Here is a 1134129-nt window from a genome sequence, read left to right as displayed (position 1 = left end):
TCACTGGCAGTTGCCGACATGCGCATCGTGACCTTAGGAAATAAAAAATGAGCTCCAGCAGAAAACGCGGAGCTGCTGGTTTGGATACTAGCTAGATGTACCTCCGCTTACTTCGAAGCGCTGGGGTTGGGGGTGTGTTAATTTGCAAAGGAAAACAAGTGATTGGAATATATTAATGCATTTTGATAGCTAGATATAAATTTAACCTGGGAAAGAACTGTGAGTTTACGGTGCCAGTACCCTAATAAACCACACTTTTATAACCTTGCATGGAAAAGCAATCTATTGGAATATTATAATAGCAATATAAAGATGTATGTGGATGTAGGGAAGTGCAAACTATGTCTTTGGTGTCAGTACTTCTCGATTTTCTTGCACATAGCAAGGTTTCATTGTTTTTCATGTGGCCTTTTAGTTATTTTTCACTCCTTGGGCTAGACTGAAACCCAGATCATGTGTGATGACATTGATACTATGGAAGTTTAGCAATTTGCTATCAGATAAATAAAATACCCTTTACAAGTTTATTCCTGTATGCCTGTGCTGTCTGTTAGGTCAGATAGAGATGAGTTAGTAAGCAAAACTGAAACCTGCTTTGGAAAAGCACAGATGAAGGGGAGGAGAGTGCTTGCAATTGAGGTTCAGTTCTCTACTTTCCTTGAGAAATGGGTCAGGCAGCTTAACAATGGGGTACTCTCAAATTGTGCTAATTAGCTATGAGACCAGAAAAGCATTTCTGCACAATATTTCGTCATGGATGTTTATTTGTGATGAGGTAAACAAAGATGTCCATAATATGCTTCATGACTGCTATAAAGTATGTCTGAGCTATTGCTTGCCAAGACTTACTTTTCTGTGCTGAAGCCTGAATGCCGGGATGCTGTTGTATACTTGATTTGAACCTTTTTGGTAGTAGTGATAGGGTAAGAGAAGCCCTTGAATTTATCTTTTAAAAGAATAACGCTTAAAATTCAGTGTTTCTCTTAAATTGTCAATGTCCTGTTTCAGGATCTACTTGGAAATCAAAAGGTATAAGGAATATCTTAGTCCTCTGTGCTATAGGCAAACTTTAAAAATCAACCAGATGGAATAAATAACCTTCCCTTAGTGACTATATGCAAATATCAGTAGCAAACAACAGCAGGGACTGTGTATTTTCTGTTTGTTGGATATCGAGTGAAGTGGGACACAAAAACTGGTTCACAAGGATGATGCAATATCCTGTATTGACTTGAAAATGAGCATCTTCAAACCAGAGTATGAAAAATTAATTTAGATAATAAAAGCAGATTAACAGCAGGAAAACTGGTCTGTGTTCCGGAGTTGGACTTGGAAAAAAGTGGTGGGTGGATGTTGGTTTGTTTTAAAATATATATATAGATATATATATGCATACACACATATAAGCTACTCTAGCATTGGTCCATTGCAGTATTTAAGCATATTGTTAATTTAAACCAGGTGACTAGGTTTGGTCTGCTTAAAGCTAAACGTGTTCAGGTGCTCAGATGAAATAGCTGCTATGAAGAGACCTTTAGAAATCTGTGCTTCCGGATACTGTTCTTTAGAACAGTAGATAAAGTGGCTGATTTAGAAAAATACCCGACACTCTCAAGAGAAAAAGGAGAGGTGAGCTTTCAGGCATATGAGTCTTGGAGAAAATCTTCAAGGTTATGCTTTAAATATTCTCAAGCTTTCTGGCTGTATCAGCTGGTTTAATGAAAGCTATTAGTCTTCTGTATCTCCCTTTCTAAGGTGAGGGAAACATTGCAAGTGAACCTTTGCTGACTAGCTAAGGCAGACTATCTTGGGATGCTTTGTGGATCATGACCCAAATTCAGTACTCTGTTTGATCTATTCTAGGGCTGTATGATTTCTCATCTGTAGATATAAGGAAATTAAATGAGGCCATGTGTAGTAAAGAATGAAGCGGGTAAGTTGAAAATGACAGGAGCCTGAATGAGATAAATTCTCCCAGACTGGTATAAATGTATTGCTATATGAAATGCACGGTGCTTAATATATGATTATGAGAAGTGACTCTGGGGCCTCAGCACCTGGCTATCTTCCAAATCCTGCAAGGGGATTTGCTAATGCCCTACTTTATCCCGGAGGAGCTCCACTGAAATCAAGTGACACGGCACTTACACGTGTAAGAGTTTGTGAGGTCGTGCTCTAAAGGCTGCATGACCTTACGCCTTGTCATATGAAAGCAGGCCGAGTTTGGAGGGGGACAGAAAGGGAAAGGCAGGGAGAGAACTGCAGACTCTAGAGAAGCTCAGGCTGCAGTTCAACTCAGCACTTGAATTTCTTCCCTGAGTAAGAATCTGCTGTGGCACAGGCTGAATGTTATGGTTGTGTTTAAAGATATGGCTCTGCTGAAGTTGGCGTATGTGTCATGACGTTATCTCTAACTGCATTCATTAGTAATGGTACTTGGGAACCGAGGCGCGCTCCTCAGGGTGGAGAGGTGACGGCAACACACTCCGTGCGTGCAAAACGGGAGACGCTGGGGAGAAGGTGAAGCACAAAGGGCAATGTGAGGATCAGTGGCCATCAAAAAAGGTGTGTGTGGAAAAAGAAGAATAGAGTTAGAAACAATAGGAATAAAGGAAGAAGGCCCTAGAGGAGATGATAAAGAAGGTGGAAAAGAACACTGGAAAAAATGGTACCTCTGGTACCGCGGTTCTGTAATCCATTTTCTCTGCTTTGTTTAGAAGGAAATTGCTTATTTATGTGTACAAGTATAAAAAAAAGTGTTTTATACAGTTCATCTCTCCCTCACCTTGCAGACTGGACAACTTTCCAGCAACTTCTGTGGAAAGCTCCTAAAAACTGAAAAATACCTCATTCATAGGAGGAGTATACCTCATTCAAAGGGGGAGTAGCATCTAGAAAATACACAGGTATGAAATAACCCTTAGGAACACTGAAAGTAAAATTATGAAGTAGATTTTATAAGGGAAAACCATTCAACTGTCCACAAATAATGACAGTAGTGAATTGCTTTCAGGTAAGAATAATGCCAAAATAAGTGATATTGCAATGAGAATCAAGCCAGTGAGCTACAGAACAATCAGTGAATGATCTATTTGGAAATAGTTTACAAATCTAAACATTTTAAGTTTTCTGAGAAAAAGGATGTTTTTCATTAATATAAGAAAATATTGAGGAATGTGGTGAACCTGAAATATGAGTGAATGTCTTGCTTCCCATCTGTTCACAATTTAAGTTGAATTGAGCATGTGTGTGAAGCAGACAGAGTGTATTTGTCTTTGGTCTCATGAATAACTTAATTGTTTCTTTCTTTCTTTGTCTAAAAAGGATCAATTGCCAATAGATCGTTACTGCTCTATGCCTTACAGTGTACAAGGTGTACAGGGTAGAGGGAAATACACATTTAGGTGTGGAAGCATAGTTTTATTTGATTTGTTCTGGTGAGGACTGTGTGTGGGGACTGAAACTATCTTTTTATGTGAGAAGGGTTTTATGATGTTCATGTTTTGCCTGATAATCCACTGAATTCACTTGACAGACTTCTGAGTAAGTAAAAAATTGCAAGAATGTGTTAAAGAAACACTGCAGTATCTTAAATGGGAAACATTACTGTAGAGCTGCTGAAGAGCTTTTAGCGGACTGGAACTCTGAAAACCCAACTGCCCTTAGTATCTGTGAGAAACTAGGCAAGTTTTTTTCTGTTGTATGGAAACAGCATATTGAAGAAAGATACTTACATATGCAAGGTTACACCTTAGTTTCAGTCCCTTTCACCATCATCTTAATAGACACTTTGCACCATTTAGTATGTGTATGAAATTCAGTACTTTGTGAAACCCTCTAAATCCCTAACCCCTTCTTAAGGAAATCTGGTTTTAATTATTACCTTGATTGGTGATAATAAGGTACTTTTGAGTTGCAGGCTACATCTTTTATAACCTTCACATCTGATTGCAAGGTTCTTCCTTGGTGACAAAGCGAACACTTCATTATAAAATAGTGCCATTACTTTGTACAAGCAGATTTAGTTTTGCTTCAGTAATCAAGTACAGTAGGACATCATATTTCTGTAGGGCATTCATGAAATCAAGGGTTATACTCTGAAAAGCATTTGCTTGCAAATATCATATCTTTAAATGACTTTGCCCAAGGAGAAAAGGAATTCCAGGCTAGCAACAAAATAGGTAAATATTGTTAGCATTTTATCACAAGCTTCAAGAACTCCTCAAGGCATGAAGTTCAGGAAAAAAAAGAGAGAGATTATGAGGAGGATATTTATTATTACAAACTGCAAAGTCAACAGGGACTGCTAAATGTTCTTACAGTCATAATAGCCTATCTCATGTTAATTCTAGCCCAAAGCTCTGTGACTCTTTATGTGCAGAGATAATGGGGGGTAAAACTACTTTTAGTTTAGCAGCAGATTCCTCCCAACCATGGAAAATAAATTAGAGAGGTCTGCAAACTAAAAATGATTTGGGCTTTGCAGGAATTCCCAGCAATAATATACAAGACTTATTACCCTGGGTAGTTAGAAGGTCCCGTATGTTTATGGCTGATAGTAGTCATTTTGATTGAATATTGCATCAGTAACCTGTTTTCAAATAATTTGCCCTTAACCCAAATCTGTTGGTCCTAAACGGAAGACCTTTTTGGTAATGTTCTTACTGGTTTTACTTCCAATGTGTATCTTAGGTAAATTTTAGTGTATGTTGCCCAGGGAAAATGGTGCATTAATTGTAAAGTTATATTTAACGTAGCTGGAATTCACTACACATCAAGGTTTAAAACATCAAGACCTGTGTTAACTAGGTTCAGATTCGAGAATGTGTGTACATTTTTTTTTTTCCCCAAGTAAAAGATACTACAAGTAGTTCTAAGGCAATGCATTACAAAGTAAGGAAATTCAGTTTAAGGTTATTACTGTTCATTATTTGTTTTACATTATTATCTAGAAACATGACTGCTTTGGGTTGGGAATGCTGTGAATGTGGAGGGGAAAAAACCCAACCGAAAAACAAAACACTCCATCCCCCAGAGAACATATTGTCCAAATGGAATAAGAAATAATATGTGGATGCCAACAGATTGGACAGTGCAAAGAAACCAGAAGTTTCCTTATGTAGCCTCGCTTACTGTCTGTGCATAGATGTCAAGGTAAAGAGAAGTTAAGTGCTTGAGAAAAGACCTTTGTGTCAGTTTGTGAAGCAGTCTTTCTAACAGCGATGAGCAGGTAAGGAGATGGTTGTCAGAAGCAAAAGTAATAAGAGGTTGCTGTAAAGCTAGAGTTAATGAGAACTGAAGGAGGGAGTCAGTGTGGGCTGTGAATGCGTGGTGGTACAGAGATCGGGGAAGGCCTTGAAGAGAGATGCATTCTGTGTGGCAAATAACCAAAGGAACCACTTGGGAGAAGGCAATGAAAATGGCAATGTGATCGAAGCAATGATCTAAGAAGATGGTCTTTTGCAAAACATTTTGAAGGAGCGGGGTTGGATTCATCAGAGATGTGAAGAAAGATGTTGCACTCTTGCACTGCCAGAATGAGTATCTGGACTAAAGCTTCAGCTTTGTGCCTCGCTAGGAAAGGCTGGTCTAGCAGAGCTGCTCTGCAGGAGGGAGTGGTAAGATTTTTATACAGCTAAGGCAGTGTGGATCTGGAGATGATGCTCAGCTGACCACCCTCAATAATGGAGATTGAGGTGGTGGTGATCATATTGATTAGGAAAGGGAGAAGGCTGGAAGCACGGGGCAGGTGAAAGATTGGAAACATTGCCCTGCAGAGCTGAATATTTGTAAGCTAATGTAGACCAAGAGTGACGTTTCATTTGGATTCTTCAAAAAGAAGCCTGGAGTAGAGGTGTAGAGCTATAAGCTATTCTAATAAGTGGGGTAGTGGAGGTTTTGTACTAATGAAAGAGACTGTTCAGAAACAGAATAGAGAAAAAGGAAACCAAGGACTGGGCCTTATGAAAATAGAAGTGTGCATCCTTAATATATGTGATAAGTTGGGGTTTTTTTCAGCATTTTTGTAATCATTTTTATGGAAGGGATTCTTTTTAAACTTCGATAAAGTGGAAATATTTAGTTCAGTATTCTTTTCTAAATAATGTGAATGATGTTTTTCATCTCTTAAGAAGGTAAGATTTTTGTTTAGTTTATGATGATTTTACAATACCTTAAAACATTTATTATTTAGTCTTTTGATAGCCGTGAGAAGCAAACATTTATTTAGTTGAGTGGTAATGCTGTTCTTGCATTCATATGAAGACAATGTAACTTTATTATTTTTAGAAAACTTATTGTTTCTTTTAAGTATAAAAGGAATAGAGAAGTATGTCTTAATACTGGAAATGTCAAATCAATGATTTCTTATCTTGGTCTTTTTGTTAATGATTTATATTTTCACTGGGGTTCAGAATGCTTGTCACTTACACTGTCCTTTGAGAATAGCTATAGCTACCTAATGGTCCAATCCAACAAAAAATATGTTCAGTCCCTGTATTGCAAAAGTGTATATAAAACTCAAAGTCACTAGAATCTGCTCCCAAAGCATATACTGCCAGAAAGCCAGATATATTTTATATTGCATTGGACCCTAAAGCGTTATAAAAAATAGCATATCTCTTTTTTTCATAGCTTTATGACCAGCAAGACAGCAGCAAGCAGTTTATTGCAGACTCTGTTTATGCCTTGCAAGAGTGCAGCGTAGTAGACCCTTGTGCATGCTTTGTTTTCAGCACCAACTCTGGAAGCAATTTTGAATCTCATTTGATTTTAGTTGAGTCTATGTTCTCTTTGTTGTCTGTGTGTGAATCAGTATTGAAAAATTTAGATCAATGTTGTTTTCACTGTTTAAAAAGGCATTCCATTTATTTTAGATTGGTTCAAACTGTATTTTTACATCATGCTTAACATTCTTAACCCTTTAATGCCATCATAACTTTATACAGTTAGGGTAAAACATGTACCGTTTCTAGGGATGGGGTGTGGGGGGAAGCTCAGCCACATGTAAATGAGGATTCAATTCTATAAAGCCAGGAAAGACATTTGGTCACATTAATTTCAATGAGATTTCATATGGATAAGCCCTTTATAAGTTAATTGGGATGTTTCATTGGTAAATGAGGTAGCCAGGATCCGCACGCGAGTGTCTGTAGCCGCCTGGGAGACTCAGCTGTCGCTGTTGAGCAGCCTCTCCTTTGGTCCTCTAACACCAAGTCCCCTGAGCTGAGCTTTTGGATCTAATTAGATCCCTGTTCAGGGGACTTGTCTGGCTTAACCTTTACATTGTATCTGAAAAAACGTGTCTCTCTGGCAGCTCTTTTTTTCTTAATTTGTTATCAAGTTGTTGAAGTGACTAAGGAAGCAACCGTTTGCTTGTAAAATAGTATCACTGTGTTAACTTATTCCTTGATTCTGGTATGTCTGTAATAGCCAAAAACGTGTATGTGACACTTATGGATCCTGGTCCAAGGTTTGAGGGAGAGCGTGAACCACAGTGGTTTTGATGTTCCGGTTCAGCAAAGTTCTTCTGAACCTGCATATGAGCAAGCTTGATCCTCAGGACTTGCTCCAGTTCTGCAAATGAATCAGAGATACGGTTATCCTGCTGGGAAGAAAGACTTGATCCCTGCCTCTGTGTTTGCTGTTTTGTGTAGTGTGCACCAAACTCTAGTATGTCAAAAACTTCCTCTGTGGAGTAGAGGGGAAAGAAACTCAGCTGCATTCTTCTCCCTGCTGCCCAGGAGAGCTGAGTCCCTCCAGGTAGGAGGGGGTCCCTTGAACTGGGGGAGCTACAGCTGGCTGGGAAGTCAGGGAAGAGCAACTCTGTGAGATGTGCCTTTTTGGCAATAGTGGTTTCTGGTTGTAGCTGCTTCTGGGAATTACAGATATTTTGCTTTTAGGAGTAGTCCCTGTACAACAGGTATTTTACATGATGGGTGACAGAGTTCTGAAATGGGCTCTTTTATTCAGAGTTCTGCTAACTACATGACTCAATCAATGGGGTATTTTGTTAAGTGCCTGATCAGAACAACTGAAATTTGTAGTGTTAGCCAAATCCACCAATTTGCATTTTAACTCTCACTGCAGTATCAATTACAGTTGGTTCTTGTGCTCGTTGTTCCCATTTGTGTTCACAGAATGCCTGAATAAAGGGAAGAGAAAGAGGATTATCATGTGCTTTCCTTTTGTACAGAAATAGATGATACAAACACACCAATTTTGTTTCACTTATAAATAGCTTCTGGAAATAGTGGTCTGTGAGGGAATAGGGCTGATTGACTCATTCGTTGTGAATAATTTAGCTTGAAAAATTAGCATTTTTGTACGTGTATTATCCATGGAGAAATGAATTTACATTCATCTATTTGTTATTCATAATCTCCCCATTTAATAGTTTATGAATTGCAGTCTAAATTTTTTTGAGACATGCTTAATTCACTGCTTTGGTACATGTGAAGTGTGACAGTCCTTCGAGTCATCTTGATAGTTTCTGGGTCCTCATTGGAGGACTGAAACTTTCAGCTGGAGAACAATTACAGCCATCCATGATCATCTGTGGTCACCTGAGAAGATGGCTCTCCTCTATGAAGAGGACTCATGTGCCAGCATTTTTTTAGGCAATGGATGTGGTCAAGCTGGGCAGCTATTGAGACTTGTGGTGGTTGTGAAATCTGTTTCACAGTGATTTTTAATTCAAATTTGTGCAAATTTGTAATCTGGCTTTTTCTTTTCAGAGCAAATTCCCCTTTCTTTTGTGAGAAGGCAGTGTAGTACAGAGTCAGTGTGCGACTGGGAAGTGTGATACCCATAGCTACAGCTCCCAAGCATGAAGCAGTGCGTATAGAGATGACAGAGAGCTGCTGAGTAAGGTAGTGCAATGTGTACATTAGCATGGTAGCCTACCTATTTAAAATACATATATATGTATATATCAGGCCTCTAGTTCAGGCATTTCTTGGATATCTACTGAACTGTTTTGTGTGTGTATGTGTACTTACGTATGTGTATGTCTATTGTACGTATACATACATGATTTATACTTGCCTCATTTTCACTCTTTATTCACTTCTGCTTTGTGTGCAAGAGGCCTTGCACAGGCCTGTTTCTCATCATCAAATAGGAATAACAATAATTTTCCACTTCTCAGGATTGTTGTATTTTATTAGACCATGTTCTTGAGGCACTGTGAGCATGCTGACCATTTGTATAGAAAACCCAATAGTGCTGGATTGCCAGGGTGCACTAATGAGTACCAGGAGGAATTAATGTTATAATCACACAAGCAAATATACAAAGTCACTGAGCGTTAGTTTTATGCATGGTTACAATCGATGTCAAAACTATAGGATGTGGTATAATCAAATAATTTATTAGGCACAGCTGGTTAACTGCTTACAGCAACACAACCTGTAGCTTAATTGCTCCTTCTTACTGCACTGGTTTTATGCATGGTCTTTCTGGCCCCAATACCCAAAGCAGAAAACCCTGCCTTGGGCTTCTTGAGAGTTGTGCAACAAACAGTGGGTCATAACTCATCTATGTCAAATTAATGTTGTTGTCATGGGACGTGGATGGCATAATGGAGGGAGAATAAGGGCATTAAGGAGAGTTAGTCCTTCAATAGGACTTCCCTTCTGATTTCATTAATATGCTAAACAGAAACATATCTTCTTTTTTTTTTTTTTCCTTAGAAGTAATGATAATGTCTTTAAATAATTACTGTGAAGAAGAAATATGAACCTCCTTGGTTTTAAGTATTAATAATTTTGTTTTCATTCAAAATGGAATTGTTTAACACATTTAGGAATACAAGGGAAGCTGCCATATATCATCAACCCTAAAATGTCTTCTCCTCTGAGGTAGTTTTTGAGTGGTTCAACTATTTTACTCTATAAAGCAAAAAGTTAAATGCCCTGCCCTCATGCATGTTCTAGAATGGTAGTTCACTATTTTATTTTCAGTATATATAGCCAGGTAGGTGGACGGTACTGATTCTTAGTTACTTGCATGTTTGGGGGTCAGTTTGAAGAAAACCGAGAAGGTTTTTGTGAGTCATTAATTGTAAATAAAAGAATATGAGAAAGAGTGCTTCATTTAATAATTTAAGTCCTTTACATGAACTGCTGGATTTTCAAAACAATTGCCTTCATTGAGGGGCGTGAGTCAGCTGGGCGGACAGGTGGTGTTCAGTCACACAAGTCTTGCCTGTGTTCAACTTTTTCATTTACTGTATCAACACAAATAGCTGTTAGATCCTATGGTGTAGTGGTACATATTTACTTATTCCTGTTTTAAAGAGGAAACGGGCACTTTTTGCTGCTTTAATTATGTCCATTACATCAGTTTAACCATCACTGTTAAATACTTCAGATTTTATTAATATCTCTGGTGCTAGATACTGTTGAAAATGTATTTGCATATCTTCATGCTTTCTATCTTCGTGTTTAGAAACAGCGATTTCTTAAATACATAAATACACGGGTATAGAAATAAAGCTTATGAAGTTAGTGTATCAGGTAAAACTCTACTTTCCATTGTTGTTTTGTTTTTTATTTATGCAGTGCTCAGTCCAATTAATCCATAATAATTCAATGAGATTGCAGAGGTCCTACTGCTTTGCAAATAAAGAAATGTACAAATTGGCATGGGAATTTCTTCTGCTACTGAATCTTGGCGTTGGGCAAGAGCAGTTCTCCACCTTTTTTTGCCTGTACTGTATTCCCTACCCCTCCCTGTATGTCTTTTGTAGGCATCTTAACTATATGGAAGTTCACCATCTGTGTAGACCATTTAGCTGAACGTGTGTCGTTCAGCTAGCACCTGTGTCATGGCAGGTGTTCCAGTGTAATTTTTAAGTCACATCAGTTATCACTATCTTCTTGTCTCTGTAGATCTGGAGGTGGGAAGCTATGAACTCTACTGTATCTCAGCACTTGTGCAAAAAAACTCCGAAATTCCATGTCATACCTACTGCTCTGACAGAGGTCTCTACCTTGGCAGAACTTGGATGTCTCCTTGAACTTCTGATGGATTCCTAGTTTTCACAAATGCGTTTGAAGGGAAGGAAAAAACAAGTTGAAAATTCGGTTTTCCACTTGTAGTTTTGGCCATCAGGTTTTACTTAAACTGTTGAATATGGCTAATGTACTTTGTCTTTTGTTTCTCTCTGCTGATTTCTTCCAGGATAGAGTAACCAGAGTCACTTCTTTTATTCCTGTTAGTTTTGTTTGGTTGGTTTAATCAAGGGTAATGGGAAGCTGGAAAAAAATCTTTCTGTTCACTCTCATGGTGAGCTGTCACAGGAGTGATTTTGTGGAAAAACCCTAAATATTCTTATGTAACAAATTCCAATTTGTTCTACAGAGCCCTCAACAAACTTAAGGCCTGTTTCTAGCAGGTCCTTGCAAAGTCAGAAGAATAAGCTCTGCAGTGGGCTTAAACTGGTTTTGCAGGTATTCAGCACTTCCATGGTAAAATTGTTAGTGACTTCCAAACAAAAGATGGTTGCAATGGACTGCTATAGGGTGGTGATGCACACAAAAGGCTGTATGCATATTATTTATCTGTATATTTTCTGCAGCTGACTGAATGGCAAGATCCAACAGGAATACTGTTCCTTCATAGCATTCTTCTTTAACCTTGAACCTCTCTCAGTTGGAGACTCAGTTTCCCAGTTTTTCTACTGGGAAAATCTACAGATTTCAAGGAAATCAAACCATATGTTTCTCAAAACACTTGGCCATTGTTCCCATTTTCTAAAAAGGTAGATTGTTTATAAAGCGCTAAACTCAGGGAGCCACCAATGCAGTTCAACAAACTTGCGCTAAAAACCACCTGAAAGGGGAATCAAGCCTACCCACTGTATGCTGGGAAGGAGAGACAAGACTAACAAATACTATAACCAGTCCTGAACAACAATCTCTGTGCTTAACGACATTTAAAGCCAGATTACAGAAACCACAGAGAAGTAAACAAGAGCTAAAGGGAGCAATCTGCTGCGGAGGGAGGATGGGGCCACATGATTCTTCCCCTCCCTGGCATGAATGAGTGTAGGAACAGTGCGATATATTCAGTGTGCTAACATTTGCATTACAAATGCTTGTGCTGGGTTTAGAAAAGAGCTAACAGATTGCCATTGCCCAGAGCACTGGCATTACAATGATTGCTCCAATATAACATGGCTGTTAAACTTTTCTTAACCCTTGTGCTACCTTCACCCAGCTTGAAAGAGTTATTTGCCTAGAGTTAGCCTTCCTAGACAAATGCATGCTTTAATGCCCACAGAGATCTAGGCAAAACAGTTATCTGTTTTAATCACTAGCATCTGAGATACTGCATATTTCAAGATGTATGGATTTTCTAAAATGCTGGGGTAATAGATGATGCACAGCTCGTTCCTCAGAGCACTGCTGAGATTGTACCCTTGGCTGGTGGAGAGATGAAATATTATGCAAGGCTTTTCACACATTCTGTTTTTCTTGTATTCTCTACAGTTTTCTGAAAGCTGTAGGCAAAAAAATTAATGCCCCTTTGTCATTTATGCCGTTGTCACAATTATGCTGTTCAGTTTAATTTCAGTCGATTGGTGGAGGTTGGAATAGAATCTTGTCCTCTGGTTACTTGGTGGATCCTCTAGAAATGAGTACATCTGGAAAATTGTGTTTGTTTTGTGAATATTTTCTTTAAAAAAAACCCTATAAATGAAAAAAACCCTAAATTTAATATATTTTGAAGTTCCACAACTAACTGAAAAACAGTGAATCCCACAAATTTATGAACTTGGCTCTTTGGATCTAAGTTTTCATATCAAAGCTATCAGTGCCTCTAAAAGGGTGTTAACATTGCAGTAGGAATAATGGGAACTCTTGCAGAAAAAAAGCTGGAGGATTCTTGGCATTCTGCTAGATAAAGTCACAAAACCTATTTGTATGACATTTGAGTTTTATTGTATCCTTGTCTGCTTATTCTTACTTGCTCATGGTGATCTATTTTTATGCAGTCAATGCTTCAAAGCTTTTTACTGGGTAATTCTTAGTGTTTTCCATCCCTAAAGAAGAAGAGATCTGTGCAGACATCTATTGGCCCCAGGCGTGGTTGTAAAAGTTATTAATCACCTCAGCAAAGCATAGCTGACAAATGCTAAAATGTTCCTGTTCATATTAGTGCAAAAAGCAAGTATCTGAAGGAATACTCTTACTGAAGTAAAACGAGACTGAGCTGTTTTCTACTTTGTAGGAGTATATTACATGTAACTAAATCAGCTTATGAGTAGCCAAATGAATTTCTATTAAGCGTTAGTGAATCCATTTCTATCAGTAATGGACTGCATCAATGGGAAAAGCTAGTGATCTTAATTACAGCCTGCAAACCTAAAAAAAGTATTTAAACCTTGCTGTTTAAAAACAGCTCCTCAGAGTCTCGCATTGAACAAACCAAATAGTATTAATACACTTGCATTCAAATTAAATTCCACTATTTTTTGCCTTTAACAAGGTCAAATCACACCTCTCTTTCAGGAAACAGCCTCAACAATCTCATCTGTGCCAGGACAATGTGCTAGCATTTTAATTTTTAACAGAACTTCAGTTTGCTTAAAACAAATAAAAATTGCTAATAAATAAATATCATGTGCTCTTAGAAACTCCATCTCACAATTGTCCCTGGATTATTAGTCATATTGCAGAAATATTGGTGTTTAGATGAATATATCATCTTCTGATTCAAGATCTCTTAGGAGGTGGAAGACCATTTCTTTCAGTACTACTTCAGTGTCATGGGATGGTTTTCCTGGTGGTTCCTACTCAAGAATATGTAGGAAGTTCACAACATTTCAGCTTTCTTGTTCCTTTGCTTTTTGTCTTCTGGTCAGGAAGATGTAAGAACATCTTCAGATTTTTGCCTCACCTCAGGCATTAACTTGCCTCCAGAAAAGTTTTAATATGAAGTTTTAAAACAAACAAAAAAACCCCCCAAACCAACCCCCAACACCTTTTTTGCGATACTTATTCAATAACATAAAACAAACATTTCATATCTGAGCAAATATTAGTCTTTAAACTTAAATAGTTCTAAATTTAACCAGTTAATGAGCGTTTTGTATTGTGATGTCATCTCATCACAATTTATTTACATCTCATCTATTTACAATGATCCAATTACCAAAAGACCCTTTCTCACTAACATACAAAGTGTCCTTGATGTTGCTATAAGTTACAGTGATTGTTATATGACAGCCTGCAACTAGATGTAAATTTTCTTAATTATCTGAAAGAAGAGTGTATCACTTTAACATTTAGCAAACAACAAAAATGTGTACTTTGAAGTAGAGACATAAAATAGCCAATATTATCTGGAAAGTATTGCCCTTTTATATAGCATCTGTATGGCATTTGAGGAATAAGAATTTATGAAAATTTGCAAACTAAAACTATTTCAATGCAAATATATGAATCTGAAATGAAGTTTCTCTTTTCTATAAAGAAAGGCACGAGGTCCAGTTTTACGACTGGGTAACTCATCCAAAATAATTTCTTATTTTATTCAGATATCCTGTACAGAGTATATCATCACATTATGGAAGCTGAATGTGTTAAAAAAAAGGCAAAACAACAAAACCAAACAAAACCCCAAACCCACAGGTATTCCAGGCAATTTTTTTCAGGATAAAAATTATCATCTCTGATAGGCTGATGTCTTGTATAGAAGGGTATCGTTAACTTCTTTGAGAAGATAGTATTTTGTGGGGGCTGGTTTTTGGCTTTTGGTGTTACAGTCTACCATTATTAATTAATTTATGACTTGCAGTTAAAATCTTCCATGAATATTCTATGTAGAGCACAGAAGTGTCAGATGTGCATATGCTTCAAAACGCTGCATGAAAGAGGATCTAATGGCATGGTCAAAAAAATAGCATCATAAAGCTGCATGTAAGAATCTGTACAAATATCCTAAGAAATAATTAATGGGATTTTGTGGTTGAGGGATGGTCATTTTATCATTGTTTTTTTTATTTTTTTTTTCCCATCTGTTAGAGAAACGAGCCATTTCTGCAATTATCTTGACTATTTCATTAACCTAAAAAACCCTATCATTCTGAATTTTAGGGATGGGTTTTGGCTGAAAGAAAAGGGCAGATTTGTGATTATCTAAATTGTGAAGAGACATAATATTTTATTAGCAGTCTTGGCAGCAGTGCTCATGTATGCATGCTGTAGCACAATCTATGGTATTTGTTACAGTAAAATCTAATTAAATTTTAAACTAAGCTGATGGCATTCAAACTGCCATTGGAGAGCAAGGATTGCATTCTATGGGTCTCTTTTTATATACATGTGCATTTGCTGTTTTGTGCATTTGGTGTTAGTCTGCAGTTGTTTTGTGAGCTGTTGGCAGAAAGCAAATACATAGCCTGTTATTTGCCACAGTTTTGTGTGGCCGATGATAACTTCTGTGGTCCTTGGTAATTTCTCTGGCCAGTCATTTTCAGTTACCAAACACTGGAGACCTCTTTTGGTCTGCAATTTTACTCAGCACTAGTGTAATGAAGATTTAGATAGACAAAATAGGGTTTATGTGAGTTTATTAGATAACAGCTAATTCCAAATAGTTAACTACTCAATTGTGTTTGCTTTTCTAGTTCGCTGAGGATGGCAGTAGTAAATCCTGTGTGTGGGGGGGGTGGTTTGGTTTGTTCATGGTTTTTTTTTAATCTGAAGAATGACAAGTTAGTCCAATGTTTTACTGTACAGCGTGTCAGCCTAGCATCTAAATATGCTCTTCTTGTTGTGCACCAAAGGCTTGAGACAGGATTACAGAAGCTGAATAAAGAGCAGTATGTGCCACGTCTTGCTTTTACTGATGAATGCAGCTTGGGCTAACTGTCAGTAAGGCTTAGAGAAAACTATCATTTAAGTCAGGACTGTGCTACGTACCTAGTAAGCCACTTGCTTTTCTGAAAATTAGCAGTTTTCCTAAGCGAGTTTCTACATTGCCATTTTACTGGTTTCAACTCCTACTGTTTGAGCTGGATGCAAGTTACTGGTTTCCTTCCCTGTTTTGTATAATATGTTTTGGAAAACATACCAGTAATGGTGGAAAGTCTGTTTCTTTGTGATGTTTATTCCTTCTCTTTGGTATTTAGCCAGAGAAGACTAATCCAAATGTATCAGCTGGTGAATTCCAAATAGTAAGTGAAGGCAAACCAGCTGGCAAAAGCAGTGAATCTATAAAAGATCGATTGCTTGATCATTTTATGTAGGCATACAGCAGACTTTTTTTTTTTTGTAATTCAAACCATTATTATTTTTTTTTATTCTGTGAAGGAAAAAGATGCCTCTTAAAATTTCCAGGATTCTTAGTCAATACAAAATACTGTGATAATGTCTGTAACATCATCTGACTCTCATATCCCTGGTTTCAGTATATGCAGACATGCAAGAAAAGGTAGTGTTTTTGTAGTTGTGACAAAGTGTCCTATAGACACTGGAAAAGTGAACACTGAACAAAGATTTGAAACACTTTTACACCACAGATCTAAGACAAAATTTGTAAAGGAATAGTGAAATAATACAGCCATCTCTTACTACTGATTTTTTTTGAGTGCTGTGGTGGTTTGCCTGCACCTCGGGGAAGTTTTCACACTGCAAAATTCTTAAAGTGCTTTTATTCAGAGGGAGGTTGTGTTTGAGTTTTAGTGTTTTCCTGTGCAATCGAAGAAAAAAAGTTTGTTCTGTAATAATTAGTAGATACAGTAGAGTGAGTGGGAGCACACATGGAATCTAATTGGGTTTTAATGAAATTATGGTGTAGCCTGAAATTTCTTTCCGATGGAAACTTCTTATCAAATACAGTGAAGCTCTCTTCTGGTGTCCCTCAGGAGCACCTCCATCTCTCTGGAAGTATATAAGATTTTTGCATCTGTTAAGGTGATTGGCAGCATTTTCAATACATTTGCCAATTAACTCTGCAAACACTGGAAAACTCAATTGCCTAAAGCTCCTTCCTGCCCCCCACCCCCTAGTTATGCTACTCCTTATTTAAATAAGTTAAAAAAAGGAAAAATGTTTAGTAACAGAGCAGGTCTGTTATGGCAAATGTAAAAGGTCAGGTCCTTATGGAGAGCAAGCTGAATCTGGGGAAAATATGCAAATACTTTTACAGTCATTTATGTCCTCTGACAAAAAGCTGTTATGGAGTGTAACATGCTGCTGTATTCTCTTGCACTGTCTGGAATAAACACTTGGTCACAATAGAGTACACTGACAGTTTCATGTACAAGAGGTCATGTATGTATGGAGTAAATAATCCTGAGATACAACAGTACTATCAGTTCTCAACTTAAAATATATGCAGTGAAGAGAAAGTTTTGTAGAGTGATTTCCTTCCCTTCTCCCTGCAAGGACTTCATTATATATAAAGTGTGCTAATAGTCACCAAAACATTATTGTTCTGAAGCAAAAATCTGGTTTTTTGTTAGTGGACATGAAATTCATCATCTGCTAATGTCTTTGCCTCCCTCTACTCTCTCCCCATCTCCCCCTTGTTCAATGGCTAAGCTCCAAAATTAGCTGTGAATGGGAAAAGAAAGCAGAGACCAAAGGTAAATCTGAATATGTAAATATATTTCAAAAGTCATGTCCTTGGTATTAAATCTTTCAAAGAACCTCACTCTGTCTTCGTATCATGCTGTTACCCAGCATCCTGTCTAAGCCTATTACTGGCTTGCCATTACTATTGCTGCCAGCATATTTATTAGCTATTCAATCTTTTAATTCCTATGTGAGGATCCATAGCGAAATGATGTTTGCCTCTAAGTGTGTACGTGCGTGTGGGTTGCATGCCCATGCAAAACAAGTTTTGTTTCTGTTCCTCCTTGTGTTCTTTCTGTACTTCTATCCCTGCATCTTCACAAATGGCACCATGGTGCCTACTACTCAACCATGCTCTCGTGCCGAGTCTTGTCACTGGGCGAACAGATGTGCTGTTTGGAGAAAAGTTTCTTCCTTCTGAAGCTTTGGCAGCTATTCTAGGAAGGCTTCCTCCCTGAGAAATTATTTGCTCCATCCTAGATGCCCTGTTGTCTGGTGGACACTGACAGTCTGGAAGTCCTTGTCAGGAGACTACCGTGTCCTCATTTGGCAGGAAGCTGTGGGCCTGAGCGATGCACTGAGTCCTGGGGAGGTGGGGAAAACAGCAGCGTGTGCAGACCTTAAAGGCAGAAGGGCACACTCAATGCTGTCTACTGTGAGCTGGTGCCGGAGCTGGAGCATCATCAAATGCAATTTCAGGAATCTGTTTCTATATTTGAAAGACTGGTCCTGTGGAATATTGTGAGCCACCAGTCCCAGTGGTCAGTAGCTAACCAGTTTGTGGTGGGCAAGTGTATTGTGGGAGAAGTCTGATCGAAATCTCTGAAGATGTCCACAAGTGCACTGTGTTCAGATAGTGTGTTGGGGAAGTGCTGCTTAGACTTTCACTCCTCATGGTTTCCTGAGTTGTGTAGGATTTTCTGAAATTGTCCACAGTTCTGTTCTATAGCCAGCTCAGGGTACCTATGGTGATGTAAGCATCAAGGGCTGCCATGTGAGATTGTCCTGCAGGCCCTGGTATACCAATAAGGCAAGGTCATGGGTATCTCAGGAATATAAAATTCTCTAATGGCTGTGTTTTAGAACTGAAAAGGGCTTCCTGCATCTTTATTTCAAGTAGGGACAGGGTCACTTGCATCATTTGGGTGCTTGGAAAGCTGTTGGAGATACTACATAACTCCTGGCCCACTGGATTAATGAGTCTGTGCATGGACAGTGACTTATGCTCTTATGGCCAATTAAATGGGCTTTCTTGTGCGTCATTCTGAAATGCGATCAGATTGTGGTTGCCTGTCTCTGAGATGTGATGTCTATGACGATGTGCCAACAGCCTATATGGATGGCTGGATGTGAATGTTCCTTTACTGGCCAAGCTCTTCACACCCTTCTCCCATGCAAAGATTAAAAGCATCTATTTGGAAAGTGAATGTGCCCTGCCAGCCTCATGACAGCTCATTCCATTACCCAAAATCCAAACTACTTCATTACAAAGAAAACACCTGCTTGGTAGGGATCAAAGGCCAAAAATGTGATTGGGAGAAACTGGTCAGCAAAACTGTTCAAAGGAAAAGAAAACTTTATTTCCTGCAAGAGCCACCATGATTTATAACGTGTGGAAATGAACAGAGATGGGGCACAGGAGGTAATAGGATGTGTGAAGAGAGAGACAGGAAAATGGTGTGTGAAGCAAACAGCCAAAACACAAACATTTCCATATGTGCTACCATCAGAGGCCAACTGTAATGACCCAGGTGCCATCTGACGTTTTACAAGCATAGGAAGTATTTTGGGATGTCACACGAGCTCTCAGTAGTTTGAGAGCAGTCTGTTGCATCATGCAAGCTGGGAACAGGCTGGAGGACTTCATAGTTGTGTGGACTGCTCATTAGTTCAGATTTTTTTTGCCCCATTAGCCACTGGAGTGTGTTAGGTGTGCACCTGGAGCACATCACCACCAGCAATCTAGCTCTTGTGCACCATTCAACTGCCTGAACCTGTGTGCAGTTAGCAGGGAAGATTGGAGGATTTGCTTCAAGTGCCCTTCTGCTCTGCACTGAAACAGTAACGAAGCCCCACTCTGAAAAGCTGTCTTCCAGTATGTACTGTACATGGTATGTCAACCGAAACCGATCCGCTGTTAAAAGTCTCTCGAGGTCAGCTGTGCGTGTTTGGGCAGAACTTCCCTTCCCCAGCTCTGTGTTGGGGTGTTGGGGCACACGCTGCTGTGAACAGAGTAAAGGGTGGTTGGATACTAAGACCTTTGGGGCGGTTAACCCTGCCGGTGTTACATTACGTGTAACAGATAGTACTTTGGACCACAAACCTCCATTAAATTATGTCCATTTTAAATTGACCAACAGATGGCACCATCAGTCTCCTTTTCTCTTGTGGTTTAGCAACAAATCTTAAGCGAACTATTGTCCGGATCTCTCTGCTGCTGAATTCAGTAATTTCTTTCTAATTAATATTTCATTTAAATTCCTAATGTCTTATAATAGCACTTAAAATCTGTGCATGCCTACACGTGCAATGACACAAATTATAAGGATACATATTCATAAATTTAACCTATAATGTTCCTGCTAGTGTATTAAACGACTCTTGATTTTCAAGGGGTTTATAATTCAGTCCTGAATTTGAATAATTTAAGTACAAAAGGCAGCACATATGATCCTCTTACTTTAACAGAGGCATACAACAGTGGAGAGCTAAGAAGCAGTTTCAAAATTGATGGAACAAGCTAAATCGCAGAGAAAGTATACTGGACCAATTTCTGGAAACTCGACCTTTCTATTTTCCCAAATTTATAATAAGTTTTGATTGTATTCTGTAACTTTAAGATGTATCTTCAGGATCCATAGAAAAAACATCATAAACTGATAACAGCGATGACATAGCAGCTATGTTCTTTTATATTATCTGAATTGCTAATGAGATTTTTAGAGTGAGACATTACTGAGAAAACATCAGGCATGAGACCTGCCTGGACACAGAGAAAAGAAAAATAAAGTCACAAGGAAAGAAAGCAACATAGTGTCTAAAGGATAACCATTATATAGTTTTGAAGGGATAAACGCTGTGCGATGTAGAATCTAGTTTTGATTTGCTACTGTGGAAGAGAGACACTGCTGAGGCTACACTGTGTGTGCTACCACCCTCACCCTAAAGAAGGGGGGTTTTTTCTTATGTTTCAATGGATTTTCTTGTATTTCAGCTTGTGCCAATTGTCCCTTATCCTTTCACCAGGCACCACTGAGAAGTGTCTGCCTCCATCATCTCAGTTCTGCCCCCCTCTCCCCTTTATTTATACACATTGATAAGATCCCCCTTAAGCCTTCTCCGGGCTGAGCAGTCCTAGCTCTCTCAGCCTTTCCTCATATGAGAGATGCTCCAGTCCCTAAGTCATCTTCCTGGCCCTTTGCTGGACTTGCTGCAGTGTGTGGGGAGCCCAGAGCTGGACACAGTGCTCCTGATGTGCTCTTGCCAGGGCTGAGTGGAAGCATCACCTCCCTGGTGCTCACAGATAGCGTGCCACCCTTCTTTCACGGTAGTGCCAGCTCCCTTGACAAGATGATGTCACTTTAGGAAGGTATAAAGTTGGTTTTGAGCTTTAGTATTTATTATTTTATCCTGAAATGTGGTAAGAGGCCAGCCATGGTGTAAAGATGTTTATCATTTGGACAGCCCTATGCAAGCTTTTGCACCATTTACCTCCTTGGATGATCAGTATGTAATTTTTGCAAAGCATCTCTAAAACACTACTACTCTGAATTGCTTGGTTTCACCAGCTGTTGACTGATTTTGCACAAATATATGTGACTAAAAATGTGAGTAAGGTTTGGAACCAGGTTTTACTTTCTAATAAGAGAATAGCAGTATTACTGCAGATTCATTGTGATGACTGAGTACAAATATATGCTTGACTTGCAGAGCACCAAGGCAAACTCTGCTGTGAGAGTGCAAGAAGGCAGATGCAGGATATAGAAGGAAATTTAAAGTGAGCTTTCATTATACGCAAGGCTTTCCCCCCACCCCCCCACCCCCCAATGTATTTTTATCACCACGAGTATTTCAGTTACATTTTAATCAGGCTGTATGATTATAGGTGCTTGTCAACAGAGGACATCTACCTGGGTAATTAGAATGATAGTGTAAGGGATAATTATAGAATATAGTAAGTAGCTAAAAATGAGTCTGTTGCGGTGCAGTTAAATCCTGCATAGCTGCTCTGCTTCCCTTGTCCCACCTCACTGGGTGCTTAAATCACTGGCTTGCTGTCCACTCACATTACATCACTTTAAACTGGATTAGTGAACTGTTTAATATGAATACATGGTAAGATGGAAATCCAGCAGGGATGTGAATGGGTGGAAAGCAACCAACACACCATCCAAAGCCTCCCCTGTATCATAATACAGTATGTTTCATGACAGACAGCAATCCTTCTTCAGCAGATGCTAAATAAAAGCATTGTTCCACAATAAATCCTGTTTAGCTGTCCCCAAGGCCCGTGTCAGCACTCTACTTAAGCACACCATCAAATCCAGTCAGGTTTCATGAAGTACTTAAGCTGTAGTCAGCCTGGGTTATGTGCAGGGAAAGGTTGCAAAACACAACGTGTTAATAAATATCTACTTTATTAAACTAGGGTTTCTTAGCCCTTTTCCATCAATGCTTTGCTTAGGTAGGGTTTAATTTATAAGTATAGGTCTTTTTTCTCTTTTTGATTGGCTTCAAGCTGCTGGAAATTGGTAGTAATATGTGAACATATAGTTCTTCATTTTAGGTCTGATTTCAAAGACACAATGGCAGTTAATGGAATTTTTCCTTAAAGTCGACAGGGAGCAGCATCAGGCCTTTACATTCTTAAAAGTTTTCCAGAAAGCCTTGGATTTCCTTCAGTGCATACATCTTTTTATTTCGCAGTCCCAGAGAACACCTATAAAGAAGTCCAAAAGGAGTGAATGTGAATCCAAATTTTTATGCTGAATTCTTAATTAAATTCTTAATATGCTGAGTTTCTTAATTATGCTATTAATGGAATAAAATCCTGTGTGTTAGAGTGAAAGCTTCAGAAAAAGAAACGCCATTTCTAAATTCTAAAGAAAAGCCCAGTCCTATGCAGCTTCCAGCATAGTTTGTAGATTTTTGAGGTGTCCTTGCTTTTTATGTCATAGCTCTTTTCTTTAACCTGACTTTTTGAAAAGGGAAGAAACCAGCGGTTCTCATATGCACTCCTTTATTATTTGAGAATATGGTAGAAGAAGAAAAGGAGCAGCTATTTGTTTTCCTGTAAATCTAAAGGAAAGTTTCTGAGTTAAGGACTTGCTACTGCTGCCTTCCTGGGGTTACAAAGCCTTCTGTTTCGCTTTGCTGGGCCTTGCATGAGCTTCATCTTCTGTTGATTTATGGTGAGTAGGGATAATTCTATACGATACAAAGTACTGTGTCTTAATTTGTGTGCTGGAACCTCACTGTAAATTTGTTGTCCAAGATGTTTCCCTTTCATAATTAAATTGCAGTAGCTAGTTTTATTGCTGTTCCCAGAGATAAATCTTGGATCTGAGAGCTTTCACGCTCTATATCTCTCTTGCTCACCTTTTTATTACAGGTAAGGGATTATTTTTTATGATCTTCCTGACAGCCTTGACAGAAACTTAACTTATACTGGTCTGTGCCTTCTAATTTATTCATTGACTGGAGAAACCATGTATTAATAAGCTTTTTACATATTGCCCCATACTGTTATGTTCTCTTCAGCTTATGTGCAAATACCTTCCAATTTCCTATAGAATTTTTACCCTCATTGGTTTCTGTTCTTTAGGACATCTATCACGCTGTCCTCAGGCAGCGTGCATAACTGCTAGCACTATTAAAGGAATTAGTGTAACCTCTTATATAGTAACAAAACCAAAAATTCTGGAAAGCAGAAGATCAAGCTTGGTGTTTAGTTATAGCAGCAAACCCAGAAACCCCCTTGTGGAATTACTGTCTAGTACATATGGGGTTTTCTTGGAAGGCAGAGAAAACAACAATAAACTCATAATTGCTATTTGGTATAGGGCTTTTCTAGAGAAGAGCTTGAATGACTGAAACATTTGTGAAAATGCAACGGATAGCCTTCTCTGTAAAAATAAAATGAAGCTCCAGATACAAGAATTAAAACAGGAAACTAAAGCAATACACAAGAATTACAAACAGCATAAAATGTAATTGCAGCATTTAACATTTGTGCTGTAGTGCCATAAACATCAGCCAGTAGTGCCTTCAGCGGAGATTAAACTGCCTCGCTGCACCAACGGGATGGGCACGTGTAGTAATCATTCCAGTTGCTTCTTGTGCACAGATGTCCCAAGATGTCTCTTGGCAAAGAGGATGCTCTTCACTATCTTGGAGTGTTTCTTCTCCCTTCTTGGGATTTGTCAGAATTTTGCCCAGGATTTATGTTAACTGGGGAGCCAAGATGTTGCCACAGCAATTTCAGTTTTTTACTTGATAGCTTTGTGATATATAAGCACCATTCATCGAAGTGCTGCTAAAAATTTTAAGAGGTGTGTTAGTAAAAGATAAACATGTGATGAAATGCGCTGTCTTTCTGCTTTTACAGGAAAAAAAAAAGGAAATGAATTCTGATTTCTCTACACACACCTTACATTATGTATACAAAGGTCAGAGTGAAACCTGGATTGCACTTTGAATCCTGCAACTGTCAGCATTAGATTATCTTAATGTTCAAGTGTATTCCTCTTAGGCAGTCTTTGGGTTGCATTGTATTTCTGAATACATATATATGAATACCTTTCTAAATTTTTCTGTTTTTTAAAAGTTCATCTGTGTGTAGTCTGGTGGATAAAATACTGGCAAGAACAGAGTTGGTTCAAATGCTGTTGGAAATGTAGCAATGTTTTTCAGTTTACGTTCAGCAAAGAGTGATTGATGGGTACTAATAGAGGTGGTTTGTTAAGCATGCACAAACTTTATTATGAATTTACCTGCATATCTCAAACATGACCTTTGATGCCTGAAAAATTAGTTTGGTCATCTCTTGACAGAAGTTGCTAGCATTGCTGAAGTTTAGGAAAGCTGTAGGATATGCTAAATTCCAAGACCATCTTGCTCAGCCTAAAGGCATTGTATTTATTATGTATGTTTTATCATCTTTTAGCAAAAAGAAAGTGCTATGTTTACATTATGTTGTGAAAGAAAGGGAGAAGAGGCTGTATATCTTTTTAATGGGAATATTTTTTATCACATCTTGTGATGGGGAAAAAAATATTGTTTCAAGAAGGAAACAAAACGCCTAGATTTCAGCAGTAAGGGTTCTTAACATTATATGGATTAGACAGCTTTGCAGCTGGGGGTCCCTGCCAGGCAAGATCTTTTTACCAACTGGCTGCCTACAATAGGGACTGAGCATTTAGCAATATATAGGGTCTGCAAGGAGATTTTTCAATCTTTTGAACTGGCAATAGCCATTTTCCTTTCCCTATTCCAAACACTTGGATTCAAGGTAATTAATATACTGGCTTTATGAAGTGTAACTTTAAGAAGAAAGTGTTAACAGCTTAGAGAACTCATATAGAAGAGATATTTTCAAGGATGTTTGAGTTACTTTGACAGAAGCCTTAATTTCATATACAAATGCAGGTGTTTTGGAAAAAGTTTCAATGATCAATTTTCTCTAATAAGTGATATAAACACAATATCCAATGCTGTCCAGCTTTTGGGATATATTGCCTTTGTAATCAGTTCAGCCTGCCACTTGTGATTTCATTGAGATGCTGTTAAAACTTCGATGGTGTTACCTTGTACTCACTCTTTCATTGTGGAAGCATTTATAAAACCAAATATTTTTTTTTTAAAAAAAACAACCACTATAAAAGTTCTTTTCAGCTTTGATGACAACTTGCATAAGTTTTCTGATTTGGATGTTTTCCCAAAAGGTTCAACTACTGGAATCAATAAATCATACTGAGAACATTGGCTTTCGTTAAAATTAAATACCATAAGAAAGTCTGCAGTCTGCCTTTGCAGAGGAATTCTTTAAATACTGAACTGATTGTAGGCCATTCATTCAAAAGTGAAAAGCCAAACCTAAATAATCACAAATTTCCTGACATTGAAACTTGTCTGAGAGTTTTGGAAGCTAGGTTGCTGTTTTTCCTAGATTTTTCAAAACAGTGAGATTTGGAACAATTAAACGACATCTGCTGAAAATAAAAACGTGTTATTATTACAGTGAGCAAGAAAAGAACTGCTCCAGCTAGTTAAGAAACACTGTTGACCAAAGAATTAATTAATTTCATGTCTTCTACGCAATTCCATGACTTTGCTTTCAGTCTTAATGAATGTATGTTTTTCCTTTATCTGTCAGGCAATTGATAGTATTCCAAATGTAGGCTTTTTGTGTGCTCAGTATGGCTGACTACAGTCTCACAGCATATGGTCGGGGTGGGAAGGCACCTCTGGAGATCATCTAGTCCAACCCCCTGCCAAAGCAAGTTCACCCAGAGCAGGCTGCACAGTCACAGCCTGGCGGGTTTTGAATGTCCCCAGAGAAGGAGACCCCACAGCCTCCCTGGGCAGCCTGTGCCAGGGTCTGTCACCCTCCGGGTAAAGATGTTCTTCCTCATGTTCAGACGGAGCTTCCTGGGCTGCAGTCTGTGCCCGTTGCCCCTCGGCCTGTCGCTGGGCACCACTGAAAAGAGCCTGGCCCCAGCCTCCTGACACTCGCCCCCGAGATGTTTGTGGCCATTGGTAAGATCCCCCTCAGCCTTCTCTGCCCCAGGCTGAACAGCCCCAGCTCCCCCAGCCTTTCCTCATAAGGGAGACGGGCCAGTCCCCTCATCACCTCGGTAGCCCCCGCTGGCCCCTCTCCAGCAGCTCCCCGTCTCTCTCGACCTGGGGAGCCCAGAACCAGACACCGCACTCAACCCCCAGCCCGTGCTGGTGCCTGGGGCTGCTCCTCCCCAGGGGCAGGACCCTGCGCTGGCCTGGGCTGAACTCCATGAGGTTCCTCTCCGCCTGACGCCCCGGCCTGCCCAGGTCTCCCTGAATGGCAGCGCAGCCTCTGGGGTATCGGCCGCTCCTCCCAGCCTGTCCCACCAGCAAAGGTGCTGAGGGTGCCCTCTGCCCCTCCACCCAGGTCGCTGGTGAGTAAGTGGAACAGGACTGGAGCCAGCACTGGCCCTGGGGAACCCCGCGAGCTACAGGCCTCCAGCTGGGCTCTGCGCCGCCGGTCACAGCCCCCTCAGCTCTGCCGTTCAGCCCGTTCTCAGCCCACCTCACTGTCCCCTCAGCCCACCCGCACTGCCTGGGCTGGCCTCTGGGGATGTCATGGGAGACGCTGTGAAGGGCCTTGCTGAGGCCAAGGCAGACAGCACCCACCGCTCGCCCCTCATCTACCCAGCCAGTCGCTCCATCACACAAGGCTATCGGGTTGGTCAGGCAGGGTTTTCCCCTTGGTGAACCCATGCTTACCGCTCCTGATCACCTTCCTTTCTTCCACGTGCTTTGAGATGACCTCCAGGATGAGCTGTTCCCTCAGCTTTCCAGGGGTGGGACGTGAGGCTGACAGGCCTGTAGTTACATGGGTCCTCCTTCTTGCCCTTTGTGCCCCTTAAAACCTTTCAAAAATCAGATCTTGCTCCTGCCCTCTTTCCTGAGGGAAATCAATCACTTTGTCATAGTAATATGACTTGAGAAGCTAAAGGAATCTATTACTCTTTAAAAGATAGTTTATTTTCTTTGCATTTCTTAGTGCTAGAAACTTCCTTTTCAGACAGCACGAAACCCAAATTTCCTATGGTAGCTTCTAATTTAAACAGCTAAGTAATAACAAGTAATTTTAATCTTGTTAGATTTATTTAAAAAGTCATGCCAGCTAGCAGTGATGTGCAGTTTCAGTCTGTAGTCAGATTTCCCCATTGTCCTGGGACAGCAGAATAAACTTTTATATCTTTTTTGCACGTAACATTTTTAGCCTGATGCAACCTCAGCAATCCAAATGTTTGTATGCACCTTCATGCCTGAGGCTTCCACACCATGTTGTCAGTCTGCTGGACGTTAACAGATTTTGACAAAAGGTCAGAGGTTTCAGACATATTTACAGTTTCAGGCTTAGCTTAACCTCAAGAAAATAGTGGTCCGTCCCTGGGAAGAACAGCCCATGCATTGCTGCTTCCTCCCTTATTTTTCTCTAGCAGTCTTGTGGCTGTGTGGTCACCAAAGCCATTTGCTAATCTGGGTCAAAATGAATCATTTCAAGGTCAGGCCAACACACAGGTGGATAAGCAAGCTGACTGTGTGGCCACAGGTTTGCTGTCGCTAGCCAAATGGCGATAGCAAGCAAGCAAGGTTGTGGGGGGTGGCAGGGAGGCGGACAGAGGGTTTGGGATTACCTAGCTCCTTAGCAGCCGCTTTTTAGATTGAGCCACAAATCTTTAGAGACTCAGGCCTCTTTGGTTCTGATTTACACATGGATCTACTTGTTTTTCAGAGCTTTATGCACTGTAGTAGGAGCAAAGATTAAGAGAAGGCTGGGGAAGCATCTCCAAGTGCAAACTTGTCCCTAGTGGACTGTAATAAAGAGATTCATTTTTATTGTTCTTTCTTCCATTATCTTCACATCCTCACATGGGGACAGCTCAGTGAGGCTCTGTGGCAAAGCAGTAAATTGTGGTGAACTGGTGGCCTGTTGTGTTTCGAGGAGGAAGCACAGGGTGGAGGAGGGATGAGGAAGGGAAAGATATGCCTCTGTCTTGTCCGAAATTTCCTTTAAGCATGCTGTAGGCAGACTAGAATAGAAACATTTCCTTATTGCTTAGTATTTAACTACGACCATGGAAGCAGCCTAATTAATTAAACAGGTTAACAGATTAAGTCAGACTAACAGTTGATGATTTAAGCTTTTAGCTTGCTTTTCCACAAGACTGTCAGAACACTTGTGGAAATGGAGCATTCTCTGTAGTCTTGCAGATTTTAGAGACTTCAGGTTCGATTCTAATAAATCATTCAGCAAAACAATAGCAGCAGAGCAGCAGCAGGATAGCCTTACAAGATGCCCTTCACTGATAACAAAGCATAAGTAGTTCTCAGGTGCCTTATATAGGGACATTTTCAGTTATTTAAATTTCCTTGTCCTATAAAGTGATTCAGATCTGCAACCTGCATAGGGATGAATGTGTACTTCCAGTGACTGAGTACTCCTGTGAAGGGAGACTTAAGGGTGTTCTAAAGAAAAAAAAAAAAAGTTTCCTATTACACAATTGTTCCTTATGTTTAAGCACCCAGAATCCACCTCAGAGCATTACCAGATGCTTCTCAGGATAATAACAAGTCCAAACTGATCCATTGTGGAAACCTCCAGGCTAGAAGAACGTATCTCTTCAGAGGTGGGTTGGTATTTTTAATTGTGCTTTATATTCCTTCATTCCCCACCCCCCACCCCTCCTTTTTTTTAAAGCAAAACAAAACAAATAATCACAATAATTGAAGTGTTAGCATTCGTGGAGGTCATTGGAAGAATCCTGCTGAGTCACTCGTATCTGTGGCATTTTGAATTTCATGGTTTTATACTTCTTGTGGGAAATTTAGATGTATTTACATGAAGGTCCCCAAGCACATAGCTAGTAGCCTTGCCCATGATACCTTTGTTGTTTTGCTTTTTTTAACTACATCTGAGCCTGCTGGGAACAGCTGCCTAAAGGTACAGGGCATCTCCTGCGAAGACAAAGATTATTTCAATTCTATTTATTAGTTGTAGTTGAAGATGAGCTTGATAAATTCAGCTTTAGCAAGCAGACTTCTTTGCTTATACACAACTGATATGTATCCACACTAAACTGCCCCAATGAAACCAAATATTTCTATATATGCGGACATTGATTGCTGTTAACAAGTGCCACATACAGCTCCTGTTTCTTGTAATCTTGGTCACAAATCACCTGTACTCTCTTGTTCCCACGGTGCTTAACACTGTTTCAGAACTTTCCTAGGGAGTTTATTGTGCTCATGGATATTTGTGTATAACTTTGAAATCTATTTATGGCTATGTGATGCTCTTAAAGTATTTGGAATTAGTATCTGCTGTTTCTTAAATAGTGACTAACTCCAAAGACATGTTTACTGTTACACATCTAAATGTTGCAAAGCAAATGAGAAGTTTACGTGTGTTGCCTAAAAGACAAATACGAGAATTTCAAAAATTCTTTCCTACTACTGTGAGTAGTAGAAACAGTTCTGTGATTTCAGACCCCAGCACTTCAGAAAACTAAGAGATCCCTGTCTTCTAAAATTCATGTGCCTTGATTTAATGAATAAGTAGAATACATGCACAAATCAGTGAAGACCCCTGTGCTGAGAGAACAAGCAAGGTGGTGAAATCATGTCTGTATAAGACTTGCACATTTGGTAAAAGTTAGGGGCTGCATCCAGTAATTTATTGAGACTCTTCTTCCATACCTAACATCTGAAAACAACAGGTTGAGTTGGGTCCTTGTGTAAAATGTGGAACTGTGCACATGCGAAGTTACAGAGGGCCTTTTTGTTGGGTCTAGACATGCGCTTATGCATTTTTGCTGGATTTTGGGTTTGGTTTGTGGAAGTTCAGAAGTAACTGATTTTGTCTTCAATAAACTGTGTGAGGAGACACAGAATGAAGTCTAAAAGAAGAACATGACAAATGTCTCTAGAAGTTAAATAATTATTCTTCGTAATTGTGAATATATGCCGAAAGTGCTCTTCCACTGCTTCCAAGGCTTATCTGTTACTATTGTGAAAAGACATTTTACAGGGCACCTGTTACAGTAAATGTTGCCATTTGACTTTGGATAACCTTGTTGTCTGAAAGGACAGGCTGTGCTAGGAGGCAGGATTGGTTTGCCAAAGCTTAAAAAACTGGGGTCTCTCGCCTTCTCAACGTACTCTGAGTTGCTCCCAGCAGGGATTAGAAAATTAAGACTGTCACCATCGTGAACTTCTTATCTGTGCCCTTGTTACAGAGGCAGGAGGTTTTCTGGTAAAATGGGATGTACATGAAGGATTTGCAGGCTGTGAATCAGAAGTTGGTGTTATGATGGTCCACTGAAGGTTATAAACTATGAAACCAATCAAATAAAAAGGAAGAAGATATGATAATGGAAGTGACTGGATCACTGTCTTGAATTCAGAATATGTTATTCAGAGGCTGATTTAAAAATTTAACTCTTCCTCTAAGGCTGTTCATCCAAAATTAGGATTAGAAATTGCCTTTTTGTTTTGTTTTGGTTTTGATCAAACTTACTGCTTGCATCATGTTTCATGTTCCTGTACTTTTTCCAGTACAAAAGAGACAGAGCTACTGGAAAAAGTCCAGCAAAAGACCACTAAAATGATTAAGAGACTGGAGCATCTCTCGTGTGAGGAGAGGCTGAGGGAGCTGGGGCCTGGAGAAGAGAAGGCATGGGGGGGATCTCATCCAGGTTTTATACACTGATATTTATCATCTGAAGGGAGGCTGCAAAAAAGGTGGAGTCAAGCTCTTTCCAGTGGTGACCAGTGACAGAAAAGATGCAATGGGCACAAACTGAAACACAGGAGATTCCTTTTGAACATCAGGTCATGTTTATTTACAGTAAGGTGACAGAGCACTGGCACAGATTGCCCGGAGAGGTTGTGCTGTCTCCATTCTTGGGGGTATTCAAAAGCTGCCTGGGTGGGGTTCTGGGAAACTGAGTCTAGGTGGCCCTGCTTGAGCAGGGGGCTTGGACCAGATGAACTCCAGAGGGCCCTTCCGACCTCAACCATTCTGTGATGCTTCTGTAACTGTATTTTTATGCCCTAGTTACGCTGTGAATTAAACTTAATCCCGCAGAAATTCACATTTCAGCAGGGGCAGTTATGCAATTCCTTTGACTTCCTGCACAGTAACAAGCACGCTGATAACAAAACCTTTTATTTTTGTGGCATCTCTTGGACATATGTGGCATAACCTTGAAGATACTAATAAGCTACATAATAACAGCTTTTGGGACAGATCTCTGAAACTTGGTCACCTAGATTTAAGTACTTGATTGAAAATGCAACAAGTAATAGGACAATTGATAGTTCTAAAATGGGCCTGAAAATGATTGCTGAGTACAGCAAAACTATGCCTGCAATTACCTGTGCATGTAAAACTGTGTATCAGAAAATATCCGTGCTGAAAGTCAGACCTTTTAAAAAAAAAAAAATACCGTGACTTGGAAGGCTGTTACACTAGAAATGAGCGGTCCTTAATGCAGTGTTGTATGGGGAAGAGGAAGTATAACTCACTCTGTCAAGTATTCTAATTTGCAGGTTTCTCTTTTATTATAATTTAGGCATAGGAGTAATAAATGGAAGGATAGCATTCCATGAAGCAAATAAGATGGAAGAAGGAATATATATCACTTTTACCTCTTCTGTAACTTCTTGATTTATTTGCGTGTCATCTTTTTTGAGTCATTGTTAGTGTTGATTGCTCCTGGCCCAGAGCTGTTAAAATAAAAAAGATAATATTGTTCCCATAGGTGCTATTACTATTTCTTTATCACAGATATCACCGAAGAATTCCACTTCTTCCCCCCCATCCCATAAATCATGGTGAAGTTACAGGGATTTTGGAGAGAAGGGAGAAGAGACAGAGGAGGGGAAGTTGGCCAATGACTTAAAAATTAGGCATTTAGTACATCTGTAAAAGACTGTCCTGTTTACATGTTTTAGGTATAATTGAAGGAACTATGGTCACTTGCAAAGAATGTTAGATTCTGGCTTCAGTTTGGGGTTGAGGATTCATTTCCCAGTCACACTTATTTGCCCTTTTTCTGGAATGCTGTATTGAGTGAAGGGTCAGGGGCTCTGTAATAAGATTTGTTGCTTCTATTGAGAAGTATAAACTGTAAATCCTCCAAGTAACAACGGTAAAGAATATATTTTCTGCAATGACTCTATACTTGCATTTGTGCTATTTTGGCATCAGGTAAAAAGCAATATAGTCAGTAAAACTGGTTTTCATCTAAAATAAGTGAGAATCCTCTGGTCAGGTTTCATTGGCTTTTGGATTTGGCAAACTGTGTATGTGCAAATTCATAATGTGTTTAGTGCTTTGGTTTTTTGGGGTTTTATATTTATATAACCTGAAAAATGTAACTTGATAGGGTATTCCATTGCTTTATGCTTTATAGCTTTTTGGGAGTAAAATGTTACCTTAATTTTGTTTAAGAATTTTGTATACATCCAGTTTGCTCAGAGATAATTGAGAGGAAAAGATGTGAGGGAATGATTGGGAGAGGAAGCATAAAGAAAGATAAAATTTTCAGATGGAGTGTGAGAAGGCAGGGCAGGGATCATCTTCGAGTGCCTAAGATTTTTCATAAAGAAATCTGGGGCATCAAGGCTGATATTGAGTTATCTAAACATGCAGTGTATACAAGGATTTCACTATGTATTATGGAAACATAATCTTAATAGAAACAAAAGGTGAAAAACTTCAGGATCATTGTTTGTACTTAGTATCTTTGATCTACTGACATCATTCACTAAGTCCACTCTTTTTTCGCTAACATCTTAACACACTGCAAGTCACATCATTACTTCCAGTTTGCAGCCTTAGGTTTATCGTGATGACAACTGTCTCAAACTAATCAGGTATTGCACATACTAAAAACAGTGGGCTGTATTGGTAGTTACTCTCTCCCAGATGAACAGACAGAATAACAAGCTGATAGCTACCTACTTCTCTTAAGTGAGTAAGTTGAAAGAATTATATGCAAAATATGTTTATTGCCCTCTGCTGCTGCTGAAACGTTTACCTTGTTACTCAGCATATCAAGCTGGCAACCATATGGATGCCATTCAGCCATTTTTGCTTCTCAGCAGAGTGTTGAACCGGGCCCACACAACCAAATGTCCACGCGTTGTGCAATCCAGTGTGAGTCAATAAAGACTACAATTTTCTCAAGTGGCATCAGGCACCTGTGTCTTTGCTTTAGTCATCTTCCTATCAAAAAAACCCAACAAACAAACAACCATTATGCACATCAAATTGAGTTCTGTCCACTAGGCTGCAAAGTTGCATAGCTGTCTGCTTTACTGACGTTGCTTTGCAGCTGTAACATATGAGCAATATTAGATCAGATGGATTTTTTTAAAAAAATGCAAGTATAGCAGTTTGCGGTAACTTTGGTCAGGTTGCGACAGAAAGGGGGAAAAAACATGTGATAGCTGTCTACTGGTGTGGAGACGCTGTTATTAAAATAGTAATACTACAGAAAAAAACATGGCTCAGATGAGCTAATAAGCTATTTCCAAGCAGCAATAAAAACTTACACTTATATTACACTAACTGTTAGTTTACCATTACACTTCGTAATAGTCACAGCTGCTAACTTGCAGAATCTTCCTAGAACAGTTTCCCAAGTGTGTCATATCATTGGCTTAGTTAGGTAGAAACTCCCAGGAAGCCAGCAGGTTGCCAGTGACAGCTGTCTGGGGCACAGGGACCTCTACAGTGTCCCTTTTGCTTCAATTCCATGGTCGTTCGTCATTTGTCATTCCTAACGGCTGGTTAGAGTGTTAGACCGTGGTGGATAAAGGGAAAGGAGTCTTTACTAAAAATTAAATATAATTTTGGATTTCCTTATTAGATTGAAATTTTCTGACAAGGTCCAATGCAAACAGAGATACCAAGCCCAGTTTGGTTGGTAAACCTGAAGCCCATAGTTGGTCTAAACCCTGTTTGGCCATCAGCTGGCCTCTCTAATGACAATAAGAATATTTTAAGCCATTCGAAATGATCACAGTTTTGTTTAGCTGCCTACACTTTGCCATGGTTACGTGAAGAAGTAACTTCATGACACATGGTTGGCATTTCTTACATTTGTTTGTTCAAGCTCCAGGAGGGTATCAGTGATATACATCTGAGAGAGGAGGCTTGAGTTTACATCCCTCTAGCCCCCAGGCTGTTAATTTTAACAAGATGACTAAACTTGCCAGAGTTTCCACAGTCAGAGCGTTTGGGGCATGCCAGGGTGGGGGTGGTACAAGGGGGGACACAGTACAAAACAGCAGATGAGGGTGGTTGCATTGCCATGGGAACTGGGCCACCTGTGGGGATGGGAGCAGATCTGGTGAGCTGGGGAGGGGGCACAGAAGAGACATGTTATTATGTAGCTGTATTTATTTTTAAAATTGTTTGTGGCATGGAAATGTCACTGATGCAGGCTCTAACTCAGAGAGGCCTAGCAGTGACCTTGCTTTAGTGTACAGCTCTGCACTTGCTGGGATTATCCTCACAAAGTTCCTGGCTGAAATGCTTTCCTCGAATACATCAGTATATTAAAATTGGCGATATATGTTCCTATAACTGACAGATGTTTGATCCATCAGGCATTTCATTGTGTGGCTCCTGCCTGAAAAAGCAAGCAAATGGTTTTGGTTCTCGTAAAAATTAAGATCACATAGAAAGCTCACCATCTTTGGCACCCCCAGACATTGCTTGTGTCATCTGTGTAGCTCCAAAACCAAAATGCCCTTCTGTCCATCTTTCTTAGGACCCTCTCAGTTTCTTGAACATTGAGATCTGGGATAGATAACTTATAAATATGACATCTTCACAGTGCAGTATCAGTTGTGACTCAATCAACAATGCTTTCATTGCAATAAAACCTGCAAAGATTAAACTTCAGTGATTATGTCACCAATATTATTTATGATTCTAATCCAAAATCAGGAAGACTAAAATCAAAGAATAGCTCTTAACTAGCCTTGCATTTGTGCTGATTTAGTCAGTTTTCTAAATGGAAGTTGATTTCTTCTCTTTGGCAGCCATTAAAGATGTCGATTGTAACGGAGTACAAAGCTCATATTTATTATGGAAATATGCTATGGGAAATATTATGAATATTTATTTAAGAGATTATGTAATACAGTAAATGCATTTGGACATTTTTGTTTCCACTTTATTTTATTAGACAATGGTGAACCACAGAATCACCAAAAAGAACATGTAACATTTAAAAGGTATGAATTTACTTAGTTTCCACGCGGTTGGATCTTGATGGACAGCCAGTTGCCCATGGGCCAGCAGTGTGCCTGCATGGCCAGGAAGGCCAACGGGACCCTGGGGGGCATGAGGAGGAGCATGGCCAGCAGGTCGAGGGAGGTGATCCTCCCCCTCTGCTCTGCCCTGGTGGGGCCGCATCTGGAGCGCTGGGTCCAGCTCTGGGCTCCCCAGGTCGAGAGAGACGGGGAGCTGCTGGAGAGGGGCCAGCGGGGGCTACCGAGGTGATGAGGGGACTGGCCCGTCTCCCTTATGAGGAAAGGCTGGGGGAGCTGGGGCTGTTCAGCCTGGGGCAGAGAAGGCTGAGGGGGATCTTACCAATGGCCACAAACATCTCGGGGGCGAGTGTCAGGAGGCTGAGGCCAGGCTCTTTTCAGTGGTGCCCAGTGACAGGACAAGGGGCAACGGGCACAGACTGCAGCCCAGGAAGCTCCGTCTGAACATGAGGAAGAACGTCTTTACCCTGAGGGTGACAGACCCTGGCACAGGCTGCCCGGGGAGGCTGTGGGGTCTCCTTCTCTGGGGACATTCAAAACTCACCGGGATGTGACTCTGTGCAACCTGCTCCAGGTGCCCCTGCTTCGGCAGGGGGTTGGATTAGATGATCTCCAGAGGTGCCTTCCCACCCCGACCAGTCTGTGATGCTGTGATGCAAAATAAGATTCAAGTAAAATGTACAAAAACATTTAAAAAAATATCAAATCAATAGAACTTTAAAACTGTTCTTGAATTGCAACTTCTTTTCTATGCTTCAAAGCCAAAGGAAACATTACGTATGATCAGTAAACACACATGTTGTGGTTATCATATTTTTTAGAATTACAAGATCTTACTGCAGTTCTTAGAGTAAAAAAGAGAAGTAAGTTCTGCTGAACTAATTTACCAATTAGTTCATAATGTTGCGTGAGCTAGGTATTGAAATAATTTCATTGAATGAATATTCTTTACACCTGCAAGGGGAGTTAATGCTGCCAAAAACTGAAATATCACTTCAATAAACTTTCAGTCTACTTCATGACTTCTTCCATTGATCCTGTGGTTTGGCCTACTTTAAAATTTCAGTACAAACACGAACTGCTTAAGACATTAAATGTTATATGACTTTTTGAGAATTTTAATCTTTTGTAGTAAACTTAGAGCTTAATGTGCATTGTCTTGCTTTAAATTTAGTTTTAAATAGACTTGTGTTATAAGACATATAAAAAACCATAGCATTTTTCAAAACGAATTTATACACCTTTTGGAATGATGATTTATCTGTTTTTTTCATTTTATGATGTCCACAGATTTCAAACAGCACTAGACTGGGCCCTGTGTATTCTCTAAAACAGACTTCTCAGTGAATATTGTATTAATTCTATCTATTACAATACAAAGAAAGTCCTTGCTAATAGAAAGAAATTATTTTCAGGTTTTCAGTGGGGCTAATAAAACCACACTATTGCTTTCCAAGTTACATGAAGGAAATTTTCAGCCAATGACACAACTCAAAGCTAAGGACCTATGTCAAAGTTACCTGATTTTACTTGGCATTTGTTTAACAGGTATGTGTATTGCTGAAGGCCATTTAGTCTGACAAGAAATATAAAATAAACCAGTAATAAATCAAAATAGGCAATAGGATACAGTTCTCTTTCCTTTTTTGATTCTCTGGCAAGGCAAGGAGTGTTTTGTAGACTACTGAAATTTAGAGGGCTGGAGACATATGGAAAAATATTTTTTCATTAGGAAAACTCTGTAAGTTTAAGCATCTCAATGTATTATGGAATTTGTTCTTAATTACATATGTTTTATGGTACTAACAAGTAGTATGTACAGTCTGTTGCGTATATTCAGCATTAATTGTTCCTTTTCAAGTGAACTTTTTTTTCCCCCTTCCTTAGTTCTATAATACAGTAAAACATCTGGCACAAGGATATATATGTCTGTTGCATACGCCTTTTATAATATAGTGCACTTCCTTACTATAGACTGACATTTACAATGAAATACTGGTCAGTTAGTATACTTCCATTTATAAACCCTGAAGGTTATTGTTAGCTGCACTGGATTATGGACACTTTAGATCAAGGAAAATGAATTTTTTTTTACTAAAACAGATTTTTTTTATTTGTTTACTGATTACATTTTGTTTCTCTGCTTTTCTTTAGGAAAATAAGTCAGTTTATTAAATGACTGGAAAAACTACGTAGATGTTGACATTGTTTCAGAAGAGATGGGTCAATGCTGGATAACCCCTTCCAACCCTCTTCTGAAATAGCAAAGTTTTTGTTACCAGCAGACCATTTGGTGACCAATTCATAGAAGACAAAGCAGGAAAGTCCTCTGCTGCTTTGCACTTAATTGCACTCCCAGTTTTAAATAGGATGTAGTCCACCAGATAACAAAAAACTGACAGGCTTTGATAATAGTAAATGGCTTTTGGTACAGCGGAATGCATCTACAGAAGCTTCAGCGAAGTTTTGTCTTTTAGATCAGCAGAGAAGTTAACCTATGATTTATAGCAATTCTAATTTTTAAAAGTGTCAGTACTTCCATTTATAAATTTAGTTGTAAAAATAATTTGGTAGACTGAAATCATGTGAAAAATATTTTTCACGTGCTTTTTACTGCCTTGGATTTTTATAAGTAATCCCTCTTTACCAGGGTGGCTGTGTGGCTGAGCACAGGATAATTTACTGGTTTCACAGGGTTTTTTTTCGAAAAACGTAACTTCCATATCAAATTAAAAAAGATGAAGGAAAATGTATGCCATAGTTTTCACAGCTGCTTAAACATCATCAGAATTTTTAATCTGCTAATGAGATATGAAATATTTTAAAATGACAGAGGAAGGATTAATACTGGTGGAATAGTTTAAAGAGAGGTAAGAAGTTTTGTAATGTGTAAAGTCTTCCTAATCTCTAAGCAGAGCAAAACCACAACTTGATTTAAAATGCAAGACTAAAGATAATTCTTTAAAATGTATTGATGAAATAAATCTCTGTGGGAGCTTTGACTCATTTGTGTGTGCATTTTAATGGTATTCATTATTTTTTTGTGCCAAAAAAAAAAAAGGAGAATGCACAGTAGTGTAATATACCATTTGAATGTTGGAAGAAATAGAAAAATGTAGTTGTTTTTAGGTGAGTGTAGAATAATAGACTCTAGAAATGCTACTTGACAATATTGTGTAGATTTTTATATGGTGGTTTGTTTCATTCTTTTGACACTTACGCTTCACTAAGCAGATCATATGTTTTTACCTCAACTATGTTATCTATTTTCATGTAAATTAATTCACGTAGTCATCTAAATAATATTAAAAGTAAGTAATTTTGGTTTACAACTGCTAGTGAATAGTGGGAAAAAAACCCCACCCAGGATAACATTTTCCTTCTAGATAGCCAGTTCTGTTAATACATTTTCATCATATCTTTCCATTTGTTTTTAATTACTAAATACATTTTCCTGAAAATTACGATCTTTTGTGGGTTCAGGGTTCCTCTGCTCCTGCTGCTTATTTTTTTCCATGCAGACATACTTCACTGCTTCTGGCAACCAGATTATCTTTAAAGCAGCACATGGTAACGTTGCGAACTGTGAACACTGACTTCAAGTGAGAAACAAGCAAGCTTTTGAGCAACACCAACCTGGATCAAATCTTGAGGTGGTGTAAACTAACACAGTTCTGACTTGAGCCAGGCTTTCAGTTTTCCACTACCTGAGGATCTTATCTGTATATATATATCCTCATGTAAATGTCTTCAGTAACCATCAAGAGAGGTGAAAACTGAAATTATGTAGTGGCAGAACCTCTGTAAATAATAAAATTCCAAGCCTGCCATACAGCATTCCTTTGGCTTTTGTGGTTGACTTTGTACATATACTATAAATATAATGAGCATATGAGATGGGTTTCAATGAGACCAATATCTGTATTGCATGAATTAACAGTAGCTGTATCGGGGTGGATGAAGTTTTGATCTAAATGGGAATGCTGCTCAGCTGCACAGTTTTGACCACATCATATGTGAGGGGAAAGTGCATTTTGCTCAACAGTGCTAGTAAAGCTGGAAGGGAGAATTCAAGCATCTTCATTCATCTGTAAGTAATATTTTCCACATAACTTTATTCATCGTGTATCTTCTGTTTCAGACTTTAAGATGGCAATGTTGCAGACCAAGCTTTCTACCCAAACTGAAAAAAAAAAAAAAAAAAAAGCAGCAAAGGATAGTCTCCCCAAAAGTCTTTCTAAGGTATTCCTTCCTTAGAAATTGTGCTAATGTAGACGTAATTTTTCGGCCCAAAATGTTATGCAGCATTAGGCAATATTAGGCAGCTGTCTTCACTAGGTCACTTCAGCTACTGTGGCACAGACTTTGTCCCTGTCTTCCAAGCTCTTCTGGCACAGCTGTTTGTGGGACAATCTGTGAACTAGATTGGGGTGCTGTCTGCATTAAAATATTGCAAAAGGTGTGATTTGAAAGTCACCTCTCCAGATATTACCAGTGCCACAGACTGACCATGCTTCAACAGATATGGGAATCTCTCATAGCAAAATAGTCCTAGAAAGGATAATTCAGGTGAGACCAGTCACATCAAGCTGTTTTATTCTTTATCAGCATCTAATGCAGTTGTGTTACAAGCTGGCTAGATAGCTGGGAATGTTAGAAAGCCTGTATGCTAATTGCCTTTAAAAATAAGTGCATCAGAGCCACTGGGGCATTTCTGGTGTGTTTCTAGATTATTCATATAAATTATGAGGTTATCAAATGTGAATGTGAAATTGTCAGGCATATGCTCAGATATCATCTTCCTAAGCTGTGCAATTACTCAGGATGTCATCTCAGTCTTCAAGCAACCAGAAACTTCTGTTTCTGCATAAAACATCATCAAGGTATTAGAAAGCCTTTGGCAATAGAACACAATTAAAATACCTCAAGCAGTGAAATCCATTAATATAAAAGAGGCTAAGTTCAAGAGGAATAGTTAGGGCATGCCTACTTGACAGTGACAGCAGCACAGAGCCCTTGCAGATTAAATCACCCTGCTGAGAAGCTGGCGTCTCTGCATTGTAATGGCTGCAATACAGTGCCCGAGCTGCTATGCTGAAAGCTGATGTGGACATCTCTGCGCTACCCTCCAATGGCTACAGGCAGCAATGGTCCTTCTTCTGTGAGTGGAAATCGTACCAAGACAGGAATAGTGCAACACAATCCAGGTGTTTATGGTACCAGCTTCAAACTCCGCTGTATTAGTTTGAGTGTCCTGTTCTACTGCCGACTCCCTCTGGTACCGTGGCTGAGTCCTTACAGCACACCTGTATGGACACATACAGTTTGAGCAGCTTGGATGCAAGCCACCTCTGTTTGGGAAGTCAATGAAGCTCTGGTTATTATGGGGCCAAACCTGCTCTAATATGTTCTACAGGACCAATAAAATGAAGGAAATATTCCCCCAACTCACAATTAACTGTATCCTTTGAGATCAAGAATTCTCTGTCAACATGCTGAGTTATAAAAACAAATTATACAGGCTGCTTCTTAGCATTCATTCATTACTTTTACAGCAGACCTATAGAGATAATGAAGTTTTCATCTTTTCAGCATGAAAAGGATGAGATACACTGCACTGTAGTGGAACAGCTTTAGTTGTAGATGCTTTGCTAAGCTATCTGAGATTATTTTTGAAAACAATAGTTAAACATTCAGAATGCTATCCAGGCACTTGAAATTTGCATACAAAAATTATGTGCTGGAAACTTCCACCTCACTGTTACTGCATTTATACTAACGAGAGTTTACATAAAGAAAACATCTGCATTTTCTAATCATAGAAACTTTAATAAACACCAGCTTCAGACCACGACTTTCTCTGTATCCAGAGAAGCACAGAATACACAACTGCAAGACATTTCCGCATGCTGCCTTTCTGATGTGTATGAGACCTGACCCCAAACAAGTATCTCTGTGCAGATACACGTGGGGTCTGTATACCCTTTGTTCTTGAACTCTGCTGAAATGGCCAGCTGGGAGGATTTCTGGAATGGCACTATCCCATCATTGGAAAGGGAACAATTTATTTCATGGAAACGTGTAAAGAGCTTACAGATTAAAATCACTTTCAGTTGTTACTTGCATGGCCTGGCCTTGAAAAGATCATAAATTTTCATTTCTTTCTATATCATAACTGTTTTTTCTCGTCTCTCAATTAACGTACTGCAACCTTAAAAAAATGGTGGACCAGATCTTTCACTGCCATCCTGCCTCATGAGGCTGTGCTTTTCAAGAGGGCAACATCTCTTCCCATCCCAACAGCTATGAAAGAGTAGAGCTACCAATGGTGCTGTTCGGGTGTACCTTTTACAGTTTTGTCCAGACAAACCAGAGCTATATATCCCTTTCTAGTGAAATCGTATCTTCTACCTTAGCATCTTGCCTTTCATTTTTCTGCCAGAGGGTCTATTTGCTGCAGGCAATCAATTTATTGTTGAAAATGATCAATTTAGCAATAATAATTATCCATAAAGCTTCCCCATGTTGGCCTCTGTCATTAACTGAAAAATATGTTTTTATACATAAAAGTTAAGAATCTGTGTACCAGATACTTTGATGAAATCTGCATATAGTATGTGCTATACTTCAGTTTCATAAGTTTTTTTGATTTGATCAAGTACCTAATCAGAGCCTCTGGTATGATTTATTAGCTAGTTAATATTCATAACTATAGTTTCTTTCAAGTACTTACAAACTTTCCCATTAATACCTGTACAACTATCACAATAGATATTATACACCAGAAGACACTTGCCCCCTGTAACGTAGCCTGGCGTTCTGCAGGTCTCCGTGCTCTCATGGAGCTCTGAGAGCTGCCTCTTCCATCACGATTCCTGGTGCCTGTATCACCGATCATACTCTGCAAACTGCTTTTCAGTGGTCAACACACAGGTTTTAGCACTCTGAAATTTGTCAATTAATTCCCACCCATCCATTTTCATTACAGCTAAACAGAAGCTTTTAATTTGCAAACTATGAAGGCTGACTTGCTAAACAAGCAGTGTTATAAATAAATGCTTGGTACAATGTGAAAATGATTTGAACGGCTCAAAACTTCTTTCATTATTTATGTGTGATCTATGCATGAAATGGCATCTTTAGCTTCAGTTGAAGCAGGTTTGTGTTTGCTCAGAGGCTCTCACTCTTTGTCCTGAAATAAACCTCAGGAAAATTTCAGCTTTCAGCATGTTTCTAGAAATCTGCATTTGTCACGCTTCTGCAGCTTCTTTATGCTGTACCTTTTCTTTATGCTGTACCACTTCTTTATAGAGCCATTTTACAGAGCCATTTTCTTGCAGGTTTCCCTTTCAAATCTGGAGACCAGACTACCTGCAGGAATGGAATTCCTTTCTTCCCAAACTGAGCAGTGGCAGGAGTAAAGAGAAGGGGGGGTGGAGGGGTGAGAAATCTGCTAGTTAATCTCTGTGCATTATGACTTCATTAGTAAACATTCTGGTTTTGGATTGGCTGAAATCTGTTGCTTTGGTTGGAATTTGTTTTAACTGTAGAAAAAACAATTACCATGATTCTTGGATTGGTGAAAGTGAATAGGAAACTACACATGGTTTAAAGTGTGTCACCTTAATTTTATGCTTGGATAATTTCAATTTGGTAAGAAGACTGATGCTTAGCAAGTATGGACAGTGAACAGAGTGTGAGTGTTTTGTCATTACATCCGTGAATCTATAGGGAGGGTGACAGTGAGCCCTGAATCACAGTTAGCTGGACAGTAACTGGTTGGAAACATGCTGATGGCCAAACAGCTAATGCATGGCGGGGCAGCATTAAACATGTTATCGCTAGAGAGCATGAAACACATACAGGACTTCTGCTCTAGGAGCCCTCAGGCTGGAGGAATGTTTGGGGAAAACAACCCCTTCCCAGCTTCTTTTGCGGTGCTCTTCACGCAGGCAGGGAGCAGGCTAGCAGCAGGACTGCTGCACATATGAAGCAAGTCGTTGCTTCAGTTGTAAGTCGGGCATATTCCAATAGACCCATGGAGGTATTACGTGCACTGTGTATATCCACGATAAATCAGGATTTGCTATGTCTGTGTGGTAGGCGTGGATGTATTTAATGAAAGAAGCCACTTAAGGCCCTAAGTGGCCCTGTGTTTGCAAAAGCCAGTCCATAGAGGGCTGTATGTGAGATGTATTGGTTACTTTATACTTCTTCCCATATAAAAAGGCAGCTGTGGTGTTGCGTTCCCAAAGGACAGCTGAGTTCTTATGGATTGGAAAAATCAGCTGTGAAACGACTAAGAAAAATGTAGTTGAATTTCCCAAAGCCAAAAATAGAAGCATGCTTATATAGTAAAGATAGACTGAGTCCAGCACTTGTTTCTGCTAGCCGTAACTAGCAGCAGAGTTGCATTTTGATGTGGAATTCTGTTGTCTGACTTCAGCATCCCGTTGTGGGGAACCATTGTTTTCTTTAAAGGAATGTTTTTTTTTCAATTAGGTTATCATTGATTAGGTAATGATTAGCTGTATCAAAATGCAGCTTGCTATATGGCAAGGTAGACTCTTGCACTTTCCTCCTCACAAAACAAGCAACCTATGTTACTGGGTAAATAAGGCGCATGCACACCACAGTGGGGCAAGATTCCTGCATTAATCTTGAATCTGCAATTGATATTCTGGCTGACTTTTTTACAAGCTTCTTCGCATTTCTTGGATTCTGTAAAACTGAGAGTGGTAACATGATAGACTTTGATCTTGAGGATTTAAATGCTGTTTTTCCCCCCAAATCCTTTGATATCGTCTTTGTTTTCATGCCGTAGATGTATTAGCTAATTTCTTTAAAACCACAGCCAGCTGACTGGTTATATTGCTGTCAATGTTAGTCACTTGCTTGACTTTTGACATGACTTATTACTCTTATAACTGTTCTCCTATTATGTGCCACTTTGCCTGAATTCCTTTTCTGAAATTGCCATTAGTGCTTAGGTAATAAAAGCACAGCAACCCGTATGTACTTCACATCACCCAAGAATCTAGCTGTCAGGGTTATTATTCTTCTTAGTAGCTTTTCTACAGGTAAAAACAGCAACATCTTAGAGGCTTTTATCAATGATTAGCCTGTTGTAGAACATATTTCATATACTGAGAAATGTGCTGTATACCATTTTGGAATGGTATGGTGGTTTCATAACATCCCATCAGCATGTAAATGCTGCAGTAAGAAGCACCTGATGATGACTTTGCTCTAACTTTGTGCTGGCCTAACTCCAGTGCTTCAAGTGGACAGAAGTGAAATCAGCCAGGTCAAGTAGAGTTGCACAGATAAGCTGGGGGGCTAAGCAGAAACTTTTGGACTTGGAAGCTATAAACATTCTTAATTTTGCAAGTAAATGTTAATTCGTCTTTCTCAGCTTGCCCATAAGTGTATTGCACCAGGGAAGTAATGAGTAGAGTGGTACCAAATATCATTCATAGTGGGTCTCTGATACTTTCATGATGTCACTGTTCCTCATGTAGGTTTTCCCAAATTAGCTTTAAACTAGCTGCTTGGGTCACTGTAAGAAAACAGCTGCAACTGCACAGAATATAGTGCAGCTGCCAGAGAGGTTTAGTACCTCTCCAGCCCATCACTCTGTGCTGAGATCCATGTTGCTGTAGCTACTCAACTGTCAGCACCCGACCTACTTAAATTAAAATCAGTATGAGCAGAGTTACTCAAGCTGCAGTCAACCCTTTTTGTTCAGGGTAGATGAAGTCTCAGGTCCAAGTGGCTGTCATTGCCGTGCAAAGCACAATATTATCCATATGCTCGTACATTTCTATGCAATTATTTGCATAATTTCTTGTCTATATTACCACTAGTGTAAGTCTTAGTTAATGAGATGATTATATGTTGGCAGCTGTTTACAGGTATTAATTTTTTAGAAATATAAAAGTTTGCTTCCCTAAACAAAGAAAGTTTTTTATTGTGTAAAGTTCAGTTAGCTCCGATATAATAAGTTTTTAGATACTGTTTCTTCTTTGTGGTGGCTATGTGTTTGTATTATCTGATATGGGTGCCTATTTTACACCTTGTGGAGTCTTACAGCTGATCAAAATTACAGTATACAGATCATTCTCAGAAAGCTAGAGTCAAAAAGATGCATCTGTAACTATTTCCCCTGGAAGTGTTTTGCACACCCATCTTTAGATCTTTTTTTCCTCTTTTTCTACAGTCGCAAATCTTTGCTGGCCCATATCAGGGAACTGTTGTACTGTATTTGTGCTGTGCTGTACTTCAGCTGCTGTTTCTGCGCTGGATGTCCTGATGATGACTTCCATCATTATCCTTAATTGGAAGCGCTGCCAGTTTAATCAGTTTCCTGCTGGCTTGTGTTGGCCTACCAATCTACCCTCCTCCTTGTAGCTCCAGTGCTCATGACTCTGTCCTCAACAGAACAAACAAATGCTGCACCCGTAAGGGTTTTGAACTGTTGGAGAAACTCTCCCCTCTCTGCTGTTACGACCAGTAACAGATCCTTGACCGAACCAGCACAGCGGTACCCACAGCGTGACATCTGCGGCTGAGATTGCTGGCTCGCTTCCATGTTAATTTCTTTGATCACGTTCACTTTACTCAGCATTTGAGGCATATTACAGAAAGTAGCAATAGCTTATGTAGCCAAGTCCCCTTCTTGTAATTGTGATAAGAATTTAAGAAATTGCCTGCTGGCTTGGACTAGCTGTGTGTTGTCATGGTGGGCTGACCGTGGCTGGACAGCAGGCGCCCACCAAAGCGGCTCTGTCACTGCCCTCCAGCTGGGCAGGGGACGGAGTATGTGAAAGGCTCGTGGGCTGAGAAAAGGCGGAGAGAGCACCCACCAAATACCCTCATGGGCAGCAGAGACTTGACTTGGGGAAATTAATTTATTACCATTCAGATCAGAGTAGGATAATGAGAAATAACACCAAAACTTAAACCCCCTCCCCCCGCCCGTCCCTTCTCCCCGGCTCAGCTCCACTCCCGGTGTCTCTACCTCCTGCCCCCCCAGCAGCGCCGGGCCGGGCCGGGGCTGGGGTCAGTCCCTCACAGCTGCCCCTGCCGCCCCTGCCCCCCATGGGGAGGCTCCTCGCCCCCTGCCCCTGCCCCAGCCCGGGGCCCTGCCAGGGCGCAGCCCCCCAGGCCCAGCCGGCCCCAGGGGGGTCCCCGCGGGGTCCCCAGCCCGGGCTCCTCTCCCCGCGGGGCCACGGGCCCTGCCAGGAGCTGCCCCAGCGCCGCTGCCCGCGGGTCACAGCCCCCTGCGGGCACCCCCTGCCCCGGGGGGGTCCTGCCCGGGCTGCGGGGGGGAGCTGCTCCCCCGGGGGCTCCATGGGCTGGGGGCACAGCCCGCCTGGCCGGGGGCTTCTCCAGGGGCTGCCGGGGGGTCTCTGCTGCGGCGCCTGGAGCCCCCCGGCCTCCTCCTGCCCCGGCCTGGGGGGCTGCGGGGCTGGGGCGTTCATGTACTCCCACTCCTCTCTCTGGCTGCAGTTTTGTTGTGCAGGTGTTTCCCCCCTTCTTAAATACGCCGTCCCAGAGGCTCTGCTGCTGTTGCTGATGGGCTCAGCCTTGCCCAGCGGTGGGTCTGTCTTGGATCCAGCTGGCACTGGCTCCATCAGACATGGGGGCAGCTTCTGGCATCTTCTCACAGAAGCCGCCCCTGTAGCCCCCCACTACCAAAACCTTGCTACGCAAGCCCAACACCGTTATGGCTGGGGCTGGGGCAATCACAGCAGCTTTTGGGGAAGAACATATGAGCCTGTCCACATCCTGCAGTTCATTCCCTTCCTGCTGTCTCAGAGTCAAAATTTTTGGATTGGAGATATCAAGGGAACATTACTGTTTGTTCCTCTTAGCATCCACTTACAGACCTGTTGTCCACAAATGTGTGCGGCTGCTTCTTGAATCTGTTGATACTCTGCTTCCACAAACTCCCATGTTTGGGAGTCTGGAAGGGAAAAATTCAGCTTAAAATACTGTGGTTACACAAAGATAAGGAAGATTTTTGAGTGTTTTATGAAAGGTAATTTCTACCATAAATATAATCTGTCAAGACTTTGACTTTTTACTGCAGCAGATAGCTGCATAAACTATGAAATCAGCAAAGCAGAGCGATACTTTTATCTATGTCAGAAGACACTGAAACACAAGAAAGGCAGTGGTGGGTGAGATAAAGGTATGGCCAGTTGTGGGTTTCATCCAGTCTCTTCTTTCCCACACTGGCCTTGATGCTTAAGGTAGATCAAAAGCAGAGGGAATACCTATAATACTACTTTCCCAGCACTTTTCCCAAGCTTCCAGGGATTTGCAGCTCAAAGACATCCTGATCCAAAAGTGGTTTTAGGTTTAATAGCAGCTTGCTGGATGTTTCTTTCATGAAATTTCCTAGTTGCTTTTTAAAACCCTACAGCCTGGGCATCCAAAAAACTTTGTGAGAGTCTGTTCCCTGCATAGGAATTCTGGGGCTCTAGTATCTGCCTTGAGTTTTTCTGAGCACTCTGTGTGTGTGTGTGTGTAATTGTATAGATAAACTCCTGATTATTTTGAATAGCAAATTCAAAGTGTGTTTACAAGCTGTGAACAGAAAGAGGGAATGATTTGATTTATTAATTTGAACTTTTTCATAATGCTATTTACATGACATGCATGGACCTACTGCCTGATTCCTGACTATAATAATAATGAAAGAGAAACAGATGAAAGTATGGTGTATGGTTGCAAGTATGTATGCAAGTTATATCAATTATACAGCTACAAGCATACATAGTTTTACATATATGTAGCATGGAATCAACAGTCCTTTTTACAGATACAGCAGCCTGTTTGTGTGGATCCAAAGGTGGAGTAGCAGATTCAGCTTCTGAAAACAACAGTCTTAATTCTGCTAGACCCTTGAGAATACACTGTTGGAAATGAGGGTTTCTACCTGCTGCAGCCCATGGTGGTGCTTATGCAAGAAAGCCAGGCTTGAGCCTTCAGCCCCAGTGCTGAACTGGAGCCTGTCAACAAAGCTGGGATGATGGAGGCATGTGGGGAAGGTTTGTAAACAGCTGAAGTGGAGCCTTCTGGGTTTAATGTGTTCCATAACCAGTTCAAACAGGGCAGCGACTGAAAACCCCAGATGTCAGTTATACAACAGCTCCTTTAGAAAAGCAGCTTTAAGTTTTCAGTGGGCTTTGTAACAAAAAGCATGCACGAAATGTTCACCCACAGATAGTGAAGTGTTTGCTTCGCTAGCAGTACTCACCCACCATCAGCTCTCAGCTCATCTTTTCATAGGGGGAGAGATTCTTCCTCATCCCTAATGCATGTTTTAACATTACCCTTATGTTATTGTGCGTGGGTTGTGTATAGCAGACTTAATGCAGCAATTTGTAGACCTGCATCAATTTAGTGCCTTTTTTGTTTTTAAAGAAATGCTATATTGAGTGCAAAGTTTGAGGCTTTTTTTCCACCTGGGCTAAGGTTGAGGCCTTTGAATGAAAGGAATGCTTATTTTGAAACTAACAGAAGTTTGGTATTTTCTATTCATACCTGTAGCTTTGTATGCCAGCAGTGTTCAATTGGATCTGATCTATTTCAGCCACCAACCATGGGATGTGATAAACTCCATCCTATAAGCACCCATTTCTGCCCTTTTTTGAAGGGATTCAGGACTGTGAGCTCAAACATCAACTCTTGTACTGAAGCTGTTTAGAGAATCTCACACCAGCTAACCTGGTTTTAAATTTTCAGCATTTCTAAAATTTTCCTAGGAAGTTCTGCAAATTTAGTGTTTCTGGTGGACTGCGAGGTCAGGATAATTCAACACAGATCTGGTATTTTGCAGGGTGTTCTTTTCTACCATGTTATGGGGATAGAACAGCACTGCTACTTTTTTTACTGTCTTGCAATGACTGATTTTAAACCCCCCAGTCTTTTTAAGTAGAAGGTTGTTTTGATCCTGAGGAATGATTTAAAAGGACCAATATTGATCTGTATGTTCTTAGTTTAGTTAAGACTAGTCCTTTGGCTTTGTTAAGAATTTAAAAAACAATGAACTCTCATTAACATGGACTCACATAGTCTCTGTCATCCATGTTGTTAACTAGCTGTACTGTAATGCACCCTGCTCAAACAAGATAAAAAGGCGGCTGTAGCTCTGCCATCCTTTGAAATCCAAGCTGCCACCTCCTCAAATCTCACAGTGCTGGGCCTGCTTAAAAGTGGAGTACTCCTGGTTCTGGATGCTGTAGGGCAAAGATCTTCACCCAGTAGTGATTGGAAGGCTCCATGTGCCTTTGCTGCATCATACATCATCTCATTACCATGCACAAGACCTTTCAGATTTGACGCTTCCCATCTGCTTAGACCACTTTCAGACTGCCTGGAAGATTTTGGCACAGTCAGGACTCAGCTGAGCACTGCCTGACCTCTTTCGCTTTGTATTCCTCATTGTTTTTTCCCTCTCCCTCTTTGATTCTTTATGTCATTTATCATCACTACACTGATCTATACCTATGTGTGCTAATGACTTTACCTCAGTGTTTTTATGTGACTTTTAGTAAAAAGACTAAAAAAGTAGTAAAAAGTAAAAAAATTAGCCAGTGTGTTATATCTCTCCTTGTCACAGCTCAGTATTTCCCTTACCTTACCTCTGCCTCACTAAAATAAATACTAATTCTACCCTCTAAAAACCTATCCAGCAGTAAAAACCTTCTGCTGAGATCTGTCTGTAATTGCTGACTGTTCTCCACTGGAGCACTATAAGAGGATTTTAATAAGTTTTTTTTCCTATCAAGTCCTATCAGTAAGGCTTGACGCAATATTTTTATTAATGAAGTGTCTGACTGTTTCATGGACTGTTTGTTTTTCATATTGTACTCATTGAGCAGTGGAATATTTTAAAAAATGAGGGGACACATCAGATGCTGATTTGAATTTATTGTAAATCAGCAATTGGTAGTCATATCATCTTACCTTATTCTGGCAGAGAACATGAAAAATGTAATAGGAATACAAATTCTGTTTCCATAAGTGTGATGAAACACTTAAATACATGACAATTTCCTAGGTGACTTTTTCACCTTGTGTATTTGATCAGTTGTACCACGCATTGCTTTCTCTTAAACGCCCCAGATCCATGGAAGTAAGAACAGAAGAATCAAACAGCTGTCCGTAGCTGGCCGTAAACCTGGATGTGACCGAACATAGGAAAAATAATTGGCTGGGTACTTTTTCTGCAGTGTTCAAGCAAGTAAGGTGCCCACAGTAATTCCTTCAGAGGCTTTCTGCATGCAGGGTCTTGAACCGCTTTGTTGATGTGTGTTGGTGTGAGGCTACTGTGTCTGGCTCTTCTCACAGATTACTGGGTCCTACTCCATGCCCATACATCAGAAGAAGACATATACTGGAGTGAAACCTACCCTGCAGACTTCATGGCACAAAGTCAGAACGAGCCTCTGTAGCCCATTTAAGCTTCACATTTTTAATATATGGAAGGGCTTCCATGTATTACAGGGTCAAAATCTTCTTCTACTGCATTATCAACACAGTCCTACCCATTGAACTGCATATGTCACTCATCTGGGGACTGAATTTGGGCTTGAATTGAATTTGTCAGTCATCTGGGGGTGATGCAGAGGTTGGGAACAATTAGTTGCAGGGCATGTGATGCTCTTCCACATGTAAATTGTCTCAATATGTTGTGTACTTAGAACAAAATCGACATTTCGTACTAGCAGAGATGAAAAGGCATTTATCAGTATTTAGCACAGCTCAAAATTTGAGCCTGGGTGAGGGGTATGTAAGCTATCCTGGCTACTACCAGGCAAACCACAAACCCTTTATCTATTTTCAACAAACCTTCAGTTATTCCATCATCTCTGTTTCCTACTTCAAATTGGAGCTAATATACCGTAGGTGCTAATTTAAAAGCAAGCTCATTTTTCTTCATAATAAGACCAGCCTTGTTTCGGTATACAGTTCTCTTCAGTGCCCTTGGTGCAGGAGTGTGAAATGTTTTTTTAAACAGATAGATTTAGCTCAGCACTGTAGTATACTGAGGGCTGCTGCTTTAGCCAGGTGGCCAGGACCCTCTTCTCTGGAGAGTTATGACAGCAGATGATGCTGGTAAAAGCCCAGAAGGATCAAGAAACACAAAGGATTGCTCATTCTGCTCCCTCCCATATTATGCCTTTTTCCTTGGACTCTTTTGGTGGGGGAAAGGCTGTAGTTAGGAAGGAATAGGCTAATTTATCACTTTTTTTTTCAACATATTCTGTTGGCAAGGTTCAAAAGGTCACTGCTTGAAAACCAACAAGATATTCTTGCTCTAACTGAGCGGGCAGAAGTCCTTTGCTGAAGTGAAGATGCTTGTAGGGTCTAATTCACTTTCATTCTTAGACAGTGAGTGCTTCTTCATGCTGGGGCAATGCAAATGTTGCTGCCTGTTTTGAGCACACAGTCGTTCTACTGAGTGTATCCCTTTCCATTTCCCTTTCAAATGGAAGGGCCTTACACCAGGGCAGGTGAACTGAGTTTGTTACTATTACTTAGCTTTCTGTTGACTACATGATTTATCATGACCTTTCCTTCGTAGTATTTCTCTTCTGAGAGAGCAGTTCAGTATAATTCCAGGAGTGAAAGGATTGCAGTAAGGAGCATGTAGAGCTGAAGGATATTTTGACGGTGCTATCTTTTCCAAGAGCTCCTAAAGGTAGTGAAAAATTACTTGACTTTGACTCCAAATAATGTAATTCTTTTCCTTTTAAATAATTTTCTAATAAGCTACAGTATCTTTCCATTAGAATGAAGCAGTCCTATTTTGTGACCTGTGTTTTATTTTGAAGGTTCAGCTCTCATCTGTATTATGAGAAATACATGAACATAACATCATCTACCTATCAGCATGTAGATTTTTTTTCCATAATTCCCGTAAAATAAAAATAGAAGTAAGGTACAAGATATGACAGAATTAACGTAGTACATAACTCTGGAGGCATCGTTATCTGACAGAACAAGTCCTAATGAAATCATCATTCAAAGGAAACCTTGCTTCAAGTTGCAGAATGAATGTGAAAATGACAGATTAAAACACTTAAAAGAAAAGTAGATAAATAGACAGAAGGCATGAATGAATAAAATTCAGCTAACCTGGGTAGTTTGCATTTCATTTTGTGTCTGTAAATCCATGTTATAGATGCCTAGCAAAGAACTGGTGTTTTCCTATGGCTTTCCATCAGTAAGTCATCATTGTGGATTTCTCTGCTGATTGATATCATATCACTGACTATCTTGTGGCAACTACTCCCCAGCAATTTAGCACATCCATATTACTCACTTTTAATCAGATAAGATATTTTCTTCAGCACCTGCTGTCATCCTCAGTAGGCTTTCTTTAAACTTACATGAATTTTACTAAGAACTGATTTAAGCCCAGTGTGGTAATAAATGTACCCCCATTAAAAAAAAACAAGCAAACCAACAACAAAGTAATTTTATTGGAATGTAGAATAAAACTTAGAGTTTTGATACTTTGAGGGACTGTTTTATGATCACATTTGATGGGTTTTATCAGGAAGTTAAACCTACTTCACTTGAAGTGGCTTTATCTACCCATGGGCATGAAGGCAAAGCCTCATTCTTGTATTCTGGCTGCTCCTGCAATTCAGGCCATCCCATCGAGACTGAAATCAGACAGTGTTCCATAGTTGTTCAGAGAGGACTACTTTACGAGCTTCCTTTTCTGTGATGCTTGTGGTTCCTGTGCTCCCAGAAAAGTGCAGGTTTCACTTAGGAGACTGCTGGTGTGGTGCCTGAGGAGTCAGCGTCAATTGCTCCACAGCTCTACTGAACTCCATGGGTTAGGGTCACCATCTGAATTTCTTCTCCCATGATGAGGAACTTCCTCTCACCAAGCACAGGAAGGCATCATTCGGTATGACTCTGGACTACAGTCAGGAGCAGAATTTTTATTTCCCTTGAGGAACAATGGTCATATAACCCAGTTAAAATAGTCCAGGTTTATTCATGGCTAGCCTGAGTTATGACAGATTTTCTTTGAAGAACAATACAAAACTGCTGATGCAATTAAAATTAAAATATTATTCAGTGGTAAGGCTATAGGAAGAACAAGGATATATAAAAGCAATTTAATTTCATGGGTTTTGGAAGCATTGCCCTTCATCTATTTAAGATCTATTTTTATTAAAATTTTGCAGCCTGGAGGTTAATTCATTTTTTAATGTATGTTTGTCTTTCAGAAGCTTATTGATTTAAGCAGTGGTTTGTATGGCAGTTGTCTAGAAATACTAATCTACATGCACCATATCTGTATTTCCTCTGCAAGCAACACAAACGGCTTTTTATCAAAGCTTCTTTCACTTGGTCGCTTTTTTTGAAAACTATGCTAAATGCAGATGGGTCCACTAATGAGTTATTCCCTGATCCTTAGGATAATGAAGTTTGTCTGTATAGGTCTGTGCCCTGTCTCCTTTACCCTTCCCACCAGGATCTTTCCTGTTGCCTCCCAGGTCATCCCTGAGATTGCTGGCTCCTCCGCTGTGCTCTCACTTCCCTCTCGTCCCCCAAACCCAACAGGTCTCCCTACCGGCCTTACCTTCCTTCTCTGGCTTGCTGGCTGAACCAGAGGCAGAAATACCCACAGGCTGGCCGGCTGGCTAGCACCAGACTGCCTTCCTAGAAACAATAACTTCTGGAGTAAGTAGTGCTCTGTAGTGTTAATTAACAGGGTATTAATGTAATTCATACACAGTGGCGGCTCATACTGCAAGGCAGATCTTTGATTGACAAAATCTTGTGTGCTCTGGCTAAACCAAGCACTTTGCCAATTTAAACCAGAACCTAATCCTGAAAGTGGAAGTGGTAGTCATGTAAGAAACTGGGTGATCTCATAAACTGAATTTATCCCCTGTTTGATCCTGCAGTTTTCTACAGGTTATGATACTAATTCATTCTTACTTCAAGCCCGCTCTGCATTTCCATGCAGCTGTTGCAAAATGCCTCTTTCAGAGGTTCAGTGTGTTCCAGAACTTCTTGGAGAAATCCATTGATGAGTTTAGTTCTGTTTTTGAAGCCAGGTGGCATTCAGATCAAGAAGAAGCTAGGTTTATTTTGCAGGGTATTCAAAATGGGCTTTTATAACTCAAGTCTCAGTTTAAAAACATGTATGGTGTCAAGCAAAGCCATGTGTTTACATGTGTTTACCAAAATGCCTGAATGTATAATGCAAAATATGAGCCTAAAACAGTAAGAAAGGAAATTTGTTTCTGTTTTGCCAAAACTTGTTATTCCTGTCGCAAACTACACAATAGTTGCTGGGTTTGCGTATCTATTCTTTGAGTCACGTGATTACTGTTTTTTACATTCCTTACCTTTCATTTAAAATGCAAACCAAATTTTGTTCTTAGAATTGCTGAGAAAACACAAGAGTGTTTTCCAAACAATCCAAACCAACTAAAACCCAAGGCATGGTAAAACCAGAACAAACCCAAAAGCTCACAAGCTCAAAGTCTTAACAAGAAATCCAGATGGGCTCATTCTTACAGTAATTTCTTTTTTGTTTTGATTGTAAGTTATGACTTTAGGGGTACACTGATTGGTGAGTTTTGATTGCAATAGTCCAAAAATAGCACCTTATTGTAATTGGGCTATTAAAACAGGGAAAAAAATCAACAGTTTTTACCTCTGACCTTCCGGAAACAGTCACAGTCGCTACTTGTGTTTGCTAAGACAACGGCAGTGTGGGCATGGACGTATGAGATCATCAGTGGAGATGATTCTATTCAGCTATCGCTACTCAAGTCCCTGTTAAGTGTTAACCAGAAAAGAGAGCGCATAATAAAAAATAGCGGCTGGGGCTATGAGAGTGAGCCCCGGAGCCCGGAGCAGACCCAAACCTTTCAACTTCTGGAAAATGACATCCATCTAGTGGGCACAGGGCGATATTGCAGCAGCAAACCCCAACGCCTTCATAAAAGGGATGTTAGCATTGTCCACATGTGTAAAAGCGGTTTATTTTATTATTTTTTTTTTTAAGGAAATAGGTTTATTTGCAAATTCTTGGAGCCTGCGAGAGAGTTTCTCTGATGGGCTGCTTTCCTCAATAAGCCTATCGTTCTTGACAGAGATATAGGCTCCCATTTTTTTTTTTTCAGATTCTTGCCTACATCCTGATTAAGTTGCTGGTGTTTTCTTCAAGTTCAAAATCTGGACTTTGTCTCGTTCCCTGCTGATCAATTTATCACCAGAGAGCAAGTGGAAATTTTGGAGAAGAATGATGGATCACTGTCTGAGAGATCTAAACGGCATGAATGAATTAAAGGTGCTGTTCTGCAATCCCTCTCCATTTGCTTCAGCAGACATGATGCCAGGAAGACTCCTGAAAGACTTAAATGAATCCTCCTACTGGTGTGCACTAGATCTTGCTGCCTAGGAGATGTACAGCTGGCATATGTAACAGCACAGTGTACCCGAACTGTGTTCAAAACCAGGAACCCTGTGAAACGGAAAGGTAAAATCTTGAATTAGCATGATTAACAAACAGGTTTTCCTATCAATTACATTTATATGAATATTTGGGAGTATCCCAAGTCCCTCATCATTTTGACTGCCATAATCCATGAAAATAATCAAGGAAGAAATCACAGAACCCTTTTAAAAATGTCATGTGATTTTGAGACCATCTAATCAAAATTATCCAAAAGTAAAGTGTTTTGCAGCGCTAGACCAAAGTGCTGGCCTGCCAGAAATGGGAATCCTGCTGCTCTCCACACCTTCCCCTCATGTCAACATGGAAGGGTAGCACTCTTGCTGCCTATATGCTGCAGTCACCTACTCCCCCGGAGCCTCTTTTTACCCGTGCTGCCTGAGTGAAGTGAGCAACTGAGAGATGCGTGGTGGCTCTGAATCCCAGCCAACACAGTGATCATTTACTTCAGTTGTTTAACAGAAGGGCCGTAACCGCAGTGTAACTGGAAAGTGGTTGCAAGTCTTGCTTTGATGGGCTCTGAGCTCCCGGTGTCCTGCTGTGTGCTTTTTTTCCCCCCTTCAAATATCCCTATCAGGCTAATTAATTACCCAGTGAGCTGTGCTGTCCCTAATGCTTTGCAGAATGAGTAGGGCAGCATTCCTGACCATTAACTTCTCTTAAAAATTGATGTTTGCAATTTGACAAGACATTTGCTTCTTGTGATGTGTTTTGCACGCTTGTTACAGCAAAGAAGCTCGGCTGAAATGGAATACCTCTGGTGGGAAGCTCCAGGGTTACAACTCAGCAATTCTGTATGAAACACACTTAAGAATTCTCAACAAATTTTAATTCTAACAGCCTTTTAAGACTGCTCTAAACAGAGAAGGTCAATAAAACCCTACTCAAGTTGTCATTTGGGCAATTCAAAACCATAATAAATGGTTTGACAATTGGGAAGTGATGGTTTGATGTGTGTTGGTACTTAACTATGGCTAACAATGGTTCACTTTCTGATTTAACTCACTTAAAATTCGCTGTATGCACTCACCTTTCTTTTTGAGAGGGAAAATCGTGAATGAATATAACAATTTCATTCCCTTGCACATCAAAAATGTTAGTTATGCTGTCAATACTAGTATTTGTAGCACCCAATTCTATTCCTTGCATATAGCAATACAAAACACTATTATACTATCTAAGGACCTTCCAGCTGTGCACGGTAATGTTTACATCCTCTTCAGAGAGGTACTGGTGTGAAGGGAAAGAGTCAGTTCCGTTACTAAAATGGCTATAGTTGCTGCTGTGTATGTTTTGCAGAAAGCAATCCCTTATATCTGATGGAAACAGTGCTGAGGTTTGCAAGGACTCTGGGGGAGGCTGTCCCCTTTTTGTCTGCAGAAAGGTCTGTCATCTGTAGACATTTTTGTCGCCTTCACTCTAGAAGCTCTGCCCTCACCCTGGAGAGGCAGAAACCTCATGCCAAACAGGCTTTGTTTCCAACTAGTTCCCAGTATGGAGCATCAGGCAGCCTTTCAGTATGGAGCCATCTCCAGGCACTGACCATGACAACAAGTGGGACATAGATCAAAACTACTCCCGCACCTTAAGACCTATTTTGATACTGGTTTGCTACATAGATGCTATTCAGAATAAGGTGAATATTTCTGCCAAGGTTAAATATTCTGAGAAAAGAGCAATTACCTTTATAAATATTGCAATATGCCTAAGGGACATTTTTTTCTTACACAGCATTAATTTTAAAAGTAATCAAATCTCCTAGGAGTCCCATGTCACATGAAGTCATTTAAAGTGTCAGAAGGTGAACAGAAAAGTTAACACTACCTTTTCATCTTTGCCATTTTCTCCATTATGCCCAAACTTCAGAAAACACAATAATGCAGGTAAGAGATCTGGCAGTCTGATGTCTGTCCATCCTGAGGCACAATGGAGGGAATTAAGAATAGAGCAGCTGTCTGATTTCTGAACCATCTTGTTTTTATAGGCTCTTACATAAGCCTTTTTTCTTCTGACTTTCTGTTTACCAAGTCAAGGGTCTATCTCATTGTTCCATTAGTGGAACTTGAATTCACAGCAAACTAATGAAATATGGCAATAAGTCTTATTAGATGTTGTATGTGGAACATAGCTCAGTCCCAAATGCTCTCCTGAGAGTGCCCCATCCCTCTCAAGCAGATATCAATGAGAGCAAGACTATATGCGGAAAAAGAGAACAAACAAACTTTCTCAAAATGGTGATATCTAAATTGCATGGCACAAATGCCATTCTTTGGGAAAGCGAGGTTTTTCAAATGGTCTATATATAAAACCACTGATGGGATGTGTGAGTAGAGGGGACAAAGTGCTCCCACTCTCATTCCTGTCTCCCCCTCCATGTTCCTGACAGGACTCTAAGTGGGGAAAGGCTACAGAGGCTTTCAGATGCTACAGCAGATGAGCTTCAAATGTTAGTCTGACCTGGGTCCCACAGAACTTAAAGGACCAATCTTCACACTTTGGCCTGAAGGGAGACAGTGCAGGGCTCTAAAAAGCATGTTTCTTGCCTTGCTATGGGCGAGGTACCCAGCTCATTCATCCTTCATAATTTGCAGATCTGAATGTTTTGGAGAGCATTGGGACTGACTCTCTGCTGTATTGCTTCCTGTCATGTAACTGCTGGATGCCTAACATGCCCTTAAGCAGTCCTTAAGTTTGCTCACCAGATTATCATTTATAATTAGGATGACCTTATTTAGAACCCCGTTCAAGAGATATAGGCAGGCTTTCAGATGCTTCTGTCCACCAGACATTTATCGTTCATCGTGGCTGAAACCTCTCAGGTTTCCCCCAGCTCTCGAGAGGCTCAGCACTGGGCCGGCACGAGCTTCCTCGGCACTGTCAGGAATGAAGTGTTTCTTGGCACGTGCAGAAGCTGAATGCTAGGCACCTGGAGAACTTTAAAACTGAAATAGGTACCTACTTAGGTTTAAGAGCCTTCAGAGCTGGGCAACAGCTGAGCAGAGGTTTTTAGTGTCACTGTTTGTAATTGCAGCTAAATTCTGCCTAGCTGCCTGCTTAGATACCTAAATACCTTTTTGGGATCTGGCCCTAAGGATATTTTTTTTTTTAGCCTTCTTATACATTAAATAATAAAGAGCAGGCAATTAAGAAGCCTTGCTTAACTGGGTTAGCCTATTGAAGGGAGCTACAAATCAGCCTCATTTCCTCCTCCTGAGAATCGTTAGATCATTTGTTACAAGGGCGAAGGGAGCCTCTGCAGCATTTTGTGGTAGGAGTGTGTAGGGCTGCTCTATGGAGTGCTCTGTTCGGTTGTTTACAAACCATGTGTGCTAGATTGAGCATCCCAGTTGGATGTTTAGTTTGAAAAGCGATATGTCAGTTGCTGTTTAATTAGGACTCTACAGCCCACCTTTCTCAGATGCTGCTGCTTATTACAAGTGTTCCCTGATTGGGAATATGCAGATGCTGTTAGTGGAAGAAATAGTCGCCTTTAGACGAAGTGAAAGGGCTTTGCCACCTCTGACTTGGAGTTATGGCAGCAGACCTGGACCCCAGGGCTTAGGTGTGGAAGGACAGAGGAGACAAACGTGCTTCTATTCTCCTTTCAAGGAAAACGCTGTCAGCGAGGGGTGTTGCTGTGCTCTCTGGCCCCAGAGAGGAAATGTTTCTCCATCGCTGCCTGTGTATCCTGCTCATGTTGTTTCTTGGGGTTTCTCTGCAAGAGTTTCAAGAACAGGTGAGCAACTTCTCTTTGCTGCTCGCTTGCTTGTTGGGATTGGGATGCGAGTGCAATAGCAATCAAAAATGTAGCTGTTTAATACTTCAGAGAGAGGCCTGCAAAGAAGAAGCTGCTTGCAGTGAAAGGGCATGGCTTCTTCTCCAGTGGTGCAGCCTTCTCTTATTTGGAAGGCAATTAGTACTTCACAAAATTAAAGGCTTTGAGACTACGTTTCTGCAAAGAGACCCCCCAGTATGCTTTACTGAAATTATAGATGCCTCTGAAATAAACTCTAGTGTACCATTCAAACGCTCTGGTTTAGTCTTAATGTTGTTAACTCCTTTCTATCTTTCTAATTTATTGCTGCAAGCTTAAAAAAAAAACCCAAACAAACAAGAAAATCTCAACCCCTCATCAAAACTAATGGTTTTCATGGGAACTATGGTGCTGATACACTTCGAAAAGTAATTTTTTTTTTTATTCATAGCAAGCTATAGTAGCTATGCTGCTGTTGTTAGCCTGTGGGGCTTGTTTGACAGAAATGTACCTAGCCAGAGGTGACAATTTTCTGTCTCACTTTGAAATATGAAAGATGAGTTTAGAAGAAAGCATTTTTTTTTTTTTTTTCAGAAAAGCTAACATGAATGAAATACAACACTGAGCACTGTTGTGTTGGACCCACCTCCTCCAAAAAACTGAAATGCATTATACATTGTATGTACTTTTAAAGCAGAAGCACAGTATTTCTTTTAGATACTAAGGATAATGCACGGGTGTGTATATGGGTAACAACTGTTTACTGGGTGAGAAAATTCTGTTATGGGAGAAAAAGATGGAGCTTAATCTTCAGCTCTCTTATCCCTGACTTTGGGAATATTACCTCTGTTCAGTAGTTTGCTTTAGTTGTGGTGCAAGCAAAAGCTATTCTACTGAATTTCTGCCATCCTCTGGCTTTCTGGGAAGTGAAGAATCATCACTGTGAGCAGTATACTTTAAGTTGCTTTTTCCAGACTTTCCAGGATGCTTGTTCTGCTCATTTAAAGACCTCCTTTTTCATTAAGGCAATCGCATCCAATAGCACAGAGATGCCCATGAAGAGCGGAATAACCATGTCAATGAATTTTGCTCCCTGGAGAAGACTAAACAAGCTGCATGACTTAAGTCCATGTCTGAATGGCAAAATTTCTGGCCATCATCTTGAGCTGATTAAGCCCACAGCCTCTGTATCTCCAGCTCTAAAAGAAATAGCAGTGATTGCTCACACTGTCATTGTGGAAATTAGTACATGTATATATAAATATTTTATGCATTTTACTATACAAATATTAATCCACTAAGAACTAACGACTTGCTTTCCCACTCATACAGAGTATTCTGCTTTTGTGTTGGGGAAGGAATGATGCCATAGACAACTGGGAAGAGCTGGCTAAGTGTTATTGATAGCTGCATTTTTATTTTATTTTATTTTTTTTACCAAGAGACTGATGATAATCTGGAAATTTTTTTTCTAGCCATTTCCTTTACCACAGGTTCTTTTGATAAGCGAATAACAGCTAATGAAAAGCCTATGATAATGATATCACAAGAGCAATAGGAAAAGAAACTTGGAAATGCTGACAGACTTTACTGTTGTGATAATCTAGTATAGGAGAAAGTTACATTGTTACTCTAATATACATTCTTGGCAAAAGGAGTAAAAAAAACCCCAAGCAATTGTTAGATTAATAACTTTTCACTGCCATTTAACATATATATTTAGAGTTGGGAAATGGTGTATAGTGTTAAAAATATGGCAGTTTTTCTCGTAGTTAATGCTTTCTGTCATTTAAGTCAAAGAAAGGACTTGCATTGCCCCGTTTCTGCAAGCAAGAGTCTTCATCAAACGCTCCTATAGTCACTAATCACACCTAATAAAACATAAGGAGTGTTAATTAGCTAAATTAATAGAGAAATCACTTCTGACAAGCAGAGTGAAAGGAGGAATTAAAGTGAGTGCAGTTCAACTGCATGCAGTACTGCAATTCCTTTGTTTCACAAGAAGATAGCTGACATTCCCTTCCTGGGAAACATGGATTTGCCATGTTTGGTGACAAAACTGTATGACTGTGATAGAAGTCTGAGGGTGAAGCAGGAGAGTAAAATTATTCCTGTTTTTCTGCAGATTGCAACATCTAAATTGCAAGACTCGGGGCAGGGGGAGGCAAACATTAGCTATGCCGGCAGGGATGGCTGTAGAAAATCTAGACATCGTTTGGCTGTGGAGAAGTCAGATTGCAAGATTGCGGTGGTGTTTTTTTTTTTAAACTAAGAATTAATCCAAGATAAAACTGATCATTATTTTACTGAGTTAGACCTAGCTCACACTGGTGCCTCTGTCCTATTAACCTTACAGATGTACATGTCTGCACTGACACAAGGGAAAGCGAAGGTAAGCAAAGAGATTATTTTGTCTTTAATAGCAGTTATGGCTTAAGTGTCATCAGAAGTCTGAGCCCTACCTTAGGATTTGTTACACTGGATCAAACCCTTGGCAGTTAGCTGATGCAAACATAGTCTGCTACAAACTCACTTTGCTGGTTCAGATTTGATCTAAATGAACTGCTGGGGTAATGTTTTGCTACGGGCTTCATGCCAGACCAGGCATTGTCAGCTTTGCCCCCAGCTGCATAAAACTGGCAGATGCTGTATATCATGTTCTGGCTAATTCATCAAAAAAGGTGTTCGTATGCGTGCCGTCCAGCAGTTACAGGTGGCATATCAGACTGGAAGACCACTGTCATGTTCTGTGAGCAGCTATGCTGATGACAACAAGACTGATTTCAGAGCGAAGTGTCAGTCAGTGCTCACGAACCAGTCACTGGTCCCCAGTCTGCAGAACAACAATTCCATATTGTCCCAGGTTTTCCAGTTGCCAGGAGCTGCTGGGCTTCATCCTGAATCGCTCCATGCTCACTGCTTTGGCTGCAGCCCCAGTGATTCACAGGGGGACCAGGGAGTGAGTCTGTGCTCAAACTGTGGCCAGTTAGGGACCAAGGAAACCTTTGGGGTAACTGGGAACAGCATTGAAGATACCCTGTGTTGGGCCAGCTGCTGCTTCTCTACCAACTAGAAGTTTGAAAGAGCACCCCAATGCACTTTTTTTTTCCATGAGGGGGATGATGGAGAAGAAAGGCATCCTCCAACATCTGAATGTTTCAATTGGTTTTCTGCTGCTTCTTTACAGTTACTCCCCAGCTGCTTTGCACTTCCCTCTCAGATGCAACAGGGCCCCAAAATTCAACTGCTGAGATGGAAACATGTTTAATAATATGTTATGAAAAAGACATGGTGAAAAATTCCAATATAGATGGAGGATTTTAGTGCCAGACTGTGCCCTTGGATTCCAACGCATATCTTCCATTAAAGCTATTAAAAATGTTTGCGTTTCAAGGAAGAATTTAGATTTTTGACAACATTCCCTCTTTTTCTCTGGGAGCCAAACATTTTCTGTGGTAACAGAAAACATTATAACAAGAATAAATATAATGCATTTAGGCATTAAAATGAATAACAGTCCTTGATCTATTTGCTGAAGATTATAGGCATGAGATGTGAAAGCTGTTAGTGGCTTGAAGAAAGGTCCTTGCTGCAATCGGCACTACGGCTTTGCTTGTATTACAAAATATGAAGGAGATGACTAGAGAGGAATCCAGATCCTTGCATCATATGGAGAAGTTGCTGAGCATCTCGTGATCTTAACTTTGGCCACTGTTTTGCTGTATTTCATCGCATTTTCATCGAGATCCTAAAATCTAAGGGTAACATACTTGCCACAGGTGAGCTGCTGCCTCCTCTTTCAGAGGGGTCAAAACCTCCGTGGCGAGTGTGTAATTGCTGTGTGTATAAGGGAAACGTTGAGCCTGTTTCCTTTACCCCCAAGGTGCTGTATGAATGAAAACGGCATTGTAAAAGGGAATGCTGCTTTCCTTCCCAAACACCCAACCCTTCAATTTCTGTATTGTTTCAAATTAGAGCAATTTAAGTCTGTATAGAGAGAAACTCTTATCTTGTCCTCAGGAAAGGAAATAGCTCTCATCTTTTTCCCCCTCCTCAGATGTTTGGGGTGGTCTGTGAATGTTTCCGTTCCTTTTCTTCAGGAATGAAGGAAGGCTGCCTGTCTCTGTCTTGTGCATCTTCCCTGAGGAGTGGGGAGAGCCTGAGCTCAATGCAGGAGTTGGAGCTCTCTGTTGCCTGCTGCGTTTCTGGAACTTGCACTGTACCAGCTGGAAGCGTAGATCATGGTGGTGATGGCACTGCAGCTTTACAAGAACGCGCTTAGCAGCCCTTCGGTCCCCAGGTCAAGCTGAACTCCCTAGTGAGGCTACCCAGCATCATGTAAGTTAGCGAGAAATCTTTAGACATTTGTGTGGCAAATTCCACCAGAAACCTAATTTGCTTTAAAGGGTGTTCGTCATCTCCACAAAAATGCTGTTTCATTAAAACTGACTACTTAAAAATTTATTTTTTTTGTCCATCTCATCAGAGAATTCCCAAGGCAGTTGTGAGCAAACGTTATTTTTACCCTTCCTATTCCTTTATATATAAGGCATAGATAACGCCTGGTGTTTATTTCCTTGGGATGCCGTGCATATCTTCAGATTTGGTCTCCTTGTTTAGGAAAAACTAATGTGTTGCATTTTTGGCTGTTGAGCAGACCGTAACAGCAAAGCCAAGGGGCTTTGCCTGTAAATATTAGCCACAGCTAGCTAGGGTGTGGTTTCCAATGATTTAAATACTTATAGAATGCCATCAGAGAGTGAAACAAGGAGGCAGGGGGAGGGAGGGGATGGGTAAAGGAGAGGACTTGTTTGTTTTAATCTCTGTGGAACTGTTAACTGTACAGAGTTGTCTCCCCAAAGAAATATTTGGAAGCAGTTGCATAGTGGTGAGAAGGGAGGGGGAGGACCCTGACTTCTTGTTGTTATTGTTCAAAAGGTTTGGAAGGCTTGCAACTGTTTTCCAGCATTTATTCAGACCTCTACGTAAATTTTCTGATCTGTGGAAGTGGCAAGCACCCCAAACTCCATCAGGAAAAGTTCATCTCAAAACAAACAAATGAATTCTTGAAGAGCCTGTGCAGGCAGTTTCCACCCCGTTGTTACCTCTCTCCTCCAGAACACACAAGTCGCGTTCCCTTGATGTTATAACCCACAAAACTGCTGTACCAAGTCACGTTTGGCTGTGGTGCTCACCTAGTGCTCTCTCAGGGTTTTCTGGTCTTATTTCCTACGGTTGCCCTTAGCATCGCTGAAGCTAAGCTCGTCTAAGAATCAGTGTAGCCTGATGGATTTAAGAAGCTAGAATACACAGCAAAGATGAATGAACTTTAATTAAAATGCAGCCCGTTGGTTCTTTTCCTCATTAAAGAAACAGACTGTCACAGAAAGCTGGGGTGTTTCTCTTCTGTAAAGACCTCGTACCAGTCATACCTTAGCCTGTTCCCCTCCTTTCCTTTTGTCAGTGTGAGGCATCTGCCTTAGCAAGCTGTGCTCTTCATTCCGGAGTGATGAAAGAGGACAACAATAAATTACAGTGCCTTTTAAGAAATCTCCAAATCTTATCAGATCTCATATTTCATCCTGGCTGTTTTCTATGCCATTCTTTTACTCTAATTGCCACTGAAAATTTACAGTTTGCTGCTGTCCTTGTGCACCTAGTACTTGAAGCTACTGCTGTGAAATGGTATGGAGGCAGAAAGCAGAGATTCTCTCTCCTCCTTTTCTTTTTCTTTTTTTTTTTTTTTTTAATTCCTGTTCCTTGTGAAATCCCCAAATTCACATTTTCCCATGCTTCTGGGAAGAGTGACACTTTATGTACTCTGAGGTATCGTTACGCTGCTAAAAATGGAAACTTGATGCTGCTTCTTGTGGGGTGGAGGGGAAAGAATTGAGAAAGGTGGCAGTTTTACCCCAACTGTCTTATGATGCTTGAATGCTGGGAATAGAAAGCAATATAACAAATGTCTGAAAACCCAGCCACTTACCACTTTTTTATATAAATTCCAGATTACGGGCCAAACTCACTGTTGACATAAGCAGATGCAAATCTAGTGAAGTCACTGCAGTTACTTCTGCTTATGCCAGAGGTGAATTTGTCCTTATTTTTGGAACGTGCTGGGTTTGTGCTACAACATTGGCACACTGTATCGCGTCAGAATGCTTCTGAGCGATGGCTGCCTGCCGCTGGCAGCCTGACATGATGCATCACGTCAAACATCTGCCTGATAATGATCCTGTTCTGCTTTTTGACATGAGGTATCATGCCACTGTATCATGCCCAAAGGCACCTCTTGGGAATCGTGGCAGGACGTGTTAATAAGGAATGTGTGCTAAATGAGTACCGGCGCGTTTTGGCACCCTGTGGAAAACAGTGGTATCTATGTTAGCGCATCTATGCATCTCCTGCAAGTGCCTCACGTACTTGAGTGTAAAATGATTGCTAATGTACTCCCACCTCAGTGTATTGTATTAGCGTAGTAGATGATAAATCATTTTCTACTTTGATCTGGTTCTGCTTTAAGGCCCGATAGTGGATTTTCTCCTAAAATCCATCAATATTGAAAGAACTTGTTCCTATTTGTGATTTTACAGACTTGTTTTGTTACTGTTATTAAGTATAGGAGGGTGTTGTGTTGCCCTTGTGTTTTATTCCTTTTTAATAAACTACCATCAGGCTGCATCGCCGTTGCATCTGAAAGCATTTTACCTCTGACAGAACGGTGCTAAACAACATCTCCCCTGAAACAGGAAACATGTTTCACAATCCTCTGCAGCGAGCAGCACTGCTTCCCTGAGAGGATCTGCGCGGGTGGATAGCAGCCAGTTGTCCAAATGTGAGGAGGCCGGGTGCCAGCAGACGGGGCGGCCAGAGGAATGCCTGAAGGCAGCCCAGCCGTACGCTAGCGGTAAAAACCTCCAGGTCAGGATCAGGCGCGTGTCCAGGAACAGCGAACTTCAGAAGGTGGTGCTTGTTATTGCCGACCGACGGCCTCTGGCTCCCGCGGACGTCGCTGTCGGGATAACGTTCCTGCCTTAGGCTTCTTGTTGCAGTAGGAAATGAGGGGAAAGAGATTTCTGAAATTAATAGGGCCCAGATCGAGCAGAGATTTGTAGATAGCAATCAGCACTCGGATTTTCTGTTTCCCTGAAGAAACTGTTCAGAAGCCCATACGTTTGGTTTAGCAAAGTGTGTGCTGTATGTGTGCAGTGCCCCCGTGGAAACTTCTGAGTGGCTGCGGAGGTTAACACTTCAGGCTGAATGCATTTAGGTAGATACATAAAATGCAACAGGAACAAATTACCAGAGTGCTATTAAAAAAGTATATAGCTGCCTTAAAATCTGTATACCCAAAACTTTTTTTTTTTAAAAAATCAAAACCAAAAACCCTAACCAAAACAAACAACAACAAAAAAACCAACCAAAAAACGTGCCTGCAGGAAATTGGATCTTTTTTCAAAGTATTGGCAGTTGGAATGTTTTGGAGAAATGCTTTCTATAAAACAGGAATCCTACTGGGGTCAGACAGAGCTATTTTAACCCTTATGTATCATCTAACTGTTCTGGCCAAGGAGATGCCTGTGTGTGTATATATACAGAGAAAGAGAGAGGATAAATTTAGAGTTTTTGGATTGAAGGCTTCAATTTTTGGCCACTATTAATGTCGATAAACCTTCAAATTTTGTGAAAAAGAGAAGTTGAAAAAATTCATTTTAGGCCAAGCAAAAGCAAACAAGAGCAAACGAATGTAGGAATCCCCAGGCTGGTGAGCTGGGTGATGCTGACGAGCCCATATATCCAGTCCTTTTCCATGTTGGGAATGTATTGAAAGCCTGCGGGTCCGGGGCTGCAGCAGGGCAGCTCGCTGGCAAAAATGCGCACCCAGAGCTAGGCCACAAGCGTGGTTTGAGTGGGACTGGAGCCATTACAACCAGACCCTGGTTTTCCATGTGCTTTTCAAATAGAGCAGTGCACTTAATTGATTGGGGGTGTGTGTATATATTTTTTATATTATTATTTTTCTTCAGCATTGTGGATTGAATGTGGGGAGGGAAGCAAACCTTCCCAGCCTGTCTGGTGGAGAATGCATCCAACCTGCCAGCTCCTGTGGGACCAGCGGGTTTCTCCTCCCTCTCAGATGAATTCCCAGGGTGAGTCCCCGCCGCTGCAGGTGACACTGGCGGCCTCACTGCTGGAGCCTGGCCGCGCTCCCCGCCGACCGACCCCCGCCCCCCGGCAGCGAGCGGGGGGGACTCGCACCAAAAGCGAATAAATACATAAACGCGTCGGGGGGGGGGAGGCTGCCCGGGAGCGCAGCGCAGCGCCGGGCGGGCTGGGGCAGGGTGCTGCGCGGCCGCGGAGCCGCGGGGGGGAGGTGGGGGGGGCGGGCGGGGCGCGGTCCCGGTCCCCGCCCCCCCCCCGGCCCGCTGCTGCCGCCGCCGCCGGGGCGCCCCGCGCTGCCGCCGCCGCGCTATAAGTGCGGGCGCGGGGCGCGGCGGCCGCTGAAGATGCGCTGGCAGCCGGTGCTGCGCGGCGCCCCGCCGCGGCCGCCCTGCGCGGAGGAGGAGGAGGAGAAGGAAGAAGAAGAAGAAGGAGAAGAAGAAGCAGCAGCAGCAGGGGGAGGCGGCGGTGGCGGCGCGGGGCGGCCGCGGCCATGAGCTGCTCGGACGTGGCCATGCAGCAGCCCGCCCCGGCGGCGTGCGGGGCGCCCCGCTATCTGGCCGGCGCTGCGGCCGCGCCCGCGGCGGGATGCCCGCAGGTGAGCCGCGGGGAGGGAAGGGGTGCGCGGGGGACCGCGCAAGGCGGGGCGGTGGGGCGGGCTGGGAGGTGAGGGCGCTTTTGGGGGACACCCCCCCCCCCCCCTCCCTTAGCGGGCTGCACGGCGCATCGCTGGCCAGCGCACCGCCCCGGCCAGCCAGCGATGCGCCGTGCAGCCCCCGGCCTGATTTGGGAAATGCGGGGAGCTGCTGAGGGTGCCCCAGGCCAGCGGAGCCTGGTAAGACCTTATTTTTTTAAAAAAGAAATATATTTCCCCCCCAAACGCATGTACTTGTGGGGTGGATCTTGGCTTGCTGGGCTGGAGAGGGGACGGGGGAGAAAGTTCTTTCTTGCTTTCTTCCCCCCTTCCCTCTGCGCCGTCGCTCCGTACTTGACCGAGCTCCCCCGCTTTGTCGCCCGCCGGTGCGGTGCGCTCCGCGGGCGCGCACAGGGGCGCAACCTCCGCCCGCCGGCGGGGGGGGACCCCCGCTGCTCCCCACGGACGGGTGGCGCACCGCACCGCGCACCCCGGCTCTCCTGCAAGATCGGCTCCGGCGAGTATCCAGCTGAATTTGGTGATCAGATGTTTGTTGGTTGTGGTTGTGTTTTTTTTTTTAAAAAAAAAAAAAAAAGTGAATCAGGAAATTCTTATCAGGCTGACAGCATTTTTAGACTATGCAGTGCGTGGGTGAAGTGGGACTAATATTGACTTGGCCCTAATGTAGTCATCTGAGAATACATTTTTTGGTTGTTGCTGCATTCCATAAGGTTTTATCATTATTATCCATGAAGATTGTTTTCTCCGTACATGGGAAGTGACCCCTAATATCAGCTTGCCTGGGAGACACGAATATGGGCTAAAACATTAAAATTCCTGTCGCGTGTTACTGTGACTTTTCTTTATTGTTGAGAGAGGGAGCCCGCTGCAGAAACGATACCCCAGCGAACTTGTCCAGGTTGCTCACGTTGTTCAGCGTAAATGCGAGCTCTGGAAAACTTGTGGGTTTCGTCTGTCGCAGCATGCCTTCGTTATTACTCCTTCTCTAATCTAGGTCACAGCTTGCAGAACCTTCCATCTATTCAGTAATTTTAGCTACAAACTTTTGTGTTTGAATATCTGGAGCTCCAGTTGTTAGCCTGCGTGACTTGGAGGGAAAGTCAATAAATAATCCCAAATATCTTGACTCTTTGACTAAGAGACCTAGAAGTAGAAAACTGTACTTGAAACTTCAGTGAACTTTTTGGCATTTAACTTGGTAGGTGATCAGCTGTATTTGTCTTCCAGATCTGGAGTGTAGAACACATCCTATGTGAAAAATCTATTAAACGCGTTAGCAGCTGTGTCACGCTCAAGTGCAATTGCTTTTTATTTTTAAACAGAATCATGAAGTTTCTCCATCAGCTGAAAGCAGCACCGTATATGAAATGTCCCAGAGGCACCCTAACGAGCGCCAAAGTTTCTTGAAATTTTATTTTAAATAAACTGAGTTCTTGTGGGCTGTGCTGCTTGAGAAAAGTGGAGGTAGATAGCAAGGCAGGGAACATAGGTAGCTCTGTTGAGCCAATACAGCTTGTGAGTTGTGGCCAGCACCGTATATCCCCTGTCCACCAAAAAACATTCTAAACCTTGCTGTATCCAACATGTTACTGACAATTTCTTTCAGTTCATCCTGCTTGCACCAGTTCTCCTGAAATATAATGGAGCTGGCAGGTCTTTGCAAACTAGTGAAATGTCAGACTGAAAAACGGAGCTGTTGTTGCCGAACTAAGAACGTTGCACCCTCTAGTTCCAACAGCTGCGAACTTCAGAGCAGTGCATGTATTTTCTCTGAATCCAATGTTTTTTAAATAACAATAAAAAGTAAACAGAATTAACTCCTCATGCATCTGTAGTGGTAGTGGAAAGATTTATTTTTTTTGCGTAAAGCATGACATTGGGCAAGTGTCTGTTTCTTTAGAATTATCCTGTCAAGGGACATTTAATCGTCTGGTGCAGAAGGTAAGAAAAGAAGGGGTGAAAGAAACTGTTGCCAGGTTTTTGTTTCTTCTTACACATGCGTTCAACATGTAAAATGCTCCTGCGCTCTTTGTGAGGATCATGACCGTTTTAAAGTATGTTCTTCTTTGCCAGAATTAAAAACTGTGGTTTAAAAATAACAGCGAGGGAAGATGAATTAGTGGGATATCTTAAAACTAAAGCTCTGTATTGGATCTGATGAAGTGGAGCTCACCCTTAAAATATCCAAGGACTCCATGGAAGCTTTTTTCAGTATCAGTGTGCTACGCTGTTGTCTTTTCGGTACCCAGTTTGTTTTCTGAGAGAGAAAGCTCCTCTGTGCTGTGCTCCTGTTGGCTTTCCTTCTCTCCTCAGTACGAGGAGATGAAGGTCTGTGACTCTTGCTAAAGCTTGTGCATCTTTGTAGGTATTTTTAATAAATCTGCAACAACTGTGTTGTTGTTATGCCGGTTTTTGGTATCAGTTTTGTCCCTTTTAAAGAGCAGAGCAAGCTCCTTAGCTGTGGAGCTGCCGTTGCAGATGTATAGGCTCAAATTCTGGGCCATGGTGTCTATCTGGAGAGCTAACCTCATCGTGTTTCTATAGGTTACGTACTGCATACGTGGGTCAGGAGAAGCATCTCCAGCACACAGCTGATATTATGCCACTGCAGTGAAAGGGTTGAATGGTCTTCTCCGTATTTATTTTATTTTTTTAAATAACAGGTCTCGGATTGCTTTTAAATGGTGGACTAGCATGCACCTGGGTTTTGCAGGAGTGACACTTATTAATATTAATTAATATATTTTTTTATAGGGGCTGGTCCATCATGCCTTTTTAAGTTACCCCGCTCTAAAGTTACTCCTACATTTCTGTATCTGTAGTTTTCAGCGCAGGACTGATTTTTGCCTTGCACAGAAATGCAGGATTTCTGGAAGCTTAGCTTTCACCAATCCTTAGCCAAGAAAGGACTTGCTGGCAAATTAATTTCGGTGGGATTTTTTTTAAAAGCACTTAATGGACTGAAGCCTGAATTCCTATTGAATGTTAATGGGAGTGGAGGCTTAGCACCTTAGATCTTTGAGATTGCTGCAGTCTAGGGTGTTTGCTGGAGGGCAGTGAGCGGAGTATGTATATACACATGCTCGTACAATGCCAGAAGGCGCTGATGAAAATGGGGTGTGGCCCTAATTCTACAGATAAATCGGGGTTTCCATATTCCTTTGCCAAAAGACATAGCGAGCGTGTGCCGGTGTTGCAACACAAATGTGTTGCTGTGCGTGGTGAGGAGCCGTGCCGGCGTGAGGGCAGAGCACTGCAGAATGGTGAAACTCAGCCGCTTTGCATCGTACGCTTTCCTGAGGGGCTTTGCAGGAGTTTGGCTTTCCCGTGGGCTGGGTGAGAGGAATGGGTGTAACGGAGCTGCTCATTTGAAGAGACTCTGGAAACACCTAATTGCTGAAGAATCCCACTGTATTCCTGGCGTGCACGGAACACTGTGATGGCTTGCCGTGCCCTGGCAGCCTAGGTATAGCAAGCGGCAGAGCTGAGGTTAAGGTAGGATTCACCCTGGCTCACTAACAGCTGAGCTTAAGACCTTTGAGATGGGAAGTTACAGTAAATGGTAGTTTTGGAATTTCTTCATGGTATGTAGAGGTAGAGAGCTAAGCCAACACCATCCTTGCTAAATCAAGTCTTGCATGAAGAGTTGTGATGTGCTCAAGGCAGACTTTCTGCTGGCAGTGCTGTAGACAGACTTTTTCCAGATAAGGGCTTGTCTTCATTAGAAAATTAGGTCACTAACTCAACTCTTCCTTCCAGACTAACAACATTGCAGACAAGGGCAAGTCATGTTTAACGTTGTGTCAGCTGGCTGTAGCTAAACCCTAATTCACGTGCTGTAACTTAGTTTTTCAGTACAATTCTGTGTATCACATGCTCACAACTTTGAGGACGAGTTTATTATCCTGCTTTTACTGTGTGGCAGTCCACGTAGCTAACGCAGCAGAAGAGAGCTTCGCATTCACTTTCTGTAGTTCAGATGCTTTCCCAAGACTTCTTCTGAAGCCTGACGTTTGCCTTACTGCCGACTTTGCTGGAAGCTGAATCAGACCTACGTAACTCGCCTTTAAAGGCTACTCTCAGAATTACAGGATGCAAAACCTAGATTAAGTCTTGCCTTGTGTGGGGGGCTTTTGTTGGTTTGTTTTGTTTAATCCCATGAGATGCTGCTGATTTAAAAAAATTGGCTTGCTTTACTTTGTCGTTCTGACTGGGACAAAACTCTTTATTTGATCATCATCTGCATAAAAATAGAGCTTTGGACTTGAATGGTACACCTCTGTTTAGATGTACAGCAAAAGAAGTAGAAATTCATTCTTTTTCCACTGCTTCCCTCCATCGGCAGCGCATAGCAGGAGCCCCAGGCTCTGCTGCTGCAAATCCAGTGGCTTACCTGAAAGCGAGCGTGTGGCTTTGCTCTTGCCTTGCTCATTTGCGAGGGGAGCAGTGAGCATTTCATGCTTTCAGGCCATGCCGTCAATACTGCTTTCAGGCCCAGCGTTCGGTGCCCTGATTGCTTGAAATTGTCTCCTTCCTTGAATACGTTCTGTGTTATCAGTGGGAGCCTGCTTGGCAGACAGCTCCACAAATGGAGGACTGTCCGTGATTTGCCTCGAGTTTGTTGCTGAAATTCCTTCGCAGAAGCTTATGTCAAATGACAGCCTTTTTCTCAGGATAGGGTCATATAGCGTTTCCTCAGCGTAGTTATTCTTTCTTTTTTGTTCCTGTTCTTTCCCTCATAATGGAAAATCTGTAACAGGTGGCCACAGGCACACCACACTTTCATGCTTGGGAGCGTAAAGGACCATGTGCTGTGTAATGGCATGTGTGGAGATGGGGAGCTGTAGGAATAGGCAACCAGCTTATATGAAAAATCAGAGCTGGCCTGAATTTTCTATTCAAACTTGGTGAAACTGAAACTTTTTCTGTTCTCAGCTCTGCTTGGTTGTTTTTCTGTTTTGCTGCCTACTAGCTGGTTTCAGCTGGAAGTGAATTTTTTTCAATTTGTGAAGAGGAATGTTCTGACATTTTTACCAGACACCCTGGGTGAGATCCGGGACCCTTGAAGTCAGTTGGACTTTTGCCATTGGCTTTAATGTGGCCAGAATTTCACTGCATGGGAACCGTTTTGCTTGGTTCTGGATAGGCTATGTAAGAAAATAACAGGAATCTTTGAGAGGGGGGGTTGTGTGAGATTTTGGACCACATGCTTTCTTGGTCTAGAAGTGGTCAGATTTTCTCCAGAGGACAGGATGATGCTTAGCCAGCGTAAACCTTCTCTTTAATATTCCCGCATTAGTGGTGATTTGCTATTGACCTTTAGTTTCCTTTTGTTAGACAGCTTGTGGTTAAGAGTTTAAATTCTCTTTGCAAGACCCTGTTTGTGAATATATGAAATAACAAAAGTAGCGTTGGTTTAAGCCGAATTCAACCCATGGTGTGCAGCACTATTTACTCAGAGGTTGTACCGTTCATCCTTCAGCCGTGAACTGAAGTCTGTTCTCTTAAGCTGGCATCAGGTGCTATAGACGCTGAATTTCCCTATTTCCCAGTACACTAAGCTGACTATTAATTCTGTATTCTGGGTCTTGGCCAAAATGAGCTTTTGGGTGTTTGTTTTGTTTTCTGGAGGCTGCTTAATGTCAGTCTCTAGTTTGTAAGGAAGGGAGAGGTGGATTTCATGAATATATTAAAGTATTGGTGATCTGAACATAGGCACGAAATCACACTGTGTTTGGTCAGGAAATACTCTTCATAAGATCTTACAGGTGCTTTGGCTACTTCAATATATGCCAGAACTATTCTTATGAAAAACAAAGTGAAACTGGGCTAGCCCAGGTTATTTATCAGAGACCTAACCAGGGTTTTTCTGGGAGGTGGGGGGTGGGAGTAGGTTGTTCAAGCCACCCCCCCCACACCCCCACCCCTTACGGTGGGACAAATTCATTTAGACCTTGATCTTTCATTTAGCACTTGATGATCTCGTGTACTTTTCCACTCACGCAAGTGCAGTCAGAAATGCTATGAAAAGTAAGGTCAGAACAAGTAACACGGAATTTGGGTGCAGACAGGGTGTTTAAGGCAGTGGAGGGGGAGAAAAACGTCAAAGGATGTATACAGTGGAAGGGATGTATATACATTGCATACAGGGAAAACTTACTGAGTCACTCTGTCTTGCTGTAGTCTCTTATTTAAAGAGTTCTGTAATTACAGGCTGATAATTTCACCCTGAAATACAAGTTTATTAGAACTGTGTCTGATCACAGGCTTGAAGCTGGTTTTGTTGGTTTTTTTAAAAGAGATAATTTAGAACTGTCATCCTTTGCAAAAAACTGTCCTCAAAACACATCTTTTCACTATAAATAACTTCAGTCCATACGCGAGGCCTTGTATGTATCCATCGGTACTGTCATGGTTTTTTACATTAAAAAAAAATAATCAGATTTGGGGTTCTCAAAAGCAGCAGTTGCTCAGAGTATCTTGTAATGACTACCCATGGACTGGAGGAGAGGGAAGAGAGTTGAAATGGAAAATGAATTAGATTCTTAGGCTGTGGAAGGGGGGACATTCCTGCACTGAGAAGCGACTCTGGAGATAAGTTTTAATTTCCTGAGCTCCCAATCTTTGTATAGGAACATTGAAAGACTTCCTTCCTGATAACAAAGTCAAGCCAGGGGCTGTATTAAACGGTGTGTTTCTGTATATAATTGCATGCTTGTATATCTGTTTGCATATTTGCAGTAGAAATGCAAGTAGTGTACCTGTGATCGAAGTCAACTTTTAAAGTGTTGCATGTGTTCAAGCGCGTACACTGCGCCTGAGATGTGGTAGATCAATGTATATTTAGACTTCTGTAAAGGATCTCTTTCATACTTTGTCTCTACTTAAAAGAACAAAATCCAACCAAAAGCAAAAATGAAAAAAACCCTCACCCTCCTCAGGCACTGGTCTTGCATTTTTAAGAGGGACTGGGTTATGGTGTACCTTTAAGAATGAGCGAGGCACTAAGGTAGATGTGTCACAGATTTCTAATGCATGTCTTCTGTATATGCAGTGTTGTTACAACCATTTCTGTCTTGAGGTCTCATCGTTCTGTGAAGTTCACTGTGAGTGCTATCTTAGTAAGCATTTCGGAAGAGCTGTAAGGAGACTTTTTGTTTGCTGCTTTGGTCATAGAAGGCAAAAAGCATTTACCAAAAAAGTATAGGTCAGCCAGAATTCTGTGTTTGTGAAAATGTGTTTCAGAGCCTCAGACTATGTTTCATTTTGGCAATTTTAGTTTCTATTAAACTGTGTTAATTTGCTGTTTCCGTCTTTGGTTCTTTGCTTTTTTCTTTAAAATGAATCTCACAGTTTTTCTTTATATTTTATAGGATCTTGGGATAAACCCGTAAGTAAATAAGTAAGACTGTGCTAAGCAAAGCCATGCTTTGTGAAGCACAGGTTCACCTGAATTCCAGACTATTGTCTGGATATCCCAGATTGTAAAATAAAATTACTTACATCCCTCATTGCAGTTCATGCAACAGCATCGGAATTAAAGGTGTTACTGAGCTGTTTTATGTTTATCAACCTACTGCAATATTGCTTAGTTGCTATGAGCATTTAGTATTATAGGTTTTAATTCCACTTGCCAATAGTTATTTTTTACGGGTTGTATTTATTAAATAATCATAATTAAGTTTTAGCCCCAGAGTATCATTTTTGTGTTACAATGAGAGAATTTGTATCGGCTTATACAATTTTAGAAAGCACTAGATGGAAATACATTGATGATATACAAGATCTGAAAAAGACTTCAAATTATTTCTAAATTGGACAAGTGTATTTAGTGGATAAATGGAACGTTATAGACTGTGTAGTTGTTTAACTTTTTCTATAGAACAACTTTGGAGAAAGGGAAAAAAGCCATAAACCTAAAGAGAATCTGATGGCGCTAAAGTGTTGCTAAGCCAACCGTAAAAGATAAGTCAAACTTCAGTAATAAGTTGTGTAAGATAAGTAATTCTATAGAAAAGCTATGAAATACTTCGACATATGTGCTGTAGTTGTTTCAGGGTTCCTGAAGCTGCTTATGCATAAAGTCAGCTGTGGAAGTGGCTAGTGAGCTAAAAACAAGGATTCCTGCAGCTTGACTGTTGCGGGGAGATTTTTTTTTTCTGTGAAAACAGTTGTAAAGTGGAACATCTGAAAAATATGTTCCATGCAAAATGGATCTTCACACACATTTATTTTGACATTCAGGTTTGATTTGAGAGAGAGAGAGATGATTTTGAAATAGCCATTCACAGATGGCTTGTGCGGGTTTTATTTTTTTATATGCTTCTCTGTTTTTGGTTTGGGGTGGATTTTTTTGCATATGTTTGCAGACTTGTCAATTCCCCTCTTCCCCCAGATCACATGTTTACTTTTTTATGACTTGAATTTTTGTCCTTTTTTTCCAGAAGCTCTTGTTTAGAAAATCTAAAGAAAAAGGAAAAGGGGAAAAAAATAAAAGAAAACCACCCCAAAACAACAACAAAACACCCCAAACCAACCAAACAAAAAAAACCCCTCAACACCCCCCACTCCACCCCTAACTGCAGTCGCCACCCTAAGGTGTAGCTTCCTATGATACAAGTTTTCTTGGCAGGGAATGAGAATGTATGGATTTTGCGAATGTTGATAATACAGTGGAAAATTTTTCAGGAAGCACCAGATTCTCCCATCTTTACGCCTTCAGCAGCAAGTGGATATGTGGGGTGGGGAGGGCTGTGTGCTCTCGGTGGGGGGAGTGCAGCTGGCAAAGCCTGGTGCACGTACAGCTACACGGGTGAAATGCAGGCGTTGCATATCTGGCCACCTTTCCACAGGGCTGGACTTGACCCCTGTAGGCTTTACTAGCGGGAGTATCCTTTCCAGTTGGGAGTCAGGAGTGAATTGTTAGAGCTTGTCTGTTTTCTTTTGAAGGTATTGAATGGAAGCTGTTGCCGGTAAATTGTGATTGTGAAACGTGGCAGAGAAGCAGGTCCATCTGTATGTGAGGAATAAAAACTCTGTGGGGGGCTGGTAATCTCTTCTTTGTGAAATGGCGGTGCAGAATATCCCTGGGTTCTAGCTATCGTTACGAAATGAATATTTAATGTATTCAGTTATTTTTCTTTAAGGAAACCAGATGTTGAGCTTGCACCGAATGCCATCAGTGATACATCTCTTGTTTGTTTTGTTTTTAATCCCAGAAGAAGTTAGCTGTATACAACAAGATGCAGGAGTCTCTGGAAGTGACCCTTCCCAGCAAGCAAGAGGAGGATGAGAAAGACCAGCCTGCTGAGATGGAGTACCTTAACTCTCGCTGCGTCCTTTTCACTTACTTCCAGGGAGACATTGGTTCGGTAGTGGATGAACACTTCTCAAGAGCTTTGAGCCAAGCCAGTAGCTTCAATCCAGAAACTGCCCTTACCAAGAGCAAGGCAGGGCTAAGTCCTCTGTGGAGAGGTAAGAGGAGCAGTAACTCGCCTTCTGTGGTGTGGCTTACTCTGTCCGTGTCACGGTAACGCACATTGCATTGCAGCTGAAATTTTCCTCCTCTGTGGAGGTGGAAAAATCCCCCTCAAATTTGAAAGAACCGAGGAGCTTCTTGGGGTTGAGCGAGCTGAAGTGTTAAAGGGGGAGAAAGGTCCCAAAGGCATGGAAGAAGCAGGCGTCTCCCTCTCTTGCCATAGCCCGCGGCCCTGCCAAGGTCTGGAAGGAACGGGGCAGAGCTCACATGGCTTCGCAAACGCCTGCTGCAAGGTTGGAGGCTTATTTTTAAGCTCCAAGTGTGAAACTTGGCCTGTGAGGCAAGAGCAAAGCTGTTTGGGATGCTGGCCTTGGACGTGAGGAGACCCATGCAGCCTTCTCGAGTGACTCTGCCAGGTGATTAAGATTCATCTAAGGCTGCTTTCCAGGTGGGGAGGAGCCAGCACAGGCTGGAAGAGGCTGGGGTGCAAGCCCTGGTCCACGTGGCTGCAGCCGCATGGCGTGGCGCGTTGCAGCCCGCCCATGGGCAGAGCTCACGGGGGAGAAGCGGCTGGTTACTGGCTTCCCACGTGTGAAATGGGGATGGTGTTACTCTGCTTCCGAGCAGAGAGTAGAAACGTGGTAGGTACTGCGAGGCATTTGCGTACTGCCGTAACGCTTGTGTCTTCTTACGCATCTAACCAACGTAACGAAGAGCAGATCTTGGCAGACGTGCTAGGCAGACCTTACAGATAAAATTTCAGAATCGGTGACGAGAAAGCCTGCTGGTAGGATGCTGTTTCCATTTTGTTGAATGTGGCAGTCCGGGTCATTCTTCAGATCCACAGCTGCATTGTTTCTTTGTGTGGACTGGCAAAGGGACAGAAACTAAGTGTCATGAGCAGTGACATTGCATCGGGTTGAGTGAGAGGGATACCGCGGGGATCCTTGTAGGGTCGGATCCTTGGGGGGTGGGGTGGGGGGTGGGGGTGGTGTCATAGTCAGCGATGCTGCGGTGAGAGTGTGTTGATGAAAGCCACAGATAAGAGACAGGCAGGATTTTTGGAAACTACTGTGAAGCGAAAAATAGCACAGAAGGACTTGCTTTCCAGAAGGATGATGACAAATCCGAGGAAGTTTAAGCAAAGGTCAGCACAAGTGGCTAGGGAGCTAGAGGAATTTATGGCTTGAGCCGGGACCATTAATGTTAATAGGAAATTTTCCGTTGACTCGACTGAGAGCAGGATTGAACCTATGCTTACTAAAAAGGAGACTGGGGCATTTATAAACGGTCCAGACAGGCTATAAATGTTTCAGAGATGGGATCAAGGCGGTCCCCAGAGACCTCATGCCTACAGCGAGCGCTCCTCACCGAGCCCAGAGACGTACCGTGGGTGGGGTGGGGTGTCTCCTCTTTGGCCTCCGACATTCCCTGCCGCTTGTCCCCTGGCTCCCCACGGGATTGCACAGCCCTCCCCAGGGGCTCTGCTGGGGACACGGTGGCCTGGCGTAAGGGTTGTTCAGCCATGCTGCCTCCTGACCCGCCGTGGCCCGTACCCTCGGCAGGGAACGGAGGTCTGCATGTCCCGAACATCTTCTGGGAATAAAGTAAGGGGATATGCCCTCTGCCGTCACTGCACCTGCTGAAGCAGTGTGAAAACCCTTGGGGAGGCTGCTGGGCAGGGCCGCTTGGTTCTGCACTGTGGATGCTGAGAAAGCTGAAGGTGTTTGCTTCTCCAGAGAGGAGAAGCTGACGAGAGTTTTATCAGGCCCAAACGAGTTTCTGAAACGTGCCTGCTTGGAAAAAGTGGGGAAGGGACGATGCTAACACCTTGGTCTTCTGGTTCATGTACAGTTGTCAAAGATGCTCGGTTACAGCAAATGGATATGAATTTATATCCCATTACCTAAAGAAGTTAAAATAGCATGAGCTTGAAGATCTTTTGTAAATAACCTTCATGGGCAGTTGGAATTTATGTCAATAAATTACTCAAAGATAAATTAAAAAAAATAAAAAAAAGTTGTTGCGTTTGCAGTAGCTGTTTTGCAAGATACAGATTTAAACGGAAAGTGTGTGGGCAGGACTGGCTACTCAGCTCACTGTTATTTCTCCTTTACCTGAAAGGAGGGGTTAGTAATGGTTTTGGCTTTTTTTGTTGTTGTTGTAGGGGTTTTTAGTGTGCTGATGGAAGAGCAAACTGTAATTTCATCATTAAGGTGATATTGTGGGTTTTTTTTGTTTTGAAGGGGGATTTTGTTTACAGAAAATAATAGAAATACAGAAAATAGAACCTGTTGTCCTGAGAAGAGCAAGTTTTTGTCTTTTCTGTGTTGAAATAAAATTAACTTTGAAACTGACTTTTTATAAAATACAGCTCCCTGCAACGTGTTGCAGTAACACGGACTTTGAATATTGAATTGTAGGTGTAGCTACTCGAAATCTTTACCTGAAATCTCTTGCAAGGGCTAATGAAACTAATGATATCTTGAAACTGATGTTACCTTAACAGTATTTTTATCAGCATGTGTTTCCTAGCTGAAAGTGTTGGGGCTTTTTCTTTCCTAGATTTTGCAGTTTTTCTTTCTTTTTTTTTTTTTTTTTTTCCTTTTCTTTTTCCTCCTGCCTTAACTGAGAAGTAATGTTGCACTACAGAAAATTCCATACATTGTCTTCTTTACAGCATGCGGGCTTTGGCATGGTTTCAGTGCGTGTTGGCCAGCCACCATGAACATTCGCATTAGTCACCACTTCGTGGTATTTGAGATGCTGCCATTTCCCTGCCTCCCTGCACTTAGAATAGGAAATCGTGGTAACTGTAGTGTCTTTCTTGGCAGACAATTTTTGTTAAATTCCTCCTTCCCCCCTCCTGAAAGCTGGTGGAAGCTACTCAGGTTTTTTTATTGTTTTTTTTTTTTTTACTTAAGCACAGTGCTGAAATGGCTGTTTCTCCGTTGCCGTCTCCCACGGAGGCCAGGTGTCTGACATGATGCCGTCTGTAAAGATAATTGGTTGTGCTTGCTGTTTGAAAGGTGGGAAGGAAAGGAGACCCTTCAAACACCGTGGAAATATGTGGTGGTCGAGGGCTGTGGTTCAACATGGGGATGGTTCTTGTTGGGATTGCTGCATACTTGGTAGCATCCTCTGTGAGCATTCAGGGTGGATGAACTTTTCTTGCATGTTCACATAACTTGGATAGACCCTGTCCCTCCAGTGACATGACTTGACCTTGACCGGTGAGGCTGGCCTCTGCAGTTACTCCGTAGTGTCTCATTGGCAGTTTCTGGCGGTGGTAATGGCTTTGGGGAATGTGCACAGGTTTGAAAAACAGAGGTGACCAAACAACATGCTCTCTGTGGCCTAGACCTTCTGCATGATAGGCAAAGCCAAGCTGTTCTGCAGTCTGGGACGAATTCATATTGGCACATCCAGTGGTTTGAAGTGCTCTCTCCTTGTATAAAAGTTGTCCTGCAGATGCTTTGTGGTTTTCTGTGCTTTTTCGAAGTGACATGGTTTGGATTTAGGGCTTTGCCATGCAGATAACAGCCGGATAGGTTCCAAAGACTCCCGATTACAGAGGTTCATTTTCCAGAATACTGGCAGTGCACTGTCAAGCTGTGCTCCTCTGTTAAGCAACGAAGAAAACAACAGGCTGCACACGAAGCAGGTTGGTTTTGCTTTTTTTTGCCAGCCCCGCTGCCAACACTGTAAGACATGTGCGCTCTCCATCTTGGCCTAATCCTTTTGAACAAGGAACAATACTAATTTTGGAGGGGTGCTCAGGCTTCTGTAATATGCTTGAAGCTCTGTCCAGTCTTCTAGCATGAATTGCAATAGGAATATGTTGCTAAAAAAGCGCAGCCTTTTGATGAAGATAGCCGTATTGGAGTACAGTTTGCTAGACAAGCTTGCAGCCTCTGAAGCAGTTCTCTATGTTTCTCCGTAGTGTGTTTGTGAAGTTTATTTCCAATATCAGAATTTAATCAGGCTCAATAAACTGCCTAAACCAAAGCTAATTGAGGCAAGGAAAAATTTCCGTGATTTTAATGGATTTTAAAACAGATACATGAGTGTGCTTGTGATGCAGTCAGAAAATTCTTTTACAGTTCTTGTTTCCAAAATATTTTTGTGTAAACAAAGTTCAGAGGCAGGACCGTTTGAAGAATCAGTTCATTCTCAATGGTGTCTTCACCCAAGTCTTATTCCAGCTGCTTATTCAACAAAGTAAAACAAAAGGTCATTTAGAAAAAAATAAAAATGGTAAATGTTATATGAGGAAGAGAGGATTCCTTGCCTCATCAAATATTAAACTTCCCTGGCTTTATTTCTCTGTAGGCTATTATTATGACTGTTCTTTAATCAGAGGTGAAGTCCTGTATTTTTGTGTTTCCATCTTTGACAAAAAAAAAACAACCCTTTTTGAGCTGAGACATACTGCATGAAGCAGTACTTTCAAACATGAGCTGGCAAGAGGATTGGGAGAATGGAGGTGCTAGTACTTCCCTACACATCAAGAACACTTAACTGCTCCTTCAAAAGAGGAATTTTTAGAATGTGATTTTGTAATGTAGAGGTAGAATCCATTATAATGTAAGTTGAGCCCTAGCTGTAAGGAGCAGCGAGTCTTTTACTTGGACAAAAACCTCTTTCAGTTATGTAGAAATTTCTGCTTGTCTGATCCTCCTGGGTACAGGGCAACATGATATATTTTATAAGTGATTAACATAAGATGCATTAGATACGACCTTTATCCCATCAAAGCATGCAGTTGGTTTGAGAAGATCTGGTATTCTTCCTTTAGCAAAATGTCTCCTGTTCTGCATTGTGATCTGCTTCTCTGTCCTCAGAAGCATTGACAGCCACAACAGCTGCCTTCCCAAATGGTGCGGTCTGCTCTGGTCAGGAGTTAGCTTCTCCTCATGATTCCTGTACCAAGGTCCTGAGAGACCTGTGACGACTCAGCCTGAAGAAGTCTTCTTGGGGAGGATCTTACCAATATGTGTAAATACCTGATGGGAGGGAATGAAGATGTGGGAGCCAGGCTCTCCTCAGCAATGCTTGCTGACAGGAGAGGCAACAGGCATGAATTAGAAGAGAGGAAATTCTGCCCGAACACAAGAAAACGCTTTTCTTTCTTTTAATCTAAATTGTTGAGGGTTGCTAAACGCTGGAACAGGTTGCCCAGAGAGGTTGTGGGGATTGGATCTCAGCCAAAATCTACTGGTCCTGGACAACCTGCTCCAGCTGATCCCGCTTGAGCACAAGGGTTGGACTAGATGATCTCAAGAGGTTCCCTCCTACCTCAGCTGCTCTGTCAGTCTGTAATTGCTGAGGAAGCTTGAGTTCAGTGTTACAAATTTCAGAGAGTAGAAAACCATTATGGTTTTTTTGTCATTACATTTGTTGTTCAGCTTCAGTCATACTTCGTTTCTCTCCTCTCTACAGAAAGCTCAACAATTTCAAGCCAAAGGAGCAGTTTCCCAGCTTCATTTTGGACCAGCTCTTACCAGCCTCCCCCTCCACCATGCTTAAGTGGAGTACACCCCGATTTCCCCGTTACTGCACCAGGCACCTTCCCAACACCAGATCCCAGCAGCTGGCCAGGACACGGCCTTCATCAGACTGCCCCACCTCCTCCCCCTGCTGCATCTGAATCCTGGCATTATCCTTTAGCATCTCAGGTGAGCCCTTCGTATGCACACATGCATGACGTGTACATGCATCGCCATCACCCTCATCCACACATGCACCATCACCATCCCAGCTCACACCGTGACCCCCGGTATGGGTCCCTGCTGATGCCTTCAGTCCGCGCAGCCAGGATTCCTGCTCCCCAGTGTGACGTGACAAAGACGGATCCCGCTGCTGTCACCAGCGCTACCTCAGCATGGGCTGGAGCCTTTCATGGAACGGTGGACATTGTACCAAGTTTTGGGTTTGACACAGGTAAGGTGGTTCGATTTTGTCTGTGACTTGTTTTAGCAGGAAGGATTTGAGCAAAGAAGTGGACTCCCCACAGCTGAAGCAGGGCTTGTTCTCAGAGCCTTCTACAAATACATTTCCAGGTGGGAATCTCTCCTAAAATTGCTGTCAGGGCAGATGAGCTGTGAAACATCCAGCTCTCGCTGCCTTTTGCTGAGAGACCTTTGTCTGCCTTGGTTCCATTCAAGCCAAATGAGTTGTGACATGATAGATTTTTTTTGGTTTAAATCTTGTGGGAAATGGCTAATTAAACTTCCATGTGGAAGCTTCCAGCTTGTCCAGCTAGTTCATGTGTGCATTCACCAAAATACAGCTCCAATGAGGACTGAACTAATAACTTGTCAGTGCACGAGGATCGCATCCTACTCATCTAAATTGGAACAGATCGGCATTTCCTTCCTGTGCAGTATCCAGGTGTCACAGAGAGAGCAGAGATGCCGGTTGAGCTGTGCTCACCATCAAACCAAACTTCTTTCTGTAGGGTATAGGCAAAGGGCTGTGAATTAGATCCATTTTGCTGCAGGGTCTGTAGGCGTAGGACAGCTTCCACGAACTACATCTGCATCTGCGAGCTTTGCCTGGCAGGCTCCCATCTCAGTGTTAGGAGCAGTCAAGCAGCCCTCGCTGCTCGTAGTTGCTTGCAATCAGGTGATGATGGGTGACAAACAGTTTCCAGCGCATCCGTCCTGGAGCTCATATGCACTATTGAGTCTGCTTGGTATTTATCTCGCCAGCAGCGATCCTTGCAGATTAGTACTTCTGAAACACGTTATGTTATTTATTAAGGAAATACTAGGTTTGCATCTCTGTTCCCTTTTCTTTAAAGTATCTGTCTCTCTTCTTGATAGCTCTAGCTAACTGATTCAATGTGCGAGAAGCACTTCCTTGCTTTGATTAGTGTGCAGGGGAACAAAGAATTGGTAAAGAAAAAAACATGCTATTTCTTAAATATGAAATACTATGAACCTAATGCAAATCTCTCTCTCCCCTTGATAGCAGCTGGGAACCAATAATCTCTTCTAAATACCGTGCCACTTGCTGCCTCAAGAAATTAAGAGAAAGCATGATAGGAGTCTTAGCACTGGACAGTTTTGTATCTATTAATAACATTTCCAGCCATGCCAGTGATACAAGAGGAATTGCATTTTATGCTTTTGGGTATAAAATGACAATCTGACAAGACTGGGATCTCAAGTTTTGCCCTTCTGACAGATTCCATAATGAGCTGCCTTCTCTGAAGGGTGAGCGAAGTGTCGCTGCCCCTGGTAGAGGTGACGAGCCCCCTGGTGTGGCAGTAGCCCCAGCAGTCCAGCTCCGGAGCTCTGCTATTTGACTTACCTTTGGGGACGGAGCCGAGAGCTGTGTAAGGGGTGCTAGTCAGGAGAAACTTCTACCCGGCTTAGGTATAACTTCAGCCTAGACCATGAGCTGTTTCAGTACTGAGCAAGTTGGGTTTGCTTATTGCAATTTTGTTGGTAGTAGTACATCTAATAAACCAGGTGCTTTTTTCCTGTAACACCGCAGTACCTCAGAAAGGACTATGGGTCCTAGCGCTGCCGTAGAGGACTAATACAGCCTTTGCTTGGTGCTGCCTGCTCCTTGTGACGATCCCTGTGGAAGGGGACAGTTGGATGCTAATTTTGTCAGGATCCTGCTTTGGCAGCGCTCAAAAATGGCTGGCAGGTATTGCAGTTTGTATACTCGGCAGGGGAGGCAGTGGAAAAGGCTTGAACTGTTAATTTCTGGCCCGTGCCTGATGTGTGGGTTTTAGTCCTTGAGTTCCAGTGGTGGAATGGAAAGAGGGCGCAGAAGCAGAGGACCTCGGCAGACCGATGTCTCACTTGTTTGCGGCTATTCAAAACGGCCATGCACTGAAACGCAACAGCAAAAACTTATCAGGCAGCCCCAGTTTGGCACATAAAGCTTTGGAAGCAAGGGAGCAAGCAACGGAACACAGCAGGTAGTGGTGGCCTGTGACATTACAATTATTTGCTTTCTTACCCTGCACGCTCATCTCTCCCGTGCTTTCCAAGCAGAGGCTTGCTGGGAAGGGCAGGCAGGCTCTGAGCTCCCTTTGCAGGATTGCCCACAGCTTGTACATTTGAGACAAATGCTTTGGTGACAGGCATTCCAAGCGTGATCAGGGTGAAAAGAGGGAGCTTAATTGCCCCAGTGTTTTGCATGCACATCAAATGGTATCATCCCAGGGAAGGTGTGTTGTGCTGGTGGGGAGAGGAGGGAGCTGCTGAAGCACCGCACTGAGTTGCATCCAGCCCTCACCAGCACAGATGAAGCTTTTCTTGCTGCACATCCACTCCAGGGGAGGATTATACTGGATAAGTCTTCACATCACACGGAATTTCATTACATTAATGTGAGGCAGCAATCTCAACAGAGAGGCTAAAAACTGAAGGGCCTGGAGAAGTGTACTGGCTTTCTGCAGCACAGAAGTCATTTCTGCAGAGTAGGATAAAGCCATAGTGGCAAGAAGAGACTTTGATTCTGGAAGTCTTTGCTCATATGTCCCTGGAGAATAAGACGTCAACCTGTGGAGCTGTCAATATATCAGATTCCATGAGCTTCAGATGATTTGTGTAAAAAAAAAAAAAAAAAAACCAACAAAAAACCCAAAAAAACCAAGCTCATTTGGTGTATATACCTAGATGCTGCTTTTCAGAGCCCTTCCGATATGAAAATGATTCCCCCCCTGCTTACTATGGGTCACATTTCTTGTGCTGCTGTCGCATGCGATTATAGAAACATTTGCAAAATTCCTCACGCTGTCTTATATGGAATGATAGTGTTGGGATCAGGGTAGGCTGGCTGTAATTTTACCCTCTTCCAGCTACATTGTTGCATCTCTGCCATACTAAGCCAAATATTCGATCTCATGAATGGATGGTGCTGAATCACTTCAAAGATGAAGAGGGGGTTCCCCTGGCATGCATGGTATAATTTGGGAATTTATGTTTGAGAACAGATTGTGTGGGACATCATCATATCGCCATTCATAGAGCTAAGTATTGATCTGTCTTGCACATCTGTTTGAACTTACATGGTCCTGCTTTAGGGGATGAAGAGGGATTTAGCTACCTGATTCCCATTAAATGTGGCTCAATCCTCATGTAGTGTGTTGCAAATTAACCCTTTTAGAAGCTTCTTTATTGGTACAGGTGGGATTAAGGAAAATGCTGGTCTGCATCAAAATCTATTAAAACCTGTGATGTTTGTGGCTGCTGTTATGCAAGTGTCTTTCCAAAGCTGAAGTGCCCAAGCTCTGATGCTCAGTCTAAAAGTATGTTTTATATCAGGTATTGATACAAACACATCGATAGAAGTGCAGCATGTTTGTGCTTTAGGCCACGATTCCCTGCCCCGCTGATGTCAAGCAAAGCAAGGTCAGCCTCCAACAGCGCTGGCTGCAGTTCACAGCCCTTGTACAGGGAGAATGGCTGCAGCTGTAATCCCACGGCGCTGGGGCTGAACCCTCGTGTTTACATTAAGGGTATGCAGGCTGAGTTGAGCACTTAAGACCACGGGCAAGGGGAGGCGAATTGCTCTCTTGCAGCAGAGCTGATGGTTCCAGCCATCAGTGTTACCCTCAGGAGCAGGGCAGGAGGCTGCCCTGCATACCGGGCACTTCAGGTGGTCAGTCAGATCCAGCTGTGCTGGCAGCTGCCAGGCCTTTGGGCAGCCCCGTGGGGAGGAGAGCAGAGCAATTTACTGTGCTGCTGCAGAGCCCCGGAGGATATCCTGTCCTGCTGTTGGACAGATGTGCTGGAGGAGGCTTCCTGTAGCCCCAGCACGCTGAAAGCAGAGCAGGATTTTGGCATATCTGGAGGCTGTAAGTCTGCCTTAAAATTGAGGTGTACACCCTTTATCATGCAAAGTTATGCACGTTGATGTGCATAACTTTAATTTTTGGTGAATTAATTGACATCCGCTAGTCCTGGCCAAGTATGGAAAGTCCGCTTTTGGAATTGCCTGTATGTCAGTGTGTCACGTTCAATACGGAATTGGGCTGGTCAGTCTGCTGCCTGCTGTAGAGTTACCGCTGTTCACACGCACCACAAGCTTGTCACAGCTCTTAACATTTGTTTAGATGTTCCCACAGACCATGGGTTCTGCTTGCATGGCACTTAGCTGTAACGTTGGTATCCCAGCGGCAGGGAGCTGTGCTGGGGTGGCAATACTGACTCATGCAGGGTGTCCGTGCGAAAAGGAAAATGTTCTCGCAGCAGGCTGCAAGTGGAAGCTCTCCGTTAGTGGCAGGGTTGCACTTGGATGATGTATGAGGACTGCAGACAGCCTTGCCATGAAGGAGATGGGAATATAATGAGGAAAAGGCATGAGCAGTGTTCCACATTCAGTTCTGTAACTAAGGCAACTTTGGTTTTTTGGATTGTTTTCTCTGGCTGTTCGTAAGAGTTATTGGCTATACCTTAAACCTTTGTACAGTTACTTCTTTTTGTTGCAAAGACACCTAACTAGGAAGGTGCGTGTTCAGCTGGTTATTCCCCTTCTACCAGTTGCTGCTATCAGGGGGACACCCTCGTAAAGAGGGGCGGTGTGCGTGTGGTTTTTTAAAGCTGCTAGGAGCCATGTAACCTGTTTTCTTCTCAGGGGCTTCCATTGCCTCTGGTGGCCTTTAGTGCTCCACTGGTGAACTTAAATGACTTCCTTACACTCTGAAAGGTTTCTGCTGCCTGACTCTCTCTTGTTGTCATCGTTGTTGTCATCTTTATTTAAAAAAAGTTGTAAACAGCAGGGGAAGAATAACACAAAATTGTCATCACTAACTTTGAGGGAGCTTTGAAGGAAACTAACAGCAGTTTATGCTGACTCTGCCTGGGAACGATGCTGCCAGGAAAACAAGTAATTCTTAAGCAGGAAGAAGACGTCTTCAGTGACCAGAGAGCCCCTGAACATGTTTTTGTAGGCATGTTTTAGTTGAGGGATATCCCAGTTTTTCCAGTCTAAAGAAGTAGGTGCAAGTGCATGTGGAATGGAGCAGAAAGCCACTGAACAGGTTCTGGCATGCTCTGCCTGTGTGCTTTCCTTGTCTGTGTCACTGCTGGACCCACAACCATTTGGATGCTGCTTAGGAATCCTCACATGGATAGAGCCATGCGCTGTCATCTTTTGTATGACTGTTAAATGCTTTGAAGCTCAACTCTGAAATTATGTTGATCATCATTAACTATTTAGCTGTTTATACTCTTATAACACAGAGGTAGTGGTCAGATGTGAACTGTCATGGCTATTAGGCTTTCTAAAAACATACGGGTCTTCCTTTGCGTTTCACTATATGATCAGATACGGAAACGAGAAATCCATGCTTAGCACATGGGTCCGTCACTTTTCACAGGTTAAAGATCAAATCAACGCGGAGCTCCAATGGTTACAACATCACTGAAGTCTAGAGTTGCACCTACTTACGTTAGTGGTGAGATTGCCCCTAAATTCCTGGCAGATCAGGTAGTTGATGCATTGGTCTTGGTACTCTATGTAGCAGGGCACTACACAGTATGACACAGAGTGGAGCGTTGCTGTCTATATAGCAATGTGATTTATAGTGGGAAGTGCACCTTCATCTCACGAAATGTGATTTACTTGGCTCAAAACATCAAGGGGCAGGTTTTAAACTGATGAGTCCAAAGTGCTTTACTGCCTCTGAAAATATGTGCCTGCACCTCTCTCCTTTTTACTTTTCCTATAAATGAGCAAGAATGTATCTTCTTTGGGAAGTTTCATCCGCGCCTCCCCCTCAATTGTCTGGATTTTAGGTATACGCCCTGCTGGGTGTAAATCTAGCGAAGATTGAATCCCTCTGGGGCAGAGAAATCCCAGATTACAACACAGGTTCCAAGTCAATAATGCTAAAGCCACAACATAGCACCACATTTATTAGATAGTCCTCACTTTTTATAAAGGAAAATGTTAGAGGAACTCATAACAAATGCAAGCTGAAAATCATTAATTTTTCCCATGTGGAAGCACTAGCCGTTCTTGGCTAAAAATCTGACACTCTGTAGGTGAAATTATTTGGGTTTTTTACATGCTGCAGGAATATTTTCCCTCTCTCTTCTGTAAAGTGAAATGCCACAGAAACTGCGAGATCCTGAAGTGTCACAGGCCTTTTCTAAAAGAGGTAGGGTCTTTGGCTGACCCCTTGTCAGGAAAAATTATTCTCTTGCATACTGGATCATCTCTGCAGACCTGCAGGATTTTACCACATTATGCCATGCTCCAAATGAGGTCGAACCAAGGAAGTGCACCCAGGATTTTATCAGTGTTCCTGAACTGCTTGAGCCAGTGTAAAACTTAAGTATGGTTTAAGCTTATCCCACATATACGCAACAATAGGGAACAATAGCAATGTCACTAACAAGTCCACTAGGCTGGTAAGTTGTGAGGGGTTTTTGTTTGGTTTTTTGTATGTTTGGTTGGTTGGTTGGTTTTTTTTAGATCAAAATGTGTTTATTCTTACTTCAGTTGCTTGGGGAGGGGGAGGAAAAAGCTGTATCAAATTTTAATTTTGTTTTGTTTTCTGAAATGTAGGTCTACAGCATCAGGACAAGAGCAAGGAAACTTCTTGGTTCTGAAGTTCAGATAAATTAAGACCAGCTAGAGCTGGAGTCAGAGCAGCTGGGCGGGCGATAGAACAGTCGTTGACTCCTCCTGCATGGGGCAAAGGACACACATGAAGATGAAGAGCCAACCACTCTGGTTCTGCTATTGAGCCTTTTGTTTGTAAGGCCGTTTATAGGTCCCACAGTGTTGGAAAAAAAACCAAAAACCTAACTTTTCTTTCTCTCCTCATCTGAGCCTGCTGCAGCTGGGCAACCTAACTCCTTTCTGCTCCTTTAACAGTGTTTTGTTTTGTTCAGCTTGATATTTTTATGAACAGTCTCAATTGTCAGGAAAAAGACTCTCCCTTGACTACAGTGCGCCTCCTTTCAGGAATACAGTATTTTGTAGCTCTTTGTGCATCTATTTTTGTAGAAATACAGAAAGTTTGGGTAAGGATTGATGGGCTATTTTAGGATGACATATTTTTTTAAAAAAAATGTAAAATTGTTAAGTTCTGTTTAAAGAACTTGCTCTCAGAGAAGCACTGGCAAAAAAAAATGTATAAAATGCTATTTTTAGATGTCTGTGATGTGTTTTGTGCATTTTGGGTTTTTTGTTTGTTACCTCAAATGTCTATCTTTCCTTTCTTTTTAAAGAGCTAAACCTTCCTTGTTTCCACATTACTAGATTTTGATGTTTTTGTCCTTTTGTTCTAGCTTAAGCAGTATAATTCGCACCTAAAGTGTCAGCCAAATATTTTTCCTGGTGTTAGATTGTAGTAAGAGTGTTTTTATTTTCTTGCTTCTAAAGGTGGCTTCAGGCTATGCTGCTTGTCAGAATCTTGCAAACACCTTTAGCATGGAGCAAAGCTTGGGGTTACAGGAACTGCATTTCCAACCCATCCATCCTTTCAAAATGGACCAAATACTCTCATGGATTTAAATAAAACATGATTTTGGGCCTCATCTGGCGTACATTGAAGCTGTTGAACACAGTTCCCCTATGGGTTATCTTTCAGGCCCTCATAGTGGTCATAAATATCAGTATAATCTTATTTTAACTCACGGGGCAGGATTTTCACCTAAGCCATTTCAAGGGTGGTAAATTAGAACACTGATATTCAGGAAAGAAATGTCAGTTTTATAAAAAGATGTGTGACTTGTGGAAACAAAATGTTTTCAACTGGCCTGATCTGTCTGCTGAGCATCTCATGGAAAGCGCTGAAATTTTCAACTCCTCTTGACTTCAAACTCTGTTTATCTGACCTAAGATTTGCTATGGGCCTTACGAGACCGCAGCTGCAGCTTTTGAGTTTTGTAAGAAGTTGCACGTGCTCCGCGTGCACAGATTCAGGCTTGGCTGCCGTCTGGGTAAGCATCTGAACTTGGAAACGACGTGGCCACATCTAGCCACAGCGCTCTGCAAGGTGCTTGGGGAGCCCCATTTCTGGCCTGGCCCTTGGATCTGATTTGCATGATAAGGACGTTAGCTGAAGCCAAGGTGAGCCCGGTCCTGTGCTGATAAAAGGGCTGCAAGGTTGCCCTTGACAGCCCCAGCCCTGCGACGGGCTGGAGCTGGGTCAGCCTCTGTGTCCAGCCCTTAGCGATGCCAGCCGGTGTCACCATGTGTCTGCTCAGGTGGGACTGAGCGCAGGATCAGGGCCGGGGGTGCCAGATCCTTGCTATTGCTTAGAAATGTTGCCTTTCTGCTCCGTGCACCCAGGGTCCCTCTGTAGTATTTCCTAAGGCCCTTATAACCTGTTATATTTCAGTCACCGCTGTTTTCAGACACCCCCGTCTGAAAGACGAACCAGGTAAATGCAAACCAAGACATAAACACATGGCTGAGATAAGAAACAGTTTAATTTTCAGGCAACGAGCGTTGTAAATGTAGGTTTGTCAGGTGGAGACCACATGGGTCCGCGTGTGAAAGGGGAGGAGGAGTGCTGGGATGTGCATGCTGCTCCGAGATCCAGGCCTCCCTCCCTGCGCTGCTGCTTCTTTCCAGGCTTTTTGAACTTGATCCTATGAGGTGTTGAGCGTTCTCCCTTGACACGTGAGAAGGCTTGACACGCTGGCACTGGAGGCATTAGGATTATGTCACCATTTGGCAAGACCCTTGAGTGTGTACCTTGCTGATCTGAAGTTTGAGACAGCGTGTAAGTGCCGAGTGGACTATGCTTAAATATTACTTTGAAATAGTAGGGTTGTAGTTTCTGTGTTGGGATGCTGAATTAAATGTAGGGGTTTTTTTTCCCCTCATCTTTATAGTCCATCGGCATTTCTTTCTCTTAATAAATTTTACTCTCATGACAGTTCTACATGTTATTGCCGCTTTGGTGGAGCGAGCTCCTCAATTTGTCAACGAATTCGTATTGCAGTGGGAAAAGTGTACGGGAGGGAATGTAGTAACGGCTACCATGGTTCGCTTTCTTATCAGGACAGTATAGCTCAGGAGATATCTCAAAAGAAAGAGGTCTGACTTGGACATTCTGACAGCGTTAGAAATACTGGGAGGAAAAAAAATACAAGGTTATTTTATATATATATATATATATATTTTAACTTTTTTCTGGCCTTGGCAAAGCTGGAAGGCTAAGCGGCAGTGTATTCTCTTTGAACTTCAGAGCTGGGGAGTTTGGGGGTGGGGTGGGGGAGCAAAAGAAAATGCAGCATTTATTTTTGGGGTGTAGTGTGTTTGATGCCCTGAAATAGTATAAAGTCTAGCAAAAACAGTCAGCTCATTGCCTTCCTCTTTGCAAGTTCAGATGATGAGAGACCTCCTGCCGTTCCCTATAGATGTCAAAGCAGAATGGGACAGGGAAAAACAGGCCCACAGTTTGCACTGGAATCCCTTTCTGGATTGTTTTATGGAGTTGATGGGTGGTGGGGAGGATTATGTGGTGAAACTAGTGCCTCTTCCACCTCTAGGACTACTATCACGTGCCCATTTTCTTTCCACTGCTGAAGCTGTGAGTGTGCCGAAGGAACTTCTGTCGCTCTGCAGGCTCTGGGAGACAAGTGGCAATAAAAACCTGCTATCATCTGTATCTGTATCCATCCACGCACTGGTCAATTGACTTTGGAAGTCAAATAAATTCATTTTTTTTCCTCAGGCACTAACCGTCCCCCGCACTAACAATTAAATTGAAAGTAAAAGTGCCAGTGCATAGTGTTACCCCTACTTCTGTGTTCTGCAATTTCAAGGATGGGAAAGACAAATTCCTTCCTTGTGGCAAACTTTAAAGTTAAATTCAGCAGATTTACTTCTCTCTCTCTCTCTCTTTCTCTCATACACGCACACTTACACACGCACAAACGTGCTTATGAGAAGCAGATGCTGTGATGGTTTTATTCTTGAAAGAGGAGGGGAGCGCTTGCTCGCAGCGTTGCAGTTACGGAGAATGGATGGCAGTGAGAAAGAAACGGAGATGTTAAGACTGCTCATGTTTCTGCAAATAGGAAAAAAAAAAGGCCATTAAAATCAGGTCGCAGACAAGTTATGCATCTTAACACATTACTAAAGGAGTTGTTTCATTCTTTTTATGTGTGATGAGGTCTGATGCTGTCCCAAGAACGTGGATGATTCATCTTGCGAGGACTTATGAAACATGATGTACTCTGTCACTGTTTCTGGGAGAACATAGGGGAAATCATTGTTTTATTTCAAGAAAATCTACATACTAAACTCCTTAAAGTTGTCCAGGCTTTTATTTTATTCCTATTAACGTTGAGAAATCTGCTGTTATTTTTTGTTTGTTCCTTTTAAGACTGGGAAGGTTCAAGCTGCTCACCAGTTTTTGAAAAGCATATACCAGTTTGTTTCAACTGGACGTTTCCATCCCCAAAAGATGATGGAACAGTGCAGCTACTGACCGCCCAGCAGGTTTGAGTTCTGGAGAGCTGAAGGAGCTATACTTGGCTGCAGTAAAATTGCACTTTGTTCCGATTCCTCCCCTCAGCAGACACACAAAATCAGTTATCAGTTTATCTGATACCTTTTTCCTAGTGTGAAGATATTCAGTGAGTGGCAGTTTTCTCTCTGTTGTCTACTTCTGCCTCAGGACTCACTTTCGAGAATGAATCTCTGGTCACAGCTTTCAGAGAAAGCAGAGGTTGCGGGGGGAGGCGGGGGGGGGGGAAATGTGTCACGTTTCCCTCCCCCTGCACTAGGATTGCCTTGCCTGTACCCAGTCTTTCTACTTCCAGGCAGTCTTTCTCCTCCCAGAATTCCTTATGTGTGCGTATATATCTATATAGATATACATATATATACACACACTCACGTGTAGCTATACCTGTTTCCCTCCATGCCACCCTCAAGCTTCAAATGCACATCTTTTGGAAATGAAAGACATCACTAAATCTCATCTGAGACTGAGAAAATGTAGGCATTTTATTGTGTTCTCTGTTAACTCAGGAGTGAATGGAATTTTCCTATACTTGTAAAAAACCAAACCCAAATAACAGTAACAAAAACTCAGAAAAAAAACCCCCTTTTCTGACATGCCTGATTTGTTGTATCTGTAAAGGTGACCGTGGAGTCAGCAGAATTATATAGAGGTGCAATATATTGCCTTTTAGCAGACAAGCATATCTTTTTGAATATGGTTCTTTTAAATAACTTCAGGTACAAGCTTTTTCTCTGTATCAATGGACCAGCAACATATATTTCTTATAAACAATTTAGAAATATATATATTTTTAAAATCGACTTCTTGGCTTTAGCATATCAACCTTTGAGCTTTTAAAGGGTATTTGGATGATAAATATTGATTGTGTGCGGATCTTTTAAAAAAAAAAAAAGTTGATGCATGTTGTTTGGAACTGAAATCTCACGTAAAGCAGGAATGTATGCAGAACTAAATACTTCTTTTACGTATTAGCCCTATGGGCAGGATCTGATAGCTGTGATGCAGGAAGATGTCCCTTTAAAGACTAATGGACTCTTGGCTGAGCAAGGTCAAAATGCAGTCCTTGTGACAGGAGAGCAGGAGCAGGTGTCTTGCAGGGGTTGAGGGGTTGAGCTGGTAGAGCTGTGATCCTCTCCAGCGTTGTATGTAGGCGTTTGGGCAGCCACTGCTCAACATACTAAAATCAGACTGTATTGGCAGGTTTCTACACTTGTGGGGTGAACCGTTTGCTAAGGGGAATTAGAATGTCCTTGGAAACCTGTGTTTTAGCTGCCCTTGGTCTGCACAGTGCCCAGTAACTCTTTCCCTGTTCTTGCTCGGCAGTCTCCATGACACCATGGTGGCACCTATGAAAGCGGAGCTGGGGATCCATGTGAAGTGCAGAATGTTCTTAGCTCCCAATAAAGATACTTGAGGAATGGGGGTGATTAAAACATCACAGTTAACTCATGCATCTGCTCAAAGGCTCAAGCCTTCAAGATGGATCAGCTGTGCATCATTGACGGTGGCCATTTGCATACAGGAGCCCAAATACTGCTTCCTCCCCGGACCCCCCCCGGTGTCTTTGGAAATCTTTGATGGCATTGAGGTTGTTGGGACCAGCCTCAAATGCCTGAGTTGCAGTCCGGTGTTGGCTGGCACAGCATGGGGGCCTGGGATCTGGTCCCACATTGGTGGACATCAGCTGGAATCGGCATTGATTCCAGTGAGCTTGGGCTCAGGTAGCTAGTACCTATAGGCAACCGATATTTATAGCAGTTGAGGTTTACAGTAATTAGTAAAATATCTGCAGAACTACGCTGCACTTTCCCTGCTAGCTGTTTGTAGCTGTTGTTTAAAACCATCAGTCAAATCAGGGTCCCTCTCCTCTTCCCACCTGTTTTCCAACCCCGCTTCCCTCAAAACTCCATTGAACTTTTTTTGCCCCTCTCATCAAAACTGGTGGTGGGGCTGTGTATAAAGAAAAATGTCACTGTTTTAATTACTGAATAAATAATTTAATGTGAATTTTATTGTTATATTTTTTATGTAGCATTTTCGGTTTGGTCTGTATTTCTCAACAATTACCTAATGCTTTCTTTTCTTCTTATGCAACTGAAGAACTCATAAATCTCTTTGTAAATTACAGCATCCTGAGTTTCTTTTCCTTTTTTTTTTTTTCCCCCATGAGATTGAGTTTTTAGAGCCAAGGGTTTGTCTTCTCTTGTAAAACAAGTGTTATAAACTCTTTCTCTACTAAAATTGGATGGAGTGAAAGTCTAGCATCAAAGGAGTTTCAGGCAGGGTTCTCATGATGGCACTAGGTTTCCATTTCAGTTACTGTCAATTGTTTCTGCTACAATTGTCGTCGTTTTTTTTTTTTTTTTAATACCCCTTAAATAATTTTTTAAGCTGCATCAACACTAGAGGCTATTTTACACTCAGACCTAGTAGAATCACAACATGATACTTCTTAGCGTAAGACCCTTTTACGTTTTACTATTTTCTGGCAGTTTGGACAGTCATCAAGTAGAGACTTTCCATGCAAGGTATTTATCTCAAATCTACTTTTTTTTGGCAAAGCTCCGTGATTCCCTCTAAGGAGGTAACTTTGCCCTTGCTGAAATTATTTTAAAACTGTTTAATTAAGAAATGTTTGCATGTCTATGTTCTGGCTCAAGGGCTGAAGGTTTGGTGTTTTGGTAACAGATTCATCATTAACTGTTCCAACAGAGGGGAAAAAAAAAAAGCCCTCCAACTTTGGCCAAGCACTCAGCTGTTGAAAAATTGCCACTTGCACGCAATCAGCAGGGAGCTGTTAAGAGTTTAGTTGCAAAATCCTCTGAAGATCCTGACCATATGGGATGTGCTGTTTCAGAGCATCAGGAGATGAGCAGGATTTTCCCCATACGTCCTGCTCCAGACGCGGTTTCTAGGACTAGGCAGCAAGCAGGGTGCTTTTTCTGTGTGCAAAATCACCGTGTCCTTCCTTCTTAGGCCATGAGGAAGAGATGGAGAGAGCTGCCAGCCAGAAACTCGGGGAGAGGAAGGCCAGGAAAGGAGGAGACTAGGTTCAAAATCTTCCTATAGGAGAGTGGGGTTAGGAGCTACCAGGAGAGACATGGTCTCCATGGGCAGTGGGGATGAAGATGGGATACAGACCACTGAAAAATAAGGAAATAATGCCTAATGATGGCTTGGCTAATACATGAAAGAGGTAGAGTGGGATGTGACAGCCATCAAAAAATACCAGAATAATGTGAGGACTTAGAAATTTGGTATAGACTAAAATGTAGAGGAAAACGTGGGATAAATATTGCAGGAAATTTCTTTCTCTGAAGTGAGCTGTGTACACTGTGATTTAGTCTGTGAGAAAAGATGTGGGAGCCCTGTTGCTTTAAGACAATCACAATTGTCCTCAGCAAAGCCAACGTACTTTAGGAAGCAAGAGTGCATTAAGCTGGGGGATGAGCTAGCTGAAGTGCTTTTTCTTCACCCCATAACTTCTGCTCTCACAAGAGTAGGGCTCCAGCTGCCTTGCCCCACACCTGAGGTTCTAGGTGCTATCGGGAGTTATTTCTACACACTCTCATCGCATCAAGAAACGACAGCAGGGGAAGCGATGTTCAAGAGCAAGCATTATTTTGGGACTGTTAATGTAAATCGGCATCACTCAGTTGGCTTTAGTGACCTTAACACCCATGGAGAATCTCATCGGTTACATCCAGATAAACCTCGTTTCGAGTGTTATCAGCTGGAAACCAGGTCGCAGGCTGGTACCTGGGGGAGGTGCTTCCCTCAGAGCCAGGATCCAGCCGAGTGACCTCAGCGGTGCTCAGCCCACCTGGCATAGGGGAAACACCACGGAAAATGCGAGAAGCAGGGATGGCATCCTCTGTGCTGGTGGAGGAGGTGAGCGTGGCCAGGTGCCAGCTGCTGGGGCTGGCTGGCCCTGGTGGGATAGGGGTGCTGTCAGCCCTCCATGGAGATTCCAGGTGCAGTGGGGCTGGCCATCCCAGCAGGACCTCGGACTCCGAGGGGTTATGCTGCCTGCGTGACGTGGGAGGCCGGGTGGGGACCAAGACATCTGGTGAGAATTCCTCACGGCTGAGCTGTGCATTGGGCTGGGATGCCGATTAATTTAGCTGATTTCTTTTTTGGGGTTGTTGGGAGGAGGAGGGGGGGCTGGATGCCACAGCCTTCCAGTAATTGTCTCTCCTTCAGAATATCACTTTTGCTTTCTTTGAAGACAAGTACTTAACACAACCAAACCAAACAACAAACCAGTACCAGGAACTGCACCGATGTCTTTTCCTTGACAGTAACTGTACATCTGCAATGGTTTATCACTGTGGGAAAATGAGTGGGTAATAAAGTTTTGATGTTGGCCATTGCATGTACAGAGGTATCAGAGGCTTTGAAAATGATTTGTTATGTGAATGCCCATAGTAGTACTGAGGTTCAAAGGGAGGTGGTTTGTTTTTCGTGCCCATTTAGTTACGGATAACACCAGCTCTAATTTCCTCCTCCCACCAGCAAGCAGAGAGTCCTACATTGGAAGCCAAATATAGCAACAAAGCTTTCTAGCTCTGGCCAAAACCAAAAAAATCTGTTCCCTTTTAAGAATAACACTCTCTTCTGATGGAGATGGATAAAGAGAAAATTCAACTTTAAGGAAGCCAGTTTCTCAGTGGGAAACTCCCTAGTCTCTCTCAAATGTTCAGCGTAAAAGGTATGAGCCTACTTTTTGGCATCTGCGTAGAAGCCAGGGGGGAGAATTCTGCAGAGTCCCATCAGTAAAGCACTTTTGGGGTGGCAGTCTGGATAAATCTTCCCTACTTGCTGGTGTGTTTTTTCTGCTCTGCTTTGTCTGTCTCTTGAGCAACACAGCCAATGCTGAATGGGAACTCTGTGAGTTGCACAACTACCCCTGCTTTTTCTTCACCCTTTTCTTTCTGGTTTGCTTTTGTGAAGTTAATTACTTCACTCTGAGGGACAGACCCCAGCTCCACCTGAGGAGTAAGATCAACGAGACAACACGAAGCAGCAGCATCACCCCGTGCTCCCTGCCTCCTTGGCTTTCTCATGAGGGTAGCGTGTGGGAAACCATTCCTGTGCTCTTTCCCATGGCCAGACTTTCCAGTTGTGCGGTGCCCACAAAGGATGACCAGGGGCAGTGGGGCTGCCCAGTTCCCTGCCTGGCTGGATGGGCTGGAAGAGAAAGGATGTCAATGCCAAATATTAATGGTGAAAATGCTTCCTCGGGTGATCACTTGACTTTTTTTGAATGAGAGTTAATGCCTGTTGAGGATGAGCATGTACGTAGGTGTCACTACCTGTTTTTAAGCTAGAATGTGCTTTTAGAAGGAGGTGCGGGAACATCACCCCACCCACCCCCCTTTCTGATCTTCAGCAGTTTCTTTAACTTCTCTGCACCATCTGAGGAAGGCTATTCAGCCTTTCCTTCGAAGGATTTATTCCCATTCCATCCCACCCCCACCACCCACCCATAAGCAACTGGCATCTGTGACATGTGAGCAAAAAAATCCCTTTCTCTAATGCACCAGCTGTCCTTGTTTTAGAAGTGTTGCCTCGTTCATTTTCAGACTCTTTGGCCGAAGGCCTTTGCTGTAAGGTGAATACTTTGGTATTATGGAGTTAGTTCTTCCTCCTTTGGAAATTTGAGGGGTTTTTTTTGTTGACTTCAGTAGAAGTAGCCTTGGACCCCGATGCATTTTAAAACTGATGCAGGGAAGTGTCACACAGTGAATATATTTGCACTGGATCTGTTCTGCCAGACATGTTGCTGATGGAGTTTTAAATAAACACAGAGATGTTTGGAAATATTTTGTGTATGTAAATATGTAAAATATGCAAAACAAAGCTAACAGCTGTGGCGTGTACTTGTTGCTCACGTGAGGAGGCTTTGTGTAATGTGTTTTTCCATCATCCTCTCTTTTTTTAAGCATCCGTGTCTGTTCCAAGATAATCACTTCTCTGTGATTCCCACTGGAAAAAGAGGGAGGAGGCTGGATGGGCCTGTGTGATGCCCTAAAGTCTGCTTGAACTTCTGTGAAGAAGCTCCTACTGAATGGCAAGACCTGCTTTCCACAGAGCACAGAAGCACGTGCCCTGAGGGCAGGACACAGCAATCGCTTTTCGTTAGAGGTGGGATGGTGCCTGGGTCCAGTTGAACTTGGCCTTTCAAGAACGGTAGCGCAAGGCACAACACGTAGCACACAGGGTTCGTGGCCATCCGCGGGTGCTTCGTAACTAGCCTGACAAAAGCATTAGTCACCAGCGTATGAGTCTTAATTTCCTGAACTGAATCTGTTGCTTAGGAAAGGGCAACAGTTTTGTAGCCTCAAGTCCTTTATTTAGCCAGGGAGAGCTGAAGCCTACATACACGTGTAATCTTACTGGAGGCTTTGGGAGCATTGCAGTAAGAAGAGAAAGTCCCCCAAACTCAGTCCGTAGCACTACTAGACTCTTCACGTTACGTTTTTTAAAAAATGAACAGTGCTGCTTTTTAGGCAACCTTTCAGAGAGAGCAATGTCTTCTATGCACATAAGTCTCCACACCAGTTCTGAATTCTACAGGATATGTTGTGTGACTTGGCCACCTGTTGTTTTTAACAGTTTTTTTCCACCCTTATCCTTGGTCTTGTTTTCCAGTTCTCCTGCTTTAAGGGCAGTTTTCCAAACTCCTGGCTTTCTGGCACTGTGGATGTCCAGTGACATGGCACAAGCGACTCTGTGTCACACATAGCATCTGTGTGCATGGTGAGTTTGACCTGTCCATAAGCCATGACGCCTGGACATGTGGATGGATGTCAGAAGGTGCCACACAAATGCAAGCTCCATTTGTTTGTTTGGTGGTTTCAGTCACAGCAAATGGAAATGCTTGGCAGGAACAACAGCCCCGGGTGAAGGGCAAAGTGGAAGTGCAGCATTGTTCAGCAGGATCCCAGGAGATGTTCTGGCTCCCTCAGAAAAAGCCCCATTTACTTTGGCAAAGGAAATAGATTAAGTGTGTCCTACAGAGATTTGCTGCTGCTTACTCTCCTTGCTCCCAGTTAGTCTAGCTGGACTTTTTACCTTGCTGTCAATGACATGGAAATAATTTCTGTGTAAATAGGTTTGAGGGGATCTTTATGAGATCTAGTACTGTTAGGAACATCATCCTCACCTTACTTGCATCCTGATGCAAAAAAACAACGCTATGGGACAGGACACAAACGTTGTATAGCGTTTTATAATGACTTAATGCTATATTCTCCTAGTTCAAAGAGTGACAGGTTCCTCAACTCTTGTTTCCTCAGTTCTTGCCCTGCATGACATCTTCCAGTGATTGCATGTATTCTACCACCAGTTTCCCCTTGCAGTGACTGGAAATTGCTACAAGCCTTGACCATGCAGTAAAGTCTTTGAGGCCACTGTTAAAAGCCCATGTCCTGAAAAAATTCTACTGTTTTGTGGTTCGTATATGGCCTGGTTGATTTTCTGTTGCTTTCTGTGATGGAGAAATAGTTGCTTTTTGTATGAAAGTAGATACCAAAAGACTAGAATGCCCTACTTGTGCAGCAGGGCCCAGGCTTGTGCCAGCCAGCACAAGAAACAGCTCAAGAATGCGACACTGAACTTCTCGCTTTCCCCTTCACTGCAATATCTGCCTGTTGTCCTGAAGAGACCACCACAATAGACGGCATTTCATTCTGCACCCCCAGATCACCAGGCAGAAGGTAATTTCTTCTAGTTGCTTTGTGTTTATGATATTTGCAGCATGTGCTGGTCTCATCAAACGTGAGGACAGCAAGCACTTGAAAGCAGCTGGCTAGGTGGTCTACCTGCCATACCTTGGTGTTCTTTATGAACAAACTCATCATACAGGCTTAGAGGAACATTGAAACCAAGTAGGATCCTCAAGCTTCAGATTTTTCAAAAAACCCTTCAGAAATATTTTTGACTGTATTTCAGTGAATCTTAAGGAAAGTTCTCCTTAGTAAAGGAGAAAAAGTAGCTGTCATCCATGGTAGACATTGCTGATTGGTTTTCATGTGGCTGGCTGCTAATTTGAAGAGGTCTGAGAGGAAGTACAGAGGATGCAGTTCAGCTGGTAAATGCACAGTTTAATTCATCATTGCCAGGATTCTTCTGCAAATCTCAAATCTGTTATTTTCTTCATATGAAATCAACAATCATTATAATTTCATCTCAGCTGGAATATTATTTTTCACTTTTTTTTTTTTTTTTTTTCATTTTGATGGGTCAGATTTAAACCATCTGCAGGCAGATGGAAAGGAAAAGTAGAATTATTGTTTTCACCAAAAAATTTTGCAGCTGTCGGGGTGTGTTTGACACAAGCCTGATGGCTGAAAACAAAGACAGGACACATTGTCCCAGCTGGATATCAGAGAGCATAAGAACTCTTCATGGCCAGCTCTTACTTGGAGAACTTGGGGCTAAATGAGGTAAACAAGATCATTACTTTGCCATACTCCAGGTCTATTCAGAGGGAATTCTTCACTGAATTACGTACTGCTCTTGTTGGGCCTCAGTGAGACCCTGTCGGTTTCGGCACGAGGCGGGTGACTCTCTCAGTGATCGTCACCATATATCACACACACCACTGCTTTGTGACTGACGTACCACGTGGCAGAGGCTGCAGCCATCGCTTCCAGTACCTGTCATGACATATTGCTTTTATAATTCAGTTTAATTTATGGCCCTGTGATTAACAACTGCAGCCAATGCAAAAGGGCTTAAAGCAGAGCTTTCTAGGACGGACACCAGGAGCTATGACTCAAACCCTCCCAGCGTGGACTAGGAGATTACTTCACCACTTTGTATCCAAACACTAGTGGCTCCTTAGCGATACCAGTATTACTTCTTTTCAAAGCAGGCCTTTCCACAGGAGCTCGGGCTGTGTGGAAGCCAGATCCACCACTGGGACCTCATGCATCTTGCTGGTGGTGTTTTTGTTGTTCGTGTTTGTAAGACTAACACTTCCTTTTCCTTGCACCAAGCTAGGCATTGTCAAAAAGCACAAATTAATTCCCAAACTGGACTAAAACTCCAAATCTTCGTGCCAACTTGTAGGTGTCTTTCCATGTAGAAGTGTGATTCTTCACTGGCGGTGTGAAGTTTATAAAAGCAAGGCCTTCCTGACATAATTTTTTTCCATTTAATTGCAGACTTTTGCTGTGGTTTTGTGTGTTGATTTGTTGTTTTTTGTTGGTTTGGTTTTTTTTTAAACATTCAGTATTAACATCAGCAACAAGACAGGTAACAATAAAGTTTTTGTCCTTTCATCATGAGTTTTGAGAGGGATACACTATGAAGTCATTGGGAGGTGTATTTTTCTGCTCTGAAGTGACAACCATGTATCATTTCCATGTACCAGGGCTGACACTGTCATGTTGGTATTTATTCACGTTGTGTTTTTTCCCCCAAATAATTTGCCTGTATACGTCTGTAGACAGAATGTGCCTGAGCTAAGATAAAACTAAGTGAATAAGACATTCATGAACTGTGAGCTATTATCTATCATTAAGTCATCTGAACACTTGCAGTGCACAAGTTTTGAGCTGCACTCTTGTTATTCTGTGGTTACTGAACATGTTGTACAGCAGCTCAAACTGAAAGCAATTTTGGAAATAGTTCATCAGATAGCTTGTCTTCTGAAATAGCTCAGAAGACACAGCTTCGCAGCCTATCTTGGATGAAGGTAAAATGGGACAGTACTGTGCAGCTGTAATTTGGCTGTAATTCGGCTAGTGTGGGAGGAAGGGAAAGCCCTGAGGATGTTTCTTTTCTTTTTTCTTTTTTTTTTTTTTTGGGGGGTGGGGGAAGGCATCCTACTTTCAACAAGAAAACCAGGACATTGGAGATCTATTGGCAATATCAACACAGGGAGCCCAGAAAAGGTAGATCACAGACTAGAGGTTAAATCCTATACATGTCACTCTCAGTAACCCTATGAGTGTACTCCTGTTGGAAAGGATAACAAGATTTACCTTTCAGTGCATCAGAACTGACTTTCACAAAGGGAATATTTTCTCCTACCTCTGTGCTTGCTATATAGTGCTTGGACATGTACTATTTGCAGCCTTAGCAGGAGCACATAAGGCACCGTGTTCCAGGCTATGTACTTTTGTACTTTGCATACCTGCACAAAGTGGGTGTGAAATGTTCCCCCTCAGCACTGGTTATGCTCATTCGCATCCACTTAACACTGATGTCAAGGAGCCCAGAAGTGGCCAAACAGCAGAAACCCATCCCCAGCATCCTGCTGTCTCTGCCTCAACAAGACTCCTCAGGACAAGCCCTGCCTTCTCTGTGGGTCGGATCTCCACCACCTCCCACAGTGAGCAATGTGGGAGCAAGGCAAAGGAGCCGCATCCAGCCAGCCCACCTCTGCTCCCCTGGCAGCCATGCTGCTGCTGGAGATCTGCTTTCTACATTGCTTGCTTTGAAGGTCTGGAAGAAGAAGCCAATATTCACTTGTACATTTATTCCTTTGCTGCCCATTGCTGTCTTTGGAAATGGAAAAGAGAGGATACAAAATGCTCTCAATTTGCTGAGGCTGTCCTGGTCTCCCAGAGCCGTTCGTTTTCATGTGGTTTGCTGCTGTCTGTAGGTTTAAGAGATGAATTCTCATATGGCAGATTCAGTTGCAAGTGCCTCACTGTGATCTCTGAGCAGGTGCATCTGTAGCAAACCCTGTCCCTCCTTGAGGGAAGGAGGATAACAGGCTCAAATAACAAGAGAACTTCCATAAAACTAAGAAAGAAAGTGGCTTAAGTGATGCTAACTTACTGAGCTCTGAACTGATCTGTGGGACATTTTAAGGCAGGGGTCCTCAAACTTTTTAAACAGGGGTCTGGCATGTGGATGAAGTGGCAGGGAGTCATCTGCAGCTGCTTGGTTCACCACCCCCCCCCCAGCCCCCAGCCCCCAGCGGGGGGTGGGGGGGTTCTGTAAATACTGGGGGCCGGATTGAGGACCCTGGGGGGTCATATCTGGCCCGCGGGCCGTAGTTTGAGGACCCCTGTTTTAAGGAGAGACCATCCATAAGCAGTTAGTAGAGAAAGCACTGTGGGATACAGATGCAACTTGTAGCTGCTAGGATCAGTGCTCAGCCTCTGGGGAAAAAGCCACAGCCCCTGCCAGCACAGACGGAGAGCTGTGCAGTTCTGCAAGCGGTGCAGCTCTGCTCCTTAGCCGTACGTTTACCTCCATACTGCTGCCCTAGCCGTGGGGCCTAAAAATTTAAACGGGAACACAAAACCAGTTTTTCAGATTATGTTTTTGCTCCTCTACCTTCAAGCTGCCCTGCTAAGGGGAAGCCTTCTGTGGCAGTTCTCCAAGAAGTTCAGCAAAACAGTTCCTCCACTTGGTTCTTTCTGTTCTGTTATGGAAGTATTTTAATAACAAGGTGCTATGCAAAAGCAGAGCCTCCCTTGAGTCTGGCTTTTTTGTGCACATCAGAGCCCTATAGCAGGTATTGCCTTTCTCAGGACACAGCTGAATATGGTCTGACTTAGCAGCAGTGACACAGCTTCTGGAGGGGGGAAACACTGATTAGAAAACACAGTATAATGGGTGCTGCTCTGTTTCTGTAGGTGTTGGTTCGCTAAAAGGGCATCAGGAAAGGAGACATCACTTCCAGGATGGGGACAAACATTATACTTTGCGATCAGCATGTTCCAATAGAAAGCAAAGTAGCTTGATTAACTAATTAAAGGTCAGGGTAATGGCATGGAAATTCACAGCTGAGCTGACCATGCTGCTGACCAAGCTGAAGGAAGAGATAAGAGGTTTTGTTGTATTTCATCAGACCATCACTAACAAAGGTGAAAACTCAGGTAGGCCATCATCTGTTTTTCAGCAGTAAAAGTGCCTTCTCTGTTTTTTGTAGGGACTGATTGGGAGCACTAAAATCAGCTAAGCAAATGATACCAGTCAGAGTGGATCTTAGATTTTCTGTGGTTCTGTTCCTGAAGTCAAGGTAGTTGCTTGGTTTCATCAATAACTATCCTACAACTGTTCACTTAGTAAAACTTAGTTCGTTGAGATTCTTAAGTAGGAGGAAGCTTAGAGACGTATCATGATACTATTATTGGTGTGTTTCCTGTGTTTTAAAGTATGGTTATTACTTATGTATTTAGTTTCTTCGCTGAAAGAATCATGCAGTCTTCTGCATTTGAAGTTACACCCCACACACACCTTCCCCTTTTTATTTTTTTTTCCCTCTAGGGGATTTTTAGAGAGGTGCCCTGGTTTCAGCTGGGATAGACTTAATTTTCTTCTTAGTAGCTGGCGCTAGCCACACAAGAGGCTTGCGTTTGAACTGAACCTTTTAAGGTGTCTTTTATTGTGCTGGATGCACAATAATAGGTGTGCTTCTGGGAATGGGTGGGACAGCACAAAATCTTCCGATGTCCAAGTCCCCGAGTAAAATTGTAGCCCAGCTGAAGGTAGATGGTGTTTTGACATTGACTTTGATAAGGTCTCTTTCTTTATCTGCTTTCTCAAACTGCTTGTATCTAATTATGAGAAGCATGAGCATTCTCCCCACCTGTTCAGAAAGAAACCCACACACAACTTAAGACTTTCAGATTGTTACAAGGGTAAATATTTTTCTCTAAGGAGAGCAGGTACCAGTTGCTTGGTTGTGGTTTTAGGCTGTTCATATAGACATTGTGCAGGCAGAAGGAGGTCTAAATATGTCAGTGGATAATATTATTAATATTGGTTCTTACTTTGTAATTTTACATTAGAGGTTCTAGTATGATCAGAGGCTTATTCTGTGTTAACTCTTGCATGTAAATACAATTCTTTACGTTGGAAAAATTGCCTTCTGTCTGTAAACCTAGCTGAGAGGAGCTTGAAGGACAGGGAGGTCCCCCTGCTGTCAGGAGGCAGGTGAATGCGGACAGGGATAGTATTGTGGAATCGCACGTTATAGTACCCTGAGAAGCAAACAGCTTGTTGACAAACATTGATGGCTAACATTAATTATGAAGGCAGGAGACTTAAACAAAGCAAGCAGATTGAAATACTGAGAAAGGATTATACGGAATTTACCTCTGTCAATTTTTGTGTGGATGGTTGTAATTGTAACCACTAGGTATGGCCGGTGCAACAGCTTGGCTGTTGCCATTTAGAAGCAATTATTAATAACACTGTTTAATTGCAAGCTGATTTCCTCTCGCTTGAAGCTTCTGTGATTTAAATGAGAAATGACCCCATTATTCCTTTATTTAATTGATACTAACTGAGACTAATTAACATACAAAAGTTAAATCAGCTTTAATTACAAAACCATTACTGGCACGTCTCTAATTAATGTTGGAGGCAGTAGCATTTTCAGTGGCACTGAACTGTTAATTTGAAAAGTAGCTGTATGAACTGCACTGAAAGCAAATGGCTTTGGACCAAGTATACCAACAGAGGTTTTGTTTTCATATTTTTAAGACAGAGATTCAAACCCTTAAAGACCTTGTACAGGCTCTCATATTTAGAAACTACTTTGAAGACACTTGTATATGCACTTAGCTTTTGTGGTGCACTATTACAGCAGGCTGCTTTTCTGTCCTTAACAGAGAAGTTAAGATTGAGCTAATTTTCCCTGGTTATACAAATGATGTCTCATTCACAGCAGGGTAGATTTCTCCAGCTGTTTATGGACAGGATATGAACAGCTGATCTCATCTAAAGAAGTCAAGCTGGGAAACAAGGGGAGAAAAAAAGCTGTTGAGCAGGAGGTGAAATGGGTAATGATGTAACAGTATGAAACTGGCCATTCAAGAGCGCTGTGTACTTTACCTGTACCTGCTTTTACGGTAATGTTTGGTTTACTTTTTGTTTTCAGTTTTGTTAACATACTCATGTTACTGCTGAAGAATAAATCTGTGCTATTATAATGACCTAATATACCAATAGAGGCACACAGTGTGGTCTCAGATGTAAGTTAAAAAGGAAAGTTTTTACACTGGTTAAAAATCTAGTGCATGTGCGGGAAGGGGAATGAAACAGGAACAAGAATGGAAGTTGTATAGCTTTAGAAGCAAGTAAAGAGCTTACAATATGGGAGAGCTTCTCTAAGCTAGACCTGTAGCACCAGGAAAGGTTATGTCCATAAGCAGTCTGTCCACAGCTGTCCGCCAAAAACCTCCCAGGTCTGCTGTTGGGGGAAGGCTCCCAGCAGAGGCAGGGCTGAGGACAAAGGCTAAAGCTGAGCCTGATGTTGTCATCGGTACCATCATTTTGGAGCTGTGGATCACAGACACCATCTCCTTCTGCTAGCGTTCAATGAGATGTCAGCCTTTCCTGGTGATGGTTTCACTGAATGCATTCCAGCCCTCCCTAAACTGTCATTTCTGTTAGCAGCATTGTTCATCACTACTGAGTATTTCTGTATAAAACTTTTTTTTTTTTGTGCTGGAAAGATCACATTTGAATCTTTTTTGAATGGCTGCAGCACTGTTAGAGAAAACTAGCAAACCAGAATTGCTCTCTGACAATTCTTCTTTGTGTGTGTGTATGTAGGCTAAATCTCTATGAAATAAATAGAAAACATAATTTAACTAGTTGCATGGAAATATCTGATGCATAAGTTCATCTCTAGGAGGTGTGGTGGAAAGATGCAGTCCTACATAGGTGTATGAAAAGAGGAAAAAGTAAGTTTTGCATATTTTTCTCTTTTTGTCCCTTGTATTTTGTCCAAGAGGTTACTCTCTAACATGAATAAGGGTTGGATATGAAGCTTATAAAAGGTGGATTGTCATTAAAAGGTGTATTGCTCTAGATATTTATTAGTAACTAAGAACAGGTAAACTGATGTGCGCAGCTTGGTGGGTATGCTGGGCTGAGGCGCACAGCGCATCTCTGGTGACAGCCAGGCAGGCAGTGGCAAGCGGCAACCTGTTTAACTGCAGGATCTGAGTGGCCACGGGGTTCCACCCTGGGCTTCCCAGTGGCTTTGTATCACAGGATCACAGACTGGTCAGGGTGGGAAGGCACCTCTGGAGATCATCTAGTCCAACCCCCTGCCAAAGCAGGGTCACCCAAAGCAGGGTCACCCAGAGCAGGCTGCACAGTCACATCCCGGTGAGTTTTGAATGTCCCCAGAGAAGGAGACCCTACAGCCTCCCTGGGCAGCCTGTGCCAGGGTCTGTCACCCTCAGGGTAAAGATGTTCTTCCTCATGTTCAGACGGAGCTTCCTGGGCTGCAGTCTGTGCCCGTTGCCCCTCGGCCTGTCACTGGGCACCACTGAAAAGAGCCTGGCCCCAGCCTCCTGACACTCGCCCCCGAGATGTTTGTGGCCATTGGTAAGATCCCCCTCAGCCTTCTCTGCCCCAGGCTGAACAGCCCCAGCTCCCCCAGCCTTTCCTCATAAGGGAGACGGGCCAGTCCCCTCATCACCTCGGTAGCCCCCGCTGGCCCCTCTCCAGCAGCTCCCCGTCTCTCTCGACCTGGGGAGCCCAGAACCAGACACCGCACTCAACCCCCAGCCCGTGCTGGTGCCTGGGGCTGCTCCTCCCCAGGGGCAGGACCCTGCGCTGGCCTGGGCTGAACTCCATGAGGTTCCTCTCCGCCCGACGCCCCGGCCTGCCCAGGTCTCCCTGAATGGCAGCGCAGCCTCCGGGGTATCGGCCGCTCCTCCCAGCCTGTCCCACCAGCAAAGGTGCTGAGGGTGCCCTCTGCCCCTCCACCCAGGTCGCTGGTGAGTAAGTGGAACAGGACTGGAGCCAGCACTGGCCCTGGGGAACCCCGCGAGCTACAGGCCTCCAGCTGGGCTCTGCGCCGCCGGTCACAGCCCCCTCAGCTCTGCCGTTCAGCCCGTTCTCAGCCCACCTCACTGTCCCCTCAGCCCACCCGCACTGCCTGGGCTGGCCTCTGGGGATGTCATGGGAGACGCTGTGAAGGGCCTTGCTGAGGCCAAGGCAGACAGCACCCACCGCTCGCCCCTCATCTACCCAGCCAGTCGCTCCATCACACAAGGCTATCGGGTTGGTCAGGCAGGGTTTCCCCTTGGTAAATCCATGTTGACTACTACTGATCATCATCTTTTCTTCCACATGCTTAGAGTTATTTCGAAGCCACTCTCCGTCATCTTTGAAAGGTCATGGAGGACAGGAGAGGTGGCTGAGGACTGGAGGAAAGCCACTTTTACTCTCCAGTCTTCAAAATGGCAGGAAGTAGGACCCAGAAAACTACAGGCTGGTCACCCTCACCTCACGTTGTTGGCTCCTCCACCACCTGCATCTAAAAGTTATCTTCAATGCTCTGCAGGAACCTCCTGGACTGTGAGCACCCAGCTGTGTTGTCTTTCCAGCAGGTATCAGGGAGGTTGAGCTCCCCCATGAGAACCAGGGTCTGTGACTGTGAAGCTACCCCCAGCTGTCTGTAGAAGACCTCATTGACCACCTCTTCCTGATCAGGTGGCCTGTAGCAAACACCCGCAGCCGTGTCACCCATGTGGGCCTGTCCCTTAATCTTTACCCATAAGCTCTTGTTCTTCATCCACCCCTGGGGAGAGCTCAACAGGTTCCAGTTGCTCCCTCACATAAAGAGCAGCTCCCCCACCCTCCTTGCTGGCCTGTCTTTCCTAAGAAGTCACAGCCATCCATGACAGCATTCCGGTCGTGCGAGCTCCCACCGTGTCTCTAACTGCAAAGAGATCACGGCCCTGCAACGGCACGCAGATCTGTAATTCTTCCTGTTTGCTCCCCATGCTGCGTGTGTGGGCGTACGGGTGTTTTGGTGAGGTATGTTTGCCTTGTAGCTGTTGAGGGCTTACCTTTTTTTGTTTATACTCCATCACTTTTAAATTGAAATTGTTTATGTATTCTGAATATCAACTTCAGCAGCCAGGCCAGTGCAGCTGCCTTTGCAATCACTGCATTAATAAGACCAAGATATCTTTTGGTAAAGACAAGGGGGTTGTACTTGTGCCCTGCAAACTGCATCACGTCAATCACTGTTGCAGTGCTGCATGAGTGCAGAAAACAAGCTGAAGAGTATGGAAGAACACAATGTTAGTTTCTGAGAGCAATTTTAGTTAATTCCAGTGAAATCATTAATGGAAAAAATGCAATAATTAATTAACTACATTCACAAACCAAGCTTGCAAAACAAGATAGTCTTATTAACACTGAAAACTGGCAAGAATGTTATGGTGTAGGAACACCTCTGGATAAGCTTTAAGATTCTTGAAAAGTCTACTGAATTCCTGTTGCAAAATTGGAAATAATAGGAAATGCCTATTCAAACAATTTCCTCTAAATGCCTTTTTACTAGGGTGTTAAGTAAATATTCATAATCATTAAAAATTAATATCATATCAATCAAAATTATATCATATACCTTTTTAAAATTTCTGTCACTGCTCTCAGTAAATGCTTTCCATCGCTATAGTTACAGAAATAAATACAGGAATTTGGGTGACCAAAGGAATGCCACGAAGAGAAATGGAGCAACTGAACATGTTTCTGCTAATAACTGACAGGCTAACTGATAGTACAACTCTTGGAACTTTTACTGTATATTATAGATTGTAGCCAGTATTAAAGATGAGATTCTCATCTCTTGAATATGTTCTTTCTTTTAAAAACATGTATTGAAAGACAACAACTTTGTATACCTTTAAAAGGACGTTACTTTCAGTTTTCATTGCAAGGCATTCAAAGATATGTGGTTGTTATCATATTTAGATAAAATGGAGAAGGAAATTCCTTGGAAAGTGAGAGCACTAAAGAATCAGTGGGTAGAAAACATTAATAGAAAAATCTCACTGAAAATTAGTTCAGTTACTCCTGTAAGCTGTACTCTTTGAGAAGTATTTGAGTATAAACTGTAAGTGCATTCTTATTTTTTCAATTTCACATTTTTTCACTGTCATCTCAACTTGGGGGAAGTGTAGCGCTAATATAAGTACTTTTATTTAGGCACAAGTCATTTGCTGAATCTGGATCTTTGCTCTTAACTAAGGTAGGGTTAAGCTAACTGAGCAACCAGCCACCCACCCAACTAAAAAAAGGAACCTCCCCTATCAACACTCGTCTTTGTAAATGCTAAAATTAAAAGGAGTCCTTTGAATACGGAGCCAAAATGACTTGTATGCCATGTGTGAACATGAATAAATGGCTCTTGCTTGAACCATCTCCCTTTGAAATGACAGACTTGTAATACCAAGCACAGCCCTTCTTCCAGCTGAGGCTCTGATTGTGCAGCTGTCATTGAGCAGAGCTTCTGGGTACAAACAACCTCAAGGCAGGGATTTAAAAACAATAATAAGAAAAAAAGTCTGTGCAAACTTGGTTTTCTTTGAACTGAATTACCTAGGCAAGTCTTATCTGTGGAAAAACATTCTGTGCAATTTCAAACCAGAATATTGAGTTCCCAAATATCGTGGAATAGATTCAGACGAGCACCAGAAATGAGATCTGAGAACACTTGAAAAGCTTTATTTACCCTCACCTAAATGAGATTTGAATTCACATACTATTATGCTTGTACAGTGGAAACGTAGTTCTATTTTAAAATGTGAACAAGAGTGGTGGAAAAAACAAGATATGGATGTTACAGTGCAGTGGCAAAAGAAATGTGGCAGAGGCAAAAAGCTCATTTATTTTCATTACAGAGAAAACAGTTTAGGCCAAATCCAATTGCACTGGAGTGAAGGAAAAGATCCCCATTAACCTCTGTGCAGCTGGATTAAGCCTTCAACTTGTATAACTGACTTCCTTAGTGGATCATATTTTGCATCTCATCCTGTATGTTGTTAAGCTTTTTCAGCTGCATGCTGCTTTAAATAACATTAGTAGTGCTCAGCATTCTGCCTATCTTTTTTTTTTTTCTTATGGATGGGAGATGTCCCTGAGTCTGAGAGAAAAGAAATCCATCACTAGTGGCTAGTGCTTGGACAAGTGCATTGAAAAGCTGTCCTCTGAATGCTGTGGGAATTAAATCCTTTTGTGCAAGTGTATGTACAGCCACTAACTTAAACCCTTCAGATTGATCATGAACTTCTGGAAATCAGAATATCTTCATTCATCATCAGGAGTTCATGTTAAGATTTATGGCAGGTTTTGCATATTTATAGAAACCAAGTGATAGAACCGGAAGAAACAGAAGTGCTGACTGACAAAAAGATTAATTTTGTTTATATCATGCATGTGACCTAAAGAAAGTTTCTTTAAAGTAGGCTAGATTTCTTGTTGAGGGGGAAAAAAAAAAAAAAAAAGTACTTTTGGACAAAAATAGGTCTATATCCTATTGCTGAGCAATCATTAGGTTTTACAAGTTCCTTCCTTTTTCCAGGTTCTAATTGGTGGCCTGTTGGGAATCCTCAGTGCAGAGCTGTCAAAGCAACCCTCTTTTTTACTTTTTTGTCACATTCCAATATAATTAGACAGATGATTATAGTAACAAACACAGTACCAGCTGTTTCGAGCTTAATACTATTTAAGTATTACCATGCCTTTATTTTAAAGTTACTGAAACATATGGGAACCATAAGCCATTTCTCTCTCTCCTTGCTCCACTAAGCTAGACTTCTGTATTCAGATGCTAAGCCTGTGCTTGAAGAGAGGGGGGAAAAAAAATAATGTTCCTGAAATACCCTGTAATAACTCCAACTCATCTGTCTCATTCGTGCAACTCCAATTCCCCTTTCTACTCCATCTCTTTACTGACATTATTTCTCTGGGCACACAAGAGTGACAATAATACAGAAACAGGCTGGTGCAGCTTTAGCAGCCTAAGACCCAATTAATGGCAATAAAAAGAGTAATAACAGTAATAAAGGGTCTTGGAATGCTCTTTTCCTTGAAAACTCCTTGAGGCAGCAGATGTATCCTTTCTATATGGGGCTGTGTCACTGCTTGGGTGGCTACTGAAACTCATTTCTCTCCCAGGATTCAAATTTTCTACAGTGGAAACTGCCGCCTGTTTTCAGATAGATACTTCTTTTTCTCACTTCTCACGTATGTTTTAAAAGGAAAGCTTATATAATATAAAAGACCAAAAAAGACAAGAAAGGAAAAATACAGCAGTAAGTAATTTAAAGATATCAAAAAATTACAGCCAAACTCACCCTGTGCAATATTACTCAGAAATCTGCCAAGCTGTTCCAGGGATTAAACTAACCACAGAGCTTGCATTCTGAGTTATACGGCGTTATCTTGCTGCCAAAGTACTTTAAGACTTTGGCATCCTTTGCTTTCATGTAACCGGGAACCAGGTCCTCTAGCTTTATCCCCTCCACTCCGAGCTCTGTTCAGTGAAATCCCTGGGCTTTGCATTCTGTCTTTATGATGGGTGGGAGCAATGTGCAGTGGGAAGCTTGAAGGAAGAGTGAAGCCAGGGATAACAGCGGACTTGGTATTGCAGTACCTAATCAGGTTCCTGTGCCGTGCCTGTCGCTGGGGCATCTCTGTGTCTCACAATACTGTAACAAAGGGGTGTACTTTGTGCCTGCCAGATACGAGTCCTGCTATTCCCATCATCTGTAGCAGCGCGTTTTCTGTTGCATGGAAAGACTGTGGGTCTTGGTCATTTTTTTTTCTTTTTAAATTCCATGTATGTTCACATATGTGCATTTACAAGCCAGCAAAACATCTCTGCGCTTAGAACTGAATGTCCAGGGTAGTCAGTGAGGGTTTTGTGGTACAGGGAAAGCTGCTCCCTCCCCATCCCGGCTGGCAGCGCGGGGCTGCCCACGCTGAGAACGCGCAGCAGGTGCAGTTGCTCCGTGTCAGCCGGGTGTCCCGCTGGGGGGGCTCTGAAACAGCTTATGGTTGTGCTTGAACTGGAGATTAAAATCTCATTGAATGAGGTCTGTGTTTGGGTTTCTTTTAAAGGATTGTGAGGCTACGGCCAGCCTCCTTTTAAATATGGAATGAAAATAAGCATGAAACCTGCTGCTACCCTAGCCAGCCGCAGAAAGTAGCACCCGCTTATTCTCGGAGGTACCTGAGTTCAGATTGTATGATAGGGATCGCTTCCTGTAAGTTCTAATTAAGGATAATTGTATCACCAAATGCGTTGTAAATATTAGTAACAAAGCTGAAAGGAAAGAGAAATTTAAGATAGCAGAAAAATATTCTGGTTATTTTTGGGGATGAACGAATAAAACATTGTTGTGTGTGTCAATGTTTTCAACAGAGTATTATGAATGAGTACTGGGCTACATAAAAGATGAAGTGCTTTTCTCTTTTTATTTTTTTTTTTCTTTTCTTTTCTTCCTTTTTCCCCCCTCTCCTCACCTCCTTACTACTTCAGGTTTTGAAAATGAATCCTTTCCAACAAGCTGATCTTTTTTTGATGTTGGGTCAGTGGACAACTGAGCTATTTCACACTTGGAAAGCCAAATTTTGTCTGCTATTGCACATGTTAAAGCCTAAATTTGGGCCTCAGATGTTTCAACAGAGACAAGGTTACTGCAGGCACAGGGTGTAGAAATTTACACTGGAGCTCGTGTAGGTATGCTAGGGAGATAATACTTTCCAGGATAGGAAATCATCTCACCTTCAGTGAACAATGTTGGAGAAATAAATCAGCTTAAAAAAAACCCAAACAAACCAAACCAACAAAATTAGAGAAAAGAACATGTGGTTTAATTGTTCGAGGGAAAGCTGAAGCAAACTTTAAAGTCATCATCTTCCTTTTGCCAGGCCAACCAAGCCTCTGGCACACATCAGAGGAACTTAGAGAGTACTTGAGTTAGTGTTGTGGGTCACCACTGTCCCTATGGCACTCCTTTGCTCTGGCCTAACCCTTCTTCGTCCCCGGAGGAGGGTGATGCAATGATCTTAGTGCCATTTCAGGATGAAAAGTCCGACTCTTGCTCCACTAGGACAGAAGTGAGGGAAGACAGGGGGTTGACTGTGGCCAGAGCCAGGGCAGTACAGATTCTCCCAATACACTGGACATGTGAGCCCTGTGAGATTAAGATAGTTCTCTGAAAATAAATATGTATTTTATATATGTATATATGTGATTAGATATTAGTTGTGAACTGAATGCCTTTAACTTGTAGTTTGGCCCAAAGCAGTCTCTTTAATGGTGGTATTGCAGCGAGACTGTATAGACAAACACAGCTGTCACTTTGTGCCTAGCAGTTGCTCATGCACAGCCTTCAGCAAGCAAAAGCATTCTCTCGAGATGCTGGGAAGGATGCCGAGGTGACCCTTGTTCTCTCTCTGCATAAACTCAGACTCCCAGAAGACCACGTTCAGCAATGGATGAATAGATGGACCTCAGTGTAAAACTTTATCTGAATAATGGTGCCTTTGCCAGCTCAGTGTTTCTCATTTGTAAAAATTTTTTAGTATTTTTTTTGCTGAATCTTCCCTGCTAGGAGTAAGATCATGTCCTACTGGGATGATTAAAACCAGTTGGCTGACTCTGAAATGAGCACACTATGTAGTACAGCACAAGACATGAGATGCTCTGAGAAAGCTTTTTCTCATCTATCTGCTCTACCATTGTACCAATTAAAAAGCATGCAAACACAAAAAGAAATGCAGCTGCCCCTTCACATTCAGGTTTATCTTGAGAAAGCTGTATTGAATATTAAAGCACTTGAGTTGTTTTGACATCAGCCTTAAAGCTGAACTGTGGTTATTTTGGTTTGGTTTCTTTTAATTATGCTAGAGTATATACTGTGCATAGGGTTTTGTTATTGAAGATTAAAAATCTAAAGCAAAATGTAGATTGCTGAGAGAGGATGTTTTTTTTACTCCAAGTGGGCTAGAAGGATGATGGTACCAGGAAGTACAAAATTTGATATTCAAGACTTTATTTACTTTCTTAAAGAAAAAAACATATCCTTATTCTGAGGATATGCAAATATGGTACCACACAAGTCCATGAAGGACAGTAATTGGAGTGTGTAATATCTGCCTATTAAACATAAGCAGACTGTGTACGTTCTCCCTAGTGCTTCCTTCTTAGAGCTGTATTCTGGCACCTTTTGGTGTGAAGTGGCATGAAAATCATAACCAGCTATTCAACACTATGAATGCAAGGAGGTGAGATGCCAGAACAGAAGCGTAAGGCCATATGATTTGTGGAACTACTTTAATTAAGCTGTCCAATGACTCCTTGTGAAGAAGTTTACAAAATAGGACCTGTTCATATGAGAGTGATAAAGCAAGCGGCTTGTGGCATACCTGACCCTCAGGGGAAAAATTATTTTCAGCTTGGTGCATGATACAAAAGTTATTTATACTGACTGAGCACTTAGCTGCATTTAGATTATTTTATGGAAGATACCTGGAAACTTAATGGTATCCAGGCCATTTTTGTAACAATGTTGTTATTTACCCATCTGAATTGCTTAGCATTTCTCTTACTGGAAGATAGCTGCTTTTATGTCTGGGTGATAAACCAAACAGATTGAGTTTAGATCATAAAGATGCACCTAAGGTGCCAAAACGTTCCTGTCCGGAGGCTGATCACAGGGAAGCCAGGGCACGAAGGACCCAACACGCAGGCTGGCGTCACTGGGGCTGAGTGGAAGGCACAGGTAGTTTTTGGCCTTCATTGAGCTCTGTGCTGTTTAAATATTTGTACCAGAAATAATCTGCTGAGGTTCAGTACTAACGCAACCTGCAGCTGCACTCATTTGGTGGTGGGTAACAGTTGGTTTGAGAGTAAAACTTGAACTTTTATTTTAACTTTTCTGACCACAGCACATTCCAAGCATTCAGAGGTGGTGTTTTCTTGTCTCCCTCTTTCTAAATGCTGTGAAAATGCTGTTATGATCTTGATGATAAAATCTAGTATGAGGCCATTGTCAGACTTCTGAAGAGAGGCAGCAATGTAACTCTTCCATTTCAAAGGTATTTGAATTTTCTGTGGATTAGCTTTGGTCCCACAACTGTCTATTTAAGAGACCAGCATGGTTCCTTCTCTGTGCTTCTTAGCATGAGACTGGCTCATAACACAATATATTTTAACCATGAGAGGAAAGAAAAAGACCACTTCTGCTAAGCCGCAAGCATTTTGTACAGAGATATGTTTTGATTCGGTTTCCTTCATCCACCCCAGACTATAATTTGTGTTGCTGCAAGCTCTGTACAACTATGCACAACGTGTATAATCTTGGCTAGTTATTTCAAAACAATCTTTAAAGTTTATAGAAGGCGACTTTGAATTTTAGTGGGGGAGAGAGAAGGAGACAATGACTTTACTTGAAAATAATCGCGGTACACGCTCAGTTAATGTTTCTGTTCAAAGTATTAGGTGTGGCTAAGTTCAGCTCTAAAGGCGGGGGGGGGGGGGGGGGGATGTGTGTGGAGCATTGCTACTTCACTTTTGCACAGACTGGTTGAGGTTGGAAGGGACCTCTGGAGGTCATCTTGTCTAAGTCCCCTGCTCAGACAGTGTCACCATGACCTGGTTGCCCAGGACTATGTCCAGATAGCTTTTGAATATCCCCAAATGGGAGACTCTAAAACCTTTCTGGGCAACTTGTGCCAGTGCTCAGCCATATTCACAGTAAAAAAGCGTTTCCTCATTCACATCCATTTTGGCTTGTAATTATTCCATGAGGCATCAGTAAAAGTTTTGATTGACTTTAGTGACATCTATTAGGTGAACAGTAGGAGGGAGGCAGCCAAACTCAAGCAGCTGAAAGCAGCTGAGGGTGAGTGCTCCCCATAAGTGAACTGCTTACCCTTTTCCTAGGGCTGCTGCATGGGCTGGGAGCCAGCAGTGACCTCCTCCACGAGCAATCCTGGCTCCCTGCTTTTTCCCACCCATCTTCCTCTCCTGTTACCAGGAAACAATGCTGACATTTCTGCACGTGGATATGGTTGTCCACCTTGCCTAATCATCATGCATAGCCAGTGGTTATTACAAACTTCCAAAGCTTCCTTTTAGTTTGAAAACAAATTTGACATAAATCATGTGATGTGAGAGAAATGGTGTGTGGGTTTGACTGCCTTGGCAGGTAGAGAACAGAGGTAATGAGGGTCTCTCCTCCTTGTACCCAGTGCGTTCATTTCTCTCTGCGTGGAAAGAAGGTGGTGGGGAGAGAGAAGTGATTTATACTCTAGTTTCACAGGTATAAGTAGTTAGATGGAGAGCTTAAAGCTTATTAAAAGATGTCCACTGTTGCAAAGCAAGGGGAGCACCTGTAACAGTGGGCCACTTCACGTTTATACCTGCTTTAAGTCTCCGTGCAATTAAAACAAATGAAATGCTCTTGGTGTCAGAATGGGCTGGAGGTGTCAAGTAGCTGGGAATCAAGCTTTGATCCGAAGTCTGCTGGCCAAGGATTTTTTTTGTTGGTTGCTTTTGTGTTTTAAATTGTGTCCTTCTGTTATGCACTCAAACACTTCCTTGCTTTTAGGGAATCTGCCTGAGATGCCCATTGTAAAGCCTGCAGTGCATATTCAGAAGCAGCATCAGCAGTTCAAGTCTATGCGAAATATTTTGGCTACTTGTCATTTTTTTTTTTTTTTCTCATGTATTTAATGGCTTTCTTAATGTCCTGGCTTTCTGGATTAGCAGAGAGACCTAGCAAATGGAAGCCAAAGAGCTCTGTGTGCATGCTCATGGGTGATAGGCACAAATTAGAAGGGCTGTGGGAAAGAAGCCCCCTGACGAACAGCTGTTGTGCCATGTGCATGCCTGCGTTGGGAAGGGGGAAGGCAGGTGGTTTCTGATCAATAATATTATACAGGTCAGAACCGTCTTGTGGATGCAATTATGGATTATGTCCCTTTCACATAATATGGATTTATGCCTCTATCCCCATAGGAGGATTAGACTGCAGTGAATTATACTTGCATAGCTACAGTATGGTTCAAATTATGTGAGTAGACCAGACTTATTTCCAGTTTTTAGTGAAACAATAGGGACAGATCCAAAGACTGTCAAAATTAATGGCAGGATTCCTGTGGGCTGCTTTCCATTTATTCAAGAGCCACCTAAGAGGGCACTTTACCCTCTAGAAAGAATTTAAAATATAATTTTCTATGACTCATGGGCTTATTTTCCCTCCCAGGCTAGTGGAGAGGACCCCTATTATTGCTTTTGGGAGGTGGCTCAGAGTCCAGTATTGGATGTGAATTATTTGAGAACATAATTAGGAAATATATCACTTCAGCGTTTTTTATTGTAAACATACATCACTGTAATACACCATTGCTATGAAATAAATATCTGATATCCAGGATCTATGGAACGATCCCATTTGTTTTAAGAACAGAAAGAAGGTAAGTTTTCTTCAAGATCGCAAAATATGCCCCTTGCTGCTGAAAGCATGCTCTGCGCTAAATTCTGGAGTCGGCGGGTCTAAGCCACATATGTGTTGGCAAGAGTGTGCCTGACTGTTGGCTGTAGAGCACATGGAGATGGCAGCAATTCTGTGAGACTGATTAACAAAGACAGACACAACTTCTGTCTCTCCTTGAGGAGTAAACCCTTCCTTTTTCCTGCCAGTCTTGTACATTTTTTGAAAGGCACTTGTGGAGCTCACCTACATACAGTGTTTCAGGTCACTTGTGTGCGCCTTTGGAAACATCCTTCCTTGTTGTGTCCCAGTAGAAACAAGTACCTGATACTGTTGCTGGTGCACTGTTTTCCTTCCATAATCTGGTTTTCTGTTTCAAACCCTTCCAGTGCAAAAGAAACCATTGCCCCAGCTGGAAATCAATAACACTTTGCATAGGCATGAAGGCTTACTTATTTGAAAATCTCTGTACTCTCATGAGTTAGAAGCTGAAACTACTTATTGCCTGATCCAAGACACAGACTACTTGAACCTGGGTGTTTGTAGCAGTTTTACTTGACCTAGTGTTTCCTCCTTAGTCATCTGCCACCTTTGATTTTTCTGCTTTTTGCTCATTTCAGTGCTAGCTACTGATGTAGCTAGTATTTTTGAGCGGTGAGTCCCACGAACGTGGTTCTGCCTTACGCCAGCACAGCTGGTGGCTCACCTTCCCCTAGAAAATAGTCATTTGTCAAAATAAAAGCATTTAGTGGAGATGAGTTTGAGGCGTTGTTGTTTTTATAGCATTTTTTTTTAACTCTGTTTGCCAAAAATACATTTTCACAGTTTCTTCTTTCCTTCTACCTTTTATAAATCTGTATATACTTGAAAAAAATAGTCACAATTCAGGCAAAAGTGGACCTTGTTTTGTCTAACCAGGTATTTAAGTTGAGGCCAGAGGAATTATTTTTAGAATTTCCTTTTATGATAAATCAGATTTCTTTCAGTCTAAACCCACACAAATGGCCAATGTCAAAATGGTTGAATTGACACTTACGCCAACTTCTAGACGCTTTTCTCTGAAAGTCATTTGTCTGGTGCCATGGTGATCTAACTTTAAATGAGGCAACAGTCTAGCTGAGATTATTCAGAGCCCAATGTTTGAGGTAAACGGTACCCTCTGCATGCAGGTGTTACCATGACAATAGTTGACTTCCGCAGCTTTGACAAGGAGCACTCCAAAGATGCACTCCTGTCCAGCCTGGAGCAGGGCTATGTTTAGGGATGGCCATGGTCCTGGAAAGGTAATATTTCAGGCCATCCTACAAAAGCTGCTGTACCACTTTCTGATCTCCTCCATCCTCCTTTTGGGGAAGGCTGTGCTGCAAAACGGCAGCGTCAATGGAGCTCAAGACCCAGCTACAAACCCCATGTGGTGTCCTGTGGTAAAACGACGACCAGGACACAGTTCCCTGCTGTGCAACAGCAGAATACAGTGAAAAATGGATCTGCCCTGCCCTAGGCTGTACCCCAACGGGCTGTGGCCATGGCTCCTGTGTGATGTCTGAGTACCATCATTTCTGGCTTGACCCTGGGCCTGCCTCCATTACTCCCTCTGTGTTTTACATCACACGGCTCTACTGGAGGAGTAGGATGAAGCTCAAAAATGAGGAAAGGAGGCAAATTTATCCCTGCTTTAAACTGACTCCAGACATAGCCCCCTGGGGAAGGGCATACATGGTGGCAGTGGCCTTTGGCCATGAAAAGGATTTAAATGTAACCACGCTTTTGCCCATGCACTTTAAAATCACATTTGAAATGAGGTTTATCACTGACAGCATAAACAACTCACAGGCCCTCGTGGTGCCCTGTGTATCAGAAGTAAGCTCTGCAGTCTCTGTCCTCCTCCTCCCCTCCTTGCTGTGCAAACACTGGAGGATCACAGGGAACAGAAACAAGAACTAAATGTCCAAAATGATTCCTCCTTTGAGGGGTCACGTATTGAGGTACCACACTGAGATTTTTTTGGAGCAGGAGGAGTTCATCCGCACCCTACCGGGAAGCCGCTATGCTACTTGCTCTGTGGCAGACTTCGTGTTTGCCCAGAAACCTCACAGACAGACCCTTCTGCTGTCCCACTGCTTCCAGAGAGCAGTATGAAAAAAACACAGAAGGAAATACCCTCTCTGAAGTGACAGCTCGGAAATGAGCTGTACACCGCACCTCAGAATAGTATTTGGTTATAGCAGGAGTGGTTTATTTCTGTATCAGTCAGTCCCTCACTTGATCTATGTATATGCCTTCTCATTAGCTCAGCTTTTACAGGAAAAAGTAGTGCATAATTCCTTGTGTCCAATTAATTTTGGATATAATTTTCATACTGATTTTACCAATTTATAGTTAAGTTTTTTTGAAGTGTAGGCTTGGAGCTTCCTCATTGCTTTTTGTTGTTGTTTCCTTAGCGATCATATTTATTAAAGAGGTCCATTGGGAATGGGCTATTTATCTTTCAAATTTACAAACTCTTGGGATCACAAGGAAACTCTTTCCTGGAAGCATCCAAAGTACCTGGTTAACGTGTACTCTTATTTTCCTGAAGCCTGTGCTTTAGGGTGGGAGAAAAACCTGTGTTAAGACCATATATTATTATTTCACACACATTATACAAGTATATGTGCACCTTTACTGCATAAACATTATTTGCATTGTCTGGTGAGTCTGGCTTTCTGTAGCAGTTCCTTTGTGCTCTTCAATCTCAGAAAGTGAGTGTGCATCAAGTTAAGCATTGGAGTCTTCAGTTCCTTCCCCCACTTGTTACGGGCTTTAACTTCCTCAGAGTAACTACTTGGTGTTTAACAAAAAAATGAAATCCAACCTGACAGCCAAGCACCTGAAGTTGTTAAAAATCCTGTTCTGTGCAGTGTCTTGTCTTTAATCGTGGTAGCATCTGAGTGCTGTTCACAGCTAGAAGTGAATCGGGAGACTTCTGTAGTCAGTATAAAGTCAACAAGATCAATCAAGTTTTGTTACAATCTCTTTTCATAGAAAGGTTACTGAGATAGTTATTTACCTGGTTGGTTGGGTTTTTTTTAAGACCTGAGTGTGCATCTGTGCAGAACACTGGAAATTGAGTGCCTTTGGGTGGTTGTCAGTCTGGGTTCAGCTGATGCTGGGTTGCGTGGGTTTTGGCCTGAACCTGAGAAAGGTGAAGCACTTATATTCAGGAGGTATCGGTGACGAATAGAGCTGATGATAGCAAATGAGAACACAGTGCAGGACTTAAATTCACAGTTAAACTCAAGCCTAACCTTGAAGGTTGTTTATGAAGGACAGACTTAAACCTCAGGAGGAGCAACTTGAGAGAATCTTGAGTTTTGCATCTTTTGTCGAGATTGCCTATTTCTGATTCATATTAATTCCAGATCTGTAATCATGTATGGAAAGGACAAGAGCTGGTGTAATTGGAGTCAGATCATTGGCAGTGAGGAGCTGGTGGAGTCTTTGACCTGCCATGGTCTATTACAGGCAGCACTGCCTGCAAGTCATTGAGGAATGCAGGTCTTGAACTTGTGGTCTCTCCTTGAGGATCTCTTTGGTGATGCCCTTAACCATTGGAGACAGCTCTGTGGCAACTGCCTCCCAGAAATGATATTTTCTTTTGCTTGCAAATGTAACTCTTCTTGCGTGGGTTTAATTCTGGCCAACAGTTTCTGTGCCATGTGATGAGCTCAACCTGGCACCCGTGGGTAATGGTGATTAAACTCTGACCCAAGTTACTGAAGAATTCCAGTAATATCCTTGAATCACCATTCAACCTCTTCTCCAGTTTCCCCCCAGAGAGCAGTAAAATAGTTGAGGAAACCAAGAAGAGCTTGAGGTTTCATTCCATTGCTCTTTTGTGAAGCTGAACCAGAGTAAGGTGGGCATGCAGCCAACTGTGTCCTCCTCCTGCCAAGGGAGCAACATTGTCTATGCAATACTAAGCCATCCTCAGTGGTACAGGTGTAGTGGAGCGTAGGGATGCCAGAGTAGCCCAAAACTGCCACTTGGTTTAAACATTTTGGTGGCAGTCACTATCATTGCCCTTGGCAATTTGTTCCAGTGATTAATTACTGTTGGCTGCCCAAATTCTAGTCTAAATTTAGCTGATAACCCTACTGCTGCAGAGGTGAAGCTGGTTTCTGCCACCTTCCCTCATGTTGTCTTATGCTTTGTAACACCTAGGAGCTCAGGATGAGAAAATTCACAAAGAAAAAAAAAAAAAAAAAAAAGCCTGGCTGTATGTTCACAGTAATCTATGCAAGACATCTGGCTTCTGGTCTTCTATGTATCCCGGAAAAGTGAAGAAGATACTTGCTTTCATTAAAATGAAAAACATGTTTATTAATTACTGCAGTTTAAAGCAAGTCATTAACTTTCCCTGGGATCACAGAGGACTAACAGCTTTCCCTGGACTGGTTTGATGGTAATTATGAAAGTTGTATCCAGAGAGCAGAAAGCAAAAGGCAGGAAGCGGTTCTGCTCCTGGATGCTGACTTTATATACTCTTATTCTTGGGTGACATTGCTTTTTATTCAGGGATGTGTGAGATATTCATAAAGTACAGTAAATTATTCATATTACAATGATAATGAATCCCCTGTACATTTTGAGATTTTTGGGCTGAAGCACCTGGTACAACTCGCAAATGCTTAATAGAAACAATTTGTTTTACTAGCAGCCAGTCCTTGGTAGGTTCATCAAAGAATAACTTCTTTTTTCTTCTCTGATTCACTGTAACCACACAGGCAGAAAGATGGTTTGAAGTTCTGACAGTGCCATCTTGAAAAAATCACTGATCCTTCCCTACTCCATAAGGAAAGACCACAGGGGTATTAGTGACATACCACATGGACCAAACCCTGCTTTGACTAGATCTAAAGTTTCATGCATTTTGGCAAAGCAGACATCTGTCTGAATGAACTGCAGAAATTATCTGTGTTATCTGCTCCACTGGATAAGCGAAAAAGACTTTTGCAATGACTTTTCCTTTTTTGAGTCGTTTAAGAGAACTAAGGTAAATACTAGTTGGGGGATATTTATTAATATTGGAAAGAGTGTCCTTAATATCTTCAGGATATAGTATACGCTTGCACTTTGGTAACAGGTTCTTCTCATCTGTGTAGAATAAGCATTGACTAAAACATGTGATTCTGAGTTTTGAGGCTAGTCTCATTATACCAGTTCAACAAAACGAAAAGTCTGCCTGGCGATCATTCATATTATACCAGACCACAAATCTATCAAATTAATATAGGATGCATAAGGTCATGTGAAATTTAAGGGGTTTTAGAAAAAAAGGAACTTCAGAAAGAAAGGAATACTTTATGGAATTATAAGTAAAGAACTTACTATCACTTTAATATTTTATGAAAATAACATCAAGATTTACAGCAGATGAAAAGTTAAATATTGGTGGTTTTTTTTTTTATAAAATGCCTGCAGATATATATAAAGAAAATGGAGAAATTAATGTTTGAAGTTTTTTAGTCAATGAATGCATGTTTAGGATTAATGTGGGATGGTGGTGTGGTTTAACCTCGGCCAGCGACTAAGCCCCACGCAGCCGCTGGCTCACTCCCCCCACAGTGGGATGGGGGAGAGGATCGGAAGAGTACAAGTGAGAAAACCCCTGGGCTGAGATAAAGGCAGTTTAATAGGGAAGGCGAAAGCTGCACATGCGAGCAAAGCAAAGCAAAGGACTCATTCCCCACTTCCCATGGGCAGGCAGGTGTCCAGCCACCCCCAGGAGAGCAGGGATCCAGCACGCGTAATGGTTACTTGGGAAAACAAATGCCGTAATGTCCTATTTTCTCCTCCCTTCCTTCTTCTTCCCCCAGCTTATATACTCAGCATGATGCCCCTTCATATGGAATACCCCTTTGGCCAGTTGGGGTCAGCTGTCCTGGCTGTGTCCCCTCCCAATTCCCTGTGCCCCCCCCAGCCCTCTCCCTGGCAGGGCCTGAGAAACCAAAAAGTCCTTGATTTAGTATAAACATCACCCAGCAACAACTAAAACCACCAGTGGCCAGTCAACATTGTTCTCACATCAGAACCAAAACACAGCCCTGCACCAGCTACTGAGAAGAAAATTAACTCTGTCCCAGCTGCAACCAGGACAGATGGGGGTGTGTGTGTGTATACATACATACATACATATATATATTTAAAAATTATTATCCTGAAAGGCATTTTTGAATCACAATGATATATTGACAACTGATTTTCTGACTTCAGGATTAGTTTTGATTGCATCATTGCCATGAGTTACAGAAGCCAGAAGTTGTGGAAACTTCTCTGAAAGAAAGCTAAAGATGTGCAAAGAATTAATAGTTTTATAATGCCACAAAATTACATATACAGGAAGCATAGAGTTAGAACAATAGTGTAGTATATAGTATTACTATATATAAGGACCTTCTTACAAGAATCTAATTCACCGTGATTTGATATATTGCTTCTTGACAAATAGAAAATCTGTAATTTTTATTCACCCAGACTTTAAGCACACTATTCTTTAATTAGTTTACTTTTAATAGATTTAACCTTTAGACTGTTTTGAGGTAAACTTAAACATTCATGCACCTAAGTTACTCTCTCAGATCAGAAGAACCCTTAAAATACCATATATATTCAGTCAGTTGAAGCATTTTAAGAAATACATATTAGGTACCCTCACAACATTTGAGAGGGTTTTTCTTTTTTCTTCAACCAGTAGGCCCACATCGTGTGGCAATATTGTTCTTGAACAACTTCTTCAGTACTTGCAAGAGTTTTGCTGAGCACAGGGGTTCCCTGATAACAGCTCTTATCTGCTTGCCAGCCCTGGAGGCTAGTAGCAAAACTCCCTGTAATCCAGTGCAGCAAATGGGTGCTGTGGATTGGAAAGGCTCTCGGAATAAAAAGGATGGATTTATTCTTGGTTTTGCCATACAACGCAAATGTCCTGCAGACTCCAGCAGTTATTCTCTTATTCATAATCGACAGGGACTTTATTTTTCATTCTTGCTTTATACTTATGGCCTCTACGATCACCTACTTAAAAAGTACAGTAGGTTCAGCGACACTTCTGGTTAAAATGATTCAAAACAGAAGGCAAGTAGGAAAATAAGAATTTGAAGTGGCTTCATTTGTGCCTATAAGGATCTGGGACTCGTATACATGGACGCTTGTGCGACTCAGAATAGGTCATTCCATGTTACCAGATGTGTTAAAATAACAATCTTGAAGATGTTTATTTAAGAATCAAAGTTAGTTCATTATTGTGGGTTTACTTTAGTAAGTAAGTAGGCCTTTAAGTAAGCCAGCCGGCTTATTTTGACTGAAGTATCCAACTTTCCCCTCTCCTGAGAGAACAGAGGGTAATCACGCCGCAGCAATGCCAAGCAAGGTCACCAATACACTTTCAGAAGGACTTTGCTATTTAGAATATTTTGGAATATGGGCTGAGCCAATGTTTATTTTCTACTTTAAAAGTGCCTGTCCTCAAACACCAGATACTCACACAGATGATTATAAATACAGGAAAAATATAAATAATGACAAAGCCTTTCAGATTAAGCCAGATTCTGAAACATAAGTAACTAGGAAGAAGACAAATGCCTTCCAGCAGTTGTATGATTTGCCTTGTTTCCACACGGTGCTCTCCTTACTGAGAATTTCAGCAGATAATGTTGGTTTATACGGTTCCTTGAAAGTTAACAGATTTTGGTGTGGGCCTGAGACGGCTGAGGAGGGGATGAGTAGTGGGTGACCCTGAATGGAAACATCACTTGAACCAGTCCCACCTCTGCAACAGGGACCTGATACCATCAGTAATCCTGCTGGTTTGAACTGTAGCAGTAACTCCAAGACAAATTCGCAGGCTACTCAGTTTCAGACTGCACAGCTCATGGAAAGCAAAACTGGCAAATTGCATGTTTGGAGTATGCTTTGGTCCCCTAGAATTTCTGCATGTGGCAACCCTGCTTTCCTGTGTGTTTAAAGGAGAAGAGTCCTCCAGATGTGACTTGAAGCATCTGTACTGGAAGGTTACCTCTTGCTCTTGTTGTAGAGGAGAGCTGATGCTCAGGGAACAAGGTTAGAAGATGCAACAGCCATCGGTATGAAGCACCAACCTCAGTGTGAACTACTTGATGTAAGCCATATGAAATATATCCCTCAGCACTGACTTTTTCTCCCAGTTTCTGTAGAGATGAATGATCTGGCTTCTCATTTTAACTACAACTTTTCTGGAGAGGAAGGAACACAAATGAAAATGCACAATAACTTTGTTAGATATATTTTTTACTTTGTAAGAGATATGCCCTGTCCTTGAGACAAATTCAAGAGATCACAGTGATGGTAAGCCAATTCTGGCAATGTTTGTTTTCCGTAATTCTGAAGTTGCACCAAAAGGCTGACTTTGTGTGTCTTTCTTTTCACAAAATAAAGTCACCAATGAAGTCTGGCTCCGCTGAAGTCAATGGCATTGCCCGCAATGGAGTGGGCAAACTCTACTGGTATCAGAGCAACAGGTTTTGCCCAAACTGCAACCGAGGGGATTTTCTTACAGTGAACAGGAGGACAAAAATAAACATTGCTCTTGTGTGTCTTAGACCTCAAGCAAACAATAATAAAACCTATTTGAGTGAAGCTGGGTAAGCTGTGACAGAACAGTGAAAGCCCTCTCAGCTGTAGAAGGACTGAAATCAAAGTCTCTTACTCACTTCCTCAGCAGTTTCCTTGCTATGTATTAACGCACATATTGTTGCTATTCAGCAATAATGCAAAAATATCCTTTATGATCGTCAGGTGAATGAAATGGAGTTGTGCATCATAGTTAGTCTTTTGATTCCCCGTTTCTTGTTCCTTCTTAGTGTCCTCTGCCTTTCTGAACCAGGTAAGTCATGAAGAGTTTTTATCACTGCGCTTGGAGTGGGCATCATTTTGGACAGTGGTGAGTGCATAATCTAAGTCATGTCATACCATTGCCAGTAAGGCAATCTTAGTCTTTTGTGTGACTTGTGACAATCAAAAGGGTTTATTAAGCTCAGAGGTTTAGGATATAATGTTTTTGGATTATTTTTCTATTTCTCTAAAATCTGGTGTTTGTTTACCGCAAGTCTACTGGAGCTGCAGAATGAAAGCATACATGCTCCTGGCTTTTCTTACTATGCTGACAAAGTTGAGAAGCTTTATTAAAAATGGTGAGTTTCTGATGTGTGATCCTGGTCTTGGAATACAAGAATCAGACATGCAGAAAATGGATTAACAGGCTGAAGTCAGGTAAAAAACTAGCACAAAATTGAATTTCTTTTTTTATAAACTAAAGTTACAACTAAAACAAACTTGGGACAAGATGTGCACTTGGTTTTTGCCAAAATTTCTCCAAAAGACAAACCGGACAGTTTGACTTGTGAAATCTGGAGGGAAGTCAAGGCTCTGCAACCTTATTACATAGTACTACAATTTTTTCATGCTACCATTACCTATAGAAATGTGGCTTGTTCGTGCTTGCAAAGTTGGCAGAAGAGGTTGTCTATTTTTATACTTATGTAATATTGACCTAGATGTAAGCATCTTAACCTAACTTTTTCTGTTTTTCTGGTTCATTCTGTGCATGAATATGGGACTGTATCTTGAGGTGGAGGAAGGAGATCAAAACAGGGGAAGGGAAAGGGTGTTTTTAACTGCATCAGGAAGAAGAGTTGGGGGGGGGGGGACGCTCACTCCCCTGGGACAGGGTTAGAAATATTTTTCTTTGCCAGCCATTGAGATCATTTGTCTATTGTGAGCTTGTATCTGCTTGGAGGCATGCACCTTGCTCTGTTTCCATAAGGTCCAGGGAAAAAATAAAAACTAATTGCATACTTAATTTTCACTATTCCTGACACAGTATTCCTCTGTTCTCTGAAATTAATTTTTTTTCATTTGGGGCAAAGCATGAGTTCAGCATTCAGAAGTAGGTACCTGCCAAATCTGAAGCCTTAAAAAAAAGAGAGAGATGAGGAGAGAAGGGGAGTTGATTTATTCCAGCTCAATAAAGAATTTGACTGTATGTAACAGCTGGACAACCTATTATTTTTTACATGTGGACAGCCTCAGAAGTGTCCAGAAATAATAATACAGCTTGGGCATTCAATGAGTATGAGAAATTTTTACTCAAACAGTTAAGGAGGGAGGGGAAGCTACAAGTATTTTTAAATGAGGTTTCACATAAAAAGACTGTCACAAATAGCTACTGCATGGCAGCAGTCATAAACTAATGCTAGGGGGCAGTGATTATGAACATCACAGTAACCTCTGACAGGTGCCAAACGAAATCTCTAAATCAACATCTGCCTTCAGAGGTTGCATAGTCCCAAAAGGAATATTCACTCTTCTGCTCTTATCTCCTGCTCCATCCTCTTCTACCTGCCAACAGCTGTGAATGCTGGCAAGCTGCCTAGAAGGCTCTGTGTAGTCTAAATTAAAGAGGCATGTTAATTTGGGAAGACTTCTTCAAACCTCTAGTAGGTGGTGGATATGCCATGATTCTGCCCCATTCACACTCTTCTTTTGAAGAGATCCTCTTTCAAAACATACATATATTGAGACACATCTGATGGGCCACGGTTGACTTCTTGATTCCCCAGGTTAACTCTTTATTCTCTGATCAGATGTCGGCAATATGGCATCAACGATTGTACCCACACACTGATTTTATTGTATCTACTTTTCTGGTGCACGATTGTATTGACAATATTGGTATGAAGTAGTTTTACAAAGGCAGGGATAGGTGCTCCCATTTTGGGGAATATGTCTGGAGCCAAAAAAGGTGCAGCCAAGATAGGAATGACAGTCCTCAATGGGCAAGTCCTCTGGGCACAATTTAAAGCTGCCTTGACACTATTCTAACCTGTAGTATGGGAAGGTAAAATGTCTTCCAGCTGCCTGCTGGATCTGGAAGCAAGACACATCAGCAACCTTCCCCTGTGAGGCCCTGCAGAAACTATGTGCAGTAGCAGAGAGAGAGATGCTGAATTTTAAAGGAACAAAATCTGGGAATTTTTAGAAAAGTTTCAGAAATTAATCGCTTTGGGTTTTGAGGTTCAGAAGAAAGCAAGAGATGGAAATTCTATGGAAAAAAGGAAAAGGGATTGTGTGAGTTTAGCTTTCCAAAATTTCAGTCTGCCAGGGAGGTCTATGCAGGATTGCAGACCCAAGGGAACAACAAACCCAGTTGGCTTAAACTGGCTTTCCTGCCAGCTCACTACAACAAGTGGGAACTCCGAGGTTTGTAATCTCCTTTTAAGTTTTCTCTGGACTTAAGTTGCTTAGAGTTTGTTTGCTTGTTCCCTTCCCCCCACCTCCCTGCCATTTAATAGTAAAACCAAGGATAAAATGTTAAGTCTCTCCCCTCTCATTAAAAAAACCCAAAACAAGTACAGAACGGAGCAGGGAGAAATAACCCCAGTGACCATTAGCCAAAACTCACAAGTAGTATGTGCATATCTGAAATAGTTGGTGCACTCGCATAGGAAATCGCTGGATATTTTACACCTCTTGCAGCGGTTTAGTAACTGGCTGTGGAAGCTCATTCCCCACTTGAGAAAGCCATGAATTATACAGTTTTTACATCTGTTGAGCATGTTGTGCTTCTCAATCATCCAACTATACTGAGCCTTAAGTTTTCAGCCTTCACAATGAGATCACTGTTTTCAAGCACGTTCTAGTGGCATTTTGTCAAGCCATGTGTGTTTTCAGGATGGGGGCAGGGAGGGAGGAACAAAAGTATGCTGCCGTTACACAGGATTACAATCTACTTTTCAGCCTACATAAAACTGCAACTGACCCATCAACAAGAAATATTCTTTGTTTACTACTTCTTCTTCCCCTTGAAAAGATCTGACTGTTGTTAGGAAGAAGAGCGTAAAAGGGAGGAATGTATGTTTTTCACTGTGGATTTCAATACCTGATAATCTAAAAAGAAAAAAAAATCCCAAAAACCCCAACCCCCACCTCCCCCAAACCCACAAAAAAAAGTAACGGAACCAAAAAAACCTGAAAACAACAAAACAACACCACAAAACTTCAGTCATCCTTAATCTTCCTCTTAATGTATTTATTTCACTGTGTGAAGATTCATTTTTGCTTCAGCTGAACAGTGTTTTGAGCTAAACTCTGCTATTGAGCAAGGACTTGACCATGTGAACCCTATCAGAAAGATTAAGGGAGATAGAGTATTTTAATTTTGCTTAGGCACAGGCCTGAGGATATTGCATACACTAATTAGCAGATTTTAAATCAAAGTACTCCTGGTTCATAATAGCAGGAGGTAGATTCCATAGGGCTAAGAACAAACAACTTGGGAAGGGGCAAAGAGGGAAAAGCTTTGTAGAAATTATCCATGGATAATCTGTTGCAGTGGCAGTAGAGAAATTAATATGTTTATCTTGAGTCACCCAGGGCTCATTGAGATCCCTCCAGTCTGAACAATTCACAGGCAGATAAGTCTTTGCCCTGGTTTGGTCATTGCTGTGTAGAGGTTGTTGTTGTTTGTTTGGGTTTTTTTTCCTGGAGATAGCCATTCATCTCTTAAGTTACAGTCCACCATGGTAATACTTCCACTGGCCAAAATTCAGATGCAGAGAATACAAAAGCCATAGATGCAATGAATATTGACTACTCGATGCATAGGGGCAGCTTCAGGTTTTATGCATCTTTTTTGCTAGCTTTTTGGTTTTGGACTAAAATCCACTTTTATAGTTCACATTATTTGAAAAAGAAGAATGAACGTTCCCAACTAAATAGATAACAAGCATGGCACTGATGGAAAGATACTGAAAATTATAGCCCCGTGTAAAATAAGATGATCTAGCAGTTGGATCAAAAATACTTCTGTATTCTTGGTGAGAAGCAAAGCATGCAGAGAAAGCCCCTCTAAAGGCAATACTTTTCTAAAGCACTTAGACTCTCAGTGCTTAATTCAGGTAGTCTAAGTGACTGTAATTCATATGTTTTCCCAGCCCTGTGAGTGCGTAGGGCCAGCTGGGCCCAGCTGGGCTGTGGGTGTACAAGGAGGGAAAAGCTACACCACTCCCTCCTGTGTCCTGGGACAGATGTCAGACCTGGCTGCGGCACATGCTTTCCCCGCTGCCCAGAGCCATGAAGAGGAACGGGCAGGGAAGAAAGCGGGTCAAGCAGGAGCCAAGGACATTGCTGTGCAGCTCCTACTTGCCTGCCGAGCCACAATGCCAGCTTCTCGCTGGTCCCTGAGCATGCCCGAAGCCCCCTCCTGAAGTACCCAGATGGGCTGGGTTGGCATGCCCAGGGAAGCATCTTGGTTCAGGGACTAATCCTGATGGGGAGATCTGGCTTAAGTTTGACTGAGCAGAGTTCATGCCCACTAGCTAATCCTGAACAATTTCAGCAGTTTTCTCCATTAAGCTCAGGATAAGCCACATTGTGTGGACTGGAGAAACGGAACCAGCATCTCTTAGCCCCCATCTATTAATACACTTCTTTTCTAATTTTATCTGTCTATTTATTTATTTATTTTTCTTCCTCACTAGCATATTCTGGCTAAGCTCGGAAACATATCAGTGAAATTTTTAGGAGGATCAAAGACAAGTCCTTACCTTGCTCTGGGGCGTGATTATAGCACTTCTGGCGGTAATCAACACTGCACAGCTGACAGCCCCCTTCAGCAGGCTGGACGCCAGGTTTTGGCACAACTGGTAGCCCCTAGTAGGGGCTCTGGGCTCTAACGTGGCCCCCATGTGGGATTGGCTCTAACAAAGAGCAGAGCACCCCAATACACATAGGGTGCTAGTAACCATGTTGTTGATCCGTGGCTACCTAAACCTACCTCTGCCTACAGAGTGCGAGAGCCCACGGCAGTGGTTTCCACAGGTGCCCTGGAGAGTGGTGACTTGTTACTACCCAGTAATGTGACGGTAGAAACAAGAGCCAGGGTGTAGGAAAAATCCCTCTTTGGGCACAATACGATTGTGGTTAAAGTTCATAAAAATGCTTGCCTACCTGCAGCTAAATGCAAGCTGCATGTTGTTTGTATTCTAATTAAATAAGCAAATCCCTTTCCATATAGAATGAAACAGGCCTGAAGTCTCTCCTGGTTCCAACTGCTACAGCTAAGTGTCTTCATACTGTATTTAAGTTTTGGCTACATAAGCTCGCTATGGGATTCTGATTAAACTTTAACATCTGTGGTGCCTCTTCCTTTTCTGTTTAGATGGTAACATTCAGTGTTTCCAGTATATGTATGGACAATACCCTGATCCTGGTATGATTTCTTTATCCTATCACAAAACATACCATGTACCCAGTTTTTCCAGAATGCAGAAATACCATTGAAAATAGGGGAAAAAATAGTCTGTGACTGGTATTCTACTTGGCACGTAACAATTGAATGTGAAATGGTGTGTAAAAATCAAAGGCGGTTGGAAAAAAATATCTGAAAGGGGATGAAGCTCATCAAAAAAATTGTTCACTGTAAATAACTAAACTACACTGTAACTTTATGGTACTTAGGTTGCATTCTGCCACAACAGGAGTTAAGAAAAGGGATAATGGCTTGAGGTGGGGAGGGAGCCTACAGGCTAATATTAGCTGCACTGTTTTGTTTCAGGACACTGTCACAAAGAGGATGAGAAGCTAAAGCATCTTTGGTATTACCACTTGCATGTTAAATGGGATTCCCTCCTTGAAGATATTTTTTGCGTTGTCAGAGGAAGGAAGCAGCAGCTGTGAAGTTGGGCTCCTCTCATGCCGACCGCAGAGCCTGCCCCACCCCCCTGGAAATCTATGCCAGATGCAGGAAAGAATGAGCAAGGTTTTCAAAGTGGACGCTCAGCATATGGGAGGGAATATTTTAGCAACTAGAAAGCCTTGGGTAATTTCAACAACTCTCCGTACTTGAAGCAGGTCTTTAAGAAAATCCACTCTGAGGCTCTCGGTGGTGTGAAACGGAGAGCTGTATGTCTTCCTCCTGTCTACGTGGAAACTGAGTTTAAAACCAGCCTGCTGAAAGCCTCTTTTTGTATGTTGTCTGCATGCTTACTGGGAAGCAGTGGTAGTAAATGCTGGTTTGGAGGAACAGTAAGCTGAGGTGATGAGGTATCTGTGAGAAAGCAAAGGGCTTTGACCAACCTCTGAGACAGCTGGGCTTTTTCTAGCTCTCTGCCTCCAGAAGGTACCCTGCCTCCTCAGCCCAAAGCCATAGCTACTGGAACTGGGGTTGATTAGAAAACGGTAAGCATTTTCCATGTAACAGAAAAAATCCAGAAATGTTTTGTTTAAAAATATTAACAGGAAGGTTCAACTCTAAAACAGCTGAGCACCCAGAAGTCCAGCTTTATTTTCCAGTTTTTTTGAAATGTTTTGATAAAATCTTGGCTTTTAGAAACAGATGAAATATTTCGGGCTTGCTTAGCTATATACAAAAAAGAAAAACACGTCTCAAAAAGTATCCATTTCAGGAGAGGCCTTTTCCTTCTTTTGTTGAAAAATGTTTTGATTGAAAAAATGTGACCATCCACATTATTGTCCTAAGTATAGAAAGTTAATACAGGACATCTCAGCTCTGCCATGAGCACTCCTAATAAACAGGCTTGCTCTGTCCCTCACTTCACAGCAAAACCATCAATTGAACATGCCTTTTGGTAGACCACGCAGCCAGAAGTAGATACAAGCTCAAGAGAAAGAAATGAAACGGGTGTGTAAGTAGCAGAAGCATGAAGGCAGACACTGGGACAAGGTTCAGTCTGCTGAGGAAGAAGATTATTCTTCAGCTAGGAAGTAAATTACAGGTAGAAAGGAGAGAGAGAAAACAAGGTCACATGCTTGAAGGAAAATGTGTGCTTGCTGGTTGCTGGGGTTCAGTAATAGACTTATGTTCTTTGGTCCTCCACCACAGCCATCTTTTTACTGCTCTAATTTCTTGACTCACTAACCGATAAACAATTTTAATGACATGGTACTAGGGCTGTTTTCTGAAGAGCTTTTCATATTTTCTATCTTCCAGTGTTGTAGAAAATTGCAGTTATTTAGGCACAGCTGCTGCCTACTCCAAGCATGCTTATGGTGTCAAGGTAGGCTGTATGCTTGAATCTGAAGGTTGGGTCACAGAGCCTCTGCCATCGGTAATACACTTGTTTTTCTCTTGTACAATGTGCACCTTATTCTTCTTCATGAACCGTGGATTGAAGCTACACCCTTATTTCAATTTACGTCAGCATTGGATGTAAGTGGAAATATTATATGTCATTGTTAAGTGGGGACAGTTATTCTTATACTTGTGTTGTCTGTCTACCATGGATATACTTAACATCTGAGCTGCACACAATATAGCAAATTATATTAGGAATAACTTTGGGGGTTCCAGCTGGAAGCAATAAATCTTTTTCTATAAGTTATACCCGGGAGTTCCTGGGCACTCAGGATCAGAATGGTGCTGCAGCTCTCTGATTGCAGAACGGGTATTGGTAGGAAAACTCTGCTTTGCCTTTCATATTTACCAAGGACAAGGATTGCCTTTTTGAAAACTACCCCAGCTCAACTGTGTGTCAGAAACTCTTGCTCAAATAGTTCCCAACAGAGTTCAAATGCAGTGCTCAGTAAACGTTAGGTTTGGTGATGTAGTCTGCTGACTGAGAATTACACTTCCAACAGTCATTTAAACGCTAGGTAAACAGAGATAGTCTTTTAGTCTAATACAAAGACACCCAGATCATTATTATAATGATAGAAAATGATGTGCAGTCTGGGAAAAAATGTTATGATATAGGATATATGTTTAAATGTGTTAGCATTCAAACCGGTCTGTTAAGTCATATCCTTCCCTCTGTTGCTATAGGTAATTTCTAATTTGGGTTGTACTTAGTACAACACTTTTCAGCACCTTCTGGGATGTGGATCATTCTTGGTCTTCATTTGGGACAACATCGTGATGTCAGGTTGTCGAAGAACTTAACAATAGTACTCGTAACTAATCTGTAAACACAGTATTCCTTAAAGGCTGAACTTTAAGGACATCACATGACAGATTCTGCTTTTAGCAATGTTTGCTTTGAGTTGACCCTGTTCTTTTTAAGTCTTGTTTCTTCCATATCTTTTGAAATCCTCACTTTGTTGCCATAGAGTCATAAATGTGATAGAATACTGAATTAAAGGGAACAATGCAACTTTTTTTTCTGAGGAATTTTCAGCCTGCAAGGTCTAGACAGAGGAAGTAGACCTAGCAGATCTCTTTTGGATAGTGAAAATAGTACAGTAGCATAACAGTACAGTTTGTCATGTCTTAACAATATATTTCTCTGGGTCTTGTTTACTTGATCCTCAGATTTGGAGGACAAGACACTAATGGCATTACAATTTAAGCTAGGTGAGGTTTAGAAATAGAGTGTATTTTGAGCAATGACATCTAAATATAGATTATGCTATTTAAAAAGAAAAAAAACCACACCACAAAACAGAGAAAGAGCTGTTTCTCTTTATTTTTAGTTCTTTGAGTTTTCTCTCTCTGCCCCCCCCCCCCCTTAGTAGTTTTAAGTTCAAAAACTTAATACCTTTTGCAGAAAAAAATCCACAGTATTACAATAGCAAAAACACCATGTACTTTATAATGGAACACCTATTCAGGATATCAGTGGGTTAGATGAGCCTTCATAAAAGCATAACAAAAAAAAGAGAGAACTGTGCGTATCATTTATAGGAACACCTCCCAGATAAATTACAAATAAGGGCAGCTCTGATACTGCATTCCATTTCAGTCACTTCTACCAAATATATAGGAAAGGATGTTGAGCATGCTCATGATCTGGATTAAATCAGGAAGGTCATCTAAAGACAGATTTAGATCTAAGGAGAACTAGGACTTAGTAAATTCACTTTAATCTGGCCTGTGATACAGTAACAGCTTTATAAAGAAAGTCATTTGAGAGACTTCTGAATGCTGCTGCTCAGAAAATAAAGGCCTTTGGGCTTTCTTTTTCCTGCTGAGTGGAGTGCCCCCTTCTTTTTATCAGATGGTTGTAAAAAAAAAAATAAATTGTGTTGCAACCTGAAATATGTAGGAGTGGACTATTTCCATTAAAACTATTCATGGAAAAGCTACCATTTCCATATTCTTCCTCCATTCTTTTCTGCCTTCTAAAGGAAAACAAAATCCCACTAACACAATGTGATTAAAGTAATTCAGCAGGAAGAAAAAAAAAAACCAATAACTGCATGATATGTGACCTTGCATTGCTTTTAATATGAGATTGCACTGAGTCATGGCAGGGATGGAGGAAATGGTCAGTTCAGCAGATTTTACCCTTGATTTGGCCTGTAGTGTTGTTTGCCATGAAGTGAAAGAGCTGGAAGTTCTTATGTGTGGTACTACAAAACTGAGAACAACATATTGAAGAGAAACCAAATCAGAACCAAAACTCAAACCCCCAAATAAACCAAAAGGGTTCTTTTAGTTATCAGAGGGAAGAAAATTGAACATCAGGATATGGTTTGGGTTTTTACCCAATTTATGTATAATTTGTCCTCTCTGCACTTCCCTCTAAGTCTCTCTTCCCAGGATACTTGGAAGAATCAGGCCATGTAGAAGGCAGACCACTTCACACTGTGCATAGTTACCCCTGTGTGCAACTTCTTTGTGAGTTACAAAATAAACCCTCAGATCGTGAGCTGACCTCTCTGCAATCCCTTCATGGCACTGGAATCGTCCGGATGGAGCTGGGCAGGGACCAAGATCTTGGTATCAACTAGTTCCTCTTACTTCAAAATACTTCCAGCATTCCTATTTCTACATCTGTTTTAATGCCCCAGGTATAATTTCTGGGTGACGTCCAGTGCTCAGGTCTTTTGCTGTGAGAACTCCTCTTCAGTGCATGAGCTTTAGTACGACACAGGCATGAACTGAAGAACAGCTATGTTCTTCATAGAGGCCTTTCCCTAATAAGAGCCTTCCCTTAACACTCAGAATACACTTTCTAACTGGCCTCTGTAATTATTCTCTAAGAACAAATAGATTGCCTTATAAAATTGCCAAAATCATGGATATCATGAGGTTTTGTCACATACAATAACATTAAATCAGTCATGCAAGTAAAACTGAAGTTCTGCATCCAGATTTGTAGAAAGTTTGGAGCACAAACTGGATCAAGCTTGCTTACTTGGATTTAGGTTTTCTGTTCTTCCTATTCTTTTGGACTCACACATGTTCTCACGTATGCCATGTGAGTATGGTAAAGCAGAGCCAAAAATTAAAGTGGTATTATTGTACCATTTTTTTCTACCAAAATTAAAGCTGTTCAGTCATATACTTGCTTACACAAGATGTTACTGCTTTTAGTTTAGGCCCCTATTGTAGTAACACCTTAACTCTAATTCATCCTTGAGGGTATTGAAACTAAGGCTTGCCTACAGACGTGGTCTCAGTCAACAAAAAGTTACAGGGTTCGTTTAGGAATTAGGTGATGCAAATCTATATCCTCTGTCATTCAAAGCATGTGACAAGTTGCTCACTGTTCTCCTTCCTCAAGCAGCGGTGAATCTATGAACAGTAATAATAGTAAGTGTTCGTTCTGCCTTCAGTTATATTTCCAACTTTGTCTGCAAGCAAACTCATCTACACTTACATTTCAGATGTGTCAGTCTGTGTTTTCCCTGCCTATAAGCTGTAGGCATCTGTACAGCTAAATGCTAACATTTTGTTGTTAGAAATGGAACATTGTCAATCTGCTGGCGTCCTCTGCTTTCACATTTAGCTTGTAATCACACTGATAGCTTTCCTGAGAAAGACCTCTCCAGTGAGAACAAGGGAACATCAATACTTCACAGAGTACTCACACATCCTCTCTGTTCAAGTCCTAAGAGATAATTACCAGGAAGAGCATCAAGTACTGGTAAGTAGTGACATTAAACCAAGCTGGTAGATCTACCCATTACTCAAAACCCTCTGAGGCTACCAGAGGATTTCCATGGGCTTCATCAGGCTCTAGATCATGCCTAAGTAGGCTTTGGTCTCAAAAAAGATTAATACCAATAAAAACTGTACTGTACCACCCAGCTATTCTTCAGCTAGCTATAGCAATATCCTTGTCAGATGAGCGTTGGTGGGCAAGGGGAGGGGCATTATAGCTCTCAGCTTCTGGGCCCAGTTGAAAGTCATAGTAGGAGAATTTTCTGAAGTCTACTGAAAAGATGTGCTGCTTAACACCATTGTTGACTCACTGTAACTAATATGTTTCAGTTAGGCACCAAAGAGGCTGCTGTTTGCTCCCAGTGTATTCATCTGTCAATAATATTTCCACAGCAGCAGCTGCATCAAGCTGATTTTGTTTTCATGGCAAAGGTGTATTGAAAAGGAGAAGAAAAGAACCCACCAAAAACCAGTCCTACTTTTGCTAAGGTTGGGTTTGCTGAGGGGTGAAACACGATAATCAACAACAACAGCAAACACCGGGTGGGGGGAAGCATGACGCATATCCTGAGAGGAATAATAAAATATGCCCAGCTTATATGGTTAATCTTCTCTGTAGGCTTGCTCTGCAAATTTAAGGAAGATTAAATTTCAGATATGCTGTTTCTTGTTTTTTCTGGCAACAATAAACTTCAATTTGGGGGAGGTGGGGGAGGGACAGGCTGAGTGGGGAGAGAGAGCCACAGTAAAGTGTCTGCTGTCCATGTAGTTTTGCCAGACTGCTGTCTCAATTGAGAGCTGTGATCGAGATTTATTGGGCTTAAAATATGAAACAGAACTTTCATGTTGGAATTCTAAATATCTTCTTAAGCAGTAGTGAGTACCACCAAATGCTTAAAGGCAACACACCAGAGTTCAAACCCACACAATAGTTTCTTCTCTCTTGTGAACCAGCAGATTATAGGAAACTTGTTCCATCTTCTTATTTTTGAATTGGGGCAACAGTATGCTGGATGTTATCATCATCATCTGAAAATCACTTTGTTTTTTTATATTAGATTTTGGCTCAGATGGTCAAGATTGCTAGGATTTGAACATATGCATTGAATGGGCAGGTTTATCACTTAATATAGAAAATGCTTGAATGTGTGCAAGATGTTTGCATCTTGGTAGCACATTTTATTAAGCTCTTAGTTATGTAGTGGCAGGAGGAACAGCTTGGAAAAGATCTAGACTATTTGTTTCATGCCATTTTGCCAGCCTCCTGTTCCTCTGTTATGCCAACAACTGTGTTCTACAGGAATAATAAAGCTGTCTGCTGGAGAAATAAAACCAGAGCCAGAGTTTCTCTGTGGACCTCAGGGGTTAGAGAGCAAAAAGCAAAACCTGCATCCTTGCACTGCTTTTCCACCGTTGTGTTTTTAAAGTACATTTGGAAGAACTCATCTTCAACTTATTTAGGAGATGCAGCAATGTGAATATATTAGGACTGTTAGGCTGTACAGTACTGTTTATGCTGAAATCTGACAAGGCTGTAAGTCTGGTAGCAGTTACATTGAATTTTTTGTATCAAATCTGTAGATTTGATTATTGCAGATTTTAATTATTGAATGGACTTGCAATCAGTAATTTGAACCTGGATGATTGTTTTTCAGTGGGTTACATGAAATGTGTTTTCAGTACAGTTCTATCAACAATATGTGGACCAAGTGACCTATTGAATGCCCATTGCACATGTGCTCAAGGACTTTGTTTTCACCAGCACTAGGTAAGTGAGAAAACATAGGAGAGCAAGTACTACAAGCCATAGGAAAAAGAAGGAATATAAATTTCCATATTTTTCTTCCCTTCACAAAGAATGTCACTCACAAAGAATGACAGAGATTGAGATGAGTAGAAAAGTCCCTTTCTTTGCTGACTGGTACATACATAACAACATCTGATACACAAAATTAATCACCTGAGTTCACTGAAAAATCTTTGAAGATTCTGTATTTCAGATACACTTATAAGAATTTTACATCCCTCTTAATTGCCAGGTACACACTTTTCAGTTCTTCTGTCTAGGGAACTAGATTGTGTCTCTTTGATTAGTCCATGTTAGCATCCCATAGGAGACTAGCATGGATGCAGAATCGCAGTGGCTTTGTCACATGTAATTCTGTAGTGAGCTCCTGAAGCGAATGATGTTGATATGTCTCCTTGGGTTGAAAAAGATAGCAGGAAAATATTGGAGGTGTTACCCAGACCATTTCCAGCTTGAGCTTTGAGGATGCATGTGACCCAAGGACAATTCGGAAGCATTGTGCTCTTCTTATGCATTAGAATTTTGCACCAAGAATTTGCTCTGCCTGTGGAAAAATGGTGAGCTGAATTTAGATTTGCTTAAAATGGCTTGAGATGTTTTTAGCTGAGGGATGATGATACTTCTGAAGCTGACTAAAATCCTGTGAAGGATCGTTCACTCTGAAGATCACTTACCACCACTGCTCCAGAGCCCAGATTTGTTAACATTCCAGGCATGCTGCAGAGCTCATAATCTACACAGTCTTTTGACTTGGAGTGGGTTGAAGAGTGATGAAGATTGAATTGGTTCATTATAATTGTTGTTTATTTTAAGCAGTTATACATCTCTTCTAGTTTGGATAGTCTTCATTGGGCAGGTCATTTATGTTTCGCATTGTGAGCTTTATTCCTTTTCTTTTTTTTTGTGGTTGTTGGGCCAGATTTAGAGGAAAAAAACAACCGTTGCCCTTATTAATTGGACAAAATATTCTCCTTGCAGCACGTACTTCAGTTTTGTCGTAACTAGTATTTGAAGTCATATGATAAAATTATCAGGTTTCTCCAAAATGAGCGTATGGTTTTCTTTATATCCTATTTTATATGCTGTTTCTCTCAGGCTACAAAAAACACTGTTTAATAGTTAGCAAATTTGATGTGAGTAAAGAGACCATGAAAGTCCAAAGACCCTAATGATTCTTCTGTGAATGCTATAAGAATGGAGAAATATGAGTTTTCCATGCATAATAAGTGCTGTAGATGTGCTGCATTATTCATGCACCGTCACTGGAGGAATGCTTAAGGTTTTCTGCAAAGTAAATAATAAGTAAATTGCAAGGAAAAGAAAAAAATATGAAAAAAGCTCCATGTGTGTTCGATTTCCTCTCAAATTTTATATGCACAACAGAATAGCTGGTGGTCCAATTATTGGTCCAAAATCTTAGGTCTGGAATAACGAACATACTTTGGAATCATTGCATTCCCCTATGCAATGACCCTGATCCACTTTTCATTTCTTATTTAATGTATGCTTCATGGCACTATAGCTCCACAGTGGTCTGACATTTGCATTGGCAGCAGTAGGATTCCTGGATATAGGAAGAATGACAATAGCCAGTGTGGGAAGGAATGGGTGACAGTCAAGACACTAAACAGATGTAAAATATATTGTCATTCTTCTTAACAGCTGTCAATCACAGGCTGTTACTAAACAAGACACCCCTGAGGGTGAGAGCTAGCTACTCTGTTGTTTTGCTATCTTCACAGAAGCTTCCCAGCAGGAAGCATGGTGGGACAGCTTACCTGGGAAACCCAGGCTTCTGCAACCTATATCTTTCAGACAAGTCTAAAACCAAACAAGCATGGAGAGTGGGAGCTCCTTTTCCTCGGAAGGCCACTTGGCACGGATGGCCTCGCTGAAGAACTAGACACAATGGAATTAGCATCCAATTTGTATCAATTCCCATTAGGGTTAGATCAACCCATGTTATCCTATTAGCTTGCAGCAGTTAGAGAAACACACAGATGTGTCTGTGTTCTGAAGACCAAGACAAAGCCTTGTTATGCTTTTTTTTCTCCCTTTTCCCTCCAATGGGATTACAATGGCCCCTGTTGTCTGTCTTTGTCTCGGTACTCCTTGATTGACAATACCCTGGGAGATGTCACTGTCCTTGCTCCATGCATTGTAATAGCCTAGCGTACCAAGGGTGCTTTAGGACCTCGTCCCCTCTTTTTTTCAGGTGTTGTAAACGTCTGTCACTGCACCACAATGACGACCTCTTGTTGAGCTTACATGTCTGACGCTCTATCAGTCAGTGTCTGAGGGAGATGCAAGAGAAAACTTTAGGTAGTGACATGAATAGAGGGCAAAGAAATCGGGCAACTTTATTATGGACTATCATCAGAAAGTAGCATGTGTGGAATGTCAATTTAATAATAGAATTGACAGCTTTTCTCTGGTTTCCGCAATGCCACAAGTGTTTCTTTGACAGTTTAAAAAATAGGCCCTTTGTAGCAGTCAGTGAGTGGCACTACATACATTTGTGAATGCCCTGCATAACTGAGATTCCCCCAAATGCCACTGTCCTAAGACCAGTCCCAAGAATCTTTCTGCATTGACTAAGGGTAGTGGTGTATGGAGACCTGGTGAACCTAGGCAGTGTAAAATATAGTGTACAGTAGGTGGGAGGTTGCAGGATAACTAAAAGGTGCTCAGTTACCATTCCGTCAGGAGAGAGTTTCTAAATCAAAGACGATGATTGTGTCATGATACAAGTTGCTACGTAACTGGCCATAGATTTTCAGATTTCCAATGAAAACTATTTTTCCGTTTTTCATTCAAGAAACTTTCACAGAAAACTTCCACTTGCTCACCATTGAAAAAATACTAGCATTTAGTGAAAATCTAGAGTCCATACCTTTTCCATTTTTCAACTAAAACATGACAGAAATAAAAAAGAAGAAATTTACATTATTTTTGTTTAACTTATTTTTATCTGAAGAAGAAATTATAACTAGTTTCTCTGGGTTTGTGATCACACGTATAGCTATTTTAGAAAGCAAGGCACATAGTCTGGGGAATAGTATTGCTTCTCTACTAGCTGCAAACTCAAGAATAAATTAGAGATCTCTCTTTTTTAATGTGTCCTTTTCAATGTTGAATTTGACATGAATTATCTTAGCAGAGGGCAAGACATACTTCATAATCTGTTTGCAATTCTAAAACCATAAATGTCAATTATTTTTTTTTTTATTACAACTCTAAAATGACAAATAGATACCACACCCTTGTTTAGGTGTCAACAGAGTAATTTTTCTTCCTTTTGAGGAACAGAATCATTCTAGTAGGGAAAAGATGACTGAACAGAATGGAAAATAGAATAAAATTAAAACTGTATTGCCTGTATTTTGGAAAGTGGGGTTTATTCCTTTTTCAAACAATCATATGCTAAATCATTATTTTTAAACATTGGACTTTTCTACCAAGGCTAAAAATAAAAAAAATAAAAACCACACCTAACCCCAAGGATTTCCAAATGGAAGCAGGAAAACCACAACCATTGAGTACATATATATATGGAGAGAAAGCTGCGCTACTGGAGCAGACAATCTAGTCTAAAGGGCACAGAAACAATGGTGATGACAAAAGCTTACAGTGCACTATAAGCAGACATCTACATAGATGATGCCTCATAGCATAATTTACCTTTCTCCATAGGCACGGGCTTTTTAATTTATTTTGGATTATAAATTTGGACAGCTTATTTGCCTGGAAATCTAAGGAAAGAACCATCCAACTAGTTTTTCCTAATTTTCCTGTAATCGTTCTCTAATACATGCTGACAAATACAGAGTGAGCGTGTAACTAGAGGAAAAAGAAAAAACACATTTCCTTTCCATTTGTTGCTTGGAGTATAATTGGTTCTATTTCATAGATGCAATTGACAGTCACTGGTTTAAATCGAAACAAACCGAAGGAAAATGCACTGAGGTTGAGATCTCTTATACCTCCATATGACAAAGCTTAGCAAGCAATTTTTGTTTATTCCCTTTGATGTGTTCAGAAAAAGCAATAATTGAGTCTCAAAACATTTCTGTTTTTAATGAAAATTCATTTGTTGGCAGGATCTGCAAGATAGCATTAAGTTTTCCTCCTGTGGCTATTTCATGAGGAAAACAACTACTTGTCTCTGCTATGAGATAGTCCCATTTCTCAAATGCCAGACAGACATACTCTAAGTCAGACTATTTGGTAACTTTTTAAATTTTGAACTGGGTAGCATTTTAAGAATTTCTTCACTCTTTTGGAAGGAAGGAATCCTTCATGGCCTCTGTGGTGTCACAGGTTGCTAATAGGTACCGGCTCTCTTCCTTCGTGTATCAAGGTTTCATGCGTTACAACAGAGAAGTCATTCATTACCTGGTTCTCAGAAGCTAACATGAATGTTCTTCTTTCTCTGATTCATTATAGTTTAGAATTAGAACATTAGTACACTTGTCAAATGTAAACTACATCATTTGTTTCCCTTTTAAACATTCAGTATCTTTGAAGTGAAAGCTTAAGTCAGACAAGCTTAGCTCAGAAAAAAGGCATAGCATTACAGTGCTGTCACTACTAGGAGCTGAACCATGGCCAGTTTAGACAGTATTATATCATTGGAATTAAACTGGTTTCCTGTGCCCTTGAGAGAAAGTCTTTAAAAAAGAGAGAGAAGAAGAAAACAATATTCTTCTTGTTTGACTTTTCAAATTTATGGCCCTGTGCTGTCCCCCTGTCACTTACACTATGCAAAGAAGTATGTTTCTTTGTTTGGGCATACAGAGCTTCTAACTGGGTGTTGTCTCTAGTGCAGTCTTTATGGGCTACATTACAGGAGGTAGTTGTGTCATGTCCAACGAGAAACGCAGCCCCACAGTAGCTACAGGAGAGGTTCTGTTGCTGGGGGAAACAAACCCCCTCAGGACAAATTTTTGTTCTTCAAAGTCTGCAGTCAGAGTGGAGGAACACAGTATTAGATCCTTCAGAGCTGTGCCCCAGAAGCAAAAAGATACACCACCAGGAACCGACAGACCTTGACAGGCTTTTTGCTGGGCCATAAAAGTCAGTACGGTGTGTTTGTAAGTCCAGCCTGCACGTACTGCAATCTACTCTGGCCGAAGAGTTAAGATCAAAATTCCCTGGACTCTCTGGATGGATACAAATGCTCCCCAAATGCCTTTTATGTTTGTTTTCAGTTGGTTTTTCTTGTTTGTTTGTTTGTTTGTTTTGTTTTAACTGAGTCTAAAAAGACGGAGAAAGCATGAATTATCTTTTGGATCTGATCACACTTGGGTGGCTGACAGTACAAAGCAAAACAGATAGCCCAGCCCTTACACATGCCTCTGTGGTCACAAGCAGAAATGGTTCAATGAACAACTGAGAACCCATCTCTGAAAGTTTCAGTCTGCTTCCTGTGTGTAAACAGAAGAAAAAGAAGACTTTATCAGAAATATTTGCTCATATCTAACTTGGAGACAAGGTTTCAGTCAGCTTGACCTCACAGTTAAATAAGACTGGTGGTCTCAACCTGACACCTAATTAGTATTTCCCCACCTTGCCATTATACTCTCCGCAGTTTGGCATGATCTGCAATTTCTCCTCAGGAGACCCCAAGTTGTGCAACATTGAGGCTAACATGGGTTGGGAGAGGAACCTCAGCTGAGCTCCAAAGGGAAGTTTACAGAGACTGTCCACGATTAGTCACCATCATCAGTCCCATAGTTTCACCATTAAACTGAAAGATAACTAATGAAAGCCCAGAAACTGCAGCATCGCTTCAGTGACACAGTGCAGTATACAACATTGGTGCTGCCTTGTGGAGGCTGAACTCCAAATGAACTGTGAAAAGTTTCTAGGGTGTAGCTGTCCCCCACTGCCCATTTGCTCTGTGATTAGAAGGTTGCTGGATTCCTAACAACGTCCAATTGGTAATGGTAGTACAACAAGCGTAGTAGAGACTACGCATTTGCAAAGCTCTCTGTAAGTGCCAGTAAAGGCACTACGGGGTAAAGTGCAGAACATCCCAATTCACCAAATTAATTTTGCACATTTTATCTATGGGGACAAAGCAAGTTTTTTTCAGACTAAAAATAGTTTTAATGTCCTTATTCTTTTGGTTTTGGGTGTGGGGTTTTTTTCTTTTCTTTTCTTTTAACATTATCAGTGTACTTTAAACTCTCCAGGGTACAATCAGAGCTTTTGCTGAAGAGTAAAAATTCTTTCAAGTTGTTTAAAAGTGGTATGTGGCCAAAATGTTAGCAGTTGTTACTTCATGACATAAATTTCATATAATTGAAAGAAAGGAAAAAATTTGAATCTCTTTCAAATAGAGAAAGTTTTGTAATCTAACACTTAGTACATGTATAGTACATACTTTAGGCACAGGGTGAGCTGATGATGATTTAAAGAAATTTGAAAATAGGAGAAAGATTTGCCTGAACCAGCACAGTAAGCAAAACAGTCCACAAAAGGATGGCAATTCTAGGCGCTGACTAGTAGAAGAGGGACTGTTCCTGACACATCCAGTCTTAGTTCTTGCTTCCTAACAACAAGACCTAGGAATCACTGCTGCTGGCTGGAGTCAAACAGTCATCGATTTATCTTAGAGAGGAAAAAGCTTTTGGCCTTCTCTTTTACCCTCGAGGAAACTTCTACCGTCTAATTCTACATGCCCTTTGCCATGAGGAAAGCCATGTTCAATTCCTCCTTTATATTTCTAGGCCAACCAGTTCTTCCTAACCTCGCAAAATATACCCTTCCTCTGCAGATTCTGCCATTACATCTGTGACATCCTCATCCTCCTCTCCCATATACTGCATATTCTACTCTCTTGCAAAAATATAGAATCACAGAATCATTTAGATTGGAAAAGACATTTAAGGTCATTGAGTCCAACCCTTAACCCAGCACTGCCAAGTCCACCACTAAACCATGTCCCTAAATGCCACATCTACATGTCTTTTAAATACCTTCAGGGATGGTGACTCAACCACTTCTTAGGGCAGCCTCTACGAATGTTTGATAACCCTCTCAGTGAAGAAATTTTTCCTAACATCCAATGTAAATGTCCTTTGGTGCAACTAAGAGGCTGTTTCCTCTCATCATAACACTTGTTACTTGGGAAGAGACTGACATACACCTTGCTACAATCTCTTTTCAGGTAGTTGTAGAGAGCGATAAGGTCCCCCCTGAGCCTGCTCCTCTCCAGGCTGAGCACCCCCAGCTCCCTCAGCCGCTCCTCATCAGCCTTGTGCTCCAGACCCCTCCCCAGCTCCGTTGCCCGTCTCTGGACACGCTCCAGCGCCTCAACGTGCCTCCTGCAGTGAGGGGCCCAAAGCTGAACACAGGATCCCAGGTGCGGCCTCACCAGTGCCCAGCACAGGGGGACGGTCCCTGCCCTGGTCCTGCTGGCCACACTGTTTCTGATACCAGCCAGGATGCTGTCGGCCGCCTGGGCCACCTGGGCACATGCTGGCTCCTGCCCAGCCAGCTATTGACAACCACCCTCAGGTCCTTTTCTGCCAGGGAAAGATCAGTTCTAACAATATAGATCAGGTCTGACAATTTCTAGCAGATGTGATCTAGAGAGGCCTTATTTAAGGTCCAGCATGCCTACTAGGTCATTAAACCCTGTAGGCCTGACTTGTCACACAAGGTCTGTGAGAGAGGAGCTGGCTCGTTTCCTCACACTGGCTTGGCTAAGAGGGATCAGCTCTTGCAGAGAGGCTTCTCAAGCTTACAAACTCACCGGTCCTGTACTCGCACTCAATTCCTCTATACATTTCAAATCCCGCAGGTTAGAGTGTTTGAGCATTTGCAGATACAGGGTCCTGTTGGCAGTAGTAATCACCATGTGCAGGGCTCCTACTCTCATCAAAATCACTGCTCAGCCTGGCACTGACACTGGGGCTCCCACTGGCATGTATTGGGTTATTTCTGTCTGGTTTTCCATAGTCTTTGCAGAGCTCTCACATATTTTTACCCCTCTGCAATGGATACCCCGGGTACTCAAGCACACTGGGGGCACTACCAGCTGCACTGGAGGGGAGGATCTCCTTCGATATGAAGAAGGGCAGGCTTTGGTGCAGCCCTTGCCACAGACATGCTGCAGAGCCCTGTGCCTCCTCCCTAGAGCCCTCCTGCACCAGGAGCAGCTGGTGAGCAGATCACGGATGAGAGCAATCAGCATAACATATGAGGTTACAGAGCAGGAGAGTGTCTGCTTTGCTGCACCACAAATGCTAAATGCCAGGATGACTTTTGTGGGGAGGAGGGAGGATACACTTAAGGTGGTGCTAGGTGAGGAGGTCTCCAGCACAACACATGCAATTTGGCACAGACTTTCCTTGCACCAAATTCTTCAGTCAAGGGGTGGTTATCATCTCTCAAAATCAAACCCTGAGCCAGTGCTATATGTGCAAACTTCTTTGTAACAAATGCTAGTTCTTCTGGATCTTCCTAGCAAAACTACATGGAGACAGAACACCAGCTCTATCACAATAAGGTATTTAACCAAAGAGATGAGTTTCCATTTTAAGACACTTGCATACAAACTCTCCCTCTGTAGAATAAGACATATCACTGCAGTAAACAGATTTGCCCACTGCTTATGTAAGGCCCTTGTATTTGTAATGAGTGCCTTGTAACCCTTGGTGTGTTTATCCTCATAACATCCCCATGAAGTCATGAGTGCTGTCAGATTTATATCGACAGGGGGTGATATGAGACGTGGAGAGTCAAAATGGGGTTCCAGAGTTGGTCATTTAGTAGCTTGCTGATGATGAAAGATCATCTCTCCACTTCTCTTGGGCTAGCAGTAGCATTTATCTCACACCCTGATGAGTGTGGGTGGTTCTGCTCTCTAAACTGATGGAAACCTGCTCTTCTTGCTTGCTGATTAATTTTCTGCCAATGTAGAGGCTTCAAAAAATAGCAGATATGGGTGCAAGAGGAGTGGCATCTTTAAGCAAAACATTTGCACAAAGTGGGGTATTTCTGTTACAAAATGAGGTTTTTATTTAATAAGAGATAATTATTTTCTGAAGCTGACTTTAGTAACTATACAGCCACTTGTTGAAAAGCAAAAAGAAAGCATGTATGTTGTACAACACTTTATTAATTCATATTACAGCACGGCACCAGTGGCTGAATAGGCTGGATTTTAGACTGAATTCAAGTCTTCAAGGGTGAGTATGGCACCGTACCTATGGGATCATCCTTCCTCCCTCTCCTAAGCTTTTGTTCTGGTTTGTTGTCCTGAAATCCATAAAAGGAGACTACAGGAAGAGAGAATTTTCTCGACTTGATTATAGTGCCATTAAATACACTCACAAACATGCTCCATTTCTTCTACAGTAATGACTCATCAAGCATTACAGTAGAAAATATTTCTGTATCACATAGGGCTGCTATGGAGAACAAGAAAGAATGTGATTGTGCAATTGAAGTCTGTGTATTAAAGCACTTAAGATGGAGAGCTAAGCTAAAATTACGTATAAAACATTAATTTATCCATTTCCTAACTGTAATTCTTTGGCCATCCAAGCAGATGGTTGCATTAACACAGGGTGGGTGGGTTTTTCTCATGTAAAATAGCAAGTTGCAAGTTCTTCCTAATAATTTAATTATTACTGTACCCGTAACCAGATATAATTTCATTCATTAACTTCGGTCCTGGCTTTCCCTAGGGTATGATTATTACTAAGTAGATCCCATTTTACTTTAAACAAATGTTCTGTACATTAAAAAAAAAAAAAAGACATTTGCAAATAATAAAAGTTATGGGCTTGAGTCAAGTTTAAAGCTACTTATCCAAAGCTTCACATTTGGGTGAAACAGCCGTATTTTGGGAAGAAGGGAGTCTGGTTTGAGGCCAGCTGTTTGGAAATAAACACCCTCAGATGTTGTCTTTATTAACTAATAATCAGATATTTCTGCTAGAAGAGAGGCTTCTTTCTTACTAAAAGAAAAATGTTGTCTGAAGTAGAATTCTTCTTAGCAATATTGCCATTTGTTAAAAAGCAGAACAAAAATATTTAAGTGATTTTAAATGAATCTCACGTTTACTTACAGAAAAACTTCAGCTCAACCATCTGCAGGAAAAGGCCATTATAATTCAAGTTTCTATAAACATGCTGTGATGACAGGACTTTTAATACTGCACCTGAAGGAAAAAGATAGTGTACAAATGTAATGCACCTGCTGGCTTGGGTGTTTATATGATCAGCTAAGCAGGAGCTCTTAATACTTCCCAGCAGATCTCTGCCAGTGGGTCTGCTATAAATCCCTCCACAGCCAGACAAGTTGGCCTTTATTTTTTCATATTGCTCTGGGCATCTCACATGACATTCCCAAATAAGGAATTGTACTACAAGCTTGCTCTGATTGCTAGTAATGACTTAACTGCAGAGGAATTATAACAGTATGAATAACAGTGGTTTGCACTGTGAATGCCTAAGCTACTCCAAAAATGCCAGAGCAACCAATATAATGTGCTTCTCGCTCATAACTTTGAAATGGCAGAGAAAGTCAGGGCACTTTACAACTGCTGCTAATCTGTAAACACTGATTGTTCATTCAACAGCAGGAAGCAAAAACAAATGGAAAGCAAATAATAGTATTAGCTGTTTCTGGGTATTGTGGAAGCAAAATTACGCAAAGCATCAAATTAAAAATATAGGAGGGGAAATAAGATTCCCTCTTGTTTAAAAGGGGTAATTTGAATGAATATTTTGTCAGCGAAAAATTCCTCTGTGTGTGCATGTCTTATTATACAGCATTAGATTTCTGACTCCTAGCTAGAAGTGAACCAACACTATTTGTACAAGAATTAGTCTGCAGGCTCCCTGGGGACAGAGTCTTCTTAATTGTCTTGCCTTACAGCTTGTTTAAACTGGCCTGTAAGTTTGGGCTATAGTTATAAACTGTTGGTAGAGAGAGCAGATACAGAACATCTATCTAACAGGTATCTAATAAAACATACCAATGAAAAGACTATAGGTTTGAAATATTTCAAAAGGCAACAATCAGATTAAAACAAAATTAATGCATAGGTATCTTCAGCAAATTTATTGGATTACATATTGCGCAGGGTGGCACTTACAAACAGACACTGACTCTTAGTGCCTGTTAATGGAAAAAGCTGCAAATTGCTAATGTATATACAGCGGACATGTGAGGAGGGGAAAGTAAGACCAAAAAGAAAGCTGCAAATCAAGAACAGAGAAGTAAGGAAAGCGTGGGCTTAAGCTTAGCAATTTGCAACCAATTTCAGCCACTCTCCAGGCATGATTTAAGCAAATTCTTTGGAAGTTTTTCACCTTGCAATTGCTACTGTGCTACTAATGAGTAAAGCAGTTTTCCTAGGTGTGGCTGGTGCTGCCTGGCAGCACGGGGGGAATGAGAGGCCAGTGCCTAGAAAGCCTGAGGACTGAGGGGAGAGAGTGGGATTGTTAGAAACAGTCTGTAGGAGTCTAAGGGAGTTCAGAGCTCGTTGCAGCAGTACTTGCTCTGAGCGCCCTGCTGAGTGGGAATTGCAATGGGCTTTGCCAGGCTCTGCTTCAAAAACAGACCCTTGAAGGATGAACTTGACCTTTTTGGCAGGGCACCCTGTGCAGGAACCTCCAGGTTGCTGCAGACGTTTCCCTGCAGCATAGTGCAGGGGTGCATCACTCAACCGAGCAACCTGGTGTTCTTGGGTGGGCAGCACCAGGCCTGAGAAGCAAGAATTCTGTAGCTGCGAGGTTAATGTACCCACAGGAAAGCTTCAGTGCTGCTATTTCTGTGGGTAGCTTGTGATGTTGCGGCACCCTGAATAGCCCTGATGGTGCCTACTGTGCCACCACGGAGCACGCTTTAGGGCAGACCCTTGCTACAGACAGCTTTGGTATTTGGAGCTACAGTGAGAGACCAAAAGCATTCCTCCTTCCATGCTATAAAAACCTGCATTCCTTCCTTTGGGCAAAGCAGGCTGGATTTCTCCTTGTCTGAATTCTCTGACTTAGTTGTGCAATTTGCCAAAAAGTCTGCCTCCCTGGAAAAGAGCAGTTACCACTAATTGTTTTGCCTGAGAATCACTCCTTTGAGTTGTCAACCAAAGCTGCCTTCTGGCAGCTGCCCAGGTTGCCATAGTTCTAGACAAAATGAAAATGTTATTCAGCAAGACATCTGCATCAAAGAGAGAAGCGATGGAAATATCAGTCAGCAAAACTTGTGATGTTCTGCCTAGGAGGAGCTGTGTCTCAGTACTTTGCACCATTGCAAGAATGGTGCTTGCAAAGAAGATGAAACTATGAGAGCTGGCCGTGGATTCATAATTCCATATAAGGAAGAATTCCATTTTTCAGATTTCATTTTCCTCAAGATAAAACATGCCTTGGGCTAGAATCACTGTTTTCTCATCTGCTTGGCTACCTGAGTAGTAACATAAGGAAAGAAAGATTAATGCTTCATAAGTTACACATTAGCCTTCAAAAATTATTTCTTTTGAATTCTCATCAAATCCAGTAAAACAAAGTTTACTGTTATGAGGAAAAAAACCCCCAAAGCTTGCAAATCTGGGACACCATCTTCTCCAGGGTGACAATGTGCCCCAGTGCTCAATACTCATTTGGACTGGAACAGTAGGAGAATACGCTGAGAGCCAGATGTACTGGCTTATCTTTGGATAGGAAAGGACTCGCATCCTTCAGGGTTGTTCGAGTCAACAGAAACGTGCACTCTTACTCTGCCTTTTTGGTTTGAGAAGAGATGGCCTTTTTCTGCTGTCCCTGTGTTTTTGAGGCAATAGTGAGGCACTGCTCACAAGGGACTTGTGACTGAAGAAGGGAAAGTCGAGAGATAGAATTTAGGAAATGGTATAACTGCAAAAAAAATAAAAAGGGGCTCGAATGAGAGTTCTGCATGGAGAGAAAGCTCTGTTAGTGTCGTCGGTGAGGACTCAGTCTATGGTAAACGGAGACGATATTGCAAATCTTTCTGTGTAACCTCCAGACCTGCACCATGAGAAAAATCTAGCTCACTGGTGACAGCTTGGTGTCTCACAAGTACAAAGAGAGATCCTGTTTTATGTATGTGTGGCTTTTCTAATGTGTATTTTTACATATATATCTAGATAAAAAGGTAAATCTTGATTTTACTGCGGGACCCCTTTAAACTGACTTTTTCCTATTTAGGTGTATCAGGCCCTATTTAATTGGAGATTGGTTTTGATAGCTGAGTTCAAATATAGTATGAAAATATCTCTTTGCCTGTGATACAGTGTACATACCAATAAATCAGCAACCTTTGTGTAAGAATTTAATAAGAGAGTTCTCTAATATATGGACACTCCAGATGTATGAGCTTGGACCTTGACTTCAGCAATTGCTGCTGCCTGGGGTGTAGGATTTTTAAAAATTCCCAATAAATTGCTAGGAATTTTTTGAAAGGTTTGCCATGGTATTGTATGGTATTTAGTAATTTGATAATTTTTCCTATAAGTAAAAAAGAAATGACTGAAAAAAATGGCTGAAACAATGGAAATATTATCAACATTAAAAAGTCATTGAGAAAGGAGAAGACGAGGTTGAACTTAAATTAAAAAAACCCATTATTTTTAATCACAATGGGAGATCAGATGATGTTCCTGTTTTCCACTACGGTGATCCAGTTTCTAATGGCTCACATGCAAAGCATTTTCCCAAGTATTTTACTCCTAGAAAAAATACGGTGATGCAGTGTAGGTTAATTCTTGGTACAGAGCTGGTCATAACTGTAAGAGAGAAGGATGGGCTGGGCTCATCTCTGACTCATATCCACCCTTCTACAGCTCATATGTGGTCACATTTCTGAGTCTTCTGCAAGGCAGGCTTGGTGGTTGTAGTCACCTGCTCAACACTTTGGATTAAGGAATTCTAGACACCTATGATAGAGTCACAAACAGAGGTTAATTCTGAGGGGCATGGGAAAGAGAAGTGAGAGTTCTTGAAGTCATCAAGGAAAGGAAAGCAGTTTTTGCACTTACTGAGAGAGGTGGTTGTGTCTTACTGTGTAGCAGAGCACATCCCTGGTATGTCCCGGGGCAGGGATGTTCCTTAAGTGGCAGCACTGGCTAACTCTAGTAAAATCCTGGCCATGGTTCCAGGCTTCCTGCTGACTTGGCTGGACCTGAGTTTGAGGTGAGCTCAGATAACTCAGGGTCTCAGCCAGGTGAGTTGTGAATATCTTCAGTGTTGGAAGTCCTTCCGTATCTTTGGGCAACCAGTTCCTGTGTTTAATCAGCCTTGTTGGCCACTGTCAGTGTCAAGGTCTGTATTTGCAGAACACAAAGAAAACATGAAGATGGGTGTGTGAGCAGGTGAGTGTTGTTTGTACATTTGCTTTTAAAAAAAAAAACAACAGGTCTGGTACTTATTATTTTGATAGCTTCTTGATTCTTAGATCTTAGTCATGCCATCTCCCAAATATGAAGTAATTAAAAATTGACCTTGTACCTCACAGATACATTTCACTACAGCTTCAACCCTGGGCTGGACTCTGTTCTTCTAGGGCCTATCATTTGAATCATGTGGAGATATCTCAGAATTTTTGACTAGAGGGCAGACTGTATAATGAATATCATGATGTGTAGTTGAATGCTTGCATTAATAGGTAAGCCTTCTAAATACAGTTCCTAGGGCCTGAGACAGCTCCACTGTGACTTTGCAGGCTATGAAGATAAAGTGATATAAATACTTTTGATCGTATCCAGTTATATAGAAAACTCAATTTTAAAAAGATATAATTGTACTATCCTGCCAGGGGTTTTTTGTGCATCACTCTCACTAATGTGATAAACATTTTTATATATCTCTGGAATTTTACTGATTGTTTTCTTTTAACAATAGCAATTGTGTGGAGTGCAGTCACAGATAATTTGCATTTGAGTTTTTCAGTGTGCATTCTTCAGAATCCCAGGACAATAGTGGGATGCAAAGTCTTGTTAGACTATTGGCTTTATTATCCAGCCCATGATTCACAGGAAAATGTTGTAACGACCTCTTGCACCAGCAACTAATTCTTTTTAAAAGATGAAAGTTATTTCTTCTCCTGGCACAGATATCAGAATCTGCCTTCAAAGAATGATATGGCATTAATAGTACAAGCTGCCCAACACTTCTAAAGGAGTAAAACCAGCAAGACTGTTTTTTTTCAAGTGTATACACAAGCCAGCTGTATTTTTTTTTATCCTGTGCTTCAGAGGCAGAACAGTTTCCTCCTGCTACTCAGACACAGCACATGTTAGCAATAAGTGAATCATATTTAAGATGGAGAAGAGAAGAAAAACAACTCTGACCAGAAGATTGACCCAACTCCCAAATCAAAATTAACCTACAAAACTTGGATTCATTCAGACAACTTTTCACAACTATGCTGGCTGCAAAAAAGTGCACAGGTTCTTGTTCTAATCTGGAGTCTGTACCTTAAGTGACCACCTAGATAAAGAGGTCCAGGTTTTGCTGCCATGAGTATTTGAGTCATTTATCTCTTTTCTGAACTATACTACTGTAATTTCTTGTGCTGGCTGCTTTTGAAAAATACCTGCTCCAAAATATTGCTCTCCTTATGTTTTGACCTTTTTCAAATTTCTGCTCAAAATGAATTGATCTACTAAAACTCATTGGGTGATGTTGTCCCTTAGCTTAAAGGAGTTTTCTACTTCACTGGGATAGAGAGCAACTACTTCATGTTACCAGGCCTAGTGAAACACTCTCTTTACAGATTTTCTGATTACAACGTTAGTAGTCTGAATGGTCTACAGCTGTGTTTTGTCTTCCATGAATTTGCTCATGGTTCAGGTGTTTTGTATCTCCAGTGAAGAGCTTACTAGTGTGTACTTTCCTATTTCTGTGGAAAAATGTAGCCTGCTATCGGTGATACATCAGTGGTGGATTCACCATTCTGTAGGGCACTGTGTCTTCCCTCTTCTTGATCTATTTTGATTCATGAACATGGATTTGTAGGAAATATTTATATCAAATAGTAACTGAATGATCTTTTGTTTCATATGCTATTTCATTTCACTTATGTCACTCCTCAATTTTCTCCAGACCTTTTTGCATGATGTTTCAATCCCTTTCAAGTTGCCAATGAATAACCGTTTCATCCATACCACTTATTCAGTATATTGTTGCATTTTTGAACCATCACCTTTAAATAAATACTTAGTACCCAAGCTTGTGGAGTTTCACTCAGGACTTTCCTCCACATCAATAGTCTCCCTGTCTGCAAATGCTGTTCTCATTTTTCCCTTAGCCAGTTCTTAACCTGCGTTACAAATTTCTTCTTTTACTAAGTGGTAGGTGAAATATATTCATTACACATTTTGTGCGTTAGATGACATCAAATGGGCTAAGTGTATTCTAGGTTAAAGCAATTCCTTTGGTGGTAAAACTTCTATCTTAATAAAAAGAAGTTGTTTATCTAAGATATCATTAGTGAAAGCATGTTGCATTTTCTCCCATTTTCTTGTTTATGTCTGTTTCTAATTACCTCCTACAAAACTTATTCATAGCTCTTTTACTGAATGCAGATTAATGGGTATCTCTTCTCTCCTTTTTATGGTCAAGTATCGTAGGTCCTTGCTAATCTGCAGCTACCTCAATTTGACATCTTTTAAAGTAAAAAAGAAAACCAAACCAAACCAAAACCAAACACAAAACCGAATCAACAACACAAAACAAACCTCAAACCCTTCTTACAGAACCTGTGATTTCGAGTATGAAATCTGCCAATGTTTTAGAAAAGAACCAACTCTTCTGATTTGAATGTATTGTGTGTACATTTTTGGCAGTGTGCTTTTATATTACATGTAGTGACTCCTCGTCTTGCTAGCTACTTCTCCGTTCTGCATTCAAAATAAGTTTCCTGAAAACAGAGCCAGAATATTAATCTAGCCTTAGAATTTGAACGGATTAATTTTTAAATTAATTGAATTAATAATAAATTGAAATTACTCCTTCTGGTACGTGATTAACTTCTATTCTTTTACATCCCCCCAATGTATGCCTACTGAGCCATATGTTATTTCCATTAATTTGCTTCATAAGTTCTGACTCCACTTTTAGCGATGTTTGTGTTATTCTCATGCTTGATGACCAATAACATGAAGCTTTCTCTAGTGATTAGTCCCTTTGTCAATCTCTGTGACTATACCCTTGTTTCTTCTATCTTGATCTTTTCCTCTTTTTGGAGGTAAGTATGTTTGGTCCTGTGTTATGTTCATACAAGAATGTGACAACATCACTGATCCCCTACCTCAGGGTGTACTTGGTTAAACTTTAATTCAGATATTTGAGTTTTCAGTCCAGGTGAATTCCCTGACTCTCTAGATTTGCCATTTTGAAATCATAAACTTGATTTGCAGGTCTCTTATGTTATAATCTTGTGGTAACTCTATTCAGGGCCATTTTTATGATCAGCTTTTCTCTAAGGCCCATGCTACGTTTCAAAATTGTGTCTAAACCAGTATTACCCTAACCTAAAACATTTTTGCCTTAGAAAGTTACCTTCAGGCACTAACTATTAAGCTTAAGTGCTTTGAGCATTTTATTACTTGTGTTTGCTTTCCATTCTATATAGAGGAAGCTAATGTCTTCTAATAACAGAATTTAAATTATTGTCTCTGAAGTTCATCTCTAATTGTGGAGGATGTTTGTAACAGACCCTTACATATATTGCAGTAGATGTCTAACACATTTCTGACCTAGCATAAAGGATCCATACTTTCCTGATTCCGTGTTCCCAGAATGCCTCACTGTGGCAAAATCACATTGCTAAAACCATTCTGTATCTGAAGACTTAATTAGCTGCTCATATGTGGAGAAGTAAGGAAAAGTGACAATCTCCATAAATCATGTATTCTGTAATCATCAAAACTGTTCTTTATGATATCTCCGTTATTTTTTCTAAGTGTGATACTTAAAATTATGTATTCCAATACAAGCTCAGAGTAAAATGGAAGGGTTACTGTATGAGACTACCAGGCTTCCTGTTTACACAGCCCAGGATTTGTTTGTTTTGTTTTGGGGGTTGTTTTGTTAGGTAATCTGCTCTAATCCCAGGTCATCTTCAGCAAAATTGCTTCCTGACCAGTTTCCCATCCTGTTTTCTGCATTTGCTTATCCTTGCCCATAAGCAAACCCCTGTGCTTTTCACTTGAAGGGATTTTTACACTGTATCTTCAAGCTTTTTCTGCCCCACCCCCCCACCCCCAACTGCTTCCTACTGTGACTTGTATCTTCTTGCATTCGAAGCCCTTGCTAGGGTGGTCCAGCTGTCCCACCTTATTCAGGTCTTTCTAGAAAACTTGTAGTGGTACCAAATCTGACACAGTTTCCTGCACTACTCTCCCCCTTTTCCCTTTCATTTAGAAAAGAAATCACCAATAACTCCTTGAAGTGATTTTATTTTTTTTAATATACAATTCTGAACCTGCCACATAGCCCTTTCTAATAAGAATGTGACTCAGAACACCACCAGGTCTTACTAAAATGAAGATACAATGTTTACTTCTCTCTTAGTCCCAAGGCTAGTTACCCTGTCTGACAGGGAAATTAAATGGGGTTGATACGGTTTGTTCCATATGGATCCAAGAAGCAACTGCAGAGAGGTTGCTAATGAACAGAGGAGCCAGGAGAACTTCAGATGAGGCCATCTGTCCTCTGCTGAACACAGGTTAATTTATAGCCTGTCTGCTGTGGTGGAGTACTAAAATTGCATGCTTTTGAAGTTAATGGCAAAGCAAAACAGTTTACCCTTTGGTACTGAATTCTGATGCAAGTGAAGGAAATCTTAAAAAGACAACATTTTCATGCTGTTTTTGAAAAATAAGTTACTATTTCCTGACCTTTCTTCTCTTTGGAACTGAATTTAGCCTACTAGTGTCCTTAGGAGACCAAAGCAGTATAGTATGAGGCTGAGCTCTCACCTTCCTAAGGATCCTCAGTAAATCCTTGAAAGGGAAAAACTCAGGGTCCCTACATATACAGAATTGATGGGTTTGCCTTTGGTTAGGATCGGAGGCCTGCCACCGTAAGCAGTCAGTAAACGGCAAACACATCTTTGTGCATTGCTCCGTAACTGCGAATCTGGCATAACAGTACTCATCAAAATAGTGCTAATGAGAGAATTAAATCCATGTGATCAGAAACAAAGTATGAATGATGTAACAAAATGCTGGTGAGCATCTGATGATCTGAAGACGGGGGTTGGCTAGGGAAGGAAACAGTTGCATCTTGTGCTCTGGGCGTGAGACTTGCACCATGTCTGGCTTCTCTACTTCTGCTTTCTTTGTTCCTGCACAAGCTCAGCGCTGAGTTTTCTCTCTGGCTGTGGGACATTCACAGAGCTGAGGAATAGGGAAGATGCCTGGGCACTCTGCTTGGGTTAGAATTGTGCCTTCTGCCTTCATGACCTTGTCAATGTGTGCATGTATGATGGCCCTGACCCAGCAGGTCTTTTCTCCTGGTCCCAGTATGTATTGTCAGTATTGAATGAGATGAAGTCTGATTTCAGGGCTGTTGTGCTCGCTGCTGCCTTGATGTTGTTAAAGTTGCATTTTGCATACCGGCTTTCTGTTGTTTTATGGAGAAAACTGACTTTCTTCTGTTACTTATATTAGTATGGTCTTTAACATCGCATGCCATCTTATAGCCATTCTGCAATGACAGATACAAGTCTGAGAAAATGCAGTGCAGACTAACTCCCCATTGCACTTAGAACTGTCAATTAACTTGGGTGAAGGTTCCTAATTACTAAGACACACTCACTTAAGAGGTTTCCTATGAGCAGAGCACACATGAATCTGCAGCAGAGCTCAGTCACAGGCTGCCTGTGGTGTGGTTTGATCCGGTATCTTAGAAGCTTGATACGTGCTAAGGTTGTTTGCTTCCTAAACTGTTCACTGCATGTTGGGGGTAGCTATTTTCTGTGCTGCATATAACAAAAGAGAACTTGTTTATTTCATGCCTCTTCTCCAGATGTAACTTACGTACTGTGGTAGTTGTGCTTCTAGAAACAAAAAAAGAAAATCTGATCATTTAAACATCAGAATAAGTAATGGTATTAGACACTCTCACCCCAGGCTATCCATTTGCGTGAATTACCAACTTCTGAAAAACATTTTCCTGATTTTTTTCTCAAGGCTTGTATTTTGGCTGAATTGGAATAATTTCTCTAAATGTATTTTGTGTGCTGCTGAAGCAAAATTAAGTGATTTCCATTTAATAATTGCTACAAACCCAGAAAACTTCGATTAATTTTAATTAATGGCTGGTGCTTAACCAATATGTGATTCCTGAAAGACTGATCCTTTTTCCTCTTCACAGTAGTTATGAAAGAAGGGGAAAATGTACTGAGTGACAAATAGAGTTTGAAATAATTAGAAGAGGATGAACAAAGCTCCAATTCTAGGAAATATGGGCAGAGGCTGATTTTTTCATTACTCATTCTTTTTATTTTTAACTCAAATTAGGGACCGACTTTTTCTGTACAAAATCTAGTATTGTGGCCTGGGCTCTCTTGTTGTTGCAATATGGATAAATTTGAAAGTACTAATGAGATTTCTCAGTAAAAATACTTGGTGTTCCAGTTACAAAGTGTGAACATCAGCGATGGATGGTTTTTCAGTTGGGTCACAGCTTTTTAATTTTTTTCTTTCTTTTTTTTGCCACTGGATTCCTTTAAATTGTTGCCTTTCAGATAAACTGAGTATTGCAAAACCACATTCTATAAAATGAAGCTGTAATGAAGTTGGAATAAAAATGAAATTGGACTCTAGATACTAATTACAATGTTGGAATGCTGTTGCTGATCAGATTTCCTTTTAAAAAGTGTGTTTTTAACTGCACGTATTACACAGGCACAGACATTAGATCCGAAAAACAATTATTCAGAAGAGGCTTTTCTATTTTTTAGTAATCCATGCGTGATCCAGACTTTGTCACCTTAGTTATGGTGACTTGTGCTCCCCAGCTCATGATGGGTTTGCTAATTAGTGGAAGCAGTTGCTGCCCCTGCATTACTTTGTCACGAAGGGGCCGGGGAAGCTCTCCTGAACTTCTCCTGCCACCTCGTGGACAATTACAGATGGCCTTTCCCACTCGACAGTCCTAAAACCTGAGGCGCTCACACCGTTATCAGCCACTGACTTGTGAAATTGCCTTAGCCTCCCTGCTAGCAACTTTTCAACATACACTAATAAGTAGAATGCCATCAATTACGTTTCTTCCACCGGAAGTTTCTCTCAAACCCCGGATTTAAATACCAAAAAGTTAAATGAAATGGTTTTACTCCTGTGAAAGTAAAATCCCTCAGCACAAAGCTTTCAAGTCCTAAATAGCAAATAACCTAGCTGAAATAGTGCTACCTTTCACTGATACCAGAGTATAACATAGATCTTGAATAGCCTCTGTAATAAAAATCTTAAATATGTGGATGGTTAGGTTTTGAAATGTCATGGGACATCCTTGTCCTAACATTACAACTGGTTTTAATGTCTAGTTTTTATGCTAAATTGCCCTAAAGTAAAGAGAAAATGCTGTGGCGGGGTAAATGATGGTGTGGCTTTAATGGCAGTCATTACAGACCTAGCCTCTGTGGCACTCACGTGCACTTGGATACGGAGATGCTTTCTGTTCTAAACCTGACCACCAAGTTTGAATGCTGGTTCCTAAAGTAGCATTCAAGAAGAATGTTTTTAGTACTCTGCCAGTGGTAAAAAAGCAACTTAATTTCCCTCCTAAGCATCCTGAGTGGCTAGAAACGCTTCTGTTGACATTATTTATACTGACCTCATCAGAGATGCTCTATGTTCTGAAGTCACAACAGTAAATAAATGAGCGCTATACCACATACCTTCTGAATGCAGTCATCTTATTGTTGTTTGGAATCTACCGTAATGAATTTGTCTCCCTGGATTACTGTATATTTTATATCTTAAAATTTAAAATTACTTAGCATGATGGTTTAGTTTGATTGAATTTTTTGGTGTGTGTTTCCAGTGCTATTATGCTTCAGAAAGACAAGGTATTGGTTCATACCTGCCAAAGGGTTTTCATATTTGCCAGTATGCTGTCATGTCATTAAAAAATTGTACTTTCTAATACTTGCCTTCCTCCAGCTAGTGAAATGAAACCAGTGGCTTTCTTACAAACTTCTAGAATATTTCCGCGGCACAGATATTCCTCATTTTCATTGGTTATGGTATTGCCTTTTGTGAAAGACTCAAATAACAGGAAACTTTGAATTGGGAACACTCAAAGGAACCAATATAATTATGTTTAATCTCCTGTATAACTCTGGCCATAACATCTTGTAATTCCTTCATCGAGCCTGCAATTTGTATTTGAACAGTACTCTGTCTCTCAGAGAAAAATAGCCAGGCATGAGTGCGTACCTCCCTTCGGTCCTATGTCCCAGTGATTGACTAGCTTTTCTTCAGACTTACTGATGGAGCAGTTACCTCACTTTTAGTCCAAAGTATCTACTGCTGATGTGGAAACGGAGTGGTAGAAATGGAGGTACATAGAAATGGTAGATTTACCTCCTAAAATTGCTGCTCTTTGAAGAATTCAGTACTATGTCAACTCGGATTAAACTTGGTAAACTGTTCAATGCTAAAGAAAAGTTAGAAATTATGTGATATTGCCAAAGTGAAATGTTAAAGCTCTTCTTCTCAAAGATTTTTAAAGAGCTCGAATAAACCTGTGTCTGGTTTTGGAATAACCTAAAATTTTAATTTCTCTTTCTGTAAGCAGAGGAGGGAAATAACCTGGTTTTCATCTATTCCTCTTTAGGGATGTAACTTCACATTTTTCCAGTTTCTGTAGCATGTAACAGTTGTACACGTGGAACAACAGTCACCTGTATGATCAGCCAACTGGGAGGTATTTTGCAGTTTCAGAAACAGTACTTTAGTTAACATTCCACTTCTTATGCCTCAATGGATTGGTTAACAAGCTTTGGTGTCAAGGACTTTCAAGAAAGAGAGAGTTTGGCCCATACTTTTATAGCTCACGTAATGCAAATACACTTGGTGAAACACATGTGAGGAGTAGAAACTACACTCTTTATAAAGCACTTCTAAAAGAAAAACAATTTGGAAACACAAAACGGAAGTATCGAGTCTGTTTCTGTCATTAGGAGACAGAGATGGGTAGTGTGGCCCCCCCAAAAAAGGCATAGAAAAACTACTAGCTGTCACAATATCAGAAAGAGGTCTGACTGAGCTGAAAACCAATCTCAGATCTTGATTTCTAGCCTCATGGTTCAGCATCAGAATCTTCCTATGTGCCATGGGAAAGACCAAATACAGCATTATAATACATACCTTGCCATAGCATTCTTTAACAAGCTTTTCTTCTTCTTAAGGTTAGCATTTAGGTGAGCCAAGCCTTGACAGAGACAAGAGAAAAGGTAATTTTCTGGCTTTGATAGGGCTTTTAGCTCCCAAGTACACTGTTGAGAAACCTTCAATACTGTTATTTAAAATTTGAATTGTAGATTCAAAACATATCATTCTCTCTACACGAATACACTGAGGTTAAGAGTTTTAATATCATTGTAAGGGATTAATACCGCTGAGGACTTAACGGTATGTTGGAGGCAAGGATGTTCTTAGGAGTCCTTGTCAGACTGTGGAGTTACAGGGCCAGAAGCGCACCTGAGGAGCTGAGAGATACCTTGAATTGTTTGCAGTTTTTTTTAAAGATGCTTCTCAAACCTCACCCCCCTTCTGTAAGATACAATAATAGTATTTCTGTAAGAAATGGTATTACATTGTGCAGAAGAGTTCTTTTTATGTTCTGTTTATGTTAAGTCTTTTGTAGCAGTAATGCAGAAATAAATAGACCACGTATTTGAAACATGCTAGGTTACTGGACATTTTTGAGTGTTAAAACTTGGGGCAAGAAGGAAATAAACTAAAGAATTCTCAGTTTGAGGGTAGTTAATATTTTTATCTAGGGAAAGTTGCTTTTCTCTTTGGTAAAAAATATATATATATAATTTTTTTTTTCGCTGGCTTCCTGCCAATCTGCAGAGACACGATGTGAAAATGGCACACAGCACCATTGTGCCTGGCTCTTCCTCTGAGTCCATAGTCCAAATATATGCAAACTTTATGCTTAAAACTTAAGTTACTGAGCTGCATTTAAGAAATCTGGATTTGAAAACTGATTCTAATTTCCACTGGGCCGGCATTCTTACTCACTTCCATCTTCCAGAATTTAAGTTTTCTCACCGCAGATGAAATGTATTGCTTTGGAAGTTTACATCCCAAAAGCCTACAGGTGCAGGGCTCGAGTGTCGTGAGAGAGCACGTGCACTCTTTTAGCACGTGGCGTACTGCCATAGTGTTTGTGGCATTATTCTGACACTACATAAAATTTGTATTAGTCTGTAAAGAGGGAAAGAGAGAAAATATTATGTGTAGTCAAGTGTCTAAAATATTTTAGTCAACAGGTTTAGAAGCTTTGTCTCCTAGCAAGAGCCACTTGAAATTAATGCTATGAGAAGTGAGATTTGCAGCTCTTCATTGATATTGAAAGCATAGAAAACAAGACCTATTTCTTTTCCCTTCACACATCAGAGTGTTTTTTAAAAGCAGTTAATGTTCAAATGAAACAGCATTCCAGATTAGGGTTTAGCTTGTGAATACTAGGTTGCTATCTACAGTTGCTTAAAGCAATTAAAAAAAATTACTGCAGTTTTCCATTTAAATATATAACTAGTATTGTCTACATCATCTTCTTCCTTGTGTTTTGCAAATATATTAGTAATGTTCTGTGTGTGTCACTGGGAAGGATATACATGAAAATCTTTCCATAGTTCATTAAACAGTATATTTGCATGTTTCCTGTGCTAATATGATATGTTGTATTGGTTACCAAAGTGTATAGCTTTGTTTAGAAGAATTTCAGAAGAGTTTGTGTATGGGTTAGTGCTGTCAGTCAATTACAGGGTTGGGTTTTTTTCCTAATACAGCTAAACCACCGCAATGTCAAAGGGATACTTAATTATACCAGTCTGGAAATGCCTATTATATCATTGCTGTTATTGCTTTCCTGTAGGGGACAAAGAGTATTGATAGAAAGATGCATTCATATCAGGATAACAACATTATATGTTCTGTATTGCTTTAGTGTAGTTAATTTTATTTGAGTATAAGCTCTAAGATATCTTGGCTGCCAAACCCCACTGCGTACAGGTGAAATAGCCGAATCTCTTACATTCCTTAGCATACCTTTTGCCCCAAGAGCATTAGAAGAGTAGTTACAATGAAGCTGAACGTTTTCATCACAAAGAGTATCAATGGATGGGAAAGAGAAAAAGCATCTCAGCTGAAAGGAGAGAAGAGTACAAGCTCAAACCACGCTACACCTTCCCTCCCTCCGCATTAGCGAGTGTGCAAGATCCTGTTGAGGAGATGGCTTGGGAAGAGGCCATAATGCTTTAGAAATTTTTTAGGAGTATATGTACAGGTGCACGAAACCACCCCATTCAAAAGACTCCTCTGATATATATAGAAGGAAGAGACTCATGGAAGCCAAAATTATTTTAGTTTATTTCTATTGTTCTTAAACATACAGGCTATATTCTACTGCGTCTTTTCCGTAAGTCATCCAGATCAGGTGCTGCCAAATGTAGTTTATCTGGGCACCACCAAAGCAGTTGGGTATCTTCCACAGCCCTGAGGCTGGCTTAGTCACAGCCTGCATCCAGGAGCGTGAGACAAGGCTTTTTCCCACTTTTTCCTCTTTTTCCTCCCCTGCCATTGGGTTTGTCCCCCTGCCCTCCCCAGCTGTGACAAAGTGACGGCCCTCCTCCTGGCAGAAGACTGGTAAAGGTAGCTTCCACGCCTAGCTATAAACATAATGCCTCCAGGGAACGTTTCTGAGGGAAATAAAAGGGAGCAATGTTGAATGAGAGGCAGTAAAAAGTGTTAGATTTGACTTTGAAATGCTGGCCTAGCATGGTGCGTGCTGAAACGCTGCGATGCAGGTGCTGCACCCGTGGGGCTGCCGCGCTCCCTGCGGGCCGCGAGCCATGGGTGGAGGAGGGGAGACCTGGTGCGTGGTTCCACCAGGCCGCAACCATGAAAGCCAAAGCACGTTCACAGGACTGGGGGGACACTGCAAGAAGAGGTTCACTGCTTTCAAGATGGTGCCCTGGGCCCTGCCCCAGCCCAGGGGCTGCCCTCCAGGCCCAGCCTGGGGCCTGTGGTAGTGCTGGGGGATGGCTGGGCTGTGACTGATCCTGGTGACCAGCCCTGGCCCAGCCTGGCTCACCGCTGTGCCCTCTGCCTGTGCTCTGGCGGTCATTTGGCCAATTCTTTTTGTGTAATAACTTATATTTTATTTAAAAGTGTGTTTTCCCTAGGGTCAGTAAGCATAAAAAAGAGTGGGGCTTGATTTGCTGTGGATGGTGGAAGAGCAAACCCCAATTTTGTTTGCTTTTCATCATTTGCTTAAATGTGTCTTTTTCCTAGTGTACTGACTACGAATTTAATAAATTTAATAAAGTGTAATATGCCTGTCTTCCTTCCTCCCCATCCCCCCCCCCCCCCCCCAATTAAGGACAAAAGCAGTTTCTCTCCATTATTCTTAACAATAAGATCTGTAATAGAAATTATCAAGTTGTTGAGCAAACGGCCTCCAGCTTCATTTATTCTTTTATCCCCACCTGAGCCTGAGCAATACAAATATCCTGCCTTTTCAGTACAGTTTAATGAAAAATAATCTTGGTGTATTATGGATAGAGCCAAGAAATAAAACTTACAGAAGCAGAAGAGGGAGGGAAGGATAGATAAATGCGGAGAACCAGGAAAGCGAGAAAAGAGCCAGAGGACGAGAGCCACTTAGATTCGGCTCCCATATTTCTCCCTGATGGCCAGATAAAGCAACACAGCGGGCCGCAGCGGAGGGGCAGCAGCACCATGCCCCCTTAGCAGTTGCAGCTTAAATAGCCGAATGCTTTTGCACAGACCTTGTGTTTCATTTTTTGGCTATGGGGTGATCCAGCTGCTGCTTCCTTTTCCATCACTGACTCCACAGGCCATGATAGCAGGGAAGCCTTCCCCTTCTCTGAGCATTTCCAAATCCTGGCTCTACCACTCCCTTTCAGCCTCTTCATCTGAAGCACAGTTGTTATCCTCAGTGTTGCCACCTCCTTTTGCAGCAGGTTGACTTTATGCCTACATTTTTTAAATCCCCTTTAAGTACATGGCTCTCTTTCTGGGGTGTTGTTTGCATAGTGACCGGCAGAGCAAGAGGTCGGAATGCTTTGACCTTTTAAGCATGCACTTAGTTAGGGATCCCCGATTTGAATGGGTTGTAGCACAGATGCCTTGATTGCCAATGAGAATGTTCTTGGAATCATCCTTTCTGTCTAGTGAACTTATAAGTTGGTACATGCAGCATGGAGTTTTATTTTATTCATGTTTATGCCTCACAGAATCAAATGAGAGAGACAGATTTGCTAATGAAAAGAGAGGCTGTACATTAAGCTGTTGCCAGAATGATGCAGTTAGTCTCTTATCTCAGCAGAATTTGATGAATCCCAGTTTTCATTAGCAATCTTGAGTGAGGATGGATTATTGCACATTTCCTGTAAGCAGCTTAATTTTATTGTTATATGATATTCCTTACTTAGCATAAAACATGAATAACTGAATGGCATTAAAAAAGCTGAGAACTCTCCTCAGTAGCTGTGGGGGAGTATTTTCGATCCTAACATGACAAAGATGCCATATATATGAAATCATGTGTAAATGTTCAGATTTTTTTTCCATAAAGCAAACTTTCTTTAAACCACTAGCTTCCAGAGCCACTATAGTTCATTAAGGGAGAAAAATCCTAAAGGCACAGTGATTTCAGAGGCAGACAATGCATGACTTCTCTACTACTATAATGAGCCATTTACAAAAAGCAAATCATCAACAGCTTGCTGTTCTGCAGCAGAAGGAGGCATAACATAACCTTTGTGGTATTGATTTGCTGTTCTGGATCAGCCTAGAAGGCAAAATAATTCCTGTTAAAGCTGTTAAAAGTATCTGTCCTTGTCTTTAAAAGTGGATCTAAGATTACCGATGTCCCAGAAGTTTTCTAACTTGTAGCTACACATTAAACACATAACTTAACTTTGTGTGGTGTAATATTTAGCTAAAGAGAAACATCTGTAAATAATTTCATCCGTTGAAATAGTTTTAGATGTGACCAAATAATTTGGGATGAGTAATGACTAATTTTGGCTCTTATTTTTCTGCTTGTGGAATGCAAATGGCCAGATCACAGCTGAATTTAATTTTATTAACAGCATCTGATGAAGTTCATGAATTATTTTAACTGCCATTAGTTTGCTATTTTCTAAGGACAGTACAGGGGAAGGGTTACCTTGTGCGTTATCTGTACATAGCCCCTACTTGTTGCTATCAGAAACTGCACTCTGAGTAGATGGATCTTCAATATGACCTGTTATGACTGTTCTTCTGTTTTTCTGTGGCTGTAAACACTGCATTATACAGTGGTTAAATAAACACGCCATCATTTCTGATTCAAATACTCATGCATAAGACTTTACAGTTTTGTCTGCAGGAATTCTGCATGGGACATTGAAAGCTGCATTTAGTGAGTTCTAGTAGTAAAATTAAATGTAGAACTTTTTCTTGCTTTAAATTTCCTTTCTTTTAATAGCCAGGTCCATAGATCTGGTATACCCAGCAAAGAATTACAGGTCTTAAGGAGGCTTTAACTATAGGGTACCACTTCCTCTTCTATTTCTAAACGTTCTGGTCAAAAAAATTTAAAAAAAAGCTGTTTGGATGGATGTGGCAGTTTAAGCTTGTCTCAGAATGGTAATCCTCATGCCAAGTGAGCTGGATCTGTGGATTTTCCAACTCAAAGAAAATCCATTTTCAGATGAGATAAATTTTCTCACTCCTCTTTGCAGGGAGTGTCTGCAAAGCTATTAAATAAGGTGTCCAATAACAACTTGTCATCAGGGGAAAAGATGAATAAGAAATATGTTTGTGTTTAAAATATCTCAGTTCTTGGAAGAGCAGAATATGGAGATTCCACCTTTTAATGAGCAATCCCTTATACCCATGTTGATTTTACTGATGTTAATAAAGTTCTGCTTGGCATAAAAAAATCCATTTGCACATATCTCTTTCCAAGGAATCTGTTTTAGAGCTGATTATTTCTGTAGAAAAGGGAGAAGGAGGGAAAAAGAGTTATTGGTGGCTTTTGGACCAGGCCTGTTGTTCAGATAGTATCAAATTCACAAAGTCTAATTTGAACAGATGTTGTCTGGCTAAGGGTGTGAAGAAATTCTGTCAATTACTCCTTCTTCCATGACTCTCTTTTCTTTCTTTCTTTCTTTCTTTTTTCCTTTTTTTTTTTTTTTTTTTTTTTTTAAGACAAGTCCTCCAAGGGCCATATATTAACACATTACTCCAATTACTCTCACAGTCCCATTACTGGGGCATGTGGAGTAAGTCACTCTGCCATATGCAACTGTACAGATGAACATGTAATGAAATTCCTGGATTGTAATTCACAACTGAAGAAGGTTAAAAGACATTGGATAGAAGTGTCCTTGGAGGCTATATATTGCAAGCGGTGTGTCAAAGTAACTATCACAATCTGTACTCTTTTGCTGGCATATGCAATCTCTTATTGTCTCAAATTAACACTGAATTAAAGGCTGTCATTGTAGTAGCAATAAACAACAAGAACAACCAAATTATAGTCTGCCTTTTTAACAATACCTTTTTTTTTCCTTTTTTTTTTTTTTTTTGTGCCAATGAAGGGGAGATAGTGTGCATCTATTGCACTCACCTTGGTCTGTGACTCGTGTATCTGAGAATGCAATTTAGATAGTCAAAAGATGAAAAAAAAAATGCCTGAGTTCCACTCCTAGTTTTGGCTCTGGCCCCATACCTGTCACATTGGCCCAGATCCACTAGTCAGTGTGAGAGTAATTGTGCTGAGCATTGCTACACTTAAATTTTAGGCAGATGCTTCCAGGAGTACAATTCACAAACCTCAGCTGGCTGCTGAAATTACCTGCGCAGTGCATGGGGGCAGGTACGTGCCCCAAAAGCTAACTGAGGGACACACTTCAGGCAGCCCATGGGCAATGCGGGAGAGTCCAGCCATGTGGTTTGTGACTGCAGGAAACATGGCCCTTGTGCAATATCTGTTTATGGATTTATTTTCATTAAACTCCCAAGATACGTTGCCTATACAGCATCTCAGGCAGGTGACCGGTGGGTGCCAGTGCTGGGGAATCCTGAGTTTGGTTTCTAATGCCAAGGAAGTTACTGTCTTCTGCTGCACGATGTATATGAAGTTACCTCCAGGCAGAGATCAGAGCTGTTGCTCAGGGAAGTGCCTTTACCATTTGGCTAGCATGTATGGTGGTGTGGCTATCCACTTGGTAAATATTTCAGCTCTTCCAAGCACCAGCACTTCAGGAGGACTTGTGGTTAAACCCTTCTCCAGGGAGGCAGCTGGCACAGCTGTGAACATGCCTGGGGCTGAGGATGACTGAGAACTTAATGCTGCAAGAGGTGAGGCCTCCAGTGCTTCTGAATGTTTCTTTCTAACAGGGAGATGCCTGCAGCTGTTGTGTTGTGTTTTAGGTGCCCTCAGCAAGTTGTAGGCCAAGAGGAGTAGATTTGCAGAGCAAAACAATTAGTGCAGAGAAGCTGGCAGTTGCACCATTTGAGGGGTTTTCCTCTGGACTAGTGCCAGTCTGGGCCGGTGTGCAGAGAGCTCGTTAGCAGCTGGAGAGCATCAGATGTACACCTCATCCTCATCTTTTGGGACAGGTTTACCTGAAAGCCACTGCATGTGTGTATGTGCGTGCGTGTGTTGTGACCAGTCCACAACGTGAACTAAAGTACTGTAAGTGGGGATCATTTCAAAAGTAATTCCTGGTCTGGGCTGAAACATGTTGTTGACACAGCTAGAAGCAAAGTGTTGCCCATCAGTATTCCCTGGGCAGGAGATAAGATAGATGCATGGTGCATGAAGATGCTTATAGTATCCCGGGTCCCTGAGCATTTAAACTACATATCTGGATTTCATACTGGAATTTCTTGGCATAAGTGACATTTTCAGTGCTTCTCTGGGATGTAGTCCTTACCTTCTTCATGGTTTGCTTCACTTGTTTATAAAGTGTAAATACAATGGTAATCTCCTCTCCAGGATCCCAGGAGCTCTCTGAGAGGGATATCTAGATAATATAGAGGAACATTTTTTTATTTGCCCAGTCTCCCCCCTCAGAGAAATACTAGGATTAGGGGAGTTATGTTTTTCTTAAAGTTCAATACAGGAGATGAGCATCCTTCCAGCAAGAAAAGCTGAACCACTGGTGTAACCAAACAGTTTTCAGCTGTGCAGTTTCTGTTGTGGCAGATTTCCAGTAAGTGATGACATTGGGTTGGCATGGTACTACTGGCTCTGGCCTTTTCCCAGACCTGAATGCATGCTGGGAATCCTGTTTCTTTGCTGAGAACTCAAAAATTAGGAGAGCATATCCTGCTTCACTCCAACAGCTCAAGAAAGGATGAAGGAACACTGCCAATATTTCTCCCATCACAGATTCCCTCTTCTGCATTGCACACCAAAGGTTTAGATCTAATTCCTACACAGCTAAAATGTAAACATCTTGAATCAGCAATTCAGGAAGGTAGGAGACCAGGAACTCTTTTCTTGTTACTGCAGAGGGCACTGAAGGCAAACGCTCTGTGCTGTACTATCTGTAAATGTAGTAGGAGGAACCCCTCTGCCTCCTTGTCCCCAGCTGTCCGGCAGCACGTTCCCCCTGCACTTACCTACATGAGAGGGATTTAAACTCTGTGACTATCAAGCCAAACTTTTCACCTCCACAGTCCAAAGCTTCCTGCACCATGCCCCGTCTGCCTGCCTCACCTTCATCTGCAGTACCTGCTCTTTACCAGCCCTGTGCTCCCTTGCTCCTGATCCAGTGTCTGGATTAGGAAGTGGATGGTCAATATTGGCTAGCTTACTTTAGCTTACTGTTGGAAAAACCTGGGGCACAAGGAACTCAGCTATAGACAAATATAGGTGGTACAGTATCTATTTATCTGGAGATACTGACCCCATGGCACAAGTACCAAGGAACTGACTGGGTGGAAGCATGCAAGCTGAGCTGGGAAGGGAAGTGCTTGAAGACAAACGCCTCCCATAACAGCAGCAGCTGTTGTTTAAGTAAGCACCTCCAAACAGTCAGGATTAGGACCCGTCACTATTACCTCCTATCACCCTGAAATCATGTATGCACCAGTCTGTCCATTGCATATTAAACAAACAGAGCTAGGGTAGAATTGTAGGACACCTCTAAAGCAGTGAATTAAAATAAACGCAAGAGTTGATGAAAATTCAAAGGACGTATTTCATAAATTCTTCAAAGTTTGAGTTATCACTTCTTTAAAGTAGACCCAGTCCTCCTTTATAATTTAAGCAATTGCTTAATTTAAGTGGGCCCTGCTTAATTTCCCCTCATCTGCCCTAACTCAGGATCCAGGAAGTAATTGCACCACTCATATGAGGAAGATGCAACTGCAGATACTTTATCCTATGAACACAAGTGCAGGTACCTCCTCCCCTCATGTTCATTTTGGCTCTGATATGGTAAAAAACTTGGCACAAGGACTGCGTTTCAATGGGGTGGATGTCAATATCTTTCTCAGAAGCTGACATGTGCACTGTTCTGTGGATTATTGCTCATGAGCTGCTGCAAAACTCAGTCTGCACTCTGAGCAAATAATTCCTTTTATTTGGCAGACTTTAAAAAATAGAGAGAGAAAGGGAAATAGAGGCCATCAGACTGTTCCCAAACAAGAACATCCAGAATGGTAACGAAAAATGTTGCTGCTGTGTTGCACAACCATTAGAATCCTTTACCATCAAAGGTCAAAAGCATTAACCACATGTTGGCAACATTTATAAATAGACTCTCTATGGAGCTTTACCTAAAGTGGAATGGATAAAACACTTTGGCTCAGGAAGACCAATCAGAACCAGCAGGATCTTTTAATTTAATAGCTGCATTAGAAAAGATGTATGAATGTTGGTACACACAGACATAGAACAGTAGACAGTTTCACTGCTTATGGAGTCCGAAATAGAATACAATTTCAGCTTGACTGACAGAAGGCCACAGTACAGCTGGCCCTGGTGTGGCGATGTAGGAGAAGGAAAGTTTTCTCTAGGCTCTGTAGAGCCGTGTGACAAGTAACGCACCCCTTGCGGTCGTTAATGTGTGGAGGCACGCTTTTTGTATCTGCAGGGTTAGTAGTTAGTTATGTTAGTAGTTAGGTTAGTAAGATCCTAGTATCTAAGACTAGGAGCTTAGACTCCCTGCACAAAATGGCAGCCATCGCTGGAGTCCAAACCACATTCTCCCAAGAGCTTAGGATGCAGGTATTTCTAATAAACCATTCATAATGTTTACAACAGCATACTGGTTAAAAATGTTTGCCAAATATTCAGAAACTAGGAAATGCTAGAATTAATTTGTTCCACTTTGTCCCTGCTTAGCATGCATTAATTATATGACTATATGCAATCTTTTTCACAAGCATATAAAATGGTCTGGGTTTGAACTGGCTGTTGCCTGGTGGGAAAAGGCTAACAAGTAAAAAGCTGGTCACTGGGATTAATTGCTTTCAAATCCAGATAGTGCAAGTCTCTCTTGACTGTCCAGACTAATTTGTTGTAATGGGAGCAGAGATGTCTTCTATTTCAGGAAACTAGATGCTGGCGGCTCTTTATTCAGAGCAGGCAGGAGGTGAATGGCTCTGTTCTGTGCTAGAAGGATCATCTGCTGGTTTACTGGGTTGTCAGGTGGAAGGCAAAGATCAGCTTTGTCTCTATAAAAGCATCACAACATTGGTTTCAGTTTCTTTATTTAGCAAGGAAAAGTAATATGACTTTATGCTCCTAAAAGTTTCTATTCTCAGTTCTCTTCCTCAAGGGTTTTGGTGAGAAGTCCTGTGATGAAGATGCATGGTCATTCCTGGTTCTGCATTCTCCCCATGACTATTAAATGCTGAGATTGTAGGAGGAAGCTGCTTAGAGAGTCGTGCTTGGAGGCACTGGAGTTTTTTGACAGTGTGGAGAATGGGAATTATGCCTGAAATACAAAGGTAAACTTGTAACAATTAAAATACTTGGAGTCAGATACTTTTAAAAGACAAGAAACTGGTTCAGAAATCATTGTTCCTCTACTTTTTCAGGTTTGGGGGAAGCTATGGGTTCCTCTTTTCAGCTTTTTTGCTAGCCAGAAGGCAAATTCCTGAGTAAGGCATGGCTGAGATCCTGTGCATGTTGAAATTAAGTGTCCTAGTACTTGACATTTTGAAATTTTCAGATTTTTTGTAACATGGGTCAGGTCAGTAAGAAGGATCAAAAATTAAGAGATGATTCTGGAATGCAGACATTGACTTGATGCCAGTATTTGATTTGCCTTAATTTGGTTAAACATTCCTCTTGTAGATAGGCAATTACAAAGAGAATTTAAAAATAATCCTAATCATGTCAGAAGCATAGTGATTACCTTTTGATTAGTGGAGAGGAAGCACAGTGGGTTATCAGGTGTGATACCTTTCAAGCTTATTCATGAAGCAGGTGTCTTCTATCCTATTTGTACACACGCCAGCATCTCCCCTTAGGGACTCTGATTTATACATAGCCATCAGCTGTCTCTCTGCTGTCTTCTCCTTTTCCATCCTTTTCTGTCTCCCTCTACACCCCAAGGACGTTAGTCCTCATAAGACTTTGTAGACCGCCAGTTATGTTTCACACCTTCTAGGCTGTGTGTGGCATTGGAAGCTCTGGTTGTGTCTGACTGCGTATTCATGGCAAGTCTACCTGCTGGCAGTGCACTCTCTTAGTTTTACCTCTTTCACTGAGTTCGCCCTAGCGCTCCATAACCTTGTAAATGAAACAAAGGCAAGAATAAATGCTTGAAGAAACAAGAGTTACGGGTAAATAAATACAAACGGTTTTAAGCACCAATGTGATACCTTAAATCATCTCAACAGAATCTCATATGCAGTACAGACTTTCAGATGTTAAGTAGCCTTGAAAGCTGATGATGAGTTTGTAAAAATGTCCCTGAAACTTCAAAATCTACTTCAGCTCAGGATAGCTTTATTGTATTTCTTCTTTTACTTTGTATCGTATTTCATCTGTCACCTTGATGGATACTAATTTTGCTATTCAGAATGTTTTCTGTTTTTTCACTGTCCTCCCTTTCCAGTCACCTTTCCTTCATACTCTCATTAATTTCTCTGAACTCCTTCCTGCCCAGGTGTCCTAATACATTTTTTTGGTGTTATTAAAAGTACCTCAGCTTTATAGTATTTTGCTTTTCTCATGTTAAGGAGGGTAAGTTCCCTTTTTCCTGCACTTCCTCCCTCCTTTGAAGGTTCCCTGGTCACTGGAGTGGTGCCATGTTCTTGTAGCCAAATCACATTCATTTGTTCATCTGTTTTGATGCAACTGCAGAATTAAAATAGACAGGACACAACTGATCGTCCCTATTTATTTTTTCAGCCATAGGTTATAAACAGACTTTAAATGCAGATAATAGAGTACAGCCTAAAGCCAGTGTTTATAAGTATGTAAGCCATTTTAAGAAGGATAATCAGTTCTGAGAATTTCTGTTTTAATTACTTTTTAGCCTAAGCTTTCAAAACAGCTAATTATTTTGGCTGCTAGACATGACAAACCTAAGAGGACTGGTATTTTCTAGAAAAAGTGAAGCACCTCTATTCTGAAAATGAGGCTTGTTTACATGTTTCTTAAGGCAGGTGTTTCAAGAACTGAACTGGGATTTGGACCACCAGTCCCTTTTAAAAATACAGACCCCACCACAGCATCCCGCAGTTGTTCAAATTTTAAAGTGACTCACTAAGAGTTACTTGGTTCCTTACATAGCCAAGACAGGCGACAAAATATTCAACCTAAATTGATGAGCCCAAACTTGTCTCCTAAACAACTGAGAGAATGAATTAGGGAGTGACATAATCTTCTAAATTACCTCTATTATGATATAATAATGCAACATGCCAGAAGGAGCATGAAACTCTCCTAAAGGCTCTTAATTTAAATTTGTTTTGAATTGGAAAAACACACACAAACCCAACATACTCGATTTAACTCATTTAAACAATGTCAGCATTTAATTAGAATATGAGGATAAAGTGATGGAATGTTACAATCCAGATTTCCATGAAATTTTATTAATCTAGGGGCAAGAACTTATAGCACTCAGTACATAAAATAAGATACTAAATTTAAAATATAACCCCATGCATATTAGCATAATTAAAACGCCAAATTTTAAAGTGCAATTATCAAGTAATAGGAATGTCATGAATCTGTAATGCTAGAATTTCCTTAAAGCACATTAAGGACATGCAACACTCAGCAGATTCCTAACTAGTACTTAATTACCCTTACCACTTATTGCTGCAGAGATGTAGAGTACAGAAAAGATACACATTTGCCTAACCAAAAGAAGCATTAAGAGATTTTCTTTTGTAGTTTTAGTACAGGTAGCCTTTTAAAATCTATTGTATACCTTGCTCAGTGAGAAACTAATGAAATAATCTGTAAATCTAAATTTTAGAACTATTAATTTGAATACTTTGGTTAGCATCAATTGTACCTTATTGCATGAATCTCATTATACAAAGCTCAGTGGTATAAGGGTTTCAGAGTTCTCCTTAAAAGCTCCTTTGTCTTTGTAGTCACCAACCTGTTGCCTTTCAAAAGAAAGACTTACCTTTAATACTTTTGATGGCATCTCCTTTTAAATCAATTTTTCAGTTCTTAAGAAGACAGTTCAGGTTTTCAGAAGGGTTAGTCCCTTTAATGTAACTGTTGTAGGGCTTTGAGTTTATTTAGATGCTGACTCCCTTTCTCTTATGTAAAGCTTTTAAAAGTAGTTGTATGTTTAAGTCTTGTGTTTGTGTTCTTTTTTCTCTGACTTACTGTGAAAACAGTAAGAAATCTGATGCTTTGCTTGTATAGTCTTTAAGATTAGCAACAGCTACCTAAGCTTACCACAGATTAAGCAGTCTCTCTGGTCTGAGATGCTTTCCATTGTCAAATATTTATTTCATACAGAGTGACCATGCAACACTACTCTGGAAGTGGGGAGAAGGAAAAAAAATAAAAATTCCCTAGCAACTGCATTGCAAGTATTTCATGCAGTGGCTTCCCCTTTGGTCTGTCTGCTTGGACAGTTTATAGGCTACCTGTGGATAGCTCGCTTGAGTGTGCCTGGTGTTGTTACCTGACCAGAAAAGTTGGGTTGTATGGGTCTCATACACTGCACAAAGATCATCCTGCTCGAATTCAGGTGTGAGCTTTCAGGGTCACCTGGTGATGGTACCTGAGTCTTGTCTTGAGGGAAGCCTTTTAGCAACCACTGAAGACATAACATGGTTTCATGTTCTCTTGTTCTCAATTTGGATGTCTTCATATCTGTGTTGTTTATTAGGGAAACAAGGCCAATCTTGACATGATTAGGGAAGATTATGAAGCCCTTGTTCCAGGAAGATTAAAGAGAAATAAAAAATGTTAGGAAGGAAAGAAAAAAAGAAAGAGGAAAGTAAAAAAAAGAAAGAAAGAAAAGAAAAAAGTAAAACAAGGAAAGAAAGAAAGGAAGAAAGAAAAGAAAAAAGAAAAGAAGAAAAGAATCTTTGCAAAGGAACAACACACCAGAAACAGCAACAGAGGAATATTGCTGAGAGGAGATATTTTTCTTTTTTTTTAAAAAAAAGGATAATAGCATCTGGGGAATGGGGTGTACCACAAAATATGACTCCCTCTGAACACTTCTTAAACTAGCTGTGTGTCTTTTCTGTACTCCACTTCGAATAGAGAGAGGCGAGGGTAGGAGGCTGAGTTATTTCCTTCGGCACAAGCCCAGAGACTCTCTGAGTTGTGTTGGTCTCACCTTCTGGAGCACACTCTGTGCTCTTGGAGAAGGCATGAGGCATTACTTTCAAGAGACATGGGGCTTATATCTTGGTGCTGAATTTTTTTCCTTTATCACAAATCCTGTGGAGAAGAAGTACTGAAATGCTTATGCAGGTCCAAAAAGTAGTGACAGTATTAATGGCTCAGAGCCTGCAACAAGCATGCTATTTCAGTGCAGGCACCCAGAACCAGCACAGTGAATGAACATGGTAGAAAAAAATTCTCCAAAGAGCAGTCGGTCAGGAGTTCATTTCATTTTCCTCTACGTTCACTGGACTGATAAGCACAATTAACAGCTGCTTCACTGGAAAGAGTTTTCACGAAGTTATTTTCCTCATCTCAGACTTGGACTCATTGGCTAATTATTTTTACATGCCGACTTTCACATCATCGACCATTTTTCCCAACCTTCACAGTAGTGAAAAAGGAATTATAGTAAAGTCAAGTCATTGATTTTTACTCTTTCCTTGCTATACACCTTCTTTTCCTATAAGTGCAGTAATTTCTTCTGCCATGCTGAGATGTGTAATACATCTTTCTTAGGACAATGTATGTATCTGATCAAATACATCAGCAAAGTAAGCCAGATGACACATCTACTGCTGTTCAGAAAATAGATTCCGCATTGAATTAACTACTAGAAAAGCAAATCTCTGTTATTTCAGAGTGGTAAGATTGCCCTTAATACTCATTCCTATTGGTATGGGATGGAAAAAGCATTGAAGTGGAAGTCAGAAATCTATCAAGTGGCTTTTTGACCTTGAATAACATGGATTATTCCTCCTTGTGCTTCTTGACTGTGTGCCTACTTCTGTACCATATGAACTCTGTGCAGGAGAAACCATTCCTGTGCTTGTTTGTACAACCTCTGTTTTTCTTGACATCTCCAGATAACTTAAAATAGGTCTTATTTAAAAACAAAGCAGTGGAGCAGCGCGGTTCCTACCTACCTGTTTCTTTCCAAATTCCACAGGAGTAAATAGTTTCACCTAATAGCAAGTGCAGTCTTGCAGTTTGGATTAAAATGATGTGCAGTTCCAGTTGTTGTATCACGTGGCCTCAGGAGATATTTCCTTGGAAACTAGTGCTCTAAACCTTCTAAAGTAAGTGATGCTTCAGTTCAGCCAATGGACTGGAAGTCAACAAATATGAATGTGAATTAGTCTATCAAAATAGGCTAACCAAATGTGGTGATATCAAGGTGGGTAAACAACTGGCATATGGATAAAAAATAATGGAGTAATATCGATGTGCTGGGCATTCAATCCAATATTGACCAGAGCAATGAAAGCTTAAGCTATTCTGTCCATCGTCTCTTCCTCATATCCAGGAAACAACAGTGCTTCTGGAGAGTGTCAGGGGATAGTGAGCTCTTACATCAGAAATAAACCACCACCAGGGATAACATCCTCCTCTTCAACCACGTCCTTATTGCACTGAATAGCTGAAAGTGACCCATGTGTAACCGTAATCATAACCATCTCCATTGGCTTCAACAAAATCCTGGCCAGTGCTAGGCTACGAGACCTGAAGTTTTGCAGTCCTGCTCTCACTTTCCCCACCAACACCTTTCTTTCCTCGCCGCCCCCCTCCCCGTTTTGCAGTGTATTGCGTATTTCTTCCCTTCTCTTCTTCTTGTTTTGCTGTTGTTCAAGAGTTGGGCTTTGCTGGCTAGGATCGCTTTGTAGCATGTCAGAGAGCCTGTGATCACAAAGGCTGCTCAAGCAAAGTTTTAAATAGCCTGACTTGTAGAGGTTTGTCAGATTGAAACACAGCACTTAAGACCTTGTGCTGGGGACCTGCCGCACTCTGATAGTAAGTGAGAGACAACTTCAGAAAGAGAAGCTGCATTTTTTTAATTTCCATAGTTCTTTTTTGTTTTCTGCCCTTTCCAATCTTGCTTTGTCTTTGAGGAAAGAGGATCAAGCTACAACAGAAACAGCAGTAGCAACAATAATTTCATCTCACTTCAGCATCTGTTTTTCTTTGCCATCAAAAGGACTGTTATTTCCCTTGTTAGCACCCTCTGATAGATTTGCCAAACAGCACGCTTTGTATGTCAAAACTCTGGTGGCAAAAGAGAAGAAGAATAACAAAGGCTGGAAAAAAAGAGAAATTTTTATTCAATTCTGTAACTTTTCCTTCTTTTGTTTTTTTTGCTATGCCCTTGTAATAATCAGTTGTGAAAATTATTATTCTATTATTGTTTTCCATGTGATTAAGGAGGCTATGGTCTTTGCCCTTGGAACCTCAGATCAATGCAAGAATTTAATTTTGTCCAAAACCAAGATGACACAAACACCTTTGACACCCTTGGCCTATTGCTATAGCTAAACACAGCAAAGCAGGGGTTAGATGCAGGTCTCATAAAAAAGTTTCTTCAGCGCAGCACTAGACAAATGGTAGAAAATAAGCTTTAAAATTAAAACCTCTGCATGTAATAGGGTTGTATCTTTGCGACAGAAACATGGCCCACTTCCCATCAGCAGGATTGTCATTACCAATAATATAAAAGTAGGAGTTTAAGAAGGGATAGGCAATTTTGGGGCCTGTTTAAATCATGCAGAGAATTTCATAATTTTTAGACTCCATCTCATGGTGTGGGTCTAGATCCATCAGGGCTTCTAAATGCATTTGAAAAGAGAAACCTGTTGAGATTAAAATGTCATCTTCTGGGTCTGTGGGAAAGAAATAAAAGGGATAATGTGGGCTTTATAAGCACTGCAAGTTTTATAATGAACCAAGATTAGCTCAGTTTTGATGTTTGTGAGTAAACCAGTGTCTTTTGCTAAAAGACAAGGCGAATTGACCCAAAAGTATTATTCATTGTGTGCTTGAGGTGTCCTGGTGCAGTGGAACCCACCTGGCTACGGCCTTTAGGGGTAACAGCCTCTGCCTTTGAGGTGCAGCTCCCCAGGGACCGGGTGCTTAGCCTAGGGCTGTCTTACCAAATGGAGGAGGCAGTTTTCTTCAGAAGCTGAAAGGGTTTGTTTTCTTCTGGACCTTTCAGCCCATTTCAGAGTGATGGTGAGCTCATCCTTCCATGAAGGCTCTTTATGGAAATTTTATATAGCAAGTTTAATTTGCATGTAAGAAGTAATTTGCACAGAAGAGTAAATGAATGTTTCTAGCATTCCTTGTTCTGAGCAGTAGGGTTGAATACAGAGCTGAGCAGAATTTGTTGCGTGTCTTTGCAGTACATGTTTGAAAATGTCACTGTCACTGGTGATTAGGGTAAGAGGTGACAAAAGTTTATGCCTTCCTCAGAGATAAAGGATTCCCTTGGGATTGGGGGGAATAAGTGAACCATCAATATATCTTGAAGATATGAATTCATGACGGATGCTAGCCACATTAGGGAAAATACAAATCTAGTGTAATGTGGGACAGCACGGTATCCCTGAAATAATTTAAGAACCAAATATATCATAGCAATGTTGTAGGCCTCTTTCTGAATGAAAATGATATAAAACAGTAACAAGCGGGTGTGTGAAGCTGTTTTCGCCTCATCTGCAATGTTTCCAGTTGCATATATTGGCAACGGTTTTAGTACCCATATTTTGAAAAGGCTGTTTGGAAGCCAGAGGGAATATGGAAAAAGCCAACAAAATAATTTGAAGGCTAGAGAAAAATGTCTTTGTTTAGTTTCCCAAGAAAAGCCAGCTGCATAGGGATGTGATTACAGTACCTGGAAGCCAAATGAGATCAAATGCCTGGAAGTGGGATCTAGGGAATGTCCAGGTAGAAATACACCATCGCAAGCAGCGTAACAGAGTCCATCCGTCCTGGTTAAATGGATGGTTTTGGGGTGATGTGGATTCAAAACATCTCTTAATGGAAAAAACCCAGAGGGTGTGAGCATATAAGCTAGAAAACAACATAACTGAAGATCAACGTCATTAGGCATCATGCAAATCAAAGTGTTGAACAGACACGGTCCAGAGGTACAATTACCTATTAGCATCAGTCCACCACCCTCCAAACTCTCTCTCTTTTTTTTTTTTTTCCTCTTTTAACTAACCAGATTTATTGAAGAAGTATGTAACTTTCTGATGGCAATCAGGGTTTCTAAATGGGGTCAGCATACAAGCTTAAAGTTACAATTTTTTAAGTGATGATAACAACCTTTCAGACACCTGACTATCCAAATTTTTGAAAGAACATAATTCCGAGTGTGAAGAAAAAAGCATTTTTTTACCCTTTTAATGTTGGGGGCTTTTTTATGTTTACGTCAATGCTGGAAATTATTATGACTATTGAGTGACATCTAGTGGATATGATGCTGAATATCAACATCTCAGAGTTATTTTTTAAAGTGAAATTAAAATACTATACATTATAGCAACATGTAGGTAACAAGCCAGGAAGATAGAATCTATCTCTTCAAGAAAACTGGAACTTTTGCGTATTTAAGTGTGTCAGGTTTCTCTTTTTTAGATCCCTCTAATTCTCATGTAAAAAAAATAAATACTGCTTGCTGCACATTTTGGATCATCTATTGTACTTTCATATAATCTACATACGTATGTATTATACATAGTCAGAATGTTAAGATAAATAATTTAATCTATTGTATCAATTCTGCAGATCAGATAAATGAAATCTAGATTAGACAGATATGGTCAGTAAAGAGTACACTAAAAGTAGAGAACAGGGTGCAATAAGGTCAGTGTTTTTACACTGATTTTTGTACTTGAGAGGGTTTTTGTGTTAATAAATTACATTTTAGAGACATATGCTGGTTTGGTGTATCTGTCATTTTGAGGACTGGCATGCTGTACTTCATCTGTACATCTGTACCCACTCTCTGATCTTTCTTTTTTCTTCTTTTTCCTTTTTTCTTCCCCCCTTCCCCCAAGTCCACTAAGATGCTGGTTGCACAGACTACAGATATTCCAAGACATGTCCCTACTGGAGATGCCTCTCCATATCCTCCACCCTCCCATCTTTATCTGCAATCTCGCTCTCTCTTGGTGCAGTTAGAAGGGGAAGCTGAAGCTGCAGCAGTTGCTGCTCCTGCTCACGCCAGAGCCAGAATGGCTTGGTCTTGTGGCAGGTGGTTTGCAAAGCTGCAGCCATCTGGTAGCAAAATTTCAAATAACTGTTCACAAGCCACTGCGCATTCCTACCAATGAGCATGTCAGAGTGCAGCACTGCTTCATCCATAATGGTCTATTAAGACTGGGAAATCAATACCAGATACTCGTAAGAGGTAGAGGAGAGGACCGAAGGCTGCAAGGAAGGACTTAAAGGTTATTCAGATTTTAACTCTCTTCTCCCCCTTCTCCTCCACCCTCGTCCCCAGCTGGAATGCAGTGACAATTTATATTTAAAAGGGATTTTATTTGATTTATTTTGTCTTTCCATAAAATCTGCACTGTATGTGCATGCAGATATACCTCTTCATAATAATTGCTTGTCTTTCTGTGACATCTTGTACTTGCCCGTAGGCTGGGGCTAAGCTTTTATTTTAGAAGAAATGACGATTTGTAGATGCAAGACTGCTTTCTCTTTCATTGTATGATATGTTCAGGTTCACTAAATAAATGAACTAGATAGCCTATTCTTTGTGAAAGTTATGTATTACAGATTAAGTCATTCCATCAGTGCCAAATTTACTTTCGTAACATAGGATCAACGTTGAAATAATAGCAATAATAACAATACTAAATAAATAAAATCCTGTTTCGGTGGATCTTGATTGTAAGTCAAAGTTTTCTTTCCACACACATTTTCAGGGAGCTGCTTCCTTGTTGAGAGATAAATTAGTGACATACTCTGTTTTATTCAAAATATGTACCAAAATCATATTCCAGTGCTGCCAGCTCTGAAAATTTTATCTTCTGTTTTGTGATGCCTTGTGTTTGGATTCATCCTACTTTACTTGTAGAGATAACATTTTCTCAGACTTTTTTTTTTTTTTTTTTAAGAGGAAATTTGTAACTGTTTTAAAGGAAAGCCTGAAAAATGCGTGAGCCTCCTGATAGTCATAAATGAGAAAGCAAGCAAGCAGGACCCAAACTTCTGCTCTAGCCTGAGGAGAGCTGGGCAGACAGTGTATGACTCAGGAGTTAGGAGATGCTTTGCCTGACACCACTGAGACCCAAGGCTGCAGGAGGAGCCACCTGTGCCCCAGAAAAACAGGCTGAATGTTTCTTGCTGGTGCTGGACATCAGAGGGCTTTGCAGGAGCAGAAGAGTTCCCATCCGGTGCTTGCTGTTTCTGTAGCTGAAATACTCCTGCAGCCTTTTGGTGAAATAAATCTGGGAGAATTAATTTATCCTTTTGACCCTGCTATGCGATATGTCCCTCTCAGATTACTGAACATTGAACATTACGGGCAGTTTCTTTCCTTTTTTTTTTTTTTTTTGCATCCTAGCCCTCAAGTCTGATCTGAAAACTGACACCTATCTGGAGACATTCTGGAGACATTCCTGCAGATGTGCTTGGAGTTTGCTGAGCCCTTCGGGGGAGGTAGAAGGTAGTACTCTGCCTTGCAGAGCTGGGGCCAGATATGACCTACAGGACTGTTGCCTCGTGGGTTTCAAACCAGTGCTGCTCCTGATTTCACATCACTGCTCAGCTGCAAGCAGAGCTAGTGCGTACAAATGGCATGGCCTCTGCACGAACAGTAGGACTTTACTGGGGAATAATAAAAAATGCTAATAAAAATGTTGCTGCCACGAGCCAGGGCAGCTGGATACTAACAGCTTCCTTTGAGTTCTCACAGCCCGAGAGCATGGAACTTGATATAAGATATAAAGTGCAGCTGAAAGGCAAGGTACACTGGTTAGGGCTTGGAGCCATGTTTATGTAGCTCGTGGACTGGAGCTGATTCACACCTGGAGAACTTGCAGCATTGTTTAGAACTGCTACTAGTCTGAAGATGTATCTTTTTGGCTCTGGTCAACTGTATGATGCAAAATTAACAGTATTCAGTTCCCAGGAACAACCCAGAGGAAAAAAATGAGCCTCCAAACCTGAATGAGCTTTGCTGGAGGGTTGGGAATTTTATTTTAAGAGCCAATCTGGGCACTGACTGTATTTTTTTATACAACTTTGTTTATGAAATTGGACTGGCCTGGACCACAAAGTACAGGAGCCACTCCTGAGGTTGTGCACTTTTCCTCCTGCTACACTAAAGTGTGGGCATGCTGTGGGCCTCAGAAAGGAAAGGTGAGAGAAGTCCTGTTTCATGGCAGTTTTTAGAAAGGGATTTTTTTTAAATCAGTTTTCTGAGTGTGAAGTTGTTAACTTTGCAGGTAATTGAAGTTTAAATGGTTTGGGCATTTGTATTTATTTATTTATTTTAGGGATCAATATCTCATCTACTTCAAATACTGTTACACTCATACTTACCAAAAAAGTTTCCACTCCAAATCTACTTTTTCTCTGCATGTACATAAAGAATTTCTACTTTCAGCTATCTAGCTATTGATGGTTCAGAGTAAAAATATATAAAAAAGGATTTATTTTTTTTAACTGCTACTAACCTGCATTACCTGTGGTTTTAAGTGTTGTCTCAGACAGTATACGTGAAACGTTAGTTGGATACTCAATCACAGGGTGTAAATTTATGAAGGTAAAAGACTTTCAATGTCACAAGTTCTTGTATTCAGAATGGTAAATAAATGACATCTTTCTTTTCTTGTTAAGCATAGTTTAGCTAAAAAAAAACCCAGATGAGCTATAAAATAATTTACCCCTTTTGTGTTTTTTGTTTGTTTTTGTCAGGAAAAACTCTGATACTGCAGATTAACCCTTGCAGGAGAATTCCCTTTGCTGTGCCAGATCCTGCTATCATTAAAACTAGACTGTTTTTCTGTCAAGCTGTTGGTCATCCCTTTCTGATTTCAGCAAACCTGCCTTTTGCTGAAAATGTCTTGTTAAAAGCCACTTTGCTAAAGCTCAGAAACACCACGACGTTGCTTTGCAATGCATTGCTAAGCTTTACTTTGCAGATATCCAGCTACACGCAAAAAGCATCCCATTGAGAAAAATGTTGCACACCAAAAATGCAACTGAGGTAGATGGTGCAATGCTGTGATTGTGTTGCAGTGCCACTTTCTTCATTAACGTCATTTTGACCCACACCCTTGATTCTAAAAAGTCACCTGGAGGATGGGCCGTTCTTGAGAACTAGAAAACCTGAGTAATTGTTTGGAGGGGGTCACAGGGGATCAAACTCCTCCTCTCTTTCCTCCTTAGTGACCGTGGAAGTCTCCTGTTGTACAGGATGGAGAGTTCCTGCAAAGGTTTGATACCAAAAGCCAAGTGAAAGCCACACTATTCACCAGCACAAGGGAATAATAAGAATCGTAAATATAATTTTCCTTGTGAAGGTCAGAAATATTTTTGTTATTAGATACTAAAAGGTATCTTCTAGAGCATATATATATATATATGTTTTCTGGTGCATTTTGTCTGTCAGTGGTTGTCAGAGTGAAACCTTCCCCTTTAGCTATGTTTTACAATATAATGATCATTTTTATTTAGTGAAAGTAGGAGTGAAACAAGACAGGCCTATAAGACCTGAAAATGAGACAGAGATAGCAGTTAGCAGTGCTTATTAATTTGCACAAAAAACTTGGCAGCAAGCTTCTTTCTTTCATTTCAATATACTTTGTAAGGTCAGCACTCAAATACCCAAAACACAAAGCTGGATTTTTTGTTTATTCATTGTAAAGGACCCTTGCTGTCTCTCAGGGTTATACTAGAAATACAATTCAGGCAGGCTCAGACCCTCAGCTTTCACAATTATTAATAAAACCAGTGCTGAATTCTTTAAAATGTATACCATAAAGAAAAGAAGAGTAAAGGTGTTTCCAGCTGAGCTGTATACAAGTGTCATGGTCCTGAGCATCACAGTCCTGTGCACGTGAATTATCCCAGTGACTTCACTGGGATTTGCTTGTACGGGCAGAGCTGCTCACAAAGAAAGAACATTTGCACTTCTGGAGCCATAGCTATTTCTTCCCTGCAGAGAGAAATAGAAAAAGGTTGGTAACCTCAGCTGTGGCTGTACAATGTGCCAAAAGCAAAAATGTGTTATTCACAGACTGATCAATAATAATAAATCATAACAAGAAAATCAATTGTTTCTTTGAATCAGGATGAAGAACAGCTAGAATTACTTGCAAAAATGCCACAAGCAGGCAAGAAATGCCAACAGCATAAGCAGATGAACAAATTAACATCAACTACTATAATGCCCTTCCCATTTTCTGATGGGCAGCAAATAAAAATACAGAAACAACACGGCGACTAGTTTTTCTGTGTCAAGTCTCCCCAACGTTTAAATTAGGTTCATAAATTAAATTAGACATGTTATTCTATACTAGTTGCTGTTAAAATCGAATACTGTTTACTACTCCTATCAATATATTACCCAATTCCATTTGTGGCTTCACCAGTGGTCATTAGTTTGCCTTTGGCATACCCTGTGGGATTTTTACACAAAAGCTATTTAAAACATGTACCTTTCCCTATAAAGTCCAACTATGAAACTAGTGATTTGAAAGCATAACCTGCCAGAATTGCTTTTAAGAATAGTGTCCTGAAAATTTACAAGCTGTCAAGGTCAAATTACAGAGTTACAATCAATGAATATAAGACTAGATGAGAAGTTATTGTGTGGTGGGAGAATACTCGTACATCTAAATCCTATCAGTCTATAGTGTTCTGGTATTCACTACAGCTCTCTGTGGCTCTGCTTTGTCTGAATGGCAGTTGGTTCCCACTGTGATCTCCAGAAGACTCTGTAAGAATTTATGGCAGTAGTACAAGATGAACGTGTGAAAAATCCCTGGGCAAACCTCTGGCTGCTGTCACAGCTTCCTCCTCCATACGCTTGCAATTTTCAGGATGATTGGAAAGGTTTTATTATTTATTTATAATCAGGATTTTAACAAACAACATAAATAAGCATTTTGCTTGCCTGGTTGTGTTTACCTTTCCTTGCTTTCCCCTTCCCTTCCCTTTCCCTTTCCTTTTATCTTCTTTCCTCTTTCTCTCTTTTTCCCCCTTTTCCCTCTTTCCCTTTATTCTTTTCCTGTGTCCCTTTCCCTTTTCCTTTTTTCCTTTTCCCTTTGCTTTTTTTTTTTTTTTTTTTAACTTTGGGGCGGGGGGGGTTTGTGTGTGTGTTTTTTGTTTTTGCTTTTACCACAGCAAAGGGCAAATCAGCTTTTGGGGGAGAAGTTGTAGGGTGTTTGGCTCTTGTGGCAATGATCATCATGGAAGCTCAGGGAATGTTTACCATAAGAACTCATGCTGTAATTGATGATGGTTGTTGAGCTATTGGCAAAGGCAATCTTTATCTTCAGCATTCATTATTCAGTGAAGTTAAACATGTTTTAACAAGGTCAAGCAAAAGGCTTTGTCTGAGATTAGAACATGAGCAAGGCATATTAAAGAGAACAGAGTCTACCTTAGCAAACCCACACCTATACCACAAGCACTTTCTTAGTCCAGGCAAAACGTGTAGTTTTAAACAAGCAGCATTTAATTTCATTTTATTTTATTTTAGCCTTCTTTTTTAAGGTTCTTGTAACGTCTACATCAGCATTGTTTCTAGAGTGCAATAAGTCACTGCACATCTGTTGCTGTGATTTTTTTCTTTCAATATTTCCCCACGGAACATAAACCCATGGTATTTATTCAAGTTCTTCTTTTGGAAAGGACTTGGGTTTATCATGTGTTTATTTTAAAACATATATGTGATTGTGTATTTACGTGAGAGAAGGCAGGGTCAAAGAAAATTGTGGCTTGCTTAAGTAGCACTAGATGGTGCTGTGAAGAAAAGTATCTGAGCTAGCTCTCAGCAGTCTAAACTTGGATACTGAAATTTGGATAGTCACATTCGTTAGCTGTATAAAGCAGATATATGTTGCTGTTTAGGATTGCGTTAGATTACTTTCTTTCGGCTTAGAAAGTGGTGAGAAGCATCATCTGACCAGTACCCAGGAGAGGTCAGGTCTCCAAGCCAAATGTCAGAAAAATGTAGGTGTCATGTATGACCTTTACCTCAGAGTCACAGATGGCCACTGAAGCATGTGCTCAGACAAGAACCAAAAGGTAGGACAGGATTTTAAAATCTATTGAAAATCACCGTAAAGAGTGAAACAAAGGTCTTATGGATCTGTTGCAGCCAAAGAGATGCAGAGCACCCTTTTGAACTAAGGCATCAAGGTTTTTCTAGCCTGTTACAGATGCTATGAAAGCAGTACCTACAATTGCTGCTAAGACAGAGCTTCACATCAGCAGGAAAAATACTCCTCTACCCGTTATTTATCCTCTTTCTCAAAAAAAGATGATAATCTGCTCAGATGAGATGAAGAACTTATCCAGCCTCCAGGCTTTGCCTCCTTTTGGGATTTTTCCTTTGTTCCTGCTCTCGGCATGGAGCACAAGCAGAGGAAAAGGTCTGAAATCTCAACTGCGGTTTGTACGCCTACCTTGGCTGATCTGCCCCTGCAAGGCAGCGGTGCTGAGTGCGTGCCTTCCAGACTGGAGCAGCGTGGCAAAGCGCTCTAACTTACAGCTTCAAGCCATCTGTCTTGAAAATGGTCCAGTGCAGTGCTCACGATAAGATGGCCAGACACCCCGTTCGGCCACTTTGTGACTAGTTGAGTCCTGAGTTGACACCAATCAAACAGTTTTCCCCCAGGACAAAGGCAGGGCCAGCCTCACAAAGTACCTATGCTCAATCCCTCTGTAACCCTGCTAGACATTTCCAGTAGTGCTGTTATCTTCCTCGTTGCCTTCGATTCATTCGGAGCAAGCTCCTTCTACACTTCTCCCTACCTGCTTGGGTCTACTGCTTGAGTCTGGATCTATGAAAAATGGATTCATGCCATTTTATTTTATGTTGGTGTTATTCCTAAACTTCAAGAGGCATAATTTATTTTGCCATCTTTATGGTGTTCCCACTTACTCTTAAAACACTTCTAAACACAGAAGATATACAGAAAGACACTTAAATGACTGGTGAGTGGCGTTTTTAAGTTAAAAGAATAGTACTTTAATACTTCACACGCAGTGATCTCTTTGTAAAGTTTTCATAATGTCAGAGAAGTTCATAGAGTAAATTAGTTTGACTTCACTCAGAGTGCTAACATTTATAAGTCTACAGTGCTGCCTTTCTGAATATATTTACTGCTGCAGACAGGAAAGAGGGGATCAAAGGGCTCTAATACTTATTTCTGCCATCATTTCTCATCTTCAGCACAGTTTGAGTTTTGTATACATAGCAGTTTCCTGCTCCAGAGATGTCAGAAATTATCTGGAGCCTGTTTACAGGACATTATAATAGGATATGGACAAACTGCAAAAAAGTAGGTACCGCATATATTAAATATTAATGGCCCACGTAAGTCACGAATCCAGATTCACTCGCAGATTTATTGTATGCTGTATTTTGCAGTGTGGGCGTGGGAATAAAACTGGAATCTATCTTTTCTGAGTGCCTTTCTCCCCCACATACAGTTTTAGCTTTGACTGTAATAAAAGGAGAGAAATAAACAGTGCAATATTAGCAGTCAGAAGCATCAGAACACATGAGGAAAATGTTTAATTGTAAAAGATCACCAAAGTAACAGCAACAGTAATTTCTGGTTCTGCGTGGCTTGATGCCTTGAGATGTTAAATGCCCAGACCTTGGGAAGAGTTTTGAGTGCTTAGCATATCACACCCATGAAATGCCAAACCAGCCAACAACGTGCCCTTTTTCCCCTCAGCAAGAAGAGCAGCAAGAAAAGAATCTATTGTTAATTTGTCAGCAGCATTGCCCACTCTAGGATACTACTACTTGAGAAGCTCCACCAGACTGTGTCATACCAGTCTCGGGAGAACTTCATGGTTTTGAGAAAAAAGTTGATGTGATCCCTAGAAGTTCAAAACGCCCCAAAAACAAATAAAGAGAACCAACAATTTCTCAACCATTGTTTCTTGGCATGGACTTCATAGTTTTTGAGTATTTGGGGATACGAAGACTATATCCTGCCCTTACTGTCCAAGGAATTTTCTACGTGATTGAATGAGCCATGCTACAGCAATTTGAAGAATCAAAGCTGCTATATTTCTTAGGTCAATGGGGAGCGGAGTGAAGAACTTACACACACACACACACCCCCTTGATGTCTGGTTTTGGGCAATATTAAGTACATCTGTAGTTAAACAATGAAGAAACAAATGGTGTGATATATATTACGTGAATTTAGAATTGTTGGGTATCATTGCAACCGTTGGGCTTGACATTTTCTGTAGGGCAAAGCAAAAATCTCCGCACTTGCTTCTTGGAGCCCAGCACAGCGTTCCTTCTGAAAGTTACCTGAGCATGACTTAAGTACTTCCAGTGTTTGCAGAGAAAGGACAAGTCTATTAGTACAATTATTACTGGATCCTATTAATGATATTAGAAACCTAATGATGGGAGTGAGGTCTCCTGAGGTGGCTGACCTCTGGGCTGTTCCTTTGACCTCCAGATAGCACTGCCTAACCTGTTTTTTAAAAACTTCTATTGCTGGAGGCTCCAGAGCCTCCCTAGGAAGGCTGCACCTAGGACACAGTTGGGCCCTGGGGACCACATTAAGGCCAGGGCTACAAAGCAAGCCTTCCAATTCTTTTTTAAAACATGAGAAGACAGTTTCAGCTGGTGAACTGTGGGAAGTTTTAGACTGCTGCTTTTTCTACAGATGTCCATTTCTCTATTTTACAGCCTTGCCACTGTTGAAATTCCAGGGTGCACCAAATTGTCTGGTTGGCCATAATTTGAGAAAGATTTCTTTTGAGGAAGTCATTCGCTGGCTGTGGACTTCTATGGGAATCAGAACTTCTCCATCATCTACCGTGCGGGCTTTGCTGTTCCTTCAAAGCCAGGGAAAGGGTGTTCTAAAGTGCTTTTAAAGCTCTTCTTCTTTTGTAAGAGTTATGAAATGGAAGCGGTATAATCACTTACCCACTTAACAGCTAAAATTTCGCTACTCCTGATAGGTGTTAGATAAATGTTATATGCTTTCTTCTGATCTTCTCCTACCCTTATAGTTCTGAACTGCCAGTTTCATGCCTTCCGTCAAAAAAGGCCATTTAGAAAGCAAATGAACATACAACTGATTCTTGTTAAACCCAGTCATGTTTCAGAAAGTCACTGTGCATATATTTGGGGAGGTGGGAATTTCATTTTCAAACACAGCTCCCTAGCCAGCTAACTGCACAATCTGGCATTGTCAGAGAGCAAAAAGAGATTTTAGGGGCTGTCTCACACGACGGCTACATTTCTTTAGTCACAGAAGTATTGACAAATCAACAAAACCATGGCATTTACAAGCGTCCTACCACCTTCTGTAGTGCTGTCACTGTTAGCATAGAAGGCAGAAGTGAACTTGTTAATCCTCATAAAATTGGAAGGAAATGGCTTTGTAGCAGAAATTTGCAACATGTGAGGAAATAAGCAGACATAATTTTTAAACTATAGCACAGTGGGGTTTTGTTCCTTCCTCTTTTCAATTATTCTTTTTATTGTCTGAGTTAAATTTTAACAAGTAAATTAGTAGAGCATTGTGATATTTCACTCATTACTGAATTATGATACATTTGTTATTATTGTTATTACTATTATTATTCTATTCCTTTATCTTCATGACCACACAACACAGTTTCTGAAAAATAAGTGAACGTCGTCACTGCACCACCAGCAAAATGTATACACAGAAGTGTGACTAACATTCAAACATATTCACCTCTGTTCCACACAACACTTTAATATAATTTGCTTTTCTAATTTTATTTCCGTCCACCGATAATTTAGAATTGCTTTCTACTTAGATCATTAAACTTATTCTGAATTATGCAACTGGTGTCTGAGGTCACCTGCATTCTCTTTTTACGGTTTCACTGACTTTTCTTACATCAATATACTTCCAAGGAAGGAATGTAAAATATTTAGTTGTAAACTCACTTGGCATCTTATAGGAAAGGCAAGTAAGTAAAAAAAAGTGCACACCACATACAAAAGTCACCAAGAGTATTGCTGTAGCTGGATACTGATATAGAGGACAGGCTGAAACCACTAAAATGCAAACGTAGTATAAGAATTGGAATTTAGTTTTGAAAAAGTGCTTTTCAGTCTTCTGGTATCAGAAAATAGTTACCAAGCAACACTGTAGATATTGGTAATGCAGGCGGATCTATTCAAATACAAAACATTACAAACCATTGTCATTATCGGGCTAGCTACGTTATTGCTGGATTCATAATATTTGGTATCTGGACATATTCATATTCTACTCCTTCAGCAAAATTCTGCTTTTCCTGAAGAAGCTGCCCTTAATATTACTTCTGTCAGATTAAGCTTGCAAGGATATGCCACCATCTGCTGTAGTTCCACCTGTATTTTCTGAGCTGATATAGTAATGGATGCCAACCACTGAAGGGCAAATAGATGGTGAGTACATACACAAAATGTGTGAGAAGCAGCAAAGGGATAGCTTTTTCCAAAGAACACTTCTGTAACGATCAGGGTGGGATTCCAACAGAGCCTTTGTGCTGAAGTGTTCAGTTGTTCCTCAGGAAAATAGCAAATAAATGGGTTAGATCCATAATTCTCTCATTACCTAGAATCAGTCTATTTTAGAAGAATTTTAGAAGCAGAGTAGAGACACTAAGAGCATGCCTGGCAAGCTGGCTGCAGCACGGAAAAGGCTTGTGTCACAGAGCCAGAGACTGTTGTTCTCTTGCCTTGCAGATTGGGCCAAACTGGTGGGAAAAAATCATAGTCCTTCAAGCTGACTTCAAGAAGTTTCTAGAGCTCCTAAAAGCAGACAGCTGAAGTAATGCTCATCTCCAAACCCTAGAAAGTAGCCCTCCTCTCTGTTCAAGCCAAAGGTGTGTGCAAACGGAACCCCACTGGCCAGAACAACGGGCTTTCCTTTCAACACCATATTGAGCTGAAGCTGTAGGTGACGCTCACACACACACACTGCAGGCAGGTAGTGACGGTTGCTCCAGCACAACCCAAATCTTTAAGGTAAGTCTGGCCCAAAGAAAGGGCACGGGAGGTCCCTTTCAGGGAGGTTTGGTTCTTGTAGAGGAGTGAAGGCAGTGGGTTGATTGACATTGATAACATGCAGCTGTGGCCTTGCCACGAAGGCAGTGGGTTGATTGGCATGGATGATGTGCAGCTGTAGCTCGTTCCTGCCAAGTGCTTAAACAGCCCTGAGGAGGGTGGGAGAAGAGGCTGGATGAAGGAGGAGCCCAGAGAAGGAAGAACCCAGATGTAGGAGAGACAAGGAGTGGGGTGGTCTGGCCTCAGGAGGATGGAAAAACAGCATGGACAGTAGAATCTGCCCAACGGTAAAGCCTTGTTGCAGCTTGCTGGTTTTACATGTGCTGTGACAGATTCTGATAGCAATGGAATGAGTGTATGTTTTGCAACTCCTTGTGAAATAGTAAAAAGGGAGACTTTGCCTGTGCTTGAGAAAGGGCACAATTATCTACAACTTATCTGGTGTCCTCACCAAGTTCTCCTGGATGAAACAGACAGTGAGACCCTGCATCTTTTGTTTGACTGCTTGGGCCCAATGGGGAAATGGTCCTGAGACCTGTAAGAGAAGTAAGATAGAAATGGTAAGGATTCAGGGAAGAACTATTAAAAATGACAGCTCTTTTGGCAGGTCTGACTTAACTCCATAATACCCAATCCTCTTGACCTGTGCGTTGCACAAGTTGCTCTAAAGACTCCCTAAGCTACCCTCTGTGCTTCAAAGGAGGATCTTCTGTGCTGTGCTTTTTGCTGTATGAAACTGCGCTAGGAGAACATTTACTTGTGGTGTTTGGGGCAACCCATTTCTAGCTGGCATCTGACTCTATAACACAGTCAGTAGCTGGAGCAAGTTAAAAAAGCTTGAGCTTGGGCTGAATCAGCAAGTTGTAACTCATCTTCTGTGAACAGTTCTGGGGCTGGTAGTCGTGAAAGGCTGAGCAAGGCAGGAGGGGGGTCTGATTTTGCTCCTACCAGTCTCCTGGTTCAACCAGAACAAATAAAGCAGCCAGGGCTGCTCTGTTCACCTCAGTAGTGCAAAAAGCAGAAAACCGCCACAGGCAGGAGGGAAGTGATATTTGCCTTCTAGCTCCTCTCTCCTGTGCGGGCAAAGGAAGCTGGGGAAGCCAGCAACCTCTCTGTTCCTCTTTTACATTTGGGCTGAAGGAGGTGCATCCATTTTAACAGGCAGCTTTGAGAATGACTTTTGCAATGATAGCTACACCTTAATGCAAATGCTTGTGAGGGCCACAGTTTAGATCCTCCAGGGATGGATGCTGTGGGCAATTAAAAGGTTCCGATAAACATAAAGGTAATCTTTTATATCAGCCATCTCTCTTCATAGGCAGCGGTAAGAGTATCCCTCTTACAGGATGATAAACATACTAAGCTGATGATTACAATTTTTAAAGGCAAACCCTGTCACAGAAAGCCATGCTGCTGATCTTATCTTGTAAAGATGCTACATGCTGTGTCTGAACTTCTGTCTATGCCTATCTTATAATGTAGAGAGAAAATTATTTGTTACAGTATTTGTACCCAATTTAATTTAAGATGAAAAATCAGTGAGTAGGAGGAAAGTGTGGAGGGGGGGCGCAAGACCTGCTCCATTTACAGCTCTTAGAAATAGCATAAGAAGCCAGAAACTCATACAAAACTGAACTTGCCATCATCCACACGCAATGCATTTCCAAACAGAGGATATCTACAGTACTTCCCAATTATGTTCAGTTCACTGCAGCAGGTGACCCCAATTTCTTTGAAAAATCTTTATAACAGTTCTTTTTCAGAAAACCTGCATGGGGTCCTGAGAATAAAAGCCAAGGCCACAGACTGTTGCTTACTTGGGCTTCCTTCAAATAAAAGTGTGTGTATTACATGACCAGGGAGAGAGCTCGAGGACAAAGATGTGACACCTGTACATGGGCATTTAAAGCCAGTGGCAAGACGAGTTGAAGATTATCAAAATGAAATTTCGTGACACCTGTTGTATTCACCACCTGGAGGGCCTATGCCCTGCCACTACTTCTTTCTCTTATTGCTCCCATACACCGTGTGGCTACTGTGGTTTGGCCCTGCTCTTGGCAACCTTGCGGGGCTGATGCTGCCGGGGCCCTGGTGGTGATGGGTGATGATGCCCTGACAGCTGCTGCACACACGGGTACGTCGGGGCTCAGCAGCCCTGGTGCAGCAGGGAGGCCTGTGCTCGCCTCATGGCTCTTCTTCCAAGTGCTTTAGCTCCCGTCTGGCACGTCCATGCCGCCGTGGGCTGCTCCCTCAGAGTATGCCTCCAAAGGAGCTCTACGGTGAGGTCCCTAAGGGGGATGGAGCTGCAGTGGCATGGGAAGGGGCTCATAGGTATGGCTACTACTTGTCTAAGCACTTTTCTAGCTGTATATCTGTGCCCTTGTTAAAAGAACGGGCTCGCTTTAGTTTCATGGGTGTTTTCAGAGCAATGAGATAGAGAACATGACTGTGTTTACTTAATATTTATTTCAGCGGTGTTGGCAGGCGAAGGGCGCAAATGAAATTTGCTGATGGCACCATAAGGAGGCACCGGTGTAAAGAGCAACAGGCTGTCATGGGGGGAGAACTGGATGACCTCAGGGGAAAAAAGTAATAGAAGTGGAATTAAATTATATAGTACAGGGTGTAAATGGGCTTGGGCTTGGGGACTATTATCACTTTTTTGCTTTATACTGGGAGCTCATTAGCTAGGGATGACTGACACAGAGAAGGATCTGGGTGTATTGGCCATGGGACAACTGAGAACCACCAGTGCTGTGAAAAGGCAATGGCAATCCAAAAATGCCTGACAGGATATTTTCAGTAGAGATGAGGGAGAGTTCATGCCATTTTACAAGGTACTGCTGAGACCTCATCTGCAATACTATCTCCAGTTTTAATCAGCCATATCTAAGAAAGATGGATTCAAATGGGAGCAGTTTGCAATGAAAGGCTAGGAGGTGTCTGAAAATGGAGGGAAAAAAAGGTTGAAAACCATCACGCTGGAGGAAAATGTCAAACTGAGTTGGAATTTGTCTTATTCATTACTTTAGCTCTTTTTTTTGGTATTGCTTTACCACTGGACATTTAAATGCTAGATAAACAAAATACAATTTGTTTTACAACGGAGAATGTCTCCTCTATCAATTTGCAATAAAAAAATGTGTGTAGCTTTGTGCTAAAATGGCCAATTTAAATTGGATTCAAAAGTTATAGTTCAGCCATCAGCTTGAAGTTTGTTGCAACATGGGCCTGAATATCTAAAATAATTTCCAGGGGTCCATAAATCACTTCATGGAATTTGGAAGTGTGTACAGGAATGGCTCCCAAGCCAGCTGAAGTTAATGAAAATGAAAAAAAAATAAAAATAAAAAGGAGAATTTATGTGTTTTCATAGCAGCATTAATTCATTGTTATACCTACTAGAACATATAATATTCTTATGCAACCATGATTGTACTTCATCATCCTTGTTATGCCACCACACACTTTCTGGCTAATTTATCCTCTTTTCACTGCTTTTCACACAGATGCCATCTGCATGGCATGGCAGGCTCGTGCTCTGTGACCTGAAGCTGGAACAGGACATCTTGGTCATAAACCAAAACCAAGCAGGAGCCAAACCCCCACAGCTGCCGCCTCTCTCTCCCTTTGCCCTGGGTCTCTCTGGAGGCCTGGAGCCGAGGGGTGGTGGGATGGGGGCTCAGCAGTGCCCGAATCTCTCCCCAGCTGCCCTGTGGTCGGTGTGGGACCAGCAGCTTGTGATGGTGCCATCATCCATCTTGGGCTGATGGGGCTCAGCTCCTGCAGAGCCTGTCTGGAGACAGGTCTTGGTGGGTGACTCGCAGCTCTGGCCCTGTTCTCTCAGGGGCTGGAGGGAGTTGAATCATTGCTGTGAACTGAGTGCTATTTCCTGAAATTTCTGCCCATTTTCCATGGACTGGTTGAGGAGGGGAAGTCTCTGAGGATGGTCTCACAAGTTTTCTTCTCCATAGCTTTTCATGGGAAGAGTGACTTTGACTTTTTGCACAGTGACCCTGTTCCTCATTCTGAAAACTGATGCACTCCCTCAATTTTGGGACTGGGCCGTCTGTTTACAAGAAGAAAGGTAACAGATGTCAAACTGTGTCTTTTCTTGGAAGCTGCTTGTCTTTCCCAGCTTCATGTCCACCCTCCCTCCTCATGAGCCTTCAGGATGAGTCAGGGTTCCTGTGAGATGCATCAAAGTTACCTGCTTTTTTCACCGGCTGCCAAAATACTCTGTGTTTAAAGGAATTCCAGGGAATTTTGATGTAAAGCTGGAATGACTGAAAGGCCTGAAATACTGTTTTATTAAATAAACCATGGGTGAGCAAACATTTTCTTAAAGGCAGGGCAGGGAGCAGGCTGCAGCCCGTGTGAGTAGCCCTGTGTCCTGCTCTCCTCTGCCCTTCTCCTGAGGGATCCTCACATCTCCTCCCTTCTCACATCACCTGGTGCACATCTGCTGCTTGACTAAAATCTGGGAATTCCAGTTGTGTGGTAAGTGAGAATATGGTCGTGTTAAAGGAGCACCTGTATGCTTTAGAGCACGTAACAGTGAGTTCCTTCCCTGTGTTGTCACTTGTCCAGATCCCTTACATCCAGTAATTTTGGGTATTTGGGGTGTCAGAGTACCTGCATTTGGACCAGCTAGCAGTCCTATAATAGTCCTAAAATAGAGGATGGGAATGGTTAGACAACCTTCCCATACCTTCATACTGGGTGCAAGCCATGTCTCAGTCCAAAGCTTGGACTCCACTGGCCAAACTCAACAGCACTGCTGTTTAAGACAGAAAGAAGTTTTGAGGCGTTAGCTAGGTGATGCAGGGAAATATTTGCGTTGAGCATCACTCTGCACAGCCTAGAAACCACCTGCTGCAACATTTTGTAAAATATGTTTTGAGCCTGAAATGCCAAATGGTATACAGATGCTAATCAGCTAAAACCATCAATATCTGTTTTCTGAGCATGGATCAGAGAACAGTATCTTGGATACAGCACAAACCGACAGACAATATTATTGTCAAGCAGAGAAACTATCAGGTCATACTTTAATTCTTCTCAGCTGTCCAGGGAGTTTATTTAATCTCCAGCGCAAAGGGAGGATTCACAGATATATCTAGCTGAGGCAGAATGGATGTTGTAAAGGCATATTTAATGGCATGTTGTTAAGATTTTATCATACCCACATGTGAGCTTGGAAATGTGGAAGGTGCAACCGTTCTTTTGCCATAGGAAGGAAGATACTTCTTTTAACATAGTTTCTGATCTGCAATACATAATCTTTACTGCAGATAGCATCCAGAAGATTACAGGTTTTATCTATTTCTTGGTCAATTTGAACTCTTATTTTATAGCCTGTGAAAATGCCTGTATGTACTTTTGTGCATGTCAGCTGAGAGGTTTTCTAATGTGCAGGAGTACTCTATTGTTTTTGCGCCATTGCTTCAGGAGCATCAGGAACTTTCTGTACTAGAATATGAGCCTAGAATAGTTCTAGTCTGAAGCACCACTGAATAAACCAGCCTCAGATCATCTTCTGATATATGCCTTTCCCTCTCAGAGGTGTTCAGAGTTGATTTTGCATTGTGAACGGTTCAGCTGTCTTCTCCACCTTTGTGAAGTTCAGACATTATCCTGGAGACGAGCTGTGATATTTTGCAAGGTTCAGCCTCAAACCGCAAAACTTGTCTATTGGCATAAAGAAAAGTGAAGGTTCTTTTGAAGGATAGCACTGACTACTGAAATGCCAGTTACTTTTTACTATCAAGTTTTATAAAAATCCCCTGCAGGCACGCCACCCGTTCCTTGTCCTTAAGAATTCGCTCTCAGCATTAAAAAACGATGCCCTTTTTGTGCAGATCTGTTGCTCTGTACAGAAAGAGGGTTGTCTGGTGCAATTTCAAACTGCTTGGAAGTAGGCTTTTTACTGTTGCTGTTCAGTGTTATCCTGGTCTGTGGCTGAAGTTCATGGGCATCGCTGTACTAAAACTAAGGTAATAACAAATGTAAAAATACCCTTTGAAAACCCGCTTCTGCAGCGTTGTGTGCTGGCTCGACTGCTTCCACATCCTCAAATATCTTCCAGTCCTGCCGTGATGCTAAAAGAGGGTTGTTGGTTTTCTTTTTAGCTACAAGCTGTTTACATTTTTTTTCTCTTATATCAGGCAGAGATATCTACCACCTCCTTCACAGTGAAAATAGTGATAATTTGGCAGGAACAAAAGAAGTACCAGGGTGTCTCTAGTTGGACGAAATGATGCATCAGTCGTGCAAGTTGCCACCAGTTTAATTCAGCTATGAGATGTGAGTGAAACTTGATGTTCAAACATGTTATAGATCTTCCATGGTTTCCCTTCTGCTTAAATGCCAATCATATTCTACTAGAGCTGGACAAATCCAGTGTGCCTTTGCTGTACTGTTTATTGCTCTTCTCATATGTCATCAACTCTTTTGAGACTGAGACTTTCAGTTTTGAACATTCCTGTTCTACTGATCCACTTCTGTCTTGCAAAAAACCCCCAACCCACCAAACCTCTGATGACAGCCAACCAAAATAAAACCCACTGATGACATTGGTGCATTGCCCATCATTTTCCTTTTGGATAAGCTACACAATGTAGGTATACGCTCTCCTCTGAATGAATGTGATGTATTAGTGCTTGATCTTTCCATCATCTCTGCCTAAGAAACTTCCAGCAAGTAAAAACCCTTGTGCAGTTGAATGGCACAGCTCATGTTTGTAGGATTAAGACCTTGAAGTTCATGGGTAACTTTCATTGACAGTGATTGCACTTTATTTATCTAAAACCTGTGGGCAACTGTGGGCAAAGGAAAAACAGCAGTACATTGAAAAAAAATGAATATTGGGTAAGTTTCTGATTAAAGTTACAGTTAATACACTATGAAACAATAAAACCCGCATAGAACCTGAACAGTTACTTTAAATTCAAATGGTTTCATTTGACCATGAAATATATCATTAAAACACTGGTGCTGGCTTTGTGACCATATGTGACCATAACACTTCTCACAGAAAAGGAAGTTTCCATCTAACTTTAAAAGACAAATGGGACGTTTGAGGCTTTTAAGAGAATTTGGCGGAACCAGAAAGCCAGTGTTACTGTCATTGCTTGGTTAATTATTTCAGGTACTGCTAAATGATACATTTTGAGTGAACCTTTTATTTTCTTAGGGGTTTTCCCTTAGAAATCTGCAAGTTCGCACACTCACACAAGAATTTTAACGTACAGCCCTTCGGATGTCAGCCTGATTGGGGCTTCTCGCTCCACCATCCAAACTATGGCAAGTGTTGCAAAAATCACAGTTCTAAAGGTGGTAAGTTAACATTTTTTTCTTTCAAAAATTCTGAAGGGCAAGCCTTGCTATGTATTTGTTTGTTCAGCTTGTCTAGGTTTGCATGTTTGTTTAAGCCTTTATTATGGCATTAAAGGTAGGACAGGCAAGCTGCTGTCGCTGCTCCTCACCCACATCAGCGCAATGCCATTACAAACATTTCCTTATTATATTAACATCTCCTTCTAAGTCACTTGCATCAAGTCACATTTATAGCAGCACTTAGCTCAGTAGCACAGTTACCACTTACTGCTAGTTAACCTTATAGGTGGCTAGCCAAAATTTCAACTACTAAACCCAGATGGATTGAAGAAACACGTTAGCCCATCTCATACTCTGTTGTCTAAATATCACAGCTTCTTCTTGGATAAAACAGAAGGGAAAAAAACACCAAAAAACAACCAACCCATATTCACCATGATTTTATCTATATGTCAAGTCTTCATCACAGGCATAAATTGCTTTGCTTGTATCTCTGACAAGTCACAAATCTCAAGGATCTGTATGTTAATCAGGTGAAAATTAAGTACCTGCAGACAGCTGCCTTGTGGGGAAGCCAAGTCCAACAAAAGCCATGCATATCTGAGGAGTAACTGCAGACTATCAGAGCAGCTTTAAAGCTGGTTGGGACAACAGTGTCTTTGGTTCCACATTTGTTGAGATATCTGCTGTGTAGAGAAAAATATAAGACCAGAACTGACAGTGCTATCATGCTGGCTTGTTTCTGAAAAGCACAGAGAATATTGCTAACAGTTCTGTTGCATAATACTGCAAATGTTGTCCCTTGCTTTTCTGTAATCACTTTTGCCTTTAAACATATGATTTAGCTATGAATTATCACCTTAGCCACGAGTACTCCCTTCATAAACTCACTGAAAAGCAAATTAACCTTTTCTCTCTAGAATGAACTTTCCTATTAATATGAAAATCAATTCAGTCCTTTCTGTTTTGGTTACCCCAGCCTGTTTGCACTTCCCAAGCCGAACAGTCACTGTTTACTTAGTCACTTAAGCAGAATTAATTTTAAGAGCCAATTAAAAAGCCCCCACCCAATAATATAGTAAGTGATGTTCTGGAAAGCTTTTAATTACTTCATCTGTGATTTCTAATTGCAAAGCAAAATGTCTAATTATTGCCCTGATTCTTCCATCCTGACCTTGGACCAGATCCACAGGTGGTGAACACCAGTGCAGTTTAACAGCGGTCCATGTCACCTACACACTTTCCCATTGGCTGCAGACCTAACCCTTACATATTCCTGGGCATATCTTTAAGATAATTTTTCTAATTGATGCCTTTATCAGGATCAAACTCCCCTTTTAAGGTTGCAAACATTATTTAGTACCTGTTCAAGTGGCATGCATAAAATCTTCCTCTCCAAAACATGCGGATTTTTTATGATCCAAGGAAAAATTCATCCAAAGAACAGAGGTCCACCAAGATCAAAGGAACAAAGTCTGTGTGCAGTGAAGAAAGAGCTTTAATAGAATCCAAGTGTTGTGTGGGTATGGGCATACCGGGTAATGGGAAAGGTTATACAGGATTTTCCTTTGTTCCCACTTTCCTGCAGTCATAGCAGGTGCTAAGGAGTATTTTCTTCTCTGCTTGTCAGGCTTTCTGTCCCTATACAAAGAATTCATAACCCTGCTTTACACTATGATCTCTCTAACCAACAGGCAAATATGGTTAGTAAAAAGCACTTCTTTCTTTGCTCTCACCCTTTTTTCTAGACTAAGTGATATAGCTTTTGTTCTCCTACCCCCACTGCAATCAATGAATTCCTCTTTTGCAAGGAGGAATGCAGAGCAAGATGCAGCTATATCCAGTCTCACTAAGGAATGGGTCCCAAAAAAATTAAAATTCACATAGACTTCTGAAAGCAGCAAAATAATTAAATCTGCAGTAAAACACTGACTTATGTGGCACCTTAGCAAAATGTCAAATTTCATGGTCACACAGCATCAATTCTGTCCCCAGGTTCTCAGGAGTGTTGTTTTAGGCTCTTTGATGACGTAAAGAAGATTGAAGGCATATGTTTTTAGGACATTTTCAGATACATATAAAAGAAAAAAAGAAGGCGGCTGAGATACTGTGGCAAAGGCTGAAGGTTCCTGCAGTGAGAAACGCTTAGGAGAGCTCTGTCACACAACTCCTGCCTGCCTGCAGGCTCAGGGACAAGATCCAAAGCCACGTCCAAAGCTACCACTGAAACCCTGGAACACCCCCACTGATTGGCATTCTAATTTTGGAGATGCCCAAACACCACATGCAACTTTCTTATGTCCCTGGAGGTATATGAAGAATTGCTCCATTTCTCAGAGGCTCATAGCAAAGCTCATGTCAGCTGGGACGAGGAAACAAAACCTTCCTCCAAATGGGGGCTGATCTGTAGGGGTTGTGGAGGATGTCTAGAGGATACAGAGGCAACAGATGTTTTCTTTTAAAATGTGGTCAAAGGAGGAGGGCCCACTTTTCACACAACAGCTTTGTTATCTGGGCAGTCAACCAACAGACAAGAAAACGAGAGTTGCTCCCTGGACTGTTTCAGTGTTTTATATACTTTGGAACAAGACAGCATTGGATAAACATCCTTGGAAGTGAGGGACCTTCTCTTTCTTTTCTGTCCCAGTGCATCTTGGGTTCATTTCTGCAGCACATTTGCTTTCTCTCTCTGACTCAGTAGATATTTAACTATTTCTCATAAATGGAAACATAAGATCTCTCCCATATCCCTGAAAATAATTTCCATATTGCAAACCCTGCAAAATCTCACACGCCACAAAAAAGGGAATTGTGAGAGCTCTCCCAGTTCCCAGGGGCAATTGTACCCCACAGTGCACGCGTGAGCTCACACTGGCTGCCAGTAAAGCTCCTCCTTCCAGGGACATACAGCATTTGTAAGGAGGGTCACGTATACGTGTAGGTCTGGACCAATTTACTCGGTGGTTGGGAAAAGGAGAGGGAACCCGGGTACAGAATGGAAAGTTGACAAACAGGTAGGGGGAGGGAAAAGGTAAGGATGTGCCTTCCTCCCATCTCTAATGCTTGTACACCTGCATGCTGCTGAATTTCAGACACAAATGCTACTAAAAAAAGTCCTTTTTATTATAGTTGTCTCCTGAAAAAAACAGCTCATCAATTCACTCCTTTAAAAGAAAACATTACCCTTTTGCTAAAATGTATGTTTATGAAGGGAACCCATAGCTCTTTCCAGACGTATAATTTTAGTATCTGTAAATATATTGCTGCCCCTTTATCTTCTTGTTCTACCACTTGTCATGTGCCCCAGGCCAATGTTGCTCTAACAGCCATATTGAGTGGTACAAGCTGAGCATGAGCTTTGATGTATTTTTATGTCTGTTCACTTGCTAAACGTGTACCCAGTTTTTTTCTAATGGCGTTAAACTGAACTCCATAGATTAAGCAGTTAGTATAGGTCAATGCCAGTCCTCCAGGGACGGGTCAGACTCTGCCCACTGTTCCTGGTACCTGCAGGGTTAAGCCGTGCTATTTGTCTCCTTGTTTGAATTCCGTGGTGGCATCAGGTACTTCCCAGCATTTTCAAATACCAGCAATAGCTTTGCAAAACTCAGCTCTCTCTAAATCTCCTTTTGAATATGCTGCTGCTGCTGCTTAATTTCTAACTTTTTTTGTGCTGATTCAGACCTACGTTATTAAGGAATGCCTACACATCACCTTTGCCCTCATAAATAGAAAGACCTCCTTAAAGCTTTCAAAGTACTTAGCTGCCCTGCATAGTGTGGTGAAGAGGGTGAAATGGAATCTATTATGAAATGTCATACCCAGTCCAAATTGGATGAGCAATTAGTGAACTAATAATAAGGTTGCAACGCTGTTTCTTCAGAAACCTTTAATTTTGACATCAATAGGCATCATACATATCGCAGTGTGAAATAACTTTATAGCTTTGGTTGGTCTTGTGATAGCAATGCTTAGAAAACAAAATAAAGGCATTTACGGCACCGTTAATGGAACAATTAAAGCTGCAGAGGAAAATGCACAGAAGTCAGGATAAGAAATGTAACATTAGCTAATTTACTTTGTACTTTTTATATTGTCTCCTATGGGAGAGTGTTGAAATCTAGGTATGGTTACACAAGTCCTGAACAACTACAAGCTTGACACCAGTCGTATTAATCTCCTTAGGCTGCCTCTGTAGTCAGCAAAGAGGCAGAAGCCCTCTTTTGCCACTCCGAATTGCCCTGTCTCACTAGGTAGAAGTCAGCTTTTGTGAATTAACCCTTCTGCCTCCCTGCATATTAGTGTACTAGCTAGGTTAAAGTTATCACAACTAATTCTCACTGTTTCAGTCCCTGCTATTTGCACGTGGGAAATGAAAAGCCTTGTTTTGCACGAGCATGAGCTCTTGCATATAACTTCCTAGGTTATACTTTTTGAAAGAAAAAGAAAAGGGACATTGTCCAAGTTTAATGGTGGTGTAGCTTTACAGACCTCAGTACAGGATCCATCATTAAAATTAAGCATGTGCTTAATTGGTTTTCTGAATATGGATGGATTTAAGCACATGCTTAAATGCCTTGCTCACTTGAGGCCCTAATGGACCATGCAAGCTTAAAAGTTCACATCTCATTGAGATAAATGGAGTGGATAATCATGAATTTATCAGAACAGAAGCTGCTGCTCGCTGTATACGTAGACAGCACCTTGTATATTGTCCCCTCTCTCCAGCTGGGATACCTAGATCTTACTGAAATGAAACAGCAGCAGCAGAATACGAACTGCTATTTCTCACTCAGATGAGTTCTGCATGAGTATCTGGTAGTGTGATGTCAGTGCATTTGCCACAGAGGAAAGAAATATTTCTCTATGAAATCTTATAATTTACCAAATTAGTAGGAATTAGGTGGAAGCAAAACCTCCAAGAAAACAGAAGGGATATTTTACAACCAAAGACTCTACCAGTTACTTTGTGGCTGTACACTTTCTTGGATAAAAATTCTAGACAGACTTTTTTCTTTCAAAGAGACAACTACTGTCTTACAAGACTTGTACTAAGAGACTGCAAAAATGTCATACTTGTGGTAGCAACAGCAATGTCCTGAAGATATTTCAACTGTAAACTGGGTTTGTGGTAATACTAGCATTTTCAGCATTAGTCCTTTGTATTCTGACCCGAACATTAAGTGGTATAAATCTCCACCTCCATTCCTATTCATGGTCCTGTTTTTGCAACTATCTCCATGCTTGTGCTACGTGCTGATGGTAGCAACAACTGGAAAATTAGAAGAAAGCTCCCAGTATGGATACCAGAGTGGACATAGCATCGATGCAGGTGGTTGAGGAGCACTACATTGCCTTCTTTTCCCTCATCCTGTTACGTTCTCTGTGTGACAGGGGCAGACTTGTAGTGTGGGGCTGCTGATGCAGAGGGGCCCATTCCAGCTGTTCTAGCCCCAGCTGTTATACACTGCAACAGCTCTGCTGCACCTCCCAGGTTGATACATGGGCAATCAGGGGGAAACTGTGGTCTTGCACTGGGAATGCTGTGGCAAGAACATTGAAGACAGAAACTTATAAAGACCCTTGTAAGTTTCTATCTTCAATGTTCTTGCCACAGCATTCTTAATCTTAAGGGTCTTAACACACACCCTCACCCCCATCCCCCCATCTTATGTTTATTTATTCTCATTTATCTAGCAAAATTTTTTCAGCTGGACAAGAGTTGTCACAATGGCTAGCACTGAACACTGCCCAGGGAGCCACTAACTCTTCAGCAAGCTGTTCCATGAGCCGCAGCCCAGCGGAGACTGGTGAGACGCCGGCTTGTGTCTGGGTTGTCTATAGGGTTTTGCTGTATTTTATAATGATTGAACTCACGTTTCCCTCAGTAAGAAACCAGTATTTTCTGAGCTGACTTACCCTTTTTTTGAATTAGACAGCTGTTGGAAATGGTGTGAAAACTTTTTGGAAGGAAAGGGAAACAGATCAAAACAAAATATCAGTGTATGTACCATGATCTGAAATGGCAGTCCTTAGGAAATAAGACTATGAGATTTCATTAAAACCAATTGTGGTGGACATGTGCTGGATTACCCAGTGATAGGGTCTGGACATGTGATGATTTTTAAAATAAAGCATATAGAACAGTCCCAACAGTTGCCTTTGCTTATAAAAGGCTCTGCGCCTACCAGCGTTTTCTTTTTATCTGTATGTTACAATTTCTAGGTTTGTTTTGAGCCATGTGGGTGACAGAATCAAAAATGCTGGAGCCTAAATGAGCATGAAGCACTGTCCGGGCAGCTGACAGCCAGAAAATTTGACACCTTGTCCTTTATGATGAATTTCACTAACCTATACATATTACATAATATAACTATTTTCTTATCACTTTCATAGAAACATTTTACCGAAGATCACCAAAGAAAGTAAGGTACTTAAAAGAACTACAGAATTACTTGGGGGGTGAAATTCATATTTTATGGTAAAAGCCTAAAGAAAATAAATCTGTTTCATGTCTCTAAGAGATATGAAAAGATATTATACAAGCACTTACTGTGATTATGTTGATCTGCAATACAGTATCGCCACAGCTAGTAACATGCCATAAGCTTTGCTCTGAGTTTGCAAGGTGTCAGGACAGGACTTGCTCTGTCTGAACTTTCCTTGACCTGCCTGCAGCCTTGTTTTTACTTGTTTAGTTATGACAGCGATTTCTCTAACTCTTGAGGACTTTATGGCTGATCTGCCTTATGTTTGTGTTTGTGTGGTGCCACCATGGCTTTACCAGCATTTTTACAAATACAGGCCAGGTAGCGATGACAGGGTGCATGTGGAGGGGTACAGGCTTGGGATGATAAGATATAGGGCACAGGCTTGAGACTGAAGACCCAATAACTAGAGAAATGCAGGCCTAGAGCTGGACAAAACTGGTTTTTAGGATAAGAAAGTGAGCAAAGAAATAGTATCCAACATATGTAAATCCACCATAAAAAATCTGTAACGTGGAGATGGAATAAAGGCTAGGTATAAAAACATGGTAGCATACATATAAAAATGACATCAAATGACTCCAAGACAGAAAAAAGAGGAAAATATCAGTGTGAAGATTATATTCCCCCTGGCAAAGAACTTCAGATGCTGACAGCTTGCTGCTAACACCACCAACACCAGAGTGAAACCCCTGACCTTAGGACTACACCAGAAAGGTGAGAATAACATCAGAAACAGAGGTAGACATTCAGTGCGTGTGTATATGTTACTATTATTGTTACCAAGTATTTTCTGCATTAGATATATTCTTTCTCTTTTCGTAATAATTATATCCGAATTAGTAATGATTCTTGGATTAGAGAGTTAGGATTTCAGTTGTACTAATGATAAATTTTGACTTTATGTATATGGTATGTTTCCTCTTTGCCTGTAAATAAGATTTTTAACTACCTAAAGGAAGACATTTTGGAAACGTACACCACTTTTACACTAGTAGAAAATAGTATAGTAAGAGCCAGTGGTCAGAAATTAATGTGGATGAAACAATATTTGTTATACGCTGCCAGCAATAATAAATACATATCAAAATAAAAAGCAAACTGTGCAAAACAGGAAGATGGTCTTATTAGGGAAATGTTAATCAGGAATGCACATTTCACCATGGGCGTTTGTTTTGGCTTTGTCTTTTCGCCAGTGGCAAGCTTTAGGCAAGAGGGAAATAATGTACTACTGCAGCTCATGGAAATAGTCTGCCCTCCCTTCTACACTTGCCGGGGTGCTGCTGTTGCACTGGCTGTTAGCGCTGACAGTCTCCTTGTTTATGCTCCCACAAGCTCTTCAAAAGAAGCGGCACTTGTTTAGGCTCATGGAGGTTTTCCATTAGGAGACCAGAGAGGGAGATCATCTACATGCTTCTTCACTCTCACTTGAGTTTAGAAAAAAATGTTGTGTGCAACATTCACTGAAAGACCTTGGCTTTTCAGGGGTTGTGAAAGCTGTACATAAAATTAATTTTTACTGCCAAAATGGATCTTATTATTTGGAGTGTTTTAGGCTACATTTGTAGAAAGGAGCACGTAACTGTTCTTTGGAGAGCTACGGTGAGGCTTTATAAGAACATGGAATGGAAGCAAAGAGGTCACATTAATTTATGCTTTCATAATATCTAGACTGTAAGGAAATATATTTTAAATAAGAATTGACATAGGAGACCTCCATGATAACAGCTTATATTGAAGGAAATCATTCTTACACAATATATTTCTCAAGGCTCATAAAAGATAGCAATAACAAACAACATTATGCAGTATCTGGGAAATTCTATTTACTTAAAATGCTTTCTGCTTTTATTATTATTCAGGCTCATTCCTTCAGTGGAAGTTCTGATTGCAGCTTGAGCAATGTGTGTGATCTCATTACAACAGGGCTGTATTAGAAAATCTGATCCTGATAGTTCCAACAATGGCACCTTTCTCTTATTATCTGTCACTTGGTTACAACAAGAGCCGTGCAAATTTCCTGCCGTCAAATTCTGGCAGGTGGCTGGAAACCAATCTAATACGCTGTACATATCCCATATATACCCTGTTGCACTGGGGAAAAAAGCACGTCCAATATCCTGGCTGTGGCTGGCTCGGAGCAGAGGCTGCCGCGCAGGCGGTGTTGGGTAGCGGACAGGTTTATGCTTTGCTGGGGAGCGTACACAAGAGCCATCGTGTAGTAGACTGTAATACAGATACACATCAACATGAATCTTTTGGCCGTACACCCTCGAGTAAGTCACAGGCAGCTTTCAGGGTGGCCATTGATTGATTTCTAGCAACCAATTCCTTATTTCCTCATCGTCACTTTTCATGTGCAAGGCCAGCTATATATTGCCTTTGAAAGGTCCTAGAGGCTAGGTGGTGTCACTTTGCTCCAAGGGATCACAAATACTCAAGATATATGCTCCCCAGATTTTGGTGCCACGATGAAAGAGGGAAGGAGGAAGATCTACCTCTCTTTGTCTGTGTGCACCTCTCCTATGGTGTTTCAACATTATTCCTTAACTATCTGCTACTTTTGTAGGGTTTGTCAGTACTGACAGCTACAGGTGGTGGTGTAGGGTTGCCTGCTCACAAGCCCTGCACCAGAAGGGCCATGAAAGAGAAAGCGAATCCTTTCTGTCAACCTGGAATTAATGGTTTTGTAGCCTTTAAAATTAAGATTTATTAGGGGGAAAAAAAAATCCCCAAATCTCACACACATTAAAACAAGATAACCATCTAAGCAGGGAAAATTCAGAACCTACAAAGTGAGAAATAGAACATATGGAAAGCTGGAAAACCAATATCCATCTCGAGAAAGATGGGTCCTTTTCTCCAGGCTTTCATTCAGATTTAGCAGCTTTCAGTGTTTCTGTGGTTGAGAGAAAGTGTCCTCTCCCTTGACTGCAATTTGGGGTCTTTAAGAAGGTCACTTGCTGTCATTTCTGAGGCTTAGTGTCGGTCTGCCCTGCACCGCAGGTAGCCTCTTTCTCTCTTTGGAAGTCCTCTAGTCTCCACTCCAGGCTTTTCCCTGATTTGCTATTCTCCCACCACTTGTCCCACCCTGCTCTCCAGAAGGATCGGCAATCTAGCTTGCTTGGATGCTCTTCTGGAAGGTGTGATTTCCCTTCCTTCCATTCTTTCTAGGGTGCTCCCCTTCAAACCACAGTACAGTCACAAAGACCAGTCTTCCTCTCTGCTGCCCCTCTTCACAGCATTCCTGTAATGATATTGCATTATATAAATAGAATATGCCATCATGTAAATATCTGCTCAGGAGCTACAATCGCATTAACCAGCCTGGCCGGCTCTACAACCTGTTTGTCGCAAGGGCAGCACAGCTCCTGGCTGGCAGGAGTGCGCTGCCGGCTCCCCTGCTGCTTTCTTGCCTTTTTCTGAGACCGTAACATGGGGGCTTTCTGTTCCTCAGTCATGGATAGGACTTGGTGGAAGCCTCATGCTGGCCGTTTTGAAGAAATTGGCAGACAACCTGGTAGTTAGAGCTGCTGAAACTGAAAATTTCCATTTTGAGAATGTTTCATTTTGTTTCTGAAAGAATAAAGGTATCAGAGCAAAGCTGCTAAAGAAAAGCAAGTGCCTTCCCTTGTTCATGAATGCACATCTTGATGAAGTCCTCTGACTAGTTAGCTGTTAAAAACATTTAACTTTATGAATTAATAAAACCATTAATGTTGTATGAGATGTTTTCTGGAAGGTCTTTCATGTCGCTGATTGCCATCTTTCTTAGTGGAATAAATCCTTCTGTTTGGGGTTGTTTCAGTCTTCACAGCTGACAGCTCAAAGTAGCTCATTTATTCAGGCAGTAAAACAGATTTAATGAACCATGGGAAACACATGATTCTTCAGAAGTGACCATAATGACAGTGGTTCATAGATAATAACAGGCTATTTACCTGTGCCTGAATTGCTTCAAATTTATTTCCTTCAGACAATTTCCTAACCTTGGCTACAGTAACACTATGGTAGAGCTATAGGTCCACAAGCAATTTGTTAATTAAAATTAATGTTGCATATTGAGCTGTTGCATTAAGCACATAGGTCTTCTCAAACAAAGCATAATTAGCTAACCAAACAAATCTTTGAGTCTGACCAGCTTAAGAGATGAAGAATTTCTCTTTTCTGCTGCCTGCAACCCTCCTGGTGGTTGTATGCACTTATAATAGGCATAGCCTTAGGTTTATTGATTTTCCTCTGTAAAGTCTAAAGCCTGTTTCTGTTGACGTCTACGTTATTGGACTGATGTGCTTACCAAAGGGAGTAAGAAACTCTTTTACATTCTTATGTGAGCTAATCAGATTTACATATGATCTGGTCAAGTATGACGGATTAGATGGATGGGTGATTACTGGAGCCGGAATCAACACGAGAGTTTTTCCTGCCTGCCAAATGCTTCCTGTGTAGGGTTTACTGAACTCTGGGAGTGAAGAGGAATAGGGAGGGATTCAGTCTCACCTGTAAAATACTGGGAAACAAACACGATTCAGCAGAGGCAGATGTTCCAAATAGGTTTTCTGTGAGATTTAGACACTTGAATCCAAGAACGCAACTCATGAAACCCTTGCTTAACCTCCCAGCACCCAAAAGGCTAAGGATACTTGGAATTTCAACAGAAAATTCCCTGGTGTAGCCTATCTTGCACCTGATCCTGCTCAGAAGTGACAAAAAGCAGCATCACTTTCCTGATATCTCCTCCTTCCTTATGGAAGGACCAGGGCTTCTCCTTCTTGCTTTGGGGACTGTTTTGTAATTTCCTTTAATGCGCACAAATTCAAAACATCTGTCCTCACTGGACTACAGGACTGTGCTTCATCTTCTGTCCCTCCTTTTTGGCCTCAAAATCATATGCCTTTGTAAAAAAATAGAGAGAAATTGCCCACCCTCAGGTGGTAGATTTAGGTACCTAAATCTGTGGGGCCACTTGAGTGCTAAAAGCCTCTGATCATCTAAGAGCTGGAGGAGCCCAGTGTGGTTGTCTTTCATTGGGCAGGCAGGATTTGCTTTAATTGCTGTTTTAGAAGTAATTATGCACTTCAGCTTGGATTTACTTTATGTTAATACTTTTATGTAGCATAATTCCCAAACTACATACTATAGCTTTCACAGACAAGCTCACATTTGAAAATAAACTCCAGGATCTACATGATGGAGTATGAAGTTTAAATATTTTTAAGAGACAATTTTGTCATTTGTCTAAAGAAAAAAGAAGGGAGAGAAAAGAACTGCAGTGACAATTTCCAATGAGCCAAGTAATCCTGATACCTTTTTTCACATGCATCCCATATCTCTGAAAGGATATGTGCTGCATCTTCTGTAAGTGGAGAGTTTTGAGATGTGCAACATTTCCTGTGTAACAACATATCAGTTTTGGGTTGTGATGAGAAAAAATTGCTTTCAAATATCATGGGTTCAAAAGTGCAGCTGAAATTTTAAAGTATTAGTTTCACATTCTGCTTAAGAAAAACTGTGAAAAGAGAAGCAGAGAAGAGACTGAGGATAAAATTCCAATAAAAATAAGATATCTATATCTAGCCAGACAGTTGGTATTATATATATCTATATAATACCGTGTGCATGACGAATATGGTAACAGAGCATTAAGGCTGCGTGGTTAGGCAGTCAAAAGTTTGGAAACAGCCTAGTTAAGGTTGCTCACTGTGCTGCTCTGCTCCTTCGCATTGTGAACGCATTACGCCTTTTTTTTAAGTGCACTACTTCTCTGCATACTCTTTCTCGGGTAGAATAAATATTTATTCTATATAACCTCAGGAAACTTGAAATGTTGTTTATTCCTCTAAGCATTTGCGGATTTTCATTATCATAGTGGCACAGACAGTAACACAGATGCTCAAGCTGGTTTTTAGCCTTTTGTACCATTCGGATGGCGCAGAAGGGCCATAAACCAGACACCACCAGCCCACCTCTCCGCCCTCCTCCCGTATTTCCTTCTGCTGTGTCTGCTGTGGATGCTTTTCTCCTGCCTCCCTCCTTCTGCCATTTTTGTGTGGTGAAGTAAAATGAAACACAGCAGTACAGCTTTTCAAATGAGGAAGAAGAGCTGGCAAGACCCCTCCTCCATCATCACTCCTATGCATAACAAAAGGTGCAAGGCAGCATCTCCTGCAAGTCTTCATGTGATGTGACCTTGTTTGTCCCTCAGCCAGGATGAAGACCCTCCAAGCCTAGGGGATCTAGGTCTAATGTTTATTTTATGCCAGTCACAGTCATGTTTTGCCTCTCTCACCTGCCTCCCACAGACACACGGTGTCCTTAAGTGCTCTGCTTGGAAGGACTACTGAGCCTGCAGGGAGCAACCTTTTCCCACCTGACTTCTGGGGTGGCCTTCTCAGCTCAGTGTTGTCAGTCAACAGAAAAGCTCCCCAACTACACCGTAGCTGAGAGTCAGCTCACTTACAGACTCAAGTGCCTGAAAAATAAGCAAGCTGTAACTGTTACTCTCTGGAGTTTTTTCTTGACATAGAAAAGGCTCTCTAAATATGATTCCTTTAATTTTTGTGCTGGTCACTTGCATGGCTTATAACCTATCATTCCCGAAACAGTGCACAGCATTGCAAATCCTGCACCCACCGAGAAGGAGACCAGCCTATTGCTTCTTTATTGCTTCTTTTTTTTTTTTTTTTTTTTTTTTTTAATATGTTATTAAAACTACAGCATCTACTCCAATCCCTTTGACACTCATCCAAACCCACTGATACTGATGGTCTCACAACAGAGTTGTCCTGATGCAGACCTGGACAATGACTTATAATGACAACCTAACTCTGAGGGTCCAAATAATTGCTGGAGCATCTTATGGAGAGAGGAAAATACTTGTAATAAATTTAAAGATAACCAGTACATCCATGTTTTACATTGTCAGACAGTCTAGGGGGCAAAATCACAACTGCATGCATATCCCTTCCCTTCCCAGTTATGGAGCAGGCAAATACCCTGTTCTGGATGTGGTTAGTAACTTTACTATCTTCAGGTGATTATCAGCACTCACCTGATAGAGAGCACTGCCCTTATTTCTGAAACTGCAGAACATGGATGCTCTTTTATTCATTTTTTGTGTTAAATCTGCAAGGTTATCTTACATCACCTTCATCATCAGTTTAAGCTAAGCTGGAAGCCTTGGCACTGGGGCAGGTGAGGAGTAGACACCAGCAGCTTTCTACCACGGCTTCTGTACGTGCGTAACCCCCAGTGGAGAAGCAGGGACAAAGGGGGAGGGGTGCACACGCTTGCCCAGAAAAGGCATTTATATGCCATTACTGTGTCTGATGAAAGCTTCTTGTTCCCATATTTGCTTTCTCAGAGCCAGGTCTTCAGCATTGGCGTGATTCTTACATGTTCTCTGTAATGGGCGTGCAGGGGATTCAAACTCGCTTTACTGCATGGCTGGCTAAGAGACTAAGATAAAAGGGGCAAAATATAGACTGCCAGTATGAAGTGGAAGCAACACAGAAATTTTTCTCATATGGTATCTTTTCAGCTTCTATTTCATTTAGGAGGAGAGCATCAAATTCTTATCTGGAGCGATGGTTTTAAAGCTTAAGGAATGCAACATATTTCTGTAATGCAACTCCATGATAATATTCTTCTTATATTAACCTGAGCTGAACTTAAAAGATTTCTATTCTAAAGTTGCATTAGGACAAAGAAGAAAACATGGTGTGTTAAAAAATCAGAGCAAGATCAGCAGGCTGTACGAGAAAAAGAAAAAAAAGATTTAACTGGGAAGGTCAGCAACTCTTTAGCAATTTTATTATAAATAACTCAATTATATTGCATAATTCCCATGATTGCCAGACACCTCATTGATTACTCACAATGGTACTGCATTAGAATGCTGATAATGAGATGTTTATTTTAAAAACTATTCTCTATGTAGATGTACTAGTTTGCAGAAGCACTAGGTTAAGGATACTTCAGTTAAGTGACTCCTGAATGAATTTAACATAATAAGGAGGACAGATGGGCTTTCAACTCTGTAGCAACAGTAAAGAAAACAAGACAACACTGGAACATATATCCTTTCACGCTGCTCTTTTTGCAAATACAATGTATTACCTTTCAGCAGCATTAGCTGTTTCTGCTTAGCATGGTTCTATCATATAAAGAACTCAGAATTTGAATCAATAAAGGCTAGACACTTCTGACACTTATGTTAAGCAGCAGCTTACCCTGGGAAGAGCAATTTTCCTTGTTTCTTTGACACATACTGTAATAAATGGAATTGCACTGGAAACAAGGTAATGGGTACCTTCAGTAACGGTTGCAGATTCTGGCCTAAAATTAGTAATGAAAATAATGGGGTTTGATTTTTACCAGATCTTCCATGAGAAATTAGATTCTTCCTACCTGTCCCTGTTTCTCATGTCCACTTTGTAGGCAAATCTTGGTTCTCTTTACTGCCCCCACAATGCCTCTTCGATGAGCACATTTCAATATGTGAGCTATTACCCGGTGTAGAAAGCTCTCCTGAGAATCCAGCTGCAACTCCATTTCTGTGCTCAAAGCCATTATCACTCTGTCTGGATCCAAAGGCATTCATACAAACAATCAAGGAACGACTAAAGAAACAGTTGCAGCAATTGGAATTTAAAAATCCATTTCAAATACAGAAGTACTGTAATCTGTGCAAAATTATTGGATTTCATAGGACTACTAAACTATTTTGACAATTTAGTCCTTAAAAATCTGTACCAATAACTATATTGCAAAACACAGAGGCATCAGCACAGCATGATGCAAGTCTCTGATCTCAAGTTAATCTTTAAAAATAAAATGACCTAGAAAGAATTTATTTTGGTTTTTATGTAGCTGAGGGTTTTGTGTTATACTCTGCAGACAAGAAAGGCCTGGAGAAGATTTCATTTGCTCCTTCTCCTTGCCGTTTCTGTTGAGCTGTCACTTACACTCATTAATCTTACAGCAGACTCTGCCCAGCATCTTCTCGTGTAAGCAACACTTCCCTGTTGGGAAGCCTGAGCAGAATGCTTGGTGTAGCTTCCAACATTTGGGCCAATACATCATATGTGACGTATGAAAATTTTTCTAGACAGCATTCAGAGGTGTAGCTGCAGCCATGCTCTCCCACCAAGGCTTTGCAAAAGCCTTTTGGAGAAAGCGCCCGGTCTCCCATTAACCTTGCTTAGTCTCTGCCAGGGTTTGAGGAAAGCCAAGAGTATCCCTCCCCAAAACTTCAAGTTCTTTCGGCATCAGTGCTGCTCCATGGACCCTCTGCTTTCTGTATTTGATTCAGCAGTGTATGGATGGACCCAAAGGGGGCCCTCAAAGGATGGGCCCATGAGCCCCCATCAGTATTAAGCAGTCTCAGTCATCACAGCCGCCCCTAGACAACACAACAACCCCACCTGCTCTGCAGAGATCTGCTTATAATCCAGATGTAATATTCTTCCCAGCAGCAAAATGAAACAAATTCATTGGCATATATAAAAGGAAAAAGTTTGGCAGGGCCATAGAAAGGTCTTCTTGAAGTAAAATGCGTGCACATTGTTGGAGTTTAACCCCCGCCGGCAACCAAGCCCCACGCAGCCGCTGGCTCACTCCCCCCACAGTGGGATGGGGGAGAGGATCGGAAGAGTACAAGTGAGAAAACCCCTGGGCTGAGATAAAGGCAGTTTAATAGGGAAGGCGAAAGCTGCACATGCGAGCAAAGCAAAGCAAAGGACTCATTCCCCACTTCCCATGGGCAGGCAGGTGTCCAGCCACCCCCAGGAGAGCAGGGATCCAGCACGAGTAATGGTTACTTGGGAAGGCAAATGCCGTAATGTCCTATTTTCTCCTCCCTTCCTTCTTCTTCCCCGAGCTTATATACTCAGCATGATGCCCCTTCGTATGGAATACCCCTTTGGCCAGTTGGAGTCAGCTGTCCCGGCTGTGTCCCCTCCCAATTCCCTGTGCCCCCCCAGCCCTCTCCCTGGCAGGGCCCGAGAACCTGAGAAGTCCTTGACTCAGTATGAACATCACCCAGCACCAACCAACCCCACCCGTGTGCCATCAGCATTGCTCTCACACCACACCCAAAACACAGCCCTGCTCCGGCTACTGAGAACATTAACTCTGTCCCAGCTGAAACCAGGATACACATATACATGTATACAAGTATGTGTATAGATATGGATGTATAGAGGAAGGAATTAGAGAAGGTGCTGCTTCTATATATTCTCATGTCTGAAAAATAAAGGAACTGTCACACATATGCCTGCCCTTTTAATAGAAAAAGGCTTATAAGGGCTCTCTCCTGATTATTACAATTTGTCATGCTTTCACATAAAAAAAAAATTACACCGAACATAACAATAATATTTTAGAGGATGCTCAGTTTACTTTGAACCCAGTTATCCATCATGCTTTGCAAATACAAGATATAATAGAGGGCAATTTTTTCATCTTTTCTCCAGAACGGAAAAAGAAGTATCAAACCAAAGTTTACGGTAGTTCATCTTATTACACAAAGGAATTAAACCGTACAAGGAACAATTCAGGTTCATGATATCTGTTTTAATATCCATGATCAAGGCTAGATTTTCAGTCACAGTTTTTTGCTTTGAATTTTAAACTCTAAGAGGTTCCCTGGAGATTCTGTTGACATGCCCTGTAGAATAAAAAATGTATATATAACACTGTTTCATTAATTTTAAGTAAAAATAATTGTCTGCATTTAAAATATTACCTCCTCTTATTATGTTAGATAAAAGCATTAACTCTAATTTCTGTATAATTCTTTTTTATCTCATCTGTTTTTTTACTTTCTAAGATTTAGAATCTTGTGGGAAGACTGGAACTCTTCTCTGATTTAATCCTATGCACAGATTTGTCTTTGACCATACTCAGATTTCTTTCTTGTTTTCCAGAGGACATTGTAATGATAATTTTTAGGCAAAGTCACTATCTGGAAAATAACGCCAGTTTTCAGTTCAAGTCTAAAGGGCAAGGTATCACAATACCTGCTCGTGTCATTTATTAAAAGATCAATTCTTTTAAAAAGGGGGTGAGACCAAACAAAATAACAACAGCAGAAGATCCATATATAAACCAGTGAAGAGAGAGTATTTAAAGAAAACTCATCATTCTTTCGCTTAATCCAACACTTTTACATTTGGTGCCCTAGCCCTTTTACCATGTTTCTACAGAAATGTAAGCTGATTATGTATCTCCACCTTCACTTAACTATTGGAGCTGTAGATCCCTTAACAGTGAAATGAGGACCACGACCCTTCTCTGCTTCTGCTTCACCAACCAGTCCAATTTTGAATTACTAAGGTACAGAAAAAGACTTTCTACCTTTATGCCCAGCGTAAGCCTCATCTTTTTAACCTGTAAGCATTTCTTACCCAAAGTTCCTCTTCACCTGAATAAAGCAGTTGCTTGCTCGAATGTTTTCCTCAGCCCTTCTTTTCCCCTGCCCTCTGTTTTGCGGTCTCTGCAGCCAGTATTTAAACAAACACTTTAACACAGAAAATTTGTCCTCCATGGGCACAAACATCTAAAACACAAAGGTGAATGAAATCTCTACTCGCTTCCCATCCTGCTTTCAGAATACCACAGTAAGTATGAGACGTGGATGAGTGTCTGCAAGGGAGGGTGGAAGGGGAAGCAAAACCGCAAAGTTAAATGGCTCTTGCAAAGCAGGAAAAGATACTGTTTGGTGTTCACAAAACATCAGAAAGCTAAATGCCAATTTGCCCTTGAAGAAAGGAATGCAAAGGAAAAAAGACACTGAAGGAATTCAGGAGGTGGTGTTCAAGTTTTCTTTTAAGTTTCAAGTTTGCCTGAAACAGAGACAGAGTTTGACTCTCAGTGCTGCTGACATTGCACAAAGCAAACCCACCAGTGAGGTTTAGATGAAACCTGGGTAAACAGCAGCAGATTTCATGCTGTTCTAATACAGACCCCTGTGAAAGCACAACTGTTCTGAAAAAATATGTAATATACTTCAAGTGTGTGGGCCTACAAACCTCAAGAGGCACCACTGCAATGGTTCTAGCTGAATGACTTCTAATTTGACACTGAAGAGGCAACCTACCAAGTAATAACTATGAAAACTGCACAGGGACAATAATTCAGCTTACCGGAGCTGCGTTTTAAGCACAAAGAGTTCTGCTAGATGTTAGTGCTAACCTTAACACAAAGCTTACCTTGCTATCAGGTGATTGCTCTGTTTTCTAATGTGTGTGATCCCAACAAAAATACAAACCGGAGAACGTGTTGTAAACACTGACATGTTTGACATGCCACATTGCATATGCTAAAAGAAAGAAATAGAAGTGTTCGTAGCAGAAGAACTACATGAAAAAAAGGAAATAATTCTCCCTCTGAGACAGTGGGTAAACACCCGCAATTTACTGGACAGGGCAGGTAAAGTGTCTCTAGGTCCTCATCTTAGCCGAGGATCATTACTGGAGCCCTGTTGCATTACAGACATACACCTTCCTTCCCATATAGCACTATTGTATTTAAAGAAGCAGCAGCTGACCAGCACAGCAGCTCCGTGGTAAGTGCAAGTGCCATGTCCACTTTCCAGAGGCACAACAAAGTTCAGCAGCACCAATACAGGCCTGATCAGGAATTAAAAATAAATGAGTTTTGGCCTGGCACTAGTTCATTCTGGAATGAATAAATCTAAAAGCAAACATTAAGGAGGAGAACAGTCATTTATTGATGCTGTTCCGCGCTACTATGCATAAGACACATACTTAATTCCCAGGTCCTTGCTCTGCAGAGACCACAAGCACTTAAATCAGAATGTCTTGTCACTTCAGTAATGACATCTCCCGGGATCTCCAGTGTAGGGCAGATGGGCTACAAAGTCTGAGAAAGTGATTGATTCTGTCTTTCTTGATTCCCTAAAATAAAATAACAAAAACCTGCTGCAACACAGTGTTATTAAAATTCTTAAATATATGTTCATATGTTTATAGAGTTGTATTAATTAGCTAGACCTCCCTGGTTTTGAAATCCTATAAAAAAAGTGTGACACGGGGGTGGCAAATTCAGCTGCCGAAAATCTTTTGCATGCTTTGTGTAAAGCGCCAGGCATGGAGTACGGAACCACACTGCAGAGACGCAGCAAAAACCGTAGATACCTCGCTACCTAATCAGTTTACTAATCCAGTCATCAGTCAGGACTACTAGGAGCTGTACATTTTTATTCTGCGGTGCTTCAGAATCTGGGTCAGCCAAAAATCCGCCCGCAGCGCGTGTGGGAGCCCGGCGCGTGCCCGGCGGAGTGAAGCATTGCCAGCGCCGGCCGCTCCGAGGAGCCAGAAGGCAGCAAACTGCTGCCTAAAAAAATAAAAGTCCAACAGGCAGCGATGTCCATTTTGTGTATAACACCAGCTCTTTGAGCATCACGAAACATCAGAAATGCTTAACACCTTCTGGTAGTCAAGCAAGATTGTGTTCATCGCATCTCAGTAGTAAAATGTCTGACCTATGCTGAATGCAGGTAGGAAATTGTTACGGCGGTCAGAGAAGGTTTAAAAAATCTTGTGAAACATTAGCAAGCTCTTTGCAGGCTGTAGCGTGAGCACCTGTTACGGGAGTGCCATGCAGGTGGGGGACTGTGGGACACCAGCACCCGTACCCAGCTGGAGCCCAGGACCCCAGCCTCGCTGCATCCTTGGCATTAATTAGTTATTAATTAATCGGAAAAGCAGTGGGGTGTGCTGCTGCCTCCAGAGCTGAGGGCTGAGGAGGAGGCAAGAAAGGAGGCAAAGGATAGCAGATGGAGCAAGCGTTTCGAACAGGAGGTGATTCGTGGGGTCCCAGCCCTGCCACCTCCCTGTGCACCAGGCACAGGGGCCACCCCTCCCCCGGTGCTGCAGGGCCCTGGGTCAGGCGGCTGGGCCATTCAGCCCGAAGACAAAAGCATATACCTATGTATACACAAGAAACACGCACTGTCTGTGACTCTAAGAAGCACAGGCGGCGAAGCCTGCCCTCTCCTCGAGGAGAGGAGGAGGATGGGGAAGGGAGAAGGCGCAGCTGTGGCATTGCCCCGGGAGCTTGTGCAGCCCCTTCAGTGACTCCTGTGTCAAGATCCACGTAATGGTTGTGGGTTTCCTGGAAACAGCCTTTTGTCTGAGGAAGTTTGTTCCAGGTCATATTGAAGACTTTGCAGTTTCCCCAGATCTCTGAGATATTTAGCTGTGGCAGGGCTCTACCGCATGCCCGGTCCTCTCAGACACGTTACATCTCTGCTGTGGCTGTGGTCCAGGCATGCGCTGAGATGCTCAGGCGTTCTGTAGCTGTGCCATGTAGCTCTGCTCAGCAAGGCTGATGCTTCCAGGATGTGTTTGACGGATCTGCTGAGAATGAGCTCAGTGTATGAGACATCCCCGAAACATTATCTTTACTGCTTGTGCACAGAACAAGTGTTTGGCGCGTATGTACGTACTTCTGCCTGGGAAATCCCTTGCAGATATACATGTGTGGAAAGGAAAAAGTAAGCAGTGTAGCAGATGTAGCAGGGAAAAGAAGGCTTTGAAGGCAATTTGCCCCGGAGGAATGACTCATGTGCAGTGACTTCTTCATGTTTTCACATATACTGTGCTTAAAAACATAAACTGGGGCATTAAGTGCAAGACACTCTCCCACAGACACCTGCATATCTTTAGCACTGCATATTTCCTATTATAAATAACAGTAACACCTTGCTTTTGTGGCAGAATTGTGAGTAAAATCTCTTCTAAAATCAACCAACACTGTGAAGACAGCTTCAGCCCCCTGCAATCAATACTTTATGGATAAATTGATGCATGCACTCTGAAGAAAATGAAACGAAATGTACCATGTCAGTTTACATAATCCAAGAGCCAATAGCCTTCATTTTCTGAGCCACCAAAACAAAGATATGAAATAAGAAGATTCAGAGGCTGGGGTTTAATCTCTATATACTTTGCATATTTTTTACAAAAAAAAGGTCTCAAAATCTTTTTAAAAGGGGACGAAACAACTGAGAGTATCAGCATTCAAGGCATAGGCTGAAAAACTGGTGTAGTTTGGGAAAAATGCTGCATAAACAAATACCCTTCTTCCTGCATTATGCTGGCTGCCTGACATAGGCAAAAGCTTTCAGTGTCTGTCATCTGCATTTATCTCAGGACTTCAGTTTTCAACCTTATTTATGTTCCTGTAGCACTCAAAAAGTTTACAAGGGGAATACTCCTGGGACTGTGGACATCCAGAGCCAAGCCCATGCTTTAAGAGCGTGGTCTCACAGTACCCTGCTCTCCTTGCCTTCGTGGCTTTGTGGCTATTAGATTCACGTGCATGTGCAACTGCAAAAGGTTGTTTCGAATCCCTTCTTTAGGCACCATGACTTTCACATGCAGGTGATGGCTTCCGTGCATCCTGTCAGCCTCAGGTACTGATTATTCATCCAAACATGCACGTGGGCACTGTTTTGTGTATGGCTGGATGTGCAGAAAATTGATGGCTAGGGTGCAAAATAGTGGTTTGTATTAAAGATGGAAACATTCCCTGCTTGTGTCCTTCCTCTTATTGTTTGAAACAGGTTCCCTGTAAGGGTCAGTTTCTTCCTATAGAATGGTTTTAGACAGTTATTCTGCTAATATGACTTATCAGGTGTAATTTATGCAGGAGAGACACTTGGCAATTACATGAAAACTAAAAAATACATATTTCCTACTATTTTTAACAAATATTGTGGCAATTGACATATAAATTAAAAAATGTTAAAAAATGGAAACACAACCTCATGTCTGGCATGTTGGCAGCTAGGTGCCCAAATACCCTTACAAGACTAGAACCCTATAGTGTTACAGCTTGTCCTACCTCTCCAAGTCACCCTTTCTTTATTTTCAGGTGGAAAAAACCCAGGACAGCTGAGGACTTTGACAAAGGAAGAAGAAATAGGTTGCCCTTTAGGTAGGCACTCATCCTTGTACTAGAATATTTACATATATACCTCTATGTTTGCAGATTTTTGCATTTACTTTTAACATTCCTGCACGGCTCTGTCAATTGACACGATTTACCAGATGAAATAAAAAGTTAAAAAGGTAAGGGTAAGTCAAACACTACAAAATCCCTCAGCTTGGACACTGATACAACCGATATGTGTTATTTGAATCTAGTACTTCTCGGGCAATATTTGTGTTCCATTTAATCGGGTAAGGTCTCAAGAGTAGCGGTTGCTGTCTAGTCCCTTTCTAACCCCAGGCATCAGCCAGGTTACTTTAAGTCCCCTAGGTTTTCCACAATGTGCTCTTAGAAACCACTTCATGGTGAGTACCCAAGACATTTAAGAGATGGACCTCACTATCTAGGGGACCTTGCGGTAAGGGCGGTGGCCCTGCCAGGAAAGCCGGGAAGGTCCACCTTTCTGATCAGTTGAACCAAGGGCTGAGGAAGAAGAAAGTGTTTGAGAGCAAATGGAGATGTCAAAACTGACAAGGAAATGTCCAAACAAAGCCATCCGCAGCAATCAACGCAGTACCAATTATTTAAGAAGAGAATCTGTTGCTAGGTGCTGGCCAGGAAGATAATACATGCGCTGTCTTCCCTGTTTTCATCTCCCCTGTCAGCTTGCCCCACTAAGTTATTTCTGTACTACTTTGTCTCCTCCCTTTAGTCTTCATTCTTGCGTTTTTCATCACAGTGCCTCCCTAGAGCCTTTTCCTCATCCTGGCTACTAATCTGTGGGATGATAAACCCAGGAGAGGAGATGAAGCTTTTTCATGCTGTTGCAGTCAGCCACTTTTTTTTTTTTTTTTTTTGTTCTTGCTGTGTCTGTTCTCTCATTCTTACTGATCTCTGAAACGCAGAGGGCAGAGGACAGCAAAGCAGCAGAGAAAGAGGGGAGAAGTATAAGTGAAGTTATTGCCCAATGCAGAAGAAGGCTCAAGTTGCAACACCTTTAGATGGAAAAACTATCAGAAGTAAGGTTTTAGAAGAAGAAATGTCTTCCCTGCTGACAGCACCGTGAGGGATAGCTTCAGGGCAGAATTTCAAAAACAGAGGTTGTCTTGACCTCTCTCCAAACTTGCATGATGCTCAGCATGATAAAGCAGGGGGGAAAATATTATGCTGGGTCAGACACAAAGACGCATCGCATTGCAGCAGAGATGCAATAGCCCCCCTGATTTTTCTGCTGCACTGGATGGTAAGAACTGGGATAGTGCGTTCACTATGACCACAAGAAAGATTTGAAAACAGAGAGTTCGGAAGAGAGCAACAAAATAATTAAGGGGCTGGAGGGATTTACCTATGAGGAAGATTAAAAGAACTAAATAAACATGTATAGTTTGGCTAAGCGATAACTAAGGAGAGGCATGCTAACCATCTACAAATATTTGACTGACATACACACTAGGGAGGGAAAGGAATTACTTAGCATGAAACAAGCAGGTATATCAGGAGTAATGGGATGAAATTAAGAAATGGAAAATTGAGGCAGAATTTAAGGCAAATCCTCCTGACAATGAATTCTAATAGTCTGTGGAAAACATACCAGTATATGTGCAATGGGGAACAGCCCTGCATTGATAAGAAGGGGGACTTAAATGACTTGCTGGGCCTTTCCAATCTCAAATATTTATGATTCTATAATTAAGTATTATTAAATTTAATGACATGTGCCATTTTTTTTTCCCAGCAAATTCTGACTGTTGCCTCAGGTCAGAAGTATGCAATTATTTCCTAACTAAAGGTCTTATATTTTAGCTCATGAATTCTCCTAAAATTAACTAGGTAGGTCTCTCTCTCTCTTTTTTTTTTTTTAACTTAAATTGAATTTCTGTGAATGCATTTTCTCTTATTTTCAAATAACACCTGCCTGCTCCTAGTAGCAACTCATAAATCCCTTTTTATGCAAGGCAAGCATGCATACTTAAGACTGCACAGCTCCATGCCCGAACCCGGCCAGCCTCAGGTTGAACACCTGCTGTGTTCAAGAGAACTGATGTTCCAAAGCCCAGATGAGCACAGAGGCTCTTCTTACTCTGAGGACGAACTGCATGCAACAAAAAAAAAAAAAAAAAAAAAAAAAAAAATCACATGGTATTGCCAGCTAAGAGCTGCTTACGGAGCTTTAAACCTAGATTGTGTCCATGTGAAGAGCTTCACTTCACCGCTTGACCCTGTGCCACAGCACCGTTCGTTACATGCAAACAGGTGTTTAGGTGGGAGTTGCCCCAGCTCCCAGCTGGTGGATAGCAGGTTTCCTCTATTCTATGTTGGCAAACTCCTTCATTTTGGTGCATATGCCTGCTTATGCCAATATATACTCCGAAATGTCTCCTGATATGGGTACGGGTCTAGGAGGTGATGGAGGGATTGCACTCAGCTGTGAGCAGGCATTTGGGGCACGCAAGTGCTCTGTTCTGACCTGTCTCACATTGCATGTGCTGCCTTAGTAGTTGTAGAAAACAGTGTTGTCGGTTTTGCTGATATTCTACCATTGGATATGTTACATGTACAGACCCCCAAGAGAGTTTTTACAGCCTGATTCTCTGTGAATCATTATATAAAGATAACTTTTTTCCAGGTAACAGCGCTGTTCACTTCCCACTGTGGAAGGGCACTGGTGATGCTTAATGTTTTTGTGATACTTTCTTTTGGTTTCCCCATGTACTGCAGCTGTAGGCTGACTAATTTACCAACACTACATCAACAATTTGCAAAATTCATATTCATTCTCCACCACTTGCTTATAGCTCCTTTTTATTATATGTGCTGGACTTCAGCCTCACCCAAGGCAGAATATCACCTGGAATTAGGAAGCAGTGACAGAAATGCCTACAAACATGCAGGTACAGCACAGCCAGTGTGGGCTTCATCATGAGGGATGAAATTTCTCTCTCTCCAGCCCCGACACGTAGTCCCCCCTTCATTACCTGCCACAGGAGTGCCTCTGATCCGCAAGCGCTTGCCTGCCTGCATGTCCCAGAGCTGGTCTGCTGCAGAGATCAGAGGATGTAAGGGGCTGAGTATTTCTTTCTAGTGTGAGTAAATCCCCGGCGAAGGATCCGGGGTGCTAGAATTACAGTATCTGAACACTAATTACTAGAAATGTATTTGCCAAATCTTTTCACTTTTAAGATAACGCTGTAGCCATCAAACCGAAGTAGGATAATTAAATAAAGGGCTCTCCCCTCTCCCTCCCCCCATAACTCTGCAGCCCTGCCTGTCGTTTCTCAGCCCTGAATTGCTGAGATGCAGGTGGCTGATACAAAGCTCAATTTGCTGTATGCATTTTGCAGGAGGTATGGCTTCGGCTTCAGTACAGCTTCCTCACAAGGAAAGAGCCACAGGGAGCCCTGGCTGCACACGTGGGTAGTTCAGCACTGGACTGTGTCCAGCCAGAAGTAGGTGAAAAAGCTGTAGGCGAAGGAAGGGAAGAAAGAATCAAAAGATGTGCCCTCTTTCCAGAAGCAAGAACAGGCACAATCTTGCTCTTTTTCTTTTTTTTTTTTTTTTTTTATTTTTGAAACAAAAGTATTGCAGAGCTGGTGTTGGCAGAATGCTAAAAGTTCTGAAGGATCTAGACATTTGGGGTGCAAGAACTAGATCACTGTTTGTCAGAACTTGTCTGTCTTTCTAATACTCTGTCCAAGGCAGTAAGCAATGCCATGCTAACGTGCTACTGACAGCTCTTCATTAAGGAGCATCAAGCCTTGGCCATGGCTTTAGTACACAGTCCTCTGTCTGCCTCCACAGCTTCTGTTAAAACAGCTTCTGGCACCCTTTATACATTGCCGTTTTGGTCTTAAACCCATGAGAAGACAAATTGTCCTTTCACTTCTAGCCACCAAATACAAAGTCCTTCTTCAGATGTGGACTTTTAAGGAACCTACAGCTTTCCATTCTGGAAAGTCTTTTAGAGTACGTATTGCAGTGAAGACCAGTTTAACCTAGGTATTACTGAATAAGGGGGAGAAAAGATCTTACATTTTAAATTAAAAATAAAAAGCCAAGACTCATGTCTTCTGAAAATGCATTGTTCAGCGGTTTATAGAGAATCCACCTTAGTTTTGTGTGTGGTTTTGCCTTCGATAACTGGGTATTACTTTACTTCCCTAACAGCCTTCACTGTAACAAAATGCCTTCCACTAGGTAGTCCACATTTTTACCTTAATTTTAGGCCATAGTTGCTTCTTGCACATGTCCAGCCCCTGGGAAAACAAAACAAAACAAAATGCCCAAACCACATATTTTTATAGCATCCTGCTTTTCACTCACAGAAAATAAAGAGAGAAAAAAATAAAAGATTCCTTGTTGTATTTTCTGTAGGCTATTTGCTTAACTTTTTCATAAGTTAGATTTTCCTGAACTTTTCTGTGGTGACTGTTGCTAGTTGTCTCTTCAGTTTATTGATTATTTCCATAGCCCTCAGCATAGACACTGTTTGGGAAAAAATACTAATATAAAATGAAAAGGCTTCTTTCGCAAGCTTCTGAACTGTAAGTCAGGCACTCTGCATAGTTACCATACAGAGCTAGAAGTAATTTATATATTTCTTTTCACACAGAATTTCTGTTGAGCAGGAAACAAAATACATACTTCTGGAGATGCACAAAACAAAATAGCAGTTTACTCATGCATAGGAAGCAAATTACTCTTGGGTAGAATAAGAACGTTACAGTCCAGAATTGATGTGGTTTCCATCTAATCTTAAAGAATAATGTCAAGTCTTTCCCTACTGCATTATTTCTTTTTTTTTTTTGAAATGAAAATGAGAAATAACTTTACACCACTGAGGTACTCTTGGATTCAGGACATTTCCAAACTCTAGGACTCCTAGCAGAGCTCCTGGCTTACTTCTGTGAAGGTAATTTCACTGTGACAGCTGTGAGATAGCATCTATAAATTGTTCTGCAAAATGAAACTTTCCATTAGGAGCCAGGGTGACTATTCTCTAGCAATCAGAACTCTTTGATATACATTTATTTTTGTCTTCTTCACTTAGACAAGACTCTGCCACAGTGTTTGGAACATCTGCTGGGGTAGATCTAGCTATATTTCTTGTAGCTACTGGAAATCCATATAGTGACATTTGCTAGCAGTGATAACAGTGGTCAGACAAGCAACACCATTTTTTAAAGCACCCTGTTTACTATATCCCATCTCATAGTGAAGATCTTGTCTCCTTACCACTCAGGCATAGCTGGGAAGAGGCTGGTGAAGGACAAGGGGACACGCTGCAATTACACTGAGAGCTGCGCCTTTGGGATGCTCCCATGGATGTCAGAGCAATTCCTATCCACCGTGACTTTCTGATCTCTTCGACCTAACGGTGCTGGCAAGCTGAAATTTCAGCTTGCTTCCTCGACAGTAATCCCTCTCCTATGAGACACCAAAGGAGCTGCCTTTATCGTCTTCATTGGGTTCCTCTCAGTAAGCAGCTCACCTTGGCTGGGGGAAGTTCTGGGCCAGATATTTGCAACAACTTCAGATCCACACGGCACCACTTGGGCAACGCAAGAGTGAAACTGCTATTTACTACTTGTAATGAAATCCTCATTTGACATGAATGGATGTGCTTTTGTCATAACCAGCTTAACTCTTCTCCTTCTGCAAGAAAGGAGGCATCTCATTTCATCGAGCCAGCAGTTTGGTGTTTTGCATGACTTGTTAATCTTCAGGTTTGCCGTGGCAGCAGTACACTATTTAAAAATCACATATAGTCGTGAGGTTTTAAACACCATAATTTCTAGTCTTCCTCTGCTGTTGCTATGTGCAAAGCGGTTGATTTTCATTCCAGGGACGGTATACAGAGCAGCCCGCTAGTTAACACAGGAAGCGGCCATCTGACAAAGTCTGGGAAAGGACTCGGGCTTTCTGTTCTAATAATCACAAATGTCACTAACAGGACAGGAGGAGAGACTCAAACACAAATAAATTAATTAGCAAGGACATTATTTATATACTGGGAATTCCTAGTGTATGTGGTGTCTGCTCTAATAACCCATGGACAAATCACCTCCCCTTGCTATAACACCTTAGGGAGAGGGCCAGTAGAGAAAGACAATTGTAAGTTCCCATCTAAAGGGAACAGGATAAGAAGCAGCTTGAAAATCCACAGGGAAAGGCTATGGAGAAAGAGCAGAGTGATCCATATGCCCCTCACAACAGCTCCCCTTGCTCCTGGCTAGACGTGTTACAGTGATCTGCAGTTAATATCAACAGGATGGTGGCACGCGGGGATTTGAGCAGTCCAAGCTTGCTTTTCCTGATGCAGTGAAACACAGGGGAATGTGGAGTTTTTAGGAGAAAAGACAGCCTTCCGCAAAGGCTAAGTGAGACTAAGGATCTCTTCCTTGTTTATGTGTATCCTTTCTGAAAGCAATCTAGCTTTCATGCACCATGCGAAAATGAATGAAAATAAATCTATGGTGAGGACCCATTCCCCTTTATGACCTAGTGTATTTGGATCAGATTCTTAGCTAAGGAGAACAAAGCCAGTGTTGTCAGGGGAGCCCAAATTCTTATTTCTGGCCCTTAGTGACTGACCCTTTGTACTGGGCAGTTTAGTTGGCTGCTTTATAAAAGAAGAATGAGAAGGGTAAACTCTGATTTCCTTGCTATAAGTCTATACATCGTGGAGCAGAAGATTCTGACCTTTAGCCCTTGCTTAAGAAAAATACAAAAATAAGGTATCCATTTGACTTTTACAGCATCCTTACCTATGAACCATGTGTTCCTGCTGTATTGCTGAGTTACTCCAGTGTTCAGTACTATTCAGAACTATTCAGAATAGCATGTGAGTGTTTTTTAGGAGGCTAAATTCATCTGCTCTTTTGTAAAGAAATAAAAATGCTTTTTTTATGCACATTTTTGTTTTCTGTAATTGGCCACTGAACATCTAGGAGCTGGGTATTTAGTTGCATAATGTGATGTCACATTTGTTGCTGCAATAGTGATAGCCCAAGATGGTATGAAAAGCTTTGATATTTAAGATAGAAAAGGATGATGGTATTGAAATCCACAGTACTTTAAAACACCTGAAGTTTAAAAAAGGAAAGAAACAAAGAAAAACTTTTCATATCATTTTTTAAAGACCAACATGACTATAATTTATGGTACATGGTAATTACATCTCTGTTTGAGATGTTCACTGTTTTCTCCCATTGTAATTTCATGTACTGGATAATGAGTATCCTCTGCACAGAAACAACTGTAATGGCTGTGGGGCAGGAGAATGCTTACTTGATCGCTCTACAATAAAACATTGTCTCACTTTTTCTCAGTGCACAACTCAAACACAGGTGTGCAGAGAAGTAAAAATGAAAGGTCAGCATATTAAGTTAAAAAACAGGAAGATACTTTGTTGAACAGTCCAGCAGAGCAAAGCAAAGTCATACTGTATAAAATTGATATGAACATGAACATCAGTTCATGAACTGATATGAACATGAGCATGAAATTGGTGTTTTCAAACAATCCCCTGCAGATGACCCTTGGAACATGTCCATTGACTCCGTATGGAGGTAAAAGTCTGCCTCTTTTAGTTTCTGAAGGATCAGACACAACATTTGAAATAACAAATCCATGTAGAGTTTTGCCTGAAATACAGATTTTTAAAAATGGTCTGATGATTCGCTGCAAGAATATCACAGTTATATCCCAATTCCTTTTCGGTTCTATGGGAGCAGAGTATGATGTGCTAGGAAACAAACGTTCAGTTTGCTGTCCAATATAAATCAATTGATGCAGGATTATATCATGGAAAATGTAAACTGTGCAGGGAATACCTAGCTATTAAGTCAGCGCGGGCCTTTTTAAAGCATTTGGTAAACTATCCTTGGTATGAGGCTTTCAATATATCTCACCAAAGTTTGGACTTAAAGCTGTTATATATGTTTTTTGAAGTCATTGTAAGTTTTAGTTTGCAATAAGTTTGCTAATGAATCAGGAATTTACATTTATTACTGTACCACTACATAGCTGGGTTACAGAATTCATATAAATGTATCCAGTGTAAACATGGTAAATATTGCCAACACTAGGTAAAAATTTGATGCTTCAACAGGGCATGAGCTTACTATGATAGAACGATGGATGCCAAGATATGCTTGGGGGGGGGGGGGGAAATGTTTCCATAGCTTTTGTGTGATAAAGTTTGCATTTACAGATCTTCAAAAAGATCTGAATGGATGCTTCAATCCTTTAACAAAGATTCCTTTCACTTAGATTGTTACAGTGCTATCCTGTATTTTAAACAGGGACAAATGCTTTTCCTTGTGGAGATGATCTGTCTGCTGAAAAATGGAGGAGAAAATAGAAGGGAGGGGATTCCTAAACAACATTATTGGTAGGTAAAAAACTACCCTTACAGTCAGTTTTCCAAAGGTAAATACACAGCTCCAGGCACAGCGAGGCAGCAGCCCAGAACAGTAACTACAGCTGATCTCAGCCAAACCTGAAAAATAATTTCCTGCATAGAGCCAAGAGGAAATAAAAATCCCCCAAATCATACCAGCCCAAAAAGGGAATAATGCAGTCTCATAGGCTGTAGAATCCAAATAATAATATTTAAATACAACGCTATCATCCTATTTCTAGGAAAGCACAGTTTCTGTAATTCATTCCAACTACAAACTTTAATTCTCAATACAAAGATAAAACCTAAAGAGGAAAAGCAAATCTTACAGAATCCTCCCAGAATTAATACTGGATTTCTCCAAGTTCAAATTACAATAATACCATCATCAAGAGGGTCCTCAATTAACCTCATCTGGGTTTCCAAGCAGAATATTTTAATGGTTGTGAAGCATGCAAATAGAAACTTCAATTAAAGGCTGACTTCATCCATCGGGCAGCCTGCGAGAATAATGTGAAAAATTATGTAACCAGCACAGTACTTCAGTAAACACCCACAGATGATGGAGAGGAGACTGACAAAATTGAGGATCAGCATCCTAATTCCTTTCTCAGGTAGAGCCTAGAAAGATTAAGAACTTGTTTACACAGAGGAGCAGGGGCTCCCTGCACATTCGCTCGGCGCTCGGTTTCTGCACGTTCGGATGACCTGCATCCACACAGCGCAAATCTTACCGCGCGTTAGCTGCTGAGATAAAATTTATTCTGTGCTCCTTCTGAAACCGCAGAAGATTTGGAGTGCATTTACTGCGAGTGTGCTCATATGTATCGGCTGCTGGTGGAGCACAGGTTCTCCCGGAGGGCTTCCAAGCCCCCCCTGCCTGGGCCAGCCCTGCCTGCCCCTCCTGCCCTTGCTTCCCTCCATCAGGTGCTGCTGCCTGGTTAGATGCTGGCAAGCAGCTGCGGCCAGCCCTTTGCTGGAGGCAAACGCAGCCCCGAGGTTGCAGGTCGCACTGGTGATGCACCCTGATTCATATAACCATGCCCTGGTGTAAGGGCATCGCCTGCTGAGTGTGGGACAGGCAGCCTGCAAGAGGAAAGGTGACGATGGGGGCTGCTGGGTGATGAAATGTGGCACCAAGGATGCCTCTGCGAGTGACTGGTTTGCTGATGGGTCAGTGCTGGGGTTTTCTGCTCTTCTGGACTGAAGTGAGGGGCCAGCATGAATCTTTTTACACTGCTGGTGTAAACCTTTTCAGAACTTTGCACAGGCAGCTTGTTATTACCAAGGAAGTGATCTGGGCTCGTGATTATCAATTTCCTTGCCTTTCCTGGTTTTACCTTTTCTTTTGCTTCCATTAGATGCTACCAATATTATATATTTTGATACACCTCCAGGACCTGTTTTTTCCACGTATCTGCTGGAGACTTGTAGCTGTTTGAATTTTTCATCTTTCCTCATGTGCTGAATGCTGTGACTATGGCAGAGAAAAAGCTCCTTCGACCCACTGCTTGTTGAGTACATTTAAAATTCCCTGCTCCCAATCTGACTGTCAAACAGGTATTTGTATGTATTTGCACAAGACCCATTTTATTTCCAGCATGCTGATAACCCTTTCCCCTAGATGTTCAGAAGGGTAACTGTCACAGCACTCTCCAAACTATCAAGCTGCAACAAGGTCTTTTACCATCTCATACTAACATACTCATCATGCCAGTCCCTCTGCTGCCTTCTCCTTGTCTCTCCTCAGCCAGGGCATGTATTCACTCTCTCTTCTCTCTGCTTCTTCCTCCTCTCTCTTTCTCGGCTGCCCAACCCCTGAACAGAACCAGCCACAGCTGCACCTTGTCTACATCAGCCAACCCACCGCCCCTGAAGCCAGCCCACAGCTGTATGTTATCAATGATAATTAACCTGCCTTTATTCCTCTACAGGTAACGATTTTCCCTGTTGAACCCCAGAAATACTGGTTTAAAAAAAAGATGTCATGAGAAGGTAGTAGTTCACTGCATCTCAGCGATCCATTCTTAACCGTTCCCCATTTCCCTTCTGCCATCTGCCATATATTTTTTTCTTCCACTCTTCTTTGGCTTCTCCTGGCAGCAAAGCTCCTCTTCCCATAGCACTCTCAGAATGGTGACTGCTGGCTCCTGCCTTTGGATGCAAAAAAACCAAACAACCCCCCCCCAAAAAAACCATATAAACACTGTCTCTCTCTACCCCCCCCCCCCAAAAAAAAAAGACTATTAATAGAATTGTACTTACTGTGCATAGTGCAAACTAAGAGTAGTGTTAACTACTATATCCTAATTAACAGGGTACAGTAATGCTCTCATTTTATTCACTGGGGTTTGAAGTTCCAGCTTTCATGGTACATAATGAAGCGCGTTTCAAAGTGCTGTATCATAGAGCCCTATAGCGTATTTTATAGTTGTTTTCTCCCCCAATTACAGAATTTCTGTAGCAGAAACATATTTTTGAGGCTTTTTCCCAGGATAAAACTTAGCAGTGCAGCTGTAAATCAGCTCTGTATAAGAAATGCATAGACTTAGTGTGCAGTGAGGCAGGAGGCTGTGGACGTCGTTAACCCCTGATGTTCTGGAGAGTTGTTTCAAAACACTGTTGCTGCCTCTGTGTACTTTGTGCCTGTCCTGAAGAGATGGGATGGGGAATTTACGGCATGGCAAATCCAAGGTGGGAAGCAGCAGGAAAAGAATTCATGGCAACACGAAGCTGAAGGGCTGCACGCTTCTCTTTCTTTTTGTGAACGAACAATGTCAAACCGTCCCACCCTTACGGCCCTTGCTGTTTCTTTCCTACCTTCAACTTGGCTGGTTTTCTGCAGAAATGAAGTTTATACAAGCAAGCTTTCTGTGCGCCTGTATGCCTGCCTTTCCTCCTTCCCTTGCAATAACTTGAACTGACAGGAGCGTTTCAGCTACGTTTGACCAAGAACATCAGGTTTTAAATACACGGTGCTCCAAGAAACTTTGGGAAAATGCAGGCTGGGTGGAAGACAGAAGTGCGCTAAAGGCCAGGGAGGGCTGGCACAGCCCACAGCCTGGCTGGGCAGGCTCCTCTTGCCTAGCTCCAAACCGCTGGTGGCATGTGCTGCTGCTTGCGTACCGTATGTGTGCAGAGGAGATGGCTGACTGCAGTCAGGAATACTGGGGGAACAGAGGGAAAGTTAGAATACAGTGTGTGAGTATGGACGGATATAGCTGTGATGTGCTATGTGCGGGAGGGGTAATTGTAGGAGGAGATACGGGGTTATTGCACATGCGGGGGCTGCAAGGGAAAGGGATGTAGGGCACAAATCTGTGGGAAACTTGGCTTCATTTCCACCCATGGATATGAAACAACATGTTGGTTGCAACATGTATAATTTTGCACAGTTTCTTCAAGAAGTGTTTAAATAGTTATATCTTCTTTCTTGTATTTTGCAAAAATCAAGATTTGCTTTGTTCATCTGAGATATGTTTTTTTATGAAGCTTATAATACTAGCTACATAAAAGAAAAGTACATTTCTCATACTTAAGATTATTTCATGGTTCAATGGACTAAGTTTAAAATAAAATGGGATAACAGTAGGAATATAACCACACCATGTACACAATGAAAGCAGTGTTTCCCCACTTTAAAAGGTTTTTGTTCAATACCACTGCAATTCACAGCATAGTCTGTGAGCTCCCTAAGAAATAATGTACTAAATGTTCTTGAAATACACAAGAAAATGTTGCATACAAAAAAAGGGGGAAAATTATATAGCCCCTAAACTCTGAATTTTAAACCATCACTGTTTACCTTCCATATAGAACACAAAAGCCTTCTCTGATAAAGTGTCCAGGGCAAATGTGATTTTGGGGAGGGAGTTTCTCTTCATTTGGCCGCTCTCTTAGCTGCACAAATTGTCGCATGCCATTATGTGAGAGGAGTAGGTACTGCCCAGCAGCTGGTAGCCTACTTACAGTGCAATGTCATCTGCCCTCCGTTCCCAAAACCTTCTATCATCTTCCAGTAGCTTAAGTGATAGTCAAACTGCTCTTTCTTGTAATTTTTATTATTTAGAAAAAGGCAGGAGAGAGTTAGCGGAGTCTCCTAGGATAAATGTTCTGTCATCTCTATTAATGTGATCAAGGTGGCGGGAACAGTGTTATCTGTTTCACTAAAGAAAATAGGTATGGCTTACCAGCGAGCAGTGCATCTTGTGCTTTTGCTAATCATGCTACAGTGATATTGATAAAGTTGCCATAATAATGTATAAGGCCAAAAGCGTTACAGAAACCGGTCTGACTCAGAGCAGTGAATTGCAGAGCTGAGCCCCACAGACAGCAAGAGGTTGAATACATCCCACCTCCCAACCTGATACATGCTGGTAAAGACCAGCAATGCAACACTGAGCGCTTTTTATTCAAAGCAGTTTGCAAAGGTTCCAGCCTGTCAAAAGTGGCCAGATCTAGGAATAGGTATGTGTGAAATTGGTCCCAGAATTGCAGTTGCAGAGAGGTAAGGTCCACAGCACACCAAAAGAAAAAAAAAAAAAAATCACAATGCTTATTGCCTACACACACAAAAAATAGAGCAGAGTGGGTAGGGAAGAGGAAGCAAGCTCACTGGGAGAGATATAGTGCGGTACTGAATAAGCAACTGCTAAAGGGGTCATGCTTTTGTGCAAACCAAACAGGTCACATAGGCAGGTCTGGGAGAAGCTATTTCTGCTGATGTTCAAAGCCAGCTGTCCCTTTCAGAGCATCATTCTCTTGCTCTTCCTTACAGCCATTTGTAGAGTGACTCTTCTCCCCATATTCTGTACTTGCAAATGTTTGTTGTTTGATATCATCACCTACTCACTAGAAATAATGATAAATAGAACACAGAGATTAAAAAAAAAAAAAAAAGTCAGACTCTTAAGCCTGCCAATGTAAATTAGTTTAAGAAAAAATGTTCAGGATAAGCTAAAAGCAAATTAGATGAAAGCCAAGCTCTGCCCAAGAGATTGCCTCTACATGCTAGAGAAAGAAGAGCCAATTCGCCTCCTCAAATGAGAAATCAGACCTTATGCAGTGGCCAATACCACAAAATTTCTTTTTGCTGTCTGCTTGTTAGGAAGATCCTCACCACATCCCACCAGGCACAGATATAATCAGAGAAGTTTTAATCTCTTCTCATAAGCCAGTCCCTTCAGCAAACACTAGCATTGCAGTTCCTTGAATTCCCTTCCAGCTGCTCTGCAGCATTATGGTAAGAGGTTGTCCAGCCCCGAGCGCTGCCTTCCGAGGGCCAGCTCCCTTCTGCGCCAGAGGCACCCAAGGGTATTGGGTAGGAAACATTAAGCACCTTGTGGGATCAACCAAGATTTTACATCTCACTATTTCCAAACAGAATGGGATTATTGTTCCTTCCTGAATAAGGGTATGATGGTTCTTCATCCTCAGACTGAAAAACGAAAAAGAAAATACAATATTAAAATGGCTCTTTTGCTGTGATACTGCATTGCAGATTCATATCTAGTTTTCTGCCAATATTATCCACTCAGTCTCTTTCAACATTGCTGTTTTCCAAATTTTTCCTCCCACTGAATCTGTATGTTTGATTAATGTTTTCCCAGATGTCTGAACTTGGGGGAAAAAAAGCATTTTCAGTCTCATTTTGTTAAGTGCTAGGAATCTCTTTGATGATCCATAACTAATTTTACTGTACTTGTCACAAAGCAGATGTGTGGCAACAGTCCCCTAAGCAGGCTGCATTCAATCATTGCAAACTCCAGAGTTCTCTCTCCTCTCTTCACCCCCTAACAGCCTCCGTTTTTGTGTTTATTTTTCATCAGTAATTAACCTTCACAGTTTATCATATTCTCTTCCTCTGGTCACAATTGACACATGAGTTACACAGTTGGTCCAACCACATTTTATCCCTCTCTTTTTAGTTTCATCCCTTTGTAGAATATCCGCTTAGGATGCAGTTTCAGGAATACAGCAAGTCTTCATTTGTCTCAATCACTTAGTGCATTAACTCTCCTTATTTCTAATTTACCTGAAAGATTTTTGCATTCAAAGAATGGGGAGTCTTTGAACATTAAAGAGAGGAACTATTAAAATTAAAGACTGTAAATAATTCCGACTTAAATGAGGTGTACTCTGTTATCTCTAACTCAGCATCCATAATTTGCAATAGCTTTAAAGCTCACCTTTGTTTCAGCACTCTCTTTGGGAAAGGTAGAAATCGCCTCGGAATTGTCCCTCATTTCTGATAAACTTCAGCTATTACAAAAACAGAGAGATGACTGATGCTATTGAATCTGACAACGGGAGGAATTCATGGAACTATCTAAAAAGAAACAACCCCTTTGTGACTGTACAGAAAGCACAACTATTTAGAATCACAGAGTAGCTGAAGCTGGAAGGCATCTCTGGAAGTGGTGTAGTCCAACCCTTCTGTTTCAAAGCAGTGTAACCTACAGCGGGTTGCTCAGGGCCATGCCCAGTCGGGGTCTGAATAGCTCAGGGACTTTACAGCCTCTCTGGGCAACCTGTGCCAGTGTTTAATCACCTTCACAGTAAAAACAGATTTCCCATTTTTTCCTTTTGTTTAAAAAGAATTTTTTATATTTCATTTCTGCCCATTTACTACTTTTGAAAGTCACATCTCATTACACTTACAAAACAGGTTCCTTGGCAAGGTATTTTCTGCAGAAAAAATAAATCAGCTACAAATGTGCATCTATTTTTCTGCAGAAGTTGTCAAAGTGCAATTGTAATATCAACCTAGATATTTGTGCTACTAGATATATGGAAGTCTTTATGAAACAAAAGTAATGTCTTATTCACTGTAATGCATATGACAAATATGCTGGCACTATACAAAAGTAAAGATTTTTTTCCCAGTGGATGTTGGAATAGAAGTCATAGAATAATTCTTGTTATAATAATATCAGTAGGTATGAAGACAGAAATATAATTTTGTTCTTGTCCCCTCTTTAAAACTATAGGAGAATTAGCTTGTTTGGTTTTTACTATTAGGTTCTGTTTTGGTGTATGTGAGAGGTGTGCACGTGCATGTGTGTGGGTGCATGCGCATTAGGTCTCTGAAGAAAACATGAAATGCAAACTTAGATGTATTTTGTGTTTGAATCTCAAAACTGGATGTTGGATAATCCATTAGGAGTCTTTGGTATAGAGTTTCAGCAGAAGCACCGTGGTGACTATCAAAAATATTATCTGCATGACTCTTGAGCAATTTTAAAATCAAAAATTCATAAACTTCAGTGCTATAATAGCCATTTCTTCTGGTTCCCTCCTCAGAAAGTCATTAGTGCCCAGCTTGCTACTTACATAACTTGTATTCAAACTGATTTATGTAGGGGGGGTATCTCCTTCCTTTAAGGGAGACGGAACACAGAACACTGACCATCTGTCTGATGAAGTGAATTAAACCTGAATTTTTGTCAAGGATCATTCTGCTGAACTTCTGCCGGTGGGTTGCACTGGGCAGATCTTATGCAACAAATGCCCACAGATCCTCCCTGGTCAGTACCAAGTAACGCTTTTCTGTTTCAAGTCCACATGAGCTAATAACTCACTGGCCTCCCTGGGACCGAATACTAATTATATTCACTTTTATTGTCTACAAAATTTTCCTTACTATGGAAACTTGTAAAGCTATGTCTAACTTGGGGAGCACTGCAGTGTTCCAGCCCTTGGATGTGACTAGCCGTAGCCCCCTGTCTGGGTAGCCCAACAGCCTCATCCTCTACACAACAATACTTTGTAGGAAGGGAGCAAAGGAATACGGACTGTGCTCCTCCATCTGGATAACAGGGCAGGAGCTGGACTTCGAAATATACTATCATGTATACATGTTACTCAGCCCAGACATGGCAAATAGCTGGAGATGAGCAACTGGTATAATGGGCGATTAAATTTTGGCAAATAAAGTAGGTGCTCTGAAAGGGACCCAGGTATCATCTTCAGTTTTGAGGCTTGTCAGGTGCAGGGTGAAATTTCTCTTCCTAACAGGAAAGGCAAGCCCAGGAAGAGGCAAGGGGCTGGCTAGAAGATGCCACCTTTTGCTAGAGAGAGGCTTGAGTTTTAGGTTTCTCAAACCACAAATCAGTTCCTTGACTCGGTTGTTCGTAGCCATGTTTATCCTTATTTCTGCCCTGGTTAATACCCTTTAACCTCCTGAGAGAAAATGGAATTCTTCATGGTATTTCAGAAACTATGGTCCAAACAGTGCAAAACAACTGTTTCCTGCACAGTTATGCTCTGAACCTTTTTGACAAAAAGCTTGAGGCCATGATACAAAAGGAAAGCATTACCACTTTTTGCTGGTTTTTTTTGTTTTGTTTTGTTTTGTTTTTTTTTAAACATTGGGTTTGACAGTGGGTGGAAAGTGGTGGCTTAGACATTGTCACAATGTTGAAACTCATAAAGCTGGATGGGTGTTCTGCTGAGTGCTGTGGGAGAAGGGAATGGCATGAGGGAGGGAAAAGGAGAGAACAAGGTGCCATTTCTTGGATTAGAGCTTTTGTAAGCTTCCAGGAGAGAGGAAATTCAGATGTTTAGCTGGCAGCAGTTGGTGGTGAGGAAAGAGCCCTGGCTCAGTTCCCTGTCAGGCGCAGGGAGCAGTTTCCCTCCATCTGTTAGGAGCTTCTGATTAGATGAGGTAGGTTAAATCTTTTTTCCCCTCTGCTCCCCCTTCCCAACGGTTGTAAAATCACTTATTTGTGTTGCTGGGAGCGAAGAGAAGAGAAATGAAACCACAAAGCCAGTGCAGGGCTTTTTATGCTCTTTGCAGGCTGCAGAGGCTGGAAGGAGATGATTAGAGTGATTGAAGATTGATGGAAGTGATAAGATGGGTGAAAGGGTACTGAAGGGAGCAAGGAATGATGCATTTACTTAATAGGATATCTTACATTTCTCTGTCAGGCTGCCTTGTTTGCGATCTGTTTAATACTTGCTCTTACCTTATAAAGAATAACCGTGGCTTATTGTACGTTTTCTAAAATTGTTTTCAGAAAGGACAAATTCATATCTGCAAGAGTGTGAATTGGTACAGGGAAGGAGGAGTTACTGGTTTGTCTCAAGGCCATGCCGAAGTAAAATCAACTGCACCATGTTATAGTGATGTTTTCCACCTATAAGCACTTCTTAGCTGACTGCCATAGTGATTAAACTGAGATTGTACAGGATTGGAAATAGACGTCAGTACAAGCTCTTCAGGCAGCAACTCACCGACATCAAGCTCTGGCAGGTTTTAGGGCAACAAAACAGACATCATTGCAAAAATAATAATAATAAAAAAGTAATAAAAAAAACCAAAACAGAAATAGGCCCTAGGAAAAGTCTTCCAGCAAACCCCAAATACATATAGGCACACATACCAAATCTGAAAGAAAAAAAAATAAAAAGAATATTAATTTATTAATTCTGGAAGAGAGGAGGAAACTTTCTTCTTCTTGTAGCCTCCTCTCTCTCTTCAGTCTTCAGTTTCTGTGACTAATCTCCTTGGATTCCTTAGCTCTCCTGCTGTGATATTGATCCAGCTCCTCTTAGGGCATTTAATTGCATAACACACCAATGTAACAGGCTGCTCTCTTTGTGTAGCAGCCCCCTGTTAATTCTCAATAGCTGGCTAGCCTGGCACAACCTAGTACAAAAAAGCAGCCACAAGCATTCCACAGCCTAGGGCAGCATCATTTCGCTGGTTGTTGCCTAACTGCTTCCCTCTGCTTTGCCAGCCCAGCAGTTCGTGTTGCTGGGTCTGCCTGCTTTACCCAGGCGTTATCGCAGGAGTGGAAATGGCAGCAGTCTCTTTTCAGTAAGAGGGAAAATGAATTTTGTGAAGTGGATTTTACATCAACTACTAAAGCAGCAGCTTTCCCTTCAGGGGTTGACCAGAGGATTAGGCTGAGATTATACAAGGCCCAGTTAAAGGTGGTTGCTTTTGCTAAATTCAGATTTGGAAGGTTATTACAGAAAGTCACAAGTTTGCTTAACCAGAAATCAAAAGGCACATATTTTTTTCCCTGTCTTGATGAGTGGAAAGAGGCACTTCTGCAAAGCCAGACACTGTTTTCATATAATCAGAGAATCACAGAATGGTTTGGGTTGGAAGGGACCTTAAAGAACATCTCATTCCAGCCCCCTGCCAGGGCCAGGGACACCTTCCACCAGACCAGGTTGCTCCAAGCCCCATCCAACCTAACCTTGAACCCTTCCAGGGATGGGGCAGCCACAGCTGCTCTGGGCAACCTGTGCCAGTGCCTTGCCAACCTCACACTAAAAAAATTCTTCCTAATATCTTATCTAAATCTATCTTCTTTCAGTTTAAAATGGTTACCCTTCATGCTATCACTACACTCCCTGATAAAACATCCCTCCCCATCTTTTCTCTAGGTCCCTTTTAAGTACTGGAAGGCCACTGTAAAGTCTCATAAGGTTTTCATAGTTAAACACACTTCTCCCCCCAGGACTGGAAGAGCAAGATGGCCAAAAAAGCTCCCATGAAGCATTTTTCAAACATGCTCATTTATAACCCAAACTAGCTAATTTACATCTCAATTTACATATATCCCACAGTACTTTATTCCATTGATTAGACACCAGTGCATTTCCATTTCCATCACTTCCACATTAACAGCAGCGGTAGGTCACAGTGACCTTACAAACATCTTGTCACAGCCTTTTGTGTCAAAACAGCCCAACCTCAGAAAAGCACCATCAAAACATCCCCATCATCCAATGTCAAAACAGCTTCATCACAGAGTCTAAGTACATTCAGATCCAACAAATTAACATATCAAGGCTTTATTGCTTTAATATCCAAGTAAAAAACAAAAACCTAATACCTTCCCTGTGAAAAGAAAATTGTTCTTACTCCCATTTCCCATTGCTAATTAACAACGTTCCTATCTACTAGGGTGTCTCAGGAGTGATTTTTTTTTTTTTTTTTCTGACAGTGTCACTACAGTGACCGACATTTTAATTTAGTCAAAGTTGCAAAAGTGGCTGGAAGATGCTTCTGGGGACTTCGCTTCAGTGACGGTCAAGTCAGTAAAATTTCTAGCTAGATACAAGACTATTCCAGAAAGTGAACAGCACAACTGAAGAAAAATGTAAACAAAACCAATAAAAGGTTTTGGACCATCCCCCATTGCATTTTAATGATCTCGTCGTTCGATTTTCAGGCCAAACCTAGCTTAGTGCTTGTCTTCACTGCAAGTGACTAAATGAATGGGGAAGGGAAAAGCACACACTACACTTTCTTTTTTAATTTTTCTTATTTTTTTTCCCAGTTTAAAGGAAGTAAGGGAAATAATCCCCAAAGATGAAATCTAACTGTTTATAAATCACAGTCTCAGTGGTTCCCTTGCCCTCCTGCCCATCTGCATACCAGGCATGAAAAGAACCCAACTCATACACATAATTGCACAGTTTCACACCACTGCAACTGAATCCACATGAATCCCACAATCTGAACTGTAATGCCTCTCATTTCTGCCTTGTGAATGGGGTGTTTGTAAGGGAGGTTTTCAGGGACAGACCCCATCACCAGGCAGCCTACTTGATTTTAAATGTATGGACATCCAAAGGCAGTCAGGACAGCAATCCTTGAATAAGGACATAAGCAATAAACCATCACCTGAAACCACAAAAATCTAGTAAACTATTCTGGAACATCAGCACTGCAAATATTCACGTTCAGGTAACACTCACAATTTCAGGCAATGACTTTCTTAATAGGTAAATATTAAATTATTAAATAATAACTTTCAAATATAGAATACATAAATATAGATCAGCTTGTTACTTTATTTCCTTTTCTTTTTTTTCCAGGATATTAGCTAACAACCAAAGCAATTAAATTTACAAGCAAGAAGAAGGTCATAGGCAGCCTGCTTTTAACTGACCTTGTAGTAATGACATTGTGTCACACCTGTTTGTACTAGGGCAGGATCCCTTTCATTTTGCTCTGTTTCCCACGAGTCATTTCTGTGGCAGCACAGGGTGATACCATGAATTCAGATTGATTGTATCAAGGTGGAACAAATCAGAAGCAGCAGTTGCAAATTTGTAGAAACAGACCTGACTAGTTCATTACTGTTATCCCCAGGAAAAGCAAGTGGGGACATGACCACATACCTTGATCCTGTATAAACGCTTTCTACTTAATTTTTCAGATTCAGTTCACTCTGAAACTCATTCTTTTAAAATTCCTTATTTTTTTCTAAAAGACATATAGCGGCTTCCATGTAAGCTCTCTTCTTAAAATGGTGTCTTAATATAGAGGATATTCCTTCTATTTTAAATGAAGTCTATTACAGAATTAATTAACTTCTTAAGTATGACTGATGTTAAGAGATAGAAAAACAATTCACTTTGCTATAATTGTAGCCTTTAGTTTATACTTAGCTATGCTTTAATGGGTTGTTACATTTACTCGTACTTTTCTTTCATTTTCTAAAAAATAAAATACTGTTTTCCGTTCTGCAGTCTGAGAACTAATCTCAAGATTTCAATGACCATCTTTGCAGTAGTGAAGTCTCTTAATGTTAGAGCTTCTTATTTTCATCTGCTTCTCCAAGTTCTTCACTGAAAACAAGATGAACAAAACCAGTTTAAAGTCAAGGGGGGAAGTACTTTAGATCCCTCTGGTAGAAACCGCTGCTGCCTGAGAGCTGGAAAGAGGAGCTGTTCTCATATGCTGATTAGGGGATTTAGATGAAGTTATACACACATGAAACAAAAATGCATGGAGAGAGAAGAGCACCGTGGGGCTACAATTATAGAAGGGAATAGAAAAAAAAAAAAAAAAAAAGAAAAATTAAAAAAAAGGGGGTAAGGTAACGAGTCAGAAGAGAGACATATTATGAAGGAATAAAAAGACCTCATGAAATGGACAGTGGGGCAAATTTGTTCCTACATGTATTTGATTCCACCTGATTTCTGCTATCCAAAGCAAAAGGATGGCTGAGGGACCTGAGCAGGCTTGACATGAAGGACAAGAGGAGGGGCTGCTGCTGCTGTAGGGCTCCATCTGTAGAGGGACTCCCAGTGAAGGCAGCTGAAATGGTGGTTGATGGAGAAATGGTAAAAAGCTGCTGATCCTGTGGGATGTCCCAGAGGAGTACTGAGAGAAAGGCTGCTTCAACTGGACAAAAGCTTAATTATTAACAGGGCCAAGGGAGCAAGAACATTAGGGATGGCAGAGGAAGAAACTTGCTTAAAATTTACTCGAGCACCTAATTTCTTGGAACATTTACAGTAGGAGTGCCAGTTCTCCTCTATGGCTGCAGCCCTCGGGCGGAAGGTTTCAGCACTGTAGGAGTCATTCTGAAATAGCCTGGAGGCACCTGTAGAAACTCCAGCCTGACTCCTGAGATAGCCTGGAGGCACCTGTAGAAACTCCAGCCTCACCTGATGTGCCAGAGTGGAGAACCAGCCCTTGACATAAGAAACCTCCTTGGCAGCAAGGAGCCTGGCTAGTTGAAGAGACTTTTCCAACATTCTTGTAATTTGTGGTACAAATGACTTCTACCAGAATTTATTGCAAGTGGTTGGGGGGATCTATATGCAGGGCACCTGCGTGTCACCCGGTGCTTGTATTAACGCTGGCACAAAACACCTTAAGATTCACTTTGCAACCAGAGACCAGCTGCCTCTGGAGCCCAGTAATCATTATGGCCAAGAAAGTGGGAAATGACTCTCAGAATAAATGAGCTTTCAAGATCCAGTTTAGGTATGTCACTGCAAATTACAATTGCTTCTTGATTTGATTATTAAACTGATAACTGAACAACTTAGTGTCATCTTTCTGACTAGTTCCTCTGGATTGCCAATGAAGTGAAGCAGCAGCCAAAACCTTCTCAGTAATATAATCCTGTACCAAAGACTTCTCTGTCACGGGAAATAATTCCAGTTTTTTTTGGAAAAAAAACCCATGGGCAGTGTTTCAGATGATCAGCCTTATGGTAGGAAAATACAGTCCTCTTGCTTAAAGGTGTGGGGGGTCACACTTTATGTAGCTGTTTGCTACTGCTGCTAGTGAAACTCAGTTTGAAGCAGCAGGGGTATGATGTTATTTCCACACAGCAGTCCCAAGCAGAGGGAACCATGCCCCTGCATGCCACTCTGACAGCCAGCCACGCTGCCACCTCTTCACGGGGCCAGGTTATCCCTCAACGCTGGCAGTGACAGTGAGGCACAGGGATAAACGGCTCGGACTGAAGTAACAAGAAGCAAAGAACTCCACAAAAAACTTAAATACAAAATATGTTTCAGTAACATTCAGCCATCATAGCTTTTGCAGGCAATTTCTCCTTTTTAGTTCGACATTTTAGCTCAACCTGCTGAAGTCTTCAGAGGCTGCACTGACAAGCAAAAAGTCTAATTACCATGTTTAGTTTGCTCTTTTTAGCATGCTCTGCAGGCCTTGTCATCATTTCACTGAGAAAAGAAGTCTTTTTTTTTTTTTTCCTTTTAGCAAATTTTTCACCAGTATTCTTATTAAAGTAGTACTGCAGCAGAGATTCCTTTGATTGTTTGGTTGTGTTAAAATTGCCATTAATCCTGTTCTCCTTTGAAACTTCTTCCTATGGGTTCACTTTTATACATCTGGTGAAGAACTTTATTTGCTCTTTGGTTTGTTTACTATCACAAACAGGAAAACATACATAAATCAAAATCTTTGTCCCTCCGGCTTCGCTTGTCTTTATGCTGTATCAAAAATTTCAATAAAACTTGTTAAGTAATAATCCTATAAAGACATGAAAGCAGAATGTGGCACACCGACAAATTGCTGGGGGTTGGATATACAAATAATCTCTCTGAAAAAGAGATGAATTCTCATTATAGTTGATTTCTTCCTTCTTTATTTATTTTTCCAACTTGAAGTTTAAATAGTTTTTATTTACAGAATCATATACTCGTGGAGCAAAATCTCTCAAACCACAGTAAAGATGAATAAAATCTGTGAGGAATATAAAAGCATCAGTTGTACTAACACACCCTTGGTTTTAATCTGATTTCAGTAATGATTTCTTCTTGTTACAAAAAACGTATCTTGGCAAACACTGACACTTGCACTGGCAGCAGACAAAGATCATCACAAGACAGATGCCTTACTATAAAACATCACTTAATTGTATATTATTGCAGGTTGCACATCAGTGGGGTACAGAACTGCAGTATGCAAAAATATTGCTCATGGAGAAAGGTATGCTAAAGAGTATTGTGAAGGGAGGGAAGAAAAAAAATAATCCTAAACTTTTAAAGATATGGAGTGAGAGAGGTGGGAAATAAGAAGCATTGAAATAACTTTGCATTTTCTTCTGTGAAATCAAAAGACCAAAAGTCTAATCATGTTGTCAGGCATTAACCAGCCTAGTGCAACAAGGGAAAAGCTGAGATGAGAATGGAAATTGCAAATGTGGCACAATGTCTTATAATTTCATGGGTCCTTTCAATCCACCCAGCCTTCACCTGACTCTGTTCTTTCCAGACTCTACTTTTTTTGGGTGTTTTGTGTGTGTATGTGTGGCTTTTTCTCATCCTGAGCCTGTTTGCCTGAAATGCAACATCACTTTTCTGCTCCTGTTGCCTCCTCCATCCACTGCGTGTTCCCTGGCTGTACGGTCCCCAATTAATTCAGTTTCAACATTCTTGCCGTGCTGTGGCGGTGACAGCAAATGACCCTCAAATCGCAGGGCAGATATGGCAATAGTGACTCTACTTTTGCCATTTGGGATAAGAGTAACAAACCTTGCAGAGTTGCTACAGCTAAAATAGACTGTTTTCTGTAATATTAAACCCACACACAGTTGATCACCTCGTTTCTCTGTGCCTCCATGGCCGAAGTTTAAGAACCGGTGCAATTGCATTAAACCCTATACTGGAAATTATGGGACCAACTGCTTCTTTTCAGTTGAGCCATGCCTTTGATCAAAACACTTACATTTGCCTCATTGTAAAAGCTGATTACAGGCCACCACATCTCTTGCTTCACTGCCATGCTATACACTTTGTGAAAAGGGCTGCGATATCCAACCAAAAACCAGAAGTTTTGCATGAAAATATGTTGCAATGAATACATAAACAAGTCAAACGCAACGAGAAGCTTCTAATGGAAGTCAAAGCACTGAGTAAGCAGCATCCATAGCCAAAAAGTTCTTGCAAAGTTTCACTCAGACATTCACAATGAGTTTTCACTGCTTCGTGTGTGCTTCTTTTTTCTTCTTAATAACAGGCAGGCGATGTCTTGTTTGTTTGTTTGTTTGTTTTTAAACTAGTGGGGATGCCTGCAGGTAAGAGAAGTCCCAGTTCGTCTCTGCACTGTTTGGCACAGTTATTTATTGATATGCTGATACGGATGTTTGCGCTTGGGGCACTTGATTGGTCATCCAGTTGTCACCATCAGCACAGTATGAATAAGAACTGTCAAATTCTCAGAACGACTCATGCACATGTGTATTTATTTTTAAATGGCTGAAATCTTATTTGAAAACACTCAGCTTCAAAGATTCACTTACCATTCAATGGTTGCATTCATGTGAGCACAGTTTTAAGCAAAAGAGCTCATTCCTTATTTTGATGTAGGATCAGTCCTGCCGTTTCCTCTAAACCTTATCCCTTGTCATGTAGTAAAGCTGACAGGATGACAAAAAAGACTTTAGTGCTAACAAATTTTGTCTGTTCCCCCTTTTGAATTCCCAGAAAACATCTGGCAAGTGTCAGTGGTATTTATTGAAATGTGGAAGGAACCAAGCACATATAGGACATTTAAAAATAACAAGCACTTAGAAAAAAAAAAAAAAAAAAAAAGAACAGAAAAACCACAAAACCCCAAAAGTAGTATTTACAGCACTGTTAAAGGACAGGGATTCAGTTGCAGTGACCCTGTGCTGTTTGCAAACACTTTTACTCCATGAGCTATACAAGACATAGCCTCAAAGGGAGCAGGAAATCATATTTTTGTAAACCATTTCACTCTCTGCCTTTGAGAAATGGAAAATTAAACGTTAAAGAAGCCAAGAAAGAAAAGCAATATGGAGAATGCTTCCCAGATCTTGTCCTTTTCTCCCTTCCCCTTCTGCTAGCTTGGACCCACGAGAAGTAGCACTTGTGCACAGTGTGCTGCTGTGGCTGCAGCCCTGGCTTCGGCTGCGGTGATCCCACCTGCTCAGCCAGAAAGCAGCCCCCAGCAGCACCGGGGGTCCTTTGAAAAGCTCTTTCCCTTGGAAAGGAGACAAAAAAGTCAGGAGGCAAAGCAGCGTGGTCTGCCATAGAGAGCAGTGCAGACTCGCTGAGCCGAATGCCTGATCCTTGCTCTCAGGAGACTGGAGCTCAGAGGACGGTTGTGGAAAATTTAAAGGTGTTTTACACGGTCCACCTAGACCAAGATAGTGAAATGGGAAAGTCGTAATACTCATCACATCAATTGTGTATTACATCTGCTGGATAGCTGTAAGCTCAGTGAAATGCAGTGCATCCGTCTAAAGCCGTGATGGCAAGTGTCCCCTGTATTTATTCACCAAGTAAAACAGGGAAAAAAGCTTCAAAATGTGACTGATAAAGTTCAAGGAGAAATTTCCTTCCCAGCACAAAGTATGGTGATGGTGACATATATGAAAAGAATTAATCCCCATTTCACTTCATCACTCATCACTGGAAACTGGTGGGTGACTTTGGGAGCATTCGCTTTACTCCATTGTAGGTTGTTTCTAGCTGTGCAGGCAGAGAGTACCAAGGCAGATGGTTTTAACAGAAGTACAGCATCGTTTGTAGTATCACCTGAGATCCTAGGTGCTGCTTTCAAACAGGAAGGTTGATGTTGGGAGCTAACGGATCCAAGCAACTGCCCTCTATACGGGAATGGGGGATATCCCAGCTGCTGGCTTGCTGTGTCTGGCTGGTGGAGCAGTTTCTCAGGCTCCATTTTTCTACACTCAGCACTATTTGAAAATAGAATAGAAAAACTGGCTTCTCCAAAGTTAGCAGAAGTTTTGCTGTTGACTTCAAGAGGGCCAAGATTTTCCTAAATATAATTTAGTTTGGTGTTTTGTGGGTTTTTGTGATATCTTTTTTTCTTTTGACTGAAGTGTTAGTATTGCTTTCAACACGGCACCTTAAGGTTGATGCCTGCACCCCATAAGATTAAATGGGCCTCTGCACCGCACAGAGTGTAACTTCTCTTTGCTTGCCATATCTGCTAGCCACTTCTGCTCTTTCTCATGTAGAGTAATCAGGGGAGTAAGTCCTGCTGTAGCAAGTTATTTTGCCCAGAATACAAATGCATTCAACATGGCAGGATCTTACGGGAGAGGGAACATGTTTTACTGGGCACACTGCCATGGGTGAAAAGTGACCAGCTTTTGAAGCATGCAAGCTCTTCTTGAAGCAGACACTTCTCACGTTCTTAGACTAACATCACAGGTGTGTATGAAATCATACCATGTAAGACCACGCTCAGGAAGGAGATGTTCCTATTAAAAAGTAACAAAATCAAATCAATGTAGATCTGTTGGAAGAACAGAGTGCAAAATAAGCTTAAGATTGTGCAATAGCTTTGCAGCCAAAGAAGTTTGACACTTCGGTCTGGGAGCTGAAATTTGGTGATCAACTGAGAGTGGCAACAGATGAGGGAGATTAACCATTAAATTATTGCTTTGTGGGAGGAGCAGCCTGCAAATCAAAGACTTCAAGTCATTGGAAAAGAACTTTCTTTTACGAACAGTCAGAGAATGAGACAGAGGTGAGCTGCTACTGGCCCTAGTTAGCTCCAATCCCCCAAGAAAATTGCCCAGAGTCCTAAGGACTGAGAGGCACTTGGCAGCAGCAATCAATATGATGCAGTGGTTCTTTGATTGCTAGACAAAAGTTCACCGATTAAACTTTAATGTGGAATCTCAGAGCAAATGTTTTAGAAATTTTGATCGCGTTAAAAAGGATTAACTAGAAATACTGTGTTACATTTAAAAAGCACATGGATATAGAAGTGGGCTGGAATGCTAAGTCAATTTTATTAAAACTGCACTTACAGGGAACTCATTTACTTGCAAAGACTTTTGTGGGGGGACTGTTTTAAGAGCCACAATTTAATTACTAAGCCACAATATGAGTTAAGTGTTCACTTTACTATATTACTCATATTGGATGCAGAACATGAATCCATTTGGCATCAGTATCAATTCCTGGAAAGGCTCAGATTCCCAAATGCATTCAAATTTGTTTAGTGGACAATTTATTACATTACCTATGCTAAACATTAATACTGTATTTGTACATTTCTGTCTAGGAAAGGATGTCTTTCATTCCTTGTACTTCACTGGAGTCTCAATTATTTTAATGTACATTCTTAACTTTTAATAAATCAAAAAGAATTGTCTACAACCAATAAACCCAGAACAAAGTAATTTAACTTGGCAGATTCATCACCTATACTGCACATTTCAGTTCCGTTTACTTCACATTTGTTTCCCTGGAACTCTCCCCTAAGAAGAATGAAAATTTCAAGGAAGCAATAAAGAAATAATCTTATCAATAGTAAAAATTAAAATTTCCATCTGTAACGTTGTGCATGTCATAGATGCATTATAATCCCCAATAGTATGATTTGATTATATTATAAAGTATTTATACTTAAAGTTTTTCCTCTTTTTTACCATGCTAACACGCTGCTGGTATCTGTTCTCTTCATGACAAGGCATATATAATGAGATAAACGATGGCAGTGGTAACTGATAATGATTCCAGTACAAAATCAAACACGATTCCCTGCAAACTCAGGCTGAAGTCCACAACTGGACCTGTGCAAGTGCTTTTGCTGGCAGTTGATAGGAACTCCTTAGAATATACATAACCAAGGGCAGAGTTTAGCCCTGGTATCAGTAGCCGTGTTGTTTTCACTATCTAGAACCTAATTACAAGCCCGGCTTTTATTTTCAGCCAATCTTAAAGCTGCACAACACTTCGCATTTTAGTATTTTGTTCTCATACTCATCTACTTTAAAGCTTCCAGGCTTTTGTCACTTAATGTGAAATTTTCCAAGCTGCTTGTCTCTCTTTTGGACTAATTTTTGAGGCATGTCAGGGTCTTTGGGATCAGATTAATGATTTTAGCTGTTTCTAGGGGCAGGATAAGGTTTCTTATCATTACATTGAGAATCTCTAACGTTCACTTGCTCTGCAGAAAACATTTAGCAAAGTGGCAGTAGCAGCAGATGGTATGGAGTGGGACAAGGGAGTCACCCTCATGTCACAGACATTTCCATGCTGTTCCCATAGAAAAGACTTATAACCAGGCAAGTTTTAATATCTGGCAAAACTTAATTTTATATGCTCAAGGAGCATTTTTTAAGGGGATACAAGGAACAGAGGTGGGCAAGGAAAAGAAGACAGCAATAGGGTTAGAAAGCCCAAAAAACCTTCAGAGGGGACAGCAGCTGAAGAGAGTGGAAGAGTCTAGCAGCATGCTACCCTGACATAACAAAATACACAGAAGCTTATTGGGGCAATCTAATAATTTCTGTTAAATTCTTAATTTCCTTTATTAGATTAGGTATATATATGCAATATTTAATATATAAATATATAATTAATAGTTTCCCTTAAAATCTCCTTCACAGATAATGAGAAAGAGGAAACCAGAAGGACAAGTCCTGAGAGGATCTGCTGGGTAAACTCTCTGATGGAGGGAGGCATGAGTGAGATCACGTTTTATGGTCAAAACCATTTTGTCCTTGACTGATAAACTAAGTGATGCGGAAGTTCTCAGCATGGCAAAAGTAATGATGCTAAACATTGCACAACATCTTATAAAAAAGCAATCTGACTGGTCTGAGTGGGAGGGAGTGTGTGCCTGACGACTGGCCTTGGCACACTCGATGAATCCTTATGCCTCCTGAAGCATGAGCCCATCCTTACTGATGCACAGAGGGGCTGCAAGCTCCTGAAAAGGAGCTGGGGGCCAGCTCAGATGTCTCTTTCCGGGCTGTGACCTTCCATCCAGTGAGCTCTCATCAGGAGCCCACACATCTTACCTGGGTTGAACACTCTCAGGAAGCGATCACTGATACAGGGGTCACTCACTCTGGCCCCTTGTGTCAAAAATATTGGAAACTAAAAAGGTTTTCCCAGTTTCCACAAGCAATGCAAGCTCTTGGTCATATGTTACCGAAAGTCATGGTGCAGGGACCTACCATGGCTGCCTGATAACGTGCTGTACAGCAGTGGAGTGTAGAGGAGTGAAGGCAGTGGGTTAACATTGATAATATGCTGCTGTGGCCTTGCTGAGAAGGCAGTGGGTTGATTGATGGGGATGATGTGCAACTGTAGCTCGTTCCTGCAAAGTGGTTAAATACCCCTGAGGAGTATGGGAAGAGAGGCTGGATGGATGAGGAGCAGTGTTGTCTGGCCTCTGGAGGAAAGAGAAACAGCACAGAGTAGAATCTGAGTCTCAGTAAAAGCCTTGTTGAAGCTTGCTAGCTTGCTTGTGCTGCAACAATTGGTGCCCCGTGTGAGGAAAACTGTTCTGGACCCCAACTACAACAGTGGCAAACTACTATTGCCTGGGAAAATGGAACAACTCCTGCCAACATCTCATCAGCTTCTCTCTAAGCTGTCTGTGGCACTGGAAACCAAGCCTCTGAAAGACAGGCAGCAATGGAATGCTTTTTCTACTTTTTTTTTTCTCACTACTTCAGAAGACACCCTAGGATGCTCTCATGTGCCCAGACACCTGTGTCTCCCGAAGAAAGCTTGCTGAAGACACAGATGTAGCTACATGAGATCCAATGGCAGGGATGCTTGAAATCAGGTCCAAGGTTCTCCTGTAACTCTCCTTCTTGAAGAAAGAACTGTTAGTTCTGTTGGCAAGAGTACCTGGTGCACATTCATTATTGTATAGTCTTGAATTATATGATAACATTTGTTTTCCATCAGTTGTTGATGTGAGGGGTTTTGGGTTATGTAAATTACTAAGGTCAAGATAAAACTGGATATGTGACTAAAAATAATTTCTCTGTTGTCCCTTGAACTTGAGGTTTTCCATTGTTAATTTTTGCTGTTTCTTTTCTCTGTTTTGTTAATATCTCCAAAAGCCAGTTCCCTGTGAATTCTTTGAAAATGTACTTCTTTGAAGTTATTGGAGTGGGACTTGCCATTAGCAATATTACAGTTACAGGCCTTACAATAATTTCCAATATTATGGTTGTCACACTGACTCAAGTAGACTGAAAAGGCTCTGAAAGAGCCTAATTGGCTATCAAAAGGAGTTTAAACTATGCTTTAAAAGAATTATTTGTCATTTTATTTGTAGAACATAGCCATAAAACCCTACAATAAAAAAGACAAACATTAAAATGGCATCATTTAATTGTGATATATGTCTAAAACATAGCTCTCTGCAATTCTTTAAATACACAAGAGGTCTGTGTCCCCATAGACTAGGATGGTCTACAATGAACTAAGGCAGTTTTTAAGATCATTGCACTAAATTTCTACCTTACTTTGAGCCCCAAACATGTCTCAGTGTCATAACTTTGATAACATATATCCATGATTTGACTGTCATTTTTTGATAAAATGTTAGTGCTGTATTGTCATTACTGCTCTGTGGCAAGCAATTACACATTGAAAGAAAGACTGAAATGGCATTATCAGGAGCCGCTATCTCAGAATCTGTTTCAAATTTGTATACAAAGCCATTTTGATACCCTGCTCTGACTGATGTGGTAACATTTTACAGTACAATTTCATCTACAGATGTTGCCAAAGGACAATATTCCACTACATTGACTAATGCATTTCTCTGGAAACAACCTCATTTTAGTGGGACTTGATGCTGCATAAGATGCTATTCAGCATGAATAAAGGTGTCAAAATATGGCCCGGAGTTATTTTCCATGTAACCTAAACCTCAGTAAAGCAATGAGATACCCAGATTAATGGCTAATGCCTGGGATGACATTCCTAATCTTAACCCATGCTGTCTGACCGAGGTTAATAATAACATGTGCACAGTATGTCATCAGCCTCTGAAATACAGTCACAATAGTATGAAATTTCAGAATAAATATCTGCCTTCATTCTCTTTTATTCCCCTTGTGGATTTAAGTCAGTTCCTTAAAATATTGTTTAATATGATTTTAGAGCTTTAATAACTATCTATTGACCAAGAGAGGACAAATGTCAGTCCTCTCCCCAGATTGTTCTCTGTGGCATGAGTTCGTTTGTGAATTTTTTTTTCTTTTTAATCCTACATTAAGAAACATATTCTCAATTATCTTTGAAGTCATCAAACAGCTTTTCCCAGTTAATGGGCGGTCTTTTATAATGCCTAACAACAACACGTTCTGTAAAGCATTTTGGGAAGCCTTGAATAAAAGCATTACGTCAAGCTGAATTCTATTTTTATGCTGTCTGGTATCATTTTGCACACTAGCTGAATCGCTAATAACAGCGCAGTCTCACTCACTTATGCAGAACCTGAAAAAAGTTACATAATAAATGATAATTATGTTATTATGTAACTTTGAATGCTATTTGGACATCAAATAAGACTGTGGTTTACTGATTCCATAAGGTACTCCAACACTATGAACTTTCACTTACAGCAGATTTATGAATATTTTAATGAAAAAGAGAATGAAATTAGTGATAATTCCTTTGGTAATTCCAAGTCTTTCACCATTGTCTCTATTGAAAATTTTCCATGCTTGCACCATTACTTAATACAACACAAGGAAGTCTGATAGAAATGATGGTCATCTCCATAGTTCAGAAATCTGGACTTAGTATATTTCCAGTACATGTGTACAAATAAAAGGCCAGAGCAACCTAGTGCTAAATTTTGTGTTAATAAATCCAGATTAGGTCCAAAATTTTCTCCTAAGTGGAGAGACACAACAAGATTTCCAGTTAAGAGTGAGCTTCATAACAACTCAAACAGCACAAATGTTCCCCAAAGAAATGCAAATTTGAAATGATGCCTTTGACTCAGGGCTATAATCTATATACGTCTGGGGTATATGTCCAGGAAATGTATTCCTGCATTTAGCACAAGCTGAGTTTTTGAGGACCATAACAGGACTTTAGGAGAGTAGGACAAGAAGGGGGCATATCGACGTTATCCTACAGTTACACCAAGATAAATTACCTGAGATTAGAAGTACAATTCTTGACCTTCCTTAGCCAGAAGTAGTTTAAATCCATAGCTTTGACCTTCCTGTCTGATGTCCTAAGCATATGGCCATCCACTAGATTCAGGAAGAGAAACACTTCATTGCCACCATACTGAAAAAAAACCCCAAAAACTAATAATCCAGGATTCAGAAGACCAAACAGATAATAGAGGGAGATGAACAAAATTGTAATTCCAATCATTAATGAGAATGCTCATCTGGTAGGAAAGTAATATAGGTTTGAACCTTCTGATACTTAAGAAGGCAAGTCTTCCATTTCCCAGAGGGGAGCCCATGTTATTAACTTGTTCAAAAATTAGAGAATGGCATCATCCTCTCCAGCTGCAGTTTTGATGGAAGTGCCCATCACTGCTGTGACTGCAAAGGCAATACACTGAGTTTGCCCGCCAGAACAGACTTCTCAAAGCATAGAAAATGGTCTTAAGGTGTGAAATTGTTGCCATTAGCTCAGACATGATGGCTGTGCTACTAGGCATATACATTAGCAGAACTTGAACAGCTTAGAAAGTAAAAGTTTAGGTGCCAAGGGGATCTCACAGACCAAAACAGACATTTGGGGATTTATGGTTCAGGCTGTAGCTTGCAAGTGTCATTCTTACATTGTAGATGAGGGTGTCCAGCTGGGTACATGTCACACAGCTAAATATATTTTAAAAAATTGTGAAGAACTTAAGAGAGAAAAAAGTAAAATTAATTCAGCTTTGAAGAAACAGACATTGACACGTTTTCTTCTGCCATAACTTTATCACAGGGGCGTAGATCCTGAAAATACACTGAGATGTTTCCTTTACAGTGGCTTCAACTCTGGGACAGTTGCACTCAAGAACCAAAAAGTCATCCTCCTTTAAATGTGTCAAAATATGCACAGCAATGAACCAAGGTGTATCTTAATAAACACTTGGTTTTTATATATGTGCATGTATGCACTTTACTATTCTTATACATACATTGTACGTGTACTGACACACAGTTAAAACCAAAATACAGTAAGCAAATCTGTATATCTAGTAAACAGATGTGTTGGCAGTAGTATTGCAAACCTCACAGATAAATAAATGTCCTCCATAATTACAACATATAAGCAAGTCCATAAAAAGGAGTTTAATTCCTGCTAAGCTATCTTTGAAATGAGATGTGAGTGTAATTTGCTGAATGCTTTTGATGTTGACAACAAACAATTGAAATCGCTCTTCAATTGAACATTGCAGTAGAAAAGAAACAAATCTCTTACGTTGCAGATTTCAGCGGCATCAGATATGATCTATAAAGCCTGAGGTATATTGACAACTTAATACCCTTAATTTGGTGGGAAAGTAACTGAAGGCAGTCCTCATTGACTTTCGCTGTAGCACATTAGTCACAGTAGTCACAGAAGGGAATATTTTGGATATCTGGGATCAAGCCTGATGACTAGTCCAACTACCTGGGATTACTGGTTTGTCAGGGTATATTTCAAGGTTTTGGCTTCTTTTTGTTTTGGATTTTTGATGTTCTTTTCAATTGACTGACTGATTGACAGGCTATTTCATACACTTGAGATACAGAATGAGCTTTTGATGTGCAGAACATGATCATGAAGCTCTAAGGTCTTGTTTTAAAAGTAATTATTTTGCTTTTCCTTGAATGGCACTCTGTGAGGGATTATGGAAGAAAATCATTATAAGGTTGCACATCAGCCAGGATAATTTTGCCCCTTCTCTTTGATTTAGATATACACTGCCAAACAAATCAAAGGTAACACTTGGGAATTGTGTTGCTGTGATGGATCTCTGAAGAGGAAGAGAGAAAAATTAAATTTAAAAAAATAAAAGGAGTGAGAAACACAAGGAGCCAGAAGAAGTTTCAGCCAGTGTTTGCTCTGCTGTCAGTCAAATGAAAGAGAAGGGACAATCTGATCTATTGCAAGCTCATAGTCAAGGACGAAGAAATAGAAGTTCTCCCTGACAGAAACAAACACACACACATTAATTTTGATTCACTCAATTGTTTGGCTGTTATTGTTCTTTTATCAGCAACAGCTTTCTCCCTGTTCTGGTGATTTGCCAATGCACCAGCATAGCCTCTTGATCACACGTAATGCACACATTCCCCGACAACAAACTGTGTCCTGAAATTGATAAAGCTAAGAAATGAGAAGGAAATAAGGATGTTTTCCATTCATTTCAGAGCTATTAAAGGATATAATCTCTTAGTGCCTCAAAAGACCCAACTACTGAACTTTGACTACGACTACCACTAATTAGAGGTCTGCAATGCTTGATATGCCTTCAGAGAAAAAACTTTTCCACACACCACCTTATTACAACTGTGATGCTAGCTCACTGCAACAGCTGCCAGCACAGGCAATTTGGGAGTACATGTGGAATGAGAGGGGAAAAGGCGCTGTAAATGCAGTCAAAGGAATGGGATGCATCAAAGCCAAGCACACTGATTTATGAGAGGGTGAGTTTATGGCAGAGTTTCTGAAACTTCCATAGCTGGAAATGTTAGAAGTAGGTAAGACACCTTGTTTTAGGAGTCACCTCTGATAATTACATGACATTTTCCCCTTGTGTAAAGTTCTCTACAGTGGCAGGACAAGCATTACTTCAAGCTGTGCTCTTGGAATTACCTGACTTAATTGCATAACGCTATTTATACTTGTGACTGTACACAGCCTACTTTGTACAAGCTTCATCACAAAATGTTTGATCTGTCCCAGTATGTGGGATAGACACACGTACAAGTTATTACAATAGAGTGCAGATCGAAAGCAAGATACCAAAATAAACTTTACAAGATCAAAAAATTGTCATCCAATTGCCCTCCAAAACCAATGCAAAACTAGAAGCGATGCTAAAAAAAGATATCTCAAACTTTACTTTGCCCTAGTAGAGCTGTAATGTTCTAGCATGCTCAGATTGATGGTGGAAGCATCTGAAATTCATTTTTAACAGGCTGCCTTATGGAAATCTGTATTTAAGTGAGAGAACTCATTAAAAAGTGTAGCAGAGAAAAGTGTTGAATTACTCTATGAACTTTTATTCATGACTATCTGGCCTTAGAAAATTATTTGACACTGTGTATGGATGTCAAATACTGGCAGACTGAACTCTATTGCGTATAACTATCGCTCCCAGCTTGCAGCTATGACAGGCTTACACTTGAATACTTTCCTAAATATACATATAACTTAAGCATACCCTTATATGTGTAGACCCTGCATGTCAAAGTAACACGATGACACCTCTACAAAAGTGCATGTAAACTTTAATTGAGTACATTCTTTTCTGCATTTGAACATGTATCTCCTAAAAAGCAGAATATATGCTTTGAAGTTGAAAGTGGTGTTCTCCATGTGTCCAGTGATAGAATACATAAAATGCTAGCATTTTGTGTATGTGTGGAAGAAAGGAACCTAAGCTGATTTTTAGGTAAGATTATTAGAGCTGTCCTAATGAAATCCCAGATTTGTATTCAGTACAACAGTCCCTGGTAACTGCATAGTGCAAGTGCCTTTTTTTAAACCTATGAACCAAACGTGAGTATTAGATTCATCTCTCCTGACTGAAGCAAGATTAAAACTGATTGCACTGGTGTGGCCTGTTGAACTTTGAGGATTTTTTCATCTAATAATATTCATCTAATTTCCCTGAACAAGAATATATGCTCAAAATAATGTGTCTGCAAATCAAACCTTACCTGTAAGTGCTTTCCTTAACCTGGGAATTTCACTCCTTTAAGTGAGACCAGGGATCCATAGGATCCCTGTACATGCACCTGCAGGATTCTGTCCCTGTAAAACCTAGAAAGTAGAGAAGGATAAGCCCACCAGAGCTTATGAGACCTTCTGCACAGCTGCCTTCTTGTTCCTGCTCACTAGGGAAGTCTCCCACCACCTGTATGTAGTCCCTGACCAGTGGTGGGAACTCCTGCTGTTGTACCTCCTTGGAGATATGCATGAAGTGATGTTCTTACTAGTGTCATTATCACCCTAGAGCTGGATGCCTACTTAAATTTGACCAAACTTTATTTTCATGGACACAGAAATTTTATTTCTCCTTTTAAACTTAAAGTGAAATAAAATTTTAAAAGTTTCCCTTAACAAATATCAACTTGCAACAGTTTCCCATACATTCATTTTTTTTAGTTTAGAACAAGAAGAAATTAGGAACTTAGATGAATGTGCATTTTTGTCAGAAGAAAAAAAAAGTAAAACAACATTTTCTTCGATCTAGTCTCTGTTCCTTGTCTCCTGAGAAGCACTATATAGCAAAAGCACAAATCCACATCCTTCTTACATTATAATGATTTACAAAACTGAAATAAGGCTCTTAGGAGGCTTCTAGGAATTTGTCTGGGATTTTCAAAGGTGTTTTTTTTTTAATGGTTGGTGTTTTATTTACATTTTTGAAAAGTCGGGGGCGGGGGGGGAATGCAACTCAAGGATTTTTCCTGCATCTAAAACATGGAGCTTTTTGGTACATGTGGACTTAACGTTCTATTTGTTCCAACTATATGTTAGTAATGTACAACCTGGGAATAACGTTTATTTATACATATGTAGTCTTATCTCTTAGAATATGTCTTTGTGTGAATGATCAGTCTTATTTTTTAAATCTAACTTGCATGAAATAAAAAAGGGCATAAGCTAACGATAAATAGAGATTCAATTCACATAAAGACTTCCTTTAAAAAAGCAGACATCTGGGAGCATTTTATTTACCTAACATCCCTATATGGCTTCACCAACAAAAGAAAACATATTTTTCTAAAGATATCGACATTGATTTTAATTATATGAGATCACCATAAACCAGCACATTTTCAATAGAAACTGACATTCCAATATTCCACAACCTATTGATTCTAAATTGCTGTTTGAGCAGTTATAAAGAGAAAAGAAAATGCAACAGAGGCATGCAATACAGTCTGCTCTACGGAACCAGGTAAATCACAGTTTGCAAAATCATTTTCCCCTCTAACAGAGTCAAAAAATGGTTATTATGCTTTAAGGTTGCTGCTCTTTATCTAATTTATTCTTCCATTCCTTAACTGCCTAAGCAGTTTTTTCAAACGTAGCACAGACCATCATAAGTTGCATCTATTTTCTGTATGAGGGAAATTGTCTTGATTTCCATAACAAAATATTAACACTTTGTGCTATTGTGATAATAATACTGCAACAATCAGATCTCCACCAGCATTTCCATCTCTGCCTTTGTGCCCCATAAACTGAGATTTCATCAGCACCACGCTAATCCAGTAAACGAGGGCTGAAAAACTGGTCAAACAGTATTTTACATATTGAAAATGCTATTCATATGCTAATAACTCCTCTGTGTAGAAGGACCTCTTCTCGCATCAATATTTTAGATCAGAAAGATCTGACAATTGATCTTGTAGAACGTGGCTACTGCTCCCCTAGCCATGAATTTGTTCAGATAGAAAGTTCAGGTGTCTTTCTCAGTATTGCAAAGAGGTCAGTACTGAAAGGAGTTAGTGGGCTAGCAAAGTATATTCCTAGTTTTAGTATTGCATTAAAGCTTGAGCTTTTTGTTGGGAGCTGTATCGCCTAAAATGGCCATCTCTGTCTGTCTGCCCACCCAGCCCTTTCCTTTGTACGCTGCCTGCCAACCAGACTTTTTCCCTCTTCTACTTTTATTTCTTTCTACTAAAACTTCCAGCCTCCAAAACTTCAGTACCTTCTTAGGAACATCAAGTCACTCGGCAGGCTAATTGCTTTTCTGCTAGAAGAAGTTATCAAGTGAATACACTATTTTCTATAGTAATTACAGAATGACCCTGGGGCAGAATGTGTACAATAAACCTCAGTAAGAAGGCAGATCCCTGCTATTGTAAATGGATAAAACGCCTCCAATGTCAATGGGGTCATATCTCTTTCTATGGGCAGATAATTTGGCTGGTATTAGTAGGCTGTTTGCAGATACTTCCCTTGTCTTTTTAGGAAGTATTCCTATATGAACTCCACCTGTCATTGCAGGAAGGCAATTACACCTTTCCTACCTCCAAGGTTACAATGACCAATACTCTCTTAGAACTAACAGTAGCAAATTTATTTCAAATCGTTCTCTCCTTTTCCAACACATGGATCAGTCTGCTCACTTTCATTCTGAGAATATTTCAAACTGATGCTCGATAAAATCCCCAGATGGCAGAGCATTTAGCTTTCCTCCCTCAGTCAATAACAAATGCATGCTCCTTTTATTGTCTCTATTAAAAAGCTCAGGTGCAATTACATTACAGAAAATTTTGTTCTCTTTTTTCACATATCCATTTAAAGATGAAATTTCTCTGTGCCCATTGCTACTAGGACAAGGAAGGACTTTAATGCTACGGGGGATGTATCAGTTTGCCAGTTGTTGAGACTTGACTGCTTGTGCCAGTGTGAAGCAGTAGCCATTACTGGTCATGTGAGGTCATGAACACAGAAGGATAAAAAAAAAAAAGCAACCAAGCACCAACCTGTTACCCTATTACAGTCCATAATTTATATATTACATAGTGATCAAAAAGTAACTGTTGCAAATTTTTTGAGATTACAACAGCCTTAAGAGCTTCTAAACATACCCTTCTGCTTTCTTTCCATTCTCCTTCTACAGTCAAACTGCAAATAACAATTTTTTTTTTTTTTTTTTTGAGGAAGAGGCTAGGGGAAAAGAATTTAAACAATTGTCCATCAGCTCAGGGCAGGACACATATCTGAAGACAAAGCAGGAATGTGTTTTTATCAAACAAGGTTTCAATTCTTTCCTACCTATTGCCTAGTGTGTAGCATGCCTTGTTTAAGGACGTTTGTTTAATCATTTAGTTCATAGCTGCATTTTTTTCCTGCAGTTAATTTGTCTACAGGGAAAAAAATGCTGGGTTTTATGAAGGCTGCCATTAACTCTGTCAGTGCCCTGAGAGACAACAGCAACTGCAAATAATAAACTGAAGTCAGAGTTCTTAAGCTGATTATGGCAAGGGGCTTAATCCATAAACCCAGCTTCACAGCATGGGATGAAGGCTGAAGGGCTACAAAGGTGATGGCTGGTGGTCAGATGCCTGCTGAGATGCCTTGAAAGAAGCGCTGCAGGCTGTCAAAGGTAGAGTTAACCCTGAAAGTGCAAAAAGCTTTTCTTCTCTGAACTGGTCCTATTTTAAAAAATCCTAGGCAAAACATCACCTGGCCAGATAAATGATGATAGAGCTGGGTCTCAAAGTCTGTGTTATAGTAAATAATCAAATTAACCTACATGTATCTGTCTAGTGTATCTCCAGAGAAATGGGGAGCGTTCAAAAATCCCATAAGCAGAAACAGAGGAAGATCTGTTGTGTGAGCTTCTAGACAATCAAATCAACTCTTTGAAGAAATAGTAACCAATGTCCATAAAGGGAATCTGTGTTGACTGAGATATGTGACCTGGAGACACTATCACATATTTTTGTCAAGCATTTTTACAAAGATTTTAACACTGTCAAGGTACGTCCTGGTGTTCACCTTCAGAACCTTGACATATTTTGATGCTTTTTAAATTTTTTTTAAAGTAATAAAGGTACAAAATACTTCCAAGGAAGACTGATGGCAATACACTAAGGTTAAACCAAGAGGAAAACGAATCTTGGCTACAAGTATTAAAAGAAATATTGAAACTAAACCTGCACACATATGTTCAAAGCCACGTTCTTCCAAATTCTTGATTCAATAGTATAACTTCCACTGTTTAAATAAAAGTTTAAAGAAAATGAAATATTACTCCAGGGTGCTTCTTACTCCATCTCAATACTGGGAAAAAAATTGCAGTTGGTTCCAGATATCAATATTAATATTGGTAGCCAGTGTTTCTGAATACATTCGTTGCAGTCAGTGGTCTACATTTCTGCTTCCCTAACAACAGTCCAACAAAAACTCCCCATCAGATTCATTGCTTTATGTTCAAACAGCTTTTTTCTGTCCTTAAGTCACATGATGCTTGATTTTATCTGCATTATGTGATCCAATTGGAAAAATAACTTCAAGTATACCATGTCTTTATTTTAGTTTTGAATCTGGATTTTTGGTTTTAAGTGACAAAATTACTGTGTGCTTTATTGTGTTTTGTCTTGTTATTTTAAAGGTTTTCATGTCATTTCAGATACTGCAATAGCCATTTCCCTCAAAGAAAGATGGCATTTACTTGGAAAGGATTAAGTCACTGTCAGCTGCCTGGAAGACAACTACAAATCTGCCATGACTCTGACCAGCCCTGTTTGTTTATTTGTTTACACTTCAATTTCTGTCAGTAGTTCTTGATAAATTTGCAGTGAAAACACTACCATGGTCACCAGAAAGGAAAGGGTGTTGATGAACACACCTAGCATTAGTGAATGCCAACAGCAGGCATGGCCACAACTTGGGGAAGAAAAAAAAACAAACAAACAAACAAACAAACAAACAAAATTGGCAGGTTACCCAGAGAGTTAAATCCATATAGGAAGAAAATTAGGACTAGAAGCCCTTGAGATCTCCGGAAGAATGACTGATTTCTTCCCTTGAAAAGATAAGTACATTCACCTCGAGGTCCCAGCTGCCAGTAGGTGTGAAGTTAAAACTTGGGGAATTATTTGGTTGCCAACAGAAAAGTTTAAGGCAGAAGAATGAAACCTGAAGAGGTGCTCACCAGGCATCCTGGCAAACCATCTTTAGGAAGTGTCTTTCCATCACTTCTACATTTCCAGAAGAGTAGTGTTTATAACATCTCAATCAAATTCATCTATTCAGCATATACTTAGGTTCATTGGTTGTAATACTGAGATCACCTGTCAATCTCCAAGTACTTCACAGCCCTGACTAGTCTGCAACCACAGTATGGTTTGAAAGACAGCAGAGTACTCACTATCTTCATTTTGATTTGTTAAGTGAATTAACTGATAAAGAATAACCCTTTTCTCTATGGTATAAATATATGACTATTAAAACATATGTTGAAGCAAGGAAACATTTCAGTCTTGCTAATAATCTTTGAAGTTTTCAAGCAGGCTAAGCAGCAGTTTTCTCAGATATTTCACCCCATAGTGTGTATCTGAATTTCTAAGCAGATTTTTTTTCCCTCCCAGGGCACTGAAGTTTCATTTTAAACAGCAATAAGTCCTTTAATCTTCATTAAAAAAATTTTAAAAAATCTAAATGGTTGCTTGCTGTTTACATTAGACCTTTTAAAAGGTCTTCTATTTTATTCAAGACAATTTTTACTCTGACCCTCTATCTGAAAAAATCAGATTGATACAAAACGCTGCATATTTCCAAAATGGTATTATGCCTCATAAGTTACCCTTTCCCACCAAAACAGCTGTGTTGAGAGAACTGAAATTACAGGAACCTTGCACTTACAGAAAAAAAAAAAACAAAAACCAAACCATCAAAAGTGAAAATTAAATTGAGACATTATGGTTACCAGTATGTATATATCATCCCATTATAAATGACTTTTTGTCTGAACATCTGCATTTAAATTCAGAAGTTCCTAGCAGAAATCACCTTGGGCATCAACTGCTTTTAGACTTGTGGGTTTTAAAAGTGGCTGAGAGCAGATATTCTGGGGGATGGGTGTAAATTTCAGTTCAGTATAGTGTGGCATTTCTGAACCTGGGAATAAATGCTTTTGAAAATTTTATCTATATGTTTTTGTTTCCATGCTTTTGTGTCCATGCTTTTTTGTTAGATTCTTGTTTCATAGATTTCTTTCTCCTCATTTATATTTTTTCCTTTTATATATGCTTCCTGTTTTGTGTGGTTAGATTCAGTTTTCAGTAGAGGCTTTAGGAAGAGCTCCTTTAAATATCAGAAAAAACAGAATGTGGCCTTTGACAGTTCTTATGTGTATGTAAGATGATGCCTCAGAACAAGCACATAAAGTAATTAACATTGCCTCATTATTGATTAGCTTAAATGCTTCTCAGAGTGGACTCCTGACATAACAAAAACTTGTAAAGAATCTAATCTGTATTCTAGGGGTTTCCCAAGATGTCTAGAAGCAATTTCTACTTTTCCCCCCTATACCAAGAAAGAATTTCGAGCCAGTGTTCAGAGGGTCCTGAGTGTTCAGAGTATGAGGCATTACAGCCAGCATCACTTTAGAAACATTATGCATGCAGTGAAAATGCAGCTTAGAGACAGAATGCACACTTTGAGCAATGATAGCTGAGAGATTTTTTTCAGATAGCATATTATTTGTGATGTCTCATTAAACTGACAACTTCTTAGAGAAGAGAGAACAATTTGGATTAATACATTATGTGTTTATATATATTGCCATTTGGTTACTGTAAGTTTTAATGAACAAAAATTATAAGCATGGGCTATTTGTGGGTATAACCAAAAGTGAATATCCAGAGAAATGACTATGCAGTGAATTGATTAAATTAATGAGACATTGTGTGCATGTGTGTGCCAGAAAGAAAACATATGTTGCTAGTAATAGGAAATTTTTTGGTACACTAGTAATTAAATATTTTCATAGACTTCCAAGTGTCTTATGTATAGATTCTCTTTGAAATTTCGTTAACTTGTGCCTGTACTAGAGACTGATCAACTGCTAAGGATGTGGACTGAAGTAGTATAGCTCCACGATGACAGCAGAAGCATCTGCTCTAAAAAATTCAGATTTGCAGTGATTTAATTCATTGCTTCTGACTAGTGAAGTGGTAGGTGTGTCTACTTTACAAAATTCATCTCATTGCAGATTTCAAGTTAGTCATGAATGTGTGGTACATTACCAAAACCAGAATATGCACAGAAGAGGACTTACTGCTTTGTCTGAAGAGCTATGTCACAATTATTTTTTTTTTCCTCTTCAAGAACCCAAGTTGCATCTGTGACCAGCACAAAGCTGAGATATTTGAACACATCTTTCAAAACATTATAACTTAATTTATTTCTTCTTGATTTCCCTGTAGGCTGGATCCACAAACTTCAGAACAATGTCATACTGTTGTGCTAATGTCTTATCTGATATATGTTTATGCCCTCCTTTCTTTATTTACTTATTCTGAGCCTTTCCCATCTGTAATAAACTTTTGTGCAATGCAATAAATTCCTGAGAAAAATAGGAAGGTTAATTGTTACTTTAACTGCAATGTTAACTGTTTTCATAGTACATCTGCCTCTCAGAATTAAGATTACATAGTTTTTATCTAGAAAACAAACAGTAGTTTGTTTATATTATAGGCTAGAGGAGGAAGTTTATATCTGAACAGGATGGATTCACTGATTCTGTCAGAGTACTGGGAAGAAATAAGCTTTTTTTACTTATTTAAGTGGTTTATTTAAAGCAACTTCAGTTATCCAGAAATGAAAGTTTACGAAATGGCCCAGAGGGGACAAGGGGATCACAAAATGATGATGCTTCCAAAAACCTGCATGGAAGTTGTCTTTTAGTCTCAGATGGCTGAGGTTTAGGCAGACATGAGCACACATTCATAATCAAGCTCAACTGTGTTATCCTTACATCCCTATACTCTCCTAACATGGAAATATTTTAAAATGTCTCATGAAAAGTCTAATATCCATTTGAGGGGGAAAAAGTTCATTGGTGGTTTTTCCTTTGTCAGTCGTGCTGGTTTTACCAGTGCTCTTTTTTACAAGACTGATTCCTCAGGAAAACATTGCAACTCACAGCTGAGTGGGCCCCACACATGAGGAATCCCCACAATTCGTATGGGAGGTCACAGAAATTTTTGAATAAGATCTTTCCCTTTTTCAAAGTACTGTTCTCTCCATCTGACCACTATTAAACTGTTTTCACTCTGGTCTTTCCTTGTCTCCTCAGTTCTTTTCTTTTCCACCTTTCCACCTCACTTTTCCGTGTTACGGCTCTGCTTTCTGCACTTCCCTCCCCGCATTCTTTCTTTGCTGCTCCCTCTTCCCATTTATTCCAAACCAAGGCAGGTGCTAAGTAACCCCACAGAAGTACATTTCTCACCCTCCCTGAGTAGTCTATTAGCTGTTTCTACCAATACCTTATTTCTGTGCTGAACTTTCCCTGAGTCACCCGTTCCACTGAGTTTCCTGCATCTACACACTCAAGTGAACTTACTGAAAAAAAATTTTGAAGCATTTGCTGGATAAGAACATACAACCAGCTCTAGCATTTTGTAGAAATACTCAGCATGTATTCTACTAATCTCTTAAATATCAGGAGAGCCCCTCACAACAGGGTTTGTTGGACTGCAGCGATGCACGGACCCATCTCTGCCCCTCTCTTGACTAAGAAAAATGACAAGGACGGGCTGAGCTCTGATCTGTGATCAGCCTTGTTGGAGTGAAGCTGATAGTGAATCAAACATCCCCTGGGCAAAATTTGTGAAGGCTAATTTGGAAAATTGAACATTATTTATTAAAAATATGAAAAATACTGAAAATTATTGAAGTTACCTGGTATCTCTCCGTTCTATGCACTTCTGGCACATAGTATTCTAGCAGAAAAGTAAAATAGAGAGGAATATGTTTTGCCCTTGAGAGTAATAGTATGATTACAACAAGGCAGTTTCAGATCTATTGAATATTTTAAACCATTCACTTTAATGTGTGTTTCATTAATTTTGGGGTGGGAATGAGAAGAAGTCTCCTTCATGTTGTTTTTCATACTGTTCCACTTCATTATTAAGCAATGATGCCAAGCTGTTCACCAGGATTGCTGCTAGCAGGCTTGAACAGCTTCTGCCAAGTGTGATTAATGCAGATCAAACAGAGTTTATTCAGTGGAATACATTGGCAGATAACATTTATCATCTCTTAAGAAAGCTGGGATTTCCAGCCTGATGTCAGGCTCATGATAAACTTAAGAGGCTGAAGGATGCTTGACCAGGTAGTTTGCATATCCTTTAGATGAAAGTTGCATCCATTTTTATTAGATTTGAAACCCGAAGACAATCTCATTGACATGCAAAGCCTCTTCCAGTGGTTAACTTTGTTTTTAAAAGGACAAGTCATATGGAGACTCTTTTCAGGTGTAATTTTTTTTCCTAAGTGTCAGAACTATGTGTTAGCCAATGTATCACTTGCTAGTACAGAGTAGCCTGTTTATTGGCCAAAAGAGCATCCTCAGGATATGTGCAGGGTGGGGGAATAAGGCAGCCTGGATTTATTTCCTGGATTTGCTTTGTTATCTTGGGCAATCGGGTCCTACCGGTTTTTACTCTTTCTGTCTGCTTGACAGTATAAACTTTTCAGAGGCCCAGGCTCAGAGGACAGCTGAAATACAAACCAGCAACTTGCCGTCCTAGGTGAACATCTTTTTAAATAACGAGAAGATTTTAATGAGGAAACCGAAAGATGTTTAGTCTCTACCTTTCTCAAAAGTCATTATGTTCAGGTCAGTTTCCCGGGTGCTGAGCAACACAAAACCTGTGTTGAGAAACTCATCAAGTTTCTAAGATCTATTGCTTGGCCTTGAACCTTTAACACAAACCTCTGCACAAAGATCTTCTTAGAATAATAGTTTTCCACTTCCTCCTCTTTCCTCAGCCAGGCACAGCCCTAATAGCAGTCAGCAGAATAAAAAATCTCCAATACATAAAAACAACTTGCTAACTGTAGTCAGCTAATCTCTGAGACACCCTGTGTTGTCTCACCTACTCTGAGGTAGCAAAAAGCTCATTAGTACCAGATGAATCATGTCTCCAGGTTCAGCCGGCTCATCCCGGCGTGGTTATTGCCCATCTAAAGCTGTCTTGGGCAGAAGGACCTTTGCTTCCCTCCCATTTTGGCAGCTCACTGATGTAACCCGTTCTGCCAGAGCACGTGTTTCCCTGCAATGACAAAAGTCCTTTTTGATATCCCTGTGACCGGCGACCTCTGCCTCTCACTGCTGATTTCCATAGACTTACTCTCTCAAAAGTGTCACAGTTCCCAAGGCTCCGAATGACAAAATTTGTTTGGTTTGTCGTTTTACAGAAAGGATACTTCAGAAATACAAAAATAATAGTTTAGAACAAGCACGGTTTCTTTTCTATATAGGAAAAGTAAACAGAAAGAAGCCTATTATCTCACTGTATAGGTGTTATTAGCTGTTGCAGGTATTTTTGGAATAGTAGTTTCCTCAGCATGGCTAGGCCTATGGCTTAGGTTTTCCATTCCTAAATGAATTCCTTTTAAAGGTGCCCTTTTATCTGCTTGTTTATTTTCTGAAGCATTCTGAACATCTCGGTACATAATAAGAAACACTTATCTGCTATTGATAACTCACTTTCATACTGATAATATGCAGATAACAGCTTTAGAAATACGGTCTCTCAGATACCTCGTGCTAGTCCTCATTGCTTTCTTTGGAGTCTCACCCTCAGCAGCAGCTTTGGCAAAGAGGCATCGTTTTATCTGAGACCAAACAATAATTTTAAAAGAAAGTAACAACAAAACCCAACAGCCTAACACATATAATCTAACACTGGAATTTCTGCCATGGCTTATCTGGCAGATGTTCTGAAGCATGCGCCTCTATCAGAGCTCTGGTTTCAATTCTGTTCGCGAATAATCTTTTCTGCTCGTGGTGGTGGTTGGATGCCAGAACCGTCTGGGCAATGGCAGTACATTCCACTCAGTTTCAGCCTTCGGTAGCCCAATATATTTTTGAAGGAATAGCGATTTAGAGTTATGACCGGAGTGGTAATATGGCTGTATCCTATCTACCCTTGGGGTTGTTTGCAGACAGCTTAGTCCTGTGCTTAGCGCTGGAGAACCTCGGCTCTGAGGCCTCCTTAACATCTTCCCCTGTGCCATACTGGAGGATTTGTAATCCCTGTCCTTTCCCTGGCTGTGTACAGCAGCAACGTGGGGTTTCTGGCTCAGGCAGCACTAGCTGCACCAGCTCCAGTGCAGAGTTCCACATTCTGTTTTACTTCCTCGGATATCCTCCAGAGCCAGGAGGTGTGAAGCTGCTCTGCTTCAGGAGCTCAGAAGAGACTAACGCCAGCCAAGTGCAATACAACCCCTATTTCTGCTTCTCTCTTGCAAGGACCTGTAAAGCTTCCAGATTAAATTTTCTCCTCTTCAGCTCCCTGCAGAGTCACTCTGAGAACTGCTGCAACCCACCTCTCCCCTGGCGAATGTCGGCTGTTCCCCTGTATCACAGTCAGCTGCAATAAAGCACCTCTAGCATCTTCCAATGTACATTTCCAGATACAACTGGAATCAAAGCAGTTCAAGGCTTTCCAGCAGGACAGGCAGAGTCACTCCTGGCACGCAAGGAGTCAGGGGCATGAGCCACATCAAGTGGTCCCTGTTTTTGGTAAGGACAGCTCAGAAGCAATCATGAGGCTTGGACGGTGAGGTAGAACTTTTGTCCCTATCATCTCCAGAAGTGAGAGCGTGCCTGTGCCCCAGTCACCACCCACACCCTGCCCACCACCCCACTGCAGCAGCTATGCTGGGAGCTACTGGAGCCCCCCCATCCTCCAAGGTGGCAGCTGAGACCACAGCCAACCATGTGCCCCTTCCCTGCACACACATACACACCCCTAGGGACCTGCCTGGTTTGCCTGTGACAACTAAGCCAAAGAATGAGTCCCTGAGGTTCATCACTAAGCCTGCCTTTAGCGAGGAACGGCTGCACCCCCTCCTAATGATAAACCAGCACTGAAACACAATTCAAATGTTCATAATCTCCTCTATCGGGTTCTCATACCATTAATGCTACCAGTGCTGTGACCTTTTAGCAAGATATCAGGTACTAGCAGCAGGCTCAGAATTGCAAACTTTAATTAAAAACTGTATTTTAAAATAAAACTCAGATGCACTGATAAGCGATTTTCACCATGTGAAATTTCAGAGTGCTTTACTGAGAAAAAAAAATAATCATTGCAAGCTTCCTATTAATTCCTGGTCTAGCTGGGTTTCAAGGACAATTTTAATAAAAATGAGAAGAGCTTATATAATAAACCCTTTGCAGTTGTTATGACCACCTGTACTACCTCCCACCCTGATCCACCACATGACACAGCACAGCTAATTTTCCCACTTCCTAGCAAGGAAATTGAGCTGCTAAAAGTTTAGACTATGGGGCTTACATACACATATTTTAGACTTTATTATTTTTCTGTACGTATAATATTTTCTGTATTTCTGGAGCTGGCAGAGGTTTTATCTAAACAGCTTTAAGAGCTCTTTCTTTGTGCAGAACAGTATAAAAGTTCAGTATAATCATTGAAGTTTCTGAATGGGTGTGAAAGCAAGAAACAACAAGAGGAAAATAAAACTGGGTTCCTAGCTGAAGTGCAAAACACTGACTGTACAGAAAAGGTCTCAAAGGAGACAATCTTAATGGATTACTGTTAATAAACATTACAGTTTATTAAACAGTTTATAAAACAAACAACAGGATGGCACTCATCTGAACTGAAACACAAACAGGGAAATTATGACTCCTGAGGCTTACCACAGATAAATTGCTTCCTGCTCTCTCCTCAGCCCTAGGTCTAAGTTTTATGAAAACACTAATTGCTCCCCACTGTTCTTAACCACCAATGACTCAGTGAAAAAGAAAGAAAAAAAAAATCAAACAAGCATACACCAGCTTGATTGCGTCCCCGTGGATCAGCCTTTTTGAGTTGTGTCCATCTCCTTTTAATTTCATGGGGAAAACCCCTTAATCTTAGCCATCACCAAACACCAGATGACTGCTCCTTTTCCATAAAGGAAGACCAGGACAATTCATTTAGGGGAGAAACCTGGCAAGCTGAAAAATGGAAGGTGGGGAAGGAGATTATAATTAATGCATACGGGTAGTTTACATGCTGTCTCCTCTCCATGGTGAGAATGTAGCAAGCTGTCTAATTGGAGCCTGGGTTTTGGCTCCTCTTAAATTCCTCAGAAAGCATTGCACTTCACAATCTGCATAGTTAGATTTTGTAGGTTTTGGCCACAGGAGAAGCCTAAAAATACTGGGATGAAGAAGGCAAGCTGTTTCAGGCATAACATTCTGGAGCAATGCAAAGAGGTCACAACTGGTGAGGATCTGCTTGAAATTGCATTAGACACAGATGAAGTGTCCGGTCATCCTTCTGCCCAAACTCATAAATATATTAGCACAGACAACCGTCACAGTCACATCCTATTTTTATACCCAGCAACTGCCCTCTTCACTGGTCTCTGACAATTCTGATCGATTGTTGCTGCCCTTCAAAAGAATTTTTTATTTCACATGCTACCTTGGGTGTTGCCCGTGGATTTGTGTCTAAGAAGGTGGGGTGGCACTCTGGCAGGAGAGTGGATGGAGATCTTTCTTTCATTTGCTCAGAACCTGTGTGAGACCTACAAGTGAAAGCCTGGTTACCTAAATATTTGCAGTTCGATTCAGGTTTGAAAATATGGTTTGGGGAAAAAAAAAAAAAAAAGAAGAACCAACCTTAAAATTTAATTCCTTATATGCAAAAACTAATGTTAAACCAGCAAAAAAGGCCACTCAATTTCCAAAATAAAGTAGATGCCTATACAGTAAATTATGCAGCAAATTGCAAGATTTTGGAGGCAGATCTTAGAGGTGAAAGACTGGAAGCCCTTAAAGTTTCATAGCTGACATTCAGGGGAGTGAATTGATTAAGTGAGAACAACACAGTCACCTGGCAGAGAAATGGAATGACTAGTCCGGAGTGTTAATGTGAGTTGTCTCGCTGTGGGCATCAGTGCCAGCTTCATGACTCTGTGCCTAGGTGCTCCTGTGACCTATAGCCAATGAATAGAAGAATTTAAGCAAAATATAGACTAGAAGAAACCTGCATCTTTTAGAAAAATGCAGTTACGTATATGACATTTCAGTTTCAACCTGGTATTTTAGCAAAGTGATGCGAGTGACTGCTTTTGAGTGAAGTTAGAAAGTGTAATGACTAATGAGGTTTAAGGAAAGACCACTCAAAGAAAATGATGCACACAGAAGGGCAAAGCTACAGCTTCAAACACTTATATGGAAGTATCCACTCTCTGAAACTGTTTACAGAAGTCACAACCTTTATTAACTGCATTCCTTTCCTCCTAAAAGACAGAATTCAACTATAAATTATCTGGAAAGGCCAGAATCTCCACATTAATTTACTCAGGCTTTCATCCTTCTGCACAGCAGTGTATTTTTTAATACTGCTCAAAAGATATCAAGTACCTTCTTTCCAGCCTATGCACCAGCTCTAAATGGGATTTGACATTACGAGGTCAGCTTTGCTTTGCCTCATAGATGACTAACAAATTTGCAGAGACACAGGTTCACTGTTCTCATATGGATCACTGCTCAACAGACCACCCGTTTTTGATGGCAAACATTTAACTTTCAGCCATTAAGCAGAAGAGGAAATTCAGGTTGTAGTAAATTACCTGGCACCTAAACAATGTTAAAGTTGCCCATCAGGAGTGCCTTTAGACAGTGGAACAGCACATCAGTTTTAAATTGCAAAATTCGGTCAGTGGAGTGATAGAGTTCAGATCTGAAACGTTTTACTGAGCTATTGAAAGGCCTGCACAGTGAAATGTCTTTGCAGTGAACAAGAGTAGAATGGAAATTCACTTCTATAGTCAGAATAATATTGCAACCCCCATGTTCTCTCCCCCTGCCTCCTACAAAAGCAAACAAAAAACCTGAAATGCACTGTAAAGTATAAAAGTAGTTACAACTGATTTGTCTACAAAGTCATCATATGAAACTGATTTCACTGTGCTTTAAACTGTGGGCATCCTGAACAGAGCATATCTTTACCATGATGATACTACAGTGTATTTATTATTCCTATCTGTTATTAATTACTCTTTTCTCCTTCATAATCATGTCACCTATATGGCTGTTCACATCAGCTTCCCAGTAGGAGCGGTTTCCACTTTGAATAAGACTGGAAACCTGTATAAAGGAAAGGAACACAAAGAAGAAATATATAAAGAAGGAATCCAGATAGTGGTACTGTTTGGGACAGGGATGTAGAGATGAGATCATTTAACACTTCGCACTTCAAAAAAAAAAACAACCTCCATTGAAAACTTTTTTAGAATATTTGGCAAATTTCATTTACCTGTTGCTTTTTACTACATCATGGGTGAGGCAGTACAAAATGTGTGTATCTCATGAAAAGTTGGTGCAGAGAAGGTTAAAGGTGTTGGTGAGCTTCCAGAGCAGATGGGAGGTGTGGGTTTGTTACTGAACTGTCTGGAAATGCAGTTTCGGGCATGATGTAGGCAGCTCTCAAACAGACCATTCACAAGTTTGTGGCCAACTCCTGGTGTTTTCCTCCTCAGCCTTACCCCTGCTTTGTATTTCTCTGCTCCACACTTTCTTGGCTCTCAACAGAAATCTCTTGTATTCGCCTCCATGTCTAACCTGTATTAGTTTCTTGAATAATCACATCCTTCTGCTGAGGATCATAAAAGGAAGAGACCTGAATGGAGAAGAATCTGAGCTTTTTAAAAAATAAATGTCAAGGTGAAAAAAGATTTTGTATTGCCTGCAGCAATAATGAGAGTAAATTATGCTTTTCTGTTTCCTAAAGCATGTGTTGAGAGTGTGTGCCTTGAAAGGAGGATGGCTAAACACAGGGAGGCTGTCTTTGGAGGAAACCTGTGAGATGCAAAGGAGAAGAGAGACTAATGGAGAAGGGGACAAATAAATTTAAGGAAAAAGAACACCAGGAATGATGTGGAAAGAACCTCAAGGAACTGGAAGGAGAGCATCAGCAGGAAGGGAAAAGAGATTAAGGAAATCTATGCAATTTATTATTTATACAGTTTATTTGGTGAGCCCATCTAAGCTCTCTTTTAAATAATTCCACTTTGTTCACAGTGATAGCTGGAAATTCACCAGTTTCACTGCACAATATTTGGCATAATAAAGTTCATTACAGAGTTGTTTATAAAGATATCAGAGGTGTTGGTTGTAAACGTATCAGAGACCTATGCATTTTTACTACTCAAGAAAATTGCATAATTTAGAAGTATTGCATTCAGCCATCAGTGAATGGATGAACAAATACCAGGCAGAAGACTCTGCCAACTTGGAAGTCTTGCCAACTTGGGTGAACTCCACATACATGACCACTGCTGCTTGCTAAGACTGTTACTTCTCCAGAATGCAGGAAGACATTGCCACTTGGAACTCAGTGAAGAAACTGGCTCAGCTTCACAAGTCTAAAAGCCAAGGGAAATGAGTACCATGAATACCATGTCTCGCTCTCCTAATTCTGTAAGGACGAGATAATTTATATACCACCTGATTGTTTTCTGCAAGGATTGTGGCAATCAATCCACTAACACTTTAGATATCCAGTATAAATGTTTATCTTTCCCGAAGTCACTTACAATAAAATTGCATTAAAAAAGAAATCTTAAAAAAAAACCCTGATGAGCAAAAACTACACTTGTAATAAAAATTCCAAATATTAAAATTCAGCACTGTATAACATTTTTTGAAATGAGCCAAAATAATTCCAAGAATTTTAAAAAAGTGCAGCTACTACTCGCCGTGGTCATTTGACCTATCATCTTGGAGTGTGAAACATTTCCCAGCTGAATGCCATAACGATGTTCTCAAAAGGATGTACTTTCCAGGAGGAGTTCTGGCTCCTCGCTGTTGTTTGTGTGGGAATGATTGCCACAGACAGTTCTGCTCTTTTCTTGTAACCACTGTGGCAGCCAATGCTGCTGAATTAGTGCTCTTGCTTTTATGAAAAGAAAAATACTGTTTCAACATTTCTTCAGGATGGAGGACACAATTTCAAATGTATGAGGTAGAAAATTGGCAGTTTAAACTTTGACCCCCAACTAACACTGAGTTAGAAGGAGAATATACACCCTAAAGAACACAGAATTTCATTGATATACATGCAGTCATTATTATTTTACTTCATTTTTGTTAAATTAAAAGAAGATTAAGTCATCTTTATTAACATTCTGTGCATTCGGGAACAAACCCATCTACCTTGAATGAGGCATTTCAAAGACTTTAGAATTATTATTACAATAATGGCTAAGTACAATGTAATCATAACATGGATCAAATCAATGATCTCTCTGTTTTTCTTTTCTATATACCAAATATTTTAAGTAAAGGCATATTTTTTTTTCCTCTCTTGAAGCGTGAAGCCAAAAAGTTTTCATATATATTTCTTTTACTATAAGTAGAAAACAACAACATGCTATCTCAATGGAGAACTGCCTATTTCTTTTTATACTTGCTTCTACATCAATATCTCTCTGTTTATTCATCCTGTGGCAATGAAAGCCAAGGTCAGTTTAGCACTATGATAAAAAAACTAAACAAAACCACACCAAAAAAACAACCCTGTATAAATTTAGGATCTTGTACTTTACTGTGTGTGACACTTGTTTACTCCCCAATTAACCTGTTTTTTTCCACACCCATTTTTTAACACGTACCATGAAAACTACACTGTTTGAGGTGAATAGTCAGTATGAATTCAGAGCATTAAATACTTTTTTCTGTGTTACCGGTTCTGTTTTGCTTTCCATACTCCTGAAGCCTTGTCACTGACTGAGCTGTTCAAAACAGCACTGAGCCTTTTTTTCTCAGTAGCTACAGGGGCACAAGAAGGCTTTAAAAAGTTCTTGACAATATTAAGATGTTCAGCAGAAAAAAGCAGCTTGGCAAGATCTCTAGGAGTTCTTCCTCAACCGTTTCACCCTTGTCAAAGTCAAATCTTCAGATTCCTAGTTTTCAATGTCTTCTTATTTTTTTAAGTCTTCAGGTTATACTTCTGCCTTCACAATCATGTCATTTTAGATAATTAAACCATTCTCTTAAAAAATACTCCAGCAAGGAATGGGAAAGCACCCAGTCTCATTACTTTGAGGTTTCTCTCCCTACTCTGCAAAGAGAATTTTCATTTGTTCTGTGCAGAGAGTGAGCAATGAAGTTCTGTGCTGTTTTCTTAAGTGATATCAGCGATGAAGAAGAATGATGGTAACAGATGTGGCAGAGTGATATTCTTCCTGTGCTGTTTTCCAGTAAACCTTACAATGGTTGCATAAATTAAAGTCATTTGACAGTGTGTTGTGTGGGGCCTGGATAGCTGAGAGCCTGGGTACTGGATCAGCTTTCATCCAGGGTTGTAATTCTAAACCCAGCCTACTGGAAAATGTTGCCCTAGTAGTAGATAAAGCACGGTTGATATAGGCATAAAAAAAAAAAAAAAAAAAAAAGAAGCAATTCCTGTATACATAAAATGATGAGGGGGAAAAAAAAGGCATCTAATAGTCAACCAACACCCAGGGTGAGTTAAAGAAATAGTATATTCTCAATATAACCTTGAGGGAATCTTATTTTTGGCACAGGCCAGGATGTCTCACCTAAGAACCCATCCCATTTAAAAAGTGTTGCCAATTAGGCTCAGAAGAAATAAGTGCTAAACTCACCTTTGGTGACCTTCATATTTACATTTTAAGATGAAAACTTGTGTCAAATAAGAAACTCATTTTCTTCCTTTTTTTTTTTAAACTTTATTTCTCAGTGACAGCATTTCAACAAAATCCATTTTGACCAAAATTTTCCACAAATTGAAGATATTTCAGCAAAATATCAAACACCAAAATATTTTGGTGACAAGTGGCAAGGCATCAGTTTGCAAAAGCCAAGGCACAAGCAACTTTTTGAATAACAATGGTAAAACACAGATCTCTCCACGGCCCCAGAAAAAATGCCCCTACTCCAATTTCTTTGTGAGATTTCTGGTTTAAGCCAGTTCTTCATTTATTTCATCAGAGTTGCAGCGGTTTTTGTACAGTGCTAACTTTTACACATAACATGAAGCCATATGTCAACTGCTACAGCAGCCCAGTGGGAAATGCAACTTTTAAGAAACCTTCGTTATAATACATGCATTTTCCATGGATTTAGAGTCGACTGACTAATATAAAGCACTGGAGAATGTAATTTACTGCATAGGTCTTTAGAGGTCAAAACTGACAACATTATTAATTGAACTACCAAAGAACCCAACTGTATAAGCAATATAAACATCACCAAGCACTAAGTAAGGAAGAAGAAGGTTTACAGCCAATATATTTCATCATGTGCCATCTTGATAGGACAGGTGATGCTTCCAGAAAAGCCTGCCAGGCTGTCACCTGTGTTTATAACACTCTTGGTTTCTTCACATATGCATTTTAGCATGGTGCATGGAAGTTTTGCTGTTCAGCTTTAGAGAAACTCATCTACTACACAGTGGTGCTGTCTCATCTGAGTTAAAGCCATATGGTGTTTTCTTACAGATAATAAGTTGTACTGTCAGGAAGGTAATCGTATGTAGAGTGGCGATATACATCCATTTTGTGAAGTCTTTTAAAACTTACTTGGATATCAATTTAAACCCACTGGGTTAAAACATCTGTGAGAAATTACAGTTGTAATTGACTGTCTTGGATAACGTGCTGTTGTCATGAAATCCTAATGCTACTTTCCAGTAGAGCATCACTTCCCAAAGAGAAGCAGAATGTTGACATGAAGGATGTGACAAAACTGTCAATGTTAAAAAAAACACATCCAGAAAATAATATTTTTTAAATTCCTCAAGTAGAAATGTGGTAAGTTAAACCTAGGTAATAGCAATATACTCAGAGAATATGTACAAAAGTAACATTTGACACGAATATCTAGTATTTAAACAGCATGCATTTTTGTCCTTTTGAAAAATGTCCGTGCTCAGAGCTACAGAGTAGTTTTATTTGTACCTAACGTTAATCCAATCAAAAATGTCAGGAAAAAATATAGCCTGCCTCCCACTCTTTAAACCAGGGACCTATACCTCACTGCGAAGTGAGCTGTAGTTTTAAATCCAATTCATAGAATAATGCATCTCCAAGTTTGAAATTTTTTAAGCTTCTGAATAAGTGTTTGAATAAATTACTCCTTAAACTGATTAAGTCCCTTGCCTAAGAAACATACATGCAGCTATTTTTATGTCAACTACTGTGCATGTTTGTATACCAACATATTTGCCTACCTTGAAATGTAATAGTGTAAAAATAACCTTTAAGAAACACTTAGATGAAATGTCCTATTTCAACCTGTAACAAAATAAATACTTTTCTACAATGTCTCACAGGTTTGTAAGAAAACTAGGCCAGGTATCGTATCTTTCCTTGGCTGCAGAAGGAGATGCCTAAAGAATGTGAAATGATACCGGTAAATGGTCTCCATAACCTTCCCAGGTTGTCAGATCTGAGGTTGCACAAGACTAACAGCTCTTTTGTAAAGTATCTCTCTTAGCAACACTCCTCCAGCCCAAAGGCTCAGAACACCAACTTTTAAGGGAAAAGTGATAAAGGTTCACTGACATTGGTAAGATGCATTTTGATCCAGAAGCAAGTCACAGAACTCATTAGTAGGCAGAATTATAAAGATAATGGTGGAGGACAAACTACAGTTTGGTCATGTGGAAGATTAAAGCATTTCAGTTCATTTTACTTTATTACAGGGTTCATGGTAATTTGCAGTCATCGTCTGCAGATTTCTTCCAAATGCTGTTTCTCTGAAAAAAAAAATAATATATATATAAAAAAAAACCCAAAGGGAGGTACAAAGAGCCACAGAATTTATTTTAGTTCTCTAAGTCTAAAGCAGGACTGACCACTCGATGACTCATGCACCACGAGGGATGCTGTACACTCTCAACTGTGACAGAACTCATACCTCAAAGAGAGAAAGAATTATAAACTAGTGTGGCACTCCCCGAAAACAAACCTGTAAAGCAACAACATTCAAGTAGCAAATAACCAAAGTGAACAATTTGCAGTCAGGAAGACACCCAGTGATGAAAAGTTCTGCATGTAGTCACAGCAGCGCAAATTCTTAACAGCTGCCTGCGGGTCTGGCATTGCACGGTACAAGCTTTGCCTCATCTGTGACTGATGATGCTTCAGAAAAAGAAAATGATAAAGGGCCAAAAGCCCTCAGAGAACGCAGCCAGTGTCTCACCTGCCTCGTTTTATGAAATAACTTCAAAAGTTACTCCAGATTTTCTTATAAGTGGGTATATTGTTATCAGGAACAGGCAGACCAAAACATCATGCAAAAAAAAGGAAAACTGGATGATGACACAGCAAGGAGAAGAATTAATAATTATATGGGAAAGAGACATCTTATTTACGGACTGATTTTCAGCCTGTTTGGCTTGTAAGAATACACCCACATGTTCAATACAGTGTAGCATTTTACAGAAACCACAAAGAAATTATTCCACAGTATCCTGGCAAATGTTTTATGTGACCGTTTCTCATACTAGGAAGAACAACAACAACCCAGTCAAACATTCATTTGAAGCTCATTCATTCTGTACACACACACACACAGAGACATGTATTTATCTATCTATGCACTTTAACACACAAATTTACATGGATGTAGATATGTAATGGCATAGGATAAATGTACACAGACATACCTATAGATATAATATATAATAAAATCAAATATAATCTATGATGATGACATGAAATAACCCCAATTCCAATTTACAGGAAGCAGTAAAGAAGTGAAAGAATCAGCCAGCACTGATGTGCATAGCAGTGACCCAGAAAAAGCAGATACCATTTGATGGGATTGTAGTTTCATGTAATATAATGATGAAAAAGATTTGAAGAGGTCCCCAATGATATATCAACCCAAATTACTTTTTAAAAAGCTGTATATAAATAATTTTCACTTGCTAGACATGAGACTTGTGATTCTGTCACTATACAGCTGAGTGGTTTTGCTCGGTGTACTCCTGGAAACTTTGCTATAATTGAAGAACCGCCTTTGTTCACCTTCTTCTACCAGCACTGCACAAAGTTTATTCGAAGAGTCGAAAAAATGTCCTAGAAGTGTTACAGCTATTGGAAATGGTAGGCTTGATTAGACATGGCATGCTCAAATGGGTACATACTTTGACTGGTGAGGAGAATGGTTATGCTGTCTTGCTAGAACATGCAACAAGGAAGGTTTGTGCTGTCGGTGTAAATTTTTCAGATACTGTAACGCTATTCACCTAAAAACTCCACCTAAGTCAAGGACTTGACATCATTTGTTCATGGTAAAAATTCTGCTCTTTGCTGCACCAACGAGGTATCTGCTCATTAAATCAACAAAGCACTCATAACTTGTTCAATGAAGAAGCAAGAGACAATATTCTGTTGAAGTGCTTACTGGCTGCCAAACGGTAAAGCCTTTCAGAGCGTTGGAAACTGTCAGGCTAAAGTTTGTAAGAGGTGTGTGATGACTTGTTCATTAAGACCGCAACCCATTCAAAGACAAGACAAGGACTGGTTAAGTGATCTAGCTTTTCTTACAAACTCTTATTTAATCTCAACAGCTTCACACAGTTACTGCAGTTTAGATGTCACCAGAAACACTTACGAAAATCCTGTACTCCATCGCTTTGTACTGCAAAGTACTTACTTGAAGAATCCCTGAATACTTCTTACTTTCCTTTCTGTCTAATTTGGTAATTTATCTTCCATGGTGTTACTATGTCTTTGGAAAAATCATTGCTTTTCTTTCCATCACTGCACTGGATTTTTGGACAAAATTACTTTCATAGTTTGGTCTTTTCTTCACAGTATTAAAGAAAAGGAAAACCCTCAAATCACTGCATCTTTCCTTCCCTAAGGTGAGGGATGCTCAGACTTTGTAAAACAAAAAAGAGGGAAGACAATGAGAGTATTTTGGAAGGAATTCCAGACCTGTGTCATGGATTACTTCTCACCAATACACAGAAGTTAGGCTGTGTGATTCTGACATGAAACAAGATTGCTGAAAGATGAGGTTATCCAAACTCCTATCCAGGCTCCAAATGACTTTGAGCGTCTTAGACAAAACACCTCTAGGATAACATTTCATTTCAGACCAGCAGTTAAATTTTGGTTGTCCCTATTCACCGTGCCTTGATCTGCATCACAAACCAGTCTCGGAGCCCACAAACTGTTTCCTTTCAGATGGAGCAAAACCAAAGGATGCACTTGATGAGCACTTGATGAACTGGGTGTTCAGCCCCTGGGAACAGCCTAGAGCCAGTCCAAAGGAAAACGCAGGAATGCCTACAGCGTCTGAAGGATCCTCAGCACCACCTGCTTTTCTGCCCTGAGCCTCTCCATTGTCTAGCATATCCTGCTATGATATACACAACTTTAGGAAGGCCAGTAATTTTCCTCTGTGCCTAAATATATCTGGAGAGAAATACAACCAGCTCACAGCTGTATCTTGAATACAATCCAGACTATAACTACAAGTAAGTTAGACTGCACTGGTTAGAATGGTTCAGCAACACCAAGGAAAAGATGAAATTAAAGATTTAATGTTGAAATAATATTTAATTCTGAAATAGTTGGTGGATTAAATAAGGGCAGCACAATAGAAATCAGTGGAGTTAAAGTTGACTGTGCCATCTGTGAACCTGGCGCGGATTCGCAGTGCTATTTGATGTTGGAAATAAAATTGCAATGTGCTAATTACTTCCTTCTTAGGATCCCTCTAAATTCACAGAATATAGCAACAATATGCTTAAGCACTTACTTAGTCCTTAGGTACTCTTAAGATAAACTGTTTTCAGTTAGCTCTGGCCCCTTATGTGTGTAAAATAATGGTCAACCCTGACAACCACACTACATTTAAAACTCCTGCCAAGCAGCATGTATTTTAACAATGTACAAAATTTCTTAATGTGACCTACTTCAGATTATTACTATTATCCAGAACCTTTTCAGAAGACCTAATAAAACCATTTAATCATTAAAGTTTGGGATTATCAAACTACTTCTTAATTTTTCCAGTGGATATTTTAATTTGTAAAATTTGTAATTTTAACTTGTAATCATGTAAGTTATAGAAAACAGCATATTTTTTTTGCCAAAAAGTTCCAAGACTGTTCGCTGTAGAGTTTAAAAAGAATAATATCCTGCTTCTTATTGTTGATAAATTGATAGTACAAAAGTATACTACAATTCTCATGACAATGCTTTCAAGGCCACTGAAAAATAATTAGTGCTACTTCAGCATTCATGGAATTCCAGGCTCCTGAAGTTACATTAGTTGCTTGCATTGGAAAATGAAGAGCTTTGTGCAACCAAAGGGTCTCACATTATCTTGTGAACCCATCTAGCTCTTTCCTCCTTTCCTCATGGATTTCAAGCCAGAATGCTCACAGTCTTTTCCATATTCGGTCTCCAATCCTTTAAAGTGCCTGTGATGTTTCAAATGCATAGTTGCCATTCCATGGGGCCTGATTGCCCTGCCAGCCTGAAGGGCCAGGGTAAACACATTTCCAATTTCAAAGCTGTTTGTTTTGGTAATTCTAGATAGACAGGTTCTGAAATGGGTATGCACTCATTTTTGTGTTTACCAAAAGGCTGTTTCAGATCAGAATTATTCCCATAGCTCCCAGCTTGCTGGAGTCCACATGTGTTGCATAATGTCTAACAAAGAACCAGAATGAGAGACTCCAAATAGTTACTAAAAAAAAAAAAAAAAAAAAAGCATCCCAAACTCAACATCTTTAAAACACCATAGGCTTCATTCCACTTAAGAAACAACTCCTCTATATCATTGTTTATTGAGGGGGAGGGGAAAGTGTTGTCCCAAAGGTAATTTTAACAAGAAAATTGAGAGGAAATTCAGCTTTTAAACTATGTAGAATGGTGATATCTTTGACTCTAATTATGTTCTACATGAAGAGAACCCTCAAACTGAAGGACATTTGAGAAACACAGTGGTTTCACATTACTGTGCTAAACTAAACTGCAATCGAGAAGATGCTTTGGATTAAATACTTCGGTTCCAAATTTGCAGTGCCTTGTTACAAGTTCTCTAAGGCTATTAACATCATTATCTTACCTGTATGAGCAGTGCCTAGCAGACTCAGATGAGATCAAATCTCTGTCATTGTAGGAATGTTACAAGTGGTCCTGGACTCACATTCACATAAATACCAATGAAATATAATGAATGCAAAAAAAAAAGGAAAATGGAAAATGGTAAATAATTGGAAAACCAGTTGCTCTGAGTCAAATAGGGCACGTCTATCCTGCCGTGCATTGGTCTAAGAGGGGACTTGGGCATACTGTACGCCCCCATACCCCACACACCCCACTGTCAGGAAGACCATGAGGCTAATTCAATGCTTGCCCATCTTCAACAACACAACGGCACACCATGGCTGTGCAGAGCAACTCAGTAGGAGATTTATTGAGTCTCCCAGCTGGTGGCAAACTTGCAGAGTTCACACCATTAGCATTCCAGTGGGTTTTACTTTGAGATAACTAATATAGCCCTGTGGGCTGAGTTCTTGATAACATGCTGGAGGTCTCCTTCCTGCTTAATTTCATGTCAAGGGAATCCAGTTTTGCTCTGAGGCTGCTTCATGGTACAAACCCAAGCTCAATCACATGAGAAAGTGAGGATAACTGATTCAAAAGCACTCTCCTGACCCAGACTGCAGTACTAACATACACACATACATTGTGTTGTGCCACTCCTTGCTGGCTCTGTCGGTCAACCCCATGGCACTACAGGATGAGGAGAGGACACAGCCCACCCGTACTGCAAGAGGTGGCAGGCTTTGGGCAACCAATCAAGGTTCCCCATCACCAAGCTCTCGGATGCCAACAGGGTCTGCAGCTTAAAATGGGCTTGGATCCAAACACTGTGGATTTGAGTGTGCTCTGGGTCCACCATCTATTTCTGGGAGAACAGCCAAAATGAATAAACCCAGATCTCCTCTCAGCCCAATGGCTTACCATCCAGCACACATTTTTTCCCTCGGTCAATATATACTCCACAGAAATGGTTGCCATAGCTCAATAACTTTACTGTAATAAAGGAGTGCATTCACTTTCCTTCCAACATTTCTGTGTTGTCATAAGTTCATGTAAGTGGCTGTATTTTAGAGCTAGCAATATGAAATCTTCAGTGGGACCACTGTCTTTATAAAAGTTGTTATACAATAGAAGGAAATTTCATTCTCCAGGTAATTCATGTGTGACTTACAATTTCTATTTTCTCTTGGTAATTTTTTCTCTCATCAGGAAAATATGTTTCATGGGTATATCATGTATCGTATTTTAAATAACAAATATTAGTGCATGATATCCAATACCACATTCATTATATTAAATAAGACTAGGGAATCTAAAGCTATAGAAAAAAAAATAAGTGTCATATATGTCTACTTCATAAAAAGAAAGTTTATTAAGCACATAAATATTTTAAAATAAGTGCTATTTTTCAGTTTTGGGAAATGCTGGTTTCTTAAGGTAGTTCTTTAAAAGGAAGAGCATTGCTCCTAAATATATTAATAGCCAACAATCTGAAATATTGCTAAGTGTTCCAGAGGAAACTTAACATTATTTTTCAAATACTACAAATACTTCTATTTGTATGAGTGTTTATATATATGTGTACATGCATATTTATGTATACACATACATACATACATACCTGAAGTTACTTATTATGCATATACTGAATGTTACATATATGCATAAATGTGCAACACTGGGGCCAAAATGACAAACTGTTATTCAAATATTTTGTTTCAAAATGCATTATTTTAGGCTGTATTCTCTCTGCTGATTTGAGAAAGTCATGTCATCTTTAATTCATATGGGCCAAAGCAGCAGGAGATAAATGCTTTTTACTTTACTGAAAACTTTGTGACTTTTGTCATTTCTGCCCTAACTTTGACAACACTTAAGAAGCACTTATAATAATATTTGAAACATTTCATAAATTCACAAATATGACAACTCCTCAGACATGTGAAAAGCAATCAGGGAAAACAGAATGGAAATTAGAATATTTACCTGCTTTAACCCAAGCAAGTTCAGCGAGCAGTCAGAGATGGCAAAATGGCACATGCTGGGGTTCATCAACCTTGTGTTGCAGAGTAGGGTGGGGAGATGGTTTCTAGAACATAGCAATGGTTAGAGTAGTGAAAACCAGAAAACTAGAAAAAAAGTGTTTATGCATAAAGATACTATGTCACAGTGCATAAAATTGCCAAAACAATTTCTAATTTGCTCTTCAAAAATATAAATGGAACTCTTTCAAATTTGTAATAATAAGTATGCATTCAGACAAATGTTAATGAATTTTAAAAATGCATAACAGTTTAAAATGACTAATGAGAATACCTGGTCTTGTTTCCATCTGACCTCAGCACAACTCTGTTTAGATGGAAACAGCACCATTTGGTATGCAGAAATCAAGGGCACATATAAGAGCACACACATTTGCATGATGTACATGACTGCATGCAATGTTGTCTAAAAATATTCACTTTTCTGAGGGTATCCAGTTCAGCCAGTACATACCTTTGCCATCATTGAGCTCTCCAACGGTGATGAACACATAGTACAAAACTTGAGGCTGCTGCACTCCATAATCCTAACACACTGTCTCATCTGAAATATTTTATCTAGTTTAGATAATCTCAGTAAATTTGTCTACAATAGTTATATTATCTCCATTACTGGAACACCTGTGCCCCTTACTGTCTTTTAGTGTGGGCATCCATTAAGAAGTCATTTTATCTTGCAGTTTATAGGCTGTGAACCTCAGCAGCACTGCACACTTAGTGAGCTGCTCTGAAAGTCATCTCCTACCGAAAGAGGAAAGGCAGAGCACAACTTCCAAAAGCATCTGACGGGTACCAAAGTTCTGTATGAAGCTGAAAAAAGTGAATTTGCTTCCTTTTGAATGAAAGTCACAAGATCAGCCCAGACATCCATAAAACCAAAGTTTCCAACCCCATGCTGCAGTTCTCAACCTTTAGAGTGTTTACTACCTACTACCATCCTCCCTTGCTCAGGGTGAGGTGTGCGGCATGTTAGAAAAAATGGGTACCTATGTACGGGTTTCCACCAACCTCAGCTTCCTGAAGGAGTCACCTAAGTAACCCAAGACGCAGAGTTACCCTTCTCCAAGATGTGCAGGTGCCTTACGATGAGCTGCAGAGAGGTACCCCTCTTTGATCTCCATTTGGGATTAAGACTCTCTCCATCATCTTGGGATTTAGGTGTCTAGGTCTGCTGTGGTGTCTAGGTCTAGCTGCTAGTCTAGCTACTACCGAGGATAGTAGCTGTGGTAATGGCTGCCCTGTACTTAATGACTGTGTGGTTAACTGCCAAAGTCCATCACACAGGCTTTCAGAGTCTTCTGCATACTTAACCCCTTGCATGGGCAAAGTCAGGCTTTTGGCATGCCCAAATACCTTTCCTTTTAAGCCAAACTACCTAGGTTTTCTTCAGAGAAATTATTTTTCCAGCCAACAGAACGTGAGGATTTTGACCATCTGAGCAGGAAGTCTGGATGACCCAATGTGCCAGACAAATGCCACTGTAGATTCAGGATCAGCTTACAGCAAATGCGCTCCGAGTTCAGCATGTCTTGGATGCGCTGGATACCGCACAGATTAAATCTGACACATTCTGGGATTGCTGGGCTCAGCAGATGCACAGCCTGGTAGGTCTGCAGACATTTTAAAGTTTATAGGCAGAAATAGGGAGAATGTCATTTAAGATTATGTGAACTCGTATTCTTGATCTTCTGGGGAAGGTGTTCTAGCCATGAGTGACAGGTGTTCAGGGGTGATCAGAGGCTCTCACTTTCAATGCTGGAAATAGTTTGGTTCGTGTTAGATAATGAAGTCATAACTGTATAAGAAAGAGGAAGGGGGGAACCTGGAGGGGATGTTACTTTTTAGCATGGTAGTAAGGGAAAATAAAAAGGGTACAGTATGTCTGCCATGACCTGCCATCTTTTCTGTAAGAAAGCGTCGAGTAGTTTTGCTTTGACATGAAGTGGCCACATGGATGAGACAGGGGGGAAAATCTTTCTTTGTGGGTTGCAACACAGCTGATCAGAGCTAAGTCCTTCTCAGGATTAGATACCACAAGGCACACTCACAGCCAGATCTAATTTGAGCAGTTTTACACGTAATAGTATAGATCTCCAATGAGCTAAGCAATGTGTTTTGAGGAGCTGCCTAGGCATCTTGCTCTTACAAAACCAAATGTGAACATGGGATGCACACATCGTGGTGACTCTAGCCACTCACCTGAAAGCACAGATTTCTACATCTGGGACAGACCACTGAGCTTGACTGTCTTGAATATCACAGTGGCTTTTAACCAACAAAACTGAATTATGGACTGCCTTTATCTTTGTAGAAAGAGAAATAGAACCCCAGCAATAAGCAAGGACCATTCAGGTTATGTGTAAGAGAAATATAATATATAATATAATAAAATGACATAATTTATGTCAAGTGGCTGCTGTCTTATTAAATTACATATTAACGGAATTGGATAACTGTCTGGATTCCCTGCAGATATACTTTGAGCATTTAAAATCAAAATAAATTTGAATTAGGTACTTATTATAATCTTAGTCTCTGATCCATGCAAATGGTGAAGCACCTGCTCCAATGCATATTTATTTTACCATAAACATAAGTATTTGTCTAAATATGATACTAAATTAAGATATTTTCTTAGAATGAGGCACTGGCTTCCCAGGGACACTGAAGCTGGCCTTCCAACTGTATTTGCTTGTACATCACTTTTAGATCTTTTCAGTTGAATTCTATATTGAAAACAAATTACTGTTTAAGGAATATTAAAGACACCAACGGAAAAAAGGCAAGTCAAAGAGAAACAGGTTAGGCGAATTACCCTTCCAGTTTTCCACTGTCATGTGAAAGTTGAGATGCATACAGCTGCCCACCACACTCTGTGTGTGTAGCAAAACCAGAGCCTCCCAAGTCCTAAATCCAAGGAGGAAAATTATAATAAGGATAAAGGGTCTTTTTAGTCCCTTTTATCTGTCACACTGCTTCTCTGTGAACTGACCATAAATTTCTGCCACCATAAAAACAGTTTGGGGAGTAGGTTCCAGAGCATATTTCAGCCACCTGATGAGACATCTCTGTAATTGGAACAGGTAAGTAGTTGTCAGCAAGGGGATTTAACACGTCACGCCTTATTCTTTTGGCTTAGAGCTGTTAGCTGAGAACTCCAAGTTCTGTGCCATTGCCCATTTAAGACATTTCTGTGAAACTCATTTTACATATGAATCACTAAATGCTGGATTTGAATTGGACTCTTCCCCCACCTTCTTTTGTAGAAGAGAAGGCTCAAAACTTCTCAGCTACAAATTCGGTTTTGTCCTTCCTTTGATCCTTCAAGCAAATTCAACCGAGCAGCATAAGCGACAGACCAGATTTGAGAGTGGCCCGCCGGTATGCGCGCCGCATGGTACTGGGGGTGGCTGAAGGGTCGGGAGGGGCACAGGGAGCTGCAAGCTGGTATTTGTGTGGCAGCAGGAAGGTAGCAAGGTTCTGAGGCTCTCCATGTGGCAGAAAGGACTACAGGGGGATGAGACAGAGTTGCACTGTTACTGGGTAAATGGAAGGAATTTGGGGTCCACAGGAGAGGTAGAGCTGGGGTTCTTCGTGGAGGAAAGGGAGCAGAGTAGGAAAGGGATAGAGGGTCATTGGTGGAATAACCAGGTAAGTGAGGGGAGAAGAAAGCCCAGCTTGGGAATTTCACCTTCATTTTCTGCTGCTCTTCCTTCTGTTCTTTTGCACTTCTTTGCCCATGACACAAACAGACCTACCCCAGTCCCTTGCTTACTGCTTCTGTCGCCCCTGGGCCAGGGAGGATGTGCAGAGCAGAGGCCCCAGGGTAATAAAGCAATAGCTGTCCTCATGCCTCATGCATGACGATGCCACCAGAGACTGGGACTGTAGGAGTACATCCATGCTGACCTACATGTCCTCCAACAGAGGCCAAACAGCCTTTCCCTGCTGCAGCCTGCCTCCCTAAACTGGTGCCTATGTTTCCTATGCTGTTTGCTGGCTCTGCTCCCAGGCATAAGCTCCAGCTTCCACAAATAGATCCACTGCAATCAGTGTGACTACTCATGTGAGTAATGGCTCACAGCTGGATGCAAACCGAGTCATGAGCTCCCTACATTTTTAGTTTTTGAATTTTGGTATTCTTCTTGTGCCATTTTTTTTCCCTGAGAAATTGGATAAGTAAATTGCTTTTCCTAAGCTCCTCTATGTTTAGGATCGCAATGATCAACGCAGTAAGACAAATAAAAAGGAATCTTATTAAGTGAAGTTATCCCAATGCTGCTGCAACTCATAGCATTTTTTCTTGTTCTATCAAGCTCTTTTGCTGATATGGTCTTAAAGAGCACTGAATGACTCCCCTGTGATTTCAAAGCATCCACAATTCTACCAAATCCAATTGAGGTATTCAGAGTTTATCAGTTCAGATGTCTTTTGTGAGATGACACTGAATTAATTTTTCACCAGCTATCCTGTTGATGGTAGTATGTGGATTTGGATATGCAGTATTAGCCCGTAATGAGAGTGCCCTTGTCAAAATTGACAAGAAGAAATTGATGATATATTATTAGATTCTTTTATTGGATAAAACTTTGAAGAAAAGGCAAAAAAAATTTACAGAAGTCTCTGGAGAAAAGAAGATTTTTCATTGAGGAGCTGATTTTTAAACGCTCGTGACTACAGTAGGACACACTTTCAAAAAATGTTCAGTGTCCAGCAATTACGTCTGCAAAAATGTCTGGATTTTTGGAGAATTCAAGCAGCATGCCACTGGCTACTTTACTGATGCCTTAAAATGCTTCGGGTTTTCTTGGAAGCTTAACTGTAAACAGGCAATACTATTTTCTGAAAATCCTTGCACTTCCTAGCAAATGCCACAAATGGTCCTTCCTCAGAAGGATGTTGCAAAGAACTTCCTCACCAATCCTTAAAAGAGCTAATATCTAAATTAAATCTATTTTAGCTGAAACCTAGCTGAAAGTGTATTAAAAAAATCTTATTCTTTACTGAATTTCTTCTTAAATCCTTTATACAGACATATTGCTTTGTGATTTACTTCTATGCAACTACCTCTCCGTCATCCTTTCCCTGTAGCTACCCCTGTACAGCCTCCTTTCCCTAACAGCTACCTCTGTCTCTGGGTTTTAGAGCTGATCATTCCTCATTATTCCTACTGCTAAACCTATTCTTTCCTTTGCAACGACTAGAATTCCTCCTCCCAATTTCTCTGCTCCTCTCCCTGCCTCCAGCACAAGTTCATCTGCCTTTCTTGCTGCAGCTACAGCAAGGTCATACTCTTTTTTTTTTTTTTTTTTTCCCATGCTCTCCTTCTCACCCCACTCAGTTCATATACTCTGCGTTCACATCTCTATAAAACTCTTCCTCTGACCAGAACTGACCTTTTCTTTCCTTATAGTCTCTTTCTACACTTGAAGTTCAGTGAAGGCAAATCTCTCCCCAAAAGAAGATGAGATAAGAAAGCCAAAAGGGTTGCACAGGTAGTCCCACTCCAATTTTCAACATTATTGACCATTTTTGCTAGTGTTTCCTGCTTCAGTGATTCCCTAATTCTGCTCAAAATCTGTTTGCAACATCAGAACCTCTTATCTATAAAATCTTTAACACTGAAGCCTACAAGAAGAATTTCATGTGAAATTTTGTTTAAGCCAATAAAACTACAAAACCTGAGAAGCATAGACACATTTTGTTCAGCTGTATTATCTTGCCCTAGATGTCTAAGCAAATGGGCTTTCTGGCAAAACATTTATAAGATGGTGACTTTAAGGCTAATAAGGCAGAAAGACGACCATTTGAAAGTCACATGCCTATCTGAAAAGGAAACAACTTCGAAGAGAATTATGCCCATCTGGCTGGAGGCAAAGTCATACCATGTGTTTTAAATCCATGTTTACCACACATAGCAGTCTTGCAACATAACAAATAGGTAAGGGTAGGTGCATTGGCAAGATAATATCTTCCTTCTTTCAGAGTTTGTCTGCATATATCAGGACTGTACTTCTGACAAAGTGATAAGGAAGTACAAGCTGCAAAGACCTGCCCACTGCCTCAGATGAAAATAACTTCATTTACCACTGTTGGGAGCACCTCAAAAAAACACACTGAGAATATTAACACACACATGCAAACATCAATTGTACTTGTAAACTTCAGTCATTTTCTCTAAGCTGTTGGGTTTTTCTTCATTTTATTCAGACACGGCAAATAGATGTGTCAGCTTTTTGTTGGTTCAGTAACAGAGAAAAATCTCTAGAATCCGATTATCCCAATTCGTATATAGTTTGCAGTTATTTAAAAATAAGTAGTTCAGAGATTTAGCTTTGCTTCAGAAACCAAAGTAATCTTATTGTCCCCCAATAAGTATGGCATGAGTCACTCCACTGCAATAGTCTCCACATTCCAGTCTTAATTGTCTCCAAATTAAGAAAAGCGTTAGATGCATCTTACTGTGAGAAAATGAGTATTTCTGATCCCTGCTGCTAAATAACATAGCAGAGAATTCCTCTGAACATCCACCAGATCAGTTTGCTAATATGAAAACTGTCCCTTGAATGCATTATTCAATCATTTTTCATTTCAGCAATTATTTATAATTTGTTAAACCCGTGGACTAATTTCACAAACAAAAAGTGAATGTTACTTCTTTATCAAGAGGGGTCCCTGTGAGCTCCCAGCCTTTCTTAGCTCTTGACAGAAACTTGATTGCAATAACGAAGCATTACAGCTACAGCTCTGTTAAAAATCACTGGGTTTGGTTTTGAACTAAGTTGTGACAATTGCCTCCCATTTGAATCTATTTGACGTTAGCCTTGCAACGATCTTTTTACTCTGTGATTATTTATTACACATTATTACCTGAGTGCTCAGAGGTTCCCATCATTGCAGAGGACTCATCCTGCTGAGAGCGATACACAAATGGATGGGCAAACAGCCTTTGCTTCCAAGCATTTGTGGGCAAGGGGCTAGAACATGCCATGCGTGGTGACGAGAGGAGCTTCACCACCCACCTACCCAGCACCCAAGGGGGACATCAAGGGTGATGGCACAACCCTGCCAGTGGCACGTGCTCTGGTTTTGAGCCAGAAGAGTGCAGAGACGCAAGTGTTTACACTGAGTACCAAAGCAGCCCATTTACTAGCAGCTACAACTCACCTCACTGGGAGCTGGATCTTAACCTCCACATGTGCCAGATCAGACTGGGATGCATAAAGGTTTTCACTTGTTTTAATGGTTGCAGGAGGGAGACCTAGATCTTTATAGAAATACTTCCCCCTTCAAAGAACCCTATTTTTGACAGGTTTTAAGGCAAATTCATGGTTGCCCTACATTAATGCATTTTCCACCCCAGTAAATCAAGGTAGTTTAGGAAACATCTTATTAAATACATAATATTTTATGGTTTTGAATATCTAAGAAACCCTGACAAACAAACTTGAGCTGTATATGATTTCTTGGGGTTTTTAGCTTATTCTGGGTTATCTAACCTACAAAACATTTCAGAAAGAATATTTTTGTGTAAAACCTGCCAACAAAAATCAATGCATAAGTGGTATAAAAATAATTTTGACTACTGCCTGTATTATCTCTAATACATGAAATTTAACCATCAGAGCTGGAATTCAATGAAAAATACATATTAAAAATTAAAAATAGCAAGTGCAGAAAATTCTATTGAATCAGGATTCTCCTACCACCTGGGAAAGCATGTGGAAAATGCTTTATTGCACAGGAGAGTCCAGATGATATTGACCAAGCCCCTCTTGACTTTCTCTAAAACATTTGTTGCATTAAAAACAACCCTTAGGAGCAGTGATTTATTTCTGAATTCCCTGGGTGTCCAGAGAGACACAAAGGTCCTAAATCTGCTGACTAAGATAAATTGCAGGTTGGAATGTATTTAACAAATGATAATGCAAAATGCAGGAAAATATACAGAGAAACAGCAGATAGCAGTGGAATGGAGTACATGACCTGCCTGAGAAGTTACTACACACAGCCAAAGAGCAGATATAACTGCAGACAAATTCCTTCATCTTTCAATCCCTACAGAAATAAACCACTATTAAGGGAACACATATTTCTCCCTGTGAGTGAATCCTTCAACTGCTTAGCAAAGATGATGGGGAAATTGCCATTGCAGTAGAAGTAATGAACTTTTTTTTTTTAAGTAGAGGAAAGGTTAGGAGAAAGGAATGTGCTGAAATTCTTTTAACGATTCAAGAAAACCCAAGCAGGCAATAAAAAAATATAAGCAAATGATTATTAATAGATACACCTCCTGCTACTTATGGCTGCCTGCTGCACAGTGCCTTGTTTCACACTTTGAAGCATCTGGCATTGGCCAGAATTTGAGTTAGGACACGAGACTCAATGGACCAGTGGTCTAATAGGGCATGGCAATTCCTGCAGTCTTGTTTTGTAGACAGGTGCAGTCAACCCTGGGTTTGGGTTGTTTGTTTTTTTAAATCCCATCCCCTGTTTCTCTCTGCACACAATGACTGAAGAAGCATCTCATCAAGCTGTCACTGCAAGACTCTGGCAGACCAGGTCTTACCTTGAGCCAGGGCTCAGCAGCTGAATAGCAAGTACAGAGCTACAAGAGCAGTTCATGGAGCAATGCTGGCAAGAGAAAAGAGAACCTGTCACCGTCCTGCACTCACCTGCCTTCAATCTTCCGACTTCCCGTGCTTCCAGGCACTCAAGAGAGGAGTGAGATGCACCTAAGCATTTCTCTGTCCACTTAGGAAAGCAGCTAAGCAAAGACCTTGGAGCTAAAATCAGAGAACTCCAAGCTGAAAATTGACATAGAGAATTAAGAAGGGATATTGGAAGGGGATCTTGTCATGCTTATAAATGAATCATCTTCTACTGAGACTCCTTCACATGCTTATTATCGCATTGTTTGTACAGCACTACCACTGTGTGGTGCACAAACACTAGACATGGAAATCATTCCACGAAGGATTTAAGGAATTGTTCTGGAATGCAGAGCTCAATTCAGCTCCACAGAATCCATGGTAAAGGTAGGGATAACACTATTTAAAAAAAAAAATAAAATAAAAAAAAAGGCTGAAGAAGAAAAAAAGACATGAATATAATTTTACCTCCAGGTGAGAACTCACTTCACCAGCTGGTCTGAAAGGAAAAGGGAGAACACAACTAATTCCATCATAAGCAGATTTTTCAGAGACAGGTTATGGTATCCCTCTCTGTTACCAGAACACTCCTACTTCTGCGTATGACTTAAACACTTATTCCCTGTGCCAACAGGGTTTTACCACTTTCCTTCTTCAGAAAGCCAGCCGTAGCACTCCTCCCAAGTTCTGGATTTATTTAGACTACAGGCCAGTGGGGCAATCAACTGTTGACCTGATGCTGTGAATTTTTCTTCATAGAAGCAAGGATTCCAGTTTTTCTCCTGGATGAGTTCTCATGAAATAGGACTTTCATCTTTGAGATCTCCTAATCCAAGTCTTGGCTGAACTGGGGAACAAGTACAGAAGTCAGTGGAAGCAGGACTGAGACACGACAGGTTCATATACTCTTGCTTGCCTGGAAAATCGGGCCTAAGTCATGAAACTTCAAGCAAAATAAGTATTCCGAAATAGAATTTTTTATCCAAATACAAATTTATCAGTTTCTTCATTCATTATTCTATTTTTATAACTTTAACAAAATATATAATCTGTTTTCTCACCCGGGGAAAGCCTACTTCTGAAATTGCAGATGAGGCGGGGCTTCCAGAGAGCTCATCAAGAAAAAAAAAACAGTAAATAAACAAGAACCCCACCCTCTCTAACTAGCTGGATATTGTCACTGACTCACAGGAACGTTTTCCAATAGCCCTCCTCTTTTATCTTTCACCAGCTCATGTACTGTTTTATTGTGCTAAAAGAACGATTAATTTTAGCTAATTAAAGTTCAGCAAGGTCCCCGTTTAGACGTGTCTATCGTCAGATGGGAAGAGTCACTCCCACCACATGAAACGTATTTGCAAAGCTACCCACCCACCCACCCACCCAGGACACCGCTATCCGCCAGCCGGGCAGCCTGCTGCAAAAACGTGCGTCACAACTCCTTACGCATTCTGTGCCGTGATGACCACCACAGGAACTCTCCTGGTACCCATCTCAGGACAACACTACCCCTGTGATATATAAGTATACAGAAACATGAAAAGGCAAACTTTATATATGCCTTGGTTCTGGCATGCAGCTGCGTTTAGCAGAGCGTTTAGTTATTTAGTCATGCTTATCTTTAAGCACTAAATGTTTTGTGGTATAGACCCCTCACATTACTCTGCTTGAGCTAGGTGTCATATCAGCAGTCACACCTTGGAAGTCAGAAGGGTATCCTGCCAGTGACATTAAGCTTTGCTTTTCAGGAGCTCGACTAACAGAAATGCCTACCAACTCTTGGCTGTGCAATGCGCAGCGATGACTCTGTAGCCCACCTGCAGCCTCCAAACAGATTTGTCAGGGTGCCTGACAAATACAGCAGACACAAACTGAGGTGTGTATGGGGAAAGTGAGGAAACTTGCACAGATGCAGGGTCTGCTCTCAATCTACAGTAATTTTTTTCCAGAGCTGCCACTTGATGAGTCCTTTTTTTTTTTTTTTTCTGGGGGGCGGGGGGGTGTGTGTGTTAAAAATCCTGTATTTCAAATCATGTCTTGATTTTGGAAGAGGCAGAGAACCGGTCACTCACTGTTACTAGGGACAACCACAGAAGCACTATATGTTCAGATGTAATCTACAGAAAAGCAGCTGACCTGCTAAAGATGTGATACCTGAAAGTAACAAGTCAAAAAAAAAAGCAACTGCAACACTCCAGAAAATTCTGAGTAACGAGAAAAATGAGAGATCTGCAGTGAGATTACTCCTGATTATATATTTTTTTTTAATTGAGCTGTACAACCAACCAGATTTCTTCGTTACCCATATCTTGTTTACAGATGAGTCATCTTTGTGCTGCTGCTGGTCTCAGCAACTTCCTTCCCTGTCTGTGACATTTCTTTCATCCTTGCCAATATCTGCTATAAGGTCTGACCAGTCCCAACAACTGATCAAATAACAGATTGTGAAAAATAATCTACAGCCAAAAGAAGATGCTAAAAACTTTTCCTGGTTTACTTTTTCCTCCTCTTTTCTTCAAGCATGTTAACTCAGCACCTACACCAAGGCTTCTTGTGCTTTATGCAAAAGACCAGATCCTAGCTACCTTTAGCAACACGCTAAAGAAATGCTCATTATTTATTGGATATGACATAGCATTTCCTACATTCCTGCTTCATTCTTTGATCTCTCCTGACAATTTATTTTAAAGGATTTTGCTCCTAAAGGGTTATAATTGGTACATGTTTTCCTTTCAAAAAAGATTTTTTTTTAAAAAAGAAAATAAATACCTGAAGCATCATTTATGTTCTTTCTACTTTTAAAAAGTTCAGCCAAGTTCACGTTTACCAGGCAGTTAAGAAATATTTATATTTGTTTTGTTTCTTTTTAGCAGGGAAGTACTATGTCTTGCAACACCTTTATTATAACAGCCTCCTGTGAACTGCTCCTTTCAGTTCTTTGATCGTGAGCCAGCCATGGGCCTCAGTGTGTCACCTTGGTGTCACTACAAGTTGTGATTGCAGGGCGGGCTGGCGTTCTTTTGCTCTTAAGCACATTTAGTAACTTCTCCTCACTGAAAAAAAATATTTAAAAGCCTTGCCATCAGTTGGGTGGGTATTTAGATCTAAATCTCTGCCAAGATCAGCCAAATTTACTTCTGGAAGAAACTTACAGAAGCTTTATTAGTCAACGGTACTGCATTTTTAATTGTGCCTGTGAACTCTGGGTGCTCACACTAGCAGTCCTGTGTCATTACTGCCAGCTGATAAGCATGGCAGTCAGTGCCCCATGGCCAGCATCTCTGTGCTCCCCATCTCTTGGGTGGCTCTATGTGCCAGGCTGCACAGAGATGCAGCTGCAGTGTACAATGAGATGGTGGCTGAATGTCAGATGCTTAACTAATTTTCTTCTATCCTACGAGGTTTTCAGAATATCCTAAAATACCCTTTTGAAAACATCCTAGCATTCCTTCCTACTTTTAGTCTTTCTTCCACCTGCATGGACACTGAACAGATCTGCAGCATTCTGATGTCTAATGCATATACATCCTAGGCAATTCTGCATATGCACAAATTCAACAAGTATAACTAAAAGAGCATTTGAAGAGATCAGGAAGAGGACATAGGGTTTACTGAACTGAACGAGCAAATAATGCTGGCTAGTGGAGGCATCTATCAGTTACACAAGGAAGAATGATACTTCAGGGACTAAGAAACAAACACTAACTGAGAGGACTACTCTTTCATGAAAATCTGGACCTACTGGGAATGGCTACCGAACTTCTGGCCAGGAAGTGTTCAATCTAGACCACAACTCAACAGCTCAGAAGCAGAAAACAAGTTAACTTTGGCACTGGAAAAAGGAATGGTGAACACCATCAGGTTACAAGTCTAGCCTGTGCCAGGCAGATGTCAGTCACTGGGGAATCAGTTTCAGGTCAGAAGATACACAGAGAAAAGGGCTGTCAATCAAGTATGCAAAGCCACTACTTGCATTTTTCTGTACACAGTCAGAAAGAAATAGCTTCCTGAAGAGCAGTGTAGTCAGAGATAGGACCTATATCCTAATGAGATATTTTTCCTATGACCACATAAACAGGAAAGCTGTTCATTTTCTTCAGCTATATAAGCACCTGTCTCAAGTGGGAGCATTTCACTGAATATCTGTGCTGGCTGGTCAAAGGCAGTGTGCGGCATAACATTTACATTGTTAGGAACGTGTATCATGTTCAGAAGATGCAAGCAGGGACCTTTTTTCTTGACTAAGCCCTCCACATTTCTAGAATTACAATATCAGGGTAATTCTATCCTTTGCTTCCCTGATTTTTGGTGCCATAAGAGAGACATCTGACCAGTACTACAAAGATTCAACTAACCATTAAGAATATGCACAGTTTAAATTTAATATACTTTTCATTTCCTGAAAGAACTTGAAAATTTATCATGAATCAGCTTGATATTAACAAAGTTAATGTTTCCATTATTATTGCTATGTACAATGTACCGAACCACCTTTGTAAACTAAGGTGACTATTAGCAGCAGAGGTTAAAGGCACATTAAAACTATAAAATGTGCTTGCTAACTTTCAACATCCAGATACAAAGGCAGTTATGAAAATCTACCAAGACTCTGCTCGGATCAGAGAGGTCCTGCAAGATCTTAACAGTATGCCTGAGTACTGAATTGCCTGCCTTTTTTGCTGTGTGTTGGCAAGAATATTGCAATTAAGTGCCATATGAAGAAATTATAGAAACTTTTTGGAGAGAAGAGTACTGTTTGGTCATCTGTGTTCTAATGAATTTCATAATAAAGACATGCATTTCATTGAATGCAAGCATCAGAGAAGGAAGCACTGTAAACACTTCACAACAAACAAGAAAAGAGCAATACATTCTGCAGATGCTCGTTCATAACATCATTGGGGAGAACACAGTGCTTGTATAGCATGATTTAGGGATATAGGGAATGTCACAGGTCTTCCTGATTTATCACTGGCATCCATTTGAAATAGAGAAGGATGCTGGCCATGTGTCTGTCATAGTAGGGGTAGTAGATGGTCTCAAAAAATGGTGAGAGAATGTGTTTTGCTGATTCTAGTTCATAATAACCTATGGTACTACTGTCCAGTGCTTAAGAGTTAGTGTTCTGGTACCTTGCCATCCTTACCTCTCAGGCCTGCAAAACACTTTTTCATAAGCAACTCCTAGGCGGTACAGGACCTCTGACTCTTGGTGAGTCTTCCAGTAAAATAGGGAGGTTTACCCCACTGCCAGCCAAATCTACCAGAGGAAACACAAATTTTTAGATAGCTGTGGAAAGAAGAAAAGTCAATCCTAAATTTCCTGAAGTCTTTTCTAAGAAACTATTTGAAGAATAGAGAATGCGTTTCAAGGAACGTACCTCGGGAGCCCTGTCACATCACAGTGAGCCCACAGGAAGGCCAAATCTGCAGAGAAAAAGCAACCTTCTCAAGGGGTCCCAGGGTATCAGGGTGCAGCGCAAGAGTGGATGCCACTAAATTTCTCCAGATGCTGGTTATGGCTAACACGCTGCTCTGGAGGTTGCAAAGGGCTTGGGGAAGGCAGAAGCTGCAAGCCGCTAATGGCATGAGGGCCTTCGTGCTGCTCAGTTATTTGCATGAAGGCCCACAAGAGCTAAGGGAAGGGTACAGCAAGGTATTCGGTCAGGATGGAAGAAATAAAACCTTTATGCCTAGAGACCTCAGGAAAAGGTTTTTGAGCTGTTCCTGGAAAATGCTGTTGTTTAACATGAAGCAGAAAAAGGCCATCTCTGCGCAGAGCAACACAGCTGCCTCACAAGGGAAGCTGGGTTGTCCTTGGTGCACAGCACTGTGAGATGAAAGAAAGCAGAAGTCACAGATCAAGCCCATTCCTATTGTAATTGCTCCTTTACCCTTGCACGATGCACGTCTGAGACACTTGGAAACTGGCAAAATTGGATTTTTGAGTGTGACTACAGCCTTCCATGATTTTTACATTTCCAGTGTGCTAGAGTTCTGTAAGAATTTATTCTTAAAAGCTCGGACCTTGGGCTGAATCACCACTGCTGTTTGTGAAGCGTGTCTTGATGCAGTCTGTTCTATTTTAGTTACACACCTGGTCTTGTAGATCTTTCTTTGCTGCCACGATGTGCATTTTCTGATGTTGCTTTATGACAGCTGAAATTCTACCACTGATACCAAGGCCCTAATATTCTCTTGGTTTATTGCTAGGTCTTTAAATAAAGAAGTTATTTTCAAAATGTGTTCTTATGTCTTTTGGCCATGAAATGAACATTATTTTTTGAAAAGTATTTCCAATCTCTTTTGATTGGAAAGAATAATCATATGTATTATCTCTACCTTGACATTCTTCTTTACTGGGCTTTTTCTGGCTTCCCTATGTCTGATCCTGCTAAATTTCAGAGTACTACAAATACCTAACAGAGCCTGGATTGTATCCCATGTACCCCTTCTTCCTGGCCTCTGGTGGAGCTCGCTTTTTGTGGCACATTATTGTATTTACAGCTACATCCCAGTCAAAGCATGCTCCTCCTTTTGCATGTGCAAATATAGGTACAGTTGTATGTAACTTGCTCTACATACACAGACACCCTTGTTCACCTCTTCCTTCATATAAATGTATATATACTTTGGTAGGAGGGGACCAGTGGGGGAGTTAGCAGATGCTGTCCTGGTGTCCCCTACCTTTGGTAGCCTGCCAGGGATCTTTAACTTGCTGCTACATCTCATGTCTTTTTTGGCTCTTGACTAATGTCTCTGCAATGCCATTGACCTGAATACCCCTGTTTTCATTTCTGTCCCATGGAAACATTTGCTCAGCCCTTAAACCATGCAGGGAGTAGGGTTTTATTCAGGTTTCAGAAAGGCAGTAGGATTAAACTGCTTGAATGGGTGCATGTAAGCACTGACAACTTTTTGTAGAATAGAGGAGGGAATAGGAATTAGTTCTTGGATCATAATGCTTTCAGTGCAGGCGACTATAGACCTCACTACCATAAGAAAAGTATTTGATATTGGGCACCAACTGTGCATTCAAAATAGAAAAGGCAGCAGGCCTTCTCTTGATGAGTTTAAGCATTCAGGGCTACATTCTGTCTCCTTTTGTGCTCACCCTGATTAGCCTTTTACTCCCTTTATATTCCTGCTGTAACTGGGAGGGCAGAATGTGTGCTATACAGCAGTGACATGGATGGCAGAATGCACTCTGCAATAAACCACAAAAAATATAAAACCCAGAAAAGAAAAGAAAATTACTAGTATGGCAGTGAAGAAAACTGACACTGCATAATCAAATGGCAGGATATAGGTAAAAAACCAAAACAACAACCCCCCCCCCCACGACACACACAACAAAAATCCCCAATGAGATTAGGTTATTATATTTATCACTTACTTGAACTCCATGCTGCACCTCCCTGGTATATGATTTATTTCTTAGGATCTGTGGCAAAAAGATTGGATAAATAATGTGGATTTTATCATTAAATGATAGAGTCCTGAATACTTCTTTCCTGGCTGCCGTGGTACAAACGGTTTCCAAAGCTCCTCTCCTCCACTCTTCCCAGTGCATTTTCAAAGCTAAATGTTTGTTTTAAGCATGCAGAGCTACATTGTCTGGCTCCTACACTAAGGGCTTTAATGTGCTTTAGCTTTTATGAGGAAAGAATTCTCCAGAATTACTTAAGCTGAAAAGCCACTTGCCTGAGCCTTCCCCAAATCTGTTATGATGTCATTAGATCCAAACGGATGGGCGTGACAAGAATGTGAATATTCAGGTTATGGGGTGAGTTCAAATAGTTTTTAAAGCTCACTCCAAAGTTGTAAGAGCAATCCTATTTAAAAGTGCGTGGAAAACTAGGTTACTCTTACAGTGACTAAAGCGATGAAAAAATGCTATCTTTTTAAGCAGCACAGGGGCTGGATGCTAGCATGGCATCCCAAGGAATGGTAAATTCTTAATGTGAAGAATTGGATAACACAAGATTTCCAAAGGTTGGGGGCAGTGATATGAAAGATTGAAAAGCCTTAAAGGACACGGCTGCAAAGCCAGCTACTGCGTATCCTTGAGATGTTCATACAAGGACTCTGTGATGTACAATGCCAAAGGAAGAGAGATCTGTGGAGTCTGTTGAGACAAGGTACCTCTGTCAACGTTAATAAGAAGTGGGGTTATCTCACTGCTATGTTTGGGTCAGAAAAACACTGAAGTTTCTCAGAAGACACATGGCTAAAGAGATAATGAAGTAACTGAAGAGCTACCACTTTTCCCATAATCTTTCCCCAGTATGGGAAGATTAATGATAGAATGATAAATGGCCTCTTCATCTTAAGAAAGTGAGGGATTCTTTTCTTCTTTTTCCTTTCTCTGTTTTTCTTGCTTAGAATTCAGACACTATTTTAGGAGACCATATGTCTTTCTTGATTTCAGTGAGAATGCCATTTTTATGGATATGTTCAGTGTCCAGGAACTCTAAAGTACCATACTCTAAAAATCTAAGAAAGAACAAGGAAGTCATCCCAAAACCTGTGCGGCTATAGGGGTGAACTAAAATTTGCTCAGGACTGAGAACTCCGGTTGGGTCAGACCTGTTTAACTCACATCTCCATAAAATTAACATGTTGGTGTCTCTGCATGTTTTATTTTTGTTTCTACCCATCCTTACTCAGCCTGATTGTGATTTTTGTTTTCCTCTGAGCCATGGTGATAGCAGCCTGGGACACAGAACAGCAGTAGATTGCCACACTGGTGGTTGGATTTCCTCACAAAAGGAAGGCACTAGTGAAGGGACCTTGCAAGCGAGCATGCCTGTTACAGCAAAACAACCCCTTTCTGTAGCCATAGTCCAAGTTGTCTTACCTATCATCCTAGCCAAAACCCACGACAAATAGAAAAAGTATATCCCCTGCTCCATCTTCCAGCTCCCCTCCTGGCCCTTCTTTTTCATCTCTCTTCTGTACAGTTAGCCAAATATTCAGAAACGTTTTGTTGCATCAGTCAGATCCAGGTTTTTTTCTAGGTTTTTTTCCCCTCCTTTGTCCCTGAAGGATAGAATTTTTCTATATTCTTTTGACAGTGTAACCTGAGGTTTTGAGTTCACCTCCTGACTTACATATTTTCTTTAATATGAGCCAAGACACAGATGATGTTATTTGAATGGGATCTTAATTAAAGATGAAATTTCACTGGTCATCTCTCTCTGCCCCCTGAAAGTGACCTCATCCTGCAAAGCCCAACGGCACTCTATAAGACTTTTGCACTTTAGGGGACGTACAAAGCAGAACAATGGTGTAATTATACCTGTAAGTGTCAATATACTCCTTGCTAGTGTATTTGCCTAGCACACTGATAGTTACACAGCAATGACGATGTGCATTTCACCATGCAGTGGCAGCCAAAGGAGGTATAGAAAGTTTCTGGACCATTTACAAGCACGTATCATTGTACATTGACTACTTTTTTCGGTAGAGTAAGAGCTGTCAGAGACCCTCCTGAGTGTTTTCAATCTCCTAAAGCTTCAAAAGAAGCACTTTAATTTCTTGTCTTTTAAAACAGAAAAATACAAAGAAAGTTTGCATGTAAACCTTTGGTGTATGCAATATAGCAATATTATTTCCTTAGCAGAGTATCTTTTTCTTCTTCCTCCATAAATAGTATGTCCTTTATTCTTGTTTTCCAGGTCAGTTTGACCTAGCAGGTTGTTCCTTGTCACACTTTCCTTCCTGTCACCTTGCCAGTACCTTTTCTACACGTCAGCAGAACTATATCTGGAACATTTATACACCTGGGAAAGACAAGATTAACTATCCCAGCTTCTTACTTGCCTACCAGTGACACTACACCACTTTTTGCCTGATAATCCAAACAATTCCTAATCCTTATTTACACAGTCAAGAAATTCCCGAACTCTTCCCTTTCCCAAAGCCTTCCTTATATTCATGCATCTTCCAGTAAATTGTATTTATCCTACTACAGTTGTAGCCCACTACAGACTGTGGGGTTTACCCCATCAGAAGGAAGGAGAGATCCATTTTTCCTTTCTTCCTTCCTTCCTTCCTTCCATAAATTTTTGTGGTTCTAAAAAATATCATGTGCTCCTCTCCATCTTCTTTTTCTGTTTGTTTTTGTTTTGTTTTGTTTTGTTTTATTTTATTTTTTTATTTTTATTTTTTTGGCTATGCAATTCCAGTTTGTTCTCTGATCTCAGGTGATGGTTTCTAGGTATCTAATACTTCTTGTAACTTCCTTTTAAAGTGCCTCCATCTGATTCAGATCTTTCTTTAAGTGAGGGCCCCAAATTCAGTATAGCCCTTTAGCCTTGAGGCCCTTGAATCTTTATCAAAGTCGAGCGGAATGGAACTATTACCTCAGGTACCTTGCTGTCTCCCAGTATGGCATTTGGATTCACCACAGCAGTATGACATTTTTAACTCATGACTCATATGTATTAGCTTGTGGTTCAGTACAACCCCTGACCCTTTTCTGTATAACAGCTTCCTAGCCAGCTGCTCCTCATTCTTTATTTATGCAGTTGACTCAGCTTGCCCACGTGAAGTACCATGCACTTCCCGCTCTTCCATTTCAGCTCATCTTCCCCAGGTTGCCAGGATCATTTTGAATTCTGCTCTTGTTGCCCAGCGCATCTCGCTTCCTTCCTCTTAACTTGTTAACGCCTTGAGGGTACTGATCATTAATGAACAATGAGCAGTACAAGGCAGTTCCATATATCACTCTGTTTTGATAGGGAAACTGATAATTACCTTCTGTATAGAAGTTGCAGTTTTGCATACACATTGCCACAGATCTTTGCAGATCGTGCTTTCTTTACTTTTGAGAACGTCAGGAATGACAGGGTCAGAAGACTTCCCAAACTCAAACCACAAGGGATTCAGTGCTTCTTCTCTGGTATGCTGTAGAACAGAAGTAGGTTGGTTTGACACAGTTGTTCCCAGAAAAATTCCATTCTGGAACTATTTGTCTCTACATTAACTTCCAAGTGCTTAGAATGGTTGGAGGAACTTTTGTATAACATCTTTCTAAAACTGTTGATTATACAATACAGCCATACTTCACTGGCTCCTTCAGTTTTTAAAGAGAGGCATCGTAGTATCCCCCATGATAACCACCATCTCTGACACCCCCCCCCCCCCCCCCCAACCTCACTTCCTACTACTGGATTAAGATCTGGGATACTCAATGTGTATTTATTAAGAGAGAGATTATTGACAACATTGAGTTGAATTATTTAGGGGAAAAAAATAAACAAGTCACTGACTTGTCAGTACTATCAGGAATTAGTGGGGAAAAAAATTCTATCCATGTTCCTTGATGATTTATAATATTTTTGAATAAAGAAGCTCAATTTCAGCTGTAGAAATCATCCCCATTTTTCTAAATTTGTCCCAAATGCATTATTATTTTCCCTGAAAAAAAGGTATTTTTTCAGAAAATCTGCCTTAGGGAAAGAAAAAGAAGTAGCTGCTTTTACTCCAGACTGCATAGTCCTGCTTTTCTGCTTTTACTCCAGACTGCATAGTCCTGCTTTTACTCTAGACTGCATAGTCTCAGCACACATATAACTTAATTCATCATGGATCCACAGTACATTCCAAGCCTATCAAGACAACTTTGTTCATAATATGATTTTCAGTGTTTGTGAGAATAGGTTATTGGTTAAGCAGATGGGGGAAAAGGGGAATGAAGACAGCCTTTGAAGTTATGAGATCATAGAAAATTTATTCTGATGTTCAAATCAAGGGACTTGAACGCTGGTGATAAAAAAAAAAGAAAGGATTTCGCAATTTCTCATGTCTAGCTAAATTTGTATCTGCTCAGGGCATTGCCCTTATACTGCAGCTGAAAAACCTGTAAGACATCCAAGGTTACTCCGCAGCAGGGCAACTTCCCTGGCTTCTAATAAATTCAAACCAAGAGGCCCGCTAAGATACTGAGACTAAAGCTGAAATAGTCTTCTGTCTGGCAGGTTAAGGAAAAGCCAATGATCCCACCCAAAGGGATGCATTTTGCTGAATAGGCACTCAGGAGTCACTCTGCTAAAATATGTCAAAAGTGATGTCAAAGCAAATATTCTTATTTATGCCTGCAATTATGATTTCTGCTCAGTATAAAACACCAGATACAATAGAAGAAAAGTGAACTTTCAAAGGCAGGGTGTTCAGAAACTGCAGCACCAAACGGTAACTAAAAGGTTCAAGTCAGTTATCAAATAGCTACAAAGAAATTAGTTAATTCTTTTGGTTTGACTCAGCCAGGTGGGATAATGATTTATGATGGGCTGTTACAGCTCCTTGCACCTAAAAGCCTTTGCAAAGGTCAGCCCTGAGCTCTGTGTCCTGGCAGAGGCAAAGTGCTCAGAGCAAGGGACAGGGGACATCACCACCTGCCCCCAAGACACTTTGCTTTCAGCTCTTCCCTTGGCTAGCAGCCCACCAGAAACAACAGCTCCCTCCCCCTAAAAGAGGTCTTTTCTCCCTCAAAAGCTGCAGTGGCAGACAAATTGCCTTCCCTTTCACTCCAAGGATTTCCCTTCCTCCCCCTGGCACAAGGGACATAATTCATATCATTCTGCATCTGCAGAACTGCTCATTAAAACTTGTGGACCGCTGTCCCTATGATTATCCTGCTTTCCTGAAATTGAGGGCACACTTAGAGGAAAAAAAAGACTGCTCATAGCTTTCCCAGGTACTAAATACATACGTAAATAGACAGACAAGGCTCCCTCAGTTTCCTTAGGGAATTTCCACACAGACTAAACAGGTATAAAACTGCTTGCTTGCTCACAATTAGAAGCAAAATACCCCTCTTTTGTCACAAGTTCAGCATGCTAAAGCCTGTCGTCATGACTGAAATGGAGATATTAAAAAATGGCTATAGTTTTGAAAGTGCGGGTATGTGTCAATAAATTTGCGTGCCAATAGCGACAAGTAAGGGGCTCTATAAGAGCTATAGAAGTTTAGTGATCAAATATTGCTACAGGTATTTAAATAACTAAATGTGGAGATAGATCTCTCCCTTTTATCAGTTCAACAGTTTTGATGTCAACTGTTTCACCCCACGTAAAGAAGTCAGACTTGCATACTTACTTAGCCTCACACATCACATATCCCCATCAACAGCATCATGGATGGATACATAGCCTGGGCATGTATCCTGTACAAAACCCACAGAGAAAATTCCTGCTACTGTCAAAGGGAGTTACACTTCTGTCAAGCTAGTGGAGGGTTGGGTTTGTTTTTGGGTTTTTTTTTTTTTTTAATAGACAAAGAACTCTCACTTCTAACCACAGCTTCACGAGGCCACGCTAATGGTAAAACAACAATAATAATAATGATAAAATTCAGCAACGCATAAAAACTTGTAGAACAGTAATCGTGATGCTTTTGCCATTTTTATGAGGCACTAATCTAGTTGCCTCATAAGGAAACAGATTATGGTCTCATAAAACAGCACAATGGAGCTACGGTATAATGACTTTAGTAGGTACAGCAGCAGCTTTACTACAGCTCCTTTCTCAACAAATTGTATGATGTAGGATGATAAGTATAAATATAAAATCAATCCAAATTTTATTTGATTGTGATTTCCACCTTATCAGGACAGAAAGAGATCACAGGAGAGCATGAAGTACCAAAGACAAATGCAAAAACCCAACCTATAATAAAAGACAAGCTAATGCTTTCAGCTGCCTAACTGTAAAAATGTTTCAACAGATGCCCAGAACAATAAAGGTATTTACACAATTCATACAAAGTAACAGCTTTAAAAGCAAGTCATCAGCTATACAATGGGAAAGAGTAAAAAGGCAGAATTAAGTAAATGGAAGCACCCCTTCAGAAGCTGTCATTTATATCACATCAGTTTGTTTCGTTTCTCTGTACGTGGAATATTAAAAATATACCTTTTAAATGACTGTATCACACAAATTTTGCTTGATTGTATATTTTTTCCTGCTTTTTGACACTGCAAAGGAATAATTATACATTATTCATACAAAATGACTACTAACAGAGTAAGACTCAGTATCCCAATTATTTACAGTACAAAGACTGATAAACAATATACAGTGGCTGTATGTATTTACCAAGGGCCTGATCCAGTGTTCAAAAAGGCAACTGGATGCCTTTTTGCATCAGCTACCAATATAATCTCATAGTATCGCCTCTATTTTTTTTGTGTGTGTGATTTTGAATTTAAAGATCAGACAAGGATGTAGCAGTGTGAAATCCAGGTCTGCAATTGCAGTGCCTCAGTTCTAAACACCACTGCACTTCTAAATAAAACCTGAATCTCTCTGATCATGCATGATAGGACTGTGAAAATTGAAGTTACTCCCAAATTTTTTAAACTTCTCATTGGACTTACAGTTCTATTTCAGAGCCATTAAAAAGCAGTTTGGAGGAATTGTAACAGAATAGTTATTACTGTGCAGTGCTTCAATAGCATTGCAATTTTTGACAGAGCCTTATGATGTACAATTCACAAGTATACGAATATCCTTGCAAAATCAGCCCTACCATTCAAAGGCTGCTTTGAGTCTTGGATTCTCCTGCAGCTTCCAAAACCCATTTCCCTTAAACATCTCCCATGGCTGTATGGCAGGCTGATCAGGTATACTGCTCCATCCCTCCACACTGCTAAATCACTGTTTGTGTTCTACGATTAAAACCTTTAGGTGCCAAGAGAACAAATGCCACTACCTGCTCCAAAGAGTCTAGAAATTGAAACCTAAGTTTTGCAAATGGCTAGCATCCCTTGTCCATACACAGCCCTGCCCTCTAAAAATGGCCTCTTCAAGTGGCCAGAAGCACTGCAATATGGCAGTTCAGGTAGATTTTAGCCAGGTTTTTATTTACTCAGCCTCGCAAAGATAGTCACCTGCTACAGGAATTTACCTCAAAGGTTTTTGTTTGATTTTTTTTTTTTTTTTTTTTTATCCAGCTGCCTCTGTTGCTGCAGGTTAGAGCCAAAGTGATCATAAAAATGATAGGTGACAGCTAGGAGGGGACCTGTCAGATATTTTGAGGGTCTTATACTGAGCAGAGTAACGTCAAATAACGTTGTCCCTGGTGAGACTGGGAAAAATAAGGCTCCTTAATTGCAGCTGGGCTTGCTAACAGCTGTACATGCAGAAGACCTGATGGAACAGGACAAAATGTGTCAGCAACGTGAGGACCAAACATATGGGATGTTAAAATGCATGTAGCCAGCAGAATCAGAAATGTGAATAATTAAATCTGTCTGTTAGCAAATAGAAATGCAGTTAAATATATATATGTCAGAAATGACTAAAAGAATACCTAAAGATCTTTGAGGTTTACCTGATGGATTGTCTATGCTCCTCATCCCTTCCTTACAGTTTCCTTCCCTTTTAGATAATCAGAAGTAAGGATATGTGGCCTGAACAGCATGTTATTGCTGTGGCTTGCAACAACCAGGCAGCTGTCTAGCAGCAGGATAAACTGACACAGAAGCAAAGTTATCTTACTTTTATGTAAACTCCATCTTTGACCTGCATGCAGCTGGCAGTGCATATTTTACTGTGTTCACTGGGTTTTCATTACACCCCTTGTCATTTGCTGAAAGGTATTTTAACTTCATTTAAATCTCCTTGTGCCTCAGAAATGTCAATAAATGTCATTGTTATCATCAGTTTTGTCCTGGGTTGGCTTTTCTGAGTTTTCTGTCTTTAGATTTGATTAAAATTGGGAAATAAATAGCAAATAACATATTGATTGCAGACTGGGAAAGGTTGCAGATAATTTATTATCTGGTGAGCATGATACCAAGGTTTTTTCTACCAGAATCTTCAGACTAACAAAATCCATTCTGATGGGAAAGCAGAGTTTATAACTATTCTTTAGTGGAAAGTAGTTTTGCAAGTCTTTGTTTGGTCATCTATAGACCATAAATCAAGTTAAGATCAATGGTAGTTACCCCATACTGTTAGTTTAGCAGACCTTAAAAAAGAAGCTATTAGAGATTATTAAATCTGAAATCAAAATGCTTTGCTTACAGGGGGAAAAACTAATAATCAACGGGCATTGTCTGTGAACACTAATCTAAACCATAACTCATTGTATTAGCAGTAATTTCATTATATTGCTTTATCCAGCCTTACAGAAGAGTGCATATTTGGAGCTCTATGTCGTAAACTGACATTTTTTCATTCTCCAATAGCCAAGAGAATGAAAAATTAACCCACCGGCATAAGCTTCTGCACTTTTCATCATAGCAATGAGCCCTCAAGAATCTTCCTGCCTTCGACTCTTTCCATGTCTGGGAAAATCTGAGCATAAAAGTGGTGATGATTTAGAGGAAACAAAATGAGACAAAACCAGATAAGACATCAGGCAGGTTCTTCAGTCTTTCCTTTTTACCTCTCAATGAGTACCTGATCTAATGCCCATTTAGTCTAAAGAAGCTCCTTTACAGAGGAGGTGGAGTTACTGAGTGCCTTCTCTGCTTCAGTCTTTACTGCCAAGGCCAGCCCTCAGGAATCCCAGACTCTGGAGGCAAGAAAGGAAGCCTGGAGAAAGGAAGACTTTCCCCTCGTTGAGGAGGATCAGGTTAGAGATCATTTAGATAAAGCTGACAGCTGCAAATCCATGGGCTCCAATGGGATCCACCCCCAAGTGCTGAGGGAGCTAGCAGATATTTCCAAGCCACACTTCATCATCTTGAAAGGTCATGGAGGACAGGAGAGGTGCCTGAGGACTGGAGAAAAGCCAAGGAAACCCAGGAAACTACAGGCCAGTCAGCCTCACATACCATCCCTGGAAAGCTGAGGGAACAGCTCATCCTGGAGGTCATCTCAAAGCACGTGGAAGAAAGGAAGGTGATCGAGAGCCGTAAGCATGGGTTCACCAAGGGCAAACCCTGCCTGACCAACCCGATAGCCTTGTGTGATGGAGCGACTGGCTGGGTAGATGAGGGGCGAGCGGTGGGTGCTGTCTGCCTTGGCCTCAGCAAGGCCCTTCACAGCGTCTCCCATGACATCCCCAGAGGCCAGCCCAGGCAGTGCGGGTGGGCTGAGGGGACAGTGAGGTGGGCTGAGAACGGGCTGAACGGCAGAGCTGAGGGGGCTGTGACCGGCGGCGCAGAGCCCAGCTGGAGGCCTGTAGCTCGCGGGGTTCCCCAGGGCCAGTGCTGGCTCCAGTCCTGTTCCACTTACTCACCAGCGACCTGGGTGGAGGGGCAGAGGGCACCCTCAGCACCTTTGCTGGTGGGACAGGCTGGGAGGAGCGGCCGATACCCCAGAGGCTGCGCTGCCATTCAGGGAGACCTGGGCAGGCCGGGGCGTCGGGCGGAGAGGAACCTCATGGAGTTCAGCCCAGGCCAGCGCAGGGTCCTGCCCCTGGGGAGGAGCAGCCCCAGGCACCAGCACGGGCTGGGGGTTGAGTGCGGTGTCTGGTTCTGGGCTCCCCAGGTCGAGAGAGACGGGGAGCTGCTGGAGCGGGGCCAGCGGGGGCTACCGAGGTGATGAGGGGACTGGCCCGTCTCCCTTATGAGGAAAGGCTGGGGGAGCTGGGGCTGTTCAGCCTGGGGCAGAGAAGGCTGAGGGGGATCTTACCAATGGCCACAAACATCTCGGGGGCGAGTGTCAGGAGGCTGGGGCCAGGCTCTTTTCAGTGGTGCCCAGCGACAGGCCGAGGGGCAACGGGCACAGACTGCAGCCCAGGAAGCTCCATCTGAACATGAGGAAAGATGCCTTTACCCGGAGGGTGACAGACCCTGGCACAGGCTGCCCAGGGAGGCTGTGGGGTCTCCTTCTCTGGGGACATTCAAAACTCACTGGGATGTGACTCTGTGCAGCCTGCTGTAGGAGAAGAACCTGCTTTTGCGAGGGCTTGGACTAGATGATCTCCAGAGGTCCCTTCCCACCCTGACCATTCTGTGAATCTGTGATTTCTATTTTAATTACAGTTAGAGTCTTTGCTGTCACGAGAGTCCCTTCCCTCAAGTTAACCTTATGCCTTTTGCTACTAATGGCAGCGAGAACCAACTTCTGTGACAATCCTGCTCTGATGTCTGCAGGGCCAACATCTTCAGCACACAGTATCAGGCAGGAGGCTTGCCTTCCACTTGTGGCAGCTCAGAAAAATGCCTAATTTGCAAGTGGAGACTCCAGGTATTACTGCAACCCAAATAGTAATCAGAAAACATCTTAATGTGTCTGGTGGGCTGAAGAATTACCATTATCTTCTGATATCCCCTGAAATATCAGCAATGCTGCTGTTTATTATGAGTGCAGGATAGCTCAGGTAAGCAACTGTTCTACCATGCAATAGTAAATCACAGAATGCTAGCAAACCCAAGAGGAAAATTACCAGTAACAGAGCTGTAGATGCAAGCTGGACCCCAACCACAAGCTCTCACCCCACTTTTGCCCCCCCAGAATCACAGTGACTGTTCTGTGGCTCAAATGAACTTACAGACTGGATGCTAATGTGTGTCATTGATGCTAACCCCTAGTAGTACAGGAGAAATCTATGTCACTTTTCCAGAAAAAGCTGAGATACCCCATTTCCAGTATCTATGAGTACCTGACAGTCTTTCATCTGCTCATGCTCACTTCACTGAAGGGAAGGAACAGTCACAATCCATATCTTCAGAAATAACATTTTGCATCATATGGGATTATTTCCTGAACAGGTTGAAAGAGGTTTTCTGATTACTATAGCATCAAATTCAAGACAGCCTGAATTATTCAGTTTTCCAGAGTGGATGGACCTGGCTTGCTGCATGGTAAGTCCAGAGTATCAGCAATACATATGCAAACAACATACTAAAAGGCACCAGTTTAGGCATGTTACTCCCTACAAAGCACACATATAGCATCTGTTGCTGCTGCATTGCTATTTGTAGAAGGTAGCAATAATACATATTGTTCATTCCATTTAAGAGACATAGATGAACAATACTTAGCAACACTGATATACCCATGTAATAACAGCTAATATGCAGTACTTGTCCCTAGCTTCTGATCAGGTATTGCATGCATCTCCACAGTCAGGAAGACTGCCACTCTAAAGTGGCACCATCAGTCAAACAATGCATTAACAAATTATTAGTAATTATACAACGTAAGCCAATGTATTGGAATGGCTGAATTCAGTATCTCTGGAGCATTTAGGACAAAACTATTATGTGGTAATATATGAAAGGATTAAACTTAATATTATCTTCCTGTCATTTATAAAGAATAAACTTGTTTTCATCTACAAACTTTGCATGCAGTTCAAGAACAGCGTTACCATCTATTATAGGAAAGGACTCTTGCAGAAAAGGACTAGCCAGAAGAACTGTCTCAATGGTAAGAAATGAATTGTCTAGAGATGAAGTGCCTTTATGTAAGATATTGAGCTACATGAAATTTGTTCTGAGTTTTATTCATTTGTAATATAAGGGGGTCATGGTGTATTTACTAAGAGACCAGATGGTTGCATTGCTTTTGAGCTACTACTTTTTTGCCCATGAAAAAACAGAGGTATAGAGCATGTAGGAAAAATACCCAGATTTGAAGGTGAGCAAAATGGCAAACGGAACACAAAATCATCCCCGTGCTTCCATTTCAAGCTGAACCCTGGCATTAGCCTGTGAACCTCAGTTCCCAACCTCATTGCCTCTGTATCCAGATGCCTTCTTCCACCAGCAGGCTGCTAATGGCATTGCTGTTAAAGAAGAAACAGACTCTTACCTCAGCTGTGGTCCCTTTGGGGCAGATTCTATAAACATAAATGAAAGATAAACATTACTGAAGTTATTCTGTTTCTTTCCCCAAATTATTCAAACAGTGCCAATGACCCAAGCAACAAAAGACTACTCATTGTCAGTTGCAATCAACAGGGAAAGATAGACTCTAGAGTGTTATTTAGCATAGGAACATATCTCATATTTAATCTTCCAACATTTCTAACCAAGCTAAAAAGGGATTTTAAAAAATATCTAAGAGATTCCAGCAACACAAATTCCACTGAAACTAATGAGACTTTTGCTTCAAGTTGCTTTTCACTCTCCTTGTTAAGTCTAAGGCATTCTTTTCACCAGACTGGTACCCAGATTACAAATGTCTGCAGCATTTCCCAAGGTACAATTAGATTTAGTAGCTTCCTTCACTGCCCAAATATTAACACAATTCTAGCAACTTGGGAAGATTAAGTCCAGATGCACCAGCTTCATGCCCTGACCACTACACTGCCCTCAAGCATTCATACATGGGGAAAGAATAATTCACGTCTATGAGAATGAAACCTCACTGGTGTGGGTAATATATTTGGCTCATAACAAATACAGAGAGTGATGAGTAGAACTTCATTTCCATGGAGTTCACACATATCTTGAACTGCTAGAAATTAGTGTAAGACATCTGACTGAAAAGGTAATCACAGGAAAATCCTGGAATCAGGGTTTTTTTCAGATGAATATTTTTCTTCTGTGTTTCCACTGCAGATTCCCATTCTTTCCATCCTTGTGTTTCAGGTAATGACAAACCTTTTCACCTTAAAAAAAAATCAATGAGATGTTTTAAATGGTATGTGGGGGAGGGGGATGCACGTATATAACTTTTTTTCTAATTTCCCAGGGCACCCACTTAGTAATGATTCCATGACACCCTATCTATGCACTGGCCAGCATCTGTATTTTAAACCGCAACATTGCACCACTTCAAACCTAGAATAGATTTGCTCCCTACACTCCTGGCTCTCCACTAATGCCTGCTGCTGACACAGAGGCAATGCCCAAACAACCAATGGAGCAAAGTGTTGATGGACCCCAGAGATGCTTCTCTGCCCCTGTGTGATAGGAGGGCAAAAGGAGAAGAAACAGAGTCCATTAAAAACTTGAGGGGGATGTCAAGGGATTAAATATTGTTCTGAGTTTCAGTATGAGATGTAGAATGAGTCACAGCTCCAGCTGATCCACTGGGAAGAGAGAAGCAGGCTGCAGAGATAGATAAGGAGGAAGAGGCTGCAGGGGGAAGGTGAGCAAATGATGTTGCAGAGAAAGAGGAAGCCTGGGTCAGCGCAAACCTTTAGGTACAAACCCTGTTGAGAAGAAATGTGTAGTTGTGTTGTCTCACACACACTCTCCTGTGGCCCTTGAAGGATGTAATTTACACTCTTGCAGTCTCCCCTGTGCCCAGCATCAGGGAAGACTGACCAGGGATGCACAGGCTCCTTGCCCTGTTCCTCTTGGCTTTCCCTTTGCCCATTGCAGGTGGAAATACCCAGGGCATGGAGTGGCAGCACCTGCCCTGTATGCAAAAGCAGAGTCAGCAGGGAAGGAGAGCTGTACCACTCATCTCTCTGCTTTAATGAGTAACACAAAGTCACAATTTACTTCCTTGTGACTGTCTAGAGCTTGTTCATGTCAGAGAAGGGATCTGGAAAGTCGTCGTCAGGCAAACTGTCTTCTAAGGTCGAGATGTGGCAGTGTGCTTTCCTTACATGCTTTTTTACAGTTAAACATCTGTTTCTTAACCCATCTCTGCCTTCTCCAGACCCCTGTATCTTTTAATTGTTCATTTCACTAAATCACCTTCTTTTTTAGGTAAGTTGTAGTTCAGAAAACCCTTTTGCAACTCTGAGTATTGCAAAGTTTGCTGAAATGAATCCAACTCATTAATCAAGCAGAAAAAAATGCATCATATCTGCACTGTCTTAGTGAATGTCACAGAGAGTATAACAAAAGAAATGTTTAATTACACTGTCACTAAGGCTTATTCAGAACCCCACCATCCTACTCATCCCACTACGATGGCAATAATCAAGCTAATCAGGAAGTTGGTGTTTATAAATCAATTAATACATCAATTAATGCACTGCTTAATGTGCTGCCTAGAGCAACTATTATTGGCAGTACATGCCAGTTAATTGTTTCCTTCCTACCCTACTGGCTCTGTGGGAACATGTTGGCAGAAGGCATCTCTTATGTTCGTTTTGCCGGTAACGAGAAACAAGCTGGACTCTGGCATTCGTGGGTGGTGGGATGCACTAATCAGTATGCCTCCCTGTTTCACTGCCAGAAGAAAAAAACTTGCTCCCTGACACCCTACCATAAGTAGAGGGTGAAACACATTACTTTGCTACCTCAGGTAGGTAGCGAAGGTCGTTGCATTTCAGACTGCACCACCCCCAGCCCCTCCTGCCCGAGCAGCAGCGTCAAGGCCTGCTGAGGGACCGCATAAGTCACCATACCAGCCTAACAATTGATGCTGTAGGATGTATCTGACATATCAGTAGGGACCCTACACCTTTCAAAACCTGTTAAATGAGTCTTCTGTGAAGTAGCTGCGAATAATTGCAACCTGTTTTCTCTCAACACAGCATCACAGCACAAATCAGAAATTAGCCTCAGAGGTGTAGTCACAGAAGTCACAGAAGAGGTTAATGTCACAGCAAGGTAAAGGACCTTATGGACTCCTGTCCATCAGTCTCCTATTTTAGCCTTGCTGCTTTTCCTGAGCTTCACTTCCTTTAAATGTTGGTACCTAAACCACAGACTTACCCATCAAAAGCAAGCTTGATTGCTACTGAAAATTCACAAGACACCTTGTAAAAGTCTACCACTGGTGTAAGACGTTGTCTTTCCTTTTCTCCTCTGATGCCAGGTACAACAATGACATGCACAAGTTTTGCACAATAAAATTTTCACACCACCATACACTTGATTCTTCAGCATTAGTTAGTGCAGCTGCCAGTACCTATGAAGTACAGCCTTGCATTACAATGGCACATGGGGAGAATTATCCACGCAGGTTACAGCAGAGGGTTTGCGAGGGTCAAGGTTAGGATTTGGTTCCATCTTGGGCTTGAACCAGAATATTGTGAAAAAAGACTTTTTTTTTCTTGGGGGGGGATTTTTGCTTAAGTTTGGCTTTGTGATGTTTGCTTGGGTTTTTGGGTTATTTTTTTTTTTTAATCTGTGCAGAGAAAAGAAACACCACTATATAAAAACAGATACATTCGGTTCCAATCTCCACGTTGCTTTCATCTTTCCTTCTTCTGCCTTCTCTTCCTGAAGTTTGAAGACACCATCTTAAGTTTCATTACTGCAAAAAAAAGGATAAATAAGATTTTTTCTGCTGTGAGAGGTTACTATAGACTAGCAATCAAGTTCTAATTCTACTTAGCTACATAATTGTTCTAGTTAAATTATATTACATTGAGCATATGACATATCAATTTATGGGCTTTCTATACAATTAGAGTGTAATAAATCAAAGTAATTTTCTGCTATATTACATGCAGACACTTATGTGAGGGTTCATTATCTTCAACTTGCCACAAAAAAAAAAAAAAAAGTTTTGTACCTTCGCACATGTGAAAAATACATAATAGTATATGGAAATAATTTGCCTGATTTTAAATTCTGGGATACCTGAGGTTTCACACACATCTTGCAAGAACCTGTGTCTTTATAAATGTCTCTTCAATAAAAACCAGCAAGCCAGAGACAAACAAGAGTAGCAACAAGATATTAATGCTGAGCATCCTCCACACAAAACCAAGAAAACCTCAAAATGAGCAAAACCAGATAGTGAAGTAAACCCAGTCAGCCCAGAGAGTCCTCAGACGTGGAAAAACTGACTCCAGCCATCATCAGATAAGTCATTAACTCTGAATATCATCTTTATCAAGTAAGGCACTGAAGAAGAGAACCACATACCACAATGTACTAGAAAACACAAATGGGAAGGAAGACGTTCTGGAGCTGTGAAATTGGTGGTGAATGTGGAATGGATGATACTTTCAAAGGCACTCTGTATTGACTGAGCACTGCTTCAAATGAATGGAAAGGAGCTCTCAGCAGCCGAGGGAGCTGAGCTAGTTCAGTGCTCAATACCTTTGAAAAGCTCTCTCTGTAGCATGCAAACCCCAGCAGTTTTCAAACTTGCAAAATACTGAATGATTACATGCACTCCCACTATCCAAAGTCCTGACTTTTCAGTACCGGTAGAGTTTGCAGCAGCACTCGTGTTTTTAATGAGAGCTACCTGCCAAAGAACCCTTCTTGTCTCAAGTTAGCTGCATAAATACAAAACTATTTGAAACCCATACAGCCTGTGCAATCTCAGCACTGGAAAGAGGGACAACAGTTCTATTCCCCAAGTATGCCATGCCCCAAGCCAAAATGAAAGCATACAGTCATGGTTTGAAGCACAATGGTTGGCTTCAGATTGCAATATGTGAAAATAGCTGTCAAGTCCCAACACCTACTCCCTGTTGGGGAAAACACCTTCTCCAGGATTATTTTTTTTCCAGCTGCAAAAACACAAGGTTGCTTTTAATCTTACAGGAAACTGTTTCACAGGAATGGACTGTTTTGTGTCATGTAGTTTACTCTGTTGTTTTCAAGGGATTTAAACCAAAAGAATCACCACCTTTCAGAAATACACCAGAGCATTAAACCACATCAAAACCACCCCCCTGCAGAAATTAAGGCACAGCTATCCACAGATGTTCTTCTTACAGGTAGAGGTGTAAAGTCTCAGGACTGATACTACCTGCTGTGCCCTGCCAATAATTCTGCTGAAACCTATACAAAGAGGAAATTTTACATCTGACTGACAAGGTCCAGAAAGAATTCATTGCTCTTAAGGCCACAATTCAAAAAGGAAACACAATCAGCTGGAGCGTGATAGCATACATAACCAGAAATACTCTGTCCTCTGTGAACTTTTCATTAATGGACTTCATGGAAAAGAGTTTCCTGCGTCTGGAGATGCAGCTGATATTCAAATACACTGAAGAAATATTGGAGGAGATACAGGGTATGATTCATTGATTGACTCTAAATCCAGGACATTGAGGGCACGTTTTGGGACAGGCATGTGGAATAGTGCTAGCTAGGCAATGCTGAAGAAGGAGCTAACAGAGGAGAAAAGGAATTTCCCATACACAATATTTAAAGATGAGAAGCTGGAAGAGGACAGGGAAGAAAAAGGCAAAGAGAAATAAAACTGATTCCAGCAAATGGAGAAAGAGACAACAGTAACCAAGGTTAAGGAAAGAAAAGAATGAAAGTAAACAAAGATTTGCCATACTTAGTGTGACTACAGGCACCTGTTAGTAAGCTTGTCATCCGTAGAAATGAAGGAAACAGCAGCATACATTTTGTCACTCTGGGGTTAAAATTGACACATAATGCAAGCATAAAGAATTATTCAAACAGGTTGTGGTCTTAAAAACACCAGTGAATGCTCATAATTTTATAAATAACAAAGTAGTAAGAGATGGGATATGCAGTAAAAAAGCAGCCTGATTTATATGCTCCACTGAGAAATCCTCTCAGTGCTGAGGACAAGAAAAGAAAGCACCAGACTGAAAATGGATGTGCCAGTTCTATACAGAAAAGATTTTCAGAGTCATGGACCATTACAGTGCCTCCTGTGAGGAGAAACTGAAGTTACACTTTCTTATCAAGCAGAAAAGGTACCAGTCTCCTGGCTGAACTAATAAATTACTTCTGAATAGCTCCAAATCTATCACATCACTCTTACCAAGCAGCTCCAAATTCATCACAAGTTGCTACTGAAATGTGAAACGGTGAGAGAAGTTTCTGGTAGAGCCCAGAATACAGTAAAAAAAAGAATGCCAGGCTGCACTTTTCATAAACAAGAACCAGTTGACATGTCTCCATAGATGACTACTCAGAGATGAGATCGTCAAAAAATCCTTCTTCTGCTAAAATGGATCAAGACAATTATGCAGTGTTGCCTGTTGAAGAGACCGTAACTTTGCAGAGGGAAAAATAAAACCAACCCCCCAAACAAAGCAAAACACAAGAAACGCAACAAAAGTAGCATGCTTCAACACTATCCAGAAAGCCCACGGGGAGCTAAACTCACTTTTATAAATACAGACTGTTCAGTCCTTAATGCTTTAAGCTTGTAAAGTGTTATATAAACACTAAGAATAGGTGACTGGTGGCTCTCCCTATGACACTACTGTCTCCATCAGTGTGCAGTTATGCCTAAACATTCATTACACAAAATAAGGTGGTTTTTTCTCCTACTCTCTCCTCTTGCACAGGTCATTATCTAGACATCCGCTTCAAGGGGATCATCACCATCTCTTATGAAACATCCATTTAGTGTGTTTAAGTCACTAAACACTCACAATTATTGCCACTGGGAAAAAGACCTATTTTTGTTGCTTTCATTCTTAATACTTTTATTTCTCTAAGTGTTACTTCATATGGAGAAAGATACAAATGGGAACTTCCTCTGTACTTTTGATTATCCGCTGTTGTAACAAGGGCTCTAGGGATGCTAATTAAAAGCCTTTGTAATGCCTTCTGTCCCTGACCAGAGGTAATAACCTAACAGAATAAACATTATCTTCTGCGTCTCAGAACTGGAAAAGCTGTGCTCATACAACTTTCACTCTTTCTCATTTGTTTAACACTATTTCTGTTCCCTAAGAAGTGAGTTATTGAAAGATTAAGGCCAATGACGATCACATGTCTATTTTGTGAAGTTGAGGAAAAACCTGCAAAGGATTCTTGAACTGCCTTTGACATCTTAATGCAACCTTTACTGTTAAGCTTCCTAGCTGATTTCCTATGCAATAGATGTAAGATTTTTATGCAATTCCTAACTTGTTTCCTACAACACGTGAATGACAGCGTATCTTAAGTGCTGTCTGCAAAGCGTAAGCCACAAAGTGTTTTTCAAGTAATCATGAAATCTAAAGTGGATTGCTTACCATGACTGAGTAATGTATTCTAGAGATATGAGTGCTTTTGTATATTTAACATTGTGATTTTCTCTTTGATCTCAGCTATCACATTTAAAAGTATCCTAATCTTGGAGTTTTACAGCTCATCTTTAAAGTTTATCAAGCAAAGCTTTCGTGGAACATACACATACACTTGGATATACCACATATTCTTATTTCTTCCTTTTGGTAATCATCAGCCTTTTCCTCTCCTTCATGACATTTTCTATCAACTGCCACATCTCTTAACCGTGCTTCAGATAGCCCATTTTAACAACAGCGACTTTCTTCCTAAACGATTGTGAATTTTGAAGCTTCTTTAAGGTAATTTGTAAACAGCAATGGAAAAAAGCATCCCCAACAGTATCATACATATTGTAATATTTTTTTTAAGGTATATGCCACTACAGAACACAAGACATTTGCAACAGTTTCCAAATGAAATCAGCTCTGACAAAAGCAGATTAATTGCTTTTAACGAACAAGGAGCATGTCAAAAACACTGCAAATCCAGGGTAGCAGAATCCACACTTCAAACTTTCCTCTGTGCTTCTTTTTTTTAATGATAATGAGTTGATTGACATACTCCCCAGAGGGGCAGACTTCTGAACACATATTATATCACTAGCAGCTGAGCAGATTCTTTCACTAACTACTTGAAATTGCTGGAACATGTAGGGTATTCCTTTGCTAGTGCTGAAAGTAATGAATACCTGGTTTTGCACAGCTTCAACCACATGGGGGAATCACATTTTACTGTCTTCAATTTTCAGCTGGTAATCTCATACATGAGCTTATTTAATACCCTCCTGATTTGTACCAGAACACCCACTAGTATCTCCTCAAGCTCACATTTTGGAATTCTTGCACTTGAGGACTTCACAGATAGGGGGTAAATTGTGAGGATTTGACTTCTAAAGATTTATTAGAAGTACTTTTACCCCCTAAAGGTGTGTGTCTCTGCCCATGCAATATTATAGACCTAGACTTACAGGACTTACCATAAATCTGAATTTTCTGGGCTTCTTCATGGGAACAGATCTTGCATATGGAATCCAATACACAGCTTCCTGCAAAAAATGAACATCTTTTCCTCCCCCGCCCCCCCCCCCCCCCCCCATGTGTGTGGATGTGTGTGAGCATGTTTTTCTGTCCAAAGAAACACACACCCCTCATAATATCTAGCTTTTTATGAAGTTTTCCTTGCTGTTACCAATGAGCTGCTAATCCAGGCTTGGTACCTTTCAGTGACAAACGCATCATTTCATAACACGGATGGATCACTGAAGCTGTAGGCGTGGCTTTGTCAGAAAGAACGGCACGGGCTCGAGGATCCTGATGACACTTTCAACTCCTGTCAAATCACCTTCAAAGAAGTCATGAGGTCTTATCCATTTCTTCAGACCTGTTTTGACAATAATGTGGCACTAATAGCTGATTGTTGCTCTAACTATCTACATAACATGTCATAACTTTGTTGGAACATCTGTTATTAATTTACATTGGGAAACAGCCAGCAGGAGCTGTTTTTTTTTTTCTAGCACAGTATTTGCTGTGTGGATGCTTTGGAAAAATGATGCAAACACTGTTCACCTGGTGCACATTTAGGCCCTTTTCAGTGACTGAACTGAGAATGTGTAAAGCATCTAATATGAGAGGGCAGCTCTGCTGCTTTAATTGCAGTCAATATGTTAACCACATTATCTGTGGTAGCAGATGGGTTCTGACAATACTTTTCCAAGTCTTATTGAAACGCAGCACTAGTGAACACATGAGCGAAGTCGTGATCGTTCAGCTATCAGAGCCATCTGACTTGTTCAACTATCTCTTTTGCAACACAAAGTCATGATCTGATGTTAGCTGTTTCTGAAATATTTTGTTATTGTCACTCAAGACACTGCAGCCCCAGAGGTTATAGAAGATATATCCAAAGATTCTGATGTACTTTGGCCTTTGATTTCCACACAGGTTTATAAACACATTTCCAAATCGTTCGTCCTGGGAATGTAACACTTAGAAAGCATTTGAATGCTTATATACAAAATTCAGTCCTTCAACCACTGAACAGAGAAGCAAACACAATGAAGGGTTTGTCTTCTTTGTTATCAACACCACTCCACAGTTCAGGCCCAGGTTCTGGTACCTTGCTTTGTCCAAACCGTATATAAAGTCAATTCAATTCTAGGTTCTTTCCTGAAGTGAACCAACCAGTCTCCACCAAACCAAAACTGAGTTGTTCCAAATATTTTACTGCAGGGACAGTTGCCTATATTGCATTGTAAATAACACTGTACTGGTTTGGTTCTCCTCACCAAGTGTCGTCCTCCAAGTGTCGTACCACAGAATCTTCTGCATCCTAAAATCTTTTTAAAGGAAAATAAATTTTCCCTCTGTGTTCCAAAGCATGCAATGCAGACACTTGGCTCTCATGCTAGAAAAATACTACTACTTTTATAGGTTTTTGTAATATTATTTCAGACATTTTGAATGAGGCAAGAAACCACACATATACAAATAACCTTGTTTAGGGGGCAATGGTGGGGCCCAGGTGAGGTCTGGAACAAGTGTTAAGCAGTGCTGAAACACCCTGAGATAGTGCAGATGCAAGCCATTCTGCACCATTTTGTCTAGAACCAGAATTATTTTCTTGGATGGTGGACTGTAGCAGTGCCAATATAACCAAACACAGCAGTAGCTTCTGTTAATGTGGCCACATGATGATTTCAGTTTACCTCACACCAGCATTAGAAGAGCTGCCTATGTGGATTCGCTCTATCTTTTTACTTTGGGATTCACTAGCTGTCTCCAAATCTGCCTTCCAGAGCAATTCCACATTTTATTCTTCAGAGGCATCATTACTGTATTGCTGGCTTTTGAACTCATGTTGCCATAGCAAACACTGCATATTGTCTCGTTATTATTTGTGCTTTGAATGCTTCTGTATGCAATTATTTCAGAACTAAGGTATTTGCATTCTTGAGACTGAAATGATGTTGTGGATCTTGGAATTACGATCTCAGCACGTTTCAGCTAAATCAGTGTTTGCATTTGACCACTGCCGGGTTATAAATGGCTGGCTGAGATGCTCCTGGTGGCAAGATACTTGAGGGTCATTATGGTGGGAACTGGGGCCTCCCAGACTACTTTTGACAAAGAACATGGCAGCAGTTCTTGTCACCTGTGACAGACAGCAGGAAACCTTGGGATGCTGAAGTTCTCAGCTAGTAGAAAAAACCCATACAACAAAGGTATCCAGTTCAGCATGCACACAAGTCAACCCTCCTTAACTCAGCAAGAGTCAATGAATTTAACAGGAGGTTTAGTACCTAATCAAGTGCATTATCGTGTGCTGAATAAACTGTGAACAGTGAAAAGTTTCTCTGAAGCTAGTAAAGCTACACATATTTTAATAGCAGCAAACAAAGGAAAAAAGGGTTTCATGCTTTAGGATTTCCTAACTTTGTAACTCCGTAAAATTGCTTTTCACTTGTGCTGACTAGGAAAGGACCACATTACCTTGCACAGAGCCTCGGGTTCTGCCAATTCTTCGTAACAGAAACCACAGAAATGTATAAACGTCAGGCATTTTCATCATCAGTGTGTTTCCCTCACTTCCCCCAAATAGCTCTACTAGGCATTTCTCCAGCTACTCACTCAATATGCAGTGTACAATGTACCACAGGACAAGTAGAGTGGTCTTATATAAATGAGAACAAAATCCTCACCCGTGCCTGGTGCGTGTTAACTGTGGCGTATTGAGGAGGAACACAACTGGGATCCAGCTTAGGTGTTACGTTCCAGGGTCAGGCAATATCTTGAAGATACACACAAGATTAGGACACAACATCTTTTTTCCAGTTCAGTATTTTTGAAGGTGTCGTGTCATCTACATCAGCTGTATGTAAATGCAACCAATAAATTCACCAAAGAAGTTAAAACAAAAATGTGTCAGCCTGTGCTTATGCCATGCATCACTAAAATCCTTTAGATGATCCTCATTTTTTTAATTTTATTTCCAACTTCTTACTGTGGTGATTTTTCTACATGCATAGAGTACAAAACCTGTTTTTCATCACTGGCTGTGGCACCTTAAATTTGTATCTAACGTTGTTCAACTGATGATCCTAGCTATTTCTGGAGAGAAATTTGTTAACACAGCTTTGCAAGTGACCCATAAGAATTTGTGTGTCTATTAGGAAGTGACATGATCAAACAAAATTGCGTTGACAGCTACATACAAGTACCTTTCTTTGCCTGAGAACGGATATATAAATGCCTGGGAGAGGTCCTTAGTTTCACATTTATTAAAATTATCTAAATTCTTGTGGAACTCTTGCAGGGAAAAAGAAAAAAGCTGCTACTCACAATCACTTATCTGATTTCTGTGTAAGCTGAGAGTTTGATTTATTTTCTTATTGTATATAGTTTCTTTTTAATATTACAATTTTTTTTTAAAAAAAAAAAAAGGTAGCCTTGCACTGGAAACACAGTAGCTGAGGATTTTTAAAGTACTGGAAAGGCTTTGATAGCACTGTAGTTACCTGAGTAGCCACAGAAAAATGGCCAAATTGAAGGATGGTAGCTAACAGGATTAATCAAAAGACGGACAAAATAAATTACTCGTTGGCACTGATTATTTGTTTGCAAAAGAGAAAACAAGTATATGGGGAGAAAATATAATTTTAACAGAAGGTTAGCTGAGTGCACTGCAGCAAGGAATTTGAGCGTAATGCAAAATTGCATATTGTTTCACTTGGCTTCCACATGCTTTCCTGCCATGCTAATGAGGAAAATGTCTTTGAAAGATCAACAGAGAAATATGAGTTTGTACCAGAGAATTAGATTTTGGATGCAAGGTCATAAAATTTAGGTCACACAGTCCAGTGCACAGAGCAGTGCTGATAAATTCTGACTGAGGTGGTAATCAGTTAGGATGAAAGGAAAATAAAGAATTAAGGAAAACAACACTTTTCACATGGCTGTAGTGCACTAAACTGCTTCTATACTCAGATGCATTATAAATAGTTTAAAAGAAAAGGCAGCCTGCAGTGTGATAGCCATTTAGCCAAATGCTCTGAAAGCTGAAGGGCAATGTTCAGACCCTTTCTGTTTTAATAAATATCACTGGTATGAGACCTAGGAAAAAGAGTATAACCAGGTAAGACCTATATATGCTTCAAACAAAGAGCTCAGATATAAACTAAGCCACCATATTACAGACTGCAGAGTTTTCAGAATTTAGAGTCTGCTATTTACCAATATCATGCCGGAGTCAAAATAAGACTACTAATGCCCAGAAAATGCATATGAATTAAAGTCCTTCGTGGAATCTAGTACAATCCATGTCCTGCTAATGTTGTCCTTTCTTGTACAAGTCTCCCTCTGTCTCACGGTCTTACAGCCTGGGTCCTACAAGCTTAAAAACAGTTTGAAATAGGAGGTATGACACAGCATTAGCTAAAGCTGTTGAAATTCTTTTCTGCAGGTAAGGCTTTTATCTAATAACAGAGCCTCAAACAAAACAAATACTAAAACTATGTCATTTTCAGAATTAAATAATCAAATATTCAAACCATCCTAGTCTTTTAAGGCAATTCTTGTTTAAAAATCCTTAAAACTACTTGTTTCATCTTAAGGAAAAAATGTATGTATGAAGTGACTTTTCTTTTTTTTTTTTTTTTTTTTTTTAAGTCACATCGTGTAAGAAATTGCTGTATGCTCACCACTGGCCTGCTGGCAGTGCAGACAAGCAGCGAGGCTGTGCTGAAGGCAGAGGAGCAGCACGTCTGCTAAATCCTGATGTGATGTGATATGAAAACTCAGCATTATGATAAGACTTAGGAAGATAAATAACAAATGCTCTCAATCTGACTACAGGAGCTTGCTTATTTTAGGGCTGGGTAATGCATTGCCTCAGTTTCCCTCCTTGCCAAAAGTTGAGTTGACAGGCTGTATTAACTGTTTCTTCAAACTTCCTTTTTCCTTACAAAGACTAATTAATTTTTACTTACGCTTTTAAGCTTGGATGTGATTACTTATTATTTCCAGGGTCTACATTGTTTATACAAAATAGTAGCTTCTTTCAGAGTCAAAACCATTCGGCATATATTCCTATTTTTACCATCATCCAAGTCTCCCCCAGGGTTCAATAGCTCTTGTAGTCTTTATCAATTCCTCATAATGCCTTTGGGAACTCTTCTCAAAAACCTATAGCAAATGTGTCACTCAGAAAAAATTATGTGTAGGGGGTTTTTTTTGCCTGTATTTCACTGTGACCCTTCCAATTTTCATATGAGGATGGAATCTCCTATCTATGAATACTCTAGAGTCTCTTATTGTACCAATGACTGAGATATGATAAAAGTTTGTCTTATGTACCTATATGCAACACCATGAAACAGATCCCGTTCCTCTAGACATCCACACATTCCAGCCTCACTTTCTTTCACAAAACTCTAGTTTGGACCAGGCTGGCTGGTCTCCAACTCCCAGTATTCCTAAAATGGACAAGCTGGTTTGTAGCGACAATTTGGTAAAAGTGCCGCAGATCAAGCTGCCAAAACCCCAGCACTAAAAGAAGTTTTGTCACTGTCCCCATGCAAAGACACCATGAAGTGAGTTAGAGTTTATGCATTGCCAGAGCACAGTAACAGGGCAAGGGAGGGCAGAAGTTTAAAGGTGTGTTGTAAGAGGCAGCCAGCACTGGCCAAAGCCACCAAAGCCGCTGCTGCCGCGCTCTGCCTCGCTTGCTGCTCGGGGAGTCGTTTTGACAGAAACAGTGCTGTGACTCACGGCAGAGGGTCCTATTTATCATAACTGTGTAGGAGACTGAGGACCCAGTTTGAATAAAAAGTCTGATTTGCATGCTTAATGTACGAGAGTTTATATTTTAAGTTATTAATGAGTATGCTGATCTGAGGAGAGAAATTTACTAAATATTTAATGTTAAACAAGCTTTGGTTAAACAAACTGGAACAGAAGAAATTTCTGAAGTTGCAACCGCAGCATTTTTAAGCCACCAGTTTATCAATATTCAAATATATGTAGGAGATGTTCAGGAATCTAAAACCACATAATGGTCTTACATTTCTATAACACCTTTAATTCAAAAGGATATCAAAGCGTTTCACAAACTGCAGGCAAGGATCATTTCACCCATTATTAAAATGCAGACATGGTTGCAATGAGTTTTGGAAGTGCTTTAGCAACACAGAGGATCACTGCACAACAATATAGGAAAAAAAAAAAAAAGACTACAGCAGCTTCAAAGCTGGTATCAATAGGGATTTAATCCTCAAGGTTTATGAACTCATACCAGCATGTCTGCATCTTTAGGTCTCCATGCAATTAAAGAAAATACAATCCATAATAAATTGAACCTATTGAAAGCAACCAATCAAATAGGCAAAACACTGTGGTTAGCCTATGACTATGTTTTGAAAAGCAGTATGAGACCAAGTTCAACATTTCCTTGTTGAATTACAGATTTTTCTCTCAGCTGAGAGACAGCATCTTGGTAACAGACATATTCTGTGGTTCTGGTCATGGTGTAAAGTCAATAATAAACCCCCAAAACAATGGTGTTTATCAAGTCATCAACAGTACTTGGATTTTCCTTGCTGGTCTCCCACCCATTTTCTCACCCCCCCAAAAAAGCTTCTTTAAATTATGAGTCCTGATGGAAAAACGTCCCTAGGATATTGATGCATAAACACTGTCATTGCTCAGTGGCACCCCTGGCCCTGAAGTGTTTGAGTACAGTCCTTACAGTCAGCTGGAAAACGAGGGACAGAAAGGGCAAAGTAGGGATGAATATTCACAAACAGAAACAGTTTTGCTGAATTCCATTGGATTTGGTTCAGTATCTAGTCTGGTTTGGCCTTTTGCTGTTTGAGGGAATTTTTGATCTTCATGGAATGGCACTACAGCTCTGTCTTTAAGGGTATATGGATTCCTGTCTAAACCCACACAAACAAACCAACAGCAACGGTGAAGTAAACGCACCCTCTGCTTCGATCCTGGCCTCAGGGAAGGCTGACGGGAAACTAAGTGGAAGGCAGTCCTTCATAATGCACCCCCAATTCAGTTTTGATTTTAGTCACCCTATTTTTACCTCGTTCAAAAGAGATTCATGCAGAGCTGTCCCCGCTTCTTAGCACTGCAATGTGATCAGCTTATACATTTCACTTAATGATGCTCAAATTGAAAAATTCCAGTGCAGTCCCTCGAGCACGGCGCACACTCTCAGACACATTTTTTTAAGGGACACCCACCCTCAGTAGGTCATAACGTCAGGTTAACATTTTCTTAATATCTTTTCCTATCATCCTGGATCTTTTACTCTGTGGTGCACCCTGTGCTGCCTCCCCCAAGGAAGTCAAAGTCCCTGCCCCTGTCTCAGCCCAGCTGCCCAGAGTGTGGCCTTTGCAGTACTCCCAGAGAAAATAGATGGTGAAAATTCAGCCTCTTCAGGCTGCATTTCCCATTCAAATGCTCTAACCACAACACTTCTGCATAAAAGGGCAGCCCTAGAAGAAATCTGTCAATATGCACACAGACAGAGCCTGGTTCTCAGCTCCTGTCAGTAAGATGCAGAGAACAGGGATGTTCCACGCTGCTGAGATTTGATGAAGGTAACTGCAGTAGACAAGAGGAATTGCTCAGACACCACAGTAATGGGAGGATCATATAGGTATATTAGAGAAATACAGGGTTGTCCTTTCTTTCCGACTGTCCGTCTTCCTATGGCAACTGGAAATGCTCAGGAAGTGTAACCCATGAGAAAGACAGAGAAAGTGGCCAGCCAAGCTGGATGTAGGCAGCCCCATCCTGCCCTCAGGTTTAAAATTTTATAATAAATTGGCAATCTGGCCAGTCAACCGAAGAACTGATGAGTCAGTACTGTCTCTTAAACATGCCCTCATACAAAGCCAGAGTGAAATATCCTGATCCAGTTTACATCTCAGAAAAGTTAGATAAGAATGAATCACCCTCTTACTCAGCCCTGCTGGGAAAGAAAACAAAAAGTGTTTACCAAACTGCTAAAATGGAAAATTCCTTCCCAGCTACAAATGTGACAATTATTTTGGTCTTTACGCAAGAAATGGGGGGCCATCTCTAAGTAGGTATTCCATGCCTTGTTTCCAGGTGGCAAAGGCCAGGTCCTTCCATATGCGAAGCTTTCTCAAGTGTGTGGGTGCAGGCACACGCACATTTCCAGGTGGTAGAACGGCATTTTTTGAGAACAAAAGAACCCCCAAATGAGACAATTAATTTAAACAGTTCATTTAGACAGCTACTACTGGAATTTCACTGGAGGACCTCTTTTTCATGAAATGAAGGTTTCTGATGCTGATAGACATTGGCCAGGCTGTTTGAATGTAGAATTTTTACATCTTTTACTTAGCTGAGTTGTTTATGAGAACTATTTTATACCAGTCATCTTCATTAATTCTGTATACTAAAATTAAAAACTATTAAGTAAAACAAACAGAACTGAAAAGATCAACATATTTCCAGCTGCTACCTCAGTGGACTGCTTTTGGCTGTAGTGTTGAAAATCACAAGCTCACATAACTGACAGATCACAAACAAGTCCTCCTAGTTGAAAGTCTGCAGCTTCAACTTCAAAAAGTGCTTACTGATGTTTGGGCTTGATCTTTAAGCAACATTTCTTCAGCATGTCAGTGATACGGTACAATTAGTTCCTCATCAAAAAGAAATACAGCATCTCAGAATTCAAATTTTATTATTGCAAGGGTTTGATTTAACATCCTGCATACCTAAGCACTGTCAGGCAGCTGGGATGGAATACACTGCATCAAGATCTATCCTTTTTATTAAAAACATATTATACCTTAAGGGAAGTATGTTTTTCTATAGGGATTGCTCCACAATTTAATTACAGCAGACTATCCTCTCATTTTATGAGATTCATCGGAGCTCGGGAACCACAGTATGATTTATATCAGCATACCCGGCCCTGTCAGAACAGAATGGGTAGCTGCGCTCTGTTCAGAAAAATAGGATGGTTGGCAAAAATTCTTTGGACAAACTGTAGAAATGACAGTACACTGTTGCCTCCACTAGGTAACATACATCATCCCACTAACAAACTATTACCCACTAGAAACATCTCAGAAACATGTGCTGGCTGAGGGAATATAGCACCTCACTATATCTTTTTTTTCCTATACAAGTCAGGCAACGGTACTAAATTTCCAGGGTGTTTTTGTTCTTTTTTTGGTTTGTTGTTGCTGTTGGGTGGGTTTTTCTGAGACCATATTTTACAGAAACACTGCAGAAACCCTCCGGAGAACAAATCGTCCTTTTAACATCTTTAATACATTTCTTGTTTTAAAATTTCTTTAAGCACATGTAAGTAGTTGTATAACACGTTAATCTCATTCTCACACAAATACACACAAAAGGGATTTAAATATTGTTGAATAAACCAGCCCATTTGAGGAAGTATCATACTGTTGCTGTCCTCAGCTAAGGACAGAAAGTAGAGTAGTTAATCTGAGTAGGACAGCAAAAACTGGATCCAAGTCTGTCGTTGCAGAAAACATGCTTCTACTCAGCATGGCATCCCCATCTCATGAGAGGGAACTATGTACTTGTGGAAGTCACAAGCTCATACATAGAGTGGGAAAAAGGGGCTGGCTGAGAGTAGTAAGAAAGATTTCATTAGTGACATGCTATTTCCAAACACTTGCTAGCTAAAAAGTAGCCACTCTTCTTTTACTGCTGGGCAACACTCATTAAAACAGCTAAATATTCCAGAAATATAAGCCGAGGGAGCTCGATCAAGACTGCCAATCTTAGCACTTTGGTTGTCTCATGGAGGTCTGTTAGTCCTGGGTTTTTTTGTTTGCTTGGTTTGCTTTTTATTCCTCCAAGTAGTCCTTGGTGCCAGAATTATCAGAATGTATTAATATATCAACTACCTTGATTTTTCTTTCAAATGAATTTCCAGCCTACACGTTTTTGAGAGCAAGAATAAAAAAATTACCATCATGCAAACTAGCAACACAGAAATAAAAAGCAAAGGTAACAGAAAAACAAACCTTGATGTATCATTTTTAAGAACTCTCTCATGTGTTCTAAGGTATTCTCAAGATTTTTTAAAACTTGGGGCATGTAAGAGCGTTCATTTATTATCTGCCTTAATGCCAGCTATTTTTAATGTCAAGCCTTCGTGTGGTAATCACGTGCCAAGAAAGAATCACACAACCTTCTTTAATACTCTCTAGCACATCACAACTGCCTTCCCAGCAAGAACACACAAAGAAATGCTCTCCGTTGCCCTTGCCTTCCTCAGCGGGGTGGCAGGCTTGCAGGACTGCCTTTACATGTCTTCCTTCTCCATACTGGACATCTCAGACAGCATTTTAAAGATGAACCAAAAGCAAGAAGAGTGAATGCTAGCTCTTCTGAAGCTGGCTTTCTGAAACAAGAAAGGATGTAATAGGCTGCTGTGCAGCATAGCCGCTGGATAAGTGCAGAAAAGCTGTTAGAGAAAGGTGGTGGGCTGGGGGGAAACCCCACTTATCCAGCCCCCCACGACCGCACAGAATGCATGAGGGGCATAAAGGGTCCTTTGGAAATGGGACACTGTGTGGATGGAAGAATTCCTGCTCTTTATCAAGCAGGGAGGTTGTGACTGTCCTGACTTGCACAATTTATCAGGCTAACGTTCCTTTCACCTGTATATACTTCTAAAAAGGTCCAGGGGCAATCTGGCAAACTTTTAAAGTGATCCCAAAGAGAAGGAATAATTCTTGTGAGAAGCTCCCACGACTTCCATTCCTGCAGCAATGGCATCGCTTCTCTATATTTGTCCATGGGGGCTATCTGATCTGGAATCTGTTCTCTAAGCAATTAAACTGACAGAGGGAAAAATGATGGGGAAATTGCACACACACACACAAAAAAAAGGAAAGCTTGTATCTGAGCAGCTGTTTTGGCATCATAGGTGTTGAGCTACAGGCTACTATCAGTGAGGCCGGTGACATGGGATTTCTTTGGGCAAAGACTATGAAATGATTTATAATTTAGTCGAACTTGCATTATTAAAAAGGGACTCTGTCTCTTTTGAAAGGTATTTGCGTCTGTCAGTTATTCTCTTGATTTTACAAGGTACTGGCCTAGTTGGAGACCAAGTTATTAAAAAATAATCTTTTTTGTTGTTGTAGTTATTGAACTGATGCGATCAAAAGGACTCCATGATTTATAGCATGTGTCTCTAGGGAAGCTTTAGTCCATTTTTTTTTGGTGTGTCTCCTTTTGATGTACATTTAAATTTGCCACTCAGTGAGACATTCCATTTCTCTCTCTCCCTGTGTGAATGCAGATGTGGGGGGTACTCTATCATTCACCCTCTCTCAATTTAAGATGGGTTTAGGCTGTGGTATATCTTTCTTTCCTGTTTGGAAGTTTCTAAAATCATTCTCACAATCAGCACTTTGGTGACAATACTTCAACCTGGAAATACTTCCCAACCCTCCGCGCTCCCCCCCCCCCCCCGCCCATGGCTGGTGACACAATCTTCTGTGTTTTCTGAAGCTTTGAAAGCAATATTTGCATGCTCAGGGCAGTTATTCTGCCTTGTTTCCTTTTGTCACTAACTGTGAAAAGGTCACACTGTGCATGGTGCATACATAGCTGTGTTTGCACTGACTGCTGCAAGGTCTGCAACTGGAACCAGTGCAACTCTAGCAGCACAGCACAGTTAACAGAACGATTCCTATGAAGAGGAAGGGTCTATTAGTCAGCATGCCTATCATAGCTGCTTGGGTTTTGGGAGTCCAGATTAATATCTTTGCATACTAGCATGCCATATAATAGTTTCTTAAAGCTAGCTCAGGACATGCAATGCAAGGCTGTCGAGCTGCCCAAGGAACCTCAAAACTTAATGAACGTACATACACCATATGTCCTCAGCCTACAGGCTAGACATGGAAGGGAATCAACCATTTGCAACCAAACATCCGTCTGCACTTGAGAGCACAGCAGGATTTTAAAAGTTAGATCAGGACCTAAAACGCCTGTAGCTTTGACTCTTGCAGACCTCCGTTTTGTTCAACACATTAAATGCCACTAGTTAATTTTTATTTAAAAAAAGGAAAAAAAAAAAAAACAGAAAAAAAAAAACCCAACCCCAAAAACGTTTTAAACCATTCCAGGACTACTGCATTTTAAGGAGGGGAGAAACTTCTGCAGAAACTGAGAGAGAACTGTTGTATCGCACAGAGATGGTCAGGTAAGAGTTAGAAGCCTCCTGAGCTCCTCTGGACACAGTGGAGCAGGCTGCCCAGAGAACTGCTGATTAACAGCATTTTGCTCCACAAGAGGCAGCCCCTCCTTGTTCCCAGACTCTGATGAGCTCCCATACCTGGGAGGCGGCTGCCTTTCCTAATGGAAGCTGGCATGCACTCCCGTGCAAGGCTGTGGTTCTCATTACATGGGTTACCATACCCTCTCCCCTTTCCCCAGACTGGAAGCACTGCTGGCTGACCACATACTTGGCAATCAAATGGGAAAACAAAAGAAAAGGTTCCAGAGGGAAATTAGTCACAAAGCTTCTAGTTTCATGCTCAATTCACAATCCTTTCACACAGTACTGGAAACACTGGTCTCCTCCCAGTGCCTTGCAAAGGAAGATACGTGAGGACCACCAAGAGTTAAAAGGAGATTCCCCATGTTTCTAGCAACCCAAATAAACAAATGTATGCCATAAGCAGTGACTATTTTTAGAAAGTCAAAGATGAAACTCAGCATTCAGCTTGTTTTTGTGCTACCATCCTACCAGCGGACATTACGTTAGATTTTGGAGTCAATAACCAGTGACCAACGGGCTGACTGGTAACTTTATGCACTGTATTAAACACACAGTGATATCTCATTAACTACTTCCCAAACCATGTACGTTGTTTTTCCACTGTGTTTTACATTTTAGAAGATCCTTGGAACTAATCAGTGCAACAGCAGGCATACAACAAAGCCTGCTATGCATGTGGTCAAACACAGCTATTTTGTAACGGACTAGGTACCTCAATATGTGTCTGTGTGCAGATGGAATATTCAGTCAGTGTAGAGAAGTATTTAGTTCTAGGCAGCCGCTCCTCTGACCCAGTCTCTGTCACTTTGAATGAATCAAATAATTTCTTGTACTGACATCTCTCTCCCTTGATGATAAGTGGAGTCTAGAAAACTAGCACAGATCTAGATATTGTAGAAATCTGAAATTAGACGACATGAAACCTTAATCTTCCCCAGCTTCCTACATAGTCAGTGGAGAAACTCATACATCTTAAAAGAATCTCTAAGTTAGGCTCCCATGCTGCCAAACACAGCTAAATATTTCTGTGGGAGGGAATAATTTAGGCCAGAGAGAAAAAAAAGTGAAAAAAGTCTTTTTGGAAGGAAAACAGAAAGAAGTATTACAGAAAGAAATACTGTAAAAATAACAGGGCACTGTGCCAAACCTTAGGCAGATCCTCAGGAAAAGTTTTTAAAAGAAGTCTCATGCCTTTGAGATAGTCCCATATCTCTGTAAGTGCTGCTGACTTAAAGGCAAGCCTCAGAGATTAACATGAAAATAAATCTCAGCAGTTCTTGCCACATCAACAATTAACCTTGTACATTACTAGGTTCAGACTTTCAAGGTCAGTTATCTTGACTGGAAACAAATAATTAATCTCCAATATTTGTTTTTTAATCTATTTTACAGTATAGCGAAATGCAGTAATACTGTGTGAAGTAGGGACTAAACCCTGTATCTCTTTTCAGTCATGGAATGCCTAACCAACAGGCTGTACAGAGATGCTCCTGTCATTCTTTTTTTAATCTCTGGCCCAACAGATCGTACAATCTTTTCTGAAAACTGGAACAGCTTCACCATGAAGAGTGTAGCATGGTTTCTTTCCAGAGCATCCCATAATTGACTCTCCTCTATGAGATGGGAAATACAGAATTGAAGGTATTCAGGCTGAAAAGGAATTGAAAATCTTCCACATCTGGTGCAAAAGCTTGGAAAGTGGTTTCTCAGCTTTCTGTGCTTGGCTGCAGCAAGCATCACTACCCTTACCAGTGCTCACTCCCAGCTCTGTGTAGATCTTCAAAAAGGACCAAGAGAAGGACTTTTTTTCCTCTGTCCTCTCCTTCCTACCTCACTGCTTTGCAATTCCTGCCAGGATAACCCCTCTCCCTCCCTTTACACCTCAGACAGGGGCCTCAAGCTCCTGCTACCTCCTGCAGCTCAAGCTGGTGCCATCCTCCTGGGAGGGATGCCAAACCCAAACCAAAGCAGCCACCGAGCGAGGTGCCGGTGCAGCCCACCGCAGCAGCCAGCAGCCCACCAGCAAACCAAGGCGAGCGGCCACGCAGCTGCAGCTGCTCCCAGTGGCAGCCTTCTCCCCATAGCATGGGTGAGGAACGGCATGATGTGCCTGGGAGACAAGACCCTTTCTGAGTCGTGAGGGAAGTTTCTGCACCCAGGTAGGTGCTTCCACGGTCCCTAACGCAGCACAGAGAAAAAGAAACTACTTAATAACATCTACAATTTAGGAAAGACAGGAAATATTAAAGTAACAGGTGGGAGGCTGAGAAAGAAAACCTGACAAAACCTGAGTTTTGGCTTCATTGCTGAGAACCAGCCCTCTTACCCACAAAGTAAAATGGGCCCTGAGAGCTCTTCTGTTTGCAGGTTTAGGTAAGCACAAGGAGAGCGAGGGGCAGAGGGTGGGAATGTGAATGCTGCTGTCTTCCCTGCTGTGCTTTCTTCCACCCCATTCATACTTGAGGGAACACTTCCATTAACACACATCTATAGGAGTTACTGGAGGAAGCAAGCCAGACTGTTCCTCAGCAGGAACCGTCTTCAACAAAGGGACATCATTTCCTTGCAAAACTTTCGCTTCAGGGTTATTTTAATCTGAAGCGTAACAGAATATAGGAGCTGTTTTGGTTAAAAAAGGCCTCAGTGGACTAGAAACATGACAAAGAACCTGAGAAAGATTTTTGCCTCCTCACTTCCCCTAAAAACTAAGTCGTTTTTTGCACCTCAACATCCATTTTAGATACCGATGTTTATGTCTGAGCTATTAATAGCTGATGGGTTTGGGCTGGGACCAAAACCTGTATTCCTTCTCCTTGCCTAAGGTAACCAAGAATTGCTCTTCAATTTCAATCACTCCACAGCAACACCTTCAACAAGCTGATATCAAGATATAATTAATTTAAATTAATGAAATATTAATTTAAGAAAACCTAAAAGAGTGTATTAAGTATTCTTAGAAAATTCAGTAAGTTGTGCAGAGACAATCTGGAAGAAAGGCTGCTCGGATAATAAAAAATATGTGGTATATCTAAAGCACATTGTTTATGTTATCTGTCATTGTAGGGCTTGCAAAAATGAATCTGAGCCTGATCTGTGATCTCCTGTATGTTAGCACTGCTCCAATGACCTCCCTAAAGCATATGAGTGTGAACAGGATAAACATCAAGTCTCCTTTCCCAAATAATTCTTAAGTTTCACTTTACCCTGAATTACAACATCTACTCAATATTGTATAAATATATTTCCTCACCTTGACATTCAGAAAAGCAAACAGATATCACGTCAGCACCCACCCCAAACCATTATAATTCATTGTTTTGGTTGAACAGTCTGATTTCTCTGCCTTCACCCACTGTACGAGCATGGCTGAGTGCCAGCTGAACCACAACGATGCCCAAGACCCGGAGAGATTATGCGGGTAAAGCACGTACTGCAGCTGTGATGATATACAGGAAGGGGATGGATCATGCTGAGAGTCACTTCTGCCACACAGTAATTCAGTGGAATAAACAAATATCCTTTATCTTAAGCTCTGTATCTGTATGCCCAGTGCTTTCACAGAGACTGGGGGGACGGGGATTTGTGTTGTGTTAGTGGTGAAGTGGTGAGTGTTGTTTTTTTTTTCTTTTGGTGGTATGAGATGGTGTCTTTGGAAAAAAAAAAAAAAAAAAAAAAAAAAGAGAGAGCTAAATCAGTTAATTTAAAAGGCCTGTCTGCATAATTCCGGGAAACGTTGTCTGCAACAAAGAAACAAATTGTACATTATCAGCACAAACCTGCAAAGCTATTTCATACAATCACTATATCTTCTAAAACTTCAAAACTTTCTGATTTCCATTGCCTGTTCTCTACCATTACCTTCAGCAACGCATTCTTACTCTGCTCTGAGCAGGCAGCTACTGCTGTACATCTGTAAGAAGCAATAGGAAGAGTGTGAACCCTATGGAACACGCACAATGCACCACAGCTAATAAATGAAAGCAAGGGGGTTCCGAGCACAACAGCTACAGCCTACGAAGGGGCTGATACGTTGCTTATCAGAATCCCAGGCAACCTTTCTACCGACTACAAGTGGCTGCCGGCGCTCCGGAGCCAGCAGGCAAGAAGGCAGCTATCTGCACAGCAACTACCACATCGGGAATCAGTGCAAGATACATTCACTAGCGTTTAGGCTGAAGAAAAGACCATAACTGGAAAAGATTTTCACACTATGACATTCATAAAAAAGTGAGACTACTTTCAGAATTAGCGCTCACTGCATTTGAATGAAATAAGACATTCTTCTGAAGAAAGCTGTGATGTTATAAGAATTATGTATTGATGAAGTGTCTAGTGCTGAGAAAAGGAAACTGCCTAATTTAACTAAAGTTAGCGATTATTTTGAGGAGAAACGAATGCAAAACAAAGAACTGAAAATACAACAAGACAAATATTTTTGAAACATAGAATAAATAAAAATTTATCTGGAAAAAAATTCAGTATTGGATGAACTGTGAGGTTCTGGAAAAAAGACATATCTGAATCTCTGTTTCCACTAAGGTTTGAAGAATATCTCATATGTGATCACCACCAATGCACTGGATTGAAGCGGCATCTCAGTAGCCACATACTTCTAAATCACAAACACAGAGAATATTTGAACTAATAATAAGTAGAGGAACTTTTGGGGACAGAACTCATGTCTGTGTTGTATCTACATTTTGAATGTCTCTGTACACCCAACTTTGAAGGCTGAAGTAACACGCTAGACAGGGATACAAGGTTCCTACATTACAATAAGAACTTAAATGGCTACAATTTTACAACGGTATTAATCACATCTATCCATGACATGGACAAGGGCATAAGCATATTCAAATCTGCAGAGCACAGGAGGGTTAATGGGTAGCAACCAGATGCAGCAGATCATTAAAGAGTGAAATGAAGCCCTTGGTTAAATAATAGTGGTCCATCACTATATATTTTAAGTCAGCCAAAAATTCAGGGTAATACCTGGAGATCTGGATCGCAGGATATATATTAGACATTGGGGGGGACAGCCTTGAAAACAGTGAGTCGGGTGAAGGTGAGGTCAGAGATTGCCTGTTGATGAACTGTGAGCAAAGTATCACTGTTAAAAGGCCTAATGAAGACTTTGGAGACAGGAGATGACTGGTCCCAGCATGGGTGAGACAGCTATTGGAATTTATGCACCTAGTTCCAGTGCATACTTCATGGCAGACGTAGGAATGCTAGAAATACCAAAACGAAGATGGGTGGGATGTGTGACTATCTTTCACATTAACTGGCTGATTTATTTTCAAAAATAATAAGCTCTTAGAACTTCTGTGAGAACAAGAAAGTAAGGAAAGGGATCCTACTGAAGCTCCTGCTGAAAGACTGCAGCATGGGTTCAAACCACAGCAAGCTCCCAAGAATCCATATCACAGGACCACCTTTTTTGGCAAATTGGTGAAATGCTAAAGCCAAGGGATATGCAGGTGGTCAGAGCAGATGATACAATGGAGTCTTGACTACTAGTGCAGACCCTGAAGAAGACAGTTCTAGTAAAGCTGAATAAACCATTTGCTATCCAAACCTGTCCTCTGCTAAATTAACTTATTGAAAAGTTACGAATTCCTACTCATACCTCAAGGATTTTCTACAGAGTTCAATGTCTGACACATCTGACAGAGATAAAAATGTGTTGGATTTATAGGCTACCTTGAACTGCATTTTAAGATAAAATAAAAGCTTTTCTTGTTCCCATTCAGCCAGAAAGTAACTGCTGCAAACAGTGGTTCTCCACTGCCTTTGTTATTTTATCACGAACAAAACATTGCTCTCCCAGTAACAATAATAATGGTAGCAAAAGTGATAATAATTATAGTCCAATAAGATTTAGTTCTCAGAATGATAGTCAAACTTTTTACTAATTGCAAAGATAATTTTTTTTTACTCCTCACTATTATCTATAACAACATAACATTGTTTAAAGCTTTTTCCTTAGCGATTTGCTCTCTCATATTGAATGCACACAATGGTTAGTTACAAGGCTGCTGCTCATTAGTGCTGAACTATTGGCAATGATCACTAGACCATTTGTATTTTTACTAAAATAAATAATTAGCAACTGTGCAAAAGATATTGGATGTAGAGGAAAATGGAACAAAGAAGGATCAATATATTAAATCTTTGAGAAGCTCATAGGCTGATGAATGACCTCAGTGGTAGAACACCATTAATTGCCTTATATTATTAACTTAGATTGGGGTTTACTTGTTAGTGGAGAGAAGACCACACGAAATCATGGACGAGCACTGTTCAGCATTAGGCACGTCATTATTCTGAAAGTGCTTATTTTTGTGGTAAATATGTATGCCAAGTTTTCTGAGATTACAGTAGTGTGTTTGAATCACTGTTTTTAAGATTAGCAAAACTTGTTTCTTGGGTTCATTTTCAAGCCAAATATCTGAAGCAAGTCGAAAACAGTGCTGATCACCAGCACTGCTAAGCCCCAATCTGTGTTTTTTAGATCTCCTAGGTTGAAGTCCTTTTTCTAGACATGCAGAAATGTGGTGTCTTTTCTGCAGTTGAAGTTTAGACACTCTAACCTTTTATCCTTCTCTTTACAACTGATAAGGAACACAGTGTTCTTTAATCATATTCTAATCACCACGACGATTTCCATCCCCATCTCAGTTAAAGGAGGCTTAGAAGATTATGACTCAATGATTGCATGTATAATCTCCAGATGAAAAGGAACGGCAACATTTTTGGGATAAGCCAACCTTGTGCAATGGTTCTTTGCCATTTTAAAGGGGAAGGAGGAGAGCAGGTAAATAATCTGATATACAGAAGTAAAGAGGGCGAATTAAGTTAAAGTCCTCTTAAAGCAGCGCAACAAAACAGCTTAAAAAAAATAAATTAAAAAAAGAAAAGAAAGTCAAAGCACCTATGAAGCAGCTTTCAGTCCATTATCCAATGGAAAACCAGTATTTGAAAGCAAGTGAATTCATCCTTGGTTGGATTTAGGTTTCGTAAAATAAGATTCTAGTATTTTATGCGCAGCAGTAGTCACTGAATCATATACCAGGTACACTAAACCTAGTCAGATTTTAGGCAGGAAAGGTCAAAACAAGACAAGCAGGTGTTTTGACCCTATGTGAAAGGAGCACCTTCTAACTCTAATCTGTCTCTGAAGGTTAAAAAAAAAAAAAAAAAAAAAAAAAAGAGAAAGAGAGAAAATGTGAGATGACATATAAATAGACAAGGTTTTCACGAAGTCATCCTCCAGGAGAGACCACTGAGGTTCCTTGGCCATGACCCTCCTGTCCTTATCAACAGTCTGCCTGAAGGTGACATGAGAACTTTCCCTCCCACCCCTCTTCCTCTGCCATGTCTCCAAAAATTTAGATTAGTATGAACGTGAAATTTGCCCTTTTTTTTTTTTTTTTTTTTTTTCCGAAGAAATCAGCAAGCAGCTTCCTTTGAAGCTTATGAAGAGACTGGGCAGGAGACCTCTTTTGAGCACTGCGCCAAGACTGCCCGGGAAGCCTCAGAACTTGGTTTTCATAGCTGTGGGTCATCCCAAAAGCATGTGCATTCTGCCAGCCATGGGAGCAAGAGCCCCAGGCCGTGTTTCGGCAGAGTACCCCTTCCCACCAAAGGAGTGCCGACTGCCAAGCTGCAGCGCCAGCAGAGAGCCGCCTCTAGAACTGTAGTGCTCTCTCTGTCAGCTGCCAATTCTCTGAATTCCTCATTATCCACGCATGAAATCCAATGGGTGCCTAACGCCAGCTTAAACTACAAATCAACACATTACTAGCAACAGGGTAAGTAGGTGTCTTGAATGTACACAAACATGGCATTATAGGCAGGCATCTGTTCACGCTAGCGTGCTGTTCTACTTTTGCAGTTACGTCTGTTACTTACAAAGAAAGTTAGAAATCCAGAGAAAATTATTTCACCAAGTAGAAATCGACAGCCTGCCTGCTGCTGCCCGTGCAGAAGCACCACCAGTTGCACTATTGTTTTCCAGACAGAAGCACCTTTCCCTAGTACTTTAATTAATTCTTATACTTCATATTCTTCAGGAGCTTTTGGAGTGCTGTGTTCACTGGAATAAATGTGATATGACCTCATTCTTTAGCATAACCTTGCAAGAGGACTTTCCATTGAAATGGGACTTGTTCTTGCTCCTGTACATAAAGTTCCAATGCACGTTACTCCCCTGAGTCTCTCTCCAAGCTGCATTTCAGCTCTTATCTCTTGAATAGCAGAAGAGTGGGGTAGAATTACTCCCGATGAAATATTTATATTTTTTCTGATTTTTCTATCATTTACAGATGCTCCCATTAATTATATGTCTTAAAAATACATGCCCCTAAGATTAACCTGCAGAAATGTAGTTTATGCACATACACAACGCTTTGCTTTACCGATAAAATAAAATAAAATCAATAAAGTGCTGTATCTTGTGCCGTGTTAGCACTTAACTAATGGACACTTCACTGACTAACTGTCTGGAGAGTGATTTTGCTCGTCTCTGCTTCTCTTGCTTCCCTCTGTGTTTTACCTCATTTAAATTTTGCCTCTCTTTCTAAGCAGATTAAATTTAATCCGCTTCTATTATTTGTGCCAGTGTGTGCACGAAGAGAGGCCCATGAACTGTTTTGCTCTGGTATCCCCAGTTTTATCCCTTTTTTTTTTTTTTTTTTTTTTTTTAACTGACAACTCTGGGCTACTTCTTAGGTTTCAAATAACAACATTGCAAATGGAGAAACCCAGGAACAATCTTTGCAGAGATACTTAAGAGAGCAGAAAATTCATGACCTTGTGACCTTAGCCAACAAATACCTATGCTTCTTGGGTCTTTTTCAATGCTAATTTCCAAGTTTGATACTAATGCTGCTTAGCTTTTCTTGTGAGAGTAGGAAAAAGATGCCCTGGTAGGAATTAGTTATGAGGCAGTTAAGGTTAATTGAAGCCTCTACAGCTCCATTTACAACGCTTATAATGCGGTAGCCACTACACACACACACAAAAAAAAAAAAACAACCCAAAAAAACAGGGACAAAAATGGAGCATCATGCCACTGGTTTATTCCACAGCTGAGCTGTGTAGATAATCTTCAGCCTTTTTCCATGTTGCGCTGTGAGCGTGATGGCCACTGACAACCTCCAACATGGGAATCTAACTTAGTGCATGACAAAAAATAAGATAAATTAAGATAAATATATCTAGTTTTCAAGGTGAGATTTTCTCTGTGCTTAACAGCACAGACGTGTGAGTGCCTGCCTTTACCCAACAGCCAAGGTTTTTATTTGGGTGCTCACTAATCAACATAACCAAAATGAGTAATTGAGGAAAATGTCTAGTCAGTAAAAGTTTAGGAAGTCACTTCTCACTGAGTAAATTTCCTATTCACAGGCTTGTAAAGTATCTTTCTTCTATTCTGTTTAAGGGAACAAGCCAAGTAAATGAACAAACTAAGCAAATCTCAGGCTGTGGTTGTGGAAGCATCTGTATCTGGATTGAAGAAAACGTCTGGATTTCAGATTTAGCCTTTCAGATTAGGTAGGGCTCATGAGCTTGGTTCGGGGTCAGTCTGAACAACTAGCTCCTCTTTGATGAGCTTTTCTGAGAGACGGCTGTAGGCAAGGTGGGGTGGGTGCTGTTGCTACATCCACTCTTATCCCTTCCCTCATTAGCAATGTTGCTTTCAAGACCCTTGGCCCATTTCTTTCTCTCTTTTCCCAGAAGGGATAGGACAACCTTCCTAGTTCACTCTCTCCTAACCAACCCCCTACTCCAAAAGCCTTTCCAGACCCTTTGTTCACACAACCTCATCTCACCTCTGGACTCTAGGATTCCTTCTTATCGCCTTTCCTGGTCCCTCTCCTGGAATCAAAATCATAAAACAGAATTTCACATGTGCTTCTCGGAGATCTTGAATAATTTCTGTAACTGACAACATAATGTGGTATTCCACTTTACAATAGCTCCCCAAAACCATGGGAAAGACTGCCCACGGTATAACCTCAATAAACATTGCATAACTTAGAAAAGAAAGATTGTATGGAGCTGTTAGAGGTGTTCAGTAATTTTTCAGTCTATGACAAGACAGGAATTTAACCTTGACAGTACTTAACCTTTTTTTTTTTTTAAATATTTTCTTTTTTAATGTGCAATGAAATGGATAACCAACAGAGAAAAAACCTGCATCTTCACTATACTGATTTTTTACAGAATCTGCACAATGTTCAGGTTTCCATACGTTAGCTCCTGTGGGGGATCCCATCTGGAATCCCTCATGTTTATAGCAATCATAGAAGTCTCTGTGGGTCTCCCTTTCTCAACAATTTCCATATCCCTTTTCATTTAAAACTTGTTTATATACAGATTCAAATTAACAAGAAATCAGCTGATTAGAATTCTAGATACTTTTCGCTAGCTCTACTACAAATGGATTAATTTGAAAAAATACAGCAACAGCCGTTATAGGCTACTCTATATATCTGATTAAATGATTAACTGTGTGTTCAGAATTTATCCACAGATTACTGGAACAGTCATGGCAACTGGATATCAAAAAGCCTGAATATCCCAAATATCGAAAGCTAATGGCAAAGTAAATACACAGAGTTTTCTGAAAAACACATAAACACACCTAAGAAACACCTCTAAAACAGCAAGAAGCCACCTGAACCTTTAAACAATAGGGTTTGGGGTATTCTAAGCTGTCCTTCAAATAGACTAAGCCCTACTAATGAAAACACACACACAAATCAAACTGACAGACTCAATATAAACATGCAACAAAACCTAATAATAAATCCTTCCAACAGGGACAAGAAACCAACAAAAAATCTGTATGACGAATAAATGATAAGGCTATAAAAAGTATACCCAGAGAAGATGAAAATATGGCAGAGAAGCCATATTCATTTTTTTACACCACTGCTCACTATGGAAAGTACAATAGACTCCCATGTTGTAATCCTTTTGCCTGGGAGACCTGTCCGAGGATCCATATGAAAATGAAATTATTGTTGAAAAAGTCATGACACAAATGGACAAAATGAATGGTAGGAGTTCATCGGGACCAGATGGTGTCCACCCAGGAGTTTCAAGGGAGCTTGGGGGTGAAGCAGACAAACAGTGGGTTATAAATTCCTGCCTAAAACTGTGCTTGTACCTAGGAGATAAAAAAAATGGTGTCATTAAAAAATAAAATAAAATGAAGGCAGGAAAAAGATGCCAAAGGAGCAAGATGGACAACTGGTACCTGCACGGGGCCAGTTAGTAAAAGCCTTAATAAAAGAGAGGAAGAATAGAAACCTGGACAAACATGAAAAAGCCAACATGTCTTTTCAAAAAGGAAGCAATACTTTAAAAACCTGTGGGTTCTCAGTGTTGGATTTCAACATAAATCTTGATACAGATCATATGTAACCTATTTACTCTTCCAAGAAGTTTTCCACAAATGCTTTCACCAAAAACTTTTGGAGAACTAGACGGCCATATGCAAAAGAAAAAATCCTGGCAAGATAATTGGCTTAAGGATGGGATAAAGAAGATGTAATACGATGGGATCTCAAGCAGTGAAAGCAAACCATCAGTGGAGTTTCACTGGGACCCCTGCTGTTCTATATGGTCATAAATATAACCTCCCAAAGGGGGTGAGTGGCGAGCTGATGAAGTTTGCTGATGATACTGAGTTATTAAAGCAGGAAGGACGAGACTCATGAAAAATTGCAGAAAGATCTTATGAGACTAAAAGGCTGAGCAATAAAATGTCAGATCCTGTTCAATACAGGTGAAAGTACAGTTAGTCAGAGAAAAGAAAAATAATCTCAACTCCGCGTTTAAAGAGATGGCTGCTGAACTGGGTGTTACAGCTTCAGAGTGTGATCTTTTGATTATGATCGACAATTCCATGAAAATGGCTGCTCAGTGCTCGATAGCAGTCAAAGAAGACAAATCACATCTCAGAAACTATTTCAAAAGGAAGAGAGAATAAAATGGAGAACTTCATTATGCCATTGTATAAATCTATGGTACACCCATATCTTGAATGTTGTGTATTCCTTAGTCTCAGAACAGATAATGTGAAATACGTGCAGAAAAAAATCAGGAGCAAATCAAAGGTGTAGGACAGCTTTTGTACAGGGCACAACTATGCTAACAATCTGTGGCATGGAAATGAGGTGATTGAGGGAGGATATGAGAAAACTTTACAAAATCCTGACTAGTATGAAAAGAGTGGATAGAGATGAACTGTTTAATTTCTTCTCTACAGTATTGGAACCAGGGGGCATCAAATTAAGATAGCCGGAGCCAGGCTCCACATGCAAAAAAGGAACTGCTTGTCTGTGCAGTACCTGGGATCCTCATGATGCTGTGAGATGCAAAATCTGGATTCAAGGGGAGACAGAACATAGAAGAGAAATCCACTGATGACTACTAAACAGAAGGAGATCAAACTCAGCCTACAGAGTTCCCTGACTGAAGCAGCTCTAACTGAATACAGTTGGAGACCAGAAAAAATACCAAAGGGAAGCATCCTACATCCTTACTCTGCTTTTACTTTTTGCTAAACATTCACTTATAGACTGCTACAGAGTCAGAATACAGCATTAGATGAATCTTTAGTCTGATCCACTGTGACTGTATGTGCTTATAGCTTCAGGATATAAGACAAGTGTCACCTGCATCATATTAATCCTTGTGGATTAAAATATAACAACTGAAGAATGCAAAGTTGTTCGCAACTTCCTCTCATACTCTTGTTCCTGGGCTCTGCCCCATATCCAGTGCTCAACTAGAAGGAGCACTGGGCACATCTGCTGTGGTTGCTAATCTGCTGTCTTTCTGTCGCATATAGCCCAGAAACCTTAATGACAGATCTTTTCAGTTTTGACTGGCAGCAGGAGAAATATATGCATAATCTGTTATTTTTGCACGGAGTATGACACAACATTTCGCTTTGGTTTTGTTACATAACGCTATGGCCATTTGCTATACTGCAAAGAAAGAAAATGCTAGAGATTATGGGGGAACTAGTTTTCAAAACCAGTTGGACAAATAAAATATTTATATTGAATAGATTTTACATCGCAGAGCCTGAAATTTGGCAACAGACATTACAAATCATGAGCAATATAGAGGATACAGAATTTAATTAACAAAGCTAAAGATGGAAAAGAAAACACACTGATATATGTAATATGGCTCTCAGCTTCAATATTCAGCAATAAAATAACAATCCAGTGCTTCTAAACCAATCTAAAATGAGTAAAAAACAGAAGCAACATAGTTGGAAGGTTATATTTCAAAATGTAATTAGTGTCAGAATATTTCAGAACCACTGAAAGCAAATAAGTCACCAAGTTCAATACAAAGGGAAGCACACATGACAAAGAAGTAATTTAGAGAAGGAAACATACCTAATTATTTTTATTATTTAAATCTAATCATCATCAGATTAATTTAGGGGAAATGAAATGAAGGTAAAACACTACATCTTCATATTGCCAAATAATTGGTGTCAAAAAAAATTTAATTTACTGGAAACAATCCCTTCTGTGCAATTAAAGAGAAAAAAAACCACCCTATTCTCTATGTTAAATAGCAGCTTTCACTGTAAAATATAGCTCTCCAAAGATTAGCCACGGTTTAAATGAATGGTCACAGAACAGCATTTCCTATGTTCTATCTTCATGAAATTAAAGGCGACATAAAAAAGGCCTATTTGAGTATATTCAATAAGAATAGTGGACTTTAATTTATTTATTACTGTATGTTAAGATATCTTTTGGACAACGCTAGTATTTTGTTGTGTAAAATACTGAGATGCGCTTTCAAAAAACAGATGTTCCAGCACAACTGCCAGGTGGATGCTTACTTTAAATCAGAATCCAGATATTTCCAAAATGTTCCCACAAAGCCACAACTCTGAACATAGCCAAGATGCCATTTACATGACTGAGCAAGAAGTACCGCCTCCCTTTGGCTGTGACATACAAAGCCGCCACACCACCGAGCTTACGCAGACATCTGAGCATGATGAGAAAACACTGGCAATAGCCCACGTGGCAATTTTCAGTGCTCCCAGACCAACCTCCTCTACAGAAACTTCACAGACACTTCAAAAAACCTTTCAGGGATAGTGATGTTACTGGCAGTTTTCTCTTAACTGCTACAGGTTGAATACTCTGAAATAGAGATGGGCAAACATTCGGATACGTGGCTAGAAATCTGTCTGATGGTAGAAAGAGAGACCGAGTGACCTCTGTTATTTCCAGTTAGCCAGGAAATGTGCCATCCTTGCACTGCCTTTCAGCTACTTTGCTACAACCAATAACTGCAGACAGATGTTAATGCGTAGGAGTGAAAATAATAATATAAGCTTTGTGTTGTTTAGCCCCTACCAAATTTAGGCTCAGTATGAGGTCTGTGCACAGTCAGACCAGTTGTTATTTTATCCAAACTAGCTCATCCATCCCTCATCAAGATGCTAGCAACCAGCTGTGTTGATCCTCTTGTATTCAGCGCACAGCCTTTCTGTGCTCCACAGAAAAAAAGATCTCACTTTAGACTATGCTCAGTCAAGAGTGTTTTCCCATCAGGAATCCACAGGTGCAAGCTCTCTGGCTTTGGCTTTGCTCCGCATGAAAGCTAATTGCATACTCCTTGGATGACCATTTAGACCTGTGCTTCTTAACCTCTGCACTGCTGAGAATAAGCACCATGTTCAGCACTACGGCACAGAAATGGAGCAAGCTCACCTAATTACCCTGCCACAAGTCCTCCTATAATGACATCTTCCCATGCACTGCTCCCTCCTTGGGGCTCCACCTGTGGTCTTCCTACATCCCCAGGGTATAGGAGGTACCTTTTGCCAGTCCAAAGGAGTCATTGCACACTCCTCTCTTCAGCCCTCTCTCTTTCTAAACCCTTGGGTGGCTTTTTTGGCACAATAGAGTACTTGTTCCTGTGCCAAGGCTTCAGTCAAGTTATCTAAAGGAAAGGCATTAGCAGCTGGGAAGAAGAGGAAGATACAACACCAGTAAGACTACACAGCCAGCGATGTGATTGTGTGAAGGGGTTCAGCCAAATGGGGCTTGGAACCTAGAGCAGAAACATGGAGTGTGGCAGGGCTGGGTGACAGCTACGCACCACGGCATGTGCCATGGTCCTGGTGATCTGTCATGCAGATGAAGACCTGAGCAGAGCACAGTGTGCCAACTGCTTGGTCCAGATAGGGTATTTCTCTATTGTAAACCAGGATTCAAGAGCTCAATGCACACAGACCCACAACGATGAAAAAACCCTCCCCTTCAGCCTTGATTTAGGCTTAGCTGAGGAGCCTGGCTTTAGTGGGCTACCTGGTTACACCTAGCAGTAGAAGTCCATCATAGATTCCTGGTCCCTTGGGTGGAGATATCAGGTCTTACTTTGTTGTTGCATGCAGGGAGTCCTCTACAGAAAAGGAAAATACATAGACTTTACATTGGAAGAGGCTGCCCAGGGAGGTGGTAGAATCACCATCCCTGGAAGCGTTGAAAAAAACTCATGAATGTGATGCTTAGGGACATGGTTTGGTGGTGGGCTTGGCAAGGCTGGGTTAACAGTTGTACTTGATCTTAAAGGGCTTTTCCAACCTAAATAAATCTATGATTCTATGATTAAACTACCACTAACAGGACTCTTCTCTGGTTCGTGTCAGCAGGTCTGACAGTGTAAAATGTACTGTGCCCTCGTCATCCTTTCAATTACAAAAACAGAGGAAAAGCTTCACTACCAGGCCTTTGCAGGGAGCCATGACACAAAAATTAAAATTTCTGCTTTGTATACTTACACTGTTGTTAAATTCACTAAAATAAGTGTACTCTTTCTTAGCACCTATTAAGAAAATTTGACTGACTGACAAGATGGTAACCCACAAGACGGAAATGAGGGAGCTGGCTCTGAGCATACGTATGACAAACATCTATAATACCGGCAAGATTGCCAAACAACAGTGGACTCAGTTCATCACAGTCTCCTTTTTGGGGTTTTGTTAGCTTGTTTTAATATTAAAAGCCAGCACAGATAGCCTTGCACAGGGGATTCACTGATGAAAGGGCTTCTCACAAATGTCACAGCGTGGTGGGCTCTTTATGAAACCCTTTGATAGCCCCAGCAAAAGGATGTATTGTATTAGTACAGTGAGGGTGGAGAGAATGGAAAACCAGGCAACCACAAAGCTGTCTCAGGGCTACAGACCCTAGAAAAGCAAAAGGCTCTTGTGTGGTTTGGTTTTGTTTGTTGGTTTTGGGTTTTTTTCCTGCAGCAGAGCGTGGAGTGGCCCTACATTTGTGTTTAATTTACCTGAGTTTCATTTAGATGTCACAAGCATCCACTGCCCTTGAAAAAGGGCCACGTCACACGCAGAACTGACAGCTTCCATGGGGGTGTCTGAAGCGTATCTTGGAGCTTGGGCTCCTCCAGCAATTACACTGTGATAAGAACTCATATCTTGTAAACTTCAGCCCCGAGTAGCTGAGCATAGTCCATTTGTGACAGTGTTTGTTTTCCCCACTGTGATCTTTTAGACAGTGTCATACTCTATTTACTCACATTCTGTAGCTGCTGGAAGACTTAATTTTAATTGATATTTTACTGTTCTAAGGTAATTCTACACCATTATTCAAATAATATACATGCACGTGGTTTTCTTGTAAATATATAATCAGATACATCTGTTATGTTATTGACTCCTCTGAAATTAAGTTTTAGGTATTTTTAACGGTAAGAATACCACTGATGTATTAATGGACAGAAAGGCATAGTACAGCCTCCATCCATCTGAAATAAACCATTATTTATTCCTTAAAACCATTATTCCCCCAAACTGCTGTTTAATTAATCACTCGGTGCCTGTGCTCTGGGGATACTTTTGTTTCCTTTATTTTATTGACTAAGCTCTGATCTCTCAGTCAGTTTAGTGTAATACCAGTAGGTGGAGTAATGGTAAAGCAAATATCTGCTTCAGGTATTTATATTTATAACCAGCCATTTTTAATAGGTTTTGCCGAGATTTGAATAAACCAGTTGGACATATGTCAGAAATGTGTATACATACAAATATATATTACTTACATGTACACACTTAAAAACATACAGATTAAAAGGACATACTTAATACTTAGTGATGAAGCACTTTCTCTTAAATCTGACATTCTATGCAGTTTCCTTCAATTTCTCTATATTGGGTAAAACATATTTTGCAAATTGTGCTTGAAGCCTGAAACCCTACGTCCCCATCCACTTCAAAAGGACTGATCAGCACTTGACGGGAGTAAGGACTTGCTGCAAGTTCCAGTTTGGTATTGAGGTCAGTTGAGATTTGAGAGACAGCTCTGGTTAATAGTGTCGTGCCCTTGCCAACCTGCAGTTGTGTAGCGTGCCCAAAGCCCTCAGTACGCTGGATAGGAGCAGCATTAGCAAGACCTTTGTCCTGTGTCAGGGTGGAGGATGGTTGTCGTGGATGAATGCACTCACATAAAGAAAAAGTTTCTACGAATGCAGCTGCTGTTCTTCCTCCTCTCCCTTGCACAAAATCCTCCTAGCTACTCACGTGGACTTCAGATAAACACTAGCAACTTCCGAGTGTTCAGGTAGGCAACAAAGCGGAGCCTTTACACATGAGTAAGAGCCCAACGCCACTGCAGCAGCTTAGTCTCCTAAAGCAGCAATTTTAAGCTCAAATTTAAGTCGCTCCCATATGTGCTAACAAAATATAGAAACTTTAGAAAATGAAACAGATACGCACTGAAAGGAATCTCATTTGGACTGCAGCCGCTAGTCTTTGTTCAGGCAGTATTCCTACCAAAGTCAGCTGCAGGTTATTTTTCTCTTTCTGATAAAACAAGAAGCACAAGCTCCTCGGTCACTGTAAGGAGAAAAAACCATCAGTTAGTATTAATGTATTTATTGTGTCACTGCATTCAGGTAAGAAGCACAACACACTTCCGTACAGTTATCTCAGACTGATATCTGAACCATGACAAAGACAATGCATTCCCTAATATTAGTGTTAATTTTATAAGATGGCTGAAACTGAGCTCTGATTGAGTGCAAAAATTAAAAACTTGGTCAGGTTATCACCATCATTCTTCAGCTATGAGATCTGCAGGAAAAAGCATATGTGCAGCAGCTTCGGTTTGCTCCTGGTTTTTAAAAATATTAAATTGCAAATACCAACACAAAAGGAGAAAAAAAGAGGACGAGATTTCCTCTGTAAAATTAATATAGGTCTAAAGAACTGTAAATATCAGTCTCATTATATGTACTACCGAGTATAGGTAAGGTTATTTCCCCTATCACCGTTTGTTCTATGCAGCTATGTGGAGATTATTAATATTAAAGAAACTCATTCTTCCCACCAAATCCACAAGTTCAAGAAAATATTTTAAAATACTGAATCTGCCTGCACTACCTTCTTTAGGATTGTTCAAGCTCGTAATAATTTTACTATGATTTTGTTTGTAAATTACTTCTGATTCATTTGGGATTTTTTTATTCTTTTTGTATGCAGTATTCAGTAAACCAAAAATATCTGTACTCTTTCCCCTGCCAATACAAGCATTGCAGTGCGATCATCTTCTTCTACCTCCCTATTTTCCTCCAGAAGAAAGGGGGGGGATGCACAGAATAACAGATATTTCAAACTAACCACCTATTTTCTGTCAGACAAAATATAGTCATATCCCTGAAAACAAACATAACCTCAACTTCTACCAGAGAAAGCAAGCAAGCAAAAGATGAAGATAAAATATAACACAATCATTCAATAAAAAGAGCTGTAAGATTAAGGGAGTCGTGAATTAGCGTGATCTCAAGAGATCGCGCTCATGATAACTGACATGTTTTGACACGTATGGAAAGGGTAAATGAGTTTTAAAGCTGAGGAAGAAAGGAACGTTTTACAGAGCTGTTGCCTAATTAGCGCTATGTTCTTGGAGCTGCTGTGCACCCCCGGCAGCCACCCCAGCCTCGCTGGCAAGGGGAGCCGCAGCTGGGGTGGACCAAGCAGCCTCCAGCACCAGCCCTGACTGGCAACTGGGGGAGCAGAAGATGAGGGCGCCAACAAAATCCGAGGCAGCACAAGCAGGTGCGAGGCTGCGAGCTGGGGGCACAGCAGAGGTGGACGTGTCGCGCGTAGTCACCGAGCCCTTTTCTCCAAAGGTAACCCCCGTTCACCCCCTGCACTCCTCACTGCTAGGATGTCACTAGTTCATTTCTTCTTGCTTTGATGAAGTAAAAAGTATGGCTGTCTGGGGAAAAAAAAAAAAATAACCATGCACCTTTTTTAGCAGCCGAGTGCATGAAATTCAGTTCACATCCAAGCCTCTGGAAAAAGGGCGTGTGTGTGGGAGCAAGCTCGTATCTCACACACTGGCACTCGTTCTTCTGCCGCCTCGCATCTCATACATCTGGCAGAGGGGGACCCGCTACCTGAATTTCAGACTTGTCTTTTCCAAAGGAGACAAAAATGGCTTTCTTCTTCTTTAGTCCTTGTTTCTACCTTAATTGAGATGAAAATTGTTTTCTGCAGGGGCTTTTATTCCCATCTCAGGAGGATTTAGACTGAATAGGAATTCCCCCAATTTTCAAAATGATTTCTTACTGTTACTCAAATGTCATGGGTCAAAAGCCCGAGAAACAGAGATAATATTTTGGCTAAATCAGATCCTCTGGCCTGATTTTCTAATTAGTCAACATACTAATGTACTTGTCCCTTTTAATATGCTTTTCTTCCCCCCCCCCCCCCCCCCCCTTTTTAAATTAGCACAGTTTAGATTTTTGCAGATTGTTTGGGGGAAGGGCGTTGACCCTTTACTGCAGTTTTCTTTCTGCTCACAAAGAAGCTTGCCCAAGGGAAAAAAAAAATATAATCCTGTAACATTTATGACAAGGGCCTCTCCACTGATGACAAAAAAGATGAACCAGGTCAGTTTTGCACTCATCCTTAATCTGACTACACAGTTTTCAGATTAGGTGCTAGCTTGTCATTCACAGTTATCCACAGTATAAGGTTGGGAAGTCTGACATGAGGGGTTAGGGGATGATTTAGTGTATGAATTTGCCCTTTTGATATGTTTCTTGATGTTTCTGAGTCTAGAGAGCCCCTTTGCATAAATCTTAGCTGATGCTGCCTCAAAAAGTAAGTTTACAATATAGTGCTTTCTGCTGGTGTTATTTTGTAAAACTGCATCCCATTTCAGTGACTGCTAGGTGCTGTGTCTCTGGGTTATGGTTTGCAGCATTTTATACATTATTCTCTGGGCTCGGAGCCACCGAGAAGACAGACTTGGGAAAGCAAAAGCAGAACGGGAAGTGGGTCTTAGTCAGATTCGCTGTGAGGCAGAAATCAAGGGCAAGTCTGGAAGCTCTTGACAGAAAATGAGACAAGAGAAATAAAGTGGTGGCAGAGGGGCATGAATAAAAAGCAGACCACTTCTGAGATCTTGAATATACTGCAGGTGAAATCCAATATTTAGCTGAAATGTTTTGCTTCCTTAAAAGAACTGTAAAAAAAACTACCACAGAGATCTGCATGCAAATCTTAGACTTATAGATTAATTCAGGTTGGAAGTGACCTTGGGAGGTCATCTACTCCAACCTTCTGCTCAAAGCACGATCAGAGCAGAATCCGTTCCAACTATGCATTTGTGAACAGGCATGTAATGAATACTATATCCTCAACCAAGTGTCCAGGACTAAGAAAAAAAAAATAATAAATTGGGTATCACCTCCTAAAATAGCTTGACATTTGAAAGGTAAAGAACGTATCCAGCAGTAACTAACATAGGTATCCATTACACTAGCACTTCAAAGCACAGCTTTCACATGTTAGCAGCAGCCTTATTACAGCTTTACCTTATCTGCATTAGCACTAAATCTCAAGTAACATGCAGAAAAATGAACTACGGTAACGCTTCAGTGGTAGAAGGATCAGAGGAAACCTAAAGAAAGATGCGAGTAAAACGTCTTTAGAGTCTCCCTAAATTTTCTATATAGAACTGCAAAACACACTATAGCAAGAAATAAGATCCCCACAGAGTTCATGTAAATGAGGTACTAGAGGATTTGTTCATTATTAAACTTGTATTGTGTTTACCTGTGTAGTGCAAGATTGAGGAAGACTTAATTGCATACTATGTCCTTGCCCTCTGACCTTCCTGTTAATTACATTTTGCCACAGTAAGATTTAGATGCACCATTTTCTCTTATTTCCCTAGGACTGAGACAGTTATTAATTCCTAATAAGCTTGCTTTTTCCATCTGCAGAAGGCTATATTTTCTTTTCGTTGCATGCACAGTACTCCCAGAAGCTTTTAATTTGCATATATTGAAGATCACTTCACACATTTAACACTTCCAAAGTAAACTTGCTTAGAGCCACCATGTGGCTGTGCTCTGAGGTTTAATCTCCTCCTGATCTGTAATCATAACACCCACAGAAATTAGCAAATTGAGGAGGAGAGGTGTATATATACACACATATATATGTATATATCTCCTCACACATACATTGTGTGAGTGTGCACGGGGAGCATGGCTGCCTGGTAGCTTTGCTGAGGTTCATTTTTTGAAGTGTTAAATGTAAAGACTGAACTTCAACATACCACCTACTCTCTTTTCTATGGAGCTGTTATTGCCATGTCATATGGCTTAGTTTCCAACAAAGACGACGTTCTTTTCTGAATCAATGAAGATTTTTTTTTTTAATCTTTGAGAATGTTCTTTTTATTTCAGATGGGATATTAATTGAAATTATATTCTACTCCCATCCTCACCTACTAGCTTAATAGTCATCACATTGCACAAATTATTTTTAATACCTTGAAAAATTCATTAAGTGAACAAAAGATCCTGACACAAGTCATAAGATTTTTTTTTTCCTCAAATGTGAAGTTAATAAAAAAGGACTCTAGGATATTAAGGTCTACTTTTTAGGCCACCTGTCTTCCCATTCTAAAGAAGCGCTTTTCTGCTTATTTTCAGCAAATTTAGACACTAAGCTCTGACCAAAGATAATCATTAAACCAGGGGATTTTTACATGCATGAACCTTCCAGCAAAAAAGGAGATTTTCACAATGAGACTTGTTTTCTTTGTTAAGAGACTGTGCACAGAAGGCAGCAGTTAAGCCTCTTCTCAGATTTCAAGCAGGGTAAAAACTGCCATTTATAAGAGGACTTGTGTCCACCGAAAAGTCTCTGCCACACAGGCAAATAAGGCTGGATGGAGAGGAAAAAGGAAGTATAGTCTATGTGGTGCCAGTGAAAGCATCGTGCCCTGTCGGAGCATGTAGAAGTGCTGGAAAGGCTAGAAATAAGTTGATGTCACAAGTGCAGCTCAATTTCTCTAGACTGTCAAGCATGAAGAAAGTATCTTGTCATCCTCAAAGTTCATGGCAGTTCTCCAGTCCTGGGGTATTCAGGTGGGGTTTTGTCCATATAAGCACCATCTCCTCACCCCAATGAACTGGAATTACAATCAGGCTCCCCTGTTGATGAGAAAAAACTTGCTGACTTTATTTTCAACTTCTGTCACTGTCCAACTCCAATGAGATTTGGAATGTGAAGGGATCAGTCCAGTGAAAGCCTGCAATAACGTGGATCTGGGGGGAGGGACAATTTCTATTTTGTGGTTATTGGGAACAAAGCAACAGAGTAATGGACAGATCCATTTATTCTCCCACAAACACATTTTGTCGAAGTCTTTCCCAACACGGAAAGCCATTTTAACATAGTTTTCCACTTCCTGGTCAGTGGCACTTCTCACACTGAAGAGGGTTTGGACTCAGAGGTGGACCGTCACACTGTGCAGGTTCACACAGCCAGCAGGAGGTCATCTGCTACCCGGGATTATTTTGTCCTACAGGAAACAGCTGGAGCGATCCGCCTGTGCTCTGACACAGCGTAACCATGCAGCCTTGGAGAAGCCTTTGTAAAAAAATAGCTAAGCCAAGAGAAAGACAGGATAAGCCTCCCCTGGGTCCTCCATGCACATGATGCCCCTTGGCTCTGGGGCTGCATTTTCACTTGGCTCCAGTACCCCACTGAAGGATCACCATCTCCCTGGCCAGACACCAGCACCTGGGGGTGACCTGGCTGCAACGGACTCTGTCACCATCCCCTGCCCAGCACAGTTTGCCTTGCTGAGGACCACGGGACAGGGCTGAGGGAGGGAGGCCACTACCCCACCCCACCCCACCCCTCAGGCACCCTCAGCAGTGCGTCCAGCACCGTCACAGCTCTGTACACTACTCAAACCCACCTTAGCTCAAAGCCATTTGTGAAGTTACCGACATCGGAAATTTAGTCCAGGTCAATATTTGACAGACTCGCAACAGCAAAAGAAAAAAATTACCTCTTATGCAAAAAACCTGTTTCCCTTTACAGTTACATCTGCTTTTGCCACAGTGTAAATACCTAAACCTGCATATACCTATTTACAAGCATACTTAGCTGAAATTTTCAAAGACTATTACATCGATCAGAAATCAACAGCAATCTCCACAGACAGACATAAGTAAGTTATTATGTCATTATTCTTCTAATTACTTTTCATGCTAATTTTCTCAAGTTGTTTTAGATTCATCCAGTCTACTTGACTGGTATGTAAAATTATCCTTTCGACAAAGTCATGGGCAACTGCAATAGAAACTGCTCATCCTTCCCCCAAAAAAATGCTCTCAGTACATGCTTGACTTGAAGTCTAGAAGGATTGAACATATGTTTAAGTGCTGTTTTATGTGAACTGGCACCCTTGGTAGCTCTCAAAGTTTCACAGGCGTGCACTTGTCTGGCTGTGTAGAGCAGAAGCAGTGGGAAGGCTAAATAAACCAAGAACGTCTGAAACTTCTTTTCCTTTTTGTTGCATTTAACAACGACAAGAAAAAACTTCACTTATATGTAACCAAGCCTTTCATAAACAATCACTAGCTGGCTGATCCTTACACTGCCATGAAAATCCTTTTACAGATCATTTTATTGAAGGACCATCTGTATTCAAGGTCTTTGTCCAACTTTGCTAAACACCTTGTCTTGCCATAAATGATTGATTAACCAAAACTGTTAGTAGCACAGTAACATCCCAGACATGCACTAGAGTTAAGGCAACAAATAATGCATTGCTAGACCCCGTAGAAGAGTTAACAGCTGTTTCCAAGAGGCAGCAAAATAGGAAGTGTTGGCAGTGAAAACTTTTTAGATGTATAGGAAGAAGTGATGTAAAATATAGTGACTTCCCCAGGGATTCTACAGAGCTTACTGAGTAATGTAATGTACTCCAATAAAGAATGATGCTTTTCTTCATTGACAACTGTCTTCCAGAAGTTTTCAAAGCATGTGTAGCTTTCCATTTAAATTTATGGTTCGACAATAAATTAAAAAAATAAATAAATCATTCTGCAAGGCTTTTTAAAACATATGATGAATGAACAGGGATTTTAAGCCCTACTTGACTGTTATATGTATATTTCACATTATAGAGGAGCATCTAGCAACCTCATGTGATAAGATCTTGAAAAAATAATTAAATTCCTGGCCTTTCTACTATTACTTCCAATTACTGTCTAATGTAGTAATGTAATTCTGATATGTGAATAAGGAATTCACTGTTGTTTTCCACTAAAACAAATTTCTGCATAGTTTTTCAAACCAGATATGCACAAAGTAGTTTGTCTCATTTAGCCTGCAGTCCATGATAACCTCTGAAAGTTTAGACTGAATAAATTTTCAATAATCTGAGACATTTCATCATGGAAAAACAAGCTGAAGCTTCCAGTTCAAATAGGCAAGTGAATACCACAAAGTTTGTATTTGGTACAGCAGCATACCCATTAATGAACATATGAACACACCACAACCATTATCATCTAAGCCCTCCAGGTTTTGTGGTTTGGTTTGGGATGGTTCTTTTGTTGGTTTTTTTTTTGTTTGTTTGTTTGTGTTTTTAAATTCTTTCATGGGTGGCATCATAAACTTTGCAGCTGGAGGCCTCAGCACTAGGTTAATAATTGCATAATGTAACCAAAATTGTTACTAGCTTTGGCATTTACTGCACACACTCTTAAATCCAAATAGGGTTGTTAAAGATTAAAGCAAACAAATGGTCTTTTAAAGCCAGATAAGCTAAATTATTACAAATTATACATGTCTCAGTTCAAAATCATTAATGGCTCTCAGAGTAAGAGATTAAAAGACAAAAATAACCTAATTAGAAAGGATTTACAGTGGGGAGTTAAATTATTTGTGCTCAGAGCAGGGCAGGATTGGATCTGAAGCATTAGACACAATGCATTGGCAGGGATGATGATGATCAGGAATGTTAACTAGTACAGCTCTGCCATAAACCAGACACACCTGTGCAAAGAATTGTTGCAGACAACTTGGATAAAATATCTGAAGACTTAGCCCACTTTGCATTCCCTAAACAAAGGGAATGGTTAATTATGAGCTTTCAGATATTGCTTTCACTATACCTGTAGTATGTTAAGCAGTGAATTTCAATAGCAATTTTAAAATAAAGCATGTAAATTTATAAGCAACCCTTACGTTACATTTGTCAAGGGAATACTGAATGAAAGGTAGATACGCTACTGGGTTTGGATGATTTCTTAGCCATCAGCAGGGAAGCTGCAAAATAATTTTAACTGAACTGAGCACTCAAGGGTAAATTCGGCTTTCAGTTACCCATGTGTAATGCCAGTGATTTGCATTCGAGAAACTGTAGGTAGAATTTGGCCTCAAGGAAGTAGCTTGTGTTAGTGCCATAACCTTTGTTTTACAGGGAGTACAACATCTGGCCCAGAGGACAAATATACCTCTTGTAAACCAGGTAAGCAAATGGGCACAAACCTGCTCAAGACATCACTAGCATAAATCAGAAATAATTTCGCTTCCACTTAAAAGGAAACTAACACTGTAGGAAACAGAAATCCGCACATTTGTTCTGATTCTGGTCTTACAGAGGGTCTTTGGATTGCACTTCTTGGATGGGTGACCCAGGTCTGTCTTCTTCATTTAAATTAATTTGTAATTTACCTATTAGATGCTGATGGTTGGAATCTAAATAAATTATTGCTAGATTTCTTTGCAGATTAAATTCTCCAGTAACCTGCTTCACCTACACATAACAACAGCAATACTGCTCCATGCTAATAATCATCAATAACTCTGCCTTGGTTAGAAATCTGAGCGGTGCCAGAACCTGTTGCCTTCCTGATCTTTTTCAGCTCTCTTGACGAAGGACAAAAAATTGTATGTATTTCCAGCATGGTGTACCTGCATACTTGTTTGGAAAGTGTACCTTCTGAGCGGAGGACTTTGGTCCTAGTAGAGCTTACACCGCAGTATGGTACCTTGTGCTCCCATTAGCACCAGCATTCTTCATGCTTCCTCCACCTTCATTTCAGCAAAAGGGAAAACATTTTATATGCACCAGGGCTATGCACAGGGTACTGTATAACATTCAGCTGTGGATTTCAATTAAGTTTCATATTTAAAAAGAACTTGTCTTGCACACTAGACTGCTATAGTCAACCACAAAACAAACTTGTGCTTGATTAGGATAGGATTTCCATATGACTATCATCAGTCAGTAATGTCCTTGCCTAAACATTATTTAAACGTGACACTGTCAAATAGAAAAATCTTGGGGAGTAGGTAATCATATCCTTAAGAATAACATAGTAAATTAAGAATGCCAAAAATGCGTTTACAAATACATTTCAAAATTCTATTTTAGTGCAAGATTGCTTACATTTCTGGTAACGTCTATACTTTCACCCTTATTATTCTGTTCTTCATTTTCATAGGTTCCGTGGGTCACTTGCAGCCCATCTTATGGCCACCCCATAACACTGGTAAAAAAAGACTTAAGAGTAAGGCTGAAGAAGCTCAGTGTACTCTTTGCCCCTGCCTATAGCCAACTGGCAGAATAACTTGCTGGTCAGAGGACAGCCAAGCCGCATTAAATCTATTGTGTATTTTTATTGCTAGTTCTAGCCAGAAGGCACTGTATGAAGATGACAACCGTTGCCTTATCTAAGTGAAGCTCCATTAGGAATGAATAACAGAAATATTCCTGGGGGCACACTTTCCCTTGCTTAGCTTGCTGCCCAAAATTCCAACTCAAAATGTAGCTGATATCACTGTGTTTATGACTGTTAGCTACACGTGAAACGCTTATCTAATTATGTTAGCACTTCCTCCTTATTTCCTCCGGTTAAATCACCTGAAAAAGTTTTAAAAAAAAAAAAAAAAATCACTTGCTAATGATTCTCTAGTTTTTCTCTAACACTGTCAATCTGTGCAAGCATATGATTCAACTGTCACAGGATTTTATGTAACCTTAAATGCCGCTGTGCATATTTGTCTTCTTTCCCAACTCCTACCTGATTTACAGGTAAGGCTTTAGGTACTAACACAAGGAATGAGTTCGTTACCCATTGTAAATACAGGCAGAAGTGTAAATGTTCTAAAGAGGTGTTAATGTGCAGACAAGTTTGAAAACAGTGAAAATAGATCTACAGATATTACCTTTTTTGTTTTAGAAAATCTTTGGGCAACAAAATATGAACATTCTATTTAAACAGAGCTGAGCAGCCATAATATAGAAAAAAAAAAAATAATCAGAAACTTTGATCTTATTAGCATCTCTGGACTCCCTACTGCATTACAAAAAAATAACAATATTTCTGTCCTTCTACTGCCGTGCTGGAAAAATAACAACCGGGTATTTTCAGGTTACTCTAAAAAAGACCCCAAACAGACTCTATCACAATACCTTTAATACTTGCATCAATATGTTCATGAATGATTGAACTTAGGGTAAACAGAAATGAAGTCTGCATTTCAAATTCAAAAGCAAAACTCACAAAACAAATATTTTCAGAAAGTTTCAGCCTTAGAGGCTAAGTGGATGCATATTCTCCTGCTAAGTTTCATTCCCAAGCCAAGGGCATATCTTGCTTTCAAACTTAAAGTACAAACAAAATGTGTTTTAATGAATTCAAATCATAACCATCCAGTCCCTGAGAACTGAGGAAGCATCAGTTTGTCTTGTTTAGTCAATTCCAAAGCCATAATATTCCCATTTGAAGGAGTTGCATCATCTGCAAAGAGACCATCTAGTCCCCATCTAGTTCATCATTCAACAACATCAACATCTTTCTGTTTTCACTAAGTTGCACGTTTCCTCACATATGCCATGTAATACACTTCTGTGAAAGAAAAACCTACCATCAAGAATCCTGTCCTACTGAAATGGTCATCTGCCTGCCTTCCACTAACAAATTATCTTTGTACTTACAGAGAAATACAATTTAGTAGGTTTTCCTCATTTGTAACTAATGCAATCCCACATTCTTCACCACCAAGACTGTGGAAAACACGGTTTCAGCTGGCAAGGGAGCTCCAGCTTGTCAGCTGGCTGGTTCGGTCAGCACACAGCACTGATCCCTGGGCAGTCAAGAAGTGTAAATTTGGCTAAAAAAGTTTCTTCACGTATGAGGCAGCAAAAGCATGGAGCCACCTTTGCAAAGTACGGTGAGCTAATCACGTACTGCTCAGCTCCTGCCTTGAAAGTCCAGCCTGGAGGGCATCGCTGCTGGGGGGCAGCCTGGGCACCTGCTGTCTATAGTGACATGAGGGGACACACTTCACCTCAGAAGCTTCAGAAGGCACGTTGGCTCAGACTGAGCTCTGGAAGGCTGTAGGTATTGGGGATGGCTAACTTACAGCTAGTGGGGGCACCTTTGCCTTGCAGCCCACACACATGGTGCCTGCAGAGCAGAAGTTCTCTGAAGATGACTGTGTTTTTCAGGATGGCTGTTATTTTTCCATTCTGGTCATTGATACTTAAATGATAATTAAGCATGAGACAAGTCACTTCAAGACCAAAAAAGAAAGCTGTATATCACTTTTATCCAATACAATAAATACAATTAAAAGGAACTATTGCTGTCTCTCTTAGTTTTCCCTCATATATATCAGCTGTCATTCCTTGAGCTTTAAAGTGCTTGAATAATAAACCTGCACAGAATTGAATTACTTCAGTAGCGAGTTGATTAGTTCCCACATCCAATAAAATGTCTGTGGTATCTCATATATTTGGCATTTAATGTTGTAATTAATAAGTCTTGATCATGTGCCTCTTACAGCCACAGGTCAGTGACAACAGTGACATTCCCTTTCTCAGCAGGAAATTGAGCCTCCAAGACATTTTCCTAAGACACTTTCAATTATGATAAATTGTCAGATTTGCTTCAGTCATTTTGAAAACTACTTCAAGTATATCTTCCCAGGTAAAAGCAGTACAAAGATATAAAGCAGATTATTATTTTTTTTTCCTTTGTGCAAATCACATTTTGGGGAGTATTTCAGATTTTTTAGGGTCATTATAGATTCCCAAGTGAAAGGCGTGCTTTGAAATGAACTGATCTCAAGTATATATCTTTCCAACTTAATCTAGCATTTCCAATAGAGGGCCAGATACCAAATTGCTTTAAATCTGCATAGCTCCATTGATTTCAATGGGTACATGTTCAATTTATTCCACATAGGGATTTGTCCCTTTAATTTAAACTGCTTAAGAAGCAATGTTGCAAAGGAATTTGTACTCCTTTTCTTTTTAATGATGTATGCAGGAGATTATTCCTTTTTTTAACCTTAGTTTATTACATATCATGATTCTTTTAGCTCCGGTTTTTCATAGTCACATTGATAGTATGCAGGGCTGAGGATGAAAACACTGGTGGACATAAAAGTGTGGCACAGATAGAGGCATTTTTATGAGTTATCACCTAAAACATAAGATCTAGTCTAGACAAAAGGTTGGGGAAAAACAGGAAAGCAAAATGTAGCAATGGCATGAAACCAACATTACTATAGCTACACCTTTGGCACCCGCAGTAAAGGTACACTGATTTTTCTTATTTGTGAGGTTACAAAGATCACCTTGTTTACTTAAATGTAATTTTAAAATAATCATCTTGCATATCAAAAATTCTAAATAGTGAAGGTAAACTAAGGCTATTAATTTCTAATTCTGGTAAGAGTGACAGGTTGCAATAAAAATGGGGAGAAAACTTTGCACCTAACTCCTCTGATGCAAGGTGCCAAGGGGAGAAGCAGAGGGAGAGGTGGAAATAGAGCATCCTTAATGTTTGCTTCCCTTGCCTGGAATTTTGTTCAGTTACACTCTCTGATCAACAAATGTTTCCTCTGAATTGAAGACAACTGGTTGATGACTCCCTAACTATCAACCTGTCTGCACATGCTCAACATTTACAGTCCTACCTTGCTGTTCATGTATGTAATCTGCCAGACTTGGCACTCACACACCATGGCTTAGGCTGTAAGATATTATTCATTTTAAGTAGCAGCATAGTTTGGGTCCTTTTTATTTCTGTCCTAATTTTTCTTTTAGTCTTCAAGAGTGACTTTATCAAGGTTTCCTTTCTTTACAACCACAAGAGCTAGAAACTTATTTCAGATAAAGCTGAAATTTTTATACAGTCATGTGCCTGCAAGAGCTGGGATGTTAAGAGAAAAATGAACATGAAATATCATGACACTTGCCATTACTGCAATAAAATCATAGAGTCATTTTGGTTGGAAAAGACCTTTGAGATTATCAAGTCCAACCGTTAACCCAGCACTGCCAAGTCCATTGCTAAACCATGTCCCTAAGCACCACATCCAAGTGTTTTTTTAAACACCTCCAGGGATGGCGACTTCACCACCTTCCTGGACAGCCTGTCTCAATAACTGAGCACCCTTTTCCATGAAGAAATCTTTCCTAATAGCCAATCTAAAACTACCCTGCTGCAACCTGAGGCTGTTTCCTCTTGTTCTGTTGCTTGTTACCTGGGAGAAGAGACCTACCTACCCCTGTCCACAGTAAGAACTTAATAAGACAGTATGAATAAAATACTCTTATTTTCCCCAAAAGTAAGAATCCCCCAAGATTCAGGAAACAGGTTATTGGTCTTCTAAGTTTTACAGGCTAAAACCTTATGATAGAGAGCTTAGTGCTTTGCCCAAAACCATAGAGTCAATTAAAAAAAAAAAAATACTCGAAACTAAAAGTCTTCAGGTTTATCACCTGCTGACTGGGAGTGAAAAAGCTGTCTCTAGCTCTAAGCGTCTTGCTTTAGACATGGAGTTGATAACCCCCAACGAAATAATATGTTACTTGGTTTAGCAGGCAAGAGTAGGCGCTGAAGATACCAAGCATTGAGAAATGGCAAGTGAGGAAATCCAAGACTTTGTAGCAGAGACCGAGTTACTGCAATCCTGCACAGTTTTGAGGCACCTTCACTCACCTCTTCTTTCTTGTGTCAACATCACGCAGCAGGCTGCGGTGTGAAGACCTTTCAGTTAGCACCTGCTGATGCCAGTAGTCCTACATGGCACAAGCCAAGGCTGGGCGTACCAGTTCTGCTGCAACTGATTATTGTGCCTCAGGCACTGTGCCTAAGTGAAAAAAACATTCTGCTCCTGGACACTAGATGGGAGAGACAGTACCCACCTCTTCTGACCTGGGAGTTAGCTTGTGCAGAGCCACTTCTGACAGTACAGTATGTCCTTGGTCTCGTATCTCAGAGGACACTAACATTTAACACACAAGCATGTGTACTGCAGCCAGGGTTCGTGGATTTCTGAACAGAAAGTAAAAACCTATTTTAGGCCGAAGAGCATCACCACAGTTTCCTTATGTACTTAGTACGTACAAAACAGACACAAGTTCTTGTATATTTTGCTGGTCTCAGAACCTTCTCTACATTTTAAAATACTACACAGTGAAGTTTGTTTTGACATTGGTCTCTAGTGAAAAAATTTACTGGTTATGAGTGTCTAAGACCTCTCACCTCCTCCAGATTCTGCAGTATATTTACCATTGCTCCAGAGAGGTAGTGATCGCACTTTATAAATGTGAATCATAATTCATTTAGCAAATTTTAAATAAATAAATAAACCACTGAAACACTTTAAAAAGAATGATATTTGTATTACATATTACTAAGAAATATTCATAAAACTTGTAGGGGACCAAAACAAACATCTCCTTGGAAACAACCACTGAAAAACACAGACACCAACATTAAACAGTTCCAAAGACATTAAAACAACAAGAATATTTAGAAGGACAATTGCTCAAATGATTAAAAAGGAAATGAGATAAATATCATAGAGTGGATATAGACAGAGCATAAGGAGATGAAAAGCAAGTAAGGGAATGAAAACAATAGCACAGAAATAATTCACTGTAATAGCAGAAAAACACGAAGAAGCAGCAGCAGTGAAATCTCCTTTTCCACCCTGATTCTTGTACGTAAACCACCTGACTGTAATGCTAAGATCCCACAATTCAGATCAGGAATTAAAGAAATTCCTATCCTTTGACCTTCTAATTTATATGATTCTTATTAAATTCATATGGTAATCGGAGTTGTTTAATATCTCATTTCTAATACACAGAACCTGGTAAATAATTTTTAATGTAGCTAATTTGGTTTTTAAAAGAAAAAACAAACAAACAAACAACCCACCCATAAATTAAATGGTTTCTTGAAAATGAGGAAAGCAGAGACCATATACAGGCTTCTCCTCTACCTAAACCAGAGATCTGGCTGTTGCATCCAGACAAGATCCTTAACTTAGAACTCATCGGATTTAAAAGAAATGTGGAAAGGAGCTACTTAAAAATGTGAGCAATAATAATCCTCACTAGCTGTGTGCAAGGACTGTCCTTTTTTATCTAAAAAGCCATTCCTAGTGTCAGTCAGACACATTGACTTCTCACAACAAACTTTGCCTTCACAAAGTCATTTCGCACCCGTTTCACCCACACCAGAGATACCTTCATCACATCAATCTTCACTCACTGCTTTGTCATAAAACCCCTGACTCACCCCTATTCATCTCACTTGTCTGACTCACTGACTAGCAGGGACTGGGAATCTTACTGTGACAAGCATATTTGATGGAAATCAAAGTGCCTTGCCTAACCCAGATGCTTTATACAGGAAAATCTCTATTATGCCAATGTTTTATGTTTTCTTTTTCAGGATGGAAGGAAGGAAGATTTACTTCGGAGACCACCTGATCTGAAACAGAACAGTGCCGTCTTTTTAAACCAATCTGTGCCTCTTCATTTTGGGCTGGATCTACCACTACTGTTTTCCAGAGCTGCTACAGAAGCAATAGTTTGCTCCTTCCAGAGCTCACCTTTTCCCTGTGGACACCTTTGTCAAACCACAGCTACGTTTACACACCACAGCATCCCCTCCATTTAAGCAGATAAACACACCATCTGAGTCACAAGACCACAGTGCCTGCTGGAGGATATATTTTGAGCCCAAATTTGAGACAAAGGAGACAAAGAGCTGTATTTCAGTTTTCATAAGGTGCTAGTCTCACTCAGGTGGACACAGTGTAACACCCAGCCTAACAAGTTCTGGAAGTTCAAGGTTTTTAGAATTTTCCATTCTAAGAAATATTTTATTTTCCTCCCAATCCAGGGAAAAATTAAATGTTGAAATTGCAGATTTTCAAGCTGTTTCACACCACTTCAAGTTGCCATCCAGCTTTCATGCTCCTACTGCCATTCACAATGTTCCTTAGCACACCCACCCATTTCTGTCCCTTCTGCCCCCTCCCCCAAATCCATCCATTCACTTCCCCCACCCACCTTCTCTCTCTTGCCAGCCAGGCTTCGTGGGGGCCGGAGCCACCACGGTCAGCAACTGCGGCTGCCCCTGAGCCTGAGTTAGGGCTCCGAGTCAAAATCAGAGTTAGAAATCTTGGTCCCAGCCTGCTGGGAACGAAGGGAAAGCTGTTCCCCCCCCCAGATGTGGGAAGACAACTAGAACAAAGAAGCCGGAGCACGAGGCAACCTATTAGAGGTACCGGCGCCACAGGGAAGCAGATGTCCTATGGGCCGAACCTCAGCTGGTTGTAGCACGAAGAGAAACCAGCACAAAGAAGAGGCAGGAAGGATGAAGTAATTGCTGATCTTTACAAGCCCTATGTAAAATACCATTCATAATGGTGATGACAGTCACTTTCTGCACACAGGCACAAAGGGCTTTTTCTTCCATGGCACTCTGACAGTTTAGGCAGGAAGAGAGGGGTGGCTAGTGGAAGTAAATTGTCAGCGATCTGTCACCGAAGAGCAGATTGCTTTTCCCCTCCTGAATTTTCCCTCCTGAGTTAAGATTAGTCTCTATTGAAACCTGGGGTTCTGTTCATCACCAGCCAGCACCCACAGAGATGAAATTTCTTTATCACATCTCTCTAAATAACTAGTTGAAGCTCAAATCATTCTGACCTTAGGAAGAGGAGGAACGGTTCTTGCCAAATAATAAAGAACAAAGCATGCTGTAAAATAAAGTTCCATAACGAAAAATCATTAAACCTATTTTTCTACATGCAGGCTGCTGTAGTACAAATTAAACCCAATGCAATCACAAGAGAATTAAGGCCAATAAAATTATCGTAAATAAATTACTAGTCTTAAAACTACTTCGATTAGTCTATATTTAGCCATGTGTACAATAACAAAAATTAATCTGAGAAGAAAAGATTCAGTTACACATGAAACACTGGAGAGTATCAGGAGTTTCTGAAAGCAAAGGAAAGTCTCCTTTGTTTTATTTGACTTTGTTTTGATAATCACTTTGCTGTTTACCCAGGTATAATGTCATCTTCTTTCCAGAATACTAAGATCCATGCGGAAAACAGAAATGTCTGCTAATTATTTCCTTCTAAGAGCAAACAAGAGGATGAAATATCTTGTATAATTGAATTTGAAAAATGCCGAGAAAGTTTGTTCTCTTTACAGCCAAAGTTAAAGCAAATTATTTAGGTGAGGGCTGAAAGAGGGAGCGGGGGGAGAGGAACCCAAGTTTCCAGTTAATTTCCAGGTGCACACACATTTTGTCTTTAGTTGTCAAAAGGCAGCCTTTCCACAACAGGCTACAAGAAATAGATGAAAAAAAGCAAAGCCTCTGTCACAGGGGCTCTGCCTTTGTTCTGTATTTGTGCAATGCCCAGAACACTGAAGCTCTGGCTTCTAAGTCAGATATAAATAAACATGGAAGGAAGTAAAAGAATAACGTGGAAAAATCAAATAGGTGGGTAACTTGAAAGATGAAATAAAACTATTTATGCTGTTTAACCCTTACTTGTCTAGCTCTTTATGCTGCCTTAGAAAAAAGCCATTTTATTACAAGTCAGCAATATTTGCAATAGCCTTCTTTACAGCACTTCAAAGATAACACCAATGGAACATTAAACACATATGTATTTCTATAGCAATCACACTCCATAACGTAATAGCTCAGTTTTTTCCCCATGGAGCATGGCCCACTTTCACACAGCGGAACCCATGAGAGCCCCAAGTTATATAGGTCAGTGTATTGAACTGCGGTAAGTATTGACAAGCAATCTTGTCGTTTGTTCTCGCTGGGTAGCGCGTAGAAGTCTTTGATAACAATTTATAGCCTCCAGAAACTCCACGTCTACTTGATCTCTAGGACAAGAATGAAAGCAGGGTGCCAGCCCACCCGGAGGAGAGGTCTGTGCTGGTCACTGACCAGATGCTGCTCCCCAGCTCATTGACCTCTACAAATACCCTGCCTGACTGGCCGGACTCTGCAGAGGTGAATCAGGCCCTTTTACGCGGCACAACTGGGATACACTTTTCCTCCAAAAGTTGCTGTTCTTATCCATTTCAATACAGCAACAACCACCAAAAGAATGTTGGCAATTTTCCTGAATTGGAAGACACCGATGTCTACAATAGCATTCTCTTGAAAATGATCCACCATCCATGGAAACAAGAGTTAACGAGTTTGCCTAGCTGGCTTCTTTGCAGAGGTATTTGCATGATACATAACAACATGTGTTAATTAGGTACCACGCTTAGGTATGGATCTGTGCAACCAACCAACCACAATGTATTGTAACAAAGGAGGGAAAAAGATGTTACAAATAAACTAACTAAATTTACATTCACCAGGGCATATTATGAGCTAATACATAAGAGAACAGAGAAGCAAATACTGTCCATCCACAGCAGAGTTTGTCCGACATAGTATGATCAAGGGATAGACATAAAATATATTGTATTTTTTGGATTAGCACTTTTCAATATGAGATAGTAGAAAGAATTAATGGGATAGCCATGGTCATCTGAATGTTTTGCATCACAATATCTTAAGCAAAAGTTTCAGATTTTGCTGTGCTTTAGCTGCTCTGCAAAAAAAAAAAAGTTAACATGAAAAAATAGACAAGAGAATGAAAGATGGCTGCATTCAGAGAGGTGTAGAGATGTTTTTGTGAAAGTATGACAGGAAAACTTCACCAAGTAATTGTACCAGTATTGCTAAGACAGGACAGAGCTACGGGGTACAAACATTGATATAGTGGTTTTACAATATGATGTCCCCTGACCGAGAAATGCATTCATGACAACATGCAGGAAAGGTGGAATGAAGAGACAGTAATATCCCTGATTTCGCCAGATAACAGGAAATCTACAGAAAGGAAAGGTTAAAATGTCACAATGGCATTTTTTTCTGCAGAGGAACCTGGCAGAGGAACTTTTGCTGTTGGTGCAACTGCTGATGTGATCTGGAAAAACTGACATGAGGTTCCAATGGAGTTATTCCCAAATCATCCATGTGCAAAGAAAGCATCTGTGTTCTGTTTTCACCAGACCAGAGTGCTAGTAAGCTAGGCGCCAAAGAACGGAAAAGCTGTAGCATCATCATGTTGCACTGAAGACAACAAGGCTATTTCAGAAGACAGCAAGCCTGATATTAGTTCATATTATAATCAAAACAAATCAAGCATGGACAATTTGGATCACCTAACCAGGCTTTATACACGCAAGAGGAAAATTTGGTGGTAGCCAGTGGTAATATGATTCTGATGTGCTGTGTTGAATGGCTACATTTGTCATTTAGTATTCAGAGTTCCCAGGCTCAAATTCTGCAATGTCCTGTGATTGCTGATTGTTTCTGTAGAAGTAGTCAACAACTTAGCTAAATAAAAAGATGACAATCCAGGAGCTTTTCAAGCTGCAGCTTGTATTCGATTTCAAGCATTTGGGATGGAAATACCAACCTGCTTGCAGCTGTTGCACTTGTTGAACAACAGAGATGAACGAAGAATTAACACTGTCACTTGTAACTGCACAGCAACAGCAGAAAAGTGAAGATGTCACAGTTCAGCATGCACAGTTACATAAATACAGCCACAAAATCTATTATATATATGCATATATAAAAAGACAGATACAAAATGTAGGTGTCTGCACTGATCCCAGATTAAAGCAAAGAGAATAAGACAATTATTTTGGCCCTATGGCTAAAGGGGAGCATAACAAATGACAATAAAATAATCTATACCAGAAAAAGAAATAGAACTAAGGAAAGAAATGAAGGTAGACACATTAGAGATGAGAGAAGGTGATTAAATCAAAAACCTACACACATATTTTAGCTTAGCAAATTCAATGAATGTCTTTGGGTTTTCTGTATTTACCAAGGCAACGCTGCTGAACATCTGAGATGAAAACACTTCTAATTTGAGCATGGGAAGTACATTACAGGACTAAACAGTCTGACGGAAACAACAGAGGAAGCCAACAAAAATTCACCAAAATGCACACGGAGTCCTGGTAGGAGCTGCTAAATGGAGCTGGAAGCTTGATCTGATGGCTGCTGCACAAAGGCCTTAATCCACATTTATTGATGCAAGTCTTAAATTCTGAGTGGTGGAGGCTCAGATCATTTGTCTGGCTCTTTTGAAATTCACAGTGCCAGACTGTGGGCCTCTAATCAGTCAGGGAATGGCACTTTTCCCACTGAATCACTAAGCCAACAACCCGTCATGGTGTTGGGGACAGGGAGGGGCCGGTGCTGATGGAAGGCTTGTATGTTTGGATTAAGAAGCCCAGCAATTTCCCCTTAAAATAGATGCATTGGCCCAAATGCTCTGGCTAAGTGCAAGTACCATTGCATTCTGCCTACCTCGATTTTCCCCATGGTCTTAATTGAAAGCTATATCGCTTACTGCCCGTCCTAAAATTTTGACTAATTCTGCCCTGCCTTGCCGGACAGCTGCTGTGTTATGGCCCAGAGGTAAGTGATGAAGTGATCCCTCTGTACCCCACAGTAGCTCTTTCACTGGGGTACAGAATGTCTTACTTAATGCTTGTAAAGCACTTGGAGATCCTTAAATGAAAGGCATAACAGCACAAAATGCCATTATCATTAGCTATAAGGGCCACTGCAGAGCAATGGAAAATATTCCTTTTCCCTGCCCATCTGGGGTTTTGCACACTGCCTAAGCAGTGCTCCCATCCCCTGCCAGCTCAGAGAGCAAGAGATCAAATCTGTGCCTCTGGCATAATAGTGCAGAGTGCTAATTACAGAACTACCATAAAACATCTGCTGTAATGCATAACTATAATTCCTTGGCATGCACAAATACAGCACCTAGATGCTCAGAGCATAGTACTGTAAGCAAATCCTAGGAACCAGAGTGTAAGCAGCCCTCAGGTGGATCTCATCCCAATGAAAGGAGGCAGAAGAGCATGGAAAGGCACCAGCCCCTTGTGTGCTCCCTTCCTGCAAAGGAATTGCAGCTACAGGCTCTGCGCTCAGAGAAATGCAGGAGCAAAGCCATCAAAGCTGCCATCTATCTGCTCCCAGGGCAAGGTCGACCACCGAAACAGGAAGAATGGCTGTAAGCAACAGCATACAGGTAGGCACCTTCCTTTCACAGGCCAGGGTGGCCCAGAAATAATTGTTCACCAGATGCTGTGAAGCCTCGCCCCACCATGGGAGGCTTCAGAGAGGTTATGTCTGAGAATTAGTCATCCCCATGACACCTCTCCAAGGCTTCCCATGGCCAGGCACAGCTTTCTGGTACTTCCTCGCTGTCACTGCAGAGTCGTGTATAAATTGGATGTCTTTGCCCGAAGAAAATGCTGGCATACACAAACAGGACATTAATAATTTAAATAAAGCTTCTTTTCACAGTCATTTGGAAAGTGCTACTTCTCATTTATGCTTTGAGTCAGCAGCTACTGACTGCAGGAACCAAGAGTACTCATACACCAAATATTATGCTTTACTGTTCTTAGGACTGGAGGAATCGTAGACACTGTCCTTCCAACATGGTGCTCTGTCTTAAAGGGCTTGGGGCAGCCTCTCTAAAAACTCATTCAATATATCAGGCTTATAAACTGGATGATAAACACCATCAGGATGGAGTTTCAAGGAAAGTCATCAAATGTTCCCTCATTCCTAGCTGATGTGCATGGACATCACGGCTAGTGACACGGAAGGTGCCTGCACTCTGCACCAGGGTCACAGGGAGAAATTATCTGCTGGAAACCTTTTGTTAGTGTGAAGGTTCTTTATGCCATAGCCCTGATGTGTCAGAAAAGATGTGCTTCAGTGCCTGCAGGTAATACATATCCTAGCCTATTACATCTCTCATTTCATCAAAGAGGAAACACTTGTAGTAATCTTGGTATAATTTTAAAATATTACCACATTTTCAGCATTAAAGTAAAACTATAATAGGTACCACACCCAGACCTTGCTTTGCAAGAAAGTAAGGGACAAATGAAGCCATTAACTCCACAATAACAATTTATGTGCTAATGTAACTAGCCCTGAAGACAATCAGGCCAACATGTAAAACCAGAAAAGCACCACAGAATGGCTTTGCAGCAGTTCTGTGAGCAAGTCCTATGGAAATGCAAAAGTGCATTGAGCTGTTCTGCTAATATCTTTACAGTAAAACTGGAAATGTAGACATTTCATTTATTCATGCACAATGGTACTAGAGGAAACGTCTAAGAAAGACTTTTCAGCCTGAAATGGATAAATGGAGATGAAACACTGCTTTTGATGCAAGGCTAATCAGAGAAACCAGAGGCTTTTGTGCTGAGTTGCTTGGATTTGTTTTGTCTGCATAGAAGCACCTTTAGAAATGTCAATATAAAAATAAGAAGCTTTCACTATGCCAAAATTCTATATCAAACAAGACTGGCACATATTATTCTAATCTCTGTGCTGGCTGTATCGTATTCATCTGAAAACTCTAACTACAGAAATTCTACCTAAAAAATGTGAGGAGCATACTAGACATGTGAACAGACCCTTACCTGCATTACACCATCAGTGTGTCTAGAGGGGAGACACTGTGGGGAAGACAGGAAAACTTCAGTAATAAGTTGAAACTATATTTATAACTCAATGAATAAACTAAAAATGAGCTTTCTGTTGTTGCTACAGTATTTATTATTTTCATTCATGTCCCTGATAGCATTTATTAAGTGAAAATAAATTTATGTTCCCTTTCTTTTTGTATGCTGCAAAATAATATTCTTAAATAGGAGACATTCATCAAAAAAGAAATAAATGTGGTTCTTCAACACATTTCTACTGTCCAAATCAGAAGTGTCTAGGAGAAATTAGGAACTATCTTGGTAACACAAGAAAGCTGTAACAGTAATGAAGGGAAGTCAGGAGCAAGCACAGAGAGAAAATAGTAAAATATAAATGCATTTTTCTGCTTTCCTGAGAGAGAATTACTGGTGCTTCCTGAACACTTCTCAGTTTGTTCTGTTGACACAAAGGTCCTTCCCTTTCATCTTTTAATATTAGATTTTGGGAGATTCAATTGACCACAGTGCTCCATTGCCTAGATCAGTCAGCAACCTAGAATGAAAGAAGTCAAGAGAAAAAAATATTTTAAAAGCTGTTGCTTCCATAAAAGACAGAGATAAAGAGATTTATTGCTTCTGTCCTCACCACTGACTCGATTCTATCGAAGACTGGATATGACGGTACATGTGTATACATGAGAAAAGCAAGCAAGAAAAAAGATCTTATCTTAGATAAGCATACGTAGAAAATGTATTTGGAAATTGTCAGTTGGGACTGTATAGATTCACAGGTATCACTGTATATCTTATTATTTTTTAAATTAATCAGTGAAATCCAGTAAGTTTTTCCAAATGAAAGAATATACAGAAAAGAAATAAGCACAGCATGTAAGATGGCTGCGTTAGAATGCAAAAAAAAAAAAAAAAAAAAAGGAAATCATTATTTAAATCATCTCGTAGGATCTCTGCTTGGTAATGTGATGTCAAACCGTTAAGGCCACGGACCATGCTTTGCTTGAGGTCTTTGGTATTCTTCCAGACACAAGGTATTTATCAAAGCCTGCAGAAACTGCATATGCGGCTTGACACTGAACCCTGTGAGCTGCTGAGTATTAAGGGAGATCAGTACATTTCTTAAAGTTACTTTTGTGAATTTTTTATTTTCTTTACAGAATACAGAGAAAACAACTAAAATAGCATGTGTTCTAAATACAACTTTATCCGGCAAGGGAAAATGGGTAAATGGAGAGTAATTTAGGACAGGAAAAAATGGCAGGATTAACTCTTCTTAGAAAAGGAAGGATTGAGAAGAATAAAATAAAAATAGTGAATCTCATGAATGAAGCTAATGTATTCAGAGAACTGGTAGACCATAGCTTTGTAGGGAAGAGATAAGCCTAAAGATTCTGGGGAGCTAAAAATTCCTTAAATTATAACAAGGGGGCAACAGCAACCTAACCCAGTGTAAAGGAGGGACAGAAAATTTAATTAGACCCCTGTTGGAAAAATCACAAGTCAGTTGACATTGCCTTCATTTTAGAGGAAGCCACACAAGATTACTAAGGATGGGAATAAAGAGTAGCACCAGTACGCAGGGGCAATATGAAACATAGTTTACTGGTGAAGAATATAAAAAATAACAAATCACCCTAGAAGTACACAAACATGAGGCCAAAAATTAAATAAAAAGTTGACCTCCTCTTCAGAGAGAGAGGATACCCACAAAGTTGAAGTACTGCATGCCACCTTTGTTGTCAGTCTTCACGAGAAAAATGATGCACAACTGATGTCAGCAGCAAAAGGCTAGGGCAAGGAATAAACGACTCAGAGACTTACAATTTGTTTTTTAGACTCCATGAGCCTGATAAATTCTCCAAAATGAAGTTTTAAACATCTGAAAGTTCTTTCACACTGATGGCTGGTTGTGAGAACCTCTGGGACATGGGTAAAACTCCAGAAAATGGGAAGAGATCAAATATAGCATGTATTTCTGACACAGAAAAGAGTTGTAGAAATTATACATCAGTCGCCTTGACCTAGTACCTAAAAAGCTATCAGCACAATCAAATAACGTTTAAGAACTAGCAAGGAAACAAGGACATCATTAATTGTGAAAAGTTTTATCAAATCTATCGAGTGTCTATTTATGGTGGGATAATGGATCTTCTGACCTTAACCCTTGAGTGATAGGGAGACCAGCAAACATCATGCACTGACTCTGCTGCTTATGAGGAAGTCATGGGCGGCAATGCAGGGAACTGAAGTCTCGAATAATACCACATATAACTTTTCCTGGGCTGTCTTCTGAGTACCTATTAGGTGTTCACTCTCAAAAATCCAAACATGCATCAGGTTTAGTCCAATGGGTACCATTTTAATTTAATACTTCCATTAGTGGTTTGGGTGATGGAACAGAACTGATCTATTTGTTAAATACAAAGGTGACACCAGCATGTGAGAGGCAGCAAGCACAATACAAGAGACTGTGAGGTAAAATCACCTTAAAATTGTCTTGCATAGTGGAGGACCTCTTTTTTTTTTTTTTTTAAATGGCATTCCACATAGCCAGCTAGTTAGGAAAAATAAAAAAAATATGGTTGCACAAATATAGACTGAAAAGCAAGCTGGTAAAACCAGACAAATACATGGTATTACAGTGGATCACAGAAAGAACGTCAATCAACAGTGTAATTCTCTGGCAAAAAAAAAAAAGGTGGACATTGAGGCAGGATTATAGACAACAGCACAAACTGTACTGCTTCTGTGTTTTTCAGCTTTCGTCCATTTTTTTGTAGTAATGGGTTCAGCTTTGGGTATTGCCCACAAAAAACATGTGCATTGCTTGCAAAGATTCCGGAAGATCTGAGATCTAAGATACACACCCTACAAGAAAAGGCTGAACAAATTGGGGTTGCTAACTTAAACAGTCTTCAAGTACATTAAAGGCTTTTGCAGAGACAGAGAAAGACTAATTTATCCTCCATGTCCACAAAGGAAAGAACAAGAAATAACGGGCTGAAACTGCAGCCAGGGAAATCCACTTTCCATCACCAGAATTTTTTAAGAACAGGCAAGATGAGCATTTTTCTGGAAATACAGACAAAGTTTGTCTCATCATTTTCTGCAGTGTCTTCCCTCAGGGCATCCTGAAATCCCTTTAAACCCTATAATCTATGATTTGAAGTCAGTTCCCTGCCCATTCAAAATATTTACTAAGCCACTATATTTCCTTTTGCTACCCTGAAAAAATGTGGTGGAAATATTTTTGAGAAGGTTATACTTTTTTATAACTAATCAGTATGATTGCCAGATATGAATAAGACACTAATTGCTACAAGCATGACTTAGGTCTATGGTCTGTTCATGATGAAGCTTTCTATTTCTACTGTGACTTTTTCCATCTGACAAAAAAACCACCCCAAACTTCAAAAAAAAAAAAAGGAAAGAAAAGAAAAGGAATAAAAAAACCCCAAATAAGCAGTATTTTTCAAACATTGACCTTATTGGTGTCTGAACATTTTTTTTGCTCTTTACAAAGGTGAAAATATTGGGCCTTTCAACCTTTTGTAATCAAATATCTATTCTCTGTTGCAGAAAATGGTTTATAATCAACAGAATTTATACTTTTTTCTTATTATTTAACTAAATCCTCCTGTGTTCCATCCTGTTGTAGTCACCCCACAGTCCTGAGTATTTCATGTGGTCACAGAAGCATTGTCCAAACGGAAGCATATTTTTTTCCTATCATTTAGGTTGAAGCAATAGCTAACTGTTCACTTTTATTTGTTTATTTATTTTTAGGTTTCTGCATATCAATAACTTAAGACCAGTCCACCCTGAGCACACCACTAGTAGCTATCTAGAGATCTGGTAAACAAAACAAAATCAAATTTACAAGGAATGGAGAAAAAAGCCACACGCCATGCCAAATAGTTCGCTATATCACTTGCCACATGTCCTTGTTGGAAATTTTGCATTCATGGCTTCTAAATATTAATACTGTTTTTTATTACTAGCATACTGGTCTGTACCATTTTGTTCCCTTTCCCCTGGAGGTTGTCTCAATACACATTGGTAACATCTAAATGGGGTTTTATCCAAAATATTTCTCATAGAAAGAAGAAAAACTAAGGAGTTCTAAGAAGAACAGAGTTAGCTCTATGTTCAAGAGTGAGTGTCTTTCATACAAGAACAGATACTGTATACACATGCTTTAAATAATTATTGGATTGAAATGTTCTGGACAAACTTCTCACATGCAATTCTTTCTCAGAAGGTGAAGAGAATATATATAATCAGTCATATCAGCACAAAACTTCATCCAATTCCCTTCTGCCCTAAAATGTTCTGTTATAACAAGATGACCTCTTTACCACAGTTCACCTATGAGTACACACCATTCTTAAAAACATATCATATTTATGTACGTGCAAAACTTTATATAGTTCTGAAAATCTCCAAAACCACTTGAACAGCAAAAAGTTCTGTTTAATTGTAACAAAATATTTTGCTCAACCCAAAAGAAATGTACTATGATGGAACTGTCAGTTATTAAAAAGCTTTGGTTTAAAGCTGGAGCACGTGCTAAAGTACTGAAAGGAAAACTAAATGCACTCTTCAGATTCACAGCTACAAATGTAGTAGATGGCAGATTCGGCAAACCTACCGGTGTCAAGCAGCTCTCAGGCAAGTGTAACAGCTGCCTTGAGCTACATAAGATGACTCCGGGATGGTGCTCATTTGCAAAACTTCTTACCCTGCCCATCACTGAGATACAGGTACTTGGGGAAGAGGTCCTGAAAATGGTGCACTTCCACACTAAGAAGGGTTTCCACTCCTAGTCCTTAGCTGAGCAGCTCTTCAGCTTGCCATTCCAGCCAAGGCTAAAGAACCATCAGGATTCGGAGGTTGCACCTCCTGCCTATCAACTCCCGCAGTGGTACTGCACTGAGGATGTCTCCATGAGAAAGTCAGCTTGGCTTTTTTGATGTTACCGAGCCTCATTGCACCTCGTGGCACATGAATGTTGCTGGAATGCAAAGACATGACAAAATCAGCAGGACAGCAAAGATGCTGACAACTGGACTGGGATGAGATAATGTGAAAATTTGTGAAACCAAGTGAGTGAGATGTGGTGGAACAACACTGGCAAATGCTGACAGAAGAATATATTTGCTGAAAGGATATGCTTACTGAAACCGTGAGTGACAGGATTGCCAAGGAGAATGAGATAGCTGGGTCACTGACCAAACAACAGGAAAGTTTCATGGATATAAGATTATGCATGACTAATGCTGAGACGGGAATGGAATTTGCTCGAGAGGAACAGCGTTAAACTAACAGGAAATTAGGGAAGACAGCAATGGCACACACCTGTTCCAGTTGCAGGCTCAGTAAAATATAAACCAGCAATTTATTACTTGTTTATATAAAAGATGAAGCCAAATAATAACCCAGAGGTACTCAGATTAAAATCAATTTGCAATGAGTTCCTAGTCTCAAGAAGCTGCAGACAAGAAGAAAGAGATGAAGATTAATCTGTCTGCTTTAAGAACGTAAAAGTATTAAACAGAAAAGGGAGATCAAGAAATATCAGACTGCAACTGAAATAGCCTACATCCATCTTTAGTATAAATGACTATTAGCTCCGACAGTGTCAGCATACACTGGCTATGGTGCGCCACCGAGTCTCACTGCCCTGTAAAGAGTCCATCAGTTGGGCTCTTCTGTTGGAGGCTTGATGTGAGGAAGAAGCAGAACTTCTGGTTTAGCTGCAAAAATTAGGCATATAGATATATATAGAACAAGATATAGAGACAGCAAGTATGTAAAGAACCTATACTTGCTTTGAGACAGAGAAAACATATGAAATGCTTTGAGCCGGGGACCTAGAGGTGGTTTGCTTCATTAACCCTTCAATGACGGAAATGGTGGGTGATAGGAGGAAAAACGTAAGTTAAAACAGCTCAAGGAAAGATGACGAGAAATCAGAATGAAGATGAAATATGACGGAAGGTTTTAGAGGAAGGAAAAATCTTGGGAAGGAGAAGATGCAAATAGGAACTGACAGTGAGGAACTGCTTGGGATCGTAAATGAGCTCAGTGGAAAGCAGTGTGGCACTCGCTGGGCTGGAACCACTGAATTAAGGCATTACGCCCCCAGAACTCAGCATCGCAGCATCCTCCCCCAGCTCTAGATTTATTATATTGTACAGCTCCCTGCCTTTCTTAGCCTGTCCTTGTAAAAGGATTGAAGTCGATGCTGAATGGAAAATTAACCAACCCCTCTCTCGTTGTCTTTTTGTTTCTCATTAAATTAGCGAGAAAATGTAAATGTTATTTTCTCCTTCTCCGCCTCTCTCTTCACCAATTGTTGACATGTCAGGAGCTAACAGAGAGAAGATTTAATTCAGAGCTTTGTGCTCTTTCTTCAGAAGCCAGCAGCCTTCACAGGTGCTGGTGGGAACTATTCAAACGGCATCACTTTTACTTTCCACTAGTGTTGTGATCCACATCCAAAAACCACAAAGGATTTAAAATGAAAGGCAATGGGGTGCTTATGAAAGCATTTCTTTCCAGGGTTTAGTAGTATTCTATGCTAAGTTCATACAAGGGCAAACCTTTCCTAGGATAATTTTGTAAAACTCCAACATGGAATCTCTGGAAACACACAGAAAATTCACAAGGCTACAGATGGAGTTTTTTCCACATTATTGAAGAAAAACCTTGGTGAGCCCGTCTGTTTTTTCAAGGTAGTGGGAAGAAGGCAGGGAGTTTGGCTTACTCAGCCTTCAGTAGGTTTCTTTGTTTCAGATTTTTGTTACTGAGTGTTATTCTAAAAATACTGAGACTGCTCAAATACAGAAAGCAGTAGGATTTTAGTTCCAGATATTGAACAGAAAAGATGCAAGGGCAATGAATTTTGTGGAAGACAAAGACTGTGCTCAGCTTTCCTTCATCTTGTTTCTTTCTGCATTTTATCAGGTCTTTTCTCACAGAAATAAAACGTATGGACTCCACCCGTATGGCTCCTCTGTTTTAGTATATTATTGGGCCAGGAAAAAAATAAATGGCGTGAGACAGGACATTTCATTCAGCTGGCTACCTCCATTTTCACCGAGGTAAGATCATACATTTAGGCATATAATTTCAGAGCATTCTTACATCCATTTATTGTTTTAAGGAATCTAGGATTTATTCCAAGTCATTACACTCAGCCTCAGGACTGAGGTTTGTATGATTCCCTGACTCTTCCTTCTCCTTCCCCCAAAGGATCACACGCTACAAGATGTTTTAAAACAGAGGTAAAAACCTCATCTTGTCCAAAGCAAAATTCAACTCTTACAAAAAAAAATTGCCAGATTTGATTTATTAGTGTGCAGTCTGAGACAACCACAGGGCACAGATTTCTACAGCAGCCTGGCTTTTAGCAGATAGGGAACTTGGCTCTGCTGTTGTCTCTTTTTTGCTGTGCAGAGTGCTTGAAGTAGTGCCGTACAGGCTATGGCAAATTACGCTTTTTGTTTCACGGCTTTTCAGAATTCAGCAGGAGCTTTGGTTCCCACCAATGCCTGCAAACACAGCAGATCCAGAGCCACTGCGCCCCTGCAGTGGTCCCAGCCCCACCAGGGCAAAGCATGCTGCCTTGTGATGAAGCTCATGGTCCCAAGGGAGATGCCTGACACACTGCCTTTGTGTCCCAACTCATCACTGACTGCAAAACACTTTCCTTGGCAAGACACTACCAAGAAAACCCTGTTTTTTGTTAAAACTCTGAATGTGCATTATCTGGCATAGGGATGTGGTTCTTTGCTCTGTAAGGGTGCTGAAAAATACCACCTGGAAGAGGCTAAATCCTCCTGATCCAGCTCTCCAGCAGGGAGTTTCCCAAGGAAAGGGAGCTGGGAACATCTAGGTGCTGCTCTGGTCTTGGCACCCTCCATAGGTATGGTTCCTATCCTTGCCTAGAAACCATGTGGTCTATTCCTCTCTTCTATATTTTCCTTAAATTTATAAAATTCCCTCTAGTTCATCCCCAGAGCTCTGGAAGTTCTGCTCCTCTGATGAACCACAGATTGACATTCTGGTACCATGAAAGTCAACAGCAAGACTCTTTGGTGGCTAATTAGAATCAGCATTTAACTTTAACATTCAGTAGAGAGCAACTCTGATTTTCAGGGGTGAGGACAGCAGGGCACACAAAATCCCATGCTACAGATACTTAACATTATCTACTTATTGTACAGTTTGGCAACAAGGAAAACCTAACTCCCAGTTCCTTCTGTTTGCATTCCCTTCAGGTTTATTTAATATTTTGGTGTTTTGGGGGTTTGTGAGGGGTTTTTTTGTTTGTTTGTTTATTTCCAGACTGCAACACTTTTTAAGCAATCCTAAGAGCTCTTGAAGAGTGATGCTCTTTATCTTTCCACAGAATTAGTATAGCACAGGTTGCCTTCCTGTGCAGCTGGAGGCAGCCACTTACAAGTGAAAGAGTGGCTCATTCTCCTCAGCCAGTCAGTTCTCAGCCAAGAATCTAACAAAGGCAAATAATTCTTGTATTTATTTGAAATGTTATTGCTCACATTACATCACATATTCACATCGCTGTATAGGACCAATTGAAGACAAACCCTACCCTAGGGAAGTTAAAAATGACGCTTTCACAGTTCTCCTCCTCCCCCCCCAAGAACTGCACACTAGTTATTACAGAAAAATACATTAAGAGCTAAATATTACAAGTGGGAGTCAGGTTGGGGAGCAATGCTCTTTCCTCTGCCCACACGTGCTTTTTCCACTTCAGGGCCCAGAACACTTACTGTCGCAATCCGAATCTCTGACCCTGTGTCTTGAAACGGATTGCATTAGGTTTCATGATTCCCCGTGGACAAATAAAGGTGAAGTCTACACCAAGCGACAGATAAATCCAATTAAACTTTTATTGACTACCCAAAAGGAATGACTAAGTGCAATCTTAACTATTTTGTAGCATGAAGCTATACTACACAAGCAAAGTGGAAGTTTCTATGCCATATATTATCAGCGAGTTAGAGCAGGTTAAAGAGAAAAGGAAAAAAAAGAAAGGAAGAGAAGCAGAAATGACAGGAAAAAGAGATAACACTACCCTTGGATTCTGTGGTGGGTGGGTCAGTCCTCTGGTGATGGGTGCACACTTGGCTCCTTGGAGTGGCACCTTTTGTAATCTAGTCCCTGCCTCCTGATTGCACCAGCTACATCCCTCAGGGGACACTTATGCTTATATATTTTTATATATATATATATATATATATATACACACACACATACTTATGTAACTCCTGATGTTCTGTGCAGGCACCATTGTGGGGGGTGGCTGCAAAGGGTCTTTTGGGGTCTTTGTGAGCCCCTTCCTCAAATAAACTCTGTGTGGTCACTGGCCATATAGGTGTGTTGTCATGCCGGACCCGTCAGAGCACAGAACTGCGCACACGCCGGCACGCCCTCCACATCCCATGTTAACCAACTTCTTGTCATTGCTCCTTGCAACAATCTTTGGGACATCAATGCATGTTATTTCTTTCAGCCCCTTACACCATCTTCTGCCACTTCCCAGTTCTGCAGGTTTGCAAAAAGTTTAAGGCATACCTCATATGTCACATACTGTGTCCATGACACTTACTCCTATCTTGGGCTGGCCGTGAAGAGAAAAAAAGGGATATAGGAGGGAAACAGTGCTCGCGGGATGGACTGAGCCACTCTCGCTTCCCACCTAAGCTACCGAAGGGATGCTATGCTCAAGAGTTGGGAGGGAGGTGCAGAGAGAGCCCTTTGCCAGCAAGTGTCTGGTCCCTCTCTGCTCCCCCTCTCCCTCCACCTCTGAGTACACATACACTCATCACAGGAGCTGGTGCCTGCAGACACCCACATTACCTCATCATTTAGTGGGAACAGGGGTAGGAAATCTGCAAGGAGCAAAAGGGAAATTCTAAGAAAAAGAAAAGGTGAAGAAGAAATTGAGGGCAGGGGAAGGACAGTAAGTGGAAAGAGCATCAAGACTTTCAAGATAAACCCAGCAGGATGGAGTGTAAGAATAAGGCTCTTTAAGACAAAGGGTGAGATTTGGAAGAAGAAAATGAGACAAGGCGTACCAACAGATCATAAAAATGTTTCAGAGAGTTGAAGGCCTTTCCTCACTCTGCCTTCCGTCCTCTCCCCCCCTCACCCTTTCTTTTTTTGTTGTTTTTGTTTAAGAAGTTATTACAGGAGGAAAGAGACAACATTTGGGAGACTGAGTAGGAACAAACTAAAGTCCATCACATAAAAAAAGGAAAATAACTAGGAAGGGCCAAAACATGTCTTTCTTAAAGATGGTAGTGAAAAATAAACTTGTGGACTGCACCAGTGGTCCAAGGCTCTTTTTACCTACTGACTGTGTATAACACATCCTACTTACTATTTAAAAGCATTCCAGCCAAAATCACTCCACTGATGCAAAGTGGTTTATGTGATAGTAGATGTTATCTGCACTAAGGTCCAACAACACTTTAACAGTAGCTAGCCAGCTGCAGTGATGCAATGGATAGGAATTTACGTGGTTGAAGCAGTGACTTGAAAATGTTGGAAGTACTATGATGGCCATCTTTATGCTTCTTTTCCTACAGGCTAAGCAGTTGCATATAGTTGCAGAAGGGGATTTTCTCTCTAATGGGGGCTGGGGGTGAAGAAAAGAAAGCAATGAACATAAAATCAGTAAGAAAAAAATAATCTGCTCTGCATTTTCAGCTCTTCTTGGGTTTGGATAAAGAGATAATAAAGTACAGTAAATAATTTCTGTATTTAAGAACATCTTTTAGTCAGATTCAGTTCTGTCTCAGGTCGTACAGTTACATAAGGGAAATCATCCTCGAGCTACCTGGCTTATCAGCATTTTTAAGAAGAGAAAAGGCTAGCTGCTGACTGTCCCCTTTGCTTTCCCCCTCCAACTCACTGATGGAAGCAGCTGAGCAAAGAAGAGTTGGAAAGAACTTTGCAATGTACTACAACAGGTTAGCAGGAAATTCTTGTCCCCTCCAAATAAGAAGGATGCGCAGTGATTCAGAGAACTGTCTAGATCACAGTGATTCCTGGACCTTCTTAGTCATACAGTGTTTGGGGTTACACCTAAAATGTAACCCTTGTTTGCTGAACATTTAGATCAATCCCATTGATACTTTCTTGAACCGAGATAGGTAGATATGCTCTTTGAGTTCTTGCATCAGGCTACTATATATAAAGAAACCCTATATATCTCAACAGGCAATGAATTTGAGATCCTTATTGAGATGCTAGAAGCAACTGTAGAGATTATTAGGTGGGCATGTACCTTTGCCTTATGTTGAAAATTTTAAGCAATTTTTTATGCTCATTTGCACAATAAGTGAAAACAAATATGAAATGCGGTAATGAGTCTCGTCTCTCTGCTAAAAGACATATTCACCCTCTTTTCCTTATTTATTCAATTTGTGATTAAGAATTCCGTCTCACATTTGTTTGTTTGTTTGTTGGTTTGTTTTTTTTTTTCCCCCTGGATGAAATTTACTACCAGTTGTATTAACAGAACATTCAGTCTTACCCGTTACCTGGTGGTATTAGGTTTTAAAAATATAATTATGGAGCTTTGGAGAGTAAACTGAGAAATTTCCTTTTAAAAACAAAAAGAAAAGAAAAATCCTGCAAATCAACAATCTACTGCAATTAGAAGTTTTAACTAGAACCAAGGTAATGAGTCTTCACAACTAGTTTGATGACTTTTTCACAATATTTTTAATATGCAGTGCAATAGCTTGCTAACACTGCATGATACTTTTAATATGAAAATGTATATTGAGATGACAGATAAAAGTGTTACATGACGTTTGCCCTTGGATTAAAGGTTCCTTATTTGTTTGCAATGACATGAGAAATGATAATGGCTACTGAAAAACTGATATTGTTTGTCATGTCACAGGTCCATTGAGATTTTCCTCTTTTCTGTGACTTCTAATACAAAGGAGACATAAAATTGCATTAAATCAAACCTTAGAGGCTTAAAATCAAATAGTTGACATAATTCTTGATAAGTCTTTAGGTGTGGGCAGAGCAAAGCATAACAAGCAACAGTTTGGATCTTGTATTCAGCTTACAAACAACTTCAAGGTACAGTCCCACATAGAGTATATTAACATTTAACCTTTAAGTAATAAAGGCTTGAAGGCTTATTATTCAAAATCAGCTTGGAGAGCAAACACGGCAGTTGTCATCTTGCAAGGCAAAACTGGAAAAATTGGTACACTTAGGATTCAGGATCTCCCATTCTTAACCAGTAAAAATATATGCTTAAATTTCCATTCACCTTTCCACGCTGGGAGAGAGCACTCCAACCACATTAATGCTGACAGGAAAGATGAAAGGCTCGTAGTGTCTCACCTGGAAGACATATACACTGCAAAAGTACTGGAGTCTGGTGTTTTCTTTTGGGTAGGAATATGACAATTCAAAAGGAAACATTAGACCACTGAATATGAAGCCAAAAGGACTGAATTCATCTAAACAAAAGGGTTTATTGATGTACCTGGAAGACCCTGTGAACATCGTATCCAGTAACGCAGAGAAATGTGAGACCAGAAGTTCTTAACCCAAATTTGGAACATTGCAAACACCGCCTTAATGGCAAGTCATTCTGACTTTCTGTCTTTTTCACTTCTTGTTGCTCACTCTTTCCTTTTCTAAACATCCATGAGACACAGGGCAGACACACAGACATGAAGGTCAGTGTGCTTTTTCTCAGTTCAGGAATTGTCTCCCCTGGTTGCAAGCTTCAGGAGCTGCCCAAAGTGCTACCACGGTCCACACAGACTAACATTTTCCTAATTAATAATCCCAGACCCTCATTTAGACATTGTTTGCTTCATTATACTAGTTTAACTAAGACAACAATTTGCATGCTTTCATTTCATGCCTGCTCCTGAATGCTCCTACAGTGTAGACAGTTAGCAAGAAAGATGTATTCTGCTGTAACACCTTGAGAGAGGATTTTGGGAGAGAGCGAAGAGTGAACCTTGCTCACAGCTGCTTTTGTGGTGTCCCAGGAAGATAAGAATACAAAGTATGAAGAGCTACCAGAAGAACATTCTTCTAACTCATCTGTTGCAAGATGTGTACTAACAGTTACATGCACTCAGTGGAAGAAAAAAACAAAACCAAAAAACTCACCTACAAGGTAGCCACAAATCTAAAGGAATTAGGAATTAGCTTTGCAGTTATGGAACAAAACTAAAATGTTTTGCTAACAGAACATTCATTCTCTACCAGATCTTTCCATGCATTTACAGGGGCTGGAAAATTAAAATAATTCACAAGATCCAATCTTTGTCCAGGCAAAACCTTCTTGGTGATATTCTACAGACACACACACACAAAAAAAAGGAAGTATGACAGTGGACAACAGTTTGTCATCTTATTAGCATTGAGGCCTGGACCTCATAACATTTTTTTAAAATCTATTGGTGTGCAGCACTCTGTGAGGAAAGACACCATTTCCCTATTGCCATTCCATGCTCAGAATAACAAGCAAAATCTAACCATACAGCCAAGGTAATGATAGCAAGGAGTTGCCCATCAACCTCTAGGAACAGATGTTAGGGTAAAAGCAGAAAATCATTTTTGTTTTTTGCACAGCCATGGCATATAATCTTTAAAAAGAATCTATATGTCACAGTTGGATGGAGTTGGCATGAGACCCCCATCACCAGCATTTTGCTTGAAATCAGTAACACAATGCCCATGCCGAAAGACCAACCAAGACCAACCAAGTTTCTACTAGCGATTTATAAGGAAAAAAAAAAAAAAAAACAACAAACCACCAAAAAACCCCAACACACACACAAAAACCCCAACACACACACAAAGAAAGAAAGAAAGATAAACTGACTATAACGAAAAAAGGAAACATCAAAATAAAATTATTTGGCTTTTAACACTGTAAAGATCAATAATCAGACTATCATCGCTGAAGTAGGAAAAAAACCCCAAACAAACCCTAACCAAAACAAACAAAAAACCCCACCAAACAAAAATCCAGGGGAAAGCATGTAACAGCACCTAACAGGGTTATTTGTATTGTTTCCTGCAAATCTTGTAATGCGGTCAGGCACAGAACTCCACAAGCAAAATCCCATATATTTTAGACATACTGGAGATGGTCTGAATTTTGTGTAACACGAGCATACACACAGTAATCTGAAAAGACTCTACACAACTAGAAAAATCGTTAAGTAAAAGCCAATCTGGAAATCAATTATAGCTAAAACAATATGTACTGCAGGAAAAACAGCAACATTGTACCTGGTAACATGGTAACAATTGTACCTGGATGAAAACCCTAGGAACAGGATTTCCTTAACCCATAATTCCACAATAATAAACTTGTCAAAATATGTTTTTCCATATTCTATGTTGTATTATACACTATAACGAAAAACCCCAAACACAACTCCAAATATCCAAGACAAGGTGGAAGAAGTCCTCTGTTATTTCAAATTCATTCTTAATTAAACAGACATTTTGGAGGTTCACTGTTTTTGTAATTACAATTGAGGTGGGTACTCCCAGCTTGTGTAAAAACATCTGTGCAATTACGTGTGTTCTTAGTATTCCCAAAGTTACATTCTTGGGGTTTAAAAGGTATGAAATTAAAGTCATACAGCCTGGAAAGATGAAAAAAGCCACAAAACCCCCAAACAAATACAACACAGACACACCACACACACACCCCAAATGCTTCATTTTGTTATTGCCTAAGTTGCGTGGGAATTATAGCACAGTTATATTCATTTGCATCTCTTAAAAATAACATTGCACGAGTTACCTCTGATTTCTTAAACAGAATGAAGAAATAAGGGGGAAAATGCCGACAAGAGGATTATGAGCATCTATTTATCAGCCTGACCTGAGATAATATCACTTTCATTTGCTCTCCTTGTTGAGAGTTGTTGGGAAGAGCCCTAGTTTGTGCCCAAGTGTCAATGACCCCTAACAGCTGTTTCAGTAACTGAGAACAGCAAGAGCACATTAACAAAGCAACCCAGTCATCTTCCCTACTGGGGATACTGATGAATGCTGATACAAAACTACTTTAGTCCCACTTCACCTGAGCAGCACAGAACAACAATACTCTACGGACTGATCTCACTCTTCTATTTCCTGAGCTCCTAATATCATTGCTATATTTTTCTGTGTTTTCCAAAAAGCAGGGATCTAACACCAGCTAAAAAAAAAAAAAAAGGGGGGGGGGGGGGGGGGAGAAGGGTGCATCAGTAACAGTGGGGAAAGAAAATTAAAGTATTACTCATCCAGACTCATGAAGGTCAGGAGGACACTTGAGGAGAAAAATCTTACTGATTGCTTGCTTGCTGTGGGGGTTTAAGTTGTGTATGTTTCATACAAGGCACAAAAATTTCCCTGCCTAATCAATAAAGCAGACACAAGTAATGGAACAGAATTCCTTTGCTCAAATATTGCCAATCTTTGTCAGAAAGGATCTCGATAGGCTCGCTTTCAGGTTCAGTTTGCTAGGACCCTTCTGCCACCCCCAGCTATTTGCTGACTTCTTGACAATATTGGGGCTGTTGCACCGACTGCTCCACTGCACCCAAGGGCTGGCTCGGCTGCTGGTATTTGGCCTTCTGTGACAGCAGGATCCTCTTTGAAGGGTGAAGAGCTGCTGGGGACTGGCAGGATACCCCTGCCAAAGTGGGGCAGGCACACCCTGGATGATTGGGAAATCCTGACGGGGTCCAGAGGTGAAAGCATGCAGGGGGAAAGTGGCAGCAGGGAGAGGCTATGAAAGAGAGATCACTCATGTGCAAGGTTGGATTCAGGATGGACAAAGCTTGGCTGGAGCTGAAACAGCTGAGAGTTGAGCAGGGCAACAAAGAGGGAGACTACAGGTACCTTGGTAGCAAAATCGAGATGTAGGAAAATAGGAGCTTGCTGCTGAATGGGGAGTTGGCCTATATAAGAAAAAAATGGAAGAGGGCAGGGCACTTAATGCCTTCTTTGCATCAGTCTTTATTGAGGAGGTCTGCTGTGAGTCTGTGTCAGCAGGGGTAAAGAGGAACTACCAGACAGAGGAGAATCAAATCATGGGATGCTTGAGTAAACCAAGCGCATACCCATCCACAGAATAGGATAAAGCATACCAAAGCATGCTGGCATGATCACCATGAGGCCACTCTCCACCATCTTCAAAAGGCTGTACTGACTTGCATGGTCCCAAATGACTAGAAGGTGGCAAATGTTACCGCTATCTTAAAAAAACAAACAAACAAACAAAAAAAAAACCTAAAAAAAAAAATCAGAACAGCAGGACTAGGATCCAGGGAACTATGAGCTACAAATGTACCCTTAAGTCAGTGGGAAATTTTTTTATTTGGCAAGTCCTTATGAAAGACACTTCTACGCATGTGAAGGACAGGAAGGTGATTGGGAACAGTCAGCACAGATTTACAAAATTGCACTTGAGCAGCATGATTACCTACTAGGATGAAACAACTGGCTCTGTGAACCATGAGACAGCAGAGAATGACATTTCAGTTTCTAAAGACTGTGTCACCTGACAGCTAAGTTACAATGACTGGGACTGAAGGGGTCGTCTACGAGGTGGCTAGACTGGCTGGATTTTTAGGGTCAACAGTTTGAAGCCAGTCATAACTTTTGGGGTTTTTTAATATCTTAGGGTCTGATAGTGGAGCTGATAGTGTTAAATATCATCACCCGTGAGCTGGATGGCGGGGGCTCACCCCTCAAGGCAGTTTGTGGATGGCACCAGGTAACAGCAAAGGGCTGCCACCCTGACACAGCAGATAAAGGACCAGCAGGAAAACTCAGGAGGTTCAAGGAGGACAAAAGGAAACTTCCGCACCTGAGACAAGATAACCCCAAGCAACAGTACAGGCTGGGGACCGATAGGCTAGAAAGTGGCTTTGCAGTGGAGGCGACTTACATCATTTACAGCACAGCAAGTGCCTCTTCCATCTACTATCAATAAAGCAGGCCTACTTCATACACCAGCTTCAACTTTTCATTCAATTTCCCAGCCTAAAAATAAGTTGCAGTAATCTGATAAAGTGTCAGAAGGAAAATGAATATCAGAAAGCAAATCTGTCATAATACAGAATAGAAGCAACTAGAGAAATATATTTCCTAGGTTTTCTTCCTCTCAAATTCTGAAGCTGATCATCTGAACCAGTCAGAATGGGGGACAAACACCCACCCACCCCCACCCCCCCGCCCAATACCAAACACGCACAACCCAAAAAACAACAATAAAAAAAAAAATAATCTGATGACCCATGGCAACCACAGAGCTAGTGAACAAGAGGTGAACGAAAAATGTTTCAGGTTCGAAATGGTAGACATGCCAGATACTTATTTGAAAATAGGATTTTATCCTACTTTGTTCTGTTGACATCATCACTTTTATAACATCATTTCTCTTAGACAGTATATATCTGTCTTTTAGCTTTCACCTGAGAATGTTTAATCAACTTTAATATTTAAAGAAAAGAGACTGGGCTGACCAGTTTACAGTTCATAAGCTCTACTAGATTTCAGTAGACATTTTATACCCATATTGCACTGAATTTTGCATGCCAGACAGATTGAGTTCATGTTTTGTAAGTTTTCCAAAAAGCAGAACTAGCAACAAAGTGCCCAGCTTCCTGTTCAGTACATTTTTAGTAGATTTGAATTTTCAAATACAGTACATAAACAAAGGTAAAAAACCACAGATGTATTCAGCCAGAATTATTTTCACAAAACAGCAATTTATACATAGTTTCCACTGGAGGGAGGAGGGTGGGCACAGAATAAGAGAAAAGAATTACAGTCTTTCCTTATTTTGGAAAAGAGTACAGTATAAGACTTCTTAGAATTCAGCTCTACAAGATTTGAGGATATCTATGTTTGTCTTCTTGAAATGCATCTTAACAGGAAGAGAGAACAGATAAAGAGACTTGACTTGGAAGTGCTGGGAAACCACGAACAAAACAAGTGGACAAAATGCAAATCATAGGTTCTCTATTCCTGCAATTAAAAATATTAAGTGTTCCCTACAGCAAGTACCTGTGCTTTTCAATTGTTTACAAGCTAGTGATTTGAATCTTGGACACTATCTATGTTTGAATGAGTTTGTCTGCCCAGATGAAGCAGCAGAGCTCCAATAGAGCAAGAGCCAAATGAGTTTAGCACCACCAGGGACTTTGTCTCATGGTTTGACAATCAGGAAAAGATGGGGTTTCTCCTAGTTATCTTTGGAGGCTTGACCGTGCCATCCTTACAAGTACTTTTTCAGACTTGTTTGGTAACGTCACTTGCTCAAGTAGAAGCCACACAGTACAGAAGCCCACTGACATCCGTGGCCATGCACCTTGGGCATCACAGGTGCCAGCAGGGATCTCTTCTGCCTCCCTGACAGTGGCCAGCAGGCCAGGGAGCCAGGTTTGCCCATGGGCTTTGCAGGTGCCAGCAGAGGAGAGTGCAGAGGCAAGGGCTGCCAGCTTCCGTCAGGCGTGACTGACCAGCCATCCCCTTCCCTGCCTCCCCACTCTGTGGGCAGTGGCCATGTGGCATTTCACGCCCCATGGGGCATGGCAGAGGCACACTGTGGCACAGTGGTGCAGCTACAAGAGGAAGAGGTGGGAGAAGAGGGGAAGAGTAAGTTGCTTTTGCCCAGGACAGCCTCTCTACTCACCTGAGCCTGAAGCAATCCCCTGAGAACCTGGCATTCCCATTCCCAGCTCTCCTCTCATGCATGGAGACTGCTCGCTTCCTGCCAGCACCTGGGGACCACCTGGGGACATGCCAGGGTGTTCTGCTTTGAGTCCTGAGTCTCCGCACGCCAACTGCCCGGCCCAGCACAGCAAGGGCAGCCATCCCCCAGGAGCATCAGCCCAGGAGCTGCCTGCTGCAGCTTCAGCTGCTGGGGTTCGAGAGGCAGCCATCTGGCCACAGGCTGATCTTTACTGGAGCATCAGCTGTGGGATTTGGATATTTCCCCTGGGTAAATCCAGCAGGTTTCTTCCCCTTATCATAGGGGGCCTGTAGCTTCTCAGTCAGGTGCTCATATTTAACTTACCAGAGGAAAATTCTGTGGTTTTCCTTTTAGGAACAACTTATATCAAGCTGAAACTTTTAAATGCAACTCCCCACACACATTAGTCATTCTAAAGCAGGCACAGGTCTTAGAAACTTTCAGTATGACTCCTAAAGTCAGAAGTTATATGCAGGTGAAGGCAGGCTTTTCTAGCACAAAGCCATCCATCCAGTTGATGGGCAGCACTACTCTCCTCAGAAGTCCCATTCCTTTCAGTCTACTTATATTTCATTTCATATGTATTGGGCCAAGTCACATTATTTTAAGCTTCAATTACTCATGTCAATTCTTATTCACGTAGTCAAACAATCCTTTTAACAAAAGGAAGGCTTACAGTCCAGGACACACACTGAATATTTAATAATCAGGATCAACCCAAGCAAAAGCATGAAAACAGTTAAGGAAGCACTGCAGTCTCCTCACTATGCGTTCAGAACAGGAGTTAATAGAAAAGCAGCTAGAAATGCTCCCTGAGCACTGCAGTTATGAGCAAGCGCATAAGGCAGCAGAATGCCAATGCCATCAGGCAGCTGCTGCTGCAGAAGCTCCACCTGTGAAACACACCGCTCCGATCACAGGAGGTCAAGCTTTCACTAGGCGGCCGTGTCTTTGGTCAGTGTATCTCCTAGTCCTCTGAGACTCAACTGCCGAGACCCAGGTCTACACTGCCCAGGTCATGTTTACGGTATGGTACGGCATCTTGGCCACTCTTGCCTCAGGCATGTTTAGCTCCGTTTCCTTTCTTGTCTAAGGAATCAGACCGAATGCTCTCTCAGTAATAGGACTTTTGAGAGCTTGCTTTCAAACAACTAATAAAATTCAACACAAGTCTTCCAGATTTGTTTCTTTGGTACAGTATTCCCACTTCAACTCCTGCCAAAGCTTCCCTTCCCAAGGCATGCAAAAGTTTCTTCCAAACTATCTTCCTCCCGTATATTAATACAGCATCACTCCCAGGTCTGTATTTGCAGCAGGCTTTTTTTCCCACTGACCACAAGGTAATTGTATACAGATTTCCAGCCAAGCACTGTTACTAACTTAATTTTTGTTTTCTCCACTTGGGGAGTTCAGATTCACAGAGGTTATGCCATGCCTACCACATTATAATACACGCAGTACACTACAATTATTCTGCTAAAAACTAAGCAATATTAGCATATATAATCAGCAAACCCTCACATTACCATGCAGTAGAATAAGTAAACTGTGTAATCTGAGAATTATTTTTTTTGGTCTGGTTCTTTTACCCCCTAGGTGTTACAATTAATTACACCACTTTTTTTTTTTGTTTGTTTTGCAAATACTATTATAGTTAATGATGATTAGTGTAGATAATTTTGTTAGGTTCCCATTTTCTAGCTTAGGGGTATCACTTTCATTCTAAACCGTTGATTGTTTCTTATCTAACTTTGAAAATGAGATTAGATACATTTAAAATTATGTTTCTTATATTGTCTAACTATGTAGATTTATATGGTAATTTAAAATCTGATAAGCCATGAGTGGCATAAGACTGTAATAAAGCAATCACAGCAGTTGACACTTTGGAGAGAATTGAATTGAGTCTTGCTTCAAAAGAGTGTGACAAAAAATATGTACCACTACATGCTGGGGACCAAAGTGCTGGGGGAAACATTTAGGGCCAGAGAATCATTACTTAACTTACATGCAGTGCCCTCATTTTCTCTGCATGACTGGACAGGTGCATCTATTATGTGTTATTTCAGGAGGAAGAATAAAGGAAATTAATGGTCAAATACCAGAAGCTGCCTAGAATAAGATTGACTCGCTTAGGATTTCTGTGATGGGACTTGGATTACAGGCTTCTCCTAATGCAGTTCTCTTTATGTGCTTTTGCACGGGCATGGATGGGAGAATAATAAGGTAGGAGTGAACCCAATCCAGTGGATGCAGTTTCTTCTAGAAGAAATTCAAATTCTCCTCACAGGTGGGGCAAAGTAAAAGAAACACTTTTGCCTTCAGATTTTAAGGCAGCTTCTAAACCAAAATTGGAAATTTAATTACACATAAGAACTCTGCACAGAAATGCCCTTTTCAGCATATACAAAAGGGAACCAAGTGAAATGGGTGTTTTTAGGGAAGGGTGATGCCCCTGTTAGGTGGCACGTGATTTTACAGGATGGGAAGCTGCACGCTAATTTTCTTCTTAAAAGAAGTCACCTTAGTATATGTTCTTAGATGTTAACTCAGGGCTGTCATGCTGCAGCAGAAAGGTGTAGGACAGAGGGGGCTAAAAGTAGTGGCCTGAGGAGAAAAGTCCATTTGAACTATAGCTCTTGCACAATGGAAGCACAATCTTGAAGCCTCCAAAGACTATAGCGGGGGCTGCTTTAAATACACCTGGGCAGTCCGATGATGCCAGGCCATCACCACCCCCAGATACGCCACTCAGACACTTTCATCTCCCAGTGAAGGGCACAGAACCCTCTCCAGTCTGAGGGCTTCAGAGAAAGCTAGCTCTGATTACAAGCCCTCTTCATGAATTAGCCTATGGCACAGCCAAAGCACATCATTAGGAGGGCAGACTGGTGACTGGAGAAGACGACTGCAGTCACAATGTACAGCCTTCCTGGAATACATATTAGGGGGACTTCGAAAATCTGCATTATGATAGCAGAGGGAAAGAAGGGCTGTGCCTTACATAAATTATTCAGGTTTTAGCAAGACAAAAAAGAAACACAGATACATGTCAAGCCAATGCACATTTAAGAGCAGCTGAGTCTCCATCTGAAAAACAGAGCTGTGATCTACTTGTTTTAGTTATGCAATCCATATTTTATGACCGAATTGTGATCAAACACTGTTACAACCATTGTTCTTGCAGATTTTATATCTGAATGGTAGACACTGCTGTATCATCAGACAGCTGAGTCGCAACACAAGACACATCCCTTTCCTAGCTGCGCAGCGTAATTAGCTCTTTGAAATAAAGAGGATACATGCCCTGTGTGAAAGGTGGGGGAGATCTTTTGCTCTAGAACAGGATCATCCTGAGTCAGCAAGTAGAGCTCCCACTGGAACCAAGAATAAGATTTGACTTCTGTTTTAGAAGATAATTTTATGGCATTTCCCACTCTCCTTTTCTCTCCTAAAGTCCCATGTACAAATGGAATAATTTGGAACAGGGCCTGGAAAGTGTTGCTGAACTATGGAGTTCACGTGTTCTCCATTTGCTTTAACAGAAACAAAAATTAATCAAGCATCAAGGGATAAATTAAAAAAATATTTAAAAAAAGATCAACAAAAAGAACTGTCTTTTCTATGTCTAAAAGCATTTAAATGCTTCTGTGCTGCTACCATTAGTTAACTAGAGTTCTGAGGTCTTAATGCCTCTTCTCAAAAGCAAGCACTAACACAATATTTTATCAGAGCAAACACTAACTCTTAACAGCTCAGATCTGCCAGTGAGACTGGTTGGCAAATCATCTTATTCTTGAATTCTCCTGAACACTGTGTCCTCTTAGGCTGGGCTGTTAGCACAACTGTGCTTCTGCTCCCCTAAGCAACCTCCTTGCCTTATTCTGCTTTCTTCCTTTGGCCACCTCTTGCTCTGCCTCCTACATGATCCGTCTCTCTCCAGGCAGCCCTGCTGCTCATTGGGGTGAAACTGCCTCACGCCCTCCCTCCAGAAACCATCCTGGTGACACAAAGCACTGCAGCCAGCCAAGAGCTAGCACCAGGCACACGCCTTCCACCCTAACTTCTTCCCCAAATACAAAGTAAAGAGCAAGCAAGTAAAAACAATATCCTCCCTCATAGTCTCAAATCGGTTGTGAGCAAACAAAAGATAAAAGACTTCTAGCAGAAAACCCAGAATTAAGAAGTAAATGTTACCCAGAAAGGGATAAGCCTCAACTCTTAAATCACTTAATGCCTTCCCTGAAGTCACAGATCTACTGTGGACCAGAGAAGTCAAATCTAGTCTGCTCCGAGGGATGAAGGCAAGGAGGGGCACTACAGGCAGGACTCAACTACCTATCGTGCCCTTTCATCTTTAGCAATCCTTGTTTCTCATCTGTCACATCTCTGCTATGGACTGCAGTGCCTTTAATACCAGAGATTCATGCAGGATATTTTGGTGTCAAACCCACAGTGATGAAGAGCTCTAACCATTTGTGGGAAATCTTTTCCTATCCCCCCCTCCCCGCCATCAAACTCTTAGCAGTATCAGTTAAACAAAGCTGCATAAATCCAACATAAATCAGCTAGTTTGCTGTAATTCAGGCTTGGAACTCTTTAACTTTATTGTGCTTTCATACTGCCCTTAGCCAAGCAGCAAGTAGTATCTGCTAATAAAATGGCTTTTTTTGTGAGGTGCTTGTAGAATATCTCTGCATAACCAAGAGCAAAAACAGTTGCATCCCTTCTTTTGGCAAACAATCAGCTAGGCAAGATACTTAGACTAACCAAGCAACGTATACTAATACCACATGCTCAAGAGTATTCATAATCATGCAAATATCTTTGGCCCATTGACTGAGTTTCCGCAAGTGAACAATTAGTTTCTCCTCTATAAATTTTAATAAGCATAGGGCAAACCATCTATGCTGTAGCTGTTAGCTTTCTCCTCATCTCATTATTACAGAAAAATCCATTTGGCATTTGTCAGCTTTCTCTGTGTATCTTCAGAAGAAAATTGTTCTCAGTATTCAGCAGCTTCCTTTTTTAATACATTGTCATAAACAAAAGCATGTATTCATTGCTCCTCAGATTTCTCCGTAGGACTTGAGAAGAGAAAGTTTTGCTTGGCAGTTGTCATACTTCAGGATATTTTTCATAAGCAAATCACTCACCATTCATCAGCTTTATGTGGATCTCCTAAAAAAAGGAAGTGTTTGCTCCACTTTTCATCGACACACAGATGCAAGCTCATTATAGGTCTAAGGATGAGCAACTCTAGATGCATGAACTCATAACCAATTAGCTTTACAGGGAGATCTTCTTACTTTGAAAAAAAACGATTTGTGTGAGTAGCTGGGGAAAACTTCGCTGTGGTTATTAGTTAGAGTGGGTAATTAAGACTATTAATCTTACCAACTTTTTTCTGCTAATTCACAGCAATTTACTTGGGAATAAATAACTATGATCTTTTGGACAATTCTTCCAGCCTTGAACAAGTTCATTTTCAGAAGAACAGTTAAGCATGGAAAGTACATTCTTTATAGCCAGTACAAACCACAAGTAGCAGAGGGAAACAAGCACCTCAACAGAAGTCAACTGAAGTAATTTAAACTGCACCTGCAGCAGGTCAGAAGGAACTTCTTCAGTGCCCTCACCTGCACACTTGTCCACTCATCTGATCCTAGGACAGACAAAAATAATGGGTAAAGAGGCAGAAAGAGGAATTCCCAAACTTTGTTGGGGTGGGAAGGAATCTGATGCATAAATGCACTATACTACACCTTTAGGTCTGCAACTACTGCACTGGTATGAGGTTCCTGGTTACATGACACTGCCTGCCACAGAGCCCTGCTGTCAGTTTTTACAAGAGGCCCACCACTGATTTGCTGTATACATCCAAAGGACTATTGCAACACCAAAAGCAAAATTATTTTTGCTATCCGCATTTAACCAAAACTGTGCATCTGATTTTTGATGTTTTTCATAGAAGCCTTGTACCTCCTTAATGCTTAGCACCTTTCAGAGGCACACAAAGCACTATCTGTCACAGACAGCTGTTTCCTTCATACACCTTCCCAAGGGAGCCCTGAATGGGGATTTTATTAGCTACTCAAAAGGCAATAGGCCAGGTGTGGAAAGAATAAGACAGCAGACACTCACTAATTTAGAGAAACAAACAAACAAAAATTTCTGTGATAATGCAGACCTCTGAATAGAAGTTTATTGCTTCTACTGTACAAGCAGGGGGGGTGGCACAGAGAGACATGTAGCTATGGCTCTGTCATTCACTAAAAAAGGACCAGGAAATGAGTTTAGGCACTGGACCCTGACCACCCAGACTGGCTGTTTCCTGGCTGTTTTGACTCTTTCAACTATACCTTTCCATCACAGTACCCAAGTCCATCTAGAGATACAGCTCACTACAGAGGTGGTATAGTTGAGACTTCACAGGATCTGGATCCTTTTCTCTACACAGTTATTTATTTCTAACCCGAAAGGTTCCTGACAAAGGAAATCCACTCTTCTAGGCTGCTGCTAAATCTTTGATGCGATATGAGATGTTTCAAACTGAGAAAACCGCACAATCTATTTAATAATAAAGCAGTCTTGGGGACCCAGAGGAATCCCGGGTTCAAGGACCACATGAGTACAGAGTTGGTTAATCTGCTCATGCAGTCTGGACATGAACTGGTGGATGTCATACAGCCTTGGGGTGAGGGACTAGTTCCTCTTATTCAGAGCTGTAGATGTGGCATGTATGCTCATATGCCATCAGGGTGTATGGTGATTACTCACCTGTAGATACGCTCAGTGCTTTACGGACACATATTAAGCCTGAACTCCATTTCTAAGGGTTTACACTTTGAAAAGCATTTGAAGTTTGGAAATAGAATCCAAACAGCCCTGAGGCTATTTAATTTTCCTTCCAAGGTGCTGTGAATTTATACTTAGACCCCTTCTTAAAAGACCATTTTTGACCCAATGGCCCATGATGGCTTCTTCAAAGCAAGCTACAGTCTATCAGTCAACTTCTGTTCAGTTCACAGATCATTGATACAATGGAATTTAACAGCTGCTCTGGAGCTATTATAGTCTTTCATGTCAATCTGGTTGTCAAGGGTGTACAACAAATGTCAAAAATCTTCAAGAATAATTTTAATTGATATTTACTGACCATACACAAGAAGTAAGCCTTTATGCCCTAGCTTTTTCTCCAAAGGGTAAAGCCAAAATACCTTACAACCTGGGAATTAGAGCTGCCAGAACAAATTGGTCAACACAGTAAACATCAGATATATTCTTAAGCTGTAGGAGCTTAACAGCACATTTACTCAATAAATCCCTGCTCTTCATTTCACTCCTATAAAATGAAACTAACTAAACTTCAAGAAGAAGTTAAAAAGGGAATACTTTTTATTAAGACTTCATGTCTGTTTTACTATAGGTCTGTTTTTTGCAGTCAGAACCTAAAACACTATCCTCAAAATGTCATGGATGTATGAAGACTCAAAAACTAAAAAATGTTGGGTTATGTAGAGGAACAATCTTTATAGGCAGAAAAAAATAGTTTCTGAGATCAGATATATCTGTCATTCAAAGCATGAAATATAAATACCTCTCCCAGTAACTACTTTATGGGTGTAAAACCCTTACGAGGCAAATGAAAATAAAGAAGTTGTGCTTGAAGATCTCAAATTGCAGACCTGAAATTCAGCCCTCAAATCACCTAAACTTGCAAACCCCTATATTGCATCAAAATCATACTTTTTAAACTGCCCAAACTATAATTTTGCACATGAATTAAAATATGGACAAAGCAACAACTCCTTTGGAGAATGCCCCTTGCCAAGCAGCTGAGCAAGCTCCTCAGCTCCAAAGTAAGCAGCCACAGTTCCATACATCCTGACTGCCTCTGCAGACAGAAAACTGTCTCTCCATTCTCTTCCATGGTTTTGCAGGTCCACCTTGCCACTACCCGGGGCAAAGGCAGATCACCCAGGATTCACCTGCTACTGGTGCAGAGAAAACCAAGCACTGCAGGTGCTGGGCAGACTGGAGTGAGGGTGTTTCTGAAAAAGCTGAGGGAGTGATGTAGTCCCAAGAAAGTGTCCAAACTAACAACTGAACATCAGCCTGAAGACACTTCACACAAAGACACATATAAAGAGAGGAAAAATAAAGTCTGCAAACTCCTGCTCAACATCAAGAGGTCAGTGGTGGTTAAGGAGCAGAGAAGGGCTGGAACATGAAAACATGAGACAACAGGCATCTTCCTCTTTTGGAATGGACCATACTCAGTTTTCTCCATGTTGGTAAGAAGCATTAAGGGGAAAAAGCCCAACAAGTAATCTCCATTTTCTCTACTAAAGCAAAAAAAAAAAAAAAAAAAAAAAAAAGGGGGGGGGGGCAGGAGAGGAGGAAGAGGGAGAGATGCATTAGACTAGCCACTAAAACATTCACAAAATAAATGCTTCTGCACCTTCCTTTCAAAAAACAAAACCAAAAAAAATCCTGCTGCTTCCCTAAAAAGTGTCCAAATCACTAGGCTTTTGGCCAGGAGTTTGCTGAATCTGCAATACCTGTTGGCAAATACTGTGAGGCAAGGGGCAAAAACCACAACTAAATAGTACTCTGGCCGGTAATGCTCTTAAGGGATGAGTTTACATGCATGTGCATGCATGGGTAAGCCCATTTGTACTCTGTATTGGAGGGAGAGGAAGACAGTGGGTAATCTGTGTGTTTCAATATTTTCTCAAAAGTTCAATATGTTATATAATACATATTAAATAGCAAACAGCTTCTGACCAGGAACCTAGGTCTTTCTACTTCCAGGAAGCACTCTCCCATAGAATGACAGGGCTTTTTGATCCTGTTCCAATGGATTTTGGAGATCTGTGGGAAGGAATTCAAAAGGAAGAGTTGCTACTAAAGCAGCACTCAGGTAAAGGGTAGGCATCCATTTTTATTTCCTCAGACAGAGAATGACAATACATACTAAGTTACTAGATAGTAGGGAGTGATATCATCCACCTCCTCCCCACCTCTTCCAGTTAATGCCTGTTAAAAGTGAGAGCGGTCTCAGTCAAGAGCTGTAAACTCAACACTTTAGGAAGTGGGACTTGGTGGTTTCCATACAAATCATTACACCTGCTCCCTCAGGGGTGTATGTGGCACAGAAGGGCTGGGAGATAAGGGCTGGTCACATCTTCCAAGGTTTTTATTTGCTAGTAAAAGGCAGCCCCATGTCCAGCATGCCAATTTTAAGTGGCTTTAAGATGCATAGCTGGCTCTGGGCACGCTACTTGGAAGAAGGCAATCTTGCCCATTCACCTGTCTGGGCACCCACCGCAGGGCTCTACACTATAAATTCAGAGCTGAAGAGAGCAAATTACACTTAATTTTCAGGTATATCAGTTATGTCTTCGATTTAGCCTTCAGTGTGGCAGGTTGACCCTGGCTGGACACCAGGTGCCCATCGAAGCCACTTTATCGCTCCCCCTCCGCAGCTGGGCAGGGGAGAGGGAAAATAGCCAAAGGCTGATGGGTGAAGATAAGGCCAGGGAGAGCGCTCGGCAGTTACCATCGCGGGCAGCACAGACCCGACTGGGGTAAAGTTACTTTATTAAGCCAGGATAGGGTAATGAGACAAAAAAGACCAAATCTTAAAACCACCCTTCCTTCTTCCTGGGCTTAATTTAATTCCCGATTCCTCTTCCTCCTCCTCCCCTGGAACGGTGCAGGGGCTGGGGTCAGTCCCTCACAGCTGTCCCTGCCGCCCCTGCCCCCCATGGGGAGGCTCCTCGCCCCCTGCCCCTGCCCCAGCCCGGGGCCCTGCCAGGGCGCAGCCCCCCAGGCCCAGCCGGCCCCAGGGGGGTCCCCGCGGGGTCCCCAGCCCGGGCTCCTCTCCCCGCGGGGCCACGGGCCCTGCCAGGAGCTGCCCCAGCGCCGCTGCCCGCGGGTCACAGCCCCCTGCGGGCACCCCCTGCCCCGGGGGGGTCCTGCCCGGGCTGCGGGGGGGAGCTGCTCCCCCGGGGGCTCCATGGGCTGGGGGCACGGCCCGCCTGGCCGGGGCCTTCTCCAGGGGCTGCCGGGGGGTCTCTGCTGCGGCGCCTGGAGCCCCCCGGCCTCCTCCTGCCCCGGCCTGGGGGGCTGCGGGGCTGGGGCTCTCGCACGCTCTCAGGCCTCCCTGGCTGCTCTCGCTCTGGGTTTTGGGGTCCCCCCCCCTTAAACCCCCCCCGAGGCGCTGCCCCCGCGGCTGCCGGGCTCGGCCTCGGCCAGCGGCGGGTCCGTCTGAGAGCCCATGGGCACCATCGGACATGGGGGCAGCTGCTGGTGTCTTCTCACAGAAGCCATCCCTGTAGCCTCCTGCTACCAAAACCTTGCCATGCAAATCCAACACATTCAGTTTCTTCATGAAGAAAACAGAAGTATTGGAAATCCAAGTAATTGCTAAGAGAAAGTACCCCTTGCAGGGAAAATTAAGATTAATTAGGTAGCTAGGCCAATTTATTAGGAGGAAACTGCAAGCTCTGTCAGCATTGCCAAGAGGAGAACTTCGTCTCAGAACAATGAGATGAATTTGAAGGAAAAGAAGAGAAAGGGAAACGTTTTCAGATTAGAAAGACCATATCCAGGAAGTCATTATGTACTCTTGACACAAAAAGAGTAACTGATAAATCAGATCTAAAATAAATTCTTAAAGCCAATGTTTTTGTAGTTCCAAGTTCTGAGTGAACTATCACTCACATTCAGGGAAAACCTGAGACAAAGTATCTAAACAGCTGTTTAGTACTAAGAAAGGATGTCAACCCACTTCAAAGTTACTTCAAATAAAATATGAGCTATTAAAAAATTAATTATGTAGGTTTCTATAAAAAGTTTCCAAAGTGTTTGTTCAAGTAGTTAGATTGCTATAGATTATTATAAGATGTTGATTAATGCTCTCCTTCCTAAGGTCAGAAGAATGGGAAGTTCTACACAAACTTTTTTTCTTTGCTATGCTGTTACATCTCTCTATCTAGGAGGCAAGAGAACACGTGTGCTTAAAAGCTTTTGACTGTTCTTCAAGCTTGTTCCTGCATAGAGAAGTTTCACCCATACCTAAACTATCTAGGCTCAAAAATAGAGATTCTTCTGAAACATAGAAATGAATGGAAGTTGACTGATCTTTTCAGTAGCAAACCACAATAAGGAACAACAGCTGAAAACCGAGTTAAAACTGTATTCACATGGAAGTGCACAGGTGGATTGAAGCACTGACTATCACCTAACTATCGGAGTAATCAGTAAGACATGTTAACAGAAATCACTCTAAGCAAGCTACAAAACATCCATTGCTTTCAATTCTATGAAATGTGGGTCTTCTAAAGAAGCCGGGCTCCCACTTTTTGGCGATAAACACTTGTCTCACTGAAAAATTAACCGGATGCTCTTGTCACATGTTTGCATCCCATTTTCCCTTAAAGGGGCGACCAGCTGGGAGGAATCCAGGGCTTGAGTGCCAGCCCTTTGTTCCACATTAGCCACTACACTCGGCAGGCAGGAAACAGCCCGGATTAAGTTATTTGTATTCCTTAGAGGTTTGCTACTGCCTGGGCTCACTCTGCAGTCCTCTAACCCCAATCAGGAACAGCTGAACAACTGAAAATAGTTCTGGCTGTTGTATGCCATTAAGATATAATGATTGCCTTATAAGCACAGAACAGCAGCACACATTTAACTTGAGCAGAAAAGCTTTGGCCTCACTTTTCATTACAGCAGTCTACCTGAAAAAGCCAGGTGGGTTTAGAGAGAGCGAGCTCTGTTGCACAGACAGAAATCCTCAATAGGACACCAAATCCTAAACTCTCATAGTTTCACGTGTCTCTGTTGCTCCTTTTTAACTCGCTCTTTACTTTCAGAGATGACAGAAAACATTTCATTAGGGTTTCATAGCACGAATCAATGCCCAAATGTATAAAACCTGGGCTGAGGGAGGCAAGGCAGCAGCAAGAATAAGTTTCTTCCTGAACAAACAGGAGAGGTCTAGGCATCACGTACTACAAAAATACAGTGAGGCAGGGTCCATGCAGCCACCTAGGACTGACTGCAGCTTGTAAAGCTGCCTTCCCAGAACCTCACCCTTCTCTTATAAGGATTCCCTGTCCAATTTAACCAGGTTGGAAATATTTCTAGCTCACTTCTGATACTTCTGTTTTCTTTATCCTTGTGGGTAACACAGCTGAGGATCATTGTAAACACAAGTAAGTGCAACGGAGGAAGAGACTTTTAAAGTAAAGAATCAAGGGAACTGCTCAGTGCTCTAATATAAGAATGTAATAAAAATATAGTTTTCTCTCTATCTTGTTATTGAATTTACAAGCCCACCCTAAGAGAATGGAAGTTTAATAAGTAAAACAAGTAAATATGGTAATTCAATGAAGTGGATGAGTAAGAATGTGCCACTTTTATGCAGTCCTGTGTTTAACTATTTTGAAAACACAGATCTAAAATTATTTCCAGAATTCATCTACTTTTTCTTTTATTCCTTTCCTCTTTAAACAGAGAAAATATTGAACAAATATTATTTAAACTCCAAATACATTCAGGGCAATAGCTAATTCTGTAACCAATTAAAGGAAACTCTGGGGCAGAGTAGGTTTTAGAAACCACTAACCATGAAAAATACCTTGTTAGGTTTCCCTGCAACACTTTTCAAAAGAATTTTCACGTATGTCATTAGGCTCATTATTTCTTAAACACTGCAGATATTAGCATCAGTATAATACCACTGCTCATGCATCTTCCTTTTTTCTGTCTATTCCTTCTCTAAACTTGCTATACTCTTCAAAGCAAAGTTCTCATACTTAAAAAAATCCTTCTCTCTTGTCAGCAAAGCACTCTCGTTCTCTTCCTTCAAATGCCTCCATATAACCTACATTTCACCAAGATTGACAGTAGTGCTCTAAATACTGTCAGTATCACACCTTATCTTACAATTTTACTCTTATCGTGTGTATCATATTCCTCCAAAATCAGATTCTAAATTGCTTGGAGCTTAAAGTTGCGCCTCTACTTTTCCTTATCTTGAATCATTCAAAGGACCAAGCACTTCCCACCTCAACTAGTTAATTTGTAGGAGCTATGGGACCACTTTAGGGCAGCTAGCAGAACAGCTGAGGTTACTCTACCCATGAACTAAGAGTCAGCTGAGCACATAATAATCCAGCTCCATGTTTTCCACTCCAATGGGCTACATCACTGGCATAGGACTGGTTACATGGTATTTGGAAAGTAGATCAGGGGTCAGCTTGTTTGTTTTCAGAAAGCTATCTTGTGAATCTGCTTTAATTTACTGCTGTTTTTGTAAGATAACTTTAAAAAAATCCAGTGACTTTTAATTATGAATCTTACATATACGATAATGTCCTTCAAATTATACAATAAACTGAAAAGTAAAAATGATAATTGTAAAGCCCCAACAGCAAAGGATCTAAGCATGGCAAGTGAACTGAGGCTGTGGAAAGCGAGATGCTCTGTGATAAATGGGGGGGGGGGGGTACATATTAACTTTATAACAGCAGAGTATGGCAAAAACTACACATTCAATGCTAAATATAAAATGGATGTGTTCAGATAAAAAAAGACAAAATTCAATCTTGATGATTAATGCAATAAAAATGTTAAGCTTTTTAATAAATAAATACCTTTCTTTGGTGCTAATTAAATGAAGTTAATGGAATGTCTCCCTGCCAAAATATGAAACCCAGCTCACCCCAGGAGTCCTGACTATCTTGAAACATACATCTTTCTCTACTGCTTTTGAAGTATCAGTATATACCAGTAAGCTTTCTAATTGACAATTATTTTAAATATAGAAAGTCTTCATAAACATAAAATGAGCCAATTTAAAACCTTGATGGTCTTTGTACTGAAGCGTTGAATGAGATAAAAAGGGTATCTGAAATACGGAAAGCATAGGCTTTTAGAGGAGATACCTCTAAGAAACTATTCAAAACATTTTTCCATAGTTATTTTCTATTTCAGGGACAGAAAAGCCATTTTACACTGGCTTATTGTTTCCACAAGCCAGGGTACCCCAAGGACCTTGGTCTGCTTTTGTAGCAAAATACCCACATTCAGCTGAGGCACAGTAGCACACAAAAGCAGCTTTTAAACACACTGCAGTGCTCTCGCCATTACAACATGGAGACACTCAGGGTTGTTGTAAGTGGCAACAGCCACATGGCTCCAAATATATCCTGGTGGAAGAACCACAAAGCTCTGTGGTGCATGAGTGAAGCTCCTTTTCCTTTGCCCTGCTCTTAACTAGGTGCCTCCCACCTTGGGGATTTGCAGGGAAGGGGGACTGGAGCCCTCACATCAGTGCTGCTGAGAGCTGGTGCCTCCCCCCGGGAGGACCCCAGGCCAGAGAGCTATGAGCATTGCACGACACTGAGGTCGCGTAGGTAAAATGGGACGCATGATCTGGCTTATACTTCTCATAACTTGGAAATCAGAAGAAAGAATTCATTGTTTGGCATCAAAGGAAAAATACACACTGAAGTACAAATGAAAAACTAAAAGGTCATAATTTCTTTCACTTAAAAGACACAACAGAGGCAATTAAAAAATAGAGACATATAATTGGGGCATGCTGTTGGAGAGTAGCTGGAATGCTATGCACAGCAGCAAGGAGTGCTGCCTCAAAGCAACTGGGCAGCACAAAGCACCAGCAGCTCATTGCCAGACAAGCAGAACATACACCCCCCAATTTCCAGCTCTGTGTTCAGCTCATACCCTGCTCACAGGGGAAGAGATTTAAAGCCTCAGCCCTCGAGAGCTGCAAGCTCTGAATCCCAAATCTACCCACAGCCACATTCTAACAAAGATTATCTGCCCTGTTGTGGCTAAGCATGCACCAGTATACCTTGAGTGCAAAAATACTGGGATATCTTGGAAGCTGGCTCAAAAATACAAGCTTGTTATCATTTTCCTACAGAACCCAACAGCTGTAAAGGATGCTTTAAGTAGTGTCTAAAACATGGATCGATATTTGAAGCTCGGTATGCCCTTGGGATTAGCTTGCTTTCCTGCACTCATCTGCCCTTTTTAATTATGTACTCCAAGCAAAGCTTCATTTCTACAACATGGAGGGTTCAGCTCCTTGCTGTATTGGGGAGTTATGAATCTGCAAAGCAATTTTAATAGAAATACTGTAGCATAGCATTGAGGTAAGAAAAAAGCTAATCAAACACTATATCTGAGATTAAAAGTTACTGATCCTAAAAGAGAAAGCGAGTCAAGAAAGTTACAGTTAACATTCTCTTTGATCTGTGTATGACTTCACCATTTAATTTGCTTAAGTTGAAAAAGGTGGACAAGGAAGAGAAGGTTTTATGAGGAATGGTTTCACAGCAATCCAACTTCGTTTGAGACTTCTGATAAAGCATTAACTTATACTATAAATCTGTCTCTTTCAGATACTTCCCTCCTTCCCCCCCCCCCCCCGAGTTTAACACAAAGTGAAAAAAGATATTTTATATTCATATAGCCCTTGAAGTGCCTAGATCATCATGTTGTACAGGAGATGAGTCTCACTAGAAGTGAGAACCTTTTAAATAAGATTACTAATTAAAACCTTACAACCGCAAAATTTACATTTAAAATTAGCTCTGTATTTATGACTTTTGAAACAAACAGCTAATGAATGCGAGATGAACTGATACGGAACAACAGTAACATGGACTCGACAAGACATACTGCAAACATTGTGTAATGGATCTGCATAGTACATAATGCTGTCCAGAGGATTTTCAATGACGTACCAAGGAAAAGAACAGACAGTAGCTTCACAGATAGCCTACACGTCAGAAAGATGTGGATATCTGTCTATGAAGGCACTGGGGTGACCCCATTTTATTGCTTGCACCCAAGCCTGTGCCACATAGCTTCAGGACTGGTAGAGGGATTAGAGAATGAGACCAAGGTCCTTCCAGCTTCTCCAGCACAGCACTCCTACCCACAGACCCTGGCAACAATTACCTGTCTCACTGCTTTGCTGCTCGCCCTGAGCACACAATGAGGTTGTTTTTCTGCCCTAGAGACTGAAAAGTCACCACGGGCAGAGTGCTTGTGCTTTCTTCCGAGCAGTTTCCTTCAATGTGTCTGACTTGTTCCTCAAGGCGGGTGGGATAGATGAGGTGTCATACAGGAACTGGCCACCACGCAGCTGTGGGGCAGTCCACTGACACTGTCCCAGCACCACGTACTAACCACCCCCAGTAGATTGCAGAAGCAATAACTAACTCTGCAGCTGGGGTGCTTTGCTCTGCTTTACCATACATCCTTACAGAGGAAATCACTAACCCGATCTCAACTGTTTCTTCGAATATCATTTCTACAGCCTAATGCCAGCACAAATGTTACTATGAACATTAGGGAGGTATAATTTGATTCCCAAAGCTCCTTGATCCATTTTCCTCCTTCAGCCTTCCAGATAAAGAGTGCATCATGAGGTGTATTGTATGCAGTTTTTTCACAGGAGCCAGTAAAAGCTGATCCCATGGTCACATTAAAGGTCCCAGGGTACCTCTTGTTAGAGGAGAATAAGGGGGGGGTTTTGTGCTTTCTTCAACCAAGCACTCTCCTCCCAGGGCAATGTACTAAGTACCTGCCTGCTGTCTTCCATCTAGCAGAGGGAGCGGAATGCTTTTTTGTAATGAAGGCCACTACATACATCTAAGCTATTAATTCAAAGACAAACAGGCAGTTCTTTGATGGAAAGATGTGAGTCTGTAAGGTAGAAATGGGTTAATAAATGTGAAAATGAATCTTCTAAGGATAATGTGCCAGTGTCAAGTAGCAAAACAGCTGAAGCACAGTTCTGACATCTCCTCAGGACACACAATATTCTCATAAAATCTGGGCAGGGGAGAGACATTTGATGTCTGGCCCTACCATTTATATTTTTAGAAGGCTACACAACAATACTCTGACACCCCCTGAGGTATCTAATGGTTCAACAGTCCTGTACAGCTAGGTTCTGCCTTCTTTCTAAGGCACACAAATCCATAAACCTTCACTGACCTGTAGTGTCGGTATGTTCCTGCCTGCAGCCCTTTTTTTTCCGCTGTGTTAGAAAGTCTGATGAGGCCGCTTATTGAATTTCTTCCTTTCAACATCAAAGATACTAGCTAGCCATGCTTTCCAATTATTTAATAGATTCTGCTACAGTGGAGATCACCGATTCATTTTCACTAGAGATATCCAGTCATTGTAAAGAGCAATTATATATAATAACAGCCTAGCAGTTCTCAAACGTTCTTTTATCAAACACACAGTCCAGTGGTTACAGAGATGGGCAATGATCTGATATTGATAATAAAACTTAATGTCTTTGGTGTTAGTTTTACCAAAATATCAGTGGCTTTGCTCTGCAGACCCCGGCACTCAAAATGCAGCGGAACCATGCGAACTGCCTTTTGCTTTAACTGTTATATTTATTTCACAGTCATTCTTTTTAGGCCTCACAGAAAGGTGCCTCTGATTCGGGGTTTTTTTGCTGCTTGGCAGTGCTGTCTGGAGGAATGACACAGGAGACGGGAGATGCTGACTTCTGAAGCCAGTTCTGTCACCGGGCAGCCACAAGCAAGAGGTTTTGTCTCAGTCTTCCCATCTGTAAAACTTTCCCACTTAACTGAGCACAGGGGCTGAAGATCAATTTGTTAATGGCTGTGCATTAGCGCTGCGCACAGCCCTTTGAACATATAATATGTCCTAAAAATACTAACCCTTTTTGCCCTTATTCACAGATTACTTTCCAGATCTGCAGATTAAAGTATTCTTTTTTCTAAAACTTTGCCTGAAATAAAACCTCAGCGACAGCTACTTACTTTGAGCCCTGTTTCTCAATGGCTCTGAGGTGGCAAGTCCTCTACGTCAGGTAAAAACTTTTCCTAACCCTTCCTTTTACAGCTGTGATAAAACTAGAAGCAAAATTAGAATGGCAAGGTTCACAGGGCTTGCTTGACCTTGAAGTGCAAGTTGTGAAGAGTGAAATGAGAGCACTCACCTTCTCCAGACTGGTTTTGAATCCAACCAGCTGCAGCGATGAAGATAATCAGTCTTGAGCAGGTTTTATATCCCCATCGATAGAAGGCAGCGGTATGTGTGTACACGTTTCCTGCTCTAGAAAGCTATTATGTCCCACAGGTAGTTTTCATGCATTTCAAATAATCCTTATTTTAGTTAGACAACACGGCCCTCTATCTTTTATACCCTGTCCTTTCTCATCAGTGTGGTGGCACTAGATACGTTTCCCTTGGCATATTCTCTTTTTCAGCCTTAAAAATCAGATCCAGGCAGACTACAGCCATTTGTCTGCTGCGCAGGAGAAGAGCATGGTTTTGGCCGAAAAGAAATTGCGACCATCGCAGATCCTGCCCACCACACGCACATAGGCGAATCCTAGAGGCCACACACCACAAGGATGGTGCTTGTGCATGAAAAGTTTACATAGGGCATGTCAGCTGCCTAAAGCGTGTACCGTTCATTCCCTGAATCTGGGAACTGCTGGACATGTCTCCAGGATTTCCCAGACAGAAGCTTTAAGGAGACAAGCCAAATGGAAGGTGCCAAGTACACATTGCCAGGGAATGAAGAGCAAGAGCTCTCCTGGGAAGAATGGGTGGGTGCATTTATTGTGCCACATTAGTTTAGATCTTGCACTTAGACCAGAACCCCACTCAGCCTGTGTGCCAATTAATCTGGCTTTAGCCTGAAGCAGGATGTAGTGGGTTTACACAACAAAGTTTTAGTAGCAGGGGGACTACAGGGGCAGCTTCTGTGAGAAGATCCCAGCAGCTGCCCCCATGTCTGATGGAGCCAGTGCCAGCTGGATCCAAAACAGACCCACCGCTGGGCAAGGCCAAGCCCTTCAGCAACGGTGATAGCACCTCTGGGATAGCATATTAAGGGGTGTGTGTGTGTGGGTGGGTGTGTGTGTGTGGGTGGGTGGGTGTGGGTGGGTGTGTAACATGCACCATCAGAAGAGAGGTGTGAGACTATGTGAGCACCCCAGCCCCGCAGCCCCCCAGGCCGGGGCAGGAGGAGGCCGGGGGGCTCCAGGCGCCGCAGCAGAGACCCCCCGGCAGCCCCTGGAGAAGCCCCCGGCCAGGCGGGCCGTGCCCCCAGCCCATGGAGCCCCCGGGGGAGCAGCTCCCCCCCGCAGCCCGGGCAGGACCCCCCCGGGGCAGGGGGTGCCCGCAGGGGGCTGTGACCCGCGGGCAGCGGCGCTGGGGCAGCTCCTGGCAGGGCCCGTGGCCCCGCGGGGAGAGGAGCCCGGGCTGGGGACCCCGCGGGGACCCCCCTGGGGCCGGCTGGGCCTGGGGGGCTGCGCCCTGGCAGGGCCCCGGGCTGGGGCAGGGGCAGGGGGTGAGGAGCCTCCCCATGGGGGGGCAGGGGCGGCAGGGACAGCTGTGAGGGACTGACCCCAGCCCCTGTGCCGTTCCAGGGGAGGAGGAAGAGGAATCAGGAATTAAATTAAGCCCAGGAAGAAGGAAGGGTGGTTTTAAGATTTGGTCTTTTTTGTCTCATTACCCTATCCTGGCTTAATAAAGTAACTTTACCCCAGTCGGGTCTGTGCTGCCCGCGATGGTAACTGCCGAGCGCTCTCCCTGGCCTTATCTTCACCCATCAGCCTCTGGCTATTTTCCCTCCCCCCTGCCCAGCTGCGGAGGGCAGTGACAGAACATCTTTGGTGGGCACCTGGTGTCCAGCCAGGGTCAGCCCACCACACAGGTCCAATCTTTCACGAAGCCAGGTAACCTGGGCACAGTGCAGGGCCTGACTCGCACCATTCTACCTCTAATGTTGGCAAGGCTATGAAGGGGATTCAAGAACATGATATGACTCTACAAACTTTGTAGAAAATTCAGTCCCACAGACAAAAGAAACTATAGGTATGACCCCCAGACACAGGTCCCCATGAGGGGGCACTAAACCGGGCCATGGCCAGGAGTTCAGGGACTCTGCCCCACTTCCAGATGAAACACTCCTAGCTGCCATTTCAGCTCCATCACCCCTGGTTTCGGCAAAGTAACTGGCCTAGTTTACCTATTACTATTGACTGCTTCAGCTCTGCCTTTTAACTGGAATTCATATCCTGCAAAAGCCAGAGCCTGCAGCTAGCAGATACAGCAAGTTATTCAGTATTAACCAGCATAATCTGTGTTGGTTTTCATGGTGCCCGTTTCCCACTCCTCCCCAGTCATGCACAAGCTCTCTCTGTGGGCACGGTGGTGGGCACGTGGAGCAGCCACGGCAGCTGCGAAGGCAGCTGGGGCTGGGAAGGAATTTTGCTTGTCCACATGGTCTCTCTACTTCATATTCTAACTCCACAACCATTTATTTTTTTTCCCACGCCAGGCAGCTGTAAGGCTTTGTTAATACACCACCTGAAATCTATTTTCATCTAGCATTCAAAACATGACTGTAAATGGTTTACTGTTGTCATACTTTTAGATTACTTTAGAGGAGCACTGCCTTTCTCCTCTTCATTTTTCCTGGCAATACACACTGCTTCTCTTCCCTGTAAGGTGGAAGATGTATAGACTGCTAGTTGTCAGCGCTTGCAAGTAGCCATTTAAAAGCAGATATTTTTTGTCAGCATTTTTATTTGTGAAGCTTCTATGACAGATTTGGAAATTGAAGCCCTTGATTTATCTTCAGGCTGAAAACTAGACAGAAGCAAGGACACTGTGAGCCTTAGGAATGAAATTACAAACATGTCATTACCTCCTTTAATCTGCTCTTGTTTCTGTGAAATTGTTCCAGACAACCCCAAAAATCCATGCACTTTTACAACAAAAAGAATCCTCTTTTCAAGCTATTTTCTACCCATATTATTTGAGGCCACTCACTGTTCACTAATGTAAAAACAAAGTCTAGTAAATACACTACTAGATATATTTACTACTAGTATATACTAGTAGTATATTTACTACTAGTAAATATACTACTTTTTAACATGTGTAAAGAGCTAAGACAGCAGACCCAGCCAACATACAAAACAGTCATGCCTAAAATCTCCCCCACAGCCACTTTTTTTTTTTTTTTTTGTTAAATCTTATTTAGCTCACAGGAGAAAACAGTTTGATAACAAGTCATGCTAGCACTCAGCTCAGGCCACATTTGGCATAACATAACATCACATCTGGCACAGTGAAACCATGACTGACAGACTCTGATCAAGATTCACGTGATGGGAGTAGCAGGGGTTATTGCAAAGCAGAAGTGAGAGGCATCAGAGGAGCTATCGTGAGAAAACAGCAAAAGCCCAACTCCCCTTCACCTGCTCAAGCATTGCTATTAGCTCTTATTTTTACACTGCATTATAATCCTACACAGATTTTAGAAGAATGACTACACGTATTAGTTTGTGTAGTTACCCATGTGACAACATCCATGGATGACTGAAAAGGATCTACTGTGACGACAAAGGCTTGAATGGGGGTGCAAATGGTTGTATAAAGTATAGCTTCTTTCTTGAACCAGTCCCTAAGTTGATGTTGGCACTAGTGGTAACTCCTAAGCAAGCTGTGCCAAGTGGAAAATTGCAGCTGCCTGAGCTGGACATATAAAACTCCCTTCTTGGCAGGCTGGTGTATTTCCCACGTGAGAAGCACCCTGGTCACCCTTAAGCTATTCACACCGGTCGACCAATGCCAAGAAAATGGATGGCCTTGTGCTTTGTACATTTTGCTGAGGTGGAGAACCACTAACAGATCTCATTTTGTCTCAAAAATCAGGCAGAAAACAGTACCAACAGTGCCTTCACACCTTACATCGGTCTAAGTGTGTAAAGAAGCCACATGCTTTGGAGATCTCATTTCACTTCAGAATTGAGGGAAGGTCAGTCCACTTGGGGTAATTCACGCTCACATCTTCCAGCACCTGTGCAGCTACCACACAGCTAAAACAAAAAGCAATGCTGGGGAGGAGGAGGAATGTGTTCTTCCCCTCCTTTGCCAGGTGATCTGACTTTGCAGAAGAATGGGTTAGGTCCCTAGCTGTTAACCTCATGAGTTATTCCCATCATCATTGACCCAGTAAAGTCATAATTTTACTCTTTCAGGAGTGGCCAGTGGTGACTAACAAACCCCGAAGCAAATGTGGGTGTCTCTGCAGCTATATCACTTTACAGAAGAGCACTCGTGCCAGAACTGAGAATGCTGACACTGGGGACCATACAACCCCATTACCCTTCCTGATAAATCTGCTGTTTGACCTGATTTCTGGAAGAGGTTCAGGTAAAAGGTTGCAGTACTGAGCCCAAATGAATAGCTGATTTATTACACTCTCAGCTAATCTGGCAAAGCTCCAGAGGAGGGTAGAAGTTCAGACACATCCCCCTTTTGTAAGCATCTCCTGCTGTCTAATACTCTGCATCAATTTTAAATGCATCTTTTCAGTGGGCTAAGGCTGAGGATCCACGTCCTAGGCCCCCAGATCCACCCACATAGATTTGATGCAGAGCTCTGGACTCTGTTCTAACAGGTAGACACCAGAGGTTAGATACCAAAACACATAACTTTCATCTTTAAACCCCTTTACCAGTTTACCTCTGTGTTCAGATTCCTCTCTGTGACATGAAACCACTACCCACCCTTTATCACAGGCCTCTTGTGAAAATAAAAGCAGTAATCGCCAAAAAAATATGGATGCTGTGCTGAATGCAGGTTTTATATACTCACTGCCATGCTGCTCAGCTGCCGTTGTCTGTCTTTAGATGTGCTATCACAGAGAGCTGGAAGTGGGGCAAAAGCCCATTAGTCAAGAAGGCAGAGAATAAAAAGAAACTGGGGGAAAAAAAAAAAAAGGGGGGGGAAAAAAAAAAGAAGGAAAAAACCCACAAACCCAAACCCTAAAAATCCAGTAATGATGTAAAAGCAAAACAAAGAGGAGAGAGGTCAGGTTTTTCATGTAGAAAGCTGTAGCAAACGGCATTTGAGGAGGAGTGGGCTGCAGGCAGAGGTAAGAAATAAGCAACTGCTACTCCTCCCTTTTCCCTCCTCTCCCATACCTATGAAAGAGTCAGTGGAAAGGCCAACAGCTGAGGCCACTGATAGCCAGGTGCCAGGTAACACCATGGCAAAGGCTTTGCCTTTGCCTCCTGGTCACAGAAATCAATCAGCCAATTGAGCAAGAGATGGGCAAAGCCTGTGTGGAGGGGAGAGAGAACTGGATGCTGCCAGAGAAGAGAAATGGTGCCCAAGCTGTGAATTAACCCCCATTTAAAAATATCATTGTTATCAGTAGGTCAAGCTTCTTTTGGGAATTCAAATCTTTGATGGAATAATCAGAGAAAAAAAATCATTAATCATCAAAGACTAAGACAAGCCACATTGTCCTTAGCCAATGGGGCCTCTTAATGATGTTTTCTGTTACTAGATACTTGGGCTGCTTGTTGCCTTCCCATATAAGATCTGTCTTTACAATAAATGTATAAATTTCTTTCGTAACTTGACCATATGAATGCAGAATTCTGGTTATAAATTGCTGTTTTCATCTTTCACTTATGGCATAAATACTTTATGTTGCACAATATGCATAGTTTTGCATATTAACTATGCAGTGGCATTTTACATTGGGCACGTAATTTACCATATATATGGTATTTCATATTATTTGGGAAGAGGTAAATTTAAAACATGTTGCTACATTATCTCCATTTTGGAGGAGATCTTTTCAGAATAATACATCAGACTAATTTCAGCGCTTAGTGCTGAAATTAAATCTTTATCTGCTTTAGTGAGTGGGTTACGAGTGCAGCAGAAACATTCTCATGTCAGTGAGATGAGAATCAAGTCTGCAGTATGGAAAGATTACTTAATCTGAGATACTTTTTTTTTCCTAGAACTTGTGATTGACAGACTACCTTATTACTCTTCCTTTTTTTCTTAACTTTAAGAATATCTAATGAAATTAATCATAGCCTGGAGGAGACAGTTTGAAACCTGCTAAGAATTACATATGTCAGTGCAAGCTTTACAACTCACTTGGACTAATTTGCTACTGGCAAATATATCACTGTCATACATTTCTGTAAAGTTTGCATTTGCAATCTTTTGAACTAACCATACAAGCTGAAGCACTAATGTCTAAGAGTCTGGTAGAAGTGTTGATGCAAGGTTTCTAACTCAGTGGTAGCTCCAGTAAAATGTACTGTTATACTGCCACGTCTTCTAGTAATACTTATTGTTTAGTCCATATTAGAGACACAGACAAAGTAGGAAAACATAATCTGACTACTTCTAAATACAGCTAGGAAAAGCTAAAGTGAAAAAAATGAACTGGTCTGTACAGGAACTCATAACTGTGTGCAATCAGGTTGTACAGTAGTATCAGGCAATATCTTTATATCATTAATATTAATTAAGTCACACATTAACTTATCTTTCTTGGGTGGACAAAGAAGGTTGCGTTAGCCAGACTATCCAAACCTTTTATAAAAGCAGCAAAAGTTAGAGGAAAGTCTCCAGTAGCTTTTGCCACTTCAATACCTGTCACTACTGTCAGTTCCCTGTAAGTTACTGATTTCTATTTGAAACGGATACCAGGAACAATACCTTAGTCTCAAAACTCCTGCACGAAAGCAAAACCTTAATTACAACCTCCTGTTCTCAAGAGTCAACATATTGACACATCTGACTGTCGCACAGCCCATCTATTGACAAAGATGTTTTGCTTTACATTGCTGAAGACGGCAGTGGGCATTACAGCAGGAGACAAGCTGCCCTGTGGTGGGGACACTTCCAGTGTCAGGATTCAGAGGTACCTGCTTATTCCCAGACTAGGTACTGCAGTTCCCGCTCTGTCAGATATCTGAATTGGGATTATTAGCAAATTCAGTAGATCCTGCTGAATTCAGTTGCTTTCTACATCAGTGGTTGTCACAGACATTTGCTTCCTGATACGATCTAACGCGAGTGCAAATCTAATGGGATTTTTAATAGGTGTTAGGCCAACATATTAGTAAGAGGCAAAGGCTAATTTTTAATATGACAATCTTCAAAGTACTTTTAAAAAGTGCCTTAAGGATTACCTCCATTTCATAGGTGGAAAACATGTAATGGATACCAGACTTGCTCAAAACCCAACAAAACCTAGGTATCCTGACACTGATTTTGTTCCTGTCAGTTAAAGGGCTTTGGGGAAGAAAACACCTCCTAAAATAAGTCTTTCCCCCCACAACACATTGACAACAAAACGTATTTGCACACATAGGCAGAGAGTCAGAGACAAAAGGATTTTTCAGACGCCTAGGGTTTTGAATAAATATATTTAGAGATATCAGTATACATATCTCAAATACATTTTGAGATCAGATCAGATATAGATCTGCCATACTGCTATGGGATTTCTGGTTAACAAGAGGCACGGCACATTAGTAAATCAGGCAATCCTTGGCCTCATTCATCACAGCTCAAGTCCCATCCGAGATGCTGTTTTGCAATATGTGTTTTGCCTGTGCGAATACACTTTCTAATTCATTACAGTAGGAAGCGATAAGAAACCCAGGTACTTCCAGATTGTATTTGTGTTTTAAAAACAAACAAACAAACAAGCAAACAAAAAAAACCACAGCAAAACTTTGCATACCATTTAAACCCTTCTTTCTTACCAGTTTTCTTGGTTTTTTTGAATATCAGATCTTTCCTAAGGAATGTTACCTGGTAAAAGTAAATTTAGAAAAGAATAGGGAACATCAGAAAGCTAAGGGATGACGTCAAGACTTTTTTAATGCTTTTATTAGTATTTTTTACCAGTTCATGGGAAAGTGACAGACCCCTGGTGGGAGAAGATATGCAAAAGGGACCTTTCACACAGGAGTCTTGCAGAGGCACTTTCAGTTTGAAGCCCGGTTCTCCACTAGGGAAATGCTGCTGTGACCCTGTACCAGCCAGATGAAGCTGTTAGATTGGTCCCATCATACAAGATTTAGCTGGTTCTTGGTGCCAGCTCTGCACCAGCAAAAGAGGGAGTTTTTCACAGCAAACTGAGCTTTAGAGTGGCTGTTGGGCCAGCAAGGAGCAAAGGGATCTGTGTTAGTCACACTGTACTGGGCTCTGCGTTCTTTAGAAATCAGTCATTTGCATTTCTTGGAACTTAGCGTAGCTACTGAAAGCAGCTGTGCCCAGTGAATTTTACAAGGACATTTAATTCCCAGACCTTTCCCTGCAGGCCCACAATTCACTCACATAACAACTTCTTCTTAGTAATATCTGCTTACGGTTTTCCTCTGTCATATTTGCCAAATGTTCCTGTAGCCTATCACAAAAAAGCCCCTGCTTTCCCATGACTTCCAATAAATATATAGGCTTTCAGATAAAACAAACAAACAAATACGCAGCCCCTCTATTATTTTCAGGTTTGTTTGTTTTGTTTTTTTTTTCCTGGTCCAGCTGTAATTGTGTATTTTCTAACCTGAAACACAGACAATTCACTACCAGCACATGACTGTGCCAAACACGCACCCTTTCCAATATCCTCCCACTCCCAATTTCTATGCGTTAGCTTAGAAACAAGCTCTATAGCTGTCTCTGCTTCTTGGAAGAGGTCAGTGCATTAATATGCTACTGAGTTTTTCAAGGCTACACGAGGTGTGGGGCAGAGTGAGCAGGAGTGTAACACTTCATGCTTTCTTTTTTTTTTTTTTTTTTTTTGGACATCTCTGATGCTGCCTAATAAGAACTTTGACAAAAGAGGTCATTCACGGGGGGAAAAAAAGACAAGGAAAAAGAAAAAGAAAAACCTGAACTAAACCTTTCTTCATTCCTTGCCCCAGGATGACACTACATCCAGCCCTCTGCAAAAGCAATAATTGGGTTCTATGCTTACTTGCATCCAGATGAATCAGGAGTAATTTCACAAAGTCTAGAGAGTGAGGCTGATTTTAAACTGAGATAGCTTTGGTATAATTCAGTCTTATTTCTGTGGTTCTTTGGTTCAGCTTGTTTCATACATATGTGATGTCTGCAAAATCATTGCTGGTTATTAGAAAAAACTAAGTCAGACCATAAATTAGCTCAGTTAGGGCAGCAAGGGCTTTCCTTTATCCTCATATATAATGATCCCAGTTTCTGCAGAACACTTCATTTCCATTTGCAAGAGAACTTCATGATGTGCACAATGAACTCGGTGGCTCATGAAACTCTGACAATGGTCTTCACTCCTTTCTTTTGGTTAATTATAACAAATTTCATTGCCTTGTTATAAAGGGGATTATTTCTGGGAAGGAAATTCCTGCCTGAGGTATATAAGAAGGTGAGAGATTTCCAAGTTTTTTTCCCTTGAGCATATTAATAGTGCACCAAGGTTTAGCCTCTTTCAGTATGAATGTAACAGAGGGGGTTTAGAGTTCCTTTTAGCTATAAAGGAGTGAAAATGCCTCTGCCATTGTCAGAGAGTCACTGTTTGTCTTTCTTTTTGGCAAGCGCCCGAGTAAGTGGGTGGCAGCTGGGACAAAGGCTATGACTGCACTTGCCGTTTTTGTGTGATAGCTGAAGCAGAGCGTTGGCCTGAAGCAACTGCTGCTGAGTTCCTTATGTCTCCAGTATGGTTAGGAAGGGGAGTTATGCAGTTGTAAATATTTATATCAAATATGCTCATTCCAATTGAGGCTGGTAGCATACTTTTTACCCCAAAAGAATAAGGAATGCATTAGACAGTGTTATCATTTCCCATTAGTTATGGGGAGGGCCTCTCTTGTGGCTACAGGAACCTCAAGCAATTGCCTTCTGCTTTGTTGTCTGCTACATGTTTTATGCTGAAGGTGTTGCCTGTAGGCAACCTGCTTTCTCCTGGAACTCCTGAGTTCAGTGTGTGTTTTTAGCAGTACCCTTTGATCAGTTCGAAGGCCGCCTGTGAGTGACAGTGGAAGTCCTTTCTGTCGGGAACCTGATGCGATGCCGCCTCAGTCCCAGCTCTGGGGACTTTAAGGCATATCAGCAGCACTGAGTGATGCTGTCAGTCTGCCGTCATCTTCTTTCAGGGGCCTTTTACTGTCTCTGTCTTTGCTTTGAATTTTCTTTCATTCCCTCTGTGAGCCCTCAACAGTTTCTGTCTTCTTATCCAAATCTTTAGCTTTGTCCCACTTCTTTAATTGTGAAACTCACATTCAGATTTTAATTGTGATACTCGTGGTGTGGGGCAAGGTATTGCAGCATTTCCTCCTGCCAACACTTTTCTTTTTCACTTTTATTGTTTTTCTTGTTCTCCACCCCAACCAGCTTATATAATTCTCTTCCCTCTATTCCCAGTTCCTTACAAGAGCAGTTGTTTGTTATCTTTGTGTATTAAAGGGAAATACCATATTGTCTGGTTTTGCCCTACAGCAAGGCAGGATGACCATGATTCGTTTCCTGAATGAAAACATAGATTCAAAGCCCCAGGGGCACTGAAACAAGCCATGCTATTTCCCTCCCACTCTGAAAGAAATAAAGAATGATGTTGGCGGAGAAAAGTATGTGATTTGGTGGTCAAATAATGCTCTGGAGCTCCTGCTGACATGCACACTTTGCCAAGCTGCAGCAGAGCCAAAAAGCAGTGACACAACAAACAGCTTCCTTCCCATCCTGGGTGCAGCGATCTGCAACTTCAGGGACTGACATTGAATCTTTCCTACTTTGGTGACTACAGCCTAATACTCAACCATGTACTGAGTACAGTGGGAAAATTCAAAATGTTTCCCCTACTCCTCTTTTTATATATTAGGACCTTCTTTAGAAAGCCTGAATATGCTTCCTGGTAAAAAAAAACTTTCAACCAAAGTTGCTGATCAATGAGTAAACCTAGAGCTAGTTTACCTGTTCCACACAGACCATCACTGACAGTTGTGCAGTTATAAAAAAAAACAACAACCAACCACATGAAAAAGAGAAAGCCGTGTCCTGAGAGGCTATGGTAGTTGTAAAATCATCAGCTTGGTGTAGCAGAGCAAGTAGAAGATATCTAGTGGGGTAAGAACGCATAGGAAAATACACAAAGTGTGCTTATGTGTGTGTATGTTTCTGTGCATTTGTGCCTGCGTGTTTATGAGTTCATACAACCTGAAAAAAAGAAAACCCTAAATTATAGCCCACCGCTATATTCATACAGAACCAGAAGACCCTGCATTCATGTTTCAGTATCCTGTGACATTAAATGTGAACAGACTTATTACAGTCCCTAAACCACCCATCAGAGGAGAAGCTTATGATGTGTAAATGAGACTCTCTGTAATGACCTAGTAACCATCTTCCCTTCTACTCTGTGAAAATATGTAGCTCTCAAAAAGGTTTTTGTGTGCTGCACAAGGGTTGCTATACAAGGGGAAGGTACTGAGTTCAGCTTTTCTGGCACGAGGCACCCAAGGAGTAGTTATGGGAAACCTTACCTCCATCTTTCAGCTATCCAGTCCCATGAGATTAATCCTCTCCTACCATCAGCTGCAGGTTCCCCATGCAGACAGGAGGCTGGCTGGTCAGGTGCTCTGCAGTCATCTGCTAACTGCATGAAGAGGGCACCACTATGAATTGCATCCAGCAAATAACGTTTAGGGGTCAGTTTGCCTCTGGGTGATGCCAAAAACAAGCTCCAAACTGACACAGCAGCACTGCTACCCTACCAGCAAGGGTACTGCTACCCTTCTCTACTGCAACAGCCATGGCCATTGGTTTTTACCACCTTTAGGCAATAAATGAATTTGAAGGTGGTGGCAACAATTTATTTATGTCACCTCCCAGGCGGGCTGTAGCCGTGCAATATAGCTGACTGTGAAGAACATCCTCACGCGCCCTCAAAGGCGTGCAAAACTTGGATGCATCTTCCTAGTAACAACCAAGCTCAGCCTGCTCTCTGCAGCCTACATTGGCTTCTTACAGTTTTTGGAATTTAGTCCAAGGTTTTGAACTTTATTTTAAAGGCCAGATTTGAGCATAGCTGAAAGGCTTCCTAGAGCTCATAAATGTGGACCATCATCAATAAGTTTATTCCCCCATCACACTGAAGTTTGTACAGGGAGAATTTTCTAAAACTGCAACGTTGAATTCCACAGGAAGAAGGGACCATCACAAACTGCATTCGTTTCTTCTCTGAGTAGAAAGTGCATTTTCAATCTAAACTTTTTACATAAACATAGGGGAAATAAGAAAATAGGTAAATAAATGACAACGCTTCATTGCAGACACACTCTTCCATGGGGAGTGGATGAGAAAATAAATATGGCAGCTCTTAGTCATGTTGCTTACTGCTGTTACGGAAGGTGATCTCATACTGCATTAGTAAGTACAATATAATGATGTACATTTAACTGGATCTCATCATGGTATATGCACTTTTGTCTCTGAGGTTAGGATGTTAGGATTAGATGCTCCAGAAAGAATCAAAACGCACTTGGAAAACTTACAGAATTGTACAAAATATTTTCTTTGTCCTGAGACAGTGTTACAGATCTGCTAATAAGTTAGAATTAATTGACTTTATTTGATTTTATAAAATCATTTGGAATGAGAGATATATTTTAATGAAACTTGTAGTTGCACAGCAAAAGCTGCTATGAAATCCTTTGTACAGCTCTGTACCGAGGCCAGAAGAATGGGCTAGAATCATTGTTTAAAACTTAGGTAACAAATTTGGGATTTTACAGATTTCTTTGTATTTGACTAGTCTTCTGTATGTAGAAAGCGTATTGAAATGTCCGAATATAGAATTAATGGGAACTGGGGAGAGTCGACTGGAACAACTTGTAGTTACCTGCCAAGAAACCGTGAACTTTAGTAAAAGGTAATTCCGGCAGGGGGGAGATCGCGACCACTGACTCATATACCACCTACCCAAATCGTACCCCAGACCCATTTCTGAACCTATCTAACCTTTACTGCGCAGAACCGAATATGGGAGGAGAGTATGTTAATGAATTTCAGGAATTATTATGATTATGTGCAAATACTTAATGAATATGCATGGATAAGTTCTATATATGGTGTATGATTTTGAAACTTGGTGGGTGTTGATCGTGAGAGGACTCGCTCACGCACCCGGCCGTCAATAAAGAAGTGTCTGCTTATCTGCATCACATTGGTGTCGATAAGTTCTTCATTCCGAGATTTCGGTGACAACAGGGTTGGCTAATACTCTGATACCAGACTAAAAAAAGCCCTTGCAAAAGGTCTGTTTCCCATTTCAGTTACTTGACTTTCTATCTAATTTCATCTGTCAAAGTCCAAATTCTATTTTTTTTGCTTCTTCTTTTTACTTTCTTTGTATCTTATAAATTTCCAGCTCTCCAGAAGTTAAATAAACTCAAAGCCCTTAAAATGGAAAGCGCTGTCTGTTTGCCAGGTGTTGGCATCAGTGTTCTGGAGAACGTTTCTCGCTGTTCAGTAGCTCTGTGATTCTGCGGACTGGACCAGTTCCTTCTTTCACCCCTTTCAGGTGAAGCTCTAGAAGTGAATACAGACTGAGAAGAAGAGTAACAGGCTCCCTTTTGGTCCTACACCTACAGAAGGACAAACCTGCCTGCCATGCTTCTGGTATGCGCACAGCTTTGCCTCCTCTCTCCACTCCCTCCCCCTTCCATCCAGCCAGCTGGCATAACTCAGAGGATGTACTCCCCCACAATCCACCAAGCAGGGATGGTTACCATCCTTACCAGCTGACATTAGTGCTAATTTCCTGTAAGTTGCCACAGAATAAAGAAGAGGCCTCTTTCTAAAAAACCTTTCCGGCTTGCTTAAAAACACTCTCTGTCTTCTTTTCTTCCTGCATGCAGCTTGCAGAATCAATAAGGCCCTAGCCTCTCAGCCTTGAGCAGCAGAGAAGCTATTGCTACGAACTCAGCAGGAGCAAGAGCTACGGCATGTAAGCAGCCCAGAGCTAATCAAAAGTGCCCTCCCATGGCTCAGTATGTTGCCAAGTGCTTGAAGCAGAACCAGAAGGCAATGTACTATGACTTTTCCGTCAAGCGAGGAGTCATCTTCATTATCCCCACTTGATTATCTCTGAATATCACTAATTGCACTTACCTTTACCTTACACTTACCAACGGAGCTTGGCCAAGTGTTGCTCTATAACAGTACTTTTGAAAAAGTGTGTGTATCTCCATATAGGTGCCTGATGGCTATTAAAAGGGGTAAGTAGACTCTCTTTCACATCAGTGTATAATGAGAGTCTGGTACAGTGACCGTATTCAACAAAATTATTCTCAGTATTCAATGACATTTCAAGCAGCCTTTACGGTTTAAAAGAAGTCGTGTTTGTTTCCCCTTAGAGTATTCATATTGGGAAAAAGAAAACCAAACAGAAAAAAACAATCAAACCTAACCAAACCAAACCAATTCTATTTAAATACCCAGACAAAAAGGGACTTTTGTCTTTATTGCTACAGAGGGTGGGGAGAAGGGCAGGTATTTTGTTGGCTGTTGATGAAAGAGATCGCTTACTGGCATTTATAGATTTAGGACTCTTTTCTTTAAAAGGAATCATGTGAGGGACATACCAGGTTAGGGTGATCACTGTAAGAATCTACTATCGGCCATGGAAAGGCACAGAGCAAAGTGCGGTGATCTTTGGGGGAACTTTTGGCTGATGAAGGCAAACAGGACAGTACTCGAAGACTGATACAGCTTAAATGCAGAAAACTATAAATCCAATAGCGAATTGTATAATTTTCTGGACTGTGTTGTTTTTCTTGGGTACACTGTAGATTTCCAGCAGGCTTTGCCCGAAACCATGGGCATAGGACTTTTGAGGCTCACGTAGAAATCTGCATTGTTGCTGTATTTAAAATATATGTTACTGGACATTAAACGCTGCTTAAGGGGACATATTTTGGTTTAGTGAAAAGAAGTAAGATAAGAACAAATCTGCTGAATCTAACAGGGTTGTACATTCATCAAATGTATGCTCGGTTAAGACAATAGGAAAGCTCTGCCATCAGAGATGCGCAACTGCACTGGGATATCCTCTGCATGGAGGTACCAAACCCTATTTGTGTCTCTCTCTGTGATCGGGACTTGTTTCTTTTTCATAAACATGGACCCTTTAAGAATTTCCTCTTCCCTGTGACATTTGCCTCTCTCCCATTGAGACCAGTGGCCTTCTTGCCCTTTATAACATCAATTCAGGCATGGTAAGTGGTGCAGAAAACCTTGCATGAATTCTCTAGCTCCTTCAAGAGGGCTAAGCCACCATGTAAGTCCCAAAGGCTTAAATGCTTTCTCAGCACTCGACCTCTCCATAAGGATGAATTTCTCCTACAGTGAGGACAGCATCCAAAAGTTGTTACTTTGTCAGTCAGAAGAAAATATAAAGCAATACACAGTAAATGGTACATAAACATCAAATAAAATAAAATAATTTATAATTATCAGTAAAATACCAGTGTCTTACAGATTATTTTCTTGGATATCTGTTAAAAATCTCAGAATCAATATTTAGCGAAGTAAATGCTTATAACAATTCCACTAGAAACAGCAAAATCTGTTCAGTGAACAGTCTGTGTATACAGCCACTGGTCTAAATCAACTCCACTGCCAAGCGGGCAAGCACCAGGAAATATATTAAATGAATAGACAATTCAGAAATGTCCAACAGATAACTAAAATTGAAATTTTATTTTTTTCAATAATATTCATCAGACAATTTTCTGACAAGACTTCTCTGAAAGATGAAGTGCAAATGGGAACCCTGTAAGAATGTTTAAAGAATTGTACATGACATTTTTTAAGCGCCACTAAGTACACATTGAATACTTTGTAAGTATATAGGCATAGCAACATGCAAGTGTCATGTACCTAACATTACAATATGCATTTTGTCTGCTTAAAGTTATTAATGAGGAAATTAAATGAAGTAAATGTGTCTCATCTTCAGTGCAATATGTTTAATTCCCATGAATTTTGTTTACAGGTTAGTGGTTGTATTTCTGAACCATTCGCATATATCCTTCCCAAGGCCATAAAGTGCCAGTGTACAAGCAGAGTACACTGGAGCTCCTAGGAGAATACACTTACACTGACCATGAATAGATGAAGTTGTTATAGACCCTTCACTAATTACGCCTTATTACTTATTCTAGGAAACTTCCTGCTGAACTGAAGGTTTTTTGTAGTTATAAAATATCTAGGCTAAAAGTAAAGGATGCACAAGGATTGCTTTATAATTCTGTTGGAAAAGAGCTAAATAGCAACTCAAACATGTGCATTAAGGACTTGAGCCTTGTTCTTTTGAAATCAATAGGCGTATTGTACTCAACTTTTATGGAAGCAGGACATATATGAATCCAGTAATCTATGAGTTCACTCTCTTGGCTCACTGTTTAGGCAGAAGCAGATGATCGTAGGTCATATTTGCATATTTCTATGGAAGCTATATAGGGGTATAAGCAAATCTGCTTTCACTGAAAAAGGACATGTGCAACTGCATATTTACTAACATTAATCAATATGCATAGAACGGAGAGAAGGAGGAAGTGATAAAGAATTCAGTCCAGCAATTAAAGATTTTCCTCCTCTTCATAATCAACGTGAACAGTTGATGATCATCACTATTATTTTCTTTAGAAGTTATTACATTAAAACCCCTCCTTCTGAACCTATTATGAAAAACCCTTCAATGATTTCATTGTAGAATAAGACTAAGAAAATGAATATGTTTAGAAGAAAATAGCATCAGTGATTTTCAGCACTATGCATAAGGGCAGGGTAAGGCTGTCTGTAGTTTGTGCTGAAATGTGAGATCAGAGCTCACACAAGAAACACTGCTGGCATGTGCTAAAGTGCTAAAGTGCTGACCCCAACAGGCTTGGCTTTGCACCTGAAATCTTAAAAAAAAAAAAGAAAAAAAAAAAAAAAAAAGAAATGAAAATCCTTGAACTTTTCTTTAACAGGAACACAGACTGCTCCTTTTAGAGGACTTTTTTTCTCCCCTACCTCCTTTCCAATTAAGATTGCTGCTTTAGCCCAGCAGAGAATAAATGACTTTAGACACAGAACATGGAGGGCAGATCTCTAGTAAACACAGAAGCCATGAAGAATATATATATATATAGGGTTTTTTTGCCATCTACTGAGAGGCTCTGGAAGCCCCTAGTACTGTAGAGTCATCATGTTGGCTCCACATCTTCCATCTGGTTCTGAGTACATTAAACGTTGCTGCAGAAAATTAACATGGCTTGCCAACAAGATGATTCCTAGATGCTGGAAGAATTCCCTTAAGGGCTGCTGGAAGCGCACAAAGCTTGGAGCATCCTGAGGATGTGGAGTGATGCAGAAGTGTGCTGTTAAACCATGTTTGTACCCTTATTTCCTCCTGAGTTAAAACAAGTGCGGAGTGCTGGGTTAGATTCATCGATAGCAAGCAGGAACTGCTAGCTTTTGTTAACTCCAAGTAGACAGCTCCCATTTGCTTTAGAGTTATGAAGTCCACTGTGAAAAACCATGTAGGAAGTCCTACTCTCGATTAAGAGTTTCTACTCTGCTGACATCAAAGGCTGCTCTATCCATTTAATATTCTTTTATTGTTTGCAGTAGTCTTTCCCTGTCCCACATGCATTGACTGTTTTTAATGTAAACATGCTCTGGCAATATTATGTTTAAATAAGTAAGAGACATCAGAATATCTCAACAGTATTGGTATTGCATATTTAATTCAAAAGCTTGCATGTGCTTATAAAAGTTTCTCTCCAAACCTGCATGTCTTACTGGAAAGGTTTGTGTTTCAGTTGGATAGCACATCATTATCTAGTGCTGACTAAATATTGATGTGTTATAGCAGTTTATTTTTAAGCCGTTTGGGATGAATCCCCAGCCAGTGTAAATTGGCCCACATTTAAGGCAATAGAGTGAAGCTGATTTATACCAGCTGAGGCTGTGTCCTTATGCCTTGTTAAAAGCTTAAACTATTCCTAAATTAGTAAAGAACAGGGCAAGAATTATGAACGCAGGCAATTTTTTTTTTCTATATTTAACAGAAAAAAACCCCAGTGACCTCAAGACTAGACCAAAGATTCAGTAATATTTAAAATGTATACAAACATCTCATAGCTAGTATTTAGACTAAGAGGTAGATGTCATATTCTAGGAACAGTACAGTGTGGAATGATGCTAATGGCAGTTGCTAAATACATCCTGTTACACAGGAACAAAGGAGGGTCATAGCAATGGCAACCACAAGAAGGTTTATGCTATTCTTTTCTTCTTTTGCTATTCTGTGTTATCTATCTTTTGGTGCATTCCTTCTGGAAGGGTGGGATGGAAAAGTGGCGAGAAGTAAAAAGATCAGTAATACAAAACTTCACGTTTACAAAATGTTAGCTTTATCATTAAAAGCATCCTTTGTACTTTGATGGAAGCATTTTGTACTTACAATTTAAGATTACCTGGCATTACTGAGCAAGTAGTGGAAATTCCAGGTGAGGTGATTCAGCAAAATAGGGGTCAGAAGAATGCAGCGCTCTCTCTCTCTCTCTCTTTCTCTGTTGTTCATGCTAAAAATACCGGGGCATATGGCAGCATATTTCAGCATCTTAACATACTAGGCTCCCTTGAGGACAGAAAAAAAGAGGAAACTTGTGCTGTTGAGCCAGAAATAGATTACAGAACAGTGTTGCCAGACATAAAGAGTGCTGGCAGCAAAGCCATTAGTGGAGTCAGTGTCTTACTTTGCCTAAAGGTGTTTCAGTGGTATGTAATGGGCCTCAAAGAAATGGAAAGCAAAGCTAGTGAGAATGAGGAGTGGTATAAGCGTTTTTATAAATTAGTTGTCACTGCAAGTAGAGGAATTACACATATTGCATTAGGATATCCACTGCTTGTATATGTACCTTCCAGCTTTTCCTTGTGACTGTTAGGGATCATCCCCCTGCTTGAAATAATCAAAATGCATATTATAATTACACGGTTTTCCAATATCCATACACAGCAAGTACAAGATACTTACATGTAAGTACACTGTATTTACCTATATTTTTGCATAGTTTTTAGTGTGTACTTTGTGCCACTTAATAAAAAGCATTACTCGTTATTTTTGTTGTTGTTTGTTTTTCTCTGTTAGACAGCTTATTCAATTGAAGTTGAAGTAGCTGGATTTTTGGTATGTTCATCACAGATTAACCAGTTCCTAGGAGTGTAGAGATTAGACACTTGGAGGAGTCTGGGTAAGCGGTGTGGGAAGCTGCAGTGTGAACATGAAGTTTTCAATCACCTCCTTAATTAAGAAATGCAATATTAGATTTACGGTGCTAATTTAATAAACTTACCTTTAATTTTAATGGAATTGTAAAGGTAAGAACTCCATTTTCCTTTTGGTAACACTTTACAATAAGTGGCACTAAATTACACTATAACTGCTATGTTACAGGGAATTACATGTAACTACACTGTAACTGTTGAAATAGCTACTGTACATGTGCGTACATGGTAACTTCAGTGCTGTTACAATCATGAATTACATAATTACAGATGATTCTGTCCTTTCTTTTCATTGAAATAGTTATATATATATTATACTGTAATGAAAATACACAAGATGTTAACTTTCATGTCTTTTTTAGAAAAGTTGGTTTTCTTCATGTACTCCTTTACAGAGGGAGTCTCAGTGCAAGACGAACCATCCTTAAATAATGTGGAAACTTTTTAGAGTGTTTTAGCTTAAGTTCTGAGCCTCAAGTTAAACATCAGGTTCCTTACACTGTTTCTTGGTTTGTCAGATGACACTAAAAGAGTGGGATGATGTACCCCTTGTCTTCTGATGCACCGCTTTCTTGTTCAAATCATGAGAATGTCCTTGAAGCATTAAAAAAAAACCCCAAAACCTACATCAGAAAGTTTAAAAATAATCAGCAATCGACACTGTAAACAGTACACTGGCAGAAACTAGCTACCTGGCCTTGAGAAAACTACTCTGCAAGTGCATGTGGGAGAGAATGTCACAGACATTTTAGTGAGGGCGGTTCCCATTCAGAGCCTCGATTTTACACACCTGCTGGATACCTCACACCATAATAAAAGCGGTATTTCAGAATGGGATCTTGGACAAAGAGAACGGAGGACTGGCTTTTAGCCTACTGAATGTCATTAGTGCTGAGCCATGGCTCTGCCTACAAAAAAAGAGGGATACCTTTTTACACCTAGTGTAGTAATTTAAACCCGTGAAGAGCAGACAGGCCTGCAAAGTGCTACCCAGGTAGAACGCTAGGTGTGGGGTTTTTCACACCTGCTTTGCACAGATGCAAGGGACATCACCAGGTGCAAGGTAACGGAAGATCAACTGCATTAAAAACAAGCACATGTGAGAAGTTTTAATTGAAAACCAATGAAATAACCTGTTTTAAGTGTACAAGTTGTATCTCTTGCAAAGTTTAAGTGCTGTTTCTACGCCACTGGAGAAAATGGTTTGAAATGGTTACCCCAAGGGCAATCCTGCTTTTGAAGGTCCTACCTGACCTTGGTTGGGTAATGGTTCAAGTAACAACCCTACAGTTCAAGCAAGCTGGAGTTCAGAAGAGTGAAAAAGGCATAAACACCCTGTTGGTGGAGAATTCCACTTGAGCAAGTAAGGCCCTCATCCAGGGAAGCACTTACTTTTAAGCATATGAATAGCGCCTTACAGTCCAATGGAAATCCTCTGAAGCCTGAAGCTGAGCATATGCTGAGTTGAACTGGGCCCCAGGTCTTGAAATAAAACCTTGTCATATGCCATACTCTACTGTAGCTAATGTAACTTGCTGTTGTGACAAGAACCCATATTTTTGGTATTAAACTGAATGACTTCCTTTGCCAGCCTTTTTTTACATGTGTATGTTTTGAAAGACATGAATATCTTGTAAACCTATACTAGTTTTCAATGTGTCTAGTAGCACCTACCTGGTTCTCTCAAACTACCATATTATATTAACATATTATTGCATTTTTCCACAGATGGGTATGGAGTGAACTGTAAAAACAAGCATGCAATCACATCAATGCAGACTTATTTCTTTAAAATGTCATACTGTATATGATTTATTATGTTAACACTCAACCACATCATATTATTTATGTCTGTATATTTTGAAAAAAAGTGCTGCTTTGATTGATGTCACCCTTTTTTCTTAGAAATTAACAAGATAAATGTCTCAAGAAAAACAATTAAAATACTCTAATATTGTCCTTAAAAGGATTATACTCTTCTGATAAATAATCTGACACAGCACCTTTATCTTCCATTTTACCATACTACATGATGTCATATTCCAAACTCTCCCTTCCCCACACAAAAATAAAATCCCAGGAGAAAGTCCTTTACAGCAGACCATCATGCTTTTAGGCTTCACAAGTACAGCAACCAGAGAGAAATACTCTTTTGCCAAAGGTGCAGAAGGTAGGAGCAAGAGAAGCTCCAACTAGACTAACTTGCATTCCCCATTGCAGAATTGTTTCCAAGAGCTGTTATGGCAACCTTTTTATTTCATTGGAAGAGGAAATAAGCCGAAGGGCTTACAGTGTTTTGTTGTCATATTTAAGAGCATGTGATTTTTCAGCTGTCAATTACACAAAAATTTTAGAAATAATCCAGAGACTTTCACTGTGGAGCTAAAAGCATGGCAGGAATTCTCTATCATTCACGGTGACATAAGTTTGTACCTCACAAAATGCATAGACAGGAATTTAATATAAAGAATTAGTCCATTTACTGTATACACAAAACATATATCTTTTGTTTTAACACTTCTATTTTTTTCTTTTTTTTTTTCTTTTTTCTTTTTTTTGGCAAACCAACATAGAGAAGCAGCTCTGGAACTGCCAAATTAAAATTTGATAATTTTAGCAACTCAATAGTACTTTTTAAGGATAGTAATCAAATGTGGTTGTAATTTAAAACCTGAGGCTGTGCACTGGTTGTTAGCTTAAAACTACCTTTCCATATAACATTGTGCTTCCATTGTATAACAAAGAAAAAATTAACAAGAACTAGAAAAGTTTGCTGCTGAACAGTGCTAGGACATACAGACAAAAAATACTAATACATGTTATCTACTCAGAATACTGATTTGAGTCATATCTAAAGGGATATAATGGACATTAGAAAATGCTTACTTGTGACTGACTTAGCTACTGCCAAAAAAGTTAAATATGTATCAAATAATGTTTAATTGAATTTATTATATGCACTATATACAGATACTAAAATGCCTTGCAGTTGTGCCCCATGAACACTTCAAATTTGAGTAGGCAGGTGAGTTCATGTGAAGCAAATAAATTATAAAAACAGAAATTACTCAGAAAGTTCTCTAATCTTTGCGATCCCAAAAAGCAATAAAAGGGCAGGACAAATTTATTTCAAATGAAGCACTATTATCTAACTTTGCAGAATCTGTATAGCTATTCAGCATGTTTTTACCATTGAAACATGGCACTGTTGTCAAGGTACCATTTAAAACATAACAAATCAAAGCAAAACAAAACAAAAAATTCAGTGGACTGAATTCAGTTTTCTTCCACCGAATCCAAGCATACAGGAAACTCTACTAAAAAGGTTTCAAATTGTGTTTCCTAGGGCATATGTTTCAAAACCAAGTTACTTTTTGAATTATAGATAGACATGTATAAAACATTCTTTGTAAACCTCTAATCTTAGACAACATTTTATGTAAGTAAATTAGGTCCTTACCTAATAGTATTTGTTATGAATATTGTTCTATGACACACTAGAAGGGACATGATAAAATAAAACTGAAAAAGAAAGCTGCGTAACATTTAAAAATGTAGAAAACTTGGATTAAGATGATGATTAACATTGTTAAGGCTGTATATTCAAGCACTGTATGTTAAGAGAGCAGTGGATATGAATTTTAGGCAATAAGAAATGTCCTGCTTTAAGCATGATACTGTAATTATAGAATGATGATGTCAACAGCTGATTGTTGGCATAAACTGGCTACTTATAGCAGGTATGCAAGTTAATAAAGATAGCAGAAGATGGCAGAAATGAATTCTGAGAAATGATAGCCAGTTTTCTCCAGCAGTCAGCCTGATAAGTAAAACTCCAAGATTCTAGCTCTGCATCTAAATGAAATACTCTTTTTTCTCCTCTGCATTGACTTGGCTGCCTTCTGCATTGATAATGGCTGTGTCGGCATCAGGTGCATCTTCAGCTCCTTTTGCTTCATTTGTTAAATATGTTCCTATAGGAATCAGTACAACAGAAAAAAGAAAAAAAAAAAGGAAAGATTAGGGATTTTTAACTTTACAGTGCATTACAGGAAGTACATTTCTAACAATGCTCCAATTGCTTGCTGAATAGACAAATATTTTTACACAGTTTCAGTATATATCATAAAGGTATGCTCAACTTTCTAATTTGCCTAAAAAATATTTATAGTATTAATACTGATAATGCACATACACAAATTCAAGTATATCCACAATAAATTAAGGAAATCTTCTAATAAAAACCTGCTTTATCTAACTGTAGTAATATGCAATATATTTTGCAATTATAAAATAAGTGATAAAATCTTGGTTATTTCATGGAACAGCTACCCATGGAAAATAAACCAACTCTGAACACTTAGATATTCATAAACAGCTGGGTTTTTTTTAAATGGCCACTGATTATTTTGGTATTTCTATTTTTTCTTGATCATATCTATATTTTAATTTTACAGAACTGTATCATAGTCACTTCCAAGAATTAAAAAATTGAGATAGTTTTATTAACTGAACCCACTCACATGATACTATCACAGATATTTTTATGCTAAGGAGAGGAACAAAAAGAATTGTGTGCAACAGTCAATTTTCCCATTGGGAAAAGCATTATTTATGTTGCCAAAAGATGTCTAACTGTTCATTCAGGAAAGTAAAACAAAAAGGACATACTTTCACTGGCTCACAAAAAAAATAAAATTGTTTCCCCCCACACACAGTACAATCAAATAAAAAATATGTTTTTATCAGCTTATGTGTGCTAGCCATATGATTATTGTATCTAAAATGAGATTTAATGAGTTGATACCAACACTAACTTGCTCTTCAGGTTTTTCTGGTGTGTTGGTTTTTTTTGGTTTTTTTTAGCGGTTCAGGTAGGGAATCAATCAAGTTTTAACAATAGGTAGGTCTACAAGCCATTTGGAGGTCAAATCTCAATAAATTATTTTGGATTTAACTAGGTCAAAATAGGATCATAAAGAAGCTTAGTTAGAAGTCAGTGTCACTCCATCCCTGTTATCTCTAATGGCAGGGGGGACTGAAAATGGAGTAAATTCTTAAGGTGAAATCTCTGAATAAATTAAAGCTTGGCCTAGGAAAGAACCCCTTATTCCAGTGGAATCATTGGTAAAAGAGTCACTCATCTGAAAATTCACCACTGGCTTCTAATATCACCGCTTATATACATACTTAAAGCATCAGCACAATTTATTAAAATGAAAAATCTTGTTCACTTAATATAGATACATATGCTGGTGAATTGATATACTAGTTAAAACTATGAGATTATGTAATGAAGTGTCTACAGCTACGTGCCAAAACCAAGGGGCAATCTTACCTCTTAGTCTCTAAATCCCTGACTTTTGAGATGACCTTGGGCACGTGGCTAGACATCCTTTGCCTTAGCCAGTCCACTGGAAAAGTGGGTAAAATTCACAGGGACTTCACTTGCAACTAGACTGGGAACCCAGCTTTCTTGGCCAAACCATTTAGCAGGTGGGGGAAGGTGAAAGGGCACAGCACTCCCAGATGAAATTATGCCTCACTTCCAAAAGTTACTGAACTTCCACTTAATCTGTCCTACCTTTATGTCTTGCCAGGTATCGACCAAGGAGAATTATAGAACATAGTGTTACAAAGACAACTACAGCCACTATTCCTCCTATAAGAGCGTGGTCAGGTCCAGTCTGTCCAGCCAAAGCATTTGGATCTAGAGGGAGAAACAGAAAGCAAAAGTCGTCCTACACAGACAAAAATTGACAGGAAAACTCACAATACCAAGTTTTATACCAATCATCCTGAAAATAGGGCATTTCCCTCTTTAATATTCAGCATGGTTATTCCCACTTTTACTACCAGTATCTTATCAACAACATAGTGCTGCTTGTATTCCCAGATTGTTAAAGCCCTGAGGACATCAGGGTTATGAAAAATATTACCTTATTCTTCTTTGGCAGAGGTTATTAAATGGGAAAGGTTTCTGGTTTTGTCCTCATCATTTTACAATTGAAAACCTAGCCATAGCTATTTATAGAAAGAAAAACAAGGAACTGAGAATTGGGGATCAGATAGCATCAGCAGAATAGTGTCTGCATAATACATAATTTATAGAATTGATTCTCAGTGGGTAACCCTTATATATTCTCTTCCTCTCGTTCCTGTCCTATTGCACCAGAAATAAAAAGGCAGATAAAGTGCAGCCATGCCAAGTTCCTCTGCACACGGCTGAGTCTGCATGAATTTGGTCAGATAAAGGTATCAGGCAACCTGAAAGAACATCATTCAGTCTCAAGCATCAGTTTGTGAATTCACTATGAATACTCAATTAACACCCAACGTTAGCAGGCTGTAATAGACATAATAACGTATCAGCAGGTTCATTTTACTAACTGCAGAGCGCTAGGAATACTGCTGGATTTGAAGCTTTCTGTGCTGGTCATTTGCCTGTTCTGTTGCCTGGTACTTCACAAAAGTTGCAAAGAGGCAATCATGGGAAATGGCACTGCTTAGGGGTGAGTAATTCTTTGGAGCTTTTGAACAATGAACCAGCAACCTGTGACTGTTGACTCACCTAAAATATGCAAAAGAAGGTAAAAATTCAATCTAAGGATCATGGTAAGATTTCTATTTTAATGAAAAAGCCTCTGCTATGAAGTAATAGTAATTCTCTGAAGATGCTATTAGCATGTACTGTATGTTGCAGTCAGTCTACTCTCACTGCTTCAAGGGCATTTCCCTTGTAGGAGCTGTTTATATTCTACAAATAGTTTGCAAACAACTTCTTTGCTTTGCTAAAGGGAAAGGCAGGAAAAATATTTATACAGAAAAGAGGGCAAGTCTGTAAAGATGATAGAAGGACCTCTGATAATGCCAAGGAGGTGTGATTCCATGATACCATAATTACATTCTGCTGACCAGGATCATCATATAAGAGTAAGATGTATAGATATATCTACACATATACAAGTGTACAAAACTATAATGTTATATAGATGAAATAAAAGAATTGTGTTTTCCCCTCCTTTTGTAAACTGTCAGGCATACAGAAACTACACTTTTAGGTTTGTTGGAGCACAGAGTGGCACGACCACTGTTGCAGTTCTGCTCTTAACAGTCACTGAAGCCATCAGGCATGGCTTTGTCACTTATTGCTGGCTTTCTGAGCTCCCTGTCTTTTTATTCTGGCTGCTAAGAGGGAAGCTGGCCACAGCACTTCTGTGAACATGATGGCAAATACTAGGTATGGGCCTCAAAAAAGCTAGAAACACCTTATAAAGTGAGCTGTGCCTGACCCTCCTCCGTCTCCATGAACCTCCTGGCATGATGCTACTGCTGGTGGCACTACGTCGAGCACACAGAATCAGTCCAAGGGGACATTGTCTCTATTTTGGTGATTTGAAATGACCCCAAGGAGTTCTGTGCACCAGCAGCCTCACAGAGAAAAGCCAGATTGCTGAAGTCTTGCCTCCCCAAAAGCAAGAGCTTGGAGCATGCAGCCACCCCTTCCCACACTTGCAGAGGCTCCGTTTTCCAATGGGAGTAGGAAGGAGGTGACTGCTTGCTTGAGAAAATGTAAGGTGACAGCTTGCTGCAGGATTGTCAGCCTGCTTGAGCCATCTAGCAAATTCCTCCCTTTGTAGTGCCTGTAGCAATGTTGCTGTGAACCTCCTGCCTGCAGCAAAAGGCAGCACCCATCTGGGCACTAAGGAGCACCAATGTCCCCAGGAGCTGCATGTGACCTGCAGGAGATGCTCTTCCCCAACACCGGGCCAGGCGCAGCATGACCGTGTTTTCCCACTAAAAGCTAACTCCTCCTGCAGGTATTTTAAGGGATAATATACTTCCTGATGCAGAGTATAATCCAAAGAGGGGTTTGCACAGTGCTTTATTTAGAGGCATTTTTTGAAAAGCTGATTGCAGCGTACAGCCTCAACTCAATACCCAGATTTACAACGTATCTCCTCTATGAGCTTTAATAAACATCATAGATAAAAAGTCCTCATAATACACTGAGATGAGTATGCATCTGTGTTTTCATCCCTAGGTGATTTCCTCCATGTCTACTCACTCCCCCTCTGACATACCTGATGTGACTACATGAAGTGACCTAAAGCCAGCAGAAATAAAAGGTTCCCACCTATTAGTGTGGATTAATGAGATTCTACTGCTGCTATAGGTTGAAAACTTTTACTTTTAAAATTAATTTAGGTATTCATTGGAATGCAAAGGTAGTATTCCATTTCTGATGTAATCTCTTAACCTTGGTATCAAAACCAGATTATGTTCATTAGTATTGCTAGACCAGTTTGTCCAGGAAAAAAACTTGAGCGTGACCTATTACCATTATATTACCAGTGAAGAATTGATTAATTAAAAAGAAAAAAGGAAAGGAAGGAGAGGAAGGAAGAGATGGAAAAGAAGGGAGTAAAGAAAGATCCTCAAAAGTGGACAAACATTTTCTTGAGAAACAAGCATTCTTTCATCTCAGAATGAAAATCTGTACAACATAAACAATATTCTGAACAGGAAGTGCACCTCATAGAAATACTCTCCTCATATAAAAATAATGTTAGCATTAAATATAAATATGCTCTACATTATGCATACAGAGTAATGCACTATACTTTTGCCTTTCATGAAATGACCTAAGCCCCATGAGTGAATTATAGATCTGGGGCTATCTATCATCAAATAAATAATTACTATGTCAAAATGTGCCTGAACAGTATTTGAAAGATAGAAATACAGGGGTTTGGAATTTTGTATTTTAGCTATTTATACAGTGAACTTGTATAATTATCCAAGCGTTCTGGGCATTTGTATTAGAAACTCTCATTAAAGTACCTGAAAGTGCTAAGTGTGTATTTGGGCACTGACCACTCCACAGTTTGCTTTCCAAAAAACAGAACAGTATTCAGATTATTTGTTGAATCCTATTATAAGCTTCATGGGCTTTACCAGGTAAGAACTACCCTGTCACACACATAACTCCAGCAAATGAAATCTTAGGTATGCAACTGTGCAATAAATACTTATAATCCAGCTGTTTCCATTAAAAAAAAATATAGATTACTCTGTTCCTGTTTTAAATGTAGACTGTTTTTTTTACTGCATGAGCACAGCTACAGTAGTCATGGCCTGAAACAGTGAAATTAAATTTTTGTAATCAGACTAGAACTTCTTCAAAGATCAGGGGTTTTCTTCTCTTTATTTCATTCTTTGATGAGACTAAGGAAATCTTATAGCAAGATAATGACACAAAAGCTCATAATTCTCTTTTGTTTGTTTTTGTCCCCAATTTAGGAAGCCTCTTCGAAATACTGATTGCTGATGCCGTGAAGCTGCACCCATTTTGAACTTCTGGGTTTTGCCCATTACTGTTTGTTCAGAAACTTGCAGAATTAACACACTTAAAATGATAAGAAGAAAAAAATGTATCAAACATTAAGAAATGAAACACAGCAGATAAATCTTAGATGCGTTTAGTAAATAGGTATGTGGTTTTTATGACCTGCTGACAAAGTCTCAGCGTAGAATATTTTTATATGAATTCACCCGTTAGTTAAGCAGAGAAATTCTGGAACAGTTTTTCATGCTTTTGCATAAAGTATATGTTAATTATTAATCTAATTTCATTTTCTTGTGCATAAGTTTCCTCCTTATTTATGCATAGTTGACTTGACTGAGCAGGCTGCAGGAAAGGGTCAGATAACCCTTCCTTGAGCAAAGGGAACAAACACATTTCTGAATGCTGAAATGGCATATTTTTGGGAATATATGCTCAAGTAGCTCCCTCTGTTGCAGAACGTCGCTAACATGTATTTTTGGCTCAGATTATGAAGTTTTAAAAAAATCACTCTGAGCGTGAGAGGTACCCAGGTTTGAGGCATGCAAAATAACAATTTGTTTTGACCATTTCTGATAAAAGAAAAATAGGAAATAAAGTTCTTAATTTGTTGTAGAGCTTAAATAGCATTCACAAAATGAAGATGTATTATGCAGATGCATTATTCATAAAGTACTGTTCCTTAAGGCTGGGAAAAAAACAGGGATGTCCCACTTCTCAGAGAAGTGCACAAAACACCAGCCTACAGTCACTTTTACTGATTTAATGAATAATCAATCGCTGAGGCAAAGTAGAACCGCTCCAGTAAGGGAGCCTGGGGCATGGCTCCATGTTGTAATTTATGTGGAAGAAAAACCTCTTCCAGTGACTCATGCTTCTTTCCCCATATTCAGAGACCACAGGTGATAACTGTCCAACTTGCCAATACTTTGTAGATTTGCAAAAGCAATTGTTTGAAGGGCCTGGTTCAAAATCAGATTGGTAAAGCAATGAGCATTTCAGGGTGGGGAAACCCAAAAAGCACAAAAATTAAATAAATTGCTCTGCCATATTTGAAGGGTTGTTGAACTGTTGCAGATGAGGGCAGAGTGAAAATGTGTGGTGGGCTCCCACCCCACTCTCCCAGACAGAGTGAGTATCTCTGGAGAAAATCTAGCAAGGAACGAAAGGAACCACAAATCATGAGGCATCTAAACCTGTACGACTTTTCAGTGCCCCAGCCAGAGGAGACCAAACAACTATGGGAAGCAAGTAGTTCTGGATTTTGTTAAGTCCACCAGTGAATGTAAGTTAAATTAGAAATGTTACCCATTGAAATTTCTCAGCATTTCAAATTAATTTCCTAAGGAGGGATAGCTTGTGTGATCATGATTTCTCACTCTGTCCAAATTACTCACGGATTCATTACCACAAACTTCAAGAGACAGTATATACCTCAAGATTATTGTTTTCCTATAACTGGCCTGAGAGGACAAGTTGCTGCAAGAACTCAGACCTTATTAGATATCAGAAAACCTGTAGGAAGGATTCGTTTAGAAAAACCCTAGCAGAGACATGAGCTTCAGTCAAAATCTGTGCCCAAGAATCAAGTTTTCATTAGAGGTTTCTCGTCATTGCAAGTACTTTGCTGTCCAATATGGCACAGATCCTGCTGGAAGCTTTTCATGTGGTTAGGTGGCATTTATAACATCCGAGCCCTTCCAACCTCACCTTCTTCCCCTTTCCCCCATACTCACTCTTCCTGCTTCTCCTTGTCTCATAACGGGTCAGCGCACACTGCAGTATTTGCACAACTCCGTTAAAAAGGCAGTCAGCCATGAGGCACTATCTTATCGGAAATCAGAAAAGATTTCTCTCTACAGCTTATGGAACGAACTTGGTTTTAAAAATGTATTTAGGCTAATATAATTTGTCAGATTAATCATAGGGTCCATATCTTTTTTTTAACTGTTCCACAAATGTAACATTTGGAAAAAAATTAAAACCTAAAAAAAAATAATAAAAAAATACACCAACCAACCACCAAGCAAAAACCTCAATCATTTGTCTAGCAGCAGTAGGAAAAAAGAGTAAAATAAGAATTACTCACAATATGGATAGGAGGTAGGACTGAAGTGATAGCTGACAAGGTATTTGCTTTAGGAAAAGTGGCAGTAGTGCTGTCTGTGATAAATGCTGGGAAGTAGAATTTATCCATTTTAGCATCTTAATTTGGCCACCCCTGAGTTCAATTTCCCTTGCCTGGCCTGGAGTGCTGAAACAGGTACTTTTAATCTGCCTTTGTAATATACTGCTAACCACTAAAATACACGTATGTGAAACTTGTGAAAGTATTGTTAAGGGGGAAAAGAAAGTTTCTGCACCTTCATTTAAATTGCAAAGAGTAGCTGCCCAAAGGGGCTGGTTGTGACATTCATTGAAAATGTGTTTTATTATTAACCAATTCTGATCTTAAAATATGTGACAAGCTTCTTTTTCCTTCAGTGCCTGAAGCAAAGAAGAACAAAACAGTGTACTAATATACAGCATATATAAACTGCTATTTTAATAGTAGAACATCATCAACCATAGAGAAGACAGGCAGAAAGTTTACTTGTAAACCTTCAAAAGAATTGATAGCCTTTTCTTCCCGTGTTACTGCAGTAGCGCATTTGGCCCATTTTGCCTCTAAGTGTTTTTTTTTCACAGTGCTTACTGAATTATATATACATTCCCATTAAGAAGAGCTGACATCCCAGAAGGATAGAAGTCCCACACTAATGTTTCAGCAGCTGAACCTGCAGCTCCTTTTGAAGAGTTCATGTTGTTCTCGTGAATCTAAGACTTCTTTCAGTGGAGAGAAAAACCCAAATGTCTTTTGATGTGTATTTGTATGTAGGTGGCCCTTGTCAAAGGTAAATAAAAGTATTACCCATACTTATTTATTTTGTAAATGCATTTTTTGCAATGCTAATAAGAGAGCTGTATACCTACAATGTTAAGATGAATAGTATAACTATTTTTCAGGGCCCTTAGAGCCTTGTTCCAGATTTTGTGCCTTGTGTCACTGACACAGGTTTTTTTAATGGTGGTTTTTTTCTTTTCTTTCACCCTACCCCCACCTCCCCATAATACTGCTTTAAAAGCTCCAGTTTCCTAAGGGAACAGTTCCTCTAATTAGAGCACATAAAAGACTTTCCTTATTGACAACATTATGTTTTTGTCTGTCAATAAAATCATTAATCGCTTCAGACTTTGTCTTAAGAAAAAAAGAACTAAAATCTGCTAATTTTTGGCTTCTTCCTGTTCCCTGTAGAGGATAATTTGTTCAGGGTTTGGAGAAATACTTGCAGCCTGTCCAGCTATAACTTCTGACTGCTGTAGGGATTGAGACAACCGGCACACATGACTGTAGAATTTCCCTTTAAGTTTCTCCCTGAATGAGTTGACCGTGGGCTGCAGCAACTGGCAGGTGATGCCTTCACTCTGATTCCAGCATTTTAGGGTTTGTCTTGTGAAGTTCCAGAATGCTCAGTGCTTTCATTGCAGAAAATAAAAGAAAGCAGATTGAAGTTTGGAAAGTTCAGCCTATTAGATACTCAAAATATTATTAATAATAATAATAAAAAACCAAACAACCCAACATCAAAAAACAAAAACCCATCCCTACCTAGGAAATCCAGAAATCAAGATGCATGACCTCCTACTTTGTGAGAAAAAACACATTTCCTATTTGTCATCTTTCTTCTGACGATTTTCCATCCATAAATATAAGAGGATCCCTGCTCCTCTTGGTTTTCTTCATCAAAAAAAGGACAGACCAGCTGGAGTAGGTGTGTGTGTGTGCACACAACTCCTTTTCCTGTCATCAGAAGTTAATTATCTATATAAATAATGAACCATTCTCTAATTAACACAGAGACTGGAGAAGCCAATGTACTCTTCTGCTCTCTTCCTTGTAGTACCTCATAGTTGTGGCTTTTGGTCACTTCCTACAGATTTTGGTTCGCTAGAGGGAATATGAACATGATGTGGAAGGGAGCAGCACGGGCTCAGCACTTTTCTGGGCACGGGCATCTATTGCTGCCTGCCACCACGGGGGCTGGGGCCAGGCACCCAGGTGGTCTCTGGCAGCCTTATCTGTCACATACCACAAGAAAGCAACACATCACCACAAGTACGTATCATGGACTATGGAGAGAGTGCTAGGAGAGTAATGGCTCAAAGCACATAAGAAAGTTATTCTGCTAACCTTAAGGAAGTCCCAATAGCTTAACTCTACTAGAAAGTAGTATAAATGATTCCACTGTGATTTTTTTGCCACTTTGTTTTTATGCTATCTATTACACAAACTCCCTCACAGATTGCTTCTCAGACCTGATCAGTACCACTGCAGAGCTCAAACAATAAATACTGCCTCAAGTGAGCAGTGCAAGAAAGACATGCCTTCAGCTGAGAAATGATACGAAACAAACAGAGGTTCAGTGAAATGGAGAAGAGAGAGCCAAAGCTGTTCCCAGTGGTGGAAGCTAAGGAGGAGAAGGCTTTCTCACCAGTAAAGCAGAGCCACAGACATAAAATGTCAGCTGAGAACATGAATGGTTGTATAAGGATCAGAGAGGCATGAACAGATTCACAGTCACACAAGATACATTGCACTGGGTATGTTCACGAGAGTTTTAAACCCGAGAAGGGCAGCTTTGATTTAATTGAAGAACAGCTCTAATTAAAACTTACTCTGTGATGGAAGAAAACATATTGTTCAAATGAATTCTTTACGCTTGTCATACTAATTTTTTCTTACCAAATCAGATTAGAATAATTGTAAGCCTATTATGACATCAAAACACCCCAGTAAACCAGCCACTTACAGCCAGAATCTGACACCTTATTCACGCTGAATTGCAATTTAATCTGTCGTGGGACTACTCAGTATGAGTAATTGTAACAGAATTTCCACTTTGGCAGTTAATAGCATATTTTATCTGTCAATATATCTCTAGAAGATTAGCCAGGCATACTTGCGGTTAGGGTAACTGATCCAAAAGAGGCTGTTGACTGACCCAGCTCATCTCAGAAACAAAGATGTGAGAGACATTAGCAGAGACAGTCTGTTGTAATGCACAGAGTAATAGAAAAGTAAATTATTAATAGGAAGTTGAGCACTCCTGTTAATATGTAAGGCATCTTTTATAGCTGTTTTAATTTGGGCGTAAAATCTTGTGTAAATTCTTTGGGACAATGGCATTATCCATCAGTGAAGTTTCTGTCCAAGCAATAAAACCCCTTCAATTTGTTTGAATTTTTGCCCATAGTGTAATTGAATGCTATCCATTCTTTTTGCCAACTCTGTACTAATGGAAACAACAATATTTTCCCCATTTAATAATGACATGCTTGATGGAATTCAATATCTTAACCAAATTCTCCTCTGGGAACATTAAGACTTTGTTGTTTTCAGATGCATTAAAGTTAAATACCATCCAGCTATTAGTAAGAGACTGTTTGCTTTTAATGCCATTGATTGGTAATGGATTTGCTAAGAATAAGGTTGGTCTTTGCTTTCCTAAAGGCTTTTTGTATTCACAAAAAAATAAAGCTACACAGGTTTTGGTTTATGGGCCTATTTTTTTTTATCTCAACAGCATGCATTTATTTCCAACAGGACTCATGAACTCTATTGTCAGCACCGCTAGCTGCAATATATCTGGATTCTACCAAGTGGGTCAACTCCGAACCAGTTTGCAACTGACAGATTAATTTCCTACCTTCTCTTGAGACAGCAATGAGAACTGAAAAAATCAGAGGTCCACTGTAATTACTATGTATATTTCAGATTAAATAAATGTGATAAAAGGTTCCATCTGGCTGTTGATCAAACGTGCAGTGGCAGGCTGATTTTCAGTGACATATTATAATATGTCTCTTGTAACAGTCCCTAATGCCATCCTGTAAATTACTTACATTTGGGATTACTTGACTACGGCAGACAGAAATATTACTCACTGTTTAAGTGCTGCCTACTGGGAGTATGGGAGATGCGGTCTAATCTTAAAGTTGTTAAGCAAGGCATTAAGAAATAATGGGGCCATGTTTATTTAACTAAATGCCAATTGTGCTCACGCTATTTGAAGATGGCAAACCCAATTTAATAGTAGTTTGAGCCTGTTTCTGATGCTGGAAAGCTGTAAGAAGTCTAATGTTGGGGAAACAAGTATAAGTAAGCCATATGCTGGCGCAGTTATTGAGAGGAACTTTAAAAATCAGAAAAGTCCTGCAAAATATGTCAATAGTTTGAAACTATACTCTAACTGCTGAAAAATGAAGGCCTCTCTTGGAAGAGAAATTCAGAGATTCAGGACCTTTCATTTAAGAAAAATTTAAACAGCTACCCAAAAAAGAAACAATAGAAATTTCAAGGGAAAAATAGAAAATGATGCTGCCATTTCTCCGTTTACTTTACAGCTCCCCTTGCAGTGGTGGTTGTGACATGTGGAGAGTCAAAATCTGCTACATTACTGAAGGTCTTTTAAAAACTTATAGTAAGAAAGAAAGGCTGGGGGAAAACGTGCGGGATATGCACAGAGCAACTAATTGTGGTGAGAAGGGCTGTTCTTTCTTATGATTTATAGCTTTTTGATGTTTACAACTCACAGAGCAACAAAAAAATTAATTCAACATTGAAAATACTAGTGCTTATTTTTTTAAAAAAAACATACTGATCTCCTTCCCAAGCCAAACCATGGATATTTCTGGTTTACTGTGCCACATATGTACTTGCTGTCGAGCACTCATTTTGCCAGGACACTGTTTAAAACAAGGTGCTGCCCAGCAAGGAGAACCTTAGCCCTTTAATTATTGCTGTAAAGCTTAGCAGAAATCCCTTGTAGCAACAGGACTCTTCAGATTTTAATAGGACAGCATCTCTGTATCTCAGTGGTTAAAACTGGTTTCCTTCTAGTCATTGGTCTGGAAAAAGTTCTTGGAAGCATTCATGACCCTGGGAAACATCTCATGGCATTTTTTTTTCTGTACAGATCTTCTGCTCATCTCATAATTGATCACTCCAACAAGTAACTTTCCAATATTTTCCCTATTCAATTCTTATTCTGTTTTAACTGCATGAGCTTTTCCATATAATCCCTTCACCCTAAATTGTCTCATTAGCCTACATCACTTGGCATCCACTCCTACTTAACTGAAGTGGTTCATTAAATGACACTTCCTCCTAAAAGGCCTCTAAAAACTTACTCATCTCTTTAGGAAACACAAAACGTGAAAGTAAAAACAACATTCCAAACAAAGCTGGAATTAACACAACTCTTCCAAATGCCACTGCTGAGCAACCTTTCTTATCTTTCTTCCCTTCCTTTCTAATAAGTCTGTTCCCTTTACATTTTAGCCATCTAAGGGACATGATGCTTCTCTCTGAAGTATTTTGTGTGCTTAAACTGATTAAAAATAAAGATGCACTCCAAAAATTCAGTTCTGATGATTATGACATTCCATTCAGTGCAGAGGCTTTTGTTGGTCAGCAAAATTTTGGTTATGACTAACTATGACTAACTCACTAACTGCTCTAATAGTATCATTCCCAAGATGAAGTTAGTGGACACTACATTCAGCTGAAAAGCAGAGATCATTTCTGAAAAGTTGAGCATATGAAGCCAAATGTGGATATTTCAAGCTTTCTGGTGTTAAAGCCCTTAATTCAGTAAAACAAGTAAGTACACAACAAATGGGAATTAAAACAAGACTAAGCGCTTTTGTTGAGTTCAAACTGGAGTGTTAGATCTCAGCTTTAGTTTAGAAGACACTGGCTACCAAAGGAGACAGAGATAAACTAAAGAAGAGGCTAGGATTCCTTTAGCTGTAAGAAGCAGTGTTCTTAGCCTTTCTTGCCCTCTGCAAATCTTTAGCAAGCTGCTCCTCCTCCTGCGGAGGTGAGATTCATGAATTCAGAGCCCACTGTGACAGTTTCTCTCTGACACCAGCATGTCTGGGTCTGGTGCCAGCAGCAGCGGTGAGCCTGCGGCGCTGGGCAGTGCATAATCAAAGAGTCCCCCTCGCTGGTAGCAGCCTCTCTTCAAAGCGCTGCTCTTGTCACTTGGACCAAGGAGGCAGCATGTGGCCTGTTCCTGCGAAATCTAGTTCAGTGCTTAAGGTGGAAGGGTTTTTTTACACTTTGCAGTCCAACATTACCATAAAAACGTATGTTTGCTCTGCCTAGTGATGACTTAGTCTGCTCAATCAACACATAAGGCCTGGATTTGGTGAGGTGTCCCTCCAGAACACCATGCTAGTGAAACCCCTTGAGAGAAAGGTTAGTTTTTTCCAAGGATAATCATGGAAAATCAGGTTTAAATGCTTGCCATGCAACAAATACCTGGGGGTGTGCTTTGGCAAAGTGTTTTCTTTATCTGTGCCTCAGTTCCCCTATAATAAACTGAGGCCCACAAACAATGTATGATCTTGACTCATAGAATGACTTACAAAACAATGAATGACTTTGAGATACCGTGGTAGTAGGAGTAAGGCAGGTACTTTGCCTGTCCCCTTACAACGTTCTATATAACAGTATTGGAAAACGTTTTAAACGGACTCACAAAAGTGAGTTTAATTTTTATTCAGCTTTTGTTGGATATTTTTTTTGTTCTTTGAATAAAAGGAAACCAAACATATATTATTATGTGTTTGCATAATGAAGAAATTAATAGTTGGATACCTTTATTTCCAAGAGATGAGACTGAACAAGATAGCCTTACACAGCCACATTACTGAAAGCCGTTAACACCAGGTAATTGGTGAAAATAAGAATAACCAGAAATATGGGAATGAGCCAGAAATAGGATGAATCTACTTCGATGAATCTACTTCCAGATTATAGGAACAGAGAAGTATTAGGAATGTTGTTAAATGTTGAACATTGTTAAACAGGTCGACATCAACCCTTGGGTTCATAAAAACCCTTGAATTTAACAGGAAAAGTTGTTCCATTTTAATAATTTAATCATTGGAGATGTATGTCAGCTGACACAGGAAGGCAGCAGAGAATTTATGTTTAAAAAATGAACAGCTATAGTTTCCTGGCTTCAGTTTACTTTTTCATCCCAGTAACGTCTACTTTCTCACAAGTACTAATAATTTATGAATTACAATTAAACTTAGAAAATTACAGTTAGAACTTCTTCATATTTTGTTACACTAACTTCCTAAAATCTCAGGGGAGCATTTAAAGGTTAGTTCCTTTATGTGTATGTTAATCAAATGCAATAACACAGTTTTGAACTGTGAAATTACATGAAGCACACAAACGCGCATTTAGCTGTCAAGGTTTCGGTGAATAGTATTACAAGGTAATCTTACCATTTTTGTGACAACTGAGCAACAAAAGCAATCACAACAATCACAATAGACCCATAAAATGTTTCTGTTTTAATATAATATGTGTACAGGTACAGTGATTTCTCTTAATAACTTTAGTAACTGTTCAAGCACAAGAACATGTTAGATATTTCAAGGGCATTTGTGCTTTTCATTGCTGCCATAGGGTATAAGCAGTTAAATCTTCGTGGTGCTATAAACTAGTATTGTTCCAAAAGTTACCATGGCTTTGCAAATATAAGCCATAATATAATATATTTCACATGTTAAGCATGACGATCCTGGTGAATGATAGACAAAAATAAAATAAACCAGCAAATTCACAGCCTGCATACGTCAGCTAGTTAGTGGCTGCCTGCACTGATAAGACAGTAAGGGTCAACAAGGTGGTTGGGGGCTGGAGCTTATAATGTATGAGGAGATGCTGAGAGAATTACATTTTTTCAGTCTTAAGTAGAGAGAGCTAAGGGAGGAAACATTGCTATTTTCAGCTACTACATGGGAAGGAGAAGAGATGATTGAGCCAGGGTCTTATTAGAGGTGTGCAGAGATGACCGAAAATGGACAGAAGCTGGAAAATTGTAAATTCAGACTACATGTTAATAAATTCTTTTTCACCACAAGTATGGTCAAACACTGGAACAACCTATCCAGAGATACTGTGGGTTGTCCATCCTTGGACAAATGTAAAACTCACCTGAGTGAGGCCCTGAGCAACCTGATGTACAGTGACCCTGCCCTAAGCTGGCCTTGGACCAGATGATCTCCAGAGGTCCCTTACTGCTTATACTATTCTACAATTGTAGGAAATGGGTCACAAGCTGACAAAACAAAAAATGCATGGAAAAAAATAAAGAGGTTTTCCAGATTTCTGCACCTTAAAACGAACAGAATTAATAATTAATTGCAATCCAGTAGATGGATGCTAAGATTCTACAATTGCTTTAAGATGTACTGTTCTTTCTATGTTGTCTTATTGCTGCCATCACTATTATATATATATACTGTTAAAAATTCACCAGGCTCTTCAATTACTTTTCTCTACCTTCTAGTAATGGACACACTTGAATCAAGGAGCAGGAGTTCACATAAAGCCTTAGAAATTATACCACAGAAAGCAGCTGCACATTGGCAGAGGAAAACTCTGTGTGATAAAAAGGGCCTTGTCTCGCTCTAATAATTTATTTTTTCTTGAAATATTTTTTTTCTTTATCTCAAAAACAGGGTCACAGCAGCCATTCTGAAAAAATAATAATTTTGTACTAGATTATTTCAGATAATGTTTTACAAAGCATTATACATAACATGAATGTCAAAGGTCAGCAAATTGTTCCAATGGACTTTCCATCAAATTATGTTTACAATTACTGAGAGGTTAGATTTGCAAAGAAATGAGCTGACATTTCAGCATTCTGTGACAATTGCAGTATTTTCAGTCTGAGGATTTCAGTTTTATGGCCAGCTTGAGAAAACTAGTGTAATTCTGTTTTTCTCAGGTACAGCTAGGTTTATTTATAGCAAGGTCAACTCATTTGAAATCTCTTGTATCTCTTTACTCACTAGAGAAATTGTGCAAGTAAAAATCCGGCTGGTGGTGTTTCTCTGTAATAGCACCAAGTAAGAACCAGAAACCACAGAAATTGCTTCTCTGCCTGTCAGACTTGATATTCAATGCACAAAACATTCGTAGATAAAAATACACTGCAGCTTATCTCCATGTAATAACAGTGAGCACGCATCTTTCTAAGTACACTGTTGGCCCCAAACACGGTAGGGGCCCTGATGGGACTACCACACGGAAGCCCTCATCTAACAGTCTGACAACTAAATATATGGTCCAAATCTTCTCCACAAACCTGGGGAGATAAAATCCTGCTGCAAAAAGTCTGATCTGAAATTACCCTCTGCCCCCAAGTTCTGTGTGAAAACATTCTGGAGTGCCTCAGCCATCTCTCTTTTCCTCCTGCTGTCCCCAGTCCTTTCCTCTTTGGTAATTTGACTTCAAGGAGAGGAAAAATTCTCAGAAAACCTGCTAATGATATAGTAGCCCAACTATATTTAGGAGTGTGCTTCCACACAGTTTTCTGGGTCTCCTGCCTTCCACAGGTCTAGCACTATTCTTTGTTACTTTTTCATGAAAGATGCTCATACGGCTTCAGCAAAACAGTAATTTAAAATTACTTCCCCAGTGTCACAAACGTCTACACAAATATTGTTATTGCCTTGCTATTGTGTTGTTATTACTTCCTGCTATTGCTTTGGAAATTAAGAAGTTCTCCTTGTCCCAAAAGTAGGTTCCACAAGACCAAGACCTCTTGCATTTTCTTCTATTCAATGTTCCTGTGTACTCAGGATGACAACCAAATGCACATTATAATACATTTAATACATCTTAGGTCAGATTTGAGCAACAAAGTTGTGAAGTGTGTTTACAAAGGGTGGTTTGAGCCATTCAGCAGACAGGGAGACAAATGTGTCCCTGACAAATGCATCCTTGGATAACTAATATGCTGTACGGTGCATGCCTAGAGGCAGCATTGTTTTGGCTGAGTTGATCATCTGTGTGACCTCCTGCCCCATGAAGTTGTTTTAAATTCACAAAGTGGGTGTCTCTAGCCCCGAGTTGCCTGAGGGCCCAATTGCTTCCTTTTACCTCAGGAATGTTAAATACACACTTGAAAACACTGAATTAAATCCAAATTGCACTGGCCACAGACAATTTTATTCAAAATGCAACATGAAGAGGAGCAGAATCATTATGTTTCACTAGCCCTGTGGAAATTAACAGTGAATATTAGAATAAATACATTTCTGGCATGCATGAATGAGAATGAACCCCCCTGAAAATCGTAAGGTAATCACTACAACAAAACCACACGCCACAGCCATGATAAGCCCCTTTGCACGATGAGACAGAAACGAAGTCAAGCACCCAGAAGCCGATAGTCATGTTATCGGAGAGGTAAGGTTTTGTGACCTTAATTTAAGAAAACACCACTTTTGAATGGAACTGGATTGGAGTATAGGTAGAGTGAACACCTGAACTATTGTATCCAAAGAACTGCTTGAAATGCCTAAGCCTGCACGGACCTCCTCCCCTACCGATGCCTGCCTAACATCATGCACCGACTGTCAGACTGCCTCTTCTTTGGCCTGGTTCTCTGTTAACTAGGTGTCCCTAGAAAGGCAAATTCCTTCTGGGCAAATAACTCAGAAGATGGATGCAGTGACACATCTCTTGTCTCATCTCCCTTTCATGCACGAGCAAGTGTATGCTGACCAGCAACGGAACGGTTTGGCCTTGGGCGTGATCAAAAGGTTCCCAGCATTCCTAACAAGACATGAACTACCTTCAGCTGCACAGCTCCTCAACATCACCTATGGATGAACTGGAACACTGTCTTTGAATACAGCATATATGAAGGACATGGTGCCACTAACATGTTCTGTTACTTTCTGTAATGATCAGTTCGATTCCTGACTGTATGTTTAATCAGTTAAATTAATTTCTCTTTCTCTCTCCACCTTGCATCTCTTCAGAGGTGTGTACTGCTGACACAGCAGCTGTGATTTTAAAGCACGTTTACATTCAGTTGATAGGGTACATGACTCATTAATGTTCATGAATATTCACTTTAAACAATTCCATTTTAACATGGTATGACAGGAATTTTTAGTTCAGTCAATAATTTTCTAAACTGTTAATATTTTTATGGGACCATAGAAGAAAACAGTGTATGTGAAATCTTCTTGGAAAGTTTTCTTCCAAGCACTGCTTTATTTTACAGAATTTATTTTCTAGTTATTAAAAGAAAATCTGTAGAGGTTAAGAAGCAGAGTTAAATGTATATTACATCGTCTAGCATTGCTTAAATGTGTTCTTTGAAACATCTGGGTTTCAAGCTTTATTTACCTGTCTGGTGGTAAACAAATTACTGCAAGATTTTCCTTTCCAGAAGAGATGTTTGTCATTTCACAGAACAGATGCAGAGAAAAAAAGTTGACTCGCCTTTTCCTGAAATATGCTGGAAACAAAACTTGCCCAAACAAAACAAATGCTTTGGTTTTCCATTATGTCCATGGAGAACTACACCAGCCAACACTTTAAAAAAATACTATCTTGCTGAGCTCCCCACCAGAGGCTTAACCATGAACAGTTTAACATTGTATATGCTTCATGCTTGTTTTATTTCAGTATCTAAGGATGTAGCCTTTCTCCCATCTGACTCAATGCACATTTCAGCTTTAAAATATTTTTAACAACTTAAAAATACTACTAAGTGTGGTTGGCTGATGGAGATGTTTCTCAGCCAATAAAGACTACTACACTTATTTGTGTGTAGTATGGTCAAAGTTGTGTTTCTTCTTAATATCAAGAATACAAAAAACATTCTGAAAAACACTGTACAGGTATTTATCTCATGCATATACTCATGTTGTGGCCTGCAATGTATTAACACTCAGAATCACCAAGAAGACTTCTTGAACCAGATTTATAATCTTTAATGGAAGTGCCCCAGCTGGCAACTAAGTACCATGCAGCTGCTTGCATAGTCTCCCCTGTGCCCTCAGAGTGATGGGGAGGAGAATCCGGAAAAAGATAAAATTTGAGGGTTGAGATGAGGACTATTTAATTGAAATAAAATTTTAAAAAATATTCATAACAACAAATGTAATGAAAAGGAGGGAGAAAGGGAGCGGAATAAAATCCAAAGGGAAGGAGGGAGAAAAACCTAAGTGATGCACAATACAATTGCTCACCACCTGCTGACCAATGCCCAGCCAGTCCCTGAGCAGTGATTGGCATGCCCTGGCCATCTCCCCCCAGTTTATGTACTGAGCATGACGTCCCATGGTATGGAATATCCCTTTGTCCAGTTTGGGTCACCTGGCCTGGCTGTGTCCCCTCCCAGTTTCTTGTGCCTCTCCAGCCCTCTCCCTGGCAGGGCCTGAGAACCTGAGAAGTCCTTGACTTAGTATAAAGATTACCCAGCAACAACTAAAAATATCCGTATGTTATCAACATTATTCCCACACCAAATCCAAAACGTAGCACTGCATCAGCTACTAAGAAGAAAATTAACTGTATCCCAGTTGAAACCAGGACAAGCATTATCTCAGAGCAGAGATAAACTCAAGGAAGGATGCGCAGCCAAGTGGGAAAGAACAACCCTTGTGCAGGTACATTGTCAGCTGCCAAGCCCAAGCAGCAGAATTTCAGGAAGCATAATATATATAATTTCAAATTGTATATTTTAAAATAATGATAATAATAATAATAAAAAATCTTTTTTATGGAGTGGTGATTTTTTAGAGACCAGACAAGCTTTATAATCAGGTATTACAGAAATCCTTGTTTAAATTGCTGACATGTGAAGGAAAATATTTTAAAAAATAATAATTGTTTAGTCCAAAGACTCACGTAGAGAAACAAATACTGAGGGGAGCACTAGAGAAAGTCTCTCCTTTTAACTCTCAGTTCTCAGACTCTGACTTTAAATTATTCCACCTCTTCATATGCCAACAGCAATATGGATAGGATTATTTGAGGAGTAAAATACCACACAGTGTAAGAACTTCAGTGTATTGGCCTTTAAAGAAGCAACAATGTGTATGGGATCCATGACACATCGAAAGTACCAGTTGGTTAAAGAGAACAAAATGAGTTTTGTGAAACACTCCAATACAACACTTTGAAATGTCTCATATGTGCCTTTTGAGGAAACATAAAAAATGGTGGCTGTGATTGCTTTTCATAGCTGACAACAGCATTTTGATAACAGATCTTCCTTTTTGAGGTAGAACCTGTGTGAAACAAGCAGCTGTGCATCAAAACCAAAATATTCTTCCAAAGAGCTACAAGAAAGACCTAAGACATAAAAGGACCGGTAGTTATAGCAGAACAAACATAATGAGCTCTGAGTGTAATTGATGGTGAGTTGAACTGTTCTTTCAAATCAAAAAATCAAACTTCATTTTCAACATATTTAGGGAGAGTTATTCTAGTGCTAACATTTTAATAGTGGTTTTACACTTAAATCGTACAGGAACCTTTTATTCCCAGAACGCCCTGAAAACTAGATGACTCATTTCAATAGGTTACGCCTCGTGAAACAGTTTAAACAAACTTGAAAATCAATTACAACGAAAGAGATGTTGTGCTGGTTGTGGAAATTTTGGGAAAAGCAAAGCCATGCTCTTCTTTACAGCATTATATGCTTATTAACATCACTGATAGAAGAAATGCAATATTTTAAGAGATTTCAAATAAACAGGAGAGACTGGAGTGACAGGAAGGGAGAAAAGAATCTATCCTGTGAACACAAAGCTCTTTCCTTCTATTTTTCCCATTTCATTCACTTATGTTCATAAATAATGTTGAATCATAGAGATGCAGGCATGCTCTCTGATTTGTGGTACTTCCTACATGACAGAATGCTAAGAAATTCAGCAGAAGGAGTTCTAAAACTGTGGATGAAACCAACTAGGACCAGGAAAAAATACTGGCTACATTTGTTCTCTCTGTGTGGTAGGGATGGGGAAAAGAATGGCATATTTGCAGAGGTTCCTTGAAAGAATAATGAATTAAAATGATCATGCCCTTCTTTTAGCTATTGCTGTTATTGCTAGTAGCAGGAGTATGAGTACTATTTTATTTACATATACAGTTCTCTCTATCATTCAGGGAAATTAGAATAATTGTTATAGACTGGTCTTCTGTTTGCCTCCTCCAAATGCTCTCTTGACACACCATTTTAAAGAAACTATGAGGCATTCTTTGAATAGTAAAAGGAATTAAGATACATCTTTCCCTGGATTGCACTATTGCCCATTTCTATTCTTACGGCATTGAAAAACAGAAGCATACCAACAGAGAAATGACATGCATGCTTGTATATCCCCGCTTATCTTTGATTTTCTACATGAACACCACCAAAGCAGAAACCGAGATTTAGGAAATGCTCCTGTTTCCTTGGTGTGCACGGGAGTGCTGGGTCCCTTCCCCAGGCTTTGAGAGCTGCTGCCTCCTAGCAGGGACCCAGCTCTGAACCTTGCCCCATTCATCAGTCACAACAGTTAAAACCTCAATGGCACAACTGAGCTCGTGGGTTCTGCTTCATGTTTTGCATGTGTTCCTAAGTATTTAATGCTATCAAAAAGGGGATGCAGAGACATGAAATTATATCCTCTTTGAGGAGAATAAGGATGGGAATGGCTACAGCAGTGAAACTCAGTCCTTATTCAGTCAGCAAGAAACACCAACTAGCAAAACCAGACTTCAAGCCAGAATACTAGCCAATGCTATTCACTGTTGTATGATTAGCAAAAACCAGATGGGCAAACAATAGACATTTTAGGATGTTTTTCCTTTTTTTCTTTTTCTTTCCCAATTAGTTGGTTGCTTTGCTGTCACTAAATTCCTTTTGTTTTCAAAGAATCTCATTTTCTGTCCATTGAAGCAAAACTGAAGAAAAGAATTGAGAAAATGATGGGGCAACAATACAGGTAAAATCCTTGTAAATCCTACTCCAAACTACTTAATATTCTGAATCCCTTCTTCAGGGAGCTGAAAACCCTGTTGGCATAGTCTGAGTTGCCCTGATGTCTGAGCAGTAAGAGTTTACTGTAGATCTTGAAGCTTGACTTGTTAAAAAAAAGGAAAGAAAGCGAGAAATTAAGATTCCTCTGTTACACTGGGGTTTCCTACAACACAAGCCTCCCTGATAAACAAATATAAACAAACAGAAATTAGAAGCATTAGAAGTAGTCACAAACTGCTGAAGGTCTCCATTTAATTAGTATTCAAACTACTAGCAAACCATCTAGCTCATTTTGATTCATTATGAAACATTACTGGTGAAACAGAAAAATAACATAATTCCTAATGATTAAGACTGCCATTATGTATATTTGTATAGGCATCAGATTCTTTTCAAGTTGCTGGGACCAAGCCAGGATTCCAGTTTTTGCCTGAAGCAGGCAAGAGACTCTGCTGAAATGAAACTTCAACATTCATATTGCAAACAAAAGTATGCCTTGAGAGTGTATGCTCAGCTCAATTGCCTGAATATACTCACAGAAGCAGAGTCTTCCCTGCATCATCTAGAGGAATTGAAGTGCTGTTACATGTTTGCTATATATTCTTTAACATTCTTCAAGCATCGTACATATTACTCCAGTTATAGGACTGTAGTAAGCTGTGGTATTGCTTTTTTTGTTCTTTAGCAAAATATATAATTAGGACATACTTAATGGATTTGCCATGAGTCAACTCTATACCTTCTTCACCCACCTATCCTAACTCCCCCAAACAATCCAACCCTGAATATTTCCTCACGTATTCAATGTAACATGCACAATATCTCATACATGGAGTTACTAGGTTAGACTCACAGGGCTTGAGCGCTGTTATTCGACAGCCGTCACTGATGTGTAGTAGCAGGAAGCCTGCTCAGGGTATGTAAAACCAGATCATTTGGATGAAAATGTCTACACAGATCGTTAACTTCTACCTGTTGACACCTCTCTAGTTGTTTCCAGTTATTCTTCTCTCCCTCATAAATGGGTGAGTATTGCCAAAGGAGAGGAAAATCCAGATGCTTTAAAATTTTCAGAGCTAAAAGTCACTGTTTCTGATTTATAACTGGATGTGCATCAACCGTGCTTTCACCTGCCTATGTGTCAGAGGGAAGAGGATAGATTGACCAAGTTATGTATCCTCTTAGCAGCTAGAGTTTCACATCCAGCACTTCAGTAAAAGCAGAAATTGAAAAGGGCATGCTAGTTAAGTGGCAAGAACCGCAGCAGCTTCACTGCTGGTCTACAGCAGGGGCACAGCTTGAGACCTAGACAGCAGCATGCCTCTCCTCGCTGTCTGTGGAAAGAACCAGAACACAGCTTCAGTTGGGTGCCAATTTCCAGTGCTTACTCTTTCAAGACAATAAGCTGTAAGAGCTCTGTTGATGCATCTCAGGTGTGAACAGCATCACCTTTGCTGCATGATCTTCCTAGGAGTGCTCATGAACATGAAAACCAGCCTGAATTTTATGCATATCACCAGAAGAAAAAAGGCCAATGAAAAGTTTCTAATTACATAGCTCTTTTCTCAAAGGAAAAAAAAGCCAAAAAACCAAAACTAAACACAAAATCCCATCATATTCAATTATTTTCTTTAACCCACTGTATAAGATCCCTATTTTTATGGCTTCATTCATGGATTTCGTAACTTCTGAATATAGAGACGTGGGGATTTTTGGCGGAAAAGATAATGCATATGCATAAATTATTCACAATGTAATTCATGCTCATATAAATCTACCCTCATTGGTACTACACTGAAATTTAGATTTGTGTAATGGTCACCAACTTATTGAGATTTCATAAGAACTGTACCAAATGTTTTATCTATATTTGCTGTGGTAAATTAACTCTGATATGGATAGCAGCATATTTAGATGGTTTGTACATCAGTAAGCTTTTAACAGGATATTATACTGCTAGAAGATTTAGTTTAACTACATTGGATTAAGGTAGAGGTTTATTGCAGTTGTGATTTAGCCATCTTGCAATTTTTGGTATTTTTATCTGTGGTTATTAAATTAACATACTCAAATTTACTTTTCTTACCATTGCAACACAAATAGCCTTGTAGTCTACAGTTATCTTAGCCAATAGTCTAACAGTTATAAAGACCCATTTTGATTTAATTCTATTATGTTTAATAATAATTAAAGCTATGACTTGAGGTTGGTGTGGTTTTATTCATTTAAATGATGAGCAGTATAAGATTTATAATTCTTTTCCTGTGAAAAAAAGATCTCGGAACATAGGAATGGCTGTACTAGATTGGAAAACACCACCATCTAGTCTTAAATTTGTTTACAACCATATGAAAAATGGAATACCTAAAGTTCCCCTTGTTCACTCCCCATTTTCTGACTCCAGAGTCTAGAAACTTTCTGCATCGGTGACTGTATTCACATAATTCACTTTTTTTTGGTGTAATTCCTAATTTAATTCAACTGCTACCACCTCTCTCTCCAGCTATCTCTTTTCCAAGCTGGATAGTGCTAGTCTGTTCAATCTCTCTTAGCTCAGACACCATTTTCAAACACCAACCATCCTTCTCATATATTTTCCTCATTTCTATATCTTTTTGATTCCAGATAACCAGAAATTCATGCAGAATTTCCAATGCAGAGATACAGTATTAAGCATGTAAGACATACCATAAGGTGCACTATTTAAGGTGCATAAACCATAGTTTTATGCAATGACACACAATTATTTCTGTTTGAGTTTCTACTCCTCTCCTGCTGGTGCTACCATTTTAGCTCCCTTTCTGTATCGTCACAGAATCCTGACTTGTTTTCAAAGAACTCGCTGCAATGATCTGGCATCGCTTCACGGAGTATTATCAGCAGCTCATGCAGACCTCACATTCACTGTTCAGATGTGTACAGTTGAATCGGTTTTCTAGAACCAATGCATCACTTGCATTCATCACTTCTAATATTTTCATTAGATTGCTTCTGCAACTGTGCATTGTGGTTCCACAAACTGTCTCAGTTACATGTCACATGCCCATAATGGTCACGTCTTTTTGCTTAGCAGCCTTTCCCTGCTCAGAGCAATCCAGCTCTTCCTCCTCCTCTCTCTGCTTGGCAGTCACCCTTTCCCTCCCCAGCAAAAAGCAAGAGCGCTGTGGGGTCAAACGACTGTGTCAATGACACAGTAGGGCCCTATGACTTGTTTCTTGATAGTGAAATAATTAATACCACTTCAGATAACAAATGAAAGACTTTTGTACTATTCACAGTCTTGAAATATCTCAAGTTATTTTACATGTGGCTTGTGAAAATAGCACTACTGGGCAGGAGGGGTAGGGTGGGATTATTCCCTTATTATGTGAAGGAAAAATATGCATAATCACTTGTAGACTACTATAAATACTCCGACACTGAAAAATATAAAACTCTCACAATTTTATCATAAAAGAGATTTCAAAGGGTTTGTGAATTGCAAAGTAATCATGTAGTTTTGCTAAATACTCTCACTATGTAAAAGGTCTGTGAAATGGGAATGGGGACTTTACAGCATATGAGTGTATAGTTTTAATTTATTTTAAATTTCTGTCATAAAAATATAGTTATACTATTGCTGTCTAGCAGCAGTAATATTTAGCATTATCTACTATGGTACTACAGATGTTCAGATATACATTTTGAAAAGAAGTAAAAATGTGAAGTCCTGTTACTTTTTCTTTCTTTGAAGCAGGTTCTGTGGACACTTCAGACAGAAATTGGGTCTTATCTTAATATTCACACCTTATCAAAGTTGTGAAGTGTTACACAAAATAAGCAAATAGAGTAAATGCTTGGTAAGTGCATAACAATATAAATGCTTTAACTTTATCATGAAAATTATTTATCTATAATAACAGACTGAGCAGCAAGAAAAAAGAACAAACCAAGAACTTCTTTTTGTTCTACTTGTCTCAGTATGCAATGAATAAGTGGAGAAAAAAAATCAAATTAATGGAATATTTGGGCATGATTATGTCACAGTGCCTGTTACACAACCTTCCACATAAATTTTCTTAAATAAAGCTCAAAGAATGGGGTTTGGGCCTAATGTTAAAAATGGTCCTAATCTCACAAAGACATGCATTTCACTTAAAAAAAAGATACAGCTTCCCTCTCCATCATTTATCAACAGCCCTGGCTAACTGGGGAGGTCCCAGCAGACCAGAGGTTAGCCAGTGTGACGCCCACCTACAAGAAGGGCAGGAAGGAGGAACTGGGGAACTACAGGCCTGTCAGCCTGACCTCGGTGCCAGGGAAGGTTATGGAGCAGATGATCCTGAGTGCCATCATGCAGCACATGCAGGACAACCAGGGGATCAGGCCCAGACAGCATGGGGTATGAAAGGCAGGTCCTGCTTGATGAACTTGATCTTCTTCTACAAGATGGTCCACCTAGTGGATAAGGGAAAGGCTGTGGATGTTGTCTACCTGGATCTTAGTAAAGCTTCTGACACTGTTGCTCACAGCATTCTCCTGGAGAACCTGGCTGCCCTTAGCTTGGACAGCTGTGCTCCACGCTGGGTTAAAAGCTGGCTGGGCAGCTGAGCCCAAAGAGTGGTGGAGAATGGAGTTACATCCAGCTGGCGGCCGGTCACAAGTGGTGTCCCCAGGGCTCAGCGCTGGGGCCAGTCAAATATCTTTATTGATGATCTGGACAAGGGGATGGAATGCACCCTCAGTGAGTTTGCAGACAACACCAAGTTTGGCAGTGGAGTGCTGATCTCCTTGATGGCAGGAGGCTCTGCAGAGGGATCTGGACAGGCTGGACCAATGGGCCAAGGCCAATTGGATGAGGTTGAACAAGGCTCAGTGCCGGGTCCCGCACTTGGGTCACAACCACCCCACCAGCGCTGCAGGCTGGGCAGAGCGGCTGGGAAGCTGCCTGGTGGGAAAGGGCCTGGGGGTGCTGGCTGGCGGCCGGCTGGGCAGGAGCCAGCATGTGCCCAGGTGGCCCAGGCGGCCGACAGCATCCTGGCTGGTATCAGAAACAGTGTGGCCAGCAGGACCAGGGCAGGGACCGTCCCCCTGTGCTGGGCACTGGTGAGGCCGCACCTGGGATCCTGTGTTCAGCTTTGGGCCCCTCACTGCAGGAGGCACGTTGAGGCGCTGGAGCGTGTCCAGAGACGGGCAACGGAGCTGGGGAGGGGTCTGGAGCACAAGGCTGATGAGGAGCGGCTGAGGGAGCTGGGGGTGCTCAGCCTGGAGAGGAGCAGGCTCAGGGGGGACCTTATCGCTCTCTGCAGCTGCCTGACAGGGGCTGTAGGCGGGGGGGGGGTCGGTCTCTTCTCCCAGGTAACAAGGGACAGAACAAGAGGAAACAGCCTCAGGTTATGCCTGGGGAGTTCAGACTGGATATTGGGAAACATTCCTTCAGCGAAAGGGTGGTGAAGCACCGGAACAGCTGCCCAGGGAAGTGGTGGAATCACCATCCCTGGAGGTCTCTAAAAAACACGTAGATGCGGTGTTAGGGACATGTTTTAGCAGTTAACTTGGCAGTGCTGGGTTAGTGGTCAGACTTGATGATCTCAAATGTCTTTTCCAACCCAAATGATTCTGTGATACTATGGTTCTATGATTCCCTGATTCCCATTGGATTGCCCATAACACACAAAGTGTGCAGGTAAGCTTTTCCAGGATTGGGCTGGTATCTACGGCCTGATTAATGACATTTGATAAGATGTCAAGATGTCAAGAAGGTAAAAAAATCACAGATCATAGGAAAGCACTTTGATAAGTGCTGATGTTAACAACATACTGCGTGATTATGTAGTTGCAAACTAATTCAATTAACGTGTATGTTTAATGTTACATAAAACTGATGAAAAATTCTTAAGATTTCAGTCCAGGCCTTGACAAAAAGATGACATTATAAAGTTTAGACTGAGTAACACACTGCTAGATTGCAGGCCCCATTCTTTCTAATACTTTTGCCCTACTATGTATGTAAGTAGTGCTTCCAATGCAGCACAGCTCTGCTGCTGATACATCATTTTAGTTTTGATTGCTGAAAGAGTAGCACTGGGATGCAGTCAGAATTAGTTCACTTTCCTGCAACTGTTAGTGGTCATCATGTATTTTATGGCATTTATTGCCACAATGTTAAAAAAATATTTTTTTCAGTGCTGCATTTCTATGGTTTTATCTGTATTGTTATTTCACTAAGATACAGGCAATGCAAAGACAGTAATTAATGCTAATGAAATAGCAGAGGGTAAAACAGATTTTAAAATATAAGATGTTGATGGAAAGAATAAATTTACTGACAATGGTCAATTAATTAAAACTAAATAAAGAACAGGCTTTTTTGACAGAAAATTTGTCCACTTTCACGATAATCATGTCGAAAAATCCCAACAGACTTAGTGCATTCACTAAGAAATAAAACATCCACAGTTTTTTTTGACCAAGATCTGAAGTTAGAAGTTAGGTTTTAGTTGATGTTCATGACTAATAAAGCTGATTTTTGGAACTTTCAGCTGACTAAGACTAACTCTGAGGACATTTGACTGCCATTTTCATTCCTTCCCTTTCCAGAAGACTTCCTTGTAGCATACTGTTAATATTGCAGTATGGCTAAAATAGCTGTACTTTTCCCACATTAGTCTTTTGAACATAGTATAAATGATCATCTTCTAACCTTTACAAAGAGAATTAAAATAGCTCTTTGAAGCATTAAATAGCCATGTATTGAAGGAATCCAGCAACATATGGGGAAACCTACAATGGTAACACTTATAATGTTTGTTTGTCTTCTTTTTTAATTATATTACATTCTTAAATAGCTCAGATCCCTTGATTATAATTTATTGGAAGTAAAGATGACCTGAATTGTCATGTGTGATATTAAATGTAAAACTTAGATCTTTTCAGGAACCTATCTCAAGTAGAGGTTTGTGATTTCTAGTGCAACATCAGGTATCTGCTGTGACCACCATGATATAAATCTTAAGGATGAATAGAATAGAATAGAATAGAATAGAATAGAATAGAATAGAATAGAATAGAATAGAATAGAATAGAATAGAATAGAATAGAATAGAATAGAATAGAATAGAATAGGAGTAGAACAGACAGAACAGAACGTAATAGTCAAGGTGGAAGGGACCTACAAGGATCATCTAGTCCAACTGCCTGACTGCTTCAGGGCTGCCAAATAGTTAAAGCATTCTATTAAAAGCATTGTTCAAATCCTCTTAAACAGAGACAGAGATGGGCTATCAACCACCTCACTCTTCAGGAAGCTTGTTGCAGTGTTTGATCACCCTTTCAGCAAAGAAATGTTTTCTAACATTCAAAGCTGTTCTGGAGCACCTTTGAACCATTCCCATGAGTCCCATCACTGGATCCCAGGGAGGAGACGTCCCTACCTCCTTGTCCACTTCCCCTCCTCAGGAAGCTGTGTCAGGAAAGCAATTGCTTCAGGAAGCAAGGGGATCATCCTTCAGCCCCCCTTTCTCCAAACCAGACAAACACAGAGTCCTTAGCCACTGATGATGAATTAATTCCAAATCTAAGACACTGACTGAATAGAACTGTTTAAATATAGGCATATCCAAAATACTTCCTCAGGTAAGCTATTTCCTTTTAAAAATCAGGTAATCAATAATAAAAGGGATATAAATAAAAGGCATGTGATAATAACAAAAAGTGTGATAGAGAAATACAAGGCTGAAATGGACAATACAGAACTTGGAGAGGTTACTATGCACAGAAAATTTTAATGAATATGAAGCCACTCATTTTCTTTCATTTCTCCATCTCTGTTTCTCCTATCGCCTTTCTCAACCATTTGTTTGGCCAATGACAGACCCATTCAATTTTAGACACTTGTGATTTAAACATTCATTTAAATTTTACTCCAGGTTCTCCCCTGAAGTTTGTGAAACCATGGAGAATTAGCAGCAGCATTCTGTAGCCATCAAGTCAAGAGAGAGAACAGTTTGAGATATGTCCATTCCTACAAACCCCTAATCAGATGATCCCCAAGGGAATGAAGACAGTGTTGTATATGATCCCTGTTTAAAGCACATGCTAGCTGTTAAGCATGTTTAATTTTCATTTGCATTGAGATAAAAAAAAATTATTCAGGCTTGCATGTGAATACAGAACTAAGCTCAAATGCTGGCATGCATCCACCATAGATTCAGAGAATTCTTCACAAAATGTTTTAATACATTAAGATTTTTAAAGTTGTTCAGACTGACTAGAAACTGGGACAGTATGAACAGGGTTAGTAGACTGTAACGCAAGACATCTCAGATATATTTTCATCAGTAATAAGAATTAAAGAAAAACCAACATACTGAAATTATTTGAGCAGCATTAACATCCAAAGCCCTAGAATCTGATCATTGTGTTGTCTTCAGAACACAGCTTAACAGTTCATCACTTTTTTAATAAAAGACACACTAGAAAATGTATTTTAGACAGACCCATGTGTTGTTCTTATTATGATCATTATTTATTCAGTTATTATATACAAGTGCATGCAAGTATTGCCTATAAAAACAGAAGAAAAAGTTTCCTGCCTTTGAACTTTTCTGATGTTCTGAAATTCTCCATCACACCGCAAATATACCAAGAGCAAGATGTTTCGCACTGCATACAACCCATTTTCTTTATTATTGTGCTGAAGGCAACCACAGACTAATGTGAATTTCTCTCATGTGCGAATTAGTCCCCTGAATGTTTATTTGGTTGAGAAGAATTTAAAATTATGTAAAATTCCTACAGTTCACTCGTATTTTATAATAAATATAGAGAAGCAAATTCTGTACGGGAAATAGAAACCAAAATCTTTGAATGTCATAGTAGGAATTTGCAGTAACTTCTCCCACAAAAATGATTTGGTAAGAATTAGTGGATACTACTCAAAAGCACCATGAAATAAAAAAGTGGACATTTCAATCACAGAAAAACAATTAGCACACTCCCCAACGGTCATGCTACAATACAGGGACTTATGATAATAATAACAACAAAAAAGTCCCATAGGGACTGGGATTCTATAAAACCACTCAAATTACTTGGCACAAGGTCTTGTGGTGGAGAAGAGCCAACCTGATTGTAATAAAAGACTGATTTCTTCTTAGCATTACTAACTCCAGAAATACTGGGAACAGATGCTTCTGAGATGAACTGGAGGGACAGGGCTCTGGAATTAAGCATCCTTTAAAAACTTAAATAACCCAGGGCTGCTATTGTTTTTTAAAACACACAGCTTATCTACGGGGGGGGGGGGTGGTGGTGGGGTGGGGTGGGGAACAAAACCAGACAGACATTCTGACATGGATAGCCATGTACAATAGCAACCCAGCACTCACACTAACAAAACTGCATTGAAGGGGATAAACAAGTTCAGGATTGATGGCAGTAATTGTGCCAGAGCATCATAATGTGTGCCCAAGAATCCAATTCAGACCAGGAACAGAGCGGATTCCTGCACTGGAGACAGTAATTGAGTCAAACTTAAACCGAAACACTAAAAATGTTTGTTAGGTCTGTATTCAAAACTACATTAAAAAAAAATAAAAAGGGAAAGGCTTTACATATTAACCTTCTATGATATTCCCATTTTCTAATGAATTAATATAGTCATTAAAGCTAGCTTCTGTCAAGTATGTCCAGGCACCTAGTCCAAAGTTAATGCTAAAAATGGATGGGGCACTCTGGATTCCTTAAAATGAAAGTTGTCTCTTCCCTGCAGGGTGCTGAATGTACTTCATGACCTGATGTGTGTACAGTAGAGACTTGTTAGCCATGAGAAAAGATGTATATCAAATAAATAAATGGCCTCCTCAAACTGACAATCTTAGGGGTTTGTCAGACTTGGGGATTTTTTCCTTTTTTTTTTTTTGACTACCCATAACATACTCCCATAAAGATTTATATTGTGGCCTTTGTTGCCCAGGATCCTTGTCTCTTACCCTTTATGCTGTAAAAGGAAATTGTATATTAACGTAAATTGCTACTACTGATACTTCTTCCCCTTGACTGATGGTTTTCTATTACAGGCTTGCAAGAATTCAGGCTGGAAGGAAACCCAAGCATCTTGACTGAAAAGGATTTGATACATTCTTTTCAAATTCATGCTATCTAAATCACAGCAGGATGACTTGTAATCAAAGTTTTTCAAAAAGAACATAAATTTTGGGAAAAGGAAAAGGCCATTCAGCCCATTGCAAGTCATCTTGGTTAACACAGTTCCTCCAGAATACTATCTCCCTTCTTCTTTAATGACCCCAATGCCTCCAATTCCAAACTTGGCTCAGTAGGCTATTGAAAAATTGTATTTCTCTTTGAGAGAAAAGTACTTCCTTGTGTTGGTTCTGAATTTCATTTTTTCAGTCACTTCCATTTGTGCTTTCCTGTTCATTCTTTTATACTCAGCCAAACAGTGAGTCAAGTGTTACTGAATACGGTTTTCCACCCTGTATTTCTCAGAGTAGATGAGTTTGTAATTCTCTCGCTTTCTCAATTTTTACAACGAAAAAACTGAACTGGGCTGTGATTAGGTACAGCCATTTACGACACTGTACACTTCAAACGAGACTTCTCTTCTGCTTCTTTCCTCTAAGGTGTCTTTAAAGTTAATCTTTTAAAACATTGGGTTTTGGGGTTTTTTTGCCTTTTTTCACTTCAGCTTTGTTGACTCGGCTTTTCTGCACCCAATGTGATGGCCACACCGCAGGAAAATATTAGCCTTTAAAGATTTTTGATTTAAAGAAATAGAACTACAGCAGCGCTTTCTTTGTATTTCTAGTCTTAGCTGCAACATGGAAACACATTTTAACCCCACTGTCAGAAGCAGAGTGACGTCAAGACACGCACCACCACCACAGCAGGCCAGGCACCTTTAGCGTTCCGGCAGGCACACGATGTGTGCACACAAGCCAGCCTCTCCCAGTACCACAGCACCCAGTTTTCTCCATGGCTCAGTCTCTGAAGTCAACACAGAACAGACTCCCCGAATCACTAATGCGGCAAAAAAAGGGGATGGCTAGGCAATTGATTTCAATCCTTCAGAAAATGCTAAAATATTACTTTAAGAATACCCTTTTTTGTATTCACTGCCTGAATAACCTCACATGCAAAAATTAATAGGTCAGATTAAATCATGTCCAAAGTCACTCTTTGTAGATTTTGCTTTTATTTTATTGTTCTGGGGAATGCTGTAGCTTCGAGTTTTACCAAGGTCATCTTTCATCGAAAAAACTTAATATAATTAGTATCAATTCTGTATTTTGTGAGGCTTACACTGGAAGTTATTAACTGTGTTTCAAGTGGAGTGTCAGAGAAACCAAGGGCAGAGAGAGTAATCTTTTCAGCTTCAAAGGCACAGTTGATGACTTTAGTTCACTGGTTAGTGAGAAAGACGTGCATTTTTTATTAAAGGTGTTAGCAATAAATTTGAAACTATAAGCATTTTTTCCTCTCATTTTCTTTCCTTTCCTCACTTGTAGACCTTGTTGGAATCATTTCAGTCTTTTTTTAACACCCCACATGGCACTGGAATAGTTGCTTTAGTTGTCCTTGTGATTAACTGTAACGATACTTAGTTGTATACCTTTGCTTTTAGCAATGAAGCCTTTCATCAGTATCCTGACAGCAAAAAACTTAACAAAAACTGCCTTATGCAGTACTGTGAGAAAAAAAGATCTTGGACTTTGCTGGTACTATCTTTAAATGCCATAAATACCTCCCTAAATAAAATAGAACTACATTAGCCTTGTGATTTGATATAAATACAGCAACAATGAAACATATTTAACAGGAACTATGTGCCTAATATTTCTCCTTGTTATAAGAAATGCATTTCCCTTAAAACTCACCATTGAAGATCTGCTTGACAACATCTTTAAAATAAATAATTCAACCAAAAGTCTTAATAAGATCCTTAAGACCATATATTCAATTATTTCAAATACAGTCCAACAATACATTTGGAAGCATATTTACCATCTTCTTTACAATAAATGTTCACTTTTGAGAAGAAAATATGTACAGAATGAGAAGCCTTTTTACTGGAGAAAGGTTTAACAAGAACCAATGTATAGCTTAACCACAGAGAAATTTAACTGAAAAGCAAGGCTCAAGTCTATAACAAAGTGGATAGTTAATTGTCAAGGAGAAACACCAAAGGAAGTTGTGGATTTTCCATTTCCTTAGTTATTTCCTTCCTAAATTAAGTCTACTTCTGTTCCAGTGAATGCTCTTTAATAAAAAGGTTTCTGTTCTTCACTATAAATCTATGACAGTGGAATCTATCCAAGAATTTAGGCTAACTGACCCAATGGGTCCCTCTGGACTTAGCAGATCACAGATTTTATCTATGAATAACATACTAAACTACATAGACTCCCACTGACAGTTAATGAGCTTATGTATATGTAAGGTATTACATAGAAGAAAGGATATTACAGCCTATATAGTTCTATAGAGGAAATTCTTCACATATGTGCAGGCAACAGACTGCACTAAACAGCGACACACTAAAAATAGTCTGTCTCTCTTTGGACTGGAAAATCCACATTCATCTAAACCTCAAAACTACCTGTCAGCTAGATGGGATAAACTCACGTAAACAATTTGCAAGCCAAACCACTAGTAGAACTGTAAATACTTGATCCCCAAAGTGTCTTGAAATCAGCTGAATTCTGGCTTTCAAAGCAGCAGGTATGAATAGTTAATTTTTTTGAATTATTATTTTGAAAGTCACAAGATTATTAAGCATGACTGGAGTATTCATTTAGTATGAAGACAGTATAAAAATATAGGTTTCATGTCTTGTTCACATCTGCATGTTGAAAACGACTATATATTAATAAAATGTAGGAAACGTTATGCCTGAGGTCAGACGAAAATGGTCAGCAGGGTTACAGGCTTCGGCACATACTGACTTTGGTGTTACATGTGACATAGAGGTGGTGATACTGATGACTTCAGTCCTTCCCACGCACTGTTTTGAAAGGCCTGTGCTTCCTTGCTAGTTACGTGTGGAGGCTGGGCAGAAGGAGTACTAAGACCCTACAATCTGTAGCACCTGAGGGGAAATCTCAGGATAAATTCAGAGCAAAGGACTTTCTTTGCAAGCAGTAAGCACGCTTCCAGCAGAAGGGACTCTTAAGCTGGAAAATCTCTTGTACTGCTAGCTTACAATAGAGACTGTTAGACTGCATAATTCATACGCAGTAGAAACCCTACCCCCCCCCCCCAGTGTGATTAGAGCTCAGGTTTAGGAATGTTTGAAATCCTGACGCATTGCTGAAGCCTCTCCGGAGCTCAGCTATATAATGGAATCTTTATCAGACCATCACCCATTTGTGATACTTATCTGTACAGCGTTGCATTTTGGGTTAAGTGATAATCCATCAAGGCTGGAAATCATTGTGTACTTTTTAAGTTGCATACTTCATTACTGCAAGCTGACAGCTGGATGGATTTGTTAGCACTAGAAATATTTGTTCCAGACACAAAAAGCAGGTTCCTAATATATGATATTATGATATTTCCATTCCTTTCATGTATTCAGCATGCCTGTGTTGTAATCTATGTCTCGTTTATGATGTTCATTTACATGGCAAACTGTTCAGAGTATGAAATCTATCTTTATTTGTTCCAGAATGCAACAGCCTCATTTCACGAATAATATGACCAAATAACACACAATAATGACGACAGTCTTCATCTTGCATCATAACAGCTGTTAAGTGGAGAAAATGACAATTTTCTAAACTGCATATTTCTTTCCTTTAGCTTGTAAAAGATAAAAATTGAAAAGCCCAAAAGTGTGTATCATGGCAATCGAGGTAAGTAGCATGATGTGGGTCATGTTGCCAGAATTTTTGTGGCTAGACTGCTTCAGTGCTACGCCTGCTGACTTGACGATTACTCTTGGATTGACATTACAACTATGAAGATCCTTTTAACACTATTTGAGAACTGGGGATTCCACACAGAAATGTTCAGTTTTCAGTTTTGTCTGCTCACAATATACATATCAGGATATTTCCAATTTTTTAGCATGTAGTGATAAACGGTTTCATATTTAGTTTCACACTGCATGAAAAAGTACTTCCTTTCATAACCACAATCCAATGCTATTTACTACCCTGTTGTCCTATTTCCTCTGAGCCACAGGTAGATACCTTCTGTGGATGCAACAATATCCAAAATTCCTAGCTTTAATTTAAAAAAAAAATAACCATAGACTATTTTCACACTATGTACAACCTCTTGCTTGCAGCTAGCATTTTCTGGCCTATGATCATCACGCATGTGAGCATATACTTTTTGTCATGATTCTAATTCTCTGTGAACATAGTTAGAAATCTGTAGGATTCTAGACAGTAAAGTAAGAAATTACTTGAGTCTGGATTTTTGGTGTGTTTGTGGTTGTTTTTTGGGGTTTTTTTTTGGTTGGTTGGTTGGTTTGTTTTTGTTTGGGTTTTTTTTTTTGTTTGGTTGCTATGGGGAGATACCTTATACCATGAGGTTAAGGCATAACAGAAACACCTGAGGACTCCTAATTTAAAATTTTTTGTATCTATCAAATCTGTGTACATTATCCACTGCATTAATATTCTCAAAAGCCATTTTCATGATATTATAAGAAGGCTTTTCCTGGTTGTGTATCTATCAGACCTAAAAAACAAAGGGTTTTTTGAGTTAGAACAGATGCTACGGTCTCCTATCGATCTTAATTTTGTGAGCTTTGAGAATTTGCAGCATTAATTGTACCACCAAGCCCGACTAGTGGAATGAAACCCTAATTAAATGTTGCTTAGGGAAAGGAATAAATACTCTGTTTCCCCTCAAATAGACACCACGGACTCCTAAGTCTCTTGAAAATACACTTGTAGATCTTCTGTTCAACACATAAGGAGCCAGAGACGGCACAAATGCATGAGGATTGGGCAGGTACACGTTAGAAGAATAATTTCTCAAGAAAAAGCTGGCAAAACAGACTTTAACATCAAAGGGTTTGGGTGTTTTTAATCTGTTTTAATGCTATTGGTTTTCTCTCTTTCCAGAAACTCTAGAAATTAGCAGGAGTGATGCATCTTAAACAGCAAGTGAAACCAAATTAGCTGTATATACTGAAGGAGTCAGAAGAAACACTGAGGAATCTACAAGAAAACAGACAGAACTTATAAAATTCACCTTCCTTGTTCATGTTGGGCAAAAGTATTCTGGATTCCCCTGTGCATGGCGTCGTTCTTGTGCATCCTGAAGGTATCACAGGAGAAGAGAGGAGCACAGAACTGCCTAATACTTTTGGTTTTTAAACTCTGGGTTCTAATTTCCTTATATTTCCATAAACATCATATTTTAATCACACTGCAACAGGTATATTTTGATATAAAAAAATCAACTGTTTGATCCTAAAACAGTAACTTTCAAATCTTGCCATCTTACTGTCTGCTCTCTGGGTACTTTGGCTCTCTGGTTTGAGTTTGTCCTTCTGCTTGCACAGACACCTAGGATTTGGCCCAAGGAGCCACCTGCCTGCCGATGAGCCGAGGCCATACATCAACACAGCTGCGGAGTTTTTCTTCCAATGTCAGAGCCCTCGGGAGCTGAGAGCACAAGGAAAAGAAGGCAGACAATGCTAGACTCCTGCATCGACCCTCTGCACCTGTTAGCTAGTAGAGGACCTTGGGAAACTGGGCACCATTTCTCTTCCTGGTCATCTCTATTTAGCCCATACAAGTGCCAAGGAATGGAAGGCCACTTTCTATTCCTGGCTTCTCAGCTGGCTGCACATGTTGGCTAGGGAAGGTTTCCCAGCTATTGCTCAGCTGTAGCTTGTGGATGTTTCACCTGGGTAACAGATAGCTTTGACCAGACAGCCCTGGAGGTTTCAAGACTAACAAAAAGAAGCTTGTAAAATAGGTTTGGGATTTTGTCATGGTCTAACTTAGGTTTAACATGATTTATTAGCACACCTTCTAAACAGCCAGGAAACAAGCAGAATGAAAAGCAAAGGTAATGAAAGAAGTAATTGTAAAATCAAGACATCGCAGTTCTTGCAAGATGGGTGCTAAAGGCTTACTTGAATGTCAGGTGGGAAAAAAATAATTTAAAGAACTGTTGGTTTGAACCTCAAATTATTTGGTCTCCTGGGAAATCTAGAAGTTGGATAAACCAGTAGGAGATCATTATAAGAGAAGGGAAGATAAGAAAGAAGAAATAAAACCCCAAAAGTTGTAATTTTCTTACATGGATTGAGTAAAACCAGACACAAATTAGATTTTGTGTTACTTTTACAGCTAAGGAGTAGTATATAAAACAACTAGCTTTTAGCATGCTGCCATACAAAATTGATTATAACATTAGACAATGGTCATTTTTTTATTAGCAGGGTTGAATGCAAGTAAGCATACGCAACTATATTTAAAATACGTCTACCCTCATCTTCCTTGTCCCCCACATATTCTGCACCTTTTCCTTGCTTTATTGATTCTTTCTCTGTCAATATCTCAAAGTTCCAAGTTATATCAATCAGATTATGTGTAAGAAAAATGAAATAACAAGAACTGGTAATGCTTAACATTTTTTTTTATATGAAAAAACCTGAGGACTGCAAGTACTATCCAAGTTGTTTCTGCATTTAAACTGCCTATAATGAAACAGGTATTCTATTTTTTTCTCCACACACCCCCCTGATCCAGATAAAAATGGGAGAAAAAGAAAGTAACATAGTATTTTAGCTAAGATGGTTGAAATTTATGCTATTAAATAGAAATACACTTAAATTACATTGGCAATAGTTGTCAAAATAATCAGATCCTCAAACACTTCCTTAACCCACTGTAAACTGTTCTTCTAAATTTAGCTTCACAGATCTACTTTAAGAAACCTTTCTTTTATACCAGAGCCAAAAACAATAAAAGAAAACTAGACTATAATAAAGCAGGGATTTCATTCATTCATATATAAATGTGTACATTGGCTTTTTGGTCACCGTGACTATTAAATAAACTCTTGAACTTCAAAGTGCAGCTGCTTGGGAGCAGCACCATGTCTCTGCTATATGCAATGACTTTTGGAGATGTTTTTAGGCGTTGCTATATAAAGCTTTGAATATTCTGGCACAGACATTAGACAAGTGAGTCAGCTGAGACTGAATCAACCTGATAGGTGCAATCAAATGGAATGGATCTATCCTTTGAATTTGGGATGTTCTTGCAATGTTATTTTTTTACCTATCTGGGTAATGGTTGTGAGATTTCAATCTTCAATAGTAAGTCAAAGATTCCAAGTTTTATAACCGCTTTGACTTTTTGTCATGACAAGAAAAGGATTTAAATTTAAAAAAATCACAGTGTGTGTGTGTGTGTAATTAACATAATGCCAGCCTGTGGGAGGGTTTTATGTATATTTGTGTGCTCAAGCCTTTCTCCTCTGTGAATCCAGGAACACAGAGCTGTTCTCACTCGAGGTGGATTCTCCTAGACTGTTAATCACACTCCCTTTCCACCTACACAACTATGAAGGATTGGCACAGAACCATCTAAATTAATTTCATGCTAACAAAAATTTTCTCCAAGGGAGGCATCCCTTGTTTCACTACTGGGGGCAAATCGACAATCCTCTTGTGCCTCTTCCCAGTCACAAAAGGGAACACGAGCATGGATCCATGCATAGTTTTCACAAATAACATCACATAAACCTGATAGAAAGGAAACTACTCATACAGAGCATAACTATCCTTTCTGTAGTCCTCTAGAATTGTTTCTTCTCATACATTTTATTCTCATTTTTTTGTACATTACTCATCATGCTTATTAAGCTTTAAGATACCCTTGACAAACATATAATGGGCAATACTCTTCACTGGCATCAAATTGTGTTTAGAATTTTTGAGTTAGTAGGTAATGTACCAGTAAAAGAATAATTAATTCCTAAAGGACTGAGCACAAAAGCAAGCATACATTTGAGAAAGTGAAAAGTTTGACTAAACAATATGTTTACGAATTATCATGCTGTCATCCAACTGGATCAGTAGCTTTTTTTCATGTTGTTTACTAAATGCCACGCAAATTAAGATAGAGATGGGTCCCAGTTCCAGAATTAACTGATGATGGTTTGGAGATATTTTTTTTCCTATTAATTCAGGCTTTTGGTATGGTAATGATGAGGTACGATGATCATAGTGTAAAATACCTTAGATTTACAGACTGTCTGGGCTCTCTATATCTTGTGTCACATTCCTGTAAATACATCTCCTGTGACTGGATGTTGAGTAACATATCCTCAAGGTGGACTACATAAAAGTCACGGAGAATAGAGGAATGTCTTGTAAAATGTACCTGAGGTGATTCATAAATATCAAGTAATAATTTTAGAATAGAATTAGTGAAATACATCCAGCAAGACTATTATATCAGGTATTTGAAATCTAGTTAAAAAATATTATTAATTAGTATGGACCTCCTGATGATCTGGGACGAACTTCTGTTTATTTAAGGCATGATCAAACAAGATCTGATAAAGAAAGAAAGAGAGAAATGTTGCTTTCAACTAAAAAAAAAGTTTTGAAGGTTGAAAATACATGAATAGCTTCTCAACTTTATGTTCTTATATACTCCTTCATGTCAAAAATCTTGTCAGTATAAGAAGCCAAAGTGTCGAAGGAAGATATGTTTATATGGTACTTTTTGCTCAGCCAGAAACAGATACTACTGAAAATCTGATCCTCTCCAAAATGGTTGTTATACCATTTGTATCTCTGGTGTGTAGGTGCTCTGACAGTCTAGAGAAGGTTCAGTCTAGCATTTCAGGATGGCAGAAATCTGCCTTCACAGCATTCACTGTAAGTTTGTGAACATTATTTGTTTATGGATCCAAGAAACATAGAGGAGGAAGCGACCTAAGGAGAGCATATTGTCCATTTCCCTCTGCCATGGCAATCAAGCATTCTTAAAGAAATTAAGGCTGAAGAAAGTTGTAGAACTTCAATAGCTACATTGTGTCACTGTCTCCCGTACACTTAGAAAGTTTCCCCACTAAATGCCTTTGCTACTAATTTCCCATTGAACTTGGAAAATAACTCTTCATCAGTCATACTGATTTTTCTTTTTTGTGAAAGCAAAAGCAAACCAACTGGTGCATTCAGCTTCCACGTAGTGCATGTATTTAGACTTCCTGTCTTTGTTCTTTGATCTGTCTCTGTGGTCATCTTTCAGGGTGACATCCCTATTAGAAACAGCACTCCAGTTGTCATACATTGCAAGATAAAACACCAATTACTTCAGCCTTGTCTTAATCATTCATGAATAGGATCACTACATTTCTTTATTTCTGTATTTCACCTGATGGATTTCTAAACCATTTTGTTTTGATAAGTTTCTCACACCTTGCTAGTTACAGTTACTTTTGCATCTGGTTGTTTCTGATTTTATGCCTGGTTTCCTGTTCTTCAGCATTGGTATACTCTATGACCTATGCCTACAGTAATCTCGTTTTCACATTTTTGTGATTTTTGATTTCTTAAATTGTTAGATAGGCACTTCCATTAGTCTATTACAAGTGTCCTATTTTCCCTCTTCATGGGATAGACTGCCACTTTCCTTCAAATACCACCTTTTCAAGAAATAGTCTTTCTACACTCCTTTGTCTCTTAGATTTTCTGCCCGAGACCATATCTACCAGTTCCTCAAGGTTGAAATAGTCTTATCTTCTCATCCATTTTGCTGCATTCAATTATTTTTCTGGGAAAAGCAAGTGCTTGTATTTTAGTGATTGTCCTGTTTTCAGCTGTGATAGAGTTAACTTTCTTCTTAGTAGTTAGTACAGTGCTGTGTTTTGTCTCTTATGTAAGAACAATGTTGACTGGACACTGGTGGTTTTAGCTGTTGCTGGGTGATGTTTATACTAAACCAAGGACTTTTTGGTTTCTTGGGACCTGCCAGAGAGAGGGCGGGGGGGGGGGGGGGGGGGCACGGGGAATTGGGAGGGGACACAGACAGGACAGGTGACCCGAACTGGCCAAAGTGATATTCCATACCATATGATGTCATGCTGAGTATATAAGCTGGGAGAAGAAGAAAGTGGGGGTGACATCCGACATGGTGTTTGTCTTCCCAAGTAACTGTTAGGCATGCTAGCACCCTGCTTTCCTGGAGATGGCTGGACACCTGCCTACCCATGGGAAGTGGTGAATGAATCCCTTGTTCTGCTTTGCTTGCATTCACAGCTTTTGCTTTACCTATTAAATTGTTCTTATCTCAACCCTTGAGTTTTACATTCCTTTCCAATTTTCCTCCCCATCTCTCTGGGTGAGGGGAAGTGAGCAAGCGGCTGTGTGGTGGTGCCAGCCGAAGTTAAACCACGACAGTGATTGATCACCTTCACCCAGATTTCCTTCTTTTGCTTTCTCTTAAAGCAGTCTCTATTACTGTAGCATGAAATTACGTGCATTCTCATGCATATTAGAGCTGAAGCTTAGAAGAGGGTTCTGCTTCTCCAGATCTTTCTCTTGATGCCAGGCACACAAACGGTGAAAACAAACACTTCAGAGTAAAGGAAAATGAGGTCCTAAACCACACTTAAAGAGTTAGCACAATGCCTTAATAACATTGGTACACTAAATGTACAATCACAACAGTGACATACTTTAGTCATGACCACACAACAAAAAGAAAAGAATTCATTCAGGACAGCAAACACCAACATGGCACACCAAGCACTTTTTCCTTTCAGGATCTGATCCGTCAGAAAGCTGGGAAGCTTCTGCTGCTTGACCCCCAAAAGATTCTTTTATAAATACATGTTCATTCCTGTCATTCTGTCCCTTTTCAGGAAATTCCTCTTGCAAATACTCAGACCTGTGAGCACTGTTTTCATGGTCTATCCTTTTTTTCAGGATGGAAAGGACTACTCTAACACTCTTTCCCTTTTTCACTAGAACAACAATATTTTTCTCACACTATAAGTAATATTAAAGCTTAAAAATGTAATCTCAGATGTGATGACAGCTTATTACACAAAGGCCACAATATTAAAATACCAGTGCCCTATGGCAGAAGTCGGGTGATCTGATACTATCACAATCTTTATACAATGGACTTGCTTTTAGGTCAGCTTATTCATGCAAGTTAGGCAGGTTACTACAACTGACTCATTCATAACAATGCTTCCAGGAAGAGAAGACTTCATAGCTCTGTCTTAACTTTCATGGAATAATTATATCTCATCATGTGAATACTTGCAGTGTGGTAAGTGAATATTATTTCCCGTCTCCTTGCACAATGAAAGCCTTCAACAACCACATAGGAACCTTCTGCTATTTCACTCACTATGAGAGATTACTAACTACTCAGAAGATGATAATCTGCAAAACTTTACACACACATCTTTGCTATTGAACAGTTATCTGATCAGTCACTGAATACAACAGTAAAATTAAGCCTTATACTTTGCCCATAACAAAGCAAAGGATTACGAGAAACGTTTCAAAAGCTGTAAACAGACAAAAACCCAACAGGATGAGGGGCGGGGAGGGGAGAGAGAAAATTCAGCTCATTTACTCTAGTCCTGGTAAGATAAAGACACCCCTAAGACAGGAATACCTTAAAATATAAAAGACTAACAAGGTGATGTAATGCAGTGCCTCTGTTACCAAGCAAGGTTGCATCAACAGTAATTCCAATGCTGAGACGCCTATCTTGTTTTAAACATTAGCACCCAAAATAACCAGTTTTAAAAGGTCATGTTTATTTAAAAATAGCATGCTTGCATTTTACATTAAAGTTAATTTACTAACCTTAAAAAAAATAAATGCAAATGTATACAAATAATTTAAGCAACCTGTCAAAGTTCACATAACACTGCTGGAGCAATGAAAATATCCAAGGTCATACGAAATCTTTCTTAACGTGTACCATCCTGTGGTTTGTTCTATTAAAAATATATATTGAAGTGTTTGAACCCTTGCTTTAGCAATTTCTATCCTTCTTAAAAATCAAACCTGTCATTTCCTATTTAGAATGTGTTTTCCAGGCCATAACAAAGAAGCATACTGTACCTCTGGTGCTGATGGCTGTTGCCGATGTGGTTGTGCTGGTTGTTAAGGCTACAGTGGTTGTGACTGTTGCAGTGGTAAGGGAGGGGATGACAGTAGTGGGAAGCAAAGTGTTGAAAACATCTGGTGAGTGGAAAAAAAAATATAAAATAAAATCATATCATGCAAACAAAGGAGAATCATAATAGTGGTTTAATTTGTAAACACAAGTATGTAAAAAATGACTAAATTAAAACATGATTAACATAAATTATTACTGGTACAACAGAGTACCTTTAAATTCTTGACATTATATCACTCTCAATTTTTATAGTCAATCTTCGAGCATACAGAATTTAAAACACAGTTAAAATGACCAAGTTTCCACAGATCTGGAGAGTGACTGTTTAAGTGACAAGAATCTATTTCTTCACTGAGCCATTTTAAATGTCTCATATACTAGAAACCATATACGGATGAAACATGCTGTGTCAGAGTGGGAGATGAAAAAACAACACCATCATGCTAAAATAAACACACACATGTTAACGAGAAATGGCTGTATGTTAAAACACCCACTTTCAGACAGACTCAATGGAAGGAGAAAGGGGAGAAAATGCTACTAACTATAAGAGCTGCTTTTTCCGGATTGCTTTTCTTCTTCCCACACATTTGTTTAAGACACAGTTGTCTGCTAAGATCCAGAGCAGAATATATTTCAAAATCTTTACCCTAATTAGCAGGCACAGTCATCTTTCAACCTTACTACTTAAAATGTATTATTAATACATATATCAGTATTTCTCTAAAACAGCTTAGAACTAAAAATCAGAATTGTTAATAATATTATGACCTGTGTCACAATGATAATATATATTATTGTATACTAATGTTCACTAGTCAGAAAAAATGCATAGCCCTGATGATAGCATCCTACAAAACCCTTCAGCTTTTGATCAAGTGCAGGTATGTCAGGCTTAGGTGTGCCTCTGCTTCGTTGCAGAGGAACCAACAATGCCTGTTGCAAAATGCTCCAGCACAGAGTAGAACATAACCAGATGCACAGATAGAAAATACTTTGATTATACTGCCAAAAACAATAAAGACCAGTATCTTTTTGCTTATAAGGTGAATGCAGGTTTTAAAGAGCAAAGAAAAAAAAGCCCTCAAGAGAACTACAGAAAAGCATTTCCGCAAGGACATAAAAAGCATCTGACATTTTTTCAGATTATTTATACTGCAGGTTTGAAAGGAAAGGACTAGTTGCTCAGCAGTTGATGGTGAGTAACCCATTCCATACTGATTTCAGTGAAAATATTTCTGAAGGGTGCTATTCAATGCAATAAAAGACTAAAAATCTGACCCACAATCTGTCTTCCCTTTGCTGTGGAAAGAAATGCAATTGGTCTCGGTACCATCAATTCTGACTGAAATCAATGGAAGCTGAAGTAGCTCACAGTTTTACAGTACTGGGCCCTACAGAATACATTTCAGACAAAGGGTCCTTGAGTTCAGCATTGCATAATTGCTCTCTTAAGACTTCAAATTAGCATGCTTACCTTATTTTCATACTAGATGACAGATTATTTTGTCACTTTAAAGGTCTCCTTGCCAGTTGACATCTATGAGTCACCTACAATTTTCTGTATTCCTCTGGTTTTGATAAACATCATCACTACTCTCCTGGAATCTACACCTGTGGGATTTTCCACTTTTGAAGCCCTCAGAAAATGGCGTGAGATCCCTCTTTCATCTGTTGCACACTGCTATTAAATACATTTCTCAGTAAAAATATTCCCAAACCAGAAAAATTATAACAGGCTTTTAAAAAAACCCTACAGTGTAGCCACTCTAATCAGCAGGAAAAATGGTAACAACCTGGAGTGTGAGTACAACAATAATTAAACAGAACTGAGTATAACAAGCATTAGAAATAAATTAACATGTTAAAAAGATACATGTCACATGTACTGATCTATGGAATTGCTTCCCAAAAAGGGAAACTCCTTCCCTGATAAGTATCTGCCTAAAATGAAATCAAACAGAAAAACCCCACCTGCTTCATAAGGAGAGCAAAGCCTTGTTTATTAGAAAAGCTTTACAAATCAGTCTTGTAGGTAAAACCCAATTAGTGTGATTTATGGTTCCATTAATTATCTTTCTTAAATATACCATTTACTTAAGACCATGCAATAGCAAGGTAACTGCAACTGGCAAATACAGTAATAGTTTTATGACAGTGCTTTCTATTCTGCTAACAAACTGCCTGCCTATTTTACCACTTAACAGCTTAAATGAGTCACCGTCGAATTTAGAAGTTCATTGCTTTCTGGTTTCTCTTCATGGAAGTATTTCCAACATGATTTCTTATTTTAAAAGAAAAGCTACCTAGGAAACAGACTAATTAACAGAAACTAGGATATATCAGTGGTTTAATACAGATGTGATAGATTCATCTTTTCTGATTAGATCAAGAATAATGAAAACTTGTGCAGAAATTAGTTTCCTGATCAAAGTCACAAACTCTGATGCCAAACATCAAAGTGGCAGCTTGTCAAAAGCCTCAAAGGAAAACATATGTTCTCAAAATAAACGTAAATACAAGCAATAACATTGTCTTTGTTTCTTTCTTAGCAGAGTAAGGTGAAATTCACCATGCAAATGACTGCAGTTGGTCTGCTTTGCTCACCGCATTACAATTACTTGCTCTCAAAGACTACAGTGCAAGTAGGCAAAGCAGGAATCAGCAGCCTGAAGAACCCTGCACTGCCCAAGCATGAAATCGAAGTCTGTTCTGGGCTATAGAAATGCCTGGTTCATACCTGCTCAGGTTCAAGACTCTGCCCAGCAGAATCACATCTTCAACGACATCAGGGTGCAACAGGAATGTATGTGTAAAGTAACGGCATAGCTCCCACCTCTCCAGACAACACATTTTGGGGCTCTTGGACCATATCCCATCCTTAACCCCTATTTTGGACAGCCCAAATCCAGGCATAGATTAGCATTCTGAAAAACACCCAAACCCCTCATTTGAAAGTTTTAGATGTACGGGACCCCCCAGTCCTACTGAGCCTGATAGAAAGGCTCCTTACCAGTTCTTCCAAGAAGATTTATAGATGCTCGCAAAAACTTTACTTGTCTTTGCCTTGAAAATGTTTTTGTGTAAGAAAATGCAAAATATGCACTTCAGAAAAAAAGAGAAGTACTGTTCAGTGCCCCTCATTATCCCATCAAGCATTGTGGGCATAGGAGGTAAGCAGGTTTGGTAGTTTCCAAAATCAGACAGACTACAGGTATAAACTGATACTCAGCAGCCCAAGCGTCTGTTCAAGGCATATGAATCACTGTGCTTTAAAGAGGGTGTGCTTTTTCATTTGCATGCATGACAGAAAATGGAATTACAATTCGACCTGTTTCTAGTCCTGTAGGTTTTTTTGGTCATCGTTTTCACCGCAGGGCACAGCTATCTCGAGGCACACTTGATGTTACCCACAGCCCCCTCTTGGCTGCTGCTCAGAAACACACTATCAACGGGACCATGTAGATTTGTCCTTCTGAGCTCTCTGTCATGAAGGAACTTAACAGAACAGATCTGCAGACTTCTACCCCAAAAACCTGTGGCGGAGTGAAATTTAATTCCATTTTCTGGCCTTGCAATTTCTGGAGATAGTTGTACCGAACATCCAACTGAAAAAGAGGTTTTGAATATGGCTCTCATGCCACTAAATACCGAGGGATCATTATGACCGAGAGACCTTGTAAAGTGGAACTTTTTAATTCGAGTAACCATACCCAAATCAATGCACCAGATCACTATTTCAATAATACTAAGGTATTAATCCTTAGCCTCCTGTGAAGCAGAAAATAGCTATATTTTGCAGATGGGGAACCAAAGAAATAGAAAAGCCATGCTCAGAGATCTAGAAGTCAAGCAATTGTCACCACTAATTTTGAGACCTCACTCAAAATCATCAAAAATGGATGTTTGCTGACAGACAGATATGCAGTCAAAAATTCAATACTGTATTTAAGTTGGCATTCATTTCATCACCTTGCTACCTCTGAAATACAAACAATTCACAGAGAATTAATTGTTTCCATGAAAGTTGCTGGAAATGGAAAAGGGGTTAGACTTCATGCTAAGAGGAGTTACTGACTCCAGTTCCAACTCTTTTTCACGTATGTTCCCACAGGTTATACATGTAAGACCTGAATTGGTTTTTCAGTGAAAGAGATGGGTTCCTAACCCCTCCCTAGTGGCACAGCAGGGGGTTGGGCTGAGCCACAAATGTTCAGCCAAGAACTTTCAGTGAGGACCAGAGGTAATGTCAGAGCTCAGTGGATGCAAAGAAAACTACAGGGAAGGTTCTAGAAAGGTGTTCTTGATGGCCACTACTGTCTGTTAGCAAGCCATTAAGCTACATGAGCACTGTCAAGATGAAGGCAGACAGAAGGTAATTTGATGGCTAATTGCGAGCGGACAGTGGAAAAAGGAGGAGCATGTAATGCTTGGCTTGGTCTGGAGGCTGCTCTGTAGCTGAGGCACAGATGTGGTCTGTTTACGAGTGGCAGAAGAGTGTTGTACAAGATCATCTCAGAACACTGTCAGGCCTTGCCTGATCAAAATTTCCTGTTCACCTCTCCTTCTTTCTTGAATTGACGCCACGTTCTTCTACTAAGGCAGAAGACATTCATCCATTTAAGTGCAGGGAGCTTGGACAATTTACTCTCACTGTCGATTTGGCCCTAAGCATTTTTATTTTCCATTTCCAAAGAAATGAGAAATGGTCCTGTTTGGTTTAGCAGGCTTATATGAAAGATAGACCTGACCTATTGAAAATATTTGACTTGTTTGGTAAAAACACGACGATATTCTGAAATGACTGAGCACAACTCAGACAACAATAGCTGCAGTTGATAAAAATGTAAAGGCTTTTGTTTCAAGCTTGACAAAGGCTGACAGAAAAATTAAAGGACAAAGTGATAATGATGGATGGCCCTTGCTGTATTTTGACTGAGAATGAAAGAAATTTTAAGTGGTAAACTGAACTGAGTGATGACCTACCTGGGAAACAATCTCACTACTCTGTGCAAAATTTAATCAGTCTGTGGTATGTAGTACTAAATAATTTAGCAAGGTTTTAAATTCAAAGGGAGCTGCATTTAGCCTTGCTCTGAGAAAACGTGATTGAACAAAAGGATCATTCAGCTTGAATATCATGTGCCAATAGCTCCTTAGCACTTAGACTGAATGATCACGAAGGCTCACGGACATGAGGTCAAGGGGTTCTTTTTACTAATTGATTCGGATTTATGAAACTCTGAAATGGCAATTATGTGCTTGACATTTTTGCTAGCAAATCAGATGTCATTGAAAAATATCCAAACCCTTTTAACAAAAGCTCCATGTAGATCTAGATCCCTAGTTAAAACCATTAAGAGACGTCTGGTGGATGTGTTCACATTGCATGACATACAGCTAAAATGGCTAGGCAGCTTAGAAAAGCAATTCACATAGACCCATGATTCTAAGACATTTCATGGGCCTGTAGATGATATTAAATGCTGGAAGATGTGAGACTGCTTATTAAAGTTTGATTAAACATAGTTTGGTTGAACAGCCAGGACAGAGGGAAAAAACTCCAAGGGTTAAGAGATGCTAGGATTTTGATCTCATTGCTCTTTTTTCCTAAGTTAGGAAATGGGAAGAACAATAGCTCTCTCTTCCTATAGAAGGTTTCATAGGTTGGTGGATTTCTGTGGGGTTTTTTTCCTATTTCAAAAGCAATAGGTTTCAGTAGCAAATGAAGGAGGACGAAGTATTACAAAAATACAGCAAAAAAGGCAATGTCTCCTGTTTTCAAAGAGCCAATCAAAAAATTGGTATCTACACATCGCTGGTCCAAATTTTATCCTTAAAAAGTTAAGACTATAACATGAAAGGACAAAGGCCATTTCAGTACTAGTACTTACTAGTGGCAGCATGGTGTCACCCCAAATCCCTTAAAAGTATGAGGACCTGGTAGCACACCACAGCACATTTTACAAGACATGCTCTTAACACAATTGTTTATGACAAAATAAAAGAATGTGATGAATACGAAAAAACAAGGTATAGTAACAAATTATTTCTGATTATGCCATCTCATACATTGAAAATTGACAAAAAAAGTTAACTACCCTTAATTGTCCTGAAACAACTTCTCTATTGAATATCTTATTTATTTATTGAGAGCAACAGTAGGACTTACAAAGACTATGAGTGTGTGAAAGGCTGATTTTACACCAGTAAACCCAGGTTTCCACCAGGACAGGTGTGCGAGCTGTCAGAAAACAAGGAGCTGTGGCTTTCAGGCAGGTGACAAGAAGCATCGGGAAGGCAGTGCTGTGGGGTCCTGAGGCAGGTGGCTGGGGAGGGGTATTTAGATAAAACCCACCTCTACCACCTTCCATGGGGACTCTTACGGGCAGAGCATGCTGAGTGGAGGAAGCTTCCACTCTTCCCTTTGAACCTCTCCCGTTGCACAGAACAGAATTTGGGAGTAGTAGGCACTGGGTCTATGTGCTTTATAATGCTCATGAGTACTTGCTAGAATTCAAAAAGTAGCAGGAAGCACACAAAAAAAGGCATTTTTCTTTTTTTTTTTTTTTTTCTTTTTTTTTCTGGCTAGAAAAATATGACCTTTCTCCACAGCACAGATGTTGCCAGAAATATGGCTTTAACACCTCTGTTGCACACACATTTTGGTGGAGTTGCACACACAGGGACCACAGGAAACATGAATCAAGCATTTCACAGAAAAACATCTAACATGAGCATTTAAGTATTGCACTAGTGGCTGATAACATTCAAAATGTAGGGTTTGAACTTTGAAGCCCTCAGTGTGTATTTTAGGGATCACGCTGCTCCCCACCCCACCCCACTGAATTTGTGATAAGCAAAAGCACTCTCCAGCTGCAGCTCCCTCGAAACAGAAAGAGAAGTTTGCATTGAAGGCCTTGAGATGCTGTGAGCACACTCCCATTTCACTGTCCATCAGACTCATTATCTGTCACCAGTCTAGCCGTTTGAAAAGCTCACCATTCTTGCACTCAGTGAAGCAGAAGGTTAACAGGTAACATAATGTAGTATCTCACAATACATTTACCTATTGCTGTTCAGTTTGGGGGGGGCAGATTATATGAATTGCAAGATTTCTACAGCAGAAAACAAATAGGTTGTAATGCATTATTTCTTAAATTCTAACTGTGCTAAAACCAAGTGATAAACAGAGAACATAAAAGGATAAATTTGATAAGATAGTAGCTTGACCTGGTGATTAGATACTGCAGATTATCTTAGTACAAGAAAAATCTAAATTTGCAAGTAGGCAAATTCTTTAATATTGTGGAATCTGTTTTAATGTGCTCGAGGTTTTACTTTATTAATGGTTATTAGCAGATGTACTTTTAAGGACAAATCAAAACAAGTATTCAACAGAAAGATTAATCTTTCATGCTCTGGAGTTATATGAATACAATACATACTTCAGATCACTCCAGAAGTACTCTGTAAGACCCATTTTTTCCTAGAGTTACCATAAGTTTTGCTAGTAGTTAAATAAAAGTAATTTCCCATTTAATAGCAGTAATATTAATAAAGCCTATTGTTTTAAGGGAGTCATTCTATCTTCTATAAAAGCCCATCTTTCTAATTAAAGTAGTTACAAATACTGCACTGAGCAAGTCACTGAAGCTTATGCAACTTGCCTGAAAGGAATTAAGTAAAATTTGCAGAGCATGCAGTAGGCTACGGAAAAGAATTTTGCGATTCAACATTTTAAATAAAAGGTAGAGTTTTAGAGCATTGAGACTGCAGCCTCAAATGAAGAAGTTTTACTTATAAAAAGGCATCTATACAAGCCTCGATTTTGTTCACAATTCTACATTCACACACACATATGCAGTAAGGAATGGATGTCTGCCTTGTGGTTTGGTAAGATCATGATTTAGACAGTACAGATCAAGTGTTAGGGAAAAGGAGGTAGCATTATTCCCATTTCATAGCTGGGGAAATGAACACAGAAGAATTAAGTAGAATGTCTTATATTTTACAGACTTCTGAGCCTGACAGGGGAGTTCAGAACAGCTCTCCCAAGTCCCATTTTAATCCTCTATTTAAAAACCCAAAACAATTAGAAACACGAAAGAAAACAAACCCGCTTAAAATTTTATTTAAAAAAGCAGTTGCCCTTATACCTGCAGTGTCAATTTCACTGCATTCAAGACAAAATGTTACTAGAAAAGGCACCAAACATCTTGTATGTATAAAGCCAGCACAATTTGCCCCAGAAGTGCAGCATTCTATCACTATTAATACGGTGTGCTAGGCCCATTGCCACTGCTTAAAAATCACATTAAGGCTGTGATGTTCATTTTTATTCTTTTTAAGTAAACAGACAAGCCATATTTCCTTGTTTCTCCAAGCCATAAAATAGGAGTATTCAAAATTAAATGAAATAAAGTACCGGCAGCTGGCCCTTGAAAACCTATATGGAAAAGCTAATGTACAATACAAATTCAGATACTAGCAGCCTTGAACAAAGATGACAGCTTTCTCAGAATGACACTTGACTCTTTCTGTGCAAAACATTTTAAGAAGCTCAGCCAGAACTCCACTAGGAAGAAGAAAGAGGCCAAGGAGAATTTTCTAAAATTTCCCTATTAAGGAGACAAGTATTGAAACTAAATGGAGGTAAACAGATTGCTGATGTCTATTTTATTATGGTTGCTACTTTCATTGCTCTGAGAAATTCAGCAAAAACCACTGAAATTGCTTAAACAACTCAAAACTCACTGCAATTATTTTAAGGTTAGTAAAAAGAGATAACAGGGAATGTTATTTATTTTAAATTACTTTATTTCAAAATAAAATCAAAGGGGTCCAAACACTAATCTGAAATGCTTTATCATAGTGGGATAGCTGTATCCCAATGAAAATCATCTTGCACAAGGTAATGGCATCTTTGCAACCTAGAGCATAGTTTATTGCACTTCTTTGCACTGCCTTTGGCTTAATTCAGACAATCTCATCACCATAGTACATCGCCTGAGAAAACAAGGCCCTATCTTTCTAGCTGTTGATCTTTTCTGCTCTGTCTTTTTTTGCTTAAAAGACTTCTATACATGTAGTTGAATTCCCTCCCTGACTTTTTGGCTTTGCATAACATAATGCTATGAATGGTGGGACACGTAATATAGTCAATACTTATTTTTATTAATATTATCCAACTTCCTTTCAGGTAGGCAGACATTTGGTTCCTTTAACTACTAAGCCATTAAATAGGACATTTCACCAATGGAATATCACAGTATTTGTTGCAAAGAATGCTTGGTCATACCTGCTAATTTATTTTAAACAAAATTATATACAAAGCCGTGCAAAAAGATTTCAGTTCCTGCTTGTGAATGATGAAAGCCATCCAGAGCTCTCCTCAATCAAGCAGCAAACTAGCACTTCAACATGTCACCCTCCTTCAACTCCTCCCTGCCTCCTACCAATCAAGGATTAGGAAACCTGCAGGAAATACAAAACACAGAAACCACAGAACGAAAACAAAATCCACTAGTGCAATGACCCACAGAAATATATGAAAAATAAAACACTTCACCAACTCCTACAGTTTTACCCTGCCAAACTTTTTTTTTTTCTGTCCTTCCTCTGCTCCTTTGGTTTGTTTCATTCTTCACTTGCCATGAGGATTAATATGGGTAGTTTCAGCTGAAAGGTATACCCTCCGTAGGCATGAGGTTACCAAGCAAATGCGATTTTTTAATTCAAGGGCATATCTGGGGAGTAAACACACTGTGTGGATACCAGTGAAGGAAAAGTAAAAAGTAAAGGAAATCTGTGTCAGAGTATAAAGTAGATAAAGGAAAAAAGAAATTACAACGCTAATCCTTCTGTCTTCAGGCCTTCTAACAAAAGTAATCCTGACTGAAAACTGTTTGGACTACTCACAAATGACACATCACCTTACACAATAACATGAACTCCATCAGCTGCAGCAGGTATCTGGAGACCTGTTCACAGGCACCTGCTGGGTAAATTTCATCGAAAGGGGTTTGATGCTAGTGAAAGACCCACGGCCTTGTGAAAGAAGTCAGGCTGCTGTGGGAGATCCCCATATGGCACTGGCCGTTCCAGCCGACTTTATCAACTTCTGCAAATCTATATTAACACCTGCTAGCAATGGTTTCTGTGGGTTTTTGTTTTTTTTTTTCTCCCTGCAACTTGAGGATGATTTTGAGATATACCCTTACTGTCCTCCTGGCTAGCTTTTGCTGTCTTGTCTCCATTCCATGGGAATCACACAGATCCACAGTAAGGCACAGCAGGACGGAGGAAGATCCATTGCAAAAAAGCCTATGGTATGATTTAGCAATAAAAAAAGTGATTTTAATTACAAAGCAAAGAGAATTTTGTTATATTGGGTCAAGAATTCAAGCAGTAAGAGCTAGAAAAAATAGTTTGCGACTGCAGCCTAGGTGGAGGAGGTGCTACAGACACTTTGAGTCCCACAATAAATTCAGACTGAACCTATACTGTGAAGAAAGATGTTATGATGATTTTAATTTTTTTTTTAGGAAAATTTCAAATTTTTGTCAGTTTGGTTTGGTTTTCAGTTGGAAGAATACTGAAAACAAGGGGGGGAACCTTATTTGCTGTACATAAAATACTGTAAGAAATGTTTTATTGAGTATGTTTTCCTTTATACAATATAGAAATGCAGGCTAAGAAAATCTCCAGAAAAAGTTCACACATCATTAATCATTAAAATTACAAATAGTAAAAATAGAATAATCAGAACTAATAATTATTAACATCAAATTATGGATATTAGAAATATTAATGGTTTGAGATGAGCAAATTTCTAAGTGTCTATTCACTAAGTCTCTCTGCTCATCTTCACATGTGATCAGAGACTTAAGATATGAACTTCTCAAAGCCCTCTAAGAGGCATAATTTTTACAGAAGCTTTACCTACCCTCCCCAGACTTGGGATTCTGTTTGTAATCTCCCCAAAGCAATTATATTTATCTTCATTTGCTCAGAACCAATGATTTTTGCCACCTTCTCAAGGTTTGTAGTCTCAGTTTGAACAAAACATGGTACTGATGTATCACCAGGCTAGCATCACCAGTTGACATTTGCAGCAGTATCACTGTATAGTGTACCATTTTCCTTTCTTGAATTGAGTGTAAAACTGAACAACCTAGTCTCAAAAGAAAGATAAGTTATAGAAGCACCATATGAGAAAGACAGAGAGAGGACACCCTTATCTGCATTCCACGTAGCACCTAATGGTGCAGGAGAGATTTCGATTTAGAAAATTACTAAGCCACTAATAATTTCTTTATGGTTGGAGTTTTGTGAATAATAAATGATCTAGATGGAAACAGAAGACCATTAGCAACTGTTAGACTATAACTTTGTCATCAGTCTCAAGTGACATTATTCTGTTAACAGTTATATTTTTTTCAAGAAGATTGCATATGATGTTCATAGACATGGTAATTTAACATTATGAGTGCTCAAACAAAAAAGCTCAATTTAAGTAAAGTTCAAGAATGTTAGAGGTATAAACAACAGCAAAGCTTGAAGCCCAGAAAAATTAGAGAGCAAGCTGTGCTACTAAACTCAACAGCACTATTTTTGAAATACACATCGCTTAAGACCAGTTAAAACAGTTTCTTAAGACCAGTTTCTTTTCAAAAAAGCAACAGCAACATATCTAGTATATCTAGTTCAAGAAGTACTTTATTGTAGATGCTATACCCATATACAAGCACCCAAAATTTTAACTTTCTGTAATTATTACATATGGAGGAAAAACTTCGTAATTCAAAACCAACATGCAATCTTTTTCTTTTCAGAGATCGCATAGGGAATCCAAATTAAGAACCATCACTTTAGCCAACTATATATGTACATATAAAATTAAATATTTTCAAGTACTGTGTGTTATAAAATACATTATCCAAAACTACAGATTTTTAGAAGTACAACTTCTATTCAAATAAGAATGAGCTATACATGTTAGAATATGTTGTTATAGGTTGGACCTGGAGAGAGATTTGCTGCATCAACCAGGAGAAAAAAAAAGTAAGTAAACCCAGGACAAATTTAGATTTAATTTAACTGAAATAGTCTGAATTCAATAATGTCAATGAGTACCCCAGTATGGGGAAAAAAAATAAAATCTTCCATATGTTATCTAAGAAAATAAATTTATTTTAATATTTTATTTCATCAAAACCAGCATTTTAATGTAAAAATGCAGAAGTGTCAAACAGATTCCCCAAAAGTGTTACTGTGGTTTGGAATGTTATTTTCTTGACCTTTCCACAATGATTTTGCGCTTATCTGAAAAAAAAATTTGTATGTTATTTTTCTAAAGTCACCTTAAATGAAGAAATATCAGTTCACACAGCTCAAGTATAAACCCCACTATTCAAGTATTTATCAACAAAAAGCAATTTCAAAGTAGCTGCCTTGCGAGTGTTCAGGGATAATAGCTGGACAATTCATCCATAAAATTAAGCCAACAATTCCACCATAAGTTTCTTGACAGACTTCTCATACCTGAAAATGTCAACTAAACATTATTCTTCTTTAGTCCAATAATAAAAGCTATACAATGATTTCTTAATTCATCTGATTGTTCAGCATTCATCTACATTGTGCTCTAAAGTCTGGGCCACCTCTTTTAGCACAACCAAGAGTTCTCTGGAGAAGTTAACTTTAATGTTATGGTAATGATTTAATACCTTAATGTCACCTTAGAACAGCGATGTATATACTAAATCAAAATATTTCAACATAATTTAAAGGGCTATGCTTTGCAGAATAACATGCGAATGAAATTCTCTGTGTATTTGTAATGCTGCCTCTAACATAGGGTTATAATGAGTTACTTTCTTAGGTCTGCCATAGTGAAACTTCACTTCTCCAGAACTCAGCTTTTGCAAGAAAACCATCCAGCTGCTGTGGATTTCAAAAGATGTGAAGATGAAAAATGAAAAAGATCTCTTTCTTGATAAGTGACTAGACCTCTGTTTGCTTGGTTTTGTTTGTGTGTGTATGCGTGTGTGCTGTGAATGTGTGTATGCATGCATGCATAGCAGGGAAAGGGAAGAGAGAAAAAGAAAGAAAAAAAAGATGGTTTGGGGGAAGGAAGGCTTTTGAGAAGGAGAAATTATTCAAGCGCATTCTTTTATTTATTTATTTTTCAGCTGAAAGCTCAGGCTCCTCTGTCCGTGAGTTGTCTTTTGTACTTTTTAATGTTAATTTTACTCTTTATAAGATGGCAATAGGAGAGACTTTTCACCTCTGTTTTAAGGACTCAAATCTGAGATATTCTCTTTCTTTTAATTCAAACACGGAAAAAAATCTCAAAACCAAAAAGCATAGGTATTCACATGTATAGAATTTCAAATGAAGTCCTAAGCAGTCTTCTGGGCCTCATATACTTGATATGTCTTGATTGCTGTAATGGTAAGATTATTCGTTTACTAAAAACACCCTCTATTTAGCTATACATGTTCTTATTGTTCCATTACACTATGGGTCTGCTCAATTCTCTTTTCGCAAAGCCCAAGCTTTATTCACTCAAAATGTAGGATTTTCCCATAGGCAAAAAAGTCTTTTCTCTGAAATGTGTCTGTAAATGAGACATTTCAACTCGGGAACTATAAAGGAGAAAACTTCAGAAATTGTCCTGCTACCATAATGTCCAGGGTCTTAACGCCAAAACAGAGGGCAACTAGACTACTGATGAGTGTGCTGTTTCACATGGATGCTGGTTCCTTTCCTTCCCACCTCCCTCCCACCCCTCCAGTGAATACTTTTTATGTGTTTTTTTTTATATATACTTTTATGAGGATAAAATGTCAAAAAACAGTGCACAAGATTTATCAGAGGCTTATAATGAAAATATTTGCAAGCCATGAGATCTATTGCCTATCAGGTAAGCTCAGCTTTGAAAGAAAACAGAAAAAAATATCACCTTCTCAGTTTTATTTCAAATTTCTTTTCTACTTAGTTTTTACTTTCATTGAGTGAAAGATGTGCGCAAGTGAGTTACAGAAATAAAGGAAAGAGAGAAGGCGCCTATGAGAACATCACAATAATGCAACACAATAAAAGCGTGATAGTGGGCGAACAAACAGACAAAGATAAAGGAATCTAGAACAGATAGAGATAATGGAGTTTATTTCATTTCAGACATGTTTTGGATACCACAGACTTTCTACTAATTTGAAAAGAAACTTGTATGGAAGTAAAAGTACAGTGCTAGAATTATGGGTGGCCAGAGAAGGTGAATCTCTGTAAATGTATTTGGAGGCTGGAGGTAATAAACTGTCTGTTGCAAATTCGGCATAGTGCTGTTCCAGGTATGGAGAAGACTCTATCACAGAGATTTACTGCTAGACCAAAAAGGAAGAAAAAGGTGAAAAAGAGACCATGAAAGAAGAAGAGTGGATACAGGGGATGGGAACCCAGGAAATAAAGAGTCCAAGATCGTAATTAGTGAGAAATTGAGAGCGAGGAGGAAATACTTCAGAATCTGTTCAAGGGAAGCAGCATGAAAATAAAAAAGTTACTTTAACTGCATACTTATAGCACAAACAGCAAAAGAGGTCAAATAAATTGGAAAGTTGGGAAGTGAAGAGATCAAGCAGCAGGCTTAAACAAACAAAAGAGAATACTTTTCCCTCAAAGCACATAATTCAATTCAGAAACTTGTTGCCACAGGTTATTGTGAAAACTAAGATGATAAATGTTTTGAAATGGGACTGGACAAGCAGGTGGAAGATAAATACATAATAGTCCAAATAAAGGTGCAGTGGGACCTTTGGTCTTACTCATTGTAGGAGACCTTCTGCTTGAAAGTACATTTCAAAATATTAACGAGGATGTGACTCGGTCTTTCAATTGCCTTTATTTGCAAAAAGTAGCTTGACGAAGAAAGAAATACAAAATACTTGAAAGGCTGAAGTCAAGGGAATATGCTATGCCACTTTTTATTCTCCAGAGATACTGAATTTCTGACTTAATCACCTTCGACTGTATGTGTAATTGTGACAGTAAGAACTGCCTTGACCATCCACAGCTGCTGATTCATGTTAATTTCTATATTACTTTGACATATAACTGAAAAATGACACATTATAGCCATTAATATTTCAATTAATGGAATGTGTGTCTTTAGATCAGGATATTTCACCAAGGTACTGTATTTTAAATAGGTCTGCAAATTATCAAATGCTGCTGTTTCCATTAAGAAGATTTCCCAATGATGTGGACTTCTGTCACCCACTCAGTTTGATGTTGAACTAAGTCTTCGGCACTGACATCCAGAGGTTATGAACTAGTGCTATATACATAACAGCTGTGTCTTCGTTTTGATTATGATGGACCACCTCCTTTCTCTACTCTGGCTAAATCAATGCAGTTATTACCTAAGCTTTACAAGTAGAATCTATGGTTTTGGGTTGAGCATCATGAGTTTGACAGTTAGTTCTGTTTACTGATGATTAATGACTAGTATTTGGACAAAGGTAAACAAAAATTCTTAATAAATTGGACGAGAGTGAAAATTGCCTGGGGCCTATTACCAAAGAAAGAGTGTAATATATCTAGCCAAAATATGCACTTCTAAAGCACTAAGCTTGCCAATTAGAATACAGAAATGACAACAGCTACAGGCATTAAAGCTTGTGCCTTTGTTACTGCATGAGACAGATGTTTGAGCAAAGTACATGTCTTGCCTTTGTACTGCTGCCTATATACTCTGACTTTGTGCCCACCTTCCTGCTTCATGAAGTATTTTCTTGACATTTATTATTAATAATAAAAGTTAAGAAAAATTAAAGTAGCAGCTGTATTGATTCAGCAAAGCAGCATGAGCATATTTAATAGCCCATGCCTTTTACTTGATTCAAATATATTCAATTCCTCTGAAGTGTGATTTCTTTAATTATACTGCAAATCTAAAAGACTTTTTATGTTATCAGATACTAATTATATTAGACAGATTGCCATTCATCTGCCTATAGCAATATTTATTTCCACTGCCATCACTTAACATCAAAACAGTATTCCCTCATCATCATTTACAGTGGAAAAATACTACTTTTCTGTACAATTTTGTGTCTAGGTTTGTCCAGTTACAGGCATGAGACACTCTTTGCTTGGTTTGTAAAATCAGTATTTATAAATATTTTGCTTAATCTCTAATTATGACAAACTATACCTTCCATTTTTAGGCAAGCTTCTCTGTGCTAAAGCTGCTTAAATCTCCTCTGAGTTAGGAAGATAACCAGAAACAGAGAATTAGTAGGCTGAGTCCTGCTGAGAGGGAGATTTCATAGGGGAAAAAAGGAATAGAAGCCAGATGAAACTTTTACAGACTTAATAAAGAGAAAGACAGATCTGTTGTAGTAATAGTGAAAAAAGGAAAAAAACGCAGAGGAAATCACGGTATGGATAAGAAAAGCAAAGCTGTGAATCAGGTTACACGTCCCTGCCTCTGCAGAGGATACCTTCCACTGATGTCCTCTGTGCCTTCCCACACAAGCTTGCCTGGAAAAACCACATCAGCCATTCTCACTCTTTAAACCTAGGCATGTCATTATCATTCTTTCTCTCAATCACTGCAACTCCTCTGGGCTCGAGAGTTACCTAGAAAAACAGTTGTTTAACAGCTGTGGAGCTGGACTTCCAGAGGCCCCATTAAGGCTGTGGCTACTAGCACTCAGGGCACTTACACCTCACTCCTTACACAGCTGGTACGTCACTTTTCCTAGACGTTACTTCCTTGACCTGCAATTTAGAAGAATCTCTTGTGCAGAGATTCTCTCCTCATGCAGATTCCTCCCCTCTCCTCTCCCACATCTTTGCTAACGTACTTCCCCTTATGTTAAATCTGGCAGGTGCTTGTATTAGAGACCTAACATTCAAAGTAAGAAGGCATACTTATATGATAAATCAGCTCTAACAAAGGGGTAGGACAAAAGAATTACATCAATACATTAGGCGCAGGGGAAGGCATGAGAAATCAAAGGATGCTCCCAGATATATTTAGGAAGATATAGAAAAAAAAAAATACATCTTCTATTAAATGGAAGAACACATCTCAGAAAATGATAAAAAGTAGGTTTGCTAGCCCCCAGAGAAAGAGAGAGGGTAAGAGAGAGAATATTGTATAATTTGGGGAGGATTTTGTTTCACTAGAGACATTCACGAATGTAATGAGCTAAAGAAGGGGTAAGACTGCTTAAATTGATCTATACAGCTGATTGTGCTACATTTGATAAAATAATTGTGTCAGTGCCTTCTGTACTTAAACTTAACGACTCTGAAAGGCAGTAAGCTGTTAAGCACTAAACGTCATCACATACTCTGTCACAGTACTCTGCTTCAGAAAGCTTGGAAGCACCTGACATTTACTTTCTCTAGTTCTAACACTGGAATTGCAGATACGCAATTAAGAAAACTCTGGTACTCATAACAGAAAAGGTCAGCAATGTGCAAGCTAAACCTGATAACATGCCTAATGTGCTGCCAAACATAACAGAATGCCTTCCTGATAATGAATGATTTTACAGACTGCCAGGAAGTTGTTGCAAGATAATCAGATCAACAGGGGGCATGCCACTATGCGAGAGACACATAGGAGATTGTGAAATATTCTTTGATAGAGGTATATTGCAAAGTCACTACTGATGGAAAAATCTACCATTATAAACAGCTATGTTTTCAGAAATAATCACAGAAATAATTTGGGCAGAAAACACAAACAGAAGTTTCAACATTTGGTAAGCACAGAAGCCATTACCTCATCAAAGGCAGTGCCCTTTGTGCCTGCTGCCAGCAACCAATACAGCACCACCTCCAGGATGTAAAAGACATTTTTTTTTTTTTTCTTGTAGCAATCGATGTAAGTAGAGGTTAAAGGATTTAGTTTTTCTGTTTGTCTTCAATACAGAAATACTCACGTAGCAGTACAGGATCTGTATTCCTCATGCAAAGACCTCCTCCTTACTTGTGCCACTAATCCTACATAAACTAATAGTGAACTTTAAGAAAGACAAAAAGTAATCTAAGGGGTTCTTTTGATAAATGACATTCCATCCACAGTGCCAATAAACAGCTCATTACTGAAAGCTGAAAGTAGCACTTATTAGAAGTTTTCTGCCAAATACCTAAAGGCAGATTAAACCTTTAGTGAAAAATGGTTTTGAGACCTTACAAACATCAAATAAACATGTTTTTTGTTATGCCTGAATTCATCATAAGCAAATAAAATCTATATAGTTTGCATGTCTATTTACAAACTACAATTTTTATTAGATTGTTTCAGTTTCTTTTGTCATAGTTCCAAGAAGTTGCATTTATTAAAAAATCTAGAGGGAAAAAAAGTACCATCATAAACTATAGTGGTGCTTTCACCTCTACATTCACTTAGGTTAAAATTCAAATTACAGAACTCATAATCTTCCAGGAATTACCACATACATATCTGTGATAAGAGGGCATTATGTTTTGAGATTGCTAGATCCATATTGCAAAGCCATGTTAAAGACAAATGCTAACCTTGCATTATAGTTTCTCCTATATTTCATGATCAGTGTAAAAGCCAGCTATACTTTCCATGTGACATATATTGTTGCCTAATTAATTAAGGAAAACAAATCAACTGAAATTTAATGTGAACCCTCCTATTTTTTTATTTTATTAGAAGTATCATGAAATTAGGACATGACATAGTTTTGATCATTGACTGTCATAATAGGCCGGATGATTATCAGCTAACCTTTACAAGCTGAAGTTTCTCAGTAGCAGGCTGTAACTTGTGTAAGAAAAGTATCTGATGTCCTATCTTTGGTGGCCTATAAAAACCTAAACAAAAAAACTCAAGCACCCATCTCTCTGGTATTTCCATATTTTTCTTCATATATCCTTTTGCAACCAGCTTTATCTGAACAGTGTGTGCCTGAGGCAAGTATTTATAAAACAGTTCTGACATAGTGAAGAAGATTTTTACACATGCTTACATTGCAAAAATTTTCCAACATAAGTGACTATATTTTGCTTAAACTGTATGAAGAGAGGCATGCCAATAAAAGGAAGTAAACGCACTCCCCACAGCTAGATGATAGCATCAATAAAAGTGCAATTAGAGTTCCAGCTTTTTCATCCTATTTTTTTGGTAATGATCAAAAGCAACTGATTGTGTTGTCTTGAAATGCTACGTATGCATAAAATGCATCAAAAAACTATTGAGAACACACTCACCATGTACTATCAGGACATATTCTGTGCTGTTTCGGCCAATAGGATTTTTTGCTTCACATCGGTATGTGCCATTGTCTGTTTTGTTTAGGAAACTGATGCTTAGGACCCTGCCGTTGACAACCATTCTCTCTGGATCTGGTAGCTCTCCACCGTCCTTTGTCCATAGTACTGGTTCTGGCCTGTTGGATCCAGAGCAATGCATTTAATCAGATACATGAAACACGTATATACAACACAATACATCAGAAACAGTAGCATCAGAAACTTACAAATGGTAACCTGCCATCAAAGAATATTACATGATTGTTTGAGTTACTGAATACAATGAACTGTCACTATTACAAACTCACTGTCCCAGATGGGAACTACTAAAGAAAGTGAAAAAAAAACAAGCAGGGAAAAGAAGAGAAACAGAAAAGGAAGCAGAACAATACTGGAACAGGCCAAGATCTTTCCTAAATTTAAAAAAAAAAAAAAAAAAAAGTTCTCGCGAGGTTTCAGAACCCACAGTTCAACAAGATGCTTGGCAAGCTAAGTGAAAACAGCTTTCCATTGGTGTGATGAGCAATATGGTCCTGTGTGGCTGACAGGCATCAGAAATCATGCAAGCAGGCTGAGGTATATGTAAGTGGTTTGTAAATGGATTCTAAAATTATTTAGGCCATTCACATTCACAAGTGCGCTTGCATGCACTGAATGTTTTTCCTCAACCAGGCATATCAGTCTCAAAGTAGCACATCTTACACACAATCTAAATTTATTTCTGTTGCGGCACTGTGTCACAGCCCATCCCTTTTTCCACCCTTTCTGCATCCTTCCCTCAAATAATTGCTTGTTACACATGTTATCACAAACAATGAAAGATGTAACTTAAAATCCTGGATATCCTACTTTTGTGAAACCTTTCCTCTTGTGCCCCATTAACTCACATCAAACAGGCCAAAGGCAAAGCACTGACAGTGATAACCCCCTAGGCAAGTTAAGGGCACTGCAGGGAAGGGAACCGACAGCCTTGTTCACAAACACTTTCCCACTGGCAAGTGATACCTCTTTCCTAAAGACTCCAGAAACTCCACACTTCATGAGATTTGGCTAACACACACCAGCATGTATTTTTTACTGGTATGTGGTCTTTACTTACACATAACAAGATCTATTTTCAAGTTTATGTGAGAGCAATCACCAAAAAGACTGGTCCGTGACTGGGAATGAAAAGTTGGCTACCTGAATCCTGACTCTCTCACAAGCAGAGCATCTCAGGCCCTTAGATACCAGTCACTTAAGCAAGATATATACAGCCTGGGGATCCACTGTACATTACTTGTATCTGGTAGCTTTGTGCACCACAGTCCAACTATCAATCCATTTCTTTTGGGTACACTACTTAAGTCATTTCAGTCAGAAGCAATTCTGGATTTGCACACTTATTTGGCAGGAGAATGTTACATTATATTTTCCAATTGAAGTCTGCAGTAGTATGGCTAGGTAATAAAACAAAATATAAAATGCTGTTCTAACATCAGTAGATGCCAAATTACTTGCCAGCTTTACTCAAGAAATATTTAATTTCATTAATTTAAGCAGCTTTTAAAGCCTATTAAATATAGTAAGTGTTAAGAGTAAGAATTAAATCTAAATACCTAAGGAGAGACATTTTGTCAAACTGTGGCCTCCTGCAGACAAATAGTCCTAATGACTGCAATGACATGATTTTAAGTTAGGCAAGACATGTAAACAAAGCGATTTTTTCTGAAATGTACTTAATGCCACTTAATTTATATTAATTTTGTAAGTAAAAAATCTGTAACATTTTTTTCTTCAAAGATAGTAGAGATTTATACATATTTTAGTAATATTTGGATGACAACTTGTTAAATTGTTGTTGAAGTTGTTAGCTAGACTGGCTATTCTCCAAAATGATGACTTTTTCAGAAAAAACATATACTGAGGGAATAAAGATTCACATAATTTTAAACCAAGGATTAAGAACTGTTGGTGTAATAGGCCTTACTTTACCATACCATAAATATATCTTCATACTCTTCCTGAGTGGACTTTAAAGAACTGGTATCTAAAAAACCATGCCAGACAATATACATGCTTCGTTTCTGCTTAATGTGAACAGGGAATCTAGATGTCCGTGCTGTTGCAGAAACATTGCCCTACAGAGTTCACAAGATTAAGGTGTGATTTGCTTTGATATGTTAAGGTGGATTTGTTCAATTTTCTAGGAAACTCCTCATTGTTTTCCATTTATCAGTTTATTGTGAATCTGTAATCCCAGGAGTGGAAACTCTGAAACACTTCTGCTACAATGTGCACCATTATCTTCATAAATGGCATGTTAAAGCAACTTCTGTGCAGTGGTAATTTATGGAACTTACATTTTAAATTGAAATTAGATGGCATATCCTAGGGGAAAACCCATAGGATAACAAGTAAGTATGAAATGGAGCCTTAGATATAAATTATTCAGGGACCTTTGTCACATTGTAATATACTAACTCTAGTCTTATACAGAGTGCTTAGTTGTGGCTGCAAAATGATGCTGCCACAAAATTCATGGCTTAGAGAGAGGCAGATCTACATTCTCTGGGTGTCAGGGAAGCTGCTAATTAACAGTTAACGTTAAGATATCCTGTACTGGCTTAGTGGCAGCAGCAGGGCAATTCCTGGGCAGCTGACCCACAGTCAACACACCACGGTGGCTGGCCATAGCTCTGACTCCATCTCACTGTTCTCAGGGGGGGACGGTGCCTAAAGAAGAAATTCTGTCAGAGCCACCAAATTAAATTTTGCCTGCACTGCTGAGAAGCTTTGAGATGCTCTGGTCTAAACAATTCGTTAGTTAGGCAGAAGTGAGCTAAGAACATGAGACATGCTCATGCGCCCAGGCCCGCATGCTGCTGTGGTCAGTGGCAAGGGAAGTGGCTGTTTAAGGAAAGCAAGTGAGTGTGGCCATTTCCCGCAGTCTGTTCCCCCTGTTCTCTGCCAGCATCCACAATCATTCTAACAGGGATGTTGGAGGGCATCTCTTGTTCTCTTTTGTATCTCCTTAGCATTCCGACATCTTGCTTATGAATGTCTCTAATATCTTTTTGAACCTGCTTATACTGTCTGTCAACCCAGGCTCCTGTAGCAATGAATTCTGGAAGTTCCCTACCCACTGTGCAAAAAGATATTTACTTTTATCTGTCTTACACTGACCTCCTAGCAGTGGCAATGAATATTGCAGGATATGTTAAGTAATGGTTCTGCATATTATAACCTTGTTGTAAGTTACGATAGCCTTGTACTGCATAGGCCTCTCTCCCTCTCTTTGTCTGTTTGATTTTGATACCTTCTGAGATCATTGGCAGGGGAAGAGAAAACTCATGAGAAAAAAGGGCAAAGGACTCATAAATTTAGAGCATATTGGCTATTCCTTGATAATTCCTTTAGTACCTTCATTGTCCAAAGCACAAATGCAGCTGAAGCATTGATGGGGAAGCTTCTTTCTGTGACACAAGGCACAAAGACGTGTGAATTCCCCACTGTTGATCCTATTGAAATGTGTTCATGGTTGCACACCAGACAGTGGTTCTGGCTCTTACCCAACATGTTGAAAGGGTTCTGGATTAACTGGGGCATATTTAGGTTTGATATTCTAAAACACCTGGCAAATATGTACACTCCTTATATTGCACACTTTTCTCCATTGCAAACATCTTTAATATTGCAGAATTTCAGCTTTTCATCACATACTAAGGAGTTGCCATAATGCTATCTATTACTGTGCGGACTGGAACAAACAGGGTGTCCCTGTGTCTTGCATTTGGGCTTACTTCAAGTTGAAGTGTGAAGAAGACACCAGTTTAATGCCCATTTTTCTCAGACAATCCTGAAAACATCTTTTTTTTGGAGCACAATCGCTATAAAGTCAAGATTAGCACTGTGGCCACTAATGCAATTGCACATTACTGCCTTCGCACATTTCATGGCACAAACAAGCTCACTGACCTGCTCTGTCTTAACAAGAGCATGCAGCCTGCTGGTACCAATGCAGTCACCCAAAGAACAAGTCTGTCCTGCCTTTTTTCCCCATCTTGGATGAGAGGTGCTTTTCTATAGCCGAGGTTTAATCCCTCCCATGCAGATGCAGTTAAGTGGAAATGAGCTGTGCTACCACTGAGACCCTTCACTGGGTTGAGAGAGGTAGCAGAGCTGAAGCACCAAGATGCTGTTTTCTTCCCCAAAACACAGCTCTGCTTCTGGCTTACCTATTCTAATTTGCTCCCAGTGTGACACCTTTTAAAACAAAAACAAACAAATTAAGCATGCTGTACTGAAGAAATTCTTTCAAAGACACAGCTCAACTGTGACAGCCCATGCTGTTTCTTTGGCTAATATGCATTGCTTTAACTGATTTGGTTTTGCACTCAGCTGCCCACAGCAGCACTATCAGGGCTGCGTTAAACTGAAAGAAGACAGAGGTACTAATCACAAGCATACTAAATATCCTTAATTATGACCAATGAGATCTCTTCCAGCCCCCCAAAATACATTTGAACTCTATGCTGTCTCTGATGAACTTCTAAATGGGCTTAGACTTTGGTACAATGTATGCTTAATCCTAGTAGAAAGGCCCAGAAGCTTTCAGTAACTGACTTGCAGAAAGGAACTGTTTTGATATAAATAAAATATTTTGTTAACTGTCTTCATGTTAGCCACAAAACTTGACATAAAAAGCAACAGAATTTGGTAGCTTTTTTCCCATTCCAACTGAAATGGGACTGCAACGAGGATATAAAAAAACTGTTATCATGTTTTAGGATGATACATGTTTTATGTTACAGGAGTTTTCTTGCAAGGAAGTTAACACGAAATTTGTAAGTAAAGCAAAATTATTTTCTAATCTTGAGGCTAAGAAACCTTTCCTTCCAAAATAAGTCAGAGAGAAAGCTCAGGGCGAACTGGAATGTGTTGGGAAAAAAAAAAAATAATTCAAAACTACAGCTAGTTTTGATTAGAAAAGAACTCTTAGGCACAGACTTACCTTTTCAACAAGTAACATGGAAGTCAACAGTTAATATTTAAGTTCACATTAATCTTTTTTATATTCTAGGCATTTAAAGTTACACAGTAGTATTTTAAAACAGATGTTAATTTTACATCCCTTTCTCCATCCTGAACCAAAGGACTATGATGTGTCAGTGCTTTCATATAATCCTCTCTTCTAGTGATATCTTTATATCTAAACATTATATTTATCTTAATTTACCCTTAATTTAAAAATGATAGATCTACCGTATCACCTCTTCCTTCTGAACAAAGTGAATTTGAGCAATGCAATCCATTCTCACTTGAAAGTTCTTGGCCCTATTCATTTTTGTTGCCCTTCTCTGATTTTTGTGTACAGAAAGTTCACGTACAAAGTGTTCTTCACTGAGACCGTAGTAAACAACACTCAGATAACTTACTGGCCCATAATATTAACACAGGATAACCTTTTGATTTCCCTAAGATCACACTCAAAACGCTCCCAAAACAGCAATAAAACCAAACCCTACAGTTCTGGCTTTTTACATACTCAGTCTCACTGAGGATATTATCACCCATCTGGGTATCTAAGCATCCTCTCAAAATTTTGTAGCCAATGTGTGTTGAGGTCTGCAGTGGGTCTGCACACAAGTTAGTTGACTTCAAAGACTCGCAGATTGAGGCGGACTGAAAAAACACTACGTCTGCATGGCTGGGTTTGGCCTTTATTGTATATACAAATTATTTATATATCTTGGACAGTACATGTGTCAGACCCTGATTGGTTTTTGTGTCCTTCTTCTTGCTTGCTATTTGCTGTTGCTGTAGGTGCCCGTACGCTGCAGTTCTAAGTTCAGGTTCTTCACATCCTGTTTACATACCTGACAATTTGTGGCTGTCTTAAAGGTACACGACTAAGTCTTTGAAGTCAACTAACTTGTCTGCAGACCCGCTGCAGACCCCAACAAATGTGGATAAATATAAAAAAGATGGAATAAGGATTTGTGGAACACTAACAAGACAAGTAAATTAATTATTCTGAGTATGGCCCACTTGAATAATGTCTTTTACTTCTCCAAACAGGGACACTTGTATTCTCTGAAGTCCATAATAACATAATCTAGCAGCTATGCTCAAATGAGTAATGGAAAAGGTATCACCACATCTATCAGAATATTTTTTGCTGAAATCCTGCTGCAATGTTAAAAGTCATCTAAGGGAATGATTGCTTCATTAATTTGAAACTTATAGTTTCTCTGTATTGAGAATCTGAGTTTTTAGCTCTGACAGTTAATCATCCAGTTGAAAGTTTGAATCCTGAGGGAACCTCTTGTTTATATAAAGTCTCAGTCTGATGAGTCATGTTGGGATGAGCTGGTTTGGGAGCATTTCATTTATCAAAAACATCAATATCCTCAGTCACTAGCCTTTCATAAAAGCCTTGGATAGATGGTTTTTATTTTATGAGATAAGAACTTTGTGATTTTGTAGTTCTGCAAAGCTTGAGTAACCTTCACAGAGTGTTTTTCTCCCCAGAAGAATTAGTAAAGAACATCGTAAGTACCTCTTATGAAGTTCTCTTTTTTTTAAGAAGGAAGCTTTGAACATCTGAATTGAGTATTATAGTTGTCTCTACTTTTCTCTTTTAAGCATCTCAGCAGACATAATGTAGCCGAAGAATATTTATGATGCTCTATACCATTGTTTTTAAAGAATTAAGAATTAAATTACCAACCTATGTTAAAAAGGACGTGGCAACAAAATAGAGATTTCTACCTTTTATATCACAAAAATCTGACAGGAATTCACAGCTATAAAGACGACAAGAACAAGAACTGTTGAAGGCAGTTGCAGTGAATTATGCCTTTTAAAAAGTTCCTTCAATGATAAAGAGGTGACAGGAATCTCAAATGCTGTTGCAGTATTCATCATTAACAGAAAAAAAGAGAACACCAAAAAAAGGGGGTGTGGGGGGGTGTGGGGGGGGGGTGGAAGAAAGGAGAAAAGGGAAGAAAACGAACCAAATTAAAACCTCCCAAAACCTCTTCATTCCTTACCTTCTGTCCTGGATACAGATAAAGCCTTTCTTTTGTCCATCACGAATGCACTTGGGTGACAAGGCCTCCCTGCCTGTAGCTTGCTCTGGATAAATGAGGCAGCCCTCTCACCTTCCAATTTGCTCACTGCATTGCAGTTGCTAACCATGTTGATATGATAGACTAAATTTGCAGCCAAAAGTCCTTATCCCTCATCAGTCTGTGACAGCAACTGATTAAAGTGACTCAAGAAGAGTCTTTTCAAAGCAAAGTTATTTATTCTTTTAACGAAAGATATAAAGCATAGATTGCTAAGATGTAAAAAAGTAATTTTTCATATTCATATTTCTCCCTATCTACATGCTAATCTTTCCTTGCAACCAATTTTAAGGTTCCTTTCAGGTCAGTTAATACCTACCTTTCTTTGCCTGTAAGAACCTGACTGTTCTCTTGCTGCCATAATTCTCCTTCCTTCTGTATCTCCCTCTCATCAGGCTGATAACCCATTTCCTTTTATCCTTTAGTATCTTTAGAGTCTAGGATGCCATTTGATGTAAGGCTTTCAGCCCTTAACACAGCTGTGTAATGCTGCTGGTCTCTGTCTGGATAGCTTTTTCCTAATTCATTACCAACTGATCAATGTTAACTTCTTTGAAACTACTTACTGCTAGTCTTTCCCTTTGCCTTTTGTGCATTTCTTGTTCCCCCCGGAGCCAAAATGTTTCCTTTATGTTAGCAATTTTCAAGAAGTCAGTATCAAACAAATATCCTGAAAAGTGCATAATCCATATCTATCTATCTATGTATCTATCTATGTATATGAAGTTTCTTTCTCAATTCCAGTATTATTCACAATGTTCCTGAAGAAGTATAAAAAACCTGCTGTGAATAATATTTTGGAGATTGGCTTTCTCATAGTCATGAGACAGATCAACAAGAGAACTTATATGAAATGAGAACATAACTTATCAGTGAATTGCATCAGAAATATCCCTTGTATTCTATTATTGTAAGCAGCAGGGAGGCTAGAGATGGACAAAAAGTTTGTCTCAAAAAACCCCTACCAACTTTGTAAGGGAGGTGCTATAAGATGTAGTCCAGAATTTCATTTAAATAAACTCAAAATCCATTGCCACATGAAGGCAGATGTGGGGGAGCCTCCTATGCTTGTTCACAAAGCACCATCCTCCCTAAGGTAAGTTTAATGCAGGAGGAAAAAGAGGGCACCAAACTGGTGTGCTTACTGCTGTGGGTGATCCACTGTCTTCCTGTGACCCACATTATAAGTGAAAAAATAGTGTAAAGAATTATAATTCATTATCAGGAATCACTGTGTATATGTTGGCCAAGCAGTGTTTTGCCAGGGTCAGTTTGGTTGTGCTAGCACTGCCAGTCCTTTAGCTTTGAAGGAAACACAAAATCAGAGAGCTGACAAATGTGCAATATGGCTGACGGGTCATTGTCAGAAAAAGCTTTGTTGTGATATTGAGCATTGCATCAAAACTGAGGTCAGCTCAGCAGATTTTCTCAATAGTGGAATACATAGAAAGCCATCACTGCAGTATGGGATAACAGTTACTTACTTAAGTGATTTCTTGTGCCCCCAATAGCAGAGCATGCAAACAGCCAACTCGGAGTAAGTGCAGCGAGACATGATATCAAACTGTGCACAGTCGGTTGCTAACACCATTTATCACCCCAAGTACCTCTAATTATTCAGAGTCAGGAAAACACTTACCTAAAAATGCATCTTATTAAAAACTGTTCTTGTTATAAAGTTTTCTAAGAAACTATTATAAATCATTAAGGTTACATGTTTTATTTTGCTAGTTTCAGCAGTGCTGCTCCTAATACTATTCATTTTTTTAAGGCTTTTATCTGAATATCTTATCTATTCTACTCTTCTCTATCAGAAGGAATCTCCTTTATTTTTCAAGAATTATTACTCACATTGTAGTGAAATTACCATTGCATGCCATAAAAATAACATGCTAACCTCTTGCAAATTTCATCTGTCTTTAAAGAATGCAGACAAACTGTTTTGCCTTACATTTTTCAGTAAGTTCTGAAGGAGACCTCTCCTAAAAGTTCCTCTATGTGGTCATAATAGACTAGAGAAAAAAAAAGTCCTTCTAAACAAGGCTGGCATCTTGCTCTGGAAGAGAAATATAATCTATTTTGTATTTCTAACTTTATTAATCCTTTCCCCTACACTTGGCTTCCCTTCTTTCCCATTAGAAGCTCCTCGGTATGAGGTTAGTCTTGACTACTACATGAGCCAGAAAGAAGGCAGTTCTTTCCCTTAGAGCCCCCTGTTACTACAGCCAACACCATTAGCAGAGGTACCAGCAAATCCTGACCTACCCTTCCATTGCAACAGACAGCTAAATTTTGTTTTAATAATGGAAGGTTTGCAGAGACACTCAGAAAGTCAGCTTTTCTAACTGATATTAATAACTTCAAATTCATATATCAATTTATTTGCTGAATTCTACCCTATAAATTGAAAAGCTTATTTTTAGTTTCCTGATTAACATGAGAAACCCTATTATCTTCAATTTAGATAAGAACTAGAAACCTTTTTGCAAAGTTCATAGCCTCTACAAATCACATGGATCTCCTGTAGAGTGAACAAATTCAGATTTTATGTCTTAAAGAGCTTGATTACTCTTAAATGAAAATTAACTATAAACTCCTGAACTATTGACAAAAGGTCCTAGCTGTGTGCCAGCGTGTAAAGATAGATCAGAACTGACAGGCATCTGCTGCTGCTTAAGGCTTACAGTTCATGCTGACTGTTTAAATTATCCAGCTTGTATTTTTAAAGTAATCTTTCTATTTTTTCTATCTTTTAGCAATAATAATTTCTGCAAAACATTTTTCTTTGAATATGCCATATTGAGAAACTGTTCCTAAAGGTATTGCACCACACAGTATGCTTTATTTCCCAAGTCTAGAACTTCCATGCCACAGCAGCTCAGATTATACATTAAAATGTGAAAATGCATTAAAATCCTAGCCATCCAAATCTGGTATACATTCTGGAGTGGAGCCCTTTCTGATTCATATGAACAAGGACATTATGTCCATTGATCAATGAATTACTCTGTCCACATCTGAATCAAGAATTAACCCAGCACTACCATAATGACTTGAGAGTACTGAAATGAGTAAACAGTGTGACTATATAAAAATTCTTAAGAAAGGAATATAACTTTCACTCAACGTACTTTTTGTTAGTATTTAACAACAGACTACATCCAGAATATTTTCTGCTCTTAAAGTGTAAGACTCAGAATTATATTCAAACCCACTCTGAGGATCAGTATCACTAAGAACAAAAGTCCTTTGGTTTACATGATAGTTGCCTGCTTCAGCTACCATTTTCATAGTCATGCAAAGATGTAATACTTTATATTATTCCAGTGCATAAACCATATTTTCTAATAGCAAGTTCTAAAGAAGGCAAATCTACGAAATATTCTAAATATCCAATCTTTTCTACTTAGTGTAGCTTCAGACATCTGTTTCATGATAAGCTGTAGAAAAATATTTTTAACTCTCATGGAAGTGCAAAATGTATTTCAGTTTTTATAGCTGTTTTAAGAATGGTTAATTGCTTACTGATTGCCAGTCTTATTTTGGTGCAATGAAATCTCTGAATTATTTCAGACTCCAAGTTTGTGCTTTAAAACAAGAAAATAAATCCAAATAATATTCTTCTAAGGTAATCTAGCTTTACTATTTAATATATATATACAATACTTCTATTTTTATTCTGTTGATGAACAATACTCTCATGTTCAAGTTTCGTCATAAGACCTCAGAAATCCTTTATTTCTTCATCCCAATTTTACTTTTAAACTAATTTATGGTGGTATTGAATATTTCCTCAAGCATACATCTGGTTCAGTTCCAAACCTGACACCATCTCTATGGGAATTCTTTTGAGTTTCATTCAAAACTATTTGCACGGTCTTCTTTTGTGTTTTGGGTTTAGTTTTTGGGTTTTTTTGGTGTTTTGGTTTTTTTTTTTTTTGTTGTTGGGGTTTTTTTTGAGATCTGAACTCTTCAGTTGAATTGTGAAATTTCCTACAGTCCTTAAGTGTTTTATTGTTGTTATTATTATTGGTATCCAACCAATTTGCTAATTTCTCTAATGGAACTTATTCATCAGATTAAGTGGTAGAACTTGTGGCTAATTTTCTTCAAGATATTCAAATCTTATTGTCCTCACTAATGGATTTTTTTTCTTCTATTTTCCTCCTTTGCTATTTAAAACTGACTGCTATTTTCCTTGTGCTTACTAGGCCCTGCCAATATTTTGATATAGCCGTACTTGTAGGCTGAGCTCATAAATTCAAAACTGCATTATTTTTAAATAGTTAGACTAATATCATAGAAACACATGCAGTTTACATGAGTTGTGCATACAATGTATATACCATGTATCTAAACATTTTTTAGGAGAAGGCTGCCAGTTTTCATTCTACAGCAGCTTTCATTCACACACTGATGCAACACAACCGGTAGGGTTTTTAGGCCAGTCTTAAAAAGAAAGAAAATGAAGGGAGGGAAAAAAAGGTGTTACAGATCCGTGTCTCTTGCACAGGAGCTGTGCACTCCATCTTGCGTATACATGAATGTTCACAGTGAAAAAAGAAGAGAAGAATCTTGTGCTTATACCCTCCACCTTCTTGATACAAATGAAAATTCAAAACATTTTATGCTTTCTAAGGGGCTGTTGATTTACTTCACTCTTTTTCTTGGGCATCTGCCTCTTCTACTTCCTCTGCCAGAAACTGGGATTGCTGCAGATGTGATAATTTTAATGGGTGTTCATAGCAGAGAACAGTAAGTGCCTTCAGTCTTTATAGGGCTCATTCTCTAACCTCACCTGGTTTTCCATTTTGTTCAAACCTCTCCCACACTTGTCAGATGCTCCATCTACTTTCAAACTTTTGGTGTCTCATCCCACAGATTGGACATTTCTATTTCTATATAGTTTCTCAAGTCTTCAGACATTCCTGCACCAGGCAGGCAATTACTCCTATAAATGGCAAAATTTGCTGAACTACTACTTTATTTTTGCCTTCCATCAGTTATAAATGTAGAAAAAAATATGGAGGATGGTGAAAGAGGCTTCCATATTTCACAACTTTCGAGGACAGACCATCAATGTAGGATGCAAACAGTGAACTGAATAACACAGGCACACTGATGCATACCATAAACAAAAATTAGACTTCTCTTAAGACACCATTAGAAGGTCAGGGACAGGCAATGACCTCGTTTCTTTGATTTATTATAAAGTGACCTGGATATTTTCATGCATCTTTTGTACTTCAAATCAAATACCTAGTATTTTAGAACTTTTTAGTAGCCAGCTATGTGCACACTTCTTTTTATATGGTATTTTAAAAGGCTGAGGCTCCAAACATCTGAAATTCAGAGAAACACTATAACCTTACAGCGTATGAACAGCGGTTCAAAGAAACGTGCACTTTAAAATCTTCTGTCTCTAGAAAACAATGGTATGTAGTGCTATACCATTCACTTGTGTTGCCAGTTATTTTTTAATGTATATTTCTTTTAATTTTTAACCAGGGAAAAAAAAAAAAAAAAAGGTCCTCCACAGAAGCGCAACATCTCTTTCAGAAAGATTCCTGAGGCTAAAAAGGAAGAAGGAGAGGTGTACATCAGTACAGCAGCAGGAAAGAAAAAAAAAAAACCATTAAAAAATCTTATCTCATAAATCTGTCTTACTTTCTGGGGAATGGAGGCCTTGCAGAAGTGACTGCCACCACCACCAGCTCACTGACACTAGCTCAAGGACATGGTACCAGGTAATATTTTGCAGAGAATATCCAAGGGTCAGCCCAGACTTGACCACAGATTATATAAAGTGTTTTCCAATTTCTGTAAAGTAGAAAAGATGCTGCTTTTGTATCAGAAATCTTGTATTGAAGGCCTGATACAGACAGATTGCACAACAAGCTGTTCAGGTGGATGCACAATGTATTATCTGCCATCCAGTCATTTAACAGCTCTCACAGGCAATGGATAAGATATCTTTAACAACATATCAATAATTAAGGGTAAGTGACAGCCTTGCTTTTAGGAGATTGTGCAAGAAAGTGAAGGGGGAGAGACCTCCTCCGTAAGGTGCATCTCCCTTACTGCGGCAGGCAGAGGGGGATGGCAGACTCGGTGAAGTTCCTGCTTCATCTAGAGAATGAAAAGTCAGCGTAGCCCGAGCTTCATGCTGGTAGCCAGGTAACCTCACACAGGAAAGCGAGTGAGTCCACTCAGGGCGCCAGTGATATTATTCCAGCCCAGGGAATGGGTAAAAGATTAAGCAGAGCAACAGTGATGCCCTGAGAGCTCCTTTTAAATTCCAGAGCTGGAAGTACTCTGGATCAGTACTGGAGCACATTGGTAATATAAGCCCTTCCCCTGTTCTGCCTGGGATCAGTGCCATATATTGATGTGCAAATTAGAAAGACAAATCCCTTTCCTTTCAGTTTTATAAGCTAAGATCTACACTCACAGATGATATCGGGGGTGGGTGGGGGTGGGGTGGGGAGCAGAAAGGAAAGGAGAAACTATATACAGATAAGAGAATATAAAGTATAATTGTCACACCTTGCTTAAATATTTTATTGCTGTTCCTAGGGGCTTTTTCCTTTCTGTCAGAATACAGCTGAGATGATAAATGGCATCCAAGAATTTCATTCACATGAAAAATCGTTGATTAAACATAGAAATCTTAATGGCCTGGTTTCACTATAATTCTAGTTCTATAGGTTTCTAATTATGTAGTCTGTGTTCAAACAGCTAAATCTTCGAGTTTCTTATGCTGCTGTTTACACCTTGTTGATTCCTTCTTAACCTTTAAGAGCTATTGAGAAATTAGTAGATTATTCTTTTTCATCAGCTGTAAGTAAAGCATGACTATAAGAACAAAGGACGATAGAAACTGCAGTGGATTAAATGGACAATATTTAAAAAAAATGTATTTCAAAGACATGCAAATGTCAGCAGTATTAAGATAATATGGTGCTCAAGTGGATGCATCAGAATGGCTGCTGAAAATTACTGGGATTAGCCAGGAACTATGCTCCTAATGTTAATGAAGTACTGCTGGGGATAGAAAAGCAGCAGCAAAGCATAATGATAGGATGTGCACACCTTAGTTACTATGCATTTCACAGAACAGAGGAAAATAACATCTTCTTAACTGGCATGTCTTCACATCCATTTATAACATTGTGTTTCTTCATACAAGTTTACGAGTGTACTGCATCCCCAGCCAGGGCAACAAGAGCTGGGGAAAATATCGATTTATCAGAAATAACAGAAAAGCAGAAGAGCTTCACCACCACTTATTTTAAATTTTTTACATTTTCATATTACAGGAGTAAAAAATATACAATTTCTGAAACTAGCTTGGCTTACATAGGCTATGCTGAAATGCCACATAAAGATAATGGTGGAGACTGCAAGAAAGAGGGAACAGGAGGGAACTACTGCCACACCGCATTTTCAGTTCCCTTTTATTTTTTTTTCCTTAATCAACACTACATCTGTTGGTGATATCCCCACTGCCAGCTGAGACCCGAAGGGTATATCAAGTTATTAATGAGCAAAGATTATTATAATCTTTTTTTTTTTTCCCCCCTCTCATTTGATGAGTCAGGATTTTAGACTGTTTAGATATTTCAGGCTGAGACACCGATGGATACTCACATGCCTAACTGGTACTGTTTTCAGTAAGAGCTGTGTCCCAACACTCACAAGAAACTCTGTTATCACAACAAGCTGAGAAATCCCATCTATGAAACACCAGCTGCGTTTTTTGAGCTAAGGTCAAATGCTTGCTGGCACAAGAATCAAAGAGGAAAATGAAAAGTAGCTAATTCACTTTGCTTTTTCCATGAAGTAAACAGTCAAAAGTCTCATTCACAGTTACTTGCTTGTCCAAATATTACTTGTTTAAAATTATTCGCTGTCAATGTAAGGCACAGCCAAGGAGAAGCCTCATTAAACTAAAATTCCTTCATGCACTTGAGGTGCAGAGGCAACACCCAGAGAGCTGATGAAAGTACCAGTGCTGCAACTTGAATGACAAGCAAGGACTGTGCAAAGTCTTCAGTACCAGCCCTCATTAACCAAGGTATGCACTTCTTGACTTCCACTGCATGTAAGAACATCATGAAGTTTGGAAGAATAGCCTGTTTTCATCAGATAAGATATCTTTAATAACTAGCCATAACAATGACATTTCTAAGATCTTTAGTTGAATCATGACTCTTCTCAACAGGTAACCAAATGTTTGTTGATATTTATAAGGGTTATAGGAGCACCAAGGAATGGAAATACACCATAAAATCTTTGTACCTCAGTTACATTTTTTCGCCAGTGTCAAAGAAGGCTGATGTGAAGCACAGTGTATCAGATCATAATAAATAAGCTTCATGCTTTCATTTCATAATATAATGAAATCTTAATAACAATATATTGGGAATTTATGATTATTTATATTTCAGAGCTAAGTCCTACACTGGTCTGTGTCAATTTCTTTTACATCTAAAAATAACTTATGAAACAGTAATACAATAAAGGGAAAAAAAGAGACAAACATTATTTACTTATAGGAGTTTGCTTTTCTTCTCCCAAATGTATCATTATCTCCAGACAGAGGGGAGTGCTTTAGTTCACACAAACTTCTCTCACACAGAAAATTATTCATTAATACCTCCATGGTAATAATTTTAGCCCTGTAAAGGAGATATCCTGAAGCTCTCAATGGGATCCAGCTCCATCAGCATCTAGTCCTAGCAAGCCACAACAGTCTACGTTCAACACTTAACAGCACAGAAACAGCTGTACTGGATCACACTAAACGTTCAGCTAGCCCAGTGCCTTATCTCCACCAGCAGGGATAAGCAGATGTCTAGGGAACAGGCCAAGCACAGATGTTGCCTCCCCAAGCACTCCTGCGACTATCTACAACTATCTCAGGCACTTCTGACAGCAAGAACATTTTTAAAATATTCTGTAGACCTTAAGGATTTTCCTTTCCCTGAATTTACGCAGTTTTCCCTTGAATTACCATGAATTTTTACCATCTGCCATATCCATTGACAACAAATTCCCAAAGTTTACCAGTCATTGTATGAAAAATGACGTCCTTGCTTTGTACCAAAACTGATTCTTAGCAGCTTAATTTACACTTAAACTTTTCTATTTGAAGAGATAATGCACCAACAATCCCTAACAACCATCTCTTTGCCATTTACAGTCCACTTAAAGTTTTAGAAACACCTGTAATATTTCCCCTCTATATCAAATAGGCCACCACAAGGCATATTTTCTGTATGTTTCAAGGAACTCTAAGACATTTCTAAGATAGGATTTTCCCCCTGGATTCCCCCCAAAAGTTAGTTTTTAATCAGATATCTGCTAATTCTAGTTCTTTTTAAAATTTTAAGTATTTGTGAAGCTCAGACGTCAGTTCTACAGACTTGCATACTCTGGGATCTCTCTGAAGCCCTGATGTTCCAAGTTAGCAAGGTGGTTTTAAGCACTACGTTTCCTGTCACTCTTCTTAATTCATCAATCTCATCCTTGAATTCCCTTTGAATGACGGGGTGAAACCATCTGGCCCTGCTGGCTTGTCACTGCTTGTTTTGCCCGTTTGTCCCACAACCTCCTCCACAGTCCATTTAAGAAAATCTTGCTCGTGAGCACCTCAGAAAAAAAGAGAATCATACTGTAATATACCCAGTTTCTTCCACAGTAAACATAGCTGTAACAAATTCAACTGGCTTCCTCTTATACCTTGATCCTCAGTTGATTCTAGAAATGTACTTGCACACTTCCCAATATATTTCAAGAAAGATTAACCATTACTGTCAATTCCTGTTGCTAGTTGCTCCTCAAAAAAAAGTTGGGTTTTTTTCCCTTTTACTTTTTCTGGTGGTTTGGCTTACTGTGTTTTCATATTTAATCTGCCAAAATCTAAGGATCTTCTCTTTTCTTTGGAAAACAACTTCAGATTGTTCAAGTATGGCTTCACTGTTTTTATTACTTTGCTGTCTTCTGTTTAGCCTCACCAATTTCTCCTTCTCAAGTGTTTCTGCTAGGTTATATGTATTGACCCTGTAGTTCTAAACTCTTTATTTTTCTAACATAGTCCTCAGGCTGCCTGGAAAGATTTAATTCTCTTAGCTGCCCCTTTTAGCTTCTTCTTAACAAGATTCTTCGGTTTTATGTAGTTCCCCTTTTTGATGTTGATTACCATATAATTGTCTAGACTTCTGTTTTTTGCCTCTAGGTGCAAACTGCAAGTAAATACATTTTAAAGAACAAGTTGAATGCAGACGGTGCTGAGAGCTCCCTCAGACTGTCACTCCCCAGGACAAGCTGACTCCATGTGGAGCATTCTAGAAATTGTATGTGTGAGGTAAGAAGATAGGCTAGGGTTGTTTGAGACCCATGGAAAGTAAAAAAAATAACCCCCAAACCAAAAAATCACAATTAAATAGCAATAATAAGGAGAAACACTGATCTGTCTCCCACGTACCTGCCTGCTACGGCCCTGCCAGGAGCCACGCTCTCGGTGCCTGTCAGCGGGCCCAGCCCTGTGGCGCCTGGATGTCCCGCTCCTGCTGCTGGGACATCACAGCCCACCCCGCCACTGCTTCTTACTCCTTCACACAATCTTTATAATTTCTTCTTAAAAGTGCCCAGTGCAGTATTTCTAAGTAGTAATAAAAGATCGTTGACAGCAACAAAACACGTGCGTGTGTACGGAAACCTGCAACGTCTTTTAAGAAGCAGGTCCACGCCATAACGTTCACTACAGAAACCTCGTGCCCACGCTGCCTGTGCAGCCGCCCTCAGCCAGGACCTTGCTGCCCGTCCCCGCGCTCACCCAGGTGCTGCACAGGGCCCGGGTGCGGAGGGTCTGTCAGGGGCCGGGGGCAGCCCCTGTGGGGAGCGGCCGGGGCTGCCCCGTGCCGGGCACAGCCGGTTCCAGCCGGCTCCAACGGCCCCAGCGCAGGGCACGGCTGGGCCCCGCAGCCGCCATGGCCGTGGGGAAACCTGCGTGAGGGAGGGGAAACGGGTCAGGGACAGCCCGGCCAGCCCGAGGGGAGGGGGTGGGGGTGACCCAGGAGACCGAGCAGGGGTGCCCCTGCAGCCCCGGGAGAAGGGGCCACGCTGGAGCAGTGTGAGGAGGGAGTGTCAGGGAGGAGCTGCTAGGGATGGACCACAGCCCCCATTCCCTGTCCCCAGGAGTGGGAGATAGAGGAGCTGGGAATGAAGGAGGAAAGGTGAGCCAGGGAGGAAAGTGTGGGGTGGGGGGAAGGTGTTTTCCATTGTTGTCTTTGTTTCTCTACCACCCAACTCTGTTTTAACTGGCAAGAAATTACATCAATTTTCCCCAAGCCAAGTCTGTTTTGCCCGTGACAGTAACTGGTGAGCGTCTCCCTGCCCTTATCTCAAACCACGTCCTGTTGCGGAGGGTGCATGTGAGAGCGGCTGGGTGGGCATCTGGCAGCCAGCCATGGGCCACCCAGCACAGATGGACATGTGGCAGCTCCCCTGCAGCATGGAAGAAGATGCACAGGCAACAGTTACAGGGTCCTTTACTAAACAGTAGCCATTGTTTTCTGTGTTCCAATGTATAAACACCGAATACTCTCATCTTGTTTGTATTATTTTGATAATGAATAACCTGTGCTGCTACTCTATTGTAAAAGATTGTTCCTTCAAGCCTCTGCTGTGTAATGCACAGAAGCAGGTATGCATTCAGCTCAGTGCACACATCTGTGATGAAATTTTTTATTCAGGCCCCACCAGCTAAAATCCAGCATACTCACCACTGTCAACCAGTTAGATCGTTCCCTGACTGGGTTATCCATGATTAAGAGCCCTGAGAGGTTGCTCAACCCCTTAGCTTCTTATAGCAGGTTCTTACATGAGGGAGAAGCCTGGGAACCAGCTATGGCAGCTTTTTGGCAGTTCTTATCTCCTTGAAGTTCTGCATCCTACCAGCCTGCCTCTTTTGCTCTCCTGTGCAAGACTATAAATCACAGACTCAGTCTTTCCTCAGGTCTTAACAAGTTTGGGAAACAGTTTGCAGTGGTTTTTTATTTTGCTTAAATACTAAGCCTTGAATGTGGAAATTTCATTTCAACTAGACAAACTTTAGTCTGAGAAATCTCTGAGATTTTCCTTGCAATAGAAAGACAAAGACTATCTAAAATGAACATCTAAATTGTAATTTACACTAATAATACATGGTGTTGACTTTTTTATTCTCTTACCTGTTTCCTGCCATGCCTGTCCGAACCACAATCCCACTTACCTTGTCATCTTCATTTGTTCCAGGGCTATGCCCACACACCAAAGAGCAGTGTTAAGTTTACATTTTCACACCTAAAAAGGTTGGTTGGATATTTTTCCTGCCTTTGTTTTCCAGCCCTTAGCAGGTGACATAATTGGCCGGATTAGTGCCACAAAATTCTTTGTGTGGAGAGATATCCACTTCCTTCCATCCATACGAATATCATATGTTTTGTAAATATGCCACCCGCTTGGCATATTTGTCAAAATATATGTCAGAATAGTACTCTCTCAGAGCAACCAAGAAAATCTGTATCAAGTGATTTCTCCCAGCAATAACTCTAGGGAAAGTAAAGAGCTTCTTCCAGAAAACAATGAAAAAAAGACCAATATGCATGCAACACTGGGAAATTCAGTGTCTCCCATTGCAGCGGAAAACTTCCACCTTTCAAAATACTTCTCCTGCGTTGTCCTGTAGCAAAGAGAACTCCTGCCAATAGGGACTATGAGTCTCAGTTTTGTGAGAAAAGGAAAATTGCCAACACATTTTACAGAAAATTTGTAAGCGAGCACTGGATTTACTGAATAGGTATATACTGCAAATGCAGCATGAGTACTAGTGCAGTATTAGGTAGGAACGTGGCAGGGACAGGCTTCAATGCTCAGTTAAAAAAAACCTTTGCAACTCACTTGTGGCTTTGCCTTTCACATATGACAGCCATTCCAAAAGTATGCCAACAGACCTCGCTGTATTGTTATCCTCCCATACTCACCCCATTTATATCCCCTTTTTAAGTTTGCACAGAGTCTGAGAATTTTTAATTTTGGAAGGATGATCAAGCAGGTTACATTTGAGTCTGTAGATTAAACCCTTTCTTCTCATGTTCATTTTCTGCACTTCATTTGCACATTAATCGTATATGAGCCTCAGCTTTGCAATGACTGGTGAACAGGCCAATACCTACACCTCCATAGTGATTCTGTGATTTCAAAAAATCTCTGATCTGAGATCTGCACACCAAGAGCTTGAGATCACAGTAAACGTACAGAATTATGTATAATAAATCAAGTCACAGAAACCTGTTTTGAGCACCTTAAAAATGGGAAAAAAATAGGTAATTGTATTTTAAGAAAAATCATATCTAATAGTCCCAGTAATCTAGGGAAGTGTGAAAAGGCATTTTTTAATTGAAAATAATGAACTGAAAAAGTTAAAATAACTGGTGAAAGTAACCAAGCAAACTATTCTCAATAGGGAAAAAACTACCAATTCCAAAATCAGTGTCCAACTTCATAAAGAGAGGTTATGTCCTCAGAAAAGGAGATGTTTTTTGAATGAAAGGACACCAAATACAAAGAAGAAAATAAATAAAAAAGAAATAATTACAAAGTCCTAATTTGGCTTTAAAGTGCCTTCCTTATGTTGTTTTTTAAATGCACACTTCTTTTCCTTTAGAAGGATGGTGTTTTACCCTGCTAGGTTACAGCATGTACATGTTTTCAGGGTACTATGTTGCTATAAATGTGGGATAAAAATGTGGATATGCAATGAGCTGGTGTTCTCCATGGCACTGCGTGTTCCAGATCACATCTGCTATACAGGGAATAAATGTTGTTTCTGTAATTGTGTAACAGAGCAGATACCATAAGGATGATTTGCACTGAAGGAGTTACACTAGCATGTCTTCTTGTGTTCTACTGCAAATGGTTGATTCAAGACTGCTGTAATTTTACCTGCACGTGTAGCTAATCTCTTACGTATAGAAACAAGCATTTAAGAGACTGGGCATCATATCCTTTCCCAATTATTTTTTTTTCTTATGTTTTAACTTCCAGTTCAGTACTCAATTAGAATTACCCATGCTGTATCTCAGTTTATCTATTACTCTATTCCATGGGCCTTTCTTCATTTTAGAATGTGTTCCCACCTAAAAGCAAGGAAAAGAATTCTTTTGAAAGGCAAATACATGCAAAATGGATTTAATGAGCACTAAAAATGCTGCATTTAGTTGTTTTTCACACTGTACTTTCTGCACCATTTTATGTGTAAACACTGCAGAAAAGGGACACTTAAAGAAGAGGAAAAGCAATTATTGAATTGAGCCTATTAGGCAATGTGATCATTTTACAGAACACTAAAGGGGAAGTTCTTAAGCACCGTGGGAGGCTTTATTGTAAAGTGTAATTTTCAGACAGGCATTAATGCTCCCATCTGTTTCTTTTTGTGTCACACTTTTTATAACACCAATTTCCTTACTCTCTGCAAAATACTGAAGAGAGGCGGAGAGGGGGGAGCATAGAAGGTCCCAGCTGCAAAAAGAAGATACAACCCTCTCAGACAGCTAGGCTGTTTAACACAAACTGAAATTTCATCTATTGAATATACATGCTGTATCTCAGCAAAAATTTTACCTGCTTCTTATGTTATCTACTACATCACACCATGACTCTACTGTGGAGGTGTAATGTCAATGAGATACTGGTGTAGGAAGTTACAAGCTGAATATTTACTTAATCCTTTAAAATAATTGGGGGTTTGGAAAGACAAACTACCTATCTGGAAAGTTTCACTAGGCAGATTTTTTCTACAATTCATATGATATTCTTTGCAAGATTTTAGAACATTTTACTGCAAATGAGCACACATTCAACACAGAATATAACAGATGCCTATTAAATCAAGGCAGGAGATATCATTAGTATGAACTCCTTCAAAATTACAATAATTTAAAAATTGGTCAACTATCCAAAGTAATTATAGCAACAATGGCAAAGTACTGGCAAATGGTGCCAAGTTTGGCTTCAACAGAGATTTGGGCTGGCATCAGTGACTATTAACTAGAATTTTTTTAAAAATTAACTGGGCATAAGAATCGGATACTGAAAAGGCTCTCTGTTATTAACAGTTATGTATATTCCGATCTGCCACATTTCTGTCACGTGCTATGTGATCAGTCTGTGTTGCACATGATAAACTTTCTCTTTACCTTCCAGGCTGAAAGAGCTTGAAATGTAGTGTTTCATATTGGCAAAGCTTTCTTTATATATACACTGCTGCCTATGTGGGTGGAGAATCTGGATTCTTAACCTACAAATCTGGTTGATGATAAGACCTTTCTATGTGGTTGACAATAACCATGGGATACAGAGTGATTAACGTTAGCTGACATGGATTATATGCCATCAGATCAAGTGAACAGTAGGTTGGTTTTGAGTTAACAATCACCTACTCAAAAATAATCAGTTCCTCTTGGAGAAATGGAGGTTCACAATTCTCCAGACAGAAAAGAATATTGACAGACCCTAAATGGGATAAAGATAAAGAGATGAAAAAGCGTTGTTTAAAAAAAAGGAAGAAACTTTTCAAGGAATTAGAACAAGGCAGGAGAGACAGACAGGACAGAGATACATACTGTATTTGTAGGAGACAGGCTCTATCTAATTGCCGAACAAGCCAAATTCAAAGAAAGACAACTTGGAATAGACAGAGAGCAAGGCAAAAGACAGGAATAGGAGAGCCTGAGCTATCCTGAGACCTGTTCCCCTGTGACAAGGAACACAGGGCTGAGAACTGTGAGGAGGGGTCCTTACCTTTGTACAAGTCTACACACACAGATACAATACTTTGTCCTGTACATGTAAGCATTTGTTCAAGAATTTATTTACAGAATCTTGCCCAAAGCTGTGTGACGTGTCCCTGGAAACTTAACTGTAAACTCAGAGTGCTCAGAAAGCATGAATCTGATAAAAAAGATACTTCATTTACTGACAGGTATCGGAGGTCAATGGGATCAAGGTGAAGGATGCGAGGGAGACTGCCAGTTTGTTAAATGCATAGCACTTACGACAAAATTCAAACCATCTACCTTTCTGCTAAGAAAAAGGTTGTCCAGATCTAAACATAAAACAGTGGAACTCCAATATCTAACTTCCTTTCTTTTTTTCTTTTCACCTACTTGATTTCAGTTTTAGGTGGTCCTTTCCAGAGAAACTTGGAAATAGACTCTTACAATACAGGTTTTCTTATGAACAAATATGTATGAAGCTTAAGGGAGAAATACTTTGGTATCACATTCATGTTTTGCTAGAGTAATATTTCATCCTGGATATGGACAAATTCACCCAATTTTCCAAATCATTAATATTTATTGATACTGCCTGAGCATCCAGCTTGGTCTGTGGATTCATTCTGCAAGGTGATTTATAAACACAGAAACATGCATGCTTTTCCAGATTCATTATGATAATTCATACAGGCGGAGTTGATACTAGCATTCCTTTCTAGGCTGCTAGGTATTCATGGCACAATCCAGATAGTATTCTGCAGTGAATAAAATTTATGCAGAAAATGAGATAATTTCTTACAGAACTTCCATGTCACCTGCTAGAAAAGCTGGGAAGTGTATCATGTCAAAGTAGGAAAGAAAGAATTGTACATGGACAAAAAGCTGGCCATTAGACTAATGATTCAGAATCTAAACCTGCCATTATGATGTAGTTTCAAAGCATTATTGGCACACTACTTACATCAAAATGGTAACAGCTGAATGTCAAGTGGGTTTCCACAATTTTCTCTGCTAGTTCTGATTTCACTCTCCAGCACAGATTTGTAGACATGCTAAGAACTCACTGTTGCAATTCAAACCAATGATGAGCTATCTTCTGAGTGTGATGCTATGTCACATCAAATACTCTTGGGAAAATGGGGACTGTGTTCAATATTAGACCTAAAATGTACGTGATCTATTTGTCAATTTTGATCTTAGAATTCTTTTTCTGCTTCAGTTCCCAGCTGTAAATTTGAGGCAATCGAATACCCTAATTGTCCTCAGGTGTGATAAAAATAAACATTTAAATATTTGCCAAGCCCTGAGATACTAGGGGGAAGAAAAATATGAACACCTGTGAAGAAATTATTTTAATTCTGTATTCTGAGGGCATGAATCAAATAAGACCTGAGTCAGACAGATCATTCATAGCTACCATTCATAATTACTATTCCACTGAAGGAGTCAGCAATCCTCTTGAAAAGCTATATCCTTCCCACAATGCCACAGTTTTCAGGGAGCAAAGTATTATGATATTTCTCACCGTATAGTGAAAATCAGGCAATCCAAATGTGTCCCTTTAGCGTTTCTCAAAATACCTTTCTTAGGTTCAGAGGCCTTTCCACTTTGAATTGGTTTGAACTAAGGTAACTGTTCAGAGGAAGGAAGAGATTTTCTACTCTTTTCTTTATAATACATTTTAGCCTTGAGCTTGTGACAAAACGATTCATGGAATAAATGTTTCTATCATTTTCTCACTACCAAACATGTGAAAACTCTTAAGAAATGACACAGGATGTGTAGATAAAGAAGACAGTGTATGCTGTTTACCTTGACTTTAGCAAGCTTTTGGTCACTGTCTCCAGTGGTATTCTTTGTATCTAGGCTGGTGTGTTACGGTTCTTCTGGATGTGTGTACTACTCAACAGGCGAAAAACGGGCTGGACCATTGATTGGGTTGAAGGGACACTGCCTGATGAGTGGTCACAAGCAGACTTCTTCAAGAGCCTGTCCTGGGTCGTGTCCTGTTTTACTGTTTAATATCAAAGAGCAGGTTGAGGTGGTAGAATTTCTTCTCATTAAGTTGGTTGTTTACACCAAATCTCTACTGTACTGAGTATACCTGGAGGGAAGGCCACTATTCAGGGAGGCCTCCACAGGCTGGGGGAATGGGCCAACAGCTCCCTTATGTGAGGCAGGGGAATTCAGCAAGGATGGATGCAAAATCCAGCATCTAAGCTGAGAAGGACCTGGTGATCCTGCCTGACAGTAGGCTAAACATGAGCCAGTATGAGGGCCGGCTCCGCTGCTTTCAGGTGACTGAACTTTAGCTAACTCTCTTCACTAAGTTTTCTCTTATCACCTGGAGCCCTGTGAGGTCCTTCTCAAATGAAACAGTCACTCGCTGGGGTCGCCGACAGAGTGATGTTGTATATATCTCTGTTATCATTAGTATTTATTTCCATCAGCATTTGCAAAATGTTTGTCTCAACGGAGTCTTCTTTAAATAGATACTAGAAAGGACAGAACTTTCTGTGGTGATACCATACATGTAGTTTACAACAGCTTTATTGTGCAAGCTTTATTATTTGGTGTGCCCTCATTTCTGAAAGGGATCAATCAATTTTTCTGATATTAAAATGTGTATTTGGCTATACTTTATATTACTGGGTACATACAACATTAGTGTTTATTATTAATTGTGCTTTTCTCTACAGCTTTTTCATGACCTTAAGAATAAAGTTATTCTAATGAAGGATGCATACATGAGTGTTCTCCTGAAAAAAACACCCTTCCTATTTATTTCAAACAAGGCCAAATATTCACTTTACATTAGGCAACCAACTATACTATGATTCCCCTGAGCTGTATGGAAATGGAAAGATTTCTCTACAGCACACAGGAGACAGCCAACTCTCCCTGTTTCCTGTGCCCTAATTATTCCATTACATTTTTACATCCTTTCTGCTGAAATGACACTGACTTAAAAAAACCCCACATATTTCATGCATGCTTTGGTAAAAGCGCTGGCTAAGAATATTAAAAAATGAATCTTTCTTTCATTATGGGGCAGTTTTTGAGTTCACTTTTGGAGCACTTTTGAGTCATGAGACTGTACTGTTAAGCCAACACAGTGTATAGAAGCTACAACTTGCAATATGAAAACACTGACTTTTAAAATCTTTTGTAAGCACAGATGACTGTAAATTATCATTTTGTTCTTTGCTTTTTATTTTTTACAGCTGTCTATTTTAAAATATTCAAAATACTGTCAGGCAATATGACTTCAGAAAAATATAGACTTTGCATGTGATTTCATAAAAAGAATGTCTATGATTTCTGAAGCTCAATTAGATTTCCTTATTTGGAAAATAAACAAAGCCTAGGCAAAACTATATTATGCTAAATAAGAAAGAAATTAAAAAGAGCCACTGACACCTTACAGACATGTTGGGCAAGTTCATTAACCAAAATGTTTTAGCCTGACAACTGTCCAAGGATCTAGCCAAAAATATTGAAAAAGACAAAATAGCTCTAAGGATTGTAAAGACAAGATATTAGGTTCAATTTAGTTTGAAACTATACAACAGTATCTCCAAAAGAGGAATGCTATTGAATAGTGATGTCAGCAACAGGGTGTCCTGACCTAAGTTATGCAGAGAAATGGCTAAATACTTCTTAAACTACAATTTAAAAAAAGAAACCTGGACACCAATATTATTAAAATTGCCAGTGTGAACAAGGCAGAGACTGAGTCTTGCATAAGAAAAGACTCTGCCACAAACACACGTAGTAGAATTTTTCCAAATGAAAAGACAGGGTAAGTGTGTTCTAGCTTTAGCCTCATTCTGTTTTCCCTTTTGGGGAAAAAATTACTCTGCAGCAACTATTAAGTATCATGAATGTCACCACAGCCACAACCTGGCTTCATTCTTTCTCCATTTTCATCTCAAATGTCATTTTGAAACTTGTGAAAATTGCTCTGGGATACAAGAGAAATGTACCTATAAGGAAGTGTTCATTTACTGGTATGATTCACGGTTGCCTATAGGAAACTGGAGAGACTGTTGTAACTGTGACATGAAGTTGTCAGTGTATAGAAATTAACCCATGTTGTGTAAATGGCTATGAAGGACCATGGCTGTCTCTGAGCTCTCCATGAAGTCCACAGTTCATCACTTATCTTGTGACACTGACGCATTTGGGCTCTGTGGACCTCTCCGATTTCTCTCCCTCTACAAGCCAGAAGGTAATCATAATGTAGGTTGGGAGCATGACATTACTGTTTCTCATGCTAAGCAACTGCAAACTGCTCCCAGGAGGATGCCTATTTATTACTGGCTCTGCGCCGTGAAAGACTGACCTAATGAAGCAATACAGAGCAGCTGATGTTGGCAGTTCTTGTGGCATGGACAATTAGAGGTGAATTTATTGGCAAAATATTTGTGTCCCAAAGGCTACCACATACAGGTGCCCTGCCTTGATAATTCACTGGTGTGGAGTTTTTATTTGGCTGCCCTTTCAAAACAATATGTAAGGTTTGCATTTGAATCCATCAAGGATGCAACTGAGTTTTGTTTAAAAAAACAAACTGGTAAACACCTCAGTTGAAGCTCCATTTTAATTGATTTAACTAGTGTCTCCTAAGGGTGACATATAATGTATATCTACAATATTATGTGTACCAAACAGATTATATTGTGTATGTCAAGCAAAAACATACCACTATTATTGGGCTTTTTACTGTCTTCAGAAATGACTAAAAAACACAGGGCTCTCAAGCAAAATCTAAGATCTGAGAGGATTAATTGTCTCTTTTTTTAACAGAGTCTAATGCCTTTGGCATGTGATCAAATTGATTGCCCATTTTCAATGAAGAGTATGAAAATGTGGTTATATGATGTAGACAAAGAGCAAGATATATCTCATAGAAACTAAACACAGAATTTCATATAGATGTCTATATTTAGATATCTGTATTTGCTATCCCAAAATATAAATGTAGATATCTGACTGAATTAACTGTATAAACTCCATGTAGATAGCAGAGAGAAAGTAACAGAGGTATGATCCAGTCTGGCTTTCTTCTGTAATTGTCTAATGTAGAGCAGACCAGTCATGTCATAACAGTGCCCATATCTCTCCACTCAATGCAAAGGGAAGCCCAAGGGAGAAGCTCAGATCTAAATATCTACTGTGCAGATATTTAAAGGCAGTTGAAATGACTCCCATACACTCAGAAAATGAAAAGCACCATGCCTCCTTGTGTAATACTCAGAGGCAGGTGAAACCATTGGAGGACTAGAACCCCTCTTTGGTATTATACATCCACATACCGATTACATCCATCTGTCAAACCCTCCAGCTGTCTCACAAAACTAAAAAGAACAAAAAGAAGAAATCAACCCATAACCTCCAGATTTTCTTGTTATCTAATGACTCCAAATGTGAAGGACCGAACAGCACCCCCTCCCCAACAAACAGCAGGTAATTAAGAATATAAAACTACATAATGACTGCTTTACTTCTAATCTGTATCCCTACAGTGAATGTTAGATGAATAATGAAAATCAAGCACCTGGGGCTAGAATGCCTGTAGTCTTTATTTGCCAAAGACAGCACTTGGCATGTTGCTGTCACCTGGTAAGTCATGAGGAAAACACTGCAATAGGGAAAATCCTAAATACCACCTAGCCAACAGTGCATTCAGGGCAATCAGGGCTGACCTCTTTCCTAAAATTAAGCACTTGCACATCCTCTGCTGAATTTGAAAATAATGGGGAAACAGACTCTGTACCTCCTGATACCTAGGGGGATGCTCAAAGGCTATTAAGTAAATGGGTAATTGCTTCTTTTTCAAGTATATTATAAAAGCAAGAGATAGCTTGCAACTAATTTTTGTGAGTTACATACAGAGGTATCTATCTCAGAAACCCCTATTACTTCAGCTGTGCATAGGTACACAGAAGCCCAATTGCATTGGGCACATTTAAGACTAATTGGATGGACCCCCAGTGTTCTGGTCTCAAGCAGGGTAAAAGCATGATCTAGATGTGAGTTGCTCAGCCCAGTCAAGATTTGGATGGAGGAGTTGCTTTAAAATGATACAGGCATATAACACACAAAAAAGAAAAGTACTTATGGAGTTTAGATGATGCCAGAGTAAATTCAGAAGGGCTTTTCAAAATAGAAACTTTGGACTTCAATGCCTGACTTGACCTAAATCTGACTTCAGGTTCCTACATTAAGCAATTCCATGAAGTCACTAAAGGTACACCAGGGAGAAATTCAGTCCTAAGTGACGTGATTTCTGGCATGTAATTTGCACCTTTTCTAGAACGAAAATATTATTGCACTATCATTTTCCAGACTGTTCTAAAGCTGTGTATCAAAACTCCATATAGCATTATATATTAATATTTTGAGCAGAAGGTCAATAGTTAAACAACTTGATTCTTATTAACTTAATATTAAGCAATTGGATTTTTTATGTATCTTTATGGGTAAATATATAGCACCTCATATGAGAAGATGCTGTTTTAAAGAGTGAAGTCTATTTAGATAGTAGATTCTGTGCAAGAGTTAATCTCTCCAGATCTGCCTTTAAAAAATATTGCTATCAGAGATGTTAATTTCCCAGTAAAATGATTTATATTCTTAAAGCAGGCTACATATTTTCAAATTCTGGTAGAAACAGGCAGCCAACTTGCACATATCATTAAACTTCAAATTCCCCTGTAAATGACAGCCAAAGCATCCAGAAAGTTCAATATATTTTCCCTGAGGCTAGTTGATGTAGGAAGATTTTCATGAGACATTTTCTCTTCTATCATCAGTTCAATGATGTAAACAGTGACTGATTAAGCCTGCACTCCTTTCAGGTTGATAAACCTGACTGGAAAAAAAAAAAAAAAATCTCACAGCTGGAATCCTTCCTGAAAACTAAAATAGATAACAAAGTAAAAGACCAATCCTCTACAGACACTTAATGAAGACAGGCTTCAAGGGGTTTTCTATACCAGAGATTACTTTACACCCTAGGACGAGACAAAACCAGTAGTTTTCTGCAGCTGAAGACTGCAATCACAGCAGAATAAGGAAAATGCAAAAACATATTACTTGTTAAATCACTTACACAGGTTTTCCTTTGGATTCACAAGTCAAAATTATAGATTGTCCTTCTTCAGGCCATGAATTGGAAGAAATGATTTTAACTAAAGGTGTATCTAGAAAGAAAAAAAATAGACATCTTGTTGATATACACAAAAAAGATTTATTATCTAAGAGTACATTCTTCTCCATTTACAAAAGACTATACCATAGATTTAATTTACACCTGGAGATGCTTTTATATGGAGCCTTGTGCAATTTTCATTGTCTACAGCATGGCAATAAAAATGACCCATGGAACTAAACCAGTAACTTTTATATCCCAAGGAAACACAGATAGAAAGCATGTGTATACTCAGAGGAAATAACTTTTTTCTTTCTGTATTCAATGCAAATACTCCATATTACTATTCCAAAATCTGATACCTAACAATAAAATAAAAAATATTGAGAATGCATAAGCAGTACTGTGTGCAATTGTTTCTTTATCTATTTATAGGTTGATATGATGGAATGCTGCTATTAGAGGAATGAATGCAATAATATACATTTGAATAAGAACACTTTTATTGTTGCAGAAGCTTGAAACCCATAATAAGAAAGCTACAATGGGCTTTCAGATAAAATACCTTGTTACAAGCATTTCACAGGTTATTATTTCCAAAATGCAATAATGCTCCCCCTATAAAAGAACATTCTCTTTTTTTAAAACAAAATTTACAAAAAGAATGTTTTAAATATCTGCAAAAAGCACTATATAAAAGTCTGCAATCTGCCCTAAAAATGTAAAAGTATTATTACTACATATTGGAATTAACTTTATAGTTTTAATTGCAAAAAAGATATACAATGTAGCTACTGTGAATTCATGCAAAATAAACATTTGCAGCAGATATTTAACTTTTAAAAATTTTTTCCAGCTGGCTTGCAAGGATACATTCTCATAATCAAAGTATTTTACATGAGTAAAATCTCCTCTTACAAGGAAAAAAAAGACCATAAAGAAAGAAACATCTTTTTCCTTAGGAAACATATTTTTCCTTAGGAAAAGGAAGAAAGAGTTCATAGTCACAGTGAGGAAAATTTTCAGACTCAATAGGAAAATACCAATTTTTGTTTCCTCCTCAGTTTCCTAACACAAAACACGCATCTTCACCTATGGCACAAGAAATCCTTTAACCTGCAAATCTAGGGTATCTAAGTTTTGTCTCATCCAATCATTAGCAGTGAGGTAGCAGTGACAACACAGATATCCTATTATCAAGCAAATGTGAAAGTACGTGACAATATGACCCTACACAATCAAATGGAAAAAATTATATACTGTAACAATATAATTTCTTACTGAGACGCTAATAGTCCTGTTGAACGCTAAATGACATATGAAAAACTGAAAAAGTCAGAAGTGTTTTTCTAAGGTTGATTTTTATTTTTTTGGCATATCATAATGTATCAACATGGCACAAGACAAGAAAAGGGGAAGGCTTAGTGCAGGCTTGTCATAATTCCACTGAAAGCATTGTCAGCATCATTTAGCTTTCAGTACAGCTGCGCTAACTGTACACCAGCAGCAAATCTGTTCCACAAGTTCCTATTTCTAAGGACCCTGCAAACTATTATGCAGGTGCCTAATCCTTTGGAGGTCGTGCTGGTGTTTCCTTCATTTTTAGCACATGCTTAAGGCACTGACCTCAAGTGCCTTAATAAATCAGGTCATCGAGTACTTCTGTGATTTCAGTGGTGCTATTGAAGATTAATAAATTACTCTCTTGACTATACATTAAACCAGAGGAAAAAATTAGTGTCAGTTAGGAATACATGAAGAATTTAACTGAGGGAGGGAGACAACTAATGCAATGAGATCAAGAGGTTTCCAGAGAAATACGAAAAAGAGCTAAACTTTGATGGAGGTAATCATGATAGCCACAGGTTAAGAAAGAAATTAAAGGCTCATGTAGCTAGCACTACTGGTTTATATATTTCAGAAATTATCAGCATTTTATGCATTACTGTAAATGACCCATGTAAAAGAGGGGGCCTTCAGACAATTAAGCTTTGATTTGCATGGATCAATGCAATGCTGTTTCCCTCGGCTTGAAGTGCCCAATCTACTTATTTAATGCCCCAGACAGCTCTCTGTTCTCCGTGCACTTCTAAACAGAGCTTAATAACACAGAATAAGAAAGGTCTTATATTTATGTTTCACTCTTTAATGCACAATAAAGTAGTGTAGGAAAAATACTCCCTTGTGGTTTTCCTTACTAATTGACTTGTACAGTAACTGCTTGTTTCTTTAGAATAGGAAACATAGGGTTTAATTCAATATATAGTTTTTAGGGAAGCTTACAATTGACATTTTTTGTATTTTATTAATAGTCCCTTTTCAAAAACTAGTTGATATTCTATTTTGGGTGCTTCATTCTCAGTGTTATTGTTTCCACTTCATTTTTGTGCTGTACTTGATTCCTCTCTAGAATTAAAGTATACACTTAGAAGGTGAAAACTTTTAAGAGAAACTTGCCCTCCCATTTAACGTTCACATCAGTATTTAAAATGAGATGAAATCTTTAGAATAATTGCATCAAAACGAACCTAAATATGTTATTTTAAGAAAGATAATAAACCCCTGCTGCCTGATATTTTTCCAGAACACAAAAAGCTATTACAAAATACTACCTTCTGCTACGACTGTTCATTTTTGAAGAATTTGACAAGTATATATGTACTCTATCAATACTCTGAGCTTTCACCTGTCACACTCAGAAGTATTACTCATAACAACTGGAACATCACCTGATCTCCAGCAAACACCACCACTGCTAGGAAACAAAGTCTAAAGAAAGAAAAACATATAAAGAACAGTAATACAGTAAGAGGGGTTGATTTATTATCAGATATGCTCATCAGCTTGTTATAAGTAAAGTAGGTATGTCTAAAAAATCTCTACTTTTACAACCAAAACAAACAAAAGGAGTAGGATCCAGGGGTGTATTGTGAGTCAGATCTTCTGTTGGTCCTCCTCTAAAGACAGTAGAAGTATAGCAATTTACATCAGTTAAACTTACGGTACTATAACAATTTGCATCTTTTTAAGGATTTGGCCCAGTAATTTCATGGTAATAAAATACTGTAGAACAGTATTTCAAGCAGAACTCTTATGCATGACAGACTTGTCACTAAAATTTCTTTACAATACCCACAAATATACCCTTATCCTGAGCTCTAAGGACATTATGGAGAAGATACATATTTCAAAAAGAATAGGCATGTGTTAAGTCCAATCAAAACCAAAAAGAAACCCCTCCCACCTACGCAGTGGTTTCTGTGAGTGTAGGTATTAGAGCAAGCCTTCACAGTAAAACACACTGGTTTCAGTACCCAGTGACTTATTTGTTTACATGCATCTCCAACAGTGTGAGAGCTCTTTGGCCCTCTAGTAATGAGGTTCTTACGAGCTGCAACTGACAGCACCAGCCTGAACTGAGATTCAAACATGTCTTTAGACACATAGCAAGACATCTTCTACACCTCCTATGCCAGGAATCTACTTTTTTTTTTGCTGGAAATAATAGCTTAACAGCACTTACAGACAAAAACTATGGCATGGGGTTTTTTCATATATCCTTTCCTGTTTCAGCAGACCAAAGGAAAAAGCTCCACTGAGTGACTTTATTTCATCCATCTTTCTAGGCTTTTTGTACCTCTCGTTGCACATGACCAGAGAAGCCATTTCAAAGCTTTGGGAAAATGTATCTATTTTTGATCAGGCAATATCATCTTTATTGAGCAACATACGAAAATCAGTGAATACATGTGGAAAATTGATTTCAGTTTACACTGGTAATTAATGTTATCTGATATAAGAAGAAATTCAACACTTCAGCACATGGGCTTTTTTGTTGTACTCTTAGTAATAACTAATGACCATCTTAATACCTGCGGAACTGCTTTACTGATTGATTTAATCTCTTTGAAGCCATTTCAAAATAACTATGGTTCTTAGTCACCAGACCTTTGCTGTTAATCAGATATTCAATGCTAAAAGGGTTGGGTTTTGTGGGTTTTGGTTTTGCTTTTGTTTTTTTCCAAAATGCACTTGCTGTTTTTATATTGCTTGAAGAAAGAAAGATTTCATTATTTGGTGTATTTTATCACCAAGCCCTTATAAGGTTATATATATATATATATATATATATAAAAATAATATGCAGGATTAAATGTCTTCATATAAATTTCTTCACATAAATTACCTATGTAAATTAATCACATGGAAGTTCCTGAAAGATTGCCATATGATGTTACGTTAAACTATATGTGTAAACCCTTGACAACCACAGTGTGAAAGCGGAAAATGAATTCATAAAAGTAAACAAGTTTTCTTAAGATCACAAATCAGGTCACCAAGAGAATCAGAAAATTAATTTCTACTAGCTTCTTCTTAGAGTCAAGATAGTAAAAAAGTAATTTGGCCTCTCTTCCCCATGTAACTTCAGAAGTCCTCAGTCCCCTCAGTCCTTTGCAAGCTGGATTACCAGAGCTTCTGCTGACACCTTTTTGTGGAACTCCCAGCTACTGGCTGAGTAACTAAATGACCCCTATGCATCCTGGGGCATTAACCAGCCAAAAGTGTGTGGGAATAACCAGAATTCAGAAGAAAAAACATTTCATAAGACAAAAGGGTAACATTAAGAGGAAGATATGATAGCATCGTGTTATCTTATCAAATAACCTCTCCCTAATGTACTCATCTTCAGTTAATGCAATTACAATGCTAGAAACAGAAAATAAGACCACCTCTTTCCTTGGGAAGATGTTACGGTAGATGGAGTATATAAATTATGTTGAGACTTTTAAAAATTATTGAAAGTAGTAGACTAGTCAGGAGTAGAAATATTAGTGACCTCATAGCCATTAGAATTCACACAGTGCTGGAAGTGTAATTCAAAGATCACAGAATCACAGAATGATCAGGGTTGGAAGGGACCTCTGGAGATCAGCATCACCTGCTAAAGCTGCTAAAGCAGAGCCAGAGCCTGGCAGAGCAGGCTGCACAGGATCACGTCTAGGCTGGTTTTGAATGTCTCCAGAGGAGACCCCACAGCCTCCCTGGGCAGCCTGTGCCAGGGTCTGTCACCCTCCGGGTAAAGACGTTCTTCCTCATGTTCAGATGGAGCTTCCTGGGCTGCAGTCTGTGCCCGTCGCCCCTTGTCCTGTCACTGGGCACCACTGAAAAGAGCCTGGCCCCAGCCTCCTGACACTCACGCTTGAGATGTTTGTGGACATTGATAAGATCCCCCCTCAGCCTTCTCTTCCCCAGGGTTTTTAAAGGTGTTTGTTGCATGAAGTCTGCAACTTCTACTTCTCAAAGTAAAATGGCATAACAGAAGATGTGGGTTCTAAAAAATTTCAGCGACAATCTCCTGTAGTATTATCCATTCATGGTCTTGCTTGCTACACAGTGATTTTGTAAAATGTTTGGATCTTCTCTTTTTACCTGGCTACCATGTCTTTTTCATGATCAAAGCAGTCCAATAATAAATATAAAAGAAATTATTTGATGTTTAAGGAAGAGTCAGTATATAAAGTACTATTAGTCTCAACTTATAGTTTTGGGAAGGTTGATTCACATCATTCTAAGGACATGGGTGACACTGTCAAGAAGAAATCACATTTCTCTTGGCTTCCACTGCTGTCCCTTCATCAGAGAATGCATTTTTTCTGGTCTGTAGGATATTAAAAGACCTGGCACAGAAAAAAATGTCCCATTTGGTGACAGTAACATATAAGGTTCAAGATATATAAAGTGTATAGAGAAAGATTCATCTCTTGAGTTGTTGTAGTTTATGAGTCTTTGGGGTTCAAAAAAAAAAAAAAAGGTAAGGTTCTTTCCTCTCTGCATGGCACACGTCAGTGTGATATATACTGTCTAAACCTCTCTTTCTTAAAACATGAGGGATTCTGTGCTTCTTTTATTTTTCACCATGTCCCATTTAGTCTTCCAAGTTCAAACTAGTATCAAAAAACCTAGTGAAAATGGTAGAAATAAAGGGAGGTACAGCTGTTCAAACACGTTTGTTGTGAACAAAAATGTATACCTCTATACAATATAGTTTTACAACAAACATCATTAAATCCCCCTAATCATACCCTCCCATCTGATTAGTTTCCATGGAACCAAATTGTCAGGTGCCTATTTCAAAATCAGGGCAAACAGATCCTGTCTCTAATCACATTATAAATAATTGAAAACAGCTCATTAACATAATTTGACCCTAGGCCTCCACTGGAATACTTTGATTCTGATGTGTTTTTTCTCTGAAGGTGATTCTCTCTCTGTAGTTCATGTTATGAACATCTCTTCACCCTCAAAAAGAAGCTGAGTTTGTTGTAATGAAGTCTGTGATCCTTGAGGGACTTATTGTTTGAGTGTAAATTATGTTAACAGTAATAGGAAAGACACTAGTACAGGGAGGGACAAATACATCACTTGCTGGGTTTGTCAGAGGAAGCAAGTGCTACATCAGGATGTGCTACAAGTGTCATTCACAGCCCTTCTAAAAACACTGATACTGCCTTCTTATTTAATCTTTTAGAATGGTGACTAGATGGTTTTAATTACCTTTTATGACTAGAAGTTTTTGTCTATACACGATTTAAAAAGCCTTAAAAGTAGTGCTAGTAAAAAAAAAGCTTTGTTTAACAATGCAATTCTGCATTGGATGCCATAACATTAAATATGTCATTGGATCCATTCAGGGAGAGAGCTACGACTGTGTGACAGAGCAACTCTTCACACTGTGATCAGTGAGCTTACCATGAATGCCAGCTTTCACCTTCACAAACCCTAAGCAACACAAAGAACACGTCTTACTAACTACTCACCAGTTCGGAAAACACTCCCTCAAGCTCCAGGCAGCCCACAGAACAAAATCCATAGGCCCTAGCTATGGTATAGCATCCATGTCATGGCTGCCAGCTCATTTGGCAAAGGCACTGGAATGAGGCGTCTCTCCTTCTGTACGGGAAATTCAGTTGGGATTTCTAGGAATAACAGGAGGATTCTCATATACTCAGCAAGCAGGTTGTGCCTTGTTGCAAGATATGAAAATCTGCTGTGGTTGGCTGGTGAGGCTCCCCGCACTCTTCTCTTGACATAACCTGCTGAGTTATTTCTAACTAGAGTCCCAAGAGCAATGGACCATGATACTACTATCCTGCTCAGATGAACTGGTAGGTTTCTCTCACTGAGAGTTATTGTTTCATGCTGTCTGCATAGCCAGTGATTGCCACTACCCAGGAAAACTCACACATTTTCTTTTGTTACCAAAAGGGATAGACCATGTATTAGCCCCCCACCTTCCTACCGTTGCCCACTGACTGTTCCCAGATCACTGTAAGTTCTGATATAATCGTTTCACTGTGTGCAGCAGCATCTCCCGCCTGGATCTACAATACTCAGGTTTACTCTGTCACTTCTAATTAATTTATTTACCCTGTTTAGTTTTTTGCACGCTAACCACCGCTACCTTTTGTACCAGAGTCCAAATCACTATGAATGATTCATTAGAACACACTTTTCTTCTTACAGGTTTAGCTAAATTATGAGCTAGCAGCAGCATGTTTTTACTTCATAGTTTTATTTTATGACCGCAAACCTTCTGAATATTGAAAAGCTTCCATAAATTTCTCTGATATTTTATTGTGGCAGTGAACAACAACAGTTCTGGTGCTATCATTTTAAAAAATGTTATAAAAATCTAACAGTCCAATAATAAAAGATTATTGCTACCTGGTAATAAATGACTGCCAGATGATAAGATTTTTAAAGCATTTCCTGAGAGACTAATTCATTTATTCTCTACCTGTTTTTGCCTGTTTTTTGAAAAGGCATGTTTGCAAAATCTATTTATGTCACAGTCTTCTACATTTTTCATCGTGCTTTTTCTCTTTTATTTCCTTGGAAGCTTTCCATCATTTCCAGATGCCAAGATAAAATAAGCAGATAACTCCAAAAATGATGGTGTATCTACTTCCCAGATTAATTAGCACTGGAGTAAGCACAGGACAGTTTAAGGTATCTTTTTTATCCCCCAGAAACCATGAGAAGATCATAATTTTAATATATAGATTACAAAAAAATTATGACAAAGCAATATATGGATTACAAAACTCCTTGAAAATTCTGTATTCCTACACAATTTTATTACTATTTCTAAAAAGCCTACGGGATTAAGCCTAGAACAAAAAGACTTTCAAAGTAAATTCCAAGGACAAACCACTCTAGTATGTTCAAAAATAAACAACAAATTGGATATCCCAAATGAGATCTGAAAGAAGAGAGAGGAGTACTCTAATCAGCTCTGTGAAAGTGCTCACCATTTTTAATAGCTTTTACACTTCCCAGCTGCCTGCATCCTACAGCTGTGAATCAGCATTCCCCAGAACTGGGCTCCCTTTGTAAATGACAAGTAGCACGGCTTCTGCCTGTGCCCTATTGCTTTGACTAAGCACTTGCAAAGCAAGTCTGCATTGGTAAACGTCATCAAATTACCCTGGGACATACAGCCAGTTTGATGCTCTGCTTCAGAATATAACAAATGACTCATTGCTTAAACAGATGAAAGAAAAACTCAGTATTACGTATCTGACAAGCTATTTTATTAGTAGTGTTTGTGGGTGAGACAATCTAGATCAAATGATTGTGTCAGGGCAATGGTATTTCATTTCAATAAATGTGTTCGACGATACTGTAAAATTAAGCTTTATAATATTTTCTAAATACTTAGCTTTGAGAAAAGTGAAAACTTGGTAACATATCCACATGGATATTCCTTTATCTTCTTTTCACACTCCTTCAAAAACTACTTTACAGTCAAGCAAGACCAGAAGCAGCATATGGTCCCTTTGTAATCTGAGATTCTTTGATGACTATTATGTCATCCTTTATCTCTTCTCTTTTAATTTATTTAAAACAATCTTTGTTGGAGAAAAAAGTAATAACAATTTGTACCAGGAGACTGTAAAAACACCCTCCTGGATGCAAAACAGCAAGCCAAATGGCAATGTGGGGGAAAAGAAAGCTCGATGAATGAAATTTTCCACCCTGACACTCATAATTCAAATGCCTGAATCGAAGCACCAACTTTGCAGAAAACCATTTAGGTTACTAATTCTGTGAACACTGATTACCTGGTACTTCGTTAAAAATATTCCTAGCACCTGTTTCAACATCTCACCTGTCAGTCATACCAGGCCGCTCCAACATGATTGTTAAACTGTGAGCGTAGCACTGGATATATTGGTAGACCCTGCCAGATTAAGTGGTAGACGGAGCGGCACTGTCACCACAGCTCTTGATGTGTGCCCCTTCATGGAGATAGTTAGCACCAGTTACAGCTACTGCCCCTTACAGGGTTTTGCAGAATGGGTCACTGGTTTCTTAGTTATCCCTTAAGTCACATACACACATGAAGGATATGATTGAAAATACATTTTCTTTGGCAACTCTGTTCTGTTTCCTTCAGTGAATGCAAGTGATGAACCTTAGGTTTACAACTGTTACCTTGTTTAATTATTTCTGTCATGCCACTTCTTCAGACTAAACAATCTGTTTGATTTAATGTCTATTGCCTTACACCATGCACTCTCCAACTGATCTATCTCATTTTTGCCATGTCACCTAAGAGGAGTAAGGAAGAAAAGCAAGAGAAAAAAAAGCCTTCTGCCTAAATCACGTATGTTATCAAGAAATACCTAACTCTGAGTCAGAACATGACCTTTCACTGTAACTTTGTCTTCCGCATCCTCAGTTTCTTTTGCTTAAGGCCTTCAGTCTTCTGTTGTGTCTGATTTAAATTATCTTGAATATGGGTTGAGAATTGCAGCACATCCAAAACTGCTGAAAGAGTAAATGAAGAGCTCTGGATGCTCAGCATACCCAAATACCCCTTCAAGCCTTTCTCTGACATTTGTATCAGATACTGGACACTATAAAACTTTATATAAAAATAACTGAGCAGTAGTATCAGGGCATGAAAATTTGATTTCTTCCTTATAAATATATACCACACACTCACGAAGGGCAAACTTCTATTCCTTGGGAGGTCCTGCTAACAATCTCTGTATGTGGTTTTCTCCAAACCGTCTCACCTGCTTCCTAGTCATCAGTTCTGGCAATAAGCAGCCTCCCAAACTGTTCTATAGGGAGGGTCTGGAAGAGCTCTGCCCTCCTGTCGTTAGGCTGACTAGCTGAAGGTGACCAGAGCTGTAACTTGGGGGGTGAGCTATACAGATTCTATAATCATCACTCTCCTTCCAAGATGATTCCATTTGAAATAACACCAAGCCTAGGCTAGGCAAAACAGGAAAAGGTATTTTAAGCATATTTTCAAAGACAGCATGGATCTTATTGGATCTTAGTCATGTACCTGAAATTTTCTTGCTCTGGTTGGGGACCTCACCTGGAACTGCTCAGACAATGGACCTTCATTCAGCTACTCAGTCTTTATTGTCCTCTTAGTGCTACCCAATATAAAGTTGTTATAACACATATATTTTAAAAAATTGCTTTCTGTTTTTTCTGTAAATTCAACCTTTCACTACATATCTCTAACACGGATAATCTAACATATTCACATTATATCCATGTAGGCATTCATCTTATCAAATACAATGCAGAGAAGTGATGTTTTAAATCCCTTTGATAGTAGCTGACTGTTATTTACATGTTACTTAGGAGCTTCAAAAATCAGTCAGCCAGTCTGGGGGATACTGCTTTTGGGGTCTCTGTGATAGATTATTATTTCTGGAACCTATCTCCTTATGTAGAGAAAAGTTTATCATTTCAGGAAATCAGCTGCATTGCCTTTTTTACACTTTTATGCTAATTTTCTGGTCTTTTCAGGTAGATGAACTAACTTGTTCTCTTTCTTATGTCCACCTAAGGATATCCTCCAGCGTCTTGGCTCACTCACTGTGGGGGATTCCTATTGATGACAATGGCACGTGGCCAGTTATGAACCGAATCAACTATGCGACCTCAAAATCCTACAGTGAGCTCTGCAAGGTTCTGTGCCCAGCCTCCCCTTTGGAGAGAAAACAGTTGCTAGCCTGCCAGTGCTCATTAATTTGGAAACATCACCACACTGACCAAAGCTAGCATGTCCACATGGCCAAGCGCTCCGTGGTTCAAACATGCATTTGGAACAGGTTCAGGGATGATCTCACTGTGCTCCATTTCCCAGCGTAGCCATGCCCTCTGTCTTTACAGGCCTTTTATCCTTGGGTTGTCTCTTCCCTATGTCTAAAGGCTTACACAGCTGGAATGGAATTATGCATATACATTTACTTGCTGAACATCCTACCTTTAATATTATTAAACATTCCCTCCCAAACTTCTTTTAAAACCTTCCTGAGCCCTCAAACACACAACAAGCAAACGAAACAACCTGCCCACACTGTATTTTAGTTTCAATGCAGAATAGACAAGTCACTCTGTGGATTTTCCTACAAAGGATTTTAGCAAGAAATAAATTATATTAGATTATATTTCAGTTGTAAGCTATATTTGAACAGAAGCCACCAGATGGGAAAGGTCAGGATTGTGCATTAACCCTTTGAACTAGATACCCCCTTTGAAAGCTGAAAGTTTGGCAGTAAATGGTCCTACAAGTTTTTGAATTATTTTGCATTTAAATTATGGATTTCTTATTTTCATCCATCATTAACCTAATTGATCTCATTTAAACATGCAAATTGTGGCACTGAACTTTCATGTTCACAGATATCATTCTTTACTGTTTACAGTAACTATCCTTTGTGTTTCATTTGTTCCAAGCATTCACTAATATGAAAAGCCTAAACTAGATAATTTTACTTACTAACATGATGTTTACATAATTATTGAGCTAAATAATTAAATAGAAGAGCTTCTTACTTACTTTTCATTCAATGTGAAGAGGTGAACATGTGCTGAAGCTGTATCTTTCAATTTGCATTCTTATTATTACTATTTTTAACTACATCTTACACCAGTAAATATGGAAATATCCCTATTTTAAGGGATACAGAATGGAAAGCTGGTCACTGAAGTATTGAAATAACATTGAGATATATTTATTGTCCACATTAACATTCACACCATGATTGACGAATAAAAAAACCCAAACAGTTCAGGTAAAACACCAGAACAGTATCTCCACATAGGTGAGTCTTGGGTGGAAACCTCAATGTGTATGAAGGGTAAACTTATCTCACAGCATAACCGGAATATCTTGAAACTTTCTCATTTTCAAGGTCACTGCAGTCCAGCAGAACATCTTCATTGGAAGAGAAAACCAGGAACACATTCAGATGACCTCTGAAGTATGGGAGCATCAGTCACAAGAGACGGTGACTCTTTCAGACTCAGGTACCCATTTAAGAAAACATCTAGCTTTTCCTCATGAGCTTTTAAGGGATTCAAACAGCTGGCAGATTTTCACTGAAGTGAAGGAAATTCCTGTTTTCTTAGGCTTACAAAGATTGCCTATGGTCAGAGAGGAAGGTTTTGTGAGAGACCAAGGATTGCCTGCCCATCGCACAGAAAACACAGCCCTCTTGCTTTTTAAGCAGGAACAAAAAGTGGCTTTAATCAGTAAGACAATCTAAATTGTTAGATGAAGGTCGGATAGAGAAACCCACCTGAAAAGCTGAGATCTAAGAACTCGAGGCCAGGCCTTCTGTTCTGTAGGAACAACGTTGCCATAGCCATGCCCAGGTGATCAAGATGCTGGGTGGTATCTTACACTAACCAGCTACTACCCTCCATTAACTCAGGATGGGAAATATACTTCATTGCTAAGGGTAAAGGACACATGTCAAAAACATCCCTGCGATAGACCAGTGCTGGAGCAAAACCTAGCACGCTGCTGTCTGAAGCAAAGACATTCTTACAGCACCCACAGTCCTGACAAATCAGTCAAAATTAAAAAAAAAAAAAAAAATGTTCTGGGTTTCCTTCTTGTGCCCTACTATTCATACCCAGCTTTAACAGGTATGCTTAGCAGAAGAGATAAGAGTCTGATAATGACTTTGTGACTTCCAAAAGGTTGGGTCTAGGTAGCTGTACAATACCGACAGCAGACTGTTTCCACAAAAAAAAGAACACATAGCCTAGATGTGTCTCATTCCCAGAGCTGAGTCTAAGAACTCAGAAGAATAAAGCATTAAAGCCAACAAAAACATTAAGAGTGCATCAGTTTGGAACAAAACAATTCTGTCTCCTCAAAGGGAAATTTTCTTTGCCATTTGTTATGAAGAGTATGCAGTAGGATGGACCATGCCAGAGAATATGCCACTGCATCTGTGCCATCATGTGACTCTTGAAAGAAGGCTTAAGCCTGAGATACTGGCCACCTTCCACAAGTTCTAGAGGTCTCTGAGGTATCACAGTTCCAAAACACTCGAATTACTCTAAGATAAAATGCTTATAGCAAAAGAGCAATTTGTGCTAATTTGGAAAATAGAACTGCAAAGCCCTGGATGTGCAAATCTCAAGTGAGTTCTTTGTTTTATGGCCTTAGAGAACTATCCCCTTGGAAATCCAAATCTTTTAACTGTATCAGAAGTTACATAAGAGTTGTGTGCTTAGGCTTGCCGACTACAGGTATAGTCAGATCAACATTTTCCCTCATGGCAAAGCCAAAGCAAGTTTTGGTTCTTATGGAAATCCCAGCTATTTTCACTCCTGACTCAACATACAGTCTATCTGTATTAACTTGAGTTGGCTCAGTATTTTGGGGCCCTGTTAAAAAAAAAAATAAAATGAAAAATTGGAAGGCTGTGACACCTCATTTTCCTAGTTAGTAAAGCATCTCCTGACCCTGGGACGTATCACTTGCCAGACTGTTCGTGCAAAGATTGAGGCAGTGTGTAATTATGCCAAATATTCCCAGATTTTACTTTAGCGCGTGTGGTTTAGGGTGTCACACAGCGTAATCAAGAGATGGTCAAAAGCAAACGAGAATGATCAATAATGCTGTTGACTGGTCAGAAATGAAAGATCAGGATCACTGAAGGAGACATCTTTGAACTCTCTATTTTCTTCACTTTGGAAAAACATGTTGTCTGCCTAGACAGCACAAGCTGCTTCTGAAACAGACAAATGTGCCTTTGCTCCTAAAGCATGGGTACCAGTTAACTCCTGGGGAGTTCTGGGAGACATAACTCATGCAAAAATAAAGAAACAAACAAACAAACAAATAAATAAATTAATCCTGACGCTAAGGGAAAAAGGACAGAACTCATGCCAAAGTGCCAGAGTAAAAGAATTTTTTTTAAGCACAAAGTTGGCACAAATAAGTAAAGCAAGTAAAAAGAAAGCAGCACACTAAACCAAAATTAAAATCTTAAGTATTAGTTGAACAGCTTCAAGAAAACAAGTGGTCTGCCTCAGCCACACAGCTGAAAGAAAATGAATGTGTGACACATATTTTACCCACTTACAGTACAGAAGGACCATATGTAGGCAACAGGGAAAACTGTCCCTCCAGCCTCATTTTTTATCATAGCTAAGAGGTGTCCAAGTTTGTGTGCTTTTGCATGGGCATGCATCTGCCTCTTCCGAGCTACAAAAAGACAGCAAGTCTGCGGTTGAGACAGTCATCCTGAACAGCCACCAAACATATTTAAAATGTCACTAATTAATGAGAATTAAACATTAAGATTTAAGGAAGACACAGGGTTTTTTTTTCTGTAAATGCTATTCTCATATGCAACTGTAAGTCTTTTCTTCATAGACTAAGGGTCTAACAGTCAACCATGCACGACCCTTTTCTTGCCTTTATAATGTCTTGCTTCATGTAGTATTATATGAATGTATATTGTAAGAAATATTACATATAGTATCTTTTATTTTCACATATTCACACACAAGTATATAGATATTAAGTTTCATATGTTTTCATATTATTTTTGTTCAGAACATGTAACTGTAGAAACTGTGTTCCAACAAAAACTTGAAACCAGCCAAGTAAAAATAATGGGCTAAATTCTCTTGGTGAGCATAAGCTAGTGCACCTCTTTGATAAAATTACTCTGCTTTACACCAGCAGAAATTCTAAACCCATCCCATTGTCAGAGCAACCTCCATTTGTTAATATATCAGAAATCACAGCAGTACGCTGTTGTTAGACACACATGCACACACATACACACCATTTTCTACATGGCTGCACAAGTGCATTGCTGATTTGCTTATCTGCAGTCTGCCGCATTTGAAGCATTTTGTTTACTTAATTCAAAATCAATAAGCTTATTTCCCGGACAATAATTCCGACATTCTCTTGGAATAGCTGCTTAATTTTAAAGTCAAGTTCAGACCTTCATTGCAAAAGAATCTAATAACCCACAAATGAAGAAGCAGCCTGTTTGCACAAACACTGTTGGAACAGCCTGTAGAAGCAAGGTAGCTGATGGCTACAGAATGGTCAGACTGACAATCTGCACATCTATGTCTGCCAATATAGAATTTAATAAAAATTGCCTCTCCAGGCACTTCTTTATATAACACATATTTAGCTTATTAGTGCTGTCATTTGGGAGCGTGGTCAGCTTTTGAGCAAAATCTCACTGAATCCATTAACACGGATCACATCACAGCTGCCATTTTAGAATCGCGATGATTAGGCTTGAAGTTCAAATGATTTGATTTCACTTTAAAGCTTCAAAAGCAGCCTCTGGGGCAGCCTTATACAATTAATTTTTACTGAGGTCTGCTGGGTAATTTACTGTAGTCAGAGAATCTTCACTAAGGTAAGGTAATTGCCACTGGGTGATTTTACGGCACTCTGTTCAGTAGGAAGCAATGTGTTGGCTGGCTTCTGCTCAGGTAAGACCTGGAGGAAAGTGAAGATGCTGCTTCTGTGCAACAGCACGTGTCTGAGACATGGAGGAGGAATGAGCAGAATGCACTCACTTCCCAGATGTGGACCACAAGTTCTACTTGCCCTCAAAATGTCTTTTCAGGAGTATGCGTGAGGACTCGCAGTATACATCCTCACAAATACCGTACTGAGAAGCTTTCAAAATTGAAGTACTGCACCTGTGATTCTTTAATACAGGAACAAAGAATGCATTCTTAGTTTAGTCTGAATGCAGAAGTAAACAATGAAATGAAATATCCCTTTGAGATTTGTATTTATCATTTACAAGAAGCACTTCCTAATAATCAGTGGCAGCTAGGCTGACGAGCAAACTTCAGAGCAAAGCCACGGGGGATACAAGTCTATTTTAGGTTTCCTGTTGACAGTAAGGGTCAGGGGAAAAATAAACTCGGCAAGCAGTGTCATGCAACCACAAAACCTCTGCTGGCCAAGCAGAAACTAAATTATGGCTAAACCTTTCAGCACACCAGAAAGACCTGGGCAATTGGGCTGCACTGCAGTACACAGAGCATGACATACAGATGAGCAGGATTAAGCACAAGTGAGACGTAAAATAAATTAGTGATAAATAAAACTCAAAAGGCTGGAGGAGCTAATTATCCCACAGTCTGGAGTGGGGTACAGCATGCTTACCCCAAAAGCATCCCTATTAGTTTAATATTTGAAGCCTGCCAAATTAATCTGGAAAGCCCTGTGAAAACAAGGGCTGATCAAAAAAAAAAAAAAAAAAGGCAGCAGAAGGACTCAGACATTATTATTGTTACATACACATATACATTTTAAAAGAAAATTAAAACTTTCTTATCTTTAAAGTTTAGTCCTCACCTTCACTTCATGTAATGTAGTACTACCGGAGAAAGCTGATTTGATTGCTCTGTCACACTAATAAAAGGTAAGATTTGTGTAAGGGGAAGACGGAACATAGTATATTCCATATTGATATCACTGCTGATGGCATTACTGGCTTTCATTTTGTTAAGTTTACTTCCTGTTAAAGAATAAAAGCAGCTGTGTGGACTCATAAGCACCTCTACCTACATCACTCCGTGGACTCATTACAAATATCTGTTTCACATAGTCTCATCGTGTAGGACAGAATTAATTTTATTCTGTCTTTCACTACGCATAAATAAAAACTTGTCATGCCAACCATTACGTTGCTTTCCTTTTTCTTTACCTCTCATCCACTGGATGCAAAAACAATCTTGTAATTCCTACTGTTCTGTTGTTTTCCTTTTCCTAGCCTGTTTTTGGGTTTGGGTTTGGTTTTTTTTTTTTTGGTTTTGTTTTGATGAAGCCACAAATGTTTTGTTCATTGTCAGGGGCTACTTGCTTAAAAGAAAGATGACTTTTTTACTTTCAAGCATGATTATACAGGACAGAAATGGCTAGACAATGTATTATTGCCTTTTGTTTCCAACCTGTGATGATACACTGATAATTTGTAAGGAGCATCCATGTACCACAGATAAAACTTTTCAGATTATAGGAAGGAGTTTAAAAACCAAGTGCAGTTCTAGTGGGTGATGCCCCTTCATTGTGCATCTGTTCTCTGCCAAACTGATGCTCATCTGTGCTGTTCTGTTTGACCGTTTTAAGGTACTTTATCATTCTCCTATAGCTTCTGCTCATCTGAAATACCCCTGGGACATTCAGAACAAGCACCCTATGGAGCAATGCCATGCTACCTGGTTGTGATTTCGGAGCCTATACAGGACTTCAGATTAACAAATTCTCCTGACTTTTCTCATGGGTTCCCATAATTCATCTATTTTGTTAGCACTATATTTGAAGGGCTGTCAGGTGGCATTGAGGATATATTGGGTCAGCTCACACCGGGTCCTGTGAGCATCCCTCTCATTAATACAAATAGGATGTCTCTTACATGTTTGGAGTCTTATAGATTGATGGGAAAAAAGTTAGCACTTTCCAGTAATACCCACAATGATGGTGCACAGTACCAGGAGAAAAAAATCAGGAGGTCCAGTTCCAGTGCAGTGTACTCCATTCAGTCTTAGCTATTGTTCTAGTAAATCAGCCTTCTCCTCTTTTTTCCTTAAAGGCTTTCTACCGAACCACATCATTAGTTCCCTGAATCTCCCCTTTTTATAAAGTTTCCTTTAGAAACTTCTCCGGTATAAGACCTTTGAGTATGTTGACTGAGTTGAGTATATTGAGTATGTATGTAGGTGGTAAGGAAAAGGACAATAATTGCCAGTTCTTAGTCTTCTTCTCACGAATAAAAAAATACTGCTTTCTCCATGGTTTTAAAAGGTATTTCCACGCTCTCTTCTAAACTTGAGCTTCTTTTGGCACATTTCTCACTTATCTTTCCATATATAATGGCTCTATACTAGTGCTGGAGAGTATTAAACTGATTGGTAGAAAATGAGCAAGCAGGAATGATAGAGAATAATTAATTACTTGTGCACTGTGGCTTTTGGTAAGCTGGCAGTCTGAGGGGGAAGTAACATAAAGGACATTAGTAATTGTAAACACCCAATGAAGTTTGTCCTTGTTAGAGAAATTCAGTGAACGCACAGATGAGAGAAAGGTCATGTTCAAAACGAAGCAACAGGCATAGAGGAAGAGACACCCCACTGCTATTTAGCAAGGTAGTATCTTGCTACCTAGGGTGCAAATCAGAAGGAAACAACAAATGTTAAAGAAGCTTTATATACGAGAGCCACAAAAAAGCTTGTTTGCCTTATGATCTTTCGATGGTGGCACAAAGAAGATTCCTGCCTTTACCTTGAATCACATCACATTTCAGCCACTGTGACTTAGTTTAAACCTTGTATAGCTGTCATGTTTCTGTATCTACTGTTTCATTCAATGTGGTTCATCTCCTGTAGTGCCACCACCTTGAGCAGGGTAGCGGAAGAAGAGCAAGCAATTTGGAAGTGAAAGCATAGGCCAGCTCAGTGGCCGATGGCTGTGGGATTTCGAGTTCAAGGAAATGAAGCTGTTAAGGGTTCATGTCTCTAGTACAGATGCCATTTGAACATATTAGGGGAGGCAGGTGTTTATAGCCATTTGGTAAAGAAAGGCTTTGATGCCCCTCAGTAAGATGATGGGTAGAATGTTTCAGAAAACAGTTATTTTCAGTAGATTATTACTTGTGGATGCTAATCCACATCCTCTTCATTTGCAGACTTTTTTGCAGATGGAATTTTTAGCAATGCTGTCAGCTTCTATGCATGGAGTGCTTTTGCCATCACTGCATTTTGCATGTGCTGAGTCTCAGATGCTCAGATAGAAATATCCCTGTTTAGAAACACATTTTATATGCCAGCAGTCCTTGACATGGTATCTCAGGACCTAGTTGCAGCAACTGGAAGCTTGTCTGCTTTATGGATAAACTTGTCTGCTTTGTAACAGGTTGATTACCCCTACCCTAGGAACAGATTCATGAAAGGTCTCTCCCCTTCACCTGGTCTGACAATATTTCGCAGATGCCTGGTTTTGTCTGCTGGCAATCAAAAGTGCAGGTGTTCTGCAGAAATCCAAATAGCTGTCCCCTTAAGAATGGTGGGTGTAATGCAAGTGATTATGAAAATGTCATCTGATGGTGAAAAAGTGTTCACCTGAGTGTCCCACAGTTTATAAGTGAAAAAAAAAACCCTGACTCAAAGGACAACATGACTTCAGAGTGTAACGTACAGATACACAGGCAGGTTCATTCAGCTTTGGAATGATGCACTGTGGAAAACATCGTTTCCAGAAATCCTGTTTGAAGAAAATAAACCAGTATATAGAAATACTGGATTATCTAGAATAATATCCTGTATAGACAAGGCCTAAAAATAAATTCTAAAGGGCTTTTTCTCCTGGACTTGTGTTATTAATAGCATTACACAGAGATTCATTAGCAAGATTCAAAGTTACTGAGGCAGGCTACTGTGAACTTTGTTTCTTCATACCCTTGTTTCAGGTTTCTAGATACTTTCAAGGAAAATTGTGAGCTACTATGATTTTGATTTTTAAGAAATCTTTCACATTGCTAGAATGACAAAGATAAAACACAAATGCATTTCCTCTCTACCATTTCTCAAAGCAAATCAGCAACTCAGATTCAGTGTTTTCACTGGTAAAGCTCTCATTAAACTTTTTAGACTTCTGTAAAAAATAAACCCCAAAAAACCAAAACCCATCAACCAACCAAATACAAACCAGAGAAGCTGGCTAATAGAAAAACATTACCCATCCATACCATACCAGAGATTTTTCTAATTTTCCCATGATAAAAACTCTGAAACAAAACACCACTATAAAAAGAAGCATATATAACGTGTATTACTTACAGTGTATTTCTAGAACCTGCATTGCTATCTGAGGTGTAGAGTTTAGCGACTCATGATCTACTCTGCAACTTACAACTGCACCATCATCATTTCGATCTGCTAGGAAATCCAGTGTGCTGCTGACTGTGAATGTTTTACGATTTGCATCTTCTTCTTTTAAAAATTTAACATCTGAAAGAAAGAAGAAACAAACAATTTTCTCCAATATTTTTAGGAAAATTAGTCCAGCATTAGACAGCTAAATTATCTATCACACTGTTGAAAAGACACCTCTTTCATATCTGTATTGATCTCTTTAAAACAAAAGTAATTAGACTGTAGTTGTTCCTCAATTTGCTCCAATTGTCAGAGCAGGAGACATATATTGAAAAATAAAATTTTAAAATTGGTTACATGACGCTGCACTCAAGTGGAATTTTCTTTCATCATTATCTCTCATATGTTTAGGGCCAAATTTGATATAAACTTTCTCTGTAGTTTAGTAAAAAAAAAGTGTCCTCCTCCCACCCTCACTTCCCTTATGTATATAGTGTCATTAAGTATTACATTTTCCAAGTCCATGCTTATGATCTTTCATAGTAATGCAATATATGGATATTACTGAAGTCATGTGAACTAAGAGTTGTATGCATGTAGTCACATCAATCCTGTGCTTACTTTGTTCATTGATTATTTTTTTGTTTGTCCAGAATTATGGTAATTTATGATTAAACTAAACCAAAGTTTATCAAAGCTATCAATGGTTGTGAACTGTAAATAGAGCACATCATAGTATTCACTGGAATCTACAGACAAGTCCCAAGAAGACTGGAAATAAAATCACTTCAGAGACCTTCCACTCACTGCTTTATATCATGCTAAATTTGCCCTCTGCTTTTGTGCAGATTCAGTCTGCAGATTAATAAGTATTCAACTCATCTCAAGGTTCAAATTCAGAAAGTTCTGTTGTAGGACATATCTGTCAGATCAAAGCTGAAGATCCCAAAGACTGAACATTTATTTTAAAAAGTTTTAATGCATTAACTGCAATGAGGTCTTCTTACACATCATTTAGAACAGTTTTACTTGGTTCCCAACTACTTAAAATGCTTATTGATTTTAATTTATTTCAGCAAAATAGTTAGCTCATTATATTGATTTGTTACAATGAAAGCCTTTGAAGACATCTATAAATACATAAACACATATACTAAATTACACTGAGATTGCATATGTCCTCTGTGTCCTAAAAAATGAAGTGAGAAGTTTCAGTTTTAAAAATTATACTAACTCCCATTAGAGAAGATGACCTAAATAAAATTTACATGAAATATAAGTTTCAGAAAGCAAGTCTTAAATGGCTTAAGCTACATCACCTTAAATTTAAAATACCTCTGAATTCAGAAAGGTACTCTTTTTTTGTTGTCTCCAGATAGACCAAGACACTACAAAGACACACATTTTCCCCTAAGAAATAATTATTTCTTGCATACAAGCATTTTCCTGCCTGTTGTTTGCTAGGCTTTAAGAGATTTCCATTTCTGACTATTAATATTTAGGGATCAGTAGGTGAGAGAAATATTGACCACGGCTAAAGTGCAGTTATTATAATCAAACAACCAATGTCTTCACTCATATTTAAAGCAAACACATGAGATTTTTTTCCCAGAGTTAGGTTTCCAAATTTAATAATAAGCACCTATATAGATAGCCTTCTGCTTATAAGAAATGTACACATTCCTTTGTTTACTGATTTCAGTAGGAGGACAGACAGCTCCCGAAAACGTCAACTTTAATTTCAGTGAGAGGTTGTGGATGCTTAATCCCTTAGAAAAACAAAAGCAGTTAATTTCCTAAACGGATGTTTAGAAGTCTTCCTCTAGACATCTATTGTTTGAAAGAGTTCAACTCTTGGAGTTGATTACCTCTGTGAAAAGGATGTGATACTATTCTATAAACTGTTGACATCCCCAGCAGAAATACTTAGCTTGTCCACTTTATCAGCTTTATCTTCTTAAAAGTTTCTTCATAGCAAAGTGAAGGTGTAATGGTAATGTATGCTAACGGAATGTAAGCCCACCTGGTTGTAAGAGCAGTGCAGATCAGGTACTGGGTGTGTTAACAGATGCTAGCGTTCCAAATATTCACCCAGGTGTTTTACAGAGCTTTTAAATATGTCCACTGTTGTCCATTACTTAATTTATTTTCTTGCTACTCCTCTCTCTCCTAAATACCCCCTGATTTTTTTTTTTAAATGATACGTTACAGAGGCACTTTGTCTGGAAATCACTATAATGAAACAGGTTGGGGGATGACTAGATAGCAAGTAGCTTTGTAGAGTAGGAACTGAGGTCTTGAGGACAAGTTGAATATTAGTCAACAGTTTGCCCTTACAGGGTTGTAAGCTAAAAAAGGGCTGCCCTGCGTTAATAATAGCATGGCCAGCAAGTCAAGACAAGTGATTCTTCTCCTCTATTCAGTACTTGCGTGGCTGCATCTAGAGTACCAGGTCCACTTCTGGGCTTTTGGGTACAAGAAAGATATTGATAAACCCGAGTAGGTTCAGCCAAGAGCCATACAGATGGTCAGTGGTGGGAGCATAAAACATACGAGGACAGCTTGAGATAGATGAGTTTGTTCAACCTGAGGAAGACTAAAACCAGATCAAACTGCTGCCTTCAAGTACTTAACGTGTGGTCATAGAGAAGAAAAAGCCAGAGTCCTGTCAGAGGCATACAGCAAAAGTTGAGGTACAATGAACACCAGTTACACTAAGGAAAATTTCTGATTATGTATCATGAAGTATCTACATATAAAGAAAATTCTCCACAATCAGGGCTTTGAAATGCTTGAAACATCTAGCCCAGACAGACTATGGAATCCCTGTCCATGGAGATTTTTCAAAATTGGATTGGAGAAGACCTTAGCAACCTGACTTAAACTTTGAACCGAGGTTGGGCCAAATGTCAACTATGGGCCCACTTCCATCAGTCTGTCAGATAAATGCACATACAGATATGCTTGTACTAACTAATACAAGTTTATATCTCACAAGTATAGATGTTTGATAGTGAAAATAATAAATAGAAATGATAGAATGCCTAGCATTCATTGTTCATTGTCATCTATTTTTAAAAGCACACACTTTTAATTATATATATTTTTTATATATATATAAACACTGTAAGACCATTCTGCTGTTGCAAGGCAAATATAATTTCTGTTTACATTTTAAATCAAGTTCTGACATGAAATGACCTTCTTATCTAAACAAATTTAATCTTCGGTTTAGAGGTTTATCAAGACAAAATGTTTTGTGCCTCTGAGTTCTTTGTGTATGCTAAAATATACATAAACTAATTCAAAATGACTTAATCTATTGCAACAAAACAAACATATTATCTTATCTACTTTTGAAGCCCAGTTTTGTTAGGGGAAAAAATAAAATACAGTAAAAATATTCCTGAGACCTAAAAACATACTTTTTACATAGTATTGTTGACATAGTAGGTAAAAAAAATTATTGAAAAAATAGGGGGTTTTTTTTCAGAAAAATTATGTATTTAGCTGCTCCGGTATTTCTGCTTTTAATAATCTTCTGGAAATGCCACCAGAATGCTAAAGTACAGATCTCTTATTTAATTTGGTGCATCTATGTGAGAGACAGAACACTAAAGCAAAAGGTATGATACCCAGTGCTTCCCATTCAGTCCCTCTCATTACTAACACTTGCTCTATCAAACAGTATTCCTTTACCAGATGATGATTCCTTTTTTGAGTAATAGCAATGGAGCTACAATTTTAGAATGGCTTTTCCCCCTTTGGTGCAACTCTGAACTCAATGCATCATTTATTCTTTCGCACCATGTATAATACACTGTAACACAATTGGATTTACTGGTGCTAGACAGACGAACTCCTAACCTTTAATGTCAGCTGCATTAGCATATAATTTCATATCTATTTTCTCAGATTTATCATTTCACCTTTTACAGTGCACAAAGCTAATGTAACTTCTGCTGATGCCACTGCAAACTGGTTAGGTTATTTTATTTCTAACCTTTCTGAAATGGCAATGTGCTCTTCAGAAGACCTAGAAAACGAAACTGAAATGAATGTGCTCAGTGCCTCCCTCTCATTTCTGTTTGGTTGTTGTTTCTTTTCCCCTTTATCTTTTTCACACATCATCTTTGTTCCTTCCCCATCTCCTTTATTTTAAAAAAATAATCCCTTGAGGAACTGTTGAGAAGAGCAAATTAGTTAAAGGGTCAAATCACCAAATTGCTTGCTGGCTTCAATTACATGTCAGCTGAAAGAAAGGCAAAGTTATTCCACCAGATTTTAAAATATAATTTTAAAAATAACATCTTTTCAGATGTGTTGCCTTGCTGTTAGACCAACTGCATCAGTGGTTCTCTTAAAGTATTGACATTGCTTAGAGTAATTTTCAATATTTACATGTCTTGAATACATATATTCATCCTCTCATCTTTTCTGGATGACAGAATCTGTGCTGTGCTATGTGTGTTAGCTGTGCTGCTAAATTCTTCTTTTTTAATTACATTTGATGAGGCACTGCTTTTCTTCCAGCAATTTCCTCAAATTTTCCAGTGGCTGAAAAGAATGGTTCTGTTTCCTCATTTTCTACCCTTGCTACAAGTGCTCAAACACATTTCAAATGACTACAGCCTAAAATTCCTGTCTCCTTCAACACTACCCTGATTTTCATCAGAAATCTAAAGACACTTCTAGAAGGGACTGGGTTCCTTGAACAGTCAACTGCAATCTCCTTTATTTACCAATTTTATATCAGAGCTCTGGTTATGTACATTGAACTGTGGTAGAGAACAGCAAAGGAAGATTAATGGATTCTGTAATTAACACTGTGATTTTGTTTGAGGCAGTTTATTGAGCTAACAACATCCACAATGTCAGACAAATATGAGACAAAGCAGATAAAAGTTGTGTTTGGGTTTTTTTGAAAAGCTACACAGAAAAGGTGGATTTTGAATGATTTATTGATTTAGTCTTATAGCAGAATGAACAGAGGTGACATGAGTAAATACTACCACCTTATGCTTTTTATTCATCTACTGTATAATGGGCATCTCAGTTGGCTGTGGAAGATGTGACTAAACCTTCCATTATAGAAAGCTTTCTCCACTCATTCACCAAAAAGGATTTTAAACTATCCCAGTATTTATGAGCATATGGACTAGAAAACTAAGTTTTAAGTAAAATACATGCAAAGTGAAACAGAAGACAGAAAAGAACCAAACAGCTTTTATATGCAACTCCTTCCTATCTCACTGCATCCTCAAAGGCAAATCCTTGTTTTGAGCTTCAATTTTAGTCACCTGATGACTTTTCAGTTACAGCAGTGTCCAGCTCCCCCAGGTCCCTGTGAAGTTCTCCTCAGCCACTTTAAAATCTATTTTCTCCCTGCTCCTCACTGCAGACTGTCAGCATCCGCGCCACAGCTGCAGGTTCCCAGTTTCCAAGCTGAGGTTCCCCTCAATTGTTACATCGCGACTCTTCCTCACTGGTGCTGGCTTTGTGGCTCCCCTATGGGAAATACAATCTCCTATCTCCTCCAGACGGTTCTGCCACAAATGGTCACTTTGAGCAGTGTAACATAAAACTGGCTATGACCAGATCAGACATACATCATATTAGAAAGGCAAAAAGACATGACAAGGTAAAATATCTGGTGTGAGTGGTATGGCTCTGATAACAATAATCCATAAACTGTTTCTCTATGGAGCATCACAGTTGAGTTTATCATGCTGAACAGAGTTCAGATCAATTCAAAACATCAGTTTTTACCATCTGAAGAAAAAGTAAAAAGATGGTTATATGACCACTCTAGTACTGTACAATCAATTCCTTATCTCTGTACTATATCACTGATTCATGTAACGATCAAATATGAGAAACACTACAAACACTATTTATATATAAAATTGAATTCTAAATGATGTGTAGTTTTGACAATTGGATCAAATTACATAAAAGTCCTTTTAAATACCTTTAACTTCTTTGTCGTTCTTGAACCATCTAATATCAGCTGCTGGTTTACTACCAGATGTCTTGCAAGTTAGCTGCATCCTCTCTCCCTCCATAACTGGTGAGGTAAATCCAGTAATTTGTGGCTTCTCCGGAACACCTAACAAGCAAAACAAGCAAAATGTCTCTGATAGTGTCAGCTGCTGCCATGAATATACAACCAACTTAAAGTTCACTTCTTCATACGCTCTAAATTCTGGAAACACAATAATTAGTTCTTTGCCTTGTGAGTGAACCCTGTTTCCTATTGCAAATAAACTGTCAGTCTGAAGTGTAGCTGGTTCTAAAGAATTAAAGAAAACAAATTATCTAATTTTCTAAGGGAAACACTGTATTTTTAAAACTATCTTATCTGCATTTATTCGGCGTGCAGGTCTAGTCTGACTTGCTATTATAGGGTTTAAACCGGTCTTCACAGCAAGCAGGATGACAAAGTGTATTAGAAGTACAGGGGTGAAAATAAAATGTAACTGGCAACAAAAACCTGAACTGATCTAAGTTCAGAGCACATGTTTAGAGCATGAATTATGAAGATTTTAATACCAAATCCAGGGAAGAGGTCAGACTAAAATAAATATAGGAGTTACTTTATCTTCAGAGAACACATAATCAAAAGACCAACAGGTATAATCACAATTCCATTCGCTACGGAGAATTCTTCAGCTAAATCCAAGTTATTTTGAGGAGGTCATATGATCATGACATACTATACATGTAATATTAAATTTGGAAATAGTTGTTTTTCAATGAACCATGGAAAATTAAAAAAAAATAGAGAAGATAATTGGGAAAAATATGATCACTACTTGTATAAATCCATTGGACTACTGAAAACACAAGAATAACTTATTTTAAAGTGATCCTGACAACCATAATTTTAAATTCTCTGCAAATGTCATTGTTGTAACTTGCATCTGCAGTACTTTGATGTGTTCATATTTGTGGCTAGAAAAAGAGACCAGCCACAGTAATTGACCCTGTGCCCTGTATTTCACAATTTGGTTTGTTTACATCTCTTTTCCAAAATGAGAGATTATGTACATGAAACCCAAGCAGCAGTCCCTAGAACATAGTATATTTCTGTAATAAATATACTCCTCTCTTTCAGGACACAAAATGATGTCTACTATAATACCTTGACACTTAAATATTCTAATCCATAAAGAAGCAGTCGATAAAGAGGTTATTAGTACATAAAAAGATAGTTTAATTGATTGAAAGATGTACTACATTTCAATGGGAAATAACCTCTTCTCAGATAGAAAGTGGTCAAAGAGTTTACAATGTTAATTTGAAATAGAAAGTTACAAAAAAAAAAAAAAAAGACAAAAAAAAGACAGGCATCTTAAAGCTTGCAGCTTGCTTTCTGGGAAGGTTAGTAACTGATGTTGGGAAAATTTCATGAAATGCTTCCCCAAAATGAAGGTAGAACTAAAAGAACTGTGAAAGATCAAGCTACTTTGGTTAATTAATATTGAACTGTGAAAGATCAAGCTACTTTGGTTAATTAATATTGTCTAGATCTTTTTTTATCTTTGTAACACCTTTCTATGTCTTTCTGCCATTTAAAAGGTTGAACTGGTCTACTCATCTACTGTTTAGATCATGAGATGCCTCCCTACAGTAAAGACCAAAGGTAGGCAGTTGTTATTGCAGAATATTCTGCTTTGAGTGGGTGTTTTTTGTCCTTAATGGCAAACTCGTGAGGATTTTTGTAAAATAGTCTCACAGGGACTAAAAGGGAGACATATTTCATATCCTATGCACAAAACCAATTCCCTGGCTGGATTAATGTGAATATTACTGGCACAGAGAACATCTTACATTAGTCCTATTAAATTCATCTGTCTGCCTGTCTACGTATAAAAATAAAACAAAAGGAAAGAAAGAATCAAGTTCAGGGACAGAAAAAGGAGAAAAGAATAAAAATCAATCTGTAAAATCATATAACCTCTTAGGTACGCAGGTGTGTTTCAATGAACTATAGCAATTTCAGCTGATTGGGCTACTGACATTCATAGAATCATATAAAGCTTCGAGCAGAAACTTTATTTCCTGGGCATCTCTCGAAATCTATTGCTTTTCTATGTGTATCTATAACCTTTGGGGAAAACAGCAGAGCATTTAGAGGATAAAGCATAGAAGCAGCAGCAAACCCAGTGAAGATACGCACTTTATAGAGAAAAAACGAGGCAGAATGAGCCAAGAAAATGCACAGCTAAGGAAAACCAATAAAGCTCTAAAGCCCGTTTTGATTTCATGCTCTCTGATTTTCTCCCCTTTGCCCTATACAATACATTGTTAGGAGATGAACACATGCACCTTCTTCGCACTTCTGGTGCTTGGGATGTAGAGGTTATGTCCATTTTATGGAGCACTCATACGGTGGTATTTGTGTGTGCTCCCTAATTCATTTCCTGCCACAGTGCAACTAGTAAGAGGGATGTTATTTTTCAGCACAGCAGTATGAAACAATAAACTTCAGGGAAACAAGATCAGACATTTACATTTATCTTCTGCCAAGCTTTAGAAAACTTTGTTCTTATCATAATTTTCCAAAGCCTGAGAAGTTTAACACTTGCTTCTTTATGCTCAGCTCTTTATACTTACCGAGAACAGTAAGAAAAGCCTTGGAAGTCTTGACAGGCATAGTAAATAAAGAGCAGGTGTACTGCCCTTCATCCGACAGAGACACATCACTGACACTGATACTCAGTTCATGCCATGAGGCTCGGACCAACTCAATTCTGTTGTCCCTCAGAGCTGAAAAACAAAAAATCGTGTTATAAGGTAGGAAACAGGACGTTAACAAAGCATGGTATATTGTACAAGAGACTCTATGAGTAGCCTAGTGAAATCACACCCTAGAATACAGGGGTATGGACACAGTTGTCTTTATGCATAGTAGTTTGCTTTCTCTGTGGAGTAAAGAACAAGACTCCAGCAAGTTTTTGAATAGCTTACTGCCTTGTATATCAATCTAGAAACTAAGGAACTTTAGTTACCTTTGACCTTCCCCTAAAAATACTAACACTGACTTTGATTTCTGCCCCCTAGCAGCTTTGTACAGCGTCTAAAATAACTCCTTCCTAAATCCATTTTTTCTTTCATGTATTTATCAATGTGGGTGAATATTGAGAATCCCTTTTTTTCTAGTAACAAACCTTTTGCAAGTAAGAAGTCTAGCACTGCATAGCTTGCCTATAGATTTTTCTTACATCCGCTACTACTCATATTGAATGGGAACATCAGATTTCTGGAATGCTGTAAGGGTATTTCTTATCATGAATATGTTGAAAGTTCTACTTCTGCATGCATATACAATACATCTAAAGAGTTCAGGTAATTGAGTATAGTGGCTTTACTTTACTCATCTTCTATCAGAATATCCTTCCTAGCAAGATTTTCTTTGCATGAAACCACTGAGGGAAGAGGAATAGGTAGATGTACTTAAATTCAAAATGTCACTTTAGCTAATGTTTTAAACTTTTAAATATTTTAAAGGTTATATTTAGAGTAACCCACATTTTCTTCTGAAAAACAGTCAAAACATTTCCAAACATTAAATTTCTCTGTATTAAAGCTGTTTCAGGAATCTACATATATTAATCAAGTCTTTCCACAGCACAGAAATACTAGCATCATAAGTAAGTAAATGACATAATTCTCCTAAGCGAACGATAAAAAAACCCCTCTGTAACTCAGAAAGTTTTGCTGTATACCTCTAGATTCAAATCTTTAACATGACAATATTTGAATCGTCAGTAAGTCTATTTTTACAGTAAGCCTCTGAAAGCCAAAACTAAAATATAAAATATTATAATTACTGGGAGAGCTATGCTTTGATTTGTGAGAATAACCAAGGTGTGCAAGTCCCTAATGATGCTCTCACTCGCTGCTTTCTGAAGTCCCTAAAGGCTCATAGATTTGTTTCTCCTCACATTTATATCTGCCAACGATAAAAGCAAAGCTTTACCATGGTTCTTTTGCTACTATATCTACATGTTTCTGCCCCATTGCAAGGCTCTCCAAGTGTTGCCAATGCAGGAAGATTTACACTGAAATAAGTAGCTACAATGAAGATTCAGCAAAAACGTCACTTGAACTTGCTGCCTTCTAAAGCTACTGTTCAGGTTTCTTTACAGTGAACTCAAGCTGAATTTGCTGGTTATTTTAGGGTAGGACAGCTAAAGCTTGACTTATTCTCTGCAGGGTCAGACAACTGAAAGGTGACAGCTTAAGCAGTCCTAACACACAAGCATGCCACAAACTGCTCCAAGGCACATCGAAGTGACTGCGATTGTGTGTAATGGACACATTCCAAACATAACCGAGACATCTGCTGGCCACCAACAGCAAGAAATAAATAATTATGTAGTATATAATATAAAATGCACATGATGATGGAAAATAGGTGCAACGTCAATGCAAAGAAGCAAGCAAAACAAAAGCCACCAAATGAAAAGCCATGTATATACCAATATGCCGACAAAACAGCCCAGAAAAACAAGCTCAAGAAAACAAAAAACACATAGAAGCAAGCTTCTACCAACCCAGAATAGCAGGCAAAGCTGATGACTGTGGCTTTACTAGCCAAAAGTCCTCACAACAGTGAAGCTGTTGCTATCTTTGAGGAAGTAGTAGATGGGGACTCAGAATTCATTTCTCAGCTTTTCAATTCTAGTCAGATGCAAACTGAGCAGACATAAGAATGGTAGTTTATTTCACATTACTGACCTTTCAAAAAAAATATTTTCAAAATGACCCAGTGCTTCTAAATGGTTTGATTACTACCACACCCATACATACAATTTAGAGAACAGCATAGGAATTACAAAAAAACCTCAGCAACCCATAATTTGAAAGTGGTGACTTTTGCCTCCTCTTAATCAGAAATTATTTTAAAAGTAATGCAGTATATCATCCTACAGCGTATTTTACTTTCTTATAATTTTCAATTGCTACTGTCTCATGATAAAAATTTATGTAGCAGTTGAAATATTTTCCTATAGATGGGACAATGTGCAGATTTTCATGCACTAAACAGAACTGCAGTTAACTCCACTAGAACACAAATTTTCCATTTAGATCCTACTTGTAGAAAAAAAAAACAATTGAAATACAAACCACCTGCATCAGCTACATTCCTATTGCTCCCCTCCCTCATTTCCTCCCCTCCACACCATTTTTAACCTTTGTACAAAATAGAAACCTCAGTTCAATCAGTTTTCTGGAAAACTGGTAAAAACAACCACTGACCAAGGCCTAGGATCAGATGTTCCATGTTTCAGCCTGGAGTGAATTTTTGTTGGAAGAACAGAAAGAAATAGTAATGAAAATACCAACACTGAGCCTTTGAAAAAAAAAGTGCTGCAAAGAGCACCAACATATACTCCTTTGCAGGAAAGCTGTTTGTCAGAAGCATTTCTATAAGTGCTAAGTCTAAATGCAATTAATTATCTGTGCCATCAATTTCAAACCCGAGTTCCAAATCAATTCAAACTGTAAGATTTCCTGTCTAATGCAGGTTTGAGAGCAAACCAGTGAGAAAACTCTGCTATTGCATAGACAAGGCTAGCGCTTACATGGAATCTTTTTAGAATCTTACTTTCAAAATTTATTCCTACATCTACGACTATATCAGTATCTATATCTATTTAGAAATACACCATTTCCTCTTGCGAAATTGATGGCTGTGATGGATGCCAGAACTGGTTTGTTTCTGTTTTCTGCGTCAGGTATACTTTGCTAAAAGGGTAAAGTTAGATCAGAACAAAGGTGGCTAACTGTCTAGTTCTGGCTCCCGCACCTTGGGGCAGGGGTCCTTCTGGGAGAGGATGGCTGCTCCTTCCTTGGACAGCAAATGAACAGTTGACAGCATTGGAGAAGCCAGGAGTACTTCTAGCCAGCTGGCAATCTCCAGGCATGGAGACTGAGTGGAGCAGGGGTCTTGCGTGTGGCAGAAGGTAAACCCTTGCCAAGCCTGGTTGCTGGAGCAAAGAAGCCCGTGGAGCCTGAACAGAAGCCAGCTACTGAAAGGTCTCAACTGGCAAGCAAAAGCTTGAAGGAGAAGACATACTCCTCAAGGAGCTAGTGGATGGGAAGGAGATTTATTTACAATACTCTCTATTCAATCTCTTTCATAAGACCTACGTTCTACTTGTTTAAAGAGTGATCTCATCTAGTTTATTATTCTCTATTTAACGGACATGAGCTTCAAAAGCTTTCTGTAAGCTTTTTGACCGCTCTTTCTTTGTAGTGAGAATTGCCCCAAAAACAGGAAATTTCACCACAAGGTTCAAGCCTACTCGAGGCTCTGCTATAATAGTTTAAATAAAGAACCATAAAGTGAAATGCAGAACATTCTCTCTTATTTAAGTAACAGCAAAAAACAAACAGTAGAACATGTATGGGGGCATTCTGCAAGAATCTGGGGGGACATTCTGCAAGAATTTGGAGTTTGGTACACACTAAACAGACTTTCTATATACTGAAATGTCCGTGGGTTGCTCAATACAAACAGTAGTAAATATTTCTGGCTCCCCGCAGAAGCTAACAGGAGACACCAAGCTTCTTTTTAATGTGTCTGATACTAAAATACAGCTTCTATATTGTACTCAGGTGACAGTATTTATTCCTCCACTTTTTAAGAAGGTTGTACTTATCGCTGCATTTGTATTCCATGGGTAGTTTCTGAAAACTATTTATTAGTTGCACTGCGGCAACGACTAGACAGCCCAGGTAGAGCACAGAAAAGAAAGCTTTGTCCTTAAAGACTCAGCCAGCTCCATGCTCAATGGACTTGCATGGTTTCCTAGCCTCACCCCTAACTCTCCCTGCTCTTTCAGAACCTTCTCTGGAAGTTCTTTTTTTTTTCTTTTTTTTTTTAATCCCCATTTCACTTTCTTAGAAGCCCAATACACCTTTTTGGCCTCTTCCTGACCTACATTCCCGAATCATTACCTATTCAATAGCTTGAAATGCCAGAATTTTTGCATGTTACAGAGATGCCAGAAAACGGCTAAAGAAGCAGAATATATATTTGACTTCTGGGAAATACACCTATGCCAAAAGAGTAATAAAGTATACCACCACTGATGTCTCCTTCCTGGATTCTTACATTGTAAGCGCTTATAAAAAAAATAAAATGCAACAAAAAATATAATTGCATAATAAATTCCAATATGCCCTAAGTACATTATTTCAGTTTTCTGTAATTCCCAGGCACATATGATGTAATTAGTTTGCAAAGTATGAAATAATTATGCATAAAATACTTGTTCCTAAGCAGACACACTTCATTTATTTTACCTGTCATTCTCTTTTTCTGCGGAAAAGATTTCCTTTCAGAATGTTTTCTGAGACAGAAACAAGTAACCTTGATAATTTGCATAGTTTAGGTTATTATGAGTAAATTTTAGTATTAATGCAGTGTTTCAGCTGCATTAATTAGCAATTGTTGAGACTGACAACCACTGCAACAAACTGGTGGTCTGGTTCACAAGCACAAAAACCTGTACTTTACTTTTTGCAAAAAATAACACAACCATCATATGTAGTCATGTAGTGAAATCTTGCAATAGGAATTATATCAAAGAGAGAAAAGAAACTTAAAAACACAGTGTCATGGAAAAAAAATTAAAATCCACGTTTCATCCTGGGCATAAAAGGCAGTTGGATTTGTTAGATGTAGTAGCCAGAGGGCAGCATCTTTAATCTAATTTCTTTAAAAAGACTATATCTTAATAGTATTTTGAGTTTTATATTTGAAGAATGAGGAAGAAATAAACAACAAAACCCCCAAATCCTCCAGAGTAATTTGCAGATGTTTTGACAATACTAACTTGACATATGCTGCCACCCTGGGATTCACTCAAGAAAATTTTCTTCCTCATGTTAGAGCTGTTCCCTCTGTCTTGGGAATAATGTAACCAATAGCTGGAACCAGAAGAATTTCTGATGCTCTACAGGTTGTGCTAAAGTCCCAGAAATTTAATACTTAAGAAACTGAAAAAATCCCTCTGATCTCCAGGTTGTAACTTTCTGAATGCAGTACCGTCATCAAATGTGAATTAGTTTTCAATGAATGTATATTGTGTTTCCAGATATACTTGAATATACTTGAGAAGGCCTTTTGCTTTGTCCCTAATTAATTCAATACACCAAGATGCCCACAGGGATGATCTACAGCACTCGCTTATAGTTGTACATCAAAATCTGTCAGGCTACAGACGACCACCACAGCAAGAAAAAAAGAGACAGAAGGGTAGCAAATGGAAAAAAACCCCAAACTACTATTTTCTTCTGTGTTTAGTCTTCTAAGCCTTCATACTTCTTATCAAAACATTTAATTGTCCTTTAAAAAAATCATGTCCACATTGGTTTGTTACTGTACTACCAGTTTGCCCATTTCCAACTGATATGCAGTTAGTACACTGATGCCTAACCTATCTAGTAGCTACTTGCATGGTATCTGAACTCCAAATATTTTCAAACTTTTTAATTATTTGTATGTGGAAAGAAAATCCTTTTCCTTCCTCTTTCTTTCTAGTCATGCAATTTGATTATTTTCATACAAGGAGGCATACAAGGCTAGGCAGAAGTGTGGATATTTAGTAATCACGTTTTCTATTCCTGTTTTATGTGTGTGGTGAGGCCACGTCTGCCTCACCCCATTTCCACTCACTGGAAATGTAGTCCATAGCATTGCAGCTGTGAAACTACTACCTTTGCTCTTATAACTACCTGGTCGTGATTCCAACGGAGTCCAAAGGTCAGAAAGATAGATGAACTCCTAATCAGTCTAGAGCCATGATAGATTTCAGTACTGGGACAGAAACATTGAAATTGAATCTACTTGCACAGGTAATGCTAATGTAGACAGAAAAGCTCGTGGAAATACATTAGGAGTTTCTATGCAACCTATTAGATTGGCTGATGCATGTACCGTTGGAGTCCTTTAAAGGTGACATCATTTGTAAGTAAAATTAGCGGAAGTAACAAAACCTGAAGGTCACAATACTGGGGACAGATCTTTGGCTAATTGGGTGTGGAACAGTAATCTGGCCAATTTGCAGATACATAATGATTTTTTTTCCCCCATTAGGAAGGTGATTAGTAACATAGATGAGTTCAAAGAGACATTCCAAACAGCATCTTTCACAGTTTTGTGTCACTCAGATGCTGTGGATACTTCAACTCCACTGAATTTCCCAACCCATTCATGTACTTAATAAATCCAGGTCATCACTGAGGATGATAAGTAACGTGTTTGAAATGGAAGAATGACATAACAATCCTTAGAGATTAGTTTTACTTTAATTCCAGTGCATTTCTACTTCTCTTTGAACCCTTCTAAAGTACTTGGTAATCAAAAGGAAGAAACAATGGGGGCAACAGGAATATACTTCTTCTATCTCTAATCATCTGGTCAGCTTCTACTTTATGCTCTGGTTTGCAATATAATAAGCAAAGACTAGACGGCTTTAGCTGAGAAATACTGCTGAAATATTTGATTAGCTTAGAGAACAACATTCAGCAGCAAGCTGCTTTCTCCTTTTTATCTTTTTCAGATTTTTTGCACATTGGATAATGCATATGTCAAGGAGTACAGCAAACTCCCTTCATTAGAAGAGGTTCTGACTGTCTCACTAACAGAGGCATCTTCTCTGTGCTCACCTTGAAAAGGCCAAAGCACTGGGGATCCAGAACCTGTCCCTACACCGTTAGCTATTACTTATCAGAGTGGGCTGTATTTAAAGAACAATTTTAGATGCTTTACGAAGAAGATCCAAACTGCAAGGTAATTTCTTCAGTGAAACAATTCACCATTTCCTGCAGTCTGGATGGAATGAAAACAGTTTAAGGTGACTTACAATGACTTACAATCTTGAACACATCTGCCAAGTGAGGTTTCACCAACTGTTGCCAACTGACAAAAGAAGGCCAGGACGATTATATGCCCTTCATGAATGGAATAAATATGGTAAAACTTTCCTGCATACCAGATTTTCTGCACTGAGCTATATTTTCTTCCACAATAATTTTCTGTATTGCCTTCAGTTTGTCTCTTTTTCAGAGCATTCAAGAAACATGGCAATATGTAAAAAAAGAACTTGCCTTCTAGAGTGTTTATAATGCCTGCTTCTGGCATTAGAGAGGCACTGCACTTATGTTCTGCTTGCTTTTGAGAATCATAAGGATGACATTTATTCTCTGAAGGATGAGGGCTGCCTCACTTTCACATAAGAAATTTAAGTTTCAAATCTTTCCAAAACATACAGGTTTTGACCTACGAAGATGCTTTATTGTTTTATTGCATTGGGATAACGTTTAACTTTACCTCCAAAACTAAAGCAAGAACCACATTAGTCGGGATGAAATGTCATCTTACAAGGTCTGCTCATCTGGTTCCTTCTGCAATGGGGAATTACAGGATTTCCTATTATACTAATGCAACTGGACATGTGCCACAGCATGGTACCCTAGAAAAATCTTTAAAAATCATACTTCTCAAATGTGCAGCTGCAAAAATTAAAATTGCAAAATGATCTGGCAAGGTTAGAAATGGACAGAATTAAAATAAATGAGATTCAATAGATAAAAGTAATTGGTAATCTTATATACCGAGTTGGAGACTGGTATTTTGAAAGCAGTAATGCAGGACAGAAGCTCTGAGGATTAAAGAGGAAATTCTTTAACTATTATGTTCAAACGCAAAACCACTCTAAAAAGATGAATCCTGTTCTGGGTTGTACTAATCCTGGCAATTATGGTAAAAGGAAAAAATAATGCTACAATATTCCAAAACTGCATACATCATACTGTGTCATATAATGTAAATTACAGGTAGAAAGAGGCTCTCAGTTGGGAAGGTAATTTCTGAAGGTCTACCAATGAAATACTACTGCATAAGTAATACTACAAAAATGCAAATAATACAATAGAGAGCTGTAATAACAGTCCACACCTGCCTAAGAAAATACTAATACAAATTAATTTTTTTCTATAATTTTGAGGGTAATACTGAAAAAACAGTAAGTTTCAGGCTAAATGATAGTTTTTCGTAAGTGAGAAATGTAAGATAAAGACCTTATTGAAGTAGAAGGGATAGATAAATACTAATCCTCTTGCAAACTAAAACAAAGGTACGCAGATTTCTAAGTTTGCTCTTCTGTGAAGACCAGACCAGGTAATTTCTGCTCATGCTACTGATATTGATACTAATAATTGTGTTAACAGTACTTGAATGATTGCTGACCAAGGCAGATTTAAGCTTGTATAGGTATTAAAAAATGTCTAGCCGAACAGCACAGAGCTCTACCAAAACATTGCACATATTTTAAAGAACATCAGTTACAGTGTACTCACTTTTTTTCTTTAGGAGACTGCTCTTTACAGTCATTGCTGGTGACCTTCATGCACTGGCTTTAGTCACCTTTGGGTGCAAGGAATCCTAAAGGTAGGGAACATGGAACAACTCCACCAAATTTTACACTCAGCACTACTGGAAATTCAGTTTCTCCTCAAATCTGCCCATGTGCAATATGCTTTTCATACATGTCTGCAGCTGACCATGTCTTAAGGAAGCTGTAGAACTGAATTATACCTATATTCCTCTAACCTTGTAGATGGTGACATTACAGCTCTGCTCATTCATTAGTTAAACAATGATCCCATCATACTGAAAATGCTTTTAGTGGCACAAATAAGTAACACTCACAGCAGAGTCATGTTTACGGTACTGCTTCTTATTTCTTGGAAAGTCACAGCCTTCTAATTTCTAAAGAGTGCAGTCCTGTTCAAATGTGTTATCTCAGCAGGGTTTGGAAAGACTTTCTCACTTATTAAAGAACAAAGAGAGATTGCTTTCTAAGTGAGAACAGGTATAATATGTGTCTGTTCTTTCTGCACTTCTTGATCATTCATGTAGATACATGAATTAACATCATTCTTCCTGTAGCAGATGGCTACATTGGCCAGACATGCAGTAGGAATACTCATATGTCCTAACTACATTATGAAGTCAGACTCCCTGAACTCCTGCTGCAGTTAGTGGAGCAAGATAGCTTCCTCCAGAGGCCAATTAAGAACAGGTCACTGCCCTGAAAATATTCAGAACCTGAACAAAACAGCAAAGAAATCATCAACGATTGATAAGTCTATCTGCAATCAATCTACCAATTGATTCCAGTACCAACGTAGAGTCAACCACTAATGTATACGTCAATACTGAAGATATTAGTGGTGCTAGTGATGACTCGCAGATCTCATTATCTAGGGAATTGAAATACGGAACAAAGTATCAGGAGACATCTGAGACGAGTGCAATTCCAGGGAGGATTCTCAGAAAGCTCTTTGGTGGTTTCAACATCTTTTCTGACAGAGCCCTTTAAATTTTTATGATGTCTCCCATATAGCCTAACAGCACACAATCTGCCTCTGAACTACAAGTACATAGATGCTTCCTCTTTTGTGGGATTTGTCTTAGTTTTCCAGATGCAGGTGCGCTGTGAAAGAAACTATTAGTGAGAAATGGTGATCAAAACAGATAATTAAGGGATTGGAGCATCTCTCATACAAGGAGAGGCTGAGAAATTTGGGAATTTTAGCATGAAGAAGCAGCAAATCATGAACTTAATCCAAATTCAAAAGAAAAATTTGGCAGCAGAACTTTCTAGATCTCTAATTTTCTGAGGAACCTGGTCTAACTGGACATAGTTGGAGAATAAGGTTGGACTAGGTGACCTCTAGAGGTCCTTTCCAATGTGAAACATTCTGTGATTTTTTTATTCTAGATGTTTTGGGGGTAAAGAATCTACATGTCTACATTTGTGAAAATACACTTTTTGTGCAGCTATATTCCAAGAAGGTGGTGGCTTCAGAAGTGCAGCCATACAATATTTGGAGTCCAGAGTGGTGGCCAGACATATTCATCAAGCACTACCGAATACTGTTTGGAAAAATAAAACAAATATTTGACATACAATGGCATAAATGGCATACTAAGTACTAACAGCTGCACTGAACAAAAACTCTACCATGAATTAACAGTTACTGACAGTAACAGAAGTGTAGAATCATGCTACCATTGGTAGCATTTGTCCCCAATATCTGACACTTTTGGGGCCATTCACATACACCAGATATATTTGAGTATACTAGAAGAAACCTGTCCACGCTTAACATATATGTATAGACAAAACACAGCTGACTGCATACTGGCTTTTTCATTCAAATATTTATTGAAGGCATTTTCTTTTTTAAGAGTTGGGGAAAAATATTCCTCTGGTTGGTTGTTTCTGCAGTTGAAATTATAGCAGTAGATACAGGATTGAAGACATTAATTTGAAAAGCAAATACACAGAGTAACTACCATTTACAGCTTCATAGCTAGAGAATGCTACTTACCCTTCACACTTGCAACGGATGATTAATTATATTGGTTCTCATACTGCACTTTTCTTAACTGGTATAGTCTGAAGGTTCACTAAGAAACCACCATAACTAACCTGTCTTCAGTTTGTTACTTTTGACAGATAGATTTGTGTGCCATACAAAAGGTAGCATTGAATATTTAAAAAATGCAAGAAGTTGTTTCAATGTTGACTGATTTTTGTGGCTATTTTTAATAGACGGTAAATCACTTGAGTATTGGAGATACAGTCTAAGAAGAATTTCTGTATTTACTGTGTACTACTGAATCATACATAATGGATCAAGAGTAACTTCCAATTCTGCTTCACAAGCTGTCTGAGACATGGCATAAGCAAAGGTATTTGGCCTTCAGGACAGTGACTGTTACCGTACTCTTTCTCGGGCTTGTCGACAAAGTGCCCGTCAAAGGACATTAATTGCACATTTGGATGATAATATGTTCACAGCATCAGATGTAATAAAGAGTGCTGCAGTAACAATCTGCAACACTGGATACATGAATGTTTTTGATATCTAAGTTATAATAGCCCATTTTTTAATTATACTGTGTCCTTGATTCCTCCTTCTCTCTCTTCTCTTCACTTCAGAGCTGATCATTTAACTCCTTTTTACCTAGCATTCATCTTCTTTTCCCTATTCTCCAGGCACAAAACTTAAGACCTCTATTTTAAAAAGTTTTTAGAAAAATAAACCTGTTGTCTATACACATGAATCTCCTTTCCCATCTTACACAAGTCCTGGTAGACTCAACAGTTCTGGAAAAATTCCAGATATCAAATATACTTCCTCTGGTATACAATGATATTTTAACACTACCACTTTTGACAAAAGCAGCACTTTTTCTTCTGATTTCCGTTTTGCTTGCAAACTGTTTGCCAAGTTTGATGCTTTCCTCAGATCCTCCTCTTGCCCTTCTTTAATCAGTGTTTCCAAATTCTTCAACCAAAACTTACTAAATTAAATTGTATATTTAATTTCTTTCCCCCGTAACAGCCTTTAGTATACTCAATGTATGTTCACCTCCCAACTGACAGTATTTGTCCTGCCTCAGTGATCCCATCTTTCCTGATTTTTCATTCCTCTTACTCTTCATCTTCCTTCCTTCTTTTTCTTTGAAATCTTCCCTGACTGCACATATATGTGGGTGTTAGAAAACCTTGGAATAAGCTGTCTTTGACTTAATTTGTTCCTCCATCTAGTCTCTTCTTATCTCCATCAGTCTTTAATTGATAGAAAAACTTGTTGACATCCCTCCTAGTAACAATGCTCCCATTTTCTGTAGTAAGCAATTTTGTTTGATACATAATTTCTCTATAAGAATGAGGCCACCCAAAAGAAATTAGAAAATAAGAATGGGCTAAACCAACTGCATATGAAATATACATCTGGAATACTCATTAGTAACTCTTTAAATGGGAAGAGTACATAAAAATAATTCATTTATTTGTATTTAAAAATGTAAACCCCAAGGTACACTTTATCTTTTCTGTAACAGAAGTGCAAAAATGTAACAACTGAATTTAAATTACTTTACATTTATCAGCATCCTGAGCCATATAAGGAAGAATGTGGCCAGCAGGTCTAAGGAGATGATCCTTCCCCTCTGCTGAGCACTGGTGAGGCCACATCTGAACTCTTTTGGCCAGTTCTGGGCTCACCCAGTACAACAGAGACAGGGACATATTGGAACGAGTACAACAAAGGACCACAAAAGCGATTAAGGGACTGGAACATCTATCATATAAGGAGAAGCTGAGAGCGCTGGGACCGTTCACCCACGATGAGGTGAGATGAGGAGGCTTAGGATGTCGTCAATGTTGATAAATACCTGATGAGGGGAGTTGAGAAGATGGAGCGAGGCACTTCTCAGTAGTGTGTACTGACAGGCCAAAAGAGAATGGACACAAATTCAAATGCAGGAAATTTAACTTAAGCATAGAAAAAACTATTTTACTCTAAGGGTGGTTAGACACCTGCACAGGCTGCCCAGAGAGATTATAGAATTTCCATCCCTGGAGATATTCAAAACCTGACTGGACACCATCTTCTGGGACAACCTGCTCTGGCTGACCCAGCAAGAGCAGGGCGGTTGGACCACATGGTCTCCAGGGGTCCCTTCTAACCTCAGCTAGCCTATGATTCTCTTGATTCATACAGGCAAAAGCTGTATCATAATACCTAAAAATAACCAACCCAAAAACAAACAAACAAAAAACCTCCAACATTTTCAAGCATTCCTCTTTTCCTTTTTGGCTTTTAAATTGCTTTCTTATAATGAACAACTGATATCCTGAATAGCACTCTGCTGAACTGTACTGAAGACAACTGCTTGAGGACTATCCATCCATAGAGACAAGTCTTTACCTGGTATTGCTAAAATGCTGACAGATTAATGTGATGCCCTCTGGAAATGAGTGCTGTTCTGAGCAGGGCCTCCCATTAACATGTCTTTTTGCAGCACAACAAATCTAAACCCCTTTGATTGCATCACTGAAAATGTGTCCAGTTAGAACAACAGAAAGGGAGAAGCTGGAGAGACGGAAGCCTGCCAGACTTCGGTGGTGAGTACGCACGGATGAGCGCTCTCATGCTCCAGGATCACGCTCTAGGTGGTTGTGATCTGTTCTCAGCTGCGTTAGCTACTTAGAGGATATCACAAGCTTCAGCTCCCCAAGAAAACTTTTGCATCAACACTGAATTACAGCATCATGGTCAGTAATAACAACAACAGAGTTATTTGGAAGCTCTGGCAGCTTACACCTTCAGGGTTACTGAAAAGCCCAATAAATTACCTCTGTACCTAGGGTTAATTTCCTCATTGAGAATGGATGTTACTGCTAGCTAGGAATTTAAAATGCTTCCTCCTCAGAACAGCAATCCCATGATGTTACCAGGATTCATCTGGAGGCAAAAAAATCTAGTTAATAAAATCCCTAGTAGACAAAAAAATTAATTCTATAATCCAGTTATTAAAGGTGCAGTTATGAAGTGTCTGTAAATGCTGACTTATTGAATATGCTTTGGAACCCTGTAGGCTTGATAGCCAAGAATCGTACTGGATTACTTTATTTCCAAGAGGTCCATTCTAAGAGCAGGGGGGGAAATAATCAAATCATACAGCACTTAATAACCCTCAATTAAAAATCTGCATTTTTTAAAAAAAACACAATTATTTTGTAGAAAAATGCTCAGAGTTGATACTTTCTCTCAGCTTTCCTAAATTTGAAACTGTCTTTGAAGATTTAATGTTCTCTAGTTGAATCCTGGAAAGTATCACCAAACACTGATAGATTAAAACAGAATAAAAGACCCCCTCCCACCCACACACCTCCCCCCAAAAAAGGGGGAAAAAAAGCCCAGCAATCAAACAGTTGGAGCACAGAAAACGACAATCCTATCAATTTAAGAGGACCGGCAGATTTCACTTTAGAGCCAGGAGAAGAAGGGTAATCAGCACTACATGGATTAACGCTAATGCAAAGGCACTGCGAAGTTCTGTAAGAGAGCACAGGGAAGCTCCTAGTGTAAAATTTAGATCATGAGCTTTACACCAATAATTAGCATAGTCTGTGACCAGGTTGATCTCCAGGGGATGAAGACAAAATGAAATTCTCATATGCAAATTCTTCCCACAGCCATAAAACATTAAGTGGATTAAAGCCAAAAAGAGGCAACCACACCCCCCCCCCCCCCCCCTTTGTCTTCCTCAAGAGAACTTCAGAGGATAAAGTTCCTCGGAGATTGCTTAAATTCAGAAAAAGGGGAAGGGGGGTAAAAGACTGTGGAACTACTGAAGGATCTGGCCTTGGCGTGTCTGTCTAGATCCAAGACAGCTACAGATGAGCCTAGATGAAACATTACTGACTGTGACAGACAAAGCAGGATGGGAATGATGATTGTATTGCTCTGCAATGTGAACTGCGGTAGTCAAAGTAACGTCCTGAATTATTCTATGAATGTAGGCGCTGATCATCCATTTTAAAATTAAAGATATATTGTTCCCTGTGAAAATGAAATCAAAGACTCTGCTCTGATCTCCCCCATTATGGAACAAATCAGATAATGTAAATCAAGTATCATCTCGTAAGGTGATCTCTACTGGAATAAATTTGGCAGCTGAGACAGACATGTCAAAAAGCCACTACAACAATACCCAGGAAACTCACTGGCACTCTGCACTGTTATTTGGTCTCTGATATTTCTGTCAAGTTATTGAGGAACGGTGCCTAGCTCTACTTGGGGGTGAACTTACCACATAAAACTATAGCAAACATCAGAAACATGAATTCCTGTGCCTAAGGAAAATCTTTGGGCACCGCTGAAACCCTTCAATCATGCAACGACAGGTACCTAGCTGAGTTGTTGAGCTCAAGTCTCGGATGCGCAAATACCTAACGGCAACTGCCTGAATTCTCCTGGGTCACTTACCTGTGTGGAGGATGGGGGGTAGATCCTGGGTCTGCATCAGGGCAATTCACAAAGAAGGTGCTCCTCCACTTGTTTTACCCATGAACTCACCCGCTAGACATCATCAGAGTAACTTGCTAGATCTCCTCTTGCAGGCAAACTGTGGTTCTCCAAAACCTGCCTATTCATTGTCACCCCCAAACTTCTGGTTAGAATGCCTCCTCAGAAGGGGCAGACCCAGAATTTCCAACTCACTTGCCCATCTGCATGCCATTGCTACTGGACTTTGGGGCATTTGCCATTAAAAGCCTCCTTTGAAACTGTCCTACTTTGTATGAATACGTACTATACACATATAAATACACATTAATTGAAGCAAAGACTTGAACATTATGCCCCCATGTCTCCCACCTGTTAGCTCATCTTTTTTTTTTTTTTTTTTTTTTTTTTTTTCTTGCCTGCTGTGAATTTTTGCAGTGGAATAGATTCAGTAAGTGAAGATGTGGGCAAAGCCTATTAAGAAAGTACAGTGGCTAGACAGGGCATTCTCTGAGAAGGTTGGGAGATCACGGGTCTTATTTCTGGTTTCTATTAGAGACTGTGGCAATTGAAAACCTTGTCCCTCCCTTATGCATCCCGCTATCAGTGATTGCTGTAACCACCTGGCTACTGGCTATGCCAAGCAGCCTCGTCTGTTTTTCCATTTGTGTCTGTTTCAGTGTGAGGAAGATCTGACCCAGTTTAAATGACATCTTTTAGAGAGAGTAGAGAATCCCAAGAAGCACTAAATACCTTCCTTTAGGCTGAAGTTGCTTGTCCAGGCTTTATTCCCCCTGATTAGGTTTTTCCTAATGTTTTGCTTACAAAACTTCTGCTTCAGCTTGTTGTCTTTGGAGAACCCCACTCTTAATTTGTCTTGATCTCTCGGTACATTTCTCAGAGAGTTTGAATATGTAATTTGAGGCAGATATTTACTATAGGTAGAAGTGCTTTTTGTGGAACCAATCTATTGTTTCCTTAATGAGGAAAAACTGGTTTTCATTAAATGGTCACGTGTGATAAAGTCACTAACAAAAGCCAAGTGTTGACTCTTCAACCTCTCACCACACCTACTTGACTGTTTTCAAAAGCCGAACACCAGGTAAGATTCTCTTTTCTGTCATCATCTAACGAATGATATAAGTCAACTTAGGTACTGGGCATGAGTTATCAACATACAGTGCCAAAGTCTATACAGATTCCACAAGAGAGGCATACATAATGAACTTACCTTAATAAAACTTTTTTAAACATCTCAGTTCTTGCTACTTGTAATATTAATACTACTGATATTTGAATGTGTGAGGTATGAAGAGTTCTGTATAGACCAGAACTGACTGAGTGAGGAAGATGTTTATTTTTCTAATTTCTCTTTTGGTGTGCAGGGAAAAAGGGTGACATTTCCATGGTTGAAGTTAAAGACATCTCTCATCTGAAAAATGGATTCTGTTAACATCAACAATATACAATCTATACAGGGTATGTGTATCAACTTAGAGGAAAAAATGAGGAAAACAATCGTTAAGACAAACAGCAGACTAAACTAAACCTGACAGACTTGAGTGATGACATAATACCCTCCTACTCTGTGATGGTGACACAAAAATGCCAAAGGACACAAAGCTGTCAGTCTTGTTGTTTATCTTCTATCTAAGACTAATAAAGGGAGGTTGGTGATTGACAGAACAGACATGGGCACAGTCCTACGCATACAGTTTGCACGCTGTTTGAAAAATGTATTGATGGTTTTAGGGGTAGCTTGTTATTGCTTTTTTCTGCATTACCTTTGTGATCTTTCACAAACTTTTGATAAAACTTTTTAAAAGCTATCATTGCTTTTTTAAATTCATGATTAGTAGTTATAATTCCTAATATTGCAGTACCCTCATAACTCATTAACAGTTATCACCTTCTGAACAAGTGTCCAATTTAGTTGAAAGCAAACCTAAGTTTTGCATAACCCCTTAGGTACTATCATGGTGAATAATGGAATATTATCAAACATATCTATTTTTAGCTATCTCAGAAAACAGCCTAAATGCATCCTGCTACATCAGCTCCCAGCTACTAAAAGTGGAAAATGACACAGGTCTCTGTAGAACACAACACTGAAGCAGCACCATTTAATTTTAGCACATAAATCTTGTAAGGCAGGTAAAACTACAAAGAGAGAGAACAAGGAACAGTTTACATAGTGAAGAGTTGCTGAAAACAAGTGACTTATTTGGTTATTGCCTCAATCATTCTGTAGGAAACAACCGGTAGAAAATACTCTGAAATGAACCAAGTATCTTTCAGAGTCCTGGAGAGTAATTCAATGAAGAAGTCTGTGTTACTGAAAACACAGGAGACAGCATTTTCAAAATCTTCCCCTAAGTAAATGTGTGTGTGTGAGGATGCAATGCCAGTAAAATTCAAATTATTCTGCTTTATTAGTCAAGACTGTCATACAATTGAAGAAGGAACCCTATAGAGCCACACTGTCTTACAATTCATTCCTTTCACTGGAGGGGTTACACAGGCCTCTGCTAGCAAGGTACATCTTTAAGACTTCCAAGAGATATCTTCTTTTCTAAAAGCAAATATACACAATAATAAGAAGGGCATTTGGATCCTGATTGACGCTTCCCCTCATACAGAAACTAACACTGAGAGGCACAATACTGAGGAGCAATATGTTTCCCACTGAGACTGGCCTGCTCCCCTGCAAAGTGCTGAATGTACTCCTGAGAAACATGCCATCTGCTTCTGCTTTGGATCCCAGTTTGTTGTTTGACCTTGTCTGGAGGCACTTTAGCTCACTGAGCCTATGATTTCTAACCCCACAAAGCAACAGTGACTTTTCCTTCCATCTAACACGCACTGTAAAGTGTTACTAGGAGAAAGGCAAGGTGCAGGAGAAAGGTGGAGATCTCGTTCCAGAGCGGACTGGAAAATATTCCTTTATTGACACAGAAATGCAAATTAGCTGTGTTTTATCAGCTCTGTTAATCTCCCAGTTACTGAGTGCTGGGGCACCAGCAGCAAGGACAGGAAGAGTCTTTGGCTGGAACAGCTGAACTGAACAAGCATACCCCTATGCTTTTAAGCCCCCTCACGATATGTCCACGTGTTTGCTGCTGCGGCATTTGAGACGGAAGTTTCAGTTCTGATCTCCTCCCTGACACCAAACCAGTGCATCCTCCTCTCCCTTATTTCAGTGATTTCGACTGATGACAAATACATTTTTTAAGTTTCAACAAATAATTTATCTTTAAGGTCGTGCTTTGGCAGTATATTTAACACCAACCAACGTATGTGAAGGATAATTGGAAAACTCCCCTTCCTTTCAGTTAGATATGTTTTAATGAGACGTGTCAGTGTGCACCACAGTGTTACAGGCACATTATTCCAGCTCTTGAAGTTATTTTTTTTTGGCATCACATCTCGGCACCTGAATCCCCCCCCCCAGCTCAGAAATGCACACCCTATCATGTCTTACCCTTTCACTAACGTATAAAACCTGTTTAGCCAGTGGCCTCAGCAGCAGGTAAGTGTTCCTCCACCCCCTTGCCCTGCACTCCATTCACATTTCTGGTAATAACAGAGTATTTTATTGCTTTTTCAGCTGCAGGAATCTGCCAGTGTTTCAGCCATCTTGCCTTCCTTGGGGCAGGATAAGAGGAAAATATATGAATGAAATGCATGAGAGGAATAGAGTGGGATTTTATTTGCAGAAGTGCGCATGAGCTCAACTGCTTCTTCTTGTTGCAGTACCGCTGTTAGCCTTCTTAAAGAGATCTGTGCCTCTTACACGCACATCCCTAGAAATTTTATATAGAAATCATTGCATTTTAATATGAGTATCTGCCCTTATTTTGTCTGCATTTTTTGTTCGGAAATTAGGGACTTGTTGCTATTGTTAATTTTATAATAAAAATAATCTGATGACAAATTTCATCTGATATATTTAAAGCAGTAACATGATACATTGACTGTCACTTAAATATACAGCCACAATACCATGTCATTACTCCTCTCTCCATGCCACACTCCACAGTGAAACCCAGCAACAATTAAATGAAAGCATTTAAACAAATTCGTCGTTTCAAGGGCAGCCTAAAAATATTAAAAGATAGCCTGAAAGCACTGTGCTCTTTACACCCTGATGTCAGCCTCCTGTCAAAGTAGCTTTATTCTGATTATAAAAGAATGTGATCTTGACTGAAATAGCAATGAAGGGAAGCACTCAGTCAGAACTGCTCAGATGCAATTCCTGCTCTAACACATCCCTTGTTGTAAACAGATTCTCAGATGACATTGGATCAGTTATGTTTCTCCCTCAAAATCTTAAGTGCTTTGCTAAAGCAACATCCCGAAGAACTTTATGATAGTAAATGGAAATCACACGCAGCTACATGCAACAACCTGAAATAAACAGTGGTACTGGGAAGAGAATAGCTCTTAATGGGACTACAAAGATGGACATTCTGCTGGCAGAGGCCGAGCCAGAGCCCATCAATGACAGTGGAAGTGCCTCTGGGATAATGTATTTAAGGGGAGAAAAAACAGGGCAACAGCAGCAGCCAGAGAGGCCTGAGAGCTTGCAAGAGCCACAGCCCCCCAGGCCGGGGCAGGAGGAGGCCGGGGGGCTCCAGGCGCCGCAGCAGAGACCCCCCGGCAGCCCCTGGAGAAGCCCCCGGCCAGGCGGGCCGTGCCCCCAGCCCATGGAGCCCCCGGGGGAGCAGCTCCCCCCCGCAGCCCGGGCAGGACCCCCCCGGGGCAGGGGGTGCCCGCAGGGGGCTGTGACCCGCGGGCAGCGGCGCTGGGGCAGCTCCTGGCAGGGCCCGTGGCCCCGCGGGGAGAGGAGCCCGGGCTGGGGACCCCGCGGGGACCCCCCTGGGGCCGGCTGGGCCTGGGGGGCTGCGCCCTGGCAGGGCCCCGGGCTGGGGCAGGGGCAGGGGGCGAGGAGCCTCCCCATGGGGGGCAGGGGCGGCAGGGACAGCTGTGAGGGACTGACCCCAGCCCCGGCCCGGCCCGGCGCTGCTGGGGGGGCCGGAGGTAGAGACACCGGGAGTGGAGCTGAGCCGGGGAGAAGGGACGGGCGGGGGGAGGGGGTTTAAGTTTTGGGTTTATTTGTCATTACCCTACTCTGATTTGATTGGCAATAAATCAAACTAATTTTCCCAAGTCAGGCCTGTGTTGCCCATGACGGTAACTGCCCAGTGCTCCGCCTGCCCTTATCTTGCCCCAGAGGCCTTTCCTTACATCCCTCCCCCCTGCCCAGCTGAGGAGGGCAGTGACAGAGCAGCTCTGGTGGGCACCTGCTGTCCAGCCAGCGTCAGCCCACCACACATCCTGGCTTTTAAATAAAAAAGAAAAATATCAACACCAGACTCAAAGTAGAAGAAAAATTCAAAGTAGAAAAATCAAAGTAGAAAAAAAAGAAAAAAGATTTGCACAGTGGTGTTGAACTTTAGCAACCCAGCTGTACCCCGTGGAGCAGCCGTCCTGTGCTCCCAGCCACAGTAGAAACATCTTGTATATGCACAGTCCCAGAGAAGTGTTTACTTCTTAGTCTGGGCATACTTGGCATGTGAAATCCCCTATATGATGAAAGAGTGGTGACTCTGAAGGGACATCACCTGAGCAGCAGTTTACTACTGTAACTTCCTTTGTTATCTGGCCAAAGCATGTACCATGTCACGATCTCCTATGGATATGCATGGAAGTGACACTCACTGCAAATGTGCAATGTCACTGAACATAGTTGAATGCCATTGTATAAGGCTGGACTAAGAAGAAAGCTAGGCTAAGCTGTATCCAGAAAGTAAGTGGGAACAGGATATAATACACAATGAACATGTGCTTCTATGTGCAAATGTACTTCTTGTTAGTCACTGCTCGAATTATGACCTTTTGGATAGTCTCAAAGTAAAGCACCACAAAGTGTGCATTATAATAAGGAACAAAAGGTGATTCTGCAGTGGACGATGTAGTACCACAGTAAGAATATCAGACCTAGCGTGCAGCTAACAGCATAGTGCAGAGGCATCTGAGACCAGACCAGCTGCATGAGCTGGGCTCAGCAGCAGTAAGGTAAGCACAGTGATATGGCTATACCACTCTGGGGAACCATGCTGGTGTTTCCGCACAGTACTTTGGTTGGCTGCATGTCTCAGTCAGTATCTCTGCCTGCTGATTGAGCCATAGATATTTTTCAAGACATCTTGATAGGTTTTTGTTTCCCTAACATAGCAATGCTGAAATTGACTGTGGGAAATTTCCAAGTTTTTCCTGTCTACTGAGTTGAACCTGATTTTACTGGCACATTGATTGCTGAAAAAAACACCCCACAAAACAGAGAATTGTTTTATTCTTGTAATTAATAAGGTGTAACCTTCATGTTAAGGAAACCTTTTATCCTTCAGATACTGCACTATGCCGTTACAAAGTGGATAATAATAATTTGTCCAGCAGGACTAGCAAGAGTGCATCAGAATTCACAGTAACGATTTACAGGGCCATTGATTGCTTAAATATTTGATCAGTCTGTATCATTCATCTATTGCAATATTTATTCTACATTTAAGTAGTTTTCCTATGCTCATTATCTCTGGAAATCATATTGGGAGTTGTAGTCCTTTGAACAAGTTCTTATAGTACAGAATAAAAAATGGGTCTTAAGTCTATAAACAGAAAGATAAACCAGAAATTATTCTCTATTTTTTATTGCAAGGTGATGTTTTTGTTAATCAGACTACCAGAATCAATGCACCATAAAAGATTGTTTGGCACAGACAATATATAACACAGATAAACTTAATTACTTTTCAAAGGGCAAAGAAAACTGTTCTGGGAAATAGCAAACAGGTTTCTTACTGACCTGACCTGAGCAGACAGAGCTGATAGCTGCTATACCATAGCTCAGACACGGTTGTATTTTACAAAACTTCAGCCAGGCATAGGCAAGTTACCTGCTGTAGGAATTCTAGAATTAGTGTTTTCACAGATGTCTTTTTACTCTGTGCTATTAGATCTGGTGGAATATTAGGATCAGTGAGAGCCCTCTATAACTGACACTAGAGATTTACAGTGAAACACTTCTTTAGTCAAGACAGCATCCATCACTATTATTCATACTGAGAGGCATCTTAATTGGCAAGAAGCCCTGCTGCAATCAATTATGAGGCAGTTCCTGCCTGTGGTAGCCTTTGGTCCAAGTGCGTCACAGTCTGACTCAAAGGGATGCCTCCACTCCCCTCCTTCTCCTAACAGGAGAACGTGGTATTTCAGCAAAGACATTCTCAAGGACTCATAGTGGGTACCTGGTTATATCAGCACCAGGGCAGGTAGTTTTGTGCATGATTTTCTTATCCTAAGGCATAGAGGCTCACAGAGAAGCAGACATGGGCCATGTAACCGGTTACTTGGAAATGATAGTTATGAGAACCCATGTAGCTCTTCATCTAACTGCCCAGACTGTGTTCTCTTTTGAGCCAAGAGGAAGTGAAAAACATACTGACAAGACTGTATATTTTTTACTGAGATTAGGATAAGGGCACAATATTAATGAATTGTAATCAGATTAACTGATAGACAAAGAGAATTTGCAAGATCTACCTAGTTTGTATCCAAGATGGAGACCTATGTGATGCAGATTTGCAGTGCCACTGAAGAAGACAGCGCATGCTTAGGAGAGAAAACTGATAGTAAACATGACATTATCTTCCAAACTATAAGGCACGGTAGACAGACAATCTCTCAGATCAGTATATAAATACATAAAAACCTCTCAAGTACTTGCAGGCATACTTGAAACAACTTGTTTTCTTCAAGTTAATATCATGACTTCCATAGTTCACATTAAGTATTATTATCACTGATTTTACAAAAAAAAATATTCTCCAAAACACATCTCAGAGGTATACTAGACTATACTACTTTCATGAAATAGGAAGTTAGTGACATAAAATCCTTCATCAATTATCTTAGTGTAGTCCTGTTCTGTTACAATCCAATTTATGCTGCTCAAAATCTTCGGAGCTACTTTCTCCTTGAATAATGTCTCTGCTTCTTTTACTTCGCTCTTTGTGGCTTACACAGCATTTCAGATTTAATAAATCAAGCCCTAAAAAAATTATGATTATTTCTGTTTCAAGATTTCTTCCCACGTACTCTTCCCCTATCTTCATTCTCCCTTCCTTTCTTACGTCACTGTACTTCACAAACGTACTTTGTTTTTTAGAGTTTTACTAGTCTTTATTTTTTTAATGCTGTCTCTTTATTATATGCTACTGCTTTTATTTCTTTTGTTTTCCCTTTATCCTCTTTCACGTCTCAGTACTGTTATAGTGTGCTGAAGTACACCGTAGGAGACAAGCTACCATGCATCCTAAAGAGGACGTATGAATGTAGAGGGGGAAGGAATCAGCCTGAATCTCGGTTCAGTTCCCTTTTTTCTTTTTCCTTTTTTTTTCTTTATTAACAAGGTAATTACTCAGTTGTGCTGCCAGTATCTAATTATATTGAATATTATTTTGTTAGACTTTTCTCTTTACTAATTACAATGTGTGTAAGGTCTTTTGTACGGTTGTACCCAACACCATGATGGCTGTGGCTTACACACTTTCATAAATAAATTGTAAACTGCCATTTGAACACAATAGAGTGACAGGCATATTAAGAGATAAGATAACATGAACGGGACTAAATAGTAAATTATTCCATATGATTTCTGAGATAATCACATTAAGTATTAAAAAACATTTGAAGAATGCATAAACTGTCATATCTCAGCTCCCCTGTCTCTTTCTCCTCATACTTTCACATGCCGTTTTTCTCTTTATTTCCATACTTATATTGAAAATATAAATTAATGGAAATACTCTTTAACAACCAATCAACCAGTCAGAATTTAAAGTGCATGCTTTCAGGTGTTAATCCAATTTCTTCTTGCATGCCATAGGAAGGTTATGGAGCAATGGATTCAGAGCCATGCTGCCTGCACGAGACGCAGACATAGTGATGGCACAGTAATGGCCAGTCTCCTGCTCCATGTAAGACAGGGTAACTGGTAGGCCTGCACTAATGATGAATTTCCTCTTTAAGAAGCTTTAGTTATCATTACTTAAAACCCTCCTGTTTCCTAAAACCACTTAATTTTCAGAATTTGCAAAAGTCAACAATTACTTATTTGGCAACTAGAACAGGGGTAAACCATTGTGTGGCAGGTATTTCAACGAAACTTTTCAATGCTCCTGTTTTTCTCCCTCCTGTTTTTCTCCTGCCCTTCCATCCCCCTCCAAACATATTTATGTTCTAAGCTGTCCACTTCATAAACATACAAAATGTGTACACCTGGAACTGACCTCAGGTAGACATGAAAAGAAGGCTGAGTGGCAAATAATTCAGTTATGTCTGGCTGTGATTTCATATTTATATATAAAGTAGCAGGGGTTTTGTTCTGTTTTATTTAATAACACCATCTCAGAGGTACAATTCTACAATACGTATTTAGTCTAGCAAATAAAGAAAAAACCTGATTTATTAATGCATTTACATAACCATTTGTTTTATTTTTTTGAATACTTGTTCTCAATTATTACCTGTTTTTGTAATGGTAATTACTTTGTTAATGCTATGTATCTATAGTTCCGTTACAGTGCAAAATAACTGTGGGAAGTAAACTCCCAGTTCTCTCTTAACATTTTTTCCAGTCTTTTTAAAGTTACTCTCAAAATATTATGAGAATTGACAAGTTTCCCATTTCTGATTATACTTATTCTAGTAATCTAATTAGTTCTTCCTGTTCTGTGATTGTTATGCAATTATATTATGTCACAAAAACTGCACGTTCTGTTAAATTGTTTCTTCATGAAGTTTTAGCATATTAAAAACAAGACAAAAAGCATTCTCTGTAACAAAGCCATAAATAACCCCTGGCATTTATATTTTTTTATTATTATTTATAAAACTCTTATTAAAACTCGAGCCTTTCAATTTAGTGGAACACATTGAGTATATGAAAATAAAATCTTGCATCATAACACACTATCTTTGAAATGTTCTGTGCCAATCATATTAGATTGTTCTCATTGACTCAATCAGGCATAATTTAATCAGAAATAAATTAACTTCCTCTATTAGAGTAAAAATAAACTCTTGATTCATATTCATTCCCTTAAAATATTTGCTTGTATCCGCAATCGTGTAAGGATTAAGGGGCTCAGCAGGCCTTATGGTGAAGTGATGCATTTGCAGCTGATTCCTTGGTCTATGTTCCAAAGTCTGCAACACACGAGACATTACGTGTGATGATGGGTGTCTTGGCTAATGACACTGAGACTGTATGAAATGAGCAGCCGATAATCTCTCTTGCTGTAACTATATCTGTAGCTATATGCCAGTTCTTTGTTTTAGCTAACCATAGCTAAAATGAGGACCATTTTCTTAGATGCACTACACCTGTAGCCTAAGTAAGAATAGTTGTTTTCCTAAAAAAAATAAATACAAGTGAGCTTGACCACAGAATAGCCTCTGCACAGAAACAGCAGATGACCCTTTGTGGGCAACTTTCAAAATTGAATTGAATAAAATATTTGGAAATGATATCCCAAAAATAACCATCTTGAACCAGAAAGGACGTAACCTTCAGTGAAGAAAGAGATTCATTATCAATATCAAAATGTTAAATTTGTGTGGGCAAAGTCTTCAGTCTCTCCAAGCCTGTCTGGTGATGGTGTAAGTTTTTGCCTTTGCCTAGCCTCATCTTATGCCACAGTTTGCCTAAGATCATCAAAGAGAATAATTCAGTATAGCTGTTTTTTTCCTTGTGCCTAAAACTCTTAAAGTAAGGCATCACCAGACTAACGGTATAATCCATGAGAATAAGGTGGGGTTGAGAATCAATACTTTAGTCATTGTCTGAGACGAAACATGTAGCTACCTCAGGTGATACAGAATATGGACAGAGCAATCTGCATCGGACTCCAGGATGGGCGATTACAAGCATCTATTAAACAAATGCAGGAATGAGGGACAGCCTCAGACGGGACTGAAGAAAACACTGGAAATGCAGAATACTGAATGAACTGCTGTCCTCTAAAATCCTTTTGTGAAGAAACAGCCTTGATTCATTCTGTGTCAGCAAAAACTGTCAAATGAATGACACACTGGGGCATTGAGCATTCATGCTTCACATTGCCAAATGAAAGAAGAAGATGAAAAGGTCCATCTTGATACATTCCACTCTTTCCCTAATGGTTTATGTAATGATAAGTATTATGTATCAAGCAGATGGGAGAATTGAAAAAGAGATGACATTTGATGCATATGTTAGCATCTCCTCATTCTCTTACATGAAGTGCTCCACAAGGTGGGAAGAGAAAGAATTAATTCTTTTTGTTTTCCCTAAATACCATTTCTGTGTGAGAAATCCCCGTTTATAGAAGTACTCTAAATGAACAGCTTATTTACTGGGGAAGACCATGATGGTTGGGATCAAGAAGGTCACAGTCACTTTCACAGCTTCCCTTTAGCAAGTAATTTGGATGTTTGGTCCTTTTCTCAAAACCTTTTCTCAGCGATGGCCCAAGGCCCAGGTTGCATAACACACCACTGATGCAAAACCTTTGGGAGACTTGCTACTGTTGCCTCCCACGAGCTGTATAACCACACTGTTTTACTGCACTGAGAATTACCAAGTACGGGCATGTGACTTTTCTTTATTTATAAATGCCCTGGCTCCTATTTTTCCTATTAACAGCCTGACAAGGAAAAAAAAAAATTAGTATTTGCACTCATCATTTTCTCCTTAGCCTTTATGAAAATGAGAGTAACTACTGCAGATAGGCTTCTAAAATAAATAAAAGGCATGTGCTCTTTTATACTGCTTTGTTTAGCACAGATTAGGAGAGGTTACCAGCTAAACTGTTTCTCAATTACAATTCCAGTTGGCTACCATTTAATGGTTTATTTCTCTGAGGCAATAAGAAGGCAATTTTACACAAATACTTTCTACCTCAGGTGTTCTCTCATACAGAGCCCCATTCTCATTCAACATACCCATCAATCAATATATCTGTATTTCCCTACGGAAGGTTAGTGAGAAGCGAGGGCAGTGATGTTTTACATGCATGGCATTTGGTAAATCCTTAATATCTTGCTTAGTTTAACTACTGCTGCCAAGTGCCTTACACATCCTTCGGAACAGGGCCCGGAAGCATAGCTCCTGTCTTTGTAGCTCCAGGCAGGCAGAACTGAGGCAACCGCTGTGTCCAAGGAGGAGGACCCGGATAATATCACAAGGATTGCCCATGCTCACTGAATGGAGGGGGCTAGCAGACTTCTGTTCTTGAAAATTACAGCCAAAGACATTGTGAAGAAAAAAGTGAAGAAAAAATATAAAAGGATGGGTTTTTACTTATTCTTGTGCAGGATAGAGTTCGCCAAATTTTCTTACTGATGCCAGCTATTCTAAAATTATGCTTCAAATATTTCAGACATACATTTTAGAAGGGGTTTAAAAAGGCACAACTATTGTGCTGATTTAGAATAAATTAGCAGTTGGTTTACTTGGAAAATCCTAATCCAGAGTACTGCAACACATACTATGCTGTCTCATACCTCAAGGGAAGTATATATTGCCAAAACTGCACATAACTGTTCAGGGATCTCCTTGGCTGTTCGCTGATCTCCAGGCATGAGATAAGATGTAGTTTTGAGCCACACAGTTCCGGCTGATACAGTGTCTCTTCCCACACAAGGCTGGGATAGGCAGAAATGCTTAAAATGGAAACGGCTCAGTGCAGAACAGACAAAAATGAAGGGAAAATGTTTTCCATGCCTGGCTTTTAATTCTGCAGTTGTTCTTGCCTTTGACCAAAACTGCTGCCTTCCTGAACGTGCTGCAGCAGCCCTTCTTTGCACAGGACATGGTGCCACCTAAATTGGGCTCTTCATACTGGCAATGCTCATTTACTTGTTACTTTTCACTCTTCTGTTAATCAGCATTGTGGCAACTCTAAAAGTAGAGAAAAGGGGTAAGATATTTGCAGAGCTGTCTTTGAAAAGGAGGTAGAGGAGCTATTTTTTGCACTTTAATGCTGGATGCTTTGAGTGCTTCTTAAGAAGGTAGAATACCTGAATCTGCATATAGTCCAACTGGATTTTTTTTTTCTATAAAACTGTAACTGTACCTAAGTTTTGGATACCCAGATAGAAGAAGCACACTTAATTTCTGTACAAAGGATAAATGAGGGTGCAGACTACTAAAATAAGGGGGGACAAATAGAAAATATTCCTATTTTATCTGTATTTAGAAGGAAACATTTCCATTAATACAATGGCTGCTACTTTTTAAAGTCATAATGAGTCATGCAGTTATTGATGCATAACATAAAAATTTTTAAAGTCCTTATAAAAACTAAAGTTATTGTTCCTGAGTGTTTCCAGGGCCAGTATTTTCAGTTGAGGTACATCAGTGCCATTCATATAATGGAAAGAACGGAGTTTTGGGAAAGCCTATGGAATAGCCTTTAATTTTGATCTCAGTCAGCTGGGAAGCAGATGTTTTGAGAACTACTTAATGGCAGAGGATAAGGTCTAACCCACCTGTGACAGTATTTCCAGGCACATCATTGCAAACAGTTACTCATGTGGATGATACCTTGTTATCACTGTAAGAGCATGAAAATGGGCACATAAACTTGAAATATTGCAGTTCTAGAAAAACCCTAAGATGATAACTGAGTCACAAGATCCTTCACAGCCCCAGGGCAATAGTCTTATGTCACTGTAGCATAGATTTGCCTGCTTCTAGTGCATATGAATCTTGAAAGTGACAACAGTCACCACATTTATGACAAAATGACTTAATAAAAGTGGAACAAACTATAAACAACATTCAGTAAAGCTACAAATTGAAATTTGACGAGTAAACTTCTCAAATATCCTTTGTGAGTTGTATTACTTTCTTTTATCTACTTTAGTAACAAATCTTAAGAAAATGGATATCAGAAGAAAAGAAAATGGTCCATTTAATTATGGAGCTTTTATTCACTTTAAAATATTAATGAATGTAAAAACATTATTCTGTTTATATGACTTATTGGAAAATTACAACAGTGACTCATTCAGCAGAGAAGAAAAGCCTTATTATCTCAAAGCTGTTGGTACAAAATGTGAATGAGTGTTCTGTAAGGGGAAACATAAGAGGCAAAGATGAAGGTTTTTTTGGAAAAAAAAAAAAGAAAAAAAAAAGAAGTAGTTCAGAGGGAAAAGTCCATTAACTTAAGAACATTCTGTCCCTATTTGAGCTGACAATAAAGGGAAATTAAGAATTCAAGAACTGTAATTGAAAATGAGACAGTTTTTTATAAACTAAGTTCTCAGGACCCGGGTATAAACATGTAATCCTATTGAGTTTGGTGGATACAGCTTCTCTTGCAAATACCTGATGAGCTTCTCCAAAGAATTATTTTAAAATTAGAAATTAACCATATTTTTTTGAGGTACCTGCAGGGTCACTTAGGAGTGGTCCTTTTCTATAAATGTCAACTCTTGATTTTGTAAAATGCATTAAAAATAGTGACATTATTTAAGTTACTAAAATGAATACATCATACAATGAATGAATAAATAGTATATATTATATATATATATATAAACACACAAAATATTAAAGATAATATCTAATATTACCTGTATGGTTCACTTAATAACTAGTGTTATCAATCATAGGTACTTCAAAATGGCAATGAAACATAAAGCAACAAATGTTTTCACATTCAGATAACTGTTTTCCACAGCAGAAGAGGAAAAGATTGAGATAAAATCGTTTCTGAGCTCAGGAAAAGATTGGAACTGAGTCCTTAAGCAACACTCTGAATTCCCAATTCCAATCAAATTCCAAATTTGCAACAGTTCATCATCTATCAGTCTAGGACATGTGAAAGAGCAAACTGTTGTGTGATACCCTTTCATTTTTGTGAATGGTTGATAGAATGAGTACTGGCAGAAAGAACATCAGTAAAGAAAACAAATTCTGAATACTGCTAGTATGCATCAGAGTAGACTGCAAATATGACAATAATCTGGATATTTAAAATGTAGCTCAAGGCATAAACCTACATGAAATTGTCATTATCACGTATTTAAAAGTATTCAAATGTTACTGTCAGTCAATTTAAGAATATTGTAAAATTGAGTTAAAAAGACAGGTAAGCCTCTCCAAACCACTTAGGAAGGAAACTTCCTGTGATTAACACTTCTACAGACAGAAGCCCTTGTTACTTGCAGCTTTTACTTGTGGAGTTTAACAAGGTCACAATCTACTTATAGTAGCAGCTGCTAGGACATTTATCCTGTTAACAGTTTCTGGTTTAATTATCATTGTTATCAGAGGTAGTACTTTTCATTACGGCAGCACATAACATACAATAAGAAAAACCCACATCCAAAAACAAATACTGGAAAGGACCCATAGATCAGAATGATGTAAGTAGGTTTATCAGAAGTTTAGTACACTTTTTTTTTTTTTTTTAAATAGTAGTAAATGTTGGGGATTATTTTATGCATACTGCAGTCTAGCACCTCTGACCAGCCCATGTTACTCTTCAAGCCAAAACCAGGACCACAATGCTATTTAAAGACTTGATTCATTTGAAATACCACCGGTAGAAGAGATTCCTCTGGGTCCTGCAGACACTCAGTAGAAGGACCAAATACTGAAGCTGTTGAAGAAGAGAACTTGTTAAAAAAGCCTGCTCTACATTACATTTTCAGTGAGAACTGGCATCCTTTTCAATGACAGATACTGATAGTATCCACACTAATGTAGCAAACTTAACTAAGCATGAATGCTGCCCCTTCCTGCTTCTGGATGCCTGATGTATCCAAATCTTCTCATTTCCTTTATCTTATCCAAAGTTCTTATAAAATTCAAATCTGAAAAATTTCTTACCAGATGAAAAAAGGGCTTTGTCGATAAAAGAAAGGAATGCACAACACATGTTTGAGTTTACTGAACTGTCATCTGCTATGGACTAACTTCTAGGGATCCCACGAATGAATCCCATAAGCAGCAGCTGAAAACACCAGCTGTTTGTTTCAGCACTGAACCCCAACATCTTGGAAATCATGGTTTAATCAATTCCTGACCATAGACATAGCTACATTAAACCATATCGGACTCATCCGTGAAACACTATGAAGTACAAGCACTTACCCACTTCCTTTATAATCTGCATCCCCGAGCACACAGGTAACAGTTAACATGTACTAGTTTAGAAATATACTGTTGTGGTTTAACCCTGGCCGGCAACCCAGCCCCACGCAGCCGCTCGCTCACTCCCCCTCACCCAGCGGGATGGGAAAGAGAATCGGAAAGGGATGTAAAACTTGAGGGCTGAAATAAGAAATATTTAATAGGTAAAGCAAAAGCCACACACACAAGCAAAGCAAAGCAAGGGATTCATTCCCCACCCCCCATGGGCAGGCAGGTGTCAAGGATGTGTAATAGTTACTCAGGAAGACAAACACCATAATGCCAAATGGCCCCGCTTCCTTCTTGTTCCCCCGGCTTATATACTCAGCATGACACCCCTTGGTATGGAATATCCCTTTGGCCAGTTGGGGTCAGCTGTCCCGGCTGTGTCCCCTCCCAATTCCCCGTCCCCCCCAGCCCTCTCCCTGGCAGGGCCCGAGAACCTGAGAAGTCCTTGACTCAGTATGAACATCACCCAGCACCAACCAACCCCATCCGTGTGCCATCAGCATTGCTCTCACACCACACCCAAAACACAGCCCTGCTCCAGCTTCTGAGAAGAACATTAAACCTATCCCAGCTGAAACCAGGACAAATATCAACAGAACTTTAAAATTTCTTTTTATTTGTTTGGGTTCTTTTTTCCTTTTAACAAGGAGCAGCACTGCAGCACTGCTGTGTGGTGAAAGTTTTAAGAACTACAAGGTGATCACACATTGCAGTCTTGAAAATCTAAACTGCAGGAACTGGCCTGAGGCTGGCAATTGCTCCTACCACAGTTTTGGCTGAATGAGCCATCATTTGACCCTAAAGCACCTGTCCAGCCTAAACATGTCAAAGAACGGTTGACAACAGCTATTTCAGCAGTATTTGCAGAGACAAGAAAACATCAAGAATCAATAGTGAAAGTAATAAAAGAGGCTAAACTTTCCATTGCAAATAAAATCCAAGAAAACTTTTCTGATCCTGTTTGTACAACAAATGTGTGTAAAGCCAAGGCTTCATAAGTGCAGAAGGAAAAATAAACTCTGCACATTATGACTGGCCAAAGTAAAAAAAAAAAAAAAAAGGATGCCACTATAACCCCCACAGCCTTCAGGAAAATAAGCACATTTTTGTCTGTGTAAATACTTTTGCCCCTGTATTTACAGTTTCTTTGAGTATTTATCTGAAGTCACCACCCATCTCAAAAGCATGCTGGAAAAAAACTAGAAAACCAACTACTAAAACCACTTTCAAAAGCCCATTTGAACGTTACTCACTCTGTCCTTGCCTTTTATCATTAGTTAATGATTAATTGTTGGAATTGAGTGCTCAATGAAAGCTTCATACAAAAGCCTTTAGTGTTGGCCAAACAATATGAAAATTTTAGAGTTAAAAATCTAGAATTCATAAAACTAGGGTTTTAAGTTACGGTTTTATATTTCAGGGATCACATTTTAAGTGTTTGTGACAAACTTTATTTTATTTAGTTTTATCTGACCTGTGTTTTAATTGCACTGGATACTGAGGAAACAACAAAAAGTCTCCTCACAATATTTTAAAGAAATGCTTAGATTGCTATATATTTTACTGTATCAACTGTAGTTCTACATTACTTCTCAGACAAGATAGCAGTTTGATTCCTTCTAAATCTAATTTTTTGCTGGATTCTACAGTAGTAATCAATTAACAGGAGTGGAATGAAAAGACATGTCAAACAGGGCTAACTATGTCCAAGCTTATCCACCTACTACTGCTGCAACTGGAAAAGGAGCCACAGTTGCACGGAGGCTGAAGAGAATGGTCCTCTGACATTGTCACGCTACGCTTCAGGTGCTATATACTTTCTTTCTTTATACTTGTACTCACTGCAATTACTAACTCCTATGACACATATCTATATCTTAATCTGAAGGCAGGCCTGAGCTTGCACTGCAAACCAGATTTATTGAACCGTCAAAACAACCGGCCCCAAGCACAAAGCTTTGGGCGAATCCTGGAGAGGGAAGGAAGCAGCAGTTTGCTGTCACTATGTCCCTTAGCACAGGGAGGCATATGACTGTGAGAGGGTAGGCAGCAGGCTTTGGGTTTGCCTTAGATTTTAGGAACACTCCCACATCATAATGAGTGGGGTACACTAATAAGGATGCCGACTGAGGAGTGGGTGGGTGCACCAGAATCTAGAGATACCCCAGTACTGGCTACCAAATACAGGGAACACACCAGATTTCATCTGCCTCCTGCCATACTGCACTGAGCTGCTTTGACGTAACTTGAAGATCCAGACAAATACTTGTACTCTTGAACCAACCATTCATAAAACCCTAAATATATTTTCCCAAAGTAGAACACTAGATTGAAGAATTTTGTATCAGCATGTACATCTTTCAAGTAATACAAATAAAACTCCCTAGTTCACTGCCTTTCCACTTTTTACCCTGTTTGTTGGTGGTTTTCTGTTGTTGTTGTATGGTTGGGTTTTTTTGGAAAACACCACAAATAATCTCCCAATACAAAATATACACCTTCAGCATTCAACTACTACTTGATTTGTTTCCAACAAGCAGCAGTTAATCCAATAACGACTTTCCTTGCATATGACCTGCAAATTTCTTATTGCCTTGGGAAAATATTTTCTTACAGTTAAATCTACAGTGCCTTTGGAAAAGGGAACACTGGTCCAATATGTCTATAATTATGACAAATATCTGATATGCAAACAACTGTGACCTTTAACATACATTGCAAACTCACAGGAAGCATTGCAATTAATAACTCTATCAAACTGCTGCATTAAAATTACCACTAATTATTTACTCAGTTTCATTAACAATATAGAATTTGTGCAACACATAGCCAAAACGCCTCTGAGAAAAAGACAGCATGCTGAGTCTGGTCATGGCGCCAATAAGCCCATTTAATACAGAGGAAAAAAGTAGAAAGTAAGTGAAAAGTGCCATGACTGAGCCTGGAAAGCTTACTGATGGAAAGTGACCATATTTCAAAAAGGCTGTGATAGAGGAACTGTTATTAAACAATAGCTGTGTGGCATCAGGACACATTAGGAGCTAGCAACATGAAATTAGAATTCTGAGAAGGAACTTCAAATCCTGAGTACATCGAGTTCTTTCTTGTTTGCTTCTTTTTCTTTCTTTTTCTCCTTACTCTGTTATTCATAGATTTATTGTCAATTTTTTCCTACAGCTACTTGTCAGCTAAGTCTGGAAGAACTTACACCGCTATCAAGCACCGTGGAGGTCACTCCCACACATCTGATTACCTCCTTGATTCATAGGAGTGTTGCTACACATACACTGAAAGCTACCATGAACAATACATTCATTTCTAAGACAGATGTCTGTTATAAAGTACTCTTGGACTCTGGAAGCTACGAGAAGCTAAGTAAATTTTTTGGTTATAGTATGATTTCCAGCATAGTGGTTCTACACGTTAAATATTGGGTCTTAGGAAAAGGTAGGTATTGTTCAGAATAAGCCAGCAATTTGAAACATTGGCAATAATTTTATATGTGGTGTTGCTAAGGGAAAGGCTATGATGGAAACTCATAAATTCACAAGGAAAAAACTTACTTGTAAAGTCTCATATGTGGAATAAAGAATGTATCTTTTCTGACTCTAGCTAGAAACTCTGAAAGAACCTTGATAGGGAAACAAACCAATATTATTAAATTTGCTACAGGTTATTCAATATACTACACACTTTCAACTTGAATAAAGCAAAGCAGCCTCAAAGCCCACTGCTAGGAAAATAACAATTACTACTTGCTCCAGTTGTTATACAAATACCTAAAAACACATCTTTAAGTTAGAGTCACTACACACTAACAAAGGGAATGACACCCTGCCCTCCACGGTGTAAGAAGTAAAGAAGAGACAAAAGAATGAAAATTTAGACCCTCCAAGCCACAGGCAGCATATAAAAGCTGAGAAAGTTTGATGGCCGTATTTCCCAAAGGTCTTACTTGCTAAAACAGAAACCACATCTGAAGACTGTCTCCCTAGATGTCCAAAGAGGTCAGGGCTCCCAAATATCCATCCAACCCCCACCCTCATGCTGAAAACACATACAAGCTTGTGAAAAGCCCTGAAGGTTCATTCTCTCTAGACCACAATTTTATGAGGACAGATACAAGAGCACTTGTTACTGGAAACAGACAATATAGTTTTTCTTAAAGAAATGATCAAAGCCCTTACAAGCTTTTACCTGATGGTCAAGGATCTTATCTGAGAAATTAAAAACATACATTTGGAGTCTTTTTAAATTGAAGATGGCATTGAATATTAAGTCATTAGGGTATGATTTTTTTAAAATGCTGATTTCATGTTTGAACAAGGGAAATGCTACAGAAATATGGCTAAGCATTACAATTACCTCCATTACAAGAAAAAATGGGTGAAACATGAACATCTTGCAAGGATCATATTTATTTATGAGAGAGACTGGCTACTCAGAAAACTTAAACTTTGCCTTGGATACTGGTAGGACTTAGCTGCTTTAGCTGAGGTAGCTCAGGACATGAGCAGAAGTAGAAATTTACCCATCTTGTAAGCTTTCCAGTAAAAAAAGGCACGCCCCTATCCAATTCTAGACATCTAAAATTCACTGAATGCTATTTTATGGTCTTGCTTAAATCTTTCTTAAACATTTGATTTGCTTAGGTGTCTCTCCAGTACCATGGTGTTTTTGAAAACGATACTCTATTTTATTTACCAAAGGTTACATAAGAAGCTTTTGACTGAAAGAGTCGTGAATCCTAACCCAGTGCCTTAAGCATAAAATTATTTTTCTGTAATTACCACCCCCGGAGCCAGTTTCTACCCCATGATCTTACTGAGAAGTCATTCTGCTACTGAAAGCTAAAGTATTTGAAGGTGAATTAAAACAATCTCTTTTTCTTTCCTGTAGTGTTCTTTTAGATGTTCTTCTGAGTTCCTTTGAAGCCATCTATGTTCCTTTTTCATCCCTCAGTTCTTTTCCCACATATGGCTTCTGCCTCCTTTGTCTCTTTGAAATCTCCACCTTCTTCTACAGAGAGAAGCAGAGCACTGAAATTTCATCTCTTGATGTTATTCAAGGACCTTTCTGACACTCACTCAAAACCTTCGGTCCTACAGAAACCTTCAGTGAAACCATGAAAAAGTGAAGGGAGTAACAAGGAACACAGAGACTTCCAGATGATGCCAGAAGTGAGATTAAAATTACATATTTCCATTAAAACTACATCTTAACAATGGGTTAAACAGAGTTTGGAAAGAACCAAACTTCACCTATGAAGTATTGAGGCAGGAAAGCTAGAAAATGCCAAGGGTCTACTTCCAAGTCTATGCATCTGAACTTAAAGTTACTTTAGTTCCAGACTGTTTGGGTGGGAATCGGTCGTTCTCATGGAGTATCCTATCACTTCCCACAAGACATGGCCTTCCAAAAGCACCTATTATACTTAAAAAATAATGGCGTGGGCATACCACTTTTACAAGCTAGCTAAGCAGTTCACTTGCACATTACCCTACCAAGGAAACAGACTTCAATTTTGTTCTGAGTTGCTTAGAAGAAATATTTGTTGCATTTAAAGTCTGCAGCAATTCTTTTTATACCAAAATTGAAGAATTCTGCTTCTGATGTACTGTAAAAAATGCACTGGAAATTGCACCATTGCAAAGCCCATTGGTGACCTTTCTATCATGCACCACATTCACTAGTGTACCCTGGTGAGGCAGGAGCACTCTCCCAGTTCTGGAGAGAGACAAGCTCGATGATCAGAGGTTCTATAACCTCTTTTAATCATCAACATCAGAATCGGTGACTCAGAGGTAAATTCAGAGGAAGACACCGTGGGGGTTTCTTTATAAAAGAACGAGCAAAATAGAGTAAGCAAAGCACAAAACTAATTAAACCTGATGCAACAAAAACTAAAGCAGTTTTGATGCAATTTATTAAGGAGAAAAAGCTGTGAAATTAACAGCAATCAAAACCTAATTAAAGTTGATGCAATAGGAGCAGCCAAAGAATGCCTGATAACATTTATTGAACCAAAGAAACATGGCTGTCAAGTTAAAAGAAATCAACCAAACTCTGTTTTTGAATAGTAACACAAAGATAATTATTCTCTGGGTGACACTTACAGAATAAGATTCAAGTCATTACCTCAAAAGACAAAAGGACTGACATGCTGTGTTAAACTGCCTGTGAATAAAAGGGTCTTAATACAGAAACTTTATAAGTAATTCCTAGGTCTTGCATGTAAACAAATATGACTCATCAATCAAAAACAATGCAGTATTATTGTTGTATCAGTTACTTCTATAAACTAATACTTGACATTTAGGAGACCATCTTGCCTAACAGGGTGCTTACAAGCCAGACTTCTGGTGTTTTCATCTTAGCTTTGAAACTCATTGCCTTAGCGCCTTGGGCAAGTAATTAACATCTAGGAGTCCATTTGTTTTAGGATTAGGATGCAAAACTCAATTCCTGATGTCAAGTAACATTTAAATTATGGCCAACTGCCAGAAATTCTTCTCTTATGGAAAGTCTTGGTGCTAAATCTTGAAGTGGGGGTGTCTGTAGTGAGTGTAAGGTGCTTGTATTTCCTGTATGTTGTTGTACATCTTTTATATCATGGTGTCAGACTTAGAAAAATAATTCAAAACCAGATGTTTACAAAGGGTAGAATGAAAATGAACATAAAAGTACTATTTGTCAAACAATTCTAAAATATGTTAAAAGCTTACTGTTTAACTAAAACTCGATCTTGTAACTCCTGTAGGAAGGGTCACAGTCATGGCCCCAGTTAAGTGAATCTCATCCAAATACTCAACTTCCAGCACCTTTATTCTGGAATCATGGTTTAGAAACAATGAGGGGAATTCTTCCCAGTAAATCTTCAACAGTATCATTATCCTACTAAGTCACCATCCACAGGCACTGAACAAATAAGTATATGTTGTAAAACATGATAGCATAGCTAAATGTAGCACAGATATCCAGCGAACTATCAGATTTGTTTTGTTATTTTAACCTTGCAAAGACAATCTCCTCAGCTGAGAAGTAAAGTTTTCCATAATTCATTTTAATACTTTTAAGTTCCACTTCCTATTCTTTTAAAAAAACCCTACCCGTCTCTGGTGTACAGTACATCAAGAAATGACTGCTGAAGCCCATTAGTCAATTCCAAAGGGCTGCAATCTGGTATTACCGACATGCCTAAGGAAGATTTCCATGTCACATTACTCCACTTTTTCATAAACCTGGCATTGTTTTTAAGCATAAAATAGTGAGTTAATCTGTTTAATGGTGTTGACTTTCTTCTTTACTGCATTCTTACCCCCAAGGAATTTTGAGCAGTGGGAGAGATCCTCATTACTCACAATTTTCAGCTTTTTTTTTTTTTTTTTTTTAATAAAAAAGCTCACCCTTACATGGTCAAAATTTTACTTGCAGAGACAGTTTATGTCATTAATATGGGTATTTAATGGATCATTTTCTCCTAGTCTGTTCTGAACAAAAGTTTCCTTCATTTTATCTTTTTTATAGTGAGTCAAGATTTTAAACTGCTCCTTACCTTGGGAATAAAAACTGGCATGCAGAGAGCGCTTGCTTGTGTTCACTTCAGCTGAGCTCCAGCAAAGAGAGCATCTTTACGTTTGCGTATCACAGGCTTCTGCAGCCTGGTGCAGCACTTCAGTACACCTAGAATCACGGGGCCAAATTAAACTCTTACGTAAGCAAGTTAATGTTACTGAAATGGACAGGGTTGTATCTGCTACACCAGGTCATGATTTGGCCTGTTACCAACAAAATCTGTCTATTAGGCAGTTGTTAGTATGTATTTATCCTTAGGATTGGGTCTGGAGTTCAACCTGTTGTAACGTTATTTCCTGAACACAGAGAAGGTTTTCAAAGTACTCGCTATCCATGGCTTTTTCAGTTAGTTGTTCAGCAAAATGCTACTGAAACCTAAACTCCCAAGAAGTTATACCCATCCTGTTTATACCACAGTACTTCATTTGCTTTGCTCAGTTTACAAAAATTCTCAGCTTCCTTCTCCACCCTTCCCTGCTGGGTAAGAAACGAATGGGACTTACACACACACACACACACACCCCCCCATCTGCATGAGCTCTGCATGAGTTGACTGCCTTGATCTTCTGTCTCAGCTGCCTGGTCGATCTCTGCCTCTTTGAGTGGAGAAGAACAAAATTCTACCTGCCTTTCCCGCAGTAGCAGAATAAATTTAGATCAGTTTTTGTTTTCTGCTCCTAATGCACATGAATTTATACATATTTGATACTCACATTTTGTTTCGAACAGGTTGGAACTGCACAACAGATTCAAATATTAATGAGGGAGCATTTGGAAGGAAAGAATGTGAGTTTATCAATGGTGCAATCATAGATGCTACCATACACTAGAAATACTGGCTAAAAATTATCTTTCTTCCAACAGTTCGGATTAAATACACACACTCACAAAATTCCAGAACAAACCTGAAAAAACCTACACTGACAGTACACACCCTGCAGGAACATGACTTGAAAATACCTGCTCATTTCAAACCACCACAGAAGGGAAAACCTTTGAAGATTCTACGATCATCTTGTTGCCAGTACCACATAAATTACACCAATTCAATTTCTATTACCCTCTATTCTAGGCCTATTAAATCTTTACTAATAGGTCTCCTTCATGTCATGCCCATATAGTGAGATGCAAGGCCCTTTTTATCATAAGTTAAACAGTGGTAATGGGGGGATGGTGGTGTGACATACTGCTCTCAGACAAGGAGAGTAATTTCCACATTTTAAAATAATAAATTAATCCTTAGCACCTCTACTACATCTTGAAGGACAATTCTGATCTACTGTGCCTTGATCAGTTTGACATAAAAAAATATCTGTTTGTTGTTGGTAGTTAGAAGAAGAAATAGGAACTTGCTACAAAACAGGACTGCCTGAGTATCTTTCTTCAAAATTGTTACAAAGCACATAAAATGAATAAGGAAATTTTCTTATCACTGCCATTTGCCCTTTTCCTTTGCTAGTCTCTCCCATGTTTGAAAACATAAACATAGACGCAGGCTATTTGAGTGTCTTAGGAGAAAGGGGAAGATTCTGTCACAATTTGAAACAGGTAATCTATATTAATAGGGGAGTGATTTTTTTTCAGCAAAATGGGTTTATTACTGACTGGTGTGAAAACCATCCTCTTGGGAAGCTGCAATACGCTGATAGATTGTATACAGACCCCTTAACTTACTACATTACAAATTGACAACATCATTGCCAGCACATTTTGTTAAACACAGATGAACTGCACCTCTTAAATTCTTCAGCAGTAAGGCTGACATTTTTTGGACAGTAAATCCTCTCATTTTTGAAAAAGAAATGATAGACGCTTTAGGACACATCGATCTGGAGGATGAGTCTAAGCTCATCCAGGCTTAAAAATCTGGGAAATAGCACAAGCTGACCTGAGTTGCATTAGCTTTTCTGAATTCCTCTATAGGCTCTCAAAAGAAGCGGTTCAAACATAACATGATAGGAAAGCGTTTATGACTGTCGTCAGGAGCCTTGGCATTGTGTGTTGATGTGGCACTGCATCATCTTGTGGTGATGAACTCTGTCTCGAGAAACGGAGACAGAGCAGAAAGAAATATGTTTGGAATTAACTTTTCTTACATCACTTCAACCGGAATACAGTCAGACAGAGAATAATGTGAGTAATGAAGCAAGGACATAGTTTGCAAAACTGGGTAAAATATTTCTTTCTGCTTAGCACACTTTCGCTTATAAATGGGTAAAAGTACGTACCTCAGCGGTAACCTCAATACTCAAACCAAGCTGGATGCTGAAAGTTTAACATTAAAAAAGTGAGCTATTTTACACAAAGCACAACATATTTTATGCTACAGTTTTAATTTCCTCAGGAGTTAAGAGTAGAAGAGTTCAGCGAAAGTGCAGGGCATCCAAACAATGATACATCTTGGTTTCTTACCCTCCTATTTAGAGCACAGTTGTGACCAAGGTCTTCATTTTTAATGAGAAAGGAAATAAAGTGTTAAAGGACTTGTAAACTGTACCTTTCTTTGTCCCTACTGGTGATGCTTTCTTTCTTGAAATAAACAGAAAAAAAAAAACCTTTACGATGCCCCAGTGAAGAAGCAGCAGCCATCTTTTCTGTTTCTGTTTCTACCAGGAATGAACCCCATCAGAAAATGACACAAAAGGAATCGGAAATGACCCAGCTATACTACTGTCAAGCATTTTCACAACACGAAGTAATGCTATTTAGCAACACGTTCCTTCGTCATTCTTTCCCTTCACTGCCTACATCCAGGCATTGGCAGGTGGGACCAAGCCCCCAGTGGATCTGTGATGGAGCAGGGGATGGAGCTCACAGCTCTCAAGTCCAGCGGCTTGATCGCCCCTCTGGGAGAACAGGACGTTGCTCTGATAGTAAGGAACCGCTGGCAAGGAAGAATCATTCTGAAAAACAGGTTGTTCTGGTGGCATTTTACTTCTTGGTGCCAAGGTTCATGCCTTGCTCCTATTTCCCAAGGGATTGAAAATTAGAGTTTTAGGTCAAGTCTGACAGATACGAACCTGATTCTTCAAGTGGACCTTTCCACTCTCTGACATAACACACTGTGTGAAGTAAGGTGATAAAACCAAATCCTATATTAAATTTAGTTTTCAATTTGAAGCCAGACACAAAAAAATGAACGATGTTTCATCAGTAAACTGTGCAGATGGGCTGTTGTGTTCTAAACAAAACTAGTAAAAAACGAGCATTGGCAAAAGCATATTAGTCGCTGAAAATTACACTAAATAGTGCTATGTCAATAATTATTACATATACGTCAATAATAGCAATGCCTCATTTTTTACTTTCTATTTTAAAATGAAAATTAATTGTGGTGATCGGATGGAAATGCAGTATTTTCATTTTAGCACAATTTTCCATTTTATATATATATATGAGAAGGTGAACCAAAATAAACATTTAAATTTTTAACAAAGGTTTTTGCTTATGCCAGGCAATTTCTCCTGCTCAGATCAAGTTCAGTACTTGTTGCATTTTGAAAAGAAGAATATTAAATTTGTGATATTTCCTTCACAATAGCAAGTCCAGATCTCACTCCAGGTAAGTTCTGAAGCAGAATAGCTTTAAAAAAGAAGTAAGTGTCTTATTAATGCTCAACAGCTTCAGTAAAGAAGCTTGCAGATCCTGAATACACAACTATGCTTGAAAGACAAGCAAAGGCAAGATGTCTCGATGACTAAGGATGCCTGTTACAGATGGTGAGGGTACAGTAGTCTGGTACTTTTTTCCAAATATTTTCTGTTCTTCACTGTGAAGGATGTTCCCTTTTCACAGCCTTTTACAGAGGGTAATTCAGGGTGAAAGATCAGGCATGTGCCATTCACATGAAGCCTTGATATTTAGTTTGTAACATAAATCATACTATGACTGCTGAGGAGCAAATTTACCTGCAAAACACATAGGAAGGATCCTTAGCAGCTACAAGGAACTGGAACTCCATGAAGTTTGTCAAATGCTGTACTAAGAACTAGTGAATAGAGACTGACACAGGCATTCTAACGAGAACGCCACAGTCAGGGGGCTGAGCACCATCTAAGAGGAACATTAAGCTGCATGATTTCAAGGCTCCTACTTGCCTCAGCTCTAAAGTGATCCTTCCAGTTGGGTGCAAGAACAACTCCAGTATGAAACTGGACACTGCAACAAACAAAGAAGGAATAAGATCTCCCTTCCGTGTCTCCCCCCAGCCCCACACTAACAGATGCTCATCTGCAGGAAGACAGCCATATGAAAAAATGGACCAGGCAGCATCAAAGTGCTGTGCACTGCAAGAAGGGAAATGAGAAGCAATTTTTTTAACATTAATAAGGGCATACCGAAGCCTTCAACAGTTCTGAAAAAATGCCCATTCACAAGCCTGGCTTATCGGCACAGGGAGAAATTTCCGTATGTGTGAGGCAGTTGCTAAGAAAGCTCTGACTAATGCAGATACAAGTCTGACTTTTTAAGTTGACATTTCTGCTTTTCCAGTGGATCAGAACTGTCAGGAGAGTTGTGCAGGCAGACCAGAGGATTGCAGAGGAGAGTTATTCTGTAGCAGTCTAAGAGTTGTGGCGTAAGTGCTTTGATGGAATTAGCAATGGTGGTTTAAGAAACAGCCTCAGACACTATTCCCAGCACTGGCAATTACCATTCTCATTACAGAATCAGAACAAAGGAACAGAATCAGAAGGAAACCAGCTGCAAATTTTCCTATATGGGCAAAGAGCAAATTCCCTTCTGCTGCTGCTTTCACAATGCCTTTAAGTAACATCTGGCAGCGGGCAGGACAGACAACTGGAGACAGGAGCATTTAAAGTGTTGCTACTAGACTTGCCAAGAGCTCAGCTGTCAGAGTCCTTTAGACTTTCCTCATGCCTCTTCTGGTTTTCTCACAAGATGTGACTATGACAAACACTTATCCTTCAAAAATTGAAAAAGATAAAAAAAAGTCTTCTGGTAAGCACATCAGCAGAACATACTGTGCATCTGTAGAGCACCAAAATAGGGATTAAATTAAATTTTGCTAGGTAGTTGGAGAAAAAGGCCTTTAAAGATAGCACTTGGCATGGGTTAATCGCCTCTTTCATTAAGGAAAGGAATACATACTGAGAACATCTTTCTGCCATCTGATTAAGCAATGAGCCAATACAATTGTAAATCTTCCAGAAATTCCCCATGGTTCAACTCAACAGAGGCAACTCTTTACTTCTCAGACCCTATCTCTCATTTTCAGATAATCATTGCATTAATTGTGTACAAAAACTTTCTATCATGCTGCTAAAAGAAATGGAATGTGACTGTTCTGTGATACTCCTTAGCAATCTTTGACAATTAAGAGATTGAATTATTCATATATATTTCTAATATAATAACAATTTTGAAGTATGCTCACCACTCAATTGCTCAAAAAGTAAGTAAAGCGAAAACTATTTGATTCTACTATAAACAGTTCAACTCTTCATTTACAAATGTTTTAGTGGCTGATACAACTTATTCTGTCTGTAACTGAGATGAAAAGGATTTAAGGGTACTATATCCCCAAAATCATATGCTATGAATTGCTTGGCAAGTCATTAGAATTTTTTCTTCCTTTGAATAAGGCAGATTTTGAATTGTATCTGCACTTATTTGTATTATATACAAGTATTGTAAGTACTAGTTCTGTGTAATACTTACCCGCACTACAAGAAGTTTCATGCAAGTCGAGTCGGTTTCGGTATATGCATTTAATATGGTTCAATTCAGACAGTTTTTTTTCTCTCTCTGTTAGGCAGCACGACCATAGTATTGAAATAGATATTATGGGATTTGCACTGAGATACTTGATAATTTCATTCAAGATGGGAAAAATACAGATGACATTATTTCTAGGCTGAAAAATTGACTACGAAGTCTGAAGAATATCAGAAGGGAAAATATGACGTGTATGAAATGAAAAGGAATGCACATGTGCTAAGATTGTACGCTGCAATGCACATTTTATCAAACAAGCTTTTGTTCAGTGGCATAAACTGACCCACAACCAGATAATCTGTATGGGAAGAATGATCTAGTAAGATAGAATTGTATTTTTCCTCTAAATATCATTTTAGATAACAAGATATTCTGTTTAAGTTGGTTTTGCTTCCATTAAACATACATTTGAGCAGTCAGTGTACTTGCTTGGTTTTATGCTCTTAGGCTGCTACTGGACAATAAAGCTACAGATAGAAATAAAATAATAATGGCTTGTGACAGGTTACGTTTAAAATGTTTGATCACACTGATCAATGGGCCTTTGCTTCAAAAGCTAAGCTGAGGTTCAAGGAAGGAAAAGATAATAGTTGTTCCAGCAGTTTGTCCATATCTCACCAAACTGGAAGGCATTTGGGATGCAGCCCAAGTATTAATACAGCTGCCACATAAAAAAAAATGCTTTTTTGTTTCTCAGGCTCCATGATAGAAAAAATACTTCTGTTAGAGCCTATACACTTAACTTAAGTCTTGGTTTTATTTTAAAATTCAGAAGCTTTATTTTACTTCTGAGACTTGTAATAATTTTATATTCTTTCAGCAGCATTCTGAAAACTTCTTAATATTTGACAAAAATAATTATCCATCAATTACTGTAGATTAGCTGTTACAGGTGTGGTTTTTAAATTTATTTATTTTTGACATCTCTTAACACTCCTTGAACTCTGTGTGCTGCTGGTTTGTTGGGTTTTTTCCTCATTTACACAATTGCCCTTTGGTTTTTGTGTTTCCTCAAGCTTCTTTTACCCAGAGTACATACCTCTGAAAGTAATCTCATTCAGGTTGATTCAGTTCTCATTTCTGTTCAATTTAAAGTTATTTTCTTTGGCTCACAGCAGACCATCACACAGACTCTCACTGAGTTATTGAGGATTTTCACCCCCTATCAAGCAGCTCATCAGCAATTACTGATCCTGCACACAGATCCTTAAAGATCCAGGACATGATGATTTGTTACACTTTCTGTGCTGAAACAATCATGAAGGGAAGTTCCTTAAACAAGTTTCTACCAGGAAGGGAGTGGGGAGATTAGCATTTCTAATAATGGTAGATCCTTCACTTCCACTGCAGAAACTGAAAATAGTCATATCTTTATGTCCAGACAATAGGAATGTGTACATTTACTGCCTTTATTTAAATCTTTGGATATCTTAAAATCCTCAGCTTCTCTGACCTTAATACTGTGATTCTCCTATAAACTAATAATCTAGCTTTGGCATTGGCTCATAACATCTGATGTTAGATGTGGTAAAATTTGTCTTTAATTTGTTTCCCACTGCCAATGGAAATTTAAACAAGGTATTCTGTTTTTCATCATATAGCGGGATTTATATTCACATGATAAGGTGTGACTGTAATATGCGGGAAGTATTAAAAATTTCAGTTAGATTTGGTACTCATCTTTTACAGATTTGTTTCAGGAGATATATTATACACACTTTTAATAATTTCTTTGGGGTTAGGGTTTTTTTGTGATTTTTTTTTTTATTAGCAGCTCTCAAGTCTAAACAAAATTAGGATTTTTCATTTCATTCCTTTGTATCACCTACTGCCAGTCAACAAGGGCTTATTTTTTTAGAGTGACTAAAAGAAAAATGGTATTCTGCTTCACTATTGTCTTTAAGAACTCCAGTCTTTCACCGTTAAGTCTTCCTGTGGCATACAGAGTGGCTGAAAACGAGCCTTTAGTATTACAGTCTCCATTTTTAGGTTAAAGGAAAGCAAATCCATGCTGCCAGTGAAAAAAGACCCAAGCTGTCTTCACCCTTGCTAAGTGTGAAAATGGAAGTGTAGGAAAGCATGCTGCAGAGACATTCACACTCAGCGTATGCCCGTTAGCTCTAACTCAGAGGGAATTTATCTCCCCTAGCCAATAAACTCTTAAGCCCTACTAGTACAACATTGCGGGGACTTGCCATCTTGGATCGCAGCTAGGTTTGGGACTTCTCTACCACATTTGACTGAGCGATGTGGAAATGCTCACACAATTTGGCAAGGCATCTTCTTCTCGGAGAAGCTGTAATTTCAGAAGGCAGAGAGCTGAATTCCACAGGCAGAACTATATTATCAAACCGGCTTCTGGGCTGGGTTTGGAATCCAGTTGTCTCAGGTCTAGTTAAAGGAGACTGGGAATTCTGTGTTATGCTGATAGAAGAGGGTCTGCCTGTTCCTCTACGATCTTCCTACACAGTAGTCACTGTCCTTCAGTCATACCCTTTGGAGTTGTTTTCCATCCACTTGGGTAAATGTCTAAAAATATATTCTTGAATCACTCTTCTGGACTACATTTCTCCTTGACCTGCTGTGTTTCTATTCCTCCGGCATCTACTGACTGATAGCTAATCTCCACATTAACCCTTCTAAAAGCAGCTGGAATGGCAGTGACTGTACCACCTGCTGTGAGTCTAGGGCTGCTGTGATTATATTGTATTCAATTTCATTTTCTGTTTCCAAGTCAGCTTTTGATTGATTATTTCCAGTATCACTAGACAGTGTGTTGCAGAACCTTAGATTTTTTATGTGTTAAGCTATATCCATGCTTATAATCCATGATAAAAAGGCTTTTCTTTTCAGCTGACCTAATTTTCTTGAAGAAACCTTGTGGAAGCTGGACAGACCTGCCAGCAAAATCTTAGCTAGCTTATGTGCTAGCTCAAACGTCTCTTCATGGCACTGTGCCATACTGATATTCTCATTTTTTCAGGGGTTTCTGGTTTGCCCTTCTAAGAGTTTTGTCATCCAGGTGCATAGTCACGGCTGTACTTGTGATGTGGATTTTTTTCTTATATCTGTACGCAATATAACACATCTTTCTGTCCCGGGAATACCCGAATGTTCTGTGATTGTCTTTACCTTTTCATTATAAATATTTTTCTACTTTTATCCTAAAGCGTTATCTATTTCTTTATGATCTGATATGCCATTTCTAAATATTTGCACTTCGACTTTTTCGAATGCTGCTGTTTTCCTTTTAGAAGCATATTTTTCACCAGCCCTGCAAATATCAGCTATTCTTTGCAAAGTCAGTTCTTTACATTCTCCAAAGTTAAGTTTGCTTGGATTCAACAATCACTTATATAACAAAACATTCAGGTTCTGCTCTGTCTGGTAATTCTCTTACCCCTATGACTACTGTACTGAATACACTGTGATATAACAATCAGCACTCTTGCTTGTCACCTAGTTTCTTCTAAAAAATAACCTTCACTTTCCCTCAGGAACACTGTTCACCATGTTCCTGATTAAAAACGAAATGTCTTTTTCTGCCTACTTTCATGTTCCTTACAATGTACAATGCTGAGCTCTACTGCTCCTGGATCTACTGCTTATCATCGTGAGCGTATTCTCCCACTTGCCCTTCTCTGCACTCAAATTGTTCCTCGCAATCATTTACTCTAAGCGTTGTCTGAAAGAAAACAACAGGTTCAGAATTTAATGTACTAAGTTCATTTTCTTCAGAAACCCCAGGAACTTTTGCTTATTCACACAAACAACTAGCACAGAGAGGCCAGGTATATGAAATTCCTCTTTCCACCTATTTTTTTGATACATGCCTCCACCCTCACCCGGAATTTCTCACTCCTGAGAAGACTCTTTTCCATTTAAAACAAAAATAGCCACCAATCTTGGCAGTGTCATCACAACTGCTGCTTCACTTTATCATACCCCAATGTATCAGCTTCATTTTCTGTTTAGCTGGAGTGCTGGCAAACTTAATTTCTGCACGTACCCACACTTCTGCACACTATAATGTAAACTCCTACACTTTCTAACCATCTCTACAACATGCTCATTTACTCTCTTAATACTGCTATGAAATGAAAAAATAAATGCTGTAAGTGGGAGTACTTCTACTAATTTATTGCAATGAAATAATATTCTAATGCATTGTAATAGGTTTTTAAAAGTAATTTTCATATTCATACAGACAATAACTGTCAAGATATTAACAGACTCCTGTTCTCTTTTATCATGTCATCTTTTGTTAGATGCATGAACACAAGTATTCTGGCTTTCAAAAGCAGCAACCTTATTTTTGAAACCTTAGCTGTTAAGGATCCAGTGAGGTACCCCTTGATCTTGAAAGCTCTAAGACAGCTTCTTTTTTTCCTCTGAGTCCTAAGGAACTACTCTCCAGAATCATTTTTAAGCTCATTTCCTGCCCATGGCTGAGAAGAAAGGTGTACTGGGTCTGGCTGGGATGGAATTAATGTTTTTCATAGCCACCCATGAGGTGCTGTGTTTTGGATTCATGATGCAAACAGCGCAGCTCATGCACCAGCACACTGGGTGCTGATGAGCAGCGCTTGCACAGTGTCAGGCTCTTCTCTGCTTCTCATTGTGCACCCCTAGCAAGTGGGCTGGGGGTGGCCAAGAGGCTGGGAGGAAACACATTTAGGACAGCTGACCCCAGCTGACCAAAGGATATTCCATACCATATGGTGCTGTACTCCACAATAAAACTTGGGAGTTGTTTTCCCCAAGCGGGGATTGCTCAGAGACCGTCTGGGCATCCATCTGCTGGTGGGAGGGCGTGAGTGATTGCTTTTCCATCACTTTTTTTTTTTTTTTTCTTTTTCTTTCTATTTCATTTACTTATTGAACTGTCTTAACCTCGAACCATGAGTTTTCCTTGGCTTTACCCTTCTGATTCTCCCCTCCACCTCACAGCAGGGGAGTGAGTGAGTGTAAGAACCCATTAGTAAGGAACACAATTGCAGCTGAAAGACTTAACCCAGGATACCAATCCCTCTATGTTATACCATGAGCCTCAAGGAAAGGTAAGAGCTGGCCAGACAGCTACTGATAGTCATGTGGCACAACTGTGAAATCAACATATCTGACATAACAAATTAAACTTAACTACAGTTTTGGAAAAATAATTCTGAAAGATCTTCATGGAATGCTTTTCATGGAAAGCTCTCTGTGAAAACCAGATTTCTGCTTCCTACAATTTCTTCATTAAATGCTAGAAACCTCACAAATGTTAAAAGGCATTTACAAGCTTTTGCTATAAACATCAGGGAGGGGGAAAAATAAAAAAATAAATAAATAAAAAAAAGAAAATCCTGTCCCTTTGTATACCTTCCTGCCAGCTCTTCCAACTGTAAAGTCAATTTTTGATATTTTTCTGTGTAGCTTTCTTGCATTTTTACTATTGCTCTTCATGCTACATTATAGGTTTACTACAAGGTATTATGTCAATGAAAGGGTCTATTAAACTCTAAGTAACAGTGATTCTCTAATTTATATGTGTAGCCTAGGATGGCTTTAAGCTTGGTCATCATCTACTGTCTGATACCATCTTCACTCAATTATGTAACAGGAAACAGAGCGTGTGAAGGTGGAGACATAAGTCCATTCATCATTGCTACTTGATTTCTCATTACTTAAATGCTAACACTCTCAGTCCTCCCAACAATGCAGCCTGTCTACCCCCCTGTCTGCATAACTAATCTAAAGCATGTATTTTCTACTTTCCTTTCTATTGCAAAAAAGAGAAACATTATTTTCTTTGCTTCTTGACTTTTATACGAACCTACTCCTTCTGTCTGAGGATTGTTTGTATACATGTATACCTACATCTTAAATTCAACCGCTTACTAGACTCATTAAATGTCCTACAGGAAGGAATTTCACCATTTCCCCTCAGTCAGAAATATTCTCAAATTATTTTTGTAGCTCACAAGTGCCTCTGCTTGTTTATGTAGGTTAGAATCTGAGGCTGATTCACCACAGAATGCTGTAAGCTGGGTTGATACTTAAATTCAATATTCAGAGTCTGGCTTCCACAAAAGAAGTCAAAGGGTTAATACAGCTAACTAGGAAGCAGTTGTATGTCTCCAGCATCAGAGACAGGATTTTATTTCCTGAAGATGCCAGCCTTTTGTATGGCAATTCTATCACCATTTAGTTTTGACAGCGTTGCAGTAAAATTAAAGATCTCTGCACTAACGAATCCTCCTAAACTGACATACGTGACACTGTAATTAAAATCCCATACCTTGTGCGCTGGGAATCTCAGTCTCCCTCTACATATCTTTATATGGAGAAAGAAAATGGTTAGGACTTGTTTTCATGGAGTTAGTTTTCATGGAGGTGGTACAGCTTGATATGCCAAAAGTCATGACGTTTTGATTTGAGACAAAATCAAAATAAATAATAAAAAAAATCCTGTCTCTAAATTTACCCTCAAGTTCTAATGTAATAGGGCCACCCCCGAGAGGGAGCAAACGCAGCACCTTATGGCAGCTGCCTTACCCAAACATGTTTCCACAAGCTCACCTGAGGCACTGTGCCTATCGGGGATGCTCTTGGGAGCTTTGCAAGTGCAGTGCCCTCTCATCACCCCAGCCTAGTGCACCAGTATCTCTGAAAGCTTTCAAGATGATAGGGAGTTACATAAATGCCAAGTAGTCTTACATGTAAAAAATCAAAGGTCATCTAAAGAAATACATTCTGCTGCTGAGGGATGAATAATCCTGAGGTCGGAATACAATTTCTAATTTTTCAGTAAGACATGGAAGTGCTACTAGATGAAAGCATAAGGGACATGTACCCGTCTATGATGAGGATCAGGCATATGTCTCGTCAAAATGTGGTGTGTCAGTTTGTGGCAAACTTACCATCATCAAAGTCAACACAGCACTTGTTTTACTATCAACAGACCTGCAATCTTCCCTGTTCAGGTGAAGAGCAGGTATTTTAACACTTGCACTTGCCTGACTGATCCAAACTGTTAGGTATTTATAAACCAGGTACCGTTTCTCTCCTTTTTATACTCTGATGGCATATCTTTTTTTATTGATGAGATTAAACACCTTTGACATCAACAGCCATTGTTCAGTTGTACATGTCTCCTTTATAACTCAATATCCCGCCCCACATGTATCTATATTCCCTTCCAAAAGGGAATACGAGGACGGCTGCTACAACAAGCTAAATGAAGGTTCTTTTCAGTCTTTTCTTTATCAACCATCTCTGTGTTTCCATGTTACAGCCTTTTTGTTATACATCTGCATTCATGTTTATGACTCTCTGTGTTTATTGCCCACTTAAAATCCTTAAGAAGTTCCACCAGTGAAGATAAAATAAAATAACCTATATTAATTTAAAAATCATATCTGCCAGTTCTACATTGTTACACATTGTGCTTCTTCCAAAAGCAGCTATACAATTATAGGTACTTGGGTGCATAAAGTGATACGGAGGTTTCTATGGCAATTATTCATTTTAATTGAAAATTGTGTAAGGAAAAACTCGTTTCGTGTGCAGCATACAATTTGCATTTGTTTCCAAAGATTCTGAACTTGCTCAGGGTAAGCTGTGAATTCATATTTTCTAGGAAAACACAATCTCTAAAATTCTGTCTGGGGGGTGGAAAACCAAGGGGGGTCTTCATAAGGTTGTCAAGTGTATTGAAATTTAAGATCATTTATCCATTTATGCAACTAAACTATCTATTTTTGACTGTCAGGTAAAAATTTTGTGCTTTAAATGAAAGAGGAACAGTTAAAAATCAAATTGAAACACAACGTCCTTGAAATTACAAGGTAGAGGAACCAGAAAAAAAGAGGTACCAGAACAGAGACACAGCATGCTGAAGAAGCCAGGTCATCAACGAGACCAAATCCACAAGATCAAACATTTGTATTTTCACATACTTTAGCTACTGTGTGTTAAAATAATAATGAAGGCAAAGTTAGTTCCAGCTTTAATATATTTTGGAGTGTCAAAACAAGAATTGGAAGGAAGCAACTGTTTTACCTTGCTTAGCTAACAAAATAAAGCTATAACCTATTTTCCTATAGGAAAATAGGACTTCTTTCCTCTGCCATTCCCAGAATGAGTTAAACATTTTAGGCCTTAAAAGAAAAAAAAAAAACAAATCAGCTACTTCAAGTGACGAGGACCTGGAAACAACCTCTGAACTGTGGTTTCATATTCACTAAATTTATAGCATTGCCTTTTCTAAAAAAAAAAAAAAACACCCAACCCTCTACTCCTTTTCTATCTATATCACTGTAAGACTGTACAGGCTGGGTGCCAAAAATGTCTCAAGTTAAAAATAGTCCTTGTCATCTTCATAAGTATCAAATAAATATTAAAGTGATGGAAGGGTGAGGGAGGAAGTATACTTTACCAGCCACAGTATGTGAGGAGAAACAGAAGAATAATTTTAACAATGCAGCTTTAGCATTAGTGTACTTGGCTCATTGCATTTCCATACTTCTTTAGAATTTCTAAAACAGAAAGAGTATGACTCCTAACTTCAAAGTCAATGACTGCATCACAGGTCAGAAGAAAGCAAAATGACGCGAATGCTTTTCATAGTATGTCATTGTCCTGGTTGCAGCTGGGACAGAGTTAATTTTCTTCTCAGTAGCTGTGTTTTGGCTCTGATGTGAGAACAATGTTGACTGGACACTGACGGTTTTAGTTGCTGCTGGATGATGTTTATACTAAATCAAGGACTTTTCAGTTCCTTGGCCCTGCCAGCCAGAGGGCTGGAGTGGCACGGGGAACCGGCAGGGGATGCAACCAGGACAGGTGACCCCAACTGGCCAAAGATGTATTCCCTACCATATGACATGCTCAGTATATGAACTGGGGGAAGAAGAAGGAGGAAGGGGGGGACATTTGGCATTATGGCGTTTGTCTTCCCGAGTAACCATGACACGTGCTGGAGCCCTGCTCTCCTGGGGATGGCTGGACACCTGCCTGTGGATGGAAAGTGGTGAATGAATCCCTTGTTCTGCTTTGCTTGCTGTGTGGCTTTTGCTTTTCCTATTAAATTGTTCTTATCTCAACCCTTGAGTTTTACATCCCTTTCCGATTCCCCTCCCCATCTCTCTGGGTGAGGGGGAGTGAGCGAGTGGCTGCGTGGGGCTGGGTTGTCAGCCGGGGTTGAACCGTGACAGTCACCCATTTTGGATAAAACGGAGACTAATAACAACCCCCTTGCTGAAAGGCATGGCGCTGGGGAGTAGACGTTCCCTCCATGTGCGAAGCGACTCTTTTTTTTGTGGCACACGGCAAGTTCTGTTTTGGACAGAAAATGTTTTTGCAAGACAGGGGAATGAATTTGCTTGAGAAAGAAGTGTGGACGCGAAAGGGGTCCCACCAAGGACAATCTAGCAGCAGAGGGCTTTCCACTGCACAGACAATTTGCTCTATTTTAGGCACCTGACAGCTGTCATCTCCCTCATCTGCTGCTGCAGTTTGGACCCTGTTTTGATATGTACCTGCCTTCCCTCATTTTACTAGCTGACTCTCATAATTATTAAAATATAGAGCAATCAATAGAATGATTTCCTGATTTTTTTAATGCTTCCAGACATAGAAGAAACATACTGTCATTCCTATATGTGTCGTTCATGTAAGTACATATATAGACGATAACTTACTGAATGGAAGGTAAAGTTAAAGGCATGCAAATTTGATTTAGCTGTAAATGTGATAACCACAGGTATCCACAGTTACTCAGCTCTGATGGCTATAAAGGCAGCGCTCCTCTTCTAATGTTCCGTTTCCTACACAGAACTTAAGCCTACACGACTGTGTACCCTACACCTGCTCAACAGTTTTCATGAATTTTCAGGGTTTGAGAAACACAGCTATTAAATAGCAATTTTCATGGTGTTGAAGGGAGAAGATCTGAAGGTTGGTTTTGGCTAACATTAAGAGACAGGTTTGAAAAGACTCTGGCTGAGGCACAGCTCTCAATAAATCAAATGTAATGGCTGGATCTAGTAGAAAGCTGCTTTTATAGCCAAATTGCATGCCTGGCTGAGAGAAGTGGGAAAGGGGTACAAAAAAAAAAAAAAAAAAAAGACAAAAAGTGGAAATGTGGAAGCCTTTACAGTTGTGCTTGCCATCATTTACTGAGAATACCACCAAGATATCAGGGCCATAAATATCTCTCTCCATTTTGGCTCAATAATGCAAGCATCAAAAACATGTAAAGGACATCTTTCTTACTTACAAGAACACACAGATATGCGCACAGAAAAAAATGCCAATGAAGGCTGTAACTTCATTTCCAGAAAAGGCAGAACGTTTTCCCTGTTGCGCTTGGATGCACTGTTTACTCCCTTCAGTATACTCGAGCCTGGAATTGTCATGCTGAATGCAAAGCTTCGCCAATGTAAGAAAGACTAAATATCTCCGATTGAAAGAATTTTTCTTGACCACATCAAGAAATTTTCCTGTCTAATAGATGCACAGTAACCCCTCTGTAAAATGAATCATCCAGTATTCCTTGAGGTCTTGGGACAAGCTGTAAGTTCAATAAAGAGTGCGGGCCTTTAAATTTACACACTTCATCTCCTCACATTTCCTGCGGGGAATACAAATGGCTTCTAAGTACTTACTATGCTGCATGCCATTCAAATTATGTTGCTTCAATTCATTACATTAAAAAGTAATACAAACTTCAATTATTCGTTGCAAAAGTACAGATTTAGCTAAAGTACACAGAAAATTCAATTCACACCAAAATGGCTACAAAGTTCAAATTAGTCTATTTGCAGTCCTCCCATGTCCTTGTCAGCATCCCTTAAAATGTCACTTATTTTATAAAAGATATAGATTTTTGTGAGTATTGATGTGCTCTATCAACAGACAAGTCCTCTCTGCCTTTAGTTTCGCAGATATTATTTACCTTTCCCAAATCACTAATGACTACAGCTAAAATAAATGGGCCCATATGAGTAAAGGTTACAGGACTAGACTTCCAGCTCAAAAGTTTGTACCTTTATAAATCTCTCCTCTTGAATTCTACATTCAAAAGGTACTTATGACTTCAAAGAAATTGCAAATCAAATGATTACACGCTACAGGAAATTAGATAAAAGAAAAAGGAACCACTTCAACACCATCAAGAGATTCTGTTCAGCTATTATATTAATAGTAAAAAAAACATATTTTGATTGCAGCTTCTGCAGGTATAAAATGATAGGTTTTAGACTCTACTTTTATTGAAGTGCATAGATCCACAAAGCATTTTCAGTCTGACAAGGCATTTTAAAATCTTGTAATCATTCAGCAAAGCATATGGACAGCACTTCTTTAATTTTACGCAGAGGAATAACTGCACTTGTTAAAATATGAGTATTGTAGAGTATGTAGCACCTTTCGGAATAAATTCAAGCAGTAGAATTCAGTCTAAAATACTGTTAAACTTCTGTACCCCTATCAACACCAAAGCTTTTGCATTTTTAAAGCCAAGTGATGATTTTGTTCCTCATAACTTTAGTTTTAATTTCTTTATGGAATCTAATGCAAACTTTATGTTAACGTTATATTATGTAAAATGTAATGCTTTTTCATTTCAGATTAAGATAAATGGCTTAGAAAGTATATCCTACTGCAGTGATAATGCCCTTCTTTTTGTAAGGAGTGGACATTTTCCTTTCTTTTTTCCCCACTAATTGAACTAAAATTATAAAATCTGTGCATGGTATAATTGGAAAAAAATTGGGGCACTAAACCCAAGCATTTTTATTAGCTGTTAAGAACACCTACCACAGCAACTGCATATTACACTAGCAACTTGAAGCAAATAGTGGGATTATATACATACATATATAAAAAATATAAATATATATATGTATACACACACACATAAAAGCAAGTCACAAGGTTTATGCACTACTTCTTCCCTTGCCTGCCTCTTCACCAACCATAAATGCTCTTCTGAGATATGTCTTCCAATTTAGCTTGCAGTAAGAATTTAACATATTATTCTTTTCCTTTAACAAAAAAATAAAATTTCATACGCAAAAAAGTACTCCAGTGACCCTCCTCCAAAATATTATCTAATAATTATAGCTGAAAACATATATTCCCAGCAGATATGTTCACATTAAGATATGAAAGGGAAATGATTTTCAACCTTTCTTTCTTAGAAGAAGTGATGCAGAACCATGAGTTCGGGAGAGGATTTACCTTTCTTGTCATCGAAGTACAGCGTCTGTTGAGCTGGATTTGACCACTGGAGGGAGGTGTTATCATTTTGATCGACCCTGCAGGTCAAATTTGCCGTTCCCCCTTCAACAACCGTGACGTTTTGTGTGAGTGGAAACTGCCCTTGGCTGCCTGGGGAGGGAGGGGAGGGATGGGGAAGGGAAGAGAGTAAGAGAGGAAAAAAAAAAAAAAAAAAAAGCATTTAAGTTGAAGAACTGAATGTATCGCAGCAAGTTCCCACAGATGACAGAGCCTGAATTAAGTGTGATCTCTGGCCAAAGAAAGGTAGTACAATATATTAAAAAAAAGATTTTTTCCCCTTTTCCCCCGCCTCGCCCATAAGTTATAGTAATTGGTTCCAAAGAAATGCCTTGCAGTTTTATCTCCTTACACATACATACCCATACATCCAGGCTATACCACCGCACAGGGCTCACATGCTACACACCTACACAGATGTCTCAGTACAGATAATATAGTTAAACGGCTGTTGAAAACATCACTGGAAGCGTAACATAAAAAATCCACATTGGATTTTTAAAAAAGAGCAGGCCAGCCTTGACTCCCTGTTTCTTTTTACGCTTTTTTAAAGAGCTCTCAGGCACGCTGTTTTTCTTGCCAGGTTTGGAAAGTTGTTGGAGAGCAAATGTAGTGTGAATCTAATACTCGATGCATCCTCTGCGAAGGGAATATTACCTGATCTCAGATGAAAATGCAAGTGATGATGTAGTAGGTCTCTTTCATATCTGTAATTTTATCCCAGAGCATTATGAATCACATTAAATGCTTGCTGAAAGTCACTGGGAAGATTTCCAAATACATCTACACAATACAGGAGCAGTATCGCCCAGGTTCTTGAATCAGAAGCATTTCCAATGGCACAGACTAAAGCATTTATGTCTTATGAGAACGGCAACCCTCTCATCAAAAAGCATAACACTTTCTGATAAATGGTATTGCAGCAGGGGAGCACAGTAAAAACATGGAAGTAATTCTTTAACATGGGTGAGGGAAGAAAAGTTCTTCAATAATGACCAAGATACATCATTATCTGGAAGATACATTAATTTATTCAAGGATACAATGCAAAAGAAAGACAATCCAATACTCTAAATCAAATATATGCTTCTTTCTTCTGCTCCTTTTATACAGGTTCTATTAATAGAAGAAGCAGTCAAGGGCAGGTAGAGCTGCTAGCATAAGAAGTAAAATGCCAAGACTGACACTCAAGTGAGATGTGCCAGAAGTGAAAAATCTCCCTACGGTCCTATGGGAGTGAAGAAGCTCATAGACTTTTCATTAGTACATCAAGAAAATTATATATACAATAGCCAGTAATTATACCAATATGGAATCACAAATCTGGCATAGAACCTTCACAGTAACACCCTGTTTCAGTGGCTCTCTTCAGAGTTGTTCCCTGCTAAGTTAAAACAAGGCATGCCTTCTATACGGAAGCCATGATGATATAGAAGTCTATTACCTAGTACAGGTTTTCAGATGACCAGGGTAAAGCATTAGTAAATAGAAGATTAACAACTGAACTTCTATTTGACCTGCTGATATTTTAAAAAATGCAATTCTAGCCAGGTTTTGATAGCTGTCCATTCTCCTATGTAAAATAATTTTGATGGCCTTAGGCCCGGTATATAAGCATCTACATCACTGAAACTGTTAGCGTTAAGGTAGTCTAATACTCTCCACTGTCTTGGTTAAAAATAAACTAATGAATAAAGGATTTCCATCAAAATGCAAATCTGAATAACTAGTATAATTTTTGTATAAATATCAACTTCCTACAGATGTCTAAAGATCAAAATTTACTATGTACTGATATTTACTATAAAAGAGTATTTACTATCAACAGGATAACAGATATAGTAAATAAAAAATAAGGAATATTGAAAACACCATGGCTAATTTAAATGCTGCAAACAATAAATGCCAAAATTCTCATGACATCCTCTGTATCTGACACTTCATTAATCAAACCCTGCTTCTTGAAAACCACACGTTGCGAAATACTTGATGAGTGAAAAATCATAAACAAGGGTAGAAAAAAAAAGAAAACAGAAAAGATTTGTCATTTCCTTCCATTTCTCCTCCTTCAATTCTAATGTGTCAAGGAACCTCAAGATATTGCATAAATTGCTTATTGCTTAAATTAGAATTTTAAAAATCCAGAAAAATGTACACAGCCTGTTATTACTTCCACTAAATTACAGGCATCTTAGCAAAGAAATAACCTTCTAAAGTATGAGTTGTGGATAAAAGGCTATGTGGGCTACAATATTTTTTGCATACAAGAAACATAAAACAGAACCTAGTGCCAAAGAGTAGCACAGTGAAATCTGTCATTTATATTAAAGACTAGGAATAGAAGATCATTTAATAAAGAACTGCTGTAATTATTTAGGACCCTATTAACATGATGTGGCAGATCTCCCCAGATTTAACCTCTAATATCTTTTGGATATTATAGTTCTTATCAGGAAGGTGTCAGTGCATATGCAGCCTATCATTTGCTAATGATTGCCAAGTCACAGACTTGTTTGACCAGAAGAGTGGTTAGGAGTTAAACTTTTCTGATCAACCTTTGAATTCTGATCAATCATTAAATGGAAACTGTGGATGCCACGAACTGAAGGAAGTCAGAGGAACTTTCTTTTCTATGGCCTCTCCACTGTGTTCTGATGTTTTGAAAGGAAAAATTAATCTAGCATATAAAAGTGAAACCAAAGCATTCATCCTGTTTCTTAGCAATGCAGATGCTGTGTGGATCTGGAGAACCTCATAGGAAGCTTGGAGTGGAGAAAGAGGTGGAGAGAAAACAAGCCATTAAATCTGGAAACTAGTCAAAGGGGACAGAATGGAGCCTGTGCAGAACAGAGAAAAACAGACAAAGCAAGATCAAAAGAATGGATACTGCTTACCTCTTAATGAAGACCAAAATTATTAGTAACTGACGGGAAAACTACAACAAAGAAACATTTATGAGATCTACTTTATTGTTTGTACCGGTATCTAACTTGTGTTACTGAAATAGGAACTTGGGGGCTGGAAGGACCAGAGAAGGTTGTAAAAGCCTCTACCAGATCGATAAACATTAGGAAAACATTAACATTGTGCCATTTAATACAGCATTATAAGTGTCACACAAGTGGTTTTGTGCCACTAAAGATCAAAACTGGTTCTTGGGGAGACTGACACTATTTTGTGGGAGATGCCTCACTTCTGTTACATGGGTCGGTAGCACGTGCCCAGGAAGCATGCCAGCAGAGATGCCATCCAAGGCAAGTGCTCAGTGGGATGAAGAACCCAGGCCATTGGTGACACAGACAAGGCGTCCTCAGCCACTTCTAGGTACCACGGTTGAGCTGCAGGGGTAGCATGTTCCTGCTGCAGCATGGTGACCCATGGCTGGAGGCCACTGACTGAAATCCCATCATTCCCCAAAGGACTCACTTTGGAAAACCCTTACACCTAGGATAAATTATTACCATTGTAAAAAAACCCATTTGTCCTCCCAACATTGAGTACGCAGATTCTGATCCATGTGAATATTCCCATTAAATCGAGAATACTTGGTGAGGAGCCTTCAAGAATAGAGCAAGCCTAAAGGCCCTGCCAGGTTGAGGCCAGTATGTTAAAAGAAACACAGTTTCCATCATCATTTCAACAACTGGACACTACCATTGTAGTTCTCTAGTATGGATAGTTCTTAATATAGTTATTACACTCCCATTTCTTACTTCTTCTTTAACTCTGTGACCAGAGATTGAACAAGATGACATCCTCTAACAAAACTATTCTCCCTTGACTGAAGAAGTCTAGTAATGGAAAACAGTGGCATCTTCAGTAACTTACTCCGGAGAGCAACGGTCATCATTGTTTAAACAAGAAAACAGGATTTTAGTCTTAGTCTGAATTTGTCTCAGTGTCCACTGGTCCTTATTATATCTTTTTCCCTCACTGGAAAGCCATCTATTATCAATTTTTTTTTTCTTTTGTAGACACTTAGAGACTGTGTTCATATTGCCCATTAACCTTCTCTTTGATAATCTAAATAACTTGAGCTCCTAAGTCTTTCTGTAGAAATCGTGTTTTTCTAATCCTTTAATTAGCCTGTGGCTCTTCTCTGTGCCCTCTTCAATTTGTCATCTTTCTTCTGAAACGTGGAGTCTAGACCTGGAAACCCTACCGCAGCAGTCACAGAAGGAAAAAAATACAAAGGTGACACCACTTCCCTACCAGCACTTCATGTTCTTGTTTGCATATTCTTGTTTGCACACCTAAATGAGTCCTCTTGGTCACAGGGTCAGATGGGGGCTCAGGTTTGACTGATGGATGTTCCATGATGTCAATGTTTTTTTCTCAGATACTGCTCCAAAATCAACCCCCTGTTCCAGATCTCCTCCTGTAGCTGTTAGGTGTATGTCCGTGTTTCACTGCATTGTAACATACATTCCTCCAAGTGCAGTGATCTTCATTATTTTGTATATCCACAGTCTGTGGCACCTGCAAACACCGCTGACAAAAACTATGTTACCCAGGGTGTTTCTAAAAACCAACTCTGAAAACCATCTAAACAGTACAGTACCAACCACTTTTCCCTATGCAGACAAAATGCACAGAACATGACTGTACAGGGGCGAGTTCTTATTTATCATTACGCTTTCACCCTATTTTTCCCAACAGTTCTAATCTGCTTAATTCTTGTGAGGTTGGTTTTGAATGATGATTATTACCCAAGATGTCATACTATTTCAAGTCAAAGGCTTTGCAGCCATCAGAAAGATTTTGAAGATTCTGGTTACCTTTCTCCCAGACATAACTGTATTTTAAGAAGCCATGAAAATATTGATTTATAATCAATTATGAGTATATTTTTTAAAAAAATTCCAAAGCAATTAATTCTCAATGAAGCTTTGTTTTAAAATAGAGCACGATAAAAGTTTCTGTTAAGACAGAAAATACAGCTACAAACTAATATCCATACTTCCTTTAACGTTGGTGATGGTAATCAGACATAATTCCATGAAACTAAGTGAAATCTTTTGCAAATATTTGAAGAACATTCCTAAGTCTACCACGGACTTCTCACATGACCTCAGGCAATCCATTTAATCTATGCTTTGCTAACCAATTTATGCAAAAGTAATAATGATGCTTATTCAACTTGTAGAAAGATTTGGATTAAAAATTGTATTAAAAGTTGAGCCTTTTTCAGTTTTTATATACGTTTCCACTGTTTCTCACCTGATTTCAGCCCAAACTGCTGCTGATATAGCACAGAGGAAGCTATTTATGGAGAACAGGGGCTCAAAACAGTGATAAAATGCATTTTTTCATTTGAATATATGCATGAAAATTTTTATTTCATTGCATATATTGTTCAAATCACATGTATCTTCTGGTCTAATCATATATGCTGCAAAACAACATCTATACTCATCTTTACCCTACAAATGATTGGACATAATTTCTGTTCTTCCCATCTAAACATAGCTCCCTTCTAATCATGTTAACTTAAAAATATATATAAATGTCTGTATTTGTGGAAAAAAAATTATATTGCATGTGCAAATTTTGGACACCACCAAGAAGTATAATCAAAACAACAGCAGATTTCCAAGAACTTTAAGACGACTTTCAGATTTTAGGAGTTAATCCAAGTCTACCTAAAATTTTTTAATTTCTCAATTGGACTCACCAATATCAAAATTCTTGCGCTGTTCTTAATTTATCTTGTTTAAACCCCAAATTATGATGGCAGTAACAAAATGCACGCACAGCAATAGCAAACAATACCAGTAAAACTCCTACATGGTCACTACATGTGAGCAGAAAGGAATAAATAACACAGTATATGACTTAATATTGATTATATGTTAAATTTCAACATCCAGTGGAAGCCCTTTAAGTACTTCTTGCACTACTCATCAGTGCACTAAGCTTTTTCCAGGGACATCACCTGGAAACTCTGCACTGTGCTAGCTGAACAAACCAAGATGTATTATCCTCTGACTGGATGGCCCCTCCATTCGCAGAGCAACTCGGCAGCCCTTCTCTTCCTTGAACACAACCAGTCAGGGCACTACATGCCACTCCAGAAACCTTAGCAGGGAGTTATGCAATAGCACTAGTAATTTCATATTTCAGTTTGGAGGTATGGAAAAGATGCCCAAAATCGGTACTTGTACTAAGGGCAGATACTGATACTTGCTTTAGGAGATTCACCAGGAGAACAACTAGCATATGGGGTTACATGATGATGATGGAATAACTGGGCTCGCAATGGCCTTGAAAATATGCACTCATATGCATTCCAGGTTTTTGCTGCCTGTCAGCTTTTCAGAGAATGCAGAAAAACACATGAGGCTGCTCAATGCCAGGAATATGGGAATTATCCCTTTTTAGATGAAGAAACAGAAGGTGGGTGTGTAAGCTGGGGGGGGTGGGTAAGAAGGTAAGATGGGGCAGGGGAGAGGGGGTGAAAGTTGTACCTTTCACATTGAGTTTTAATTTGGATCAGAAAATTCCCCCCCCCTCAAATGCTATTTATTAAGTATTAAAGGGCCATTTGATTTTTATAAACATCTAGAAAATGTAACACACGTAAAAAATACGTACTCTTCTGAACACAGCTTTTTAGGTAAGTTCAGTGCAATTTACATCTTACTTTACTATTAACTGGGGTGATTGACAGGTATGACTGAGATCATCAATGTGACTCAGAAGATCACCATTCTACAGCCAGGGCTACCCATCCAGCTTCCTTGATTTCTTCAGAACAGCTGGTTGGCAATGGCACGTCTACCCTCCCCCAGCAGGTCAGGTCAATCAGACACAGATATATCCACTACAGTATATACAGTTCTGTTCCATGATCAAACCTTGAGGAAAGTCAAACGCTTTTCTGTCTGTCTAGGAGTATACTACTAAAGAAAAAATGGGGAAAAAAACCCCAAAACAAAACCAAAGAACAACTGATGGTCCACATTACAATTCCCTTGTACCTGAAAAAGAAGTATGTTTCATTGGAAAACTCTGCAAGGTTATACAGAGATGAATTACAATAAGCGACGAAGCTATTGCAAAAAGAAGGCAGCAGCTAGGTATCACTGTCACCATGCTGTATCCCAGTCCCTCTGCTCATTTTAGGAAGCTGTGTTAGCAGAATTATTTCAACTGTTTTGACTAGATGGAGCTATAGTTAAGTACATTCAATCAGGTTGGTTTTGCGATGCTTTGTGGAGGACCAATACTGCTTTCCAGTACAATTGACAGGCTTATATCTCATTAGCCACAAGCTGTTTTCAGTCAGGAAAGGCTTTTTTTTTATTATTTTTTTCCCCACCCAGAAATCATGGCTCAACTGCTTTTACAGATTTTAAAACTGATTTTTACCTCAGTATGTGACAAGACTACAGAAAATAATCACCTTCATTTGGTCCAGTTTGGAAACATTCATCTTGTGAGTTCATCTTATGTTTATCTGTTTATGATTGGGTTTGGGGTTTTGTTATACTTTTTGCAATTAAAATGAAAGCTGTTTAATGAGTTCAACACTTCCATTTGATGCTTAGGTTGTATATTCTAATCAATTTACCAGGCTAATTATAAATGATACTTGGTGGCTGTAAGCACTTGAGAAAACATAATCCTCTGCTTCCGTCTCCGCAAAGGTCTGTTTTGGTAGGGAACAGTTATGTTATAAATTAAGTGTTTCCCAGTATCGTTGCAGCAAGCTCTGCCTACTCATGTCAGCATGTATCAGAAGGCTATAAAAATAAATGGGTGTGGAAGGAGAGGAGGGACTAGGCAAGAGATGCCAGCAGTGAGTGCGCGATTTTTTGGCCCAATCAGCTCTACCGTCTCCTGCAAGCCTGGCTGCCCAGCATCCCTAGGAGGTAAATAAAGTTTATCAGCATATGCGAGGGAAAGAATAAAGCCTACAGTTCTATTCATTCTCACACAGAACGCCTATAGCAGAAATTCTTTCTTTTCAATCTTGCATAGATAGGCAAAGCCTTTTCTTTGATACCTTTATAGCATGATGTCAGCCAAAACCAGAGCCCATAAAAAATGCAAAACTATATGAGAGGAAATAAAGAAAATAAGTCTTGAGCAAATAATTTTTCAAAGCGGTCAGATATTTTAATATTGACTTCAATAGAACCAGGCCCTAAAAGAAAAAAAAAAAAAAACAAAAACCACACCAAACAACAGACTAAATATTTGGGTGGGGAGGCAAGCAACTTACTACTTCAAATAGCAGCTTGCATCTGTAGGGAGAATACATCAATTTTTGCCTTTTTTTTTAGCACAGGAACTAAATCATTAGAAACAAAAGCCATTATAATGAAACGTCTATATATACTGAATCATTTTCCTGACTTTCTCTCTTAATTTATATATGAAATAATGCAAACATCTCTCCAAGGGGATGAAATGTTATTAGATTGTCTTTATCTAATTTAAAGAAAAATGATATCTGAACTGCATTTCAGCAAGCATAAACTGAAGTCTGCATTATGGTGCAACTAATTTTTCTTCTAACTTTTCAATAGGAATGAATCCCCCTCTCTATTTTTTCAGCATGAATACCATATAGAAGGGTAGCGTCCTGGAAATTTTGGACAAAACTACAGTTGTTGTTGGCCTGATTATTTCATTTCTAAGAACAGTCTTAGAGAACGTGGTAAAATATTGACTACAGATTAAAGAAGATAGTTTAACTCGATACATAACTACCTGCTTTGCTTTACTCTAAAAGAAAAGATGACAATGTAGCCTGCATACTATATTCATACAACAGTTTTAAAGAAAAAAGAAATTTGCCTGAGCATAATTTAATACACAGAGAGTCTTTAACTGGCTCAGTTGGCTTTTCCTAACTTGCTATCTTAAATGGCAATAATTTAGTCTCATATCTGGGTCGCATATAGCTTTTAGATTTTAACCCCAGAGACAACATCCTGAAATTGTTTGCTCACTGAAGAAACATTGTTTAAAAAAGAAACAAACCCAAGAAAAAATAATTCTGTGCTCTAGTTACTATTACATGCTCCAGTAACAAAACCACTTGCAGAGAAAATTGGAGTTAATAAGAACACTGCAGAAACTTACGCCAGAATGACAGTTTTAGGAGGGAGAGAGAAGAAACAACTCAGAAACCAACTGCTACCCTCAAACTGTGCAATCAAGGTCGTGGGGCTTTTTTAAATGTTTAAGCAATTACTAGCATAATGCAAAGGACAAGAGCATGCCGGTACAGCCACTGATTTCAGACTATAGAATTTATGTTAGACAGCAATAATAGAGAAGTAGGAAGCCTTTGTTGCTTTCTTCACTCCCTGTGTTTCAGGTGTGTGTTTCTATAACAGCAGTGAAGTCAAGATATAATTGTTTCAGACCATATTTCAGTGAAAGAGATTGCAGATATAAATTTGAGAAAATTACATATTGAAGTACAATTATTCCATAAAGATAAACAGGAAAAAGTGTGAGAGAAACAATGGAATAAAAAGTATGTAGAAAAAGTCCTGTTTCCTAGGAACCTTGCATAAATGACTATTTTTTATACTTTTCAGACTGTCATCATGGTATTATTTGCTTGTGAATGGAGAAGAGCACCCAGTGATTTTATTTATTTATTTATTTATTTAGAAAGGGGGGAAAGGCATTCCCCTCCACCACTCTGAATTCCTGAATTAAGTTAAAAACCCAGAAATAATTGAAGTGAACTTCATCTTACCACAGCTGTGGTAACAGAATGCTGAACTTTCTGCTTATCCTATGAGGAAATTTGGTTTAGAGCTCTGTGTCACTTTCCACTTTAAAATCCTGTGCTCAATTCTTTGTGCCTCAACAAACTTTAAAGTCCTTTTTCTCTAAATGCAGGAAGGTACCCAATTCTAACATGAAGGATAAGGAATTGGACACTTTCATTTCTTTGTGGATCTGGGCCTCCTTGTCACCACGTTTTGTTTCCTAATCTGTACAATGAGAGTACTGGCGTATTCTTACTTCACATCAGTGCTCCAGGAATAAAATTCAGAAAAAAAATTACACAGAAGCCAGATGATAGGGTAATTGAAGAAATATATAAAAAGCTGTGGTGGAGACAAATACACGTATGCACACATGGAATCTATCTCTGGCTACAAAGTTAGAACGTACCATGTACTTTCTTCTCCTCCAAACCGAAGCATTTAATCAAATTAACCAGGTACTTCTTGAAGAAAACACAACAACAACAACAACAAGTACACAACAGTCAGTCTGGAACCTCCATGGGTTTAAGTCAGTATCAGGCACTATCAGCTTCCCATCAGTTATGTACTTGGCCATTTGTGCTACTAAAAATACTTTCTGCTACATTTCTTACTTGCCTGTTGAATCTTCTCCTCTGAGTAACAAATGAAAAAAAGTTCTGGATATGCTCTTTTCAAAGAAAATTAAGATCTGGAAACAGATGACTTATCAGCCTTCTAAGGACTTATCAACAACTACACTACATAAGGTTCTTGGAGGTGTACAAGCAAGCAGTATAGTTCCAGGGCTTTGACTCTGACTTTGCATGAATATGTTCTTCTCTTTAGAGACAGGTTTAGAGACAGGTGACTTAGTGACAGAACTGAAGATAGGGCTCAAAGTTTTCCAGAAAGAATAATATTTAGGGCGTTTAAGGACAAAGTGAAATTCACATTTGGAAATGTGAAGCGTGTCAACATAAGGTAAGAACATAAGTGAACAATAAAGTTTCTAGAGTGAGTAATGAAACTAACATAGATAAGAAATGAAACTTAGAAAATATATTTCCAATAGAAATATACATGACACTCAACCAGTCTCAACAAAAAAGTGACTTTTGCAGAGAATAGAGGAAAGCTCCTATCTTGCCCCGTGTAGACCTTCCCTCAAAAAACATCATACAGGTAAACCAGCAGCCAGTCAGCCTATACTGCTGGTGTTTGCTATGTCAGGGTTTCAGGTTTTTGTTCAGCATCAAGAGTGTTTAATACAATCAGTTCTCCAGACTGCTGCCTTAACAGTCTGATTTGGAGACCTCAACAACTGATCACCACACAATCTGGAGGCAGCACTCTGCTTGAACATTACTTTGTGTCTTCTGATTAATTGCTGACCTACAATAAATAATCAGTTAAAAGTATAAAATACTCTGCTTTGGATATTCCTCTCTTTCACTGTGGAAAATCTCCATAGAATAAGAGTCAGACAAAGGGAATAATCAGCACTTTCAAGTAAACAATCTGACTCTACTTAAGCACACACAAATGTAAACAGTTTACCCATATGACTACAAAAGGGTGAGAAGAACTTAACATTGCTGGTCTTTCTACGATACCTGTAACAGAGCAAGGGTTGTCCCCTCCCAGTATCTCATCAGTAAGCCAGCAATTCTGTAGTATGTGTGTTAAAAATGTTTTGACACCAGTATCATCCTGATGTGCAACAGGAAAATAAGAAAACTATCTGAGCCTCAACACCATGTAAAGACTTACATCTACATTGTTGATTTAAAAGTAAGGCATGCAGCTACACATGTTATAGATTGTCCATTCTTTATATATCTCATCAAAAAACTACCATGCACATGTTTCGCAATGATAAAATATAATTTAAAATACACTGTCGGTGTAATTGGCATACAACACATTAATATAAATGATCTATTAGTAAGTACTTATAACTGTTCTAAAACGGAATCAATGAAATGCAATCTAAAGCACACAATTTTCACACATTTTCTGTTCTGTCTCTATGTGATAACTCACTGCAAGCCCCAGGTATTTGGCACTGTGATGGCATGACCTAGCCACTTACCCTGCACTTCAACAAGTGCAAAAAAACCCCCAACCAACCACCACCAACAAAAACATAAATCAAAAAAGAACACAAGTGTTTTGATGCACTCCAGCCTGGCACAGCACGGTTCCACTTTGGAGAAACGGTCACAAGGCCTGAATGACTATTTTGTGTGAGAGATTTTCTTTCTAGTTCTCTACACCCAAAATATCCAGAAAATGCTGATAAGCGTCCAAAGGCTTACATGTTTATCTAAATGTAATGCAAACTGCACCTGCTCTTTAAAGTGCACATTATATAAGTTCTTTTTACTTAAACAAACACAAAACCAAGAATTACTTAATATGAAACTAATGTGGGTGTGTAGATATATATTTTAATACTCTTAACAGCAACTCTTTCAGCACCTAGACAGGAAACACTGGGAAAAGTGCCCTGAAGCAATGCCCACAGGTTACAGCAGCCCACTGATCATCTTCCAAGCACGCTCCACCCAGAAAGAGTTTCACAGGAAAATAAGGGGGACAGGGAAGAATATTAAATTATCAGCCACGGTTCTGCAACAATTATAAATGGGGGAATCTAATTTTTCTCAAATAAGAAATTACTAGAAAGATTACATGGACATGTGGCTTAAAGAATTCCCTGAAAGTTGCTAATTAGAGGCTCACACAAGCACTTTTATCTTTCTATTCATTTGAAAGGTTGGTAATCAAGAGAAGCAGATGTCTCTCTCCTCTAGCAACAGGAACAGCTGAAATGCAAACAGTTTAAAAATTATAAAACTACAGTCATTTTGAGAGACGTTCACAAGAAGACAAAGTTACTCTCCCAATCCTAGGTTAGAGGTATCAGCCTAGAACAAGGGTTCTGAAAAATGCTGCACAGGTACTTAAACTCTTTAGGATTAGTGTGACGATTCAGCCGTCTAAGGTAATGCAGGCTTTGGGGTTGCTTTTTTTTGTTTGTTTGTTTGTTTGAAGGGGTTTTGCGGGGTTGGTTTTTTGGAGTTATTTTTTTGATTTTTTTTTTTTTTTTTTATATAGGAAGGGGAGACTGCTAGGTTGCCACATTGTTTTTTCTAAGTTGTTCTTCCAGAATGTACTAGTCTGGATCCACTGAGAACTGCAAATATTCATATACAGAGCTTTAATATGGAGCACATCACAAATAACAGCTAATGTACCAAAGCAGTAAACGAGTCTTTTCCACAGACTTCCTAAATCTGATCCACAGGTTTTCAGTGTAATCCTATACGCTTCATTTTTTTCTGTGAACTGAGAATTTTTGTAAGCTGTTTAGTGTTAACAACTGTCACTAACTGGTCAAACTCTGCACTGGACATTTGCAACCATTGCTGGATTCTGCATGTTAAACTCATGTTTCTTGTGTTTCCTTACAACTTGGTAGTGTCCAGCATTGTCTTAGTGAGCATCTCCCCACGGGTTGCATGTATTACCCCTTCAGTCAAGTCAGAAACTCAACTGATCTCTCAACTGATCTGCTTGCAGAACCTGTGCTGATCTCACAGATACTTCAGTAGCCTAATCATGGCCTTTCCTACAACTCCACCCTAATTAAATCTTGGCTTGAAATAGGCTGCAAATATATGAAAGTATATGACCTTAATATTGGGAGAAGGTATTTTGGAAAATAGTACATTTCTTGCAAAAAACTAATGTTTAAGGAAGACTGAACTTAATAGGAATTCAGAAATGATTGAGAAGATAATTTTGGCTAGAGGAAAAGTAGAGATGGACTGAAAAAATTAGAGATATTAGTTTTCTCTAAGTATTAACAACAAGCCATTTGTATTCAGAAAAAATCAAAGCACCTTGGTTTTCATTTTCCCAAACTAAACATTCTACTGAAAGAGAATCACATAACCAAGAAAAAATACAATTAAATCAGTAATTTGGATTAATTTTTCCCCCTCATTTTGCCACAAACTCTTTCATTTCCTTGCTCCCATCTCTGAAACATTTGAAATCTATTTGAAAGAAAACCACTCTGCCAGGCTTTCCAGCCATTGAGTCATTACAAAAGAAAGTATTATTGCATCTCTCCAGAAACAGAGTTTTCTTTCTTCACCCTTAAAATAAGACAATGGAGTTTGAAGTCCAACATGCAGGTAACCCATCTGGCAAGGACATTCTTTCTGTCTGTCTATGTTCTCTGTTCAATCACTCTTCCCATCTGAGCAGAACACAAGGCTTAATATCCTTCTACTTTTAGCTTTGTCTCATCACCTTCTGAAATCACATCCAAAACAGATGATGAAAGACAGAAGAGACAGCTATGCAAACAAGACAGCTTCAAGTAGTGCTGTTCTTTGAACATCTGTAACCCCAAGGAGGGTTCAGGAATCCCCAGTATGCACCATCACTGAACTGTTTACCCTTATTTACAAGTAACCCTGGCAAAAGCTCGCTTACTACTTTAAACTTCTGTGTCTCAAACAGAGGCTTGATTTTTTCACCATACCAAACAGCTGAACAAAAGTGAAAATGATAACTGTTTTACGTTTGTCTAAGCAAGTGCCCACACAACAGCTTTTAAATGCATATCTTGTAAATGTTTAAAAATATGTACAGAAACAAGAGGTGTGGGGGGGGAGGGGAACACAAAGAACAGCAATATAGTCATCAATAAACCCCCACTTTTTTTTCTGTTAATTTTACTTCTTTTTGATTTGGATAGTATATTTTAATTAGAATAGAACAGTATATCTAAACATGGGTCTTACTGCCTCTAGTTTGGAAACAAGTCTGAATGAGTATCACCTGTCATTGCTCCAGTACATCAGATAAATCCTTGCTACCTGTACTTTCTTCACTTTCACTGTTCAGTTTGCTTCAGATGGTATGTAATCCTCAAAGGTGAATGAAGAAAAAGCAAAGGTAGAAAAATCAGAGTTTCATCAGAGACACTACATGTGGTGTTACCTTTATCTGTAATTACCAGTGGTGTTCAGTGAAATACTCTAGCTGTAAATCTCCTGATTAAAAGTATCCTAGTGGTAAAAGGGAATCAGTGTCAAGCAGTTAGATACATGAGTTCTGCCAATGTAACACAATATGGACCAATTAAACAGACTTCCAAATAAAATCACTTTGATAACAAATATATTCACTGTAAAAACTGTTGTGAAGGGGTGTGCGTGTGTGTGTGTGTGTTACAAGGCAGTACTGTCTAAAAGTTGGAAAAGCTGTGCCTGCAGATGGTTTTGATCTGAACAGGCACTCCCTTAATGACTTTGTGTTGATCAATACATAGACACATCCCAACCAACTGGGAACGTTCCCTGAAGAAAGCAGTTCTGATTCTCACAGACCAAAAGCTTGAATGATTAATAAAAAGGTTTTCCTCTTGTGATCATCTGTATATTCACAAAGTTTTTGTTACTGGTCATTTCACCCACCATGTCAATATTTACCTTCTTTGATGTTTGACTCTTTTTCTAGTACAGAGGAGCTCTCTGAAACACAGCTCTGTTTAAACTGATAAAAGTTTCAATATGAAAGAACAGTTTTAAAATGGACTTAGTTCTTGATATTTTTTTTTTGACTCTCTTTCAGTTTACACAATAAAATACCAGGAATTCAGTCCAGAGCACGATCGCTGTATACAGTTCAAATAGCCCTTTATGAGCATAAGTGGCACCAAACTACAAAGAACAAAATTATGTAGCCCAGCCTACACTTGTAGGTGCCTGAAACCAGGCTTAAACTAAAGAAATGAAAGGCAGTTTACACCAAACAAGTATGTATATTCTCTTCTGTCCTCCACCCTCACTGCTTCAACACTTGCTCTTCTTCTCTGCTGTGTGTCCCGATAAAGAACGGCCAGTTCCCTTCCAACAACCACCTTCACAGGATCTGTATTTCAGAGAGATGGAGGAGGCTTCCTCTGGTACAAGCTAGAAGCCTAGAGTAAAGGGAATATTTTCTCAGGTGACTGCTCTTTGTTAAATTTCATTTGGGAATCTAGGTGCTCCTATTAGCAGGTATTAGAAGACTAGGATGGCATCCTGCTATCCCTTCATGTACCTGTTCCCTAATGAGTCTTGCACTGCCGATCTGTTGTAGTTGTGGCTCTAATTCTGTGCAATTTAGATATCCATTTATATAAAACCACGTAAGACTTTGGTGTACTTTGAAATACAACCACTTACTCTAACCGACTTTCTTTTTCGCTCCCTACGGTCTATGAAATATCTATTGCTATGGCAGTGCTGATCCGCAGCAGATCTCCCCGCTGACTTGGGCCAGCCAGCTGCTCGTGAATCTAGCAGATGTTTCAGCTGTCTAGGCCAATGGAAACCTTATGGAACCTTTTTTCCTTCAGTCTCTCCCACGAGCAAATGTTAGTACAGCAGATATCTGGATGTGTGCCACGTAGCAATAGAGACAGGAAAAAGCTGCTGTGGCTTCACTAAGCCTGGTGCTTGTCGTGGTTTAACCCCGGCCGGCCACCAAGCCCCACGCAGCCACTGGCTCGCTCCTCCCCGGCAGGATGGGGGAGAGGATCAGAGGAGTACAAGTGAGAAACCCCCTGGGCTGAGATAAAGGCAGTTTAATAGGGAAAGTAAAACTGTGCATGTGAGCAAAGCAAAGCAAAGGATCCATTCCCCACTTGTCCAGCTACCCCCAGGAGAGCAGTGCTCCAGCATGTGTAACGGCTACTTGGGAAGACAAAATGCCACCACTCCAAACATCCCCCCCTTTCTTCTTCTTCTCCCCCTAGCTTTATATGCTGTGCATGATGCCATATGGTATGGAATAGCCCTTTGGTCAGCTGGGGTCAGCTGTCCCCGCTGTGTCCCCTCCCAAACTCTTGTGCACCCCCAGCCCACGCGCTGGTGGCGTTGAGTGAGAAGCAGAAAAGCCCTTGGTGCTGTGTGAACCCTGCTCAGCAGCAACAAAACCATCTCCATATTACCAAGACTGTTCTCAGCACAAATCCAAAACATAGCCCCATACTAATGACTGTGAAGAAAATTAACTCTATCCCAGCCATACACAGTGCTGTATACTAATTGTGGGTTTTTCCAGTCCTCTCTGAAAGGGTTATTTACAAATGCCACACTCTCCATATATAGCCAAACATTAAATCTGTTTTTTTTAAACATATCCCTAGACACTACCCTGTTGTGCTATTGAATCTTAGATTAATACACAGATATTAATTAAAAAGACAGATTCATGTGTTAGACTTCTTTTTCCCTGCCAAGACAAATTTAGAAGCACTTAAATGCAAGCTGCACGTAGCATCATGTCCCTAACAGATTGTACGGACTGTGTCAAGGAAACCGTTAAGGGGATTTAGGTACAAGACAATTTAAATTTTAAAATTTTTATTTATAATAGATTAATTAAAAGGAAATTATATGCCTGGATTCTCCAGCCGCCCTCAAAAATAGCTGTACAGAAAATAATTTTTTTATCACTTGACCTCACTTTCACAGTAGATGGAAGGAACAGTCTCTTCTTCAAAGGCTCCAAGTTTTTATTCTAGCCTGTTTCTTTTTTGATTGTGACCTTTGGGTCCCTTTCATCTGTGAGAATGTAACATGGGGTGTGTCATTTCCAGTGGTCTAGGAATAAAAAGCTTCAACTCAAATATCATATTTTTCTGAAATTCTTGTCCTTACTGTTCTTAAGGGTAATGAGTTGGAATGACACAAGGAATCAGCAGAAAAACATTTTTCAAATTTCTTCCCTTTATGCACTCATGAAGTGTATGTTTTAGATCGAGGCAGTTGTTCATCCTGTCTCAGGAGCCAGTTAAATTCTGACTCCTCAGAAAGCACAAAAAGGGACAGGACAGGTAGACCCATGTGAAGCCAAGGGCAGAACTAGGAACTCAGCACTGACTGCTGAATTTCTGCAAAAGCAGTAAAATGTTACCATTAGCTTCAATGTCACCTGAAATCTTTGCCTCTTTTTTAACTAAAAAAGCCTACTGTATATCCAACAGGCCAACAGGATAACTCTATTCATCAATTATTAATTGATCATCAATTACTTAATTAATTTGCATATTTCTTAGAAAGTAATTCCAAATCCTGACAACAATGGGGATGTCAATGCAATAATTCAAACGTTCTGTCTTTCTTAAAATCACATTTTGGTATGTCCTCTTACACAAAGAATACCTTACGGATCTAGAATGAGATTCACAGTTTGATTTTTTTGCCTTTGATTGCAGTTAATTTATCAGCTCCATATAAACACTCTCACATTTTTACAGCTAAGCTCTACTTAAAAAATCATTAATTTCAATTAAAAAAAAAGGTCAACCTAAGGAGATACAATGACTGTATAATTGCTTTAGTATAGAAAAGTTTTAGTGAATTTTATAACATGTTGAACACAAGGGCTCTCTGCAATAACATTTTTTTTTTAAATCCACTGAAATGTAAGAAATCAGCAAGTATATTGATATGTGCATTAAAGTAATTTTCTAGATCAGTGAATCCATGTCAGTAATGGTTGACTACATTTCCTACTTGGCTGCAAGAATATTTTAGTTGAAGCCTTTTATTTTATAATTTACTGAATTATTCTAAAGGTTATTTGGTACCTAACAAAATGTTGACTTGAATGAGTTTCTTCTAGAAAAGAGAGAACAACACTTATTCTGCATATGGTTGAGAAAATGTTTGCTTCCATCAAATATTGTAGGATGGCCAAAAAATCTGATATCGCTCACATTAACATTATCTTAATTCTTGTGTTGTACATAATAAATTGATACAAATATGCTTTTTTTAAAATTATTAAATCATAGCATTATTTTCTCATGACCAAAAGGCAGGATAACATACATCTCTTCTAAGCCCACAAGGAAAATGGCTGTGGAGTGACCATATATCAGGAAAAAAAAGTGTAGTGCAGTTGAAAGTTTGCTTGCTGAATGGCAAGCATCTTTGGAATCTTGCTAGCATGGGCGTCAGTAGCTCAGATGACATATCCACACATGGTTGTTACCTGAATCTGTGCCATACTCACATGCCCATACAAAAATGAAACTAAGGTGTATTGCAATGAGAGTGAGGAAGAAAAAAAAAAAATGATTCAGCAAGTGAGGATAAACAGCCCCTCTTTGTGGCTCATGGAGTAAGAAGCAGCAATATTCATGGAAGGAACATATGGGGCAACCACAGGTGTGCTGTTTCCTTAATCACCCTAAAGGATGAAACATTTGAAAAACTAACAAAAATGCTGTTATGCAATTAAAAAATGCAAAGAAAAGAAGAATTTCTCAGTTGCATCTATTACTGTATCGCTGTCGGGTTAGCAGCCTGGCAATCTGTGAGCCCCACAATCACATGCAACATTTATGTGATTCTTCTTGCAGTCTGTTCTGCTGAGTGTTTGCTAATTACATTAGTATTGAGTGTTGATGGGTTTTAGTCACAACAGCGGGCAAACAGAGCAGACATGAATTAAAATGCCTTAAAATATGCTACAAATTCATTTTTGAAAATGTAGGGGCATGCCCACACTCTGGAAGAAGAAAAATCTCCCACTTAGTAAAGAATTTATTACATGGCAGAGGAGAGTATCTGATAAAATAATAAAAGAAAAAAACAACACCCTGATTTATCAGCTTCATTATAGAGATATTATTAATTTTTTTTAATCTCAACAGTTACAACAACTAGTCTAAACATGCCAATATATTTCCCCATCAGGGAAATATAAATGCCAAAGACCACATTTGCATATGAGGGAAGGGCAGGAGAGGAGAAGAGGAGACACAAGGACTAACATCTGCTGCACAGATTGAGACAACTAGCCACTTTCTGGACAGCACAGTGCATTTCTCAGGTGAAGAAATAAAAGAGCAATACACTGAAATAATCTGTTTCAGGGTGGAGTAATGCAAGTTAAATGAGAGGTTGTGAACTTCTGATTGTTAAAGTAAGTTTTTTAAAATACATTGCATACATTTAGGTCTTCAGAATGAGTATAACAATTTGAGCAACTGACCACCACACTATGTTCTATATCTGAGTAAAATAAATCAATTTTTTCTATCTGGTCTTTAAAAAACAATCAAACATACAAACAAAAAAAAAAAAACCCAAACAACAAAACAATCTAAATAGTGGAAAATGCAATATGAAAATATCCAAATCTTGTTGCCTGCTCGCATTCAACCACGTTTTTTCTTTCTGTTTGCACAAAGCACCTCTTTCTGGGCAATCAGAACCCCTGCCTGATAGACTATGTATGAGGGGAAGGTAAAAGAACTGATCTCCCTCAAACAAGTGCATTTGTTTTGAGTATCGAGACTTCTGCATTCTCTGAACTGTGCACTTGTTTATGTACGGTGACAAAGCAAACAAGCAAGCACTTCGAACATATTGTGTTTTATTAACATGGTTGCTGCAAATTTTATACCCACACGTATCTGCGTGTTTGCTGCATTGACCCCTCTGCAGCTGTTACAGAGTGGTTAGCTTTGTTCTGAAGTAGCTAGCTAAGAATAGAAAGATTCAAAAATCATTTCATTTGGGAAGGGAAGCTGATGATGTAGCGGGGATTTTCTGTGATGAACTCATACCAGTTTAAAAAGAGCGCACAAAGTTCTGTGTCTCTGAGCACAGAGCACGTGAAACAACACAAAAAGGTGACTTTGCCCATGATTCAAATCCTTTCTCAGTCAATACTCAGCCTTAAGTAATCTGTTGCACTTAGATTTTTTCTTTCCTTTTTTTTTTTTCCCCCCCAGTCTGTAGGTCAGTGTTCAGTGCTTTTGCTTCAAAACAGGCTGTGGGAATTAGCTAACTGCTACAGTACCAAGGCAAGGTCTCATATATGCTGTTTCTCCATTTATGATCTACAGCAAGCACAGCTACCTCCACACCATACCCTAATTTGCAGTATAACTGTCAGTTTTACTGATCTTCTTGAGCTTCCTTCAAAGAACCACAAACACAAAATCGTATCAACTAAATGATTCAGGTAAACTAAATTTTATCACCAGAGTGTATCTACCATGTCTGTCATTTGGGCCAGGCAGTTCTAGGGTAGAGATCACTGTCCTTTTCAACATTGTTATATCACTCTTTTTAAACTATCTTCAATTCAATAGTTATGTATCCCCATTTCAAGAAGATACAGCAAAATCCATAACAATATCTTTATAAACTCTTAGTAAAAGGGAGCTATTCTATAGGCTTGTACCTTTTGACATTACAAGTGCTATTTTACTCACTCTTGGATGTTGCTCCTTCTGCTCGGTGCTGAGAACAGTAAGAATGACAGTAAGGAAGACATCTTCTAGCACCACGCATTGTATAAAAAACCAGAGTGAGTTCTCCTGAGCACCATGGAACTACAGTCTATTACATGCACTTATAAATCTTTCTTATAGCATTTGTTGGACTTTCCATTCTTCAGTTCTCCCAGAATAATATCCACTGATGAAAACAGATTTATCAACCCAGTAATGCCTATATGAGACAAAATTCAGGAGAAATGTAGCCCGTTGTAAAATCATTGACTTCTAAAAAAAAACAGGGGCATTAAAGACCATTTGATCTTCTCCATTAATTTGATCTGTAATTAAATCATGTGTAATTTAGATATTCTTCCATTTACAGGTTATACTTTGTGCCATCAAAAGCAGTTGCCTTGAAGCTTATTGTCAAGTACGCTTCTCACGTACGGCAGACTGGGATCAGTAAGTCTACCTTACCCTTTCACTGGCAGAACACTCTAGAAGGTCTCTGCTGCTTTTCTCTAGATGCTTATTTCCCTTGCCAAGTCCTGCTCCCTTCGCCCGGTGTATTGCTGTACCGCTTCAGCTGTCAGGCTGGCCAGACCTTGAATTAAATCTATGACATGATTCGGTTTCCACAGTCCCAGACTGGCTGGCGAACAGCTGAATCAGTGCAACCCAGGTTGTGAGAAGTGGGTAGAACTTCTCTGACATCAACTCTTAAGAGGGAAAACTGGTCTCAAATCACATTCCTGTGATTTCCTGTGTGCAAGAAAAACTTATATGCAGATACACACAGCAAATATGTGCTGAATATGCAATAGGATTATAAAAGGTGACTCAAAACATAGCTGGAGAGTTCTCTTACTTAATATTACACTAAACTCACTTACAGAAACAAATTGCAATAGCATTTCACAAAGGAAGCTTACATCTTTAAAAGAGCAAGAATAATTGGTTGGCTTTTACTTAAACATAACTCTGTCCCATGTTTTGAGCAGAACAAAACAAGGTGACTGTTATGGATTCCAAACAAGCTGCTGTTACAGTGTCTGTTCCACTGAAAGAGTCTAATGTTATTTACGCTGCTTCTGGGCAATTATTTTGAAAAAATAAATTCACTGTAGCTAGCGGATCTCATTCCCTATGCATGGAAACTTTCTTTTCTATGAGTATATACAGGTCCTCAGAAGATGACCTCTGTAAAAACAGCTCTTAATGGCTTTGCTTTGGGGCAGCAGGGAAAAAAACCCACCAAAATCCAAAACAAAACCAGACCCTGCTAATGTTTTCAGCAAGAACTGCCTATATACAGCTGTTGTAGACATGCACTGGCCCATAAAGAGAACTTTTTAATTAATCTAATCTTTACAACAGGCAGAACAACTCCATCCAAATATGCCATCAAGAAAAATTTGTTTAAAATAAATGAACCTGCTCCAAGAGAGGATGAAAATAAGAAGAGAAAGCAAACAACTGAAATTATGATTTGTGATTTGCATAAATATTTCTATTTTTTATATGCAATGCCATATGGAAAAAAAAATATAATCCAGTGATTCCAAGAGCTGGAGCTTCAATACAAGAGAAATAAACCACAACAAACAACATGAGACTTGTCACAGGACAGCAGGACATAACAACTCTCTTCTTCATATACAAATGAAAATGTGAAAGAATCAATCAGTACTCTGATTCTTTTGTTCCAAAAGCCACACCAAATCCAGTAAGCTGCTGCTACGACAGCAGAAAAAGCACAAAAGCTCTATGCTGTTCTATGTTTGAGAACTGGTACAAGGATACAGAAAACTCACTTGCTGTTGACTGCTCTAATTACTGTTGTTACAGACACCGTTGCTTCGGACTTCATATACAGAAGGACAACATCCCAGGGAAGAAAGAAGAAGGAAAAAAAATCAACAAAACGAGCAACCCCTCTCACCCCTCAAAGCAATATCACATTTGTTTGTATACAGGAGTTCTGTTCCAAAAGACTGGAACAAAATGTACAGCAAACCCAGCGCTCGCAGAAAGCCCTCCGGGCCTGTGCAGGGTGGCCACTCGATTCAGGTACAGCCAACGCATGGCTTCTGGGAAACGCTTCGTATGCTGCCTGTGAACAGCCCTGCACACACATACTCTGCACGAACAGCAGGTCTGTTTGGGTCTCTCCCTGCCTCTGAGGTGAGATGTGTGGCCTGGCCTTCAAGAAACGTTGATCTGCATGGACTTAAGTGAAGCTTAAGCAGAGGTTTGTGGGGTTAGGTTATTTTTTTTTTGCTGCCAAAAAAACCCCAACAAACAACAGTAGGAAGAATTGTCCAGTATGAGTAAATGCCAATACACTTATTGCAAAAGGTAGATTAAATCAAATTTTTGCTCTCAAATGACAGAAATCATATTCATCTCATTAAAGGTATCATAACACCTCAAGAGCTGTGGTGAAACAGTTCCAATGAGATGCTAAGAGACTTCCCCTCCCCTCTGTACTACAAACAACACTTGCTAGCTCTAGCAGCCAGGAAAGTTAGCCAGGAAAGTAAACTTTTTATTTGTTCTCGCTCATATGCTTACAGATAACAGCACCAAAAATATTAAAATACCAAATGGAGGTAAAAAGTAAAAGATAATTTTTCTAGCACTCATACAGCTGCCCAGTGTGGCTGTGCTATTACAGATGAGATAGAAAAGCTGTATCTATCCTCTAAGCAAGCACACTCCTAATAAGCCAGAAAAACCTTTGCTTCTGTGTGATCACCCATGGATTAATGACTGCAGAAGACATGTCAAAGAGCTGGCAAAAGAGCTAGTCCTACCTCATTCTTTATGTTGCATTCATGGTGTATATGTAGGTTTCCATTACTATCATTAACAAATCTCCAGGAAACCACATTATGTAACCCCCCACCCCCCCCCACCCCACCCCCATTTAGAATTTTAAAGTGTAAAAGCAGAAACAAAGGAGGGAATAAAATGATTTGATGCCTTGCAGACGACACTACAGAAATTGAATCTAATGCAGCGAGAGTCAAAAGGCTGGTATAGCGCGCAGAAAAAAGGAGTAACTGAATTTGAGTTCAGGCAGAGAGAATATTGAAATCATTGCTTTGGGCAGACTACCTGCAGATGGCTGAAACACTGGGAAGCTGGAGAGAAAAAGATTATGACAAGATGTCTGAACAGCAACGAGCAATTTTTAATTGGTCTTTAATATGCCTAACTTGACATGTATAAAAGAAACCTAGTTTCCAAAGGGCAGATTGTAGTATTTTCTGAAAAACTGAAAACCACTAGCAATTTCCAAAAGTTCTTGCTGAAATAGCTTGGTGTGAACAAGGCTTTTAAAAACAAAGAATGATAACAGGTTGAATTATAATGATAACTGGAAATAAATAAAGAAAAAGAAACAGTACAGAGAAAATTGGATGAACGGGGAGAAAGGTGAAAGAACAAACTCTGTCAGAAAGTGCCGGTATGTCAGCACTGAAACATTTCACAGAAATGCATCAATTCTGACGACATTCTGTTTAGAAAAAAATACACTTCACAGTCTTTGAAACACCAGAGAGGAAAACATTGTGAATTGTATTTTAGAAATGCATTTTAGATTGTGGGGTATTTTTTAATACAGCCTCTTATATTTGATAATGTTTAAATGCACATATTGTATAATGAATGCTAAACAAGCTAAAAGAAAACATTTAAGTTTTAGCAGACTGAAATATTTTTAAGCTTATCTTTTTTTTTTCCCCCCTTTTTTACCATGAAACCTTACTGAATTTGAAAGATTAAATGTATTTTTGTCTATTATGGATTATTTTAATTTGGAGCTTTCCCACAGAACAAACCCAGGACATTTCAATGAGTCCTAACGTTCATTTATATTTGTACATGGTCTCTAGCTGCATCACAGCGCTAAAAGAAGGATTCACAGAACACAAAGTCTACCTACATTTTCTTCCTACAGGTCACAAGAAATAACAGTAAATTCTTTAAGCAGAGGTACAGAACAGACTATACAAAGGTTTCTAAACCAATTTTCATTCTACTTAAAGTTGGGTGTGGAGGGAATTGGCTAATAAAAAGTCTTACACACAAAATCCATTATAGGAAGGCTCATTTCCCCAAAAGTGGGTCAGAATCAATTTCAACCTTGTTAACAGGATGTGGAAATGAAGGCTGTTGAAACAAGCAATGCAGGAAAGATTTTAAAGTCTTTGTTTTGTACGCAACCTCTAAGTTTAACAAACAAATTTTAAGGGATCAAAGATAGCCTATTATGAAGCATAAAACTACCTCTGCTGAAAACCATAAATTATGTATGGAGTAGGCATATTTACTAGTGCTGCTAGTAATGCAGAACATCTCTGAATGAGCACTGACTGCAGAATGCCTCATGTTCTTTTATGATGAATTATGCAGAAAGTTCCAACACCACAACTATGTTAAGTTGCCAGAGTTCATGTACATGAGGGTTTGTGAGTCGTACAATAAGCAGGAGACAAAAATATCACCTTTTTCCTTTTGCTCAGGTCCAAAGTTTTGTGAAAAGTAATTGCCACTAACACAAAAATGGATATATTGGAATATGTCAGATAAAATGATTGTCTTCTCCACCTCCCTTCCATTTCTTCTTTTTCTTTCTTCCCCTCCACACCTCCCCCCCCCGCCATCCTCTCTCCCCCCGCTCCCTCTCCCCCCCCTTGCCTTCCTCAAGTGATGTAACTGCATAAATCTTTGAAGTACTGATTGGAGTGATACAGCGAATTCCATAAACAGAAATAGCACTTGAGAATATAACAGCCAGCAGGTATGTCAATTGAGGTACCTCCATCATGAAGAGTTAATTTTCAAAAAAAGCATTTGCTTCTTCCAAAACAAGGATGATTTCAGAACAGGTTCATTTATATTCAAGACTCAGAAGAATCTAAAGCACTAGTGAAGTGTGGGGAATGTCTGTATGGCCCGATGAGGAGCACTACGCATCACCTCTTCCCCTCTCTAAGCCAGAAACATCCAGAAGCCATATGATACGCTCCTATTGATATCCCTAGCTTGCCTTGATGCATAGCTATGCCCTAGTTGTACTATTTCTGATTTGAGACCTAAGTCAGTTATTTCTTTCTGGTAGCCTTACCGGATTCCACAAGTTGGTGGGTGTGCAGGGATTTTTAGTAGACAGAATTGAAACCAAAGCAGAAATGCAAGTTTTCCCATCCAAATCTGGAGCACATAAGGAGACAGCAGTCTGCTGTGGAGAAATATGTGAGGGACAAAGAAGCAGTTGTCTGCCTTGTTGCAGGAGACTTGGAGCAAAAGATTAGCCTAAAACTCCCACCCATACAGTCATGGAGAGCTTGCTTGGTTACCTGACACGTGTGTGGCTAGGCCACATGTGACTGTGAGTAGCTTATCGTTTCCTAAAAGAGAATGATAAAAATCTGTAGGCAAGGTATCAGATACAGGTAAAAAAACAGTGAAATACACTTCATATGCAACTCATCTTGACACAGCACGGCAAGAAAATAAAAAGTGCTACCAAACAATGCATTTTTTCCCCAAATCCTTAAAGCAGTTCTGTTTCCAACTTTCAACAACATGAAAGTACTTTTTAGTCCTTGTACTATTTTCAGAATTCAAAGTAATTTTTATTTATTTGGACCTATACATAAGTAAAAACATATAATTTCCTTCCTCTCCCTTTTCACAGTGAACAGTGGCTTAGCACACTGCATTTTTTTCAGACTTCTCATTTAAAGCAGGTGGTTTAATTTTCAGATCTTCAGGGAAAAATATCCATATTGGGCTGAAACTTTATCTGTCTCATTTCAGCACAGAGGATTCATTTTTTTTTTCCTCTTTAAGAAAGTTATAAACCTCATCTTGAAGTCTTTGAAGATGAAATGTATTTTCCCTATGCTCCTAACTTCAGCAATGGCCTAGAGATTTAGCAGGAAACTAGGTCATTAGAGTCCCCGATACTTTCTTTGACATACCTAAATGACATCTTTTCTAGAATCCAAATGTCGTTTTTGCCCTTTATTCTTAGGAAAATAGATGTCAATCCCCACTAGAAAACACTGCAATCATTACCTTCTGATAGAAAATTTAAATCAATGGGAAATAAGTTTGAGGTGCTGCTTCTGTACAGCTGCTCTTTTAGATCACTTTTCTAGGCTTCCTGAGCTGCCCAAGCCTCTCTCAGCTGGGCAGTCTCTTCTTCTGATTAAGAATAAATCTAGAGGTATGCAAGGCAGCACCTGCTCATTTTGGAGGCCAGCACATGGAGTTCGGGATCAGAAGAATTCTGCTTCATTTCACACTGGTTTAGAGAAAAAGCAGACCTAGCATTCTAGCGAACTTTCATGCTACCATCTGACTTCACATTGTAATGCATTCAACAGCAATACAAAGCATAATGAATACATTACCATCCTGTAGATAAGTGAATAGCAATGGGTGAAACACAAAGCTCAACAGCTTTTAGGTTTAAATGGCTTATTCCAATCATAAGTGACACAATTTGAGAAAGCCTTGTCTAGCCTTTCATTGGCATCCTCCTGACACCAGCCCAGATCTCTCGCTCCTCCAGCATAGTGTTCCTCTTCTAAAAAACACCAGCTCTTCCCCACACGTTTTAAGCACGGCTTTAAATTTTACAGACTGAATGGCGTTTTGTGTTTTTCTATTATGCTCCCCCAGGATACACAATTTATGTCTAATAGAAGCTCAGATCACACACTCAAGGGAACAAAGCTGAGAGAAACAGGGAAACAATGTGTTGTAAGATAATTTGCCATGAACAGCCCAGCAAGTACCATTACAGAGACCTCTATAGCTGCAAGGCCTTAATACCTGAATGACAAAAGTGATAGACCAACACTGAAAATGGAGAAAAGAAACCACCCTAGGGGCTGGTGGGAGACCAGGGGATGGCCCACCAGGAAAAAGTCTGAAACTCAAATCAGTATAGAGGCTGTAAGATCTGAGCACTAGAAATATGGTTTTGTTTAATCAATATGTAAAATCTGTGTTAAGCATTTAATTCAAAATCCTCCCCTGCTTATTTCAGGGGTATCTCAAGTTTCTTCCTCCCATCACCCTTGACACAGGCCCTGAGTATATAAAACTGTTGTTGTTTTGTCTTGATTTCTGTAACAAGTTGCAGCCCCCAGCCCTAGAAAACTGAAACGCTGGCACACAGGCTTTGACCAGAATCTACAGAAGGGGCTCAGACAACCTCCTCTCTACTCCCATCAGCACAGGACAGGGTACTTATGAACAAGTGGACAAGACTCACACAGTCGTGTGCACTTGTCTTCTGTACAACTAGGTTCCTGCTAATGAAAAGTCCTTAAATTTGCTTCCCGTTTTAAGTTCTCCCTTAATGTTATCTATTCTATGTCCCAGGACTAAGCTACTAACCTTATAGAAACTGATACCTTCACCTCAACCCAAGAAGCTCAAGAAATGAAGCCAGTAGCTTCCCAAAGAAATATGCTTTGAGATTAGCCCACCAGATGCAAAGATCACACTGGAATTTTCAATTACCCATTTCAAGCACGGTACTGTGAAAGTGTTCAAGTACTCTGCTTTGCTAAAACCAAAACCTTTTTCCAGCTTTGATTGCAGCAAGCCCAGCTCTTATCTCACCTCTCAAGGAGAATGTAAAATAAGATTTAAGAGAAAAGCACTCCAAAGCAGCACGAAGCTCTTTGGTCAAGGAGATGTGGGGCTTCAGTACTCCCTTGGCCAAGCAGTTCAAGGGTTTCAGCTGGCCAGCTTGTGAGCATCCCATTATCACATCTGTGGGGTTTCAAACACTGGAACTTTAATGGGGTGGAAAGACTTTGGGAAATCTGTGTACTTAGAGCTTTTATTTTTTACTCTGAACTTTACACATGGAGCTATCTTCCCAAAATAACAGGTTTATTCTGTCAGTGTGTAGGATATCTTTCCATATGTTGTACCTGATTCAAATATATTAATATGGGGCAAGAAGCATTATCAAGATCAATGTAGGGCCTCACTCTGCTTGGTCAACTTGGTTTTGTTGTGAATGTCTCCTCCAATAAATCTTATTATTTAAATAATATTATAATAATAATAAAATGTATCCTTATTTAAATCTTTCTGCATTTTACCTTCTACTCTAATTGCAATATAGTGGTGATCAGCTGGAAAAGAGAAATGTATGTGGAGTTTTGACTCTGGCACACCTAAGACCTAGCTACTCATGTGCCCAGTTCCATAGTGAATTCCATATTATTTTGTTATCCAGGATCTTTTAAAATATCTTTAAGTAAAACTGTAAGTATTTGTGAAATAATCTTTCTTCAGACCTAGTGACCGAATAGACATTTACCTTCCCATGCTAAGTTGTAAACAAAAGGTAAAATAGCACTTAGGGCATCTATATAGTTTTTTTTTTCCCAATACACATCATCTGATACACATTCACCTTTCTCCTTAATAACTTTAATGTTAAATTGATGCCCACACATATTAAACAAAACAAACTAATTACATTAAAGAAACAGTAATAAAAATCCTCTCAGATCAGGTGACAGGCTGAAATCTGAAGGTATTTTTTCCCCCCTCTTTTTATGTTCTTCTCAGATACCCATGCATTCCTGAAATTTTACCTGTGGTCTTTTTCATCGAGAAGCGCAGACTCTTAGTGGAAACATTCTTCAAGATAATCTGGCTGCCTCTACCTTTATAGTTATAGTGATTTATTTTTTTTATCACTTGTATTTTCCTACTTTTTCCCCTTGCCATATTTTCAATTCGAACAGAAACAAAAGAGAGAAATGAGATTCAAGCACACAGATATGTCAACAGAGAATAAACATTTTTAAATGTTTAAGAATACACAGTTTTGTAAGTATAGGGCAAATTTGACTCTTCTCAAGATAGCAAGGAGACTTAAAAATAATTTTAAAAAAATACAACAGATTTTACATGTGCCATGGAAAACTGGAAGACTCAGAATCTGTTTTCCTAGGAATAAAAATAAGAAATTAGAAAAGAAACATCAAACTATGGAAATTCTAAGACATTAAAAGAAAATCCGGTACATGGTTAGCTATTATGTTGGACTAGAAGCCTCCAACTGTGACAAAAAGTAGTACAATAAAACTAGGAAAAAAACTGGAGAGATATTGCTGAAAATTCATTTAGCATAAGAGAGAGCACTGAAGAGATGAAAGTGACAAAAAAGCGTAGAGTTTAGAGGCATGTTTTGAGTGCTTAATTCAAGCGCCGACTTCGCAGGAAGAGCACGCTGTGGTACCTTACAGCCAGGCTATAAAGCTGCTGCTAGGTGATGGGGATTGCAATTGTCACTAACAATACCAATTTTGACAAGAAACTGCAATAAGATGTAATTTTATGAGGCATGAGTGTTTGTTGCAACAAATAGATGCCACAGCCTTGGGCTAACAAGGGAAAATGTTTGAGGGTCACTGGAGGGAGGAAAAGACTTTGATGAATTCTGTTAGTGCTGTCTGGTCGAGTACTGAGATACACCCAGCGTATGAGCTGACTTCCTTTAGTGAGCTAAGAATAATAAAAAAAAAAAAAACACAAAGCAAAAAAAAAAAATAACCCACCTTAAACTAACTTAGGAATAAACTCTTTGAGAAGCACATCTTCTGAGCGTGAGGCTTCTTTATACCAGATACCGAGCAAGTTCAGATAATTTTGTGTGAATTCTGATGCCAGTTTGAAGGCACTCAAACTACTTTTTGAGCCTCTGTCGTTAATACAACACTGTTACTACCCTAATTATTATGAGGCGTTTGAAACTCCTTCTGTATTGGCCAGTTGGTCTGACTTTATTTAAAAAAAACCCAATCAATCCCCTCAGGCTTCCCAGCCCCCCTGAGTCTTTTTTTCATGCAGATAAATTTACCAGCATTTTCTGAAGCACTGGAAGCAATGTGCAAGAAAACCTATGACCCAAAGGCACTGACAGATGCACTGGTACAAAAGCTGGCTCGGAATCAAGGAAGGCATTTATTTCTTAGATATGGTATGATAACTAAGATATTTCAGATGTTTACGCTGACTTTACCCCCAGCTTTACGTATACGGGTAAACTCTCTGACTTCAGGAGAACTACAGGCTTAACTTTAAGCACATAAGTAAATGCTTATAGGATCAAGTTTCAAATATACAATCCATACAAGTCTGATGCTTCACTTCTCTACCTAAGAAAGCTGTAAAACCTTCTTCAAATGAAATTTTCTGCACAATGTAGACAACTACAGCGCATTACAGAAAGAATTAGCTTTGCTCTAGCTGAAGAAGTTTGAAGCTGAGAATGGGAATGTGTACATATATCTGAAATAAACAATGACACTCCTATCAAATGCAGTCTGTCATGGTTTAAAATTGAACTCTTTTCGTATGGAACTTGGTTTATGTTGCTGTAATGTAAATACTTATAACAGAGATAAACAACTTTTCCAATTTATAACACTTTCTACTGAGTAATAACAAAGTATTTGAAAAGTTATTTGATTTCCCTCTTGAAAGTATTAAACAAGATATAGCTCTCCTAAGTTTACCAAATACAGATCTTCCTTGGAACCCACAGCTGTTGCACCCAGAACCTGTTGTCCATCTCTACACCTTGCCTCCTGGGTTGTGTGGCTTCATGAAAAGGCTCAGAGCAAGGACCCTCTTTGGGACGTCACTGCCCGTGCACCACATGGGGCATCCCTGGCTATGCCAGGCATCAGGGCTGTGAGGCAGAAGAAAGTCTATCATGCTGTGCTACAGACAGGACTCGAAAAGCCCTCCCTAGAAGGTATTTGCCCAATGCCACTGTGGGCCACTTCCTTCCCACCGTGTCTCTTAATACTCTGCTCCCTGCTCCAGTTATGTGGCTTTGCCTTTTGTCAGCATTGCGTAAAATGAGAGGAGGCACAAGGGTGCACAGATCACTGCAGTCATGCAGGGTGCTAGGAAGTCACCTATAGCTCAAACCGCTGTTTGGACACCCATTCATTCACAAAACAAATTTCTGTTGAGGAATCTACATAAATCGAGGGATATATAAAAAATAATTTTAAAATAACTAAATTAAAAAAAATCATGGCCGCTACTATTGTTAACACATTAACATGACAAATATATCAAAAGATTTGGAGTTCTTACAGTGAAGACTGGCAAAATATGATTCTTTCTTGGAAAGATTAATCTGTTTAATTCCCATTTCACATGAGAGTTTAAATGCTATTCATGAGGAAAGGAAAGCACAGGCAATTCAAAAATGCATGTGCTTACAGAGAAGCAACTCATAATGATGACCCATACATTTCTGGTCAACAAAATAGCTTGTAAAATCTGGAAAATTATATCAAAAGCACTCATGTGCTCTTGCTTTTGTTTATTTAGGGACGGTATTCTTGCCTTACTTCAAAAGGATCCAGTGGCAATCCCTATATACTCAACAGGCTGTTTTCTCATTTTTTCTATGCTTACCCTTTGAGCGCTTTTATATTTACATATTGTTAGTAATCAACATGGTGTTAAGTATAACAATCACGATGAAAGAGAAAGAGGAAAAAAATCCTCCAAACCCAAAATCAAACCAAAAAGATATGCAAAGATTAAGAAATCTAGGTCATAGCTCTTCCTGTTCTTTGTAAAGGAAATACAGGGGAGAAGCAAGGAATATAACAAAGACAACTAACAGCAGTAAATGCCTCAAGGACTAGACAAATTAAAATTAAATTTTGAATGCTTTCACTGGAAACATAACTCTTCCTCAAAGGACAGACCTCCTCAAAACAGTTTTCTATTATTTAGGCTGAACTGCTCAACAGGAAGCATCTCAGACTAAGACATGAAGAGAGAAGATCGGGAGATTTTGTGTAAATCACCAAATGTTGGTTTAGTAGATAGAAGGAGGGCAGTAAGGACACCACAATAAATTTGGATTTATCACTGTAGCAGCCATATGAGAAATATACAGATGAGAAAAACAGCCCTAAATCTGGATTTAAAGAGCATTCACATGCAAGAGGCGTGCTGGTGAAAAGTGGTGTCTCATTGAATTAGTGAACAGATAAGAAACAAGTAAAGTATTTACGCGTTAATGCAAGGAAAACAGAAGCAAAATGCAGGAACTGTAGATGAGTGCCTTCTGTTACAGAATGAAGAGAAGATGGAATAGAAACCATGTTTAGAGTACCACAAGAGCATGATTTTTTCTTGAAAGATAAAGAAAGGTGAAGTTAGCCATGTCCTAATAGGAACTGCATGAAAAAAAGAGATGGAGAAAAATTTTTGTTTGGCCTAAACTCATTTTGAAGAAGCTGGCAGATGGGATTTTATTGGGAAATATTCTAGTTCCATAACATAAGATAATGGGGAGGGGAGGGGAGAGAGAAATGAAAAGAAAAGAAAAGAAATAGAGAAGAGAAGGGAGAAGGGAAGTGAGAAGGGAAGGGAGAAAGGAGAAGGGAGAAGGGAGAGGAGAGAAGGGAGAAGGGAGAAGAGGAGAAATATATAATCATTTTAAAGGCCATCACTGATGCACTAATGAACTAGATAGTGTGACTAATAAGCATACAGGTAACAAATTATGGAATAGGATTTACGACATATGTTGCAGGTTGGAAGACTATGGAAGATACACAAAAGACATTTGTGGAATTGTATGCAAAAAGGTGCAAAAAATAGGAAATGTCCAATAAAGTCCTTTAACATATATAGTTTGGCAAAGTACAATCCTGCTGGATACGTAGCACAACAATTACTATACGTACTTTGTGTACAGAAAAAGTAACAAGCCAACTACAAAGCGAATGAAAAATGGCCAGTAGAAAATTACAATAGTAAGAAAGATGCAAAAAAACACCTATCAGGAAATTATTTTTTATGGAGTATAGCTGTAATTTAGACTAGATTAGACATAATTTGTATTTGTAAAATTCCTCTGCTTGCTGGTTTTATCACCACTAAACAGCACTACGCTTGCTAAATATCAGTTGTCTTGACTATAAAAACCTAGCTAATAAAACCACCATCAAGTCATCAGGAAGGGTAAGTGAATTTGTTCCCTGGAAATGACCAGAAAGAGGTGAAAGAAGGGATAAGAAATTCTGTTGTAGTCAACTGAGACCAGGAAATTAATACAAAGTGAACAAACATAGATCAGTCAAGTCTAATCCGACTGCTGGCAAGCAACAGAAATTTAGTAGCTTAATCTTTACTTAAATGTGTTAGAATGAAATCCCGTAAACACAGCATGTAAATTAGGCAGAAGACACCAGCATAGGAAATGTGGGAAACATGAAGAACTTGCTTATGGGAGATGGTGTCTAGGCTGGAGTTGAAAGCAAGGAGAGATCTGAGAGAAGTCACTGGTGCTTGGGCTTTTTTCAAGGAGCCTTCTTCACTCTTTCTTTTTTATATTAATAATAATTTTCTGAACAGACAGCATGAGCAAGTTAATGACCACATCTTTATAAAGATATCATTCATACAGAAGAGGGCTGGTACGTCTCTCAGAAATTGCTGGACAACCTTTAGGGCTGCAGTAATAGAAGTGAGAAAAAAAGACTTGTACTAGGAGATTAATAATTGAAGCTTCAACTATATACTAGACTCGTCAGCTGAAAAAAAGTGAGCAGGAAGAAAAAACAGTTTTTAATTTATCACTGGATGACCATGGGTGACCAATATGAAGCAGCTTCAAAGAAAGCAGTCATAAGACAAGCCAGTTGAAGTAGTCCTGGTAGCAGTAGGAAGGCTTGATAGAAAAGACAGGGTGAACCCCAGGTGGAACACTGCAGACCATTTTGCTCACTTCATTCCACAGCAGCCAGTTCACACTGCGGCACGCTGGAGAAGTATAATATAGCCCAGGCCCTCTTTGAAAGAGGAAAGACTGAAAAATATCTGGCTGTTTACCAAAACAAAGACTAAGAGAAGACATGAACTAAAGATATTTTTGACATAAGAAAAAGTAATGTGAATAAGCTGATTCTAGAATTAGAAGAAGACAGCAGACACTTCCAAAGGAAGGGTTCTAGCTGAAGAGGAAAACAAACCAAAACCAAACTAAAAGAAAAAAACCTTCCAAAACCCACCCAGCCAACTGGAACCCCCAGCTTTTCAGAAGAATGACTGTACGGAGGAGGTAGTATGTGATGTCTATAAAGAGAAACTGGACTTGATGATCAAGGATATCTTTTATAGCTGCCAACATTCCTGAATACCATGCACAATTTGCTTTTAAAAAGCAGCCAAAGGGCTAGAATACTGTACCTCAAAAAGTCAATCGATTTCACGTCCTTTGGAAAACATGTAACATTCTATAGGTAACACTGACAAGTTTACAGCTGAAATCCCTGATGCGACATCTTATTTTAAGGAATTGTCATGAAAAATAATGCTTCGCTTTTCACAGAAGCACTAAAGAATGTAAGATTTATTTTGAAAAAGCTAAAGATATTAAAATAGTTGACACTAACCTACACAAATGACTGAATATATTTTGAAAGATATTTAGATCAAACCAAGATAGTAGCTGAATAGAGGAGAAGGAACGATAGAAGATTACAAAACAGACTCCTGTCTTAGTGGGACATGCCAGAAGGATTTTAAACAAATAAAATTAAAAAAAATGCAAAGCATGAGGGAAGGACCAGGAGAACATGCTATATTGGTTGGCAGGCAAAGTGGGTACCACAGTATAGCACATCACCTTGCAAACACTGAATCGGCAGGGGCAGAAGCTGTCTGAAAGTAAACAGAAGGGAAATGCAGGCAGAGTACATTTTGAGTGCATTTCCCTGATGCTGGAACTTGCTTCCTAGCTGGTGTCCCAGAAACCAGAAATTTGTAACCTTTCAACAGTGTTACAAAGACCTATTTTTTCTCCTGAGCTTCTGGAGAAAGAAAAAGCCAAAAATCAGAGGAATATTATCATGTCTGCTCTGGAGAAGCATTTATTTTACTAGTCTGCCTCCTGGGGAATACTTATTGTTGGAATCGGATGGGCAGTCCATTATGATACTCATTGCAAAAAATTAAATTCTGTAAGAGAAGGCCAACCATGAGAGGAAAGCCTATTCATCCTATTAATTGCTGTACATAAAATTATCTGAAAAGAATGGAGAATTATTAGCTCATTAGTTTTATACACTTGTAAATTCCTAAAATGTAAATGGACATCAATGCAGGGATTGATAGTTTCCCTTCATTTTTGAGCTGCTACCTGGGAAGCATTAGCTGACACACTTTACACTTCCAGAAAGCAGTGACAAATAAATACAGTAAGTACTATTCCCCAAAACAAATGGAAACAAATAATTCTGAAGGAAACTAAGAAATGAAACAAAGGGATCGCAGATGACAGACACCTTGAATCTACTAAGTATGGCATGAAAAGGAAAAAATTCTACCTTGAGAAACTTATGATTATGTACAATTGTTTCAAATCCAAGGACAATAAATCCTTTAAGTACTTCTCCTGATGCACCACATGCAACATGTATTATGCATGTATACAGAAATAACAATAATTATTAGAAAAAAAACATGAATAGAAAAGCCATCCATCATAAATGAAAAATGGTTGCAGTACATTCAGCAACAGTAAACAAATAAAACCTGAGCCTGTGGGAGATCAGCTGGATGTATTGTATCATGCACAGGTACTGATATAAATCAGGAGTCTATAGTCTTATCTTCGCTTACACATTCTTAACCAGTACAGTCAGGAAAGCTAGAATCTGGCAAACTGACAGGGATTTCTAATAGCAGCTGTAAGACACGTGGGGACCCACAAAGACCAGGTAGAGCCTCTGGTGCTGGCCACTGCAAAGGCCCACAGCATTTTTAGCCATTGCACACGATTCTTCTCCATTGCCCTCTTTCCAGTGTTTCCCTCCTTTCTGAAAGCTTCACTTAATTTTATTTTGAACTCCTTAATTCTCTTGCTAATTTCCCTTTAAAGGATTTTTGTCAAGTTACAGCATTTTAAAGAATTTTCCTCATATTTTATAAACACCAGAATAAACATAGAAGGTTGTCAGGTTGGTATAATGACTTTTTGTTTGTTATTAGCTCCTTGGAGAGCCCATGAACAGAATGCTGACATAACAAATAAAAGAGCAAACATTTTCAGTGGTTTTTTCTTTATTATTAAATCTTTTACCAGGTTCAGAGATATTGTATGTAAGTGTTCACCACAAAAAACCCCAAACAAACAAAAATATAACAACAACCACCCCAACAAAACAACAATATTTATTTATTATAATTACAGCTTCAATAAATCAGCTTCTGGACCTGATTTCATAGAATCATGCTCCTAAAAAGGAAAATCTATGATTTTTCACTTTCCTGGGATACTACTACTGACACAGCTACAGCAATCTGTGAAGAACAGGAACACCCTTATTCATCTGTTTAGCCTCCTGAGAGCCAGCAACAGTTTCCAAAACATAAAAGAAATAGGTTCCTACTGAAATTTGCATTTATTTGCAATGGGACAAAATAGAGCTTTGGTTCTTTCACTTGAGCTAAGAAGCTAAATAAAGGCAATATGATGTTGCAAGCTAGGTATTGTAAGAGATGAAATTCACTTTATCAGCTTAATGGAAAAGGTGTTGGGTATTCTGCAATCAGGTGAGTAGTAAGTCAAGATCTTAACTCAGAACCAACAACCTAAGGTACATAGTAAGTGAAGACTGTGTACCTCCCCCCTTCTCTAATGATCCACCAGCTGTGGTGATCAATAGATGCACATGAATAATCCCATCATTGTTTCTAATCAGACCAGATTTTTTTAGGTCGTTGTGTATGAACAGCACAGGGACAAAAATCCCTACATACTCTGCTCAAGTGTCTTCCACTACCTTTGCCTTAAATCCAGTCCATAATGTAATTAAAATGTGAGGAAAACCTTGAAGTTATTAGCCCTTGAAAGAATCACACAGTTATGCACAGCATAATTACAAAGAACTTCTAGTGATCCTCTATAGAACAATGGTAGCACACACGGCAAAGTCTTAACTTCCTTTCTTCTGTCCCTACGCCCAATCCAAGAAACCAAGCAAGTATTAATATAAAGCACAAAACGTTAGCAGCGATAGTGAATCCTCAGCCATTTAAACACCACGCGTTTCACTGACCACTGACGACTAAAGTAAAACAAATTCTCTGAAGATCTGAACTCACACAGAGTTTTAAGAAGCAAATCTTGAGAAATGAGCTACTGTGAAGAATCAGTGTAAATCCTATGTTTTTTTCAAAGGAGCATTTGAGAAAAGAAAAGAAAAAAAAAAAACAACCAATTTTTTTTTTATTATTTATTTAAAAGCACTCTCTCAATTTCCTTTGGCTATAAAAGCATAATGGAACAAAGCCAAGCCTAAAAGAAAAGCCTATGCTTTTAAAAGTGTCTATAACTATCAATAGAGAAGTAAAAATCGGTGATCATGGGTTTGCTGTAACCCATACACCAACAGCATGTTTTGTCCCATCTTTAGGTATTGCCATCAAAGCCCTTTTCTCTATCAGAATTTTGTCTCAATACAAGTTGAGGAATTTAAGTATTTGGGACAAAATGAAGCTGACAACCTACTTGAGAGCAGCAGCTCCATCCAGCTGGCAGGTATTAGGAAATCATGCCCAGCAATTCCATAACACGTATAAAACAGGTTGAACACATCTTGGGTACTCACTATATCCTTTTGATTGTGCCTAAATTAAAAGTCTAGACTCTGAAGCGAAGAGTTTTGTATGGCTGAAATATGAAAATTCACTTCAGTGGGCGAGCACACAGCAATATATGTCTGTCTCATGGGTTCACAATACTTTCATATTCGAAATGCAACCCACTGCCTATGAAAATTCTTTGCAGATAGCCATAAGGGCTCAATGCTCAATACCATGACCAGATTTACAACAGTATATCCATTCAGACAGCAAATAAAGCAACTAAATTTCCAGCAGAGTTCTATTCAAGTATGGCAAGCTCTCCTAATACGCTGCTTTTGACAGTCTGGTCTCAAATACTTAACAACCAAACGAGGGCAGACAAATTGAAAAAAAGCAATCAGAATCTGTATTAACCATTGCAGAGGGAAAAGTCACCTCTCTGAAAGTTGGGGAATAAGAACTGACAAAACGCTTTAGTCGATGATAACCGGGTCCACTTCTAAAGGGAGCATCCTCCCTAGAGTCCCTCTCCCATAACCATGTTGCACTTCACAAGAATGACAACAAACGTTATTTTACTCCATTCCAAACTCTTCTATACTGGTTATTAAACTATTTAGTCAATACATGACTGACATGTTGGCTCCATGTAGAAGCCTCTCAAATGAAAAGGGCACGTCAACAGCAATAGCCTGCCCCTACCAATCTCTTCTCACTGGGGCTTTGTACTTTCCTTTGCTATTTCTGTGCTGCTAGAGCTACTTTATGTCATGGTGATCAACAATTTTAATGAGCATGTTACATTACTGAGACTATTAATGGTTGCTTTGTTTACATCTATTCTGGAAAACATACCAAAATAAAATGCATTCAAAGAGCAGAGAGGACACACCGGCTTGTGTAACTGCTGTTTGCAGTGCTGCTAACATAGTCCCTCAATCTAAGAAAGGAAAAGCCAATTCATGTTTTCTCAGTCTCCTTAGTAGGTAGCACAAGTTAGGACCTTGAATGGCAGAAGGATGCTGGCTGGAACGACAACAGCGAGCATTTGGACTGTCACCGCACATTATGTGGAAATCTCAGCTGTCTCAGTATTGGAAAGATCTTACAGATACCAGGGCCAAGTATCTCCCAAACATCACTGCAAAGGGTAAAGAGCAGTCAACAACTTTGTGAAGAACTATTATCATCATTATAATTACAGCTTTCTCCCTCCAAGGATCAATTAGAGTTTGTAAGGGAAAAAAAAAACAACAGCCCACCAATATAATCTGTGAATCTTCTAAATAGATCCTCAGCACTCAGGGAACTACTTCTCCAAATTGCTTTTGACAACTGGCATATATATTATACTGAAGTAGATATATATTTATTTTTTTTTAAGTCTAATGTAATTGTATGTTTTATGCTATCTCACGGAAAACTGGAACTGAAATAATCTATGATCTTGATCGAACATGGACTTCTGCATTTAGAAGGATTTAAAAAACAAAAACAAACAACCAAACCCAACAAAACTAAATAAAATACCCAACAATTTTTTTACATTTAGAGACTAACCATTACATTGAAAATTCCACATTCTATTCACCAAATTAAAAGAAGAACTGGAGGAACACTGTAACAATTGCCTACCTAAATAAATTTCCCAAATACCTGCTCCTGTGTAAGTGTTAGCAATGTTTCATGTATGCCTTCACAGTCCTTCTGCACTCTTAATATGGGAATTTTCAAACTTATGGTTTTCTTTTTCTGTGCATTGTTGTCACAGACAAGCATCAAATCTTGTTCTTCATCACCACTTCCATCCCCATCAGAAACACCGAATATGAGAAAACTCTGGCCTTGAGTGCCATGAGAAACCACTGAGGAAAACCATGGCAGATGTAGGAATGATATCCAGACCTTTCAAAGTCACAGGTTTAGGCACTGGACATAATTTAATTAGCACAGAAAAGCACTGCATCTCAGAAGTTATGTACTGGAAGCAGTGACTTAACTACAGGGGAGGAAATACCAAACAGACAGTAAAGGAATGGTTATTAAGGCTTCACTAGCTCTGTTATTCCCCTCCAAAAGTACAATGATTTATAAATACCAAAGGTGCTTTTACTGCCTTACAATGACATATGAAAATTAGAGGGAAAAACTATACTTTGAATAAAAATATCAGCAGAATATTTTACAAAGAAGATCACCTTTTTTTTCAATAGCACTAGAAAATATCTGAAAAATTTCAATCAAGCTTCAGATCATGCTATGGTACTACAAGAGCCTTAGCAAGTTTTTTGTAATGACCTTGTATTAAAGGTGGAATCTGACAGGTTTTCATTTCCACATGTCTCAGTGGTGAAAGCTTGTAACCATAAGTAAATGTTCTTTCAAACTACTGTGAGTTATGGAGTTTCCCATGGCTTTGTATTGGATTCACACTTTCAACATCTGTATACTTCCACGAGTTTGTATTTTTTTCCACAACGTGTGTCATATTTATGTAAATTTTGCCATGAGTTATGTATCCCTCAATAAAAAAATAATAATAAAAATAAACAAACACAAAAAAACGCCCAAACAAAACAAAACAAAACAGAGCACCTCTGTTACAGTAGAGCTAATGCCTGACTGGTGTTAATAGCTGAAGAGCTCACAACTTTGTGAAGATAATGCAAAGACGACAAATAGCAGTATTTGGTCTCCTTTGTGTACATTTATTTCATCGTGTTCCTAACATGGGCAGCTGCTCTGTTACTTCTTGATTTCAGGAAAATATGGGATAGATAATACCTCAAAGGAGATATCTGCTTGGCTAGTTACATGTACGAAAGAGTCAAAAACATAGGTCTTCCACACAGGGAATACTGAGCAACACAATTTATCCTGGTTTGTCTGATTTTTCAGGCAAAGCAACGCGATGAATCAAACCTATTATTTACCAAGATGACAAACACTTATGTAGGGCAATGAAATAAACTTTATCATATGCTGTAAGAAAATCAGAGAGACAGTTGGGTAGAACATGACCATTGATGAAGATGCAGTGAATTCTTGATAAACAAATTGATTCCTCAGTAAAAGATAACATGAGTCATTGCACAACTATCCAGGCAGTAACAGTATATTTGTACAGCATTCTTCACACAATCCCTCCTGACTTAAACTTCAAATAAGCTGATACCAATTTTGTTGACATAATGAGAACAAACAAAATAAATCAAGTGAATGAAGTCCAGAGTGATCTTTGCCTCTTGGATGAGATGCATTTAGACGGTGTATCAACTGCTATGATGATTTATATTAGAGATCCAGTTGTATGCTTTAAGTAGTGTTGTTAAAGTTTAAATTTAATCTTCTGTTTCTGAAGGAAAATCAGTCTCCTCTTTTAAAAGCAAAGCATAAAAAACATACCTCTGTATTTGTAGAAGACATGACTAAAAGAAAAAAAAAGCACTTTTCCATGGAACGCAAAAATAATGACGATTTCTTTAGGACACATGGGATACAAGTCAAGAAAAGAGGCATCTCAAAAATCTCCTGGATATCCAACGGGCTATAGAAAATCAACCTATCAATATCAAACTTGTGAGGCAAGTGAATTAGTGTTAAAGGCATTTACAGTACTTAAAAGTGTAGCATTATCAGAAAAAAGTTTGATGGTAACCCCTATCAATAGGACATCCCCTAGAACCCACAGAACTACAGCTTTTACAACAGTTTTGGAGAGAGAACAAAGCGCTGTGTATGTATAGACTGAGTGGACGGTACAGTAGCACTTTGTTATAAAAAAACAGTGGGATCATGATATGAATGTTATTTCTCCCTGAGGAAATTAAAAATAGAATTTCATACACAGCTAAAATGGGGGAAAGAAGCATGGCAAAAATAGCTACCAATCCACCACATTTTTATGGAGATTGGATAGCACAAATCCTGCAATGTTAAGGCAGTTACATCTTCCCCTCTGCAAAGTATCTTCTTGGGACTTGGGACTCTTGGGAATTTCGCCATTTGTGATCTGTGGGCCTCAGGAGTCTTAGGAACAAGAAGGAATGTTGTACTTCCCAACAGGCAGTTAATAAAAGTTTTTTTTCTGGGGAACTTCCTTTCTCTTCCTGAAACAGCTGTTGGCCTTTTAATTTTTTTTTTAATAGGATATTATCATATTCTTCCACACAATTCCCAATACCAAAAAAAAAGACAACCCACAAAAAATCACCACCACCACCACCAGCCCCCTCATCCCCAACTATCATAAATTCCAATTTCAATTTTGAAGTCAAGTGCCTAACTTCATGAGGTTAGTGGGGCAGTTCTGGAAATAACTTTTTTAATACCAGCTGACACAGACTGTATCAGAAAAGTGAAAATGTGGACCACAGAACTCCATTTCTCCGCTAATTAGATTTGAATGAAGACACTTGGCCTCTCTCTTTCACCTGCTGACTAAGAATTGACACATCATTAGCAGCTATGACAGGACCACTGAGCCTGGAAACTGGTGTTAACTGCTGCCAGAAGGTAATCTGCAACAGTATTGTCACCAAAAACTCACAACAGCCCTTCTTAACCTTCTTAAGAGGTCAGAAGGTCTTCAAACCGGTGCTTTGATAGAGGAAATGCTCATTTATACAGCTCAAGTTGAACAAATCTCATCTGGTGTATTTAGGAACAGTCCTTAAAACATTCATATACCGAAACCACTCTAGTCAGTCTGAGATTTTCAGGTGACATCTTTGGTTTTTGCTTCACCATATTCAGCACTACGAATGACCATTTTTCTGTTTAATTTTTTACCCCTTACTCCTCCAAATCCTTCTGAACTAGATTTCTTGAAAATGTCGCAAGTATTATGTTCAGAACATGACTGTTCTGTGGCAGCATCTGTGGCAACCCAAGGTAGTCCAAAGGAAGAGCCTTCCTTCTATGTAAAATCCAAGTATTTGCTCTTTTAGGACACCACCAAAAATTTTCATGTACTTTCTTCTAGGCAACAGAAAGTATTAAAAAGAAATCAGAAAACCATGGTAAAATAAAGCCACGATAGCGCAAATTTAACCTGGAACTGTGGAATCTCTGACCCTTAGATACTTCAATTCGACTGGAAGGCTCTGGGCAACCAGATCTGAGTGGGTCTTACATGGTGGCTAGGTCCAGATGACCTGCAGACCAAGTGACCTTCCAAACTAAACTGATTCTAAGTGCCACAAAGTAAGGGTCAGCTAGAGAGTTCAACAGTTGCTTTACACCACTTAATATAAACACCCTCCAACAGCCTGAGAAAATGCTTAAGGGAACAGTGCTGAATGCAATGTTTGAGAACAAGGCCTCTGATATTCTGCTTATAGACGACAACGGAGACCAGCAGCAGTTTTCTCACTCTAACAAAGCACAAACAAAATTTCAAGACAGGTGGTCCGGTCCAACAGTGTATCACCCAATAACATGACCCTCAGACCCCAGGGAAGGCATTAGCATCAACTTCACCTCACTGCAAATGACAGCACAAACACCAAACGTTCAGAAAGGAAACTTGAAGATACATAAATAGGAGCACAGATTTAAAAGTCCTGGATTTCAGGGAGATAAATCCCCAAAAAGAAACTTCTGCAGCAAAGCGTTCTCTTGGTTGTGAGTTGCTGTTTCCAGTGTTGTGTTAGACAACTGCTTGCCAGCTGTTCTTCAAAAGGAGGAACAGATCCTTCTTTACTGCTCGGACAGAGCAATGTGAAAAGCAGTAAGATGTCAGCTACTTTATGTCTTCTACCACAGGGGGTTACAAGATGGGTCCTATGCTTTTGGTAAAAGAGAACCGTTGCAGGACTGAATTCCTTGTAGATATCGGGTACGTCTGTCACAGGGCTGTTCAGCACCAAAGGAAAAGCTGATGACTTCCTGAAGTCACTGTGCAACTCAGCAAGAGAGCTCCAAAGATAATGTATAGCTACAGATTATGAGATTTCCTCTTATCACGGTGCCAAACCCTGTTTACTATATATAGTTTCAGCTGTTTATTCAATATGAATGTGCACTTCTGAATTAAGAGTGTGCTCACAGATGAGTGGGGCCCATGAGTAATTCTGACTCATAATTCCTGTGCCTCCAGGGCAGTTTCTGTGTGAATGGCAATATATGAGTACATCAAGTAATTGCTGAATACTGATGAGATTATGCTTATTTGTGCTTAAAGTTTGTTTCCGTGGATGGTTTTTTGTTTGTTGTTGTTTGGTTTTTTTTTTAGATTTATTATGAAAGTCTTAAACTCCTGACCACTGTTACACAGCACCACAGAGGAGTATATGGCAGTACAGAAAAGAGTAAAGCAAACTTCATAGCATGCACAGACGAATATGTGAATTCATCATCTACTCCCCTCACTCAGGACATCCAATGCATGCAGTTTCTGAGAAAAAGAATTTACAAAAAGCCATGCAAGGGTTTAAAAAAACAAAACGCCACAACTTGAGCAGTATTTTAGTTATTGAATTAATTATTCTAACACATAAACACCATCAGTTGTCTGTGTTTTCTTTGATCACTATTATTGTTCCACATCTTCAAGCTAGACAATGTATATAATTGAACCTCAGGAACACTGTGAATACTGGAGTTCTTAATGTCCACACTGCATGTACCCAAGCATAAACATTTGCCTTAAAATCCTATGTTTAATTATCAAACGACTTTATCTACCGGAAATGATAGATGAATTTAGTAAAATAAAACTTTTCATGATTTTATATGAAAATATATGTTCACATATATATGCACACATATGTATATATAAACATGTATGCATACATTTATACGTATATGCAAGAAAAAATACACCCTTCAGGTTACATTTGCTACATCACTGCTTCATTGAAATTCAGGAACTGTTTTAAGGCACAACTGACCTTACATGATTAGTTCTGAAAGGTTTACTTCTTTGCCACACTGATTTGTGACAATCACCTTGCTGCTCTGAAGTCATAAATCTCTGCAGACATTATAGGATGCCTCTCTCTATATTGGCATGCTATCAGAAACAGTGATGATCATTTTATACTACTGCAAAAAGATGGGGAACGCTTAGGAGACACTTCTGTTCATTGTTCTCTGTTCAGATATTTATGACTATATCTAGAGATAAAAAAATATAAATTGCATTTACATATTTATGAGCACTTTGATGCAATATCTTCATTTCGATCAAAATGCCATCAATAACCCTACGTTACTATAATGCAAGTCAGAAATCTAACTACAATACATTTGGTTTTATCTTTTTTCTAAGAACTTCCTAAATTAAAACTAGTAACAAAATAGAGTATGAGTAGCGATGACTGATAAACAATGAAAATAGTCTGCACTTAGGGGCAACTACAAAATGGTAAAAACCTAATCTCTTATACCATGAGACCTAAAAATATCTTTCTTCATTTTGAGAAGCAGAAAAAAACCTTGTGAGAAAATATGTGGGCTGCAGAACCATGCAATGCAAATTGAAGAGTGCAGGCAGAAACTCACCTCTAGCTTTGTTCTTTGTAGCAGCCACTGGCAGCAAGGAAAAGATTGCACAAGAAGAAGAGAACAAAGATAGATTAGACAGAAGATTGAGCAAGTTAAGAATACAGAGAAACTTTATCACTATTGATTCAAAGCTAACAAACACCGTTTCTAGGATTATTTGACCTATTTATTTGAGAAACTGCAGTACTAGGAGATAGTCAGATCTATGATTCTGTCAGATGATGTGTGTTGAGAATTTAGAAAATATATCACAAAACACACTCAGAAAGCATGGCGAGAAGTGCAGAAAAATCATGGACCATTACTCACAAGTAAGTGAGAACATATGCACACAGATTTGTGAATTCTGAAACTTACAGCACAATTTGCCTTGCTTCATTCTGAAGTATATTCTGAAGTACCTAAACCTTACGTCATTCCCTTGCTCCTATCTCTTAAACCACCATTCACCTGTGAAGCTCATGCAAACAAACATCAGTTAAGCTGCTGTTACCATTATTAATAACCTATGTTATACGGTTGTTGTTTTCCTTCACTGAAGTCTGTATCTTCGGATTGTTTGTGCATTGTAACGGAGCATGCAAGGCAGAAGGAGCAGACAATACTTTAACAAGCAGTGATCAGTGTTCAGACTCAGAGAAAAAGGGACAGACACTACAGCCTTCTTGCATCTCCCGAAGCAACCGTTTAATGCTGTGAGTTCTAAAGGGATAACACGGTCACAAAAACGATAGCTTAAAATGTTCTGCTATCATCTGCCCTACTGCCAGATCAACAGAATCATTACTTTCTGTTTTCTGAGGCTTATAGATAATGTTGCTGAAATATAATATTAATCAGAACCTGAAGAGAAAATGGAATCACTGTTGTACTGTACACTGTTATATACACTGTTAGCTGTAAATTACACAGAAGATAATACCCACAAGTCTTTAAACTCTCAAGAGCACTCTGAACAGGCATTCATTTAAGATCATTTTCATAAAAAAGGTACCTCAGAAAAAAACCCCGTAATTCTTCTTCTGCTGGCCCTTCTAAGGCAGAGCTACATGAACAATTCAAAGGCAGCTAGAATTGTGACCAAAAGACAGAAGAAAAAAAACAAAAAAAAAGGAGAAAGACCAAAATCCCTTTCTGCTTTCCCTGCTTCTGTTGTTCACACCGAAAGGTTCTATGTCAGTTTTTGTTGGTTTTGTTTTTTTCACCTTACCTAGTCAGATGCCTCACCAATCGATCGCTACTTAGACAAGTAAAAAAAGCATGGCAGTAAAGGCCAAGTTGCCATACATGAAGAAATTGTTGAAATAATAAAACTTCTAACTGTATGAATGCATTAAAAAATGTCAGTTCTCTAGATTTTTTCCTTGACTTTTTTTGTGTTTTTTTTTTTTAAATTATTATTATTATTTTTTATTATTCCTTCACTGATTCCTTCTCTATTTCCAGATGTACTATTCTGCATTGTCATCATTCTCCTGGCAGTGGAAACTAAGCAAAAAAGAAAAGCAGTCCCGTGATGAATGAAATCAGCTGTACTCCATGGAAGAGCTCTGCTTTGGTGGAGGTACAACAAATCATGATGCTTCTGCAGAGCTCTTTAAATATGGGTGTTCAACAACACATATTCACCCACAAAACAGCCAGTAAATCTTACATGCAATAAAAATTGCTCCTGTAGTAAACAAAATTAATGGTGCCATTCTAATTTTGTAATAAGTGAACAGTTTCTCCTTCATGCAAATATAAGTTGATAATGAATGCGTTGAGTTCATCAGCCTGTTCATTTTCTTATGCTTCCCCTTCTTTTTCAGTCCTGAGAATTACATCTACATGAATGCATTGTCACTTTGAGCCAGAATAAACATAAGAAAGGTCTGGAGGAAACACACCCTCCCCCAGTGATTAAAAAGCAACAGGGGACTTTATAATCACATTATTCATTCAGAATAATATATATATGTGTGTGTGTATATGAAAATTAAATATGTACTTTTAATTGTTCAGAATATAAACACACAGATATATGCATATGTGAATTATATAATCTTTGTGTATGGAGATATATATATGTATATATATATATATGTATGTATATATATATAACACACACACATGTATAGTAAAAGAATCCAACCGTTCTATGATTAGACAGCTTTATTTTGAAGCATGAGCACTAGGTAGAGAATGATTACCTATCATGTATCAGTAAATAAAGAAAAGATATAAATGAGGTTGTACATTATAATTGGAAGTAGGACAGGTTACTAAGCTTGTTAGTCCAATTATAACTCTCTGCAAATCCACTAATAGAGGACTAGATGACAGTAACCTTCTTAAAAATGTCATGTTTGATACTTGTAAGTTTTTCCATTGACAGCACAGTCCAATTACAAGTCAATTCGTAAAGTTCAAACTGCACAACAGCCAAATTAGCTGAAAATGGTCTTTCAAGATATAATTCTGCCTACAGAAGGGAACTAGCTGGAGCTGTTTCCATCAATGACCCATCTTTTTGATACCTAGCATGAGGGAAAATTCCTTTTCATTGTCATCATTGAGGCCAGTGTTTCTTTTCTCAAAGGTGAAATATTTTTTCTCTTCCCTCTCTAGTCTCCTTGTCACTCTGCTGTAAAGAGAAGACAATTTTCAACCTATATCCAATATGTTTGAGATTTTTTATCCACCTCTTCTTCTTCTTAATAAATGAAAAGTCATAGGAGGAGACAAGTATAGATAAATGTTTCAAATCAGCATCATCAAGACTGAAATTTAGCAGAGGAAGGCTGATCTCTTGGTTAGAGCACCAGATATGGGATAACTTCGCTTTTTATGCCACAGAAGTCAGTTACAAAAGAATTGTGGGTTTCAACAAACAACATTACAAAGGATCTACATTTGCTTTACGTGCTCAGCAAGTCAACTGATTTCTCTGCATTTCACATAACATGTTCTCTTTTTCCCCACCTAGACTTCCTTGCTTGCTGCCTGAAGAGACAAGCTCTTCAAAAAGCTCTTCTCGAAGCAGTATACTTGTAGGATACTAATTTGAAACGTCTGTAACACAATTAGAATGGATTTGGTCTGGCCAGTAATTATTTATGGGTACAATGTAACATGAAAAGGAGAATTTACTGTATTTGGCTGGCACTTACTTTACTTGGCTAAATTAACAAGCCAGTTGGGAAACTGGTAAAAAGGAAAGACAATGACTACTGGTATTTCCCCATGTTCAAGGATTTCTTTAAAAACAGAGAACACATTTACAAGGGCATTTTTCTTTCGTTACTCTGCCTTGCCTTTCTTAGGAAATTGATTTTGGATAAGGAGGCATACTACAGAAAAGTGTGAACAGTGACCTTTGCTGGAATTTAAGGAAGATTTCAAAGACCAGAGAGTAAAGACAAAGAGCGAAGAAACACCATATTCTCAAAAGTCAGGCTGAAAAGTATGACAGAGCCACTAGATTTCTAGGTAAGATTGAGAAACAAACAACAACAAAAAATATCAACAACTCTCTTCTAGTAATCCTTAGTTCTATCAAGATTAAAAAACATTTTATTTTTCTGAAGGCTTTTCTGGTCACAGCATATGAAAAAAAAAAAAAAAGTTGGCTAGTAAGGAAAGGTCTGGGAGTGAGGGGATCACAGAGCAGCAAAAAGTCACGGTCAGAAATCTCGGGAGAGTCCACCCCGAGGGATCAGGAAAGGGGAGGAAAATTGTGCCAAGTCCTGAATCGTGGCAGTTAATTTTCACAGAACTTACGTTTCTAGGGCATTTTAACACCAGAAAAGCATTTCAGCTGTAGCTGTTTTGCTGAAACAATGTTTTTAAAAAAATCATTGCCTGAATGTAAAAAGCTGGATTCAAATTTCAAAAGCTCTAATACACCCTTTCTCTCAAATATCAATAATACATTGTGCTTTATTTTTCTGTGATATATCTTTCTGACTTCTTGCTTTTTGTATGCCAACAATTGTTAAATTACATTCTTTGATAAATGGTGGCTCCAACTTGTTCAATATTTTCTCCACCACTCAGCTGTCTCTATGCTGTTCAATTTTGTGGACATTTTTAGACAGATTTGATATAGCATTTATTTTATTTTTCTCGTATATGTGATTTATTATTCGATTTGGGGTTTTGTCTTTTGTCTTTGGAAAAAAACATGTCCTTCCAATTACTTCAATAGCTCAATAAAGATAAAAAAGGGGGAAAAGTATTTCCCCCAGATGTCCAGCTTACCTAACCTTTTACTTCACAAAACAAGGAGAAAGAAAAAGAATAAAAGTGAAAGGTTTGAGGTCAGTGTTTTGTTCTCATTTCACCTATTACAGGTACTAAGAACACAGCTAGAGGAAAAACCAGCAAAATATCTAAATGTTATAATGACTAAATAGCTCTTTTCAAGAAAAGAAACAAGATGAAAGTCACAATTATGAAGTACATTGCATTGATTTTCTCCTGAATACAGAAACCTACAGTTCCAGGAAATCCAGAGGTCCTCTCATCTTCAGTAATACATTAAGATATCAACAATGCATATGATGGACATATTTATTCATCTGTACTTTTACTACAGTCTTAAAAACTTTAGCAATCAAGCAATACTAAAAATTATCAGAGAAGAAGCATACATTAAAAAAACCCCAAACAAACCTCCCTCCCCAACACTCCCAACATATAATGCAGATTGCCAATTCTCAAAAGAAATGGGGTTATTTTTACACTACCTAAATTTGGATTATTTTTTTTTTAATTTGATGATGATGATAACTACAGCTTTTTTTTTTTTTTTTTTTTTTTTTTCCCTTTTTTTTCCCTTTGGATAAACCGATGTATTATCACTGGTCATTTAGGTCACCTAAATGCCAGCTCTGATTCTCTAACTGGAATTAGAGAAAGCTCCTCTGTGTGACAGAAGGCTTAGCAGGATCATGTTCTCCACAGTATAATGCAAATTATTAGGCTCTCACACGCAGAGACCCATTCAAAGCAAAGGTCCCAGTATGTACCGTAACACAGCATGCTCTACCACCGCCTTTTCAACAACAGCATTTTCCAAAAGCCACTGAAGAAGAAAGAAACCACCGCCGTCACCTGAAATTCTTGGTGGGACTTTGAGACTCCTGCATTCAGGAAGATATTGCTGCCTAGTCGTGGAGAGGCCAAAAGATGACAGAGAAACATGGGACCCTGGAAGGTTCTTTTAGATTAGGATACCATTAAAAAAACCCTAATTACACCTTCATAGCTAAATTTGTTTACTTCTGATTTTTTGACCTCTCGTTTGATTGCCTTTATTGATATGCCTTTGCATTTTGTAGTGAATATTCTTCTTTGCCCCTAAGTTCTGCACACTCTTCTCATGGAGATTTCTACAGTACTAGTTAGTAGCATTTGCAGATATAATTAGAATGCATATATTCCTAGATAAGTCTTCATCTCTTTATTTGTATAACCACTAAAGGTCTGTGCAGTCATGCATATGGAATTATATGGAGTTAAAACATGCAAACTTCTATTATTTATTATACATTTGCATCATTCTATCTATGACATAAGTTCCTAAGATGACATCAGGTAACTTCCCTCAGAAAGAGACACATTTCACTTACTAACATAATCGTTCAATCTTTGAAAAAACAAGAAGCTTTTTCATTCATTTAATACATTTTTCCCTCAGGGTTTAGGAGAAAAAATACAAGTGAAGTGGTATGCAAAATAATATGTGATTCTGCAATGACAAAGATTTGATTCATTTCTTTTATTGCAACTATAACATTAATGGGTATAAATATGGTATGTATTTAATATGTGCTGTATACTAGGGATTACGTATATGGTTATTTGTAATAATTTTTCCTTTTGGAACATACAATGAACTGTTGAAGAAACAACTGAAAAGGGGACAAAAATGCAAATACAGAAGGCTTGTGAATAGTCCAGCTACTGCATCCTCTGGGTTTGAAGCAGCATGAGTTATGTTTGGACTTCTTTTAACAGATTGCTTAACATATTGTGAAAACCTTTGGTGACAGGGATTCCAAAAGCTGTCCAGGTAATCTGTTTTAGTGCATAGTTTTCCTCTCAATGGCAAATTGATTTCCTGACATATAACCTAACCATAATATGTAAGAAACTAGCCCAATTACTTAACCCTTCTCATACCTTTCATGAGTATAAATAACAACAGAACACATACCCCTTCAACGTAACCCTTTGCAAATTTGAAGACTTAAGATTTCTCCTGCGTGCCTAAACAATCATGTTCTTCCACTTTCTTAACATATGCTTTTCAACTTCCTTTTTACTGTCTTTCCTTTTTTTTTTTTTGCCCCATGAATTTTTTACAATTCATTTACATTGTTTTAAAATCAGGCAAGATATCCAGCTGAAGTGGCACTAGGGCAAAGTGGAATAAATACTTATGATGCCTTCCACCTAGCTCTTTGGCTGTGCACTGCAAAAGAGCAATTGCCTCTAAGAGAACAGCATCACATTGTGTTCCGCAATGATCCCTTAGTCCTCCTTTCCATATTGTTGTACACCTGCCTATTGACTATTTCACTTTCACATATTTATTTTATAATTTCTAAATATCAGGCTTCACTCCTGTCTTTAGAAGATTCTGCTGCTTTCAAGTTTCTTCCCCATCTTGAAAAATAACCCAGTCGTCTAATTCCATGAATAAATACTAACTTGGCTCTTAATCTATGAAATACAAACCTATTTCAGATATACATACTGTACCACAGTATTTTTACATATTTGCTACTCTATTGAATATAATAATTCCTGACAGCAGTAGCAGATGTTCAAATGCAAGATTAACAAAGATGTAAAGGAATTCGACTGTGTTCAGCGTTTTTACATTCAGCCCATAATTAGCAAAAAAACATAAATAGCAACTTGTTGCTAAACAAAACCAAACTAATCCATTGTACCTCATGTCCCTCCTACACAAACACTGTAAAACCTGTAAGCAAGACAAACATACTACATAAACTAACATGCTGATTGAAATGACAAACCAGTACTATATACTACTGCATCTAGCAAATATACAAACTGACCATACATCCTGGGCAATAATAGTGGGCTCTTCCGTTACTAAATGATAAACAAAAAATCAAAACAGCAGCTGCTGTATGTTTTTTACTGTGCTCTGTGAGAAAAAAAGTAACATTTACAGAAGTTGTTTTTAAAGCAGACTTTTCTGTATACGCAGAAACTCTAGAAACTCTATTAAATTCTGTTTTACAGAAAATGTAAATGAAAGAAAATGTGGTGAAAGAGCACAGACTTCAGTGTTTTGGTTTTCCCCCAGCAATATCGCTCTACAATTCAATGTCAGGTAATGACAGAATATTTTCTGGTGTTCAGAATCTTTTCTTTCTAACCCAACAGAATACAGATTTGCAAAATAGTAATTACTGAACCCAGATAATGAGAAGCAATTCATATACTGGAATGGAAAAGCTGAAATGACTGTAAGCATCTTTCAAACTTCCTAATATGCTGCTAAAAACATTAAATATTTTAAAACTGTGACTAGATTATCACATGCAATGACTTTTATTATGCCATACTAATCACAAGGTATTGAAGAACATACAGCTTCATTCTATTTTTGAAAAGTAGACTATAAATATAGTAATTTTGTTCTCGATACTCATTATAACTGGCATGATGGAGATCAGCAGAAGCATTTTATAATCTAAACATCACTAGAGTTCAGGATTCCAGCTGTAGCTGATTCAAATTAGCAGCTGGAAACAGATAACAGTATTATTTGTGTATAGCGAAACTAGAAGATGAGTATAGTCATGCCCTAAAGGCTCCTTTTAAAGACATCCAGACAACATGATTTGCCTGTCCCAAAATGCCAACTTTATGCATGTTATACTAGAGCTGGACACATCAAGCAACACAAGTTGCAAGTAAGCAATTTCATAATTTGCTGGGATTCCATAAACATCACACAAATTTAATTTGCAAATAAATAATACAGTTTGCAAACAGGAGTAAATGCAATTTTTATATTTATTTATCAAGGTAATAGAATGTTTTAAAAAGGGTGTATAAAAGCAACTCCAAAGTAGTGGAATGATGAACTCCACGAGTCTGTAAGTGTGGTTCTGTCAGGCAGAGATACAAGTACTCAGTTCTGCCCTCAAGATCTCTTTTAACAGGTATTTCAAAACTTAAACCAAATATTTGAAAATCTTTGACATTCAATCAGCAACTCAGACAACCTATCAAAATTGTTTGTCATGCAAAATGCGCATACACACAATTGCCCAGCTTCCCTGTTTATGTCAGGTCTCCAGAACGAGTAGAAAGGAAAATGTCCTGCTTGGATACACTTAGCAAACTGCTTAGGCACAGCTTGGCTGTCATCACATACCTGACTGGGCACAATCAGCTGTAAGCAGTGAGCTTACATTTCTTCTCACATCTGCAGATCAGTGCATGTAAAACACCTGAAACTGTGCCTCGTCCATGTTGCTAAACCCAAGAGCAACCTGTGACATTCAGGTCTCATGGTAGGTTTTGGGGGTTTGTTTGTTTGTTAATATAGATGCTCTCCTACATTATTACAAACACATTTTCTGAGTCTATGATGCTTATATACATTAATTACCATTCACACTCCACAGATCTGATAACCCACAAAGCTTTATGTGTTCTCCTTTTTGAAAATAAGCCCTATACAACCACGATGAAATCAGAAACATTATAATCAAAACCAAGGACCTAGGTAGGCAGGCAAACAGCTAGAGTTCTCCTTATGTTACTTCTACATTCAACTAATTAATCTACTGCAAACCCTAAGAATGTTTTGAGAAGGCAACTGGCTTTCATCGCACGGTTACTCCTCCTTCCCTTCCCCCCTTCCCCTTTTTTTTTTTTTTTTTTATTTACTAAATATCATAGCCCATGGGATGTCTGCATAAAGTATACACCTGTATAAAAAGTATTACATCACTTCAAAAACAGACCTCCTGTATGAAATGATTTCTGAATAAGGTTAAGGTGCGTATTAAAGGCCACTGGGACAGCAATTGAAGCATGTGGAAACAAGCACATAACTTAAAGGACAGAGAATGAAAACCTTGAACAGAAAAGTAAGATTCCCACACACCACCAAAAAAATTTAATAAATTATCAATTTAGGCTTTTTTGAGATATCAGAAGGCAGACTTGGGTACCTGGCAAGACTGGTGAAACAATACCATAATAAGGGAAGTGCAGAGCTCAATCAACAGGATTTTCATAAATTTACATGGATGTCAGTAAATATGTGCTAAATCTAAACTCTTTTCCAGTTGGAGAATGGGAATTTCAGATAGTGACTTTTCAGTGATGATTTTATTCAGCCATTAAAAATTCTGCACATAATTTTCTTCACCACCACTTAAAATCACTGCAGGTGACACGTCAAGAAATACACTGGAAAGTTTAACCCTTGTCTTGACCTGACACATTATAGCCATTCCTCCTGAGACCTGGAGAGTAAGTTTCAATATTCTAGAACATGGCTCCTTTGGAAGCAGTGAGCCTTACCTTACAGAATAATTTAGAGACATTAAAATACCTTCCAAATTGAGGAACTGTATGCATTACTCCTGAAAATAGCTATTTATATGTGATGATAATTTGATGAAAATTCTATTAATTAAAAATGCATAATATTATACATATTAAAATTTGCCTTAATTTCTGAAGAGTAATGAAACCAATTTGCTCAGCAATTTTTCATTTATCAAAGCAAATTAAAAACTTTAACCTTATCTATACAGTAATCAAAATCTAAAAATGTAATTTATGTCTTTATGAGTAAAGTGGTGAAGGTGTAATAGCAAATCAATCATGGCGGTTTTTTAAGACCCCTAGAGAACAAAATAAAACTTATGCTAAAGTAGTACTAACCACACTCAAACAAGCTGGTTTCAAACACATACTTCATTATTGCTTCTTCAAAACAAGGCAGACAGACACATTGCTTTCCATATGAATTATTCATTGCATCTGCACCCAGTTTGGATGATGTGGAACTGAGGGTGAATATTTCAACATGATCATATTGCTGTTAGTGAAGTAATATCAAAAAAAGAACTCCTGCTTTTTTTTTTTAATGTGATTTACTGCCATTTTTCTACATTTTTCTGACAGTTCAAGAAACATGAGTAAAATGTAAGTAAACAATTAAGACTGCATACTATATCTAAAGTTCAAGTATTTGACCAAGAATTTATCATCTGCTATTCATAATCATATTAAAACATAAGGCTAAGTACTATCTTGTTCTTTACATCTAACTTCACAAAAAAGGACTCTGCTTCAGTCTCAGAAATAGAAAAGACTCACTGCCACTCAATTTTGTCAGCTAATATAAAATTTGATGCTTACTATTGCTGTTAGGGTGAAAGGTTGCCTTGGCAATACTTATTGAGCAAGACATATTTTTGTAGCTTGGATGAGACATTTAAATGACAGATTATTTTTACAGAGGTGCACTGTCCAAAGATAAATTTCATCCTTACTATAGATATTTTTGACCTCACACCACGTTTCATTGCATGTTTGAAATTTTACCTATCTGCATTAAATTCACAATTGACTAGTCATATTAAAAACCATTTCATTTCCTGTATGTAGTTCTAATCTCCCTGTCTGGTTTTAAATGTATACATGTGTTGCATATACAAACGAATGCAGTAAAATTTGTCAGCCATTCTACATCTTCCCCATAGTTACAAGAAACATAGCTGAAAATTCACAAACTCAAACAACTCACAATTCCAGACTTAAGAACTTACATGCACCCCTCACCCCTTTTTGTATAAAGAAATATATGCTGATCATGCTCTATTAGAATGAGACTGCAGAAACGAATATGCAGAACCTACAAGCATATGCCTGAATATTCAGAATTTGAAAACTCATAAGACAGCCATTAGGCTTTTCAGGCAGAAAAAGTAATATTAAATTCAAAATCTTAAAAAACTTAAAGAAATTAAAAAAATAGTTTTGAAGAAGCCATAATTGTTCAAATATGTTCAAATATGATACTCTTAATTGCAACTTGAGTTGCAATTTTGTTTGATCTGAGCATTAAAAACATTGCTATTCCTCCTTTAATTATAATGCCATTCTACTGAAATTGTTTGTAGGCAAGATTCATTTAAGAGTTGATCTACATTTACAGCAGCTGTCAGTAGTCCTGGCTCTCCATATCACTCTCAGGTTACTATATGCAATAATACGTCTAAAATGTTGGTATTAAAAAAGCTGGAAGCAGTGTCTGTAAGGGAATATGTAATCTGGAAGCTTTTTGCAGCAAGAAAAAACAAAGTGATTTTTAACACTGGGGACTAAGCTCATGGGCTGAGAAGCTCTGCTTAGGTGGTCAGCAATTAATGTCAGAAAATTACATTTCTATTTAAACTCCCTTCAGCTTGCATTTCATCTGCATTAGATTCAAAAGGGGTGGCTCACAATTTGCCAGTTCAAGAACATCCACAGGCTGCTGACATGAGCTGTTGACATGGTTGTCACAGCTTTGTTCTGTATCGGAGCCTTTCATTACACACCCTTCTCTCCTGGTCTTTAGTGTACGTGTTGGCATTGGTTCCAAAATAGACCAGATGCATTTCATCAACTGCTCAGTTCTGTCTATGAGTCATCAAAATAAGGACTTATTAGAGAACATCTTCATCAGGGTGTGTGTACGCAGTCACAGTATAGTCAGCATATGCACCTGGCAAGCAGACTCACTAATGACGGCACATGGTCCACTGCAGAGAAAGCACCAAATGAGTGAGGCTAGAAAGGACCGAAGTGAGAAAAACAACATCCTGCAAGTTCTTCTGCTTTGGTAGAATGAAAATTAAAAGAGTGAAGCATCACAGCTTGTAGACAGCACAGGATCTTTAAAAACTGAGTCTAGGAGATGTAGCAAGTTAATAAATTGAGATGAATTAAAAAATAATAGAAGACAAAAGAAAAAGATCTTCAGAGTTAAGAAGAAAAACTAAAAACCAGGGAAATAAAAAAGATGACATGAGAGAAAAGAGGGGGGAAAAAAAGAACAAAACAAAAAAAGCCAAGATTAAGTGGAAAGAAGGGAAGACAATTAAATTCTAAGATCCAGATCACAAAACTCAGAGAAACAAATGTATATGAAACATACTACTACAGAAATCTCAAAATTTTGAAGTCCAGTCATCTGTATTTTCAGCATTTCAAGATTGAGAAAGTATTTCTAAAGCAGTAAGAGATACAGTATACACGAAGAATGACTTAACCTCTACAGTAACTGTAAATTAATACTTAACATAGTAACACAACAGGAAAGTTTTCAACTTACTAAAAATTGCTTGTTTACTATCATTACAATGGTCTCCGCCTGTGCTCGTTCCAACACTGCCACAAAGTTGTTACATTACTCACTTTATATAAACAAACTCCCTGCTTACACGTAAGGAATAAGCAAATAAGCGTGCTTCTTGCACTTCTCAGTTCTCATGTTTCTTTTTCCCTTCACATCAGTGAAAACACTCCCAGAACTTAAAAGAATATGAATGTATAACTATTTATATATAAATTTAAGATATATATTTGTACATCTAAGATAACCATATTCTGTTATAGAAACTTACTAATTATGGTAATTATAAAATATGTAACATCACTATACAATAGATAACATCCATTATTATATTCTATGAAAAAATCTCCTATGAAAGCAATTTATGTGTGAGATATTGGTATGAATGATATACTATATAACTTATAAAAGTGTGTGTGTCCACACACACATTACTGCCTGTAAAGTGTAATGCATTTTGGTACATATGAACGATGAATGAAATCCAATTAGAGTAACATGTACAGTCAATTGAAAAATGAAAGATGAAAACACTTTCGTGGAATCCTTTTGAGAAATTTTAGAATAATATTTTTTTAGGAAATTAATGGAACCAAGTATAGTCTGAGTGACTTTTTAAAGGAAATGTTGAAATTCTTGGAGTAATCCTCTTAATTACGACTTCTGAAGTAAAATATTATTAGGACTTCTATGATGAAAAATGTGTTACAGTAAAGAAATGCTTTGTGAACCCAGTACATTTCTGAACGGTACAACAACTGCATATTGAGTCTTTATAGTATTTTGATTCATAGTGTGAGTTTGAAAACATCCTGAAGATGTTTCATATGAAGAACATATCCCAGACAAATAACTACCCATGGTATCCCTCATTAATGCAAACCGAAATCCTCCCAGGGAGAAGAGAAGGAAAAAAAAAAAAAAGGAAAAAGACCAAAAGACCAAACACTAAAGAAGCCTGCAAGACAGATGAAGAAGTTACTATTGGGTATTTCTAACTCATTCCTTGACACCTCTGCCAACATGCATCTTCTAGACAACATTATTACACAATTACAACAAACTAAACAAGCACACAAACCCCCTTTACAGCAGAATAGTGTTTATATACAGCGTTTAGCTTGAATCATTGCTGGAAATAGAGGAAATGTTTTGAAATGTCACCTTTTTGTAGTAAAAACATTGTACAATAAAGTATTCTCAGTGAAAGAATGCAAAAAGGAAGGTGATGTTGCTATTTTTGTTTTGCCAGCGCAGCACAGCCAAAAGAGATTTGTAGTTCAGTGACGGAGCAGCAGAGCAAACTCCAGCTGTGAACATGTGCTCTGTGAGATTCAACCAGGACCCTAGCAGCTAACTGGGTAGCTCACCAAATTATACCAACATGTTCTTGCCTTGCCCACCTCTTGGAGCATGCCAAGGCAGATGGCAACAACAGAGGCATCCCCGTTCTTATCCTAGGAAACCAAACAAACATTTCAGGGCCACTCCTGAGGAGTTTGTACATGCACCTCTTTCATATTCAGTACAACTCTTGCAGTTTAGAAGTTTGCACATGCAGTCAGTCACAGCATAAATAGAAATTGGCAACACAACTATGACTACTCCTCCTTAAAAACCTCATAAGCCTTCTCTTCAAAGAGATTTATGAATAATGGGAACTAAATAATTCATGGCACTGCAGATGCCAGTCCAAATAGCCTCTTCCTTTTTAAGGTTTCAGTTTGTAGATGTGTGATCAAAAGCCTTCATCAGTCATGATAGTGGCATTTGTACTCAGTCCAAACAAACCGTATTTGCATCTGAATGTTTTTCATTGAAATGAGAGATATAATATGCAAGCCAAGTTCCAACTAAAAGGCGTTTTACGCTATTTAAATTCAGTCAAATTAAAGGCTGAATGCAACCTAAAAGGTCTACTCTCAGAACAGTAATTTGACACATCATAAATAAGACACATTTTTTGTTAAGAGTACCTCAGCACTTGTCTGAAAATTTTACACAGCATCCTAACAGTGCTGCCTCTTGAGGAATAACACAGAAAATTCCTACATATAAAGTCATGAAGCAAAGAGAAGCTTAATACACTGCCTCCAGTGCAGATTTCACTTGTACGCAGTAACATGACAGCAAGCACGTAAAAGTAGTTGCTCTGCGAAGGCAATGTTAACCCGGAAGAACTTGCTACTACATCTTTGAGCAAATACCTGCACGTCTTGTATATCAAATTATCTCCCTATATAATTAACCCTGTTTATTAGTAAAGTGAAGATCAGTCTTTGCCATGTCCATTGTCCAGCTTTACTACTATAGTTAGAAGTACCACAAGCCGTCCCTCGAAAAATAACAAAGGCAAAAAAACCAGTCCATAAACGTCTCAATTATTAAATGTGGAAGAAGTCTCAGATATTTCACCTTGGGAAGAAAAAAAGCAGCAGGACAAATTAAAATTCTTGTTTATGCCAAGGGGAAATAAACACTACTCTCATGAATTGGGGTTAACACTAAGATTAAAAAGTCTATTAAGTGCTTAAATTACCTCTTCTTATGAACCTAAGTGTGGATAAAAAAGATAATTCTTTTTAATTATTATGGGGGTTACTGCTGTTAAACTCTTATTGTTTCCCCCTCTTTTTTTTTTTTTTTTAGGAAGTCTTCCTACTGTATTTAGCAATGACATGAGCTGGTGAAAGAAGGAAATCAGATATTATGTAAGACCCTATAATGATGCATGTCACAGGTCAGTCTTTTCATCTGAAGTACATCTGGGCTGCTGTTCCTTTGGGTTTGTCTGGTTCTAGTTGTTTGGCTTATTTAAAACAACAATATATCAGCTTGCTTACAGAACCCCCTGATATTGTTATCTAGAATGTATTATATTGAGGTCTTAATTTTAAAGTCCTTAATTTAGTAATTAGTATATGCACCACATACGAGATACACTGTGATGATCCTATTGATGTTTATATTCAATCATATACAACCTATTTAAATATTTAGAGAATGTTTGATTTTAAGGTATCGCTGATTTTGATATGGAAAGAGTTTACATGAATAAAGGGTAATGAAAGGAGGAGGAATGTACGCTAGAAAGCAGGGCTACTCCACAGCACGAAGGTACAGACTTCTCAGGAAAACAATAGGGAATGGCTTGTGGCAGACTAGCACAACACAGCACCAACACTGTGAATGTTAATGAGTAAAGCCAAGGAATAACGCTGGAACATCATATATTGGAAGATGACACTGATGAGGGCAGATGTAGAAAAATGATTATCAACTTCAGACCCCTAGAGCAGCACGAATGAAATGACATCCTTGTGTTCTGGGAAATAAAACAGGCAACTTGGATAGAAATAAAGACAGCCTTTAATTATCTAAAAGTAAATTGGGAGCAGCCCATGATAATTCAGAAGTGGCATTATTATAGAACACAATGCAGAGTTAATTCAGAAATCAGTTTGTTCAAAAACATCAACAGCTGGGTTTAATAATAGGCACAATGAATCAGAAATGAAGAAAAGCTTGAGACAGAAGATTATTGAGCAATTCCAATCATATTATTAGATTTACAACTAAACAATAGCAAAGGACCTGTATGTTAGAATTATTTAAAGGAAAACAATAATTTGGATTGATGAGCTGCAAGAGCGTCAAAAATGAACATTTTTACAGTGCTGTTTTGACTAGTTGTGTTTCAGAGATGTTTGGTTATGCTTTCACCATGGCAAAGGTGACTTTCCCATTCCTTCATTATTTTTTAAATACAATAAATGCTGTCTTGACACCAGACCAAAGTATCATTAAAATGAAAAAAAAAAAAAAAGCTTTAATGTTAAAAAAGGTTTTAATTACACCATGCTACATTCTGATACTTGTATTCATATTCAGTAAGGTCTCTTTCTGCAAGCTCTCTCACTGTTTCTATAATTCCCATGGTGTATGATTTTTAAATTCCATTACATCTGGGAAAGCACAGGAAGAACACAATCAGACTATCAGATGATTAAAGCCAGTACCACTGGAAAGCAAAAATAGTGTCTGGTTGCAAGTTTAGTTAGAATGATTGGATATTTTATTAACAGATTTGTAAAATTGTACTTTGTACAACACATGGTCAAATTTTACATTTAAAAAGTAAATACGCAAAGAAAATACTGTAGTGCCATGTCTTGTTCTGCAGACAACAGAAATGAACACTGCTAAGTTTTTTGGGGTTTTTGGTTTGGTGTTTTAAGGGAGGAAAACAAGGCTGTGCTGTCTGGGCAAATCTCAGTAACCTGAATATGATTAATATTTTGATTGACTTTAGTAGACTATGAATCAAGCAATAATTATACCATTAGATTACTGAAAGAAAATAATAGTGATTGAGGAAAAATAAACGGAAAAAAGGGAATAGGCCTAGGATGATCTGTATAATCTGATATCAACCTTGGCTAGATGGAATTGCATTTTGCAGCATCCTCTAATGCAGCAATTACCAGTAGTCACATGTATATATTATTATATATACTTATCAGGCAAGATTAATGATTGTTGCACAATGTAAATCATTGACAAAATAAACTAACCAAAAAAATTTATCAGTGAGAGTATGCACAATGAATATAAACTTTCTTCAAAGACTTGCTAACTCATATAATAAGATCCAGCAATCAGTATGCAACCAATACTGTCATAGCAAACAGCTAGCTCATGAAGTTCATCTAGTAACAAAGAAAAAAAAAAAGAAAAAGAAAAAGTATCGTAAGAACAGAGCAAGGAACTGTAAAATGCTCTGGCTCTTTGTGGGTATTATGCATGGTTCACCTGTTGTTCACATCTATATGTTGAGGATCAATACAACTAAAAGGAAATTTCCAGTAAGGTGATCACTGGCTGTCAATGCCATGATTTTACTCCCTAAACTGCCACATGCAATTTCATACTTTCACCCTAAAATTCAGTGGTGTATTGAGAAGCAGCATGTAACTTTATCAAGAATTACGTTTTTAAAAGCTGCATAGTTCATTCAAGTATAGAAAATTATTTGTTATTCTAGATCTCTGAAAGCAGTAAAGCAACTGCCACTGAGGAGTACGGGGTCATTTATAAATATATAATTATATGCAAGACAGACAGATGAAGGTCTTCTTCAAGCTTAATGTCAGAGCCAGTGCAGAGTCATCAAAAGTCCATGAAAAACTATAGTAACAATAATCCCAGGTAATTTAAAAACATGCAGTTCAGAGTACTGGAGAAAACATTAAGGACATAAAAGTGTAATAGTAATTAAGAGAATTAAATACCAGAAGACAGTCATCTTGACATGCTACATTATTTAACATTAGGCCTTTTTATACAGGAACTATAAAATTTTAGAAAGACATATAGATTTATTTAGACCATAATTACATTTTGAATGAAGTGACCATAAATCTAGAGTGAATGTTCCTGTACTCTCATGCTCATTCCTCAACCACTTGTGGTGCCCAGACCATCACCCCCCTTTTATGCCAGGATCAATACATTTTCAACTGCATGAAGAGTCAGATGAAGGGACTGATGCAGCTGAAACTAATTTCTTTGCATTGCTGTGTTTTGGATTCAGTTGTGGTTTGGACTTAAATTTATCTTTGCGGATCTAATTACTAACTACATTCCTTCACTATATATAACTATAACTGTTTTATATGTCACTGTCATAAAAAGCAATATTGCCCTTCCCTTCCATCTTTAATGTGCAAATATTATATAACATGCATTATAATTAATGTCAGGAACGTCAAACAGCTATCAGATATAATCTACACCTTGCCTCACAAATAAGAAATGAATACTAACGTAAGAAAACCAAATAAAACCACCATACAACTTGAAAATTTTGGCATCTGTGAACAGGAGATATTTAACAAAGCTAATTTGTAATTAGTTTGCTAAATTTGACTGAAGTTTAAAGTTGTAGCTTTAGAGGAACGTACTTCTGACAGATCATAAATTTACTATCAGTAATAGAGCTACTGAAGACAGAACATAAGATTACTAACACTTCTTATAATGTTATTCTAACATATATTTAAATTTTGACTGAAGTGGTCCAAAAGAAGGTAAGGGATTGTGGGGTATGGGAGGAGGAAGCCCACATTTTATATTAAATCAGCCAATCAATTTATCAGTTGGGAAATAGTGTAATAAAATAATGAAAGGTATAGTAAAATTTATCCAATTTCTTTTGAACTTTATTCCCTGAATATGAAAAATCTGCTTCTATGAAATTATACTAAACTTTCAACTGCAAAAAGGAGCCACTTTTCTAAGGCAGGGTTTAATTAATTTATGAAATTACTGCTGTGAAAGTTCACTGAGACAAGTATTAAAGCTGCTTTTTAAAAGGGCTGGATAATTTTCTGATAATAAACAGTGGCAGCTTTGTAAGCAAAGACAGTGATGTAAGAGTAATTAAATCTATTGCTTCAAGGTATAAGTAGAATCCCTCTGCCCAAAGTACAGCATGAATATTATTAATAACATTTTCTTCATACCATAAAAGTAAACTCCTAGGTGAATTATGTTATCTGTCCCGCCTCCTAACCTGTTTGTCGCTGCCAAGGGCAGCATATGAGACTAGAGAAATCCCTGGGTTGACTCGGTCTGGCAGTCCCTACTTTTCTATGTGAGGTGCTACAATGCTATCAGAAAGGGAAAAGCAGAACTAAACCTCCCTCTTCAAATACCCTTCATCTAGTCAAACTCTAGAAGACTACACCTTCGTTAGTATTATCCACGTAATGCTAAATCATTTGCCATAAATAAAAGTGAGCATGACAAATTACTCAATAAAAGGAAATACAGACTAAACAAATTTTACATTTTCCAACTATCTTCTTGAAATTCCTATACTGTTGCTTCTTTTTCAATAGTGTAACTGAGAAGAGAGCGGAGAAAGCACATTATGCAAAAAAGGGGTTGGAAAACATGGAAAAGGTACATTGCATACTTATGAAATACTTATTTTTAATTGCTAAAAAGAATTACAATTTTTTAAAATTTATTTGGACACTGGCAATGTAACATATGCACATTACTTCCTGCTTTAATACTTAAATACCTTCTTCTGTGACCAAACACTTCAATAAGCTAAAACATTAGAAAATGTGAATAAAAGCTATTGATCCAGCAAAATTAATAAAAGTGAGGAAAAGCGGAAGGAAGCGCATATATGTGGAAAGCCATAAAAACATGACACAAAATTTGACTGTCTTTGCCTTATCCAGATATTTAGCAGAAAACTTACAGCTTTAAGACAACACCTTTCAGAATACTTCACAGTAAGTCTATTACGAATACTGAGGAAGCCCACAAAAGTTAAGTTTATTAGTGTGCACCTATTAAATGATTGAAAGAGGACTTCGACATTTTATTAAACATATGTGATGTCAAATAGATTTGCAACCTGATCACTTTTTGGCACCTATTGTCATATATATACAACAAGAAATAAAATAGTAAATATAATTAACAACTATTTGGTAGGAGCAGTCCAGCAATGTTGCTTGAAACCAGTAAGGCATGTAAAAATAGTGTCCCACAAACAGAAAACACCTCTACGAAAGGAAATGGTGAGTCAAATAACATTAAGCCAATAAAGCAGGCAAGCTACAGGAACCTGTCATATTTCCTGATGAATGTTTTTTGTACTTTGTAATACAGTAACTGGGAGGACAGTTTGTGAAGAACTGCAGCCAAAAGACGGCTGACCCGCACCTGGAGTCCAGGCGGCCGCACTATTGATCCCTGCAGCACCGCCGCTGGTAAGGCACTCATCATTAAGGAATCAAAGCTGAAAATCCCTCACTGCTGAGGTGTCCCTGGAACTTGTCAGCGAGGCTGCTGAGAATGGGCACGCTGGTTCTGCCACTTCTTTCCTTCCAATTACTGCAAAGAGCGGTCAGGAGAAGCTAAGCCATGCTGCCTGCTGCCCCTGCTCCTTTTCAGAGCAAGGGCACGCGCTTCCTCAACCTCTTACACTCCTCGGCTCTCGCGAACAAGCGACAGCAGCAACACGGACTACAAACAGGTTGCAGAACCCCTATAACAAGAATCTGAGTAAATGCATTTTGAGTTAGATTCAATATTCTCCCATGCCCCCAGGCTTTCAGGAGTTGCCATCTGCCGCAGCATCAGTATAATGTGCCTTTCTGAGTTCCTTCGTCTGCAGTTTCTGTACTCTATGAACAGAAGTTGTATCTATATTCAGAGTTCACAGAGTAAAAATAAAATAACCAGCTTTTTTCCTGTGACAATTTTCATCTCAGTGACATAAACGAGACAGAAGTAGAAAACTAAATTGAGAGCTTTGAGAGCTTTTCTAGTTTCCTACATTTTTCACTCATGAATTAAAACCAGTTATCTGCAAAAAGAAAGAAAAAAAAAATAGAAGCTCCACCTCCCTTTTACTGTTAACAGCTTTGTTTTATTAATGGTAGGCTTAGTTAAAATATATTAATAGTCATCCTATCCATTTAGGTTTAAGAGAGATCTTCAGAATTGCTAACAGAGCCATGATTTTAGAAGACAGTTTTCAACAGATACCCAGGTTCAGAACCGTGTTCACTCCATTTACCTTGACAGCAATTCATGAGCTTGGTCAAAGCCTTTTCTGTTATAACAGATGGTCATTTCATTCTAGGAATTATATATATTTTTATGCAAAAAGAAAACACACAGACATTTATTTTTATTGTCTAGATTTACTGTATCTCTAACAACAGCTTTGTAAGTGAACATGTTTTGACCAGGGTTTAGACCAGACGACCTCCAGAGGTCTATCCCAACCTAAACTATTCTATGGCTGATTAAGTTCTTGCTATAATGCAATATAATTCATAGATAGAGGTAAAATATTTTATTAAATCAGTTGGAAGGCACGGAAACAGTAACATACATTTACCATTAAAAAAAAAAAAAAAAGACTAAGAAACAAAAGTGGATTAGTAAAGTGGGTGTAGCTCACAGTTTCTCTCTTGCCGTCCCAATGGCTGAGAGGACTTTAAAAAAATTACCCATGTGCAGTCAGCACAGTATGGTAGCACATCCAGGCTGCTTTGTGGCTCAGCAGAAAACACTGGCATCCATCCATCTTCACCTCAGCTTTACAATCCCTGCTAAAATCTGAGCTTTATTTCTCTCTTGCAATAAATGTGATGGCAGACGTGCCAGCTTCAAGCCTGGCACCCTAGCACACAGGGCTAAGAAGTTGCTCGCTGGCTAAGGGCATTACAGATATCACTGCTGGGAGCTGTAGCCTGGTTTCCTTTAATAAACTGTACATAGACGCTATCATGGAATCCTTTGAAGAGTGAGAAGCTAGTCACCCCAGGCAATCATCACCTCAGAAAAGTCATTATCACAATCTGCTCTTGCAGCAGATGGAGAACTTTAGCCATGAGGGTACTCAAAAACTGGGACATGGTGCCAGAGAAACTGAGGAATCTCAGATTCTTGGAGAAGCTCAACAGTTGTTCAATTAAGGCCCATAGTAACCCCATCTAACCTTAACATTATGATTGCTTTGCTCATGGGGCTGATCATGTGACCTCCAGAGGACTTTTCCAGCCTACAGTTACTCCATCATTAGCTCCATAATGTATCACTAATATTACCCAAAATAATCTCATCTCCGAGTTTGCACTGCTGAACTTCAGCTTTATCTTGGTTATTTTATAAGAAATGATACACTTGGTACATTGAAGAACTAAAAGGACTTTTGATCACAGTAGAAAAAGAATGCTGTATCTCCTCATACAATTACAGTTCTAGTATTTACTAATTGCCCTGATTCTTAAATCGCCTAGAGAAAAAAACGTTAAAGCCATCCCTGATGTATATAAGGAATTAAATGTATTATTCTTGATGGAGTTAAGATTTGAATTGGCATGGAACTTCAAGGGGGTCTGGGTAAAATAGGATTTTTTCCCTCTAGTTGTAAATTAAGGATTTCTATAAGAAACCTTTACTACTGCATTACAAACTGGTTATTAGACAGATGATATAAAGTAGGAGATTGAGTAGATTAGAAAGTGATAAGAACAGCATAAGCTCATAAAGATGTAAATAGGTTCTCTACAGTTAGAATCTTAAAATTACTTAATCATTTTACATGATATTGTAAACTAGTTTATGCTAAGGGTGACTAACAGGTACCAAACAAACACTAAACCATCTGAAACCTAGTAGTTTGGTAATCCTAAACCCCAAGAAACTGTAACTGTGCCCACACCACCAAAGTTTTCCTCAGAGTACCGAAGTGTGGAAGGTGTTAAGAAGCCACTTTGGTAATGGAAGAGTCGACTAGAAAGGTGGTCAAACTTAGCCAGGCCGTTTGACTATGGTCAAACTTGGCCAGGGAAGTTCTGTAGCATACAGACGCCTGAAACAGTTACAGACCATGATATAGTAAATATCAAAGAAAACACCAAAACAGTTTACCTACCACTCCTGCTTTAACAGTAAAAACTCTATCACACTTTCACCACAGATAGTACTCTCTGCTGTTTCAAATGCTGGCTTAATCCAGTCACGCTATTTCAGATACACACCGAGACCAGCCTTCTCATTCCAGAGCAAGAGTAGCTGCAAAAATTCAGAGCACAACATTGCTTAACAGTGTTTTTTAGCCATTTGGAGGATTTTATTATATACATCATCAGATGCTTCTGTAAAATATATGATAGTGAGTACTCAATTATTATATTTTTTGGTGCTGCTGTCAATGCATTTACTAAAATTCATCAATGCACTTGATTTCCATAGTCACTTTCAAGGTGTATGGCATACAACATGTCACAAATTCTTTCCCTTATGCTCCAGTTCTGTCTAAAAATACACCCTCCTGCCACAGTAGCAATTAATGTTCTCTCTCTCTCTAATAAATAACATCCAAGTTCCTGTCCTTCAGGGCTGCAAACTGTACATTGCATCATGTCACATGTTATATTACAGCTGCTAAGACTGCGTTTGTCTTTCCATGCAATAGCAACTAAAAAAAAAGTTACCGTTTTAAAGGAATTTATAACAGTGAGTACTACCAGATCAATATTTTACATTTGAGTTTATTAAATTTCTACTAAAGATCCTATTAATCAAAAACATTTACACACTTATTCTTCCCATTTTTAGTCTGTGAAGACATGCATGGCGTTATACGAGTAAGTCAGAAAATCAAAGAAAAATATCCCTGCAAATGGTTATGGGTGGCAGTTTAACACTGGCATTGATTAAGCACCTCAAATACATTGGAACTTGACAGAAAAGTCTCCTGACCTTAGAAATCAATGCCAGATGAATCTGCTTAGATTTTTCTTCACGTACTGGGGAACTGCACTGTTGGGTGCAAAGAACTGCTCTCAGCCCTGCCATGGGGAGGGAACACTACCATGTGCATTACGAAGCAGCTGGGTGGCCGGCACTGAGCGCACCCATAGGTGCCTGCATGGTTCTGCTTTGTGCTTCTCCTGCTTCTCACGCGGCTCCATGCAGCCCAGCTCTGGCTGCTGTGGAGCAAGGTGCTGGGTTTGAGCCCTTTTAGGTCAGCTGTATGGAAAGATGGGCAAGGGGAGTGTCGTCTAATTATGCTACTCAAACTTAGTCACCTCACCGAGATGTCTGGAAAAAAAAAAAAAAAAAAGAAAAAAAACCCAGGTGTCTTAATGAATGGAAAAGCAGAGGGAGCTCAGAGCATTTAGGTGATGCTTCCTCTCCAATTTGCCCTTTAGAGGAACTTGCCTCTCCCTCCATTTATTGTGGATTCTCTTAAAACTGGTGCATATGGGTAGATGACCTGGATATTTCCCTGCACATACTTTTGGTGTTGAATTAAATATATATGTATTTTAAAGGCTCTGAAGGCTCTACCATTTGATAACAATTTATAAGAAAATAGAACTTAGAAAAAAGTCTGTTCAGTATCAGTACTGCTCCCAAAAATCTGATGGCACAAAACATGCATGCACACAGCTTAAGGGGCTAGTTAAAACAGGCTGCAACTTTTAAATTATCTCTAGATCAACCCCATGAGCAAAGCAATCACAATTTTAAGGTTAGATGGGATTACTATAAAGCAACAAATGGCTGGACTGTACATTGACATTTGAATGGTCACTTCCATAAGCAGCACAGCAGAGGGCAAGAGTCTAGTGTGGTTACAGACCTTACTGCATCGAGCATTATACAAACACTGGAAGACACGTTCCTTAATACAAACACTGGAAGACACGTTCCTTACCCTGAGAACTGTTAAGCTGGTGGACAAGAGAACCAAGTCAGCGAGAAAGTTGCGTAGGCTCTTAGCACGTGTTACGTGGCTTTACAATAAAGGAGTGGAATACATGCCTGGGCCAGTAGCAAAGGCATTTTGGAGAAAAGGAGGAGAGGATAATAGCAGAAGAATGTTACAAAGCAAAGCTGAATAACAAAGGCAGATGGAAGAAGAACAAAAGGAAGGATAAAACAAGCAGGATAAATTAGGCTGACACTATTCTGGTAAAAGAATTATCATTTTTTAAGAAAAAAAAGACTCAACAGTATTCAGGTTCAATAGTGACAAAACAAAGGAAGAGAAAAAACCCTCCACAAAATCCTTGACTCAGGTGGGGGGGGGGGGGGGGGGCGGAAATATCTAGAAGCTCCCTTAATGCTGTAGCTATCCCTCCGCCTATGGTTATGAAAAATGTGAAACTGACTCAAGAGAGACTTAGTGTGTTGTGGTTTTTGTTGGGTTTTTTGGTTGATTTGGTTTTTTTATTTTTTTATTATTCTGGGGAGAACAAGGCTGAGGAGGGTAGAAAACAGGGGTCAGAATAACATGAAATAAATCTTCACACAGCTTTTACTTAGCTTCATAACACTGACTTCAACTCTGATAAGAGGAAGCGAGGACAGTATCAAAGCATGAAAACACCAATCACCTGTTACAATATGACCTTTTCTATGTGTTATTGCAGTGGTTCGGACATACTGTACAAATTAACTTACAGAACAGGGGTCATGATATTCTTGAAATTTCTGGGAAATTGTGTAAAAATAATGAATACAAGTGTAAGTGATGGTGATTTCCATATTTTCTAAATCAAGTTTTCAGCTGACCAGTGTGCTACAGTTTAAAACAACCATAGGTAGCACGCATTTGGTTAGTTAGACTGCCACTGCAGAAATATCAAAAGCAACAGACACTACTTCAGGTCTCATACTAATCTGCCATTCCTTTATTGACATTCTAAGGCAGCTTTTCATGCTTTATTTTCTCCCACCCCCCTTCTTCCTGAAAGAGGAATGTTGAGTAGAAACTGAGGAAACTTCAGGAGACAAGTGTACATTCTACCTCTGTATATGTTCTGTCTTATATAAGAAATTGTGTCCTGTAGGAGTGATTTAATCAGCTATTATTTTAAAAATAATATTATATTAGCTAGGAAATAATATAATAAAGCTAAGCAATAAACACCGTAAGTAAGTAGCACGCTACCAGGAGAGACTAGCAAGAACAACGTCTGGATTGACTGAGGAAGAGGCAAATGACTGACCACCATCACCTCTCCGGGAGAGGAAAGGAGAGAGGCCAGCACAGACTTCCACTGGACACACAACCGCATCACCGCATCCCAGGTGTGCTCACCAGCAGGAAAAAACAAGTCTGGAAGAAAAGTCTCTTTTTCTGCTTATTTAAAAATATTCTGTTTAAGAAATGTAGAAGTGTTTTGTTTCAATAAATTGCATTATAGATTTAATATTTTTTCTTAATCTGCAACTCATTTTATACCTCCACATAATGATTTAATTTTTAGGTTTTTTTAAGAAACGGTACGTGATTGCGTGTTACAAATAGAACTTTTCAGTTGCTCAAAATTCTAGTTTTGGAGAAAGTGAGAATGGTTTTCACCCCATGAAAGTTGCTTTTTCTACTATGATTTTTATTCTTATTTTAGCAAAAACCCTGTTTTCAGAAAGGGTTTAAACCCCGGGGAGGCGGGAACGTTTTGTCCCAGTTCAGCTAAAACTTACGGGATTTTTCTGAGATAAACCTTCACAGTTGTTTTGCTGTACTAAAAAATGTTTACATCACTGGGAAACTTTATGGAATATCCAAATAATTACTGGAAAACATGCCAACAGAGTATTAGCGAATATTACAGAGTCAAAATTAATAGTGCTGACAAGAGCACTATTTGCTATACTGGCATTGCAACTTGGGCTCAGTGGCACTCATGCAGCCTCCTGTCAGGTTATGAGGCAGAGGGAGCAAGTAGCACCTTCCTGCAAAGGTCTACCAATTGCACCCTTGGATTAGACAAAAGTCGCTAGTTTTAGGATTAGGAGTTGCTAAATATAAGCATGCCTCCTTTTTCTTGGCTGTCCTTTCCTTTACTGCACACCTAGCCCAGACGTTAAGAATATAGCCATGCATGAGTGAACCTTACGACTTCCAAGTACCACATAATGTAATAGAAAAAAACCCAACTAACCAACCAACGGCACTCGTTCTATAAATACACAGCACCTTATATAGATTTTTAATTTAAACATTTGTTCTAAAAAAAAAAAAGGAAGCTAACAAAGGCCAGGACTATCAAACAGCTCTCCTTCTTCAGCTGCTTTGTAAGGGTTTGTCAGTTTGTTATTATATACTCACTCCTCTTTAGGCTCTTACTTGTATTATTTAATTTTTCTGCTAGCCTGTAGATAGCAAATATGTTGTTCAGCTTGTCTGTATATGTCCAACAGATATCCAGAGGGGAAAAAATGGTTAGAACAGGAGGCAAAGGGATATTCCTTTACTCATGCCCCAGAAAAATCTGATTCACAAAAAGCTGAAGCCAGCTATACCTCTTACAGTGGCAGCAAGTTAAAGAATGCTTTCTATTTACAAACATTATCTGTAGCATGGAGGTACAGACATTGCATGATGGAACTCTCATCGTATAGCCTTTAAAATAAGGTGTTGCACTTTGAAAAACATAATTTGATGATACTGATATTTTAATCATCCATACAGAGAAAAAAGAATAGATGCACAGGAAAAAAACCCAAAAAACACCAGTCTGTGAAACTAAAAATAACAACACCAACACCCCCATCTATCCCAATATTTCTCATTTAATTGAAGAGCATCCTCTTCAATGACTGTTTTGCAATGCATAGAAGATGGAGACATTTGAAATCTCTTCTTTATATAGAAGAGCAGATTACCACACTTATGAAATCCATCGAACCACCCATGACTAGATCTCCAACGTATTCATTAAATATAACTTCACAGGTAGAAGCTTCTCTCACTTCACCTACAGCACTTAGCTGGCAAAGAATAAATCAAAATCTCACATAAATATGCTTGCAGTGACATTCAGTTTTCTGCTCTTCTATTAGTTTACTTCCCAGATTAATCAGCATTTGTAATGCACATCTGACATGTGAATGAACACAACATATTATAATAACACCGACCATGATTAATACTTCCTCCTGTGTACTTGCTATTAATGCAATTATTTATTAACTATATACTTCTATGAGAAACATTTTTTCATATATGAACAGCTCCAAATTATTCCAGTATGCAGTGGCAATTATTTAATACCTGCACTTAGACAACTCATTTTTATAAGCTACTACTCAATACAAGGTGCAAAAGAAGACAAGCTGAATTTGTTAACTACACTGCTAATTTGTGAACTATAATAACAAAGATATTAGTTAACAATAAAAGAATATTCAAAGCTGTTTCTAAACTGAGGAAAACAGTACATATTCACACACACTCTCCCTGACAAATATCTACAAAACAACTGACAAGTATAAGCAACCAGTACAAATTAAGGGCCACTCACAAAGGAACTAACAGGTTATCTACCCAGAAAAAGGAACTTATCATAGGACTAGTAATCTTCAGATGCTGAAGGTTTTGAGTTTCAAGTAAATCTTGCTTCCTTAAAACTGTATCACCTAGAGTACATCTTCACCACTCTTGAGAGAGAAAACAAGTATATATTTATATTCCAATAAATATGGGAAATTTATTATTCTCAGAATGACTACAGACAGCAATATTTATGAAACCAGCTTTTGTGCTGGAGAGAATATCAAGGGCTTTTCATGGGGGTAAAAAAAAAAAAAGCTTTAATTGAGTAGCTATCATCACAATAAGTACCAAATTCCATCATTTCATTATATATCATTTTCTGAAAGAGCACAGAGTTCCAATTTCAGCAGAAAAATGTAGAAACATGTTATAAAAGAGGCACATTATATAGAAGCAATGTGAAGAAAGAAAGAAAAAACACTGGCGTGCAAGAACCATCAACATTAAAACAGTAGCAGGGTTATTAGCAAAACGTAGTGTCATTCAGAGAGGCTGTAGCCCACTGCCAGGTGGAGGCCAAGAGAAGCAGCTTCCAAAGATAACAGCATGGAAACATTCCAGAAGGGAAGCGGCTGCAGGACTGTCTTCTATGTGACAGACAGATGAGCTCGCACAGCTTTAGCTGTGAGCTGAAGAAACAGTACCTTAAACAGTGCTGACGCCACCTCATCGCATGCATGAAGCCAAGAGAGAAGAGGAGGAGGAGCCAGAGCTACCATACAAAATCTAACTAACACCGAGCAAAACAGTTTGCAGTCTGTGCTGAGAAAGCACTGGCAGAAGGAGCTGAACACCACTGAAGCTAAGCCCAGAAAGAAGACACTGAAAGCAGCCTGTGCTCAAGGTATCGGACTTAACAGCTGACATAGGAGATACAGTCAGCAGCAATTCCCTGAAGAGGAGAACAAAATTTTCTGCTGTGGCATGGGACCCAGTTGTCCCACTGTGCCACAACAATAAAGCAAAGACCAAAGGACTGGCTGAGAACAAAGAATCACAGACAACTTGAGGCTGGTAAGGATCCACCAAAGTTAAAACCACTTTAAGATACTATCTAAAGCTCTCCATTCATGTGTTTGTACACTAGCTAGTAGGGCACAATATACAAAGTACTCGGGGCTGTGTCCTTAACAGAGGAAGTCCTTGAGAAGAGACAGAAAATATTAAAGGCTTATCCTCCTCAGAAAGCAAGCTGATCAAGGAAAAGAAAATTCTTTGCTGAAACTGTCACAACCTATCATGTCATACAGATGATCTGACAAGTCACATTTATATAAAAAGATGTGAACAGTTTAGCCCCTTTGTTAGAGTATTTCAAAGACAAATTTGGAGGTTTTTTGGTTTTGTTTTTTTTTTTCTCCTCTCTTGCTATATTATGGTCAGCCCTACTGATACTGAATTCCAGAGCTGTCTTGCTGCACAGAATGGCTGGAGAGTTGGATCGAAAAGACACATTAGACTTTATGGCTCCCACACTAAGTCTTGCCAGATGTGCTCAGTGGAGAGCATCACAGACAGCAAAATGGGGCGCAAGAGACTACGCACCAAGTTCACATCAATCATTCTCTGCCCAGTTCTTCAGTCTAGCTCATGTCTACTGAAGTCCATGCCCAGCTGCACTGGGCGTTTCCACCAGTAGGGAGTTTGTGGGTGTCCAGTGATGATTCCACCATGCAAAATAGGGGAAACACCTGTTACCCAGATTTAAGCAGCTGTCTGGATTCTTACAGGACATTTTGGCCTTATTTCAATACCTCCTAAGACAGAATAATTTTATAGAAATTTTTTCCATTCATTTACTCCTTTGTTCCAAACTGATTATCAGTGTTGTAAGTATGAAAAATAGTTGCTCTGCATCACTGAAAATAGGACATGAGAATTTAGACAGAAAATTTTATGGGTCTTGTGAAAGGCTGAATATTAATCAATATAATGATGACATTTATTCAAACAAATGACCATAATGCAAGGCAAATGCATTAGCCACCCTAATGAGTAAGATGAAAGACACCACCAAATGACCAAGTCAATGCTTTGTTCTTAAATATGGTTGCAGGATCGACTGTTCTCAAAGGGAAAGGGAAATGGACAGATTTTCCAGATTCTGACACTATGAACAGCTTTTACACCCAGTGTCTGAAGAATGGATGTGTGTGGTGGGTTGACCCCAACCAGCACCTAAGCCCCCATCCAGTTGCTTGCTCACTCTTCCCCAGCATGATGGGGGAGACAAAAGGAAGGGCCAAATCAGGGAAAAAACGTGAGTTGAGATAGTTTAATAAAAACAAAGAAATAAACCAGACCAAAAAAAGTCCAAATGATTCAAACACAAATGAAAAAAATCCAAACCAGAAACAAACCCAACTGGTGCAAGGGGCAATCACTGACCACCTCCCACCAGCAGACCAATGCCCAGGCACTCTCTGAGCAATGGATACCTTGGAAAAACTTCCACCACCCCCTCCCCATTTTGTTGTTGAGCATGACATATGGTATGGGATATCTCCTTGGTCAGTTAAGGTCAGCTGTTGATGGAGGGGCAGAGTGAGAAACAGAGGCAGCCTTGATGCCGTGCAAGCCCTGATCAGCAGCAGCCCCCACACCGGTGCGTTACCAACATCGTTTTGGTCACAAATCACAAAAGACACAGCGCTGCACAGGCTGCTACGAAGACAATTACCTCCATCCCAACCAGACCCAGCACAAGGTGTTAAAGACCCTATCTATATTCAAAATACAATTATTTTGTCGGCAAAAAAAAGTGAAATTAACTATGAACACCTAAAACTGATAAAATATCAGAGCCTTAGCAGTCAGGCACCAGTGAAACTTCTCAAATAAGAAAATGACAGCACGGAAATTAACAGCTTGGAAGGAGATTTCACTGGGTAAAATTTACTAAGGCAAACAGGCTATTGGAGGAGGGTATCTCTCTCTTGCAGATCAGATAGTTCCACCCCCACCATTCTGAAAGCAGAAATCACTGTGTGTATTTTCTGGAATGTTTACTACAGTAAAATTAGGGGGAACCCCAAACTTATTCTACTGGGAACGAGGTGAAAGGAAACAGTTCACAAATTGAAAATTACAAATCAAATTACTTATTGACTTCGTTCTTACCCATATAATGCAAAGAGACAGAAGATGAGAATATAATAGAGACTTAAGGTAGCCATAGTTAACTACTACACAAGTTAGTGACTACGGTATGAATCCCATACTAGTAAGAAATATGAGGTGGTGATAGCATAATTGCATAATATGTCCCTTCACATTTGAATTTAAAATATTATGTCCATGAAGTCAGAGATTAAAGATACAAGAGTCCAAGATCACTTTGTCAGTTGTCACCACGGGTGCACTTAAGTTAAAAGCCATCTGATCAATGGAAAGAGAGATGGTAACAGCCTGCTCCATGAGGACTGTTGGGCTCAGAATATGAATTATACTGTTTGCTTTGCCACTCGGTGATACCAGAAAACCAGTAAGAAGAGCTTTTTCCAATGGCAGTATCTACACTCTACGTGCAACACACCATAATACAGAAACTTCTCTTCCCCTTAAGGGCAATGACTCCTTCCAGGTATATGAAATCAGTTCTAATCTTAATAAATTCTAATCAATCTCATACTTAGGCTGCCTATTTCTTTATTCAAGATGTCACATAGTTTTGCTTCTGATTGCAGCTTCTTACTCAAGTCTTCCTAGCATCTTATGCTAAGAGGTTCCACTATTCTCTTCTACCTTTTCTTTGACACTATTTGTGCCTACACCAGTACGCCTGTCCCTTGGCACCATCTAGCTACACAGCCCTTAAAATTTCTCCTGAAACCCAACCTTTTAAGACCTACCAAAGGATTATATAATGCCTCTTTCAGCAGCCTATACCTTTCATCCTTCTGGCCATAAACTTTTGTTGCTATTGATTTTTTTAGTACCAGGTCAGACAAAGACAGACAGACTTTTCTCCACTTGTACTTCTGGTACAGCAACAACAGCAGCAAGCCAGCACTTGTGACAGCCTGCATAGAATTTCACTGTGTATAAAATATATTACAGGTTTATAGTTAATCAAAAGGTGATATTAAATGGCTTCTGGCAAGGGTTCATTACATACAGTATATAATTGATTATTTTTTCTCCTGAAGGAGACTCTAGAATCAAAGCAGATTTTAATAATACTATAAAATCTTTGACAACTATTTGCACAGGATAAGCACAGGATTTAACAGAGATTGTAATATTACAGTATGCTATGAGTTATTTTAATTTTTCCTTAGTAAACTGACTACTGATGTAAGAGCTCAAGTCATTTGATAGTTCATTCTGTAACACATTTCTGAGAACATAATTATCATCATGACCTAAATAAGTTTGAATTCTAACAATTTTTTTCTAAAAATATTTCTACAAGGCAAATATTACAAAAAAAGAAAAAAATATTTTTGAGGGAAAAAAAGAAAAAAATATTTTTGAGGGGAAAAAAAAAAAGAATACTGTTAACCACTGATATTCTCAGAATCCTAGTCAAGGAAATTCAAATTATAATTTGCACTGGCACTGTCATCTATGGTAGATTCCAGGAAACCCCATTACATTTCAAGAAATAAAATCCCTCTCCACCATAGCCCCAACTTGATATGGTTCTTTCTTTTAATACTGCATTACTTCATGCTCTAACAGACTTTTGCTAATAACTCTAAGAAGTCCTGATACAAAATCATCAGATGGACTTGTTAGAGCATCTACAGAAAAGTTTGCTTTTTCTCTCTGACATCAAAATCAACAAGCATAGATTTTTCTGAGTAAGCCTGACATTCTCGCTCAGACATCCAAAACAAACTTTTCAATAAAAAGTACACTGATTGAAGATACCCTCAGGAAAGAAATATTTATGAGTGACAGGAAGCCGACTGCTGAAAACATATATTGCTCTGTATCTCTCATCTATATACAAACACCTCAGAAGCTAGAGAGAAGCTTGGGTATTAATTTTCTGTTTTTCTCTGAAAACTAACTTCTCATAGCAAGCCTAAAATAACAAGTAGCGTATCTTTTTTCTACTTGCTCTGTGGTAGTTCTGTCAGGCTTCGGCTGAGGGGGACACACTATCACCATTTGCTACTTGCCCAACCAAAGGGCATTTTTTGCATCCCTCGGTGGCCCTGTTGTTCTGATATCCAACAAATGCATCTCAGAAGCATTATGTTTATAATAAAATTCTTTGAAATGCATATTCAGAACTAAACCGAGTAAACATTTTTATTATCTGAAATTTCCGTAGCCAGGCAGAACTCTGACCAACTGAAACAGGAATATTTAGCTGTAATACTTTCAGAGTAAAATACATTTTAATGAACCCTTAGAACATGAATCACAGCTCCTTTCTTTGTTTTCCTCCTCAAAGTTGGAGAAAATAATTTTCGTTGAGCGGATCCATTTTGCCCAGCGATAGAGGAAAATGAAATTTTGGGTAGAGGAATGGGGCAAATATTCAGTCTCTCTCTTCAGTGCAGTGAGACAGCAAATCACTGCAGTTCCAGCAGTGGCTGGGGTCTCTATCCCCTACCAACGGGAACAGCACTGCCATGCTCAGGCTTGGAACCACTGGTGTTCACCAGTGGTCCGTGTGCAGAGATTGCTCTCCCTCTGTTATGTGAATGAAATTGGAAAAGGCATTTAAATTAATGTTCTGAGATATCTTAATCACACTGTGCTTATAAATTAAAAAAATTAGGGTTTTCACTGGTAGAAGAAAAAACTCAGAAATGTCCAGGTCCAGTAAGAAAAAAACCAGACATCATCAGAAAATTATGACTTAATCCAAGACAGCATTAGATTATGTAGTAATTTTCATGCTCATGACTCAAATTTAATTTGTGACTGGAGGAACAAATTACAAAACAAAACAAAACAAAACAAAAAACAACTATAAACCCCGGAAACTTGGTGACCTGACAATACGATGATGATGACCCTAAACTGCTGAAAGAGTTGGAAAGTAAAAGACGATGTTTGAGAAAGGGCAAGGTTCTTATCTTAATAAGGACAGTGCCTCAGAAACAAGTTTTGACTGTTTTATATCTGAAAACTCACCAACATTTGCTATTAATGTATGAAGCCAAACAATTACTTTAACACCAGCAAAGCTGCCCCAGCAGCTCTGATGCAAAATTGCCTGCTGTCAAAAATCTCAAGAAAAGAACCGTTAGGCAGCTATCTTAAATGAAAAAGCATTCACAGTTCTAAAAGCAGTTTTGGAAGAACTGGGCTTATATAATGCTAGTAGTATTGGGGTGGTGGGAAATCTTTATCATAATCAAATTTGATAAAACCATCCCTGTTACCTTTTCTGACAAGTGTTTTGGACACATTAATAGAAGTTATTCAATTATGTATATATAAAAATTCAGTCACTGTCACACCTCAGAGTACTTCATGCTGACAGAAAAGAACTACGGACATTTTACATTTATTCATTATTTCAGCTTTGTCATCTAAAATTCTCACTTTTTAATATCTGAGGTATTCTAGGTGACAATGCTGAAACATTCACATTTATGAGGAAAGTCTTAGACCTGAAAAGTTATTTTTCTATAGTCTTTGTCTTTTGAACATAATAGACTTTTTACACATCTGTATATACATGTGTATACATACATACATAGATATATATGTTGCTGTAATGTAAAGGTTAGCAGTTACTAGATCTTAAGAGCTTTCAGAATAGCGAGTGATGAATTCATAGCTGGACCCTCATGGAATATTTTGTAAAAAAAGTTCTAGAAGTCATTATTATCAAGGGGTTTTATCTGAACAAAGTCCATTAAAAAGTTAAGGGGAAAACAACAGATAAAAAATTATTTTTTATTTTTAATTTGCTCATTTTAAAATGAAAATATATTATATATTATACAGAATTCTGCATAAATTGAAAAAGCTTTGTGAAATTTAATTTTGAAAGGTTATTTAAAACACTTTTACAGGAAAACAAACAAATTTCTTATTAGTCATAGCCATATTATTTATAGACATCTTTTTATTACATAAGCAAGATTCTTTACAACAGTTAAAAGGGCTGTGTATAAAATATGCTGTTAATAAAAATAATTATGGAAATTTATTGGAGGACTATAACTATAAATTCAGAATAATCCTTTTTGATTCCTGAAAGAAAAACAAAAGAAAAAAACCCAACAACATACACCCCCCCCACCCCCACCCCCCCTTTTCCCCTTATTCTACAGAAAATCTAATTACTTTCTTGACAGGACCATCATTCCTTAGACATTTATCTAGTTCTTACTTTGAAGAATGCAGGAGGCCACTGAAGAGCTTTAATTTCTGCGTCTGGAAAAGGATAATTTTTATCTGCAGACTTCACCGAAAAAAACTCTTGGGTAACTATTCTGTCTCTCTCCTCTCCAACTTCTGTTTGTCCTTTCAAACTTGTTGAAGAACAAATTCTAGATGTTCTTAATTGCTCTGAATTAACCAACTACTACCCTTTCTGATTTTAATTCCAGATGTGCCTTTTTGCTCCAAGTTTTTGAATTCTAGCTAATCTAAATTCCAGGGTTTTTTTAACCTTATGCCCCCCTCCTTGTTTACTAATGGCTTCAGTTCTTTCAGTGTTGTGATTTTTCTTTCAGTGACCTTTAAGCAGAGCCCCTTCACTTCACACCAGCTCTCTGCAAGATTCCTCAAGACCACTGTACTTGATGTAGGTCTCATTAACTGCATAAACCCATCCACAATGTCAACATATGATCACATAATATCTCTAAGCTGCTGCCTCACCAACCTACCTCTGTATTCTAGTTCTTTTCTACTATGTCCAAATTAAAATATCATTAGCCTCTTCCTCTGGTCTTTTCTTATAGATGTCTTGCATGTATCTCTAATATGTCTCAACTGAAGCTCTTCATTCTACATCCCCCTGTTCACCCCCCACCCACCCCAGATTTTTTTAATCTCTTTAATGACTACTACCTATAGTAATAACCACCTGCAGCTCAGCTTTCTACACTTGAATTCAATCACTATACTGATTACACCCTCTGCTAAGTACTTTACCTTGTTGGTCCACAGATGCCTTTTGCATTGCATCTCTAAAATATAGCTCTTTTCATCTTTTCATACAGAAAACAAAGAGCGTCTGCATGGCAGCATTCCTAGGTTTGGCCTAGATAAGTGCAGTTTTGCACTGCTCAAATCCATTCCAAAGGTAGCTACCACCAAAGAAAGGTTTATCAGCACAGATAAGCACCCTGCAGTACCCCACTAGCAATGGCTGTTGCAATATACATCCTCTGCATCATCACTGCTGCACAACCTAGAAATGTTTCCACCCTTTTCATTCCGAACTCCAGTACAACTATGTAAAGCCCCACGTGAGCTCATCTGTATCCATCAGTGCTTTTCTAAAGCCGTTTGAATAATTTTCTTTATTGCATAAACATAACCTTTCATTATTTCCACAGCCGTTTTGTCCTATCCCAATTCTCTGCCTCAGCATTAAGATACCCATTCCTGAAGCTCAACCCAGGCTGCAGGCCTCCAAAGCACATTTACTGGAGATGACAAATTCTACAAACGGGCAAACCTAAAGTGTTAGTCTTCTTGAAACAGCCCCTTCAAATTCACCTTCTTCCTGCTGTCAGAATCACAACAAAGGCTGTTACAGCACTGAAACTACAGCCCACTGAGCCAGCCGGGATCGTGACACCATCTTACAGCATTCTGTTTCCATGTTTCATTCTGGTTTTTTGCTGCTCTAGTTAGCTTTTCTATTCTTGCAAGACATGGACCTTCTTTTACCTCTGCGTTTATAGATCAAGTAGTACAGCGCAGCCTTATCACTTATTCAGTGAATGAATAAAAAATACTAATGTAAATGAATTTGATTAAAAACCTTACTGAGATGTTGCCTTTTTAAATTCAGTAAAAGATACAGCTAATCTGGAAAACAGCAGAGCATGACTTATATTCCAGGACCACATGTTTCCAAAGAAAAGCTTTATCAAAATCCTAAATACATCTGTACCAGAAAGAGCTGGGGAGGGCAGGAAAGGGCATTATGTGAGGAGGATTTTTTAAATCAACAGTTTTCTGTAGCAAAATGTTTCTTAAATATTTTCATTGAAAAGCTGTGTCTAGCTGACAATGTACTCAACCGTTAATATTTATACTCAAATGAGAACTTTTTATCACAAGAAAAATAAAGTTCTTTAAAATATGTTTTATATTCTGCTCTTTTGATTATTACACATTCAGCATCCATAAACTAGTAGTTTATTCATGAAGAGGAATAGTAATAAATTTATCAGTATGCTTATACTTGACTTAAAGCAAAGCAGACAAATTGTGCAAGAACACAAATGTCTCTTAAGGCCTCAGATTCTGAAATCATTGGATTTCATATTGGATACAATATTGTGTATTTCTGGTAACTTTGCTGCTTCATCAAGTACTGCTCATTAAGAGACAAGCCTATGTCTAATATCAGTGATAAAGACATTATTTAAAATGCAGTAACTTAAAAGAAACAAAAATAATGCAGATTCTTAAAACATTAAAGGACAAATAGTTTCATTAGCCATTGTGAAAATACTCCTTGAAAATACATTAAGCCACAGCTTCCAGTTGGCAATGCTACCCTTTTATACGACTATATATAGAAACATAAAAACATGTCTATCTTTAGCCAAACTACTTCTCAAGTCACAGCCATTTCAAACAGCAAACATACAAAGACCTTGCAGCACGTTTACCCTTTCTGTTTGTCCTAACTCTGCAGCCTAGTGTGTCCTATACCAAATAGGACATGGCTTTGCTTTCAAAAGGTACCCTTACTGATGCTTTTCACTTTTCTGTGGATTTGCTGCTAGAATTTATAACTAGCACTTCAAGCCTTTTTTCCCCCCTCGTCCACACTGGTTTAACTTCTTTATGATGGCAGATAATTGTTTTGGCCTTAGGCAAGGAATGTGCTTTCTGCTTAGGAAGATGGCTGTGCAGCATCTTTATAAAGGAGCCAAATGAGGAAAAATGAGATAGTTGCAGAACATTACATTTCTTTATCTTATCAATTTTTGAAGAAAGACTTTTTTCTATAGTATGGTAAGAATACTAATAAGAGGTCAAAATATAACGCTAAGCTCTTGGTATTAATGGTGATGAGTCATGATGAACCATAATTCAAAACAAACATTAATGAATACAATAGAAAGACTATGATTGAACTGACAAACTACAGAAAACAAGCATTTTTATTAAAAGAATAAAAGAAAACATAGATTAATCCAAGTACTTGAAAAACTGAGGGAAGTCTCCTCTCCTATAGAATCTATATTGGAATGACTATAATCTGAGATGTTACATCAAGAAAGAAGTTTATAACACATGTAATATGCACCTATACTTAAATGGTACTATTAATTAACAAGGACAACAAACAAGTTGAATCTTAAAGTTCTGTATCTGAACGTGTATCTGAAATGAACAGTATCCGAAATGGTAGGATCAATGATTTTTCAGCAGAAGCAAAGACGTATCGGATCATTTCCCACTTACATGTAACTAAGAGACCAGAAGCAGATGCTTAAAACCTTCTTTCACAAACGAATCTGAAAGGGAATTTTTGGAAGGCTGAGAGGTAGAGGTGGGAGGGCTCTGTACATGTCCCAGAACTGTATACATCTTTACTTTTCTTCCTGCTTCACTTTTAAGTATGATATCAGTAATTATCGGATAAGTAGGATTTTTTTTCCTGTTTAACCCACAATGAGGAAGGGAAAGTGCTGCTCACAAAGCTAACGTAGAAATACAAACTCTCTAAAAGACCTAGAGCACTAGAAAAGAATCAAAGACACTCCTTTTCATCACCTTAAGCAGTTCTATCATCACAGCTATCAATCTTTTTCCTATTTGCTCTAAAAGTCTGCACCTCCCACAGAGAGCAAATATCATTACAGGAATACGTCGGGGAAATCCCTCCGCCGATACCAAATGTTTTCATTCTGTAGTGGAAGCGCCAGAACCTAAACTTTACAATGTTATGTTACAACACATGCAGCCTTTAAATTTCCTCTATTTAGATTATTTTGATGTTCCTTTTTTTTTTGTTCCATCCACTCAATACTTCCAGCCATTAAAGTTATTAAAGAAATAAAATTATCAGTTTGAATTCACTCATAATCACAGAACTACCATAGATTTTCAAATTTATTTCCCAGTTTGTAAAAAAGTACTTATAAATACTGATGCTTAGGAAAATGTTAGTTAAACATTTGTATTATTGTCAAATGTTTTAAAAAGAGATGAGGCTATTCTTAAATCTCCTAAGTGCTAAAAAGCCTGCCTGCCCTTTGGCTAGTATGTTTTCTATGTTTTTTAAAAAGAAGATTTTAAGTAAAAAAGACGGAGGCTTGATTTTACAGAGAATAAAACCTAAACCGGTTAATGTTACCACGAGCTCTTCTTCCAGCATCCTTTCTGAACCTTTTCCTGTAGAGGCAAACTCAGAAATAACACGATGGCAGCTGCTGAGGAAGAAAACATGAACTATCCTTTAGAGATTTCTGCTGGCAGCTGACTGCTTTATCTATTTCCCACTAGTGTTAAGAGTACAATTTGGCACCAAAAAACCCCAAAATTCTAAAACGTGGCTTTTCTGACTTCTCATACTTTATATTCAGTTTGGAAAATAGGATTTGTTTCCAAGAGAATTTGGGTTACAAGTTTCAGACCAATATTTAAACAAGTGTCTCTGTCTTAGCTCTTGAGAAAGAGTCAAAGACGCGCAGAATTCGTACAGTTCAAAATTCAGGTATCTTCTCAATCACATACATCAGAACTATAATATGCCTAGAGTATTTTAATTAAGAAGAATTTACACAGTTTCCACTAACTCCTGAATGACTACATGGTAGCTCTAGTATTTAATAAAGGTATGCAATGAAATCCAAGTGGCTGACATATAAACCTCCAGAGACAGTACTAACCTGAGGCTGGAAGGCATCTTCTCTTCTGCTGTGGTTGAATGACCTTTTACTTGACCTACAAGCATGAATATCACTAAAGAATAGCAATGAGAAGTGCAAGTAGCCAACTCCCTACTACAGAGGTTCCCTGGACAGTAGCTGGTATAAAAGGTAATATTAAAAACAAAATTTAAGCTTTCCTTTCTGGATATCTGCATTTGCTTTTCCTAAAAATGGACAGATTTATGCTCTTCTGCCTTATCACCACCACCCCCCTCCGCTTCAGGCTTTCTCTTTTGAAGTTAGGCTTTTCTAAAACTACCGCTCAGAGAAACAAAATATTGACATGGCTGCCTGATTGCCGTGGAATTACTCCACAGAGGAGAATTCTGAATTAACATGCAACATCATTTTAGCTTTAACATTTCGTGGTTCAGTCACTAGACCTTGCAGTTTACTGTGCCTGTGAACTGCATTTGCTTCTGCCAGAAAATAACCTTCTATTTAAGGCACTTGTGGTTGGGGAAAAATTATCCTCAAACAGATTTCATTAATTCAGGCAAGAGAAAGTTAATATCCCATGACACAACTGATTTGTTTGTAGGGGTGTTAAATGCATCATTTCCCTAATAAACTAAGCCACTAGAGGAATGTGTAGAAGTTGGTGTTCCTCGCTTCAACTGATAAAAAAGCAGCAGTGTCTGCCAGGTGAACTCTGAGGAAAAGTACTGTATAGATCACACACTGATAAGCATTCATTTCTAAGAGAAGTAAATGGATTTATATACTTATCTCGATAATAGAAAGAAAACTTTCTGTTTGAACTCTTTTGAGTGCTCTCTCTTTTCTGGGATCCAGAAGCATCCCAAATACATATTCACTGATTTACTATAATGTAATAGTGCATTTATTGTGCCCTCAAACGAAAAAGCCTATTCTACCAGTGCATTACCTGCATTACAGTTTGAGCATCCAGACACAGAACTCTCAGACCCTGCATTTCCTTGCTTGTATCACTTCAGAAATAACGGCTTTCAATGTGTTGTATGTAGTTCCCACTTATCTATTCAGTACTAAAAAGAAAACAAAAGCAGCTATCTGAATAGCACTGATATATGACACGAAGAAATCAGCTTTGAAAAAGGACAGTCTTCTGGAACGGATATAACTGATGACATTTTCAGAAAAGAATACACATTTATTTGCATACGTGCAACAAGAGACATGCCCTCTCACTTTCACATAGCCCATAATAAAACAGATTAGGGTCTGATTCCACAAAGCCTTCCATTTAAGAAATACATCCCAGCTCTCATGCCACAGATCAACTGACTTCTGAACTATCCTTACTGTTTGAGGGGTCTGAAAGTCTGCAAAGATTTCAAAGGTTCCTGATCTCCTCTTCTTTGTATCTTAAATTAGTTGAGAGCTGGCTCCGTTAACCTTCTGGTATGGAAGCCCAAACATACTTGATGGAAACAAAACAAAAAAAGAACAAAAAACCCCAAACCTCCCAGGCTATATACTTCCACGTTGCTTTCCAAAACGACTGTCCTTAGTCCTTTTAATTCAAACAGCACGTTCTCATGATGGGAAGATCACAGTACTTCAGAAAGCTGAATAAATACAAGACGAAAGCTAAATATTTTTGACATGTATAGATATATTTGAAACATATCATTAAGCAAGACAATTGCCTAATAGATCACCATAAATTTTAACCCTGTCACTCAGAAAAATCTCTGCATACATCAGCAGGGGAAATATCATACTGTTTTCATCTGTCTTTTCTAGGGAAATATGGATGCAAAACCAACCTGTTGTCCTACACTTCTGCAGTCTCTTTTGTTCTCTACTGAGTAAAGAAGCAAACAAGACCCCTAGATTTTACCGAACAATAGTTGAAAACAAATCTAGTTGCTTCATCAACTCAAACACATTTTAAAAAAGTATGTTTCACTGCAAATGCCTATGAGGAACAAAATTTTGTGCCCTTACATGTTCTTACATCTCCTCTCAGAGGAGTAAAGGATTTTGGTCTCAAAGAAACTGGAGACATCATTTGTAGCAAAGAATTTTGTATTAGGTAACATTGGACTTGGAAACTGTTAGGAAGCAGAGACCAGAATGGGAATATTACTTTGAAGTCAAGGGACATTTATCCATATGATTATTAAATTTCACAGTTCTGCGCCAACGTGCATGATAAAAATCTGTAAACTTTTAGGGAGCTGGACTGGAATTGCTTACAAGTGCAACAACAGTAAGCCAGATACATAAAACACCAAGTAAAAAAATCAGAAACACCCCCACCCATTGCAGTTTAGCTGGTGCTTCACAGATGCTTCACATTGAATTTTAGCATTACTTGTGAGATGGTCAGGGTCAGCAATTTACTTCAACCATCACCAGACATACCACTGGTGGCAGCATCAGACGTCCAACTTTAACTGCAAACAAGGAAGGCTCTCCTCAAGTGTGTCAAAATGTTCCTCAGCGTGCCTGTCTCACCCCAGAACTGAGACCCCCACAGTGATGGTATTATGTGCAGATGTGCAGGAATTCTGCAGCTGCTCAGGTGTCAGCTAGCACCCCTCACTGTTCCTGCGCAGAGGGGCATTTTAATATAATTCCGCTCAAATGTTGGGAAGATCTTTGCATCATACTGGTATTTCAGCCAAAATGCATAAGGTATTGTACAGCTGCTTCCACTGCTGAGATTGTTTGGTCAGGGAAGTACCAGAAACCTGGCTGCTCAGTGAGTTGCTTTTGGCCATTTAAAGCACTCCTGTTACAATGCCCTAATCATTCAGTCTCTCCAAAGGCTCTCAGCTTGCAGCAAGGTCCATAAAATAGTGATCAACAAGGAAGAATACAGCTATGCTTTTCATTAGGACCTTAAGCCACACAATGATATGGCAGGAGTGACCTCACCCAGGCCCAGTTTACACCGCTTAGGAGAACTCAAGACTATCAGCACAGAGCTGCCTCATGTCCTGTGGGACAAGGATCTCAATGAACATTCTCTTGTGAATTAAAGAAGACATGACAGGAAAACATTCTGCAGCAATATCCAAAGAGCCAGTTCACTTGATCTGTGGTGCAGCCAGGACAACCATAGATGCAGCATTAATTCCTAATGAACCCCTTTGATGAAGATGATGTCTATGTTCAGGTCAGTTATGGAAAGTTTTTTTATATAAAAAAAAAAAAATCATAATACAGCGGGGAGAGGTGGAGCAAATGAAAGGAGGACAGCATGTAGGAAAGCTAAATCCAGGCTCATGAGGGGTAAGATATAGGAGGTGTCAGCATAATGGAGAATACGGTCATATGAGTTGCTGTTTCAATCCTCAAACTTGGCAAACCATGAACTTTTTCCAAAATGTAAAAATGTCATTAGATTTAAAAGAACCAGAAATTTTTACTTGTCATACTGCAAAGTAGTTAACTGAACCAAGTGATTTTGGTGTCTCATGATTGCAGGGACTGGACAGACGCTTGCGTCCACATGTTGAAATGCATTTTCTGTTAAAAGTATATATTTATACGTACTTTATAAAGATTAGCTGTGATCTTGCAGCTAGTCTTACTTTAGCTGTATTTGTCCTCCTTTCACCTAGATGACAATCAAAAGAACAAATTTCTCAACAGTACTGCAAACCAACATATATTTTGAAAGGGGTGAATTATTTAGCTTGAGTCATAACACAGTTGCCCATGAACAGTGTTTGACCGAATTGTATGATCCTCTGGGCAGCAATCCAAAATTTAATACTGCTGTGTTAACAAAGCCATAAATATTTTTCTGACGGTGTCAGGTTTAACATTCAGCATTGCTATAATTTCTGCCTTAATCTAGGAACAGTTTAAAGGATTTGTAGTCTCTAAGTATTTCATCTGTTGTAATTACAATTGTTTTAATGTGCTATGTCTTTTTCTGCGATACAGTAGGGTTCTTCTTCTCCAGAAAAAAAAAAAAAAAAAGAAAAAAGAAAAAAAAAAAAAGAAAAAAGAAAACAACCCACCACAAAAAACTCTAATATACTTTAAAGTGCAAATCAAAGCTGCTACATAAATGAAGTAAATATTAATTACAACACCCAACTGCTAAACCAGAAAAGGAAAATCAAAACTTTCAAAAACATGTTCAGCACCATGATTATTTCAATAACCAGGGTTTATGTGACAGATTACTAAACTTCTACAACCTGTATGCTGTGTAAAAATAATGGCAATTAAACAGGAAGAAACACATCAGAACAATAAGCTTAATTGAAAGTGAGGAGATGGAAAAACCTAATTAACTTTACAAACTAGTTTTGCCTTTGTCAATTATCTTAATTGTACTAGTGAGTACAGGTTACAATCTTCACTAAAATTTGAATCACAAGAACATGTCTGAAATTGGTGAAAGAAAACCAACTTCTGAATACTTAATTATGGCAACACATAGCATGAAGCAGCATCACATACGTTGAAAAATAATGCTTCTGAGGTTAAAACCTTTTATACTTTACATGGGTACTCAACTGGGGTATCTATTGGAAAAGTGAGATATCAGTAATAATGAGTATTTTAATGCAATACTTATAAATAAGAGTTTGGAATTCCCCAAGCATTGGGTTGTTTACCTGAAAGTAATGTATTTCACAAATAATTCCCACTGAAACAACAGAACAGCCATGGGAAAGGTACAAGGGATTTGCCACGGCACTACTGTAGCAGTAGCTGCCTGCCTGAGGGTCAGTCAGAACAAACCAGACCTTTTTGCACATAAAATGTCATGGCTGCAGCTACAGCTACCGCTGCTGGTGGTAACGGTTAATTTGCTGAAGGGGGACTCAGTTTAGACTGTGAAGTGTATACTGAAAACATACTATAATCCAAAAACATTGGAGGCTCTGGAAAAGAAACCTGGAATTGCCTATCCACGTAACCTCTGCCCCTGTTTCAGAGGGTTGGCAGATGTAACATAGGGATGGGACATAAGAACTGCAGCCCAATATTGAGGAAAAAGATCTCAAATCACAAAGCAGTAGTTTTTCTCCCAAGTTTAGCTCCTGACAGTACCTACAGGTTTTGTTTCCTAACACTAACCATAGAAGAGAGGCAGGTTTGGGGACAGCCCTATCCTCCAGGCCTGTGACAGATTGCCTCCTTTAAGCCAACAGATAAAAGCAACCAAGCTCTTTCCCCTCTGCCATGTTGCAGGACGTTGACCCTGGCCAGCTGCCAAACACGCACGCTGCCACTTGGTCACTCCCCTCTTCTGCGGGATGGGGAGAAAACATAAGGCAGGCAAGAAGACTCGTGGACTGAGATGACAGTTTAATAGGGAAAGCAAAAGCTGCATGTGCAAGAAAAGCAAAATTCACTGCTTCCCACCGGCAGGCAGATGCCTAGGCAGGGCCTCAGTGCACATTAAGGGCTGCTTGGGCAAACAAACACCATGACCCTGAATGTCCTCCTTTCCCTGAGCCGTTACGGCTGAGCACCATATGGTATGGGATATCCCCTTGGTCAGTTAGGGTCAGCTGTCCTGGCTATGTCCCCTCCCAACCTCTTGCCCACCCCCAGCCTACCAGCCTCTGCAGGGCTAGAAAGGAGAAGGCTCTGAGTCTCTGCAAGCATGCTCAGCACCAGCCAAACACCAAGGTTATCCACACAGCTTTAGCCTCAAATGCAAAGCTCAGCACCATACAGGCTTCTGTGAGGAAAGTGAACTCTGTCCCAGCCAGACTTGGTACAAATTTAATGGAAAATGCAGTCACGACTCTCAAAACCCCAAATTATGTACAAAAGTAACCTCAACAATCATTTCTGAAGACTTTTGTGCTACAAACACCCAAGCCAAGCAACTGAGGTACCTGGAGAAAAAATATTTCAATCTCTTAATACCTTTTAGACCTTTATCACAGCCTGAAAACCTGCTGTCTGCAAAAAAAAAAAAAAAAAAAAAAGAGATTCTAAAGCCTTTCTGACAATTTCCTCACCTCACCCCAAACAGCTGGCACTAGTAAACCAAAAAGAATTTACAAAATAATTCTATCAACAAGATTGAGTACAAGCACACCATGTGTGTGAACCATCTGAAAAACTGTAAGCAGTTGGAAACACAACCAGATGAAAATATAAAAATCATAACCAAAACAAAACACTCTAAATATCAAACATAATTTTAAAAAATGATTTTTTAGTCACTATTTCCTAATCTTCTCTGTTAAAGGAATATATTTCATTTTTTGACAAATGCATACTTTCATCAAATGTTGCCTGCCCCACTGCAACACTTCTGGGTCTAAATATCAAACTTCACCCTCCTTAAGTGAAAACTCTGTTCTCTCTAACTGAAATCAATCCACACCAACACAGTTACAACAGATAAATTACCTTTACATAGAAAAAAAATGTATAATTTTGTCCTCCTTATTCCTGTAAGAACATCAGCTGAAAATGATAAAGTCTGATTTTCCCCTAAGTATATGAGTTATATCAGCTTGAAGTTCCAGCTATCAGGCACCTGAATGAAGCATCGGACAGGACATCAGAGATCAGCTTAAGCCCTCCCATATCGCAGAACACATCGGCTAATCCCATTCATGGAGCTATCAGGCATCATTGCTTGTTAAGGATTCCTGCCACTGCTGTTCCACTTGAGATCAGCCTCCTTCGATAGCACAAATTAGTTGCAGGTGAGCAGTGAAAATAATTGCGCTTCAGTATGTGGCACTGCTGCACTAGAGGAGACATCCTGTGATGTCATGACAGTTCCTGCAAACTGATGGTAGGACCACGCTTCGGTCCCACGAGAGGAAAGGCTTCCCGATCAGTAGGGGTAGGAAAAGGAGACAGGGATCTAACAGCAGGTGGAACCTACAGAAGGAAAGAAATCGAGGAAGATAAGCACGGTGCAGTTCTTGAGAGCTTAAGAAAAAGTAAATAAAGCTTTTGATAAAAAATATACAACAGTTCATTTAATAGTCTATCCAAGTTTGAAAGCCCAAGAGTAATGTTTAAGGCTACTGACGTCCCCTAGAGAAAGGAAAAATTTTATGGATTAAATACTTTATCTGAAAGAGAAATAGATCAGCTGCCATAGCACAACCTTTCAGCCTCAGGCAGAAATACTCAATATATTAAATTGCTATATAAACAACCCATGTCTGAGAGTAAAGTGCCCTAAAAACTAAAGGGGGAAAAAATTCTCCATTGAAAAGAGCATCCATTTTTTTATGAAGTTTGCGGGAATATACTCTGAAATGTAGACTATGAGAGGGATCCATTTGGCTTTCATATATACAAACGCAATGATGATTCCATTTTCTTTAATTCGTGTTTCATACTTAGCATTTAAGAGCAGAACCGGACTCCCTAAATATCAGTATTTCTGCAATACTTTATACTGTAATTTTACTAGGCTTATATCTCTAGTCTTCTGTTTAATTAAACTGTACTTTTTATTTTTAAGATACTGGCATAGCAGTTCCAAAAAAATGAAGCATGTCACACTCTGTTCTGAATTTGTTTCAAACCTCTTCCTTTTCTAATAAAGCTACCTCCAAAAAGTGCAGCTTTTAAGGTACTTCAATGGGATTACAGCTGGCCTGCTAATTCTGCCATTAAATTAATTCAGAGAAGCTCTCCACTGCAGTTACTTCTGTAACAAATAAGACTCAAGTATAAAAGATGCATTAAAACGTGTCCTGGCCACAATGTAAATGCAGAGAGAATTACAGCCATCTAATCTCAAGGAGAAGACAGACAAGGAAGACTGTAGCAAACTGCATACTGGAAATACATATATATTTATTTTTGGCCCCATGCACATAAAAGTCTAACATTTTGCATTTATTTTATGTAGCTAGAGGGACATCTTATTAGACCACTTTAGATTCCAGCTATATATTTTTTTTTTTCCTCAGGAGCTCAAAGTTCAATAAGATGAAAGAACATAATAAATTACACCTGTTCCACAGAAATAAAAACATTATTTCAGGAATTAAGCAAAGGCAAATGCCATACAGCTGGTAGGTGGCAGACATGGAAACTGAACTCCAGAACTGCCAAGATCACTCTCCTCTTTCAAATTTGCCTGTACCTTTACAGCATATGCATGAATTAGATAACTTTATTGCAGAAACACGTATGTAACCTTCACATTTTACTAATTGTGTAATGATACTGCAGCATTTTGTGAAGGAAGAGGAGTACTGGTTCAGGTTGCCTGGGCCACATGTATCACAAACAAGTCTCACAACAGCTACTCACAGCACATTTACTTCAAAGATAAAAAGGGGTGAAGTCTTTGCTTATCCATCATCACTTTCACTGAAGTAACAGTGCCAGGGTATTGAAGTAACTAAGTAGCGCAAGCACGGATTCTCTTCCCTTGCTCCCCTAATACAGAACATTAGGCTATATGTAGAGAAGAGACATTTCCCCTCCCCCATCATTTAAACTGCATAAACTGTAATTTTAGTAAATCAAGCAAAGAGCTAATCAAGTTTTGATTTGCTAATTACTTCTCAATTTGATTAGAGCTGGCAGCTAATCATCTCTGGAAATGTAAAGTCAATCTTTCACTCACATTTGCAAATCAGGACTAGTGTACAGAAACTGGGATATTGTGCATAGGGGTTTTTTTGTTTGTTTTGGTTAGTTTTTTGTTTGTGGTTTTTTTTTTTTTCCCCATATTTCAGTGCTTTTAACAATAATCCTGATTTTTATTATTGTGGCAGTGCTCTCAATAAAAACTCTGTAGAATTCTATGTGGTCCTGAGAATGAACATCGATAGGAGCTGTGGTATTACTACCATTAAAGCTCAAGGGGTATCTATGCTACATTAAAAAAATACAACGCAATGTAAGAGTATAGTTTATGTAGGAAACAAAAGGTATCTGGAAAGGATGAGCACACCAACACAGAATTTCAACAACCAACATTTTTTGAATAATTTTAGAATAAATTTCTAGAAGTAGCACTACACCACATGCAGAAGATAATAGTAATATAAAAAAAAAAAAATTACCTTACATAGAATAAAAAAGTTCAGCACGAATCAAGAAATTAGACTGTGTGGTTTCATTTATTTCTGAAAGCAACAGTGAAATGGGAAAGACAATGGGGTTCTGCTCTATTTTGTTTCTGTGAAGAGTCATTGACATGGAGTATCCTACCTATAGTTTTCCTCATCTGAGTTGATGAAAGTTGCCTCCTTTCTTTCTGGTTTCACAGTTCCAGACCTGCAGATCTGCACCACGATGGAGACCCACTCATGCATCGCCCGAGCTGTGGGGAAACTGAGCAAGTAGGCAGCAGTGTGAGACGACACTCCTCCAGCTCAGATGACCAGGGAGGGGACGTGCCAACAGCCATTTACGCCTAATTTACTAAAAAACAGTCTTGTCTACCTCTGTACAGAAGACACTGGGACAAAAAAATAGACTCGGAAAGAACTGAAGTACGGTCCTAAATAAAGTATGGATTAAGTTAAAAAAAATAAAAACTTGAAATGGGTCGATTTTTTTGAGAAAACACATGTCAATAACAAAAATGCACTTGGAGCCTGTTAAAAACATTTTAAAAGGAGTTTTTCCTACAAAACACCTGGCTTTTTTTTTTTTTTTTTTACCATTAGTTTTCATTTAACATTTTAAAACATCTTGTATTGGTATTATAGACCTTTGAAAGATAAGCTTTTAAGAAAATATTTACTATGAATCAAAAAATATAATTAAAATATTTCTTCAAGAGTTCATTTAATGAAAAAAATCAAATGGTGAGATTTTGTTCCAAACTTGAATGAATTTTGTACATCCTCCATGAAATAAATTATCTAGCCAGATGTATCTAGCCATCAAAAACAGGCCGTAGTAAAAAAGGCTGTAAAAAGTGTCTCTACTGTCTATAATCCTTTTGTGTATAATAATTTCCTCAAAGTTGCTGATTTAATTGAATTACTATTAACTCTTTTTCCCCAGAAAAGGCTGCCATCTCTCTATTCTGCTTTCTAGCTGAACGTTGGAACAATAGAAGAGGAAGAGGCTTGGCCGAGGAAAGTGAATACTAAAGACACTGTTTGACAGTGTCACCAATTCATTGATGTGGCAGGCTTCAATTTTTGAGTACTAACGTTGCTTTACAGTCTTTCGTTACAAAAATGACCGATTGCTCATAACTGATATTACTGTCAAAGGTTTTACAATTCATAATCGGTATATAAATTTTAGAAAAAAAATAAAATACAGATTTAAAACTATAGCTTCATCAATATAGTATTTATATAAGTTTGACTAATGATCAAAATGTAAAAGGTTAGGAACTCTCTGTTCTTTTTAACAATTGCCATGAAATCATAGCAAGCACATCTCTACTTGCTGGTTCTTCACCTTCCCCCTGTAAAATACTTATGCATAAGACATATTCTTAATTATCTTTAACTGAATTCGGAACAAGAAACTAATAAAGGTAACTATGAAACCTTCTAAAACACGAAATGCAGACTTTGTGACATTTGATATATCCCATATTATACTCCACAGCAAAACACCAGCTATCTCCCCGCTGAACAGTGCAACCACCCTTTAAGCTCATTTCAAATACAAATGAAATGAATTAGATGATAAATATATTCCCTCTGATATAATGTTCTAGGTGTTGCCCATTAAAAATAAACACCATATTTTTACTTTTTGCACTCCATAACCTGGTAAGAGTTTCCCATCTCCAATTCAGAACACAAAAACGAGAAGCTTTCCAAAACAACCTCAAAAACACAAAATAAAAGGACTGCGGAACCAATACCATAACTCCACAGAATTTTTTATTTTCCTGTTATTGCAGGCACAATCTAAACTCGGCTAGTTGTGATTTTGGCAGTTATTTCAAAAACTGGAAAGCACAGTTAGAAAATAACTTAGCTATTTTAATGGAAACCACAGGACAGAGCACTACTAATTTTTGCCAGTAATGGTCTTCACAAAATGTTGTGCCTATAAACTCATTTGTTATGATTCTGTCGATGAAACGTCCTACATTCAACCTAACTCCCAGGTCTCAACCAACTACAAATAAATGCCATTTCTCATTTAATTTATGTTTAAAGCATAACTAAAAACTTAATGTTTACTGAAGTAAAACTTCAGTATGAAATGGATTATGCAGAGAAAGGCACACGTTCAGAGTTTGCAAAGACTTTGAAACATACAGTTGAGATGATATCTATCTAAACAGCTATTTTTCAAACATCAAGAACTTTAAAGGTTGTTTCTGTAAGAAATTAAAACACTACCACTCTCTTCCTTCAAAAAGCGAAACAACTCGGCAATTCAGTTTGGGTAGTAAGTGATCGAGTGCCAAACACTCAGCAAAAATCTTTTGAAGACCAATGGTTCAGATCAGTCCATCTATTTGATCTCTGCAACTTTATTCGTCTTTACAAAAATGAAAGTGTTATGAAATCCAAAGACTTACAAACGCATACACACAAAACCAACCAAACAAAACCCCCAAAACAAACCACAACAAAACTGGTGACAAACCAGCAAACTGGTAATTTATATTGTTTAAGCTTTTTTTCTTGTAGAAAGGCAATACACAACAGGAAGACACTGGTTGTGTTTCTTGGGGAAACTAATTTTCCTAGCAAATTCCATTTATTTTTTGAGGAATACAGTTCTCTCTGTCTGTTCTAGCCATTGCTCTAATAACTGCCTCTGCTAGTTCACGTAACAAATCACTGGAATGATTCATATATGTAATTTAATAAAAAAATCGTAACTTAAATGAACTAAGGAACCAGGATGTTGACAAGTTTACTTTGTGAAGAACAATGAAAGTATGCTAAGGCAAGATACAAACTTCAGACCCTTTATCATGAATCATACATCAGATTTTATAGGAAAATTAGAAGTAATGAAGCCTGTTATCATTCCCTTTCCTTCAAATGAATACTCCATTTGTTAGCAATGAAATTGTAGTGAATAAAAGTTTGCTAGGGATTTAATTTTTATGCATCTGTGGTCATAAAATTCATGGTGGAATGGCTGTTAATCTTCCTATGCATATCTTTTGATACATTTTTGATAGATCTGCTGATGGCAATTTCTGGTGGTTCTGAGGTCATTTTCACTTTTTTTAAAAAAATATTTTTAACCTTCATTGCAATCTGTACTTTTTCATGTTAATCTCCCATTGATAGCTTGCATATTCTTTGAGGCAAAGTGATTTTTTTCAATTTTGCAAATAGATATTCTTGTTTCCCAATGATCTTTTATCAAAGCCACAGCTAGGTGAAAACCAATTTAGCGGTCAGACTTAAACAAAAAAACGGAAGGCTTTTATTTCAAGCCATATATTGGTAATATATAGCCAAGGCAAGTACAGAACATACAAGACACTGATATGAAACCTTTAAATTTAATCCGGAATATTTAATTTTGGCCACATAGAAGAAAAGCCATGGCAAGGAGTTACAAAAATAATTAGGAAGACATAAAGAACTATTTTATCCAACAGCAATCAAATTTATAATGATCAAGGTGTCAGATTACAGTAAGATTTGAATAGAGCTAAAGTAACACTAATACTTTTGCTAGGGATTTTTTAATTATTCTTCTTCTTCTCCCCGCCCCCCCCCCCCCAGCAATTTTAACAAGAAGTCACTGGTTCAGTCTAGCAGGAAATTATGAAGAATATTTTAAATACTATTACTTCAACTGAAGCAATTGTCTTCCAACAAGAATTCATCCTGATCTTGTTTACTTGTTATATAGTGTGTCAGAACATGATGCTGTGATACTGAAAGCAAGCTGAGGATCTCCTTAAACAGATCTTCACCTCCTTTACAAATTCATTTGTTCATCACACTTGTTAACATACTAAAGTAATCCAGTTCCTAGTAGCTGTATAAATTGCATGCTCATATTCATGTTAATCTTTCAAGTATCTAGCAAGACGCCTCGTGTCAAAACAATTTGATCATATAATTAACTCCTGATGAAAGATATTACTGGAAAACACCACAAATATTTTAACTTGAGGAAAATACCATGTCTTTATTTTCCATTTAAGAAACACACAAAGGTAAGTATAACCATACTACAGTAAAATAACTCCTAATTAACACGTGACAAGATATTTTGAGTTGAAACCTGCTGTATTTATGCCTCTGTATGCAAAATATGTAAACAGTCACTGACAGAAACATCACTAGAATGAAAAGTTTTCCCTATTCTGTGGTGAGTGACACTGTACTAGAAGTTATTACAGTTTCTGCTTCATTGATTTATATCTACAAGAGTGTAAAAGTTTTCAAAGAAGATAGACAGATCACCCAAGTTCCGCATCCTTGAAAACATGACAGCTAAGGCACACTCCTAAGAGAACAGAGATTCAGAATTTTTAATAGCTTTAGGAAAGTGAAGCCTGAAATTTTGTTTTTGATGGTGCTGTCCATTTAAGAAAACATACCTTTCAATTCTCATCAAAATTCTCCTAGTCATAACTCTGAAAATGTTGTCTACTTTTAAGAAAAGACACAAATACCCAACAGTTGTAAGCACAGACTTCTTGTAGAATTAAAAAGTACAGTACCTATGCCTTGGTCGGTTTTACCACGTCTTACCTGTTCCTCTTATGTTTCCATATATGTTGCTTGAATTGTAGAAAATTATAGAAATTACAGAAAACAGGGAACCTAGTTTGGGGTGATCAGTCACTCCAAGAAAGAAAAGTAAGGCTTACTTGAGCAGGAAGTAGTTCTTGGACTGCAGAAAGAGGTATAAGAAACATTGTTTTCCGAACATGGACATGTATACTGATCACCTTAAATACAGGATGCATCACTGAATGGTCTAGGGTCTAATCATGGCTATCTCAGATCCTGTGACTATTTTCCTTCCCAAGCACAGATACACTTTATTTTTCATCAATTCACTTCCACAATGATTAATTCTTTAAAGAAAGGCTGGAATTTGGTTTCCTTTCCTTAAGAGAACCCAGAGGAGAAGTTAGTAGTACCTAATAATATGTTTTTCTCTTCCCCATTCTGATTCAGTAAGGATCCAAGAATAGGTTGAAATGGGATATTAGAAAGCCTGCAGGCAGAAATATAATGAATGGTTGTTTCTTCTACATTATCAACTAAAACAGAAAACAAAACACTAAGTGTTGTTCTAGTCCTTCACTTAGGATCAAAATTTTCTTCTCTTAAGCTGATCTTTCTTAAGAAACAGAGGTAGGCAACGATCGTAACAAATCCCAGTAACTGATTTGTTAAAATTGCTCATGCTAAATTAATTGAATCTATTTAGAACATATATTTCAATTGCTGCCTCCACTGAGATGTGCTGGGAATAATTTTGAACATGTCCTAACTGTCCCCCTCCCTTTATCTCCTCCCAGTCTGTCAACCCACAGAAATGAATCTTAGCTGAACAACATATACATGATAGAAACAATACCTTGCTGTTTCTCATGCGCTAGAATTGATGGGAACCAGCTCACAACCAAAAGGAAGCAAGTATGTCAGGACTAAAGGACTTCTGAACTATGGAGTGTTCCTCAGGACCCCTGCCTCCCTCAGAGACCCCCTGGCTGACCCCTGCCCTCTCCCACCCCCCGTCATGTTTTTCCTTCCTCCTAGATATCACAAAGTATTGAAGGAACAGAAACTATAGGGCAGGAGGAAGAGCCTGGAAAAAAATCTTGGGTGCAGTAGAGATGGAAATTTTAGACTAGTAGGAAGTATAATAATTGTAGGTCTTGAAGGTGCACTGACAGAAGCAATGTGTACATAGTTGGTTGGTGGCAGTGGGCATAAGCTAGGCTGGTACTTTTTGTGGTCAATTTTTTAGGTACTTTTTGATGCCCTTTCTTCTTTGCTTGCATTCAGGAGGAGTACACAGGTCTGGAAGACTAAGTGTCTTAAAATTATATTAATGTGCATACAATGCATGCAAACTATAAAGCACAGCATTTCTGACAGTATGTTTTGTGGCAAGAGAAAACTACTGGGATAAGTAAATAGGGATTTTTCAAGCATGTTTCAAATCAGCCAAGAGTACAAGAAGTAACGTGGCAAAAGAATAGTGGAGACTTTAGATTCTGAAAAAAGCAAAGATTTATGAGTCAATATGTATGATATTTACATTTACTGATGCAGAAGGATGATGTCTAAACAGTGACTATATAATTTTTTAATAACTGACATGTATATGTCCCATAGAGACAGAATATGTATTGTATGTATTTTTTCAGGTTGCAAACTATTCTTAGTTAGGCATCTATGTCTTTCATTATGGTATCACCAAATAACATGAAGTACATCCCAGTAGGAGGCTGAAAACTAATCTTGCTGATTCAAATATGTACTTTTCCCAGCTGAAGTGTTCATAGAAAGGCCTTAAAAATGGACAAAAATAAAAAGTAGCTGTGGGAACAAAGATGCAAACTGGAATCTTGCTTGAACATAAGTAAGTTTCTGTCACAATCTATACTGGAAAGCCTACAGAAGACTATACTTTCCATAGAATGCAATTCAATTGCCTTTATAAAACTTACCATAAATACCAGAACCGAAGAGCACAGTGCTGTCAAAAGAACCCCATATTTTTTTTCCCTTATCAGCAACTGAAAAAAACCTGGCACATTCAACTACTGGTTTAAAAAGGGAATGGTTTCCACTGAATGATGCAAATACCACATTTTAAAAATCTGATTTTTTTTTTACTTAGAAGGTGACAGGGCACTGGAACAGGCTGCCCAGGGAAATTGCAGAATCTTTTTCTCTGTATATGTTCAAAAGCCACCTGGACACAATGCTGTACAACCTGCTTTAGCAAAGGTTCGGTCTAGATGATCTCCAGAGGTCCCTCCCCACCTTGTCCATTCTGTGATTCTGTGAACTAGAACAACATAGTTCTTTCATGCACTTTCAGTGCAAACATCAATAAACCACACAGTCATCCTGTATTTTTTTCCCCCTTCTTTAAAAATATTACCATTAACTTTTTTTCCTCACACGCATACCCCCCAACCCCCTTAATGAAGAAGGAAACATCTTTTAGAGCAGAGTGTGGAGCATCAGGTGAGTGTCTGTCACTCAGACGCCAGCAGTGACTGTCATTCAGGAACAAAGCATGTGATGGGACCTCAGTAAAACTAGTCTCATTTATCAGGAATGTTTTAAAGGAGAGATAAGATAGTTTCTCAGACCACCATTCAATACTTTTTCTTTTTTTTTTTATAAACTTTACACTTGTCTTTCTCTAGGTGCTGCAAGTTATGTAATCTAGAACTATCTGGTGGCTTGATAGTCCATTATGAACAATATCATAGCAGCCTAAAGTCACAGCGTCTTTTTTTCTTCCAAATGTCTCAGAAAACAGTACATGTCTCAGGACATTTTGTTCCTCTACATCAACATAGTTTCATGTATAGCACTGGTGTTCATACATTTTCAATAAATTAACAGAAAAAGCTGCTATAACTTTGAGGCTATATAAGAAATTATACCATTTTAAAATTATGCTTATCCCCAAATAGCCAGGCCATAATGAAAGTGCTATGATATGGCTATGAAAAAAGCATCAGGAAGGCAATTAAAGCTGGATGCACAGCATTTACTAAAAGACAAGAAGCAGAGTAAGCTGCAATGTTAATCAAAGTTAAGTTTCTCTCCCATGTATCTGAAAATTCCAAAGGCAGTCATAAATCTACAGCTGTTAACAAATAAAGGTTTGATAATGTATCTTTGATTCCTTTAGCAACAAAAAGTGTACTAGAGTTATAAGCTGCAAGGTTTTGGTTTTTTTGTTTTTTGTTTTTTTTTTTTACTATCATCATTCCTTTAGGTAGCACTTCAACAAAAAAGCAGTGAGTCAGTCGCTGAACCACAAAAAACAAATATCAGGTTTGCTACCCATGCTACTTCTACATTATTCCTGAGGTTGTATAAATTGTTAAAATCATGACAGAGAAACGATGTACTGAGAAAACCTGAAATATATTATCACGAGAGGCTGATTTATTTGTGCTGAAAATTTGTCTAGAGCATGAAAAAAAGTTTAAAAACAATACTGGTTGGTTCATTATAACAATAACAGTACTTTTTAAAGTTCTCTTCGCAGTTCTTATCCAACAGAATTGTAAAATTTTGAAAAAATACTGACATGTTTATTGTGTCATATATAGAAGTAGCATCTGTTACTTCACAAGTATGATAAGAAAGAAATCTAGCATGCAGCAATAGTTCAGAAAATGAAACACAATCACCCTTCATGGGTGACATATTTGATGTATTCCACTGAGATTCATTTCCTTTGACGGTAAGCTAGACTGTTTAGTTCAATATTTTGAGTACCAAGTATTGTAGGCAACACCTGGGAAGACCTAGTAAAAGAGCTGCCAAGGAGACAGTAGAACTTTGAGTGCATTACACAAATTAAACACTGTGTTTATAGTAATTTGCGTTGGGTGAGTTGTTACTTTGAATTCATCTGATCTTTTCTACTCTTTCTGACTTTTTCTTCCTAATAGCCGGCATGTTACAGGCATATAATTTCTGAGAGAAAGTTTCTGGAAGAATTTTTTTTCATTGAGTTTTTGAATCTTTGTTTTTCTTATAGAAATCCAAGGTCAATATTATCAAAGCAAATATATGGAAATTGAGTCTTGAAAAGACCATCAGTTTTGTCCCCTCCATTCACAGAGAAAGAAAACCAAATATAGTCAGCTTGAAATTTTCATTTTTCATTCAACAAAACCGTATTATAAATTACACATGACAGCTGAACACCCTAAAGAATCTCTCTGGGTGCATGGCAGCTGAGTTACATATTAGCCAAATATGACAGAATTAAGTGTCACTTTATATTACTTTCAATAAAACTGATGAATAGATTAAATTAAAAAAAATGCAAAATCTCTGTGAAGTTTTCATTTAAACTGACCAGAGGAGAAATGGAATACTGAGGATATCAGTCTACTCATTTTTCAATACCGTTGCTTCTAAATACTGCAAAGCATTTGAAAGTGCGTCGAAAATATAAGCTGTAATTTATTTTCCACAAGATGCATGCATGTTAATTCTATAAGAACACACTCTATGGAGTTAAAAATATGTTACCTTGTTACAGTGTCCCCTAAACAACAAATCTGTGTAATGAAAGGAAAGGAAAAATATAGCCTGATGATCACCATGGATCTTGATTTAATCAAAGAGCCTGGGGCCAAGAAAATCCTCAGTGAACAGGTGGACATTTGCAGGGTTACCTGAAGTTCATAAAAAACCATGTAGTGTAACAGAAGGAATGCAGAGGACAGCATAAAGGAAATTTTGGGGAACATTTTAGCAAAACTGTGGTGTGTTGACATTGGCTGGATGCCAGGCACCTACCAAACTGCTCTACTGCTCCCCTCCTCAGCAGAACTGGGGTCGGTGGGAGAAATTAAGGTGGAAAAAAGAACTTGTGGGTCTACATAAAGGCAGTTTAATGAAGTAATAGTATAAGCTGTGCATGCAGAAGTGAAGGAAAACAGATGTTATTCCCTACTTCCAAACAGCAGGTGATGTTCGGCCACTTCCCTGGGAGGAGGGATTCATTAGGTATAGTGGTTGCTCTGGAAGGGAAACATTGTAAATAACAAATGCCCCCCTTCGTTGTCGCTTCTCCTAGCTTTTCTATCTGAGCAGACATCACATGGTATAGAATGTCCCATTAGCCACTTTGGGTCAGCTGTCCTGGCTATGTCCCCTCCCGAGATCTAGCCCACCCCCAGCCTACTGTCGAGAGGCGGGGATGCTGGACAGACAGCCCTGGTGCTGTGCCAGTGGTGCCCAGCAGCGGCCCAAACACTGGTGTGTTACCAGCACCTTTCTAGCCACAAACACAAAAAGCACAGCACTATGAGCGCTGCTACAGGGCTCAGCCAGACCCAATACCGAAACGTAGTCCAAAAAGCTGTGAAATTTGGAGTTAAAAGTACCTAGACTGATGCAGCACTATGTATTTTACAGAATGTCATAATACGTTTTACTAAAATACGAAGCAGCATACAGAATATTCTAATTGCCCTATAGTGAAAGAAAAAGGCATAATTTGTTTTGTACTAATTTTTGTCATTGTATATTTCTTACCTTTCAACAACTTTTCCAGCAAAAATTCTTAGAGATTAACAGGCCTTCCTAAAATATTTGGAAACTTGTGTTAGCAATTATCTAGGGATAACATAAATAAAATGAAAAATCCTAGTAGAATCAGTGAAAGTTCTAAAAGCGATATGCTTCTGAAGTTCTTTGTGCGTTTTTGTGTCCTAGAAACACGTAAGCTGGTGTGAACACAAAATGTTTTAGTGGGAAAAAATGATATAACAGTAACAATAAGACTGCAAAGTGTGAAATACCTGCTTCTTATGGCATATAAGCCATTGGACTTCAGTAACAACTTCTTTCGTTTCTATTCCTACAGCATAAAAAGTTCTTGGGAATATAACATCAGAGGGAGAGAAGAAGTCTTTCCAGAAAAGAGAATCTAACTGATGTAGGTAAAAACTGACACGCCAAATTTTACTTGCAACCGAGCTGTTGCCTACAACCAGTGCAAACTGTTAAGGCTAGTATGTTCCATCCATGAAGTACTATACATTTTCTACACTATCCAAGCATTTCCTATCCTGCAATGAGAAAGACTGGACAACATGTCTTACTATATACTGCTTTTAAAAGCTTAAGAGAGTGCTCTGCCCTCTTAAACATAGCTAAAGGGAGTCAGAGGTGAAATACTGCTTTGGGTCTCTCGGAAGGACAGCAGCAAACACTCATTTACCTTGTCCATTGCTTCAGGGGTTACACACATCAGCCTAACACCTGCACCATAGTCACCAGTATCATCAGAACCATTAAAGTGGTTACCTCATCTTTATCCATCACTGGAAAAAAACTGTGTTCCCAGGAGAGTTTTCATACTGAACCAAGAGGTTTTAGATTTAGACAAAGGTACTGAGAAATCCTAAATCACCTCTTAAGTACCTCTCAGATCATGTCTACTCAAATCACAGAGGTTTCAGTAAGAAATGACAGCTAAATAGATGGTGTACAAAGAAATGTCTTCCCAAGATAAGAATCTGTACTCCTTAATGTGATATCTCCAATGATAGATAAGCAAGAATGTAATCAAATTGTTATATATATATACATATATATATATATACACATATATACACACAAGCAGAAATGTAAACATCAGTAACAGTCTGTAATATGTGAGTGCTAGAAAACCAGTCACAAAATGGGAAGATCGAACAGAGACCCAGAACGAGCTTGAACTAGCTTTGTTACTTACATAGACCTGGTAAGGTGACTAGACAGAAGCTATTTTACACCGTTTAGATATGCAACATAATTTGTGTTGGCAGAATTGAGAGTAAGCTACGAAAAGCAGGCCGTTAGAGATACAGTCACCAAAAGTTCTTTTCAATTTTCTTCAAATAACTTCTAGATAGTATTGGTCTACTTTCCACTTGGCTGGCAACCTAGTCTTAAAAAAAAGCTGAGGAATTTTAGTCAAAGAAGGTTCTTGTATTTTAGAAGAAATAGACAGAGGTGGCAAAAGGTATCAACCAGTCTAGTATTTGGCACAGAAGAAATCACTCCTGAGATCAGCCTTTCTCTTGTGACAGACCTTGCTGCAGACTATAACCTACAATAACTATAGAATCTCATATAGAAGGTATTTATGTTTTTCCCTGTCTAAACGTGAAAAACATTTAATGCATAGTCATTGTGAAATTGCATTAAACTTATTATCAACATGCCTCTTAACATGTAAAGAGCCAGCACATTGCTAGTAAAATTTCAGCCTCTGGTGGAAAACAGATGTGTTCAATTTATTGGCAGGAAAGATTTTATGAAGAGGTACAAAGATAGGAAAGAGTCGAGAAAAAAACTCCTTTTTGACTTTGAGGTCATAAATGGTGTGTAAATTTAAGACTGTGTAACTGTAACTGTACATATGCTTATTTAGTACTCTGAACCCGAAAGTATAAAAGGGAACAACTAATTTTGATTAAAAAAAGACTCTCGATATAAGCTAGACATTGACAATAAATCCAATTATTCTGACAAGCTTTAGTAATTCAAAATTGGACCTAACAGAAATTTGATGAGTGCAGTTTAAGCATCATAGCTGAAAGAATACATAGAGGGCACAGTACCTGTAAACTGTAAGGACAATTTTAAGATATCACACCAAATGATAATGCAATGATTTTCTTTGATGCAATCTAAGTACTAATCATCCATTACAAGCAATGTACTGTTGGGTACAGTATATTTATAATGTTGTGAACAACATAAACACCAAGGTAGATTGTGGGCAATCATATTCAGACTTTGGGTTCTGGATAGGACAATTTTGCTGTACTATCTCTTGACTAGAAATGCACCACTGATTTCGGTGTTGCTCCTGTTGTATTGGAAACTTCAGTGATTAATCTGATATGGAATTGAATCCAAAAGATGTGTAAGCAACAGGCTCATAGTAACAAAGAAGACATGTTTAAGGAAGAAGCTAGAACCAGAAATTCTACTATAACAAATTTTACGCAAAATTGTGACATGTATATAGAAAAATAACACCACCACCACCACCAGCCAAAAATATGTTCAGATATACTAATTTATGGACATAAGTAAAACTAAAGAAACAAGAACGCTGGGATGATTACATACTGCTGTATATGGATGAAACTCTTCTGTTTGTCTGCAATATATATATCAAAAAAAAAAGAAAAAAAAGAAAAAAGAAAGAAAGAAAGAAAAAGAATGTGGGGGTTTTTTTATTAGAGTAAGTATGTATTCATTTTTCAGGAAGTGAGAAAGGGTCCTTCAAAAATAGAAATTACGCAAAGACCAAAAATGCATATGTGGCAAGGTAAAGGGCCCAAAATATATCAAAGTTGCTGTATTAAAAACATAGTTAGCCTGGAAAGCATAGGCTCAGGCACAGCTAAGCTGTGGTGCAGAGCACTGTAAAACATGATTTTGGGTATGTTGTCTAGAGGCAGTGGTGCCATGGAGGCAAATGACTTGTACTTCCTTAAATACGGCCATCATTCATAGCCTGAAATACTAGAAGCTGAGATGTTTCTGCAGAAATTATTTGTAATAATAAAATAAATAAATAAAATAAAATAAAAAACCATAAATGTCAACATTTGTAAAATTTCCCCACAACCGGCTACAAAATAATATTCTTGTCACAAAAAGAGTGCAAAGCTAGGACTTCCATTGTCTGATAAAGTCTCCTCTTCCAAAAAGAGAACGAAAGAGCAATTTCAGGCCACTACCACCAAGATCAATTAAATAAGACAACTAAAATAAATAAAATTGGTGAATGTTACTTTACAGTTTCCAGGCTAGAAAAAATAGGTACATGTCCATGGTACACACAGAGTACACTTTTTAATCGGGTAGTTGAAGTTTGGAACTAAACATACTGAAAAATAAACTAGCCTTTATTTCCAACAGGAAATTTGAATAGGCTGACACTTGACCCAGTCAAGGCAGAATTACTGAAGTGATTTGGATTTTCAGAGTAGGGGAACAAGGATTAAATCAGCTTTGAACTTTCTTTATTCATGGCTTGCTGGCTGTCTAATATCAAAAAGCAGCAAAATATGTACAAAACCCTTTAATTTTGATAGCTTTTGACCAACACAGAGAAGACTTCTTTTTATGTAAAGTATGTGTTCTTCAAATAATACCACATAACATTATCAAATATAAAAGTAGACCCATATAGGAAGAAGCTTTCAGAAGTTCACATAGGTCAAAATGCATTACTTACAGCACAACGTTAAAGGGAAACCTGTTTTTTGTGTCTGAATCCAATGCTTGAATTCTAGACTGATCATAGGTTCCCAATATATGAAAGTCTGTGAGAATAGTTGGTCAATACTTTTCCCTGTCCTCCGATAGAGGACATGAAGAGATGGACTCGGTTTTCAGGGAAAGATTCACATTGACTACCAGGAAGGCATGAAAAAGAAATTCCCCCTAGAAAAGAACTAAAGCAATGGAAGAGATGATCTCAACCCGCTGAACAATCTGTTACCGAATGTTCTTCAAACCCACTATACAGGTTCTGTATAAGAGAACTCTGCTAAAAGCATAGCTAAGTAAACACTTAAGCCTCCTTCAACCCTTTACTTTTTTGATTCACAAAGAGTTTCAATGTTTGGAAAAAACCTCAAGTAACACCAACAGACTTACACCTAAATACCAATAATTTTTGTTATAAGAAAAATGAATGCTCATTAGCTTTCTACCTCTCTCTCTCTCTCTCTGTATATACATCTATCTCAGGAATAAAAGATGCATTAAACTAACTGCGTAAAATGCAGCTGGAGAATACACAAAACAGTCATTGTGCGGGTTTTACATATTTTGCAGCTTCATTTTTTTTCCAAACTGATTTATCCACAGTGCATCTACATTAAGATTCCTTTTGTGTTTCTATTGCTCCATAGTGTATTTATTTCTCACCTTGTTGTTTACAGCATATGAGAAAGGCAAGGCAGGTGTTGCACGTAAGGCTGACACTCCGACAGCCATAAGCTGCTCTCTGGTCAGCAGCTGTTTTCATATGTGCACGAGGTAAAGTATTCCGATTAGAAAAGGTTTCCAGAGAGATTCAGAAGTAAATTAAAGAAGCTACCCAGCTGGTGATTTTAACAAATAGGTTAAAAATAATGAGAAAGAATAATCAGACACAGAATCTCATTGGAGGTATTTTCTGATTTTCTTAAGCAAATAAAGTATGCATTTTTAAAGCAAAATAACAGGCTAGTGTCCAGAATGAACTTAAAAAGTAATTTACTGCTTCTGTGATCTAAAACAGAACACATCATAATGCTTTTATTATGGGGTATACAGGGCTGGGGGTAGGGGAACATAACAAAACTCCAAATTTTTCTCAAATGGATGCAGATGAGGTTTCTAGAATACAAAGTATGTTCTACCAATAAATTGATATGAAATAAAAATTGTCAGAAATCTAATTAAAACAAGTCAAATGTGTAAAAATGAAAAGAAATACAAAACGTGCCCAAGCAATTCTTCACCAAATCGAACGGCAAAAAAAACAAACAATCCAAAAAAACCCCGAATAAACAAAACTGACTAGCATTCGCTATTATTTCCTGTGTAATAAAAGCATGACTTAATTTTTCATCTTGAGAATTCCTGTTGCAGTTAAATTGTGCCCTAACACACGGCACCTTATTAAGGAAAATAGTACTGGGTCTCTAGTGGACAAGTCAAACGTGGGCCAGCAGCGCGTCCTTGCAGCAAAGGACGTTAGGCAATGCTCGGACTGGATTAGTAACAGTGCAGCCTGTTGGTTTATGGAAGCGAGACTGCTTTCCTCTCTTCAGCCTCTGAGGCCACATCTGGATATTGTTTCAGGCTCCCAGTACAGGAAAGATATTGTCACATGCGAGTGGAACCACTGGCGGTCCACAAAGTTGGTCAGGTGGCTGAAGAAGACAACATACAAGGAGATGCTGAGAGGGCTGGGGTGTTTGGGCTGTTCAGTCTGGAAAAGCAACGATCAGAGGACGCAGAGAAGATGGAGCTTGAACTCTGCTCAGGGGTGTGCAGATAGGACAAGAGGCAACGGACAAGTGGAAATGTGGGAAATTCCCTTTATATATTAGGAAAAAAAAAGGGGTTAGGGCTTTTTGTTTGCTTAAACCATGAGGGTGGTTAAATACTGTAACAGGTTACCCAAAGAGGTTGTGGGATCTCTGTCCTTGGAGATGTTAAAGAATCGACAGAACATGACCCTCAGCAACCTGACCTAATTAGACACATTTGGAGGAGGTGCTTGGACTAGATGACCTATGGTGGTTCCTTCCAACTTACATTATGACTCTACTGTGCTGCTAAGGAAATATCCAAACACAATTTTCCAGCATGCTCCAATTCATTGAGGACTTAAATATGTTTTCTTTGGTCAGCAAAACTAATTATCTTCCTACAGATTTGTGTTTCGTACTAAATCTCTTCCCTCCATCATAAAAATTCCCATATCCCTTGCATCAAACACCCACTGGACAAGAGGAACAACACATACCATGGTTAGACAGGAGCTGATTTTCTAGCTGGTATATCTATACTGACCAGAGAGCTAGCTGCTTTAAAACAGAATACAATTATTTTTTTTATTTCCACTCCCCCCACCCCAACCCCACCCTAGACAGTTACTACAATTATCTTGCCACTGCTGCTTTCATGGAATTCTGTCCACTGAATATCTTGAAGACCTCTAACCTTTTGAGAAATGCTCTTGAAGTTATCGGTTCATAAAATCCAAGTGATGGTGAAAAGACAGACAGTGCACGTAGCCTCTTAGGAAACCACGTTCAGAATTGCTGCTCGCTAATACACAAGGCAAGCAGCTTGAACTATCGCTCCACTTACTCCTTGTACTTTCTGACATCTAGTATTGACTTTGATTTAGAAGTGACCATTGTGTTTCCATACAAGAAAGAGTAAGATGTCCAAGGGTAAGGTATTTCCTTACTCTTTCTTTTGCTCCTGTCAAAGGCCAGGAATAAATCCTTAGCCAACAAGATTGGTCTGGCAAAACCAAGTTAGATGAAGAAACATGAAGAGAGTATTACCAAATTGCTTTAAAAACAAACACCCATTCAAACCAGATTGTGTTAATTCACCAAGTTTAAGCAAATCATTTTTCCACAGTGCAGGCAGTGATAGTCTCCAGGATTACCGTAGAACTAAACGATTCTAAGTGAGGCAGCCGATTGCAGATCAAAATGTATAGGTATGGAGGAAATTCCGTTTTCTTTAGCATATTCATGCTACTTCATACTTCTGGTTATATTTTTCTATTTTACATGTGTACATGGTACAGTTACATGGCATTCACTGGCTGGTCAGCAGTTTACTTCAGCATTTTGAAACTGCATAAAACCATTTTTATTAGGAATTGATCTCCATCAGGAAAGAGGGATACTTTCTGAGAGAAACATAAAATATCCTTTTTGCTTTTAATGCTTGTCTTACATTCCTACTGCTTCCTCTACCGTTGGTACATTACTCCAAATTACCAATTTGAAGAAGGTAATTTATTAGGCAAATATTTGCATAAGTCCCCCACACTTCACAAGATGCTCATTTAAATTTGAGACTGCCATTTTAGACTGAGAACTGTTCATTGAACTGGAGATTGAATCTTTCCAGACTTCTCCACTGGTCATAGAAAAGCTTTGCTTTGCTTTCCTCAGAAGAGGCAAAGAGACAGACATCGTTCATCTGGCAGCTGGTTTCCCTGTTGGTAGTATACCGTACAGACAGTTTATCATCAGGAATAATAAAAATATTTAACTTTCATATTATAAATAAAATTGCCACTTCAGGACAAGCACTCTCCGGAATGCTTTTATTTAACAAAAAGCCATAATACGAACGAAGGTAAGCACGGAAGAAAATCAAAACTAATGCAAAAGCACCAAGAGTATGTGCACCAGGAGAATCCATTAGACTTGAGCAACTGAGAATTTCCAAAAAGAAACATGAAAGAAACTGGAGAAAATGAACTAGAGAAATCCTTTATTTATTACTATTTATTTATTTATTATGGGATGTGTGTGTGTATGTATGTGTGTGTGAAAACCCAGATTTAATTTTTTTCTCCTTACAAGCTTCCCTTCCCATTTTTTTGGTAAGGAAATTGAGGAGTAATCCAGGTTAAAAAATAATATTGGCTAAATTTCTGATATAGTAGCAATTTGTCAAAAAAGATCACTTGTCCAGTAACAGTTTTCACCTGCAACAGTTTTGTTTGGTTTTGATTAATCAAGTTGTGAACCTAACAATAAACTAACTCTGAACTCTGTATATGGCATTTGGTTACAGACAGCATTACTGTAGCAGAAAAAAAGAGAATTAAATCTTAAAATTCAAAACCATTTTCTGGTTTTAAAATGTATTTGGAATTATATGAATATTTGCTGGCTACTTTTGTTTTTTTTTTAATTTAATTAAAAATATAATAATAAATTTTAAAATGCTCTAGAAATGAAATTATTATCGAAAAGCGGGTAACTATTTACTGGAGGATGAAAATGCATCGATGTGTCAAAATTAAATCTTTGAAAACTGCATATTTTTGTTTTGATGTAGACCAGCATACTAATATAGGTTATTGCACCTGTTTTATCCCCCCAGTATGAGCTATTCTAATAACTTGACAGCTTAATTTCCTTTATCTTGTTGAAAAGCAACTGTGTTACGGGTTATTTGCTGAGCTTGTACTTCAGAGCATGCTCAAAATTTGTATACAGGGCCCTTATTTCTCTTGCCAGATTGCTTTTTAGTATCAAATGTACTTTTAATGCTGGTTTTATGTTTTTCAAATGTTGTAAAAGCCTGGAGAATCATCAGGGTCTTCTAATATGTTCTTATTAAAATTCTTTGGAATTGTTTTGCTGTTGAAATACATTCTGCAAGTGATCCATCAATAGAGATCTGTCCAAAACAAGAAAATCTTACATTTTTTGTTTAATTTTAATTTGAACAAAACATAACTTGGGTAGTGGCTCTGGCATAGCACAGACTGAACAGAACACTAATTCTGCCGTTGTGGACGTACTGGCTTTTTAGTTTCCTTCTCATTCTGCTGCCCTCTCGAATACTCTGTCAACAAAATTAATAAGTAATTAATGTCAAGGTAGGGTAGCCTGGTGAGAGTGATCCAGAGCAGAGAAGAATCAAATGATACTATCCTTATGAGAGCCTACATCACAAAACACAAATTCATCTACTGGAACAATTGCCTAAATTATGCTTATTTTGAAGTTAATGGAATGGTACAATATACTATTCAGTGCTAAGCTCTTGCAAATGCAGTGAGACTTTACTAAATGTTTGTTTCCAGTTCTAATTGCTTGCAATTTGTTTCTCTTTTCTCTCTCTCTCTCTCTCCTTTTTTGCTTTTTATGGAGACCTATTTGAATTGGTTTTTACATCTTTCGTTATATTATCATTATTACATTTGTATGCAGAACTCTACATATTATAAATGCATGTAACATAGACAAGAATACTTACACATTTTTCTATTCAGGCTACAGAAGCGTTTTGTTCAACATATCCAGCCAGTCTCTCCTGCCCTCAAGTGTAAGTAGGCAGACAGAAAAATAACTTAAGGCTTTTCCTGTGTTCATTATATGGAAGAGTCAGGTCACATCTCAACAAATTATTAGAAACTAGTTTTAATAAATAGCAGTTAAAGAGAAAAAAAACCCACACAGATTATTTCTTTTTAACTATTACTTAAGAAATGGATCGAACAGTAAATATCTGATCATACAGGTTATTTCTGTTCCTAGTTATTATAATTTTACTAATTTAGAACATAGGTTCTCTAAAAGCAACGTTCACATTAGAACTGTACCACATAAAAAACAGTATCAAGAAACCTTCTAAACAGAAATTGAAATAATTTTTAACTTTGTAATTCAGCTCTTGCTAAGCAATTTGTTGTAATCTTTGTAATCCATGATGTTAAAATACACATTTACATCATTTGAAAACAGCACATACTGTCTCCTTTGCTTCTGCTGTATGCAGGGGGATATCTAAGGTCTGCAGTGATGATCTGACCATATAAATTGTCACATCTGTGCTCCTCTTACTAATGCATTCCCATTACAGAACTCATTTTTAGGATTCTGAAATGAGCCTTAAGAACTTATTGAAAGTAAAAACTCAAAAAGAAAGTAGTCTAGACCCAGATTTTTTTGCTTATATTTTATCTTGGTACTCTGAAAAAAAAAAAAACAACAAACTTTGCTTAGTTTTTTTTATTTTGGAAAAAGGAAATGCATGCTTAAACAACGCAACCACACTCCCTAATATAACATTATTGAAAGTAATAAATAGCTAGTTTTAATTTTTAGAAAATAGAAGTGTTCTTGGATACACGATTGAAGAACAAAGGTGGTAGCAAACCTCTGCCTCTCAAGATGCAATGTCTTCCTGTCCCTATGACTGAATATGTGTCATTCTTCTCTACTACTCTCAAGCTTCTACAGCTACGGCTTCCCGCCTTTCTATGTTTTTCATGCTGAAGTTTAAGGAGTAGAGGTAAGAGGCAAGAGGCAAAGATGAGATGAAAAAGGGATTCTGTGAGAGGAGGAGGGAAAGGGAAACATTTTGGGTTGAAATATATTCTTGGCTGTAGCATTCGGAACAAGCTTTTTTACTATTATTCCTCTGGTTATCTACATACCATTTTTCCTTCTTTTTGGTGTTCTACTCCAATATGGACAAACGGTGTCCCCCCTAGAACTCGACTCTCAAGGGAAGACAGACAAAGAGCATCCAGGCCCACAGTTTAACATAGTAAGATGCATCTCGCAGTAGAGATAACATTGGGAACAACTCTCTGAAGAGAAAGAGTGCATTTGTTTTGTTGGGACTTGCTTGTTTTGGGTTTGGTTGGTTTTGGTTGGTTTTTTTTGTTTGTTTGTTCGTTTGTTTTTTGTTTTGTTTTGTTTTGTGGGTTTTTTTTTTCCCATCTAAGCATTGAAATTTGAAGTTTCTCAAACTTATATACATACACAATTAATATACACACACGATATATATATACCTATAGCCACCATTTCTAATACTGAAAAGATCAATAACTACTAATGAAGAAAATGGAAGTGATAGCTCTTCAGATCTTCAGAGCAGTGACTTAAAGTTTTCAATAAGAATACAAAGGAGTAATATGATCACATGTTTTAACATTTATTTAAAAGAAGAAAGGAGCAGGCATAACGTTATTTGAAACAGACACTTTTACGTGGCTATACCTCTGTTTAATATAATTTCCATCGGGTAAATTTTCCACATGCTGCACTAGCAGCAGTAACAGCTAGTTGGAAGCAACTCAGCATCAAGCTACTGATAGGTTGCTGCTAACAAGATGCCCAATACATGAAGTTTCTCATGTATGTTGCTAGATTTTCTCGTAATAAAGATATGCTTCTCCTGAAATCTAAAACAAGTATTAGTCAGTATGGAGTCAAAATACTGTATTTTAAAATTATTTTTCCAGAGGCATTATAGATTATGTAAAACTGTGTCTTCCACCACCTCTGCTGCAGTTCTCATTTTCTCCCTCATGAGCTGCCCAATATCTGGCAGCTCATGCCAATCCTCTGCCCTGCAGCTCAGAAAGCTGCTCTAGTTCAAAAACATAGAGAGGGCCCAACACAGTGGCTCTGGGGGAAAAAAAGGAAGGTAAATGGCGGTGCATCAGACACAGTCGTCAGTTTTTTGTATGACTTTTTTTCCCTAACCTCCATTATTCGAATAAAACATCATCATCAATTGGGCATATGAGTCTAAAAGAACATGTAGCAGAGATTTGCTGTGAGACCAGTGGAAAGGGCCAGGAAGTTAATCCAACACAAATACCAGCTCATCAAATAACATGCTGTGGGTTCTTGCTTCCTTTGTTTCACAGAATGTATCAAGTGAAGCAAAAAAAATTAAAATAACTTTTATTTTGCCATTTCAGTTCTCATCTAAAATCTCTCTCCCCCTCTCCAAACTGTTCTTACTTCAGATGCAGCTTTAATTACAGTGCAACCATTGGCACTTCTTCCATAATCACAGTACTGCTGCAGTGGTATAAACAGCCCAAATGTCAGAAGGCTTGAGAAGATTTTGGTCAACACCTGCCAAAGAACATTAGAAGCTGCAGTGGAAATTGTGCAAAACCATATTGCCTATTTGACATCCCATCTAGGTAGCTTCCAATACACTGAGCAACATGGATTTTAAAAGAAATATATATATATATATATATATATATATATATATATGAGTTAGTATACAAATTATCTCTTTAATAATACAATACTGACTGCCAGCTTTTGTGATCTGTCTGATAGAATTGATTGATCGAATGCTGAAAAAGATAATGTATACTTTTAAGCATCAGTAAAATAAATCAGGCAATCCTTTTCTCATCAGCAACCTGTTACCTTCAGCTTTTACAACAGGAACACATGCTTCCATGAATCAGAATAGAAACCAACTAATTCAGTATGACACAAGAGTTTTTGTATAAACCAAATTCATTTTCCAAAACACTCAAGATTCACTTCCTCTAATTACTGAGAGTTCTTTTCATACCTTTAGAACTAACATATCAGCTGAAGACATTTATGTCTTACATGTAAGTGAAGGCTTCGGAATATTAGTTACACTGACACCTGAAATGAATGCTGCTTCTAACAAGACACCTGCATTTACATTTCATCTGCTCTCTAAACTTTACTTCATCAGATAGGAGCTGAAACTGACTGTACTTAGGAGATGTGAATTTATTTACCACTCAGGCTTCCTACTGATATGTTCATCTAAATTTAAACTAACTTCAGTATGGATAAGCAGGACTCATTAGTATTTTTAAAACTTCTTTGTCTAGCTTTGCTGTAGAAGACTTCTCAAACCACCCAAAAAAATCACAGTTGAGGCAAACAAATAAAGATTAGAAAAAGAAAAAAAGATTAAAAAAGAAAAGCACAAACTTAGCTAATGCTAAAGGACTTCCACTGAAGAAAAAGATATTATTAACTTTCCTGGATTTACATTTAGGGTTTTAAAAATACTACAGCAAAAGGTGGTTTTTCCTAGTAAACGATCCCCAGCCTCTCTCATTTCTGCCTGTGTATCCTCTTAACGTATTAAAAAGACATGGAAATTTTACATGAATTTGACTTCTGACTTTCACAGTAATGGCATGGAAACAGCAGCAATAGTCACAGCATTGCTCCCTGATAGCAAATATGAAATATTTGCAGATCTTGGAAGTTACTCCTTGTAAACATGTGCAATGGCCACACTAGATAGCTAGCAGCCTTCCCCTTGAAGGCTGAGAGACTGACTATCATGATCTTATCTTGATCGAGAGACTTCCAGATTGAGGGTGAGCCAGATCTCTGGCAGTTTCTGCACACTCTTTAACTGGAATAAACCCCTTTCCCTTGCCAGCAGGCACTGTGCTACACTTCTTGCAGCTGTCTTATCTATTCCAGATTATAAGAAGCCTTTTCATGAGTTAGGCAGGGTAGCAATTTGGAAGCTTTCTCAAAAGCTTGAACTTGTAGACCCTCTAAACACGGCTTAATGTTTATAAATGACACGTCTGAGTAACTCAAAGCCTCTGGAAGAAGCTTTCCGATCTTTTTGTTAGAGAGACAGTTGCTTTTTGGTGTCTGGCTACAGGAAAGTGAGCAATTGACTTCACAATCTGGAATGCTTATGAAAGGGGTTTGTAGCACAGGACAAAAGCCTCAAATATATGATTTTCTTTTAAATATGAACTCCCAATATTTTTTTTGTCACCGTTGCTTAGTTATTACCTTCAATAATACTTTAAAATAGTAGACACAACACTTCATATTAAAGCTGTCACTGAATTCAGCGTTGTACTCTGCGAACCACTGATCTTTGGGCATCTAACTTTGGATTTTTTATTTATTTATTTATTTAAAAATTAATTATTTAAAAACAGGTTTTATTTGCACATTATCAACAAGAAAAAAAAATGGTAAAGCAGGGCCAAGCCTCATTTCTGTGAGCAAATTATTACAGCTGCTGGTATTTTCCTTTGATAAAAACTAAAATGCCCTTTTCCAAGTTCAAATCAACCTTTTAGTACACAGGTCATTGGAATTGTAGACTGGTATGAATCAATCAGCATAGTAACATTCATGCAGTGTGGTGCTGAGGTAACAAAGTCTATTTGTCTTGTTTTCGATCGACATCATGTCACTTAGGACTTTTTGGACAGGAGATAAACAAATACCTACCTTTACAGTGCCCATATAAACTCATGAGCCACCACATCAAATGCCATCAATCTGCCACATGTCCCAGTAAGGAACCTATTCACTAACATTCTGGTCCTCTGGCTTTAAAAAAAATGAATAAAAAACTCAACAAACCTAGAACTCTTCTATTTTGCTTATTATACCATATTTTTAATTAGTATTTTATAATATCTGTGTTAGGAAAAATGCAATGATGAGTGATGATATTAATGAAAACTGAGCTCAGCAAGAAAAAATCATTAGTATTACATAACATATTATAAAGGCTTAGCCTTCATTTGCCAACTTTCAGTCAGCAGTGCGCATTAGAATTTTAGCTGGTAGTTTTGACTAGGTATCGAGAGTAGTAATTTGAAAAAGACCCAGATAAAATAGTTTGTTCACTGCTAAAGTATTTCTTATATTTTTCAGTACGAGAGAGTATGATTTCCAGGACTCCTGTGCTCCAACCTATGTACATGAAACATTGAGTATCTTCTACCAAACTGTACTATTACTAATATTTCATAGTTTCTAACTGTTAGTGCTAGAGGCTTCGTCTATACCACATCATGCATATTTTGCTCAAATGTCTGTCATTTCTAATGCTGAATCTGCTCTTGCAAATCATCTTCCCCTTTTTCCCACCTTTGTGTGTACTGGGTACTAAATCATCTTTTTAAAAGCAATTTAGGAAATTAATTGTCACTGTTTGGTTATTTGAGAGGTATCTCTTTATTTAAGCCCTTCCTGACAGATGGTGCCTAAGCTGAACTAAACCAGTTCAGTGGCTGACCAGTTATAGTCTACACAGGAATTAAGTAATTAGAAAAACAAACAAAAGACCCTGTGGTGAGCTAGTCACAGCAATGACACAGGCTTCTGTGGTTTGCCCAGGAACAATGAGGAAGAAACAAAGGGAACAGTTTACTTTGATCATGGAAGTTCCCCTGTGTCATTTTGTGCGTTTTCTGTTTGAGTAATGGAACTGGTTCCAGCAGAATTTTGTAAACTTCATCTGTCCTTTCTTGCCTGGACAGACAGGCCTGCAGCTTACGGCCATCAATGGCACTGAAATTCTGTTTATGGCATCCTGTTTTCCATGATGCTTTCTTTACCAAAGCCATTGTTGAAAAAGAGCAAGTCTATAAAACCCAAAATTGGTGTATCATAGTCTCACTTCTTTTCCTTCTCCTTCTGTAAACTATTTGATCTAAATTTAGTATTTGGATTTGACATAGTCACTTTCAATCCAGTTATTAGAGAGCAATTACAAAGTGTAGTTTACTGTTTTCTACAAAAGAAGGATAATACTTTAAAGAGGGTTCATTACACAGTGCCTAGGGTTACCTCTGAGGAGAGGACATCGAAGGCAGAAGGTAGACAGAGATTATAGAAAGAATGAGATAGCTGTGGATTGGTCTAAATGGCTACATCAGGGCTGCACTTCTGAAAGATTTACAAAAGATATACTCACCACAACAAAAGGGTCCTGTAATTGTATTCGCCAGCATTTAGCAATTTTAACTCACAATAGGATACTGTCAAAGAAAGTGGTCATATCCAATATATCGCAAGAGATATTAAAAATAAAAATCCCTTGTTTGTGTGTTTGCATGCATACATGGATGCTTGTTAGGTTTGAGGTATTTTCAATAGAGAAAGGGAGAAAGGCACGTCATAAGCTTATAACATGCCTTCAAAATTCTACTACTTACCAAAGGGCATGACCCATTTCTCTGTATCTATTTTACTTATCTTCAGTACTCCAGGTGTCTTATCAATTGCTTTAGGCTTTCTATATCACCTGGTATACTATTCCTGGTATATTTTTTTGAAAATAAGGTTTAGATGATTTCCTCTTCTTTTTTGTAACCTAAATCCAGAACTGCCACAGTAGTTGAAAATTTTTTGAATAACTAAAAATGTTCATGGAAGTAAATCTACTGACTATTTAAATGAAATGAGAAAATTAATTTTAAAGATGTTTTAAAAATACAAAATTATCTCTAGCAGATTTACTGTACCAACTATCAGAAGCTTTATAAACATGATCTAACTCTGCTTGTAGGTTTGGAGCAAGAACTGAAAGAGGAAAATAGAAGGTTAAGTTCATTAACAGTAACATTTTTTCTGCTTTTGTTTGGCTTTTCTTGAACTGCTTCTGAATGGAAAGGTTTAAAGGTAATCCTGAGTAATTCTGCTACTTATTTACTTGAAGAACAAGCAAAATATTGCCCGTAGTAGTATGACTGTCCTGTTATACATATAACTATCTCCACATAAAATTACTGAGATTATTTCTAGATACTGCATCATTCATTCTTGCCTCAGAATCAGTCTGCGCTGCAGTGTAACAAGCCACCCTAGCCCAGATTCACTTAATTAACTCCAGTGCCAATAGCCATCTCCTTTAAGCAGCACAGACTTCAGCACTGGATGAATTCAGCCCTCTTCTTGCCAGTGCAAGTCAGCCCAGTCTGAACGTTTTCTGCTATAGCTACATGAATATTTGTACTCAAATAGCTTAAGACTACAGGATGACCATACTTTAAATATCTTATGGGCACCCTTTTATTTGGTGCCCATACACATTTCTGACCTCAGCTTTCAATGAAGCTACTTCACAGCATTAGATGACTAATTAACTGCATTCAGATACACTTCAAATCCCAAAATATTCAAGTTAGGAAATTTCAAAAAGCAACTAAAGCACTTGTATGCTTATTACATGTTTCATGGCTCACCTAACCAAGTTGCAAAGTGGACTGAGACTGATGTTTGCAGACTAATGTATTCAGTAAGGCTTATACAATATTTGTATTACTCCATCTGAACAGACAACCTTCCCCTGCTACACTGTGTGTTTTTGTGCTGAAACATTAAGAGCAGTTAGGAAGTATTTCTACTTTTGTATGAATAGTTATTGTACTTATTTAAGAACAATAACCAGTACAATTTTTAAACAGCCTGCAAAATAAATGAATTATAGAAATTGGTGAATTACGAAGTACAAAGCAAAAAGTTAACTGTCAGCTTTAGGATCTCTAAATATACAGTAAGGTAGACTGGGAAATTATTGTCAATATTGAGGCTATATTAGATAGGTAAAGGAATTCAGTTTCATGAGTTCTGAAGCTTTAGCTTGCTAGAGTTTTTAAATATTAAAGTTTCTTTACACTTTAGCATGGTTTAACAGTTTTTTAAATTACTTGAGTAGTATAAAAACCCTGAAAGAACAAAAATAAAGCTACAGTGCTCCCACAAGCCCTTTATGAAACTCAGAGAGGGAGTGCATTGTTTTTAAAACAAGGAATTCTTTGGTCCCAGTCTGACTTCAACCTCAGCTTTCTGTAGCATGCTTCACTCACCATACATGCAGAATGCACTTTAATTTCATCCTTGGGTTGTACACACATATTCTTGGTATTTTTAGTAGCACTTTAAAAGTATAAAATCTATTCCCTATGCCCTCATCAATTTGAAATTACCATTTTAAGGCTGATTAAATAAGGATTAGTGCCAATGTTCCACTTATTAGTCTGTGTCTTCAGCTGGAACTGATGATGTAGTATTTGTCAATAACTAGTTCACAGCCTTAAACTCCACAAAAAGAAACCTCTGCAAGACAGTCCATCTGTCAGAAGATTTTGTAGCTGGTTCTCATGTAGAAGAAAACCATCTATTATAGGATGATACAAGATGAAAGTGGCATGTATCACAGCTGTTTGATTACTACCAGGAAGATGACTTGCATCCCCCTTACAGCCCTGTATCAGAATCCAACATTGATGGATTGAATTTCCCTTGCTTTAGCATGATGATGGATTACCTCAGCAGTATGTGTAAGAAAGGTAAAGTCTGGTCCAAAATTAGCATCAGGACTAAAACATTCTGGACTAAGTTGTGATTTCTGGCAGATCTGAATAGTCAGGAAAACATCTTGAAGACCTTTCAAAAGTCTAAAGGATGAGATTTTGTAGCAGGTTCTCATGAAGAAGAAAACCATCTATTATAGGATGATACAAGCTTAAAGTGGCATGTATCACAGCTGTTTGATTACTACCAGGAAGACTACATTCTGGGAATTCTCCAAAGAGATGCAGACCCTAACTACACACCCACCTGGAAGACACGGATCAGGCAGCCGGTTCAGAAGTTGAGTGAGTTTGTCCAGCAGGTCTGAATTCAAACACGCTCTACTGTCCAGAAACCCCATTTCAATCACTTGATAGAAACAGTATGTTCCAACTAACAAAACGTCATAGTATGAACTGAGATCTAAGTTACCCTGTTGGTCTGCTAAGTGAAAAACAAAAGTATCAAATCCAAGTTGTTAATTCAGTGTCACAACAGACTAAAAGAGGAACAACCAAGAAAACCTCTGATGATTTAAATCTTGGACTGAAACAACCTGTTTCACCAAAAAACTTGGCAATTATTATTACTTCACATATAATTACCACTACTACAGTATGTTCCTTAAACTTAAACTCCATTGTGCCTGCAGCACAATTTGAAGCATTTTGAGGTTCCTGGTGCGATGGGCCTACATGAGCTGTAGCAATACAGAAAACTTTGCCTGGACTCTGTTCACATAGCACTTGCACGTCACTGAGCACAACTAGTAAATTTAAAAACTTCTCTACATTATATTACATGATACTTCCTGTTGTAATTTTTCATAATATTTTGAAGGACTTATCAAGATAACTACATTATGAGGTAAGGTTCAAAGAGCAGGGAACATAAATTAAAATGATTTTAAATATCCAGATTTTATTGAAATCCCCAGCTGTACTCAGTTAAACAAATTTACCTTTCTGTCTAGAGCAGATGTATGCCTATGTTTTAATAAAAGCCTAAATTGAAAACCTTTATTTGTAATTGCTTTTAAATTTTAAGTTTCAGTTCATACAAAGCCACTGAAATGATAGGGTTGAAAAGTGTCCTATGGACAGTTTAACTTGGTGGGTGCTGGAACAGAGAGGATTGTTTTATATTAGCTGAGTTCCAGCTTCAGGTTATACTTTACTAGCATTAACATCCGAATTAATTAACAGACTTCTCTATATATAGGTGTGTGAATATGGAACTAGAGGAATTTTAGTAACAAATTCATGAACCCTTTGACTGAGGAACGATTTCATATGCAAGAGGCACTTAAGCAATTTTTAAAAGTGCAGAAGTAACATGACTTCAATAGTCATTGGGTCCCAATCTTCACCGAATCCTGAACAACCATGCTAAGGCACTAACACTATGTTGGAAATATGTTTTTCACAGCTAGGGCAAGACAGCAGCAGGAGTCTCCTACAGCCAGGAGTCATCTCCATGTCTAAAAGGTAACACATTACTATGATCTGCAGGCCAGGTAACACTATGTATGAAGGAGAAATCCTAAAAGCATTATAATCCTCCTATTAATTGGTTTAATACAGATAAACATATATTGTAGAGATGGCATGGCAAAGGAAAGAAGCGTGCAATCCAGCTCACCTAATTTTAGGTGTCTTGCTCAGACAGCTAAAGACCCCCCTTTATATAGAGTCCATGGAGAAAACCCAGCATTTCTCTTTCATCCATCTGGCTGATTTTAGGCCCCTACTCAATATTGGGATGTTTGTTTCTTTCCATTGAATATGAAGGGATGGATAGTCTAGACAACTATATTAGCTGGCATACACATGACCTACAGGAGGAAGTAAGAAGTAGTACTGACAAGCGACTTGCTTTCATCCATATTACATATGCTTAAATACAACACTACTTAACTAGGCAGCACTTGACTACATACATGGTGTTTTTGATTTAACATCTAACTATATTGGTGGGACAAAAACTAAAATATGGTGGAATTTGGCACATTTAATCTAGAAATCGTTTTTTTTAACAGAAGTGTCATTGGTGAACATTTATAAAAAGGCACAATAATATAAACATTTCCTCCATCTCTTCTGCAACACCACGTAGTCTTACCACACGGTCTGCAAATTGCAGCATTCCTCAAGTTGTAAACCAATTACTGACTTAAGCACAGTATAAGACCTTTTCTGATCCAGATGCCTCTAAAAAAAATGGGTGCTACAACCTGCATGGAATATGAATACTCAGTTCTGAAGAGGGGAAACGCACTTGCTAATTGGTAGGTGTTTACTTAAACTCATATCTTCGTTTGTATCTAATCTCAGATTCAGAAGAGCTACCAAATAAAAAGGGTAGTTGCCTATATCCAGTATGCTGCTAAATGCCTTTTCAGCATTTTTAAAAGTCTGAATAGAAGAGCTAATACTTACAAATCGTCTACTATCTTGCATACTCCTGTGATAGGTTATAATAGTCCTGGGCTGCTGAAGTCTCCCAAAATGCATCCAGGTATGAAAACCTGTTCTGAAAAAGCTTTAACATAACTAAGCAGCCTATGTCCCATTAAGTAGAAGGAAGAATAACGTAAGAAGTAAAAAAAAATAATGGACATTTGAACTGTTCCAATACATGATAAAAGAAAAAGGGTAATGAGGACGTTACTACTGAGAAGTGACATAAATGAGTCCAAGAAAGTACTTTACCATCTATTAGGGTTTTCAAATCCAAACAGAACTTAAACTCAGTAATCATAACAAGTAGCTTTGTAAATACCAGACCTAATCAAGCCTGCTTTTCTAAGCATTATGTTCTAGAACTCCAAATAACCAGACAGTATTTTTTTTTTATGCTCAGATCAGACATTTTGCACTGCTTCTCTTCCTCTGTAACAGTAGAGGTAACAGCTTCACAAATGATAGAAAAGCAAATTTCAACAAGTCAGCTGACTTGCACTTTCACTTTTTTTCCTCTTTGACTTAAGTGTCACAAGTCTTCTGGTAAAACCAACTCAGTCTGGGTACCAGGTCCAACTCTCCAATGCCGGCCTGCCACTGTGCACGTTTTTCAGGATTGTGCTGTGGAGGCATGCTTACTCCAGCTGTTTGGTGGACAGACAGGTGAAGATCAACAGATTTGCGACAGCAGCAAGAATCAGACAAAATTGTCTTTCTAGGTTCTTCTTTCCCTCCCTCTCATTTCCCTTCCTTTGGCTTAGTCAGCCATCTGGGCAAGACACACTAGACCTGCTAGATGGCACAGAGCTCTTCATGGTAGAATACCAGGTAGCTCACACCATGCTCCCTCTCCTGCCCCAGTCAGGAATCAGCTGGTTTAATTTACAGTAAAAGCAAGGTGGTTAAAGAGGAGATGCTTGTGCAAATAACATGAAGCACCTGACAAACCATAATGTTGGGGTTCTTTTTAATGTTTCCTTAGTTACAATTCTGATATGAGACGGAAAGCCAACCCTGACAAATCTGCATGTATTTCATCAAACAGGCAACAAATATCAAATTTCAGGTTTTTTTCAGCACCAGAATAAAACTTAATCAACACATTATTTAGGATAATTTTCCTAGAGAAAATTTGATATTTGAAAGGGCTCATCTTGCAGTGATATTTGTCTTATACATCGTGGAAAACAGTGACTATGCTAACATATGCTTACTGCTGAAATCAAAATGTTCTGGGCATGTTTAATGGGGCAGCCCATATTAATTTTCCAGAAACAATGTCTTAGTTAATTTGGCTACATTCATACCAGTGATAATTCTAACAAAGGAAAAGTTCACAGACACTCTCCCTGAAATTGGAAGAAGCCACAAGTGTTAAGCACTACAACAGGATTTTTCAACAATCATAGCCAGCAAAAGTTAAGTTATTAAAGGATGGTGAATGTGAACTTAAAGTGTATCTCAATAGGCATCTGATATATTAGAGGTTGAAATCTTGATTTCATCCCATAAGGATATTTTTGAAAAAGAAAAACAGAATAATTTGCTTTAACATACATCTCGCTTACATACATTTGTACTTTAATTTCCAGAAAAGATAAAAACAAACCTTGGAACCTTATCTACACTTTCCTCACTTCTATTTGACCATTTTATTTCCGTATCTTCTTACCCTCAGAAACTAAACCAGATGCTTTCAGAATCCATCAATGCTTCATGCTTCAATAACCTTTCCAGTATTCTTCCATACATTTATTACTTTGTGTAAAAATGTTTCACTCAACTCTATTTTTCTCAACCTTTCCTAATCTGTTTTGATTCCCCCTTTTCTTTTTTCTTCCTGCAAGAATAGAGTTCATTTAACATTAGCCATCCTCCCCTAAATATATAGTTTGCTAAAATCACTTTAAAATATATTAATCTTTTTCAGTCAAAATAAGCCTCTTAATCTTTCTTCATAAAGTAAATCTTTGAAGCCTGGTAATATTTTTATTTCTTCTCTTTGTCCACTGAAGAGAAATGATCTAAGAATCAGTACTGAAAATTTAGCCCAGGATTCGGTCTGAATATTTCTTCCAAAAGTAAGAATGCTATCTTTTGAATGTGGATAATGCTCAAGAGCATGACACACATACACCCCCACACACCCAGTCACAGTGCTATGTTCTTTATATTGATTTTGCACTGTACCAGGCAGGCAGAGAGAGAAAAAAACATTGCCATTTTCTTCAAAACTGCTATAGCCCATTACCTCTCATTTAACTATGTCATAGGTATGAAAAAATTAATAAAGGATATTCAGTAAAATTGTCCCTGTATCACCCTGCCAAAAAATACTATTTTATTCTTACGGGTACCTTCATTTTCAGCACTCCTTTCAGCTTTATTTCATCTTCAAGGAAGTTTCTGTAACCCAAGTATCTTCTAAAAAAATTAGAGATTACTATTTGAAAAGTCATAATGCAATTCGGTTAATCTAGAAGCAGCTCTAACATGACACATTTCCCCTGAAGCTTTAATTTGATGACATCGAATCAGAAGTTCCAGTTGAGAAACAGTTAACAGCAAAGGAGCTGTGTTTATATGCATGTTAGTACAACAGGTCTTTGATCGTGATCAAGCCCGTGGGCACTACCACTATATAAATATTAAATTGCATCCACAAAATCACATAAACAGGCAGTTGCTAAGCAAAGTATTCAAAAAGAAGAAATGCCAGACTCAAGGCAGCCTGTAAAATCCAGGGTTTTTATATTATGATACAATTCCCAATTAAACAGTAAAATATTACCTTTCACTACCAGGACTCCTGCATATTGCAGTAAATTGATTTCTGCCATATTCCACTGATGTATTTAAGGACTTCACAAACACCAAAAATCTATTTTCAAATTCCCTTTATGGAATTACAGATTATTCTTGAATCTGTGTTACAGTCCTGTTCAAAGTCTTGGTGTCTGGCAGCCAGGTGGAGCAACTGTAGGGAAATTCACTTTAATGCAACACTCTCAAGCTAGACCTAGTCAGTACTGAAAGCCTCCTTCATGAGCCACGGCCGTCACAACTAGAAATCCTCCAAGTCAGTGCTTATAAGACACCTGCATGATTAACTGCTTCTATATGTTGATTATCTCATTTTGCCTTCATTCATTCTCTATCTCATTATTTAATTGCAATGTCATGGATGATTTGGTCTTGTTTTAAATCAAATACCAGAAAACAAAATAATTTCAAGCACAGAGCATTCAAAAAAAAGTCTTACTGCAGAGCTTTCTTGAAGTTATATACTGGATGGTGAAAAAGTACTGTATTGGTCACAACAGATATTAACAGATTCATACAAATTCAAAGCAACTCAGTTTCCAAGGATTTTGAAATGTTTTAAAGTTGTACTCAATTCACCCTTCAAGAGCCACCTATAGACACAATATACCACCCTTTTAACCAAAGTTAAAAGTTGAAAGAAGCATAAACACACACCACTAGTTCCACCACACCATATATTGTAATCAATATCACTTTAGCACTTAACTGTGCTTCAGTCATATTTCCATTTGCAATGTAGCTGTTGCTACATTGACAAAACACCAATACCAAACAAACAGGCAGTACCACCTACTGCTGTACTTCAGTTTGTTTGAGAATTTTTCTTTTTTTTTAGTATTAATTTCTAAAACAGGTTGTAACACGTGAAAGTGGTGTTACATTATGTTAACTAAACTGCTTTTATTTTCACTTTTGCTTTTATCTCCAAAGAAAAATGTACATATATGGGTACATTGCAAGAAATCAATTACTGTTGGGAACTAGCCAACAATTCTAAACTGAATGGAGGTAAATTCCATAAAGGGGATTAGATAAATGGATTTTGGGGTATTGATAGCACTTTCCCATCTGCTAATAGAGTTATGGATTCACACATTTTAAATAAATGAAAATAAATAAACAAAATAGTGTTGCTTTTCAATGCATAATGAACTTACTGAAAAATACTTTTATCTTCCATTAGCTTAGATCTTCTCCATAATGCCTCCGGTTTTTAAACAGAATCAGAAGAATTTCAGTTGTGCGACTGAAGGTGTTATTGCTCCCAGCTATCTTGCAGAAAACTTGGAGGGACATGACTCTATCAACTGAGGAGGCATCAGAAGTGGATGTGAATCTGCTTCCCAAAGCCCCATTCTTAAGGTACATTACTCTGTATTAGGCAGTATGCTCCCCTGCAGCAGTAACCCCCAGGAAACAGGTAGCTGCTAGCAGTGGATGGTGGCATTTCACATCATCACTGCTAAAGCCATCAGAATAGACAAGTTAGGATCTTCAGTCATGGTATCAACAATGACACTGAGCTATGTTAACTTCCTGTCATCAAAGAAAGCAGGGTCAGGACCTAGTGACCCTGTGCTAGACATGGAGAGTCTGGGGTCTATGCTTGGGTCAGACGATAACCTCCAACACAGCTACAGACAGGGAGCCTTACTCCAACACAGCTACAGACAGGGAGCCTTACTTGATATTTGTTTTCTTCTCTGTCCCTCAGTCTTTCTAGTTTAGATGGGTTCAAAAATAGAACAGTTATTGTTGTCAAAAACATTTGATGAAAATGTTTAGTTAAGAAAAATGAACCACGGTTAAATTGGGCAAAACTAGTAGAGTTTATGTGGTGGGGAGTTGCTCAAGGAGGCCAGAAATCGCTTCATGCCAGTCGCAGCCAGCTCCAGCACTGGCAGAAACACGCCAATGTGTCCAGCAGTGCTGGCCACAGCACCCCAGCACTCACATGTGTGAATGACAGTGGCTGCCACGGTGGCAGGAGACACATGGAAAGAGGGTTTAGAGAAAAACAAAACAAAAACATGAGTAGACATTCTGAAAGAAACTCCAGGAGACACACAGAGGGAAAACAACTTCAGTTAATGGTGATGCTTGGGGATATCTAACAGGTTCCCAGGGTACACAAGAGAACGAGAGACTCCAGAAGAGAGAAAGCGAAGGTAGATACCCAGGGGACCCTGGAGTCCTGTGTTCAGTCTGAGCACATTGTCACAGAAATCCTTATATTGACACATCCAGCTTCTCTCTCAGACCACCACCTCTCCTGCAAGGCACAGAAATCCCTTAACTTGTAAAAGTGAGCATGTGTGATTAAAGTGTTCAGGCATCATTTTCCAGAATTATTAATTGTGGTCTTAAACCACAACAGCAGCATACACCTCAAAATACATGGAAGTTCATCTTTTAGTATTGGTCAGATTATTTCTAGAGACATAGGTTTTCACTGCCATCCTCAACACAAAATGAGGAGATGTAACTGCTCCCATTTGAATTAGTTACTCTGTCTTGAAAAACACCTTTACCTGTATGGTAAATGCAGGGTTTCCATACTGAAAAGGCCTTTGCTCTGACACAATGATCATTCTGATGTCTTATGGGCTTGGGGTTTAATTCAGATACAAACATCTGGCAAGTTTCAGTTTTCTCATGACAGATCCTGCTGGTGCTGTCATGCAGCTAACATGGGTGTATTCCCTCTAGATTTCAAGTTGTCTCTGGAGATCAGTGTGCTTGTATGCTTCACTGTTTAATATTATTACCTAGTGAGACTGACTATGTAGACTGAGTTTGTAGAACCAAAATGTGAATGTAATCCCTACCTGAAGCATGAACTCCCTATATACTGTATTCATTCAAAGAAAAAAGTTCTAAATTTTTCCCCCAGAAATTCTTGTATTTGAAGACCTAATTGGAAGAAACAGCATCCTTCCTAAATACTTATGGGTGACACACTAAAGAAGATTGATTTTAAACATTGCTCGGGGTTATCTCCTTTCAAACAGGAGCCAGGCCCAATGCTGTTGTGGCAGTGACTGAGTCCTAGAATCAGAGGAAAGTTTCCCATCACATCGAGGCCTGAAGGAAATAAGGAAACATTTGAGAGTCCCTGAAGAATATCCCTTACAGAAGCTGATCCCTGTATCTTATTTCTCGGAACAAACCTGCCTGAGCCCAGCTTCTGTCCCTGGGATAGGGAAATTGGGAGCAGACTCTTCTCTGTTATCACACATTCTCTGCTTCCTATGGACCACAAGTCTTGCTGTAGCACAAACTGGATACAGAATATAGGAAGTGCCAAAGAAGCCAAAATTCTCCCCTTCCTCAATTCCTGACTATGCAGACTGACACAGAGCGCAGGGGCACTGGTTTGTCTTTATCTACTTACGCTGCCTTTGAGGTATATTCCTTTTTGGGGAGGTGGTGGTGACAACAGAGGGGACAAAACAAAACAAAAAAGCAAAACCAAACAAAAAACTTGGACAAATTAAACAAGTCAAAACCCACAGCACGCATTCCCCACAATGAAGTATGTTGAGTATTTTAAGTTAAGAGGGAGAGAAAGAGGGAAGAGAGAATGGCAAGTCAAGACTGAAAAAGAAAAATGGTAGGAAGAGTATGTAAATACAAACTATTAAAAGTTCAGAAATGCAACGGGAAGGACAAAACTTAGATTTTAGCTGACAGCAGGATTGGTTCCCCAACTCCATTAGGGCTGTGAAAGTAAACCCCCTAGAACATCTGAAATAGGTCCAGCCAACCGCCAAGACAGTTTTCTGGCAGTTGAAAAAGCAGCAGATGGAGAAAGGGCAACATCTTTCAAAACTCAGGATAAGCCTCTAAAGTCAAGAAGAGTTCATAGCTGACTTGGGCAAGGCCAGGCTTACATCCTTTGTTCTGAGCTTCCTCTGCTAACTGCTCACTAAAAACAGAAAAAAGATCACTGCAAATCTTATAGAAGTGTTTTTTATCTAGATAAAGTGAGAAAATACCCTAGCAAGCAAGCTACTTCATTCAGGCATAATTTCCCAGAACATACCTGATGCATAAAATCTTGCTTAGATATTTACCTGTTTACAAGAAGTTGCTCATTATTAGAATGCATAATTTCATTAGAATAAAATTTCGTATATACCTGCCTCTGGGTGGGTCCTATGCAACTATCTCAGTTCAGATGAGCAGCACTTTCTTACAATAAATCTGATCATTCCCAGTTATAATGCTTCAGTTAACATCTTGCATCAGTCTTGAAAGGCAGAAATAGATTTGTTGACGGTATAACTAAGCTAGATGTACTCCAAGAACACCTCTAAGGCTCTCCAACCTCTGGCAGGTGCTCCAGCCCACAAGACAAATGCTAACACCAAACCAAACTTTCAAAAAGGCACACAACATGGGCGTTGCATCCTCAGCACCAGCTGTTCCAATCTAGAGCTCTCTTCCTCTAATAACACAGTACCTTCTAATGCAGAGATGGCCTTTGATTTCAAAGCAATAACATGCATATATTTTTAGTGTGGTCCCTCCTACTTGGTGCTAGAGAAAAACTTTCCAATTTCCACCTCCTCATTTAAAACACGTTCCCTGTACAGCAGAGCTATTAATGTATGTGGTACTGGAAAAAAAGAGACATCAACTTTGTGATCACCAAAGGAAGACCCATTTCACCAAATTAAACCAGAACATTATCCAGAAGGAACTTGCTCACAAAACTATTTCACCTTTGATTATATTAAAAAGACTGGGTTTAAATTTATATTCGGGCACTTTTCTCATAATACATTCCAGAGAATTTAATTGCTAAATGTGATGTAGGACAAGGTGTTTAAAGGCTGTACCACCAGCATGAAAAACATGAATACAAAACAAGATTATTTAAATCCATTTGGATGCAGGTTTAGGAAATTGTGGAATATCTTACATTCTGACATCACCTCCAATTGCAGCTAAGTGACTGTTTTTACCTATTTATGCCAGTTACAACTTCAGAAAATTTTCCCCTTTTCCTCCAGAAAGATCCATTCATTACCAGCTGTTTCCCAGTAACAACATTCCTGCTCCTGAACTAATTCCTATTTAAAAAATGTTCCAACTTCTGTTGGTTGTCTGGCATCCAAAACTGACATTCTGTACTTGAGATGAGCATGAATCATTTTGTGCACATCATTATGCTAAAACCATTTTGCTGAAATTTTTAATTTTCTGAACCAGATATACTACTAAGACACATTCCATTAGTAAGTTACTAAGAAAGTCAACCTACCTGACCTGGACAGCAGTGAAAGTGATCAAACATTAATTTCTCAAGCTCACTGAGAAAACAAAGGGAGTGAATAACTGTCAAGAAAAAGCCCCACCACCACACTATAAGACTTAATGCATTGTTTGTATAAAAGAATATGAAAAAGTAAATCTGAATCTCTTGTCCTTATGCTTTGCAGCCAGAATTTGTTACATTCTCATGTATAATTTCATTAGAAAAACTACCAGATTTTTCACTGATGATCTGGATACTTCCATTTGTATTATTTTATAAACAAACCAGTGTCATTCTTCTATTATTTGCTTTGCATGCATATAAACCAGGAATGAAATAAAATTTAGTAAAAAAGTTCTCACAAGAAAGTTCTCCAGAGACCCACTGTCATCTTCTCTCCTGTCTTACCATGTATAAACCTCAAAACAAAGATATGCTTTATAATAGTCTGAGGTCAAAACAAATTTGCAGTTAGATGGACAAATACAGAAGAGATGTGGCAGACTTGACAATCATGCCTTCATTAAAAAAGCACCTGCATTTTGCTCTTTCATATGATACATGAAGACGTGGTTACTTTCAGCTTATCATCTGACCTTTGTTGCTATAGTGTCAAGCAAAGAAAGCATTTCAGCCAGCAAGGAACCATTTAAAATTCCACTGGTTTCAGACAACACCTTGAAAACGCAGCCAGAAATTACATGCACTGTCTTCCAGTCATGGAGCTTATCTGATCTGTTTGTGAAGCATGCTTAAATAATGAATGACATTTTCATACTTACCATGAAAAAAAGAAAATCTAGATGTTGAGCAGGTTTAGGTAATTCTTGCAGAGAGTCTGTGAGTTTTCCATATACAAGAAAGTATTAACTCTACTCTAAATTGGTTTCTTTTCCTAGATCTGCCTTACTGATGCCAACATATAACCCCTCATCTCTAGAAATATTATCCATCAACTGCTTCAGTTTACAAACAGCCTAAATACTACCCTTTAGGAATGCCTGTAGCAATTGGGCAGAAGGATGCAGCACACTAATAGCCATTTGGTGTGTACATTGTTTGGCCACTGTAAATGTGGAAAACCATTGGAAAAAACCCAAAAACCACAAACAAACTTTACAGGAAATTCTAGCAGTAACAGTATTTCATCTTCCTGTAAGGTCACATTATACATTTGCTAAATCACACATGACTAAGAAAAAATAGCACTCTCCATCCAGATTGCTTAGTAAAGCATGAGTGAGAAAAAAAATATTAAAAAAATCTCTAGATCAACTCACAACTTTGAAGAGCCTTTTGAATAATGAATACACAGACTAATCAAAATGGAAACAACTCCACAAGATGTCAAAAAATAGTTTATATACAGTCTGCAGTAAAGAGCATCTTGCTAAGCAATTTTTATTTCCCTCGTACTTCATATTCCCATTAGACTGCCAGTTAGACATCCTGGCAGATGAACAGCCATGGGTGTACACAGAATTCTGTTATTTTCCCCAGACACCCCCCCAGCTGAATGTGTTACTTTAGTAAAACACGTTTACTTTTACTAGTATGCAGTGGTATAACTGACAACCAACTGACAAGTAAGCAGCTTGTGAAGACAAAGATGCTTGCTTCAATGAACTGTGTTTCGAGGTATTTTGTGTGTGTCAAACCATGGATCTGGAGACAGAAGAAGGTAGGTACATTGCTGCTGCTTCTTTTTCCAGTAACTTCTGTCCACACAAAATCTGGCAGTATTTGAGTATTGTATTTCAGAAGAGAGTTAATATTTTTTAATGCAGACTATTGCGGCATTTTCTCTTGAATTTGAAGAGCTTTATGACTGTTAAAATAAGCATCTTGACTAAATTCCTTTGAATTCATTTATCCTTTCTCACAGGAAGAGGTTGTAAGAATCACAGGACTTCTAACAAGTCACCCAGAAGGTACACCAAAGGACATGTGTTCAGGCTCTCAAAGGACACTCCTTCCAGTTCCTGAAACACACCCGGCACTACAGAAGCAGGGAAAACACACCACTTGTCCTGTATATAAAGGCATTATTCTTCATATTTTCAGTACCTTAATATCTAGCAGTTACGGCCCTATTATTTCAATGTCTGAAATGCAGATAAAGTGTGAAGGATAGAAGACTTTTGCTAGAAGTGTTCTTTTTATTTTGTAGTTGAAGTTCTGCTGTCAAAGACAGAAATCACCATTTGTGTTTAGTAACGATGGCAACTATATTGTCACAGCTTAAAACACACCCAGAATAGCATGGCATACTCTCAGACTGTTCACTACAGAACTCTTCCCCCGAGATCTTTAATAGTCACCACTCACTTGTGTCATTTTCAGAAGCCTTAGGAAAAAATAATTAAAAAAAAATAAATAATCAGACTTCTCCATCTGCACTATGCACATTTTATAAGTGATTCCAAATTGATTAGAGTGCCCTCAGCCTCTCTCTGTTTACAAGGAGTACCATAATAGTAAACTAAGGATGGAGAAAAGCAGACTTTGAAAAGGAATGATGAAAGGGGATTCAACTTGGAAAATCCTGTGAACCAGTAATGAAGACAGCCACCTGATGGCTAACACAGACAAACTAAAGTCTCTTCTCTCCCAGATTTAGAGGCAGAGTTTGGCATAAAAATTTTCATGCTTCAGGAAAATATGAGTAACAGCACCCTGATGCAAGCCTTTGCATGTTGCCAGAGAGCAAAAATAAGTATTTAGACCAGTGAGTAGGACCCTGCTGGGGAACAGGCACTTGACCTCTAGCTGCACCTACATTGTGTCTCCATTTTGTCAGCTGACACAGAAAAGCTGGAGACGAACCACATTTCATCTTTCCCTCCACCGTCCCTTTCAGGAGTGCTGTTCCCTCCTCTTTTAAGCAAAACGGAACTAGTTTGAGCATAAGATAAGTGTTGGTTGATGGTTTTCAGAAGGGAGATATTTTGGATAAACTAATTATTTCTCCAAGGACATCAAGAAAGGGAAGCAGCAGTAGGTCCTAACCCTTCTTTGTACTAGGGTGTGTCAGGTACTGATCCCAGAACTGCCGTGTGCCAGGACTGCCTGGGGACAGCAAGAGAAGAGAGACACCATTAGCCTTTGCTGCAATGCACAGAAAACTCACTTATGCTGCCTAACATCACTAGTGTTGCAATAACATTTTGGCATCAATGTGAAAAATAATCCACTACAGTAATGCATTCTGAAAATACAGATCTGTATAAAAAATATACAAATGCATATTCAAGTGACATGTTCTGAAGTCACGGTGCCTGAAACTCCAGCCCTTCTTTGACATGTTTCTATGTAATGTTTGATCTGTTAAGATCTGTTTATTTTTTTTCCAAAACAAATTTTCAATTATGTTTATAAATATAAGCTGTTTAATGCAAAACCAACCACATGGTACATATTTCGTACAAAACACCGAATGTTTAAAGACATATTACAAAATACTTCCTGCTGCAAATCATGAGTACAGAAGAAAAAAATAAGCCATATCCTGTATTTTGATATTTCAGGTGAAAAAAAAAGGAAAAAAAAAGCCCCAAATCATAATACAATCCTAATGTGTGAAACAGAACAGTAACAAGGACAAACATCTGTGCCAAGATTGTAGGTCAGTTCAGAGCAGCATTAAGCTAAGAAATAAATGCAGACATGAGAGTTTAACTAGAGCTCACCCCCAGGTTTTATGTGTTTCATGGCATGGGCAATTTATTTTTAGAGTGTTAATTCTCTAGAGAGAGAAAAAGACCAAACCAGAAGAGACCACCACTTACTCCAGCCATGAAGGACATTAACCTTAAGAGTTCCTGACCAGACTACAGCTTGTGGGGCTAAGTTTCCTTGAAATCTGAAGCTTGTTCTGTTTAAGAACTGATAGCAGAACAGTTCCACATGAAGGAAAGCTGAATAGATTTGTTAGTGCTGCTTGGCTGGTTTGGGTGTTTGTTTGGTCCCCATCCCCGTCCGTCGTCCGTCCCCCCCCCCGCTTTTATATTTAATAACTATATTCCTATAGTGCACATAAAATCATAGCAGGATAAATCTGTTGTCCAAAAAAAACATTTTTTGATAGTTTGGCAGTGCTATAGTTATGCACAAATATAAGCATTCAGGTAGAGTTGGTGGATTTATTATTTCTTCTCCTGGTACCATGATTTCTTTCAGCATAAAAAGACTGATTTTATTAAAAGAGGACTTCATTGTCATTCACATAACAAGCTACGCAGAATTAACAAACTCTGCTAAATCAAAAATTAAATTAATCAAAAGGGCAAAGGAATATATAGTATACAAGGTCTAATCCTACATCAGCAGCAACTGCACCTCCAGTGTCAGAGAACGCCAATCCAGAAAACAGAAGCTACGTGTTAAACCATTTACTAAAAGTACAGTGATTATTGCAGAGGTATTCAGTACTAATAGTGTCAGACAGCAATTTGTCTTCTTCACCAGTGACATTGTCGGAAACGGAAAGACAGTTTTAATTAATAAAACAGAATCTCTGGGGAGCTTGTGGAACAAATTAAAAAGATGCTTTAAAAAAAAAAAAAACAACAAAAAACACCAAAAAAACCCCTCAACACATAAATGTTTCAGCACCTATTTGGCCCTACTTCCTTATGTAGCTGGCTTGGATAATTCTGCTCTTAGAGGTTTCTTTCATGCACGGTGTTTGGTCTTTTACTGAAGCCAGCAGCCATGTGACGCATGTGCCAGCTGTAAGATTCAGAGAACATAAAAACTGGAATCCTTCCTCCCCTGCTCCCCAACATTGTAAGTCTGTTGATCCTTATCGCTGGTCAAAACCAGTGATACTCAATCAAAAGTCACAGGCCAAGCAAGTCTTCTGTGATACTTCTGGATTTTTTGCTACTGTGTCTTTGTTCATGTCTTTGCAGATATGAACTCAAATTATTGTGGATAAGAATTAATCCCTTTTAGAAAGGCATGAATTTTTTGTCTTCTCTGTCACTTGAACAGTGGCAGAGCAGAATACAGCTCAAAATTTCTTTCTTCTATGGGTTATAGAGTTTTAGCTACTAAGTATTCGTCTATTACAGAGGTTGCCTGCTACTCCTGTTGAATCCTATGTTCCCCCACCAAACTGAAGTCAAATTTACAGACCTGTGATCTCCTAAAACCGGTTTAGCATAGCCTTAGGATATTGGAGGATCAAGCCATTAGAATTTATTACCACATCATCACAAGACAACACAAGAAAGCAAATTCAACTTTGTTAAGGCACACATACACAAAACCCATGAGACAGTAATGAGCTGTAACTCAGCCTCACTGTCCCTGAGGCTCATTTTGTACTGTGGGGAAATAGTCGTCCATCTATTTGGAATTCATTGAAAGATTAGGGCCAAAACACTCCACAGCCAAGACAAGGATGTTAATTCTATCCAGCTTTTATATATGACACAGACAGCAATCGTTTCTTTGGCCTTTACAAACAGGTCTGGCTGGAAAATGAAGAAAAATGATCTGGATGAAAAATGAAGAAAATTAGTTTCTGGCAACCATCTTACACTCATGAGATCTAGTTTACTTTGATAAAATTAAATTTTAAAGATCACCTCTTTCCAAAATGATGTTGTTCCTATGAAGGCAACGGACCTAGTGGGATGTCCTTGAAAGGACAAGACATATGGATAGGGGTAAAGATACATCTGTACGCTACATGAGACATTGTAAACATCTTTCAGTTTAATTATATATTTTACTGCAGATACTAAAACCAAAGATACTATGCAGAATATTAAGCCTACTGAATGAGAAGAACAATTCTATTTTAACCAATCATATGTTTTACATACTTTGTTTTGCTTTCTCCAGAAATGCTTGTAAAAACCATATTCCCCAGAAAGCTAACACCCACATATATATACATATAGCAGCTTTATCAGAGACTATATATCCTACCTGCCTAAAATTCTGACTGAACTAATTTTATTGATCTTGTACAATGAAATCTGGTGAGGTGAGACTTTCACTTCTGCCCTTCTACAATGTTTGGGCAGCAGACAAAAACGCAGAAGTAAGGAACAGTGTGCAGTGAATTACAAGAGACTACATTGCTGGTGAGAAAGCTAGATAGAGGTGATCCATCTTCCTCCCTTCCACATAGTCTACAGAAGTTTGCTGACTCCAAGCCCACGAGTACTGCACACATCCTAAACCTTTCAATAACTCAGTATGTAGCTCACAGGAAGGCCTTACTGAGGTTACTCATTAACTTGGTGTGTTCTACCCAGTCCTTTTAAAGAGTTCAGTCTGCCGCGTAAATGTACTTCTAACACAGCAATCTCAACAGGCTCCGCTCCACACGCTGTGACAACTGCTCATTTCTATTCAAACGCTGCTTTGGCCAGATCGTGCAGCTGTTGGAAAACTCAACATAAAACAGATACCTAGATGTTGGAGCAGCAATAGAAATTCAGATTTTCACCACTTTGGTTGCACAGTTTAAGTGGTGACCATTACAATTTATTTTCTTATCTCCCCACTGTCCCAATGACCCTTGAGCTTAGAGAAGTCATTTAAGTGGCCCCAGTCCGATAACTACCTGTAACATCTGTAAGGCTTGAAGCTTGGATTTTTATCTCACCAACTATTAGGACATCGTAAGAAAAAGAGATACAAAGATCTCCTGTTTTTCAGAAAAGCAAGCAAGCAGCCAAACCCTCAAATCATTGGCAGCAATAACGTAAGAGTTCATTGTCAGGAGAGCATTCCACGCTAAGAATCTCAGGTGGAGAAAGGTATAACCAATAATGCAAAACCACATCCCTAGCGCTGTGTACAGAAATTTCCTGCCTATTGATTTTACTGTTCCAAGGGCTGAAGGGTGGGAGACATTAAACCATCGGGACATTCACAGTCCTGGCTTTCCCTTATCTGACCTTTCCTCTTCTTTTTTTAATTATCATTATTTTTAATGCTTGGATGGAGTATTAGTAATACTGTACTCTGATGCAAAAGGAAAAACTGTGGGAAAGATTACAAACTTCTCTCCAATGACTTTTTGCATTATGCTCTTGTTGCTTTACAGCCTGGAAAAGTACTGTAAATTAATTTGACGAAATCTCTGTTGCATAATGTGGAGAGAAAAGAAAAAAATATTTTGAAACCAATCAATCAATTAATAAATAAATAAAAGACACTTACCTATGCAGTGCAATTTTGTTTCCCCTTACCCCCCAAGACTGAAATGATACACAGAGTCAGGAGGATATTATAAAGCTACATGAGTATAAGAGAGCTAGTAGTATCAACCAAATAGTCTGTATTTCTTGAATAGTGATCAAATGTATTCATGAGTAAAAGCCTTGCTTCACTGAAGTAAGTAAGATCTTATAAACTAGGTCAAAATCTATCCACATTGACACACAGCAGCAATTTTCTAAGGCTGGATATGTCAATGCCTATCTTGATTTGTAAAACTTCAGGCAACCTTCTATGCATAAAGAGGTATCAAGGTCACTGCATGAACTGCAGAGTTCTCAGGAATCGAGTGACACAAGTAATACATTCCAGCAAAAGAATTTAAAAAGTTAAGCTAATAAATTTCAGTTACGTGAATTTGCCATTTTGACTTGTGCATATGGACAATATGATACGTATATTGTTACCAGAGTATAAAACAATATGTCTTCATTAATGTTGGACCCTTAATGCTTGAGGGGAAGTACATCTATAATAATCTGTTTATACTTATGTGTTTGTAAGGATGAACATACAAACAGGAAGTGAAAAGGGAAATTGCATCACTGTACTCCTGCTTACAGCCTAACGGGCTTGTCTCATCTCCCAGATTCTTCACTATTATTTTTCAGTACTCTCTGTTTTGCTGTATGCTTTCAATATTCTTCCTCTGCTGTTGCCTCACCTTCCTACCACCTGTCCTTCTTGTACAATAGAACGTCAGGTTATAAGAGTTTTTTTTTAACATTTCCATGATAGCCAATTTAGCACTGAATTCTCTCTGAAAGAACTTTCTGATTTAAATAGTGCACATTTTGATAATTTTAAAACAAGTACTCATTAAGGTAATTTATCTGAGATTTTAATAAAATAAAAAGGACTATATCACTTTGATTTATGTTCATAGTGTTAATTGCCAATTGCATTCTGGCCATACCTGTAATGCAAGATTCATATCTATATTCAATAGCAAGCATATCCTGTAAAGCTGCCCACTCATTTCAGGCTTCTGTTCTGCTTCTGTTCCCTGATGTTGCAGCTTGAACAGTAAAAATAAATGAAACACAACACATAAATTAAAAAAAACAACAACAAAGAAACACATAAGAATAGACAAAGGCACTATATGTTGCATTTGTAAACTGATGTGTATTTAATATTGACTTTATTAAAAAATAATGTTCTGACAGTAAACCATGCCATATCTCCTGCAAAGTCTTTCAAAAAATGAGCAAAATGAAAGTAGAAATACTGTGCATATAGTATCATGGTGATCCTAAACCCTCATGATTCATGTAGGGTAATGCTGGACAAGACCTTATACATAATGATGACATTATGTATATGAAGCTTGATTCTTCGATTCTTCCTCCTGATCTGGTGACCACCACTTTGAAGTCTTAAAAGTTCCTTTTGGTTACAAACAGCATTGAACAGTTTCACAGCCAGCAAACAACCCTTCATTTATGGATGTAGGTGGGAAAGCAGCAAATGACACAGTGGGTAATGTAATCCTAAATTCAGTGCCAGAACTAACAACTTCAGTTTTAAAAAAAACAACACCCACATGCCCACCCCCCAGAAAAACCAAACAAAAAAAACCAACCCACAACAAAAAAACCCACCCCTTAACACATACACATGGAGCATATTCAGAAAGAACTCCTAATGCCATTTAAGCACGTGTGAGCTTTGCTACTTAGAATTGCACAGGTTTACCGTCTTCCACATAATGGTTTTATTTGGTAACTTTCCTTGTCAATCAACAGAGGCTTATTTTATGCTGTGCTTCAGCTAAATTAAGAGTTGGAGAAATGTATTCCACTCTCGTACTACTTAAAACTGTAAGCAAAGCCAGTGGAAAGAAAAATTAATTTCTCCAGGAGTTAGTTGTTCAGCAGCTGAATGGCCTATAGCTGAAATGATAGCTGTCAATTTACATGCCTGTGTTGTTGGACATAGTACCAGTTTCTTTAAAGTGATGAAACTGATTGTAACCAATTTTCAGCTCCTATCACTCATATCTGGAGCTGCACTAGTATGCTCCTGGGCACCGGAGTGTAGCAAATACCTTGAAATAGTCAGAAAGCAAAAATATTTACTGAACTTATATGAAGAATTGGTCAAGCCATTGGTAATATTTCCATGAGACTAGGCCTTCGTTTTTTATTAAAAAAAACCAAACAACCAGCTTTTAGGAGTTTATTAAAACAAACAATTATTTTTATTAACATTTAACACTATAAAATTGTAGTTGCTGCCTAATAAAAAATAAATGCTAAGATCTGTTTTAATATGTCTGCTAATTCTTCAGCATAGCAAGCAGGTAAAATGTTTGTGAATTTGTTCTGGTTTTGTTTTGTGTTTTTTTCTCTCCCCCACCATGCAAGCCAACTGAGGTCTGATTTACTTAAATACTCTGCTGTCTGTTGTGACTATCAAAATCTTGAAGTGCACTTCCAAAACATTCAATTTCTGCATGTTCCCCCCCCCTTTTTTTTTTCTTTATACAGTTAAAGGTTACAGAAGCTGAAAAATACATCAAGAGAAACAAAAATAATTGACTTACTTATTCACTCAATATCTTGCTGAGAAAAATGCCCTAAAAGAATTACCTATCAGATTACTTTTTGTAGGTGCACAGAGTTCTGATCAGGTCTGTATCCGTATTGTGCTAACAGTTGTACAAACACCAGTTTATACCCTGAATAGACTAAAATCTGTTGTAACAGCAATACACACCAAGTGGTCGTAAACAAGCACAGGGAATGCAGAAGACAGGTAAGTAAGCTAGTAGAAGGAAGGACAAGCAGTAACTACATATGCTTGCATAGATGATACAGTCACATTTCTTATAATCCGTTATGATTAGAGGATACTAATATGCATCACCCACCCCTGCATGGAGGTAGCAGTTATCCTGTGGTTAGTTTTGCTTATGATTGCCACACACATAAGTATGGAAGACAGAGAAAAGGAAGGGATGTACAGTTGTGATATGTTTGCATGTGAAATTATACCATGGGGAAAAAAAAATATGTCTAGAATGATGGGGGGGGAAGGGGGGTTACCAAGTCAGAAGAAAATGCTCTAAAAAGTGGTGTTAGCACTACTGTGTGTCTGATGAGATGTGTAAGTGGGTGAACAGGCCAGAAAACTCTGGAGCCAGAGGCTACAGAAATGAGGCAAAAAGACTCAATAAAAAATATAGATGCCAAGCAGGGATGCAAAGATTGCTCCTGGGAACCAGAAAATGAGGTAGCATGTAAGGCTGAAGCAGGGGCTTGAGCATGAAGGCCAAAATTTTTTCAGGCTGTGGAGAAACCCCTGTTTAAGCAAAACTTTCAGCTGTGCTGGCAAACTGTTGCTCACCAAGACCACACCCTTTTAGACTTGGTTTCCGATCTCCTTGAAGAGTTCTGGGATAGTGTAAGCCAGTGGCTGGCAGGTATCTTGATTCAGAGTAATGCATGTGTCCCCCATATAAGCAATATCATGGCCATTACCCAGAGCTCTTTGCACAACGTGAATTATTTTTTAAAAAAATCACTTAAAAGTAACTGTGAACTACAAGAAAAAAGGTGTAACATACTAACCCCATTATTAAAGATTATGCCTAATGACAAAAATCAACAAAGATATAGTTGGCACCTCCAGCAGTGACTCTGCCCAGTAGCAGTACATCCTGAGGAGCTCTTAGAGCTCTGTCTTTGCAGAAAGGGAGCACACAAAAAAAAGGTACTCCAGCTACCCAAAGCGATTGCTTTTAATGACCTACCCCACTTAGCATGAGAGAACAGACTCTGCAAGCCCTTGTACCTCTGTAATGGGGAACAGAAATACCACATGTTAACATAAGTAATTTCCACTTGGCTCCGACTCCCCGCTCAAACTTAAGAGATTGGTAATCAAGTATATTCAAGCACATACTACAGGATTAGTACACACTTGATTTTGAAAAGGTGCTTTCCTTTCTTTACAGATACCTTAAACCAGCAATTTTAATTAACATTGCATAATTTCACAAACAAAAGACTGTAAGTGATTTGCCAAGGTTGATATAAACTTTTCAACAGTTAGAGCACTTCAAGATTTATAACCCTTAGCTTGTCACAAACTTTGCATCAAATCCAAACTCCTGAGAGTCACTTCAAAAAACAATACAGCTGTTCCTGCCCTTCTTCTCACTTTTTCCACACAGACACAGGCTTTGGCAGCACTGGCAGCCATGCCTATCTGCACATGCTGTGAATGACAGCTAGAAAGGGAGGAAAAAAGTTTATCGTCTAGAAAATTAGGTGTTTTTGGATGGGTTAGTATTTTCATTTACAAAAGATCATTTGATAGTTTACACATATCATCTGTAGAAGGGTGTTAATTAGACTAACTTTGTGGCTAAGATGAACACACAAGATCCCTGCACACATCTCTAAATATACACCAAAATTCTTAACTTGACATCTATTGCTCCTCCTCTCTTTATTTTTGTTATAAGTAACAATCACAAGTAATATGCAGCACATGCAACTGACAAGTCAACTCCTACAGTGCATAATTTATTCCTATAATAATAATTGTCTAAATCATAATTGCCAGCACTGAAACATACAGTAATGATGCCTTGTTACCTAATCAGTATACTGGAGGAATTTTTTCTGCTCTCCTGGTGACAGTGAAAAACAATGCATTTAAAACACTCTTTATTAATAAAGAGTAGTTCATTCTTTTAATTTTTCTGTGTTTAATACAGTACAAACATCAATACTGTGCACGTATAACAAACACACAAGTAACTCAAAGTACATTGAAAACACAGGTTTGGATAATTATTCTTTAACAAGTTTATTGATTGCAGTAGATAGCTTCAGCTAATTACCAGAAGAAGAAGGCCCATGGCAGAATAGAAGAAACGATAAAAAAAAAAAAAAAAAAAAAAAAAAAAGTGCCTTAAAATTCTGCTTTCAGTGTTGCTGCATAAAAGTTTAATAGTATAAATTGCTTCAACCCACATGCATTGGTATGTCTCAGCTTAAGGAAAAAGAAATGCTTCTATCCAAGCCTTACTTTTTGCAGTCATTTCTAAAATGAAATGGAAACTTACTTCATTAATCTTGCAACAGGTGCAAAGATTGAAACCCAGCTACTACAGGTATCAGCCCCTGTGAAAATACTGTAACACTGCAGAAGAAAGATTCTTTCTTGTTCTTTGGGGAATGCTGGCCTACTTCTCAAATGTTTTGTGCAGACATTTCATTTTTTTGCTAAACCAAGGGGTCCACACTGTTTCTATTCAAACAAATAATGGATAATTTTAAGTAGGTTATTTGCAATAATATAGCACTCATTTATACAGCTATGAGTGGGACTAACATTTGGACACAGGCAGGCAAAGAAGGAAGGGAGATCTATACCCACTTTTCTTAATGTTGAAAGTAGAGACAAAATTATATGGTGATCCAGGCCTCTGTGAAGAGGGAGTAAGGACTAAGAAATGAAGAATAAAACTTTGAAGACAGCATAAACATGGACTAAGAAATATAGTGGAGAATCTTAAGGTCTGCATTTTCCTCTTATTGATGGACAGATATCTAGGCCCCCTTGGAACAGATGGCTGCATCTCAATTTTTCATCCCTGTGAACCAGGAGTTGTCAGTCTCTGATACCAACAAGTAGCAAGCAGATAGAGAGGAGAGTACTGAAGTCCAAGAAAGAAGTAGTCTAAGGGCAATCAATAGAGACCTCAGGGCCTTGGGGTGACTGGTAGGGGATTAGGAGCTCAGGCAGTGTTTTTGTTTATCCTGCCAGTTGCAGGAAGCGATGGTGCGAGTAATCGGAAGATCGCACAGAACAATACCTGGCTCCAGGCCTGGTGTCACAGGCTGTTTGGGTTTTTTTGATCATGGGACAGTTTACACCGCACCAGGCCTGCTGGCAACAGATGGGGTTCAGCTGTCTCAAAGGGGAAAAAGGATTCTAGGTCAGGAGTTAGCAGGGCTCATTGATAGAGCTTTAAACTAAATTTGAACAGGGAAGAGGAAAAAAAACCAGGCTTGCTAGAGATGAGCCTGGAGACATCATGCCAGTGCTGGAGGCGAGATGGATAGAACAACTGAAATCCATCTACACCAATGCCCAAAGGATGGGCAACAAAGAGGAGCAGCTGGAAGCCATTGTGCAGCATGAAAACTATGACATAGTCACCATCACGGAAACATGGTGAAATAACTTGCATGACTGGAGTGCTGCAATGGATGGCTACAAACTTTCGAAAAGGGACAGGCAAGGAAGAAGAGCCGGTGGGGTAGCTCTGTATGTTAGGGAATTTTGACTGTCTAAAGCTTAATGCTGGTAACAAGAAGGTCAAAAGCTTATGAGTAAGGATCATGGGGAGGGCCAACAAGGCAGATATCCTGGTGGGAGTCTATAATAGACCACCCAAGCAGGATGAAGAGGCAGATGAAATATTCTACAAGCAACTGGAAGAAGTCTCATGATCGCTAGTCCTCATTGAGGACTTCATTTTACCATGTCTGCTGGAAATAAAACACAGTGGAAACAGTCTAGGAGGTTCCTGGAGTGTGTGGAAGATGGCTTCCTGACACAGCTGGTCAGTGAGCCAGCCAGGAGAGATGGACCTGCTGGACCTGCTGTTTACAAACTGGGAAAGACTGGTGGGTGGTGTGGTGGTCAGAGGATGTCTTGGACATAGTGGCCATGGATAGAGTTTTCAATTCTTGGAGAAGTAAGGAGGGCAGCCAGCAAAAGCGCTATCTTGGACTTACAGAGGGCAGGCTTTGGCCTTTCTAGGAGATTGGTTAACAAACTCCCTTGGGAGATAGTTCTGAAGGGCAAATGAGTCCAGGAAAGGATGGACATATTTCAAGAAGGAAATTTTAAAAGCTCAGAAACAGGCTATCCCCATGTGCCAAAAGGCAAACAACAGGGAAGGAGACGGGCCTAGCTGAACAGAGAGCTTTGGCTGGAACTAAGGGAAAAAAAGTGAATTTACCACCTTTGGAAGAAGAGACAGGCAACTCTGGAGGACTATAAGGATGTTGTTAGGTTACACAGGGAGAAAACTGGAAAAGTAAAAGCCCAGATAGAACTTAAACTGGCTGTTGTATTAAAAGATAACAAAAAAATGTTTTTACAAATACATTAGAAACAAAAGGAGGGCCAATGAGAATCTGCATGTTTTATTGGATGCAGGGGGGGAACACTGCCACAAAGGACAAGGTAAAGGCTGAAGGTACTTAATGCCTTCTTTGCCTCAGTCTTTCAACAGTCACACCAGTTAACCTCAGGGTACTCAGGCCTCTGAGATGGAAGACAGGGACAAGGAGGAGCAGAATGAAGTCCCCACAGTCCAGGAGGAAACAGTCAGTGACCCGCTGTACCACTTGGATACGCACAAGTCTATGGGGCCAGATGGGACCCACGGAAGGGTACTAAGAGAGCTGGCAGAGGAACTTGCCAAGACACTCTCCATCATTTATCAACAGTTCTGACTAACTGGGGATGTCTCAGAAGACTGGAGGTTAGCCAATGTGACACCCATCTACAAGTAGGGCAGGAGCTACAGGCTTGTCTCAGCACTGGGGAAGATTATGGAGCAGATCACCCAGAGTGCCATCAAGCGGTGCATGCAGGACAACCAGGGGATCAGGACCAGCCAGCATGGGTTTATGAAAGGCAAATCTGTTTGAAAAACCTGATCTTCTATGACAAGGAGACCCATCTAGTGGATGAGGGAAAGGCTGTGGATCTTGTCTACCCTGACCTTAGTAAACTCTTTGACACTGTATCTTGAATCGTCCTCCTGGAGAAACTGCCTACTCATAGCTTGTACAGGTATAGTCTATGATGGGTGAAAAGCTGTCTGAATGGCCAAGCCCAAAGAGTGGTAGTAAACAGAGTTACATCCAGCTGGCGGCTGGTCACAAGTGGTGTCCCCAGGGCTCAGTGCTGGGGCCAGTCCTGTTTATCAATGATCCGGACAAGGGAATCAAGTGCACCCTCAGTCAGTTTGCAGATGACACTTAGTTGGAGGGGAGTGTTGATCTTCTTGAGGGCAGGAAAGCTCTGCAGAGGGATCTGGACATGCTGGAACAATGAGCTGAAGCCAAATGTACAGGATTCTACAAAGCTCAGTGCTGGGTCCTGCAGTTGGGTCACAACCACCCCACAGAGCGTTACGGGCTTGGGGCAGAGTAGCTAGAAAGCTGCCTGGCCAAAAAAGACCCGGTTGTGCATGTTGACAGTCAGCTGAATATGAGCCATCAGTGTGCCCAGGTGGCCAAGGCCAATAGCATCCTGGCCTGCATCCAAAACAGTGTGGCCAGCAAGACAAGGGAAGAGAGAGGCCCCCTTCCTCACCACTGGAGGGACCACACCTTGAATAACATGTTCAGTTTGGGGCCCTTCACTAAAAGAAAGCCACTGAGGTGCTGCAGCATGTCATAAGAAGGGTAATTAAGCTGGGGAAAGGTTTAGAGAACAAGGCTTATGAGAAGCAGCGGAGGGAACTGGGGTTGTTTAATCTGGAGAGGAGCAGGCTCAGGGGAGACCTTATTGATCTCTACAACTGCCTGAAGGAGGCTGTACAGAGGTGGGGGTTGGTCTCTTCTCCCAGGTAACAAGCAACAGGACAGAGGGAAAAGGCCTCAAGTTGTACTAGGAGAGGTATAGATTGGACATTAGGGAAAAAATAAAATGTCAAGCATTGGAACAAGCTACTGAGGGAGGGCCGTGGAATCACCATCTCTGGAGGTGTTTAAAAAATGTGTAGGTGTGGTACTTAGGGACATGGTTTAGTGATGGATTTGGCAGCCCTGCATTAATGGTTGGCCTTGACGATCTCAAAGATATTTTCCAACCTAAATGATTCTATGATTTTATGACTGCAAAAATAGCATAGCTTCCAGTGGCTTTTCATGTAGACTGAGGTCTAAGGATTACCCAGAACAAAGGGCATTTCTTTTTTTGTGTTGAGAAAGTCTTGATAGTTTTAATTTCCATTATCTGTTTTATAGTTTTTCAAAGCATCCAGATTTTGGCCATCCACAATATTCTAGAGCAACAACTTGTATCAGCTTCACATTGAATAATCTGAAAAAGTACTCCCTTTGGTTTTTCCTAATTTACAAATTTGCTAAATTACCTACAAATCTCCATTCAGCACCTATATATCTGTACTGTAAAACTTATTTCTAACACTATTACCTCTTTTTTTAGTACTCATGATTTTAGTAATCCTCTATTTTTGCAGTCCCCTATGTTTAATTCCTTCCTCAGTCATCTTTCATTTCCAGCCTACTTCACAGAAAAGATACTTACCAAGTACTTTTTTCCCATTCTACAGCTTCCTTACCCATATGCACATAATCCATCTAAATCTATAATTTCACTTATCTATCATTAAACCTCCAGAACATTCAGATTAGTTGCAAGAAATCCCTGAAGATGACTACCGGCTCAGCCCTTGGCCCAACATACACAAAGCATCTGTGAAAAGAAGCTAATGAACCTCTCATGAGGGGGAATACACCATTTTATACTGATCATATACAAGTAACTAAGCCTAAGGGCATAGTCCTCCCAGGTGTTTTATATCACGTTGTGCTTCGCCAAGCTGCTGTATTTCCCCTCGCCCGCTGTACTGGAATGCCTCACAGAGAAGTTGCTGATTTGCTTACAGATACTTTCTATTAACTTCAAGAGGCACATGAATTAAAATTGTAATGACCTATTGCCACTGTCTTTCTATTTCCTACCCACGTTGAGTTTTATTGAAATACATGTCCTGAAAAGGATATCACTGGACAACTAAATCTCTAACAGTGAAAGCTGTTATAGGGATTCTGTCTGGGTGTATTTGCCAAGCATGGCAGAGAATTTCCAGAGGGAGGTTTTGGCCTGTTTTGGGGAGCAAGGGGCAAGGCTCTAGGCCAGCTGAGAGTCAGCTTGAGGCAACTGAAACCACTACCTCAAAGCGCCTTCTGAAGGCTACCTTGAATATCGATTATTTCTTTCAGGCTTTCAGAGAGGGATGACCTTTTTAAGGTATCACTACCATGATTTAGCTGGTAATCTGTTAATTTAAAGTAAAGCAAAAGTAAACCTACCCCCAAAATATTTAGAACACAACAGACATATTTCTGTTTTTTCTTCCCATCTAGTGCTTTCAGAATAGGATGGGAACAACCCTAATACAACCCAGAATTCCAAATATAGAAAAACAACTCCAAAAAATTCAAACAGAGAGAAGGAAAAAATATAATCATGCGATTTAACGATGAAATCATATAAACAGTAGTAATGAATGGCAACACTGGCTTCCATTCACTAAGCTGCTGTGCAGCTCTGCAACCCAGTAAAGTTGATGCCACTGCTAGCAACAGATCAAATGCTTTGCACTAACTCTACAAGGCATCAAGACAGGGACTTGTCAGCTTCTGTCTAGACTTGCTGTAGGCTTGCATAGAGCATTATTTTAGCACAGTAAGCTGTAACAGCAACTGTCTAATTAACAGGTAACTGCTACCTGACCTAATTTGGCATGGCCTAGTACAATGGTGTGTGGAAACCCTACTGTTACTAGAATTTTGATGTATTTTTATAACTAATGGAAACTATTAGTGAGTTGTTATTCTGTATATAGCAAGCTCTCTATGAATCTAGCGTAAAAATGCTAGATTGCAGGCATGAAATGATAGCAGAAGCCTTCAAATTACAGATGGAAGACCCAGGACTGATGAAAAATGTTTGGTAGTCAATTACTGGTCACTAAAGGATATAATCTTGGGAGCTGGATCATAAGAGAAAAAAGAACAAGCATCCAGCATTTGTAAAACATACCATCTAGGATGTAATGTGGGACTGTAAATGAGTGGAAGAGCAAGGTGTCCAGCACATTACAACAAGATATTAAATCACCCGCAAAGGAACCCTATAGTGAGGGGGAAAGAAAGCATTTACAATATACTTGTCCCAGTAAAGGAGTTAAGATGCTGATGACTCATTTCAACCCACTCTTATATTGATTCCTGCTTGAGCACGACTGAAGATGTTGAGGTCCCAGAAAGAAACTGCAAGGTAAGTATAACATCAGAGCAAGCAGGAATATACTAGGAAGTGTATGTAACAATTATTTAATGTATCATTATTGAGACTTTCTATGTAATATCATTCTTCAACTTTATTTGTATGTAACAGAGCTCAATAATAATAATAATAATAACTATTTGATGAGACTGCTAAGTTTTCAGTTAGACTAACAATAAACTTGCTTTACACATAAGGTGTGGGGTTTTGGTCCATATAAACTGCAAAGACTGTAATGCTAAATTCTTTACAACAGATTGGTAGAGATAACCTTGATTTAGAAGCAACAACTGCTAGCAACTTTAACAGTATCTCCCATCCTTCCAAAAGGATTGTCTATTTTCCCTTTCTTCTCTACCTTTTTAATAATTTAAAGTGTCTTACAAGTATATTAAACAAATCAGAACAGTAGGAGTTTTGACCCCCTCTCCCAACCACTAAACGCTTCATTGGTCTGTACAAAGCTTTCTGCTATTAATTTTCTTTGGGCATTAGTCTCTTTGGGATGCATTTGTCTTGAAGCTGAGCCATCAGGTAAAGCAGTTTCATTTTAGCTAGAGCATCTCATATGGAACCAAATATCAGAACACTCAATGCTTCAATCCCAATGAAAAACAATGGAAAAAAAAATATCATTATAGACAAGGGATACATTCAATTGTCAGGATAGCTGTCGGCTACCACACATCTATACTATGACTAAGCTATGCAATATTCTTATTTTAATAGCATTATAGAGATGTTCTGATAAACACTGCATGTATCTAACAATCATTTAACAAATTCAAAACTAGACACAAAAGTATATTTTTATTTTTTAGCCTTGTTTATACACATTTTGCTGCTGTTATTCTGAACTTAGTCACATCTTGAGTAAGTGCAGTGAGAGATTTATGAGAACAATGCAAAATATAACTCGCTTCTGCTCATTGGGTACCCACTGCAGGGATAAACTGAAGCCATCTGTTTGTTACTATTCCCACCATCATGAGACCACATACATACTTTATTGTTTCCTATGTACAAAAGCACAAAATTATCAGACATACTGCAGCAACAGTTTGTGCTTAGTAGAAGATCAGGCAAGCAGGCACAGAAAATCTCTATTAGAACAGGGCATGTCTGAGACCAGCACTGGAGCAAAATCAGCACTGTTGTGTAGTCTACGCCCTACCTGGCATGTGCAATGAAAAGGCCCCTCATTTTTCATCAGTGTCTTAATCTTCGCAAGTGTAATTACAGCATTCCTCAGAAATGGTAAATACAAATTATACACTGTTCTGCAAGACAAAGATAAGCTGGGTTTTTATGTTTCAACAAAAATGAATGTATGATTGGAATAAAAAGATATTTACCCCAGCTTAAATATTAGCATTATATAACAACTTTTAAAATACCTGCACTGAAATTGAATGTTTGTCAGCTCAGCATCCTCAACAATCATCTTACAAAACAATAGTGGAGACAAAAAAAAATGCTTTCCTCTTTGTTACAATACTCTTGCAAGGCTATGAAAGATCAGCCAGAAATCATTTCTACCATTTGGTTTTCCTTATAGTGTATCCTTTGGACACAGAAAATTATTTAAACTGCACCTGTGTGATATAATTTCCCATCCCACAACCAATATCTTGATAAAGTTTTCACTGTGATTTGGAAGTGTGTATTAAAGACAAATAACCAATAGCAATCTATTTACTAGATCAATTATTTTAATAATTCACCTCATATGTTCTTGGTTAATTACTGACTTCTATACTGCTGTGTAATTGAAACAATAAAGAAAAAAAATAATAAAAACCAGAGCGTCTGAAATTGCTGTGCTAGAAATTGTAAGCCTTTGTACTCCAGACAGAGCAGTCTTTTGCTTTACGGTTGTTTGGTAACAGCATGAGTTCACTATTTCAGACCCAGCTAGCAAGTGAGGAACTTCTGAATTTGAAACTCAGGAGTGTCACGCTTCCTTCCAGGTTTATTTAAATGGAGATTTGCCACAGTTTACAGTTTATAAACTAAATCCCAAGAAGTCCTACCTAATCCTCATTTTTTTCTCCTATAGCTAGCAAAACAAGTTTAAGTCGTGGTAATATGGTTACAATCTACTTGTATATACTGTTTATCACAACAAATAGCATTTATAACAATGCATGGAGCAAGAAAAATATATTTTGCTGTAGTTTTAAATGTTTATTCTTCCTGAAACAGGAAGTAATTTACTCTGCCTTGCAAAACATTTAATCCTTTTTACCATTCAGATCCAACAGGATTTAAGGATGTACAGCATCTCATGGGGCAGGACCTGAGAGCATTCCAGGAAAAACCCTATCTTAACCAGCTTTACAGCCACAGCAGGGCTCCACTTCTGGAATTATTTTATCTGTTATTTTTAGAACTAGTAATTACTCATTTTATCATACTTATTTCTAAAAACTGGCAAAGAAAACTGATAAGTGTATGAAATAGTCTAAGAAACATTAAGAGAGGGATATGATTGCTTCCTCTTAGTTTCTCATAGTGTAACACAGTAGGATTGCTTTGTACAAAGGACATAATTTCTTCACATCCCCTAGTTCAAACTGCCAGAGCTACATATACTTTATTTGGCCTTGATATACTTATTCCTTCTTACTATGCACATTAAAGGCTTTGCAAGTTTTTGGGGTTTTTTTGTTTGTTTGGTTGGGTTTTTTGGATGTAGCTACATTGGCAAGGGAAATGGGACTTTTTAAAATAACACCATCCAATTAAAAAAAAAATAAAATCAATCTATCTGTAGGTTTGCTGTATTTGATAGGAACCACCTACTGTGCACCTCCTGTTTAAAACCTTTGGTACAGATGTTAGTTATCTCTCTCTGTTGTGTGTAGTTTTACACAATATTATTTTTGAATTTAGTACTTACTTTTGTATTCAGTTTTCTAAACCATAGCATTGAGTACGTTTAATTTGTCTTTATTTTCGTTCTACTAAGAAACAGGTGCTTAGTAGACACAGGCTGTTGCACAAGGAGGGGAAAGGAGGACAGTCAAATTAGTTTTAGCTCCCTTGTTGAACTGAACAACAGAAAAAAAGAACCAAGCTAAAATATGGAGAAAAATCAAAGTAAAAATCCTAGTGTAACCTCAGTAAATCAGCAGGTGCTTAATTGCTTAAAAAAAATTAGAAGGTGACAGGTTTACACTAGACTTTCCCAGCATGGCACAGAAGTTTGAAGAACACCTTGATCAAATCTCGTGTTGGGAAGGCCAGCCTTAAAAGGGAGTGTTACAGTCTGAGCAGATGCAACAGGAATACACAATCCCTACTCTTTCAAAACGTAGTTTGCTGTAGCAGATGCACACTGCTGCATCTCCATCCCAAAAAGATTATCACGTAACAGCCTGACTAGCCTGAGGCCTGGACCTTGCACCGTATCTGCTACTGGGAAGGCAGTTTGAGAGGGGTGCGTGATCGAGGAGAGTAGAAGAGATCGATCTGTCCACAACAGGATTGTGCTCTACTGTTTGTCTTAGAACACTGTACTGTGCTTGGACTAATTTATAAGAGTTAGGAATAAATATCTAGAACTAACACATTTCCAGCCATTCATTCATCAATTCCTAAACAGTTCATATGAAAAGAACTCAAGACACACTGTTCACTGTACTTGAGTTATTGCAGATTTTGAAGTAGAAATCTGCTTCTTTTGAGAAAAAACTGTTTGAGTAAGAAGACTTTTCATTCCACCTTCCTGGTGTACTTGCTCATCACATTAAAATTACTATATTTTACATAGAAAGCCAAAAACAAAGCATAAAAGATATTTACATAATACCTTACATAACAAGCTCCTTTTGAGAAATGAGAATATTAAAATTTAAAAAGTACAGTCACAGCAAGTGGTAGGCGAGCAACAAAGATAAATCAAATCCTATTTCTTGCCATGCTGTGAAAAGACGGCTGGCTTTTAATCATCATGATGTGCCATATGTAAATTCCATCAAAGAAGAAGTTTGGTAAATGTTATATTTCATAACCACAGGGAAGGAAGCTATTTATAAACATCAATTAAATGATATAATATAGTCTAAAACCATTAATAAAAAACCCCTATTAATCTAGGTAGACATTACTCTCTTATGGAATAATTTTTGAAATATACTTTTCATATGCATATTTAACTAAGGAAATATTATATTTCTTTCTACTCAAGGTCATTCTAACCTGTGTTATAGGTTCTTTGATACAAGTAAGCAAATTGCTCCCCAAACCAATAGTGCACAAAGCACTCATAAACTGAGAATCCCTTTCTCAAAAAAAGCAAAGATTGTTTCAGTCAGCACCTATGTTTTATATGTGGTCAGAAATCTATATATGTTCATATGAAGTTTAAATGCTAATTCATGTTGTGCTTTGTCAGTCTCAGGAAACATTTGGAGATCAAAATGTCTTAAATCAGAGGTAAGTAGTGACGCCTAACACCATAAGAAATCTATTAGCAAGCCTCCGATGAAGTAAAGAAACAATAACAATTACAATACTGTTATAGTAGAATTGAATATCGCTTGCATTAGAAGACAGCAAGCTAATTTGAAAACATTAAAAATCATTGTATTTCACAGAATTCTTAGGAAGGCTGCAATCATCTATGTCATAGTAAGTAAAGCTTTGGCATAAAAAAAGTTTATCTGCCCAGACTCAAGCGAGACAAGATCTTTAAGCCCTAAATACAGGACTAACACTTCTTTCACAGAAAAGAAGCTCAGATCAACAGATTTCAAACATTCTGCAGCAAAGTATGAGGTATGGCTAAAGACAGCTGGGAGAAGCCTTCTTGTAGTAATGGAACAGACAGGATGCCCCAGGGAACACAGGAGGATAGCGTACTTTACCTTTATATCTAATGAAGGTATGAAGGAAGGAATGCATTTCAGAAACAAAATTTCTAAAAGCCTACAGCAAAGCATACCCTTACAAAAATCCTAAAACAAACAGCTACCCACCCCACCCTCCAAAAATCCCCAAATGAAATTTCAAAATATTCTGTATTTCATTTATATTTTGGTTCTGCCTGTACAGAAAATCAAATCTAGTTTACAGTCTCACCAGAAAATTTAGAGAACTCTGTATTTGTTTTCCATGACACATTTAAAACCAAAGGTTTTATTCTAATGAGTTTTGTGAAGGGAGAAAAAATATCTCCTTATTTTCAGCATACTCATCAATGTCTGTGTGCTTAAACTGAGACCTGTCACATTTGCCTTATGATTAGGAGAAATTTAATGCTTCACCTCTTCTTAATGTTTGGTTTTTTGTTATAACTGGTGTGTAGATTGAATGGCAGGTGACATTTCATAAGATTTAAATAAGGTAAGAAAATAATCAAATTAATATATTCCTTTTCAAAGTATAATGAGTAATTTGCATTTGAGTCTGTAAATATAAAATGAACTCACTTAACAGCACATAATGAACTGCATTTCTTACATTTTTTCTAATATATGGATATATATATATACACACAAACCCATAACAGAGACAGCTTTTAAAACCTTGAAGCCCTGGCTGATTTACATAGCAGTTTGGATTGAGGAAGTGATAATGCCTACCCCCTCTATGGATCACAGCATGTAAGGCTCCACACTGCAACATTCCATAGGGGACCGACGGAGTTACTTATATACCAGCTGCAAAAGCAGCCTCTCATCTGTCCTTCTAGAAAATACACTTACAATGTCAAAACTATATTGCAAGGGTAAGCTCCAGGTCTGATTCTGTAAAAGGAGTTAAGCAGATCCTTATTCACACATGGAATGCCACAAAAATCATTGAAAACCTGGTGAAGGGAACAGGATCTTATCCCTTAGACTCTCTGCAGAACTGTAGCCTTACTGAAATGTAAGGCAACCATGACACAGAGCTCCACATAGAAAAGTGAGATGGCAAATTAAAACATCTACCAGGACTGATAAGAACTGACAAAACGCTTTGCAGGCTGCATTAAAAAAAAACCACAGGAAAGTAGTACTTAATATTAAACAGTAGGTAATTCAAGGCTATGGGTTAATTTCTATTTAACAATGTTGCCAGTGTATGCAAAAATACAGTGAAACAAAATAAGCTGATTTGTTTAGTTAATAATTGAAAATATATTCGCCCACTATTGATTTACAGTCAACGGGACTCACCTGCTCTAATTTGTAACTTCTGCCTCTGTCTATAGAAGAAAGGACAGTCTTTTATTTATGAACTGAAGAGATCTAGGACTTATTAAAGATGCAACATAAAGATGGAAAATAGGAATGCTAGCATATGGTATGAATTCACATAAACACAGCAATTTCAGCCAGCTGGAGCTGAGGTATAATGCTAACTGCACAGGTTTGGCTTTGCACAAAAGAATCAAGAATTATTGGTATTTTAGTTCACATAGGTGCACAATTTATAAAAATTCAAAATTTAAGCCACAGAAAGGAAAAGAAAATGAGTAAGGAGCTATCAAGTACTACCGAAAGGCATCAATGTAAATGTAAACAAAACTTGCACGCTTTAGGCAGAGGAATAGTAGGCGTTACGTACAACTGCAGGCTACCTGCAGGAAAACCTGGACTATCACCATTACTTGTAGATCTGACAAAACAAACAAAAAAAAATCGTTATTTTCTGCACTTTATATGGTAGCAATTGCATACACAACTCCTTGTGCATACACTCTATAATAACAGGCTGCTTAAACCCAAGACCTGAGTCTATACTACAGTTCACCCTACTAATCCCCCACTTGAAACAGTAGCAAAGCTCGCTTCCCTCCTGGTGGCAGAAGGAGTTTTAGCCTGTAGCTCCCATTTCTAAGTATACCAGGGACACCACTGGTTTAGCACTATGAAGACTCACCAAACTCACAGTATGAATATATTCTCCTTAAGGATAAGTATTTGACATCCTGTGTCAAACAAGGCAGAGGACTGGCAAACACCAAGTGACTCCTTACTCCATTCTAAAATTTGCCTGATGATACTGCACCATTACATAGACACACGGGTCAGTGCAGGAAGAAAAGACTTCAAACCCCTTATGTCAGCCTGCCATTCTTTTAGATTTGTTCAAAATTTGCTGAGATATGCTAGGGAATGCATTTGGAAGTGTAATTTGGAAGTGCTTCCCAATGTAACCACTAGTGCAAACAGATCCTCTCTCAAGAATGGTTACAGGAAATGGGACCAAAATCAGTCTCCCACACAGACCTGCTTTGTAAGGGTAATTTATGGGTGTATATCTAAGCATAAATATATGTACGCATACACACACATATGTATGAGATCATTCAACAGTTAAAATAATCTTTGAAAATAGTAACTGAGGGTACTAGCGTTGAGGAATTTGCTTATCCATTTGAGCCAGCCTGCCAGTTACTGCTTGAGCTCTTACAGACGGTTTCTGCTTGGAGAGGAAGCTAAGGAAGTCTTCACTGGTACAGAAACCATTCCTATTTACAGAGAACTTATTAAAAAGTATTTCCTGATTACAACAGGAATCTTAGACTTGGTCTTGACAAAGCATGCACCTATTAGGAAATATCAATTTATACAGTTATTTTAACCTGGTTACAGTAATATCAGAGTGTTTCTGAGACACTTTGCAGGCTTCTTTTGCTAGGCCTTTTCTATTTCTTTTGAAAAAATTATATTCCTCTGTTAACATCTCCCTCTACATTTCCATACAACCTCACTATTATCTCCAAGTTGCATTTTCTACAGTGCCTATTATTTCAGCTCTCTCTTCTACAGTGAAGCTCAATTTCATTTCAGGTTTCTTTTCAGCAAGGGATGACTGGCTCTATCTTCAAGGAGGTATGAGGAATGTTTATTCTTTGCCTGTGTCTTTACTACTTCCATGCAGTTCCTACAGAACTCACAACTTTTCATGCTGCTTGCTCTCAGAGAGTTGTCCTTGAAGACTTCAAATTCCTCTCATTTTTAAGGATTGCTATTCCACACACTTGTCTCTGAAAGCCGAAATATTTCCTATTGTTATTTTAATTCCTACAAGAGATATACAGCAACTCAAGTATATCTCTATTAATCGCATGGGAAAAGACATTTGGTGCAAAGAAGTGAGAATAAACAGTAAGGACTGGGAGAAAAATAGTTACATGTCAGCACAGTGGGGATAGAAGCTACAACTCTATTAAACTCTTAATAGAAGTATTTAAATCAAAATACCCTTTTGAGTGAAATTCTGTACTAATTTATGTTGCCTTAGACATCCCTTGCCTCCTTTCTCTCATCCTACCAAGGAACCCTGGGAAACATTTCAACCTCCTGCAGTGTAGTCAGCAATCCATCCCATGACTGATTGACCCGTATCAGCACTGAAGCAGACCCTGTGGGTCAGTAGCGTACAGCAAGGGGAATGATGAGGCACTGAATCTGCGCTTGATAGGCGGACAAGAAAAAAGATAACAGACAGGATAAGGTGGATAATAGGCTCAACTTCTGTCACTTCCTCTTGTGAAGATTCTCAAATCAAAATATTGTTAAGCATTCTTTTCCATTAATTAAATGGGAGCTGAGGGGATATATAACCTGTCAAGGTCTGAAGAGCTCAACCTCCAACACTTTCTTCAACAGAAAAGTCTCACAGAGAAAATGAAGTAAACATTTTTCTTAAACAAAATCACGATTTCTTCCTCACCTCCTTCCTCACAATAACAGACATGCACACAGGGGGTGTTCAGAAGTACTACCTCTCCTGGATACTTAAAAAAGTACTTTAGACCTACAGTGAAAAACAGAGCCCTCAAGAAAAAACAGCATTTATTTCCATTAGAGGACTTTTCACTACAGTACTCACTTTGTTTTACTTAAGAGACGCTAAATCTACTATTATCAAGTCACATCATTTTCCCAGAGAAGAAAGTTGCTGCTTAAACTACATGCATCTATGTTTCTTTGATTGTTCACGTTCAGTTTACTTTTATCATTAACATCTGGTGCCAGCCTTAACACAGAAATAAATGCCTTAATGGATGACAGTTGAATGTTATTATAAAAGCAAAGCATTCAGTTGTATGAAAAAGGAGTTTTCGAATTGCCATGCACACTTCAGAGCAGGACAGAGTACCCAGCTTGTTATAAAATGCCACTTTTTCAGGTTACAGGTCAGTATTTGTCAAAGGCCAGGCAGGGTCTGACCAATAAAACACAGATGAGCGAATGTTTCTGCAATTTTCCATGTGTCCATGGGCACTTCATAACTGAAGAAAGAAAGTGGAAGTAACACCAGAAAAGTATAAAACTTTTTTTTTTTTATTTTATTTTTATTTGTAAACCACAAGAGTTCTACTGCCAAAGCTAGGGCTTGCAATGCATTACATGCTCTTAATGTGAGTAACTGATTTCTTCAGTATTTCCAGAAATGGAAAGGTGTTTCTAAGGTCACAGATAGAAAGCAACAACAACAAACAAGTCAGGAAACCAGAATGACAAGACAGTTGACCTCTGTTAAAGCCAAACAAAGGTATTTACTAAAAACCCTCACATTATCAGCCACCTGTTGAAGTCTTCACTAATTTGAATAATGAAAAAATTACTCCAGTCAAATGTCTGATCGAAGTAAAGCTTGTTTCTATAAATAATTGTATTCAGGATACATCAGATTTTCTATTATTTTCAAGAGGAACAATTAATTAAGGTAATATATTACTTTCACTCCATTTTTATTTCAGGCTTTATTATTGCGGGGGGGTGGGGGGGTGGGGGGAATGCTTTTCTAAAGGCACTTAGCCACCAGGTAATTTATGGCAAATCCCAGTAACTTAGGATCTGTAAGTTAATTTCTTCAGTTTTACGTATCTGCAAACAAGAATGACTTAAATCCTGTACAATTTCTCTGAAATTATAGCCCAGTTTTCATCTTCGTATATGTTTATCTTGTAGGTATCCATTCCTTTAAAAAATCTTGAATTATAGGTAATAATCTGAAGTGAGAAACACTGCAAGATGCAGACAGCTTCCCTGTGAACACTGCAGTTTTACAGATTCATAGCACATAAGCATCTCACTGTTATTGAATAAAATACAGTAAAGGAGCATCAGAAGAATTCTGTGTATAATTAATTTTCAGGTCAATTAAGGAGCTGTATGTCTGCCTACTGATCAGTGACTTGAAGTTCGTAATACATAACTTCATCTTAAATGCAAAGTTCAAAACATCAGCAATACTGAGTGTATAGTAAGACAAGCAATGCATCCATTCTTTATGCAGATCACTGGAAAACAAGTTGCTTCATTAGAATGGCTTGGCCATACCTGGCACTGCCACTCATTCTCTAGCTTCACTAAAGCTGAGCCAATTAACACTAAATGGGATCTGGGCCTTCCACACTGCTTACGCTACGCACGTTAGGCAGAAGCAATAACATTCAAAAAACCTACCAGGATTTTTTCTAGAAATATAAAAGTGTATAAATTGGACACAAAATAGTTTTATGATACTATATTTAATTAAGAGGCCTCACAAAGTTAAAAAAATTGTCATCTAACTAAATTTGCTACTTAATGACTTTTTCCTCTCAAAAGCTTTTTAAATGAAAAGGATTAACATTCTAAGCATCACCTAATGGGACAACACCCAGTTATGTAATGTAAGTGTGTATGACACATATGACACACTTACATACAAAAACATGTGTATGACAGAACAAATTATCATGTCGTCATGTGAATATAGCTATTTAAAAGGAACATTATTATTTCAACAGATTTGAGTACTAAGGCCTCCTACTGTTCCCAAAGGCTCACTCCCTCTTTAAAGACAGCTGTAGATTTGGCAAATCCTCCAGGTTTCGGCAGAGGTTAATTTTCTACACCAAGGAAGCTAAGGAGGAAAAAAAAGAGAAGCAATAGGAAGTCTGGGGTCTCTGAGGAAAGGCAGAGAGTGTCTATGCCATGGGAAGATGAACACTCATGGGAGACTTGAGTTCTCAGAGACAGTAACTAAGAAATCAGTTAGGCACACAGGGAAGTGCTGCTGCAGAGTGGATCCAGTATCGTTCTTAGTTTGCGATGGGAAATTATGTGATTTTTGATGATAGAAGAGCAAGGTACAGTGTGATGGGTGACTAGTAGGCTGTGTGGGTGATCCCAAGTAGACTCCCCTGCATCCACACGTTTAAACTGACCACCAATGAACAAAATCCAGAGGACAGGAGATGCCACATAAAGAGGATTGGTAATGTTAATGGTTAACAGAACATGTTGTTTTGCAGTGTTCTGCATTTCAAATAAAGTCACATATTATAGTGAAATGTCCTTCCATAATCAGAATGCACTAAAAGACAACCTGTAATTCTTTGCCTTCTTTAAGTTTGGTTATATTTCATTGCTGAATCTTCCTACAGTTAAGTGTGAAAGCCAAAGCTCTTTGCCAAAGAGAATATTACATCTAAATCTATTTAGATGCATATTCTGTCTAAATAGAGCACCTTGGGTACTGTGATGTACCTTCTTTGCACAGACTACTTGGATTCCATATGTGCTTGTGCCAACATGCTTAGAAGTAAGACAATGAAAAGGTGTGGGGCAAATAAAAGACTTTACACGTGGGCACAAATGTGGATCTAATACATCATTCAGGAGAAAACAAACCATTTGCTTTGTGGCTTTTTTTTTTTTTTTTTTTAATGATCTATGAAATCAGTTTTTTAGAAGTGTTACAAATAACTATCCAGATAAGGTCAGGTAATGATAAAGGAAGGATCTCTGATTACAGGGTTATATACTAACCCTCTTCCAAATTTTTCTGAGTATCACAGAATATGCAATCATGTTTACTGTGAACACCTTTTAGCCTCTGAAAGTTTGCATAAATATAAAAAAGTTTACTTCGTTTCTGCCTGTTACTACTAAGTTAAATCACTGAAAAAATCAAATGACAGAGGATATATTTAAGGATGTAATAGGCAAGCATTTCATGGACTCTAGGAAAAACAGTGAGGGCTACAGAAGTAAAAAGAAAACCATGTATTTTTTTAAACCTGTCTGTAAAACAGGAAATAATAATTAAGGTTGTAGACGTAAACCTGCTTTGCAAATAGAAACAAAGAATACTTAATGAAAAAAAGGTGAATAGAGGGTGGGATTATTTTGCCTTTTTTTGCACTATAATGTGTAACATTTGCAATTAGTTCCAATGTGTTTTTTTGCTTTTAAGGAATAGTTGCCAACTTCAAATTCCACCTCCTTGGTATTTCGTGTTATGCTGAGAATGAACTCTTTTTAAAAGGATTCTTTCCAAAGAGACATTAACACCATTTTGAAGAGGAGTTTTCAGCTGTGAGTATTCCTGTGACTGTTCAAGCAGGAGGACGAAGGGGAAGAAGAAGGGAAAAAAATAATATTGAATCCTTTTTACTACTACTATGGTAATAAGGCAGTCAATTAACTCACCTGATTTTCTTCTAAGAGTACAAGGATTACTAGTAGGTTTTCCTGGAGCCTGATATATTTCTGCTCAATAACTAAAATATTTGGGCAACTATTTAACAAAAATAGCAAAAAAAATTCTGGAACAAAAACTCTGGGTATGTAGACTTACATACTTAAGTATAACATTAAAAAAGTTATGTGTTGGGGTTCTCATAACATGTAATTCACTTGTTAGTTTACAGAGGTCTCTTAAAGAGCTTAAATCACTTATTTGTTTGCAACTCATTGTATTCCTCAACTCATCGTCCACATAAACATCAGTAATTATCAAGTGTACTTGGACAATAGTGCTAAAATATTTTTTGTTTTCATAGACACTTTTTTTATTATTTCACATAGCACTGCAAATCCAAAATAATTATGGGAATTTCACTGAACTTGGCATTCTCTAAATTACAATATCAATACTTACTGCTACCAAAAGTAACCCATTAAGGACTTATGAAATAATAGAACACATTCCTTTGAAGGAAATGATCTTAACCATGTACTTACATTTAGGCATGAATTTAAGCCTCATAGTTAAAAATCAAACCCATTCATTAAGTCCTCCTGCACTGCAAGTTTCATAAGAAGGCATGGTAAATATTTGGTGGCAACATGAAGAAGCCCAAGACCATGATGGGTTAGCATTACTGGAATACAGAACAACTCAAAACAAGAAATAACAAAATATCACTTTAACTGAAAAATCTTATTTTAACCTTCAGACACTCAGGAAATATTTTTTTTGGATTCTTACTGAAGTTCTAACATCTGTACTTCTGCGCAGCGCTAGGCATTCGGCATTGACTTAGTAACAGGTCAGAAGGGGACAATAAACATCAGTGCCTACAAAAGCCTTTTTGGTTTCTAATAAATCTGGAAGTGGATAAAACATAACTAGACTTTTTCTTCCGCTATGTGGTGGGTTGATCTTGGCAGGAGACCAGGCGCCCACCAAGCTGCTCTATTGCTCTCCTCCTCAGCAGAACAGGGGTGTGAAAAAATAAGATGGAAAGAAACCCTTGTGGGTCAAGGTGAAGGCAGCTTAATGAAGCAACAGCAAAAGTAATCGACTTGGAAGTGAAGGAAAACAAAAGATGTTGTTCTCAACGTCCCATCAGCAGGTGATGTTCGGCCACTTCCCTGGGAGGAGGGATTCATTAGGTATAGTGGTTGCTCTGGAAGGGAAACATTGTAAATAACAAATGCCCCCCTTCATTGTCCCTTCTCCTAGCTTTTCTATCTGAGCAGACATCACATGGTATAGAATATCCCATTAGCCACTTTGGGTCAGCTGTCCTGGCTACGTCCCCTCCCAAGATCTTGCCCACCCCCAGCCTACTGGGGAGGGGAGGTGGGGGGAGTGCTGGAGAGACAGCCCTGGTGCTGTGCGAGCACTGCTCAGCAGTAGCCCAAACACTGGTGTGTTACCAGCACCTTTGTAGATACCAACACAAAAAGCACAGCACTATGAGCGCTGCTACAGGGCTCAGCCAGGCCCAATACACACTATTGCAAAAGTACTTTGGCAAAAGAACATAAAGCATCCCATTAAAAACCCAACCAACCAAACAAACAAAAACCACAACAAATAACTCTCATTACTATTGTATAGGGAACTTGGATATCATGATTTTTAGAATGGAATAAATATCCATGGGAACAAGTTGTACTACTCAGTCACACAGAGGGAGTCAACATGGTTGAATTTATGGGAACACTATACAGTTAAATGAATGTGTGGTGTTTATGTGATTATGCCTTCTCAAACGATCTTTAACTGCAACAAAATGTGCAGGCAGAGACTTGAATATGGGCTAGCAACCACCATCACATGTACCCACATTACATATTTGGCTTTAACAATTTCATCTGACATCTGAGCCTTCATTACTAGTGTCACCTATGCAGGACAGTATTAACAACCACCTGCTTTTCAACGTAGGAGAGCTGGAACACCCTATAGTATTGTTTTCTACACTGAATTTGGTCAAAACAAGTGTGAAAAACCCCCAAACAATAACGTATCTTTTATGACTGGGTGACACCAATGGAATTATTGAACAGTCATTATCAAGAGGAACAGAGAGAACAATGATGAAAAGTTGAATGACTCAGATGAGGAAAAGTTAGTTGACTGTTCCACCAGAACTTGCTTCTTGGTTTGAAACACAATGATCTGGAAAGATTATATTTCCATTTGTTTTTTAATGCATTAAAAGCAGCTTAATTTTTAAGGTTTCTTGTTAAATAATCAAGTAAAACATTAATTTGTGTTTGATTGATACAGAAGCAGTTTTGATTTAGCTTTCTAGCTTTATTTTTCTAAAACTGTATGATTTGCAAAGTATGTTTTCTCTTTAATAATTTTCACAACAGTAGAGTAATTTTGCTAGATTTCTACTGAATGATTTGATCACTTTAGAAAAAAGCTTTGCTTCAGCTTGCTATTAATTTGTGTGTACATGCACTAAGATTTTATAGTCTGCCATTATAAACTAAAATACGAGATAATAATGTGTCCCCTGTCAAGGACATGGCACTGCTTTTGGAGAAATTTGAAGGAGTATTTTGAGTTACATTCCAGCAATCTCAGCAGTAGGTAAATCATTTCACATTGCTGCCCATCACAACATATAAAGCCACAGCATAAGTACTATACAACATATGAATTCTGTGAAAAAAATTAAAATTTCCCTTTTATATTCTAATGATATTATTTACATCAGAACTGCAGAAGATCCTGTGCTGCATAAGGCAAGGAGTAAATATTTATAAAAAATGACATAATAATTACTATGTATATTTTTGAAGGATATAAATTTTGGGTTTTTTCTCATTTTAAATGACTTTATAGAAAATTTGTAACTTTGCTTTTCTCTTACTATTTGTTCAACTACTGTAGGAAAGTTAAATTTGGAGTTTGATTTAAGAAATATGCACATAAACTATTACACAAGAATGTTAAATTTTGAAAAATAAAGAGCAAAATTATTGTTTGGAAAAAAACCCACCATTTATCACATAATGGAACAAAATTCCACAAACCTTATTTGATTGCACATGCAAATTTAAGCCATGTGCATGCTTTAACAACTTAGTTTGAGATCAGTGCTTCTCTGCAACTTCCTCTTCATTCATGGCATTAGACGGTTTATAGGTTTACAGCAGAGGTGGGGAGGAGGAGGGATGGCTGGCCATGAAGGGGGATGGACGACGAAACAGTATGCTTTTAACCTGATAAATCTACTTATAGTCCTACATTTCATTTAATCCCTGCCCTGGCAAGAAAGCTCATAGACTGCAGGCATTTAATTTTACTGGTGAAGTCAAGTCTTCTGTTCAATTACTTTTTCCTAGGCTAGGAATGCAGAGGGATTATCCATTATCCCTACCCATTTTTTATCACAAAGAGACCATACCTCCATTCACAATAGGTACAGAGACAAAAATCCAGTTTGCCCTCTTGTAACCTCACATGTAAAAAGGCTGCATATACCATTGTAGTGTATGTGAAAACTATTTGAAAACCCCAAAACCTCTGCATTTAATTTAATAATTTACAACTCACACTTGTTACAATTTAAAAATGTCTGGAAATTGCCTTCGAAATTATGGCTAATGGATTATAATAACCATTATCAGGAATTATCAATAGTAATTCTGGTTAAGCAATATATAGCTTTATTAACACTATACTGCAATAACATGCTTATGCTTAGCTATTTCTGGAAACTGCTATGCAAGCTCTAATAATTTTAGCAGACCCAAAGAAACATATCTCTTAAGTACTTTGGTAACATCTTCCAATATAGATGTGCTGGTTTTGGCTTGGATAGAGTTAATTTTCTTCACAGTAGCTAGTAAGGGGCTATATTTTGGATTTGTTCTGGAAACAGCATTGATAATACAGGGGCGTTTTCATTACTGCTGAGCAGTACTTACAGAGTCAAGGCCTTTTCTGCTTCTCACCCCACCCCACCAGTGGGTAGCCTGGGGGTGCACAAGAAGCTGGGACGGAACAGAGTCAGGGCAGCTGACCCCAATTGACCGAAGGGATGTTCCACACCCCATGAAATGATGCTCAGCAATAAAACTAGGGGAAAGATTGGTGGGGGAGTCACTGGTTGGGAACTGGCTGGGGATCACTTGGTTGGTGGTGAACAACTGTTTGCATTTGCATCACTTGTCTCTTTTGGGTTTTATTTCTTGATTTTTGTCATTTTTGTTTTTAATTTTTTTTTTTTTTACAATTATTAAAAAAAAATTATCTCAAGTCATGAGTTTTCTCACTTTTACCCTTCCAAATCTCTACCCCCATCCTCCTGTGGGAGGATTGAGCGAGTGGCTCTATGGGCCTTTAGTTGCTGGCTAGAGTTAAACAATGGCAATAGGAATGGCCTTTTTTTACTGTTTTTTTAAATGACCATTATTTAATCAAAAAAGCTATACCTTACTACTTTCAATGCATAGGTACTTGATAGAGAAGCAGAGTTAATATGTGTCAAAGAAAAACCCACGTGAAGCCTGGTCTGAGCTCTCCACAGTCAAAAAAATTATAGATTTTTCTACATCTCCACAGAACACTAAGACAGATAAAATTCTCCAAAGGGGTATTGCAAACATAGTGACTTGAGACTTCTGGGTGAAGACAGAGACAGGAAAAGGAACTATTATATTGACTTAGGTAACTTCCTATGTTCTCCTTGGGTAAAACAAACATACAGAGTTATTAAAGCCAAACATTCTTTCAGTTATTTAAAAAAATAAACAGAAAAGTAACTTTAGACTGCACACTGGTTAAATAGCTGGGAATATGCAAGCAAGTATCTACAGCTACCCAAACTTTTTTGTCCGTGTTTGTATGAAAAATTTTAACAGCATTCAGCATATGCTGTCATTATGAGATTCTCCTGATTGCTGTAGCTTTGTAAAAGAAACCGTGATTTGCACACAAGTAATAGCAAGCCACTCCTCGAAAGAAGGAAATGGTACTTAAAAGAGGACTGCTTAATATGAAGAAATATGGAATGCCTGCTGTGTAAACATATTTAAGAGCATTGCATTGTACAATATTCTGGTTTGAATATTCTTGTTAGAAAAGGAGTATTTTTTACTAAAATATCCTTTGCCTACAGGAATACTTGATGGTATCACCATTATTTTTAATACTATCATGCACTTACATAAAGCAAGAAACAATGATTGTCTTTAAACGATCTCTATCTAGACCACTTGCCAGCATGCTATGCAGGCAAAAATGTTACAGATTTCATTGCTGGACATTTTTCTCATTAAAACTCTTCATATGGTGTGACAGGTAAAAACACACTGACAAACTTTGGTTGTTTTGTCTAGTTCTGTTAAGATGCGTGTCCATGCAGTTTTATTAGTTCTGTTTCTTTAATTCACCTGGCACAGAAAAGGATTGGCTACTGGAGGCAGGGAGAGATGGAAGGGAGAGAAGGGAAGGGGGGCGGGGGGGGAATAAAAAAGGAAAAAGAAAAACACAAATTACCCTACAGTCAGAATAATTCTGTATGCCAATTTGTGGAATAAATTTAGAAACTGTTCCAACTGCCATACTTATTAAACTTAATGGTGTTCTGCACAATTTTCAGGTATCAATTATACCAGAGATACACAATCTATGGTTTCAAAACCTGCACTGCAACTTTACTATTATTCATCTGCTACAGGTAAGATGCTCCAAGATTAAAACATATAGCATATTACATTTAAAGTAAGAGCATCTGCTGGAAGTACATCGCAGAACAACAGATGTTGCTTTATCAAATAACTATCAATCTTATGCTGATCTAATTGCACTGACAAGGCATTCAAAATGCAGCTGGACAATGAAAGACACACCCATTCCAACAGTATTCATTAAAGAACCCTGGGTGATTTCTACTTTAAGTAAATAATCTTGAAATCTCTGGACACCTCACCATACCCTACCTTAAAAAAACCAACATTTAGATTCATCACAGCATTCTGTCTAGCAGTAAAGGATTTATGCTGTTTACTAGACTTTGTGTATCTGTAGGATTTTATATTTTCCAGTATCCAACAGATACTGGGAACAAAAAAAAAATCTCAGTTGCTGAACTGAGAATACAACATTATCAAGGATAAACCAGCACTACCATTTTTTTTTTTAATGTTGTATTTCAAAGATAAGATAAATCAATGAAAGAAAGACTTCTATAAATGTTCTGATTGTTTTCAAGATACTAAACACTATTCACGCTTGAAAACTACCATATCAAGGACTACATTATTAGTGAGGGGAAAAATTGTATCAATTTTAATTAATTTTTCCAGAAAATCTTAAAAAACTGTAGGTGACAGACATTCTAGTAATGCATCTTGCCTGAAACTACTGCTGACTGCTTAGCCACAAGGAACCCATTGTAATTTACTTCAATAACCAGACTGATAAATGATGTTCAATTGTCTATTCACAATACAAGACTTAGAGGAGTCATATCCATAAACCTTGACCAACAGCAAGGATGTAAAAGCAAAGCATTTTTTTAAGTTGTTCATACTCAATATTAATTTATAATAAAAGAAAAAAAGCAAGCTGGATAGAGATCTGTTTTATCTCTGAAAAAAAGCTGAGAAACACAAGATTCTTGAAATTTCTTAAGTGCTTTTGGTTTTGAGACTTAATAGATTATAAATTGTGGCAATATAAATATTTTGAATGCTTGAGCACACTAGTCTACACAGCATTGCAAGCTGTGCCAATCCCACTCTTTAGGAAACTCTTGGCTTACATATACTATCCACAAGGAGAAGTGAGGATGGTGTAGCCCTCTAGCATACTGGTATTTCAGAATCTTTCTACCTTCATCTTTACTATTGTGAACTACCCATGGAACTCAATACTTTTTTATTATTTGCATCAAAATATATTTTCCCCTTTTTTCTTTGTTTCTTAAATCACTTCACAAAGTGACCATATTGTCTTTGTTTTACTTTGCAAACATATTGACATAAAAATACATCCAGTATGGAAACAACTAATTATATAGTTTTCACAGAAGAAAAGTAGAACATAACTTAATGACACTGTAGAATAGAACATAACTTCTTCTATTAGATTTTCAAATTTACAAAGGATGACTACCTGTCCTTTGGAAATAAAATCTGTTAATGAATCAGACAATTATTTTTTAAAAATGATAGAGAATCTTATGTATATATACATGCATACATAATTATATTCCTATTATAGGCTTCAGATATCTGAATTCTGTTACCTTGATGTAGTCTGAGTATAATGAGAAACCTGATATTCTCTTACCTAGAATACAAAAAAAAAATAAAAAAATTAATTCATAGTATTGCTGAAATCATGCATTTTGCAAATTCAAGAAGAACGAATGACACAAAACTAACAAGTTAGGTAGACTAGTTGTAGAATGGTCTTTAGCATCATTAGCACACAAAAGATTTGACAGCATCTTCTACCACAGCCTTGTCATTTCCTCTCCTTGAATGACTATAAAACGAATCTTTTCAGTCAAGTATGGTCAAAAGCCAAATTTTGCAACAAAAATCCCAGAGTCACGTCCATGCATGTATAGGTATGATGCAAGTGTATGAATGCACATGCATATTCAATTTTTCTTGGAAACCATAAACTCAATGGCAAGTTTAGTACTCCTCACTCTACACAGCTGTGTGGTCGTTTTTTGGGGTTTTTGTTTTGTTTTGGGGTGGGGTGTGGTTTTTTGGGGTTTTTTTGGTTTTTTTTGTTTGTTTTTTTTGTTTGTTTTTTTTGTTTATTTTTTCTTTTTTTGTCTAATGATACTACACAAATGCTTTGCTTTGGTGTCATTTTCTCATCCACTTTTTTCCCAATAGTCTGCCAACAATGACAAATGTACCATGAGATTTTGTCAGCAGTATAAAGCGTCTTGAGGCTCAAAGAATTTCTGTTTAGTATATCATCTTCTCTTTATAAAGTGTATAAGCTAGGAAATACTGATGTTTGCAAGCAATCAGCTCTTTAAACGGTACACATTCTCTTAAGCAAAGTAACTTTAATGATACCAGCAACAGAGCAATTACAAGTTACTTGAACTGCCTGAGCTATGGAATATATGGATTTGGGACAATTCAAACTTTGCTCCTACAAGCTGTTCAAAACTTGTGTGGATTACTGGGGTGTAAACCAAGATAACAGAATTGTTCACTTTTCACCAGAGTTCACCTTATGAGAAAAATAAAACAAATTAATCCTTTAGTTCAGAGCTGTAGGCATAAGCCACCAGTGCTCACTGTGCTAGAATCTAAATCTTAGGGTGAGAAGGGAGGACTGGAAAATATCAACAGATTATAAAGTGCCATCATATTTATGATTTTGCAACAGCTTGTATAAAATCCTACCAAGGGTTTAACTTCTCATGAGTAAAACAGCAAGAATTAGTACATAAACAACCAGCTCAGTATGCCTTCAAGGCACAAATGCTTATAGATAATTTGAAGTACACCACTGCAATCTCGCTTCCTTCAGATCTGTTTTGGTTGGTTAGGAAAGCTACCTCTACAGTTTTCTTTCAATTCACATTGTCATTACCCCTCCATTTAAATTAACTTCACTGATGCTATGAAATCCTGTCTACCTATGACTGCCCTGCTGCTGGTAATTTTCATTTATGTTCACCTCTTTCCTTCACCATGATGTAGCATCTCTATCTACTTAAAGGTAATGTTTATGTTAACTAACATAACTTACAGTATGTTTTAACAAGCTATAACTTATTGCAGGAGGTACCTAATGCTGACCAACCACTTAGTCTGAAGACTTTTAATACTTTCCTGTCCAACAGCATATGACAGAAGTGACCTTACCTACGCTGAGAAATTATTACTACCTCTTACTCCAACATGCACTGTCATGGTTTAAGACCACGTTGAAAGTGTGGGGACTAAATAGACTCAGACATGAAAACATTTTAATCACAAATACATGTGCGGTTTTATAAATTATATGACCTCCATGCCCTACTGAAGACACAGCAGAGTCTGGGCAAAAGGTAGGTGGGTCAGCATAAAGGCTCTGGCTATGCTTGCTTTGTGCAGTCCAGGAGTAGGACTGCCAGGTCGCCTGGAAGCCTCCTTCCATTTCTCTTGGTTTGAAAATTTAGGGTTCTCCCTCATGTACACCAGGAGTATCTCATATAACCCTGAAATCTCTCCCTCATGCGTCTCCAAGAGCATCTTCCAGAGTGTCTACTTGGTATGACTCACTAGGAGCCTCTCCACACGTCTCCTGCCACTAGTGGCTGCCATGTTTTCCTCAGCATGTCTGAGCAGGTGCACTACAGACTCCACGACTGGTTGAAGTTCTGCCAGGTGATGGAGTGTGCACTCCAGTTTCACAGCCAGCTGGGACTGGCACAGGGCAGTTCACCCTCTCCCCCTGCATGGCCACCAAATTCAAGTTCCCTGTCACGCACTCTATCATTTAAATCCAGTACATTGCACTCCTTGCCTCTATGAAATATGTATTTTAAGAACTCTTTGAAAGTGTATGCTTAAAAATATCTACTTTCAACATCATCACAATATTAATATACATTCATTAAATTCTGCCTTTGTCCCTGAGGCCAAATAACAGCAAATAATGATGTTCAATGTGTATATATGCTCAGACTACATGGGTTAACATCATAACAGGCTGAACATTTAGCTATTGCAAACTCCCCCCCTTGCTCCTGACCACCAGATTAGGTATCATTGCTGACACGAGCAGCACATGTTGGCAATTCCCTCACCTGACAAACTAACACAGGTTTTTGTTGCTGCCCAGATGGATTTCTCCCATTTCCATCTGTATTCTTCTACATCACCCTGGCTTTCCCCACACATCATCTTCCACAATCCGTTACTGTTTGTTTGGTTTTTTTCCCGTTTGCGCTGCAGCACCATCCATCTAACCCGGCTGCGGCCACCACCACACCAACCTTCCAAATGACCCTGTTCCCGTTTGCCATCAGCACGCCCTTCTCAGATCGTACCCTCACGGCATGGGGGGGGTGTGTGTAGGCAGGGGTGGGCTGGCACATGTCTACGTGTGTAAGATGCCTCAGCAGGCCTTAGCACCCTTACCTCCCTCACTCATGGCCCCTCAAAGGGATCCACCTGCCTTCCTCCTCCTGTTCTTCTTCAGTAACTGTGTAGGGCTCCTCACCCCTGGAGAGGTAACACCCTGGGAGAAGGGAGGTCCGAGGTTCCCAGAGCCTTGACACTGAGTTGGGAGGAATTTTGTTGGTTCCCAGGTAGTACTTCTCTTCCTCCAGTTTCTGCACTCTTTCCGCCAGAACCCTGCTCTGAAGGGCACAACTCCACATTCAGACCTCCCATCCGGGCTCCAAGGAGTACTTTCGCATACCCTTTATTTCTGAGTCGACCACTTTGCTGTGTCTCCTTCACCACCCCCTCCCCAACATCCGTGCTTTGGGGCTCACCCTCACATTTGGGGCCAAACGGGCCCTGGCCTCGGCGACTGGCTCAGACTCACACTAGGAACCACCAAGGCCTGGGGCAACAGCCTTCCTGCGCGCACCCCCACAGCAGCTCCGAGCCGGGGGCCTAACGCCCGCCCGCCATCACAGGGCAGAGCAGCGGGGTGGCTTGGCCTCCCCCCGCCCTGTTACCCTGAGGCCCTGCCACGCACACTGGCCTGGGAAAGGGCTCCTCAATCAATTAGCCCATGTTCCAACTTGATATGAAGCGATGAGGAGATTTTCTTTAGAAAAACACCAATCCGACAAAAAGAGGCGAGGGTCCACTGCTCTCATTATTGGATCTGAACATTGGATTTCAAAGCAAAGGATTCAGTGAGGCAGTAGTGGCGGTTTCAGATCGGGGGAGGCTGGCCAAGAGCACCCAGTCCACCAGGCACCCCAGCGCTTCAGTGGTCCTTGCCCAGAATTGCCAATGTACCCAGCAAGTGCACGCTGGAGACAGTTTCTTCCAGTGACAGCAGCTGTGTTTTCTCCTTATTTCTTTAACCGTGTTATCTCCTTATTTCTTTCTCCCCACAAAAGCTGCAGTTTCTTCATGCTCTGTTTAGGTGGGCATGCACTGACCCAAAACTGCTTGGTGACATTTCCCACTCTAAACTTCAATCACTTATAAAACATTTTCTTTTTTAACTGGAACGTTTAGACAGACCTGAGTTAGTTTCTGGTAATAGCAATGCTTGAAATGGCACAACTGAGAGAGTGGGAACTCTCAGTGGGGAAAGTAAACTAGCTTTGCTGGCAGAGGAAACCAACCTTTCCTTAACCTGCTTCTGTTTATCCATTAAGGTGATCTAATAGATTTTCTCCATGAACAGCTGTGGGACAGGGGACAGGAAAGCTAACTTTTCTTCTCTCCTGCTATTGAAACCGGTAAAATAGAGCTTTCCTTAAAACCACCTTTCCTGCTCCCTCTGTCGAGCTCATAATTTGTTCGTAAACAGTAAAGGACTATAAGTATTAGGTCCCAGCATAAGTAGACACTAGGCTAGGAAAACTATTTTTGTAGATTTTCCTTCCTAATTGTTACTAGGAGGTCAGGGATGAGTTGATGGGCTGGGGCTGGGGTGGGATGGAGAAAAAAGGAAACTTTCCGAATGGTAAATGGTTTCTAGTGTTTGTTTCTATGTTTTTATTGTATAGGAAAGCTGTTTGGCCTCACCTATATAACATCCAATAAGAGTTTTATTACACTGGAATAATTATAGAACATTCTGACAAGAATATAAACTACTAGGGTTTTTTTTTTAAGAAACAAAGCATTTAGATTTTAAAATGTCATTTTATTTAGAGGTTGCTAAATACTTTGAATAAGGATGTAAAAGTGCCACAATGTGAAAATAAGATAAAAAAATCAAACTTTTATTTTTTCTTCTTCTTTCATGACTGAAATAAATTTAGCAAAATTACAATGAATGTGTGAAATGGTCATTGCTGGAATACACAGATGTAATTTTCTGTCATCATACTTGGGCACACTGCACTACTAAAATACTCTTTAGGTTCATTATGTCAAATCCGCTAATGCTCATAATGATCAAGAAGCAAAGGTTTCTTAGCTCCTTCCAGACAAACTTTCCTACATGTGCAAAAATCCTGGCATTGTAGATCTTTTCAAACCACTTAACTTTATTATTGGTTAATCTACAGGATACAACAAAAATGGCTGTTTGTATCCTATGAATTCCTTATAGAATATAATTACCAGAAATGACCATGTTCCACCAAGTTTTTCAGCACACCAGCACCCTTGCAACAGCATCAAAACCTCCACGGCAATTTTAACACTAGGCTGTCTGAATCACAGCTGCCCCTGCCAGAGTCTCTGGATGCTGCTATCAGAGACCTCACCTTGCAGGGAACATCAAAGGGAACTTCCATGCTGGACTCCCACTGGGGCAAGTCACCCAAAAGTCCTGCTATTATATGTGCTGCCACAGTCCTACAGATCTCCCCTATTGGGTGCTCATACCATCTGTCTAAGACATAAAATACAAGAGCTCCAGAGAATTACTTTTTGTTGCATCCTTCTACCCTTCCTATCAAACTGCAGAATCAAAAATATATTTGCCTTAGGATTTATGTGCATTATTCTCTTTTTATTAATGACTATCACAACTGCAGCCATCAGTACTGTCTCTTTCATGTTACGTGAGAGAAATTTTAAATTCGTGTTTGCAACAGAGAAAGAGATTCTAAGAGTGTTTATGGGGATATATTACTTAGATCTGAAATAACAAAACACCTGCAGTTTTTAGTAGCCAGGACACATTTTATAGAAAGGGGGGAAAAAAGAAAAGAAAAGGGGGAAAAAAAAGCATAAGATAGAGTATTATATCCTGTGTTTTCAGCTGGGAAACTGAGCAGCAGATGTTGGTGAGCAACAAGCAATTTAGATGTAATAATTACTAAGGAAAGTGCTTTAGTGTGGGGACAGCAAAATGGCACTGACATGCTCTGATTTGACACAGTCAAAGGGAGCAAAGAAAACAAGACGGAGGAAAAAAATCTGTGTAACAGACTGAAGAAACAGGAAAAAGCATGAGGAAAGGACACCACTGCAGATTTCTATGAAGGTTTAGAGTTTATTTCAATATGATTTAAAGAGATCAGAGCTTTACAACTGAGATGTAAAATAGAAGTTAATGTTTTATGATCTACCATCCAGGAATAAACTGAGTTCAATAAATATCCAACCAGTTAGCAATCAACCACAGTGCTTATGGCATAGCTTAGTATAAATTAGCAGTCTTGAATAAACAGATACATTGTTCTTACAACCCAGTTGGGAAAATCTGTTATAAAATACTCCACAGTAATGAAAGAAAGCATCATTTTCAGTTGTGATCACTACTGATGAGTCAAACTACTATAAACCACAAGCTACTAAATTACCTTCCATTCAGACAGACACCTTATTTAAGATCTTAAAATTGATGGGTTTGTAGACTGAATGTTAGCAACGTCCTTCTTAATTTCTTACTACAGATTAATCCCTTGACCTCAAACCTCAAAGTCAAAAGAATAAATATTTACATCTTCACCACAGTTGTGCATAGAAACCTGACTTGCTCACAGTTCTCAGGCAAAACAGGCCTGCTTGAATCATATGAATCCTACTTGAGCTTGACTTTGGGTTGACTTTGAAGTTTATGAGCTGAAAAGCAGCTAAATTAAGCAGAACAAAACAAGCAAATGACAGCTAAAGAAGCATTAGACCCAAGTCTATCCATTCAATTAATTTGCAGTGTTACCCACTCTTCTGTTTAACTGCTTTGTTAAAATTTAGACAGAAATAGCATATGACTGAATCTATGCTGTGCACAATAGTAAGTTAAATATCTGAAATAAAGACAAAATAGATAAATCTGTGCAAGATGACACAGTAAAAACAAACAAAAAAATACCCACACAAACTCTTACTGTTTTAGTTTACTTTTCAATGTAAGCATTTGCTTTATACTGGCAATCTAGAATTTTCTGATTTCATAAGGAAAGAAACTAAACTAAGAGTTACAAAGAACCAGTAAAATATTCAAGAACTGTAGTAACAAGTGAATGTATAAATTAAAGAAGCCTTCAAGGATAACAAGGCAGGTGAGACTCATAGGATACTGCCAATTCTTTTGTCTAGTTATAATATCCGTTAGAATTCATCACCTCAAATAACACGTGAGTCAAATTAAGATATGAAATCAGTCCCAAACAGGATAAAGTGCTGTGCCTGTCAGGTCCAGCTGCTTCATCCTCGATTATTTCAAACAACCCCCACTTGCTTTCTCAACCTTTCAATCCCATTTTTCACTTTAAACATTGATTGAGATGTACAGTGATTGAAAAAGAACATTAATCAAAGAGTAGTATAGACACTACAGAACCCTTTTATTTTCAGACACAATTAGTTAATTAACATGAATATGTAAGTTATCAGTAGAGATTATACCTAATTTAACTGCATCTAACAGGAGAATGTGAGAACCCATTTCTCACTTTACAAAACAAGCTATAGTAAAAGCAAAAAAACAGTAAGATGAAATGTGTTCGGTAAATGTAAAGAAAATTATCATTAAGTGTTTAGGATTATGTTTATATAGAAGAGTTCAGAAGAATCCCAATCAGTCTAGAGTCCCGTAAAGCAAATATACTTTGTGGGGTTCCCCCACCCCACCCCACCCCCCTGGCCCCAAATGATTGAGCACAATGTCTATATAGAGTAATTGTAAATTTACATAGGGCAGTAGGAACTTACTGTCTACTTCTGGAGGGTGAATCTCCTCCATGTATCTGCCTTGCATCTCCCTATGGTGAGGACAAAACCGAACAAAAAACCAGCTCTTTTTTGTGCATCTGCTTTAGTAAACAGGTTCTACTTAAGTCCCCACAGAGTTCTTTATTGTTGTGTACAAAACCTTCCAGTAATCAAGCTAACTTAGTAAAAACTATCGCTTATAACTGTAAAAATATAGCTGAAGTATGTTGCTGCCTCTAGAACAACTTAGCAGACCTGGCTGCCTGTTAAGTTGATGTGACTATGTACACTGCACTTTGAACACAAAAACTAATGAGCTTGAGCTAAAGAACTTCCTACAAACCTAGCCAGGTGCTAATTTTTTCATAGGCATTCTATTTGTTCCAGGTCTGGACAGATTATAGGGACAATAAACTCTGTCTTTTGATCCAAATAGAATCCCACTCCTGTTACCTAAGTCATAGAAACACTAGAACAAATCAAAGAAAACAATGCGGAAAATTGTGTTGCATCAGCAACGTTAATCCCAAAATAGCTGACCACACATCACGTTAACTGTATTTATTTTAATTTGATCAAGGCGATTGAAGTATGCTGAGCACTTCATGAATGTAGCATTACAAAGAACATGCAATAACAAACTCCTATTTTCCACAATTTAAATTTAAGCACTGACAAAAATAATTCTTCTTTAGAAAATGATTTTTTGACAGGTTTTGAAAGCTGGGATGCAGATGTACTTATCTGTCCTCTAAAGCCAAGATAAACAACAGTACAAGCTTTTTTGCATGCGTGGTTGATTTTCAAATCATGCCTTGAAAGGAACTAATAATTATATACAACTAGAAACATAGAAGAATGTCTTTAATTCACACTACTGACTGGAAAACCATTGCAAATGACTAAATCAGAAGAATAGTAAAAATATATATAAAAAACCCCAAACCCTAACAGCTTTGATATATGCACCACAAAATGATTGTTTCTACTTATAGTTTGACTTCAGCTTAATTTCTCTTACTTAGAACAATACAGCATTAGTGTACTAATCAACTGTATCAACTAATCAATGCCAGTCTTGTAAGAAGTAGTACTAGAAATCATACCTAGATCTACTTTGCTTATTATTTAAACCAAACCAAACCAGCCAAAAAAACAAAACAATAAAACAAACAAACAAACAAAGCTGAGAATACTTTAAAACCATGTCAAGTTTTGTTTTGTTTTTTAAAATGTGGTATCAAACCAAAACATCCAATTTGTCCAAAACCACTGAGATTTTTCTCCATCCCAATCTCAAGGATTTTGTGTCCTGACAAACAGGGTTGTAGCCCTGTTTCTCAAAGCCAGAATGGTCAGAGGTAGACTCTTAACGGCAATTTGGGGTAAAAATGGAATTTATATGTTTACAGATATCACTAAGCAAAAGCCTATTTGTTAACTCTAAGTTCTGGAGTGGGATTTCCATTATTTTCATGCTTAATTTGTAAGGTGGGCAGATCAGATAATTACAGGTTAGGATAGCTCAGATATACTGGCTAAATAATCATATATTAGGTCCTATGCCATTAATCAATTTTGAAATAATATAAGAATTGAATAGCGATAATTATTGTGTCTCACTTCTAGCATTATACAAAACTGATACCAGTTGCATTGATAAACGGTAGCTAAAAAGTCTGAATTTTATTCTACATTGCACATTATAAGTTTATTATTAATTGTAAACATGAAGGGGGAGAAGTGGGATAAAAAGAGGAAATAGGTGTGTACTAGATATAGGCCTTAAGTGAGATGCTGTATCAAGGAAAAACAAACAAACAAAACCCAAAAAACAACCCAGATAGAGAAGCTGTAGTGTGCTGACCATAGGTGGCTGCCAGCCGCCCACCCAGCTGCTCTTTCTCCCCTTCCTCAACAGGACACGGAAAGAAAAACACAAGTAAGCTAAATTTTTGTTTCCACGGGCAAAACAGGCTTGAATCTAGGAAAATCAATTTAACTTTTTCCAGTTAAAACGGAACTGGGTGGTAGATAAATAAAAGCAAAACCAACCGACAACTGGAACACATCCACTTCTTCATCCCCAACTCCTGCCTCTGCTGCACCTGAGCATGGAGCAAGGGTGCGGAACCCTGACTGGGTACCTCCATGGCAGCTGCTCCCTGCCGCTCCTCCCTGCTCACCCTGCCCCCCTGTCTCTCCCGGGGCTGCAGGGGCACCCCTGCTCGGTCTCCTGGATCACCCCCACCCCCTCCCCTCGGGCTGGCCGGGCTGTCCCTGACCCGTTTCCCCTCCCTCACGCAGGTTTCCCCACGGCCATGGCGGCTGCAGGGCCCAGCCGTGCCCTGCGCTGGGGCCGTTGGAGCCGGCTGGAACCGGCTGTGCCCGGCACGGGGCAGCCCCGGCCGCTCCCCACAGGGGCTGCCCCCGGCCCCTGACAGACCCTCCGCACCCGGGCCCCGTACACAGCCACAAACTGGCGTTGTAACCAGAACTGTCGAGACTGCAAAAAATCATTCTGAAAGCTGGACAACAAAGTCAGTTGTAATTTGTCCACGGGCAAATGTGGCCCATCTCAATTTCTCTGTCAGTCTCTGTGCTGAAGGTAGGTACTCAACAGTCAGTGCTGTGACTGCTCCTGTAGTATGGAAAAAAGCTAGATCTTATTATTTATAAAGCATTTTGCTTTCAATTGACTTCTTCATTTTAACTGAGTTGATTATAAAAGTACTCGTATGTGAAATTTCTATCAATAATATTAAACAGATAAAGGAAAAAGTCATACTACGGGGGACATGAGAAGTGTTTTCTTATTGACATACACAATAATTGATTAGGTTTCTCAGCTTCTGTTGCTAGAAATTCTGATGTATTCCACTTAGGATTACTAGTTAGCTTTCATTTCCTTTAAACTTTTGCCTCTGGATAAGCTCAACTATTCCCAAGAAGAAACACTGATCAAGTACATTTGTCATGCGAACAACTATAATAAGGTAATTCATCATAGTCTGTCAGAGTCTTATTCCAGGAAGGCTGCTGCATTTTTATCCTTACTTAAAAATCTGCTGTCACTCCTGCTGAAAATTTTGGTAGACACTTTGGACATGTTTAAAAGGCCTTCCAAACTGATAGTGGCACATAATTAAGTTATCAGCTATCAAAGCCTTTTTTCACTCTCTGCAATGTTTATGACACCATGAACCTTTCTGGCTGGTTTAATGTGACCTGTTCAGAATGCATGATTCCTTCTTCCTTCCCTTTTCCTTTCTTAATGGTAGCCAGTGACCAATGTAATTCACTACCACAAATAAAGCTCCTCAGAAGAGTCTAATTGAGCAATTTGGTTTTCTTTCAAGGTCTGAACTCTACCACAACCCACAAACCATTCTTCAGCACCACAGAGGCAAGATAGTTACTGGAAGGCAAAGCAAGCTAGATTTTAGGTTTTCAAACATCAGAAGAATAAACTAACAATGCTGGCTCAGAGCTGTGTGTGGGTGAAGGTGGGAGTCATTACTCAGGCTATCAGTAATGCTTGATTTTTTTTTTGTATATTCTCCAGTCAAAGCTGAACACTTCCTTTTTGTGCAAGCCTGCAACTTCACCACATGTTGGGTGCAAAATTTCATGTACCTTTCCTCTATTTCCTCTTACAATACTCTGTGGATATAAATATTCTCTTAAAAACCAAAAAATGCTTTTTGTTCAGAAATAAATAGGGCATGCAGTTTTAGCACTGGTGAACAATCTCACAAATGGAAATGCACTGATGGAAAAAATACTGCGACACAAGCAGGTTGTATTTCCATCTTCTAGAATAGCATTAACAACAGCAAGGAGAAAATGAACTCAGTCTTGCAGATCTGTTGCCTCACGTACCAACACAAACGAAGCATAGTTTTAATCCTTGCACCTTGTCCATCAGCACCTTTTCTCTGTGGATTTTCAATATAGCAATTCAAGCCTAATGACAAAGTGATCTTAAAAAGCTAGAATCAATTTCCACTTCAGTCACAGCTGTCAAAAATGCATGGAGAGAAGTTAGATCTGATAAGCAAAATTAAAAGTAACATCAGTTAAATCTACCAATAGAAACATACAGTAGATTGCTAGCAATACGATGCAGTCTGTGTGTAACTGGTTTACTTACAGCATTTCATTTATGAAAGACAAAGCACAATGCCACAAGATTTATTCTGAAGCAAGGCTTCATCAAGTGTGAAAGATGGGGATTCAGCATCAGAAGATAAATGAGCACTGTTCCTAATACTGTGTGAAAAGGGAAGGAGCCCTGATAGCTCTAGGTGAAGGAAGGACCATCCTTTATGCTCACTTGACTTCTATTAATCGGTCTGGTGTAGGTCTTAGATGAAAATGACATATATTACAACTAAGAAGTCTAGCCATGCAAGAAGCCAAGTTAGTAATATTTCAGTGTGCAAAATACCCCGCCTTCCCAGCATTTTTTGTATTTGTATCATATGGAAGAGATAAAAATAATAAATAAATAAATAAATAAATAAATAAATAAATAAGAAAGACAGAAACTCACTCAAAGACTCTCATGCGTTTAGAATTTACAGCTTTATAACCATGTCACTTTGATTTACAGTTTCTAAAGATTGGTCAATGAGAAGATTTGAGGAACGGGTGATTAAGGGGTTAAAGTAAGCATTATTTTTATGTATTTAAGAAGTATTATGCTTACTCCTTGTTCCTAGGGTTTTTTGTTGTTTTGTTTTGTTGTGGGTTTTTTTGTTTTTGTTATTTACAGAAATCACACAGGCCATCATTTCTAGTTGTGGCTAAAAAGTTACAGAAATCAGATTTACATTAAGATCCTGAAGCAATTACTCATTGAAGAATGCAGCTCACACTACTGATACTAATTTGAAATCAATATAATTAAACCAGCCAGCACTTAAACAGTTTGAGGGACAGACTTTTTACCTCAGAGTATCAGCAAAACTTACCTTTTTTTGCCCATGTACTTTACTTTGTTCAGTTTCCTTTCCATGAATAAATGCTAAAAAGTGAGAAGAACTAATAAGCCTATTGGTGAGAATTTACCTGGCTGAGGAGAACCCAGCTGAGACAGAGCTGCGCCATCAGCTAGTATGACTAGGTACTCTCCACAATTATCTTCACCACCCCTCTTCCTTTGCTCACACAGCAAGCATGGAAAAGACAGCTGCTTATGCCTGACGTATACGTTGTATAGATTACTTAAGAACAGTACTGTGACTGTCTGACTGTCCAACTCTCATGCTGTTTTCCTTCTCCACTGCCTACCTTCTCCCACCAAAAGCTCCACATTGCTTGCCCATTCTGTGGAACCAGGCTTGAAGCAAACAGATCTGTCCGACAAGTTCTAAAAGCCTTGGCTGTAAATTGCAGACCATCTGGTTTCAGCTCTTCCCCGTCCCATGACCAAATGCAGTGGCATACGTATACAGAGGTATAAATGAAAGCAGCCCCAGACTTGAGTAGTAATGGCTTAGCCCAGTATATCCATCCAAAAATGGAAAGCCTCTCATTTTCAATTCAAAGTTTTTTTGTTTGGTTAGTTTTTATTAATCTTGTTGCGCTTACCAGTCACAACTAGCCTAGATTACAGGCAGTGCTAGGAAACCGAATCAGTAATTTTGGGCAAAAATTTCAAAAGACTCAAAGAAGAGCTGCGTTTTCATATTCCACTTGAAGACAGTATCTTATTCTAATTTCTTCATATTCTGAAAATAAAATCTAGTGTCTGCTATGCTGTAAATATTTAGTTTTAGGAAAAATCTTATTACTCACATGAAATTACTGTTATGCAAATTTGCCAAGACTCTAACGAAGGAAAAACTACTGGAGTACATGTAATGAGTAAGGATTGCAAAGATTCCTAATTTATGTTTTCAACTAACATTAATTTTTGGTAGTAAAGCCCATATCAATGTTACAGCACAGCCAAGCATAGTGCTTACTGCCAAGGGACCATGACAACAAATTTCAGGACACTGGATTTTAAACTGGAGGCACTTCTATCTCAAAACAATCATTCTATCCAGGGAGTTATAAAGACAGCCTAAACAATATGAGGCTATAAAATGTTTGACCTCTTTCCCACAAACCGATAAATCAGGGTGCCAAAGCAGCACAACACTATCAAACTGGTGAAACTACGAGACTGATGAGAAGGACCCCGAATACAACTGGGAAGCATTTCATTTCATATTTCCAGGGGGAATTCTCAATACCAGATAGATTGAATCCCCACTCAACATTTCTCTGTGTGTGGCCATCATTAGTTTTAATTATTTCTGACATTTTGTCTATCATACTAGATCCTTGGAGAAAAGTAATGAGTCTCCTCATGTGAAAGGTGAAAAGAACGAAGATCATATTAAGATGCCAGAAATAATTAAAACACATGATATTACTAACTATAAATGCCATAAAGGATCCCATTAAACCACTCGCAACTACCAGTGTGACTACTGAAATCTCTTCATTAGCTTTAAAAGCCAAGTAGCAGCATCTTAATTCTGGAATTTCAATTTCATTAGTCGATTGTGTATGCTTGGTCCAGATTTAACGTCAACTATTGTCAACTGTCTGATAACAATGAGTATGTCAGTAACAGACAATTAATGAGGGCTACTTACCTGAGGAGCTGACCCAGTCATTTCCTAACTGTTTCTTTTTGAGTGGTTGGGAAAGTAGTTTGTTAAAGTTATCTTTAACCTTTTCCTGAAGGTCACGTTTGTACTGTAATAAAACTTAGTCAGCTTTTTGGAAAGAATATACCAATCAGTTCAAATCAAAGGCCTTGGAAAGTACAAATTACATGTTCTCTCTTCCCAGCTTACTGGGAGGAACACTATGTGGTACTCTCCAGGAAAATTAAGCAAAGGAGTCTAATACTCTGTATTTTCTTATCTTAATAGAATTTTACAACACCAATGAATGCTTCAGAAATACTACTAAGGAGAAAAGCTAATTGCCAGAAGATTATAAATTATATTTCCATATTCAGCAAAATAAGTAGAAAATAATTTATTATTATATTCAAAACTATAAAGCAATGGGTAGAGGCAGAAGACTACAACAATAATTTAAAATACTTGTACTCTGAAGAAACAAATTGTTTTATGAAATATTAACATATCAATAAATTTCATAAAAAACCACTGATACATTGAAATAGTCTATTTTCTCCCTATTTAAACACATAGTGCATTTACTAAACAATGTTGTGGATATACCCACCCACCTATATATATGAAACTGTATAAAATAAAGCAAATATCTACTCAAATTTCTACTGTATGAGCTAAATTCTCTACCTTCCATTGGCAATGTTCATAGAACACCTCTTTTCTAATGAATTAATAAAGGTGCATAAGCACACACCTCAATGTAACCCTTTGAGCAGTTCTACTGACTTCAGCAAATCAAATTGATTGCATCAGCCTTAACTGATGAGTCTGACTACTTCAGTCTTGTCCCAGACATGATAAAAGATGGACAAGAAATAAAATATTATAGCAAATATCACAGTATTTCTAGACAACAGAAACCTCAGAACCCATAGAGGCCTGAGCTCGTTCTCCATGCTCTTTTACCATCTTTTACCATTCATAAGTTTCTTATACAATACTCCTGTGGATCTTTGTGTCAGAAGAATATATTAAACACATTAAATTGTTAAATTTCTCATGGGGCCACCAGTTATACCAGACATTATACAGTGGTGATTATATTGCCCATTTGTTATTGCCAGACTTTGTGTTAAAATCAAGTATTATTTGACATACGGTTTCATGAGTGTTTGTTAAAATGAATTAAAGTAACAGACACTAGAATACAGGCAGTAACACAATGGTGACTTCATGTGCTAATTGTGACTGTAGTTCTTTGACTGGTACCTAGCACTGCAGTATACACATTTTAAAGATCAATTATATTTCAGCTGTCAGACATCAAAGGCTACTTGTTATCAAATTTAGATGAGCAATTCAAGTGATATAAACAAACATGAAACAGTACTCCAAGATATTTTAAATCTTCTTATCTATTTTAACTTGTCAGCAGACACTTGACCAAAATGTTTAGAAGTAAAATAATCACTTAGCCAATAATGGAAGCAGCATGTAGCAATCTGTAGAGTCCATAACTATGGAAATAAAAAAATAATAATAAAAAAATACTTATTTGGAGAAATTATTCTGAAAATTCCCAGGTAGAGGACCAGGAAATCAGTGCATGGTAATTTTACTGTCAAACAGGAAATCCACTAAAGGTTCAGGTCTGTATAAATATTTTTGACCATGGGAAAACCCAGACCATATATGTTTTTGTCAGCCAACCTCAGCAGAAGAAACAATCTCAGTAATATGTGCCCATAAGCACATATATCTGAAATTTATACTAAAAGTCATCTGTTTTCTTCCAGTAGTCTTCAGAAGCAACTAAAAAGCCACATGTAAAAAATATAAAAATAAACTGAAAGCAGGAAGGAAACAACCCATTGAATTTATCTTGTATTTTACTATCATGTCTCTTAATTCTTACAGTGCTCATCAGATATCGTTACAGTAGTCAGATTTGTTACACTAGTCAGATTTGTTACAGTCAGTCATATGCCATGATTTTACTAAATTTCCCATTCCAGACGTTTAGTGAAACTAAATACAAATCCTCATGGACTTCACACAGACATGAACCCACCTTCTGGTTTAGCAAGCACAGTTCTTTGTTGCACTAGTATCATATTTACACAGCTCTTAAATCTAACCGTGAAGGAAGAAGGAACAGCCATTTCAAGACTAACAGGTATTGCTGTTGTTGAATAAGATATTGGTGGCATGGGATATTTATTACAACTTCTCTTATCACATACATGTGCAAAACAATTACTATTCTTATCATCTGCAGTTAATGAAATTAACATTTACCACCATAAAAGCTAGCATGTAACTTTGAACTGGCTTTAAATAATTCCTTAAAAAAAGTACTTTTTTTTTACTGTTTCCAACACTTGAGAACTCCATTTACCTATTAAGCTGCCCTTGCTGTGACTTCTAAAACATTCAAAAAAATAAATAATCTTCTTTCTTTCATATATCAGTATATACGTATGAAGACAAAAGCATTAGGTCTTTCCATCTTTGAAGTTACCATTAAGATGGGCAATCTTCAGAAGAAAGCAAGAATAAAAAGAAGAGCATGCAGTAATTATTACAAAGTATATCACTTTAAGACATGTAATGGTAGTTAACCACAACAGAAAGAAACCCTGCAACATAGTTTATTAAGTATGAATGAACATGCTAAGTGATTCCATAAGAAAAAAATATTAAATATCTCCTTTCTCTAGACTTTCTTCTTATAGAACATTCAGAAGTAGTATTCTTATTGAACTGTATTTCAAGATCAGAGGGATCTTTATTCTCCTAATTGCAAATTGAGATAAAGATATTACCAGAAATTACACGCTCCTCTGTAAAGATACCGTACTCCAGAAGTTATTTTATCCAATGGTAAAAAGTTACTTTATGTTCTGTGCTCCCAACATGGGAGAGTAACGAATAGAAGAGTAACAGTGGTTCCTGAAAACAAATACTCTTATTAAAGACCTAGTTATACTGAAAATGGATTAGTGGTCAGTGGGAAAGGTGTGTCATTACTGACTCTTCGTACCAACTGTCAAGACGTAATCTAGCCGTTTTGAAGAAATAACATATAGTTGCTGCTGCAGTTATTGGAAAAGGGACTGACACTGTGTTCTGATGCTTCAATTATCCTTCTATATGCACCAAATACCACAAGGGTCTCACTTTGCTTACTAAACTGAGCATTGCTGTCCTTTCATAGCACAGAAATAAGATCACCATCTGTTTCTTTGCAAATACCTTATCGGAAGACATTGTCGTAAAAGCAAAATAAGTTCTGAGAATAAAACAGGAAAAATGTAATTAGAAGTTGTCACAATAAAAATAAATAGAAGATGAAGATGGATGATGGTGGGTGGTATGGCAGACTGTCTGGAAACATATGGCTTGATCTAAGACCCACTGAAGTTAGGAGAGGTTTCTGGTTTCCTGAAGAGCCTTCAGTTACAGACATGGACCTAAGTCACTAAGTCTGCAGAAACTGTAATCTTGTTACCAGTGCTTATGGTTTGGGTTTTTTTGGTTTTTCCTTATGGGTATGGAACTTCATTATTTAAATATTGTGACATTTCCAAATACATTGTATGTTACCATAAACTCCAATTTATAGCAAAACAAACAGCTTCAAGCTGTGCTGGATGTGGCAAATGGAAGCTGAAGGTGTCTGAGGAGTAAATGGACGCCAGCTTGTTAGCTGAGGTAAGGGGCTGAGGCAATCAACATTGAGAACTTGCATAATGAGGAGCTGGATTTCAGGGAAGGCTGAGAGGTGCAGAAGGCAGATGAGAAAAAGGGGCAGAAGCAAAGTTAATTTGTGTTTTTGACAGGGTCCAGACATATCGAGGTAACACAGGAGCTTATGATAAGAATCTGGGTTTGTGGAGGCACTGAAGGAGGATAACTAGAGCTGTTGAGTAATTAGGCAGTAGCCAGACACCTTAGAAAGATGTGGAGCTTGTTCGGACAGCAGATAATAAGGACTCATGGACAACCACCAGTACCAGATCGCCACACTGTAGGGCAAGAACATTTTCAGAGCTCTTTTAAGAAGAGAGAAAAAACAGAATGCTAACATTAGACTAATTATTATACTAACAACTATTTGTAGTGTGATTGCTGAAATGCTGGGGTAATGTTCTCCAATTATCTCTTCAAAAGGTGTTGCTGCTTCTGCTTCTTATTGCCCCCATACCACCACTTTGTATCAGTATGAGCACTCACGTGGCTGCACGCATAATACCAGAGAACTTAGTCAGCTGAAAAGCAACATTTACATTCAGTTCACAATCTTGTCATGTAAATACTCACTGCAACTCAAGGGAAGTCCTTATGCAGGGCTATAGGTGCCTGAGGCAGCAACCACTTTCCATGGGGCAAGCATATAGTAAACAAGTGGGTGTGTAATAACTTAAAGAAGAGCCAACACAATCTGAAGGCATCAAGCCTCCTCTGCTATCCAATAAATCTAGCATAGACTATACCTTCCTCAGGATTGAAAGACAAGTGACCACAGATATTCACTAATTGCCATTTCGACTCAATATTATTTGCAACACAGGCTTGTAAAAAATTGTCTACTAACTAGAAAGTTACCATTATGAGATTCCTTCTCATGGTTGTAGTTTAAGGATCTATCTACAATGACCTCTACAGAAAGCTCTCTGCTTTTTTTTTTGTATCTGCCTGGGTGTAATTCGTGGACCAAAAGTAAATGATAACTCCCATGGAGAAGAAGCAGCAGGTTTAGTAGCGCAAATTACATTTCTCCCTTAAATACTGTTCTTTTAAATACACTGCCATCATAAATATTTGGTGAAAACTTGTGTGATCTTACATGTCAGGCAACCTTCAGTATAAAAGGTGTGAGCAATTATCAGATACATGAGCCTGTTTTACTACTGCACCATTAACATTTTATCTTCTACACAGTTCTAGTCATAAGACCTTTGAAGATGTCATTATGAACTGTAGGAAAACCCAAAGCAAAACAACCTCTTTCTTTGGCTCTTGCCCAGCTAAGTCACTGCAACCCAGAAGCTTAACGTCCAAGCTTATCAGTTTTTCACCACAGCTGAGATACGTTTTTTCCCCTTGCTTCACTTTTCAGTTGTGAACGCTACCATATGTGCAGTGTACAAACTGTATCAATAATAGGAGACAAAATAACGCCGGCACCATCATTTAGAATTCCACTCTTCCGTTCCTGTGTATTTTCAATGAAATAATTCATTGCTGGTAACATAGTACAAGCACTCCAAAGCAGCCTTAAGCAAAAGGGAGAAAACCTTCAGTTTGCTTACAAAATAAATTAGGCCTTACTTCATATATTTGTATTCTCCTTGACTTCACCTAAAAATATACTTCAGGTCTAAGCTGATGATCTCTTTAAGAGAAATGTATGTTATCTTTACCATGCGACCATTAACCACTCAGTCAACAGTGACCGGAACCCTCTTGAACTTTAGCTGTACACTGTGTCAACTGTAACACAAGTTCACATAATGAAAGTGCCCTCTTGTTCTAAAACAGCATATAGTGCTCAAAAGTCATATATAAATTTAGACACTTCACTGTCCTTGCCACTTGTCACTGTCACTGAAAAGCATCACTGCATTTGGCAACAATACTCCAGTGAATTACATCATCGTGTTTACATTTATAATTGACAAAAAAGTGAGGTAGGGCAATACAAAATACAGAGGCTAAAGCTAAATTCCTAAATCCTTATGCTGTCAACTTCTTATCAACAGGCTGACCACCTGCAGTTCTAGTTTGTTAAAATGAAACCTGATTGGCACCTCATATTCTCCTCCCCAGCCCCAACCTGAACAAATTACCAGGTCTCTAGTTACAATGCCTAATTTCAGCTACTTAAATTTTCAAGTGCTGACCAAAGCACTTTTAACATTATGAAGCGGCAGTGTGCATTATTAAATTAGTATCATGACACAGTCCTTCTCAGAATGAAGGATGTAGGAGAATTAGTGGCTACGTAATTAGAGCATGAAAGGAAGATCAAGAGAGAGGTCCCAGAATAGCAAGTTTATACAGTGCTGCAGGAAATTATTCATCCTGCTCTGGAAACAGTCTGGCCGCATTAACATGCCACTGTGCTATGCCAATAAACCTTTTGAGGCTAGACTGCCCTGAGTGTAACTGGATAATAAGTGACTCTGTTTGGGTTGGGAATCAACAAGCCTTATATCTTGCATTTCTGAACACTCTGTTCCAGAGCTGAAACAAGCAGCTTAATTCTGCTTCTGCCTGACATTAGTTCTAGTAAAGCTTTTCTGTGATCAAATCTGGTTGCATTGCTATGCCTATATCCCTGACAGGATCCATTTATTGCTAAGCTTCCTCAGTGTGAAAAGAGATCAGATGCAGTCTCTGACTTCAGGTTTTCTAGAAAAGCATACAGGAAAAAATTACCTTGGGAAAGGATTCCACGAAGATTAGTTTTTACTTTCTCACTGTATCAGAGTAAAAAAACCCCAAACAAACCAATAGTTTTTCTGGACTCTGTGTATTTGCTTACAAACCCCAGATACCTGAGCACCAAAAACCAGAGCGGCACGTTTGTAGTTTACGTTTTCTGAGCCCCAATTAAAGCAAAAGAGAGCAATTTTCACAAATTGTTATCTCTATTGCATTTAACATAGCCCTAATATGCAGATGCGGTCAAATCATATCACATTTATAAATGTGTCCTTGGTATCGCTCATTACTCTTGATTGCAGTGTAATATTTGGTTGAAATTGCTAGGCATGCTCACTCTCTTCCTGTTGTAAGATGCTGGGTTCTCTTCTAAGACAGGAGGCTCTCTTATCACCTGTAGCTGCGTCCAGCATTCTACCCTCCCCAAACTGTCAGTGTCCAGCCACTGTCAAGTAATCTGGCAATCAGTTTTGTCAAAATGCCCTTTGGCAAAATGCTAGATGATCCTTCAGCTGGTCACCAGCCTGTTTGGCAAAGCTGTTGTCTTGCTTGGCCAGCTTCTTTACTGTAGCCACTATATGCCCAGGTAGACCTATTCAGATGCAATGAACTTTTTTAGTCTTTTCACTGGCCCTAACCAGTTATTGCCTATCATAAACAATGCCCAAGAAAATGGAGAATACCACTGGTAAAATGTTAACCCTTGGGGATCGGGTAAGAAGCAACAAACATATATGCATGCACATACAAAATACATAGGTAAACCAAGTTGTGGTATTTCATAGAAGTAATGCAAAAAATCTCTTTGTTTATGGGCTTTGGTTATACATAAGGATAAATATGACAAAAATCTGATACTGTTACTATGTTAAAAGAAACCCAGAAGGCTTTTTACGCCTTGGAATAAAGGAAGACATAAAACTTCTACATAAACTCTTGGGATACTATAAAAAAAGAGAGTTTTCAATTTCTGACCCTGAACACTCTCAGTAAGTATGCCCCAGTTGTGCAGCCTATAAATTTTCAAGGTTATTTAGAAAGTGGAGAACAAAAGAAGTGCTTCTCATAAGAAAACCTCCTTCGTAGCAACAACGAAGGAAGTCTTTCTTTTGGAATTCCTCCACACATTATTACCCATACAACTTTAAAAGTTAAATAGGCTAAGGCATTATATGTATCATATTTTAAAAATACATTTGTAATTCAGATTGATTAAAATCCAGTGTGCAATATTTTGGGATATAGCCATAACTTCTCCTGCAGTTTTGAAAGATGTTGCTAGATATGAGCTATGGAACCAATTAGAGCACCAGTTCAGACTGAGGAAAAATGACCGTACATAAATAAAGTACTTCTATCACGTAAAAGAAAAAGTAGGCATACCCATAAAGGCAAACTAGAACATCAACACAAAAATGAAACTGGATTTTCCAGGAAAAACGACATAGCTAAATGAAATACCTGCTAACATATTGTGCAGAGGATTTTATGCTGAGCATTTCAATTATCCAACATAGGCACACCAGTAAGTAGTTTACAGATGATACACACTGCACAAAATACAACTGAGCAATCTAGTACTAGTATAAAATTGAAAATAAATATCTCTCTCAATTGCTTTCCCCCACTTTAGGGACACAATGACTCAATCCATTCAAATAATTTACCTATACAGACTCACTGCTTCTATGCAACCTTTCTGAATGAAAAAGGGAAAGTAGAAAAAAGGGGCAACAAGACTGAATCCAAATGGTTTTGTTGTTCCTCAAAACACGACAATATGGTGCTACAGTGAACACAAGAAACAAAAATCATAAATGGTCATCCAACACTATTCAGACTGATTTTTGTATGAATATCTGTTCTTAGTTCAGTTACCAGTTAGATCACTTCCCTCAGAGTTATGAAATGTTATGCTGCACCTTTTACTTTCATCAGTGGTAGCGCTCCAGCATGCTACAAAGAAAGAAGAAGCATTGATGTTCTAATCTCTCCTTTTTATTTTATTTTTTTTTTTCCATTTCTAATCCTTCCTAGCTTCTTTTGAGGTACAACTTCCTTCCAGCTCACAAAGAAGGCTAATGACATCAATAGATTGCTCAGGAGGGCACTTGTAATGAAATCTCTGCATAAGAATTCCACTGCTTTTGAAATAATTCAGTATTTTTCAGGAGACAAAACCAGACTAGCTTTATCTTTCTCCTCCAATGCAACTGGGGGGACGGGACGGACACGACAACAACGAAAACACAACAACAACAAAGAAAAAACCAACACACACACACACACACACACACCCCTGACAAACCACATACACACACCCCTTTTTCTTGTGGCTTTCTGAAACATTACAAAGCAAAATCTCTTGCTTGTCTTTGTGTTGATCAATGAGAATGAAAAAGACTTGTACAAAGGTGGAAACAAGTCAAAATGCCCTTTCTGACTTGTTAATGAAATCCTTCTGATGTACAAAAGGCATTTATTCACCACCTTAATAGTCAGGCTGCAAGTAGATTTTATCTGGCTAGAGACTCATTTATTTGAATGAGAAACTAATCTCTTTTGTGGAATTCACAGAAAGGACTTGAATTTAAAAATAAATAAAAGGAATTGTTTACCTGCACATAGTTCATAATGGCTTTGGAAATGCTACCTATGGATATTGACTACTGATTCATGAAGCATTAGCCTGGTACTTAAAAGAGTTCACACTATTAAAATATAATGAATCTATGCTCTAGACAAGCACATAAAAAAAAACGGAGACAAAGTTAAAATTAGATCCCAAATGCACTCAGAAAACATTAACAAAACGTTATAGAAAATATTTTTAAAGGGCAGGTTTGACAGTGTATGGAAAAAGCTCCTGCATGAAGCTTTGCAAATTGCATTTAAAGGGACTGACCTGACATAAGGTTGGCAATGGATGCAACTGGAGCTTTAATTGAATAAGCTCGGACATCTGTCTCAACTGTCAATCCTGCTAACAATAAGATTGATAGATGCAAGCTAATTGCCAATTAGAGGGAGTTCTTTGAGATATAGGCTGTGAGTTTAGAAGCTGGATGAACTCACAGGGAGGAAGATGAAGTGAGTGTGCAGAAGAGAGTGCAAGATTTCTGCCTGCTTCCATACAGAGACCATGAGATCTTCTTAGACTGAATTCACAGAGTAAAGCATCACCAGCACAGTAATGAAGGTGTGAGAGAAAAACTGGATCTGTGTGACCAACTCTCTTTAAAACAGTTTCAAGCAAATACCCAGTATGGTTTTACTTACACAGTCACTAACACCCCTTTCCTTTGGGAACACAAAGTATTTCAGCATTACATATACGACTCTATTAGATGTCTGCCTTTCTTCCTCCCCAAATACAAAGATACTATCTAGTCCTCCTATCTTTTCCACATCCTTTTAACAGACTATTTATAATAAAAATCATTAGGATTCCTTTCGCTTCTAATATGTTTAAACTCTTTCTGGACTTGCCTTGCTGGCTGCTAGTCAACGATTGTCTTCTTTTCCCCTACCAGTTTTCTATCATTCCTAGTTTTGGATACAAAGCCTTTACAAACCATGTCCAGTTTCCTCCTAGTTTGGCAACTGATTTGTCATTTTCACTGGCCCAGAATACTAAAAAACTGGTCTCCCTCTCCCCTATCCCTTCTCCAGGTTGTGGAATTGCATCTTGGTAAACACAGAATGTGTGTTTTATACATTACAGTTATCAATACTTATTTTCTGTTTTAGCACTGCATCCCCAAGCCCTTTAGGATTCACATGTAATGGCACCATGGTATACCATAAAGACTCATCTATAATTATTTGTGGGACACAAGAGCAGGACAGTGAATTTATTTTTCTCTCTTCTCTCCAGCACTAAAAATTTGTTCTTCTCAAGGCGCATGCTGGTTTCTTTAAATACCACTTTTGTAAGTACATCTGCACAAGTAAGTACTTTGATTTGGATTCATGTGCTTGCAGAGCAAAACTGATAAAAAATGTCGTGGCTATTAGGGGCAAACATTTATTTCAGTACTTATTTACCTGTGTATTCTAGCCCTCATGCTGATGGGAAAATGCTTCTGGAGGCAATAGTTGAGGTTGTAACAACAGTTGCCAGGTTTCAGAAATAATAACTGGCAGCACAAAATGCCCAGTGTGCCACATACAGAACTCAGTGTTCTTTTTCCCAACAAACCATAAATGGTTTCTGGCGTGATGTAGTAGCCTGTTAGTAGACACTAACAGGTATGCCACACTATACTTCCCCTATTAAGCTTTCAAATAATCTATTTCTAAATCGCCTGTTACTTGGAAACATATAGTCACATAAACCACACCTAGAATAAAAAGACAGGCTTTTCTGATGGCTAATGAGGATAATATTCCACTTTGAATATTGGAGCTATGCCTTTTCCAGTACCAAATATGCCTGGGCATTTCTATGTGGCCTAGTTTCACTGCTTCTGGTAGTTCACGCAAAAAAAATATTCTAATTCATTATGCAGTGCTTAAAGGGAAAACATCACTACGCAGGGATGGTGGTAGTGATGGTGGTGGAGCAGGCAGAGACAAAGAACTTAGGCTTGTAGTGTTATATCTCAGTGGACAGAGAAGTTTTCACCTACCTAAAAGTCCAAGGAAGTGACCTCCAGACACTTATGTCTGCACAAAATAAATGTAATTTCTGGCACACAAATATTTTGCAGTGAAAGTTGACTGTTACTATTTTGCTGGGAATGGAAATGGCAGAGATACCTGAAGTCTCAAGGGTTAAATAATTTCTATAACAATAATGACCAAGACATTAAATGTACATGAATATTTAATTTCAGCTGTACTTTGTTCCAGTTTAATTGTCAAAACCACTTTGCTAAGAATATGGAAATAAATTATCTATACTACTCATTTATGCAACATCTTCGCCTCCAGATTTAGGACAAGGAGTTAAATCCACAAGGAAGCTAATTTAGTGTCTTGTTCTGCCAGTTCATTTTACAATGCTGAAAGAAATAGGACTAAGTATAGTTGTGGCATCATCCATTCTCCTTCCACACCCTGTTTTTACCCTAATTTTCACAGCTTTCTCATTGTCTATTGAAAATAATTCCTCCACAGTCAGTTGGCTTTCTCAACAATGCTTTTCAGTTGATCCACAAAAATCTCTGCTGTCCGACTTCAGGCTTTCAAAATATGCTTGCATTCAAAGTGCAGAAATAACTCTGGTTATTTTTCTGAAGGGTTAAAATCTGATGTGTGGAGTGTAATTCCCTTTAAACATAACATTCTTTTAATGGCACTATTGAAAGTGCCCCTAAGTGTTCTCCAGAAGCTGTTAAGCCATTCAATGCATCCTGCAGTGTTAGAAACTCCTCGTACTCTGGCCCAATGACTGACTGCTCCATGTGGATCTTTTATCTAGACGAGCTATACAGCTATGTAAAACAGCAGTGAATGGTACATCACATTTGAAAAATATAAAATACAGTTTATTTTTATTCAGCTTTATTTTTCTGAAGAAAAATGGCACTTTTTCTGGTGGGTTTACTTTGTCAGGACATGTAGAGTTGAAAGATATATAATGATATTACTGAAATAACTGGAAGATTAAAACCAACTTAAAAAAGCTGGACAGGTAACAACTATTGGAAACAGAACTGAAAAAAGCAAACTCAAAGCTGTGTACTACAGCCATCAGTAAAGAAAAGAGCAGAGATTTAAGTGACAGGTGAGGTGTACGTACCCACAGAGCCAAGTAAAATGCATGCCTAATAGTTGTGACTTTAGGCAAAAAGTCTTAATTCTCAAGTTACAAATCCATTTTCCAATGTTACATGCTAGAGGCCATACAGCCAAAGAGTGTTTTCACATACATTCTTGTAACTTGGCAGTATAGCTGACTGCTATAATTAAATACCTTTTTGTAGTATAAATGAAACTATTTGTATGTCACTGGGAGAATTTAAACTTTGCCAAAACCTAATTATTTAAGATACATTAATTATTTTAGAGTTTCAGATGCAATGTTCTAAAAGGTTCTTACGTTTTAAAACAAAATACAGCTGCAGATGAGAACAACAACATAGCTGAATCTTTTGCCTGAAAGATTTATTGTATACAAAGCGATGATATTGTTTATGAAGGATTGAATTTTAACAAGGTGAATCAGTCACAAAAAATGGTTTTTAATAGCTGGTTTAGAATGGCGATCAACTTTGGACTAGTGACATCAAGGTACAGCGTGTAACTTAAAAGGAAGATTAAAAGTTCAGCCTCTTGCACCCTTACCCCACCACACATACCTCGTAAAGCAAAGGACATGTAGGGGAGATGCTCCCAGTTTCCTCCACTGGCATCACATTTACTTGTATTGGGTGGGGGTTGTGGAAGGAAAAGAGAGAGGGAAAAAAACTGACTGAAAAATTGGATGTTTGTTCTTTCCCCCCATGTTTGTTTTATCTAACAGGTAGTAAATGAGAGTTAAAAAGTTGTCAGAGTTAGGTACTTTTAAATGGAAGTGACATGCTGATGGCCAAACTAAAATCAAGATCACTCTGTCATATCCTTTAAAGGACTATTATAGGTGAACCCCTTTTGCATTTTAGCTAGAGCTTAAGGACTTGGAAGTTAAACCAAAATTTCCACTTATTATGTAGATCTGTGCCTCTGTTGCTCAGGGAGAAGGGAAACGGGTCCTAGGGTCTGGATCCTGGTTGTCAATACTGTTATTCAACAACACCTAAATGCAAAATAAACATACACGTTCATTGAAGCAGGGCTGGGAATCAGGACTCCTGTCCTTCCAAAGGAGCCTAATTTGCAGCAGGTCACAAAAGCAAATGCTCGCTGTTCTCCCTCTCACCCTATAAAACTTGCTGCAGACTGGTCAGGATTCAGTAGCAAAGAGCATACAAGCCCGACCCCAGCCTTGCTTAGCTACCGAGCCTGCAGGTTCAGGTTAGGCCACACACTTGAATCTACACCCTGCTTGCAAATGCTCTTGTTCTATAATACGAAATGTAAAAATGTCCAAACATCCTCTGAAATGAGAGGTGGGATTCAAAAGCAATGAGGCTGAGGGGAAACAGAACTGCAGTCTCCCATTGAGCAGTACACATAAGAAAAAGCCTGTCCTTTTGTAGCAGTGTCTCAATATGACATTTTCCTCTTTCATATCCTTGTCCCCCTGCCCCTGAGGAACTCTCTTACCCTCTACTTTGTTATCCCCATACTGGGCTTACATCACCAACTGCTCAACAGCTGACTGCAGCAGCAACAGCATGAAACCCAAGCTAGCCCTCTAGAAAACCCGAGCCTGGGAGCTCTGTGGCTGCCCGCAAGCAAGTAAAACTGTCCCACACAGAAAAGGTTACTAACTCTTTTCCTGACTTGCAAGACAAGTCTACTCCTCCTGCTCCAGTGCTGTAGCAAGATATCTGAACCAAACAGGAGCCTTTGACCATGAACCGTAAGTCTTCAAGTTGACACTTGTGCCAGGAAGGAAGGAAAACACCAGCACCTTCTTCATCTTCCCTTTTTCCTATTCACCTCGCTTCTTTCTCATGTCCTTCTCTTCAACACAGAAATTTCAGTGTTATCCACTGACTTGGAGGTGTATTTTATTGCTCAGCATGTTGCTTGCCTTGCATTTGACTCTATTGTTCAACCTCCCTGTTTAACTTTATGTGGCAAAGTACAGACACATTTAATCCCATAATTCTGTAATCTTAGATATGCACTTTAGCCTTGAAATCTGCTATATTCTGATTTAAGATACACCAACGCAGAATATGAGTATGTAAAAACTGAGACCAGTGTTGAAAATAATCTCATACCAGCCTGGTATCCTTCTCATCACCTGGTCCAGTGATTTCCCTTGTACATTATTCACAATCCTAAAGAAGAAATGCATTGTGCAGCAAGAACAGTAAAGTAAAAAGTGAGATCTGTGGCTACATAAAGAGGAAAAGCTGTTTCTATAAGACTAAGATGATTCACATTGTAAACCTGTCCTAATAACACATACTGTATTCTTGAAAACACAGAAACAATAGATATGAGTCATTCCTGTGCACACACAATATTTACAACTCCTTGTACAGTTCTAAATTTTAAAACACAATGTAAGTTTTTTCCAGGAATGAACAAGTAATGCTGACATCATGTGATATGTTCTCTGCAATAAAGAGAACTCTCTACCACTGTCATAAGAAAGAAGCTACAATATAAATTGCCTAAGTTCCTATTATTTTTAAGCTATACCCCCTTGCAGTTCATAGCATTATATCACAAGAAAGCAGAAAGGAAAAATTTAAAAACAAAACAAAACAAATAAACCAGCCAAAGTCTCCCCAATCTAACTGACAAGGTAAAGTTTGCATGCAAAAGGAAAGGTTGTATTCGTTCATCCAACCATAAAGGCTCTTCCGACCTCTGCTGTTATCTAGACACTAAGAAATCTCCAAATGGTTTCCTCCAATAACAGCAGACAACTCATAGCAGTAAAAAATTCCTACTAAAAAAAAAAAAAAAAAGGCATAGACACTAAATAACTTATGCAGCCAAACTGATGGAAGAAGACAACCTCTAATCATGAACACTGATCCTGTGTATGCTGTGAATGATGATTCTCCAGCATACCACTAAGGTCTCCTGAAATAAATCTACAGTTCAATGCTCACAATTTCCAAATTTTTTTATAAATGTTTCTGACAAGGAGAAAAAAAATAAAGTAAGTTTGATCCAAGTGATGCTGGACATCTCTTTCATTAAATAAAAAAGTATGCTAGAACTATGGGGGATAAATGTTACTGCCACTAAAAGCACACAGGCACAAAGGACTCTTATTCTTCAATATTTTTTGTTACAACTGTATGTTCAACTCAAAACTTTATACAAAGATTAAGGGGGTTTTGTCTTTTTTCACAGAAACCCCCACCTTGCTTGAAAAGAAGGTATTTCTCACAATAGTGACTATGAACATGCAGGTATACAAACATGAAGAAAAAAAAATAGGAGGTGTTTTGAAAAATGGTGGCTTCCTCTTTCTCTTCACACACATTTATAGCAAGAACACCACTCTGCTCCTCAGCAGATGATCTCCACCACCTTCTGCCTCCACACAGTAAGGTTAGGAAGCCTTTCCTTCTCGTGTGGCTCCCAAGCACATTCCCTATAGTAGGAAGGATGAAGGTAATGAGCCCTTTATTGACCACTGGGCTGTCCTCAGCCAGTTTCTGTAACCCCAGACCTCCTTGTTCTGTTTATAGTTTGGTCTGTAGGTACTATACGTAATAATGTAGCATGTAACGAAAGCCTTGATTTTTACTTTTCCTTGCACAGTTTCCAGCTAGAATTAACACCATTTCAGTACCACCACTACACATAACTTCTCTCCAAAAATCATAAGCATGAAGCTCAGGGAAAAAGACTTTTTTTTTTTTTTTTTTTTTAATAACTAATGTTATAATCTAATCTGCTTCACTGTTTATGCATATGCTTTCACATGCAACAATGATTGAGGCTGGGAAACAAAAAAGGTAATGCTACTGATTGCCAAGAACTGAAGTAATATGTTTCCAAAAGCAAAAAACCAAACCAGCAACAGTGGGATACAGCACATTACAAAGAGTAATGCTATGAAGAACAAAATCTAGCTTGACTGTATTTAAATGTAAGTAGCCAAATTCTCAGTAGTACATTTGGATTGAATGTCAAATAATTTCTCTGGAAATCAAAAATCTTCATCAACATGAAGCTGTTGAAGTTGTCTTTAATTTCAGTAGGCAATCTCAGTATAATTTCTTCTTGCCAGGTGACAAGAAGGAACTGCTAGCTACTCACTCGCAGACTAATTTTTATCAAGCACAGTATCCTTACAGTAAAGGCTAACAATTTTCTACATCAGCTGAGCAGAGGTTAGTTTTCATGCCCTTCTGAGTCCTACACACATTTCCTTCCCATGGTAGGTGGAGGAATTTCCAAACCTGAAAGTTATTTTGAGCAGCTTCCAGAGCCTCTCTTTGTGACACCTTCTTAAATGTGATTTCCTAATCACTATGCAGAAGATTTCACTGCCTAATTAAAGGACTGGTGCAGTGATGAAGATAAAGAATACAGAGCAGGGCTGCAAGCTAATCTACAAGCAAAACACAGGAGCTACTTGTCAAGAGTAAGGGCATATTTTATCGACAGCTGTGTCCAATAAGAATGAGTTATGCAGTGGAGGTTTAATATTAATGCATGTCAGTCGTTCCCATTACTTACTCGTTATACATACCTGGGGCATTTCCAATTCTCTCACTCTCCCTTCTTATTGTAATGTAATTAACATATTAACCCCTCTGAAAAGTCTTGTTTTTACATCATCGCAGACTTTTACAGACAGAGCTCAACAGAGCCACAGGTCACAGGAGTTACGTTTTTGGCCTGGGGTGGGTATGTAAGTCTTGGTGATGAGTGAATCTGCAGGCCAGATCACCGTTTGCACCTTTAAAATTTCATTTCCTATTATATGTCTGTTCCTATATATGTATATATGCTGAAGTATATATGTCTATTTATACCACTGTTCCCCAAAAGGATATAAACAATCCGTTACAAGTCAATAATATTCTACACCAAAGACATTACTTAGTGTTTTGTAAAACTATTTTTCAAGAACGTGAGGTTACCGATTTTAACATTACCATTATGCTTCTTTGTAGAAACATGGTTCAGCTCCCTTGAGAGCTGAACAGCCCCGGTTCAGGTCAGCCATTTCTCCTGTGGGATCCCACCCGCTCAAAGCAGCACTGCCACCTCAGAACGACCGTTTATGTGCCACCCACATCACATCTGACATGGGAGCTCATAGCTGTCTTGTGAGGAAAGAGGCAATAACCATAGAAAATTAATCTTACGGCTGAAGCCAGCAGAGTTGATCCTACCTATACACTGTTATACAAAAATGTTAAACCAAATTCCTCTTCGTGGCTACTAATTTGTTGATCCTTATTTGGGGGCAATTAATTTTAGACATCTTGGACATAATCTGCAGACACAGAGCGTTCACAACAGTAACACGGACAAGGGCGATGCTGTTATCAGTGCATAAACCTCTCCACAACCATGTCCTAGGCATGGCAAACCAAAGGCCCAACCGATGCCTTTTAATTTTTGGGCTTACATTATCGTGCCTTAGTTTGCCGTATACAACTCAGGAATAATAGTAACATGGTTTGCAGTCACAGAGGTGCTTTAAAGCTGAATTTGTCAGTGCTTTAGAAATCATTAGTGCTTAGATAGATAAATGGGCATACATCTTACAATAACATTTTCTTGCAACAGGAAAGCTCAGGTCTACTTCTGCACAGTCTTCAAAGTGTTCATGCTCTCTCGCTCTTTCTGACACTTTCAAGTTTTCCAGTGGGAACAAAGCAGGCTGTCAGAACCCCAGCGCACCCCACCTCCTGGGGATTTGGCTAGCTGGGCGCTGGGCCAGCTCAGAGCATAGCTGGTGATCTGAAGATGGCTACTGTGAAAAATGTCAGAAGAAACCTCAGCCAGGGCTGCACACCCTTCCCTTGGGAGCTGCTTTTATGCTGAGCCTCTCACCCTGGATCCCTGTGTCACAGGGATCACACCTGGATCCCAGCTGCGCTGTTGCTGTGCCACAGCCCTGCTGGTGCCTGGCCAGCCCGGCCTTGGCCCTCCTGGTCCATACAGCCACAGCAGATGATCAGGACCCTTGGCTGAATGTGGCCTACCATCACCAGACCTGCCTGGCTTGCCTCGCTGCCTGCCGCAGGACGGGGCTGTGCTCGCTGAAGGCACTGCCCTGCCTGCTGTGCTGCCCCCAGCCCTGGTTCCTCCCAATCCTGGCACCACAGGGCCTGCCTGCAAGCCTCACCCAGACACTACTCACAGCCCACAACACCATGGCCACCAACAGCTCTGTTGCTGTCCCCCTCCCCATACCTAACCCACCCCAGGCTCCAAGTGACCCCGAGCCCAGTCCAGGTTTGGCAGTGGTCTCTGCTGGCAGCTGGCAGGAGGTGTTGGCAAGATCCCCACCTCAACATCACCTGGTTGGTAGTTACAAGATTATCCCCAAAACACTGTCCTTGTGGATATGAAAGCTCACCTGAAAAAAAGGTGAGAAGTAAACCCAGGTGTCCCATAGTTTCAGTATCTAACCAGGAGCCAACAGGTAAGAGGTACGTAAGAGGACATGGTTTTACCATCCCAACAGGAAAGATGCAAGAATTGCCCTCCTTCCCTGGAAAAATAAAGACTTAAGTAGTCACCTTGGATGTGTTTTCTGACAATGACCCAGGAGTGGGAGAAGGCACCTGGGTTCAGACCTGACGTGTACAAGCTTCCCTTGTATGTACAAGCATCCATGGTAAAGCAGCGCAGTGCTGCACTGCTTCCCAACTGCCGTGCTGGCACCAAAGCTCTATCGGACTATGGCAGAGTCATTTAGAATCCTGCTGAAACACCTTGACTGCAAGAATTCACATCGTCTAAGCACAGTCCAGGATCTCCTGCTCCCTACAGGAGCCTGTAACAGCAATACCCGGAGGTGTCTGTGCACTGATAAGGGAATTTAACTCAGGGCTGTGCAATCTAAGCCGAGGGCAAGACACCTACAAATTAGGCATTACAATGCTAAAGAGCCAAGTATGTCTGTCCCTTTGCGGATCTAGTTGTAAGATATAACAGATGAAATACCTGGTAAAAGCACATGAGGAAATCAATAATTCTGCCTGCGTTCATTGGGAGGACTGGACTGTGTGCTGTAAATATTACATGTAGTCACACACCGATGGGAATGGTGAAGTTGGAAGGAAATAGGGAATAGCAGCTCATTCAATACTCCACAGAAGTTAAAGGTTGTGGGGTAATACTAGTCTGTGAGCAGGTAATTAAAGACTATATTAGCGCACCTGCCTGAAAGGGACAATCAGTGTTGCATAGACAATCTTCATCACAGCGTTTCCTAGGCTGCGAGTTCTTGCCTTGCAACCTTGAAGTAGCCTTGGCATATGTTAATTTTCATTCCTTTTAATGTCATATTATATAAACAATCCCTGTATTAAGACTGACTTCAGATATTTGTATTAAAAAAAAAAGCGAAATATCCTCTTTGTTTGATTTGAAGGATACATTGTATCACCTTCCCCGCTCAAAGGACACACTCTAATTAAAGACTGAATTTTTTTCAGGATTTTAACTAAATCTGTCACTTAGCTTATGAATTAAAAATAATTAAAGATAGGGTCTCATAAGAATTGTACTTCTGCGCCTGCTCACTTCTGGCTGATTCTTTTCACTAACAAATTGCTAGTTTTCCATTGTTTGTGAGCTCTGCATAATTTGGATTTTCCTTGAAATAATTAAGGCACATGGGAAAATGATGTTGTATGTAAAAATAATTTTTCCCGAGTCAGAATTTTGTCGTTCTTGGAAAGAACAGTTATTCCACTCCTTTCCACAGATGAGGAAGGCAAATGCTTGTCTACAGGCAATTTTGTCAGGGACTAGGTCCCTACCAGAAAATGACGTCCTCTGCATTTATACTAACTAGTACCTCTAAAGATATAGAAAGCCTTTTGGAAAGACAGCTGCTGTTTATTAATACTTTGTATGGTGCATATGCTACTCATGAGCAGGAATGGCTGACGTTCCCACTTCCCAGAACCAGCCTGCTCTGGAAGACAGCTGCCACTTCATGAAGAAGTTCCATTGCAGAGCTCAGTTATTCAAAGTTTTTCATGTCGCACACACACACAAAAAGCAAGTTCTGAGTTTTACTCTGTACTTTAAATAACAAACTAGATTAATGCAATATCTGCCTTAGATACTTTCTTACCTTGTGACTAAAATCAATTGTTTCTGAATGTTTTGAGATAAATTTTAGCACATTTAACCCAGACAACCTGCTGTCCCACACACCTGCTATCAACAGGATAGCAAATTACCTTATTTCACCAGAGTGGACATTCTGATACACGTCACAAGCCTCAGCTCCTCTTGGCTGGTATTCTTTCCCTTCCAAACCTCAACTATTCCAAGTTTTTTATGGTTGAATCACTCATTAAATACTAGCATAAATTTAAAGAAATGATGGTAGGACAAGTAAAAAATATGTACGTTATCTATAGTCTCATCCCCACCCCAAGGAAAAAAAAAACAAACCAAAACAAAAAACAACTAACACAACTAAAACAAACACACACACCTAAAAAAACCCAAAGAAACCAGAAAGAAAGGTTTAATAATGAAGAATTTAAAAAGCTAGAAAATGTATTTTTTTAGAAACCAGTTTATTAACAATATTGCACTTTTGCACTAATAGAGACAAAATGCATATATCTTCACAGGGAATTTCAAATTTGCTTAGAAAAAAAAGGGGGGGAGCATACTGGCCCCACATTAATCACAACACTCAACCTGTGCATACAAAGTAAATTTTCTTTATTTATCTGTGTGTCTATGGCTGAAATTCAGCTGTGTGCTGTTGTGCAAAACAAAAAGAGTTAATGTCAGGAAAACATGTAGAAGTACAACATAAATGCAATCTCCACTTTTCAGATATATTAATCTCAGAATTGCTTACTTTTAAAAAATATTTAAAGATTCATAACCACTTGTCGCTCCTTGTTTCCCCAGCTGACAGCAAAAATTAAATACCAATCATAATTCTTGCTCAATTTTAAAGATTAATGTGTCTGTCGTTGTGCAAAGTATGCCATTAGAAAAATGTGGAATTCTGAGTGTTTGAAAAAAATATAACACTATTCAAAAATGGAAATTATTCTTTGTCAAGTACTGCCTTAGTTTAGAAATGCAGTTGATAAAAAAGTCATCCTGTCTATATCTCCTTTCTTAACTCTCTCATAAGATGAGCTAATGGTATTTTATGGCAACTTGACTAAATTTTCCCTTTCCGCTGTTAAAACAAGGAAATGCAGTGGGGTTTAAAAAACCAAAAAAAACCCCAACACACAAAAACCCAAACAAAAAAAAACCAAAACCAAAACAAAAAAAAAAACCCACACACAAAAAAAACCCCATAAAAAAACCAAAACCCAAACCCCAACAACTATTGCTTTCCTAAATCTTTATGGCCATTAGTTGATTTATTTTTAAAAAAACTAAATTTAGAAAGATTTTGCAGAATTTGTGCATATGCTTATGTATCTCCCTCCTTTTCTTAATATAATTACTTCCGACATCCTTAAAATTGCCATGCCAAAACAAGAACAAAACTTCCTGAGGCAAATGTATGATAGCTCAAAGCTCACTCTTCCCCCCGTCCCTCGACTGTCTGTCTTTATGAAATCTGAAGAAACATGATTACCTTGGAAACTTCTAGCCTTCTGTCAAATTTGATTGAAAACAGCCAATACCTTCAGATGTTTTCAGAGGGAGTCATACAAAGTCATAAACACTGAATGATCTACAACAACTCTTTAAAATACAAAACCAAAACAAAGACTAAAAATACCAAAACAACCAAGCAAACAAAACCAGTGTTACCTTAACAAATAAAGTGGAAACTCTCTTTTCTCTGAGCTCTGTTTCAGAAGTATGAATTTAAAAAATTCTCCGTACTCCCTCAGACAGGTTCATTTCAATTCAGTTTTAATGAGCACTATGAAAAGACTATGAACAAGATTCATTTTCATAAACCAGTATGAACTTTCAACTTTTCTTCATGATGTTCTATTACTTTTTACATAAGTAATGCTATTTTAGTATATGCTTAAAAAAAAACCCAAAAAACAACAACAACAAAAAAAAACAAACAAAAAACACAATTCTGGTTGCTTTTAAAACCAGATTACATTTAAGTAATTTTCAAATAACTTTTTTTTTGTAAATTCATAGTTCCTTATTTCCAAATCTAAAAAAAAATTAAAAATGGATTAACTCTTCCCAAGACTAACCTTTGTTCAAATCATAGTGTTCATAAATGACAGGAACATTCCAAAATCGGCAAAGATAAATCTCGTCTTTGAAATTACTGAAAGCCTTCATTAAGCCTTAATATATGCTGTCAGTTTTAAACTAAATAATAGATGAGATTTTAACATAATCAGAAGAAAGCTGCTGGTACCTGCCTCTCTTACTGTCACAGTTAAATTGACATGGTAATTTAAAAAAAATAACACCTTCTCTAAGTCAGTTAAAGACTGACAAGCACCCACCATTTAGAATTTTCTTCTTCATGCCGAAGTATGAATTCACTGGTACAAATGAGCAAAAATCTCTTTGGCTGGTCCACTGTGGGATTAAAACTTGGGTGGCTGGTTTAAATAACGAAGTGCATCTAAAAAGGTAACACAAACACCTTTCTCTTGGAAAAAAACCCCATTATTTTGTTAAGGTAATAATTTGCTAGTATGTTATTATTTGTTATTTTGCTATTCATGGCTGTAGGGGAAAATCTATCAATTTTTATGAAATGTGCATGTGAGGATTAGACTATATACTGTGCTTAAAACCTACACTTAATATTCCACATACTATGAGGATGAGGACTGCATAATGCAGACAACTAAACAGCCAGAAACTCAGGTGATCCTCTGTATCATCTGGTATCTGAAAGGCCGGACGTAGTTTATAAGGGAAACAAAATCCTGCTAATCTGTAGCCACTGCAGTCTCAGCATACCTGCTGGTTTCAGGTATGCTTCTCTCCTCCCCACACCCACATGCGATGAAGAATAAATCTGCTGCAGCTTCTTGACTGACGGACCGCTGTACATCACCATATGGACCCAGCCTCCTCAGAGTCCTCCGCACCGGACTGCCTGAGCATCGCCACCCACAGCACATCGTACGGGAACCCCTCACAGCCACACCGCCTAGTGCACATCTCCACAGAGATTTCACCACCTCCACAAGTGAGCTCAGCAGCTGATATCACCATGTGCCTCTGGTCTTTCCTTCTTTCCTCTCTGACACCTATTTCAAATACTGCTGGCATTGACTGAATAAAAATTCAGTGGCTGGCAGCTTCTGCATCTGTTGGCCCAAAGTCCTCCTAAACTTCTCTTATGAACAGCTAAGAGCTTTTATCTAAAGTAGCATTGAAAAAGGCTGCCTGCATGCAAACTTAATGATGGTGAAATGAAATCAAGCTGTAAATAGTGGCAGAGAAGGTATGCCACCAATAAAAAGTTTCATTTAGAAAGTGTTGGATTTCTCTTCTGGAAGGTCACCAGGTGATGGTTTCAAAGTCTGTTTTAAGATAGTCATGTTTTGTGTCTATCAGCTGTCACTATGACAGACACATTTCACTATTTTAGCTGCAAAAGGGATTAAAATGGGATGTAATAATTTCAAGTACTTCAGAAGTAGCTCACAGCTCTAGTCCCTGGATCACTTGATAAGACTAGAGAAAATATTTGAACACTCAAGGAAGGCAACAGCACTACGGATAATAAACCAGCATGACTAATAGCCCTTTTCAGCCTCTAAGATTTATTTTCTGGTTTTGTAAAACAAACCAAGAAATTTACAACTGAAAATATCTGCAAAGATTCCCACCCTTCTGGGTTGAGTCAAGCCTCCCTGGTCTATGTCTTTGGAACCTGACCAGCCCTTGAAGCCTGGAAATTCTTCCAGGTCATGCAAATGCACCAGATATCTAGACATGAAGCTATATAAAAATACTTTAAATAAAAACAAACTATACAGTGTACCTATAAAATGAAATTTATTAGTCCATTCGCCTGAGAATTTATGGGTGATGACAAACCATAGCACAGACCCATTTATCTTTTTACCTTCCAAGGAAAATAAACAGTACTGACTAACTGAACAGGGAAAAGAGAGTTGTTATTCAAGCAGTGGGAATAAGGTGTGGATATTCTCTTATACCCAACTGCTCCATGAGCTTAAGAAGCTAAACTTACCATTAATAACAAAGATTCCTCCATGATTAGAGGGCCATGTCATTCCCTTATAGTAGGGGGGGGGGGGGGGGGGGGGCGGAAATAGAGTTACTAGACACTCAACTCTTCATTGACTTCATTGATTGGATAGATGGAAGCGAGTGCACTGGTGTGCATGTGTACGTCTGTGTGTTTGTATTTGTATGTATGCGTGTGCACGCACGTGTGTAACTACAGAATCCTCACATACTTTATTTGTAATAACTTTTTTTCTTAATTCCATATGTAAAGGTGAAATTGAGGCTGTTTTGCTTCTGTTTGGCATCCTTATACTGAAGACTTGATTATTGTTGTTGCTTCATGTCACATCTATCCGTGTGGCACGTACTACATATATCCAGCATGAATGTTTCATGAATATTGGGGAAGCAATTGCAACGTGAGATACAATGCATATTTCAGATGACACATGACTGATGTGTTTGGAGATCTGGGTTTATTATGTACTTGCAACATTCATCTACTACCAGAAAGCTGGTCTTTCCCCCTATTGCACTGACTACAGTCAAAGAAGGAAAACAAATGTGCATTTTGAATGTATCTGATCTTTTACTGAAACAATGAATTAATGTACTGTCATGTTTGTTTTCTACTGTCTTTCCCAATGACAGAGCACAGAGATAAAAACAACATCAAAACTCTTCTGTATTTTCTTCAAAATGTAAAAGTTTCCTTGTAAAAAATGTCTCATGCACGGCATCATTAATAGGTTTGGATTATTAAAATCTGGCTTAATGACACATTAGTTAAGTAGGACTTTACCATCAAAATCACTCTATTCTTTTATTTGATATCTGTAATTCTCTAAAGACTATCTCTCCTCTTCTATTATGTTACTTACTATCTCCGTAGGATTAATAAGTCCAAATTTATAAGCAGTGACCTACATGTTAGACATCAGTTAAGACAAGAACCTGGGTATTTGTTGCCATCTCAATTCTACTGTAGGAATGGCCAATTCTGGAAGGGTAGTTTCCTTTGATTTCTCTCTTTCTTCATACCAAAACAAAAGATGTAGCAATGACATCTCCCAACCATACACTCACAAACATGATTTTGAAGAGGCTTCATTTGATCCAATTGGGGGGAAAAAAACCCAACCAAAAACCAACCAACTTTCTGGAAGCTCAAGAAATTTCACAGTTAAGAGTTTTCCTTCATTTTATTAAATGGGTTGTATAAAAACAAACAAACAAACAAACAAAAAACCCCAACCAAACTAACACAACATCTTTGTTGTAACAAACCAATACACCTCATTATTTCCTACAAATATTGCATATAACTAGAGGACTAATAATTCTTTGTCTTGCACAAACCAAGGCAGCCCTACTGATGATTTCTTAGGTTGTTTAGAACACTTGAAAAGATAAAAATGTAGATCGGAACAGGCAGCCTGAACACTAACAGCACCGACCCACAAAGATTTCAAATATCTTTTTTAAAAAAAAGCTTCTCTTCTTTAGCTTATGAAAAATATGCCCCACTCGAGGCAAGTCCTGTAAACACTGCCACCTGGGTCTCCAGGGTAGGGTGAAGGTTGGGGGATCTGCACCGCGCACTGCTTGAGCTACGCGCCTTGCAGCTCCTCACCCACTTATACCAGTGAGAGCACGATGTCCCACTGCGTCCAGCCTGTATCTGGAGCCTACCAATCCTCACACTGGAATGCACATGGAATTGTATGGGAAGTTTGAACTGTCTCTGAGTCAATTTAACAAGCACACAAAGAAAACCGCCATCTCAAAATAGCTGTTGCTTTCAGGTAACAATTCCAGCAGGTAATGCAGCTGTTCTACAGTCCCTCCAAGTTTTCCCATTGCTCAGAGAAAATGTTACCACCTGGAGAGATGCTGACTGGTAAAACAATCTCTGGACCTTGATAACTTACGAAATGTTAAATGGAGAAATGCCAGCAGTAACTCAAAACCAAACACATTGCTCAGTCAATTGGCCGAATTGTGAAACTCCCTCATTACAGTTTCTCAATCCCACATTTCCCATTCTGTGTCACAATTGTGGGCATTTCAGCTTCTGTACCTCCATTTTCACTCCTTATTTAAAGGGTACACTTTGTAGGGCAGAAAACACTACTTTCCTCTTTCCTCCTTTCTTCCTTTTATAGATGTTGCAGTGAGAAAACCAAAAAGCATATAGTTTGATTATATTTCATTGTATTTATGTATTGTATTTTCAGTGTAGTAACCCTCTGAAATGAAACAATTCTGTCACAAGCAGGAATATTTCATGACCAGAGAAGTTCACACAAGCGCACACTATAAGTGCATCTCAGTTCATGTTATGCACAGATGTTGCTGAAAAAGCAAACCCACATACAGCATTCAGAGAAGTTTCTCGATCCTTCAAAAGTAGACCTAGCAAATGAATAGCATACATTGGTAAACAAAACCTGATTTCAGAAAAATTACATGATATTACTATTTGGCAGCAATTTTAGAAAAAACGGAAAGTAGGTGTTTCTTGGAACTGGTAAGCACTCCCCAACAAAACAGCTAATTGTAATTTTAAATGAGGCCACAGGTCTTAGTTAACTAAACACCTTCCTATGTGGCAGCTGCTTGTTGACTGGCTTTGGTGGACAGTTCATCGCATCAAGGAGCCCATCACAATTATCGCCTTTGTTGGCGGTCTTGGCATAAGCCAACAACTGAACCGCCATCTATCCTGCCTCTGATGTGTAGCATGTTGATGACATTTGTTCATGCTGTACTTACTAGTTCAGTGGTTCAATAGTTGATTCTAATTCCCATGCTTTACTCCCCTGCAAACCTACATTCCCTTGAAAAGATATATTCTTATCTAATCTTGTCTGGCTCAATTAATCACTGCGGCTTTCGACAGCATCCCAGTCCTTGAAACTGAAAACAAGAGGTCAGCATCCACAAATTTTACTTCTTACCTCAGAAGTCAGATGTTTTTAGAAAAGACAGTGTGGAACGGCCAGCACAGCTAAATAAGAGATGTGAAGATAGTCTTCAAGAATAGACAACAATGAATCATCCGTAAGCAAAAGTGTCCTGACCACATAGACTGCATAGTGTTTTCGTAGAGATGCCGTAACACACAATGCAAACACTCACAGATAAGGGAGGGAGGAGACGAAATTAAAAAAGCTGAAACCTTCCCCTTCCCATTGTCTTAGTTCAAGAATGGAACAGAAAGAATACTGTGGGTCAGCGTAGGCGTACCAATCTGTGTAAGAGCTGGCTGATCCCTCTTCCCTGTTACTGTCAACATCACTTTAAGAACTTAAATTTTGCTTCCCTAAGTGTCAGCATTTAATCCATTACCTATACACAGTAAATACTGCATAATCCTACATGTTATGTATACATATGCACATATATACTATAGAGTAGCATGTGAAGAATTGTGTTATTCCATGGTCCTGACCAACAGCCATTCATTTCAACTGAAATTCATCCTTACCTTTCACATCATCCTCCACTGAAATTGCCTACAGCAATATAATTTATGCGTAAATATAAGAATGCTAGGCCACTGTGTTCTGTTTTATAGGTGTTTCCCAGCCATCACTTTAAGGCATTTCTAATGTTCCCATCATGAGAACATCTCCAATAGTCTATGACTCTTTGAATGAAATTATGAAACATAAGAAAATACATCCTTCTGTGGTAGTTCTCAAAGTTCTCTTTCAGAAACTAGGAAGGGTTCTCAGAATATTAAAAAAAAATAAAGGAAGTAGGAATCACATGTACTTATATACATGAATTAAAGACTAGTGCTATTGATCTCGAGCCTTCACACAAATGGTAAAAATGTGGATTCCCTCTCAGCTCTCCTGCTTCTCAAACAAGGATAACAGCATTTAGACACTCAGAAACAATGTGGTGAAACAACCCTTGTCACATGTGAATGCTTGAAATATGTAAAGTGTAATGTAAGTGGCTAGTATTACTCTAGTGAGAGTCTTGATTTTCCATACAGACAGCTCTGGGGTATACTTTTGCGGTAATGGTACACTTTAATTTACTATGATGGTTTTGGCTGTTGCTTTGTGAGTTATTTTATGTTGTTTCAAGATGCTGCATGATTAGAATACTTCAATGCATTTATAATCTTTAGATTTTTCTACATGTTAATTTGGTTAGTTACCACTCTTGGATTATTGATCATCCAAGATGGTCACAAATCAAGTGCCCTCAAAAAAACCAGCACTGCAAGAAAAAAGCAAAGACACAAACTAGGAAAGAATGAGACTATTGCCATTTCCTGATCTCAAATGTCCAACCACCAGCAACAAAAGGAAGTAAGACAGAAAAAAATAAAATCAGCCACGTTCAAATACAAATAAATTGTTTAAAATATCGTCTTGGGGAAAAAACCCAACAAAACCTAACTGAATTAGTAAAAAAAAAAAATAATTAATGAAATGGAAAATTACTAGAAGGATGAATTTATGTATTCAATGTGTGGGATCACAATTTAGTGGCAGTAGTTCTCTGACAAATAACAAAGCTCACCACTTATAAAGGGCAAAGAAGTATTTTTCAGGAGACAGAGAGCATGACTTGGATTCCCTGCTTGACCGCAATTAGGCTTTTCTTTATGTTCACTCGTTCCTCCCTCTAATCTTCCTGGGGTGCTGCCACAATCAGCCTTTTTCCCCTCTCCTCTTTTTCCTTCCATTCTCCAGGCAATTACTGCCTCTTTTTGCCTTTATCTTAGGCTTCTTTTAATACATCTCTTTTATCATACTCCCAGATTAAAAGGTGAACTGGTATTCTTGCTTACTGGGTGAAATTTTGTTGTACCCTTCCTGCCTACCACTAGTTGAGAGCATTTTAAAAAGACCTTAACTATCCTGACTGGCTCTTTGGCACTACTGTAATCAGAAAGAGATGAAGGACTTAGCAGATTTACCACTTCTATTTGCGAGTGGGGAACTCTCCTCACTAATTTATGTCCCTGCTGGACCCAGTCATGAATTTTCCACCAGACAGTTTCCCCACCGGACCGTGCACGGCTGGCTGTCACAACTGGGCCGAGGCACATCAGTTGTCAAAATAAAATACAGTGCTGGGTCATTCCCGACAGCTTTCCTCTCTGGTCCTTTGCCATTATGTCTATCCAGCCTCTGAGGAATTTCATCTCCCAGACTCCCACAAATCCACCAGCTCAGCTGACAGCAATAGTGGAAGTCATCAGCTCCCAAGCTCTGAGCCTGGTACAGCAGCTGGCAGAGGTGAGCATCCCAGGTCCCCAGCAGCCTCACTGGGGCAACCAGAGCCGGGAAACACTGAATTTTTACAAAAGGATTTCCTCTCCTCGGTCATGCTTTCCCCTAACTTCCCAGATTCTAAACCAATGGATTAGTGTGGGGGGGCGTTTCTTCTTTTTCTTTAAGATAGAACCTTTAAATAAAACCAAGCTGAGTGACTCTTTGGTAGTACATCCATGACAAAAAACAGAAAAGCCCAGATGGAGTAGAAGAAAACTTTCTACAGTGTGAAACTTTGTACGACACCTATTTACAGCTAGAAAGGAAGTAATATCTCCTTCCCTAATCCTCCCTGCCCTACTTGATCAATAGTCAAGTCTTAGGTGCCTGAAGTCCCTTTAGTTCCTCACATATTTTAGCAAATCTGGATGGCTGTCGCATCATTACTGGAGGTTAAAATAGCAGGGCGAGCAATACAGATAACAAAATAAATCTTGTTTGAGAAATCTCTGTATTCCTTTTGTCATGCAGAATCAACTTTATCAGTCATTAATTTTGTAACCTAAGCTACTTACTACACCTGTGGGCTTTCAAATAGAACCAGAGGAGTTAGGTGTGACCTTTAAATAGCTGGGAAAAAGCTACTTGAGAGACATTTTCACTGTTGTATGATTGAGCTGCAGAGAACTTTGTGGTAGAGCTCTATGCATATAGTAAAATGGGACCTCCTAGAAGGGCATTCACTGTCAAAGCCCCTTCACTCTGAAATTGGATTCCCCTTCAGCTTCCCAGCCTGGATTTACTGAATCTCTTGTAATGATATTGGGCTGCCTTCTCTACTAGAAAACTGAAGGAGTCCTTTGAACATTAAAATAGGTGATGATATTTTGAGCAGTTTAACAAACTATTGCTTTGTGGTTTGTACAGGCAGTTGAATCCATTTTAATGATTTTACGTAAAAACAACATTAAGCACAGTAACATTTAATGTTATTCCTTCAGACTCCATAAGCAGAAACTATTTATACTGAATTAGATTACAATTGTTGAAGGTGAAGAAAGCATTTCTTTGATTGGGAACATGGTGCAATTGAGAAACAAGCCTGAAGCTACATGTTTGAAAGGAACTGAAACAAGTCCTGTTCCAAGTTTGGATTCTGGGTCTAAGATGAGATGAAGTGAGTCATTAGGGAAACAGCAGCAAAAGTTCTTGAGATGACATAATCTACCAGGTGATGTGCGAACTAGCGAACTACTTTCTAAATGCCAAGACGTGTATTACTATCTGTCCCATAGGTCCCTAAAATCTGTATGTTAGGGAAAAAAAAAACCCAAAACTGTTTTAAGTAGCCAATTGCTTGCTGCTCATTACTTGTGAGTAAATTCTGAATCTCCCCAGCACTGAGACACAGACAGGAGCTAAATGTGTAAGCAGAAAGCAGTAACTCAAGCCAGGTGAACCCAGAAATGCTTATCCTTCTAGCCAAGCTACTGGGAGCTAAGCTACAACTGTCCCTCTAAAAAGTTAGTGTTATGTTCTTTCTCCCCACTTCTGGAAACAACCAGCACTTAATCTGTCAATCACTCTGACATCTCTCATCTTGGGATTGGACAGCATTTGATTTCTATAGGTTAGTTGCAAATTAACTATTTGGAAACACAAAACATAAATTGGGTTAAGGAGGGTCCTCAAATATTTGTCATTTTAAGCTTTACTACTCAAGCAATGATTTTAAGGACATGGTTTAGTGGTGGACTTCACAGATTTAGATTTATGGTTGGACATCATGATCTTAAAGGTATTTTCTAACCTAAACAGTTCTATTATTTTATTCTAAATTATTTTAGGTGCAGGTTTCAATTTGACAGCTGAAAAATTTCCTCTCTGGAAAGCTGAACAACGATACCTTCTAAAAGGCCATGATAAGTGGATACAGGGATGTAACTGCTCGCTATTTCACCACAATATCCAAACGATATTTTGTCGCCTTACAGAAGAATAAATTGAATAATAACCAAAATATTAAGCAAAACAACAAAATTATAACTCTAAAACTTTTGCATTCTTAAATCTGCTTCTTGCTTAAGAAAATTACACCTCTCAGATTCTACTCTAAAATTAAAAATACCATTAAAATAATCCACATAACTCTCCATGTTCTGCAAGTACCAGTAACTTCATTCTGTTAGCTAGCTACTTTAGCAATTCTCTGCCTGCTCTAAGAGATCGATAAAAAAATTTAACTGAGAGGCTCATGACTTCAGTTGAATTTAAAATTATTTGTCTTCCCCAAAATGATCAAATAAAATGCACATAGAAACTTATATGTCTTAAATTACTAGAAGTATTTCAAAGATCTTTTGACACTTCAATATCCAATACAAGTTTACTGTCAGAAAGGTCTACCATGAAATCTAATAAACCCTTATGGATTATTCTGCAAAAGATAAAGGAATGGGAAAATCATGGTAATTTCCCTACATATGGAAAAATCAGAAGGTCTTTCTTTCATAGTGTTTTCATTATAGAAGTACATTTAAAAAGAGAAATTATAGTATTCCTTCCATTCCTTTTGTTTTGCATTGTCTGGATGACAAGTAAAGTGTGGTTAAAAAAAAAATGCATTGCCTTTTTTATTCACTGTCACTAAAACTTCACCTAAACCAGCAATGATAATGCTTGCATCGCTTACAGCTGGATATTTTGTTGAAATGCAGTTACTGCTTGGCTGAAATTCAATTGTTTCTTATTTTACTGATATATTACTATTACCAAAAAAAAAAACCCTTACAAATTATTCAGTCAGTCATAACACACTTTACTACACCGTTCTTTAGTGTTTCCTCAGTAGCTCCAATTCTGTTTCATAGAGAGCCAGACAGATAAAATTTGTAAGGAACAGTTAGGTCTTGAACCAAAACAAACTCTGAAGTCAGCTGTAAGAAGGTGACTACTTAATACTGTTTCATCTGCAAAGTCCAAAGACTTGAATTAAAAATTTTGACAGGATCAAACTGAGTTTTAAAAGTTCCATTTTTATTTTTTTTCATCCTGACCTGCCTTTCCAAAGTAAAGGCTAAGCCCATCCTAATATGTTCCAGTTGATATGAAATTAAACAAGAAAAATGAAAGTAAAGGCAGTGAGGGTCCAGATTCACAAAACTGGAGAAAGATGATTTACAGTATCTCCAGGGCTGAAGAAATTAAAGTTAGAGAAAGTTCTTGAACTTGCAGGTAAAATATCATATGCAAATACCACCTCCTGCTATTTTTTTTCTTTTTACCCCCTAAAGAAGAAATATTATTTTCACACATCTTAACATGCATCACACATCTCTCTCTCACTCTCAGAATGAGAAACCTCTGGGTTTACTACTTGCTCTGCACCATATTCCTCATTCCAAAAGTGCACACTGTGGGAATGACTCAGTGAGGAAGTTGTGTGGTTGCCCGTTTATAAAGGTCAAAGTTTGTGAAATCATGTGTTATTATATGATCTATGTTTATTGACAAACCATCTCTAGTTTCCCCTAATATAAGGACAAATAAAAGAACCACAGTTCCCAGATATTCAAGCTAGTTGTAGCTTGTTTTATCAATAGTTTCCGCAATCTTTGGGTCCCTCTATATAAAACTTCCTTGTAAACATCCCTGAAGGTACAACTACGCTGAACATAAAAGATGTCTAGAAATCACACTGAGGACTGAATCATCCCTCATCATCCACACTGCTTCTTACTTTTATCCCAGAGTCTCTTTTTGAGTGAACAAACTAGCTCTTCCCAAAGTAAAACCCCTCTCCATTTTCAGAGACTCTTTACTCCCAGGTCTGCTCTGCAGACCCAGCGTCGGTGACGTTACACACAGCTGCCCCCCATCACCCAACACAGCCCCTCAACACTATCCTGGCATCTTGTGCTTCCTCAGGCACACCCCAGCCACAGGACAGAGCGACACATACTTGCACATTCATACTACAAAATAAGTTGGTTGGTGAAAACAAGCCCGACATTTTATGCAGTTTGAACTTAAACCAAGAAAAAACCAGTTATATCTATGGACTCTGACACCATAAAGGCTGGGGAACCAGAGCAAAGTGACTTTTGATGTGGGCATGGCCAGCATGGTGCTGTACAGGGAACTCATATGAATCATTTTAAACACAGCTCTGATTGTACCATTAACCACAGGGCCTGGGGTTGCTCCTTGTCTTTTTTATGCTGCAGTCCAGACCTTCACTGGAGGGTTACCAAGAGCATAAACTATTTGAAGCTAAACCACTCTGTAAATAGTGGCTTACTCCCAAGTTTCAGGTCAAAAACTCCCAAGTTTCAGGTCAGGTTCTGACACGTCTGTTGACTCTTCATCGGCTGAGGGTTTTCCATGGACTATCCTTGCCTGGTGGGATCAGGCAACTGTATTATCCACTCAAATGACTTGACTCTAGTGGATTATTTTTTTTTTTCCCTAGTCCTCTTACCTAGTGCCCTTCCCATGTGCAAACTGAGGCAAAAGAGGGCTAGGTCACACAGTGGAAATGCAGCCAAGGAAGGTGAAAAGATTTCAGGTTTAATGAAACCAACGTTGTATGTTATTTGTCATCATGGAAGGCACCACACAGCATGTGCACATGCATACCCATAAGAACACCACATTAGTATGAAGCTGGGTCTAGCTATTTTTGAAGATAAATGGTTTGAAAAAGGCACTGACTTTTGCACCAATCAGTCACCCTTCCAGCACCGGCTAAAGCAATATGAAATGTTTTCCTGTGTCTAGTTTCAGATGGTCATAAAGTCACAGATTCATCTATGTTGGAAAAGCCCTTTAAGACCATCGAGTCCAACCGTTAACCCAGGACTGCCAAGTCCACCACTAAACCACGTCCATAAGCACTGTATCTACACATCTTCTAAATGTCATCTTGTCTTCCATGGAGAGGTAAGTGCTGTTTCTGGAAGTGCTTACTCATATTTACTTATTTTTCATTTTAAAATTTAATATACCCCCAGCTAGCAATCTACCAACTGCTCTAATGAATTTTAGTTAAGTAGAAGTGTAACTTTTTTTCTTTTTTTTTTTTTCTTTTTTTTTTTTTTCCCCTCAGCTAGTATGATTATATGCATTTTGGAATACAGTTGAAAAAAAATCTTTTTCAGGATCTGTTTAGGTTGGAGAACAGAAGACTGTGAGGGGATCTTAGAAATGTTTACAAGTACATAAATATATACAAGTACCTTAAGGGCGAGTGTCAGGAGGCTGAGGCCAGGCTCTTTTCAGTGGTGCCCAGTGACAGGCCGAGGGGCAACGGGCACAGACTGCAGCCCAGGAAGCTCCGTCTGAACATGAGGAAGAACGTCTTTACCCTGAGGGTGACAAAGACCTGGCACAGGCTGCCCAGGGAGGCTGTGGGGTCTCCTCTGGAGACATTCAGAACCCACCTGGATGCAACTGTGCAATGTCCTTTTGGTGAACCTGCTTTAGCAGAGGTTGGACTAGGTGATCTCCAGAGATCCCTTCCCACCCTTACCACTCTGTGATTCTGTGATCTATTCTTTATATCATCACTTTTATATGATACCAACCATTTGTGACTGATTATTAGTCCTCACATTGGGTAACTAAAGCTAATATTGGAAATTCATGGAAAATGCCCATAAATTCATTAATGACATGTTATCTTAGCATTATCTTTCAGTAGAGACATGAGGGAAGGATAAACTTCAATAGATTTAATTTTAAACAGTTCTTAAGTTTGCTCTAATTGTTTAATGACAAAGAGATTTTAGAAGTAAAATGTGTGGAAATAAAGATGTCCTTAAAGATGGAAAACTCACAGAATTTCGAAGAAGAGTTCAGAGGTTGTCAATGTTGATAGCATTTAATGGAGCAGATACAAAGCAAAAGACAAAATCAATACCTAGGTGTTTTTACTTCATTACTTTGTAGTTGTCAAAGCTTTGAAGTTGTTAAATAATAACTTATAGACTAAGAATAGATGTCTATTTTGACATTTCCCTTATGCCATGTCAAGAATCTAGCTAATCACATTAAAAAAAAAAAAAACCCAAACAAAAAAAAAACCAAGCCACACCAAAAAACTACAAAACCCCCATATGATATGGAAAAGAAACTCAACCTCAGAACCACCCGATGTGAAATTTACCCTGCCTAAGCTGTCATATTGTCTTTATACAATGCCAAGGGGGAAAAAAACCAACAACAACAACAACAACAAAACAAAACCAGACCCAAACCAAAACACACACCACAAACCAACCCACAAACTTATACTTTGTAAACCTCTTTGGAGAAAAAGCTTTCTCCCCACATAACTAGCTTTGAAACAGACACTTCAGCATATATGTACAGAACAAAAGAGAATTACTTTGAAGGCTTAAACGGCTCTAACAATAGATAGAAGATCATTCTTATAAATTCTCTTTTGAAGTGCTTCTCGGCAGCACGTCTCACCCTATCCTGTGTTTGTAAACTAGCTCTTTAGACAGTTTATAATGTAGTCATCTTTTAAAATCTCATACAAACCCACAGTTCCTCCATGGGAACCTAGAGCATTCAAAACTACGGTAGAGAGACACTGTCCCCTCCCAGGCTAAGCCTACTCCCTTTGCACTGAACTTGGTACAAGCTGTGTCCCCAGCTCCTGCAGGACTGGCAGTGGCACAGGTAAAAGGCTAACCAGTTTTATTGCATGAGGAAGCTACTGCCTCCCGACCCGGGGGCTCCGTGCTGTGGAGCGGGGTAAGTCAACCCAAAGGTATCACAACTGCTGGGAGAATTGTGTAACGTGGGAAGTGAGGGCATAATAAATCAGTACGTAAAATAACTCCTTTGCTACCTCCAGGTGAGCAGCTCTACGGCTCTGATTCATGATGCTTGCCTGATTAAGTTGCAGCAGCTGAAGAGGCTACTGCCTGCACCACCCCTCCCCAGTTTGGCAGTTAAAATAAACAGTTAGTTTGCAGGACATAATTTCTTCAATAGCTGTAGCTAAATCCTGCAGAAACTGTGAATCAGCCGTCTCGGGCACCACAACTTGTCATCTCACATATTAAAATAAACTAAAATGTCCTTTGCTTTAAGTTAATAACAGCGTGGCTCTGGTGTAGCAATGCCACCGGTTCATTGCCCCCACTCCCCAGACAGAAGCTTTCAGCAGAGGGACAGGAAGGATGGACACCTTTTCAGGATCCTTTTCAGCTGCCAATCAGGAACAGGCACAGCTCGTGACTCAGAGCTCTTACTCTGACCCAGAGGTACCTTGTCTAGTTTGGGTTAATCTACTTTGTAAATGTAGCATAGGTGTCTCACTTTAAATTCACACCCTAATTTACTCTGTATTCATCCTATTATGCAGAGATATATGAGAAAATCACATTAATTTTATATCACATTTTTTAAAAAATAGTATTTCAGTCTTGAAAATACTGTTCCTTTTAGAATTTTTATTAAATTATCATTTTATATAGGCATTCCACACAACTATCAGATGAAAGAATTACTATGATCAATAAGGTTCAACTCTGAACCATCCTGCAGAGCGAAACGAGGTTAAAACCAGCCCGCTTATTCCCTTGAAAAGGGAAGCAGGGATGGGAAAGCAAAGCAGCAAAACCTTCTTTCTGGCTTTCTATGTGCATTTAATACCGCTGGTAAAAATTTGTCACTGACAGCCATGTTATTCCTTCACATATTTCTGGAACGCTGAGAAGGACAGATTAGGCAGATTTATTTCATTTCAAGGTCACTTCTTCATTGTTCTGAACCTAAAGCAAAAGCTCAGGCTTCCAGAGTAGTGCTGTATTCTGATTATTTAGATATGTAAGGAATTGATTTTAATTTAGACAAAACAGGCAGATTTTAGGAAGATTAAAACCTTATTGGGAAATCAGTCTTGATACTGGACCTGATAAGTGTAACCTGTGGTTTGTGCTCTCAGTATCAGATCTCCATGACTAGTTAGGCTAGGATGGGACTTCTTTACAGGCACTCTGTAAAGCGTTTGTCAGAAGCGGCCACACCATTTTTTTCATACTCATGCTTATGCTTTCCACAGCTTGTCTGAGCTGGGATTTCCTAAAACCCTATTACAGGGTTCTGACAGAGGTATTTAAAGCAGAATTGGCATAATTGAAATTCAATGTGAGACTGATTTTGTATTTTGGATGCCTGAATTTCATTAGGACAAGTCATTTTTCCATGACAACACGTAACTAAAAAAAACCACTTCTAGACATTGCTGCATTGAATGTTGATTTTTTGCGTTGGGTTTTTTTTTCTGCTTTGAAAGTTTCAGTTTCCTTTTAGGAATTTTGTAGAAATAAAAACTGGCGACTCCAGAGAATATTTTGTCCTAAAGTAACATGTATGGATGAGATGACTTGCTGAGCAATAACTTGTTAACAACTTTCAGGTTTTAAACAAAAGTAGGAGGGGGCTTAGTTTGCATGCTGCTTGCTTTAAGAAGGTACTGTATAATCAAAACAAGATCTCCCACAGGAGAGATTCTTTAACAGCAAAGGAAGGAAAGAAGCATTACCTCAGACATCTGATATAGAGGTTATGACAAGAGGAAGAACAAAGGAACAATTCAATTCTGCTTATTCTTGATGTAGCTGTAGAAAGCGATACAAGGAATAGCAGGCAGATTAGAAACCACTGCTGCTGAAGCATCTACTTAAGCAAAAGGACAGACGTAGCTGGTATAGGAGATGACAGTTAGTTGCAAGGGATATCCTCATCCTATGCCACCCATTGTTAGATGAAGCTCAGAAATATCCGTTTCTCTGCTGGTACAGACAGGTCTCTATTCTGTTGCACAGTAAACAAATCTAATTTTTTCAGCTATGAAAGCTTTGATCATTGAAGCACTTTTGCAATTTCATGACTGTAGCTTCCAGAAAACACCCCAATACAAATGATAACATTTGCAATGATCTCCTGCTTCAGAGACAAGAACAGCCAATTCAGGGTCACGAATGGATAATTAAATTTCCATACTTTCTTATTACATGCTTTATCATTAGGACCTTGTTGCCAGTTTCTGGTGCCAGTCAACAGAGAATATCAAGAGTATGTGATGATTCACTTGACCATTTAACTAACCCAGCTCCACTGTTGCCAATTAGAGTGCTGCATAAAGCTAGTTCTCAAGGGACTTACATGTTCAGGGAGTAAAGGAATATAATTACACCAAAACCGTTACACACGGGACTTGAAAAGTTCCACATTTTGGAAGTGCATGGAAAGAAGTGCCAGCAGAGCTGCTAATTTCTTATGGAAAGGAATCAACCTTGTGAGTACCTTGTTAGGCTGTCAAGCAAAAGTAAGGGAAGGATTTAAAGTCCTGAGGTGATCTATAAAATGCTTGTTCATTACAGTTATTAACTCAAATAAAATACAATTGAAACATTGTAAGCTATCTGATCTCCTGCTTTCATCATTGGCTAGTAGCCAGTTAATTACGGGGAATTAATTATGTATTAAATTATTGTTGCTGAATCCATTGGTAATTTGTGTTTAGTGCAAATTTCCGAGTTTTGTAGAAGCAGAGGAGCTAGACTTCATCTTACACCATTTGGAATGTAACTGTGTAACATAGTGTGGCTACATTACGTGGAAAAACAGCAACTAAAGCAACTCTGGCGTAATTTCAGCGACAAACTTCAATCTGTGACAAAACTATGTTTTAACTTACCTGTTCTAGCCTAGCCTTTTATAATGCCACAAATAAAATTATTCATATGACTATTTAGAAAGAGGAATCTCTAATGATAGGTAATTTGCCATTGCAGACAAAATAACCCGAATAGGCCAGAGGCTGAACATTTTTTCAAGTAGCTGTGCCTGAGGACACTGAGCTGGAAACATTCTCCCACAACTCTCCCCCCAAAAAAGTTTTTATATATCACTTCAAAATGGAAAATATTTATAAATATGAGAGTTACTGGAAAGCTCAGTGGACACTGAAGGAGAAGGTAAGTTAGGTTTCAAGAGAATCGGCTAAACAATGCATAAAAAGGGTTCTGTCTGCTCAGATGGCCAAGACTACAGATCTTTTCCAGGCACTTAACTCTTGTTTTGAAATGTAAGCAAACTGAACCAAAATACAATTATGTGACATAACTCAGTTCTACAAACAAGCACAGTAATTTGATTCTGGAATATTTAAACATTTCATTTGTGACTACAAATACCTAAAGAAATTGTGTCATGTGAATATTTTTAGAACTTCCAGTGACAGCACCCAACTTTTCAACTGCTCTTTTTGACCCTGCTTTTGATACAGTACAGATTTTGTCATCACTGGTATTTGTTTCTTCCTCTTCTAACATTCTGAACTACGATTCCCTACTAGCCGCAGTGCAACCCTAGTTCTGCTCCTGTCTTGCAGTTCCTCTTGTGCCACATTGTTGAGCAACCCTTCCACTTTCCCCCTGCCTGCCTCTCACCAGGCTGCTGGGCCTGTCCCTGGTCCCCTTCCTTCTCCAGCCGTAACCTCCCCTCAGCTGCGATGGAGTTGGCTGCTACCTTCAGACAAACCGTTCCCAAATGTACCTAACCAGCTCCACACAATCTGATACCTCCAGCTGTCAAGCAGAAAATGTGTATTCAGTGATGGCTTAAAGTGTAACATTATTCTGCCTCTGAAGTAAAATAGAGAATACTAACAGTCTTTCTATTTTATTTTAATGTCGTGTCTGTGTTCAAAAGCCTCATTAAGCTGTGTTGCACTTTTCCTTTGAGCAGGATGCCTGTGCAATGCTTTTTCCTAAGGGTGCAACAAAAATACACATGAATCACCTTTATTTGTGAGATTATCTGCAGGAAGTTCTTTGTACACTCTAAGTTTAGATAATAATTCATATTTCATTTTGTCAGATCTGTATTCCACCTGACAAATAGACTAACACAAAAGTGCATTGTCTGTCTACATCATTTCATGGTCTTTTTTGTCATGCCTGTATAGCATTACAGACCCATGATCCATTTAGGACAAAAATGTTGGTGATGTATGAAGTGAAGACATCTCTAAATATTAAGAGAGTGCTCAATATGATGACAAGATTGAAGAGTGAAACAGAAGATAAGGTGAGTAGCTGACGACTCTAAGGAGACAGAGCTTGCTTTACTCGGTGCAGGTATACAGCCACTGTAGGATCAAAATAAAGCTACTTGGAAGAGAGAAGAATACGTCATGGGGAAAATAAACCAACACTTTAAATGATGCTTTTTTACCATGCCAGTACTATAAATATTATTACTATTATTAAGTGGGTGAATCCGATGTTCAGCATATTTGAGGAAATTTAAAGGAAGAGACTTAAACTCATTTGTCTTCAGTTTAAAACTAACTGCCCTTTTGTCACTTCTGCGTTAACTAGTCTCCTGCCCCCTCAAATATGGAACCAAAAGCTCATTTTACATTCTTACTACTGTGTTAATTATCTGTTGAAGTCTGTCTTTATGACCAGCAGGTGACAAAGTGCAATCACACTCATCCACAAGTATTAAGTGTCTTCCTTTCATTCTCAGTACACTAGATAAAACAACTTTCCGACAGTGGATGTTTACTTTAATTTTAAGGTAATTTTAATCTTTTATGATTCAGCTTTTTTATAGCCCCAGGTATCTTTTTAAAAGAAACCCTCCACCTCTAGCCACAGACTAATACTCTGCGAACTTTTCTGAAACTACAATTTCTGCACCAAAGCAATACAGTATGTTTATTTTCTGATTCATTGAAATAATTTTTACAAAAGAAAAAAATTGAACAGTAGCACCAGCGTGTCAAACTGTGATCATTTTTGACTCATAAAACCTACACCAAATTTCCCAAATTATCTAAAATAACATTATACATTATCCTATCTGCAACAGATATAATTTTAAAGCTTTTTTCCAAAATATACCAGGTTTCCTTTTGAAATAGAACCTTATTTCATTAATTAGGCTTCTCTGAAAGTCTGTATATTTTTGAAATTACTCATGGCTCTGTCTCTATGAGCTATCAAGTCAAAGTATGTTAAAGACTAGGGAGAATTTCCTTACTATCTCTAATGACAAAAAACTTTTATATGATGAAAAGAACAACAAAATGAGATATTTTATTGGCTAAGAAATTCTGTCATGTCCCTGTTTAGACCTCAGTCTGATTTAGAAGATGTGAAAGTCAAGCAGATTATGCTGGAGAAGACACAGACTAAAAATTAAATGATGGATTCAATATTCAGTTCTGTGTATTCCAATTACAGTATTTTCAAATGAAAAATGTGAATTCAAAGTTCAGGTTTATCACTGAGACTCTATGCGTTCATTACAAACCCAATTTCTCTACCCCTGCATCTTTGCCGCTGTATTATAAAATTTAAAGCTTTGATGATAAAACCAATACATATTAAGAAGACACTACTGTAACACTTTTATTTCTTTTTATTAATAACAAATATTGGTGGAGAATACAGGCAGTATGAATGAAACTAAACTCACATGTATTAAAACTGGAAAACAAGAATGCCTGACTACAGGAAGAAAGTATTTTTTGTAGGAAATATACAGCTGAAAAAATACTTCATTTTAGTAATTTAATCTGCGCCTCTGCTTCATGAATGAAAACTAGTGTCATGTAGCTAGATCACTAAAGAAAGCATGTAAAACTGCTAGTATCTTGACATCTTTCAATGAAGTAATGGGGAAATAATTTATTTCCATAACGGGGAAATGTGTTTGTTGAAACTGTGTAAATTTTAATGGACTAGGATTTTTATGTGACAGTTCTAAATGATACTATTTGATACACCTAGTCACCAGAACAGCATGGCCTGAATATCATAATACCTATAAATTGCATTTGTATTACTTAAAGGTGCACTAAAATAGAGGTGACAAAAAGTGACTCTCAACCTGCCACTTACCAATTGAATCTCATATTAAAATAAATAGCAATAAATACAAAGAGATAAGCTGCTTCTGTCTTCTCAAGTATAAAAGGCAAAACACGGAGTGTCCTTTCAAGCATTACTAGATTTCCCTGATGGGTCAGAGATTCATGTACCTCCTAAGCATGCAAGGGACTATGCAAACCCACCACACCGTCCTGTGGAGTCATCCTTAGAGCTGAGATGCACAGCAGATTCTAAATACCCAGCCTACTGTAAAACATAAACATAAAGAGAGAATGAGAGGGAATTATCAAGACAGAAAAAATATTAAAAATAAAAATAATGAGAACTAGAAAATGAGAGAAAGAAAGAGAGAAAGATGGACAAAGGAGGAAAATCAGGATGGAAGGAAAAAAGAACAAGGAAGAGGAAAGAGAAAGAGAACAAACAAGGGAAAGAAAGGAGAGAAAGAAAGATAAAGTAAGAAAAGAAAGGAAGAAGGAGACAAAGAAAGAAAGAGAAAAGCAGGAAAGAAAAATGAAGGGATAAAAGAAAGAAAAAGATGGGGAGAGAAAAAGACAATAGTGAGAATTGAAAAATAGCATATGTATCCACAAGAATTTAATGACTACATTAGAGCTAATGAAAGCTTGCCAAGATTGGCACAAAACTAATAATATTATCTTCTTCCCAATAGTGGTAGCCACTACAAGTTAAAGGTGACAAGAACTGGAAGCCTTCCCAGAATTTAATTTTCTCAGGAAAGCACTGAGTAGATATTTCTATTAAATTCCAAAACATTGTATAAGAAAAATATAATCCCAAGTTTAAATTGCACGTCTGCATAGAATGTGCAAGGTGATTTTTTATTTTTTTTTTTTTATTTTTTTATTGTTGTTAATACTGCAATACAGAAAAATAATAACAGCTTAAGCATCTGAGAAGAGACAGGTAAATCTAGCAAATCTGAGTCCAGCATTCTCTGTTTAACCTTCTAATACTTTTCCTATTTAGAGGTAAATTGTTTAAGCATGCACAGTGAGGGTAACATCTGACCAAAGGATGCAGATTCTTAATAGAAATGTGCCAAATGGCTTTTTAATAAATAAAATAGAAATCTCCTTATTATGTGATGCTACAAGAAAATAAATTACATTTTAAGTCATAACAAATCTTATCGTTTAATTGCAAGACATAATACTCTAGGACTCTGCTGAATTTATTTTACCAATTGGTTCAAATTTTAACAGGTTTAAACCACTGAAATGGTTAATGTTAACTAATTATAATTCCTCTATCTATTTATCTTTATATATTTGTCCCTGTAAGGTGCTTGTGAACTCTCAGTCAGTAACACCAAATGTGAATACACAGTATAAATACCAAGTAAAGCAAGTCACGCTTCCATTGGTAGCAATTAGGTCTGCTACGAGGCGGGTCAGTGCACCTTATCTGTGAGGTGACATGGGTGGCTTGCAGTGCTCTAGTTATATGGAATCAATTATAAGTTATACGTTGTGATACAACAGAACTTAGAAGATTAAGTTCCTTAGTAATTTCCAAGTTCAAGACTATTTCTCAAAGAACAACCAAATGCCTGTGTTTGTATCAGAGGATAGGTGGGAGGAGGAATTTTTCTATGTTAAGACATAGATAGATAGCTACTAACCAATGTAAGATACTCAAGCAACCCCCCAAAAATAAGAATTTTATCATACATTAAAAATAAAAAAAGCCACAATGAAAAACCCAAAAGCCCAAAACTACTGCCCTAACAAGATTCTATGAAAAAAACATAAATGAAAACTCAATGTGCAGCCTTACAGTAGAAGCTAGTGGTTTCTGTTTTCCAAAACATATCTACTGTCTTTAACACACAAATTTACTTCCTCTTATCTCCAACAAAAATGGACTCTTTTTCAGTTAAATATATTTTCATTCACTCTCAAGAATTTTTAATTCATTGTACAATCCTTATACATAAAATAGTTGTATAAATAACCGTCTTAAATACAGTATAAAAGAGATACAAAGCCTGATGAAGTTGTGAGATTTTTTTTGGCCAACCACGATAATTATATTAGAATTTAGTATTTAGAGGTGTTATCTTTAGAAAAAAACACAAAGAAATTGCAAAGTAAGAAATTATTAATAAATACCTTAAGTCATTAGTTTTGAATTTTGCTAGTCCTCCTATCTAAGCATATCAAAACATTTCATAAATAATAATGAATTGACTCTAAACCCATCCTGTGAGCTAATTCTGTGTAATGACTACATAAACAAGTACTTTTGCTTTAATTTAGACCTTAAGGACTAGACCCTCAACAATATTTTTGAAGGATAAAATTACGTCACTTAAGAAGAGTAGTAGGTAGGGAGAGTAGACAGTGAAACAGAATTATATTATCATGTGACAAAACAAATGAAAAAAAAATAGGGAAAAAACCCCCAAACATATGGAAATTTATTATATGTTCAATATCACGCATATCTGCACTTATGTTCCATAAAAGATATCTATAAAGGAAAATTTGCTTTGTTTCTATAATCACACAACAGTTTACCAAGTTAAAGGCAAATAAACTTCTACTACTGAATTGAGAGAAATACTTTGGATTTTCCTGATTTCAAAAGTGTCTAAGTTTAAGCCATTAGATTAAAAGCAAGAGAGTATTTAAATATCTGCAGTTAATACAATGTATTAAAATATTTTCAACACAGGAAATACTAAATAAATGGCTTTTGGAAGCAAAAGGTAATACGGTGATCACTAAATATTTTGGTTAAATAGATGTTGAGTGGTATGTATTAGTTGTCCAGAAAGAAAAGCCAAATACATCTGGAGGAAATGGGGAATTAACCTTTTCAGCATCAATACAGAAAAAAATCTTTGTGATTTTCCTACATATTATAACTACTGTAGCAGAATCATGCTGTGTACTGCAAGTTGGTCTGAATTTTTAATTGCAACATATTGATAAATAGGCGAGCCAATAAAACAGTTCGTAGTTTTTCATTTTTAAAGACCAATCTGTGCCAAAAAGCACTAAAAGAGAAGCTGGCAAATTTTGTAAAGAATGCATTAATCGTTTAACAGTGTTATATACACCACACAGACTGTAAAACGGTTTCAATGACCAAGTTTTGATAAAACTATCTATTCAATTCAAATACTGGTAAATTATACAGGAAAGCTAACAAGGAAAAAAATCAGTAATTAATAGAAGTAAGTCTTGAAAGTACATCAATGTTTTTAGAGTAATACATTTTCTATATCAAAATAATCCACAGTAAATGGACAGGCTACTTCATCAAAACAAGTATACAAATGTAAATGGATAACTTGATTTTGTTTTTTTGACATGGTAAGGAAATGCCTCCCTTAAATCTTGTTTAAAAATTTGATTTCAGGCCTCATAAATGGAAATGTTGGTTTGCAAATCCACTAGGGAAGCAGATGTTTTGAGGACTGTTCTGAACAAAACATTAACAATATGGTTTACTCTAAAAAAACAACAAATGTACAATATTAATTATATACTCTTTTCCCGATATAACACACACCCCTGCATTAAGGGGAATACTGCATGTTTCTAGTTGCCATGGTTACAGAAAAGATGCTATTTGATAGCACAAATGGTTCTTTATAGTTTTATGTTCTAGAAAGTCTAAGAATTATAGGATTTCTCTTTAAACATGTACCTTTTCTGGACTTTTTGCCTTACTTTTATGCTTTATTTTTGCAAAGTATGTGTTCATGAAGAGGGCTGTGTAAATAAAATCATTAGCACAGGTACAGAGAGCACTCATTTAAAACAGTAAAAATCAGGTGTTTCAATATTTAAACTTAGAAGAGTTGATATGGAAATTATGTCTCCACCTCAGCATATACCAAAGCTAATGCTAAAACAAGGAAGAGAAAAAAAATATTCTTCCTCGCTCCATGACCCAAAGAATATAAATATAGCAAATAAATGGAAAATACTAATTTCTATATTACTGTCTTCCTAAAAAATAGATAAATCCAAATTTTTGTAATTTTAAAAGGTAAAATTAGCATAGAAATACAACCTTTAATATAAAGATATCGAAAGTTCCCATTGAAATTATTTCAATACTTAATAATCTTGCCGTTAACAATACAAAACCAGAAAAGATTGGAAAAGCTAGCATAAATCACTTGGTGTTACACCAAAAATAGGCAAGAAAAAAACGTGGCATTTACTGAAAAACTAAATAATGAAACCTCCTACAATATTTTATAAATTACCACCATTAAAGAAGATCCGGGACACTGGAAACATAGAATCTCTGCTACCAAGTACTATCAGGTATATATTCTGAGGACAGAAAAGAAACAGTCTAGCAATGAGAATGCCAATGTTTCTGTTTTGCTGTATACCAACACTGACTTCCCAAAATACTTTTCAGAGCAGTGAGTTGTTGGATAACATAGAGCTAGAAAAAAATATATTTCCTCATTCCTTGCATACTAAATCCATTCCTTAAAACCCACAAGGGCTAGCACAAGGCTTATTGCATATATGAAATATCCCCAAATATGCTTTGCAAAGTATCTCCCTACCTTAATAAAAAGAAAGAACTTAGAGGATCAAATAACATCCTTTGAGTGTGTGGCACTTGGTTTATCATCGGGGGTGGGGGAGAGGAGGAAATCACTTAAGAGTGAAATGATAAATCACTCTTAAGCAATATAAGTTGTTTTCAATGCTGACTTCTGCTGGGCAGAGAAAAGTTTTCAATTTAATTCTTTCTAATCGCTTGCCTTAGTTAATACTGTTTCCTGACCCTTTACCATCAAAAATTGGAAAAAACAAGGCATCTTGCTGCCAGTGAGTAAAACACACTGTGCACAGCAGAATACCAATTCAGCCTGCAAAGCTGGTTCCATTCCCATTTGTTGTCTTTTTCTTTTTCTGGTAAAGTACATCATTAATGAAGACTACAGAAAAGCACAGTAAATTGTTTTTCCTGTTAACCTCTTCAGCTGACTACTATGCACAGTAAGACAGACTGCAGCACTACTGGAATGCTGGAACCCAAATTACCCCACTTCCTTCAGGTCTGTTCACTTTAACAAAAAAATGTTGGGTTTTTTTATCAATACAGGTCATAATTCTGTCTAAATAATTGACAATGTAATCTACCTCATTACAGTTTACTGGGAGCCCATATAGGATTACAATTCAAAGGAAATGTACTCATTGAAGGCTTCCCACAGCTGTAACCTCTGATTAGTACTGTAACAATCTGAAGCCTAGGGTTAGGCTACAAAATTTGATTAATTTGCTTTGTTGAAGACACAATTTAAAATTCACTTTATTCAATCACTTATATTCACTTTTCCCTAATGGTTAAAACTACTGTTCATTAATTACCCAGGTAAAACTTACACATATTGCCTTAGCCTTGAAGGAGCTAATATAGCCTTCCCTTTGTTTAAAATATAGGATTGTGTTTAATTTTAAATTTACCTAATAAATCCATTTTCAAAATTCCTTAACTAGCAGCATAAATTTGAATTGCCTTCAAAAAATGGAAGTTCATTTAGTGTTATCATTCCTTGATACTTTTTTAAACAATCAAGAGCACTCCCAGGAGTATTTATCGGTTTTGAGTGGTTTTGGTGGTTTTTTTTTCCCTTAGATTGAAAAGTCGTTCTGGTTGATTTCTTCTTGAGCTGAATTCTTTCATGCTCCTCCATCAAGCGGTGGCTGTTAGTGGAGGACGCCAAAGCCTGAGCTGGGAACTGACCTGCATCAAATGTATCAGCTACTCCAAGACCTGTCAAGCCATCAATGAGCCCTCCCTTGTCATACCTGACAGAGCCACAGAACAAGGTTTCCTTCCGATCATTGTCACAGCCTTTCTGCAGGCTGAAGAGAGGAGATGGACTCAGCTGGCCTCCGCTGGTCTGAGATAGCCTCTTTTTGAAAACTTCATTTCTTTAGCTACGGGAGGATTTTCTTATGACAACCCCAGGGGTTGGGGGGGCGTGCATATATGTGAAGGTAAAGACAAAGGGTGGTGGTGTGAATGGGAGACACCAACTCTAAAAGTCAGATCATAGAACTATTACCAGGCTAACAATCTACCACCCTGTTCCAGGGGAAAAAAGCCCGTAACCCACAGGTGCTTTAGGAGACATTTCTTTCCACTCTTTGCCAGACAGGTAGAATAGATGGAACAGAAGCCTCTGCCTCTCTGCCCTCCACGCCAGTGAAACACAATATACTCTGTAAACTACAGTAAAGCTCAGGAAGATCTCCTTGAGTGTAATTCCTATAAAATCGTCTCTATGGGGTTCTCCAAATAATCATTTCAACCACAGTTGTAACTCCATACTATGGGGACCTGACGTACTGATGCAAACTGAAGCCAGAGGGAATTTGTTCAGTCCAGGGCTACACATCCTTGGCACTGGTGTTCCAAAAGCCAAAGTGATAGGGGGAGTACCAGTATGTATGCTGTTGATGATAAGGATATATTCCTTCAAAATAACGTAAGAATCAAGAGTAAAGGAACAGTTTATGAAAATAAGATACAAGGCTATGAAATGGCCCTGTTTATTAATCTAAAATCTACTAAGATCTGAAGACAGGCACCAGGCAGAACACTCTGTGCAAGTTTATTATTTCTCAAGAAAGCAGCATAACTAGGTTTTGTTAATATTACAACATTAAAATTGAAGGTATTTTAAAGAAACATGAAGAACATTTTTCTGTACTCTGTAGAATGCATATTTCATATAATTTTTACAAAAGGACAGGGGACAAATTTTCCTAAGCCTTTACATACGTAAACAATACTGCATAGTCTTGCTAATTGTCCATTTAGACTAAGTTGACTGAAGATGCCAAGCAGGGATAGAATATTAATTTTTAAAATATAAATCATCAAGGGATGAATAGTCTCTGGCATTCCCTTGGGGTGTATATTCTTTGTTGGTTGTCTGTCACAGTAGCTTCCTGGGATTGGTGCTCAGAAAACCCACCGCTCTTCTATACTGCTCCAGACTTGCATATGAACTTTCTAAATGCATATTGAAGGTGTCAGAGCCAATAATTTATTCTCGCCATTTTCCCATTCTGCATGATGAATCTATTATGTTTTCCACTCAAATATTTTCCATTTCAATAAGCAGAACTGGCCATTTATCAAAGTACTTATTCTAAAGCAATTTGGAAAAATATTCCAGTACATAAAATAAAATAAAATCAACGCAAAGTAAAATAAAATACTTGCAAGAGAAACTTGCCCATTGAAATTCCTGCACCTGGTTATACCTTCAGAGGGAAACATTTTCCCAGAATCTCCCTGCTCAGGCAGGAAGGAGAGAAATACAGAACAACATTAATGGCTACACATAAGGCGATGTGAAAAAACTTTCTGCAGAAACATTACACTTGAAGTTTAAATAGAAAACAAAAATGCTTATTAGATGAATGGTAAATGGTGCAAAGCAGTAATTAAAGAATAAAAATTATAGCTTTCTATTATTTTTTTTCCTGTTCACTGTTGTAATTATTCTCTATAGTTAGCTGGTTAATTAACTTCCTTTTTATTTGACTGCACATGATGAATGAAGAATCAACGAAACTGTCAGAGGATATCAGGGCAAAGATAGTACCCAAAATAATGCACATACACGTTGTCTCTCACATGGAGACATACATTTGCACCTAGACACAGGAATGCATGCATTTCTTTACACCCAAGGAAGCAGAAGGAATCATTTAATATTACTTGGCTTATTTTTAAACAAATTACAAAACTCATAATGCACATACTGTAGTATTGTTTCAAACTAGACTTAAGCCTTATTTCTCTCTTCCGAAAATAATAAAATACTAAGGAAGGACACACTAATTTCTTATTTAACGTGAAAACTTAAAATCACTAAAAGAAGAAATATCATCCTTCCAGTGAATGCCACTTCATCAATATTTTAATATAATATAAAGGAAAAAGTTGAAGGCTATTTTAATTTTACATGAGAAACAAAATGACAGTTGTAAGAAGAAAGAGAACGATGCCTCAGAAGAAAACATTTTAGGGAAATAAAAGCCCAAACATTCATATGAATTATGCTTTCGGGAACTGAAAAAACAGATTTAGAGTAGTAATATACTACCAGTAATGTGGAGGTAATACATTACAAAGCTTTGAGGAAATAATAGCTGGATTGTAGTAGAACCCCTCGCATAGGAGACAGATATAATCGATATTTTAAATATGACTGCCTTCAAAACATTTGTCCAAACCCAATTACAGGTCATCAAAGCACTCTAATTCATGTACACCCTCTTGCAATAGGCTGATTTTCATATGTTAAAAAACTACTCTGACAGTCAGCTATCTACTTTTTGTTTATTGCTCTTGCTCAACTACAGCTAATTCAGATGATGTGTCACTTCTCATGTTAATACATACTTTTCACATGTCATATCTGCCAGGTACATTTATAATGCCATCTAGGAAACTGAAAATATTAGGTAATAGGAAAATACTATTTGGCTTATGTTTGACTTGAAAAACAATATTTTTCATGGTGTCAGTTAACGAGTGAACAACATCATTTAGTCAATATGAAAATTGACTGTGAAACTCAAACTTGTAAAGTGGATTATGACTGTTTGAAAAGCTGTATCTTCCTGGAGATATTCTTGAACTACTGTCTGACAGTGAAAGAGCACATCTTAGGACTGATCCCACTATCTGTGAATGACTAAGTCATCCCCGCTACAGGCAGCAATATTATCTGCTCATTCAATTTTTGGCATACTACTTGGTATGCCTTTCTGTCCTGATAGTACTGTTCTCCATTGTGTCTTCCTTTATCCAAATTGCTCAGTCTATAACACTTTTTATTGAGAAACGCAGACATCTAAACCTTCTTTAAATTAACTCTGTGACTACACAGAAGCGGATGTTAGAATGACATGTTAAAAGCAGTACTCATGATATAAACACACAAACCATTTAATATTCTGAGACTTAAACTGTAGAGAATTAAATAAAGGCTCTCCCTCATTAGATGACTTACATCATTAAAAAGTTTAAAATGAAAATAATAAAGAAGGAGAAGGATGAAAAAAGAGAGCCAGGCCACTGTTGTTGAGCTATCCTGAGAGTGGTTCTGTTGCCCAAACATATTTTTCCATACTCAAACAGAGATGTCCTGTGCCCAAAGACAGGCGTCCTGTGCTGTGTGAGATACTCAGGGGTATCCTACCTGTTACACAACTGTTAATCCAGACAGCCTCAGGCTTCCCACACGTCTTGTGTCATGTCTGCTAACCCTATGCAGATCTCTTGGCTACATTAAGGCATCTTACATAGCATTAGATATCTCACTAAACAACTCAATGAAGTTTAAATAAATGATGCTAAAAGAAAGTCCTGCAACACACCCGACACACCTTTCTGGGGGACTATATAAACATTTCCCATCTACTCCTCTTTAAAATCACATTGCTTTCTATTTAAACATACTGCCTATACTTTTCTTCTTGAACTGTAAAGGTGAGTTTCTTCTTTGATTTTGACTCACAATAATATCCTTAATTGCCAATACGTTTTGCAGTGTGTGAAAACTTTTCCTAATTCAAATTAGGAATAATCTGTTGTCAAAGCATGCTTTTGGCTTGACCGAATTCTTTTTATATGCTATTTCTTACTTCCTAAATTGGTTGTCGGATGAGGATTTTTCTTTTTTCAAACAGTTGCCTTACAACAGACAACACTGGCTAGAAAATATTCATCTCAGGTTAAATTAATTCTAGTATCACATGCACAGATTCTTTAAAACAAACAAACAAACAAACCAACCACAACAACAACAACAAAAAAACCCCCAAACAAATAAAAAACCCCACAAACCCACCCAGAAGTGAAATGAAGCCTTGTTTGCCATACATAAACAGAGAACCAAAGGACGCTGCAAATCTAATAAATTTGTCAAAGTGCCAGATCTTATCCCAATCAGGAGAGGAGTAAAAGGGAATTGCTTGCCTCTTCAGTGAGGATTTATTTCTTACTTGACTTGGTCGAAATACAGACAGGGAAGAGAACAAGATCCTGAACTGATATACATGCTTACAGCTCCACCAAAGTCAAAAGAATAAACAGACTTCAAGGCACCTGAGGATTAGCCCTCAAGAGATCAAAACTTAAAAGAGATTTTTACCCCTCAAAACCACCCAAAACTTACTACCTTTAAAATCCACTCTACTGAAGTTCCTACTCACAAGACAGATGGTGTGAATGTAGTATTACATTAAGCACTGGTTTCAAAGAAGGACTTTTTTCTTGCAGCAAGCTGTTCTGTCCCCCAGTACTGAAACAGTTACACTGAGACAAACCAATTAATCAGAAAACTCCTTTTGCTTTGGGGGTGATACCTCTCCATTCATTACTCTGCCTCATAGAACTTTACAGCTGGTTTAGAAGACATGCAAATTCTCCAATAAGACTGTACTGTAAATATATTTTTAATCTTTGTGCAGGGCTACACAGACTAAATTACCAAATAAATTGTTGCTTGTATTGGGATAAAATAACTTACACCACATAAAATAATCTTTTCACAGGGAAATTTGCAAGAAGTCTGAGGATTAACAGCTGTATCATAAATTCCCAATGAAGACAGAAGTTCTACTTCTATGGCACATAAATCTGTTCATATTCACTACATTATTTCCAATGGGATATATCCATGAGTCTTGAAATGACTCTTAACCATTTTTAGTGTGGATGTTGTATAAGATTATAATAGAGTAAATTCTGAAACTATGTACAGGGGGGTTCGGTGTGTTTTATTTGTTGTTGTTTGGTTGGGTTTGGCTTTTTTTTTGGTTTTTTGTTACTTTTTTACTATTTCAGATATTTATTTTTATTATTATTGATATTTTCTTCTACTGTAGCTTCCTCTTGCCTGCTGTAATTCTTACATTTTCAGGGAAGCATACTCGCAGCTAATGATCTAAACTGAGACCAGGCTGACCAGTTCAGTGGTAGTGTAGGCAGAGGCAGGGTTTGGTGAAAAAAGCCAAAGACAAACTAATAAGCACAGCAGGAGAATGATTTCCTTAAGCCCGTATTTATTTATTTTTTTCACTTTTCCACATGATCTTGAGTTGCTGAGAGTCTAGTTGATTCCTGACCCAAATGCAGAGATCAATAATTTAAGTGATTAGATTGCTCCAGGGGAATGATTGGTTTCTTTCCCTACTGAAAGAACACCCAGGTTAGCAGATTGCTGGTCCACAGAGGACATAGCAATTCAGTTGTGGGGGCTGGAGAGGGAAAGCGTGTAGCCTATATGTACCTTTAAGATATTTTATTTGGACCTTCTCATTTCTGCCGTGCCTCAAAAAAAATCCAACAAACGGGTGCAGATTAAAATCAGGTGGTTTAACTCCTAATAATTTGCTGTTTTCCTGTTGAACATGGTTTGGGTTTAGTTTCTTGGTTTGTTCCAGTGGGGTTTTTGTTCTTTTTCCTCTTCTCATTTTCTTTTTATGGACTTCAAGTTCTTCCATTTTTAAAATAACCTGTGTGTCTTTACTACATTATTTCCTAAAAATTGGATATGCTTTAGATGCACTCATATTTTGAGACCTGTGAAGCACAAGTACTGGCAAATGAAAAATTAAATTGTATAAGTTAAAGTTAACTATTCATATTTTGTTTGTTTAGAGAGGCTGGGAGTGGTAAATTGAACACATTGACTAGACAGCTGGTTGACCTAGAGCAGGTTGCAAAGAATCACGTTCAGATGGGTTTTGAGGAGGAGACCCCACAGCCTCCCTGGGCAGCCTGTGCCAGGGTCTGTCACCCTCCGGGTAAAGACGTTCTTCCTCATGTTCAGATGGAGCTTCCTGGGCTGCAGTCTGTGCCCGTTGCCCCTCGGCCTGTCGCTGGGCACCACTGAAAAGAGCCTGGCCCCAGCCTCCTGACACTCGCCCCCGAGATGTTTGTGGCCATTGGTAAGATCCCCCTCAGCCTTCTCTGCCCCGGGCTGAACAGCCCCAGCTCCCCCAGCCTTTCCTCATAAGGGAGACGGGCCAGTCCCCTCATCACCTCGGTAGCCCCCGCTGGCCCCTCTCCAGCAGCTCCCCGTCTCTCTCGACCTGGGGAGCCCAGAACCAGACACCGCACTCAACCCCCAGCCCGTGCTGGTGCCTGGGGCTGCTCCTCCCCAGGGGCAGGACCCTGCGCTGGCCTGGGCTGAACTCCATGAGGTTCCTCTCCGCCCGACGCCCCGGCCTGCCCAGGTCTCCCTGAATGGCAGCGCAGCCTCTGGGGTATCGGCCGCTCCTCCCAGCCTGTCCCACCAGCAAAGGTGCTGAGGGTGCCCTCTGCCCCTCCACCCAGGTCGCTGGTGAGTAAGTGGAACAGGACTGGAGCCAGCACTGGCCCTGGGGAACCCCGCGAGCTACAGGCCTCCAGCTGGGCTCTGCGCCGCCGGTCACAGCCCCCTCAGCTCTGCCGTTCAGCCCGTTCTCAGCCCACCTCACTGTCCCCTCAGCCCACCCGCACTGCCTGGGCTGGCCTCAGAAATAAGAGTGATTTACATTTAGCACATTATTCTTTAGCAGCCTTACGTACCTTTGAAGAATTGATAAAATAAATTTTAGATATTTTTTCCCTCGAAATGAAAACTGAAACAAAGCTGAACATTTATGATCTATAAAAACACTCCTCTGAAATTCTAGTATCTGCAGATTAGAGAAATAGGTAAGTAGACAAATAGACAAAAAATCTCTGCAAGTCTTAAAGTTGCTTCACAAAAATTCTTAGCTTATCCACATTTAATGCAACAAGAACACAGTTCACATCCTGTTTACATGAAAGTGTAAACAAAAATGGCTCATAATACATAAATATATGCACATCTCTTGATTTACAAAGAAAACACTGTCTTCAGAAAATATGGGAGAGGAAAATAATTTCAGGATAGTTCCTTGACTTCTGTTTCAGGCTTTGCATTAGAAAGTGGGAAAGTAAGACTTTCTTGACACCTTTAGCTTTTTTTTTTTTTTTGTATTTTTATTTTGTTTCAGAGACTGACATATAATACAGAAAACAGGAAAGGGGTACATATTGATTTTGAGGGCAAAAGACTGCTTTAATTTCATTGCAAGTACCCTATGTGAAAATACAGCATTAATAATAAATGCTTTCTAAAGGCTATAAGATGTTATCGACACAATGAAACTGTGAAGATGAATCCTAACTCTACAGCAGGGCAAAAGAAAAAAAAAAAACCAAAACCAAACACCAAACCCCAAGCTTCTACAGAGACACGAAGCTAAGAAGGAGCAAACATTTGGAAGAGGGGAGACAAAGTAATGTTAGCATTTGATATTAAAATAAGCATCTGAATGCATAGATTTTTTTTTGTAACAGCATAAAGGCCAGATGATGTCAAAGCAGAAGAACTTACAAGGTTAAAAAAACCAGTGTCCAAAGAAGTTGGTATTATTCAGAAATTAAAACAAACTACTACTTGTTCCTTCTTAAAGACCCCAATTAAAATGAGCTAATAATTCCATCAGCTACAGTTTTCACATTGGTAAGAAAATAAAATTGCATTTTCTTCCTCAGAAATATTGCTCAATTTTTTTAATTCAAATTTCTGTAACGTTCTCTCTTATTCACAGAGATGAAACTATAGTAAGAAAAGCGTTGGGGAAAAAAAAATGGCTCTGGATTTCTTAAGATGTACAACAAATTACTAATCACTTCAGAGGAAGTGTGTTTTTCCAGTGGTTCCTCTTAAAGCCAATAAATAATATGTAAAGCAGTACTGAGAAACAGGACAAGGATGCAGATTAAGGAGAGTATGAATAAACTTACTAAATCGCTATGAAGTATCGAGCTAGTCTAGTGAGAAAAAGGGTACTGTACTAAACATGCAGTGCCACTTAAACAGGTAGTCCTTACCTTAAAATACGTTGTCTTTATCATAAGTTGTAACAAGGCTGAAATTATGCCTCCTAACACATTTTATTACAAATGCATTTTTCAGCATGGATACATTTTCTAGGGTGAACTCTTCTTTGGCTTAGACAAACATCCACTCAAATCTGATTTACAACTCCCTGTACTGTTGGTGAAACACAGTTTCTTCACAAAGATCGCATCTCGAGGGAATGAGATTGATAGTTTCACAAAATATATAGTGACAAAAAGATTACAGTTTTTGATCTGAGCACAGTATAGGCATAGACGTCGGGGGGTATTACTTCAAAGACTGTGTACATTTTGAAATGAATTGGGTCCTCACAATGACATCTGGTGAGATACCAGGCTTAAAGCGTACAGTCACAATTTGTTCTGACATTGTTTCATTGCCATAGTCTGGTTCTTCATTTCATGTATTTAATAAAGAGCTGATAGTCATTTTATATCAGAGTTCAGCACTTCACTGAGAAAAATATGCTTTGGTGACCAAATAAGCAAAACATATGGAGGACAATCTTGCACAGCACAAACACAAAGACAAATCCAAAGCCATGGTGTTTCTCCATTTTTTTTCTCCTCAAACCTAATATAAAAAGTAATAGGGATCAAATAATGATTTTTTGTACCTGAAAAGGCCACCAGTTAATTTTATAGAGAGGAAATATATAACAATGAGTTTCACGGTTTCAGGATTAGCTCAGAAATCTGCAACTTTATTTCTGTGCCAAACCCTACCTCTCTTTTGACAGAACTGTCAAGGGAAGAGATGTAGTATGCTTCTTTTGGAGAGTTCAGCTGGAAATCAAGCAAATCAAACCAATCTACACTTAGTTCCTTTTTTTTTTTTTTTTTTTTTTTTTAAATGTAGAAAGTCCTTTTTTCCCCCCTGGTTTTCATCCTTAATGGCTAAAGAAGTAATTCTTTCTCTTCAATTATTCCTCATCAATCCTGGGCCAACATTTAATAATTCATTTATACTTCAGAGACATGCTGAGACTGCTAATTAGTTAAGAGATGGATTTTATGCATAATAACCTGATGTGTGTCTATGCCAGACAGATGTGTACAGAGTTATAATACTCACACCCTTAAAACTGTCATCTGCTCTAGCAGCTTCTGTTTAAATAGAATTAAATTTAAAAAGTGCAGAAGAAAATGAATAAAGCCTTTTCTTTTTCACAAGCTTTCCACTAAATTTGCTTCGGATTGCTTAGAAAGCCATTGATAGCAAATGGACATATTTAAAAGCATTTAAAAATTTTCAAAAGAAGGATTCATTCCAAATATATTATAAATGACATTTCTACTTAACACAGAACTAAAATGCAGTTATGTCAGATATACTCAAAATAGTTAATTTGAAATTCTTTATTCAGGAAAAAAAATGATGATGGCACTTTTTGAAGTTATTTCAAATAATAGATGATAATAGGTTATGATTTTCCTTTGGACTGGTGCAGTTTCCCTCCTGTAATTATTATACTCCTGAGTGGGCATCATCACACTGCATTGAAGAGTTAAATCACTTTCAGAGTGCACTTTTCAAATGTTCATAGCCTGCTTCATTCCATAACCAAATTCTATGGGGACTGAATGCTTCAAACACATTTTGTTCTCATGCATGCCTGTTTAGAAAGAAGAACCTCCTTCTAGCTTTCAATTAATTTTGTACTCCGATTTTCTTGTATTTTGTGTTTTAACATTAAGCCTTCTTCTGTCAAATATCCACACACCGTTTCAAGAGAAACATGCATTTTCATGTATAGCAGCTGTCTTAACTGCCAGAAAGATTAATCAGAACCAGTGCGATTGTCTCGCCTTTTAAAAATATTTTAGTTTTTCTGTAAGTATGTATATCATGATTATAATGCTTTTTGAATGAACACAGTTTTTCAAACAGTCTTTTCTCTTATCTTTGTTTTCTGCATTGATAGGCATAATCAATAATTCATCAATTTGTGAATACGTAAGTATGCCTCTGGTATTCTTTTCAATGTTTTATTTTTCTGACATAATTAAATGGGATTCCTATCACACTAACTAGCATATCTGAATGCTTTCCTGCTCTCAGTTTCAAAGCACCACCTGTGTAATGTAAGGGTGTCTTTGAATGAGCTGTTAGGAGTATAATTCCAAGAAAGACCAAACGAGATTACCAAATATAAGCAGAATATTAAAGCTATTTCCTTAACACTGGCATATCAGAAGAATTTTTGTCAGCTAAGTGGAAGTTCTGAACAGAAGCATGACAAATATTTTGCAGAAATAATCAAATCCCACAAATGAAGCATTACTTCAACTTCTTCTTGGTTTAGCACAGCATGAAGAACAACCAGCTCAAAACGTCCTCAGCTAAACTACTGTGGAAAGCAAAGACAGCAAAACCCATAAAGAGTGCAATTATTGCACAGAATTACACTTCTACCCTTGAAGAAAACAAAACCAAGTCCATACATTAATTATTTCCAAAAGGCCGAGGCATGGCGTGTGCCAAGGCCAGCAGTGTGGCAGGAGTGCTGCCAGCCTAGCACACAGCGAACCTGATGGCAGCTCAGCCGCCCAGCTGCCTTCCAGTGTGACAGCGACCGCAAGGAGATCAATTTACAGGATTAGAAGCTTGCCATGACACAGCTGCCAGTGTGTACTCAAGACCACCATGTAGGGTGCAAGGACCCTTGCACAGCAGAGGAGAAAGCTGAACATGAGGCATCCCAAATGGCAAATGGAGTCACAACTGCTGTCCCAGGGGAGGGTGGCACACTTCACACCGCCAGCGGCACTCAGAAGATTAATAATCCTGCCTTGCTCTGAAAATCCTCTCTTGTAACAGAACAAGCCTTCAACCCCATCAGCTAGACAGTCAAAGAAAATTGTGGTGGCAATCGTGCTAATTATCATGTTCTCTTTTTATATAAAGGAAGACATTTTCTCTGATCTCCTAAACGGGGGATATGCTATTGTCACGTGGAGTCATAGTGAGAGCAACAGGACTCCAGACAGGGAGAATTGTACACCTTCACGTGATCTTGTAGGACCTAGCTTTACACACTCACACAAACCTTGATGTTAAACTTTATTTAAACTTCCCTATGTTAAGAAATGTCACAGTGAAGGAGAATCTAAACACACAATTCAAATAAAATTTAACTGAATGTTTATATTAGTCTTATTTGAATGTGTGTTAATTCACATTGTTGCAGACAGTTGGGGACGCTGAAGTGTGTACTTATGGTTTAATAAGATTTTTCTCTTTCACATTTAGAAATACTTTGGAACAGGTTTTACCTCATTAATTTTTACCTCCAAGGGCCCCCTCACAAATGAAGGAAGTTCAAGCGTTTTGGTCTCATGTCTTCTGGAAAAGGTAAAGGTATAGAATAGTATTGTATGCAGTCAGTACTGCCAACAAAACCTTCCTGTAAACCCAGTCCCTGCAGACTAATGGAGACGGCTGGGTTTCATAGCATCCTGCCTAACAGTTCCACTATAATCAGAGAAGGATGCTGGTAACTTCTGGCCTCAGAGACTGATGAAGAGACACAGTGATGAAGCAAGAGGGGAAGCAACCACAGTATGATTCAAAACTGTAAATTAATTCTGATGTCCAGGGGTCTCAGTAGTTTTTGCATTAATCTTGCAAAGAAGTTCTGGGTGAGTTAGAAAGCATTCTGCAGTGGTTTTACAAATTTCTGACCACAAAACTGCATGGTCTTTCTGAAGTTCTGCAGGCCACACGAACTAGAGCTCAGGAGAAAATGAAGGATGGATAGCAATGCTTGATTCAATTCCTCTAAGAATTCTGCAGGGTTGTTTTGTTTTGGTTTTTTTTTTTTTGTTTGTTTTTCTTTTTAAAGAGACTATAGGCATAGAAAAAAGAAATCATGAAACACAGTCTACCCCTTTTGCAGGTTCAGTGCTGTTATGATCCACTTCTGGATGCATACCTAGCAATAACTGTTATTATTTTTAGAGGGCCTAGAAGTGCACTCGACAATCACGGCTTACACAATGAGACATGCTCTGAAAAATCTAATGTACTCTGCTAAGCTGTTGTCATGAAACAGAACTTCCCATTACTTCTTTCGACATTTGTTCCAACAGCAAATCTTGATGCTACAAGTTTTCTTCTTTGCCCCAGCACTAGATTATTGCTATTTGTTCTACCTGTTGAATTGCAGCTCTTAATGGATTCCTTTGAAATCACACAGTCAGTCAGAGGCAGCCCCTATCGCAAAAGAATTCCAAATATTTTAGCCCAGAATTTCAACTCTATCAAAGTTGACACACCTCTTCATAAAATCTAGACTTACATAAACCTTTATTTCTTGGTTTTAATCCTAAAGTTGTTACTTTGTAAACTGTTAACTTAGAAACAAGAGGATGAATACACATGTAATTAATGTAGAACAGAATTATTGCATCATTATAGAAAAAAACCCCCACAAATGAGATATTGAAAATTGATACACATTTCTAAAATTGAATCCATGCATTAACAGGTAATTTACAAGACACTGCAATTGTATAAACATGACAACCTCTTTCTGACCTACAAAAAATCATACAACACAAGTAACCTAAAATAGCTGGTTCAACCAAGTAACTTACTGAAATATTCTGTATTTTCTACACTTAAAGAGGATGTGATGGATTTTGTTTTGCTGAAAGCATCAAGAAGAAAAAAAATGCAGTTAACATTCATGACATTAATTTCTGATATGCACTGTGAGGTGGCACTAGAACTGGAATTCAGTTGCCTAAACTGCAGGCATCTACTATCCTTTGATAAACCTATACCAGCCTGTGACAGGCCTCTCTTGCTTATGACAAACGACTGTAGGAAGCTCTCACCCTTCCAGAGAAGCAGCTACAGTCCTGGGGCTACTGTATTTAGAACTGCAGTAGACATGCGTTTAACCAACAAATAGCACCCTAAGAAATAGAACTAAGTTATAATAACTGTATACATATACTAAGTATAGCTCAATGTCATTACAGTCTCCTTCTCAAAATGGCATTTATAAATGATGTCTAGACACTTCCCACCTGTTTAAAAGGAAAAAAAACCAAAAAAACCAAAAAAACCCCACACACCAAAAAAACCCACCAAACACAACCTGTATTCCTCTTACTATTGTTGGTTTTTTTGACCATGCTATATAACGTCAGGAAGCTATGTTTCTAAACATTTATTTTACCTTTATACTTCTACAAGAAATTTTAAAAGCATCCTCAGTGATACTAAGAACAGGATTTTAGGAAGCTATATTATATAGTAACATAATGGATATGGATATTGTATGTAATATCATTATGAATACTGAAACATAACTATTTTATAAATGTAGTCTCTGAGATAACTATGTGACTATAATGAGGCATAAAAACTTTCGGAGTAAATATGTTCTTTTGCTAGAGCTCATGGGGGTCTCACCATATGTCTATAATTCTTAAAATTAATACAATCTGCTCAGGAAGACACTGCCACCTCTTTCCAGAAAAGAACTGACAAGCACAATTTGAGAGAAAACACTATTTTCCTAAGATACATTACATTGAAAACTGTTTTCCGAGATTGAAAGCATAAGGATCAGAAAAGCTCAAAATACACAAACCCTTGTGAAGCAATTACAGAATCATTTGGGATGGAAAAGACCTTTGAGATCATCAGGTCTGACCATTAACCCAGCACTGCCAAGCCCACCACTAAACCATGTCCCTAAGCACCGCATCTACGTGTTTTTTAGACACCTCCAGGGATGGTGATTCCACCACTTCCCTGGGCAGCCTGTTCAGGTGCTTCGCCGCCCTTTCGCTGAAGGAATGTTTCCCAATATCCAGTCTAAACCTCCCCGGCATAACCTGAGGCTGTTTCCTCTTGTTCTGTCCCTTGTTACCTGGGAGAAGAGACCGACCCCCCCTGCCTACAGCCGCTGTCAGGCAGCTGCAGAGAGCGATAAGGTCCCCCCTGAGCCTGCTCCTCTCCAGGCTGAGCACCCCCAGCTCCCTCAGCCGCTCCTCATCAGCCTTGTGCTCCAGACCCCTCCCCAGCTCCGTTGCCCGTCTCTGGACACGCTCCAGCGCCTCAACGTGCCTCCTGCAGTGAGGGGCCCAAAGCTGAACACAGGATCCCAGGTGCGGCCTCACCAGTGCCCAGCACAGGGGGACGGTCCCTGCCCTGGTCCTGCTGGCCACACTGTTTCTGATACCAGCCAGGATGCTGTCGGCCGCCTGGGCCACCTGGGCACATGCTGGCTCCTGCCCAGCCGGCCGCCAGCCAGCACCCCCAGGCCCTTTCCCACCAGGCAGCTTCCCAGCCGCTCTGCCCCAGCCTGCAGCGCTGGTGGGGTGGTTGTGACCCAAGTGCGGGACCTGGCACTGAGCCTTGTTCAACCTCATACAACAACTTTCCAGAAAAAGAGAATTACCTTTCCCAGGGCATGTGTGTGGGTTTTGAGAAAGGAAAGAAGCTGACCTAGAAGAACATTAAAGAGAACATGTAAAAAGATAGGACTTCATGAGATGAGAGATGCATTACTTTTAGCTGTGTTACATACCGAAGTACCCCTGTAGCCCTGGATTTTATCCCTAGAGGCTTATGTAGAAGAAGGTACTTAAACAAGGTGTTGGAGCTTATGCAGAGTGGTTTTGGTTTCCTTCTTTTTGGAGGGTTTATTTCTTAAGATATGTTTTCTCAAAAACATGTTTTCTTCCTACTACATGGTACTATATTTCAAGGATATTTTTTTTTTTTTTCAGTTAATGTATTCCTGCAGAGAGAACCACATGAGTCCTCAATCAAAATTAGATCCACTGATCATTTTCTGAATAGTACATAAGGACATATAGTCCAGGCACAGTTGGACAGGTAAAGGCAAACTGGGATTTTATTGTGAGAAATGGGTGGTTGGCACAGGTCTGAATTAGGAGGATTGCAGCATCTGGGGAAATAAAGGTTATGGACCAAAGGCAACCAAGTTACTATTGCTTCAGAAACTACCACCCATCATTGGAGTTCTCTAACTGACAGGCTACAAGATCTCATCTTGCCCCAGATATTTTTTTTTTAATTCCACAGAAACTAAACTACAATCACTCTAGTGGACATTCAGTAATTTGCAAAATTGTGGAAATTCTCATTTGCTGAAGTAGCACTTCTCCCAGGAACAATGAGAGATGATAGCACTCTTAAATACAAGTATGATTTTGATTTAAATAACAGTTGTCAGCTTGGAGTTAATACCATATTTTGCTGACATCATCTTTGTCTAAAAACAATGAATAATATTATTAAACTAGATATTGTTTTTACAAAAATAATCAAACATCCTTCCTTTACACTTATCTTCATATGGTAAAGGCCTTTTCATTTCAAAGCTTGGTATGCTTAACAGGATTTTCTTTTAATTTTTATTTTTTAAAGCATTTTTAATGCTGAATATGGCAGAGTACATCATCTTTATTACTGAGCAAGCAAGCAAGCAAGCAATTCATTATTGCTCACAATGCAAAACTAGAATCATTATATGAAATCATTAAATAATGGAGAGTGGGAGCTAGTCCTTTTACTACACAATGCGTAGCCAAGCTCTGCAAGTCACTGCCATTGACAGCTCTGGATGATAAAACAACATACACAGATTTCATGAGAGAACGAACTTAAATTCACAGAACAAAAATCACTCCAAGACTATGGAGCAGAAAAAATATTTCCTCTAGCTCAGAAAGATCCTAAACTGCAGCACCTTAGGAATCTGAGAACACACACAGATGTGAATCTCGCTGTTTCTTCCCCTGGATCTTTTCTCTTTTCCTAAGTATCTTTTACATTTGGCTAGAAGTTTTACCAAAGCAAGTATATTTAGGATCCTGGCACATTTAGGAGTTTGGAGGGAATGTTTAGGAGCCTTTTTTGTTGGTAATATATCTTTGCATGGACTTATTTTCACTTAGGAGCATTTGACGTTTCTTCTCTTGAATAGAACAGTCTGAAATGTAAATCTCTGACAGTTATACTGAAAATCAGAATACTTAATTCTCTTTTGCTTTTAAATATTTTGGTTAGCTGCCAGACAAGCATTCCAGAAAATACACAGCAATAGGTACTACAGGTGCATAAATATTATTCATGGTCAGATAAACTGAATTTAGTTGACAAAAAACACACAGTGAAATGAAATACAATACAGACAACTAATTGATCACCATGAAAACCAGGATAGTGTTTAGGCTTTACATGAATGAACTGATCTTGGAGAATTATAGCTGTTGGTTTTAACCAATATAAATCACAATATTTATTAGCAGAGGGAAAAAAAAAAATCAGGTCTGCCCTTGTTTCAGCCTCCTTGCACCCCACAGTAAAAACCCACATTATGATGAGAGATGTATTCTGCTTCAAATATTAAATCACAACCAAATAAGTGTTGACAAGCAATAAAATATGGGCAAAGCCAATAAAAATTGGCACAAACAATGGGAAGAAAAAAATCTGTGTCTAATGTGATCATGATAAACTCTTCCCCTACCATTTAGTTAATAAACAACACTTACATTAATGTATTTTATATTTTTAGATCGCTTTTTTCTTTTGATCTTTCTTCATCTCATTTTGTTCTGTTTACCATTTTATTTCCACCAAGATTCCTCATATGTACTGAGATCTTTGACCTGTTTACTGTCTTCAAAATAATTGTTTCTGCCACATAGTACTATGTCCAGTGTATGCCAAAGTTTTCTCCTGTGGCAGTGACCAGTGTCCAAGAACTCTAATGCGCCACTAAAGCTGTAACAATTTATAATAACATATATTGAAAGACATTTCTGAGTGGGTTTAGATCTTCCTTGACTCATCAGAAAACATGTAGAACACCTTCCAAGATGTCATCTTATTAAGCAGATGGAAATCTGTGTCAATACATTTGGATGTACTAAGTTATCTATAGTCTTACAAAATGATGGAAGAGCGTACTACAATAATATCTTTGCACAGAAACACATAAGTGGCTAACAAAAATCCTACTGCTAAGAAAACCAAAACAAAACTCACATGTCCTCCAGAATTTATCCTGCATTCTTGTGTCATCATATTAAACAGATGGAAATCTGTGTCAATACATTTGGATGTTCTAAGTTATCTATAGAGTCTTAAAAAATGATGGAAGAGCATAGTACAATAATATCTTTGTACAGAAACACACAACTGGCTAACAAAAACCTCACTGCTAAGAAAACCAAAACAAAACTCACATGTCCTCCAGAATTTACCCTGCATTCTTCGCTTTGTTAAATAGAAAACTGCCCAATATGAAATTTTTTCAAAGATGCCTAAGTTTTTGGTTTTGTTTTCACAGGCATTTAGTTGAGAAATTCAATCTGGAAGCGAGACCAATTTTTTTGCTCCTGAGGACAGTCAGGTAGTGAAGCATGTTGCCCAGAGAGATTTTCAGGTCTTGACTGGAGACAATCCTGAGCAACCCAGTCTGACTCAGCAGCTGACCCTGCTGGAGCAGGAAGTTGAAATGGAGATTTCTTGAGGTGCCCTCCAACCAATATTTCCTATAATTCTACAGTAAATTCATTACTGGTATAAAACATCAAAATAAGGTGTTGGTAAAGGCTTCTGAAGAACCGTGTGTTACTAAAGATTTGTAGCACTTTCCAAATACAAATTGAAGAGCCAGCATTGATTATTTCATTATAGCCACTCCCCAAACACTGTCATGCTTAAAAAATAGTTTTACTACGAAGTCTTCATCTTACACCCTGTTCTGCAGCCTCTAATCCTCAAGTGGTTCACTCGGTTCTGAAAAGTTTCTGCTTCTTAACCTGACAAAGGCAAATGCATGATATAACCAAATGAAATATGAGCATAGCCTGAGTTACTTGATTTAATTATTGCTACCAAAAAGCCTTCTTTGAATTGTAACACTTAGAAAATTAAAAAGTATTTAATTTTGAAGCAAATTTTTCATAAACCAAAAACACCATTGCAATTGATCACTGTTACTACTATCTGTGATTCAAACACATGGCAGGAACAAAACTCACAGAGCCAGTGTATTCTTTAATCAGAATCAGAATGTTGTTGACTGGTAGTTTTATACAACTACTTTTTAATGAAAAATTTGGACAATGATAGGTTCAAAAAGAGACTGAGGGGAAAAAAATATTATTAAAATCCCCACTGAATAACTCTTTCTAATTGGCATTCTGCTCATCCTCTGTGCAAAGGAGAACGTTTAAAATATTTTACAGAAAAGTAAAGTTCAGCACTCTTCCAAGAGTATCCTGGGGAGAATAGTCAGAAAAATGTGAGACACTGTTTCAACACTGAAGAACGCTTCCTCTTAAAAGAGAATACATCTTACCATAAATGGCAACAATTTGATAATTATTTTGTTCGTGCACATATACAATGTATTTTTAATTGAGACATTTTCCACTTCCATTTCTGTTTACAAATTGTGAAAAAATTATTAGCTTCTGAAAACTGATGAGTCTTTTCTTTCTTCCTCCTCAATTCCATAAAAAGTGCTTGAGTCAGCTCCACGAAAACATTAGGAAAAAAACCCCAACATGATAAAATTGACTAAAAAATGTTTCTTAAGACTCCAGTCCTAAAAATGGTTTGTATAAACATCTCCCTGCCTCTCTATTGACTACCATCTTTTGGCTTTTTATGTGGGAAACAATTTATATCAATACTAGCTTATTGGGACAGAATAGCTTTCCTATTTATTCCACAGCAGGTCAGTAACCTAGTTAAACCAATGAAGAAAGTGAGTGCAAGCTCTTCTACGTTAGATGGTGGCAGGGTTTCATGAAGACTCCCTTAATAAAGCAAAGGAAGAGCAGGCTGTAATTTGTAACTTCTCACACAGCACAAAATGCACTAAAAGCACCATATATCTTGATTCAAAAGAAAGACAGTAAGGTCTCTGGCAGGGCCTTCGACCTAGTTGAAAAAGGAAAAGAAATGACAGGTGTGCTCACAAAACAGACAGAAATGAATATAAAAGGAAAGATGACATGCATCCTACAATTTACTGTCAAAGCCTTTACCAGATCAAGAAAAGAGATCATTCCAAACAAAGCCACATTATCTACATCTTTGTTTCTTGATGAAGAAAGAGAGAAGACTGTTATGTAAGTAAAATTTAAGTATCACCTAAGAACATTTCTCTTCTGAGAGTTCCAGGGTTTTCTTATATGTATCATAGAGAAGTTTCTCTCTGAACCATTATTTATAATGCCAATTGTATCAAAAGTAGCTACATATATGTACAATCAAGAAGCTGCTGGATCAACTCCCTTCAATCTCCTTTCTCAGTTAAAATTTGGTTGTATTTGGGGTTTTTTTAAGATGGTCTCTACAAGTAAGTCATAAGCAAATACAGCCTGCTAAAAATCAATCAACACAAAGTAATTTTTGACCACACTTTTATCCGTGAAGTTCACCGCTACTTGCACTGAGCATGCACTAACAATCAAATGTTACTGATGGTAATGGATACTGAAAATTCATCTCAGTTTTTTCCTTGTATGCTTCAGTTCCAGGCACAACTAATGCTGACCTTAATGAAATCCTCTTAAGATTAAGTTAGAACTTACCTAGACTAATTGTTTTCTAAGAATCTCCCAGCTACTACATAAAGTCTATTAAGTTAGATTAGAGCAGAGGTAACTTATTTAAAAAAAGCTTATATAAATACAGAGCTTAAATCCATATTATAACACGGGAATATAAAAGTTTTATGAGTTCTAAATTAAAACCATATTACTAACTTTTTCTACAAAGCCTCCATTCATAAGTGAGCAAAGTTTGTAAGTCTTTTGTGTTTCATCAGTAGCAATTTATGTGGTATTTTATACCGCAGCAGTGAAAGAAAGACAGATTCTTGTGGATGTGAAATGAAACTCAGATTACAGAAGCGTTCTATTAAATAATTACCCTTATTAAGCCAGTTCACTGACAGTGACGGAATCAAGTGTTTCCAAGATACAAAAGAGAAAAGCTTTTTGAGACTTGAGAGTAATGGCCATTTTGATCTACCTGTGCTCTGGATGGTAGACTACCTGAAATATTTGATGCCTAAATGTAGTGTGAAAAATGGGTTCAAACCTTTTCTCTTCTGCTTAATGAAAAACAATTGTGAGAAATTCTAATAAAACCATACTATTTTTTCTCGCTGATAGGTATTTCATCTGTTCTTAGTATTGTCCTGAAAACCAGGTTTCTCCTCCCACTGGAGCACCCCAAGGTTACCATTCTTGCAAAAGACAGCCTAGGACTTCTGTGAGGTCTGTGATTTATTTCCAAAAGGACTGAAAGATCTGTTTATACCCAAATGATTTTATTTTTGGAAAACATAAAATAGCCATTACATTCTGGGTGAATATGATAATCTCATCCTGTTTGCAATGCTTAATAGAGAAAATGGACACATGACTTAGCCATTCAGGGAAATCTTTTTTCAAGGAATTGGTAAACAGAGATATTACTTACGCAGAAAATTTTAGGTTTTTTTATCCTCAGTCACTTAAACCATTTTCTTAACTTGCAAACTCCAATCATTTATTTCCCAGTTATTAATGCTTAGTAAAAAGACCCAACATTCTTTTAATTTTTAGTCGTTAGGAATCCTCAGTCCTCTTTATACCAACAAAACCCAAGAAATCATAATACCGTCCTTTTCATGCAAACTGAAAAAAGTGGCTCGGATGATCAAAGGCCTTCTATCACTTGGAAAGAAATTACTTCTGCTGTAGGTACTAGGTCCATGTCAGTAAATGTCTGCAAACAGGGGTACTCAGCAAAGTGTAACTGCAGCTTTCCCAGACTTCACATTCACCTACTGTCTAGAGGAAGATTCAGTGTAAAAATCTGAACTGTAGAGCAGCCTAGAACTAACTTGATGTAGTCATACTAGGTTTATTGGATAGCATAAAATAATACTGGAAAGGGATTAAAGTAAATGCAGAATATATCTTGGAAAAAATATTACTGGTAAAATCTCAGAAATGAAATGAAACAAAATGAAAATCAAATTGGAAATTTCTACAGGCAAAACTTACTGTTTACTTATTGTAAATAGCTCATAGTAAAACTTTATATTAGTAACATTTGTATATAATATATTTGCCTTGTATATAAAACAAGACAATTTTTTATTAATGACAAGATAAAATAGGCTTTTCTTTGATATCTTGGAAATCTTGGAAGAAGGTGTAGATTCAAAGATGTCTGACAGCAAAAGGAAGAAAGCAGAGAACAGTGGTTTGTTTTTGTTTTTCTTCCACAAAAAAAAACATAAGACTTATATTGTCTAAGTAGAGATTAGATTATGCTTTAACAGATGTCAAGCAGAAAGTCTAACATTGCTTCTGCAGCTGGTATTTGATGTAAGAAAACACATCAGTAATGGAAAATAACTGCCTTATTTCTACTGTATAAAAATCATCACAAACCAGACTTAAAATGTTAACTCTCAACCCTTTAAAACTGAAGCAGCGCTCTTGCATTCGTGAGAACAAGTAAATATAAAAACCATCTTTAATAATATATAATGAAAGCAAGTGTATTTGTGTGTGTGGTTTATCCTAATACTCTATTCTGCAATAAGAAAATGTAACACTCAGTCTTTAAAGTTTACTTTTCAACGAAATTCAGATGAAAAAATATGAGAGATCACTCAATGGAACAAATCTAACTAGAAAGGCACACAACTTTAAAACAAGTTAAGAAAAAGTCCTAAAGTTTTCCATTTTAAGAAACAAATTAAAGTTGTATTGTTTTTTTCCCCCAACACCTATTAGAAATATTGTCATAATGAAAACAGGCAAGAAACATTACAATTAATCTTCATGGTTACATAGGTGCCACTTCATATACCACAAAATCCTCCACACTCATGCATCTCTTCTACTCCTTTCCCCTAACCCTCAAAGCAGCTACAGCCAGCTAGACACCAAAGTGTTACAGACAACTATGCATTATTAATGTGGTTAAATAATACATCTGTAATCGGCTTAAAATAATTAGGAAAAAGAACACAGAACAATTTCTGGAATATTATAATTACCAACCTATAAATACTTGTAAATCACCAATACTTTAAAAAGAGTTTCACCTAAAAAAATGGGATAACTATCATCAGAAAAAGGTGTTTTGTACAGAGGGGCACTGTATTCTCTGAGCTGATAGGAAAGGCCCATATCCTTTGTACCCACATTGCTGTTAAAATTCTGATGCCATTGACCCATTTCCTCTGCATACCATTACGTTCAGAAAGGTTTTGTACCCCTGACCCTTAGCTTTTGATAAGGAGCTCAGCTCATAACATTTCCTATGGCTAGTTTCAGATTTATCACCTTTTTTCTTTTGACACTACTTTAATGAAAATATCCAATAAAATCTCTTGCTTTTCCCAGCATATAATTAAGGCTCACAGGAAAGCTAGCAGTCTGAGCCTTCTTTGGACAGTAGTCATGAAAGACTACTACTTTTGGTTTTTTCTCTCAAAATAAATATGTTTTTAACAGTTAAAGGATTTGTAAGAGGTCTAAATTATCATATATACAAAGGTAAAATTATTTTTGTGATTGAGTGTTATTTTTTCATTACAAATTTTCCTTAAAAAATGAAATTGTATGAAACGCAGACAGTAACCTTACTTTACATTGAAATGGAGTTTCATTAGTAAAATAGAAAACAAACTAATTTCCAACTATTTCCATAAGTAGAATTGTACAATGCACGTTTGGCATGACACCAGTGTTTACCATCTGTTTTCCAGATACACACCTTTGCAAAGTTTCATATTGGACAAACTGAATGTTGAAACATTCTGTACAGACACTGAAATGGAGGAGATGCAAGGTACACAAACACATACGTATAGAAAGAGCTCTGAACATGAAGCTCCATAAGGCATATAATTTTACAAGAAATTTTGAGCATTTTCAAAAGTGCGGTCCATTGCAACAAGTTGCTAAAATTCTTTTATTCTGACTTGAAGATGTTAGATGTAGAGTTCAAGATTCTAAACTCAAAACTTCCTAAAGAAACCTTAAAATTAATTAAATTGCAGCTAAAATAAAATATCAAGTGGAAAACCAGTTATAACAGTACTAATCTATACTTCAGTTGCCCAAATTCTGAAAATGTTAGCTTAATCAGAAGGAAAGTAAGTGGTAATAACTACTTTTTCCACGCATATCCATTGATAGCCTGCCCAGTCCTACAGTACCATCGTTTTAATTATCCTCAATCAACAAGATTAGTTTACCTGTGCACCTGTCTATGTGAAATGAATATAAATATTAAAATATCACCTATGCATTTAAATCACAAAGCTCATCAACTTCTGTTGGCAAGGTGAAAGATAAAAGCCACAGAAGGTCCTTCCCAGTCTCTGTCACTAATGATAAACGGCATTAACTGCTTCTGCAGACACTAATGCTGCTATCTTGGGAACACAGGCAGCCACCATGAGAACTTTACAGCTTCACTAATCATACTCTTGTTTGTCACAGAACACCAAATAAAATCTCAACAAGAAAAGGCAATAAATATTAACAGCTATGAACAAAGGAAGGTCACATTAATATGTAGATCTTTAAATACAAGATGCTTTCTTCATTAACTAAATAACTTGTTCATTATTATAGAGTGTCAAGGGGGCGTAAGGGAGAAAATACATTTAAAAAAAAAAAAAAAACACACCCTGACTGAGAGTTTTAACGTATTATCTACTCAACATTTAATATTTACAGAATAGGGATTTTTGATTGAACTAAAAGTAGAACATGGTTTTAAAATGTTAATATCACCTATTTTATAACCCATGTATGTTGTTCAGATTTTGCTTTACCCAGAAACTGATGGATGAAGTTTGGGTTTGTTCTGCATTTTCCTCCTCTCCCCCATTTCCCTACACCTCCCTCAAAAAAAAAAAAAAAAAAAAAAAAAAAAATTTAGATTATTTTTTTTAATTAGAAAGAGTGTTGTGGGCATATCTGGATATGTTCCTGTTTCCTTTTGATCACAGAGCCACAGTGATGTTTTCCATTGTTCTCACCTCAATAACTAGGTAAATTTAGCCTTATCATATACTGCCTAATACGTAAAAAAAAAAAAAAAAAAAAAAGAAAAAAAGGCATTGGGTAGACTTCAGCTGCTACCAGTGCCCCAGTGTCTACGATAACATATGCTTCGGTCTTGCAGTTCATCTACATCAGTAATATTTTTATTATAGGAATGCTTGGTGAAGCACTTGCATGCCCAAAGCACTCTCCCTTGTATAATGCTATACTTAACACAAATACATTGTTTACACCCATTTAGTCTAAAGGCTTTACACCTGCATTTCTTCCCCTGAGTTGCCCTAAGCCCCTGCCTATACCTTGGCAAGCTGTTCCCATCTTCCCTTCACTCTACAGCAACCACAAGTCACTCTCTGTACCAAACCCTGGGCTACAACTCCTTGTGATGTCAAGGGCTCTCTTGGGAAGTCAGAAAAATAACACCAGATTCATGTGACCATAAGCTCCACCATTATTACTGCAGAAAAGTTGCCCATGCTATTCCAGCTGCAGTTGTGAAGCGTACCTGCAAGGCCGTGTATGTAAAGCCTTTGGGGAGTGTAGGAAGAAAGCCCATAAAAAGCAACCAGAGAACATCACATCGCAGTCCTCCTTACGCAGGAACCTTCCCCTCCCTTCTGCTGTGGTACCAACCTTAGCCAAAACACCCCGTCACAACAGCCACAGCATCACTCAGCAGCACCACATTTATGCGATCTTTCTTGTACACAAGCACTGAAGATAAAATGAGATTATCAGAAGGTAGTGGCCTGTGAAGGGCACAACAGTTCTTCTGTCACGGCTCAACAACACCCTTAGATATATAAACCCAGATTCAAGTGCACGTAAGAAACTTAAACATTAACTGTATTCAAGACGTGGTTAAGATCAGAAATGGTATTTTTACTCATCACTCCAATAACGTACTAAAAAGCCAGAGTTCTTAAGACGCAAATACATTTAGGGATATAGTCAAATTGATATTCAGTTGGGTGATTCTTTCATAAGTATTACTTCACTCAGAATAAATTAAAACAATGCTATTTTTATATATTGAACTGTAAACAAGTGATCTTCTTATACGTAAAGACTTAATTTGTTTTAAAAGAATACTTAAACTTTTGAATTACTTGTTAGAGACTTATTATTGGCAAGTAGGGAACACAAGCCAATCTTGTTAGTGGTAGAAATTGTTCACATGTATAAAAGTAATCACTGAAAATCAAGCATGCCCAGTCCTACCACCGCTACAGATTGCTAGTGATACGCAAAATTTCAGGGATACGCACCTGAAAAGTTAAACAGTATTTTATGTGTGAATTAGAAATAACATTATAAACTTGCAACAGAAAGTCTTCAGAAGTGTTAAGAGAAGAAGTAACTCAAATTTATTATTATAAGACCAGGCTCATCTACAAAATAAGCTAAAAACATGTTCAGTGCATGACTTTCCCATTTATTTTACCTATCCCGGGTCTAAATTCTTTCAGGCTTGAGGTCGTACTATAAGCTTTAAAACACAAACAAATGAAATGTCTACTTTTGTGTAAATTATTTTAATTAACTCAAGATTTGTTTTAATAAACTTAGCTGTAGTATAATGGAATGGGATGCAGGAATGAATAACATTCATTCAGTGGGCTTATTTAGATCTATCCTCAAGATTTCCACACTTCTTATATAAAAACTATGAGAATATTAATATATCAGTTTAATCCACACCAAAAAGTTAGTTTGACCTTATTTTAATAAAAATACAGTGTAAATATTTTGTTCTGCAGTAACCAAAAGACATCAGGAGTATCCACAAAAGTCAGAGCCATTTCTTCCAAGTAAATATGTATGAACAACTAGATGCAATTTATAAAGTCAAGTATCATTAGTAAATAGAAGGTGCTTAAGGATAAGCATGTGATCAGGACAAAAAAGTATTACGCTTTCTCAGCAGTTTCTGGCATCCTGCAGAAAAGTGTCATTCAAGGATTTCCTGTGCTGGAGTTCATATCTTTCGATCTAGTTGCCTTGAATGATTTTTTTATTTTTATTTTTATTCTCTAACCCCAGTTGTTGCTTTTTTAGCTTATGTAAAATTTTTGGCATCTACAATGTCCTGTGGCAAGTTGTTCCCCAGTACAGTGGTGTGTTGGCTTAAAGTTAGATTTCTTCTGGAGAGTTAAACTCTCAGTTCCTCTTCTATAGCCCATGCTCAGGGGAGAACCCACTGGAAAGCTGTGGGATATTCTTTAGGAGGAACATAAATTAGATATGCCAGTATCTCATGGCCATTCCCTCTTTCTTTTTTACTGGTTATAGAGCCTAAAGGGCTTATTCTTTCTGTAATACATTTATAATTTCTAAACTTGTACTCTCTAGACTGCAGGCATACTTCACAAACATATCACATACAGCATTCCCCCACCCAGTGATGGGTATTAATGGTGAAAGGTTCAAAAAAAGATAAAGCCATTCACACAGATACCCAGTTCTTTCCTGATATATTTTTAAAGCCAAATTTAAATAGAACATCCAGATCCAAAAAAGATATTTCAGACAAGACACTTTCAAACAAGACTGTTGTTTGACTTTCAAGCAAAAGACTTTTAGAACTCTTTCATCAAAAGATAAACAAACATGAGAGCTTATCAAACAGGTACAGGAGATATAACAGAAAAAGGAGGGGAAAAAACATACTTTTGACAAAACGGGAGATAAAAGTAGATAATACGAAGAAAACAGGGAACCAGATTAAAGTCACTGTCTTGAGAACTCGTTTCAATTCAGATCCATTCAGTAGAGACCTACTTCACACCAACATCATTCAGGCTTTAAGAGGAAATCACAAAAAGCTGTCATACCAAAACATGGTCATGTAATATTTGAATCCCCTAGCCTATTATTCTGTTCGGACCTAAGGCTTTCTGGGAAGCAACAGTGAAGCAATTTACTTTCACTAGTCCGACTATGAATGAAGGAAGAGTAGATCTCTGTTGTAGGAAAAAGGAGCAGAGGAAAGGACTGTGCACATGAAAGCCTCCTAAAATCAAAACTATGCCTGTTTTAAGCAAATAAAGATAGTTTTAAAATATAGGCTTAGAAAGAACTTGTCTCCCCAGGAAGGCAGCTATTAGAAGTCATAATAATGGGTGAGAATGAAAGGGGCAACTGGATGAACGGCATGCACCCCTGAGAATGGGAGGTGGATCGTTAGCAATGGCTTGTTTATGCAGGAGATCCAGGGCTCTTTCCTTGGTCAGTGAAGAGAAACCGGTTCCTCTAGGGTGTGAGCTAGAGAAATCAAGCACTTTCTCCAATTGTTCCTATAGGAAAACTCATTTCTCTTCCTTGAGGAATCTTAGAAGTTAGCAAAAATCAAAAACTCAAGGAAAGAAATTTGGAAAACTGAAGCCCAGAAATGCTATCTCTTCATGAGAAAATAAGAGTGTGACATCATTCTGTGGCATTAAAAGACAGGGTTGTTAGACAGTAATCCAAATGGATTATCCTAAGAGAGAAATACTTGAAAACCTTTTACCTATGCAATACAGTGAGGCCAAAAATTGCTCCTACATTCAACCTACATTGTTTTTTGCTCTAAAAGTCTAGAATGCTCACAGTGCAAACTCTTATCTGTATGGTCACAATGTATAAGTGGTTTCAGGTGAGCTCCTGCAAGAAGTTGTGTTAAGTACCATAAATAATATTATGGCTTCATATGAAAGGCTTGTCAGAGTTTTTGAAGAGTGATGGATCCGACTATGTCACTGATACGGATCCCCTGGGCATTATGATAGATATGGGCACTTATGTCACCACCCTTCCAAGGGACCATACCCTTCTTAATCATCTCAGGATGCAAGTACTCATTTATAGCCATTTCAAAGCTGTGTTTGTGACGCAGTGTGTGGAAATGGCCAGTGTGACAAAGACCAGTTACTTTTAACAATTACAATATCTGTTTTTATCAACCTTGCAGAGAAATATATCAGCTGGTGTACTACTGATTGGGAAGACCACGTTAGGAGTAAGACAACAACAGATTCATAAAACTAGATAGTATCTTTCAGGACTGAGTTTTGGGTAATTTTTCTTCTGATCCCCTCCCAGGGAGATCATGTGTACTCTTCCTCAAAACGTATTTACTCTGTTCTAACCAAAAATTACTTCATAGAACATATAAGCAATCACCTATTTGAGAGCAGAAGCTATGACTATCTTTGAAATTATGTCACACCCTAGTGTTTCAGTTGCCAGTGACCTGGTTCAGCAACTACCTGACACAGGTACTATGATGACGTCAAGAACTATCAGAGGGATGCTGCCAGAACGTAATACAGCTAGGTGATGGAAGAAGGTGTCACAGCAGGAGGAAGAACAAACACAGACGTAGTCAGAGGCAATTTTTCTGTGTCTGGTCAGCAGGTAGACTATCAATATGCCAAAAGCAAAGAAAATTTCCTGTGGGAATAAAGCAAGAATCTTCAAAAGCTCCCTCCAAGGTACCTTTGAAATCTGCAGCCAACAGACAACAGCAAAGACTTGGGAGGAAGTATATTAGGAATTTAACCTTGCAAAGTTTTCCTTATGTGTTTAATTTCAGATATAGTTCCAGTGGAGTAAACCATCTTATTCTTGTACTCTAAATTATTCATATGCATACACATGTGCAGGTTAAAGATCAGAACCTGAATCTGTAATTTCTGTTACAATGGGCCATAATTTTATCTGTTTTCAATTCAGCCTATTTCAGTTACTCCTAGATAAGTGAAGCAGTAACTTAGGAAATCACTAGTCTAGAGGATAAGAACTGTACTTGCATGTATTGCAATATAATAGAAAACAGTACTGTTCTGTTCTAGAACAGCACTGTCAATCCCTTGACACAAGCAGCTGAAACGGAGCAGTTTCTTTTCAAGAAAAGACTTTTGAAAATTATTGTACGAGGCTGCTTGAAAATTATTGTGCGAAGTTGCTTAAAAACTATATTGAAAAGTGACTCTTGATACAATAATCCACTCATACAGAGCAGTATGAATACTGAAGCAGTAAAAGCAGGATTTGGTTATGAAGCTGAGAGTGGTTTCCCTTTTCAGCTTTTAGTACTTAGCATTTTGTAGTGTCATTTCTATAACACACAAGTCCAATTTTCTCACATGCTAAAACTGACAATTATCTAGAAGGATAATACAATATAGGCCCCTTTTCATAAACAAGATGTGACTAATTCTATATTATTTCAGGCAGAATCCATGTATTAAGTAGATAATAACAGAGAATTTTGGTGCATTTTAAATTCATGTATTTAAAATACATGCATTAGACATCTCAGCCGCACTTCAATTTTCCTTCCTTAATATTTACAACAGCATACAAATACAGGGCCATTTCTTCCAAGTGAAAGGATCACTTGGAGGTCCCAGATATTTTTCCCCTCCAGTACTATCATAAGTGATAAATTACAACAAATTGCAAGCCTAACAAAACAACACTTTAAACTGTATTGTCATATTTATTATAAAATGCCTGGTTCATTGCATTTTGGCATTTTATACAACTGGTTCTGACAATGATTAACATGGTTTGGGCTTCTGCTGTTTCACCCAAGAGAAATAAAACACCAAAATCTCTGCAGGTGTGTAATGGGCCAGGGATTCACAATCTGTTCTGCAAAGTCAGACTTCAAAGACTTCAAAAACAAAAATCCTGAAGTTGGCATTGCCTCTGTAATCATTTAAACCTTTTTGCATATTTCAAGGAATTCTAGTTTCAATGTTTTAATCAACACTGTTATTCAACATTTTTTCTGTAACAATTCAACCAATTGCATGACAAAATCTCCATTAGCTTTGAGTTTTACAAACCTAATAATATAACAAGGAGTAGGTCTGAGACTAAGTAACAGAATCACCTCAATTATTAAGTACTTATTTGAACTTGAGAGGGGTTTTCACTTATCTGATGCATATGGGTGGTTAGAATTATACAGTAATTACAAAACAGCAATCAGACAGTTGCACCTGCAGTAAAGGAGCCTCAGGACAACATCCCTAATTGCTTCTCTGATTACCTGTCTGAAACTAATGCAGAACTTACCAAAGAAGAGTTACAGTTCAGGCTAAAATTTCAACTCCATTATTACTGAAAAAAATAATCAAAGATAAACCCCAAAATTATAAATATTTCTAAAAATGTTAATGGAAAACCTCTATCTTGTGTGTCATGGAAATGTTTAATTAAAACATACTTTGTTTCTCTTTTAAAGTGCATTTTCCGATATTCAATATACTTGCTTTTATAAACACTAAGATTTTTTTTGCTCCCTATCCAAGCAATATTTCTTTTGACATTTGGCATTTAGTTTGGAACATTGACTCAGTTGTTCCTCAAAAGCATAGTGTCTTAACTATGAGACTAAATATTTTTCTCTTAAAATAAAACTCTAGTACTCTAGATAGCAAATAAAAAGAATTCCTTTTCAGTTTCCCCTTAGTTAGAAACTATAAACCTTTTATCAATGTTCACTTATAAACCTGATAGTCACAGCTTAAAAATATTAATCAGAACAAAAGGAGTAATTCTAATACAGCACAAAAAAATGGACACTGTTTATACCACTTAGCTGAAGACTCAGTAAATATCATTGATGTAAACCAAAAATGAAATCATCCTCTTGATCATAACAACATTATCACAAAGTCAATATCATAATCGCAAAGATGATCAAAGGACCGGGAAGCCTGCCATATGAGGAAAGGCTGAGAGAAATGGGGTTGTTCAGCCTTCAGAAAAGAAGGCTTAAGGGAGACCGTAAGAGCGAAGGGTGGCTGCAAAGACGACCGAGACTTCCCACGTGGGAAAAGGGCAATGGGTACAAGTTACTCCTGGGGAGATTCCAATTGGACACAAGAGGTCAATTTTTCACAATGAGAACAATCAGCCATTGGAATAGTCTCCCAGGGAAGTGATGGATTCCCCAACACTGGACTCTAAGATTCAGCTGGTCAGGGTGCTGGGACATGCTTTTGCCAAGAAACGTTAGACTAGATGATCCCTGAGGTCCCTTCCAACATGGTATGCTATGATTCTGTGAGTAGTAGAAGGAATAAGCCAAACAAATCTACCATAATAAGGTTGTAAGAGTTAAGTAGCATACACCGTTAAGCATTGCTCTTACAAGATGATGGTTAACTTGCAAAAAGGTCTATTAGATGTCTATTTAATTCCATAGCTGTTCTTATCTAAAAGGAGTTAGGTTTGAGCCACGCAGAATAGCATCGTTTTGTGCACTATCCAGGATCCTGACTTGGCTGACTGCAACGGATTGCTGCTGTGTTAATGCCTCTACTTCTACCTTTCCTTCACATCAGCTTTTGTATAACACCTTTGAACTCGGGGAGCTGAAACAAGCAGATTGTCAGACATGAGCAGAAGCCAGAGTTCCTCAGTTTTGAGTCTTATAAATTACCTAGTTCAGCATGATCCGCGCCAGTTGTAATGGCTGAGGGGTATTTTTGATTTGTCTGGGGGGTTGATTTTGCTGTTGTTGTGCATAACCACCAAATGGGAGAAAAACAATAAACTGCATTGATGAAAACCTTATGCCTACGATCAGCTTTTTCCTCTCCATTTGTACTTTATGACATAACTCTACAACTGTATGAGTATTAGAAAAATGTTATAATCCTTTCAGTAACATGACATGACTGAACTCGGACTCATTGGCTCTGTGTCAAGAATGAAATGTACCTTAAAGAAAGTGTTCTTATGTCTTTTAAAGATTTTTATTTTTTTTTCCCACATCAACTGGTAAAGGTATCAATAGCGTTAAGACTCAGGTACAATTAAAAGAAGTGTCTTCTGTTGATTAAAACAAAAAAAAAAAGCAACACACTTTATTCTTTATTAACAACTCAATAATTTAAACTTTTGTTTTCATTTTGGAACTTTCATGGTCTCCATGAGTTACTGTCAGCCTGAGGGAAATTAAGAGATAGAAAAGTAAGAAAAGTAATTGTATTTGTTACTCTTGGAAACCCACACACTTCACATAAAACTGTTGCAATTACACTCCACACAAGGACTTCATTAATACCAACCAAATAATGCAGGTAACATACAATACTGCACATGGCTGAACCGAAAGAGCCTATATAAAGAGACTACTATATCTAAAAAGCACAGTAAAATCATGGTATAACAGGAAAAAAAAAAAGGTAAAAGTCATATTCTACAGAAAAAAAGGACATTTAAGAAGGGAAATCCACCTAGTAGGAGGATATAGGGAGAATTTTTCAGTCTTTTGCAAAGAAAAAGATTGCATACAAATGCCTTGACTGAAAAATTAAGAAACTCGATATGGAAACTTTAAAGTCCTGATACAAACTCCATCCATCCATTAAACAACAGCTGGGAAGATAATATGCATATGACTTTTGAAAAGTAGATTCTTCTGATCACTAACAATTCATAACACTCATAGGAATGTTCTAGCAGTCATTAGTCACCATTATTCTTCATTCTAAGGAGATATCACTTCAATGAACAATACATAGCCTTGACTGCATTGTTTGGCCTCCACTGTGCCTGAATTTGAAAGCCTAGAGGCACAACACACAAAACCAGAATGTGAAAAGCTAATGTGTGACATCAAAGAAGAGCAAACTAATGATTTAACTTAAACTACTGAGTAGATTCCCAGGTGATGTCTGCTTTCAGTATGTCCTGTATCTAAATATAATCAACCTGGAGAAGTAATTAATAGTTGGACAAAATACTTCAAAAGTGAATTATTCAAATCTGGACAGCTGAAAAATATGACCAGAATTCATTAGAATACTCAAGTATTCGAGACTTACATATCTGAGAATGCAAAACATAACAAAAAAGATGCTAATTTCCCCCCTGTTCAATAACACAAAAATATTATTAGCATCATTATCAGGTAAGCATGTTTGGTAAAATATTAATTTCCTTTTCTATTACACAGGAAAATATGAGACACGTAGGAGCTCAATTAGGTAAATATATATTGGCCGTTCATGGAAGTTTTGGTCTTGGTGGTTTGATTTGTTTTGTGGGGTTTTTTTTCTTTTTTTAACCAGCAGACATCCAGACAAAGATGATAATGTTGGAAGTTTTCTTCCACTACTCATATTCAACAATTACAAACTGAAAGGCAACCTTTATAGTTTGGTTGTGTGTGTTTTTTTCCAGAGTTGTACTCTCCTGCTTCTAGCTCTGTAATGTTATCAGTTTTTCTCTGACTTGTAATAAGCATAGCATAGACTAAGGACATTAAATTTGCAAATCAATTAAAATGTTGTAATAAAGTATTACCATGTCTCCTTGATATGAATGTTCAGTGATATTATTCCTATGATTATTAATTCCTTTGGCATACACCCAGAAGTATTTATACTGTATATAAATTAATAAATTATGCAGCTAGCACTTAGTTGAAGTCACTCTTCCCAATTTCTGTTAATTAATAATGTGGCTGTCATGTTAAACCAAAGGATTTGTGCAAAAACCTGAATCCTTCAGGCAAAAAAAATGTTAAACTATTAGCTATCAAACTTTAAAAATGCTAATCAATACTGTTAGCCTAAAGCCACTTTTGGCCTTACCTGGCATCAGTTTTCTCAAATAATTATTGCATTTTATCTCGAAGAATTTTTCTGTATAGCTTTGTTTTCAGAGAAAATGAGAAGCTGGAGAGAACAAAGAATTCTCTTAGCTGATTGTCTGGTATATATTAAATAATATATGTATGATGTTGGGTAATGCAGAATTAATACTGCAGATCCAAATGACTGTAAACTATCCAAAGGCTATAAACACTCTTCACTGATAATGAGTTATGTCCTTGAGAGTTTCATTTTGATGGATATCTATGGGATTTTCCATTGATAAAGCCTACTGAGAAAAGACAAGATTTGAATGTGCAGCTTCAGTAAACATTTTGATGCTTAACTAATTTAAACACTGTTCATGTTAAGTTTGGGAACGCAAAATAAATGTAGCTTTCCACTATGATATCTATTGTACTTTATTTTGACATGCGAGTGGCAAAATTCCATTTGCTACAAGTAACACAATTAATTCACAGCAAATAGAAATGTTAATCTTCAGTAGGAATATCAAACACAGTTGGCTAAATTATATCAACACTTGGACATTAGTAGGTATCCCCGTTTCCCTCCTATGCAAAGCTGATTCAAGACTTCTAAGATACACTTAAAAAAAAAAAAAAAAAAAAGATACAAAAAACCTCCAAACATTCCCCCATCAAAATAAAAAACAACCAAACAACCACAACTGAAAACGAAAACAACCAAAAAATCACCTTGGGGGAGGCAGGGTGTGTAGGTGTAGTTTGAAACAATGGTTCAAGTACTAAGTTGGATTTTATGAGGATAGTTGGTTAAAAAAATGATTTATTTTTTTTTTTCATTTCAGTAACTGTTTCCTCTGTATACCCTGTTGATTCTACGAAATGGCCATCCCTGTCTAAACCAAAGAGATTTCATTTTAGAAATAGCCTTTACATCAAAAATGTACATAGAAAACAAGATTTCAGATGAGTTCTCTTACAGACAGTATTACTGACATAGTTAGCTATATCATTGTCCTTCTGTTAAGAGTTCTCTCTTACCGCAGTTCATATGGTACTGGCTTTAGTACCCCACACAAAAATGCTTTCACAAAATCTGCAAACCACACAGGTACAGATGATGATGTTGACTACTAATGTATCAATCCCAGCAGAAGGCATACTACTTTTCCTTGGTATTTTGTTCCTCTGCTAGTTCTGAATTTTTAAATATCTAAACTGCAAGACAGATACTTGAAACTCTGAAGCAGGTACCCAGTTAATTATTCTGATTACATAAGGACGTAGAAAGTTGTTACCTCAAACAAGAGAACGTACAATGTGAAGCTGTTCCATATGGGAGCCCGAGCAAATGACTATTTCCCTAATAACTGTAATGCCCGATACGCTCTGCCCAGACACTTCCTGAGCGTAGGAGAGAAACCGAGGGGTTAGCTGAATTGTGAATGTTCAGACAAAAAACAGCAGTGGTGGCTTTCACACATCCACATTTAGATTCTGTCCGTGACACTGTGTCAGCACAGCAGGTTTAATGAGAGTACGCAGCAAACTCCGAAGAGCTATCCTATATATCTCATCAGGAGGAGCTGACCTGAAGCCACTCTAGCCCTAACAAAACAATCTTCAATGTGACTCAACAAGCATTCAGGATTTTCTCAGTGATGTTGCTTAGCAAGTCAACAACAGACATTCTAATGTAGCTTGACCTGTAGGGTATGAAAGAGGAAAGGAATAAAGAAACAGAAAAGAAAATGGGTAGTAAAGAAGACAGAGGAAAAAATTCATCCAACGTGTTTCAGGAGTTCACCATTCGCAATTGCTTTGTGTTTATTTTTGTGATAAGCACACTTAAGGGATGGGAAAAACGGAGCTTAAACATGTTATTTCTAATCTATCTAAAACCATAAGAAAATGCATGAACTATTTCTTTGATGAACAAAACAGTGCCAATACTTTAATATTTGCAAAAGCCACGACTGTTCATCGTGATTCACCCTTTAGAAGATTAGAGGGAACCCATAAGATGGAAATATTATTTTGAAATTCTTCCCAGTACTTCTACCATGGTCTCATAGATGGGAAATGTTGGGATGGAACCTGATTAGGATTTATATTTCTTCTTCAAACTTTATCTTCGTGGAGTTTAGAGAGACTTCTCTATAGCCCTTACCTTGTACATGTTTTTCTAACACCTTTTATTTTTTCTGTCTCAGCAAAATCCTTGTGAACAGTATGCACTGGTCACTGACAGAATGAGCATCCATACAACACACAGTGGGTGTTCTAAAGAAAAAAAATTCAGCCTCTGAATGATTCCATGAAGTTCTGTCTACTGATGTTCAAAGATGTATTTCAGCATCACAGACTTCTTTTATTTATACATGTTTTTATATAGATATATATTCATAATTCTTCCAGAAAAATGTTGAGTACTTAAAATGTGTATTTATGCTCCAGTCCAGTTATGCTTCTTCTGTGTGTCAGCTGAAGTCTCATCTTTTTTCTCACACAATTTTTATACAGTCCTTATGCTTACAAAATAAAATATGAATAAATAGTAACACCTAAGAAGCAATGACATACCAAACTTGGGAAGTAGATTAAATGACATTGAGAATGTGTAAAAATCCTTCACTTCATCTAAGATCTATATATTCATATTTGATTATATTCATCTAAGAATGTAGCCATGAACACACATCCTGATGATTCTTTCCTGCAAGTTTATTACTTTTGTAGGATACACTATTGATGTCACAGTTTAATTGTTCTGATATCACAGTTCACAGCTGTGAAAGATTAAAGGAATGAATTATATCTTTGTCACCATTGTTTTTCCTACAGTGCAACAGTTTTGTGCATGGTTTTATCACATATACATTGCTAATATCAGAAAAAATTCAGTGAAGAACTACACAGGATTATGAATAAATTAAAGAGCCTCAACAATCTTCAAGAACAGTACAGGGAGGAATCCAGTCATAACTATGTTTGTCTCCTGAGACCAAGATAGTTCTGATGAGAATTACAAGCAAATCTGATGTTGTTCTTAATGAAGTGTTACTCTTTGCTTTGCTTAATATTTTTGATCAAGTAAAAAAAAAAAAAAAAAAAAAAAAGGATGGGGGCGGGGTGAGAATGGTAGATCTTTTTTAAAGTTAAATTTCCTTTTGAAACATTCTTAAATTTATGTTTTGGAAAACAACTGTTCAAAATACAAAATTAAGACTTTCATTTAGGATTAAATGACATTTTTTACTAAAGCAATTTCTTTCTATTTCTTTCACTTTTTTAAATTCTTATTTTTATTGTTTACTAAAACATCAACCTCACCTCTGGCCATTTCTTTTTTTTCCCATCACTGCTATAAAGTACTGAATGGGAAAGAGGCTCTTCATTTCAGATCCAAGTTTGTCAGAAATCAACAAAAATCTAAAATCTAGGGGGAAGAAAAGAAACTGAAAGAGGTTGAGACCTTGATAGTGAATTAAGGGTAGATAAAATACAAACTGCAGGATATGGTAACAGTAACCAAGGGGTTTGATTGTTTGTTTATTTCTTTTTTTCTTTTCTTTAACATTGTCTAATAGATTCTAGTGTAGTGACTTTATGCAAAATGCCCATGTACCGATTAGTAGAAAATACGTTGTAACACTGTCATAATTTTATTCATAGATTTGTGTCAGTAAGGCATCTGATTTCACATCTATACATACATATATGCATGTTTCAAAGCTAATCTTCTATAGATGCTCACTCACCCCCACTTTCCTTGAAGTCAAAGGCAAACCTTGGAATTTAATCAGTATTTCTAATGAATATAATATTTAGTTACTGCCATAAATAACACTGTGGAGACTGGTATCTGAGGAATACCTCTAACAATTATCTAGACTGAAATACGTAGAAATAAATCTAAGAATCTCCTTCCTTTTCTTGCACAAGAGACAAAGGGAAACCTGGTATTAAAACAAAAAACAAGACTTATAACGAGTGAATGTAGGTTAAGATGGTGAGGGACCTTTGAATAATGGAGCAACAGTTTTGGAACTCCACACACCCACACACCACAATCATGCCTACCCAAATGTTTGGCCTTGAACCAAGTAACAACATACGGATTTATACAGAAAGTGCAGCGATCGCTATTTTTAAACATAAATAAACTCTTCATTGTGGGATCCAGTAGCACTGAGTTTAGTTAATAAAGATATGATTTTGGTTTACATCTAACTTGAAGCACGAGCAAATCTCTGTAGAGAAATGCAGTTAACCCTGCTCATTCAGATGGGCATAAGTAGCTTGCTGTGCAAGGATAGTGACCTCTATGAATGCATGTGTGAACTTCCAGAAAAAAAACACTTTTTGGGCAGATGGACAAGACTAACTTTATCATTGACTTTTACACCACTCTGCCAATTATAAACAAATGGTGGGGGCGGGGGTAGAGATAAGCTCATAAACAAAAACTCAAGACCGAAGTGTGGGTATTGCTACTAAATCAAGTAAAAATAGACTACTTCACTTAATTTTAAGGCATTGTTAATGAAAAGAAAGAGCATTTGGAAATGCCCTGAGCAGACACAGTATACTGGCATTCTTGCTGTCTGCACAGACAACAATTTACTCGCATGCGTTGAATTTACATCCTGATGATTTTTCAGGTATTTCAACTTTTCAGAATACCGCTACTCAACTTTTTGCCAAAGAAACTTGAAAAGAACAGGTCCACTCAATTCACATTTTTGTTGACTTCTGTTTAGGCCATTTTGGGGATATAACATATTTCGTAAGTATTAGTACATAGGAGTAGAGTAGCATAAAAGCATATAGTATATTTTTACTAGAATACTCTTAGTTATCTACTCTTATTTCTCAATCTCTGACCCAAAATCAAAATTACCACATATAAATGTGCTCAGTTCTCTGCAGATGAATTAATTTTCACCTAGGTCAAACAATTTTAGATATTACAAGAGCAAATTAAAATTTTATTTCTGGATTTTTCCTCTAAACTTTTGATTACAAGGACAAAAAGATTCAAATTGCTCAGCCTCAAATTCATTGTATGACACTAGTTTGTCTGAACTTTTTCAGTGATACTTGACATTTATCATATTAGCTAAGACCATTTGAGAAGGATTTAATAGAAAATTGTAAAATCTCTTGAATACCTATGAAGGACAGGGGACGTTTTGAAATTCTAAACAGATATAAAACCGTAACGGTCAATGCTGTAATTACTGACCTTTCTGAGAGCCTTAAAAAGAAGAATATTTAATATGTTGACATATAATCGTTTTTCCTTCTGTATTTACTACCTAAATAAGTACAGAAACAGTTCTCATGAGTCTAGATTGCCTTTGTCCAGAGGAAAAAATGTGGGGTTTATTATTATGTACAGTTTTAGTTATGGCTTTATATATGGTAGGTCAGACCAAGAATAATCTGTTACCTTTCTTCTCTTTTATAAAAGCAAACAAACACCCAAGGACTGAATGAAATAAAGCTGCTCTTTGGAGTCAAAAGTTTCTTACTCCTGCCTTCGATTCCACTATGGCTGCATTACTCATTCAATCTATTCCTTTTTTACTCTGTGCATAACCCACACCCTTACAGTTTAAGAAAACTCCTCGTATTCACGACCCCTCACACATACAGACATGGGGAGCAAAGCCCGTGAGAGCTGCTCAGGAGTGCAAATCAAGCATTTCATGCCCAAAGCTATTACACAGAAATGACTGTCTGGGGTTGCATCATCAGCATTACTGCTGTAGCATGAAGGAGAAAAACAAACCAAATATTAATGGGAGAGATGGAAGGACAGCAGTGAACACATAAAGACTTGTTAAATCATTGTTTCAGATTTTCCACTGCCTCCCTGTTTATGGGAGTTATGCAAATAAACCAAAGTATTGACATGCAGGTGTTTCATCTTGTATGTACTATCAATTTACCTATGAGATTTCAGGGGGGTTTCATACATGAGTGCGTCATGTAATTAAACTATTTGTTGCAATTAAATAGCATGAATATTGAAGGGTCTAGTCCTCTCTTTTTAACTTAAGAATAGAAATTTTAATCTATTTTAAAGGTAAAGATTTTGACCACCTTGCCCAACAGATTGCAAAATATAACACAGGTTTTCATTTTTAAAAAGTACAAGTCTCAACAAGCTACAGTAAGATATAACTGACATACAAAGCATAAAACTTTTCTTCTTTTAGTTTACATGTCAATGATTTCTTAAAAATATATTTAACAGATTTATAGCTTTAATACCTATATTAGACATGGAAGAGCTTCATAGTGGTACTGCCATCCCTTTTTATTTCAGATTTGACTAATATGTATTCCACAAAATCCACCAAAGAAAATGCACAGATCTTACGGAGAAACAAATTCAAAGCAGTGGTTTCAGCGAACACTTAGGATGTTCCTCCTGTTTTTTCCCCCCTCACATTAAGTTTGAAATTTTTGACACTATACTGTATTACAGGGTATTAGACTAAAGCAATGATTGGGTAGATTAGATTTTTACTGAAATATAGAATGAAAGAACTGTGGAAAATACGTGAAAAATTGAAATTACAGGCCTATATTAGCAGGTTCTTCTCAGAGGGTATTTCCATCTTTGTTATACAGCGAAGCATAATAATTTAGACCCTGCAGCTTACATTGGTGTAAACTGAAAGCCATCTCCAACGCACCTTGATAAAGAAGACATCCCCTAGAAAGCAACTCTAATTAAGCAAAGGACCACAAAACATAGATTCGTGCCCCTGCACCCCTCCAACTCCGCCCCAAGACTTTTGATACTGCTTCTGTTTCTTATCCTCCTTTCTCCTTCCCTGTCTTCTCCAGCAGCAGCCCCATGGTTCCCGAGCAGAGCTGAGCCCCCTTCCCTGCCCAGGTGGGACTTGGGCAGCTCAAAAGGATTGGGGGAGGGGGGGAGGTGCGGCAGGGGGGGAAAAGGTGGCAACATGCTCCCTGCAACCCACCCACCCTTGGTGCAGCCACAGAGCCTCCCCTGCAGGGGCATTTGGGCACATTCCTCCCCTTCATGCATTTGAAAAATTTCCCCCTCACAATCCCAATGTTTTAAGTTACCATGTTGCCTTCCTGCTCAGGAGGGCTTTTCAAATGGCCAATTCTCTGCAGGAACTATAGCAACTGAATTTTGTTGCATTTCGTATTTATCAAGCTAACTTGAAGAAAACATGTTAAAAAAAATCAGATCTATAATATACTGCACAATAAATTAGGATGACACAGATACCATTTTCCGACTGCAAAGACAGAGCAGTCACAGTAGAAGTGTTGCAAAATACAGAATTGTTTTGGTATATATCAGTGCCCTTTTAGCATCGTGTGTGATTTTAATATGGGAAAATGAATCAGTACTTGACGGATGGATACTGCTTTCAGAAAGCTGATAAGATGGCAATGATACAGCCACTGAACCATGTCTCTACCATCTCATGATAATTTTCATTATAAAAGCAGGCTTGCTTTAACTTCATGAGGGGCATAACTGTTATTCTTTCTGGCAGAGTAAAAAGGAACTCTCATATTTTTTAAGCTCCACTTTATAATCAGCACACTTTAATTCATTATATTTATTCTTTTAGATTTCTGGTATTACACAGGGAACCTACTTCCACTCCAGAACGACCTCTTGTTAGTTCTACAAGGTGGCTACCAAAACTGCGCGTTGCCCTTCATCTCAGATTGCAAAGGAGAATCAGTCAGCAAGGCAGCGGCCAGTCCTCTGGTCAGCAGAGTCAGAGTGAAGATGCTGCCATGTTGGGCAGCAGATTGCAGATGGAAATTACGAACTACAAGGTAGTGCATATATATTATCAAGCAGGGTAATTTTTGATTAATCTGCAATTTATGAAAACCTTCATGGTCCCAGGAGTATTCCCAGAAAGCCTTTGCTGGCTAGTAACTGGGGAGGTAAAATAACGCCTCCCTTGGTGCACTGTGCCTATGTCCTCACAATGCACACGCTATAGGATGAAGAAAAGAAGCCCATGGGGTACCAATAAATACCTAACCCAAAATATTCACATAGCACTGGGCTAAAAGCTAAGTGACAAATTTGAAAAAAACTTCAGAGTAAGGACCTTCAGCAAAAGTTACATTGCACTGAAGGTGAACAGACAGGCAGCGCTATTATTAGGCATTTTGCAAGAAAACTCCCCCTACAAAGGTAGCACCTACTATTTGATTTTATCTAGTCTGCTTTCCTCGACACAATATTTAGTTCTAACCTTTGCTTGAGCTATTTATAAGGTATTCATAAAATTGGTGTTGTCATTTTAAAAGACATAGAAAAGAAATGGGAATGATTCTTAAATAGTATTTTTCTTATTTATTTTAATTAATTTCAAATGCAGTGAAATGTAAGATTTTGCTTCACAGAGTGCTTAGAGAGGAAAAATACCCTCCAACACAAGGAAGAATCACCATTATGCCAGATTAGATCAGTTGTCCACCAAATTACCCATGACAGTAACTAAAGCCTCACACAATATACCCTTTTCTGTTTCTAATCCATAAAAATGACCTTTATATCTCTACCATCACCTCAAGCCTGACCTTCATTATAAATGCATCTTCTTCTCCCTTTCCTCCCATATTTGCGAAATTTTTATTCTCCTGCTCTGCACTTTCATCCATAACTGCCCTGCTGACTCATTCTTGCATTCCTCTATCCCTTGACTGAAGCGCTTAGCATTTTCAGTATCTTTCCCTGGGATCAGATTATAGCATGTACAGAATACTGCTACTCCTTTCCTTACAACAACAGATTGAGCCCTAAACTATTCTCACTCGGATTCTCTTCACTAGTCTCATACTCATCACTTATTTCTCTTTTCATATATTTCCACCGTTGTCAATACACAAATGTCTCCCTCTGGATATATGCCATCTGGAACAGCCTTTTTGCATTGCTTTGCCTCATCAGCTCCAGCTTCTATTAAAATCTCCTTAAAACTAGAATTTTAAAATATATTTATATTTAATATGAACATTACACTGTAATTAAAGCAATAAACTTCTTTTGCTTCCTGTCCAAAAATTATGCACCGTTAATTTCCAAACCATGGCCAACTTCAAAGTGTTATGTGTTATGCCTAACATTTCTGAGTTAGTAAAATCGACCAACAATAAAACCTAAGGACAGAATTCAATTTGTAAATATTAAGCCTTACACGGTCTGTGCACACATATATACTTGTGTATATATAAACGTGAGAGTCAAAGAGAACAGCGTTCTCCCATCTCTTAGGGGGAACAGAAACAACCAACCAAACCAGCTTCATCCCTCTCAAATGTTTCATTTGTCTTAAACCTGCGAAGAATGCCGTACTAATGAATGCTGATAGCCTGTTTTTGCAGCAGGCAATCTATTGGTTCCAAGCGAGCGACTGGAACAATGTTTTATCTCTGAACGGGAGACAGCAGACGTCACTTGGACTACAGGAGCCAGCGTCGATGTTACAAACATCTTGACAAAGATTTACAGAACAGAGTCTAGTCAAAGTAACACTGAAAAATTTGGAAGATCCAAGGGGTTACATAAAAAGGACAGATTATGACATATTTTAAACATTATTAATGAACTGCATCCTTTAGGAAACTGGGTTTACTATGTATCTTCTAGCTTTAATGTGAACTGAATTTATACTTTGCAGAGTGAATTATTTAGATAACAATGTAGGTTAGGATAATTTCCCCCTCACCTGCATACTTCTCAGCGTATTTTCTATTGAATTGCAGTCTAAGTTTCATCTGTTTTTCCTAAATACTAAATGTATTCCTACTTAGCCATGTGCAAAGCACTCTGCTCTCATACATATCTAAATAAGTACATTGAAAGCAGTGTGCAGATATTTGCCTGCTTTGCTGGAGCAGAAAAAGAGAGTATGCTTTTTTCACAAACATTTTTGTCATTGTTGTGTAGCATCCTCAGTAATATCTGATAGATATTTTATCTTTACACAGTGTTCTGCTATTTCAGCTGTTGCAGATTTCTGAGGAGGAAGAGGTTTGAAAAGTAATGACTATCAGAAATGTAATTAATAATTTTAGTCATGTTATACATTAACGAAAATTACATTTTAATACATGCAATATTTTCTTCATAAATTAACGACATGGAAAATGTCTAATGAGATTTGTCTGACTAAGATTCTAATAAAAAAAAAAAAAACAACAAACTAAACAAAACACTGATGATGCACTGAAGTTATACCCAAATTCACTTTAGTATGTAAAATGTAATAAATAAATAAATAAAAGAATAAGAAAAAAAAAAGAGGTAGCCTGCTATATTAAAACGTTCAGAAGATGTAAATACCGACAGCTGATGGATAGCAGTTATTGAGAACCCTCTCTGATTATCTTTTAATATAGTCAGCAAAACGGGGAGAGGGAATGGGCTAGGTTGGCTCAGCATCATAGGATAGTGCCCATCACACTCGATTATCCATGTGAAAGATTATTCTGTAGCAAGGCTTCATTTTCATCTTCTCCATAATTAACATCAGTCCAGGCTTGCAAACCACATGAAAAGCCCTTGAAATGTTGTGAGGAAAACTGAACATAGTAGCCTCACAAATTTCACTAATGGGTATGCACAACTTCATTTCTCAGTTATTCTATGTGTGGTAACTTGCAGTATCAGGCGTTTCTATAGCTCAACCAATTAAAGCAGTTTTTCTAGGTTGTATCAGGACAGAAAATTGAGAAAAATTACAAAAGGAAGCCATACGCCACAGATTGCTTCAGTATGGCATGCTGTTGGATCCACTGTGTATTTATGCAACCCAACTGCCCACAGTGAACAGTAGTTTGGCTGGAAAAGATAAGTTTGTTTATAGATTGATCTACACACAAAGCACATCTCACCCTCACTGAAAGTCACATATACTTCTTGCACTGTATCACATCATTAGACACAAAAACATGTCTAGAGATAGATCACTCTACAAAAGTTTTCTTTTCAAAAATCACCCATAAATATCAAAGGTGAAACATTGATATAGCCTACCGGATTTCTGTGTTATGGAAAACCCAGACATTTTGTATAGCATGCAAATAATGCAGTACTATACGGTCCACAGAGTTCAGAGTAATGTTCCTGAAACAGGTTTATGACAAAAACTGTCTACTTAACAAAGTGGAATTTTGTATTTGTTTTTGTTTGTGTGTTCCTAATCAGGCATATGCAACAACATCTACATCTGACACTGCAGTTTAGCCTGGTGTCATAACATCCCATGTGCAAACAAACTTACCTCTAAGAAAACAACGTTGAGAGAAGCAGCTGGTAGTCAGTTAAATTCTAACATTATTGTTAGGCTGTTAAAGATTAGCAAGCCCCAGTAATTTCGGTGAATATCCCCTGAATCATGCCCATGTTTACCATTCATATCACTGTCAGTGCAAGCAGAAAAAGGACGACAGGATAATTTGAGCTCAGCTTCATGGTATAGATTGCACAGATGACTGTCTTTACTAAAGCAAAATCCAACATATGTATGTGATACAGCCCTTTGAAGCCAAAAGATTCTACTAGATCTACACTATAAATACCAGAAGTTTCTGCTAGTGTTTCTCCTCACCATATTGTCCCCAAAGCTCTAACCACTGATAAAGAAAAAAAGCCTCCAGTCTGGCCTAAGAGATTTCCGTGTCCCGATTTTATAATTATGCATTTCTTTTTCCTGTATGTTGTGTTCAGACATGGTATGAAACAGCATATGGGAACAGTCAGACAAGAGTGCCTGGTGGTGTCTATTTTTTTAATTTACTAACATACACAAGCAATTGCAAACAAAAATAAGTTACTTTCAACCCATTAGGGCCTAGATGTACTTATTTACTTTCACCTGGTATTTTTCATTGCTTTTTAAAACTCTATTTTTTAATATTCAGTCTATTTATTTCACAATATGAATGTACACAAGTTTTTGGTTGTTTGTTTTTTTTTTTTTTTCATTTATACTTACAGTAATGAACACCAAATAAACACAAATATCATCTCCAGAACTAAAGCACATAACGGGCTCATATCTTTTTTCTAAGGGATTGATAATGTTTCTTGACATTCTTATTCCAAAGGGATCCAATCCCTATACAGCCAGCAAATTTTATCTAAATAGAAAAAAAATAGTTGTGTCAGAGGACAGGAAGAGCAATTTCACAGTTCCATACTTTTAGTGATTTTTCTGATGAGTATGTCTTTTTTATTTGGAAATAGTAAACTTTTTTCTCTATGCCTTTGTTTTTAAAATATAAAATCATTCTCATGTATTTGGTTGTGGAAATTTAGAATTTGAAACTGATGTGTGTGGTATGAAAACCTCAATTTCTACAGTGCACTTCAAAAGTCATACCTGCACTTTTTCCCTGTGAACAGCAGTAGCTGGAAAAAAATAAACTTCTTTGGCAGAGATTTTAAGCAAGTCACTGCCTGCTTTGAACTCTACCAGTAGCCTCTGTCTTGATGGAATTGCCTTCACTAAACTCTTGTTTAGTGTTGTGCTACATGGTAAGTAATTAATTGGAAATAGGCAACTACTACTTCTTGATTACTCTGCTGTCCTTCCTCTGGACTGCAGGAGATGGAGAGCAACACAGCCAGGACCAAACGGCATTCCCCAGATGGACATGGGCAGTCAAGCCTACAACCAGAGCTCCCAGTGTTGTCTTCAGCCTGCCTTGCTCTATGTCCACAATTTCTAACCTTGTGTACGTGGGAAAACAGCCCATATTTCTGTGATTTGAGTCACTCTAAGATAGATATAGATATATAAATATATATTTAAAAAAAAACTGGTCAATTGTGTCAGTTTCACAAGAACTGGGTTACCCTTGAGAGCCCATGGAAAGGAACATTGAAATTATTTACCTCTTCTGGAGCGACTAGGGCTCATCCTCAGTACAAAAGGGAATTGCATCTAGCCAGGGTTAAGCATGAACTTTGATTCTACGTTACTTTCTCAGCTCAGTTACTAACAACTTAAATGAACTTACAAGTTTTTCTTCCGTCCTCCCCCTCCTAAACCAAACAAAATTCAAAAGTGCAAGTGACTTTAGTGGAGAAAGGCAGAAATGATGCAGCTCAATTCACCAGCCTTAACCCACATCACTTGAAATCTGATGAATACTGTGTGGTAGTTCAACAGGGAACATCTCTTATAATTGCTTGCTCATGAGCTTCCCATCAGCCAATAACTATCTGTCTTAATTGACAGTGCCTACTCCTCAAATAGCTAAACCTTCCTGTTTTGATAAATTAATTCCATTGATGAACCCTTTGTTAATGTCTTTGAGTAAATCCACAAATTACACATTAGTAGGATATGAAGACAAACAGAACTACACCCCAAAATAAAAATCCTAACTCTGCAAAGCACACAAAAGCTCGTTACTGTATATCTTTATTTAGAAGGTACGGATTTTGATAACATTAATTACCTTTTTCTTCAAGCTTTAATTCAGGGATAGTTTTTATTAAATTAGATTACGTTCCCTTGGGGTCTTTATGGCAAATATGCAGCTACAGAAACAAGAGATTCTAAATGGAGGTGATAGAGGCAATGAATACTTGTAATGAAGTCTGTATCAAAAAGGAAAATACTCAGCCTTCCATCCAAATTATAAACAGAAAAAAATGCACAACTCACAAGTCCGTCTGCTCTGAACAGTACCAGTCTTTGGCCACCCGCAAGAGTACAGGAATTGTCAGGAACTCCACAACTAAGTTTCAGTACCAAGACAACAATTTTTAAAGGGTTTCATTTAGAGTCTATTTTTTTACTGTCTCTGGAGCATCCCTCTAATCCCATTGCCTTTTCAGGAATAGGAGCTTTCAAGCGCTTCTTCCCTTCTCAGGAGAGAAGTCCAGCAACAAACTGCTGAGCCACCATAAGAAAAGCTGTTCAGAAACCCTAATCTAGAAAAAAAGAGGTAAGCCCTGGCTACAGCTAAGATTTTATAAAATACAGATTTAGAGACCAGTCTATTTCAAGATCTCCATGTGTTTAAAACCAAGTATTATTAAAACTAACAGAAGTTACCCACAGATTAATGACTGGCAAGGTTTTCTTACAGTTATGTCCAAGTCTCAGGCAGTAAAATTAATGCTACTAAATTTATTGCAAATATTTATAGCATGTGAGCTTTAAAGCTTGCTAATGTACCTTTGGTTTTTTGTTTGAACTGCTCTTAATAATAAGGTATTACAAACCAACTTTAGGCATATTTTTGGTGAGGATCTTTAAAGTACTGCCTTTACAGTAAGATTTTCAGTAGGTCTATGAAAAGTCCGTGAGAAAGACCCCCTCTGACCGATGCCTTATGATAAAATATTTTATGTGTTATCTCGTGTGTGAATTACATTTAACGTTTAAAATCAGAAAAAAGGTTGCCTTCTTGACCTTAATTGTTGCACAGTTTTAGCTATTAAATCATTCTGATATTTTCATTATGGAACTGTCTAATATTATCCCACCTAGCTATCCATGCAATGTGGTATTGTCTATAGTCTTTGTGCCTTGGGGAAGGATTTTTCATTTCGTATTGTTTGTTCAGACTTTAATGAGATTCTTAAAAGACCAATCCCTTGGATTGTAATAGAACCCCAATAACGGTAAGTGACTGGAAGAAAGTGTTTTGACAGGGCTAGTTTTGCAGAAAAAGAAATTTTTGTTAACAAAAGTAGACTAGATCATAAAAAGTAGAAGAAGAGAATGAAGCAGCAACAGGCAGTCACACATTGTATTAAATGTATAACATGAGAAGATATTAAAAAAACAATCTGAAAAAAAATCACCAAAAATACTACTTGGATAGCAGTTGTATTTTAAAATATAACTGCTTTTTCCTCCTTCCTTTTGAAAGGGCGCTTTTCAAAAACATGGATAATAAGGGCTAGAAGTAACTGAATCCACAAGCAAAAGGAAGGGAAATGGCTTGAAGATCTGCTAACTAGAATTGTACTGAAGTCTACAATAATAAAATGTAATAAAAAAAAAAAAAAAAAAAAGAGAACCTAAATTCTTGACTTTCTTTTTTTCCATCTTCTCTAAAATAGATTATCTCTCCAATAAGAATCCCGTGGCTATGTCTGGAAACAGAAAATACTTTGTATAGAATAAAACTGCATATCAACAAAGTAAATTAATGGCTTGGTTCCCCTCAATATACTTTTTAGCCATTATTTTTAGGAAAGCTTTTGAAAATTAAGTATCTTTTGAGGCAATACACATATAAAGCGTACCATAACAATTAGGTGAAAGTTTAGAGTAATTTACAGCATATATCTAATTCCATTAACTTCTATGCATTCTGTATCATAAAATATTTAATTAAAAAAATAATAATCCAAACCTGAAAAAGCAGGTCTCCCATGGATTCAGGAAGACTTGGTAAGAAGACAGAAACCACCAATATAATACTAAACTGCTGTGAACAGCTCCATGTTCAATCACTCAAGGAACCCCCAAACAAACAAAAAGCTTAAAGATAAGCAAATTACTTTCAAATGTAATGTTCCCTATGGCAAGAGGAAAACCATATCTGGAAGAGAAGTGAAAGAGAGGGTACAAACAGTTGTTTGTACTTAGTAACTAATAAGTCCCAGCTGATTTTCATAGTTTAAACTTAAATTCATTTCATACTTTAAACAGGAAGCCTTTTTAAAAAAAAAAGTTATAAGCATTTTTTCTTCTCCAACATGACTTGGTTTTACTAATATATTTTATTATTATGCCTTATGACAGGAAGAGATCAAATTATTTAAGGAATAGAAGACATCTGGTTTCCCCATCTCTTCATTATTGAAGAAAGCAATGTAACATTCTTCTTTGCTCTTCTCTCTACTGACATTCTCCTTCCAGTGAGACAGTTGGCCGGTTTACCAAAATGGCAAGCCAGAATAGTAATTTAACTCAGATCAGCTAAATTTTTAAAATACAGATTTACTGAATCAATTAAATTACTAAAATTTAACAGAAAGATCTGTGAATACTTTACTTCTTCCCCACTACAGATTTAGCAAATTCCACATAAATACACTTCCCTCCCCGCCCCCCCTCCCCCCAACCCAGTTTGGAGCAGACAGCTATGACAATATCTAGCTCACGCAGCAATTTTAAACCGCCTCCGACATGACTAAGCAATGTGCAGCCCACACAACTACAGAGAGGCCTGGAGAAATTATGAACTAATTGGTTAACTAGCCTGTTAATCAGTGCATGCTTGCTCCCAGCTCAACCTTCGCTGCCCTTTCAGTCAACCAGCAAGCTGCCAACAGGGAGAAAGGCACGAAAGAGTCAGAGATCGTTTAGCTTCACAGCCATGCTTTAAAAACATGATCAGCTCTGAAATACCCGCATAGAGTTTTATCTGGGTTGTAGATTAGAGTGCACCACAGATGTTGAGATATTAGACCTGGCAGTTTGCGGAGGCATCCTTGCTCCAGCAGGATGTTTTAGCAGAGCCACGCAACGATTGCCAAGCCAGGTCAGCGGTGCAGCTGCTTATGGCAATGCTTCGGGAGACTCCAGGGAGCTCCAGGTTCCTATTAGCCTCCGCTTAATCCCAAGCAAAACCTGCCCCTTCAAGGCGATGCACCTGAGCTAATAAGCTCCTTCTGGATCCAAAACACTGAGGAACAGGGGGCTGAGCCAAGGGGAGCCAGCCTGGGTCCCGTTGACATGGACCTGAGCCAGCACTAATAAGCTGGGCCCATATGATGGCTTTCATGCTGGGCTGTGCTGCACATCCCAACGGTATGGGTATTTTCAAGGTTTTTTCCATTATCCTCTGTTTTCTTGCTGACTGCCTGGCATGCCACTACATTAGCCTGGCCCTAAAACAGCAATTTGTGGAGGGGAAAAAATGGAAAGGTCTCCTCAACATATAATTTGGCTGCTCCTGGCATTAGAAAATAAGAATTTGGATAATAAAAATGGGTATTTTTTTTGCTGTGATTGAATCTTTTCGAATTTTAAGTTGTTTCTGTCTGTAGCACGTGTTTTAATACCATTTTGAAAATAAAATGTGTAATACTCCAATGCTTGAAAACTATGAATAACATTTTCATTACATGTTGTGCTTAAAGTAATGCCTATGATAAGCAAATTTATATGAAATATGCTCTGGTGAATTATAATGGTGCTCCAGGTAAAAATCTGTGAGGAAAGGCAGATTTTTATAAAAAATTAATGACAATCCTCCTATTTCTCCATGATCAAACACAATTAAAAACCTGCCATAACTTTTGGTTTGTTTTCTCTTGGGGAGGAAAGTGGTTTTCCTTCATTCGTACAAACCTTGAAGGTAATTACATAAGATAAGTCAACTCATCTTTTAAATCTTATAAGCATCTATCCCACCAATAAACTTTGTTGGTTTGTGGTAAAGTCGGTCTAATTAATGCCTGGAAACCCAAGTATTTTTAGAATACATTTCAGAACCAATATGTAACTTTTGTAAGTAATCTGTAACTGAGTCCAAATTTACACTTTTTCCCAACATGGAACTAAAGTGCGGCATGCTTCACTGCTCAACACTCATGTTTTCATCATGGGTGGTGCTTCGGTGACGAACGGTTGGTTATATTTCAAGAGGAGTCATGCAATCTAAAGACCCGCTAATCCCCTGCGGGGAAGAGGAGCATATGGACTCTAATGCAACATCCATACTGACGGAAGACCTTTTGAAACTTAGGAACACAAATCATCTAAAAATACAATAGAATGGAACTTCTAAGGGTTAACCCCCTCCCCTCCCTTGTATTTCCTTTCTATTCAATGTTGCATTAAAATTAATAAGATATGCAAAGAGAACAAATTGGTAATATCAGCCTATATGCTGCTGAAGAAAATATGGCTATTTATGTGCAGCAGATGAAATTTTGCTATTAAGGGTAAATAACACAGTTCTACAGAAGACAAGGTAAATAGGTGAGGAATGACAGAGCAAACATTGCAGCCTCCAGCCCTCCATTAGCCTTCCATTTCCCCTGGAATTATTATTTTGGAGATTTCAAGTGTTGTCATATACATACCAGGTATATAGCTTTCTTCTGGTCTGTATTACATGACTCTTTCATATTTCAGGTTTTTTTCCTGAAAATTAACTTTTTGTGAATATTCAAACTGTTATGAACTTGCTAGTCTCAATCCTTCAATCCACTATTTGCAAGGAAAAGTTGAAATCAAGCAATACACTTGTAAGCACTGCCTACTTGTCCTGGGAAGAAAAAAATCTGACTTTTCAGATTGTTGGATTATATATATCAACACCACTCAACATCAGTAGTTCATCTTTTATACAATTTATGCTGCACAGGTGGAATTGTCTGACATGCCTGCAAAGCAGGAATCACAGGCATGTTTCTTATGCCAAAGTTATGTCAACGATACAATTATAAGCACCTCCATTCCGTCTTGAACAGGCAATTTCCATCCACAGGACAAAGCTCACCCTAAAAGACAAGAAGCACCCCTAGGCGTTTGTATACAAACTCTCCTTTCTGCCACGTAATATTTTTGAGTAAAGTAAAAATTCAGAAAATCTTGAAACCACAGGAGACAACTACATGGACAGCATCACAGAATACACAGTACAATTGATACAAAAGGGATGTTATATCCCCTCGCTTGATAAACTCTGTGCTTGGAGTTTCTTTAGCCTGCACAGTCAAAATAATTTCAATTTCTAAAGTATCCTGTAACTCTTTTCTGCCACCTTTCCAATTTCTTATGGTTTTTTTGGGGTTGTGTGTTCCTTTTTGTTTTGTTTTAAGACCAGATACTAAAAATAGATATATTATGATAATGACTGTTTTAGCAAAGTTAAGTAAAAAATCACTATTCCCTTCCTAATTTCCATCTACCGCCACTCAGCTTGTACATCATATAATTACAGCTGTGTCAGAGGATCACGTCGCGTAATCCAGCAGTAACCTACCAATCTGCATCATCAGATGAAACTCTACTGAACTCTAACGTGATAAGTAGCCCAGAAAGAAAGGGAAAGACTACTCGGATATCTGAGAAGTTTTTTTTTCCCTTTACTGTTATCTATACCCTTTATCGACCAGCAAAGGCAAAATGAGAGATGTGGCCTTTTGTTCTTTGTGTACTGTATAATTGCTATATTAATTGCTACATTTAAATGCCAAGACCGGGTCTTCCGGGTCTGTTCTTCTACCCTATCTCTTTAAGTTGCTTAACATTAGACTTGCACAAAAATGGCAATCATGCCTACATCGCCTCTCCTAACTCAGCTATTGCAAAAGGTTTACTCAGCTGAAGCCAAATTGCAAAGCGACATATGGCACCTCAGGGTCTGCCTAGACGTGTGACGTACCTGCTTACCTCATGTTCCTCCAGGACAGTAATAAAGGGTCAGACCTCAAATCTGAGCACCTGCAGACCACTGCAGCTTGTTAGGGATGGCTTCCCAGTGCTTGGGTCTCAGTTTTTCATCCTCGGGAGGTACATATATAGATTGTTTTGTTCAGATTCACTTCCTCCTTAGAGGCTGACCAAATTTCACATTATCCTGGGGTTTAAGCAACAGGAAAAACCTTCTAGGGAAATTACTGGTGACAAACCACATGGGCCACATGACCTATCAGTGATTTGATTTTCAGTACATCTTAATAAAATTGCAAGATTACTTTGCCTAGATAGACTAATCCTAAGACTTTAATCTTTGTGACCACCACAAATAACCTCAGTGTGTCAAGGTTTCCAACTTCCACAGCCTTTTCTTACAGTTTTAATTTTTCCTGGAGTTTACCCAGTTTTTTAGACACCTTTATCATCTGTGAATATATGTAATTCAGGCTAGTCAAGAAATACATTCATTAGGTCAGTTGCTTTCAAATACCCATTTCTGCCACAAATAAATGCATGATAAAGGTCTTGACTCATAGTTCACAAAATATTGCCTATGTGAAAGGCTCAGTCAGGCTTTCTTTTTGATGTTATACCTGTCTCTGACTATGGCAGAACCCCACTGAACTACGGGAAACAACCTACTGGTATGAAAGCCACTGAATATACACTTGGTTTTGAAGAAAAGAAAAAGATGAAAAATAAAATGTACCTTCACTTTCAGATTCACTAAAAGTGTGTATATATACAAAACATGAAAAAACTTTACATGACATATAAAACAATATTATGGTATAATTAGGAGACAAAACACCTGACTGAGGCTGCCTTTCAATTATGGCATATTATATGTGGGAGACTACTGACAATGTAATTCCCTGCAGGGAGGGATTTGTAAGAAATTCCCATTACAGCCCATTGTGTACTCTTGTTCACACAGAGAAGGATTTCATAGAGTCGACATAAAACTACACTTACCTTTGGTTGCCCCCAGGGTAAGTGCTAATTCAACATAAGCGACAGTTTATTTGTTTGTTTAGTTTGTCAGAAAGGTACGGGCATATTACGCTGTGAAATATAGAAGGAATTATGCTTCACTATTACACACAGCTGAAAGTCACAGCTATTTTAAGTAAAAACAAACAGAAAACACAAGCACAGAAGAAATAATGTGCAATAGAATGTGGAATTTTGTTAATGGTATTTTCTCATTTGCAATCCTTATCATGCCCATAGATTAAGATTTGTTCAAATGATCTCAGGGTTGAAGAGTAGCTGGCAAACATTTCCACCAGTTAGTGCAGAGACATCCTTTATGGAAGTGGAGTTTTCAAGGTTGCAATGGGGATTTCAAAGTCTCCAGGTGAGGCAGAGACACTAATCTTGTTACTTAAGAAAGTACACTATTCCTTCCTGCAGGGAGCCATATACATTAATGCAGTGCCCAAGGCTGTCACCGAATGAGGGTCCTCCACAACACCCACCCAAGGTTCCTTATGCTTCTGTAACTTGTTGTGAAGCTCACAGCAACACACTGTGGGTCTGACATTCTCCACAGTGGCTTCAAGCCCATCTCATAGGCAACACTAGAAGACCTTCAATGCTCGCAGGCAACCTAGATAGAGAGTCATTAACATCCCCCCACTTGGGGACATTAGATGAAAACATATATGAGCAACTGCCCCATCCCAGCTGGGCACGATGTTCCTTTGCATTCTAGCTGTCAACGATGCCTAAAGAGACTAAGGACAAGAGCAAGTCAGCAGCAGAACAAACAGTGCAAGGCCTCCTGACAGGAGCAGCCTGCAGAAACCCTCAGAGCTTGCAATGAAGACATAAATAGCAGTTTTAGTGCAGACTGTGAGAGGGAAGCTGCAGAACCAGCTCAGCAGACACTGTACACCTAGGCACAGACTTCTGTTCCGAGATGTTATTAATATGATAATTCACAGTACACAAAAGGATTTTTGATACATCAGACAAGGATAAGTGCACAACACTGAAATCATAAGTTAAATCCACTATCGCCTGGTGATGTATTTTCCTCTTGCCAGTCAAAGGACATTTGAATATGACCCAAATACAAAAAGCCCACAAAAATATCTCAGTATTTTCAGTTTGCATTAGTTCAATGCCTGGAAACCAGGCTACTCTGGCAATTTGACTGTTGACATTCAGGTGACAGAGGTGAGGGTAATACAAGAATCTGCAGAATATAGTGACAGAACTGGCACATAAAATAGGTTTAGCAAGAGGGAAATTGACCGATCAAGGGAACAGAGACACTTCCACAAGTCAATCAGCTAATAAAGTAGTTAGAGCTCAGAGTAAGTTTATGCTCCATCCATGTTGGAAATTAGCACACTGACCTTCTAACTGGGATCATCAATGCAAAAGTACAGTGTCACCAAGGTCAGCAACTACACACATGCACATCAGCTACACTATCATTCTTGTTTCCCAGCATAGGAAAAATTAAACTATACAGTACTGTAAAAGAGCTGTAGAACTGCAGGAGTTTAAAATTACAAAGATGTCAGTTGTGTCTAAAATCTAAAAGGATCAAACAATTATTGAATTCTGAATGTACAATAATAAAGTGGTGGTTTAAGTTTTTCCATATATATTTTAAAGAGGTTTGATATTAAAAATAATGAATAATTAACATAAATTGCAGCGTCAATAACTTTTCTGCATCTCGCATTTACCATAATAATTTCTGATGAGACCCAACAGTGAAAAGTAATAAATATAATCTCATTTTATTTTGCTGATCAACGGCAATCAGGTAATGTGCTATTATATGACATACAATCAATGTAACAGGAAATTTATATAGAGATGTTTACTGCTACTTACTGGGTACTTCTATTGATATTTTAAATGTATAATGAGAATAATGACTCATTTAACTTTCATTGTAAAAGCAGAAAGCTTCAGTGCTTGGGTTTAGACTTCCAGATGCAAAAGCTATAACTTTGTTCTGACAGAACTTCTAGGAAGAACAATTTCCCCACCCACTTTACAGCGCCTTGGAATTGCTCCAAAATACTACCCTTTAAAAAGTGTTTAAATTAAAAAAGCATAAAGAGAGATTTCAACAGTGTTAAGCAAAGGAATAAAATGTCAAGCACTGAATGAAAACCTATTCTTATACTGTCCATTCTGGAAGGATTTGAATAATATGTGTTTTTACATTACTTTTCATACCATGGACCTTATTCAGAAAGATATTTATGCATGTTTTTAATCTCATTAAAGGCTTACTCACTGATGAGCTCATTGTATTTCAAGATGTGCTTTGTTTCTCCTGCCATGATTCCTTTAGAGTTGTACTTTAGAGATAAAATATAAAAATTACAGCATAAGTAGTCTAATAGGATGCTCCATCTGTGACATTGACAGTATAAGGTGTTTCAGAAGACATAAGAAAGCCTCAAGAGGAAATTTCCTCCTAACTCCAGGCAGTTAGCAGATGTCATTCTTTCTCTTCAAAACAAAGCCAAATTATCTGATTTTTTCACTCTCTCTAATGTGTTCTTGGCTGTTTCGTTTTCCCTTCAAAACCATCCTTTCTGAATATTTCCATAAGCCTGATCAAGTTTAAATTCCATTAGTTCGAACGGCTGCCTGTAAAATGAAAAAAACCCACACACCCACAAACCCCAAAAGAATCCATAAGATCAGGATTTAATGACAGTAGAAGAGGAAAAAAAGAATCCACAATGTGTGTTCCTTCTGGGATGGAGAGGTCTTGGCCTCGCCATAGAACATAAATAGTTATCATAAATAAAAGAGGGGAAACACTGCAGAAATTCTGTAATTTACTGGATAGGCAGTACAGAAGTAGCAATTAGTAGACAGTAGCCACCTTAGTACTACTGAAAAGAAAAATCACATAAACAAATCTAGAACAAAGCTTAAAAAATGTATTCTCATTCATTCATCATATTTTAAGACATTTTTAAAAAACTGTTGCTTACAGAAATTCAGTATCTTCTGCACTCTTTCTCTCCTTAAATATAGGTGATTGAAATGCAAACTTTTTTTTTTTTTACCAGTGGACCACAGGTAAACAATAAAATGTTTTAAGGACTATCACAAATTCTTTATCAACCTTGGTATTAAACGCTCCAAATTTTACTGTTGAATATCATTCACTGGATGTACTGAGAAGCTCTCAGCAAAAATGTCCATGGCCAACAAACCATGGAATCATATTCCTTGTCTAATTTACTACCGCATACGTTTATATCTTTTATACTGGCTCTGAATTTGGCTCCCCATACCAAGTCCAGTCTCGCTAGATTTTTGGGAGACATTTAGGAATGCTCTTACCTATAGAATTACCAGTGCTATATACAAAAGGAGGTATGAGTTAAGGGGCCTCAGGAAGAACTATCAATCACATAGAAATTAGATAAGCCCTAGTGACAGGAAACACATGGTGTAAAAGAGCCACAGTGAAATCAGCCAGGGCACATAAAACATCTGCCTGTGGAAGTCTGATCTCTCCCAAGCCTTGCCTAGGAGCCTGCTCAAAGAATTTGAGCAAAGACAAGCAAGAGAAGTTATTCGTTTTCATTTGACCTACTTCATCTTCTAATTAGCATTTGGTAATTGGATGGAAAATGTCCAATTTCTTGCCCAGTAGATGCTCTTCAGGTATGATGACTGCTTTAGGTTAACACCTGGGAATATGGCAATCTGTACTAAAGTGATTTAGGAATACAACTCTCATTGTAATTAAGTGGACTCCAAGTACCTTGCAGCTAGGGATTTTTGATAATCCTAAATGTTACACCATATTGCAAACACAACACGAAAAAGCTACCACTCTAACTCCAAAGGAACAGCCAGTGAACAAAGGACCGAAATCTTGCTCTACCTTTCTGCTTTTCAGCAGTAGTAGGTTACCGAACCTGTAACATTCAGTAAAAGCTTTATAGAGGGGAAAAGAAAATACACAAAGAGAAAATAAATATACTCAAAATAAATTCTAAGTTAAGTATTCTTAAGAATAAGTTTTAATTTTGGGTAAAATAGGCAATAGCAGGAACATTCTGAAAAAAATACAAAGCAAGGATAGGAAAAATCTGCATAACCAATACCACAAAACACTGGCAAACAGTCAAGCTACACTTCTGCTTTTCTGTAAGGAACAACGTTGAAGCAACAACAATTTGCCAAAGTGTTAAATGAACTCAAACTGTCTGCTTTGCAGATCTCAATCTGAATGAGTATCCTGAGGCATGCTATCATGTCTGAAAAAGCTGTAGTTGAATAAAGTCTCATCTGACCCCTGAGAATCAGTTTAGCTGAGAAATAACAATACAAAGTATGTGCAGAAATCTATTTCGACACATTTTTCTGAAGGTAGAAGATACACTGTGTTGATCTCTTTTTCACCAAAAATGTCCCAATTCTTTGTCAGGATGAACATACTAAGACACCACAAGAACCTTTTCCCAGCAGTGCATCAGTCTCAACAAGAAACCAGTGACTAACAGCAGTGTGGAGGCTACCTCCCATTAATTCATGGATGCTACCATGAATTGAGGTAGGCAGCATTAACTGCTAAACATTTAATTATATTTTTACACTGAGAAAAAGTAGGAATGCTGTAAAGTCAAATAACGAGTGGACTATAATTTTGATAGCACCAGTCATGAAGTTTAAATTTCAGAGAAGCCTGATTTGACACTGGAAGGCTAACTACACCCTTCCACTTTCATAAAAGAATGTAAAGAAAGGTTTTTCTGGAGATAGAGAATCCTTTTCTACTGAATCTTACCCACTGCAAAGTTCTTACTGAGTCTGAGGATTTGAGGTCAATCCTCTAGTTTCCGAAAGTTAATCGAGTGATTAAAATTTGACTAGAAATCTCAAGGATAAAAGTTCTTCCAACTGAGCTTAACCTCAGCATGTGTGATGGAATTAAAATTTACTAAATCCTCACTTCCCTGAAAGTCTTGTGTTTGAAAGAAAACTGATGAGGCGTTGTTACCATCTGAACCTTACACCGTATATAATTAACATGACGACAGGTTAATCACATTCAATTGCTTCTCCAGTTTTCAGTGGCTGTTGTAAGATATTTGAGAAAATAAAATTTAATTTGGAACCTGCTCCTGCAAGGGCAAATGTAAATACTTAGCTCAGTTCCATTTTGTTCTATAAAGATTAATACATTTGTATTGATCTGCCCACGTACATCCACATGAAACCAAGGCCACTAATTACATCCTAAATGTGCCTGCAAATCTGAGTTTCAGTTACAGGTTCTGCCACAAATGTGAGATGCACTTTAAAACCCTTGCCTGAAAGATAGTGAATGAGCACAAAAACCACTACTGAGTTCCATTTCACATCAACCAATCAACATTTCTGAAAAATTAAATTTAAAAGAAAAAAAAATATTTTTAAGCTTCAGTAAATTCTTCCACAAAATCTTTCTTACATATCCCTCAGACATTTTTTTCTGTGCATTTTTCTCAAAGAAAAATTCTAGTACACTCGTAGCGCTCTTATTTCTGACTCAGTTATAATCACGCTATATGCAAAGAGAGTTTTAATGTTAGGTCTTCACATTGTGACCCATGATCATAGAACCATTTAGGTTGGAAAAGACCTTTAAAATCATGAAGTCCAACCATTAACCTAGGACTTCCAAGTCCACCACTAGCGGTGTATGGTTGAAAGCAGAGAGTGGGGAGAAGTGTTTCTGTCCGCAGCTCAGACCAAAAGTCAGGCTGATTAAAATGAGTCATGTCACATGCATAGTTAAAATTTTCACATAGGTGCAGGTTTTAGAAAACTTTTCAGATAACACAGATATTGAAAAATTCCAATAACCCTTTTGAGTTTGGGGGTGGGGTGGGAATGGGAACCCAAAACAAATACTCCAAAAATGTTTAAATGTCCCTTGTTCACAAATAAACATCTTGTAGACCTTGTTGAAGACACAATTCACTTGCAACTATAACAGCCATGTATGCCTGAGCCTGCACAAGCTGGAAGAAAAGTCCTGAGCAAAACCAAACAAGGCTTTTTTTTTTTTTTTTTTTTTTTTTTTTTTTTTTTCTCCCTCTTTTTATCTCCAAACGCAAAGTGCTAGACCTTCTCTTTGGAGGTTTGCAGTTAGCTTTAGAAGTTAGATGAGCTGTTACTGTGCAAAGCTCATACTTGCTGTGTCCTTAATTGACGTAGCTGCTGAAGCTCCTGTGAGCAGCAGACGATGTCTGTATGCCTCGCTGCCAGCTCCAGTTCAGCTCACACGTGAGCCCGGTCAGAACCGTCAGGCCACAATGCAATGCCATCTTCAAGTGCATCTGAGAGGTTAGCCAAGTCTTGCTGCCAGCAAGGCTGCTTAGCTCAGGTTGTACACCGGTAATTTAGTCTAAAGCTATAATGCCTCCAACTCCAAAGCCGTTTTGCAGTGTGCAAGATTACTGTATTAAGATGCCCCACTGTTCAATCCCTGAGCCTCTTCGCATATTGCCTGGCTGTGGCATCTGCCTATTAATATTTGACAGGAAAGGAGTCCAAAAGCCAATCTGTTTTAGGCCTCCAAGACCAGTGGTGACATTATTTCTGATAATACACAAGAACTTCTGTTCCACATGTTCTTTAGAATCACTTGTAAAAGAGAACACAATATATGCAAAACATGGTGCAGTTTTACTTAGTAGCACAAAGAAATACACACACCCCCCAAAAAAACCCCAATAAAACAAAAAAAAGAAGAAAAAAAAAAAAAAGAAAAAAAAAGAAAAAATAAAACGAAGAACCCCGCACCCCTGAAAGAAGCAAAAAAGTTACTTTTGCATGGCTTTACTCACTCTTCTGGATAGTTTTCCTAGGAATCGATACATCTCCAGCTTCTAGCAGAGCTTCTACTTTTTCTTAGGATCCTTCAGTCTTAGCCTCAGAGCTTCCACTCCCTGCTTTTCTCTTCCTGACACTTTCCTACAGTTCCCTATGACTGTCAGGAGGCTTTCCTGCATTCCTGTGCCCTCCTTCTTGGTCCTGGCACCTTCATTCTTTGCTCCAATAAACAGGAGAGATGATGTGTGGAAGATCAGACTGGACACGGAAAGGTGTACCTGCACACATGTTCCCCTGAACAGCAGAATGCTTTGAGCAACGTCTGTTCCCCCTCTTTCCTACCCCCACAATTAATCATTCTTCCCCTCTTAGTTATGTTGCAAAAAATATTATGGAGGGTACAGAATTAACCAGATGAGGAAAAGGATCTGAGCTGGAATTTATACTGAAAAAAAACCGTCAGAAGGAGAGAACTTAACTGCTAAATGCAAGAGCTGCTTAATTGGATCATGGTGCAGAGGGGAAGACCTAGTTAACTGCTGTTTCCAAGTACTTTTGATAACATGCCAAAAAGTCACTGTAACTAGAAAATACAGGCTGCAAATGGTTACCAGAGCACTATGTCTACATGTTACTTTATGCATGCATGTCTTCTAATGGATCATTATTTTTGCCAAATGATTCATTAATGGTCTTAGAACAAAGATGTATGTGCGATTAGTTTGTGGTAACGAGACATTACTTAGGCTATCAGAAAACCACATCTTGAAGAACAACAGGTGGTTTAAATGCAGGTCCCCTGAAAGTACAAACACCAGATGACAGCAAAGGCTATTGAAAATCTTTGACAACTCTCTTAATGCTTCCCTGCCCCGACCCTAGGAAAAAACTATCTGTGGAACGCATAAAGAGCTGAATATGGTTATTCGTAGCTTCCAACAGACCTTGCTCTATACTGTAAAAGTGAAACTTTAGCCGCAGTACATGTAAGCTGTGAACAATGAATGTATACTAAATACGTGTGTAGGATATTTGTTTAAAATTGCTATAAAATTACAGATATCAGTAACACATGTAATATACATACATATAAAATAAAAATACATTCAAATTGCTAAAAGCATGGACAAACTTTTTGATTTAGAGTTAACATCTCAAGATAATTAAAATAGAAATAAAAGGGAATTGCCCATTTAAAATCATATCCTAATTTGAAAAAAAAATAATGGCAGATAAATTATTTGTTTGAATATCTGTATAAACTATTTGTTTGAAGAGTTATCAGTAATTACCCTTCCTGATTTCCTGTTTCAAATCCTGTTTTATCATATATTTCTTCCTGGCGTTTCTTGCCGAGTTGCTTCTGGCAATCATTATCTTACAGCTATCTCCTCAAAGTACTGCTCAGCTACTGAGGAATGTAAATGTTTTAATATTTAAGTGCTGAAGAAAGAGATCCGGCTTACTACCATCCTCAAAATAATGAGTAAAGCCAGTTTTCGGTTTTTCAGAAAAAACTGTGGAATTTTGGTCTCCTAGTCTTCTGCATCATGCTGTTCTGTCACTGTATTATGTGGACTCCAAAGAAGAGCAGTAGTAGTACAGGTAAGGTAAGTGCAGACATGGGCAGAAAGGTCAGCCAACCCTGTTATTGTCACCATTTTGGCAACCACTCATTTATTTTTTTTCACTATACATGGAAAAACTACCAAAGTTTAATGAATGTAATACAAGTTGAAATACAATAGCATTTCTGCAATACCAGTTTCAGAAAACACAGTAAGTTGTGTTTGCACCTGTCCTGGTTTCAGCTGGGATAGTTAGTTTTTTTCTCAGTAGCCGGAGCAGGGCTGTGTTTTGGGTGTGGTGTGAGAGCAATGCTGATGGCACACGGGTGGGGCTGGTTGGTGCTGGGTGATGTTCATACTGGGTCAAGGACTTCTCAGGTTCTCGGGCCCTGCCAGGGAGAGGGCTGGGGGGGACGGGGAACTGGGAGGGGACACAGCCGGGACAGCTTGACCCCAACTGGCCGAAGGGGTATTCCATACCATGGGGTGTCATGCTGAGTATATAAGCCGGGAGAACAAGAAGGAAGCGGGGCCATTTGGCATTATGGCATTTGCCTTCCCAAGTAACCATTACTCGTGCTGCAGCCCTGCTCTCCTGGGGGTGGCTGGACACCTGCCTGCCCATGGGAAGTGGGGAATGAGTCCTTTGCTTTGCTTTGCTCGCATGTGCAGCTTTCGCCTTCCCTATTAAACTGCCTTTATCTCAGCCCAGGGGTTTTCTCACTTGTACTCTTCCGATCCTCTCCCCCATCCCACTGCGGGGGGAGTGAGCCAGCGGCTGCGTGGGGCTTGGTTGCTGGCCTGGGCTATAACCAGACAGCACCTAAAAATAGTAAGCTAATTTTTATTATTTTGTGGCATTATTGACAACTGCACAGGAAAATGAATCAATACCTCAGCTATCTTCTTTTCCTTTAAGTGATGAAGCCCCATATCAAGTGTTTTGTATGATATAAAACAGGATTATTAGATTAAAAAAGCAATTCCTCTGTGCAGATTAAACTTCTAACATCTTTGCATTATAAAAAAAAACTCTATAAACTGGTATTTTTTACAATATTATGGATAATGTTTTCACAGAAGGCTGAAAGTTAAGCCAAGTAAAAGCTTTAGTCTAAATATGAAATGGCTTCAATGAAATACCATTGATAATGCAACATAAGAAAATATTGCAAGTCTTTATATGTATATTACTGAAAATTTTTGGTAATGTCCAATAATTTATCTAAAGAGTGCACAGAATAAAATTAGGACATAAAAAAAGTTGTAGACACCTATCCGCAGTTTTGAGGCAGAACACCTGTAGCAGTTTCTATTTATTAGCTTTAAAAGTTTGCACTAAAAATTAAATAAAGAACTTAATGAATGAACACATCTAGAACACCAGTAAAAAATGGCACACCACGCCTAAAATGCATTAAGTAAAACACTCATGAAACACAACACTGTAAGGCTACATCAGACAAACAGGGCAGCAAAGAGCAGATAGAACATTTCCAGCCAGCAGGCCACTGCACAGCTACCTGAGCGCCACACAAACAGGGGAACGTTGATCTTGAGTGATTTCAGTGGCATTCCCTTTTGTCTAAGCAATATATAAGCAATAATACCAAAAAAAAGGACAATTTAGATTTTGCTATTATGTAGTCCAAGCTCATGAGGACTGTAAAAAATGTCAGTGCTGGTGACGGGCAGAAAACATCCCATAGAGTTCTGCAGGGTATAAGAATGATACAGAGCATGAATTTCTAAACCACAGCACATGCACCACTACTGATCTATAAGCTTTTTAAAATGGTTCACTGGCTGGCACAAATGCTGTGGTTGCCTGCGGTCATATGTGGAGGTAGAGAAGGGGGTGCAGGGGGAGCTGCAAGGCTCTTCCTCTGTTCTTGTTACTGTTGTGGAATGACTTACATCACAAAGTTTAAAAATTTTAGCATTTATGACCGAAATTTTGATGCACAAAACATAGCTGATATATTGGAAAATGAGAAAACTGAAATATAAACACCATGGGGGGGGGTAGGGCGGGGGGAAGAAGAAAAAAGATAGCAGATGACCATAAAAGAAGCCAAGAATGCAAAAATAACACGTTCAAAGAAGAGACTATGAATGGTTCCCCAACACCCAATAAAGGCTGAGCACAGCAATATTGTCAGAATTATTCCAAGAATGTGAACAAATATTGTTAAATTGTTTATATACTTTTTGGTCATCATGTCAAGACTGATCTCTGTTTCGTGCTAGTTATTTACTGGAGTCGTGAGCCATAGGAAATAAAAGAGAGAAGAACATAAAAGACAGATAATGTTGCATAAAGAATGAACTTTCTTTTGTTATGTCTTTAGGTTACAAGAGAAACATAAGTAGAACTTCATATATATATATATTTTTTTAAGGAAGGTCAGCAAAATACAAAGGTAAATTATATTATTCTGATAACTACAGATTGAATGTTAATAGAAAGTAGAAAGATTTTTTTCTGTTTTTTCTAAAAACTTAAGTACTTTTAAAGTTCAACCTTTTATTTAACGCTGTAACAATGCATATATGACATGATACAAGATGAATTACTCTTAATTCATGATATGAGATTTCTTTCAATACAGGAAATTATGCCCATCCTTGAAGGTTGCAAAGTTTAACTAGTTTATATTTTATTTAGTACTTACGATCCTGACAGCAGGCTGCCTTAAGCCTCATTTCCACTTAATTCAGAAAAACATCATTCCTTATTCATATACTGTCTGATCAAAGGGTTACATTTAGCACAACACACATTTTAAAAAAAGCACATTTTGAGTAGATTTCTTACAGCTAAATGAGAAACTGAGCCCAGCTCCTGGAAAATGTATTAGTTCAGGTCATACTGTTTTTGCAATTTGTGCACAAAGTTGCCTTGCCAAATTCATAATATTAAAAACAGAAAAGAGAAAAGGTATGGTATGATATGGATGCATAATAGTATAAATGCAGGCATAAAGATCATTGAATAGAAAAAAATGAGATGAGTCTTCTTACTTTTCTTGAGTGATTCATGTTTTCATTATTTACATTATTTGCATGCTGATTTGGGCATAAAGGATTCCAGGCATTCACAAAATTGCGTCAGTGTTGATAGATCTTTGGGCCCAGCAGTCACAAGAACGTGCAGACTGAAATGCCAATTACTTTGCTGTGAGTATTATGGGCAGATTGTTTGTATTTAGACAAGTCCGCATATACCATGAGTCAAAACCTGTCAAGGTACATAACAAAGTTCTACTTTAACTACCAGTGCAGAATAAGGTCAAGTCAATCACATTCTATTTCTGGGATGTTTTAAATATCTGATACACCTCATACAGCCACTGACAAAGCAAATAAGTTGTCTGTACAGTTACATAAATAAGTATCCCTTAAATTAAAACATTTTCTTGACATCTGGTATGACAATCTACCTGGCCTTTGTTACGCTCTCAAGAGTTTTGCCATCAAGGTGCCCCAGCTCCCAGCAGTACCCGCGGTATATATAAGGCAGAATAAAATGTAAACGTTTCACAGTTAAAAAACAAATTCTGGATGGGCTTTTATTCATTTTGCTGTGCTGAAAATAAGATGATGCACTTTGTTCTACTCAAAGACACAACTGTATGGAAGCAAATAGGATATTTTAAGGGCCTGTGAACTGACAAAGTTTCTGGTCCAAAATGAATGTCATGGAGTTCAAGACAAGCACCATCCCAGCTTATGGTGTTCTGGTGCCAGCTTTATTTTATTTGTATTACAAGTTTGTTATGTTTGATAAACTGAGTGTGACCAGAAATGCTTCATTTGTTTTACTTCAGCTGCTTCAGAGGAGACAGGCAAAATAATGTTTAATAAGGTACTGAATGAGTTTTGTTTGCTTAATTTCTTAGTTCTGTTAAACACCTGTTTGGATAAAAACACCAGAAAATGGCAAAATTTTTTGTTTCGATTTCACATAAAAGTAACATGAATATAAATTGACAAACAATTCTTGTACCCATCTACATCTTGGATTTCATTGATGATAATCCCAATCATTTTCTCCCTTTTAGAATGTTTCCCGCTTTTCTGCTTAATAAACAAATGTATCTACCAACAGTCTGCTGTCCACTGGAGAACAAACATAATTTTCTTATTTATAAGCATAAAATCTTACGTAAAGCTGTACTTTCCTGCTAGAGATTTTTACTCTGGGAATTACTCTTATTTAATCACTGCTAAAGAGATCCTAGCACAACTTCAGCACCTTAACTTCCACTATCTTTCAAGTGAGAAGCTGGAAGGAGAAACAGCTTGGAGATAAATTATCATTTGGTTCTTAGGGCTGGTCTTACTGCCCTTTCAAAACAGATTTGTCTCCAGATCCCCGATAGTAAGGGCTAGAACAACTTGTCCTCTTCTTTAGTCTAAAGAATGAATCCTTATATCCAGATCCATATCATCCCTGAAGTAGTTTGCATGTTCATTGATTCTTTGACTGGTTCTGACTATCTCCTCTTTTTCCAATGTTCTATATATGTCACCATACCAATTCTGTTAGTTCAGAATGTTCATTTCACTCCTCCCCATCATTAACCATTCCTTTCTTTCACATTGTTCTAAAAGATATGTAAGACAACAAAAAATCCTAATATCAAAAAAGCTGGATGTTTTCCTCTGTGAAACAGAACATTCTTTAAACCCCAGTATGAGGTTTTATTATAGAGAAAAACAGGCTTTCTGAGCAACTGTGAGGGCACTGGTCTTCAATTTTTGAAATAACATTTATCTACAGAAGTAACAAATCAGCATTTCTGGCATTGCTTCTGTGCAAACCAAAGGTGTTCGGTGAGTTGGTTTTTTTTAGACTTCAGTCCTGGTACTAATCACGACCCTGGATCGTTAACTACTGCTTCAGCTTCCCTGGCCCGCAGCAGACGCGGCTCAGCAGCGCAGCAGAGCCAAGGAGCCTGGCTGGGCCGGGGTCAGTGCCCGAGTGTCCAGCAGGACTTACTGCAACCACTGGGAGCATCAAGCAACTCCTGCAAGATCCTCTCTCTTCTTACCTTCCTCCATTATATGCCATACATCTTCTTGGATACATGCTTTCTCTAGTGGCATAAACTGGCGTTTGTGCTCCCATAAGTATTTTCTCTAGTCTTGAATCAAGTTTTTAGATTTACTTTTCCTTCCTACGTTTCCTTATCCTGTTGTTTTCACACGCTAATTGAAAACAGAATTAACTTTCTGGTTTACTTTCTCAGTAAGGCAAATGGAATTCATCACCTCCACCGCAAATTAATACGATACAGCTAGAAAAAAAATATTTAGATATATGCCTGGAAAACCTGTAACACACTTCATGTCACTAGTCTGTATATGAATAATTCAGATTCAATTACTCAGTAACAGTGTCACAATAAAAATTGGAAAAAAAATAATCAGTTCTCACTGTGAGGGAAGACAGACCCCTGTATTCAGCACCAAAATACAGCGTAGTAGGTAGATAAAGGAATAGAAGGTTTTAAGGATGTTGTGGTTTAACCCTGGCTGGCAACAAACCACCACACAACCAGATTCTAAGTAGAAAATTGACCCTATCCCAGCTGAAACCAGGACAAGGACAACAGGAGGACAGGCCAAAGACATTGTTTTCTTTCATGGTTATGGGTTCCGGGCATTAAAGCTGAAGAAATTTTAATCAGTAGTTAAATGTACTGAATTTACCTACAGAGTAGCAATTCAATTTAACCCACACCGACAGGAAAAACAGACGACATATCTCCTAAAATAACTGTGACTATTTCTGCATCATAACTCAACAGTCCTGGCTAGCTGGGGAGGTTAGCCAGTGTGATGCCCACCTACAAGAAGGGCAGGAACTGGGGAACTACAGGCCTGTCAGCGTGACCTCGGTGCCAGGGAAGGTTATGGAGCAGATGATCCTAAGCGCCATCAAGCAGCACATGCAGGACGACCAGGGGATCAGGCCCAGCCAGCATGGGGTTATGAAGGGCAGGTCCTGCTTGATGAACCTGATCTCCTTCTACAACAAGATGGCCCACCTAGTGGATAAGGGAAAGGCTGTGGATGCTGTCTGCCTGGACCTTAGTAAAGCTTTTGACACAGTGTCCCACAGTATTTCCCTGGAGAAACTGGATGCTCATGGCTTGGACAGCTGTGCTCTATGCTGGGTAAAAATCTGGCTGGGTGGCCAAGCCCAAAGAGTGGTGGTGAATGGAGTCACATCCAGCTGGTGGCCGGTCACAAGTGGTGTCCCCAGGGCTCGGTGCTGGGGCCAGTTCTGTATATCAATGATCTGGACAAGGAGGGGATCAAGTGCACCCTCAGTCAGTCTGCAGATGACACCAAGCTGGGGGGGAGTGCTGATCTCCTTGATGGCAGGAGGCTCTGCAGGGGGATCTGGACAGGCTGGACCGATGGGCCAAGGCCAATTGGATGAGGTTGAACAAGGCTCAGTGCCGGGTCCCGCACTTGGGTCACAACCACCCCACCAGCGCTGCAGGCTGGGGCAGAGCGGCTGGGAAGCTGCCTGGTGGGAAAGGGCCTGGGGGTGCTGGCTGGCGGCCGGCTGGGCAGGAGCCAGCATGTGCCCAGGTGGCCCAGGCGGCCGACAGCATCCTGGCTGGTATCAGAAACAGTGTGGCCAGCAGGACCAGGGCAGGGACCGTCCCCCTGTGCTGGGCACTGGTGAGGCCGCACCTGGGATCCTGTGTTCAGCTTTGGGCCCCTCACTGCAGGAGGCACGTTGAGGCGCTGGAGCGTGTCCAGAGACGGGCAACGGAGCTGGGGAGGGGTCTGGAGCACAAGGCTGATGAGGAGCGGCTGAGGGAGCTGGGGGTGCTCAGCCTGGAGAGGAGCAGGCTCAGGGGGGACCTTATCGCTCTCTGCAGCTGCCTGACAGGGGCTGTAGGCGGGGGGGGTCGGTCTCTTCTCCCAGGTAACAAGGGACAGAACAAGAGGAAACAGCCTCAGGTTATGCCGGGGAGGTTTAGACTGGATATTGGGAAACATTCCTTCAGCGAAAGGGCGGCGAAGCACCGGAACAGGCTGCCCAGGGAAGTGGTGGAATCACCATCCCTGGAGGTGTCTAAAAAACACGTAGATGCGGTGCTTAGGGACATGGTTTAGTGGTGGGCTTGGCAGTGCTGGGTTAAGGGTTGGACTTGATGACCTCAAATATCTTTTTCAACCAAAACGATTCTATGAAAACAAACAACAGTCAATTTCACAACTGACTGTATCTTTGCTAAGAGCAGGTAATACAAAAGGTGCACCAGATCCTTGGGAGAAGTTGAAGAGAGACCACAGCAGGGCAGGAGACCTCAAACAGACATCACTTTCATTAGAACTGCTAAAAAAAAAACCCACCACACAAAACATCTTGGATCCAATCACCTACAATTTCCCTCTTCACCAAGGCAGGTGTTTGTGTTTCTCCTTGAAGGGGGAAAGCTGATACACCAGTGACTAGCAAATAGGCAGTCAGTTTGGAGCAGAGTTGCTACATCCAGTAATTACTTTATGAATGGGCTCAAAGTCTTATGATTTTATTTGAAATTTGATTTGTGCAAGCTTAAACCATTTAAACATGAGATACTAAGGTGGAAAAAAGGTTCAGAACCTCTTTGAAGTCCAAAAAGAAACAGGTTAGTGCCTAATTTAATTTCTTAAGAGACAGATAAGACTTAGCAGAAGTACAGGAAAAAGGTAAGACAGTAACACATTTACATCTAAGTAATGATAAGCCTACCTGCTATCAAATGGCAGGTAGGGTAACTGTTACCACACAATGCTGAGAACTTAAACAAGCAAACCTGCATTTACCCCAAGGCAGTCATTAATCTGTTCGGAAAAACTTGCACTCTTATATTTTTTTTTTAACATATTGGGGTTATGTTATGAATCATAGGTAAATGCACTCAATTTACCTACAGAGTAGCGATTTGCTTTAACCCATACCCACAGCACATACCGGCTGACCTCCCCAGCTAGCCAGGGCTGTTGAGTTATGATGCAGAAATAGTCACAGAAAACACAACAAATATATATAAACTTTGCTTAATTCTGATAAAGGTTTGATTCTAACCACTTTGCCATAGGAAAGGAGAAGGTCATTCTAACCCCAACAGCAGTAAAATTTTAGGTAACAAGTTGAAATTCCTAATGGGACAGAAAAGAGTGCTGACACACAACTGGTTCCCCATTCCTCCTTTCCCCCCTGCCTCCCCCCCCCCCAAAAAAAAAAAAAAAACCCACACAAACAAACCCCCCCCCCCAAAAACCAAAAAAAACCCCAAAAACCCCACAAACAACAAACATCTGCCCCTGACAGCAAGAAACAGTGTTTGCATGCTTGGACTGAAGTCCATCTAAATTCTCCTGATACAGTTTGACAAGGGAAATGTACAGATAACATTTCCATTGACGATTAAACTCCACAAGACAACATTTAAAAGTAGATTTATTTTTTAACTATGGATTATAATTCTGCATATTCCACTTCTCCAGTAGTGAGTTCTTCAGTGAAAACTTAGTATCCATGTGTTAGGAAATTTCCTTTCACATTTGAAATCACTTCTTTCCAAACTTTATTAACTTTGAGACTAGTGCAAAAGCTTTGAATAAAACGTTTAGTAATTGGATCTGAAAAAACATTTGTTAAATAGTGAAATCTCTATTAAAATGAAAGGAGAATTTCACTTTTAGGAAAGGAATACATGACACAAGTATTCTGTATGAAAATCCTAAAACATGATTAAAATTATTGAAATTATAGTAATTTTTTTAAAGCTAGAAGCATGCAGTCATGGGTGGCATGGAGCCTTACAGGGGTTTTGCTTTGAACATGTTAGTGAACTGCTTCTGAAAACGTAAAAGCAACTGTTCGAAGAAAACTAGGTTCATTGTAAATTGGTGATTGATTCTATAAAAGCTGCTGGACTAAACAGAAAACATTTGCAAATGAAAAAAAATAATTCTTGAATAAATACTTTAAAAAATTGAAAAGTCTGTGTGGCAACAAAACCAAATGCAAATAAAAGCAATGCTTGCACCATTGCCAAAATTATTCAAAATTATTCAGACTTTGCTTTCTAAGAGGTGATTTTGGTAGTGGTGATAAATTCAGCTGAAATGTGATGTATGCAAACTGGAATTAAATGAACTGGATTACCTGCAAATTGGAATACATCTTATTTGTTATATCCTTGCATGCAAAAGCAAAGATAACGTTTTAAAAGGCACAGACAACATTACAATTTATTACTGCAGCACAATCATGACCTGCTGTATAAAGCAATTACGCAGCTGCAAAAAATGCCTGCATAATTATCCTTTCTAGTTTAGGTTCCTTCGTAACTGCACTCCAGAACCTTAGCTTCACCAATCCCAAATTCTCAAGTCCATATATGCCAGAGACAATAACCTTCAAAGGGTTTGGTCAGGTTTACAGTAATACCTGTGGAGGGCTGCAGACAGGCTGACATAGCTACTCAGAGGTGTGAACTGATCCTATTTGTCAAAACAGGTGCTAATGAAAAGCAAACTTTGAACAATTTAAAAGTCAGTGTTAATTGTGTCACTGCTGAACTTTACTGGAGAAAAAAGGCACCAGTGAATATTCTTATTAAATGCAGCATCAAGGAGTGACATAGTGGATGGAGAGGGTAATATGATACTTCTCTCAAAGGCTGCTGGAGGTGAGCTGCTGGAATGAGCTATGAATAATTTCTGATGTATGATTTAGAGTATTATCTGTCTTATTCCAAGGCATTTGCGAGAGGAACAGACTTAAATTTTAAGGAACTGCCTCTTAGCTGGGGCATGATAGGACCAAAGGAATCAATGAAACAAAATCCTGGAGAAAAAAATGGTCTCCTCTTAATTCTTATTTACTGTACACTGCTTATAAAATTGTGTCTGTCCTGACGTGCGAGGGTCAGAGCCCAGCCGTCATCCAAACAAGGTGCACACGCAGCATCAACAGGCTGGGCTTGCCCTGGTTCTCCACCAAGTTAAATCCTGTTGCTTTTCATTGTTTCAAGCCTAGGAGTATTTAACGCATCTTGCTCCCCTTTTGCTTTTCTCCTACTGTTTGCTCACCTCTGGGAGCAGCCACCTTTGACACAGCACAGCTCTCTCCTCCTGAACCCTGAGGAAAGGTGGGCCATGCCCACTTCGCCTTAGCCCCCATGGGGCAGCATCTAGGAGGTGGCAACCACAAACTACAGGCTGGAGACTATCGAAGAAAAATTCCAGCCCATCCCACATAAATCCAAGTGCCCAAGCAGCCTTGGATAGCACGAGCTTAATTCATAGTACCCAGATTCTTTCTAAAATGTAGCCTTCAGCTTTTCTCAGTGTGTTAATTGTTACTTCGAACTACTGCTGCTATACTTCAAGCTCCTAACTATTCCATAGTAACATTCACCACCAGGTGTTCTCAAAATTCAGAATATCCCACTCGTTTATATAAGGCACTGTTTTCTTCCTTCTAATACAGTGAGCACAAAATTACATAATTTCACAAAGTTTGGTTTAGATATTTTAAAAAGATTACATTTTTACATTTGAGAAAGCAATTTGTGCAGGAACTTCATCCTATAAACAATGTTCCTCGCTGAGATGACTCAGTGCCTTTCAAATAATGCTGATTATAGCCAATTAAACCATACATTATGAAGTGGTTTTATGCTACAAAGTTCTCTCAACCGTAAGAAATGACTAGGAAATGCTATCGAACAACAAAACCTATAAAGACATTTCAGAAGTAACAACATACCTTGCATACAATGGTAAGTCATAGAGGTTCCCTAAAAACAAAACCATTCTAGCACCTGCGTAACTGCACTACAAGTCTTTACATTACAGCAACAATTACATCAGTGTTATACTATTACCAATTTCAGCTAAAACTGTTTTTTAAAATATTTTTTCTGTTCCCTTTTTGAGAGTTAATTTTGTGTCATATTAAAAGGGAATAAAACACAACAACAACAACCACCAAAAAAAACTTCCACATATATAAAACTCAAAAAATGCAACCCACAAGTACAATGTCCCTGTCCCTTTGCAGGTCAAAGAGAAAACTGATTGTGTATTTTCTAGCAATAAGCTAGGTAATCCATATTCCTTTCTAGAGATGCTAGCCTTGTACTTCCTGTATTTCATTTTATCTGGCATGTTACCTGCAATGTCATCCTGGTTTTACCACCAGTTCTCCACACAATTAACCACTGATGTTTGTCTTACTTCTTTGTGAATCAAATGCAAAAACAGACGGGTTTATCAACATATCTCGTGCAACTCTGTACAGCATCACTGCCAGAATTTTACTGATGAGCATCTGAGCAATGTATCATATTAGTTTTAGCCTTTACATGTCAAAGTGAAACCTTTAAAGAAACTCTTCAGAAGATCTATCTTACTGCTGCAATTTGAAACTGAGGAGAATGTGCTCATCAACCAAGTTCAATAAATAGCTGATAGAACAAAGAGCAACTATAATGAATCAAAGAAATATCTACATTAATTGATCCTGCCAAGTGCCTTTTCATTAATAACAGGCCATACTTCTACAGTACATCAATAAGTATATGCAGTACACAGCCTTCAAGAAAGAGCAATCACTGCTCCTAACAAGCAGGTCACTCTAATGATTGTTTGTTTGCTTAAACATTTTGATAAACCACCCCACCACTGAAACAGGAATAATGTAACTTTATTTCACCAGCTTTCTCTTACCTACTTTATCTAACATTAGGCTGCACTGAGACCTCAGTCAGGAACAGTCTGTGGTGCGCTCTGGTGTGTGCTCCATGGTCATGGCCATCCACGAGGCTGGCTGACTCTCATGAAAACCACAACATGCAAAAGCGTGAGAAGAAAGGGGAGGACTGAAGTGTGCCTAGGTCGCAGCCCGACTTGGAAGTCAGAGCACATGCTTAAATGCAGTCAGGCGAGTGCTCCTGGGTGCCAGTGGCGCCTAGTCCTAGCTGCCTGGAGTTGAGTGGTGTGAATGTATTTGCTGCTTTTCTCACTGAGCTTTTGAAAGGATTAGATAGTTAATATTTTAAAACCTTTAAAAGATTAAAAAGTTGCAAAAAACTTGCAAAGTGACCTTGCCTTGCAAGTTCTAGTTGTTTACAAACCTCACTTAACGAACTCAATTTGTTTATATTTACAGGTGTGACAAAGATATACCTCAGTCTTCAGAAATATAGATGCATATTATATTTGTCCCCTCAAATATTGTAAAACTATAAACTCCACTACACACATACAGAATACTTCAACAGAACTTCATTTTCTGATCAAAATCTAATTTAATGCCTAGCTTTTTATTTGTTTATGCCAGGACTATAGTGGAATAAATATGTCCAATAAACTGCGTAGCCCCACAGTTTGAAGTAAAAATGGAAAAGAAATATATGCAGATCTGCATTTATTTAATCACAAATAAAACCCAGTGTATTTTACTGCAGTCTGGAACTGTATAATGTTACCTTAATCATCAACAGAAGACAAAAATCTATTTAACAAATGTTTCGAAAAAGCACTCAAAATGTAGATTTGAATGTGCTGAGTAAAGCTGGAGCAAACCGCTAAGCAAATAAAACAACTGAACCTTTGTTATTGATAGAGAGCACTCAGACAGACCCAGGTTTCAGTAGCATACTAAACAGATTACTGGAACTGCAACCAACAAAACTCACAACTGGTGTGCATTTCATTTCCAGAATTTTATAGAAGATGCAAACTTCTATTATTTTTCAAAAAGGTGTAGCTCTTAAATGAGTTACCACAAAGGCTTTTCCCCCAGCATTTTCTTGTCTGGTTTCTGTTAGCTATTTCACAGAAATGTATGTATAATAAAAAGTCCTTACAATTAAATCCCAACACCCCAAAAACCTCAATTGATGCTACCTATATATATCCCACCAGAGGTGACGGACAGACTTTCAGCTCCTTCTCATTTAAGCAACAGTCCTACAATAGGAGATGCTGTCTTTTGAGGATGCATTTCATACATAACATTGCTACATAAACTGCTTAAAGATAAAATAATGATTACTGTTCAGCCAGATCACTTTTCCACTATAATTCACCTTTAGTTTCACAAGCAATTGCTGCACTAAATGTAGCCCGGGCTATCACTGCTGCTTCAAAATCAATGCAAATGCTTTTCCAACAATGTAAGCTGCTTGACTATGTCCAGAACAAGTACTGTGGGCCAGCTGGAATCAGGTATGTCAGAATAAACGGCTGGTGAAGAAGATCTTCTGTACACATTTCACACATTTCCACAACAAATCTTGCCTCAAACTGACAAAGTTGGAAAAACCACAATAAGCACTACTGGAGAAATGACGCTTTATTTTACAGATTCTTGTTGTTGCAACTCTAAACTTCAACTGGTTAGAAAGATTCTTTTGAAGAGAAAGGAGAAAAGAAAAAAGTACTTTCTAAAATATTTAGGTGATAGATTCATATTATAAAGAGGTTGATTTAATCTAGTGAATAAAAAAGGTTTACAAATCCAGAAGGAGGAGGATCCAGAATCCTTGAAAAAGTAAGTGGTACTTCTGTGGAGTTCTGTGAATTTTCTGTTAAACAGACTTTCTGGAAAAAAACTGCTAACAAAACTAAGAGAATAGTGAGAAGCACCACTTCCACCAAGCAAATCATGTGGTCAATGTGTGTATTAGCAATTATCACAAAATACATCCAGAGAACAGAATATTCATTTTGCCACCCTGTCAGCAACAGACAGACAAAAGATGATATTTTTGTATATTTACAAAAAGAATAAAAGAGCACAACTTTAATGACTCAGGTTTGTTGTAAGGCAGAACTGCCTTTAGACCTCTAGAAAAAGAAAACACTAATTATTATTTTTTTATATATAGATATATATTAAGTTAGGATGGAAAAACCCCTACAGCCAGATGTAAAATTCATGGTTTGCACGTAGTTTTACACTCTTAACTGTAATAATCTGTTCTTCTTAAAAAGGAAGGCACTGCATTTGAAGCTAATAAACCTTTTCATTTTTTTACTTCTCATACAAACAGCTGGCAATAACATATTCCAGCAGAAAAGAGAGTAGAATTTTACTTAACTCAAAATTAAGGTTCCAAATGGAAGAAATTAGTAGTTAAACTATGAATGCAGTTACAATAATTTATGTTTTTATATAATACTTAAGCTTCCAAAACACTAGATTATTTTTTCCTAGTCTAAATGCAAATTTTAGACAGATGCAGCAAACAGGGAGAAAGATACATCTTTACACTAACACAGTTCAGGTAGGGGCAGATATTGTTTAAAATATTTTTTTTAAATTTAATTATATTTTTTATATTTTTGTTCACCGCATATTGAGATTTCCAAAAGCAGTATATTAGATTTTGAAGTGATCAGAATAAAGTTTTAAGACAGCCAATCTATTTTTTTTTTTTAAGAATTTAGTAGTAGGCATATCACATAATCGTGACAGCATTTATTATTTTGATGTAGAAACTGCTTATATTTCACTTACAGAAATACCAAATTTTTGAGATCTGAAGATGTTTATTTGCTGCTGTACGTGTACTAAAATGGTTTCACTCCCAGAGGTACACACTGCTACTGTATTTTCTATTATTTATTTGTGATTTGAATATTTTTTTTAAGATTCGGTCGGATATTAGCCATTGATACTTCAGGAATAATAATTCAGCATTAGCTTAAATGGTTGTATTTAATAGCTGCACCACTGAAGCGATGCTGCCTTTAGAACACCATGTTAGATCCAAAGAAATTAGAAAGAAGGAAGAAAACCCATAAAAAACTGATTTGTCATTTTATGGCTGTTCCCCACTGCAGCATTTACCAGGTGCCTGCTCTAATAAACTTTTACACTTCCAACTTAGCTGCAGAGAGCCTAACCCCTAGAGGCTTGCAGGCTGTGGGCTGCTTCCTTTTGCTGTCATCCCTCTTAGCTTATGCACATTCATTTTTTTGTTGATTATCGCTCCTACTTACAGCTTTTTTTCTACGTAACTGCTTCCAAATTTCTTTAAGTATGTTATCCATCTTGCAAAATCTCCTCACGAGATCTAATTGGACTGCTTTTCCTTGAAGCTGAAGCTCACTGTGGTATTTCTGCCAGTGTTTCTTATCTCTCTGTAAACCTTGTATCTGGGTTTTTGGGTGTGGGTTTTTTGGTTGGTTTTTTTTTTTTTTTGGGGGGGGGGGGGTGTTTTTTTTTTTTAAACTTTCAAGTATTCCATGCTAATTTTATTAGCATGTTGTTAACACTCTCTCCCAGATCATTAATAAAGATGTTAAAAATTACTGGTTCTAGCAGTGATCCCTGTGGTACCCTCAAGACACCCTTTGTTTGTAGTATTTCAGCCAGCTTTTAATCCACATGACAGTGCCCTTATCCAAGCCAATTTGAATTAATTTTGCAAGTAAGGCTTAGCAAGGCAACAGCCAACATTTTGCAAAAATACAGTTCTACTACACTGATTCCTCCCCCACTCCCCAAAATGTTGAAGGGGTTTTTTAACCAATTAAAATAGTAAACTTTATTTGCTGAATTCATTGACAACTGTATCCTATGTATTCGTTGTATCATAAACTTTAGATATTGTATATAAAAAAATTATACTACATCTGTTTTCTACTCTGTATTTTAGATTTCCTTCATAGTTTGTTGCTTTTCGAAATAGGCAACGTTGTAGTAGAGGCTGCCTTTTTATGTCTTGATCTGATGACTAACAAGTGGTAAGAAATATAGCCTTGTGCTCTACAGAAGTAAAATTAAGTTTATCTATAACTGGATCCGTGGGTAGGATTTCAGTATGTGTTCTAAGTTGCAGGATACTATAGTTTTATGAAAATGTGGTTAAGACCAAATCTATTTCCAACATAATAAGATCCAACCTTTGCCACAAAAAGCCTGAAGGCACACATCAAATGTCTTATCAATTGTTGAGTAAATAGTAAATAAGGAATAAATATATGCATCTTCCTGTGTGACCTGTAGGCATACTTAAAGGCATTTTTAAGTTATTAAATTTCTTGCTTTCTATCAATAGGTTTTTTACAGGATTTTATATTCCTTATATGCTAATTATAAATGCTTTTCCTCAATTTTCCTCGTCAAAGAGTCCTACTTAAAATTGATTTCAGTATCCCAGGCAACTGATGTGTCTTATTTGATAACAGGCCTAGGATTTTGTGCGTGTCTTAACCCATAGCTGCAAAAACGAGTCTAAAGCTTTTTAGCTTACTTCACCTTATTGTCATGTTTACAAAATACTCCCCTTGATCTAAAAAATAGGGATGATAACAGTGTCGTAATTCATAAACTTCAATAATAAGAATAAAAATTTTAATATTCTCATGTGCACTAAATTTCTTCCAAAATAAATCCCTAAACTTTGATGTCCTTCTACTATCACATGATGCGAAATCACTCTAAATTTTGATGAATGCAAATAGATGTCGTTCAATAGTTGCAAACTCTTGTTTTAATTCCACAAAGGGTTCTAAGAACACATAGAAGAATCAGATCTAAAAATTCCATTTCACAATGATGGGCTATATAGTTTTAATAACATTCACCTTCATGAAGTGAAGGACAAATGCTATCTTGATAACCGTAAGTATTCTAATGGAATGACAGACATCAAATACATCTCCTCCTTTTTATTAAAAGCAGCATGTCTTCCTCCTCCAGGATGAACTAGCCAGTGGGTTTTTCATTGCTGCATAGCACTGTGACAGTTAGAGAGACAGGAGCAGACCTGATACTGAAACGTGTAGTTCTCTGTTATTGGAGCCAACACATGTTATGGAGAAATAACTAAACCCTTCTTTATGAAGTGCTTCCTGTTAGCCATCAGCACACTCAGTAGCCCACTATGAAGAAATTATACTTTGTCTTGGGAAGTTTGTTGTGGAGGCTGGATGTTTCAAGCTTAACCCTTCCTTACTTTTTTAAGGTGCCTTTCCTAGGTACTTTTTTTGAAGAGGCACGAGCATTCTTAAAAAGGGATGAGACTCATTACAAATACCCTTTTTGTTCATCTCTACTAAAGTTCTTCTTAACTACTACCTGCTTAAGGCTCCTGTTCTTGGAAGTTTTCTGTTACCAAAAAAAAAAAAAAAAAGGCGGGGGGCAGGGAGGGAGGGAAATGCTTTTATAACTTCTGCTTATCTGTAAGCTTCTGCTGGACAAAGAGCACCACTGTACTGCTGGTGAACATCTGGCCTGCAGATCACTTCCCGTATTTCTGGGTAAAGCCAATGAAAAGAAACAGTTTAAATTATGGCAACCGTTCAAAGGCATATGCAACTGCAATTTTTTTATTCTTGTAATTAGCAATTTTACTTAGTGCTTTCATACCATCAGTTATATCCATTCACATTGGTATATACACTTTCCATTATGTACCCCTATCTAGAATATCTTTATTTCCGTGTTCTATAGCAATCTGATTTTATTCTTTCCTTCCTGCTCCCTCTACTCCCTCTTCCTGCTCCCATGCTTTCGGATAGCCTATTCCAAGCCTACATTGCAGGATAGTGCCAAGCCCTATTCAGTCCTCATGATCTGGGGCAAATACAGGCAGTTTAAATGGACAGATAAAATCAGGAAGGAATAGATGAAATCAGCAGCAGCAAACTAGTGGCGAGATGCCAAGGGAATAGCAAACTCCTGGTTTTGCTCTTTACAGATCTGCTGAGCCTGATGGCTGTGCTACACCTGAAAAAAGGAACTTGTGTGGGCTGAGAGGCGAGAAGAACAGGATATTCTGGATCTTGGAGCTGCTGCTTCTCCATGACTACAGCCACAGGCATCTTTCCCACCCACTGAAATGGAGGAAACAAGTAGCTGCCCCTTTTTTTCTTTTCCAGCATTTAATTCTGATGAATCAAACTCATATGCAGACATATCCTTCCCTCTAAAGAAATCAAGTAGTTCATAAAGTCCTTGATTTCACAAGTTCCTTCCACTCTTTCTCAGGTTATTCTGTATCGAAAGTATATTCTTGTACACTCTTAAAAGCAAATTTTACATGATAGAATGTGTTATCTGTTGTTCACACTCAATAAGCGTTTTTACATAGGTCTTATATTCAAATTTCAGGGATTTTTGTCGAGCAATTTATGTAGGTACAAGCTCCTTAAAGTGTCCTTTGGGGACATCTGTCTTCCCAATTTCATCATTTCAAGTGAATATAACACTAGTGTCCCCAGGTAAAAGTCATGATGCAATTCTATCAGACAGTTGCTGTACTTTGCCCAGTGTGGGTGTGAGAGCTAATTTTGTCCTTAGATTCAGAGGCTTCATTAACAGTCTTAACACATTCACTGCAGCTTTCTAAATCCTTTCAGGCTTTAACACTTAAGCTACTGTGGAAAAAAAAAGTTGATGTACAGAAAATGCTATTTTTCTAACCCAAATAAAAGAGATCTTTTAGACAATGCTAAAAGCCACATTACAGCAACACCATTCTAGTGAAATGAAATTAATGAGAAATTAATTACAGTTAATAAAGGCTGTAAAACACTGGTTTGGATAATTTATCCTGATACAAAATAAGTGAAACTCTGAATTGAGATTCATAAAGGAAGAGTGGAATCTGGTGTCAATTACATGCAGGCATATGAACATCAACATAACACATCACTTTGCTGTTATGAGTAATTATTCAGATAATATCTTCATGTGACAATATGGTGATCATTATATTCAGCAATTAAAATATGTGAAAAATATTTTTTCTTCTATCAAAGATGGGCATTTTTTCCAGCTTTAATACATTTCACACAGTGGGGCAAATGTTAGCTATTTAAAGAATAAAAAAAATAAAAAGGTCTAACCCCCTCAACAATATTTTCCCAATATATGTCACTTACAGGATGAGAGAAAAAGATGTTATTTCTTCATGTGGGTCATACAAAGCTTCCATACATGAGAATATTTTCATCAATTGATACATGTTGCACAGGAAATCATATCTATTCATTATATTTTTTTCTTAAAAGCTGTCTGTGGCAACAAATTATAATACAGATAACAAAACTCCTACATGCTGCTGTTTGGAAGCTATGGGAATTAAAATTCTGCATCTGAAATGTAGCTGGCTTCTATTTAATTTAAATTGCTATGAAAAGTTATAGCTATTCTTACAACTTCTGTAAAAAAAGAGAAGCTTAACCGTTACCATGATAGTACTTGCTGATTAATTTCTATTTCTTCTTATACTCACTAAGCCTAACTCAAAGTCTGCATTTTTTTTGTTTGGTTGTGTTTTTTTTGTTTGTTTGTTTTGACTTTTTGATTGAAGTAATGTAAGAAATCTTAAATTATGGATGAAATTTATTCCAGGTAGACTTGCTCCACAACATAACTTCCAACATTTGCAAATTCCTTTGCATAAACCCTTCCTTTCAGCAGCAGCATGGGATGGCTGGAATAAGAATAACTGATGGACATTTTGCTTTCTCCAAACAAGCATTAATCTGGAGGGGTATCCCCAACAGTGACTTCTGTTGTTTTCAGACTGATTCAGGAGGCCTTTTATAGAACAAAGGGACACAAACTGGCTGAAGAACTCAGGCCATTAACAGGACTACATTACACATGAAAAACTATTAAATTATTCCTTTTCATATTTGCATTACATATTAAAATTTTTCTAGAGGGTCCCACGTTACTCCTTGGGTACAACAGGATCCAAAAGCAATTTAACATAAAAGCTAATTTGTTTCAGAACCTAAATGCCCTTGCCTACAGTGAGTCATGTCCACTCATATGCTTGATTTGCCAATACACTGAGAAAGGACAAAATTGTCCCCTTGTGCAAACTACAAATATCCTGAGCAGAAGCAAATATTTAGAAGATAACATGAAGCAACAAAAACAAGGCACAAAGGCTGGTAAATTCAGATTCTTTTTTGTTAAAAAAGCAGAAATGTGCAGAGAGGAAGTAACAGATTCAATTTTCATGATCTTAAGAACTAAACCTGTCTTGAGTGAAACCTGCACAGAAGAAACAAAAATGCTTGATTTTCCTGCTAGTCTTAAGGATTTCGGATTCAGTAAATTTTCATTATCTATAATCCTCCAAGCTGTAGGAAGATCTACATTGACCTCTGCCCTGCAAATCTGGAAAAATACCTCCCTACTCCCTGAAAATCAGGTACCTGGAAGGACTACCTGTTATATGTGACCTGACAGTTCTGGGGATGTACCTGTAGTTCATGTGCACAGTATTTATTTCAGTGATGGCATATTTCAACTCAGGAAACAGGATCTCATTTTCTCTAAATCAGGTAAAATTGTCTAAATGTTGGTTTTGCCTGTGTCTCAGATTATGTTTTGTCTTATTTTCTTCTCCTCCTCACTAGATGGAGAGAAAGGTTAAAGCATGACTGAATTTGCTTTGGATGAAGGTTATTAGTTCCATATAACATGAACTTCGAGAAACTAATCTTTGCTTAAATAGATTACTATTTTTGAATGTATACAATATAAAATTGCTTGAATGGATCTTACACATTTTTTCTCCTCTTCACTGAAATTAAATATTGCCAAAATGACAGTAATTTGGGGGATAAACTTTAAAAGTATTAAAAACAAATAAACCATGCATTGTGTTTTGGTTTTCAGTATTTGTTAGTTTGTCAGTCTCTTAAAATACAGTATCAATTACAGAGTAAACATTTTATAAAAAGAATCTTCCCTTTCTGGGATGGATTTCTGTCCTCTAGGCTAGGGTAAACATGACTGTGAATGTAAAAATGCTTTTTTGACTATTTTCTGATGTGTATGTATGGAAAAGAAGAATTTACAAAAAGTTGATAGTTCTCATACTAACATAACAGAGAATCTGAACAACAAATACACTACCACTGCTGCAGAAGCTAAGAAATGTAATCCTCTGCTTTATATTAATGATGGGGGGGGGGGGGTGTGTTGAGTTTTGAGAAACAATTTCTAATGCTGCTTCTCGTGACATTCTAAAAACATTTTAAACCTTTCCCCATCTCAGCCAGTACCTGAAAAGAGGAAGGTTAAGTTATCGGTAAGAAGAGAAGAAACTATGACTAGTCTGTTTCTAAAGGGTGTTCTTGCTCTAAAACACTTTGTGGCAAAAGGATCATCTCAAGGCTATGAGCTATACTGCGTTTAGGTAGCCTCTTCTTTTATCAAGGGCTTAGTAAAACATGACAAGTGAATGGCCAAGTGACAGGTTTGCAATGACAGCTTCTGATTCTCCACAGCGTAGTGAAGGATGGTGGCCTACCAGTAGGTGCAGTGCAGTGGTGGGTAAACTAATCTGGTTTACTTCAGCTTGCAGAGAAAGACTAGGGAAAAGTAAATTCACAATACAGGCTTAAGCCCTGTTCCGCAATAGCAACAGAATTCAGTTACTGAAAAGACATTGATTTGTAGCCCCATTGTGTTTGAAATCAGAACACTGTCTAAATAAGTGGATGCAGAGGTATTTTTCTCCATCAAGAGCAGCTTTAGTCAGACATAGCGGATGGAGTCAGAGTACAGGAATGCAGAAGACCACAGATGTTGATATAAACTTGATTAACAGCCTTTGTGACCTCTGTCATTCAGAAATTACAAGTCTAACTCAGCCATACTGTTGGAACCTTAATATGTAGAAATGTGAAAACAACTGCAGGGCTCACAGTGATTTACCAAAACACAGCATGACGAGGAAAAGACACTGATATAGCCCCACTTCAAACTGAAACAGATGTGAAGAAACCCATGAAAGGCAAAAGCGAAGATGAGGTAGATGCAGAAAAAGAACTTTTGGGGAGTATCAACCTTCTGGGGGAGAATCACAGGACTAAGTAGCATGGAGAGTTAACTGTTGCTTAAGGAACATAGCCGTATGTATTTTAAACACACTTACAAAGCCAAAGACAAAACTAAGGACTGTTTAAAAGAGGAAGAAATTAAAAAAAAAATATCAGAATATAATCTTCTAAAAAAAACCTTTTCAGTGAGGTGGTCCTAGTGTGAGACTGGTTCACATTTCCCATCTCAATTTTAGTAATATTGCCTCTGTTTGCCAGTGAGTTTGAGTGAAAAGGCTGCTGCCTCTTAAAATTTACAGAGTAAACGCACATTTAATTCCACAAAACTTACACTGACTTGGCATCAGTAAAGGTGGGTTCACACAGTCACCTGGATGGCTTGGCATGGACTTCGCCCACCTGCCAGCTGGTATGAGACTTCCCAGTCTTCTTGATGTGGACATTCTTTATAAGCAGCTTCAATCAAGTTGGACAACATTCCAACCTTCCCCTTCCTCTTCTGGCAGAAGATAAAGCACATTTACCAGCTCTTCTCAGAAGTGTTGATTCTTTGCCAAAGCTTTAGCAATATTGAGAGCAAAAGCAATATTGCTTTCTATTAGAGGCTGCAAAAAGCCTTCTTCACTTTAAAGCTTTTCTAGCACAAGGGCAATGAGAACGGTTGCATTCTCATCGAACTCTCCAGATAAAAAGTGCAAAACACTCTGAAATGAAAATATTACAGGAGAAAACTCCACTTCATTGGATCACTGCATATGAAGACAGATGTTTCATTGAGTCATCTTTCAGAAGACTTATTTAACTCCCTCTTTGTTTGCAGTAACTAGTGTCAAGCACTTCCGTGAACAGTAATAATAATAATAATAATAATAATAATAATAATAAATCAGTCAACATGTATGGTAACTAAACAGAACAATCTGTAAAGATTTATCTTCTTGAGATGTTGGTATGTCAAAACAAGAAGACTGTAGGAAATGTCTTACAAAGAAATCATGATATTGAGGATAAATCAAATTAAAATGACAAATTTAAAAGAATGAAGGTTCAACCAATACGGTTAGGATTTTTAAAGAGATATATCTATACTGCCTGTAAAGAAAATTCACAGGAAAACTAGCATCTAGGAGTAAGATTTTCCAAAAGCAAGTAAAGGTTTCAAAAGAAAACTGAAAGCAAGCAAATAGAGTGCCAGAATCTGGTTTTTAAAAAAAGAAGAGAGAAATTCAACATCAGTAAGTGATCTAATACTGAAAAACAGATCAGAAATGTTAGCATTAAATGAGAAGCGTGGCCTAACCAGTAGAGCATCACACAGCTAGCATTGGGATCAGCTTTGCAGGCAGTAGCTCAGATAGGAAGCTGAATTCCTAAATCTCCCACATCCTTCCTTTATGGGTGAGAGAATCCATCACTGGCTATAGGGTCAGTTGACCGAAAACCACTCTTGTGTTCACTAGATACAGACCTGACAGAACTGCACCTCACTGTATCAAAGTGGTAAATAGAGTAGGACTCCCTACCATTAAGCTAAAGAGTCATCCTGATACTAGTCCTGAGGCAACACAGCAGACTATCCCTACGCTTGACTTCAAATCTGAGTCCTTGTCCCAAACTAATAAAGACCAAAATCAAACTATGTCAAAGTAATTTTAGTGCAACTGTGCTAATAGTTATTTAGAGGGGGATGAACAGCTAAAACCTCAGAATTGAGCCCAACAAGAGAATGAAAATAAATAAACCTCAAATAATATTAAGAGGGTTTACTATAATTAGCTACCTGAAAATTCAGTTTTCTATTGTAATTAACATCAGAAATAAGAGGCAATTCAATTTGATTAGTACAGCTCTATAACTACACAAGAATGATAGCATGTAAAAAAGTAAATTGAAGAAAAAGAAACAAAAAGTCAATTTATCCTTCAAATACCCAACAGCTCCTGTCAGTGTAATTATTGCTAAACTCGTCGTATTCATTGCAAACTCAAGTTATCATCTGACATCCGAGCACCATTTTACGTAATTTCTTTAACCATTGTGACTATCAGCACATGACAATGACCCTTTCACATTCCCAGACTGATGTAGTCTTCAAATTGCTATTCACTCCCAAGATGTGTATCAAAAATAACTTTAATAAAAACCCACAAAACCAAAACAACATAAAAAAAAAACCCAAACCCAAAAATCTTTCCATCTTTCCATGTTCATATACCTTTGATTTCTCTGTAGCTACCGTTTGCAGAGCAAAATAGTCAGATAAAATGAAATCTTGCTTATGGCAGTGACCGGACGAGCTAATGATGACTTAAAAGCCAGCCATAAAAATGTCATAGCTGGTAGCAGAGTATACAGTGGTTATCTGGAAATGATGTCTACTAGTGAACAGTTCTTGTTGTGAGGGATAAAAACTCTTGCCATATTCTCTCAGGCATGAAGACAGCCTGGTATTCAGACCCAGCCTACATTGGTCCTTAATCACACAGGAGTCTTTTCACCATTCTGAGCTTCAGTTTCTGGTATTTGTAACGTCGTTTAATCCCCATGCAGCACAGAATTTGAGTTGTTAAAATAAGTAACTAAATGTAAAACCTCTAGAAATTGTTTAATGTAAGTAGACATACCACAGTATTGCAGTGAGCAGTAGTTATAAAAGATACTAGTAGAAATCCAACAAGTTAGTCATGTTCCAGAACCAAGTACTTCAGAACCTACATTATTAATCCCAGTCCCCGATATTTCACTAATGAAAATCTTGTACTTATACGATTAAGCATTTCAAACTACAGCAAACAAGCTAGAAAACTAGGAGGAACGAGGGCTGATACAGTGAGAACGGACAGTAACACAAACAGAAAAATGAATGGTCTCAGACCGTGGTCACTGTCACTGCTGTAACCCTGAGGCTATGTGTGAGCACTCATTCCCCGCTGCTAACTGGCTGTGCATTACAAACATTAATTACTTTCAGAAATCACCTCATAGAAGAAAGAGGTCTTAACACTGAGACCACTTTTTGCCACTTAAAACCAGGATTTTTTGTCAAATCTCTCATAACAGAAATTCAAGTTGCATGCTGGTAAGGATTTTTTTAAAAGATAGTTCTAGTAGTGCCTACAAAAAGAGCCAACTTCTTAAATAGTATCTACAAAAAAGCCTGAATAATCTATATCAGAGAAAGAGCAAAGGGGTGTTAGGTTTACACCTTAGGTTCACAGTCTAATAATTTTCCTGGTATCTTGGCTTGATCTGATTATATTTTATTTTATTTTTTTTGCACAATAAGAAAAAGCTTTTCAAAGTGTTACACATGACAATAAAAATATGCAACTATTCAGCCATTCCCAAGGAGACTTTCTAACTACAGGTTTTAGGTGAGCACAACGATCAAGCTACTATTTGGTGCATCATATTAAAGGAACTTCCATTCACCTCCTGCATATCTTCCCCCCTCCTCTGCATCCACCGAGATGCCAATTAAATCAGAAAGGGTGACTTCTTGGCCTGTGGCAGCCTATCCACAACACCTAACGTTGAATGCATGAAGGAACGTCAGAAAGCTGATGCATTGTCTTTATGACAGCTACAATGCTGTATGACTTTTGAACACCACAGATCCTTCTGCAGATTACACTCATGAGAAGCTATTTTCAGATCTTTAAAAGGTGAAAATACATGCTCTAAAACACACATTCAGAACTCAACTTGAAAGTCTGTCTATGAAAATGAGTAATCGCTAGATACATCACACCAACACAGGAGTACTAAGTGCATAAACAAGGACCCTAACAAACATAATGTGTGAATACTCAACTTCAAAACTGCTGAAGCAGCTACTGCACAAAGTATGGAATAAAAGTACCATCTATCAGTATAACTTTACTGCAGTAATGTCCTGATGCTAATGTGTTTTCACATTAATCAGGAGCCCACTAAAGACACATTTGTTGCAGTAGAAGTATTACATTGAAGGGTATTCTTTTCAATCTCATCTAATTTGGAAGCGTAAGTATATGGAATGTAGAGGAATCATATGTTCAAAAGAGAAACAAATGAATCTGAGCACCTCATTGCTGTTTTTTTATTTGACATATGCCTTTTCACACAAGGTTTTTCCTAGTTGTAGCTTTCTCTATCTCCATATCCTAATGACACAACTAAAATCAATCATAAGGCTCTCTGCTGCCATAAACAGAGACATGAATATGCCACAGCTTGAATTGCTGTTATAATACGCTTAGAGTAAATTATCTACTCAGGGATGACAGAAATCCTGCCAATTATACAAAATGATTTTGACCTCTTAGTTGTCATCAGACTATTATTAGAATCATTGACACCCTGGATTTCAGTATCTGAGATTCAGGAAGTTTAAGCATGCCTTCTGCACCTAGAATAGCTTGGTATACAAGTCTTCATAAATCCAAGTTGGTTCAAAAAATAAAGACCATACTGCAAACTGTGTGAACTTGGTATAGGATACTTAACTTCCAACCATTAGCATTTTTATCTATAGTGTACCACTAAACTGTTAGCACTGTCAGGATCGGCTATGCTTCTAGGTAGCATTTCCCTCTCGAAATACGGCTTTTTCAATTTCTGAACATCCTCTTTGTGTTACTATTAAACCATTTTGCAATAGCAATATTTCTGAACAAAGCACTCTTATCACAGTGTAACCGACATTGGTGAGGGTTAGATGACCTTGGTGGTGCTGCAACATTTGTAATTCTCCAGCACAATCAATTCTCTCATGATAATGTCTTTTGTCAGAGAATATTGTAATGCAATGAGGACTTGGTTTTTTTCCTGTGAAAGAAAAGATCTGCTTTGACTGGTATACAGAAACATTCATACATGGGTCACTGACTGACAAGGGAATTGCAAATTAGTCAGAAATAAAAAATAATAGTAGACATTTATATAACACTACCTCAAACGTAATGACCTCCAGCCTCATTATAATAAGTATTATTTGTCAGAAAGATATTCCAGTGACCGTATCCTCCAACAGTTTTTATTTTTAAATGGTTCATGAAGACAATAGTAAATTTCAAATGTATGTATAAGCTAAGAGGTAGCCTAGCATATTACAGCAACTATACTAACCACTATCTGTAAATAAAAGTAAAGATAATGAGGGGAAAAAAAAGACATAAATTAACAGCATAAAATAAATTGAAAGTTTTGACCAGAAAACTCTTTTTTTTCCAAGTTTCACACATCATTAGGAAGAAGTGCTCCATGCACAAAATATGTATTACCTCATGTTTTCAAGCTTATCCTCAGTCACACACAGTCACAGCAATGGAACAACAAGCAAGCAGGGAATCAAAAACCACAGCAATGAAAAAAACACCAACACCACACACCCCCCACCCCAAACTTGGGATGTCTTGACAAATACATCTAGAGAACAGATGTCAAAATACTATACATTCAAAGAAGGCTGCAGCTACTGGTGTGCAAACATTTTATGTATTAAACTGTTATTCCATAGAATTTGGAAAAAATCCAGAAGTTAAAGTAATCAAGCTCTTACAAGGACCAGGTGAAGCACTCCTGCAAGTGTAAGCTATTTGCTTTGCTTTTACTGACAGGAGTGCCTACAAGCTTAAACTCCTCAAGACTTTTGGCAGCCATGGAGAAGTTTAGAATCGTGGACTATGTTGGAAGCGACCTTCATAAGTCACCTGGTCCAAACCTGTGCTCATGGCAGGGGTGACTGTGTCATATTGGGAAGTTAGAGGGCTGCATTTTGAAATACACCGAACTGCAGTGTTCATCCCTACAAATGGCCATTTCAGCCACCAGAGTAGCAAGCAATGACATTAACAATGGAAATTCAAAGAAGAAATATTTCAACATAACCTAACATTTGACAAAGTTTAATCTAAAAATCTTCAAAGCAATAACATCTCTCACAAGGAGGGCATGAAACCTATCAACACTTAAGACATCCACATAGACACATCATAATAAACTTCACTGAAAAACGGTGATAAAAATGACTGATGACTCTACTGTGTAAACTAGAATTTGAGGAAAAAACAGCTTCATTTATTTATACAACTTCAGATTTAATGGTGCACTTTTTTTAAAAAAGCTATTTAAAATTTGTATTTATTTTCACAGAAATTATATTAACCCACTACTTATCTGAACAATAATCAATACACCTATTAAGTACATGGGTTCAAATTTTGTCTGCATCAAAACACAATAAAGTTAGCCATAAAAATTCATCAATATCAGGATGAAGACTTAAGATATTTTACCATCTTATTTCTGATCCTATTTCAAGGAGTAAATGCTAGATTTCTTTAAGAATAAGGTGATCCCAGGTAAAGTCAATCACCCTATTTTATGTGTGAAAGCTTTAAATCACAGATATTCAGACAGACAATTTGAAGTTTAGTATCTTGCTAATACTAACATCTGAAATAGAAGATTTTGTTTTCCAAAAACAAAAGCAAAATAAAAACAAAACAGATAAGTACAACTCCAATATTTGCTCTGAAATCTGATCGTCCAGAAAACACTATGTGACTAATAATTAAATATTGATTTGACTAATATGAATTAACTTCAATTTAACAAGAAAGACAAAACATTTTTAAGACTGTTGAGTGTTGCTATAGTTAGAAGACTAACATTTGACAATAATGACTAATGAGCAATGTATTTGCAGGATATTTTATATTTAACTGGCACTGCTTTTGGACAGTTAGTTCCTAAACCTTTAACATATATCACTGAAAATGATCTAGGGCCTTACACATAACGTGCTACAGTCAACAGCATAAATGCACAAATTATATAAGGAATAGTTCTAGGGTCATCTTCTATTTTCTGAAGACATATTTTAGTTGAGGTTAAAAAAAAATACTCTCTTCTATAACCTGTCAGCTATTTAGGCACTAGAAAACAAAAAGTGTATGCATGTATATATACTCAGACACATGTCTATGCACATGCAGAAAATAACTTTGTAAACAGTGCAAAGAGCAAATGACTCAAAATAATTTTGAAGTTGCTTTATTCTTTCCTTCTTTCTTCAAACACTGTATGAATAAACCTAATAAAGCCCTGTAGCTTAGATTTATTGGCTTGCTGTAAATAAATTTGAAATCTTTCACACTGTAATAAAAAAAGATGAGGGATTGTCATAAAGTCCTCATGTGAGATTTCATTCTAAGTAAAAGTCAAACACATGGGTTTATCAAATTAAACGGAAAACCTTGGAGAAGGCGGCAATGCATTCCAGAAGTCCGGCTTTTCTCCTAAGGATGCTGCCGAATGGTACAGACATACTACGTCTCCTGAAGCCCTGTATAACAGCATAAACTCAGATGAGAAAAGACAGGTATTGCCTGTCATCTCTCCAACCCTATACTATTGAGATCTTTGTAACCAAACTATCTGTGTAAAAGAAAAAATAGGTAGCAGCCAATTCCTAAAGCATAGCACGGGTAAAATAGCTAGCAACTAAACCTCAAATAGACTTCAAAATACTGCTGGGCTGTTCTAGATCTGTTCTTTCACCCCAACAGAAAGGGAACAACGGATACTTCCCTCCGGACTCCCTCCAGAGACCATGAAACAAGGGTGACTGGAACTGGAGGCTACATTACTTCAATCAACACAGCAGAATGTGTTTATTTACAACTATAACTTTGAATGCTTAATTTCTACCATAATATGAGAGACAGATTTAACAAGTAATGCTTCTAGTTCCTTGATTGTATGTTATGTTTGGAACTAAAATCATACAATTTAAACTTGTTAGTCTTAATCTTAGATCCTACTTATTCCACAAAAAAATCTTCCCCCCCCCCCCCCCATATAAATAAAGGGGGGGGGGGGGGGGGGGAGAACATCCTGCTATTGTCACAGTGGAGACAGAGACCTGATGACATTCAAGATTTACTTGACTAAGTCAATAAGACTAAATCAATTTTCCCTCATTATAATATGAAAATCAAGAAGAATTTAACTCAGTGATTGACTTTGTCATACATTTAGAGAAGCTGGAATCCACTCTGTTTGAAGACTTGTAACTCAGAGAAGTAACAACTTTTATCTTGAACTCTCAAAATATACCAAATTTCAGTATTTTCTAAAGTTAGTTTCTTGACTAAGTATTGCAAAAGCCTCTTCCTTGTTCTGCCACAAGCATTTACTTGTGTAGTGTCACAAACGTGTGTTGTGTAGTTAACAGGCTCCTGCTCCTCTTTCGTCCCCACTCTCTGCTCTGATCAAGGTCTAGATTCTTATTTTTTGTTCCTTGGTTTCTTGACATTTCTTTTAAAGCACCTGATTGCCAGGCTCCCAAACCTGACAAAACACTTATTTCTGTACAATTTATAACAAAATAACGCTCTTAAGTAGGAAGGATGCCACTCATATCTTCTTAAATACAGAGTTCAGTACACCACCAAAAACTTGCACTAGACATTATCAGAGTATTCTGCATCCATGTCAGGAGTTTTCACACGTATGCAAGTACCCTATTGCTAGAGCAACTCACTCACCCCTGTGTTTACATTTTGGATTATTTTACTCTCCTAGCACAAGGACAAAACACACAAAAATTAAGTTACTTTTAAAAATAAAAACCGATATGGTTTGATGCTTTTATAACAAATTACTGGCCCTCCGTCATTTACCCTAAGACCACAAACTAGCTGTGTCAGGAGAAATATTTCACCCTATTTCTTCTGAATTCTCTAACACCACATTCATAACTGAACAGTTATTCCAGTTTCTGAAACTTGTATTTTCCATGCATACTTTTAGATTCATCATATACTATCATCTTAGAGAAGATGAACATCTGTAATATCTTGTATTCCTGGCACCTTTTACTCAAAAAGCACTACCAAGAGTAAGACTCACCCACCATCTCATCCCAAACCAGTGGTATAGTGAACACTGCAAATATAAATACGTGTAGTACCTAAACTATGCAGTTTTAAATCACCACGTAGGATTTTACCTGTATGACTTAGTGGCAGTCACATACTTAAAAACACAGTACGGTCTGACAAAAAATGGTAAGCAAGTTTATATAACAGATCAATAAACAACAAGCGTACATTTAAATACTATGGACTCTCCAGCTCAGTCAGCAAGGGAGCAAAAGTGACACTGATCGAAGAATTCTCAAGTGACCCATTAATGATATAATAAAAAGCAGCATCAAATTCAAATAGAGAAAAACCATACAATTCATTCAAGGAATGTAAAAATAAAAATGCCTTTGTTGTGCAAGTAGCAAAATGGGTTTCACTTGGGTGTCCTCCAACCCATGCAAAAAAAAAAAAAACCCAAAACCAAAAAACCCCAAAAAAACCCAAACTGCATCAAAATCAGCTGGTCAGACATATGAAAAAGATTAAGAAAATCTGGTAAAGACTTAAAAATGAACACCTAATACAGAAATACTCACAATTAAAAAATAACAAAACCCCCACCTTAAGTATCAGAGTAAAGAGCTTACACCACAGTAAAACAAACAAACAAACAAAAAGACAGCAAACATCTAGGCAAAGACAGATGCCCTCTTTTAATACACAAAGGTAATGATTAATGCAGCACACATTTAGACAAATTATATTGAATATTACTTTTATTGATGCAGAATTTGTTTATAATATGCCACTTCATAATCAGAAGAGTGCTGCTGCTTTAGTGACTGAAATTTCTACAAATACAATTCTACTAGAAATGGGCTGCAAAAAATTTGGTTTACCTTTAAACTTACTTTTTATATCATTAATATACAGTTAATGCACCTCACCACTATGTCAGTCATGCATCAGCCTTGCTGTGAACCTATGCGAAAACCTGTTTTATTTTAATCCAGATATGAATGAGCTTGGTCATTTGCACTGTAGAAATCAAAAGACGATCCCACTTTCTTCTTTAACAGCCCCTATAGAGGAATAACATGCCTTAAGCTCCTGTGTTGGGTGAGCTATTCAGGCTTAGAAAAAACTTCTGAATATATTTATAGTAAAACAATTTAACCCAATTCTAATTATTACCTTCTCAAAAAGCTAATATTGAATGAATCTTGTATTCCACCATCCAAATCAGGCAATCCACTTTTGAGTCTCTCCCTAGCTTCCCAAACTTCATCGTTATCCTTGAAATGGAGTTTTTCATTGTCACATATGTTCTGCACATGGACTGTACTAGACTTGCTACTTGATCAACTTTCTTTCCATGCTTACGAATTTCTAAGATGTTTCATTTTCTTTCCCTATTTTGCCTTAAAAGAACTGCTCTATGTTTCTAGAAATATCTCTGCCCCCCTTCATCAATTAATTTCTCCTTTCGCACTCGCCCCCTCGGGTCAATCTCAGATCTCTTAGAAAAGTATTTCCTCTTGCCATTAGTACCTCTATCATGCACCTCTTATTTTGCCTATAAGCTGTTTGTGATGGGATGAAACAAATTCTGCCATCACTTCAGTATCTTTCAAAACCACAGCATTAATACACTTATAAAAGAAATTTAATGGTTCTGTGTAAATGTGCTTTAATTAAATTGTCACTCTGCACTGAAGTGCAGGATGAAATATAACATTTACATGAATCACTTAGGTTAGAAGCATCAATAATTTAACAACATTGATAAACTGTAACTATATATACTTTTTCAGTGAATACTATAATGCAGAAAAGTATCTGAACGCATTATGGTTTTATCCTAAATAGTACAAAGAATCAACAAATACCTTCCTTGACCTAGCATGAATTTTAAGTAAACATGCAAACTGTGCTGAAATTGCTTTATTGGTTAAATTGCGGTATAGCACAAAAATATCAGGTTCCTACCCCATGGGATTATAAATGACTAAGTCTCATATTATGGGAGTATTTCATGACAAATGCACACTAATAAGAAATCCTGTTTCTGTGTACCAGTAAAAAGAAAAAAAGGGGGGGGGGGGGGGGGGGGGGGAAGGACAAAGAAGGAACATACAGAAGGGAAAGGTCTGGGAAAAGGAAGAAACAGGATTAAAAAATGTTACTGGTTCCAAAAAAATACAAGGTTACACTAAGATTTAACTTCTCCAGGTCCCTTGGATAAATACCAAACTCTGTTCAGAGTTAAATGTTTGTTTCAAAAAACTTAATTTTTAGCACTACGTATTGATCCTTTTATTACACATACATAACTATGTTGCTAAACATCAACGTTAAATACTTTAAACTTTTGTAATGAGAAAAATACACCAAATATATCTAATGATAGCAGAAAGACATTAATCCATTTCTTAAACATGGAATGGTTAAAGACATTTGCTGAGTTCGCAGTAACTTAGGAGAATGAAAATTGTGGAAAAAACATACAAAGATAGCCATTGTGATAGCTATAACTCATATTTACAGTGGTGGGGTTTGGGTTTTTTTCTTTTCTAGAAGTATGCTCTGATTTCTAAGAGCTGGCACAAGTTTGGATTTTGAGTACTTACAGCTAGGTAATTTAACATTTGCGGTCCTCAGAGTACTCTAAAGCAAAATACAAGTGCATTATGAATTAATATATCTATTTTGTTGATGCTATTAAAATATTTACATTAATTTTGTTAGGCAAAATTATGGAAGCAAGGAACAGGCACACAATTGCATGGTTAGAATGTCACCGTCTTGTATGAACAGGGAGGGATATCACCATTAAGATCAAACCTAATCCAAAAGTGTCGAAAAAGAGGACTGTTCTCAGCTGAAATTATCCCAGCCTTTATTTCCCAAGAAGCTAGAGAGTATAGACCGCCCAGCGTACACCCCCATAGAGTCATTCACTCGTACTCTTTGGTTTACACTGGAAGAGAGAAAATTCCTTACTCCTCTTTCCACTGTCTTTCTCTCCAAAGAAGGACAGAAGGATTTGATAGCTGAACACTACATCGGACACCTGATGAGTCTCTTCCAGCTGTCCTTGCCAGAACTCCAAGATAGCTATATTTAAATACCAGTTCGAAGCTGGCAGACTTCTGCTATTACTTCTTTAACTATCACTGAGCAAGATAACAGAGATTAGGGGGAAAAAACCAATAAACTATTCTTTAATTGAAGTAGAACAAATAAATCTTCTTTCACAAGTAAAACTCAAAGCGAGAACCCCTCTACACAAAAAATAAACAAAACCCCCAAAATCATTTTATACCCACAAAATAAAGAGATTCATGGTGGATCCTAGAAATTGTTTTGATAGTTGACTCCTAGGTAAACAAAAAAGGAAACGACCGCACCACTACATACAGCATAAGGCGCAATTAAGGATTTATTGGCTTTTAATTGTTATTAATCATGCCACTTTCTTGGTCATAAATCACCAGCTACACACAATATGCTGTGCTTAATAGGTTTACACAAAACCATGTGAATTTACACATATATGCATGTATCTGTACACGCTTATTCATGAAAATAACTATTTTTCCCCTTACTATTCTTAATTAAAACTGAAAGAAAAACCACTATTAAAAGGTAATTTCCAATTTTATTTTAAAAATGTGGAAGCTATTCTTATAATTGCATAATTAGATGAAGAAATTAATATTTTCAGAACTAGATGGTTATTTTACCCCCACCCCTTCACTGTTTGTTTGCTGGGTTTTTTTAATGGAAAGACAGTCCTGATAATTATGAAACTGAGATTCATGGAATCACAGAATAGTCAGGGTGGGAAAGGACCTCTGGAGATCACCTAGTCCAACCCCTGCCAAAGCAGGGGCACCTAGAGCAGGTTGCACAGGATCGCATCCTGATGAGTTTTGAATGTCTCCAGAGAAGGAGACCCCACAGCCTCTCTGCGCAGCCTGTGCCAGGATTTGCCACCCTCAGGGTAAAAAAGTTTTTCCTCATGTTCAGATGGAGATCCAAGTGTTGCACTTTGTGCCCAGTGCCCCTTGCCCTGTTCCTGGGCACCATTGAAAAGAGCCTGGCCCATCCTCTTTACACCCAGAAACACTCGCTTGACATTCCTGGACCAAAACCCTAACTTGATCCTCAGGGCAGCTACAGCTTGGGAAACTGCTGAAGTTTCCTCAGACAACTCCAAAATGCCTCGGCAGTGTCCCGGAATGCTGCATTCTCCTTGACCTCTTGCACAGACTGCTGAAACCAGTGCCAATTACTGACAGTTTTGTTGGTTTATTCTGCAGCGTAGACACCTGTAGACCATGAAATGGAGCAAGATTGCAATTGCCTTCACACAGGTCATCATGTAGCCATCAGCTGGTAACAACTGTCACTCATTACCCACTGAAAATTTTACCAGAATGACAGCACAGACATGAAAGTCACTGTTTTCCCTCCTTGTGAATCTCAAGTATCTATTCCTTCTTCAGAAGGCTGTTACCCAAACCCATTTTAAAAGACCATAAAATACACGCCTATACCATATTAAACAAATAAAAACACAAAGCAATTTCTCTATGACAATGAATGTTCACAACCCATTCGTTCCACTATAGCAAATGAAAAGATTATGTACATGTGCTGGGCAGGAAAAAATGGGTGGGAAGAGAAGGGAGAGTGTGATTTTTGTAGTGTTCTGGCAGCTTCATCAGTTTGGATGCAGGTGGAGGAATGACAGGCAAAAGCTCTAAGCCAGATGTCCCTCACAACTACATCCTGCTATCAGAATGTTTCTAGTTATTTTTAAAGGGCTGTATCTCAGCTATCTCTGCTGATACAAGGTCCAGAAAGGCCTAAGTAGAGCAGATTTTTAAGGTGATCAGTCTTTACGCAAACAGATACAAAAAGAACAGTTAAAGTCCTATGAAGAAAGTATTCTGCTAGTCTAATGTCCAAATAACAAGTATATGAACGATGCTGACAAGACATTCCCCCAAAAAGAGAAGTTCAACGCACACCAAGACATGGTGGCAAGAAGCACTTGTGATCTCCAAGTCACAAGTAGCACAACACTTGGCAGCACAATCCACAGAACAGAGCTGAACTTCAGTAATTTCCTCTTAACATCTCATCATTTATCAGGAAATTATTATCCCTGCTGTTTCCTACTAGCTAACTGGCAGCTGTCTGCAAACACTGAACTCACACAATCAGGGTTTGTTTTTTTTTTGATCTAGTGCCCCAGGAAAATCTGACAGGTAAGGACAGAGTCAGAGCAATTCAGCCTGCTGAAAGCGTTGTTTCCCATGCCATGTCCCTGGCTTCCTCGGCAAGAGTGAAACATCAGGGCCAAGGATCAGATGTTCCAATAAAGGTAACAGTAGTCTAATAAAACTCTAATATATATAATAAAAAAATCTAATGAATTAAGATAGTCTAGTAGAAGAAGATAGTCTAATAATAATTAAAAAAAAAAGATCTCGTACTTAAAAAAAATCATAATAAGCCAAGCAATCACAAAATAAAAAACAGATGAGATTGTTAGTGGAATTCACCTGCTAAGACAACAAATGTATTTTTCACCCAATCCCAGCTTTACAAACATATAAAAATTCAAAAATCGCAAAGAATGAAACAATTGTCAGAGAGATCTTCCCTCAAACCAAGGAAGACATGTTTTCACAGCGAGGAGCAGTGTTGGTATCAAGTATTAATCCCCTTTACAATAAATTTTAACAATAAATTCTGTAATTTCTAATAGCCCTTTGCTGACCTCTAAAAAACCCCTGACCACCACCTCAGCCAAAAATGAACTAGTACTCCCCTCCTCTGGGCAAAACCAAGCCAACTGGGCAATTTGTTAAGCCTGTCTTCCCCTTTCTGTAAGTTGTTTTGTTTTTTAATTCTTACCTATGCAAAGGATATTTCATGTAGTTTCCCAGTTCAGGTTTACTTTAAGACTGTGATACTTGTCCTGCTCACTACAAGTAACAGATACGTTGTATTCAGAGTCTACCACAACACATTAGAGCCGCTAACAAAACTTATTAAAATGATGAAAAAGCTATTACTACTACAAGAACAAGGTTAGTCTTACTTCTCCCCACTCTCCACCCTGTCGGGTAATTAGGTAATTTACAAGGAATCAAGGGAAAACTCTTTTGGAAAGGAGGTTCAATATTTGTTATGAATAGCTGCTCACATTTAAATACTTAAAAGTCACGATTTTTTATGGATTTTGTATAACCTTTGTCATTTTACTTCTTCACAATATGAAATCATTTCTTTATGCGGATGCCTTATCTGAACAATGTTACAGGGCTGCAATTTTGTGATTGCTCTTGAAAATAAGACAAACTTGTTATTTAACAAATCTAACCATTTAACAATATCACAAAAATGGATTAATGTACTGTTTTCATTTCACTTGTGTTCATTTATTTAATAAGAGCTTTTAATTTTAATATTCTCCAGGTTAATCTAGTGTTTAAAATTAACAAAATAAAATAGGGAGTAAGAATAGAGAATAAAAAGCTCTTTCTCCTAATGTTAGCAACTAAAGTAATTCTTGAATGGCTATTTAAAATGATGAGTTACCTCAGCTGTTGTTTGCACACTGAGAAATTCCAGTAAGTAGATTCTTTTATTTCAAGTTAATCGGAATCTGGCCTAATATATGAGCTACCATTACTATATTGCCACTTGTTTAACATTCATATCACATCTTCAATAAGTATTTTGTCTCATAGCCATAATTCATTACAATGCTAAAAAGGCTTCTGCTTCTCAGGGCTTGTTTTACACTTTCAGTAATTTCTTCTGAAGTAGATGTTAGATATGGTAAATAATTAGATTTAAACCTACTAATTTCTTTAATTCCACACACATTCACAAACATATACATAGATATGCTGGCATACAACAAAATGCTAATTAATTGAACTATGTATTATTTTTATATATATATACACACACATAATGGTTATATCTATGCAATGATTTTAGAGATTGAAAAATTTAAACAAGCATGTAAGGATATACACAAATGCTATTCAAACAAATGAAACGTAATAGTAAGTTTGTACTTGGTGTGAATTGCAACCAGTCAGGTTAGGCACTGTGGTACAAAGCACTGTATTACCTTGCACTAAATTCCAGTATAGCTCCTGAGAACATACCAGTTGTGCATTCAGTATCTTTTTAACTATCATTCTAATAACTCTATTTCTTTGAAACCCTAAAGATACAGAAAGAAACAACTTTAAAAGAAAAAAAAAAAATCTGGCTCTATTTAGATATAAATAACAAACTTCAATTGTTGTCTCCAGTTCTGAGCCAATGAAAAGAACATTGGGAAACAGTTTTTTACCATAATAAAGTACAACTCGCTTAGTAAAAATGACAGATTTAAATAGAAATTTTCTTCCTTCTTCCATTTGCATTTACAGGCTATATTATAAATACTGGTTGTTTGCTTTAGCCTGAATCTTATCAGAAACACAATTTTCAATTAAAATTAAGAGAGGGGACCCTAGAAGTCAAAACATGAAAACAAATGCTGCAAAGCTGAAGAACAAATATTAACAGTTATACAGAAAAGACCAGCATACAAATGAGACAAAGAGCCCAAATCTTTCTGATTTAAAGCCAGGATTAAAACCAACTGTACCTAAAATTAGGCAAATGGATACTCACTATTTCATCTTCAGATGAGCAGCAATAGTTTGAATAATGCTGTCAAATCAGATTGACCCAAATAATGTATGTCTTTCCATTAAGTAGTTGGCTAAAGCAGAGAAGACAGTCATGAAACTTCCTCTAACCGTAAACTTCTCCAGCGTACTCCAATGTCAGACTGAATCAAACAGCATATAAGTAGATCTACCAGAGTACATACTAACAAACTGAATTATGGAAAATTTTGATATCTTCTATATATTTTTTTAAAACTTTTTGACTATAAGAACAATGAGAGAAAAGGAAAAGAAAGATATTTTTTTAAAAAAAGGCTAAAATGGTTCCACTACAAGAAACTGTCCAGAATAAATTAGGAAATGTGATTTACTTCATGCATATTTCACTCTCACAGTAATATGACAGATGAAAATTTACCACGTGTGGATTTTTTTTCTTTTATGGTTTACAACCTTCTCAGTTTAAATCCAGTTTATGGTGTAAAACTACCTGCAACCTTGTCTCCTTTCTTCTGCCCTCCCCAGAGTAAGAAAAAAAATGTAAAAATAAAAAAAATTAAAAAATAAAGGAAATTAAGCAGAGTTTTATGGGGGTTTTCTGTTGTTGCAGGTTTTGAGGTTTTGTTTTTCAGAATACTGAGATAGCTTTCTCTTTTATTTACACATCAACTCACATGTTCATTCTTCTACAGCAAAAATGTTCAAAACTGATGAATATCTGAAAACTGCAACTCAGAAATTCTAATTCTTTCTCAGCTACAGCAATCACCACTGCTTTTATTATAATGAACATTCCTGACCCCAGGCTAATAAAACCACTGTCAATTAATAGAAACTTAATATTTTGGAATTAATGGAAGCAGATGGAAAAATGCTCAACATCTGCATTATCAGTTTTACTTCAGTTTTTGGTGCAGGAACAGCAAATTCTGGTATATGTAACAGCACGAGCTCTTTCGATTGCTTTCTTAGACGTCATCTGCTTTTAATTGTTATGACAAGTGTCTGTGGTCCTACATTCTTGGACAAAGTCTTGCAAAATCCAATCTTCTGGACAGCTCTAAATTATAAATAATTAATACCACAGCATCATGAAAATTAAACATAAAATTCCCAGCAGGTAACCATAATGACACTACTTTAAAATTACAGTACGTTAAAACTTCAGAAGGTTGCATGATAAAATTCCTAAATGATTAATTTTATATACTAATCATTGCAGCGATGATTGCAGAGGCAAGGTACTAACAGGTACAGAATACGTAAATCTCTTCTGATTGATATAGCCAGGTGTGAAGAAAATTTAAGTGAATCCTGATTTATCCCAAAGAAAGAACAGTATGAACTACCACAACTGAAACGTAACCTCATTTTACTGCCTTTGTTTCCTTGCGGTAAGGTCAAACAAGAAATGTGGAGCCATATGGTTTTTTACAGGACCATTCATTCCACTGCAAAATACACATTTTACTTTTTATCAGAGCTACTGCCTGCAGTTTAGTCCTTTTTATATCACCACTGTAGTTATCAACTACAGATAATTTCCATGTTAAATATTTTTGTAATTTCTCTGCACCAAAGGATAAGCTTCATCCAACTACATTTTCCAAAGCGGATCTCCCTATCTGTTAAACTTTCTCTTTAGTATGTGTAAATTCTTATCTAACCCTAAAGCACGAAGGCAATCAATGCTGAAAAATGACTACAAATGGTTTCTTTATTCCACTCCTCACTGAATAGAAAGTTTCTATTATCTCCCTCAACATCTTCACTCTATCAATTTGACAGGGGCACGCAGTTCTACACTCCACTGCCTTCACTCTAGAACCGTATACAGCTTTTCTTTTTCTAATATAAAAGAAAAACGATAAATGATCAAGTCTAGTGAAAATGTCCTGTCTTCCTCATGTCATCTTCCTTTTCCTTTAATTGTTCTATACTTTATTAGAGTAAATATCCAGTGTCAGTCAAAACAATTATGCATAAAATACAAAAGCTTATTTAGGCAAGCAGAAAAAGAAATCATAATACCACAATAAATACTAATCTAGTTCAGTCAGTATGTACAGTACCTGTGACAAAATTTACACTACAACATCCTAGTGGTTTTTTTGACTGGATCATTGTACCTGCAAAATATTTGTCTTACAGAGAAGCATCACTTAAGATGCACTACTCAAAGGTAACTGGAACAAAATGGCAAACAAAAATGTTCATTCAACTAAATGTGATTCAATGCAGCTTCAGACAGTAAGACAACACACTGCTAATTGTAAAAGCAAAGCATACAAAACATCCAGGCCAGCACTCAATCTGACAACAGTATCAATAAAAAAAAAAAAAAAAAAAAGGTGAATTCCCTGCCTTCACCCAGGCGGTTCTGGCAGACCTGACCCTCCCCTGCAGTATGCTGTTTGGTCCTTCCTAAGACGATCTCCAATTTACCTAAAAGGGATCCTGTTTCTGCAGGGACCTGATACCACCAATGATGGTCTTTTTTCAGTCTTGTTTTCTTCTTACTGTCCCATTGCATCTCTGGCTTTCAGGCTTTAATGGAGACAAAGTTCACTGCAGAGTGATGACAAGCTGTGGTACTGTCCAGTTACATGTCCTGTCAATCTTTTTAAACCCACCACCTTTTATATGTTTGCTCATTATGAGTTCCTTGAGCACTTAAGTTTCCCAAATCAAAGTTTGCACAGCCTAAAAAATAATGCTTCTTTGCATTTTTTTTATTCATAATTGCTTATAAACTTGATTTGTACATCTTGATATTAAGAAATCTGGTTCTGGGGGAGCATAGGATGTGGCTCTAACCTCCCTTCAGCTCTCACTGGGCAGCAGAAAACGAAGGATGAAGCTGAGGGCTTCTCCAAACACTATGCTGACAAGTACACCTGGGAATATTTCCGACCACTCACCTCTCCACCACCACATCCCCTGCTCCTGTTCACCTCCTCTCCTTTCCCCTTTCCCACCTCAGGAGTTGCCAGTCCTATAAACACACAACAGCTTTAGTGTGACATGGCACCGTGGTAAAGACACTGCAACAACAGCCAGAGGCCAGCAGTGATGTGACACCGCGGTGTCCACCTCCAGCCTCTCGCTCCCCACCTCATTTTTGCAAATGAGAAGCTGCTGCAGTAATTTTTCCACAGTCCAACCTGGAGTAAAGGAACAAGGCCTAAGAGACTAGATGCTGCCAGACAGTAGCAATTTAGGCCCAGGATTAGCACTGCAGTTATCTCAACACTGCAATGACAATCAAAATTATTAGGTGATAATAAAACATACTTTCAGAATTACAGTACTACTGTGTTATTGCGACGTTGCCCAGAGCTTTCTTAAATGGTCAGTAAAACAGACCTCTTAGTATTAAATTATCCCACTTAAATGTGAAATAAATTTCTATCAACTTCTGCTATTTCATTATAAAAGCTAAATAAATGTAGCACAAGTCTCTTTCCCTTGCTCTGTGTTCTATCAAGCCCATTCTACAACTACTAGTTTTCAGACAGACGATACCATTTAGAAACTCAAATTTTCTACTAATCTGCAGATATTTTCTACAGAAATCGAACTGAAAGCTTGCCTGGTCATGTTGATAAACTAAGAGAACTTAGGCTTTCGGTATCATAAATCGGTTTTTTAATGAATAGAAGATTATTTTGGAACTTTGATTATATAAATTTAAATAGTTAATGTGCTAATCAGCCAACAGATTCTGCAGAGCAACCACTTTCTCTTGTAGCTTCAGTTTGCCACTTTGTTTAACCCGAACTCAGCCTCCATAACGAGAAGTGAGAGCACAAAGAATCTCCAAAAATCACTATCCTGCGGCCCTATTTTATCTATGCTGCACACTCACTTTATCTACTTACTAGTACTGCCTAATACTCTAGGTATTCAACTCATATTAGTTACTTAAAGCACTCACAGAATAACTGCACTGGAAAACTCTGAAGAGATGCAAGAATAAACACAAGAAAATGAGACACATACTCAGTGTCAGGTATGTAGAATAAGGTATTTCTCATAATTTTATAAAAACCAGATGAAGTTTAAGTTCATTTTTGCTATCTTCTCAGTTTTAAATAAAAGCGTTCAGTACTTCTATGTATGTCTTATATTTGTCACATCAAACAGGACTTGCTTGGTAGAGTTACTTTATGAAAAACTAACAAGATCTAAATTTATTTTAATTAACTATATATAAACAGCTTCAAAATAAAGGTTGGACTCAAAGTAATTTTTTTTAGTAATAAAAGAGGTTTTACAATAAACATTTGTTTCTCCATTAGAATTCATTTAACAGGGACAGTACTCCTAGGGGTGGCTTTGTTTAATTATTCTGTTTTGTTTTCATCTTTGCCCTTTTTTTTGAAACACCGTCATCAAACACAGGTTATGATGAAAAGTTGTTTCAGTGCCCCAGTGTGCAGATCACATTCTCTTATTGAGCTCCCTGCCCTTTCCTACCTGTCCTTCCTCCCTCCCATCTTCAAATAAGTACAGCTTGATCTTTTCCTTGATCTTTCTGTAAAAAGCAATCTATAATATTGACCTCTAAGAAGCCGCAAGCAATTAGATTTCCCAAGGAGCTTGCAGAATGAAGACAATATTAGATGATTCAGGAATTTCAAGTGTTCCAGGGACCATTCCACGTAAAACTTCTTCACATGGTACAGGTGCAGAAATGCATCAGCTAAGCAGGAGTCAGTCAGTGGTGCCAATCTCCAAGATACCTTCCCCTGCAACTCAGACCACTGCTCTCTGCGTTGCAACCTGTCAACCCATCCTGAAGGAACTCTTCATTCCTGCACTATCCCTCAGCCAAAATTACTACTGCTTATAAAAGCTTTGCATGTCTCTAATACCAGCCATCTCCTACAGACATACGGTGATTAAACTCTTCCATATTGATGAAAACACGGACTGCTAAAAAAGACCACCCACAGAGGTCTGAAAAGAAACAGAGAGAGCAGATAAAAAGTCCAGCATATTATCTGTGTAGAAAGATCACTTTCATTAATCAATAAAACCATTAATTATTCCTTAGAAAGAATGCTCTCAGCCACTTCATTAAGTTTACTTATACTTTTACAACCTCTTTGTTATGAAAAATTATTTACAATATAGTATGCCTTAGGAGCTTAAAACTACCATTCAGTAGCCATCAGAGATAAATACTTCTTGATAAGTTTTTCACTAGTAAATTCATTTCCCTGCATACCCAGGTTTGCTGTTCTTTAATAAATTACTCCAGAAGAATAATATTCATTTGGTTTGCTCTCCTATCTTGGGAGGGCAAAAATTAGTCTTGGGGTCTGACCGGTTTTCAGATGAATCCTTTTGTTGTGTCTCTGACATTTTATGAGGCACTTTTTCCAAATGATTTCACCTCCCAAATACTATAACAAAGCCTATTCAGGAAACAGAGTCAGCACACATAAGGCTGTCCTAATATCCCCTTTCTTTTGATAGACTGAACCATGAGCCACTGAGGTATAATGACCTTGATACTAAAGGACTCCCCAGGCATCTAGAATCTATAAATCAGAGGGATCTCCTGTCTTCGAAGTTAACTTTCTTTCAGACGATTAAGGAAAAAGTGGCAAAAAAATATTTTCAGCCATCAGCACACAAGTCCTCTTCGTGGGCACTCCAAATAATGCAACATCTTTTAGAATGTAATAGCACCGATTCATTCGCAACTAAATGTATTCTGAAGTTACCAAGAGATCTCTGTGATGTATTCCTATATAAAGTTTTAATTACAGGCGGAGTTGTCAAACTGAGTGCTTGTTTGTGTCTACATGTTAAAGGAAGAGGTCTGCAAGCAACTGCAGCAGTCACTGTTTGCTAAGCAAGCTCCCTGGGTGTAGTGCGTGGACATGGTTTACAGAAGGAAGCCAGTTTGTAATTTTATTTTCAGCTTTTTAAGAAACTGAGAAGTCCATTCATGCAGTGCTCAGCAATTCTTTAATGCAATGGAGTGGAAGTACAACTGCTGAATTTTGCAATGTTTACATTACAAAAAAAAAATTAGATTTTTTTAATTATTTTTCAATATTTTCAATACAGCATTTGTGAAATAATCCAAGTTGCCTCTTTCTCCTTTATATATAAATAAATAAAAATACCCAACAGAACCCCAAATAAACAAACAAAAATAACCCACCCACCAAACAATAGAAGAGTTCTTTTGGTAGCTGCTAGTGTAAGTTTAGAACACCAAATTAGAAGTGAAAACGACAAGACGAAAAAAGCATTCCCCAAAAAATACGCTTAATATAAATCATTGTATGTTCCTACCATGTAGAAGTGTTCGAAAGGCATAAAACCACACCTGCAGGTCTTTCATCAGTGATGGAAAGGCTAAATTTGACAATTACATGTATTAAGAATATCAGTGTCCTTCACATTTCCAAATCTAGTGGAATTGCTAAGTAAAAAGGTACCAGAAAGTTATCTGTGATTTTCCAGTGAGAGTTGGTAGTTATTCTATTCAGAACAGAATACAGGAGCATGAAAATGTATAGGAAAAATGTATAAAAAAATTAATGATACTTGATTATACAAAGAATATTCAATGTCTTGCATCTAGTCAACTTTTATTATAAAAATATGCCAATAGAAAAATTACAAACAGCTGAAAAGTCTCTTGACACTACCAATTGGTCTATGTTGGTTTAGGGAATTTTTACTGAATGTCTAATCCAAAACAGATTACTGCAGCATAAGAGAATAACCTGCTTTAAGAGTTCACTGTGGCATGGAAAGCATCAGCCTTCTTTGATTATTTTTTTTATTATTATTATCTTAATTAAAAAAAAAAAAGTAAGGCAAGAAAAAGGTATCATTTCTCTCTGGGATGTCACATGAAATGAATGCATAGCAAGATCTTGTCTCGTCAAAGCTGGTAGAGAACATCACTTAAAGCCAGATATTTAGCACAGCTACTGTTAGCCTGCCCGCACTATTCAGTTTGGTATTACACAACATTCCCAACAATAATCAGAAACAGTAATGACAGACTGAATTATTCTATAGAAATAATTGAGTTTAAGAAGATAAAATAGTGATGGTACCTAAAACCAGCATACCAGCAGAAATTTGTGATCCAGGTGGGCAAAAAGTGTGCCCTAAATAGTGAATCAAGGGATGAAACAGTAGGCTGTTTTGCACACTGAATTTGGAATTTTATACTGGATGTAAACACAACAAAACTACTCAACACTGGCAAAGATAAAAAAAAGAACTAAAATTAGGAAGAAATACAACCCTTCTTGCCAATTAGGCCACCTTCTGGGATTTGAAGAACAATTGTTTTTTCTTTGGAACTTCTGTCCTAGTCCAGATCAAAGAAACCACAGAGAGGGATGCAGAGGTTTTCAAAGCAGTTGAAGCTTCTATCAATTTCTGCTGCTTTCTGAAAATGATCCGAGTTTGACACCAGCATTTTTGCTTTCTCTTGTATTATTATCCTTGATTTATCTCTTTTCTTCTAACACCCCCCCCCCCCATCTTTTCATTCCTTGACTACCTTGCTGAACAAGATTCTGATTTAGCTCGTCAAGACTTTCTGTTGCAACACTGTCGTGAGTCAATGAGCAAAAAAGCCTGGTAAAATCAACGACTACAGGCAGAGAGATGAATTCTGGCACAGCTAGCTGGAATGATTGAAAACTTACGGTACCAGATGCTCATTACTGACTCCGGTCATTTCAGCACAAAGTTATTTGGATTTGCTAGGAGCCATACTGTGATTTGAAGAACAACATTCAGACAACCTATTAATTCAGCTGCAAAGGTGGTAATCACTAGTAAGGTAGCAACTATTTTAAACAAACATTTACTGCTAGAGAAATAATTACTTTGTACCTTAAAACGGTTTGATCTTGGCAAGTGTATGCCTTGGCTTTTAGTGTGTAGGAAAATCCATGTGCTAAACTTTTGCTACTCTAGAACATCACCTGCAAACAGGTCAATGCATAAGTAACAGGTATATCTAAATTTATTTTTCTACTTCTCATGAATTTGCCTTATAGAAACAAAATTATTCCTCAGGAGCAGTAGTAATAAGAGGGTTTAAGTTACTTCGTCTAGGGGTTTTTTTCCACACAAAACACCTTCAAGCAAGACTTTTCTTGTAATTTAGAACAATCATAACCAGAAAATTATCACCTCTACATCTAAAAGTAAAGGAGAAACTTTTCAAATTACATTGTACTTGACTTGTCGAGTGTCCTAATATTGTTGTTGCATCTTAATTTTTAAATTAAAAAGAGTATAGTGACTGTTGCCATTGGACCAAGAGAGTTAAGATCACTTTTAACGTGATTATTTAGCATTAATATGGTTAGTACTGTAGCACTACTTAATCCATTAAATAAGTGCAATATTATACAGCTTTATTCTGTACTGTGAATTACTTCTGCCCTCAAAGACTGAGAGAATAGCTTACTATAGGATCAAAGTGTCAATTACTTTTTCCTACTGTCCAGTGAAGCTACAAAGCAGTCAAGAAAATAAATCTAACATGTATAGAAAGGGAGAAAGGAAAATTAAGATTTGAAGTGAGAACAATGAGGAATGAGTTGTAGAAAAAGAGTTGTTACAAAGCCTACAAGATGATGAAGTGGAAAGAAGCAAACCAGAAAGCTAGAAAAGAACATGTCAGAATTTGTAGACAGAAAAGACAGCAAAAGCAGAAAATATGTTCAGTCAAATATAATTATCTCATTACAGGTTCCTATTGATAGATTATGCGTCCTGGGTTAAGAAACTACAGCATGTGATAAGAAAGTATAATTGCATTATATAAATTTATAATACTGCATCAAGTGCAATCATATCCTTTTAAGGACAAAAAAAACCCAACATGCCTAACAAAGAGCAGTGAGATAGTCTATAACTAGCGTAATTTATCTTACAAGGAAGGGTAACACTAATTCACTTTGAAATGTACCCCCTCCAATCAAGCAGAGTTGTAAGTACACAAAGTATAATCATACAAAGCGAACTAGATCTAGAGCCACTCACTTTGCTTTTTGCAGCTGTCTTCCATAAAAACCTCAGAAGTTCCTGATGCTGGATCCAGTTCAGTAAATGCACCTGACTGTATGTCAGAGCTTTTATTCAGCCAGACTGAGTTCAAAACAATTTGCCTGGATATATTCATAATCAGAGGGCAAAGTTTTTATTAATAAACCATACACAATATTATCAAAAATGGCACTGGTTTTCATTCTGTTTAACAGATCATACTACAGAGACCACACTCATGTCTAAAACCTGTTATTACTCCCCTGAAATAGCAGTAAGTGAAACTATCCCACTCACCCAGTTTGTTTAGTAGGGGAAAAAACCCACACACACAACAGTCAGTGAAACCACCTGACAAAAAAAAAACCCCAAACTAAAATCCAAACTAAAAACCCACCACACAACAACACAAAACCATAGCAAACCTGTATCAGAGAAAAACTCTGAACCTTAATCAGGTTTCTTACACATAAATAAGTGTAGGCCTCCCATTTCTTAATATGAAATAATTTCTTAATATTGGATAGTGATTTTCACTGTTTCTCCTTTCCTGGAAGCTATATAGACCTAAACAGCAACTTACATTAACACAAATATGTCATTGATTTGACAATAAATTAAAGATCATCTCATTAACTATGGTTTTACAGACATGCTCATGAGACAGACTTTAACTAGGTAATCAGGATAAAACACTAACTATCTAACTGTCTGTTAGAAGAGATGATGTAGAAGTCAGGGACTTGTATGATACTGACCCAACAAAATTAAGTTGCTTATGGTCTTTGACTCTTAGCTAAAGGCTGCAAGCCTGCAAAAATAAATCCAATGTAGGTAACTACAACTGTTTTGGAAAAGTCAAACAGTTTTTAGTATAAAAATATTTTAAAGAACTGTTCTAATATTAATAAGCTAAGTGACACACAATACTGAACGTACTATACTTATAGTATAGCAGGATAGGAAGATGAATCTCCATATAAAATTTTATTAGTTGTCGAAACATAGGAGTGGAATCAATCATGAATTTTCCAGAAAAATCCACAAAACTCAGAAAAAAAAAAAGCACCACTTATCAAAGTGTAGTAATTTTTACTGATGTTAACATTATTTTGGAAAACTTAACAGTTTGGGAAATATTTCTTCAATCCAAGCAGGATTTGGCCAATCTTTGGCCAAAAGCACTGAGAAACACTACACCACAGACATTAACAGCACATCACTTACGATCCTCATCTTGCATTTAGAACCCCCATGTTTTGGCTCCTCTTCTCTTTGACACAGAAGCAGCACTTGAATCTCAGGTCCCCATAGACACACAAGTTGCCCGCTACTACTGGCTGATTCATGGAAAGCCTCTGCTTCCCGTTGAAGCAACTGGCACTCCCTAAAACAGCGTTTGTCTCAATGTTTCCACACACAGTACAAATAAGGAAGCTACTAAATTATTTATCTGATCCATCTTTCAGATGTGGCCTCACACATTTTCAACTATTGATACTAAAAAAATAAAAATAAAAAGACTGACACAGAAATTCCTATACAGAAATAGCCAGAGTAAGTCCCTCATTCATTACAGAAGACAGTAATTTTGTGCTTCCTTCCTTAAAAAAAACCCAACCAAACAAAAATATCCTCCACCAATTAAACAACTCATTTAAAGTAAGGCATGGCAGGCAGTTGAGAAGGAAGAAATTGAGCTTCCCTAGATGAAAGCTATAACATAGCAGACCAGAAAGAGCCTGGAGTGAAGAACGTGGGGAGAAGCAATAGCTCACTCACAAAAGTCACCATCATTGAATGGGCACCTAACTACCGCAGTCCTGTAAATCAGGCAATTTTGTTTTGTACTTATCGCCACTGAAAAATTGTACAAGCATCACAGAAAAGAGCATCCAGGTAGCCAGAGACACCATCCAAACAGGCAACTTCATAAATTAGTAGGTTTTATTCTCTCATGATTCCTGCATAGTACAAGCTGGACTAGAGTTTATCTGCAAAAATTACAACTGACTTCAATTCAAGATACTCTGTGGCAGCTCCATTGCCCAACTGCCTCTCCTGAGCTAACCTAGGTACAAGGTTATATTTTGAAAGATGACTGTCTTCTGAAGTCAAAGACCCAAAGATTTTTTACTTATTTTATTCCTTTAACATCAAATCAAGAGTCTTTTATCAACACACTGGTTTACCTCCCACTGAATACCATCTCTATGAGCTTAATGTCCCCTCCCTGCCTTCTCCTTATTATCACCTTACTCCTGCACAGCACTAATTTGCAAGCTGAATGAAGGATAATATATTTTATTTATATTGGAAGTCACGTAGCATATTTTCTGTGCTATAAGTAAAAACAAAAACATAACAAGATGTTCAATTAAATTGCAGATCATAGACAAAGTACATCGTGCCCCTAGCAACAGCTTCCATTCACTGCACAGAAATATGCTGTACACATGAAAAATCTTTGTGAAGTTTCCCTTAGTAATTACTCTGCTTAACGCAGGCTGTCATTACAGGGTAGCTTTGATATGGAAAAATATTTAGTATTGCATACCTATGCGCAAAGCTGCTAGCAATAAACATGAACTCTTTCAACAGAGCTATCCATAAACCACACACCATATATTTCCCTCTTTAAACTTGAACTCCGAATGCTCTTTGCCCCTGCCCGGCCAAGTTGGCCAACATGCTGCAGCTCATCCCATGCCACTGGCCAGAATCAAACTTCCAGGGTAGTGGAGGCCAAAGAGCTCCAGTGCAAGCCAGTTTGCATTCCCAGCCCCCCAGGTTTGAGAAGCTGCCTCCCTCCCCGTTTCACATGGCACAGCTCGCCACTTGGCTTAAGCTTCTCCCTTCACCCCTCCCCTGCACTTCGACCCTCTGCCCTGCCCAGCCCCGGTGCCCGCTCCTGTTCACAGCCCGTCCACTGATGCTCGTCCAGCCTTGCTCTCTCCCGTTCCTAATGCTGCCGTTACAGACCTCCCAGCTTTCCAGGCTTTTCCAGGCTGACAGCTGATGGCATGTGCATTTCTATTCGCCATTATCTCCACTTCAGAGCTGCAGCTTGACTAAATGATTCTACCTAATATTTTGTTCCCACTGATCTGCCTTAGCTGTTCTGCTCTCTGTTTTCCATTCCCCCCAGGGCTGCCCTCAAGTCACCTACTTAATAGCAGATAAAATGCACAGGAAACCCCACACAGAACTATTTTCATATACACATGCATAGGTAGTATGCCTTATTTAAACGCAGTCTCTGTGCCACTTAACTTGCCACTGTAAAGGTTCACTTGTTACCTTTCAGTGGAACGCTACAAAACCATGTGAAATTTGAGGTGTGTTAACCCACACTGTGAATTACCATTCATACAAGAATTTATCTAGCATATATAGAAAATTTCTACCATGTACAGAAAATTTATAAAAAAAAAACCACCAATAATTCAAAGAAGAAACCCACACTTGATACACAAACTAGCCATTGATAGAAACAACATTTGTGATTTTAAATATATTACACAGACTTCCTTTTGAGTATGTAGGTATTACCAAAAAAACATTTAAAGAAAACTACACAAGAAACACGTTTTGTTTAGGGATACTAAAGATATTGCCATAACTGCTGCCAAGAACTGTCCCCTACAAAGTGTATAAATAGACAAGCTTCAAATTGATCTTAGTTTCACAAGATTTGCAGATATTATTGAATAAATAATTTGATTTGTAATTGCTGAGATCTCAAAAATGCTCCACAAGTAGTACTTCCATATACAAGAAACTTAAACCTATCAAGTCTGAAGTGTTAGACTTCCTGTTTTATTGCTTCACTTTGAAGTACATTGCAGGCATTCTAAAGGATTTATTTGCCCTAGGAATAAAAGGGTAAAAACAGCCTTTTTTTTCTTTTTTCTTTTATCTTTTTAAATGATAAATGCATGTTTGTCGGGAGGGGTGTGTGTGGGGAACCCAACACAGACACACACACACACACACAAAAAAAAAAAAAAAAAACCACAAAAAACAAACCACCACACAGACCCAAAAAAAGTTCCAAGAGGCAAAGAATAAATAATGTATTATCAAATCACTAGACTGTTTATTTCTTTAGGTTTTTCTGCCTGCAACTAGAATAAATGAAGGCAAAGTCATAGCGCTCCAAAGCCTACTAAATTTAAATTTCATCTCAAACTGGGGCAAATAATGAAGTATTCATTACCTACAGATAAGGGAAAACCCTTTACCAAGCTATATTTTAAACACACCTTTTTCATTAGACATGATCCTGACTGCTCGAATTCTTGAGGCACTTCAGAAATTATGTAGTTTGGCCGCACCTTGATTTTATAGCTGCAAGAGAGACAGCATGAATGCAATGCCTTTGGATGCTGATAACAAGTACAGTGCCTGCTTTTGTGTCAGCCAAATCTGAAACCTGTTCCTTAAAAGATTTGGGAAGATGCTCCAGTTATTCTTTAGATCCAGGCAGTTTATGGTTCAATTAACACCAAGAGACAATCTCAAAGGGCTGGGGCAGGAGGGAGAAGAGGAACAGTAGGATGGAAGGATGGACGTGCTCTGATTTCTTCTTAAAACTGATTAGATCTTCAGTTCTTTAACAATAAACTAATTAAGAGTTCATATCAAGTTTTATGTGAACCAAAAAAATACCAGCATGGCTACAAAAATGGAAATTACAATTATATATTTTTTTAAACAGTGCTATAAAAAGTCTCCAATATTTACAAAAACAAGTGTTTTCCATAACTGCTGTAATTAGTAACACAAACCCACTCAAAGAAAGATATGAAGAATCATGTTAGCAGGTAAACAAAGCTGATATAATTAATCAAGGTGTCATTCCTGTAGAAAGTTTTTAAGGTACTATAATTTTAAACTATAGCTCATCTTACGTACTGAATTCTGTATTTAGAAAACACACTGCATTCCACAAGATATTTAGTAGAGCTACTTAATTGGGTAGCCATGAAAATGACATCGGTATTTTGAAACTTAATTGTTCCCAATACTGTTTTTCTTAACATATCTACATTCAAATGTCACTTCCTTTTGCTCTACTTTTGAGTTTTATACAATGCAATTCAGATTATTTCTATAGAACATGCAAGAAGAGTAAAATCTATTCTACATTTAAGAGATATAAACCACTAATATGTTGGGACTCTTCATATACTGCCAGAGACTTCTCCAGCAGCTAATTAATGCTGCCATAAAAATGCCACATGTTTTGAAATACTGGTTTTATGTTAGAAAGTACTGATAGAGGAAGGAACTGGTTTTGTAGTCCATATTATCTTTCTTTTTCCTGGAATACCTTTTCCACATCTAAATTTCTAGACAGAATCCAACCTAGTATTTAATTATATGACCTCAATATTTCATCTTGTGAACCTGCTTTTAAGCTTATTTATATATAAAGCTATATGCAGCTGTGAATAGTTCACAACAACAGAACTGATACAGAGAACAAACAATAAAGTTCAGTTAACTTCTTTTGTTAGATTTACATGTCCAGGTAGTTGGAAATGAATATGAAATACCTCTGAAGCCTACAAACTACATTCACATTTTAATTACTTGGTTCAATCAGTAGTCTATACATTGTAGCTATTACTGCAAAGTAATAGGGCTTTGACAAACAATGGTAGAGCACCAAAATAAGGAAGCCGTAACAAAATGACCGCGAGGCATCCTCAGCCTCATTCAGTACATTTTTAATATAAATGTTCTGCCTTGAGGCTATGAATGCATGATTATTAAATCTTCCTTACTCATGTACTCTTCTTTGCACATGATGCGCATCATATTCAGCATTATTTATATGAATCTTTTTTAAGTTTTCAATGTTTAAAAAAAACACCTCAAAACTCTAAATTCCTAGAAGTATGCTATTTTCACATTGTATGAATATTACTGTACAAGTGTTATTGAATAAACCCATGCTTCTTACTTTTACCATATAAAGCACAAAAGCATTACTGGTAGAGCATATACCAGGCTTCCAAGAGAATCTAAGGAAACAATGTCTAAAGCGTATTTTAAACCCTTCCTTCCAAAAATACATAAACCAACCGGACATTTGACAAACAAAGCATCCATGTTCACACCACACTGTTACTTTCACAAGGAAGAATCACCAAGCTGACACTGCAGGGGTTAAACACTAATCTCACAAACTAAGTACTTTAACTTATACTTAAACATAGGAAAAACGGAAATGACAACTAAGGAACAGGAAGTATTCTACTACAAACAGATTTTCCTAACAACTTCTGCAAAACCAACATATCCTCAAAAGCATAATATTTATTAACAAAACAAAATTTGAAATACGTTTACTCATAGATGTACACACAAGAACAAAACTTTTCTAAATCTGTGAATTAATTTCCTAATTTGTACAACTGTGACTTTTAGTCTACTTTCATGTACTTGTTCCTTTAGAAAAAAAACATTTTCACATCTACCAACTTCTCACAAGTTTACAACTCTGCCCTAAATATATAATTTCAATTACAATGGGACTGAACAGTCAGAAAATTCTCTGAAATTAACACCTACCATCCAAGTTTCTCCATATAAAATACCTTTTCAAATCTGTTACAGGTTTTTACGTAGTCTTAATATAGTAGCCAATTATGACACTGATTAAATCACCACAGCAGAAGTTATTATCAATTATTCATTTTTGTTTATGCTCTCATTTAAAATAAAATAAAATTAAAAAAACCTAAATAATATGCAATATTTTTCTTACTTACCCACAGCATACTATACAAAAGCATTAAGCATACTTGACAACCAGGAATTCTCTTAACCTTCAGTTACTCACCTAGGAAAAAGAAGAAAATTCATAAGAACTCTTTCAAGGGGAAGAGGATGACAGTATTAAATTGCAATGTATGCAATAACTTCTATATTTATGAATTTTTTTAAAGAGAATTTTTTATCTTCAAATCCAAGTTAAAGGAAGGAGCTGAAAATATTTGTATAGCAAGACGAATCACAAAACAGCAGTTAAATGGAAGTTGCATTTGTGTAAAACCCAACCAGTTCATTCATCTGTAGCACTGATACAATACTGTTCTGCTACCACAAGAGGAGTCTCAAAATCTTCTAAAACCAAAATGGATGAAGATTGTGTGTTCAGAATACACTGCCTAAAGCAACATTTTAACAGAACATAGTTACAAAACTAATTAACTTTTGTGACTACCAAAATCACTTTCAAGGTTTCCTGTGAAGCCTGGTGGGAGATCCAAAGTTTTGCCTGATAAAACTAGACAACTTTTCTGAACTGATGTATTTATGTATTTTTACCTTCTCTCTTTAACAGAAAAGTGAACATACTATGCTTTAGGTGGTGCCAAATAAGTACCAACAGTGGTATGTTCTTCTAGAGGTTTAATGACTCCGGCATTTATTATTGAGCACTGTGAAAGGAAAGCAATGATGGATATCAGAATAAAAAGTTTATTCATCACTGCATATGCGTAAGCCATATTTGTTAAAAAAAAACAAAACAAAGTCTCAGATCTCAATTGCTTAAAATAAATAGGAAAAAAACCCAAGCAATAAAAGCAAAAGCAGCAGCATCTTATTTACCAAGGAAGTGAGTATTTTCCTGTATTACATTCAACAAAAACTGCATTAGCTTCAGGGAAGTCTATGCCTTTCCAGATTTGGCAGATTTTGCCAATGAATTAAAATACAAAGGATTTAATGAAATAGAACTTGCTAGAAGCCGAGCATAAATGGAAAAAAAACTACTTGCTAGTCTTCCAAATGAGTGAAGAAAGCTTCCAAGCAACATGGGGTTTCCATCGTAGCTTCAAAAAGGTGAAAGTGTCCATGTAAATAATGGGTTTGACATGTGATTTACTTCATCTTTTAATGTTGCTATAGAAAGTACTTTGAATTTCCCAGGTTCCTGAACGCTGCTAATAGCCATTATCATCTGTCAAGCTTTCTATGTATCTTTCATTACCCAGTCAATATGTACAGTCAAAACCATAAGCAATCTAAAATACAGTTCTTCAGAAATACAATTAACAAAACCCCAAAGCATCCCAGCTATCGTCTCAAGGGTGATACTACTGATGCACTGCTACATCTGAGTGCATGGAAGGCCACTGATGCATCTCGTAAAGCTCACTTCAGTACCCTGAGGGCTAAATCCAGACTGCTTAACTAACAGGGAGGTGCAAAGCCATCCAGATACCTAGGCACTTTGCATAATCCACAAGAACTGCAGTCACTTTAGTGGTGTGCCCAGAACTATTAAAAGCACTTCTGTTAAACCCCTGCCATTCTCTATTGTACAAATATAAAAACTCATGTTCTCTTACAGAGGTCCTTCAGCAAATACATTAAAACATTACAAAGTCTAGGAGGTTAGACCAGCTTATTGTGGATAATCTAATAATTTTTTTGTATCATAATACCTCTTAAATGTAATTTTATGCTCTTATATGTATCCAAGGTTTAGATGACGCAGTTTATTGTTTTTTTTTGCTAGAGTGAAATTGCTTATTTGAACAGGCTTTACACTTTTCGAAGAGAGTACATGACAGTGTTTTAACAACCTGAATAGTACATAACATTTTTTTTCAAAAAAGAATGTCAAGTATTTCTGCAGGATAATAGCCAATCTTTACTCTTATGAGGCTCAAGCTGGTATGTCCCATGTCCTAGGACTTAAGCACATGACTGCAAGTCTAGACTGAGATCAAGTCCTCCCTGTCTCACCATTTAAGAAAAGACTGCAGAAGAAACGTACAGCTGAAGGTCTGAAAGTCAAGTAAAAACAAAAAAACAACCAACCAAACAAAAAACCCCCACAAAAACCACAAACAAACAAACCAACCAACCCAAAAACTTATGGAAAGACAGACCTGAACATCTCACTTTAACAGGAAATCCATATGATGAAACCACATGCATACTGAGAAAGGATTAATTCATGCCAGTGGCTGGAGGCTGTGGAACTTTCCCCATGTATCTGACTACCAACTCTGCACGAATACGCCACCTATTTAATTTTTATAACTTGTTTAATATTATGTGTAAGAAGTCTGTTGATTGTGGTCGGTACCAGAATAATTGTGATCTCCGCCAGTTTCTAGTCCAAAGCTGTAATACTTTGAAACTAAGCTAGCAAGGATAAGACTTATCTAACTTTAGAAAAGGTAAAACTCGTAACAGCAGTATAAAATACTCTCTACTGAGACAAAGCTCTTTCTAAAGCAAACAATTGAAAATCAATACCTACAGCATTTAAAATATTTATTTACCATTATTGTGTAGTTTAATGAAAAACATCAAATTTCTACTATGAAACCAAACCATGAAGTGTATCTCTCTACATCCAGTTTCCGTAAGGGCAAATGACAAATGCAGACACCAGCAAAGGGAAAGCTTGTGATGTTCTAATATATACTATATTGCTTTTGTTGCTGCAATATTATTAAAGAGAGCTACTTTTTGTTACTGTTTTAAATAAGAATCAGTCTTAAAAACAGCTACTATACATAAGTATAATTTAGAGACCCACAAACCTGCAACTTCTTTCAGGAAGTACTTCAAATTAAAGCAGCATTGCAGTGAAAAATCTACACAACTGCATGTTCCAACGTTATGCTTTTGTGATTTCCCAGTGTCAGACTGCTAATGTGACAGCAAATTGTAGTCATTAGTCAAAAATAGTGAGTAGAATGGTTTACATACTTAAAGTGACCTTGAGACTGTCTTGAAAATTATTGATAGCCCAAACAATTGCTCTTTCAGGACTGTTCCTGACTAAATGAAACCTTACTTCAATTGAAAAACTGAACTAAAGGGCATAAGCAAATTTTTAATTCTTCATCAGGTTGCTACTTTCAAACGTATATGGGACTATATAGGAAATGTGAACATAACTAAGTGTAGCCAGTTAAAAACATACCTAATACTTAAAGACTATCAATCAAATTTCTGTGCTGCTGGCATACTGGCACAATAATTGCATTGGTATAGTACTGCATAGCCACAAATTAGCATTCCTGAGAAATAAGGAATTGTCTGCACCATTATTAATTGGAGTGCTCTATAAAAGCCTTGTAATTCCAAAGGCCCTGATCAGTTAACCCAGTACTGTGGGACTTTCATTTCTGATCAGGGCCTTTGGAATTACAAGGCTTTTATACAGTAATCCAATTAATAAAAACGGAAGCCCCACAGCATTGGGTAAACTTCAGTCATAGTAACCTAAGTTTTTATGTTGGTTGCGTGCCTTCATGTGATTTTTTTTTTTTTTCCTTTTTGGCAGGGGGCAAAAAACACCAATATTACTTTTTCCCTTCTTTGGCAAACTTAAAAATAGACAAATTTGCCAACAATAAAGTCTTTTTTTTGATAACACAAAAATGTGTTCATGACTTCTCTGAAAACTATCCAAAGAGCAGCAACAGTTACCACTAAAGCAAAGACTACTATTATGCATAAAGTTGTTCCATTTAAAAGCAGCAAACATACTGCTCTACCTTAATGCAGTACTACTAACATACGGGAAAGGCAAAAACGCTGAAAATGTACTCTATGTGTTCTAATGTTTCCTCTTTTCCTGCCCCTGTTCTTTTTACCTCAATCTGTTTTCCAGCTTTCCCATTCCCCCTCATATTCTCATCTCACTGTACACACCCCCTAGGTCCTGTTTCAGATACTCACCACCCTACTTTTTGAGTTATCCTCAGAGATTTCACACTGCTCTGGTATTTCCAGACTCCTCCTCTTGCTAACAATGAATTTTTGATTGCTTTGTACTTTTTTGGCTAACTAGCACTTGTCTGTGCATGTCTCATGTAAATTAAGTAAATGCTACGATTAGATTGTCTAATTTCACTAAAGGAAGATGTATGCACACTAAATGGCATGCTCCACTTGGGAATACATACCTAGGAAGTAAATAGCTTCATTCACAATTACAGTGGCATTCAACTGGATTTCTACAGTTAATCTTATTATTGCCGTCATGACAAATCCCACTTTCAAAGATACGCAATTAGCCTTCAAATGAAAGGACACATGAAGTAGCTTAAGCCAAATGACTATTTTCTTCAAAGAAAGTGAAAACTTGTTTTACAAAGGTCTCTTAGTAATTACTGAGCATTTCAAAGGAATAGAGGAGAGGTGTACACTTAAATCTAACACCTTTGATTTTTACACGACTACTTTTAACTAAAAGGAAATACATACACAGTATTAAAGACTAACATCTCAGGTTTTAATAGGGAAAAAAAAAAAATCACAATCTTAAAGGTTGGGATTTTCAGATTTTGTTGCTTCTAACCACCTTCTAGCTACAGTCTTACAATAATGCTCAATATCCAGGCTGGATAGGAGAAGGAATCTTATTATCAGTAAAACTACAGTAGAAAAGTGTAAGCTATGCAGCAAAACCAATACATAAACACGTCAATGCAAGGCATGTAGCTCTCCCTCTCTGCTGTAACTTAGGTCAAAACTAGACAGGTTTTTTGGTTTGGTTTTTTAAAGGTACCAATCTGTAAGCCTGAACACATAAAGCAAAGTGGCAGTTAAAGTAGTCATGAAAGCACTGGGGAACTTTTTGTAAACATCTGTTCAGCACAAAAGACAGAAAAATTACCTACTCAACAGATGAGGCAATCTATGTGGAAGTTTAGAGAGAAAATATTGTGTTCTATGAGGGCTTCAGTTGTAGAAAAACTAGAAATAAGGTTGGGGTGTACACCCAAAGCCAGAATTCAGCTGTCTACATATGAAAAGTCACATGACAATTACATATTAATAGCAGAGGTTAATTCCTGAAAACTTTCCAGTCAATTAAATATTAAAGAAATCATTTAACTACTTGAAGCGAGTTCTTCATAGGACTGCAAAGAAATTGTTAAGAGGTTTATTTCTTTTCTACTTTGTACCAGCTCTTCAAACTTCCAGTGCAATTAACCTTAATGAGAACTTTAACGATTTAAATAGAAACGAACATAATTTTGGTTATCCCAGATAACATATATCCTTCACAAAACACTGAAGAACCGTGATGATATTCTTCACACAACTTCCCACATCCCAATGCTCTTCTGAAATGAATGGCATCTCTTAGCATCTCATCTTGGGTCAGGCATAAAGTAACTTCATTTCATTTGCTTGTAATGCTAATTTTTACATTAACAAGTAGCAAGCATGCATGTTTTCTCATCAACTATTCAGTATTTTCTGTCAAACCTTAAACATTGGATATTTTTTTCCTGAGTAAACAACAGGTATTTGCCATTATAGATGTATTAACTCTTTCACTCATGGAAGAAACCTAGTAAAACACCAGTAAAGATATGTAAGGGAAGAACTGTCATATCTGATCTGATACTCAAAATTCATGAAATATAGCATCAGTTGAGATGATGGACCACTACTATGAAAACAGGAAACCACGTCAAGCAGGCCTGAGGTATGTATGTGTAAGATCAGGTACCAAAAGCCAGAGACTGTTGTGGGTCATGACAAGCTACCTTCACTCTGGTGACTATCTTAGAAAACAAGAAGCTAGTCACTCAGTAATGACATAGCAATAAATGTAAACTCATTATTTAGGTAAACACATTTTCTGGACAATTCAATTGTTTTTTACAAGGTGATAGGACAAATCAACACAACTATAGAAATTCTGTAACTTTAAAACAACTGAAATTTGGAAGTTTCGTATTTGAGCTACATGTAACTCACTTTCTAAACATAAAAAACCTCCCTCCAGCAATTACATAAAAGCAATCAGAATAATTTAGAAATATATTTTTGTGAATAGTTAGACCCTTATATTTTGCATAATCTTCTTCAGAGATACAAGGCCATTTTTATGCTTTTTCAAACACAATGTGCTTCTTTCATCTATGCACAATATGAATATGAGTACATTAGAAAGTAATTGCAATTATCAAAAGATCAGATGTATGATAAAATTAAAGTATTGGATCAAAGCTTTCACATTTTTGTAAAATACATTTGGAAACATACTGTACGATTTAAGAGTATAAAACAGCTCACGTATATTCAGACACAGCCAGATGAACACGCACATAACACTACACAGGCGCTCTTCAAAATATACTAGACCTGATACTTGGGAGTTTGTATTGGTATTCTAAGATCTTCATAGTCCTGAACAAACTTTCTCAGTCTAGTGACAATCATGGTAACATGAGCATCACATCAAAATGCATAGAGATTTGTGGGTTTCTGCTTTTTCAAAGTTGACAGCATTTAAATTCACAAAGATTAAAAAGGAACCCAGGTTTTCTCCCAAAGTTTAGTGTTTACCATATGAAATTCCAGATCAAGAAATGAAAATAAAACTCCCTACAATTTATGGATGTCAGTTCCTTAAGTATCATCTTAATGGGTCTGTTTTTTGACACATCTATAACTACAACAACATACCTCTTTAGCAGATCATGTGCTAACTGGAGGCCTGACACATGACAACTAAATAAGCTTATCTGAGCCAAGCCTTGCCTAGCCATTAACAAAACCCACAACCAATAAATACCTTGCAAATAGTATACCAGACCTTTATACTTACTGTCAGTCAAAACAAACTACTATCTTAAAATAATGAGATCCTGACATACCACATCATACTGTGATAATGAATTGATCTCTCTTCACTTAAAAGCTATTTTTTTGAAGTTTGTAAGTATTTATAAGGATTCCTTATTTATTTATAGCATAAGCCTAACACGTTATCTCTATCTTCTCAGTGCCAAAAGCCTAAAAGAAAGACATACTTCAATAAAAAATTCAGAAGAGGACTCTTTTACTATCATCTTCTGGAACAAGAGATAGAAAACATTTAGTAGTATGATAATCTTCCAGATACTAATAATCACAGATTGGTCTGGGTCAGAAGGGACCTCTGGAGATCATCTCATCCAACCCCCAGCCAAAGCAGGGGCACCTAGAACAGGCTGCACAGCATCGTATCCAGGCGGGTTTTGAATTTCTCCGTCTCCAGAAAAGGAGACCCCACAGCCTCCCTGGGCAGCCTGTGCCAGGGCTCCATCACCCTCAAAGAATTTTTTCCTTTTATACAGGTGGAACTTCCTGTGCTGGGGTTGGTGCCCCTTTCCCCATGTCCTGTTGCTGGGCACGACTGAAAAGAGCCTGGCCCCAGCCTCCTGACACTCGCCCCTGAGATGTTTGTGGCCATTGGTAAGATCCCCCTCAGCCTTCTCTGCCCCGGGCTGAACAGCCCCAGCTCCCCCAGCCTTTCCTCATAAGGGAGACGGGCCAGTCCCCTCATCACCTCGGTAGCCCCCGCTGGCCCCTCTCCAGCAGCTCCCCGTCTCTCTCGACCTGGGGAGCCCAGAACCAGACACCGCACTCAACCCCCAGCCCGTGCTGGTGCCTGGGGCTGCTCCTCCCCAGGGGCAGGACCCTGCGCTGGCCTGGGCTGAACTCCATGAGGTTCCTCTCCGCCCGACGCCCCGGCCTGCCCAGGTCTCCCTGAATGGCAGCGCAGCCTCCGGGGTATCAGCCGCTCCTCCCAGCCTGTCCCACCAGCAAAGGTGCTGAGGGTGCCCTCTGCCCCTCCACCCAGGTCGCTGGTGAGTAAGTGGAACAGGACTGGAGCCAGCACTGGCCCTGGGGAACCCCGCGAGCTACAGGCCTCCAGCTGGGCTCTGCGCCGCCGGTCACAGCCCCCTCAGCTCTGCCGTTCAGCCCGTTCTCAGCCCACCTCACTGTCCCCTCAGCCCACCCGCACTGCCTGGGCTGGCCTCTGGGGATGTCATGGGAGACGCTGTGAAGGGCCTTGCTGAGGCCAAGGCAGACAGCACCCACCGCTCGCCCCTCATCTACCCAGCCAGTCGCTCCATCACACAAGGCTATCGGGTTGGTCAGGCAGGGTTTTCCCCTTGGTGAACCCATGCTTACCGCTCCTGATCACCTTCCTTTCTTCCACGTGCTTTGAGATGACCTCCAGGATGAGCTGTTCCATCACCTTTCCAGGGACGGACGTGAGGCTGACTGGCCTGCAGTTTCCTGGGTAGTCCTCCTCACCATTTTGAGGACAGGAGGAAAGCCACTGACTCTCCTGTCCTCCCTGACCTTTCAAAGATGATGAAAGGTGGCTTGGCAATAACATCTGTCAGCTCCCTCAGCACTTGGGGGTGCATCCTATCAGGGTCCAAGGGTTTGTGGCTGTCAGTTTTGCCTAAACGATCTCTAACCGGATCCTCCTCAACGAGGGGAAAGTCTTCCTTTCTCCAGGCTTCCTCTCTTGCCTCCAGAGTCTGGGATTCCTGAGGGCTGGCCTTGGCAGTAAAGACTGAAGCAGAGAAGGCACTCAGTAACTGCATCCTCTTTATTTTTCATCACCAGGGCACCCACCTCATTCAGCAGCGCTCCCACATTTTCCCTAATCATCCTTTTCCTACTGACGTACTTGAAGAAGCCCTTCTTGTTGTCCTTAATGCCCCTCAGCTTCTCATTTGCTGGACTTGTGTTGACCCCAGTAAAAACTGGCACACCTTGTAGACCATTCTATGCTGGGCCACCATTACTGCATATCATTAGGAGCAGAATCAGTTACAGTCACCACTGCTGCTCCAACACCAGTCTTTCCTGGCTCCAGGACAGCATGGACACTGGACCTGCAGAGCAGCATAACTTCATTTACCGTAAGACTTCTGAGGCTTCTCCTGACTTAGCTGTTGAACAGTGACCAACTTATCCTACTTATACAGGCCAACAAGGGAAAAACAAAGGGGGGTTTACATATTTAACGGGTTCTATACATATTTAGTGTTGACACATTCCTGTAAAAAAAAAAAAACAGGTTTCTATTTTTACCTATTGATATGCACAGTACTTCAAGCTACAGTGAGATGAGTGAGATCGATGAGATGCAATGAAGGGAAACAAAATAATTTAAAAAATATGGTTTACAAGCCAAAAGGGGCATTTCTTCATTCAGCTTTAGAACTAAACCACAAGAAAAATATCCACAGCATATGCAATAGTTGCCTAATTCATCCATATATTAATTTCAAAAAGGCAGCCTTTTAAAATCTTTCCTATTGCTTCTGTATTACACAATTTTAGAATATATCTTGAATTACATTGGGAAAAAATGAAAAGTGGAATTTGCTTCTCAACATACTAAACAGCTTTCCTTTCATGCAATGATATCCACTGATGCCTAGGAATGTTATTTTTAAGTAACACATGACATGCTTGTTGTTACAACTGCTCCTAACACCTGCTGAAATTTGCAGCTGAGGCCGTCTAACAATTTAAAAATAACTGAATCACTGCTTATTTTTAATTTCAAGTAATATAATCACCTATATTTAGTATTACAGATATTTAGACAAGCTGCCTGTCTCTGTTCCCAAACCCCTCTTTCTGTCATCTCAAACTTGACATTTTTCAATTCAAAATATGCAAATTTTTTACCTTGAATTACTTGTCATTAAAACTGTCAAAAACAATAATTATTTATGTATACCTGTTTATTATTAATCTTTCAAAGTCTTCACAGACATCACACTGTTACTGTTTGCTCCTGTCATTCTGCTGGCAACCCTGGTTTTCACTGCTGTTGGTTTGATGTCTTTTTACATACATCAGAACCATTTCCCTTGCTGACCACACATGCTAGCTGGTTTTCTAGTTATGAAATGTTTGAAAAACAAGGTCCACACCTATTAAAACATTTTAATGCAAGGCCACAATAATTATGAAAAACAAGTTATATTAATGTTCTGTATAGATAGGTAGCTTTGACAGAGGAAAGTTTTGATTTTTTTTTCCCCCAGTAATAGGGAACTTGTCCATAACTCAAATTTTGAGGTCCCCACTTTCAAATGGTTTCACATCTGAACATTTCAGCTATATAGAAAGTCTAGAAATATATAACTAAACTGGTCCACCTGAGAATCAAATAAGATTAAAATAATAAAAACCGCAAGAAAACCAATCTAAAACCACCACTGACAACAATAAAAAAACCACAAACCCAACCAAAACAAAAAAACAAACCCCAAACCCTCTTGCCTTTCTATTCGGTTAATTTTTTACTGTCTGTACATTTGGCAAGCCACCTAGTAAAAAAAAGGCAGCTTTGTCTCCATGCCTTTCACTTCACCTTCCACTCCTTGTTATCCAAATAAAAGCACTGCTGTACCTTTCTGTTGTCCAACTTACTGACCTATCCAATGAACCCTCTGTATCTTCTTTCCCTTCTACACCACCCCTCCACGCTCCTGTTAAAATTTGGTTCCCAATCACAAGCCAGAATTTATATATATATGTTATTTAAATGTTGCTCAACTGAAGATCTTAATGGGTGAAATGTAAATTTAAGTCAAACTGAATCCTCAGTAAGAACCACCACAGGTTGTACATTATGGTTGTCAGCAATAACTCTTGTATCTCCTGCAAGTTTAAAAAAAAAAAAAAATTATAATGTATAAATTGCACTAGTGCAGACATATGCAAACTCATCAGGAACAGCAGAAAGATCTGCAAATAAAATCTCTCTTGATTCAAAAGACATGAATACTCCATTAAAAAGCATCAGCTGAAATACAAAACTCCATTAAAAAACACAAGCATAAAATAAGAATGTCCAGAAAAACAAACTAAAGCTACCACAGGAAGAGAAATGAAAAATCTACTCACAAAAGTGATTCTGTGTCACACTTGCTCCCCTTCACTGCCTATTGCAGGTGAAACTTCACCACTGAAACCCAGGAAATTTGGATTATTTTTATTTTGCTTCCTTTTCATCCTTTCCATGCAGATTTAAGTGGCATCTAAAATTTAGTATTTTCTTCTGTAACTTTCATTGTTTCAACCTTGTTTGACAGTACCACCATAATTACCTGTACTATGTCTTCTAGTTCCCGTAAGAACTATCCCTTTTCCTTCTTCCATGGCAGTTGCTGCCAGTATTTGGACCAAACAAACCTCTATTTTATTCACTTGTTTCTTCTCATGACAATCTGCTTCTCACAAAACTCAACCCAACCGACATGGTTTGTTTTATTTAATTTCTGCCACAGCACTTCCCCTTCAAAAATGGAACAATTTCCTTCAATTGCATCCATATGGCACAGTGTCTTTTCCAGATTTTTAATAAACTCTTAAGAGCCATTATTGTAGAGAAACCAGTTGATTAATAACAGCACAGTTTCAAGAGTCACGTGAGATCTTTTGCACACAGATTGCATTACCAAAGACTTGGCAGCCTCAGATGAAAGCCAATGAAAAGTATGAACCTGCTACTCTTGTTTCCTGCTTCTTTCCCAGATGCCTTTATCCATGGCTTGTTTATTCTTCTGATAACCTCCTTTGGGCACGAGAAGGTGTTGCAGGGTTGGGGCTGGTAGATTTTAGGCTAGAGACTTTTAGGTCAATTCAATGTTTTTCTGTTCTGCCCCCCTTTTCAGCAGCACACACACACACAGGGTAAGGGCGGGGGAAGGAGTCAAAGCTTTATCCTCATGACAAGTCTGACAAACGCTGTTCAAAAACCAGACCGCAAGATCCATGTGTCCAGATGGAAAGTCTTCTGTACTAAATCTGATCAGAGAAGGCTTATAAAAGCTTATATATTACAGATAAAATGTGACTTGACATAACCTTCAAGTTGCTGCCATGCCAAGGCAATCAAATAAGGGCTGAAGTCAGTTTTGCAGACTCAGTTTTGGAAGAGAAAAAACTCACTGTGAAAGGTATCAAAAAAGAACAAAACAGTAAGCAGATTTTCTAAGCCTAAGATCCTGGGGCATTTTCACATCAAACTGATTTAGTGGATGGCTAAAATATCCATGTGGAAAGGCTACTTGGCAGGACGGCTGCCTCACTAAATAGGAAAATACAGTCCACAAAATACAAAATGAGTTTTCAACAATTACTCTGGACAGAGTGCTGAGGCTTGAAGTACATTCAGTCAGTAGCTGAACTCACAACAGCCAAGCTACATGACCCTACAAGCATAAGAATAGCACAGCTGATCTCATATTCTTACGCTGCTGTTGGGTATTCAGATCTTTAAATTATGTGCCCATTAACTAACATACTCCCCAGTGAACTACTACTTCATTACATTTCCCAGTGAAGTAAATGTTTATTAGCTTTCTCTTCTATTTTAATGTTATTGCATAAGGTATGATGATTTGATAAATAGTCTTAAAAATTTCAGGCACATTGGGATTTCATTACAGTTAAAAATCTGTCCAAGATATTTCAAGAGGTCTATAAAGGCAGATGAAGTCTATTCAAGCAGTTTTGACGGTATTCTTGTTTAGAGGGTTTTTTTTGGTTGGATTTTGGGGGTGTTTTTTTTTATTACGGAACCTACAAAGGGACTAGAATTTGACCAGAACCATAGAAAGTGCCTAGACATTCTTTACTGAATTACCCCAAAACATCAAAACTCAGAGAAGTCAGGTTTTATTAGAATATCAACTAGGACGGTCAAGTTTTTACACAGAGAATATGCCACCAACTGCAGTATCAGTTTTAGTTGATTCAGAGACTTCCTGGGCTGTAACAAAACCTACCCCAGGGCCTTCCCGTCTCTGAGAAGCTTTTTCTTCCCACCCTTCAAAGGTCCGGCTACTTTTTTACCCTGTTTGCACTGACAGTCTGCAAGTGTCTGCAAGCACACTGCACACCAGATCCTTTCTGCTACTCTTCCCTCTTTCCCCTCTGGCTACCCACCCCGCATTTAGGAAGCGCCTCTTCATCTCCATGTTTGCTTGCTCTTCACAGGAAGGAAGCAACTCTTCCAGGCATTTTTACCTATTTTCTCCACTCTTAAAACAATATAAATTGCAATGTGAGAACAAATAAATGAAACTCATTCTCTGCCTTATAGGGCCAGTTCAGACTGGAAACTTGGTCCAATCTGAAACATGAACAGGACCTCCATGAACGATTATCACAAGACTTTCCTAGGTGGGAAAAAGAACAGAAATGTGAATCTAGGCCTTTGGGGTGAGTTTCTTAAAAAAAAAAAAAAAAAAAGAAATGTTGAACGCATTGTAACAGGCATCTCATTCCCCCAGTCACTATCAGTGGAAAGCTTCTAGAAGTCCTGGGTTTTATGAATACCTAGCCAACAAGGACAATATTGTGTATTCATAAAAGGAGGTTTCCCTTTTTTGTTCTATTTTAGTCTAAATAAGGGCTAGAGACAAGGATATGTAAAGCACATGCCTGAAAGATCACACTAAGGACCTAACAAAGCACAAACCTGGAGTCATCACAGAAAGCACTCCGGACCCAAAAGGAACAAGCTGATGTGCAGCTGGCCAGCACATAACCCCTGTGGTGCTCTGACAAGAAACAAGTAGACACAGAGAAAGTCTAGACCTTTACAGCTCCTGTAATTTTGAAGTCCAAGTGAATAGCTCAAGCATATATATTCTATTAGTTTTTATATGTATTGCCTTACATGTGTGTTCTTCATTTAAATTATTATACTTTGATGCGACTGATCATCCAAAAATCAACATCTTTATCAAGGCAGAAGAATAACTTCAGCATCAGCAGCTAAATCAGGCCATCAGAACAACCATATCAGAAATTGGCCCAGGGTCCCACCTACGCATGAGAGAACAACATGATTCCATAAAGCAAGACCTCAACAATTAAGATCCACAAAGCATGACTTTCATAAACCAGAGCCAGTGGTGAAGTGCATTTCATCTCTGTGGCAGTTACAGGACACTGTTAGGAATACAATTAGGGTAACAATTTAAAAACAATCACTATCCAATTAGATTATTCAAATACCAATTGCAAGCCATTAATTACACAAAAGTCACATGCTGAGGAACAATCTAAGACATACAAAGAGATATCATATATAGATCTGCATCTTTCAATACAGTCTCCACACAAAAGTATACTACATACAAAGTATACTTTATTTTAGTACTATTTTTTCTATTAGCACACGTGATGACATCCACAATTCCCCTGTTTATGATCGCCTATGATATGAGGACCACTTCTGCATCTTCAGATGTCAGGATGTTACTTTTTGTATTAAAGAAAACCAGGTTAGCTAATTTTGAATTTGAGGCTTATAACGGTTACCTGTATTTCCCCAAAAATTATTTAGTGTTGCCCTCCTGAAAAAACTATCTTAAGAACTAAGAATCTGTCATTTCAAAAAACAGAGTCATCTTTAAAATTATTTTAAGACTGACAAGATATGTATGTATATATATAAAAAAATACATACAAAAATAATATAAAATCAAAAAAGGCAAGCTTCTACTCTTAAAAAGTCTATGCAGATTCCAAGGATACAGAGAATTTTTGTTGTTGTGTAATTGGAAAAGAAAGTAACCTTCTCAACACAGGAGAGATATCACTAAATCAGGGTGGAATCATGCTAGTGGAACAGCATGAAGTACTGCTGGAGTGAAAGTAATACTTGGTCTGTGCTAAATTCATTGAAAATTCCAACAAATTTGAAAATCTGAATTGAAAATTCCCTGACACAGTACACACACACAAGATGTAAAGAATCAAGTGAAGTGTTCGGAGTTTCCAGAAAAGTAGCATTGGTGCCAACTTGCCATAATTCCAAACAACTCAACTATGAAGTACAGCAATAATTTAACCACTACCTTTCCCATTCTCATTTCCTTCCATTACTTGAAAAGAGAAGTCTTAGAAGCAGTTGACACAGGGGAAGGGTCAGCTTTAGACTGAATTGATCTGAATCACTGAATACCAACAAATTAATTGAAGTGGACCTACAGGAATTCATTGCCTTTAATGGTCAAGCTATTTTAGGTTAAGTACAAAAACACAGATATAAAAAGTAATTTCCCCCCCCCCCCCCGTTTTTAATTTTTTTTCTCCTTCATAGCTCTCTAAGCACTTAAGATATCCTGTAACTTCTAAAGCTAATATTCAAGCACCTTGTTTTCCTTCTATGACTGATGAAATCTGTGCATTAAGTATTTTGCACAGAGAATAGCTACCTAAATTAAAATACATACACATTCTGTTTCTTTTTATTCAATAGTAGTAGAGAAAAAAAAACCCAAAAGAAACCAAATTAAAGATATTCAGAAATTTACTTTCCTATTGATCTGGCGAATTCTATATTTCTACTTCTATCTTCCTATATATGTTTTCCTATTTTTCTTTAAATTGGACTTACGGTGGAACAGGTTTGTTCTACTCCTTCACAGAAGGGGTTTTGTGTGTTTAGATTCACACTTCTAAAAGCTCTGTACTGAGATGTTGCTACTATTTACAGAAAGGTAAAATTGCAGAGATAAGATGGCCTTAACAAGTTTCCTCTACAGTTTCAAATTTAAAGTTATTTTCCTCGTCCAAAAAGGTAAGCAGAGCTTTTATTTTCTTCAAAATATTCCAGATTTAGATCTCTAGTTTTGTCTACAGCTCCATATATTACTGAAATTACTTTTATTTACCATGTTAAAGACAGTGTGTAGGAATTATGACAGACCTCAGCTAATGTTGCACGCATTGTCTGTGGAACTGTGCTTTTTTATAGAAAATACTAACCACACTTAAAAGTTAAACTCTATGAATATCATTATCACAAAGACTTTAGCTATTTTGTATGCAGTCATTTAATATATTTCCGCTTTAGTAACTACAACACGTAAGAACAAGCTTCAGTAAACACATTTGTTTGCTTTCAAATTAGAAGTTTAACTACATTAACATACTGATTTGACAAAGATAATTCAAAGGATTATCGTGCCTAAAACTAAATTCATACTCGTTTAGAGTCCTGAAACATAAAAAAAAGTGAAGAATCTGTGAAGAATCATTTCATTTACAATGTATTATTGTTTTACACAGAAAGGAAGAAACATGCTACTGATGTATTGTAAACTTTAGATTCTTATGGGATACTTAATCCAAAAGTATATGCTGGCGTTACTAACAGCATAAAAGTAAAAAGATATAATAAGAAATTTTAACAAGCAAATTAACATCTGAAAGATTCCAATTTATATCTGACAATAGATTTCACTTCAAATCATGACATGCCATAAACCACTTTCTTTACGACAGTTAAGGAAAAAGCTTAACTGGACTTCTGTAACTTTTCCATTGTTTTTCTCCTAATTTAGATAAATAGTGCTATCTTAAGGACGATATTTTTAATAATTCTGTAATGAGTATGAAAAAAGATCAAGAAAAAAGAGAATATGAATAAAATTCATATTAGTAAACAACCTCCTGAAATACTTTCAAATAATGGTTTTCCCTTGTATGGAGGATTGGGTGTGGGGTTTTTTGTTGTTGTTTTGCTGTGTTTTTTCTTGGTTGGTTGGTTTGGTTGTGTTGTTTTGGTGTTTTTTAAGAACTTAAAAATTACCTTATTTCAACTTTCTTATTGCTACTTCTTCTCTATTTAAACTGCTGAAAAAGAATCCCACTTTCTTTTTATAATAAACTACTGGGGGGGGGGGGGGAAGTTGTTCGTGCTTTTTTGATTTACTAATAAAATAATTTAGATCCCTGTCAGGAGTGACAAATGCAATTTACACGGATCTTATCTAAAGAGACTGAAGAGATTTATCAACATATACAGCAGTAATTGGCATAGACATCACTTCATAAACAAATGCAAACTATACTTCTCCCAACAAATAAAAAGGTTTTTACTGTAGCTTATGCAGTTTGAATTCAAATACTCTTAAAACTTCTTATTAAGAGAAGAATTCTTCAAAGAAAATATAAACTAGTCAGATTTGTATTTGTTGACATTTCAAAACACAACACTGATATACTGCAAAATAATTCAAATCCTTAAAAGGATTCTGTAGGATTTTCTCACATTTTTACCAACTATTCAAATTTATATTCTTCTGTCTGATAAACTAATGAGAAATCTGTGTCAGTCCAAAGAACTGAAGCTGAAAACTTCTAGTAAATTATTCATTTATACCAAGATCCATCATTAAAATATAAATTCCAAGGTTATTTCTCCCAATATCATTGTAAATGGTGATGACTGTAGTCAACACTCTTCCATTACATTAAAATCTAAACCATAAATTTTGAATTCAGTTTTATGGGAATGTTTCCTTGCTTACTTTTCTTTCCAGTTTATTTTAAAAGCAGTAGTGCTGATAGATTTTTGGAAGCACTTGACTTGTGATGTGTAATTTGATGGCTGGACTGAAATGGTTAGAGACACAAAATCCATTAATAGGATGGGTCAAATCATATTATGCCATTTGGTACTGAAGGTCAACAATAGCTCTACTACTACAAAATCATATAGTATGTAAAGGAGAATTCTTCCCATGTGCAGATTTTTTCAGTATCTGTTGTTAATACAGAATTATTTGTTCATTGTCACTGAAACACGATGCACTGGAAGTGATAGTAGATTGTTTCCACTAACTAATCTTTTATCATATAACTTATCTTTTAATTGTAGTTTTACTTGAATTACTGTATAGATCTATAAAAGTTCTGCACTTGGATTCTTTTTGTCCCACCACTACGGCTTTCAAAGAGATCCACAAGACCTTGTAAGCGAAGGAAAATTCCTCCCCAATTTCTTTTTTTGGAAGATTTTGTAAACTCTTAACCTCTCTATAGAATACTAATTATACCCTCTGATTCTCCAAATTCCCAAAGTGTTATTTTAGTATATTCTTTATTACGTGTACCTGATATGCTAGAAGATTAACAGTGAACTCCAAGGAATCAAACAGGAAGCACACAGATATACACCACTACAAAGATGGCAGTCTAGCCGCACTGGGTTACAACGGCTGCTTTTGGACTAACTGTAGTAGTTCAATTAATATAATGGTAACATTACTAATAAAGCAAACCCATATATGTTTTGTCCCATATTTGCCTTAAGTGATAATTTTCCTTTTCCTTTGTAAAAGTTAAAAGCTAACCAGCTTCTGAGATGGGAAAAAGTATTTTAACAAAGGAATTATAAAAGATATTTTAAAAACTGTATCACAGTTCCTACCGGTAATGTTTACAGTAATAATGTTAAATAAATGTCAAAAGTTCCACAGTGTTTACTTTTAAAAATACGCTATTTTGTCTCCTTCCATGAAATAAAAAGAAATTCAATATAAAAATTCTCCTACATTATGGAAAATGTTTTTATTACATGATACTAACTACATTCCACAATTCTGGTAAAGTTTTGACTTAAATGAAGATTATAGTTTGGCTCCCAGAATCCCAACAACAGTGAAGCCATGAGTAAAAGTAAATGAGAATAACAGAAACTTCCCTAAAACAATAGCTCTGCAAATACTGGAAACATGGTTCTAGTGGATGTAGATACTTTCTTATCTGAGACAATAATTTGTTAGAAAAAGAATGACAGCGTACCACTAGTGAGACACAAGTCTGCGGGGCTGGATGGGATCCACCCAAGGGTACCAAGGGAGCTGGCAGAAGTAGTCACTATGACACTCTCCATCATTTATCAGCAGCCCTGGCTAAATGGGAAGTCCCAGCAGACTGGAGGTCAGCCAGCGTGACGCCCATCTACAAGGAACACCAGAAGGAGGATAAGGGGAACTACAGGTCTGTCAGCCTGACCTCGGTGCCAGGGAAGGTTATGGAGCAGATGATCCCGAGTACCATCACACAGCATGCGCAAGACAACCAGGGGATCAAGACCAGCCAGCATGGGGTTGTGAAAGGCAAATCCTGCTTGACAAACATGATCTCTTTCTACAACAAGATGACCCACCCAGGAGATGAGGAAAAGGCTGTGGATGTCGTCTACCTGGACCTTATTAAAGCCTTTGACACAGTCTAACACAGAATTCTCCTGGAGAAACTCATGGCTTTGATGGGCATACTCTACACTGGTTAAAAAAAATGTTTGGGCGGCCAGGCCCAAAGAACAGTGGTGAATGGACTTAAATCCAGTTGGTCTCTTCTCCCAGATAACAAGCAACAGGACAAGAGGAAACAGCCTCAAGTTGTGCCCGGTGAGGTTTAGACTGGATATTGGGAAAAATTTCTTCACTGAAAGGGTGGTCAAGTATTCAAACAGGCTGCCCAGGGAAGTGGCTGAATCAGCATCCCTGGAGATATGTAAAATACATGCAGATGTGTCACATAGACACATGGTTTAGTGGTGGAATTGGCCATGCTACATTAACAGTTGGACCCTATGCTCTTAAAATCTCTTTTCAAACCTGACTGATTCTATGATTACTTGTCTGGGTAAGGATGATTACTTGTCTGAGAGGAAGACTACAGAAGAGTGTCTTGTGAGCGTCAAAATATAGTCCAAGTTAGAGATTACTAAAGAATGGAAAGAAACATTATTCTTCCTCTTCCCCACACTCCCAAATGTCTCAGTTATGCATCTTTCTTATTAAACCCTGCACCGTTCCCCAAAGTCTCCTCCTACACGAGTGTCTATCCCTTGAAGCGTCTTCCTCACCTACTTCCCTTAGATCCTCAGATCTTCTAAACCTCTCTTCATACATCTCTCCAAATTGCCAAGCAACCCTCACACTCATATCACTGATGAATTCTATGAAACTCCACCCCTCTCTCTAAACAAAAAAAGACGCAGCACCCAGAACACCTAAACTGAAGGTCACTTCACCTCTTCAGTTGGTCTAGCAATAAAGTGAGACTTATTTTGAGACAGCATCCACAGCTGACCTGGGACACCATGTACAAAGACAGTTGATCTTCAGAGATGAGAACAGAAATACCCATGAGGAAAAGAGGTCAACTCCCTAGGTAAGAAATGCAGAACTTGGTAGCTCAGAAGTCTCCACTACCAAATGTATTTGCTGAGGGAGGTGAGTTATATGAGGAACTGTTTCCACAACTACCCTGCCATGTTCTGCATTATGAACAGTGATGGCAAAGACTGCGAGAAGCCAAAAAAAGCCCGCTAAACCCTGCCTCCAGGATTCCTTTTTTATTCCATTCTTTAAATTAATTTTTCATAATGCATTAAATGTGTAGTTTTACCAAACCTGTTTATTCAGGTCCACTTGATTAACAGTCAAAGAGATACTGAGCTGTGCAGAATAGATAATTTTCAAAGTTTGGTTTCTGGGTTTTGTGGTTTGGTTTGGTTTCTTTTGTGGATTTGGGGGTAGTGGTGTGGTTGTTCAGGTTTTATTCGTTTGTTTTAAGAAGGTGGTATAATCTGAATTATCTTAATTATCCAGGGCAAACTAAGGAATATGATATTTAATTATTAGGTTGTTTACTAGCAATTTAAATATACTGTTCCATTGGCATTTGTATATACCCATTAATCTCGGACATAAAACCAAGTTAATTATGATTTCAAAATACACTAATTGAAAATTTCGCATTAATTTACTGTTTAGCATTTTGGGGTTTTATTTTATTGAGAATTACAAAGAACTATATGTATACGCATATATAATGAAAACTACCTCAAGTTTACAGCTTTTTTGTGAACAATTTGGAATGTTCAACAGATAGATATTTTTGGAGTAGTGCTTCTTTTGAAAGCACACAGTGACATGATATTGACTGAATACTACAATTATGAACAAAATCCTATATACTGAACAAACGTTTTACAGTTTCCTATGTGAGTGACACCGCTATTTATGTACAATGGTCATTTTAATGAGTGATTCTGTCTTGGAAAATAAAAATGCGTTCATGGTTCAATAAATGAATCTGTTGATTAACCAGACCTGACAGATTTAAACCTCTAATGTTTTAATCCTCTGTCACTATCACTGATGCAATTTCTAAGCTAAATATTTAAATTTGAAAAAATAATTTTTGTTTACATCACCTGGATTATGGATTGATTACCTTTTGCAAATTGCATCACATAAAAGATTTACATAACACATTTAAAACCACGTATTCCAACTACTACTTTATATAATTCAACTGAATTTTATATTTTTATACAGAGGCACATTATACATTCTAATTATCAGCTAAAAAAAGACTAATCTATAAAAAGACTAATCTATCTTCAGAAATGCATAAACATTAAAAATACCTACACAGTCTTGTCAGTGATATGTGAGAATTTGCATGCATACCGAAACCACGTGCACATAAAATCCTTCATGCTGATAAATCTTTTTAAAAAAAATTCCCTACTTTCCAATTTTCAACTTAAAAGTCAGGAAAGAACAAGAAAATATTTGTCTGTAGTCTACCACATCGCATCTGCTATTAGTAGCAAGTATCCAAGCAATAGCATTTTTTATATTTTGGAAATACTAACTAAAGCTAAGCATTATAAATATAGATTTATTGTCCTATTAAAATATAGGCACTATCATAAGGACCGCAGATGAAACCTTCAGCCCAGTGAAACTGGGGAGAGCATTTACCACTTGAAAAAGACCTTGAAAATCAGTTAAATATTCAAATCCTTTAGTTTATTTCTTTCTCCATTCTAAAAAAAAGCTTAGCTATAAGGTTTATTTTACTCTTGTGAATTCTAATAAATTGCACAAGTTTCTTTCTATGATAAGGCAAGCTCATTTTTAAGTTTGTGTAGTAAAAAAGGGATGATATTTATTTATAGAGAGAAAATAGGATTTGGTACAGCTGCAAAATTCAAAAAGCCATACTGTTTCTAATTTCTTACATTATAGCATCCCAAGCTAACACCACATATGCTACCAACATTAAAATAAGCACCCCACCTACTTCTTTTTATTACTGTACTTCTAGCTAAAAAGCCTCAGAACGTTCCAGTATTTCATTAACCTCTCTCCTCATGTAACAGGGCAAATGTTATTTTGAGTTTCATATTCATATTTTAGGCTTCATAAAGATATTCAGATTAGGAAAATAAACAACAGCATAAAGAACATATAGACTGGCAGTCTTGCTCAGATTAAATTAATAATGCTGTTTACATTAATGTCCATCAAATATTTTTTTTAACGCAGAAGTATTAAAAAAAGACATAAAGCTACCTGTATTTCAACTGGTGTTGATTAGAGTACTAACAGACTGATTTTTTTAATTGACAAAATCTGTATATTGATAGAAATCTTACTTTTGAATGAAGATCCTGAACTTTAAGATAAGGATCTCTGTTCTTCTGACTTTGCAATTATAATGTAGCTACATTTCACATCCTAGCAGACTTCTGGTCTGCTATCATGTCACATTTTCTAGGAGCTTGCATATTTTTTTTTCCAAAAAGGAGAGAGATTATTTATTCTAAGACAATGTTCCATTACATTTGAACATAATTATCTAGATCTGAACTAGAGCTTGTCTATCTAAAACCCAAATAACTTACACACATTAACAATTCTATTTAAATGTCAAATATTCTGATATTTTCCAATTGCCTCAGTATTTATAGCAAAATTCACACCAGATCTGGATCTAAAAAAACCCAACACAAACCAACCCAAAGTTTTCCTGTCTGACAGCAACCATTTATTCTGTCAGCTTTCAAAAACAAATGAGTCATGTTACCAAATATAAAACTCTGAGTGTTTCTTTTCAAACACACTGAGGTACCTTTCAGTTATCTTTACGTTACATCCTAAAATGAGCATGGAATAAGAAAATATTACTGAATTAATAAAGTAATAATAAAAATTGACTGTTCCTATACAAATGATTTCAAAAAACGTAAGAAAATACTAGAAAGTGAAACATCTGTTTCCTGATTTACAGATTTTTTTTGTTAATTCTTAACTAACCAGCAGATGCTCCACTTATTGACTTTTTCATTCAAGATAAGCACAATATTTCCTCAATAGAAAAAAGGGTCTACGGGGGGGGGGGGGGGGGGGGTGATGGCACTACGTACTCTTAAGGGCTGCTCTATCTCAGAAAACGCTTCATATTATTAATTTACCTTTTGACTACAAAATAAGTAATAAGAAAGTAATCTACAATTTATTGATTACTAGCTAGTAATGGAAATGGGGTGTGGCTTGGTTTTTTTTATTATTTACAAGGATGCTCTAACCACTAATTTCCTGAATTTAGGATGCACAAACTTTCATCGGATTTTTCTCCTTTCCTCTTTCCAACATGACACCCCTTCCCAAAGCAGCTCAAAGTTATCTTTTCTTGACTTCTTCATGCTTTTTAACATTTGTATTTGTTCTCAGTAAAAAAGCATATCAAGAAGGATTTTTGAGTTCCTTGAAAAGAAGCCATTCACTCAGCTATGAAACCATAAGAGTTCTGTTCAAGTAGGATAAGAACAGAGAAAGTTTTAGTACAAATTGAACAGCTATGCTACTACAGTCTTGGGAGAAGCCCGAAGACCCAACTTTTGACTTGGGAATTTAACAAGTTTTCCTTGGCTTTCTTGATTCTCCTACATATGAAATACAAGCACCACAGTTCTACAAAGACTGCAAATATATAATAATGGACAGATTTTTCTCTTGAATCGCTTCCAATCTATACTAAGTGGTCAAAGTATGGGTGAAGTGGGAATTTAGAGAAACAGTTATTCTTCTTAAATAGCTCATTTTCCTCTACAACACATGGCCAACTGAAAACCAATTTCCATGTTCTCAATCATGCCTCCACTGATGGCCAAAACCAAATAAACTGAATTTTTTTTATGGCAGGGGGCTCTGTATTATCCCCACTTGCAATAACCTGCTATTTAAGCACTTTGAGTTACACATATGTAATTGGTATGAAAGGTCACTCAGATGTGTCTGCTAATTTTGTGTAATATCTTTCTGAGCTCCTGCTTTGGCAGCTGTAATATCGTGAATCCATGTAGTTCACAGTAATTATTTGATCTGTGAATTCAATTTCTTTTAATTTTAAGCTAGTTCCCTGAGACTTTCATATTATTATAACCAAGTTACTGTTTTGTGAAAAATACCTCTTTGCTCCTGTCTTCCATGTTCTCCACAGTTGCATAGTACCGTGGCATACCCTTGTCAGTTGTCTCTCTGTCACATCATAGCACACTACAGTATATTTAATTTCACCTCAAATGGAAACCTTTCCAAAATTATCGTCTTCATTCTCCTGCCATGCAACTTCCTTCTTTGTAACTTACAACTTTTCAAGATAGCGTGGCTTCCCAATTTCAACCTACATACTGATCTTTACTCTCTTGCTCTTGATTCCATTTAGTTTCTTAAAGTCAATAATCATGACTAAACACAAGGTTGACTTTTTCAGACAACTACCTATAACATCACCAGGAGGATTGTTTTTGTTCCCTCCCCCAGTACTACCAGTGGCTGAATTAGAGATCCTCATTACTACACGGGTGGACTACCAAGCTTATGTTTGACATCAATATTAATTTTTAAACTTGAATCTCAGGAAATCCTTAAGTAGAGGCCACATTCAGTTAACTAGACAGCACAGTTCATAGGTACAATGGTCAGCCTCTCACCATCTAAAAATCATACTTACATGAGACCTATTTGGTAGTTATTCTGAGTTACTGTATAATAAAGCAATTCCTAGAAAACCCCTGTCCAACATCGCAGGGTGTAGTGGGCTGGCCCTGGCTGGACACCAGGTGCCCACCAGAGCTGCTCTGTGACTCCCCTCCTCAGCTGGGCAGGGGGAGAAAAACGTGAAGACAGACTCATGGGTCAAGGGTGAAGAGAGATCACTCAGCACTTACAGCCATGGGCAACACAGACTCGACTGGGGAAAAGCAGTTTAATTCATTAACAATCAAATCGGAGTAGGGTAGGCTTTGTTTCTCATTACATCTTAAAAACGCCTTCCCCCCTCCCGGGCTCAGCTCCACTCCCGGTGTCTCTACCTCCTGCCCCCCCAGCAGCGCCGGGCCGGGCCGGGGCTGGGGTCAGTCCCTCACAGCTGTCCCTGCCGCCCCTGCCCCCCATGGGGAGGCTCCTCGCCCCCTGCCCCTGCCCCAGCCCGGGGCCCTGCCAGGGCGCAGCCCCCCAGGCCCAGCCGGCCCCAGGGGGGTCCCCGCGGGGTCCCCAGCCCGGGCTCCTCTCCCCGCGGGGCCACGGGCCCTGCCAGGAGCTGCCCCAGCGCCGCTGCCCGCGGGTCACAGCCCCCTGCGGGCACCCCCTGCCCCGGGGGGGAACTGCCCGGGCTGCGGGGGGGAGCTGCTCCCCCGGGGGCTCCATGGGCTGGGGGCACGGCCCGCCTGGCCGGGGGCTTCTCCAGGGGCTGCCGGGGGGTCTCTGCTGCGGCGCCTGGAGCCCCCCGGCCTCCTCCTGCCCCGGCCTGGGGGGCTGCGGGGCTGGGGCGTTCATGTACTCCCAACTCCTCTCTCTCGCTGCTGTTGCTGCTAGCAGCAACTTTTCCCACCTTCTTAAATTCATTATATCCCGAGGGTGCGACACCATCACTGATGGGCTCAGCCATGGCCAGCAGCGTGGGCTCTCTTGCAGTCAGCTGGCATTGGCTCTAGCAGACATGGGAGAAGCTTCTAGCAGCTTTTCACAGAAGCCACCCACTACTGAAACCTCACCACACAAACCCAATATACAGGGCAGGGGAGGGAAGAAGTATCACACTTAGCTACTAGCAGTCTCTGTTGGACCTTTATAAAGCATGGCCTGAAGCTAAAGCAGCATGAAGATTGAACCACTTTCCCAAATGCGCAGGGTGAATTTGAATTATATTTATTTGTATGCATCATCTTCATATTTATTAAAGCTCTGCTTACATGCAATTGCACTGTACATTTTTAGCAGTTGAATTAGCAACTGGGTGCTCTAAAAATAGGCTTAAAGGGCTGCACGACTCAAAAAATAATGTATAAGGCAGGCGTACATTGTTTCTGCATTAGTAATAAAATTTTAAGATTCACCGAAGTGTGATAATCTTGTATGTTTCATAGTAATTTAAATTCAATGCTAAACTAAAATATAAAATACCAATGTTTCCATTTTTGTAAGTTCTCAGTGTCATGTCCATTTTTTTCATGATCCAGCCTTAAGGCTTTACTGTATACCCAAGGTCTCAACACTAGCAGTACTTACTTTATCTTGGAATGAAAGAGTTTTTTCCCCCTAGGCCTCAAAACTGTGACATTTGGAAAGAAACTCTCCAGTTAAAAAGATCAGAGCAGTTCTGCCTGTAATTGACCGCTTCCCTTGAAGATTACAATTCAAACACGCTTTGAAAAGAGATGCCCCTGAATTTGACACAGTAAGAGATACAGAAAAATCCCTTTCCAGGACCACAGAGTCCCGTTCATGGATCCCTGGCATGTACAGGTTACGTCCCACCCACACTGCCTAAATTCCACCCTGCTCAGTAACACAGTCAAAAAACACATTTTCTATTTGAGTTAACTATCAGGGGACTATTTAACGGAGGAATGGACATAAGGAATCTTAGTTTTCTGTGTAGCCCTATGTTGTATGAAACCATCCCTGAAACCCAGGCTTAAATAAATTACTTTGTATTTTCAAGTTGCCTTCACAACTAATGATCCCTCTGGGAAATCTAAAGAAAGAGAATTAAAAGTACTTTTGAATGCCTCTTATGAAACCAATTCCTAGGAAATTAAAAGTCTCAAAACAAGAAAAATTTAATCTGAAACACATAAAGAAAACATTAATTATGAAGCAGCAAGGAAAATCATTCAAAATCAAAGATGATAAAAAACCACAGAAAGTCAATGTTCACATTAGTGTTGTAATGATACTGTTACAGAATGATTTAAAAAAAAAAAAAAAAAAACAACCAAAAAAACCCACAGAAAATTAGTCCCCAAAAGTTGTTTCAAAGTGAACAAAGTGTTACACTAACATACAATAAATTTTGACAGTACCTGACACGGAGCAGCCAAAAGACCACATTTGACTTAAATAACAAACCCATGTCACACAAGAAAAGCTGAAGATTAAATAAATATTATGGCTCCGTTTCTGTAATGACATCCATGCCAGCAGATGCCCACTACAATTCTACTGATGTCAATTCTGCTACCCAATGGCTCATGACTGATAGAACGACAGAGACCAAATTTGGCATCCTCAATCCCTATCGCTCCTGTTACCTGAGCACAGAAGAAGATTATTCTAATACGATTTTAACTAGGTATGGCCATAACTATTTCAATACCTAGTGACACATTTCATTTGCAATACTAAGAGATTAATACGCCTCCTACGTGTCTGAAGTTCAGGCTTGGACACATTTTTAAGTGGAGCTTAAACGTTATCTGAATTAACAACCCAGTACAATTTCAGTATTGTAACTGCTGTCCTGGAAATATGGGATGTATCATGAAATTATTTTATTAGCTATGTAACTTCCTCTGATTTTGGAATATACACAGATTCAATATTGCACATTTTCTTCTGAGACAGTTGAGCTTTCATAGAAGCACAGTAATGAGGATTTCTCTATCTTACAAAAAGAACCTTTTCTCTTTATCACTTACACTTAGAAATCATGGGATATGGAAAAGCCATTAACTCAAAATGTGGAGAACATGAATACATCACAACTCCGTCCAGAGTTCAAATACATTGTTCACACCCAAGTTAAAAAAAAAACAAAACAACAAAACACCTGCACACCAAAACCCCACTACACATCACAATTTCAATTTCTTGAAATTTTGGGGAAAACAAGCATTACATTTTATATATATTTTATTAAAAGTACAGCAAAGTATAAGTTAAGAAAGCTACAACACTAAAAATTATTATTAAAGAGACTGACTTAAAAAAAACCACTATGTACAACAGTTTATTGTTATGTTCCCATTATATTTGATGTACTGCACGCAGCAACAAGTACAAGTGCACTTAACTACTGTTCCTGTCTGGTGTGGATCTGGCTGTGTTCCTATTGTATATGTGAAAGTTTTTAAAAGATACTGAAAGGAAATAAAGTCAAATAAGATGTACTGTATTCTATGAACAAACCAGATACACAGGTTCTCAAACAAAGCCTATTTTGTGTCAGGAATCCTTTTATAAGTACAATTCTGTTAATAAATTCACACCATATTATCTGCAAATGGTTCAATTAAGTCATTGTCTTGAACACCACACACAGACAGACAGAATTGCACAGGTGCATTTTAGCTTACATAAGGTACCAAATGGAAACAGCAATCATTAAAAAACCTACTGCTAATCCATCCCAGCAAGAATTCTGTCTTTTTCTGCAACTCCTCTGTTCCACTTTGATGGAAGGACTAACAACAGGTCAAAACTAATCCTCCAAAATTAGTACTAATTTTGCAGTCCTCTACAATCTGACAGTCAAGGAAACACAAAAAGGGGCTACTGTCCTTTATAATAACTATAAAAAGTGTGACTTCAGTAAAAACAGACTAGCCAAATAGTGTTTGAACAAAGTGTCATTGTACTGTAAGGAGACTCTAGTTTGGGGTTATGAAGAGCAGTCCTCCGCACTGGTTACTTTACTACACTAGTACTGCAGCTCTAACACAAGGTCATAAGGTCCCAAAATTTTTCAAGAATCTTTCCAGAAAGCCCCACATTATAAGGAGGAGGGAGGAAGTAATATCACCTCCCAACACAGGAACTTCAACAATGCCTACTACAAAATCCATAAGACCTGGTGTCACCCAACCCTATTATACAGGGTAGATAGGAGAGGGGGTTTAGAAGATCTCCTACCCAATGTGCAGCTGGTTTGGCTTGTTTTTAAAGGCCTCTGTCCCAAATGTTAGGATTTTTCTTTAAAACCCTGAGAAGGTTTAATATTCAAAATGAAAGAACATGTAGCCTCATTCTGAAAATCCTCCTGCGTGTTATTATAGTCACACGAACTAGGGCGCATCGTCAACATTTTCCTAAGGATTCATAATTATTTAAGTAATGCTCTACTGGATCAGGCTTTACCTAACCCAGTACTGTCAGCAGAGTGGGACACTGAAGTTCATGTGCTTTCCCAAGATCTCTTTCCAGAGGTTGTTTCTCTGATCTTCAGCTGCTCAATTAAGGATACTAGATGATGTACTAGAAGGTACGTCCCTGCTTAATCCTTTTTGTATCCTTTTATATCCATTACTCACAAATTCATCTAATCCTTTTTTGAACATGCTGGCACCATCTCCCACAAACATCCTGTGGCAGCAACTTACAGAAGCTCACTACCCAGTGTAAAGAAATATTTTTCTTTCATACGTTTTATACAGCTCTGCTCGTTCCATCAGATGTCCCTAGCATTGGCATTGTTTGCCAATCAGTTCTGCAATTGCCTGACCACTTACATGAATTTGTAAGCTTCAATCATATCCCCTCACTCTCTCCTCTTCAGACTGAAATTCTGAGAGTTCCTCTGATCTCTCTTCATGGCCAGCTGCTCCACACCCCTAATAATATTGCAGTCTTCTCTCTCCGTCTTCTCCAATTTCTTGAAATTAAAATGACAGAACTGCACACTGTGCTCAAGATGATGTTGCAGTAATTTAATACAACCATAAAACAATGCCCTGTATATTCTTTAAAAACACGCCATCACCACTTTCAAAAATTTAACTTGACTACTGTTGTCACTGATTGTCATTGATAATTGGGGACAAGAGAATCAGAGTTCATATGAACCATATGATAGAAGATAAGGTTACTTTAGCCATATATATTTATTGCTGCCAAGACTTAGTAGGTTGTATTGTTTGGGAGGAGGCAGAGTTATTTTAAAAAATTCATTAAAAAATCTAAAATAGAAATGGAACATAACTTCTCTACAGCATGTAAACTTGAGAAAATCCTATCACTCCAAATTATTTCAGTTCTACCCATGAGGCTCAAACCAAGATGTCACATGTTTTGTTAAAATTACAGAACATCTCCTGCACACTAAAATACTAAGAAATAACTTTTTTAGAATTTGTCATTTTCTGACACACAAAGATGATGCAGGTTTGTATTCACTGACATCTTTTTTCCATTTACTACAAGATCTGAAAAGATAAATCTCATGCTTTATGAAGTACGCAGTGTTTGAAGTAGTATATACAACTACTTTATAAATGAAGACTTACAGTAAAGTTCTAAAGGAAATGGCTTTCTTCATTTATTATAAGACCTAAAAAGATAATTAAATAGCTTGTATTGAGATGCAGTCAACATTACCAAGCCACAACATGTAATAAAGCAGATAAGTCATTACACTGGTTGTGATTCAGCACAATCTCTATTTATCAGACAAGCACCTACAGTAACATAACGGTTGGTTGGCTTAGTGTTTAGTCTTACTTCGTGGGTTTTTTTCCCCAATCACAACGTTGTACACAAATTGTTAAAGGCTCACAGAAATTCAGTCACATTGAAGATAATTCAGCTAAGACAATGAAACTGCAAGCAAAAAAAGCCTGATTGACCAACAAAAAACCAACCAAACAAAAAAAAAAAAAAAACAACCAAAAAAAACCACAACAAAACTATCTAGAACTACTTCATCAAGGCTTTCTCTTACCTTGAAGAGGAAAAACATAATGAGGTAAGATTAGGGTATTTATTAATATGAAAAACAAATCATGAAAGTATAACAAGAAATAATTGTTCTCAATAGTGATATTGGATGTATCTATACAAAAGTTTCTCTACAAGTTTCTTCCTGGAATGGTAGGTGGATGGTAGATAGTTTGTACAATTAAGTATTGTAATCCCATTTAAATAGTTGGAATTACTCACTGCTGTACACTGCAGAAATTATAGGTTTTTTTTCACATTCTTATAGCTACCATAAAAAAAAAAGTTTCATTTCTGTGTTTGTCACAGTTGTAAAAGTACTCCTGGGCACCTATTTCACTGTATTCTTTAATTCTCCACAGACCTACATGGTCCATCACTACATCACTAGATTTTTCTTACATTTAGGCATCACAGTTCAAATACTGTATTTTGTCATCAACATCACTGGCAGGAAAGGGGGGTGGGGGTGGTGGTGATAAAAATAGAATATTCCTTACTTGCTTAAATGTGCCACTGAGCTATTTGGACTAATTCCTGAACACGTAGGGTGGTTGTGTTTTTTAAACACCACAACTGCATATAAATGTTTGGGTTCGTTCAGAAGAATTTGGAACACAGAGGGAATGTCAACATAACAGCTCATAGAATATTTTTCATGTGCAGGTTCTATATACATTTTAAGTATTACGCTCTTTCAGGTGATAAAAGACAGCAATCACCCTTTGACAGATGAAAAGCCGATAAAGATCAAGTGCCTTGCTCCAAGTGAAAGACAGAAAATTACTCTCATTCACAACATATGAAATCAGAGTGGTCTTACTAGATTAAAGCAAGTAATTTTAATGTATCTGGGCTAGCTATTAACTTCATTTATTTTAATTGTTGCCACTGAATTCACATACAAAATAGAACTGTACTGACTATAAAAGAGACTCAGTGAAAACTTTTACACAAACAGTTATTAAAGTAAAAATCCAAGATGAGTACTTGACCTTTCACTTCCAAGAATTTGGTAGTGTTTTCAAAAAGAGATACTAAAACAGTAGGTTATCCATACATAACTTCTAGTGACTTTCAATACAGAATGGGTACCCACTAGCATCTGTGGTAATGTGGCCCATGTTTATCAAAACTAGAAACTCCTGATTGTCACAGTTACAATATTAGAGCAAAACAGATTCATTCACCAGTACAAAAATGCAATTATAAGGCTCTTCATAATTTTTTTTTTACAAGTACCATAAGTTCACCATGATTGATGAGAAAACTTTGTTTCCAGACCACATTTTGAAGAAATCAGAGAAAACAGGTTAGACCTAAACACTTGCCTGCAAAATTCATCAATACCCGAGATTTTTATTCTCTTGAAGCCTGAAGTTTAACGTATAACCTTAGTATATGTATAATCTCAGTAGACTAATTAGATTGCAATCAGTAAGTCCTTGTATCAGTATAATTATTGGATTGTGATGGAGAAGACCTGGTATTGTATGGAACAGATTTATGATCCAATTTGAAAGGAACATCTAGAATTAAAAAAAAAAACAAAAAAAACCAAACAAACAACAAAACAACTGATTAAATCTCATTGAAACCTAGCAGGTTTTGCCAAGAAAGCATTGCAAAAGGACTAAGATGACCAGGTCATGAAGTATTTAGAAAACAACATCTCTGCGGTCACAAAAGCAGCCCTCCAACTCAAATAAGAAGAAACTACACATGTGCAAATGAAGGAGGGACTAATGTAAATGAATTCTGCGAAATAATCAAACATGTATGGGATTTCAGAGAAATGTAATGCATATGTATGATTATATAATATATAAGGGACATGTACTCAAGGACAAGGTAAGCACATTAAAAGGAGATAAGCCCCGCGCTCCCAGCACTGTAATAAAGAATGCCTGCTTTCTAAACCTCAAAACGAGACTTAGAAGTTTCATTTGATGATCTTTCGGTAACACTCTCCCAACATTAAAAATAAAAACCAAGGAATGCCACTCCACATCACTGCTGGCAATCAGTACACTTAAGCACAACTGAGAACACATCCTTGAACACTGCTATGAAGTTCACAGTTCTTCAATGAATTTGTAACTCATTTATATTAATATAAACATGTAGTTGAACTCTGAGCAAATTGAATAGACTGGTTTCTTTTAAGCTCTCTGCTACCTGCATGCTCTCTGCACCTCTCTTCCTGCCACAAATTCATAACTAGAACTACCTGAATAGTCCCAAAGCCTTTATAACCTGTCCACTTTCACAGAGATTTTACATCTTCTACAGAGCTATTCCACATATGACCCATGTGTAAAGCAGAAAAGATCAAGCTGAACAATCAAGCTGAATGAATTCAGCCTTCTCTGAATACACATCCTGTATTTCCACACAAAAAAGCCATAAGTAGCTTCTCATATGAACTCTTCCACCATAACACACCTTCATTTCCCCTAACTTCCACATCCTTCTCCTCTCTGTTCTACTGCATGTAATCATACCCTGAGCTGCAGCAAAAGATGCCTGCCACAGTTAATTCAAAAATATATATGTGCTGATAGTTGAATCATGTATGTGATTAGTCAGCAGGCCAAATGCAACAGATAACTGTAACTTCTGTGGTGACACTAATGGGACTTCTTCCTTTCCTTCAAATTGATGGCAATTTGCAAGCTGGTCAAAAAATTGAGCAAAGTCAGGAGAGTGACTGACTCAAATGGCTGAATCGTATAAACGTCACTTCCAGAATCATTGGCAGATGAGACTAAGGGGAAAAAAATACGACACAAGTAAAACAAGTCTTAAAAGATTTATTGAAAGTTACAAAATATTTCACCTGGAAAACTACAGTCTGAGATTTACACCTTAAGGAAGCCTGAACATTACAAAAAAAAAACCAAACAACCACAAAACAACACACTAAAAATGTCTGTCTCATGGACAGCCAAAGTGTTATTCATCCATTTAAGCACTACTGCCTGTTTATTCAATCAATCTTTATGAGCTGCAACCCAACCATAGATACAAAAGATTCTCGGAATCATACATAGAATTATTACATTATGCTGTAATGCAGAAGTATGCAAGTACATACAAGTAAAATAAAACAAACCAACCAACCAAAAAAAAAAAAAAAACACCAAACCCTAAACCCCACAACAGCAACTAAGCCAAGTCCAAAAATCCTACCTCCTCCATGTTTTGAGAAAACCTAATTCATAGCTACTTCTTATTAAAGCAGATGCTATTAGAACTCGTTTTAAAAAAATGATTAATTAAAAGCCTGTCATCTTATAAAAAGTTCCATTTCTAAAAGCCAGGACTCTATGCCCAGCAAAAACTCACAGATATAATTCAACACTAGATCAGCTTCTCATATGTAGTGTACAGCATTATGACCAACGGGTAGTTGAATTGATTTTCAATTCCAAGTGAAAAATCAAGTTAACCTCAACCTCCCGCAGACAAGTACATTCTAGTAGAGTATGAAAAAATATCTAAAAGTTTCTGTGGCTAACACAAAACCAAGTTGCTAATGTTAAAAAAAAAAACAAACACAAAAACCCCAACAACAAAACCCCACACCACTTAAGTCCACTCTTCCCTCCAAAGAGCCTCCAAAAATCACCTTTTCCAGGATGAGAGACAGAGTCCTTTCCTACCCCATGAGGATTTGGCTACAATATATTTGCCACCTTCAGACCGTAGCATTGTGATCTAGAGAAAGTGGAAACAGTGTGGTCACTTCTGACTTCTCGCAGCACAACGGCCTCCCTCCTTGATGAGTTACCTCAACAGAACAGCAACATGCTGGACTGACTGTCACAGAGTCATGTCATCATTATCATCGTCATCAAGGCCACAAAACAGGTCATACTCCAACTACAATTTGATTTCCCTTCTTGATCTTTCACTAGGACTCAGCAAGCATAAAAATTAGAAGGATGAAAGCCAAAACACACAAGATATTGAGCAGCACATGACACACTAACGTGATCATGGTAATAAAGTGTGCCTGCAGACCAAACACTATAAATGAAACATGATAAATGAAAAATAGTTACTTAAAAAATACAATGACAAAATTGTCCTTTTGATACAACTTATCCAAGGGAGTAAAAGATTTATAGTACATATTTTTTTCCTCATATATCCACTCATCTCTTAGGAAGACCAGCACAGACAGTGAATGGAAACTTCATTTACAGGTCCAATTTACTTAAGCAGCATGAAGATCACACTGGAAAACGGTAGGTATTTCTATGCAAAAGTAGATACACAGAATAAGTGCTCATCAATTTTATAATGGCTAGACAGAGTATGAAAATGCTTTGAAGGCCAGGCTATTCAAAATATTAATGTTCAGAAAATCCAAAAGTATTACTGGGCTTTCCAATACATTATTACTATTCCTGTTATTTACCTAAGGGTTTTACTTCTCTTGAGAAAATAAAAAAGTCAGACTGTGGCTGATCCACTTAACATTTCCCATGCTGGAAGGTTAAACCTCTGCTCATAGTCAATATTTCCACATTGGGGGGGGGTGGGGGGGGGTGGGGTGTGGAAATCAGCTAGGAAGACAACTCGGATTTATCAGTAAAATATCTCTGCAGAACTAGCTGAGTGTTTCAGAAAATGAATTTCTAAACCTAGAAGAATAAAGTCGTTGAAAAGATAGATTCATATGCCCTATTTTTCAGTGAAGCTACAACCAAGAAGCCTAACTTTAAAAGATAAAATAACTGCTATTAAAAAGCTTCTTAATTTTCCTGATACAATCTAAGTAAACTCAGGAATAGACACTGTCTCTTCTTATAAATTAAACAACTGATTGAAAATGTTCCTTATTATTTGATAGCAATCCAGCGTTAAGAGACTGTCCATGAATGAACGAGAGCTATACAAATGAATACTGCACTGAGTGTAAGTATTTAAAAGTAGTGTTCAGGGAAGCATTTAATAACTACTGACTGAACAACACCTGCTCTGGTTCAGAGAGAGAAAACTGGTAAATTACTGAGAAAACATAGTAAAGCACAACTTTTTTTAATTTATTTATATACATACACATGTATGTATAGAAGACATATAGATATCTTAAAATATGTGTTCTTTTCCTGAAACAAGCACCATCTCTAGTAAAATCAGAGACAGTTTGTTGAAAAAGAACATCCACATTGTAATGTTGTCTAGCATCCTCCTTCTTAACATAGAAAATACTTCCCAGTACAAGACAGTATTTTTGACCTGAAATAGATATCTTTGAGATCAGTAGAAATACTGCACTGCTGTATTCTTGGTAAGAGTTTGGGGCTTTTTTTTTTTTTTTTTTTAATTGGGCCAATGTATAAATTTGTTAATTACTTAAAATGAGTGGAAGTGAACGAAGAACTTAGATTGAACTTCAAAGAATATAAATACATTAGGATTAATTACCTAAATACTTCCCCCACGCCACACAAAATCAGATAGTACAAAGCCTAGAAATCCAGTCACAAGCTGAGAAACATACCAACCTACATTTAACACACACACACATATTCCCCCAAACAAACAAACCTCCCAAACAAAACAAAACCAACCAAGCCAGAAAGCCACCAAAACCCTAATATGATTCAATTCCATATCAAATACTTTATGTTATTTTATGGCATGTTTGAATTTTGCCATATTTTACTGTGTTTTGATGCTCATTTAGGAGATTTAACTACTTCATAAGTTTATAGTAATTACCCAGAACAACTTACACGTTCTCTCAAATTAGGGGGGGAAAAAGCCTCTATCTTAACCTATTTTCTCCTCTTTAGGTAAGACTAAGAGGCATACTGCTATACCAGTACTTCTTTATCAACATTCTCTGAAGGTATTATTTGTTGGGGTTTTTTACCCAAGAATACATAGAAAAGATACACTGAGACCAGTACTTGCGGGCACTTCCATCTTCATGCTTTTCTATTTGATTCCTGTTACATTGGCTATCTGAAATCACCACACACATTACTGATTACATATGAGTAGACGCCTTCTCCTTAAATTACAAGTTGCAATGACAGTCAACTTATAACCTAAAACTCAAGCACAAATATTAATGAAACCTCACAGGAACAGACAGATAAACACAACATTCAATTCAGAGCGTTACCCGATGGTTTATTTCACTTCAATGTAGTCTATTCATAATCTTGTTAAACAGTATCAACAGAAATGTCTATAAGAAAACAAGATCTATTCGAAAACTGTACTTAAAATTTTTGACCTTCTATGAAAAAATCTGAAACAGTTTTCTTCACTGCTGACTAAGCATATCCTCTAGTACAAACAATTTTAGTTTGAAATAAGAGGCAGGACTTTTCTTGGTCTGGCCTGGATTTTGTAAGAGTCTACAGCAAGTATGCAAAAATTGCTTCTCCTATTTGCATATACACCTATTTCATTAGGTGTATAATCAGCGCAGTATAGTTTTTGTGCATTCCTCTGGGATTATACAAATTTGGAAAATCTGTTTTACTGCTTTTGTTGACAGTACAACTCTATGCAAAAGCAAGTACACAAACATAGAACCGATTGTTACTGTGTAATTTCTCCAGTTGGCTTTGCAGGAGATCTCCTTATATTAATCCCTTAAAAGCTGCTTAGAAAAAATAAACACCCCTCACCTCAAGTTGTTTTAGACAAATAAAAATACGAAGAATAACTCTGTGGACTTCTACACGAGCAGCCTGATTGTCAATAATTGATTCTTTTAGTGTTATAAGAACATTCTGGTTAAACATTGTAAGTCCGGTCCTTAAAAATGTGGAGCCGATTTCTACTGTGAGGCACACAAGAACCACGCACCTTTTGAAATCAGTACTGTGCTGCTCTGCAGCAACACAGAAATGCAGCAGAAACAGGATGCCATCTCAGCCTATCACTTTTACCACAACCTTCTAGCTAACCTTGTCAAATAATAGTTTCATCTTCCGCATTTTCATCTTCATGTGATATAGCCTGCAGGACTAAAAAATATTTTACAAAATGCATAAAATTTTTCATCAAGAATATTTTTATCAAAATTCTGTTTGTTCAGAAAAGTTTTAAAACATTTTCTATCTTGCTAAGTTTCAAAATGCTTCAACTAGGATTTTTCCATCTTGCTACAACTTTACTTTTCTATTCAATTTTTGCTATGTTTCAATCCATAACATTAGATTTTTCAAATCAAATAGGAACGATCCAACATGATTTAGGCAACAAGCCTTCAATAGCATCCTCATATTTTAATTTCAGATGTATTTCTATGGTAAGCGAAGCTTTTGTCCTAAATTGGAATGAAAATTAAATAACAAGATTTCCTATGGAATAGTAATAGTTTTCCAATTTGTTGTGCCAGAAAGAAACCAGGAAAAACAGTGAGTTCCTTTCACACCTTCCTAAATCTGCCTCACATTCATTCACTCCCGTCATCTGCGTGCCATTTTTTACTACATTCTCTAGGTTCTTTGAACCTCCCAGGAGCATCCAGATTTTAAAATCTGTTTTTTTGATCTGTGGCAACCTTTTTACATCTCTGTGGTTAAATACTCCATTATTATTTTTTGTTTTCTCCTTATTGATCGGGTACACAAGGAAAGAACTTTGCCATTGTACAAAGTTACATGAACTGAGTTTGGCTATAGCTGAAAGATTTCATGCTGAAGAACCCAAGAGAGTGAAATATCATCTGTTCCTTTATCTAAAAAACCCCAAACCATCACATGATATTATATAGATCACATTAAAGCTACGGCATGGAATTGGCACTGATGCTTACCAAATACATTTTAGTTACAGGTATAATTAGCAGAGAGAAACAAGTAATTGCCCTGCTTGTCCTCCAGAATACAAGATTAATTTACATTAAAAGGGTGCTAAACTCGCATACACACCACATGAACAACAAGCTACTTAGACGATAGATACTGAGGATTTTTCTCAGTTCCAGGACGAAATTGTTGTCCAGTTGTTACAGCTACATACAATAGCAGCTCTATTCAAAGTATGTGAAGGAGTAAATGTGGGCTCTAGGGAGTACAGTTAAATTCCTTAGCATGAAAACAGTAGCAGTGTTGACGTGCAGGGTAGCTGCTGAAGGTTAACAGAGCGCCACACCATCAATGTGCAGTACAGCCATAATTTACAGAAAAACCCTGCATGGTAAAGTTGAATCTTGGCTTTTTTCCCAGTTCCACCTGAAACGACCTTGTGCAAATCATCAGACAACCTAGGTGAATGATACATCCCAAGGCAGGAATCCCTGGTTTATAATAGGGATTGTTAACAGCAGTCTGTGGAAGATCCGGGACTACTAGGCATAACCTTTAGATACAAAGTTCACTGAATTTTCCAAAAGGCTAAATTGGACACTAGGAAGGGGGTTGGGTGTTCCCAAAAGCACGTGAATATGAGAATGTTTTTATGTCTTTGTGATAATTATTTTGAGAATGCTTATATGACTCTGGAGTCCAGACCTGTAGTACATGCTGAAGACAGCAACACTAGAACCACAGTAGACGTCAGTTCAGAAGGTGACCTAGCCAAAGCATTCACATGTAAGACTTAATCTTATATATAATCAGCAGTGTGCTTGTCTTCAATCACACTTACAATCCTTAATTCACTTTATGTACACTTATATTTAGCATAAGGCATGGCTGTAATTAGAAGTCCAGAAAGGACCATCAGATCTCTCAACTCCTGCGGACCACCACAGGGCATCGTTTCATATAAAGAGTGTTTATCAAGGCCAAAATGACAGAATGAACAGAAAATTACAGCACTTGGCAAATCACACCTCCATCACAGCCAGATCATGAGCAGAGCAAGGTACCATCACATACCTACCCCCTCTGTCTGAGAACCCAGTGACCACACAGCAGCCCGTATCTTCCCCCGTCCTCATTCTGTTTCCTTTCTTTTCTCCCACCCTTACTCCCAGGTTAAATTCACTTTTAACTGGCCAACAGCATTGCTTTTGCTGGTGCTGCATAACCTCCTACCCACCATTTTCATTTTCTTCCTGTGCAATGAACAGAGAACTTGACACTTAACACAGAAGTAGTTGACACTGCTTGAATTCACCCTGGGACTCCAGGCAAAACCATTGCCTTCCCAAGCCCAAACCGTTCACAGACCAGCGCAAGCTGCTCGTGAAACATGAGCGTGCTATGTGTTTGTAAGCTATTACTGAGTTTCACTCCCTCCTACCTCAGGATTCCTCTCATGTAAAAGTAGAAGCCTTGTGCATTGCAGCCGTGTTGCCAACTGCCATCAGAGCCACTGGTGGCCAGAAGGGCACGAGAGGACAGGTCACTCCAGCCAGCACACAGGCTCAGACATCTTGTACAACACTCCTGCTCAGGAAGCAGAAATAAAAGTCCACCTGTCACCCTAGTTCCTACAATCACAGTCTTGCCCCTATGTGCAGCTGCTTACAGACCCCACTTCACTGTCCCATCCCCCTTTTGAGGACATACGAGTTTAGTAACTTACCACCTGACATTCAGACACGGAGCTTCGCTGAGGCTAAAGACTGTCATACTAACTCGATGTATGGTCTCCGGACCTCCTGCTTCCCGCTGCAGAGCCAGCCAGCAGCAAGGCAGGCGGTGGGCTGGTGAACACGTGGGGTCCAGCCTCACTCTACCCCTGCATCTCAGCACCCTGACCCTGCTCCAGGGCTGCGCTCTAAAGCCCTGGCTCTGTAAGTTACTGCATCTTGCAGGCTTGAGCTTTAAAAAACAAGCCTACTGCTGACACTTTACCAGAGAGAAAGCTGATTTACCTTCTTTCCACCTGAACATATCAGCTGTTCTTAATCCAACCAAAACAAGAGCCCAACAACACTACCTGCTATCAGCTCCATCTCAGCATATATTGTCTCTTTCCATCCTTTCTTTCCCTCTTTAAGGCACTGACAGCACGTAAATGCACAAGTGTGTTTCATTTTCTGCATGGAGCATTTCTCCCCTATTTCTTAGCTCGTCTCTAGGAATAAATAGGTATTTATACACATTAAACAAAGAAAAGCATATTGTAGCTAAAAGAGAAGCTTGTTGTTAGTACATACTTAGTTTGACACCAAGTCACTTAATCTCTCTCATCACATAATCCTGACCTGGAAAATATGAGTAACAGTGGGGAATGTTTTGACTACTGTTTATAAACAATTTGAGACTCTCAGGCTTGAAGAAAAATGAAACATGGCATTATTAATAAAAGAAAGAAATGTTGAAAGATGAGCATCATACTCAAAATTAAAACAGATCTGATATGAGAGAATAATAATGCTTGACTAATCTTGATTTTTCTGGACTGCAAGAAACACATTAAAAAAGGGCAAAGAGTAAGAGAAACAGCTGCGACACAACATTCCTTGTACACATACTTGTGTTTTTAGTCAATAATGTATTGGGGGGGGGGCACGTGGCAGCAATCTATTTGAGAACACTGCTTTTCAGACAGAAGAATTAAGTAATAAAGATTACAAGAAATTAAGGGAATTTACCTTGTCTTAGTGTTTGTTGCCCCAAATCCAAAAACCCTTTATCACTCCAAACTCTTCCAAAGGACGACTGTAAAAAAGCTGGTTTTGAAAAGGTTGGCTCAGGTTGTCAAACCGGATCTACCTACTGGCTGGAGCTCAAGGCAAGCTTAACTCTGGTTTATTATGAACGGAACACTTCATGCTGGCTCAATGAAATATTGCATAGGTAGGTAGGTAAATTACATTCACATTTGTACAACAGACACATCTTTACAAATATTACATTTTCTCTTTAAAACCATTTGATAATCTTTCAACAATGGAAGGGGCAACCTGTTTTTTCCCTAGAACTCTATTCCACTTGTAAGACACCATGGGATGAGATGGGGAAAAAAAAAAAAAATGAAATCAAGAGGCATATTTCCTTCCAGTCTATGAATATTTTACAACTCAGCTAAGAAACAACCTCTTCTTCTTTTATTATAAATTTAAACCCAGGGTTCATTAATCTGATATCATGAATTCGGTATATAAGTTCCATAAAATGCATGTTGAATGAGGGAACTATGCTGCTCATGTTTTCCAGTCCATTAGAACTAGCTTATCTTTTCAACTTCCTATTCGGAGAAAGGAAAACCTTCAAACCATTTATTAGGTCATTATCAAAACAATGCACAGCACAGGAAAGGTACAGGGATATGATCTCACAGTAAATGCACAGAACCAAGACTTGACACCAGCTCTGCTAAAGAACTGCTACGATCTCAGGCTTCCCTCATGTATTTTTACTTTAGCATCTAACCCCATAAAAAGAAAGGAACAACTTGCTAATATAACTACCTTGCACATGAACCAATTAATGCTCACCAGTTCTTCCCATGAACATAAAATAACAGAATTTAAGTAAGTAAATTTAAAATGTATTACCATGTTTGCATATATTCTCATTTCTTCACATGTTTATTCATACATTTGCTACAGTGCTTCTGGGGTCTTTTACAGCTTTTCCAAATCTGAGTACTAAAAGTCTAGAGTCCTCTTCAAGTATGAAATTGTCATAAACTGATAATACTTAAAAATTAAAAGCAATATACTAGTACCTTTTTATTTTAACAAAGCAATAGTTTTAAGTAATTAGTAATTTTAATCAGTATCTATAATACTCAAGTTAAAGAATTCACTAAATTACTCCATTATTCAAACAGACAAAAAATCAGAGAAAGTTATACTAAGTTCCTAAAAAATGTCAAGGCTACTAGTTTTTAAAAAATGAAAGGCTGGGACAGGGTTGGAGGAGGGACAGTCTAAGGAAATTACTTAAAAACTGTCTGGCCTACTTTTCATCAAGATACAAGACACAAAGTGTTGTTATTTCTTCTTGTTCATTGTAATTTCTAGTAGCTTTCTCACAGTGGCCGCAACAGACAATCTAGAGCTAACAGACTGCATACACAGGGTTGGAAAAATGCAACTGTAATATTTACTACATTTTATAGCAAAAAAAAAAAAAGTGGGGGAAAAAAAAAAAAGAATAAAACTACAAAAGCACCACTGAAAAAAACCCAATGCTAAATTATTCTAAATGATTAATCTAAAATATTTCCTTAAGACTTGCCTTCCTTTAGAACAGATTTCTTATTTCTTACTGCAGAGCTGTTGTTTTGCTACTCACTGAATCGAAGTTCCACACACAACATTTATGTGCCCTTTCAATTCCTTAAGTGCTTTGCATCAACTGTAGAAAGAAAAGTTACATTTGCAGATCTGGCTTGAAAACAAAACACCACCACCACAAAAATACTGGGGGGTGTGGGGTGAAATCAGGATATCTATTAGTTTTCTACCCGTTTTCATGAAACAGGAAAAAAAATAGGTTTATTTGATTTTTTCAGTGTTCTAGTATCCAAATTTATGCAGTAAAAACCTCCAAATCTCATTAGCATAGAAAATTTCATGATGCAAATGACCAATTCTGTATTCACACTAAGTACCAGGTATATCTTAGTAGCTGCTATTATATATTTCATAGACGAATAATATTAAAATTTTTCTTCACCAGTCACTGAACTGAGGTAGGAATATTATTATATATTTTCACATTTGTGGGCATTTTACAATGTTAAGTACTCTCTGAATGAAGCAATATACACCCATTTATTCATATTGACATTATGGTCAACTATTACCAACAGAAGTAGCAGATGATGTCTTCTTCCCATCAGTTTTTATTACACATTCTCATGGGATTATAAAATCCAATATTCACAAAAGTTTCTAAGCTGAAGACAAGGAATTTCCATTTTCCAGCCATAATCTCCATTTAAAGTTGTTCTTCACTACAGCTTTGCGCACCTCAATGTCAGCTACCTAAGAGGGTTCTTTTTCAGACATAATTAGATGACCAGAAAACATATTCTGCCGGTTTCATACTGCATACATTGCAAGTAAATGAAAATCCTCTCTCCACCACCCCTGTGTTGTCATCATTTTTTTAAGTATCAACTTTAGACACTCCCTACATCTCACAGCAAACACAAACGTATCTTTACAACTTTCCTTGACTATCACATCCTTCCATAAGCAATACAACATCACAACACCCTTTTATCCTGCTTTCAGAGTACGTAACAATGTGATGCTTCTCAGATATATATTAATATGTTTAAGTAGTGTGTTATAATAAACTTCTTAGAATATGTTCACAATGAAAAGTAGTTTTATTTATACTTTGTTTTCCCTATATCTATTGAAGCAAATAACAGATTAAAAAGAGAATATAGCATACACAAAAACACTGGAACATGTAACTAACCATGCAAAAGCATGCACTGCTCAGGTTCATTCCACTTGTATGTATCAGAAAGACTACCTGCTGGGGAAATAATTACCCTTGCACTAAATTTCTCCTCATGAACTTCAGCTCATTACAGAAACCAGAACAAGTTTCTAAGCATACCTTCAAAAAAAAAAAAAAACCCAAACAAAAAACACCCACACACACAAATCCCCAAACCAAAGCAAAAGCAGAAACAAGGAAATCCAAACTAAAACCCGAACTAAATCAACCTCCCCCACCTTTTTCTTTTGCTTTTCCTGCACCTCCTGTCCAAACAAAGCCCTTTTCATAACCATACCTTGGATTTTAGTACAATGTGGAACATGTTTTGTAGAAGATTTTTTTGAGCTATCTAGAACAAGAAATTCCTAGGCTGTGATCTTACTGGCAATTCTAGCTTGATACATCATGAGCAACGGTCCAACTAACAACTGAAAACCTGAAATGTTTCTGCTAGTACTGAAACCCAGTGCATATGGCTAAGCAGGAAAACAGAGTTGAGATATTCAGCTTGGTTGTAGAAATTACTTCCCCATAACATTTATCTTTTATCTACACTGTCTGGAGACTACCTTACCAAGAAAGTATCATTAATAGTTACCACATCCAGGGGCAAAGGATTACAGAAGGATTCAAATTCTCTCTATGAAAAAAATGGTCATAGTTGCAGGAATCTGAAATTTTTAGATTACCTTAGACCAAGAAGAAATTTAAAGATTTCGCCTGGGCATAAAATTAATATATTCAAATGTAATGCCATTGAACAAAGCTTTAAGATTATTTTTCTGGGTTTTGGTTGTAACAATTAGTTTCCAAAATCCACAAAAATAAATTAACACTAATTAAAAACAGCTTGATAGATGATCCTAGAGACAGCCTAAGTTCTTCTTTGTCTAGTTAGAATTACTTATCTGTAACTAAATAACACCAGCCTGAGGTCTGTATGGCGTCACCTAGAAAGTCTATTGTTTTTCTACAGAAGACTGTTCTGCAAAACACAGAGAACATTTGTGGGAGGTTGATAACCAGGGAAGCTGCATACACTTGACTCATTTAATACTTCAGATGAGGCATAGCAGTAGATACAAGTGATTTAACAGAGCTTCAGGAAAGCAGCTTTACCCTAGGAAGATGGTAGTGAGGCAGTGCATCATTTTGTTGACCATTTCTAGCCCACCAGCTTTTAAGATACTTCTCCAAGACAAAAAGCAGACAGGCATTTAATTTTTATGCTTGGCTTGCTCCCAGTGCTCTAGGGAAATCTCATCGTAAACTCTATTGAGCTTTGTATTCACTTTTTTTTTTCCTCTCAAAGCACTTCATTTTACTTTCATTTTTAAAAACATTTCTTTCAGAAGAGCTGTCTGCTGAAACAGCACCTGTTTTGAAGCACAACAGCAGCTGACAACCCTACCAAAATATGGCCTGCATGGTTGGTACTTGCTTTGCCTTTCGCCACAACAAGCCTTGCAACTTTCTTAAAAGCCAGGCCACACCATGTTGTTTCCAATGGCATTAATGGACACAAAAATTCTGAGTAAGAGGTAAGATTATAAGAGTTATTCTGGAGCTAAAACCAGTAATTTAGGAAGGAGGCTGTGCATCAGACAAACACCCTTAATTTGAACAAGTTTTCCCTACAATATTTGAACTCCTTCATGTAAAACCAACCAGAAATTCAGGACAGACTACAGAAGCTACAGCAAGCATTTGGAGTAAGGAAATGAGATACCTGGGCTCAAAGCCTCCATTCCAAATACCCTGTAACACACATAACATAAAAATACATGAGTAATACTTGCAAAAGTACCAAAATGCCTAAGTCACTTCTGAACTTGAAATATTCTTTCTTAAGGGCATATTCACAGACACATGCTGCATCTCGTTATCACGCAAACCCCACCCAGGTTTCACAAGACAATCCTGGTCTGGAAATCACCTGACAGAAAGACCATGCCCCAGCTAATCACCTGCCTTTCCAGAACAGTAAATACAGCCCAATGTCATGCTGACCTGACGTGCACAGCTTTTCACTGGACTTATGCTCCATGTGCACAGTTGTAGTCTACAAGCAGTGATCTAGATTCATCCATGTTAATCTAAAAACAAGTCTGCATGAAACCCAACTAAACGGTTTGCAAAATAAACCTAGAATGGGAGTTACACAAAGGCAGCACTACCCAGCAGTTTAATGTTCTAACAGTCTCTTTTAAAGATCAAAAGACAGGTCAAAAGAAAAAAATACAGTAGCTGACTTCGCAAAAATGTCACAACTTTGCAGATGAACATGCTTTGTTGGCTAATAATACACACTGTAACACTTCAGGGAGAATTGCTACCTATGCAAAATCCTTGAAACTCAAGATTAGCCCAGGAGAAACCCAAACAATGCCAACAACAGCACGTGCACGAATCCGAAGGTCACATCGCATTGTTGACTAGGAAAAAGACGTATGCGAAAAGGGAGTCGGCAGAAAACAAGGAGTGCTGAATCTGTGTGTGCCAGAGACCTCTCAAGGAAATGAAACAGAAGAAATCAAATAAAAGAAATGCAGCTACAGCACGCGAGTCACCATGTTCCAGGGACCCTGCCAAAAAACATTAATATCTCACTGAAAACTCCAAATTCTAACTAATCATATTAACATAGTCATTAGATGCTGTCAATGGATAATTAAATGTATTTGCAGTTTTTGCAGCCTTTAGCACAAAGAATGGGCATTCATCCAGGTAACCAAATGATCACAGGGGAATGCATCAGCTTTTTCATAGAAATATCTTTCAGTGAAATTGTTTAATGTACCAACTACAGCAGTGCTTCTTTTTTGCCACTTGTGTACTTTGCCACAAGTACTTGAATCTTTTGCTATCTTCTACAACAATAAAAAGTTGTTTGCAGACATAACTTTTTTTAAAAAAGAAACCATCTAAAGGGGGGGGGACACACCCCACAAACCAGTGAATGCATTATTTCCCATGTTCACAGAATGATAGGGCAGTCCTTTAAACAAGTTTATCACACAACGCATAGTTGTCACAATTATTTCCTACAAATTCTTTATTTATAACCATGGTATTTCAACTATGAAGAGTATTAAAATGTTGTTGCTCCTTCTCTTTCTAATATACCACACGTTGCCTTTTCCTGCAAGAATACTAGAACTCTTTTTGATGTGCACTACAGAACATGGTCTCGTACGATGCTGTCGTCATGACGCAACTAAAATTTGATTAGCAAAATAATAGACCTTTCACTTAGATACACCAAGCTCAGCACAATTAGCAAGTTCTTCAAATCAACAACTTTAAAAACAGAATTTAAAAATGCATAGCTGGTTTAACAGGTATTGGACCCCATAAAAGGGTTCACAAAGAAGGAGGAGCAAGGCTATTAGCTTTCAGTCAAACCCACTCAAGTAATGAATCTCGAGAGGAAATCACCAAGATGTGTACGGGCACTACTGCCAATACAGAACAATCAGGCAGATTAAAGCTCTCATGAGGACAAGAATCTGCAAGAACACCACAAACGTACCTGAAGGGGCCAGGGAGCAACCTACTGCATCTTGGTATATTAGCTATACAATTTAAAAGCTAGCCCTGAAAGTACACATAGACTGTGTAACACAGTTACTTCAGGCATCACTAACATCCCAATCCAGAAGTTTGGGAGAAAGGCGAGGTATCACCCCCTCAAGGTACACTATAATAAAGTGGTAAAATATCCCTATTTCACGTGCCCTCTTACTTCACATATTAATGTAAAAGCTCTGGTGGGACTTCAGCTGTATTTTAACATGTATCTTTCTGTTCTTTAAAAATCTTTTGTTGCTGACTAACAGTAGCTGCTTTTACTGTGGCAATCAGAAGATAATCTTACTACAATGTTACGACTAGCATTTTGGCATAATCTAGAGCTCAATGGCTTGCGTAATTGCTCTAAGTTCTCAGAGAATTATACGTTTGAGGTACAGTGTATCAGTGTTTCTGTTTCACTGATCTGACCAAACAAAATTAGTCTGAAGCAATTAAGACCGTATAATAAACTTAAAACATTTTACATAGAGAGAAAGTCATCTACACACCAAGCCCTATGGAAATGTTTATATAGCTAATGGTACCTACAGTAGAAAGAGAAATGATAGGGAACTTGCAATGCAGAAGTTTTACCAAACTTGAGAGAAATGCTCTGATGCTCTGAAACAAGCCCTACCAGCATCCTTGCTCAAAAACTTTTCCTTTTTTGTCTTTGGCTGCAGAATGCCCCAGCTCATATTTTTATTCTGTCACATAAAAAGGGTAATACTCATTTCAACATGTGACAAGAAACAGTAAGCACTGGCAGGTTGTATACTGTTTTCAGTAACTTCACAATAGCAAGGGAATTATAAAAATAGACATTCTTTGACTATACCACGCTATTTTTCATCCTCAGAATAGTATCTTTAACGTAATATTCCTTTATCCCCAAAAATGGGGGAAAATGAAACTCCTGAGAAAGAAACAAGACTGCAAGAAATCTAAGAAAGTGCAATTATGTCTATCTCAATCAAAAGGGACTACCTGAACAACACCCACCCCTAATAACTAAATCAGCTTTATTCAAACAGAAGACATTATTAAAAGAGTAGTTCACTTGCAGTTTGTAGTGGAACTTAATGTGCACACTATATAAATACATATAATCAAAATTACTATCAAGTTCTATATTTCTGTCCTAAAGTAAATTTTGCCTGTAGTACTCTTGGACTTGTTTGCTTTCTGTTTTCAACTAAAACCACAGAAAACAAAATTTGTAATTCTTACTTCCTATCAGCTATAGCCTACCATTTGCTGTTTCATTTTTAAGTACTTTATATGGGTTTTTGTTACCCAGAAAACCTGTAATTAAGGATTTTTAGATTTCAGGAAAAAGACAGCTTGAAGAAAAAGTGACCATAAGCTGTATTAACACTCTGTAAGCAGTTCTAAGTGAAAAACAGTTAGTTAGGGACATTACATTTGCCACTTTTAGCCAACACAATAACATACCACAATTTAATAAATATACTGTAGATCAAGTGACAGAGGAAAATAACCAAGCCTGAGGCTTTTTTAGGCATTTCAGCAAGTTTTGCACAGTCCCTTCTGTTTTTAAAAGTAATCCATAATTCATGGCTCAAAGTCTTCATTCTCAAGCTATTAGACCGTAACAGTGTTAATTAAAGAAAAACAGAGTATTTCAGTTGGAAGGGACCTCACCTAGTCCAACTGCCTGACCATTTCAGGATGACCAAACATTAGAACATGTTAAGGACATTGTCCAAATGCCTCGAACCCTGACAGGCTTGGGGCATTGACCACCTCTGTAGGAAGCCTGTTCCAGCGTTTGGCCAACTGACGTCCAATTAAAGCAGTCAGATTCATACTGCAAGCCTGGAATACTTTAGCTTCTTTCCCTATAGAGAAAATGGTTAACTTATTATTTATCTAGTTATCCATTTCTCTAATTATGTCTACAGATAGAAGGATAAAATTTAAAGATAATAATAAGAAGTAGTAGGAAAATAATCACACATGTATGTAGGATCCTTTATCCAGTTCTCAAAAAAATTGAAATAAAGGACTCAGGATGAGTTTAGCAAATTAAATGAACTAAACCACAAAACCATATACATATGTACAATATACGTACCAGATGGACATTTATATCCTTTTTCTTCTTGAAAACTTGAAGTAATTTCCATTAGCTTTACTTCCACGGCATCACAGGTTATTTTGAAACTATTCTATTTTTATTGGAAGGCACTGCACTTAGGCCCCATTTCCACTGACCTTGTTTTGCCGAGTCAGACATTGAAATTCATGTGCTACCAACAAGGAGCCCTCTGAACTTCATAATTTGAGGTCAGAATGATCAGCTCAGTCTAGAACAGTGCAAATAAAGTTTCTGTTCGGTAATATGGAGAGGTGAGATGCAGAGCTTAAAGCTCTAAATAGTAAAGTTAAACAGCACAGGAAACTGAGAAACTAAGTTAGATTTCCTGCTGGCTATTTCAGACCAGGTGAAACCAAAGATAAGTATACAGTGTGGAAGCAACTGGAAATCCTAATATTTTTTGGGCTGCATATCCTTGTTCTTGGTACTGACTCTCTTTCCACAGCCAAGGGACACGATGCTGTGTTTGCTCCAACATCAAAATAGGACCTTGGACCCTCCTTCCTCCTGCTGTCCTAGACCAGAGCAGCATGACAGCAGCCCTGTTCTCTCAGAACATGTGCATAGGGCATGGCCTGCAGAAAAACCCCAGGGCGAGAACTGGCTGAGGCACTGTACCAGAGCACTGCAACCTCAAGTTTAGATATGGATACCAAGAACTTCTAATGTAATCTATTTTGTATTATTTTGGACCAACTTCATTCTACCTTAGGAAATGGACTTTAACCGGTACAAACACTGCTACGCACTCATCCTTCAGAGCAACCCAAGTTTAAAAGAATAAAATAAATATTTAGGAAACGGTAACAACACAGTAGTTTTACATATGTGAAACCATAACTCAAGGTTGTAAAATAGGCTTTTTTAAAATGACAACTTTTTTATTAAAAAAAATATATTTAAAATAAAGATCCTTCATGCTACAACAGATTTTAGATACGTCTATTTTGTTACTTTTTTCAATGCTATGAATCTCAATCAGTCTTTTGTTTTCCTTTTACAGTTACCTTACGTTGGATAAAAAAGTGTGCACACCCCATGTAAATTCCATTCAAAGCTCTGTATTTGAAACTGGCATCTGAAGGTTTACAAAAAACTCACCCTAGCACTTCTATTACTAGATATTAGAAAATATATGTTAATACAATATAAAATATGAAAAATACACGCAGTTCATATATCCATATATGTTCAGTTTCTGCATCAGTTCTCTGGTAGCTGAACTTCAACTGATGCTTTTTTCCACACAGTTAGGGCATTCTTCTAATCGCTTGCCTTCTAATATATTCTCTGGCATCTAATGAGATGCACAATTAGGGCATTTGCTCCATCTAGATTGTCTGATTTGTACCAAGGTGTGAACTCACGCTGAAGCCATTCATTCAGCAGGGACACTGACTAAGCATCCCCTATATCCCTGAGACTTCTATCCCCTTATCCAATTTAGTTCTACTTGAAAAAACATTTCTTAGCACCTAGTTTATCAACAGGAAAACAGTGACAACTTACAAGGGGGTGTGTGGGGGGGTGGGTTTGGAAAAAGTCAGACCTTTGACACCTGTTGATGGATAAAGGGAACAACTCATAAAGGACAAGGCTAAGTAACCTTACAAAAACAAACCTTATGAAATCAAAGGATGTACTTAATTGAGTTTTAACTACCTGGCATATGATAGTCTTAATACAGAAAAATTCAGTATTATATTTGAAATATCCACTTTCCACAAACTGATGTATAATGTATATAGTATGTAATGGTATTTGGTTTTAGAGTCAGAACTGAAGTCTTTCAGCTGCCCGTGACATTGACTACATTTTTTTCCAAGTTTTTTCAGCCTTGCTTCACCCACATAGTTGGATGGCTTAAAGATACTAGTACTGAAAATAAGAGACTACTACTTCTTAATGCCACCCTGTGGTGACTTCCTCTGGAACACCTGCTACTACATGGCTGCTGTCGCTTACATGTAGATATGCCAAAAAGACATTACAGCATAGCAAGTTTTATCTAACACAGTTGAAAATTAATGATTTCTCTTTCAAAATTGCTCCATTTTTTTTTTTCTTCACCTATATTGGCTCACTTCACTTGCGGGAAAAGAAATACTCAAACATTCCAATTTCACTGCCAGAAAGATGTGTTTTTCTTGGTAGATACCAGTTCATCTTTTCTGGTAACTTGATCTACCCTTAAATATTTTCTTACATGTCACTTTCCTCATACTCTTGCAATCAATTAAAACAAACAAAAAACCCCACAAAAAACCCAACAAACAAAACCCAAACCAAAACATAATGATATTACTTTAAAACCTATTCCTTAACATTTAAACCTGCCATTCTATTTCTCATGTCCCCTTCAATACTTGCAATTGAAACTTCCACAGAATCCTTTGTTTTGCTTAAAATGCCCTCAAATGCTTGTTACACAGCTGGACCTTCCTTAGCTAATACTCCTCATATTTTGGAGGCCCCTTAAACATCTACTAATAATGTTACTTCTTCCTAGACAACATAGTTTTTATACTATTACTTCTTATTTCTTCATGCTCTCCAACTGTCTTTCAGCTATGAAGCGCCTTCATCAGCCTTGCCATTAGATAACACAAGCTTTCACAATCCTTAACTGCAAAATCTAAGATTCCTACTTGGCAAGGGCCCTTTCTTTCCTTTATAAAACTTTTTATTTTTTTCCACACCTGAAATCACTTCTTTAGTATGTTGTTAGATTTTCAGTCTAGTTCTTTGTCCCTATTGTACCAGAATTCCTCTCATTTTATCTACTCATAATTTTAAAAACCTGTCTTTAGCATTAGATTCCTCCTGCCTTCCTGTAGACAAAGGACTTAAAAAAAAAAAATAATTCACCTGTCAAGGCTTACATAGCTATAAAATTTGAGGGCTTTACAGTTTCTGCAGGTGCTTTAGTGTCTTTGACTTTGAACAGAAATGATTTGTCAATGATACTCAAGCAGACTAATTTTGCAACTGAGCTTAGTATTTAGTTTCCTTTGTAAAGGAAAACTAACATTAATTCCCAAATATCATGAATAAATTTCAATAACCAGAAATCCTACGTTAAGGTGTTTTATTCAGTGAACTGCTGAAGAACGGAAACAGTAAAAAACCAAAAGAGAATACTACCCCAAAACCCTAGTTTCTTCATTATAAGCTAAACTATGAATCACGTAAGCATTAGATAAGGGACTATTAAATAACAAATTTTTCAATTATTGATACTATGGTTGTAAAAAAACCAGAGATCAGATTCAAGTGGATGTTAATGGTCTACGTACTAAGTTCTAAATAGAAATTGACCCCCTATCAGATATTTTCAGTAATTTATGGAAATACTCAAAGAATTTTAAGAGGGAAAGATGTTAAATGCTCCACCAGAGTACCAAGAGATGGCAAGAATTTGACCATAATTCGAATAAAAATGCAGAAAAGCACATACGAAACATTACATTGGATAGATGTTAGATGAGTGGGGAAAAAGGAAATTTCACACAAGTCACACTTTCATGTTTGCAGTGACTCAGATGCATACCACAGCATGAAGAAAAACCCCAATCAAACAAAAAAATAGCCAAACAGAAACGTCAGAGTAATCCTCCACATTTCATTACTCCTGACACAATATTAATTGATTGCGTTTTTCTTCAGGTTTATTGCTCTTAAGTGTCAAAGCAACTTTTGAATATTGCTAAAAGTTTCAAATAAAGAGCACCATGTTTTGCCACTGATTTTTTAGATGCATATACACTAATTTTGAACTTTATATGATGGTGTACAGGTAGATGAGAAGCTTACTGCTAGCATAAATGTAAAGTTATAGATGGAAAGTAAGAGGCATAAAAGCTCATACACCACTTTGAAATGAAGATGACCAAGACAGGGTTGTATACATATTTTTATAAGTCACACAGGGACTTAACTATCCTAGTAGAAGACTTTGCATTTTGTGTTGCTTTACAGGCACATCATTACAGAATTCTACAATAGCGTGGGTTATCGGGTATTTTCAATATATGGGGATACTGTTACTATGTCAGGTGGACTAGGCCATGTCCACCATATCTTACCAAAGCAAAACCTAGTCAAATAGCTGACAGTGTGCAGAAATCTGTGAAATATTAGGACTGGTTTGAATGAAACAAGTCACTGTCTCCGTTTATACGGAGACAGACAGACCAAAGGCTGCTAGTTTTATGTCTGTATAAAAAAAAAAGCAGCAAGTCTTGAGCGGCACAAGTTAGGTACAATATTACAATGTGATTTTCATACAGGAAATCTTTTAAGAGGCTGTCTGAACAGCAGCCAAAGAAAGCTCTCACCCTAACCTGAGATGCCATACATAATGTCCTGTATCATGAAAACAAAACACATGGTTTCCCTTCAGATTACTACTTATATACTCTCACTACCTTGGTCAAGTCAACACGTGGACACATTTCATACAGTGACGACAGTGTTTTGCTCAAAAGGAGCTTTAACCTACATAACCAACAAGTTCAAGGATGTTTTCATTCAGACCCAGAAACTTAAAATGAAGATACCACTCGACAGCCAAGGATTATGTGCAGTTGTACTCAATCTTAGTTTCTGCATTCATGGCTGAGTTACTGTTGTTTGTCTACTACAGTCAGATTCTTCCAGGACTATGGAGAACTAGATCAAGTATTCATTCAGCAACTGACTAAATCAACTACAGCAGCTTCAGAAGAATACAATCTGAATCCTGTAAAAGGAGTAGTGGCAAAAGGATGCTCCATACTGTTGAAAAGGTCTTTATACTTGTAAGCCAGCTACAGAACTGGGAAACCATCAAAGTAGCAAGGGTCTAACATCCTTTCTTCTTTTTTTGCAATGCTTCTTTTATATAAAGGATAATGAAGTACTAATTCATCATGATAAATAAATTGAAAAGCAACCTGATCTAACTGAAGACATCCCTGCTCATTGCAGGGGGATTAGACTGCTGATGTCTAAAGGTCCTTTCCAAACCAAAGCATTCTGTAATTCTAAGATAAAATAATGAGTATCAAAACAAAAAAGGAGAAAAATTCTACTGTGTCTATGATCAACTAGCTACTGAATAACATCATTTAAAATTGAGTGTAGAATAAAGGTTATGGCTGGAAACAATGACACTCTTGAGGTTACAGTTAGAGAAGAAAATTGTAGAACTAGGAGAAAAACTAAAAGGAAATATACTTTCACATATCTGATATTTTAAATTCTATTTAAATCACAAAGTCTTACATTAAAACAAAACACACACCTACACAAAGAGACCTAGAAGAGCTAACATCTTAAAACCAAGCATCCCTCCCACAAAGAAATAACACTAAAATAATGGGAAACAGCGCAATTGAAGAGGGCCAATGAAGAAAGACCAATGTTTTTAATAGGGCTTAAAGGAGAAAAAAAAAAACAAACCAACAACCAACCACGCACCAAAAAACCAAGACCACTTGGCTTTAAATTTCTGCTCTTTTATATTCGCCATAATTACTGAAATTACTAAATGATGACTAAGGTAGTGCTTCATCATTGCAACAAAAACAGTCGCAGGAAGAGTTATCTAAATGTCACAGTCAAAATAATTTCAAGTGTAAAAATTAATCAGCAAGCCATTGCAAGTATCCATTCATCAGCAAGAAAGAATTTAACCACAGTAAACCTGGCATTCCATATTTATTTAGAGACTGAGTTTTCCCAATTTGAAACCCTTAGTCCATTTGATTTTCTCCTTCATAAGAAAGATTTTGTTTTTAGAAGTGATCTGTAACACATTGTTTTCACGATACCTTAATGAAAGTTACTCAATTATTAGTAGCAACTAACCTCTTATTTCTAATTTACTGATTTTTTTCTCCAAAAATATCATTAACAGCTAATGGTGTTAATAAAAACCAGTATGATAAAAAAATGCAGATTGATATAACAGGCTTTGTATCCATGTGACACGCTGCTATAGGTTATTTTTCTTGTAACAGAAAAATGAGCTGGAAAAATTACTTATCACAAAACAGTGCACTTCAAAACACATTCACATTTGCACACATTACAGTTGTATGAAAACCCTACTGCTTAAGACCCAAGAATTTGTCTTACACTGAACTCTTCTTTTCCCTTCACTTTAATACTGCCCAAGAATTTAAGCTAGAATGTTCTATTAAAGTTAGTAAGAAATATATATATATATACACACACACAGAGGATCTTGGAAAAGTTCTGGGAGAAAAATGAAAGTAGGAAAAAAAATGAAATTGAGTTGACAAACTCTAGTAACAGATAGCATAAACTAAAATACTCATTTAACTCAAAAGAATGAGGAGTGATCTGGCAACACTAAGCAAGGACTAAAGGTAGCCAGAAGCAGTGAAGTGGGCAGGGTAAGTATGAGATGCACCATAGACCTAGAAATGCCATTTAGCCCCCAAAATTAAGTCCAATTAAGGGCAGCTGAGAACCTCTTTGAGGGCTGTAGCAGCTCCAGAGATTATGATGCAGATGAAAAGTGGAAAGGGAAGTCTACACTGAATACTAGCTGCCACTAGACAGATCCTCTTTAAGGATCTGGTGTAATCTCAGTGTTTGACTTCACTGATTTGTGTATGAAATAATAACAGATTATTATAAAAGGAGAAAGGAATCATTCTTGGTGCTGCAAGGGGCTGAAAAATGACCCATATTTACTTGATAGAATTTTCAGAGGATTCATCAGTTTCTTATTAAAACCGTGGGTCTTAAAGATGTAGAAAACAGCCTCTAACTAGCAAGAATCCTCCCATCACTACAAACAGCAAATAAAGAAAGAGGTTACTAGTATTTGACCCTCAGATAACAAGCTTTAACGGAATCACAACACACCAGAAAAAATAAATATATATATATACATACACAAAATAATTGCTAACAACCATAGGAGAAACAAAACTCAAGAAAAACTGAACTACAAATACATCTATACCGGAGAATCATTCTGCCTCACAAAGGTAACTAAGGTCTGATGACACATGACCAAAAAGGGTCCAGTTGATATGTACAGCCATTCTGCCACAGGCCTTCAGTCCCTTAAAGTTTACTTCTCCAAAAAACTGTTTACCCTCCTCCCCTCATCTTGGTAAACTTGACAGCTTCTCAGTGACTTTTCGTCAACAATTCGTAGAATCACTTAGGTTGGGAAAGACCTTTTAACCTAGCACTAGCAAGTCCACCACTAAACTGTGCCCCTAATTATCATTTTCAGTTCCTACACATACTGTCTATGAAAGCAAAGATCCCCTAAAAGCATCTTGGGAAGTAATAAGCCATACATTTAAATACCAGAATTAACACGAGCCATGTTTTGCACTTCCCCTTTACCTGCTCTCTTAGACAGAAGTGAGATGACCGCAAAATACCTTAGTTTCAAGCACTGTTTAGATGTTATACATACTTGTAAGCGCCAAAAGATAATCAGGTATTTTATTTCTCCCAATAATTTTGAAGAACAAAAGGTATTTTGATGGCTTACATCTTCACATGTCCCTGTTTAGTCTCCTGGTATCTCTCTAAATTGAATTAAAAAGTTATGAATAGCTCCAAATTCTATCGTTCTGCCTTAAGTCTCTTTGGATTAAGTTCATCAGATCTAACAGCCTTTAGCAAACTTGGCAGTTGAAGGCTTAGATACTGCTTACTCTTAGTACTGGGTTGATATTTTTGAACGCTTGTCAACTATCCTTTACTAAAAAGCTTCTATCTCTCCTCGATTTTATAGATTAGGCTGGTTGACCGCATCACTCAATTACTCTATTAAAACGTTTACTCAAAGCTGCCTCCAACTATAGACAACAGATGAACTGATGTTCTTCCCCTCTTAGGCTCATGATTAAACACAAAGCTAGCACTAAAATTTCAAAATAGATCAGACATATTTATCAAAGGATCACCAGGTTGCTGTGGCATGCATCTGCAGGTACTTCAGCTTTAAGGATATGAAAAACTTTTCCATTTTAGAGCAAGTAATAGATCAATATGCATGTGAGAAAAAATATCCACAAACCAAAAAACAACATGCAGTTAAAAATGTTCGTATAATCAGAATCTAAATTCAGTTCGCCTTTTATAGTTTTGTACAGCAACTGTATAAATGCCAGATTTGCATGCAACTACTACTGTTGCTGTATAAAAAGCAGCAAGTCACTTATGTTTTGAATATACGTATTTTCAAATTTATCTGCATACACAATGATAGTTTTATTTGTCAAATTTTAGGAGAATAACCATACATCTAATATCTCCATGATGCTTCCTTTGTTGTTGACATTCTACTGTCTCCACACATATACCACACAAAGAAATTACTAAAAAAACCATGATCTACTTTCTGGTACAGAAGACAACTTAAAATGGTGAGGATCATCTTTGATACAGACACTCTTTTTTGGCAACAGTAATACTGGATGATTTTTCCCCCCCCAAGTAATATTATCCAGACTATGCTCATTTGCCAGAAAACTATAAAGTGTTAACAAGTTCTCCATTGAAATAAAAATTAACTTTGTCAACTCTGTTATTGGTAAAATATTATTCCAGTTTAATAGATCTTTGTTAACATGGTAAGAGGTAGGTAGAACTGTATTAGAGTAATATAGCAGGATCTCTTTCAAGGGTTTTTTGTTTAACAGCTATTCTTGAGCTAGAAAGGAAAAATAGCTGAGTATATATCCATTTTCAATGAAAGCAAAGTTATCTGATAATAAATGACCCATTAGTTTGCTCATAATTCTGTCAGAGTTATTACAGTCTTTAGGTTCTGAATGACTGTAATTTACTATAATTGGTTTGCAGGACAAGAGATAAATTTGACTTGCTCAATTGCAGATTCACTAAAATAATTTTGAACATTAAAATGATTTTAGAACATAACAGTCATGACAAAAATCTAACAAAAACAAAGAGTGTTAATAGATGAAATGTTACAGTTTGATTTTTAAAAGCAGATTGATTACTGGAAATTACCAGTCTGCCTCAAAGTTTAGTCCTAATGTTGTATAGATTTTGTCTTGTACATAAATCTTACCATAACCAATCTCCACACTGATGTTCGAAAGGAAAAGGTGGCTGAGAAAAGGTATACATCAGCGTTCTGAACATGCTGCATGGATATGAGGCCCTGCTGAACATTTAACCTTCTTCTGAAATACTTAAACACTAAAATACTAATACAAGAAATTGAGAAATTTCAAGTCTGCATAGAAACTTCTGAAAGCTATTTCTGTCTTGTTCGGCTACAACATTTATCCAAGTTTCTTACAGTTCAGAATTCTTTCAAACATTGAAATTGGAACAGAGTTATTTTTATTGTTTGTTTGTCCTAATGCAAAATATGCAACTGAAAGCAATAAATCTGTGCCACAGTCATTGGTAAAGAAGTGTTCCAGAAATCTTTGCCTTAAATTTAATCCTGCCACTTGAAGAAAAAAAAAAAAAAAAAAAACCTAGTAACTACACTGATCTTTTAAAGTGCAAAATGTGATAACATCTTTGATGTCTTGACCTCCCTTCTGTTTGCTTGCTACTCAAAAAGATAAAGCAGCATAGTCTCAATGTTTATCTTTCTTTCAGAATCACAAAGCACTTCAGCTCCAATTTTTGTGCTCTAATTGCTCATAAGATAGCACAAATCAAACTGCTATCATGCATTTAAGTACAGTAGCCTTTCGTTCAGGTGGAATACCGACAGTTCTGGATGTGACTGGTTATTTTATGTTTTCTTCTGTGTAGCACTCTCAATGTATCCTGTTTTAGAAAAGAAGGCAAATTTACAAAGTGGCAAGCTCCATCTTGCACAGGCGGTACAGCAAAAAGGTTTCAGGTCAAAAATAGTGGCATTTCTATGGATAGTTAGTCTGTTATCGTGATCAAGTCAAAACCTAAAGATCAAGTCTTATCACTGCATTAGGATTTGGTTTACAGTGGACAAAGTTTAGATTTGAATCCACAATATCATCTTCAATGGGATGTCTGGAAGGAAAAGGAAAGGCAAATTTATTTTTGTCATGGTTAATTTCAGCTGAAGCTAAAAGGTCTTTGTAAGACTTAAATTTCTTTTTCCCCTATTCAAACATCTAAAGCTGAACCAGCCAAAGATGCATCTTAAACAAGAGTTTGTTCTTCCAGAAGCTGAGTGCTTTCAAAATAACAAGAACAAGGTACCAAATTATTTCTGCAGAATTAACCAAATAGACCATGACCCTTTAGCTTGGAAAAGACATGACGGGTTGAGGGAGGCCATCACATCATTTTAAGTTTAACAAAGAACAAATAATAAACTTGCTTTCTCCCCATAAAGAGCTAGGGTGCATAAAATCAATACATCTTCAAATAAGAAGTCCTTTGACAGCTATAAGATGCAAAGCATTCTTTCTCTGGGAGAGCTCTACAGAAAAATTAAAATAAAAATCAGAGCCTAAATCCATGTCACTGAAGAAAGCGACACACATCCCCTTCTACCTCCCCAGGAACTGCATCAGAGACTGCTGCGTTAACAAGGATGCAGGTGTTCAAAAAATCCAGATGGAAATGCTTGTGCGGGCACAGGGCTGCTGATGCCCAGTGCCACCAACTTCACAGGCACCACAGGTAATCCGCATGTATGCGATGTTGTTAATTCCATCCAGAGCTTCCAGTTACCTGAACCTAACTGGGCTAACCGTACCAAAAAAAAAAAAAAAAAAAAAAAAGGGTAAATCACAAGAAATCCTTGAGAAGTTATTCCTATACAGCCAAATTTTTCAAAGGCACAGAAAGTCTGAGGACAGCCACATTTGCTGTGCATGTATTTGACAGAGCATGTAAATAAACTATTGTGGGGGCCGGGGGGATGGGGAAACCCTAAGCAAAACAAAAGCTTCTTCTCTACAATCCACTCAATTTAGCTAAACACCCATTACTCCATTTTCCCCAAACTTTTAATGAAGATCAGGTTCACACTAACTCTGTTAAAATTTGTTCATCATTACCTAGCAGTATTAACACTTTGAAATAATGCAAGTGATTCAAAAGGTAATTTGAAAGGACAGAATTCATAAATGATAAAAAAAAAAATCTTAAAAAAGGTGAAAGGTTAGCTTTGATTTTCACCCTTCAAAATATCAGGTTAAGCGCTCTCTAGCTAATTGGAAGAAAACTGAATAGGAACTGGTTAACAACTCAGCTAAAAGGTCACCCTCAAGAATTCTAAAACCCTTACTAATTGAGCAATTACAGTTAGTGTAAAGATTTTAAAATTACATTCCTTTTTATTGCTTTTGTTATTAATCTGCTACTGCCCACCTGATAATAAAATCTTTTAGAAAAACTAAGATTTTTTTGGAAGGGAAATTCTAGGAAAACATGAGTGCAGTAAAGAGGAAAGAATTGAAGACAGTGATTGAAAACATGAGGCTGATTATTCTGATCATGTTCCAGCTCTGTTAAAAAGAGCTGAGAATATGATATAATGAAAATAATTTAAATGACAATTTGCAAGCAAAAAATCCCCAGTTTCTTTCTCCTGGGAGGGAGGAGGGGGGATTCCATTTACCTTTCCTGTTAATTATGTCAAAAGGGAAAAAGAATACAGTATCATCAAAAGGATGCACAATACTCTGCTAGCGTTCTTTTTAAAATAAAATCATATAACCGAGTCTGATTACCCATAGTCAAAATATCACTTTTTAAGCTCATATTTACAGAAAAAGCTCTTTAAAAGCTCACATTTACATTTGTTACATGTGACAGTGAAAAGAGGACACTATCATACTGGAAAAAACTTTAAAGTTCATACCATAAAAAATATGCACTAGTATTTTTGAATTCTCATCCTTACATATGTGTTCTAATGTGTCATTTATTGAAAAATAGCTGGATCTTTCTCCCAATTGGGCACTTATGTGTTTTTCCACCTCATTCATCAGTGTAGCAACACAGCAATCTGGAAACATTGATTTGTTTTTATAAAAAAAATCCATTAGGTAAAGGTATATGTTGTTATATCTTTCTTTAAAGATGAGGAATATAAAACATCACAGTTAATATTAAATATCCTCATCTGCTTTCCGTGGCCCATTAAGATTTCTATAACCTCATAACCACCAAGTATTCCCCCACACATACACTCCAGATAAGTTATTTTCCTGTTCATAGCAAACCGCTCTGGATTATTCACCTTCCCCAAATTATGAATTCTCAGCATATTTGCTGTTAAACTTGAGTGAAAAAGTGCTAGCATTTCTAACCATGTTTGGTGATTAAAAAACTTGCTAGACAAAATGTTTTTGTGAAAGTCAGTTTAAAGAAACCTAACAACCTGGTTAGTGACATGATACCTTTCCACACACTGATTTTTAAAAATAAACACATATATAAAAAGGAAAAAAAACAAACACAACCAATGACTGGTTTAAATACAATGCCACTTCACAAGCATGAGGTTTACTGTCCAACTCTTATTTTTCATTCCTTCTCACACTGGGTATCAGTCAAGTCACAGCTAGACTCAATTCAGGCAATATCAGATATGGACGATGAGGAAGGAGATTCCACCCTCATTTACTGTGGGCGTTATTTTATGTCAGGGAAACAAATGCCCTGTTGCTGGAAAGCCCCAGCATGACTGGATCCATGTTAAGGAACCTGGGCTCCAAATCTTCAGTGTTTTGGCTTCAGAGTTAGAGCCAAGGGATGGCGCTAGCTAGCTTTTTGGGTTCCTAAATGCAAAATTTGCCAGAAAAGCACAACTACTATAAAATGCCAAAAGGATTTTAAGGTATCTACTTTAATTACATAAATACAACTGCTTATATAATACAAATGCTGAGCAGTTTACACCTAAACCTGCTAACACTGACAAGACTAATCATTCTACCATATGCCTTTGTTTCATGCCATTCTCTGGTACTCATTTATTTCATCACATGAAACATTACACAGCCACGAAAAAGCCTCTATTATTAAATGAATTATCTAATGAAAAGGGCCTTAACCAGATGGTGATAAAAGTCTAAGATTTGGTTTCCATTTCCTTCCACTGGCTTTATATACAAAAGAAGCTCAAGAAGAGGGAAACAGACCAGCCTTAAACGATGTTGGATACAGTACTCCTCTGGGATTCCCTCTAAATTGATGGGAGGAGAAAGAAAAAAAGTAGCAATACAATTCTGGTTTTGAAATCCCTTAAGCCTTCTTCCTTTTTGAAATAGGATATTTATTCTTCAGTGTCACACAAGTTTAAGACTGTGATCCGTGGCACAACACAGCAATGTCTGTAGCTATGAGTTCTAAGAATTTTTCTTCCCTCATATTTCCAGCAAACTAACTTCAGCCATCTTTCCTCCTCATTGTGCTGGTGTCTGAAAATCTACTCCAAGACATACAACAAAAGCGAGTAGGTATTGTAGTAGTTTTTACAAACAATGCTTTGGAGACATATACAAAAAGCTGGATTAAAGAACTTCAAAGTTAGAAGTTTCAAAGTTAGAAGTCATGAGAACAGTAATCTTTGGTCCTCTAGAATGCCTTACATTGGAAGGCCATCATTGCTCTTCTCCTTCATTTATCTGTCGCAGTCACTACGTGACTTTCAATTTCTGCACCAAGTCACAGCAGAAACCCTAGAGACAACAGCTTCATTAACTGTACAACTCTCATTCTCCAAATACCATCCACCCTATGCATTAAATTGAGTAAGAATCCAGCAAAAGACAGTGTGTGAACATGTAATTAAAGACAATTATAATACATACTCACAGGGAGAATGGGGGGCAAATTAAAATTGAAGAAGTAGCATGGATTCTGGCATTCCTAACTGATATAAGATTATAACCTACAACAGCTGTGTGAACCAGCAAGAGAGAAATGGAGCACACATTTTCTGTTAGTGGATTTCATGGCTACTTGCCAACATCTAATGAAGTCTGAGACTCGGGAATTCTGGATTGCCTTCCAGATTCTTCAAGCAGTTCAAGACCTCTTTTGCACCTGCCTCTCCTAATAAAGCTTATCACTCCCAATTAATCTTCTTGGTTTAATTCCTAGTGGTGGTTTGTTCCTTTCTATATTATATTCCCTATTTCCCACTTCAGCTGAGAATAGCAGCCCCATTCTTCACCCATATCCAGCCAACTTGTCCTGCTAAGCTACCCTAGTATCACCTAACTCAAATTCAAATATTAAAGCATGTGTTACACAGCCCCACTTCAGTCCAATTGCTTCCTCTGTTGAACATACAGCTCAAATATAGCTGGATTTCTTTACAGCCAACCAATATGGCATCTTGCATGAATCCTAATACTGTTTAAACATTCAGATCAAGTAAAGAGCCAGACCTAAAACCAAGAGGGTGCAGGAAAATAAAACACAATCTCCTCTCACGTTTATCTTTCACCATTTGTATCACACCTTACAAAACCAAAAAACAGGAGAGAAAGCCTTTTTTTTTTTTTTTTTTTTTAAATGTACCTGAAAGCACAATCTAAAAAAACGCCAGAATCTCAGTCCTGAGACTACGGTAAGTGTCCTTATTGACACACATGATTATAGGACTTCCACTACATTTAGCAGCAGCTGCTCCTTTCTGCATAAGATACTTCATTTACCTGTGTTAGTAAAGTTCATAAAACACAGACCAAGTTCCTACTATGATGCCTACTAAATGGGGGGAGAGGATCATACCTGAACAATGAATGCAGAGAAAGGAACAGCATGTCAGCCAGATGTTTCAGTGAAACTTCACAGAAGCTGAAGGAAAATGTAATGACTTGAAACGAGTCAAGACTTTTTTTCTAGGAGAAACTGGCAAAGGCTAGTACTTATCTGCAATTGATAGTAGTACCCTGAAGCAGCTTGCTTATGTTAATGGAGAGCTGCTCATACATCTGAAGAACAGTAAGGAAGAAAGTTTAGAAGTGCTAACAGGCAGCAGAAGTTGGCTTAGTGTAAAGGAGCAAGAGAAACTTTGACACTGAACAGGACAGCAAAAGGCTGGACAAGTTTATAGGTAGCAGTAAACCTAAATACACAAAACAGACCTAGAAAAGGGGGACAAACAAATTAACATGCTTTAACTGATGATATTAAGTGACTTTAAATAGTAAGTACAATGAGCAACTGAAGAATTGCAGATACTCTTAATGAGACTTTGTGACTTGCAATAAAACAGTATATGCAATTCAGTACAAGTCACGTGACACACATGGCAAAAATCCTAACCTCATTCTTACATTTATGAAGGCTAAGTTGACTATCACAATTCAGGAGTGAGCTCTGTTATAACACTAGATAAGGCTATAAAAATCAAGCTGTTACTCGGGGTGGAGGGGTTGGGGGGTGGGTTGTCCAAACCTAATGGAAATCTAGTATTAATCAGGGAAACAACAGAACAAAACAGAGGACATCAGACCACACCATAAATTCACTTTGTCTGCACCTTGAATACTGTGTTAGGTTCTGGTTGCCTCACCTAAAAGGATACAGGGGGAAAAACAGATGGGGGGGGGAAGGGGAATTCAAAGTGCAACAGCAATGACAAACTCATGCATCAGCCTACTCATGCATTTCAAAGCCATGACTACAAAGTCTACATAGTCATTCAGTGGTACAGAAAGAGCAGTTAAGTACCACTGTATGCTCTGATATGTGAGCTAGTAGTTATCAAAATGAATTAGTAGAAGACAGATTTAAACCAAAAGGAAGTGGTTTGCTTGCACTAGGCAATAAACCTCCTATACTCCTTGCCAAAAGCTAAGTGAAAGCTAAAAACGACACTGGAGACTGGACGTGTTCATACAATAACAATCCAATGAGGGTAAGTAATTATGTAAAACGTCACATCTGGCTCCAGAAGTTCACGAAATGAAGATATACAGAGATATCAGGGGTAGCACCGTAAATACTTGTGCTACTCTGTTTACTGCTTGGAGACAGGAGAATGGTATACGGTCCTCTAGCATGACTCAGTCCAGTCACGTGTTCTTACAAACGTGGCCTACAAAGTCTTCTATAGCTTTGTTGTTACGAATCCAAAGCTGGATCAAAAGTTGCATTATCAGCATCAACTCGTCTAAACTGAAATGTTGACTGAATTGTAACTTCAAACCCTAACTCCCCTAGAGTAGCTGGAAAACAAGCAAACAACAAAAAAAACCAAAAAAACCCCAACCCCCAACAATTTTGAACTTTTCTATTTAGCCAGTGTTTACAAATTATCAAGCATTAGCATTTTTGTGCACCAAATGGCTGCTTTGTTAAAGTCCTTGTTGACAAACAGAAAACTTCTCCTAATCAGAAAAAAAAAAAAAAAAGGATCTTTCAGTTCAAAAAGTGTTGTCTGACATACCCAAAAGGCAAAATATATTTCTATTTGAACAATAAGAAAAAGTGGTTTGGCAGTTTGCTTGCTTTCTCTTTTAGAACCTTTCTTTTTGAAAGGAGTACAGGACTACTCCAAAACACGTTGTTTGTTGAAAGGAAAACCCAATAAGCCCCAATTTCATTAAGTTTTCTACTTTTTTATACCCATCTGTATGGCCTGTGTGAAGTTATCACAGACAGAACCAAGGACATTAATCACACACAGGCAAGTGGAACCTTATGTCATATTATTTAATGTCAACTGACAACGTGCAAAAGTTCAGTTTCCTTACACAGTGAAGTGTAGGTCCAAAGACTTGTCATTCTGACTACTTCAGAAACACTGTGTAGGTTCTCTGGAAAAAATGGAAGGTGTAAGATCTGTATAACAAGATAAGATCTCTTAAGTCAAAATTTCATTTAACAATTCCTACTTTCCCATCTTCTAAATAAAGGCACCTTAGCTTAGAATCAGGAGAAAAAAGTAACACCAAATTTATTGCTTTGATGAATGCTGCACTATACAATCTACTTTTGACACATTCAAATGTCTTTATCATTATACTTACATACAGAAGACACTAAATACTTCCCTGTCAAGCAGTAATTCCTAAGTGGAAAATTCTTCTTCAATCTGTTGAAGTTATCTTTAAGAACATAATTCACAGAAAGATCTGTATTGGTAGATAGAAAATGTGGCAAATTAAAAAAATAAAAATCAAAGCTTCCTCCAGCCTCTGTGTTAACTATTCACTTTTCCTATATGCATACCTCCATCCTAATTGATTGAAATTGGCTGCAAACATAGACATTAGCAATATCATTGGATTCTTCTTCTCTGGGTCTGACAAAGTTCTGGAATGAGCTGCTGAAGGAGGACTGCAGGATGAACTGCATCTCTGCCCTCCATTTCCAGTCGTGTTGCCAGGTTACACAAAAATATAGGAAAAAAGAAGCTATCCTCTGTTAAAGGTTCCCACTATTACTCAGTATAACAGAAGAAGAAACTTACAGACACCTCAAAAACAAGTGGGAGAGCAGGCAATAATCAATTCTGTCAGTATTCACTATAGTCGCATGACATACTACTGATCTAATTTTTACTGCTGCACAGATGTACAGATTACACAGAGGACGTTATCTGTCCACTGATGAGTAAACAAAGTTTCTCTGTATTTCTCAACTATCCTGACTATTTCCAGTTGCTTTCTAACTATACTGCTACAGTGTAATAACTAACAAAACCTCTGAGTCCCTGAGCTTGAAGAAGTACAGCCAGTACCTAGAGCTGAAATACTGTTTGTTAGCTATCCTTCAGAATTCAGTACCCACACTGACTGCTGCTGTCAAATCCTAAGATTCAGAGCGGTTATAACACCAGCTGAACTGCTCTGCTTTGGTAGACACCTTTCATTATACATTCTTTCACAGGTGTAGATCTCAGCAAGTACTTCCTGTCCCACTGCTTCATGAAAATAACCTCTCATTCAGCCTAATACTGTCGTTAACAATATTCTTTTTGCAGGGAAGTTCATACCAAAGTCTTATTTCGAAAGCTTTTTATAGCTCTAAACTCCTGGCACTTCCTCTACTGTTCCACATCATTTCAGTTTGCATCACTGATCTTTTTGCATGTAAGAATTTGTTTCCAACAGCTGAAGTAGCAGCTTGGGCATTTGTACATTTTTCTCCTGAAACAGCCAACAATTCACCACATCTTGAACTCTATGTTCTTCCCAAACTCACACTCATGCTCCTATCTTGCTTGATCCTTTCACACCATTTTATTCTTCTTTCAAAATATTTTTGATAGATTACATAAATTTGTAACTTTCCTACTTTTCTTACTTATGCCCCTCCCCCTTCCTAATACTTATATTTAGTGCAGCACTAGTATTGAAACTGTATTTGTTCTTATTTTTAAACCATTGACCAAAAATATATTACTGTATTCTACATAAACGCTACATAATCACGATTAGTCGTATTCATGACAAATGTTCATACTATAAAATGCAGGTATGAGTCAAAGTCAAACTGTCCAGATACTGTTGCCTTAAAAAAAAACCTTAACAGAACCCCCAGCAAAGACCAAATGGGAATCAAACAAGTGTTCCTCTTCCTTTGTATTAGTGTAACAACATACACAAGAACTAGCAAGATGTATTATTTTTGAAAAGTTCCTTTATGTCTTCAAAAGCTAGAGGGAAATTCCGGTCCACCTGGGTCACCACTGACAGCAAGCACACGACTATACGCCTTTGAAAAGTCTGCCACAGTATTGGTACATCATTCTCCTATATTTGGAGGCACAGCAACATTCAGATCCACATTTAAGTTACTTAAGTCTTTCTTGAGATGTCTGTGCAGTATTCAGGAGACTGCAATAAATCCATCTTTAAATCATGTATCAATCAGTTTTCTGGCATGTATATTAATATTGTTACCTGTCAGGACAGAGAACTGTTTAAAGTTTTGGAACAGATGTCATGATTGGGAAAGCCTGTTTGAAGCTCTAATTTTTCTGTTGAAGACTTGACTTTATTCTTTTCTCTTACAAAATATGCTTTGCTAGAATAAAAGTATAATCTACTGTAAAATAAGCTATCTGAAAGTATACGTATCTTGAAATTGTATAGCAAATACAGTTGCAAGCATCTCAGTAACCCAGCTATTTCTGAATAATGCTGTACAACAGCTGTACACAGCTAAAACAACTCAAGAAGTCAATGACGCACAAAGAGGGCAGACATCCCTTTGCAGAGTCATAATGAAACCCACAACGTGACAACCTATTACAAAAAGCAGAGTCACTTGGTTAGTTGGAATAAAATTGTAAGGTCTATATAAAACCCCTCCCTCAGTCCCTGTGTCCTTGAAGGCAGATTCCCAATTCCAGCACGTCAGTTTGGGCAGTTCTCATCTGAGTCGCAGCTCCTGAAACCCTCTGGTGCAGCCGGCCCCTCAAGCTCAGAAGCAGCTCCCTCTTCGGGAGCTCTGCCTCCCCTCATCATCTGTGGCAAGCATAACACTGCACCATCAGTAACTTCCACAGCCATCAGCAGATTCATTACATGAAATCTGATTATTTTTTGCGTAACTGTCACAAGCTTAGGGCACAAACCCCAAAATATTTTAAATCTGTGTACCAAAACTCGTTTAAGAAAGAAACACGAGTACACATTCTTTGCTACAGGTTTCAAATATATGTTCTTTGGGTGGTTTAAACAGAACAAGAAATTCTTTGTCCTTTCTTACATCAAGATGTCTGTACGATTTACAGAACAGTACTTCTCCATCATACCACAATTTGGGGGAAGTTTAAGAGTTTATCAGAGGAATATCACTTTTACACAAGTGTACACGTATCAGTTTCAGTGAGCATAAACTTCTTTGTGGTAACATTTGCTGATGTGTTTCCCAAGCAAGCTAAACTGAAACACTGAGGTTTAAATCTCTTAAAATCATCCAAACTCAAAGATGGGCTCCTGTGAAGTAACACCTGCTTTAATAAAAATAATAAAATCACACAAGAAAATTAAGCTGAATTAGGTTTTGTGAGTGAAGAGTGTCTGAACCTCACTAGCCACCTAGTTTGTGTCTGAGCTTTTTACCTGCATCATTCTCCTACATCAAATATGGGTTTCCGCTGCACTCAGCTTCAGCTCTCAAATCGCTGCTATACGCAATAGCACAAGCTATCCTTTGTTACATTCATAAATTTACAATAGACCCTAAAATCACTCAGTCCCCTCTGCCTCACCCCACAAACACAGCATAAGAACACAAAAAAATCTCAAGATAAATGTCATTAAGAGAGCTGCAAGCTGAAGATGGCCATTCATTTACCACATGAAAACCAAATTCAGTGTTGCTTTTCTGATATGTGTAAGCTACTGGTTACATCGATACAGGTAAAGACTTAAAAGTTATTTTTACTGAGGCTTTTCCTGTATTAATTAGGTAGCTTGGAGTATTCCACTGTAAAAAAAAAACTAACATGACTAAAAATAAATTCTTGGCCCTGTATACTACGGTGGGCTCCCTTTTGCCCGTAACAAGAGGGAGTGAGCCAGAAGCAGGAAAATAAACCCTTTTCAATCTCAACATGATGCAGGTACGTTCAAAACCTTCATTTAGGATTCAACTTTCGGGGGAAAACAGTGCATATACATGCCAGCTACACAAAGGTGATAGTTAAGGATATCTGCTGTTCATTGCAAAGCTTGAAACAGGACACTCATGGAAAGGCTCTCACCCCAGCCTTCCTGCCGAAGACTGGAGTTAGAAATGTAGTTATGTAGCAAAAGTAAATTCCAGCCTACAAAGACAGGTGTACCTTATCATAATGTCAGTTCTTGATATGAAGTTTAGACAGAGATAACATTTTATAGATTTATAAACTATATCAGATTGTCAATCCTGTGTTCTCTAAACTAGAAAGTTGCAATCGTATAATAATTGCCTTTTTTTACCTTAAGCCTTAAGTCTATTTCAGGGTTGAAATAATTATTTTTTAAAAATATCCATTTGACTAAGTACTAGGACAATAACTGAAGAAAGCAAATTGGATTATCAGATACAATATGGCATCTAAGTTAGACCTGCATTCTTGCAACACAACCACATTTTTTAACTACTTTACATAAGAGCAGTATCAAAGAGTAAAAAAAAAGAAAAAAGGAAAACCCACCACCTCAAGTCAATTACAAAAGAAACTGTCATCTCATTGTTCATACTCTCTTGTAATGGTGTCTTTTAGACCTTTTTTTAAAAATACCCCAAAATTAAAAGCTCCTTCTGCTTAAAAACATTGTAGCCACTAAAAGGCACAAGAAATTAGATTGTCTTAACACTTGAATTTTATCACGTTTCAGATTGAACCATAAAAGACATTCACTGGTAAATTTAACATTCTCTTTCTTCAGAAGGCAAAATATTGTTCAAAAACTGTAAAATGATAAATGGGGCTAACCACGTTAAGCCAAATGTGTTTAACAACCCTTTGTATACATGACGTAGTAACATCTTAATGTGTATTTGATAGGAAATAAGTCAATATTCTGCACCATCTCAGTGTTCCACTTACTGCTCATTCCAACAAAACTTCAGCAAGAACCTCTCTCTGGTAAGTAAAAAAAAAAAAATAGATCTAATGTTAAATAGATCTACACACTATTTACTATTTATACTTTTGGAATCCTTTAAATACTGTTAGCAAAACTGCAGATCAGCACTGAACACACAGCTCTTAGAGGGTTAACACTTCATAGCTCTAATAAGAATCACTAAAGTCATCAAGAGAAAAGAAAATCATGTTACTTCATTTTTCTTTAAAACAAATTTCTTAAGGAGCTACCTAGGGACCATAAACAGCATCATGAGTTGTGAAAGCCTGTAACCTGAATACATTCTTACTGCAGCTGATGCTCCACACTATTTAACATAAAACATGAGACACATTTGGGAGTACTTCCAAACAGCATGGTTACTTCTCAAACAGAAGCCTACCTGCTTTCATGGAGTTCAAAATTAACAAAGTTCCATCAGTTCAGTAACGATTCCAGATAACCCAGCAGAGTCTCAGCCCCAGATTTATTTATCAATCTATTCAATCTCAGATTTAGAAAAACCTGAGAAAGTCCAACAAGTACATCTCCTCAGTAATGCAAGCTAGTAGAAATAAATTCACTCCACACTTCAGTATGAAGGTCTGTCAGACTTAACCATCAAGACAAATGTCTCCATCATTACCCAGAACCAAGCCCAAAATACACAAAACACCCTTCAAAGCTCCTATGCAAATGTGGTAATAAACCACGGCAAACTTTTGCCACAAAACTACTTTTCTAGATCAAAATTTAATCAGAGTCAAGAGCAATGCTGCTAAGATTCCTGTTTATAGAAGTAGACAAACTCATAATGACTATCAGTCCCATATTAGCTTCCACTATAAATACATTTTTGAAGACCATTTCTTCAGGAACGATAATCTGTATCTTGCTGCACATTTATGCAAGGAACACCCCAAAACCTGAAAAATCCTCTAAAGTCTGCATTGCTCTCCAAGAGGAAGGCTTACAGAAGTGTGACAAATACATTCCTATTAACTACAGTCCTTATACTTAAACAAAAGATCAAACATACCTTTTAAGACAATTCAGTAATATTCTAGAAAAAAGTTATTTGAAAAAATTAAAAAAAATTCTATTTGTCTAAAGAACTCCTCTGACATGGACAGAGTTACACATTTACACAAGCACAAGGTTTGTTCCATTACCCAGAAAAATTGTTGCTGGCACAAAGGAAACCAAGTTTAGTATCAGTGAAATCAATGAATGAAGTGTAAGACATATGCATCTGGCTTTGCTCAAGGCTGGAAATAAGAATACATGGAAACCTTTTAGAAGTGCAGTTTACCAAAAGTCTGAACATTTTTGGTTTGCTTTGTTGTTGTTGTTTCCCCCGCCACCAGTAGTTACTCATAAGTTAACCTGTATTTTCTGTATCACTTAGTCATTTTTACAAAAGCTGATAAAAGTTGTATGCACGGTTAAAATATTTTCTGTACATTCCTTTTCCCCTAAGGTATTAACAATTCTGAGAACACAGTTCACATTAAATTGTAAAATATTAACTTGTATTACTTCCAGTTAAGTAGCTTTTAGACTCAGCCAAAAATAAATGCTTCTTTCTCAACTCCCTGTGAAAGTTATACAACTACTAGTTTACATTAACTGCATCAGCATAGTTGTGTAAGTTACCGGACAAAAATAGCAATGTGTCAAGTATCTGGAAATATATTAGCTCCATTATATCAAATGCTCTAGCCAAATTCATTTTCAAACACCCTGAAAATTACAACAAAAAGTAATACATTTAACATTCCCTAATGACTCAGTAAGCCTTAGAAAGTCAGCGTGCATGTCATCTCTCCAGAACTATTCACAAACAAGAGAGACCTTTCACACTAAGGAGCTTGTTTCAAATCCCAGCACTGACAATCTGCCAGAATTGAAAACAGCAGGACAAATAATAATTGGGTATCTGTTTGCATATTAATGACCAATATTCTATCTGCAAAAATGAAACCATGTTATTTCAATCCCAATGGTAGATAAAGATATACTATGTTTAAAGTCTGACAATTTTAGCAGCTGCAGAACACCGCAAACACTGCAGACACTATGGAGCATGCCAAAAGAGCGTTCTGACTGGCACTGCTGAAGATTATTTCGGAACCTCATAAAACATTCCTAGATAATGACATATATTTTCTTTCTGCAAATTCAAACTGCTGGTTCTCACCAATACACAGCTTTACCAGTGCCAAGTTACAGAACTCCTATGCGTGATCGCAGGAAACCTCTGCTTTCACCGTTCTAGTCAGAAGGAGTAAATAAAGAAAAGCAAACAGACACACAAACACACACACACACGTGTTCACCTTCCACAAACTAGGCCTTTAAGATTTGCATTTCCTCAGAGGGTGTCCCACATTTGCATAACATGCCAACATTTCAATAAAAAGAGTATTCTATGGAGCACAGACTATAGTTTTCTCTTAAGAGCCAGAAACTTAATCAGTAAGCACTAAAAACAAATAAGCATTGATTTTAAAAGAATCTAAACTTCATCTGTAAACAGGTATTCTTTCGTTAAAACTAGATGTACTAACACTATCAGATGCAGGCACATAGCACGGACTGTTACAGACTGTGGGGAGAGATGCCCCGTCTACAGCAAGTTTCACTCATGTTCCCAGAGATGAAAGAGGTATGTCTCCCAAGGAATCTCCTAATTAATACCAGACTAAAACCCAAAGTATATTAACCATCAGCAAAGCCTGCCCACACAGTACCTGCCGGCTCTTTGACCACAAGTAAACACGGCAAGAAAAAAATACAATGAAGTTACAGGCCTTCACATGGTATCCAAAGCACCTAATCCCCTTAATTTCTCTTCTATGGCACTGAGACTGTGAACGCTTTACTTAACACTACTAAATGGTATTTTTCCTTATTGTTTCTTTTTGCTACATGAATTGTTTCAGAGGAACCAGTGAATGGATATAACTAACAGCGTTTTCTCAGGATTTGTTTGAAACATTGGCAAATTCCTCTTTCATGGCTTTTTCTTCCCCCCCCGCCTGACTAATAACCAAGAGAGCAAATAAACAAAATTGTTTCCTTTCTGACTAAAGAAACTACCTTTCTCATTAGGTTGCAACAGGTGCTCTTTCCAACCTGGAGTAACATTAAGTTTGAAAAAGGCATTTCACCTTTTCTCTATTATCTGTTGCTTCTACCATAAATGTATCTTGTTCTCCAACTATTTTAGCTTTGCTGACGTAAGGAAGTTCATTGCCACCTCTAACCCCCCATTTTTTGTAATGCAAAGTGGGTAAAGAATGCACAATATGGTCTACAGTGTTATTAGGCACACCAGAAAAGCCTGCATTTCACTGGACATGGTAAAAATTAATCTGTCAATAAGGGAAGTTGTTGAGGGTACAGAAACTAAAGCCTAGTTACTTCAGAACTCCTATCTATGCATAGCCAAAACATGCATCAAATTGTTTAGGCACAACCAATATACTATGCATAACTGACAGAATAATATTAATGAAAGTTAAAAAGTGCAAGTGCTGTAGGATCAATCTTTAAAAGAACATTACTTAGGTTAAGATCTACTGCATTCAGTTGTATTTTTCACATATTAACATAAGTAACAACTATAAAATAAGTATTTGAACGTATTTTCAGTGAAATAAAAGGATCCGACTATGATAAACTGGAATCGAATTATCTTCCTGTCCCTTGCAGATTTCCCTTCCCTCACTACAAGGTAAGCTATCAGAAACCATGGTCACTAAAAATAGCAAAAACATATCAGGACTGATGCAGATGAGTAATAAAGTCCATTGATTCCTTTCACATGCTTATTAGCATTCCAAACAGAGCATAGGAATCCTCAGCATGAGCTGTTCTGTTTTTAAAATCCTTTAAAAGAAAGCAGTCAACATTTCAAGTCCTTCCAAATGCTCAGTTTAAAACCAAGTACGTCAAATATCTTAACAAATCTTTCAGCTCTGTATGAAAGTTCTTCTCAATGGTACATACAGTAAGCAGAACAAAGACAACAGTTAGGGGTGCAAAGGTTTTTTTGTTTGTTTCCTTCAAAGCAGTAATTATTTTCTGGTTTTGTTTTTTTTTTTTTTCTTCTCTGCAAATCAAGCCTAAGATCTAAAAACTAAAGATTCAAAAGACTCATAATTTTCAATCAGGCCTTCTTACAAACATCTGCTTAGAAAAAAAAAAAGGTTTCATTTATTTGACACCATTGAAGTTTTCAAAAGAAAATAGCAACATTTGCTTTGCAAGGTCAGTGGACTAAAGAGTTTGCTAACACCATTCTGAGTTTTGGAGAGCCAAAAAAAGAAATTTAGAAAACTGGCATAACTATGTGATCAGGGTCAGATTAAGACTCTTTGACCACTGAAATAAAATGCCTCATTCAACATAGTAAGGCAGGACATCAGTGTAGTTCCTTAAAACTAGGACATCTGAAAAGAATGCGTATTTTCAGTTCCATTATATCTGGGGAAAAACAAAGCAAATTCACCTTACAGCAAAAATGTATTTACAATCTATAGGAGCTTTGACTATTCTTTAAAAGCTATTTCTTTTCCAAAAGGCAAACTGATATAAGACAGAAATGGGTATTAATTGTGATATTTACATGATGATGCAGGTGATGCTCTTTAAGTGGATTTAGACAACTAACTCATTTCATGTTGGCCATTGGACAGATGGTCACAACTTTCAATCACATCCAGCCTCATGGCAGTTCAAACTCGTGACCAAGGAGTAAAAGGCTTTGTATACCATTAATAATCTCCATACCATCTGTTCTCTGTAAATATACTCTAGGAAAATTCCCAACATATTTTTTATGATAATTTTTATTTCAAATCTTCCCAGAAGCTTACTATTTACCCCATCAAGTTCTCCTCATTTGCCAAACATTGGTTTTCCTAATTTGCATTACTTCAGAACCCACACAAGTCATTTCTATATAACAATCTTTACCTGGCATAGCATCCTAGAACTAAATTGCCTTTTGCATGCCTTAGTTAAGAAGTATGTACTGCTCAAGAGTTTCTTCAGAATTTTTTTTTTTTTTAACAAAAAGGCGCAGCAAAATATATATCTTACATTAGTGATGGAAGAAATATTTTGTCTTCACTTACCATAGTAATGGAATTCAAAAGATAAATATTTTTAATTAGAAAATTTTGCTGACCTCACAGGTAGGCTACACTTGAACGCACAAATTCCGAAAATGCTTTAGCAGTAAAGTAATAGAAATTAAACAACTGTGCTGAGCATTCTCAATAGCACACATGGATTTCAGCTTCCCAGTCATGATGCGCTGAGCTTGGCCAGCCACCAGCCACCACCCAGCTGCTCGCTCACTCCTCCTCACCAGTGAAAATCAAATGAAAAAGCTTGTGGGTCAAGATAAAGACAGGGAGATCCCTTACCAACACAGGCAAAATAGATTTTACCTGAGGAAATTTAATTTATTGCCAATTAAAATGGAATCGCATAGTGAGAAACAAAGACCTTCCCCCCACCACCGCACACCTTCCCTACTTTTTTCCTGGCTCCTTCCTCCCTGAGCGGCGTAGCCAGCAGTTGACGGTCAGTGTTCACCTCTTCTCTGCTGCTCCTTCCTCCTCACACTTTTCCCCTGCTCCAGTGTGGGCCCTTCCCAAGGGCTGCAGTCCTTTGGGGTAAATCTGTTCCAGCGTGGGCTCTCCAGGGACTGCAGGGTGGGTATTTGCTCTGGCACAGTCCTCTCCACACGCTGCCGGGGAACACCTGCTCTCACCACTGCAGGACAACCCCTGCTTGCCACCTTGATGACCTCCTCCATCCCCTCGGGCTGGCCGGGCTGTCCCTGACCCGTTTCCCCTCCCTCACGCAGGTTTCCCCACGGCCATGGCGGCTGCGGGGCCCAGCCGTGCCCTGCGCTGGGGCCGTTGGAGCCGGCTGGAACCGGCTGTGCCCGGCACGGGGCAGCCCCGGCCGCTCCCCACAGGGGCTGCCCCCGGCCCCTGACAGACCCTCCGCACCCACGCCCCGGACAGCAGTTAAAATTCACATGTCTGATGTCACCAGACTTCATTCTTTTTCCCCTTTGTCTATCAACAAGAATAAGGTTATACTGGAAGCACAATGTTAGTTGTTTCTTTTTCCTTCTTTTTATTTCTCCGCAAACCTCCACGGTAGTTACCAATCAGTAGCTTGTTGCACGATGAGGAAAAAAAAATTTTGTGGCGATGCCACCGCTAAATCTGAAGCGGACAGATGAAGCGTGAGGTGCAAAACACCGTCCTACTGACAGGCCAGCTCCCCAGCTGACTCTAGGGCATAAGCAGGCAAAGCGATTGCGGGGTGGCTCTGACGTGCACAGGCTTGTTTGAACTAAATAGTCCAGTCACTGAGGTTTTAACTCCACGTAGCCTTTTTCCTTCTCCTGCTGGCAGTGATCTCAAGTCCCAATTAAACAGGCTGTCAGATCCATGGGCCATACTCCATGGATGCTGGCAGCAAAAGCTGAGGTAGAGCTTTTAGGAACATGCACTCAAGTACCACTCCTAGGTCTGGACAAGCATTCAAATCAGGCCGGATTCTCATTCCATGGTTGCCTTTTGCTCTTTTCGTTTCCTGTCATTCCTTGGGAAGTTAATTATCAACATGCCAGAATTGCTGAGAAACAACAAGCCACTTCAAGAACTGGCAGGGGAGAAAAAAAAAAAGAAAAAAAAAAAAAAAAAACACAACCCAAAAAAAAACAACCAAAAAAAACCCCCAACTCCAAAACACCACAAAAACCCTCAAAACGATGCATCCAATACATAAAGGGTGAAAGTCTCGGCACCAGGAAATAACTGAGAGAAAGGACAAAGATTTCCTTGGGTTTTTATCAAAGAAAACAAATTACCTCTACTATGTCCAAAAGGAACTGTCCAGTAACAATCAACAGCATATGTAAAATGTATCTCTGAGGACTGAAATATACTTTCTTTGCCCCATGCCATCTGACTGAAAAGGCAAGGAAGCTACAGAGCAAGACCTTAAAACCACAGTGAATACCCTTGCTCCACAACGAACCTCGCCAATTCTATGTCAGAGTAAAACCCCTGCCATCCTTTGCCTTACCAACTTCTCAGACACCACTTTCATTCAGAGAGCCTGCACAGAACAATGAAGCCAATGCAATCTTGCTTGTATGGGAGAGTGCAGAAAAAAGGCATTGTCTAAAAAAGCAGAAATGGTAAAGCAGTATGAAGTAAAAGAACAACCCACCCCCAAACAGCACACCACATCACACACTGAATTTATTTAGTTCACCATAAAGAGAACTAGCTAAAAGAGTTTTCATTGAGTTTCAGAGTAAAACAACATGAAATATATCTGTATCACACAACATCTTGCATATAAGGTCTCAGTTTTGCTTTTCAGAAAAGCTAATATATGAGATAGATAAGCCTCAACAATTTGTATGTAAAATCCAGACTTACTAATTTGTCACCATTTTTACTGCTTTTTTAGAATGGGCAATACAGCTTCTTGCAAAAACCTGTATTTAAATCACTTCCCATAATGTTTTAGGAACACCAGATGCCTTCCAACATGCTGAAAAATACAGAAAAAGACATGGTCATAATACAGAGCAGGGGCTAAAGTGCTGCTGCACAGCCAGATGACCCATTATACAGCTGTCTCACTAGGCAGAAGGAATGGACAAGAGAACCAACACTGCATCCACTTCCATATTGTCACCTGACCTTCCAAGCAGCAGCTATGGAAACAGTGAGCCTACTTGTGACCTTCCTTTATGTTACAGCTACAAGTATTCACACCTAGAGTTCCAACATAATGATTCCATTTTCTCCTAAGTAGCACGCACAGCATAGTCTCGCTGTAGATACACCTCTGGTTCAGAGTCTGTAACAACCTTCTACACAAAAATGGCTTTAGGTTTCTTTTTTCTGCATTCCCACCCACCCCAATTTCATTTTGTTTTTAAAGACTTTTCCCGCATTATTATAGTCGCAGCAGATCTTTCTTGTTCTCGCCCTCATGGAACTCTCCTACACAGAGCCACAGAAGTTACGAACAGGCTAAGAAAAACAATACATCTTATTTCACTAAGTTTATTCAGACCTAGCAGCTCTACCAACACAATCCATTCCAGCAGTTTTATCAACCTACCATCGTTTGGAAAACAGCTGGCCACAACTGAGCAAATGGCCACCTGTACTAGGCTTGCATGGCAAGGTTTGGGTAGCAGGAGGCTACAGGGGTGGCTTCTGGAAGAAACTGCTAGCAGCTGCCCCCCGATCCAACAGAGCCAAATGCAGCTGGCTCCAAGACAGACCCACTAGTGGCCATGGCTGAGCCCAGAGATGGTGTAGCCCCTCACCCCAAAAAACCAGCCAGAGCAGCCAGAGAGGCGTGAGAGCGTGCGAGAGCCCCAGCCCCGCAGCCCCCCAGGCCGGGGCAGGAGGAGGCCGGGGGGCTCCAGGCGCCGCAGCAGAGACCCCCCGGCAGCCCCTGGAGAAGCCCCCGGCCAGGCGGGCCGTGCCCCCAGCCCATGGAGCCCCCGGGGGAGCAGCTCCCCCCCGCAGCCCGGGCAGGACCCCCCCGGGGCAGGGGGTGCCCGCAGGGGGCTGTGACCCGCGGGCAGCGGCGCTGGGGCAGCTCCTGGCAGGGCCCGTGGCCCCGCGGGGAGAGGAGCCCGGGCTGGGGACCCCGCGGGGACCCCCCTGGGGCCGGCTGGGCCTGGGGGGCTGCGCCCTGGCAGGGCCCCGGGCTGGGGCAGGGGCAGGGGGCGAGGAGCCTCCCCATGGGGGGCAGGGGCGGCAGGGACAGCTGTGAGGGACTGACCCCGGCCCCGGCCCGGCCCGGCGCTGCTGGGGGGGCAGGAGGTAGAGACACCGGGAGTGGAGCTGAGCCCGGGAGGGGGGAAGGCGTTTTTAAGATGTAATGAGAAACAAAGCCTACCCTACTCCGATTTGATTGTTAATGAATTAAACTGCTTTTCCCCAGTCGAGTCTGTGTTGCCCATGGCTGTAAGTGCTGAGTGATCTCTCTTCACCCTTGACCCATGAGTCTGTCTTCACGTTTTTCTCCCCCTGCCCAGCTGAGGAGGGGAGTCACAGAGCAGCTCTGGTGGGCACCTGGTGTCCAGCCAGGGCCAGCCCACTACACCCTGCGATGTTGGACAGGGGTTTTCTAGGAATTGCTTTATTATACAATAACTTAGAATAACTACCAAATAGGTCTCATGTAAGTATGATTTTTAGATGGTGAGAGGGGACTGACCCCAGCCCCAGCACTGCTTGGGAAGGGGAGGTAGAGGAAATCAGGAGTGAAGTTGAGTCTGGGAAGAAGGGAGGGGTGCAGGGAAAGTATTTTAAAATTCAGTTTTTATTTCTCAGTATCCCTCTCTGATTTGATTGGCAATAAATTGAACTCATTTCCCCAAGTCAAGTCTGTAATCCCCATGTGGACAACTGCTGAGTGATCTCCCTGTCCTTATCTCCACCCACAAGCCTCTATTTTTTTTCCTCCTCCCTCCAGATGAGGTGGGAAGCCATAGGGCAGCTTTGATGGGCACCTGGTACCCAGCAGGGCCAACCCACCACACACGATGTTAGCATATGTGGTACATATTAGGTACATACCTAAAATTTGGAGAACAGAGTTTCACAAGCATGTCCACAAAGTAGGCAACACAGAACAACTTAACCAAAACTCTTATCTCCTGTTTAGTGCTTCCAAAACTGTTCAGTGGGGAGGGTTTTTTTTTGGGGGGTGAGGGAAGCCACAGGTCAAACAATACAGCACAAGGGCTACAGTTTATAATCATCTTCTTATATTCCTTCAGGACACCAACTACAAGTCCATTTGAAAGCAACCACCAGAAATCTCAGTTCCCATCTTCAAAAAGAATTTTCTGTCTCCAAATGTTTTGCAAACCACAAGTCCTATTTAAATTTCCAATCGAGATTGCAGCTGTGCTTAGTATTTTGCACACAAGTACAAATCTTCACATTAACTGCACTGGGGAAGGTTCCAGTTAGGAATACAAATGGTCAAAAAGCCAGAAACATGGGGAGCACTAGACTAGATCAACATTAAAGACGGATAGCTAGGAGCACAAGAACACCTCTGTGCCATACAAACAGTTGGCAGAACAAACAATACTGTAAGCCGGATTGTCAACAGTTTACTACAACCAGATTAGCGGCAAAACATAATACTCTCTGCCTGGGACAATATTACTTCCAGGACGATGGGTACATATGCGCATGGAAAAGTATCTTCACCAGCAAATCTTTAAGGGCAAATAAGACTCAAGGCTAAACAGGGAAATAAAAAGGTAGGGAGGCTGATGGCTTCAAGCACAGATAGCTAGAAAAAAAAAATACAATGGCAGGAGACTATCTGATAGACTTCTTAAAGTTGTAACACTTTCAGCAAAAGAAGAAGCAATAAACACAAATTCAATATTAAGGATGCCTGAACATAAACCTCATTTTCAATGCTGCCTGTATTAGCTGTCCTAGGCTTCTAAGCTATACATTTATTACAATTTCAAGTTAACTCTACTAGCAAGCTGCACTTTTGTTTTCCAAGTGGCTCTGAGAACATGAACCAGCAGCTACTGCTGTTCTCTTCAGTCTGATATGTAAGCTTACGTTTTCCAAGGACTCCATGATAGAAGTATCATATTAACAAAAAAAAAAAAGAGAGATAAAAGAAATCCCTGCAAAACAACAAACCCATAAAAAAAACCCCACACCTACAAAAGCAACAAAATCACCCCCATCCCCTAAGTTTACATATATTATCTATCTATTAGTATAATCTGAAAATGTTCAGACGTTCCAATTCCTTCCATTACTCAGTAAGATACAATACAAAATCCTAGCTGCTATCCTGTTTTAACACTGCTTTCAAGTAACTGAACAATTTTTTGGTTTGTATAAAGACTGCAAATTCCAGCTCCCCACTCCTGCTCTCAGTCCAAAACCAGCAAGTACTAACAACACTCCTGGACTGAAGAGTAAAAGGCAAAGTTTCTCTCGGGACAGCAATTTACAAGTGCAGAAGGAACACAGAGATTGAGTTAAGGAGGTAACACCCCATTATCAATGCACAGTGCAGCGTACGCAGCCCTGCTTCAGGGGAGATCATCACATCCTTGCATCTCCCTTGGCTCATTCTTCAGGCTAGGACTGCACCTGCTGCTGTGGTGTCATCATTGATGCATACTGACAAATCAGATGCCAAAAAAAGTAAATGCTCTGAAGAGATTTATAATCTGAACAAACTGATAGACCTGGACAGGAAATAACACCCTGATGTTCTATGGAAAAGATGCAAATTAACTACTAGTTACTAACATCTAGTCTTGGATGGCGCCTTAGTCTTAAGTCCCGTGGTCTTAAGGACTGGAATTACATAGCCTAACCCAAGTCACTGAATTTAAAATATGATTACTGACTAACATATAATGGGTTTGTGACATCAGGGAGACCAAACTAGGTGATGAAGTGATTCCAGTCTGAATCTCTGTGCAGCTACACAGCTGGTTACCTAAATGGCATGATGGCTAAGGGAACATGGAACAGGCCAGTTCCACAGAGCAGTAGGCAAAACAGCTTGTAGCATGTCAAATGCCATGGTAGCAATACTCACTGGAATAAAAGGAAACTAAAGTTTTTCAGCAATTAAGCTTTTGTGATTCTCATTTGGTAAATGATAAAGCACATTGTAGTGGAAAACTAACTAATTGTGACTTCCTCCTGCTGCTTATTAGCCAGATCTTCTCCTGGAAACATCCCTTGCTCCTCCCTCTCTATCCACTAACTGTGGGAAGAGACAGAAGCAGCCTTTCCTCTTATACAGGTCGGATGGGCAATGTCTACACGCAGAGTCTGCCAAGATTCTCCTTATCTAGATAATTACTACCACCAAGTGACTAAGGCTGTTGGCTTCTTTGGTGGGGTATTTTTTGTTAGAGACAAGGCTGCATAAAATCTGTTCAGTCACAGGGTGAGGGTGTAGAAAACAGAAGAGATGGTCATAATGTCCACTCAAAATCCATGGTTCTTTCAAGCATAGTTACCATGCTTGAAAGCAAGTTTTTCAAACAGAATTACAAGTAACATTTAAGTCTGATAATCTTTTTAATATTACATTAACATGTAATCTCAGGTTTTATTTTCTATACTGTACTTCCCAAGTCTTAACTAAAATGATACCTGTATTTCCATTTAAATTGGTCTATGCTTAATTCTGACCCGTCTGAGAAAGATTTTCCCAGACTTAGACAGTAGAAGTTGAAATACTGTCAGCAAGACTAAAGGCAAATAAACTACATTTAGAAGCACCTAAGTTTTCATTTTACATGACACAATGAATTTTAAGGCTTTAAAACATAAGATTTTTTTTTTTAGAATAGCTACCTTAACACTGTTTCTTATTCTAAAAAGGGTACCCTTATTAATACTAAGGAACAACACACAAAATCTACCCTGTATTAGCAACAAAAATTATTTTACAACTCAAGGGACGCTATGAACTAAGCCATTATAAACTACACATAACATCGACTCCCAATTCTCTTCAGACTGTATAAAACTCATGATACCTACTGGACAGAAACCAGACACATCCCATTTCTCATCTTTATCTATGGCCTGGAAGAGGTTAGGAAGTGCATTCTCATCCGGTCTCATGGCAACACCAAGCTGAGGTGGTACCACTGGTGGGCTCAAGGACATGGCTGCCATTCAGAGAGACCTATAGATGCTAGAGGAACCGGTCAACAGGGACCTCAGGGAGTTCAGTAAGGGCAATTACCAAATCCTGCCCCTGGAACAGACTAACCCCCAGCATCCGTACAGGCTGGGGAGCAGCTCTACTGGAAAAGCCCTGGAGCTGTGGGAAAAGCTGAGCCAGCAGCCTGCCTTGGCAGCACAGATGGCCAGGAGTATCCTTGTCTGGATCAAGGTGGTAGATCAAGGGAAGCCACTACCCCCTTCAGCAGTTATTTAAAAATAACACAGAAAACTGTGTTTTGGTATAGGGGGACCAAAAACTACAAGATGTCAAGCAACTGGAGCAATTTCAAAAGAGCATTTGACCAGTGAGGGAAGGCTGACAGACCAGGATTTGCTCTGCCTTGGGAACAGACAGCTTGGTGGGCAGGGTGGGGAGACCCAGCAGCCTCCCAATGCCTACAAGAGGTCATCGAGGAGATGGAGCCAGGGTCCTCAGTAACGGTGGCAGGACAAGAGACAAGGGGTATAAGATGAAACAACAGCTGTTCAGACTGGCGACAAGAAGAATCTTCCTCTCCGTGAGGGCAAGCTGGTAGCGGTACAGTCTGCACAGCCTTTCTGTTCAATCTCAGCCCTTGGAAGACACTGCTAGATGAATTCCTGAGCAACCTGGTCTGACCTTTCAGCTGATCCTGCTTTGAGAGCAGTAGGATGGATTGGAAACCTCCCAAGGTCTTTGCCAACTGGAATTATCCTATCTCTACCCTGTGCTGGATTTTTAGAAATGGCAGGTATAAAAATCTTTTTCTCAACTGAACATCATCTATCCATTAACTTGCAGTTCAGTGTCATGCAATACCTGTCAAGCAAGACATTTTAAGTATGAGTAAATAATTTCCTATGTAGGTCTACTAAATAAATTGAAATAACTAACTGAAGGAGGTGACATTATCCGAGTTAGTCTCAATGAAGTGATAAAAATTACAGTATTTCTTCAAAATGGATCATGAACAAGATTTACTTGTCATCCTTTTATATTTTCTAAATTTTGATTATTTGATTTTTTTTAATCTAAGTATCTGCAAATAAATACAGCCAGCCCAACTTAAACTTCAGATTTCCCAAACCTTAAAAATCAATTAAAGTATTTTTTGTAATTAAATAGATTACAGTAGAAACATCTGCTTCAACTGGATGTTTTCCAAAATATTTACAATTCAAATTTGGCTGCATTGTTTAACAAAAAAAAAAAAAGCTGAAATAAAATAGAAAAAAACACCAAACCAGTAATCAGAGGAGAACATGACCAAGTCTCTACTTACACCTGAACAAATAAAAAAACAATTTAATTGTAAGAAGTATTTGCTGTTGAAATAGCATCTTCAGCTGATGTCTGAAGTTCAAAACCTGTCAGCTGTCCTTTCCAGAGAAAAATTAAATATTTCTTCAAAATCTCCAAGAGCAGAAAGAAATAAAGTTGAAATGTTAGTCATTATTCCTGCTTCAAAAGTACTGAGATGGCAGATAACCCTCTTGCAGATAGATTCCTCTATCCCCAATACTTTGTAATTTCACACCAACTTAAACATTGGAAGGAACTAAAGGAAGCAACCTCATCTCTCTGTATTCCCATTTTTTTTTTCTGCTGCTGTGCCACCTACACTCTTAATACTGGTATCTGGACTGTGAGAAGGATCCAAACACAAAATAACTGAGCAGAATTATTAGTTTTGATCTACAAGTTCCTAAACCACATGTCACCACATACACACTTTTTCTGGTCTCATTGTCAGAGCAGTAACCAAAAATTGTTTAGAAAAAAATTCATGCACTTCAATTAAAAAAATGAGTGTGTTTTTTTGAGTAAGTAAAAAAAAAGGCAGCTTTATAGTTAATAGTTTGCAAGATTTCATGTTATATTTGAAGTCAATATATATTTGGATGGCATTTGGCTTTCCAGTGAATATAAGAAAACAAGAAACAAACAAGTTTTTACACATTCAAAACTTAAAGCATATGTACAAAGTAGTCAGTTTTCTCACCCAACATTTGATGCTAAAATATTTCAGTCATCATGCTTATACAATCTAACAGATCTAAACCAAGTATTTTGAAATCGAAGACAATACTGAAAGAAGTGGCAATGACAGGTTTAAAGACCTCCAGAGAAACATTCAAGCCTAAGGGAAAAACTGTACAGGTAACCATGCAGTTAAACTCAACACAGAGACAAAATCTTCAAAGACAGTAACTTATACCACAACACTACACTGACAGCCAAGAAACAACGGCTAACATATATGAAATAATTTCATATAAGATGACTATTTTTTTTTTTATCAAAGCAAAGGCTGCCAGATTCTAAACTTAAGTATAAAAATCCCCTGAACACCGTACAAAATTCAAATACTCATCCAAATGAGGCGCTGGAACAACAAGAGACATATACAAGTCATAACTACGTGGTTACAGCATTAGTACATTTGAAGGTTGGAGAAAACCTTGATCTGTAGGTCTCACTACAGAGGTGAAGCTGTATTACTTCATGCCTCCATGCGTATTCTGATTTGTACAAGGTTTTACTACACAAGTACTGAAATACCCACCCATTAAAGAGGGAATTTTAGTAAGAGAAACACAGGAAAGTCATAAATGAATACATACATATGCAACTATATAAACAACATATATAGCTTCACTGAGCACTGACTGTACATAGGTTTTACTCATTAGCTGTAATAATGTCTAGTGTTGCTTTAAACCTAAAAAGTCTGTAAAGCAAAAAGTATTTAGCAATAAAATACAGTATTTTCACAATCCCTATCTCAATTATTAAAAAAAAAAAAAAAAAGATTGCCTCGAGAGAGGATTTCTCTGCAGGTATGAGGAGGAAGAGGGTAGGTTATAGTAAAAAGGAGTTTTTAATACAATAAAAAGAGGGGGGTTGTGTCTTAGTGCATAATGTAAGAAGCCATTCTTTCATTTTCTACTGTAGCTTTCTAAATCTCCCATTGGCCTTTTCTCAGAACCTCAAAGTTTGGTCTAGTGAACGACTGGTAGCAACAGTAGTTTAACTTCAGTTCCTGCTGGCAACAGAATCCTGAATAATTGGTACAGATTAACTTCGAGCAGCAGAGACAGCAGCAATGCAAAGAGGAGCTCTGACAACTATCTGTAGAAGCAAAACACACCTGCTGCTCTGAGTAACCCAGCCTAAAGCTGCACAGAGACACAGCTAGAAAGGGATTGGAACTTGGCATTCAAAAGCAGAACTAGTTCTGTGATAGACTTTTTTTTTTTTTTCCATGTAGAATCAGGCCTTCCTTAGCGTTGCTCTAAGTTTTAATGCTATTGCATATCTGCTTTAAAACTTTTTTCAGAATATATGCTTATATCAGTTTATGATTTATTAATTTCCTCTATTTCAGGCAAAACTGTGTCTCTTTCAGAAATTCTGTCATTTAAGTGAACTTTATTTTTATAGTTAATTTTTACGGCACTTTTGTGACACACTTCCAAAATTTGTCATTTTCAAAAAGATCAACGAGTTAAACTCAAAACTCAAGTTCTGATGGCATCTACCTTAAAAAAATGGTACTGCTCTGGGGTTGTACTAACCTAGATTGATTTACTACCTTTAAGAACAACATAAGGAGCTTGCTCAGTTTAAGAAAAAAGATTAAGTTATTTTTAGCTGACAATCCCACAAACTTAAACCTGGATATTCAGTTAGTAGTAGTACATATTCACGGTAAAAAGTTCTTACAGAGAAATTACTTTCCTGCTGCTGCCTGTGAAACCTCACTCTACAGTGAGCTTCTTCAAGCACAACTTCATAGGTAACAGACATAAAATAGACACAGCTTTTAGTCTGCAGAGAAAGCAGTATCACAGAAGCATCCAGGAAAGAATCCTGATAGCAAGATGGAGTAGCAGATTCTTCCTGAAATGAAATAGACCTAGATAGGCCTTTAATTCTACATTAATTCAATTACCAATATGATTGTGCACCTAAGCTGCTTAAAGCAGCACACTTGCATGTTTTAAGCAGCAACTGGTTTTGCACCTCTACACTCTCCCTAGGGTTTTCCAAGCACACACCAAACAAAGTTATTTTTACTAACTGTGCACTGTCAACTTTTACAACAAATTTAGAAGAGTCAAGCCTATAATTTTCTAGGTAAACGTGAGCAAACTATGCTCTGACAGTGTGAGCTCTGCCCCTGAAGACAGGGGCAATGTTGAATCCAAAGCTGTAATTCTTGATCAAAGACACAATGCATCAGCTTAAACACACATTGCTTACAGCTGACTAAGAACACAGAACACCTGTCTCATGTCTGCCCATAATATATCATGTAATTATAACATACAACACAGTTATGCACCGAACTAAATAATTCAATTTGTATAGGGTTGCTTAAGAAAAATTACTAAACAGAAACTATCCATAAAAATACTAGTGCTGAGTTTTAAGCTACTGAAACCCTTGCCATTGTCTTTATAAAGAGAAAAACAGTCCTTACATTGCACTGCCAGAATGGGCCTAGGTAAGGCTGGAGGTGTTGTGTGGGCTGTACCACTGCCTCTGCTCACCTGGTCTCAGCCACTGACATTGTTGAACCTGTTACTCTCACTGCTCTGCTAACAAGACTCCATAAATCAACCACACATTCCTGCTTCTGCCTTTCCCACATCAGGTGGGCATGTCTCACCTACATCTAGAGCCTTTTCTGTAACTACTAATCTCTTCAGAGGTATGACGCAAAGCGTAAAAAGCTAAACCAAAAAGAAAAAAAAAAAACATCAATTTAAATCTAGACTGTAATTGTCTTCACCAAATTATCAAAGAGCCTTTTTGTTTATGTAACAACCAGAAGCTGCAAAGTTAAGACAATGAAAGAAAAACAAGAGACCACAATTAATAAACTCATTGAAAGCACTCCTTTTATACATTTTCAGTTAATTTCTGAAAAGAATAAGCTAATTTGTATAAATGCCGAAACTAACGTAAGATCCGCGTACAAGTCTTCCATAGTGAGAACTAAAAGCATACTAAGCTTCAGTATCTGCATTTACAGATGAGAAACTGAGGAAGGGAGACTAATCAGATCACAGGACACAGAACACTACGCCGCTAATGCTTATTTGCAGTACATACCACATCATTATCTCAAAAAAAAAAAAAAACCCAAAAAAACAAGGGGGGGGACACCAAACAACACCTGCTATTCATTGTATCTTCCTTGACAACTAGAAGAAACAATCCTTAACACTGGCTCAGTTACTTTATATCTTAACCCTTATATCTATAAAATAGGCTAACCTTGCTGTCAGGGGGCAGCAGGAGGAGCGCTACACTGCACGCAGGGAGCCACAGACAAACCCAGCATAAGCGGTGCCTCCTCAGCAGAGAGCAGGCCTGGAAGGTCCATGCAGGTCAAGCAGAACCACAAGGTGACAGTAACAAGTTCCACCAACAGGTCCCAGTGAGAAGACGACAAAGAAACAAAGCCAAGTTCAGTCCGGGAAATCCCACTGATAATTCAGGACCAGCCAGGAGCAAGGCTGAAGGCAGTCGCACCCAGAGCAGGATCAGGTGCCAGACCTGAGCTTAAATAGAGCTCCAGGGCTCATGGTCAGAGGGTTTGGGCTGAGGTCCCAGGTGATGCTGGGCAAGGCACTTAAGGCCTATTAGTACCCTCAGGGCCTTGACACTCAGCACACTCAACACAAACTAGAAGTGGGTTTTCATAAAAGTTGCTGCAATAGGTACTCTTCTGTCCCATGGGGTTTAACTCATTTTGGACTAAAGTGCCATTTAAATACCTGAATAAGCTTTAAGCAGCTGAACCACAAAGCTTAGCACTGAAAAACTGTTTTACATAGAGCTTTCATAGTCTTGCATTAACAGTATTCCTGGGGTTTTTTTTATGGCTGCTGTTCTCATTTTCAAGGAGCACTGCACAAAAACAAGGATAATTGTTCAAAAAAAGCTGAAAGGAAGCTCAAAAGAGTTCATCTTTGCAGACAGTATAGAGACAAAAAAAACCCTGAACAATATGAAACATCCAAAACAAATAAATATAATTTACCAAAGATGATTAGGAAACGCACAAAAAAAATGTTTGGCAGCAGGGTAAACTACAATAGCAGAAACAAGCTGTTCTCCAAAACAGCACATATGAGAAGAAAGAAGCACAGTAAAATTTGGAGGGTTAAAGGTTAGAACTCAGCAAGCTAGACTAAAGAACATTTGTGGAATAACTTATAAAAATTAATAGTAAATCCTTTTCCAAGCACGATGGGAGCAGGAAACATGCCAGAAAGTATGCAGCACCTTCTGAGGATGATTTATTAAGAGCATGTCCAAAAGAGAAGTCACTGGCTGTCATTAGGAAAGACCTGCTACTTCACCAGGGCCTCGGAGGGCTGGGCTCCAGTCTTCCCAGAGAAGGCTGGGAAACCAACACACCAAGTGAACGTAACAAATAAGCAGGACCAGATGGTTTCCACCCAAAAGCTCTAAATGAACACAAGGATAAAACAGCTGAAAAACTAAACTATAGTATGACATTAAAGGACAAAATATGCCTACATCCAATTTGAAACGTTTTTTAGAATATTCCGTGGAAACTTACAGCTCTGTATACTTGTTGCATTTATTAAACAAATTAGTAGAAACTGTAACTAAGGTTAGCAGGCTTCGGGATTAAACTTTTGACATTTTGCTTCAGAACACAGATGGGTTTTGTGAAGAGGACTGATACCTCACAAAGCTACTGGAGTCTTGTTAAGATGTCAGAAAGCCATGGACCAGGTCTACTTTGAAATGCAAAAGCTCTTCAACAATGACCCTTCCGAAGATGCTTAAGGAAACAAAGCTGCCACAAGGCGTAACGTCCAGCATGAGCAAAGACCTATGGCATGGGGCAGCAGCACATGGTCACAGTTCACAGCAGAGAGACGTCACAGATGGAACTCTGCAAGGGTGGGTACTGTTCAATTAAGTGCTCCAAGTATCAACTAAATGGTTCATTATTAATTTATCTCAAAGAGGAGATGAATGGGAAAGTAACAGAGTTTGTTGATAGTACTTAGCTATTGGAGAAAGACAAGGTGACTGAGTAAGACCAAACACCTAATTAAAAAGGAAACATCAACTGTAACGTAGAAATTATCTCAATACTAGTTTATTGGAGACTGGGATAATATTCCAGGGAAGTTTCACCACAGATCTTCACTTTGCTCTTCCTTTGGCATCTTTTTTTGACTACTGTTGTGGGCACAACCAGTCTTACATTCTGTGGAAAAAACACCTACAGATTATGACTAGGAATTCACATCAGCTGGAGCAGCATTATTTCCAAAGTGACTAATGATTCAGCTCAGCTAGAAACATGAATGCCATTTTAGCAAAAGATATATTTAAAAAAAAAATAATAAAAAAAAAAGAGACTCACATTGGGTGAGGTGGGCACCTAATTGCATTGAGACTGTGCTTTTGCAACACATGCAGAACTTTACATTACTCGCATCATTTGGCTATTTATCCAATTCATTCAGACTCAGTTTAAACTGTATATACTAGAAGAGAGGTCACACTAAAATAATAGGAGACAGCTGTTATAGCCAGTATATTTACAAAACTGTTTCTGCTATATGATTTTGTGACAGGTTCTACGCTGTGAAGATGACTGCTTCAGTATTATTTGAATTGCCTGCAATAACAACCACGTTCTGATCTCTGCATAGTCGGCACATCATGAACTTTCCCTGTTAAAGCAGGCGGTTTTCCTCCATTGGTCACTCAGATTAGGTGATTGCAGCACACATTTCACTGTGTTATACCTTAAGCCTGTTGGAACGGCCTAAAGCTACTGTATTAGCAACTGTAAGAATCATATTTAGCAAAGAACGTATGAATGTTCTGATCAGCACCAGGAATTGATACTGGATCCTCAAGGCTGCCTTGACCATATTTCTCAGTATTAAAAAAAAAAGACAAACCTTTAAGGCAGTTGGGATCTGCTCCTCCAACACAATATATATTCCTTGCCTTGCAGAATTTCACAGCCGGCATATTAAACTTGCATTTAAAATTACCTTCCTACCTAGGAAGTGGAAACAACAGTTATTTAATAAATTTATTTTTTTTTTAATGGTTCCATTGTTAAGGGAACTGCAGGTCCATATGTCTGCCTCTCACATTGGGCAAAATAGCAGGGACCATAACAGGGAGTAGTTAGTAAAATGTGTGGATAAATACAATTTATATTGGGAGAGTCAACATGGCTTTTTTTGAAGAGATACCTGGAAACATATAGCAGTTCTGTGAGAAACAACAAGTACATGGTTAGTGATGTTCCATCTAAGGAATTTACAAAGATTTCCAAAAGGCTTTCAAACAAAGCCAGAATAATTCACTATGGTTTCTGTGTTTGTTTTATTTTAGAAGGAAATCAGGCAACCACCTGAGATAACAAGAAAGGCATAATCCATAGATTGTAAATCCTTCCAATTCATTTCCAAACATGTAAAAAAGGTCAATCAGGAGCAGTCAACATGGATTTACAAAAAGCAAATCGTGCTCGACCAACCTAATTTCCCCCTGTGACAAAATGACTGTCTATGCAGATAAGGAAAGCATGGGGAATGCGATACACATTGACTTCTGGAAAGCTTTTGATCATCTCACACAGCATTCAGATTTGAAAGCAGAGGAAGCCTTCCAGTTGACAAGTAAAAAGAAAACCTCCTGAATTAAGTGACTCACAAGAGATTCCTCTTGCATTATGAATAAAGCACAGAGACATGGAAAGTATTCCGTACTGTTCGAACAATGCATTTATTACATTAGATATAATATACAAGCATTGTGAACTTTAAATATATACTATAAAGCAGCACAGCCGCTCAGTGGCAAAAAGCATACACATGGCAGAAAGAAAAGCAAATAAATAGATATTAACTTGGGCATTATAAGGCAGCTCCAGAACAGCAATCTAGTTCAGGAATTAGATGAACAGTCATTATTATCTCTCTCTCTCCTGTGTAAAATCCTTCTTTTCACTTATTAGCTGGATCTGCTTAGGAAAGCTACATGAAATGGAGGCAGTTCAGTGAACCCCAGTTTGGTGGGGGTTTTAATTTGTTTGAAGTGTTTCCCAGTTCTCTGGAGCTAGGCAAGAAAATGGCTAGTTGGTTCCATCTGACAATTTATGTGAACCAACGAAGCACCAGTAAGAATTGTCCCTAGCAAGCCAACTACATCAAATAGTAAGCGAACGGATTACCATCTTTAAAAAAAGGTTTAAAACAAAGGCTTATTTATTGAAATGAAGTGTTTTGATAGATCTGAAAGATGTTTTCTTTTGAGAATTGGTCTTGTGCAATTTTTATTTTACTCTGGAATGGAAAAAAATAAAATCAACACTTTTCCATAGGACAAAAAAAATAATAAAAAAAAATAATCAGAGAATCATAGAATGGTTTGGGCTGGAAGGGACCTTAAAGATCAGGACCTGCCATGAGCAGGGACACCTTCCACTAGACCAGGTTGCTCAAAGCTCCATCCAGCTTGACCTTGAACACTTCAGGGATGGGGTGTCCATGACTTCTCTGGGCAACCTGTGCCAGTGCCTCACCACCCTCGCAGTGCAGACCTTCTTCCTAATGTCTAATGTGAATCTACTTTCTTTTAGTTTAGAGCCATTACCCTCGCCCTGTCACCACCTGCTCTTGTAAAAGATCCCTCTCCAGCTTTATTTACACCCCCCTTAGGTACTGGAAGGCTGCTATAAGATCTCCTCAGAGCTTTCTATCCCCCAGGCTGAACAACCCCAACTCTCTCCGCCTGTCTTCACAGGAGAGGTGCTCCAGCCCTCTGATCATCTTTGCGGCCCTCCTCTGGACTCACTGCAACAGGTCCATGTCTTTCTTATGTTGGGGGCTCCAAAGCTGAACACAGTACTCCAGGTGGTTTGGCTAGGTCTCTAATCAGATTACCCAGCAATCTTCCATCTCCCACTTCACCACTGCCAAAAGGAAGTTAGCCAGGAATATACCAGTGTTCCCAGAGAAGAAGTAACCTGCACCACTTGCCCGGCAGTCCCTCTGGAGCTCCATTTCAAGGACTTTCATTGATCCCAACTGTTTAAACAAACTGGTGTAATGGTGTCTGATAGCCAATTCCCCCATGTCATCCTTCTCATAGTTGTTGTACTTTGGGTTTGTGTAAGTTAATTGTTTGCACACAATATTGGCCTTTTCTAGTATTAAGCACAGTTCCTACTTTCATAGCTAAATAGAGTTATTCTAGGCTGTGCCAAGAAGCTACAGTATGCTATTCAGTGAAATTAGAACAAACAAGAAAATTTGTCATCACATAAAATGCAGCACTAATTCATTTTTCATGACTGGAAAAATGTAATTATAGAGCATTTCTAATATAAAAGACTTTGCTGCATAAACTGAACACACATTTTGCAAGTTCCAACTAATTAAAAGAATACTTTAAAAAGTGAATGGTTTTAGAATATTGTGTGAATTAAGGATGTGAGAAAAGTGACAGAATATTCATTCATACTTATTTTTAATCTACTGAGATACAAAGGTATTTTTAATGTGGTTTCCAAATATATCAAGATCAAATGGAATTACATAAGTGACAACACAAATATAATACTAAAGCCATTTCAGTAAATTACTGAAAGTCACCAGTATGAGTACCTAACAAGGCTAGAGTTAAGATTCAGTTAATTTATCTTAATTGAAACATAAATATTTAATGTCAAGTAAATACTCTTTACTGAAAACGTAAGAAACAATAATGAAAACATCTTTGGAATCAGCCCTCCGAATTTAGTTCACTGACTGCTTCTTTTATCTAAATGCCTTGGCTAGAGAGGTTTGATTTTATTTTTTTTTGTAATCAGCCATCTAGAAGACTCAATATGGTAAGAAGAACCCAAAGATGGGAATTTCTTCCTCTCAAGTAAAGTTCATATGAACTCTTCTTTCTCCATCACTTAAGCAATTTCAGTTCAACATCTTTCCACTGTGCCCACAACCAGGGTGGACAGGTAACCTGTAAAGAAGGCAGGTATGGAACCAGAAAGAATTTCACAGAAAAAAGTCTCACTTGAAACTTTTGTTATTTTTAGGCTGCTAGTACCTATTAAAAAATACCTCTACAAGCAAATTTATCAAAACTATTATATTCAAAGGAGTTACTCATGCAGCAACATAAGCCTGGAACATTCACTTTGGTGGTCAGAAGAAAAGGACTGTACTCTTAGGGCAGACTATATAGAGAATTAATTTGTTTTTCAGAACACATCCCAGCTGTGAACTGGATTTTCAAATGCCATTAGAACTGCCAATATTATCATTCCTAATTTCTCTTGTTGTTTCTCTTATTGTACTAGTATTACATGAGGCTTGCATTGAACTGAGCCAAATCTTTATTCTAGCAGCGATGAGTAATCATACCACTTTACTTGGCAGGTATTAGCTTTTCCAAAAAAAACCAAAACAAAACAAAAAACCCACCAAAAAAAAAACCAACCTAAATCTGGAGACCACATAATTTTGAGAAATCTATGAAGGCAGGCCAAAAAAAACTTCAGAAATTATGAAGAACTTCTTAATGTCAAACAAAAGAAAATGTTAAAATTTGCAGAAGCCATCTTTAATAGTCAGATAAGCTATGTTACTTCAGAGCAATGATACTCAGCATTTACACTGCAGTTATCTAAGAGTGGAGTCCAAGTCCACACTGAGGCTTCCGTTTGCATACAATATTCACAGAAAAGAATAATTTAAGAGCAGAGAATGCAATTTGAAGATTCATGCAAGTTGGACAACTGAAAACTTAACTTCCTTCTTGGAGTTTTAAGCATCTAACTTATAGAACCTAACACTGTTCAGACAAACAGGTCTGAAATTTGCCATCACTGGAAACAGAACCGTAAAATGAGGAACTTTCTCGTTTTTCAGAAAACACAAGGAAAGCAGAAGGGAACAGGGTGTTTCTGATCCACCACCATTTAAGTAAGATGCACAGAATCCTAAAAGCACAGCGGTTTGAGTAATGAAAAAATGGTAAAGTACAGACTCACTACCCAGACAGAAGTTTTAATCCACTCTGTCTCACCAAAAGAATATTAAGCTTTTTTAGCAAGTGAATTTTGTTTTACTTCACATTCTTCCTATTAGAATTGTAATACTGCATAGCAAGCACTTTATAACTTACGGACTAGAGGGAATTCATAAAGCAGTATTCTCCAAGCCCTCTGGTTAGAGGGCTTATCTAATACGGGTGACATCTATTATCAACCAGTCCCTGAAGGCAGGTGGGAGTCTGCTCACTGATTTGGCATGAAAGAGATGCTGAGATATTCAAGTGGTGGTCCTTTTCTATGTATGATGAGAGATCTCCCAGAAGTTTATGATTTTCTTCATATCTAGACTGCTAGACAAATAAAGATCACCCTTCAGATACCGTACCTCCTACACCTGTGTCATCTGGGGAATCTGGGCATTAGTTTCCTGACCAGAAAGAGAAGACAGCAGGCTAAACCAAAAGTATACTCAATTTCCTGATGGTTTTTGTCTGTCAAGAAAGATATTTAGCCAACCCAGTCAAGAAATTCTGTATCATCATGTAGTGAGACATCAAAAGATGTTGGCTATAATCCCCCTCTTTACATGAACTTTTTGGAAAAATAGCAGTAAATAGGGTTTACAATAGGGACTTGGCATTCATACACTTTACAAAGAAAAAGACCAATTATGACAGTGCACTATTGGTCTCCAAGGGCAAAATGCAACTCTAACACAGAAAATATAGCAGAAAATGCACATTCCTTTTTTGCCTTATGAAGATCCCCAACGTTACACTTTTAGAACTCAGTTGCTCTCTGTGAAACTAGATAATCCACTACTGCAATCCAGTTTTTTTCTCCCTCATGCTGACTCAGCAATAAACCCAAAATATTGGAGGAGGGGAAAAGAACAAAATCTAGGGATACTTAAAGGCCACATTATTTTACAATCTACCAAGCTAAAGTACAAGGGAACTGTCCAGCTGGGTTTTTCTCCAACTACCACCGTTATCTGATCAGAGGCTTCTCACTTCATTCAGCTTCTAAAATACAGATTATTAGAAAAAGTGAAAAAGTGTATGGCCATTAACATTACTAAATAAGATGCCTTAACACTCAATGAAACAAAACTTTGGATTTGTTTTTGGGGTTTTTTTGTTTGTTTGTTTGTTTTTTTAAATGGAGATTAGGAATACAAACCATATGGTTACACAAAACTCCACTTCTTACATGTCTCCAAGAACAAGAAATATCTTTGTGATCCATGACAGAACATACACTTTTTGTAGCTACAGCATATGTTAGTTTCTTCCAGACAGTAATTTTAAAAATTTAATATAGATTATATTCCACTTCAGAAAGACAGATTAGTATCTCATTTTATACAGCTGTAATATGCTTCATTTTCAATATTGATTCTTAAATAGAACTAGTTATTTTCTAATGGAATTCTGGAAAATGCTAAATACCACCAAAATGTCTCAGAGATGATTAACCTTTTACAAAATCAGAAACTTCAGGGCACACAGGGAGGTTATCTTCCCCTGTCTGCAACTTAAGGACAGACTGCCATCATGTCAGCAATTCTGCAATGACTTGGGTGAATGGGCAGGGAACAGCCTTCCTGTGCCCAGACTTCCATTTCTCCTCTCTCTGGAACAGAGACTCTGAATGCACTTTGGAGCCCAGGCTCCAAGGAGAAAATCTGAGCGTGCCTCTGCCCGAGAGCACATGAAAGCTCTGAGCTGGAGCCTGGTCTACGAAGGCTTCCAGCTCCTGGCTGAAGAACTGGCAACTTTCTAGAGTGCACATAACTATCAGCAAACTGCCTTAAAAAATCTACAAGCTCTTGAGGGTATCACCTTTGTCATACCTGCCGCACAACTGCTGTTCATCAAAATACTGACCGCTATCACCAATGTGGAACAGGCAACAGCATGAAGTTCCTTCAGTAGCTACCCTGAAACTAGCACCCAAGGCCTCTGATGAGAAACACATTTTAATATCAATAATTCTTTTCACAGAAGAAAAATCCCGAGATCTTTGCCTTTTCTCCCCACCTCACAAGCTGAAGACAGGAAACTTGTTCACCCCTTCTCTGATGCACTCTCTGTACTAATTGTTAGACACCTTTTTGGACCAGGACACAGAAGCCTTTCTGGCCTGGGTGGAAACACGGACAGCATGTTATCCATAAAACCTGCCTGCATCCTAAATGACTCTCTGCCATGCTCTATCCAAAAGAGATTAATGAGACAGATTTCCTCTCTGTCTGCTGCTCTGTGTGTTTGTGTTCCATGCTGAAACCATGCAGAGCTTTAGGGCAGAATTAATAAAAATTGATTAAAATGAACTAGATCTCTATTTTTCTTCATTTCTGCCTGGAAAATATGTTGATATATTACATTACATTTCATTAGTAAAATGAACAATTTAGAATGTATTAAATATCCTGATTGCTATTATTTTCTTTCCGAATTCTTGTATTCTTAATCTAAGATGCAAATCAACACCCCCCAGCCCCCACCCCCCCGAGTTCTAAAAACAACTACACATTTTCTTAATACTCTTAGTACAGGGAAAAAACACCCAACAGGATAAGGGACTGGTAAGGAGTCTTCCATTGGGAAGACTCAAAAGATTTAACTTTCTTATTAAATGGCGTAAGCATTCAATCCATCAACTGAAGATGAAGCAATGAGTAAACACTACATAAAGATAAAAATCCAGAATGTTGGGAAAGTGGGGAGCAAGGCAAGGAAAACTATAGACATAGTCTAAGTTTGCAGAGCACAGAACTGCAGAGTTCAAGCTGAAGCGATGGCTTATCCTTTCCGCAGATTTGTGAGATCAGATTTAAATCTGCTTTACTGTTTTCCCCAAGGACTCCCAACACCCAGCAGCAGCCAGAAGGTGCAGCTGGGATTCTCTGTACATCTCCTGACCATAGAGATTCTCCAGAACTCCAGTCTTCTCAGGCCTTCTGACTTTGCAGCCTCTAAGACAGCTACACCACAGGAACAGGTATTTGCAACCATTCTTTTTCTAACAAGGTACTTTTTTCCCCAAAGTAATTTTAGATTTTATTTAGCAAAGATTATCAAGTGTCACACACATTCTCCCTATTTCCAGAAACACCTTTGTCAAGTTTGTCTTTTACAAACACATTCCTTATAGACCAAGATTGAAATTCAACAAATCAAGCTATAGTCTTAAAGCTGATCCATGTTATCAAGCACTTCAGTAACCAAGTATTACGCATGGGCTTGACTAATTTTATTTACTGTGATGTTTAGGTTTGTACTGTCAAAAAAAACCCATTTTGAATTATTCTCAGTAAAACAATACATATATACTATACTTCTTATTTTCAATAAACATCAGCACTAGTTTCATATTTAACATACCCGTATTACTTTACATGGAAAAACATCTGTCCTTTAATTCCCCAGCACACTTTCAAATAATTCCAGCTGTACGGCACTCCAATATCCTATTTTCTCCAAGCTTGATGTTAATCTCAAATCCAGGATGATGTTTGTTTGCTGTTTCAGGGCCCCCAGATGTAAACAAACTCCTTCCACAAAGGTATTCTTTTTCTATTTTACTTTAACAGTAGACACATCCAAATATTATAAGCATTCAAAATCTAAAACTAAAATAAATAAAAAAAACACAACCCAAAAATCCCACCAACAAAATTTAGCCCAACAACAGACCTATTCAGATATCCAATATACAAAACCTATTTGCTACAACATCAGACATATGCAGAAATAATAGCGTTATTTCCATTTACTTTCCAAAATGAACAGCTTTGGAGATGAAAACACACACTTGTCAGGATGATCTCCCCAGTGTGAATGCCAATTTTTGTGGAACATAACTCTGTATGCACTAAAGATTATAAAACAGTTTTTCAGGGTCAAGAAATATTTCAGGGCAAAAAGCTTCATTTACCTCATCTGAATAAACAATGTAGAACAGAAATCCATTAACACAGCAAGAAGATCCACATTACATCTGTTTTTAGTAGACTTTACTAATCTAGACTCCATTTCTGTAACGATATTTTCCATTTTATTGAAGAAATTAGACAACACCATGTTTAGATTTGTATTGCAACAGACAAGGTAAAAAAAAAAAAAAGTTGGTCAAACTGCAGAAGTAATACCGATGAAGTAAGAAAAACTACCAAGGAATTAAGTTGCTAGGATACTGAGTACTAATGTGAAATCAGATACAGCAATTAAAGTAAAACTATACTTTCAGGATGTAAGAACAAAACCATTTATTAGTCGGAGCTAAGTAATTAAATGGAATATTGAAAACAGAAGTAAATGAAAGAAAGCAGTTCAAAATACTACAGAGTCAATTTGGTATCACAAGCTTGAAAGGTCAATTGATCCACCATTACTAAGACACTATCAATCTGGCAGCAGCAAGTACAGATTAGAGCCTACATTTTCACTTATACCATCAAAACAGTGTTCTGTTTTGGGAAGCTGTAGTTTAAAAATTTTCTCAATGTTATTAAGAAGCTAGTAGTAGCACAGAATACTAAAAGCCAAGTGCCTAAAATACAAAAAAAATCCCACAAACAACAAAACCTGCTTGGCATCTACCTGCAAAATTACTGCAGGACTCCTTCAGTAGAGCTGCATGACGGTAATAATAAAATATTCCACCAGAAGACTTCTGTAATAGAGAGAATTAAATTTAGCCCCTGCTTCTTCATAGTTTTAAACCCCTTTTATTTTCTAAGCTAAACTCAGCTTAGATCTCTGAAACAATACTCAAATCTCCCTCCATCTTACTAGCATATATGAGTTCTCCAACTCCCCTGCTTTAACAGTAACACACTAACATTCATTCAGCAATTAATCTGGATACAGCTGTACGAGGTATAGAATGACTATGAGAACTCTGAGCACATTACCAAAGTATCAATACATGTACTACTATTTTACATAATACTTTTTATTTCCAGTCTTAATGAATCATTCTCAAAGTACACCTTAAGGCACGATTTCTGTTTTGTCTGGAAATAAAATGACTATTTTCAAAACGAGGAAGTCCTCAAAAGCAAAGTTTCTTTGTTTCACATTAGTTTTCCACTTTTCTTTTTCTCCGCTTGGATCTTGGTCTATACACTGGAAGTGAGAGATCTAACTGTTTGGGAAGTGGATTACAGAAACTGGTTTGTATATAAAAACTCAAGTAAGCCTCTGCACAGTGTCCCTTCTAGTCAGCTTTTATCTGCTTGAACAGCTCTGTGGAAAGAAATTCCTCAAAAGGGTGAAACTAAGTTACAAAAAACAAACAATATCAATGAAAGCAAGGGAAATATTGAAATATAGAATTTGCTTCAACGTCTAGATGAAACAAGCACAACAGCTTATAACAATGATTTTTCTAGACTAGTAGCATCAAGTTTGCCTCTGTACAAGTAAGCCAACTATTCTTGCCACATTTTCATTGAATCAAGATTTACAAATTCAGCCATGAAAATAAGAAATCAGTGCATCACCTCATATGCAACAAGAAATCCTTGATACATTTTTTTGAGGCACCTGTGATTTCCTTAGGTTACAGAAACGTTGATTTCTGCATCCCAGGCATCCTAGGTATGCATGTTCAACATTTTTATTAGCTTAGCTGAACTTACTTATCTGTATTTTCTGTCGTATTCTACCAACTGATAGCAAGTTTAAGCACATTTTAAGGGTGGGGAGACTCAGAAAATCTTGAAAGCTTCAACTGAAAACCCTAAATGCAAAAGCTGCATGTCCAAAAAGATCTTCTACAACCACAGCGGACCAATAACAAAGTTAGCATGTTCATTGTCAATATACTGAATATATAGGTAATACGTTGAAGAACTATTATAAGCAGTAACTTCAGAATAAACTTCCTACCTTGACTCTTTAATTTTTTTGAAAAACTTACTGACATACAGACACACCTTCTCACTCCACTTTCACTATCATTTGTACATTAACATCAAAAATGAAATTCCAGCTAAGAAATCTGGTTTCTCTCTTGCCTTACTTCATAAACACTGCACTTCAACATGACTGCATAAATTCAAAGTATATTCTGATACTCAAAATCTTCTATAGAATAAGTTCAATAACAAAAAATTACCTTTCCTTCTGTTAAAATGATCCTTTATGAAATCTATGGTCCATTGAAACAGTAAACTACCCACGCATAATAAAAGCTTATGAACTTGAAAAAAAAATAAAGGGCTTACTTTAAAGTAAGATGTGATGATAGAAATCACTTTCTATCAAAACTCATGATACATTAAAGCACTTAAAACACCTACATTATCACACCCCTCTTCAACCAAGTACGTGAAACTGTTAAGCCTTCCAAGGAAACCAAAAACCTTCAGGACCTCAGCCACTGCATATAAAACTCAGTCATTGGTCTGCATTTTCTACAGTTGTTTCACTTATGCAAAACCAAAACACATTCCTCAATTTACACAAACATACACCATAGACAAAACCATTAAGCCCATTGCCCTACAGACTAGAAAGTTAAAATATTCTGCTTGGAAAACTCAAGACATTTTCATAATGACAACCACAGATGAAAAGAGAAGACAAGGAAGGCGTCTGTCACGGTGAGGGGCAGCATACAGGTTACAGAGTGGGCAAATCCTGACTACTGTTTGACTACAAACATCTAGAGTTAAACTTTATTATCAAGTGCCAGCCCACAAAGACTAGAAAAAGGTATTCATACAACTCAGACTCTGGTGGTAGTTTATTCAAAACTGTTATTGTACACATGCTGATTCTAAGATTTTTCAGATACGTACAGTTTATCTTTTTACTTAGCTACAGATTTCATGACAGATACACAATACTTCCATAAAACAGACACAACCAGAAAACCAAGATCAATTCTTTTTTTGGAAAAGCAACATATAAATAATTGTATGTATATAAAAATATAATTTTTTTCTTTCACAAATCCCATTTTAAGGATTTTTTTCTGAAAAGAGAAGGCCAGCCTGAAAGTATAGAAAAGTTGTTACATTACTATTTTAAATGTAAACCAAGAAGCTACATCACTATCAGCAAACTAGGTAAACCTGATAATATATTTATTTTTAATGTAACTATTCACATGTTTAAAATCTTCCTTTCATCCAGACCTCCCATGTTCTAAACACAGATTGAGAACTGACAGGAACAACTGGGACCTTAAAGCTCCAATTTTTATGCTACTGAATTTGGGGAACTAAACCATTTTGTTACATACCACTGCCCAAAATTTAACCAGCACAGCACTCCCAAAGGCATGCCTTGCCAATAGTAGGGGCAAGCGATGGCTGCAGTCCGCACGCTTTACCTGCCCCTCTGTTGCAACCTCCCTTGAGGGACTGATGAAATCCAGTGGTCCTGGATAGCCAGGGGTAAGTGAAACACAGGGACCTCAGCAGCCTGGGGAGCTGGCCCTAGCCAGAGCGGGTAAGGCTGAGGATTCTGCAGACACATGACACATGCCACCTATTTTAATCCAGAAAAAAAAAAAAAAAAAGCCCCAAGTAAGTCCTCAAAAGAAAAGGTGGGGTTTTTTGGTTTGGTTTGGTTTTGTGTGTTTGAGAACCTTTTGTGAAATACAGTTTCAGGTAAACATGAGCGTCTGAGTAGGAACCTGGCTTTACAAGGGGATGCCCGCAGAAGGATCAGACAACAGCCAGATGTTTTAAGCGTTCACTGGAAACATCCCACTGTTCTGTGCAAATACTAAGGCAACTCAGAAAGTACTTTCTGTGTGCACACATCTAGAAAAACAAAGAGAAACATACAGATGAGAGTGTGTTGTGTCAGAATATTTTTCAATTTTACACCGTCCTTGAAACTGTATGCTAACTGCCCCTTTACAGTAAAACTATTAACATGATTCCCATGGGTTGAAAATCATAACATGAAAAGAATAAATAAAAACCCTATGACCAACACTAAGTCATCCAGATGCTCCGAAGTAGTAGTCGCATTGGAAAAAATGTCCTGACTTCAAATGTTAACATGTTTTACTGCATCAGTGAACTGACACCTATGAACAGAGTCTAAATAAAGTGGTCTACTTAGCACCAGAACAGACTAAGCATTTTAATTAATTAGCTTTGAAGCTCCTAAAAGCCACAGGCAATCTTACTGTCCCCCACCACATTACACAGCAAGCATACGCTGTATACAGTTGGGGGCAGGGGGGAATAATTTTTCTACTTCTAAACAGAGAAAGCTGACAAAACATACCAAATGCAAGTACAGGCAGGGGCAAACAAGTCACCAAAACAGCTCAGTCTTACATTGCAATTTTAAGTACTACAACAGAGTGGTTATAACACACCTGGAATTCCTACTCTCTTAACTTATAACATGTTCCCTATGCATGATAATTTTATTAGTAGAGATCAGTAACAGCTCTGTGTTTCTATCACTTTTGTCTGTACCTTTTCATATGTAACCACAATATTCTCCCTGTATGATTGCATTTACCTTTAAGAATATGCAGCACCTTCTTGCATAAAACCACTCTGCTGTGGCACTTTTAATGTGCAAAGAAATATTGTTCTCAAAAAGCAACCTGAGAGTTTTCAAGCCAAGTAAACAGTCTTCATCAAATTCAATGCTAACAGTAAAATTGGACTAATTCGTAAATTCTCCAGGCCCTGAAGTACCATCCAGTAGCAGGCTAGCACGTGGCCTTGACAGCAGACAAAGCAGAAGGAGCATTGACACCTGTGGTGTCAAAACACCTTCTGCAAGACCCAGCACGAGGAAGAACAGGTGTTCTGGGGTTTGGAGTTCCAGTGAGCTGTAGCTAAATTTAAGCACAATAATCCATGCAATTCATTACATCAGTGAGCAACAGCAAAAATTGTTCAACTTTATAAAAGTTATGGACCTGCTGAATCCTAATGCCCTGAAACTGAGTAAAATATTTCCATTTATTTCTATACAGGATCTTTAAGATAGTAATTATCTGCACGTATGCATGCAAGTGGCTGACTCAGAGATTTTGACAACAGAACTTGCAAGTTACTTTTCACTGTTTAAGGTCCAGTACTCTGAAAGAACAAGCTCTCAGTAGAATCTGTTACCCTTTCTTCTTCTCAATCACAACTCACTAATTCCCTGCTCCCCAATATCCACTGTATTACAAACTACAACACTGTACACATCTACTCTTTGCACCCAACATCCTCCCTACCCAATAACACTCTGCTTGGAACTACCACTGAACCTGACAGGCAGCTCTTAGAGCCTAAGAGAACCTGCTAGCTTGTTGATGTTCATAGATGGGCCATAAATGTTGAGCTTGCTAAAAAAAGATATAAAACTGGCAATATAAGCCAGGAGGAAGGTGCATTTGCAAAAGGATCCAGTAAACTGCCTGCTATACCCTCCCAAATACCCCACTGTGGATGAGGGAAAAAACAGCCATTTTGGATGATCTGGCCAACGGGGGCAAAAAAGGTTTGCTTTGACATGTAGAAAAGTATGCCCATGTCTCCTACTGTTATATTTTTCACTTAAAAAGGAAGAGGGAGCAGGAAGCGTTAGCCTTTGGTTTTGGGGTGGGCTTTTTAAAAAACTTCTAGATTTGACAAATAACTTCAGGTCAACTCTAAGGATGGATAACAAAATTGAGTATCCTTAGTTCATGCAAAAGCCAGACATGAAGCCAAAAAAGAGAGCTAAACAGAAGGTTTTCCTGATCTTTACTGGATGACTACTACAAAATCAGTGTTTACCACACTGTTTAGAACTACTTAAGGTCTCAGAATATTTATACTTATATATATATATAAAACAATATTCATATTGTTTTCTTAAATGTTAAAGCCTTTCAAAATAATATCTGTATTTGATAAGTGTTGGTTCTTTTTTTAGTCACACATATTTGGCTCATTGTCTTAACCAGTTAAAGTATTTGTAACAATTACCAAAATTTAAGCATCATACTATCAAAGCTGAGTGCTAATACACCAAACCAGTCTAAATTCAACTATACTTCTAGTATGCTGCTTTTTTTTTTTTTTTTTTAGTATGTGTGGTACAGTCAAAGCAACACAAATTGAAATAAGGAAGTATAGACAAACATACTAAACTCTTTCAGCATTTATAATTACAAAATATTTTAGAAGTTAATGTGTATGTAGAACTAATTTGATGACATTATTAAACCTGCAAATGTTGGCAGCTGTAGAATTGTTTTATGTAGCGTAAGAGACAACATAAGATGTCTTAAAATTGGAGCAAGATAATCTCAGTGTCCCAGAACACCATTCAAGTGCAAAGGCATACACAGGTCAATAGCACTCCAGCTGTGTCCTGAACTCCAAGCTCATGGATTAAACTTCCAGCAGTGCCAGGGTCATCTCATTATGTTGCTACATCACTAGAAGGGACAAAGAATACATCATTTTATTGTATGTGTTCTTGCTTGAACCATTTTAATGTCGATGATTATAACAGTATAAAATACACAAACAAAATAGGATAAGTAGTTTTAAGCACGTTGTCTGATTGGCTTGTTCCACCTTCTCTGGCGAGGCCCATAGCTACTGCTTTACGCTCCTCATCCCTATTTCACAGACCCTCGTCTCTTCACCACACACTGCTGCAGCCTCTCTTCCCTCCTGCTCTGCTCCAGTCTCACTGCCATATCCTCTCCCTCACAGCTTCTGTTCCCCTCTCCCGCAGGCACCACAGTGTTTCCTCACCAGCCTGTCTTCCCTATGGATCTCCTGCAAACCTTCACCACTCCCCAGAGGCTGTTGTGCCACCTCCTCCCTACCTCCTGCTGCGGCTCTATCCCTATGGGCAACTGGAGAACCAAAGATACTCAGAGATGTCAGGAGCCGCTCCCCATTTCCCAGAGCTGCCAGGCACACAAAGGATGCCACAATAAAAGCCCTCACTGAGGCACGCAGCCAAATGCAGAAGCTGAGCAACACTGCACGCTCTACCTATCACCCCTACTGGAAGACACAGCAGCTGAAGATGCTGACTAACGCTGCCATCCAAGCGACGTGTAATTTTCAGAGTATTTAGAGCATATCTAACAGCATTAAGTTGCAGAAAAAAATGCATCCTGGCAAAGTCAGAAATGATGAAAGATTTGGTCATTTTCCCAAGCAAAAATGTTTAGAAACAGTGTAGGAGGGTAGTGATCTTTCTGGCAACTGACACTGCTAAAATAAACAATGATTCAGTTTTTTAATTTGTCATACCCAGTCTAATAATTTAAATAAGCTAAATAACTTTTACATATGCGACTGGATTAAGTAAGATTTTAACAGATGTCCTTTGTGGTAAACACAGCAAGAAACCACAATTTTGAACTTTATTTTAGTTATTACCTTCCAGTCTGCTCCAACAATAAAGTGAACTAATCTTTTAAAAATGGGCTGGTGGAAACAGATCAGTTACCTGATCCTATTGTTTTTATTTCCTTCAGTAACTATGATGGAAAGAAATCTTCTCTAACCATTGTCTTACCGCTTACTGAAAGAACATAATTTTAAATTGACTCGTAGATAAATGTGAATCTGCCCGAATACCATATAATGAGCAGATTTCATAAAGCAGCCATCCTGGTGACTGACTTGCCTTAAGCACTCTGTAGTTTCTGATGAAACTGTTCAAAAGATTTGCTCTAATCCGGTCTGCAAAGGGAGCACTTTGGAAGTTTGACTAAGCAAAGGAGAAACTGAAGATGGTTCCTGAACACCTTCTAGATTACATGCTCGTAAAATATTCTAGGAGAGTTTACACATACACACATACAGAGTATTAGCACATGTAATGCCCATGTACTTACACAATATATCTAAACTGTAGAAAGAATGTGAGTACTTGGAATGATTTAAGTCCACTACCTACTTTCTAAAAGTTATTCTTTAAGTACATTAAACTTTACAGTTCCAAACTTTTTAGGGGGAAAAGCATAAGTAAAAAACCCTTCAGCCTCAGTCACATTACATGAAACTGCCATGAGTAAAAAGATGCTGAGACATATTTTTCTTCTTACTAAGAAAAAAATAAAGATCAAGCATAATTGAATACACCTGACATTCCTAATTTTTAAAAAATTATACATATACACATGCACAATAATGCAATTTCTGTCATGAGAAGCTTTTATGAATTTAGAACATTTGTTTAGAAAACCAACTATAGATGGTCAATAATCTCTTTCAAAGCTATACGCACTAATAGTCAGTGAAGTCTTGATAAATGAATATAATATTAATATACTTTTTCCCAAGTGGAAAACTTTAGTTTAGTAAAATTATTAACATTTGATTAAGCAATAATTTCTTTATACTACTGTGAAGTAACTTTACATGCTATTCCAAAGTCATAAAAAATCCCTGCAAGTCTGAAAACCCCGTACTTAAAAATATTAGTCAAAGACAGTAATACATGTTTATAAGCAGCTGAATAGTAAAAATAAAATGCCATTTGTTTTTTCTTTTTAGTGATTTTAACATAGAAGAATTTTGGAAGTCCTGTAGGACATCATCCTTTTTAAGTACAATCTACTGACACCTTGGCGGTTTTGGTCTGTGGGCAGACACTAAGAAATTAATCCATTTCCAGAGTTTTCATTTCCACATATCCATTCAAGAACATAGAGTACCAGTATCGGGAATAAAGGACTGTGATTGAGATGGGATTTGTGATCTCTTGCCACAAAGTATCAACTAGTCATTACATTATCGTACCTACTGTTCTGTTAAGTAACTAAATCACAGAGTGCAGAATATAACCTCGGACTGAACAACTTGAAAGCATTTCAGATTAAACCAGAGGAAAACAAAATCAAGCCTGAAATAAAGCATTTTCACTTCAGAAGGACAAAATTAAGAATTAAAGCATCTGCACCAAGCCTACTGAAATGTGGAGATACTTATATTCAGCACTTTCACGTAAATCTGTCTGGAAGGAACACCTTGAAATGAAAAAAACCCAAAACCTATTGGAGAAGCTTCTGTCTTTACTGAATAAATAGCTACATGAAGAGACTACTCTGATCAATTTTCACCCAATCCTGCTGAAAACAAGGACACCTACCTACCAAAAAAAACCCAACACACCACAAAAAAACCCAAAAAAACTTATAAAACCCAAACAAGGTAAGACTAAATTCATGAAAAAGAACTATCAACAAGTAAAGTCTTGCAAAGAATATATAAAGAAGATTGAAGGAGAAATATTTCCATCTGTATAGTATTCTTTTTTTATGCAATGTGAATGGAATTTTGATTAGAAAGTAAAGCAGATTTCCATTTCAAAGCTGTAGAATATTTTGATAATTGCCATACTGAATACATTTTAAAAACTTTTTTTTTTCCTAAAAATACAAGGTAGGAACCAAATATTCTGATTGTCCCGAGACAGCAAATATTGCATATATCATATGGAAAATAAATTCTACCAGCTTCTGCTTATTTTTGGAGAGCCTCAGATTTATCTTTGGACAAATTTCATGTAACATTTTCATAAGCAACACTTACTACATAGGTAAGAATGTGCTAATTAAATTTACTGTTGATAAACTTAACTATTCAGTATAGGGAGAAAGCACAGCTTCACATCTAGAAAGAAAATCACCACTTTCAGCACTGGAGCAGTCTGAAATTAAAAACTGTAGCTGTTCATTCCTTTTGCATGCTATAACTAGTTTCCTGTTTTAAACTGACAGCTTAAAACTTGGAAGCAAAGCAAAAAAAAATTAAAAATCACAAGTGTGACCTCTAAACGTGACAGTGCCTGTAAATGACAAATGTAGTAATCCAGCAGCAGCGGACATTAAAAATAAGGAAGGATTAGTAACAAAAAAATCCTAATATTATCTATAAATTAATTCTTAGTTCATAAAAGGGACTATATTATGTGGCAGCTTAGAATAGCAGATTAGTGCTGATATATATTCTGAAAACTATTAGTATAGGCTCTGTTCATAAAGGGATATTCTACCTCTGGACTGAGGCTAGTCAAGCACACAGCATTTGGAATAGAAGTACGAGATACTTGTCACTATGTAAGAATTGACCTGAGGAAGTCACTCAAGTTGTTCTTCTGAAATCGGATGCAAGAAAAACCAATGACAGAAACAAGTAAATCATAATTATTAAAGAAATCACACACAGGAAAAAAAAAAGTGAGGAAATAAGATAGCATAAACTTTAACAATTTGAAAGAAAAAAATAATCAATTGGTAACCATATATTGATATTTAATGTTTTGCTCTAAAGAATATTTTGTTCTTTTATTACAGAAGGTATATGGAGCAGAAGCTGGTGCAAAACATGTAATTTCTTAATTCTAATGAAGAACTCTGTTATTTCTTAATTCTAATCAAGAAGTTTATGACTAAACTGTGTATTGAGGCTGAACTAGCTACACATAGATGGAAAAGAAACACAAAGATCCCTGCTGGAATCACTTATGCTAGTTTCCTATACCTTACAGCAGGCAGTCCCCTCTTCACGCCTCAGATCACAAGGTTCATTTACCTCCCTTCTGCCATATTACTGTACGTTACTTCTCTTCCTCTCCTTTCCACCCACCACTTCAGAATTCTTTGCATTTTCTTATTTCTTAACTCACTGTAACATCTTACCATCTGTATACAGCTACCCAGGAATGGGAACAAGCGGAGCATCAAGCAATGCTCATCTCTTTTACACCTTTGTCTATGATCGGGCCAAGAAACAAGAAGTGCAAAGAAGATATTTACATTTGCAGTACCCAATGCATATGCTATGCGTCCAATATTTCTTTTCTACTGTACTTCACTTGGGATTTTTCCAAGCTCAAACTTTATTTCCCTAGTCAATAAAATTGTGCCTGCCTCGACCTACATCATTTCCTGAAGGTTTTGAATTTTATGATGCTAATTGCACTGGCATAAGCAAAGATGCCACTCCACCAAACTACGAAACACTTACCACTCCTTTTTTTCCCCTGCCTCCTATTTTTTGGATAACTGCCCTCCTCAAATTTTCAGTTATATGCCACTGTTTGAAGTGATCAGCAGAGGGACAGACCTGCTTATTAAGTTTAGTCGTATTTTCTTGTTTGTCTGCCTGCTACCTCAGTATTTCTCCCACATCTCTCCTCAGCTGACAGAGCAGTACCATCAGAAACATCGACATGTTTTGCGTAGTTGAACATTGTTAGGAAGGTGAAAAAATTTGCAGTGAATGATCTTCTGCCATATTCTAAAGTTCCTAAAGTTCGAATCTGTGCAAGCACAGCCAGCAGCTTAGTTTCACATTAAGTGCTACCTCTCCAGATTTACCATTTCCTGGCTAAAAAGGCACACTGAAGACTTTGGTAAGCAGATCAACAGATCAAAAAACAAGCAAAGAAACCACCTCTCAAAGAGCCCACACACAACCCACAACCATTCCTTACACCTTACCTAACGCTACCCAGGAAGGTGGGGATATTTTTGCAGCTACGTTGACTAGTGCTGTCACAGGATGGGCTTTGGCTAGGTGGCCTCTGAGAAACTGCACCACACACACACAAAGCCGTTCTTCCAAAAAGCAAAAGCCATCAAGCATTATCTTGCCACAAAGCAAAAAGTCTCATGAGACAAGGCACTGTTCAAGCCAGCTGAAGCAACATGATAAGGTGCAGGAAGTATTAATGTTCAACCTCAGAATTAGAGTAGCTGAACCAAAGTTACAGGAGTACAACTTTACCATTAACAGTTTTGTGATAGGGCATTGCTGGACCTCAGATGACAGACACACTTATAACTAGGACTGCATACGAAAACTCCATTGCCAAATTTTCAACATATATGAAAACAGAAAATACGAACAAAAGAAGTTCTTCTCCCATAGGAAGATCTTCCAAGTGCTTCTAAGATATCATTATGAATTTAAGCCAGCTTCCATTTCAGTTGCTCTTCCACACACACACGTGGACTTTAAGTAACTGATCCAGCACATGCGGCTGCTTATTTTTGAAGTAAAGAAAATGCAGCTATGAAAACTTCCTGCTTTCCTTTTTAAGCATTTTTAGCAAAACACTATGAAAGAAAGTCCAAACTTAAAGCATCTTCTTTACAGACTTACTGTTCATGGTGAACAGTGGTTAAAGAAAGAAGAATAATGTGAGGTTTTTGTTTAGAAGAGACTAAGCAAAACTTGTTTTATGACGTTGCTTCTCATTGCAACGAACTCTTTAGAACTTTTTCCATGCATAAATTAAGAACATTTGAGCACAATTACATATATATTACAGATAACATGACAACGTCAGAGGAAAATGACTTCAAGCTTCTGAAAAAAGGAAATGTGAAACAAGTTCAGGAGACATTTGTTATCAGCATTCCTCCCATGAATCCAGCCTCCAAGAATTCTGTCAAGCTGTATCAAACCGGTTTTCCACTCCTTTTTTGCATTGCTTGCTTCTAGATTTTTCAGTTAACTATCAGTAATGAAGCACATTTCTTAACGGGTGCTTAAATGGGTATCTGTCATTTCTTAGAGAATCCTAGCTCTTTCCGAATTCTTTGAATCCTGTTTAAGAAGAATCTGATCTAGCAGGTTTCAGGGTCAAATCATGGTGAGCCAATGTCAGAACAGGGCATTCTTATTTTCATTTATAGGAGGAAAAAATGCCCTTCTCTCATAGGAATGAGAGAAGCGGTGTTCAAATGGGATACTTATGTCAAGCTCAACTAATAACAGTTTGTTGCTAACTGCTGAGACCAGTACTGTCTAGGACAAAGAAAATGATCCAGGTTTGGATTTAACTTGAAGCCTCTTCCTCAGGACTACACTGACTTCTTCTAGCCTTGCCAATCTTATCCTTTTCTCCAGATGCTTACTCCATGCCTATGAGCATACTCAGGTCTGTAGATTAGCAAGATTAGTCTTTAAAATATCAGTATTTAGCAAGGCACAATCAGAAGATCTGGCTTGGCAGTTCTCCTCGTTTGAGTCTAAGGAAGCTGATAAGAATGGCATGTCTGCCACTGCAAATTTAGTGGATGTACTTCAAATACATAATAAAATTCATACCATCATATTTTATTAGATGTATTACCTTTTCACCTTGCTAGCAAATAGCCTCATCTTTTACAGGAGAACTACTGCTTAACAAAGAAATGTCAGAGAAAGAAAGAAAACAATTATTAAACCAGACTCAGTGCAACACTAGAAGTATTCCAAGTGACCTCCTAGTGCTGTAAATTTTAGGTTGTTTGTGTGAGAAGAGGAGGCTGCATTAACAGTTATGTTTGTTTCCATTTCAAACTACTTTCTTTAGGGTTAATAATCTCAAATGCCTGCAAAACAAGTGAAATGTTTGTTTTATTAAACACTTGTTTCCATTTGTTCAGCTTACCTCGGCGTCTAAGAAATTCACAGCTTTAACATAACATATAAACTCCTGCAGCTACAAACAACAAATAATTTAACAGAAATTGACTAAAATGGTTGCATTTAAAGAATGGCAAGCAGACATCCACCTATTTCACGGAAATTAATTATGCCTCTTCAGTGAAAAGCATCTGTTTCACGCAAGTCGGACAAAGGCTGGAACGTAGTACAGCCTTTCACATCCAGCATTAGCCAGATGACCTACAATGACCTGGAACAACACCCTGACTGACTCTCTTCAACTAGCTGGTAACAGGTCTTCCATAATTCAGCTGTATTGACATCAACACTTCAAAACAAATAGTACATCTTTTTGAAGTGACTTCTTTACAGAGCACAAAAATAAACAGTTTCAGAAGTTTCCACTTTTCACTTCCAGACTGTAAGAGTCGGTCTAAAGAGAACAATATTGTCTCAACATTGCCAACAGAGACCTGGAGATGGAATGTGGTCCTCATGGACGCCAAGACACAGAGACCCTGGGAAAGAGAACTGCACGGTATGAGGAGTACTATGCCGCTCCCTGCAACCTGGGACTGAATAAGGCCGCATAACAGCTGTCCAGAAGATGGATCACAACTATGGTCATAACAACGAACTGGAAAACAATACAAGAACACACCTCCTGATCTGAAGCTACCCGCCACTGCAGCAAGATAACCTGGCTCGAGAGGGCGGAGACTGGCGGAAGTCCATGGACCAGAGGAGGAGCATGGTGTGTTGCTTGGCATAAAAAGATGCCTTCTTAGCAACTGAACTTTGGAGATCTTCCCCGCCAAGGATCATGACGATAGGAAGGACCGGCGGGACGCTGCCTGGACCTGGGACGATAGGGACGCCTTGGACCCGTGGTGGTAGCTATAATCCTCTTTCTTTTTACTTTACCTTTTATTCACTTTCTGTCTTTCTACCTATTGCACGCCACTTTACGGGCAAACAATAAAATTGTGCTGTTTGATTGAAGCATAACCCCTTGGCGTGGTCGCCTTGATTTTTGTGCTTCGAGATCATAGTTAACCAGCCACCATGAGTCCACTGAGTGGACTGTGACACAGACCACTTCACATACTGCACTTAAGTTCTTTTTAGCTTTGCCCACTCTTTCTCATCAGAGGAGCACTCCTGCATGGACAATTAATCTACCAACTTTGAAAGCAGTGCAAATGAAATGATTAAATGATATGATGTTTGTTAAAACATGCATATTCAATAAATGCAGACTACACACCATATACTTTTACTTCGATAACAGAAAATCAACCCAACTCATTTCACATAGATTTCTACTGACCACAGTGGGTACTGTACTTTTGTAAATTCACCTGCATCTCACTCAAAACTCTTAATTTCAACATGTATTTTTTAGCATTCTGTTACATTACTTTATATCATGACTAATATCATATATAGAAACCAAGACTAATTTCTAGATCAGCATTAGTACAGTGACAGTATGATTTGAAATGAAAAAAATTCACTGAGAAGAAAGGGACACATACTAACAAAAAGTTAAATTTGTTTGCAACCATCAAGAGTAAAAAAAAAAGCGTATTGAAGATGAACTACGTGAGGCTGATTAACTTTGCCATAGCCCCACAATGTTTCTAGTTCCCAGACTTCTTTGGAGATCTCTACTTTCAGCCTCATAACATAGATATGCTATAAGCTGATGAACTTGTAACTGCTCAGATATACTTAATGTAAAATAAGACAGATTCAACACAAGACTTGGTGCAGAATAAAAAAAACCTCTGCTTTACTTCATACTTCGTCTCATGGTATTTTTTGATGAGTCACCATTTAGGCAACATTTTAGATGGCTAAAAGCTTTATATTGTGTAACTTCAGTGAACGTATTTCAGTACTTCCACAGTCTCAGATTATTTGGGGGGCGGGGGGGAAGAAGTTTTGATTTGCCAGCGTCCTCAGAAAATGTAACAGCATGCACAGGTGCAAAGTGCAAAATAGTAGTACTTATTTAACATAAAGATTCTGGGATGCAGGTGCTGACAAACGAGCATAAATAAAATGGTCCTGTTACACGCATGAGGTTTCTATACAGCAATTATTCAAGATACACAATTTATGCACTTGGCAAGCTGATAAAAATACCAACACTGTCGCATGACTGACTTTTTACATACTGTGACTGCATCTTTGACTTTTCAGAAACAGGTATACAGCATGCACATACCTACAATTCAAACTGAAATTGCAAAAAATTACAGACAACATACAAGTAATTGTTACACTAACAAAATCCTGGTTTTACCTGAGCATTGATAACAATGCTTGTGTGTCTCACAACAAAAATGAACAACTGCAAATAATAGCTCCACCACAGATGAAGAGATACAATCATCTTTTATTAAGTTTAGATAACTATTTTCATGGCAGAAGAGTTGGACTTCAGAATTTTATTAAGTGTTGCCAGTGAAGTTTTATACACACAAAAAATTCAGAAAAGGATGGGGAGGGTGGGGGGAGGCACTGGTAAAATATTATTTACCTGTCTGTCTGATCATTTATTTTCAGTTTTGCCATAGACAGAGATACACAAACACAAATCTGGGTCTATCCTATAACTTCCATTTAAATCCCCTATGTTTGCAATGTTATGCACAGATAGAGGTTTTCAAGAGGAATTAATCATGCCAAACACTATGAAACAAGTCTACAAAAAAATATTTTTATCATGAGCCTGTATAGCCTTAGAGCTCAAATGTAATTAGAGTCAATGACCCACCATTTAAAAAGTTAAACCTAAAGGTTCCAAGATCCCATTATCAAGGAAAAAAAAAGGGAAAGTACTCTGTTTGCTCTAAATATGAAATATTTCTTTTAAATTACATATTTGGAAGAAAGATTTCAGGGTTTTTTTCCCTTTAACAGCAAGTTTAAGTTCTCTATATACATCTGACTTAGTTTTAATCTGAACTCTGAAGCATGAGTTGTCTGAAGAATCAAACCAAAGTCATACTCTATACTGAAGTTATACTAAATATTTTTTTTTTAACATTATTTGACAGTAAACAGTTACTGTAACTGTGGCAACCGAAGAACTAAGTCTCATAGTTTAACCCAGCAGGTTGCTAAACGCCGTACAACCGCTCGCTTACTCCCCCACCATCCCAGTGGGATGTAGAAGTAGTACAATTTGTGGGTTGAGATAAAGACAATTTAGTAGGACAGAAAGGGAAGGGAAAATAATAATAATAATAATAATAATAATAATAATAATAATAATAATAATAATAATAATAATAAATAGAATATACAAAACAAGTGATGTACAATGCAATTGCTCACTACCCACCGACCGATGCCCACCCAGTTCCTGAGCAGCAGTCCCCAGCCAGCTTTCCCCCTCATTTATTGTCCTATGGTATGGAATATCCCTTTGGCCAGCTTGGGTCAGCTGTCTGGGCTCTGTCTCCTCCAGCTCCTTGTGCCGGTGGGGTGGTGCAAGAAGCAAAAAAGGTCTTTATTTGGTGTAAACACTACTTTGCAACAACTAAAACATCAGTGTGTTATCAACATTAAATCTAAATCCAAAACACTGCACTGTATCAGCTACTAGGAAGAAAATTAACTCCACCCCAGCTGAAATCAGGATACTATAAAAACAAAGTGAAACTCTGCAAAAATCAAAATTAAGTATCTAAGAACTTGAAGTGTGGTGCACCCATAGCAAAAGCACAGATACTGCTTCAAAAACCAAGGTAATTCTCCTTTTCACAACCTGTATCCCTTCCATAAGTGCAATGGAAGTTAAGTTGTTCTTGGTTGTTCTTTTCACTAAATCAGACAACGTTTAGTGTTTTCTCCATTATCCCTACCCAAATCCAAACAAGCCAAAAAAACGCCACCAAACAAAAAAAACACAACGCACCAATAAAAAAAGCCACATAAAACTTTACTTTTTTTTATGTCTGAGAAGAAAACCCTGGGTTGAACTTTCATGTAAGAGTGGCTTTCATATGTTTGGCCTGAGACAGATGATAATTTCATATTGATTCAGACTACTTGATCTTCAACTCATTCAATACACTGAAAATAAAATCTTATGATAAACCTAGACAATGCAGGAAAAAGAGATAAAATAAAAGATTAAAAGGAACTAAAAGCTGAAGTGGAATACAGAGCATAAGGGACCTTGGAAATCAAAGAACGTTTAAGAAAAATATTCTCACAAATAAAAAAGCAAAATATTTTAAAGATTCTTTGCATTGTGTTCTCTTTTTGAATTAGAAAAGTAACCTTATATATGGTGTTATCTTGCACTTCATGTATAAATTATTCATTGCAATGTAAGCCAAGGGAAAAAACCCTACAGTACTAACCTGAGTAATTTCAAATAGAAAAGTTACCTAAAACTCAGTACCTAGTTCAGATCTCTCCCCTTACTGGTAATCTGGTAATACCCAGGAAACAAGGGGGGGAAAAAAGTCCAAACAACAAACCATAAGCAAAACAACCTAAACCAGAGTTATTTTAATGTACTCAGAAGACAAATAAGAGTTTTACTGATGCTTTCAGAATCTTTGAGTTTCCCAGAATCTACACAGAACAGATGATAAAAATTCAGATTTATTTCTTATTTGCTATGTTTAGAAATAAAAATAAACCTCTCTTCCTCAGATCCTAGTACCAACTAACATCCATTATCTAAAAATTATTTTGGAAACGTTTTAGAAATCGTAAGACTCAGCGCAACTGGCTTAAATTACATTCTAAAATAGCAACCGTAACTTAGGAAAAACTCTCAGTAAAACACCCGTAGCTCTGACTAACACCTCACTCCTTCACATGTTTCATACTTAGGTGTTTAGAAAGGAGTGGACCAGTGCAGCAAGACTTCGAAGTGGTCTTCCATTTACTGATAGGCAGCCCAGACCCATCTAGAATACATTGAACTGTTGGTTTTATTTCTTTTCATTTTTTTTCTGATTCAAAGCAAATAACTACTTTAAATCAAAATCTCTCTTTCCAGTCAAATGCTTCTTTAGGAAGACTCTTGCACAGAGGACCTGTTTCAGTGGTCTAGCACTTTCCTGAAAAAGAAGAAAATACTGAAAAAATGTAGTACTTCAAATATTCACGAATATGTGCTAATCCACAAGCCAAACTTTCAATTTCTAATATGCTTTCAAAAAATCTTCTGCTTGTAACCAATTAGTTAGCAACACAATCTCTTCATGCACCCCTTTTAAAAGAAGTAAATAGTCCGCTAACCCGTGCAAATTGAACCGCTGTCCCCGATACATAATTCTGGAACAAGCAAATGCTAAGCACTGAATTAACTATGGCAGCGAGGTTTTATTACTAGTTTTAATGGTGCACACCAAAACGTTTGTACAAAGTCTATTAACACACACTATTCAAATGTGGCTTCTGCTTTAGTACAAATAATACTTGATTGTCTGGAATGAAAAGAGATTCTTAAAGTTATTTCTTTTTGAATTACAGTTGTTTTGGGTTTCCTTGCAGTTTCCAAAAATAAACCAAAACAACTTTTGGTACTTTTTAAACACTGGAATAACAATAACTACAGCTGTGACACTGAAATCTTACAAAAATCAACATAACCCTGCTTTTAACCCTGGTGGATATTAATTTGCAATCTTACAAGTATTATTTGTGTATTTTACAAAACCTCTAACCTTAAAAAGTACACGACAAACTTTCTGCTTCAGTTTCCTCTCTACATTGCAGCACTTTAGAAAGAACAGGGGAGAGAAACATCAAGGAAAAGTGTTTTCTCACTCTGCCATTTCTGATTATTAACAGCTACAGCTTCTTCTTTGAATAAGCAATTACCTACTTAGAGCAAACACATTCGTAAGTTTGCCTTAGCTAGAGCACATTTTCATCACTTTTTCAGGACAGAAGTACATTTTGCCCTTATTTCTTTATCTCCCATCTGTTTTTTCGACATTCCTGTTTAAGCAGTGATCAATGAGAGGTATTCTCTACCAAAGTGCTACATACAGAAGTTGGATTCTAATTAGACATTATTCTGCTGCAACATTGAACACTGATATGACAAATCTATCTAGATCCCAGGCAGTTCATTATAGTCCAGCTTCACTATTTTCCATTACAGCATTAATGGCATTGAGACAAGACAGTAATTAAACTTTGTATTTTTTTTTTTAATGGAAGAAAATTTGATAAATCTGTTTCCTTGTTTAATTAATTGTGGTTTACATACTGCTACTACACAGTTACAACAGATTTCTTCAAGTTATGACGGATTATCTCTGTGCTGTTAGCAAATTGGTTTCAAAATGTTTAAGAAACTAACAATGGAAAGGGAATTAAAGGTTCATGCATCTAATCATGCTAAACTGATCTGACCAAATAATCCTGAATACACAGCCAAGAAAAAGAGTCAAAAAAATTATTAGGATTCACTCTGAAGTCATTCAAACTGAGAATAAAAGGAAGTATAACACCATGCTGGATAAAACTAAACCATTTGTTGGATGCAAAAGCTATTCTACATAAAAATATAAAGTGTTGTATTGTGCACTTATTAGCTCTCAGACTTGCATTCTCAATGAGATCAGAAACAATAACTTCTTCAAACATTTAAGAGAGTTAAATTCATTCTTGAAAAGTAGTACCCTGGTGTTCTCAGTCCATACTTAAGAATTCAGCAAAGCTACAAAGATGAAAGAACAGCACCACCTAGTTCTCTATTTAAAAGTTTCCAAATATTATCATCCATTGATTTATTTTTGTAATCTATATTCACATATGTATGTGTATTCTGCAATGAAATTGCCACATTTCCATAGGAAATAATACTAACAAGTTTGTCAGGTATTACAAGCATCTGATGTAGATACTTTACAAGTGTATTCAGGGTGGCAGGGGGAAGCTTGCATATGCAAGAATGCTAGAGATCTGCAACAATACAAACCCTGTTCTGAAGCACCACAAACACTGAATGGATTGCTCATCTGTCCCTATTATTTGTGGGACCATTTCTCCAATTTAACCAAAATACTGGTTTTGTATTGATTTCCCTGTACAGCAGTCTGACACTTTATAGTACATGCGTTCTAGATGCAAAAATACATTCATGGTACAAACATCACAAAAGCCTCAGCATGTTTGAAAATCTAATTATAGGTCATGCAAGTTGTTTCATATTTACTTTTCTACTCTGCAAATAGCAGAAACCTTTCAGAAATGGGGCAGATGTTTTAGCTGTTAGTCTGACTGGAAGTTTTCATGTTGATTTCCCTGCTAGAGAACACAATGTGTCTTTGAACAATCCAGAAGTTTACCACGACACAACAGCAGCAGCTAAGCAGCTACCTACTCCTACTGTGCCGACACCTTAACCAAGTTTTACTAGCACAGCTGTCTGTGCTTCACTTTGATAACCACACAGCTACACATGCAGAATAGTCAGTCCACTTTTGTAGACATACTAAATTTTTTCAAGATCATCATCCACAAGGGCCACTTAGGTGTTGGCGTGGCATAGCTCACTTGTTGCAAAGCTGACACAATAATATAAATAGATTATATAGAATCAAAATTTGAGACCTTTATCCTCACAGTCTTAAGGGTGGCGATCCCTTCATGCATTCACAGTAGGGCTATTGCTGTTTCCCCACATTAAGTCTTGAAGCAGCAAGCACAAGAAACAAACTTGTTTTCCTCCCAAGCATCCTAGGCAGACAAGGCCTGTGGGGAGACAAAGCCACATTTATCTGTGACCAGCTAGTCATCTATGTTGACATTTCTTTCTGAAGATATCTCCTTCCTGGAAGAAGTTTAAATGACAAGAGTTTTTAATGACCAATTAAAAGACATAAGCCTATGATATTAACAGATCATTAAACTGAATGTTTTGGGGTTTTTTCACTTGAAATGATAAAGACTACTGGATTCTGGTTTCCTGTTGAGACTCACAGCATATTTTAGTTTAGAACAGGCATAATCTAATGAACATTAAATGCATCTGCACTTTAGATGTCACAGTAAAAGAAGAATGTTCATGTTGAACATGTTCAAATGCCTTCTATTCAGATTTCCTGATACTCCATTTTGCATCAGATTAGAAAAAAAAAATCTTGGTTTTGTAGAACGTAAGTATCACCTGCTTTGCTAACCGACAAAAGCAAATCTATACAAAGTCTGATACATTTCATTTCCTCAAAATCCAAAGATGGTTTGGGAAATTCCACAATCGTTACTTTAAATGGCACATACCATCTAGTGATCCTTATTCAAAATATGTAAAAGCTTAGTCACTTAAAACAATCTTATATGCTAAGCTATTTTGACATTACATTAATCTCGCATGTTAAACGTATGTGACTATCCCATAAATAAAGTCTGTAAGCCATTGAGGTTTTTATCTACCATAAATAAAAACAAATGGCCCATATATTTTTATTGATTATGTGCCTTCCAACAACCTCCTAAATTCACCATTCAGAACACAGCAAAGCAATAATGATTTATATCAGTTTGCAAAACAAAGATGACTTAGGAAGCAGAAAACATTTTATTTTTAGTCTGAACCAATTCTACAACTCAAACTTATTCTGTGGGGAAAATACTGAAATTAGGTGAGCTCTGGACCATTCTTCAAGAAGTGAATGAGACTCAGTCTAAGAATGGCAGTACATTGCATTTCACATACCAAAAAGCAGCATTAGCCACCAGTTTGTAACCCAATGTTTGTAACTTAAATTTAGTGAGGAGAGAGATGCCAAGTACTTGACAAAAAAATTCCAAATAATCCAAGGAGTATGTTCTGAAGAAGCTGGGCAAATAGTCAAGGTGCTAGCCCATACTTAACTTATACACTATTCAGGTCCACATACACATCATACTGATCATAAGCAGCAGTCAAAATACAGCCTGCCACCGTAACGTGCTAGATTCAGGACTCCAGCCTTTAGAGAAAACACAGCCTATAAAGCTGATTCACTGCTAAGTTGGTTTTCCACCAAAAGATGAGACACACTCTCTTTTAGTATGTAACAGCCTAGTTAATTGTCAGATGATATCCAGGTGTTGCTAATTTTGCTACAATTGGTTTTAATTTAAAATTGAAGGGATTCCCTTTTTACTGTACAAATACCATTCTTCATTAACCAAAATTATCATTGAACAAGATGGTTATATAGCTTCCTCCTCCGTATTAGTCCAAATCTCACCTATTTCTCATAGTATTACAATGCCACACTATACAAGCCTGGAGACATCAGTAAAGTTTTTAGAAAGCTGCAAGTGCAAGGGAAAAGCTAAAAAAATGGTAAAGTTAAGAGGAAACTGCAGTGTCATGCTTACTCTAACGAACAAGATATTTCATGTTACTGAAACTCATGAAAAATTGCAATATTAGTTTAACATTTCCTCCAAAGATACAGAAAAGACTTTCTCTTATTTTCACTACTATTATTCTAGATGTTAACAAAAGAATTCATGTCAAAGAAATACTACAGTAAATTCCACTATGTTAAACCATTTTATGACCTGTCACAGATTTCAGATACTGTTAATTATTGGTTAGTAATCAGTTTAGTAAGTAGTATATCTTGTCAATGCATTTATTTACCTATTTGCAAACAGCTGCAGTTTGACATTTTTGTATATTTGATGAGATTAAAAAAAAAAAATAAAATTCAGTTGATGGCCTGGAGTGTCAACAAGTGTTTTCAGATCTCAAAGTTTTACTTTCTCTTTATAAGCTGTACAAATCACTGTTCTTCAATTTACATCCACCAATTTTGTCACAATGATGCACCAACTAGCAAATCAAGATTTAAACTTCATGTATAAAAAAACCCACAAACATATTAACACTCAAGGAAGAAGAAAAAAAGCCTCTGAAAGGGATAAATATAAAATGAGCTTGACACTGGAACATATTTTGTACAATCTTTTAATTAAAAGAAAATTGATTGTTTCTGCTTCAACTAGTATGGCTTTTCCCCTCGTTAGGGACCAACCAGAACAGCCTTCCTGCCTTATAGCATAGCAGGAATAAAAGCAGGTCAAGTTACACTGTTAATCCAGCAGATGTAGGTCAGTTTGGGATAAATATCAGAACAAATGGAAAATACCGAAGTGCCTACTACAAGTGCCACTGTGAAGTAACTTGGCCTTATTCTCTTCAGAGCTGTCAGTCAGTCGCAGTTGTGGAGTTTCCACTGCTGAACTTTAAAAAGCCAGAGTTTTAAGGCTTAGATGGGTCAGTACAGCTGGCCTATTCTGCCCAAAGAAGTGGTAATAATGCAATGCATTATATATTGACAATATCTGGATACGCGTAACTGTATTCCCCTGCGTGATCACAAATTATTTTTGTATTTAATAGCATACTCTGATTACTTAAGCTAAGATTTGGCAATTCAATTGCTAGGATTAGATTCATTGTTTGATATATACCACAGTATGAAAGAAGGTTATAATATAACCAAAATATTTTAACCTCTAACGTAAGGAAACAGTCTCCCTTGCACCATCCTTCCTATCCAACAAAGCAAAAGACAGGTAGTCAACAAACCGATTACAGAAAGATGATGACAGAGAGAATATTAAAGCTATGCAGACAACCGCTATACTGCATATACAACGACATGCACTGTTTTACAAATAACCTAAACCTTGCCCAATTTCATTCACAGAACAAATAATAAGCTGGAGAGTTCAATAACATATCTCTATGTGAACAAAGCTTACACAGAGAAACCTTCAGCTCTGAAGGAGCTTTAGGGATTCAAACTGACAAACAGACTATACACTAATTATTTTTCTGAAACCGAAGAGCAGCTGCCTATAGACAGTTAATAATCTTTAACAGCTATGTAAAGAAAAACAGAAGAATCCTAAATTGAGCATTATAAAATAGAAAAAAGTTACATTTATGAATTTAATAGTAATTTATATTAAAATGTATTTGCTGCTTTTTAAAATGTGAAAGCTATAAAAACATTCATACTCTCCAAAAGCCATATGAATAACCTAGAAAACAGTAAACACAACTCAGCTCATGGTTAGGAATGAATGGTCTTTCCCTCCAACATCCCAAACTTGTCAGACAGCAAAACCACTCCTGAATAAGGCTTACACAGATCCCAGTATCTCCATTTTGCAGATAAAAGGATGGGAAGGGTTGCAAGTATGATTTCATTTTTCACATTTACAAATGTTACGGAAAGGAGACAGAACGATAGGCAGACAGACATTGTTAAAGGAAGAAACAGTGAGTCTTCCAGGCCATCTACAACAAAATTACCTACCCACATTTTTCAGTAAATCCTTTTTGCCAAGTTCCCGATGTTAGAAAGTCCTACACACAAAACATCAGTATTAAGAGAGCACACTGGAACATGCAATAAACAGCCTCCAGTGTTAGCACTCTGTCTTGTCACTGGAATAAATGTTCTCTGCTTCTTCCTCTCCCCCCTTAAAATGCTATTATAATAGTGCCCTATGTATTGCCATTTAAAGCACACATCCTGAACTTATTGTGCATTAACATAAGAGAAAATGTAAAAAAATTGGATTTTTTCTTTAATCTACATTTATAAAATGAAGGGAAAAGTTCATGAAATAGGTCCACAGAAAAAACAAAATTAAAAAAAAACCAACAAACCACAAGCAAAACTCACAACATTGAAAACCATTGCAAAGACACCCACATTCATTTTTTAAATTACTCTATTTTCAAAATATTTTCACCATGTAGAAAGGTAAGTTGTTCAAGGGCAGATTTCTGAGAGAAATCATGATTTTACAATTTACTCCTTGCCACTGGTATTTGTTATTTGCCTTTCTTCCTTTCAAACACGCCTCAAAAACTCCTCGGGAAGAAGGGATATGTTCATTAAGAACATCCTTAATATTGATGCAATCCCAGAGGAGACACATCTAAGCTATGTCTAATAGTTTTACCATTCTACATGTTTTGGAATGTGCATTTTGAGAAGCAGGGCAGTGGCATTCTTTCCAGTGAAAACCTTCCATTGTTTTGAGAGTGCCTAGCAGAATTAGTCTGCCATTAGGTTCATGTTTTAAAACAGAACTGAAGTATTCCTTCTTTCTCTTGGAGAAGGCATTAAGAGGACAATGACAGCATCTTCTATTTTTACTTCTAAAATGTTAGACAAAGAGGGAATAATAGTTCTAACACAAGTCAACCACACTCTGGTTATATTGCTGTTCTCTTGGCAACATCCAAATGTCATTGTCCTTACCAAACATACAGTTGTTATCTGTTACTTAATCATCATTTGTGATGCAGAATCATAGAATGGTTTGGGTTGGAAGAGACCCTAAAGATCATCTAGTTCCGGCCCCGCTGCCACAGGCAGGGCCATCAGGCTGCTCAAAGTTCCATCCAATCTGGCATAAGTTAAAAAAGAAAAACCCACTCAAAATCCAATCTTTACACAGAACAATATTAAAAGACTAATTTTTTGGTGGGAACAATAAGGGTAATCACATTCAACACATTTTGTCAATAGTACGATCAGGCCAGAGTGATGGGAAAGCTCATTGGGTTTTTTTGTAGAATCCTTGGTTCCCACCAACAAAAAACTATAGCTTAAAAACATTTAAAGTACATTAAAATGAAATTGCAACCCGCAATTAAGTAAATTTAAAAGCAGGGGGAAATCTGCTGTTTCACTCCTCTAAAATAAACAAATAACTAACAATAGACAAGAAAAATATATTTGTTTCAATGGAGGTGCTTCCCTCGCTCAACATTTCTGTCGAGTTACTTCTTCAGTGAGAAACTTCAAAACTGTTTACTGTTGACGATAGAAGCTTCATAAATATTTTGAGTAAGAGTGATAAACATTATGAAGATGAGTGGTGAGTGTTTCCTATTGATGTATCCTCAGGAAAGTTGTGTAACATTGTCAAAGGGAATCTGGATTGTTTCTTTACTTCACGTTCCAAAACTGAACATGAACTGCTGTGACTATCAATAAATTAAGAAATCAAGGAAAAAAAAAAATCAGAAAATATGAACTATCCTGAGAACTAAACACCTTGTAAGTCTACCAAGCCTTGGTTAGATGACAGAAGTTGTATGAAGACAGCCACTATCAAGTAAATGATGTATTTTATGTTTCAACCTACGTATAAAACATTCCAAATAAAGATTATATCAAAATTATTATCTTCTGTTCTGTCATTGTCTATACCCTTACAGAACTTAAGAGAATTACATGGTCTTGACCTGCTATACACCATACTAGTGTAACAACACTTGGCTGTCCAGACAATCCCTACACATATAGCATTGGGTTGCCAAGATTTCGCTAACATAAATTGTACTGAAAATTCAAAACAGAATCTAGATACACAAGATATTGAGTAACGCATGACAATCTTGTCTTAAATGAGCTTAGATGATCTGAGCAATAGCCATTTGCATATTTTTTTTTAATTCTGTTTATAATAGAGCTGGGTTTATAAAAAAAAAAGTCTCACCTGTAAGCAATTATCTGTCTTCACTGATTTGTTGCATCAGTGATCACAGTTTCAGACAAATTAAAGTGTCCCTACGTTATTTTCATTAGACAGGTTGCAAGCATTTGAAGTGTCTGAAGAAACCATGTTGAGAAGATTTGCCTGGTGTTGGCAGAGAACTGAAAGTAGATCATTTGCTACCACATACAGCACTATCCAGTGCCTTCTCAGAAGCAGAGCACAGTAAGGCATTAGATGCCATTTGCATTATCACACAGCAGGGGGCTACAGCAGCTACAATTCCAGGATAATCTTAACCCTTATCTATATACTATGAATCCAACAAAACTATTTTTAATATTACAGTTTTTCACTGGATAACTCTTAACAATAAAGAACTTTTCAGGTTGCATAAAAACAGCTCAGATGATGTACTTGAGTTATTCTAAATATAAACTGCCCTCCCACCGCTAAATTTTGTCTAAGGGAGACTAAATTCCTGAATTGGAAAAAAAACAAAGTGAACCAAAAACGTGAGGCTGACTGTAAACATACGTAACAGTTTAACCCCCTTGGACATTGTTTAAGTACTCCAGAATCATTACAGTGCACAAGCCAGAGATCCTACTATTTTCACAGCAAACGCTGGAGAAGGCAGAGAAGACTAATATCATACCCGAACTCGGCTGACAAACCGCTTCTCAGCTCAACATGTTATTACTCCCTCTTCCACCTCCATCGCTCCCCTTTCACAGCAAGCAGTTGACACTGGGCTCTTTTACTTCTTGTCTGCCTCTCTTCTGAAGGGGCTGCTTGCTGTTAATGTTATTCCACACGCAAGCTGAGAAGCATTATTCTATGTCCTCTTCCTTCAGCTGATGCTTCATCAATACTCAGGACGGATTCCTTAAGCGAGACTTCACAGATCATGCCAGAAAGGCACACTTCCATACAGGACACACGTCAACTTGACTCTGTCACCTTGTCTTTAAACTTAACTAACTTCAGTTTCACTAACAGGAACCATCCATAGTTACAATCCAGAAGTTCTTTGACTCCTCAGAACAAAGATCTTATTTATGTACACAGCTGACGAAAAACCCACATATCCCATTGCCCACAAACTGAAAATCAGAGAAACCTAACAAATCCATTGAGCCACTTCACAGCACAGATTGGGGAAGCAAAGCAAGCCAACAGGAAAAACTACTTTCAAATGCAGGTATATAGCTGCCAACAAGAAATGTGTCTAATATGGTAACTGCATCTGCCAGTTGTGCCAAAATAAATGACAGAAACTGAGAAAACAACATTTATGAAGTAGCACTGTAAGGTGGACCAAATGAATTTGATATTCTGTCAGATACAGTCACTAATTCAGCACAGTCTTCCCCTAGAAAATATTTACTCTTCTTCTTCTCCATCCGCCCTTACCTTAGGAGAAAAAGGCAGTGGAAATTATTTCCTCTCACTCCTGTCTGAGGGTTACAGGTTCTTTATGTCCCACTCCTTGGTTATATTTTTTTAATCAAATAGTGCCCAGCAAAGGTGCCTCCTGAAACAGCACGCTCCTGAAGTGTGGCATACAGAGTACCTAAGCATTTTTGATTGTAGTTTTAATCAGGAGGTGAAGAAATAATTGTGTGAAAAACTGAGAAGAGGGAAATGTTTTATACACCTGGAGGGCAAGCTGGATAACATGTTAAGCATCGCTTCTCCCCATCCACAAGGACAGGCCCAATCTGGTTATTTTCACACAGTTACAGTCAGATTTGTATTACACCCCTTTTCTTGCAACATGGTTGGTTTTTGTTTGTTGGTTTTGGGTTTTTTTTTTACCTGACGCAGTTGACAAGAGTTACATTTTGCCTGGCACGCTCCCTCAACTGCCGTGAAAGACATCCCTGTTTCTAATCACTGGTTTACTCTCCAAACTGCGATGCACTGAATGCAGCTGATTGCATCTCAGCAAAGATCCAATCCTCCTCCTCTAGCAGCAGCCCCGATTTTACTGGTGACAGAGTCAGTCCAGAAGATTCCCCCCACCACCACCACCCCCCACCCCCGCTCCTTTGCAGGGCAATGAATTGACAATTCACAGGGCAATGTAAAAGGCAGCGAGGAGCCAACCCCCAGGTGCAGCCCGCCACACATGCCCCAATAAATAATCCTGTATAGCACCAACACAGCAGCCCCTTGTGCGGTGACGTACAGGGCAACTCATAAACATTGGTAAAGAATACAAATAACCTGCCCGATTAAACTGTTCCCGGCAGTTGCCAGGCGCGCTCCCCCCGCCCCCGCCGCTCCCGCCTCAGGACCGGTGAGTTCCCGGGGAGGTAGAGCGGGGGCACCCGGGGGTGTCGGGCCGATGGCGGGGGACACACACACACACACGGGACGAGGCTCGTGTGTTTCGGAAACCCGAGCGGCTGCCTCCGCTCCCGCTGCGGGCTGCCGGCCGCGGCTCCCTCCGGAGATCGCCCGACACATGACGCAGCCGAGGGAAACGCGAAATGTATTAAAGTTGATGCGAAATGGCACGACGGAGGCGAGAGAAGGGGGGAAAAAACGGCGGGGAGGGGGGGGTGGGGTGTGAGAAATAGATCTTACAAGGTCACTTAGTTTAATCGTCTCTTCGCTTCTCCCCCCCGCACGGCCATACCCCGCACACCGAGCGCCGGGAGAGGCGCCCCGCCGCCCCCCTCAGCCGCCCCGAGGAGAGGCCGCTCCCCCCCGCCCGCCTTCCCCGACCCTCGCGCCCGACCGTTACCTCCCCCGCGCCCCGCCCCGCCCGGGCCCCACAGGGCGGGAAGGGGGGGGCGGGAAGGGGGGGGCTGCGCCGCCATCCCGCCGCCGCTGAGGGGGCAAACTCTCGGCGGCAGCGCAGCGCCGCGGGCTCGGCTCGCCGTCCCCCCGGCAGCGAGAGCTCGGGGGGAAGCGCTCCGGCGGGCAGACGCGCCGGTCGCCGGCAGCCCAGCAGCGTGCGGCGGGCTTCCCGCCGCGGCGGCCGCTACGGTACGGACTTGGACGGATAAACGTTAATTAGGGGGAGCGGCGGCGGCGGTGCGGCGGGCGAGAGGGCGGCGGTGGGGAGGAGGGAGAGAGGAATACATCCAGTCTGGGAACTAGCTGCAGGATGAGCCGCCTGGAGCAGGATGGTGAAGGGATCCGCTCCTGAGCCCCCGGCTCATCCGATTACCCTACGTATATATTTTATACCTCACATACAGACACGCATTCGCGGCGGCGGCGAGGCACGGACCCCCCCGCCGGGGAGGCACGGCTGGAGCCCGCACGTTTTCCCCGGGATGTTGTTGCAGCGCTCACGCTGCTGCTGCGGCGGCACCCGCACTTTCCGGGGCACGTTTGCGGCGGGCGAGCGGGGAGGTGACGGGGAGTTGAAAGGGTGGCTGCAGGGGCTGGCGAGCGACTGGCGGCGGCGGGGACGGGAGGGTGGCGAGGGCCGGGGGTGGGGGGAGAAGCGCGGAGGGCGGACGAGGGCGGGAAGAGGCTGACGGGGGAAGGGCAGCAAGGGTTAACAGCCGTGCGGTGCTTTAGCGCTGGATAGCGCTACCCGAGCGGGAGGCTGGGGGCGCCCGGGGAGGAGAGGGCGGCGGGGAGGAGGGAGCCGGCAGAGAGGCGAGGGAGGGAGCGGGTCAGGAGCGGGCGGCGGGGATGGGGGGCGGAGGGGGCTGGGATGCCCCCGGCCGCGGCGGTGCTCCCCCCCCGGCGTCCCTGCCTCCCTCCCCGCGCGTGGGGCAGGGGTGGGGAGGAGGCGGTACCTTGTACGAGGATCCCGCAGAGGCTGTAGAAGCGCAGGAGTGCGCCGGGCTTCAGCCGCATCCTGGGGGCTCCCCTCGGGCTGGGTGGGCGCCAGGCACGCAGATCCGCAGCCTCCCGCCGCTCCGCTCTCCGGGCGCTTCCTTCCCCCCGCAGGAGCCGCCGCCGCCGCCGCCGCCTCCGCCGCAGTGTCTCCCTCGCTGTATCCAGTGGGGTGAGGAGGAGGAGGAGGAGGACCAGGGTCGCGGGGGTGGATTGAGGAGGGAGGAGGAGGAGGACGACGAGGAGGGGGGAGCGGCTCACTCCGCTGGCTCCGGCGCTGCTGGGCAGGTTCAGGTTCCCCCCGCGGAGCGGTGCCGGGTGCCCCCGCTGGCTCTCCTCGCCCCTGCCGGCGTGTCCGTCCGTTCGCCCGCCCACTCGCCTCTCCGGTCCCGTCCCGTCCCGTCCCGCTGGCAAGGGGGAAGGGGGGGGGGAGGGAGCGGGGGGCTGCGCTGGCGCCGCGGCGCGCGGGGAGGCTGCTCCGCTCCCAGCCGCTTGCCGGCTCGAGACACAAGGGCAATCTCCGCTTGCGAGGCTCCCCCAGCCTCGCCCCGCCCACGCCGCCCGCCCCGCCCCTTTCTGCCGGGATCCACGCCCCTCGCCCCGCCCCTGCCGCCACACCCCGGCCCTCCCTGTGCCGCGTGGGCACGCCCCTGCCACCGCCTTGGCCACACCCCCACCGGCTCGGCACCGCCTATCGGCTCCCGCACCGCCCCCTCAGGTGGGTGTGTGACTGGCACCAGCGGCTGTCCAATAGAAACTCCCCAGGTGCGGCCGGACCGCCAATGATGCGGCGGCAGAGGAGGCGCGAGACGCCAGGTTACAAAACAAACGGGCGTTTCTCCGAGTCTTCCGCCGCGAGCGAGGTGCCAGACCCTACCTCCCGCGCCGCTGAGTGGCAGCCGGCTTGGGCCAATCGCGAGGAGACTCGGCTCCGCGGCGCCGCTCCAGCCAATGGGCGGTGAGCGACTTGGGAGGGGCGGGGGCGGGCGGCGGGGCGCTGTCCAGAGCCGGTTCTGAATTGGCGGCCGGCGGCGAGGCGCGGGGCCGGGCGGCCGCGGCAGCGGGCACCTGAGGAGAGGCGGCGGCGCTCCGGGGCAGAGGGGCGCCAGCTGGCGGGGCGGGGGGCGGCCCTCCCGGCTGCCGCACCGGCGGCACGGGGCGGCGGGGAGCCCGGCCGCCGGTAGGCCGGTCGCGCCCCGCCCCGGGGGAGCAGCGGCAAGGTGTCCCTCGCCTCAGCGCCCCGGGCGCCGGCGCGGCCGTTGACGCCTGACAGCGCTGCGCGGGCGGGGCGGGAGAGCCCCGGCGCTGGGCGGCGCGGTGCTGGGCGGCCTCTCTGCGCAGCCATGCGCGGAGCCGCGCCGATCAGCCGCCTCCCGCGGCCGGCCGGGCGGCGGGGCGGGATGGAGGGAGCGCGGGCTGGCGGGACCGGCTTTAGCCGCCGCCCGGTGCCTCCCGTCCCGGCGGCACAGGCAGGAGCGGGGCCCGGAGCCCGCGGGCGGGCGGGGCCGCGCGGTGAGGCGAGGCGCACCGAACCGACGGCGCGGCCGCGGAACGGGGACGGCAGCGCGAATCCAGCGTCCCCGCCGCTGCCTCGGAGGCGCCAGTGACGTGCAGGGGCGGAGGGGGGGCCGGGGCCGGCGCCCGGGGTGCAATCCGCCCCCGGCCCGGCCCTGCGCTGCGCCGCGGGGAGGAGCGGGGGGGAAGCGCCTGCCAGCTGCGGGCAGAGACCGGGGCTGCGGGAAGGGCCCAGCCGCTTTGCTTCGGTCCTCGCCACGGAGGCGTAAAGCCCCTTCTCCCCTGCTTGCCCTCCCGTCTCCCTGAGAGCTGCAGATGTGGGTCTCCGGTATCCTCACAATTCAACATGTAGAGATGCCTTCGCCACAGCAGCAGTAAGACCAGCTCCTGTTGTGAGGAACACAGATAATGGCAATAAAGAACTTTCTGGGTTTTTTGCAGTATTGCCTGGACTCTGAATGGCTTGAGAAAGTTTGGAGGTTTTTAATTTGAAGGTTTTCTTTGGGAGTGTAAGTAACTCTTGGCTAGCAGTCCTAAATTGCTTGTGGCCTAACAGATAAGACATTGAATGTAAGAAAACCAAGATGGCAGGCTACTTCTTCGTGTTTCCATACTTGGTGTTTAGCACAGTATCGTCCACCTTTTGCCAAAACCTCTTAATGACAGCAGTGTACCATATGTTTAATTTGCTGAATCTGCCTATAAAAATCTATGGAGGGAATTGTGTTGCCTTATGTCAGAGAGCAGGATTCCTCTGCACCCAAATGCTTATAATCAGGTGTTCTTTCACTTCTGGTTCCAACCTTTTTCTATTAAGGTTTCCCCTCCAACACAATGCAGTGTATTTTGCACAGTACCTCTCTGAATTTCCACCTTGATGTCCCATTCTTTAACACCAAAGAGCTTTACTGAGTTAAACGACGAAATAGCCTTACCTATATGAGAGGGAAGCTCTTCAAAAGCTCATTTCTTTGAAGAGTGTGTTGTGTCAGATCATTAAGGCAGCGCTAACAGTTGTCAACTTCACCTTAAAGAGCTTGCACTAGAGTGGGAGCTGGGAAGTTATGTATTCTGTAGTCATATCTTCCACTTTGTTCATTAGCAAGTGATGATTATGTCTAGCAACAATTGAGACTGCATCAGGATTTATATTGAGTTCACCCTGTCTCCAAAAGATGTCCACAGTACAGAATCAAATTGCAGAAATACATTTTAAAGTTTTGTCATGTGTATGATTTCGAATCAGATGAACACCACGTACATCTCCATGCCTTTAGTAGGTTACTTGAACATGATCAAGGATGTTGCAGTGGAATGTCACCTAGGACAGAAAAGCATTTGAAGTCTGTCTCTGGTGGATGAGTACACAATTGCTTTACTTTTTTTTTTTTTTTCTTAATTGCTACTGAAAAAATACACAGTAGCCAAAGTTTTTACAATTGTTCTTAGGGTTAAGTGCACATAAAGCAGCAATGAATGGGGATTGATTCTCAAAATATTTTAGAGAGTACAAAAAAGAACTCGTCATCATTTTTAGGGCAGCATTAAGAATGTCAACAAATATAAATCAAATTATTTTTGATTGGGGAATGGAATAAAAAAATCTGATAAAATAAGTAATTTAAACCCTTCACTATAGCAGGACTATAATCCATCCTGAAGTGCTTTTGCATTAACTATGATAACTGGCAGTTCTGTACTTTTTTCAAAACATGCTTTTGATGGTAGTCTTGTTCCAGGAAGCATTACAGGAAAGCTACAAGTGCCTTCCCAGCTTAGCGACTGGAAACTGTGAAAAGAGGTCCCCTGGCAGGTGTAGGAATGAAGCACCCATTCTGTACATCATTCTGTACATCATGGGAGTTCCATGTCTTTGCCATGTTAGTACATTTGGAAGAGCTAGTCTGCATGTTTAGAACTAACACCAGCTGACATTTTCTTCCCAGAAACCCATAACGTGGACATTTCATCACACCTCATGTCAGAAGCATAACCAGAAATGCTGGTTCTTACCATTCTCTTCTGGCTCAATCAGTTCTGAAAGGAGCTAGCAACGTGTTGATAGGAAACTGGTTCACAGTGGTGGTGGTGGTGAGGGGGGTGGGGGTAGGGGGTGGCTAGCACTATTCCTCTTCCTTACACAGCAGAAGCCTTTACTGAACATTAGAATATTAAACCTGGGTTTCAAACCCCACCAACAAACCACTGCAATGGAGAGGAGTTCTTTATGCATAAAGAGATCTTTATGCTGTGTATGCTGACGTGACTTTTCTGTCTGTTTTTCAAAACAAGAAAAGAATCATCCCAAGCAGAAGGCCCTGGTTTATTTGACCAACTATGTATCTGAAAAATGTATGATTAAAATCATTAGAACTGCCAGATGTGATGTCATACTTCTTCTGATTAATTCAGCTATGTTAATTTGACAGCTTATGTAAATGTTGTATCACGTCTTATGACATCCAGCAGCAGCTTGCATCTAAACCTAACATAAATGGGACAGGACTTTGTAATTGGTCTGTGGAGCTGGAGCTCATGCACAGAATGGCCAGAAGCCTCATTACTTCCAGTCAAAAAGGGCAACAGGGACTCCTCGGGAAATACACTTCAGAACAGAGTAAAAAGTAATACCCTAAAACATCAACAGGAGATAATGCTGAAAACCAGATGCAGGCGGTAAACATTTTATCAGAACCAGAAGTAAGTTCTTCTGCATTATCCTGATATCCATCAAAGTGATACTTGCAAATACTCCTAATGCTAAACAAAACAAAATAATTTAATCTCCAAGCATGATTCAGAAAGATTCCACTAGTTTTCCCTCTGGCTGAATTGGTAAATAGCAAGTTGTCTGGCTTCCCCTACACTTTCAGCATAGGTCTCATATTGCATTCTCTTATCTCACAATTTTTTTCTTGTTTGTGTTCACTCAAAAACTGCCAAACCTTTCCTCTAGCAGAGCAGCCAGCTTTCTTAGTAGTTGCCTCTCAGTTATTTCCTACTTGTTCTTTTCTAGACGGCATAGATTTCACAGGTGTTGGTGAATAGTCAATGAAACTGCGTGCAGCCCCAATAGACAGATCACTAACCACTTCATCTCCTGGTTCCACTACATGCTCTATTAATTTGCTTGCGTACCTTTTTCCTCCAGATCAACAAGACTTTGAGCATCTCCCTGAAAAGCTCCTCTAGAAGGAGCTGTCTGTGTCGTATAGGGTCAGTCTACCTCTGGAGTTTGCCTTGAAGGACAAGCAAAATCTGAAGGGATAATCATGACCGTAGTGTTGCTTCTCGATAGCATCAGTGGTCAGTCATTAGGGAGGGAATATGATACCTGAGGAAGGCTTATTTATTTGACAAAACATTGTGGTTCTGTTGAATCCAGCAAACAGTGAGAGATGTAGAGAGAATTTAAGGAGGGAGAACCTTCCAGTATTACAAGCTGTGAAACATAGCTCTAGAAACACTTGTTCTGTGTTATGTTCTATGATATATATTTTTAAGTAAATTTTGTATAATCTAGAGGGTAGTGAAGAAGTAGTCAAAATATGATTGCAGAGTTCCAACAACAACAAGAAAGACCCACGGGAAATAAGGTATGGAGAAGGCAAGCTGGCAGTGACAGAAGTTAGAGACAGATTCTATCTCGAGCTGCAATACTGCTAAACACGATCACATTTAAAATAGTAATTTGGAAAGTGGGACTTACTTACATAGCTCAATACAACCCCCCCCCCTGCAGCTGCCACCTAGCCTTGAAGAAAAATCTGGTTGGGTAACAGCCATCACTGCAGTAGCATGCCCTTAATTCTTATATTTGCCCCCTCCTACCTGAAAGTGGCAGCACGGCTCCCCTAGGGTAGCGGGTCCCTCTCCAGAAGGCAACATGCACCATCACAGAAAGTGCAGTTACCCGGCCCAGCGCACCATTATGGGCCTATGTGGAAACCAGAGGATCAGATGTACCTTGACTGAAGTCTGTGTGTTGGCTTTTTACATTACCCCTTTACCATACTTCATCGGCTGGAACAGGAGAGTTGAGGTTTTGTTTGGTTTGGGTGAGAAATTCTGTGTGGTGGAGGTGAGTTGCTGATGGTTTAAATTATAGGGGTTCAGTTGAAGCCGATTCCTAAAAAAGAAATAAATATTGGGTAACGTTTACTGACTAGATGCCAGCAAAAATGCATTGGTTTGAACAAATACTGTAACTACTAATTTAGTTAAATCTATCCAACTGTGACAATATATTGGCATGAATAAAAATATATAGACATGAAACACATTGCATTTTTTTTGTTTGAAAAAAATTGGCTTCAGTAAAGAGCAATTGAAGTTTGAAAATATGCTCCCAAGAAGAAATGTGTTCATTTCCATAAAACATATTGGTGTGTAAATATACAGTATGTATCAGTTCCAGCGCAATATTATGAATTCAGTGAAATTTTGTTCTGTGTTAGTAAGATGAACCAAGTAAAAGGAACTGCATGTGGCAATTACTACATATAAAATATGTGTGGGATGAAGTCCCATTTATAAAGCAATTATAAATGTGAGATATTTCGCTGGCTTTTGGAAGAGAAAAATGTCTATAAAAAACCACTGTCAATGCAATGCCAATGCAAAGGGAACCAAGGTCAAACCAAACCGGTATCTCTCTTACTGAAAACTACCTAATGTATGTACACTTCGAGTTCGTGAAAATAGTTGCAGAAGAGAATTACCAATGATGAGTGGAAGCAGAATTATTTTATTCGTTACCAGACCTCTCAACCATATAATTTGTGGAATGAGGACACAGAAAAAATAGTGCTCATAATGTGATTCTCTATAGATTCTAGTTAGGTTCTCCTCTTCCTAAGTGTTTGATAATTAGCAAAAGTGTGTGCTTTCCTACATCTTCTAACCATCGACTAAGAAGCAACTACCTGAGGACATTTTAAAGTTATTTACCACAAACCACAAAATTATAGAGTTATATAACTTTACCATCTCTTGCACCTTTATTTACTTACAATTTATGTACATGTAATGTACATTACGGTTTGTTATATACATATTAGTGCATAGAATTAATTAGAGACTAATTGTGTTTAAAATATGCTTGGACAAATATGTCTACGTATAGTTTAGGATGCATCCTAGCTAACATATTTGATATATATATATTTGTCCAATTCTCTAGTATTTTTTATTTCTTGTGCTTTGTAATATTTAATTGCTTAGTGTTTTATTACTTATTCACCAATTATATGATGTGTTAAAAAATCTCTCTCTTGCACCCAGATGAGGTAACACAGAAATGCTCAAAAACTCACGTTTTGAACTGAGTTTTTTGAAGAAGTTGTTCATTCTGTAGAACATAATGTCAACCATTTTACTTTCTTAAGAGCATCTTTACTGACACCAGTACATTTACAATTATTTTCTCACATGGTCTAGTAATTTAAAAGGAGGCTCTAAACATTTATGTTCAACATTCGGGTTTTTTCAGACTAAGGTTTTCACATTAGCACATCCTTAATTGAAAATGTTTTCAAATGCAAGTCAAATTATTTTAGCTGATCCAAAGCAAGACTCAACGATTTGAGCAAATGCATTGTTTTGCCCATACTTAAGACGCCAGAGATACTTGTTCTAGCACATCCATGCTTTACGAAAAGGTTTTAAGACTTGATAGGGCCTTTCTGCCAAGAGCATTTCTTTTGCTGTCTGTGAATATCAGCCCAATGCATAGGCCCCAGGGAAATAAAAAAAATGCATGACTGACTTAATGGATCATGGCATTTAATATTTCTATACATTCTGTCTCTACTCAACATTCTCCTAAGGAGTTAGATGATCTAGTGATGAAATACAGCTGTCCAGCCAGACTCAGTTACTCTTGCCCATTCTGGCAATGAGAATGAGAGTGCAATTTTGTCACATGGTGTAATGTTAGATACCATGATTAAGAGCAGAAAAAGTAGACTCTGCTTAGCTTGTGTCTAAACAGGTCTGATGCCACAATTGTCCTTACTGAAGATGTAATTGATTGTGTCATGGCATGCACACCAAAATTCTCTTTAACAAGAAAACATGGAATACAATAAATTGTGTACTCCAGTTTTTGCCCTGACATTTAGTCAGGATGCTGAGAGCATTAATGAGCCTTAATGGTCCTGACCAGCCTCACCTGGGGTCTCCACCCACACCCATGGGCCCAGAAGCTCTATTTAAATTGAGCTGTGGTAGAAGAGTGTAGCTCTTGGTTAGTGAGGTATGTGTTTGTGTAGTTATGGAATGCTTTGAATCTGATTTGAATCGATGGCTTGGTCTTAGCATGCCTAATCTTATGGACTTACCTAGCGATCACTGACCCTGACCTGCAGGTTGACTTTATGGTGTAATCTTTGACCTGTCTCATTACTTTGATAATGCCTTATGATCTAGAGTCTTGGTTTGGTTTTGTTATGGCATCTGGGTCTGCCCTTGCTTGAGTGCTATTGGATTGGGCTGTGGTTGGTGAGGCTTCTGTCCTGATGGGCTGGGCATCCCTGTGTTCCTGACTCCCTTTTTCTTAGGGAGCAGCCCCGTTCTGGTTTAGAGCCTAGCAGATGTGGTCTGAGAGAACACAGTACCTAAGAAGGGGGGGAAACAGATTCAGGTCCTTGGTTTCAGAGATTTGTGTTGTCTTTTAATCTACTGACACTAGGCAGACTCAAAATTATGTTACCTGGCCTAAAATAAAAGGAGGGAAAATATATTCAAACAAATGTTTTTGGGAAACTCATTCTAGAAGAAACACAGGTGTGATGGAAAGTCGGGGTAACAATCTGACTAATGCTTAATGGACATAAATGTCTGGGGTAGCACTGCGGTTGAAATCTGGGGGAAGAAAAGTTGTTGGTGTGGAAAAGCAAAGCAATGGAAATGTGTTGTGACCCCAGGAGGAAAGGAGTGTCTGATCATCCAGGCAAGGAGTTCAGGAGCAGGAAAAGATCATCTGGGAAATTAGAAGTTTAAGACTAAGCTGAAAATGAAGTAGAGCTTCAAAGAGGAGCCGAGATTCCTTGAGCACAGAAACTGGACCAAGGAGCCACAAGGTGGGGAGCATGAGACAAGACTAGAAAAGAGGTAACAAAGGGAATCTGTGTGGTGATGACGAAGAAAAGAAAGTCTGGTAATCAAAAATGACAAGAGCAGGAAAAAAGTCATAAAGCGTGGAAAAAGAAAGTCAAGGCTTAAGTAGTACAACTGTTGCAGCATGAGCTGAAAAACTGGAGGAATGGAAAGAAAGATAAAAGTAGCTACTGGTGGATGGGCCAGGACTATTACAGTAACAAAACATCAGGTTTTAAGACAAAAATAAGAAATGTCTGTACCCAAATTGTTTTACAGGAACTGAGACTCAATGTATCTCAATTTCATAATGCATCTTCTTTTAGCAAATGTCTGAGATTCATGATAAAGTATGTATGAGGTTACTCTCTCCTCTAGGGAATAGTAATTTGTTATACTACTCCTTAACTGATGAGCTCAAATGAAAATGTGTAAGGTGGATTTAAAGACTGTAAGCCTTCTGGTGGGTATCTGTATGGGTGTTGATGTGATGACATTCTTTTTCCTTCATTCCCTTTCATAAATCTTGGGGAAATACATGCATGTGCTGTATGTAAGGATCTTACAGTTACGAGGTGTTCATAATGAAGGAAAGGAACTTGTTGGTTATACAATCTTTATGTAACTTTTCTCTTTTTATATGGTGAACTACAGCTATGTGATAGCCCGCCCTTCTGTCGTTTTCCACACCTTGTCCACCTGTTGTCTTGTTCCACCCCTCCTCCACATAACAGACTCTTGGTCTCATTCAGCCCAAGGAGTATCTCTAGGGATGATTCATGGGTTTTAGGAAGAAGGACGACTTTAACAGACAGAATCTCTGATTCATTAGCTAAAAAAAAAAAAAAGGAAAATACATAATCAATATGGCAGAGGTCTGAAAGAAGAGGCAAAGACAGTCTTAGAGTAACTGAGTGATGCCTTTGAGAATTGGATTATGTTTCGCTATGCCATAGACTTGCTCTGTGATGTCAGGTAAGTCACTTATACCGAATATTTTTATAGTGGTAATAAATTGATACTGATGCTCATTTTCTCAGTTTCCAACTTCATACCAAAGAGTCATATCTGCAGAAATATGAAGTACTGCAGACATCCTAGAACCAGGGTGAACTGGACTAGGAACATGCAGAGCTGTGTAATAAAAATTGGCTTCTTGGAATTGGTGGTTACCTTTGATGTTAATTATAATTAAATACTTAATTATAATATATTTGCAGAATGAGGACAAATTAATGTTGCATAGACAATTCTGAATGCTGGCATTTCTTAACTCTTTGATTTTTCAATTTTAGTGATGTTAATATAGCTTCTTATATCTATTTGGTAATTTATTAGAATTCAGTTATTTGCTTTTATTTCTCTTTATATTAGCTTATTAGCTTTGATTTAGATGCTCTCTTGAAATATTTGCCTTGCTTTTTAACATCTATTGTATCTCAGAAGTGTAATCATCACAAACAAAGTCAGTGAAAGTTTCAGGACGTTTTTCTCCTGAGGAGTGTGAATCTCTTGTGTTAAGCCAATAAATCACAAATGAACACAGGCGTTATGATTACTAAGGTAAAGAATTACTTACATTGCTACTTGTTACTGGCCCAAAATATGGAAGAAAAATAGTGGAAGTATATTTGGAAAGAAACAAGACTGAAGGAATTATGCAAAATACAATAAGTCTCTGTTGAACTGTGCTTGTTTCAGACTAGGTGAGAGGTGTTTGTTACTGTACTTGTGACACTGTTTTGCAAGTAAAACTTCTAATTACTTTTAAGCAGAATATTGTGATCATATTGCAATATATGTGTATCACAGAAATCTATGAAATACAAATGTTCATAAGTTTGCTAAATTTATCTTTATGAAGTCTACCAGGGATCAAATTCTGGTTCTAGACCTGCAGTATAACAAGCCCTGTTAATATGTTATTTAATGAAAAGGCATAGAAGTGAACATAGCATATTTTTTAATGCTTCTCTTCTACATAACGATGCAGTAGCGTTTCATGATATCACTTGTCATTGTCATACATGAAAATCAAGTCAGACAGTTTGCTGCTAAGTGGAAAATATAATTAAGAATAAAAGAAAATATATGTTGCAGTATCTGTAGCCATTTGGAAGTGCATTATTTGTTTTTTCTGCTGAAAAATTATAATGCAGGAGATTTAATGAGTTAGCATCCATAATTCAAGTTCTTATTACAGTGAGATACAAGAGTTATAAAGGGAAATATTTGTGACAGAGTACAAGAAACTATAAAAACGATTTCAAGATGCTTGTACCTGTTAAAGCAAATCTAAGTTCTCTGATAATCACAAAATTGGTTTGTGGCAAGTACATTTGGTTGCCATCAATACTTCAGTTGTTAGATAATGGTACTAGCAGCACTTTAAAATAGTGACATAAAAAGCAAGATTTTTGCTTCTTATGAGTCTAAGTTATTTTCTGAGTTTTTTATTAATATCAGGACTGTGTTGTAGCCTATTGTCAGTAATTTTTTAAGTGACAGACGATAAGAGTAAAATGAGTTAGAGTGAAAATCAGCCCTTGCTAGAGGCTGTATATGGAAATAGTGTTAAATAGGGACACATACAAAATGTGATTTTTAAAACTGTTTTTCTGGGTTTCAGTTGTCTGCAATGTTTCATTTACAACAGAGATTCTTCTCTTCCTGAATTAATTGCATTAAGCTATGTCTCATTTTTTAAGATCAGAATGATTTTTATAGTACCAAACTATGGAAAATCACTAAATACAACTATACTGCATATGTACCCTTAGTTTTTCCTGTGAAAGTATAAAGACTGCAATTAACAAATTTTATCTGAGCAGCAGGCTATCCACTGGAGACTGGTTTCTTGCCTACAGCAGAACTCAATTTGATTTCCTTCTGTATTTATAGCTTTTGCATTTTACAGAGGGTGAAACAGGTTAATTAAATAATTACAATATATCACTTTAACAGTATACAATAACTATTCATTATATAAGAGGTAGGTTGAAGAGGAAAAATAAGAAACATTATTTATGTTCAGGTCATGCATTCTGTGTTGGCATCTGCTACATGAGGAAAATGAAAGGTAAGAATGGATACTTTTCTAATATTCATACTCCAAAGTATGTTTTGATATATGAACATGCTACAGCATATCAAAAATAATTATCATTATAGCATTCTGAAATACATGCCTATCTTTCCTTAAAAAAGAGATCTTGATTTTTATTTCAGATATTTAAAGAAGATTAAACTTTTGGAGTAGGGATTCTTTGTTTTTCCTAATTGTTTCCCGTACAACATTTCCGAAAGCAATGACCGATTGTAAATGTGCACCAAGCTTACTAAGTGATACAGCAGAATCTGGGAAGATGCAATTCATTCTTTTTGTGCGTCCTATATACAAATGTACTCTGAGGTTGTTGGCTGCGTGCATATATGAGACAATTTGAAGTTTGCAGTGGCTGGAGTACGTGGTGTTACTGTCTGTTAATCATATAAAAGATTATGTACTTTCCTTATGTCTGGTCCAGGTGTAGTTGAGTGTACTCCAGTATTTCTAATGTTGTGGAATCAACTTCAAAAGTGATTTTCCTTTAGGAATAACCCTAATTTGTAATTGTGATGTCATTTGTGTGTGTACATTTGCAGAAGGAAGTGGATGGGGTATTACTCATGGAAAGTATTGGTACAAAGACAGAATTCCAGAGGGATTTTGTTACCAAAAATTTTTACGCAACTAGTTTGGATGCCAAGTGAATCATGCAGATGACTATTGCTGAGCATTTCAGACTTTTTGGTGTACAGTAGTTGTAGTTGGCAATTTGAACAGTGGACCTTTCCTCCACACCCAACAAGAGGTCAGTGAGTACAGCCGTTGTCTTCAATGTCCTTTACAGCTGACTATCGTAGTATAGTAGTAGATCAAGACCAAAATCTCAGTTGTTTTATGACGACCCTGAAGTCACTGTAAGTGAAGGCACTAGGACAGTCTGGAACAACTGCTGAGCAACTATATTTTACTGTAGGTGCTAGCTCTAGTTTTCTTTCTAAACTTAAGCATGTTCCTGAATTTTCTGGCCTTCACTGCAGTGTATTTCCCAAAGTATAACATTTGATCTCAAGTTTTTAGGGAGGTTATCACATCCAGCAGTTTTATGTAGTTTAAGTACGCCATTTGTTAACCTTTTACACTAAGAACAGCACCAAAGCTAGAAAGGCAAATGACTTTCCAGGCTTTTTAACTTGATGTTATGAGAGCTATGCTCCCTGCAATGTTTTGGTCTGGGTTTCTTCAAGGATTTTAGGGAAATGTTTGCTATGTGGGGTTTTGCAGTTTATGCTGTTTAAGGAAAGTCTTTGACCTCTTTAACCTGTGGCTGCTGGACTGCACCACTCCTTTGAGAGGTTAGACAGTCTAATTTGATAAAAATATGCAAGATCCTTAGGACAATCATGTTGAATGGGTCCCTTATCAGAATACTGTCAAAACATTGCAAGTTTCAGTGAGTGTTTGACTAGTATTGTGCAACAATTGATTTACATCTAGCTAACACATTTCTCTGTACTATATAAACTAACATATAAAGTCAGCCTAGTTGAAATTCTGGTTGTTATCATTAGTCATTCACTGTCGATTACAGTCATGAGTAAGGCTGAAGATTTACAATTTTTGTTGCGTCATATGACATAGAAATCGGGTGTCTGATACTTTGAATTTTGCTAGTAAGTGTTTTGTTTGTCATGGTAGGCTGTATGTTTCACTTCCAAATATGACCATGAAATAGCTAATTCTCGGTATTCATTTTGTAGTGGTTTCATAGTCTCACAGTCTGTCTGTATGGATTGTTAGTATGGTGTAGCAAAGTTGGAATGTGTATTCTGTGCTTACAATCATTCACCACAAGGATGTTATAATTTTAAAACTAATTCTTTGAGATAAATTACCTGATTATATTACCTGAGGCCCATGCAAGTTCATGCTAGCTCATGGATGATGAAAAATGAGCATTAAAATAAAATTATTCCTTGAGTTTCTTGAAATTCAGATTTATTGATGTTTTGTGTCTTTAACAGTTTTTAGCATGTCATATGAGAGTGAGGTAATTCTTCCACAGGTTTTAAAGAAACAGAAAATATTGGCTTGGTTGATGACCCTCAGAACACCATTAATGTTGGGGTTTCCACCCTTTGAGTCATTGTAAATTTTTATTACCAAGCTGATGGTATCAACTGCATATTCATACTTTCAAGAGAAGATGAGGATGATGTCATACTCCTTTTCATTAAGACATGTCTTGCTGGCAGTACTTCTGTACTGTAAGGGAAACGAATAGCTAATTAAATGAACTACCTGCATAAATACTAAGAAAGTGCAGGATGTTTTCAAGTTTCAGAACATACGGTTTACATTAAAAATCTACATAGATTTGCAATGTAAAAAACACTTTCATAGAATGATGCTCGGCTGGACTTTAACAAATCATACCGATAATATGATATATCAACTTAGCTAACTAAGTTCATGAATTTAAGAGCCTTTTGATCAAAACCATTGATACCATTCCTGTGCTTAAAACTACGCAGGCACTTAGCTACTTAATCTAAATCCTGACTGTATGGAAACTTTAAGGTATGTTTACATTGGTGTGCTTGATTTTTGATCCTGTGTGCTGTTAGTGAGCCTCCAGATTGTCCACACTTACTATGCTTTGCATAGCATCATGGAGCACTCTTGGAAGTGTACAAGCTGGATTTTTTTCTACATGAAACTAAATCTTAATGCAAGCTTAAGCATGCAGTTTAAACGCTTCACCAGCTCATGGGTGTTTAATATACAAAACCAGATTACAGTTAGACTAAGGAACCCCTCCCCACCCATATGTTTATATTTTCAGAATTAACAGTTTTGTTCTGTGGAGCTATTCTTACTGTGTCTTGTTATTTGCCAACATATAAGTATCCTTACCTACAGGGGTTCCTTCAAATGAATTCAATTGTATCAGTTTCATGATTGAAGCATAATGGGGTTTTGGTGCTTTGTAGAAGTACAGGAAGCAACAACAACAAAAAAAGCATTAGATTTGCAAAGATTTTTGTGGACCTAGAATGAAATTTTCCTCCTTCACTGACAACTGAACTTTTCCTTCAGAAGGTTACTTATACTAAATGAAATTTCTTTCAAAAACTTGTGGTTTTTTATAGTTTTGGAATAGTTACAGAATTTTTCACAGATGATCAGACTTTGTAATTAGTTAAATTCCCCCTTATTTTCAGCACAGGAAAATCAAGAACTATCAAATCCTCAATTTTCCACATAGCAGTTTAAACTCATTTCAGTCTCAGTAGGAAAACAAGCATTTTGCTACTTCTCCCAGTGAAAGTAGCCCAAGCTTTTCACCTTTTCTCACTGTGCTGCTTGGGTCATTACTACCTGGAAAGACCTCCACTGTTGCCATGACGAAGCTGGGACTTGGGACCCTGTTTGGAGAAAACTATCACTTGACTGGAAGCAGAGCATCTTGGAAAGTAGATCGAAGTTCTGCAAACTGGCCAGGAGTGTTATGGCTAGTAAGAAGGAACACTAGTAACAACATAAGATAATTGTAGTAAATAAAATTTAAAGGAAACAAATAATAGACATATGAACAGAATAGCTTAACGGGGGGGGAGGGATTTGAGGCCACCAATAATAATTTTTATAATAAGTCTTAAATGTTTATAAGAAAAGCACATGTTCTTTGATGCTGTCTTTCTCCTTAGCATCTTCCTGAAGACAATGGTATGACTTTGGTTGAATGTTGTGGGATGGAAGTTTTGATATTATGGCACTGAGCAGTTTAAACAAAATATTTTTCTTTAGTTTACCTTTGAATAAAGAAAAGCACTTTTTCAGTTATAGTGGGAATTTTGTGTTCCTTTGGTTTGGAATACCATTTATTTCCTGAAAACAGTATCAGATATCAGAGCAGTACTGGATCTGTCGCTCAGGTGGTGATTCTCTCTCTCATTTTATGCGTGCCTAGTCTCTCTCATTGCTGCAGAAATTATGGCAATCCTCACATCAGAGTTTAATACTGCCACTCCACTGACCTAGGATATTGGCAAGGACTTCTTCGGGTACATGGTCTCTTCCTGTTTCTAAATTCAGTTCTCTTTCTTGTATATATACTCAAGGTATCCCCACCCACTTAACTTGTAGCAGACCAGGTAACAAGACCAGAAGTTATTTGTGCTGTCGTCACATTTCAGGAAGAAGCTTCTATGATAATCCTAACAAGGAAAGATAAATGTATGTGTATAAGAAGCAAAATTATTAGAAGGTAATGGGGATATTGGTAATGACACAGTTCCACTTATAGCCAGGCTTTATTCAAAATACAATCCTTACCTGCCTAAAACCTCATTCACAAAAATAGACAGGCTCAGTAGTCCAGCTTATATAAGGATATGTATGATACAGCTTTTTTCCCCCAAATCTGGTGGGTCTTTTCTGTCAAATCCAAACAAGCTTAATTAAATTAACGGTATAAAAAAAAAATCTACTTGGGTTGTAATTTTTACGTTAAGATAGTGATGCTTTTTACTGCAGAAAGTACAGATTTTTCTTGAAGAAAATCTAGCCTTTAAATGTATATACAGATATCTGTTTCTACTTTTCATATTTCTAAAAGCATAACTTTTGATATAAAAATGCTGACTTAGTGGTATGAAGTAAATTCTGTCTTGAATATATTGATGTGAGTCTACCATGTAACTTCTTCCGATACCATTTAAGATTGATAAACTTTCTTTTATATAAAAGTAATAACTTTTATTAGGAGATATTATAAATTGTGAATTTAGTATCAAATAATATTAATGAACATTTAGTGAATAGGAAACTATAAGTAGTCCACAACTGAGCAATTGAGTTGTCCTGTACTTCACTGGTGTTACTCTCAGTTTATGTAAGTGTATGCATGAGAAGAATTAGCCTAGAGTACACAACATTTTTTTGTGAAGAATATAATTGATACAGAAAAAATATTTATTTTCAATTGTTCAGTATTTGCTTTCTTAGGTATAAGGCATCTATTACCATTCATTATTTCAACATTGGACTGATCAATTCAGTCATTTGACTATTGTATTGATGGACTAGATATTTCTCTACATTGTTTTGAGAAGCACTTCCCTTTCTAAGTGATGTCTGTGTGACCTTTTGTTATGAAAGAGTGTTGTTAAAACATGTCCTGAATATGGCAGTTGTATAATACAACTGACATTTAGTATCTGTGCCACTTGAGAAAGGCTTAGCAATATATAGTCAGTGATGCACAGATGCATCATCTACCTTCCACATGACTTCATTGAAGTTCATGCTTAAACAATCAGAAATTTCTCTGAAATTGCTAAGCTTTCTTCTTTTGGTATGAATTTGTACATGATCAAGCTGTCATTTGGATTTACCAACTTCTCTCCCATCTGGTGATAGTTTTGAGTTTTTAATTACTCTTTCCTATGATACTGCTCTTTTATATTTGTTGAGAATTTCTCTGCTTTCTATTTGAGGAGCTCAGCATGCGGAGAGGATGTGTTGTGTTCAAATTCTGATACTGCAAACGCTGCATAGGCAGACCTCTAGTAGTCTAAAAATTCCATTTCAGGAAACTAATCTCTAGCATTCAATGATAAAAGTTGCTGTTGATTTTGATATAGAACCTATTATCCAAAAATTAAAATAATAAACTGTTTCAAATTATGCACTTAAAGAGGTATGCGGTGTTTGCAGCTTCAGGAGTCCTAGGAGTATGAAGTGGGCTTCTCACAATAAGCATTGCCTAAAAATCAGAGCCAGTGTCAAGCTGTGGCACATGTCAGAAAGAGGAATATCAAAAGAAAAAAACATCTGTGTTGCTACTACACTAGCTGATACTTGAAATTCAAGAAAGTTTTCGGGAATGCAGCTTAGCAACCTAAAATGTAAACTAACAGGAAAGGCCCATTTTATATTTCCTGACCAAAAAGGATGTGAAATCACAATCCACAGCTGGTTTTGCCAATCTGAAATTAACGGGAATTGTAGTCTGCCAGTAGTGATAGGTACAGCAGGAAGAATAATCATTAGCAGTCACAGAACTAATTGCTGTTAGGAAAGACTCAAAACTTCAAGTTATAATTGATATATGCACATGAAGGAAAAAAAAAAAGAGAAAAGGTAAAATGGTACTTAATGTCAGTTAACGTACCAGACCTCTGCATGAAGATTACATAGTCAAGGATATTGTTGTGTAGCAATGTGAATAGCTTCGTATATGTAGAGGAATTTTATGGAAGATCAGAAAATTCATGGAAATCCAGTATTCCCATGCCATTTAGGTCCCTCAAGATAACTAGCTCAACTAATTTCACTGTTTCTCTCTTTGCTTTTTAATTTTTTGTTTTTTTTTTTCCTAAGACAGACGTAAATTCTCTTACCTATTAGAATGGAAAAAAAACTTTTGATTCTCTGCATTCCAGTGGTTTCTTTCACAAGTTCTTAGTTCTAGTGAAAGGGACAAGTGTTATACAAGGTATCTGGATACAGTTTTGCTATAATAATACTGCAGAGGGTTTTCTTCTATGTGATGCATCCATTTATGCAGTCCATAATTAAGTATGTTTTTACTTATTGAATGCTATTCTGAAAGGTTTAAAACTTTATACACTGCTTCCTGAGAACTTCTGCTTGTTCAGTGTTGTAGAACAGTATTCCTGTGGAGAGTGTATAATAGCTTGTCTCTTTCTTCCCCCCCTCCCTCTTTCTTCTTTTTGGCCCTGGGCTTGTTGTCTTACACTTCTCTACACTAAATTGCATAAGTCATTACTGCTAGTTTTTCCAGCACTTTCTGAATGATACTGTCTTTTTTCATGTTGATTGACCTTTCTTCAGTCTGTGTATTGGCATCATCACGTTCTAGCAACTTACCTCTCATATCAATTGAACAAAATAGGCTGTAAGGCTCTTGTGACACTCCTTTAGTAACCTCTTTCCAACTCCAACTGTTTTCCCAATATATATTAATTTAGCTGCTGTGTATCATTAACTATAAGATCTCTTGAAGCTAACAAAGTCAAAAGGCATGTTTTATATTGAAGAAAAGTATGCTCAGACTGCTGAAATCTTTCACTTTTTCTTTGCATGTCCATATGTACTATAGCCAGTGTCTCTCATCCACAGATAAGTTTCTTTTTCAGTATAGCTGCTTGTTTATATTCCATGCTTATTAATCTTACAATTAAACTTAACATCATAACAGTAAAACTAGAATCATAATAGTTCTCTTCCTAATGATTTAAAGCCTTGGAGAAATGCCGAGGATGCTTTACTGATGTCTTTGTGAAAGTCTATTGTCCTGGTGTTCTTTTCATATCTCCTCAGCATGGTGCAAGAAGTCCTGGATAGTACAGCTTTCAAAGTTACTAAATGAGTAAAAGATGTAGCATATGTTCAAACGTACATGTTTTAATGGTCCCATTAACTCCTGTGGCCTTTACATGAATTGGTCCACTGAAGTGGAGATATGCCCCTTTGCTGTTCCATGTGAGTGGATGCTCTGGTCCGTGTGGGATAATATGATGGATTAGGAGCCATGCAAGTTTATTTTTTAGCTGGAACTTGCTGAAATACCTGCTTTATTATTCAGCCTCTGAATATCAGAAAACAATATATGAGACTATAATATTTGCTGTTCAGTGTACAGAAACAATAGGTTTACAACTTCTGTCTACTTGTATTAAAACTTGCTATCTCTTCACAGAAAAGGAAAATGCTACAGGCCTGTGCTAGCTGTAGACTGTTTTATATATTGATGTGTTAAGCTCTTTACAGCCAATAACCCGATACGTAGGCTGTCCTATTTCAATGGAGGCTTTAGCTGGCTCCTGTGTGCCATCAGTGTTTGGACTGCTAGTACAGGGAATCTGACATAAATATTTACGGTAAGATCATAGTCTTAACTCCTTCAAACCAAGTTCTGTCATGCAGTGGATAGAAAAATTGGATACAATATTAAATTCTGGTTTAATGAATTCTTTTCCTACTTCCCCAACTAGTCATATGGAATAGTCAAGAGAAATGGAGGGAGGAATTTTAACATTTAGAACCATATCAAATCACAAAAATAAGATTGCTTCATCATTCAATCACTTTGCTTAAATTTGGGAATATAAATTGAAATGGGAAGATTAGGTGCTTCAACTTTTTGCAGACTAAATTTTGCACATGCATTACAGCAGCTCTTTAATTTCATACTACTTGTACTTTCATATGGGTTGTCTTAAACAGTATTTTTCATTCTGTAGGAAAAAAAAAACCAGCAGAAAAAGCTGATGAAAAGTAGGTATATAGGTTTATGTAGTATATTTTGTTTTCCACAGAAGTAAAGATGATTTGTAGTGCTGAATACCAAATTAGAACAATTTGTAAGGAATCTTTCTCATTTTCATTACATGACAGGAGATCACTTAAAGTGGGAAAACCAAATAATTCCAGTGTACGGATGTCCAGGGAGCAAGAAAACAAAGCCAGTCTAGGATTTGTTTGTTTCAAGACTGCACAGTCTATACCAGTTTACATCTGAAGACCATTCAGAAACTTCGTTTATAACAGAATATGGTTACATACATTCTGCATTTACTGATACGGAATTCCATTTCCCATTTTACTGTAGTGTTTTGTATGAGACTCTTCTGTAACTGTCAGGAATCTCTTCTAGCGCTGATTCTCCTTCTGATTAATTTTGCATCACCAAGGGCTTTGTCACATCATGATTCACCCATCCAGTCCTCTGTAAGCAAATCCGAATTGTGTTTTGTTTCAGTTGGTTCTGGAGTATCCCACTTTTCAATGCTTCTTTGTTTCTAATACAATATTATTTTTTCCTGGGTAGGTATTTTTTTCTGCCCTCCGCTTTTGTTTGTCTGATTTTTCATAGTATATTTGTATGTATTTCATATTGTAAACAGTATTTTTTTATTAAAAAAAAAAATTCCTAGGGCTATCTTTGATGCTATGCTTAATATTATGAAAGGTCTTCTGAGATATTGCAGGTTATATCAGTTAAATGACATACTCGTTTATCTCATGACACTTATTGATTTTACTACAGGCTACCCAGGGAAGTGGTTATAGCGCTAAGCCTGCCAGAGTTCAAGGAGCATCTGGACGATACTTCTAGTCGTATGTTTTGTTTTAGGTAGTTCTGCGAGGAGCAGGGACTTGAACTGGATGATCCTTATGGGTCCCTTCCAACTTGAGATGTTCTATTTTTCTCTGTTTCATTTGACAAAAGTTTCATATGTCAGGCAGCAAGAAGGTTTAATTTGGACCTCAGCAACACTATTCGGAAACTGAATATTTCAATTACCAGTATTTTGAAGGGGGACCTGTATGATCAAGATCAACATTTTTTTAAATGGGGAACTTCATATCAAGGTTTAATAAACTATTGTGGTTCTATACCTTGTTGTCTCTAGAAAAGCTTTCCCAGCGTGTTTCGGTAATGTAAGAAAAGAATTATCTGTGACTTATTTTCTTTGCTTCTCTAATAGTAGTTTTAAGTACATAATATGCATTATGTAACCTCATATGATTACTACTGGAAAAACAAAATATACTCTGTGTTTTGAAAGTATAAGATGATATGACCTTAAAGAATGCTTTTATTTACATTAAGATATTGCAAATCACCTTGTGTTGAGAATAAATTCTTGCTAGAATGTCTTTCCACTCTTACTTATTTTTCTCTTCAGCTGTTTTGCATATTTATTAGCTTCTTATCAGAGATGCTTTGAATATAATTTTAAAATACAAAATAAATATTTTCCTGCTTTTTCTATCATGATAGATGTAAAGGAGCACATTTTCTGCATGGTGTACAGGGATTTAGGCATGCAATTTCCATTAATAATGAACCATGCAGAAAATTTACCCCTGAGAGGTACATGTATAGGCATCACAAACATTAATCATTCAAGTTGTCCAGCATTCCTGAACTACTTTCTTATCCAAAAGTTGTAAGATAGGTAAGATTCGAATTACCAATTGAAACAGTTGGAATTCATCTGATTAGTCTTACATAAAGATTTGTCTAACATAAAGAAATGTCATTGCACAAAGTCAGGAATGGCTATCTTCTCTGCCATGGAAATTAGTGGACGGAGGGACCCTACCACACCCCTTACACATGCAGCTTGTTCAGTACTAGTGTTTACTTTTAAAATTTCATACATATGCTTTTCAAGCAAGTATTAAGCCTATCATTTCTGCTGTCAGAAAACAGGTCTGGTGTTTTATCAGAGAGCCTATAAAACTTGGATCTGTCGCTTATTCTAGCAAATTCCTGAGAGAAGTAGTTTATGTATATAATATGTCACCAATTTCTATAACTAGGTATGAGTACAAAGGTGCTTGTTTCCTGTCCTTAGCTAACAAGCAATCCCTCTGCAGTTAGGCAACAATCCTGTAAATATTCATATATACACTTAACACTGTAAGAAGTGTTACTAACTTCAATAGGATGCACAGCAATAAAGTTGGGATTCCATGTTAAAACTTGAAGGATTAGGGACTTTGGGTTTTAGTAGACTGGCAAGTTCTGTGTGAAAATCTGGTGGCCTTGCTGGAAAAAGCTATTTTCTTTTGGTGACTCACATTTGTAGGTGTCCCTTTACTGGGCTCAAATAGAAAGAAAATATAACCAGCTTTTTTTTTAAGTGAAAGTGTCTCAAAACAGTTTGAAGGCCTCATTCAAAAAAGAAATACGTATAATTTTTTAAAAATGTCTGGAAACTGTTTGAAGCAAAGCTCGTACCTACAGTTTCTGAAGAAGTAGCTAGGGCAACCTGAAATTAGTTTATGAAGCCATGTTCTTATTCCATATTAGTCTTGTTGACTTTCCATAGGTAAGAGGAAGAAGAATACAAATATCCTTTTCTTTGAATCTGTATTAAAAAGTGGGCTTTCATTGCATTTTATGTGGCCTTGAAGTAAACTTCAGTTTGGCAGTCATGAAAATGAAGACTTGAAAAAGCTCGCCATCAGTGTAAATAGATCTTCTTTAATTATAATAAGTGTGGGGTTTTATACTTTACAACCTGCCCTGGTGATGTAAATTTGATAACTTAGCAACTTTGGATTCTGTATTATACCTCATAGTTCGATTAGTTGGTATCTTGACAGAGAATGAGATTTCGGGTTCTTTGGAATGTTTCCCACAACTGGTAGAATTCAAGCAGAAACATGGGTATTTAAGAGTGGATTTTTTTTGCATCTATAACTTATTTGGTAAAAAAAAAACACCTTCAAACTTTCATAGGTGAGAGGGTGCAACAATTTCCATGTGTCCTTCACTTTTAGGGGTATCCCTCAATTTAAAGCTACTACTTCTCTGCGCATCTTTTGTTCTCTAGCTTTTAGACTTTTATTTCAGAATAGAAAGAAGAAAAATGCTGATTTTTCTATGCTGATTTTGAGTGCACCCCCTTCCTCTTACAACGTTGTTGCTTTCCCTCCAACTTGGGTTGGTTTTGTTGGCCTAGCTGGACTGGGTTAGCAGAGAGGCACACAGTTGCTTGAAGAAGGTAACATCAGGCTTTCTGGGGAAGAACTCCCTCATGAAAAAAATCTTGATGAGTGGAATTGGTATCAAACAATTCAGAGTTGACCTTAACCAGTACTTCTTTTCTGGCTAATCACTTCCTTCATATCAGAAGAACAAGCATATATATAGAATAAGTAATGCCATGTAAGTTCTGAAATTCTGAGCTGGCCATCACTGCAGAGTCAAAGAATAACAGTGACCTCCTGGTAGCATCATTCTCAATTGCTCTGAGACATTTTTAGGAAAGATGACAAAATAGTATTGTTTCTCTGATAGCAAACTAGTGTGAATCCTATTTCAGTGAGTTACAGAATACTACACATGCTCCAGTGAGTCTCAGTGAACAGAAGGGAGAACTAAAAAAGACAGACGAATAACATTTAGCAGTTTAACTGCCTATAATCTTACCACAGTTTTAACAGATGGCTTTCATAGTGTTATTGTGCATTGCTGAAAAGCTGGCATATAACCTCAGCACAGTTAAATTCCGGTATTGCATTAAATACATGGTGTATTCACTATGTGGGAGCGTGTATATAAACATATTACCTGCCTGGAAGATACATCATATGAAAAGTTAGCATTGGCAATACTTCTGATAACATCATAACTGTCTCGATCTTAAATACTAGTGTATCTTGTTAAGACACTAGCAAGGTTCCTGCCATCCGTTCATACGACTGTTTTTGATTTCTTAACCATGCACCAGCCTTCATGCCCCGTGCCATTATATACCAAGAGATTTGTTTCAGAGAAAAATATCAAAAATTCTTGAAGAAACCCATCTTCCTACTAGTCATAATGCAGTTTGTATTTGTGCCTCCTGTAAAATGTGTAGTTCAAAATATAAATGCTTAAATAAGGGCCTATTGTCAACAGCATGTGTTTTGTGGTGTCTCAGTGGAGGAGAGTCCTGTACAACAGTTAGGGACTAGCAGGGGCAGTTATGGATGTGGTAGTGTAATCACAGAGGTTACAGGTTTTTAAAGCTTCCTAATAACTTGTGCTATGGTTTCAAAAAAGGGAACTAGAGCCAGTGGGTAAAGGCTGATCAAAAGGCAATAGCTACCTACCTGTCCTGTAAGCAGAAAGGAAGAGTATCCCTTCTGGAATACCGTATCTAGGACTGAGCAAATGAGACTGAGGAACGTTGCGGAGGACATTGACAACAGAAAACCCTATGTGATGGATATGGAGTTCAGAAAGACACACTGTATTCTTGTTACATTTTTTTTTTTAGTTAGTAATAAATATGCATTTTTCTACTTTTTAATTATATGTATATGTGTTTGACTCAGACAACGTAATTAGCTACACAGTTCTCCATGTATTTGTGTATGGATAAACTTAGGAAATGCATAGGGGACTTCCAGCCCCTCTCTGGTGGATATAAAAGCGGGAATCAAACTTCCAAAACCATGGCAGAAGAATCAAGAATAAGCCTGAAGGATTCCCTTTAATAAATTGTAGTGGAAATGTCCCCTAGACTTTTGAGGTCCAGGTTCTTCTTTCTTCCAGCTCTACAGCAAGCCAGTTCTGGCAACCCCTCCTACAAAGCTGGCAGCCATGTTAAGAGGCACAGTCACAGAATGTTACCTCTTCTGTAAACAGTTTTCTGTCAAACCAAAGCCACCCTTACATTATGCAGAGAAATCACAACTCTGCTTTCTTTTAAGGGTGTAACTGAGGTTGTCTTGGGAAGACAATAATGGTTTTCCATTGTTTCCTTTAAAACTGAAACTAGATTTCCAGCATTATATTGCGATTCAAAAATTGGAGACTGAACTGAAGAGATAAAAAATGTCATGGTCAGGGAAAGCTGGCAGAAAAATTAAAGTCAAAGAGGGATTATGTGGGAGTTCAAACACTGCAGAAACACCAAGAGAAAAACTGAAGGAGATCATGAGTACTGTTGCTGCTCACATTGCCTTCCATTCATCTGTTTTCCTTTCATATTTTCTTTTCAGAATTTCCCGCTTAGTTTCTGAAGCGCAGAAAACTGTGACCACTTTCCTAAATCCCATCTTAATGTTAATCCAGTGAATTTAGTTGGAAGTAGCACCCAATGAGCTGAAAAACAAATACAGCCCCAAAGCCAGTGCTAATGCCAGTGGGGCTGTATATGCAGAGAATTAATTGCATGAAGCTCAGCAAAAGATCAAGACTAAAATCATTAGGTTGGCTTGAAGAATCTGGAAACTGATTCTGCAGTGACCCTATTTGTATGAAGCCTACCTACCCTGTGAAATTACATATAGGCAGGTGTGGTGGGCTGACGCTGGCTGGACAGCAGGTGCCCACCAGAGCTGCTCTGTCACTGCCCTCCTCAGCTGGGCAGGGGGGAGGGATGTAAGGAAAGGCCTCTGGGGCAAGATAAGGGCAGGCGGAGCACTGGGCAGTTACCGTCATGGGCAACACAGGCCTGACTTGGGAAAATTAGTTTAATTTATTGCCAATCAAATCAGAGTAGGATAATGAGAAATAACACCAAAACTTAAACCCCCTCCCCCCGCCCGTCCCTTCTCCCCGGCTCAGCTCCACTCCCGGTGTCTCTACCTCCGGCCCCCCCAGCAGCGCCGGGCCGGGCCGGGGCCGGGGTCAGTCCCTCACAGCTGTCCCTGCCGCCCCTGCCCCCCATGGGGAGGCTCCTCGCCCCCTGCCCCTGCCCCAGCCCGGGGCCCTGCCAGGGCGCAGCCCCCCAGGCCCAGCCGGCCCCAGGGGGGTCCCCGCGGGGTCCCCAGCCCGGGCTCCTCTCCCCGCGGGGCCACGGGCCCTGCCAGGAGCTGCCCCAGCGCCGCTGCCCGCGGGTCACAGCCCCCTGCGGGCACCCCCTGCCCCGGGGGGGTCCTGCCCGGGCTGCGGGGGGGAGCTGCTCCCCCGGGGGCTCCATGGGCTGGGGGCACGGCCCGCCTGGCCGGGGCCTTCTCCAGGGGCTGCCGGGGGGTCTCTGCTGCGGCGCCTGGAGCCCCCCGGCCTCCTCCTGCCCCGGCCTGGGGGGCTGCGGGGCTGGGGCTCTCGCACGCTCTCAGGCCTCTCTGGCTGCTCTCGCTCTGGGTTTTGGGGTCCCCCCCCCTTAAACCCCCCCCGAGGCGCTGCCCCCGCGGCTGCCGGGCTCGGCCTCGGCCAGCGGCGGGTCCGTCCCAGAGCCGCTGCCACGGGCCCTGTGGGACATGGGGGCAGCTGCTGGCAGCTTCTCACAGGGGCCGCCCCTGCAGCCCCGCACCAGCACCTTGCCACCCAGACCCAGTACAGCAGGGAGTAAAGTTACCTGAAAACTAGACAATTTTCAGTTTTCTGGGCTACTCGAATTAAAAATATCATCTTTGTGAGAGAATTTGTAAGATCAGTGAAATCACCACAAAAGAAAGACCAGAAGATCCAACATCATTGGGGTTTTATGTGTTAAAATTCTTAAAATGTAAAGCTCACAACAGGTGAAAGCCTAAATCTAAAATAGTAAGGATTTTATATTTTTATTAGTTTTAAATTTTTATGTAGCTAGAAATGCCACTAAATAAAAAAAACCTTTAACTCACTGCATTGTATTTTGATCATGCAAAGGTGCTGTCTCTGTCAGAAAGGCTGGCAAGGATTCATAGGAGGAAAGAATTTAGGAATAAAGAGGAATAACATATTCATCTATAGTTAAAAATCATGTTTGATTTTTTTTTTTGATAATTCAATTATCTCAAACATGAATTCTCACCTTTTGCCAGCTCAATATGTGGAAAAAAAAAAAAAAAGAAGCATAGCTCCAAATAGAGGATAATGAAAAGAAAGCATTCATTGTTCCAAACTGACTAGAAAACAGCAAAAATAAATCAGATAAGTCAAGCATTGTGGTAACTGTTTTACAGTATTGTGCTTCTTTACACCTGTTATTAATAGAATGACAATTCCTATTTATGGTGGGATAGCCAGGTAATTTGAATTAAAAATGAAGGATGCTTTTGCTAAAGGTCTTTGGTATATATGGCTGAGAAGTTGTTACTAATATAAGGAATAACTTATTTCTGGACTCAGAAAGCTAGTTGCTCATTCTCTGTTTTTCCTTCCTTCCACCCTTCCACCTTTCCTTCCTTCCACCCTTCCTTCCTTCCACCCTTCCTTCTTTCCACCCTTCCTTCCTTCCTTCCTTCCACGTTTTTCCTTTCATTTAGAGTTATTAAAAACTAGTAAATGAATCTTAACATCCACCCAGGTCTTTAGCTGCCATGGTCGCCGAAATCCCAAAACACACCGACATCCTGATCGTAGCAGAAGTGTCACAGTGGGGGACCTTTGCTCAAAGGTTTGAAATTGCTAACATACATTTTGGTGAACAAATATACCTGTGGTGACATTTGTAAGTAGAATCTATTCAACATGAAAAATATCCAACTAAGTTAATAGTATGGCTGACAGAACTTGAATAGTAGTTTTAAGCCTATGTATCTTTGATTTCATTAGGTTTAAATTTTGAAGGATTTGCCATTCTGCAACATATTATTTGAAGTTATAATTTTAGGTATGTCGTGGTTTAACCCCGGCTGGCAACCCAGCCCCATGCAGCTGCTTGCTCACTCTTCCTCACCCAGAGAGATGGGGAGGGGAATCGGAAAGGGATGTAAAACTCAAGGGTTGAGATAAGAACAATTTAATAGGTAAAGCAAAAGCCGCACACACAAACAAAGGAAAACAAGGGACTCATTCCCCACTTCCCACGGGCAGGCAGGTGTCCAGCCACCCCCAGGAGAGCAGGGATCCAGCACGTGTCATGGTTACTCGGGAAGACAAACGCCATAATGTCGGATGTCCCCCCATTCCTCCTTCTTGTCCCAGCTTATATACTCAGCATGACACCCCATGGTATGGAATATCCCTTTGGCCAGTTGGTGTCAGCCATCCTGGCTGTGTCCCCCCCAAGTTCCCCGTGCCCCCCCAGCCCTCTCCCTGGCAGGGCCCGAGAACCTGAGAAGTCCTTGACTCAGTATGAACATCACCCAGCACCAACCAACCCCACCCGTGTGCCATCAGCATTGCTCTCACACCACACCCAAAACACAGCCCTGCTCCGGCTACTGAGAACATTAACTCTGTACCAGCTGAAACCAGGACAAGGTATGAGATTAAATGTTTATTTTTCTGTTGCATGTGTACCAGTTGTGCTTGCTCTAGGCACGCTATACAGTCTATTGGTAAGAGTCGTATGCATTCATAGAGTATTAACTTTGACTTTCAACACAATATACAGATAAAATAATCCTTCGCTCAGCTGCATGATCATCATATTCCAGAGAACCTGCTATATAGGCAAGAATAAAATACTAAGTATGATTTGTACTAGACCTACTATTAATCCATTTATTTTCTTTCACAGTCTTGAAAAATAGCCATGCCTCTGCAAACACTTGTCTTTCTTTTAACATTTTGTTTCTTTTGTATTTAGACTGTGTGTTGACTCTGCTGTTCAGTCTGGATAACAGCTGTTCTTGCTGGATTGGTTGTTTTGGTGTCATCCGTCTCTGTGCAAGAATTTGTTTGCTATCTGTTTTCCTCTGGAGGCAGGGTTTTACTCATGATACTCCAAGAAGTTGGTTTTTTTTTGTGGATACTTCCTCCTATCTGGAATTTTCATACAAGTGTGATTGTTCTGTCTCTACTAGTTCTACATGTGAAAAGGAAATAATGGAGAAGGTTAAATTGTCTTGATAAGTTTCTCTTTCATTGCAATTCATCACAAAGTACTAAGGCATGCCAACAACAAAGATTAGCAGTATCAAGACTTTATGACCAGGTATGGATTTGTATCCTTAGAATAAATTCAAACTTTGAGTGACTGACTGCAATACTGAAATTAAGAAGCACTCAAAGATGAGTAGATATAGTCTGTACACAGACTATTGCACAGTTTAACAAAAGTGCAGATTAAGATTTGACTGACAATTAAATCGGCTTTACTCTCTGTTCCAGCAGACAAGTGATAACTTAAACTTTCAAAAACTGAAACAGAAACTGGAGGTGTGAGCTACTGATTTAAGAAGTCATAATTACTGTATTAGGATACAAAAGGTTATAAGAGGTGGATAAAGTTACAAACTTTATTCAGAAATACATGGGCTATTCAGAAAGAAATACCATAAACTGAAAAGGAGATTTACTCACTCATTAGTGATTTGATCGTAAAAAAACCCTGAAAAGACCCCAAATATGTATTTTTAACTGAACTATAATCTCCATTTCAATATATAGCAAAAAAGTAAGAAACTAATCAGTAGCAGAGACAAATTCCCAAATATATTAAAAGAAATTACTTAAAATATTAATAGTTAAATGGAAAGAAAATATAACAATCCCTGAATTACTTCTGGGACTTACCACAGTAATATAGGACTCTAGATTGCTTCAAGAGATTATCTTATTCTTGTGTCTGATTATGTCTATTCAGTGACAAAAAAATAAGTGTATCAATCCTTGCCCTGTGTGGGGATTTTTCCAAGTTATGAACCTCTTCCGGTATTTCAAAATTTATTGTTAGAATATATTCCTCCTGATGTCCAATGTATGTCTTTGCTCTAAATGAAAATGATTTCTTGTTGATCTTCCCCAGTTTCCTGGAAAATGATAGATTATGAACATGAGTATGGTGCCATTCCAGTATTGGAAGGCAAGTCCTCCTCGAAATACTTTTTTCTGGACTGAACAACCACTATTTTTTCCTTCTTTATTCATAACCATGTATTTTTAAGCCAATCCTCAGTGACAGATCTGCTCAGTAGTGAAAGCATATGCTAATCTCTATAGCCTCTGAAATTATTTAAATCTATTGCATAACAGCTAATATTTCTTTTTGTAGTTACTAATACTGTGATATATGTTGGAAATTATTGTTTAATTGAATGGGATTTTACAAGCTAGAAAATCTTCTTTAAGGCTGACATATTCATCTATTTTCTTAAATCTGGGAAGAATAGAGGTTAGATTTAAAATATAGTAGAGATGAAAACTCTGAAAAGTAATTATATAACATCTGAATTCCAATTTTGTAATTTTCTGGACTTTTACAATATTTTAAGCTTCTAGAAATTAGAAAACAGAATTGTAATAGTCTTTTAAGCAGGAGGATCCTATTAAAAGTAACTAATTCTGGGATTTCTTTTATTTACCCCAAAGTACACCAGGTATTTTGAAGTCAATCACATAGCAGTGCATAGGTGAAAGTATTAATTCTGCATTCGGTGCTTACTTTTTGTACAACATGCAGGATAACAGTAACAATAAGTAAGGAGGGCGTGCATGGAGAGAGAATAAGGTTTACCAAAACACAGGATACAAAACCTGCTTAAGTTCCAGGCATTTTCATTAATTGAATATTGATGCTATGGCAAATGTCAAGTCTTACAGTACAAATTCATGTCACTAGACATTTTTTGTCTCTCCCAAAGTGTTTGACAAACTGTGGGTATACTGGAAAATCTATTGGTTATTTTTCCTTTGATCTTGCTTCATGTCTTCTACCTTTTTCCTAAAATGTTTTTGAAGTGTGTGGTTCCCACTTGCTTTTTTGTGAGTGCAGATTCAGCTATATATTGCAAATCAACATTTTTTAGGCGGTGCTATGAATTTTTTGTTATATTGCTGACTTGTGAATTTATACTTTGGAATTTTGTCAGTTATGACATCCACACTGTGTAGTCCTTCCAGCACTTTGTGTGCTTTTTCTTTTGAAAAAAAAAAAAAAAAAAGAAAATCCCTTTCTTCTGCAGATGAGGTTCAAAGGGCATTTACAAGAATCAGCAACTGCCAAATGACACGCTGCAGGTTGGCAGGCCGCTTCTCTAATCTGGCTTCATTTGCCAATGCATCACTTGTTCACCTTACACAGTGAATATAGTAACTTGAATGTCATATCACCCAGCCTTCAGAGGTGGCTGTAGTATTCCTACAATTAGTACATTATTAAGACATTTGGACATATAAAAATTCACTTTCTTTCCTGTGTTTTTCTTTGCTTTAGCTGTCACTGAGATGCTTGATTTGGACCCATTCAGCTTTCTGCTTTTCTGATTTGTACTTTGCATAGGAAATGTTGCTTCTTTGGTCCTTTTGGTCAGCAGGAGGTGGTGGAATGTAAGCTGGCTGCTGTTTATTCCACAGTGATCCCTAAGGTGCTCCGTGCCTTCATCACATTTGCAAATTTGTTTGGTATAGCACCTTAATAATTCTGTGCTTTCCTCAGAATAATTAAAATTGTGGTCAACTTCCATACCTTTTCGATACTCAGTGTTTTCCCTGCAGTGGCGGTGTTTGTGTTATGCATTTCTCCCCTGCATCCTGTGGCTGCTGTGCGTGCACAGCCGGCCTCGCCTGACCCCAGCCTACTGTGTCAGAGTTCTTGCCAAGCTCCATCTGTATAGCCTCAAAGGAAAGCTGCTGAATTGTGCACCTGTGCCTATTTTGAATATCTGAAGCTGTTTTCCTGCTCTGGCATATATGGCATAAACCAAATCCTTTCCCCGCCCCCTGCCCCTTTCTGGTTTGTTAGTTGTTTGGGTTTTTTTAATAATATAAATAATTCTGGAAATTGATCACTTTGTGCCTTTTTTGAGAAATGAGTCATACTCACCATACTGTACTGTATCATCAAATATACTGTTGAGAGCTATTTTGGTGATACGTTGGGTGATTTGGCCCGACAGAGCTGGTCAGTGAGCCAGCCAGGGGAGATGTCCTGCTGGGCCTGCTGTTTACAAACAGGGAAGGACTTGTGGGTTTGTGGTGGGCCAGTTGGCCCACCTACAAGAAGGGCAGGAAGAAGTATCTGGAAAACTACAGGCCTGTCAGCCTGACCTCGGTGCCAGGGAAGGTTATGGAGCAGATGATCCTAAGCGCCATCAAGCAGCACATGCAGGACGACCAGGGGATCAGGCCCAGCCAGCATGGGGTTATGAAGGGCAGGTCCTGCTTGATGAACCTGATCTCCTTCTACAACAAGATGGCCCACCTAGTGGATAAGGGAAAGGCTGTGGATGCTGTCTGCCTGGACCTTAGTAAAGCTTTTGACACAGTGTCCCACAGTATTTCCCTGGAGAAACTGGATGCTCATGGCTTGGACAGCTGTGCTCTATGCTGGGTAAAAATCTGGCTGGGTGGCCAAGCCCAAAGAGTGGTGGTGAATGGAGTCACATCCAGCTGGTGGCCGGTCACAAGTGGTGTCCCCAGGGCTCGGTGCTGGGGCCAGTTCTGTATATCAATGATCTGGACAAGGAGGGGATCAAGTGCACCCTCAGTCAGTCTGCAGATGACACCAAGCTGGGGGGGAGTGCTGATCTCCTTGATGGCAGGAGGCTCTGCAGGGGGATCTGGACAGGCTGGACCGATGGGCCAAGGCCAATTGGATGAGGTTGAACAAGGCTCAGTGCCGGGTCCCGCACTTGGGTCACAACCACCCCACCAGCGCTGCAGGCTGGGGCAGAGCGGCTGGGAAGCTGCCTGGTGGGAAAGGGCCTGGGGGTGCTGGCTGGCGGCCGGCTGGGCAGGAGCCAGCATGTGCCCAGGTGGCCCAGGCGGCCGACAGCATCCTGGCTGGTATCAGAAACAGTGTGGCCAGCAGGACCAGGGCAGGGACCGTCCCCCTGTGCTGGGCACTGGTGAGGCCGCACCTGGGATCCTGTGTTCAGCTTTGGGCCCCTCACTGCAGGAGGCACGTTGAGGCGCTGGAGCGTGTCCAGAGACGGGCAACGGAGCTGGGGAGGGGTCTGGAGCACAAGGCTGATGAGGAGCGGCTGAGGGAGCTGGGGGTGCTCAGCCTGGAGAGGAGCAGGCTCAGGGGGGACCTTATCGCTCTCTGCAGCTGCCTGACAGGGGCTGTAGGCAGGGGGGGTCGGTCTCTTCTCCCAGGTAACAAGTCACAGAACAAGAGGAAACAGCCTCAGGTTATGCCGGGGCGGTTTAAGTTGGATGTTGGAGAAATTTCTTCACTGAAAAGGTGGTCAAGCATTGGAAGAGGCTGCACAGGGAGGTGGTGAAATCTCTGTCCCTGCAGGTGTCTAAAAAATGCATAGAGGCGGTGCTTAGGGACATGGTTTAGTGGTGGACTTGGCAGTGCTGGGTTAAGGGCTGGACTTGATAATCTCAAAGGCTTTTTCCATCCTAAATGATTCTATGATTCTGTGTACTTTGAGGTTCAGATTTTA

At 38.9% G+C, this 1134129-nt stretch overlaps 2 protein-coding genes and 1 long non-coding RNA gene across 6 annotated transcripts; 1 reads left to right on the top strand and 2 right to left on the bottom strand.

The window, feature by feature from the left end:
• Nucleotides 1–55796: 55796 nt before the first annotated feature.
• On the bottom strand, nucleotides 55797–58799 carry LOC119142647. The gene is made up of 2 exons (XR_005102372.1): nucleotides 58609–58799; nucleotides 55797–56160 (listed from the first exon to the last, which is right to left on the bottom strand). It is a non-coding gene; the product is annotated as an uncharacterized LOC119142647 (long non-coding RNA).
• A 9543-nt stretch (nucleotides 58800–68342) lies between these two features.
• On the top strand, nucleotides 68343–95540 carry VGLL3 (vestigial like family member 3). 2 transcript variants are annotated; one of them, XM_037378416.1, is made up of 4 exons: nucleotides 68343–68663; nucleotides 77942–78194; nucleotides 83641–84141; nucleotides 90739–95540. In XM_037378416.1, exons 1-4 carry the CDS (start codon nucleotides 68559–68561, stop codon nucleotides 90780–90782), a joined length of 903 nt encoding a protein of 300 aa, XP_037234313.1. In that variant the 5' UTR covers nucleotides 68343–68558; the 3' UTR covers nucleotides 90783–95540. The 2 variants fall into 2 exon arrangements, with proteins under 2 accessions (XP_037234313.1, XP_037234312.1); XM_037378415.1 differs by having other exon boundaries at nucleotides 77939–78194.
• Nucleotides 95541–431335: 335795 nt separating this feature from the next.
• Nucleotides 431336–1101274, bottom strand: CADM2 (cell adhesion molecule 2). Of its 3 annotated transcripts, XM_037377971.1 has the most exons (11): nucleotides 1100684–1101274; nucleotides 664874–664900; nucleotides 618593–618742; nucleotides 561526–561678; nucleotides 558878–559015; nucleotides 552871–553041; nucleotides 532669–532759; nucleotides 502577–502755; nucleotides 483256–483375; nucleotides 440515–440640; nucleotides 431336–438904 (listed from the first exon to the last, which is right to left on the bottom strand). In XM_037377971.1, the coding sequence occupies exons 1-11, from the start codon at nucleotides 1100742–1100744 to the stop codon at nucleotides 438786–438788; spliced, it is 1335 nt and encodes a 444-aa protein (XP_037233868.1). In that variant the 5' UTR covers nucleotides 1100745–1101274; the 3' UTR covers nucleotides 431336–438785. The 3 variants fall into 3 exon arrangements, with proteins under 3 accessions (XP_037233868.1, XP_037233870.1, XP_037233869.1); XM_037377973.1 differs by lacking the exon at nucleotides 483256–483375; XM_037377972.1 differs by lacking the exon at nucleotides 664874–664900.
• Between the last annotated feature and the right edge of the window lie 32855 nt (nucleotides 1101275–1134129).

Source organism: Falco rusticolus, chromosome 2, assembly GCF_015220075.1.
Source record: "Falco rusticolus isolate bFalRus1 chromosome 2, bFalRus1.pri, whole genome shotgun sequence".
Lineage (NCBI taxonomy): Eukaryota > Metazoa > Chordata > Aves > Falconiformes > Falconidae > Falco > Falco rusticolus.
Note: the sequence above shows the minus strand (reverse complement) of the source record. Positions and strands in the feature narration are given on the sequence as shown.

Excerpts from the sequence above, each read along its gene's own strand:
- VGLL3 (XM_037378415.1), top strand. The coding sequence starts at position 68,559 with ATGAGCTGCTCGGACGTGGCCATGCAGCAGCCCGCCCCGGCGGCGTGC. Across the intron at positions 68,664-77,938 it reads CCGCGGCGGGATGCCCGCAG|AAGAAGTTAGCTGTATACAA; the intron begins GTGAGCCGCGGG and ends TTTTAATCCCAG. Across the intron at positions 78,195-83,640 it reads GCTAAGTCCTCTGTGGAGAG|AAAGCTCAACAATTTCAAGC; the intron begins GTAAGAGGAGCA and ends TCCTCTCTACAG.
- CADM2 (XM_037377971.1), bottom strand. The coding sequence starts at position 1,100,744 with ATGCGGCTGAAGCCCGGCGCACTCCTGCGCTTCTACAGCCTCTGCGGG. Across the intron at positions 618,743-664,873 it reads TACAAAGAACAAAGCTAGAG|GCAGCCAAGGGCAGTTTCCA; the intron begins GTGAGTTTCTGC and ends CTCCCTCCCCAG. Across the intron at positions 559,016-561,525 it reads GGCTTTTCTTACTGTTCTCG|GTGTTCCGGAGAAGCCACAA; the intron begins GTAAGTATAAAG and ends TTTGCTTGTTAG.